The sequence below is a fragment of the Mauremys mutica genome, chromosome 1 (assembly GCF_020497125.1).
Source record: "Mauremys mutica isolate MM-2020 ecotype Southern chromosome 1, ASM2049712v1, whole genome shotgun sequence".
Lineage (NCBI taxonomy): Eukaryota > Metazoa > Chordata > Testudines > Geoemydidae > Mauremys > Mauremys mutica.
Genome location: NC_059072.1, coordinates 264131988 through 265285420, shown reverse-complemented (window position 1 = coordinate 265285420; position 1153433 = coordinate 264131988). Strand labels below are relative to the sequence as shown.

The window sequence follows — 1153433 nt, the reverse complement described above, 5'->3', positions numbered from 1 at the left end:
TCTGTGTGCTGCCCCAGCTCTGCGCAGATAGCTGACACAGCAGATCCCGAGAGAACCCCCAATGACCACAGACTCTACGAAGACACTTCGGGCAGGTTTATTGTCAAACGAAGCACAATAATAGTTCCCGCTAGACTTTACAGGACATACTATGAATATTGCCCCCTGGCAATGGACTCAGCTCAGTCAGTGGCGGGACTTTCCACTGCCCCCTAGGCGGGACAAAGACACTGCCCCAGGGATGCATTCTTATACAGAGGTACAAACAAGTTACACATCACTCTTGACATATTGAGGTGCAACCCGTCTGCGTAGCAAGGTACAACCCCTCTATGTAGTAAGGTGCCGCCTCTCACCTTGTACATGTTGGTTTGAACAAAACAACTCCATCCATCATATTCCCCTTTTGGCCCTGTCATTGGGATGGGTCATCCTGTTCCTTGTTATCTGTGTGGAGTGTACAAGTATGCGAATGTTCTGATATCTGGTGTTCAGTACCTTTTAGGTATGTCTCTGTTTGCGGCATCAGCCCTTTCCTTGCCAGCTTCTGTGAGCAGGGCCTGCCTCTGGCTCACAGCTTAACTTTGCTCTATGTTAGCAAAGTCTTGACCATTACCTTAGTTCAGGCCTTAGGCCTCAAACCAGGCCTCTGATACCAAGGTTTATATCTCCGGGCCTCCTCTTACTACAGGGGGGAGTTTGTTCCAGAATTGACAAGCCCATATCGAGAATGAATACTCCACTGCTAGCCCCCTCTCCCTTAAATCAAAGGGGATTGAAGTCAAGCACATCCACTGATTACAGCTACAGCAGAATGGCACGAGTAGAAGGAAACTCACTCAAATAGTCAGGTTCTGAGCCATTTAGCATTTAAACTAAAACCTTAAATTCAGTCTGGAAACTGTTAGGCAGCCAGTATAAATCATGGAGCAGAGCTGTGATGTTCTGCCACTGAGCATTGCTTAATAGGCAAAGAAGTAGACCTGAATGGTAAATTTTCAACATGGCAAAAGGTTAAGACTGGGTGTGCCAGGGACCTGTATTAGGGAATGTGCTATTTATTATATTCATCCATGATGTGTGAAAGGGTTGGACAAAGACAGTTCAAAATTTGCAGGTGACATAAAATTATTTAGAATAATCAAGATCAGAGCTAACTGAGGTGGATGGACACCACAATTCATTTTATTTGTTTTCTTTAAACATTTAACATATGATGGGTGTCTACTCAGTGCCCTGGGTGCCTACCCCATATGTTACAAACCACAAGATAAACATAAATGAAGGACTGATCAAATATATAGATAGCCACATTAGCCTGCACCCTCAAAAGCCTTAAAGTGAGGGAAAAGATGAGTTTTGTAGCATGCCTGGAAAATTAAAAATATCTGGGCACTGACAGACTAAGGTGGGGGAGTGCATTCCAAAATCAAATCCTGGTAATGGCAGATGACATACAGTGTTGACAAATGCAAGGTAATGCACATTGGAAAGAACAGTTTACACTACTCATGTGTATTGCTGGGTATTAAATGAAGAGTTAGCACTCATGAAAAAGATGTGGGCCTCACAGTGTAAAATTAAATGAAAACATCTGCCCAGTGTACAGTATAAGTCCAAAATTAAACAAAATGTGAGTGTGTGTAAATAAAGAGGTAGAAAATAATACTGAAAATATTAGAATGCCACTATTGAAATCAGAGGTGTACTCTCGTCTGGAATACTGTAGTCAATTCTGGTCATCAGACCTCAGAACAATATAACAGAAGTAGAAGCGGCCCAGGGATGGCTGATAAAAATAATTAGAGGTATGGTAAATTTCTGTATGTGGAGAAATCAAAAAGATTGGGATTATTTAGCTTAGAGAGGAGGTGAATAAGAGGAAACATGATATAAAATAATGAATATTCTAGAAAAAGATGTTTACCTCTATTTGCCCCTTCTCATAACACAAAAAAAGTGTTCATAAAAAAAAGTTTCAATTATATTGAAAGGCAACATTTAAAATTCATAAAAGGAAATATTTTTATAGAACATAAAATTAACCTGTGGAACTCATGGCTGGACATTACTGAAGCCAAGAACTTATTAGGATATTTAAAAAAAAAAAAAAAAGGATTATTCATGTAAGGGTGGTATTTTCAAAGTGCCCTGTGTTGGCCGAACTCTGTTCTCACTGAAGTCAATTGTAGCAGTTAGGCCAATGTTAAGCACTTTTGAAAAACCTCACCCTTATATAGATAATGAAAACACCCACAATTACATCAGTATACATATAATAAAGGAATGGAAATCATCCTGGTCCGGGGCAAAAACCTGATTTCTGTAGGAAGAAACTTCCGTAACTGTTTGCTACGGGGTTTCTTACACCTTCCTCTGAACCAGCTGGTTCTGGCCACTGTCAGAGACAAGCTATTGGACTAGTTGGCAATTGCAATTGCTGTGCTTCTATGACATAAGCCACAGGGAATATGTTTTTTTGGTCAGAGGGCATAGTTTCCATGTAAGGTTCCTGCTGTAGAAATGGCCCTGATATACAGCCCTGTAGCAGGCTGCTGCTAGGAAAGCCCTTAATCAGCTCCTGCTGCTCCAGCCCCAATCAGGGGGCTGACTAAATAGCCAGTGCTTGCCTAGGAACTGCCTTCACCTGCCAGGCTCATTAGCAGGAGCTAAAAGGCTGGAAGTAAAAGCAGGGGGGTGGAGATCAGGAGGGAAAGGCTAGGTGGGATGAAGGAGCCTACTAGTCTGTGGCTGGTCAGGCACTGGTGTGAGGCCAAGCCATGTAAATAGTGGGAAACTGGTGGTGGAGAAAAGATGCAAAATAAAGAGCATGGGTGTTGTACCACCTTGGAGCGTCCCTGAGTCTTTAAGGAGCAGGGCCAAAGGATTGAAATTCTACAGAGTGTGGCATGCACCCCACTATAAGCCTCTATTCACATTCTTCCAAGTAAGAAAAGATTGCTTAAAGGGATTATGTATGGGACTGGCATCAGTCAGAATGTGCTCACTTTGACACTGTCTTTACAGTTTGTTTGTGCCAGTTTGAGGGCAGATAAAACAGTATACCTATTTCCAGAAGGCTTCCAAAATTTAACTCTCCCAAGGTAAATTAAGAATGCTGTGAGGGCTGCCGGAGAATTTCCTTACTTTGTTAGGTTCTGTTGGAAATTTAATTCTTATGTTCTTATAAGTAATATTTAATAGATAAAATACTAATCAATCATGCTAACGTGTGATTCTGCTCTGAAAAGTGACTATGAAAATGGTATCGTCAGGTTTAATGTTTGTTTACGTCTCCATATTTTCTGTTGTGGTAAGGCCCAGCCATTTAAACTTGTACAAATGTCTCGCTATGCTAAAGTGAGTACAGGGGTCCTGGTATACATCTCCCCCTTATTCATTGTTTTGGATATCCGTTGCTCATCAATAGGGGAATATGTTCCGATTTAGGTTCATCCTGATCCGCATATCCATTGTTTGCATCGATCAGGACCTATGTGAATTGGAACATGTTTCCCTATAGTACAGTACTGTACTTGCATCCACCAGCCATGTTCAAGGCTTAGTACCTATGGAGAATGTTCTCCATGCTGATTAAGGAGACAGCAGGTGAAGGAAAGCCCAGTGTAAAGGAGTTTTGGAAATTCTACAGCATCTTGAATAGTGTGGAAAACATCCTGGGAAGAGGTCACTTTGCAATGTATGAATGGCGTTTGGCACCGTGCATGGCCAGATGCTGTCCACAGCTTTGTGGGATTTGATGCTGTTCCTGCTCTCGAGCAAGAAATTGTCATGTTGGCAAAGGATGTCGGCTTCAAGGAGGTGGAGGAGGAGGAGGAGGATGTACAGGAGTTGTTGGAGTCTCACGGTGAGCAACTGACAAAAGAGGAACTGATTGAGCTGGACCAACAACAGGTGATGATTGTGATGTTGCATTCCATATGTTTTATGGAAATATGCTTATGAGTGTGAATATGATGTAACTGGAATATGCTTTGTGCAAAAAGTCTCTTGTAAGGTATCATAACAAAGGTTGCAAAGAGTCTTGTGGCACCCTATAGACTAACAGACGTTTTGGAGCATGAGCTTTTGAGGGTGAATACCCACTTCGTCGGATGCATGTAGTGGAAATCTCCAGGGGCAGGTATATATAAGCAAGCAAGAAGCAGGCTAGAGATAACGAGGTTAGTTCAATCAGGGAGGATGAGGCCCTCTTCTAGCAGCTGAGGTGTGAAAACCAAGGAAGGAAAAACTGGTTTTGTAGCTGGCAAGCCATTCACAGTCTTTGTTTCTCAGGACTGCCAGCTCTTGGCGGCATGAGCCCAGCTGCCCAGGACTGACAGCCAGAGCTCTTTTTTTTTTTTTTTAAAGGCACACAGCTCACACCTCCCTTGACACATTCCCACTCGTCCCCTGGGAGGCCCACCCCGCTGGTTTAGCTCAGTTGTCTGGAGAGCAAAGTAAGCTGTGTGTATGCTAGAGAGTGGGGGAGAGAGTGCCTCACTGCCTGTTCCTTCCCCCTCTTCTGCCATCATTTTGCTTTTATTAGAAGTCCCCCGGACTGGTGGCCAGGACCTGGGCAGTGTGAGTGCCACTGAAAATCAGCTCGTGTGTCGCCTTTGGCACCCGTGCCATAGGTTGCCTACCCCTGTGATATAGCATTAATATAATGTTATGAGATCTGAGTAGTGCAAGACTGCTCTCTATCCCTTATTTTCCATTAGTCCTCGCACTGTTTCAGCTGAATTAATGTTATCAACATTTGGAGCTCAGGTCTACACTAGTAATGGCAGTTAAGGGAATGATTTTTTTTCATAACAGTGCTCTACTGGCAAGGGAGTGGAATCCCTGTCACAGGATGGTTTTAAGAACAGGTTGGTCAAACACCTGTTAGGGATGGCCTATGTATACTTGGGCCTGCCCCAGCAAGGTGGGCTGGACTAAATGACCTCTCAAGGTTCCTTCCAGCCCTGTAGTTCTGAGTGTCTAAGCCCTAGCCTGGATGCAGTTATACTGGCATAAAACTGCCAGTATAGCTTATACCTGTTCCTGAGCAAAATAAGCTATCATGGCAAAAACTCTTTTGCCTGTGTAAACTGCACCCATACTAGAATCATAGACTATCAGGGTTGGAAGGGACCTCAGGAGGTCATCTACTAAATCCCCCTCCTCAAAGCAGAACCAATCCCCAACTAAATCCCCAAATGGCCCCCTCAAGGATTGAACTCACAATGCAGGGTTTAAGCAGACCAATGCTCAAACTACTGAGCTATCCCTGCCCCCTGGTGGAGTTTGCCAGTATAACTATACTAGTAAACCTTTTCTGCTGCAGACTCCTTTTTCATCAACATCATTATTATCTGTACTGCAGTAGAACCCACAGGCTCCAGCTGAGATCAGGGGAAAAGTTAGGCCCAGCTCGGACCCAAGCCCACCCAACCCGACCAAGTCATTTTCTGACCCGACCAAACCCTTCCCCTTGAACCTGAGTCAGTGCCACTGCTGCCTCCTGCCCATTGTGTCAGTACAGTGGTAGATTCATGACCTGCTCGTGCTGTCTACCATCCCCTGCTGCACTGTGTGTGAGCAGCAGCGCGAGAGACACTGCAACTCCTCAGCACATTCACTCTGCAGCACACATAGCCAACAAGGTGGCAGCTGGCAGGAGTGGGTCACACGGCTGCCGCTGTGCCGACCCCATAAGCAGGAAAGCCAAGCTGAAAGGGGCCAATTGCTTTCCCACCTGACCTGGACCTGACAGATTTTTTCACCCTTATTCATGCCCTTCTCCACAAATAGCCCCAAGAAGACTGCTTGTGGAGTCATGTGCTGCTAATGTCAGTATCAGAATCTGGCCCACAGTTAACAGAATCCCTGCCCCAAAGAACTTCTGATTTAAATAGTCAAGACAAAGTCAAAGATGGGGAGAAAGGACATAGTATTATCCGCATTTTGCAGTTGGGAAACTGAGGCTTGGTCTACACTAGAGTTAGGTCGACATAAGGCAGCTTACGTTGACCTAACTATGTCAGTGTACACACTACAGCCTTGCTCCTGCCAATGTAAGTGCTCTATTACATCGACATGATAACTCCACCTCCATGAGAGGCATAGGGCTTTAGTTGGTGTAGTTAAAGCAACACTGTCCCTGGAGATTGTATACACTGCATGACTTAATCAGCTGTTGGCTGTCATTCTTGTCTATTTCACGACACCATGCATGGAGCCGTGAACTTGACAAGAGAGCCGGGCGTCTGCAGGGCAGGTGGGGGGGCTCCAGATAAAGCCTGGTGGACCTTGGGCTCCCTGGTCCAGCTGGGCTGCGCCCGACCCGTTCAGAGCCTGTCTGCTCCCTGGCTTCCAGCCCAGCTACTGCCTGAGCTCCCTGCTCTGAGCCAGGCTGTGCCTCCCTGCTGCCAGCAAGGCTGCTGCCTGGAGGCTCCCAGCTCCTCACCCCCTGTGGGGATCCCTGGTGCTGCACAGATGCTCCCTGCCACGAGGAGCCCCCCCAGGCTCTTGGCTGCATGTCTGGAGTCTGGGTGGCTGTGGGGAGCCGGGAGCCATGGGGTAGTTAACAGGCTGCCAGTGGGGACCCCAGGCCACAGCCTGGCTGGAAGCAGGGAGCTGGGCAGGCACAGCCTGGTTCAGAGCTGGGAGTGAGCCTGGCAACTGTACTGAGGTACCCAGGAGCTGCCTGGACCTTGCAGCTGGGAGCCCAGTTACAGCAGGGAGCCGAGAGCTGTGGGAGGGCAGCTGAGGTCCCAGTAGCGGGGAGTGAGGAGCCAAGAGCTGGGGAGCAGCCTGGCTCTGGGCAGGGAGCTGCATATGGAGCTGAAAGCCCAGGCTCTCAGCTCCCTGCTCTTACGTAAATTAAGCTGTCATGGGATAAAAGGAAAGGTCCTTTCATGGATTGAGAACTGGTTAAAGGACAGGGAACAAAGGCTAGGAATTAATGGTAAATTCTCAGAATGGAGAGGGGTAACTAGTGGTGTTCCCCAAGGGTCAGTCCTCAGACCAATCCTATTCAACTCATTCATAAATGATCTGGAGAAAGTGGTAAACAGTGAGGTGGCAAAGTTTGCAGATGATACTAAACTACTCAAGATAGTTAAGACCAAAGCAGATTGTGAAGAACTTCAAAAAGATCTCACAAAACTAAGTGATTGGGCAACAAAATGGCAAATGAAATTTAATGTGGATAAATGTAAAGTAATGCACATTGGAAAAAATAACCCCAACTATACATACAACATGATGGGGGCTAATTTAGCTACAACGAGTCAGGAAAAAGATCTTGGAGTTATCGTGGATAGTTCTCTGAAGATGTCCACGCAGTGTGCAGAGGCGGTCAAAAAAGCAAACAGGATGTTAGGAATCATTAAAAAGGGGATAGAGAATAAGACTGAGGATATATTATTGCCCTTATATAAATCCATGGTACGCCCACATCTCGAATACTGTGTACAGATGTGGTCTCCTCACCTCAAAAAAGATATTCTAGCACTAGAAAAGGTTCAGAAAAGAGCAACTAAAATGATTAGGGGTTTAGAGAGGGTCCCATATGAGGAAAGATTAAAGAGGCTAGGACTCTTCAGTTTGGAAAAGAGAAGACTAAGGGGGGACATGATAGAGGTATATAAAATCATGAGTGATGTTGAGAAAGTGGATAAGGAAAAGTTATTTACTTATTCCCATAATACAAGAACTAGGGGTCACCAAATGAAATTAATAGGCAGCAGGTTTAAAACAAATAAAAGGAAGTTCTTCTTCACGCAGCGCACAGTCAACTTGTGGAACTCCTTACCTGAGGAGGTTGTGAAGGCTAGGACTATAACAATGTTTAAAAGGGGACTGGATAAATTCATGGTGGCTAAGTCCATAAATGGCTATTAGCCAGGTTGGGTAAGAATGGTGTCCCTAGCCTCTGTTCGTTAGAGGATGGAGATGGATGGCAGGAGAGAGATCACTTGATCATTGCCTGTTAGGTTCACTCCCTCAGGGGCACCTGGCATTGGCCACTGTCGGTAGACAGATACTGGGCTAGATGGACCTTTGGTCTGACCCGGTACGGCCTTTCTTATGTTCTTATGTTCCCCGCACTGCCCCTCTAAGTCGGTGGAAGCGTTCCTCGTGAGGACACACACCATCGACAGAAAGAGGGTACTAGTTTAGATGATGGTGATGCCTTTGTTTCTCTGCTAATTACATCTCACTGCAGGCCTGGCTGCAGCAGGAAGCAGCACCGCTTTGAGTAACGGTATTGTTGAAGCAGCACAAGTCCTGGGGGGGTACAGGTGTACCAACCACCATGCTTGCTATTGCCATGAAGGTTTGGAATAAGCCGTGGCTCCTAAGGGAATGTCACCCCCTGGAGCTGTGTCCACACTCTGAGGCCCGGCCAGGGGGCCCATTGGGAGTGACTCAAGCAGTACAAGGCTCCAGTGCAGACAGGATCTGAGTGCTGATGGGTGCTTAATGAAGCAACACCTCTACAAGCGCTGGCGAGGGCCCAGGCCACTGACACGGTACCAAGGTATGAGCGGACCAGGCCGAGCAGCACCTGCGTTGTGGCTACAACCTCAAGGGCACCAAGGGACCCACAATTAATTCACCACCAGCCCCTCCCGCTGCGTGAAAGGGGGCGGCGGGGAGAAAACGACTAACCTAGCTACACTAGTAACGAGCTGCGCACTGGGGGGATGGGGGAGTTTGGGGCATGGGGGTGCAGGGAAAGCCCGTGGGCCTAGGATAGCACAGTCAGGGGGCCCGGTTCAGCCTTGGGGCTCGCTGCCCCCCTCCTCGGGTGAGGCGGGGCGCTCCCGGCAGGGGGCGGCGGCGGGGCAGCTGTCACGCCGCCCGGCAGCAAGCCCAGCCGGGAGCGGAGCAGGCCCGCCCAGCCCGCCGCCGCCGCGCAGAGCACAGCGAGGCCCGAGGCGAGCCCCGGGGGGTGGGGAAGTCTGGAGGGTGGCGGCCTGGCCGGGGGATTTACCGCGTCCGCGGCCCAGGCTCCTGTATCCCCCCAACCCAGAACGGCACAGAGCCCCCCGGAGCCCGGCAGCCCCACGTGTCGCGCAGTACTGGGCCCCACGTGGCACCGCCCCTCCTGCGAGCCAATGAGCCCGCGGGTGAGTTGTGCTGTTTCGTTCGGAGCCCAACTTTTGGGCCAATCGGCGGAGGGGGCGGGGCCGAGAGGACGATGGCGGCAGCGGTAGGGGCGCTGCGGCTCCTGCTGGCCGGGCCGGGTCTGAGGAGGCGGAGACTGTGAGTGACGCCGCTGAGAGCCGTGGGGGAGGGGGCGCTGTGCTCACCCCACCGCCCCCACAAACCCCGCCCCGCGAGAGCGAGACCCCGGGGAGGGGGCGTCGACGCGCTGCGCTCGCAACCCCCCGCCCCTCCCCAACGGCCGCGGAGTGACAGAGCCGCACAGGCTCAGCAGCGCCCCGATCGGCTCCGCTAGGGCCCCGCCCCCTAGAGCCCCCACCCACCCCAGGGCCTCCGCAGAGCCCCGCCCACCCCAGGGCCTCCGCAGAGCCCCGCCCCCTAGAATCCCCCCTCACCCCAGGGCCTCCGCAGAGCCCCGCCCCCACTCACCCCAATGTCTCTGCTAGAGCCCCGCCCCCTAGAGCCCCCACCCACCCCAGGGCCTCCGCAGAGCCCTGTCCCCTACAGCCCACACTCACCCCAATGTCTCTGCATAGTCCCGCCCCCTGCAGCCCCCACTCACCCCAGGGCCTCCGCTTAGCCCCACCCCCAGAGCCCTCTGCCCCCCTACAGCCCCCACTCACTCCTAGTGCCTCCACATAGCCCCACCCCCAGAGTCCCCTGCCCCCCACCTCTCCTGCCCCACTCACTCCTAGTGCCTCCACATAGCCCCCCCCGATCCCCCTGCCCCCCCACTCACACTTATTGCCCCACATAGCTCTGCCCGCTCTGCCCCCCCACCATCCCATAGCCAGGGCTGGCTTTAGGAAGTGCGGGGCCCAATTCGAACAGTTTCAATGGGGCCCCGGCAGGGATGAATAAAAAACACATATGTAAAAAAACATGTGGGGTTTGTACTCACCGGGCGGTGCTCCGAGTCAGGTGGCACTTCGGTGGCGGGTCCTTCACTCACTCCAGGTCTTCGGCGGCACTGAAGGACCCGCTGCTGAAGTGCTGCTGAAGACCCAGAGCAAGCGAAGGACCCGCCGCCGAAGACCCAGAGCACTGCCGGGGGAGTAAAAATTAAAAAGGCGCCTCTAGCCAGGGAAGGGATTCTCACTGGGCGTGGGGCCCTCTTAGGGGGAATTGGTGGAATAGGCCTAAAGCTGGCCCTGCCCCTCTGCCCCCACGCAGCCCCACACTCACCCCCAGAGCCACCTCTGCCTCCACACAAGCCCCCTGACTCCCATCACAGCCCCCTCTGCATCCCAAGCTTCCACACAGCCCTCCAGAGCCCACGACCACGTTTGCCTCCACACAGCCCTCACTCGGTCCCTAAGCCCCCCAGCTCCCACTCCCTGACTGACCTGACCCTCCTGCTGCAGGAACACGTTAGGACTCTCCCTTCACCCATTCAGAGCTGCCCTCTCATTCAGGTGACAGGCAGTGACACACACGCACCCCTTCAAATTTAGTGTCCCCCAGGCTCACTTGCAATAGCCCCCCCCCCCCAGCTTCCTTATGGCTGCAGCACCTCTGGTTATTAACCCCGCCACCCGACATGGTCACTTCTGCCCTCTGGCTGTTAATCCCCACACAGTGCTATAGGAGCAAATAGAGTAAGTTATTAGCAGCTCTCACAATTGTTTTACTACCATTTTCTACCCTTCTTTGTAACTGCCCTGTGCAGCCTTTGAGGGGTGAGGACCATGGGTGCCCTGATTTGCTGTGACTGAAGTTTGTCAGTTGGTCTGTCTGCAACTTGTCAGTTTGAAAATCCCAGCAGCAAACTGGTCTCTGCAACTAAAAAGAAAACATGTTTCCTAGCTAACCAAGTTTATTTTTGAGTGTGAGCTGATGGGTGTCCCTACAAATTATTTAACTTTATTCAGGAAATATATTTCCTGCTTGGTATTTTTTGGCTGTCATAGAAAAATGAAACTTACCAGTAATCAGTTTACTGTTTGATGGTGGCAAATACTGTCCTTTACAAGTTTGAGAAAGTTCATGTAGGACAGTGGTTCTCAAACTTTTGTACTGGTGACCCCTTTCACATAGCAAGCCTCTGGGTGTGACCCCTCCTTATAAATTAAAACCACATTTTTATATATTTAACACAATTATAGATGCTGGAGGCAAAGCAGGATTTGGGGCAGAGGCTGACAGCTCGTGACCCCCCCATGTAATAACCTTGCGACCCCCTAAGGGGTCCCGACCCCCTGTTTGAGAATCCCTGATTGTAGGACATATCCGGCTAGGACCTGATGGTGACCCTGTGGGCCAAATACAAGAAAGGAAAATTGCACTGATTATTTATAATTCTTTAATTAGGGCCAATTTTTGCATTTGGAGACATATGAAGAATTCCTTTAAAGCAGTAACTTTCAACCTTTTTTCATTTGTGGACCCTTAACAAATTTTGAATTGTGTGGGCCCCTGTAGAAATTCAACTTCTTGTCTGCAGACCGTTACCATAGATGTCTTGGATCGTGTCTACACTGTAGAGTTAAATTGACTTACGTTGACAATCATAAACCACTGTAATTACATCACTTGTGCATGTTCACACAATACTCCTTTTGTCAGCAGAGCGTGTCCACAGTTGGTGCTCTAGCACCAAGAGGGAGAGCAGTGCACTGTGGGTAGCTATCCCACTGTGTAAATCGCCACTTTCTCCTGCTAGGAGTTCTGGGAATGAATCACAGTGCATCATGGGGGCAGGATTACCGCCCCATAATGCAGTTTTCTCCATCATATAATTCCAAAGGCTTCCAACTGTGTTTTGTGCCATTTTTTGACTGCCCATGTAAATTTTGCACCTGCTATCTCTGCCTGAAAGCATGGATCCTGCACCACTCTTATGATAAATGTTATGAACACACTGCAGGATCAGCCACATTATTTCATGAGCTGCAAATCTGAACAGGAATCCATGCTGCCTGATTGCTTTTTGCCCTGGAAAGAAACAATTCAAGATTGATGTTGGCATTTATGGAGCAGCTGCATGTGGTGAACCATCACTGTTGGGCTCAGGAAATAAGCACTGATGAGTGGTGGGATTCGATTGTGGGATGGGATGGCAAGTAGTAGCTGCAGAACTTTTGTATGTGCAAAGCCAGCTTCCTTGAACTATGTGCGGAGTTCGCCTCCCACCCTGCAGTGTAATGACCCTAAAATGAGAGCTGCCGTAACAGTGGAAAAGTGTGTCTCAATCACTCTGTGGAAGCTGGCAACTCCAGACTGCTACTGGTCAGTCGCAAATCAGTTTGGAGTTGGGAAGTCCACTTTGGGGTTGCGGTGATGCAAGTGTATAGGGCCATTAATTTCCTCCTTCCTGCTGTGACTCAGTCTCTGAGCAATGTGCAGGAAATAGTAGATAGTTTTGCGGCAATGGGATTCCCTAACTGTGGCGGGGTGATAAATGGCACGCATATGCCAATTTTGGCCCCAATCTTGCGACGGAGTACATCAACAGATAGGGCACTTCTCTATGGCATTGCAGGCACTAGTGGATCACTGGGGTTGTTTCACTGACATCAATGCAGGATGGTCAGGGAAGGTGCATGATGCAGGCATCTTCAGGAACACTGGCTGTAGAGAGAGCTGCATACAGGAACTTTATTTCCAGATCAGAAGGGCATAGGCGCTGACTCTGTAGGTGCTTTGGGGCTGGAGCACCCACAGGAAAAAAAAATGGATGCTGAGCACCCTCCAGCAGCCCCACCAATCAGCTCCTTGCCTCCCACCCACTGATGGGCCTTGCCGATCATCTCCTCCCCCTTCTTCCGAGCACCTCCTGCCTGCCATGATCAGCTATTCAGCAGTGTACACGAGGCTCTGGGGAGAGGGGAGGTGGTGGAACAAGGCAGGAAGAGGTTGGGTGGGAGCAGAGTGGGGGTGAGGCTTGGGGGAAGGGGTGGAGTAGGGGCTGGGCCTGGAATGGGGCAGGGGTCGAGCACGCCCTAGGAACTCACAAAGTCAGTGCCTGTGCAAAAGGGGGATGTGGAAATGCACATAGTGTTCCTGGGAGACTCAGCCTACCCCTTACTTCTGTGGCTCATGAAGCCATGCAGTGGAAACCTTGACAGCAGCAAGGTGTGCTTCAACAACAGGCTCAGCAGGTGTAGAATGACTGTAGAATGTGCATTTGGTAAAGGTTTTTCTGGTGCTCCCTTTTTGGCAGGTTAGACCTCAGTGAGGAAAATTATTCTCATTACAGTCGCCGCCTTGGTGAGTTCCTGGAATTGCTTGATCCCTGCCCCCACTCCACCACTTCCCCCTGCCCTGCTCCCACCCCGCCTCTTCCCATTTTGTTCTGCCCCATCCCCTGAGCGCACCCTGCCCCTGCTCCTCCTTCCCCTCCCAGCGCCTCCTGTACGCTGCTGACCAGCTGATCACGGTGGGAAGGAGGGATGGGGAGGAGCTGATTGGTGGGGCCCGCCGGTGAGCAGGAGGCACTGCTCCAACCACAGAGCACCCACGGAGTCAGCGCCTATGATTCTCATGGTCACAGTGGCCTGCTGTGCTCTGCATAACATTTGTGAAGCCGAGGTGGAAAACTTTCCCCGGGGTGGAGCATTGAGGTGGATTGCCTGGTGGCTGATTTTGAGCAGCCAGACACCAGGCCTATTAGAGGGGCTGCCCTTGGGGGCGTGCAGGGGTGGCTCCAGGCACCAGCGCGCCAAGCACGTGCCTGGGGCAGCAAGCTGCGGGGGGGCAGCCTGACGGTCGCTGTGAGGGCAGCAGTCAGGCCGCCTTCAGCAGCATGTCTGCGGGAGGTCCGCTGTTCCCGCAGCTTTGGCGTTAAATCGGCAGCAGGGACGCCGAAGGCGTGGGACCGGTGTACGTCCCACAGGCTTGCCGCCGAAAGCCACCTGACTGCCGTGCTTTGGGTGGCAAAATACATAGAGCTGCCCCGGGGGCGTGTAAGAGGAGGGCACTGCCCAGGGCACCATGCTCAGGAGCGCCACTGTGTGCCTCCAGGGCAGGGGGTGCCCCCCATCCCACAGTCCTGCTCCACTGCTGCTCCCTCCTCCCCCTCCATGGAGCTGCCCCTGGCCAAGCTGCTTTGGACCAGGAGCCTCTTCCTGTCTGCCGCATAGAGTAGGGGCACGGGGCTGATGTCAGGGTGTACCCGGTTGCTGCTGAACTGGGGTAGGAGAACAATTCTCATTCTCTTCTGTTGCTGCTGGCTCAGGAATGAGTGCTGCAATGTGTTCAGGCTCCCGCATGCTCTGATTAAAGAGACAGCGCTCTCCCAACCTGTCAGTCACAAACCAAAATCTGAAATGGCATCCCTGGTGAGCTAGGAGTGGCCAGAGGGCTGCGGGATGGCCACGGGCTCCGGTAGGGTGACCAGACAGCAAATGTGAAAAATCGGGATGGGGCAGGGAGGTAATAGGAGCCTATATAAGAAAAAGACCCTCAAATCATGACTGTCCGTATAAAATCGGGATATCTGGTCACCCTAGGCTCCAGCAAGATGCAGCTCCCATGCGACAGCACGGGGCCCACCTTGAGCTGCCGGCCAAGTGCCAGGCACAACAAGCCGCAGCAGCAGCACAGAAGTAAGTAAGTAACATCCAAAAATATTTAAATTCTGTTATTGTTTAACGGTGTGATTAAAATTACGATTCATCATGACTCTTTTTAATCTCGCTTGACAGCCCTATATATCAGTATTCCACCCATTGCAATTTTACTTTTTATTGATAGAACACTGAATTAATTTACAGCTCTGCTGCCTTTATGTAACCACAATTTGAATAGGTAACTAAAAATATGTGTAATGTGGAATGCATTAATGAAATCATTTAAAAAATAGATAATGCCTTAAACTGGGACTAATTAGTTTTTCCGAGGGTCATAAAAACCATTATAAATACCAGGCCATCCCTGTCCTAAATCACTACCAATCTGCAATGGATCAAAGAGGGGACCTAGAAGTGAAAGGTCCTGTATCCCATCCCCTGGGCCATCCAGTCCCAGGGTTTTGGGACCAGGCTGAAAACAGACCTTTAATTTATGCCTTGCCTTCATGGAGCAGGGCTGAACAGATTAATCAGATTATTTGAATGAATTTTGGGGATGGTTAGTCTTCTCAAGAGCCTTCCAAATGAGCTGTAGAAATATTTTCTCAAACAGCTAACAGAAAAGGCCCTCACATAGTAAGATAGTTAATTTTAATATTTTTACAGACCTTGCTTTAGCAAACCTTGGAACAGCACTTATGGAAGGCAAGCAGAGTTTTAGCACCAGAGTGGGATAGGTAGTCAAGGGTCAATTGACTTTAATAATTAAAATTAAAAATACTTGCAGTTCTGTCTGAGAGCATAATGCAATAAATATTCTAAAGTTTATTAATGAAAGAGTGTGCAATACAAAAGTAATTGAAACCTAGAAGGTTATGTGAATGCACAACAGGGACTCTGGTTCTATTATGATAACTACAAGAGCAAAGCTAGAGTGGTTTGTGCTGCACAAGAAAGAAATGCTATGAACTGACACAGCCAAAATTAATCCCTGGTAGTTTAAGTAGCATTGTCCTAAAGAAAACCCAGAAGGACACTTACTAAACTGATCCAGTAACCATGACTTTTTCAATTGCTATTCCCTGTGTCAGAGAGGGTAATAAAACACTTTTAGTGTGCAGAATTGTAAATGCCAAGACTTTGGACAGCCAAACATTAAGGGTTTGAGTATTTATACTGTACTATGAAGGGGTCAGAAGTCCACTCAGAAGCTGGAAGCTTATAAGCATGAACCAATTGATGAAAGAAGTCTGTAATATTTGTAGGCCAATAGCAATACTACCCTGAGCAGGCCAAGAGTTACTCTTGCCTTTATCAGCCTCTGCCTACCACTGCATCTGGGCAATGAGGCTCCCTCACTTGACTCCCTCGGGAAACCAGTGACCAGACTTCTTCAGTCCCTAAACCAGCACTAAAGTTTTGTTTAAGCCAACAGCAGTAATGCTAATAAATAACATACTGGTCCCTGAAAGGGACACAACAGCAGCTCTGGGGAGTTCCTTATTTACTCCATCACTGCTTTCCTGTCTCTGTTTACACTAGGGCTTTAACTTATTGTTCTTTTGGAAAGGAATCCTCCTTCCTATCTATATTGTGCCCTGTACTTTTTTTCATTCTTGCCTCAGCTGATTGCTGAGTGCTTCCTTTCAGCAAGATGCATGTAAATAGTTGGTCTCTCCTAGCCAGCAGTGACTCCCTTCACCATCCTCTCTCTAGAGTTGCCTGTTTCTAGGGCAAAGACTAGCAATGCTAGATGAACTGCATGGCATAGCAACTGCTGGGAATGGTAGAAAAATTAAATTGAGCCTTGCCTGGAGAGGGCTTAATCCAAGGGGGGTCAAGAGCTAGAAGGAAAGACCCTTTTAGTGGGGATAAAGGTGAAGAGGTCTTCTAAGCCATTGTTGCTGAGGTGAGCATAGGTAGAGTTAATGGACTGATTCAGCTCGCTAGATGCCCCTCCTGTTGCGGAAATGAAAGGGTGGTTTTAACTGGAGAGACAGATGTTGGGCCCAGACTGCTCCCCAAGATCTGAATCAGGACGGTTGACTGATGTGGAGGAACAAAAAGTCCTTGCTGTGCAATAAGTTAGCTAAATGGGAGTGGGAAGAGAAACCAGAGGGACAACTTAAAGTATACAGTCCATGCACATGTTCACTGAATTTAATTCCATGTTTCCTGGTCTTTGTCTAACGGGAGTCTGTGTAGTTATGGAAATAATGATAGCAGGTGCTTTATGGGTTTTCTGCATAATGGCCGTGTAGAATTTTTTCAGGCAGTGGCAGTAAGGCTAGGTGCTCATGGTGATAAGTATGGGATAAATGCTGAATTGGATGGTAGAGTTGGCAGGTTACAGAGGGTAAATTCTTCTACAGAAAGTCGTCTTCTGATCTGGTGGCATTCTTTTCAGCTGTCACAGAAACTGTTCTTTGTGTTACTGTGACATCATTGCATCACTAAGGCCTGGTCTACACTAGGATCTTAAATCGAATTTAGCAGCGTTAATTCGAACTAATCGCTCAACCGTCCACACCAGAAAGCCATTTAATTCGAACTAGGGGGCTCCTTAGTTCGAATTTGGTACTCCACCCCGACAGGTGGAGTAACGCTAAATTCGCACTTGCTAGCTCGAATTAGGCTAGGTGTGGATGCAAATCGAACTTAGTAGCTCCGGGAGCTATCCCACACTGCACCACTCTGTTGACGCTCTGGACAGCAGTCCGAGCTTGGATGTTCTGAGCAGCACACAGGAAATGACCCGGGAAAATTTGAAATCCTTTTCCTGTCTGGACAGTTAGAATCTCATTTCTTGCTTTGACATCGGGGCGAGCTCCGCGGCACCTGCAACGATGCAGAGCTCTCCAGCAGAGGAGTCAGCCCAATGCAAGAATAGAAAGAGATCCCCAGCATGGACAGACCGGGAAGTCCAGGATCTGATCGCTGTGTGGGGCGAGGAGTCTGTGCTGTCGGAGCTGCGCTCCAACAAGCGTAATGCAAAGACCTTCGAGAAGGTCTCCCAAGCCATGACACAGAAAGGATACAGCCGGGATGCGATGCAGTGCCGCGTGAAAGTCAAGGACCTGAGGCAAGGCTATCAAAAAGTCAGAGCGGCAAACGGACGCTCCGGAGCACAGCCCCAGACATGCCGCTTCTACGAGGCACTGCATGCCATTCTCGGTGGGTCTGCCACCACTGTCCCACCAGTGACCGTGGACTCAGTGGATGGCATAGTGAGCCAGGACAGTTCCTACTCGATGTTCGCCGATGGGCAAGACGACGAAGGGTCCGTGGAGGAAGGCGCAGGCGACAGCAAACACAATGCCGCTTTCCCTGACAGCCAGGATCTCTTCATCACCCTCACAGAGATCCCCTACCAACCCTCACCGGCCGTGAACCCGGACTCAGAGTCAGGGGAAGGATCAGGCGGTAAGTCGTATAAACAAGAAAATATTTATTTGCTCGAAAACATGTATACCAAAAATATAAATTCTATCTATAAATACTATATCTAAAAGTTTTTAAAGGGAAACTAAACGAACAGTAGGTCTACACAGATTGGGATGGAACAATAGTCCTCCATGGACAATTCCACAAATGCTTCAAACAGTTCCTCAAATACCCTCCGCAGGAGGTTTCGAGGAAGAGGTGCCTTATTTGGTCCTCCGGTGAAGCTCACTCTTCCATGCCACGACATCCTCAGATACAGGGGAACCATCGCCTCTACCAGCATGGCCGCGTAGGGTCCCGGTCGGTGAAGTGCTTCCCTTAACATCCTTTCTTTCTGCACTTGAGAGACACGCCTCAGGGTAATCTCGTTACTGAAGTGCTGCATCTAATTAGGGCAATTAGCGAATAGTTACTGTTCTTAATGGTTTACTTATACTTTGCATAACAAAGCCCCGCGCTTAGCAGCCACGTGCTGTAGGCCACACAGGAAAAGCATACATTGATCTTTCCCCTGCAGTGTCGGGAGTGGCTGCAAAAGGGTCATAGTATCTGATTTCCAGATTGCCTTTAGCACGACGGCACAGCTATCCGTTAACTGATAAGCATAATGTACTGTAAGGCTTACCAGGACTTTCTGCTAGAGGGATTCTGCTATCTCTCCCGACTTCTCCGCTCTCCTGTTCAATGGCGCAGCCAATCAGAGCGTAGGCCAAAATGTTGTGCTTCTCTGGAGACCACGTGACACTTGTTGTCCAGTACGGTCTTCTTCATAGAAATTGACTAGACGGTGTTCACTGTTCGCCAAAATGTATCTGTACAAGGAAATCACTAACTTTCCCCATCACACAGCTTCGGCTCCTTCCCGGACTGCCCCGGCATCCCCCTCGCAGAGACTGGCAATGATTAGACGGCGAAAGAAGAAGACTAGGGACGACATGTTCGCTGAACTGATGGCCTGCTCCCGAGCAGAGGCTGCAGAGCAGAAACACTGGAGGGAGACCCTATGTGAGCAGCATCGCACACTCATGGAACGTGAGGATAGGTGGCGGCAGGAAGACCAGCAGACCACCCAAATGCTGCTTGGTCTCATGAAGGAACAAACGGACACGCTTCGTCGCCTTGTTGATGTCCTGCAGGACCGCAGGCTGGAGGACAGGGCCCCCCTGCAGTGTCTCTGCATCGCCCTCCCCAGCCAAGAAGTCCTGGCCCCCCCTCACCCAAAAGTACAAGACGGAGGGGTGGTAGAGGCCGTGAGAACTGTCACTGAACCAGAGCAGAGCAGCCGTGTACCCCGCACTTCTCACGTTAGAAATTTGTAGAAGTGCTTCCCTTATAGGCTCAGCCAGTCCCAAATCCAAGGTTCATCCCCCCCACTGTTTATTAGATTAATAAAAGATGTTTGCTGTTAATCACTGTTTCCGTCATGTCTTTCCTGTCAGAAGATTTTTCGGTGTATGGGGTGGACAGGGGTTTCATACTTGCACGGTATAGCCTACAGTACCAGGGTACAGACTTGGGGAAAGGATCAACTGCGGGGCACACACACACTGCAGTCAGTAGGCACCAGGGTCATTCTGTGTTGTGTATGCTGCCCCTGATCATTTCATAATGTGTATGCTTGTCCAGGGTCCTAGCGCCTGCCACGCCATTACTGTGAAGGCAGGCTGCCCTTACGATGCACTTGCAACGGATCCACGAGCCTATCCGCTGCCCTGAGCCCCAACAAGAGCCCTCATCCACGGACAGATAGTCACTCTTCTCCCACACCCATCACCCCTTCCCACGCAGAAACCCGCAGCCCACTGCCGTCATCCAAACCCCTATGCAAAGAAGGCACCACTCGCCCCTTCCTGCAAACCCTCCCCTTCATGCAGAACCACTGTCATCCGTCCCCCACCCCAGGGACCTATGTAGGAGCAGGAGGATGTCAGTCCTCTATGGAGGAAGCGGTCTGTACGTCAGTGCACACCGTGCCCAGCACAGTATGCGTCCATGTCTCAACACCAGAACAGAAATGCAAAGTAAAAGAAAGATTTATTAATAATGAGTGTAACAATTAATTTGCTTAAAAACGTGCTTTGGAAGTGGGGGAAACTTGGAGAACGCGGCATGTAGCCGCAGATCCAAATCGACACAAACTGACACAGGCCCAGGGTCAGTTTCTCTTGAAAGCAAGTGGAGAGTCATAGGTTACCTTGATCTCCGAGGAAACTTGCTTTCAAAGCCTCCCGGATACAGAGCGCTTCCCGCTGGGATATTCTCTCGGCACAGGTGTCTGGCTGAGCGTAAACTGCAGCCAGGCGATTTGCCTCAACCTCCCATCCGGACAAAAAGGCCTCGCCCTTGCTCTCACACAGATTGTGCAGCACACCGCATGCAGCAATAACTACGGGGATATTCTTTTCGCTGATGTCCGAGCGAGTGAGTAAGCTCCGCCATCTCCCCTTGAGACGTCCGAAAGCACACTCCACCACCATTCTGCACTTGCTCAGCCGGTAGTTGAAGAGTTCCTTCTCTCTGTCCAAGGCGCCTGTATAGGGCTTCATTAGCCAGGGCATTAGCGGGTAGGCTGGGTCCCCGAGGATCACTGTAGGCATCTGCACATCCCCAACCGTTATTTTGTGGTCCGGGAAGAAAGTACCTGCCTGGAGGAGTCTAAAGAGACCAGAGCTCCTGAACACACGCGCGTCATGAACCTTGCCCGCCCACCCGACGTTGATGTTGGTAAAACGTCCCCTATGGTCCACCAGTCCTTGCAGCACCATGGAAAAGTAGCCCTTTCGGTTAATGTAATCGCTGGCCTGGTGGGCCGGTGCCAGGATAGGGATGTGAGTCCCATCTATAGCCCCACCGCAGTTTGGGAATCCCATCGCGGCGAAGCCGTCTATGACAACCTGGACGTTTCCCAGGGTCACCACCTTTGAGAGCAGTTGCTCAACGATTGCGTGGGCTACTTGCATCACAGCAACCCCCACGGTAGATTTGCCCACGCCAAAGTGGTTCGCTACTGACCGGTAGCTGTCTGGCGTGGCAAGTTTCCAGAGGGCTATGGCCACTCGCTTCTGCACACTCAGGGCTGCTCGCATCCGGGTGTCCTGGCGCTTCAGGGCAGGGGACAGCAAGTCACACAGTTCAAGGAAAGTGCCCTTACGCATCCTGAAGTTTCGCAGCCACTCTGTGTCATCCCAGACCTGCAGCACTATGCTGTCCCACCAGTCCGTGCTTGTTTCCCGGGCCAGAATCTCCGTTCCACACCATGAACGTGACCCATTGCCACCATGATCTCCACTGCCCGGCGTACCCTGCTTTCTGAGAGGTCTGCGCCACTCTCCTCACCGCGCTGCCGGAGCCTCCTCGCCCGATTTCTCAGCAGCTGACTGTTGCAGAGGTGGACGATAAGGTGCGAGGAGTTGACAACGGCCATAAGTGCAGCGATGATCGCAGCGGGCTCCATGCTCGCAGTGCTGTGGCGTCCGCGCTGTCACTGACCAGAAAAGTGCGCGAACAGATTTCCCGCCGGCGCTTTCAGGGAGGGAGGGCGTTTGTGAGTGACGGTTGAATGATGACAGTTACCCAAAACCACCCTCGACACATTTTTCCCCCAGCAGGCATTGTGAGCTCTACCCAGCATTCCAATGGGCAGCGGGGACTGCGGGAACTGTGGGATAGCTTCCCACAGTGCACCGCTTCCAAAGTTGACGCTGGCCCCGTGAATGTGGACTCAGAAATTCGAATTAGTGTATTTAGTATGGATACACAAATTCGACTTCATAAGGTCGAATCCACAAATTCGAACTAAGTTGATTCGAAATAGTCTTGTAGTGTAGACAAGGCCTAAGAATCTGCTTTTTAAAGATGCCATCAGAATACTAAGGTGTGAATGTATCTTTATGTACATAAGAGGAGACCCTGTGTTCAGACCTGCAAAACTATTTTCATCTGTTTTCTTTTGTTCATAATGTTCCAAAGCTTTCATCTTTTGGACTGGAATTTTCTATAATTGGTATCTTCCCAAAGATAATTTTTTTTGAAAATTTGAATAAAATCCTTCCAAATATTTTTGAATATGGCTAAGGTAAAATATGTGCTATTCCTGGTTGTTTTTTTTTTAAACTTTAGCCACACCTTTTTAGACAGGGTTATGGTAAAAACAGCTGGCATTTGAAGATTGGCGTGTACGTAGTCCTTGTTGAGGGGTAGTGTATTTGCTTGGTTTGAAGAAAAAATTTCATTTAACCCTTTGAAATTGTGTACTGAACAAATCTTTTACCCTCTATATCACACTTTTACCCTCTATATTGCATTTGTCTGCCCAGCTGTTTGAGAGCCCATTAACTTTAAGGATGTGTGTAAGTGTTTTCAGCTTGTTTCAAGTGGAGTGCCCCAAGGGTTGGTCCTGGGGCCTGTTTTGTTCAATATCTTCATTAAGGATCTGGAGGATGGCGTGGACTGCACTCTTAGCAAGTTTGCAGATTACACTAAACTGGGAGGAGTGGTAAATATGCTGGAGAGTAGGGATAGGATACAGAGGGACCTAGACAAATTAGAGGATTGGGCCAAAAGAAACCTGATGAGGTTCAACAAGGACAAGTGCAGAGTCCTGCACTTAGGACGGAAGAATCCCATTCACTGTTACAGAGTAGGGACCAAATGGCTAGGAAGCAATTCTGCAGAAAAGGAGCTAGGGGTTACAGTGGACGAGAAGCTGGATATGAGTCAACAGTGTGCCCTTGTTGCCAAGAAGGCTAATGACATTTTGGGCTGTATAAGTAGGGGCATTGCCAGCAGATCGAAGGACGTGATCATTCCCCTCTATTCGACATTGGTGAGGCCTCATCTGGAGTAGTGTGTCCAATTTTGGGCCCCACACTACAAGAAGGATGTGGAAAAATTGGAAAGAGTCCAGCGGAGGGCAACAAAAATTATTAGGGGGCTGGAGCACATGACTTATGAGGAGAGGCTGAGGGAACTGGGATCGTTTAGTCTGCAGAAGAGAAGAATGAAGAGGGATTTGATAGCTGCTTTCAACTACCTGAAAGGGGCTTCTAAAGAGGATGGATCTAGACTGTTCTCAGTGGTAGCAGATGACAGAACAAGGAGTAATGGTCTCAAGTTGCAGTGGAGGAGGTTTAGGTTGGATATTAGGAAAAACTTCACTAGGAGGGTGGTGAAGCACTGGAATGGGTTACCTAGGGAGGTGGTGGAATCTCCTTCCTTAGAGGTTTCTAAGATCAGGCTTGACAAAGCCCTGGCTGGGATGATTTAGTTGGGAATTGGTCATGCTTTGAGCAGGGGGTTGGACTAGATGACCTCCTGAGGTCCCTTCCAACCCTGATATTCTATGATTGTGACATAAACCTGTTACATATCAAGTGCACAGAGTCTAATCAGTTTCTCAGTCAATAAAATGAGTGTAGCAGCATCTGAAGTGTTGATGCTTACTAAGTGTTTAAAAGTGGTGTAGGAGTGTAAGATTTTACTTTTGTTAATAATTCCATTTCAGACCACATTCAGAGACCAAGTATACTTGATATAAATTAGTCTTAACCCAAGTGTAGAAGTATTATAACATTGAGGGCTTTCTTGTTTTTTTAGCTCCAGCTGTTCTCTGTCTCAGTGGTTCTCAACCTTTCTAGATTACTGTACCCCTTTTAGGAGTCTGATTTGTTTTGTGTGCCCCAATATCACCTCAGGTAAAAACACTACTTGCTTACAACATCAGACATAAAAATACAGTGTCACAGTACGCTACTGCTGAAAACGTGCTTACTTTCTCATTTTGTCTGTATAAAAATTTTAGTTTGTACTGACTTTGATAGTGTATTTTATATAGCATGTTGAAAAAGTAGGCAAATAACTAGATCTGTTGATGTATCCCCTGGAAGACCTCTGCGTACCCCCAGGGGTACATGTCCTCCTGGTTGAGAACCACTGCTCTATTTCCACTGCAGGAAAGTGCTGCATCTTTACTGTTTCTCAAGAAATGCAAGTTTGTGGCTACTTGGAAAGCTAGTATCAGTGTTTCAGAGTGGTAGCCATGTTAGTCTGTATCAGAAAAAGAAGGAGGAGTACTTGTGGCACCTTAGAGACTAACAAATTTATTTGGGCATAAGCTTTTATGGGCCCAAATAAATTTGTTAGTCTCTAAGGTGCCACAAGTACTCCTCGTTCTTTTAGTAGCAATGTTGTTTTTCATAGATTGGACACTGGAGGGTGCTAATGCAATGGGAGCTGAAATTATCCTAGAAATTAAAAGGTTCTTCTTGTATAGTTTGATACTTTGTTGCAACATTTATGTGAGCATATATAAAGTAATTGCTCAATGGCAGCAAATCTTGTTGATATTGTTTTTAGAATCTTAACTGAGGGCATCAGTGAAGTGTTAAGAGTGTGTGTAGATGAGGTATCTCTTTCCTAACCCTTTAGTGAACATAACTAGTTCTGGGTTTTTCAGATTTAAAAAATGTTCTGTTCAGGATTCTGGGATGAACTGTGTTTGTGACTTTCTAATGACAAACATTTTAAACTGGCAAAACACACTCACCACTAGTGGGCGGGCGGCTGGCGAGCAGGGATCTGGCGAGCAGCAGGTCCCGCCAGTACTTATTGGGGGCAGGAGGAACAGAAAATACGGGACAATTTGTCTGTTTTTAAGAAAAATTTGGGACACCTGCTGGAGGGCTTAAATATGGGACTGTCCCTTTAAAAATGGGACATCTGGTTACCCTACACAGAATATGTACAGATTAAGTAGAATTTTGTACAAATGCATTTTCCCTAAACAATGGTTCCCAACCTTTTTTTCTTTTCTCAGGGTGTGTGGGTGGATGGCTGTGTGTGGGTGTAGTTGTGGGGTTGGCATAAGAACATAAAAACAGACATACTGAGTCAGACCAATGGTCCATCAAGCCCAGTATTCTGTCTTCTGACAAAGGCCAATGCCAGGTGCTTCGCAGGGAATGAACAGAACAGGCAATCATCAAGTGATCCATCCCATCACCCATTCCCAGCTTCTGGCAACTGGGTGACTTCTTCTCCCCTTCCCAAACATATCCTCATGCTGTGTCAAGGTTTTTCAGTTCAGTTTGTGTAGGTTGTGCCCTCTTTTATCCTGAGAGACTTTGCACTATTACCTGCAATCCTGTTAAACTCAAATATTATAATTCCCTATTATATGGTGGATAAATGGGCCCTATAGCAAATATACAGGGTCATATTGAGTTTGATCCTACAGGTTGCTGAGTGTCTTCTGAAAGGACAAAGTACCTTCAGTTCCTGTTGACTTCAGTGGAGATGGAGGGCCCTAAATTCTTCACAGGAAGTGCTAAACACTGCAGCTCCTGGGATTGAGCCTTCATGCCCCACCTGTGTTCTTTGTACTGGGTGTTTGTAAAGTGGGGAACTGATTTTAAGTCCACTCTGTAGGCTTTTAAATCCCTTAATGGGAAGCATGGGGCAATATTTGAGACATTCCCTGTAAGCTGCATCCTGGCAAGCAAATGCGCCCTGACATTAGCAACTTTTTAGGAGTTCCACTTTTGATCAGAGGGTAATTGAATTTACCAGTTTCTGCTCCTCAGCTCATCCCTCCCTACTTGTAAGTAAAACATATGAACACTTTTTTTTTTCTGAGGTGTTTTTAGTTTTAACCTCCCTCAGTCTGTGTGCAGGACACCTCTCACTCACCCCTTTCTAAATTAAGTCACCTTAGTTGGCATGTTAAAATGTTTTATTTAGCATTCTTATTATGGGTTTGAAAGTGTTTGAACAGGACCCCAAGCATCTCGGTGGAATGGCAGCACTTAGTAAATATTATTAGAGAAAAGAATATTCTTCCCTCTTCTACCTCACATGGATGTGAAACCCAAGAAGTTTGCAGAATGTCCACACACAAAAAACAGGCGGAATTAACTTGCTATTATTGACCCCAATATGTGCTAAACTTGAACTGAAGTCCCCTGTTAATTTCCCCCTCTTTTCCTTAAACACTGCTCTATTACCTCACTATTCTCCTGTAACCCCTTTCGCCTCTGAATGTAGCTAGCATAAGTTTGAATTACCTGTTATCATGGGATAGGCAAGGCTCTAGTGATCTCTGTCTTCCCTTGTCTGTCCCTACAGGGCTGGATCAATGTACTACCATGGACTGAGTAGATGAACTTTCTTGCCTTTATTCTATTATTTTAATTAAACACGGTTAGCATCAGGACCTCTGCAGTGATGAAAGGGAAATGATGAAACTTTGAAGAATTTGGGACATAGAGTTGATCTCTAAATTTTAATGTACTCTTTGCATTAAAGCAGTTAATAGATACATTTTATATTGAGCTTTCAGGTGACCTAATTTCCCTTAGTACTGTACATTTAGTTTTACACATCTGCACCTAATTTGTAAAAAGGACTTAATGAGAAACTTCAAACAGTTTAAATGTCAATTACAAAGAAAGCGAGGTTTTAAAGTTCCAGTAATCTGTCCATACTGGTCATCGAAACATGATCCCAGGTGGATGTAATTCAAGACAGATGGCATTCCAGAGGCATAATTACAAAGAGCTTATATATTTTCAACACTAACAAGCTGTAACGCTATGTTGTAGCTACACTTGCGGTACTGTATGACTACAGTTTCTGTTTTATCTGGTGTGGACTTGATATCAAGAGTTTTAATTCTCCACTTCTTGCCCCGAGCACCCACTGACGGTTTAAGGAGGGGAAGAATATTTTGTAGGATTAATTTACATTGATTGGTCCTGTTGTTTCCAAAAGATGTTGTTCACAAAAAAGGGAAGAAAAATGGAGCATGTTATATAAACTAGCTCATCACATAATTATTTTTATTTCCTTTTATTTCCAAATTATTGTATTTGTATTGATTCCCAGGAAATAGCTATGAAGAATTGCTAAAAGTTCACAACATTCTGGATGTTTTCAGATGACTTTTCTAACTGAGAACCTATGAAATAAAGCTCCATTTATTTGGAAAATTAAAGCTAAAGGGATTGATTATTATCACTTGCACTGGTAAATCAGAAGTAACTCCCACTGAGGTAAATCTGGAGTCACATGCCCAGTGTGTAAAGTCAGTTTTGAATTATATGTAAGGGTCTGATTATGAGGTTGGACCCAAGTTTTAGGGCAGAGCTAATCATATTGAACAGAAAATAAATGAAAGATTTATTTTTGATTGAAATAATTAGCTGTGTGCTATATTCTTAGACATTTAAATATTATAAAATTAAATATATTTAGCAGTTTAGACAAATTAATTTTGTGGCCCTTAATACTGACCAATAAAACATGACTGCCTATATAATTTTCATTTGCATTGTTTTTTGTTTTTGTTATCATTAGAACAAGAAAACAAAAGTATTTAAACTGCTAATTAGAATTTTATTTTTATATGCTCATCTTTAAGGTTTTACAGAGTATTAGCAGTCAAAATTTAAAATGTCTTCCTGCATTCAGACTTTTTGTTTGTTACATTAAACATACAAACACGCACACATACATATATACAGCAGAACCTGTGAAGGGGCATGTGTATTAAAGAGCACACATTTTATGCTAATTCAGCTACCTCTCAAGTAAGAATGTAGAGGAGTGGAGAAGGGCTAAGATGCTTGTTACTTGAAATGTCTGAATTAAGTGTTGAGCTTCTTCCCTGTTTAATTTAAAAAAAAATCAAAGTATGTTGTAAAATGTTCTAAAAACATCTTAACCTGTTTTCCTGCTTGGAAAAATGCAAGTGCTATTTTGACGCACAAAGCTCTCCAACAAACAAGTTGGGCTTCAGAGCCACACTTGAAACAAAATACCAATTTTATCTACAGTTTACTAGTTTTCCCATTTTATGCAGTGGCATTTGAATGCCCTCTAGTAATTGGTTTGGTTTTTTTTTAGCAAAAAAACAAAGCTTATTAGCACCGTATTTGGCATGTCATGAATCATTAAATCTTTATATAAATTCAGAAGTAATTTATAGCATACAAAATCCTCTGATATATATTCTCCCCCCTCCCACCCCCCCATCTAGGCTGCTGGGTTGTGATCAGTTTTCAAAGCATAGCATGTCAGTTCCAGTAGACTGCGAACAAATACTTGTTAGTTCAGAAATTGTGTATAATTCTCTGGGTGTAGAAAAACTGTTTTCTTTTGATGGACATTGTTCAATATACCCAGCAGTGATGAGTAGGTTAAAGTGTGTGAAAGCAGAAGGAAGGAAAGCGTCACTTAGTTAAGCTTTTTATTTGTGCAAATTAGTTTTACAGCTAAATTTTCTACCTATATTTGATACTAGTAAGCCTTGATCCCTGGTATTTTTCTCCTGGAGGAATTCTCCCTCTGACCCACTCCCAGGCTTTGTATGGGTAACATACTGTGGTCATATGTTTGGATCAAGCTTCACTTTAAGACCTAAACTAGTCATTAAAGACTGAGTGGGAAAGTTCCTTGCACCTGGGAAATTAGGAAAGCAGAAGCAAGAGACATGGCCGCATCCTTTCCCTGGTGGTTCTTCACCTGTGAATTTGAACGGTGGTGGTAATAAAAGTTTTGTGGACCTCATTTTATGTGAGACCATTAAGCAACATGAGAATCTGGGACTAGCTACCCTTCAGATTTCAGGACACTAAAAGGTGCCATTTATAAGTTTAAAGTGCCTGCAGGAAGGCAAAACAGGCTTGTAAACTTAAACTCGAGACTCCAGAAGGTAACAGGTTTGTAGTGTGGGCTACACACTTAGATTATCAAAATTGCAAATGTGCTTTATGGTTTTTTGTTTTTTTTTAATTGGAAAACATCTGCCTATAAAAAGCTGATACAACTTTTCATACTTCTCACTGGTGTTGTTACTATCTCTTATGTCATAGAAAAGACACGATTGTGAATGGCCCTGCTATAAATCCTAAATTGTCATTACAGCTGCCAGAGCCTAGGGCCTGTTATCATTCTCATTACAACCTACTATTTTGCTGAGCTACTAATTTAGCTATTCAGATTTGTTTCTGTAAGATGGGGAGGAAGTTGATCTGTTTAGGAATATTTTGCAATCTTGGAGCTTATTATGTAGAGTAGGCCTTTTTGTATTAAATATCTCAACCTTTTTTATTGTTTGAAAACTAACAGTGTATGTATAACATTTTCAATGATTTAAGTATGATTTCTCTATTAGTATTGACAATGGTCTGTAGTAGAGCAACATACTAAGAAGTTAAATGTCTATCCGTGCAATAGACTCTAATGGTTCTAAAGCAGTGAGCACCATCTACTGAATAAAGAATATTCTGAGTTTCTGTAAGTGAATTTAGAGATGATGAACGGTGCTAGAATGGCAACCCAGGGAAACTGAAGTTCACTATTTGTTCACAGAACCAGGTACAGCTTTCCTCACCGAGCTCAACCACTATACTTCAACCCAGACCTTGTGGGATCACCTCTAGGATATCATGGAAATTTGTTTTTGCCCTCTGCTAAGCCTCTCTGGGACTGTCAGTTGTGATGGTGATTTTTGTGATTTGATCCACTGAGCCCAAAATTTCAAAATGCCTAAAATTAGGCACTTGAATCTATATTTATCCACTTAAATAAGTGGGCCATTTTCGTAAGTGCTGGGAACAGAGTTCCCATTGATTGCAATTGACTACTCTCAGCTTCCATTGACTGCCTTGAGATTACTCTTGGGAGTAAAGTTACTCAAATGTATGTTTATAGGCTCAGACCCGAAATTCCATGAATGATAGGAGGTCTGCACAGGAGTATCGGGGAGTTTAGAATTTGGCATTTATAATCTTTATTCTAATTTTCTAAGTGCAAGGGGTTAATTAAATACTTAGATGAGTCTGCCTGCTTTAAAATAAGCGTGTTTATGAATACTTTTGTCAGCAGTTACTGATGGTATTTCTAAAATAAAATAATTCAATGTGTAAACCAGTGTCTAAGGATATAATTCTTCTAGAGGGTCTCAATATTAAAAACAATAATGATTCAGAATTATTTTCTCACTTTGCTCTGTCTTCCTGGATTTTTTCTGTTGTTACATAGGTTGATCCACTTGGGCCCCAATCCTGCATTGAGTTGAATGTAATCCCTGGACCTTTGCAGAGCTGATTGCAGGATTCAGACCTTGATATCTACTTTTAAAAGGCAGTTATGTGACTGTTTATGTTGGAGCCAGCTGTTTTGATGCTGTAGATACGTTGCTAGTTGACAAGATTGAAATTATTTTTCTTTATGGTCAAACAGTGATACCCTTACTCATGTTGGGTAGTCCCTTACTCTTTACAAGTTGACTCATTGACTTCTGTGGACTACTCACTGTTCCATATGAATATCACAATCTGCCTCTCAGTGTGTTGGCTTTTCAGTATTTTGTCACAACATGTATATGGTAGCTGTCTTGCAGAGACATAAAAAAAAATCTATATTTTCCTTGTAAAATAAGTACAGTTTCTAGATGGCATTTAATAAATAATTTAAAATTTCGTAACTTTTGTCTTTTTGAACTTTAAACCTAAAATCCATAATAATATTTCATTGTAGTCTCTCTGTGTTGATTTATCTAGCCTTTAAATACAAACTTGTGTTTAGAGTTTGTGCATTAAATATTGGGTGGTGGGTTGTTTTGTTAAATCTGCAACTTATTACTCAAAGCATTTAAAATTGTTGGGTCAGTGCAAAATATTGACTTCAGCATATTGAAAGCATAAAAACTCTTTTTTGTTGGTAACTACTCTTTGGAGAAGTTGATAGATGTGAAAAACATTTAGCAGTGTTTTTTTCCCCCCTTCCCGTGAAACTAAGCTACTGAGGAAATTTTCCTACTGCAGTATGCTGCAATATGTCAGAAACACCGATATGTTATAGATGCATCATCATCTAAAAGGAAAAATTGAGTGTGGGTTTGAAGTCGACAAGTGATGAAAGTAGCCCTGAGGTTGTCAATTAGAAAGCCAAGGCCTGGAACTGATAAGTTAATGGGCATTCCCCCTCCCCACCCCTGTTCCACCTCCTCTCCCTGCCCCCCCCTTTTTTTTTTTCAAGTCTGCAAGATCTTTATTGCTGAGGATATAAAAAAAATCATGTTGGTCTATGTCCCAAAAAATATCCTACTTAACAGTATTCACTTAAATACCTGGTGCCTTTGTTTGACTTGTTACAAGTTTCTTAATATAAATCGATAAGCAGTGAGAAATGGAAACATGGCAAATAGAAAATTATCCCTCTCTCTTTTGGTTTATGCTGAGTTTTTCTTTTTAACATTTAACAGACCACTCCATGGGACCATGTAATAATGTTCAACAGTGTTGCAGGATTTGTTTTCTACCATATATTTGCTTGCTGGTTTTAAGATGTGCAATTTAATTTTTGAGTCGAAAAATTATGTCTTCCTCTGGAGAGGCGAAAGGGCAACATATTGTTTTCTTCTTGAAGTGGGTGTTAGTTGTCCAAACATGTTTTTTAGTTATTTTTTAGTATTTAAAAAAGCTTATATTAGCTGATTTTATCAGTTTATGCAGATTTTAATATTTTTAGGCATATCTTCTTATGTGGTTGAAGGGAGAGAACAAGAATTTACAAATGAAAGCAGTTTTGAAGTGCTAACAGGTACAGACTACAGCTGAGACTTGCACTCTGCTGTGAAGAAAAACTTTTAGTCCATTTTTATTTTTTTAAATTGACGCTTGTTAATTTAACGTTTTAGTGATTGTAAAAGGTTTCATATTGACAGCCCCGAAGTTTGAAGCCTCTATCCATAGCACAACTACCACAAGGGCAGTAGCAATACAGATTTTCCACATAAACCTGGCTCAAACCAGAACAGAGTAATTCCAAGCATGAAAAAATAGTTCAGTCTCCATACATGTTCAGTCCTTGATCTCCTCTATTTAGACTACCGACAGCTATGATGTTTCTCAGTGACCTCTGCACACGTGTTGCAGGGCAATGATTTGCAGTCACTACTCACCTGTGGCCATCAAGTGCAATGAGGAGTTCTTTTTAAGAACTGATGGCATGATATGACCTTCAGGTCTGAATTTGGGCTGGTGACATGGAGCTATAATGGGTTGGCAATCTCTGGCATGAGGCTCGCCAGGGTAAGCACCCTGGAGGGCCGGGCCAATTTGTTTATCTTCCACGTCGGCAGGTTCAGCGGACCGCAGCTCCCACTGGCTGCGGTTCGCTGTCCCAGGCCAATGGGGGAGGCAGGAAGCCGCGGCCAGCACATCCCTCGGCCCGCGCAGCTTCTTGCCACCCCCATTGGCCTGGGACGGCGAACCGCGGCCAGTGGGAGCTGCGGTCCGCTGAACCTGCCAACGTGGCAGGTTGCCGACCCCTGAGCTATAATCAATTGTATGAGCTGCTCCCTTTCCTCTCCTTTTCCACCCCTGATTTTTAAGAAAAATAAAATACATCTTAATTGAAATAATTCACACCAAGAATTGTGATTAAAGACATGTTACTGTGTAATGGATTTCACTTAGAACTATTCACCTGATAGGGAAAATTAATAAATCTAACATGGTGAGCAGTTGCTCTTGTCCAATATTTTCTCAGAAGTTTAGACAGGTAGGAGATTTAAATCTTAAATAATCTTCTGTTCTTCCCACACCCTATTTTAATTTGTTTCCTGAAATGGTAGTGTCTTACAGTTTTATTCATAATAATGAAAATACACCACAATACCTTTGATGGAATAGTGTATCCTGTTGCACAACATGGCTGAAATGCTGACCTGTTATAAGGAGAATAATATCAAGGAGGTGCAATGATGAGGCTCTTGGGATAGCCTGTAATTCTTTTTCTGCTCAGATTTCACCTCTTCCAAAATAGCATAATCCCTGTACGTTCTTCGGAGTGGAACCTTCACCTCAATTGAAATCTTACATTTACGGGAAGAAGAAATTCTGCTATCTGTGCATGCCCACTACTAATAATGACAGTCTGTGAATCCACTGAATTTATTTCCTGAATGTCCTTGTGTAAAGCCAACAGCCCTGGTAGTCAGCAGGTGGGATCAAATTTAGGACCTCTGGAGCTTAGTGTATGACTTTACTACATGAGTTAAAAAGCCACATGCTTCTGAGCTAAGACTGTAGAGCAGACTCTTAATCTCTAAGTGGTCTTGGTGCCACTAAAGGGGACAGAGCACCACATCCAGGAGGTGTGGGTTACACTTGCACAAGTAGATAATGTCAAATCAACAAAGTACATATTTCAGAAAAATGGTCATATCTTTCCAAACTTCTTTCTTAATTTCCTTTTTACATACTTTTTACATCTGTACATCTACCAGCACTGTTGAGCACTGTGCCATATGGATGCAGTTTAGCTAAACCAGTCACTTTCACTGTAAAAGGTAGACTTTTTTGCAAGAAATCCCCAAACTGTTTCTGTCAGTTTGTGCAGCAGCATGTTGCTGTCTTCACTTGTCTTTTGTTAAACAACTTTTCTTCACTGTTGGTAATCTTGCTTTTGTCAGCATAAAGTCTATAGCTCTGTCCCACCCAGAGAGTGGTTTATGGAACTGATACTTTTGGCAATTTTTAAGTACACCTCCCTTCCTCCTCCTTGTGAATGGAGCCTTGCCATCTATTCACCCAGTGTATGGTGGGGTCAAGAGAAGTGATCTATGCCACTTATTTTGCACCACACAAAATTGCATTTTGAGGACCAAAGCATAAGAGAGGATGTCCAAGAACTGCTCTGGGGAGACTGCCAAATGAACGTGGTATGGAGCCCCACAGAGAGATCAATGACATATTTTTTCACCTTCCCACAATTCCACTCACTTTGTAGTACAAGACCCCTGGATTGAGGGAAGCTTCTCGCCTCCCCACAAGGCTAGGTCTAAAGCAGGTTCTTCTTATAATGTCTGCCACACATGTAAATCTAACCACCACGTGTATCTCTCCCATTCTAAACAAATAACAGCCAGAGGTCAATCTATATTTAAATTAAATGTTTTTTTCTCCCTAGTATCTGCTTTGCCTCTCATGGCTAAGATATCAGTGACAGTCCCTCCATCTTTTCCAGAAGTTGGCATGAGCATCCTCTAGCTCAGCTCTTCAATATTTTTGTTTCTTCCCTCTTTAAAGAAACTGAACTAAGAGAAAACAACCAATAGAAAACTATAAACAAGTGTAGGTTGTTCTCCAAAAGATAGTGAGATCTCATAATTGTGTGGCTCTTCAGATGAGGAGTCTAAAAATAAGGGGGGCAGCTTGTTCAGCTTTGACTTGGAACATTTTAATTGAAAAAGATTCCTATGCAATAGAAATCAAGAAAACAGAAGAAAAATCTCCAACCTCTTCCAAAGACTCACTGAAATGAAGTGTGGCAAAGAGGTATTTCCAGGTCCTGAGTCCTTAAAAGAAATACAGTAGTGGACTTAGGCTTTACACAGATAAAAAAGGTCTGTTAAATTAATTATACAAGACTCACTAAAGTCAACACAGTCCCTAAAACAGATTATCTCAGCCCTAACTAAAGGACTGTCCTCCTGCTGGAAAAAGCAGCTGTGCTTTTCCTACAGGAAAAAAACAAAATTTGAATGTGCCAGGAAAAGGAAGCATTCCTTGGGACAGCCATAGTCTATTTGTCAATCTCCGTGGTTGTCCTATTCAGGCAAAGCATCTACTAGTATTAAAAAATGGTAAGTACACAGAATCGAAACAATAAAGACATTTAGCATTAGCACGAACATCCTGTAATTACATATATGTGTGCATACACGTGTTACTGAATTGTAGTGCTGAATTAAATGCTATATAAAATAAAATTCTGTATTCTTCCCAGCTGTGCTCTAACAGTTGGAGTTTAGATGCACATACGATTTCCGTGAGATGTGATCTAGTCACCTCTCAGCTAAATCATACTCTTCAGAGAAACCCTAAAAAAGGAATAAAAGAAGCAATTGACTTAGCTGCTCTTAGACAAAACAGAGACAATGTCAAACCAAATTTAGACCCTTCTAGAAATCTAATAATCCTTTGGGTGGTCCTTTTTGATACTCTAGGCCTCAAAGCTATTTTGAGGGGTTGCATTCTTAGAGGACCACCTGAACGCCTCCCCCCCCCTTCCTGATTCTCCCATTCTAAACAAATAACCAGGAAGGTCTATAGATGGGAAGGGGAGATTGCCAACTCTTGATATGAACATGCTTACTAAAGGAACCAATAAAAAATGTTATGAAGTTTCTTTACTGGTTGTCTTGAATTTTTCAAAATTTCACCAAAAAAGTTAAAAAACGTAGCACTGGGGGGGGGGGATCTGAAATAAAAAACTGACAAAAAATTGATCCAAAAATCAAAATTCAGAAATTTTTTACTATCTCTATTCATACTAATATGCACATTGCAAGACCCAGTGACTAGGAAAATAAAATAAATTATGATCATGGGCTAATCTGCAATCAAAGAGCTTATGTCTCTGACAAGCGACGACAAGGCTTCTATGGGTGAAAAACATACTTATCTCAGTCACATGTGTCCAGTGCAACCTCGACACAAGGGTCCACAGATTCAGCCAATAACCCTGGAACCAAGCGAATGAAAAATCAAATTCTCTGTCCTGTCCATAAATATTCAGCATGTGGGACAGCCCACAGTAAATTTAGTTCTCTCTTCCAGCCGACAGGAAATTCCAGAAAAGTTGCTCCAAGCACTGAGAACGTAAGACACAGAGGATGCACTCCCCCATCATCTCACTACTGAGAAGTCGACTTCCACAATTGGCCGATGATGCCAGCCTCCATCACTCACTTGTTAAATTTTCAGACACTTTCATGCTTTCTCCCATGCTGCCTCTCATGCTTCACAGGAACTCCTTGTAAACATCAACAAAACTAACACATTATCCTTTTCAAATCACCCCTTAAAACTATCTTTGCCATCATGCCTACAAAAAACTTGGCAACAATTAGGCTACTGGTGTGCTGAGGCCACTACATATCATGCTGAACAGTACTGTCTCATTGTTTCTTTGTTCCCCTGTCTGTATCTTTGTTGTCTCTTGTCTTATACTTCGATCATAATGTTTTTGTAATCTTTTTGTTCTGTGTTTTGTACAGCACCTAGGACAACCCAAGGACCCTAGGCGCTGCGGTAATATTAATATTTTTCAGAGACATGCACTGGAGCATGGGAATAGTCCTCCTTCACTCACTCATCAAGGCCCTGATCCAGTGCCCATTGACATCAGTGGGAATCTTACCGTTGACTAATTGGCTTTGGATAAGATCCCTAGCCAAGATAGCCTGAGTATTGAGCAAGACCAAGGCAAATTAATTCTCACCGTATTACACCAGCCATGCAGATGATAGTTCTTTTAATTGAAGAAGCACTAATATTTTGTCTTTGAGAATCCATATATCCATAGTCCTGCTGTCACTAAGACCAATCCACCATCAAACCCAGACAGCCTGAACATAACTACCCAAAGACTTATATGGTCAAACTGACCATATATGGCCCCTCAAAACAACTAGATAATGTTCTATTACAGTCAAGAAAAGTCTGCATATGCAAACCATAGTGCAGAATCTGGAAAATCTTCACCACATATGACCAGAATAAACAGACTCAGTGACAATATGTACTGAATCTATCCTGGATTTCTTTCCTTGGGCTTTACTTGTACAGGGCAATGAGATTTTAGCCCTTTGCTAATCTCAATCAGGCTTGATTCAGAATCTGAAATCAGTGTATTTCCACTGACTCCAGTGAGTTTTGGATCAGGCCCTAAGTACTTTACAGATGAAGGAACAAAACTGCTTCTTGTTGCAACAACACATTGTCTCTTTTCTCAGACCAGTAGTGAGACTACATTCAGTAGCCAGGCTCTCATCTCCATCTTGGACTTGAATAAGGAACTATAAACCCTTAGGGCAACACCAGCAACCCTCCCTCAGTGTGTACTGCTTGTCTGTTAAAATATGCTTCCCATTACAAATGATCTTTAAGAGATGCACAAGTAGCAAGTTTCCATGAAGCAACCCTTTCTCAAGTTGGTTCTTAGGCCACCTCACAAATCCCCCGCAAAGATTAAGTCCGATACAGGGAGTGAGGCAAACTTTTTGTTTCATTGTTACCAGACCAACAGTTGAACCCTGCCAGCCCTGTTGCTCTTTTTGTTCCTCTTCTCTTTGTGCCTTACTGCACTTTTCTTACTTTCTGATTGATTGTCTTTGCAACCTCTCTCCACCTCTTTCTCTAGGTTTGAACTTTAAAAAGTGTGGGTTATTCGACTCTGGCTGCTGTTAAAGTTATTACCCAATTACATAAATGCTTGAGACAGTAATCCCTACTAGATAGAATTGACTACATAACTGGATATGTAGACTGTTCTTTATAAGCATATGGAGTAATATATAGTGCATGCATATTAGTTATCACTTTGTAGAGTAAAATATTATGGCACATTCCTCCCCACCCCCATCACCTCTGGAGGGTTCTTTCTTTCTCTACTAAAACACTGAGAATCTTGTATTTTTGAAGCCCCATGTCAATCACACGTTTCCTTGCTGTAGACTGAAGAGGACATCTTTCATAGGCCATCAATTCTGCTTCTTAATTGGCCGGAAGGTTAGCTACTGAATGAGGCAAAGGATGCATAATGAGTGGAAAAGCTAAAACAACCTTGCTGATATATAAAATGTAATTATAGGGGAAAATACCCCAACAAACAAACATATTTGGAATTAGCATAATTTGTTCTGTGCCACCCAGGCAGCCCCACAGCCTTTTTCTGTGTGTTCCTCCAATCTCCTTGCCTGTTATTTCCCATGACTTCCAGCTGATCAGTTTACTTTGTAAGCTCTTCAGGGCAGTGCCTGTGTCTTACTTTTTAGGTAAAGTACAATGCACACCTATGATGGTATATACAAATATTAAATAATGACAACATAGTGGAACATTGTTGCATAAGGGCACCATCAAGTTGTCTTTGCATTCTGCATATTCAGTTAAATGTATTAATTTTTCCTAGTCTTACAGAACTTCTACATTTAAACACAATATATGGCTGGAATCTGTGGTCCTTAGATGTATTAATCCTGTCCAGCACTGTTGAAGTAGAAATCCAGACTGTCTTTCTTCTCTTCATGTGTGTATATCTAATAAAATTAGCTTAGTTTATTTCCAGGATGACTGAGACCATTTTGTTCCCTGTGATGTGTCAAAGCTCTCAGGGTAAGAAACTTATTCTGAATAAACCACAAGAAATACTTTAAAATAAAGATTTTTTTTAAATTGAGCTAGTGCTTGTAAAAGGTGCCAGATTTTAATTACAGTTGGCATTTCTGAGTGTACTGCTGGCAATGGCGAATATCTTGCTGAAAAAAGGCATAAATTTTGACACTGGCAATATGGGAGTCCATTGTAAGAGACAGTAAACCTAGTTCCATTCTGCTTTAATAAACTAGCTTAAGGGTAGAACATGAATGGTTAATATTTAAATAAAATGTTCAGTGTTAAATGTAAAGTTGTACTAATTTCAGACTCAAATTGTATAGTGATTCAGATTGTTAGAAAGCAGCATATGTACCGGTAATAGCTTCTATCAAACGGTCTTTAAATAAGCATGCTTAAAGTGGGAAAATAGGATGCTTCATTACAAGAAATGAGGTTGGCATCTACCAGGTTTTCCATTAAGTTCCAGGTCACAGACAAATAAAGAAAGTATGTTAGGAAAAAAACCCTTTTTAAAAATAATTAGGGAGATGTCTGTTTTGTTCACCAGATGGAAAATCAGTGGTTGTGGGTGGTCTGTGCTGGATGGGGCATCTCACAATTGGCAGAACTATGCATTTAACTTTTAAAGTCCTGGGACAAAATGTGAAAGTAATTGACTGTTCAAAATGCTCCCTCTCTGGATACATATCAGTCCTTTTAAAACCAAGATTGGTGAGTTTTTGTCATTTCTTACAAAAACGCTCAGGCTATTGAATCCAGGCCTATTTGTTATTTTTGGTAGCTATTTATTAGGGACGTTTTATTGTGATTATACATGCATGCTCGTGTACTTGAATGCACACAGTAGCCCTACCAAGAGCTTTAGAATTCTTCATCAACATGTTCTGCTCATGCTTTTCATAATACTGTCAATGTTTGCAGTGTCCAGGGCATTTTGTAAATTGTTGGTTAACATGCTTTTATTTGTTTTTCTTGAGCTCATTTCTTTTTAAAATCCAAACCAAAAGATTTACCATATGCCAACACTCCACTGCTTCAGAAGACTAAATTGACTCCCTTTATTTGGAAGCAAAATAACAGGAATATGAAGGTATAGTACACTTCTTGTTAAACCAGTTCACTTCTTTTTTAATTTAAAAACAAATTCAAACTAATACAGTATGTGTAATACAAGGATGTAAATACACTTTAAGCCCTTTTCTTTGGCCGTCTGTAACTTTGATAGCTGATCATGAACAAGACATCTCATCACTACTTTCTAGCCACCACATTAATTTGAAAAAAACAGATATAATTTCAACATTTGGAGTAAGCGTTAGAAATGCTTTTTGCTAATTTAGATCAAGAGTAACATAACTTATCTGAATTGTGTGAAGATTTTTTTGTGTTGAGATCACCACTTAACCAGTTTTAACACTATCCGTTTATGTGTGTGAGAACAAGCAACTGCTTTATTGGTTGGCTTACTTTATGGACAAGTTATTTGTAGTTATCTGTGTAATTGGATATAGAGAAGGTGTGTGTGTGTGTGTGTGTGTAAAATTGATCCTCTCATTCATTACTTACAGTGAAAGGGAGGATAAATTCCTTTGCCTTGCACAAGTATTTATGAAATTAAAGGATACACTCAACTTGGTACACTCTATAGAATATATACAAAATGTATTTTTACTATGTGCTCTTATTTTTCCCTGTAAATTATTACGCTTGTTTGCTTTTCTTAAAGCTGCTTCCTAGAAAACACACACAGCCTTATAACACTAGCTTTGAGAACCATGCATTGCGTGCACTGTAAAGCAGTGTTTTCATTGCAGGGATAACTGTGGTATGGATTAATGTTGTCGCCAACCCAGAAGGAGAGAGAGTTGAATGTAGTTAAGGACACATACTTATTGCATGTACTCTTCTGACAGGATAAACTTAATCTAGGTGTTTTAGGAGAATGACACTGAATCTTAGGGTTCATCTTAGTGTTTCCCCCCCTCAAAGGAGTCAGGAGAGTTTTCAGACTGAGGTATATGAGTAGTATATTGGTTTTTACTTTAATTTTTTCAAATTGTATTCCTTGATTCTAAGAAGATTAATTGTAAAAGAATAAAAAAAAATTTAGTTTGCATGAGGTACAAACTTCAAATGAGTTTAAAAAATCCAAACTGGAACACAAATTGGTTCTTCCTAGGCAGCAAACATGCTTGGCTGTTGATATGCTGTAATTTTCTGCTTTCCTTAGTAAAAACAGCAATTACTTATTTGTTCCATATCCCCCCCCGAAAGCACAGATGCTACCCAGTCTGTCCATTTTCTGGGCACTGCATTTTTTTTAACATAATTTAACTGAAGTTTTCCACTTGCCTACTGAACTATTAATAGCATCTATTTCAGGCTCATGCCAGTTTACCACTAGCACAAGACAATGGTGTGTTGGAACTAACCGTGACTGTGAAAATATTGTTTATCACCCTCTATGTTGTAGTATACAAATGTTTGCTTCCAGGTGCAGTTTTGTGAAGAAGTGAGCTAATCTTAGAAATCAGTACAAGAATTGAAAAACCTACATGGTCACAGTAGTTAAGATAGTAACCGAGCTGAACTAAAGGCTTGTTGTCTTTTCTTTAACATCATGTTTGTTGTAAATACTTTTTCGTAGAATCATTGTGGTTTTTGTACATTTTATCTGTTAGTGAAATGTACATATTTCAAAATAAAAATCTCGGGTGAAATCCTGATGCTATTAAAGCCAATGGCAAACTCCTATTTTACCCTTTGTTTCAAAATCAGTTAAGGTTGCTAAGTGACAAAGATGTAGATACCTATCACATAATTTACTAATGTACTAAAAAAACTAAGTACATAAACTAACTAAATAATAGTTCAGGACATCATAAATCTTTTGCTGCGCACATAATGAACATGTTATTTCATATCAAATACAAAGAAATGCAGTTTATTACAACACAACCACCTTAACACTCTGACCTATGGATTTTTTGTTTGCAATCTTGAATTCAGTATCTAAATATTTTCTTTTAAGGACCACTGTTAACTGAGAAGTATGTTCTCATTAGACTCTTTAAGGTGCTTAATTGCCATTTTTAATTTAATATTGTAGATGTAGTTTAATAGGAAAATAAAAGGGCCACTTAGGCAGGCAGAACTGCACGGTCTTAATGTGTGGATGAGACGATGGTGTAGGGAGGAGGCATTAGATTTATTAGAAACTGGGGAAACTTTTGGGAAAGGGAGAGCCTATACAGGAAAGATGGGCTCCACCTAATCCAAAATGGAACCAGATCGCTGGCACTTAAAATTAAAAAGGTTGTAGAGCAGTTTTTAAACTAAGGACTGGGGAAAAGCCGACAGGTGTGGAGAAGCATGTGGTTTGGACAGAGGTATCCCTTAGGGGAGGACCTATTAATGGAGATTCTCTAGGTCCTAATAAAGAGGAGAGACTGGAAGATGATAAAATATGGGTAGGATCTGATGAGAAACAGTCTAGTGAAAAAGAGTCCCATTCAGTTACATCATGTAATGGCACATAGCTAAAAGTGAGAAGTTTTTAAAGTGCTTATATACCAATGCTAGAAATGTAAATATATATAATAAGAATATAGCAGTAGGGATATATTACCAAGCACCTGACCAGGATGGTGATAGTGACTGAAATGCTCAGGGAGAGTAGAGAGGCTATTAAAATTAAAAACTCAATATATAGGGGATTTCAACTATCCCCATATTGACTGGGTACATATCCCCTTAAGATGGGATCCAGAAATAAAGTTTCTTGACACCTTAAATGACTGCTTCCTGGAGCAGCTAGTCCTGGAACCCACAAGAGGAGAGAGAATTCTTGATTTAAGTCCTAAGTGCAGCACAGGATCTGGTCCAATAGGTGAATATAGCTGGACTGCTTGGTAATAGTGACCATAATATAATTAAATTTAACATCCCTGTGGTGGGGAAAACACCACAGCAGCTCAACACTGTAGCATTTAATTTCAGAAAAGGACTACACAAAAATTATGAAGTTAGTTAAACAGGAATTAAAAGGTACAGTGCCAAAAGTGAAATCTCTGCAAGCTGCATGAAAACTTTTTAAAGACACCATAGTAGAGGCTCAACTTAAATGTATACCCCAAATTAAAAAACACAGTAAGAGAACTAAAAAAAGTGCCACCGTGGCTAAACAACAAAGTAAAAGCAGCAGTGAGAGGCAAAAAGGCATCCTTTAAAAAGTGGAAGTTAAATCCTAGTAAGGAAAATAAAAAGGAGCATAAACTCTGAGAAATGAAGTGTAAAAATATAATTAGGAAGGCCAAAAAAGAATTTAAGAACAGGTAGTCAAAGACTCAAAAAGCAATAGCAAAAAAAATGTTAAGTACATCAGAAGCAGGAAGCCTGCTAAACAACCAGTGGGGCCACTGGACGATTGAGATGATAAAGGAGCACTCAAGGATGATAAGGCCATTGTGGAGAAATGCTAATGCTGTCAAACAGCTGTTTGGTCGTGGTGGCCGGGTGGGAAATGCTGGGAGATAGGCGGAGGAGCGGGGACGTCGGGTGCTCAGGCGGGGAGGAGGAGGTGGGGTGGACAGGGGTATGGGAGTTTGGCTGCCGGTGGGTGCAGAGCGCCCACTAATTTTTCCCCGTGGGTGCTCCAGCCCCAGAGTACCCATGGAGTCGGTGCCTATGCTCACAGCTGAGGATGTGAGGAAAATTGCCAAACCTGCGCCATTCTTTTTAGTTGACAAATCTGAGGAACTGTCGCAGATTGAGGTGTCATTAGAGGATGTTTTGGAACAAATTGGTAAACTAAACAGTAATAAGTCACCAGGACCAGGTGGTATTCACCCAAGAGTTCTGAAGTCAAATGTGAAATTGCAGAACTGCTAACTGTAGTCTGTAACCTATCATTTATATCAGCTTCTGTACCAAATGACTGGAGGATAGCTAATGTGACACTAATTTTTAAAAGGCTCCAGAGGTGATCCTGGCAATTACAGGCCGGGAAGCCTGACTTCAGTACCAGGCAAACTGATTGAAACTATAATAAACAACAAAATTGTCAGACACATATATGAACATAATTTGTTAGGGAAGAGTCAACATAATTTTTGTAAAGGGAAATCATGCCTCACCAATCTACTAGAATTCTTTGAGGGGGGTCAACAAGCACGTGGACAAGAAAAATCCAGTGGATATAGTGTACTTCGATTTTCAGAAAGCCTTTGACAAGGTCCCTCACCAAGGCTCTTAAGCATATTAAGCTGTCATGGGATAAGAGGGAAGGTCCTCTCATGGATTAGTAACTGGTTAAAAGATAGGAAACAAAGGGTAGGAATAAATCATCAGTTTTCAGAATGGAGAGTGATAAATAGTTGTGTCCCTGAGGGGTCCTATTCAACATATTCATAAATGATCTGGAAAAAGGGGTAAACAGTGAGGTGGCAAAATTTGCTGATGATACAAAACTACTCAAGATAGTTAAGTCTCAAGCAGACTGCGAACAGCTACAAAAGGATCTCACAAAATGAAATTCAGTGTTGATAAATGCAAAGTAATGGACACTGGAAAACATAATCCCAACTACGCATATAAAATGGTGGTGTTTAAATTAGCTATTACCACTCAAGAAAGAGATCCTTGTAGTCATTGTCTGTAGTTCTCTGACAACATCCACTCAGTGTGCAGTTGCAGTCAAAAAAGCGAATAGAATGTTGGGCATCATTAGGAAAGGGATAGATAATAAGACATAAAATACCATATTGCCTCTCTATAAATCCATGGTACGCCCACATCTTGAATACTGCATGCAGATGTGGTTGCCCCATCTCAAAAAAAGATGTATTGGAATTGGAAAAGGTTCAGAAAAGGGCAACAAAAATTATTAGGGGTAGGGAATGGCTGCCATATGGGGAGAGATTAATAAGACTGAGACTTTTCAGCCTGGAAAAGAGACGACTAAGAGGGGATATGATAGAGGTCTATAAAATCATGACTAATGTGGAGAAAGTCAATAAGGAAGTGTTATTTACTCCGTCTCATAATGCAAGAACTAGGGGTCACCAAATGAAATTAATAGACAGCAGGTTTAAAACAAACAAAAGGCAGTATTTTTTTCACACAATGCACAGGCAACCTGTGGAACTCCGTGCCAGAGGATGTTGTGAAGGCCAAGATTGGCCCTTAAATTAGTACTGGAAATAGCCTCTATGTAGCAATCTTTCTGTGTAGACAGATTTACATGCAGAAACAGATATTAAAATATAACCTTTATGCTTCTGCACAACTTAAAAACTCTTCAGGAGGGAGTATTTTTTTTCTGCAAAGCTTGTAAACTCAAGCCAATAACTATGTTCAAGGATTTTATATGCACCTCTGGCGAAATTAGCAGATTTTTATAATTTCTCATATGCAATAGCTCTGGATTTTTCCATTTTTTTCCTTTATCTTGGTGGAAGGAGAAGATAAATTTAAAATCTTAGGTTATGAATGTAGATGTTCAAAAGCCAGGAAGTGAAAAATATTAAGTTCTCTAGTAACTTTAACTCAGCTATGATCCACAGATGTTGTGTTGTGGTGTTCTCAACAATTGTTTATTTAGGAAGTTTTAAGAAGTTTGGAAATTATTACCATGCACTTTTTATTTAGAGTTTAAGGGTGCTGGAGCATTTCAAAGAAGAGTTTCAAGAATTTTTTAACATGGGTAAAACACTGTATTTTTCCCTAGCAGAAATTCAGTGTGAGTCAGACATCTGTCATGGGAAATTTCAATCCAAATGGTTAAAGTCTGGCAAAGATATAAGCAACTGTAAAATAAATAAATAAATAAATAAACAAACAAGTTTTAATAATAGGCAGTGTTACCAGTCTTGTGTGTGTGTGTGTGTGTGTGTGTGTGTGTGTATGTATATATACATACATACACACACATACATCGGACTGTCTGTCTATATATATATATATATATATATATAGACAGACAGTCCGATTATGTAGATTCCAAGGCCAGAAGACGCCATTATGCTCATCTAGTCTGATCTCCTATATAACACAGGCTATAGAACTTCTACAAAATAATTCCTAGAGCATACCTTTTAGAAAAACATCCAATCTCGATTCTCAAGGGAGAATCCACAATGACCCTTAGTAAGTAGTCTGAATGGTTAATTACCCTCACTGTTGTAAACTTGCATCTTATTTCCAATCTGAATTTGTCTAGCTTCAACTTCCAGTCATTGGATCTTGTCACACCTTTCTCTACTTGACTGAAGAGCCCATTATCAACTATTTGTTCCCCACATAGGTACTTATAGACTGTAATCAATTCACCCTTAACCTTCTCTTTGTTAAGCTAAATAGACTCAAGGAGCTCACTCACTATAAGATTTATGGATTTCCTAATCCTCCATTCTCATAGCTTTTCTCTGAACTCTCTCCAATTTATCAACATCCTTCATAAATTGTGGATACCAGAACTGGCCACAATATTCCAGCAGTGGTCACACCAATGCCAAATACAGACATAAAATAACTTCTATTTGAGTTTCCCCTTTCTGTGCATCCAAGGATCGCATTAGCTCTTTTGGACAAAGCGTTGCACTGGGAGTTCATGTTCAGCTGATTATTCACCCTCCCCTAAAAATCTTTTCCAGAGTCACCACTTCCCAGGGTAGAGTCCACCATCCTGTAAGCATGGCCTGTGTTCTTTGTTCCTAGATGTATACATTTCTATTTAGCTGTATTTAAATGCATATTGCTTGCACCCAGCTTACCAAGTGATGCAGATCGCTCTGTATCAGTCACCTGTCCTCTTTATTATTTACCACTCACCCAAGTTTTTGATTATCTGTAAATTTTGTCAGTGATGATTTCATTTTTTCTTCCAGGTTATTGATAAAAAGGTTAAATAGCATAGGGCCAAGAATCAGTCCATGCAGGACCCCACTAGAAACACACCTGTTCAATGATGATTCCTCGTTTACATTTTGAGATCTATCCGTTTCCCAGTTTTTAATCCATTTAACACATGACGTGTTAATTTTATATTTTTCTAGGTTTTTTTTAATCAAAATGTATCAACTCAAATGCCTAACTGAAGTCTCACTGTATTGTGTCAACACTATCAACCAAGCTGGTAACCTCATAAAAAAAATCTAATTATATTGACAGGATCTATTTTCCATAAAGCCATGAGGATTGGCATTAATTATATTACCCTCCTTTAATTCTTTATTAATTGAGTCCCATATCAGCCATTCCATTAGCTTGCCTGGGAACTATGTCGGACTGACAGGCCTATAATTATCCAGATCATCCCATTTACCCTTTTTAAATACTGCCACAAACTTAGCTTTCTTCCAGTCTTCTGGAGCTGCCCCAGTGTTCCAAGACCTACTGAAAATTAACATTGTGAGAGAAAGACAATTAGCAGACTGATATAACATTATTGGAATGCTAATGGAGGATTGAAATTGGGTCAGAATTTCACTTGCTCCTTACAGAACAAATTTTAGAGGCTGTCAAAGAAGAAAATTCTCATAAAATTTTGTCTAGAATGACTGTTAGCATAGGACTCAGAAACAGCCTGTAAGCTATACCAGCACTTCTCTTAACCATAATCTGTTTGCCCTCCTTTATTGGCGGCAGTGCAGTGGCACTAAAATTCAGAAGTGTAGCTTCCCCACCAACCTGTAAGGGACTGGAGAGTAGGTGGTCTGGCCTACCAGTCACAGCTGGGCTGGAGTCTACACATCAGGGGCAGTAGTCAGTCAGCAGGTGTCAGAGGAATCGCTAGAGCTGAACTCAGTAAGAAAGAGTCAGGGTCAAAGTCAGTTTGGGGTTGGAGACTGGAGATTAGAGGTATTACCAGGCTGGAATCAGGAGGCAAGAATCAGGGTAACAGTCAGGCTGGAGTCAGAGACAGGAAATCAGAGGTAGTACAAGTCTGGATACAGGAGGCAAGAGTAAAGGAATCAGGCAGAGATTAGAGGTTGGAGATCGGGAGATGAGGTGAGGTCTGGAGTCACAGTAGACCCAAAGTCTCTGTTGTTGCCCAGACAACTTCCTGAGGCACCCTCCAAGGTAAAATAGGGTGGTTAGCCAATCAGAGGGCCACAGGGTACTGTCACTGTGGCTCCCTTGGGCAGGCCTTCCTGCGGTGCCTATTCTCCACAATGCTTCCTTGCTGTGGCTCTGCATGGCCTCCTGGTGGCACTGTGGGAACATCAGCCATCCCATGCCCTGCAGACAGGGATTCTAGTCCTTGCATCCTTCCACTGCCATCAGCAGAGGAGCAACTCCCAGCTTGGAGTTGCACTGCGATCTGAGCACACCCCAGTGCATTGGAAAAGTAAAATGGCAAAACACCAAATTTCCAATAGGTTATTGGAGTGTCCTGGGGACAGATTTTTATTTCATAAAGTGGAGGAAGTAAACAAGGGGACAGCCATTTTAGACTTCCTTCTGACCCAGGGCTTTGGAGTGGAGCCCAGAGCTGGAGCGCAGAGCAGCTCCGGAGCAGTGGAGCTGCAGGTTTTTGCCTGGAGCTGGAGTGGAGCTGGAGCACAGCTCCAGAGCCCTATTCTGACCAAACAGGAGGGAATTGGTTCTGAATCTGAAGTTGGAAGGCAATTTTGGTGAAAGTGATCAAGAAATGATAAGATTTCATGATGCTAAGGAAAAGAAGGAATGGGAGAAGCACAATAAGGACAGTGGACTTCAAAAAAGCAGACTTTAACAAACTCAGAGAACTGTTAGGCAAGGTCCCATGGGAAGAAAATCTAAGGCAAAATGAGTTCATTACAGCTCACAGTTTCTCAAAGAGACAATATTAAAGGTACAACTGCAAACTATCCTGATGTGAAGGAAATATAGAAGAATAATTAGAGGCCGATATGGCTCTAGTAGGAGCTCTTTAATGAGCTGAAAATCAAAAAAGAATCCTATAAAAAGTGGAAATATGGAAGAATTGCTAAGGAGTTGTACAAAAGAATAGCCTAAGCATATAGGGACAAAATTAGAAAGGCTAAGGCACAAAATGAGTTACAACTATCAAGCGACATAAAAGGCAGTTGGAAGAGGTTCTATAAATATATTACAAGCAAGAGAAAGACAAAGGAAACTGTAGGTCCTCTACTTAGTGGGCAAGGAGAAGTAATAACCATCGACATCAAGAAGGCTGAGGTGTTTAATGCCTATTTTCTTCAGTCTTCACTAAATTTTTTGAAGGATTCCTTTTTGATTTTCAGGTCATTAAAGAGCTCCTACTGGAACCCTATTGACCTCTTACTATTCTTCCGGTCGTTCCTTCTGTCACCGTGCCTCAGTGGGTCATAGCTGAGAATACCAAATTCAGGACACATGCTGAGAATTAGAATAACCATCAGTTTGGGTGAGTCTGCCTATCATTAGATTATACGAAGCAAGTAACAAAAGTAAAGTTCTGTCTCACCACACTAGTTAACAAGAAGTAAAAAATGCAGTCGTCTTAGGCATTCCAGACCTGGTTTCACCGCCCAGACACTGGACTCGATGAGTGGTTACTGAAAACCAATTTAATCCAATCATGCTGATACTAATCCTTAAGTAGATAAAAGCTAAAAGTTTAATAAAAGAAGACAACACACAAATAATTGCAAAGTCCTTGTATCAGGTTTGTAGCAGTGATGGAATAGACTGCTAGCTTGTAAAGAATCTCTAACGTCCAAAAGATTGGAAGGTCCTCAGTCCTTAGTTCAAAATGCTCCTTTTAGTCGTAAATCCACAGTCCAGAGGCTCAAGGCAAGAGAGAGGCAAAATGGAGATATCTCAGGGGTCTTTTATATCCTTTATCATCTGCCTGGAAATTTACTGTCTCAAGCAAAGCTCTCAGCCCAGGTGCATGGAAAATTGCTGGCCCAAGATGGAGTCCAGGGTCACATGAGCATATCACATGTCCTTGCATGTCTTGATGACTCACAAGGAGTAGCCATTGCCCATAATCTTGCTGAGGCATCCACAGGAAGAGCTATCTGGGTGGAATGAGTTTCTTCTACGGGCCATCAATACATAGCTGTCTGGCCTTAATGTAAATTTTGCCTGGTGGTTGTTACCCAGGAATTAGGGCTGTCAAGCGATTAATCGCACTGTTAAGCAATAATAGAATAACATTTATTTACATATTTTTGGATGTTTTCTACATTTTCAAATATATTGATTTCAACTACAACAGAATACAATTACAGAATACGAAGCGTACAGTGCTCATTATATTTATTTTTATTACAAATATTTGCACTCTGAAAAACAAAATAAATAGTATTTTTCAATTCACCTAATAAAAGTACTGTAGTGCAATCTCTTGATCCTGAAAGTTGAACTTACAAATGTAGAATTATATACAAAAAATAACTGCATTCAAAAATAAAACAATATAAAACTTTAGAGCCTACCCATCCACTCAGTCCTACTTCAGCCAATCACTCAGACAAAAACAATTGGTTACAATTTGCAGGAGATAATGCTGTCTACTTCTTGTTTACAATGTCACCTGAAAGTGAGAAAAGACATTTGCATGGCACTGTTTGTAGCCGGCATCACATTTACGTCTCAGATGCAATAAAGATTCATATGTCCCTTCAGGCTTCAACCACCATTCCAGATGACATGTATCCATGCTGATGACGGGTTCTGCTCGATAATAATCCAATGCAGAGTGGACCGACACATGTTCATTTTCATCATCTGAGTCCGATACCACCAGCAGAAAGTTAATTTTCTTTTTTGGTGGTTCAGGTTCTGTAGTTTCCACATCTGAGTGTTGCTCTTTTAAGTCTTCTGAAAGCGTGCTCCACACCTCGTCCCTCTCAGATTTTGGACAACACTTCAGATTCTTAAACTTTGAGTTGAGTGCTATAACTATTTTTAGAAATCTCACATTGTATCTTCTTTGTGTTTTGTCAAATCTGCTCTGAAAGTGTTCTTTAAATGAACATGTGCTGGGTCATCATCTGAGACTGCTATAACATGAAATATACAGCAGAATGCAGGTAAAACAGAGCAGGAGACATACAATTCTCCCCCAAGGAGTCCAGTCACAAATGTAATTAACACACTTTTTTTTAAATGAGCATCATCAACATGAAAGCATGTCCTCTGGAATGGTGGCTGAAGCATGAAGGGGCATACAAAATTTAGCATATTTGACACACAAATGCCTTGCAATGCCGACACACAAATGCCTTGCAATGCCGGCTACAAACACTGCCAGCATTGCAAAGTATTTATTTTGTTTTTTTACAGTGCAAATATTTGTAATAAAAAATTAAAGTAAGGACTATACACTTTGTATTCTGTGTTTGTACTTGAAACCAATATATTTGAAAATGTAGAAAACATCAAAAAAATGTAAATAAATGTTATTCTATTATTGTTCAACAGTGTGATTAATCACGCGATTGGCTGAACAAGAAGTAGGACTAAGTGGACTTGTAGGCTCTAAAGTTTTACATTGTTTTGTTTTTAGTGCAGTTATGTAACAACAACAGAAATCTACATTTGTAAGTTACACTTTCACGATAAAGAGATTGCACTACAGTACTTGTATGAGGTGAATTGAAAAATACTATTTCTTTTGCTTATTGTTTTTACAGTGCAGATATTTGTAATAAAAAATAATATAAAGTGAGCACTGTACACTTTGTATTCTGTGTTGTAATAAAATTCAATACATTTGAGAATGTAGAAAAACATCCAAAAATATTTAATAAATTTCAGTTGGTATTCTATTGCTTAACAGTGCGACTAATCACGATTAATTTGTTTTTAGTTAATCATGTGAGTAAACTGCAATTAATCGACAGTACTACCAGAAATACAACACGTGTATGATGTCAATACATAGCCAATATTCATAACTTCAGATACAAAAATGATACATGCATGTAAATATGATAATCATAATAATTAAATCATAACTTTTCCATTGACATCTTACATGACATATTTTGTACAAGATTTGTTGCAATAGTGGCAATATCAATCATACGGCTTCGCACCTTCACATCGGGATAGTTTGCTGTTGTGCCTTTAATATTGTCTCTTTGAGAAACTGTCAGCTCTTCTGAACTCATTTTTCCCTTAGATTTTCTCCCATGGGATCTTGCCTACGAGTTCTCTGAGTTTGTTATAGTCTGCTTTTTTTTTTAAGTCCATTATTCTTATTGTTTCTCTTACTCCTTCCTTTTCTTAGAATCATGAAGTCTATCATGTCATGATCACTTTCATCCAAATTTCTTTCCACCTTCAGATTCACAACCAATTCCTTCCAATTCAAGTCTAAAATGGCTGTCCCCCCAGTTACTTCCTCCACTTTCTGAAACAAAAAATACACTCTAAGAAGTTATTGGAAATTTAGAGTTTTGCCATATTAATTTTCCAACAGATATCTGGATCTAGGTAGTTCAAGTCCCTCATTACTCCTACGTCTTGTGTTTTGGATTTTTTCTGTTCCTTATTCTCAAAATGCCTCATCCACCTCCTCTTGATTTGGTGGTCTACAGTAGACCCCTACCATGACATCGCTGTTTTTTTCCCCCTTTTATCATCAACCAGAGAGTTTCAACTGGTCTCTGTCTCACCTCCTTCTGGAACCTCAGAACAAGTGCATTTATTCCTGATGTATAATACAACACCGTCTCTCTTTTTTCCCTGCCTATCCTTCCTGAACAAGCTGTCCCCCTCTATACAAATAGTCTAGTCATGAGCTTTTGAATGAATCAAGTCTCTTTGATGCAAATTGTCATAATTTTGTTTATGTACTAAGACTTCCAGTTTTTCCGGTTTATTCCCTATATTCCTTGCATCTATGTATAGATATCTAAGATGTTGAGCAGATTCTCCCACTACTCCTCTTGTTGCTCCCATGGTCCTATTGTAATTTTCCACTTGGCCCTGTGTTAATGTTGCCTGTTTTTATACCTCTTTGTGGGTTTTGAATCTAGTTTAAAGCTCTCCTCACTAGGTTGGTGAATTGAAATTCTTCCCCTTTTTGGTCAGGCGGACCCCATCTCTTCCCAGGAGTCTTCATTCACATTCTTATGGTCAAGAAAACCGAAGCCCTGCTATTGACACCTCCTGCACACCTGCTTTCTTTACTCTTACTCCCAGAGCCCTGTAGTCACTGTTAATCTGCTCATGGTCATACCTGCCAATATCATTAGTGCCATGTGGAGGAGCAGCATGCAGGAGTGATCAGAGGGATGGATGAGCTTTGGCAAACTTTCTGTAACTTCTCAGATGCTGGCAGCTCACCTCTTGGGACATCAGGTCAGGTCATCAGATGGATGAGAAGTCACCGACGACTATCATTCTACGTCTTCTCCTCTTTGGTGTGGTGGCTGAGAGTCTCCCAGCCTTGGAGGCAGGTGGCTCCTCCTCCTCCCCAACCTTTTGGGTCTGCTCCTCAACTCCTGTTGCCTGTACAGCATGCTGGTTCTTCACCTTGATGTATGAGGGACCTGGTTGGGGGATGGAGCACTGTTCACTGGCCAAGGTGGCCAGCAACCAGTCTCCTCCCCACAGAGCAGCCAGTTCTCCTTCCTCCTCTGGTGCCGCTGTAGCCATCTGTAATTGGCTATCATTCTTTGTCTCCCTGTGCATCCTGTAGATTAAACCATCATTTTCCTGATGCTATGTAGATAAGCCACCTCCTTCGGAGCTCTCTTTTATGTGCTTTCTGAAGGACTCCACCAACAAATACCTCTCACACTGGGTGGTTCCCTTTGCCTAAATTTCTTCATCAGGCACATGCAGGCTGCATTCACAGCAAGTCAAGACCAGGACATGGGTAGAAGCCTCCAGGGTTAGGATGCCTGTGTGGCCTGGGCCCCCACAGGTGCAGGTAGAGGAAGAGCCAGTAGTGGTGTTGGCAATGTGCTATTTTTCTCCCATTGCAGGTTTTTTTTTCCCTTGTAGAGTACCTGCCAGTTAAGCAGAGGATGGGGGAACCCTATCTCTGTGCCTTCTTCTGCTGGTGAACTCAGCTGGCTAACTCCATTAGTCTCTCAGCTGCCTCTGTCTCACCAACCATATGTCTCAATTAAATTTGGGAGATAGGATCAATTTATCTGTAGCAACAATCTACAAACAGAACTGACTGTTAGGCCAGGCCTCTTACATTTGGATGTGACCCTGTTGTAATAAGTGGGATTGCATGATGGGTTTGCCTGTAGGCAGTGGTGGTGGAGTTGGGCTCAGTGGCCCAGGGGGTCCCTTGTAGTCCTGTGTCTTTATGTCCCTAAATCTCATATTCCAGCACTTTAGGCAGTCTCCTGAAGGGGTCAGAAAGGAAACATTTTCCTCCTGATGTATTTGGAAGGGGGGTTGCATCTCCTTCCTCTGAAGCATCAAAGATGGCCATAGCTTGAGATGGGATATCAGGCAGAGTTGACTGGTGCTGACTCAGTTCTCTGAGACGGTACAGAGAAGTCACTTTTTTTTCCTCATGCTTCGCTGTCTGGTTCTTGCTCTTGTTCAGGGTCTAACTGATTGCCATTTTTGGGGTCTGGAAGGAATTTTACCCCAGGTCAGATTGACAGTGACCCTGGTGCGTTTTCACCTTTCTATGCAGCATGAGGCATGGCTCATTTGCTAGGATCATCTGAGCATCTCACTAAATCAGTTCCCTGCCACTGCCTCAGGAACTGGACCACCTCGGTCCCTCCTATTCACTGTCTGTGACGCACAGTAGCTTCTCTCCTGTGGGTTATAGTACTTTAGTCTAAGCCAGATCGTGGGGCTCAGCACAGATAATTGGATGTGGTTTAGTGGCCTGTGTTGTTCAGGAGCTTAGATGATCAGGTGGGTCTCTTCTGGCCTTATAATCTATTGAGTTTACTTCAGAGAAACATAATGACTTCTGCTGTTGGCTGTTCTAGCTAGAAGGCCTCTTCATTGTGTACAGAGTTGTTTTAATGGTACTTTCAAACAGAGAAGGCCTCTAATCTTTGTCAGGATGGAAATATTGCAAATATCAAGCTAAATAAATAGTGAGATTTAATTATAATATCCAATAGACTAAGATAGAGTCCAGTTTCCTGGCTAGCAGGGGAGAATTAAGAATGCAGGAGTCATTTAAAGAAATTGAAATCCATTCAGTTCACTGTCTGTATAGTCAAGAGAGAGGGTATTAAAAAGGCAGTAGCCTAAACTACTGAGTCAGGCCTCAGTTAAATAAAACAGGTTTAGAGGCTGGGCTGTTTGTGAGGTGGAACAAAATTGTGAGAGAGGATGCTTGGAGCCTTCCCTTCACTTGTGTCTCTGTGCAGTTGATAGACACGATCTGGACCTTGCATTCCGTGGACTACACAGACTTCACAAGCCATTCTAGTCTATGTAACATGGGCAGGATAAGGAGGAGAAATGGCCCACCTGCCTCTCCTCCACTGCCTCACTGGCCAGTGAAGCCAATCCTGTGCAAGACAGTGTATATTCCATGTGTGGGAAGAGTGACACAGCCTAGAACTCTAGAAGCCATTGTGCCTGAGCTGAGCACAATGCATCTGGATGCTCCCAATAGGGAGGTATGCCTCTGTACCACCTGTAACATGGGTGTCTGCTTTTTAAGACACAATATAACCACCTGTCATAATGGCACAGACAGAAGAGAACGGATTCTTAGGAATACCAAAATGTGATGAGGAAATATGGAATTGGAAGAGGTCAAATAGAGGAAAATAAAATAATGCCCTGGGTATAATTTGGGGTGGGTGGGTGTAAGAAGAGGCCTCAAAAGTGTGCTCGTTTCTCCTATTTAATCTTCGAAAATGGGCTGCCAGTATTTCCCTTTAAAAATTACAAATTTCCTCATGCTTCCTTAATTGAGAGAGTGAGTTATGGGTTTTCAAAAAATTGAGTAAAAGACTGTCCTTGGGCATATTAATAATGAGTTCCAAGACTGTTTTACTTTGTTTGGAAAAAAGTGAGGAAAATCAAAACACTCAATAGGTCAGATTCTCAGCTAGTGTAAATTCACCGAAGCCAATAAAGCTAGTCTGTTTGACATCAGCTAGGGATCTGCCCCAATGTTTTTTCTGCCTATCTTGCAGAAAGCAGGTTGCGATAACCTTTCCTAGAGTAAAAATGACTTCTGTGTACCCTTCTGAGCACCTGAGGACTTCTCAGCCAACTGGGGAACCAGAAGTAATAACATGACTTAAACCATGTGATGAATTCCAAGAAATCAGGGATAGAGCTCTAATGCACAGCAAAAATTTGCACTAAAATTGTTGAAGTACAGAAACTCTTAAATATTAACAGAAGCTCCACAGATTGTAAAAAAGCACAAATTTGTGAAATATCCATCGTAAAACTGAAAATAGTCCAGAGTTCTGATATTAATTCTTTATTGTTGATCCATATGCATTTCCTATTCATTAATCAAAACTGACAGTTATTTGTGTGGTTTTTAAAAAATTCTTTAAAGCAGAATAAATGGTGCATGAAAAGCATAAATGATGTCATTTTTAACTGGCCACTAGATGGCAATCATACTTTACTATTAAAACAGGGTCTACTATGTAGATGTAATACTGTTGGAAATTTTCACATGGTTCTAGTGAAAGCTTTGATTCTTTTGATCACTAATGATAACTCTGCACTGATTTTTGTATTTAGTGGCCTTGAGGAGACTAAATGCAAAAATAACAAAATATCTTCATATTCTGGTTGATATAGCATACTTTACCGTTAGCTAAAATAAATATTTATTTGGCAATTTATGCATTTGTAAAGTAGTTGACAGGGGCAAATGGGCACTTTTCTTCTATTCTGACATTAGCACGTTGACAATAACAGAAAAGGGGTGTGGCTGAAAGACAAAAAGCTCCCCCCCCCACACCTTTAAATGTATTTGTGTGCTAAATAACACTGCTTTTATGTAATACTTGGCTCTTTTTTCACAATCAGCAGAGCCGGTCAAGAGCCCAAACTGTACTTCCCAGCTGTCTTTTAGCTGAGCATATTACTCTATCCCTAATATCCAGACATAATCCTACAATGTACATTTTGTAAGTAACTACAATTACAAAACAAAAAAGCATCTCTTTAAATAAATATGTAGGTACTGGTTGGTTTATATTAGTTTTACAATTAAAACAGCCCAATTTTTTTGCAAGAGATCAATATTGTTGTACAAAATAACTGGCATAGATGCTGTATTTTTTTTAAATTCTTTGTTAAATGTAAATACATTGTCCATAATTAGATCATGTAAATAATAGCAGTTAACATTCATATTTTTATGAAGCTATTGCATTTTTTATCACTAGCAATGCAAAAATGGATACAGAGAATGTCTGAGAAAATACACTGTTTGAGAGACCGAGAGAGTATATCAAAATACAGTTTGGAAACAATGGGCCAAATTCTCTGTTGGAATAAAGTGATGCAACTCTATTTACATCAAAGAAGCTTTGCCAGTTTACACCAGTAGAAAATTTAGCCGAATAATTTGATATGGGATCATAGCTGACATATCTTTCTTTCACAAGATCTGCATAATATGAAAGGAAATGTATATTTTTATGTAATTTAGTGTTATGTTGTACCAAGAATAAGTGAGAGAGAGGCTCTGTTTCAACCATGCTCCATGAAGATTAATCTGATTATTGTCTGATGCAGTTCTACTTTTGGTTCTTGGTGAGATGTTCAGAGCATACATGCAAAAATGATTCATCTCTGCACTTCTTAGCTGAGATAACAACATTGCAAACCCTACTGTTAAGGTTAACCTGTGCACTGCATAAGGACAGCAGATGGAAATTCTGGTTTGCAGCCACTGCAAAAAAATAAAAACATGTTCCAAAGGGAAAAGGATCTTGTATTTCTGTGTTTGAACCTTTGATCTTCATTCACATCTGAAGGGAAGAGTAGACCTTTTGCTGAAGACACATGGCTTTGCATCTGTGAAAACACAGCTGTATATAGCAAAACAAAACTGGTGAAAAATACAATGGTTTTGCTGTGTCAGTTTGGCTGCTAATGTTCAAATTCTTTACAAATATTGTCTTTTGATGGATCTTTCAGAAACTCTGACTTCACACCATAGTTTACTGAAGTTTTATTCTGCAGAGTTTGAAGTTCATAGGAATGATTGAGATATCTGCTATATAGCCTTTATTAAAAGTGAGTTTTATAAAATACTTTGGGACTTGGTCAACAATACTATTTCCTAACCATATCCTAAATAAGTTAAATGAAGAGTATGAAAACCTATGGAGGAAACTCAAATTGACAACGTAGTCCTAAAAAAGCTAGCCTCAACTCAAGAAGAAATACCTTAAGCAGCAGCATTATTATTGTAGTTGTGAATGTATTAATTTATATTTAGTATTGTCTTTCCTGAAGTATCTCAAAGCACTTTCCATACGTAGCAGTATATTTTACAGTGTCTTTATTCAAATCTCATTACATATGAGCCCTGCAGCAGAACTGCTGGAAAGCATGTTTCTGTTGTCCCCCGTCTTCTCTAGCACATGCAGCGAAATGGGACCACATTGGCCTCACCTTCAAACAAACTCTACTGGCTGCGTATTCATTTCATAATCCAATACAAAATTGTCCCTCTCTTGTGAGTTTATCATGAATCTCCCTTTTTTTTTTCTTAAAACCAGAGTAACTAGAATCAGGTTATTACATGAGAATCTCAATTTTGATTTTAAAAAAGAAACTAGCCCTCATGGCTGAAGAGAAAAGCTTGAAAACATGAATTCCAAACACTCAAAGATCAGAAAACAAATAAAAAGAACCCCAGCATTGTTATTTTTAAAATCTCACGATTTTAACCCAATTTCATAATTTTGGGGGGCCTAACTCATGATGTTTGATCTCTTGAGGTTGGTAATATTGCTCCTTGTTCTTAAAACTCTCCATGGGGTTACAATAACCTAATTCAGGAACCATAGGCCAGATTCTTGAAGGTATTTAGGTGCCGATAGGTGCAGATAGGCACTTCGTGAGACTGTCAAAAGCACCTAAGTCGGTTAGGAATAATTTCAATGGGACTTAAGTGAGGAACCTGTTTAGCCTCTGAAAATCTCACTAGGTGCCTATCTGCATCTTTAGACATCTAAAAACCTTTGAAAATCTGGCTTCCTGTGTCTAGTCTCCTCCATACTCTCTCAGTGCATCTAATATTTGTCTCTTTTTTGTCTCTCCAGACAGTCTGCTTATTATTAGTGCAGGAACTTTTTCCTTTGCAGCTCTTACTATGAGGAACATCCTTCTAGTGTCTCTCTGCCAAACTGACTCAGCTGTTTTCAAATCTCACCTGAACAGCTATGTCCCCTTGCCCACATCTGTTATTTTCTCTCTCCTGATGCTATTTAATTCTTTAATTGTATTGTAAGGCATTTTGGAATACAGTTTGTCTAAAATACACAATATAAAATAAGCATGTTTGTGACCATGAGTTGCATTATTGTCATCTATCTCTAGGATGAGTATAAGGGATGAGGAGTTCATTCCTCTATGGGTTCCTCTCTGTGCCTTGTGTTTTGTACTGGAAGGGTATACTGTTTGTCTCCACAAACAATGAAAGAAAGGTGTGCAAAAAGAAAGTGTGGCTGTTTTTGTGTTTAAAGCACCTGGCATGGAGTCAGGAGATTAACATTTTATTCCTTACTCTGCCATAGACTTTCTGTGTGATCTTGGGTGAGTCACCAACTTCTTTGTGCGTCAATTCTGCATCTGTAAAATGGGGCTATTTCCCTACTTTGCAGGAGTGCTCAGGATAAATTATTTAATGTTTTGCATAGTGCTTTGAAATTTTCAGATGGAAGATGATCGATTACTGCAAAATGTTATCCTGTGACTGAATAGATGCACCCCAGAATTCTGTAACGCATACAAGCCACAGGGTAGGGAATGCTAATTGAGAAAGCAAGAAGGCTGCCCACTGTAATTTTTTTGTCATAGATATTTTCCTTTTCTTCAGAGGGAACAAATTGGAAAGGGAGCTGCTGGTGTGCACACGCCTCCCTCACCACGCATTGCCTCCTAGTTTTCCTCAATAATAACAACAGCTTCATTAACAGGCTGACAAAAAGAATGATAGGATTTTAAAATAATAATAATACTGACAACAGTGAGACAGCAACTCTGTCTCTGCACCAAGCAGAAAGTTTCCTCTTTGAAGTGATTGCTTCCCTCCTCATTCCAGGAGGGAAGGGGGAAAAAAAAACAATTGTAAAGATCTGAAGCAACTGAGGAATGCTAAGCTGATGTCTTTCCTCTCTCTTGCTTTCCCCTCCCCCTAGGAACAGTGAGTTGGCCCTGCTGTATAGAGGAGCTTACTGTAACATGGTAATCTTGCTTTTGTGGCCAGTGGGTGGTGATATAGATAGAAAGACAAGTAAAGGGGGGAAGAAATAAGGGGTGCTGGGGTGAATATTAGGATGGGGACAAAATCCTCTGTAAAGGCACAGCTGATGATTTTTAAAGAAACAAAAAATGCAGCTGCATTTTGTTCCTGGAACAGTGGGTGTCACCACAGCCTCTGTTTTTAATGCCTTGAATCTATAATAGTAGAGTTGTAAGTCTATTAATTTTTCAGGTAAAATGAATCAAGATTTCCTTTTGATGTGGCGGTTGCCTAATTCTATATTCAGGGTGAAGAATTCTATCCTGCCCTCTGCCCCCTTCCATAGTTTAAAAAGAAATATTTCTGATATAGATACCTTAACAACTTGTATATGGTGAGTCCCTTTAAAAACTTGACTCAGTTTAACTTTTTAAACATTGTGATAATCCCGTTTTAGTTATATGAAAAACCACAAATGCTAAAAGCAAAATATACCATCTTTTTAAATTCAGCCACTCTGGAAGTGTGTGTGTATTATCTCTAATAGAGGTAATAGATATTTCCATTTAGCTATATATTTCTTCATAATGACATCATCTCATAACCTCAACTGGCTGTGACCATTAATTGAGGAGGCTATAAATGGCTGTTCAGTCCTTTTTCTATATATACTTTTGCCTATATCATTTTCCTTTAAGGTATACTGAACATATTGATTTATACAATTTCTTGCTAGTTCAAGAATATTTAACTGCTAGAATCAAGATATTTCCTCTTCTGTTTTTTAAAAAAAATATTTTTTCTTAACATCTTAAAGTTATGGGATGGTCATGTTCCCATAGTGCCACTTTGCAGTGTATTCACAGCAATTTGCAACTTTTGAAAGCAATTCAGAGTTTCTTCTGAACTTATTGAAATGCATAGATATGTTAAGTAGGGAAAAAAGTGTCTTCTGTTTCACTGCATATGCTAAAAGCACAGCTTGACTTTTCCCCCAGCATTTGTTAGTCACATCCTGTTGTCCATTGTTTTGTTGTTTGTTGGTGGTAGTGAATGCAATGTATTTAATGTTAAAGTGCCGGTGTTTCTATTTCTTATGATATGACAGAAATCACATGAGGCTTCTTAAACATTACAGTATAAAATTGATTTTCATAATATGAATTGCAAAAGTGAGTGAATTGAAGAAATCTGTAGGATTATATCAGCTAAGTAATTTTTGGTAAATTTTTGAAAATGCTTCTGAGCGCTTTGCAATTGAATACATAGAACTTTACTGTATTTCACATAATAGGTTACATGTACAGTACTTTTTTTCCTTTTGGTAAGCATTAAAAGAGTGACCACTGGCCACTATAGATGAATTATTTATTTTAAAAACATGATCTGAAGACCACAGGAAAGCTATTTATAACAGACCTATTTCCAGCACTGGAAAGGAGGAGGTGGTTACATTATTTTCAGATTATGAGTTTCTTAGGGAAACAGAAACAAATAGACTCCTTTAGAAAAAGGTGAACTGAAATATATTGAGAAACTGTACTGGCTATCATAGCATTAGTGTTCCAAAATGATTTTATTAAAAAGGATTCAGAGAACAAATTTATGATGTTGTTATGGCAACTGAAATACTTAGTTGAAATGTGCGTATATAGAATATAAGATTGTAAAAAGCCAGTAAAACAAGAACCATGTTGTATTTGGGAATACAGATTGAACAGTGGTATACAAATATGATTCCTCTTACATCTACCATTCAAAATTACTGCAGCAATCGCTATTTTTGCATGTCTTATCATGGTGATGGCTCTAATGAAACTGGCTATAAGGAATTACAATGTTAACTACCATTAAATGTGGTTTAGGGTTTGGGGTTTTGTTTTGTTTTTCCATTTGATCTGTTGGAGGGTGCTGTTCCATTAGATATTGTATTTACTCTTTTATAACACACAGCATAATGTTATATTCCTATATTCTCACATGTTAATGGTCTCTTTTGTCTGTTATATATCTCCCCTGTGACTCCATCAGGAATATCAAAACTGGTAGGAGTGAAAATAGCAGAACACTCCCCTTAAACCTTTAAACTATTAAATTTTCACCCTCTTTTGTGAATATGATTATATTTTATTTTTGTTTATGAAACCATAAAATGCTCGCTGCATTTTCAGTCTCAAGTCTTTTTAAAACACTGGCAGAAACGTTTGTGACCAAAATTTGCTGAACTCTACTGTAACATGCTTAAAAAACAAAAAGTCTTATACAACATCTGAAATGCATGAATTTGCCAAGTGTCAAATTTCAGTGCATTTGTAGGTTGTTGATTTTGTTATTTTGGAAAGGTTCTTTGTTTTGCAACTTTTTTTTTAATTTACATTTTAAAAAGGAGATAGGGTGTTACATTAAACAGTTTTACAGATGTTAGTAATCCTCAGCTATGAAAAAAGACAAATGAAACTGTACTACTTGAAATTTCAAAAGTTTGCTATCATTTATTCATAAATTGTATAGTCCTTACTCAGTGGGAGTTATTTCTGAGTAAGTACAGACTCTGTATTTGCAAAAATTAAAATGTTTTTTTTTTCTTATTTAAAATGTTTTCTGTACTTGTGCATTGATAATTGTTCTTTAGATTTTCCCTGCAATTGCTCTGTTGTTAAAATATTCTTGACATGGAAAAACTGAAGGAGAAGGGAAATCTAGGTTTTAAAGTAATATTAGTTTTTGTTATTTGTTTTAAAAAAAAAATCTCCCAACTGAGAATCTGATCTTAATCACAATTACATATTTAAAAATTCTGAAAAATTAAATCTTATTTCCCTAATATTTTGAGCCTAAATTTTAGTATTCTAATAAATAAAATTATTTGACATTATTTAATTGGACATGAGGGTGTGATAAGAGAATTTCTGTTATGTGATGGATTAATTGTTTTCCTAATACTTTAAAGGCTGAGATCCAAACATTTTTTCATTCTATTGCAAAATTAACTGCAATAAATCTGTCAGACCCAATTATTCATTTAAAACATTCCACACTGATTAAATCTGCACATTTGTTTGTGTGTGCGCATGGGGGGGAGGGGGCAGAAGGGAGAGAGAGAGATGTGTGTAAGGGGAATTCCAGTTTTATTTTGTTTGCTTTTAAAAGATTATAGTAGTTTCAAACACAAGTAGCCAAATTTGGTCTGGAAAATATGTTTAGCTAAATATTTTAACATGATAGATGAATGATGTTTAGACTCATGTATCTAAATCTCATGGACATTTTTTCATGTTTTAAGATTTAAGGAAAGGAAAGTATAATATTTTGATGCGAGATGCTACCTGAATAGATCATATTTTACTTCTGGTGGGTCTTTCAATAGTTTGTTGATGTTTTTAAGGTCTCTAAACAAAGTCAGATGTGTTAACAGTCTTATTAACAATGTTAAAATGGAATTAACAGCTTGTGGATACTTCTAGAGCACAATAGCATGTCAGGCTACTCTGTCCCCTTATAAATTGTACCCTGCTGGCTTTCCTTTGTTTCATGTCCAATCAGCAAACTAAAGTTTTGTTGAGACAGAAGGCAGTTCAAGTGTTTCTGCTCCATCTGAGGGGAGGAGCTAATGTGGAATTTATCATCAGACCAATCCAGGCACAGCTAGATAGAAGAATGATCCTCAAATTTGGAAGAAGGGCTTTCTTGACCTGCTTGGCTCTCTGACCTCTGGCTTGCCATTTTGTCAGTTTAAAAGGCTTTTCCTATGTTGTAGCTTACTTTTATGGTCCTTTCAGTGTGACAACAAAAGCTTTTGTTTATTTAAGATGTACTTTAGTTTAGATTTCTATTTATCTTTGTGACTTTTGTAATTCTGCTGTTTTGTAAAGATTTATCACTGAAATCGTATTGAATCTGACTTTATGTTGATAACTTTGATTAGAATTTTATGATTCATTTTAGACCACTTAGAAATATTTCTGAATTTAATTGCTTTTGATTTTTAAAAATAAGAAAATTGTCAGCTACTGTTAGACTTGAGTTTACCATTTTTAGACTTGGTGCTAGGGAAAAGACTTCTATTTTAATTTTGATTTTCTTGGATTTACTTCATGCAATCCTTGCTGAACCCCTCAGAAATGCCACCTGTCAAAGAATGGCTGTTTATGTCTAAAGCTAACTGTTTGGTTAAATCTTAATTTGGTATGACTAGAATAACCCTGGAGTAATTCTCTTAGGAAATTTATTTAAAGTGGAGTGGTGCCACAAGTGAGGAAACTATTAAACATCTTGTATTAGCTATGATAATTCTACTTTGCACTTCTATACCAGCTTCCATTCAATGATCTCAAAGCCCTAACTGAGCCAAATAACACTCTGTGAGATAGATAGATAGTATTATTATTATGCCTATTCTGTAGATAAGAAAACTGTCAGGCACAGAGATGTTGTAACTTGCCCACAGTCATACTGCAAGTCAGTGGCAGAGCTAGAATACACCACCAGAGTCCTAACACCCAGTCTTATTCTCTAACCACATAATCATATTTATTGGTGTAATAAATTATTTAACTGTATAGCAAATGATGAAAATATTTATAAATGTGTTCAGTAACTGCATTGCATTAAGGAACTTTGTTGCTTTTTCTAGATAAAGTGCTGTGAATATTTTGCAAAATAAAACATTCTTTCAAGAGTGTTTAAAATTCTTGCCTGGTAAATGATACTTTTAACCTGTGTATGTGTTTAAATTAAAGAAATAGGACAGTTCAACTGGACATGCTGTTGGTACATTATATAGAAGTAGCATTTCATGCATAAAAACTTTTCCCAATATAAGCATATATAAAAATAAAGCCATTATTGCTGTCAAATTCTAGAGGTGAGATTCACATTAAGGCTAGCTATTACTAAAATAATCATATTAATCTATACAAAAGAGGTATGAGGTATTAACTAATTATTAGGAAAAAGAAAAATATTATCTTTAAGTAAGATTAAACAACTCTCTTCTACCTTGAGAGTTGCAAATATGTGCATCATTGATTCTTCAGTGTCTGTAACTTTTGCATGTAGAGCTACAGTGTCTCATTTATTTATAAATAGCTTTGTGTTACGTACACATAGTTGTAATAATGTTTTTCAGTCATTGTCTTTGAAAGCTGGCTGTCCTGTAGGGTTATTTTTCTGTGGCTCAGTGACTATTGCACCACAGCAATAATGGCATGTAATGGCTTCCCACCTGCAGAATTCCCTGTGGACTACAAACTTGCTAACAAACCTTAGCTTTTCATCATCCTGTGGCAGACAGATTACCCATCCACAGAGTTTATTGTCATCATTTCAGCATGTTGGACGGATGGATAGTTATGTGAAATTAGAGACATGCCAGATACTGTATGTCATGATACACAAAAAACTGTTAGAAATGGATGATGTGAGAGGGATTGCATTTGTCAGGACACTAAAAAGATTAAGAAATAGCATACTGCCCCCACCTCCATTGAGAAATACACTAGCATTTCATGTGGAGAACAGTAGGCTCTGACTGTGATTTCTATTTTGGCTGGTGATGATCATTATGACTTACAATATTCCAGAACATCAGGACAAATTCAGGCCTTTTTTGTTTTTGTTTTTGACACAGATACATGTACATTATACTTTAAAAGCAGCAGTATCTGAGAATGAATTCTGATAGTCTGTGTGCTGACCAGCCTCTCTACCCAGAACAACTGTTTTTTGTCTGCAAAGGATCAGCATAGCGTGAACTCTGTGGGTTTTGAAGTAACTTAAAACAGTTGTGCCCTGCTGAACTACCTCTTTCCTTTTGTTCACATACACAGATGAAGCTCCCTGAATCTGGACCATCATGTTCCCATGTGTCTCCTCTAACCATCAGGAAGAGAAGAGCCAGCCAAATGTTGTTTGTTTGTTTTGTTTTAGGCAGAGGGATGTTTTACTTCTAATTTAAGAACCTTTTAAATATCATAAACTTCACTGTGCTTTGCAATTTAATTGTGTTTTGTACTGTCAGCCTGAAAAGTATCATGACCAGATATCGTGTGCACATTTATCTCCTATACTGATCTAAATATAATTTAGACCAGGGGTAGGCAACCTATGGCACACGTGCCGAAGGCGGCACGCAAGCTGATTTTCAGTGGCACTCACACTGCCTGGGTCCTGGCCACCGGTCTGGGGGGCTCTGCATTTTAATTTAATTTTAAATGAAGCTTCTTAAACATTTTAAAAACCTTATTTTCTTTACATACAACAATAATTTAGTTATATATTAGAGACTTATAGAAAGAGGCCTTCTAAAAACGTTAAAATGTATTCCTGGCACACGAAACCTCAAATTAGAGTGAATAAATGAAGACTCGGCACACCACTTCTGAAAGGTTGCCGACCCCTGATTTAGACTTTTCTTTTTTCCACATACTCTCTCCATTTTGCAAGGTATAACTAGTGATACAATAGATAACTTCTACTGTTATGCCAAACAGTTTGTTTCATGCCCTTCCTGTGTCCCCATACAGCCAGGCTATGTCCAGCAAGATGGTTTCATCTGCCTTATATGTACGGTTAAATACATTTACTTGTGATTATTTATTTTTATTTCATTTTCTGAAATAGTTATGCACAGGCTTTTAAATGTTTTTTGTAACTATGCTACATGTCTCTGTCTATATGGTAGAAGATAACATTTTAAATTGGAAGTATTTTTTTGTCAAATACAAACTAATGAAAGAAGCCTGTACACAATGTCCATGCATTCACGGATCATCCTGACAGGTGCTGAACATCCTCAACTCTCACTGAAGTTAGAGTTGTTGAGCATGTTCAGTCCCCAAAAGGCCAGGTATTTAAAGAGATGTCTAATTAATAAGATTAAGTACAACTTGTTATTCTTTCAACTCATCAATATTATAACACTCAGGTTATTTTTATATCCGTTTTATACAAGGAAAATGCAATATCTAATTAATATGTAAATATCCCTTAATAATGCAGGTTCTGGATTAAGAAGTGCTGTATTTTAGGTTATTTACAGGAATATTTCAATATTATGTAATGGAAATATAAAATGTACTAGAATATCCAAGTCATTTAACCTCTACAATGTAAAATGTGAATGTTATATACATATTTACATTTTACAAAATGAAGTGGTATAATAGCTGGAGAATACTCTAAAATGGAACTAAAATGTCTCCTTCAGTTTAAGACTAAGACTAAAAGATGACAGAGTAATTGTGTGCAATACTATTATGTATGATAAAAATGTGCATTGTGTGTTTGGTATGAATCTTCTGGTATTGAGAGGCGCATTGTTTCTGCTTATCTCTAATTCACTTCTGCAGAGTGAATAGTTGTTAACTAGATCTCATGTCCTTTTTTTTTAATTATTATTATTTTTTACTAATAAAGGGACAGTTGTAGTGAGAACCAGTAATGGGATTTAAACTTGTTAAGAGAATGTCTTGTGTTCATGAAAACTCTGTATTACAATAATACTTTGCATTTCTATTTTACTTTCCAGTGGAGGTCTCAAAGGATTTTACAAACATTAAGAGCTAGCTTTTGCCACCCTTACTCACATTAAACAAAACCTTAGTCTTCAAGTGGTCCCATTGATTTAAATGGGAATACTTACACAGACATTACTATTTGATGTGAGTGAAGGTGGCAAAAAAATATATGTTAGGGCTCTGTTCTGCTTCCATTGCAACCAGTGAAAAATTTTTAATTGATTCAAAAAATTCAGTATTGGGTCATTGAGCCTGATCATTTGAGCAGTTGAGAACCTACTGCAATGGGAGTTTAATGTGCTTTAACCATTATAATTATACAGGGTTACCATTCCTATTAGTTATTTACTGAAAAAAGAATTGAGAGGGAACTGAATTTCTTCTTTCCTTTTCCTTTTGGTTTCTTTTTAAGTTTTAAGAGTATGGGAGCCTATATTAAAGTTTACACTCTTGGTGAAGCATAGCATGGTCTATATAATTTAGCATCTGATAATTTTATATACAAAACTGAATAATATCATTAAATAATTTATTAATCTCTCGGTGAACACAAATTACCCCCATTAGTATTTGTAAAAGTTGCATGAGTGTATTGCAAGAAAACAAATCCCACAAGTTAAACCACAAAAGTTAAGAAATAGAAATGTACATTAGTACTTTAAAAACATAACTGAATTATAAGAGCACATTAAATCCAAAAGAACCTTAGGCCCTGATACCTTAAAGGCTTACATACATGCTTAACTTTACACACAATGAAGAGCCCCACTGAACCTAAAGTTAAGCATGAGAGTAAGCACTACTTTCTGGAAGGCCTTTATTATTATTTTTATTATTATTTAACATGTTTATGAATCAGGACTTAAATGTGGCTGGCTATAGTTGAAATAGGATTTTGCTTACATTTTTTAATATTTATGGAATTTTTGCATGAGTAACTTTTGGTGTTGGGACAAACAAGTCCCACAAGTATTCTCAGATAATATGCCCATACTGCTATTACCATGTATGGAAAGTGGGTTCTGTAGGGGGGGGCAAAGGCCCATCTCAGATTAATTGAGTTTAATGCTTTGGAAGCAGGTCTTGGAAAGGGCAAAGAGAGAAGATATTGCTTATTGTCCATACCTGTTGGTTGGAACAAAGGATGAGGCAGACACAGACTTGTTTGGGAAGGTCACATAGGACCTTATATAGGCCTATTGAAGTCAGTGTATTTTGGATCAGGCCCATAATGAGTAACCAGCCTCCTTGGATATCAGATGTGGGGAGCAAATGAGATTTTTGGGAGAACAAAATTTGGTTTCCTATTGAGCAAAAAGAGCTACTTTGGCACAGACGGACTTCCGGGATCTCGAGAAACACATCTTTCTTAATCAAGACTCATCTAGACATCACAAGGAAGTCTAGCTAACAATGTGGCACTTGGTCAGGCTGAGTGACAGAGACTTAGATAATATATAATGACTTTACCAACATTCTGTATAATTAAGCTTAAAGCCTTGCTATCTTAGTTTAGTTGTGCTATATTCTACTTAAACCTATGCCAAATAAGCTTTTATTTAAGACAGCTTGAAATGGAAATGAAAGCTGTTAAATAGTTACAGTTGATTTTCTTTGGAGAGAAGCAAACTGGCTTATGACCTTAAGAAAGGTAGAAACAGGTGTGAGGTAACAACATGGGCACACATTCAAAAGCAAAGAATTCATGATCTTCCACCCAGATGGTGCTGAAAAGGAATTGGTGCAAGCCAGTGGCGTCCTGGTGTGGGACTTGAAGGTTGCAATGCCTTGTTAAGATCTAAGTATGTATTTTGGCTCCTCCAGAGCTGTTCAAAGGTATTGAATCAATCTCATAGTCTGATTATATCAACTAGATCCTTTAATATCACTCTGTTTTAGCTAGCCATATTAGGGAGCTATTGCAATGTATACATGTGCAAACTAAAAAATGCTATCTAAAAGAATACTGTGCATTCACATTAGGCACTTTGAATGTTAAACTAAAAAATAATAATAATAACAAGAAACCTAATATGCATTTTGGACCAATACCAAATTTAATTTTAAAAAATTACCAGTTGGCTTTGAATTTTGGGAAATTGGGAAAACCTCTTAAATAAGGAAGTGGGTTTATTTATTTATTTTTGCAGTCCTGTAACAGAAAAATGGCCAAACTGTTGGACTGATTCATTTTAGATAAAACAGATGGGATTCTCGGATCATGCACCGTTAAGCCTTTCTTTGGAATTGGCGCCACTGTGACCAGAGAGCCCAGATGGCGCTTAAATCTGTCATTTTTTAACAACCCTACGTTTTTTATTTTATACCCAAACACACTGAGCTATTTGTGATTAATTACTATCCAGATATGCTTGTGCTATAGTAACTTACTTAGATACACTTAAAATAATTTTATTTAGTGAAGCTAGATAAATAAAGGCTAAGTAGGTGAAGAAGGACTCTCTGGAAGATATCTCACCTAGAGGTGGAATGTCAGCAACTTGGATCTTCAAATACTTAGACTGCATTCTAGAACAATGCTTTGCTAGTGGTTTCTATAAATAAAACAAAAATTTTTAGGATGTGCATTTTGGTGAATGATAATATCTTGACGCTTATGATGAAGTCTTTGGCCTACTGCCTTACAAGTTTAAATTTCACCAAGTCTTCCACTTGTAGAGATTAGATCACAGCAGAGAGACAAACTGGTTATTTGACAGGTATCAATGTTGCCTTTGAAGAATTTTTCTCTGTTTTATGTCTGGACAATAGTGATGTGCCTGACATGGTAGGGGACAATTAATTAGAGGTAGCAGAGCTGTCAGTTTTGCTTCCAGAGAGCCAGTTTTTACTCGATGAGCCTATTCCCATGTGGTCTAGAAGGAAACCATTTAAATGTCATAAATTCTTGGGACAAGACATTGGTTCCTACTCATTTTTTAATTTTAAATTAATCATGCTGCTTATTTTATTGGAAGCTTTTAATTGTTTTATTCTGGAATTTGACCTTTGCATGAATTGGCACACTCATAGAGGACCGATTTCTATCCCTATCATTGTGGAAGAAAGGGGAAGGAAGTCATGGCCCATGTTTTCTTCAGCTTTAATGTAGATATCAAAATATGTGGTCAATAGGCTTGAAATGCTGCTGCCCATATTAGCTAGACCAGTTCAGGTTTCTTAGAACCAAATACTGTGAAGAGAATCACCGGAGGGGATATTATGTCTTTTCCTAAGTTAATCAAAGTTTGATGCAGCTTTGGAATAATTGAGTATAGAGGAAGTGTTTGACCAGATGAGTTGGAGCTTTCTCTTTTCAACCTGAAATCACTCTAGAATTTCAGGGCTCTCCTGCACTTTGTGAAGAAATTGTACTGCACTTGTAACATGAGAATGGTAACACCAATGGGTATATGTCTAATTCCTTTCCATGGTTAAGGGGCACTCAGTAGTGTGATCTATATCACCCATGCTTTACACATTCATAATCCAGCTGTTAGCCAGTAATGTTAAATATATCACTGTATCCAAGCTCAATCAAAGGATATTGCTTTTTGCAGATGATATACTATTGTTCCTAACTGAGGCTGAAATAACCTTACCTCCATATAAGGCAGAAAGCCTAAAAATCTGGTGACAAAGTAAATTTGAATCAATCTATGGTACTTTCTTCTTCATATAAAGCCTCCAAGGAGGTGTTTGTCAATGATGGTTTAAATTGTCTCTGAGGAAAATTTAACATTTTGGTACCTGCTGACTGTAGGGATCTATTTTGAATTAACATTCAATCAATGAAGCAATGCTGGGTACTTATTTGAATAGACGAGTAGACCTCCCTCTGGTTCTGTCAGGTTGCATTGCCACAGTTTAAATGAATATGTTCTTCAAAATTGTTATATCTCTTCCAGATGGTTCTGGGATGGATTCCACTGATGATGTGCACTCACATAAACAGCTTGGCGACAAGGTTTATTTGGAGTAAAAACAGTCAGATTGGCCAAGACAATTTGGACTTACCTGAAAAATAAGGTTTTGGCATTCCTTAATTTTTAGTTGAATTTTATGGCTCCTTAGAATACTCTAAGGAATTCTACCTAGGTTTGAATGGAAAGTTTCCACTAAATTTACACCCATTACCTTTATTTCCTTTTGGGGCCAATTGTAGGCATTTAACAAAATCCACTATTTTATTTCTTTTATTTAATCTGTTTGGAACAGAATAGGGAAGTTAAGTGCTGATAGGCAACAGTCAACAGAAACTGATAGGAAAACCTCTTTTAAAATGTAAACTTACTGCTTTCACGACACAAACAAAACACCAAGAATGGGATAGTCAGACCCTACTGATGGGGGTGGGGGGAAAACATTCTGGAGTTGTAAGACTAGTTCAGATTTTATGTTTCCACGCAGTTACATTTTCCATTGTTTAACATCAGTGAAAATCTTGCAGAAATCTCCAGTCATCACATACCGTGGAATGGTGCATTGATATTTTTTTTCATCTCTTTAATAACCAAATTATTGTTACCTGCAGCAGTTTACGACTTCACTGGACCAAGTTTTTTTGTGGAGACAGAGCACAAGATCCAGGGATGGGCAATGCTCTGGTAAAACAGAATTGCTACTGGGGGTCATTGACAGGGGCTCTGAGTACTCCGGGTGATATATTTAGCACCATTTCAACTGTCCAGAATGAAACTTAACCCATAATGCTGATCTGTGCTAATATTTCTGACACTGGGAATCTTCTAGGGCTTCTGATATGGCATCACTATAATTACAACAGCCATTTTGGTATAAAGTTTACCATATTGCACATCTCCTCCAATGTAAAATTCCTAATGATCAGGTCCTTTGGGTTGGGTTGGAGAGTGGTGGTGGTGGGAGGTGTGGATGTGTGTGTGAGAGAGAGAGAGAGAGAGAGATCACTGCAGATTTTAAAATATCATAAACTCCATAAATATTTGCTGGAGAAGTAGTAGCAGCCAGGAGATACGTTCAGCGAAATGGAAATCGTCAGGGCCTCCTTAACTATTGCAAACTGAAGAATGTTGAGAATGAATACTTTAGATCTAAATAAAAGACAAAAATCCCCACTCTGAAACATGAGACACATCAAAAGTTAATGTGAAGTAATTGTTTTCTAAACTTAGGACTTGTGGTCCAGCTTAGTTTTGGAAGCAGTGATGAGTTACAAGTTAGGTTAAATTTAACCTCACCTAAGCTCTAGTTCCTTCCTAATTGTTATGCAATCTATGACGTCTTACTTACAGCAATTATATTAACTTGTGGCAATAGGTTAACATTTGTTTTTGTTTTATGATTTAATGATAAGTTGGGAGAACATTGAATGGCTTCTGGTTTTTTAGAAGAATAGATTTATTTGCTTTCAGGAAAAAGGAGTCTGGTTATTGTCTGCTTCATCAGTCTATGAAACTGATGTTTGTATCTAGTATATTATGATGCTGGACAAGATGAAAAATTATGTTTATGAATATTTTTCCTTTTCCCAGTTTATACTACAATATGTACTACGAAGAAAGTGTACATAAAATACCAAACTTCAGGACCATGTTGCCATGTGGAGATAATTTTTATGTTCAATTTATAAACCTGAAATAGGAGTTCATGGTGGAAGAAATGATAGGCCCTTAATGTTAGTGCCACTGGCAGGCCTGTCTATAATAAACAAACAGGGCGTACTTCATCTGTTTTAGGCTGTTGGAGTCCTGGTTAGAAATGGCAAATGGATGCTTTTTCCTCCTGATGAATAATTCTGTTTGGTAACAACTCAATTGGTATTTAATGATAAAGTCTCACAAGATGATGCTTATGAGTCAGAATGATACTGCTGTGGTTTATCGCTTCATTCTGAACCTTCGAAGGCTCTCTTATTTCACTTTCTCTCTCATTCAAAGCTACCTAATTACATGAAACACCATTAAAATCACTTTAGCAACAAAAAGAATCTGTATCGTCTAGATCCCCCTTAAACTTAATTAATAATCACAGCTTCTTAGACAATGGGGCAACAGTTTTACATCTCATTTGTTAACTACAGATACTGTACACCATATTAAAATTTGCATTTAGAAAACCAACACTTTTTTTGACTTTGCCATATACAGTGAAGCTTCTTAAGGTCCATTCAAAGGTTACCGTGAAATTCCTGTCACTGCTGACTAGATACGGCAAATTGTATTACTATCTCTGAATTTTCAACATACTTTAGGACCATTTTACCTGTGAGGAAACCAGTGTGCTCAGCTAGACAGTTCACATTAGAGTGCAATCTCTTTTGTTTTTTAGCATAAATTTTTCTGGGGCTCTCTGGGTGTGTCTACACAGCAATTAAATTCCCTTGGCTGGCCTGGGCCAGTTGACTCGGACTGCAGGGCTGTAAAATTGTTGCATAGATGTTCCGGCTAGCGCTGGAGTCTGGGTTCTGGAACCCTACAAGGAGGGGCAGGGTCCCAGACCCTGGGTTCCATGCTGAGCCTAATCATCTACACAGCAATTTTCAGCCCTGCATGAATCCAAGTCAGCTGACCCAGGCCCGCTATGGCTGTGCTGTGGGGCTTTTCTTCCAGTGTAGTCGTACCCTCTGTGTACAATTCCTCTTAAACCTTCTCTTCAGGTGAAGAGTACCCATCTCCTATTCTGAGCCTTTTAAGACTTCAAAAACTCAGAGGTTGTTAGCCCGTTAATCAGCTTTACTGCTGGCAAAATCCAGGTATTTGATATGACTGAACTTTACCAATGCATTGAATAAGTAACATTTCCACCATTTTAAGCAGCCAAAAAAAACCCAAACATAAAACAACAAAAAGTCTTTACCTTTAAATTTATATTGATAGGCTTCTTCCTTATTTCTTCCAACCTGGGTGAACTTTTTTTAGTAATGTAGGCTACATACCCATTTTTCATTGATCAAGCCCTGCATCGCCCAAGTCCATTGTTTAAATTTTCCTAGGCAAAATCCCAAAATGAATTCCCCTATTTCTCACAGCTAACTTAATTGTAGAGCTAAAATGCCAATGTTGGATGAGGAAGAAGGGACAAACATTGTTATAGCTCTTCCTTCTATGGTTCTTCTGGGAATAATTCTTAATAACACCCCAAATGTTTGGCTCTTCAAGATGTTGTTATAATCAGAAGAAAAAAAGTAATTTTATCTTGAGTGAGTTTTTTTTTCTTTAACCTCTTCATAATGAATTCCCAAGTGCTTTTTGGCCATAGATATTAAAGCTTGTATGTTTGTAATTTCTCTGGCAAACTGCCTTAACTAGAGAGGATATAGTGTTTTCTTGGTATGTTGCCCGAAGTAATTTTGCGAAAGACTGTGACTGTATTTAGTACATCTCATTCATTTGAGACAAGTCATTGTAATTGCATATGATCACAATCAATTTAAGGTTGTTTTATCATGTTTTCATGGCACATATCTACTTAAACATCATAGCAAAACTTAATGGCTACTGTTTTACTTTTACATAAAATATTTTATGGCCTTTTTGTGCAGTAGACATCAGGTTTCAATCATTATTGCCCTGTAGAGAGAGAAAAAAGTTGGATGAAGAACTATCAAAAATCTTTAACTACATAAAATTTTATTTCAGGTCAACTTCCTATAAAAGATATTAAATGTATTTTTGTGGTTTATTCTGCATGTTAACAATTTTAGAAGGGCAACAGTATTTTTGGGAAACTGTATGAAACAGAGAAGTTAATTCACATAAGATGTTTTGGGTTAGTTTTCCATTGTAAATGTACATAATAACATCTTGAATGGCACCTGGATAGCACCATGTCCACATTCTCAGGACTCTTTTAAAACCTTACAATTGCATTTACAAAATTTAATGTCTGATGCACAATAGTTGACTTTTAAACATTACACATTGTGAATGAGACATCAAATATACAAACATAGGACAATTCGTGTTCCTTAAATAATATATTTTGGTGTCTGAGCACTTCTGAAGTTCTCAGCTGAAAAGTTTAATTAAAGGGGAAACTTTGACATGCTGCTGAGAAGATTAATTCACATTAAAAAGGTGAGAGAAAAGAAAATTTAGTTCTAATCTAATTAACACCAATTAAAAGTTGTAAAAGAATTTGCACCAGTAAATTGTTAATTATGCATCAATTTGCCTTTTCTGTGGACCATCCCCTCCCCCCCCACACACACACAGGAAAGAGAAGAAAAAGAAAATCATGGCGCATTTTGTTTCAGGATACGTATAATGTGCTGATGATGCCACTATCATTTTTCATATGACCTGGGCAAGATGGTAACACTTACTCAGTGTCTTTCCAGGGTTTTGGTTTGTGCTTAGATTTTAAAAGTTTTGTTGTAGTTTGAGGACATGTGTGCAGTAATGATAGAACTGTAAATAGAAATGTAAGGTTTTACGGAAAACTGTCAAGAGCATGTATGCCTTGTGTTTCCTACTAATATATATATATATATATATATATATATATATACCACGGATTATTTTATCTGTTGAATTTTTCTGATATGGTACTCAGAAGAGAATCTTATCGATTTTACAGGAACCCCACAAAACTATCTCTGCTACTGATGTACTTCTTTTTAAGGTATTATGCATTTCCTCAGATGGGTGAGCTGAGAAGCTGTGTTGTGGATTGTGATGCAAAGGCCTGTATATCTGTAAACTACACATGGCACAATTTGCATGCTGGCACACGCCACTTTATAAACTGAGGTCCTTGCATCCTGCTAAAAGCCACTGTTTTTGCTGCTTGGAAGGTGATTGCTCTAATTTTAAACTTTTTAATGCCTTTTTTAACTCAGCTGTTGAAGATTTAGAATGTAAATGAACTATCAAAGATTTTAAACTGCAGAATTTTGAGTCCTATTTAGAAAAAGTGCTAGGGTAGCCCAACAGTTGGACTCATAAGCGTTTTATTTTGTATTAATAGTTTATTGAGATTGTACATGAGATTATATGGTAATAAATAACATTTGAGTCCTCATTCATCAGCTCTGTGTGGACATTTTAACAATAGGAAGTCTCAATATGCATTTTTCACTCTTTTGCTGATAAAATGGTTATAATACACTATTTTACTCTCTGCTGTGTTAGTGGTTAACAACAGTTTGAAACTGATTTGCCCGTGGAAAATTTTCGGTATGGCAGCGCCCGTAACAACGACAAATGGGCAACTAGTCCATTATCTTCATAGCTACTTTCCCCCTTGACTAACTAAAGAAAATGTAATACAGGTTTTTGCTCCATCACTGCTTTTACACTTTCCCTATTGCATACCTGGGAAGTATATCATGAGGTCTGAGACTGCACTTCAAACCTTATTAGGTTCAGCAAAAGCTTGGATTTGCTGAGGTTGATGGCTATGTTAAGATTCCAAAACTTGTTTGCTACCGGGGAGGTGCAGGCCATGCCTTTGTGGTAAGAAATAATGGGAGGGAAAGAGAATAACTTGCATCATTGTTGGCATGGAGGAAATATTAACTTGGGTTTGGGTTAACGGGAGAAATGACCATGAAGAAGAATTCAGGTGATGGTGTTCATAGAAATATTTCGGAGTAGCAGCCGTGTTAGTCTGTATCCGCAAAAAGAACAGGAGTACTTGTGGCACCTTAGAGACTAACAAATTTATTTCAGCATGAGCTTTCGTGAGCTACAGCTCACTTCTTCGGATGCGTAGAATGTGTGTGTAGCTCACGAAAGCTCATATAGAAAGAAATGTAGGTCTTAAAGTTACAAAATTAAGATAACTAAAAATGACTAAATCATACAAATAAATTATATTTAATATAGAATTTTTAAGTCAAATTGTACATATTGGGAGGAAAAAAGAAGAGAGATCATGCTGAAGGAACAGAAATATTGGTATTACATGGTTTTGTTTTGTTTTTTGTATCAAACATTATAATTAGATTATAAAACTATTTTAGTTACAATATCCTGTTTCCACTTGGTCATAACCCTACATAAATTAGATAGTACTATAACTATTGGAAACTGTTATTCTTACATACGCCCATTCCTTCACTCTATGCCATGCCATGCAATTCTTTATTCTTATAATTTCTTTGTACAAAGCGTTACAAAGGTATTTTACAAAGAAAACAAACCGGGAGCTAGACCATTAAGAGTGTATTACAGATTTGACCAATCATTTTATAAAGTCTGATATAAGCTTTTAAACATAATCTTAGCTCTTTGGAGAATACTTTAGTTTTTAATATTTCTGTGACCTTCTTAAGGGGACTGAACAATTACTTAGAAGTGTCAAAGTGGTGCCTGGAGTTTTAGCTGTGTGATTCCCATTAAAGTCAGTAGGAGCCAGGTAGCTAAAACTCAACACAACTCTGAAAACATACTCCTTGTGTAGTGCTAAGTAGTAAGGCAATTCTCTGAACATGGCCATGGTATTTCTAGTGCATTTGCTGGCTTTATATATCTCTCCAGGGTTTGTATTTTATACTGAAGTTTCACTATTCTGTGAAGATAAAAAAATATACACTTATGTTTAGACTAGTCTAAAAGTACAGCTGTACTGAAAAGGCAATTTTAAAATATATTTCTTTAATGAAATGTAATATTGCAAAATTAATTTTAAAGTAATTTGTTGCTGCAAACTTGTTCAGAGGAGGTCTTATCACCAGTCCTTTGGGGACAAGGTAGGTGTGGTAATATATTTTATTGGACCAACTTCGGTTGGTGAGAGAGACAAGAGACCGACAGGACTGCAACTACACTGGTCCTGTAGTCTTTACAGGTGCCAGAAAATACTTTACACACTATCGCTAATGGCGCCAATCTCAACCCTCCTTTGGTAGCAACATTGGCAGACCACAAGGTCCAACCTAAGAGCAAGGCTGATATAATTTTTCTTACATTGTGTTGATTTTGCTTCTGACAAATGGGCCCTCGAGGCAATCCAGAAGGCATCCTAATCAAGTTTACAGGTTTCTTTTTGCCTTTTTTTTCCCCAAACAAATTATTTGATTTTGAGGTGCCTCTAAATCTGACAAATTAATCTTCAGAATAGACACCATGGCTGCGAGTCTTGTCTTTCTCTAAGCAAAGAAGGAACAGTTTTTGTTTCAGGTTTTTGGGCATCTCCAAGAAGACAAGAGGTTTCCATCTGTTGTTACTCCACCTCTCTGACAGAAAGATGAGATTTTTTGGATGGAAACCGTCCTCCATGTTGAGGACGTGTCCCTTGAGTACTCTGTACTGGATAGATCTCAGCACATCCTAACCAGATCTCATCACACTGATAATTCTTCCCATGTGCAATAGCAGGCCTTCACTTTCAGTTTGTGGCAATGGCTTTCGGGTTATCATCAGCATCCAAGGTATCTCTAAATAGGGAGCAGAGATTTCTAATAGGTCCCTCATCAAAGGAAGTAGTTCTGTATAGCATACCAAACTATTTACCTTCTCCATAAATAGGTGCTTTTGCTTTCACCTGGACAGTCTATCCTATATCTGTCCGTCTTCTAGCAAAGGTAGACCTGAAAATCAGAGGCCTAAGTCATCCTCATTGTCCCCATTTTGTCCTCTTGTGGACTCACAGGCCTTGGTACTCTTATCCGGTAAGAATGCCTGTGAAAAACTTATGGGAACTCTCTTTTACAGAGGATCCTCCATTTGGCGCTCTCTGCAAAATTTACATTGGATTGATGGCCTGGAATTGAAAAGGCAAGCTTGTTCACTTATTGAAAATGAAAAGCTTCTTCTCTGAGATCCTATAAAAGAACTTGGAAGGTTTAATTTAAATTGTATGCTAGGGAAGAGAGAAATTTCATGTACTCTTTAATTAGGAATGTTTCTAGAACATGGGTTCTCAACTTTTTTCTTTCTGAGGCCCTCACCAACATGCTATAAAAACTCCACAGCCCACCTGGGCCACAATAACTGGTTTTCTGCATATAAAAGCCAAGGCCAGCATTGGGGGGTAGCAAGCAGGGCAATTGGCTGGGGCCCCACGCCATGGGGGCCCCAGTGAAGCTACATTGCTCAGGCTTTGGCTTCAGCTCCAGATGGTAGACTCAGGACCCCAGGCTTCAGTCCCATGCAATGGGGCTTTGGCTTTCTGCCCTGGGCCCCAACAAGTCTAACACTGGCCCTGGTTGGCAGCACCCCTGAAACTTGCTCACGGCTCCCCAGGAGGCCGTGGATCCCTGGTTGAGAACCACTCTTCTAGAATATCTTTTAGCAAGGTTTCACAAAGGGTTGAACCGAAAGTTGTAAGTCCTGGTCCTTTCATAGTGATAAAACCAGGAATTTAGTTTTTGCATCTGTAGTTGCACCCACTTATATCCAAGGCTGTCATACAAGAGAGACCACCTAGATGTCAATTATCATCCAGTGGAACATGGATCTAATTCTTCAGGCTCTGCTTAGGTCACCATTACAATCCCTAGCTGATGTGTCCTTTCTTTTTCTAACAATTAGGATAGCCTTACCTTTAAGCATTTCCTCCACACCTGCAATTCATTTCAGATAAAGTCATGCTTTGTCTAGCTCCAGACTTTGTTCCTGAGAAGAGCTTAGAATACTTTTAGAATCAGAGTGTCTCTCTCCTGTTCTTTTACCTCAAAGCCAAAATTCTCTAGAAAAGTTACAACACAATGAAGATGTTAAGTGATACATGGAGTTCTGTTTACACTGTACTAGAATGCTGAGTCAACTGTTCCATTCGATTTATATAAGAGTTACAGGCAAGGATTTAAGGCTTCTAAATCTTCTATGTCATTATTAATTTGAACAGCTATTTTCTGGGTATATCAGTTGTGTAATAAAATTTCTCCTTGCGGACTTAAAGCACAGGTAACAGCCATGTTCTGGTTAGAAAAGAAGAGAGGCCATAAGAACGATACCTGGTCTTTGATTTACTTTTTTGCTAAGCATTAGACATAATGTCCTGGTTCAGAGCCCCTTTCAGCCACAGGATGTTTTGGGCTGAAGAGTGGAGAATCCTGTGTGAATGTGGGGGTAGAGTTTAGAGCAGAGCTAGCTTCATAGCTGAAAAAGATGGGCAGACTACTGAGTGAATGGTACCATGAAGAGAATTTAAAATTTTAGGTGAGGAAATAAAATGGTCCCAATTTCTTTAATGGGCTGCATCAAAAAATTAAAGGGGAGAGGAGAGGGATAGCTCAGTGGTTTGAGCATCAGCCTGCTAAAATCAGGGTGGGGAGTTCAATCCTTGAGGGTACCACTTAGGGATCTGGGGGCAAAAAATCAGTACTTGGTCCTGCTAGTGAAGGCAGGGGGATGGACTTAATGACCTTTCAGGGTCCCTTCCACTTATAGGAGATAGGTGTATCTCCATATATTATTATTATTATTATATTAAATCCAAGCATCCCTGAACTTCAAAACTCGGGTCCATCTCTAATTTACAGGACACGGTAATAATTAGCACATATAATAGCCAGCAAATGAATAGAGTTGACTTCTCTCACAACACCTTTGTGAGGAAAGTGCTGTATGCATTCTTGATAATTGCCAATAGAACACTGACATTTAAAGTTCCATATTACACTAATGCATGTGTATTTTGCAATGCATATTTGGTTCATTATACAAAACTGAAGTATATTTCAAGTGAACAAGAGAATACATTTTCAGTGACCTAAACAAAGACATTTAAAGAAGCACGAGAAATGATATTAGCACACAATGAAGAAATTGGTTTATCTCCAGTGTACCAACAGACATAATTTAATTCAAATATTGATCTGATAAAAGAATAATCAGAGTGGGTGTGTGTATCAAGCTTTATATCATTCAAGAGTTTCATCATCAGCATGTTTTCACAGTGATGAGGGGAAAAAGCATTTTAGAATGGAATGTGGATTGAAAAATAACCAATATTTAACTATGTACAGAGAGGTGACCAGAGTCTATGGGAATAGTCTGTACTGGATGCCCAAAATTTGGTCTTAGTGACAATTTATCAGGAGCCCAAGTGCGCCCACTCACTTTGCATAAAAAGCAGATTGCAGCAATTCAGCTTTAATGTGGATGGGTGGCTCCCAGGGACTACAGGTGTCAGCATGTAAAAATGCTTCATCTTGATCCAAACTGCTGCTGCATCCTGTAGTCTGCTGCAGAGATCACACCTCCATATTAACAGTGGTGCATCTTTTAGAACTCTAAACCACATTTAGCATTCATATCATTGACTACATCAGTTTATAATTTATATGAATTAGATTCCTAGAGTTTCCTTGTATCACTCCCACAGGTCTGTGTTGAAAGGTCACAGGTTTTCAAACAGGCACTTTATGGAAATACTGACCTAAATCACATGATACTGCCGTACCGTCAAGTGCCTCCTGGAATATCCAATCTGCCTGTCCCATGCACATTAGTATTGCCTTGTTGGAAAATGTATGATGATCTTAATTACAGTGTGACAGTAGAGAATGCCTTTTGTGACATAGTTAATCAGTGGTGGTGTTTGTGTAATTGTTGGTATCATAGTAAAAATATGTATCTAGTTAAGTTACAGAAAAGACCATTAGGAAAATTCTCATCCTTTCTTTACAGTAAGTAGCAGACTGCTTGTGAGCAGTAGAAGAAATAAGAGAATCATTAAATTGCTTTTAATAGACTTTTTAAATTTAAAGACATAATGGATTATGGTTATCCATTGAAGAGACTTAAGTATTGAGACTTAATCACATATTCATTATGTATCTGGTCAGGGACCAGGCTAAATGGCTATAGGTTTCTTTAAACAGTTTGCGGGGGGGGGGGAGCAACTCATTGATGACTTGTTAAGTTGTGTGAGAATATGTATTAAATGCATAACTCTCTTGTGGGTCTCTAGGTATCAGATACTTGGTTTACTGTGTGAGGTTTAATGCTTTTCTTCTAATTTCTAATGAACTTTACCACCAGACTACTTGATCATGACTAAGCCTATGAACAATGCAAATGGAATTGCCCCCTGATGGTGAGGAATGGGGCCCAGATGGCCCTTAAAAGGTGATAATTAGGAAATATAGCATATCTGAGTAGCTAGAAAGAGGGAAATTTGTTAAAGACAGTCAATCTGTTTTGAAGTAATGGTCTTTCCCTTAATTGTATAGATTTTTATTTTGGATTGCTTTAAAGTAAATTTTCCCAGGAAATTGTTTTTTTGTGACTGAAAACTAGAAACCACTGATTTTATTACTTTTTGTTTCAAGTTATTTTGGAAATTATTTCTTCTTACATTGCCTTCTAAAATGAGTATCAGACTTGCTGTGTATGTGACAGCAATGTTTTAGGTCATATTTGCTTTTATGTTGTAAAATTGTAATGAAAGTGAGAAATACTGTGGAGGATAGGCATGTATTGTGCAATATATATTTTATTGAGTTTTTGAAACACAAATATAAATAATAAAAGATTGCGGTTTAGGACTTTGTGTGGAAAGATTGGACAATGTTGTTGGTTTCATTGCCTTTCTGGGTTTACAATGCCTGGATTTATGTTTCCTTGTTTAACTTCTTGATTATGAAAATGCTGCATGCCAGAAATATTCTTGTGTTTTAAGAAAAGTTTCCTATGTTAGCTGCAAATTGTATGAAACAAGGTCAGTTTTAAATTACAGCTCAAGTACTAATGACAACTACAATAAAGGTATTGAATGGTTTCTGTTGTAGCTCCCCGTTTACAGTTGCCTTATGAAATTGTATTCGACATTCTGACTATATTTGTCCTGTTTAATGCAAGAATAATGCCACTAAAATGGGATGTAGCATTCAGACAGTTGCCTTCTAGGTGGATATTGAGGGGAAGAAGGAGGGGAACCACTTATGAAATTACTGCCACTTCAATAATTTAATTAATGAAAAACTGATTGCTCCGATTAATATAGCTTTGAATTTCACAGAATGAAACTATAAAGCCTATTTCATTTTTGAACACTGAATTCAAGCTTGAATTGAAGTGGCAAATTGTCATTCAAAAAATTTCAGCAATAAAATTTCACAGAATTGTTTTGTTTTGCTGAAATTTACATAATTCATATAGTTAGAAATGCTCTTTGAAACAGAGGCAAAGTTATGCCTTGGATTCACTATTCTTGGAGTCTTGCTGACAAAATATTTGGAAAGGCCCTTAAACAGGGCATTTCTTCCATAGTGTCTCTTTTGAAACGCTTCATTTTAATATATATTCTGACAACCATGGTATATGAGAGGGCTCACGTTCCACTCCATGATCCCAATTCTGTGTATGAGGAGTCTCACTGAAATCTCCCCAGTACAAGGGCCCATAACAATGGATTGCATTATGTGGTTGGGGCCCATAAGTGCTTTGATCCTCGTGAATTAGGTTAAGCAGTAAATTGTGCTCTATTTCTATCTGGTTCAGATTTTGACACTTCCAGTTTGCAGATTGGAATTATAAGTAGAAACTAACATCAAATTTTTAAATCTATATGCATCAATATCCTGATGAGTGATAAAGTGGGGAGTTATAGGGTTCTCTTTTCATAATGTACACTTTCCCTGGGAGGAATAGGAGAAACAGAAGGTAAGGAAATAAGGGTAAGGAAAGATTATTCTGTGCTACAGTCTTTCTGTTACGAGTAAAAACAGGTAGTGAAGAAGTGCCAAGGGAAGAGAGAACATTAAGAGATGAACTGAAAGAAAACAATTTATCCAAGTCGTCCTGTGTTTTAATTTTGTAAATGTGTATGGGATACTGTGACATATTCAAAAGCAGTTCAATCCTATATATTTGTTTAATGATCACTTCTGATTTGTATCAATGTTAATTCACTCAATAAGCATCCCTCCAATACTTTGGGTGTCCTTTTAACACTTACCATTCCCCACACTCCCTTAGGGGGGAGGGAGCTCTCAGTGATTTGAGCATTGGCCTGCTAAACCCAGGGTTGTGAGTTCAATCCTTGAGGGGGCCATTTAGGGATCTGGGGCAAAAAATCAGTACTTGGTCCTGCTAGTGAAGGCAGGGGGCTGGACTCAATGACCTTTCAGGGTCCCTTCCAGTTCTATGAGATAGGTGTATCTCCATATATTATATTATTATTATTTATTTATTATACCACTCTTTAAGATGGTGGCTACTAAATTATTTTGAAATGTACTATTTAAAAAGTAATCTTGATTGACTGTTTACTGTAAATATGTTCATGCTGAAATCCATTAAACATGTCTCTGTGTTGGTCTTCAATACTCAGCTTTTTTTGCAATTGTCGACTCCAGTTCAGGAAAGCATTGAAGCACATGCTTAAGTGCTTTCCTGAATCGGGACCTTAAGTGTGAGAACAGAGGTTGGGAACAATATTCTACACATTTTCAGAAGATACAAAAAACATTAGAAATTAGATGTCAGAAATAATATATTTATTTAATTAAATAGAATTATTCTAGCATATTGTCATTAAAATCAAGTCAATAGAGAGTTAGGAAATGTGTGTACTTAATATTAAGTGGAAACAAAAGAATCAGAACCTAAATATGGTCTAGATTTTTCAACGCTTCTTCACAAGAAGTAATACTCTACTTCTCAGAAGTCTACATACTCTACTCCACTGAAGACAGCGTCGGGGCGGCTCTAGCTTTTTTGCTGCTCCAAGCATGGCAGGCAGGCTGCCTTCGGCGGCTTGCCTGCAGGAGGTCTGCCAGTCCCGCGGATTCGACGTACCCACCGCCGAATTGCCACCGAATCCCCAGGACCGGCGGACCTCCCGCAGGCACGCACTTGGAGTGCTGGTGCCTGGAGCCGCCGCTGGACAGCGGGGATGCCAGTGGAGCGAGGCCCCCTTCCTAGAACTGGCTCAAAACAGACAGACCTTTACATCCTGCGCAAAGCCATTTGCAGGATCAGTACTAAATATAGAAGGATCTGGACATATTTGGAAAGGAGTTGCAAAACACCGAAATAATTCCTTTTGGTCTGCATATATTTTAGATTTTATTGTGTGTGGTGTTGGAATAACAATGTATATTTTAAAAAACAAACCAGCTGCATTTAGTCTGCGTTTCTGTTCCTGCAAACGCTTATGTACATGCCTAACTTTTCCCACAGAAGTCAATGGGACTGCTCTTGTGAGTGACGTTACACATATTTGTATGTGTTTGCAGCACCAGGGCCAATGTGATGTGTAGTTAATGATTGTGTATAGCATCCATGGGGCTCAGGAGCTTTCAGTTTGATAAAATAGTGTGAATAGCTTTCAAAAATTCTTATATTTCCTTTTTTTTTACGCATGTGCTCTCTGCTTCAAAAGGTTTTACCCACGTTTCCTGCCTTTAACGGAAGGCTTTCTTTCATCTTGTCACTTGGTTAACTCTCGGAAGTCTCCTGGGTGCCATATTCCTTTTTGTTCTAGCCACTGTACGTCAAATAAGCAAATCATGTCTGCTGGTTACAATTGAGCTACTTCCTATATTTTCTGTTGTATAAACATTTTGAGTTCCTTTCTGTTTTATGTGGAATGTTTTGGTTTATTCCATTCCTCCTTACCAGTTGATTAAAAAAGACGTTTTGATGTCATTAATTTTGTTTAGGTTATTAAGAGGTGGGGTTTTTAGTTTCTCTGTCCCCACCTCACTCCACCAAAAACCACCCAGAACATTCCATCTTTTATGATTTTACAAGTAATTTAAGAATTAGTTTAATTTTGCACAGCTTGAAGGACTCGGATGGTGACTTCATTACAGATTGTCAGTTTTGTTTATGATAATGATTTGGGGATAGTTAGAGTACCTAACAGCTGAACACTACGTTGTGCTGCTATTTATATGGTGCTTTTTATACTCTGTCTGAAACCAGAAGCACAAACTGTTTCCAAATAATTGATACAAACCTTGTAAAATTGTGGAGTTTATAGTGTGATTTCTTCAGAACAGATATTTTTGTTTTAACTGAGTGGTTGCTACTTAAAAACAAGATCACACGTTTCTTATACTGTATTTTCCTTCTTGCTTCTTCAGAGAAAGAGCTGTTTTTGGAGAAGAAGAAAACTAAAACTTCTTTTCTTTTACTGAGACAAAGGTATTATTGTAACTTTGTAAATGGGTTGAGATCTAAGGGTATGTCTACACAGCAGCTAGATACCCGTGGCTGGCCCATGCTAGCCGACTCAGGCTGGGGCTGCAGGGCTGTTTCATTGCTATGTCGACTTCTGGGCTAGGGCTGGCGCCCAGGCTCTAAGACCCTGCGAGGCGGGAGAGTCCCTGAGCTCGTGCTCCAGCCCAAGCTCAGAAGTCTACATAGCAATGAAACAACCCCATGAGCTCAAGTTAGCTGGCATAGGCCAGAGTGGGTTTTTCTTTGCTGTGTAGACATACCCTTGGATGGGTGGGTTAACTTGGCACCTAATAATAATGGTGCATGGCATCCCTTATAAGTACCTTAAATTGATAGTTTAGCCAGCAACCTCTTCTCTGAGAGCTACCTTTTGTTCCTAGTTAACCCTTTAATATCTCTCCTATGCTTTTTTCCAGTAACCAAAGGTAAAGGCCCTATCCATGAGGCCACACCTAAGAACACCATGATTCCTGTTTGGCAGATGCTGTCACAACTCTGGGGCAAGCTGCACCTATGGTCTCTTCCATGGGCATGCTTTCCAAGGGACAGGCCTAGCTAGGCCTGTGCTCCCCCCAAGTGATAGGCCTGTATCTGCACACTTTAGAATAATAGATTATTAGGGTTGGAAGGGACCTCAGGAGATCATCTAGTCCAACTCCCTGCTCAAAGCAGGACCAATCCCCAAATGGGCCCCCTCAAGAATTGAACTCACAACCTGGAGTTTAGCAGGCCAATGCTCAAACCACTTAGCTATCCCTCCCCCCTTTCCAGAGTTGAATTTTGTGGTTCTCTGATGTTAGACTGGATCACCAGGCGACAGCATTCCCTGTTCCCACTGTCCTGCTATGCTTACAGGGTGAGCGGTGCCTTATACTTGCAGTCCCTCACAAGTGCACCCCTTCAGGTTTCGCTACCTTCACCTCTCTTCATGTGTACACCCCGCGGTTCTTCCACTGTTAGACTGAGTCCCGGGATGGCAGCTTCCCAGTTTCCAACCATGTTAACATGACAGGCCCAACTGCAGTTGGTGCAAGACCTCCCTCTTCAGGGGCCTGTGACTAGTGGCTGATTAAAGCGACTCAAAGTAACTCCTTCCAAACAGATTTTATTGTCCATTCGCCCAAAGGTACATGGCAAACAGGGAGGAGGGTTAAACTCATGACAAGCCAGAACATCTGGGGCTTGCCTGCTCCTTATCACCTCTCTCAAAGCTTGGGGGAACCCAGATGTCTCAGGCCCCTACCTTAGTTCCCCAGCACTGATGCATGCTCTCCCTATTTCAGTGACTCTCTCCAAGAGCTGATACCCACTCCCTCCTTTTTCTTTAGGCAGTTGTTGTTGTTTTTACAGCTTAGTGTTCTTTTGATCTTAGTCTTGAATTTGGAAAAATAGGCCCGTCAGCGTGGCTGGCAACAGGTGGGTAGGGATTTCCCAATGACTAGCGCACCCATTGTTTCTCTTAAGGACCCTTGGTATGCTCCCTGGAGATAATTTGTCTGTTGTTGTTTTGTTTCCTGCTGGCTTCCCCTCTCCAGCAGCCTCCTTTGATTTAACTCTGTGAAGTCATCTAGAATAATATCACACAGGTAAACCGAGGCACGCATACTGTTCATACAAAATAATGCAGATATCTTGTTTGTTCTCCACATATGCACAGGTTGGGGGAGATTAAAGAGTATGTTGTCTTGTTTCTCCTTTGCCTCCTCCTCAAGGAAAATTACAAATCCATTTCCTTTATGACACACACTTGAAGGCCACTTCTCTAGGGTGGGAGAGTTCTAACAATAGAAGTCCCCATCCAGGGGCTCTGATATGGCAGTGTGTTCTAGGGAACAGATGTAACTTGGATAATATGCCTTACAGGGGCCTAAAGGGCTGTGAGAACCCTTGTTACACCACATGAGAGTTACCCAGACCTTGGATGGAGCCTTGATTTTCCCCCTCTACATCCCCAGTGTACCAGCCAGTACAGCTGACCTAACACAGGGGATGTTCTAATTTACTTCTGGTTTAAGACAGCAGCAATTTTTGACACTGCCCATCCCATCCTCCCTAACTCTTCCCGCTGCAAGGAGAAAGCAGGGAGGGTATTGTGCCTTGGTTGCATGTTTCAAGTCTCAGTGTCTCCAGGTGGGAAAGATTATTTACCAATTCTTGCTCAGGGAAGTGCTTCAAGCTACAAGCTCAAGAGTTTTTATGTTTTTATGTTCTGTTACATATTCAGTATTGCTAACCCCACACATTTAAAAAAATGGATTTAAAAAAATATAATTCATTTTGCATCTTTTTATTTGGTTCTCAGTTTTTTAACCTTTGGACTTCACATTTTCAAGCCTTTTCCTGAAAACATGAGGGCTTGAAACTTACTTTTTTCAAAAAATTGATAATTATCACATACTCTCATGTCTCCAGGAGCTGAGGTTTTAAGAAAAACATCAAATATTGGATATTTTAATTTTGATGAATTTAAAAGCCAAAGGCCATATATTAAAATTTCACAAGGCAAAGAGGTGCAAGTGCCCATGCTGGTGTGGCTGCTTGGGACAATGTCTTATGTTTATTGTTATAGGGGAGCAGTTTCCCTCCCCAAATGTATGCCTGCAGTAGTGGATGTCCTTTGTCATCCACCTGGCATTACACAAAGTCCATACAGTATGTTCTTTCCTGGATGTGTGCAAATGAATACTATTAATGGAGGTGACATGTATCCAGAAAAGAACAGACCACACTGCGTAAGTGCTGTGCTCTGCATGTGACTGAGGCTTTGGATCTTCAGCCCTTGTTATGTTTCACCAAAATATAAAATGACCATAATTTGACTTGTGCAGAAGGTTTAAAGCAGATTATTTTAAAGAACCATTGAAACATGAAGCAGCAGATTTCTGATTCTAGTCCTAGTCTGCATTTGACATAGTGCAGTAATGATTTCTAACATCTATTTTAGTTTGGATTTAGAGAGAGAGCCAACCTACACTGAAATGTATTACCATCCTCTGACTTGTGAGCATTGTGTAGGAGGTTTAAAACAGATTATTTTAAGAACTCGACAAGCCCGAAACAGCATTTCTATGATTATAGCTTTTTTTAAAATCTTTTACACATGGAGCAGTAGTGAATACTAACATCTCTTTGAGTTTGAGTTTAGAGAGAGAGCCAACCTACACTGAATTGGCCTCTTTTGATGCTACAGTATTGACTGAGGGTAGGGACAGATGGGACAAAAGTCCTAATTGCCCAAATTTACAATAGATTCCAAGGAGCAGCCATCACAAAAGAAACGTTAATGCAGTAAAAGGCAAATGGAAGGAAGCTAAACCCAGTTTATGGGCAATTCAAAACCTACATCAGTTTATTTTAAACTTTTTCTTGCACTCACTTGTTGTTGTAGGATTTATTTGCTTTAACATTAGTCATCACTGCATGTCTTACTGTACTTTCGGGATTTGTGAAATAAACTGGAAAATGTCACCAAGCATTAGGGACAAAATATTTCCTATGGCCTTGGATGAACATTCTTGAAGTTATCTGATGTAAATGATCAGTTTCTCATGCATGTTCATTACAGCTGCAACTGGAACATTATTTTTTCTCGTGATAGGAGTTGGGGGATATCTGCAAATACAACAGATGGCTGTAGTGTTTCCATGCTTCAGCCATGAAGTGAGGGGCAAAATGTCACCCACCAGCATCCATCCATCTATCCAGTAACAGCTCTGTTAATATGTTGGTAATCACATTCATGATTGCCCCTTTTTTATTTCCATGTACACATACACTTACTTGTATCTCTCTTATATTCCTATTTTAAAATCCATCTCTCATGTTTGATATTGTAGTTAGTTAGGAGCACACTATAAACTGAAATTGCTTTGCAAGAAATGTGTCCCTGTTCCATGCTGTGAGATCTCTCCCTAGTTAAACACGTTTTAAGAATTCATATATTCCATACATGCACTGAACATTCATTACCTTTTATGATAAAGGGGATAATTGGGAATTGCCATTTCAGCTCTTAAACTTACATATTTTTATTATTATATTTATTATCTATTTTATTATTTGTATTGTCGCAGCATCTGGCCAATTATGGGTCAGGAGCCCATTGTACAAACAGAACAAAAAGACGGTTTGACCCTCAAAGAGCTTACAGTCTAAGTAATTAGTTCTTAATTCTTTTGTTTAACTTTTACTTGGGGTGGTTGCTTCTTAAACTGATCAGATGCCTTTGCTATATAATTGGTGGATACAAAGGATGACACTTATCTGAGAAGTGAGTAATACTGCCTTTTAAGATTTAAGGAAGTAGGAAATTGTTGTCTATTTAGAGTACATTTTCTTCTCCTCCTTTCGACCCTTGTAATCAAAATTGACAATGGCAACTTTGTAAGGGTCACATCCTGAGCTGAAGCCAATGAGGGTTGAAAGGGTTTAGCACCTTTTTAGGATCAGGCCTGAAGGCTTCAGTCCTGAAAACCTTTGCACACATGCACGACTTTTGGCACCAATGAGACTACTCACATGAGTAAAGTTCTGCACACGCACAAGTGTTTGCGGGATCAGGCCCTTAATCAATAAGCCATGATAGACAAAAGTTACATGTGTACACGTTGGCCATGAATTTAAAATCAACCAATTCCTAGCCGTGTAACTTAATAAACCTTAACTTAAAGAAAAAAAGGGGGGGGTGGAGGGGAAGCTATTCCAGTGCTCGTCTTAATGTGCACAGCTGTAGGGTCCCACTGTGTGAGGTGCTGAGCGCTGCCTGCCAGGTGTTGAGGGCTCTCTGCGCCTGGCAGGAAGCATTCAACACCTTGGAGGCATAGACCTTTAATATGGTAGTTATTGTTTGAAATATATATTTAAATGTTGCTTGATACTTTTATTATAAATAATATAATAAAACTGAGGGTAAGTACATTTTCCATTTCTGAGGAAGTGGCATTGTTTTTCATAAATAATCATAGACCTTAGGAATGGCAAAGACCAGTGCAAGATTTTTTTCTTGGAGTATATCTGTGACCACTTTGTCAGGTGTAAAAGTGCCAAGTAATGAGGCTTCCAGCACTTCCCTTGGGAGACTGTGCCAAGGACTATTAGATGTCTTTCCCCCTCCTGATATTCAACTTATGTTTTCCATTGCTCATTTTTATGACACAATTTTATTTTCAAATTTGAGATCATTTTCATTTAGGTTTTCAAAAGGAACTTTTTTTTGTTCAATGTTTTGTCTTTTTTTTAATTGAAAATATTTGGTTTGGGGAATTTTCCCCTCCCTTCTTTTCTCCACTTTTTCAGTTTTGCCACTGAAAAGGGAGAGTGGAAAAATTACAAATTGAAAAAATGAGAAAACTGTTAACATTTTCACTTTCCAGTTTTGTAATAAATAAATAAAAGGAAAATTTGGGGGAAAAAAAATTTGTTGTGAAAATTCCTGATTTAGAAAAGACCATTTTCAACCAAATTTTTTTCTTTCAGAAAAATTCAGCCAGCTCTACTAATAGTTATATTGCAAATAATCCCTCTCCTGGTTCAACTGCTATACACTGTTATTGTATCCAGTGGCTTTTTCCATCTATATTTTGTTCCAAGCTGATATCTAATTGGCTTCCCACTTATCATCCTTTTCCTTCTTCAGCATTACTGCTTTCCATGGACCTTTTTTTTTCTGACTCTGTTGAGTTCCACTTCTCTTTCTCCACCTATAGTAGCCTGCATTTATTTTGTTATTTCTTGTCCATATTTCTAGCCTCTAGATCGCTCACTATATTATTTTTCTGCCGTTACTGGTTTATGCCTCAGACACCTGTCCGTCTCAATGTAGATATTACTAGCATACCTATCACTGTGGTATCACAGCATCTTCAAATCTGCTTGGGTGAACTGAGAGGGAGGGTAGAAAGAGCGTAGGGAGCCTCCCCTCAATTACCTAACCCACCTGTGCAGCAGCAGCAAGACTCCCACTTACCACTAGGAAGTAAGCTCAGATACTAAACAAGCCACCACTCAACAGGCTGCCCCAAGGGATATGATCAGACTCCTAGCAAGGTAGTACCTCTGAAGTAGTGTGAAGCCTGCTCTAGCCAGTAGCACACTCCACTTCTCTTTAAAGGAGTTTTTTCCATGTGTTCCAGCCATGAGCCATCTTTCCCTGTGCCAGATGGATGGCTCCAGTAACCAATGTGTAGCTGGCACTGTTTCACTCTCTTCTCTGTCCTCCCCCAGCACAGCTCCAGTAGACAAAGCAGTATTTAGCCTGTAATTATAAAGGACTGTTATCACCTCTTCCAGATCATTAACCTGTTCTGTGCTGTCTGCTTATACCTATGCTTTAATAGCATTTGTCAAAGCATGTCAAAGGAACATATCCATGTGCATGTGGTAGCACTGTGAGTGTCATAGACATCATGCACTATGGTATGCTGTTATGCAGCAGAGGAGTAGTTAACAAAGATATTAAAACCCATTCCCTCCTCCCATTTTGGTTGTTAGCCCTTTCTCCAGATTAAAAGTTTTGTATAGAAACTTCAGTTCTCGTGAACCAAATTATATTTTTTAAAATAGCTGTTAAATGCTACAGTGTCTAGTTTCAGTGCCTTGAAATGGTGTCACTTATTGGTCTTCTGCTAGATAACAATTCAAAGTCTGTACATTTAGTTATGAAAAGTCAAAGGTTAAATGGTTTGGGAATAAAATGTCATTTGATGTGACAGCAATGAACCCTTCTGATGTTTGCATTACTCCTGGGATTTTCTTTTCACTTATAGGTTTAGTGTAAAGTCATAATTTTATTAACTGATAAGGGGAAAAATATTATTTGCTGACATTTTTATCCTAATTGCTAAATTTATTGTGTGTTGCTTTGTAAATACTTTAAATAGTGAGATTGAGACGGCAATGAAAATAAAAATTGAACTTGTTTTTCTTTTGTAGGTGTTACTTAAAACATTGTTTGAATAGTTGAGAAGATTAATTGTTGCTTGCAGCTAAACAGATGATAAATTTTAAAACGTTATTACAGTGTGTCAGCATAAAAGATCTGGGTCCCAAGTGTGTCACCTTTTTGTGTTTCTGTTGACAAGGTTCACATTTTATAGCACGCCACCAGAAAGTGTTGACACATATTTAGATCACTGATTAAATGTTTTAAAAACGTGCCACTCAGAAACTAACCCTGATGATCTCCGAAACAGGCATTTTGAGAGTTTGAATGCATTTTCCTTCATCATGCAGGCTCTAGGAACAGTAATATTAATTAACTACGCTTTTCTGTTGTTTTTGAACATTGCTATTTAAGTACAGAACTATGGATAAAATATGCCCTCAGTCACATACTTTCTTCTGTTTTCTAGCAAAAGGAAGTTGCTAGATTACTTGTAAACATCCTTACTAAGTTACTGAGCTAGTGAAACTGAAATGTAAGAAAACTGATTAGTTTTTTTGATATTTTGACTCCATCATGTTTGAGCCATGGGAATGTGTTACAATGAATAATAAATTACTTCACTGTTATATCACTGATTTTGTCTAAAAGATAGCACTGTGTATTAAAATTTCACTGTTGTGATTTAGGTCCAACTCCTGCAAGCCATTTTCCTAAATCAGAAACCTGCACCTGTTTAGAGCCTTTCTGAAATCAATGAAGTCAGTGAGGCTCCACACAGGTACAGGAATCTGACCATGCAGATCAGGGCTTTAGGGGTCGATCTTGCTGAGCATTCCTGATAAGTACCGAGCAGCCTCAGTTCCCACTGACTTTGGACTTGTCTGCATGGTGAGTTAATGCACGCAAGCCAGGGTGTGAATCTATAGCACCTCCTATGTGGTCACTTCTATAACTTAGTGAAAGTCACACAGTGCAGCTTCACATATTGCTGCTTCAAAGCGTCTGACATGTTCAAAATAAAACATTTTGATTTTTTTATTCAAAATGACTTTTTGTTTCAAAATTTATTTCAACTTTATTGAAAATATTTTAATAGCTTGAAAACTAAACAGAATGTTTACTCGGGGGTCAAACAAAATGTAATTTGACCCAAAACATTTTTAAACTTTTTTCAGAAATTAAAAAAAAAAATTGGGCTGACCCAAAATTATCTTTTTAAAAACAATTTTGATATGGCCAGCAAATCAAACAGTAAGTTATTTGCACAGCTCTACATGCAAGGCCTAGCTACAGGCATACTTTTGCGCTGGCTGGTTTCTGGCAGCTTCTAAATCATAGAACAGAGTGAACACTACTAGAGGGCTCACAAAGTATTTAACGGGACAATACTCTTTCAATACAGTGCAGTCTGTAAGTGAGTACTGGGGAGAAGGAAAGAGAGACTTTTATTGAAGAGGTAAATTTTTAAGGTGATGTACAAAGGAAAATAATTGGGGCTCCTTTCTGTTGTAAAAAGTAGACCTGAAAGTTTTTTGTCAGAAAAATAACTTATTTTCTGCTTAATTTTTACCTTAGAAATTCAGGTCCTGAATATCTGAGAAAAACTAAAGAATTAGTGAAAGTTTGACATCACAAGAGTCAAGCGACAAAGCTGAATAGCTGGGAATAGAAGAGATTTTTAGTAGGACTACTTAAAACTTTGTGGGGGTTTTGCTTGTTTATTTTTAGAAACCTTTCAGGCCTTTATACACCAAGCGGAAGTAAAAAAGGGACATAAATCCTATTTTTTATATCAAAGTCTAGTGCAACTCACCTTTTAAGGAGGGATTAGAAAAAGCAGATCTTTTTATGATTTTTTTTCTACCTTTAGGGAGTCAAATGATCCAGCTCTGAGGGATCTCGGTCTCTGCAATTCGAAGACTTTTGATATAGGAATATATACTCAAGCACAGACTTGATAAACCAGCTGAGAAAGTAGTGAGCTATATTACCTCCACACTACTGTTGTGATACTGTCCTACTTGCTTTCCCTCTGTATTGCACCATTGCAGACCACTATCTGAGTTATCAGGTTGCAAGACAAATCTGTGAATGTGACATGTTGTACACTAATGCATGCACTAAACTCTAGTGGGGTTTGCTGCCCAGCCCCCCACTTTCCCCTCTGTGGAGCCCACTCTCTGCACTGGTGGGGACTTCCACTGAGTCAGGTAAAGAGGGACTAAAATCCAGTGTCTATAGCACTGTCCTTTATCTACCTTCCTCCTTCTGCATTCTTCCCCTCACAGATCTGTCAGGGTTTATATCCTCTCTGCTAGCAGAGATAGAGGGGATCACACGGCTCATGGAATACAAGGAGGTTTATCATCACCCTATTAAAAGAAAGAAAATAATGAGCTACTTAAGAAAAGAAGAGGTAATGCCAGCAGTGTTCCAGAAAACCTATTTAAATCGTCTGGGAATCAGGATACAGTAAATTTAAAAGAGACTGGATTGGCCAAATGTGCTTTGCCACCCATAATAGCATGAGAAGAGAAGTAATTATATTAGTATGTATAAAATGGGCTTGATATGGTAGATAAATGATACATGTGACCATTATATTATGTCAGGGATAGTTAATGCAGGAAAATTAAATTAGCAACCCCCTAGGCTCCTCAAGAGGAAGATTTAGGGTAAAGGTGGATGATACAGCTTCCCAAGGGATTAACTCTCCTGGCAGGGTAGTTTCACATTCTAGCCAGTTATTTACTGGATAGGAAATAGGGAAAAGTACAATAAACACATAGTCATTTAAAATTTCACACACAGTTAAATTGTGACCAAGCATATGCAAAATTGGAACATTTAGGATACATAGGGTGGACCTACTGAAGTCAATGGCATGTCTCTTCATTTACTTCAGTAGAAGCCAGGATTTCACCCATGTCCGTTCTACCTCACAGATCAAGAATATAGTCAGACCTCCCATACCCATAAGGGCAAGAATAGGTAAGGGGCCAAATTCCCTGGTGTAACTACGTTGACTTCAGTGAAGTTATGCCAACAGAGATTTTGGCCAAACGTTTAGGGAAATGTGGAGAAGCATGCATAGGTCTTACAGGATACCTGATCATAGCCATAGAGGTGGGATTTTCAGAAGCACTTAACCTTGGCTTAATCTTGTTCTAGTTGTAGTCAATGGGACTTCTGCCGTTGACTTCAAGGGGAGCAGAAGTAGACAAAGACTGAGGGTGAAATCCTGCACCTCTTTAAGTCAATGGGAGTGATTTTGTCTTTTCAGTAAACAAATGGGTACAGAGTACTTGGAAGTAAGTCTTACATTTAAGGAAATACTACAAGCCATAGAAGAATGTAGCTGGACCCAGTGGGTTCAGTTTAGCATTTTATAAGTGAAACGAAGAAGCCTCATCTCCTACATTTTTATGAATGTTCTGAAAATGAAATATTCTGCCAACATTAAGAAATGGAACAATCATGGTACTACCAGAAAAGAACAGAAATGAAGACTTCCCTCATCTTTCTATTTCATGTTGATAAACCTTAACCAAAACTCCAATTGGCTATTATTTTCCAGATTTACTACAAAAAGAACAAGGTGGATTTATTAAAAATAGAATGGGTTTTAACAGCAGTCATAGCACTATGCACGTAGTACACCAGAGCACAACAGGGGCCTTTTCCTAGCAATTGCTATGGAGAAGACCATAGGCAGAGCAATATGGAAATTGTCATTCAATGTCTTGATTAATTTGGGGTTTGGAAACCATCTTATAGAGTGGTTTTTTGTTTTTTTTTAAAGGCAAAGCTAACGTAGTTCCAGGAATAAATAGTATAACATCAGATTTATGTCATTTGGAAGACAGTGATCTTCACTTTGTCGCCACTATTGTTCACCCTTTTAGTAGAGCCCTAGGCAACAGCCTTTTGTAATAACTCGTGTCAAGAGCAATAATAGGTAGATGAACACAATTGGTATATTTAATGATAACCTGTTTTTATGTATTCTTGAAGCAACATCTACAAATAAGAGAAAAAGAGCCAAATTATGCCTGCCCTCTCTGGGTGCATGCCCGGCTCACCCATGGAGAAGGCAGCCATAATCTGGATACCTATGGTCCTGCATTACAAATAGGGAGATTGGCCATCGTTGCTGGCAGCACTCCAGATCCCAGACAGGGTATACCCATGCCCCAACTCCTCATGCATCAGCTTGCAACTGCAGGGCACTGCTGCAGGAGTTCAGTATACACCTGGAGAAAAGGTTAATAACTACCAGCATCATTGGAGGCATTAAGCTATGCCTGCTCCTGGTCTGCACAGGCATAGTGCCTCTAGCTACCCCCTAATGGTCCCTCCTCCATCCTTTTAACATGGCTCTGTGTCTTAGAAACAAAAAGAGCCCTTAGACTCTAGAGGAACATTGTGAGAGTAGTTCAGGGTTCACAGTGCATGTGTCTAGAAATACATGCAAGTGTTAAAAAGCTACCTGGCAAATTTCAGGCACAATTCGTTAAAAGAAGTTAAAAATTAAAAATACCTCCCACCTTCCCCCACCAAATTTTTGGGTTTATGGATAACTAAAAATCTAGGAGCATTAGCAAAAGATTATTTAATGCCCTTTGTAAAAGCTATCACATGGGATTTTGGAGAGATGGAAAGACCTTAATTTCACATTTCTTAGAAGAAATAAGCCTTAACAAAATATACTCGCTGTCAAAATTTCTATACCTGTTTAGACTTGTTACCTTTCTTTCTCACCCTAAAAATGATAAGAATTAGATAAGACCTACAACGATTTTATTTGGAGTGGGAAGAGAGTTTTATCTTCATAAAGATAAAGGGGGCTGATGTGGCACATCCGGAAATTGTATAGTTGGGTTTCACAAGTCTGCTACCTAATCAGAACAGTGCAGGTCGCCAAGACATCAGATAGCAAACCCATGTAGTTTGGCATGACTCAAATACCCCCAAGCAACTGGTAACACAAATACTGACTCATCTTCTTATGTCTCAAACTCAGTATACTTGGGGAATAGTTAAGGAATTTGTAGGCTCTCTATTTGAATACCCAGCTGATCTTAATTTTGTGAATTTCCTAGGGTATATCTACACTGCAATCAGAGGTGTGATTGCAGCATCCAGCGTGGATAGATATACCCATGCTAGCTTTACCAGTACTAGCATGGCTAAAATAGCAGTGTAGATGCAACGTCAATGGCATCAGTACGGGCTGTAACAAGCACATCGGGGTCCCTAAAGTACATACTCGCATTACTGACCCATACTGAAGCCCATGCCACCTCATCTACATTGCTATTTCTAGCCATGCTAGTGCAGGTAAAGTTAGTGAGGGTATGCCTACCCAAGCCAGAGTTTGAACCTGGATTGATCATCTATCACCCTTGGAAACAGAAAGGGCTGTGCTGTTGTTTTGCTAATGGAGAGTGAGTTGTTTGAAGAACTCCACTAACAATGTGGATTTCCTTACAAATAAGGAGTTGGTTTTTTTTTTAATGTTTCTCCTACTTAGACTTGAACCCAGTGAACATAGGGTATGTCTACACTAGAAATGCTACAGCATTTCTCCGCTGTAATATAGACACCTGTCACTGGTGTAAATCCACCTCTTTGAGAGGCAGTAGCTAGGTTCTTCTGTTGATCTAGTGGTGTCTACATTGGGGTTAGGTCGGCTTAATTATATTGCACAGGGTAGTGTAGACAAGCCCTAAGTAATGCAATGAGGAAAACTCTTCTACTGATTTTTATTTATTTATTTATTTATTTAGCAAAGGCATACACCTTAATTGTTTTGGGAATAGATCTGTTTGTTCAAAGTCCTATGATCCAAAGATTGAATTCTGAAGTCCCACGATATAAAGGAATCAAACTTATGCTACCACACAACATCTTACTGTATGTTATAATTACATCAAGTATCAATATTATGTACAAAGACTTATTCACCAGCAGTAAAATATAGGCCCCTTTGAAGCTAATGAGAGTTTGCCATTGACTTCCATAGGGCCAGGATTTTATCCACACAATATGTAAGTGTGGAAAAATATGGAAATGTGTGAGCAGCATCTATGGTGGTGTCTGTGGTTATGTCCAAGTGTTCAGTGTTTGTGGAAGCAGATATATTGGTTCCTTCCATGAGTGCTGCGAGAAAATTTCATTCTTGAACCAAAATTATTAATCTTCGAATAGAGAAAGATTGGGGGTGGGGGGGAGTAAAAGAAAAATGTAAAGGGAAAATGTATTTGCACTAGCTGCCAAAAACATGGCATTGATTCATTAGGTAGATGGATATTGTTACATGGCAATTTGGATAAGAGCAACAAAACAGTATTTAAGATCAACAATATTATTACAAACCTCAGTTACTAAACTTTTGAATCAAGTAGCACATTTAAGAAATTGCATAAGGACCACATTCTTCTCACCTTATGTGAGTAGTCCCACTGAGTTCAATGCTGTTGTTTTTGTTTTGCTTAGACTTAAGAAAACAAAACAAAAAAAAGCAGAAATGTGTAGACTGGTGAGTTAGGACAATGATAAAGTGCTCAATTGTGGTGTTTCACTTTATGTAAAATGATTTAAAACGTAAAGATGAAGCATTATAGGTAAGCACCTACATTAGTTTAGTACCTGGTACTGAGATAATATGTAATCCTAGATTATCTACATGCTTAAAATGTACCTGTTTTTTCTTAATAATCATTAAACACCCTAACATCAATTTAAATTAGCTTGTGCACACATGTAATTGGCATATTGTCTTTAACAGGCTCCTGAGATATATGTGCAGATTCCCTCACCTCACCATATACTTGAAAAACAGATAGGGTGAAATCCTGACCCCCGCTGAATTCAATGGGAGCATTGCCACTGATTTGACTGGAAGATAGCTAATGTAACACCAATATTTAAAAAGGGCTCTAGAGGTGATCCCGGCAATTACAGACCGGTAAGTCTAACATCAGTACCGGGCGATAGTTGAAACTATAGTAAAGAATAAAATTGTCAAACACATAGAAGAACATAAATTGTTGGGCAAAAGTCAACATGATGATCTGCACGTATATCTCAGGAGCCTGTTAAAGACAATATGCCAATTACATGTGTGCACAAGCTAATTTAAATTTTAATTAAAGGGAAATCATGTCTTACTAATCTATTAGAGTTCTTTGAAGGGGTCAACAAATGTGGACAAGGGGGATCCAGTGGACATAGTGTACTTAGATTTCCAGAAAGCCAATGACAAGGTCCCTCACCAAAGGCTCTTACGTAAATTAAGTTGTCATGGGGTAAGAGGGAAGACTCTTTCATGGATTGAAAGCTGGTTAAAAGACAGGGAACAAAGGGTGGAAATAAATGGTAAATTTTCAGAATGGATAGGGGTAACTAGTGGTATTCCCCAAGGGTCAGTCCTAGGACCTATCCTATTCAACTTATTCATAAATGATCTGGAGAAAGGAGTAAACAATGAGGTGGCAAAGTTTGCAGATGATACTAAACCGCTCAAGATAAGACCAAAGCAGACTGTGAAGAACTTCAAAAAGATCTCACAAAACTAAGGGATTGGGCAACAAAATGGCAAATGAAATGTAATGTGGATAAATGTAAAGTAATGCACACTGGAAAAAAATAAACCCAACTATACATACAAGATGATGGGGGCTAATTTAGCTACAATGAGTCAGGAAAGAGATCTTGGAGTCATTGTGGATAGTTCTCTGAAGACATCCATGCAGTGTGCAGCGGCAGTCAAAAAAACAAACAGGATGTTAGGAATCATTACAAAAGGGATAGAGAATAAGACGGAGAATATCTTATTGCCCTTATATAAATCCATGGTACGCCCACATCTTGAATACTGAATACAGATGTGGTCTCCTCATCTCAAAAAAGATATACTGGCATTAGAAAAGTTCAGAGAAGGGCAACTAAAATGATTAGGGGTTTGGAACGGGTCCCATATGAGGAAAGATTAAAGAGGCTAGGACTTTTCAGCTTGGAAAAGAGGAGACTAAGGTGGGATATGATAGAGGTATATAAAATCATGAGTGGTGTGGAGAAAGTGAATAAGGAAAAGTTATTTACTTGTTCCCATAATATAAGAACTACGGGCCACCAAATGAAATTAATGGGCAGCAGATTTAAAACAAATAAAAGGAAGTTCTTCTTCACACAGCGCACAGTCAACTTGTGGAACTCCTTGCCTGAGGAAGTTGTGAAGGTTAGGACTATAACAGGGTTTAAAAGAGAATTAGATAAATGCATGGAGGTTAAGTCCATTAATGGCTATTAGCCAGGATGGGTAAGGAATGGTGTCCCTAGCTTCTGTTTGTCAGAGGGTGGAGATGGATGTCAGGAGAGAGATCACTTGATCATTACCTGTTAGGTTCACTCCCTCTGGGGCACCTGGCATTGTCTACTGTCGGCAGACAGGATACTGGGCTGGATGGACCTTTGATCTGACCCAGTATGGCCATTCTTATGTTCTTATTTCAGTGAGGTCAGGATTTCATCCAGAGTTTCCTCAATAGCCTTCTATAAACTAAGGGCCCTATTCTGTAATGAACAGATCATCTTCAGCTCTGACTGACTTTAAACAGGAAGTTGAGGGTCCTCAATGCCTCACGGGAAGCAATCAGTACCTTGCAGTATTGGGCCCCCTAGTTAAAAAAGACACCATATACCTAAAATAAAAAAGACACAAATTTCCCTTAGCTAAGCATCTTCCTGTTTCAGACAGCATTTCTTGTGATATTCCTTGAGTTGCTGCGTTATCTCATCAATTGTCTCTGTAAATTAATCTGTCAGAAAGCTTCATTAGATAGTATTCATTATACTAAAAGAAATTGCATTACAACTCAAATGTAGCATGACCTTTGCTGAAATGGGCTGGTGGAAAATAATATTGCAGAAGGCTGAAGTGCATGTCGGGGTAAAACAAAGCACGTATATCAGTCTGGCAGAACTGTCAAGAAAACATTTCAGCCCAGGCAAAAATCTGCTAACCCATTCTTGCCATAAACATCAAATACACACACATCATACCACTCCTTTCCAATACAATCACACATACCCCTCTAAAGACTGCCTTTGACTTCAGTTGGCTTTGGATTAGGTCATTTGCAAGCATTGTGACTAACATCTTTTCCCCAAATAGACATGTTCAGCCTACCTCAGGATTGTAAATCCACTTCTTCTCTTATATTTTGGGGAGATTCATTCCTTTCTTCTTTTCACAATATGCATGTGATTTTGCTCAGAACTAAATTACTCTCTGCATGTTTTGTGTTAAGAGATGAAGCTATACTCTAGTTTTGATTTTGAACTACTTTGTTAGATCCTACTTTGCACATGACTTTGCTTAGGCCTGGTCTACACCTAAAATTTAGGTTGACCTAGCTACATTGCTCAGAAAAATTTCACACCATAATTAGGTTGACCTAACCTGCAGTAGATGCAGCTAGATTGACAGAAGAATTCTTCTGTCAACCGATGTACTGCCTCTCGAAGGGGTGGATTTACTACAGTAATGGAAAAGCCCCTTCTGTCACTGTAGTACATGTCTACATTACAGCACTCTAGCACGATAGCTGGAGCGCTGCAGCAGCATGACTGTTGTGCTTGTAGTGTAGACACACCCTTAGTCTTTTTTAGTCCTATCCATCTTTCTGTCTTTCAGCAGATTATTGTGCTGGTCTCTATGCACCAATTTTTTTTTATTTAGATTACGTTTTCTATTAATCCCAAACTCATTGTTCACCTCTACCCCGATATAACGCTGTCCTTGGGAGCCAAAAAATCTTACCGCGTTATTGGTGAAACTGCGTTATATCGAACGTGCTTTTATTCGCCGGAGTGCGCAGCCCCGTCCCCACCCCCCACCTCCCCGGAGCACTGTTTTACTGCGTTATATCCGAATTCATGTTATATCGGGTCGCGTTATATCGGGGTAGAGGTGTATTAAAGAGAAGAAATGGTGCTTTGCAGAAAGGAAATTCTGTTGAGGGTTAAACTAAACATTTAGCAATAGCTTCTCAAACTGTTTTTAGACAGAAGATGTATTTTAAAAAGGCACTTCTCTTTTAAAACTACACTGGAAATTAGTGAATGGTCTTATTCATAGGAGTGGAAAATACTGTTGCAGCTGTTCATGGGACCCGAGTATTATTTCCATCAGCAGTGATTGGTATATGAGGTCCCAAAGTATTCTGTTTAATGTAATAGCATACTTTTTATCTTTACAGAAAGGTTTCACTGTTTGTTTTTTAAGTGTTTTTTTTTTCTTTTAAAATATGGAAATATTTTATATACTGATTGCTTTGGGGGAAATTATTTATTGTTAAACAGGTAATCCCACAAAAACAAGGTTATCAAAATCCTCACCTGTCCATATCTGTGTTTGACTCTGCACACTCGCAAAATTGTTGAAATATGCTCCCAATTCCAGATTAGTAAAACCATCCTCTCCTTTCCTTCTTATACTGCATTCTCCACTAGCCTGATGTGTAATGTTGCAAGGCCATATTAAACCCTGCAAAGAATCCTGTGGCACCTTATAGACTAACTGACGTTTTGCAGCATGAGCTTTCGTGGGTGAATACCCACTTCTTCGGATGCAAGATGCACTTCTTCTTGCATCCGAAGAAGTGGGTATTCACCCACGAAAGCTCATGCTGCAAAACGTCAGTTAGTCTATAAGGTGCCACAGGATTCTTTGCTGCTTTTACAGATCCAGACTAACACGGCTACCCCTCTGATATTAAACCCTGTGTTTCCTATGTGGTTTCCTGTGCTTTCAGTGCAGTAGTTGGACCTATCTGTTTAGATTTTACAGGAACAGTAATGAAATGTAGCACTTAATCAGCAGCATTCATATATTAAAACTATTTTTGATGGAGCTGCATAATAAGGCCAAGATTGTGAAGACTAGAGTCTACAGCTTCTTCACACAATGCACAGTCAACCTGTGGAACTCATTGCCACGGGATGTTGTGAAGGCCAAAAATATAAATGGGTTAAAAAAAAAAGAATTAGATAAGTTCACGGATGATAGGTCTATCAATGGCTATTAGCCAAGATGGTCAGAGATGCAACCTGATGTTCTGCTGTCCCTAACCTCTGACTGCCAGAAGCTGGGAGTGGATGACAGCGGATGGATCACTCGGTAATTGCCCTGTTCTGTTCATTCTCTCTGAAGCAGCTGGCACTGGTGACTGTCAGACAGGAAACTGGGCTAGATGGACCATTGGTCTTACCTAGTATGGCCGTTCTTATGTAAGCTAGGCTCCTAAACCCATATTTAAGCATGTGCTTGATTTGCAAAAGTGCTGAGCACCCAATATCTGCTGTTTTAAATTAATGGCCTAAATAAGCCTTAGTCTTGCTGTGTGAGGAAATACAATAAATACATCAGAAAACTCAGGTTAAAACTGTAGTCTGTGAGATCCTTGTGCTGCTGAAGACTTCAGTTCCAGAAATGTCTTTGGTAATTTGTCTGGGCTTTTTTATATCTGAGAGTAAGTGTCTGGATTTTAACCAGATCTGTACTTTCTTCCAAGAGAAAGTGAAGAAGAGAGAGAATCTTCATCAAGTTTGCCCTGACCTAAAAACCCTGCAGGAGTTATAAATGGCTTTTTGGCTAAATTCAGTAGCTGAAAGGCCTATGTTTGAGTTGTCTTGAGCTGTGACAATGACTTTTTTTGTTTTTAAAGCAAAGGGATCACAGTGAACATTTAGCTACCAGTGTTTCTTTCCCCTTAAAAGAAAAAAAAATGTTAAAGGGCCTGCTCTGGCTTTCACTGAAGTCAGTGGAAGTTTTTATCTTTTAAAATGTCAGGCTTTTATTTTGTAGGCTCTTTTTGGACTGCTACAAACACATTTCCTGTTTTTATGAAATTTCAGGGTAAAAATCAGTTGTTGGCTTTTACAAGACAGCACACAAATTCTGGAGAGGGGGGAGAGGAGGTTCTTAGTGGAAAAATGTTTGCAAATGATAAAAGCAGCATGTGATTTAGCTTCAAATGAAAACTACACAACGCTAGGGTGATCAGACAGCAAGTGTGAATAATCGGGACGGGGTGGGGGGTAATAGGAGCCTATATAAGAGAGAGCCCCAAATATTGGGATTATCCCTATAAAATCAGGACATCTGGTCACCCTACACAACGCCTATACGCAGTAGAATTACCCATGTTCCTAACTTTTTAGTTTTATAATTTAAATATATTATTTATAGAACAAACTTTTCATCTTCAGTGGTAAGGAAATATTTATTCTGAAAGCCTGGGTGTTCTGGCACTTCAGTAATACAACAGCAAATTTCTAATCTGTTTCCATAACTGTATCCTCCATTTGTTTTCTCAATATCATTGGACCAGATTCTGTAAATGACCCTATCTCTTCAACTGCATTCCAGTACCCCTCTGCTGACTTCTCCCTTTTCCTCCTCTCTGTAAACATCCCTCAGGGCTCTGTCCTTTGTTTCTTTCTCTTATTCCTTTTCATTCTGTCCTGCATCACCTCATTCACTTCTGTGTGTTCAACTATGCAACCATCTCTAGACTGAGGACTTACAATTCTAACACCACACTTCTCCCTTTGTGCTGTCCTGCATAACTGACTCTCTTGACATAGTCTTCAGCTCATGCTTACCATGACCAAAAGCAGGGTCCTTATTGTTCTCCTCAGACTTTCTCACTTGTACCATTCTCCAGCTTTGTGGAGAACACCACCATCCTCCCTGCCATTGGATCATCTTTGACTCTTGTCTTTGCACAGTCAGGTGGCTACCAAGTTTTGCAGCTTCTTCCTCCACAACATTTGGAGAGTCTGATCCATTTTTTTTCTATCCCAATGACTGAAATGACTGCCCATGCCCTGTTGAGATATATATATATATGTTGATGACTAGCATACTTTGCTCTGTGAAAAATAAATATATATTTTTCACAGAGCAAAGTATGCTAGTCATCATATGAACAAATAGAGACTTGGTCCCTTTGCTGAAAAATTTACAATATACATATCGATAAGACAGGCAATATGGAGAATGGGAAAAGGCGGGCAAGAGTTCCAGTGAAGAGATCACGTGTTTTGCTGTGCATGAATCATGGTGAATATGATTGTTTTAGAAAACAATAGTGTGTTAAAGAACAAAAGTGATTAAATGGTGTGGGTGAGTAAAAGAGGGAAAGAATCAGGAGAGGAGGACACAGAGAGAGGAAGAGAAGGAAGGAGGTTGGTGAGGGAATGAGGATAAAAGTAAGAAAGGGAGAGGAGGAAGGTGAGGTAGATGGAGGACTAACAATGCTGCCTTCGGTATAGAACAAAATGAACAATTTAAACAAATGATTAAAGCACTTCATTCTTCATATACTCCTGCAGGCAGTTTTACATCCATTATTAGATACTACAAGTGAAGAGAGAGAGGAAAAAATAAAGGAAGAACTAAAAGAATCAACATTGACATTAATGCAAGGTAGCTTGTTGAACACAGGAGATGGCCCATTAATAGCTCCAAGACAGGAATAATGTGTTCCTGCTTCCTGCTATTGATCCTATGTCCAGAAAGAAAACTGCAGAATATTGTGTCCAGACTCCTGAGGATGCCATCTAACAATGCAGAGAAGAGTATAACAAGGGAGGTCTTTGCCATCTGCTCAGACAGTGAAAAAGATGAGAGAGCGTCTCAGGAGCAATCATCCTGAACTTTTTATGAATGGATGTTCAGTACACTGTTTCAACTGAGAAAGAGGTAACAGCTAACACAGTCATAAAGCATATTGTGAAAATACAAAACATCTTCTGCAGCTATGACACAGGGCAGCTTCCCCTGTAGGGTGGAAAGCCTGGGGCTAAACCAGCCCTGATTACAAAATATGCCCCACCTGAGGGGCATCAGGCAATTCCCTATAATGTGGAGAAGGTGGCTGCAGTAAAAAGGGGAAGCCTAGGGAGCTCTAGCTATGCTGGTGAACACTGCAGGGAGGGGGAAAAAGCCTCTTGCAGGACGGTGACACCAAGAAGCTTGAAGGATAAAGCCCAGTGAGCAGGAGGCTCCTACGAGACAGGAAACCCTGACTTGGATGGGACTGGATGTCCCAGTGAGGGAAATCTGTGAGGTCTGGCTGGGAGATGAGACCAGGATGGAAGTAGAGCCCTGGGGATGAGAGAAAGTGCCAGAGCTAACTGGACTTTTTCTTTGTGTTGTAGAATCATAGAAATACAGGATTGGAAGGGACCTTGAGAAGTCATCAAGTCCAGCCTCCTGTGCCAAAGCAGGACCGTGTAAACCTAGACTATCCCTGACAAGTGTTTGTCCAATCTGTTCTTAATAAGATGTTTTTGTTTTTTTTTAAATTTGGAAGGGATATAAACCCTCAGGCCTTAATCACCTCTACTTAAAGGTGTTAAGATTAATCGTCTCCTATGGGCAGTTATTCTGTAATTGCAAACTATGGGGGTTTCTTGCACCTTTCTCGAAAGCATCTGGTACTGACCATTGTTAGAGACTGGACTCCAGACTAAATGGACCAATGGTCTAGTCTGTTCTGGCAACTGTCCTAAGATTGGACAATTGAATTCAGAATGTTGTTTTGTAAAAGTCCTATAATCTTGTGATCAGGCTCAGCACTAGTTGAGTGTATTTTTACTCACATTTGATTTGGTTGAAACTTTACAACAGGCGAGGTGCCAAAGAAGTTTATAAATCAATAAAAGCATATCAGTAACTAGATGTATTGGTAAATAGGTAGAAGATGGATAACTCAGTTATTGTGTTTTAGTTATAGAATTGCAAATTTTCATTTTGGATAACAGAATCCTGGAAATGTAAGGCTAGAAGGGGCTTAAGAAGTTATCAAGTCCAGCCCTCTGTACAGAAGCAGAACCAACTAAACCTAGACTGTCCTTGACCAGCGTTTTTCCAAGCTGTTCTTAAACACCTCCAGTGATGGGGATTCCACAACCTCCCTTGGAAGCCTATTCCAGACCTTAACTACCCTTATAGTTAGAAAGCTTTTCCTAATATCTTACCTAAATCTCCCTTGCTGCAGATTACTTCCTTCAGTGGACACAGACATCATAGAATCATAGTCTTTGGAACCCCCTTTCAGGTAGTTGAAAGCAGCTATCAAATCCCCCCTCATTCTTCTCTTCTGCAGACTAAACAATCCCAGTTCCCTCAGCCTCTCCTCATAAGTCATGTGCTCCAGCCCCCTAATCATTTTTGTTGCCCTCCGCTGGACTCTCTCCAATTTATCCACATCCTTCTTGTAGTGTGGGGCCCAAAACTGGACACAGTACTCCAAATCAATTAATCACAGTCCTCTTATAACAGCCCTTAACATATTTGAAGACTGTTATCAGTCCCCCCTCAGTCTTTGTTCCTCAAGACTGAAAATGCCCAGTTTTAAAAATCTTTCCTCGTATGTCAGGTTTTCTAAAACTTTTTTATCATTTTTGCTGCTGTTCTCTGGACACTCTTCAATTGTCCATATATTTCCTAAAGTGTGGTGCCCAAAATTGGACACAGTACCTAGGATGACCAGACAGAAAATGTGAAAAATCGGGATGGGGGTGGAGGGTAATAGGAGCCTATATAAGAAAAAGACCCAATAATCGGGATTGTCCCTATAAAATCAAGACACCTGGTTACCCTAACAGTACCCCAGTGGAAGCATCACCACTGCTGAGCAGAGCAGGACAATTACTGTCTGGGTCTTAACATACAGCACTCCCGTTAACACAGCCCAGAATGCTGTTTTCTCAACTGCATCACATTGTTGACTCTCATTCAATTTGGGGTCCACTATGACTCCCAAATCCTTTTCAGCAGTTCTGCCACCTGTCCACTTATTTCCCATTTGTAATTTGCATTTGCTTTTTTTTTCCTAAGTGAAGTACTTTGCACTTGTCTTTAGTGAATTTCATCTTGCTGAATTCAAACCAATTCTCCTATTTGTCAGGGTCATTTTAATCCTGGCCTCCAAAGTGGTTGCAACCAGTGGTGAGCTGGAGCCAGTTTACACGAACCGGTTGTTAAATTTAGAAGCCAGTTTAGAAACGGAAGTTAAAGGGGTGGGCAAACTCTGGCCCACGGGCCACATCCGGCCCACGGGACCATCCTGTCCGGCCAGCCTGAGCTCCCAGCTGGGGAGGCTTCCCTGCCCCTCCCATGCCTTCCCCCCTCTGGCAGAGCCTGGCGCCAGTGCTCTGGACCACTCCTGGGCAGCTCTGCAGCTCCTGCTGCTTTGAGTGGCGTGGTAAGGGGGGGCTGTGAGCTCCAGCGGGCCGCCTGGCATCCATACACGCTGCCCTGAGCAGCATGGTAAGGGGGATGGGCCAGGGCTGGGAGGAGGGGTTGGATAAGGGACACGGAGCAGTTGGGGGGGGTGGAGGTTCTGGGGGGACGGTCAGGGGACGGGGAACCGGGCGGGGGTTGGGTAGGCATGGGAGTTCTTGGGGTCTGTTGGGGTGGTGGTGGATAGGGTCGGGGCAGTCAGAGGACAGGGAGCAGGGCGAGTGGGTAGGGGATGGGGCCCTGGGGGGCAGTTAGGGTGGGGGGTCTTGGGCTTGTACTCACCGGGGGGCGCTTAATAACCAGTTCCCTACTGAGTCATCATTGGCACTTCGGTGGCAGGTCGTTCACTCGCTCCGGGTCTTCGGTGACACTGAAGGACCCGCCGCCGAAGTGCCGCTGAAAACCTGGAGCGAGTGAAGGACCCGCCGCTGAAGTGCCACCGAAGACCCGGTAAGGAACCGGTTATTAACACTCTGGCAGCTCATCACTGGTTGCAACCCCTTCCGGGTTGGTGTCATCTGCAAATTTTATAAGCATACTCTATTATCTAAGTCATTAATGAAAATATTGATTAGAACCAGATCCTACACTGCCCTCCTTTGGGACCTCACTAGACACGCCATCCCAGTTTGACAGCGAACCATTGATAACTACTCTTTGAGTATGGGCTTTTAATCAGCTGTGCACCCACCTTATAATAAATTCATCATGATCACATTGCTCCAGTTTGCTTTTGAGGATGTCAAGTGGCACTGTGCCAAAAGCCTTAGTAAAATCAAAATATATCACGTCTATTTCTTTTCACCTATTCGCTAGCCAGTAACTTTGTGGAAAAAATCTATTATATTTAGGCATTTGTACACTTGAGGAATAAGTATGTTTTAAGATGAGAATCACATACTTGTGTGCTTTTTGTTTAATTTAATAAAAATGAGGGAGTGTGATGTTAGTGGTTTTTCTTGAGCTGGGGAAAATCTCAAGCCCTCTGTCTTGTAGAGATACTTCAGTGTGTTTTCCCTACACAAAGAGCAATTGGGTACTTTAAATATGGTGACATTTATTTTTAGATTTTTTAAACTAAACAAAAAAGAAAGAACAAATATAACATCTCCAAGAGACAGCATAATGTGTAAGAGGCTTGCTTTGTAACAGAAGCCATTTTGACCCAACTTACAAGGTGTGTTCTACAGAAAACCTAGGCAGCCCACTTTACTCCTAAAGGTGCAATGCAGAGGAATCAGTCTTATGGTTACAAACACCACACTGTTAAACTTGTTTTCCTTTTCTTTGAGGGTCCCCGTGCATAATTTTGGAAGGCCTAATGATCCCTCTCCTTTCCTGTTTTAATGCTGCTTTGAAGCCTTATTTTGTCACACACACACAGTCCTTCTAGTTGATGAAGAATGGAATGGCCTCCCTTCAGAACTCATCAGTGCCCCTTCTTCACTCTCCAGATGGGTTAAGTGTTGGATAAGCATCACAAGTTGATTCCTCTTCCCTCATCCCTACCCCATGGGGGGCTGAGTGGCCTGCCTTTGCAACACGCCTATTTTTCTTTTTCTAGGAGTCTTTGCAGCCGTTGCTGGCTCAGTTGGCTGACTTTAAATGTAGGAAGGTATAACAAGTAGACAATTATAGCAAACATTTCAGGTTTAAAAAAACCAACAAATCCGTACAGTACATGGAGTTTAATTATAAATCATTTTGTTTCAAAATTATATACACTCACACATTGAGCACAAATGGCAACCTGCCTTTTGCTTTAGCGCTAAACACCAGCAGCACAACCAGCAGTGGCAGCAATAGTATCCTGTTGAAGAGGGCATTGGGTGCAAGCAAAATTTACGTTTCTCTGAGAACATAACGGTAGAGAGTTCACAGTGATAAAATGAAGAGAGCATAGGACTTCTTTAATGGATAAAGAAGTGGGAGGATAATGGAGTCATTTAACTGCCTCACATTACTTGATGTATGAAGGTGGATTCATGAGTAGTTCCCATAACGTTTTGCTGGTGGTTTAGTACACAGCATCATTACCAAGAGAAAAGACTAAAGAACTGCAGAGGACAGGACACTGGGCTCATTTTTTTTCTTCTGTTTTTAAGAAAAGCATGTCTTTGATGAGGTATAGCTGCAGGGTATCGTTTTACATTTTATGTCAGCTACCTTTTGTCAGAGACTCATTATTGATGCTGTACTCTGTTTTAATTCACACTTCTCTGCTAATCAATTACAGCGTTTATCCATTAATCAGGTATTCTGACAGGGTCAATAACTACTTTTCAGTTTTGTGGGCTGATGCATGTTATCAAGCAAATAGCAACAGTCAGTAGATTAGTTTGGAACAGTATTATTTTCACAGGCTGTTGGACATCCAGAGGGTAAACATCTAATGAGGCTTTTGGCGATTATCCTGTTGTTGGACTCCCTATCGAAAACCTTAACTGCAGAACTCAACTTCACTGGGGCGTGGGTGTGCATGCATATCTTCCTTTCTATTCGTCTGTCTGTCTTGATCTGTGTGCATATATATCTTATATAATGGGCCCACTCAACTCTATAATTTATAACAGACTCATATGTGGTAAATTATCACAGGAATTAAAGGTTTTTCATTTTAGCAAGTGGTGTAGATAACAGAGGGGGCAACATTTAATTGGACAGTTACAGTTTTGGTAGTTAAGTTACCATCTATAAGATGGTAACAGGTTTCAATTATCTTTTTTATGACAGATGTACCAACATTTAATTGTTTCTCATCAAGTGTGGAAAGAAAAGACACTTCTGTAGATTTTTCAATTCTTCTACATGTCACTTAGCTGTCTGCACCATTGTTTGAGCTCCTTTCTCTCATCCTTTTTGCAGCAATGAGTTGTGTCATTCCCTCATGATCAGCACTTTTGTTGTCTTTGTTTTTTGCTGTACCTCAGAAGTCCATCTTTTCTTTCATCTCCTTCCCATTCATGCATGAGGGAACAGTTGTGCTCTGTTGTGGGGATGTTCCGCTGGATTTCAAACAGTAGGGTTTCTTTTTATTCTGTTCTAAGTAGTACAATAGGGCTGAATGTCTGCTGCAGAATGCACACACTAATATGCCAGGTTATTTGGTTTCTAAGAAGTCAATAAAAATGCTACATTTAGGCTCAGTACTTGGCTTGCTTTTTTGCTGTTTGCCTTTCAGTCTTCAGTTATAAATCTGTTTGTTTGCTTCTGATTATAAAATATAATCCTCCATATTAAATCCAAGCGTGGAATCAACAAACACTTAGGAAAAAATGTTACTGGCGTTTGAGTTTTTCACATTAGCAGATTTGGCATCATCCCTGATAGGGAAGTGAAAACTGCAGCCAGATCTAATTAATGAGGACTATAACAGGGAGGGTGAGGGGGGGAAAGATGTGATCATGAGTTGGTCTTGGCAAAACTTTCCTGTTTTTGGAGACTTAACAAGTCTTTGCATTTAGAAAAGGTAGCTTTAATGAATTTAGTTGTGCAGGATTGTTTGGTTTTTTTCTTATATCTGTACTTGATTTATAAATTCTCAAAAGCCATCTCAACACCAAAAGGCTAAAGACGTAAAAAGCTAGATATATCTTGAGACACTTTGTTCTCATATTCAAGAACAGTCTTCAAAATCCTTCTTAATGAGGTCATAAAAGAAAAAAAATCGAACAAGTGGTACTTGTGTACCTCTCTAGGATGTGTCATCGAGGTCACTTGCCACTAGGTTATCCTATTTAAAAAGGGATTGGGATAGTTCAATCAAGCATTGCATTAAGAGAGAGACTTTGATTAATTCCTTCTCTTCTGTATTGTGCTATGGATAATTTCAGTAAATTTGTGGTACTTTCTTCTTAGTCAGTGTTGAGGCTTAAAGTTCTTGATGCATCATGCTGAGTATTAGCATTTATTGGTCCTATTTGGCTCTACTAAAGAGGAGAGTAGGCTGCAGACAGCTCTCTAATCTTTGACAAGTGAGGCCATTCTTTCAACATTACTGTTATCTCTGGTCATAGAGAGAAAGTGTTCTGTTACAGGTTTGCTGCAGGACCAAATATTGCATGTAAAGGAAGGGGAAGAATAAACAGTAAGTAGGCTAATGATTTATTGCAGAATTTTTTTTTTTTGGAAAGTAGAGACTGCTTTTATTTAGAAAGTCACAGTTTAAATAACTTTTTTGGTCTCTGGCCCGCTGGGACAAAAGTAAGGAAATGCAATGTTAAGCTGCAACCTTAACTTTTGCCGATGTGGGAGAATTAAAGTAGAGCAAAACAACGCAAGACTAATAATAATTATGATTTTAGTATTCCCTGTGTGACCTTAATTTTATTTTAAATGTAGTGAATTTTGATTTTTAATTTCCTTGTTTACTTTAATTCTTTTTTTTTTTTAAGTGAAAAATCTCTTTTGCGACAATGTCTAAAACATGTTGTACCTGAGATAGCAGGAGAGTTTCTTAGCTAAACATGCGCTTTTTAGGCTTGTTATAAGTCTTTTTAATGTTAAATATTCATATTTAGATTACCAAAAATGTATTTAAAACATTTTAAAAGTTGTATATTTACTTTGTTAAATATACTTTGCTCTCTTTCAAAATGCTCATTTTGAAAACATGTGGTAGTTACTCTGAAGACCCAAGGCCTATTGGATATACACATATTTAGGCGCTCTTTAAAAAGTGGATTTTTGACCTGATAGACCATAACGGCTCCCAGGGAGCCACTATGGTCATTGTGTAAATCCTTCTTAGTTTTCAGTTTACTCACTTGATATACCGTAACGACTCTTAGGGCCGTTATGGTCTATTGTGTTAATCCAGCTGCTGCACATGCGCACAAAGCCTTTGTGCCTAAAAATCCTCAGGAAGTTTTGTTGGGAGAGTAGTATCCATGCACAGGATTTCTTCCTTTCTAACTGAAAAAAGTGGTGGCTTTTCCTCATTTGTTTATGACAACAGCCAAAAGCACTAATACACATTACAGACAAATGGACAGCCAAGTACTAGATTTTTTTTTAATAAGCTCCTTTGAAGTTATAGACATTCAAAAAATCCTCTGAAAACACTATATTAAATAAACATATTAATAACTTTAAAAGAGACACGCTGATTTTTTTTTAAATTTTACACCTAATATGTAGTATGTCAAGCTTCTGCCCAGAGGGATTTTTTGACAACTGAGTTATTGACCCTTGAAAACAGGGAGATGTAAGTGAAAGGCTGATGCAGTCGTAACTATAGCAACACTGACAGTGTTGCTGTAATTGTTAATTATTGTAAATAGAAAAATTAAGAAGCCTTTCTTTAAAAAAAAAACCAAAAAAACCCCACACTTTTATTGCAAAATGATGACATCACCATACAAATGTAGTATACACTTAATTCTCTGAATGTTGTTAATATATGTTAATGAAAATACTTGGAAAACTACTGAAGAGGGAAAGCACACAAAACATTAAATATCACTTGATAGTATGAATATAGTGGCTCAAATGCACATTAGAACCTATTTAGTAGACAGTTTAAACAATTGCTTTGTTCTGTCTAGGTTAGACTGAAAGTTACATTTACATATCTCATGTACTTTTCATTCTAGGTGTAGTGCATTGAAAGAGTAATATTCCTGCTAGAGCAGGTCCTTCCATTTATTTGGAATTGATGTTGATTCTTTAGTGCATGGAGGGGAATAGTTTAATTTATAAATGGCTTTGCTTTGACCATAGTTCCGGGGGGGGGGGGGTGTCAAGAGGGAGGGGTTGTTTTGTTTTGCAGTTGTTGTTGTTTTTGGTCTTTCACACAGCTATATTTCTATGAAAGGCTGATTGGTGCTTAGATTCCATGACAATGAGCACCTTAGACATTCAGACTGTCTCTGAACTGTGACACAGCGTCCTCAACGCCCTCCAGAAACTCAGGAAAACTAGCCTACATTAAGTATTGCTTCAGTTGAGGGACCCCTGGGAATTGAGGGCCCCTTGTGATGGCAGGATCCTCAGCACATCCAGGGCCATCTTTTTGTATACCAACGTTTATTGTCTGTGATATTTTGGTTGCTGTTCACAATTTTCTTTACAAGCTTGACCAGTAGTGAAAGAACATCAATTGAAAGAACTTCAAAAGTAGAGTGATCCCAGAAAATGTAGCTATTTCTATTTGTGGATAATTCTTAGCTCATTTGGGAATGTGACCAAGGTATTGGCCCTCTCATCCACAAAGAATATATTCAGGATTTTCTGTGGCTAGTGTAAAATTAGAGAAAAAAGACTTTGTTACCGGCACATGGGATGTCTTTTGTGCTCAGGTTGCTTACAGGATCGTGTCTTGATCTTGAGAGTCTGGATGCTTTTTTTGATCCAGTTCTGCTCCTTTTAATTCATTTTCCAACAGGAATTGTAAATGCCTGTTATATATAAATTAGATCCTCCTTAATATTTAATGTGAGCATGGCAAGTATTTAATATAGCCATACATGACAGTAGTTCTTCTGTCCTCTTATCCTTTGGAATGCCCAAAACATGGACATTTTTGTATCTAATCTAGCTTTCTATTTCAGCTCAACGGTCAGTTGCTAAGCTTTCCTTGGCCAGTTTTTTAGATAATAGTTTTTGTTTTTGTTCAGCCATCTGTCCCTCTATTAATTGTATTTTTTCTCTGGTCTCCACCCAACCCAGAGTTTTGACAAAATGGCTCTCTTGGGTTTTCTAGCTAAAATTTCCTCTATTCATTTCCTATAGTTGAGCACTTGTGCCATCATAATTTTAAGCATTCCATGGGCATAGTTGCCAGCTACTGCAGAGGAGTTCAGAATCAGTGGTTCTGCATCACAAGGTGATATGGTTCTGCATCACAAGGTGATATGGCAAAGGACTGAACAAACATACTTTTTATTTTTTAGCTTTATCCTTTTTTTTCCCCCTGACGCACTGATGTTGATGTCAAAAGGAAAGATTGTTACCAGCAAATCACTGAGTGGGGCAACTAGGTATTTAGGGCAAACCTATAGGATTTCAGAAAAAACATTCTCTTGGGTTAGCATTCAAGCTCCCACCTCAGTTCACGTATTGAACTTTCATTCATTTCCTGGGGTTTACTCCTCCTCCCCCTCCTCCTTCTTAGTCATTGGCTATGAACTCACTCACATTGGGCCCTTATTCAGCAGGGTACTTCAGCATAGGACTTCACTGGGACTACACACATGATTAATATTATGTATGCGCTTACATATCCCTTGTCCTTGCCTTCACTCTGAAACCCACCCTTCTCTCTAACTCCTTTCCCTGCGTGTATACAAATACTTTTGGTTTCTCCCATCTTTAAAGTACCTTTCCATGACCTTTCCTGTTTCTCCAACTATTAGTCTATTTCCTTTGCTTTACCTTTAAACTCATTTATCTGGATGCTTATTACTATTGCCTTTTCTTCTTCTCTTCTAACAGTCCTTTGAATCACTCCAATCTAGTTTCCACCTGTAGCAGGGTGGATCCTGCTCCTGCTGTGAGGGGTTTAAAAGTGGCCTGGCAGGGCTTGAGAGCGGCTGCTCTCAAGGCTGGGCTGGTTGAGGGAGTGGCTGCAGCTGGGGCCACACCCCAAACTGAACCACAGCTGGCCCCTATAAAAGGCCAGGGAAGCCAGAAGTACAGACAGTCTCTCTCTGCCTTCAGAGAGAGAAGGGCCTGGCTGTAGGGAGCTAGAGACTGGATACCTGAGTGAAGCAGGGCTGGGGACAGCCTGAGGAGCTGGGGAGCTCCAGCCTAGAAAGCCCCAGGCTGAGGCCTAGCATAGGGCAACAGGTACTGGGGGTTGCAGAGGGCAGCCCAGGGGTAGGCCAAAGCAGCAGGTCCATTCCCTCCCTGCCAGTGATGAGTAGGCTGATACTGCAGTCTGTCCCAGGATGTGGGGCTAGACAATGATTGGCAGTAGCCATATACTGAGGCAAGGTGGGGATAGAGGGTGAGGGTTCCCTGAGGGGGGAGACCCTGAAAGAAAGGGGTTACTGCTAGGGGGCAGCACCCCATGTAAAAGGGCACCGGGTCCAAGGCGGGACACGGAGGCCAGAAGACAGGCGGATCACCGACCTGCAGAGGGCGCTCCAGAGCTGGAAAATGAGCTAATTCCCAGAGTCACCAGCAGGAGGCGCCGCAGGGGTGAGTCCGGCCTGTCTACACCACCCTTTGTGCTTCACTGAATCATCTCTCACCAAAATCTCTACTGACTTCATTAGGCCTCAGGATCTTTACACCATCCTCACCCTCCTTGACTTTCCCCTGCCTTTGGCACTGTTGAGCCCTTCTTCCCCCTTGACATTCTGTTCTCCTTTGTTTCTCCTGGTTCTTCTTCTGCCTCTCTGACTGCTGATCCCTAAGAGTGTCTTTCACTGGTTCCTCCTCCATTCTACTCCCCCTCTCCTATGGGAATTTGCCAGGGCTCTGTCCTTGACCCTCTTCTCTTTCCTATCTGCACTGTATGACTCCTCCCTTTCTTCTCCCTCCTATCAGGTTGTAATGAAGACCTGCTGTTTTCTCCTGCACAATGTCTCCAAAATTCAGCCCTTCTTCTCCATCCTAACCGTTACATCACCAGTTTATGCCTTTGTCATCTCCTGCTTGACTACTGACAGCCTCCTTTTCTGGTGCTAGTCTTTTGGGTGCTAGCTTTTCTCCTTCCAGTATATCCAAAAGGCTGCTGCCACAATCATGTGTTTTGCTTTTCCCTTTGAATCACTTCCATGGCTCCCCATTGTGCTGCGCATCAATTTCAGACTTCTTGTCTTTACTCTCTAGGTTCTACATCTTGCATACCACACCTCACAGACTTGATTTCCTTGAAAGTTGCTTCTGCCCTCTGCATTCTGTCAGTGATGCCAGCATCAATACTCTCTCTTCATGTCCTCCTCTTACAAATGTCTTTGTTCTTTCTTCCAGGTTGCCCATTCAACTTGAATGGTCCTTGCCTCATTCAAAGCACTCCTAACCAATCCATGCTACAGCAGCATCTACAAAGAATACCAAGTGTTCCCAGTGTAATAAAAGTGGGTTGAATTGCCAAGACATAGGTATACCCCTCCACATCCTGGTATCCTCACTTTTCACTTGTTTCCATCACTTACATTGTAAGATGTTGGAGTCAGGAGCCTGACTTCTATATGATTTCTTTGAGGCATGTAGCACACCTGTGGATTCTAGAAAATAATAAAATATCATATTTTAAGAATAATAAATGAGTCTAATATTTCCCTTTTAAAATGTACCCAGTGATTTTTTTTCTAATTGTTAGAATTCCTTCCTGAGGCAGGAGTAAATGTAACTATTAATGTCTAAAATCTACCTTGTGTAAGGTAGTCTAAAGACATGAATGAGTCGTGTGAAAGCAGCTCCTATCATGGAGAAAACATCTTGCATTATAACTCTTTTATCTTAACAGCAACCCACAGCAGGAGCAGAAAGTAGGGCATCATAGCTTAAAGGTAACTTCTGCTCTTAAAGGAGGAGGAGGACTTCTTCAGGCCAAATTGTGCCAAGGTCCTTTAGAGCGGTAACTTTGCCCTCACTCCCCCAGGATTCAGAGCCCAAGCTGCACCATCTACACAGCTATTTTTAGTGTGCTAGAATGAGACCCGTCCTTGTTGGTGGGTGATTGTCCAACACTAGCCCTTTAGTCCATAATCACCACCTCAACAGCATAGGCACATTTCATCATATTACGAATGAAGAAATCAATGCACCTACCTCAGGGAAGTTTTCTACTTACATTTGTACTGGTTTACTCCTTGTCAGGCCTGTACTTAAGTGTTATACTGGATTGAGTAATATGATTTTTGGGCCAAAATTTTTACGTGTGTCTGATTTAAATGTGTAAGTCTGGATTGCACACATGCATATCACAATGGAACTTTCTACCATAAGAATAAAACTCATCTGCACAAGTTTCTCAGGGGCTGGTCTAAGACTGCATTATGAACGCCTGCAGGAACTAAGAACCATTACAAACATCATCTCCTTCTGCTCCAAGCGCAAGGCGCACTTCTTCAACCTGCCTTCTCTAATATAAATACAAAGCAACATGTGTACCTATAAAATCACCTATAAAAAACTCCATTGGACACACAATTCTCCCCTTGGAGAGAGGATCAGCGAGTGAGAGAGAGAATAAACCACATGTGACAGATATTAGTCACATTGCTTAATGCATTACTGGAAAGTGGTCAGATACTACAGTGATGAAAGTGTATAAGAACCTGAACAAAATAGAACCCCATAAGGTTGCTTGCACACTTCAGGGACTTGTGTCCTCAAAGAATGTGAATGCAAAAGTGCACACTCACAAATCAAAAAACCTCTGGTGTGTGCACCTTTTATTTCATGCCAGATTACCCAGCCAAGAACCATAGGGAATACATTAAATATCAATTAAAGAATTGGTGGTCTTGGGCTTGATCAGTACTATGTAAATACTGTGTAAAGTACTATGTTATAACAATTCCCTTTGTTCCCCAAAGTACACAATGAAAGTCTTCTCTGTAGTTTACTAAAGCCAAAACCAGACATTTTGTTGTACTTCAGGGTATTTCTGAATTTATGACCATGTAGGTATAGGCCAGACAAATCTTGCCTGTACAGGGATTATGTCTCAATGTTTTTAGAAATGTTGTTTCAGTATCTCTGTAACTCTGAAGAGTGCTCATGTCCTTTGGGGCAGTGGTTCTCAACCAGGGGTACTCGTACAATGCAGAGGTCTTTCAAGGGGTACTTCAACTCATCTAGAAATTTTTCTCTGTTTTACAACAGGCAACATAAAAAGTACTAGCAAAGTCAGTACAAACCAAAATTTCATACGACTTGTTCATACTGCTCAATATACTATATATGAAGTGTAAGTACAATATTTATATTCCAATTGATTTATTTTATAATTATATGGTAAAAAATGAGAAAGACAGCAGTTTTTCAGTAATAGTGTGGCTGTGACGCTTTTGTATATTTATGTCTGATTTTGTAAGCAAGTAGTTTTTAAGGGAGGTGAAACTTTTGGGTATGCAAGACAAATCAGACTTCTGAAAGGGGTACAGTAATCTGGAAAGGTTGAGAGCCACTGCTTTGGGGTGTCTACATTAAGGACTAGTTTGTAATTTTTAAGAGGTGGTGTATAGCCCCAGGAACAGACCCGAGAACAAGTTCTAACACAGAATGACAATTCTCTCTTTGCTTCCCCTTGCTCTGTTGGCGGGACTGAGGAGTAAATTACTTCACCCTTTTGTGGAAGCTGTTTACAGCTCCTCTGGCACCTAACCAGCTACTTTTGTTGCCAAATAGGGTGGCGGAGCCAGGGGTTCCTCCCATTCCTTTCCCCTCTACCCACCCATTAGCTCATACAGGGAGTGTTCTGAACAAACAGCTACTATTGCCCACCCAGGGCCAAAACTGTAATCTGAGCAGGGCCAAGCAGAGGGAGTAAGGGGCCTTTTCTCTCCTTTACTATCCTGCATGGCCAAATGAGGGCTGAAACAATCTAGCTCTGAGTCTAAGAGGCGAACCGGAAGGGATATAGTATCAGAGGGGTGGGGTAGCCTTGTTAGACTGGATCTGTAAAAAGCGACCAAGAGTCCTGTGGCACCTTATAGACTAACAGACATATTGGAGCATGAGCTTTCGTGGGCCATGCATCTGATGAAATGAGTATTCACCCACGAAAGCTCATGCTCCAATACGTCTGTTAGTCTATAAGGTGCCACAGGACTCTGTCGCTGAAGGGATATAGTTGCATGAAATAATGGGTAGCTTTACATTTTCTTACAAGGATTCAGTGAAGAGACACAGCAGTAACATTTGTGACAGAATTGTGTTGGTTAATCCATGCTTAGGACCAGACCTCTGCTGTAGTAAGTCAGTGCAGCTACACACATACTTGGAAGACGCTTGGGATGGCTGCTGGGTGTGGATGCAAGATGTGCCAACATTACAAACTGAAGACATTCCAACCAGTAATGTCTAGTGTCCATAAGGCCTCAATGAGACTTGCTATACCAGGAGTCGGCAACCTCTGGCACGCGGCTTGCCAGGGTAAGCACCCTGGCGGGCCGGGCCAGTTTGTTTACCTGCCGCGTCGGCAGGTTCGGCAGATCGCGGCTCCACTGGCTGCGGTTCGCCGTCGCAGGCCAATGGGGGCTGTGGGAAGCACCGCAGGCCAAGGGATGTGCTGGCTGCAGCTTCCTGCCACCCCCATTGGCCTGGGATGGCGACCCACGGCCACTGGGAGCCGCGATCCACCAAACCTGCTGACGCGGCAGGTAAACAAACTGGCCTGGCCCGCCAGGGTGCTTACCCTGGCGAGCGGCATGCCAGAGGTTGCCGACCCCTGTGCTATACTATGGAAACTTTCCAGGCTAACGACACTGTTTGAGGCACAGGAAGGAGCAGGTTTACATAACAAAGTATGGGGAATTCTGGAGACTTGTAAACTTGTTGTTGGGGTTAATATAAGAAAAGTGTAATATATACATGTATTTTGTACATAGATACATACTAGCTGAACCTAACTTGTGTGTTTTGAAATGCTGAGTTGCTCTTCCTGTATCTCAAGCTGTCAAGAAAATGCTTTCCAGCTTCACTGTTATTTATTTCTATTATATGTAAGAGACTTTTAAATACAGTGATTCACTCTTTGCATCTAGACATAGTCATGTATGTTATGTTACATTTTCCTCTTTAAATAAGATAGGAAAGAATTTGCACAACTGAAAAAGCATTTTGCAGAGAAGGGTGTACATCCCACAATTTTATTTTCCATCAAAGCTAATATTAATCACTGACAACAAAGCACAAAGCGTACAGATTCTGAGATATTAACTAAAATATTATTGGAAGAGATCAAAACTGAAAACGTCTGATAGTTACTATCGTTACTATCAGCAAGGAATCAGATGATGGACAATGGGTAATGTAAGACTAAGACTGAAGGATATTTGAAAGCACCCAAATGACATATATATTGACTCAGTTTCAAACTCCAGACTTAATATGAACATTTGAATTTGATCCACAACTTGTCTTCATGCTGAAATAACTGTTTATGATCCCCTTCCTTATTCTTTCTTTCCTTTTGTCTTTAGCTTTATTACATGCTACTGGTGTGTTATGTATCCATATTAAAAGATAATTTGATAGTACTATTTCACTCTTAAAATAAAGCATGGATATTATTATTTATTATTTATTTGTATTATCATAAATCGGGGTCTGTTGTTCTGTACAGATAAATGATTATCCTCCTCACACCAGTCAAGTTAAAATATATAAAGATTGAATGGCGATAAATTCTGTAGAAATTGTGTTGACAGGTGGGATTTTATGCACATATGGTGGGCATGTCCAGTCATTAGAAAATGTTGGGATGCAATCCATAATCAGATGTGACAAATTGTTAGATATTTATTATCGAATGATCCTTTGGTAATTCTCCTGGGTTTTCCTAGAGGAAACGGTAACACAAAAGGAAATGAATTAATCTCTCATCTGCTAGTAGCTGCTCAGCTACTGATAGCCGCTTACTGGAAAATGAAAAATAATCCAACTCTAGAGAATGATTCAAAAAATATGGGAGGTGGTTGTTATGGAAAAATTCACACACCAATTATGTACCCACCAAAATAGACAAAGAACAAATGCATATTTAGCTATTTGGTTACCTTTTATTAATACTCAGATGGAGCACATTCACCTGCAAAAAAACCCAACACACCTGTCCATCTTTTTTAATATTAACATTTGATAGACATGCCTTGTCTGTTAAATATGTGTAATCAAGAGATTTCACACAATGTAATAAAATCACTAGAAGCAACATGTCGTAAGTGTTGTAATGATGCTTACTTTGTAATATGGTAACACCTTGTTAAATAGAGAGATCTGATGACTATTATTGTAGAATGTGACTTTAAACACATCACTGTTGAAATGATTATTGTTTTGTTTCTGATATTTACGTGGGAGGAAACTGTAAACCTGTTAGTACTTCCTGAAATAAATGAATAAATAGTTAAAAACAAAATGGGTACCCAAACCAAAAAGTAGACAACTCAAAGCACAGGACAATTTTCTCCTTAATAAAGTTGGGGGATAGACAGTACAGTATATAATTGTTTACTTTTTCCGGTAAATGTTTATCTGAACATATGATCATGGCAGAGGTGGGCTTTAAGGAGGGGCTTTACAGATTTCCACAGGGAGATTTTTGCCATGTTTAGGAAGCAATGTGGGAGAAAGTGCAAAGATCCTAGATATTGTTAGGGTTTTATACTGCTGCCCATCACCATAGTATCTGAGCACAATGGTGGCGCTAGGTGTTTGCAGACTATGCAGTTGCTTTGGGCCCCAAACAAGTGGCCTTATTTAGTATTACTCCCAAAATACTGTTCATTTTATTTAACGTGGACTTTTAAACAAATGTATTAGTTTGTGTTGCTTCGGTGTATGAATGCAATTAGTATTTTTAGGAAGGGGTAAGGAGCCCTGCAAAATATTCCTGCTTAGGGCTCCCAGTGGGTTAGCACCACCTCTGTCTAAGCACAGAGAAACAGGCAATCAAAGCTGGTATGCTTAAATGACAAGAAAAATCATTAAGTGGGCATAAACCTGATCCTGTTTCTCCTTCTAGTTATTGTTTGTTATAGAACACAGGGCACCTATTTACCAATTATTTGTAAAATAACAGTATTTATTTAGTTAATGTGTAGCCACAAACTGAAGAAACAAGAAGATTCAACATCTTTTTAATTGTATTTGAGTAAGCATCAAACACAGTCTTTTCTTGCATAAAGGATGTGCTGCTGCCCTTTCTCCTTTGTTTCCCACACCTTCCTTCAGCCATGTCCAAAAATGTGTAACACATTAAAGGGGGAAAAGGCTGTTTTAAAAAAATGTTTTTAAGAAAGAGGAGGATTTTGAATGTTGTGTTGTGATATATTGATATAGAAAATCTGCATATTTAGTGAAAGTGAAACATTTAGCAACGAAAGAAGATCCAGTAAACTGGGGCCGGTTGGGAGGAGCACAACTTTGGCTCCTAAGATATACACAAGTTTTAGTTTGGCTTTATAGTGTTGTTCAGTAACCCAAATGAATGGATACTATAGCTGCCATAGCCACATAATGTAATGTCACCTGTAAAATACAGATAAGAAACTCCCACTGTGTCTATATCATGAGCATTTGCACTTTGCACTGTGTAGTTCCAGTCGAATTAGTCTTAGTAAACCAGTAGGGTTTTTGTTATTTTTTTTCCATTATTTAATAATGTCTTGTTTTGCCAAATCTTATTTCTTCGCCCTCATTGTTCTTTCCATCTTATTTTTTTTTTAAATCAAATCTTTGTGAAGTTCAAATATACATTTTGAAGGTGATGCTGGCTGCAGGGGACTTGTGGAAATCTAGAATGAGGCGCGAGGGGCTTCTTTCATGTGACTGTTTTTGTTAGTCTTGTGAGAAGGTAGCAAAGTCAATCAAAAGATTAGTCATAGTGTTTTTAAAAATAATTTAAAGATAGATTATTCCTCCCCATTGTTTAATACAGAGCACTAGAACACTTAATACTGAATTTTGTCTCTTAACTACTGTTTCCTCTCTCTCGCTGTTTCTCCCTCCCCCCACGCACATAGGTTTGTTGCCCTTGGGTGCTGAGCTGGTCTGTCTGTAACTATGTAATGAAAAGATCTTTGAATTCTTTGCTATGAAAATGAATTAAAAAGTTTCACAATTTTATTGTTTCACAATATTTGGCATTTTCTTTAAACTTCCAGCTGCTAGCCTCATGTTGTAATGTGAAACTCGGCTTTCAGTTTAGAGAAAGCTAGTTTCTATCCCTCGTTAGGGACAAAAGCTTGAAAATGTGAAAACTGAAGGTTCAAAAACCAGAAAGCAAATAAAAGAAACCCCCAATTTATTGATTTTTAAATTTTATGACTTTTAACGCCATCTCATATTTTTTGGGGGAAGGGGGCTGGCTCATGAATTTTGAATGCTTGAGGTTGGAAATAATTAAATGGGCTGTGCAAAGAGGTGTATTAGGTAATGGATGGAGAATTGGGGAATGACAGTAAAAATTTAGGCCTACTGCCCTAGGCCTTTAAATGTCACCTATGAAAGTGTGAATAATCCGTATAGAAATAAAATAGATTCCTTTATCTTTTTAAAAAAATAAAAATCAGGTGATGAAGCTTTTGCCAGATTCATATTTACTGGAGCTCATGAAAGCTCTGCAGTCTGCCAAGAGGTTGTCTAATCCCTCCCTAACTTTTTCTTTCTAGCACATTAAACTTTAGAAGACAAAGCAGGGATATCTGGCTCATGAAACAGCGCCCCCGCTCCCATTGGCTGGCAAAGTGCGCAGCTGGTGCTCGGGGCAGAGGCAGCTCGCAGAGCCCTGTGGCCCCCCCACCTAGGAACTGGACCAGCTCCCATTGGCTGACAAAGTGCGGAGCTGGTGCTCTGGGCAGGGGTAGCTAGCGGAGCCCTGTGTCCCCCGTTTTCCCCCCTCTCTCCCGCCTAGGAACCGGACCTGCTAGCCACTTCCGGGTCGCATTGCGGTGCCCCAGCCCAGGACAGGTAGGGACTAGCCTGCCGTGGCTCTGCAGCACTGCTGACTTGAACTTTTAACAGCCCAAAAACTGGACACCTGGTCACCTTAGATTGACGTTAAGGGAGATTTTTTTTTATTGCTAATCAAGATGCCTTTGGGACATTTTAAAAAAATGTTACACTGGACTTAAGGAATATTATACTAAAAATAAGAGTGATATTTCTTTAATTAAAACAATATGGATATTGCTTAATGAATGCTTTCTTATCTGAATGCGTAGGCATTAAGGATTCAAGTTGTTGCATTTTATTAACTTGTGGGGATAATTAAAGAGCTGGTTAAAACAGTGAGTCCATATCAGGCTGCTATAAAATACTTATGCAGACATTTCATTGCTCTTATAAATCTGACTAGTTAAAAAAATAAATACCTATGCTTCTTTTGTGCCATTCTGAGTAATATTTCCATATAGTTCTTTTGCATTCAACCAGTTGCTGAAATAAGTTAAGCGCTGGTTAGAGCAAAGTATTATTTGCAGGCCATTTTTATTTCCAAACTTTTTATCCAGCTACATATTTTTAATGTTTCTGTCATCTTGAATGCAGACAGAGGTTATATATCACTTTGTGTTGATAGACTGATGTTCAACCAATCCAAATACTGCTTTCAATCTATCAGGTTCAAACACACATTACATCTCAGAGTTATAAATGTATAAGCTATACCTCAGAAATTCAATATTTACTAATAACTTTTTCAAATATTCTTCAATATCTAATGACTTAGAATGTAAACCATCTCAAATGTGTTTAATGGAGTCTACAATAGTTCCGCAGCAGCCTAAAACTCTTAACTAAGTAGAATCAAGTTTCTGCTTTTCAGCTTACCAGAAAATATCATGCAATATTTTTTTCTCCACTTAGTGCTAAGTGTTTTTATTTTCTGTGAAAGACATTCTCTAACTACATTGCATGAGCATGCTTCATATGCTCAATTTTGCCCCAATCTGTGTATTTCACATCTATAATGTGTACAGAACTTGAAAGGAAAGGCAGGTTGGCCTGGATACATTCCAAAAACAGTTGGAAAGTGAACTGTTTTGGAATTCAAAATGAGCATCAATTCTGCAGACATTTAAGCACATGCTTAACTTTAAGCATGTGAGTAGCCCCATTGATTTCAATGGGACGACTTATATTCTTTAGTGTTTACAGGATTGGGGCGTAAATCCAGATAAAAGACATGTTGTTTTGTTTTGCTTTTCTTGGTGCAAAAATAAGTAGCCTTTATTCATCCGCATAACTAACTCATATTTCTAAGTATACAAGAATTATAAGGCCAAATCATGCCTTGACTAACAGTAGAATGGCCTAATTTGCAAGCCAAGTTAGAATGTGCCCTCCTATATATAAGTCTCAAGAATACACAAGATTCCTCAAAATAGTTAACAAATGTGTTCCTTCTTATTATGCCTTCCACAGTACTGGTGCCTTTCTATACGTTTTGGCTTACTAGAGTCATGTTTTTCGTTCATTTAATAATAATTTTTTTCGGAAGATTCTCAACTTATTCAAAATAAATCTTTTTTTGACCATAACTTGTTTGAACTTGCAACATAAATCAAAGTTGCTATGTTTTAAGGTCTGTAACATTTTCCTTTTGTCTTGTACCATGAGTATATGAATAACTAACCTGCATACATTTGGGGGGGGGGAATAGTCACTTTATGCCAGCATTATAGTTTGGCAAGCTGGAATGGCACTTTATAGACTCTGCTGAATGTGTTTCTGTTTGTTTGTTTGTTTTTAATTCGTAAGTAAGTCCCTCCTAAACTGTACTAGAGGCTTTGGCTGCTTGAGACCCAGATTGTAATCACAGTAATTAGCACTGAATTTTCAAATCTTGATCTTGATCTTGACCTTGCCAATGTGTACACAGCTGGATCAATGGCAGGAATTGAAAGAGCTCTGTAACCTGTTATGGGGACCAGCTCTGAGTAAACAGAGAAGTACAGTGTAGAAAAGAGTGGGAAAGTGTCAATATCTATACTCATAGGTGTAAAAATATTAACAGAATTTTTAAAGAGAAGTATCAGAAGACCTACCAGAGCAGAGAATTTAAATCCTTTCTTCACAATGAACTAATTGGGGGGGTTTTGATAGCAGATACACAAAGGAAATACCTCCTCAAAACACACTTCTTCTGCAGAGTCAACAAACATGAACCATTTTCAGTGGAAATGCAACCATTTATATCTCCGTATTTATTATAGATCAACATTCTATAAAGATAAAGATAGAACTTTATAGTGGATCTTTCCGTGCATTCTGTGACTGTTCTGCCTCTTAAGATTCCAGGGTTCTTGGAGTAGGAAGTCATGTTGTTGTCTTTGTGTTATAGGGCTTTGAGTACAACGTTGGTGTATAATAAATTCTTTTATTGCTAAAAGTTTATATATTCTTTTTTGAGGTAACTTGCATATAATCCTTTCTTTGATAGATTAGTGACTGTTATCTTTAACTTTAAATAACAAAAAACATTTTTAATTAAAAAGTTGTAATACCCTGTCACAAACTACTGAGATCAAACTTTATTATATCATGCAGCAATTTCTTCCAAGAAAATATTCTATAATGTTTCCTCATAATGGTATAGATAAAATTACGTGTAGAGTGACGTTAATAAAATATGGAGAAAGGCAGACATAGTTTATATAAACAAACACTTTAAAAGGTTTAATTTTATATTGTATATGATGAGAAATGAAACCCAAATATTCCAGTCAAGTAAGTAAATTATTATTCTAATTGCACCTTCCTTTATTTAATACGTCTCCATGTGAATGTCAGTCTGTGACAGACAAATGCAGAGTTTTTGCATTGCAGTTCAATGATTCTGGTTTCATTAAGCAGCAGTTAGCGTCCTAAGGAGCCTAAAACTTCAGTAATGGTAAAGGTGAAAGGAATGAAGAGTTCAACTCAGTGATACTTTATTGGCATGGCGAGTTATTCAAAGATTGCAATAGTTATAAAGAGAGTGAATGCTCAGGTATACATCAGAAGTGTGATTTTTATTTCTTAATTTATTTAGCTGATTTAAAATGGTCTTCAGTTCAAACTAATATGGGGGAGCCTTGAATGTTCATGAACAACAGGGTCAATGTAGTTGAAAGAACATGTTGGGGTAAATAAAAGGTCATTTTTTAGGTTTGGGGCTGGTGGGAGGAGTAGGTTTGGTTAACTATTTAACCTATGATACCCTTTTATCATTTTATAGTTAGGGGTGTTAAGCCTTTGTCAGTTAGCTTCTGGTTTGTGCTCAATCCTTTTTTCTTTCTCGGTAAGGTTCTGTTTTCTATTTACATTATTTATGTTGGATTTATTGAGAGAGAGAAAAAAGTTATAAGTAGCAACTAAAATCAAAATTCTGCACTAAAGTGACTTTCACTTAGCATTTTATTTTTATTAATAGTCCAATTTAAACACTAATCTGCCTTGTTCTCACATATTTCTACATGGCAACTTTTTTTTAACGGCAAGACTTTTTCCTTTCCTATTTTATTTACCTCTCTGTTTTTTATATATATACTGTGATGTGCGCTATTAGTTCTAGCAACTGCTTGCAGAAATTTACTTGAAAGCCCCCTTTTCATTTCTCCTCACTACAGTTTTTCAAATGGGTAACTTCTCTACAAAGTGACTCCGTCCAAACTGTTCTTTTGAGATCCAGAGGTGCTTGCTATGAGGGTTAAATGTCTAAATTCACTAAGTAGCTGGGAGCTGTTTTTTCAGCCCATTGTAGTGTCCCCATCACCGTGCACACATCTCCTGTATAGTTATTGGTTTGGTAGAAATGTTTAAGGTTTATAGTTTAAACTTCTTAAAGCTTAAGGAGAGACTGGGCCTGATTCTGACCTTGCTTACCATGGTTTTACACTTGTATAACTCCCATCTACTTGAGTGGAATTAATTTTAATTTACATCAATGTGAGATCAAATCAGGCCTATTGATGTGTTAGAATCAAATCATGAATATTTCAAAATACGTTTTTTCTTATAAGGAAAGATTGCTTTTCCAAAGTTTTGAAACTGCAAAATCTAGTCATTTATTTTTCCATAGCAAATAGCTGTTGCCTTACATTCTGAGGGAGGAAAAAGTGTATTCTTTGTTTAAAAAAAAAACAGCAAGGAAATGCCCTTATCTGTTTAAAAACAAAGGGAGAAATCAAAATGTAAAGCTGCGTGTTTGATATGTTGATGCCCTTAGTTTTGATTTAAGCATAATTGGATCTCTGTTAGTGGCATTGGTTAATTAGAATACCTTAGGAAAGTTCTGAAAGTATTTGGAAGTAAATATCACAGATCTTGCCTTTTTAACATAATAACTTTTTTTAAAAACTTACTCTGAATTTCCTTACGTTAGGACAAATGTGGATTTTCAGAAGTCCTATATTCTGATTTTACAACTTGTAAAGTGATCTTTCCCTCTAGAGAGAGCTTTAGGGTTTTTTTTGTTATTGTTGTTTTTGTTTTTTTGTATTGGGGGGGTTTGCGTGTTAACAATTGCAGGAAATTTGTTTTTCTTTAAAACTTTACTCCTTTTCTTTCTCCTTTTCTTTTCTCTCTTCTTGATATTTTTATTTTCCTTTTATATGGAGAGTTGTAGATTTTGTCACTTCAAACGTTAACTGTTCCTCTTTTCTTTTGCTTTACAATACACACTAGGACAGATTTATTTTTTGCATATTCCTCCCCTTCCTCTGTGAGATATTGTAGTTGACCAAATTTAAAACACTACAGTATTTAGAATCCCTGCAGTGCTATTTTAAGTATTTGGACCTGGAAAGTGCCCCCAAGCAATAACTACCTGAATTGCTTTTAATTACACAATATAGCTGCATCATTTTACTTCAGATTCTTTTTGATTGATGCTGTAAGGCAATTGTAACCATGGATGATGGGATTAAGTGCCTCTTGAAGTGACTTTAGCTTCTTGTGGGAACAAAGGGAAAGAAGAGAACACTTAGCCTCTTTTTGAGCAAGCAGCCTTTTTTCACTTGCTATATAAAGAAATACAATTAACAAACATTATCCCCAGAGGTAAATTGAAATGTACATGCAGACAAGAACTGCTCTTGACTGCAATTAGACATATATGATCCGAGATATTCTGGCCATTCATTAGTGCTAATTGTTTGAGAAACAAGCCTGCAGAACAAATGATTAAAATGTTAGTACTATAACTGGGATTATTAGCATGTGTGATAAAATTCATGCTCTGCAGCTGTACCAATAAAACTCTTTGGAAAGTAGTTTTGATTAGACAAACACTTAGCTTGGCTCAGTTGTGAGCTGTTAGTGTTTGCACAAGGCACAACTGGTGTTTATAACAAACAATTTATATCTTCTTTTCCTAATTAGAAGGAATTACTATGCAAATTGCGGTGTTTTGTAATTTCATATCACTTTCCTTTGCCTGCGTCTTTGACAGATTATTTGCCAGCTAGTTCCTGATATTTAAACAAAGTAAAACTAGTGATAGAATATTTGTGGAGGAGGGGTTCATTGTTATTTTTATTCTGTATTTTTTTTTTAAAAACAGAACGTGGGAAAATGTAAATATTTTCTGTTTAGACTGCCTAGATTATACAAGTGTTTTTGGTCTTGGGTCTCAGAACTTCTCTTAACTTGACCACCGTGAATATATAGGATTGCATATAGCCAATGATCATGTCTCTAGGGTTCAGAAACGTGCACTGAGGATTGCTGAATGTGACTCATTTTTTGTGAATTGTCTCATCCAGGCCTGTAGATGTGCTCTTCTGAAACAGTATCCCAAATTTAGACCATCACTGGTGCCCAGGCTTACAGAACTAGAGGTTTGCCATTTCAATCTGTCATTTGTTAGACACATTATAGCATAGCAGCCCTTCTGGAATTACTTGATCTAGAATAATAAACATGGGAAAGAACTGGAAACAGAGTAAGGCCATGATCCTGAAAAGACTTACGCACATGCTTAACTTTATGTACTGTGAGTAGTGCCGTTGACTTTAATGAGACTACACACCGGGTGTAAAGTTAACTATGTATGGAAGCTTGTGTGTGATCAGCACCTGGAAACATACTGTAGTATGTAGCAGGGAGATTTTATATTTTCTTTTACACTCACTAATTTCAGTGACATTCTACAGTTTACAGTGGAAAGTGCAGCATCTTTCAATAAACAGAAAAGATTTGTTTCCCTTGTTCAGAAGAATGAAATATTTTTGTTGAGGTGAAATTATGTAGAGTAAATATGGGTGCTTTTCACTTGCCATTTTTTTTAATATTTGGAGAAGAGATATGTATAGTGCTACAAATCTTAAGAAAACCTAGATACAATTCCAAAACCCCATTAAATACCAACATGCTGCAAAACTATATGATATGAATGAATACAGCATGCTGCAAAACAATTAAATGGCTAATACCTAATATTCTATTACTCAATTTTATATACTTAAAAGAAATAACGATTTGTTAGCCAACTTCCTCTTGGAGTATGTTCATTTGTTTGGTTTAAGTTCAATCACACATAGTTTTACATAATTAAGAAAATATCTATCCATTCAAAGAGACACATGTTGAAGCAATTTTCTTGATGCCTACAGTAGGACTCAGATTTTATTATCATGAATGTTGTTATTTATTTATTCACTGTTAGAGATATATGTTAATTCAAAACACCAACAAAATGGAGATAAGTGAGACAATGTTGGCTAATAGAACACCAAAACGTTAATATGTGCAATGTTCTGGGCCTAACTCTTGCCATTGTCTCTTTTAAATAAATCCATAATGAAGGGTGTTCCGTTATTCCTCAAAATTTCACCATCTTTTTAGGTAGCATAAAATGAACATGTGATTACGCAGAAGAGGAATTTACTGGAGAGGAAAAATCCCCAATCTATGCACTGTACATCAGAAAAAATCCTGTGTGAAAATGCTTATTGTAGTCGTGCCTAAACATATTTGTAACAAGCTCTTATTTTACATTTTGCCATGTTATCTTTTTAAACAAAAATAGGGAAAAGAATCTGTAATTATGCATGTCAAGTGAGACCATTTTCCTGCAACCGCTTTTAAAAGAATATTTTTTGATGATTTTGTTTTAGATTTACTAAGCCTAAACAACTTGACAAATTGACAGTAATATCTGTAATAGTATGAGTTCTAAGAAACACATACAGAGCCAATGGGGTTCCAAGGTTGATGAGTTCAAGGGAAATTTCTAGTGGTCCCTGGTTAATATTATTCTCAGTCTTAAACCTATGAGGTGATGATATTTTAATGGATTAACTCCACTGCTTCTTTAGATTTAGATTTTCGTTTAGTGGAGTCACACTGCTGAACTCTCTAAATGAAAGTTTACACTGGTAAGTGGTAACAGCTGACTCATGATTTCTAAATCTGGTCTGAAGGTCATGACAGTTTTTCCTTTCAGAAGCTATATCATTGTGTGTTGGACTCAGAGAATCAATGCTGAATAACAAACAGTGTCTGCAGATGTAAAAGGGAGCTGGTTGGTCCTGTAGCTTTCAGTTTAATTACAGCTAGCAAGAAGTCTTATGTAACATGTTTGCCAGGTGATACATCTCATCTTGGTGTGCTCTGGGATTATGGTTTTATTCACATCTATCAAATTACTCTAGGTTAGAGTGGACAATTAGTAATAGTCATCAAGGATGCTTCAGAGGCTACTTGTCTGTACCATTAGAGTTAGCTATTAAGGGACTGAGTTCTTTGACTTCTTTGTGTCTTTGAGAGCTACAGGTGGAAGCCATCAGAGAAAGAGAATAGAAACTAATTGCTTTGTCGCCTCATATATGTTTAGTGAAGGACTGCAGACTTCTTCACTGACCTCTGTGTCACACTGAAAAACACTCTCTCCAATCTTCATTTAAAATAAACGTCTCTTCCTCCTCCTCTCCCCTCCCGAATATAGTGCACAAAAGTGGGATTGAATTAAATTAACTACCAGCCACGCTAGTTGTCACAATTTCTATTATCATTAGCACTTCACCATAAGACAAGGAACATAAGCTGTTAAACAAAAAAAAAATGGCAGAGGAGTATGAATCTCAGTAGTATGTCGTCTAGGTCCCGAGTGTCAAGGTCCCCACTGCATGTTTCTTGAAGCTGTTGCAGTCATAGATGAAGAATATTTATTAATAAGGATAGCTCTGGCACTTCTAATAAATAATGCATACTTTTTATTTAACAGCAAAACTGCCCTGTTTATTAGGCCCCATTTAGTATTACCAGTCATATTACAAACAATAGAACAGCAGCAGTTTCTTCCATGCTAACAAAGTGGGTCCACCAAGGACAGTTACATAACTGGCAAGGGAGGTCATGGTATAGTTGTAATTTTCAAGTAGGTCCATAGAGTTAAAACCCCAGCAGATCTTTCTTAATACTTTTTTTTTATTAAATCTATTTTTAATTTTGAATATAACAACCTCAAGGTGAAGAAATAAGTCCTTGACAGGGACTTAGTTAGTCATTGGAAGTATTGCTTCTCTCTGCCATTGTTATAGTTGAAATTGATTGTATTCATTTTCAAGCATTTGGAAGGTTTGGTCATGTATAATTTGAAGCAGACTCTTTTGGCACACTAGTGCTTTGGTGTGATCAGAAAGTAACAATGTGGAAGATATTAGGTTAATGCTATGTATCAATGACATTCATGTGTTAATTATGTATTCTGCATTAAATGTGGATGACTTCACATTATTCCTATGTGCTGCATATGTGTATGATAATGCATACTTGTGTGATGTGGTAGAAATGGCATGAGTTAATTATGGAGGTCATCCCAAAGAAGTGCTATTAGAGGGGGGAGGGATAGCTCAGTGGTTTGAGCATTGGCCTGCAAAACCCAGGCTTATGAGTTCAATCCTTGAGGGGGCCACTGAGGGATCTGGGGCAAAAATCTGTTTGGGACAGTACTTGGTCTTGCTGTGAAGGCAGGGGACTGGACTTGATGACCTTTCAAGGTATATCTCCATATTGGAAAAAAAAACTTTATTCCACATTAAGTCATGTATAGGCCACATATTTTACAACAGGGTTTCTCAAAGTTTTTCAAAGCATGGACCACATTTTGCTAGAGCTCTAATATGTCTCCTGGATGACTCCCTCTCATTCATCTTTCCTTCACTTCACAATTGCCTAACATCATTATGGAAACTATAGCAATTGCTTACACAGAGGTGTAATCATTTTTATTCTGTCCTATTCAGGTTCTTATGCCATGCCCATAACTATGGTATCTGAGAATCATCTATTAGGTGACATGATTAGCATCTGTCACCTATGATTTTCTCTCTCTGTCTCACTCTATTTACATTTTTCTTTTACTTTTATTTCATAAATTCATAGATTCCAAGGCCAAAAGTGGCCATTGTGATTATATTCTCTACCTCCAGTATAACACAGGCCATAGAACTTCCCCAAAATAATTCCAAGAGCATATATTTTAGAAAAACATCCAATCTTGACTTTAAAATTATCAGCAATGGAGGATCCACCATGATCCTTTGTAATTGTTCCAGTGGTTAATTACTCTCACTATTTTTTCATCTGATACAGAACAGAAATATTCATTGATGTATGTATGGAATGCCATGCAGGAAAACATTATCATATTTTAGCTGTATTTGAATAGTTTAACAGCTAGAAACAGGCAGTGACAGGTGACATTATTTTTTCAGAGTCCTAGTAGTAAGCATGAAGTTCCCCCTCCCCAAAATCTTATAACCAGAGCAAGACTAGAGAACTCATTATGCCTCATTATTCATAGTTTTTTCTTTAAAAGAAAGAGTGAAGTGCTTACCCACCTCCATTGTAAATTATTTCATCTTAATAAAGCCATAATTTATAAAAGGCAACAACACAAACCCAAATATTCCTCAAGCTTGCAAACACAAATCGCATGGTAGATATAAGAAATCAGATATATAAAGTCAGCCACCTGCCTGCCCGGTCCCCTTGGTAAAATGGAGCACTATTGAGGTGTTCCATCTAATGAGAAAGGCCCCAGCTCCTGAGATTTCCTCCCTTCTAATGAAAACAGGCACATTTTATACAAGCAGTAGCATTTCAAAAAAATAAGATCTGTTTGAAGCAGCGTTTAAACAAATACCTGCATTAGCTCTTTGATAGAGAGAACTGGAATGTTTGTTCTGATGAGTAAAGCCCTATTTCCATCAACCATGTATAAACACAGTTTTTGTTAGCATTGTTTTCCTGACCAGTATGGACCTTTTGGGGGCTTTTTTGTCTGAGACAATTTTATTAAACCATGTGTGACACTACATGCATCCGACGAAGTGGGTATTCACCCACAAAAGCTCATGCTCCAATACGTCTGTTAGTCTATAAGGTGCCACAGGACTCTTTGGTGCTTTTACATGTGTGACAACATTTCCTCCTCTACCTGGGTGGGTCCTGTGCTTATTGGTGGATTTTGCTAGCCTTAGAGATCTTCCTGTGGGAGGTTTGGGGGAAACCCGGGCCTGCCCTCTACTCCGGGTTCCAGCCCAGGGCCCAGTGGATTGCGGCTGTCTATAGTGCCTCCTGTAACAGCTACATGACAGCTACAACTCACTGGGCTAGTTCCTCATGGCCTCCTCCAAACACCTTCTTTATCCTCACCGCAGGACCTTCCTCCTGGTGTCTGATAACACTTGTACTCTTCAGTCCTCCAACAGCACTCACTCTCAGCTCCTTGTGCCTCCTGCTCCCAGCTTCTCACACGCGCACCACAAACTGAAGCGAGCTTCCTTTAAACCCAGGTGCCCTGATTAGCCTGCCTTAATTGATTCTAGCAGCTTCTTGATTGGCTGCAGGTGTTCTAATCAGCCTGTCTGCCTTAAAATTGTTCCCAGAAAGTTCCTGATTGTTCTGGAACCTTCCCTGTTACCTTACCCAGGGAAAGGGGACCTACTTAACCTGGGGCTAATATATCTGCCTTCTATCACTTTCCTGTAGCCATCTGGCCCGACCATGTTTTGGCTAATATAGTTGCAAGAAACACAAAACTCTGGTCCACGATGATCAGGAATTCTTGTTACACCACCTGCAGAGTGGGCAGCAGCTATTTATATTTATATTACATAATATATACTTTTTTTTCTTTCAGTCTCTCTAAAATTTATGTTTAAAGAGATAGTTGTATGCTTATAGTTTAGTTTTTTTATTATAAGTGACTGGCAGCATTTCCAGTAATTAAGGTTGTCTAAAACTTTCCAGCATAAATCCCTGTTTTCACCCAACTGTAACTGTTGAGGCTGATTTTTTTTTTCCATGCAGGTGTCCTCCTCAGGTTAATTAATTTGGAAAGTTTTAGCTAAAATGGTTCAGCCATTTCCGAGAACGTTAAGGGGAAAATATGTTGTTTTGCCCATGTTAAAAAATGTGTGCAACCATTTCATTGAGAAGCTCTAGTGCTACCATGCTTTGGAGCAGGGACCTGAAATTTGGCAGAGGAGTCACTCCAATGCAGTGGTTCTTAAACTATGGGGAGGGCCTCCCAAGGGAGGCGTGGGAATGTGTCAAGGGAGGTGTGAGCTCTGTATGTGTGTGTGGGGGGGGGTTGTTTTTGTTTTTTTTAAGATCTCTGGCTGTCAGCTCTGGGTAATTGGGGCTCATGCAGAAGGGCTGTGCACACCCAGGAGGCGGGATAAAGGGGACAGCCAGAGCACTGCCACCTGGGCTCGGACTCTCTCTCCCCTCACCCCCAATTCCTCACCAGGAGGCAGCCTAGGCTCGGGCTGTCCTCTCTTTTCCCCCTCCTCTGAAGGCAGCGGGACTTTGGCTGTCAGCCCCGGGGTGGCAGCAGCAGTGCAGTAGTAAGGTTGGCAATGGGCACTAAGTCTATTGTGAAAAGTGAAGACGAATATCACTTTTCACATTGCCACCCTTTCTTCTGTGGTGCTGCTGGCACGGCACTGCCTTCAGAGCTCGGCACCCAGCCAGCAGCCACTGCTCTCCGCCCTGCCTTCAGAGGTGGATGGCGGTATATGTACTTGCGGGGGTGGGCATAAATGATTACAGGCACAAAGAAGTGGGGTCTGATCAAAGAAGTTTGAGAACCATTGCCCTAGTGTCATGGATGTTCCTTGTGGTGTGCCCGTGAAAATCCACTCAAGTTTGCCAAGTCTTAAGCATCTGAAAATGGCAGCTTGCACATACTCAGTAGATGTTTGTTGGAGGCTAGCAGTGTTGTACTCTGTACATCTGCAGCGTGTGACACTGCTCCGCACAGATCTTATGTGCTAACTGGACTGAGCATGCTCCATCCTGAGCTGCAATGGCTGAGCAGGGATTTTCTGCAATTCCATCAGGGACCACAACTGGGAGCAGAGAGACTGTCTCTATTATTAATTAATTTGATTTGATTACCATTGTGCTCTCACTGCTCCCACTGCTGGCACCCAGGCAATATAGAGGAGAAGGAGCCTGATTTGTCGGAACAGGGGCAGGCTCAAGGGTGCATGCTGTGGGGGGGGTAGGAATGGGGAGAACCGGGACAGACTAGGAGTGGGAAGCAGAGGGAGACAAGAATAGAAGGAGACAGTCTGGGTGGGGACTCACTAAAGCAGTGCTTCTCAAAGTCGGGCCACCGCTTGTTCAGGGAAAGCCCCTGGCGGTCCAGGCCAGTTTGTTTACCTGCCACATCTGCAGGTTTAGCCGATCGCGGCTCCCACTGGCCACGGTTCGCCGCTCCAGGCCAATGGGAGCTACGGGAAGCAGCGCAGGCCGAGGGATGTGCTGGCCGTCGCTTCCAACAGCTCCCATCGGCCTGGAGTGTGAACTGCGGCCAGTGGGAGCTGCAGTCGGCCGAACCTGCAAACGCGGCAGGTAAACAAACGGGCCTGGACTGCCAGGGGCTTTCCCTGAACAAGCGGCGGACCGACTTTGAGAAGCACTGCACTAAAGGATGGAGCAAAGGGGGCAGGCTGGAGTAACCTTAACTCTGGCATTTCCTAACTTTTGAGTGTTGGACTTTGCAGCCTTAATGTTCTTTCAACATAGTTTTTTTTTAAATGTATTTCATTGTAAGATAGATTTCTCGTGACTTAGATTCTGGTTTCAACAGTTGAGAGGTTGTACCTCAGTAGGAGTGTCCTCTTTTTAAAAAAAACACATTAAAATATTTTTTTAAATTATAATCAGGAATATAACTTCAAATCCTTTTGTTACAGGAAAAGCTCCTCACTGTCAGCTGGTGTTCCTAAACTTGATTATCACTCCAAGCCTTCCCACAAGTATGTACCTCGGAGAGCTGTGCTATATGTACCTGCAGACGATGAAAGGAAGATACAAAAAATTCCATCTCTAAATGTAGACTGTGCTGTATTGGACTGTGAAGATGGTGTGGCTCTGAACAGAAAGGTAATTAATAAATTATTTGTTGAGTGCCATGCAGTCAATGCTGTATAGAACACATACAGGAAGACACCATCCCGGCTCTGGGGACTTTACATGCTGGAGACAAAGACAGTGGTTAAGACACATGAACCACTGTATGACCATGAGAGAGATTCCTCAGACAGTAGTGACGTATGCATTTATTGGGTGGCAAGCTAACATTGATGAGCTTTATGCAGGCTTTGAGAAAACCTGCTTGCTTACAGGGCAAGTGGGAGTTTTTGGACAAGCATGTGAGCAGCAGCTGCTGAAGATATAAGGAGCCAGGAATAAGTCCTGGCCATGAAAAAGTGGAAGATACTAGATTTTCTGCAGAAAAGGAGGAAGCAAGAAAAAGCAAGGAGGCAGGTCAGAACCACTAAATATTTTGTTGAGGCAAAGAGTTTACGGATTGTGAGGAGCACATGTAGTGAATATGTGTATGGGCTTGAGGTTAGAAGGTTTACTTCTTGAGGTTGGGTAAATTTTTCAAGCCTTGGCTCCATGGAAGAAGTGTAGTTTGAGGAGATATTTGAAAGAGGAAGAAGATAGATGGTTGGTGCACCAGTACCTGGAGGACGTTCTAGATATATGAAGGCATCAAGATGAGAGTTGGAGAAGGATACACAGGAAGTAGTAATGTGCTTACCAAAATTCACTTTATGTCAGTGTGTGGTAGCATTTTAAGAGTTAAAAGCAAGGGTTGAATTTTAATATACTGTATGTTTCAGTGTGTCTATAAAAGCTGACATAAATTCGCATACATTTTTGTAGGCAACTTTTGTAAGGATCTCAATTTTGTCATTTCCCTTTCAAAAAATCTTCCATACCTTGAACAAAGTACGTCATTAACTGCCTCAAAATGAAGCGTATGTTAGGACTGGGACATTTAACTCTAACAGTACTATCTTCATATTCCTCAGTTTCCCTACCTCATTTTTACATATTCCACATTACAGCATGTCTCCATTAAGTGTTTCTGATTGTGGGCATGTTGTCTTGGAGTTGGGAGAATAGATTTGATTTCCCATATGATTTCAGAACCTTTGAAGAGATCTCATTCTTTTTCTGTCCAGCAAGTTCATCCTTTCCATCTTGGACTCAGAATAACTAATATAATATCTTCTACTTAACCTTGAAGATGTTACAGGTCTATCATAAACCCTTGATCATAATGGCTTTCTTGTGTTATTAAAAGTCTAGTACTGAAACATGAAATTAGTATTTCTAAATGCACCAGTGCATCAATATACAGTACTTGAGAGATTCTTGCCAACCAGTGGTATTGCATATAAAAGACTCATCTGGGAGAGATTATGAATCAATCTGTAGCAGCAGATTTAGATGGTTTATTTCATATTTGGGAGACAACAAAATAGACATAATCATGTTAAACAATCAGTTTTATATGCACTTTGACCATATAAAATAAAACACTAATGTCCGAAGCACCTATTTATCATAGAGAATGCTAGTGAAACAAATAGGGTGCCCAGATGTCCTGATTTTATAGGGACAGTCCCGATATTTGGGGCTTTTTTTAATATGGGCTCCTCTTACTCCCCACCCCCATCCCGATTTTTCACACTTGCTATCTGGTCACCCTAGAGACAAAGTACTATCAGGATGGCGAAGATAGTAGTAATAATCTCTAAGGGTGAAATTCTGGCCCAGTTGAAATCAGTGGGAATTTTTCCACTAACTTTTTTGGAGGCCAAGATTTCACACTTAGTCTTTATCAGTTATGTAGAATTGATGGAAAATTCTGTAAGAAAAATTTGACAGCACAGATGATTTTGTAGCAAAATATAGTTCAAGGGAATCTGAAGATTTGGGTTCTCTGTCCGGCTTTGCCACAGACATCTGGTATGATCTTGAGCCTCAGTTTCCCTAGTTGTGAAACTGTGATTATAATTTCTTCTTATTTCCATTAATTCATTAATGTTTGTGAAGCATTTTGAGATCTTTGGATGAAAGATAGTATAGAATATGCATTGTCAGTATAATATTCAGTGGCACACTGAAAACTGAACCGTTATGGGTAGCATAAAATCAATTGAAAAACACCAGAACTGAATTTTGTATTGAATTTACTATTGAAATAAATAATACAAAAATTCATGTACTGATTTTATTATTTGTTGGTATACTTAATACAATAAAATCCTCTGTGTTTGAATTTTCTTGCAGCTGAATATCAGCGTTTTGCAGAAAGCAAGGAGCTTAGAGCAGTGGTTCCCAACGCGGGTGCAGTGGCGCCCGCCGGGGCATCTATGTGCGCCCGCGTACTGGCCGGCAGACAAGCATCTGCCGAAATGCCGCTGAAAAGCGGCATCATCAAGAGGCGTGGCCACCGAAAAGCAGCATCACCAAGAGGCACCGCCACCGAAATGCCACTGATTTTCGGCGGCAACGCCTCTTGATGACACTACTTCGGTGGCATTTCGGTGGCACTGCCTCTTGACGTTGCCATTTCTCGGCAGCATTTCAGCAGATGCTTGTCCGCTGGCCATGGTCCTCGGTGGCTGCTTGTCCAGCGCCCGCCACCTGGAAAAGGTTGGGGACCACTGGCTTAGAGCTTAGCTTTAGTAGTTAGGTGCGGTTTGCCACATACCTTAGGCCAAGCTTGTATGAGCTTGACCCTCATCTTATCAAAGCTATTTTATAATGTATGTGGTGTGTGTTGTGTCATGGAGTCACAGCCTGCCTGGAGTGAAACCTTTAGTATGCTGGACCCACACGGTTCCACACAGCAGGCCTCTGGCCTACAAGACTCCAAAACTGGGCCACCAGTACCTGTGTTCCCTGTCTCTCTCCATGGCTCCCTGCAGCAAATTCAGACAAGCTAAACTCCTGCAGGAGGCTTGCACTGTGCCCCTTCAGGGTGCAATGCTTTCAGTGAGCATTCACAGTGACACAGGCAGCCTTTCTAAAACCAGGTACCCATTTATTAGTCACCTGGCATACAGAATCTTTACAGTCCTTAGGTTAACACTGAGAGGCAGAAGTTAAGCTGAAGTCTATCCTGGTCAAAACAGTGTCCTGATAGGCTAGCCTAGTGGGCTAGCCAAACTGTGTTGGGCTCCATCTCTGGCTCGCTCTCTCTCTCCCACTCTCTCCCTGGTCCAGGCTCCTGAGTTTTGTACTCCAGCTGAGTTCACAAGTCCTGCCTGCTGAGGTTTCCTGTGGTTAGGTGTTGATTGTCCAATTGTTGGGGCATCTCTTCGTCTCGCTGGACCCTCTATTGATTTGGACCGGTTTCAGCCAGTTCTTTATTGATCCTATTCATTCCCCCAAGGCAACAAGGTGACACACCCACACCTCATGCCTTCTGTGCAATGCTAACCCTTTTACACCCACTGGCTAGCAATTTCACAGAGGGGAAACTGAGGCATACCTAAAATCCTAAGAGTGCAGGAACAGGTTCTAATTGTTCATTGAGAGAGTGAAAAGATAGCGATGAGCTCCCCATATTCCAGATTAGCAAGTCATGCAGAATTGTGACACTGGTAAAAGGTTTTTATAATGCTGAAGATGGTTATTAGCAAATTTCTCAGGTGATTTAAATATGCTGTGGTTTTTCCCATAGAGGTCTTATTATTTCTCTCAGAGAACTCAGGCTGAGAGGAAAGTGTTTTTATTTACCCTAAACCATATGCCATTTTGGAGTGGAAGAGTTGGTCCTCAAGGTAGCAGCAACTACCAGACACTTCCAAAAAAACAACAAGGAGTCCAGTGGCACCTTAAAGACTAACAGATTTATTTGGGCATAAGCTTTCATGGGTAAAACCTCACTTCTTCAGGTGCGTAAAAAACCTGCATCTGAAGAAGTGAGGTTTTTTACCCATGAAAGCTTATGCCCAAATAAATCTGTTAGTCTTTAAGGTGCCACCGGACTCCTTGTTGCTTTTGTGGATACAGACTAACATGGTTACCCCCTGATACTTGACACCGTGCAAGTCACTGCCAGTGACTTCTGGTGCTGTCTAAGCCTTCCTGTTGCCAATTGTTGTTCTGCTCATATCAGGAACGGTTGCAGCAAGCAGTTTGTGAGGAGAAAGCATCCTCAAAATATAAGAAAAAATTAAAGAAATGCCTGAAAAGCAAAGTACATAATGTCCTGAACTCAGCATAGGGGAGCATATAGGCCTGGTGGGCAAATATCAAGCCTCCTCATCTGAGTTGGGCCTACATGTATGGCTTCAAAAATTAGTGGGTCAAAGAATAAGAAAGTCATCCCAATACTTTCTTCTAATGTAAGCTGCCAGTAGCTTCAGACTTTCCCTCTCACAAAGTTTGAGTCATGCTAAACTTTGTCTAACATCCTGCTGGACCTCATGTCCTAGAAGAGCTCCATAGAACATCGGTAGAGGGGCTTCCATGATGGCCTTTCAACCCCTTCACAGTGTGGCTGGTTTTGTGAAGGTCAGTGAATTATCCAAGGGAGAAAGTTAGCCTTCGGGTGGGAATGAAGGAAAATGAAAACTCTCAAATGATTTTGTGTTCTCCTGAGCTACTAGTTAACTGAAGGCAGGAATTCTTCCCCACTATTCTAGAAATAAAGTCCAGTTAGAGATGCTATGAAGTTTGAAGCCCATGAGCTAGGCTTACTAGACAATATTGTTCTGGGTTAAAATTGCTTTATCTAATCCTAAAAAATCCCCTGAAAGTTTAGAAATAGACCAGATTTGTTGTGTAGTATTTGTGTTGCTGTACCTCTCAGTTTAAAGGGGGCTTGCAAAGGCAAAAAATGAAAATGGGCTTTTCCTTTTTTTGCGTCTCTTTGATGCATCAAGAAGGCTTGGGCGTTGTTTTGTTTTGTTTTTACAAAAGAGGTTTTTTGGGCTTTTACACTGCATGTTTTTTACGTTAGAATTTCGCATCTTGTCGAGACTCAATGTCTAGATAATCCATGCTATAGTTGTGTTTGAAGTGGCAAAATATCCCATAGATTCAGGATAAAAAAATCTCCTATACAGAGCAGACCCAAAAAAGTCCATGTGAATAATCCTAGTACCTCAGGTGAGCACCCTAGAGCTGGTGGGGTGTTCACCTGTACCATAGAGAGAGATAGAGCTTGGCTTATGTTAGAAGTCCAGTTGCAGGAAAATGTCATAGAAGGAATCTTAGTAAGAAACACTGTGCAGAAATTTAACTGTATAGTAAGAGGCCAGGTAGCCTTCATTGGGTTGGACAATTCCTTTGTCATTGCCTTTCCAAGAAGACATAAGTCAAATCTGAGGCCCTCTCAAAAGGAATGAAAGTTCTGTTTCTGCTTACTTGGGGAGATGATAATCTAGGAACAAGAATTGGGAATAAGTGTACCTGGGTTCTATTTCCATCGTGGTTACAGCCTCACTGTGTATACTTTTGGGAGATGATTTAAAATCTCAGGGTGAAATCCTGACCCCATTGCGGTCAATGGCAAAACTCTTATTGACTTCATTTGGATCAAGATTTCACCCTTAGTAATTTGTGTGGCAAACTGTTTTCTACTGTCATGTTACTCCGATCTGTGGACCTTGTTCTCTGTGAAGGTATACCTTTCATTCGGTACCCTTGCTGCACAAATTATGGTACTCAAGAAAGTGGGAATGGGCAGAGCCTCACTAGTAACACACAATAATTGTTACTGAATTGAATCAGGCCAGTGCTCCATCAAATACCTCATCTGGTAACTGACCTTGGCAATAAGCTTTTTTTTTTTCTTTTTTTTTTTTAAATAATTGGAGATATACCTATCTCCTAGAACTGGAAGGGACCTCAAAAGGTCGTTGAGTCCAGCCCCCTGCCTTCACTAGCAGGACCAAGTACTGATTTTGCCCCAGATTCCTAAGTGGCCCCCTTAAGGATTGGGCTCACAACCTGGGTTTAGCAGGCCAATGCTCAAACCACTGAGCTATCCCTCCCCCGAAGCTTGAAAGAAAGGTGCAATTTAAATCATGAAATTTATTATTTTTCTAATCCTCTAACCATGAAATTGACCCAAATGGACTGTGAATTTGGTAGGGCCCTAATTATAGTCCTGTCATTTTGAAATAAATCCTGGCCAAGATAATGGAGCTGCTGATATGAGACTCAATTAATAAGGAATTAAAGGAGGGTTATACAGTATAATTAATGTGAATCAACATGGTTCTATGGAAAATAGATCTTATCAAACTAACCTGATAACTTTTAAAATCAGATTGTAAAGTTGGTTGATGAAGGTAATAAGGTTGATTTAATATACTTAGATTTTGGTAAGGTGTTTGACTTGGTACCGAAGGACAGTTGATTTAAAAAAAACCTAGAACAACCTAAAAGTGGGTATTTCACACTCATGAGCGACATAGCTGTGTTGACAAAACTTTTTAGTTTAGACCTGACCTTACTGGGTTGTAGATTGTTGTAATGAGACATAAAACCAGTCCATGATTTTTGGTGTCTAGCAGAATTATGAATTTAAGTTCCCAGGCTCATCTTTTGAAGGTGTTGTGCAGGTTTCCTTTAGGGATGAGGGCTGAAAAGTCAGATATGGAGTGATCATTTTGTAAAAAGCATTTGCCCATTGGTGATATGGTGATTTTGTCTTTTATCATTTTTCATGCGAAAGTGTAGTGATTGTCTAATTTCACCCACATAGTTGTTGTTGGGGGCATTTAATATACTGGATGAGGTACACCATACGTTGTGCTAGGTATGTGTAGAACCTATGGATCTTGAATGGTGTGTTGTGGGTTGTATTGATCATTGTACCAGTGGACATATGGCTGCAGGTTTTGCATCTGTTGTTCTGCTGGGGTCTGGTACTGCTTTGAGTTGGTGTGTCCTGGTCTGTAGGGAGCTTGTTTCTGCTGATGATCTTGGCAAAGTTGGGGTGGAGGTGGGGGTTTGAAGGCAAGAACAGGGGGTTTGGGAAAGATTTATTTCAGGATGTAGTCCTCATGAAGTATGGATTGTAATTGTTTGATGATGTCCCATATGGGTTCAAGTATCAGATGATAGGTGACATCTAGGGGTGTGCAGTGGTTTGTGCTTTTTTGTTTTTTTCTGTACTGAAGCAGGTTCTCTCGGAGAAAAGTAACTTGGTTTGAGCAACTGGCAGAAAATCTATGCCAGGGAAAACTTCCATATTTGGGTTTGGTAGAGAAGCTGTAATTTTTGTATGTCTCCAGAGTCATACATCTAATTGGGACAACATCAGATCTTATGCTTTTATCTTGTTTTGTTGCGTTTTTTTCAGTTTTTTTTTAAACAAATGTCGCATTTAACTGCAGCCCAACAGACACTGCCTTGAAGGGGCTTTTCATTTCGAACCATCGAGTTGCTCACTTATTGTACCAGATATTCCCCATATGTGTGTATAAAAATATAGTGGGATCTTGCCTGATGAAGTCAATGTTCTCTGACATGGTTGTCTTTATTATGTTGCACACATAATTTTTCTGTGTCTGCAATTGATTACATACTGAAAGATTCTTCCTCCAATTGTAAAGAGAGGAAATTAAGATCTCCGTCTAATACTTTCCATTCCATCCTAGGAAAAAGACAGAGACCTCACTGTTGTTTCCCTTGGGGATTCAGGCTGCCACTCTTATTTGACTGTTTTCTATACTACTGTATATCTTCTTTAATAGGATCCTATCTTTAGTATATCAATTCTTTAAAGCAGCTGAACAGTTGTGCCTTCAGGTCAGCATAAAGAGAACCTGATTAGAGACCTTACTTTGGGACTAATGCTTTGTTGGTACCTCTTTTTGTGCTCTTGAGGAAAATCTCAGAACATTTTGTCACCTTCGAACTGTTTTTACTAGTGGCCCTGTATTCATCTAGATCAGTGGGTGTGTTGCAGGCCTTGCTATATAGATAATTTTATTTAGTAACATTATTTAATATTCCTTTAGGCCAATGTGTCTATCAAAGTGGTACGACACTTTCTGTCAAAGGTGATCTTTGAGGTTCATCTCAGTCAAGATTAGAGTTTGTCAAAACTTGGAATTTTGGTTCTACTGGAAATTCCAACATTTCAAAATTTGCTTTCACTCTGAATTGGAACAAAATCAAAAAATGTTGAAAGTTCTTATTAAAACATTTTGAAATTCTTTTGTTTCAGGTCAGTCAAAATGTTCCATTTCAATAATATCAAAATGTTTTTCCTATGTAAACTTTCAAAAGTTTATAATTATACATTTTTGGAAAATAATTTCAAAATGAAAAATTGAAACATTCCATTCCAAAAATGTTAAAATAGAAAATTTCAACATTATCAACGTGCTTCATTTGACTTGTTTTTTAAACAAAATGTTGTTGAAATCTGTTCATTCTCACAGAAAGTTTCAGTTTTGACAAAAGAACTTTTTCCAATATAGAAACGTTTTGTCAGAAAATTTTCAACTAGCTCTAGTCAAGATGTGGTTCTTTTAGGTGAAACCCTGTCCCCATTAAAGTCTATGGCAAAACTTCCATTAACTTCAACGGGGCCAGGATTTTACACACGCATGCACACATGTGCTATCACTCGCTCGCTCTCTCCCTTGCTCCCAGAAATAATAAAATAAAGGTTAACCATCTACCTTTTTGTCAAGAGGGCTCTGCGGATATATCTCCAAAATATTGGCCAGAGTGTGAAAGCTGGGGGGAAGGCAAATTCACAGCTCTGCCATTCTAAAGTCCAGAAAATCAAATCGATTACAAGAGTGGTGAATGAAAAATGTATTTAGCTGTGGGGACATTGTACTTGAGTAATGGCTGACCTTGTAGACAGAGGGAATTAATGGCTTTTGGCCATGGCTGAAAGCCAGCTATGGAGTGTTTTCCTCACGCCTTTGTTAGACATTGCAGATTGGATGGAGTAGTATCTTTAGTTATGGCACCTGAGACTGCTAGGCAAATGCAACTAGTTGCCAGCACAGTAGAAGCACATAATTAAAACTGGAAAGTTTTCACCTGCTCAAAGGATGAAGCCATAGCCTGTTGTCTGGGATGGTGTACAAGTATACTGAGAAACTAAGGGTATGTCTGCACTGCAATTAAACACCCATGGCTAGTTTGTGTCAGCTGACTCGGACTCACGGGGCTTGGGCTGTGGGGCTGTAAAACTCTGGTGAGCTTGGGCTAGAGCCTGAGCTCTGGGACCGTCCCCACTTGTGAAGTGTCAGAGTTCAGGCTTCAGCCTGAGCCCAAACATCTACACCACAATTTTACAGGCCCATAGCACAAGCCCTGCGAGCCCAAGTCAGCTGACATGGGCTAGCCACGGGCATTTAATTGCAGTGTAGACATAATCTAAATAATCAGGTAGGTACCCTACAAAATAGTGTTTTAAGGTAAGATGTTTATGGAAGGATCAACTTACTTGGTTTATCATTGGCCAAGTCCACAGCCTAACTTTCCCTTTTTTGGACTCCCAAATAATGGCACACAGACTCAAGTCATTCATATACATCCCCGATTTGGAATCCTGGTTTATTAAGCTGACAACTCAATGTCAATTCAACTCAAGCCCATCTTTCCCAGACTCTTCAGAGATTGTTCAGCTACTTGCTAGGCTCCTTTCCAAACTTCAAGTCCTATTGCCTGACTTTTCGTAATGCTTCTTCCTGTTATGGCTTCTGACACATCCATCATAGCAGATGACCGTCTTTCTTTGATGATACAGTTCCATTAGCCCCTTGCTGCACTTAATAGTTCCTTCCTATCTGGACGGCAGGCAGAGTCCCTCCTTGGTTCTCTCTGGGTATATCTACACTTTGAGCTGGGGGTGTGATCCCCAGGTTCAGGAGACATACTCGTGCTAGCTCTGATCAAGCTAACATGCTAAAAATAGAGTGTAAGTGTAGCAATATGACCAGCAAGGGGAGCTAGCAGCTCCATGTACTTACCAGACTGAAACCATAGGCACGTATTTGGGACGAATAGTCCCTCCTGCTGCTTGTGCTGCCATGACTATCCTTTATTTTCAGCAGCTAGCATGAGCATGTCTCCTTAAACTGGGATTTACAGTCCTAGCTCAAAGTGTAGACATACCCTCTGACCCTGGGTCCCCAGCAGGAGGTCTCTCCTCCTCTGACTGAGGAGGCACTGACAGTTAGCTACAGTCATGTAATTCGTGGTCACCTGACCCAGCTGCCAGCCCAAACCTTGACACAGGGTGCTGGGCCATGCAGATGTGCCCCAGGATCAGTGCCCTGTTACAATGCTGAACACTGTTAAATAAAGGCTTTCCCCTTAATATCTTTTTGGTGAGATATAAAATTGAGCCCCTGACTACTTTATAGTTGCCAGGGCACCTTCTGAAATAATATAGGTGTTAATCCTAATTGCTTTACTAAATTCCAGCTCAGGTAGGTAAATTCAGCCTGGCCAAAGTCAAGCATTATTTTGCACTTCCTCTCATGAAAGCTGTTGTGTAGAAAGTTGTATTGCTGCTGTTTTTCGTTTCACAGGCGAAAAGCAATCCCCTTTGAGCTTGCAGGCATTTGGGAAAATGCTTCGGGATCCTTTGGGGTGAACAGCCCTCTGTTAATAGGTTTTATTGCTGTCGCTGTCGAACCAGAGACCATTTAACCAATAAAATGTACTAGCATTCAGAGTTACACTTTAAAAACAACCAGGGGCTGGATTGAGCCTCAAGGCTCCTCCCTGAGCACAGGGCAGTGCATGACTGTGCTGCCCCAAAAAGAGGCCCAGTCCCTTCTTGCTCAGGTGTTAGATTATTTTACCTATTTCTAGGGTACAGTTACTGCTTCTCCTTGCACCTGGGCATCTGTGCTGGCTAGAGTGTGAAGGCTGGGGGGAAGGCAAATCCTTTGCACATGGAAGGGGAGTCATTGCTGTGCTGTGTCCTGAAAAAAAAATCAATTAGTTCTTTTGAATTGTCTGCTTCAAAAATAGGATTAAAACCCCCACCATTTCTCTAACTGTTCCATTATGAATCGCACATACGGAAGAGATGACTCTGGGTTCATTACAGTTAAGAGCAGATCATCCACATACATGCTGATTTGACAGTGATTTCACCCCCCGGGAATGCCTTCTACATCACTCTCATGATCCGATCATGGGGTCAGAACAAACAGCACACTGGAAAGAGACCAACCTTGCATTGCACTTTTGCCTAATCTGAGGCCCTCTGACTTTTTCATTTCTTATCACTGATGAAAAGAGGCTCTTGTTTGTAGAGTAGTACTATGGCTAAATGTGGTATAGGAGATGAATTCATAAAATGGGTCAATGTGGCATATGAAAAAATCCCAGACTAGTTTATTAAAGGCTTTTGCAGCATCATAATAAAAACTGCAGTGGGTTTCCCTAAATCTCTGGCTACTTCAATTACAATCAACAGGTTTTCTGTTTTATGTGTGATCCTCTGTTTTTAATAAAGCCGGCTTAGCCAGTATTTATCAAGGTGGCCGGCATTTCTCTAGGCTCATAGTGAGAATTTTAGCTAGCGCTTTACAGTCACAGTTAGGAGAGACATTGAGAACTAGAGTGTTTTACAAGGTCTTTGCTTTATTTATAATAAATTAGTGCAGGAGCTAATTGCATTTCTCCTACAGGGAAAAAGCTTGCTGACAAGTGTATAAGCGAATGATTAAATCTACACAGGCGCATAGTGGGTTACTTCTCTTCAAAAGATGTGCAAAATTAGAATGGGAACGCTGCTTTCCCAGGTGTCTTGCCATTATTAAAAGACTCAACAGCCTGGGAAATTTCTTCAGCAGGAATTGGGGAGTCCAAGAGTCCCTCTAGTTTAGTGTAGGGAGGCTGAACTGTACAGAAAAACTCTGCAAGATCTTTTAGATCTTTGAAGAGTTCTGATGAATATAGATATTTTTATAAAAGTTGTAAAGTGTTTTCATTCCCCTATTAATCCCTCTATGGTCCTAGAAAATTCACCACTCCTGAATGGTAATAGTGGTAATCAACGTTTTTTGTTCATATTGTTTTACAGTACAAGCCAATCATCTTCTTCATCTGATGATTCACAGTATCTGTAGTAAGGTCACAATATTGAGCAATTTTCTTCTTATTGGGCTCAATAAAACTGGTCTTTTAGCACAGAGACTTTGAAGTGCCAGTTATTGCTTTTCCTGCAATTCAGATATATCCAGACTTGGCCATGATCTGATGTAATTCACTGACAGAATGGTGTCTAGAAACATAGGGAAAAATACCTTGGCTCAAAATTAACAAAAATTTCATGCTGGAATATATTAATGGGCCTGAGAAATAATTTATTTTGTTTGTTTTTAAGTTAGCTAATGTTAGTACAGCACTTTAAATATTCCAAGTGCTGGCTAAGTCCCTGACCTGGCAATTGACTCTGTAAGCATGCAGTGGTGCTCCCAGACACAGTGCATTGGAGGGCTAAAGCATGAGTGTTGCTTTGTGTACAAGTATATATTTTTTAAAAATATATATATTAACTTTCTTAACATGTAGGACCTGATTTTCAGAGGTGCCGAGCACCCAGAATTCTCAAAATGAAGTCAAGAGGAATCATGTGTAGGCAACACTTCTGAAAATCAGGCCCAAACAATATACCTGGTACACACCTACAAATAAAAAACAATAACCATACTATGGTGAGGTAAATACACTGAAGTACACTGTCAAAACTATAGTGAACAATATAATGTATGTACAGGTTAAGTCCTGGATCCAGCAATTGGTTCAGTACAGGTGAACCCTTGTGCCCACATAGATCCAATTGCAGAATCTAGTATTGGATTAATATTCAGTGTAACTGGAGAGTGGAGATTTTATGCCTCTGGGTTGCAAACGTAGAAAATTTTCAACATTTTGGTCAGTTATTGGCCTCAATCCTGTTCTGGCCATTTGTGGTGCTCAGGCAGCTGAAAGCAGCCTGAAAGATGCCCTAAAGGGAGAGCAGGGGCTTCCCCCAGTGTATGGGAATATTGGGTAGCATAAAGACAGCATAGCTGGCTGTTGTTGTTGTTACTTATTCTTTCTATTGCAGTAGTATCTAGGAGCCCTAGTCATGGAATGGGACCCCATTGTGCTAAGTGCTGTGTAAACACAGAACAAAAAACAGTCCCTGTCCCAAATAGCTTACAGTCTACATTCTCACTATGCCCCCCTGCATAGGGGGCATATAGAGGTGGGTCAGGCATGAAAGGTCAGGGCTAGAGTACACAGCACTCTGACCAGTTCATGGCCACTGCAATGGGACCACTGAAGAGGATGAAACTGCTCTTTTGGCTGTTTCAGCCCCTGATGGCTCCAGGATCAGGGAGAGTAGAAAGGTGACTTAGAACCACTTTCCCTCCCCTCTCCTGAGCTGCACTGAGCCTGAGCTCAGCACAGCTGAAGATTAGGCCCACTGAGTATGTTTAAGACTTGCTGGAGAGTTTTGATTTATTTGATCCAGATGTTTGAATATTAAATAATTTAGAAGAAGTTATATTACATCCTTATCATAGAAAATGGATGGGAGTAACATTATTAGTAGCAAGAACATGTATAGTGGGATACTGGATGAGAAATCTGTGCCTTTGATGTCAGAATGGATTGAAGTGGCTACAAGGATAGAACACCACCACTGTATACTGGGACTATGGAGTAGAGGGGCTATGGTTTGAGGGGCTAAGGTTCATAGAGTCATAGAAATGTGGGCTGAAAGGGGACCTCAAAAGGCCCCCCTATGCTGAGGCAAGATTAAGTATATCAGACCATCCCTGACAGCTGTTTGTCTAACCTGTTCTTAAAACCTCCAGTGCTTTAATATCCTTATAGTTAGAGAGTTTTTTCCTAATATCTAACCTGAATCTCCCTTGCACAGACTAAACCAATTATTTCTTGTCCTACCCTCAATGGACATGGAGAACAATTGATCACTGTCCTCTTTATAACAGTCCTTTTACATACTTCAAAACTGTTATCGTGTCCCCTCGCCACTTTCTCTTCTCTAGACTAAACATGCTCAGTGCTTTCAACCTTTCCTCAGAGCTCATGTTTTCTAAACCTACCATTTTTGTTCTTTGATGCTGTGGTAGTTGGCAAGGGGAGACAAGGTTCTAATACGTTTTAAGGAAATGGTGTAAACCAGGAACAAGAAGGTTAATTTCTGTTCCTTTGGTTTCACGTTCCTCAAATGGTGTCAGGATTCTCAGCATGCAGTTCATGATGATTAACATTTAGTTAGTGGGAAATAAATCATCAGCCATCTATGATTTAATAAAAGATGAGACCCTCAACTTTGTACGTATTACAGAAATCTGGTTGGATGCTGCTGCTTGCACTATTTTTGGCACAGTTCTCACTAGTTGGGTATTTGGTACATCATGAACCAAGTGTGGACGTGCTGATTTAATCCAGCCTAAAATGTATGAGGTCTCCCTCTCCAGTATTGGATCTGATAGTGTGTCCTAAAGAAAAGAGTAAGATGGGACTGTTTTCATTATACCACTTGCCCTGCTGCATTTCCAAGTCCCTTCATGAACTGACTAAATTCTTCATTACCGTGGTATTGGAAACACAGAGTTTGATTGTTCTCAGTGATTTTAAGTTGCATGTAGGTGATGAATCTTCTGAGTCATCTTAGGATCTCCTGGCTACTATGACAACCTTGGGCCTATCCTAGGTAGTTAATGGCTCAAGTCATGCAGCCAGCTACTCTTTGGACTTGGTTTTAGGTGAGGATTGGAGGTTAGGCAACTGGATCTTAAACCTGTGTCATGGACTGGTCATTACCTTCTTCACTTTGAGGTTGGAACTCTTCTCTCGTGTTGAGGTTTGGGACCTCTTTTGATCGTCCACCCTAGGAGATTAATGGAACCAGTGTCAGGGATCAGGGCTTGCAGCAGAGTCAGTCTCCTGGCAATCCAACAAGCACAGCTGGCCGACAGGAGGCTACATGATTGACTGCACCACGTGACTGGTCGGGAAGGGCAGGTTAGCTGGATTTTAAACCCAGCAGCAGCTCCGTGACCACTCAATACGTTCACACCTAGAGCTGCAATCCTTCCTGTGTGTGATGCTCCTCACTTTGCTCCTGGGCTTGTTCCTGTCTTGTTCCCCCCACCTTGCTCCTCCTCAGTCCCTGCTACCTCATCTTGCTCCTGGTTCTGGCTTCCTCACTATGACCCTGGTTCTTGACTCCAGGTCTGACCCTTGGCATGTCTACTGGTTCCTGGCTCTGACCCTTGGTTTGCCTATTAGTTTGTACTTCCAGCTCTGACTCCTGACATGGTTACTGGTTCCTGACTCCAGCCCTGACTCATGGTTTGGATCCACTACCCAGCTCTTGCTCTGCCCACTAGACATGGTAGTCCATGGCTAGTCTCTAACAACCAAAGAGTTCTGGAGAGCTCTGAGGGAGAATCTTCTTCCACCGACAGATCTCTGCTTTGATGTTATGGTAGGACACTGTCCTCCACCATTGATGAGGTGGCCTGTAAGCACCCTCTTCATCAGCTTCATTCTCACGGGTCACCCTGGTTTATGGATGATCTGCAACAAATGAAATGAGATGGAAGACTGTTAGATTCTTGAACTTGCTGCCCTCTTGGTCCAAATAGCCTGAATTTGGTGTTCAGAATTCAGTAAATATCATATGTTCCATCAGGTGTTTTGCAAGAGATGGGGGTGTGTTCCCAGAATAATGGTATGGGAAGGAGCTGTTTCACAGGCAGCTGGCTGGCAGAGTGCCTGTATGAATTATTTTAATGCCACTAGGGTTTTCTTGTATCACTAATTATCTGTTAGGGTGCCTAGAGCCTTGATTGGCATCTTTTATTATTTATATAAAAATAAATAAAAACCAAACAGTATAAACGCATGTTTCCTATTAAAGTGTATTGCTTATCAATTGAGAAGATGTCCAGAGACATGTAAGGTACATACGAGTGTGATGGGTTCCCCCCGTGGTGCCACCTGGAACTGGGGTGCCACTGAGCCCCCTAACCCACCTGGGCTCCCTCTCACACTGTATTGCTGTGACAAGCTGCAAAACCCTCCAGCCTGCACTCTCACCAGCCTTCATACAGGTAGAGCTACCCCCAGCTGCAGTTACATGCAGGCTCTCTGTCCAGCCCCTGCAATGAACCAACAATGGAAAGGCTATAGCTAAGGCAACTCCCAACTCCCCAGTTATGCACCCAAAATTATACTGTCTTGCGCTGCACAGGGACCTGTACAGCATAACCTCATAAATTTCATCCCCTCCCTCAATGTGGAGAGAAACATGCAACAGCCTTTGCCCCTTGAGCTAAGATTCCTATACACTTCACTCCAGCTCACTGGTTTAGATAAAGTAAAAACAAGTTTAACTACAAGATATTATAAATGCTAGCAAACAGGATCAAAGCAGATTACCTAGCAAATAAACAAAAAACACAAACTAAGCGTAATATACTAAATAGACTGGATATGAATTAGCAGATTCTCACCCTAAGAGATGATACAAGCAGGCTGAAGATTCTTAAGCGACAAGCTGCACTTGCTTTACAGTTTGGAATCCCCAGGTGTTTCATACACAGGCTAGAAATCCCTTTAGCCTCAGTCCAGCACTTCCCCCAGTTCAGTCTTTGTTCCTGAGGTGTTTTGAGAAGTCTTCTTGTGTGGGGAGTGAAGAACCCAAGATGATGTCACTCCCTGCCTTATATAGCTTTTGAATATGGTGGGAACCCTTTGTTTCAAAGCGCGGTTCCCAGACCAGTCTGTAGAAAAATACTGACCTCCTAAGATGGAGTCCAGCATCATGTGGTCTGATCACATGTCCTTGTAGAGTCATAGCAGCCATTACTCACAGGCTGTTCGGAGTGTTCTCGGAAGGCTCATCACCACGTGGGGGATAAGCTTCTCCTAAGGCCTGTTGTTTTTTCCTAATGGCCCATAGCCCTGAATAGGCTTTCCCCACCCAGCTCTCTAGACTGAAAGCATCTTGTGTAGTGGGCGTTACCCAGGTGTAACTACATTTGAAATACAGATACATAATCAATATTCATAACTTCAGATATAAAAATGATATATACATACAAATAGGATATTCAGCAAATCATAACTTTTCCAATGACACCTCTTATGACTTATCTTGCATAAAATACATCATAATTATGTCATAATCATATCATAATATCACTATGAAGAATATGGGGTGCAGTGTCGCAACAACTGTGATATATATGTTTTTATTGTTATGAATTATGAACTTTTAGCTTATTCATTAATAGGTATTCGTTAACGTTTGTACAGTGCTTCAAAAATGTAAAGCACTGTGAAGGTATAATTATTTTATCCAGTATAAATGTATAGTTTTGGCATAGCACTCTGCATGTGTCTATCTCTTCAAAATCGTTCCTGTTTGCTGAAGACATTTGGAACTTATTCCAACATCCACTGAAAGTTTCTGAGAGTTTTTTCCATTGCTTCAGTGGGAGTTGGAAGACCTCTATACAGATTTGTGTTTTGATTTGTGCCTTTGTCTTTCAGAATGTTTGACAAAAATATAGATTCAACAACAAAACTTGAAGAAAAACATAAAATCCTCTATATATCCCTTTAACATAGGTAGTATTTCTGTAATCTTAGTTTCAAAAAGCAATATTTTTTATAGCAATAACTTACAGAGATAATAAAATAACTTAGCTATTTAGCTCTAAAATGAGTGACACAAAGCACCTTGTTATGAGGCACAGTTGGGAGTTTGTTTGTTTGTTTGTTTTAAAGGATCATCAAATAGTAGATAGTAATAATTTGATGTACAGCAGAGTCATTAAGCTGCCTCTCATCTCCAATTAACAGAAATTCACAGTACTGCACTTATCCAATAGACCATGTTGCATATTTAAGACCTGATCCTTATTGAATCAGGACATTTTTTCTGAGTAAGTAATGCAGGATAGGCCCTTAAGCAGTCTGTGCTTTTTTATATAGCTATTATAACCTTTCTTCTCCCTCAAATATATTTCTGTATGTCAGAATGAAAATCTTGCCTCCTTCTAAGGCAGCTCTCTAGTCATCCTTGGTAGCAAGTGTGGTTTGTGTGTAGGATTGCTCTGTCACATCTCCCTTTTGCTCAGTAAATTTCAAATGTGATTCTTTTTTAACTGTGCTGTTGATTCCTCAGGTGTTCTGTGACAGCAAAGCTTTCTGGCCTTGAGCTTTATACAGACCATTTGCCTTTAGAACTTGACAGCATTGCCTAACAGTATTCCTAAGCTGTTATGTATGTCTGTTAGTTCTAATTGCACTAATACTCTGGTGTTATGCCACTTGCTTTTAACCAAAATGTTTTGAATTAAACTCAGTGATTGAACACAACAAACCATTCCCAAGATAGTAGAATTCCTCAAAAAACAGCTTTTTATTTCCATCTCCAACTTAGCACACACCATAATCTCTTCAATTCAGAGTGAAGTAACTTATCTCTGTTCAACAGAAGGCAACATGGGTTACTTACTACTGTTTAAAGCCCTAGTTCTTACATTAGCTAACTGAATGTTTTCCCCCTCTGAATCATGAAAAGACCTTACATTAAACAATTTATATAGCAAAACAGACATTTGTGTTGAACAGACTGAATCTAAGGTACTCAAAATATTGTGAAGCCATGTCTAGTTTACTAGAGCATGCCCAGAGCTATGCATGTATTGCACATTAAAATACCAGTTCAGACTGAACTTCACAAAATTGCATACGTCTGTCTGGTCTCTGCCTTAGAACAAAAAGACACACCAAATGGTGTCCAAAATGTTAGAGAAGTGCAAACAAAGTAGCAGTGTAGCTTCCTGCACTTAGCGTTAGAATCACACAGCTGCCTAGCACTGAGCAGCAATACTAGTGCTGGCTCTGGAAACACAGATTAGAAACTAGTGTGCTCCAGTGTCAGCAACTGCTATAAAATCACAGTTCATGCTAACCAAAGAATTGTTTTACAAGACAACATCAAGCATACAGGTTTCTTTCCTGCTTTGAACTACTTTCATAAGTGAAAATGTTTCAGTTATTCAGTTTTTAAATTTATCACATTTTGACACCACTTTCAACACATTAATGTGCACAATTGTTCGCCCACATGTACAGTGTATTTCTGTTCCCATATACAAGTGCACGAATTTTCAAAATCCAACATGTTACAATGATAGGTTTTGATACTACTGGAACCCTGTACTCCAAGGCTGCCAGCATTTTCTTCTGGCTACCAGTACTACACAGGAAAATTACAGCCTAGCTGTCTTCCTGTTTATTGATAAACAAAGTGGCCAGCCTAGCAGTGGAGTCTTATTAGCACTTTGCACCCTTTGTGAAAGGATAAAGGGAACCCCACTGTTTTGTGTGTTTGATTGCAATTTGCATCTTTGAAGAGGTTTGACTGCCCCGAGATTCATGTTCAACTTCTGAATGGATGGATATACTTTGATATGTTACATATTATCATATAAGCCTATTACATCTGTTTTTTTTTACTGCCGATGTTTTTCTGTTCCCATCTCCAGAAAAATGTACATTACTATCAAGTACCTGTCCAAAATGGAAAAAATGCACCTATACTTCTTTTCCCTTCATTTCTGATCACTGTAACACCAGAACACCACGAGTCCTGTTAATGTTGACAATTTCCCACTTGGAAGCAACGTAGGCATGACGACTATGACTTCACATGTTAGGAGCATTGTTTACAAAAAGGGAAAAGGGGGGGAAGTTTGCCTTATTCTCTCCCCAGATGTCTTTAAGTTTGGTATTAGGTTGCCCCAAAAAACCTATATTGCAGCACATAATACCAAAACTGAGAAAACTTACTTGCATATATTGTATTCCAAGGATTCCAAATATGATCATACATAAAGAGAATGATGTCCTGCAGGTGTGCATTTTCTTTTAGCCTAACCTGGTTAGATTAAATTTTAAACTTTGGTACCAACTAGACGGAGTCAATATTTTAGTAGTTAACTGTAAGATGACTTTAGCAATTATTTTTAAATACAAGAAATGTAGGTCATTTTAATTGTATTTTCATTGTCAAAGGGAGAACTAATACATGTAAACACGGTTTAATCTATTTAAATGAACTTTCCACATAATCCTTACAATATGTAAGCAACATTTGTTATGCCTTAGAGATAGCATATGATTGGACTCATGAGACCCCGTTTATCTTGCTGTACAGTTTCCTTTATAACTTCAAAGGGAATTGTATATATTTATAATGGTAGCAGGGTGTTAAGTGTAGCTAGACAGAAATTGTACCTCAGCTATTTAGTTAATGCCAATAGGGATTAAATTAGATTTTATAGCTGTTAGTAGAAGTCTGTTTGTAGCTAACAAGTGGGATTTTTAAATCCTGGAAAGCATAATCCTATTATAAAACTGGCAGCTGAATTAACATTATCTAGGAAGCAAGTCTTCACGGATTAACATTTTTGACATTAACAAAGAAAAACTAATGCTACATGGATATTAGATGCTTTTCCCAAAAGTAGGAAAAAAGGGAATGTGAATATAGGACAAAATGGCACAAATACTGCCACTAAGAAGCACCTAGGAAAAATGGGTGAGGGAAATGGAGTCAAGAAATGAAATCTGGAATTTGCATTGTGCTGCCTGTAATATGAAGCAAATGCACTCGATCTGAAAAGGCTCTGCAACTGCCACTTCATATGTTAACCTTGTGCATAATTTTGTATGTGCCTTGTGTTAATTCAGAACTATCTAATGTTACTAAGGGGTGAGACCTTATCCTGTGAGGTTCTCAGACACCTCAGTTCTCATTAGACACAGGGAGAGTTGAGGGCTCTCAGCACCCCACAGTAGAACTCATCACCTCAAAGGAACCAGCCTTTAGAGACCAGACCCATAGAGACCTTGGTTATGCTTCCATGATTAGTTTGGAGAATAGTTGTAAAACAACCTACCGGTATTTAGGTCAGTTGTAGCCCTCTTGAGACAATCAGGGGTTCACTTTAATATAAAAATTTGAAATACCTTATTCCATATATTAATAAACTGGGAGACATTGGCTGGAGATGAACTACTAGGATAAGTAGCATCTATGTGTGTCGACTAAAAGCCTTCATCACATAGAGTCTTATTTAAAGTTGCAAAGAACAAAACATTTTCAGTAGCGTTTATTAATATGTCTACAGCAGGGGTAGGCAACCTATGGCACGCATGCCAAAGGCGGCACGTGAGCTGATTTTCAGTGGCACTCACACTGCTTCGGTCCTGGCCACCGGTCCGGGGGCTCTGCATTTTAAATTTAATTTTAAATAAAACCTCTTAAACATTTTGAAACTTTATTTACTTTACAAACAACAATAGTTTAGTTATATATTATAGACTTCTAAAAAGAGACCTTCTAAAAACGTTAAAATGTATTACTGGCACGCGAAACCTTAAATTAGAGTGAACAAATGAAGACTCGGCACACCACTTCTGAAAGGTTGCCGACCCCTGGTCTACAGTATGAGTTGTTATCCACAAATACAGCAAAAATCTTATGACAATGAAAGTGATATTTTAAAAAGAAACTTTTTAAGAGGAATGCAACTGCTAAATACACCACAATTACAAATAAATTCAGCATAAGTGAGGAAGGTCTTTCAGAACCTTTAGTAATATTGTATCCAATGTCCAATATGATTCTCATTGTAATAATCACTTTTGTCTGCTACCTTTTCTTGAAAAACTCTTCACTTTTTCCAAAAAGCAAGTTTCAGTAATGATGCTGGACTATGATTAATTCCTGATGATGGGCCAAAGCTGGAACACTTAATTCAAAGCATTTCCTCCCAACGTTGGTTCAGATAAAGTGGAACTTGAATCTGAGTCACGGCTAGAGGCAAGTTGCATTATCCAAAACGAAAACCTAACCATGGTTTTGCAAACCCAAAACATGACCTCGCTGGCCTTTGTCCATTCATTGCTAATCATACCAACCATATTACCAATTCTGTCTGCTGTTTAATATTCACTAATGCTAGATACATAATATATTGTGATTATAGGAGTGACTAATGCTTGTGTTAAGCCTTTGAGTATCCCAGTGTGAACTGGGTGTTTCCAGAAGCTTCAGTCTATTTAAGTTTTGTGCAGTTGAAATGCTGTCTTCTCTCCGGACAAACACAACACACGAGTGCTCACTATACTAACCATTACAATATGCACTTGAAAAACTTTCTGCTTAGCTTAAATTTTCAGAGGGCCTCCATTTTGTGCATGCAAAACATTTCTGTGTGCATGAGTACATCAAGGTTTTACATGTGTAAATCAATCATTGAAGTCATTGGGGCAACTTGCTTTTTTAAAATTATACACGTGTTTAAGTGTTTTGCTGGACTGAGGCCCAAATACTTAGTTTTGCAATTATCTAACAGGTCAGTGTATAAGGTTTTTATGTACCCAAAATGCAGGCCTGGTTTCAAAATTAGTCCTATTTGTCTAGTTCAGGCTTTACCACAAGAAGGACATCTTAACATATAAACTACAGAAATAGTATAAATTTAGTAAATTGCCTCGTCTCAAACTCTTCTCTTATAATAGGTATTTGAGGGTTTTAGTCTCAGAGGATGAAATCTTGACTCCACTGAAGTCAGTGGCAAAACTGCCATTGACTTCATTTGGACCAGGATTTCATGCATAGTGCATGTTGTGCACATCTACCACAACAGTAGTGACCTCTTACTGGAGGCAGTGGTATTTACCTGTCCGCTATAACGGTTCTGTCAAAAAGAGCTGTGCTCCAACTCCTCTTCTAAATGTTTTTCTCTTCTATACATTAAAGATTGTCACCTTGTGAGGATGCTATTAACAAACGCTGCTTTAAAATGTACTAATACCACCTAATTATTGTCCTAGTTCTATGAAGTGGGGAACACCTCCTGAGAAGTGAGTGTGGAGGGTATTCATCCCCTGGCAGGCTTAGTCCCTTCATTAGGAAAGTTGTATATTTCATGTCCCTGGCAATGCATATTTTTGTTCCAGGCTTCATGAAACTTTCCTTGTCCTTTAAATTACTAAGGTAACAACCAGCCTCTTTAGCAGTTCAGAGTTTGTTTCAAATTATGCTTCATGTGTTGGGAAGGAATCAAAGTTGGCCTCCAAGCCTGGATTGTTTTAAAATATGTAGCTACATCTTCAGCTGGTTTAAATTGGTTGATTTCATCTGAGGGTATGGCCCAGAGTATCTACAGCAATTCTCAAATTAGAATAAAGAGACATTCCTTGCCTGTGATAGAGTGGTTTCTGAGATCAGTGGCTGCTGCCTGATTTTGAAAGTAAAGAATTTCTCTTAATGAGACCAGGGAAGCAAAAGATGCTTGTCTTGTTAGGATACTTCATCAGGGCTAGAGTATAGCTACAACAAAACAGTTTCAGACCAATCATGGTTGAGAACTGGGCTCCATTTTATCCCAAACTGGCTTATAACTCTATCACTGTTGATGTAGAATGTCCCTCACCAGTGAGGACCTGGTAAGAGACAGAGATACAAGACAGCTGCTTCCGAAGATAAGTCAGAGGTTCGTTACTTGAGGTTTCTGCCAGAGGGAGTTGCCCGCATGCATTTTTTTCTTTCTTTTTTTTAACCACTCCTGTACAAGGAAACAGAATTCATGTACATCTTGTAAATAAGCAAATTACTCTTAGGAAACACCAGACTCCACATCATCAATTGCCAAAAAGGAAACTGACATGCAAGACCCCGAATTCTGCAACCACACAGCAAAGGGGCAACAACAATATATATTGAAGACCAGTTATTGCTATATAACTTGATTATCTGCACGTAAGTGAAGTAGAGCATTTGTTGAGTTGTTTTGTTTTTGCTTTGGTAATGTTTGGTCTTTGAACAGATCGAATGAGTCGTGACATGGGAATGGTGAAAGTGAAACAACCATTGTGGAATCATTAATCACATATTTGTCTTCCACTCAGTTCACTTCCAAAAAACAACGTTAAATTGATGGAATTTCTGGAATTAATTTGGGTTTGAGATGAAAGGACCTGATTCTCATTTCACTAAGGCCCCTTTACACACTCGGGCAGTGTAAAGGGAGCTTAAAGAGGGAGTAAATTACTAAATTACTAATCTGATCTAGGGGCCAGCTCCTCAAAAGGCATAAACCAGCCTAGCTCCGTTAAAGTCAATGGGTTATCTGGGATGGTGCCATGGAAATGTAGGTTTGTCTTTGTTTAATGTTATGCAGCCTGCATTGCCACTACTTAAAAAAAAAAAGTCCTGTTTTCATCTTGACAATTTACTACTCTGTATTTATTGCTTGTATAACTCAAGGAGAAAAATCGTATGTTTTATTTACAGCTCATACAGTTGTTTAGCCACAATGTTGGCTTTGCTTTCTTACCATTTCCCCCTCATTTATTTTTTATAATAGTCTTATCCCATCCTATTAGCACGCTTGCCTCATCCCTCTTCACTTCACACTGCTGTCTTCAGCAGTATGCAATCAGCAGTGGTTAGCTGACAAGAGACATAAAATATACATCACTTGCAGTTATTTTGTTCAGTACGGTATTAGTTGTACAACATTTTTTGTGCTTTCCTTTCATATGAAATGGAGCCATTGTTGTCTGTGCTTCCCCTCGGGTGCTACTCTCACCCCAATGTTCGGTGTTCTTCCTTCTTTTGGGAAAGTGTGGATGTGGCACAGCTATTCGCCTTGCAAAGCACAGTTCAACTTCTCTTACTGTTGGCCTAAGACTTGTGCTGCCTTTGATAATAAATAACTCATGTCCACTTACATTGTCAATAAATTAACATTAAGATTAAGATTTTCAGAGGCACAGATAGGGAGTTAGGCACCTAAGTTCCATTGGCTTTCAATATGAGTTGGGTGCCTAACTTCCCTTTGTGCCTTTGAAGATCTCCCCCTAAAATTAGTTATGTTAATTCTTGTTACATAGTCCAAAATGCTGGTTATTTATAGATATAGATATCAAGGGCCTTAACCTACAATGTTAGGTAATGAAAAGCTTCCTATAGTTCATTTACTCTTGAGCCAGAAATTAAAAATGCAGGGTACTGGATTATCTCCTTAATTGCATTGACCTATATATGGGGGTCTCTAATCACAACATTCTTCTGGTCCAGCTATATAAGGTTTAGGAGGAGGGGCAGCTCTAAACTATTAAGAACTGTAGGCGGGCTAAATAGGGGCTCTTGGCTACCCTGCTGCTATTGTTGTTGATTAACTTTTTTCAGTAATTATGTATTTCCATCAGGGATGCAATGGTTATCACCACTGCTAATGAGATTATTCCCATTTCATACAATTGCAATGTTCTGCTGGTTCCCTTTTGGCACTTTACCTGTTTCTTTCACTCATACTCTCAGCGCTTACCAAGGTTGTTCACCATAGTCTCTTCTCTGGAGTCATGGAACTGGACAAACTGATTTTTCATCATTCCTGTAGCCACAAACCAATATGAATAGGGTGACCAGATAGCAAGTGTGAAAAATCAGGATGGGAGTGAGGGGACATAAGGCACCTATATAAGACACAGCCCCAAATATTGGGATAGTCCCTATAAAATCAGAACATCTGGTCACTCTAAATACAAATAGCACAACCTACAATATGTTGCTTTCTTAGCAACAGCAACAGTTGTGGAGTAGTTCAATTCTTCTTGTGCTTCAAAGCAGACACAGCTCAGCATTGCTAGAAGTTTTTACATGTGTCACTAAACTGTACCACAATAAGCTATCCGAGAAACTTAAAGAAAGGAAACACACATGCTCTCCTTGTGTGAGCCATCTCTGTAACCTAAATAGCAAGAGTTATTTATCCCTGGCTTCACATCCCATTTCCCACTGAAAGAAAGCTTGATAAGGCATTATCCTTTCATTCTAAGATTGAAAAACTTGTAGTCTTCTGCTGGGATTCTCCAAATGCAGGGCACTGTTCTGCCAGGAACTGTTAAAAGTTGTGTTGTCATCCAAAAGGTAAGGTAGAAAAATGGATAATGTTGTGGTGTCTTATTTGTACAAAGAAATTCTCCCTTCCCCTGGCGGGAAGTAATCACCCTAGAAATTCTTTTGATAAGAAGGGAGATGAGTTGCCAAAATAGGGAAAATATATCATGAACTGTCTTGTAGGAGAGACCAAATATTAATGCATCTTTTTAGAGTATAACAGAGAGGAAAGTTATAGGGTGAAACATTGCACAGAAAGAAGCTGCAGATTCCAGGCATTCCTTTTGATGGAGCATGTGAAGGAAAAAACAGACGAGACTGTGCATCCCCTTTGAGACAACTTTACAGGTCATAGATCTGGCCTAAACAAAAGTAGTTTTCTAAGCTACTCCTTTTATTCTTCTAACCCTTATGTCAGAGCTCCAGCAGAGTCCTGTAAGCAGTGCAGAGAGCCATTCTGACAATGGTCCACCCTCCTTCCTCTAGAGACAGATTACTCAAATTCCAGGCCATAGATCACAGTAAAAGTATCTGAAAGGTATTCTTTGTAGAATTCCCTGCCTCCCTTATCTGTTCTTGAATAGTTATTTCTTTCCTTCCCGAGTGCACCAGAAAACGGGCAACTCTGTGGTTTACCACTTACTCAAAATCCATTAATGAAGTCTCCTTAATGTAGAGATTTCAGAGTGGATTCAGTGTACTATACGATGCTAAAACAGACAGGTGGCTTTCACCTGTACTAGAAATCATGTGGCTGAATGAACATGTCTGTTGCCAAGAACTATAAATGCAAGTGCTGAACTGAAGTGGCCACACAAGAAGTCCCTTCTACTCTTTCTCCTATTCCACTAGAATCAGTCTAAGGGTCCCAAAAACAGACTAATGAGAATTCCCAATAATGGAAATGATCAGAGTGGTCAAAGGTAAGGGATCTCCTCAAGAAACCAGAATGCGATTCCAGCTTACTAGACATGAAGCTGGTGAGAAAAGATCTACAATCCTTCAAGAAAAGGGTCCTCAACCAGGTAGTCCTCATAAAACTGCATAATATCTTGGTGTTAGCATACACTCCCAATTTCTTGAGGGAAAAAGACTAAAATTGCTTCCCTTCTTCAAAAATCAATATCCCTGCTAACTTGGGCAGAAAATTATTTGACAGATCTGGACTCCTGCCATCAGGGCACAAAGATAAATCTGGGAACTCATCACTTGGTGGAAATTTGGGTTGAGGGATCTCTGTCAAGAGATTTCATTAGAGAGACAAGGTGGGTGAGGTAATACCTTATATTAGATCAACTTGTATTGATGAGAGAGACACACTTTTGAGCTTACACAGAGCTCTTCTTCAGCTCTGTGTAAGATCAAAAACTTGTCTCTCTCACCAGCAGAAGTTGGTCCAATAAAAAGTATTACTTCACCCATCTTATCTCTGTAATATCCTGGGACCAACTTGGCTACACCAATACTTCATACAAGAGATTTCAGAGGACAGGAGGGCCTATGTGTCCTGCAACAAGTAATGAGAAAAAGGAGCTGCTACTTAAAGAATACTTCTCCTAGAGGGAATTGTTTCCTTCTGGCATTTCAGTTTATCCTTTCTCATCTGTGTCTCTCATTTCCAAACTGCTGACGAGAGACAGGCTGGTGTTAATTCTGTTCACTCTCTTCAGGCTTTGAAGAGCCTGGATCTTGGAACTGAAACATCAGCAGCAAAGTTAAATCAATAAGATTTACATTGCATCACAATAAACCATGTAACTCATCCTTGAGAAGTCGGAATTCCTGTCCCTGGCAAGCTACTTCTTAAAGGAAGGTTTTACTGTCGACCTTAATCCAGTCTAATCTCCCCAATCTAATGTTATGTTCATTTCTACTCTAGTCCAAGAGAATAGTAACATTAAAAACATTACTAAATTTGGAATATTTTTCCAATATTGTATGAGGTCAGTAATCTCAGACTATGTAAATGCTCTGTATGGGATGCCCTGAAATTTCAATAGAAAGGGTTTAATAAGGGATTTATATAATGCTACAGGGAAATGAGCTCAGCAATTTCTCTCTATCTAATCTATCTGTCCTCATCCTCAAAGGAAACCTGTGTAACACCTTCAAAAGATGAGCCTGGGTGTTTACATTCATAACTTTGCTAGACACTTAAAAATCATGGTCTTAATGAAGACACTGGATGTATAATTTATTACAACTATCTGTAACCCACTAACAACCTCCCTTTCTGTCCAATGACTACAGGAGCGTTATCGGGGCCACTCCACCTTGAATGGTCCCTTAGAATACGTGCTAACCACTTATACTAAACAATCTGTTCCACCCTACATTTAGCAGTGATACTCCTTACCTTTCCTAGACCTGAAGAACAGATGGGTGTAGCTTGAAAGCATGTCTCTTTCACCAACAGAAGTGGTCCAGTAAAAGATATTACCTCACCCACCTTGTCTCTCCACTATCTTGGGACCGATATGGCTACAGTAACGATGCATGCATCTCTAGAACCCTGTTTCTTCATAGAAGGCACTAGCTGCTGTAACTACAAAAATTATTTCTTATTTCCTTGGAAAGTGGGCAATGGGAGAACGTATTTAGCTAGAAACCATATTACCAGTTAAGAAATTAACTCTTTCATATCTCAGTGTAATTCAGTGGTATCTAAACACAGCTGTATGGCAAAAGTGCCAGTATTGGCACAAAATGCATCTGAGAAAATTTCCTATTGTGCCAAGACTGTGACATTGCATTCGGCTGGAAATCTATTTGGCTCAGTTTCATGCATACCTAGCAGATTTAGCAGATTGTGAAAATGAATGTTTTCCATTCTCATGGCTGATTTTTGCGCACATCTGTTCACTCATCTAAATCTTAGTTACATGCTGCTATAAGAATGAAAGGCTGTAATTTTTTTCTTTGGAAATTGGGAGTGTATCATGCACCACAATTTCTGCTTACAAGTCCTGCACAGAAATTATGTTACACTTGTTTTAGAAAAATCAAAGTGATAGGGGAATATTTTCCTCTTGTTCTGCATACATATCCACCCTGGATTTTAATAGGAGTTTTGCACATGGATCGAGGAGAGAGTATGCCCCCCTAGAATGTAAAATAACTGTTGCCATGTACTGTAAACATAAATATTTAAACATGACATTTGCATGTGACATTAATAATCCCTTACAGATTGTCACAAATCCTATATTGTAATTATGGTGCTAGCGTCAAATGTCAATTGTTGAGCTACTATAAGTGTACAATTAGTTTGTCTGAATGTGTACATGTGTGAACGTTGCAGAGGTAAAAGTAAGCCAGTACGATCCGGTACGGCATACTGGCAAGAGCCAGTATGCCGTGCCGGACTGCACTAGCTTCCACGGCGGGGATTTAAAGGGCTCTGGGCTGCCCACGGCTACGGGCAGCCCAGAGCCCTTTGAATCCTGCCCGCGGCTCCTGTGGCCGGGCTGGGGCCAGGATTTAAAGGGCTCGGGGCTCCCCGCAGTGGCAGGAGCTCTGGGCCCTTTAAATCCCAGCCCCAGCCCGGCAAAGCTCAGGGTTCCCATGGTGGCCGGAGCCCTGGGCCCTTTTATTTGCCCCTGAGCCCCGGGTGGCTCCCAGCCACTTCTGCAGCTGGGAGCCCCTGGTTGATTTAAAGGCCCTGGGGTTCCCAGCCACAGCCAGTGCCCCAGGGCCTTTAAATCTTGAGAGGCACCACCTCTTCCAGATGAGGCCACGCCCCCCTCAGGACTCTGGCAGTACCGGTAAGTCCTGTAAGTTACTTTCACCCCTGGAATGTTGTATCATTTTTATATTACAGAAATGATGTAGGCATATATATGCTGAACATTTCTTTTTTGTGTATTAAAAACAGCCATCAGACAGCAACTAGCAATATAATGTATTTAAACTGGATCATGACACTAAGCTAGTTTATGTATGCGATGCTCCAAAAGCATCGGCAGCACTGCAAAATTTAAAAAACTCTATTTTATGACATCACAGCTTTTTTCTGACATAATTTCACCATGAAAATTTACAATTCTATGTTAACTTTAAAAAGACTGTTTTCTACAGCATCTGTCATCTAAAGGTATCTAAACGTTTTGCAAACATTAATGTATCTAACTTCAACTATATAATCTGTTTTACAAATAAGGAACCTGAAGCAGAGAGAGCTTAAGTGACTTAACAACCACCTCACAGAAAAACTGTGGCAAAGTTAAGAATAAGACCCAGCTGACTCACAAAACCATCCTTCTAAACATTGTAATGCTTTGCAATAACTACCTTGTCTAGTTGCTCTCCCCAAATTATTAGTGCTCTGTATGTTTTTATTCCCTTCTCTGTTAAGATTTGTTGCTTTTTCTGAGCCCCATCATCTTGGCACCAACATTATTTAAAATGCCACATCTAAAAGGTAAAGAGGATGAGGCAAAGGCAGAAATGGCATCAGTAGTAACATTGTGCCCCCGGGACACTTACTGTTTGTGCACCCAAAGCATCAATTAAGCCTATGGCTTTTATAGTATTCCTCAAAGAACATCATCTCTTATTCTGTGAAGTAATACTTATGGTTCTTCACTTCTCTAAGTCAACCTCTGTGCTGACTGGTGTCACGAACTGAACGGTGGCCCAGAAGGAATATAGCTAAAAGGTGAGTTGTTGGTCGTACTGTGAAAGGTCCAATGAAGTAGATTCCAGTTGTTACTAAGTTATTCAGGGTTAAATGGTTGCACTGCATGGGGGCCAGCAGCTGGGGGCGATGCAGAGCCACACCAACCCAGCAGATGCTCAGTGATACACAATTTAATTTGCTTCTGGGGGAATTCTGCGCCACTGCGCAATGCAGAATTTGCAGAAATTAATGTTGTGCATGCAGAATTTCATTTTTTCCCCACAGAACTGGGCTGCAGAGATGTTGGCCACCACTAGGGACCGCTGGACATGGCAGAGCCCAGCTCACAAATAGAAGACAAGGCCTGGGGGAGGGAGAGGGAACTTGAGGCTTCCCAGCGTGCCCTGAAGGAAGGAGGTGGCAGCACGCAGGAAACTCCATGCATGCCCGGAACCCAGCATCAGGCTGTTTCTCCTCTGTATCCCTGGGGTCTAGGAGGGTAGAGTCTGTGACTGTCTGGGTTGGGGGGGCAGGTGCAGTTGGGCTCTGGGGGTAGAGGGTGCGTGAGTGTCTAGGCCAGGGTGTGGGGCCGCAGCTGGCCTCTGTGCAGGTAGAGATGGGGGTGTGAGTGTCTGGGCTTCAGGGGGTGCACCTGGGTTCTGGGGGGAGGGGTGTCTGGAGTGGGGGGGCCGTGGCTGGGCTCTAGGAGTAGGGGTGGGGGGTGTGAGTGTCTGGGCCGGAGGGACCCCATGACTGGACTCTGGGGGAAAGAAGGTGTTAGTGTCTGGACCCCAGCTGGGCTTGGCGGTGGGGGAGAGGCAGAGAAACAGGAACTGGGTTGTCGTAGGTGTTTCTTTAACTCTCTATTCCTGGTGGAATTTTTGTGTGCACCTGTATTGTTACAGACATACTTTCTGACAGATATTTTGAAATAAATGATCAAAATAATTGAAACTGGCATGATTATGTAGTGTTATTTTGACAAATAAAATTTGCAGAATTTTAAAATATTGGGCACCGAATTTTTAATTTTTTGGTGCAGAATTCTTCCAGGAGTAGAAATGTCTCTAGGTGCAAAAGACAAGTATGATAGCTGCACCGCACTGGGACTGGGTTCAGTACATGCTCTCACAGACACACATGCAAAGCTAGCTCCACTGGCTTGGTGAAGGAAGAGGTGAGACATGGTGCTTCTCACACTTTCTGGAGACTTTAGTGCCAGACAGGAACTGTGCTAGATTTGAGCAGTTGTGCTCAGAGGAACTTGAGGTTATTGTAACTGACCACTGCATAGTGGCATAAGGAGAGCGAAGATCTCTGCACAGCTCTGGTGTTGTTATGGTATTCCGAATCTAGAATCTAAGTCTGCATTGACACATTATCTGTTACAGACACACCTAGGCTAAATCCTGCACTGTTACGTGGGCGGTCTGGCAAGGAGAAGACAGTAAAGAGTTTATTTCTTCTCACCCACCCCCCTCTGCACTCATATAACAACACACCAGGATACCAGCAATACCTTATGGTCAAGTGTGCCCTATGAGCGGCCCTGGCTAATGTGCCATGTCTGCTACTGTGTACATTCAAGACCTCAGTCATCTAGCATGTGCTAGCCATATTTGTGTAGCCTCCACCTGCACTGACAGCATGACTCTTGTAACCATTACATGTCTCGCATTGCTCAGTTTCTCCCCCCGCATCCCCCCCGCATACACACACATCCATGGCTCCAGCAAGTGAGAGCATAGAAATTCAAACAAAAATTCTGTATAAGGCCAGGGGCGGCTCCAGGCACCAGCACGCCAAGCACGTGCCTGGGGCGGCAAGCCATGGGGGGCGCTCTGCCAGTTGCCGCGAGGGCAGCAGGCAGGTTGCCTTTGGCAGCATGCCTGCGGAGGGTCCGCTGGTCCCGCGGCGTCGGCGGACCTCCCTCAGGCTGCCGCCGAATCCGCAGGACCGGGGACCTCCCACAGGCAAGCCGCCGAAGGCAGCCTGCTGTGCTTGGGGCGGCAAAATACCTAGAGCCGCCCCTGTGTAAGGCCCACTCATCTCCAAGTTGATCAGGACTATCTGAATAGCCAATACAGGAAATGTATTAATATATATTTATTTTGGGTGCCTTTGTATCTTGTCTACAGAAATGAACAGTAAAAAGTTATATTTTTATGAATGGGCTTCATAGCTGGAACTAGCAGAACATTGAACAAAACTGCTCTGTCATTGACTTACAGCTGCACAGAGGTGGGTGAGAAGAACCTGTTGTTTTTATCAAACTTGTTCCATTTCTCATTTTAAAATTTGGGTTTCCAAAAGTTGCTGGCTTTGGAATCAGTCAGCGCATGCTCTCCCTGTTATCTGTGTTTCTTTTCGTGGTAGGAATCTTGTCTTCTTATTGCAGGAGAGTTCAAATACTCATTTGGGTGATAGCTGGCAATAGAGAGTGGCCTTTGGGAGTCTACCAAAGGCAGTGGGCGAGATTTTCAAGGGGACTAAGCCACCCCTGCACTGCTTTGAAAATCTCAACCAGTGTATCTTTGCCTCTGGGTATGAAGCACCTAACAATATACTGCTCCTGAGCAGCTTCCTCTGGTTAATGCAGAGTAGCATTGACAGAACCAGTTCTTGTTCGAGGATCCCAATCTCTAATGCCAGAAAGAAAAAATGAATAACATACAATCAAAATAGTGTGCATCCTATTTGCCATAGTGCATCCTAATAAAACAGGTGATTTTTAACCCCTTATAGGCTGGACCTAATCATTCATTCCTGCAGTACTGATTTAAAATTGACATTTTATTGAAACCAAAGGAACATCAGAATGTAAGAAATATCTCTATTAAAATATGGCATTCTTGCAACTCCTTGGATCAAATCATGCTACACGAGTGTTTTCTGTATAGCAACTGCAAATGCCTCTAGTCAGGATAATCAATTGTAGCTAGGGCAGTTTCTGGGTCATATTTTTACAAATGTATATTTGAACATTTAAGCCATGATGCACTTTAATTTCTGCTAATTTGTTTCTATTTTAATTTTTGATAGAATTGCACATACTTTGTTCTGGCAGAATTTTTTTAAATGTTCACATTGGTATCACACTTTTGTGAAAGTCTGAATTCTGCTTAAATTTTCTGTTTTGTATGAAAGATTTGCTAAATTGGAATGTTACAGCATTCTTTGTTTATTCTGTTATTTGTATACTGGATGTGTCGGAATACTGTCTTGTTTATGTGTTCCTTTCTTTACTGCTTTTTTTCCTCGGCAGAGAGAACTACAAAGTAATTAGAAATGATAATTTTCCTTTGGCAAGTAAAAACTGTTAATAGTTGGAAAGTTATGTTTTTAGCATTGATTGCTAATAAAGCACACCTCTTTCTGCCAAAATCGTACAATCCAATTATCAACATTTCCCCAGTCTCTCTTTCTGTCTCTGCATGAGCCTTTCTCACAGAACTGGATTCACTTCTGGCTGTTTTGTTCATGCGCTCTGTCAAAAAATATTTTCTGCATCTCTAATTTCATCAAGATATGCTTGACTGGGATCATCAAAATCACTAAGAAGTAGTGTTTTAATTCAGAGTTCACCACGTCTGTGGTTACACAGTTGAACAACTGAAAAGTCAGCTAGGAATTATGTCACAGTAGTTTGTTAAAATGCTGAATTACTCTTTATATGGCAGACTGCTATAAATGGAGGTTCTTATGAAATTCCAATTCTTAAATGTTAGTGGATAACACTTACTAAATAATGTATATGTGTCTGTACAGTCCATAAATATGTCATATTGACTTACAGAATAGGCTGCATCCCGTTTAAAATGATTCACATTGGAGAAGGCCCAGAGATATGTCCAGATCCTGTTGTTGTTGTTCCTTTTTTTGAGAGATGTGGCATACTTTGAGAAATCCTGGTTTAGGAAAAATTATGATAAAGGTCTCTTTTTATTGCATTGATAGTAGTAATAATACGTTATCAGATGAGAGCTCCTATTTGGATACAATCTCATCTATCAGATTTCTAAGGTGCATATTACACTGGTATACAATCCGTGGTATCATGGCTAACACACATTTAGTGGTCTGAGAGACAAATGTGGATAGACCAGACTATGGATTTAGAGAACAAAGGAATGAATGAAAAGGAGAGAGAAAAATGTTAAGGAAAGGAGTGAGGATGTCCATGTACCTCTCAACTGTACCTCATTTTTGGGAACATCATTCATTTCAGTCCCAAAGCCACGTCTCTTCCATCCAAGTTTGATTTCCCTTTACTTTTATTGCTGAAAACTATTTACATCAGAAATAAAGAATCATGAAACTGAGGTTATAGAAAGAGTTATTTACACTAAATAACTTACACTATAGGAAGGTATCCCCCAGGATTTTCAGTTTCCTGCATAAATAATTACTTTGTGTCCTTCACTTTGAGTCTTTGTCACACACCATGTCCCACATTTGAGCCTTGGCAGGTTGAGGGGTACAGGAGCCTAGAATAAAATGTAAATTAAATTAAGATACTGTGCTTTTAAAACACATTGACGTCTCAGTGGGCTTGCAGACATGGTCTCATGTGATCAAGGAGTATTGGTAGACTGCTGGGAGACAAAGTCTGGAGTGGACATTTAGCTGATGGTCTGAGGCCAGGTCTGTACTACAAACTTATAATGGCATAACTGTGTCACTCAGGGATATGAAAAATCCACAGGAGAGCTTCTCCGATTGGCATAGCTATCACCTCTTGTGGAGGTGGATTAACTACACCAACAGGAGAGCTCTCCTGTCGGTGTAGTAGTGTCTTCACTAAACCACTATGGTGGCTTTTTAACTGTAGGCCTGCCCTAAATGTGTACAGTTGCATCAAGTGTTAACCTTTATGAGTAAAAGTGCTTTCTACGTGTGATTCATTTCGTTGCTCATAGTGTTCTTCCAGGTTAAAATTTAGCAGGGAGCTGAGTATGAAAAATTGACAAAAATTGAACTGTCTTTTATTAGGGGGGAAGATGTGAAGCACTCAAAGTAATCATTAAGATTCATTAATGTCAGTGCTGGTGCAGAGTTGTGCTAGTGGCAGAATGTGGGCCAATCAGCCAAATTCATCCTTGGTGTAACTCCAATGGTTTTCAGTATAGTTACGCCAGGGATGAATTTGGCTGAATATGTTTAGCCAGAGAATTCAGATTAGTGGATGATTGTTTTGAGTGTTTGTGATGAGCTGTTCATTAGCTCTCTTTCCCTTGGCTGCTGCTCTAAAATAATTGACAGATGAAATGTGAGATACAAAATTCTCCTCTCGCACGCTTGGATCCATTTTATTTTGTACCACATGTTACACAATTAGAAATAGGCTGGAATCTGTAGCTCTTATTTACTACTTCAGTAGCATAAACACAGAATACAAAACCTTTTGGCGTAATTAATGTTATACCATCAGGTCCATGATGAGGTCATTTCCATCAAAGACCAAAAAAGCAACCTGATACTGTTTTTGCTAATCAGAGGAGAGGTTAAAAGTGGGCAGTCTAAATCTTCAAAACTAGACCATCTAAACCAAGGAGTTGGTAATAAAATATAGAGTCTTCCAACATTAGTTCTTGGGTTCAGATTCATCCCTGGTTGGTGTGATCAAAGGTTTTAACCATCTGATAGCAGCTTGTCCAATGAGTTTGGTGTTCTCAGTCCAGTTCACAAGAAGTAATGCTGCTGAGCATAAAAAACGGCAACACAATTGATGCTTGTTGGTAGTCTTTTTTACGGTCTCAGCAGAGTGTCAAGGGTTGATTGGGGTAGTACCTGGCATGTCAAAATGCAGATAGGCCTTCCAGTCTAGATGGAACTGAAGTCTGTTTAACGGTTTTCTTGAAATGTGCTACAGGTTTGGACTTTTCAGGATTGAAGCATAGGCCAGTCCTGTGTGCTGTAAAACCAAATTATTGTTTTAATAATGTCAGATATTGCCATTTTGTAACTAAGCCCCAAAACACAGAAGACTTTTGTGATGTAGATGAGACCTTAGTCACAAGCGCTGCCACCCTGTCTTGTTCACCAGCCCCTTCTCCCCCACCCCAGCAAAAAACAAACAAACAAAAAATAACAAAACAAAACAAAAACCACACCCAGAAAACAGCATCATGAAGCTAAAACCTGGATGCTATTTTTAAAAACAATCTAAAATTCGAGCTTTGTTGAATTAGCAAAGCTGAGGCTGAAAGTCGGTTTAGTGCATGCTGTAATAAGATATCAGCTTTAACTAACTCCTAATTAGAAAAACAAAGATTTTTCGCAACAAAATTTGTAAAAAAAAAAAAAAAAAAAAGTCCCTTTTAATGATTAAAAATGTCAAAATTCTTAATTTTTCTAACAGCTCCAGTCCAAAAGCTGATAGTGGGTTAGGGGTTCTTTTAATTTTCTGTGAACGTAATGAAGATAGCCTAATGGTTTGTATTCCAAGTTTGTATTTGTGCTACATAAGCTAACTATTATTATTCTTTATTACAATTCCGAGTCCTGGTGCTTGTTTTTCAGACAGGAGGCGCTGAGAGAGTAGTGAGGGTAGTCTGAGCTAGGTCTTTCAGGGTATGTCTACACTGCATGGGCCTGGGTCTGCTGACTTGAGCTTGCAGGGCTCCGGCTGCATCGCTAAAAATTGCAGTGTAGCTGTTTAGGCTCGGGCTGGAGTCTAAGCTCTGAAACACCCTGAGGGGGTGGGTCTGAAAGCCTGGGCTTAGGGTGACCAGACAGCAAATGTGAAAAATCGGGACGGGGGTGAGGGGTAATAGGAACCTATACAAGAAAAAAAACAAAAATCAGAACTGTCCCCATAAAATCAGGACATCTGGTCACCCTACCTGGACTCAACCTGAGACCAAATAGCCACACTGCAGTCTTTATTCCCACAGCCCACGCCCTGCAAGCTCCAGTCAGTTGCCCCAGGCTCTGAAACTCAGTGTTGTGGGGTTTTTATTGCAGTGTAGACATAACCTTAGAGCAGAGAGTGTCCTGTGTCTCAGCAATAACCACTCCAGACAACTGATGGGCTCCAGAGGAAGTCCTAGATAGTCCTTTATGGACAGAAGTTGGCAATAACACAGGGCCTTAAGGATTGTATTTATAAAGTTGAGAAGAATTCTCCTTCTGTGACTCAAGACCTTGGCTGGAAAGACGATGGAATTGGATGGAACTCCCTTAAGAGCCTGTCAGTCCCTTTCATTAATCAGCAAGAAGGGTTGCTGCTGAATGACACAAGGCACTGCTTTCCCGCAAGGGCTGAGTCTGCTGCTTCCTCAGGGTGCTCTCATTCCGGGCCAGCCAGAGGAACAAGAGGCTGGAATTGGAACTAAAACTCTGGTTTTCTGCATGACTGGGCAGAGAGTACTAACATTAGAGCCTTTTTATAAATATATATTTGGTTTTCCCAGCAGTAGAGGTTTTGTTCTTACCCTCCATCCCTCTCCCTCCTTTCTTTGCCAGAGGCGTGAGTATACAAGGAATTCTTTTCTACATGAGTAGAAGCCTGGATGTGGGTTTTGAGGTTTGTCCATCTCATTACAGTGAATGCATCACCTGCATGACTCAGTCGTTCTCCGGCTGCCTGGGGAGCGAGACCTACAAGGGCAGCCTTAATGATAATCCTTTCTCATTATGGTGCCTACGTAGAGTTGCTGCTGTGAGGGAAGGCAAGCTAGTCAACAGCCGGTTTTTATAGCAGTGTATAGAAACTTTGTCACTTTTTAACCAAACTTTTTATCATAAGCTTCTCTAGGCAGTATACATTCAATTACATTAATAATAAAAAAAACTTTGCCAGGAAGATAAATATGAATTTTCTCTGCCTACGCAGTATTTTGAAAAATATAAAAATGCAGCAAGTAATTGTATACAGTAACAAAAATTGATTTATACAACCAGTAGAAAGACACGTGTAATATTTGTAATAAAAAGAACACTTTCTATTTTATCTAGTGGTACCTATTTTCTTGTGTTCCAGGAAAGATACTGAAACTAAGTAATATTCACTAAGTCCTACTTTGTAGTGAGTATGTTTTTACATGGTTATAGTATCCTATGCAGTTTTTAAACAAGGGTCCATTTCCTAGAGGGTCCTTTCCTTCCCATCATTCTTCAATAATAGGGGTAAAATGGGTCTTGGTATTTTACTAGGTAAATCTCTTTCATGAGCAAACCTAACAGTACCCCCACAAGCTGCAGCAGGAGTTTTGTCCTTGTAAATATGTTTGTTAGATTTAATATCATTCAGAATTCTTTTACTCCTGGGGCAATAACACCATATGTGAAAGTGTATGTCTTACGTACCACACTTGTTCACCCTGCATTAGAGGAGTGGAGTAAAGATGCTTTGAGGAAGGATGGAGTTAGATAACTAGTGAAAAAAGGTTTATTGGGATTTATGTTTTGTGTAGTATGTAAAGAAGTTTGGCAGCTGCATGCCAAATTGAAGCCCATTGGTCAAAGGAGACCTCCTTTCCCAAAAACCTCCCTCATGTCATAGTTGCATTTATCTTCCATATCCAGAATGGTGGGTTCCAGGTAAAGCCCTTTAGCATTTATTTTCTGAGTATTTATCCTTTCTGTGGCTCCTATTCTGCCATCTTTTGTCTGCAAGTAGTTCCAGTGAAACCTAGGGGACAACACAGAGAATATGGTATTATTCAATGTGAGAAAGACTGGGAGGTATTAGGGAGAGGTCTTTGGAGTCATAATGAATCAGAATATTATGCTGCTAATATTACTATCAATATAGAGGGGTTTCAGCATGTTTAAATGGTGTACCCAAGACATCTGTATTTAAAATCTTTCTATCTTTAAAAAAGTGACCTATCCTTTTCTCAGAGTTTAAAGATGAAGGTTGCATTTGCTGGGGAATCTTTGGATGAGCGTCAATGATTTTTACTTCATAAATTACATATGAGCATCACACTTGGGTGTGGGCTAATCTGCAGCACCCTTTGCTGTTATGGGGGTTGGGAAATCAAAGATCGTAGTGGAAGCCAAAGTCAGTTTGTTCTATACAAACGCAGGTCTTGGGGTGGGCCTCCTGAAACCCATACCACTAGAGAGAGCAGTTGTGCTACCCTGTACCGTTTAATGACGTTAGGAGATGCAATTCTTCTGCTAGATACGGGTCTATACAGAATGTGCCCATTAAAACTACAGAGTTCTGTTCTCGGATAAAATGAATCAGAGAGGATTGTAAATCCTCTCTGTGGTCTTTTGGAGATCTCTGTTAGGAGAGTTGAAAAAAAGAAACAAATTTTAAATACAAGATTTATCTCTCTTTGCATGATTTTACATTATTGTATCATATTAGGTCTCAAAGTCCTCTGTAGTGCACTTCAGCAGAGGGACATAATTAGCCCTATAGAAGTTATTCCAGTAAAAGGCTGTTTGATTTATTTATTTTTAAATGGGTCCATCCAAAACTCTAGGTATTCAAATTAAAAAAAAAAAGTAATAACACATGCTGATTTGGACCAGTGTCCTGTTATCAGGTGCTTGAAGCCTGCATGAAGTTTAGTGTAATTACTGCTGAGTCATGGATACCATGATACTATCAGCAAGTAAACACACCTGAATAACATGAAGCTGATCACCAGTCCTGTGAGAAGATCCCCACAGTACAGGCCTAAATGGAAGGAAAACTCCTCTCCGTGAAAGAGAGATTTCTCTCCCATTATTCTGTTAGGAAACTCCTCTCCATGAAAGAGAGCACAAGACTTAGCCCCCAAACCCTTTGGATCCTCCAGGATCTGCATAGATCCTAAGAGGCCGTGGGACGATAGGCCAAGGACTTTTTGCTGAAAGTGGGTCTCTGGTGGTGCAGCGCCACCAAAATCATGTTGACAGAGATTCTGCAGCCAGTTGCTGTCCTTGAGTTCACCCTATAAGGGAGAGAACTAGGCAATGGGGATGGAAATATAACGTGACCTGGGGCAACATTTCTTCCCCACTCTCCCGAGCTCTACAAGGCCTCCCTGACCCTTCTCATACTGCCCTGATCTGCCTCCTGCCACCTCTCCTTCCCCCCAGATTGCTGAACTCATGGAGCTCTCAGCAGGGCGGGTACAAGGGAAATATGGAATGCCTCCACAAAGGTGACCAATTCCTTCACCCCTATCCCCCACTTTACTCACCATAGCTGGAGGCTCCATAAGCATCTCTCAGAGGGTACAATTTGCCTCTCTGTTCTTGCTTCTGATGGAAGGACAGAGCAGTATGACCGTATTTTAGAGGGTTCCCTCCAAGACCCTCTCTCTGAGTGACAGATGTCCCTGCTAGAGCAATGCTAGTCAAGCTTATGTTTGGTGTATGAAAAATGTTTCCTAAATGATTGGATTTTTCTCTCCAATTTTCTCAATTTAAAAAACACCAAAACATTCAATAGTATTATTTCTTACATATTTCTGTGTAGTTACAATAGAATGAAAGGGAAATGGGTCTTTCCCCCTCCTCTCTGAAGAGTAAAATTTATACACTTTAATAACAAGATGTTCTCAGTAGGGAGCAGGAGTCTATCATTGGCTCTTACTGCAGGCAACACAAAATGAAAATCTGAAAGGAAAAACTACAGCACAGAGAGGAAGAACTGACTTTGAGATGCAGAGGGAGAATACAAGTATTTAGACCATATCTGTAACTATAAAGCCAGTAATAAAAGGCTCTCTCCTTTACATTTCCCTTTTTATTTTATTTTTTTTATAGTGCAATACAATACAAACATTACAACCTGGCTGACTCCTGCAGAGATGCCAGGCACTAGCATTGTGTCCAAAAAATTAGCTTTATACATATGCTAAATTAAAGATTGGCAGCAGCAGCAGCACAAATCCCATATTGGCAGCAGTTTGCAAATCCCGTATTGGCAGTCTTCTCAACATGAAAGAAGAGCGGAAATACAAAGGGCAAAAAGCCCAAGAGACTCTATCAAATAGCAGTACGTGCAACTTATAAAATATATGTATGAAAAATCCCCAAACTACTTAAAATAAGAGTAAATTTTTATCTGCAGCTAGCCCAAGTTAGGTAAAGAGTTCAAAGGGTCCATTCCCTATTTCTGGAAAAAAGGCCTGTTTCTCCGTTGCTCTCAGTGATCCAAATTTTGCTCTGGTATTAGTGGTTGTGGGATTGCACACACTTACGCACCAGGAATGAAGTGGACCCGGAGGGCCAGATTATTCTCTGTTACATCAGTGTAAATCATGAGTAACTATTGAAGTCATTGGGGTTACACCATTGTAACGATGTTGTAAGTATAACAGCATCAGGCCAGATTGATTCAATTACTCCTTTTAATAAAATGTATATTGGACTGGCTGTCTATGGCTTTTTTGTATTGAGGTGACTTGGGCCTGTTACACACTAATCTAAAATTCTATTTTTTGTTTTTTCCAAGTTATTTCCAGATATTTTTGAAGAATGTTTTGGAGCAGGCAACAGTTTTGTTTACATACATGTATGTACATCAACAATTTCTCCTGCATATGTACATTCTGGACTAAAACTTAGCTCCTTTGACCAGTTTGCCTAGGTTATTAATTCTAAACAGCTCCAGTTTCCCTCCTGAGAAGTTATTGAAGTTTGCAATTTATCAATACCTAGATTTGCCTAGATTCACCTGCTGCCTAGACTTTAGTAATCATGTGTCCAATATGAAAACGTGTTGCCCCTTTTTGCCCAAAGAAAGGTGTGAATAGTCAGAGCTTTGTTGGGTTGTTTCCATTAGGAGGAAAAATTGATGATAATCAGGTATTTCTTTGATGCAAGATGTGACGGGGTCCACTCACTGCAAACAGCACCTCCTGCTGGCCATCACAGGGATTAGCTCTGCCGCCCAGTGCACCCTCTCCAGGTGGTGCCTCTCCTGTCATCGTCTCCACCTACAGACTTGCCTCAGTCCAGGAACCACAGCATTCTTTTCATGACTCAGCCCTCAGGTCGGGTCACCATCCGTATTTCCGCCTTCAAGGGTTCATCAAAGTCTAATATTTAATCCACTCCCTCAGTGGCAGATGGGGGAGAGGGGACCGAGGCCTGCCCACTATTCTAGGTCCCGACCCAGGGACCCTGTAGATAAAGAGACACAGCAGGAGGTGGTTAACTTCCCTCAATGCCCTTGCTTCAATTCCCTGAGCCACTTCCCCACACCCCAGCATCTTCTTCACCCTTACCTCAGGGAGCTTAGGGATAATGGTAGGATGACAAATGGGAATGATGATATGGAGGTAGATATTACCACATCCGAGGTAGAAGCCAAACTCAAACAGCTTAATGGGACAAAATCGGAGGGCCCAGATAATCTTCATCCAAGAATATTAAAGGAACTGGCACATGAAATTGCAAGCCCATTAGCAAGAATTTTTAATGAATCAGTTAACTCGGGTTGTACCGTACGACTGGAGAATTGCTAACATAGTTCCTATTTTTAAGAAAGGGAAAAAATGTGATCCGGGTAACTACAGGCCTGTTAGTTTGATATCTGTAGTATGTAAGGTCTTGGAAAAATTTTGAATGAGAAAGTAGTTAAGGACATTGAGATCAATGGTAATTGGGACAAAATACAACATGGTTTTACAAAAGGTAGATCGTGCCAAACCAACCGGATCTCCTTCTTTGAGAAGGTAACAGATTTTTTTAGACAAAGGAAACGCAGTGGATCTAATTTACCTCGATTTCAGTAAGGCATTTGATACGGTTCCACATGGGGAATTATTAAACTGGAAAAGATCGGGATCAATATGAAAATTGAAAGGTGGATAAGGAACTGGTTAAAGGGGAGACTACAACGGGTCGTATTGAAAGGTGAACTGTCAGGCTGGAAGGAGGTTAATAGTGGAGTTCCTCAGGGATCAGTTTTGGGACCGATCTTATTTAATCTTTTTATTACTGACCTTGGCACAAAAACTGGTAATGTGCTAATAAAGTTTGCGGATGACACAAAGCTGGGAGGTATTGCTAACACAGAGAAGGACCAGGATATCCTACAGGAAGATCTGGATGACCTTGTAAACTGGAGTAATAGTAATAGGATGAAATTTAATAGTGAAAAGTGCAAGGTCATGCATTTAGGGATTAATAACAAGAATTTTAGTTATAAATTGGGGACACATCAGCTGGAAGTAACGGAGGAGGAGAAGGACCTCGGAGTATTGGTTGATCACAGGATGACTATGAGCCACCAATGTGATATGGCCGTTAAAAAAGCTAATGCAGTTTTAGGATGCATCAGGCAAGATATTTCCAGCAAAGATAAGGAGGTGTTAGTACCATTATACAAGGCACTGGTGAGACCTCATCTGGAACACTATGTGCAGTTCTGGTCTCCCATGTTTAAGAAGGATTAATTCAAACTGGAACAGGTACAGAGAAGGGCTATTAGGATGATCCGAGGAATGGAAAACCTGTCTTATGAAAGGAGACTCAAAGAGCTTGGCTTGTTTAGCCTAACCAAAAAAAGGTTGAGGGGGGATATGATTGCTCTTTATAAATATATCAGAGGGATAAATATTAGGGAGGGAGAGGAATTATTTAAGCTTAGTACCAATGTGGACACAAGAACAAATGGATATAAACTGGACACTAGGAAGTTTAGACTTGAAATTAGATGAAGATTTCTAACCATTAGAGGAGTGAAGTTCTGGAACAGCCTTCCAAGGGGAGTAGTGGGGGCAAAAGACATATCTGGCTTTAAGACTAAGCTTGATAAGTTTATGGAGGGGATGGTATGATGGGATAGCCTAATTTTGGCAATCTGGCAATTGATCTTTGATTATCAGCAGGTAAGTATGCCCAGTGATCTGTGATGGGATTTTAGATGGGATGGGATCTGAGTTACTACAGAGAATTTTCCTGGGCGCTGGCTGGTGAGTCTTGCCCACATGCTCAGGGTTTAACTGATCGCCATATGTGGGGTCAGGAAGGAATTTTCCTCCAGGGCAGATTGGCAGAGGCCCTGGAGGTTTTTCGCCTTCCTCTGCAGCATGGGGCACGGGTCACTTGCTGGAGGATTCTCTGCAGCTTGAGGTCTTCAAACCACAATTTGAGGACTTCAATAACTCAGACATAGGTTAGAGGTTTGTTATTAAAGTGGATGGGTGAGATTCTGTGGCCTGCATTGTGCAGGAGGTCAGACTAGATGATCATAATGGTCCCTTCTGACCTTAAAGTCTAAGTGCCAGCAGCTAGCCAGGAGCTCCCTCTTGATCTCGCAGTCCCCGCCAGCAACTGCTCTGTCCAAGGTGCTGCCCTTCCTGCAGCCTGCTAGGAATGCAATCCTCACTCCTTGGGCTCCCCAGAGCAACTGACCCTGCTCTGCCCTGCAGCTCCTTTTGTACTAGCCCACTAGGTCCTGATTGGCTGCTTCCTGCACAGCCTCCCTATTCTGCAAGGAGGACTCACCTCCTCTTCTCCTTTCTGGGATGGGGTATGGCAGGCCCCCTAGGCCTCCATTAACTCCTTCCACTTGGGTGTAGGGTAAACACTCCATCACAAAAGCCTTCAGAGATTGGACACAAAGTCTTGTTACCCTGAACACACAATAGGACGCAATTTACTTGCTCGCAATTCCTGGCCTGCTTTTTGAGCCAGCACCCTGCCCAGAAGAAGCTGTCTTTCTTGGCTTCCTCTCGGGGCCATGCTACCAGTGCTTCTCGGCTTTCTCACGGCTTTTCAGGCTCTTTTCTGATAACTTTCTGGCAATCAGTTCTAGGGAAAAAACACTTATTTTCTTAGTTCTTGCTCAGGCCTTCCATGTGGTCAGTGCTTTGGGTGGTGGCACCTGTTTCAGCTATTGGACACCATAAAGGAGCTTAATTTCTTCTTCCATGTCCTAGCACCTTCACCAACTTCAGTGAAATCTGCCTGCCCATAGATCAGACATGCTTGCTAGCAGTCACCAGCACTCTCCAGCATGACAGTAGGTATTCTAGCGTAAATGCCTGAATTTGAACAAACACATGGCGGCGGTGGGGGGGAAGGGATTGGAGCAGACTTCAAAGTAGTCACTTCAGACTTGGCCCTACTACAGGGCTATATCAAAGGCTGATTCCCAAGATGCCACAATGCAGGAATACAGAGGATGAGCATGTTTGAACAACTGGCCTTTTCCTGTTTGTAAAGTGTCTTTTGTTTTTGCAGGCATGAGTTCCTTGTGCATCATTCTGGGATCATGCTCCCTACTCAGTTTCTCACACTAAGGGTACGTCCAGACTACCCGCCGTATCGGCGGGTAGCAATCGATTTTTTGGAGATCGATATATGGCATCTCATCTAGACATGATATATCGATCCCCGAACGCGCTCCAGTCGACTCCGGAACTCCACCGGAGCAAGCAGCGGTAGCGGAGTCGACACGGGGAGCCGCGGACATCGATCCCACGCGATGAGGACGGGAGGTAAGTCAGAGTAAGATGCTTCAACTTCAGCTACGGTATTCCCGTAGCTGAAGTTGCGTATCTTACATCGACACCCCCTCCCCCCAGTGTAGACCATGCCTAAATTTGGAACTTCACCTCCACAAGCCTCCTCCTGTTTTCCCTTTCTCACCAGTACTGACAGCGTTTTCTTCAGTCTCAAGAGTTCTCACAAACTTCTCTTCCACAACTTTGATTTAGGCTGCCTTTGCAGAATTTTTCAGTCTCTCACATCTCTCTCTTCAGCCAAAAAAAAAAAAGGTGAGTTGCTTGAGGCTGGCTAATCCCTTATCTGGGAAAGATTTTCCCTTTTGCTCCATCTATTGTTTTATATGGCTATGAACACCTGTTACATTAAGTCAGAGAATATGACAGAAATAATCTCCTCAAGCTACTGTGGCTACAAAAGATACATCAAGAGCACAGGGATTTTCTGGTCGGTGTCGTCGTCTTGTTTTTTTATTTCAGGTTGCCAGCTCTCACAAAATGTTCATGACTCTCATGATTATGGAGCATTTTTTACTGCCTTCTTGTGAGAAGGGCCTAGCAGCTCAGGATTCTTCTTCGAGTGCTTGCTCATATCGATTCTAATTAGGTGTGTGCGCGCCGTGTGCACGCTCGTCGGAAGATTTTTACCCTAGCAACACTCGGTGGGTCGGCTGGGTCGCCCCCTAGAGTGGCGCTGCCATGGCGTCGAATATATACCCCTGCCGACCCAACGGCCCTTCAGTTCCTTCTTACCACCCTTGTCGGTCATTGGAACAGTGGAGCGTGGCTTAGCTGATCTTCACTTCCCTAGCTACTCGTAGTTATCTCGTTAATTCTTGTGTATATAGTTCAAATTTCTATAGTTGTAGTTAATTTTATTAGTTCATAACATAGTGTATACAGTTAAGAGGGGTTTGGGGATTATCCCCTTCCCTGCACCTGGTGCCGGGGCCCATGCCCGGTTCACTGGGTTTCAAACCGTGCTCGGCCTGTCACAAGCCAATGCCAACAGGAGATCCCCACGACTCCTGTCTTAAGTGCCTCAGGGAATCTCACCTCGCAGATAAGTGCCAGATCTGCAAGGCCTTTAAGCCGAGGACAAAAAAGGAGCGTGACTTTCGTCTCAAGCAGCTCCTGATGGAGGCAGCTCTTACCCTTTGGCACTGAGCGCTGGACAGTCTACAAGCAGAAGTGCTTCCTCGGCACCGGATCGCACCGGTACCGCTAAGGCCTCTTGGCACCGACCGTCGCCAGCACCGACATCTGTTCGGCACCGCTGCCTCTCCCCGAGGGTGAAGAGACATAAGACTCCGGCTGCTTCCGTGACACCTGCACCGCAGCCAGAGCACTCGACTAGGTCGGACCGCCCGGCACCGACACCTGCCGTGGCACCGACAACGTCGGCACCGTCGATTCTGGTCCCGCAAGGGCTATCGAGTCCGGTGCCTGAAAGCTCCCCGGGAAGAGCCGTGGTTGAGCTCACTATTCCCTCCACGCCGGAGACATTTTCCACGGCGAGGGAGCTGATCGCAACGACAGAGTCTGCGCTGCCTCAACCCCCAGCACCGCCGATGCGGGTCATACAGTCGATCGGCAAGCCTGCCTTGATCAGACCACCCTCTGTCGGTACCGCAGAGCGGCACCGTTCACGATCGCAGTCCCGCAGACGTTCCCGGTCCCGTCACAGCTCGCAGTCCCGGCACCGTTCTCCTTCTCGGTATCGGTCGCACTCAAGGCACCGATCAGCGTCCCGTTCGCCGGCCCGGTACTCTCGGCACCAATCCAGCTCCAGGCACCGTGACTCTCGCAGCCGCTCCCGTCGTCGAGCCTCGAGATCTCGGTCGACCTCCCGGCACCGTTCCAGTCGGTCGCAGGTCCCGATCTCGTTCCCGGTACTGGTATGGCTCCTGGTACCGATCCCCGGTGCCGAGTAGAGTGAGATCGGTCAGAGAGGGAGACTCTGCCCAGGGCTTTTCAGCCCCTCCATGGCCATCTCGACACACATCAGTGTCGTCTCATGTGGACAGTTCCTATGCTCAGGACCATGATTCTGATGTGCCCTCCAGAGTCTTCCAGGAGACCCAGGACCAAGACCAAGGCCCCCATCAGTGGTCATTCTGGACACCTTGGGCGTACCACCAGGCCCAAGGTGTACCGGTAGTTCCGTCTCGCTCTGTCCCATCAGAGCACCGAGTGCCAGAGGCTACTGTTAGCCGTCCCCCTCCGACCGGTACGGAGGAAGCTCCAGTTCAGCCACCAGACTCCCAGATCCACCTGGAGTAGGAGGCCATCCAAGAACAAGAGCCCACACAGGACCCGCTTGTCCCCGGCCTTTCCTCTTCCTCCTCTCCAGGTGAAGCGGTGGCAGGAACATCCTCCTCGGGCCCTCCTCCAATCGACCTGCGGGCCCATCAGGACCTCCTGAGACGGGTGGCACTCAATATGAACCTCCAGGTAGAGGAAGTCCCGGAGATAGAGGACCTGGTAGTAGATATCCTGTCGGCTGACGCACCCACAAGAGTGGCTTTACCCTTTATCCGGATGATCCAGGCCAATGCTGATACCCTCTGGCAGTCCCCAGCCTCTATCCCGCCCGCTGCCAGGGGAGTTGAGCGCAAGTACATGGTGCCCTCTAAGGGGTACGACTACTTGTATGTGCATTCTCCTCCCTGCTCCCTCGTAGTGCAGTCTGTCAATGAGAGAGAACGCCATGGCCAGCAAGCGCCGGCTCCAAAATCGAAGGAGGCTAGGCGTATGGACTTACTGGGCCGTAAGGTGTACTCGGCAGGGGCCCTACAACTCCGGGTGGCAAACCAACAAGTCCTGCTTAGCCACTACAACTATAACACCTGGGCGGCGGTGGGTAAATTTACAGAGTTAGTCCCTCAAGACTCCCGTCAAGAGTTTGCTGCCCTCTTGGAGGAGGGGAAGAAAATAGCGAGAACTTCCCTCCAGGCCTCGCTGGATGCAGCCGACTCCGAAGCCAGGACTCTGGCCTCAGGTGTTGCCATGAGACGCATTTCATGGCTTCAGGTGTCAGGGCTCCCGCCGGAGCTACAGCATATCATACAGGACTTGCCCTTTGACGGTAGAGGCCTGTTTTCTGAAAAGACTGACCCTAGGTTACAAAGCCTAAAGGACAACAGGGTCATTATGTGCTCTCTCGGCATGCACACACCGGTGACTCAGTGCAGGCCTTGCCGTCCCCAGCCTCACCGCCCCTACCCTGCGCCTAGACAAAGACAGGACTTTGGCAGAAGGCGTGGCCGAGGTGGTCGTAGGCGACAGTCAGGACCCCAAGGGGGCCAAAATCAGGGTCCTCCCAAACCACCAGTGGGGCCAAAGCCAAACTTTTGAAGGCACGCCCGAGGATGGCGTACCAGTTATTACCCAGGATCCATTCCCTCCCTTTTACAACCGCCTCTCCTTTTTCCTCCCTGCGTGGTCCCATCTAACCTCGGATCGTTGGGTCCTACGCACGGTATAACTTGGGTACCGCCTCCAGTTTATTTCGCCCCCCACCTCCCACCCTCCGTCCTCGTCCCTCTTCAGGGACCCCTCTCACGAGCAATTCCTCTTGCAAGAGGTGCGGACGCTCCTCGCCATCGGAGCTATAGAGGAGGTACCAAAGGTCGAAAGGGGCAAGGGATTCTACTCCTGCTATTTCCTAATCCCCAAGGCGAAGGGAGGTCTCAGACCTATCCTAGACCTGCGAGAACTCAACAAGTTCATGATAAAGCTGAAGTTCCGCATGGTATCCCTGGGGACCATCATCCCATCCTTGGATCCTGGAGACTGGTATGCCACCCTCGATATGAAGGACGCGTATTTTCACATTGCCATTTATCCTCCACGCAGAAGGTACCTCCAGTTTGTGGCCAACCGTCACCATTTCCAGTTTACGGTCCTTCCGTTTGGCCTCTCTACAGCCCCAAGAGTATTCACAAAGTTCATGGCTGTAGTCGCCGCCTCCCTCCGCCGCCGTCGGATACACGTTTTTCGGTGTCTAGACGATTGGCTCATTCGAGGGACCTCCAAGGCCCAAGTCACCCGTCATGTGAGCATCGTCAAGGACCTATTCCTGCGTCTAGGCCTGATGATCAATATAGAGAAATCCACTCTGATTACCACACAGAGAATAGAATTCATTGGGGCCATCCTGGACTCCAATCTCGCCAGAGCCTGCTTACCTCAGCCTCGGTTTCAGGCGATGGTAACAATTATACAAGGTCTACGGAACTTCCCGACAACTTCGGCTCGCACTTGCCTCGGTCTCCTGGGTCACATGGCTGCCTGCACATTCGTGACCAAACATGCCAGGCTACACCTCCATCCCCTCCAATCGTGGCTCACCTCGGTATACCACCCGAGCAGAGACAGCATAGACATGATTGTCACGATCCCCCTGAGCATCCTAGGCTCCCTCGACTGGTGGTCGACGCCCTCCCTGGTGTGTGCAGGGATGCCGTTCCATCCGCCTCAGCCCTCGGTGTCCCTGACGACGGACGCCTCATCTCTCGGCTGGGGTGCTCACCTTGGTCAGTTTCGCACTCAAGGCCTTTGGTCAGCTGAAGAGCTGGCCTTGCACATCAATGTCCGAGAGCTGAGAGCAGTCTGCCTTGCGTGCCAGGCATTTCAGCAGCACCTACAAGGCCGTTGTGTCTCAGTGTTCACAGACAACACAACGGCCATGTATTACATAAACAAGCAAGGAGGAGCACGGTCCTCCCCTCTTTGTCAGGAAGCCATCCAGCTCTGGGACTTCTGCAAAGCCCACTCGATAGACCTGGTAGCGTCCTTTCTCCCTGGGGTTCGGAACACTGTGGCGGATCACCTCAGCAGATCCTTCCTGTCTCACGAGTGGTCGATTCGTCCGGATGTTATCCATTCCATTTTCCGGAAGTGGGGCTTTCCCTGCATAGACCTCTTCGCTTCTCGCGAGAACAGGAAGTGCCAGACGTTCTACTCATTCCAAGGCCTCTCCCCGGGCTCAATCTCGGACACTTTTCTGATGCCGTGGACGAGCCATCTGCTGTAAGCTTTTCCACCATTCCCGCTGGTTCACAGGGTCCTGCTAAAACTCCGCAGGGACAGAGCGCACCTGATCATGATCACTCCAGCGTGGCCCAGACAGCACTGGTACACCATGTTGCTAGACCTGTCGATAGCCAACCCGATTCCCCTGCCACTTCGCCTAGACCTCATAACGCAGGATCACGGCACACTTCACCACCCAGACCTGCAATCCCTGCACCTCACAGCATGGCTGCTGCGTGGTTAAACCGATCCGAGTTACGTTGCTCTGCCTCGGTACAACAAGTACTCCTGGGTAGTAGGAAACCTTCCATTCCATTAACATATCTGGCCAAGTGGAAGCGTTTCTCCTGCTGGTGCGAAACGCACAATGTTACTCCCACCGAGGTCCCGATCCATTCCATCTTGGACTACCTCTGGTCTCTCAAACAGCAGGGCCTGGCAGTATCATCATGGAGGGTGCACTTGGCAGCCATCTCTACCTTCCACCCAGGGGAGAGTTGCCGCTCCGTATTCTCGCACCCTATGGTTTCTAGGTTCCTCAAGGGCTTGGAGCGCTTATACCCCCAAGTACACTGCCCTGCCCCAACCTGGGACCTCAACCTGGTTCTAACCAGACTTATGACTGCCCCATTCAAGCCGCTGGCAACCTGCTCACTGCTATACCTGTCCTGGAAGACAGTTTTCCTCGTAGCCATTACATCGGCCATATGAGTCTCCAAGCTTCGGGCTCTTACGGTGGACCCACCGTATATTGTGTTTCACAAGGACAAGGTGCAGTTGCGGCCACATCCAGCCTTCCTCCCTAAGGTGGTATCGGCCTTTCATATCAACCAGGAAATCTTCCTTCCGGTCTTCTTTCAGAAGCCACACTCATCGCGAAGGGAGCAGCAATTGCACTCCCTAGACGTCTGTAGGGCGCTTGCATTTTATATCGAGCGGACAAAGCCCTTTCGTAAACTGCCCCAACGCTTCGTCGCAGTGGCAGACCGAATGAAGGGCCTACCTGTCTCCTCCCAGAGGATTTCATCTTGGGTGACGTCGTGCATCTGTACCTGCTATGACTTGGCCCATGTTCTATCGAGCCACCTCACTGCACATTCCACCAGGGCTCAGGCTTCTTCTGCTGCCTTCCTGGCTCACGTACCCATCCAGGAGATATGTCGCGCAGCTACCTGGTCCTCGGTCCACACCTTTGCCTCACATTATGCACTGGTCCAACAGTCCAGAGATGATGCAGCCTTTGGCTCAGCAGTTTTTCATTCTGCAACATCTCACTCCGACCCCACCACCTATGTAAGGCTTGGGAATCACCTAATTGGAATTGATATGAGCAAGCACTCGAAGAAGAAAAGACGGTTACTCAGATTTGTAACTGTTGTTCTTCGAGATGTGTTGCTTATATACATTCCAAACCTGCCCTCCTTCCCCTCTGTCGGAGTAGCCAGCAAGAAGGAACTGAAGGGCCGTTGGGTCGGCAGGGGTATATATTCGGCACCATGGTGGCACCACTCTAGGGGGCGACCCAGCCGACCCACTGAGTGTTGCTAGGGTAAAAATCTTCCGACGAGCGTGCACGTGGCGCGCGCACACCTAATTGGAATGGATATGAGCAACACATCTCAAAGAACAACAGTTACAAAGGTGAGTAACCATCTTTTTCAGGTTCTGCAGGAACTGATGCTGCAGTTTTGGCTTCAGCCACTTGATACCAGCCATGGCAGACTGAGTTGTAAGCTTTTGGCGGCCACTCAGCCTGCCACCAGCAAAAGCTGCTGCAGAGCTTGCTTCCTTTCTCTTGGGAGTCTTCTCCCCTGTTGCACCCAACCTGTAAGGAGCAGGGAAGCAGCAGCCCATGGAGCAGGCAGGTGGAGCAGCCAGGAGCTGGCCTAAGGCAGGCAGCAGAGTCAGGTTCTAACCATCCTCTCATTTCCTGGTTAGTGCTGCACTTGGAAGGAGCATAGGTGACTCAGAAGGTGGACAGAAGAAGAGTCTCCAGGGCCCCATGCCCCTTACTAACTGAACTCTCCCTGCTCCTCCATTGCTGCTGGGATCAAGAGAGCCAGGACCGTGGGCAGAGGGAGCTGGATAGAAGGCAGGAACAGTACAGTGGGCACAGACGTGGATAGGAACAATATGGCAAAGTGGGGCAGAGATAGGCATGGTCAAGGTGGAGGGAGCTAAGCAGGGATAGTGTCTGGGGCACTGTGGGGGAATAGGGGAAAGAGCTGGTGAGCAGGAAGTGTTGCTGGGGAAATATCTAACATCCTTTCCATGAGTCAAAGGGTAAAAGGAGGAAAGAAGTGGGTTATAAACACACATGCCCTCTGAGAGCTCAAAAATCAGAAAACAGATCAAAATAAACAGGATTTAAAAAAAACTCTCGTGATTTTAAAGGTAATCTCGTGATTTTTTTACTATCTCTTGATTTTTGAATTTCTACGGTTAGCAATAGTATTTCTTTAAAGTGTAGCTAGTGATATTTTCAACCATAACTGCACTATAACATTTTGTGAGCACCTATCAGATAAAAGACTAATGTAAACGATCAATAGTAAAATCTCTTACTCAGATAGCAGTCCCAAGGGTTGTTATCCAAGCTTTGCAAATGATGAGCTGCATAAATCTAAATTCCAGTTGGCATTGGGTAGCATTACACATCCTCTTTCTTGTGAAGCTTATAAATTAGTACTATGTTATTCATTAAACTACAGTGCCATAGAGTGGTGTTGGTGAGTAAGGGAAGAGAGTGGCCTGAAGTAGAACTCTGTATAAGCTCAAAAGCTTGTCTCTCTCACCAACATAAGTTGGTCCAATAAGAGATATTACTTCAACCACCTTGTCTCTCAACTACACTACAAGACATTATTTCAATATTACAGAAAAACAGGGTGATTTGAATCTGCCCCGATCTGCCTCACTCTTACTTGCTCTCAATACAAGAACATGGAGAAGTAGATACTATGTCACCTCTTCTTTCCTTTAGGGTGGGAGGATTATGTTGAATACACCTGAGTCCCTTCTATTTGCCGTAATGGTAGATAGTTCCTCATTCCAGTACTCGTTCTTAAGATTCTTTAGCACATGTAGGATAGTGAAAGTAAATTATATTTCTCTGGATTTTCCACAGCTCTGTTTTTGTTCGGTTCTTAAACTTTTGACCTCAAAAGGATATTAAAATATCTTACTGTGTTCCAAACCTGAATCTTGGTTCTATCACAAGATAAATTCTTTCTTGACACTTCAGAGATGACAGACAACTTATTAGGTCAGCCAGTCCATCTCCCTGCCAGTACAGGACTGTATATTATACACATTATTTTATCCAGATTAGTTTTAAATGTACCATGCAATCAGCTTCAACCATTTCTCTTAGCAGACTATTGCACAGACCAATCAATCTCACTTTTAGGATTTTTTTCGTGCTATTCATCCAAAATTTTCACATTCTTTAGTTTATCCCATGATACTACTTATACTCCCTATTTACTATGCCAAATAATTCCTCCCCCTTAGTGTTTATTCAGATATTAGTACATGTTTATCATGTCTTCCGTCTGAGTCATAGTTTAGCCAAGCTAAACATATTTAACTCTTTTAATCTTTCCTCTTTACATCTATCCTTCCAACCCATCTTTCTTGCTCCTTTATGAACTCCCTCCAATTTATCAATCTCTTTCTGTTAATGAGGTGCCTAGAATTGGAGGGAGGGGGAAATTACTGCAGGTGCTGTTCCACCAAAGCTGTATAGAGAAAGGGAGATGTTTACCTCTCCATTATGTGACATGATGCATCCTCATTGGGCTTTTTTGCTACCATGTCACATTGTAAATTCTTATCTAATTTGACACCCGTGTTAGCCCTAAGTCTCTTTTTGCATTATTGCTTTGCTGGCTTATCTTCCTCATTGGTTATCTGTGGTATTGGATTTTGTTTCTAATCTCTGAGTTCCTTTGTATTATTTCTCATTCTTTACTGGTATTTACAGTTCATCACATTTTAATGTCATTCGGGAGTTTCATTAATATGCTGTTTACTTCCTCTTCCAGATCAATTAGTGAAGATGTAAATAAGAACAAGCATAGATGCCTACTAGAACACAATAGGCACTTCTCTCACTATTTTGCCATTTATAAATAGTTTATAAGTGTTTGGTCATTTATTTTTGTTTATGGTCCACGTGACAGTTTTGCTATCCAAAGTTGTGTTTTCCCCGTCAAAATGAATTTTAATTAAAACAAAGATCTGGAATCAAATAAACAAGGAAGTCTTGAAAGCTTAAAATTTCTTGCAGCATGCAATTGGTTAAATTGTCATTCTGACTCCATCCCCATTTTTCTATCCTAATTCCATATTGCAATAGCTTGATATTGTAAGTATATATGATTAGTATTCTGTAAATTGGGAGTAGCTGATTGTCAGCTCCAGTGTCCTGTCAACCTTTTCATCTCAGATCAGTGCCTGAGGGCTTGGGAGTGGAAGGGGTTCACACTGCAGACACCAAGTCTGATTCTGTAACCTTTTTACTCAGTCGATCTGGTCCCTCTGTGTATTCATAAGCAGATCTGTTCTCCAGAATGACAAAAATAGTTTTTATTATTTTTTATCCTGTTAGCCCCACCGTGCCAGTTCACCTCTGAGTGAGAGAGAGCTGGATTCTGTGACAGCTCATCCATCAATAGAATTTTTAACTAATTCCAGTAATATGGCCACATTCTGCTTCTGGTTACACCTGCTGCACAACCCTGTAAGAAATAGTGGATTTGTCCATGAATGACCAAAGGCAGAATTTGAACCTGATCTGTGGGATCTATATGACTGGTTATGCCGGTAATTCAAACCAGAAAGAACATAGCTTGTGTTTGCTGGAATCTCAGGTTTGCAGTGCTGGCAGTTAGAAGAAAATCTTCTTTCTTGTAAATGGAGCAAATTTGATCTGGAAGTCATTGAATAACAATAATCATGAAGCCTCACAGTGCAGTCTGTACAGAGTGCCTTTTCAGAGTAACCTTATTCAGGAATTCTATTGATTTTGTTTGTTTTGACTTATTTAAAATGCATCCATTCAGAGCTCTGGGAGTATTTTAAATAAGTTTAAATAAATACGACATATACTCGATCATAAGCCTGTTCATTTATAAGCCAACCCCCCCCCCAAGGTGGATAAGTAAAAATGGAAAATTTTATGACCCATTCATAAGCCAACCCTATAATTCAAGGGTCAGCAAACTTTGGCTCCCGGGCCATGAGGATAAGCTGCTGGCGGGCCGAGGTGGTTTGAGTGCTCGCAGGCATGGAGGTAAACCTAAGTAAACAAAGTGTCCCGGCGTGCCAGCTGCTTAGCCTGACGGGCTAGGACAGCAACTGGTGGGGAAATTTTTTGGGAGGGAGAAGCTGGGGGTCAGGGGAGTAACCCCCGTGACCACCCCCCACATGACCCCACCCCTAGCCCGGAACCCCCACACTCTTCCCATCCCACCTTATCTGGGGAGGGCCAGGGGAGGATGCAGGGGCGGCTCTAGGTATTTTGCTGCCCCAAGCACGGCAGGCAGGTTGCCTTCAGCGGCTTGCCTGCGGGAGGTCCCCGGTCCTGCGGATTTGGCCACACGCCTGCGGGAGGTCCGCTGAAGCCGTGGGACCAGTGGGCCCTCCGCAGGCAAGCCACCGAAGGCAACCTGCCTGCCGCCCTCACGGCAACTAGCAGAGCGCCCCCCGTGGCTTGCCGGCCCAGGCACGTGCTTGGCGTGCTGGTGCCTGGAGCCGCCCCTGGGAGGATGTCTCTGGCCTGGCTGGAGCTACTCCAGCAGACTGGGCAGTGCGGCTGCAGCCTGCTCCAGCAGGCCAGACCAGGCGGCATGGCCGCAGCGTGTTCCAGCGGGCTGGGTCGAGTGGCACGGCCCCAGCATGCTCTGGCGGGCCGGGCGGCGTGGCCATAGCCTGCTCTGGGGGGTGGGGCCGAGCAGCACAGCTGCAGCCTGCCAGCCCCAGAGCTGCTGCTGCTTTGGAGGCTGGGGGGAGAGCAGCATGGCCAGAAGAGGAGAGACTCTGGCCCCGCCTCTTCCCTTCTGACTCTGCTGGCTGTGCTGCCTCTCCTTGCTGCCTCTGTTGTGGGGAGAGGCTGTGTCCCACCTCTCCCTCTCTACACCCGTTCATAAGCCAGCCCCCTTCTCTGGTGCTTCCCTTTTTTACTAAAAAAAAATTCGGCATATGAATGAGTCTATACGGTAAGTAGTTCTTAATCAGTAAGCAGTAGAGCATGAAATCTCCTTCCTACGTTCAGCCCATCAAAAAAATTAGTCTAACATGACATTCAACTTTATTCTGAAGATCCACTATTGTTAGCATAATTTTCTTATGATGATAAATGTTGAGATTCTCCACAGTAAGAAAGGATTTTGCATTTTGTATGGGGTGGGAGCTACTAGCTAGGAAGATACACAAGACACTTTACTACAGTGATGGGATGGAGAACATTTTGGCCACAGATATTGGGGCATACTCTTATTTGTACAATAAGTGCCATGGGGTCTTTGAAACCACGCTGGAAATGGAACTTCACCACTAGGGTTTGTCCAAATGAGTATAGAAGAATACGTGGAACATAATATATCTTCCTTGGAAGAAAGAAGAACTGAGTCAAGTCTGCTAGATTAGAACCTGTAGATGCAGAATCTCTAGGTAATCAGATAAATGAAGTCTCAGGTAAGGTTTGTCTAAATGGCACCACAGTCCAGAATACCCAGGGAGGTGGGAAACTGTAGCGTGCTCTAACATATTGCGCTCTAACAGCTCCATGTAAACCCTTGCTGGTGAAAATTAAAAGATTTCAAACAGGACTATATTAACACGAACTAACTACCTGTCTCTAATGCAAAGACTCCATTGCTAAGGGCTGCAGTTGTTCAGTCATTCTGAAAATCAAACCACTTTTATTTAGGTGCCTAAACATGGATTTAGGAGCCTCAATTTAAGCAACAAGACTTGAAAATGTTGTCTGTAATTACTTCCTAACTGGATATATTTTTCTTCCTTATTTTTTTATTAGACAGATTTTTAAAGACATTTTAGTAGCTCGGCTATTTTCAACTCATTGCTGAATTTGTCTTGCTGCTTCTTCTTAATAGTAGGCATGTGCTACTAAGAATACTGAAGCAAAGTGTGTAATCCCATAGCCATTGCCTTGATGAATAAATCGGTCTTCAAATGTGAAGTTTAATACTAAGCCTCCTAACTAGTTTCTCAGAAAGCACAAGCATATAATGATTAAATCTGAACATGACATTAGCCAGTATCTTGAGTAAAATAATTAACACATCATGCAAATTAGAGCTAATTTGTGTATGCTTATTAGTTAAGATAAATATCACAATTCAGATGAAAATACATATTACATCATTCTTGATCATTAAAGCTATAAGTCTCATTCTCCACTGTCTTGCACCTTGTATAGTCATTTACACCTGTGCACAGTGAGTGCAAAGTGGGTGTGAAATGCTGCCAGATCAGAATAGTAGAATTTTGCACCCACTTTGCACAAGTGTAAATGACAAATAAGGTGCAAGGCAGTGATGATTCGGTGGATATGTTTTTACACTACAATTTTAACTGCAGAATCTGATCCTCAGAATTATGGCACATATTGTCCCACACCTTTATATTTTCTTCATCTAAAAGTATTATTAATTTTTATGTATTTAAAAACAAAACTAAAAAAGCCCTACAGTCCTGCACGTATCATGTAAACATAGGTTGCACATGAATAGAGAAGAGGAATTTATACTGCAGTGTCCACCTGTGTGCTATATTGGACTGAGAACATTTCTGTGAAAGATAAATATGACCCACAAAGTTCAACAGAATCTAAATTTAGAAGTAAAAACAAAAGAAAAGTAAAAGCTATAAGGAGAGGAGGTGATACTGAAGGTCATTACTTTATTATGACCCTCATAGCGAGACTTGAGAGCCTGAGCTCCAGTCCAAGTTGCAATGTCTCGAGCTAGTGCGAGCCCCACTGCCACAAGTCTATCAGTCCAGGCTAGAAGGCTCAGTCCCCCGTACAGTGTAGTAAAATCCCATGCTGTCATAGTTTATTAGGTGAGCTTAGTCTCCAATAAGTCACTCTTTCTTTATGGGCCAGTTGAATTTTCTGTTTTATTTTTATTTTTTGCTTAAATATTTTCCAACTCTGACAGAATGACATTTTAAAATGAGCCCCTTTTAAATTTCCCCTCAAATTATGATGTTTTTCAGACTCCTGTAGTTAAAGAATCACAATCCCTAAAAGCACCCGCGCACATTCAGTCCCATAACATCTGACACTTAGGGCCCTCTTACAATGTATACATAAGAACAGTTACTTTCCCTTTCTGCATGGGAAAGCTGAGCTACCTGACAGTACTTCTACCCTTCACTGCTGCTAGACTGGCTCCCTGGGAACCAGCCTGGGCACTAGGGCGTGTGGGGGCAGGGAACTGGAGAATTGTTGAGGACAAAGGGGTCTTTGAGACAGAACGGATGGCCTGGGGGGAGAATGGGGAGCATGCATGGATCAGGAGGAAGGAGAAGAAATGTTCAGTGCTGCTGCCTTTGCTCCTTTGGCACCATGCAGCAGCCCTGTTGAGAGCCAAGAGAAGTGAGGGCCATATATCAGGGGCAGTCTGGGCTTTCGGGTCTCATGCAGGGCGAGTTGAGCTTTGCAGAGGCAGGGCCATTGAATGGGGGTGTACAGGGGAACTGAGGAAATAGTTGCATGCTGGGGCGAGAGATCTGGTGTGGAAGACACCGGAGCTCCTTGTTGAGCCTTCAGTGGGCAACAGTCCTCCCCCTCTGCACCCAGCATCAGCACTTGAAGCACTTCTTCAGCACTGATGTCTCAGCTCCCTCTTGCACTGAGGCAGCAGTATCAGGGGAGCTGAGTTTTTGGGCACAGAGCCATAGGATCATCAAAGTCTCCTCATGATGCTATAACCCCAGGTGTGTCAGAAATTGGAGGTTGAAGGAGCCCATCAATTGCTGGTGGCTTGACACATTGGGACAGAGCCCATTTGCCACCCCCGCTACATAACCCTGATGAAACCAGCCCAGATCTCACCCGCATTCATTCCTGCTCACTCCCCTGCTCCTGAAGTTTAACCAGCCCAGTTGGAGTGAAACACTGTGTGGGGGTGGGGTGGGGGTGTGTGAGAAGGGATGGGGTGCAGCAAAGGAGAGACAGCAGGAATGTAGGAGGCAGCTGCATCCATCCATGCCCCTCATTAATGTCCCTCTCCCTCCCTTGTCCATGGAGATCTTCATTTTCTCAAGTTTTAGTCCGGGTATGGCAGACCTGCTCAGATAAAGTAGTCTGTGCACTCCTCCTACAGGAGGGGCATGAACAGTGATTCCATGTATTCATAGATCTGGTCCTCTCTTGACCTGACCCTTGCCCCAAGGAAACCCAACATGCTAGCAGATAGAGAGCCCTCATACAGCTATACGCCATTGCAGACAGAAGTCCTGGCCACCTGGTGCTGGCTTCCCAAACTCTGCCTCCCACTCTGTGCAGTAGAACCACACTCCATGCACCTGGAGTAGGGGAAAAGGTTCCTCTTGAAACAGAGACTCCCACTGGACACTTTCCAACCAGAATCCTACAAGCTGCTGGGTATGGTAAGTCCACATTCTCTTTTTGGGGGCAGAATGTTTTACTTTTTTACAGTAGACAATGAGGTGAGGTTTGACTGGAAGAAAACACTAGCCATAGTTTGTTTACATGGGAGGTCAGTGGTATGTGTGTATGTGGGTTTTATATACATACATAATTTTTACTGAGGACGAATGTGGACTGAGGAAGAAGTATACAAACTGGGTCTTCATACTGGCCATGACTGGCACTTCATTTTGCCTCATTGTTTCCTGGTAGTTTTGTCAGACATTTTTGTTGTAGGATGATGAAGGAGAAGAAAACCTTGGCAAACACAATCACTAGCATATAATTTTCCTGTATAAAGATGGGATAACAATGGAGTGTTGTGAAATAAGGTGGCTCTTTACATAACCTTTAAATATTAATACATTAAATATTTAACATCAGTGTTAGTATCTCATTTGCAGTAATTATTTTTGCTCCCCTTTTATGTATGCTGCTACATCTTCAACTCCAGAAAATACCAACAAGCTTTGTAAATATATCCTCCTCCCCAGTATGCACACACACACGCAACCATTAGAACTGACATAATACACTCCAGCAGCAGATGTGAGTAGATCTTTTCCATGGAAGTCTGCCTTGCCTTCCAGTGACTCCATTATTTACTAAATCACACAATACCAAGATTGCAGTTGTTTTTCAAACCGGTTTATACTTTTTTGTGACAAACATAATTGCAGAAATGAGAAATCAGACTGCAAACAGTCCAAATTTAAATATAATCACCCCCACGCTAGACCATAAGAGTGGCAGATGGACAAAGGAAGAAAGTGTATGTAGTCATATTTTCTTCCATTATAATATAGACCCTTCAGACTTCAGCCAGGAACTTACCATCTGCAAATCTGAGTCTTTCCATTTCTACTGAGGCACTGATTCAAAATTCATGATTTTTTTAAGTTTGAGTTCAAGTATTAAGTTGTTTATTTTATATTTTAAAGGCACTGTATTTCATGCTACCCCTTAGGCCCAGGGAAAAAGACTTGAAAAACTCCATACAGCTACTATTTATCTTCCTTCTCATCTCTCTTTAAGACTCACTTCTGCCATGATACCTACAAAACCTGCCAGCTGATCACAGCTAGGTGCGGGGGAGCTAATATTACTGCTACTTACTTGCTTATGACACCTATGGATTGTGCACACAACTAGACTTTGTAAAACGTTCTCTTCTAATTGTTCCCTCCACTTGTTTCTTCACTCTTTAGGGAAGGCTCAGACTTGGTTTGAGTCTCTAGGACCAGCGCTACTGTAATATAAATAATAACAGTGATAGCAAGTAAGTCCTAATTTTGTTCTTGTGATTAAATTAAGAATTTGTCTGCTGCTCAAGTGTGTAATTGATTTCCTAGGGCCAAATCCTCAGTTCATGTAAATTGCTGTAGCTCTGTTGTATGCTGATTTATGCCAGCTGGCCCTTAATCTTTCAGTATTGCCCACTTAGAATATGGTCATAAAACAAAAACCATGTTTGTTAAATAACCTATTCTGAAAGGCTGCATTTCACATGGTCCTTTACCACCGTTGTGTCTAGGGACTATGACCCTACATTTAAAATTAGTGTTGCAGAAATTAGATGATGATATGCTACCTACCCCATTGAGCAAGGATGGCCAGGGTGTTGATGATATGTAGTTTGGTGGGCAGAAGAATTGCTTGTTATGACGGTCATGACTCTCTCATTGACTAAGACAATCATTTTTTCTGTGTGTGTGCTCAGTAACCTAACCCTTACCTTAGCATGGAGCACCTTTGTGATTGGAGGCCTATCTTGGAGCTGGCCTGGGATGTAGTTCAATCTGGCAAATCTTTTTCAAGGCAAATAGTGCTGCAGCACTTCAGTATGTTTGTCAGATTTCTACTGAATCAGGATTGGTTGCTGCAGGGGATAACATAGAAGAGCCCTCCAGAGATGCTTCTTTTGTGTGTTTCAGAGTAGCAGCCATGTTAGTCTGTATCTGCAAAAAGAACAGGAGTACTTGTGGCACCTTAGAGACTAACAAATTTATTTGAGCATAAGCATTCATGGGCTACAGCACACTTCATCGGAGGCATGTAGTGGAAAATACAATAGGAAGATATATATATGTATACACAGAGAATATGAAACAATGGGTGTTACCATACACACTATAAGGAGAGTGATCAGTTAAGGTGAGCTTTTATCAGCAGGAGAGAAAAAGAACAGTTTGTAGTGGTAATGAAAATGGCCCATTTCCAGCAATTGACAAGGAGATGTAAGGAACTGGGGGAGGGGAGAGAATAAACATGGGGAAATAGTTTTACTTTGTGTAATGGCCCATCCACTCCCAGTCTTTATTCAAGCTTAGTTTGATGGTGTCCAATTTATTCCAATTCAGCAATCTCTCGTTGGAGTCTGTTTTTGAAGGTTTTTTTGTTGTAATATTGCGACTTTTAGGTCTGTAATCGAGTGGCCAGGGAGATTGAAGTGTTCTCCAACTGGTTTTTGAATGTTATAATTCTTGACGTCTGATTTGTGTCCATTTATTCTTTTATGTAGAGACTGTCCAGTTTGGCCAATGTACATGGCATAGCTGGCACATATCACATTGGTAGATGTGCAGGTGAATGAGCCCCTGATGGTGTGGCTGATGTGATTAGGTCCTATGAAGGTATCCCCGAATAGATATGTGGACAGAGTTGGCAATGGGCTTTGTTGCAAGGATAGGTTCTTGGGTTAGTGTTTTTGTTGTGTGGTTGCTGGTGAGTATTTGCTTCAGGTTTGGAGGTTGTTTGTAAGCAAGGACTGGCCTGTCTCTCAAGATCTGCGAGAGTGATGGATCGTCCTTCAGGATAGGTTGTAGATCCTTGATGATGCGCTGGAGAGGTTTTAGTTGGGGGCTGAAGGTGATGGCTAGTGGAGTTCTGTTACTTTCTTTGTTCTGCCTGTCCTGTAGTAGGTGACTTCTGGGTACCCTCCTGGCTCTGTCAATCTGTTTCTTCACTTCAGCAGATGGGTATTGTAGTTGTAAGAACACTTGATAGAGATCTTGTAGGTGTTTGTCTCTGTCTGAGGGGTTGCAGCAAATGTGATTGTATCGTAGAGCTTGGCTGTAGACAATGGATCGAGTGGTGTGGTCTGGATGAAAGCTGGAGGCATATAGGTAAGTATAGCGGTCAGTAGGTTTCCGGTATAGGGTGGTGTTTATGTGGCCATCATTTTTTAGTACTGTAGTGTCCAGAAAGTGGATCTCTTGTGTGGACTGGTCCAGGCTGAGGTTGATGGTGGGGTGGAAATTGTTGAAATCCTGGTGGAATTCCTCAAAGGCTTCTTTTCCCTGGGTCCAGATGATGAAGATGTCATCAATGTAGCGCAAGTAGAGTAGGGGTGTGAGGGGATGAGAGCTGAGGAAGCGTTGTTCTAAGTCAGCCATAAAAATGTTGGCATACTGTGAGGCCATGTGGGTACCCATAGCAGTGCCGCTGACTTGAAGGTACACATTGTCCCCAAATGTGAAATAGTTATGGGTGAGGACAGAGTTACAAAATTCAGCCACCAGGTTTGCTGTGACATTATCGGGGATACTGTTCCTCACGGCTTGTAGTCCACCTTTGTGTGGAATGTTGGTATAGAGGGCTTCTACATCCATGGTGGCCGGGATGGTGTTTTCAGGAAGATCAGCAATGGATTGTAGTTTCCTCAGGAAGTCAGTGGTGTCTCGAAGATAGCTGGGAGTGCTGGTAGTGTAGGGCCTGAGGAGAGAGTCTACATAGCCAGACAGTCCTGCTGTCAGGGTGCCAATGCCTGAGATGATGGGGTGTCCAGGATTTCCAGGTTTATGAATCTTGGGTAGCAGATAGAATACCCCTGGTTGGGGTTCTAGGGGTGTGTCTGTGCAGATTTGCTCTTGTGCTTTTTCAGGGAGTTTCTTGAGTAGATGGTGTAGTTTCTTTTGGTAACCCTCAGTGGGATCAGAGGGTAATGGCCTGTAGAATGTGGTGTTAGCTGCCTAGCAGCCTCTTGTTCATATTCCAACATATTCATGATGATGAGAGCACCTCCTTTGTCAGCCTTTTTTATTATGATGTCAGAGTTGTTTCTGCAGCTCTGGATGGCACTTGTTCTGCATGGATGAGGTTATGGGGCAGGTGATGCTGTTTTTCCACAATTTCAGCCTGTGCACATCGGCGGAAGCACTCTATGTAGAAGTCCAGTCTCTTGTTTTGACCTTCAGGGGGAGTCCACCCAGAATCCTTCTTTTTGTAGTGTTGGTAGGAAGGTTTCTGTGGGTTAGTATGTTGTTCAGAGGTGTTTTGGAAATATTCCTTGGGTCGGAGACGTCGAAAATAGGATTCTAGGTCACCACAGAATTGTATCTTGTTCATGGGGGTGGCGGGGCAGAAGGAGAGGGCCCGAGATAGGACAGATTCTTCAATCTCCCTGGCCACTCGATTACAGACCTAAAAGTCGCAATATTACAACAAAAAAACTTCAAAAACAGACTCCAACGAGAGACTGCTGAATTGAATTAATTTGCAAAATGGACACCATCAAACTAGGCTTGAATAAAGACTGGGAGTAGATGGGCCATTACACAAAGTAAAACTATTTCCCCATGTTTATTTCCCCCCTCCCCTACAGTTCCTTACATCTCCTTGTCAATTGCTGGAAATGGGCCATTTTCATTACCACTACAAACAGTTCTTTTTCTCTCCTGCTGATAAAAGCTCACCTTAACTGATCACTCTCCTTATAGTGTGTATGGTAACACCCATTGTTTCATGTTCTCTGTGTATACATATATATATCTTCCTACTGTATTTTCCACTACATGCATTTGATGAAGTGGGCTGTAGCCCACAAAAGCTTATGCTCAAATCAATGTGTTAGTCTCTAAGGTGCCACAAGTACTCCTGTTCTTTTGTGTGTTGTAGACATAAGCTCCATAAACAAAATTAAGCAATAAGCATAGTAATTATAACAATCTTTTACAACATTTCTGCTCAGTACAGCTATGAAAAGTCTAAAAGAAGCAAAATAAAAACAATTTTCAGTGAAGAAATTGAAGTTCAGAAGTCACCAATAATGGTAAAAAGAGCCTAGAAGTCAGTTTAATATCTTGCTCCTCTGTTAAGGAATACTTTCTGCACCAGACTAATGGCATAGTAAGACTTTTACCTGGTTCTTGTATATGGCATACAGATTTCATTTGGAAGCGTAATTTTTACAAACTGTTTAGTGTTCATGTGTCACTACCACTGTTGTGCCAGATTGCACCTGGCATCGATATAAACAAAGCTTTGGCAAGAATTCTTTCCTTTGGGATGGAGACATCTGATATTCAAGCTGAAAACATGTCAGTGTTTCAAGACACTCCAAATAGCCTGATTTACCAGTATAGTAAATTAACCCGCCTGGTGGAGTGTTAAATGCTTTACAAACATCAACTGGAGGCAAGGGAGGGAATGGCAAAAACAAACAAAAACACTTCAATAACTTGTTTGTCTAGTATCAGTGAAAGAAAAAGAGCTAAAACATGAGAAGATTATGAGATGCTTGGGAGTCAAGAAGGCAGAAGAGAAAAATGGAAACAAGACATTTCTAATACTTTGTTTGTGTTCTTCCTATAGAATGTACTGTGACTGAGACCAAAAAGTAGAACTGGCAGGTATTGAATAAAACAAGTTCTATATAAAATGGAAAGGAATCCCCCCCAACAAAAATATCTGCCTAAAAGATAAATGGGGTTAACTAACAAGCCCTGAAAATACTCACCACATCATTGTCTTTAAGAGGAAAGTTCACTAAAACCATTTAAATTCAAGTGGATTTCCTTTAATGGTGCAAGCCATCTCTAGATAAAGAGAATCTAGACAAAGAAGAGAGAAACTACTAGTATAGCCTTCCAAGGCAAAATAGCTGAGCTGAGCATTTGGCACACACAATTCATAGATGGTACACTTTTTGAGGCAGGGTCCATCATTTATTATAGGTTTAAATAGCACCTAGAAAGTAGTGCTCAAACTGGTGGTGACTGTTTGGTGCTGTTGCCATTGTTGTTTAACATTTATATAACTATCACTAAAATGGGCACTTACAAACAAACTGGAGCTGAACAAGAGTGTGTATATGCTGTCTGAGAAAACACACCATTTGTTCCTGGAAAAAAAATTACTCTTTGTGAATAAACGGACTAAAGCTGTGCTATTTTGTTATTCTGATATACATTTCTGCTCAAATCTGTATTCTACAGTTTACTGTAAATAAAATAGACTACCATAATGTATTATTATTCCTGACCACTTGGAAATTGTTACAAAGCTTGTGTTTGAGTGGATGATAATTATTTTTTAGTTGGAAAGGTTGACTGATTTTTATTTGAAAGGAGATGGAGGACTTAGCTTATATTCAGACAGAAATTATAGCTGGTCAATGGGAAATGAAAGCTGGCCAAGAAACTGCCAACACAGAATTGAAAGCTGTGAAACCTGGTCAAGAAGATATAAAGCCAAATAAGCAACATATGAAAGATGATCTTAAAGCATAGATCAAATCACTCAGATAGAAATGAGAATTATATTAAAAGAGGCTAGCTGGAGATCATTTAGTTGGGTTTGGTCCTGCTTTGAGCAGGGGGTTGGACTAGATGACCTCCTGAGGTCCCTTCCAACCCTGAGATTCTATGATTCTATGATTCTATGATCATGAAGAGACATACAAGCAGTGAAATCAGAAGAAGTTGACTGAAGTGACCAAGACCACTAATTTGAAAATTATAGACCTTAACATTTCCAAGAAATAAAAAAGAAAGAAATCTTTGACCACCCTGAAATTTGCTAATGGAGAAATAACAGAGAGGTCCTTAAGAATCTTGCAAATCACTTTGAATAGAATATCCGAGGTTTTCAGGCCACTTTGGAAGTTAACAATTTGAACGAGAGACAGGAAAAGAAAGAGACTTTGGGTAAGACACACATTTTAGAAGGCTTTTCTATGCTGTTACACAGTGTCCTTGGATGTGAGAGCACTCTGCAGGGCTCAGAGTGGGGAGATCAGATTGTCCCTTCTCAACTTACTGCCTTTGAAGGGAGGTCTTCCTCCAAAGTTTATTGAGCCTAATGTAACATTGCATGCCAAATGAATGGGTGGGGGATGGAAGAGGGTGAGGAGTTATCTGGTAACTTAAGTGGACCAGGTCTGACACTGTTGCAGATTTTGTCCACAGAAAAGAAACTGAATTCTCCAGACTTAGTGCAAGCCCTTGTTAAATGGTTTGAGGGCCAGTCATCAGGTTCAGTTGGTCAGAGTCCAGCTAAGAGCAGGGAGGAGAAGGAAAGAAGTTCACCTGAGCTATCAGAGAACCTGTACAGATTGATGTATCTGACGGCATAACCACATACCAGTGCATCTACCTGGGACAGACTAGCAATGGCCGATATATTGGTGCCCAACTGGAGCAGGACTACAAATTAAAATTGACAAATGGAGGCAGAGGAACTTTGTGAGACTGTGCAGCTTACTACAGAGCTAGAATTATACAGCAGGACAGAGGTAAAAACAACCACTTCTGAGGCAAGTGGGAGGAGTATCTCCTGAATCTTATTAGTATAATTCTGAATCTAATACGCGTGATGAGAAAAGGGATTCTAATTAGATGCAGGAAATATCTGAGAGGTTTGGAAAAAATGTCACATGCAGTTTGCAAAATAAAATACAAGATCAATTCTGCAATAAAGGGCAATCCTGTCCAATGCTGGTACAGCAAGACTGTTTGCCATAAAAGGAAAGAGTGCTAGTGCATTTAAGGAAAATCAGGACAGATCTTCACAGGTGTCTATTGGCAACCCTTCACCAAGTTCAAGGAACAAATTAATATCAAGTCAAAGGCGCAGACCTTTAGTTAGCTGGTATGGTTAGTCCAATAATTTTTGTTTAAATCCAAGTGGTTAAACAGCAGTAAAGGGAGTTTGAAACTGAAAATATGAATGATGCCAGACTTGTGAACACTGGCTTGAATTTAAGAACTGGTCTACACACAGTTTTTGTACCTGTTTTACCTACATTGGTTTAGAAACCAATATAATTACATTGGAACAACCCTGTCATGTGTAACAGGTGTTCGTATAAATTTATAACAAGGTGCTCGTATAAATTTATAAGAATAAGCTATACTGCTGTAAGCAACTCCTAATGGATAACTGTAGCCATACAAGGGAGTGTACTGATTTAACTATTCTGGCTTCTAAACCAATATATTTAAATACATACAAAACTTGTATATAGATGAGTCCTAAGATTTATTAGCACAGATTTGCTACAAATGTTAGAATCGGTAAAATTGATTGGTGAAATTAGTCTCTTATTGACACTGATTTGGCAAGAAGCACCAACCCATAAATGGAGGAAGAAATCGCTTAAAAAGCTGAACCTGTGGAATTTGAGTCTGAGGTGTGAGGGACTGATACGATAAATGAAATTCATATTAGGCTGGGATTTCAATGTATCTAACACTGTCATAAATGCCAGTAAAAGGTTTTGCAAATTTAGTCCTCGGAAATTCCCATGAAAGGAGTGATACAAATGATACAAAAATTGTATAAGTAACTAATCAGCAGTTTAGCTAGTTGTCCTACTTCCAGGGGCCAAAATCATCTTCTAAGCACTGTAAATGCTTAAATAACTTTCCAGCAAAGGAAAAATGGTAGCTGGGGAGGCCTGTTTTGAAACACAGACTCTAGCTGGAATTTTAGCTGTCAAGTCCTGATAGATTTGAAACAAGCACGAATTCTAATGATGGTAACAACTGTAAAGGAGAATATGAAGTAACTCTAATGGGTTCACTCTAGTGAAGCAAGAAGCTGGGCTTTCTTAGTAGCAAGATCATACTTCTGGAATTCACTCTGGTTGGTGATATACATTTAACTCTGAACGTGGCTGCTTTTACAAACATATTCAAGACACACATTTTTACATTAAATCTGAAATCTCAGGTACTTAACTGACTGGCCAGGTATCCCATTCTACTGTGTCTTACGACTGTGAGATGTAGATTGAGAACAATAGTTTATCTACTTCATTTACTAGGACAAGTACATAAACCTATCTTTAAGCCAGGTAAAGTATGTCCAGATGCTACAGTAATGAATAACCTGTAAAACAATGTGATAATTTAAAATAATAGATTCTATCAAAAGGAAATTTACAGTTAAGGTAATTCCTAAGGAAAAAAGGGATGAAGTAAAGCTCAAAGAATTTACTGGATTCATTCCAGTGCAGAGAGGAATATTTAAATGAGGACTAGCAGAAAGTTTTGAAAAACTCTGATATACAATCAAGATTTGTTACGTCCTAGTCCATAAGATGTATGTAATTCTGCACTGCTAATATACAACACAAAATTGGCACTGGGAAGAGTTGTTCTATCAAGCAGCCACCTCATCAGCTGCCTGTCTCTTATAGGGGAAGGCTTTCAATTGGTCCTTAGGCTTTGCTCATAGTTCCAGGCAGGGAAAGGGATTGCATCATCAGATTTTGTTTGGCGTACAGAAAACCAAATGAAACTGTAATGAGCGATTCTGACCCTTTGCCATGGGTGAATGATAGGATTAATCTTGTTTTATACATTGGAGGCTCAGATTGTCACTGCTTGTTTAGGGAGATGCAGTTTTCTGCGCCCCAGAGACGTTCTTGCCAGTGAAGGGTGGATGGCACTGGCACTGTTTCCCTCCATTCAGAGGTTAAGTTGCCAGTGGAAGTCTGTAGGAGCCCTGCCAGCAGAGGCTGCCCAGAGGCTGTGCTAAACTTAATGTTTCGGATGTACTGGCTCACAGCAAATGGAACTTGTGGATTCCTTGCATCACCATAACCTCCCTCCAAGTGGACTTTCCACAATATGGGGCCCTGCACCCTGGATTACTGAGGCAGAATCCATCTCACTCTGAATCTAGCCCTGAATCGTCATTAAAGTAATTGTTAACAGAGAAGTAGATCCATAAGGCAGAGAGAAGTCTTCTTTTGAAGCAAGAGAAAAGTTATAGCAGTTTAAAGTTATGCTCTCTAGATCAGTTTCCCATGCTATGGTCGGTGGAGAGCTGGCTGGTCACATGGTGCTGGCTTCTGCTTGTTTCAAGATTCTAAACTGAATTAAGGCAACTAAAATGATGTTAAATACTTTCCTAATATTACTCTTCCATGTAAGCAATTACTGTAGTTGCTACAAGGATGTTATGGGACTGTGAAAGGAAATTCAGGTGCATCATGTGATCACAAAAGGGAGAGCGAGTGGTCCATGAGAAAATCTCTGTATTAAAATGAAAATGTTTAGGAACCCCTGTTCTAGATTGTACAATATTCCTTCTGCTTTTGAACAGCTCTTGCAGGGAGTACAGCATGGTAAGCCTCTGTCAGCCTAATATATATGAAAGACCTGTTGGTGTTTGCTAAATCCTTTGAACAAGAATCACACATTTACAAACTGACAGTGATAAACTTACAAATGTGAATTTGAAATTGAACCAAGGAAACAGGAACAGTTTGAGACAGGTGTGATTTCCCTTGGCCCCTTGATCAGGAAGAAAAATATGTCCACTGACTAAAAATAACATAGAGGCAATTCAGAGCTGACTGATTCCCAAAACACTCAGCTGTAAGAAGTTTTATAGTACTCTGCTCCTGTTATTAACTGTCAGTACACAGTTTGCCAATATAGAAAAACCACTGCATAAATTAACAGAGTAAGGAAAACTATTTGGTGGTTCACAGAAGTGTGAATCAGCATTTGTAGAGTTCAGAAAAGCACATGTGACTGGTCCAAGTGTTGGCTTCACACTTTGTTTCAAAACACCTTACTTGCTAGAGACAGATTTAAGTACTTATAGATTAGAAGTAGTTTTGTTTCAAGAAAGAGAAGAAATGGGAAAAGTAGTGGGTTAATACAGCCAGGCTTAATACAGCTGCAGAGAAAAATGTTTGTGCCACCTGGAATAGTTTTTTGGCAACTATTAAAGCTATTGACCATTTTCATGTATGAGAGGAAATTTGTAATCAGAGAGCATGCACCTATACAATGGTTTCTTTACATTCAAGAATTTTAAAGATAGTAAACTAAACGGCGGCAGAAATTACATAAGGATGGTGGCCAAATCAAACACAGACATAAGCATGCTGACGTTTTGTCTAAAGCTAGGTGTTATGTGGAATATTTCAGCTATTGCTTTTGGCAAGAAAACATTATACTGTATTGGACCAGGGCTGAGACCAGTTTTTACCAGATATTATGTCCACTGTGTGTGACACACAGATTAAGAGCAAAACAATAGCTCAAAGGCAAGATACTAGGTATCCACAAATTCTCCTGAAATACCTCAAACTAAACTGTCAGCTTGAGAGTTGGGAACCTACAAGAGGTAGATCCCCCCCCCCCCTTAAGGCAATTGGGAACTAATGGAAATAAGAGAGTGCAGCTTCCCACCAAGCAAACATCTCTGAAATCATCCCCTGCAGGGTATGATCTGTTTTTGGGATTTCAAGAGGATAGCATCCCATCCTGATTCTCCTCATCCTTGCACAAGGGGCTACTGTGGCCTTAGAGCAGTACTAATCACTGCACCAGCAAGAGGGAAGAGAGAGAGGGAGAGCAGATCTGGGATGAATGATGGACTGTTTGGGCATTCAGGATGCTCATGAGCTTGGGTTTCCCCACCACTGAACAGCTCCATGGCTCCAGCCAGCAGAATGGGTGCAGGTTCCCTCCTCCAGTTGCTTCTGCGGCAGGCTGACTCTTCCTCAGAATCCGTTAGCCTGTTGACAGAGGGTTCTGTGGAGCTTGTTGGTGCTTATGAGCTGGCTATTGCTGAATAAACAGGATAAGGAATTTGACCCTTTGTGTTTTCTGCTTAAAGAGCTGTCTTACAGTTTGAGGAGAACCACGGAAGCATCTACTGTTTTTTGTAAAAGATGCATCATATAATTCTAGGTTCCCAGTTGCTGTATTTCCCCTTCATCTAGTCTTTTATTGGCCTTTAATTATTTCCTTCACATTGTGTTTTCCTCATTTGCCTATATTTTTTTTTTGTTTTGAACGTTGTATTAAAGTAATGGAGGAGATAACTAAATGGCTGTTTATAACATAAACCTTCCCTGGTCTTTGAGACAGCTGATCTGTCCCTCACTTAAAAGAATTGCATCAACAACCAGATACCAAACATAGAGCAAGTCACTTTTCTCTTGTTAACATTTAATTTAGCTAGAATGACAAGTACTCTGATATATGTATTAACAGTATCAACAACAAAAAATGCATTTTTAATTCACAGTAACTGGTTTTTAAAAAGCCTAATTGTAAACATTTTCATTTGAAACTTGTTACATATTATAAACCAAGGCAATATTTTTTAAATAAAAATAATTCATGAGGACATATGGTTGAGTTCCTGTGTCACTGTAAATAAATGTTGCCGGGTTTCATTATTGATTACATCAGACAGAATTTTTTGTTGCATCATTCCATCATGCAGCAGCTCATTCATACTGTCCGGGAAGACTAATTAACACTAATGCTTCTAAAGAAATTTTGTTTGTGATGCTAATCTGTCACATAGTGAAAAGCATCCTCAGAAAGCTGGGGGAAAAATTAAAGAGAGTATGTCTTGCAGCCACCTGAAATTAGTGTTAGTTTGATTTGTTTTAATTGAAAGGTTGTTTACATCTCTTTCATAAGTGTTTATAAAAGTTGGCAGATAGAAGAATAGCCTCCTCTGTTCGTGGACGAGATTCTATCTTATTGGACCTATCGTACATAGATGCTTATTACAAAACTTGTCAATACTGTTGGTACACAGAGTCTAAATGCATAAACCAAAATATATACAATGTGCACACACATGAAAAGTGCTATAAGACAGCTAAGTATTGTTATTATTACACATAAAGAGAGATTTAGGCTACATTTTAAGACTACTGGCATGTTTGTATACACCTCATCATAGTGAGCTCTAGTTAAAAGGCCACATTGCTTTGATTATATGCAATATATAAAAGTCTGAAAAACTATTTTATACTCAATTTGTAAAAATATTTAAATCACTTGCAGTAGTTCTCTCATCAGCAGTTATCCTGGCTCTGTAGAGTTTCAGCAAACTTACATAGTCCAGCATCCACGAAGCCTAATCAGGATTCATAAGCCCTGGGTTCTGGGCTGCTGGCCTTGTGGAATTTAGATTCTAATTTTCTGGTTCCCTCACTTTTGTGGAGGCTCAAGCCAAGCCACCTCCTGACGGTCATATATGGAAGTTGTCCAACTCTGATGATGTCAGGTGGATTCCACTGAGTTTCTTCAGGGAGTCCACTCATGTCCACACTGGGGGGGAAGGCTCAGTGAGGCTAAATGGCAGCAAGCAGCTGCCAATCAGCCATAGAGAGCTTTAAAATATATTGTCCTTTTAAAAAAAGAAAAAAGTATGTAAAATGTTGTTCAAGGGCGTATTGATGGATCATTAGAAAGAAAAACCATTTACCAAAATGCTGTGTGCGTAAGGGCTTTAAATTTCCTAGCAAAGCATAATTACCTTTACAAGTTAGTCCATAATGCTGGTTATGTCAATAATTTGCTTGAGTTTTCAAGTTGATAGACCACGGAGAGCATGTAAAGACACTTAGCAGAGCAGAGCAAAGAGAAAGAGAGGCAGATGCTATAGCTGCATACAGTATGAAGAATCACTGTGTTCTGAAGAATATCGCCATCAGAAAAGTGACAGGGACAGTGTAAAAGAGGAAGGGCTTGAAAAAACAAACGATTAGAAAAAAGGCTTTTAAGGCTTCAGGAAAGAGGCTCTAAGAGAGAAAGCAGGTATAAATGTACCTAAATGTTTATTTGCCTAAACTGCAGATGAAGAAATGAAGCGCATAGATTCATAGATTCCAAGGCTGGAAGGGACCATTGTGATCATCTAATCTAACCTCCTGTGTAAAACATACAGTAGAGGTCCTTTCTCCTCTGAACCCCTTTTTTTGCTTACATTTTGTTTTCAGTACATTCTCTTATAAATGGCCTATTTTATTTTATTAAAAGAAAATGTGCATTAAAAGGAATGAGACTACTTCATGTGTCTTAAAAATAATCCTGCAAATAATTAATTGAATTTAAAGGCAGATAAAAAAAGGGATTTTAGTAAAGACATATAGAACCTTTAACTGTTTTATGTTGGTATTTTTAGATAGTTTCTCAGTCTGGAAGTCTTACAAGCCCGGCAATTCTTTCAGAGGTTTGTTCAAATCTTGGACTGGTGCAAAATAGAAAATAAGTATTACAAATTATGTCTACTGTTTTCAGAAACATTCAGCAGATAAACAAATTGTTCTGCATTGATGTTTTTCTTTGCTTTCTTGAAAATGAATATGATTTTCCATTCCACTACCATTCTCTGCTGTAAACCTGAAACCAAGAGGCCTAATGTTTCATTATATACAACTATCACCTCTGTCAAGGAGTCATGGCTTGTAAAGAAATTCACGTTTTCTCTTTACATAAACTAATTTTGCCAAAGTAACATTCATTATTATGAATATTCAAGAGCACTTTGGAGAGTCAGATCTGGAGAAGGACAAAATCCAGATTTGTGCGGCATGCACTAATAAAAGTAACAAAAGATTCAGCAATGTCAAGTTGTATAAACAAACCACTAAGGGAAGTAACATTAAATCATAATTGCATGTCTTTTACCATGTCAATAGTGTCACAAAACCTAACTCTAACTGTGACTATAGTATTTCATTTTTCTGTTGCCATGTGAAACATACAAAGTTATTATGACTGTCCTGAGGATGATACATTCTGGTCTGCCATTGTAGCAGATCAGATTTTTGTATTTCAGTATGAAGAGTTACTGCAAAGAGATGGTAACAAAATGATGTCTCAGACATCAGTTTTAACATATTTTCATGATTTACTTTGACTTTAACCTCTTCATTTTATTTTATGTTTATATACATATTCTGCCTTTACATTAAGGGCTGGAGGTCTTGAGAAAAAATGATGAGGGTGTCCAGGAAAACGAAGTGAAATAAAGATACAACTCACAAAGAACAAGACATGTTTATATGGATACATGTCTTTCCCCTCGCCCCCCAAGATAATGCAACTCTAACAATTACAATAATGAAAAATTTGTTTGCAGAATACATTATCAAATTCAAAAGAATATAGAAAATATAAGTCTTCACCTTGTTGTCCTAATACCAAAAACTCCATAAATCCAAATATCTTTGTTTCATCATTTCTTTATTAATGTTGTGTCCAGGTTTTTTGTTTGGTTTTGTTTTGTGGGGGAGGAGTAGTTCCATGGCATTTATCCCATTTCAAAGCTGAAATTTCTATACATTGACATATAACTTAAAATAAATAAAATAAAAAGGGTACTAATTCAGATGTTCTGAAACTGTGATAATGCTGTTATTTAAGTTGTTTTATTTAGGTGTGTTTATACTTTGTAGTTTCATAAATAAGCCCAAGGGGCTCCTTCTTAGTTGTCACATTCTTCCTTGAATCTCGTATTCTGTCTGTCTTATCCTATCCGACAGTAGAATTGATGCCACACTAATCCCTGGAAGTTTGGAACTAATGAACTAACTGCTGAGCTGCCGCCACGGAGCTTGGTCCCAAACTATACTGTACTTCACACTCGATTTATTCTCCAGATGGCGAGACTGTGCAGCCCTGCCGCGAGGGACCACCTCTTCCACTGGAGTGTAAAAGTGGACGGATGTTGTTTTCTTTGCAGATTTGATAATTCAGAGCTAGAAACTTGTGAAGATGATTAGTTATTAGCTTTAATGGGTGCCAATTGAACCAACTGCACGCATATTCCCTTCTTTAATTTCAGTGTCTCTGTGTCTTGGTGATGGTTGATTTATCTGCAGTACTACATCACTGAAACCTTTATCTTCCCAATTTGGTAGCAATACATGGCAACAAAAATCAAACTGTGCCCTATGGAGAGTCAAATATTAGAACGAATATAATAATGTGCTTATTAGCCACTGTTTCTACATTTAAATATGTACAGAATGGATTATCAAGTGAAAGTTGTAACTCTGATATACTATAGTAATATCGCTGTTTACAAGAAGAAGTGTTAGTCATCTTTCTGTCTCTCTCTGGTTTATAAAACACCCAATCAGTGTGGGATCCAGATATTAATCGGGCTACAATAATCCCAGACTACCTTGGGAGAGAATAATCCATTAAATGATCAGGTTTTCTCCTTTTTTATGCATTGATTCATTGAAGAGAATTATCTTATGGTATAGCGCTGACATAAAGAACAGAGCAAATTTATTTAACTAGTCTGACCATTTGTAATAGGGGATTGGTGAAGTCTTTGGAAGCAAATTTATTCTTGCATCAAGGGCCTATGTCTAACCTGAATGTATATTATTGCATCAAGTACAAAAGTTTTTCTCTATTATTAAAAATTGAGAGTAGTTTAAGTAAAAGTTTGAGCTTTTGCATATATTATGTAATAAAAATAGGGGCTATTTTATTGCATAACGATGCAGAAAAAACCCTTCCCTTTTTCAGTCATATGTTTTGCGCTATTTTTTTTTTCTTTTTTTTTTTTTTTCTTATTTACCCATGAAACATTTTGTGGTAATCCGGGTCAATGGGCCTGATCCTGCACTACTGAAGTCAATGGGAGCTTTTCCATTGGTTTAAGTAGGGATAGGTTATCCTGTTCCGGACTGGCTGTAGTACTTGGAATCTTCTGGGTAGCTGGTACCTATCAGCTGGTCTGTAATTAAAATGTACGTAACTGAATGATTTGAAGACCATGAGGGCCAGATGTATTTCATCAAGGGAGAGAATCTTCTTCACTGCTGGGGAATCTGTCTCTGAAGCGGACAGTACTAAAATATAATGGTTCTAAGAAAGTGAATCTGTTCTCTACCCAACAGATGGCACGCCTGTGTTAGCAAAACTGTAACATATTTCTCTATTAAAATATGAAAAAATAACATCCTTGTTGGTTGGTATAAATTCAGTGATGTTATTGGTTATTTTGGGATATGTACCAAAGGGCTGCACACTTAGTTTATGTAAATTATTAAAAGCAACAGCCTGTTAATAAGTGTTTTGTGTGGAAATATACCTAGAAGGACATGATTTGTCTTTTTATGGGATAGGGGTTTACAGCCTGAGGGGAAAAACAACTAACAAGAATGCCTACTGCTCATTATTGTAATCTAGAAAAAAATAATAATCAGATTGTATAGTTTTCCTGTAATATGCCCTCAATTAGAATTGGATGCTTCTTTAGTGGACAGTTTTGGAAGATCTTTATTTTGCAAAGTGGATCATTATGTACTGAAACTGTGATAATCTTATCTGACATTAGTTAAGAGCATAAATTGATTTGGAGAATGTGTTTTAAACTATCACTCAGCAGCAAATCCCCAAACTTTCAGACCAACTAAGAAACCAACTGTTGCTACTCTGACAATGAGATTTTAGTGGGATTTGTATTAGCCAGTGATGACATCACATAGTGCAATTTGAAGAAATCAGAAGACAAACAATGTTAGATATCTTTGGAGCCCTCTTCCAGCTGAATATGTTTTAATAAACTGTGTGTACCTGTGTGTCAATTTCATAATGGCAGCAGCTAGAATTCATTCACAATAGCAATAACATTTCTGATTGTATTTATATTTTAATGAAATGAGCTCTGAATGTAGCCTTGTATCATAGCATAGGGATGTCTCTGTCTATGTATGTTGTCCTTTTCTATCCTGCTGATGGGCATATGTTAAAATCTTTGGAGAAACATGGATGATAGTACAAGCTGAAGGCTGTTTGATTCAAGTTTCATTAACCTTCAGCTTCATTATTCTTTCACTTTAACTGGTGAGAGTAATCACTTGCTTCTGTCTAAACTTATCCTAATTATTGGCAGTCCAAGCCTTGTAAATCAGTGCAGTGCTGTCTTAAACTGGTCTTGGAGACCTATTCTGATCTGACCTGACAACTGGAAGCTACTGTTTCCTCACACTCTTTAACTCGGACCACATTTTGAAACCTCTTCTGCCTCTACTCACAGGCAGAGATTTGTATCCGTCTGGTTTAAATCTACTGTCATGTGTTGTCTCGCTGATTGGTATTAGTCTCGTTATTAACTTTGATGATTTTTTTCTGAGTTTGCCTGTTTTCTAAATAAGTATTTCTGTTCAAAATGGCTGTATTTTGTTAAAACTGTTTTTTTAAACAATCGTGAGTCAGAAGCTTTAAAGTTTTATTAGTACCATAAAAACTCTTCACAAATGAAACTACTTTTGATAAGTGTTCATTTTGACAATGAGAATTTGTTAAGGGCTGTTGGCAAGTTGAAAGAATTTGTTTTTGAAACTGAAATTGGCAGGAAGTAGTGAGCTCAAGTGCTTTCTTTTTTTTCTCTTTCCCTTTTTTCTTGACGCCAATAGAAGTGTTTCATTTCAGCAAAGGATTTAAGCATTCTTAATGCAAATCAAGTATTCAACAGATTTATAAACTTTCCTTCCTTCACCATTTTTGAGAGGAGTGTGTCAGTTAGAAAATGTGTGTTTGGAATTTTTATTTTTGCTGATAACCTAGAGTATCTTTTTATTATCAGTCACAGTTTCCAGAAAAATCTGCATATTATTTTGGGTTACATAGTATTATTTTCATGTGTGAGCTGTCTACTCAACTGCAAGCATTAAGACAGTTTAATGTATAAGAAGTATGATTATACAGCAAGACAAAATAAATATACATATAAGTCCTTATATACTGATAACCCATAATTTTATTATGGTCCATAAGAAGAATACTGGTATTAATTGAAAATATTATTATTTTATGCAATTCTCTTATTCCATTTTTGGCTATGTGGAAAGTATTGGTGTAAAAAGATGCTAAAGATTTGTGTTCGTTAGACCTTTAAACATGAAAGTGATGTTTTCTTCAAGTACTGTAGTAGTCCTATTATTAATCAGATCTGAAAATTGTATATTTACTGTTAGTTGTAAAGAAAGTGCTAAAACTAAAATTCTGAGGTACTGGCTATGAAAGGTTTAACAAAAGGCAAACAGTAATGGATATTGTGGAAAAAATAGATTTTTATATTGTTAGCTCTATTTTTTTCCATCGGTTTGACATGTTTTCTGCTCAGTGGGTTTTTCTATCAATAGAAAATAAGCTTAATTTTTTAAAACATTTATATTCTAGGCAGAAGCAAGGCTCACAGTTGTGAAAACACTCAAAGAGGTTGAGTTTGGCCAGACTGAAAAGTGTGTCAGGATCAATTCAGTGTCCAGTGGTCTTGCAGAACAAGATCTCGAGGTCCTTTTGAAGTCCAGTGTTCTTCCTTCAAGCCTGATGCTGCCAAAAGTTGAAAATGCTGAAGAAATAAGATGGGTGAGTAGTTATCAAATTTTCATAATCTTAGCTTTTGATTGAAGACCTTGGGCCAATTTAGAAGGAACCATTGGGACCAATGAGCTAGAGTTATAAAGAATGTTGCTGTTATCATGGGACAATGTTGGTGTCTGGCTCAGAAAAGGGTATAACATTTCCATTAAAATGTGCATAGGCTGGAGTTGCACACCAAACATACGTAGCAACTTTAGTTTTTAAGGAAAACTAGTTTTCTTAGTACTGCAGTCAATAAAAGAATCAATATCAGTGTTACAGTATATTATCAAAACAGAGAAGAAAATGTATAATAATATAACTTTGTCCATTGTACCAAACTCTGAACCTTCACTGACTCCTTAAAAGATTGTCTATGTCAATATGTTTTATGTACATGCCTGGGAAGTTATAGATGGAGAAAACATGTTAGCAACATATGAAAAAATGGAGTGGGGGAGGAAAAGGTCACTTCTTTGGGGCAACTAGAGGAACAAACAGGAAGCTTTTAACTAGTGTTTTTAATTACCACAGATATTATTTCCTGAACAGTTCCCTATTTCTTCCTTTTTAATTGCTGACAGGTGTGTTTGCATTTCATGAATGACTTTTCAGCCAATAAAAACCTGAAATGTAAATGGTTGGCATGTCAAATTACTTAAGAAAACTTTGAAATAGGCCTAATTATGCTATAATTGTTTTAATTGTTAAGAAAAGGTGCATTTTATTTAGCGATGCCATTATTTCTGCAAAACATCACTAAAGGAAGAACGTTTCATTATGCAGTTCCGTACTTTTGAAAACCATAAGTGTCGGGAATATCTAAAATGTATGTGAGCTGTGATGAAAGATGTATTAGTATCTAGTTTAATCTCAGCATCTAACTTTGATCAAGCCTTTAAGATGGTATACGTGAATACAACTGAACAAATATGTTAGCTATCTTACAGTACTTGTCCATTTGTAATAGTGTACCTTCAGTCTCCCCTGTTTCCAATGGAGGTTATGTCCCCTTACACCACCATTTAATTAAAGTAACTAGAGAATACCTCTCAGGATTTACAACCATGTAAGTGTGAGACATAACTTGTCATTTATGAATATTCATGCTTCCAAAATGGCAGGGCCCTCACTAGCACCTAATATGTTTTACATGGTATGAAATCTGTAGACTTTGTCCCTCCCATCCCCCAACTTTTCAAATGGCTACTTTTCAGACCTAATATCATCCCATGAGAACATAAAATAGTACTAGCTTATATCTTATTGTCTGTACTTTTGTTCTGTTGCATTTTGATAAATCACGGAACACAGAGAATTTGTTGGATTTAATATAACAGGTTTAAAAAATGTTTAATTTTTTTAAATAAAAGCCTTTTGCTGTTTATTTTTCCGCTCATTTTTTTTATGTGAAACATAAAACCTGGAGGCTGATGCACAACTAAAAGATGGGCTTACTTGTTTTCTTTTGTGTGAGAATCTCTTGCTTTCCTTTTGTCCCTAGTATGGGTACTTGTTTGACTGGCATGGCTTATTGGACTATAACAAGCGTAACTCTCCCTCCTTTGTCATGGGACAATTCTCCCACAAATCCTGAACAGTGTGCATTCTTCCCAACACACTATTGGGTGTGCACTGGAATTGAAAGAATTGCTGAGGCCTGCTACTTCATCCCCTCCCCAATCTTTGTTTTTTTTTTTCCCCTCTCCTTTTTTCCCCTCCCTCCCTCGCTGAAATGAACACTTTACCAGGCCGGAAACATTTAATCGTCTCCTTTTGAAAAAATTAATTGAAACTTCTCCACTAGTTACCTTTTGTATTGGTGCGTATAACAAATTATAAAAAGAAAGACGAAGGGGACAGTATTTAATTAAAAAATCGTTTTTTTAATCTTCAAAACAAAATATATTAAAATGGAGCGTTTTGTTTTTTAAAGAAACCTAACAAGGTGACTATTAAAATGTTTTAAATCTAAAAACTGTTCTTCCATTTAAACCTTCATCTAAGTTATAAAACCCTAGCATCCATTAATATGTTTTATTTGAAAAAATCAAAATCATATAGAGATCTTCAGAACTAAAGCTGAAATTATTTTAGTACACTGCTTCCAGTGTTCATGCTCTGACCTGTATGAAGTTTACTATTTTCTGTTGCTCTACCTAAGACACTGTACACGTATGCATTTGAATTGCAGTGATTTTCTTAATTCTATATATTTTAGCTGACTTCTTTTCTCTGGAGAAAAGTTACAGAAAAGATGATGATGATGATGCACAGAAAAATGTGGGGATGGCAGAATTCTTCATCTTGAAAAGCTGTGATTTATTTTGGCCTAATTGTAAAGTTACTGCAAATTGCTCAAAAGCTTTTTAAAGATCTCAGTGATTAGATTTTCCTTTCTTTTGGGGAGGGGGAGGGGGGGAAAGCTAAAAGGGGAAATAACACCTCTAATCCAGCTTCTGGTAAATAGGCTGCCAGCTTTTAAAATGAGTTTCCTTTCTATTAGTCAGAATATTATGCTAAGCCTTAAGCATTAGTTTTTTATGTTGCCATAGCAGCCTTATTCCTGCAGGGTTGTGACCTGTGATGATTACAGTACAAAGCTTATAGGGTCTTGAAACCCCCTTTGAAGATGAAAAGTCTTTGATGGTTTATATTTATGCAAATCTCTTAGATATGATTTACCCAACTGAGACTGAATGGAGAGATGATTAAAATTCCCTTTTCCTTTGATATCCATTAATGGTTGCATATTCCTTAAATTTAAAATGGATGCATGTGTTATTTTCGTCTTTATTTACTAAAATATCTTCCACCATACCTGTGATATGTTTATCTCCTCACAAATTACTAGATCTAGAGAGACATAATAGATTTACAATATAGGGGTTTTTTTCTTTTGAAAGGAGAAAAATCTGTGCAAGAGCTTTTGTATGTTTCCAGATGATAGATTTTGGAATTTGGGCTACCCCACTGGCAGCTCAGAGCTAGCTGTGAACTGGTCTCATGGAAAAAATTGGAAAGCTTTGGTCTTCAAAGAATTAAACTTCCTTTTTAAGGCCTTCCTAGGTAAGCTAAAAATTATGAAGAAAAGCCTACTGAACAAAGAGTAACGGTGCCGTAATGAATAATACGGATGCCACTTAGAAAGCTGCGGAACAGTTACAGTGATGTTAGTATTAGACATGAAACAAAACAGGACGTCAGGTATATCAATACTTCATTGTTTTTAAGAGCCTGCTGATTTGCATTTAACTACATTAGGGCGATAGGTGTTAAGCAAATATTTTTACAATTAAACTTTTAAACTTCAAAATATACAGTAATAATGCAATTCAGAATTGTAGGCCTCAAAACAGACCTGCTTAAAAGCTTGAGGGTTTTTTATTACAGTTCTGGTTTTGTTTGGTTTGTCATTGCAGCCAGGTGAAAGATCTGAAAAGGTGCATGTACATGTGGATATTTGTAAATTAATTTTTCTCTGGTCCCTTATAATATTGTTCTGGTTTTAGTTTTCAGACAAATTTTTACATCACTTAAAAGGCCGAACACTTGTAGAACCAATGAATTTAATCCCTTTTGTGGAAACTGCAATGGGGTTGCTCAATTTTAAGGTAAGGAACCTTGATGTGGTGAAGAGTTCATATTTTATCCTATCAGCAACCTAGATATAAGTTAAATAGTTTATGTCCTTTAAATAAGAAATTCATCTAAATAGGAGAGGTGAAAATAAAGGAATTACAGTCCCCTAAAAAGTTTGTATTTTTATTTCTCATGTAATTATGTAAAGGCCTTGACAAAATCCCAAAATATGTCTGTGAAATGCCAATTCCAGATAAAACATACAGACCATATAATAAAACCCTATGCAGTAATTTTTGTTTTATTTTTACATTTAATGTGTTTTCAAATATGGAGATATGCTTTGAAATGATCTGAAGAGCTCAAATTGTTGTAGTAAAATTGACTATTTAGTAACTGGCATAGTTGACTTTGTATAACCCTGTATTTATAAATAATCTTTTCATCATTTCAGTAATAATACTATGGTGTTTTTATAATGGATCCTCTTCATAAAATACTTCCAAATTTCATATTATAGCTCTGAGAACAAATAATAGTTTTTCACATTTGTATTCATAGATGTGTTCTGTGCTTAGAAGTGTAGCTGAAGTTCTAAACTAAGCAACATCTGAACAATGTGAATTTTTTATTCTCAGGTTCACTTAAGTTCAAATTATATTTTTTTCTGCCTTGTATAAAGATTGTTTCTAAATCTTCCTAAATATTTTTTATATATTGACTGACCTGATGCTCATGAAATACAAATGGCCCCCAGTCTCAGTATCCAGACTGTGTTTCTAAAGGGAACAGATACCAATGATCACGAAATGGAAAATCAAATGCACTCACTGGAAATGCAATATTCTTCTCCTAAAGCTTCAGAGAAAAGTTTCAGAGTAATTCAAGACTTGTATATTTGAGGTGTTTCGAGAACTGTTGAGAGGCCTCATTCTCTGTATGTGTATATATAGCAAAAATATTTATTCTTACTGCATACCTTAAATATATCTTGGAACATTCATGTTCATTGTCAGTACCCAGGGAGCGATTTCATTTTAAATTTAAAATTTTTTAGATTTTTTTCACTGGGATATTTTGTAGTAGAATTCGTAATAAATACTGTAGTTCTTGATGTTGGCAGTAGAGTTGCAGCTTAAAGTATACTGTATAATAATAATAATAGTAATAATTTCTTATCCCACCAGCTCTCCCATATGGATGCCCAGTAGTACAATTTGTAATTACATCTGTCTCTCTAGGCATACCGTATGTTTCAAGACTATTAATATCAAAATCTTATATAAAATAGTAATAATGTTGACATGCATTTCTTTATATATAATACCTTTAAGTGCTGCTTGTTTTTACATTCAAATACTTCTGCACTACTTGTTGCATTTTTGACTTCCTGTACCTATCTTTTAGTTGTATTTGACAGTATTAAAGATTTTAAATTCTCCAGTAAGGAATTCTTCTGGGAAGGAATCCACAGCATGTTGAAACCTCCAACTATTATTTATTTAATAAAAGATATTCTGATCTTTGTTTCTGATGCAAAATCATTACATGCCAAAGCATAAACTATTGAGGTAAAGTGCATGTGCTTATTTTGGACAGTATTTAATAAGTACTTAGTTTACTGTAATTACATGTATTTCTGAAGTGCCAATCACAGTAGTATCCATGGCATTATGGTAAGTTCATTCATATTTGAAGGGAAAAAGAGTAGGAAATCCAGGATTGCATGCAGTAGCTACAGTGTATATATTCATATGCACATGTATTGTTTTAGATTTTGCTATGAGTCATTTTAAGACATTCTGTGCAGTACAATAGTGTACCTTGTTTAGTTGGAGCAATTTTAGCTGAAAGATTTCCAGATTTTAATAATAAGATGAGTTGGTATAACATGTCTGTCATCCCTGCATTCCAGTAGAAATTCATGTTGTGTTCTTATTTGAAGGCAGCCTGTGAAGAAACATTAAGCATAGGATCCCAAGTTGGCCTTCATTTGGATGCAGTAGTCTTTGGAGGAGAGGATTTTCGAGCCAGCATAGGTTCTGACCTATTTGTTTAATATAAATGTTAATGTATGACGTTTGTAGTGAGAATACTGATGGTCTTTTATCCACTTGTCCTGACTGCAATGACTAAAGAACTCAAAACATGATTCTGCACTTACTTGTATTGGTACATTTTCCCATCTTTCTGCATAATTTTTTATTAATGTAAATTATGTCATTGGCATTTTGAAATTCAGAGCTTGATAAAATGATGACTTACAAAACACTGGCTTTTTCCTATTCTCGTCACGCTGTAGGTAAAATAAAAAATTAACCTGTTGAATCACTAAGCTTATTTTAAACTGTAATATTCATATGAATAACTATCTGTATAGTCTCTTAAGAACCATCTTTCAAGTCAAATTTTCATGTGTCTGTTAACATTATTTACAGTGAACTGTATTTTGATATCATTCACAATACATCCTTGTTAAGTTTTCCTTTAATAAATGCATTATAAACACTTCCCAGGTCAAAACAGTCATATCTCCTCGTAGACTTGTGGTACATTGATAATGCTATTTCGCCAAAGCCAGAAATATTTCAAAATCCCTTTTGTAAATTATTTGCTTAACGGCGACATTATCTGCTAAAAGCCTCTTTTTAATCTGATTCAGCTATAAACTCCTTAAAGGCAACAAGTACAGTTCAGAAGTATCCATTTCTTAATGAAGTATATACATATTCTAATGTAACAAGTAACAACAAATTATTCTATGCAAATTGATCATCTATGTCTGAACAGTGACCCTAAGAAAAAGAGAATAGATTATTATTTTTTCACACCAGGATTCATGTGAGAATGTTTTTATCTGATAGACGGTGGACTCATGAATTCTTGTGAATGCGTTTGGCCCCTCTCAAAAGTCATCTGCTATAATTTTTCAAATTTTCCAATCCAAGTACTAAAGCTTAAACATTTGGCTAAGGACATCGGTTGTGACAAGAATCGCAACCAAGGAAAGTGCAATTCTGTTCTCAGTGTGAGGTTTTTAACCATTTCCTTGTACACAGTATATCCATCTGTATAATGCTTCTCTTGTTGTAACGCTTTTCAGTGCCATTACAATAAGTAATAGAAGTACTGAAGGTGGATTCCTGCAGCCCTTCCTCAGCCAACACTCCCATTGACTTCAATCTCAGGATCTATTATTTGAACCAAATCATACCCTAAATTTCAGAAACTAAGGCATGAAGAAATTTTTTTTTTCTGGATAAGCTTAATATTTGCCCAACTAAACTATTTAAATTATCTCTTTACAACACTTGGTCAGTTAACCTTTGTATCCCTCAATTATTTTCTGGGGGGGTTTTTTAATGATGTAAATGAGAACATAAAGAAATTTCATTTTATGTTAAAAAAGTTTCAAATGAGAAGATTTAAAAAACAAAGTTAACTTCTTTCTATTCATTGTTTTCTTAGGTGCTACAAGTAGTAAAGAAACTCATGAAATTCTGTACGCCAGGCAAAAAATTATTGTCACAGCAAAGGCTTTCGGCCTACAAGCTATAGACCTTGTGTACATTGATTTCCAAGATGAAGATGGGCTCCGTAGGCAGTCAAGAGAGGGTGCCCTAATGGGATTCACTGGTATGCTTATGTGACAATGTCTACAAAAATTATGCATTTTCTTTACAAAATATAGGCACATTTTATATCACTTAGACTGCAAACTAGTTTGTGTTCACAGATCAGTTGCTGATCAGTCAGTGCTGTCAAATATGTCCCCAATTACTTATGCTTTTAAAATTTCAGATAAAAAATTCAGACCGCAAAATCATAGGCTGCTTTTCCAAAATCACATCAAGGATATCACTATTTTTGTAATGGAAGCCTGGGTATAAGATGTACAGTATGTGATTCTTCCTGACAGACTGTGAGATGTGATACTGTGCTTTGGGATGAACCGTTTATTTTTTTATTACTTTTTTTGTATTTTTAAACAATGGCTAATATTTTTTAATTTGTTTATTTATTTATATGGTGAAAGAGTGGATCCCCTCCCCGATATGCTAATTCATATATGAAAGTTATTGTCATGTTGTTTTCTTTGATTTGATTTTCCATATTCTGGCTCCTCTCCCAGTAAGTGCTTGTGCACCTGGTGACGCCTACAGGTACTGGCAGCCGGCAAGACCAACAGGCTCCTTGCAACAGAGTCCTGTGACACTGACGGTTATCCAGTAATTGGTATACCGCATCACTCACTATCACCAGCGAGACATCGTAGCAACCAAAAGATGGTGCTTTTGCAATAGAAATGTACCATTTGCTATACATTATAGAATTCTAGAAATCAGTGCTAACACTTTAAATGATTTATCTCAAAAATTATAATGCAAATTAGATTCAAGACAGTTGCATATGTGTTAGCTATTCTTTATTGAAAGAATATATCCTGAGGTAGTGATATAACAAGAGATGACACTTTTCAAAGTAAAAGTAATGGCACATGGCACTTCAAAGTACTTTCATTATCTGAACAAAAACATCAAATGAAAAATTAAAGTTAGTCTAAATGTTTCACACTTGGCTGTTAAAAACAGCATAGAATGTCTGAAGAAGAGCTCTGTGTAAACTCAAAAGCTGGTCTCTCTCTCCAGCAGAAGTTGGGCCAATCAAAAATATTGCCTCACCCGCACTGTCTTTCATTGGATTAATAGTAATTCTGGACTATCTTGAGCACAGATTCTGCCCTATTCTTTGTTGAACCTTGGTACAGCACTTGCAAAATCTGAATCGAGATTCAGAGACAAAATTGTTACTGTGCCAGAGCTGTGGAATATTATTTATGTCCCTGTGGACTTTCAGGGCCCAATCCTATTCCTGCTCAAGTCAATAGGAATATGACAGGGCTCTTTGACTTCATCACCTGCTGATGGCTAAGATACACAGGCCAATATTTTCTCATTTAGGCACCTCAGTAAAATAACTTGGTTTTTAAAGGTCTTGAGCATCTGCAGCTCCTGTTGAAGTCCATTACAGTTGCAGGTGCTAAACATCTTTGAAAACTGGGCCATTTTATTCAGGTGTGTAAATTAGAAAAATTTTGCCATCACTAACCTTGCTGACATTTGGGTCCAACTGATCGTGTATAGGAAGTCATCTGACATCAGTATCATGGGTTTTAGAGAGAGAACCGTGGAGTTGGGAGTAACTAGCTGCATATCGTTACAACTGAAGTTGTAAGACTCAGATATGGCATAAGTAGAAAGGCTACATCTGACAATTCAGGGTGTCAAGGGAAGTTAATTCCTAACTCAGCCGTGGAAGGTCTTTGGCCTTTCTATATTAGATTTAAAGATCTGCAGAAGGGACTGAGCTCATTAACATGAACTCGCATCCTTTACCTTTTCCCTGTGTCTCTTCATGGCTAGAATCAGGAAATCTCAAAAAATAGAATGTCCCAGCATATAATCTGATAAATAGTCCAATCAGATGTGAAGTCATAAACCATGATCTTCCACTGGGCAGAAGGCTGTAGATCATTTTTGCTTAAAGACCCCCTTATTTCATACAGCTTTCTAGTGTGGTAATAAAATCATAATGTTATGTTAATAGAAGTTCTGAATACTTATTTCTCATGTATTTTAAAGTTTTTTGGGTCAAATCCTGCTAGTTTTACTCACAACTAGTGCCACTGAAGACAACAGGTGTGACTAAAATGAGCTAAATCTTTTACACAGCTAAAGTAATGATTAATCAATTAATTGGCAAGATACACAGAAAATAGATACAGTACTTATTTGGGACTCATAGGGTCAAATTTGCTGTCTTCCTAAACTGATGCAACTCCAGAATACTTAACAAAGTTGTATATACATAGCCCTGCAGTGAATTGTAACCTTTAATGTAAAGTAATCAAAATATGTTTATTGAAATTTAAATAGTGTGCACATCTCATAAATATATAATTACTCAATAAAAATGTTTTTTTCTATTTATTTAAATGCTTATCTGACCATCGCCACCATAGTATCTACATATTTTTCTCATTTTCTTTTAAACTAGACATTGTAAGCAGCCTATTGTCTCTACAATAAATGTGCATATATGTACTGAATGTTTTCAATCATCATTTAGCCACTGTAGATTATTTTAAAAATAGGTTTACTTTTACAGCAGCATATGTTTTACAGTACCATAAAATATGGACTTTAAATCAATGCGTTGTCTGTATAAATGGTCGTCAGCTTTAGGAATGTTTATATCCAAAAATAAGTAAACCTTGGAATAAAGCTTTAACAGCTGACTTAGTCATTATAGCTACTCCAGTGCTACATGCTGAGAAGCTAGATATAAATATGAAACACTATAGGTTTTCCTCTCTCTTTTTGCAGTCTTTTGTAGAAGACAAAAATGACACCATCATACAGTTACCTAAAGACTTGACAGGTATTGATTTAAAGCACAATATATCAAGTGGTACTGTAAAAAGGATTTCATGGTCATAAATTTTAATGTCTTCCAATTTTGCACCCTCTCAGTAACTCGTCAATAACAACAGTTCAGTTTAAAATATTTGCTTCATTCCTGCATGGCATTAAACTCTATTATACAGTTGTTTGGATACATAAGATGTGACAAAAGGCAACTTAGGCCATAAATCAAATGTTACATTATATCTTCTATAATCTGTTCAACAATGGCACAAATTGCAGATTTTTACTATAAATGCATTTTAAAAACCTAATTTTAATACAGAAATGCAGTTGCCTTTTAAAAAATAATTTATATGCAGCTTTTGATTTTTTTTAATTGTAATTTAAGCCTTTGTTACAGTTTTACATACATAATGAAAATATTTTTTTCCTGAAAATTAAGCTTTGTAGGCATTACTATGAATTATGTACACAATCTTCAATTTCAGAATTACCAGTTTAGCTGTTAAAAATAAAGCAAATTAAAACCAATAATAATAATAATTTACTCACTTATTGCTATCTTTTGATTTCATTAAAAATTATCTTTAAACACAATTACAATTAAATACATTAGCAAAAGAAATTTTCTGTTCACTTAATTTCTTTCCAACAAAATAGTCTTTAAATTTTAAACTATTATTTTAAATTATTTTTTTCTATAGTGGAGTGGAATATCAGAATCTGAATATATGGATGCCCTGAGGATTGTAAATAAAGGATTGTGTAACAAGAAATAAAATCAAATTGAACTTCTATGGCAAATTCTTCTTACAAATGTGATAATTCTGCACAATTTTTTCTTGTTTATAAAATATGTCTTCGGCTAAATTGGTTCACAAATTTATTTTTATGTACCACTAAATTTTATATTGTGTTGCTGATGATTGCAAATATTTTTTCTAATTGTTAAATCATTTACAAATGAATGCTTAATTTCCATAGTAATACATACGAATTATTACATGAAATAATGTATTTATATACAATGTATCCAACTTTTAGTTTAAATGGGAATTTTAAAAAATAGCTTTTCTACCTGGAAAAAACAGTTAGGACCCAAAACCACAAACTTTTACTTACACGTGCCCTGATCCTCCACTGAGATCCACTAGCATGGACCTCGGCACTCATTCAGAGTCCCATTGGATCAGTTGAATACCAGATGGTGTGGGGGTCTGCACTAGCAGATCCTGACACAGGTTTGGGACCATGAATAGTCTTTATGCACACAGGTAGTCTGACTGAGAAGCCCTTACTCACGTGAGAGAGTCCAATCTTGAGTGGTTCTGTGCATGTGAGTAACATGGGACTACTTCTGTGAGGAAAGACTATTCATTTGACTAAGGGTTTGCAGGATCAGTTCCCTAATTTGTAACTATTGTTATTTGATGTAAAGGAAAATTAAAGTCTCCTCCATGAACATTTAAGTAAACAGGGATATTCCAGTACAATTTCTTTATAATGAACATTTTAAAATTAATTTAAATAAAAAACCATGCAAAATCACACCACCATGTGAAAATTTATTTGGAAAAAATTAAGAATGTAAAATGCTATTTTAAAAAATGTAAAACAAATAATATAGGCATTATTTAATTTAAGCATATACAGTATGAATTGAAACTGAATACCTGACTCAGCAAGCATATGTGAAAATCTATACTAAAATTAACAGGCAACATTTAATTTTTTTAATTATATTATATGTATTTATGCAAGAAAGGATAAAAAGATGCCTATCTAAGCCTAGAGAGTACCTTTTAAGTTCATTAATATAACAAATAACGAAAAGAAAAGTATTATGCACTAGCAGTAACTAACTAATAATTATGGGGAGGGAAGAATTTTGAATATTTTTAGTTGCTAAACAAATTATGGAAATTTAGGGACTAATCCTTTTGTAGAATTAAAAAAATCTATCAATGAAATGTAGCTTTTTGTTGTTTAAATATCATTTTCAGGTTGTTTAATTTTTCAATAAAACAGTAATTGTCAATTTCTGATGCTATTATTTATACAGCTAGAATGTAAAGATATTATACTTTAATTGTTATTGACAAGATTTGTCTCACACTTACACCTGTAATGACAAAAGGAAGATGTATTGATTGAAATGGATAGAAAGAATTGTAATTTTTGAATGATAACAAATACAACTTCTGTTTTAGTTATATTTGTTCATATAGTATCTAGCAAAAGATTGTTGTTCAGTTTAATAATACAAGAAATCTAGTCAAATAATTAGTTATTTAACATAAAGTCTATGAGGCATTTAAGAGCCTCAAGTGGTTGGAACATTTTGTTGAACATCTGTTTGTTGATGCATGATTCTAGTGTTATTAATCTTCTTTGTAGGTAAGCAGGTGATTCACCCTAACCAAATTGCTGTTGTCCAGGAACAGTTCTCTCCAAGCCCTGAAAAAATAAAGTGGGCACAAGAACTGATTTCTGCTTTTGAAGACCATCAGCAATTAGGAAAGGTAAATATTTTTTATGCCACATATAGAATACCAGTTAGAATAATATTTAAATTTGAGAAAAATAGTGGGGAGTGTTTGTTTTTACAATAAAAAGTATACAGTAACATATGGTTTTATTAGCAAAATGTATGCCAGGGTAGAATACAGCTAGAATATTCACAATAAATATGGAACTTCTCAAATGCATTTATAAATTCACTTTCTTTATTTTCTTGCCTATCTTAACTTTTATCCTTTAAATAAAATTATTTGCTGCTTAGGGAATTAAAAATACTCTTAAATTATTTCATAGAAATCATGATGGTATTGTCATATGAAAATAATTTGCAATCAAAGGACAAGTGTAGCATGGAAGAAAAAAATACATCCTGCTTGCTTTGGTATTACTTGTGGGAAGAAATAAATAGATTTGAAATTCTTTATTTTAAAAAAACATCTGATAAAATATCTTTAGTTACGGGGGTCCGATTCTGCAACTGCTTACACGTGTGAATAAAGTTACTTATGTGCATAACTGTTTGCCAAATGTGGCTCTTAATAATTAAAAGTGGGAACGTTTTCTATGTATTTGTACCAATTTCTGGACCTGAGATTTGGATAGAGTGGAAAGCAAATTAACACTCGAATATGATTGTTCCTAATTTAGTGCATCATTGAGTCTCACGTTTCCTGCTCTGTGGGTTTCTGCTATGTAAATATTGCGGTGGTGATGTACAATCTGTCTCCACTTTGTGCCAGTAATACTTAAATTAGGGGTCGCCTGAAGGAAGATTTTATGCTAGTTGCAGCATTGTCAGTTAATTATCTTAAAGGTTATTTGCTATAATCCAGTTTGCCCCTTTTTGAAAGAAAAAAGTTGCACCTAAGTATGTTTATCTTAGTTACAGCCAAACCTGAAATTGTTAAAAAGCCAGGGAAGTTTTGATGTCCACAACATTTAGTTGCACACAAACTGAAATGCCTGAAATGTGTTTGTACAAAATGTAAGTGCAAAATAATTATAATTATAAGTAAAAAAATCTTCTGTAGTAAAGCTGAGCACACAAGATTTTGTACAGATTTGTACTTTTTACTGGTAGAGTATAAATATTCCCAATAAATTCCTTTAATTTATGATGTGTGGAAATACATTGGAAGTTATATCTTCCCCGTTTGCACAGATTTCTAATGCAAGAAAGATTGCATATTAGAAATTCTAGAAAGGTCATAGCAGATTTGTGATTCATTTATGCCTATACTTCAGAATAAAGCTATTAGAATAATAATGTATTATTAGAATAAAGTTACTGGTCTTCCCTTCACTGTCTACTGTATCTACTAACATTTCCATCACTATGATAGTTGGGTGCCAGCCTGTATAATTGTTTCAGGTCACCATCATATGTTATCTTTCTGTGTCTCTTTGTTCTGTTCCCCTTACCTCTGTGATTAATGTAAGTAACATAGAAAGAACATGCATGCATGATTTTTCACATTTTTCTGATTCCTATACACTACATATTTTACAAATGCATTTTGCTGGGTATACACAATGCCAGTGGTGGGGTTTTTTTCAGGAAATAAGCAGATAAATAATAAACGTTCAAATGACAGACTCGGCAGAATATCTGTTTATGTTTACGGCTTGTACCTCAGGAGCCCATATAAATTTAATGTCAAAACCCTATCAAAAGAGTACACCTGTAAATTGTATAACTGGCGAGGGAATATACTGTAATTACAATATTAGTAGCATAAAATTACAAAAGCCTTACAGATAAGATTCTGCATCATGGAAGCATTACTTTTCTAATTTGTTTTAAAAGTGTTATTTTAATGACAGTTTGTCCCCAAAATGCTGGTTTCTTGATTAGATCAGCATTTTATGAAAGTTTCATTGTAACAAGTGCTTTCTAATTAGATTAGAAGCATCTATAACTCTTTGGTAAATATAGATTTGCTTCTCTACTAACCAGTTTACACGTTTATATATTTGGCATATAAAAATCTATCCAAAAAAGGCAAGTTATTTTGTGACCTGGCTCGAATTCTTAACATTTAAATACTACTACATTTTCATAACAAAAAAATTAGTAAATAGATTGCTGTGTGCAGTGTTTCCTGCAAACTTCTTAACTGAGTTTATATTGCTGTATTATAAATGTGTAGCCAAGAAAAGCCTGAACAATCTGATTATTTAGTTTTTTCCAAGCAAAGGTGTCTCACAGGAGGGCTCTCATGCTGCGTGTCCTAGAGAGATGTTAAAATTACAATAATAATTCTTCCCATCCCATCTTATAAGAAATACTCCATATATTGCTTTTAGAAATCCTAATGTGCAGATAGTGAAACACCACTCCTGCTTTTCTTTTTATTTTATTAAATTAGGACTTGCATGTCAGTAGGTCCAAAAATATAGCTTTGGTTCATACTGTTCAGTCTTGCATGTTTTTTGTTATGTTATTAATCAAAATTGAAAGCCTGGAAAAAATAAATGCAAGGGATTTGAGTGGCTAGGTTGCTCACAGATAAATTATTGGTCTTCAACCCCTAGGATCACAGTTTGTTGTTAATTGGTTTCAAAGTTTGATGCCCTTAGTCAACAATAGTTTGCATTAAAATACAATAATCAGCTCTCATAATTTATCACAGTTTGACAGATACAATAGTCACAGTAAGCTTTGTTTGAGAAAAGGCTGAAATCAGACTACTATATCTTGGAGACTAAAATGCTTTGACATAGTTGTCCCTGCATTTGAGAACGGAGGTTAGTAAAAATTAGAATCACAGGTGGACTCTAGGGTATTTTAGACACTCCTGTAGTCCCCAGGGAGAAAAAAAGATTCTGTTAGCCCAAATTATTTGGAATATTATGGGCATGGTCCTGTTTGCACTGAAACCAACAACAAAACTTTCATTAACTTTTTAATAGTAGCAGGACTGGGGCCTACGCATAGGTAATGAAAAAAGGGAATGACTAACACAATATATACACCACTGATCCAAAAACTAGACCCCTTCCTAGTGTGTCATTTGTGTTTGTACTTTATTGTTTGTGTCTGATATGGACATTGTTGAACTAAATCACCATTCTTTGTAAAGGGCTTTGAGATCGGCAGATGAAAAGTTCTATATGAAAGCAAAGTATTATTATAATGTAGCTTCAGTAATTTTTCAAAGAGAAGTTCATTGCACAATTGCTATGACATATGATTCTTGGGACTACATTCAGGTACAACCCCCCCATGAAAGTCTAAAAGTGACATAAAATAGATCTTGATCATAGACTGGATTCAAGAAGCAAGATAGTGTATCTTGCACTTATGTGGCATTCAGTAGGCCAAATTTTGCTCTCACTCTGATTTAAATCTGGAGTAGCTCCACTGCAGTAAATGGAGATAATAAAGTGATACAAATCTAAATTAAATAAGGGCAGAAATTGGCCCACCTGGTGTACAAAATGAATAACTTACACTCCAAAAAAGCAGGCTGAAGGCAGCGGGAAAAGCTATTAATAGGGTATAAGAAAAAAACAGCTCTCCTTTTAATGTAACTACATTACACTTTACCATGTGCCTTTATTTTCTCAGCCAAAATGCAGCTTACTCCACCATTACATGACTGATAAATTTGACCCAAAAATACTTTAAAAACCATAGAAGCTTTTTGTTGTTTATGAATAATGCAAATAGTAAATTAGTTTTAAAATATATTCAGACTGAGTATTCTTGTGCAATTTGAGTTGAAAATATGATATTAGGTACAGTATGATTTCTGTAAGGGTCTTTACCAGTCATCTGAGTTGGGTTTTTTAATCTGATATCAAGCAAAAATGACAAATGGAGTGCAAAAAGAGCAAATAAAAGTGTAATTAAGCTTTTACATAAATAAGTTGTAAATATTTTAAAGGAACCTGATTGGTCAACCAGAAAAGAAAGAGCTAAATATTGCCTCAAAAGTCACATGGAAATTAAGTGTACTTTAAAGTTAGGATTAGTAATTCACAATTCAAAACTGTAACTTTGGGTGAGTGTTTTAGGCTCCACAGGGCTAAGCTGAAAGAATGATATATATAGTGCCATGTATGGATAATAGTCTTAGGAGGCCTTTGGCATCTGAATGATATGTGAACTCAAGTGATTTGGCAAACTATGCAGTAGCTTTTATAGTCCTTCCTGGAATCCTTTTATTTACACAGTATCTGGTCTGCAAGGGAATTGCTCACAAAGGCCCTGTCATAACAGTCTTTGTTTAGGAAAGTCTGAACCCAGGCTACTATATCTTGGAAACAATCTGCATGCTAGGACTTGTACTTGGGAGTGCTCCAACTCCCCTTGAGGTCAGTGAGTGTCTTTCCCCTGATTGCAGTGGGAGTGGGATCCAGCCCTCAGTAAGGATTCTGTCTGTCTGTGGCATCTGGCTCCCATTGCCTTCCCAAGGGGCTGTTGTTCTGGGAGCGGGCTCCTTAGCGCCTGTGCCAATGTGTGTGTGTTTGTGTCTAGTCAGGAGACACTGGCCCCCAAGCTCTTCCTTCATTCGGGGCTTGTCTATCCTTACAGCGCTGCAGCAGGGCTGCTGGAGCGTTTCAGTGAAGACAGTCCCTAAGCCGACGGGAGGGATTCTCCTGCTGGCGTAGGTACTCCATCTCCCCGAGAGGCAGTAGTGAGGGCTCCGGTCAACCCAGCACTGTCTAAACTGGGGGTCAGGTTGATTTAACTGTGTCACTCAGGGGTGTGGATTTTTCACATAAAATATAGTCAATATGATTAACAAAAGTCTCTTATGTAGCTGTGTTATTCAGAAGAGAGATCAAAGCAGTGTGCTATAGCACAACTGGTGGATTTCCTCCCATAGAAAAGACTATTTGGGGGAAAATCGTGAACCTCTGTTATGTAGTGGTAAGGGGCACATTCACTTGTTATCCCTACATATGTTGACTCCACACTGGTACGACCAATCCTGCGCACCGTTGTGCCAGTTGGGGTAGGTGTGAGGCAGGAAGGCTCTTCACCTGATTTGCAGTTCAGACCTGCAGAAGTTCATGAGAGTGCTGGGAGCTCATACAAATGATTTGCTCCCCTCCTCCCCAGCAGGCCCTCTGTGGATCTTGATCCTTTTCCCTCCTGTCACTGAAGCCCTGGGACTAATGCACAGGGAGACTAATACAAGCTGCAGCCCAGGCCCAAAGTCTACACTGCAGTTAAACAGCCCCTTAGCCTGAGTCAGCTGGCACGGGTCAGTCATGGGTTTTTAATTGTACCGTAGACGTACCCACATCAGTTTAAAGGATACTTTGGATAAGAAAAGGGAGTCTGTCTCTAGAAATATTCTATTTGAGTGCCTCACTGTTTCTAGCACCTGTTTATTCTGAATATCTTGTGCATCCAGGTTAGTTATTTGATAGCTGCCAGTTCCTGCCTTCCTAGAAAGGAGTTAAGAAAAGAAACTACCCAAGAATCCTGGATAGATTTGGATTGGGGGGTTCATTTGTAAATACTCCGCTGGGAAGAGAGGAACAGGAAACTTCATCTTGTTATAAACTGAAAGATATTGACCAGGACCATCTCAGGCTTTCCCAAACCAGCCAGTCCTTAGTGACTTATTAAGCTGTAGAGATTGATCAATGAAAAGGGGCGGGGCCTCATCCCAGCTCGTTATGATAGCTTTTCCCTTTGAAAAGGGGTTTTTGGAAGAAAACCTGGATTCAACCCTACCTGACCTGTCAGGCAATAAATTTAAACTTCGAATGTTGACTTCTTTGAAACTAAGCCTAAATCCTTTTCCGCAGGAAAACGTTACCCGTTTGTAGTCAGGAGGTTCCCTGACAAGCATAAGCATAGTTCAAGTTTTTGGGAAAAGGGGTGCCCGTTTCTTTTGTTTCTGTACCTGGAAGTAAACCCAAGCTATTCTCCTGAGCCCCTAAGTAGAAGAGCAAAGGTTTCAGACAGTAAACTTTTTCCCTCCATGGACTTTGCCTAAGGAGTTTTGCTTAATACCAGTGGGAAGTTATCTTTTTGAATTCCTGGGTCTTTTTCCATAGTCTCCTGTGGGTGTCCTCCTAATATCCTCCTGCTTCTTCCCCTCCCCAGAACAATGATCTTCCTTTTCTTTCTCTGTAAACTGTGTAACAGTTTTCAGGGTTGGGAACAGTGTTCCCAGGCCCAGGCAAACAGATTTTGGTGGATTTATTCCACATTCTTTGTGGCCTCAGAGAAGGAGATATCAGACCTTTTTATTTTAGGATTTGGAAGTGGGTGAACAATTTCATAAAACCTCAGAGGATTAAAATGGAATCTTTCAGCTAGCAATGGATCAGGAATATTTCCCAGACTTGACGATTCCTGCTTACACATCACCTACTTTCCTTCCCATCAGAAGTACACAAGGTTTGCATTGGCTTGCTGATATTTCCAGTTCAGCACTTCTGCATTTAGTCTGCCTGAGAGTGTTCACAGTCAGCCCTCCATTGAAAGGATCTTACATAATTACTTATTTCAACAACAGGTTTACTTTCACATAGTCTCTGGACTGGGTTACCCAAGCAGTATGGAAGCTTTGTTCAATTTACTGGGTCTCATAATGAATAATGGGAGAAAACGATGAACACTCCAGGTCCTAGACTAACTACATATTGCCTCAGATGTGAGCCTGTCAGGGTGAGGAGCTAACACACAAGCCCAAAGAGAGAGAGAAATTAACCTTCTTAGTGTTCAGAAGGCTAATCCCAGGGAAGCACATCTTCATAAAGTCCATCTGCTCAGCAGTACTTGTTTACCTAGACCATGAAAAACAAAGCTACTAGGGAAGTCTGCTCCTTTTTTTTTTTTTTTTGTTCATCTGAGTAGAGGTTATCATCCTCTTACTTAGGCCATATTGGTTCCAGGTCACCTTACTGTACAGCAGACTGGCTAAAGCAAGAAAAGAGTATTCTAGAAGAATTGTCCTAAAGGCAGAAGCCTTTCAGCAAGAATTGGGGAGTCCCCATCATATACCCATTTCCAACAAAATGCAGTACCAGGTGTTCCCCTTTAGGCAGCATTTCTTGGAACTTTCCCCTGGCTTGCAATTTTCTCTTCTTCCACTCATTGGAGGATCCTAAAGAAAACTGAAGGTCACAAAACTGCTTTCATCCTAGTTACCCTGAACTGGCCAAAGTGGTCTTGGTGTGCAGAGTTCATATAAGACTCCCTCTATCCTTATGCCAAGACCTTACTCAGCAGGATCCAGTAATGCCCCATACCTGAGTCCCACTTGACCTGGTTCATAGCAGGGTATTCCTGAAAGAGTTGACATCTCTGATATGGTGGCTCAGACCATGCTGTACACACACACAAAAAATTATTATTTTGTTTTCTATTGCATGTGGATAGTTTTTTCCATGTGGTACAGAGCAATTTTTTCCCAACTAGACAGGCCAGAAGCCAGATTTAGTTTTTCTACAGGTTTTTGTCAAAGACCTATCCCCTAACTCCATTGGGATTGAAGCCTTTGCACAAAATACCTTACAGAAGAGACAAAGAGGACATCAAACCTAGAGACTATTAGCCAGAGCTCATCTGCTGATTAGTGATCAAGACTGTAGATAGTGGAAAAGGCAGTTTTTCAGGAAGCTGGTTCCCAAAACACAATTTAGGACTTTGATGATCAATAGAAACAACTTGAATTTCATTTGTAACCAGAGAGAAAGCCAGTACGATATTTGGAGCTGATGTGTAATATGCTTGCTACAGCTTAGGAAAGCAGATCTCCATGTTCTGTACCTGCCATAGCTTGAGAGCGGTTTTCAGTAGCATCCCTCATATCGAGAGCATTACAGTAATCCAGATGGGTGGTCACAAAGGCATGGATGATCATGAAAAGATCAAATGCAGATGAAAAAAGAACTGCTGGCCACCTAAGCCATATGCTTTCAGAGCTCAGGGAGTATTAGTCGCAAATCACATTCTTCCAAGCCTCAATCTCTTGTCTCAATTAGGTAAAAGGAAATAAAATACCACACTATCTGGGTTAAATGAAAGACACACAGAGCTGCAAGTTGTCTGAATACTGATAGTCTTAGAATCATAGAAGATTAGGGTTTGAAGAGACCTCAGGAGTCATCTAGTCCAACCCCCTGCTCAAATAGGACCAACCCCAACTAAATCATTTTGCCCAAATTGTTTCATTATCTTAACAGGGGTACATGTAGAACAAGAGAATTGAGAGAATAAACCTCTTTAGAATACCACATACTGTATGAGGGGTCTCAGTGTGCATGAGCAATTGTGCAACAATATCACCTTCTGGGATCTTTCTGGGGAAAAAAAAAGGCAGGGGTGGGGGGGAGAATGGAACCACTCGCATGCAATTCTGTCCATCCCTGCCATAGTCAAGTCAACAAAACATTACGGTCAATTATATCAAAGATTGCTGGCATATTTAAAGGAGTCAGCGTGGATACCATCACTAAGAAAGGCCACCAAGTCCATTGTAGTCTCTGTACTATACCCCAGTTGTTTGAGAGGGATCAAGGAAACCTGAAGACTCCAGATTATATGAGAACTGTCCTGCACTACCTTCTCAATAACCTCGTAAAAACAGCAGTTTAGAGGCCAGGAATAATTAACAAGGTCAAAGTCCAAGATAGGATTTCTTGAGCAGAGGTCTAATGAAGACTTGTTTGATGGAAGGTAGCATTTTAACATCCTCCTTAAGGTAAGCATTGATTACCAGACCCAGTATCTCCCTGACTGGTTTTATTTTCCATGCCAAAAATAGGTCCAACTCACAGTTATTTTCCAAAGTTGCTCTAGGATCTCAAGAAGCTAAATTGATTGAAACTGAACCACAAAGGATTTTTGTCCCCTCCAGATACAGATTTGCTCTCAACAGAATGGCAATCCACTCTGAGTCCAGTCAAACTAACATGCAAAAAATGATAAGAGTATTTATGACTGTAAGAAATTTTTGATGATGTTTCCGTGAGGTGGAAATCTGAATTTACCAAGCTATTTACCAAACCAAAGTATTCCATAGGGTGAAACTTTTTGATGCTATTGTGATAGAGCAGAAAACCTTCACTTCCCCAAGAGCAAAACACTAAAGTCTTCTATCAGGAAATCTTTTAGTCTTGGAACGCAATGGACCAATACTGGATCTCTTTATGCTGCTCCATATATTTCATTTGTCACAAGTTAAAGAAACCTTTGAGGATGACATCATGTTGGGACAGAATATCCAGAAGCCACTGTACCAGTGTTCAAGAACCACAGACGGTCATAGTGTCCCACTAAACTGCCTGTAGAATGGCCTACCAATTGTACATTATTCTTTTTTAGAAACCACTGATATCAACTCAGGTCTATGTCTCCATGAATGGCATAATGAGATGGGTCCTCTGTCCTGATAAGAACAAACATAAACCCAAACTTATGTCAAACTGATGTGTTGTAAAGTTTAGTCCTGAATATCTCCAATGGCAACTCCACTGCGTCTTGACGCTTTATTCCATTAGTTTTTTCCTAAAACGTCATTTAAATTGTCCCCCTGCTGCAAACATTTTGTTCCTTTTTGTTTTGACAGCAAGTAGGAGAATAAATTGCTCTCTGTCCTCTTTATAATATCCCTCTGCCTATTCGTAGTCTGTCTCTTTTGTCTCTGTATTATTTTAGACTCACCATGCTCAATTCTTTTTTTCACAGGCCTTATTTTCCAAACCTTGTCATTTTTGTTGGTCTCCTCTGAGAACAGGTCTCTCTTTTTAAAAAGTCCTTTCCAGCTTTGTTTCCCCTTGGTACCTGCTGAGTGTACCTTGCACTCCATCCTCCAAGTCACTTTGGGCTAGTGTTGTAGATCCACTAGCATCCCACTCGCCCCTGCACACTTGACACATAAATTACTGTTGTTTTTTAAAACATTTTATCTATTTGAGAGAATATAAAATTTCACTATAAATTCATTGAGCCCAAAAGTAGGCCCAGTTTACAGAGTAGGATGGGGCACATAAGCTCCAACAGGCTCTGTAGCATAGTCTATTCCCATTGCAGTTGAGGAACGCTGGCCTGAGGTATAAGGATGTGAGGAGGGGGATATACCTGCTTTGCAGACATGAGTTGTGGAGCTTCTCAGGAGACAGGGACGCCACCTAAATAATCTCCCTGTTCCCACCCACGCAGCCCTGTATGTATCAATAACCTTGTCCATCCCCCCTACAGCTGGAGCCGCAGAGGACTTAACAATTAGGTCAACCTCTGTGCAGCTCCAGTAGGCAGGGAGAGAGGGGAGTAGCCAAGTTGCCCCCCTTCTCTCTCTGTCTGAGTTCTGTTATAGACCTGTCAGCAAGGGAAATATCTTTGAAACGTGGAGGGCCATGCAGTCTTTCCCCAGCTGTTAGTCCGTTAGGGACAAACCATCTCCATTCCCCGTGAGTGGGACATCAAGGAAGAGCTGCCTATACTGTGCTCCCTGACATTTCCCAGAGCCTGAATGCCACATATGGCACTCAGGCTGAGCGGAGTCAGAGACTCCACCTTTGGGAAGGGGAACACATGCTACCCCTCCCCCAAGATCTGCTTTCACAGCTGGTCAACCCAGGCAGGATGAGGCGCTCCTGCAGCTTTGACGTGGTAGAAGCTGCTGGGTGCAGATCGGGTCCCATTCTTTGTAACAACACACCTTGAGAACATTAAAAATGTTGTTACTCTAATGAGAGGTTTTGGTAATGAAAATGGAATGTATGCTGTATTGTTTGAAATGGACATAGTAAAAGAAAGTCCAAAAAGGTCATATGACCCTACCTAAAATCTGTAGCCAACCACATTTCTCCTACGTCTGGCCACAAGATTTTTGGATAATCCTGTAAAATATACCCATGTTTAAATACTCTGGAAAGAAATAGGATATTTGTTTATGATGTGCAGATCATGGTGCTTTCATCATTTCACATCCGAAGAAGTGGGTATTCACCCACGAAAGCTCATGCTGCAAAACGTCTGTTAGTCTATAAGGTGCCACAGGATTCTTTGCTGCTTCTACAGAACCAGACTAACACGGCTACCCCTCTGATACTTGACATCATTTCACAGTCATTCATGATCTGACCATGGCAGAATGAACATGACCCTCCTTTTCTGTTTTGTCTTGGTTTTCGTTTTTTTTTTCCTTTTTGTTATTTTCCTTCCCCCTATTCCAGTGTAAGATTTATGGGAAATATTCTGGGAACTACTTTACTGAAGTTTTAGACACTTTCTGCTTTCCACAGATGTTATTAAATATCACTTCTGATAAAAGAATCACATCAACTCTCCAAAAGTGAGGTTTGGATAATCAGGAAATCCTGGGATGAATCCCAGGTTATAGAGCAGGTAGAGCTGAGGAAAAGGAGACGAAGAAGTGGGAGTGAGCCAAGGAAGTGAGCCATTTTGCAGAGAGCCCAATCCAAGGAGACGTTAAGTGTCCTCAAATACCATGGAAGTCAATGAGAACTGAGGATGCCCGGCCTTTGCAGCTGGCTCTCAGCACCTTAGAGGGTCAGGCCCTAAATCAGCCTAGCTAAAGTGCCTGAATGGGGAGTCAGTGATGTTCTGTGATTGGCAGAAAAGTAGCACAACACCAACCAATTCCGACCCAGACACCAGTTCTGATGCTGGGAGCAGGAATAGTCTGTGTTGCATTCCCAGCTTGCCAGTTGGAAAATCCCATGTCAGACCTGCCAGCGTCGTTGCTTCCCTAGCTCCACACCCAAAAGGCTTTGGAGCTGACAAAACTATGTTTCACAGCACTTCTCTACACTGCATACAGACTCTTCCCAGTGGGCCCAGAAGAGTGGTGATGTGAGCAAGTCTAGTACATGGTACGGCCAATCGGCAAATGAAAGTGTTGGATCAGGCATGTGTTGGGTGTAGTGCCAAAATAGCACCACCCATGGTGGGACATTTTCTTATAAATAAAATGAAAGTGTAACATCACCAGTTTTGACCAGTAAGGACATGGCAGTTAATTTCAGAGAAGGAAGGTGAACGTTTTAGTGTATTTCCAATGGAAAAATGTATTTAAAAAAGAGGAAATTTATAAACAGCGACTAAGGGAGAACAATAAAAACTAGGAAGTTTGCACAAGTATGGAAACAGAAAAGCTGCCACGCTTGTGAAAGCAAGCAGAAAATGTCTGTTAGCTGCTTAGAAATAGGAAAAAAGAGAGAGAGGATGATTTACATCCTGAAAGAAAACAATAGACTTTCTCTGCACACTGGAACTGAAATTGTATCACGTGTTTGCCTTACATGCAATTGGGCTCACTTTTTTAGGCCCTAGTTTCTGTGATCTTGTGGAGAGTCCAAGGTCCCTGTTGTGATGTGTGCAGGAATTCTGAACATATGTAGGGTGAGATTGTGACTGGCCCTTGCTTGGGTGTTCAGTAGGAGGAAGGAGTCAGGAGTCACTTCATCCTTCTCCCTCTTCTCACACAGCCCATGTAAAGGCCACCAACGGTTGCAATCATTGCATTCGGGACAGTATTAAAACATGCAGTCTGGCCCTTGCATTGTAATCCATTCAGGCTAGGGACCTTGAGTTATTCATCAATAATCACCATGCTCACCAGGGATGATATAGCAGTCGTAAGCCTGCCCAACATGGCTGTAGTTCTGTCCCTAACAAAGTGCAAGAGATGTACAGGCAGAGGTGAAAGTAAGCTGGTACAGTCCGGTACAGAATACCGGCAAGAGCCAGTACGCCGTGCCAGACAGCACAGGCTTCCACGGCCGGGATTAAAAGGACTCTGGGCTCCCCGCAGCAGCAGGGAGCTCCACGCCCTTTAAATCCTGCCCGCAGCTCCAGCGGACGGGCTGGGGCCGGGATTTAAAAGACTCAGAGCTCCTAAATCCCGCCCGCAGCTTCAGCGGCCAGGCTGGGGCCGGGATTTAAAGGGCTCAGAGCTCCCCCATGGGAGCCCCGAGCCCTTAAAATCCCAGCTGGAGCTGTGGTGGGGATTTAAAGGGCCTGGAGCTCCACGGCGGCCGGAGCCCCGGGCCCTTTAATTTGCAGCTGGGAGCCTTGGGTTGATTTAAAGGCCTTGGGACTCCCAGCCACAGCCGGTGCCCCAGGGCCTTTAAATCTTGAGAGGCCACGCCTCTTCTGGTTGAGGCCACGCCTTTTCCGGATGAGGCCACACACCCCTCAGGACTCTGGCAGTACTGGTAAATCCTGTAAATAACTTTCACCCCTGTGTACAGGTATGCATTTTATAAGCATGCACCTGAAGGCCTGGTTCTCTCTGATCAGTTTTACCCACTGTAACTCCATTATCTTCACAGGTGTGAGAGGAGAATTAGGCCCTGAATTTTTAAGACTGTGTGCACTGAATATGAAAAAAAACACCTGAAATCTCCACAGAAAGTCACCATACGGCTTGAGTTCCTTGTGCCTAGAACTGGCGTCTCATCTGTATGAATTGTTTAAACAAAACTATATAATAGTTCTTAGGCTCCCAGTGTCCCACCCACTCCTCAAAACGCCTGTGGTTGTAACCCATCACACAACTATAGCAAGCATAGGGTTGCAGGAAAGGAGAGGACAGAGGCTTATGGAAAGAGAGAGAGTAAGGGACTAGGGGATGCTATCAGAGGGATGCAGAGAAAGCGAGGACTCCAAAGGCTATTGAAGGGGAAAAGACTGAGAAATGCTCACATTCCAAGAGACATCTACACTGAATCTCCAAACCTTAAAGGTTTCCCCAGCACTATCACCAAGTGACCTTTTGGAATCTATTTATGCTAAAAATTACAAACTTATTTCACCCAGACACTGGGGAAAGACTGAATGGCTTATTCTGGCTCTGTCGAGGGTGTGGAATGTATCGTAGAACACGAGCAATCTGAAGCCTCACTTGTCACCAGTCATTTAAGGATATTTCAATTCTTGCTAAAATTTTGATTAAGAATTGCATTCTGATAGAGCATTTTAACAACTAGAAAACTAAGTACAGGCTAGAAATGTGAGCTTATTAGGAATGTTTGCCGGTAAGGAGATTCAGATCTGGGACTAAATGTATCCCTAGTGTAACTTCACTGAAGTAAATGTTTTTTATAAAAAAAAATCTTGTTGTCTTTATCTTAATATGAAGGGAAATAAACAGACTTAAAAAAAAAAGGCAAATTCCATCTAGTGGAATTAGAAAGGCTAATGTAGGGTAATACCATAATTACTGGTATTACCCGTCTGCAGAAAACTGGAGGTGGAAAGAGCTACGGTGAATAGAATATATTCAAACTGGTTGCTTTTTCCGGACTTTAGCTCACTATTGGAAATTAGCAGGAAGGAATTAAACCTCAGAGTGAATGAACAAAGAAACCAGCTTGCTTCTGCTCCCGCTTCATGTAGGAAAAACAGACATTTTCCTCTGGATGTATGTGTAGAATTCTGATTGATATCTATCAAAGTTACCTATGCACATTGAGAGGACAGCCCACCGAAAGCTGTCTTCCTGTTTTCATGTGCATCTGGGCTATTTTCTTGTTTTCCCTCTTTAAACCTCTAACCTATTATTTTAGTGATAACAGGGCAAGTGTGCTGTTTACTAAATTGGTCCCTTCTAAAAGAACACATAATATAAATCCAGTTATCACTGTTACGCTACATGCAAATTAATCTTTGGAACACTGACTTTTTTCCAAACTATTATTAAACTGACTCCTTATAGCAAAATAGATACCATTGTAAGATAAGCTTTCAGTTAACAAAAATAGGTTTTGCATAAATTAGTACCTCGACCACTCCATAGCATTATGCTGAACAAGTAGTTAAATAATAAACTATAAATCTTTAAATGTTTGCTTCATTTCTAATTCTTGCTTTCAACAGTTGACAAACCTAAGTTATGGTTATCTAAGTATGTTCTTTTAAAAATAGCTAATAATGAAGCTGTAAATGACTGCAGTGTTGTTAATAGGAATATTATGTATTATTTACATAAGGCCTACAGAGTTCTAGGCAATTTGTAGACATTTTTGAAGCATTTTTCATCTGAATTTCTGCTTGATTTGAATGATGATGTCCTCACCATCAACCCATTATTCACCAAATCCTGCTAAAATTCCAGGATAATGTACAGGATATGAAACCCTGAATAGAATAGAATAATTGGACTAATCGTTCAAAAATTAGTTGTCAGCTTATAGAATGATAATAAACTATATAAGTAACTGTGTCCAAGGATGAAATTTTTCAGTGTTATGCCCTAATTTGATGAGATATTTAATTCAATATTGCTTGAATGAGTTAAAGGTACGAGGCTGGGATCCACTGGAACAATGCATTTCCATAATCGCTTTTGGAAAATGCTAGATGTTATCATTTGGCTTGCTGGATTTCTCAATTTTCATTTTCAGTCTGTATATTGTATCTAGAAAATAATAAGCATTAGTTTGTTTCACTCTCAACTCCCCTGGCCTCCCCCAAACACAACCAGACAGAAATTTCTTTCCTCACTCTATCCCCTCCCTGGTGTTGCTCTCATTAGTCAAATGTAAAATGAGTTCATGGTCCTATATTGATTTCAGTGGGACTCCAAGTGCATGCAGCAGCAACACACACACACACACACGCCGCCCACTACACAACACAGGACCAGCGTTTTATATGTAAGATCTTCAGGGAAGAGGCTACAGCCTTTAATTTGTTGCGTGAAATGCCCAGCTCACTTTTGGCCATTGTAAAAGGTAGAAATAATAATCCTGCTAGCTTGTTTTGTCTATGTACCAAAAAAAATGTCAGAAGTGCCTTTGACAAATGCAGGAAGCAGGAGTCCTGCAATATCACTTGGGGCTGTCTTGCTGCAAAGCTGTTTAGCTTCAAAATCCTATTTCTTCATCACAAAATGTTAGAATTTACTGATGGGTTTAATAAAATGAAAAGGAGATTAAAACATCCAAAATTGGGGGTGGGGTCAGGGTTGGGGCTCTTTAATACAAGGTTTCTTTTAGTTGAGATGTAACTACAGTTTGTTCATCTCATATTAACACTAAGTGTAAGGAGCTAAGTACTGATAAAAATGAAAAGTTACTCAAAAATCTGCTCTGACTCTGGGATAGTCACTGTTCAGACACTCTTGGTCAATCCTGTGCAGAACATAGTCTGGTAAATTCTCCAATAGTGCACAAGAGTCAAATACAGCATGCTCCACATTGTTAGAAATCCATTCTCCGAACATGGACATAATCTGCTAGCCATATGGGAAGGAGGAAGAGGAGAAGGGAGCAATGCCAGCAGCTCTGGAACGGCAGCACGAGGCCCTGAAAACTAAGGGTCTTACCTGTGGAGCTCTAACTGGAAGAGATTTCCCCCAAAAAGTCTAGGGGCCAATTCCTCTGTTTCAGTTTCCCCAAAGGGTAATCATGCCTCTCCACACTTGTAACTAGCTCTGTGTTCTACGTATGGAAAAATGTGATACCTGAGCACAGTATTGTTACGTTGCACTTTGTGAAATGAAAAGTGAAGGGGACTAGGTGTTGGTATCACTATTCCTCATAGCGGGAGAAAGAATTACTAGTATGATGCTATAATTAGTTAGAAATCATCTAATCTGGAGCCTTGCTGAATGTAGACTAAGGCCCTTAGCTGTTCCAGCTCACTTTTGTGTGATGAGTGAGGATGGTCTGAGCTCTTCTATAAAAGGCTCCCAATCCTGTGCTGTTAGTTTATCTTCTTGTACCAAGCTTCCACTTCTTTTAGAGCTGGTAAGGGCTATTTTCCCCTGTCAATACATATTGTCTGTGCTAATCGGCAGCATGCCCTAAAATTCACCTGTCCCACTATGTGAATCGTTTCTGCTCTCTGCCTGTTTTTCAGATTGGGAGTTAAATACACACGCTCTTTCCCACACAGTGTGATCAAGTGTGGTTTTTTTCCTCCTCCTTTTAACATTGAACTCCCCGCCTCTCCTCCCCCACCCCCTTTCCTTTAGTTTGGCTCTTTCTGAAGGCTATACAAGAAGAATCAGTTTGATTCATGTGGAATCTAATGTTCCTTGTTTTACAGATGGATGTAAAAAAAACAAAGACCAAAATAACCTATCATTGTAAAGGTTCTTTCATGAAGTTTGTATTTTCTGTTTTCCAGGGAGCCTTTACTTTCCATGGGAGTATGATAGACATGCCATTACTGAAGCAGGCACAGAACATTGTTACGCTTGCCACAGCCATCAAGAAAAAATGATCTGTTAAATGAAGCTCTCACCATGTGGGCAGAGAAGCAGTTTTAAAGAACGACTTTGGGAAAATGTAAATACATCAGAGTTAAGCAGAACTCTATTTACATTTCTGCAGATCTGACATAATTTTTCTTGCCAGACTTGCTAATTACCACGACTATGTATGATTTAAAGTAGTGCTCGCTCCAGTGCAGCCCAATGTGCTCGTCCTCCTGGATCCTGGAGTGAAGTCATATTGCTGGGTGTATGACATCACAATAACGATTACAAAGACAGGCTTATGACTTCACTGGGGATAGCAGCAACATCTGGGCTGTGATGAAAACAAGCTTTTCTAAAATAACAAATGAAACAAAAATCAGGTCAAATGCTTCTGTTTTGTCTGGGCTTTTCCCCGCCTCCATGATATCTGCGGCAGAGTAGAAGTCCTCTTTCGAAGGGCAAACTCATGCATAATTATTAAATAGGTGACACCGTAAAGATAATTTATTCATTCATTCATTATCTTTAAGGTGCCACCGGACTTCTTGTTGTTTTTATTAAATAGTTGAAATTGTTATGAAAATCATTTAATATCTGTGTGGGCTTCTCCCCCTCCTATAAATGTACAACAGTCATTAAAAAATGAATGCACCATCGTGCGAGACTCCTGATTTCTTTTTTTTAAGTGGTTGCTATTCAGACCATTTCCTCCTGGAAACGTACAGAACGGGATGGGTTGGACGGCAATAAACGTGTCGAGTTTTCGAAGACACAATGCAGCAGAACTTGTGCATATGGTCTCGAATCAGATTTGCATCCCATTAGAGATACTGCTACAGGTCATATGGGCCGTGTGGTTAACGGGCTTAGCAAAGCTGTTTTGAAGAGGTTAACCCAGCTTGTAGTAAGGGTAAATAAACATAACAACCAGCCATTGTTCTCTATTCAGCATGTACTCTTATATCGACGGCTAAAGGGTATTGAAGCTGCAGAGGATCAACTTGTGGTTGCCAGAGGACTCCAATGAAGTTTGAAACACCAACAATCAGAGATTTTGTTTCTGTTCCTCATTAAATCATGAGCCTTTGTGTTCGGACCATGAACGACTGTTCTTTAAGAAATTACCAGAATGGGAAGTTTTAAACTCTGCACCACCCTTTTCATGACCTACACAGCAGCAATGCTGCTGCACTTAGACAAACCCCGCGGGGAAGGCTGTTCTGTTTATTTAAATTTGTAAATAGAAAACAGTTGTTTTTAGATTCATTTTTCACCGCCTCCATCGCCCGTTTACTGCTGGAGCGGGCGGGCACCGCTGCGTTTTCCTCCCAGATGCTCGGGGCTTTGCCCTTCCCCGGGACTGGGAAGCTTCCCCACTCCCCCCCCGAAACATGTTTTTAATGCGATGTTGGTGTTTAAGCGACTGTCTCGAGGCGGTGCAAAGCCCGGCCGGGGAGCGGCTCCGATCGCTTCAGCCCCCAGCCCGTGCCCAGGGAGGGGGCGCCTGAGCCGGTGGCTGGAAAGGGCCGGGCCGGAGCAGCGGCCAGAGGCGGAAATGCCAGACCCAGCCCAGTCCGCTCTCCGGGCGCCCCGCCTCCCAGCGATCCGGCCCGAGCGGGCCGGGGGGATCTGGGGCGCTGCAGCCCGGAAGCGGGAGCAGCCCCAGGGCGGCGCCCTGCTGGGGACACGCTGCCCCCCCCCGCCCCAACCCTGCCGGGCCCACGGAGCCCAAAGCCCCCCGGAGCCGGCTCAGCCCCCAGCCGCTGCGCTGCGATCCTTGGCCGGGCCGGGGGGAAGTAACCCGGCTGCTCCCGGAGCGCCGCGGGCCCAGCCCGGGAGCTACTGGCCGGGGGAGCGCTGGGGCGCCCGGTGCTGCTAGGGCCCAGCCCCGGCTCGGTGCAGCCCCGGGGCTGCCTCTGGCTCCTCCCCAAACCCTCCCCGGCCAGCCCCGCGGCTCGGGCCACTTCTCCGGGCTTGGGGCGGCCTGGGCCGCCATGGACCGAACCCGCCTGGCTAAGCCGGGGCACAAGCCGGGCTGGGCGCAGGGTACCGGGGCTCCCCGATCCCCCTCCCCCGCTGGGCCGGAGACACGGGCAGTGGCTGGAGCCCGGGGCTGGAATCGCTGCAGAACAAGACCCGGTGCGCGCGGAAAGGGGCTGCAGGTGCCGGGGCTGCTGTTCTGCAGGCAGCCGGGGAGGGATCAAGCCCGACCTGCTTAGGGAGTGAGGCGAGAAAACCACAGCGACCTCCCTGCCCCTGCCCCTAAGAGAGGGGGCGAGTGGGGCAGGCTGGAGGGAAAGAGCCTGGCCCTGGGCAGATGAAGGGACACAGAAACCTGCCAGTGACACAGGCCCTCGTCCTGCAGAGCCCGGGAGCTGCCTGGGGTGGCAGGGCCAGTCCAGAGGCTTGGGGAGCTGCGGGTGGCGAGCTGGCTGGGGCTGGTAAAGTGCAGGGCCTGGGGCTGGCTGGGAGGTGATAGAGCCAGTCCAGGGGAAGGTGACATCTGGAGCAATAAAGCCAGGCCAGAACCGGCAACTGCAGGCCAGGGCACTGGCTGGGAGGTGAGAGAGCCAGGCCAGGGGAGGGGGAGCTGCAGGCCAGGGCACTGGCTGGGAGGTGAGAGAGCCAGGCCAGGGGAGGGGGAGCTGCAGGCCAGGGCACTGGCTGGGGTGATCAAGCCAGGCCAGGGCACTGGCTGGGAGGTGATAGAGCCATGCCAGGGGAGAGGGAGCTGCAGGCCAGGGCACTGGCTGGGGTGATAGAGCCAGGCCAGGGGAGAGGGAGCTGCAGGCCCGGGCACTGGCTGGGAGATGAGAGAGCCAGGCCAGGGGAGGGGGAGCTGCAGGCCAGGGCACTGGCTGGGGTGATAGAGCCAGGCCAGGGGAGGGGGAGCGGCAGGCCAGGGCACTGGCTGGGAGGTGATAGAGCCATGCCAGGGGAGAGGGAGCTGCAGGCCAGCGCACTGGCTGGGGTGATAGAGCCAGGCCAGGGGAGACGGGAGCTGCAGGCCCGGGCACTGGCTGGGAGGTGAGAGAGCCAGGCCAGGGGAGGGGGAGCTGCAGGCCAGGACACTGGCTGGGGTGATAGAGCCAGGCCAGGGGAGGGGGAGCAGCAGGCCAGGGCACTGGCTGGGAGGTGATAGAGCCAGGCCAGGGGAGGGGGAGCTAGTGGCTGGTCCCTCTCCTGGCTCTGACACTACCCGCTCCATGCAGACTCGCTCTTTTCCCGCCCCCCGCTGCCGGCCGCTCTGCAATGGCTGCAGCCCCGGGGCGCACCCGACCGGGGGCGGGGGCTAGGCAGAGCCGCAGGGGGCCCGGAGAGCTGCAGCCCGCGGGGCAGAGCCCGAGCAAAGCCCCGCCCAGCTGCCCCGCGCTAATCCCGCCCCCTGCGGAGACGGGCGGCGCTGGGTTGGGCCGAAGAGCAAAGGCCGCTGCCCGGCGGGATTCCCGCCCCTCCTTGGTGCGGGCCGGTCTATCCCCGCGCCGGGCGCGGGAGGCGAATCTGATTAATTACCTGCCTGGAGGCCGCGGAGCAGCCCCTTGCGCCCCCCCCCCCCCGTTATGAAGTCTCGGGTGAGCCCATTCCGGGTAATACTATTACACCATTAGCCAAGCTAATGAGACACAATTACTTAGCCCATGAGCGGGGACAAGCCGGCGCGGCGGACAGCGGCGCTTAGCCGCGCAGATTGCTGGAATAAATCATCAGGTGCAGTGCGAGGCGGGCTGCAAAGCCCGGGCCCAGGAAAATGAAAACGAGAGAATTTTTTTTATCGGTTTGCATAATTTTTTCATTAATCTCAATAGGACCCGTGCGGTGCAGATTGTTTTAGTCCCTTAACACCTCGCCTGGGGGGAGGGGGAGATCAAACTAATGGCTTCATTGTTTTACTGGCGGCTTAATGACAATCGGTGACAACCTCATTTTGCTGCACGGAGGCGCCTCTCGCTGCACGCGGGCGCTAAGCGCGGTGCCCGGGGAGCCCGGCTGGCGGCGGGCTCGGGGGAGCCAGGCCGGGGCGTTTGGAAACACCCCCCGCCCGCCGCCGCCTCTAGCCCCCGCGCGTACATAGCTCCCAGGCGCTTCCCCCAACTTCTTCGGCCAACCCCGCGGCCCAGCGGCGGCTGCTTCGCCCCCAGCCGCTTGCACTGCAGCTGCTCGGTTTAGTAACTTCATTTCATGCCACCTTTCCAGAGAACTCAACGATGCAAATCTTTCCATCTCTTCCCGCCGCCGGCCGCGGTTCTGCGGCTTCGGTTCCCCCGACAGGAAAATCCGGCTCCCACTTCGCTTTGTAAGGGGCTTTCTCCTTATGGGAAATGCGCTTTGATTTCACTTCACTTTGGGAAGCGTTAAGTGGTTGCCGGTTTTTTTTCCCTTTCTCTGTGCCTCGCGCTCGGGAGGCAATTGATGAAACAAAACAGACCGTAAGATGAGCAGCGGGATTTGGTGCATATTAATGCCAGTGAAGGGCACCTAATGGGTTTGTGGCTGCAGAGCGCTTGGGCTGGGGGCTGGGAACCGCAGCCCTGCCCCGGCAACCCCCCGGGGGCTTTGCACGTTGGAATTAGGGGGCAGTGACCGAGTCGTTCCCCGAGCACCGCGCTGACACGCCAAAGCGCCTCTCTGCCCCTCTCGCAGCGCTCCGGTGTAAAGGGGACCCGGGACATCGGTGACTTTCCGGTGCAGGGTAGCGCCCGGATGCCACCGCGCACCGTTCACATCCTAGCAACGAGCAGGGCGTTTGCGTCCGACCCAGCGGCCAGAGGCTGCGGGCCGGGCAGCGCAGGCGGCTCGCCAGGTGTTCCCGACGCTGCTTCTCCCAAGCTGCCGGGTGACATTGGCAGGGATTTTTTTTTGACCGCTTCTAAGACAGCAGCGGCTGGGTCCCTCCCCGGCACAGCCCCAGCGGGGCTCTGCGCCAGGGGCCGCCCGGCAGCGACCCCCCCACCCCCGCCCCGAGCCCGTCCCGTGCCACGCGCGGCCTGGGCTCGGGATCCCGCCGCGGGGGAACCTGGCAGAGCTTTAACGCGCGTCAGCGACGCCGCTTTCCCCTGCCCCGAGCTCGGCGCCTCGAATCCGGACCTGGCGCTCCGGCGCCCGCGCCCCTTTGCCGCCTGGGCGAACCCAGCGGTGCCCGCGCCCGCGTGTCCGGCCTTTGAACGCCGCTTTGCGCCGCTTTGCTCGCCCTGGCCAGTCCCTGGAGCGGAGCAACCACCCCAAACGCCTCCGGCTCTGAGCTCCCGGCCCGGTCCTGGCGATGGGGAACGCGCGGGCCGCGCCGCAGCGGGGCCCTGGGAACGGAGACGCCAGGAGCGGGCTGGGCGCCCCCAGCCTGGCCGGACACCTCGCGTTGTGTCCGGCCCATCCGATCGCGGCACCGCTCGGGCTTTGCCCCGCACCCGCCGCCGCCGCCAGGCTGGGTCCCAGCCTGCCAAAGACTCGCTCCAGCGTGTTAGGGGCCGGGCACAAAACCAGCTGTTCGGGGCCTGGAGCCGCAGCTCCGGTTTGGTTCTGTGTCCCCCGCCCCCCGGAACACATGGGCCTCGTGCACCCAGAGGGCGTGATGGGGACACGCCGGAAAGCAAACGAATCCAGTTGCCAATGGCCACGTGGGGCCTGCGGCCTGGTCTAATCCGGCCAGGGACCGGTTCGGGACTGGCCAGCGGGGGAGTTTGTGAAGTCAGAGAGCCGGGCCTGGAGCCCAGCCACGGGGTAATTCCGGACCCAGGCTGCACTGAAAGGGGGCAGGGAGAGTGAGTTGCTTTTCGAGGGACAGAAGGAAGCGGTAGCCCCCAGATGTGACTTAGCCCGAGGTTAGCTGGATTGGGAGGAGCCCGGTTTTTAGTAGAGCTTCCTCCCTGGGTAGGCAAAGACCAGACGCCTTTTTTGCTAGTCAAGGCTGAATGATTGTGTGTGTGTGACACTCAGAACAAGTGTGTGACACCCCCGCTCCCCAAGAATTCAAAGACTGGCAGCTACACACCCTGGCCGGCTGGCCAGCACCTGCGCTTGCCTGGTCACTGAGGACTGGTGCCAACCTGCGGAAAGCAGAAGGCCTTGGGGCAAGGGGGCAGGTGGGCTTGGCACTGCCTTGGCTCCCCTTCTCCTGGGCCAGGATGAGCAGCAAGACCCTTCCTGGGCAAAGTCTAGAGCAGTGAGTCGCAACCTCTGTGGCCTCAGGGCCCATTTGTCAAACTCTGATGGCCTGTGGCAAACCAGGAAATAGCTTGAGTGAGAAACCATCTGGCTTACTAACCATTTCTCACCCACACTTTCTAATCACCACATGAAGGTGATAAGTACGAAATAAATACACCCTGTGTACCCCAGCAGCAGATCCCAGGGCTCCTGTCCCCATTCGAGGTGTTGTAATCTGCAGGGCTGCTGAGGTTTGGCCTGGCCTGGCCATCTGGCACATGAGGCTCACAGCCCCACTCACTCAAATGTGGTGCGCTCAGCCCCCGGCAGCATTACAGGGGCAGTTGGGCCAGACCCGAGCAGCCCTGCAACCCTGTGCACAAGGTTACAAGGCCTGGAGCTGAGCCCAGCCAGCCCCTCAGGAGCTGCCTTTACGGTGTGAATGCAGGGCGGGCTCTGAGAGGTCCCAGTAAGCCTCCAACCCACCCTCAGGGACTGGACCCAACCTCCCCAGGTCTCCCATGCAACCCTTTGACACATTTTGGGGATCCAATTTTGGGTGATGCCCCATGGGTTGAGAAGCCCGGGGCTCCAGGCTCTGCAACAGAACTGTCCTGCACACGAATTCATCCCCACTGACGTGAAGATGCCAGCTTGAGAGAGAGGCTGCCTCCACAGGGGAAAGGGCCAAGTTACTGGAGTCTGGGACTGATGGGTCCCTGCTAGCTAGAGTCTCTGGCAAATCTGTTTCAGGAGCCCAGGAGTTAGTGGCAGGGCTCTTAGGCCACCCCGCTCCCATGCGGGCTTGGTACCAACAGCACATTTCTGTGCCTGGCCACTCTAGGGGCAGGAGGAGAGCTATGGTGTGAGGCAGCTGGACCGTTTTAAACAGAGATGTTCAGGTTGCTGCTGGCTTTCTAGTGTGCCGGCTTGTGTCTGTGTGTCTGTCGGTCTGTCTGACTGTAATGGTGGCAGATCAAAGGCTGCCCCATGTCCCGTGGAGCCCAGGACAATCCCACCCCTTTGTCTGCTGTTGCTAGGAGCCCAGGAAACTAAGAGAAAGTGTAAGGAGCATGTTAATCAGACTCGTTACAGTACAACAATAACGTCTCTCTCTGACAGCCAGCCCAGAACCCCCAAACGCCCCCGTCAGGCACTGGCACCAGCGGCACCTGCGCTGGAGAGGCCAACCTGTGCAGAGCACCGTGATTTGCTCGGGGCTGTCACACTCACGCCTCTCCCATCCCCAACGGTGATCACCCTGTCCCCATTCCCCACAGCAGATGCCATGTGACAGCCTGAAAGTGCCAGGCTCTCTTCCATGGGGCAACCTAACCACTCAGCGTCGCCTCTGCGTTCAGCCTGTGGGGCCTTTCCCTGGGTGAAGGGGACGAGCTGGAAGGTTCCCCCTTAGCCTCAGTGCCAGAAGAGGGTGTAACACTTAGCATTTGAGTGAACTTTCCGGAGGGAGCAGCAATTTCAGAGTCTGCGGAGGGGAGCGAGACAGCGCTGAAATGCCCCTTGGGTTTGTCATGTACCAAAGCCAAAGGAAATCTGCTAGTAATGAAAAGAATGCAAAGTTTTACTCACACTAGTGTCCTGCGAAATGCAAAATGCTCTGTGATAGTATCATGGGGCCCCCCCATCTGGGTTTGGGGCCTGTACGCACTCCTGGAATACAGCACCGCTGCTGCTGCCAGTAGTAAGATTCTTAGATCAAGCGCTAGTCAGCAGCTCCCAAAGTAAAGTTTGCCTCTAGCGCACACACAGCTACACTACCTGGATAACCCCTTACAATGACCTAGGCTACATTTACTATGTGTGGTAAATTAACACTGCCAACCAGAACAACCTTGATGTTTGGCATGCTTGATTTTTTGACTGCTTGATTTGTGTGCTTTAGTTTGGGAGCATTTTGGCCCAAGGCTTTTATGTTTGTGCAGCACCTTGCAGCAAACAACAATAATTGTGTACCTGTGCTTGTGGTATTTAAGGCCACAGATCACATTCATGCAGCAGTGAGGTTGCAAATGTCTGCATACATCTTTGGGTCTATTTTGATTACCAAGTTTTGTCGGAAAGAACGCCATGACTTAGAGGTTTGATACGACTTCATATCGAAATAGTCCCTGAGGAACAGGTAACCCTCTGCTTAGTTGAGGAGGAGAGGCAGGATCTGGGAAAAGACATTTTTAAAAAGTTATATGTGGTTGTAAAATCACTTCCCAGCATGCTCAAAGACCCTTTTTTAGCAGTCTTATGAACTCCTACCCCTTTTGTGACATCATTCGAGCGAAGGGCGTGAGAAGAATTCTCTCTGCCCACCCTGCAGGCCTTAGAGCTGCCAAAGGGACCGTTTGCACAACAGAGATCCAGCCAGTGGTTCTCAGCCAGGGGTATGCATTCCCTGCAGGTACATAGAGGTCTTCGAGGGGGTACATCAACTCATCTACATCAGTGTGTCTCAGCCGGGAGGTCACAACCCCAGGGGGTATGGGATGGGTTTTGGGGGGGTTGCAAGTGCAGGGCCGGTGTTAAGGGTGGTTAGCAGAGCAATTGCCTGGGACCCCCATGCCACAGGGGGCCCCGCAAAGCTAAGTTACATGCTTCAGCCCTGGATGGTGGGACTCGGGCTTCAGACTCCTGAAAGGGGACACTAGCCTGCAGAAATATCACACCCATGGCCCAGCACTTGTGAGCTGTATTAGAACTAGCACCAGTGTGTCCCTAGTGTAATTCAGCTCAGGCTTTTGCAGCCCCACGTCACCAAACGCGGCTCTGACACTGTGGACAAATTCATTTAGTGCTTTACTGTCTGTCTTGGGAAAAATACCCTACATTAAAGGCAAAACCTATTCATGTAATATATTAGGGTTTTACAATGCCAATTAAAAGGCAAGCAATCTGAAAGAGCTGCCACAAGGTGCATTTGCTTCATGTTGCATGAAGAGAAGATAGTTTGCTTGGTTTGTCTTTGTTTTGTATTTAATAGATACCAAATGTGCAGACCCCAGACCTTTTGCACGGTGGGGATGCTGAGAGCCATTGAACCAAACTGTAAACCCTCTCTATGATGGAAACCACTTCAAGCCAGGGGATGCGGCAGCACCCTCGGCATCCCTAGTTCCAGCATCTGTGATGGGGTTTGCAGGTTTATGGCTGAATGCAGCGAGAGGAAATCTTTCTGCTGGAAGCTCCATTTGCTGGAGATGTACAGGCCAGTCCGCTCTGGCTCCCTTCTTATAGGCATGTGCGTGTGCTTGTTTTTGTTAGTTAACATTTCATTTTGGGGGGGGGGCACATAAGCTTTTTTTGATTGCCTCCTCAGCTATAAATTACCTCACACTGGGCTAGATTTGCCCTTGGAAGTAAGCACAATTGAGAGCAGGGCTGAGGGGACGGGAGAGAGGGGCCCCAAGGCCCTCGCCCTGTGTATTGAACCTGAGCAGGAGGCCTCCGCTGTGCCCCAAAAGCTGATGAGCACAGACAACAACAACTCCACAATACGGATTGTTATATTGCACTGACTGTTTTTGCAGCTGCACTTTAGGCATCTCCCCCACCCCCAACAAATACATTATTTCATGTAAGAATGTTGTTTGAAAAAATACACCAACACTGGCGCTCCTTGCACAACGAGTCTGCCAGCAGCAGCCCTGAAATCATTTCAGGCCCTTTTTTAACGTTAATTTATTAATTTACACTTACAAGTTTGTGGCGCTCAATAACCATATGTGCAGCTGCACAAATTGCAAATCACTCGGAGGACACTGCATACCGTTTTGTTTCAGTTAACACAGCTGGGAAGATAGGTCCAAAACACACAGGCAGCATTTCAGCCCAATCCTATTTTCTTTGCATCCCCCAAATTCCCAGTGAAGTTTCAGGAGGAGCCGACAGAGCTAAGTGGGCACCAGTTTCCCACTTGTCCAGCAAACTAGCTAAGCTTTTCTCCTTTGGGTGCTTGCAATTCAGTCCACAGCATAAAAGTGACTTCAAAGAACCAGATGATCCCCTCCCATGGGAAGGGGAATTCACTCTGGAACTGTTGGGAGTGACCATCTAGGTTCATCATTTTTGTCTGGAGCAATGGTGCAATCGCTGGGATGGATGAGGAGTGGACCGTGTCCCTGAAAACCAAGGATGCCCCTGCTTCCAGAGCTGATTCCTGTTGGCTTTTCACAAAACATTATTTTGTCATGATTCTGGTGAACACTGCAGTGTGGTCACCTGAAGAAAGCTGGCCTCAGGCTGGCTGAATCCATTGCACAGCCACTCCCTGCCAAATCTGTCAGATGTTGCTGGCCAGCCTTCCCCCATCCATGAAGCCTCCCAGCGAGCACCTCTCTGGGCCCTGATTTCCCCCCCCCCCCCCCCGAATCAGCTCAGTGAAGAGTTAGAGAATCTCTGGGCCGTGCTGCAATTGGTGAGTTTCGCAGCCCCTCAGCTGCCCAGCTGGCTGTGGCAAGGCACAGACCATAGGACTAAGAGTGAACGTGACAGACAGAGAAAGAACAAGTGTGGCAGCGAGTGAGGGGAAGCTACCCTGGAGGGTGAGACAGGATTGAAGGATGGAGAGGGAGAGGCCAAAGGAGCAGAGAAGCAAGAAAAGAAAAGGGAGAAAACAGAAGCCAAACATGTAGAAAATGTAAGGCAGGTAAGCAGCTTTCTCTTCTCCTCACCCCCCACTGGTACAATTCTCCTGTGCCTGCCTCTCTAGCCCCCACCGAAATATCCATCACAGTGTCTTGTTCCTCACCTTGAAAACATGCTCACACTATGAGACTGTCATGGGCCTCTCCCACCCGCAGCATTTTACTATCCAATCGCTGAGGGCTTGTGCCTTTTCATATCCGGTCTTCCCGCATCCCCTACATCTTTTCTTACATGGTCACACTCCTTCCTGGAGGGGTGGAGGAGCAGCGTGTGTGGCCGCCTAAAACACACCCATGTTCCCAATACAGGGCCCAGGCCCCAGACCCCTGAATCCTCTGGGTGGCCCTGTCCCAATAGCTCAGGACAGCCCTGTGGCTAGCCTGCCTGCTGCAGGACTCGCCACGCCCAGCGCTAAGGAGTTGTGTGGCCAAGGACTCCTCCATGATGGCGCACTACCTGCCCTCCAGAAGAGGAGAAAGGCCAGACCGCAATTAATGCTGAAACTGTGAGCATTCCACGCCATGGGCAATTCTTCAAGGGGCCGTAATGTAGAACGACTGGCCTGTGACTGAACCCCTTGGCCACACAAAAAATCCAGCCACTCCCGACCAGGTCATGTTGCCACTGAGAGGCATTCACAGACTAGTGTGAAGAAGTGTGCAAAGCCACCTGTCTGGGCTTACCAAAGGATATGGCTGGTTTTATGCAGGGTTCACCCTCTATGACCACAAAGCAGCTGATCTGTAGCATAGAAATTAATAATGGTGCAAGAAATAGATGCTCCCTTGCCCATCCTCACACAGAACTCCCACGAACGCCAGTTACAGAGGTAACATGTAAAAGGCCGACAGAATATAGTCTCACTCCAATAACGACACTCCCCTGCTATAGCAATTTTCATCTGCGCTTCTCAGAGGCCTTCACAAACATCAGTAAATCAATCCTCAAGCCTCCCTGTGGAGCAGGGCTCATCCTTTCCATTGTACAGATGGGAAAGCACAGAGAGGTTAAGAAACTTGCCAAGGTCCCTCAGGAAATCTGTGGGAGACTTGGGAATAGACCCCAAAAGCCTGACCTTCAGCCCCCCCCCCCCCCCGCACTAGCCACTAGAGTAACCTGTCTCCTCTATTCGCTCACAAAATCTCTTTCAATGATGTAACTTTAGCGATTCCTGCATGGGACCAGATTTCAGAGCTTGCTGACTTGTGCACAGCCACATAACTAGGTTTATAGATGGAGGCTCTTTCCCTTAGTCATTCCCTTTTTGCTGCTGTGGCTCCGGAACTAGCTTTTTTCCTGACAAAAATACCTAATATGGGACAGTTACCAACACTAGTGGAAATTGTCCTTGTGCAGAAGAATGGTCTTCAACTTGTGTTATTGGTACAGTGACAAATTACTCTGCAGCTGGCTGTTGGCTTCCATTTACCAGGCAGTCAGCTGTATCTCTTCCATTACTGACATTAGTCAGTGCAGATTTAGACTTTGCCTTATGTTAAAGTGGAGACCCTATTCCACACGGCTCGAACATCAGTGACTCAGCGATAAATCCAATAGCACCAGCCACAGTGACCTGACCTCTTCCTGTCACTGCAGTTAAGGCTCTGCCAATGGTTATATTCTATAAGGCTCTTGTAGAATATATCCCAATAACAAACCCACTACAGGCTAAAACTTGTTTTACAAGGAGCAAACATTTCTTTCTTCACTAAGGCACAGGCAGGAATACTCTTCCAAAAACATTAAATCACTAACCTTTTGGCCACTCTCAGTCTAACGTTGTGTTTATTTGATGAGGCCTGGTCTAGCCATTAATTGTTGGTAGTCTCTTAGGTGATTTATGTCATGGTTTTATCTACGATAATGTTGAGTCAGTAGAATTACAAAGTGCTTTGGGGGCATTGCTGGATGCGAAAGGCGTTATCCAAATTGAAATGCATTCTGTTCAGAGCAGTGGCCTGGATGGCCAGGTGGCAAGAAGCACTTTTCACCATGGACAAACTGTGAATTGTATTTGGAATTAAGTTTTTTTATTAAAATCTGCATTGCCGAGACTCCTGCTGGTGGCCACCATTTTTCTGAAAAGTGACATCGTTGCTGGCACTGATACTATGAGAGCTCAATATCACAGACTGTAAATCAATTCCCTAGTGCTGTTTAGAAATCAGAATTTTAGAGTGAGTATTAAGGGTCAACTCCTGCATTCTCTGCATACTCACATGGCAGCCGGAGTGCGGCGTGTTCAAGGAATACAGACTTGGGTCCTTGCATGTTTTAATGAGTAAAGTTATCTGCTGCATATAAGGAGGAAAACAGTTTTTAAAATGGATGTTAAGACACACTATTGCTGATGTCACAGTTTATGTCATTTTTCAGCAAGCTGTTAGGTACCAGCAGGAGACTCTGTGATCCCAATCTGAGTTCACAGCTTGTGGACCGATCACCCAAAACTCCACTGAAGTCAATTCTGTGCTGAGTGGCTCCAGGTCCTGGCTCTCTGTTTGCAAATTATATCAAAGATTCTCCCTACATGAACTTTCAGACAATGCGCTGAGGGGAATGGGTACAGCTTAATATATATACAGCTTGAAGGGCTGATGGTGGGCAGTGGATCTTCTTTATAAACCTTTTTCTATTGCCTCCTAGCCTTTAGAACTGATTATTCTTAATCCAATCCTACGGTCATTTCACACACAGAACTCCCATTGAAGTCAGTGAAGGTCCATTGAAGTTAGAGAGTTTTGCATAAAAAAGGAATGCAAGACAGGCCCATTCCCTTCATCTTTTACAATTAGATTTTTTTTTGTTTATGTTCATTTAACACAGAACCAGCATTGCTTTTATAAATATACATAAAGAGATCCCTCCATAGCACAGGCGAATTGTTTGTCATCGTTTGAGAAATAAAATCACAAAACCATATAAATAAGTGTTTAATCAGTAAAACAAATCAGCTCTTTGGAGACACTTGAGGTCTGTTTGGTAAACGATATTTTTAAGAATTGCCTAACTGCATATTAACCCATTAGAGTGGAACAATCCATCATATTCTTCCTGGGTACACCCAGGAGACAGGACCATCTAGGCTCGGGGATAAATAATATGCATTACATGACCTGAGGTTGTGAGCCACACCAAGAGAAGGAATGAAATTCAGAGCAAAAGGTGACAGCCTCATTGTGTGCTTTTCCCCCCACAACGGTGTGAGCCAAAGGTGGAGTGTCAAGCCCCTGCTTTGAATTTCCTGACTTTTGTCAGCGTATGTCACTACATTAAGGGTACAATTGCACTGTGGCAGAGATATGGATTAGATGACAGAACAGGTCTTTTCCATCTCTAAGCTCTCTGATTAATATGCTTTAAAGATGATTATTTATTTACTTACGTAGATGGATGTAGCTTCCTCTGATGGAAATGATACTGCAGCAATGGATTTGTTTCTCCTCTGGAGAAAATCCTTGCTTTAGTTACTACTACAGTCACACACTAGTAGCTGAACAATAAACATTTTCACTTCCAGATACACGATGGCAGGATTAGAATTACTGGGCCGTCGCCCAGACTACATGATGGTGACATAACATAGCATTTCCTTCTGGTAAAGTGGCATTGGCACCTTTGAAAACTACTGTGACCTCAGGCATCTGTACATCAAAGGCCATTTCCACAACCTGAGCTTCATTAGCGTTCACAGTTGAAGTTACAGGAACTGTACTTCCTCAGCCTCTAATGGAAAACACGCTGCTCCATTTGCTGTTGAAGTGTTAAAAGTCCCTCTTAACATCAGTTACTGTGCTAGGGCTTCGTTGGGATCCTAGTAAAATAAAATGACTTGTGGCGTGGGAGCTGAGTTCAAGCTGATGTAGTCCTTACTCCGGCAAACATCATTAGTGTTAATGGGCGTTCCATGTGAGTAAGGGCGACAACCCAGAGCCCTTTGGGTCATTCCCTAAGAACCCATCGCATGACAGGACCAGGCCCTTAGTCGAGGACTGTGCTTGCAGCTCCTGAGGACTGAGGGGAAGATTTTATGCATCTATAACAATGGCTTAAGAAAAGGGACTGGGATGTCTGACAGGAGCCCTGGGTCCAGTCTCACTGCAGTAGGAAACATGGAAGGCCACACCGGATCCTGAAGAGAGGAGTGATGTGCTTGTGTTTAGGGTTCAATTCCTGGCTCTACCACGGCCTTTGTGTGTGATCTTGGGCAAGCCACGTAATGTCTTTGTATCTCATCTCCCTCTCTGTAAAAATGTGATGAAAATACTTCCTTTCTCTGCCTTCTCTACATAGTGCGTAAGCTCTTTGGGTCAGGGGCCGTCTTTTACTATGTATCTCTACTTAGCATAATGGGGTTGCAACCTCTCTTGGGCCTCTAGTCACTATCGTAATAATAAATAGTTGCTGGTTGGGGCTAGACTGTTGAATTACACAGGTGAGCCAGCGGGGAGTGGGAGGGAGGGTGTTGGAGAAGCTGCCTAGTTGAGTTGGGGGGGCTTGTTGGCCCAGGGAGAGGAGAAGTGCTTGGTTCCATGAAAATATGTATTTAGTATTTGAAAATGGTGAGGCATAGCAGTCTGTCACAGCAAGCCTGGAGGCACAGGAGTTAGGTTTATGAATGGGTTAAATGGGTAATATACGCTATTTGTATGAACTTTCATTAATAAGCTATGGTAGGAAAGAAGAACCCAGCTACAGGGTTGTTTCTTGGGAAAGACTAGAGCTGTAAGTGTAGTTCCTTCAGAGTAAGGTGTTCATGGATTTTCTTTGATACTGAGAAAGGCCACACTGTTTACTACTGGCGGTGAGCCTCCATTTTGGGTCAGGGGCAGGGGGCTGATTGGTCAGGGTGGGGCTAAAGGATTACAAAACTAGTCTCCAGTTGAGCTGCTCACTACGGTTTGGGAGTTTGTTCTCATTGGAAATCACCAGCATGTCTGAGGATCCTCTTCCATGTCTTAGTATCCGTCAGGATTATATGTTAGTCTGGGAGTAGGATAACTCACAAGTTTCTTCCACCTTGGACATTTGATACAGCTCGGAAGCTTGCTCTCTGGCTTCCTGGGAATTTAACCTAGCTCAGGGGGTTGTTCTAGTTTTAGGAGCTTATTCCGGTCCTGAGAGCCCACTCCTGTTTCAGAAGCTCTAAGTTTGGGTTAGGCTCAGTGCCAGTTAGAACCTAGTAGACATCAGATACGTGTTTTAATTATGAGCCTTTTTGCCTTACTAAGGGATTTATAAAGGCATATTTATTTCTCAGGAAGCTGCTACTGGAATTTTGTAAATTATATAACATAAGAACATAAGAATGGCCGTACTGGCTCAGCCCAAAGGTCAGTCCAGCCCAGTATTCTGTCTACTGACAGTGACCAGTGCCAGGTGTCCCAGATTTCAGAGTAGCAGCCATGTTAGTCTTTATCCGTAAAAAGAACAGGAGTACTTGTGGCACCTTAGAGACTAACAAATTTATTTGAGCATAAGCTTTCATGGGCTACAGCCCACTTCATCGGATGCATAGAATGGAACATATAAGAAGAGTATATATATATATATACATACAGAGAAGATGCCATACCAGCTCTAAGAGGCTAATTAATTAAGATGACCTGTTAGCAGCAGGAAAAAAACTTTATAGTGATAATCAAGATGGTCAATTACAGACAGTTGACAAGAGGTATAAGGATAGTTATCATAAGGAAATAGATTCAAATAGTGTAATGACTCGGCCATTCTAGTGAACCTAACAAGTAATAATCAAGTGATCTCTCTCCTGCCGTCCATCTCCACCCTCTGACAAACAGAGGCTAGGGACACCATTTCTTACCCATCCTGGCTAATAGCCATTAATGGACCTAACCTCCATGCATTTATCTAGCGCTCTTTTAAACCCTGTTATAGTCCTGGCCTTCATAACCTCCTCAGGCAAGGAGTTCCACAAGTTGACTGTGCGCTGTGTGAAGAACTTCCTTTTATTTGTTTTAAACCTGCTGCCCATTAATTTCATTTGGTGGCCCCTAGTTCTTATATTATGAGAACAAGTAAATAACTTTTCCTTATTCACTTTCTCCACATCACTCATGATTTTATATACCTTTATCATATCTCCCCTTAGTCGCCTCTTTTACAACCTGAAAAGTCCTAGCCTCTTTAATCTTTGCTCATATGGGACCCGTTCCAAACCCCTAATAATTTTAGTTGCCCTTCTCTGAACCTTTTCTAATGCCAGTATATCTTTTTTGAGATGAGGAGACCACATCTGTACACAGTATTCAAGGATTTATATAAGGGCAATAAGATATTCTCCGTCTTAGTCCCTAATCCTTTTTTGAATGATTCCTAACATCCTGTTTGCTTTTTTGACTGCCACTGCACACTGCATAGACATCTTCAGAGAACTATCCACGATGACTCCAAGGTCTCTTTCCTGATTCGTTGTAGCTAAATTAGCCCCCACCGTATTGTATGTATAGTTGGGGTTATTTTTTCCAGTGTGCATTACTTTACATTTATCCACATTAAATTCCATTTGCCATTTAATTAAGGTAATAGGGTTCCAAATAAATCCTAAATTAAGACACCCCCCCCTTATAGTCTATATTTTTAATGGACTCCCGATTCTTTCTGCTCTTTCCCTTTACCACATTCATGAGTCTCTGGCACACTGCTCACATGACACAACAGCGGTCTGACATGACAATTTACAAGCATATCAGAAACTAATGTTGTTGCTGCAACATTTTCTATTCTTAACTGGAGCACTTTCATTTGCAATCTCTGAAAATACATAACATTGCTCAGTAACAATAGTGCTTCTCACTTACTCAAGTGTGTGTGTGTGTGTGTGTATGAGAGAGAGAGAGATGAAGTCAGAGTAACAGGGCACTGGAAAGTGAATAACCCTAGTAGTGTTTGGTTGTTTTTGTTAATGTCGGAGTATTGTTCTTTAGCGTTAGTACACCCAAAAGTGTGTTACCGAGTATGCTGGAGAGCATTCTGTCACCTGATTGGGAGTACAGTCCCAGTGCTCAGCACACTGCAGGATCAAGTCGCAGGGCGAGCTGCAAAGCCTATTGAAGTTAAGGTGAGTTTTACATTTGCAAGGGAGACAATGTACGTGAAGTCTAAAAAACTTGGAAACACTAACTCATCTCTCTCAAATAATTAAAAGAATCCGTCGTCTGTGTTGCCAGCCAGGTTTGACTGAAATGAAGGGAGGTGATCCCAAGAATACTTATACTTGCCTCATGCTCCGTGCCAAACCTGTCAAACTCCAAGAGCTGCTGGGGTTTACAGACTTCCCTCAGCTACCCCAAGCAAAACCACAATTGCATAAAGAAACCTTTTCAGTAAAGCCGTCTGCCAGGAGCCTTAAGCCAACAAATTAGTTATTTTAAACATATTTCCATTTTTTATTTAGAGCTGCCCCCAGCCCACCATTGCGGTGCTCCCTAGGAGTGATGTATTATCAAAGACATGCTTCTGCAGAGATCTCCCACTGGAGTCCTTGGCAGCAGGCGAAAACCTTCACTCCTTCCTCAGACCCAACTCCTGCTGAGTCAAGGAGACCTTGGCCTGCATAAGGACGGCTGGAGTGGCCCAAAGCTTCCAAGCTGGCTTTGGAATTGGAAAAGGTTCAGAAAAGGGCAACAAAAATGATTAGGGGTATGGATCAGCTTCCGTATGGGGAGAGATTAATAAAACTGGGACTTTTCAGCTTGGAAAAGAGACGGCTAAGGGGGGATATGAATGAGGTCTATAAAATCATGACTGGTGTAGAGAAAGTAAATAAGGAAGTGTTATTTACTCCTTCTCATAACACAAGAACTAGGGGTCACCAAATGAAATTAATGGGCAGCAGGTTTAAAACAAATAAAAGGAAGTATTTCTTCACAGAACACACAGTCAGCCTGTGGAACTCCTTGACAGAGGATGTTGTGAAGGCCAAGACTATAACAGAGTTCAAAAAAGAACTAGATACCTTCGTGGAGAATAGGTCTATCAATGGCTATTAGCCTCTGTCTACCAGAAGCTGGGAATGGGCGACAGGGGCTGGATCACTTGATGGTTACCTGTTCTGTTCATTCCCTCTGGGGCACCTGGCATTGGCCACTGTCAGAAGACAGGACACTGGGCTAGATGGACCTTGGGTCTGACCAGTGTGGCCATTCTTATGTTCTTGTGATTGAAGCCACAATGCAACAAGAGCAGAGCATGGGCCACCCGTCTTTGCTTCACAGAATCTTCCCTGTCACTCTGCTCCTCACAGTCGCTGTCCTGCCATGTGGCTCCCTTCTACACTCAGGTCACCACAGGTTTCAATGCTACCACTCCTGCCATGGCTACATGGTGCCAGATAACGCTACCCCAAAACCAGCTGAATAATTTCTGTTAATATGGTGGCAGAGATTAAAAGGGAGCTGTGGGCCCTATTCAGTAGCTGTAATAAAGGATGGGTTCGCAGTTACCCAGGTGATCCCTTCTAGCTGTTACCTTTACCCCTTCATTCTCACACCTCCAAGAAGAGGCAGTAAGAGTGAGGTTAGGGACAGGCCCCAGGAGCAGCGCTGGTCTTACATGGGTAAGAAGTACAAGAATTAGTGGGCTTGCACTTTCCTTCAGTCTCCCTCCTTCTCTTCCCACAAGGAGTTTCTTCCTGCTCATCCTGTCCCCATGAGTCTCACACTGCTCTCACCCCTTCCATCCTTCCATTAAAACAGACATGCTTATTTTAGTGCTGCCGTTCCCAGCCCTGGCTTTCATGCCTGACCAACCCTACCCACCACCCGTCAGCCCCTGAATTCATCTGCTCCCATCACAGTCCAACATGTGGCTGATGAAAAACAATCCTGTAGCTGATACAAGTCTACAGTCAGCCACACCATGGACCCCTACACTTCTTGAGGCCAGTGCCTAGCCATCCAGTTGATGACAATAACACTGTTATTAGATGTATACCCAAGGTGGGGCGCGATGCTAGAGGGGTAAGGGCCATTTTTGCCTCCCTTGCTTTCAAAAGCTTCTAGGAATTCCTGCTTTTGAGAGTAATGTAGTTGATTTTACATTATTCAATTGCAGGGCCAAGTTCTTCCCTGGCTCACAAACCTGGCCAAGGACCCTTCAACCATTTTTGTGCTTGTCCCCTCTGACAAGTGCCTTTGGCAATCATTGCACTGAATTAACATAGCAGTGGGTCGACCTGCATCATGTTAGAGGATGCGTCACCATAATCCTTTCAGATGAATTCTGTGAAGACCATAATCAGTCGTTACATGTGATGGGACCCTATAAACACTTAGATAAATAGTTGATTACTTTTTAAAATCTAGAAAACAAGTGGCAACCTCAGAGTACAATTTATTCAGTATAGATGAGATATGCATGGCAATTGGTAAGCACCAGAATTGTCAATAAAGCCACAAATAAATCAAAATGATTTTCTACTTAAAATATTGGAATGCCTAATATAGCTGAAGAAAAATTCTGCTGTGGTTACAGTAAGTAGTAATCTTGTCAAGATAAAAGCAGAGCTTTAGAAAAGACCTATATTGAAATACAGATTTTGAAACCTAAAACCTACTGTAAACTGAAATCCTGTTATATTGTATGTCCATTTTAATTCAGATTGAATAAAGGTATAATCAGATTGATAACCCAAAGCATATTTAGGGCCTGATCTTGCAAAGATTTATGCACATGAGCCCATGTAGCTCCTTGCTGAGTCTTCAACGTACTAGGAAATAGGATAGAATACTGTAGCAGAGGGACTAGTGCTTATTGTACTGAAAAAAAAAGAAAAAGAATGACTAGTAAATTACCTTGGTTGGATACTAAATCTGACTTTCTCTCTGCTGGAGTGTGGATTCTAGGAAGCAAAGCTGAGGAGATGGAACAAAAATTAGCTATGCTAGCGTGGGATGTAGAACTACTGGCCTCAAAAACAGACCTCTTACCAGAGACAAGTGAAAGTATCATAAAGGAAAACCAACAGCTAGAAAACAAACAGCTACGAGCAAGGTCCAGGACCAAAACTCCACGTGCTGGGATTTCCCAGAAGGGAAAAGGACTGAACATACAGCATTAAAAAAATGGCTCCAAAAGCATTGGGCCATATTTAGAAGTGTCATAAATGGTGGAGTAAGACATAGATCAGAAAAAGAGTGTGATTCGCTTACTTGCTGATAGTGTGTGTATATCAGAGCAGGGATGTAGTAGGGAAAGCAACTAACAGGGGTGTGTAAGATAAACTGAGCAGGCCTGGTGTATTTATCTGACACCTTCTTGTTTCTTCTTCTTTCATGCTTTTCCTGCTACACCTCCATCCTTTTCACCCCATCACACAAACGTACACTCACCAAGTGCACACTTTCTTGGCGCCCCTACACCAAAGGACATTCATCTCAAGGGAGCACAAGTATTTTCATTACCTGCCTTCATTCAAGGTTTCTGTTCTGCAGAGGCAGCTTCAAAGTGCTCCAGGAACTGCCTAGGAGATGTGCTAGCAGAAAAGCCTGAAAGTATGTTCTGAATCAGCACATTCCCTGGCTAGCCTAACTGCAACCCTTGTGTGGCAAGAATTTGAGTCTTTGAATATTTATTACTGGTGGCGATGGAGAAGCCAAAAAGCACCTAGTTGGACTTTCAGAGTCTAGGTTGAGTCTGCAGGACTAGCAGTTAGAAAAACTCTCCCATGTAACATGACTGAGCTTGTATTGTGTGGCATCCCTGAGACACAATAAAATGGAATGCCATGCTCACATGTTTCATGAGTCATGTTTAGGAGTAGGGACTATCTTAAAGGGACATGAGAAAATGGTAGAAGCAAAATAAATACATACATAAAATTTAAAAATTACATACTTTATTATAATTGGGGAAATGTCCTCAAGATTCTACTTACTAGAAAAAATATCCAGTAGTTTATCTCAATTTAAGAAAAAAAGCAGCCCCCAGTTATGTCTGACACACCAAAACCAATGTGCAAGCTCTCCTGCTTGTGGCTGGCTATGAAGCACTAGTCCCAGAGCTGTACCTTTTGATGCTAACAGCGTTGATGCTAACAGCGTGGATGGTGCACAGATAGTTGGTGTAAACACAAGGCAGCCATTTAGGCTTCTGCTCCACTGGAAAGAGGAAAGAAATGTTTACCAAATGGAAACAGAAACATTGGCAGGGAGAGAACTTTAATTTCCAAGCTTCAGTGAGCGCATCACAAATATTGAAGATTAAAAATAATTTTCACATGGACTCTCACCTCATGGCCCTTGATTTAGTGCAGGGATTCCCACACAGTGTACTCTTGGAACTGATTTCCATGCAAGAAGCAAAATGCAAGCTCAGAACCAACTTCTTACTCTGTGAATGGAAAAAGGCAGATACATAAATGCGTGCCTGTCATGGGAGGGCTTAGAAAAGGATCTGTCAGAGCCTTTCAGGCAGAAGATGAGCCACACTCCATCGGGTGTGCCAATCACCAGAGCCCAGGTCTGAGGCTGGTATGCTGGGTTTAGCACACATACGCACATGTGTCAGAATTCAGTCTTTTATCCAAAAGAGCAATCCTTACTGAGGAAGAGAAAGACCAAGGGAGAGCTCCCATTGGATATCCTAATTATATTAAAGCTTTTCCCTGAAGTCTATAGTAGAGTCCTGGAGGAAAAGACAGAGATGGAGACAGCCGCGGCAGGGTACACACTGCAGAGTTGGTTCTCTCCATTCCCCTGCAGACTGCATCACTGAAATTGAGACCGGAGCACTTTCCTCTATTTGAGGTCTCTCAGTTCGGGAGCCAGGAGTGAGGCCAGGAGTGCTGATGATTTACTGCCTTCCACAACACCCCATGGTGGCAGAATGGTATAATGGAAAACTGCAGATGCTAGTTTGGGTGCTTTTTTTTTTTAAATCTTTCCTTCTTTTTTGTTTTCTTTTCTCACCTTTTCATGACTGAATGGTTTGGGGCCGCCTTATTCCCTGCTGACCAGAGAAGGCTATGGAGGCAGGTTGTTTTAACAGCTTAAAATACACACAACGTTGCAGGGTAAATATGGGGAATGTGGAGAGGGCTGATTGGATGAAACCCAAGATGATGGAGCTTGTTCATAAAGCTTGTCTCCAGGCATTAGGCAATGTAGTTATGCCAAGACTCAGTTTAGCCCAGACCTCTGTAAGGGCCAGAGCTCACCATCTAAATAGACAAGACAGACAGAGAACCGGAGAAGAAACAGACTTGCCCCAGGTCACAACGCAGGACAGTGGAAGAGCTGGGAATAAAACCCAGTCTGCCTGAGTCCTGCTCTATTGCCCTGACTCTGGCCTCCACTGCCTCTCTGATAGAACCTTTCTCACATCTTCATGGTCATCAGCTCAGCTACAGCTGTTTTGGGGGTAGTACTCTTCTGTGTGGTGTTTTACAGTGGGGGAGCGGTGGGTCCTGGCAATTGTGCTTGAGTAATATCACTGGTTTCCTTAGGCTGGCATTCAGTAATGACACACCACACTGTTTTATTGGAGGTGTTGTTTGGCTGGACCGTTCCCCAGTGACACTGTCACAGCAGCAGCAGCAGCCTGGTTGAGTTAGCTCACTCAGATCTGATAGCTAGTACAGGCATATGGAAGTGGTAGCCAGATTAGTGCATGTAGCCCACTTTCTCTTTGGATTTAATGTCCTTTATTGTGTTTGAATCTCAAGTCTTTGTGCTTTGTGTTTCAGACTAAAAATCAAAAGTATTTCTCTCCTGTTGGCTCCCTGACAGTTCTTCAATATAATAGAGTTTTAAAAAACTCTTCAAGGCCAAAAATGCACTTTCAAGTGCTGGTTCAGTTTTTACCATTTCTCCCTTCTCTTCATCCCTAGGTCTGCCAGATGCTTTATGAAAGGTGGAAAAAATCACCTAAAAGTTCTGCTTTTGTATTCAGTTTACATTGCTTCTTATACAGACACCTGCCTGGAAGGAGACAGGTGCACATCCCATGATGTCATGATGCAGCATCCCTTGCATGATTATTACTTTCTATTTCAACAGCTGCACTAGCTCTGGAACTTTCAAAAGTATCAATTTTCTGTCAAATCTAGACTTTTTATAAAAAACATTTTGAGGCTAATGGGGAGAATCCAAAGTGAGCCCACCAGGCAAATAGCAGTAAGCTCATAAGCATTAAGAAATCTGTTTGCCAGGTGGCCAAGTGATTTTCTGCAGTTCTTGAAAAAAAATTAAAAAGCTATTTTGTGCTTGAAATTAAAGAAAACAAAAGATGCCGCCTACATATGCATACATGAGATTCTGGAATATTACATTCTTGTATACAATGTATGCCAACCAAACTGTAATAGCAGCAAAATACCTAGGACTACAATGTTGCAAGCTGGCTGCAAGAATATGTGCATACATACATAGCTACGTTTACTCTTCTACCATCTTTCAAAATATTCAATAACCTATGGAGGCCCTGTGAGGGAAAGAGGTAGTTCATATTATTTCCATTTTACAGATGTGGAAAGTGAGGTTGGAGTGCTTTGCAAAAAGGGAATCAGTGTTAGAGCTGGGATTAGAATATGGGGAGTCCTAGCTCTCGTCCATGCACAGCTCATTAGATTCCGCCTCTTTGAATACATATTCGATGGAAGATTTTCATTTCCATGATGTGGGCAGGAGGGAGGGGGAAATATTCTAACTGCTGATTAAGAGAATTATTTCCTTAGGAAAGGGCTCATTAAACATCCTTCCAATGCTGTGTTCTTCTGTTGAGGGCACTGTTAGGATTAGCTGGGTTTTAAATTCCACTGTTGACTAAAATCTAATGTTCCAAAGTGGCCGAACATAAAACATGCATTTCTGAGCAGGAAATAACATAGATTGTAAATTATCATCAGCAACATAAAGGATCAGATGAAAATGTGGACACAGAGCCTTATAAATGGTCATATTCTGTTCCGGGGGGCACCCCCATAAATCAATGTGCCTGCAAGGATTAGTTTTTTTAACTCCTTACAAATGTTGCTCTTATATTGGACTGGCTCACCTTCTTCTCTTCCAGCCACCCAGCTCCAGCATGGAGCAACCAATCTAGCTCCCATGAAGTCTAAGTCAGAACTCCCTTTGACTTCAATGGGAGAAAGAATGGGTCCTGGCATCTCAACCCATTGCCACCTGTCCCTGCCCTCCCAAAGACAGAGGCAGTCTCCCTAGGAAGTGGGTTCAAAAATCCAGACTATATAGAATTGGAAGGAGAGGGGAGGTCTTATCTACTTGGTCCTGCTAGTGAAGGCAGGGGCTGGACTCAATGACCTTTCAAGGTCCCTTCCAGTTCTATGAGATAGGTATATCTCCATATATTATCTTCCCTGTCCACAAACTGACACTACAAGTTATTTTCCCACTTTTGAGATCAGCCAGCAAGTCTCCTGAGTGGAAAATAAGTGTTGTAAGGGGAGATGAAGCTAGCAATCTGGTCCACAACTGCCTCTTTCCACATATCTCCAGAGCTGACTATGCCACGTCTTCAGCACTCCGGTTGCAGAATGAGAAAGAGTAGCCCCTGGTTGGCACAATGGTACCTTCCAAGCACCATGTCAGCTGGATTGCCCCTTTAAGATGTAATGTCAGATAGTGATTGAAGATGGGTGTAACTATCTTCTTCCTTTTATCTTAGGTCTGGAAGATTTCTGAGAGCATGACAGAAATAGGAGATTGTAATTTGGCAATACAGACTTCTCCCTCAAATGTAGGAGGGCCATTTATAATCTCTGTACTGTAAAACATGTGGATTATGTAATCCTTGTATTCCAAACAACCTGACAGTAGTCGAATTTGTTTCTGCGTTAATAGTGTTCTGTGAATATTGTGGTTTTAGACCCATCCTGGTTAGGTGAGATCTTCTCCTGTCCCCCGGCTTGTTGATTTAACACTGCCTCGGTTACTAACACCTGCTGATGAGACAGCATAGCTTGGCAAAGCAATCCTCATGAGTCAATGTCTGAATCTATATAGAGTGCATCCCTAACCATTAATGCAGGGCACTCCGTCGCTGGTCATTTAAAACATATTATTAGCCAAAAGAGAATGAATGTGTAGGGTTAAATTTCGCATATAGAGCTCCAAAGTTTTCAAATCTCTTAAAGAACAAAAGAATGAGTATGCAGCACACTACAAAAGTGTGTCTGCGCGTGCGTGCGTGTGTATGAATCAACTTGTTGTAGACATGTATTTAAAACGACCAGTGAGGGTTATACATATGTCTCTAGGTTTCTCCTCGCTGCATTACATTCTGGAGTTTCTCACTTTCCATGTGAATTCTCGCTCCACTGTATCCTCCAAATTGCTTATGAAAAAGTATGTTCCTGCTTTAATCCTATATTCTCATCAAGTATTTCTCTACTTGTCATCTCTTCCCAGCTTTGTACAGTTCCACGTTTCACTGCCTAGACGCCTGGATTTGTATGTTATATCCCTCAACAAAAATATCTTCCCCTGATGTTTGTTTCCTGGCCGGAGTCTGGATTAGTCAGGTTTAAAAAGCAAAGGACTGTTTTCTAAATTCCTCTGTGGGCAGACGTCAGGCAAATCCACCCAAGGCAAACGTGGAAAGCCAACCCACTGCGTGCACTGGCTGACGGATAAGTCTCTTGCCCCGTAGCAACCACAGATTGCCAGGCGCTGTTTAGCCAAGACTTGGTTTAGCCGCGTTTCTAAAGCTGCCAACTTGATAAACACCCTGGTTTCCTGGAATAATTGGCATGAGGCACCCACCGCAAATCCACACCAAACCAGGCATCCCAGCCAGTAAAGAGTCCGTGCGTTGGGACTGTATTGATCAGCTCTGGGTTCCCGTGTAATAAACTGACAACAACATGAAGGGCCCGTGCCTTGGGGCCCGGGTGTCCCTCTTTCTTCTGGCGTCCCCGGGCACCAGGGCTGCGGCACAGAGCAGACAATAATGCTGTTCTCCGCCGGCCGGGTGCGCGCAGTTCCCGCGATCCAGAGCAGAAGGGGTGCGCGGGGCGGGGGGGGTCTGCACTGCAGCCTCCCGCATCCGGCAGCGCCCGCCGGGCCGCCAGGGAAGGTGGCAGCAGGAGTTACGGGGGGAGAAGATACCGAAGGGCTGCTCATGAATGAATCCGCCCCGCCCCTCCCTTCCTGCGCAAACCCCGTGGGGCCCGAGACCGCTGCCCCCGGCCAGGCGGCGCGTGGTGCCGATGGGGGCAAGGCGGGCAAAGTTTGGCCCCTGGTTTTCGGAAGCGCTGGGACCAATTTCCCACCCAACAGCCGCGCGACGGGCTCGCTGGTGGCGCTGGGGAGTTTGCTTTGGCGGCCGCCCTGCCTGGGGGCGGCTGTGGAGAAAGGAGCCCCCTTTGCTCGGCGCCTGGGCAGGATGGCGGGGGGGTGCCCGGGCCTCTCCCGGTGCGGCCAGGGCCAGGGAAAGGAGCCGCCCCGCCCAGCTGCTGTGCCTGGGCCGGCTCAGGTGCTGGGCGGGAGGCAGCGAGCGATTGTCTGGTCCCAGCGGCGTTTTCTCGCTGTCTTGCGCTCCCTGGGCGCCAGGCTCTGGCCTTTGCTTGGAGCTGACTTTCACATCCCGTTTCTTTTTTATTCTGAACCCAGCTCAAAGCACGGCACGTGCATTGTAAACCACGTTCTTCTTCGGCACCTGGGGGAGAGAGGTGCGCTGCCCCACGGGTGACTCGGTTTATTGAACAGGGGAGCAAAAAAAAAAGCCAACTCTGCAGAACCAGCCAAACCATACACGTAGATCTGCCTTTAAATAGCCATCCCCCGCCCCCTCTCCCCGACTCTTTCTACTGAGGTCTGCCGTGCCCTTCGGGGACCCACCAGCCACAAGGGCCGCCGATGGGGATAGTGAATGCCAGCCTTTATTCGGTTTGGGTGCAGCCCGGAGGAAAATCGCCACGATTTTACTTCTCTAATGAACATGATCCTGAAGATGCTTGTATAATGGCCGACGATTCTGCTAATCATAAATATGGGGGGGTTAAGTTGTGGTCACACAAATAGATACTTTGGGGAAGAATATTAAACAAAACTGTAGCAAAGGCAGGGGGGGAATCTCTTGTTTCTACGGTGATTTAAAAGGGGGAAATGAAACACCGTTTAAACAAGTTCCATAGTTAACAAATGCTGTTAAATCCTTAGATCTCCAACTGATTAATGTCTCCGAGTACCTTGGGCATAGGCGCCAATATTTAGTTACCCCTCAGGAACTTGACTGGGTCTTTGCTTTCATTTTTTTAAATATCTTCTTAGGGTTGTTTTATTATTATTATTATTAGTGTGTGTGTGTGTGTGTGTGTGTGTGTGTGTGTGTGTGTGTGTGTGTGTGTGTGACGTTAATAGTTTTCTGCTTAAGATCATAATAATGTTGGGGTCCATCAATGAATCCCTAAAACTTCACCTGTGAGCCACGTCTGCCAGGCTTTGTATCCATGGGAACGTGGTGCATTGTCAAGTACCCGGAATTTAAGTGTCAAATAATACAGGGACACTACTCCTAACAATCAGTGACGGTTAGGTTCAGTTGTAGAACCGATAATTGGTTACATTTCTCCAACCTCTGCAGGATATAACAAACGGCAAACGCATCTGGCATATGAACATTGCCAACTAGAGAACAGAAATGTAAGTGCTGACAAAGTAAATGGAAAACGCAGGGCTCAGTAATATCCTTGTGCAGCTTGTTCTGTGCTCTGACTGGGGAGATGGAGTCGCATAAAATAGTCAAAGATCCCCAGTGAACGGATGATGGACAGTTTAGAGAGAGACTTTTCCTGTGGCATGGAAGGGGAAACAAAATTCAAGGGCTGTCCCTGGAAATTAGCCTCTGTTGGCAGTGCTGTTTAAAACACCGGCTGGGGCTCTTTCCTGGCTAACCACCAGAAAACTTGAACTCAGAAGAGTTGGTTTAGTTTAATACTCCCTGAATACCGTTAAAAAAATCCCTCTTGAGGGGCAGGAATTATTTTGTTTTAAAGGCTGTACCCTTGAGCCCGTCCATAATTCTCGGGGTTTTTGCTCATGATTTTAAAAGAAGTTTTATGTCACCTCCGAGACTCTGCCTTTTTGGGGGAGTCAAATATTCCTTAATTAGCTGCTGTCTCTTAACAGAAAGCCACGGCGGCTTGTATTTCATTTCACTTTGCCATTTTAATTTACTCCCTTTCGCGTTTAATAACTAGGCAGGGAAATGCTCAACAGCTGCTGTAAAACAGTCCATCTCCGCCTGACTGTTGTGTGCGCTCACCACACAACTTTCCAACATGATCTTCATCATCTCCCATCTCAGGGAGAGGAACGGCACAGGAGAAGCGCGGTAGCCTAATCTCAGGGCGAGGCAATGTGTCAGTGAGCTGCTTTAAAACTCTCTATTTTAAAAAATCCGCTGGGCGCGGGATTCAGCCTTTCTCGTGTCTTGCTGAAGATGGAAGAGTAGACTCTTGGGTGGTGAAATGGCCAGTAACTATATATTAACTCCATTTAAGCGATTTGCTCCCGCTAGTAATAGCGCTAACTTCAGAGACTTCGGAATAGTTTGTTCGCAAAGGAGCAGACTAATGCGTTAATTCATCAGAGAGGTGGGGCAGAGGGTGAGAAAACCACCGGAATAAGCAGAAATGACAACAACAACAAAAGAGGTTCATCTTTAGAATTGCATTAAATCCTTTGCATGTTTCATAACGTCTTTATAACAGCACCTTGGGAGATACCCGGGGCAAACCCGCTAGCAGGAGCCGCAGCTGATGTACCAGAACCCTGGCACTTTTGCTCTCAGAGAGCCTCACCTAGCTTGGAGACAACGTTAAAAACTAATTTGTTGGTAAAGGGTCACTGCGTTGTTTGCAAGCCCGTGATGCTGCCTCTGGAATCCGAAGCGCAGTTTGTTTACACCAGGCACAAAAGCAATATAAAAATAGGGCTCAGACCGGCGTGCTGGGGGGGGGGCGGTGCGCGCGCGCCCTTCTGGCGGACGCACCTACCATAAAATCAAATATTGACTGTAAAACAAACGGGGGCTTTGAAAGTGCTTGCGCCCGACGCTTTCATAAAACCCTCCCGGCACGTGCATAGCCTGCTTTGGATAACGGCATTAGTGTGTGAACGGTTCCGCCAAGACACGTTCGACATTATTTAGGATTAGGGACAGGAATGCGTACACACAGCCCAGGGTGTGTTTGCATGTGGCCAGCGAATTAAGGAAGGGTTAGGTTCTGCGTTGCTTTGGGTTTTGTACTAGTGCTGAGACCGTCTAGCTCGTTTCACATACGAAATTTGATACTCTGAATTCCTGGCTTGTAGCCAAATTTCTTTTCTGGCGCTGGGTTATTATATAACATTTTGCCTTTATTCTCCATAAAACCAGACCATCATAAACTCTATTAACGCCACCAAATTCTTTGGAAACGCTGACGCTGAACTGATTTATACCGTTGTTCACACATAAAAATAATGCCCGAAAGATCAAGGAAGAGGAATAATTTGAATTTTTTGCAACTTCCACAATTAGAAAGATGTGTGTGAAAACTCGCAGCATTTGGAAAAGTCAACTCCATGGACTTGCCTAGCCCAGCAATGTAATACTTTGCATCAGGACGCCAAAGGCTGAAGCAAAAAGTGTCTGGTAGATCCTAAAGGACAATTCTGGCTGGGCCTCCTTGGTTGTTATACCTCACCTTTGTCATTCAGACAAAAATAGCCCTTTCTTGCCAGTCTGAAAGGTTTAGTCTCTGCAAATGCCCTTTCACTGAAAGTCGCCTTGCACATTTGAATGAAACTGTTTGGAGAAACCTTTGCCAAATATTCAGTAACTATTTTATCATCTAAAAGGCTTGATCTGATTTATGCTTTGGTAATAGGTTTGGCGTTTAAACAGAGCACACTAAAATGCGTTTTAATTGTAAGCTGTCTGTTTTCGTCTTTCAAGAGCTCTCGAGCAAAATGAACTTTATTTCACTGAACATGATGCCCTCCCTGGCTGTCGTAGTGTACGTTCCTTGTTAATACCGCATTATACCATGTCCCCTTGCAAAAAGAATGGTTCGGCATTGCAATCCTTGCGATATTGAAAAAGCGAATTAGGTTTGTATAGTAATTTTGAGAATTATATTGTTTGGATTTGTAACCAAGTGTTTTCGACAAAAGCTGTCAGGTGAGGCTTGTCCCTTCCTTAGACATTTATTAAAATAAAACAAAATGTAATTATTAGTCTCTTCTGAATTTGTAATAGATTAGCACACGTATGCAAAGTGAATAATGCAAGCCATATTTTGGCTACTCTCAAACCACCATGATTTTTTTTTTAATCTGACCATTTCCACCAAAAAGGATGTGAAGCTACTAAGATACTGACATATACGCAGCTCCCAAATAGCATTTCCCATTTTTGTATGTACCATATTTTCTGTTGTATGTTATAAATAGCCGTGTAAGGCTATTCCAAATATTCCAGCATCTCAATGTATGTCTTTTGGTTTGCATTTAGGGAAATGATGTTAAATATTCCCCCAAAATTTGAAATATTTTCTGGATATGTGCAGTCCTATAACTTTGTATTTGTATTTATTTTTAACATTACTATTGTATTTTTATTTTAAATATTTGCTTTCCTAATAATGAATGATGTAACCATACTTGACCGAATGCTGCTTTTCTTACTCAGATCCGTTCAACTGCAGCTATAGTTCGAGGAAGGCGAGCAGGAGTTGGTTTTCATATACAGAAAAGCACAGATTTTTGTTACTGTGCATTAAGGTGATCACAAAGTTCCGTAATACAGGCGGAACTCTGAAACAGTTTGATTAGAACAAGACTCTGGGGCTTTTTACTCTGCAACCGAAAAAAGAGGTGTGCAGGCTGCATATTCATAAAGCGGTTAGATACACAGTTGTCATGTATGAAATACAACCAAAGAAATGTTTGGACAGCCAACTCTTAGTCGGTCTAGGCTTTAAAAGCAATTAGGTCAGAAAGTAAAGATAATGAATATTACATCACACCTCAGTGATAAAAAAAAATTCCCCTGTTCATTGCAATGTTTTAAGAAGGTCAAAGTCTCATTAACCCTGTCGATTTTAAGTAGCTACGGGCTGAGCTCGTCAGCCTGGGAAAAAAAAGTACCGTATGGGTAAAGATTAATAGTTTAAATATGGTCAGCACCTGAAGAGTAGTTTGGCTAATAACAGGGCTCTATACACTTCTAGACGCTCTGTCCGCCCGGGCTTTGAAATGTTTTGTATCTGATTTTTCATAAATTAATATTTCTCGTTATGGGTGGATCTGACTTTGAGTCGGGAGTCTTCTGGTTTATTACGGTTTTCAGTAACCCTCCTTTTCACGTTAGTGCCAGGGTGGGTGAGTTGGTCAATGATCTATTTCGAGAGTGCAGCGATCGAGCGAAATATGCAGCATTACAATAGATCAATGCGGCTTTTCCTGGCCAGGGACACCTTTGTGGCACCTGAGTTATTGCTGTTTGTTCTGACCCCGCCTCCCTCCACAAACACCCCCGGCGCCACGGACCTCCTCGATACTACGCTAAAGCTGCCTCCGAGTGTTTCTCTGTCTAGGAGCGCACGGGGAAGGTGCGCCCCGGGGAAGGGGCGAGGTTATTGCGCGTAGCCTGGTGTAACGGGTTCTAGAAATATTTTTTCTTTACAATCTGCTAAGAAGCGAGAGGTTAAAATGCACGGGGTCCGTGCTGAACGCAGCTCCTTCCGCGCCAGCCGAGTCAGCCAGGCTGCCCGAGCTGAGCCATCGTGGCAGAAGGCTCGGAGACGGCGTGTGAAGTCTCCAGGTTGGCAGCCGCGCTGGAGAGAAAGGCAGCTCTCCGAAGTGCTCTGCGCACACACACACAAACAGGTACACACACACACACACACACAGGCACGGCTAGACAAACCGACAGGCACATGCGCACAGCGATGGCAACCACAGACACGCACAGGCTTAGATAAAAAGTGCCAGTAGGTGTCAAAAACGCGGGCGTTCAGCCAGCCAGATGCCTGCAATGCCACCCGGCTCACATATGTAAAAACACACGCACAGAGCCAGCCGCCGAGTCCGTGTCTGGCGCGCACACACACATGCCGTTACATGCAAACATCTATCCAGCGAAATCCACCCCCCCCCCGCCCAACACACGTACCCCCGGCGCCCCACAGACCGCTCAGCCACACATGGGCAGTGATTACAGCCTGTCTCTAACCGCCCCCCTCCCTGTCCCCAGCGCTCCGCTCCGCACAACAGCCCCTTCCAGTCCCCTCCCGTTCCGGAGCAGTTTGAAGTTGAACTTTGATTCACTAGGAAAGTTTCTCCTTTCCGGAGAGGCAGGCGCGTCCCGCTGAACGCCTTAGAAGCTGGGGAGGGGGGTCCCTTGGGTACATCAGAAACAGAGTCGCCTCCTGGAGACCCATCCGGGGGCGGCGGGTGTTAGCTATTCCCCACGAGCGGAACCACAGCACCCGAGGGAACTCGCTTACACCCAGCGAACATTTACTACTTACAGGCGAACGCCGAGCACCCCACCCCACCCCACCCACCCAGGCACTGCGGGGAAAGCACCATTTTGCCTCTCTCACACCGCTGGCTCTCTCTCCTCTGTTGCTCTTGTTTCTGACACACGCACTCCCCGGCTCCGGCCCGTCGGTTTGCAGCCGTAACGCTTATTTCATGCTCCTCGGGGCTCCTCGCTGTTCCCTTTTGTCCGGAGTTTTGATGACCCATTTCCCTCTCCCCCCTTCTCTTTGTCCCCCCGCTTTTCCCTTTCCCCTCGGTTTTTCTCTCGCCACCTCTCTGTCCCATTCCTTCCTCTGCTCTCCGCCCCCACTCCTGTCCCCACTGACTCTGCGCCCCTCGCCCGCCCCAGCCGGCGCTGCGGCCCCAGCAGAAGGAAAGGGACAGGGACCCGCGCGCTCCCTGCCCCACGCCCCGGGCTCCCCAGCTAGCTGGGTGTGGGGGGCGATCGCCTCCTCGCCCGCGCCTTGTTTGTTTTCCTTTCCCCCCGGCACGCCAGATGAAGACGTGACGCTCACACACTTTTAGTGTGACGGCCGAATAATACCACGAGTCAACACACCCAGCAAACAAAAGTGCTTGTAGTACATGGCCAACCCCGCTGGGAACTGGGCTGCGGTCTGCTGCAAAAATCAAGCTCTTCAGTGCTAATTACAAATAAATGATGATGTGCTCACTAAGTAATTGATTTAATGAAGTTCCTATGAAACTATTAAAACCGGGTAGAGGTCAGGCTGGAGACGCCCCAGAGCGCCCATTGTGGGACGTTTAACTCCACCAATCTCCTCGGGAAGACATCGGGGCTAATAGGTGAAGTCACAGCTGTTCCAGGCTGACTTCTGGAGCACCAGGACTCGCTCCCCAAACATCCCAAGCAGCCGGCCCCAGCCCCCTTGGAGGAAGCCCGGGCAGTCCAGCCGAGCACCGGCTGAGCTCTTCCACTGCGGCCCGTGGCCCGCTTCGGCTGCAAGGTCCCTCTCCAAGCCCCCCAACGCATCCCGCCGCCACCCACCCAGTCCCCCCAGTTCAGGCAGGCAGTGCTGATGGTACTCACTCAAACCTCCAGCCTGGCTGGCTCGCAACTGGGCGCCTTCCACAGAGATCCCGAGTCTCATTAGAGAGGGGGGAGCTGAGCACTGAACTTGTCTCAACTACTACAAGTCGACTGTAATTTCCCCCACTTCTTCAAGAAACTTAAGCTAGTATGCCAGGTAGGGTGCTTGGAAGGTTTTGGCAAGGTGCCTGGAATGGGAATGTGTGCCCATTTTGACTTGAAGGGCTTTCCTTTTGAAAGGCCACTCGTAGCTCTTAAAGGGGTGAACCGCCAGTTGTGTGAAAGTAGGAGAGGGAGGGAAACAGAAATTTAAAAAAAAAACAGCGATTTTATTTTAAGACCCATGTTTAGCTTTTCCTTCCTGCTACTCTGGCGGGACGGAAGGGGCTTGGCAGATGAGAGCTGTTTGCCTCTCCCCTCCCCCTTTGTTTTTTTTAAACACCAAGTTTACAAAGTTAGTTTTGAAGTGGAGCCCTCGCCGATGTTTGTGATCCTCGCTGCATTTTTTATTTTCTTCTAAAGCTGTCCCAGCTCTCGCCCTCTGCGCGGCACAAAGCCCCTCGGGTGCCCCTTCCTCTTAACAATCAATATCCATCTCCCTTGTGGGTGTGAAAACGAGAGTTAGAGAGGAAGAAAGAAATGTCCTTGAGTTCTAACATGGTCTGTTTGTATTTGTTTAGCACACAGGCGATGCCTCGGAAAGGGGGGGGGCTGATTGGCATGTCCCTTTCATCCTAGTCTAGTGCTTCCTCCAACAAGGGATCTAACCCTGCACTTTGCCCTTTTTTTGCTGGACACTTTCTATTCTATTCTATGCTACTGTGTCCGCCGCCACATATTTACAATCTACTGTGTCTCTCTCCCATCTACCGCTGTATTCAGATTTAGGTTAGATATTTATAGACCGAGCCTCACTTTTCTGTGAGATCATACTAGTTTACACTAATCTGGCAGTTCATTTAGTTCAGGTTTTTATAGGGAGCCTCACAGAAACAATACTTTCTTCTATTTTATGATGACCCCCACTGTTCCCCAAAACTCTCCGGAGAGCTGGTTGTGCAATTGCTTCTTATATAAAACAAGATAGCACGCAGTCCCGGGTGGGGGGAGGGCGGGGAGAGCGTGTTTTCCTGGTCCGCAACAACTTATTCCAGACGATGCCCATATCCTTTTGAGTTAGTGACTCCCCAAGCCATGGGGCTAGCTACAGCTTTCACTTTGAAAATCATCGACAGCCTCTTCTGTTTCCCTGCACAACAGACGAGTTGATTATCTCATCGCGTATGTAGGCATAGGGGTGGAATGTTTAGAACACCAAATCCTTTAATACATTCTTTCAGATTTGTTTTCATTATCTGGGGAGGGACATTTCTGACGATTAATTTGAAACAAATGAAGCCCGCTTGTCTCTTGTTTGCCAAACAGGCTCTAGGAAATGTGCAAACACAGCCATTCACTTCGGCTTTCTGCACCCACTACGCCATTTGCTGCTGTTTGAATTCAGCTCAGGACCTAACACCATCCAATCTTCCCCCTCGATCCCCCCCCCACTCCCGCCCTAATATTCCTATAATACCAGTTGATTACTATATCCACGCTCTCTTTAATGTACGATACAGGTTTCTCTTCAGCTTCACAATAAGTGTCACATGCACCGCGAAACCAACGTGTGAGGAGAGCTCTGGGTGCAGAGGGCTATTGACAGGAATACTGCAAGGAGACAAAGCTTGGAGTCTAGTGGAATCAGGCGCAGCCTTAATTAACACCATCTTAAATAGTCCAACAGGCACCGACGACAAAGTTGAAGAAAGACTTTAAGGCTGAGTGCCCCTCGACAAGCTCTTTTTTCCCCTCGTGTCATTCAATATTTAATGCACTGTGCTTGTAATGCTACTACTGGTGCTCCTTTCTCAGCGAGTACATTATTTTTTCACGGTGCCCATAGCCAGGGAAAGCCCTTTAGGCAAAGAAAATCAAAATGTTTGTTGTTTTGGATGACTTATAACTCTTGTTTAACACAAGCACTTGCAAGGAAGTATAACAGGCGCAGCCTCCAAAGCAAACAACGGCATCCCTGTGACAGAGCCAGCACAAAAAGCACATTGTGCTATGGACGATTCCTTTTCTCTGGGGCTAGATGGGTGCCTGTAGGAGAGGGAACGCCGCGATGCCATTTTACTTTTGAACGATTGTTTTTGAGTTATGCCATGTGGTCAAAAGGAGCGAAGGGGGGGCTGTTGCCAAGCTCCTAAGACAAACGAGTTGCCTTTCATTGAGCTACCCCGGCGCTCCTCTACAACGAGGTTTAAATGTCACCTCCATGTTTTTAATGGACACAGGGCTTCAGGGGCGACCCTTCAAAGCGCCTTCAGAATAAACCACCCTTATTAAATATGGCTCTGCCTGGGAAAATCACTTGGCAGAAAAAGGGGGTCGGGGTGGGGAGCACAGAGAGCGCCTTGCGAGGGACCTTGTGGCGTTCCTCTTGCTGCACTCCGGGTTGGGATGGAGAGAAAGCTGTGTCCCATTTTGAGTGAGTGTGTGTGTGTTTTGTTGAGGGAGGGGTCTGGTGTGTATGGAGGGAGGGGTCTGTGTGCGCGCAGAGCGGGGGGGGGGAGTTGTAATACAACCTCCTTTTCCTCCCCCCATTCCCAAACACCCCCCCCCCAAAAAAAGCTGAGTGAAAGGTTGGGGTGTTTTCCTCCTGACTTCTTTTTGTCCTTAGGAGAGTGGCGTCTGCAAGTCTGAGCTGGGAAGTTACTGATTTGCAGGCTGCATGTTAAGGCAGCCCATGTAAGTAATTTCTACGGGCATCCCAGCAAAGGAGAACAAATCGTTGACAAAGGCGAGCCCTTTCAATTCAGCAGCGTCGTTAGGGCAACCAAAAAGTATTCCTCCTATAATAAGTTCCACTTCAAAGGATTTCTCATTCAACGGTGACTGCTTCGCACTTTTATTAAGTCCGGGCTTTTTCACTCGGAGGAATCATCTGTTTGGTTATTTTTCATCGTGTTTATTTTTCACCATTCACACAGTACTTGTATTAAATAAACAAAGAACAATCGCTCTGCAAATAAAAGTGCTTAGGTGGGGGGGGGAGAGAGGAGCTAGGGATGGCGCTTTCTTTCCATTTGTTTGTTTGTTTATTTATTTAAGCTGGCCATGATTGTGAAGGGCCTAAAAAAGAATGGGACGGAAGCCAAAAAAATATGAGAGGTTCTGATGAAGTGAAAATTGACTGAACTAACACGGCATGAAACTAAAGGTCAATGCAACTGTATCTTAATAGAGTGTCTCGAATCGAGGTGGACTGTTTTCAATGCAGCCTGCTTTTGCTGTCCTCATTGCCATAGCAATCCTAGCGCTCCATGTTGATGTACCATAAAAGCAGTAGTTTGAATTTCAAAGAACCTGCCTTTGAACTTCTCCCTGCCTGATTAGGCACTTGCGTTGTGTGTGAATATGTGGCTGTGAGTGTGTTGTGTGTGTGTTCATGTCAGTGTGTGTGTGGGGTGCGGGTGTAAGGCGCTCAGATTCTCCAGTAATGGGGTCGGGGGCGTGTAAGTAGCTAGGTGGACAGATAGGAAGAGGTGGGTTTGGAATTAGTCGGAATGTGTGTGGAAGCGATAAACCGATCGTGTGTCTGAGTAGGATTGTAGCAATTTTTGTGTGTTGACGCGTGTGTGTTTCCTGGAATACTCTCCAGCCTTCTTTCGAGGGAGTACCTGGAGTATTTTCCTTGAGACAATAGCAGGCCACGTTTCCAAGTGTATTTACAACGACTTGTCTTCATAGTCCTGTGTACACAACGTGTAAAGAAAGCACTGGCCATTTCTACCCTGAAAACAAAGCCATATTCTTCCACCAAACTGGCTGTGGATGTGGTGACAGTGCCACACATGTACACGAGTCTGTAAAAACTATACCTCATTGCCAATACCGCTACTATAATGTCTTGACACGTAATTTCCCACACTCAAGAATTTTCGAATTCTGTTAAAGTTTGGTATCACGGCTTTACCCCTCAAAGAACTGAACAACCTCTGCAAATAATAATGTGTGGTGAAATGTCTCACAGTTCTTAATACAAAGGTAGATGATTTAAACAGTGTTTGTTAGGAACACGTTTTGCCTAGAAAAGATGAAGTCTTTGATGATGGCCAACTTAGTGTCAATAAGTGGCTTTCTTTGAGACATATTCAGATGGGAACGTCTTGCTTGCCAATTGCCATAGAAATCTTAACACACCATGAAGATTGTCCAAGCGCCAAGCCTTCCGTTCTGGGCTAAATTACTTTGAAGTGGCGCAGGACGTGCACTGGTCAATTTTAACTCTATACACTGGACAGAGAACACTAGGAGTGGGAGATTGTGCGTTTTAAAGCAGAAAATAAGAAGGGGAAACTTGTTTTATACTCTCTATACAAGATTCTGCTCATTGTCAGATATCTTTTATCTTTTATATTTCCCATGAATGATTCATGTCTTGGTGGCTTTGTGTTGCCCTCCTTTTCACAAGAAACTTCATTAGAGAGCTATAAGTTTTCCCATTGATTGGAGCTCTCATTTATGAGTGTTTTTCTGCTTCGTATGTTGGTTATTGTCATTCTGCTTGAAACAACTCTTTGCAACCTGTTTCACCTTTACCACATTTAACAAAACTGACTTTAAAAAAACACTATAACCTTTTGGTGAAACTGTTATTGACATTTTGACCAGTCATTTTCAAGTATTCAAAATTCCTGAGCTAGCTTTAAAAAATAAATAAAAACAGAGAAAAAATTTTCAATAATACTTATGTACAGATATAATAGTTTTATCCAGGTTTTTTCTATAGTAGCTTTCACTCAGTTTTCATTTTCTGCACAGAAACTCATTGCTATATAGCGATATATTTTATGCAGCTTGCGAGAAGTTTCTTTGATGTAATCCCATAACATTATATAATATGTATAATATATAAATATATTAAATATAATGTTTTATATATAATGTTATACGAATATTTATATAGTCCAGCATAATTTACTGTAGCACAATTTTTATCCCAGGATAGCTAAAAATTAAACCATTCGATACTCTGTATGCTTTATTTGTCATGAGTGCCGGAAAGATCCAGCAAGCTATAACAAAATAAATATTAGTATTTTAACTACTGGAATTGTCAATTTTGACTAGCTGTCATTAGAACTTTGATTAGCTATCATTGCAGAAGTGAGATGTAACATAGCATCTAATCTAATCTATCTATCTATCTATCTATCTATCGTGTCTCTCTGCACGTAAAGATATTCGTAGAATGTCTCATTGTTTCATTATTAGGAGCCAAATCCTGTAATTACTCTCGCGATTAGCCCGGTTGGCTTAGGTGGGAAACTACTCAGGAGAGTAAATATAGCAGAAATTGATGATGAATAATGGGGATATATAGTTAGAACCTCCCAGTATATACACATATTTGTTGGCTGAAAAACAACTCTAAATAACAAAAAGAAACATTCTTTACTTATATTTTTGTTGGAAATAATCACAGTATCTCACATGACCAAGAAAAATATGCTAACGATTTATATTATTGTTCTTCACTGGTGTGCTATGACCTGAGGTACAAAAGTATCTATCTATCTATCTATCTATCTATCTATCTATCTATCTAGTGTTTGGTCTCTAGCTCTTTCTCATCTATCAGTAAAGCACATGCAATCCATAGAAAGAATATTTTTATTTATTTGCTTGATGATCATTCTTGCTTTCTTATGGTCGGGTTTACAAAGATGAAGGGCGTTTTTATTTAGGAGGCATCATGTGTCATAAAATGTATGGGCAAGTGTGTGACCTTATGTGTGGCATAGTACATAAAAATATTAGTATATCCCTCAGTTTCATATTTTAAAACCCCTGTACTGTAGTAATGTATAGTGCAATCTATTATTGAAAATTTGTATAAATTAAACAATTCGTTATAAATCAGTAAGAAAATCATTTCTAACAAGATTATATTACAAAAATTACCCTTAAAAAGTCCATACCTTACGTTATCATTTTCTATTTATTTGAATGGGCTTTGAAAGTGAAAAAAAAAGCAAATAAAATAAACTTTAAAAATTATTTTCTATTCAAGTTTTTTTGTTGTTTTTTAAGGAATGTCTGTTTCTTTAAATTCACCATAACAATATGAAGACAACGTTTAAAGGCTTCCAGATTGACAGCACCATGCACTGTACTAATAATATAATATCTCTATAATCTATATATATCATCACCAACACACTGCACAGAAGACATGCAGGAAGAGCTTGTTTTCACATTACATTGTTCATTCAAGTAAGCTGAAAAATATAATGATTTTTTTAAACAAACCACGGAATCATAAACAACAATCTATCACCAAAATTAATAATATAATTCTTTGGTGTGTTCTGTACTCTTCCAGAAAAGGATGATGTCCAAAAATAAATTAATTCAACTGTACAAAATAATAGCAGTCACATACAAGTTATTAACAATGACAAGACTACACCAACCAGTCACAGCACACAAAACAAATTTCTACAAACCCTGTGGGAAGGGAGGCTACCTGTTTATGTATTCAGGGTCTCTGAGGATAAATTAGTGCTCTTTAGTTTATTTGTATGATGTTTATGATGGACTAACATTTTGCATGGGAAATGTGACATACCAACCGCAAATAAATTGACTAAGAGTTATCGTCATAGTTCCCTGACCTTTTTCTTTAATAGCTTGACAGCTATGCCAAAGGTCATGAACTCATCATTTTTTTTTTGCTCTAACTACAACCCTTTTAAATTTTAATATTTGAGACAATTGTTTTCCTCTTTTAATGTAACTGACCACTATACATGGTCATTTGAGGATTGCATGGGATGGAGGTGGAGAATGAATACAATAATGGTTTTAGATGTTGAAAACAATAAAGCATTTTCAAATGAGTATCCATAATGGTATAAAAGGAGATTGATCGGTCTAAAATATCAGCTTTCACTACAGTGTCACAGCTTCTCATACTTGAAGATTTTGAAGTAATAATGGCTCTGATGTCCAATGCACTTTTGACCTAACAACAAACTCTACTACACACATGGTCTGACATAGCAAGATGCAGGATCTTCTCTTTTAAACAAACTTTGCTAAAGGGAACGGAATTCACTTTTGAATTTTGTGTGCTATATTTAAAAAAAATCACAGTATCACAGTTGTCAGATAGCAGCGGTTTTCTTTTATTCTCCATTTTAGTCTCAGGACTGATAATGATACAAAATTGTGGAGAAATGTTAAGAGAAATGCTGCATCTTTTTTTTTTCTTTTTAAAAGACCATTTTCACATTGTATACAGCTAAGGGATAAGGAAACAAGCCTAGGTATAAAATATCAGATTTGGGTGAAACCTAAGGACTCAGAATAAAAAGCAAAAATTACAAAAGATCCGAACTGAAAGAGGAAAAAAACCACATTTTTTTAAATATGTAACCAGTCCAAGATTTGTTGGAAATTCAGCAGGTGGTGGTGGTTTACAATTAAGAGGCCATTGCGGAATTGGGGCCTAGTCAAGCTGTTAAGAAGCCCCCAGAATGATATCTAAAGTATTTAAGAGGCACTCCAGGAAATGGAGAGGCCCTATCAGCTTGCAGGCTACATAATGAACACTCTTCCTCTCTCTTTTAGAACTATTGCATTGGCAGTGTATAATCTTGATGAACTGATCTGTCCATTGAGCTCCCTTGGCATCTTCCCCATATCTGCAAACATGCAACTTGGTTCACTGAGATAGTCCAGCTTGGTATTTTCATTTATTATTTTTTATAAAAGGGTCCAAGTGTCTTAATTAAATTAGTTAAGTGTACAAACACCATAGGGTTTTATATACTGAATAAATAGCGGCGATTCAACATGATGGCAATTCTATGCCATCCTTTTCTTTCAGGCTTTGTGTCATTACAGTTCAGGAGAATGGTCCGAGTACTCCCAAGTCAGAAACTTCTTCTTGTTGTTTTTCTTCTAATGGATAGTTCTGGTATCAGAGTTTCTATAAGCCTCTTCATCTTCAGATTCAGAGGATGTTACATTGCTGGAAGGTGTATGAAGGTTATTAGAAGCCCCACTGGCCTGACAGACATACCACTCATTGAGGTTGGTGACCTGAGGGGAAAGATTGGCAGAGCGGCCCCTGGCTGAGTCCTGGGCAGGAGACAGGGGAGCACCTAGGGGGGTTCCTGCAGACTGATAACCGTGAGATCCAGGTGTAGGAGAAAGTGGTGGAGACTTGCAGTGTATCTTCATGTGTTTTCTTAAAGAGCTGGGATGCGTGTAAGATTTATCACAGCCTCTGACTTTGCAGTAATATGGCTTATCACTCGTGTGGACGTGGGAGTGTTTCTTTCTGTCACTGCTATTGGCAAACTTCCTGTCGCAGCCATCAAATTCACATTTAAAAGGCTTCTCTCCTACAATTGAAAACATTAATAATTATCTTCTGGGGGAGAAATCCTAAATCTTGGTCACTTAATTTTCAGGTCCAAGCTATGGTTAGTTTAATAACAAACAACAACAGCACTAAGTGGAACATTTCACAGCTCTTATAAAACACGGTCCCCATGGAAAAATTCACTGCAAATCGTTTCTGTGCTTGTCATGAGGAGACTCGTGCTATGGTTGGGAAATAAGGTTATACCTGCCGGAGAGTTCAAACTGCACTGGTGTCAAATGCATAATATTTGGTAAACTGTGAAATGTTAACTATGATTTTCAAAAAGACTCAGGCAGAACCATGAAGTGTCTACTTTTTCCATGCACAAATTCTCTTGCAAATGAAAATTTTAAATGATGCATTAACAAACAAAACTACCCCCATCAATACATTTGTCATCTAGGGGTGGCTTTGTCTATAGACTGGCACATCTTGTCCTAATCCTTTCACAATGGTTTATAGTATATGGAAAATCTTTCCTTTTAGGAAATACAAATAACACCTGTTTAAGCGCATAACCATAACATCAGATTTTTGCAGGCCATACTTTAAATGTAGACCAATATCTATCAACCTTTATTCACAATCTGCACGTTAGTGAGAATAATATACTGTAATAGCAATAGACAGTAATAATGACAACAGTGGACTGCTATTACGGTATCTATTTACCTGAGGCTAATTTGTGTCTAAAAATCTATAGCAAATCTATTTTAATAGCTTTACGCATTGCTTAACAGTTAAAGTGGTTGTGAAAATCAGCCTCAGGCCTTTTTGTCTGGCATACCTTTAAGTTCCACCGGGTCCTGTAATACAATACTTTGGTTCATGTGTATTTTGTTACATATAGCTGTGCTCCAGATAAACTCTTTCCCATAGTTCTTGAATCAGGGATGTGTAAATGCCTATTATTGAGATAACAGGGAAAAATGTGCCATATCATTTTATTATAAATGTAATATAATTTAGAAGAGTAACTTTTTCTCGCTCTCATATTACACGTGAATCTGATATATCTAAAATGCATAACATCATTACTGCAAACATTTATTTAAAATGCTGAAGTTTTATGCCATATTATGTCTGATGCATACTTTCATATATATTTTGTTCTACATTTTCAAAAATAACAATGTACTCTAGCCCCCGCAATGGAAGCACTTCGATTTTTATTGAAGAAAACCTTGTTAGTCACTATTTTTTGTATAATTATATAATCTTACAATAAAATATTAATTGAAAATAAGCACACTTTTGATAACTATCGTCTTTTTTAATCAAGTTATTCAGTGTGAAATCGTTCAGATACATTTGCACTTAGTCACAACTATCAGCAAATATCTAGCTCCACACAAAACAAACACTATTATCTCTCTCCTACCCCAGAAATTATGTTGATTAAGAAAACCAATCTGGTACTTTTTAAATGCACTTTTCGTATACACATAAGGACGCTCGCGCACTCACACTTCCCACTAAAAAGGATTTCACAACATAGATGAAGTCACTTTATCTGTTCATTTTATCTGAAAAATAGCGAATCCATTGGAAAATTTCGCTACATCTGTATTGTTTTACAAAAATATTAGGTTTACATAGCCGATTGTAATGTGCACTCCGGATATTCTTAAGAAAAGCTATTCGACAGATAAACTGATTTGTGTTATTTGCATCAGACACAGGAATAGTTATTAAAAATTGGTTCCCTCAGTGTTTCAAAAAAAAAGAAAATGGTTCTTTCAAGGACACCTCGATTGCAGTGATCAAATATATTTGGTACTCTGACGGAGACTTTACGTCAGAGTTTAACCATTTGCAGATTGTTCCCGTTTAATATCGCTAGCTGAAAAGGATTTGAAGATACACACGTGCATCTTTGTAAAGTTCTTCCCGTGCACAAAAACACAGTTGTGAAAACATTTGTTTATTTATTGCCAAAGAGTGATCATGCTAAACACTTTCCTGTTGAGGGGCCACAGTTTTAAGCCATATGTTCCATTAACATTATGAAGCAAACATCTTCGGGGATCAATACAATATTTTGTTTGAGATAATGGATTAGTTACGCTTTACAGTCTTAAGCTATTAGACCGAAATAGTTTGGGATCATATTGTCCAGTGCAGCTTAAGAAGGGGCGGCGGGGGGGGGGGACAATTCAAATTATAGACATATTTCTCCTGTCTGCAGGCCTATAAGAAACGCACAAAATCCACTAATAATGAAACATAAAATTATTGTGGTTATTTTAAATAATGACGCTAAGAATGAATAATTAGTAAATCCTTAGCGCACTTTGACTACATTGTTGAATTAGATCTAAGTGGTAAACACAAGGCTACCGTAATGATCTGATCTTTTCATTTGACTTTCAGATTTGGGTCTTTAAAACAAGTAAATCTTCTGTGCAGACATGTGTTTGCACGTTCTGAGACTGTCCTGGCAAAGAGCAGTCTGGCCCGAGTGGCCTAAAAACAGCCCCTTCCTCCTTCCCCGGGCCGGGGTGTCAGCAGGCTGGAGGGAAGATTTTATTTCTCTGCTGCAGCCCAGAAGGGGCAGTTTGTCTGTTGCATCCTCCTTCTTCCTTTCTCGAAGGCTGCTGGTTTGCAATGGCCTCCCCGGTGGCTGCTGTGTATGTGTGTCAGTGTGTCTCTGATATCAGTATGTGTGTGGGTGGGTGTGGGTGTGTGTGCGTGCCCGGTGGCTGCTGTGTATGTGTGTCAGTGTGTCTCTGATATCAGTATATATGTGTGTGTGTGTGTGTGTGTGTGTGTGTGTGTGCCAGTATCTGAGCTTCTCGCAGGCGCTCTCTGTCTCCATATCTCTGTGTGTGGGGCTCGGTATCTGTTTGTATCTCTGTGTGTGTTTTTAGTGTGTATTTATTTATATCGATCTCTCCGTGTGTTTCTCTCCCCGTGTAAGAGTGTTTTTGTGTGTATTTATTTATATCGATCTCTGTGTGTCTTTGTATCCGTGTATATTTATTTACAGCTGCGTGCCACTCGGTATCTATAGAGATCAGTCTCTTTGTGTATCTTTGTGCGTATTTACTTCTGTACGCGTGTGTGCCAGCTGCTGTACCTCACTGTGTGCATTTCTGTGGACTGGAGTGCACAGAGATCAGTGATCGCGCGTGTTTCCCACTCTGTGGGTGTGTCTCCGTAAGTTTCTACAGCTGCATTCGGATGTCTCGCTGCTCTGCATTGGAGGCCACTATCCAGAGAAGATGCAAGGGCCAAGGCCCAGCCCGCCTCTTTCTCCAGCCGTGGACCATCGGACCAGAAAGAGAAGGCGCCTCATCCTTGGGCTCAACTGCCAGGAAGAGCTGACACCGAAAATCGCCCCTTGCTTTGTAAACAGGATGCCAGAGTGGGAATTAAACCCAGCGGAACCCAGCATTTAACCGGGGGAGCCGGTCCTGTGGGCAGCTACAAGGTTCAAGTCCCCAAACTCTGTTTCTAGCGGCGCTGTATTTTGTGCACTGTCGAATGTTACTCCAGCTGCTCCCACACGGGAAAAGTTGAGAGCAGCGGTAGGAAAGGGAATGCGGATCCCGAGTCATAAATCTGAGCTCCCTTTTAATTGCAAAAAGGGAAACGTGCTCTGTGGGCCGCCCTTTGTTGTTGTTTAGGGTTTATTTTTACAAAGATAAATGAATAAGCCTGCTCCGCTCTCTCTCCCTGCCTCCCCAGCCGCACTCCAACCGTCTGCTCGCTGCATTGGAAATAGGAGAAGGCTCCCAAGCTGCAAATCATATTTTTAGGCTTTGGCACCATTCCCTTTTAATATGCAGGAGCCATCCCCACCGCCTTGCACTGTGACAGGCACGAGGAGCTAGTGGGGTGCTGTAAGTGTCGGGTGTAAGTTTTGTTTTCCAAATCATCGCGACAGATGGATACAGATACATTACAAAAACATGGTAGGGAAACAAGGATTCTCGGAAATGCCTCCAGCATTTCAGCCTGTCCGCAATGCCATTAACAAAAAGCTGTCAGCCTGCCTGCAGGAGCAATCCTTCCTGTCTCGGAACTGAACAGCCCGGGCTGGGTGTCCTCATCTCTCTGCGCGTACATCTGGGCTCTTGTCTGACATATTCTGTAGATAAAATCTATAATCCTTTCAGCCATGGGCCATTTGGCTTTACACTGAAACAACACGTTGCACGTTGTCCGCTTTTCTCTTTGCAGCAACACACAATAAATCAAGAAAGCAATTATGTAAACTCCATTTCCTTAACTATCCTCCAAGGAATAATATTTGTCTACAACTATCAATCCCAACTTCGTTCATTTTCCTCAGAGGTTTTTTTTAACCTAAAATAAAATGTCTATTTGTAAACCAACATAAATCCCATAAACAAAACCCTAGTGAGCGACCCAGTCTGACTGGGGATTTCCCTACAAGTGAAGGGTGCCCGTTTCTCCACGTTTAACTCAGACATCTTCTTAAAATCACAACCGGCGCTGTGAAGAGGCCGCGTTGAAGTTTCCTCCTCAAAACAGCAATAAGAAACTTCTTTACACATAGACACCCCAAAACCCACACCAAATGTTACTCATCTCGGAACCTTTAAAGGATCAGCATTTAACCAGGGAAACTCCCTATAGCTCAAGTCTTTTCACTGCCCCTAGCAAACACGTTTGCTTAATTTAAAGGGGAACTGCGCCCCCCTGAGCCCCCACCTCCCCACTTCAAATGAAACTTTGCCTTGGACAACCCTCCCATGCGTCCTTCGGTTGAAACTCTGCCTGGGACAAGCTCCCTCCAGAAGCGCAGACGCGGAAACACCACCCGGGATTTTCGGGTGGGGTGGGATTTGGTCTGCAGTGGGAGATCCCCGCTCCTCATATTCCACGAGGGAAAGCGGGGCCTGGCGAGACTGGCCTTGGTTTTCACCTTCTCCTTCCTGGCGTGCTGTTTCCAGGCCCTGCCTAATTTCCTAGCTCTAGGTGTTTATCGGCTTGAATTTTTTGCTGCAGGTCTAGGGATTGGCTGTGCGGTTGTGTGTGCGCGCGAGAGACTGTGTGTGTGTCAGTGTGTGAGTGTGTGTGAGTGTGAGAGAGAGAGAGAGAGAGACGGTGTGTGTGTGTGTGTGAATGAGAGAGAGAGAGAGAGACGGTGTGTGTGTGTGAACGCGCCCTGGGTGCTCCTGAATTACTTATTCATGAAAAAAGTCACATGTTTGAATGGCCGCGTGATGAGAGGAGGAAGAGAAAACAACCCCACCGAGGGAGCGAGGCCGAGGGAGCGGGGGAAATACCCACCTGTATGAGTGCGCTTGTGAATCTTGAGGTTCTCGGAGCGGGCGAAGACCTTGCCGCAGCCCGGGAAGGGGCAGGGGAAGGGCTTCTCCCCGGTGTGCACGCGGATGTGGTTGATCAGTTTGTACTTGGCCTTGAAAGGTTTCCCTTCCCGGGGACACTCCTCCCAGTAGCACACGTGGCTGCTCTGCTCCGGCCCGCCGACGTGCTCCACGGTGACATGGTTCACCAGCTCGTGCATGGTGCTGAAAGTTTTCGAGCAGGGCTGCCCGGCGGCGCTGGGCGGCGGCTCCTGCTCCAGCCACTTGCAGATCAGCTCCTGCTTGATGGGCTGCCGCATGTACCGCAGGAAGGCCGCCGCCGCCGCCCCCGGGTGGTGGTGGGGGGCCGGGTGGTGCCCGTGGCTGGCGGCCGCCAGGTTGACGTTCAGGCCCAGGGAGCCGTAGCCGTGCAGCGAGGAGGCGGCCCCGTAGGGCTCGGCCCGGCCGTACAGCTCCGCGGCCGCCAGCCCCAGGCGCATCTGGCCGTTCAGCGGGTGGTGGCCGCCGGGGGCCGGCTGCTCGTGCAGCGCCGGGAAGCCCGGGTGGGCCGCGGCCCCGTCCGACGGGCCGTAGGTGCCGGCGGCGGAGATGAACACGCCGTGGTGGGGGTGCGGGGAGCTGGCCGCGGGGTGCGGCTCCCCCAGCGCCCCGTGCATGGCCGCGCCGGGCAGCTCCCTCCGCAGGATGAAGTCCCTGGCGCTGCTGGTGCCGGCGCTGCTGGCGGCGTAGCCCGGGTGGGGAGCCGGGGGAGCCGCGCCGGCCGGGTAGCTGCTGACAGCGGCGGCGGCGGCGCCGCTCTGGGCGGCCGGCGAGGCAAAGGCGGCCGCTGTCTGCGCCTCGGGATGCGGCGAGGGGCTGAGTTTGAGGACGCTCGCTTGGGCCATGTGCTCGGGTCCGAATGGCGTGAGGGCCACGCCGGGGTCACTCCCCATCTCCCCAGGGTGGAGGTGAGCGGCGGGGTGGGAGTGGAGGTGGTGGCTCCCCAGCCCCGGGAAGCCTGTCATAGTCTGATGAGGATGGGGTTGAGCCGCTGCCAAATCCGCTAATCTCAGTGTCGGGTTCCTCTTGCTCAAAGGGGGCTCCATAACTACACAGTCCAGCCCATCTACACTCACTGGTGTTATGTTTTTCCCTCTGCCCGCCTTCAAAAACATGTATATATTAAGCGGCTCTTTAACTTCTTTTGTCTCCGCTCCGAACTCCGCTTATTCCGTTCCCCACTCTGTCCTCCAGCGATTGGCAGAGCGCTCACCACATTTGAGCGGCACAGTGGGAACCAGAGTTTGGAAATGGCACTGGTGGGATTGGAGGGAGCCGAGTGATTGGCAGAGGCCAGGGCAGCGCGATTGGCTCCCTTTCAGGCCGGCTGCTCAGCGGGGACCCGCCCTCATGCGCTCTCCCCCTCCGGTTTCTTTCCCAAAGTTGGGCTGGCCGAAAGTTAGCGGCGAACCTGTGAGTGTGTGAGTGAGTGCCAGCCGGCGTGCCAAAGCCAAGCCTCTCATGCCGGCCGGCTACTCGCCTTGGAGAAATAAGGCCCTGGGATCAAACACGCTCTCACACGCACTTACTCAATCACGGGATACTGGGCTTCCCAGCTGCGCTGGGAAAGAGATTTTACAACTTAAACACACACACACGCACACCCTTATGGCTCGTTCTGCTCCCTCAGCAATGTGCTTCTGTGTTTATTTTCAGGCTGCAGGCATTTTTACTCCTGTGTTCTTCTGTTCAGCACAACCCTGCCAATTGGAACAGTTATTCAGGCAACTGTTGAAAGAAGCCAAGCCATTCGCTGAATAGGAGGAGATTGTTAAATTCCGGGGAACTAATGTCCTGATGCAGCGCTGGAAGACAAAACTTACACTCCAAGTGCTGATTACAGAATAAAGCACAAGTATTTAAGACATTAACTGCAGAAGCAGCACATATTAAAACTGTAATTTCTTTCATTAATAAAATAAAATAAAATAAAAGGCATGTTGCACATGGTAGAAGCGAGTTTTGGAAGGGTCTGCTCAACGTGTATTCTCCAGCTTTATACAGAGATATAGAACACTTACTGTTCACAAACAGACAAAATAACTGCGCGGTATATCTCTCAGGTAAAGTGTCTGGAATGATACAAGTGGATCTGAGACTCTTTTCACTTACATATGGCACTACAAAGAACCCACAATCAGCATATTTTATAGAAAACGCTAGATCAGTCCCTTCATTTCTCACCATTTCAGTAAAACTCACAAATACATTAAGAGTCTTTGCAAAAAATAGCTGATGAGGTGACCAGATAATAAAATAATGTTACGTCTTAGTTTTTCCTTTAGGGCATTAAAAGTTTGATAGAATGGATACATTATATGATGCTTGTTCTTAAATTTTAAAAGCCTCCGACCTTTGTCCTGTTTACAATCTCTGAAACCTTCTAAACTATTAATTGTTTGTTCTTATCGATTTTTATAAACAGGTGCACAACAGTCGAAGAAAATATTGAAAGTTTCCTTTAGGTTGAAACGTTGTAGTTGTGTTAATCAGATGTCTCTGTTACGTAATTTGGCCGAGATGGCAAACATTTTTATTCTGATCCTCGAAAGTGAAGCGAAGTTGAGACATATTCGCTTCTAGGGTATCTGTTACCTTGTTATTAATAAATTATAAAGTGATAAGACTATCCTTTGGACACGAAAGTTTGATGTCCCTATTTGGGGGTGCTACAAGGAAAGCTATGCTGAATTATTCTGCAAAACAAATAAAAGATAGAAATTGCTGCCTCCTAAAGCAGCGAGATATAAAATAGTAAGAACTAGTATGACTGTTATAATTGGTGCTAAGCTTGGCATACATTCTGTACTCAATATAATTTGCTTTCTTTAGTGACGTGTCCCTGCGGAAGCTAAGTGCAATGAAGTGGTCATTAGATACATAAATCAAATAAACGAAAACACTGCACGTAACCTTCCGTTTTCTGTACATCTACAAGAAACTCCTTTTTAACGTTATGAGAGAAAACTTTGAACTGAGGATCACATGAGAACTGTCATATTAGTTCCAAGTATCCCCATCTAACCAGTGCTACTGACAAAAGTGTTATCGATTAGGTCATAATTCGGGTTATTTTGCTTGTTTATTTTTCACACGTGTTTAAGAAAATCCTGTGGTGATTCTGCGATTCCCGCTTGAGGGTGGGTATGGCGAACGCAGTTTGGACCATAATCACTTCAGAAACACAAGGGTTCACTTTACATTTCGTGACATCAGACTGGGGCTTGCGCAGCGCACCGTAGTGTGGCTTTGTTTAATTCAGGAATACCTGCCAAAAGTGTTTGAAACCTGCTCCAAAAACGACCTTCAGCCCTTGCCTGAAGATCTTTTGGGATTTTAGTCAGGTTAGAAGAACAGTACAAAAATAAACAAGCCCTTGCTTTTAAAATGGGCTGCTTGATGTTTTTATTACGCAATAAAACCTTTTCTCTTCAAAATAGCTTTTCACAAAATTTCTAAGCACTTTGTTTTATTGAATTACTGAGATTTAATGGTTTAATGGGTGAATGCATGGAGGAGAAGCTGTAAACGTGAATAATAGTATCGTAGCTATGCGGTATCTTGTACACGCCTCCTTGTACAACTCTTGTTAAACACAGCATGATATGTATCTGTCATCGATTTAATATGTCTTAATTCAAATATATCTCCCTGATCAATTTCATTTTATGGGGACTGTAAAATAAAGAAAATATTTAATGGTTAAACAATAGTCAGAAAAACGCCGATAGACAATAAAGACGTTTACACGATCACATGAAAATTCGTCAACCTCTGAATAAACATAAATCATGGAAAATATAGGCGACTGCTCAGGTACTTTGATTTTGGACGCTGGAATTAAAAAAATAATAATTCAAACCAAATACATCACCATCCAGGACTACTAATATGATTTCATATTAGGCCTAAATTGTCCTAACGATACATATTGTGCTATATTTATGTATATGAGTACACAGAAAATCGCGAAGACACAGCATGTTTGTGGATATGCACATACACATATACATACACACGCACAGCTCCATCTCCAGAGAGTTTTAGAAACCCAACAGGCCCTTTAAACTCTGGTGAATAGGTGAATCACTAGTCCAATATGAATATTACAAATAAACGCTCAGGTGGCAGTTTATAAAAGTCAGAATTAACTCTATTAAGACTTGAGGCATTTTTTAAAGATTCCACTTCAAAATATATCATTATCTTGGCTTTTTAATGTTTGCTTTAAATATTTTGTTGCTAGTTGCATTATGTAAATATATGCTAATGAGCACGAGCACCATTTATAAACTGTCGCCTTTAATACACGTCTTATTGATATTTAGGGAAAAGAGAACAATACTTTATAACATATAAACCTTCTGGGGAACAATTAATATTCACGCTTTTCTCAACAAGTCCTTAAAACCTGTTAGTAGACCAAAACTAAAGTAGATTACCCCTCCCCCACACACAATTAGATTACTTTTTAGCAAAACAAACGGTCAACAAGACAACCCAAAACTTTCCTCAGGGCCAGATTTGGTTAAACCACTGCAAATTTTATACACATGCAGTGTGGTGTGTCTGCCAGAGCGGCCCCACGTACTTACAAGGTGCTCCCCTGCTCCATTACCTCGCGCCTTGTAAGGCTGTATTCACAGACACCCCAGCATAACGCTTGATTGCACGCCCTTAATTATTGAACAGATACAAGTTTCTTTCCGATGGATGTAGGTAATTAATAAACGATAAAGGAAGTGAACAGGACGGCTTCCTGGCAGCTTTGCTTTGTTTGTAGTTTTGTTCTTGATCTAAGGGAAAAGACGTACAGAATGGAAAATCCATGTTTATTGCAACGCAAATTACCCTATCGTCAGTCAGGCGTGGTTTATGCCAGGTTTATTTTCTGACAGGCAAGATATTGAAAATGCGACAGAGTGTATCTGCGAGGGGAGACTAAGATTGGAAATGGATTCAAGTATTAATTCTATGGTAGAGTTTTCACACTAATAATGGTGAAGACCTCAGAGTTCAAGCCTGATGCACCAATGGTCTCAAAACTCTTATCAGAAAATATGTGTGTGCAGGAAGAGTCACAACCCCATTATGGGTGAAGTATATGGGTAATAATTATTTGATACCAACAGAACAAGTGGAAAGAACCCTGCCAAACACACGTGATAATAAACTGAAAGTATTTGTTGACATGGAGATTATCCATGCGCTCACACATACCCTGTTGCACATCCCATCATGTCCCCCAAATTCAGATAGCAGACTAAAAGAAGCCACGGTATGATTTGTTTGTACATTATACCGACGATGACATATTTATACATGACAGGCCCTTCTGTTTCTTTCAGAACAGAGTTCTCTTTACATACGCCTTTTTATTATTAAATGTTGTATTGGGTAGTATTGCAAGTTGGTGAAAATGCGATCAAACCGATTGGTCTCTGTTTCTACAGAATGGATGTACTATATATGTGTGGAATGCACAGTACAGTCCATCATTGAAAGGACTCTATTAGCAATGATTTTTAGAAGTACAACTTCTTTGGTTACCACAAAAGAGTACGGAACATGGAGGATTTATTTTTGGTCACACTGCAGTGCGAGGGTTTAAGATTAAACGTCATATGTTCTTGCATAAATACATGGTGGCGAAACGACCTAAAGGTAAAAAAGCAGCAGACTTTGGGATTCTAGATTTGTTTTCCCCGATGCAGTGCTCAACTGGATATAGTTTACACATGCTGTGTCTCTTTTAAACTTCAGCTGTTAACAATAAACGCCAACTTCCCGTAGCTTCTTTTTCATATATCCAAATGAAGGTAGAAGTCATCATTATGGTACAATACAAATTGAGTGTATTTAATGGAATAGTATCCACTTAGTCCTAAATGCTTTTGTGATAAAGGACTGGTGAAAGTGTTTGAAAAATCAAGAGAATTTATAATATAAACATATTGTGAATGAACTATAATGACATTTTTAAGTATATTTTTATATGGCAACAAAACTCGAAAAGCAATAATTTTCAATACACTACCAGTTAGAAGAATCATGTAATAGTTCTAATACTCTGATTTATTCCCTAAAACTTTAAAAAATTGTAAATAGTGTTTTACGTGGCACAGTGTTTATTAAAATTAGTTCAAAATTCGGCGTATTTTTCTCTATATCTGAACGTCAACGTTTGAAGAAGCTGTTGAGATAAATCAAATGGTGACATTTTGACGGCTTTACTTGTATAAGCAATATGGTTACCATATGGCATTGTTATTTATGAATGACAGCATAAATTGTATTACAAAGTCTATCGCAATAATAGTGCAGTTTATTGGAAAGCTGCTCTGCTGTCACTAGCATTTATAAGGCAACCTCCATATGAAAAAGGTATGTCAGTCAAATTACACATTCATGTTTAACATCTTGCTTTTAGTGGTTTTGGTGTTTTTATTTTTACGGTTATAAAAATACTCCTAGTCTGGTAGGGAATTCAGAGTGTCTCCTGTGACAAAATAAATCTGCAGTGTGATGCAGTAGCACAATAACAACTGTAAAAATATTGTCCAAGTATTCACTGTTACTTGGCCGATTCTTCATCCCTTAAAAAAAAATCCACTGTACTCTGCATCACTAAATCACTGGCAAATTCATTTTTATATAGGAACTTTTTATAAGTATAACTGAGAGAACAATAAATTTTAATGGTATGAAAGAAAGGTGTTCCTTTGTAGGTTCCCTATATGTTGTAGTGGGTTTTAAGAAATGGCATTTAAAAGTTACAACTTTGGCTGAGATTTTCATTATTTCCCTTTTCTTTTACATTACACTTCTATTAAACTCTGACAAAGAACTTTTGTTCCAAAGTGTGTTTTACAGAGGGAGGCTACAACACAACACATGTGGTCTTCACGGGTCATAGGTCGAACGGCCTAGAAGTGGCTAAGATCGGCAAAATCAAAGGTAACCTGCAACTTAATATCCTGTTGATGATCTTGTTGAATTTATGAGTGTCTGTGATACAGACAACGGTGCAAGTGATTCTGTTAAATTGCTCTGTTCTTTTCAGGTTAAACAGAGCATCATTCCCCTCTCTGCACTTCTTCTCTTCTCTCCATAAGGAAATAAAGTTTGGATTTTGTACTGAATGTTGCGCATCTTATCTCTACTTTAAATAATTAATTTCATTTTTCTTAACCCTAATATATATGCATTTAAATAGACGGTACAGGCACTCCTTTAAATTCAGCTTCACACAACCATACATTCTATGCACATGTCCATATCAACTTTTATAATACAATTAGTCCACACTTCCCAATGTAAACAACAATCGAGTGGGGAAAAAATCTAGCGGAGTTTACATTCTAATACTCAACTGTCCTCATGAACGTTGATTCCTAGGAAGAGGAAGATAATAAAAGACGAAGACAATACCCGAAGTTAGGAAAAATCCCTTGCTATCACACCCTATCTGCATAAGCAATCGGTAATAGTGAGAGCAGTGTAGTTTCAAAGAGAAATAAGTAAAACTTACAAACCGGGGAATGTGAAGCGGCTGTTTGTTCTGGGGGTCTGACACCACTGCACTGCGGGCACCTCCGCAAGCCTGTTGAAAAACTTATTTCACTAAAACAGTTTAGAAGGGAGTTTGACTGGCCGCTGTCTTCCCTCTAAAGAATGAGCTTAAGTCTGCACTTCTGGCAATGGCCCTGAAAGCGACTGCAGGTTTTTTCCCCCCTCTCTCTCTTTTTCCCTTTTCACCCTGTGACATGGGGGAAAGGGGTTTTGCGGTTCGTAGAGAAATAAAGCGCTTCTTAGAGGGGACGGCGACATGACTTTGAACTTGGATCAGCTCCTCTGTTTCCTGCAGAGAGAGTAGAACTGGAGCCCTGAAAGAATAGCAGAGTCCAGCCTGCGGGGTCTCCGGCTGGAATTAACGAATTCTCCCCAAATTGTCCCAATGCAGCCGCCTGAAGCCGCAGAGCCAGCATACAGCAGCAGGGTGATCTGGAAAGAAAGAAAGAAAGAAAGAAAGAAAGAAAGAAAGAAAGAAAGAGAGGTAGGCATTTGGATATGTTAACATTGTTTTACTATGACATATGTTAAACACAATATTTTTCTCTGACATTTTTGGGGGCTCTTCCTTTCTTAGATGCAGAACCTTCCTTTAAACTCTCCTGCTGAAATGTGGACTAAATAAATAAGCCTATGTGGCTATCAGTGTTTATGATTATTCGGTTTTCCGAGGCAGACACTGTAGATGACTATAACCTTCAAGTTGTGCTCTATCTCCCTAGCTCCGATTCAAGGGGCATCCCTCAAATCCTCTTTTCTGAAGTGTTATAGGAAAAGGACAATACAATCTGTTTGCTGTCTGGCCATATAGGTTTAGGGTCAATACAAGGACAGCAAATGGATGAATTCTGCAGTCTGGAAAGAGAACTTCGGGGAGCAGCACTCCCACGTAGAAAGACATGACCAAGGGACGGCTTGGAAGAAGGGTTCGGGGCTTTAGCTAACAGAGGGGGATGTCTAGATACATTTGGAGTTCGTGAGTTTTAACGATCATTTTAGATTAGAAGGAATTCCTGTTATTTATAAAGGAACCCCTCGCGTTTTACGAAGAGTAATAAACCCAGCGATATTTTGATGTTTCAGCTTGTTCCAAGGCAGGCTTTTAATTGTTTTTAACCATTTAGTGGAAGGGGGAAATACTAATTTAACCAAATCAAGGGAGAAAAGCTATTTGCAATGTTGTTTTGATTTCACATATCGTTAGACACTGTAATATAATCTATATCTATCTATCAGCAGAGCATTATAAAATCCTCCCCCCCACGCAAAGTCCACTTGTATTTGGTGCAGTACACAATAACGTGAGGAGTGATAGGAATGTCGCTGGTAAGAGTATTTATTCCGCCTCTTTAAAAAACAACAACACAACACTACATTTTGGGTTGATTCTCTCTGGTGAGCACAGAGATGATTAGAGTGTAAACGTCAGGCTGAGTGCAGAAAGGTCAGTATTACAAATATTATTTTTTAAGCGCCTTGTTTATTGGATACTGGCCCCAACATGATTATTTTCCAGCCACTGCAAAACAAACCCAACCAGGGGCCAGACATGTATTTACTGGAGGGGGAGGGGAAGCGGACTTGTTCGGTGTGCATAGGGTGCTGCTTTTTATTATTATTTATTGTTATTATTCCTGCCCTCTAATAATACGGTTTTCAAACAACAACAGCAAGTTTTGTTGTTGCGGTTATTGTTAGAAATTAGAAAGGAACCATGCCCTATAGCCCCTGCTCTGCAATGCACATGCAGAGGCAGTCTGATCTCTCCGCTCTATACAAGTGCTTTAAAACACCAAATAGCTGTTTGGTGTTTTTTTTTTCTCTCTTCCCTCTCCCCCCCGGACGAAATAGCACCATTATCAACAGTGTATTTGGTTTTTCTCTGTCCCTTTCGATTATTTGGCGGATTTGCTTTTGCAGCAGAGGAGAGAAAAGGGGGAGGGGAGCGGTAGTATTGGCAGGTTCCCCCCCTCCCTTCATGTTTTAAGCGCGTTGTTTTGCTTGTTGGTTTTCCCCGAGAAGGACGACTGGAGCGGGCAGAGGCAGGCTGGCTCCGGCGGCTCCCCTGCCTCTTCCCCCGATCGCTTCCCCAGCAAAAAGAAACAGCGAAAAAGGGTTTCAATGAACCCCCCACCCCCCCGTTTCCAACCTTGCTCCCGCTTGGTGGCTGGAGCTGCGGCAGCCCCACTCCGCCTCCCCCTGTGGCCGAGCTCCGGGGTGGGGCTGTGCTGGGGGGGGGGACAGAGCCCGGCGTTGCTGCTGCCGCCGCCCAGCCTTGGTGCGGGAGGGGGAGGCGGGAAGGACCCGGGGAAGCGCGAGCCGCTATTAGCCGCTCGTAGGGGGACGCCAGGATGGATGGGGCCAGTTTGACCAATGAGCTGGCGCCTGGAGAATGACCGGGCTGCTGTTAAAGGGGCGTTTGAAGAGGCGCTGCCAGTCCAGCCGGAGAGTAAGAGACAGAGGCTGGGAGAAGGGGGGTGGGGAGGGGGAAAAAATAAAAGCAGCAGCAGCAGCAGCACCCACCGAAATAAACAGAGGCGGAGAGACCCTGGAGGAAACTAGCCCCCCGCGCTGAGGGAGCAGCCGGGCGCAGGAGGAGAAAGGCTCCCGTCCCCCAGCCCGCTCCAGAGAGGCGTGATCATCTGCAGGGGCTGCGGGTCCTGCTGCGGAGCCCCCCCGCTCGGCTCGGGGACTCAGAGAGGGGATCACTTTTTTATTGTTATTGTTTTTAATCCGCATCTCCCCCCGCCCCGCTCCTCCTCCTCCTCTCCCCTCCCACCATCACCCCCACCCCAGCTCAGACCCAACTTAAAGCGAGACAGGAGGCTCCAGGGAGAGGACAGAGCCGCGGCTGGTTCGTTCATCTGTGGGAATTCGTTCCTGCGAGTTTACTACGCGAGACACATCTCATGCCCAGCCGGGAAGAAGAGGAATAAAAAAAGAGGGGGGGGGCAGGGGACACCCCAGCCGCAGGAGGAGAGGGGGGAAGCCAGCGAGGTGTGGGGGAGCAGGGAGGCATCAAAGGGGCCAGCGCTTCTGGGGGTGCGGGGCTCAGGGCGGAGGTTGGCGGCAGTGACATTTCCTTGGCAGGGTGTGAGTGTGTGTGTGTATTGCAGGGAAAGGCAACGCGATTGTCCCCCCTCCTTCCTTCCCTCCCCCCGCTCCCCCTCCTCTGCCCTGCCCGCCCGCCCCCGCCTCAGCTCCTTTAATACACTTTGGTTCTCCGCCTGGCTTTGGACTCGTCTCTCTGTGGCTCGCTCGCTCGCTCGCTCGGCGGCTGCTGCTGCTGCGGCTCGGTGCAGCGGGGGGAAGCCTGGTCCCTGGATCCTCCTGCTGCTGCTGCTGCCGGGTGGTGGCCGGGAGGGGAGAGGAGCAGCCGCGGGGGAGGCAGCGGAGAGGAGCGGCAGGACCATGCTGCTGGACGCCGGACCCCAGTTCCCTGCCATTGGAGTGGGCACTTTCGCTCGGCACCATCACTCGGCCGCCGCCGAGATGCAGGACCGGGAGCTGAGCCTGGCGGCGCAGAACAGCTTTGTGGACTCGGCAGCCCACATGGGGGCTTTTAAACTCAACCCCGGGGCCCACGATCTGTCCCCCGGCCAGAGCTCGGCTTTCACCTCGCAGGCTCCCGGCTACCCGGCGGCAGCCTTGGGGCCCCACGCCGCCCATGTCAGCTCCTATTCCGGGGCGCCTTTCAACTCCACCCGGGACTTCTTGTTTCGCAGCCGGGGCTTTGGGGACTCGTCTCCGGCCGGCGGCCAGCACGGGATCTTTGGCCCTGCGGCCGGGACCCTCCATCACCCGCACACGGACGCTCAGAGCCACATCCTCTTCCCCGCCATTCACGACCAGCACGGCCCCCACGCCTCCCAAAACGTCCTGAACGGCCAGATGCGGCTGGGTTTGCCCGGGGAGGTCTTCGCCCGATCGGATCAATACCGCCAGGTCTCTAGCCCCAGGACTGATCCCTATTCGGCGGCTCAGCTGCACAACCAGTATGGCCCCATGAATATGAATATGGGCATGAACATGGCAGCTCACCACCATCACCACCCAGGTGCCTTTTTTCGATACATGAGACAACAGTGCATCAAGCAAGAGCTGATCTGCAAGTGGATCGACCCCGAGCAGCTGAACAACCCCAAAAAGAGTTGCAATAAAACTTTTAGCACCATGCACGAGCTGGTCACCCATGTCTCGGTGGAACATGTTGGGGGACCCGAGCAGAGCAACCATATCTGTTATTGGGAGGAGTGTCCCCGGGAAGGCAAACCTTTCAAAGCCAAATACAAACTGGTCAATCATATCCGAGTGCACACGGGAGAGAAGCCCTTCCCCTGTCCTTTTCCTGGCTGTGGGAAAGTTTTCGCCAGATCAGAAAACCTAAAAATCCACAAAAGGACACACACAGGTAATTATGTTTGGTTTCGAAGATTTAAAAATGGCTTATTGGTTTAAAAAAATGCACTGAAAGATGCTCCCGTGTGTAAAGACTTCCATGTTCAGAATGTTGCAGCGTTTCCCGGGTGTTTTCTCCGGCTCTTTCAGTTTGAAAGGATTTTTTTTTTTACTAATTGCTTTATATCTGTGGTCGTTTATTAATGTGAAAACATGTACAGACTTGGCCGAACTCTTTCCCTTTCAAAGTAAAATACAGGCGAGATATATTCATTGATACTATTAAAATTTGGCTTGACATATGTATAGATAAAATATTGTCCGTAAGTAATGTACACATTTATATATGACTTGGGTGTGTGCGTGCGTGCATAGGTATTGTAAATATAACAATATCTCGTAGTAAGTGGCGAAATGTCCCTTTCTGGGAATGCTTTTCATTAAATTTAAATGGTGTGAGTGAGGGCAATAAAATTTTCTAATTTAGAAAGTGTTTTTAAAGTCTCATGTGAGGTGGTTTAGGATGGTGTTGCAACAGTTTATTAAATTATATAATAGGTAGCAGAGGATTTGAGGTTCAGAAACTTACACAAAAATCAGGTCAGACATGAGAGAACACAACACTTCCTGGTGGTAAATTGCATGAGCTGAACAGTAACAAAACAAACGCATCATCCTGCTTCATAGAGTATTCATTTACTATTACTTCCAGCTTAGAATTGTGCCAGAGTATTTCATAAAAGACAGCCAAATATTTTAGCAACTTCCACTATAAATATTTACTTGAATACGGGTAAGATCTATAGGCCTATTGTTTTCTTAAGTGTTAAGAATGATGCTAGGTGCGAGACGAGCTTTAACAAGGTTTAAAATTTGAGAAATTTATTTGCATGAAATGCCCGCACTTAAGTCATTGTGTCTGAGCGGATGTCTTTAAGAAACAATTTAGGTGCTAATGGAATTTAATGTTAAATGGTTCCCCCTCCGAATGGGTGGATGTTTGAGTTCTCACCTCCAAATTACTCTGAGCATTTGGAATTCTGGCAACAGGGTGAAGAAATAGTATGAAAATTAAATGGAGTATTTTACAGACATTTAGTTTCCCCCAGCGGATATGTGTTTACTTCCAAGATCCATACATGAAATAAAATGTGTGTGGCCTTAACTCTTTTGTTAATGGTTTATAGTTTAACAGGATATTGAATTTTATATAAAGGTGCAAACGTCTCAATTTAAAAAAAATGCTTTCGAGACGATTGTGTTATAGCACCAGTTGAAACAAAACAAAATCCGTAAATTCACTGGAGCCATATCGTGTCACCAGTTTTGACGGAGAACTCCCTACTGGTTTCACTGGGGAGTCCTACTTAAAAAGCAATGGCTAGATATGGCTCCAATATTTTTGTATTTTATGATAAAATATCTTGTCAGTAATGAAGTGATTAGTTCATAGCTGCACATCAAGGCGTCCTCAGACAACAATCCACACAGTGACATCAATCTTTTGTTAACCATTTTAGTGGATTTGACATTGGTAAACAAAGCATTCGAAATTAAAAAAAATACAGTTCTTCCTATTAACCCCTATTTTAAGGCAGGCATTTGTGGATTATTGTGCAATAAGTAGGGGAGAAGTCCAAGTTGATTGTTTACTATAACCAAATCCTCCTCGTTTATCTTCCAGGAGAAAAGCCTTTCCAGTGTGAATTTGAAGGCTGTGACAGACGTTTTGCCAACAGCAGCGATAGGAAGAAGCACATGCATGTCCACACTTCAGATAAGCCCTATCTGTGCAAAATGTGCGACAAATCCTACACCCACCCCAGCTCTCTGCGGAAGCACATGAAGGTATAATACCACACCGCCGTTTTTCCAGCTGACATCCTCTGAGGGGGTCGGTCTGGGAGAAGGGTTTAACTCGCATTTTCTTTATTGGGAAGGGAAACAAAAGCAGGAGCCGCCTCATCGGCAGGTTGTGAAGCCAGGGAGCCTTTGCTTGGCACAGGGGGCCGGGCCTGGGAGTGAGCACTGGCCGGGGCTGCCTTGCGCACAGGGACACTTACTCCACCCTGTCTTGTTGCATTTGCTTTCCAGGTCCATGAATCTTCCCCTCAAGGCTCGGAATCGTCCCCGGCTGCCAGCTCGGGCTATGAGTCCTCCACCCCCCCGGGCCTGGTGTCCCCCAGCGCCGAGACTCAGAGCGCCACCAACCTGTCCCCGGCGGCGGCGGCGGCGGCGGCTGCGGCGGCGGCGGCCGCGGTGTCTGCGGTGCACAGAGGCAGCGGCGGCGGCGGCGGGGGAGGCAGCGGCAGCGGAGCCGGCGGGGGTGGGGGGGCCAGCGGGAGCCACAGCGGCCTCTCCTCCAACTTCAACGAATGGTACGTGTAGGGGCCCTGCCGGACTGCTGGGCGAGGCCCCGCCGAGGAGGAGGAAGAAGCAGACACACCGGGAAGGTGCTGGATCCTGTTTGGTTTGGGTTTCATTCTTAACCAGCGAAAGGATTAACAACTTAAAGGGCTCTAGAGCCCAGGAGAGCAAATCCCCGCCAGAGCCTCCAAAACAAAAAAAATCCGCCACAGCTAAACTCTTCTTGTCTCCCCCTCCCCTTCCCTCTGCCCCAGCACCCTCCATCCCGACCAGTTGTGTATATAGAGGACTCCTCCTTCCTCCTCCAAGGTGGTAAACGAAGTTTTATTCGATTCTTGGTGTATAGAAGTTCGCCCCATTTGTAAACTACGGATTGATTTTCTCCCACCCCAAAAAGTGATGGACTTTTTTCGTTTCTTTTTCTCTTTTTAGTTCATCCATTAAAAAAAAAAGTAACGTGGAAGAAAATGGTTTCTTTTGTAATTGTGATAATGAATATTGTGTTCTTTTTTAAGAGGCAATTTGATTGTAAACTTAATTCAACTATAGACTGGGGGAAAAACTGTGCCAAAGTCTCCATTCTGTTACACACACACACCACCAACAACAACGCTTGTGAATGTATTTTTCTGTTAGCTGGGTTTACATGTGATGTTTTAGTGCTTTTGCAAGTTCAATTTGTTAGTTCCTGTCTGGAAGATTGTGAGGAAAAATAAACGTCGTGCCGTTAGCTTTTCCCTAATAACACCCTTCCTTCTGTAAATACCTGTTACCATATTTATCCATTTGTAATTAAATTATGGTATTAACTTGCTACAGAGGAAACAGTATTTATAAAGAATGTTTCTTAACTATAAATATGTACAATTGTGAGCATAAACTGTTTCAGATTTTTTATTTGAAGGTTTAAGTGGTTTCATCATTTCTTGTGATATGTTTTGAGAGTAATGCATACAGAAATATAATAAAATGTGTTGAAACTGCATGTACTGGTTCTTTTTACGTCCGATACCTTTCTTTAACTGGGTAGGTTGCACCTAAAGAATGAAAATCAGTGTAGCTAGAATATGCAAAACATTTTTTAAAAATTAGCAAAATCATCTCAGGGTAAATTTTTTTTTAATTATATAAAATTTCTTCAGTTATGATAGCGTTAACTTTCCTCCAAAACATCCTTTTTTAAAACAACAACAACAACAACAACAAATCCCTACATTATGTGCCAGTAAAACAATAACATTTTGGAAAGCCCTGTGATGACAATAAGAGTGAGCTTTTCAAGTATTCTACTATGTGTGTGTGTGTGTGTGTATATATATATATGTGTGTGTGTTTACATTGAATATAAGATACCTAGAGCTTTCCTCAGGAAAGTTTGCATTTGTCATCTGTTTTACTCTATTATATTTATGTTCTACATTACTTGTTTTTGTAGAAGGTACCAAAAATAGTGCACACTGGAATGTTGGTGGATTAGAAATTCACAAACATTGACCTAAAGTTGTTCCTTTGGTCATGACATTTTAAAATTTACATTTATTGTTTAAATCCTTAAAATATTTTTACAGCTTACATACACCACTGAAGAAGTGAAAGACAGCATAAGGTAGCTTCACTTTCTCTTAAAGAATTTTTTTAAATAAATTTTTAAAAGCCCATATAGTGATTTTACTTACAATGTATTATATGAGTAATCAACACAAACAAATCTACAGCTGTTAATCGTGGGGTTTGCAAGGAAAAAGAATAAAACTTGATTTTAATTAACTCTTGCTTGCCGCTGGATTTTAGTGAGAGGCTGAAAGGGTGTGGACTAGCATCCAGGCTTTCTTAAGGAATTAGACATCAAATAAAATAGGGGATTTTCCCCTTTAATGGGCAGGAAGCGGCTTTCTAGGAATACCGGAATAATCAAGACACCCAAGGCGTGTGTGGCACAGCTTGGGAATCTTGGAAAGCTTGGACTTTGCCAAACCGATTTCTAGCCACGTACGTATTGAAAACAGGGAGATCGAAGAGCCAGCTCCTCGGAATAGGACTCCTAGCGCCCTATTGTGGCTACACTGTTTTCAGCAAAAACATGTACAGATCGGTTTGCCTCTCAAACGCAGCCAACCACATCAGCTTTCTTTTCTCCCAGTTATTGTTTTGTTCTCCGAGTTTAAATGACAATAGAAGTGTCCCACGATGGCTGGGGAGCTGTGCGTGTTTGTGGGATCCTGTTCTCTTTTTGGATGGGAATGACACACGGCTGGGAATGAATGACACATGCTCAGCAGCAGAAGACTAAATCCCATGAGGGGGGAAGGGGAAGAACTCCGGAAAATCTCCCCAAATGCTGCTCCAGGAGCAAAGTTTTGGTAGGATTCAGAGACCGCGCCCTTTCCATACTGAGCTCTTCTGCGGGTTGGAGTTTGGCGTTCATTCAGGTTGCATAATGTAAGACCCTGAAGTAATCAAACAGCTATTAAAATCTAATTGATGTTCTGTAATAATATTACGCAAAATTATTAAAACCATTGGCACACGCCGCCGATCCCTTGGAGAGATCCCTGGAAAAGGCAGCTTGAGTAAAGTTCTTTTCCTATTGAAAAAATGTAACCTCATTTATGGGGCTTCTTTCAGATTAAAATGTGTTCGAAGTGTGGTTGAAATTCTGGTTATTTTTTGTAACCAACCTCCCCACCCCCCAGCTACTGCTGCCCTGTTTCCGAGCGGGTTCAAGTTAGTGTGTGGGGGGGGCTGTAGAAATTAACGCTCAGCGCTGGAGACACATTCCCCTTTCAGAACAATTCCTCTGCTATTTTTCAGTCCTACAAACTCTTCCCCCAGGGTTTTGTGTTTGGTTGTCTCCTGTGCATAGGAGGTAGCTCCCTGACCCCGGCGGGAGGGAAAGCAAGTCTAGGGAGGAAGAGGCACCCTTATTCGCCTCGGAGGTAGTCGAAGTGGCTGCCCAGGGTTAGCCCAGCCGGTGGAAGGGAGCGGCTGCGGGGCTCTTGCTGGCTCGTCCACTGGTTCCCCGCTCCGTGGCTGGCCATGCACTCGGGAGCTATTGATTGCAGCTCCGCTCTTCGCTTCCGTTTCTCAGCCCGCACGAGCCTCGGGAGAAGTTTGTACTTCGCTTGCTATCGACTGTGGTTTCCCTTCCCCGGCCCTGGAAACAGAGTCTCCGCCGCCCGCCAGCTGGAGTTGTGTTTTCATGTCTTGTAGCCTAATCTCTGTTTTGGCGTGAGATCCCTGCCGTAGGACCGAGTGGCTCTATTTTAAAATAACCCCCATCGCCACCAGAACCGCCACGGGGCCGGGCTCTCTCCCGGCCATTATTTAGGAGCAGCAGATACAGAAAAGTAAAACAAGTCCCCGCCGCCGGGCTAACAAAGCTGCCTTTTCATGACGGGCCCTGGGGAAGGGAGGGCAACGACCGTGGTCATGAGAATGGCTTTTCCCCCCCCTCGCCAGACTGGCCATGAACTTGAACTTGAATTTGACTTGGCTCGCCCGCTACCTAAAGTAAAGCAGTCGCCTCCCCCCTCAAGGCTGCCCGGCTTTCCCAGGACCCAGGCAGGGCCCACACCGTCTCTGTTGTTAGTAATAGTTCATAATACATGTAAACCGCCTTTCCTTTCTGAGCCCAGCGATTTCTATGGCGATTGCCAGCCTTGCAGGGTTCCCAGCGGACATTGTGTACGGCTCGACAGCACCAACACACACACACACACACGCATCCGTGGGGCTGAAGGGTTCTCTGGGGACGGGAACCAATGGGCAGGACACAGCCGTCTGGGTTTGGCAGATGCAGCTCTGCAAGCAAGACCCCTGTCTCTATCTCGCCGGCTCCTTCTCTTCATCCACCTCCTCTCTCCCACCTTCTCCTCCCTCTCCCCCCCCCCCTCTCACTTTTCTCTTTGTCTCTCAGGTTGAGCCTGGTGTTTCCAAACCTGGAGTGTCTTCCTCGCTGCACTTTTGCACACCCCGAAGGGAAAACAAGGACAAATCGTAAGCAAGGCCTGTGGCTCTCTCGACAGCCCTGGACCCTGCTGCATCCGTACCCCTCCTCGCACACTAAGGAGTTGGAGCGAGCCAGCTCTATTCCCCAGCACACAGACTAAAGGCCAGGACAGCACTGAGGTCTGCAGAAGACCAGAAGAGCTCCAGTGGTCTCTGTCTCGCACACACCTAGTTCCAGTGAAATAACAAAAGGGGGGCAGGATTTCACAGCTAAAGCGGCAGCATTCACTTTGAAAAACACAATATATCAAATACGATGCACAGATTACACGTATTTACTGCAAAATTGCAGCTTCTTTTGCAATGAGGTAGCTATATTACACCGAAAATCAATATCAGGCAATACTGTTATTTTTATCACTTCTCCTGATTTTGGATTTTGACTTTTTCTTCATATGCCCTGTGGAGTACATTTAACGATTTTACCTTTAGCTGGTTTCCTAAAACTTTGTTCCCAAAGCTGCAAACTCAAGATGTAATTTAGAAAAGAGTTTAGATGTTTTCTCCTGATTTCTCCCTGCCTGTAGCTTGTATAGCGTAATTTTCTAAAATAGCCTACCTTTACCTGTACCTTTATTTGACATGACTGTAACAAATCAAACATTTTTTTAAACTATTTAAGCATCCCTAGGGGGAAAAAACTCCGTGTGCCAGGGAGGCCAGCATTAAAGTTATATATTTAATACGGTGTGAGTCATTTTATGATTTAATACCCAGAACAGGCTCCCTTCTGCCCAGCAAAATAAAAATACAACATAAAATACAAGCTAAAGGTCAGCTTGCCTGGGATCAGCCCCGCAGAGGATTCATATGGAGAGTCTCCAAGATTGTTCAGTTTCATTCTGTCTAGACTCCACTAAGCCTATAGCAGCCTTTTAAGTTACTCCTTTGTTTTCAGAAACTCACACACTCTTTTTTTCTACCAAATATGAAGACAGCAAGCGACACAAAAATGCTACCCAACCGCATGTGCACACTGGACATGCTAATTAACAGCGAGGTACGTATATTTTTCATCTAAAACTTTTGGGGGTTTGGGGCTGGCTTCCCCCCTTCGGCCCCCCGAAACACACAAACTGGAGGGCTTCTCATTTTACAAGCCGAGACTCCGGTATTGTAGTGCAAACGTAAGTAGCAGCGATTAAACCCACTCTAGGGCACCATGACTCCCTCGCTCCGAAAGTGAGATTTAACTCAAGTTCTGTGGATTTTTACTTCCTTCATTCAGCAGCGACTCCCCCCCCACCCCCCGCACCCCACCCCCGCACACGCCGAAAGATTTCACTGCACAAAATGTCCGTGTTTAGTGCTTGCCCCTTTCAAAGGGGTTGCCAGAGGTTTCATGTCTTTATTTAATCATACTTCAAAGTCATTGCTGCTATACTGTTGTCCTAAGGAGAGGAAGCATAACACAAAACGTACTGGCGATCTGACTTCCTACCAGGGAGTTGCACCGGGCAGTAAACAATAACAGGTTATTCCTAATACCTACCATCCCCTAACATTTTAACATGTTTCAAATAGCTTTTTAATGACGCCCTCGGTGGGAATTTTTATGGCCGGGCTATACATTTCCGAGCTGCAAGAAGTTGTTAGTTTACCATTTTTAGACCAACCCTCCTAATTCTTGGTGTAACCCCAGGTGTGGGAGCCATCTGTTGCTTCCTATATGGGAAAACAATTTCTTAATTAACCAGGACACTTCACCTTTTTTTGCCACGATCCACACAGACAGAGGGTTGAGTTTTGATGCGAATGTCACCTCTTTAAAATAGGGCACAACTGTTAACAGTCCTGTTTTCATGGGCGTATGCGTAGGCTGGGGCTAGGAGCAGAGGTGACTGCCAATTAGTAGTTTTATATTTAGAGACTATTTTCTAGAGATGAACAATATGTGGGAAACACAGGTTCTATGGGACACATGGAAAATGGATCCGGAGTCTCAGACTGCAATGGTCAATATTTTCTGCCCAAATCTCTTTCCAGCGATTTCCAAGATGCAACCGTTTGATCTGTACTGTCTAGCTCCCCGCCTCTCCCTTTGGTTATTGGGGTACTGACATGCCGCAGCCAGCGGAGGTGCTGGGTTCTGGGCCAGGAGGAAATGCTTGTTGCTCTGGTCAGGAGTATACTGTGAGTGGTTCATATGAGGGCTCCTCCTTGCACCAGTTACAATTGCCAGATACAGATATGGACGGTCTAGTTCACACACCAGGGACCCACTTCAACATAGCAACTTCATCAGAACTGGGCTGGTGAATAACCATTTTTGTGAGTGTCTCTGCGGAGTTATCTTTTAGTGGAGGTCTCGCAGGAGAGCGATTGTTTTGTTTTGTTTGGATCTTGATTTAAGCCAGTTGCTTGTGGCGGAGAAAAGAGCAATGTCCATTCCGACTTTTAAAGTAACAATTCCGCTGTGTGTGTGAACAGCCCTTCCTCGCTTTCTAGTCCTAGTCGCAGGCTGCAGATTAAATAACAGTTTTAATGAGAGCGGTGGCTATTGCTGCATTAGGTGGTGCTAGTTATGAAGATGATCTGACCTGTTTTGATGAAGATGATATGACCTGTAGGGAGAGAGTGAAAGGTCAGCTACATGCAGTGACCAGATTTCTGCTCATTCCTGGCACATGCTGCTACGATATTGATCCATGGAGAAAGATAAACATAAAAGCCAGCTCCTATGTCATGAATACTAATGAATGTTGGTTCCAGATTTTAATTGGTGTTGACTTCTTTTTTTTCCACGGTAAACATTTATTGCAGACCTCCGTGAAGCAAATCTTCGCTGGTTTTCCTTTTCCCCTGTATCTCTCTCTTGTTGCAAATCTTCGCAGCAATTTACTTTCCCGAACAGCGAATGTATAATCCCAGAGACGCCATTGCCTGCACTCAGTTCCATATCACAGTTCACAGGGGGAGATATTACTGAATTCATTAAAACTTGAAACGCAGAAAAGTTCTCATAAAATGCACTGTTTCGACCAGGACCCACATTTCGACCTTCCGGTTATTTATTCAATATATTTCCTTGTATCATTATGTGATGAACTTGTTCTTCTTTATTTTATCTTGTCTCCGGACGCTGGACCAAATTTATCAGTATAAATAGGGGAGTGATTTCTGGTTAGAGACATCCGAGTTCCTGAAATGTTACGAGACTAGTCATCCCTATACTAGTCAATTATCGCATAAATATTACAATTATCACGGAGAAGCACTCATTTCAAATTAACTTTCCTCTCTCGTTTTATCTGTTCTGTGTGTATAAAGTAGATATGGAAACACACTGAAGGGAGTTCAGAAATGTTTCCAGCGGTGCCCCTCTTACGAATTTACTGGTTTATAATCACTTTATCTGCAAACTAGTATCTGAATGGTTTTGTCTTATGAAATTGACTCAATTAGCTGGGAACCAGGTGAAGCTGTGTGTGCCATACCGATAGTAACACATCCGCTTCATATTGCTGTTAACTTAACAGATCCAGACGCACTATGTACCATGGCCACAACCCGCTGTACTAAAACAATCAGCTCTATCAAGCTGACATTTTAAAAAAAGTTAAACTCATAGGTCACATGGTTACAAATCATTTTCAAGCAAGTAACTTCAGGAAAGATTCCCCCCCCCCTTTACACCTTTCAGGCTATTTTTTTTTATCCCCGGAGTGATTTATTATGTAAGTAATTTTAGGAGATACAGTTTACAGCCTAAATTATTAGACTAAACACCTCTGGCTGACACCACAGTGCATTTTTTTCCTGCCTGCAGCTGTGAGTCACTGCTTCATTTTCATACCAAGTCTCTGCGCATTCCTTTACAATGTAGACTTCCTTCTTGCACAGATCAAACAGGCTTCAGCCAATGTGTTTATTTTAAAATACAGGAAAATTAAAACTAAACATGGGCTTACAAAGAAAACAAATGCATCATTTCTTTCCCTATCCTCCCCTCCTCCCCCCTAAAAAAAAATTAACCCTGGATCTGAATAGTCCTCTGAAATAAAACATTATCACAGCAGAGTCGAAACAATTGATTTCAACCGAAATGCTGAAAGAGGAATGGATCCCTTTGTTTTGTATTGCGGGTATGTTTTTAATTATATGTGGAAATATCAGGGGGGAATGCTGTAACCGTCGTCTCCCCATAGCACACTTTCGCTGGTTATTTAACTTCAATACTACAAGCCCAAAACAGACATACTCAGCAAAATAATCTCAGTATTCTGCTAAATGGTTTACAGACGGGATTCCGGATTTGGATAGCTGCTCAGGGCCTGGTCCATTGAAAGGCCTCACAGAATCGGGCCCCGTACAGAGTCGATTTCACCACTTTCTGTAGTTTCAGAGTTGTTGTCTCTTGGTTGTTCGCTAATGAAGGTGACAAGTTCCAATTGCCGGCCCTACTTCTAAACCACTTCAAGCCTTCAACGTGGTGGTGATTTAAAAGCCTCCTTGCAGCCTAGCTGCCCTTACGCTTAGCAATCTTCCTGGATATTTAACATCCACTTTAGGTATAGCTGGGGATAGATTTTAGCTGTCTGCTTTTAATGCAATTTACTCCCCACCTCTCAAAACGCCTTCATGGGAACTGCTGAACTTTTTCTCTCTTCAATACAAACTTGATTCTAGCTCCTCTTTCCTCCTGCCTTTTGCCCTGAGATAGATTTCGGCTCGTCTTTTCTCCACTCATCCATGCGTTCTTCATTCATCTCTTTACACACACAGTCAAAGAATGAAATGTCAATACCAGGGAACAGGACAGATGCTCTTTCACTTATTAGCTAACCTGAATTGCCCATACGTACAAAAAAGACGATTCCCTGGAAAACAGATCAAGAACTTTGGGAAACTGATCAAAAAACGTACTGGAACTTTGAATAATTGAATTAAAGCTAATAATCGCAGTGCGGTGTTTCTGCAGGTGAAAGGCTGGAAAGGTTTATGACCTTGTTTAACGGGAACAACTCCAGTTTCCCTAAATTATTCACCAGGACACACCGATCACTTTTCGAGAAAACGAATCATCTCTTGGATCCCTTGTGATTGCAGGGTAACTTCTGGTTAAAATTTAAGGCGTAAACTACATATAATTGGTTAATAATTCAATGCTTATGTATAGAAATATATTACCAGCACAATCGTAAAGAAACTGAATTAAGTTGCTCACTCAACTTTTAGTACTGTAAAGATGAGCAAAGTGACTAATTAGATGAGTGTACAGGTGACTGTCGTTTTTCTCCCTTAAAGCTGGACACGATTGTGTGAGCTGGTTGTTTGCCAAGTGTTTGACTTTTATTCAAAGTCGGAAAACCTGAACCTCAGCCTGTTGAGGAGGGGTGGGGGAGAGAAGGACTCAGTCCGCCGTATTGTCCGATTTGGATTGCTACAAGTCAGCAAAGACAACACAGAAATCTGTAGACAGCCGGTTCCGCGTATAGAGACTGTCTATTCCTGAATATTTGGATATACCTGGTAATGTGATTTTGTTTCTTCAGTTTCACCTGGACAGTATAGGAGACATTGGATCCCATCCCGCTCTCAGATCCCATTGACCGATCTGGCAGGATCGGGCCGCTTCTGACTTACCTTATTACTATTTGTAATGACTTTTGACGCGCATTTCTATATTTGAATGAAGTAGGGTAAGAAGAGGTGAATTATGCAGTATACACTACAAATCACCAAGAGGGAACTTATTCTACACGGGACAGCGCGGCTTCTCCATCAGACTGTGAGTCTTTATCTTTACGGCGCTAGAAACCCACCATATATATGCATAACTTTTGAATAAATCCTTTGAAAAAGATTTGTGATCTGCTGATACATTGTCAGGAAGAAAAGCTCCACAACTGTGAATATCACACACACACACACACGAGCACGCGCGCGCACACACACAGGAGCGCTCACACACCAGTTGGGAAAATACTATTTTTTTCCCTATGCTAACACTGAACGGGGAAGAGCTAGACATTTACTACATATCAAAAGTGCTTAGCTGACAAATTGATCTTGATCTTGGAAGATTCTCCAGCGGACTAGGCGGTTGCAAGTTTCAGATTGTGGGTTTGGCTAGTTCCTTTGGGCAGAACTCATGCGCTATTTCTCTTGGCATTGAGTTCTTGGTAGATATTTTCTATAATTTCTTGTATCACTTCAGCACTTAAAACGGTCACTGAAACGTTCGCAGGCGAGAATGAGTGTCAAAAGGTGCTGCAGTTGGCTTGGTTTGTCTGCCTCAAAGGAGATGTCGCACTTTGAGAGCTGATGCTTTGGGATGGGAGGCAGAAAACGCCGCGACAACTTAGCCTTTATTTGGGCAGCTGAAATTTCTCCCAGGTTCGTGGTCCCACGGTTGTGTGTACAATATGTGCCATAATGTATTTAGTAACAATTTTAAAGTCGCTCTTGACTTGTGCTTTGGTTTGGATCCTTTAACCCGTCGATGCAGGTGCAACGTAACAAGACAAATCGAAGCAAGAATTTACTTCGAAAATTAATCTGTTAAGCGTTTGCCTGTGCAAACAGGCTGTATTCAAGGCAACAATCATTATTTGGCTCTGATCTTCGCGTTTCATTTGGTTCCTTAACACCCGTTATACTTCGAAGAACTAAAAATCAGCCCCTTTATAGGTAAATCGTCAATTATATTCTGAGTTGTATTTGGTTTCACAGTAGTTTTACTAACGAACAAACAAATATTGAAAATATGTATTAGATAGATTCAAAATAAAGCCGGGAGATCATTAGCTTTCCCTGACATACTCCTCTCATAATTACCCAACTTCGCTATCATTTTTGGTTTCACGTAATACACTCATATCAAATCCCTGAATTCCCCACAGTGCGTCTGCAGAATGGTTCCTAATTAAATGTGCTATTTGGGTTTCCCATCTGCAAACAAAAATAACTAATCGGCTGGATTTTTAACTCCCGTTAATTTCTAACTAGAGCGTGTTCTGCTGTCCAGCCCTTGATGATCTGGTTGAATGTCTGGACATTGTGCCAAGGAGCGTATTTGAAGCAGATAAGTATGTATAATACAAATGCGTTTTGTTAGACCTGATGGATGCTATTTTTCCTTTAATAGGTTTGTAGCAAACTAACACAATAACACAATGTATTCCTTTTCAAGGTGCATTGTTAATAAGGTCTATTAAGAGTGCGTTGAGCTATTTCTCGCTCCTATTGAACAGTCTGTTGCTCAAACACAACAGCCAACAAGCGCCAGCTGCCTCAACAAAAGTAGAAACCTAACCCTTTTATGTAATGTTTTAACAGAAAGGGGTAGCTGTGTTTAATTAAAAACATTGATGTTTCACTGAAACAATGGAAACTCGAGTTCAAGTGGTGCTCTATTGATTTAAGATGATTTTACTAGCAATGGGTATAATTCCTTCTTTCTGCTTTCACTCGTGCTAAAGGGACCCTTCTTTCGGCATTATTTAGGTGAATGGTAAAAGACAGAGATGGCGATTGCCTTAGAAACCTGATTAACGCCACTTTGCTACAGGAGAAGGTGTTTAATTTCTGAGCGCACCCCATATTTTTTGTCAGTTTATTCACCGTAGGGAAGCTTTGAAAGTAGCTCCTCTCAGCAGGTTAAAAAGTGAAGTATGCGTCCTGGCATTTAAATGTCTTTGTTATTGTGTCAAGGCCAGTTGTTGGGAGCTGCATGGCCGGAATACTAACGGTTTGCAGCGAGTGGCGGAAAGTTCCTTTGTGTGCGTGTCCACACTTCTCACTTAGGTAACAACTTGATCCCTCTGCTGGGCTTTCAGCCCTGGGGCTTGAATGGGAAAGCCACTCTCCCAAGGGACACTTCCGGGCTGCGGCTTTTCAGGCTTTAATCATAGCTCTTGTCCCGGGAAAATAGAATTTAGCGCCGTACATGTCTGGCCACATGGAATAAAATACATGTTACCGCAAAGAAATGTGTCTAAGCCTGCTGCTCCTTAGCGCGCTGGCATGTGTTGCTTTACATTTCCGCATCCAGGGCATGCACCAAAATCGTAACCCTCCCACGAGCCCACCACTAGGCTGGTATAAATCACAGCCCTTAGCCCCGCCACAGTGTGGGGAGCACATGCTTCTCCTGCAGGTTCGGGGTCTCGTTTCTTCTCGAGTCATCGGAATCATAAGAAATCCCTTCCCCCGGCTTTCCCTCGGGTTTAAAGGGAGGCCAACCCGCTCCCTCCCCGACAAGGCGTGGCTGTGAAATGACACAAAGCACGCGCCACCGCGGCTGGCTTGAAGGAAACCCCAAGGATAGACCCGCACACACCATCGCGCCTTGCTGTGCATCAGCAGCTCTCCGAAGCAAACCCGTGTCAGGAGGTAGGGCGTTAAACATTCATCTCTCTAAACTGAAGTCTCCAATCTGCCAGCTGCATCCAAACCCGCTCGGAGGCAGCGCCATGTCCTCGCTTTTACTCCGGATTGCAATGAGTGGGTACGTCACGCAGTGGATCAGGCGCCTTTCAAACAGGCGCCCTTTACACAGGGCTGCAAACTAGCGGTCCCCCTCGCTGGCAGAGTGAGCGAGGAGCGCTCCCTAGGGAGAGGCCTGGGGAGACCAGAGGACTCCCTTCCCCAGGAGAATCTCCCCCGCTTCTCCCAGCCACTCCCTCTCCAGTACTCACTCCTCTCCACCATCTCCACTCCTGCCCCGCCTTATTTCCGCCCCCCATTTCCCTCCTGCCCCCCATTCCCACTTTTGTTGGGCCCCACCTCCCACACCACCAATACCTCCTGGTCTCCTCCTGACTCCCTCTTTCTACTGCCCCTCACCAGACTGTTGTCCAGGCTTCTTGGCACAGCCCCTTAGGAAGTGCAGTATATGCACTGTATTTCTTTAAAGAAAAAGTAAACATGTTGGGGTGTCTCTCCCCTGTTTTCATAGGCAGCTCAACATAAGTTATGTCAGTCCCTCCCTCTCTTTCCACTCCAGCCTACAGGATCCTGGTTTCACAATGTAGCCACATTTGCAAAGGGAGATCTCTGGAGCTTAGGTTTTGTCGGGGAGGAAAGGAACACAGAGTGTCTTATAATGCAGGAGGAATTCCAGGGTCTTTTCCTTACTGCTGCATCCCATGGGTAATCCCACTTTGTGGATGAAGGCTATTGGGGTCTAGCTGAAAAGATACCTGGCAGATCACCTATGGAATCATAGGTGATCAGTGGTTTATTTATAGGGAGATGAGAGAGAGTACTTCTTCCCAACCCCACCACCAGCAACTTGCCTAATGACTAAATTTTGGTGGAGTATTTTTCTCTTCTCTTCATTATATATTATCTGTGGTTTACATTATTTATCAGAGGGGTATCCGTGTTAGTCTGGATCTGTAAAAAGCAACAAAGAGTCCTGTGGCACTTTATAGACTAAACAGACATATTGGAGCATAAGCTTTTGTGGGCGTCTGACAAAGTGGATATTCACCCAGGAAAGCTTATGCTGCAATACATCTGTTAGTCTATAAGGTGCCACAGGACTCTTTGTCGCTTTTTACATTATTTAGTAATTCTATTAGGAAATGGTTACTTCCCTCCACAGCTTCCTGTGTGGCCTTCCACAGCCACTCTAGTCCTTTCACAAATGAATCCAGGCTAGACTGCGATAACATTACTCAGGACCTTACAATGTGAGTAATTCCCCAAAAGACACTGGAACTGCTTGTGGGGTGACATACCATTTAGGGTGACTAAAGGGATCACAGTGAGTCTGGCCACATTTTATTAATTAAAAGCAAAACTGTAGGTAGAGCAAAAGTCTGCTTTCTCTGCACTGAGTCTAGGAACCACATCTGTACATCTAGGAGAACTTTACAAATTCAAAATCTTGTTTCAAATGCAGAGCTGTGTACTTTGTTAGGTTATTTCATATCCTGTCCCCAGCTACAAAGGTGTATTATTCAAGTGTTTAAGAATATTTGTAATTTGTAAAGAATATTACAAAATATGGGACAGTGTTGGCTCCTTCAGCACATTATTATTTTTTTAAATTTATTTAGGACCAAATAACCAATATTTTCAAAGAATGAAGAACTTATTTTGAAGTGTTTAAATGTGTTAATGTTTTCTAAATAAGCCAAAGTGAGAGGAAATAATGTCAATTATTATAAATTATTATTATCACTTGCTGTTTTAACTATGGTAGTATCTAGGGGTCCAATCAGGGACCAGAACCCCACTGAGTAATTAACCATTGGAACAGTTTATCAAGAGTTGTGGTGGATTCTCCATCATGGACAATTTTTAACTCAGGATTGACATTTTCCTAAAAGTTATGCTGTAGGAATTATTCTGGAGAAGTTCTGTGGCCTGTGCTACAAAGGAGGTCAAGACTAGATGATCACATTTGTCCCTTCTGGCCTTCAAATCTGTGAATTATGCGAGGCACTGAATACACACATAACAAAAGGGACCCCTGCCCTGAAAAGCTTACAATCTAGATAACTGGTATTTGGCAAATGTCCTATTAAGATATTACTAATATTTTGCAGTTGAGCTGGAACAATATAACAGGGTGACTTTCCTTTTAAGGTTTAGAGACCTAGGGCCAGCCAAGCCTAGTTACTAAGTAGGTGCACCTGAGCAGAGGTCAGCTGATTCCTCTATAAGAGCAGCAGAAAACTGGAGTGGGAGAGTGGGGCGAGGAAACAGCATCAGCTCATCCCAGAAGGGGGACTGGGAACTCCTTATCTAAGAGAGACATTTACTGGACTTGGGGGCTGGAGGGCCAGTGAGTGTTAGAACTAAATAAACTGGTCTCCAAGAAGGTGTTTTAATTACCTTTAGGACTATGATCTGGAGTTTTGAGAAGTTCAAGAAGGGAAATCAAGGCAGGGTGGTGCAGAGTGACCTCCAGCCACAAAGGTGCGCATAGGAGGTGGCTAACTCTGGTAAAAGCAGAAAAATAGTTCTCTTGAGATTCCTCTGGGAAGAGAAGAAAAATACTCTTGAATGTTCTGTCCATCCATGCATGATACATAAATACCCTATATATGTAGAGAAATTTAGATGCAAATAATATCTGATTTATAGGTTCTGTAGGAATAATGTACACATGACATATAAGAAAACATGCTGAAAGAACATTAAGGGGCAAGGTCAAGTACTCAAAAGTTAGGAAATACCAGAATTAAGGTTGTGCCATGCAGACTTAATTTGATCCCCTTGTGCACAGACATTATGTTAGTCTTGTCCTATATCCACATGAGAAGTCTGTGGCAGAATCAAGTTTAGAACCATGCTCTACTGGATTCCCATCCTGTGTCTTAAGTACAGAAGAATAGCCGTTCTGTCTTTGGAAACCTCTGCCTCATTCTGAGTCTCCTGAGCACTGAATGAGGCTAGGACTCTGAAAAACAAAGAGAATAGTTTAATTACAAATAGTGTAATTAAAGACTATATCACTGTATGTGATCTCCTAGGTTAAAAAAAAACAAAAACAGCAAAATGAGAAATTCCATCATATGGCACCAAACTGGATTCCCACATCGCTACACCAACTGAGCTAATGGGGTAACTGGTAGCAGTAGTAGACTGTTATTGTCAAAGTAGACCAGCCACCAGAGGGAAGAGACTGAGGGAAAAGTCACTATTTTACAGTCATTTTTCTTCACATCCTCTAGTCTAGGACATCTAAGAAGGGTTGGAATTGTTCAATGGCCACACGAAAAGCAAGGAACTTGGAGGATTCAAATCCAAGAGGAGCCACTCCAACACTGCTGTAGTTACTCCAAGTGCAGATATTGGGCTAAAGAAGCAGGCCCCATCAGTAGTCAGTAAACAACTACTGACTGCATCTTCTTCTGGTAAATATATTTCAAATATTGTCTGTGAAACAAATGTGTGTGTAAATTCATGTTCAAGTTCAGTAGTGATCATTTAAAAGAAGGTTCACTTGAGAAGCCAACGTTTACTTGCCTTGCTCACATAGGCAGTTCCACTGACATCTTGTGTGAGGAAGGCAAGAAGGATTTGACCCAGGGATAACTTATACTAGCAGTTATTTTCCGGAATGTTCATATTCTGAACCCATTACACCCTCACATCCCACCAGACACAGAGTCTTCCTGCTCCTTCTCACCTCTGAGACTACCTGATGCACCCCATCTTGCCCACAGCAGAGGCTCTCTAATGTGCTTCTGTTATAATCCCCCTCCTGGGACATGAGGTAACCCCCATTGAAGTCAATGGAAAGACTCCCATTGACTTCAAAAGAGCTGGATCCAGCTGCAATGAGACCTCTTGTCCACCCTGTCTGTTTGTAGAGGAAGTGCTCATCCTCCACGTGTAAAATGGATCTTCTGGGTTTTTTTAAACAATTGAGTGCAAGAGACTTGTATTGACCTGAAAAGGTGGGAAACACACAAATAATGCTATCCTTATTCCAATGGTTGTTTCTGGGGGGTTGAGTATTGTTCAGAAGCCCTTGCCCTTTCATTTTCTTTAATTTGTGTTTACATGGATTACATTTTTGAGGCGTTGGAAGAACACCTACACAGGAAGCGATCCTTAACATAGCACAAACATCTCCTTTGAGAGCTTAACAAAGGCTCTGTTGTACAGAGCTACAGTAACAGAAACAGTCTTGCCAGAAGAATTAATGTCCAGCACACCAAACCGTATGCATATTGAAGTATGTATTTAAATTGATACCTGTCGAAGAAATAAGCATGTTTAAAGAATAATCCTTTACTGCACACAAGTTACAATGAAGTGTAATGTTAACCTAGTATTGGAACTGCTATGTGAAATGACTTTTTCTAAGTGCTACACCAGTCATTTCCTTCCAACGAAGTTCTGTTACATATCACAGACAAAGGGAGTTTTGCAAATGAATGACTGAATGATCATACCCTAAAAAATTATCAAAATTGTAAAATATTTTGTTTGTGTTCAGTGGAGTTGTATATTCAATGTGTTGTTACTGTCTCATAAAGCCTCAAGAAAGTCTCAGTTAGACTAGCCGGTAGTAATGGTGTGTTGTAATGTATATTCTGATAGCTGTCTCTATACTGCAGTTGTTAAAATAGGAGATTTATGGTGCAACAAAAGGGAATTTGTTTGAACCATAAACCACTCAAGATATTAAGTATCAGTCTGTATCACTTATTGTTTGCAGTTATTATTGTATACAGTCATAAGAGGTTGCCCCTCTATTTAGACCACTTTAAGGTATTATCAACCTTGATGATATACAATGAAATGAAATGAAATACAAGTGAAATACAAGTGTTTAGTTTGTGCTATCAAAGAAATAGTGTATTACATCTAAGCTGTGATTACATCAAAGTTAATTCACATACTTTTTCTCCACAGTTTGTATCTCTGTGAGAGAATGAAGAAGCAAAGATTCTAGTAGCCACATACATTATGGACCTGTTCCAAAGCTCACTGAAGTCAATGAGAATCTTTCAGCTTACTTGTATACAGAGGTACGCATGATCTTATCATGAGGCAACAGAAACCAAGTAGGTATTTTTATCCTTAAAGTATATTCCATTGCTATCCTTAATTAATCCTTACATATATTTCCTATTCCATTAGTAGGGTTTAAGCATATCTTAAGTGATGCAGAGACCTTGGGTGGCCTCTTTTACAGAGGAATATATTTTACCCACTGTGCCTAGATATTTTGCCAAGTAACTCTTGGGTAGGTGTGTCAGAAATATTTAGATAGACAACACAATCCTCTGTGATTTCAGATTTAGTTGCTGAAATGATTTGTAGTAAAGAGACTGCAAATAAGGAATGAGCTGCAGGAACAGATGAACTTCTAAGGGTGTGTCTACACTGCAAAGTTGTCAACAAAACTATTGTCTTTCAAGAGTACTTAAAAAAGCCCCGCCGCGAAAGACAAAAATTTTGCCGACGCAAGTGGCAGTGTGAATGCAGCTTTGTCGGCAGGAGCGCTCATGGGGCTGGAAGTATTTTGTAGGCAAAAGTGCCGACAAAGAGCATTTACACACGCTGACTTTTAGCAACAAGCCTTGTTGCTAAAAGCTGCATGGTGTAGACAAGTTCTAAGTAAAAAAGAGCTTCTTTTCATTCAGTAATCAAGAATGAGAGAAGACAAATACAGAAAATATTTGATACTTCAGCAGAAATGTTTTGTCAGAGAATGGTTTCCATGATATGTCAACAGCCCTTTAAGCATACAGCATTTAAGAATATTTACTTTTCTAGTTGTTATTCAAAAGTGTTTTGACATATGTTTAATTTGACCCATCCTGATTCTTTGCCATTTTCTGACTGTAGGCACCTCACATTACTGCATTTCTACATCCTCCACAGTCGGTCTCTTTATGTATTAGTGTTGTCTCTTGAGCAGATTGGGCAAAAGGAACACTGAACTATGTGATCTGAACAGCTGACTAGACCGTCTAGTGTAAGGGCCCAGTCCTGTTCCCCTTGAACTCAATGGCAAAAGTCTGATGGGAGCAGGATCAGACTTTCTGTAGAAGATGTCAGGGTCTGGAGAGTGTAAAAATATTCCAAAATATTGGATCACCGTTTATTTTTCCAGATTTTAAATCCAGATTTTAAAAACAATGCAGAAATATGCAGACTGGAATTCTACATATAGTTATGAGGTAATATCTCCTCCACAAATGTTAAAATGTTGCCTCTCAGTGCTTGATTGTGACTGGTTGTGACAGTGACTTAACATTTATAAGTGAAGTAGATGAATAAGGATATCAGAAACTTTTTTTCTGGATCTGTCCTTACAAAATATAAATGTTAGGTTGAAATTATTAAGCATGATTATAGTTTGTGTAAACCTATTTTAAAGACTGAATTTTTAAAAAATCAGTTAGGGCCTGATTTTTAGATTGTTTCCTAGGAAAAATCCTATTTGAGACAAATCATGGTTCCAATTAAGTTCATAGGAAAGCTTCCGTTGATTTAAATAGAACCTGATTTTAGAGAGAGTTTTCTGCATATTATCATAAAAGGATATTACTCCTAGTCAACAGCTATACACTCTCAAGCCATTTCCCAGTGACCAGGTGTGCACATCTCTCACTCAGTCACACCGCCCAACCCCACCGCCTTCCCCCCTGCCAAAAAATCCCACCACCAGAAATGTCACCATTTTATAGGCTTGTGGGAAATCTCAGTGAGGAAGTCCATGATTGACTAGGCATGGAAATTAAACTACCTTCTCTCCCCTACCAGTGGTTCCTCCAGGCCAGAATTAAAGAAAATTTGGATGGGCGTCTCTAAAGAAAATCCAGTTGTAAGTGGCACTCTTCTATTTGGGTCAGCAATGAAATAATATCCCAGCATGGTTAAAAGAAGGTACTGAGCTGCTGTTTCAGGTGAGAGGTGATCATTATAGTTCCATAGAGCTTTCCACACTGTTAGATTGTAACCCTAGAATAACTGAGTTATTTTCTACCTACCTAAACTTTCCCTGAATTTTCAGTTAGATAGCCTTTTCTAATTTTCCCTCCTAAAAATCTGTTGTGTGATGTTACAGAACAGCTGTTGTATTCTACCTTATCAGTAGATGAGTGTTCACTAAATATCCATGCCTCCTCACTTAATGGGTTCTCTGTGGTAAGCCTTAGGAGGAGGAGAAGGGGACTGGCCATACTGTATTACCATTCTGTGTTGTCCTGTAGGATTTCCTCATGGATATCCAGCAGAATTTTTGTACTGTTGGAAGATGTATTAGTTCCCGTGGGGCCCTCTCTATGGCTGCTTATGAGCAGTCACCATAGGGATACAAAGCCAATAATAGCAGAACTCTTGAGGGACCAGAGAAACAGCATGGATACTCCAGTCTCTTCTGAATGGAGGAGCAATTCCTCAGGAAATCCCAGGAGCCATGGGGTTAGGACAACTCCCACACTTAATCCCAAAAATCTTGCTTGTTTTATGATCCACTAGAATGTTGCCACTCTCCAAAGATCACATTCTATTAACCAGTTCCCAGAATTTGGGTTGATGCTTAATAATAAATGGAGATATACCAATCTCCTAGAACTGGAAGGGACCTTGAAAGGTCATTGAGTCCAGCCCCCTGCCTTAACTAGCAGGACCAATTTTTGCCCCAGATTCCTAAGTGGCCCCCTCAAGGATTGAACTCACAACCCTGGGTTTAGCAAGCCAATGCTCAAACCACCGAGCTATCCCTCTCCCTTTGAAAAGGTTTGTTTTAGGTAAAAATTGTCAAATTACAAAAATTCTGAAGGTCTTTGTATACTACTTTCCTTTGCAGGAGAATATGGAACCAGTCACTGATGTATACATTTTATATATGTGAGTAGAGGGGATAAAAGCACAAAGTTGAGTTGAAATTTGAAAAAGTAGCAATAATCTTTCTTTCTTTTGTTTTTTGCTTTACATTTCAGTGTCCAGCATTCCAGAAGGGGAAGGTGCCCAATGCACACATAGCAGAAAGTAATAGTCGACCTTTGACGGAATCATAATTGTTTTAGTCTCCTCAGATTTAATGTAGTGGGATCTGTCTGACTTAACTATTTTAAAGCTGATTGGACTAGATGACCTCCTGAGGTCCCTTCCAACCCTGATATTCTAGTCTAGTCTAGTCTAGTCTAAGTGACCCCAAAACTTTGCATTCAGAGATATTATATGGTTGTGTGACACTCCATGCAGGACCTGGAATTCTTGAACTGAGGAATAGATTATCATGCTCTATTAATATAGTATTTCAGTTGGAAAAGAGAGAATCTTGATCCTATATTCTCAATTTTTCACAAGTTTTCAAGAATAAGTGAGAGAAAACAAAGAAAATAGAATTTTATTATAGATAATGGTGTAATAAATATATGTCAGTTAGGATATGAGACATATTTTGTATATTGCATTAACTAGTACATGTATAGTATATACAACAGGAGACAATTGCTGGTGCCCACTATATTTAAAATTGCCTACTAATTTCAATCAATCATACTCTTTCCTGTTTTATCAATCTCTTTATAATACCTTTCAAAATTATTATTCTAGTCTCTGTCCAAAAGTGATTTTTTAAAAAGTTTAAGCAAATTTCCTTTATCTACTTTTGAGTTTAGCAGAGGTGTCAATTTTTTCCTATATATAAGAAACCTTCCAAACTATAACCAGACCTTTTCAGAATGGGGTAGAGGAAAAATGTCTTAAGTTTGAAGACTGAAATTTAACACAAACATAACCCTCAGTTATGCCTTTCATCCAGATTGGACACTCATTTACACCATGTGCCATGTACACTAGACATCAGTTGGATTGAATAGGTTATAAGTGATAGCAAAATATGTCCCTTTGGTTTGAAAAATAATGACTTTGGTTTCACAGATATATGATTGAAAATTGTGTATTGAGCATACTCAGTTGGCAATCTTAAGGCTATACATACAGTCTTGTAAAGGTTCAGCTTCTTAGTTCTGTGCTTCTTGGCTCAAAGAAGCAGCACTTGTATAATCTACAAGATGAATAGCCTTGGAGAAAGGAATTTACAGGCTCCACAAAATGATTAGTTCTAGATTTCTTCTCCTTCCTCCTTCCCTCCACACACCTTTTCAAATTCATTTTCCTTAAAGAAATCTAAGAAAATTAGCATTAATGCATCATTAAGGTTGCAAGATCAAGCGCTTTAAAGTCAGGAAATTCCCATAGTTCAAGTTGCAATGGCAAGATTTATATGATCTGTGTCTCCCTCAACATGTCTGACATATATTGTAACTACAGGTAGGTTCAAGCTACAGCATTTAGATCTGGATTTTGATCATCTCAAAATTCAGAAGTTTTCAGATTCCCCACCCCCCAAATGTATAAAACTAGGGTCCAAATGCAACATTAAAATCCAAATGTTCAGGGATGTTCAGAGATCGAGGTTTTGTCCAGGCCTATTTCTAGTTCTAACTATTGTGTAAGAGCCAGAAGCCCATGTGCAGCCTCTGTGATGGGATATACAAACCCAACACTGGACAACAAAGGGTTAAGGGTTAAGACTTGGAGAGGCTGGAAGAGGAGCTTAAAAGGAAAGCAGAGCAGCTCACTTGTTGGCAGACCAGGGAAGAGAATGGACCTTTAGCTCCTGTGGAGAGGGGCTGACTGAAGACAGGAGCTTCCCAGACAACTACTGGTTGAAGATCCCTCCCTGAAGGAAGGGAAGGCCAGATCTTGATGCACCCTGAGAGGGAGTCATTCCCTTCTGTGTTTTACTAAGTCAGTCTATTTGAGTTAATTCCCCTTGCTTATTGGTCATGGACTGCCCCAGAATGGAAGAGAATTTAAAGTGACCTGGCTGGAGGGCAAAATCACAGGAAGTAGCAGGCTACTACAGAGGCAGAGCAGCCATTGGCATGAGACACCCAGTGGAGAGAGAGCTGCTATGCCATGCCTGGCCATAAAGAGGGGCCACCAGTGAGTTGATCCCTTCACAAGCTCTCCTTGGCTTCAGTGGGAGCTGAATGTACAAAACTGAGTGTCTGATCAGCCCCTTGAGTTCACTACTGAGTAATAAGTTTAGGATTTAGCTGCTGGAGCCCAAGCATTTTCAGATATGTCCCCCAAGCCATTTGAATAATTAGGGTTTATCTGAATTAATTAATTTTCTGCTAATGCTAGTCCCGCTTAGTAACATGACCAACTGTAGATTAAGAAATTAGTAGGCAGTTCTGTACAGTATTTGAAACCCAGAGTGAGCCTTGTTTTGGAAACAAAAATGTCTAACAATAATGCAAAGATGTGGCAAAATTATAGGTTTAAAAGATTAAGTTTGATCAAACTAACCAAATGTATACAGAGCCATCAAAACAGAACTTCCCGAATGAAAGGTCAATATTACCAACTAAGGTACACTGACCCCATGCCACACAGATCTCCATGAATATTTTTATTTGAAAGGGCAGAATTTGGCCCCAAAAAATGCTCAGAAGTGTCCAACTTGTGTACCAGAGACAGCTGGCCAGTATGCTTTTTTTATATGCACGTATATTTTGTGGGCTTTGCTGAGTGAGGACTTATTTTATTTCAGTGGAGAAAGCACTCAGTCCCAAAATATTTTAAACAAAAATATTGGAAACAATACTATTCAATCAATTTGTATACTTTTGGTTTTGCTGCATATATTATATCACAACAATGGATTTTATATACACATTGCTAGTTCAGACTGATATGTTAGATCAACCTTTCAATCTAAAATGAATGTAGCTGGTTGTATAGGCCACACCCAAAGGTTAGCAGGGAAGGGTTTAGTCATCTCAATTTGGCTACTAGAGGAAGGACAGTTTCCAGCTTTAGGTGCAGGGATTTGCAGGATAGCAAAGCTTTGGAGAATTCTGTTCTATATTGATTCCATGTGGTTGACCTCAATTTTCTCCCTCACCTTCATTTAATAAACAAATGGGGGTTATGGTGAATAAGTGCCCAGCATGGGTCTGTTTATCTAGGGGAATAGAAATAAGCATTACCCTATGACCTTCCCCTAAACTAGGACTGAACCCCAACTCATGTTATATCTGAAAGGGAGCTCCTTGGGGGTAGGGAGAGCAGCAGCAGGAATTATGAAGCAGCTCAGTGCCTGAAGCCAGTAAGAGGTATACTTTCTTCTAAAACAAATGATACATGATGGTTATTTATACTAAGGAAAGAAAATCAGGTAGAAGCACATATTGGAGGTGTTCCTGATGCTGTATTAATATAGACTCATAGACTTTAAGGTCAGAAGGGACCATTATGATCATCTAGTCTGACCTCCTGCACAATGCAGGCCACAGAATCCCACCCATCCACTTCTATAACAACCCCCTAGCCTATGTCTGAGTTATCGAAGTCCCCAAATTGCGGTTTGAAGACCTCAAGCTGCAGAGAATCCTCCAGAAAGTGACCCGTGCCCCATGCTGCAGAGGAAGGCGAAAAACCTCCAGGGCCTCTGCCAATCTGCCCTGGAGGAAAATTCCTTCCCGACCCCAAATATGGCGATCAGTTAAACCCTGAGCATGTGGGCAAGACTCACCAGCCAGCACCCAGGAAAGAATTCTCTGTAGTAACTCAGATCCCAACCCATCTAACATCCCATCACAGACCACTGGGCATACTTACCTGCTGATAATCAAAGATCAATTGCCAAATTAATTGCCAAAATTAGGCTATTCCATCATACCATCCCCTCCATAAATTTATCAAGCTTAGTCTTAAAGCCAGATATGTCTTTTGCCCCCACTACTCCCCTTGGAAGGCTGTTCCAGAACTTCACTCTGAGAACCCAATCTTTCCCCCTATGCAAGGAGGGAGCCAAGAGATTCACTGACCTGCTGCTCCTGGTTATTTCTTCTCTCTGTTTATCAATAGTATCCATCAAATCCAGGAACTGCTTAGCCTGAACTGCTGTGCTTTTTAAAATCAAACCTAGAGTACAAAACACCTTTTCCACTAATTGTGGAGAATCAAATTTAGACAAAATTGTCTCAAAAAATCTCTAGACACTTCCTCCTGTGAAGCTTCCTGCAAGCCTAAAGCCCACAATTTTTAGATTAAAATAGCTTTCCTTTTTTCTTTTGTTAATATACATTCTTATGTAAAGAGCGTTTTTATGCAGCTTTTCAGTATAGATTCATACTTTCAAACTCCATGCGCACAGCATTTTGACATATGTTAACATTAATTTCCATAGTTACAAATGTTCAGTTCTTCTTTCTAACCCTTTTTCCATATCTTTAATAGTAATAAAACTGCATTTTAGGGGACATCATGCAATTCCAAGATATTTTCCCCCAGAATAACTGAGTTACCAGTGAGAAAGGGCAGAAGAGGCAGGAGCAGATGCACCTGTCTCTTCCTCAACTCTGTCTATACCTTCTTCACACAATGCACAGTCAACCTGTGGGAACTCGTTGCCAGGGGATGTTGTGAAGGCCAAAAATATAATTGGGTTAAAAATAATTAGATAAGTTTGTGGAGGACAGGTCCACTAATGGCTATTAGCCAAGATGGTCATAGACACAACCCCATGCTCTGGGTGTCCCTAAACCTCCAACTTCTAGAAGCTGAGACTGAATCACAAGGGATGGATAACTCTGTTCTGTTCCTTCCCTCTGAAGCATCTGGCACCCACCACCATCAAAAGATGGGATACTGCGCTAGATGGACCATTGGTCTGACCCAGTATGGCTGTTCTTATGAATGTAATTAAGTTTCTTAATCTGCTGTTACTAAGTCTGTTTTATTTCATTAGTACTTTATCCCCACACTTCTCCCTTTTATCAGTTAGAAAAGAGGAAAGGAAAGGAAAAAAGTACTTAGGTCAGGTGATGCAAAAGCAGTGGGTCCTATGTGAGAAAAAGAAAATGTCAGCCATTTATATACAGCTAAGGAAGCAGTTGCTAGTAAAAGATCACTTAATCAAAGTAATATATTTAATTTGTATATTATTTAAATAATAAATGTACCACCTGAGCAATTTTTGGAAAGTAAAATACTGACACAGGGGCTGATCCTGCTTTGTGGGAACTCAGTGAAAGTTTTACCAAGGACCTCACTGGGAGCAAAATCAGGCCCAAAATCAATAAACCACTTAATTGTTTCCAAAAGTCCATAGCAAAGTCCAGTAAGCACAAAAGAGAACATGTATTTTAAAAAAACTGCCATCCATAAATAATATTCCGATGGTGCAAGAGGGAGCTGGAATTTTATTTTCATTCCCCTCCTCCCAGAAATGACATAATCAGGGGCCATGTAATGTCACACAGCCCACTGAATTTGGGAGACCAAGAGTAATGGTATTTTATGCTGCCCACGTGCCATCCCGGAAGGGCTTTTGGTCTGGGGCTTGTGGTGGTAACGGTGGGGTGAGCAGGCCCTTGTGATTTTGAATACAAGTGTGGTATCTATACTGAGTGAGAAAAGCCACTTGAGTGAGGTTGGCTGAGTTCAGGTTCCATTTTTAAAAGCTAGTTAGATGTTGCTAAATTATTAAATTAAATATGATAATGAGAAGTAGTATTCAGTGAACGATTTAACTGAGCAATACAGCAAGGTGGATGTTGTATGTTAAGCTGTCTAAGAAATTCCAGTTTTGTCTTATACCTGACAGACAAAGGCCATGTTTTAAGACATATGCATGAGGTGGCAGAGATGAAGGTGTTTGATAAACCTTTTGTAATTTCTTGACTTTTCAGAACTTAATTTCTCTACCTTAGCAGGTGTTAAATAGGTTTTTTGTGTGTGTAGTATTAATGGAGGCCAGAATTTTCAAATTTGGATGCATAAAGATAGGCATCTGATCTAAACAGAACTGGCATGATTGTCAGTGGTGCTGAGCACAGCCCCTGTTAACCTCAGTGGGAGTTGCTGGTGCTCACCACCTGTGAACATCAGACCTTATTCAGGTGCTTTACTTTAGGCACCCAAATGTGAATATTTGGGGCATATTTCCCAATGTGCAACATATTTGAAGTTTTTCTCCCCATAAGGATAGAAGGTCACCAGGGAGAGAGGACATCCATACAAGAATGGGAAGTGGGACTGAAACTGAAGACAGGTTTCAGAGTTAATCTGCAAAAAAGAATAAGGAGTACTTGTGGCACCTGAGAGACTAACAAATTTATTTGAGCATAAGGTTTTAGCCCACAAAAGCTTATGCTCAAATACATTTGTTAGTCTCTAAGGTGCCACAAGTACTCCTTGTTCTTTCTGAAATTGAAGAGACTCTTATCAACATATTTACATGGTCATGCTGAGGATTCTTTAGGACAAGATGGTAAGTCACAAAATATCTTCTCCTGAAAAGAGGTGGCTAGGAACATAAATGGAAAACAAAGGACAGGAGAGTGGTTTGCCATTAGGTATAAGAAAGATTTGCAAAACATTTTAAGGGATCAGACATGGAGAAACATTATGAAAAACACAAGTTAAGTATGTTTTAGAGACAGAAGATCTTATTACCCTACTAATTTGTCATTCTCTGTAAATATTGTTGACATTGTGGAACAAGGAAAGTTGTGGACAATACACTGAACATAGATTTGCAACAAGCTTTTAAAGTATGTTCACAAGGATTCATGTGAAGTATGACAAGTTAACATACTGCAACTGGGCACACTTCTGTTAGATACGGATTAGGCTCCTGTACCACTGAAGTTAGTAGGAATTAAGGGGGTGGATTAATGAAAGGATGTGCCTCAAATTAGCCATAGAGGGAGCCTTACAATAAGGAGGGAAGTTACTAGTAAATAGGGTGACCAGACAGCAAGTGTGAAAAATCAGGACCGGGGTTGGGGGTAATAGGAGACCATATAAGAAAAAGACCCAAAAACTGGGACTGTCCCTATAAAATCTGGACATCTGGTCACCGTACTAGTAAAGGGATCAGAGTTAGACCACATTTAATTCTTTATGTAAACAACATGAATGGCATTACTCAAACCAAGCTATTCAAGTTTACAATTAACAGAAATACTGAACAACAATGCTGCTAGATACAAGAAAACTTGTATGATCTGAGCAAACACTGACTGACATAGACAAATGTGGGAGAATGTAACAAAAAGGAAATATACTGAATAGTAAAGTGCAGGACTGTATTAGCTAATGATTCAGTCCTGCAAGATGTTGAGCGTCTATTATAAGGTGATGAATGTCCTTAGTCCCTCTGCACAGGTGCCGTATATCACTCAAGGTTTGAGCTTGGGAGGGGCAAGACACTCTAGGTGAGAGTTTATGGTGGTGGGCATTTTATAGGAATGTTAAGAACCTTGCAGGATTGAGCCCTTAATATGTTCTTCATTATAAAGCAAATAATGCAGTGCTCTTTATGGAACCTTGAATCAGTCAACACACACCTTAGAAGACATGTATTTTTGCCATGCAGCTGATTGATTGTACTTGTGATCATAGGTGGATCATTGTTAAAAATTTACTATGTTCAAGCAAAGTGTAATTTCAAAGCCTTGTAAATCAGCCAAATCTGAACCAATTTTCCCTGGAACATCCAAAGACACTCTTCAGTCAAAGACTAGCTTCCTGTCAAATTTATCTTTTCAATCCCCAGCTCTTGTGTGTGGAGAAATTGAGAAAACTGCAATATTTTATTTTAAATGAAGAAAATGCAATTTTCACTCTCCTTCTGCTCAAAGATTGCTGAATTGTTTTGCTCAAACTTTTAAATTAAAAAAAAATCACCTTTGACCAGAAAGAGCCCAATAAGTGACAATTTCAGCCCAATAAGTGACAATTCTGGAAAGTTCTATGCCTGAAAACAGAGACAACCTTAACTATAGCTCTAGTGCTCTGGCTATAATGAATCATTAGCTAGATCTTGCAGCCCCTAACATACAGACATTAAATTAGTTACAATTGTTAACTAAAATATATTTTATTGTTCTTTGGGAAGCGCAGACTAGAAAACACAAGAATATAGTTCTCATAGAGTTAAGATCCAGAGCCACAAAGGTAAATCAGTGCCTAAATCTGAGATCTAGGTGCCGTAATCTTGTGTTTAGGTGCCTATGGTTTAGTTTTGTCTCCACTGTGATCCACAAAACTCCCGCCAAACCCTGTAAATGCCTAAACTCACTCAGCGCCTAAGTTTTCAGTGAAAAAATTCCATAGGCACTTGGATTTCTGCCTCTGGGCATGGGCACTGTTGACTCACTCTAGGCATCCAGGAACCTGTCTTCCGCATTTCACTGCTGCCTAAGTCACATCTGGGGCCTGATCCAGTTGGTGTGCTCAGAAGCTGCCTACTAGACAGGGGCGGCTCTAGGCATTTTGCCGCCCCAAGCACGGCAGGCAGGCTGCCTTCAGCGGCTTGCCTGCGGAGGGTCCGCTGGTCCTGCGGCTTCAGCGGACCTCCCACAGGCATGCCTGCAGGAGGTCCGCCGAAGCCGCAGGACCAGCGGACTCTCTGCAGGCAAGCCGCCGAAGGCAGCCTGCCTGCCGCCCTCGCGGAGACCAGCAGAGTGCCCCCAGTGGCTTGCCACCCCTAGCACGCGCTTGGCGTGCTGGTGCCTGGAGCCGCCCCTGCTACTAGATCACACCCCAATCAAAATTTGGCTAGAGGAGCAGTGATCACCTTCTAACTTTTGGCCTAGTGATTAGAGCACTCCCCTGGGAAGTGGGAAACTCAGATTAAATTCCCCCTCTCTACCAGAGTGGGAGAAAGGAGGCCCCCTGTTCAAATCCGATGCATCTGAAGAAGTGAGGTTTTTTACCCACGAAAGCTTATGCCCAAATAAATCTGTTAGTCTTTAAGGTGCCACCAGGCTCCTTGTTGTTTTTGTTCAAATCCTAGTTCGGGGGTGTGCTCTAATCACTGAGCTATGGGATGTTCTGAGATGGGACTCCCTCAGTCTGTCCTATTGAAGCTGTTCCATGGTGTATAAATATTGAAAGTGATTAGAGTAAGGGGAACAGAGTCAGGGTCTCCTATGTCCCAGGGGGGTGCCCTAACCACTGGATTACAGAGTCATTCTCTCTCTGACTCAGCTACTAGTAAGCGTTTATTCACAGTGGAACAGCTGCAACAGGAGAGATTGAGGAAGGCCCCCCCCCATCAGAATATTCCATATCTCAGTGGTTGGGGCACTGACTGTATTAAGAGATGGGTGACCCCTATTCAAATCCTTGCTCCACCTTATGCTGGGAGGAATTGTACTTGTGTCTCCCTCATCCCCACTGAGTGCTCTAACCAGTGAGCTAAAAGTTACAAGGCAGCACCTTCTCCTCTTCTAGCCATTAGGTGCAAGGCAGGTACCTAACTCATTACCACAAGAAGTGCCTAAACCACCTGACTCCAGGTGACTGGTTCTTGTTTGTTTATCCCTAAACAGAGATAGGTGCCTCCCTACAGTACAGATTTAGGCATCTTTCTCCCAGAGGGTGCAGGTCTTAGTACACATCCCTTCTGTCAGCATCTCCCATTGGCTAGCTTAGGGGCTCCCCACCTAGTGAACTGGGTTTGTGGATCACACTTTAAGGCACCTATTTCTCCTCATTCATTGCATAGGAGCCTAGTCACCTAACTAAGGCTTTGTAGTTCCTGTGGTTCTGTAGATGCCTAGAATTTAGGTGCTGTGATGATCATCATTGCAATGCCTAAATCCTTATATGGATACCACCCAAGTAATTATAAGGAACAACTGAAAAAACCTGCCAAATTCACTTTGGAATAGAGATGAGATTGTGGTGAATTCACTCCCACCCCAAAAAAAAAAACAAGAATATTTGATAAAACTGATCCCTGCAAACTTTTCATATACAGACTCCCATAAGAATGTGACGAAAACCGGGGGATCAAAAATGGAAATTAATGAAAGTTGTGGGAGAATTTGGTTCTCTAGGTACAGGCAAAATTAATTCACATAGAAGATAATAAAAGATCATGGAATATTTCACCAGATGTAGTTCTAAAGAGAGAGATGAAAGGAGGTGGAGAAGAAAATAGAAGTGAAATGAGACTACATTTTCAAACAGCGGAGGCCAAAAACTTTGTGTTCTATTGTGCAGCCATTGTGCATAATAACCACAATAATAAGTACAAATTTGGAAATTGTGAGTGCAAATGGGCAACTTTGTAACTAATTACCTCTCAGAGGACACAACTGCTGGATTAGTGCATACAGTTGCAACAAATGAATAGGCAATTGTAGCAGTGCAAGTGCATGCACAATTTTCTCTGAAGGCCCGCACTTTTTAAAATGTAGGCTTCTTAGTCCATTTCATTTTTTCAAGATTTCTTGTGCTGGGGTAAACTTGGCTCCTGTTTTTCAAATTCCAAAGGTTGACTGGATTTTGCAGCAAGCCCATTATAAACACCTGATAGGTTTTCCTCCCAAACCTCATTGTATTATGAAGTTATAAATGATCTGAAAACAAAGCAAACATATTTACAATGTGCAGTTTCTGTTAAGAATCCATTGCTCATGATATGACCTGACTTTCAGACAGATACCAGATTATTATTTAAACACAAGTCATACCTCTATCGAAAAGAAAAAAATGGGGAAAAGATATTGAGAGTCTAGATTACTGGTGAAAAAATGCAAAAGTAAATATAGACTGAAAATCCTGGAGGTTTTTACTTCAAAACAGTAAAACATAAAACAGTGTTGAAGATAATGATGATGAAGATATGGCAGGTTTTTGTTGCTGTTGTTTTTTGTGGCCAGCAATGAAACAAAGATGGATCAGTTTTACATCCATTAGCAAGAGCTCTTGTATCTCCTAAACTGGCCACAGGTTCTAGCACTCATGTGCTGTGTGTATAAAGTTATGCTAAACTCCAGGCTGTGAGAATAGTATGGTTTCACTAGAATGGTTCTCAGACAAAATGTGTGTCCATATTGATCAGAAAACTGTGCTATAATTATGCCAGCAGCAACTTTTTTTAGATAAGAACATAAGAATGGCCATACTGGATCAGATCAAAGGTCCATATAGCCCAGCATCCTGTCCTCCAACAGTGGCCAATGCCAGGTTCCCCAGAGGGAATGAACAGAACAGGTAATCATCAAGTGATCCACTAATTCCCACCTTCTGGCAAACAGAGGCTAGGGACACCATCCCTGCCAATCCTGGCTAATAGACAGTGACGGACCTATCCTCCATGAATTTATCTAATTCTTTTTTTGAACTCTGTTATTGCTTTGTATCAGAGGGGTAGATGTGTTAGTCTGGATCTGTAAAAGCAGCAAAGAGTCCTGTGGCACCTTATAGACTAACAGACATATTGGAGCATGAGCTTTCGTGGGTGAATACTCACTTCGTCGGATGCAAGCATGTATTCACCCACGAAAGCTCATGCTCCAATATGTCTGTTAGTCTATAAGGTGCCACAGGACTCTTTGCTGCTGTTATTGTCTTGGCCTTCACAATATCTTCTGGCAAGGAGTTCCACAGGTTGACTGTGCGTTGTGTGAAGAAATACTTCCTTTTGTTTGTTATAAACCTACTGCCTATTAATTTCATTTGGTGACCCCTAGTTCTTGTTTTATGAGAAGGAGTGAATAACACTTCTTTATTTACTTTCTCCACAACAGTTAGGATTTTATAGACCTCTATCATATCCCCACTTAGTTGTGTTTTTTCCAAGCTGAAAAGTCCCAGTCTTATTAATCTCTCCTCATATGGCAGATGCTCCATATCCCTAATGATTTTTGTTGCCTTTTTCTGAACCTTTTCCAATTCCAATATATTTTTTGAGATGGGGAAACCACTTCTGCACGCAGAATTCAAGATGTGGGCGTATCATGGATTTATATAGAGGCAACAGGATATTTTCTACCATATTATCTATCCCTTTCTTAATGATTCCCAACATTCTGTTTGCTTTTTTGACTGCCGCTGCTCATTGAGTGGATGTTTTCAGAGAACTATCCACAATCACTCCAAGATCTCTTTCTTGAGTGGTAACAGCTAATTTAAACCCCATCATTTTATATGTATAGTTGGGATTATGTTTTCCAATGTGCATTACTTTGCATTTATCAACATTGAAATTCATATGCCATTTTGTTGCTCAGTCACCCAGTTTTGAGAGATTCTTTTGTAGCTCTTCATAGTCTGCCTGGGACTGAAGTATTTTGAGTAGTTTTGTATCATCTGCAATTTTTGCCACCTCACAGTTTACCACTTTTTCCAGATAATTGATGAATATGTTGAATAGGACTGGTCCCAGAACAGACCCTTGGGGGACACCACTATTTACCTCTCTCCATTCTGAAAACTGACCATTTATTCCTACCCTTTGTTTCCTATCTTTTACCCAGTTACCATTCCATGAGAGGCTCTTCCCATGACTGCTTACTATGCTTAATAGCCTTTGGTAAGGAACCTTGTTGAAGGCTTTCTGAAAATCTAAATACACTATATCCACTGAATCCCCTTTGTCCACATGCTTGTTGACCCCATCAAAGAATTATAGTAGATTGGTGAGGCATGATTTCCCTTTACAAAAAGCATGTTGACTTTTCCCCAACAAATTATGTTCATCTATGTGTCTGACAATTTTGCTCTTGACTATAGTTTCAACCAGTTTGCCTGGTATTGAAGTTAGGTTTACCAGCCTGTAATTTCCAGGGTCACATCTGGAGCCCTTTTTAAAATTGGTGTCACATTAGCTATCCTCCAGTCATTTGGTACAGAAGCTCATTTAAATGATAGGTTACAGACTACAGTTAGTAGTCCTTCAATTTCACATTTGAGTTCCTTCAGAACTCTTGGTTGAATACCATCTGGTCCTGGTGACTTATTACTGTTTAGTTTATCAGTTTGTTCCAAAACCTCCTCTAATGACACCTCAATTTGTGATAATTCCTCAGATTTGTCACCTAAAAAGAATGGCTCAGGTTTGGGGATCTCTCTCACATCCTCAACCGTGAAGACTGATGCAAAGAATTCATTTAGCTTCTCCGCAATGGCCTTATCATTCTTGAGGGCTCCTTTAGCATCTCAATTGTCCAGTGGCCCTGCTGGTTGTTTAGCAGGCTTCCTGCTTCTCATGTACTTAATATTTTTTTTGCTATTACTTTCTGAGTCTTTGTCTTGCTGTTCTTCAAATTCTTTTTTGGCCTTCCTAACTATATTTTGACACTTCATTTGCCAGAGTTTATGCTCCTTTCTATTTTCCTCACTAGGATTTAACTTCCACTTTTTAAAGGATGCCTTTTTGCCTCTCACTGCTTCTTTTACTGTGTTGTTTAGCCATGGTGGCTCTTTTTTGGTTCTCTTACTGTGTTTTTTAATTTGGGGTATACATATAATTTGAGACTCTATTACAGTGTCTTTAAAAAGTTTCTATGCAGTTTGCAGGGATTTTATTTTTGGTGCTGTACCTTTTAATTTCTGTTTCACTAACATTTTTGTGTAGTTCCCCTTTCTAAAATTAAATGCTACAGTGTTATGCTGCTGTGGTGTTTTCCCCCCTCAGGGATGTTAAATTTAATTATATTATGGTCACTATTACCAAGCGGTCCAGATATATTCACCTCTTGGACCTGATCCTGTGATCCACTTAGGACTAAATCAAGAATTGCCTCTCCTCTTGTGGGTTCAAGGACTAGCTGCTCCAAGAAGCAGTCATTTAAGGTGTCAAGAAACTTTATCTCTGCATCCTATCCTGGGGGTGATATGTACCCAGTCAATATGGGGATAGTTGAAATCCCCCATTACTATTGAGTTTTTTATTTTAATAGCCTCTCTAATCTCCCTGAGCATTTCACAGTCACTATCACCATCCTGGTCAGGTGGTCGGTAATCTATCCCTACTACTATATTCTTATTCGAGCATAAAATTACTATCCATAGATATACTATAGTACAGTTTGGTTCATTTAATATTTTTACTTCATTTGATTCTATACTTTTTTTCACATATAGTGCCACTCCCCCACCAGCACAACCTATTCTGTCCTTCTGATATTTTTTGTACCCTGGTATTACTGTGTCCTATTGATTATCCTCATTCTACCAGGTTTCTGTGATGCCCATTATATGAATATCCTCATTTAATATGAGGCACTCTAGTTCACCCATCCATAGGTGCCAACTTCTAATGGTGCCAGTGGGTGCTCAACCCCCCTCTGCCCCTGGCCCCACCCCGACTCCACCCCTGCCCTGCCCTCTCCCACCCCCATTCCAACCTCTTCCCCAAAGTCCCCGCCCCAAATCTGCCCCCTCCCTGACCCAATTCGACTCCTTCCCCAAATCCCTGCCATGGCCCCACCTCCTCCCCACTCCCTCCTGGAGCTTGCTACAGCTGTTTGGTGGTGGCAAGCACTGGGAGGGAGGGGGGAAGAGCGGGGATGTGGTGCACTCAGGGGAGGAGGCAGAGGTGAGGTGGGAGGGAGGGGAGCTTGGCTGCCGGTGGGTGCAGAGCACCCACTAATTGTTCTCCGTGAGTGTTCCAGCCCCGGAGCACCCACTGAGTCGGTGCCTATGCACCCATCTTATTATTTAGACATCTAGCATTGGTATATAAGTACTTTAAAAGCTTGTCACTTTTTAGCTGTGTCCCATTGCATGATGTAATTGAGACTTTTTTTCATTTGACTGTTTCTTATAAGATACCTGTATTTTATCATCTTCTATCCTCTCCTCCTTATTAGGACATAGACAATCTCCATTAATAGCTCCTCCCCTAATGGATGTCTCTGTCCGAACCACGTGCTCCTCTGCACCTGTCGGCTTTCCCCCAGTCCTTTGTTTAAAAACCGCTCTACAACCTTTTTAATTTTAAGTGCCGGCAATCTGGTTCCATCCTGGTTTAGGCGGAGCCCATCCTTCCTGTATAGGCTCCCTATAACAAGGTTGTTGCTATTGTGGTTTGAGACATAGACTAGACTGGGCCAGACTGTAGACATGTACACCTCTCCCCTCAGTCCCAAAAGGAAGGCACAGTGAATATAGAGCTCTCAATGGACTGTATCTTTGAGGATTAGTTTTTCCCCTTCCATGTGCTTCTACCTGGGAGTATCCAGCCCTACATACATAACAGCATGTGACATGTCAAGCAAGGAAAGTTAAATATATCAATTTTATGCAATACATCCTGAATTGTTTTTTGCACTCTGCTACAGATTCTCTGCCTGACCTTGTTAAAGTCATTTAACTGCTCTGTGTCTCATTTTCCTCATCTGTAAGTAAATCCAAGATGCTATTACTTACTCTTTTACATCAGATGGGCTTTGTGAGGATTGATTAAAGTATATAGATCACTATGACAATGTTAAGGGCTATGTTTAATTAATAATGTTGTTTATTATCTATGTCATAATTTATATGATGGTGGGGAGTGGCAAGATGGTGACTGTAAATTAATCCATAACTCAGTAGTGGTACAATGGCAACTAAGCCACTATTATAGAGTTAATTGATATACTTATATGACAAACATTAGAAATACATATTGTTTTAAGCTCTTCACAAAGTGATTATGTTGTGTTATAATCTGTAGTTGCTTCAGTGAATCTGACTTTTTTGTGTAAGTATCTTAGTTTATAAACAAGTCTCAAAATAGATTTAAAGCATGCTTTAATGGAGTAGTTCAGTAGTGTAAATCAACAGTACCTCTGTCTCCATATATTTTCCGCTATGTTTAGTCTCTTCCCTGAAGTGTTGGACTTCAGACATGTTTTATTAACATTCTACAGTTGTACCCTTCTGACTAAGCAGCCATTAGCTGGCTCACTGATCCTTAACTGCAGATCACTCTCTCTTATATAGGCTGCATTTCCCTTAGGTTCCAAAATAATTAGTCTCACGGCTATGGATGTGATTTCCGTTTAAAGGAATGTAGAAGCAGCACCTCAATCACTGCTGGTGAGTATCCTTATTCATGTTATGTGCCTTTTGAGGTTAGTATTTATAGAATACCATATTCTAATTCTACTTAACAATTAGACTAACACCAGAGAGGGTTACGTTTGCCTTCCAGCACAATTTTCAGCACAGTGAGCAAGGAGTTACACATACAGAGCTCCCATAGCAACATGTTATTGTTAACTGAAGTTGTGTGCATAGCTCCATGTACTAAAAATTCACTAAGGACCAACTTAGTTGTCAAATTGGACACCTGTGAAGTATTTGAGGGCAGAATACTCCTGTAACCACATAGGGGTATTCTATGGTAATGGAATAGCCCCTAACACTGCAATATTACTATTATAAGTTGTAGTGTTTTGGACCATTACTAAAGAATAATGTGCTCATTTTTTTGTAAAGAGTGAACCTAAAGTCTTCATTATTACAGAACATTTGAGTATCACTTCTCAAATAGTAATGCATTGAAAACCCTTAAATCTTCAGTTCTTTGATATCAAAATTATATTTTTAATCCACTACAACATCCCCCATTAAATGTATTGCTACCAGGAAAAAAAGCAGTACCTTTATTTCAGAATACAGGCGGAGAGGGGGAAATGTAATCAGATACTGATATCGCCTTTCAGTCAGCATCTACATGTATTCATCTTAAATGTCAATATTAAAGGGAAACAAAGTGAGATCAGTTAAAAAAAAATCCTGACATTGATGGAATAGCAAAATCAATACATAACCCACCTTCTTCTGGGATCAAAAGAAAAAACTGAAAGAGGGTAAAAACACCTGACAGCTGAAGAATTTCATTTAATATAGTCACTTTAACAAAGACTCAAATAGGTCCAGTGGTCCTAATTAAATTAATTAGGTGCCAAAAATGTTTAGCTATTATAATCTTTTACATTTTATCCAGTGGCTTTCATCGTACTGGACACATCAAAAGTAGTCATCTACCAACAGTAAGTGATTGTTAGACTATCTAATTATTATACAATAAAAAGGATTAACTGTCCCAGTAGAGGCTGCTTATTGTTTCTCTTATTCACTGGTCTACCAGTGTCCACAATTTCTGAAGAGAACTCAGGCAACATATTTTAACACAAGTAAATAGGCGTTGTGTATGAATGAGGCACTAAAGAAGCATTAAGGATATAGGCCCAGATCCTCAAAGGTAGTAGGCCATTAACTACCATTGGGAATTAGGCACCTAAATACCTTTGAGGCTCTGGGCCATGTATGTAAAAAAGAAAACTGCAACATGCTGATCCTGCAACATGCTGAGTCCTTCCTGAGAAGTGCTGAGAACTTCAACTCCCACTGAGTTCAGTAGAGGAGGGGGTGCTTTGTTTAGGAAAGGTACCAGTGCTCACTGCCCTCTCTTACTGTCTTCAGGGGCACACACCATCCTAAAAGGAGGAGAGAGGAGGCACAATCCTTCCTAGAGAGCCCCATAGAGTGGTGCAGCTCTGCCCCAGTGCAAGACAGATTGTAAATTACATAATCTGACCTAGTCGTATGCCTAACATTTAGGGCCTAATTTGATGGAAATAACTTGCTTTTTTCACATGTAATTTTTCATGCACAGTTAATTGTAGGTGCAAATTATAGCATTGAGATGTCTGCTTTACTTGCAGATGCAGCCACCTGTTTAGATGTCTAAATACTAGCATTTGCGCCTTCAAAATGGTAGGCTGACCCGAGGCCCCTTTAAAAATCAGACTTTCAATTGCAGTACATATTACTTTGCTAAGGATATGTGAACCTGTGAAAATCTTGATTAGATAGATAAATACAAAGAAATATTAGTTAGGAAATAATAAATTAGAAATTATCATTTCATTTTGGAGGATAAAAGCAATCTTCTCTTTGTCTTTCTCTTTCTTTCTGTGCATGTGTATGTGCCAGGTCTGACATGCTAACTTGTTACAAATGTGACTCAGACATATAGCAAGAGACTTTTTATCTCTCTGGGTGGGGAACATTGGGACAATTTGCATATTTACTTTCTTTTATTAAACTGCATCTTCGTTGTTAACTCATTTAAAAATGCCAATTTAGAACATTGGCTTTGATCTGGTTTCCTGGTAATTAAATTGCTTGCCTTTAAACTTCCATCATTTAAAATAATCCTTATTAAGACAATTTTCCCAAACTTCAAATGTTGGTTTTCAATTCTACTGTGAAGGGAATGAATAATGGTTCTGGATATATTTACTTAAACACAGGCTGGTAATACCGAACTAGGAAATTGATTTCCTTGCCTCTTGTATTAACTAAGGGCATGATCCAACAAATTCTTACCCTGTCAGAGGCCTTAGTCACACAGTAGTCCCATTTGTTTCACTGGAACAACTTACATTAATAAAATCTACTCAAATGAGTAGGGATTTCTAGGATTGGATCCTAAGACATGCTATTATTCTTCTAGGCAGAATGAAATAAGCATTCCCATGCTGGCCTTTTAGAAAATGTTCATTGTGAAATAACTTCAGTTCTCAAATACAATATAAGTAAAGATTTATAATTATATCTGTGTAGATAAAATATAAATAATCATCACATATTCATCTAATACAATAACCTGTACATCCTGTTGCCTGCCTGAACTGCTTCTGATTTGAACTTCACCAGGTCTGAGAGGTTCTGATCAGATGTTCCAGCTGTGTGCATCTCCACTCATAAGAGAATAAAATAGAAATAAATGTAAAGGGGTAGATTGTGCCTGTTAGGCACACCCATAGTAAGTAATTAAATGAAATCTATAAGTCTTTGTTTTGATCTGATATAAATATAATTTCATATTTCATTATATTTTAAAATATCAATCTCTTCCTTCTCTAATTACACATTTGAATATATGGCAATTGTTTTGACTGTGAGGTGGTTAAAAATCTGTGCCATACAATATTAAAAAGAGATTAAAAGGTCATTTGTTCATATGGAAATACCAAAAACAACAATTTGTTTAAGTGGGATTTTATATTTCTCTAGTCAAGTGATGACGGGGCTTTTGTAAGGAAAACCTTTCATCTTAAACATTCAGTACTCCGTCACAACATAATTACCCTAATTTGTATTCCACTGTAGAAATAGGCTTTTTCAGTTTAAACAAATTAAGCAACAATCACTAAGCGTACATGGCCAGCATTTTTTCAGGTAACCTGTTATCTGCTCTAGTTACAGCTTTATCTTTATAAACTAGAAATCCTGTTTTTGTTTTCCTGATTTTTCTGAGGATTATGTTAGTCAGATTGTCTAAAGAGGCATTGTGGCTCACTGGTGAGGGCACTGGATTCAAGAGGTTATGCCCCACTCTTTCCGTACTCATTGTATGATCTTGAGCAGGGAACTTTGGGCCAAATCCTTCCCTCATTTAGACCCCAGTTCAGGAAAACACTTATGCACATACTTAACTTTAAGTGCAGGAGTAATCCCATCCCTCTTCAGCAAAACACTCAAGCACAGGTTTAAGAGCATTGCTGAATCCAGGCTGTTTATTCCGATTGACATCAGCAGATGATGTATGACCTGAAGTATGACAATTTATATCCCTTATAAATTGGGATAGTGATATCCTATCTCTATGTACTTATGGATGTTCTTGCTGTCTATATAAATGTGTCAGGGCATGAACCAACCTCTAACTGTGATGAGGGTTTGAAGAAACTTCCCCCATGGGCAGTTTATTTCAAAATGATCTACTACAGAGTTTCTTGTGCCTTCCTTTGAAGCATCTGGCACTAGCAACTGTCCGAGAAACGATACTGAACTAGATGGGCCACAGGTATGACCATTCCTGTGAAATCAGTGGAGTCAAACTGGTTTAAAATAGGTCTAACATCAAAATCAGGCCCATTACATTCAGGTCCCAATTCAGCTACACACTTTAAAGTGTAAAGCACATGCTTAAGTGCTTTGCTGAATGGGGGCCTCAAAGAGAAAGTAAGTGAAAGAGAGAAGTGAGGAGTCTTTGGGTACGTCTACTCTGCAATAAAAAATCTGTAGCACTGAATCTTAGAACCCAGTCAATTGATTCAGACTTGCGGGGCTCGGGTTGCCGGTGTGTGTGTGTGTGTGTCTTGGAGCCCAGACTCCAGCCCCAGCCCAAACATCTACTCTGCAATTTTTAGTCCTGCACCCTGAGTCAGCCACAGCCATGCTGCAGGTCTTTTTATTGCAGTGTAGCTGTCGAAGTTCAGACCTTGTGCAAGCAGTTGCAACTGCACATGTAATTCACAGAGTTCTCACTTACATGAGGTCTGAATATGGTCCTAGATCTTTTATATAACAATAACCGAAAAAAGAGTGGTACTGATTTAGAGACATCAGCATTGAACAATACAGAATGATCATTCATAGCATGATGTGGCGGGGTTGAGGGGAAGCAGGAAAGGAAGGAATTGAATATGAAAAGCTCAAGGATGAGTAAATTTAATGAGAAAGATCTTAGTATTATATTTCAGTGATGTAAGGTTCCAATAATAGGTGAATATATCGTTTAGGGCCAAATTCAGCACTGATACAAATGGATGGTGTAAGTTATACATCTAGGACCAGATGCACTACTGTGTTCCAGCTGCTTTGCAACTTTGAGGTAAGCAAAATACCCATAAAGCTGGTTTATCCAGCAAATAAACTGAATTTACAACTACTTAGCATTGTTTAAGCAGTGTGGAACACCAGAGTGCAATGGTGAATCTAGCGTCTAAGGGACATTGGTTGGAAAGTGAGCGTAAGTAGGCTTAAATGGTGAAATAGCATAACTTGTGTGGGTGTGCAAAAAACATCCAAACAAAACAACATAATTTATACTGATTTGGTATATTATTGGGACAAAATTCAGCCTTAGTATAAAAGGTACAACTGAATTTGGCCCTGGTACTGTTAGTTTGCATTATCTTTCACCTCCCTCTTGGTTCTTCATCTTTGTGAGACAAACATGGCATGGCATATAAATTACATTGATTTTGCACATGCACTGAATCTAGGTTAGTGCAAGTTACACTACAGTGTCACTTTACACCTCTTTCTGGCGCTAGGGTGACCAGATGTCCTGATTTTATAGGGACAGTCCTGTTTTTTGGGGCTTTTTCTTATATAGGTTCCTATTACCCCCCTACCCCCTGTCCTGATTTTTCACACTTGCTGTCTGGTCACCCTAGAATCTGGCCAATATACATCTAATGTGTAATATACATCCTACTGTCATTTATGTCACCCTGAATTTGGTTCAGAAAATTCCAGGAATTGGCGCTGCTTACTAGGTTGCATTTAGATTAATTTGTCCCTACATATCTTTGTTGCTGTTTCAGATCTCTTGTAAATAAGTTAATAGATAGATATATTAGCTGACTGGAAGATTGAATCTGTCTCTCATAGACCATTGAATAGAATGCTAATAGAAGGGAACATGGATTACAGAGTATGTAACACATACGTAAAGTTTCTACTAACTTTGAGTCATTTAGGCACAGACTTTTCTGTTATGGTTTTTACATCCTATAAACCTCATATTCTATTTTCTTTGTTAGATAAGGTACAGACATGAAGATTACTATTACACTATGAATTTTCCTTCCCTGAGTTGTAACTTAACATTAAATCATGCTACAGAAGCTTAAATGTTTCTGGGTAAATTCAGGGTTATGTTTGAAGACAAAAGCTCATCAATTCTCTGATTAGGAAGAAGCAAGTCAATTTATAATATCTAAAATTGTAGGGTTTTTTCGCAACCAATGAGCATATTGAGAAGATGATATGGGTCCCAGTCTGGCAGACATTTACGAACATGCTGAACTTTATGAATGTGAATAGCCCCGATAACTCATTCTGTTCTCATGAATAGAGTTACACATGTGCTAGAGTATTTGCAGGATTAGGGCCTTAGATTTTACAATTTTAAAAAACTATTTATTTAGGAAGTTTTAACAGGTTTATAAATCCATGACATGTAAATATCAAAACCAAAACAATAATCATTACAACAATGAGCTTTGGTTTAAAGAGACATTCTACAGTAATATAGTCATCAGATCTCTTTATTTTACAAGGTGTTACCATATTAGAGTGAGCATCATAACAACATCTGGGACATATTGTTTCCAGTGATTTTTATGAACTTGAGTGAAATCTGCTATTACACATATTTAATAGACCGGGCATGTCTATGAAACGTTATTTTAAAAACTATTTATTTAGATTTTATAAACAAATCTGATATCTTTGACTTTGAATGGTACTTTTAAAAATTCATGCCTTTAACGAGTGGAAGTTTTTACTAGAGCTGACCACTTATTGTTCTTGTAAAGTTGGCAGCAATATCTGTATAATTTTAGTCAATTATGTATTTTTTTCTTTTATTTATGTACAGTTAGTCTTTTTGAGAAAGACTATACTTGTAGCTTATAAAATTTTATAAATAAAAAAATAGAAAAAAAATAGGCAGAAAGCCGAAGTTAAATCACTCTAAAAAGCAGAAAGGCTTCAAATACAGATAGAACTGACTGGGATTCTCCTACACTTTCTCTCTTGTCCCTTCCATAAATAAAGTGTTCCTGCCCTTGCTGCAGAAGAAAAAGGACTTGCATTAGTCATTTTCCTACTGCATCATGTTCTTTATACACCCAGCTGGCTGCAAAGTTTCTCTTTGCAGCCATGCCTCTGTGTAATCCTAGTCAGTTTCCCTTTGCAACTGTGGGGTGCCTCCTTTGATGTGGTGCTGTAGGAGGTTGCCTATGCTTAAAGGAGGGCCTGCAAACAGAACCCCTTCTGTGGAGCAAAAGAAAACACCAGTGTGATGTCATGTGACTCTTTTTTAAATATATACTGTGGAGGAACTGACATCCATGTCTCAGAATTTTGTTATACCGTTTTATGATGTTATACAGTGGTAGAGATTAGATAGAAATAGATATCTCATTTAAACCCTGAAGTGAGGGACATCTACTCTAGACCTCTCTTCTGCAGTTGGTCTAATTCAGTGATTTTTCGGACTTTCCAGGGAAAGTGGGTAGAAGAAATTGGAGTGGTTGTTTCCAGGGTATTTTTAGTGGGATCTTTATTGTTAAATGTATTTATCTGTGACACTGATGGATTAAATATATTATGACATGTTTTTAGACAATAAAGGTTTTTTTGTGATTAGCTTATTTACATCTGTATGGCTTGAGTAAGCATTTTTAATAACATAAATATAAAACATAATAGCAACAATGAAATGTTAGTTTTATTCTCACTGCTCAATTTATATGAGGAAGAGGCACATAACTCATCCCTGTCTTTTAGTAAGCAGCAGGAACAAAACTAGTATTCTACTGTCCACCATTCTGCATCTTCTCTGTCTGTGCAATTTCAGTAAATTTATTGCCATGAGAAGTTAGAAAAGAGCTGACAAAATTAATAAATCTAGGCCAAAGTTTTTAAAATCCTGGGTAGGTGCAAACAGGTGTTTGAGCATCCATTTAGTGGCACAAACTGGAGTTAATCCTGGAGGGAATTTACAAAGGTTGTGTCTGGTTAAACCCAAATATATCTGAGCACTCCAAGGGCACGGGACAGGGACACAGTCTGGAAATTGAGTGTCCGAAAAGAAGTTCCAGAAGGGCCCGGGTGTACTCAACAGCTGCTGTCAGTGCTCAAAAGTTAGTTGTCAGAGGAAGCACAGGTTAAGATATTCAAGCAGCACTCCCTCATTGGTTGTTATCGATTCTCTGCACTCTGGGAAAAAAAGATAGCATGAAGGAAGGACTTGACTCTACATACATTTGAGAGAAACAGAGAATTTACTATGGATTTATAGGATTAGTACATAGGAAATAGTATTATGTACCAGATCAATCCATCGGTCCATCTAGCTTAGTAGCCTGTCTCCAACAGTGGCAGATGTGTCAGAGGAAAGTGAAAGTATGCAATAATCTGACTATAAAGGAAGTTTCTTCCTTAACCCCCTCAACTAGAGGTTGGTTTGTGCCTAGAAGCATGAGCATTTAATCTGTTCCAAGCTTTTTAGACCTATTAAATATAACGACGTATCTATATATATTTTCTGAATGAATGTCCATTTTTGTGCTGTTCTAGGACTAGCAGTATCTTGTGGCCATAGAGTCCATTGATTAATTTCATAATGCACACAAAATATGTTCTTTTCTCTGTTTTAAATTAGTTGCTTTTCACATTTATTGAATATGCCCTTGTTCTTTTATTAGGGGAAAGAGTAAATACATGCATCTCAGTTATCCTCTCTACACTTTACCATTACTGTACTTATTTTTATACCTCTAATTAATGAATCAGTATTACTTCCATTCTACTTTGGAAATTCCCATTCTGTCTGAGTGCACGAATGTGGGGAGCCAGACCTTTTACAGAGCCCCGCCCCAACCTGAGGCCCTTTGAAAATTTTCCTTCCTGTTTCCCTATAGCCTATGCTGTACAGTGATGATGGAATCATAGAACCATAGGGTTAGAAGGGACTGCAAGGGTTATCTAGTCTAATCCACTCCTAAAATGCAGGATTTGTTGTGTCTAAGCCAGTGATATTCAGACTCAGGCTCACAAGCTGCAAGTGGCTCTTTAATGTGTCTCCTGAGGCTCTTTGCAGCACATATTAAAACACTGTGTGATCTAATTATTAACCAGTCGGGATGATTTTACTATGTTATTCGCTAATTGTAGTTGATAAAATAATACTAACTCACTTTGCTGTGAGAATAATATATATCAATATAAAAACCAAATATTTCCTGTCATCCTGTTTAAATATGAATATATAGTACTACTGTAAATGAAACAATGAATTTACACTACTGTGGCTCTTTTGGGTAATATTGATCGCTAATTTGGCTCTTGAACCACTGAGGTCTGAGTATCACTGGCCTAAACCATCCAAAACAGGTGGCTATCCAATCCAGCCTCTTTTTGAAAACTTCTAGTGAAGGTGCTTACAAGGCCTCTCTAAGCGGTCTGTTCCATTGTTCTACTGTTTTTACAGTTAGGAAGTTTTCTTCCTGAGATTTAATCTAAAGCTGCTGTGCTACAGTTTGACCCCATTGCCTCTTGTCCTGCCATCTATGGCAGAAGAGAACAACTTTTCTCCAGCTTTTTATGGTAGCCTTTACAGTATTTGAAGACCACTATCATATCCCCCCTTAATTTCCTCTTTTCCAGACTAAACATACCCAGTTCCTTCAATCTTTGCTGATATGACTTGCATTCCATCCCTTTGATTGTCTTTGTCCCTCACCTCTGGATCCTTTCCAGTTTCTCTACATCCTTTCTATCCAGGATCGGCTCCAGGCATCAGCCCAGCAAGCAGGTGCTTGGGGTGGCCAACAGTGAGGGGTAGGGTGACCAGACAGCAAATGTGGAAAATCGGGATGGGGGTGGGGGATAATAGGAGCCTATATAAGAAAAAGACCCCAAAATTGGGACATCTGGTCACCCTAGTGAGGGGCGGCACCTCGGACTCTTCGGCGGCAATTTGGCGGCGGGTCCCTCCCTCTCGGAGCGAAGGACCTGCCGCCGAATTGCCACCAAAGACTGAAGCGGTGGTAGAGCTGATCGTGAGTCCCACCCTGCTTGGGGCAGCAAAAACCCTGGTGCCGGCCCTGTTTCTATCCATTGGCGACCAAAATGGCTAGTTCTCCAGCTGAGGCCTAACCAGTGCTGAGTAGGCTGGTACTATCACCTCCCAGAGTGGGGTGACTGAAGGGTTTTATACTATTAACTTATTTAGGCTAGAAAAATCTCTAACTAGCAGCCAGACTGATGACACTACAGCAGGTACAAAACGTAGCTTACTGGCTGTGGGGGACACACACAGTGTGCATTGGGAGAGGGAACAGCACTCATGGCTAATACCGCCAGACCCAGCCCCGAGATGCTGCGGGGGGAGGAGAGAAGCCAGCAGCTCCTGCGGCGTTGACAGTGGGTCGGGGGTCCTGTGCGTGCATTGCCTTATGTCCTCACAGCCGGGCGGTCCCCGGCAGTGCACTTGCCAGCACGACTCCCGAGCCTGCCTGGAGGCGGGTGTCACCGCCCGGGCTGGCTCGGGGCTCCCCGCGCTGGGGACGTGGCTGCAGCAGCCGCGCGCGGAGCCTGGCCTCGGTGCCCAGGGGAGTGAGCGCGAGCCCAGGGAAGAAAGTGCAGCCTCACCCCGGCGCGCGGACAGACACGCTCGCGGCGGCGCCTGGGGGGGGGAGGGGGCACTGACCGGCGGGGGCGGGCGGGGCCGCTCTGGGCTGCCGGGCACGCGCAGCAGCCCAGCGCTCTCGGGGGCTAATCTGCGGAATCCCGGCGCGCCCGGCTCCTGCGAGGCACGAGGATGACGGGCGCGAGGCGGGGAAGGAGCGGCGCGCGCGCGCGCTCTCTCCCGGACACTTTCCCAGGGCCTGCCCGGCGCGAGGGAGTGAGGCGATCCTGATTGGTTGAGCGCGGAGCGCTGGCCCCGCCCCCTCGCCGAGGTGAAAGGGCAACCAGGAGGCCGGCTGGCAGCGGCGATGGCGGCGTCCTTGCGGCAAGTGGTCGCGGGCAGCTGGCGGCGGCGGCCGGAGCGGCACCTGCGTGCGCTGCAGGTGAGCGGGGAGCCGGGCCCGCGCTAGCAGCGGCCGGGCCCCAGCGCCCTCCCGGAGCCGCCTGCGGGGATGCGCGGGAGCCGCCGGAGGACGCGTTACGGGCTGGGGCAGGAGCCCGGGGGAGCAGCGCTGAGCGAGCCCGTCGCCGCCCTTGTCTGGGGCCGGTGAGAGACCAGCGGCTCCTTCCGCAGGGCCCGGGGCCCAGGGAGTGTCTCTGGGATCTTGTGCTAGGTGCCCCTTCCCTGCCCCAGGGAGCTGGAAGGGTTGTCCACGTTTTTCTGGGCTGTGCCAGCTGCTGCCCCCTGGGGTGGGCTGGTAGGGACTGGTGGGAATCATGTTCAAATGGGCCTCAGCTTTCAGGGCCCTTCCTTCAGACTAGATGATCATAATGGTCCCTTCTGACCTTAAAGTCTATGAGTCTACCAGGAGCCTGCTTGTTTCTCCTGACAGCTCTGACTGCCATGGCGCCTCTCCTTTCAAATTTGGAGTAGGCACTTTTGTGTGTGTGTGTTTAAATGAGTTACTTTTCTTGTATGAGACTTGTGGTTTCTGGACTTTCCAGTCAGGATTGGGGGATGATTGTGTCAAAGGTTGTGTAAAAGCTAGTTTTCAAAAAAAAACCCAAGTCTCACTTCTATGTACTGCATAAAAACTAATGGGTAATATCTCATTTGTTGCACAACAAGTAGCAACTATGTGAAATGCTGTGCAAAATATTAACATTTTGTTATATGATATTTCACGCATCCTCTGTTTCTGAACAGAGGCATTCATATAGAGAGGTCTTGAAGATTCTTTAGGGAGGAGGAGAAAAAGGGTAGAGCTTGGAGAGAAACTTGCAGAACAAAGCATCTGCCTTGTATAGCCTTAGAACTTGTGAGCTCTGCAGAATAGTGCACCTCCTGAATGCTGGGCCAGTGGGGAGTGGAAGGGATGGAATGTGAACACCTGAGATTCTGAAGGCAGATTGCCTTGGAATGGATATCTGAAGTAGTCAAGGGAGAGAGCACCTGAAAGGGGACCGAAGCCACAATTTAACTGATCTGAAGAACGCTGAGCTCCACAGAATGGAGCCTTCTCCAGTGTTGTACCTCTTAAGGATGGTGGCAACAAAGCTGCCATACTGTGTATCTTAGGAGGCATGCAGGAGAGGAGACTTCTCTTGTCCAGAAGGTCTGCAGGAACTCGGTAAATAAGCATGGGTGTGGCCTGGATGCAGCAAATTAGAACAGATAAGGAGGGGAGGCATTGCACAGTGGTTTGAGCATTGGCCTGCTAAACTCAGGGTTGTGAGTTCAATCCTTGAGGGGGCCATTTAGGGAACTGAGGTAAAAATCTGTCTGGGGATTGGTCCTGCTTTGAGCAGGGGGTTGGACTAGATGAGGTCCCTTCCAACCCTGATATTTTATGATTCTCCCTCCCATCTCCCCTTTGGGAGCCCAGAAGAGGAAGATTTCTGAGGAATAAATGGTAGAGTGAGCAGCATATATAACTTGGTACCTGTCCAATGGAGCATGAAATGCCACAGTAGCTTATGAGCTTCCAAGGGCAGGCATCTTCTGACACAGTGAAAATAATTTATAAGGAAAAAAACAAGTTAATAGGTTACATTAATGAGAACTTTATTGAAGTGCGCAGTGTGAATTCTTACAAAGATCTCTTATACTTTAAGATACATATTCATGATAAGTATATAACTAGTGATGCATATAATGAAAAACTAGACTGTCACTGACATACTTAAAATAGGATTCTAAGCAAAATAGGAGAACATTGGAGACCTTAATTTCTTCCTCTAGAGGTTGACATATAGTATAACTGATGGTATTAGGTCAACAAGGATAATGGAGGGGAACCTGTAATTAAAGGTGAAATGCATTATGGATTGGCAGAAGCTTGCCATAATTAAGATTTTTGTTTATAAGCTACAAAGTCCATTACAAATCCAGTTTTCAAACACCACTTCCAAAAAGGGGGAAATTTAACTTGGATCTCCCATATCCCATGTGAGTGCTCTAACCACTGGGCTCAGTTATAACATGGGCACTGCCTCCATCTCCTCCAGCCAGGTTTTTGAATGGGACCTGATCTGGTAGGGGGCCTCTGAGCATGCCTATTGAATTGGGCCCTGTATGTGAGATAGATTTAGAGTGCCTATCTTTCCACAGTTTGTGGATTGCTCTGGGGTGAGGGGGGCGATAGCAGTGTACATGCCCTTTGCTGCTAAGGTTCAGTTTCATAGAGGGTAGATTGCTGAGGGACATAGTGAAAACCACTTCAAGGTTGCTGATGGCATTGTAGATCAGCTGCAGGTGGAGAAGAGCTGCTTCTGACCCCGAGAAACCAGCATTAACTGGTGGGATTGCATTGTAATGCAGGCTTTGGATGACAAGCATTGGCTGCAGAACTTTCAGACACACAATGCTATATTCCTGGGACTGTGCTGAGCTTGCTGGTGCCATCCTGCTCAGGGACACCGGATTGAGAACTGCACTGGCAGTTGAGAAGTGAGTGGCGATCGCTCTCTGGAAGTTTGCAACCCTGGATTTCTACCAGTTAGTGGGAAATAATTTTCGATTTGGAAAATCCACAGTGGGGACCCTTGTCATGCAAGTGTGTAGGGCCATTAATTGTTTCCTGTGCCTGCTATACAAGAGTCTCTCTTTTGGTAGTGTGCAGGAGATGGTGGATTTGCAGCAGTGGGATTCCTGAACTGAGATGGGGTGATAGAAAGTGCACACATTTCTATTTTAGCACCAGCTCACCTTGCACAGACTGCGTCAACAGAAAGGGCTACTCTTCTATGGATATACAAGTGCTGATGGATCACCAGGGATGCTTCACCAGCATCAATGTTGGCCGGTCAGGGAAGGTGCACGATACGGTCATCTTTAAGAATGCAGGACTGTTCAGAAAGCTGCAAACAGGGATGTTCTTTCCTGACCAGAGGATTTGGCATATCAGTATTGTCAGTGCTACAGTGATCATGGGGGACCTAGCTTACCCCTTGTTTCCCTGGCTCATGATGCTGCACACTGACCACCTCAACAGCATCAAGGAAAGAGTCAAGTGCTAGCTCAGCAGGTGCAGAATAATAGTGGAATGTGGTTTTGGTAGGTTGAACTCGCCCTGTACAATAACATTATGGCTCTTAAAATAATACAATAAAATTTTGGGGTATGAGTGTAGGGCAGTGGCACGGAGCACTGATACTATTTTCCACAGGTGGTGGTGATTTTAGCTCATATCTTGCTCTTAACGGTAACAAAGATGTAGAAAACACAGCTGCAGCTGGCATCCTGAAGCCACATGGCCCTGTATGCTGCTGGCTTCTTACTTCTATGGTGCTAGCCAAAGTCATTTAGGGTGACCAGATGTCCTGATAAAATTGGGGCCGTCCCCATATTTAGGTGTTGGTTGGGACGCAATTTGTCCCGATATTTCGCTCCGCTGGCAGCACTCGCCTTTTTTTGCTCTGCCGGCGAATCTCTTCTCTTTTTCTTCCCCACACTCCCCTCATGTCCTGATAGTTTCTCTCTCTCATCTGGTCACCCTAAAGTCATTGCAGATTGGCACGTTACTGTGGGGGAAGAAATAAGGTTACCATCCCCAGAAACCTTTGGCAGAGCATTGCAGTGTAGCTCTGTGGAAAATTTTATCAAGATCTCTCGAGGGCTGTCCTTGTGTACATAAACAAACTGCTCTGCTTTCCCACATAAAGTTAGCCAGGAGGCAATGTGAATACCAACTCTGCCTCTGTTTGTTGTACTGCTACTTATTCTAGTATGAATACATTAATGAAAAATCAATACTCATGTCCTGCTATGTAGGGGTTGGGCTTCATCTGTACATTTAAACATTGTAACAGGCAGGGTGGTTTTCATTTAAATCACTAGTCAAGAAGAGTATCAAAGAGGTAGCCGTGTTAGTCTGGTTCTGTAAAAGCAGCAAAGAATCCTGTGGCACCTTATAGACCAGGGGTCGGCAACCGGTGGCTCGCCAGGGTAAGCCAATGCGGGAGGCAGGAAGCGGCGCGAGCCGAGGGATGTTCTGGCCGCGGCTTCCTGCCTCCCGCATTGGCCTGGACCGCGAACCGCGGCCAGTGGGAGCCGCGATCAGCCGAACTTGCCGACGCGGCAGATAAACAAACCGGGCCGGCCCGCCAGGGTGCTTACCCTGGCGAGCCGCGAGCCACCGGTTGCCAACCCCTGTTACAGACTGACAGACGTTTTGCAGCATGAGCTTTCATCCGACGAGGTGGGCATTCACCCACGGAAGCTCATGCTGCAAAACGTCTGTTAGTCTATAAGGTGCCACAGGATTCTTTGCTGCTTAGTCAGGAAGACTCCATTTAATCATGGATTTCTACATAAAAGTGCATTCTTATTGGTTGTTATAACCTTAATACATATTCTTCACAACTCAGAGAGAGATGTAGGTTTCATTTTTAGAAGGCACACACTATACATTTTTAAAGTGACTTATTTTGAAAACGTTTCAGATTAGTTTTACAGCTATATCAGAAAATGAATGATTGTTTGGTTATATTCATTTACCGAAGGTAATTGAAGCAGATACTTAGTTCACCACCCAATGATTTCATATCTCCAATTCAACAGGTTAATCATTAATATTTGGAGGATTTTCTTGCCAGGCTGTATTAGGAGGAGAACATCACCAGACAGACATTTAAATTGTTTTATTTAACTAGAACAACGTTATGTACTCTGGATTTTTTTCTTCAACAGCAAACATACATTCTAACAAAACAAGCATTTGAATTTAGTTAAACCTTAAAGTTTTTTCAAATCAGGTTTGTTTTTGTTAATTGTTTTTAACTAAAATAGTTAGTTGATTTTTTTTTTAAATAGTTCATTTATGTCAGCCAGGTCAACATGAGAAATTTAAAATACTGACTTCTACAGTTAACTCAATCGTCTTCACCTTCATTTTCATGTTTGTTCATAATCTGGAAAAGAAAAATAAGCTTTCCTGCTTTTTTTCAAGTCCCAAATGATTTCTCAATTTGAAATGAAGTAGTCCAAAGGAAGAAAATATTCTTTTTACACTGGCAGAAGAAGCTACTGCTGTTAAAAGTGAGATCACTTCAACAGTCTCTGAATCCAAGTGTTTAAGTGACTTCCACCGGTTCACTGATGTGACTTTCTTTAAAAAATCATCAGCAAACGTGCTTCTTGAATGGTTCACCCTTAGCTCTGAAGTTTATTATAGTTGGCATTATGGAGGGATGATAGCTAGGACATGAACATCCTGCAAACTCCTCTTCTTCGGCAATAAAGCTTTCACTTTGGTACCGAGTATTGAGAATATTTGCAAGAAAATGAGCTAGAGAGAGTGCTTGTCCCATTCATTTTTTAATGTTTGTACTCCTCACTTTTAATGTTTGTACTCCTCACTTAATGTTGTAGGTATGTTCCTGAAAAATGTGACTTTAAGGGAAACGATGTTAGGCAAATCCAGTTTCCCCATAAGAATTAATGTAAATGTGAGGGTTTAGGTTCCAGGGAATTTTTTTTGTTTTTTGGCTGTACAGTACTATAGTTGGGAGGTGCCCCGCCTTACCGCACACAGGCACTGGAGACAATGAGGCAGGCAAGGAGACTGAAGGTGCTGTAGGCTAGGAGAAGCACATTGCGCAGAAGCAGCGGCAGCTTCCCCTATTCTGCAAGCACCAGGGGTGGGGGGGGCTCAACCCTCGGCCTGCCCATGCCACTCCTTCCCCCAAGCTCCCACCCTTAACCTCCCTCTTCTCCCCCCACCTTTACTCCGCACACCACATCTTCACTCCTCCCTGTGACAGGCTCTCTGTCACGCCCCTCTTCCAGAGCCTGCTGGCTGTCCCAATAAAGTGCAGAGGCTTTCAGTTAGGCAGCACCCATGGCTTTATTTAAACATACACAGTTCTCCCACCACCAGTGTTGAGCTATACACAAGGCTTACAGGGTTAGTTCTCTCTCTTCCTGCAGTCAGCCCACAGCTAGGAGTCTGACCTTTCCCTGGCTGGCTTTTCTTCTGGCTCCCAGCCCTTATAACTGGTGGCTTGTCAGGCCCACAGGTGGAGCCAATCCCCAGGCCAGGCATCAGGACTGTTTCACCAGCCCCAATCTATTTCCCTTGATTGGAGCTGGCTGAGCAGTGGTTATTAGGTGCTTTTGCACCAGCACCCTGCTACGCTCCCCCTTCCCCCGGCAATCAGCTGGCTTGCAGTGTTCAGGAGGGAGGGGGAGCCTGCCTGCCGAGTCCTTGCTCCTTCCTCCTGAATGCTGCAAGCCAGCTGATTGCTGCGGGCAGGAGTCAGGGGGAGGAGGGGAAAGGTGCTGATCTCTGGGGTCTGCCAGTGGGTGGGAGGTGCTGTGTGTGTGTGTGTGTGGGGGGGGGCGTAGGGAGGCTGCCAGCTGTGGACAAAGCAGGCAGCCAAACAACATTATAGCAAAGCATTGCACAGCTTTAAATGGAGCACGTTCTGTAATTGAGCAGGGACATAAGATCGAAACAATGTTAAGTGAGAGGACATTACGTGGGGAGTTACTGTAATTTTAACTCCATAAGATTGGGTCCCTAATCCATGAACTCGTTTACAAAATGTTTCTTAAACATTACAGGAATATATTGTTTCATACTATAGAATTAGGATTTATAATCCCTATTCCATGATGAGATATCTTTGAGCTATAATGTATCTTTAGATAGGGTTTTTTCCTCAAAGCATTTTATTAAAAACTTTTTTTTAAAATCTTTTTTTAAAATCATTGATTTGTATCCACCATGGTAACAGGAAATAGATTCACAAACTTTTCCTGAGGTTTCTTCCCCTGCATAGGGCTTAGCTGCCAGAACTGACTAGACTGTGCTGGAGTCTTGAATGGATCCTGGCTCTTTGTGTAGTTGGACCTACCTGATTGATTGTATGCCCCCTGTCTCCCATCTTCTCCTTGCTGTTCACAGGAGGGTCTGCATCCTGGGCTCTTCAAAGGAACCCATGGTGCTCTGCAGGGTGCTGGTGGGGTCTCTGCCAAGTGTGTCAGGCAGCTTGTATTAAAAGCAGCAGATCTGTGGCTCAGCACCAGATCGACTATTGGGCCTGACTGGCCTTCTGGTATCTCTGCTGCAGCTCCTTCGCTTTCATGCAGCACTGCTGCATCCCCTGTGCAATCTGTCTGTCAATGTCCATATTTCCAGAACTGCTCTGTAGCTGTGCTTGCACAGACTATTCTTCCCACAGGCCCAAGAAATCCAGTGCCTCCTGTCTACTCCAGGCAGGGGCACATCTGCAGCATGTAGCCAGCATGGTCCATTGAGCACTTGTGTGCAACATGGAAGAACTGCTAGGTGTGCTTATCAAACTGGGAAATTGGAAAAAGGCATTTTAAAAAATGTGTGCTTTGTAAAGGTTGTGTGTCTCTCCTGGTGTCTGTGGCCCCTGGGCAGTGGAGTTCACAGTTGTGGTCAGTGTCTGGCAATGTGGGATAGCTGTTAAGGTCAACCTAGGTCACGGTGTCTATACTTGCACTGCGTCAACCACGACAGGCTGACTTCCCCGAACAGTATTACCATAATGGGGTACTTACATCAGTGGTAGACAAATTTTGAACGTAGACACAGGCATAACTAGGCTGACGCAAGGTGACGTACATAGACCTAACTTTGTAGTGTAGACCAAGCCTCTATCTTTGTGGCTCTGGGCCAAGGCCCTGTTAAATGTATTGTAAAATGTCATCTTGTTGGAGAAGTGCTTGAAACTTGTTTTATAGATACCTTGGCTAGCACAGAGTTGCCAAACTCTGGTCCTAGCAATACATGCTCAACCAACTGCTCTTAGTGTTTTTTTTTAAATTATGGTTTTGCTTCAAGTTGAAGCAAATTTGACTTAAATCTTACTGAGTGGGTTGTTAAAAACACAATTAACTGCAACACACTGAGTTAGATTACAACTCTGTGTACTTAAGCGCTTAGTCTGACAAACCATATACCAAATGTAAACTCAGTACAGAATTTGAGTTTGATTCTCCTAGTATTTTCAATACAGGAAAAAGAGGAAGATAGGCGTGATTTGTTTAATGTAGAAGCTTTGTAAATGAATTAGGTTATTTTTATAAAACTAAGATGAAGTTCCTGTCAAAATGTATATTAAACACCTCTACTCTAATATAATGCTGTCCTTGGGAGCCAAAAAATCTTACTGCGTTATAGGTGAAACCGCGTTATAGAATCATAGAATATCAGGGTTGGAAGGGACCTCAGGAGGCATCTAGTCCAACCCCCTGCTCACAGCAGGACAAATTCCCAACTAAATCATCCCAGCCAGGGCTTTGTCAAGCCTGACCTTAAAAACCCCTAAGGAAGGAGATTCCCACCACCTCCCTAGGTAACCCATTCCAGTGCTTTACCATCCTCCTAGTGAAAAAGTTTTTCCTAATATCCAACCTAAACCTCCCCCTCTGCAACTTGAGACCATTACTCCTTGTTCTGTCATCAGGTACCACTGAGAACAGTCTAGATCCATCCTCTATGAAACCCCCTTTTAGGTAGTTGAAAGCATCTATCAAATCCCCCCTCATATATCAAACTTGCTTTGATCTGCTGGAGCGCACAGCCCAGCCCCCCTGGAGCGCTGCTTTACCGCGTTGTATCCAAATTCGTGTTTATATCAGGTCGCGTTATATCAGGGTAGAGGTGTAATTAAAACAGTTGAATAAGGTTTCTTACTTTTTCAGTTCTCTAACTGCATGACAGCTTTCCTCTTCCAATGTTAAAAGGTGTTTTCAATAAATGCCAAGGCCTTAAATCCATTTTAATTACAACTGACTGTAACTTTTCCATTTCTTCCCTTCTAATTTTCTTCTTTAGCACAAAAATCTTCTGTGCCTTCAAAGTTAAAGGGCTTTGTATTGTGGTGTTTACAAGACAGTTCAGTAGCCTCTCTTTCTAAATTAGCTGTACACACTTGGTTCAGCTGCTATAAACCATCAGAAGCTTTTCTTCTAGTGAATTATATTAACTTGCAAAGATTTTGTTGAATGTGTGTGTGATTGAGCTCTTGTGGGTTTCCCTACCCTTCTGTAGTAGTGTACAAAAAGGAGATGGTGCCTTTCTGTTGGGAGGTGGTGGTGGTGATGGGAGGAGGGTATGTGTCCCCTTACCTCCCCCTCTCTCTCAGTCCAGCCAAAATGAGGTGTCTATTCTTCTATTTCACATGCAGAAATAGGACTATATGGCCCACTCCTGCACCCGTCTACTATCCCTACTCATGTTCTCTGGTTTGTCCTTTCCAGAATAGAGTACAAAATTTTACCTTGTACTTGTCCCTCTCTTTGTACAACCCTACTTCATTTGGCCTTCGAACATACTTTATTTATTTAATTTTCTTCAAGCTTCATTTTTCCTCCTTTTCTCTAGCCCACTATGTCTGTGTCACGGTCATGCTCACACTCACTCACTCATCCCCCTCATCAGATAGCAGTTCCTTGTGGTACATTTATAGAGCTTGGTTATATGGAAAAAACATAAGGGCAGGAAGTTGAAAAACTCACCTTGATAGTGCAGTTACTTAATTATTTATTACCCTCTACCCCATTTTGTATTTGAATCCTGAGTAACCTTCCTGGGTCTAGGGATCTATAGTCTTTGTTTCCGAATCTTTAAAGCTGTGTGGAATACAGACAGAGCGACTGTCCCAGTCACTTTTGCAGTTTGGGTTTGTCCTGCTGTGTATATTTACTGCTACTTTAATTTTATTGTCTGAACCTGATCATTCTTGTGTTCCAACCGGGGGAAAAAAAAATCCCTGGGTGGCGTGGGAAGAGTCATGAAGCAGCCAGGCAGGCTTTAGAGAGAGGACCTGAAATGACTGCGAGGGGGTGGTGCATGTGTGCCTTAAAATATAAATATATAAAAACTCTTTGCCCCTTGGAAGTCTTGGACTCCACTACAATTAGTGAAGCTTAAGCCATTGGAACAGGAATAGCTCTGCACACTTTCTGGCAGTGCTTTGTGGGCCACAGCCTGAGAACCACTGCGTCACCCTGTCCCCGTCTCTTCTCAAACACTAGGGTTTTTGTTTTTGTTTTTTGTTTTTTGTTTTTGTTTTTGCTTTTTTTTTTTTTGGTTGGGTCTGCATCTCTCTACAATGGGTAGCTGTAGTGGCACAGCTGTACCGCTGTAAGGTGCGCAGTGTAGACATAGCCTTTGTCACTATGGGAGCTCGGCTTTTGCCAGAATTAGTAGTAGTTTAAACTTATAAGCTACATCAGTTGACACACAATTTCATTCACAGCAGTTATTGAGAGATTGCATGTAGTAGCTTTGCAGATTTTAATCTTTGTTTCACTAGACCATCTTCCATAAGATGGCAGTTTCAGTAGAGATACATATGTCCTAGGAAAAGATGGGTGATGCACAAAGAGCATCTCTCTGAGCTTTTGCTTCCTCCTGTAAGTTAGTCATTCTTGTGGGTGGACATCTTTCACTGCTCATCTAAAATTGCTGCCTGGAGACTCAACAATGACATGTTGATGAGAGGAAACTAATTATTTGGCTTTTGTTGTTTTAAACTACATGAAATGGAAAAACTTGGCTATTTAAGCTGTGAACTGCTAACAATCCTTTTGTAAACAAATTCCAAAATCATTGAGGATGGACAGATGTTTTGGTGGATATATAAGGGAGTAAGACAGTAGATGAAAATGTACTGTCCTTTTAGTTCTGGACACTTCTGGCCAAAATGCTAATTTGAACCTAAGAAAACTTAGTCTTAACCTGGTCCTTTAGTAGTTTCTTAGCCACATAAAATCACTTTTGCCTGCTTTACGTGCTTCTGAGGCAGAAACTGTAATCCCAGGGGGTGTAGCGTTTCAGGTCTGAGATGTACTGGCAGACCAGTGTGGTGTGTTCAAGCTTCTCTATCAGAACTAAACTCTTTCTAGTTCTCTCTCAATATATCTCTTGAGAGGCAGAGGCACTTAATTCTTCTCACCCCCCCCCTTTTAAAAATTAAAACAAAGCCCCCCCAACCTAAAATCATAGGGAGAAGAGCTACCCTTTTAAAAAAAAAAAAAGGGGGGGGTGTGGAAATGTGGCAGTAAAAGAACATTCAAGGCTTATAACTTATGGTACTCTTGCAATTTTAACTTTAATCACTGATCGTGCCATGAAGAATCAGTGCTCTTTTTTGGCAATGGAATAAGTTTGAGATCTAATACAATACATAGGGAGAAGTTTTTCATGTCTAGTATTTAATGAAAAACTTTTTCCTGAAACTTCCTGAATTTTCTTTTAGGTTTGAATGTAAGAAGTTTCAAGTGTGGTATATATGTGTAGTGGGTTTTTTTTTAAATTTCTTAGCATTTCTTAAAAAAAAAATTAAGCTGCAATGTATACATTATTCTTTTAATTAACCAAACATCTGTAATTTGAATCCTTATCCCCTCCATGTTTTTTGTAGTGTGCAACACACCATTCAAGATGGTGCCTTATAACTTCACGTACATTCTATACAGCTGAATATGACCCCAATGAAAAGGTAAGTTTTTATTTTTTTATAAAATTGCTTTACTATACTGTACCATAAACATATATTTGAAATCCAAAAGTTAATCTTTTCTCCAGTGCCTATGCTAACACTAGTAGTTTTAGTGAGACTGCCTGTCACTAGCAAAACTCCTTAAATGTTGGATTTTTAAAAAAAAATCTTACTCTTCAGGCAAATAAATTATCCTTATTCTTGGGAGTGTATTTGCCCATGCCCTGGACATAATGTACATTTCTTTCACATTCCAAAACACATTTGAAATAGTTATTTACACTATACTTAGTCATTTTTTTGAAGAGGTGGAGTCCCCATTTCTTGAGAATCTTTAAAGCTAGATCGGACCAAACACTGCAAATTACTATAGACAGCAACTCTGCATTAGCAGCAGGACATTTATTAAATGATCTAACATCTTCCAAATCTAATGTTTACGAACAGTTCACATGCTAGGAAGGTATAAAGATGAGACTTTACAGGGCTAGCAGAGAAGAGTAAATCCTCAAGTTGGAGGAGGTTGCCAGCTTCCCCCCCCCCCTCTCTGTGTCTGGCCCATTAATTGACTCAGGAAGTAGCAATCTAGGTCTGCAGCTACTAGCCAAGCAAAACTTTTTCTAATGGGAGGTACATTCACTTGACTTCCCTCTAAGTAAATCTGCTTGGATGATTGCAAATACTGTGGCTGCATGTGCTCTGGTATTGAGGGGAAAGTATAGCAGCTGTGTTTCACTCTGGGGAATACAAGCCATAGATTTACATGTCTGCATAGAAGCAACTGACAGGGGATGACAGCTACATTAGAAAATGAAGGGCAGGGGGAACAGGAGTTGTAGAACAGCTTCTTAAAAGTAACTTCATTCTTGGGAGAATTTGATCATGAATTTGCACTTGCGACATTTCCTACAAGTCTTGACTGTCACTTATTCAAGACTGCTCCTCCCTCTCCCACTATGGTTAATTTCCTCTCTGTCATGAGGATAGCTCTGTATTGGCAGTGAAACAGGGTGCTTAGCTTCCCTCAATCTGTTAATTGGAAGTCCTGTGAGTACGTGCAGGGGGTAGTGGGTGTCAGTGGAGCTCAAACTCAGTTATCTGAACATTATTTAAAAAAACTGAATTTCAAGATCTTCTACTAATTAGGGGAAATGACCTACTCAGGAAAGACAGCATGTTGCTCAAAAGCAATGTGTGATGTTTCTTGCTGGATGTCAAATGTGTCCTCTGTAATAGCAGGAACAAGAGTTGAGTGTCTCCTCCTGTTAGTGTGTCTATTGCAGAATTGACTGACTTTATTTCACATAACTATACTGCTATCGCTCCCTTTGTGGCTACTCTTATTTTGGAATAAGTGGCTTGCTTTTTTTTTTTTTTTTTAATTTTAGTCTAAACACTTACAAGGTGATGTAAGAAACTGAGGCCAGGAGAGGGGAGGCACTGCTATATTGAAACAAGCGTTTCCACACAAGGAGACCTGATTGTAGTTATACTATGTCTTAAATTCATACCTTGGCTTACAGTGCTGTAACTTTACTGTGTCGACAGGCCCGTATTCTAGTATAATTGTGTCTGCACTGGGAGGGTACTACTGCCTCTCAATTATGCCAGCGTAGTTAAAGTGACAAAACTCCTAAATGTGGACAAAGCCAAAGAGTTCAAGCCTGATGGAACAGCAAATTCCAGTTCGGAGTTGGCAAAATTACATGGAAGGAGACCAGTTTGATCACTGTTGATCTGAATTGATTGTCTTCCTTTCCGTCAGAATAATCAAGATTAGACTGTGGTATGAACAAAGTTTGTTTGTTTGTTTGTTTTTTTATTTATTTTTTTTCCCCTCTTCTCATTTACACAAGGCCCACCGGTAAAAATCTATGAGGAGTGTTTGGTTTTTTTAGTTATATTTGTGTTTAAAAAGAAAAATGTTGATTTGTCAATATCTTTCTTCCCCCTTCAGACATTTGAGAAACTCCTTATCGCCAACAGAGGAGAGATTGCATGCAGGGTAAGTTATAACTTTCAAGCATTTATCATTCTTGAACTCTTTTGCTATAAGATTACTTAAATACTGAAAACTTTTTTTTTAAATAGGTGATTAAAACATGCAAGAAGATGGGCATTAAAACTGTTGCTATACATAGCGATGTTGATTCCAGTGCTGTAAGTATTGTCTGATCATTTTGTTCCCCCCCTTTTTTTTTTTAGCTTCTTTCTGAACAACAAAGGAATTCAAAGTGTTGCACCACTCGGCAATGTGACACCTAACCTTTAGGCACCTAGGAAATCTCTGGAATCCACAAAGCCTGGATTAGGTGCTTAGGCTCCATATGCAATGCATGGGGAGCAGGTAGTGTAAACCTGGCCTAATACAGCAAAAGTAAAGTATCCTACACTAGTTTAGATGATACCTCTTCCTCTGTAATAAAAGTTAGCAAGTAGGTAGCCTTTTTTCGTTGTTGTTGTTGTTGTTGTTTTGTTTGACTCTGACCAACTGGAAATAGTAGGTAACTAATAACAGTGTTTTTATAAAATGAGTTTATACAAATGAGGAAGGGAGAATGAAACAGTATAAGAATGATGGACACGAAAGTTGGGTTTCCAAGAGGTAGGTAGGCTAATGGGAAAGTCTTCTGTGGGGTGAAATTATGGGGAAAAAAGTTGGTGTTCCTTTTAAAAAAAAATAAAATAAAAAAAAATATTGTCAAAGACTGTTGAAAATCATTCCAGGGGAATGTCTGAGTGCCAATAATGGCGTAAATCTATCTTTGGTACATATAGCCCCATTGCCATCGTATCTGAGCACCTCAGTCTCTACTAAGAAGCAGCAAAGAGTCCTATGGCACCTTATAGACTAACAGATGTATTGGAGCATAAGCTTTCCTGGGTGAATACCCACGTTGTCAGTCTCTACTGTAGTTCTCCTCTCAACATCTCTTGTGAGGTAGGATGTACTCTTCCTCATTTTTGTAGATGGGGGAACTGAGGCACAGAATTTAAGGGCTTAGCTACACAGTGCCACAACCAGAGTACAGAGGTGTGAACTGTAGAGCTCTCTGACTGCCCCCAGGTAATACCCTACTGGCATAAACTTAAAGGTACCTACTTCATGTTAATGTAGTCTTGTTTGTTCACACTGATGTAGTCCCTATTTCAAAGTATCTTTACATTTATGCCAGCAGGGTCTACATGGATCATTTAGAGCAAGGTCTGCATGGAGCATTTAGAGTGCATCACTTCAAGGCACTCTGCAGTTCATACCCCTGTAGTCTGGACCAGCCACTAATGACTTGCCTGAGGTCACACATGAAGACTGTAGGAGAGCAGGGGATTGACCCTGGGTTTCAAAACCCAGGTTAGTGTCCAAACCCCTGGATGGTCCTACTGGACCATCCTTTTGTCCCTGAGAAGAATAGAGTATCTTCATAACCTCTGGCTGAAATTCAGTCCAGGGCAGTGGTAATTGGAAGATATTGCTGTTCAGTGTACTGTGAAATGAGTTTTTGGTCTCTTGTTCAGTTCCTAGTGGGCAGGTGTCAGTGTCACAGTTTCAGTAAATGGTGCTTTTGCCGGTTTAGTTGGAAGCCAAGGATTAAGTGGGTGCAGTGAATAGCCTACTGTTTCACTAGGGTATGCCTACGCCACAGCAGGGAGCATGCCTGCTAAGTATCGAGGAGAATGCGAAAATGAGTTAGTTAGCATAAAGATAAGTTTGAGATGATAAGATGGAAAAACTGAAGCTGGTAAGTCCATAACCCAGGGTTATGTTGTAGCTATATTTTGATTATAACTGGTTTTAGCACGGTTTTTAGTGAGTGTTTTTGAGAATTGTGAATTTTTTTATTAAAATGCTGTCTATATTGATAACATGGGAAGGGTATTGATGCAGATGTTAGTTTAAACTATGTATAATGTAAAAAGCCAATAAAGAGGTGGCAGAAATGTGAATATGGTAATGCATAGGTTTAATGTTAATTAGCATAATAATAGGTTATAAAAGGAGTAGTTTTGTGGAAAACTCTAGTTAATACCCAAAAGTATATAATTAAGGGCAAGTTTACACTACAGTTCTGCTGACCTAGTGCGAATGTGGATAGCGTGAAACTTGCATCACATGGGATGGGGGCTTTTTCACATCCCTGAGCAACGTAAGTTATATCAACTTAAGCAGCAATAAGAATGAGGAGTACTTGTGGCACCTTAGAGACTAACAAATTTATTTGAGCATAAGCTTTCGTGGGCTAAAACCCACTTCATCGGATGCATGCAGTGGAAAATACAGTAGGAAGATAATATATATATATATATAAAATCTCTTCCTACTGTACACACACAGAGAACATGAAAAAATGAGTGTTGCCATACCAACTATAACAATGCTAATCAATTAAGGTGGGCTATTATCAACAGGAGAAAAAAAATTTTGTAGTGATAATCAGGATGGCCCATTTCCAACAGTTGACAAGAATGTGTGAGTAACAATAGGGGAAAAATTAGCATGGGGAAATTTGCTTCGGGTTGGGGGGCTGTCTATAAGCGAGGACTGGCCTGTCTCCCAAGATCTGTGAGAGTGAAGGATCGTCCTTCAGGATAGGTTGTAGATCCTTGATGATGCACTGATGATGCACTGAAGAGGGGCTGAAGGTGACGGCCACTTCCTTTGTTAGGCCTGTCCTGGAGTAGGTGACTTCTGGGTATTCTTCTGGCTCTGTCAATCTGTTTCTTCGCTTCAGCAGGTGGGTATTGTCGTTTTAAGACTGCTTGATAGAGATCTTGTAGGTGTTTGTCTCTGTCTGAGGGATTGGAGCAAATGCGGTTGTATCTTAGAGCTTGGCTGTAGAAATTGGATCGTGTGATGTTGTCTGGATTAAAGCTGGAGGCATGTAAGTAAGTGCAGCGGTCAGTAGGTTTCCGGTATAGGGTGGTGTTTATGTGACCATCGCTTATTAGCACTGTAGTGTCCAGGAAGTGGTTCTCTTGTGTGGACTGGTCCAGGCTGAGGTTGATAGTGGGATGGAAATTGTTGAAATCATGGTGGAATTACTCAAGGGCTTCTTTTCCATCAGTCCAGATGATGATATCAATGTAACACAAGTAGAGTAGGGGCATTAGGGGACGAGAGCTGAAGAAGCGTTGTTCTAAGTCAGCCACAAAAATGTTGGCATACTGTGGGGCCATGTGGGTACCCATAGCAGTGCCGTTGACTTGAAGGTACACATTGTCCTCACCCACAACTATTTCACATTTGAGGACAAAGTCACAAAGTTCAGCCACCAGGTTTGCCATGACATTATCGGGGATACAGTTCCTGACGGCTTGTAGTCCATCTTTGTGTGGAATGTTGGTGTAGAGGGCTTCTGCATCCATGGTGGCTGGGATAGTGTTTTTGGGAAGATCACCAATGGATTGTACTTTCCTCAGGAAGTCAGTGGTTTCTCGAAGATAGCTAGGAGTGCTGGTAATGTAGGGCCTGAGGAGAGAGTCTACATAGCCAGACAATCCTGCTGTCGGTGCCAATGCCTGAGATGAGGCATCCAGGATTTCCAGGTTTGTGGATCTTGGGTAGCAGATAGAATACCCCTGCTTGGGATTCTAGGGGTGTGTCTGCAGATTTGTTCCTGTGCTTTTTCAGGGAGTTTCTTGAGCAAATGGTGTAGTTTCTTTTGGTAACCCTCAGTGGGATCAGAGGGTAATGGCCTGTAGAATGTGGTGTTAGAGAGCTGCCTAGCAGCCTCTCGTTCAGATTCCGACCTATTCATGATGATGGGAGCACCTCCTTTGTCAGCCTTTTTGATTATGATGTCAGAGTTGTTCCTGAGGCTGTGGATGGTGGCGTGTTCTGCACAGCTGAGGTTATGGGGCAAGTGACACTGCTGTGGAAAAGCAGCGTCAAGACCTGCCCTCAGTTATAGGGTTATAAGGCTATGCTTCATTCTGTTGTCAGTGGACTGATCGCCCATTGATACACCATTCTGTCTTTGAATGTGAGTATAATTGCAGTACCTGGTAATTGTTTGCCTGTCTGCTTACCTAATCATTTTTCTTTAGAATAAAGTTTGGCTCTATCAATCAGAGTATCATCCAGGGTTCTCTACTAAATTAAATTAACTGACTGTAATGGTCTCCACTTAGGGTCTGGTTGGGAAGCATGCCTAGTGGTCACGGCCACAACCCTGGACTGCCAAGGAAGTTGTGGGGAGGGGAGCCTGGGCCCTCGCACTCTACTGGGCTCTGACTCAGGGCCCTTTTAGCTACCGCTAACCTGGCAACCAAGTCTACTTAAGGCTGTTCTCCCTGGGCCTCTTCCACTTGTCCCCCCTTAGGGTCACCTCAGTCCAACGCCTTCGCCTGATGGGAAAATCCAAATCTCAAGGAAGCAAGAGGGAGTCGCCACTGTCCAGGGACACAGAATACTTCCCTCTCTGCTTGTCTCTGTGGAGGGTCATCCCTTTCCTCATGGAGGGCCCCTTTGGCAGCTGCGTCAGAGCCTTTAGGTTTTGCTCTGCTCTACTCTGCTGTAGTTGTGGTCTGCAGATCTGCTCACCTTCAGCATGGCTCGCCAACTGAGCTAATTCGCTCCCTTTTAATTCCTCCAGCAGATGGAGCATTTGCTGCAGGTGTGGAGGGGCGGGGCTGGCTGAGCCCAAAATGAGCCCTTTAGCCATTAGTGCTCAGTGTGTGGCTTGTATACCCCAACACACAGAACTAGAGGCTTGAACCGAAAAACTGATTGGGAAAGCTAAGGCACGATAAACCAATGTAATATTAATTGGGAACATTAAAAAGTGCAGCAAAGTTCTGAACCACACTAATGGGGGAGAATGGGGAAAGAGAAAGGCAGAAGCAAGAATGAAAAGCTTAAAGAATGCCTGGATGTATTCAAATAACTTTGCTGTGACAACATGGGGTGTGTTGAATGAAATGAAGTAGCATCAGAGACATTTGGGGTGTGTTTACACTGCACTAAAAAAACCCTACGGTACCAAGTCTTAGAGCCTGGGTCAGTTAGCTCAGGCTGTGGGGCTAAACATTGCAAGGTAGATGTTCAGATTCTGGATGGAGCTTGGGCTTTGTGACCCTGTGTGTGGGGTGGGTCGGGGTGGTGGTGGAAGGAAGGGTCACAAAGCTTGGACTGGCTGAATGTCTGCACCAGTGGTTCTCAAAGCCGGTCCGCCACTTGTTTAGGGAAAGCCTCTGGTGGGCCGGGCCAGTTTGTTTACCTGCCGCGTCCGCAGGTTTGGCCGATGGCGGCTCCCACTGGCTGCGGTTCGCTGCTTCAGGCCAATGGGGGCTGTGGGGGAGAGGCGTGGGCTGGCCGCCCTTCCCGCAGCCCCCATCGGCCTGGAGCGGTGAACCGTGGCCAGTGGGAGCCACAATCAGCTGAACTTGTGGACATGGCAGGTAAACCGGCCTGGCCCACCAGAGGCTTTCCCTAAACAAGTGGCACACTGGCTTTGAGAACCACTGGTGCAGACATTCTGCAATTTTTAGCCCGGTAAGCCCAAGTCAACTGAGCCAGGCCAGCAGCAGCTGTGCCACGGGTCTTTTACTGTAGTGTAGATGGCATCTAAATGGCATTTTAGTTCATGGAGGACAGATGAGGCCCTGCAAGACTACAAAAGGGCAAACATAGTGTCTACTTAAGTACCTAGGGAACTAAAGACTAGTAAATATAACTATAGCATTTTAATGAATTATTGTAACTATTTATTAAGCAGCTTAAAAACACCTAAAGGAAAGCAGATGAATAATGTGGATTCCTTAAAAGAATCTGGGTATTGTAATATGACTGACTTGACTGTAACTAATAGCATCTCAAATTTTGCCTTGACAAGTTTAAGTTAATATCCACTCTAGATTTGACATTAAAAACTAGCTAGTGAAATAGTTTTTATGAACTAACTTTCCTGGCTCCAAATGAGAGTCTTTACAGTAAGATGTAACAGGAGCGATTGGTTGTAGGATTGGGAATTCTGGTAACCTGTGTTCCCTCTAAGCTGTGTGGTTGCACGGCTGACGAAGAGTCAATCAAGTGCTGCGCACTTGATTAGCTGAGCCGTACATGTCTGGCGGCATGTGTTCAGGTGCCCATCCCCCCCATTGCTCTGCAGCCGCATTGCTCCTGCCCTCTGCCTTGGAGCCCCTGGTCAGCTGCTCCTGGGAACCTCCTGCTTAACGTGCAGAGCAGGGGGAGGAGACGAGGCACTGATATCATGGTGTTTGTCTCCCCAATGCCCATGTACTCGATGTCTGTGGAGTTGGGGAGAGTGGACAGGGCTCAGGAGCAGGACAGAGGTGCTGTGGTCTGAACAATGAGCCTTCTGGTGAGTGCCTTAAAGAGACTGCGCACTGTCTCTCAGACTTCCTCAGCAGCCAGCACTCATGCACTCTTCCCCCCCCCGCCTCCCGAGTCTGTCTCTCACTTGCCTCCATACTACCCTGACTACAGTGCACCTCCTCCCTTCCACCCCCCACCCCCAACACCTCACACTCTGCACATTAAGCAGGAGGGTTCTGGGAGCAGCTGACCAGGGCCTCCAAAGCAGAGGGCAGGAGGAACACGGCTGCAGAGCAGCGGGGGGAGGGGCACCTGAACACACAACATCGGATGTACCGGGCTCTGCTAATCAAGTACGCAGCACTTGATTGACTCTTGGGTGGCCGTGCGACCGCGCAGCTTAGAGAGAACACAGCTTCCAGCCATCATCAATTAAGGGAAATAAGGTTAGCTTTACACATACCATGAGGATGAAAATACTAGAGAGAATATGTCCAGAATGAAGCAGGAAACAAAATAAAGGATGACTGTAAATTAACTGAGAATATACTGCTTTAAAATAGTTCCTTAAATAGAGAAGTAACAGAAGTGGAATTTAGAAAGTCAGAGACTTTGACAATATAGCTGCTAAGGGACAGGCAAAGGATAGTGCTGGTTATGGGAATTTGAAATATATACAGAGTAGTAGGTCATGATACACACTCTATGGTCTTAAAACACTTGGCTAATGTTTTAGCTATAAGCAGTTATTTGAAGAAGCCCAGGAAATATGTTATTGTGAATTACTTGAATGCAGTATAAGTACATGAAAAGTATAACTGAAAGAAGATTCATTTTGCCTTTTGGATAATAAAAAATTTGGCCAGTTAATTAAAAACAAACAAGAAGAACCCTGAAATAAACCAAAAGTTGCTGCATTTGACTGAGAATAAACAAAGATGTTTCAGCCCCAAAGCAATCTTACTTCTTAAAAAAGTGCTTGAAAATAGGGATTTAGGCTGAAAGTACCCCTCAGCCATAGGTATAGCCTTGCTAGAGTAAACACTATAAAGAAAAGCTAAAGAAATATTGTAATGCCTAACATAATGAGCTAAAAGCTCCCGATAAATGAACAGGCTTACGCTAATTAGATCTGAACAAAAGAAGATATAGCATAAAGCAGTGAACGAAATATAATTTTATTTGGCATTTTTAACACAGCAGGGATTCTATAGCCATAGAATGTAATGGACTATAAATGACTAGAAAAATCCCATGGGAAAGTCATGTAAGTCACTGGAAATCTGTGAAGTAAAAGATGACTAGTTATACCTTAATGTAGGCTAGTTATTGATATTGGTCCTTTTTTTTTTTCCCCCAGTTGAAGTGAGGACTCCAGGTGTGATCTGCTTTTGTATCAAAGTGGGCTAAACTCATACATTTTTCATGTTCAGAACTCTGTGGATTGGATATTTATATTTACTGGCCATTAAAACATACTTTCCCTTGAGCAAAACTAAAACTGACAAAATACACATGCCAGAGTTGTAAATTTAGAAACAAATACTTTGCTTGTATCAAAGCAATTGCACTGGATTCAAATGTACTGTAGGAAAAATCCTGCAATGGTGTAGAGGGATGGAAGGAGAAACTGGATGATTCAAAACTGTAGGTAACTTCTCTGACTGTCTTGTGGATTTTTTGAAATTTACTAAATTTCAAAATAATTTAGACAATAAAAAATGACTCATTTGAAAGGCTATACACAGTATTTTAAAATGTTAACTTCTAATCTAGAACCAGGTAACTCAGTCATGTATATTTGTCCTGAGTAGTCAACTCTTTTGAAGAAGCACTGTGATTGCTTCTAGTTTTGTTGATGATTACTATGCAATTAAAAGGGATACTGTCAAACCTGTATTTCTGACTTCTTAATTCTACTTTGGCAAAAGTAAATAACACAAATGTGGGAGTAGAGTTGGTTAATTGTTTGAATTCCGACTAATCTTCCCACTTTGGAAATATTAGCCATTTGTTTCTCACTTTCTAAAAAATGGAAGCTAACACAAAGTATGCTGTTAAGTGTCCAGTTTCTATAAAGTATACAAATATAGATGTCTAATAGTAAACAGGCTGCAAGCAAACCACAAAACAAAGACAAACTTAAAACATACCTGCCTCAAAATACACTCAAGATCCCTCCCTTTGAATGTAACAATAAAGAAATGTAAATGTCTTGATGACACAGAAGTATTCCAGTGTGTATCCAGGAGGAGGGTATTCTGGAACTTTGGGCTTGGTTATTACAGCGAGGGGTAGGCATGTGGGCATCAGGATGCCAATATGGGAGAATCTGCCCACCACAACATAATCTCAAAGAGGGGCATTTCCACATCATAGGCACTGTGGTGAGATGGAGAATATGTTTATTCAATTTATGAATTCTGGTTGCTAGTATAAGATTAAGAAAATTGCTGTATCATTGAATACATATGTGCTAATGGTTTCCACCCTTGTTGACAAGAACTGTCTGTCAGCCCTCCCAGACCAGGTACAACGGGGGTCTTTAGAACTCCACTAGCTCCCATTCAGGTGGAAACACCTTGGGACAATGGATTAGCTCAAGCCTAAAAGAAGCCGTTTTATCCTATTTCTCTGCAAGGGGCTGGGGAAGTTAGGAGAGTGGAAAATTCTCAAACAGGATAAAGGGACTGGTGACAAAGCAAGGGCTTAAGAAGGACTCAGCAGGAAGCCTTTGGACATAGTTACAAAGTTTTGGGCAGGAGATGCAAAGAGACAAGCAGGCTCTCTTTTTTTTTTTTTTTTTTTTTGTAGCTGGGGGGCAGGGGCCCAGTTTAGCTATGGGACCAACCAAAGTCAAAGCAAACTGACCTGGAAAGGGGGTGGGGGGTGGGGCCTCCATGGTTGAGAAGAGAAGCCATGTAATACAGAAGAAGGATCCTGGATGTCCCCAGAGGACTTTGACCCCAGCCCAAAGAATGCTCTGGAGGGAAATGCATGTAGGGTTTAATACTCTTGTAGAGTTGCAGTTCTTATGGTTTTAAGTAAAGAACAATGGTGTGTTAGAACTCTGTGCAGTGTGTGTGTGACACCTACTATGTGCCTTTGAAGAGCTAACCTCTGAATTCTGAGAATCCATATGGCTGGAACTCAAGGAGAGGGTGTGTTTAAGTTGCGGAGGAGTCTGAGGATCAGCACTGATCCCGGGGTTGGGTAGTTGCACCATGAGGTCCCAGCTCTCAGAACAGATGCTAGACAAAGGATCTGTACCCCAAAATTGTGCCTAGAGGCCTCATGCCAGGGCCAGTGCTTGGCTCAGTTCAGACTCTGGAGGATTTCAGCACATGGGGCCGGAGTTGTGGGTCCCCTTACAGCAGTTTAGTGAGTGTCCAATGCTGCTATGAATAGGTGTGGTCAGCAGTTCCAGTTCAGTGGCTGAAGTTGCCATGGTGGTATCCTAAGGCAGCAGTTCCTCACTTAGGTTGGTTTTGTATTGCTTAAGGTTTTACATACTAATAGTAAGGCCATGAATGTACCTGTTTGGTAAAGTCCTTCTTAAAACATTTCCATCTACAGTACTGTGAAGAGCAAGAGTTGAAATTCATAAACAGCTCTGTAGGCTTAGAAAATATGCCTGTCCACTTAACACTGTCTTGTTACACCCAACAGCCAGTTTAAGTTGTCTATTTTCCTGCCTATAGGAGAGATGATCACCTGTTGTGTATTGTCTGTCTGTAGAGAAAATCATTTTGGTACATTCAGTTTTGATAGTCACCTATGTGGTGCATTTCTGCTCAGGTAGATGGAAACAGAATGAACATCAAGATGTCCATGAGGCAGAGTGTGTTACACAGCTTCTTGAATTAATTTATTGAAATTTTTTTAACACAGTGGGGTAGCTCCTAACTGGATGAAGTGCTGATGCCTAGAGAGTTCAAGGAATTCATTTATATTGTGTGAAGTTTGTTGCATACTTACTGCTCTTGTTGATCCCCCATGTGATAAATTTTCAGAGATTGATATCTGGTTCTGATTACGAGATGAGAACTGTACATCTGTTATCTTTAGCCTTATCCTTCATAACATAAAAATGCATGCATAACTCTCTTCATAATGGAAAAGTTTCTTTATCCAAATGATTACAAAATATTTCAGTGCACTACTTTGTCCTCCATTATCTTATATGAGGTATGGAGAGTGGTGCTCATGATCATCAGTAAAAAAGATTATTTAGACATTGTGAGTGTGGGGGCTAGACACACAGTATAAATTCCTCTGTACGACTTTGCCAGTGCACTTAGTCCTGAGTTGCAAAAAGCCTTCTTTTTCTGAAGCTAATATTGTGCTAAACCAGTGGTCTCCAACCTTTTTATGCACAAGATGACTTTTTGAATTTAAGTGCAACTCAGGATCTACCCCACCACTTCCCTGAGGCCCTGCCCGCTCATTCCATTCCCCCCCCATTGCTCGCTTTCCCCCATGCTCGCTCACTCTCCCCAGGCTGAGGCAGGGGTTTGGGAGGGGGTGCAGGCTCTGGGCTGGGGCCAAGGGGTTCAGAGTGTGGGAGGGGGCTCTGGGTTGAGCTTGGGGTACAGGAGAGGGTGAGGGGTGCAAGCTCTGGGAAGTAGTTTGGTTTCAGAAGGGAGTATAGGGCGCTGGCTCTGGGAGTGGGCACAGGACTGGGGCAGAAGGTGCAGGCTCCTTAGGCATAAATTTACCTTTTTTTTTTTTTTTTTTTTTTTTGGTCATGTTGCCACACAAATATACAAAAATTTCTGCTCTCATCTTCCTCTTAAGTATTTTGGAATGTTTCCATTAAAAATTGTGACACTCTTAGATGGCTTCTCCATCCAGAATTTCTTCTGGACATATTGACTGCTCCATCTGTCCAGTGGCCAGTCATGCTCCTCAAAATTTTGTATGGGCCGGCTCTGGCTTGTTCTCTAGTTCCTGGCTTTCAAAGATGGATTTTGGGAGTCTGCACCAGCTCCCTGTTGCTTCTTGTCCAGTTAATTTGCTGTCGTGGTGTTAGGTTAATTTGAGTTAGATCTGGGTTTGTATTCTGTTTTCTACTCCTGGAAGCTATGGCAGGAAAATAGTGCATGGTGCATTTTGACCTCACAACTTCCTCAGTGTAAGCAGGGGCTATGCACACTCCAAAATTTTGCCTGTCTTGATGCAGGGAGGCCTGTGAACCATGAATAATCTTGTACACTGTCTTTGTAGGTGTGAATTCATAATAAGATGTCAGCTGAAGGTAATATCTTATTTATGAATTTGCTTCCAGAACCCCCTTAGTCTGTAACCTTCCAATTAGAACTGGTCGTAAGGTAGAAATCACTTCCTGTGAATTTAAAAAGCCAAAGCTCATCTTTGACAGACAATTTCCAAACAGCTCAATTCCTAAACTTTGCATTAATTTTTACTACTTCAGCAATTGTGCCCAAGGTATACTAACTACCGTATAAACATATCAAAAAATCATCCAAAGCACAGGACTTGATGGTGATGGGGGACTTCAGCTACCCAGATATCTGTTGGGAAAATAATACAGCAGGGCACAAATTATCCAGCAAGTTCTTGGAATGCATTGAAGACCATTTTTATTTCAGACAGTGGAGAAAGCAACAAGGGGAGAGGCTGGTCTAGATTCTATTTTGACAGATAGGAAGGAACTTATTGAGAGTTTGAAAGTGGAAGGCCGCTTAGGTGAAAGTGACCGTGAAATAAGAGTTCATGATTCTAAGAAATGGTAGGAGGGAAAATAGAATTAAGATAATGTATTTCAAGAAGGCAGGCCTTAGCAAACTCAGAGAGTTGGTAGGTAAGATTCCATGGGAAACAAGTCTAAGGGGAAAAACAGTTTGAGGGAGCTGGCAGTTTTTTCAGAGTTGTTATTAAGGGCACAAGTGCAAACTGTCCCACTGCATAGGAAAGATAGGAAGTATGGCAAGTGCCCACCCTTGTTTAACCAGGAGATCTTCGATGATCTGAAACTTAGAAATAAATAAATAAAAAATAAATTAAATTAAAAAAAAATTCCACAAAAAGTGGAAAACAGGTCAAATTCCAAAGTATCAATATAAACAAGCAACTTGTAAGGACAAAATTAGAAAGGCCAAGGCACAAAACAAGATTAACCTAGCTAGAGACATAAAGGGCAATAAGAAAATATTCTACAAATACATTAGAAGAAAGAGGAAAACCAAGGACAGGGTAGATCCATTATGCACTGAGTGAGGGGAAAGACAATAACTGGAAGTGGCAGAAGTGCTAAATGACTTTCTTGTTTCAGTTTTCACCAAAAAGGTTAGTAGCAATTGGCTGTCTAACATAGTAAATGCCAATGAAAATGAGGTATGATTTGAGGTGAAAATAGGGAAAACAAGTTAAAAATTACTTAGGCAAGTTAGATGTCTTCAAGTCGTGAGAGCCTGATGAAATGCATCTTAGAACATTCAAGGAGCTGACTGAGGAGATATCTGAGCCATTGGTGATTATCTTTGAAAAGGCATGGAAGATGAGAGATTCCAGAGGACTGGAAGAGGGCAAATATAGTGCCAATCAGTAAAAAGGGGAATAAGGACAAATCAGCTTAACTTCAGTGCCCAGAAAGATAATGGAGCAAATAATTTGCGAACACCTAGAAGATAATAAGGTGATAAGGAACAATCAACATGGATTTGTCAAGAACAAATCATGTCAAACCAACCTAATAGCTTTTTTTGATAGGATAACAAGTCTTGGGGGGGAGGGGAGGGAGTGATAGATGTTGTATATCTTGACTTTAATAAGGCTTTTGATACTGTCTTGCATGACCTTCTCATAAACATACTGGGAAGATATAGCCTAGATGGAACTACTATAAGGTGGGTGCATATCTGGTTGGAAAATCATTCCTAGAGAGTAGTTATCAGTTCACAGACAAGCAGATAGGGCATATCCAGTTGGGTCTCACAGGGATCAGTCTTGGGTCTAGTTCTGTTCAATATTTTCATCAGTGAATTAGATAATGTCATAGAGAGCAGACTTATAAAATTTGAGGATGATACCAAACTGGAAAGGGTTGCAAGTGCTTTGGAGTATAGGATTAAAATTCAAAATGATCTGGACAAACGGGGGAAATAATCTGAAGTAAATAGGATGAAATTTAATAAGGACAAATGCAAAGTACTGTGCTTAGAAAGGAACAATCAATTGCACGCATACAAAATGGGAAATGACTGCATAGGAAGGAGTACTGTGGAAAGGGATCTATGGGTTATAGTGGTTCACAAGCTAAACATGAGTCAACACTGTTGCCAAAAAAAAAAAGGCAAACATGTTTCTGGGATGTACCAGCAGGAATGTGGTAAGCAAGACATGAGAAGTAATTCTACCACTCTACCCTGCGCTGATAAGCCCTCAGCTGGAGTATTGTGTCCAGTTCTGGGCACCATATTTCAGGAAAGATGTGTACAAATTGGAGAAGGTCTAGAGGAAAGCAACAAAAATGATTAAAAGTCTAGAACATATGACCTATGAGGAAAGATTGAAAAACATAGGTGTGTTTAGTCTGGAGAAGAGAAAACTGAGGGGACAGAACAGCTTTCAAGTACATAAAAGGTTGCTGCAGGAGAAGGGTGAGAAGTTGCTCTAGTTAACCTTTGAGGCTAGGACAAGAAGCAATGGGCTTAAAATGCGGCAAGGGAGGTTTAGGTTAGCCATTAGGAAAAATATCCTGTCAGGGTAGTTAAACATTGGAAGAAATTGCCTATGGAAGTTACGGAATCTCTGTCATAGCAAGCTTTTAAGAAAAAGTTAGACATACACTCTGTCAGGAATGGTCTTGTTATTATGTAGTCCTGCCATGAATGCAGGGAATTGGACTAGATGACCTATTGAGATCCATTTCAGTCATACACTTTTATGATTCTGTACAGAAAAACATGTTCTTGCCTTGGAGAGCTTAAAATCTAAAACATTTAAAACCAGATGGAAAGCATGATGTAAGGGAAGAGCGATATAACCATCGGGGTGGGGTGACTGAGAGTCTTCATAGTTCCAAAAAGACCTTGGTTTTTGTGTGTGTATATGTAAAAGTCTGTCTTCCCTTTCTTGCCTTCTACTGAATTGTGGGACTGTTCTGGTCTATCAGACTACTTGTGGGGTAAGGCATTACCCAAGTAGTGTAAAGGTATCAGCAACGTGCCTCTAGTTGTTTATTCTCCTGCTGCTTTTCCGGTGCTAGTCAAGCATGGTAGGGAAATCTTTTAAATTTGAGGGAATGGAATGCTATTTCATGTAGGTTTCAGGCTAGTCAAGGTAACTGAAGGCAGAGGTTAGAGTGGTCCCAAAATAGAGTCCTTTTCCAAATCCTAGCATTACTTTCTTACACAGTGAATAGAAGAAACAAATTAAGAATTTAAAAAAAAAAACCCTTGAAAATAGTTTAAAACATTAAAATTTTTAACCAGCAGGGTCAGTGTTCGTATCTCTAAGACTCATTCCTTGCATAATACAAGGTGGATTAACAATTTTTTAAAATTTAAATTGTTTTGTCAAGGCCTATACTTACTATAATCTATTACAATAATTTAAACAAAAAGCATTAAGCAATATACATTTTCTGCTGAAGTTCTAAACAAAGGCAAACCACTGAACTGGTGAAAGTCACTGGTAAGCACCTGGAGTTTGTTGAAGTGCTAAACCAGCTTTTGACAGCAGCAACCTCTTCCACAGGTGCAGAGAGAATATTTTCTTCATTTCAGTTGATTCAACTAGTTCAGTTCAATTACTAGTTTGAAGTTAAAATACAGACAGAGTTATAAAAGCAGGATAGCTTGTTTTTCCTCTTCCAACTTATGAATGCCACTGTGGTGTCAGAGGATGAGCTCTACTAGTTCTAATATCTTGAAGGACAAGAGTGATCAGAAGTATTTGGTTCACTAACTACAGATTTGTTTAATATATCAATTTTAAATGTAAAACATGTTTTGATAAAGTTTGTGTCCAGCACATTTAAGGTAGCTCCATTTAATGACAAAAATAAAATGCTGTTTTAGCATATTTTACTGAAATCTAATTTTCATCCAAACACAGCCTGACAAATCAAAAGTAAAAAAATTCATCATTCACCATTTTCCAACAATGAAAATGTAAAAATTAAGAATCTGAATAAATGTATGTTAAGCTATATAATTGCTTAAATGTGTATAGTGTACTGTCCTGGTTAGCAAAAATAAGTACCAAATGTAGCATGAAGGTTATATTTTAGTTGCAAGTCAATGTGTTTTAATGGTTACCCAACCAATGAGAATTAACTTTTCTTTAGAAAAACATTCAAATTCAAAACAAGATTAAACCCAATAATTTAAATTAAGGTTTCCTGCTTTCCGACAGAAATCAGCTATTGAAATTGCTTTGATTTAGACCTATCCATCTTGCATAATGCTTGTGAGAATTAAGCCTACTGTCCCACTGGTTTCCAAGTATTATTTAACATGAATAAGGGCGTTGGAATCTCGGTCAAAGTTAATTTGTAAGCACTCCTAGTAAACCATACTGCAAGACAGACAAACCCTGCTCAAAGCTTTTTTTAAAAAAAAATATATTGCCAGTTTGCTCCACCCTCAAAGCTCTTCAGATTCTGTCCCCCCCGCCCCCAAATCCAGAAGGAACAGGTACTTTGGTTACTTTGAAATGTACATGGTTTTACTGGGGTATAGTTTTATACCAAAGTACTGTCTGACGATAAGAACGGCCACACTGGGTCAAATCAAAGGTCCATCTAGCCCAGTATCCTGTCTTCTGACGATGGCGAATGCCAGGTGCCCCAGGGAATGAACAGCACAGGTAATCATCAATGATCTGTCCCATTCCCAGCTTCTGGCAAACAGAATAGAATACCTTATAGTAATAGAACACTTTATAGTCTTTAATGAAATGATAAAAGGTGCATCAAGATCTCCCTTAAATGATGATATTAGCTGGGCATATCCACAGCTCTTTTTGCCCTAATTACAGCTATTATTATTGGTCATTTTCAGGCTGGAGATTACACTTTGGTCAAAAGTAATCCAGCTTTTTGCCAAGAAAATATTTTAGAATAACTAAGGGGATTCTTGATGAACAAGCTTGGAGTGCGGGGACTTAATGTTCCTTGGTCGGAAATGTTGATAGCATGACCTTTTTTCACACCCTGCTGTAAGCTTCTTATAAAGACATATACTGACATACCATGTTGCTTATTTAGTTGTGAACATGAGAGACGTACTTTCACTGGATTCCTGATTTCTTTTTTGACCCTTCCCCTTGTTCCCCGAACTGGTGGATCTAATATTGCACTGAGCATCTCTGCTCAATATTTATGTACTATGGAAATGCACATATAGCATATTTTCAATGTGGTTTGCAAATATGAAGTTTTGTGACCTTTTGGGAAGTGACTAGTATTTGTTTGCTTTGACCTGTTGACCTTGTGGGTTCCCTGCCCGGGTGAGCTAGAACAGGGTCTTAAGGTCCTTTGATAGAGAGGAAAGGACATACTCCCTCCACCTATTTGGCAAGAATGCCTCACTTGGGGTTTATTAGTTAGCTGTTCAATAAACAATTGGGCAGTTTCATCATCTAAAAGGGTGTGCTCCTTACTTGCCCATGTCTCTAGCAATGTAGCATTTTGTTTCCAAAGATGAATGCAGGAAAACTGCATTAATGAGACTTGCTTTTTTGCCTCTTACAATGTAAAAAGTAAGAACAGTTTTCTTGCAGTGTGTTTGCACAGCTTCTCCTTACCTCTTCTTCCATTCCTTTCGCCTTCTGACATACAAGAAATGAACCTCGGTGCTGACTATTGTTCTTTCTTGTCTCCTGTTGTCCACTTGCGTGATCCCTGGGTGTGCGGACAATGACTGGGGAGCGGAGGGGTAGGAACGATCTGGCCGCCTCTCCCCCCACCTCTAGCCGGCCTTGCAGGGGAGATAGATGCTCTGACCAGGGGCTCCCAAAAAAATGGTAGGCCCTGTACAAATGTGCGCCTGTGCCCCCACAACCTCACCCAGAGCTCCTTGTCCCACTTCGCCCCGTGCTCCTGCTGGGGAGTGGGATGGGGACACTCGGGGCTTGGAAGCCCCTAGGCCCTGACTCTGCTCCCTAGCAGGAGGGCCAGTTGAGCAGAGTGGGGCAAGCCTCCCGACACCGCTCTGCGGCGGGAGCTGGGCAAGCCCTTGCGCCCTGACCCCACTCCTTGGCTGGAGTGCCGGGTGGCGTGTGGGGCAAGCACTGGGGTGGGAGCAGAGCTGAGCTGGGACTGGGGGTTTGAGTCTGGATGTTAAGTGGCTATGCATATCCGTCGCTTATCAATAGGGGAATGTGTTCCGACGGTCCAGAGCCGCATACCCATTGTTTGCAACTTACAGCACAGTACTGCAAATGACGGATATGTGGATCGGGACCAACGTGAATTGGAATACGTTCCCCTATTGATGAACGATGGATATGCAAAACAACGGATAAGGGGGAGATGTATATCGGGGACCTCCTGTATATACATTTTGGCTCAGGCTGGAACCCAGACTCTAAGCCCCTCCCCTTTTGCTGGATTTCAGAGCCAGTGATCCAGCCTCAGCCTGAATGTCTAGGCTGCTATCTTTAGCCCTCTAGCACAGGGGTGGGCAAACTTTTTGGCCTGATGGCCACATCTGGGTATGGAAATTGATGGTGGGCCATGAGTGCTTATGAAATTGGGGGTTGGGATGGGGTGAGGACTCCATCTGGGGCCAGAAGTGAGTTCAGCATGCAGGAGGGGGCTCTGGACTAGGGCAGGGGGTTGGGATGTAGGTGGGGGAGGGCTCTGGCTGGGGGTGCCGGCTCTGAGATGGGGATGGGGGGGTTGGGAGTGCAGGAGGGTGCTCTGGGCTGGGACAGAGGGGTTCAGCGGGTGGGAGGGGAATCAGGGCTGGGGCAGGGGATTGGGACACAGGAAGAGGTCGGGGGCAGGCTCCTGGTGGCACTTACCTTAAGTAGTTCCCAGAAGCAGCGGCGTGTCCCCCCGCTGGCTCCGTGGAGGTGTGGCCCTATCTGCAGGCGCCGCCCCGCAGCCCCCATTGGCTGTGGTTCCTGGCCAATGGGAGCTATGGGGGCAGCACTTGGGGCAGGGGCAGTGTGTGGAGCCCCCTGGCTGCCCCTACATGTAGAAGCTGGAGGGGGGACATGCTGCTGCTTCTGGGAGTCGCGCAGACCGGGGCAAGCCATATTAAAACGTCTGGAGGGCCGTAGTATGCCCAGCTCTGCTCTAGCACAAGCCTTGCCAGCCCATCAGTTGACCTGGGCGTTGAGACTCAATGACCTTGGGTTGGGTTTTTGCAGTGTAGATCTACAGTCTCAGGGTACGCTTGTCAAGGCGAAGACCAATCCTGCCTTTATGTCTGTGTAGTGCCTAGCACAATAAGATGCTGACCAGGAGCTGAGTACTACTGTAGTATAATTACTCATATACTGAAGTGTAGGGGAGAGACTGCTAAGGAGACCTAGTCCATACAGATCATAGCTACCACCAGTGATCATGTCACAAGGTTATGAGTATCACACTCTGGCACACAACCCATCTACGTCTGACATATTCGGTACTGGATCACTGCTGGTTCACCTGGTGCCATGGGTGGTTACACCTATCATGTCTTGTTTAGCCCTGTCTGTCAATGCTGACTATTGGCACTTGTGTAAGATATGCTCTGCATTCCCTCCTCAATCCCTTAGGGCTAGTCCCACACTTATTCTGTAATAGATTAAGGGTCACACTTACTTTGAATGCCATAGTTTCTTCACTCCCCCCACACACCGCCTTGGCAGGTGTCATCACCAAAAACATAAAAGTAGTAGTCTTATAACTAACTATTTGCTTCTGTATAAGAGATTTCCTCCCCTATCATCTTGATCCCAAACAGTGTAATGGCTGGAGATCTGTAAAGTAGCATGCCTGGCATTTGGGCTATTTCTTTTTTAACACTTTACCACAATCTTGAATAGTTGAGTGGCATTCTCAAAATGATTAAAAATTTCCTGAAACAGAGTTACAACCGTGGCACTTTGGGGCACGAGTCCTGTTTCCCCGTGCACATTCCATCAGTCTCAGGTAGTGAATAAGTCAGTGTATCTTGACATTGATCTCAAAAGGAAAGTTGCTTTTAATAGCAAAGATAGATCATCACCAAAGAGTGGACAGATATCTAGAATAATGACTTGAACAACTTTATGCCCTGTAGGGGAGACAAACTGGTAGAGTGCTGAAGGGAGGTTCTTGCAATCCCTTCCGGAGGGAGTTATATCTTCTAAGGAAATAATGTACTGCAACTTTCCTGGCCAATAGTCCTATCTATACATATGCAAGACTTTCAGTTCTTGGAAGTTAAGTTATGTATCAGAAACCGTAGGCCTTTTTTTTAGCTTGTACTTAAATTGACGGTCCTGGGACATTGTGTCAAATTGGTGGTTGGGATTTTAGCAAACTGAAATAGTGGCTTGAAGTCCCTGTGATGATATATGATATGGATATGGATATGGATGACTACCTATGTTCAGTAGAAGCAGCAAAGAATCCTGTGGCACCTTATAGACTAACAGACGTTTTGCAGCATGAGCTTTCGTGGGTGAATACCCACTTCTTCGGATGCAAGTAGTGGAAATTTCCAGGGGCAGGTTTATATATGCAAGCAAGAAGCAAGCTAGAGATAACGAGGTTAGTTCAATCAGGGAGGATGAGGCCCTGTTCTAGATGATGTCTATCCGATTACCTATGTTCAGAAGGTATAAATGATAAGCTCAAGCAGGAATGTGTCTCTACTGGGGATATGATGCCCATATGTTATAATATTTTGTTAACTGAACATCTAGGAAGCATTGTTGCTTACATTAATCTATTAATCTATTTGAGCTATAACCCAATATCTACTCCACATCAGGCTTGTTGCACTGTATGCTAGTGGCAAATGACAAAAACACTTTGAAAGAATAATTCTGGTTAAAATATTAAATCTCTGTTTTGTTTAAAAGCCATCTGGCAAAACTGGCATAAAAAAACTAATACAAAAAGTTGTTTATTTTTTATCCAAGTAAAACTGAATAAACTATTCATGTATATGACAAAATATCACAGGCCAGATGAGTCTACAGGCCATGGCTGAATGCCACAGTGAAAGTTTCAGAATGTGTGATAATCTCTCAGTGATTGTAGCAGCTTGTTACCATTATCAGAAAACGAATGGCTGTCCCTCATGCATAACTTTAATCTTAGCTACAGAAGTGCAGCCTCTGCTCCTTCTGTAATAGAGGATGTCTTCAAATACTCAGTCATCCTTCATTGAGTCACAGAGCTCCAGTTCAGGAAAAAGAACATTTTTATTTCCCTTTGAACACACTTTTTTCTGGGCATGGGGAGCTCTTAAAATCTTGGCAATCATAAAAGTTTGAGAGGGTGGTGATAATAGTGCCATTAGGCCTCAAGTTCTTAGTGTTTTTCATGGTTTCTTTATAGCTGTTAGTAAACGAAGGATTAGATTTTAATATTGGCATCCAGAGCAGTAGATAAGCTCTCCATTTAGGATGGAAGGTTCTCTTGATAGATAGGCTCTGTGCTCAGCATGCTTCCAAGCTACACATTCAAAATGGACTTTGCAGCTTGGTAAAGATACATACAATGAGCAGAGGTGGCTTTAAAAAGGGTTCATGAGTTCAGATGCATCCATAGAAAGCATAAAACCAAGGGCGCAAACACACTTTGCGAGGAGAAGGGCAAGGAGCCATGTTCACTCCTTTGCATGAGAAGCCATGCATGGCTCGATAGCCTGGATCCTTTGTCATGGTGATGCCACTCCTGGACATGTTTACTGTGCAGTGATATCAGTTGCATGCTGCTACGAAGGCCCAAAAGGCAAAAATTTCCCAGAGAAGAGTTGTAGGGGGTGGTGTGGTGTGGATGGATGCCTCCATGTGTCCAGATCTCCAAGCAGCCTCCATGTGTCCCAGTCTCCAGGTGCAGGACACTGGGCTGAAGGCAAGGCCTTTTCCTGCTCTGAGCAGCTGCTTCTGGATGCTGATCAGAGACACCTCCCCCTGTGCATCCTGGGTGGAGTCTCTTGTCACCGTGAGTAATTGGGACCAGCCCTTGGGTGACTGCAGGCAGCAGGCCCTGTACTTAGTTGGGTACCAGATGCCCCTCCTCCCCTGGTGCTCTGCTTGTATCCTACTCTTTTTGTATTTATTTTTTGTTTGTTTCAATGTAATGCGATTACATTAGAGTTTAATATGCTGCACCCATTGAATCGGGAGGCTACATCCACCACTGACAGTTCATTTTGCACAGAATTCATAAGCTGTACAGACAGATTACCGAAATCGTTACAGCTTGTACAAGGAGGACACCCATGATATGTATTAACTTTGTGCTAGAGCAAATGTCACCCTGAAGATTTATTGTGCACTCTGGTGAGAAGTGGCAACGTTGGAGTGGACATGCCAGCATGTCTGTGCATCCGATGTGCTATGGGAAGGGTGTCCATGACTTCTCTGGGTAGGATACAGATTGAGTGGGTGAGTGGTGGTGTTAGGGTGACCAGATGTCCCGATATTATTGGGGCCACCCCAGTATTAGGGGATTTGTTTTATAAAGGCAACTATGGATCATGCCCTCCCCCCCCTCAAAAAAAAAAAAAAAAAAAGTAAAGTGTCCTGACTTTTCACATTTGCTGTCTGGTCACCCTAGGATTTGTGTATGTGTGCACTAAAATCCATGTTCACATCAGTCTAGTGGCTGAATACCTTATGTAGAAAGGGGTAGGGACTAGAACTGAGTGAATTTTTTCTGTCATAGTTTATTTGCTGAAAAATTCAGTTTTGGGTCAACCAAAACTATTTGTGAATTTGGGTTGCATTTTGGGAAATGGTTTTGGCTCCCCTAAAAATGAAGATTTTTTTTTTTCCCAAAAAAGTAAAGAAATAGTTTTTGACACTTTAAAACAGGGGTCGGCAACCTCTGGCATGCGGCTCCCCAGGGTAAGCACTCTGGTGGGTCGGCCAGTTTGTTTACCTGCCGCATCGGCAGGTTTGGCGGGCTGCGGTTCACCGTTCCAGGCCAATGGGGGCGGCAGGAAGTGGCGCGGGCGAGGGATGTGCTGGCCGCAGCTTCCCGCCACCCCCATTGGCCTGGGACAGTGAACCGTGGCCAGTGGGAGCCGCGATTGGCCGAACCTGCTGATGTGGCAGGTAAACTGGCCTAGCCCGCCAGAGTGCTTACCCTGGCGAGCCGCGTGCCAGAGGTTGCTGACCCCTGCTTTAAAACGATTCAACGTTTTTAGTTTTGAAATTGAGCAAACTTATTTTTAAAAAGTGTAAAAATAAATACCCGAAATGAAATGTTTTGTTCAATCTAAAACAATTTTTGGGAGGGCTTTTTTTTTTTTGGTTTGACCACCGAATTGAAAAATCAATTATTCGCTCAGATCTAGTAGAACCATAGTGGCTAACTGGAATAATAGCCATTGATTATAATAGCTGTGATTCCTGATGGTTTGAACATGAATTCTATTTTTTTTTCTATTAAACTTTAAATGGAAAGATGTTGTAGTTTTGATATGTTCAGAACTACTTGAAACTATATTGCAGTCTTGTCTTTTTCAGATGGAAAAACAAGATTAAGGGTCAAACTTGAATCCATAAAATGCAATAGCAAGGTTGTCAGTTGTTTTCATTTTCTGCCATACTGTGCCTACAGATATTTTAGGGCTAACTTCATAATCTGTACCTGGATATCTGTAGACTAGAGGTTGTTGGAAATTTTCAGATGAAACTAAGTTTTTTTTTTTTTTTTTGTCAGCAAATGCTGTTTTGATAAAGTGAAAGGTTTGTTGGATCTGTTTATAGATTCAACAAACTCTTTGTTACTATTAGAAACCTTCCAATGTTCCATGGTCCACAGCTCTGCAGTAGAGATGCTGGGAGCCCTGGGGCCAGTTTCCAATGTCTCTATGGCAGACCTACCATGTGGACTGCTGCAGGCAGCAGACCCTGGGCTTCCAGACTCTCCCTAGCCTGCGGTTCCCCAACTCCTGAGCAGGCAGGCCTGGGAGCCAGCTGGCTGGAGAGTCTGGGAGCTTTGGGGTTCCTGGTTCTAGGGCAATTCTCAAGGCAGAGCTGCCCCAGAGCTGTGGACCTTTGGAGGCCAAGCAGCAGCTGAGGGAAATTGAGGTTATCAGTTTCACACAGCAGTGACACTGACAAAAATGTCAGTTTCACATATTTTTATTTTGGGAACACCAGGTTTTGGGGGGAGGGATAGCTCAGTGGTTTGAGCATTGGCCTGCTAAATCCAGGGTTGTGAGTTCAGCCCTTGAGGGGGCCATTTAAGGATCTGGGGCAAAATAATCTGTCAGGGATGGTACTTGGTGCTGCTGTGAAGGCAGGGGACTGGACTTGATGACCTTTCAAGGTCCTTTCCATTTCTATGATTCTATGAAATTTTCAGTTCTTGAGAAATAACTCAGTCATTCCCAACTGAAAGAGAGCAATTTTTTTGTGAACCAAATCCACTGAGTTTCAGCTAGCTCTATTGTAGACACAATACAGCAGAAAATGAAAAGAACCGTGGCCCAGATCCACAAAGGTATTTAGACTTCTGACTTCCATTGACTTCCGGCTTCTAAATATCTTTGTGGATCTGGACCTAACAGTCTTACTTCTGAATGTTGTGGTTTAGAGGCTGACACTTAATTTTGTTCACTTGAAAAAACAAAACATAAAGTTACATAATTTCTCAGCAAGTTACTTGAGAAATAAATTGGAAGAAGCAATACTGTTAGAAACTGACTAGTGAACTGGGAGGCAAAAATGTGTGCATGTTTTTTGTGCATGGGGGAGGGATAGCTCAGTGGTTTGAGCATTGGCCTGCTAAATCTAGGGTTGTGAGTTCAATCCTTGAGGCGGCCACTTAGGGATCTGGGGCAAAAATTGGTCCTGCTAGTGAAGGCAGGGAGCTGGACTTGATGACCTTTCAAGGTCCCTTCCAGTTCTAGGAGATTGGTATATCTCCAATTATTACCTATTACCTTTGTAGCAAACTTTAGGGGCCTCCATGTAAGCAAAGGAAGTTTGTGTACTAGCAGAGTTTCTACTTCTGAAGAACAAAAATTAATAAAACTGAGTATAGAATCCAAATAATAAACACAATATATATGTTATAGAATGTTGCATCTTTACTTCATAAACAACAGTTTATTTAGGTAGTATTTATTAACTAGTATACTGTATATAGGGGAATATTATACAGAGACATTGAGTAGATATGACAGTTGACTTCTGTGGAGTTTTTTTTTTAGTGGATTCAATTCTATTCATGAAGATTGTCCCTAAGATTATTTTTGCTTTTCTACATATACTGCTTTTTGTATGCTATGTATTTGATTATTTAAGGTGACTGTATTGCTTCATTATGAAACCAGTGACCAATTTTTAAATGTACAGTATATTTTGCCATCTACTGTGCAAATGTGCCAAGATGACATTATATGAACATCATATAATAAGGCATACTCCAAATTAAAGTCTAATGAAATCCTAATTCTGTGTGAACATAGTCATGACAATGCTGGTTGTTTTGAATAAAGAGGCTGACTACTTTTCTTTGATCTTTGTTTTCCACATTATGTAGTGGGTTTTAATTAAACTACATAAACTCTTGTGACATAGTATTTATTTTTGTTTGAACCATCACATGTGGGGTGGGAAAATATATAATACAGAGTACTCATATATTCCAGGCTGATGATTATTATTATTATTTAACTTATGAGAACAGTAATGAATTTAAAGCTTTATTTGTCCAAAACTTTAGATGTAGATTTAATTTTCATATTTTTATTTTATTTATCAATAAAGACATTATCTTAGTGGTGAATTTATTTGCCTTTGTTATGACTAATACATCTTTAATTTGTAGAAATACATGGCAGTCTGAATTTGAAGTACCATGATTTTCTATTTGTGAAGCATAACTTAAAGAAGAACTTGAAAGGAAGACATTTTTGCGATCTTTCATTAATATACAATTTTCACTTGATCTTCATTGCATAATAATTTGAGGCATGTTAATGCTAAATCCATTTTGATTTTCCCATAATGCAGTTTGCACTCAGTCTAACCTGCATTTCACTTCCACTTGTGGAAGATTTTGAGGATAGGTAAGCTCTCAAATGAATACTGAAAATTGATTAATCAAAGTGACAAGAAAAGAAAATACATTGTATTTTTGTTTAACATTGGAAGATCTCAGTACAGGCAAGCAGATGGACCAGTGGGTATCATGAACTTTCCTGCTAAAATGGCACCAGCTGTACTTGCTGGGAAAACTTCCCATTTAATTTCTTTCTACAATTGTGGAAAAAACTTCTTCATGCTGAAAGACCATTGCTACAATAACTTAATAGGAAGATTCATGTCTTTATTTATACAAGCCTCCAAAGGCTACTGCCATGCACAAAATCAGGACTGGGGCTTTGTCTTCACTGACACAAAAGGGTTAACAGCAAGATAATTAATGCACACTAGTTATTCCACTGTAAAATCCTAAGCGTGGACAAGGTGGAATTTACTGTGAGGTAGTTAGATGAGCTAAACACTATGCCTCTGCCCATGATTGACCTTACCTGATTTACCTCGTGTTAACCACTTCAGGTGCCTTGTCTCCACTAGGATTTTACAGCAGGATAGCTTGGATGGTACATTTTTTATCCTGTGATAAAAGGTTGTTTTTAATTTTTTATTTTTTTGGGGTCAGTGAAGACATAGCCTCAGAATATACTGTATTATTGTAGGTGCTAACCAGAAGCCCCGTTCTTCAGTGATGCTACTGTTTAGGATTCCGTATAAGGGTCTATGTTCCTGAAACTCCTATGTGACCCTGTGGAGAAGCTTTATCAGGATCTGTACTTTTATAGAACTGTTATGTGAATGTTTGAACAATTACTTTTGCATTGGTGAAACTTCCGTTTTCTTTTGCATCTTTCTTTTCTCTGTGGACAATTTTTTCAGACTGAAACAAACTAAACACGTCTTGCTTTTTTTTCTTTTTCTTTCATGAGCTTTGTCCAAAAATATAACAGCACTAATTTTACTGTTTTTATTAGGCTAATGAGATTTAAGAAGTATAAATTGCTGTAATATTATACTCTTGGGGGAATTCTGTGCCAAACAAATAAAAATTCTGTGCACAATATTTTATTTGTCAAAATAACACAATATAATGTCAGTTTCAATTATTTTGGTCATTTATTTCAAAATTCATGGCAGCAAGTACGTCTGTAACGATATAGACAAAAAAGATTCAGAAAACATTTCTTGATATAGATTCTTTAGCAGGCATATTAATACAGAACTTTGAGTAACTCATTTAAACTACAGTGCAGAAACATATTGCCTTCACCCCTCAGAAGCAGTGCAAAGGGCTAGGGGTAACAGATAAGCTGAAGGAGAGTGAGTGAACGTGGAGGGTTGTTGGATGTGGGTGGGAGAAATATGGAACAGGTTTTTTGCGGGGGAGGGAGGGATTGTTAGGGAGATGGGGAGCCTCCCCCATGCAAATCAGTCAGGCACATCTGCCTCAGTTTCCGTATGGCTCTGCAGCCCCTTTCCCAGTCAGCCCCTGGCTCAATGCTGTCACCCCACTAGATCTTGAGCTCACGCCCCAGGCTGTCTCTCCCCCCCACCCCCACGACTAGCCCTTCTGAATTCCAGTCTGTGATGTTCCCCTGGTGTTATTTGGACAGGCGATCTGCTAGGTCACTCCAATCCTTGATTCTGGGAGCCAGCCTTACCCTGCTCTGCTTGAGAACACCCACTCCTGGGCTCTTCACGCACCGCCTCTGGCATGTAAGCTGCCTCTTGGACTGTCCAATCGAATGACACTAGCCAATATCTCCTGTCCCAGACACAACCCTAGGAGCCTCCATCTTGCAGTGTCCAGTTATGCCTGCTGGATACTGCAAGTTTATGAGTTTGTCAATTTAGCACAAAAATTGATATGTACCAGGCTTGTTATCCCAAAGGCAGTCTCTGACATACTTCAAACCAAACACACTGCTTCAGGTAGAATAAACAAACAGATTTATTAACTATAAAGAGAGATTTTTTTTTAAGTGACTATAAATCACAGCATAAGTTGGATTTGGTCAAATGTAATAAAAGCAAAACGCATTCTAAGCTGCTGTTAACATGTTCAGTGCCCTTACAAACTTAGATGCTTCTCACCACAGGCTGGCTGGTTGCCCTTCAGCCAGGCTCTCCTCTTTGATCAGTGCTTCAGTCGCTTGGTGGTGATGTCTGTAGATCAGGGGTTGGCAACCTTTCAGAAGTGGTGTGCCGAGTCTTCATTCATTCACTCTAATTTAAGGTTTCACGTGCCAGTCATACATTGTAATGTTTTTAGAAGGTCTCTTTCTATAAGTCTATAATATATAACTAAACTATTGTTGTATGTAAAGTAAATAAGGTTTTTAAAATATTTAAGAAGCTTCATTTAAAATTAAATTAAAATGCAGTGGCCAGGACCCGGGCAGTGTGAGTGCCACTGAAAATCAGCTCACGTGCTGCCTTCGGCACACGTGCTATAGGTTGCCTACCCCTGCTGTAGATAGAGAAAGAAGAGCATGGCAAACATCTCTCCCTTTTATCATGTCATTTCTTCCCTCTTGGCTTCCCCGCCCCTTTCAGAGTCAGGTGAGCATTACCTCCTTGTAGTCCCAAACTGACCAGAGGAAGGGGGGGTGACTCACTTGAGAGTCCAACAGATCCTTTGTTGCTGCCTAAGCCAGTATACTTTGTTCCTGTGAGGCTGGGCTGGTTTTGTCCCATACATGCCCTGATGAGGTGTGACCTGCCTCATTGCTCTTGGAGAGTTTTTGCCTGTGCTTGCTTTAAGCCATGAGGACACATTTTCAGCCGCATAACTTTATACGTGAAATTACAACCTATAACAGTACTATAACAACAATGCTCAGTGCATCATGAGCCTTCCAAAGACACCCGACATGACAAACTTTGTATTGGATACCACACAGTCATTTTACAAGGATGAACATGGGAGTGCTGGGTGTTTCCTCTGAGGTACAGTGTCACAGACCCCTCCCCCCCCCAGCAGCCCCATGTGCCCCTCTCTGTCCCTTCTGTGCCTCTTCACCTGGCCCCACTGTGAGGAATGCAGCCTCTCTCTGGGGTGGCTGTCCTTTTTTCTGGTACCACAACAGGCGCTGGTGAGCAAAAAGTATAACTGCAGAATCTATATTCTGTGGAGAAAAAAAAAATGCATTCCAAGGGGGAAGGCAGGGGGAACATGAATTCTACGCATGCACAGTGGACAGAATTCCAATGTCATTACAGTACAGAAAAATACAAAACATGAAAGTTGTTGATGAAACTGTATCTTGAAAGAAATAGTTTGCAGATGCAAGGAAAGCTTAATATGTTTTTATTTATTATCAAATTATGATGCAGTGTCATCATATGATATTGCTATGGTAGCATAAAATATCAGTATATTTAAATTATTTGGACTAACTCAGCATACAATCACAACTACAATTTTCTGCCCTCAGTAGATTTCTGAAAATAAGAATAATGCATTTTCCTTCTAAATTCATTTTGAAGGCAAGCATGCTTGTCTATTCTCTGCCCCAAAATAAATGCAACTGTATGATTTTAAACAGATGAAATAAAAGCTCATTTATTTGGATAATATGCTCATAAAATAATTAAAAGGTAGTTCATGGCTCCATTGAATAGGAGCTTTATTTTATTTTTCAATTAAAATGAAACATAACCTCATATGAAACAGTGTCACTTGCTTACTGTTTTTGAAATTGTATAATTTTAAAACCTGATTGGACATGATTCTTGCTGGGCTGTGGATCCCTCCCTCCTTTTAATTTTCATTTTGTTTCCTCTATTTTGTGACACACAACATGTAAGCACACTGGTTGTCTCTCTCTAATGGACCTTCTGTATCTCTAGGAAGAGGAGCGTTGAGTTGTTGAGTCTGCATATTGTAAGCAAAAGGAGTTAGGAGTGTTAGATACAGAAGCCTGGGGTTTGTGTTAGGTTTCTCCTCCATGTACTAGGAAGCCCAATCTGGTGCAATAATTTACTGTCATCTAAACTTTCCAGGTTGAGGTATGGTAGGTTTATTTAAAATACGTTGCATCACAATGTCTAGTTCAACCTGCCTTCATACAAGTCCGGTTGCGTGCAGTAAGTTACAAAGAGTTTTTGTCTTTGTTCCCACATCCTATCTTTCTAGTATGCTGATGGTAGTTCCTGTCGTCTTTTGGAGGGAGAGGGAGAGGTTGGGGAAGAGCTTTATGGATGGATATTCTGTAACTTTAATAAAGGTAATTCCAGGTTATTCTGAAATTCAGATTTCCAATAGTGTGAAAATTAACTACATAATACCACACTGCTAAAACTACTTATTCTATATTTTTGTGTGTCCTTTCTGCTGCCATATAGCCCTTACTGTATCACTTACAGGTAAATGCTATAAGTCATACTGGTGCATCATTCTTTTCAGCATATCCTCCAAGTTTCTGTTGTTTAAGCAAGGGCTTAGTATATCCTCTGAGGTTCTATTCTCTAAATGTTTTATCTAAGCAAGAGTTGGTAAGATGTAGTCTGTTCTGCGTGACACACAGGAGAAATGTTGCAACACGGGACAAGGGTTTCATGATGAGCCTGTCCATTTCAAGATGGTATGAAAAAGTGTGCATGAGTATTCCTGCCAAGTTCAGGCTGAGTCATGTGGACTTACTGGACATTGTATCAAGGTATCTGGGGAAAAAGTTAATGCCATCAGTCCTTGCAAAACCACTTTTTACTGCAAAATACACTGCCCGTTTGGAGACACTCTCATCTGCTAAGAAAATACAATTAAATGTAGGAATATACATTTCTACACTTTACATGTAATGTTCCTTGTTGCTTTCTTTCTGTTTTTTTTCTTTGTTCACATATTTCTTCCTATCACTACAACTTTCACTCACTCCCCCCTCCCCCTTACCTTGTTCCTCTCCACTTGCAGCGGAGAGCAGGACCTCATCTTTACTAATTTTTTTCCTCTGTCATGAGCCTTGTCCTCCTCCAAGTACTCTCTAATTTTTGTGTGCTCTTTCATGCAATGCAGTCTGAGGTGTGCCACTCCCTGGAGATTTCTATATTATGAGACTTCATCAGAGCTGTACATAACCCAGCCCTTGAAAGCACTGATGAGCTGTAAATAGTCTTTGGTTCTGCAGACCTCCTTCTATTTCCATCTTTGTCCCACCAACCTTTCATCCCACTGCCTAAGTTCAAATGGACTTTTGCTTATGAGCCAAGCCCCCACCTCTCTGACAAACCTGACACAATGAGTTTTCCCTCTCTTCATCTGCTTCTTCATTGTTATTGGTCACCTTTCTGGGTTTCAGGTGGCTTTCAGCCCAAAATGCAGATGTGCTAGTAGCTGACCCACTTCAATGGTGGGTCAAGGGGTAGCTCAGGCTACAGATTAATGAGGGGTTTCTAGCAGCTGGATGTCGGACAGGATTTTCTCTAGTCGAGTCCTCGCTTTCCTAAAGTCAGGATTCCTTCTATGCCAACTTCTTCCTTTTAAAAATCCTTATAGCTAGCTAGTAGTCCTGCCTGTTGTCTAGTGGGAAATTAACCATTTTCAAAAATATTAAGGGAAGGTGTGGAGTAGGATTGTAATGGGAGGAGTTGGGTGAGTGTGTTCCATTCCTGGGTAGGAGTTGACTTAAGAGGGGTAAGGAAGGTTGCTGCTGTGATCTTCATTTGCTAATAGGCAAGTGCATGCCCTACTCTTGACTTCAATACTTTTATGAATTTTGAGGAAATTTCTATTCACCTCCCATGTTGAACTGGGATGGGGAACACGGTGGTTGTCTACTTTTCTGTAGTGTGGAAGATTCTGACGTTAATCTTCAAAATTTGTAATTGCATTTTACTTCCAAATCTGTTGAGTGTTTTAGGGACAAAAATATCTTTGTAAACTTTGAAAGTTTAAACTAGTTTAGTTTAGTTATTTTAACTGAAAATTAATATTAGACTTCTGAAAAACTTGAGATTTGGCTCTTGTTTGACTTCTTAAAAATGAATTGTATCTCTTTAAGCATGTCCTCCCCTCCCCCCCCAGTGTATTGTACACATGTTAAAATGTATAAATATTTGACATTTACCATGTTGAAACAAAAAGTCAACAAAATTCATGAAAATCTTTACTGAGAGCTGCGTCTTACCCAGGTGGCCTGCTGCTTGAAATATGACTCCTGGTGTGTATTGTACTCTTAGCCCTAGGATTCAGTAATGAGATTGAGTGGTATCTTGCGTGAGCACTTCTGAATGATTGACAGTGAGGTGATGTGAATCATCATTTATCAAGATATTATCATGCCTACCCTTGATAATTTCTCCCTGCTGTCTGGGGAGGTGGTGAGGAAAGATATGACTTTGTGATGTCAAAGTAATTAGTGTTTGTTGGTTTCCAGCTGAACAAACTGGAAGCTAATGATCAGGTAAATGAAGATAGAGTACATTAGTGTAGACAAAGTTGCAAGGACCTTGGGGAAGAGTTTATCAAAATTTCATGGGAGTTATTTGAATGTTTTATGTCTAATTCAGTTTTATACATTCAGTTGTGAGCCATAGATAAAATTCCTAACATAAGAATACTTCACAAACTATTCATTTTGTTTTCATGACATTTGTTGATTTCTACATTTGGTTAAAGGGTGCCTCCTGTAGGGTTAGAGATATCTTACTGTTTTCATAAAATTTGCATACTCAAATACAACAGAGGCAACTGCTAGTTAAATTGTATTAAAGAGTCATAGCAAGGGTTGTAAGGGGTTTTATATATGTGATAAATTACTGAAAATCACCTATAGTTTTTGCTTTCCCTGTATTTCCACCTTTCACTTGGTCATTTATTCTCTTAAATATTTTTGGGTTGCTAGAATACTGAACACACATGCTTAATCTTGGATGTCTCTGTGGCCTTTGTAATCTGCATCTGCAGTGTCACAGCAGGTACTTAACAAAGATAGTGGTATCCTAATACAATTTAAAAGTAATAGGATGCATAAGTCATTACTGAAATATTATTTCTAAAAACCTATTGTGTTTATATTTATCATGTTTCATGTGACAGTGAAGTTAGAAAACCAGCTGAATGTAATTTAGCTACAAAATCCTTTAAATCATTGGCTGGTGGCCACAGTGTGGTACACTTGCAGTCAGCAATTAATCTCCATGTTAATTAACTTGTTGAAGAGTTAGCAAATATGCTTGCTTTTAAAATGTCTTAAATTTACTCATATCCATTCATCAATAAACATGTATTAAGTATGTCAACCCTCAAGTTTTTTCATGACTAACAAGCATTATTCAAGGTAGATGATCTAACTAACTGCAAACAGAATTTAAGTAACTTTAAGAATAGATTCCTGTTTTTCTCTCCTAGATTTCCTTCGTTAATTAAACCATTATTGCAAAATCATCAGACCGGCTAGAATTTAAATATATGGCTTTAGTATACGTTTGTATTTTACTTTCTTAGGTCCCATTCACTCCCCCCGCCCTCCAATTCTTTGGTGAAAGTGAGTAGGCTAGAATCCCTGGCAGGAAGTTGTCCACATTAATATGGCTCATCAGAGACATTATATTTAATTGGAGAGCCTGCGGTATAGTAGCAGGAGGCTGAAGGGAATTATTTAGCATTAGCAATGGCTCGTCTGGGAGTTGTGCACTAATCAAGGAGCTTGTGTGTTAGCTGTGGGGATGATGGGAATTATGACGATTATGACATGTTAGCACATGTCTGTATGAGAACTGGACAGGCAATGAGTTAATCAAGAAGTATATTAAATGGCTCTCATGCTGTTACCTTATTACTCTGTATAGTGTCTGTCAGGTTGTATACTTCAAAAACAGACAAAATTGAAGATATGGTTTTTGCAGGTAAACTAGTTACCTTTGTTTTAAAAAAAACCAAAACCCTTCTCTCCATGCTTTTGAAGCATATGCATATTATGTACCAGGGGTTGGCAACCTTTCAGAAGTGGTGTGCCGAGTCTTCATTTATTCACGCTAATTTAAGGTTTTGCGTGCCAGTAATACATTTTAACATTTTTAGAAGGTCTCTTTCTATAAGTCTACAATATATAACTAAACTATTGTATGTAAAATAAATAAGGTTTTAAAAATATTTAAGAAGCTTCATTTAAAATTAAATTTAAAATGCAGAGCCTTCCGGACCTGTGTCCAGGACCCAGGCAGTGTGAGTGCCACTGAAAATCAGCTTGCATGCCGCCTTTGGCATGCGTGCCATAGGTTTCCTACCCCTGTTATGTACATTCACTGTTAAAGGAACAGTAAGTGAATATTTGGGCTTCAAGAGGCATACTTTTAAAATGTGCCTTTTCAGTCTGCTGGTAGTTATTTTGTGATGGTTCTGTATACACAAATCATCCAAATCTTTGCTTTTAGTAGATACTACCTTTACTGGTCTCAATTAGAAAATGAAATTGACTTTTTAATCTTTTTTTTTTAAATGGAAAGTAATTCACATATTTCAGTAAGCTATTAATATTTAACACTTGGCAGCTACAGGCAAATAAAAGCATAAATCTTTTCCACCATCAAAATGCTCCAAACCTTGCAAAAAAAAATCCCCCTTAGCTGTAGAGGGTGGTCTGTTTGTGTGCCAGGTAGACCCATCCTGTGCCCAGCATGGGTAGAGGCATCCATTTCATATCTGTCATGAAACTATCAGTTAGAAATGCTAGAAATGTACATGTTTCTAGGAAGTAGAACTAATAAATTGAGTTCATTTTAAAAAATAAATTGAAATGTTGCCTAAATCCGCAAGCGGACTGGATTAAATCTGTAGGCAAACTTATCTTAGAGTTACTGTAGAGATGAGCACACACAATTTTTTTTATTATTGTAAGCACTGCCAAATTTAATAAAACTTTCTACCAAACTGTGACCTTCATGTATTAACTTAATTAAAGCAGTATCATGGATAGTACTCAAAGTGTTAACCTGTAGGAGGTTGTTATTGAAATCCATTATCTATGGAGTCAGTATTGGTGGTCAGCAGCATCAGAAGTAAAACTGCAAGTAAGAACCTCCCTTGGGTGCTGTGAGCTCAGCAGGTTAAACTGTCAAAGCTTCTTAAAGGACTGATAGTTAAACCCCCTGGAGTTATAGGTAAACCAATCATTTGCCATCAGCAGGGAATATGACTTTATTTAGGAGGCAGAAAAAAATTAAATGCTAACAGGAAAGAGGATTTAGTCAGAACCCTCATATTTGCAATACTAGATTATGTATATACTGTGTACTTTGGCAAGACTTCCTTAGAATTTAAGGTTTCTTCTTTTGTTCAACAGGAAATTAGTTACTTTAGCAATGTTTTATAAAATAAAGGGATTTAATAAGCTGTTAGTACTGTTAAGTCATATATGACATTTGAAAGTTTGTGCATGTTGTAAAAAAGGAAGAAAAAATTGCCTTTTTAAAAAGGGGAGGAGTTGTCAATGTGTAGAAGTCCTAATTTATATAAAATTGTTACAGAAAGGAAAATAGTATAAATTTGCAGACATAAGTTTACTGAATTTTGTATACATCATCTTTATGAAACATTGAACACATTATTTATTGATATTTTAAATATATTAATGCTATTATATATAGACCATAAAACATACATGATAAATATCACAAAGAAGGTAACATTGTTACTAACATTTTTGTATTTTCAGCTTTATTTTTTATGTTTTAAACATACAACCTTATACTCCCATAGGAAGGCAGTTGTTTTGCATTTAATTTCCTTGTTTCTCTCTTTTGTAAAGGAAAACAATTTTTTTAACTGAACTGTAATATTTTAGATGGTCCCAATTAATCTATAAAGCTAACACTTCTTATTGAACTGTGTAAATGGAAATGAGAGCTGAGCACATGCTTTTGTGATGACTAGTAAGAGGCTGGATCTGGGACTATGCTAAACTCTAATCTTGGCAGTTGTCTGCTGGGAATGCTCCAAGTGATTTTTTTCCTGCCAGTAATTTTGACACTTTTAACTGACCATTTTCATTTTTTATACTTCACGGTTGGATTATATAGTACTCCAAAATAAACACTGTTTAAATATCTATGACCTGTTTCTGTACCACTTTCAGACTGGTGCAGTTCTTTTGAGCCATAGCAGCTAGATTGGATAATGCAATGGACAATAAGGCTCAGCTGTTCTTGAGCTGAGTCTGCTGAGGCACAACTATGTGACAATATTTTTACCATGGGGAATTGTTCAAAAAGTTCTAAGCAAGTGAAAAAGGGGAGGTTCGGGTTTATAATGGAAATTGCTCAATAAACTTAGTAACATTGACTGCACAGTGAATACAGTATTTTTTGGCAACTTTGGAGTTTCAGGGTATGTCTACACTACGGGATTATTACGAATTTACATAAACCGGTTTTGTAAAACAGATTGTATAAAGTCGATTGCACGCGGCCACACAACGCACATTAATTCGGCGGTGTGCGTCCATGGTCGGAGGCTAGCGTCGATTTCCGGAGTGTTGCACTGTGGGTAGCTATCCCGAAGCTATCCCATAGTTCCTGCAGTCTCCCCTGCCCCTTGGAATTCTGGGTTGAGATCCCAGTGCCTGATGGGGCAAAAACCATTGTCGCGGGTGGTTCTGGGTACAGCCTCACCCTCCCTCCGTGAAAGCAGCAGACAACCGTTTCATGCCTTTTTTCCTGGGTGAACTGTGCAGACGTCATAGCACAGCAAGCATGGACCCTGCTCAGCTCAATACCGCAATCGTGGACATTTTAAACACCTCACGCATTCTCGTGCAGTCTATGCTGAACCAGGACCTGCAAAGCCAGGCGAGGAGGAGGCGGCTATGACAGCGCGGTGATGAAAGTGATGAGGACATGGACACAGAATTCTCTCAAACCGCGGGCCCCTGCGCTTTGGAGATCCTGCTGGTAATGGGGCAGGTTCTAGCCATTGAACACCGATTTTGGGCCCGGGAAACAAGCACAGACTGGTGGGACCGAATTGTGTTGCAGGTGTGGGACGATTCGCAGTGGCTGCAAAACTTTCGCATGCGTAAGGGCACTTCCATGGAACTTTGTGACTTGCTTTCCCCTGCCCTGAAATGCCATAATACCAAGATGAGAGCAGCCCTCACAGTGGAGAAGTGAGTGGCAATAGCCCTCTGGAAGCTTGCAACGCCAGACAGCTACCGGTCAGTCGGGAATCAATTTGGAGTTGGAAAATCTACTGTGGGGGCTGCTGTGATGCAAGTAGCCAAAGCAATCATTAAGCTGCTGCTACGAAAGGTTGTGACTGGGAAACGTGCAGGCCATAGTGGATGGCTTTGCTGCAATGGGATTCCCTAGCTGTGGGAGGGCGATAGATGGAACCCATATCCCTATCTTGGCACCGGAGCACCAGGGCACCCAGTACGTAAACTGCAAGGGGTACTTTTCCATGGTGCTGCAAGCACTGGTGGATCACAAGGGATGTTTCACCAACATCCACGTGGGATGGCCAGGGAGGGTTCATGACGCTCGCGTCTTCAGAAGCACTACTCTGTTTAAACGGCTGCAGCAAGTGAATTACTTCCCAGAACAGAAAATAACAGTTGGGGATGTTGAAATGCCTGTAATTCTTCTTCGAGTGATTGCTCCTATGCATTCCATGTAGGTGTGCGCGCCACGCGTGCACGGCTCTTCGGAACATTTTTACCCTAGCAACTCTGGCGGGCCGGCTGGGCGCCCCCTGGAGTGGCGCCGCCATGGCGCTGGATATATACCCCAGCCGGCCCGTCCGCTCCTCAGTTCCTTCTTACCGCCCGTGATGGCCAGTTGGAACAGTGGAGTGCTCCTTTACCTCCACAGCCCTAGCGTTTCTCTGTTTTCTACGAGTACATAGTTGGTTAAGTTAGTTAAATTGTTAGATTAGTTGACTAGTTTAGTTAGATATAGTAATAGTAAGGGAATTAGGGGGGTTTACCCCTCTTCTTCCACAACCGGTGCGGGCTCATGCCCAAGGCACCGGGGTTTAGGCCCTGTGCGGCTTGCCAGCGGCACATGCCGGTCGGGGACCCGCACGACTCCTGCCTGCGCTGCCTCGGGGAGACCCATCGGCCAGATAAGTGTCCCATCTGCACGGCGTTTAAGCCGCGAACTAGAAAGGAGCGAGACTCTCGCCTGAAGCAGCTCCTTATGGAAGCGACACTTCAACCTCCCGCGCCGACCCCAGCGGCACCGAAGTCGTCCTCGGCGCGCAGCGCACCAGCGGCCCCGAGCCGCTCCGGTACCGAGACTGCTCGAGCTCTGCAGCCGGCACCGGCGTCCTCCTTATGGAAGCGACACTTCAACCTCCCGCGCCGACCCCAGCGGCACCGAAGTCGTCCTCGGCGCGCAGCGCACCAGCGGCCCTGAGCCGCTCCGGTACCGAGACTGCTCGAGCTCTGCAGCCGGCACCGGCGTCCCAGCACCGTTCCCTCTCTCCCGCGAGGAAACGGAAGACGGCGCAGACGGCCTCTAAGCCGCATGCTCCGGGACCGCTTGCCCAGCCACCACCGGCACCTCCGGTACCGGCTGCGGCGGTGCACAAACCGTGCACGGTACCGTCGACTCCGGCGCCGCAAGAGCCGTTGAGTCCGGTACCGCCCTGCTCCCCGGTGCCAACCGCGGTTGAGCTACATCTCCCGTCGACGCCCGAGACCTTCTCGACGGCGAGAGAGCTCATCGAGCTCACAGAGGCACCGAGCCCCCGGCACCGCCGGTGCGGGCCGTTCAGTCAGCGGGCAAGCCGGCGATGATGTGGCCGCCTCCCCCTGACGGACGCGATAGACGACGGTCCCGGTCCTGGTCCCGCAGACGGTCACCGCCACGCCGATCCAGGTCACGGCACCGTTCACCATCGCGGTACCGCTCCCTGTCTCGGCACCGGTCGCAGTCCCGGTACCACTCAACATCGTGGTACCGGTCGCACTCCCGGAGATGCTCCCGGTCCCGGTCACCCGACCGTCGGTACCGGAGGTCCGGATCCCGGTACTGTTCCTGGCACCGCGACTCCCGAAGCCGCTCCCGACACCGTCGGTCGAGATCGCGGTCGAGCTCCCGGCACGGAGGCAGTCGATGGTCCCGCTCTCGATCCCGGCACCGCGACGACCGGCACCGATCCTCGGCACCGTCCAGGGACATACTGCCGGCATCCACGGCGCAGTCTATTAGTGCCTCTGCCCCGCCTTGGCCTTCTCGTCAGCCCTCAGTCGCCTCTCAGGCGGGCAGCGGGAGAGATCTCCGGGCCGACTCCCATGGCCAGGACCACGGACCACAGCAGTGGGGTTTTTGGGTCCCCTGGGCCTACCACGAGCCTCAGGGGCTCCCCTTCCCCCCGCGGCACGCAGGCGCCGAACATAGGGTGCCAGAAGCCACGGTGAGCAGGCCTCCCCCATCACCACCGGGTGAGGCCCCGTCGCCACCTGGTCCCACACAGCATCCAGGGTCCGAGGCGGCTTCACACCCCCTGGAAGAACCACCTCCAGAAGCGGTGGTCCAGGGTATGTCCTCATCATCCTCGCCGGATGAGGCGGGGGCTTCTACGGCAGACCCCCCTCCTATTGACTTGAGGGCCCACCAAGACCTTCTTCGCCGGGTGGCAAAGGCTATCGACCTCCCCGTGGCGGAGGTCCCAGAGGATGACGACCCGGTGACCAACGTGATTGGAGCTGAGGCCCCGCTGCGGGTGGCCCTGCCCTTCATCCGCACCATACAGCGGAATGCCACTACCATCTGGCAGTCACCGGCGTCCGTCCCTCCCACCGCGCGCGGCGTGGAGCGCAAGTACTCGGTCCTGCCCACCGGATACGAGTACCTCTATACGCACCCGACTCCGGACTCCCTCGTGGTACAGTCCGTAAATGACCGGGAGAGACATGGGCAGCCTGCTCCGGCGCCAAAATCCAAAGATGCACGGCGCATGGACCTGTTGGGCCGGAAGGTCTATTCAGTGGGTGGCCTCCAGCTCCGGATTGCCAACCAGATGGCTCTTCTCGCTCGTTACACCTTTGACATCTTGGTGTCCCTGGCGAAATTTTCGGAGCTGATCCCAACAGCCTCACGTCAGGAGTTCTTGGCCCTCCTGGAAGAAGGCAGGAAAGCCTCGCGGTCCTCCATCCAGGCCACTCTGGACTCGGCGGACTCAGGAGCCAGGACCCTGGCCTCAGGTGTGACCATGAGGCGCATCTCCTGGCTGCAGTCCTCCACCTTGCCGCCTGAGGTGCAGTACACCCTACAAGACCTCCCATTCGACACGCAGGGTCTCTTCTCGGAGAAAACGGACTCCAGGATTCAGACCCTCAAAGATGGTTGAATTGCCATTCGCACCTTGGGTATGCACACGCCGGCTACCCAGCGGAGGTCATTCTGGCAGCAGCCCTACCGGCCCTTTACTCAGGCCAGGTCGCGGCCGTATAACAGTCGGCGAGGTAGCCTGAACCGCCGTAGACCATCGGGCAACAGGCGCAACCAGGCCCAGGCGCCTTCCAAGGCCCCTCAAGGGCCCAAGCAGGTCTTTTGATGGGACGCTCGAGGACGGCCCATCAGACTCTTTCCAGGATCCAACCCCTTTATTTTGCAACCGCCTTTCCCACTTCCTCCCGGTGTGGTCCCAAATAACATCGGACAACTGGGTACTTCGTACTATCCAGTATGGTTACCGCCTTCAGTTTGTTTCGCCCCTTCCTTCCCACCCACCTTCCCCGTCCCTCTTCAGGGACCCCTCTCACGAGCAATTCCTCCTACAAGAGGTCGAGACTCTGTTGAGCTTGGGTGCCATAGAAGAGGTGCCACACGACATGCGGGGCAGGGGATTTTATTCCCGATATTTTCTCATCCCCAAGGCGAAAGGAGGTCTCCGACCTATACTAGACCTACGGGAGCTCAACAGGTACCTGCTCAAGCTCAAGTTTCGCATGGTCACCCTGGGGACCATCATTCCCTCCCTCGATCTGGGAGACTGGTTTGCCGCCCTCGATATGAAGGACGCGTACTTCCATATCGCGATTTACCCTCCCCATCGACGCTACCTGCGCTTCATGGTCAACAGCGTGCACTACCAGTTTGCGGTGCTACCCTTCGGCCTGTCCACCGCGCCGAGGGTCTTTACCAAGTGCATGGCAGTGGTTGCCGCAGCCCTCCGCCATTGTCGCATACACGTATACCTGTATCTCGACGACTGGCTAATTCGCGGGACATCCCAACAGCTGGTAGTGGATCAAATGACCGAAATACTATCCCTGTTTCGGTTCCTGGGCCTTCTCATCAATGCCGAGAAGTCCACTTTAACTCCATCACAATGAGTGGAGTTCATCGGAGCGGTCCTCGACTCCAGTTTGGCCAGGGCCTGCCTCCCTAGACCTCGGCACCAAGAGAATGGTCTCCATCATCCGGGACCTACACACCTTTCCCACGACAACGGTTCGGTCCTGCCTATGCCTCCTGGGCCACATGGCATCCTGCACATTCGTGACCACGCACGCCAGGCTGCGCCTTCGCCCATTTCAAGCTTGGCTAGCGTCGGTGTACCGCCCGCATCGCGACCCCATAGACATGGTGGTCACAGTCACGAAATCAACCCTCGATTTGCTCAGCTGGTGGCTGGACCCAGAGGTCGTGTGTGCAGGAGTCCCGTTCCGCCCTCCTCGCCCATCCGTCACCCTGACCACGGATGCCTCGGCGTTGGGATGGGGGGCTCACCTGGGCGACCTTCACACCCAGGGTCTCTGGTCACCCCAAGAGCTCTCCCTCCACATAAACGTCCGGGAGCTGCGAGTGATCCGCTTGGCTTGTCTCACCTTCCGTGCCCGTCTGCAAGGCCGCTGCGTGGCGGTGTTCGCGGACAACATGACGGCGATGTTCTATGTGAACAGGCAGGGTGGAGCCCGCTCCTCCCTGCTCTGCAAGGAAGCGATGCTCCTGTGGGACTTCTGCGTGACCCACTCGATTCGCCTGGAAGCGTCCTTTCTTCCAGGAGTGCAGAACATGCTGGCCGACCATCTCAGCAGGTCGTTCCTCTCCCACGAGTGGTCTCTTCGCCCAGATGTGGTGCACACAATTTTCCGGAGGTGGGGGTTTCCCCAGATAGACCTGTTTGCCTCCAAGGAGAACAGGAAGTGCCACCTGTTTTGTTCGTACCAGGGTCGCTCTCCAGGCTCCCTGTCGGACGCATTCCTCTGCTCCTGGACGGGTCACCTCCTCTACGCCTTCCCTCCGTTCCCGCTCATACACCGGGTGCTACTCAAGCTTCGGAGGGACAGGGCCCACCTAATACTCGTCGCTCCGGCCTGGCCGAGGCAGCACTGGTACACCCTGCTGCTCGAGCTCTCCGTTCGGGATCCCATTCCCCTTCCGTTATGGCCGGACCTCATCACGCAGGACTTCGGGAGACTCCGCCACCTGAACCTACAGTCCCTCCATCTTACAGCTTGGTACCTGCATGGTTGACCCATGCGGAGAGCGACTGTTCGGCGGCAGTACAGCAAGTCCTACGTGAAAGCAGGAAGCCTTCCACTCGCTCCACCTACCTTGCGAAATGGAAACGTTTCGTGCTCTGGTGCGATCAGCGCGGCCTTAATCCCTTCCTAGTCCCTATCCCTACAATCCTGGACTACCTCTGGTACCTTAAAGAACAAGGACTTGCAGTCTCCTCCTTGAAGGTGCACCTGGCAGCCGTGTCCACCTTTCGTCCATCCATGGGAGGTCGGTCCATCTTCTCCAACCAGATGGTTTCCCGCTTCCTTAAAGGCCTGGACCGCTTGTACCCGCCGATACGGCGTCCTACCCCGACCTGGGATTTAAACCTCGTTCTGGCCAAGCTTATGGGACCGCCCTTCGAGCCCCATGCCACGTGTTCTCTACTCTACCTCTCCTGGAAGACGGCCTTCCTCGTCGCGATTACGTCAGCAAGACGAGTTTCTGAGCTCCGTGCCCTAACGGTTAGTCCACCATACACCGTCTTCCACGGAGACAAGGTGCAGCTTCGACCACACCCGGCCTTCCTCCCTAAGGTGGTGTCGGCCTTTCACCTCAATCAGGAGATCTTCCTTCCGGTCTTCTTCCGAAGCCGCATGCCTCACCTCGTGAGCAACAGCTTCACACCCTCGACGTCCGCAGGGCCCTCGCTTTTTATATCGAGTGGACGAAGCCCTTCCGGCGTTCGCCACAGCTATTTGTCGCGGTTGCTGATCGCATGAAAGGCGAGCCGGTCTCCTCGCAGCGGATTTCCTCCTGGGTGACGGCATGTATCCGGACATGCTACGAGCTTGCTCGCGTGCCACCATGCCGCCTCACCGCTCACTCGACGAGAGCGCAAGCCTCGTCGGCCGCCTTCCTGGCTCATGTTCCCATCCAGGACATCTGTAGAGCGGCCACCTGGTCTTCTGTACACACCTTCGCTTCCCACTACGCGTTGGTGCAGCAATCCAGAGACGATGCAGCCTTCGGCTCCGCAGTCTTACACTCTGCCACGTCTCACTCCGACCCCACCGCCTAGGTAAGGCTTGGGAATCACCTACATGGAATGCATAGGAGCAATCACTCGAAGAAGAAAAGACGGTTACTCACGTGGTAACTGTTGTTCTTCGAGATGTGTTGCTCCTATCCATTCCAGACCCGCCCTCCTTCCCCACTGTCGGAGTAGCCGGCAAGAAGGAACTGAGGAGCGGACGGGCCGGCTGGGGTATATATCCAGCACCATGGCGGCGCCACTCCAGGGGGCGCCCAGCCGGCCCGCCGGAGATGCTAGGGTAAAAATGTTCTGAAGAGCCGTGCACGCGCGGCGCGCACACCTACATGGAATGGATAGGAGCAACACATCTCGAAGAACAACAGTTACCACGGTGAGTAACCGTCTTTTATCCTGGGGAACCCAGCCTACCCCTTGATGCCATGGCTCATGAAGCCATACATAGGCAGCCTGGACAGTGGACAGGAGCTGTTCAACTACAGGCTGAGCAAGTGCAGAATGGTGGTAGAATGTGCCTTTGGCCGTTTAAAGGCGCGCTGGCGCACATTACTGACTTGCTCAGACCTCAGCCAAACCAATGTCCCCTTTGTTATTGCTGCTTGCTGTGTTCTCCACAATCTCTGTGAGAGTAAGGGGGAGACCTTTATGGTGGGGTGGGAAGCTGAGGCAAATCACTTGGCCGCTGATTACACGCAGCCAGACACCAGGGAGATTAGAAGAGCACACCAGGAAGTGGTGCGCATCAGAGAAGCTTTGAAAACGAGCTTCATCACTGGCCAGGGTAGGGTGTGACTGCTGTGTTTGTTTCCCCTTGATGAACCCCCACCCCCCTTGATTGACTCATTCCCTGTAAGCAATCCACCCTCCCCCTTTGATTACAGCTTGCTTATGGAAATAAAGTCACTATAGTTTAAAAATCATGTATTCTTTATTAATTCATTATAAAAAGAGGGAGAGAACTGAGAAGGTAGCCCGGGTGTGGTTTGGGAGGAGGATAGGAGGGATGGAAAAGCCCACTAAAAAAATTTCACAGTAACGACAGCCTTCTGGTTGGGCTGTCCATGGGGGTGGAGTGGGCGGGTGCACGGAGCCTCCCCCCACGCGTTCTTACACGTCTGGGTGAGGAGGATGTGGAACATGGTGAGGGTGGTTATACAAGGGCTGCAGCGGCACTCTGTGATCCTGCTGCCGTTCCTGAAGCTCCACCAGACGCCGGAGCATGTCAGTTTGATCATGCAGCAGCCCCAGAGTTGCATCCCGCCACCGCTGATCTTCCTGCCGCCACCTCTCATCTCGGGTGTCCCTCCTGTCCTCACGTTCACTGGCATCTTTCCTGTAATTTGATACCACCTCCTTCCACTCATTCAGACGAGCTCTTTCCTTGCGGGTTACTTCCATTATATCCGAGAACATTTCATCTCGCGTCTTCTTTTTCCTCCGCCTTATCTGAGCTAGCCTTTGGGATGGAGTAGGGAGGCTTGAAAAATTTTGCAGCTGCATGAGGGAGGGAAAAAAGGGAGAGAAGTATTTAAAAAAGATACATTTTACAGAACAATGGTTATACTCTTTCACAGTGAACAGTACTATTCACCTTACATAGCACATGTGATTTCACTACAAGGTCGCATTTTGCATCTTAATATTGAGTGCCTGCGGCTCTGGTGTTACAGATCTCACAGACACAGGTCCGGGCATCAGAATTCAGCTTGCATGCGGCCATGGTAAGCCACTGTCTTTCGGCTTCTGCAGTGCTTTACCCCTTCCCCCACCGCATGGCTGGTACGATGAAAGCTGCTAATCACCCCCCTTCCACCCCCCACCACGTGGCTGTTAGCTGGGAAGATCCCTGTGAACCAAACGCGAAAAAGCTCATCGGTATTTCACTCCTCCCCTCCCCCCGCTTGGCTACGTGCTAGAAAGGATTTTTTTTTAAGCTGCAGTCCACGAACCCAGTAGGAAAATGGCCATCTCTGTCCCCTTAATTAAATTCCTGATTTTCAACCAGGTTACCCTGAACGATATCACTCTGCTGAGGATAACACAGCGAGATAAAGAACGGATGTTTCTTGAATGCCAGCAAACACCGGGACCATATGCAGCTATGCTTTGTCATGCAGTGATACCTGATTACTTGCTACATGCATGGCGTGGTAAAGTATCCTACCATGGTGGACGGAACAAGGCTGCCTTGCCCAGAAACCTTCTGCTAAGGCTTTTGGAGTACCTCCAGGAGCACTTCATGGAGATGTCCCTGGAGGATTTCCACTCAATCCCCAGACATGTTAACAAACTTTTCTAAGTAACTTTACTGGCTGCGAATGCATCCCAAGTCCTCAGGGCAAATCAATCATTAAAAAACGCTTGCTTAAAAAACAATGTTTGATATTTACAAAGGTACACTCACAGAGGTCCCTTCCATGGCTTCATTATCTGGGATAGTGGCTTTGGAGGGCTGGGAGGGTAATTCCTTCTGGGTCAGAAAAAGCTCCTGGCTGTTGGGGCTAACGGAGTGCTGTGTGCTCTCTGCAAGGTCGTCCTCCTCTTCCTCCTCCTTATCTTCCCCGTCCGCATAATCCTCAGCCATGGCTGAGATTACAACCCCCACCTCGGAATCCACAGACAGGGGTGGGGTAGTTGTGGCGCAGCCCCCTAAAATTGCATGCAGCTCAGCGTAGAAGCGGCATGTTTTTGGCCCTGCACCGGACCTTCTGTTTGCTTCTTTTGTTTTCTGGTAGGCTTGTCTGAGCTCCTTAACTTTCACTCTGTACTGCACTGAGTCCCTGCTATGGCCTTTTTCCATCATAGCCTTGGAAATTCTTTCAAATACTTTTTCATTTCGTCTTTTGGAACGCAGTTCTGTTAGCACTGAATCCTCTCCCCATATAGCGATCAGATCCAGTACCTCCCGTGTAATCCATGCTGGAGCTCTTTTTCGATTCTCAGGAGACTGCATTGTTACCTGTGCAGATGAGCTGTGCGTGATCACCTGTGCTGATGAGCTCTCCACGCTGGGCAAGCAGGAAATGAATTTCAAAAGTTCGCGGGGCTTTTCCTGTGTACCTGGCCAGTGCATCCGAGTTCAGATTGCTGTCCAGAGCGGTCACAGTGGTGCACTGTGGGATACCACCCAGAGGCCAATACCGTCGATTTGCGGCCACACTAATCCTAATCCGATATGGTAATACTGATATTAGCGCTACTCCTCTCATTGGGGAGGAGTACACAAACCGGTTTAAAGAACCCTTTATATCGATATAAAGGGCCTCGTAGTGTGGACGGGTGCGGCGTTAAATCGGTTTAACGCTGCTAAAATCGGTTTAAAAGCCTAGTGTAGACCAGGCCTCATTGTAGTCATGATCAGAGAATTATAGGACTTATAATGTGGGGAAGAAGGATTGGAAAATTCTTTTTTTTGTAAAGACTCTGTTGTCTGGTGCAGAAGGAGCTGGGCCATGGCCTCTACCTCTCCCTGGCTCACTTACCTCAGTTTGGGCATCTAGTGCCCCTGTACATGGTAGACTCACCCAGTGGTTGTGCTAGCACAGCAAGGACCAGGATTTGGAGTGAAGACAGTGGGCCCCAGGCACTCTCCCTCCATGTGTGCTCAGCAGAAGATAATTCAGTCTGACTCTAAAATTTGAGATTGTGGTGGTGATCAACTAGTAATCTGTAAAACAGTGTTCTGTTATACAGCATGTTATTACGTGTAACTCCAGATACAGGCTCACTTGTTGACTTTTAGGTCTACAGAGAGATGGTAGTGTGTGTTAGGGCAGCATAGCGCAAACCTCTGTAAGTTCTACTTACGGGTGAAACAGAGACCAGTATAATGATATAACTAGCATTGTTTAGCTACTATACGTTGCTTATAAAACTAGAAAAAAGAAAATACTGCATGAAACTGTGTTGTGTTCGCCTCTCCCCTCTCTTCTCCGCCCCCCCCCCCCGCCCATCATTTTCTAATGCTCTGTCTGCACTACATCTTTTATCCAGGTTTGTAACTGGTTGGTGACACGGTTGACTGAAAATGGCTTGTCCCAGCTAACTTACATATGACTCTGTTAATAACCATGGCAGCTAATAGTGTTTTCCCTCCTTGCGCAACTACTTGGGTTGTAGCATGACTGCTATCCTGTAGCTTGGTTTAAGTGCTGTTGTTTCCTAGGATAAATGGGATCCCCTAACTGCCCATGTAACTGGTGAGTCTGGTTCTTCCTCTCACATCTCTGGTAGGAGATTCCAGAATGCATTTCCCCATATGATGCTCTTTCTGCTTGACTGCTAGGTGCTCTGTGGTCACCTTTGGAAGGCACTGTGCAACAGCTACCTAGTCTTTATTGGAGTACACTGGTGCAAATACAGTTAGATGTTAGTGTAGGTGGGTATGTGTAAACATAGCTGAAACTTGGTGGTTTTATGAAAAAAGCTCCTGGGTGGAATCAACCATATTGATCGTAACTAGTTCAAATAAATGTCATAAACTGGTTAAATGAACATAATTATACTTTTGATATAGACAGGACTCAGCTCTTGCTTCTCTTACACTTAGAACGAGCTGCTTTGAATTTACATGTCAGTCCAATTGGTGGTCCTGTAGTAAAATCAGACCACATATACTGAATTGTGCTGACTTCTTAGCTGCATGTCTCTGCCAGTTCTGAAACTCTACTCCTGTACATTTTTTTCCTTTTTTTAGAATGTGGTTCTACTGTGAAAACTTACTCCAAAAACAGTATCCTGGGGTTCCTGGTTTATTGTGTTCCAGTGTCTTCCAAAGCAAATTTACTCAGTTAATAAGTATAAAGATGGTTTTTCTAACAGCCAGCCTTGCAAACTCTTTATGGGATCTGAAAGTCAAGCTGTGTTCTTTCTTGCTTTTGTATCAACACTAGTAATGAAGATTCTGTAGGCCAACATCTGCCCTCAGTATGCTATGTGGAACTCTGTTACCTTCAAATTTGCTCTCTAACTTCATTAACAATTCTGATGCTTCATGAGCCAGAAAAGAACTCAGCTCAGTCTCCTATAATTCGGTTGGTTCTGCAGGACTAAAGAAGAGAAGAGAATATCAAAATAATTGAAAACACACACGGAACAAATCTTTTGAATGAGAAGGTAACTTTTCAGAGTAGAATGACTCTTTGAGCGCCATAAATGCTACGCTTCAGTGAAAATTGTATAGTGAGGTCATAATTTAATAAGCCATTTAGATATCGGATATAACATTTTAGTTTAATAAGAATTACAGTATACTGAAGCAGAGGAAAAGTTTTTATATGAAGTATGTTTAATGAATCAAAAGTTTGTATAGACTGCTGTAGAACAATGGATTTCATATAAAAACAGTTTACTTGTATGAATATATTTTTGGATGGCATTCATCTTTAAACATGAGAACAAAGTGGTTACTATTTAAATTGTACAAATGCCTTTTTTTTTAAAAAAGACATAATAAATATTCATTCATTGAACATCAAAAAAGGATTCCAGGTGCTACTACATGCCTAGTAGAAAATGTCCTGATCCATGCCTAAAAAGCTTATAATCAAAGGCACTGATTCTGTAATTTAGTCTGTGAGAGCAGACCCTCCATTTAAGTCAGTGGCGCTTTGAGAATGGGTGCAGAGGCCCGCCTGAGAACAACTTGTAGCATCGGGGGGCTAAATTTTTATGGAATGTGTGTGTGTGTGTGTGTGTGTGTGTTAATTGCTCTAGTTTACGTTGCCTGAGCACAGATTGAGATTGTCTGTGTGACTGCAATACTACGAAGTGGGATCACACTTATTACTGAAACATCTCAGGCAAAAGTTATGGGATAATTGATAGGATAGAATTAGCTTTGTTAAGCAGTACTGTTATTGATGACATTAGGTAAGCGTTCTGTGGTAAAGAATGAGCTTGGCTTCAGTGCTCTAGAAGGTCATGTTGCTGATTATGAATTAGTTTTGACACAGGCATGAGCATACCCTGATGCAGGCTTTCTTCCCTTACAAAGAATCACTGTGTCAAATCTGATTAATTTTAAGACCGTTGCTTTATTCACTCTAAATATTCATAAGTATTTAAATAAAAAAGCATTTTTATATCAGACTTCACTAAAGAATCCAAAAGTTGGATTGTTTTTTTTTTCTCTTATGAAACAGGACATTTTTGTCACAGGTAGCTTGGGATGTTCACTCTTTGACTTGCATGCATTGAAAGTGCATATCTGTTCAAAAGAATAACAGTCTTACCATGCTAAAGATAGATATAGGTTCCTCTCAATATGAAGCAGAAGCACGGTGTTTCCTCCCTACTTATTGTATTTTCCTTTTTAAAGAAGGATGACTCCAAACTGGGTATTCCATCTACTCTCTTAGGTGAAATCTGTGGGTTTTGACCCTTCTCTATAATCTGGACACACCACTAAGCCAGCCTGAACTGGTGGCTTGAACTACAAGATAAGAATAATTAGGAGAAAGAGAGCATCATTGGTAACAGGTTTCACTTTCCTGACTAGTTGGTGTGAGACTGCTAATTGAGGACCTGATCCTGAAGACTACTGGGCATATTGTCTATTACTAAGTAGTACTGTTGGCTTGCATGAGACTACTCACATAAGTAAACGCCGTGCACCAAATAAGTGCTTGCAGGACTGGGCCCTTGAAGACCAATTTCACTAAAATTACACACACTTGTTTTTTTTAATGGACTCAGTTTAGATTGTGTACACTTCAAAATAGCACTGCAGTTTGATCTACTCATGATGACTTTAGGCTTGACTTGTTTATATGCTTAAATGAATATGTACGTTTTTTTGAAATGCTGACTAAAAGTCAATGTGGAATATATGATATTTGTGCTAGTAGTCTTTCACAGTTCAGCTTCTCACAGAATTTAGAAATAATTCCTGTATTTCATGTTAGGGTTAAATACCACCACACAATTGAAGAAGAGCTCCGTGTAAGCTTGAAAGCCTGTCTCTCTCACTAACAGAAGTTGGTCCAATAAAAGATATGACTTCACCCACCTTACCACACAATTATGGCATTTATCTCAGTGGATAGGGGTTTAAAAACTACATAGTATTATAGACTTACTATATTTTGTGTGTGTGCGTGTGAGAGAGAGAGAGAGAAATGAGGTATATTTTTGCAAAGAAGTGAATTCAAACTTAATTTCATTGTTTATTATTTTGGAGTTTTCCATGCCCTTTTTTTTTAAGCTACCTTACAAAGAGTTTACTCATTAGCCCCATTTTATGGCTTGAACTAATTGTAGTTTCTCTTGCTGAGCATTATTATTCAATTTGGGTCATTTGAGGGAATCCACTTATATTGGAACATATAACGTTGGCGCGTAATACTGATTTGAATTAAAAAGGAGTATGACTTGTTTGATGAGATTTTTGTCCAAACAACGCTCAAGATCTCATTTATTTAGGATACCAAACAGAAGTGTTCTGATAGAATTCTCATTACTTTTCAGATCTGGCAAAGACTGACTATATATACTAATATGAAATATGATAGTAAAGTATAGAATCCAAAATGGACAGAGAGAGTGGAAAAACCAACTGCCACTTAGTGTAACCATGTGTCCTGCAGCAATATAGAATTCTGCATATGAAGACCTGTGGATACAAAGGGTGACCTAGTCTGAAAAGCTGGGACACTCAGGAAGCCCAGACATTTATCTCCTGAGGGATTGGGTGTGTGTGTATGGTTTTTGGTTTTTTTTTTAATTAGGCATTTGCACTCAAGTAATTGGCATCTGTCACATGGTAGACATCAGCATCTGTCTGAAGTGCAAGATTTGTGTGAAAGCAGTGCAGGTGATATTGACACTTTGGATTAAAAAGCTGATCAGATGTAGGTTTTTTTTTCCTCTCTTCCACCCCTCCCTGCAAATTAACTTTCACTTTTTCCAAAGAGTAGGTGGGAATTACCCTAAGGAGAATGAAAAAGACACTTCTGTGTCATGCCATGCCACCTATATAAATCAATATGATGTGTGTGTGAAAGAAATGAAGGATTTTATAGTCAATGTATACTTGTAGTATTAGATGTCTAATGTAAATTATAGCCTATGACTTTAAATTCTTTTTTAATTTTATAGACTATAAACAGTGGTGAAGTCAAGTTATAAGTGTTTCCATTCAAGTTGAAATGTTCACATTACATATAGGTACACCCACTTATCCCTAAAACTTTCCATATTTAGAAAAATAGTTGGATCACTGGTTTTGAAAACACCTTGGGGAGGGAGGGAGTGTGTGTGTGTGTGTGTACATATTAGTCATTTGGAGCAATTGAATGACTTAATGGTGAAGAAGACTACATTTATTCTGCAAAGTTAAATTCTAAATCTCAAGAGATTGTATATAAATCCTGGATATAAAACCTGCCACTTGTGGCCCCTATCCTATTACGTTTATATAAATAAGATCTATAAATAAGGGGTTATCTGCAGATATGAAACTAGGAAAAACAAACCATTCTCCTTCTCCAACGCAAGTCACTGGGACAATTAGTCAACTCAGATTGGGTATGGCCTGACTGGACAACAGTGTGTACTGGCACCAAATCGCACAAATATTTTAGTACCTTCTATTAATAGTAACTTGCCAGGCAACCTAGAAAGTTATCCAGATGAACTGTGCCAGTTAAGTCGTCATAGATTTTAGATCAGACTAACAGTGTCTTCAGTATCACTTGCTGGAATTTTGGGAACTGTGCTTCCTGAGTTTTCTGCAAAAGAATGTTCGGTAATTAAAGAACTTCATCTTTGAAGAAGTCTCTGTTTAGTAATCAAAGCTTGCGCTTTCTATTTAACCTTCTTGGATGTTATGCACAGTCATTGGGTGCACTTACTGCTCGTGGCGGCTCGTCTTGGTTGCTCTGGGGATTAGCACTGACCAGGTGTTTTGCCTTCCTCTGATGGTGTCTCTCCCATTGTCCTCTTGCCATCTGCCACACAAGGGGCTTCCTCTTCTTGATTGGCCCTCTGGTCAGGTCACCATGTACGTTTCCCCCCGGGGGGGGGGTGTATCAAAGTCCCTCCATACAAAATGGCAGTCTTCCCTTTACTGCTCTGGCCATGCCTCTCCTGCAGTGGTTAGTAGGGGAACCCAGATCCACCTTCTACTCCAGGTCCTGGCTCAGGAGCCCTCTCGTTGGTAGCCAAGGTCTGACCTACCCCATACTATGCTGCTTTTCTCCTGAGTCTTGTGTACCTCTCTGGCTCTTCCCCCTTCTCTGGGTTTGCCAGCCCAAACTGTAACTGTAGGCTACTTTCTTCTAGTCCCAGACACACCTCCCTTTTCCTAAAGAATGGCTGCAGCCTCTTCTAGTTAAATCCCTGCCCCTGTCTCCTTACTCAGATGCAGCCTGAACAATTAATTGGCCCATTTAACCATCTTAACACTTCCTGGCCTAGTGTGGAGTGGACACCCCATCACATGCACCATAGAAAGAAGTTGGATGGAATGAGTACATTTAGAGTGCGTCTACACTGCACCCCTTTTTTAGTAGTATGCAGTGTTCATATCCTCCCTGCCCCCAGGCATGCCTAAAAATAACAAGGTAGATGGTGAGGCAAGTAGAACTAAAACATGGTTGAAGGGTGTGGGTATGTCCTTGAGTACGTTCATACACTACACGGCTCCCTAATTTTATCAGTGTAGCATCATGGACAGCGGGTGAATCCGCGCTTTGGGGAGGCTAGCCGACCAGCCTCGCCCATTATGCCCAACGCCCCCCCCTGCATGCTGGAGCCCCGAAACTCCACCCATAAAAAGTAAAGCCCTGAGGGAGTCCCCCCTGACTGGAGGAGCCCTGGCCTGCCCCAGCCAGACCCACTGCCCCCCACAATACCGGACAGAGTTGCCGCCCCCCACCCCCGAATGCCAGGTCGGCCCCACTGTCAGCCGTAGGCGCTGGGCCCCCCGAGCGCTGAGCCAGCCATGCTGTTGGCCGGAGCCGCCGGGTCCCCTGAGCGCCAGGCTGGCCCCAGCGCCGTGCCGGCTGAGCCGAGCCAGCAGCCTCCCTGAGCACCATCTGTCCCCAGGGAGGCAGCAGGGAAAGGCTCAGGCAGCTCTCTGCTCCTGAAGCCTTTCCCCAAATGAGGACCTTTCCTAACTGCCATGAAGGGCTCCAGTAGTCGGGGACCTGCTGAATCCTTTCCTCATTGCTTCCTTCTCTGCCAGAGCCTTTCACTGACACATATAGCTACTCATACACTACAGATGCCTGCCAGTGGTGTATATAGTAGATGTAGCCTTATTGGCTGAGTAAACAAGGAACTTTTTCTTCTGAAGATGAATTGTATTTATGGCCTTTTCATCCTGACAGTGCTGCTGTTGTGAGATTTATGGCACCATGCTCTTTATAACATGAAGACAAGAGGGAATAAATGCAGATTGTAGTTCTTGTCTAGGGTTTAAAGTATCTTATTGCATACTTGGCTGTTCGCATGAGTTCTTAACTATAAAGATGGGATATGTCCAAAAGTTTTGTTCTAGAGGATGGTAATTCAACTTGGAGTTGTTGCAAGGTCAGAATTCCAGAGATCAATATGTGGCCATGGGAAACTTTCACAAGATCTATTTGCCCCCCCTCATGTGGTGATGAGGCATGCCTCACAAGCTGCATTTTTGGCTGTGACATGGCACAGTTCAGGTGGCATGCTTTTTAAAAAATAAAAAATAAGAAGAACATACCTTACACTGTAAGAAAATGCAAGTTATGCGTCGTGTCTATGGCCTTACCAAAATTCACGGTCCATTTTGGTCAATTGTAAAGTTAATGATTTCAGCTATTTAAATCTGAAATGTCACAGTGTTGTAATTGCAGGGGTCCTGACCCAAAAAGGAGTTGTGTGGGGGGTTGCAAGGTTATTGTAGGGGTTGCAATACTGCTACCTTTACTTCTGCACTGCTGCTGGTGGTGGCGCTGCCTTCAGAGCTGGGCAGCTGGAGAGCGGTGCTGGCTGCTTCTCGAAGCCCAGCTCTGAAGGCTGAGCCGCTGCCAGCAGCAGTGCAGAACTAAGGGTGACATGTTGTGGTATTGTCACCCTTACTTCTGCGCTGCTGTTTGCAAAGCTGGGCCCTCAGTCAGCAACCGCCACTGTCCTGCTACCCAGTTCTGAAGGCAGCAGTGCAGAAGTAAGGGTGGCATGGTATGGTATTGCCACTCTTACTTCTGTGCTGCTGCTGTCAGGGTGTTGCCTTCAGAGCTGGGTGCCCGGCCAACAGCCGCCCATCTCTGGCTGCCCATCGCTGAAGTCAGCGCAGAAGTAAGGGTGGCCATACTGTGACCCCCCCCCAAATAACCTTGTGACCCCCCCCCCAACTCTCTTTTGGGTCAGGATCCCCAATTTGAGGAATGCTGGTTCCCCCCCCCTTCCCCCAAAACTGTATAGTATAGGGTGAAAGCATGCAAAAGACCAGATTTCACAGTGGGAGACCGGATTTCACAGTCCGTGACGCATTCTTCTTGGCCATGAATTTGGTAGGGCCCTATTCATGTCAGTGCTACAGTCTTACCTTAAGATTTGTATAAGCATTTTCCTTTCAGATGTTTCTTGGATACTTAATTCAAAAACATTTAAATAAATTATTTAGGCATAATCATTCTAACCTCTCTTGTGGTTGAACTACTAATTAAATATAGAATATTTTCCATAATGGATTTGTCATGGCTGTGGGAATTGGGGAAGAAATAATGCTGTGGATGAGTATAATCTGTTGATTGATTTATGGATCCACATTCACAAGAGTATCACAAACCCCCATGGTATCACAGATTGCTAAATTTTGCCTTTAAATCTGATTTAGATGTGTGATATCACATGTTGCTAGATCTTTTAGCTACCCTTTCGAAGAAACTCTAGTGTCTTATGCCAACCATGACACGAAATATCTAGTCATTAGGAAATGTGTTCTAGATATGTTAATTTTGGAGAATATAAGCAGCTTGTATGGAGGTGTAAGACATGACTTGGTGAAGTGTCATTTTCATGCGTCTTCCCCCTCCCCCCTTCCTTCAGTAGCATCTTAAGACCTTGTATCTGTTTGAAATACATACTTTGGAGGGAAGATAGCACAACATTGTTAAAGTTTAGATCAGAAACCGTCAGGCACTTTAAAAACATAAATTTTTCCACTCATTGGTACTGTCCACATGTAGAGCTGAGATTAAATTGATGTTCTAATGATTTAAACTAATCAAAGTCCAAACAGTTTCAACAGTTGTTTAAGAACGAGTTTTTTTTCATTTGAAAGTAAATGAAGGGAAACAATTACTCCTTTGCAAAGTCTAGCCTGGAACAAGTTGTTATGGCTAAATTAAAAAAACACACACACACTCAGTATAGGTATTTATAACTGACAAGCTAAAGCAACTTGAATTACAGAGGAGACCGCTGAAATTCAAAATGCTTACAAAGAGAAATTTATTGGATTCTTCAAGAAATGTAGAAAATCTGCATCTATGTTTCTGGTTTCTTCAGAGAAGTGTGCTTGCAGTGTCACTGTGCATGTCTTTGCTCATCATTGTGTGGTAACTTGAAAGGTGATATTGTAATGTGGATACAATTAATGGCTTTGTAATAGTTATCCGTAATTGTGGGTACTCCTATATGGATAGTAATATCTAAACATATTTCAATATAACTTGCTATAAGTTATATAATTCATTCATGGTACAGTACATGAACATACTCATCATGATCCAGTGTGTTACATAATAAGTAAAATGCCTGCTCTATAACAGGTATTAGTGTAATAGAGGGATGACACAAGAGTGCTAGTATGAAATTGGTCTTTAAAGTTGGATCACTAGAGCCAGTAGATAATCAGATATACAAAAGGTTCATGCCCCTGCCACATTCCTTCAGTTACTGAAGCGGCTGCCATTAAAGTCAACAAATGCTGACATTCATGCCAGAGGGTGGCATGAAAAGCTCTTTGGCTTGACATGCAGAGAGTCTGTGCTTTGTGCGCCATGCCAGAGCAGAACAGGCAAACTGAAAATAATAAAGGATGTTGTCAATTCTACTTTTTTGCTATGCCTACACGTATGAGGTAGAGCAAAAGAGGGGGAGGACTGAAATGGTGCTGAACTATGAGCAAGAGATGGGGAAGATGCCAGCAATTAGGGAAAATTTGGAGGAGGTGGAGGGAGAAGGGAAACAACCAGAAAACAAGGGGGAGGAGGGAAAGGAAGTGAGCAGGGAATGCAAAGGGAAGAGAGAGCAAAAAGGGGGAGAGAGCTGAAAGAAGAGAAGAAGAAAGGAGAAACAAACACAGAAATGTCACTTTTGACTCAGTTAACAATACTTTTAATGAATGCAGTTCTGTGTTTGAAGCTCTGTATCGCTTTTGTGTGTTTCTTTTGGTACTCAAAAAATGGTTGTTAACTTTTTGTCCTAAGATTATATGCTACTGTAAGGCCACGATCCTGCCAACATTTACCTGCTTAACTTCACTCACCTGAATAGTCCCATTTAAGTCAGTAAGATTGCTTTTGTGCTTGAAGTTTTAAGCTTGTACATGTTGACAAACTGGAGAAATGGTCAGAAATAAATAGAATGAAGTTCAATAAGGATAAATGCAAAATACTGCACTTAGGAAGAAATAATCAATTGCACAGATACAAAATGGAAATGACTGCCTAGGAAGGAGTACTGCAGAAAAAAGATCTGGGGGTTATAGCGGATCACAAAATAGATACAAGTCAAAAATGTAATACTATTGCAAAAGAAACAAGCATCATTCTGGGATGTAGTAGCAAGAGGAAGGAAGGAAGATGCGAGAAGTAATTCATCCACTCTATTCAGCACTGATCAGGCCACAACTAAAGTAATACTTCCAGTTCTGGGCACCTTATGGTGGGAAAGAGGTGGACAAATCAAAGACAATCCAGAGAGAAAAACAAAAATGATTAAAAGTTTAGAAAACAAGACTTGTGAGGAAAGAATGGGGAAAAATATTGGGTTTGTTTAGTCTGGAGAATAGAAGAAAAGACTGAGGGGGCACATGATAACATCTTCAAATATCTAAAAGGTTGTTGTAAAGAGAAGGGTGATAAATTGTTCTCCTTCTCCACTGAGGACAGGATGAGAAGTAATGGACTTAAATTTCAGCAAGAAAGATGTAGATTAGACGTTAGTAAAAAGTTCCTAACTGTAATAATAGTTAAGCATTGGAACAAATTACCAAGGGAGGCGGTGGAATCTCAAGTCATTGGAAATTTTAAGAACAGGTTAGACACCTGTCAGGGATGGACTAGATAGCACTTAGCCCTACCTCAGTGCAGAGGCCTGGACTAGATGACCTATTAAGGTACCTTCCAGTCTATGGTTCTATGGTAAGGATGCATGCAGGTTTTGGACCTTAAAATATTCTTGCTGTTAGTGCTTAATGAAAGCTAGTGCATAAGTTAATTTTGGCAATGTTTGTTCAAAATCATTTATTACAATCTAAGAATTGTTTTCTGTGTGTTCAAATAGACATTAAAATCTCCTGCATAAAGACTTTTTTTTTTTAATATAGGTATGGTTAAATAGCTGCATAGTGAAACCTGAGTATTTGTCAGAAGCTGTGATAGTTCACATGTGGTAGATTCCAGATTCCAGAAAGTAATGGGTGTTTGTAGATTCTGATTCAGGGAAGTATTTAAGTGCATGCCTAATTTTAAGCATGTGATTCGCCCCACTAATTACAATGGGACAAATCATATGCTTAAACTTAAGCATGAATTTAAACACCTTGTTCAGTCTAGGAATTGGGGTTTAATTCTCCAAACTAACTCTTAAAAGCCTGACTAAAAATGGGAAACAAAACTCAGGTTCAGAACAACGCCCCTGTTATATCAGGGAGTTGTGCGTCTGCTAGAAATGTTTTTAGCACGTCTTCTTGAATGTTAGCTTCTCAAGCAGAATATTTTGCCATTAAAATATATTTTTGGCTGCCTCTTTTGTTTTATATAAATCTTCATGTATGTGTGCATTTCTCTACCCTCTTTTTCCTTGAATAATCCTGTAGTATGCAGATGCCTCATAAAAAGCAAACTGTTTTTATGTGTCACCATGTGAATTGACAACTTCATACTCTATTTACAATATAAAATTATCATGCTATTGGAGTAAGACTCCTAAAAGAAAATAAATCAAGGAAATGAAAGTATTCTAAATTTTGCTACTTACTTTCATGTATTTTAATGCCAGTGTCCAACAGCTAACTGTAATGTGTTTAATTTAAAAAAAATATTTTGGCTGTGGTATTTTTAAAATATTACCTGGAAGAAATAACAAACAGGCCTTCATGTGTGTTGGATTTGTACTAATGCTGGAATGCCAAAACTGATACGTTAACATAGACACTGGCTTTAAAAAAATCATAGTTTAACCATTTTGCAAATTGCAAATAAACGTTTCTCATTTATCAAATATTTTCTTTTTTTTAAAAATACATATGTATTAAAAAATTTCCTTGGCACTCCCAAACCAATGCAAAGATCATCACTTAGTTGCAGTTTTATAACTTCTCTCCCCATCTCTCCCAAACGAATGAAAACAACCCAGTGTGTTATGCAGATGATCCACTTAAATTTCTCTAAAACATTTCTATTTAATTATTCCTATAAAATGTGGGGAAAACTTTCTTAGACTTTTGTATGTTAAGATTTGACTTAAAAATATATTTGACAATTGCACATGTGAATACGGGTACAGTGGATCAGGAATCAAATATGTGCCTGCTTAAATAATTTTCAAGATTTTCTGGTTCACGTGTAGTGATATTGAACTCTTTAGTCATAGGCTTTAATTTGTGCATGGTGCTGACCTGATGCTGTGCAGGGACACTCACTGCATCCCTTCATTCAATTCACTCTAATTATCCCCAACTTCCTGGGGAGCCTGCTTAGAACTGGCCATGAATGTTTGTTGTTAAGTATTAAGATATTAGGCTACCCTGGTTACATGTAACAAAGTAGTTTTAGGCTGTGAATTTACATATAGATGATCAGTACAGGAAGCTGAAATTATATTTGTCATAATTTTATTTAATCAAATACAAAGTATATATTGAAATAATAAAACATTTTGACTGTGACTTAAGCTTGGAGCAAATGAAATGCAATTTAATGTTACTTTGAGTTCTTGTACATTGATGTTCAATTTCACTGCACATTTTAGAAGTGGCTGTGGTATGTTAATTATCTTTGAAACAATCAGATTTGTGTGCATATTTCAGGGTGGTGGTAATTATTTTTGCTGGGAGCATCTGTTAATGCAGAATTTTGCCTCTTCAGGTTCATGTGAAAATGGCGGATGAGGCTGTCTGTGTTGGCCCAGCTCCCACCAGCAAAAGCTACCTCAACATGGATGCCATCATGGAAGCCATTAAGAAAACCAGGGCCCAAGCTGTGAGTCTGAATGAGTCTATCTGCTGCAGCTGTTTCATATATAGAAAGCAGAAAAGCCAGAGTTTGTATTTAAAAAAAAAAAAAAGTGATTGAATATGCTATTCCAGTTAGTTCATGTCACATGAGTTAAATGTGGCCGAAATCGCTACTGGAAATCAAAGGCTTTGTAGCATCTGGCAGTTCTGGTTGCTGATCCTGCAGGTGGCTGCTGGATTCAGCTTTCACACCAGGGAGCAGCTTCAGTTCATTCCCAAATTTGCTTGGGAAAAAAAACCCCAATTAGTTTTGAGCACTAACCCTTTCCATGCCATAACAGCTTTTTTCGATGTTTTTATAAAGTGTGTCCAAAAAAAGCTTTTGTTCAAATTCAGTTTTAATCATTTTTAAAATTACACACATAATTACACTTGCAAAAAGGTAAATGATGCATCCAGTAATTATTTTTGTTGTTTCATAATGTTCCACAAAATGCACATTAACATAGATGGGTAAATACGGCTGCTGTTGTCTGCCCCCCTCCTATCCCAATGGGCCAGAGATCCAAAGTTTATCCGGGATTATATTGGAAAAGCAAACATACATATAACTGATTGAAATAATGCTTTTTGCTGTGGTACCAGTGAATTAAGTGCATTACTATGTACAAAAACATCTTTAAATAAAATTTGATGGATGGAATCAGTCAACACCAGTAATTACCCTGGAGTGGCTCAGTTAGCATTATCATTTCTTTTGAAATAAATGTCTTTCAGTATGGTGCTTGCAAAAAAACCAAAACAACCCCTCCCCCTGAAATCGAATTTACAAATAGTACAGATGCTTACACTGTTTAAGACACAATGCAGATAAGAATAGTTTATTCTTTAATCTTTAGTCTGTCAGAATGTTTCTTTAGTTAACTGTTTATATAAAATTAAAAACAGTGCTGGTTTTGTATAATTATGCAGAATTTATATTAAAGTGGAGATAGCATGTGGGGGTACATAATTTTGATCTGAGCTCACATTACTTTCGTCCCTGCTGAAAAAGCAGAGCACATTATCCCATTGATCACTAGCAGTGCTAGGAGCATTAGAGGTGGTAGAACTTTTAATGGTAGACACTAGAACTACTGTTAACATCTTATGCTAGAACAGGGGTTCTCAACTGGGGGTCGTGAGGTTATTACATGGGTGGTTGCGAGCTGTCAGCCACCACCCCAAACCCCGCTTTTCCTCCAGCATTTATAATGGTGATAAATATATAAAAATGTGTGTTTAATTTATAAGGGGGGGTCACACTCAGAGGTTGCTATGTGAAAGGGGTCACCAGTGCACAAGTTGAGAACCACTGGGCTAGAACAATTTTGGGAGGAAGTAGATGGGGCGGATAGTTAGAGAGGAATAGAAAGGGTGTGGTTGAGGATACATGTTGAGATATCTGTAGTCAGAGAAGTGTGGCAAAGAAACAAAAAAGATCATCTCTGTGCCTCTTCAGACAGTGCCTCCCTCTGTCACAGACAAGAAGTGCTGCCTCCAGAAAAGCCAGGTCAGACAATTCATGTTAGCAGATGTGAGTTGAGAGGGCCAGATCACTTAACCCAGTGGTCCCTAACCTTTTTGGCTGGCGGGCGCCAGCCGAAGGACCACTGCGGCGGTGGAGCACCCACCGAAATGCCGCCGAATTTCGGCGGCGACGCCTCTCGATGATGTCACTTGCCATTGGCAAGCGTTGTCAGCGAGAGGTGTCCCCACCAAAATGCCGCCGAAATTCGGCGGCATTTCGGCGGGTGCTCTCCCGGGGGCCAGGACGCGGGCTCATTAAGATGCCCCCGCAGGCGCCATGGCGCCCGCAGGCACTGCGTTGGGGACCACTGACTTAACCTATGCTGAGGACAAACAATCTTGAAATGTTAAGCTAATTTAAATAATAATCAGTGAGACACTGTCTCACCTTGACATGCCTAACTGTCTGTGTATTGATTTCTAGTCTTTGAAATCTGATAAATTTTAAAACTCATCTTGGTTTTATTTTCAAAGGTCCACCCGGGATATGGATTTCTTTCAGAAAACAAAGAATTTGCCAGGCGTCTGGTAAGGTGTTGGTTTTTTTTTTTGATTTGTTTGTTTTTGTTTATGAATCTTTTGTAAAGCACTGGCATGAGGAGGTATCGTAGATGTAGTACATTCAATGGGAACCAGTGTCTTAGAAGATTTAAAACGTTGTTGCAGCATATTTAGAGATTAAACTGCACATGTTCCAGAATAGCACTGTAACCTGAAGAAATGGATTCTGATTGAACATACCTGAAATATCAAAATACCTATTCATAGAACATTTAAAGGTTATATTAAAATAAAGGGATTCTGTCGCTGGGGGCTGGAGGGAAGGGAGCAAGCGAGGGCATTTTAATGGTATGGCTGGATTTTTTGTATTCTGAGATGTGGATGGTGAGGAAGTTGAAAGGATTTTCTCATTACAAATTTGAATTTTATAACATACTGAAAAGTATCTATTTTCACATGCAATTAACTGTTTGTATAATACAAAAGCTGATTGAATTTATTAAATTTATTTTAATGATTGAACCAAGGACTTAGTCCTGCAAATACCTTTATTGGGACTATTCAGTTGCATAAGTGTTTTTATGATTGGGCCTAGAATGAAAGAGCCAAATTCACGATGTGGAGCTTGATTCTTCATCCACTGAAGACAATGGTGAATCCCCCATTTTTCTAGTGGTGTTGGATCTGGCAATTAGTTTTACTGTAGGCTGCTTCTCAACTTTCAGTAGAAAACTGTTCTTGTCTCCTTGGACCCAGAGGAATCATGTGTCTCTGTGCTGGCCAGTTCGAGCAGAAGGGAGTTGACACGCCTCCCTTCCTAGCTGTTTATGTAATGTTGCAGTGGTAGGCAATTGAGCAGTACAACACAGAAAAGTCAATGGAAAACCATCAAAGATAAACTATAAACTTTAAAACCACTTGGAGGTGAAAAGGGAACATTATAACAGTCAGGGGATTGCCCTGTCTAGGAATAAAGACAAAAGACAGCCTCAGTATATCTGGGGAGAAGGACACTGCATCCATTCACTGAGGAGACATCTTGTTGAGAGGTGGTTTTTCATTAAAAATTGGATCCTGTTCCTGAGAAACTAGCCAGCTTTGCAACAGACCGAACCAGGGATCGGCAACCTTTGGCACATGGCACGCCAGGATAAGCACCCTGGGGGGCCAGGCCGGTTTGTTTACCTGCTGCGTCTGCAGGTTTGGCTGATTGCGGCTCCCACTGGCCGCGGTTCGCCACTTTAGGCCAATGGGGGCGGCGGGAAGCGGTGGCCAGCACATCCCTCAGCGGGTCACGGGCCAAAGGTTGCCAATCCCTGGACTGAACCTTTGGGGAGAGAACTTATTTTATTAGATAGGAAAGATAACTATTAAGTGTAAGCCTAGTTCACATTTTATGATTTTGTTTTGTATTGTATTTTAACCATTTCTTTCCTTCGCTCTCTCATTTCTAGTGGAGTTTCTGTTCTTTCGTAAATAAACCTACTTTTGTATTATAACTGCTGATAGGTGCTGTGCATTATACAGGAGTGGTGACCTAAGGTAAAACTGGTAAACAGGGGTACCATGCTCCTTTGGGAGTAGAGGATTGGGAATTTCTGAGAGCAGCCAGTCTCAAGGGCCTGCATATCACAGGAGAACACTTCAAGGGGTTTTGGGGTGTGGGGTGCATCTATTGTTAATCTGCAAGGCAAAAGCAGGTTGGCATAGCCCAGAGGAGAGTGCTTGAGAGACTCACAGGCTGATGGTGTTAGGGACCTACCACCCAGCTACCACAGGCAAGACTCCCTCTTGTTGGAGGGCAAGAAGTAACAAGGTGACTCTCAGTCCTGGGTACCCTGAGAACTATCACATCTCCCCCATGTAACTTGATTACATGTTAATTGAAAAGTCTGACTTATTTAAAGCTCACATATTTTAAGTAGTAAGGAATATTTCTTACCATTTAAATAAGTAATTAAGAGTATTTGTACCCTGTTGTTCATGTTTGAAGCACACGTGTAAGGAAAATACAAGAATGGAGAAAAGAGTTGTGACTTTACAGAGGATATTGGTAAATAGTCCTTGGTTTCCCTTGTCTTACCTGGTCTGTGCTCATTTTGTTCAGGATTCCAGCTGTAAAGTGTGGGAGGGGAAGGCAGGGCTTAGTTGCCCTGGATATCCAGCTTTAATGGATGCCATCACCCCAGTAAGAAAACTTTACTTGTAAGTGGAATACAGAACCCTTGCTATCTTTAATCACCATGTTGCAAAAAGCAGACAAATAAACAAGAGTCCAGATTCTGCATGATGCTAAATGCATCCTGAAAGTTGCTGAGTATCCTTTCCTTCCACTGAAGTTGGAAGGAGTTGTGACTACTTGGTACCTTCCTGGTTTGCCCCCCAAATCTGGTAAAACATCTTAAAATTTAACTTTGTACTGATAGCAGTTTTTCCATTCTAATTGCTCTGACTGTATGAAGAACAGTATGTTGGCCAGAGCTCAAAATGACTCCTTTTACTCATTTTGTTTTTAATTGTAAGTGAATTCTGTTCCCACTGGATTACTCTAGCATGATAGCTAGTTTTAGTTGGCAGTTGCCTTAAAAACAAAAAAAGAAACAAAAGTATTTGCTCATGTTGTATAACTATTATGTGTATATTTTGCTGCCAAACTTTGAAATTTGATAATCATCATCCCAAACTGGGCACATTTCCTAGTAATCTGGTGGTTATTTGGTGGTGTGGATTACACTCTGGGTGACAATCTGGAACACTCTCTTTTGGCAGAACTAAGCAGAATGAAGCAAAGGGGATTTCCCTCCTCAAAATATCTGCAGATACTCATTTGTATCTAGAAGCATATTCAGATCTGGCTGGTGAGATAAATTTAAAATATTTTTTAAATTGTTTATTTCACAAATTTGCTCACTCTGTAGCTATATAAAACCAGAATACAATTTATAATGTTTTTAATTAATTTTTACTTTTAAATGCTCTACATAAAAGTTGCATTGAAGGCCCAATCCTGCTCCCATTGGGTGCAGAATCATGCTCTCAGAGGACTCCTTAATGTAATGATTCCTTGTTTTTCTTAACTGAGCATTATTGGTATTTCTCATCTATGTATTTAGGCTGGAAACTGAAGGCTCATACATTTCTCTTCATTCCAATCTAGCACAACTGTCAAGGATTAATACTAGGGCTGTCAATTAATCGCAGTTAATGCCTGCGATTAACTGAAAACAAAATTAACACGTTAATCAGATATCTCTACGTGGGAAGGGAGGCATTGGCTGCAGAGGGACCCAACAGTGTCAGAACAGACGCAGGAACCCAAGATGCCTCCAGAGGGTGGGAAGAGGAGAGAAAAGGAAGTGGCTCCCATTCTGGCTCCAGTGGGGAGAGAAGGATCCTGACCCCGCCATGCCCCATTGCTCCCATACAACTCCTCACTCTGGGGGGTCCCCCATAGAGAACATGGACCTGGCGAGCTCAGCCTCCCTCCACCAGCCTCTCCTCCCCTGCCACATGCTGAATCCCTGAGGTAAAATCCACCCTCCCTTGCAAACAAGGACTCACTCAACTGAAGGGAGTAAAAGGAGGCGAGCCCAGTACCAGAAACCAACCTCCTAGCAGCAGCAAGACGCTTCCCTCCTCTTCCTCCTGCACAAAACATTGCTTGCTCCCCACCACCCATCCTTGTAGTCACTCCTGGACTCTCCTCCTGCACAAGTCATTGCTTGCTAATGATCCCTGAAGACTGAATGCTGATTTCTAAGATGAAACTGTCTTCCTCTTTGGACAGGAGGTGAGCCTGGTGAGCTCAGAAACCTAGCCCAACAGGAGCAGCATCAAGAATTCACCCTTCTCCTGCACAACACCCCTCCCATTTCTAGAATACTGACTTTCTGAGATTAAAAAAATCTTATCCCTTCAATAAGCCAAGGCTCTTCTAAAGGAGACGCATACATAATAAAGGCTAACCCAGCAGCAGCAGGGGAAAAAAAAGCCTCTTGCACAATTCACTCCCCTACTGAATGCTAAAATCCTGAGGTAAAATCTTTCCATATCCACAGCAAGGACTGAGTGGATTTGCAGGCTCTAAAGTTTTACATTATTTTATTTTTGAATAAGTTATGTTAAAAAATAAATAAAAATTCTACATTTGTAAGTTCAACTTTCATAATAAAGTGCTTTCACAACAGTACTTGTACAAGGTGAATTGAAATACTGTTTCTTTTGTTTTTTTGAAGTGCAAATATTTGTAATAATATATAGTGAACAGTGTACACTTTGTATTCTGTGTTGTAATTGAAATCAATATATTTGAAAATACAGAAAACATCAAAAATATTTAAATGGTATTCTATTGTTTAACAGTGTGATTAAAATGGCAATTGATTATTTTTTTTAATCTCACGATTAATCACAATTAATCTTTTTAGTCGCTTGACAGCCCTAATTAATACGCAATAGCATAGGTTGGGGTTTTTTTATTTTGAGTTTTTTCTTTTTTCCCTCTCATTGGTTGCTCTCCATACTTTAAAGTAATGATAAAATACATTTATGCCCTGATGTATATGCATGCATCAGAAGCTATTCCACACAGTTCCACAAAGGTAAAAAGGCAATATACTAAACATTATAAACTCACTGTTCTGTCTATAAGAGCAATAACGAGCTGAAAGCAGAGCTTTGTCTTTAATTAACACATGGAAGGTCAGATCACATGTAATCCTATTGTGTGTGATTTGAACAAAAGCATGTCTTTTTGGTCATTATTGCTAAAATGATTCATGGAAAAACACACCGCGATAAACAGTTCTAGTAAAGGGACATAATCTGTAATGGTTTTAATGTACTGATCAAATAATCTATTTGCCAAATTATTTTCCCTTTTTCCCCCACTTGGGTTCTCTTATTCCCTGTAGCAAATAAATGAAACGCAAGAGCATATGCACAGTTGGGATTTTTAAAAAATCCTGTGAGTTTTGACAAAGTATCTTTTGAAAAGTGAAATTTACTTGCACCTGAAAATCTGAGGTGATGTTTGAAAGGGTCCTATCAAAGCCTGTTTCTCGCAGTCTACTCAGTCACCTCTCTAGGTTTATCCATTCCATTTTCCTCTGATGACTTAGAAATGCAGTAGACCTTTTTTTTTTTCTGTATTGAATTGAGGCTCTATTGTGGATTTCATAATCAAAATTTAAGGTCCATGTCTCAGGTATTAAGACTTTTTTTATTTTTTATTTTTTATTTTTTATTTTTTATGATATTGTAATTTTAAATAAAACAGTGAGGTAAATAACACTGAAGTTTGATGTACACTGGATACTTAAATTCTATCTTAATAAACTGATAAGATGTATATTGTCAAGCGTGTTGGGTACCTGAGAACCCTATTTTACATTCTAATGTTGTTTCACAGGTTTGAGATTTCCAGGCTATAACTCTGTTAATGCCTTATGAAGAGAGAATGATTTATTAACTGAGGCTACTTAATTCAATGCACAAATAGGTCATTACTTGTAAATGCAATTATAAGCATAAACTACAAGTAATCAACTTGAGTTTTGCTGGTGGAATAATTGAATAACATCCTGTATTGACAGAAATCTAGAGATGCAGTTGTCAAATTTCATTTCCTGATAAAAATGGATTTTGAGTATGTTTTACTGTATGTCATGGAAAAGGTTTTTCAAAGGCACAAATGACAGCTAGGTGTCTAATTTCAGTAAAAGTCAATGAGAGTTAGGTGCCCAACTATTTATGCCCTTGAAATCTGTCTCTGTGTTGCAGAAGGAGTGGTTGTGACCCTCCGATGTTTAGGTCACGTAACACTTCCAGTATAAAATGGAAAGAGTTCTTCTGATCTCTTTGAGAAGCTCTAACATCTGCATTGTTTGCAACAAGCCTTTGAAATTGGGCCAGGGGAAAGCTCTGTGGCTAGGGAGAGATTTCTTTTTGACCCATGGATCAGTTATTCATTTTTTAAAAATAACCATTTCTCTTTCCTTGCTAACATTTGTCAGGAAAAATTTGGCAGCATGCCAAAGTAATAACTCATCAAAAACAGTCTAATGAGTCAGGACCACACAGCAGCAGCGCCACCACCACCACCATCCTAAACACTGCACTAGGAATGCCTGGGAGTTACCAGATCAGCTGTAGCTGTGCAGATGGAGAGAGTTGGGCCAGGCCCATACTCAGAGCACCCCTTTACACCTTGCATGTTGTCCCAGTGGCCCATTCCTCTCTGGGGCACCGCATGAGGCACCCAGCTCCTAATGGATGGGGGAGAGAACAGGTGTCGGGCTGGGCTACTTTAGCCACCTTCTAGACTCAGCACCTGGCTCCAGCAGCCCATCCGTTCCCTTTCTGGGATTGCCAGCCTTCTCCTGTTACCAGCTAATACTAGTTTGTTAGTCCTGAAGCTCAAGTGGCACAAATCTGCGGTTTAGGGTTCAAACCCTGATGATGATGCATGATGGATTAGTGCTAGTTGCACACAATGGTGTCTGTTTTTACCTTTTTTGATTAAACTAAACAAAACTATGCTATGAAAAATCTGTTAAAAGAACATTATTTAGATTACAAAATTAAATGCTTGAAAATTAGGAAATGCTGGATTTACAGTTGCAGTGCAACCTTAATTCTGCTCCCTGGTGTATATGTAATATGGTAGTCTTTAATTATATGATCACATACTATTTTTTGCACAGGAATACTGTTCCATTCAATGTATGTTATAGATACATCAAAGGGAAGAATTAAGATTGCACATGCAATCTTAAATTTAGCATTTTCTTAATTTTTGAGTGCTTGACTTTGCATATGGTTTTTACAGGACTTTTTGGTATGTAATCTACAGTAGTAGACCTGCATGAAGATCTTGGTTCCATTTTGATGATGAGATACAGGTCTTCACTTGTGCAGTATTCAGACATTTTCATTAAAAACTTTTTTCTGTTTCTTTAGTGCTCTTCTAGTAATTACTGTACAACATGGCTAAGAAAAAGACACAGAAGCCAGTGCTATTTTTTTAACCTTTTAAAGGCTATATATATTCAGATTCTTGGTGGAATTAAATTAAAAAAAAATCCTTTAGCAAAATAACTGAAGAAACAAGAGATGTATAGAAATAACTAATCACATGATTATAAACTATTATAAGCCTTTTCTTTCCTATTACCTCAAACTGTTCTCATTTTTTGTGTCATCCTGTGTAATAAGAATCTGAAGCCTGTGCCTACAATAAACTCAGTGCAGGTGGACCCATGCCTCCATAGAGCTAACTGCAGAATTCTCACCTTTAAAGTGTAAGCTTTGGTGGTAGGGAGTAGAAACTTTCCCTCGTGTTTACAGCACGCCATGTATACTTAATGACACTGTGTAAATAAGTGGGGGGATTGAATTTTGTTTGAAGGACACTGTCTTGCTTTGACTCAATCTTGACAAATTTGTGATATGTAGTGATGAGGGTGCTATCATACTGGCACAGTCCTAATGAGACACTATATGCAGATTTTTCTCAAAGCCTAAAAATGAAAGGAAGGAAAACTGACACACCACTTACTTGCTTTGACCCTTCTCTTCCTTTAATTGTTCTCCAAAATACGTTATTTAAGCTTGAAATAGAATGGGTTGAAATTTGTTAGATTTTGGGAAATGTTGGGTATGAACTATGGCTGTCGAGTGATTAAAAAAATTAATCACAATTAATCATACTGTTAAACAATAATAGAATACCATTTTATTTAAATATTTTTCGATGTTTTCTACACTTTCAAATATATTGATTTCAATTACAACACAGAATACAAAGTGTACAGTGCTCACTTTATTTTTGATTTACAAATATTTGCACTGTAAAAAACAAAAGAAATAGTATTTTTCAGTTCACATAATACAAGTACTGTAGTGCAATCTCTTTGTCATGAAAGTTGAACTTACAAATGTAGAATTATGTACAAAAAATAACTGCACTCACAAATAAAACAATATATAACTTTAGAGCCTACAAGTCCACTCAGTCCTACTTCTTGTTCAGCCAATCAAGTTTGTTTACATTTGCGTGAGATAATGCTGCCCGCTTCTTGTTTACAACATCACCTGAAAGTGAGAACAGGCGTTCACATGGCACTGTTGTAGCTGGTTTTGCAAGATATTTTTATGTGCCAGATGCGCTAAAGAGCCATATGTCCCTTTATGCTTCAATCATCATTCCAGAGGACATATGTCCATGCTGATGATGGGTTCTGCTTGACAACGATCCAAAGCAGTGTGGACCAACACATGTTCATTTTCATTATCCGAGTCAGATGCCACGAGCAGAAGGTAGATTTTTTTTTTTTTTTTGTCATTTGGGTTCTGTAGTTTGCGCATTGGAGTGTTGCTCTTTTAAGACTTCTGAAAGCATGCTTCACACCTTGTCCCTCTCAGATTTTGGAAGGCATTTCACATTCTTAAACCTTGGATTTGAGTGCTGTAGCTATCTTTAGAAATCTCACATTGGTACCTTCTTTGCATTTTGTCACATCCGTAGTGAGAGTGTTCTTGAAATGAACAACATGTGCTAGATCATCACCTGAGACTGCTATAACATGAAATATATGGTGGAATGCGGGTAACACAGAGCAGGAGACATACAAGTCTCCCCCACGGAGTTCAGTCACAAATTTCATTAATGCACAGTTTTTTTTTAATGAGCGTCATCAGCATGGAAACATGTCCTCTGGAATGATGGTTGAAGCATGGCGAGGCATACGAGGGTGTAGCATATTTGGCACATAAATACCTTGCAGTGCCTGCTACAAAAGTGCCATGTAAACGCCTATTCTCACTTTCAAGTGACATTGTAAATAAGAAGCGGGCAGCAGTATCTCCAGTAAATGTAAACAAACTTTATTGGCTGAACAAGAAGTAGGACTGAGTGGACTTATAGGCTCTAAAGTTTTACATTGTTTTGTTTTTGAGTGCAGTTATGTATTGAATAGACATCATTAGGTTTATTTGGATGTAATAAGCCATGTGTTTGGGCTACCTTCATTAACATGCTGAACAAAAAAAGTAGCATGGTAAACCTGCTCTCTGACACACGAGTAACTCTGATCAAAATACTGACAGCGCACCTTAAAATAAGAACAAACTTTTTATTTTGGCTACTGTTTGTTTAAAAGGATAGTGTCAGGTGGTGTAGGCTCAAGATTTAGATTTTGTAATTCTTCCCCATGCCCCTCAGTATATACAAAACAATTTTTTTTAAGGTTACATGTTTAACTTACAGAATAAATGGGGGGAAAAAAGAAAATAGTGTTTTGTTTTAGTTTAAACATTCACCTGCAGTATTTGCAACTCAGACATTGCAGCGCTGTGCCAGTGCATGAGACCCAGAAAGTGAAACTTAGTAGTCTTTTTTTCCATAGGGATGAAATACAAAAAGTAAAATGTTTGCTTTTAAATAAGTAGTCAAAAGTATATTAAAATTGTAAAACTCTTTTAGAATCCTAGAATCATAGAATATCAGGGTTGAAAGGGACCTCAGGAGGTCATTTAGTCCAACCCCCTGCTCAAAGCAGGACCAATCCCCAACTAAATCATCCATTAGTTAAGGTGGTATTGATAAATAGCGTAGGGAAATCAATTTTTAAATACTTAAAATTTGACAGCATCTCTTTAAAACATACACTCTTTATTAGTAAGATAATTTAAACACATTCACATTGTTCTGTACTCTGTGGAGCATATTTCAGTCACCCATTTCTACCAGTTTTAGGCAGTAAGAGTTGTTTTCATTAACCAGCTGCTGAAAAAGTCCTAATAGTACAGTAGAAAAATGGTATTAGTCTTTTCTCTAGAAGACGTTACAATAAATTGGCAAATACCAGTACAGTATCAGGGTTCAGTGCTTTAAAGATTGACTAGGATAAATAGTAATGAATGCCATTTTATACATTTTGTACAATAGCTTCCAAAAGCCCACGTTTCTGTGGGTAGGTTGGGTACACAGTTACTTTGACTAGCACTTGCAAATACTTTTTTTTCACGTATTAATTAATCGAACTTCAAAATTTTCAGGTATATTTTTAGAGGCTGTCTGGAAAACTTGGTCTATTAAATAGATAATCTGTATAGTTGGAAAGAATGGCATGGTTTGTGAAGAAAATGCACACTTTTGTCTTCTGTCTATATAATTTGATAATATTTGCTGACACCCTGTGCCTTAACTTCAGAGTGCTTTATATGTTTGGTTTTCTTGTTGACCTTGTGCATACAGGACACTTTTCTTCTCCTGTGTGACAGAATCTAAATATATTTCATTTACCTTTTGTTTACAAAATATACCCTTGTTTTAAACCTCAAATATTCTCTTGAAATGTGGTGTCAGCCAAATTCTTCAACCTGTGTAATTCCTGTGAAACCTCTTGATTAAGTAGAAATGATACATTAGTTTAGGATCATTTGTCACTACGTATCATGGGGCAGCCTGATTTTTTTTAAATGATTTAACTCTATGTATGTGATTACAGATTATGATGGTTGAGAGAGGCAAAATATCTTTATTTAACATGGGTCATGTAACTTTTCCCATGAGGTGCTTTTCAACACCAGTTCTGGCACATTTAATGAGGTGTGTGGTACCAAAGATGAGTGGATTTGTGGAATTCTGATTTTTAAAATTCATTATTTTTTGACATGCTGTGTAACCACAATCGTTGTTTTCCCCTAGGCTCTCCATAAGCCTTTGTATTGCTTCTGAAATGTTGTTTTCCTCTTCCCTGCCATCTTCTTCAAGTCATATTTGGTTTATAGTATAAAATCAAGATTTTTTTTTTCTAATTACTTGGAAAATTGCATTTTGTGTGTGTGTGTAAATGATTTGCAAACAAATCACCAGAAAATTTCCTTGTTTGATACTGGTAATACTATTACTGCTCACATTGGCTGGCTCTCTTTTCAGCTATTGATTGGGATAACACAAACAAGCTTGCCTTGATTACAATAAGCTCTCCATCTGCCCATTCTCGATCTAATACACTTGTTAACTTGTAGTGTTTTGGCATAATTGATACGAGTTTTTGTACAGTAACTTTGAAACTATGATTATGGGCCTGCTCCTTCTCTTAAACCATTTAAATTAATGGCAAATTCTCATTGACTTCAATGGCATAGAATTGGGCCTGAAATTTGTATTACAAAGAAATTTCCATTTCTTTACAGTTAAAGCAGATCATATGCCTTTGAAATAAGAGCTCCTGTTGCCCTGTGGATTAATTCATTACACGCAGAAGCAGATGGAATTTCAACTTAGAATTCGACAAAGGCGGTGCCTCCTTATAATTAATAGATACTTGATATTTTTGTTTTTGTTTAGGGCATAGGAGAACTTACACACTATAACAATGGGTGGGTTTTCTACAGAGTCCATCTCTTAGAACACCAAATGCAGCTTAAGGTGTACGTGCTTGCTTCCTAAAATGTGCATGTGGGCATAAGTAATTGGATGATTACCACTGTTTAGTTATAGGACTGGATGTTTTCTACAAAGTTGCAAAGTTTTTTAGACACTGTATTGAAATATGGTGTTTGTGATCTGCTAATTTACTAAGTGGAAAATATTGTGTGCTGCAAACTCTTACCCCATTATGTGACATATCTTGGACATTTACAAGATTTCTCTTATCTGTGCTATAGTTGCTTTCTAACTTAATCTTCAAGAACTGGCAAAATAAACTGAATAAAATAACATTCATGCTTTCTGCAATTTGTGTTTATTAGTAAACAGTTTTTGTGAAAACTTTTAGAATATTGTTTCTGGTTAAAGTGTCTGAAGGCTTATTTTTTTTTTTGAAAGAACGGCACATTATAAAGTATTTGATCTACTGTTACCTCTACACATAGCTGTGAACACTGTGCTACAAACTTAATACAGTACATTTTGATGGCAAAAATTGTCAGAAGTGGATGACTAAAGCGCCTAGATAGATAGATATTTTGTCTAATTGCTACTGCATCTACATAGATCAGTGGTGGGCAACCTGTGGCCCCTGGGTGCATGAAGCCCATCGGGGTAATCTGATTGCAGGCTGCAAGACGTTTTGCTGACATTGACCATCCGCAGGCACAGCCCCCCGCAGCTCCCAGTGGCTGCGGTTTGCCCTTTTTTTCAAGTCAGTGAGGGAAGGGCATTATGAAAGTCCGTGAGGTAATTAGACAGCCCTTGCTGAGAGGTGCAGTCTACAAGTATGTGGCCTACATCTTCTAACTGATCGTAGCAACAAAGGGGGGAATTACAAAGGCCCAACTTATAGTCATTAGCTGTACATCTGATCACTCCACATCTGAGGTGATCTGAGCTTTACCCAAATGTGGCACAGAAGGTCAAAACCAGGGGGTTGGGCTTTTGGATCTGTCATGTGATAGGCATGGCTATATTTCTTGTCACCTAATATGCCAACTGGAGGAAATACTGAGATTGCTTAGGAGACTTTTCCAAATTGGGTGTCTTGAGTTGAGATGAGGGCTCAGTGGATTAAACGTATCTTTAAACGAGGTAGATGTGGCATGTCTTGCACCTTAAGAAGCAGACTTTTCACCTGATATCAGGAGAGCTGTAGTTGGCAGCCAGGGCAGACTGGTCAGTGTGATGGTTATACAAACCCCACACTGGGCCAGAAGGGATTAAAGGACAGTACTGGGCCCAGGTGGCCCCACCCTTTCTGCCCTGCAGAACACACTCCAATTGGAGACAGGGTTGAAGAAGGTGCAACCCAGCTCAGAAGGGGGGAGACTGGGGACGAAGACAGACCTACCTGAAAGGTTCTTGACAAAGGTGTTGAAGTCTCCATGAGGGAATAGGACTATATGCTGAGACCAGTTGGGACTGACAGTTGGGTTTCTTTTTCTTATCTGGTCCAGAAGCTGAGGGAGGAAAGCAGTAGTGGGAAGTGATCTAGGGAGGGTAACTCAGAGGGCCACCTTGGGCTGTTGAGCCTCCTAGGGCCCTGGGTCAGAGCCCGGTGGAGTGGGCAGGCCCAGGCTCCCCTACCACTTTCCCCATTAGTGTGTGGGGGTGGGGTGTGTGTGTGCAGTAACCACTAGGCCACCCAGCCTACCAAGAACTCTATTACAGTCAGTCTCATGGTACCTGTTATTAGATGCACAGTTTCATTTAGCTGAATGTCTACTAGCCCTGTGTGGAAAGAATGGAGCCATACCAGGTAGCGATACTCTGCTACAGAGTAACACAAGGAAAGCGCAGTATTTCTTACATTCAGCTAATGTGCAGAGACTTATGTAGGGACCCAATTTACTAACCAAATTGACTGTTGACCCCGATCTGATCTTGGAGGATCTATAGTTTTGGGTAAAATATAATCCAAGAATACTTATAGAAATAATAATGCTAGTTATTAAAGCTGTAAGAGTAAGTAGAAGGGGATGGTATGATGGGTTAGCCTAATTTTGGCAATTAATTCATCTTTGATTATTAGCAGGTAAATATGCCCAATGGTCTGTGATGGGATGTTAGGGCTTGGCTACACTGGAGAGTTGCAGCGCTGGTGGTGGCTTTACAGCGCTGCAACTGAATCACTGTCCACACTTGCAAGGCACATACAGCGCTGTCTCTCCCTGGCTACAGCGCTGGTTGTACTCCACCTTGACAAGGGGAATAAAGACTATAGCGCTGCTGATGCAGCGCTGCCTGGCCAGTGTGGCCACCAAAAGCGCTGTTATTGGCCTCCAGAAGTATTTGGAGGTATCCCAGAATGCCTGTTCTAGCTACTCTGCTCATCAGTTTGACCTCTACTGCCCTGGCTTCAGGTGACCAACCGTCAGACCCACCTTTTAAATGCCCCGGGAATTTTAAAAATCCCCTTCCTGTTTGCTCAGCCAGGTGTGGAGTGCAATCAGTGAATCTTTCCAGGTGACCGTGCCTCCACGCGGCAAACGAGCCCCAGCATGGAGCAATGGCGAGTTGCTGGACCTCATCAGTGTTTGGGGGGAGGAAGCTGTGCAGTCCCAGCTGCGCTCCAGCCGTAGGAATTACGATACCTTTGGGCAGGTATCAAGGGCCATGATGGAAAGGGGCCATGACCGGGACGCGCTGCAGTGCAGGGTTAAAGTGAAGGAGCTGCGGAGTGCCTACTGCAAAGCCCGTGAGGGAAACCGCCGCTCCGGTGCTGCCCCCACGACCTGCCGTTTCTACAAAGAGCTGGACGCGATACTTGGGGGTGACCCCACCTCCACTCCGAGGACCACCATGGACAATTCAGAGAGGGGGGAGGAGGAGGAGGAAAGCGAGAGTGAGGGTACTGGGGTGGGGGGAGACTCCCCGGAGTCCCAGGAGGCATGCAGCCAGGAGCTCTTCTCAAGCCAGGAGGAAGGTAGCCAGTCGCAGCAGCCGGTACTTGGTGGAGGACAAACAGAGGAGCGGGTTCCTGGTGAGCGGGTTTTATTTTCAGGATGGAAATATTTTGGGAGAGGAGGAAAGGTTAGGGCTGCATGCATGCATGCCTAGATGCGGAATAGCGCATTGATGTGGTCTATCACGTCGCGGTAATCGGCCTCGGTAATCGCTTCAAAAGTCTCATCCAGAGTGTGGGCAATGCGCTTCTGCAGGTTTATTGGGAGAGCCACTGTGGTCCTTGTCCCAGTCAGGCTAACGTGTCCACGCCACTGTGCCGCGAGGGGTGGGAGGACCATTGCTGCACACAGGCAAGCTGTATAGGGGCCAGGGTGGAATCCGCATTGCAGTAGAAGACCTTCCCGTGCTTCCCAGGTGACCCATAGCAGCGAGATATCTTCCAGGATAAACTCCTGTGGAAAATGTTGGGATAGTGTTCAGTGTAGGTGCCCCCTGCCCAACACACAGAAACCCCAGTACAACCCTGAAACAATCAAGTTCTTACTCACCATTTCGGGGCTCCCGTGGGTTACGTGCACTCTCTTTGGGATGGGAAAATTATGCTATTGTGAAGACTGTTAATGTTCCCTCCTTAACTGTGGGGGAATTACTCTGGTATAAACAATGCTGCTTCTGTTAAGTGTTGCATTTTGCCTTTACAGATGCAACCTTGAGATCTCGGCTGTCCGTGTTATCACCGGCTGAGAGACTGCAAAACCTCCGGAAGAGACCACGAAAAAGCAAAGACGACATGCTGCAAGAAGTGATGCACCAATCTCTCACAGAGAATCAAAAAGCGCAGGAGTGGAGAGAGAGGGAAAGCAGGATCCGCAAGGAAAACGCAGCGCGAAGGAAGCAATGCACGGAGCGGCTGATAAGCATCCTGGAGCGCCAAGCGGACTCTTTCCAAGCGCTCGTAGCCATGCAGGCGGAGCACTACCTCCACGCCCCCCCCCTTGCCCTTGTCCCAAAGCTCTTTCCCTTGTGCCCCCATGTCAGCTCCAACCCCCCTTCTCCAGCATCCGGGTTCTTACCACCACCAGCTGCCTCCAACACCTGTATGTTCACCAACCAGCCCTGAGAACTACGACCCTTACCTTCTGCACTCAAGCCCCATCACCATGCAGTATAGCCATTCTGAAGTGCAGCAGTCATTGCACAGCCCTCCTGACAGGACATATGCAAACCTGTGATTGTACAGTTCTCCACCCAACCCCTTTGCCCTTTCAGATTCCAAAAAAGTTGTATGTCTTTCAATAAAGTAATTTTCTTTTCAATAAATGAATTTTTGGCTTTGAAAACAGTCTTTATTATTGCAGAAAGTTAAAGATACCTTAGCCCAGGAAAGAAACAGGCACTGCAAATCAGCTTAGTAACCACTGCACTTCACTTCACTCCCATGCAAGGCACCAAACATTACTGTTGGTTTTCAGCCTCAAATTCCTCCCTCAAGGCATCCCAAATCCTTGCAGCCCTGTGCTGGGCCTCTCTAGTAGCCCTGCTCTCTGGCTGTGCAAATTCAGCCTCCAGGCATTGAACCTCGGAGGTCCATGCCTGACTGAATCTTTCACTCTTCCCTTCACAAATATTATGGAGGGTACAGCACGCGGATATAACCGCGAGGATGCTGCTTTCCCCCAAGTCCAGCGTCCCATATAGAGATCACCAGCGCCCTTTTAAACGGCCAAAAGCACACTCCACAGTCATTCGGCACCGGCTCAGCCTGTAGTTGAACTGTTCCTTCTGCTGTCAAGGCTCCCTGTGTATGGTTTCATGAGCCACAGCATGAAACGGGTAAGCGGGGCCTCCAAGGATCACAATGGGCATTTCGACGTCCCCTCATGTGATCTTCCGGTCTGGGAAAAAAGTCCCGGCCTGCAGCTTCCTGAACAGGCCAGTGTTCCGAAAGATGCAGGCATCACGCACCTTTCCGGGCCAGCCTGTGTTAATGTCAGTGAAACGCCCACGGTGATCCACAAGCACCTGGAGAACCATAGAGAAATACCCCTTCTGATTAACGTACTCGGATGCTAGGTGGGGTGGTGCCAGAATAGGAATATGCGTCCCATCTATCGCCCCTCCAGAGTTAGGGAAACCCATTTGTGCAAAGCCATCCACAATGTCCTGCACGTTCCCCAGAGTCACGGTTCTTCTTAGCAGGATGCGATTAATGGCCCTGCAAACTTGCATCAACACGATTCCAACGGTTGACTTTCCCACTCCAAACTGGTTCACGACCGATCGGTAGCTGTCTGGAATTGCCAGCTTCCAGATTGCAATAGCCACCCGCTTCTGCACTGGCAGGGCAGCTCTCAATCTCGTGTCCTTGCGCCGCAGAGTGGGGGCGAGCTCCTCACACAGTCCCATGAAAGTGGCTTTTCTGCAGCCACTGCTCGTCATCCCAAACTTCCATGGCGATGTGATCCCACCACTCAGTGCTTGTTTTCTGAGCCCAAAAGCGGCGTTCCATGGTGCTGAGCATATCTGTGAATGCCACAAGCAATTTCGTGTCATATGTCTCTCGCTATCATCGTCAGACTCCTCATCACTTTGGATCTTAAGGAATAGCTCAACTGCCAAATGTGATGTGCTGACGAGACTTGTCAGCATACTCCTCAGCAGTTCGGGCTCCATTTCCCACAGACCGAAACGGAACACAGAATCGCGCTGCACAGAAACCATGCAAAGATGGCACCAAATGTGGATGGAAACACAGGGATTGCTGGGATGTGAAGCGATGCATCATGGAGCGTTGGGACAGGAACCAGAATGACCCGCCCCCTCCACCCCCTTCCCACAACCCATGGCGCCAGAATGGGAAGAGGTGCTCTGTGGGATAGCTGCCCATAATGCACCACTCCCAACACCGCTGCAGATGCTGCAAATGTGGCCACACTGCAGCATTGGTAGCTGTCAGTGTGGCCACACTGCAGCGCTTTCCCTACACAGCTGTACGAAGACAGCTTTAACTCCCAGCGCTATACAGCTGCAAGTGTAGCCAAACCCTATGATGAAGTGGGATCTGAGTTACTACAGAGAATTCTTTCCTGGGTGCTGGCTGGTGAGTCTTGCCCACATGCTCAGGGTTTAACTGATCGCCATATTTGGGGTTGGGAAGGAATTTTCCTCCAGGGCAGATTGGCAGAGGCTCTGGAGGTTTTTCGCCTTTCTCTGCTGCGTGGGGCATGGGTCACTTGCTGGAGGATTCTCTGCACCTTGAGGTCTTTAAACCACAATTTGAGGACTTCAGTAACTCAGACATAGGTTAGGGGTTTGTTATAGAAGTGGATGGGTGAGATTCTGTGGCCTGCGTTGTGCAGGAGGTCAGACTAGATGATCATAATGGTCCCTTCTGACCTTAAAGTCTATGAGTCTATAACCAAAATCTATGTATTAAAATAGGCTAAGCTATAGGTTTTTGGTATGAAGTATTAAGATTTTATAGTGAAGAAAAGGTACGCCACAAACTTACACAAATTATCTCTAAGTAGGAGGGCAGTTTGGGGTTTGTGCAATATGCTAACTATAGAAATAACCATATTGATGCATATCATTTATTAAGAAATTAGTTGAACCAAATGGCTTATGTCAGTGGTCAGAAGTCTGAGTATAGTCACTTGGAATGCCACTTGGACATGATCCAAGGTTTCTTATGGTCACAAAAGGACCCAAAGACAGCATAAACAAATCAGGACCAACTCTCTGGTGCACTCCAATGAGTGTTCCTTCCACCTGTGTTTCTAATGGTTCTCCACAAAGTTGTAGGTATGCAAGGTATAAGATTATAAGTCTGTACAATACAGGAAACCGTTTTACTGTGCTTATCTTATTCTTAAACTTATGTATGTTGATTTTCAGTATGATTTCAGTTATATTTGTCTATATTAACTAAAGCTCAAAGTTCCTGTGTGCTTCACCAATTTCATCATCATAATTAACTCTAAGTAGCCACCTGAATATTTGCATTGTAGACTAATCATGTTACAGGTTATTTCTTGTCTTCAATGAGACCTTGGTAAGATGTTCATTTAAGGTCAAGGTGTGGTCCAGTGTAACACCTAGATACACAAGCTTTGGGCTGTGGTCCAGAGTGTGTCCATTCAGGAAGATGTTAAACTGTTTGGTATGGTATAGATGGAAGTGGCTGGAAACTGTCTTTTTAGTACTAGGTTTAAGTCTGCATCTTTTATAATAGTGGGCCATCTCTTTTATGTCAGCAATCCGACATATGGCAGGGGTATTAGGAAGATCATTTGTGAAGCATAAAATTGGCTGCTGAGTCCCTCCCCATCATGAACTGCTTCTCCAACATGCCATTGGTGTGTGCTATGAGCTCGTGCCTGCTTCCACCTTCCTGCAATTGTTTGACAGGGCACTAGAAATATGGGATAAAAGGTGTTCCATATTGATTTAGTATAGGACAGGCACATTTTTATTAAAATATGGGATGTCCCTTTATAGCACGGGACTATTGGCAATCTTAATTGTATAACTTCCTCTTTACATCTGCTTCATTGTGACCATTCTCTTGTAGAGCCTATTCACACTAAGAAAAATCAGATGGTTAATTCTCTACCAGTGCAGGTATAGTATCTACTTCGTTGCTGCTGCAGTCAGAGGAAGACTCTCCAGAGCCTTAAGAAATATTTTGTGTGGAGGCCACAAAAATAGTTTACTCCACTGCCTTTTTGGGGGGGAGGAGAGTGTCAGGATTCACTGATGGTTTCAGAACTGCTCCACTGGTGTATAACATTGCCCTAACTTCATGATTATAGTTTGATAGAAGACAGAATAAACAATGCCAGTCCCCTTTGCCCACTGGGGGATTTAGTATCAATATGCTGCTAGTTAGCATTAGACTAGATCAGGGGTCGGCAACCTCTGGCACGCGGCTCGCCAGGGTAAGCACCCTGGTGGGCTGGGCCAGTTTGTTTACATGCCGCATCCGCAGGTTTGGCTGTTCGTGGCTCCCACTGGCTGCGGTTCGCCATCCCAGGCCAATGGGGGTGGCAGGAAGCTGCAGCCAACACATCCCTCGCCCACGCCGCTTCCCGCCGCCCCCATTGGCCGGGGACGACAAACCGCGGCCAGTGGGAGCCGCGATCGGCCGAACCTGCCGACGAGGCAGATAGATAAACTGGCATGGCCCGCCAGGGTGCTTATCCTGGCGAGCCGCGTGCCAGAGGTTGCTGACCCCTGGACTAGATAATTGTTTTTTTTTTTAAATTTGGTGGCCAAGTAGAAAAAGCCAGAAAAAAAAATTTCATAGAATCATAGAATTCAAGATCAGAAGGGACCATTATGATCATCTAGTCTGACCTCCTGCAAGATGCAGGCCACATAAGCCGATCCACCCACTCCTTTAGCAAGCGACCCCTGCCCCATGCTTCGGAGGAAGGCGAAAAACCTCCAGGGCCACTGCCAATCTACCCTGGAGGAAAATTCCTTCCCGACCCCAAATATGGCGGTCAGCTGAACCCCGAGCATGCGGGCAAGACTCTCCAGCCATACCCTCTGGAAAAAGGTTAAGAATATCATATCATTGACCCATTGTACTATTTACCAGTGTGGCACTTAATTGACCTATTGACTAAGCCTGGTATCCTATCATACCATCTCCTCCATAAACTTATCTAGCTTAATCTTAAAGTCATGGAGGTCCTTCGCCCCCACTGTTTCCCTTGGTAGGCTGTTCCAGTATTGCACTCCCCTGATGGTTAGAAACCTTCGTCTAATTTCAAGCCTAAATTTCCTGACTGACAATTTATATCCGTTTGTCCTCGTGTCCACATTAGCACTGAGCTGAAATAATTCCTCTCCTTCCCTGGTATTTATCCCTCTGATATATTTAAAGAGTGCAATCATATCTCCTCTTATCCTTCTTTTGGTTAAGGAAAACAAACCGAGCTCCTCAAGTCTCCTTTCATACGACAGGCCTTCCATTCCTCGGATCATTCTAGTGGCCCTTCTTTGTACCCGTTCCAGTTTGAATTCATCCTTCTTAAACATGGGAGACCAAAACTGCACACAATACTCCAGATGAGGTCTCACCAATGCCTTATATAACGGGACTAGCACCTCCTTATCCCTACTAGAAATTCCTCGCCTAATGCATCCCAAGACCGCATTAGCTTTTTTAACGGCCACATCACATTGCCTACTCATAGTCATCCTACGATCAACCAGGACTCCTAGGTCCTTCTCCTCCTCCGTTACTTCCAACTGGTGCGTCCCTAGCTTATAACTAAAATTCTTGTTAGTCATCCCTAAATGCATAACCTTACACTTCTCACTATTGAATTTCATCCTGTTACTAATACTCCAGTTTACAAGGTCATCCAAATCTCCCTGGAGGATATCCCGATCCTTTTCCGAATTGGCAATACCTCCCAACTTGGTGTCATCCGCAAACTTTATCAGCCCACTCCTACTCTTGGTACCCAGGTCAGCAATAAATAGATTGAATAAAATCAGACCCAAAACCGAACCTTGAGGAACTCCACTGGTAACCCCCCTCCAACCCGACAGTTCCCCCTTCAATACTACCCTCTGCAGTCTCCCCTTTAACCAGCTCCTTATCCACCTCTGGATTTTTATTTCGATCCCCATCTTTTCCAATTTAACCAGTAATTCCTCATGCGGTACCGTATCAAACGCCTTACTGAAATCCAGATATATTAGATCCACCGCATTTCCCTTGTCTAAAAAATCTGTTACTTTCTCAAAGAAGGAGATCAGGTTGGTTTGGCACGATCTACCTTTCGTAAATCCATGCTGTAAACTATCCCAGTTGCCATTGGCCTCATGCTCCTTAACCACTCTCTCTTTTAAAATTTTTTCCATGATTTTGCATACTACAGATGTTAAACTAACAGGCCTGTAGTTACCCGGGTCACTTTTTTTTCCCTTCTTGAATATAGGAACTACATTAGCTAATCTCCAGTCAAACGGTACAATCCCCAAATTTAGAGATTTATTAAAAATCATCGCTAATGGGCTAGCAATATCACTCGCCAATTCCCTTAATATTCTAGGATGAAGATTATCCGGGCCCCCCGATTTACTTCCGTTAAGCTGTTCAAGTTTGGCTTCCACCTCAGATACCGTAATGTCTACCCCCATATCTTCATTCCCATCGGTCCCTCTATCACTATTCCTTAGCCCTTCATTAGCCTCATTAAAGACCGAGGCAAAATATTCGTTCAGATATTGTGCCATTCCAAGATTATCCCTAATCTCCACTCCGTTTAAAGTTTTAAGCGGTCCCACTTCTTCTTTCTTGGTTTTCTTCCTATTTATATGGCTAAAAAACCTTTTGCTATTGGTTTTAATCCCCTTCGCTAGGTCCATCTCCACCCGTCGCTTTGCCTTTCTCACTGCTTCCCTACACCCTCTGACCTCAATAAGGTAGGTTTCTTTGCTGATCCCTCCCATTTTCCACTCCTGGTACGCTTTCTGTTTTTTCTTAATGACCCCTCTAAGACGCTTGCTCATCCAGCTCGGTCTAAAACTGCTACCTACGAGCCGTTTTCCCTTTCTCGGGATACATGCCTCTGACAACTCCTGCAACTTCAACCTCAAGTAACCCCAGGCGTCATCTGCCTTTAGATCCCTAAATATCTTAGTCCAGTCCACTTCCCTAACTAGTCGCCTTAATTTAGTAAAGTTAGCCCTTTTGAAATCGTAAACCCTAGTCTCAGATGCAATATTGATTATCCTCTCATTTATTTTGAAACGAATTAGCTCATGATCACTCGAGCCAAGGTTGTCCCCTACAACTATTTCCTCAACAAGGTCCTCGTTACTCACCAAAATCAGATCTAAAATGGCATCCCCCCTCGTCGGTTCAGCAACCACTTGATGAAGGAATTCATCAGCTATCACGTCTAGGAAAAGCTGAGCCCTATTATTATTACTAGCATTTGTTTCCCAATCTATATCCGGGAAGTTAAAGTCCCCCATGATCAAGCAGTTCCTATTAGTGTTTACCTCCTTAAAAACATTAAAGAGCTCTCTATCCGTCTCCAAGCTAGATCCCGGCGGTCTATAGCACACCCCAATCACTATCCCGGGTGAGGCTCTGGTAGTTTTCTTCCCCAATGTGACCATTGCCCAGACAGACTCCGTATTATTCATTGCATTGCTAGTTATTTCATTACATTTCACCTCATTATTGATATACAATGCTACTCCCCCACCTTTACCTTTGCATCGGTCTTTCCTAAACAGCACATACCCTTCCATACCTGTACTCCAGTCATGGCTACCGTTCCACCATGTTTCGGTTATTCCTATATCATCTGGTTTCAATTCTCGGACCAGGAGCTCCAGTTCCTCCATTTTATTACCTAAGCTTCTCGCATTGGTGAACAAACATCCTAATTTTTGCTGTTGGGCTCCTCTCACCCTTTTCACCCAACTTGGTAGGGACACAGTACTACCAGTATGACCTGTAGATCTATTATCCGTCCCCCCCCTCTTCCTTACACCTAACCGTCTCCCTCTGGCTATACCTGTTGTTCTCACTCCCAATGTATAAATTTGGCGTGGAGAGCACCAGGACCTCTCCCAACCATCTCCCCCCAGTGTCTAGTTTAAAGCTCTTTTAATCAGATGAGCCAGCCTCCCTCCTAGAAGTCTACTTCCTTCCCTACTTAGGTGGAGCCCATCCCGCGAGAACAGTTGTCTGTCCCCAAAAGCCTCCCAGTGCCCATACATCCCAAAGCCCTCCTTGTAACACCACTCCCTCAGCCAACTATTAATCGTCACGATTCTCTCACCCCTTTGGCGCCCTTCCCTAGGGACAGGTAGGATCCCACTGAAGATCACCTGAGCCTCAATTTCCTTGAGCGATTTACCCAACCTGGCATAGTCTCCCTTGATCCTGTCTAGCGAGAATCTAGCAGTGTCATTCGTTCCCACATGAAGGATGACCAAAGGGTTCTTACCTGCTCCTCTTAGGATCCTTTTCAACCTCAGGTCCACATCCTGTATTTTAGCGCCCGGTAGACAGCACACCCTTCTGTTCTCCGGATCGGCCCTGGTCACAGGCCTGTCCAACCTTCTCAGTATGGAATCCCCAATCACGTAGACCTGCCTTTGCCTGGGGATAGTGCGGTCCTCTAACCTATCCCCCGTTCCCCCTGGTTGCAAGCTCCTTCCATTCCTATCATCCCTTGTGGTTCCCCTTAAGCCATCCTGTATCCTCCCTGGGCCCAAACTTGGTGCTGCCTCCATAGACTCCTCCCCTCTTTCTATGGGACTGGCCGCTCGTCTCTTTTTCCTTGGCCTCCCACCGTCAGCTACCATCTGCTTTACCCCTTCCTCATTCTCCAAACCTTCAAACCTGTTCCTTAGCTCTATTTCCCCCTCACTGGCTCTCCTTTTCCTTGGCCTGCTTCTCACGGTCACATGCTTCCACCGCCCATCTTCCTCGTCTGGTGGTCCCCCCTCGTTGGCCTTAGCCCCTGCTCCCCCCTGTGCCCCTGGGCGTTCCCTTTCAGTTACTGCGTGCCATTGCTCCATCAGCTGCTCGAACCCCCTTCTATTCTCTATCAGGGTTTCTACCTGCAGCTCTAGGCCCTGGATCTTTTCCTCCAGCAGCTCTATTAGGCGACACTTCATGCAAACATAGTACTGTTCTGGGTCCCCCGCTAGGACCAGGTACATACCGCAGCTGCTGCATGCTCTCATCCTCGGTGTATCCTCCACGGCTTGGCTCATGGCTGCTGCTGTCTCGGCCTCGCTCGGCGTTCGTACCTGGGGAGCACAGGGGACATGGTGCCTCCCCCTTCCACCTCCCCCTGCGAACTCCCACTCAAACTCCCCTGTTAGCAGCCCTGTTTGCTGGCTCCTGTGCCGCTGCTCGCAGCTGGTTCACTCTGAATTAAAACTGAAACAATCTGCTTACTTTGCCACAAGGTAGATTTAGGATAGATAATAAGAAAAAATTTCTAACAATAAGGATAAGCTTGTCTGTGGAATCACTGTCTGTGACACATTGTACCCAAAAAGACAGAGATGACACCACTCACCATCAATGCTTGGAATGTGCACACATTAATGGACTGCACAACAGCAGATAAATCAGAGAGAACAACAGCCAAAAGGCTAGGGTCTTGCCTCCACAAAGCCATTCCTCTCCTGGTAGTTTCTTTCCCAAGGCTCCTGAAAAGGGTGAGGAGCCCAAAAGGTGCTACCAATGTAAGTCTTCTGAACATCTAAGAAATTGTTGCCCAGAGCTGAATGCAAACCAGCCGCTGGGAGCCCATGTTAATTCTGCTGTCCTCAAAACACAAGCGTCTGAGTCACCTGAAACTTACAATATTGGTTTTGTGGGACTTGGCTCTGGAGAGCTAGATATGAGGCATGTGAAGACTGTGTTAAAATTAATGACAGGGAATGGATAAGATGGAGATATTCAGTTGCACAAATTTATTTGGTTAAACAGAATATGGTTCAAGAAGGTGACATGTTGCCAGGTCAAAGGCCAGAGCAGGTATTAGTAGGAGATTTCAGGATTGTTGTGCCTTTAGCCAAGGTACATATAAAATATGATAGCTAAGAAAATATTTTAAAAGTGGGGTTGGTGGATGATCTCTCCATTGACATATTTGTTGGAAATGACTTCTCCCCGTGTAGCTAAAGCTGTTAAGGTGGTAACTTGCAGCAAAAGGGAATGTTATGCTGGAATCCCAGAGGGGAGGGTTAAAGGCCCAGAGTCTGCTGAGGGAGATCGAGAAAGTCTCTTTGGTTCCTCTGCAGCAAAAGGAAGCAGCTTGTTTCCAGGGGTGAGAGGGAGTGGGTGCTGAGACTGGCTCTCTCACAGCAGAAGGCAACATACCCTCGGGGCAGAGGGATGGGGTTGTTGTCTGTGACTGAGGATGCGATCCCAATTGTTAGCTGCCAGGAATTTGCCACTGAACAAAGGATAGATCCCACTATAGAGCCCATAAAGGGATGTTCTAGAGGGCACCTCAGTAAGAGAAAGCGGGGAAAGGATTTTTATAGAAGGACAGTCCTGTAAATGGTTGGCTGTGGTAAGTTATGTTGTCAGCACATGAATGTCCCCATGTTAGTCACTTAGGAGGAAATGCCTAGAACAGCGGGACTATCTCAGCATCTATCCACCCAGGCAAGCAACCTGCAACTTAGATTCAGAGAGTAAACTGTGTAACTGGCCTTTTGGAGGAGAGCGGTCATGCAGTCAGATCCCTGGGACATGGGGCGGAAGCAAGCAGACTATTACCCTAGGCCCCAGATGGTGCGTCCTGTTGTATCCTTTTGGGCCCAGGTGCATCTGATTCTCAGTGGGGACAGAAGTTGGGAATGGAGATTTGCCAAGACACCGGTCTTGACATGACTGTGGAAAATGACTGTGTTTTAAAGACAGGACACAGCCCCTGCACCCGCAATGAGAAACCTTCAGCCCAAGCAATTGAGTGTCTGTGAGTATACAAATGTCCCATCTTGCAAAAGGGAGAGGGTCTTCCCCATGGCTGGTAAGACACAGAGAGCAGGTGAAGGAATGCTGCTGGAAGCAGGAACATCTGATCAAAGAGTAGTTACTCTTAAGAGAGCACAAATCATAACCCTCTAGGAAAAGGGGGTTGGGAAAGACTCAGTACTGGGAGTGAGGGGAACAGGTTCACACCAAAAGTGGCCATGGGCTTTTTGCATATGCACAACCCTGGGGTTGGGAGTCAGTTCCACAGATGGCCAGCCAATATACAGGATCTCACTGCACTCTTATCTCACCAGACCCTGGGTACCACAACCCGAGAAATGTGGTTGGATTAAGAACCCATGCAGAAAGGAACACCGTAGTAAAAACAAAGCCAGTAACTGTTTACATGCAAAGGTTCAGGAAAGAGTTGAAGGACGCAGTAGGTATTGAACAAACCAGCTTCAAAACCAGACTCTCTAAACAGAAGGCATGGTATGACAAAGATACTTGTTAAGGCCCATTTGTGATAAAACCTTTGGTGCTAGTGTTAAACCTTATGATTAAAAAAATTGGTGCTGATGTTAAACCCTGTGAAAAAGGTATAATATGCACAATTTTGGGGAAAAGCCCTTGGACATGGTAGGAGTGGTAAATGGGAACACATCCCGGGTTCAGAAGCCTTTATCGTAATGGTGCTTCTCAGATATTACCTGTAAAAAGACTTAGAGCTTGTCTCAGCACAGGAACAATAATCAACCTGGTCTGCTGAGTGGAAAGGGAAAATGAGGCATACCACGTCATTGCTTTTATGGCTAAATGTCAAGATAGCTACATTTGGAAAACATTGATATCTACATTGAACAAACACCAGTTGGAAAAGCAGAAGTGTTAACAATGCTGCAAAGAGATGCTTTCTGCTCGCTTGTTAACTCATGAGATCACTAGAGTGGTCCACAGAGTTAAAAGATTCACAAAACTTTGCAGGAGTATCTGTGGTTAACAATACAATGACTTGGGAGTTCTGTTGTCAAAACTCAAAAGGGCCCTAACACAAATTGCCTTCACATTAGTTAGTGACTAACACTCTTGCAGTGCAGTAAAGGAGGAGATGTGATGCGCTGTACCTCAAAATAACACCCCAAAACCTCATCTTCGCCACTGTTACATGATTGTACAAAACGTCAAAGTATAAAGTATAATTTGGAAAGTTATAATCTGTTGAGCATCATTGCTCTGTCAAAATGTATGTATTGTATATGAAGTTATGAGATTTTGCTATACAGTAACTCTTCACTTAAAGTCGTCCCCGTTAACATTATTACGTTGCTGATCAATTAGGGAACATGCTCGTTTAAAGTTGTGCAATGCTCCCTTCTAACGTCATTTGGCAGCCGCCTGCTTTGTCCACTGCTTGCAGGCAGAGCCAGCCCGTTGCAGCTAGCTGGTGGGGGCTTGGAACCAGGGTGGACCGGCAGCCCCCCTGTCAGCTCCCTGCTCTCCTAAGTTCCTTGTGCAGCAGCTGCCTAGCAGGCTAGCAATTGCAGCTGTCTCTCCCCCCACTGCCATGTGCTGCTCCTGCCCTCTGCCTTGGAGCTGCTCCCCAAGACTCCTGCTTGCTGTGTGGGGTGGAGGGGAGGAAGACGGGGGCTAATGTCAGGGTGTTCCCCCTCCCCCCTGCTTTTGCACCCCACTTACCCCATGTTCCGTAGAGCAGGGGGGACACATGACAGGGCTCAGGACCGAGGGAGCTTGCTGGCAGCAGCTGCGGTCTCAGCAAGCTGATCTAATTAACAAGACAGTGTACTTAAAGGGGAAATGCGCGCGCACACACACACGCACACACACACACACTGTGTGTGTGTGTGTGTGTGTGTGTCTGTCTGTCTGTCTGCGATGCTGTCTCCCCTCCCTCCATTCCTGCTGCCTTGTAGAGTGTGAGAGTTAACCCTTGAGGGCTTAGCCAATTGCTAGTTCATCATTTAGCAGTAAGGCATTCCCTGGGAAATATCCCACCCCTCTGACTCTCTACCTCAACCAAGCTTCACAATCATCGTCACTGTGTACCAGTATTAAATTGTTTGTTTAAAACTTAGGTGTGTGTGTGTGTGTGTGTTTTATATATAATAGTCTTTTGTCTGGTGGAAAAAAAATTCCCTGGAACCTAACCCCCTAATTTCCATTAATTCTTATGGGGAAATTGGATTCGCTTAACATCGTTTCGCTTAAAGTCGCATTTTTCAGGAACATAACTACAATGTTAAGTGAGGAGTTATTGTATGTTTGTTACTGAAACAGGCTGTGAGTCTGGAAAACACCCACAGGTTGGCTCTTCAGTAGCAACAAAGGAGCGACCAACACCCAACAAGGTACTGAGTGACCATCACTGGCCATTCACCAGCAGGGGAGTTATAAACAAGAGATTTACAATTCACATGAAAGACAGTTGCTTGAGCATGTACGCTATGGGGTTGCCTAACCGCCATGACACAGCAAGGATCTTTCCAGCGCTTGGAGGAGAGTATGTGAGAGAGGTACCCTAAGCTAGAGAGTCAAGAGGGCATAACAATTCCACAGTCCAGTCACACTGTCATTGGAGGTTTTTAAGAACAGGTTAGACAAACACCTGTCAGGGATGGTTTAGGTGTGTTTGGTCCTGCCTGACCACAAGCAGATGGACTAGATGACCTCTTGAGATCCCTCCCAGCCTTGCATTTCTATGGCTCTGATATTTTTCTGTACCAAAACGAAAAAAATGTTGTTCAGATTGAACAGAATGTTTTGAAATGAAATATTGATTGGAAACCAAATTTTTGAAATGGTTCACTTAGAAAATGTTGACATTTCCAAAAACTTCTTTACATTTTTTAACCGGAAACAACTTGCCAAATTTGGACAAAATTCATGAAGATTTTTGGTGCCCAGAAAAATTAATTTTCTGGTGAATTTACAGGTGCGTTGCATCGTACGCGCATTTAACTTACGTGAATTCAACTATATGCGCTCGGCAAAAAAAAGAAAAACAACGAGATACCTGTAAATAGTGCGGGCGATTCCGCCCAATGAGCATATGCCCCAGAGTGAGCATGAGATGGGAGACGTGAATCTGCTGTTCCCTCAGTTGGTCTCAGTTCCGCGTGCCTCTCATAGTGTGAGCATCTCTCTGCGCTGAATGTGATTCTAGTGTTTAAAGATACGTATTTTTCAAACAACATGGCCCCGAAATGCAAGCCAACTACTTCATCTGGTGCTCAACCGAAGAAACTTCGATCTGTTCCAACGCTGGAGGAAAAACTGGCTGTGTTGGACTTATTGAGAGACGGTATATCATTCTCCAACGCGGAACGTAAATATGGCTGCAATGAATCTAGCATCCATGCCATCAAGATTTGAGAGAAATTTGTCAAGCTGTGACATCAAGTACTCCAATAACTGCTAAGGTGACGAGCCAGGTGCGTGATAAGACTTTAGTGAAGACTGAAAAGGCATTAAACTTATGGCTGGAAGACATGAACCATAAACGTGTGCCTATCGATGGCAACACATTGCAAGAAAAGGCTCTTAGCCTCTACGCTCTGTTTAAACCTCCTGCCGAAGAGGGACAGCCTTCTGATGAGAAGGAATTCAAAGCCAGCCAAGATTGGCTTAACAGTTTTACTAACCGCTTCAACCTAAAAAATGTGCAGACTACTGGTGAAGCTACATCTGCCAATGAAGAGGCAGTAAAAGCCTACCCCGAACAATTAAAGAAAATCATAGAAGAAAAGGGCTATCTTCCGGAACAAGTTTTTAATGCTGACGAGACTGGGCTCTTCTGGGAAAAAAAATGCCCAACCGCGCTTACATTTCGAAATCAGATGGACAAGCCCCTGGCTTCAAAGCAGCTAAAGAACATGTGACTGTGTTGTTTTGTGGTAATGCGGCTGGGCATTTAATAAAGCCAGGCTTGCTCTACAGGGCTGCAAATCCCTGTTACCCTAAAAGGCAAGAACAAAAATCTCCTGCCTGTGTTCTGGCAATCAAATAAAAAGGCTTGGGTGATGGCAGCATTATTTCTGGATTGGTTCCACAAGTGTTTCATTCCGGAGGTCAAGCGGTACCTCGAAGAGAAAGGACTTGACTTAAAAGTGTTGCTGATCGTAGACAATGCTCCTGGCCACCCTGCGGCACTCCGGTTTGCACATAATGACGTTGAAGTTGTCTTTCCCCCCCCCCCCCAATACCACCTCCATCCTCCAACCTCTCGACCCAGGTGTGGTTCGCTGTTTCAAGGCCACGTACATGAGGCTTACGTTTTCACGGATACATAGCGCTATGGATGCTGATCCCAATCTTAATGTGATGGAGTGTTGGAAGTCCTTCAACATTGCCAATTGCATCACTTATATTAAACTGGCAATGGATGCAATCAAGCCTGAAACAGTCAGTGCATGTTGGCGAAACCCACGGAAAGAATGTGCGAATGATTTTAAGGGTTTCCCGACCATTTACAAAGAAGTGAAAGGCATTGTTCAGGTGGCCAGGCAAATGGGTGGTGATGACTTCGTCAACATCCTTGAGGAAGGAATTGAAGAATTAATTGAGAGCCATAGAGAAATATTGACTAAAAGTTAGAGGAACTGATAAAATTGTCTACAGAAGACAAAGATGATGACGACGAACAGGAAGAGCCAGCAAGTTGGAATCATCCATAAATTTGCTGAAATGTTCCAAGCAGCAAAACACTTGAATGATTTAATTTCTGAATACGATCTCTCTACAACTTACTCTCCGTCACCCAAGCTCTCTGTCACCTCCGTCTCCTGGATCGACATCAAGCCCTGACAACCCCCTGTAATTACCCCCTGTAATTAAAAATACAGTACTGTAAAATTATATTTTGCATATGTACTCATTATATACTGTACATTACTGTATACATTTATAAATCACTATACAGGGTTGTATACACAAAACCATGTACAGTATACTGTACTTTATGGGCAATTTAAGGGATTTTCAAAGGTAATTTTGACTATACACAATTTTCGCCTTACGCGCTGACTTTAGAACCTAACCCCCGCGTAAGATGCGACTCCGCTGTACCTATTCATTGGAAAAAATTTCATGCAGATCTACATTAAACACTGAGGTTGCATCTGCACTGGGAAAAATCACACCTGTAACCCTCCACTGGTGTTGCTCCACTGGCAAGAACAATTATAGAATCTGTAGTGCAGACAGCACAGGATTAAATGATATATACCAAAAAGTATCAAATGCCATTGGTCATCGGTTCACCTGTTTGGGGCTCATTTTGATACTTAGTTTATATAATTTTCAAGGCAGGCACCATCTCCTTTTTATGTTTATGTACAGTGCCTAGCACACTTGGGGCCTTTATCTTTGCTTGGGGCCTCTAGGCTTCTGCAATTCAAATGAATAATAATAAAAGTAATCAGCTTACGATATGGAAAAGGATATATCAAAAAAGCGTTTTTAATTTCAAATAAATATATGTAATATATACTATGTGAACATCTATACGCATACGTATGTAATTGGTGTAACCTCATTTGTCAATATTTATCATTGAAAGCCCTTTGTTGATAGAACCAAAACAGTAACTGATAGTTAAGGATCAAAACTTAATGTCTGCTCACACTCAAAGTTGTGCGTGGTGGCCCATTTTGAAGATCTGATTCTGATCTCTTCTGGAGAATTTAAAATGCTTCCTATACCTTCTATTAATGCAGTTGAAAAGTTGGGTTCCCAAAATTAGGCATCTGAATAAGTGGACCTGCTTTTTTGTAGGTGCTCAGCACCTACATCTGCCACTGCTTTTCATGAAACACATTCAACCCCTCTGAAAATCAGACCACTTATTAAGCTGAGTAAATGTGGTTTTAGGTGCTAATTTTGTGTGCAAGTTTCAAAAATAGTGTCCGTATTGTATGTTTTATTTATAAGATATGTCTGTCACCAACATTTAGATGCATTTGCAATAAAAACTTACTACATTAATGAAACCAGTGATGAGCTGCCAAAATCTTAACAACCGGTTCCCTATAAAAAGTTCTGATTTAAGGGGGGAGGGGCGGGGGAGGGGCCAGGAGAGACATACCGGTGGGCTCGGGGCCCCTGCAGGGCCTGGGGCAAATTGCCTCACTTGCCCCCCAGCAACCCTAGAACTTGCAGCCCCCTCCCCCCTTACTTTGCCGGCAGCTCAAAGCAGTAGGATGACTCAGGAGCTCAGTTGAGCTGCCCAGCTGCTGGCCATGCTACAGCTCTGCGCGGGATGGCTGGGGGGAGACATCTTCATGGGGCCACGGGCCCCTGCAGGGCCCGGGCCAATTGCCCCACTTGCCCCCTCCCCTCTGGCCAGCCCTGGAGCTTGCAGCAGAACCCCCCCCCACACCTTGCTCTCAAAAAGTGGCAGCAGGACGACTCCGGAGCTCAGCTGAGCTGCCCAGCTGATGCCGTTGGCTGGCCATGCTGCAGCTGGGGGGAAGTGGGGGAAGGGCCGGGGGAGCCTCAGCCTCCCCAGCTGGGAATCCTGGGAGCAACAGGATGGTCCGGCCCGCAGACCGGAGTTCTTTGCCCATTCTCTGGCCATTTAACAACCGGTTCTCCACGGAGGTCTAATTTTAGCAACCGGTTCTTGGGACCCTGTGGGAACCGGCTCCAGCTCACCACTGAATGAAACCAATGTTACATAACCAAAAAATCTTTTTATCAGATTTTTTTCCATGGCCCCTTTTTTCCCCAAAATTAAGTAACCCATAGTTGTTCCTCACAATGTTGTGTATCTGAATTATAAAACTCTTGAAAATGAGGTATGCTGTGGAGGTTTTGACAGGTCTTATCTATAGTGGTAACATCAAGCACCATATTAATAAAAGGAAAAAGTACTTTTTTGGTCTCCTAAACCTAGAGGATTTCACTTTTTGTCAAACTGTAATAGGGAGGGGAAGTGTCATGATTGTGCATTATGTTGGTGGAAACCTGTTTGTGTGAAATGATGGAGAGGAATTCATTCTTACCTTGGTGTGAATATTTGCTGATAGTAAAGTGGGTTGTGTTCAGCGATCTGAAATTTTACACTTAATTTTTTTTAATTTACTAGCTAGATTTCTGAAACAATAACCTTTTAGGCAATCAGATTAAGTTTTATGAGGATGCCAATGTGGTTAGTATCATTGTGTACACATTTCTGATTGATTAAATAAATGTGTGAAATGCCCAATAATTTTCTTAGCTTTTAGGTCAGAATTAGTAGGTAGCAAAAGACTGCTGGGTAGCAGCTTTGTTACTGTTTAGCAGATAGGTTCTTTAATTGGTGCTGAATTGTGACTTTCAGTACATACAGGGTTAAGTGAAAAGGTTGAAGTAATCTAGTGAGTATTTTTCCTTTAATGTGCTCATTAGCAGTGGCAAGTCTAGGTTTTAGCACATGTCAGTAATTTACATTTCTTTGCTGAGTGGCTGCCCTTGTTCAAGAGTTGTTTCTAAGCCTGATGAATATACTTGTATTGGGAATAAACAGAGTAGAAGAATTGAAAGCCAAATACCCTGCCAGGCTTTTCAGTAGGTTCTGAAGTTTCCAGTGGATCACTGATTAGCAATGCATGGAGTGGTAAGGAAATGCAAAGATACGACCTACAAAAGTTACCACAGGTAGGTTAGCCCATTAAATCCCCTGTTTTTGTAGCTACCTGTACATTCATCCTCACCAAATTCCTATTTCTTGGCAGGCCCTCTCTTAATATGAAAATACAGTGTATTAGATAGGGGTGAACAATGCAGTGTCAACCAGGTTCCTTTTCCCCCCTCCTAACAACTAAGCAAAGTCTGATTGTTTCTTTAGAACTCATTGCATAACAAAGGACTTGATAGGCTTTACTGCTCCCTGGGATCAGATTATTGTGATTTGGATCCCTGTGAATTTTTGCTCTGGGACTCATTTATTTCCTTCTGCCTGATTTGATACCAGCTTGTTCTGGCTTTATTTGAAGACTTGCACAGATCACACAGTGTAAAGGGAAATATATATACACACACTGGGATACAGTGGCAGTGTGGTTGGCAGCTGAGATATGGGGCACTTGAAGGAAAAAAAAAAAGGCTATGAGCTGTTTTCTGAGATTGAATGTAATGCTTTCTTGTGGAAAAATTTGTTTAGGTTGGTACTAAAACCAATATTGCCATAAGATTAGCTAAAAATATTCCTGATGGAATGATATTTTTACCATTTTGAAATCTTCTTTGACTGTATACACAATGCTAATTTAGAAAATCTGTATTCTGAAATGATACTTTCCTTTGTAGAGAGGATATGCCATGTGCAGATGGATGTGATAGTTATATAAAAGCAAATGAATTTAACAATATGTAGCTATATATGAAATTACACAAATTACCAAGCGTTTTTATTTCAGATGTCATGGTAGAAACATACTGATGCTCTTCTGAACATTAGAAGTTTTGGAAAAGAATGTTGATGCGCACCTTCATTCTCTTTAAAATGTACACGGGTTAAAGTCTATGATGTGCAATATTGTTTATATCAAAGCTATTAGAGGATTTTGGGACAAAATATATTTAATGACTGGAGCCAGGGAAATACAGCAGAAGGTGTTCTCAGATATTTTTGTGAATAAAACCTGTCAGTTCATTGCTAGGTATTTGTGAACATTAGGTGGGCAAAGGTTTTTTGTGTGTGTTTGTTTTCAGCAAACATTCTTGTTAAAAAGAAAACAAACAAACAAACAAAGTGGTGTGAATATTTGGGAGAGTGGAAATCACAATGTAAATGTTTTTGTGACCTTCTCAAAAAGCTTTCTGTTCCTACAGTTTTGTAGAAAAATTGCATATGTTCATGGACAATTTTCAAACAAGGAAAAAGAAACCCCTATTGTTAAAGAATCCAATGGGAAACCAAAACAATGCCCATGTGACTCAGAGGACCAGTCATGCAGTGTGAATAGAGAATAACTAATAGTTTACAAGTCATAGTTTGTGCAAACACATTTTAGCCTGTCTGAAAGATATTTATACTAGGTTTTTACTGCATCACTATTTTATTATATTTTTTGTCCACCTATTTTCAGTGAATTATAGCTTTACAAAAGAGAGCAAATCAGTTAATAAAGTGGTACAGTACTCTTTGCAGATGAGAGATTAAGACCAAATTTTTAAAAAATAGGAGCCCAAAGCCAGGATCCTAAATCCTTATTTAGACTCCTAAATGGGGCCCCCGTTCAGCAATACATATAAGGATGCACGTAGTCCTATCTCTGGGGGCGTGATGGTGGTGTCCCATCCTGTCTGGTATTTCTGGGAGCTATTGCACTATAAATGTACAATCATAATTATAGTGCATGTAAAATATCATCTAAAATATGTATCATAGCCATGGGCTTTGATGTGCTAATACAGGGGTCGGCAACCTCTGGCACGTGGCTTTCCTGGGTAAGTACCCTGGTGGGCTGGGCCAGTTTATTTATCTGCTGCGTCGGCAGGTTTGGCCGATTGTGGCCGCGGTTCGCCGTCCCAGGCCATTGGGAGCGGCGGAAAGTGGCGCGTGCGAGGGATGTGCTGGTCGCAGCTTCCCTCCGCCCCCATTGGCCTGGGATGGTGAACCACGGCCAGTGGGAGCTGCAATCGGCCAAACCAGCCGAGGCGGCAGGTAAACAAACTGGCGCGGCCCGCCAGGGTACTTACCCTGGCGAGCCGCGTGCCAGAGGTAATATATGACCCTGTGCTAATATATGCTACATAATTGCACCTGGGGCTATGAGTGTATATTGCTCTTGCATTTGTTTCCTTTAACTCTTTTAAAAAAAACAAAAACAAAAAAACCTTTTCAGATCTTTATTATAGAAGACTTTGTTATAGAAGACCTCCCAAGTCAGAATGTCCATACGTTCTATAGTAGTGATAGTTTTAAACACAAAGAACTGCATTGTGTTTAAAACTGCATTGATAAATGTATTCATATGTTAGCATAGCATTACCTGCTTTTTAATTTTTGGTCTTTTTCCCTTCTAAAATAGTTAAGGCGTATTAAGAGATTGTTATCAAAATGAATATGCAAGCTCTGTTTGGCTCAAAAGCTTGTCTCTCTCACCAACCGAAGTTGGTCCAATAAAATATATTACCTCAACCACCTTGTCTCTCTAATATCCTGGGACTGACACTGCTATAACACTGCAATACTCATTCATGTACATCAGTGGATTTCAGCAGAGTACTGCTGTTATGTATAGTACTTCAAACATTGTTTTTTGTGTCTCCAAACCAATTAAGAAAGTTGTTGTGTTTTGTCCTTGGGAAAACCAATAAATATATGCATCAGTTCTTGAACACTTTAATATTTCAGCCACTCCTTTAACGAGCCAGCAGAATTATTTTTGGAAATGATAATACATTCCATTGCTTTATTAACTATTATTTATTTTATCTGCCCAGAAACAGTGCAAATTTAAAAATATTCCAAATACAGAAAGCTGTGTATATTCAGGAACCATGGTTTTTGTATCAAACTAGATAGATATGTTCTCACTGTACCTGTGTTGTGCAGTAGTGACATTAGTGGCCTGTAACTGCATTTGTTTTCTTTCTCTCTTCTCGCAGAAGGCCTACCCAAGGATTGAGCGTGTACATGCTCTTTATTGCACCCATGTAGAACATGCTTCTGTCTGCATAGACCCACCATGTGGAAACAGATTGTATGAGGCAATAGGAATGATGTGGGGTTATGGCCCCCTAACTGCAAGATTCTTCTTCGAGTGCTTGCTCATGTCGATTCCATTCTAAGTGTGTGCACGCCTATGTGCACAGTCGGAGATTTTTGCCTTAGTGGTACCCAAAGAGTTGGCTGTGGTACCCTCTGGAGCGCCATGCTCATGCAGTGGTATATCAGGTGCTGTCGGCCCTAGGCCTTCTCAGTTCCTTCTTCCTGTCCATGGTGGTTAGTTGGAGCGCCTTCCTTGTTTAGCAAGAGCTAGTGTATTTTTTTTCTCTTACGAAGTTTGTGCCTTAAGCCTTTGTACATAGTTTGAGACACTAATGGTTAAGTAGTTGTTATGTGTTTTAGTTAGTAGTTAGGGTCCCAGGTGGGGGATGCCCCGGTCTCCCGGGTTTAAGCCCTGCTCGAACTACAACAGGCCTATGCATGTGAGTGATCCTCATAGCAGCTGTCTTAAGTGCTTGGGGGAGTCACATGTCAGGGATCAGTGCCAGATTTGTAAGAAGCGGGATATCCACCTCAGGACTCTCCCGATGGAGTCTGCCCTCCGCCTGGCTTCTGAGCCATCCAGGCAGGTTGCACTGAGCGCCTTGGCTTCTGCGTGCAGTGCGTCGCTGGCACCCTGCTCCTCCCAGCGCCGTTGCTGGTGCCGAAGAAGAAAGCTAAGAAGCTCCCTGGCACTGAGCAAGAAGGCCCAAGGGTCATTGACCAAGGGACCCGGGCCTGGCTGCCAGGCTACTCTGGAGCCACGTGATCATGCTTTCCCGGTTGGGGCTCCCAGTCCCATTAAAGGTCTGCCTCCGACTCCTGATAGCCATGTAGGATGCACACCTAAGTTCCCTGTAAGCCGCGAGGCTGCACAGCAGCCTATTTAGCGCTGCTAAGGGAACCCACCCAGCTGGGACCTCCTGCGGCCAGGGGAGGGGTGCCATAAGCGCTCGATCTCCATCTCTTCCCTGCCTCCTCCCCCTAGTGCACCCCATCCCCACTCCTCCCCCCCCGGAGCTTCCTACATGCCGCAAAACAGCTGTTGGTGGCGGGCAGGGGGCGCTGGGAGAGAAGGGGAGGAGTTGGTCAGTGGGGATGCTGACAAGTGAGAGGCCTTGGGTGGTGGGGGGAGCTTGGCTGCCAGTGGGTGCTGCTGAGCAGAACCCGCTAATTTTTCTTTGCGGGTGCTGAAGCAGGGGGACCCGGGTGGGCATAGAGGCTGAGATGACATTGAAAAGAGTGTCCTCCTGCTCCGCCGTCTCCTGCACCTCCAGCCCTAATTTCTTGGCCACGTGCCGTAATAGGGCTTGATGCTCCCTGAAGTCATCTGGTGGGCTAGCCCTCAAATGTCCTGCGACTGCTTCATCTGGGGATGATGAGAAAGATTGCACCACTCCGGGAGGTCCCAGGGCATCGACTGCTGCCGGGGATGGAGGCTTACTGGTGGGCATGGGTTCCTCCACTCTGGTCTCCGAACAGACCCCTGGCACTGAGCCTGATGCCACTGGTGCTGCCTATCGATGCTTTGATTCAGCAACCAAGGAACACTGTGAAGGGGGCATCGTCATGACCGGTAAACCCCACATGCTCTCATAAGGCCACTATACTGACTGCTGGTCGTGCTGCCACTGTGGTGCCGCAGACGACAGTGTGGGTTCCGGTGCCCAGTCTCGCAGATGGGAGCTAGCTGATGGGCTGAACTGGCCCTCTGTGCCCCAGGAATCACCTTTCGGCTGTCGATGCCTGTTTCTGTTTGCTGGTAGTGACTACCTGCGACTGCTGACCAGACGTGGGAGACCGGTGTCTACATCAGGGAGAGTGGTACTAGTGATGGGAGACCTATCCTGGACCTGCGTCGCCTCAACAAGTCGCTCATGAACTTAGTTTCACATGGTCTCCCTGGCCTCCATCATCCCTTCTCTGGATCCGGGAGACTGGTACGCTGCTTTCGACTTAAAGGACACTTACTTTCATGTCTCCATGTTCCCAGGACACAGGCATTTCCTGTGTTTCATAGTGGCTGGGTGCCACTTACAGTTCATGGCACTGCGTCCTCAGCTCCCAGGGTGTTCACAAAATGCGTGGCGTTGGTGGCAGCTTACCTGTGACGTTGAGGGGTTCAGATCTTTCTGTATCTCGATGACTGGCGCATCAAGGGCAGGTCTCGGGGGCAAGTTTAAAGGAGCCTCAATCTGGTGCATTTCACCTGTAGCTACTTGGGACTGCTAATAAACACAGAAAAGTTCAGGTTAACGCTGGGCCATGCATAGAATTTATTGGAGTAGTTCTTGACTCCACGCGAGGCAGGGCCGTTCTTCCAGAGTTGCGTTTTCGGGCCATGTCGGACTTGACTTCCCACGTAAAGAGCCACCTGCTCACTATGGCCCACACATGCCTGTGACTGATGGGCCATGTGTACGTACGTGGTCAGCCATGCTCGATTTAATCTGCCGCCTCTGTAAGCGTGGCTGGCCTTGGTCTATATCGCAGCAGACAACGCCCTGGACTGAGTGGTCATGGTGCCGAGCCACATCCTCTCATCCCTGGACTAGTGGCTGGATCCCAAGTCGGTGCCGCAACGATTTCCCTTTGCAGCCCCATCCCTGTTGCTCCTCCTGGTGTCAGATGTGTTGGATCTGGGCTGGGGAGTCCACTTGGGTGCTCAGCACCCAGGGCCAGGTCTTTCTAGCATGACCTAGCCCTTCATATCAATGTCAGGGAGCTCAGAGTGGTTCGCCTGGCTTGCCAGGCTTTCTTACCCCACCTGGAAGGCAAGGTGGTGCAGGTCCTGACGGACAATACCACCGCAATGTATTACATCAACAGGCAGGGCAGTGTCAGGTCTTCAGCCTTTCGTCGGGAGGCACTCAGCCTCTGGGACTTTTGTGTGCGGCATGTCATTCATCTGGTGGCTGCCCACCTGCCTGGTACCAGGAATGTCCTGGCCGATTGCCTCAGCAGGACCTCTTTGTCTTGCCATGAATGGTCGCTTCATCCAGAGGTGGTCAGCCTAATCTTCCACAGGTAGGGGACTCCCTAAGTGGACCTGTTTGTGTCCAGGCAGAACAGAAAGTGCCATGTGTTCTGTTCTCTGCTGGGCAGGGACAAGGGCTCCCTGTCGGATGCCTTCCTGATCCTGTGGTCGACAGTGCTGATGTATGCTTTCCCGCCAGTGCTGTTGATCCACAAGGTCTGCTCAAGGTGAAGCAAGACAAGGCGGACGTCATCCTCATAACCCCAATGTGGCCTCACTAACACTAGTTCGGCAAGATGTTGAGTCTTTCAGCAGCCACCCCACAGCAGCTTGCCTCTTCAGCTGGATCTGCTGTCCTAGAACCATAGCAATCTGCTGCATCCAAATTTGGCGACGCTGCTCCTGACATCTTGGCTACTGCATGGCTAAGTATGGATGAATGGGAGTGCTCCGCTGGTTTCCAACAGGTCCTACTGGGTAGTAGGAAACCCTCCACAAGGGCTACCTACGTGGCGAAGTGGAAGTGGTTCACGTGTTGGGCCTCAGATCGACACATTAATGCTGAAGAGGCCCCACTGCAGGACATCCTGTAGTATTTGCTGCACCTTAAGTTCCAGGGCCTGTTGCTATCTTTGGTCAGGATACAGCTGGTGGCCATTTTGGCATTCCACCCTCCATTTCAAGGCAGGATAGTCTTCATCCATCCCATGACGGCACAGTTCTTGAAAGGTCTGGAGCACCTCTACCCTCATGTCCAGGACCTGGTCCCCCGCCATGGTACCTGAATCTTGTGCTGTCAAGGCTTTAGGGTCCCTACTTCAAACCTTTGGCTTCCTGTTCCCTCCCGGCTTTTCTGCCCAAGGTCTCCCAGTTTCATACTGGTCAAGACATATACTTTCCGGTCTTTTGTCCAAAGCCTCATGCGATGGATGAGGAATGTAGGTTGCATACCCTGAATGTTAGATAGGCGCTGACCTTCTACATAGATAGATAGAATGAAGCCAGTCCAGAAGTCAACGCAGTTGTTCGCTGCTGTTGCAGACAGGATGAAGGGTTGCCCAGTGTCTGCCCAGAGAATCTCGTCTTGGATCATGGCCTGCATCCGCTACTGTTATGAGCTGGTGAAGGTGTCCCTGCTAGCAATCATGACAGCTCACAGCACTAGGATGTAGGAGTCATTGGCAGACTTCCTGGCGCAGGTGCCAAACCTAGAAATTTGTCGGGCCGCCACCTGGTCATCCATCCACATGTTCGCATCTCATTACGTGCTTACCCAGCAAGCTCAAGATGATGCAGCATTTGGCAGGGCAATACTGCAAGCTTGCAAGACTATGAACTCCGAACCTGCCTCTGAGGATACTGCTTGTGAGTCACCTAGAATGGAATCGACATGAGCAAACACTCAAAGAAGAAAAACGGTTATCTACCTCATGTCTATTCCACTACTCACCTTCCTGCCCCTCTGTCGGAGTTGTCAGCAAGAAGGAACTGAGAGGGCTTAGGGCCGGCGGCGCCTGATATACTGCTGCATGAGCGCGGCACTCCAGAGGGCATCTCAGCTGACCTACGGGTACCACTAAGCAAAAATCTCCGATAACCATGCATGTGGGTGCGTGTGCACACCTACAATGGAATAGACATGAGCAACGCAGTTACGAAAGATAGGTAACCGTTTTGTGTTCAAACTAATTCAAGCCTCACAGAGCTGGGAACTAGGAGTGAGTTCATTCTACATGTAGATATCTGGTGTAGACATTCATCATGTTTCCAGTAAGCCAATATGCTGTTTCTTCCTTCTCTGTGCTTTGTCCTGTCAATTGTGGTCGGTGGCTCTTGTTAATTTTGTCTGCAAGCTTTCTTGTCAAGAGTGTCTTACAAGCTGACACCAACCTTCTTCATGTCCTCCTTCAGCATCTCAAACTATTTTTTGGGGGATGGGGGAGTGTCTTGCTTGTGGTCTTTGTTCCATGACTACTCACTCTTGTACTCTCTGGCCACCGTATCCCACATCTTGTTGTTTCATGTGACCCATCTAAGTCTAACGTCGGTACCGGGCAAATTAGTTGAAACAATAGTTAAGAATAAAATTGTCAGACACATAGAAAAACATAAACTGTTGAGCAATAGTCATGGTTTCTGTAAAGGGAAATCGTGTCTTACTAATCTATTAGAGTTCTCTGAAGGGGTCAACAAACATGTGGACAAGGGGGATCCGGTGGACATAGTGTACTTAGATTTCCAGAAAGCCTTTGACAAGGTCCCTCACCAAAGGCTGTTACGTAAATTAAGCTGTCATGGGATAAAAGGGAAGGTCCTTTCATGGATTGAGAACTGGTTAAAGGACAGGGAACAAAGGGTAAGAATTAATGGTAAATTCTCACGGCCATTCTTGTGTTCTTATGTTCATCCATCTCAGTCAGTACTCTCTTAGCTTTTCCATGGTGGGTGCTACCTGCATCATGGCTCTCACTGTTTCACTGTATAGCCTGTGAGCTCTCGTCTCATTCAGCATCCACCTGAGTATTCTTATTTTGGCAGTTTGAAGTACAGTAGTTGTTCTTCTCTCTTCCTCATTGACCAGCGTTCCAACCCATAGATCGTGGCTGGCCTAATCGTGATCTTAGACACTTGGCTCTTTTGTTTACTTGGCTTGAAGTTGACTTCTGAAGTTTAACAAGGCTGTATTGTATATTTTATTGTAGGAATTCTCCTATATGTAAGATATTGAATCAAAATAATTACATTAAAAGAACATTATTAAGGTTCTAAAATCCATCATTCAGGAGTTAACAAATGCCAGAATTAAGGTTGCCCTTGAAATCGTAATTTGTTTCCATTTTGCCTATATACTTTGATAGTTGTTAATCACATGATCACATACAATTTTTTCCATAGTGTATCTGCCTTATTCAGTGAATGGGTAGTTCTTCAATATTTCTTTTTATCCTCCGCATTCAATGTGTGGCCCCATGACTTACTTGACAGATGTCAGCCAAACCCTGAACAGAATACAAAATAGTTAATTTCCTCATGGGTTTTTCTTTGGCACTTACCACTGTATGAGTACTTTATACATGTTAATTAATTTGTCTTCACATCACTCCTCTTTTCCTGCCCCTGTCATCCCCATTTCTCACCCCTCTTCATTCTGTTGTGGCGTGGCTGCTTCCTCTTTCTCCTTCCACGTGGCCTGGATGCTTGCAAGAGGAGCAAAGAGAACACCCAAGAGACTGTTTATGGCCCCACAGCTCTTGAGAGGATGAATTTCAGAGAAAAGTTCTGCTCAACTCCTGCAGCTTTGGCTTAAGCATGCTCAGTATAGATGGAATATTCAGAGAATTTAAGTGTCAAAACTTGTAAGAAGTATCTATTGAGCATGTGCAAATTGAGACTTTCAGAGGCTTATAACTTGGCCAGATTTGGACATATTTTTGTAAGGATGGAATAAAGGCACATCTTTGACACTAGAGCGTTTCCCTTACCAACTTTCAAGTTACCACTCCAAAGCATGGTGGAACTAGAGGTTCCCAGTGAAATAGCTATGAGAATTCTTGTAACAAGGGGGGAAATGACACATTTTCATTCTTGGAAACATCTGAACCATTTTTGTTGAAACTTTCCCAAAAGAATTCAGCCCAAAATAGAGGACTGGTTTGGAAAACTTCCACACAAACTGTTAAAGTGTGGCCAAAGTATAAGCAACTGAAAAAGAGTGTTGTAATGGGGAGTGTTGGACAATCTTAACTAGAGATGGAACTATAATGCGGGCCAGTTTCACCTATAATACTGAAACCTATATAAGAAATAAAAAGGTGCCTTTGAATTTGTCATGTTTTAGCCACAACATTTTTATGCTATGTTTCAAATATTAATATTAGGGGTACATTATATAGTAGGTATACTTGTACATTTTTTAGAATAGCATTATTTTTTGGCCATATTTAGTTACTTTAAGTAAACTACACAAAACACGTTTATAGTCATTTCAGTGCTTGATAACTTCAGGGTTCATTGCCCCTGTACATTTTTCAAATTATTAGCTTCTTAATGCATATGGCTTTAATTTACCCCCTACTAACATCTTTAAATGGGTTTTCATGAATTTTGAAAGTGGACGACTATATTTGTGCTTCAGTGCTGGTCCTGATTGCTGACATAGAATTTCTTAAGTAGTCCGTACAATTAAAGGGATGGGAGGTTCAAACCGCTCCTACGGCAAAAGCTAAAGATTCTCTTGAAAATAGATTTGTATTTGGTTTCCCAGGGTGTTTTTGCTCTGTTTATTTCTGATGATTTGCCTGTTGCTTTTGTGAATGCTTTTACCTCAAAAATGTTACTTTAAAAAGTTGAAGGCATTAACTGCAGTTGTCTGTTCTTCTGAGTACTTTTTTAAAGATTAAACCTCTATAAAATGTGTTTTTAAAATTTTGTTATTAAAAGACCATTTATAGCATGAAAGTCATTTGTCAGAAATTGAACGAGGGTAGGTAGGACCAAGACTTGAGTACAGACATTGATCTTACATCTTTATAAGTAATTTTGCTGTACATTTGCTTAACAAATTCTCAATGTAAATCCGGATAATACTTTTTGTTCCAAGTGTCAGGAAGTTATAGAACCATTGTTTTTAATTAAAAATTTTAATTTTCCATCAAAGCGCAGTGTAGCATTTTCAGGGGCAAAATGTCCTCTGCCGTATGCTCTCTCATGTGAGTGTATTAAATTTGTACCCGGCTTCAACCATTTACATTTCCACATTTGTGTTGAAAGATGTTGGTTTATGCCTGATTTTTTTTAAGTCGTCAGCCATAATTTTTATCTTTCAGCTAGCTATTACACTGTTAATCAATTTTGTTGCAGTGAAAATTATTTCAAAATGTGTTGAACATTTAATTTTTTCCTTATATAGTTCTTTTTTGCTCCCTTACCTTTCGTCCCAATTTCTGGTTCCTGCTTTGTCACAAGTAACAACCAATATACCACTCACTACTTCTAACCAGCAAGTTAAATAAGCTATTTCCTTCAGAGAAAATGAACATAGCTTTTTATCATACTCTTTATTAGTGAGTCAGTTGTGCTGAGGGATAGGTGAGTCAGGCCTTTCCCCAGTGAATAAGTTCATTACTTCTATCAGCCTTCCACTGGTCCAGAGATTAGGAGCTCATGATCACAAATCAAGATTGGTTAAACATTGGGATGCCGGAGGAGAGGCAAATAATATTAGGTTAGGCATCTAGTACAACTAATTCTTGTTTCAAGTATTTCACATCACCCAGTGCAGAAACCGTATCATACATAAGAACTGGTTTCTCATGTTCTTGGGTCCTCTTTAGTAGTAGCCCTGTGCACACTGGAACAATGGCAGCATGCCTGTGTTTTGATCTTTTGTTCCCACGTGCGAGAGGACATTTGGCCTTCAGAGCATTTGTTGCCATCTGACCGCGGATTCAGCAACAGATTGGGTCACATTCTGAAGGTTATGTTCACAGCTACAAGGGCTAGAAGCTTCATTTTTAATAAGAAAAAGTGTTATTTATGCAGAAACTGACAGCAGCCAACCAGGGAAATTCTGGTATGTTGTATCATCACAAACTGGTTCATCCTGATCCCTCTCACGGGTGTGGAGAACTGGGATAGAAGATTGAGATTTTGAAATGCATTTTAAAAAGGAGTATCAGTCAAATGGAGAGTGGTGGGTACTGTCTGCTCGATAGCTGGTTCATTTGCAGCCAAGGATCAAACTTCAGGTGTTGAACTATTATTGTTTTGTGAGTTAAGTGCATTTTAGGATGGGTTTGTATGCGGAACATTCGTACCTGTATTACAGCAACAAATAGGGAAGGCCTTATTTGCCTCCAGGTTTCTTTGGTGACTTCAGTTTACTATTATCAGAAAATTATTTTTGAAGATCTATATACAAGTCTGTCATTCAGTAGTATGTCAGTTCTGAGCAGGACAGAAATCCTCAATTTAATGGCATTCATTTTTCTGAGATAGGAGTCGATTGCCTTGATTTCTTCCTTATTATGGTACTACCAAGAGGCCCCAGTACAGAAGGGTAAAACAAAAGCAATCGTTTCCCCAGAAAGCTCAGAGTCTGATTATGGAAAAATGGAACAGATGTATGAACAAGCAAATTAATATAGGATGGGGTTGCGAGTAAGATAACTATAAAGTTGTATAAATTTGCATAAACTGGAAGTCTGTGATCATAGTAATCTCAAGATTTTCTGTTCCAGACTGACTGCAGAAAAGAATAAAAATCCCAGTAGAAAAATAATAAAATAATACTCAACAAACATATATTTACATCCTAGATAGAACCAAACAAAAATGTGTCTGGTGTAATTTGATAATTTCTAATGTATAAATGAAGACAAGTATCTTTCCTGTTTTGAGTGCATAATGGCGGGTAATGCAGAGTATAGCAAATGTAACTGCACTGCAAGATCTATCATTTTTCATATTATTGTTACTTGGCGACAGAACCTCGGGTGCAATCAGGACCCCATTGTGCTAGGTGCTGTACACATAATTAAAGGATGATTTGTGCTATTTTTCTTCTGATTCTGTTAACATTTAAAAAGAAGAGAAAATGGAAAATCAGTAGATTATATATGCTGGGAATTATCCAGGGCTCTAGGCTAAGAAACATTCAGAAAGGGCATGTAGATTGGGAAACGCAAGCAGTTCCCTCTAGTGTGCCAACTCTGCTTATGCTGACAATTTGCAGATCAGCTCTGTGGCTGGACGAAGGCAGTACTAGAGAATGTGGGGCATTTTTCTTCCTTTGTATTTTCTCAAAAGCACCTCCTTTTCTTCTTGGTTACCCATATATACCTTTTACTCTTATTAGAACAATTCAGTAACATACTTCATTTTAAAAAATAATTGTTTATGGTTATTTCATTTTGTAGCATGTTTGACTATCAAAACTTGAATGTAGCTTTTTTCAGACAGGAGGATGAGCTCTTTGTATGAATGCCAGGGTTGTGAATTACAGCTGTTGTAGTTGTCTTTTGGTCTTGATCCTACAGTCTTTGAAGTCGGAGGGTCTATTTGCATGAATAAAGGGTTGAATTGGGCCATAGGTCTCCCCCCCGCTTTTTTTATTTTGAGAACTTTTCCCAAAATAATGTTCTGGAATTCCTATTAAACTTACATAAATCTAGAACTAAGATGTTGTCTGTTCCAGATTTAAGTTAGTGATTTCCTTATTTTCACATTTCTTTCCTATATTTTAAAGATCTTTGGGAACCAGCATTTTTGTTAATTTTCCAAAATATGTCTCAACTCATTTCTTAAAGGTACCAACTCTGATTAATAAACACTTTTTGGAAAATGTTGAGATTTTCCCTTAAATTTATTTTGCACTGTTGATCATACCATTTCTTTGTCACTTTGATTTTTAATTTTGTTCTAATCCCTTTGGTTTAGTTTATTTCTCTGCTGAGGTATGACATGCAATCCGTTTATATATGGTGAAGACTGTCATGAACACACAATCCTAAATTCTTATTATTGTATTTGTTTTGGTATTTTGCTCATTACATACTATCTGTAATTTGACTCTCTCATGAATACAGCCTTTTGTGTAATGACTCGTTTTAGAATAATGAATACATACCATTTTATTCAGCGTTCAGAGCAGTTAACACAATATTCCGTTAGCAGCAGAAGCAGAGCTGGTAGCAACACTTATAGTTAAATTTCAGAGTGGTAGCCGTGTTAATCTGTATCAACAAAAAGAACGAGGAGTCCTTGTGGCACCTTAGAGACTAACAAATTTATTTGAGCATAAGGCGCCACAAGTACTCATTCTTTTTACCTATAGTTAAGGTTGCCTAACATTTTCTGTTATAAGTGCTTGTTTTCAGTTGCTTATAACTTTGTCATACTCTAACCTGTTGGGCTCTTTTCTCCCCATGCTTGCTGTGTTGCAGACAGAATTAACTTTCTGTAATGTTTCAGTGAAAATGGTTCAGCCATTTTGAAAGAATGAGGTTAGATGAAAAAAGTAGTTCTGCTAATGATAAAATATTTTTCAGACACTTTTTTGAAGTGATTTGGAGCAGGAACTTCAAATTTATTATGGGTATAGTTCTAGAATCAGAGATGTATCCTTTTCTATGTCATTGAAAATCCATGTAGATTTTTCTATTTGGCTCAGTAGAGCTTGTTAGAACGTGGCTGCTAAAATCCCAAAAGCTGCACTGAGCATGCTCATTCCTCACAGAGCTCCCTGTGTGCCGGTTATATTGTGCATGTTCACAACCCTCACCAAACATTCTATGTGGGCAGTAGATGTGGTCACCCCAATCTCAAAAAGGATATATTGAAATTGGAAGAGGTACAACAAAGGGCAACAAAAATGATTGGGGGTATGGAACAGCTTCCATATGAGGAGAGATTAATAAGACTGGGACTTTTCAGTTTGGAAAAGAGATGATTACAGGGGGATATGATTGAGGTCGATAAAATCATGACTGGTGTGGAGAAAGTAAATAAGGAAACGTTATTTACTCCTCATAACACAAGAACTAAGGGTCACCACATGAAATTAATAGGCAGCAGGTTTAAAACAAACAAAAGGAAGTATTTATTCACACAAAGCACAGTCAGCCTGTGGAACTCTTTGCCAGAGGATGTTGTGAAGGCCAAGACTATAACAGAGTTCAAAAAGAACTAGATAAATTCATGGAGGATAGGTCCATCAATGGCTATTATCCAGGATGGGCAGGGATGGTGTCCCTAGCCTCTGTTTGCCGGAAGCTGGGAATGGGCAACGAGATGGATCACTTGATGATTACCTGTTCTGTTCATTCCCTCTGGGGCACCTGGCATTGAGCACTGTCGGAAGACAGGATCCTGGGCTAGATGGACCTTTGCTCTGACGCAGGGGGAGGGATAGCTCAGTGGTTTGAGCATTGGTCTGCTAAACCCAGGATTGTGAGTTCAATCCTTGAGGGGGCCATTTGGGGAACTGGGGTAAAAATCTGGGGATTGGTCCTGCTTTGAGCAGGGGGTTGGACTAGATGACCTCCTGAGGTCCCTTCAAACCCTATGATTCTATGACCCAGTATGGCTGTTCTTATGTTCGCAAAGCTATACCTCCAAATTGGGGGGATTCAGCTGCAGCAGTATCACCTGTCTCTGGCTTGACCTTTGGGAAGGTGCACTTGGTTGGGAACCAGGAGGAGATAGTGGTGAGTTCTAGTTCTAGATCTCCCACTCACTGGTGTTATTTATGTGCTCTTCATATCCATTAATATTGAGGAATTCCTCATACCCCCTGCAGGCAGGTATCATTTATCTATATTACAGATGGGATAACTGAGTAGTTGCTCAGGTCAGTTCTAGTCTCAGCTCTGTTAGAACTCAGTTATCTAATGTTTCAAGTCTATCTCATTGTTTTAACCACACTGCCTTTCAGAATGAATGTGCTGAATCTACATGATAGTTCATGCTGTCTGTAACATCTAGTCTACATTACCTTCAATAACCTGGAATGGAACCCAAGATTCCCAGTTAACGGCATTCCTTTGCTATCTAGTAAATAGTTGTGTAAGCCACTGGCAAATTGAGTGTCACATTCCTTTTCTAGTGGCTGTCCCACTAGAGTAACAGTGTACTACTGCTACCAGTTACTCCATTAGCTCAGTTTGTTGGGGTGTGCTCTGTGGTTATAAAGATATGTTGGATTCCAAACCTCCTGCTGACCTCTGTGGTGGCTCTGTGGTTCTAATGGAATTTCTATTTTTGCAGTTTAAAAAAAAAAACAAAAAAACCCAAAAGGAACTACATTAAAAACCACTACATTAAAATAATATGAGGCTTGCAAAATCAAGCAATCGCAAGGAAATGTCAGAATTAAGGTTGTCTATGAAATTTTAATTCAGCCCTTTGTGCATATTGCATTATAAGTTTTTCTTTAATACTACCACTGCTATTGTTAAATCACATACTGTTTATTCTACACAACCCCTGTCTCATTTTGTGTACCTAGTGGACAATGAATAAGGCAGATACTTACAAGAAGAGAAGGGATTGGTGCTTTAATGTATTGGACTCGGGCCCAAGAGAGCTGGATTCTGTCCTCACCTGTCACAGACTTTCTATGGCCCTGTGTAAAGTATTAACTTCAGTCAGCGTAAGCTACATCAGCCTACAGCTTCTGAAGTTTGTATATTGCTTGTACATGTACGTTCTTGGTTGCTTGCATTGTCCTGCACATACTTACCACAAGAGCTTGTGTCAGTGCACAGTGCTGTGCACCATGGGTAGGAATCTGTGTGCCAGGTGTTGCCATCTAGCACAATTCCCTTTGAGAACCTTTTGCAAGTGTTGTGGGATAGAAATGACTGACTCATGGATCTCTGGGATATAGGGGTCAAGTTTCTAGCATGCAGCTTTCTCCATCCCATAATTTCCACACCATTTTGAAGAAGAAAAATCTCACAAACCATGTGGCACTTTTCAGTATCTGCTATCTCTGACAGATGCCTGTAGCCCCCAGAGCTCTGCACTGTTCTCATGAATGTTGCAAATACAGAACACACAATTCTCCTGTATTTGCTGACCAACAGGAAGAACTGTAACAATGGGGGCAATGATGATTTTTCTATGGTTATTCAAGTGTTGGTGGCTCAGTGAAGACGCATCACTGTTATCAGTGTGCTCTGGTTGGGGAAGGTGCATAATGCCCACATCTGTAAGAACAGAGTACTATTCAGAAGATTACAGCCTCTCTTCAAATTTTACAACCCCTAATCCATGAATAAAGATTGAATTTTCAGAGGATTAAGTAAATGTTAGTTTGTTTAATGGACCGTTTAAAAAACTTCTTCTGATGGTGAGTCTCACCTTTTTTGTACTCTGCTAGCTTAAAAAAAACCCACCTATATCTTCCCTCCAGAATACTGCACTTCACTCATACCCCCATCTAAGAACCTCTTGACATAACACACTTTCCATTAAAAAAAAAAATTCCTGCTATTTTCCATGACTAAAAACGTATCTGCTGAGGCTAGCTAAATGTTTATTTCCTGCAGAGAATCTTAAAAAGAAATGTCCTCTTTCAAAATGTCTGGCCTCATTTAGGATGGCCACCATTTCTCTGCAGCTTAGGCAGATGGAAGCTCAGGACCTGATCTTGCAACTATTTAAGCCCATGCATAACTTTAGGTGTGAGAGTAGTCTGATTTCAGTAGAACTATTCATGTGTTGTAAATTAAGCACATGAGTAAGAGTTTGCAGGATTGAGGCCTTAGTCCACCTCAGTAAAGAGGGCCACCGCTAGTGAGAGTGCAGCCAGGTTCTCCTCTGGAAAATTGCCACCCAAGTGCTTTTCAGGAGTTGTAGAAGGTGAATATGCAGGTGAGAACAAGGAATATATCAGGGTAACCAAATTTACTGGCCCTCTAAGCCACATATGACAATCTTCAGAAGTTTGAGAGCCCCAGCAGGTATGCAGCCCCAAGACCCCCCTCCCTGCTGGGCAGAAGCCCCTACTCCACCACCCCGCTGAAAGGCAGAGGTCCCAAGCCATTTCCCCCCCCCCCCCCTGTTTCCCCACCAGTCTGGTAGGTGGAGAATGGGTGTGTGTATGGGAGGAGGGAATCTGTGAGCTGCACTTGAGTGGTAAAAGAGCCTCATGTGGCTTGTGAGCCACAGTTTGGCCACCCTGGAATATATTGTGGTAAGCAGGTTAATATCTGGGGGTGGAGGGTTGAAGGAGGCTATGGGGCAGAGTTAAAGCTGTGGTGGTAATATCTTATGAGTAGACCATTGTCAGCGTGTTGCGGGTGGATTCCCCGCTGACCCAGTGGCAGACCACTCTGCTGCTGTTAGACCCCTGGGCTGGGACGTGGTGGTTTTGGGTGGGCCCGTGTCCCCCCTGCCACCCCACCTCTGGGGTGGCAGTACTCCCCCTCCGTAGGTCAGGAGGCCTGTGCTCTGTGGGCAACCCCCTGCCAGTGCTCTACAGACTGCTTGCTGGGGCCCCTGCCCTGGATGAGGGCCTGGGCCCCCTGAACTATTTGTGGCCTTACCCTGCCTATGGGTTGGGGCCAGAGACTGTTAATTTCCCCATTTACTTAGCCTGTTGTTTTAAAGGAGTGTGTGTAGCAAAGGGGTGTGGCCTCCCTCAGAGAAGACAGCAAGGGAGAGCCACACCCACCTGCAGGCTTACAGTCCCATATTTTGTAATAGAGTATTATATGTCTGTTGCAGGTTAATTCAGCAAGTGACTTTCCACATTGCAGTGGTGTGGCTCTATAGCTGAGTACTGCTAAATATGGATTGTCTCTCGCATCCATTGGTTTTTCTGAGCAAATTCTTCATTATACATTTTCCACGGTCAGCTAATCCATTGGTTTGAGGATATCTGGGGCTAGATGTCTCAGAATGAAAGTTGTGCATTTTAACCCAGGAATTCCCTCTTCCTGAATTGTGGTTGTTATTACTGCTCTTGGAGTTCCATGACGTGCAAATACAGATTTAATGTGCCTGAGAGCTATCACTGTTGTGGTGTCCTCTAGTGGGACTACCTCTGGGAAACTGGTTAAGTAGTTCATTATAACCACATGATGATGTCTTCCCAAGGAATTGCAAGTTGTTTGTGCATTGTCATTGCTCCTTTCTGCTGGTAATATCTGTACTTCTGATATGTTCCACACTTGCTTTCTTCTATGTCGCTATTAATTTGTAGCCAGAACACACCTTCTCTAGCTCTCCTTATTGAATTGGTCATTCAGAGATGCTCATCATGTATTTATTTCAGTATTTTCCTTCTCATCACTATGTAACCACGATCTGTGTTCTTTTCAAAAGCACACCTGAGATAACTTGAAAGCTCCTTTTTACAGTAGGAATAGGCAGGTAGAAAGTGTTTTCCCCCTCCTTCCTTTACTTATTGCTTGTATCACTGCAATGTTTCAACCTTAGCTGTTTGTCACCAGTTCATCCCATGTGCCTGTAGATACAGCCCATGTCACTTACCATGTTCACATATATCAGATGGATCAGATCTGATATATCCAGATCATCAGACTGTGTATTGTCAGATGGAGCATATACTCTTGCTAAATGGCATCCAGGTTGGAACTCCAGGGTCATGTCATATGCTTCTGTATTTTCAAAAATAGTTGCTTTGGTGGTGTTTCTCTAGGTCCATTTTTGTGTACAGTAGAACCTCAGAGTTCATAGAATATCAGGGTTGGAAGGGACCTCAGGAGGTCATCTAGTGCAACCCCCTGCTCAAAGCAGGACCAATCCCCAGACTGATTTTTGCTCCAGATCCCTAAATGGCCCCCTCAAGGATGGAGTTCACAACCCTGGTTTTAGCAGGCCAATGCTCAAACCACTGAGCTATCTCTCCCCCTTGAACACCAGAGTTTTGAACTGACCAGTCAATCACACACCTCATTTGGAACAGGAAGTACACTATCAGGCAGCAGCAGACCCCCCCACCCCCAAAATGGGGGGCAAATACAGTATGGTACTGTGTTAAATGTAAACTACTTAAAAAAAAGGGAAAGCAGCATTTATTTCTGCATAGTAACGTTTCAAAGCTGTATTAAGTCAATGTCCAGTTGTAAACTTTTGAAAGAACAACCATAAAGTTTTGTTCAGAGTGACGAACATTTCAGAGTTACGAACAACCTTCGTTCCCAAGGAATTTATAACTCTGAGGTTCTGCTGTATTGCAATCAGTTGTTTGTGATCAGTTTCTTCTTTGAAGCTACCACCAGAGAAAATCATGAAAAGTTGTACCTCCACATGCCAGATCTCATCGCTTCTCAGTTTTCAGTTTGTGCGTACGTCTTCTCTGTGGCTGTCATAGCTCTAGAAGCACACAAGGTTGGCAACCAGTCTGTTCCATGAGACTAATAGCATTGCTCCCAGCCCCGTTGAAGCATCTGTGGCTTTCAGTGGGCCAGAAAATTACAGCTCTGGAGTTGATGTCTGAATGTTTGTAAAATTTTTAAACTCTTTCATGCTCTGGCATATATGCCCATTCAGTGCCCTTGTGGAGGTGAGTCTTAGGTGCGTTGTGTGAGCTGCATAGTTAGATATGAATTTGCTGACATAATTCAACAGGCCAAGCAACCTTTATATTTCCTTTTTATCTTCTGGTTTCAGCATGTTCACTGTTGCTCAAATCATTGATTTAACCGGCAAAATCCCCTTTGCGGAATCTCTTCCAAGTATGTTATGTCTCGTGTTTGAAATTAACATTTGGTCTTACTCAGTTTAAGGTTATTAGCTCTTGCAATTTGCAGTACTCTCCTCAGTTGTTCCTGATGTTCAGTGGCAGTGCTGCTCCAAATTAGGTCATCAATGTATACTGATCCTCTAGCAGCTGGCTTATTTTACAGCAAAATACTTTTGGAGCCAAACATATTCCAAAAGGCAGTCTTAGGAAGTGGTATCTCCCAAACGGTGTGTTGAAACCGCAGATCTTGAAGTCCTCCATGTCCAAGGAGATCTACCAAAATTCTGCATCCAATTTGCTGAAAAATTTGGCTCATGCCAACTCAGACAATCGTTCACTTCTTGTGGGCAAGTGGAATTGTTCTCTTTTTATGTTTTTGTTCAGCTTCTTAGGGTTCATACATAGCTGTCGTCCCCCTCCTTTTTCTATACAATTACTCAGAAGTAAACCCAATCTGTTTTGTTTTTCTATTTGGTGAATGATACCATTTGCTGTCATATTTTGCAGCTGTTTTTCCAGCATCTTTCTTAAGGCTTGTGGAACTTTTCATAGAGTCTATTGCAGATTATGCATCTTCTCACAACTGTCTTGTATGTTACTTGTTTCCTGTGAATACATCTGTATATGATGTTATTAATACTTTCTGACTCTTTGATTGTCTGTCTCTATGGCATACATCCTCTTAATGAGACAAAGCACCTCACGCATGTGTAGGCCCAAGATTGGTTGCTTACTTCTGTGTACCACCACAAGCTCTTGTTGTATCATTTCCCCCTTTTATTTAAATGTCAGTGTGCATTCTCCCAACACTGGAATTTTCCCTCCATTATACTCTTTCAGATAGTTTTGACTCTTCAACTTTTATAAGCGCCTTACATCTCTCTGTTTCAATTTACTATATTTATTTGTGCCCCAGTGTCTTACCTTGTATGTCACTTAAGTGCCATTTGCGCATATTTTAATTAGCCAATCTTTTGAGTTTTCAGCCTCCTCCATTATTATGCTTAAGAACAGCTCTTCCTCTTTATTGATGAATCCATTACTGCACTTAATACATGCACTTTCCTGTGTTCTCTGCACATTTTAGCATAAGGGTTGGGTTTATTACTGTTTCTACGTATTGGCCTGAATGCTGGATATTTCCTATATTCATACTGGTTGCCACATTGCTTTACACGTTTCAGTCCCTGGACAATTTAATTTCTGTGAAATTTTCCTTTCCCAGTTTAGAACCATCAAGGGAATAGAACCACATTTGATTTTTACAGATCTTTTCATAGCAGGTGTCAGTAAACTTTACAGGACCATGCACCAATACATATATTATTCAGACTTGTTCTGTCAGGAACTTCCACCCCATCATATATTTTGTTCAATAGGTTTGAAATAAACAACTTCCTTATAAATTAGCTGATGCACTGATTAGAAGAGGCAGAGTTTAGTACTGCCCCCAAACTGCAATTTAGAGTTGAAATGTAGATAGTAATATTGGTGAAAAATACAAATTCATGTAATGGATTTTACAATCCAGGTTTTTTATTGTTTTTAAATATAAGATAAAGGGCCAAATTCTTGCTTGCTTTACTCAGCCAACAGTGTATAAGTAAGTTGCATGACTAAGGTGAATAGGATTTGGTGGAAAATAAGCATCACCTACACAGGCCTTCATATCCAGAGATGTTGAAATCAGCAACAATAATGCTTCTCTCAACTAGGGTTTGGATATAAATGTGTGGGTGTTTTTTTTAAACACATTAGTATTCAGGAGGAGAAAAAACCCTGTAATAACTTACCTGACATAATTTAGAACAGTTGAACACAGAACAGAGCAATTGGAGGGAGCGTTGTATCACTATTAAATAACCAAGGTAATGGCATGGAAGACTACGTGTTTGCTACTTCTCAGTGAGCTTGTTGGTACTAGCTGTAAGAGAGAGTTTATCTTCTGTTACCAGATGACAAGTTTTGTCCAAGTTCTGTGTGCACAAGTTTAAAAGTTGCTTTTTTTATAGTAAACAAATTAAAAAAAAAAACAACCCACAACTTTAATTGAGTTGGTTTATTTGACTACACTATTAGTTTTCTAGGATCTAAAACTATATTAACTCAAATTCCCTCTATTTGTAAAAGGATGATCTATCAATACTTCTGTATTGTATGACAGTGTAATATATACTGTATGTAGTGTTGTGTATATACTGTAATATGAGGTTTATTTAGATGTCTGTATTACATGTGATCTTAAAACACTTCACAACCTTAAACTGATATATTTTAGGATAACTTCTCCTACCAATGGAGTGCCTCTAGATCGATGATCATATGCAGCTTAAGTTTGACAGAGCATAGCAACAATGTACCCTTCATTTAAGGGCAGGAAATGAAGAAGAATAGTATGTCCAATTGAAAAAAACAGGGGACTTTAGGTAGGCAGAATGTAATTACCCAAGTTGGAGTTTAGTCAGGACAATGGGCTTACAGCCTTATTCTTATGAATAGTGCCACTGGATATTTAATGACCACCTCAGTTTTATGCCATTTGAAAACTGGGACCTCCCAGTATCATGATGTTCCAAGCACCCTGCTGTGACACTAGCTCATTACTGTTTTGTTGAGACAATGCCACTTACTGAATCACCAATACCACTGCTTCCAGCACCCAGTTCTGCAACAGACTTACATTAGGCAAGTCATTTGTACTCTCTTTGACTCAGGTTCTCTATTTGCAATATGGGTATATTGATGCTTATTCAGCTTTGTAACCCCCCCTGTGAGATCTCTGGGGAAAAAAGTATTGGTAAAACATTAAACATTATTAATTTATTATTTGACTTAGAGGAATTTCCTCCAAGTTCTGATTTAGTCTTATGGGATTATTGCAATTAAAAAAAAATCCAGTGACTACGAGGCTGAGATTGTAAGATTTTTTTGGGGGCAGAGACTGTCTTTTATTTCTGTTTGTACAGCACCTAGCACAGTGTGGTCTTGGTTCATGACTGGGGCTGCTAGCCACTACAATAATACACACAGTTAAGATTTTATAATTATTTGTATTATCGATTATCATTATTTGTTGAGCTCCAATTGTTTGCATTATTTTGTTATAGCCATGTAAGTTAAGCACAAGCATAATCTTTTGCAGAATTGAGAACTGTTGCAAACATTTCAGAGAAGGAAGTTTCATTCTTGTGTTTATTTGAAAGGCTTCATGTCCACCTGTGGCATTGAATGGACAAAGGTATGGTTGTAGGGTATTTAGATATGTCATATGCACATATTGTATATGTATATTAACTTTTAGCTTGGTAATATATGAAATGTAAAATACTCGTAAGAAGTGAGCCCAGTTCCTTAGTAACATGAGATACTAGTTTAGCCAAAGGAACACCCCCTCCTCTCCACCATCAGTGCCTGTTTTTCATTTAGTGTAATGTATATTTTGTATTAAACATCTACTTGAGTGTTCTGTGCCAAGTGCCGTTATTGCTTCCAGACTGAAAGCGAAACAGCTTGGAAAATAAAGTACTGTTAACTTTCTCTACTGTAGATAGTACAATCTTTGAAGTAGTGCTTCTTTTGGACAAGAGAAATGATTGGTATATTAGATGAATCCTAAAAAAACAAACAAAAAAAAAGACTTTTTTTGGTGGACAGGGGAAATTAACTAATGCCTTTTGAAGAACAAATCTTATGTGGCTGTTTATATCGTGGAGAAAAGGTAAGTTGCTTAATAATTTGTGTAACTAAAAGAGATTCATATTCACTGTCTAATTGGTGGGAATGGTGTTCCATATGTGGTACATCAGGTGAGTGAAGGCTTTTTCTATCTTGCTGACACTTTCAGAACGTTTTGTACAACACTTGCACCTTATGAACGTTTAAGAAAAAAACAAAAACCCAACAACTTGTACTAATGGTGAGATAGATGCTCCTTTTGCCTCTGGCAAAATCCTCTACCACAGATGGTCTTGCAGTGAAGAGAACTGATAGAACTTTTTTATCTTGCATTAAAAATGAAAATGGTCCCTACAAGGCTGGAAGATTGAGATTACACTTGTTAGTGTTTGCCATTTCCTTTGTGCATACCTGATTTCTTCTCTTTATCTTCATGTAATCAGCAGCTATATCCATTTCCAGAATCTAATTGAACGTAATGAAGAAAGAGGTTGGGCCGTTAAGCCTCTGCATTCTCTGCTCTTTGTGCTGATCATGGTGCTAAAAAGAGATGAGTTAACATAAACCTGAGTAGGCTGTTTAACCTTTTTTCTCTTCTGGAAATGTAGATGCAATAACATTTGCAGCTGAAAAGGCTCATTCGCAGTTTCTAATGTTTAAGGATGCAAATGAAGCATTTTGTCTTTACTGTCGCCTGGAGGTGTTATGCAAGAAAACAGAAAGAGGTTTCTAGGATTAGTTCCACAGATTTCTTTTATCATGTAAAAAACCAAGGCAGGTTTCAGTGCCATGAACTGAAGAAAACAATATGGAAAACATCTAGGGAAAATTCTTACATGTTTTCATCTAGTTCTACCTAAATTTTCTGGGTGTTCATTATTTATGAAAAGTTAAATACTTAGTTGTTATGGTGCATAATGTTAAAGTTAACTTTATATCCTTTTTGGGAACCTCACTTTTTTTTTTAAAAGTATCCTATAAATGGAAGCACAATTGATCATTAATATTTGTATGTCACGTAAGTTATTGTACACTTACATTTTATAGTAGATTTTCTTGGTTAGAAAGTGCTTTCTGACTTCTTATATGGTCTGGTTCTGCATTTGGGTTCTTGAGAAGTGTACAGTTATAATAATAAAAAGATGATTTCTTAGATTATTCTTAAGCTTTAATTTGATGTTTTATTAAATTAGATTTGGGCTTCATAGTAAAATCCAAAGCAAATATTTGAATTTGAATACTTTTTCACGAAGATGGTTAGCTTTTTGAGAGTGCAGAGAACGTTTTTTCAATTTTACTGTTGCACTCTCCTGTTAATGATATTTTAGTGTTCTTCTTATTGCATTTCTACAAATTGGAAATTTCTTCTAAATAAAGAAAATACAATTTATTGTATATACTATGAAATTCCTGTATGATGGTTAATAAATGTGAAAATTAGTTCATACTGTACGATAGTATGATTTTGGAATATATATGCCCTTATAAGATTAATATTCTTTATTGTGCCATTCTAATTACCATGTTATGGGTATAGAATTTCATATTTTAGGAAACTTTAAAATAAATGTTAGTTTCTAATATTACTTTTTCATTTAGTTATTTGTGCCTTAGGTGATGCTGACTAGATGTATTATGGCTGCTCCTTGACCCCTACCCAAGAGGTTACATACCTTTCCTCTGAGACAACCAGAGGTAGTGGAACTAGAGTCCTATAATGCAATCTTGGGTCCAGTCCATACTGGGCCAGAAACAGTGCTTGGAAATTGTTTAAATTTTATTTAAGCATGATTCTATCTAAACAGAATTCGGGAACAGTTAGACTGCCCTTCCTCTCCCCCCCCCCTTTTTTTTGTTAGTTCTTGTGGAAGTGTACTTAAATATAGTGTAAACACTATGCCCCTACTCTCTTCACAGCCCATTACAGACAGGGCAAGAGTGTCAAATGTTTGGTGCAACTTGAGGTAGTCCTATTTTTGGATCCTGTCCATAGGAGGCTTGTGCTTGTTATATGGACAGAAATGTATTAAATATCCAGTAGGCTAGATTGATTACGTATGTTATTTTATTGGTATTATAGGACAAAAATTCACTGTCTCAGAATTTATTTCTGGCTAGTTGGCTGTCTGATCATGTTTATATTGCCATTACTATGTATAACTATTACTTGGAATGAAGAGTGGGGCTTAAATTCATAGCAGTTCTCAATGTGCTAGTGGTGTACCACAGAGGAATATACAAATAAATCTTGTTTGTCCATGTTTTAATAAAGCAAAAACATAAATTTAAGCCTCCTACTTGGATGAATTCCAAGTAGATTAAATACTATCCAATATATCTCAGCGGTTTCAGGATTTTAAATGGGTATCCTATCATGGTCACATGGTGGTGGGAAAGAACTAGATGGGGAAGTGACCCAGTGTAGCTAAACTAGCTTCATAGGGGGATGAAGAACTGGTGGTGCTTTTCTGTCTCCTGTTGACATTTTTAGAATAGTTTTATGGGAGGACAAAGATTTTGAGTTGTCAGATGCATAGGACAGTGAGTTGGTGCATGTGTCGAAAGGGAGATTGTTTCCCTCTTATTTTTAGAAAGCACAAGTTTTAAACTAAATTTGAAGATAATTTAAGAATTTTTTTAAACCCATGTTGTTGGTTTTTTTTAAACCATGCAGGTACTTTCTTTCTTGGACTCAACATGTAGGAATGTTGTGAGTCTGTCCTATCTTCTGCAAGTGTAGAATGTAGATTTATTCTGGGAGTTCTAAAGTGGACTCATCTAGAATCTATTCTTCTTTGGTAGCCCTGCTTGCATTATAGAACAAAAAGACAGCACAGAAATGTTATTTGTTTTAATAGTGGACTCTGTGCAGCACAATGAGAAGTGGCTTGGCCATAGGATCCAGTTCATGACATCTTCATTGCTCCTCTTTTGGAGAAGTATTCAGACCTTGATCTTGAGAGCTGCTGAACGCTGGTTCAGATCCAGTAAACATTTACGCATGAGCTTAACTTCGTCTGTGATTTGTCCCAAGTCAGTGTGACTGCTTACGTGCTTAAATACTTTGCTGAATTGGGATCACAATGCTCAGCTCCTTGTAGAACTGAGTCCCAGGGATGGCTTTAGGCCGATTCCTCTGAATCGGGCCCTGCGCCTAAGAGGGCCCCGCGCCCTAAAGAAGAGTGTGTCTAACTTTTTAAAATTTTTATTCACCCGGCGGCGTTCAAGGTCTTTGGCGGCATTTCGGCGGCAGGTCCTTCACTCGCTCCAGGTCTTCGTCGGCGGGTCCTTCAGTGCCGCAGAAGACCCAGAGCGTGTGAAGGACCCGCTGCTGAAGTGCCGCCGAAGACCTGGACCGCTGCTGGGTATTCGAATTGGGGCCCCGCAGTTCCTAAAGCCGGCCCTGCTGAGTCCGTAATGCTTTCCTCTGCGCTTCTAGGTGAAGTTCCTTTCTGCATCACTTTTTCTGCTCCTTCTCTTCTTAGCTTTTTTCCTGTTCTTCCTCATCCCCCCCTCACCTTCCTAGGGATGAAAGTAACATTCAACACTTATCGGTGCTGGCACCGGCCCCCGGAAGGGGTGAGGCCTCAGGTGCAAGGGGCGGGGCTGAGGGGTCAGTGTCCCCCAGCCAGCTCATCCATGCAGCCTGGCCCGCGCCACCAGGGGCTCCAGCAGTGATTTAAAGGGCCTGGGGCCCTGGCTGCTTTAACATGGCTGCCTCTTCCCACCCCCATCGTCGTCCTTGCCAGTAGGGACTCAGCAGGGCTGCTGATGGGGGGTGGAAAAGGGGTAGCGATGTTAAAGCGCTTTAAGGGGAGTCGTTAAAGCGCTTTAAGCGGAGTCGTTAATGATTACAATGTCTTAAAAGGATAAGATAAATAGGTGACAACCCAACATACGCACACATAACATTAATTTTAACTTTGTAGTTAGATGTTGTTAGATGTTTGGCTGTATGTGTGTGTGTGCCCTCTGTGTGTATCCCCAGCCCTACACAGACAGCTGGCATGGCGGACCTGACATTATTTTTTAGGAGGGGTCAGTGTGTTCCTGTTATCCTTGGGGATTGTTTTTGTACCATCCTTGATATTGGGATATTCTGGTACCACTTGATATCGGGATGTGTTTGCATGAGTACTCTGTGACTAGCACTTATTAGGAATGTGTATTTCTGCAATATCAGCCCTGTTCTTGCCAGATTCTGTGAGCAGGTCCTGCCTCATACCAGGCCTCTGATACAAGGGCTTATGTCTCAGGCTCGCTTCCTACTAAATTCCCCCATTTTTTTGTCTTTTTTTATGGGGAGGATATTTACCCATTGTTCCAGAAAAGCATAATGCTTGGACTGAAGATGGCCCAGTGGGCTAAACACTGTTATGTGTCCACCTTACTTTTCCATCCACATATTCACGCCCCATCTGTTCCTTAGTCTGCACATTCCCTTGTACGACTGATGGACAGATTTTATTTTCCAATTGTTTTTAGTCCCTTATAGTGGACCTGGGAATGTTAGGCCTGGCACCATGGCTGAGGCATGGGGTGTAGAATTGTACTTTGATAACCTATGGGTGACATGAGAAGGCCTTTATACTTACTTGGTGGTCAGTGAGTTGGGCGTTGGTCAGAATTATAGTAATATGCACGTGTATGTGTTTGTACCTTAAACATTTATTATAGGACACATTTGGTTCAATACACCTCACAGAGTATCCAGGTATACAGATGTCCAACAGCCTTTACAAACTGGAATAAGTACAAACATTTGCTTTAAAAATATTTAATAAGCATTTGATTATTCCTTATAATGATTATTCATTACTATGGCAGTGTTGATGGTGGCTGACTTGGGTCATTCCACAAACTTTAAAGCACAAATTCTGAACTTCAAAATAGTATCAGTGTTAAATGGCAGTTGTGAAAATACTGGTATTCAGTAAGCTGTCCTTCCTCAACACTTTCAGTTGTGGTGGGTAACTTTTGCTTCTTAACTCATTGATCAGTTAGAAAGAGGTTCTTCTCTTTTAAATCAAGCCAATGGGAAAAGCCATACAGTCTGGCATGACTACTCTTTTGATGGTTAATCTTAATCCTACTTTGATCCCCGTATAAAATTTTGAATATCTTAATAATGTAATAGTTGTGGCTCTAATTTTTGAGTACAAAGGACACACAAGCTCCTTACACTATGTGTGTGTGCGCACACAGAAAAGGAAAATAGTAACTTTCACCAAAGGTGATTGCAGTGGAATTGCTGGTGGACCTGCATAATATTATCCCTTAATAGAAGATTCTAAGAACTGTTATGAAAGGTACATTTTTCACTTAAGAAAACCCACTTTTGTTGGCTAGCATCATAGGGGATTAATGAGGAAAAATCATAATTCATTCTACTGGTATTAAAATAATTTTTATGCCACCCTATTTCCAGCTGAATGTGGAAAACCACATTTATAATATTTTGCTTGTCTGAATATATATATATTGCTTGAATATATCTTTTCAAGGAAGAATATTTTCCATATTGCAGTATTTTCAATATTTTTTAAGTTCAATCGTCAAAGTCTTTTAAAATGTTGACTAAGAGACTTTATACTTTCATTTTGATGTTGGATAAGGCTTTGGTTTAAAGAATGCATAATGAAATCCTGAACTGTATTATACTTTAGTAAGCAATCTTTATAAGTCACTTGTGGCTATTTCAATCATTGGTTAACTGGACTCCTCTCACTCAAGGGATATTTCTAATTTTCAGACTGGAATACTTTGACTTTCTGCTGTTTTCTTTGGCCTGGCTTTGATTTATACAGACATGGATTATAGGGGGTTTGGATCTGTGTGTATGCATGTTTAACAAGTCCATATACATTTTTAATGTACCCGCTCAAATGCTTCTTCTCTTTTAGTTATGTTTCTCCATAAATATATTATTCTCCAAATAAAGTTTCATTAATAAATTTAGATTTTTCTTGTGTAAACCCATAATGAACTCCTGCCTAAGGATTTTTTTTTTTTAATTTAAACCTTCATTGTCTCCACAGGCATCAGAAGGTGTCACCTTTATTGGACCTGACACACATGCTATTCAAGCTATGGGAGACAAGATTGAAAGCAAATTATTAGCCAAGAATGCAAAGGTCAACACAATCCCTGGCTTTGATGGAGTGGTCAAGGTGAGAAACTGTTTAACCGCTGTCTCTCCTATATAGGCTCTCACATTGTTTAAATAAAAGTAACACTCTTTTCAAAGGTGTGATATAGGATGCAATTATAAATTCAATATTCCAACTTCAATAGAAGATCCAACTGAAAAAATGTCATGGTCCTGATATTTTCATTGGGAAAAATGCTTCTGAAGAGGAAGAGCTGTTGGAAGAATAGAATGAACTGTCAAATTTTAAGCAGTATGCCATGGATGGCATACGAGGTGTGGTTCCTCAAAACATCTCACTTTTTAAATTACATTTGAGATAGTTAAGATGGGAATATGAGTTTAATACACTAGGTGTAGGTTGGTGATTGTGTATGTGTGCGTGTGTGTATGCATGCATATATACCTTGATGTGTGTTTTTCTTCCTTCATTTCCCCCCCAGTTGTATTAACTTTATTGGCATGACCTAGGTAAAGTGTTGCCAAAGTTAATATGTTAAGTATTTGTGGGCAGCACAGGTTTTGCAGTGGCAATGGCATTTGATACACCATGTCTATTTTGTAGCTCTCCCCAGTACTGAGTCAGTTGTAGACTACCATATATTATGAGACTGGTAGACACAAGGAGATGGTACTGAATGCTCACTGATAGCTATACCATACTAGCTATTCTGGGCTTTTCTCCCGTAGACAAACACTTAGTGATCTTCATTGACCAAGACGCACAGTATTCAGCATCATGTCAGCTACCCAGGATTAAACCCTTTTGATGTTTTTTGCTGGAAGGAATGAGTGACAGAGAGATTAATGGGAGAGAGGGAGGTAGAGATGACATGATGGGGGAGAAATTGAAAAAACATATCCTACGGACCTGGGAGCAGAGGTAATCCTTCATCTCCTAGTTCTGCGTTTTCACTAAGGGTATATCTACACTGCCCACGTTACAGCACGGCTGTGGCAGTGCTGTGACATGGGCAGTGTAGACACACTTTATTGCTGGGGGAGAGCTCTCCCGGCGATTTAAAAAAAAACCCCAAAACAACCCACCCCGAACGAGTGGTGGTAGCTTTTAAAGTGCTGTCTATACTGGCACTTTTCAGTGCTAAAACTTTTGTCACTTAATGGGGTGTTTTTTCACACCCTTGAACGACTAAAGTTTTAGCGCTGAAAGTGGCAACATAGACACAGCCTAAATCTAGCTTTTCCTGCAGCAAGAGAAGCCAGCCTGGCTTTTACACAGGTAGCTTTGCTTCCATTATGCTTTCCCCATAGAGAGACAGCTTTACAAAACCATTTTTTCCTATGTGGATGCGTCTTTGGATTGGCCTGAGAATGACCTAGATTATGACTGGACGCTGGATGCTAGTCACTGTGGATCTGCATACGCTAGGCAAAATAGCATTGCTAGTGCTGTGGAAATGCCTGGGGCCTGCAATGTCTGAAGGACTCACTGTGTTCACAAATAAGTGTTCACGGGCATTTTACAATGCCATTATCATCCAGGAGAGTACACTGCCTTGGATCAAACCTTTATAAAGCCACTCCCTATGCTGGTGTGCTCTCTGCTGGTGCAGTGCTAATATTGATGGGAATGCAGAGGTGTTGCAGCAATAACAGGTCATCTTGGATCCATTGCAGGCTTCTATGTCCTGTCTTTCAGCAACTGCTCCATACAAGGTTTGAAAGACTTAGCAACAGTCTAGCTGTTACCTAGGCCTGGTCTATGCTAGGGGTGGGGGGGTCGATGTAAGATATGCAACTTCAGCTACGGGAATAGTGTAGCTGAAGTCAACGTATCTTATTTCGATTTACCTCCCGTCCTCACGGCGCAGGATCGATGGCCACGGTTCCCCTGTCGACTCCACTTCTGCCTCTCGCCCTGGTAGAGTTCCAGGGCGAGAGGCAGACAGGAGCGCGTTCTGGGATCGATTTATCACGTCTAGGCAAGACGCGGTAAATCGAACCCCGATAGAGCGCTACCCACTGATCCAGCGGGTAGTGTGGACATACCCCCAGGTGAACTCTGCTCTTTCTGATACCTTGTCCCTCATTCTAACAATCCTAAGGGCAAGTGAGGACTGCAGCTGGAAAAAAATCGATGAGTAGGACCCATGGAGTTGAATATTCAGAAATAGCTTTTATTTTACACATGAAACCATCAAATGTTTATGGAACACTTAAAACAATTTTATGATAATTTTTAATATTATTGGGCTATGTCTACACTGGCAAGTGAAAAACAAAACTTGTGTTGTTCAGAGGTGTTGGGAACCCCCCACCCCCGAAAGGCGAAAGTTTTGTCGACGACAAGCACCAGTGTGAAGAGCGCTCAGTGTGAAGTGTGCTCCTGCCAACAACGCTAACGCCGCTCATTGGGGGTGGAGAGCTGACAGACAGCGGCTGCACTGTGCGCATTTTAGCAGCCCGGCTGTAGTGGCACAGCTGTGTCACTAAAAGCTGGGTAGTGTAGACACAGCCTTAATGTTTTCAGGTACTGGTTGTTTTGTGCTATTGTAAAATACCCTGATTTTGTGGGCTTGATGAGTGGTTAGCAAACACTAACGACAACTAATAGCTTGTTTTCCAAGCAACATTGCACCTACAGGCCTCTGGCATAAGTACATATAGTCAGTTATTTTCCCCATTAATAATTGAAAATAACTGACTATGTACTTATGCCAGAGGCCTGTAGGTGCAGTGTGTTTTGGAAAACTAGCTCAGAAACTCCCAGAACCCCAAAAATTAATGTAAAGAGGATCACTAGTGATATGTTTGTATTAGTATGTGAATGACAGGCAGCTATACGTGACCTTTATGCCAAAAATAAACAACGTCATCTCCCAGCCCTCAATTGGATGAGATCAGCACCTACTTGAATGAAGAGCAGTGTGTCCATCAAAACTCCTGCCACCCTCCCCCCCCCTCCCCCAAAATCCTCATAAACAAAACTTACTAATCAGGTTGGATTCCCTACCTTCTGGGGAGAAAGGGAAATTGTTTCTTTTAGATTCTTGTGAGATTCCTGGATATCATAAACAACCTATAGAGATGCACACTAGTCAACTCTGCTCCCACATGAAATAAAGCCTTGAACAGAAGAGAGGTTGACTTGACTGGGAAAGCCTGTGGCATTATATACTTAGGGTATGGCTACACTTACAAATCTGCAGCGCTGGTAGTTGCAGCGCTGGTCGTCCAGCTGTGCAGGGCCAGCGCTGGTGTGTGGCCACACTCACAGCTATCAGCGCTGCAGTGTGGCCACATTTGCAGCATTTGCAGTGCTGTTGGGAGTGATGAATTATGGGCAGCTATCCCAGCATTCAAGTGGCAGCAACGTGCTTTTCAAAAGAGGGGGGTGTGGGACAGTGTGACAGGGACCGGGGGGTGGGAAGAGAGAGTGGATTTTTGGAACTGACACTGTGCAAAATCAGAAAAATTTCCCACCCCCTTACTGTTAACTGCAAACAGCCTGCATCCAACAAACTCTCTTTCCCCCCTCTGCCCCCTCCCCCCGTTTCTCTCAAGCAAAGCAAACACTCAACCCCTGTGAATGACTCCTTTTCTCACTGCTGGTCAAGCAAAACGCAAACACTCAACCCCTGTGAATCACGCAGGGAGGAGGATCTCATTTGATTGTTCACAGATTGATCACAGCAAACAGGAGCTGATAAGCAGCTCCGATAGAGCAGCTTCGGTAGCTCCGGAGGTTCACAACAAAACAAAGAGAGGCTGCATAACAAAACAAAGGGAGTAATTTAGTTAAAAGCATTCTGGGATACACCCTTATACCCTGGAGGCCAATAACAGCGCTGGTGTTTGGCCACACTTGATGACCAGCGCTGCAGCACCAGCGCTACAATCCTTATTCCCCATGCTGAGTGAGGTGTACGGCCAGCGCTGCAGCCAGGGAGTTGCAGCGCTGGAAGTGCCCTGCAGGTGTGGCCACTTACTAACTGCAACGCTGGAAAGCCTCCACCAGCGCTGCAACTCGCAAGTGTAGCCATACCCTTAGACCCAAGGGAAGAACCCCATCAACCGAAATAGGATGAGAATATCTGCCTACGATTGCCTTGAATCCCTGATTGGAAGGAATCACAACAGATGTGAACTTGTTTATTGTGGTATCCACCTGGATCACAAAGTGTTACAGGGCTTTTAGTCCCTGGTAGACAGAGTTTTTTTGATCAATCAGGAGAGTGCAGAACAGCTCTGCATTCCATTTGCCAATTCAGCCAGGAAGTGAAGGGCAATGCAGTGAGGAGCTCAGTGGATACTATCACAGGAGCTGCATTCAAGGGAGGGGATGAGGAGCTAAAAGCATGGTGTTTGGTCTCAGACTTGTTTTTAACTTTGCATTTTTGCCTTTCTAGTAGCCCATCCACTTGGCCAGTGAGCAGGAGAGCCTTCAGGCTCTTCTATGTTTGAATCCCTACCTGACTTTTCATCAGGACAAGGTAGTCTTGAGGAGTGTGATTTTTAAAGACACAAAGGGCTTTTATGTTCTCTAATTCCACTGAAAGTCCTTGAGAGTTGGATGCCTAACTCTCCTTTGTGCCTAACTCTGTTCTCCTTTTTACTTACCCAGTTGACTTCCTCTTTCCATTTGGAAAGAAAAATGCCTTCACACTCTCTACCTGAAGAGAGCTTTGCATAATACTGTAAAGACTACTTTACAAGTTAGAAAGACCGATCAGGGTGGTTGTTTTTTGGTGGACAAAAAGGCATAAGAAAGATTGAGTGCTTCACTGTCTTGTTCAGTTCAAGACTGCATTAAGGAAGACTACATTGCTCAGAGTGAAGAGCTGTCTGTCTGTTTATTAAATGTCATTTAAACAGTGCCGCGAAATGTACAGTGTGCTTCACAAATCTAGAGTGGAACATGTCCCCTTCCTCAAATAGCTTATCATTTAAGACAACGGTTTTATACCCATGGTCCATGGACCCAAGGGCATCTGCAGGCTATGTCTAAGATTTCCAAAGGGATCCTCACCTGCATTTGAAAAATTTTTGGCCAGGAGAACAAAGTATTGTACAGTAGAAAGGATTATTTCAAGGGTTCTTCTTTAAGAAGAGTTTTGAAAAATGGAAGAAGAAGGTGCCTGGCATTCAAGAGATGGGAACCTGTTCCTAGGGGAATGATCAGCATAAATGAAGGTCTGAAGTCAAGAGTGGAAGAGGGAGATGAAGGGATCATTGAAGATAGAGTATTGGGAGGAGCAGTGAAAGTGAGTTGGGAAGTAAGAGGAAATAAGAGTGCAGCTGTGGGTGAGAGCAGGATTATGCAAGAATATGAGGATGAGCAGCCTAAATCTGATACAGTAAGATAAAGGGAGTCAGTAGGGGGCATTGGTTTGAGAACATGAGGACTTCAGCAGATACAGTTAAACCCTGTTATGTCGCCGGCCTAGGGGTTTGCCAAAAATAGTCCAGATAACCGATGATCGAGATAAACCCCTATCCACCCCCCCACCCCTGAACTCCCCTGCCCTCTCTCCTACACCCCCTCCCTGCCCCCTTACCGCGGTGCCTGCACGTGGCTGGATCCAGCGAAGCCGGACGGGGAAGCGGGGCCGGGCGGCCGTGGACGGGGACCCGGAGCCGGGCGGCAGGCGAAGCGGGACCGGGTAAGCGGGCCGGGCGGCAGGCGAAGCGGGGACCGGGTAAGCGGGGTGGGCGGGCGGGCGGCAGGCGAAGCGGGGACCAGGCATGCGGGGCCGGGCTGGCAGGGACGGGCAGGGACCGGGTATGCGGGGCCGGGCGGGCGGGCGGCGAAGCGAAGCCGGGCGGAGGGGCGGGCGGCAAAGCGGGGACCGGCGAAGCGGAGCTGGGCGGGCAGGCGGCAGGCAAAGCGGGGACCAGGTATGCGGGGCCGGCCGGGGACGGGCAGGGACCGGGTATGCGGGGCCGGGCTGGCAGGGACGGGCAGGGACCGGGTATGCGGGGACGGGCGGGCGGCGAAGCGGAGCCGGGCGGGCAGGCGGCAGGCAAAGCGGGGACCAGGTATGCGGGGCCGGGCGGGGACGGGCAGGGACCGGGTATGCGGGGACGGGCTGGCGGGGACGGGCAGAGACCGGGTATGCGGGGCCGGGCGGGCGGCTGGGGACGCGGGGAGCGGGCGGCTGGGGAACCGCGCGGCTGGAGAGCCAGGGAGCGGGCGGCTGGGGACGCGGGGAGCCGGGCTCGAGATATTAGGGTTGGGCAAATCGACATAACGGATGAGAAACCCATAAGATAAAGAGGGAGTTTGGCGGTTCCACTTGTAAAACCTCGAGTTAATAGGGTTGGCAAGTTAACCGAGGTCGAGATAAATGGGTTCGACTGTATTTTGGTTAGACTGGGGCCTGGTCTACATCTTAAAATTTAGGTGAACATAGCTACATCTCCCAGGAGCATGAAAAACCCACATCACTGAGGGTATGGCTACACTTACAGCTGTACAACGCTGCCGCGGGAGCGCTTCCGCGACAGCGCTTTGAAGTGCAAGTGTGGTTGCGGCGCCAGCGCTGGGAGAGAGCTCTCCCAGCGCTGCAGGTACTCCACCTCCCCGTGGGGATTAGCTTACAGCACTGGGAGCCTCGCTCCCAGCGCTGGGGCAGTGTTTACACTGGCGCTTTACAGCGCTGTAACTTGCTGCGCTCAGGGGTGTGTTTTTTCACACCCCTGAGCGAGAAAGTTGCAGCGCTGTAAAGCGCCAGTGTAGCCAAGGCCTCAGTGACATAGCTATGCTGACCTAACCCCCAGTGTAAATGCAGTTATGCTGCCAGAAGAATCCTGTGGTGCTATAGCTTTGCTGGTATAGTCTCTATAGTGAAGACATGGCATTAAATGGGAGAGGTGAGAAGCAGAGAGGCCAAAGAGAAAGAAGTTACAATAATAATCAAGGTGAGCAATGACCAAACTGAGTGGTGATAAAGAAGTTTATGTGGGTTTCTCACAGTGGGGAAAGTGACAGAAGGCAAGATTTTACAGGTTAAAGAAACGTGAGGGAGAAACTGGGTAGTGGGGAGGCGGAAAGAGGCTGTTGTGAAAGGTGGGAGTGGGGAAGATAGCAGAGAAAAGTTGCTGGATAGTGTCCAGTTTACTTGTACAGCAAGTGCCGCAAGGCTGAGTGTGGGTCCAGTAGGTTAATATCTGTAGATGAAATCCTCTCCCCTCTGAAGTCAATGGGAGTTTTGACAGAGATTTCAGTGGGGTGAAGATTTTTCTGTATGTTTTTGGTTTTTTCCTACGTAGCCATTTCAGTATGTTTTTGAGCTGGATGCTGATGTTAAAATGCCCCCTAAACCTCTCGCAAAATAAATATTGGATATTAGTAACCACTTACCTATTAGTTTGGATTTTCCATGTTCCTCTACACCACCAAACATCCCCATCCCTGAAAAATATTAAGTAGTTATTACTAGGTAATAAAAATTGTAGAGCTCCCAAAGTCTCTCAACTAGTTCAGCAAGTCAATCCACTACTTTTTTCCTGTTTCCATCTGCTGGTACGTTGCAAAGAAGAATTTAATCCAAATGAACAGGTAAGAAATTTCTATTTAATTTAACAAAAATGACTTTTTAATGCCCCTTTAACTTAACCATGGTAAACTCAGCCATTTGTAAAACATAATCGGTAACGTGACTTTTATATCAGTTTTTTATTAATTGTCCAAACTAGTAAAAATGTATTAACATAATAAAATAATGTGCCAGAATTGTATAGTTTTTTTTATAATTAATGTGTTTTAAACAAAAACTAGTGTAGCTTAAGGGTATTTACAGGAAACTTCAATACACCAATGAAACCTTTGCAAAAGATGAAGTACATTAAAATATTTTAAAATACTCTTTTAATACTCATGTTTTCTTTGTATATTTTCCACACATGCTCTTATGCATTGGGTAGTACATTATTTGTGATACTGAATTTTTTTCCATGGCAGCTATGCAGTGTGTCTGTCAGAACTACTCAGCACCAATAATCTAAAAATAACTGCCTTAAATTTTTATTAGAACTTGGACACTTGCCATATTTATGTAATGTTCAAATAAAATGTACCATATTAAAATTTACTGTTTCAGGGAAAGAGATCAAAAGGCAGTTGCTAGAGACTGGATTATGCTAGTTGTTTATGCATTTTTTCCCCAACAGTTTCCCTCTCTCCTCCCTCTTTTAACAATTTGAAAACAAACAAGCAATATCTTTTGTTTCTAAAGCAGACTTTGAAAGCTAAAAAATTTGGATATACATTGAATTGCTGTTGTGAAGTTGTTTTAATTTTAATACATTAGCGCCAACTAAACTGATGTTAAAATAGTATAAATAAGTGATATCCTTGCTGGGCAGGCTTCTTAAATCTGTTCCCCTCATTGTTTTTCAGGATAAAATGATTTGAGGCAATTAATGCTATGCTTCTCATATTGCGCTATTTATTCTTTAAAATTGTTGACTGTACGTATAAAACAGTCATGGCTCTGAAAAGTTGTCTTCCAGTGATTTGCTGCTTGTTTTTCTCTGAATTTGCGATATACATTAGCCACTTGTTTGCAGGTAACTAAGTGAAAAAATTTATCCTATTTGCTTCCCCCTCTCCCAATTCTATTTTGCAAATATATGACTGAATTTGCAAGAGAAAAGAAATGTAAAAGTTTCCTTCTTGACTATAATCGTGGCTCTTCATCAGTCATCACTCTTCCTGCATTTTGTTCAAGAGGCTCTAATTGTCTGCATTTGGCAGGTTTAACACTTCCTGACAGAGAGGCTATTAAGGGGAAGTATTCTCGCATAACTGTCACAGGCAGGAACAAAGAACCTTCAAACTCAATGTGTGGAAACCACTAACATTCTTAAATGACCCTTTTCATGCATTTTTATCCCTTTAAGCTAAAATTTGGAGAGTGCAGGGTCATGGAAAGCAGCAAGGTGTAATAAAACAGTAAACCTTGATTTTATTTTGTAGATTTATCTCTGACTTAAAAACAATTGTTATTTGGAAAAATCTCATTAACAGATGTGACTGCTTGGAGTAAAAAGACTTAAAACTGATGTAGCTTTCAGGACTGCTTTGAACTTAACAAGCACCGATTTGTGGAGCAGACTAGCTAATGAAAGGAAATTAAATTTTCTGACAACTTCCCCTGCCAGCCTCCTTATTCTTCATGGGGTTGTTACTAGGTACTGAAGACTTTTAAAGAGGATTTTGTTTTATTATTTGACATAAATGAACCAGGTATGAACATTTTGTATGTATTTTAACAAAAGTTCTGACCTGGGTGCTTTTAAAACGAATTGCCTTAAAAGCTTTACGAATATTGAGTTTCATTTTAATGTTCATAAGTCAACCCCTTAAGCTTCAGACGCACTTAGCAGCTGGTGGTTTCCAGACATTACTGCCTTCCATTCAAATCTTTTAATGTATGTCACAGAATAGTATAAATATTAGCAAATTTGGATGGAATTTTCAGATTTAACCCATACCACTAGCATATAAAATTTTTTCTTTTTACGGTATCATGATGGAAATATATTGTTGTGGGTGAAGGGCAGCAGAATTTAACTACTGAATGAGATAGAAAATTTGGCTATTACAAGTGAACCTGTGCTGAAAGTACCTTGGGAGAATCATTTTACTTCCCTTGGCTTCCCTCTCACCCACACTCCATTACACTTTCCTTTCCGTAGTTTGAGTCAGCTGATGCAATATAGATGGTGACAACAAAAGAACTTTGCTAATTAATAGTATCTTACAAACTGTTTTTGATCATGGAAACCATTGTTTGAATTTATGCATTTCAGACAACAGTTCAAAACCCTAACAAGTTACATTAAAGCATCTCTCTTGAGGCTCAAAACTGAAGTTGATATGAATTTTGGCTGAATAAGAACTGCAAGATTTAGTCCTTAAAGAAGTTCTGTAAGATTCATTCTGAATCTGAATCTTATCCAAACAATAGAGAATCAACTCCCCCTGCTGACAGCATCTGGGAAAACATGACATAAATAACAGGACAGAAACAAGCTGGCAATGGACAAGCTTTAATGATCTGATTTATGATCCATTATTGATTGTAAACTTCTAAATTTTACCATTTAAATTCCTTCAATTGCAGAAAATGATTTTGAGATTCTGGTAGTGCTTCCTGTCAGCTGATTGCTTGCTGCTTTGAGTTTCTCAGTATAATAATGATGAGGTAGAATTTACATTCCACTTATGGTATTAATTTTACATTCCTCTGACTGAAAAGGGTCAGAAGGTTGTAAAATCAAACATTAAATGAATCAGAGGAGACAGTAGTGCAATATATGACTGCCCTAAGGACATAGTGCAATGGCTGATGGGATTAATGTTAGGTCTCATTTCCTGCTTTTACAGGATGCAGATGAAGCTGTCAGAATTGCAAGGGAAATTGGTAAGTTCTTAAATTAGCTATGGTGGGATTTGTGTGCCTCTCAGCAGACATGGTTGAGTAAATTGAATGTGTAATAAGTAATCCCTATAGAACAAATAACGTTTTAATGGTTTTTAAGTTCCCCATTGCCTTAACGCCCTATCTCTTAAATCATCACATTTTAGCTTTACAAACTGAGCTTTAAAGACTGAGTACATGAATGAGTTGCAGAAAGGATACAAGACACAGTGATCACTGGTTAGTTTAAAAAGGAATTTATTTTAAAGTATTCATGAAATTAAATATATCCTTTTTGCATAAGGTGTTAGGCATGGTACATTTCTCTTTATATGGAGGCTGACAGAATGATGCTTCTGCTCTTCATTCTTCATCATTATTTGGACAACAGTTTGCATGAATACAGTCTGGACCACCAACTTTTCTTCTATCCCATGCTAAAATCAAATCACCATTCTGCTTCTAAATACATTATAGAATGGGAAAAAGCAAACAAAAACCCACCTGGGACTCTTATTTTAGCTAAGGCCAAGTGTAATGTGTGATAGTCACCTTCGGTCCTCATTTAGGAGAGCCTCTTCTTCAGGAAAATATCTACTTTAAAGTTAAGCACATGCTGAAAGTGCTTTCCTGAATTCGGTAATTCTGTAAAGCAGTGGTTTTCAGCCTGTGGTCTGTGGATCCCTCAGGGACTGCAGACTATGCCTAAGATTTCCAAAGGGGTCTGCACTACCATTTGCAATTTTTTTAGGGGTCTGCAAATGAGAAAACGTTGAAAACCATTGATGTAAAGTGTTTTGTGGAGGCGACAGCCTGGATGGGCTCTCTGATTACCGTTGTATGAGCCTAAGGATTTGTCACTTAAAGAGGGTTTTCTTGTTGGTTTTTGTTAATGGTGTAGCTACGCCAGGGGTCGGCAACCTTTCAGAAGTGGTGTGCTGAGTCTTCATTTATTCACTCTAATTTAAGGGTTTGCGTGCCAGTAATACATTTTAACGTTTTTAGAAGGTCTCTTTCTATATGTCTATAATATAGAACTAAACTATTGTTGTATGTAAAGTAAATAAGGTTTTAAAAATGTTTAAGAAGCTTCATTTAAAATTGAGTTAAAATGCAGAGCCCCCCGGACCGGTGGCCAGGACCCAGGCGGTGTGAGTGCCACTGAAAATCAGCTCGCGTGCCGCCTTTGGCACGCGTACCACAGGTTGCTTGCCCCTGAGCTACGCCAACACAAACCCCTGCCATGGATGCATGTACTTCACCAGTGCAAAAGGTGACTAGTGCTGTCACACCTTAGACTGGTTTAAAACTGGGATAATTTGTGGTGCTGAAAAACACTTTTATACCAGTACAGTGCATTCCCACTGAGAGTTTTCACTGGTGCAGCTATTTTGCACTAGTTTAACTGCACTGAAATCACAGGTGTAGACAAATTGGAAATTAGGATGGCAAAATTTAATTCAGCATTTCTTTTGGCTAGCTTTTATGTCACTGTTGTGAGATCAGGTGATGACTTATCACTCACTGTCATTCAAGCAGAAATGAAAGGAAGACAAGATTGCTAGCCATGGTAGAATTTTAGTAGGAGAATTTGTTAAATAAAATTGGTGTTTTATAGTATGGAACCGTTTTAAAAAAATAAATTAAATACATTTTTCTCAGCTTCATTTGTATATTTTGACTTGCAGTTTTGTTTTTGTAGGATTTGTAACCACTGATCTAAAAGGCTACCTGCAAGTGTTTTTGTAAATTAACTGAGTATTTTGGGCAACACAAATAGCAAGGGGCAGTGGTGTAGTCCACATGACTTTTTAAAAACTTATTCTCACTTATTTTTAATTTTCGGCCTCCTGATGTCCTCTTGACCTATTCCTTTTTCTGATATGATTGTTCCAGTAGGCTGATGGTATCACTTCAATCTGTTAACCTTGATGGGCATTGGAGACAGTTATAGGGAGTTATGCAGGTAGCATTTTTTTTCTTTTGGTCTCTGGCTAGTTTTAAAAACTATGTTTAAAAAGTTTGCCGAATCATACTGTATATTGAAAGAAAAAAAGCCACTTTTTACGTTTCCCCCACTAGCTCAAATAGTTAGACTTCATTGAGGTTTCTAAGGTGATGTATAGTTCTCAGCACGGTTAAGTGCATCATATCAGTGTGAGCTGGTGATCTGTGGTGTTAGGTGACCTAAAACAAGAAAACAGGATACAACTGAAATCTCTAATCTGTGTAATGCACCTGTATCCGTTTGCTGTTTGGGGCACTTGGAATTTATTTACAATATTTTCAGGTTACCTTTAACTGTGCTCATCCAAACAGTCTTGCTTTTCTAAGACTGTCTGAGATAGTTATTGCAAAGAAAAAATTGTTCTGATGTCAGTTGGAATGCATATATCAATGTTTAGCATTCCAAGTAACGCCCTCTGCTGATTTCACTTCCTGCTCCTCAATGGTGCGTTCTGACTGGCTATCCATTAGCAATGCTGGCTGTGTAGCATGCAGCATCAATGTTCTGTGTGGTATTGCCTGTGACTGTCTAAGACAAGGCTATCATTATAAATAAACTAATAAATATAGCTTAAAAGAAAGAAAAACACATTTTATTGTCCAATCATAAGTGTGCTGAATTTGTTTCTTTCCCTCCTTTAATTGGTGTAGTGTTCTCTTAGTTTCCTTCACCCTGCCATTCCCTATCCTTTCGTCCCCCCCCCGCCAAATTAGGATATGTTCTGTCAACTCTTCTTTCCTCTTATTGTTTGCATGTTCCCTCTCCCCATACTTTACTGTGTGAGCTTTACTTCTCCCATAATCCTTTCTGCAATATATAATCTCAGTAGCTCTACTCCTTTACCATTTTAACAGTATTTTTAATTCTCTTCTCCCATCACTTCCGATAGGTTGTCAGTCTTCCTTTTCCCTTCTTGTTTTATTGTTGTGGTCCATCCTTTCTTTCCTCTTCTCTCCGCTCCTATTGCTCCATTCTGAAGAGTTCTGTTCTGTGTGATGTACAGGCAGTGATGTGAAACCAGCAGGGATTTTCTTTTTTTGGGTAATCTCCTGGCTGTTCCATCTATTCAGGCTGTAAGTCGCAAATTGAAACTTACTAGAGTCCTGATCTCTGAAGCATGATCAGGATCTAGTAAGTTTCACTTTACATCTTGCCATGTGAGTGAGCAGAACAACCAGGAACCAAAGCCTGTACAAAAACAAAGTAGCTGGAAAACATGCTGTTGTCATGTTTCAGTTCACTGATAGATGGCTGATGTTTAATGTTGCTTAAAATAGATACTGAAAAGAGACACAGAGACTCCTGTTGCTGGACAGACACAGTTAATGCTCCAAAGGCTACTACTTTATAAAAATAATTTAATAAAATAATACCTGACGGTAAGATGTGCTGGCAATGATGAAAACTGGGAAGTAACAGCAATAGGGAACCATCACAAGCCCTCGCTGACCCCTTTTGATACTCAAATACTGAATATACTTAACTGTGCAAAGACTGAACAGACCAGCTTAATGATGACAGTATTACTTATTTTATACAGCATCAAAAGTCTACCAGACTCTGTTTAAATTAGGCAAAAAGGCTTGTATATTTCCAAGACCTAGACAGGTGTACTATCCCGTGAATTCTAATGCACCAGGAAAAGCACCAAAGTTTGCACCAAGAGTTGGGTAAACTTGTGAATCCAAATGTAGGCACAAGAAGGTAAATTGGTGCTTAATCTGTGGGAAAGAGTTGAAGACCCAACCCTGCTCAAATAATTTACCCCTACCTGGGAAGATGAATCTAATCCTTGCTGCTAGAACATACTACCATAAATGCTATTAGCTTTGAGTTTTGAGTTTAGCAACAATAAAAAATCCAGCCAATCTTTAATCCATGTGCATATATTCAGTTATTGAGACTGTAGCCAATGTCTGAGAGGTGCAGGCCATCAATACAAAATTGACTAGGACAATGATAATACCCTCAGCATCTTTCCTCCAACAGATACACAGAACCTCCTAAACCCAGCCAAGGCACCCTCATCTTCTATATAGCAGGATTGGCAGGTCTCTCAGGTTTGTCAAATAACAAAAGGACCCCCTGGGACAGCAGCTCTGTCCTTGACCCAAGGCCAGTATCAGAGATGATTATTCTTAAGGCCACATTTAGACACATAAATGAAAGTTCTCTGGTTTTTCAGAAATGCTAAATACACGCAAATTCTGTTAAAGTGGAAGGCAGCTAGTGTGCTTAGCATCTTTGAAAGCAGGCTATTTTTTTGGTTTTTACTTATGTATTTAGGAAACTAATCTTAAACACACAATTTTGAAAAATTTGGCCCTATTTTATTTTATATTATTTTTAATGTTTTGTTGTCTTTTTCACCTGAAGCATTTCTAATTTAAATTTCAAGGGCCATATGTCTAGGGAATGGTTGATGCATTCACATAAAATAGGACTCAGCCTCTGCTCAAAATTCACATACAGACCTTCCTGAAATTTGAAAAAGGTTGGATACTCTTTTCTCCCCATTATTTTTTCATTTTTTCCCCTTCCTTATTTCAGTACATTTCTCAAATACCATTTTTGAACCCAGTTGTAACAGTAGGGAATAGGCAGTTCTCTCTCTGCCCCAAACTGTGAGAAAATATTTCAATGGGACCTGTTTGAATCATGTTGTAACGCAGAAGTCAAACATGGCTCTATTATCTGGGTTTGTCAATACTGTTCTGTTTGGTCTATGACTTAAATTGTTTTCAATGCCAGCTGAGAGATGATAGGGAGAAACCATTGCTGCATTTGTCATTTTTTCCAAATGCAGACAAAGCCAAAGTATGATAACTATCTAATAAAAATGCTCTCTTGGAAGGCATAAAAGAGTAGACTGCAGAAATTTTCTCCCTTACCATGGAAAGTTGTATGTGTATATTGAAGCTCTTTTTTTATAAAATGTGTGCTGTTTTTTTTAAACTTACTGGAACTATACTATGCCTAGTCTTGATTTGCCACCTTATGTACATTTACAGCTAATATGAAATCAATACACATAAAACTACCAAAAACCAGCAGTAAAGTGCAGCAAAACTCAGTGGGTCATACCAATAACAACCCTCCTGTACATTTTTTGTTAAGTAACCCAGTTTAGCCAACTTGGTTGAGAAATGTGATCTACATGTTTTATCATATGTAAACAGTATACCTCATTTTCCCCCAGAACCGAATGTCAGCAAAATTATAATTATTTGTATAATGACTGTAGCTCCTATGTATAAGTAAAATCAATGAGTCATTCAATTGAATAATATGATGTTATACCAGGCTGAAATGATTAGCCTTATTGGTAAGAAGATGAACTTTTCCAAGCGGTATTACTATGGAGCACATAACATTAATTTTTATTTTTAATGTTAGATTGGAACATCATAATTGCCATACTGGATCAGACCCATGCTCCATCTTATCCAATATGCTGTCGCTGACACTGGTCAGCACCAGATGTTTCAGAGAATGGAGTAAGAAATCCACAGTAGGAAGATATAGGGTAATCTGCTCCCCACAACAGGGCACATCTAATCTCTAATAGTTAGATATTAGCTAAAGGCCTGAAGTATAAGGTTTTATAATGAGGTTTTATATCCCTTCCAATATCCTTTTTTAGCTTTCACAATGATAACTCTGGTAGATATTCTTTTCAGCCATAAAAATGTCTAATCCCATTTTGAATCTTGCTAAATTTGCCCACTGATGTTCTGTGGCAAGGAGTTCCACAGTTAAATTACACTTTGGGAAAGTATTTTCTTTTATCAGTTTTGAATTTGCCACCTCAGTTTAACTGAGTGTCCTATTTATTTTGTATTATGAGGCAGAAAAGTTCAGAAGCTTCCAATCTGCCTTCTCTAGACCATTAATTAATTTATATGGTTTTATCATCTCCACTTTTATTCACCTCATTTCAAAGATAGAAAACTCAAGTCTTCCCAATCTCTCTTTATGTGAAAGTTTTTTTTCAAGTCCAATTATTCTTACCGGCCTTCCCTTTGAAATTAAATAGATGTGAACTGTTTGAAAAGTGAGGGGTAAAACTATTCACAATTCGTAGAACTAAATAAGTAAACAGTAAAAACTACAGTGAAATTTGTTAAAGTGGTTGATTTGGGCATCCCTATTTTGGCTTGTATCCAAATATTCACTGTCATCCCCAAATCACTTAAATAGTGAGCTTCCCAAATCAGTCATGCGTAGAAACAAATCTTCATTTTGCAAGGACAGATGACAATTTTAGTGCCAAGACAAGTCAGCTGGAGTAGAGTTTGCTCTAATTAGCATCCTTATAAACTTATACCTGCAGCCCTGTGACACACAAATGGTTGTGAATTTTTTCCCTATCTTTGCAAATATCAAACTATCTAAGAAGCTATTCCAATCTGATCCTTAACTTCCAAATGTCCCACAGATTAGTGTAAGAGAGAGGCAGATGAATCAATGCAAATAAGAAATAACCTTTGGAAAGTAATTTTTAATCCAAATAGTTCTAATTTCTCTCTCTCTCGCTTTCTTTTTAACATTCAGAAAACTTTTACAGCCAAACTGAAAAATTCATAATAAGTTAACTTTACTCTGGGAGTAAAATACTACTCAGTCTGAGCAGGGGTGTCAGATTTTGTCCCTTAATTTAGTGTTTGTATCAGTTTGGGGAAAATGCCTCTTCTTCAAGTGATTGCTCATGTGTATTCCACAGTAGGTTTGTGTGCTCACCACGTGCACCAGTGCCGGGAGTTTTTCCCTCAGCAGTACCCGTACTAGGGGAGCACCACGGCGACCCCTGGAGTGGCGCCTGTATATCGCGCTATAAGGGGAGCCACGGGCTCCCCCCACCCTCAATTCCTTCTTGCCGCCAGTGAAGGTAGTCGGAACTTTGTGCTCCAGCCCTGCTGCAGCCTTTTCTTCTTGACATTAATGGTACCGTTTGTGGATCGTTTCTTCAGGTGTTAGAGTGGGCTCGGGGCATGCCCCGTGCCCGAGGATTCAAGTCGTGCAACTCCTGTCGCCGCTCTATGCCTAGGAGTGACCCGAACGCTGAGTGTCTCCGCTGCCTGGGTGAGACTCACAACAGCGACCGTTGTAAGATCTTCAGGTCGTTCAAGCCAAGGACTAAGAAGGAGAGTGACATTAGACTTCAGGCTCTCCTGATGGAGTCGGCTCTGGCCCCAACGTCGGCACGCCGATCGGACTTGGAACCGGCCGCCGTGTCGGCGGTGTGTAGCGAGGCCCCTTCGACCAGTTGGTGCCGCTCTCCCTCCAAAAGCAAGGGAAGGGCCCTGCCTTGCAGCAGCTCCGTGACAAGAAAAAGGGGGAGGCTGGTCCCACGTTGGGCAGCCCTCGGTCCCCCCCCCTCCCCCCCAGGCTCAAGGCCTCCAATTTGTGTGGAGCGGAGCAGCCTGGCACCGTCGGCCCATGCATCCCCACCGGTATGGATACCGTCGATGCCGGAGGCGATGCAGGCTGCGAAGGACATTATGAGCCCGCCGATCCCAAGCATGCAGCTGGGCACGGGCCCCAGGTCTTGTGGCAAGCCTCCATTGGGTGCCCACCAGACCTCTCCAGCCAGCCGCAGTTCCCACTCTGTGGATTGCTCCCTGCACCGCTCAGCTCGCAGTGGCCGCTCGTCTTGTAGCTCTCACCCACCCTTGACGCCGGCCAGACCATCCGGGTTGCCGTCAGGACGGGAGTCACGGGGACCCTCGACACCTCCTGCCAGCGAGCGTAGGCACCGAGAGAGGCACCGGGAATGCTCCCCTGCATGCCGTGGGTACCGCAGCCACTCTTGACGGGATAGATGCCATCGTTCCCATTCCAGCTCCTGATCAGCTAGATGTCACGCTCGAGACTCCCCCTGGGGTGCCTTGGCACCGGGGCACCTGTCCTCACGTCACCATCATGGGTACCGAAGTAGTTCTTCAGGCGAGTACCATTCCTCAACATTGAGGTCCAGGTCCTGAGGGAGACAGCGTCACAGGCACCGTTCCTACTGCTTCCGGGGCACCGAGCGTTCATCGGTGACCTCGTGCTTGTACCCAGCCACCTATCCTCAGTTTGCGCTGTTCAGCTGGGACAGATAGTGCCATTGGGCTCTCAGCCGGGTCAATGGTGGCAGGGACAGTGGTGCCAGTGGGCACCGTGGCCACTGATGCCAGCCCGGACAGAGGCTCGTTTGGTTGCCGAAGCGTCTCAGACTCCATCGGCCTTGTCCGGCCGCCTACGGGACAAATTGGTGGGTCACGAGTTGGCGGACCCATGCCCGGACTCTGAACTGGGGCTCAACACCCTGGCACCAACCGAGGCTCTCGGCTCCATGCGGGCCCTCTCCCCGACACCATAACGGCGCCTCCGCCATCATAGAATCATAGAATATCAGGGTTGGAAGGGACCTCAGAAGATCATCTAGTCCAAGCCTCTGCTCACAGCAGGACAGTCCCACAGGCGGACTTCGAGGCACACCAAGACCTGATGAAGTGGGTGGCATCCAGCCTCAAGCTGCAGGCCGAGGAGATGGAGGGTCCATCTGATTCCCTCTTCAATGTTCTGTCTCCCTCGGCACTGGGCCACGTGGCTCTGCCCCTGCACCAGGGTATTGCCAACATCTCCAACACCCTGTAGTGAACCCCTGCCTCCTTGGCCCCTATCTCCAAGAAGGCAGAGAGGAAATACTTCGTGATGGCCAAGGACCACGAATACCTCTATTCCCACCCGGCACCCAACTCGCTCGTGGTGGAATCGGTAAACCACAGGGAGCGACAGGGCCAAACTGCGCCTACCCCCAAAAATAAGGGCGCCAGACAGCTGGACTCCTTTGGGAGAAAGCTTTATTCCTCTGCAAGTTTCCAGCTTAGGGTAGCCAACCACCAGGCCTTACTGAACAGGTATGACTTTAACCTTTGGGAGTCTCTGCCTAAGTTTGAGTCCCTCCTGGATTGGGATAGGAAGGACTTCAAGGTGCTGGCTGAAGAGGGGGCAGCGGCAGCTAAAGTGGCCCTGCAAGCGGCGTCGGATGCAGCTGACACTGTGGCCCGCTCGATGGCTTCCGTGATTTCCATGCGTAGGGCGTTGTGGCTCCTGTTGTTGGGACTGTCGACGGAGGCCCAATCCTTGATGCAGGACCTCCCGTTTGATGGGAAGGCGCTCTTTGCGGACCAAATGGATATCAGGCTGCATGGGATGAAAGATTCCCACACTACCTTGAAGACCTTGGGCTTCTATGTCCCTCCTGCTAAGGACAAGGCCAAATCGCTTCCAGCAGCTCAACCTGTGAGGAGCAGATACTAGCCCCTGTATAAAAGATCCAGAGACCAGAAAGACCGGTCTCAGTGGCAGTCCCGCTCTGCGCCGCAGCCTGGGCCCTCCAAGGGCAAGAGGCAGGGAAAGAGGCGGTTTTGACTATTTGCAGGGGGTCACCAGGCCTGTTGCCAAGGAGACCCCCCGTTTAATAAAGTGTAGTTTCACATCTATATATTTGAGAGGCACAGGCGCTTCCTCCGCTTTCTGGTGGGGATGGACCACTACCAGTTTGCGGGCCGCTCGTTCGGCCTATCCATGGCACCCAGGGTCTTTACGAAATGTATGGCTGTGGTAGCGGCCTATCTCAAGTGGGAGGGCGTACAGATCTTTCCTTACCTGGATGACTGGCTCCTCAAGGGGGAGTCCCACTCCGAGGTAAAAACCCATGTGGAGCTGCTCCTATCGACATGCGCCGGTCTCGGCCTAGTGGTGAACGAGACCAAATCACCATTAGTTCCCGTTCAGCGCATAGAGTTCATTGGGTCCCTGCTGGACTCCTTGAGGGCCAGAGCCTCTCTCCCCTCGGACAGGTTCGAGACCCTAAGGGATCTCATCACCTCACTCACGGCTTTCCCGGTGACTATGGCGAGGGCATGCCTTCGAATTCTGGGGCACATAGCGGCGTGTACGTACATGGTCCGCCATGCCAGACTCCGAATGAGGCCCCTCCAGATTTGGCTAGCCTCCCAATTCTCTCAAGCTCGGGACGGTCTAGACAAGGTGCTCACAGTTCTGTCCCCGATACTGGCTTCCCTTCAATGGTGGTCTTGCCCGAGCAATATGCTGCAAGGAGTTCCCTTTCGGGATGCCAGCCTGTACATAGACCTGGTGTCCGACGCTTTGGACTTCGGCTGGTGAGCCCACACAGGGAACGTGCAAACCCAGGGAACGTGGTTGACCCCGGACGTGTCCCTTCACATAAATGTCAAAGAGCTCAGGGCAGTGCGGTTGGCATGTGTGGCTTTTGGCATGCGTGGCTTTCGACATGCACCTGCATGGCAGGATGGTCAGGGTCCTCACGGACAACACCGCTGCCATGTACTACATCAACAGGCAAGGCGGGACTTGCTCCCTAGCCCTCTGCCAGGAAGCCCTGAACATATGGGAGATCTGTATAGCCCACGATATCTCCCTGAGGGCGGCCCACCTCCCGGGTGTCCGCAGTACGCAAGTGGACCGCCTCAGCAGGGTCTTCTCCCCCCAGTGCGAGTGGTCGTTCCACTCAGAGGTCACTCACTGGCTCTTCCAAGAGTGGGGAGCTCCCCATATTGACCTGTTTGCAACCCGCCAGAAATGGCACTGCCCCTGGTTCTGCTCCTCTACGTCCACCCCCCCATTCCCCCTCATCGCCAAGGTCCTTCAGAAGGTGAAGGTGGACAAGGCGAGAGTCATTCTCATAACCCCGGTGTGGGCCCTTCAACACTGGTACGGGCCCCTCCTACGTCTCTTGGGCCCTCTCCTCCCCCCGAGGGCGCTGCTGCTCTGCCTGGACCTCCTCTCCCAGGACGAGGGCCGCCTCCTCCATCCCAAGCTGGCCGCGCTCCACCTGACAGCGTGGCTGCTCCATGGCTAAACGAGGAGGAGAACAGGTGTTCGGAGCCGGTAAGGCAAGTCCTCCTGGAAATCAGGAAGCGTCGGACGTACGTGGCGAAGTGGTCCAGGTTCGCCAGGTGGGCGAGTGAGCGGGGGGGCTCCCCCTCCGCTGCGCCTCTCCAGCTTATCCTGGACTACCTCATATCCCTTAGGGCCCAAGGACTAGCACCTGCCTTGGTCAGGGTGCACCTGGTGGCCATATCGGCCTTCCACTTACTGGTGCAAGGAACATTCAGTCTTCTCCCACTCGATGACCTCTTATTTCCTGAAGGGCCTTGACTGTTCGTTCCCGTACACTAGACCTCCCGTGCTACAGTGGGACCTAAACCTGGTCTTGTCCCAACTCACGGGACCTTCCTTTGAATTCCTGGCCACGTGTTCCCAGTCTCACCTCTCATGGAAGGTGGCCTTCTTTGTAGCGATCACGTCGGCCCAATGTGTTTTGGAACTTAGGGCCTTAACCTCGGAACCCCCCTATATGGTCTTTCACAGGGATAAAGTCCAGCTCCACCCACATCTGGCGTTCCTCCTGAAGGTGGTCTCCACCTTCCATATGGAACAGAGCATCTTTCTTCTTGTGCTCTGTCCTAAGCCCCATTCCTCTAACGAGGAATGCTGCCTGCACGTGCTCGATGTGCGTAGGGCACTGGCTTTTTATCTGGATCGGACCAAGCCACTCTTTATAGTCTCGGCTGAGCGGGTGAAGGGGCAGCCTATCTCCACCCAGCAGCTTTCCTGCTGAATCACTTCATGCATACGCATGTGCTCTGATCAGGCAGGGGTGCCCCCATCACCAATCATTAGGACTCACTTTACGAGGGCTCAAAGTTCATCAGCGGCCTATGTAGCCCATGTCCCTATCCAAGACATTTGTAGGGCGGCCACTTGGGCCTCATTTTACACATTTACTACGCATTACGTGATTGTCTCCCAGTCTAGGGATGACGCCTGGTTCAGCAGGGTGGTACTTTGTCCCGAACTATCGTGAACTCCTACCCACCTCCAGCAGATATTGCTTGGAATCACCTACTGTGGAATACACATGAGCAATCACTCAAAGAAGAAAGGACAGTTACCTGTTCCGTAACTGGCGTTCTTCGAGATGTGTTGCTCCTGTCTATTCCACACCCCGCCCTCCTTCCCCTCTGTCGGAGTTGTCCAGTAAGAAGGAACCGAGGGTGGGGGGAGCCCGCAGCTCCCTTTATAGCGCGATATACAGATGCCACTCCAGGGGTCGCTGCAGCGGGCCCCCCCTACGGGTACTGCTAAGGGAAAAACTTCCGGCACCTGTGCATGTGGCGAGCACACACACACGTACTGTGGAATAGACATGAGCAACACATCTCGAAGAACGCCAGTTACGGAAGAGGTAACTGTCCTTTCTGTTATTGTCTATTGGTATATAATTGTTAGTATTTTTTATTCACTTGTTCTAATGTGAGTGCAGCATGGCTCTTTTGTGATGGCAAAGAAATTTACTGCACTATTGGCCAACGCCTTTGAATACATAAGTTGCTGCTGCTGGCCATTTTGACCAATAGCATAGAAACACCTCCTGTCTATTTCTGCTCGTAAAGTATATATGTTTTATCTTCATCAGTGAAAATACTTATTTCAACAGAAGAAAGGTAACAAAATTAGTTTGAAGAGTAAAGTTAACTCAGAAGTGAAAAACATACCTTTTCTCATAAACCACTTCGTCACTCGGGGACTCTGTTCACTCAGTATTTTTGGAGGAATAAATGAAATAGAGAAAACCTCTTTCTCATGGCATCACGAATGTACTGTATTGACAATGTAGTCTTAAAAAGGAAAGAAAAAACACTTCTCTCGCCAAACAGTTTTTAATCAACAAGTTATTGTCTGCTGCATTATTGGACATGTGGTCAGTTGTCATGTTCATATGAGCAACTGATCAAAGTTTGAACTTCTGTCTACTTGTTCCCCACTGTTAGGCTACCCTGTCATGATCAAGGCCTCAGCAGGTGGTGGTGGGAAAGGCATGAGAATCGCTTGGGATGATGAAGAGACCAGGTGAGATGCTGTCCAAAAAACTAGACTTGATGAATACTGCAGTTACCAAAGTTCCATTAAACCACTGTGAACTGACAATGAAACAGATACCAAATGCGAAATGGAGAAATTGGATAGTTTCTGCTTTTATCCCTTTTGTAGAAAGTGTGCATGATACACGGGTGGTTTCTTTATTTTTTTAATATATATTTTTTCAATACAAATCTGCCTGTGCAAGTATTACAAACAGTTTACAACTTACTGGAATAAGAAAAAAATATCTTCCAACTGCCTTTCTACTGTGGCTTTATTTATTTTATAAATCTGTGATGTAAATAATATTTATATTGCATGTCTTTGAATTTATTGTTATATGAATTATCAGTGTATTAAGTAAGGTAAACAGTTATGCCCTGGTCTTGCAAATGTTTATTCATGTAATTAGTCCTCTTAAATTCAATGGGACTGACTATTAATGTACGGAAACACATTTGTGAATGTTTTCAGGATCTGGGCTGTAACTAATATTTTAGCACAAAATCATGTAATTAATCTCCAGTAAACTTGTGTGTGTGTGTGTGAGAGAGAAAGAGAGAGAGAGAGAGAGAATACTCAACACCAAAAAAAAGTTTTCAGTTTTTTATAATAGGTCTTCCCACAAAATACGGAGCCCTTTATAGCACTTTTGAGTTCATTGAAGATATTTCAGAATGCATTTTTCTGTGACCTAATAATCAGGAGACCGGTTGCAATTTATCGTATTAATGATGTCACAGAATGATGCATTTTGGGACGTCTTCAGTGCACTAGGGATTGTCAGAAGACTTTCTCAGTGAGAAAAATGATTTAACTTGAGGTACACTTTTTTCATGATTTATTTCTAAATTGAATGCTGCCCACACTAGGACATAACAGCTGTAATTAACTCAGTTTAATTTTACGTGATAAGTTCATTTTTAATGAACTGCTGTGCCATGTGTTAAACTGAATTAAATTTCGGTTCTAAAAGCTAGAAGAAAATTTAAAAAAAATGAATAGCCAACATTTAAACAATTTTTACATATAAATAATACAATCTTATATACGTTCTTTACTTCCTATAGCTTCTTTATGTTCTAATCTAAATAGGAAATAAAGGATAGCATCTTAGAATGAAGTTCTAGGATAACACACTTCATACTTAGAAGGATGCTTTGCTCCTGTTGCTTTAGAAATCAGAATTACTCCCTTGATCTTGAACAGTCAACAAGTACTTCTGTTGTACTAAATCAAAAGATATTCACTTCTGTTTGTTTTTGTTCAGATAGCATCAAAAGAAATTTCACAAAATAAGTAACTTTAAAAAAAATAGGAAAATGCAGTACTAAACCATGATTGCTAAGTGGTTTTAAAGCAGTACAGATAAGAATTGGGGTAGTCAGAAAGCTCTCTGATGCAGATGAGTGATGTCAACAGAATCCAAGTAGGCATGTGATTTTTGTTTATCTTAATAACACTGCTTTAGGATCAACAGCTAGTGCTACTTGCCTTGTTTATGGAAAAACCACTGGAATACCATTCAGTGTTTTGTTACTGGGTACCCAGGACTCTGTCTCCCGGATGGTCATCTAGCTAGTGTTACATTTATCCTTTCTTTGCAAAGTTTCGTTACCCCACAAAAAGTGTAAAAAATGGTAGGAGAAAGAACATACAGAGTCACTAAGAAAAAAGAGTAATTTACAGATAAACTATATTTGCACTACCCATCTAATCAAGAGGAAATTCTCATTTTACAATTCACAACTAGGCAGCAGTGAAGCCTAAATTTTAATTAAAGTTGGCTAAATATTTTGCTATCTGTTACAGAAAGGTAAACTGAGATTAAGAGTGAGGGGAAATATTTAGAATAGGAACAGTATGATTTGGAGAAGTAGAAATATTAATAGAACAACACTTCTCGCTAATTTTTAATAGTCAACATTGATGACATATGTGTGACATTGAAAGGTTGTGAAAGATTCTTCTGCACGCTGATTATATTGTTTAAGAAATATAGTAAAGTATTTTTCCATTTTGTGCAGCAACAAGAGAGTAATTTCTGGTTCTAATCACATGAATCCTATTGACATTGATTTTTGAAATGGGTGGCTCCAGGGAAAAGTGATAGCATTTTGCTGTTCTCACCTTGAGCTTCTTGTTCTGAGTGCAGCCCAGGTTGGTAGTGACAAACAATTGCCATCTGATTAGTTGCTGATTGGTATCCTGTGGGATGAATTTGTGGTCTCAATCCAGTTTCAGTTTTTAAAAGATGGTAATTTCTAATGTTGGCAATCTCAGCAGAGGTCAAAGGCTGAATGAACATGAAGACTGAACTACCTTCTCAACTATAGAGGCAGTAACCCTAGAACAGTTTTGTAATATGTTGGTGGGCCAGTGTATGCACATTTATATTGTGTTTGCTCAGTGGATGTAGTTCTGAGTGCTGTGAACATGACACCTTCCATAAATTCTAAATTCATTTTAAGTTACTTTACTTAAAAAACACTTACTGGATTTTCAGGATATAGAATATTTGATGCACAGTTTGCAATCTACTTTTCAAAACGGGATGCACAATATTTTGTTTAAAGAATTAAGATTAAAGACCACGGATTACGATTCCCAGAATAATAGAAATTGAACATAGAAAAGACCTATTTGAACTACTTCACTCCTTGCTATTGCAAGATTATTCCCTTGTTGCATAATTACTAGTGCTTCATCCTGTGTACTTTTTGAAGGTCTTAAGTGATGAGACTTTCAGCATATCCCTTGGGCTTTTATTATTCAATCCTACAGATCTCACTCTTAGGAAAATTTAGGCAGAAAATTTTTCATTCTTAATTTCATCCCATTATTCATCCCTAGTTATACCTCAGTCTACCACTCTTAATAATTCTTTTCTCTCTTTGGTATTTATACTCTCCTTGCTTTTGGAAAGTTATCAAGTCTCCTATTAATCTCTGCTTTTCTGATCTTCTTATTTTCATATGTCATCCCGTCAGCTCTCTCACCATTTTAATTGATCTCTTCTAAACTCTCTCCAAACTATGAATATCCTTGTGGTAATGGAGGTGTCTAGAATGATCAATTGTAGCAGAGCTGTATGAAGTGACTATTGCCTCTTTGCATTGTGTTGAACTTCTCTGCATAAACAGTCCAAAATTACATTGGACTTATTTCCTATTGCAAACTCATGATACATTGTAGACTCATACTGTGATTCCTCTACTTTGCTGTCTGCTGTCACCTCAAGCTCTCTGTCAGCATTATTGACTTCCATAGACAAAATGCATCTCTCATTTAATTTCCCACTTTGTGTGTATGTTTGGAACAGACTGCTAGGGAGTTCTTATCTCTTGGCAACCTTTGTAGTGGTATACATGAATTTTTTGCAGTTAAGGAGCTAACCCTGAAAGTCCAAGGTCTCTGGTCTCCCTTCATCTCCTTGAATGATTTCTCAGAATCAACCATCTGGAGCTTTTGTTCTCCAGTCCTAGGTATCTCTCCATCAGCACTAGGCCCTTGCAAGATGTGGCAAGCAGAGGGCTGTGGCCTACATGCATAGACCACTATTCTCCAACCCAGAAAACCTTGCACTGACAGCATAGAAATTGAGCTGTGGAGGTATGTAGCTGAAGGCTTCTCCAAGGTGGTTACAAATTGCATGCATCTCTCAGCAGGATGCAGCCATCCTTTCTCACCCTTGCTTGGATTGGAATTATGCTCCCCTCACCATTGGAATTGGTGTTCTGAAAGACGTTGGACATGTAGTCCTATTCCCTCCAGCATGTTGTGTCTCCCTTTCCCCCTGACTCAAGCTAGTTTCAAGAAAAGTCTCAGTCAATGCTCTTTCTGGTCATGTGTTAGCCATCTTAGCTCTTGTGTGAGCTCTACCTTTTATGGGGCCACAATTTCTCATCTTTGTACCAGGTAACATTTCTGCAGTGGGATTTATTCTTAGTTTTCCAGGAGATGAAAGGACCCTATTCAAACCTTTGGATGACAGATCCATGAAAGTATGAATATATTAGATAGAAACTGCTTTTTCAAGTTATTTTCAGGTGTAGTTATGACAGCCTTTAGAATGGGAAATTATGCTTGGTGATTTTTTTTTCTTATTGTCAGTTTAACAACTGCCCCAAGTACCTTCCTGAGATGAGTATGAATGATGGTGAGCCTATTGTTTACCTAAGTTGTGTCCCAATCTTACTGTAGTAAAGGCAGTGTCGCTCTCTCCTTGAATGTCTGAAATCTTCCATAACTCTTACTCAGTTTTGGAAAAGTTTACAGTTTATCTGTTTTGAAGGTTGTAACAAGAAGGCCACTAAGACCACAGTGTCTAGGCAAATTAAAGATTGTATCCCATTAGCCTACAGCTATGTCAGAATCTATATTCAGTGTTGTTAAATGCTGTTCTCTAAGAGGCATGGCAACCTGGTGAACTTTCAGGGCAGAAGCATTTGCTTCTGAAAATTGAGATTCCCTCTCAGTCATCTCCTCAACTCCTCATTACCAGTCGAATTTGTCTTTGCGGCTGATATCTATTAGGTGCTTCAAGTGCCTTTGGAATGTAAGCCCACCTTTCTTGATTTACTGTTCACAACATTGGTTGTTTTCAATTGCTGCTGTTCAGCAGTATGGGAGAAGAGGAGGGACATATAACATAAGAGAAAATTATTTGTCAGTAATTCTATTTGTTATATTCTTCTCTTCTCCCACCTCCCCTCAAAGAGCATACTTGGAGTTTTGTCTCTGAACTTCTCTATTACTCTGCTCTCGAAGTTTCACTGGAAAAGAAGAGAACAGGTTGGTGCTTGTATACCTGCCTTGATAGATAGATCTTTTGTCTCCTTTCTTGGGGGGGGGGGGGAGAGAGAGAAGGACAGGGGAGGAATCAAATCCCCGGGTATTTAATTTGTGATTCTAGGATTTTGACTGTGTCTTTTTATAAACAAGAAGCCAGCTATTTATATAGTAAAAATGTTGTGACTATATACAAGAGTTTTCTCAAATCATTTAAAAGAAATTTGGAATCAAGCTAAAGCATTGTGTTTTTTGTTTTAGTTTTTATGTTTACTTTAAAACCAATTATTTATAGGTTATTTATATTTTGATTAACATTAAGCATTGCACTTAACAGTCACAGTTTTAAAGGGATTGTATTGGCTATTCTCAAACAGCTGTTTTTAGAGCTAGGTTTCACAAGAACACAGAACTAGACAGAAAGTGTCTAAGCAATGCCAGCACTGGAATTTTATTTTCCCCCCATTAATTGGTATTTGGTCCCAGTATTGGATATTGTAATGTGACATTATATCCCAAGTCTCCTACTTAACCTATCTATTTCTGCCCAAAGAAGATGGTTTCTGTAATTGTAGTGAGGCTGAGCTTTGTGGGCATGCAGTGCTCCCAGATCATTCCATTGCAGTTTAGCCAACAGCAAGAAAACTTGTTGGTTCTGTTTTTATTGAATGCATATTTCTTGCCAAGAAGCGTAGTCTAGGTGGAAAAAAAGACATTAAAGAAGCCCTACAGCATCCCTGGAGAAACCAGTGTGGCACACAACTCAACCAGAATTGGAGGAGTGCAAAGGCCACCTTTTCATCACCCTCTCCTGAGCTGACAGTGTGCTCCTCAGCCATGGCAAGGATCTGAGACAGTATATCCTAAGGCTTTGGGTCCCTACGCCACTGGTTCAGTACTGATTCAAAGGGAAGCATGAAGCTTAAAATACGTAATATCTTTGTAGGGTTTACATCCAGACATTGTCTCTCTGCCTAGCCTGTGTAATCTGACTAGGTCTTCTATGCCCCCTTTAAAATGAATGAAATTCATTCTTTTATTAATATTCTTCATTCTATTTATGGACTCAAAGATAGGTTTAGAAAACACAAGTGTGTAAATAAGGTCAAAATACCTAATTAAGACAATCATGTATTTTTAGGTTTTACAGATGTATAGATGAGGTAATTAGGCATATTGATTTTTTTTTTTTTAAACAAGCATTGCAGTCTGGATTTTTAATTAGCACATGCTTCAGTGAAGGAAAAATAAAGTAGTCAATCAATTTCCCATAATACTGTCTGATATAATGTTTACAAAAGCAAATCCATTGATTTAATACACTGGACCCTCGCTAGAATGCGTGTCTATATAGTGCGAATTCACATATAACGCGGTCGCGGCCATGGATCCCAAATTTAATTACTTTAATTGCAATTCATTTTAACGCGGTCCCTGCTATAATGCGGTACAGCGCATGGATCCCCAATCCCATGTTCTAGCGAGGGTCTGGTGTACTTAAAATTGTTCAGAATCTGTTTTGATAAATATAGATGTGTGTGTGTGTGTGTGTGTGTGTGTATTTTGCACCATTTTAGTTTAACTTTTTTAGTCAGATAAGCTAGAGTGGTGTCTACTTGTATACAAGTGGTATAATTTTGTTGTACAGAGCACGAATACGCTGAAGTTCATCTTCCTCTTGAATAAATAAATTTAATGTTTTAAGTTAAAAAATAAAATTGGCCAAAGGGAACAACTGAGTGCTAAACAAATTCAAATCTCTTTAAATTATAAAACAACCATTATCTAAATGTGTATGTTTAAGAGGATGATAGAGGTACCTTTAAACATAATACTCAGAAAAGGGCCACATTCATCCATCCTACAAAAAACTGTCAGGAAGGCTTTGTTTAGGACACTGCACTGAGTTTGGGAGAGAAGAAATTCACAGCTACCTCCAACTAATAGGCAAGTGCGTCACAGCCCTTCCACGGCTATTGTTCCATTTTATAGGCTAAAACAGTGACTGCTACCACTCTGCACCTCCTACGTGTGGTGTTAGGATGTCTGCTTTCCTGCAGCTGAAGATACAGTGGTTCGCCCCCCCCCCACCTCCTCTGTGAAGTGGCCTGTCTCTGGGGCCAGCACAGAACCTCTGTCTGCTGTGTGAAGGGGTTGCAGAGTCCACCATGCAGCCTTTGGGCCCTATTCACCATGTGTCAACTTTACCCAGTGGAAATTGTACTTAAATTTGTATTTCACTAGTCATGTGCCGCAGTAGTAACTGCTCAGGAAAAGTGAAACCAACACGTTCAGTATCTCACTAATCAAACAAATAAAAAATTAAATTGTTATGTAGGTGAAAGTAAATAAAGGCAGGAGGGAAAATCATACTAAGGGGCTTGGTGCATGCAATGTAAGGCTGAGTTCTACCATACATTATGAAAAAAACTTATGACTATAGCTAAGTATTGTGTTTAAAAAAATTGTGCATTTAGTAATGTGTGGAACAACTGAATTTACATAGTACAGCCAGGGCCGGTGCAACCTATTAGGCGACCTAGGCGGTCGCCTAGGGCACTAGGATTTGAGGGGCGGCATTTTCTTCGGCAGCGACCGTGGCGGACGGGTCTTCGGCTGCCCCGGTCACCGCCTGCATTTCGGTGGAGGGAGCTGGGGCAGGGGGGTGCGGGGAGGGCCGCCTGAAGCAAGTAAGGGGGGGGAGTGGCACGCAGGGGAACTCCCCGCCCCAGCTCACCCCTGCTCCGCCTCCTCTCCGAGCACGCGGTTGCCGCTTCACTTCTCCCGCCTCCCAGGCTTGCGGCACCTAAGCTGATTGGCGCTGCAAGCCTGGGAGGCGGGAGAAGTGAAGGGGCGACAGCGTGCTTGGGGTGGAGGCGGAGCAGGGGTGAGCTGGAGCATGGGGGGGTGCCTCAGAGCGGGGTGGGGAGGGGAGCTGCTGCGGGGGGAGGCACCTTAGGGAGGAGTGGGGGAGCTGCCGCGGGGGGGAAGGGGGCGCCTCAGGGTGGGGGCTCGGGGAACGGGGGAGGGCGCAAGGTGGAAGTTTCGCCTAGGGCGCGAAACATCCTTGCACCAGCCCTGAGTACAGCATCCAAGATTTGTTCTTTCATTTAATTTTTGTATAACTAACCTTTGGCTCTGCCGTCATTGAGTTATTCAGATGCTGCAATTCCTAAAAATTAATGATGGACCCATCCAAGATGTAAATTTTATATTACATAATTGTTTTTGGAATTGTACAATTTTTTCTCATGGAAAATACGTAACTTGTGCAGAGTTGTCCAGTTGTTTTAAAAATGCTCAAACATTTAAACTCTTCAGAGTTCCCTTTGTTCTTTGAGGGGGAAATTAATGAACTTTTACTTTCCTTTTGCCTATCCAAGAAAGCTCTTATTTTTGCATTCTGTTTAAAAAAATGAATGTACACTTAGTGAATTGAGTCTTTTTGGTGATATATAGATTAACAAATGGTAGTCTGATTTAAGTGAATACCAAAACTCCCACTAACTTAAGTGGAAACTGAATCAGACTGTAAAAGGATTAATTTTCTTTATTGTCAGCCTTGCTTTTTTGTTTATTTTTTTTTAAAGGGAAGGCTTTAGATTTTCATCTCAAGAAGCTGCTTCAAGTTTTGGTGATGATCGACTATTGATAGAAAAATTTATTGATAACCCTCGCCACATAGAAATCCAGGTTTGTATTTTTTCCATTTGAAATAAAATTTGAAATGATCAAACTTTGAGATGGTCAAACATGCACTATAATGGTAAGCATGGTCAGATTTATTATAGCTTTAAAGACATTAATGTGGATATCAAACTGTATTCTGTTACTCAGAGACAGTGACTTGGATTCAGCTGTCCTCTTAAGCTTCTTTCATGGTAGATTCTGGAGGTGGAAAGTCTTGCAACCTCTTTTCTTCCACTGCATCATCTCTTCTGCTAGATAGTCCAGATGGGTCCATTGCAACCCAAAAAGCGGGTGGTGCTGGCTAATGGGGAAGGCGTTTGTGACCATGGTTGCTATGTGATGTGCTGATCTAGCATATCCCTTCAGCTGCTTCCTGCAGCAGTGTTCCTACAGAGTATCCATCACAACTTTAAACTCCCCTGATCTGGAAGAAACCCTGAGTGAGGCTATTTGATGCAGTGCTACTTGTTCTAATTGATGGGGGCGGGCTTTGCTAGGAGCTATATTTTACCCTTCTTTCCATTAGCATGGATTAATCTATTAATATACTTCAGATAACAAAATAACATTTTCGCTCCTATTCCCCTCTATGTTCCAGGAAAATGGGAGGAATGGTATCCATGCATCTGTCTGAACCTCAAAGATCTGCCTGCCCCAGATTTTCTCATTTGTTTTTCACTTCCACTTCCCACTGTTGAAGCATTCTTCAAGCTAAGGTGGTCTAGAGCCAACTTCCTCCAGAGCACATTTAACATTTTCTTATTTGTCGAGAGGGGATTGCTTAATTCCTTCAGATACATGGGACATAATACAGGAAAATCAAACGAAAGTCATTGACAGGTTCTCATGACTGATGATGCATATAATTTGAACTACACATTTGTAGTTGCTGTGAAGTCAGTTGAACCACTTAAGGTGTGTGTAGGTGTTGCCTCACAGTTCACAATATACGGCTGCTTTTTACTTGGATAGCTTAGTTACAAAAGAAGATTAATTTTGATCTTGGGCCAGACCTGCAGTTGGTATAATTTGGCATAGCTCCACTGAAGCAAATGGAACTACTCCAAATGCCCTTTGTGTTACAAGCAGCTCTTTTCAGGCTTGAAGATAAATTTTGTTCATGCCAGAGACACTAGTCCTTTTACAAGAATTGACCAAATCTGAAAATTTAAAACAAGCCTCTGTTTTGAAAATAAATACATTTAAAGATGTCTTAACTAATGGAAACAAATCTCTTCTAATGCTCATGCATTAGAAGAATAATGTAGCAAAATATTACATTTTCCAAGACAATTTCCTTTGGACTTTTAGCCAAGAACAAGAAATTTGCAGCCCCAAATACTTCTTTGAAATAAGATATAAATGATTAAAAATAGAGTTTGAGCAGAAGTGCCATCTCAGCTACATCATCACTATTATACTTCAAAATTATGCTAACATTTTATTATGTACATTAAAGAATTTTTTAATCTTTGCCATTAGTGGGTGTATAATATACTGTGCTTGATTCATATATGTAACCAATATCTGAGTCATATTTACATTGAATTCAAAGCAAAAAATTATACCATTATTAGACTTATCAATTGCACATAATTTGGGGAACTTTTAAATAATTATTTAAATCATTTAAAATCTTTTTTAGAAGAATAACCTTTAGATTTTTTGAAGGGAATTTCTTTACATTTTAACGCATTCTTCAATATTTGTTTCAATAAAAGACAAGTACAGTGGTTGTTCTGACAGTGTTGATTTATATTGCATCCTATTTCATATGGAAGCAGAAAGATATCCATATAAAACTATGCCCTAGAACTTTCCTGCAGATCTTATGGGGGGGGAGTATTTATTATATCATGCTTATGTTTGGATTTAGTCATAAAATGTGCCTCAGGCTAAATAATTATGTGGATTTATTATTTCAAAGTGCAAAATACTGGGCATAGAATACGTTATTTAAAGAGTCAAGTCAGAGTTTTGCATACAACTCTAACAAACCTGAAAGGGATTCTGAGGTTTCTTTTACTGTTGTCTTAAGACTCTAGGTAAAGTGATGTGAATAAAGATTTTTCAAATATATTTATAACTAATTACAATCCAACTCCTACTTCTTAATGTGAGTTTTTTGCCTGTCAGAATTTTGAAAAATCAAAGTTCTGAAGCCCAAGCAAGTGCTATTAGACTAGAGTGAACAACTTACTTGACATCTTTCTTTAGTGTGTGTGCATCAGTGGGTATCATATAAATTAAAACCAGATTTATTGATACCAAACAGGACTATATTTAGGCATACAGATTTTGGTAAAAAGTTTTACCTGTTTAATATTTTGAATGTATTCTTTCCCATCTTATCTATGGAACTTAATTGTGGATGCAACCCTGAATGAATCTCTTTTGACAAGAAATCTATAATGTGTGTGTCGATTTCCTTAACAGAAGTTTCATTTGTTTTTCCAGTCCAAAATACAAATTCCTTATAATTTGTCATGATTTTTTTTTTCACTGAGACCTTGAGATACTTTGACAGCAGTTCAATAATTTAATATAAAAAACCCTGCTGATTGTGTAGACTGCTAAGTAAGAGGAAAAAACAAATTAACCCCTTTAATGCTGCCAAATATGTCCACAGGCGTAGTATTATCTGATTTTTGTTTTTTAGCTTAAAAATTTGCCTAAACACAGACTTGATATGGCATCAGAAAAATGAGCAAATATTGAATCTACTAAGGGTGAAGGTTAAGCCCAAAACTATATTCTGGTTTTTGAGTGACCAGGGGCTGGTACAATCTGAGCCAGTAAATTTCAGAGAACACATTAGAGTTCAAACAAATAGTGCTTTTGGCCCAAATTTTCAACAGTGACTATTGGTTTTTGGGTCCCCCAGCTTTTTGTGGGGCTTGACTTTAAATACTTAAAAGGCCTGATTTTTCATAAGGTGTTGAACATCCAGCATCTGAAAATCTGGGCCTTTTGATAGGACTCAAATTTGACACCCCAAACTACTATTCACTTTTGAAACTGTAGACTCCTATTCTTCCGTTGTGACACCAAATACCATCTCTTTGGTTTCTGGAAAGATACCAACATTAAAAAAGTGTCAGCTATCAAATATGTTTTATAAACATAAAAGATCAATATTAAATAGTATCAAAGAGACTCCTCACATGTTTAAAATTAAGCACATGCATGTGTGGTTGTAGGCTTGGGGCCTTAAAGTAATCTGTTCCTCAACAGAGGTAATGTTGGCTGTCAAATTATTTTTTATAAAAATTAAAAAATGGTAAATCTTTCCCTTATTTCTCTTCCACCTCATCAAACAAGTAAGCAGAACCACCCAACTGAGTCAGTTGCAAAATTTTCTTCTATTTCAGTAGATACAGAGTTGGATCAAAAGTACTATAAAATGCACAGTGAAACTTGCACGTGAAGTGGGGATGGTAGGCTATTTAAGAAGTCTAAAAATGGATTCAGAAATTAAATTGATTTTTAAGACCCCCAGTTCAGGAAAACTCTGAAAGTTAATGGGATTTAATATATGCTTAAAGTTAAATGTGTGCTCAAGTGCTTTCTTATATTGGTACTTAATTTTGTAATCTACCTTTATTCACTCCTTATTAAATAATCCTGCCTGACTGATGTTTTTTGCTTTACCTTTCAAAAATGTTCGGATATTTCACATTTTAGAACAATGTGATACTATAAATCAAATAATATCAAAGATCAAACAAGATATCATTGATTTTTATAATTTATAGATTTGAAATAAGAATAATAATTCATATTTTATCCTTGTAATGCATTATAATACACCTTTACAACAATCCAGTATATCATTTTAGCTACATATCCTAATCAAGTTTAGGAGATTGACCTTGATTCATGTTCAGACTGCTAAACATACAAACACTTTGAAAACAGATGCCAAATATTTATTAATTTAGCAGTAGCTTTTAAACAGAGTTTTTTTTAACATTCTTGCACAGCTCCAAAACCCTGCGTACTTAAAAATGTAAGGGCTTCCTGTGCTGAGGAATAAAACAAACACTTGTAAAACATAAGAAAAGGCAAAAACAATTAACAGGAAAAAAGAGTCCAAATAGACTTCATGGCTTGAACTGATTTTTGGAGTCTTGTTCTCCTTGAATATCTGACATGAAGGATCTCAGTTTAAAGTAAAAGTAAACTGAATGTCTAATTGCAAGGTATTTGGTTAAATACCAAATGCTGCAACTGAAAATGGCATTTGGCTGAATTCAAATAGGAAAGAGTGCAATAAATGTTGTTTTATTATTTAGTGTAATGAGGTGTCAGTCATAAATACCACTAATTAGTTAATCTTGGAACTTCACAAAACTGACCATTTTCTTTAGTAATTTTTTTAATATCTTGCTTTTATCACCACTAATTAGGAAAAAATACTGTAGATGGAACACTATTTTTAATTAGAGGTAGATGGGAATTTCAGTTCACTCCAGTAGTAATTGAAGATTGTTATTCCCACTTTCTGTAAATGCATTTTGGCAATGAAACCTCTTCTGAAAATAATTATATATAATAATGCTTTTATTAATTATTTTTGTTTTGTTTTTAAAAATAATATGGGTAGTGGTCTCTAGATAAAGACCCAACCCGGGATGTTCCTTTGCTTACACTATTGAGCTAGATTGTTAAAAGCAACGTCGTAATCCTATGTGTTAAGTACTCATAGCTGCTTCTTTTAAGCCAAGTTTGTTGATAGTGGCAAAATAATAGTTTTAAGAAGCAGATTGCAAACGTGAGTAATGATACAAGCACTTTCCCTAGAGACTATAGGTACCTCAGAACTGGGGAAAGGAGTGGGAGGAGTGAAGGTGGGTTTCCTAACTAAGAAGGAGATAAGGGAGAGCTGATCAGATGATTCTCCCCTCTCTCCCCCTGGAAAATGTTTATATAAATAGGGGGAAATAAATTTGTCAGGTTACCATTGACAATTTCTACTTTTTGTCAAAGCTTTTTTTTCAATTAAAACTTGAATTTTTCTGTGGCAAGCAGACACTTTTTTCATGAAAAGCTTTGTTTAGTTACTTTCACCCCCAATTTTCTATTGAAAAACTGTTTAAATGGAAAAGTCCTAATAAGAGGGTCTGGTCATAGAAAAGCAGGGCAATGAAGCAGCTGTTGTTCCAGAAGAGCAATTCTACACAAGCGAGCATGCCTTTCCTTTGGGTTTTATTATTATTTATTTATTAATTATATTTATAATCATTAATTATTTATTTAATAATAATACTAATTATTAATAATAAATAATAATTTAATAATAAATAATTAATAATAATTATTTATTATTACTCCCCTTCTCTAAAGACACTTCTCTACTGCGACTCCATGGAGTTCAGTTTCTGCAGGACTGGAATGAGGAGATAGGCTATGCTCTGTTGGATTCTCCATTCCTCTGCTCCAGCACAAGTTAATACACCCTGAAGCTATGCTGTGTTGCTCTGTTTCCTGAAATGTGCTTCAAAACCTTCCTTTTGGGAGATTCAGGGACCAGCTATACTTAGGAAACTCCAATGAATTAGTAATGCATTATAATACACCTTTACAGCAATGCTCTAGCACAGGGGTCGGCAACCTTTTAGAAGTGGTGCGCTGAATCTTCATTTATTCACTCTAATTTAAGGTTTCGCGTGCCAGTAATGCATTTTAACCTTTTTAGAAGGTCTCTTTCTATAAGTCTATAATATATAACTAAACTATTGTTGTATGTAAAGTAAATAAGGTTTTAAAAATGTTTAAGAAGCTTCATTTAAAATTAAATTAAAATGCAGAGCCCCCAGAGCAGTGGCCAGGACCCGGGCAGGGTGAGTGCCACTGAAAATCAGCTTGCGTGCCGCCATCGGTACGTGTGCCATAGGTTGCCTACCCCTGCTCTAGCAGCATTTGTGCTCTCCAGGGCTTTGGGAAGTGGTGGGATCACGCACCAGCACAAAAGCAAGAGGCACCTATGCGGATTTCTCCTGTGGATCCCTCAAGTTCCACAGGTTAAGTGGGGACAAATTATGCTCCAGCCTCACCTCTATCCCCTAAGGATTCCTATGAAAAAGTAGAGTTTGATGCTGCAAGTAGCTGATCTGGCCATGATCCAGCAACGCACTTTAACATAAGATTAACTTTAAACACATAAGTAGTCCCACTGAAATCAAAACTCAGACTTTTGTCTCATTTGCCTGGGTTATTTCCACATTAGTTAACCATTTTGTGTTGATGCATGAGCTGTAATGGAATCTAGTTCACTCTCAGGTCTGTTTACTCTGTGGTACTAAAAGGAACAAGTTGTCAAAACTTTGTTTTGCTAAAGTAAGCAGAATGGGATGAGTTCACACAGGTTTTTGAGTAAGATGGTACTATTTTTATCTAGTCAATTTTGAGTTCAGAACTGCACTTTTAAAGGATGGGGCATGAGGACTGGCACAGACAATTGTAAATCAGAGCGGGAAGGCTAGTGGAAAAAGGTTTGTAGGAGAGGAAAGTATGCTTAGTACATGAAAAGGGGGGAATTGCTCCAAGAATAGGGAGCAGCATGAAATAAGATATAAAGTTGGGAAAAGCCAAAGGAATCATTGAGGAGTGAGGATGGCCTGAGTATGAACGAGAGGATTGGGCTCAGACTAGGATTGCCTATATTTTCCTTTCTTCTGACAGTTTGAAAAGCTCATGATCAATTGACAGTCCTATCCTGCTGGCCTGTACGCTTCTCCAGTCTGGACGTGTGAAATGAATCATAGAATCATAGAATCTCAGGGTTGGAAGGGACCTCAGGAGGTCATCTAGTCCAACCCCCTGCTCAAAGCAGGACCAAACCCAACTAAATCATCCCAGCCAGGGCTTTGCCAAGCCTGACCTTAAAAACCTCTAAGGAAGGAGATTCCACCACCTCCCTAGATGGGACTCAGACTCTTCATCCTATGCCTTGCTCTTCAATATACTAAGGTTGCAGGGACTGCAGTAGCTTCAGCTGCTTGGGAAGGCTCCTTGACATGACCAGTTAAATTTTCATCTGAATTGTTGGAGAAATCTGGGTGTTACATTGCAAATCTCATTCTTTCCCCCTCGCTTTTGCCAAGAGACCACGTTGTTGTTTTTTTAACCCACAAAAGCTTATGCCCAAATAAATATGTTAGTCTTTAAGGTGCCACCGGACTCCTTGTTGTTACGATGTTTCTGAACACTTGTCTGCCATTTGAGGGGCACTGTATTATGATTAACCCATTGAGTAGGCTCCATCAGTAACTGTTTCTGAAAGCTTTTTATCCATAGATCAATAGCTAAATTTGACATCTTTTGAGATTTTACTCCCTTTTGTTGATACAGGCTATTGTTAACAGTATACTTATGTTCGCAATACTATTTTAGGAGCTGACAATATAATTTTGTCTCCATCCATTGATTTTCAGTTTCTTTTATTTAATGAACTTCATTTTTGTATTTCTTACAATGTTTGAAATGATTGGAGCTTCCCCCCACATATCCTTCATAAATATAATTTAAAAAAAATAAGTAGTAGAGATTTTAGAAAAAAGATAGTTACTGTGTTTAGAGTTTGAAATAATATTCTCCCCATATGTATAATACAGCTAATTTTCTAGAAAGGAAATGTTCATTTCCGTTTTCAGCATGCTTTGCTAGAGTGCTTCTTTTTTATGCTTAATTTGGTGAAACATTTACATTTGAACTCTATGTAATGAAATCTATGGCACACAGATAAAAGCACAGGTATCTGATAGTGGGATATAAAAAGGCCAGATATATGCACTCCTTTGTTAATAGCAACATATTCTACTAGGTTTTGGCAGATAAGCATGACAATGCTTTGTGGCTGAATGAAAGAGAGTGCTCCATTCAAAGAAGAAATCAAAAGGTTGTGGAAGAGGCACCAAGGTGAGTATAAACTTCTCTCCATGTACGTTTTTATGAGCATTGATTACGCTTTGGAAAGCTGCTATTTTTACATACTGTACAGATCCGAACAATTTTTAGTCCATCAAAAACACCGTAAACACAAGTAGTAATGTTTAAGTAACTAATGTAATTCTGATTCAGAATTTTGCATCGCAATATTCTGATCTAGCTTCACAATGTTCATTCTATGTCAAGTTATTACAGTTTTTATTCATAATCTTGTATAAAATAGATACTAAGAGTACTGGTCAAGTATTTTAGACATACACACAGATATTTTCTCCTTTTGTGATAGCCTCCTACCAGTGAGTACACAAGCCAAATGAAGTCTCAAACTCACTGTTCCTGAAGATGTTTGATTGCTACGTTAATTGATAGGATGGCAGAATCTTGCCCTGGTACTCAAGTGTTGAGTAGTACCTCACTCCATAGCAAGTCCCAATCAAATTAATGACCTGTAATAATTAGGAGTCCAGTACCTTCAGCTGCTCAATGTCTTAACTCCATTGATTGTAGTAAGAGTTGAGGCACATTAGCTCTTAACAGGATTGGGTCTAAAAGCTCTCTAATACACCATCTTATAACATGCTGCAAAGGTGTTCACTAGAAAGAATATTGGAGGGGTGGGGGGCGTGGGGGGAGAAAGTGGAAAAACCTGGATTATTCAAAATCAGGAGGATGCCCCAAACTGCATTTAATTATCTATTAAATGCAACCACGTTTAGGTCTGAACTTGCAATTGTTCAGTAGTGCAGAACAACATTGTACAACAATTTAGGGTGTGATGACCACATCCAATGGGCATTTAGGATCATTTTAAGTTACTTGAGTTAAAATTTGATTATGGCTGTAGAACCAACTCTACCCATCACTTACAAAATCAAGGTCCTAAATGCTATATGTATCTATCTGATCTGACAGACAGTAATTTTAAGTGCAGGATATTACATAACATAATACACCAGTGAACACAGACTCAGAGGAAAAAGTGTTACCTTGATTAATCATTGTCACTTCTTGCAACACCTGTGTGTTCCTCAAAGGCCTCCCATTCAAGAACCTGACTTTCTTTCACTCATGGAATTTGATTGCTTCGGATCACATGGTAGCGAAGCTGCTAAGGACAGAATGGTAATCCAGTGGGGTTCTAGTCCACGACTAGGACTACTAGGTGCTATGGTAATACAAATAACAATAACAATAATTTTGAAACATGGAGACTGCTGTAGTGTGTTACAAACTGAACTTGAAATTTAAAAAATGACTCTACTGTGACTTCCAAACTCCATGGCATCATCAAGGAAGGGAATTCTCATTGACATTTTAGTGTAGCTGCGGCATAAAACTATGTTTCAGATGAAACAATGCTCCTCAATTCTCAAAAGTAATCGGCTTTATATCTGGATGAAGGGAGCAGGAATATTTTGTATTAAAGTTGCGTTGATGAACAGAAATGCTATTGGGATAGGGAGTAACATTTAGCCCATGTGTCTGTCCCTGAGGCTGTAGAAACAATAAAACAAGTCAATTGTATTGTCTTTAATTGGCTGCACAATAGCTTGAAGAAGGTCTCATAACTGAAATGTCACATCTGATCATATTTTCTCTTCTTGATGCTTTTATCTTGTGAAGTCTTTTTATTCTGCAGCCTTCATGCTGCCAGAGGAACTATTTAGTTCAGAGAGTAACAGGTATATGAGGTGGAGAAGGAGTTGAAGTCAAGTTTAAAATGTTTCATTTTTAAGTGGTATGTGATTAGGTTGGAAAAGGGGCTGTTTAGGGTGTATTGAGAGGAGGGAGTGAATTGTTTAAAAGGGAGAGAAACAATGTACATAAAAAGTAAAGGCACAGAAGGGAATAGGAAAACCTCAGTTAATTAACCTAGCTGATTGCAGAGATAATCCAGTCATTTTAGTGTATAAAGCTTAACCACATGGCAGAGATCAAGTTTAGCAGTGTGACACTTCTGTTCCATTCTTCTGCTGCAGCAGGAGGCAAAGAGAGAGACCTCAGACATACATTTAGAAAATACAGGAAGATATTACTGTAGTACAGGGAAGTAACTGTCCTTTTATCCATATGAGAAATAATAATGCTTGTTCTTGAAAAGGAATACCAAGGCTATAATTCTAAATTAGAAATGTACTGCTCTTCATAAACCATTCAAACTGTGCTCCATGATTGATGACATCAACAGAAGACCCTTTATTGAATTATAGCTTTTTATTTAACTTGTTGCTATGCATTATTCTGTTACTGAATCAGAATAATAGACCCCCATCTCTTTATATTACCAGTTCATAACCATGCCCTGGTAAGATGTGTTCATTGCTTTCCTCATCCCTTTGTTTCCTGTGATCTCATCAGAGGTGTTAGAGCAAAGACTGATACCTTTTCTGAAATCAGACATTTTGTTTTCAGATTCTTTTGTTATATGTAGCCAGCAAAGAGGGTCTTTTTTCCCTAAATCTAGAGAGCTTCTTTTAACATGCCAGAAGTCTCTGGTTTATTGTCCATAAGAACCCATATATTACCACTCTACGAAGGACTGAGGCCAAACTAGCATTTTACCTATAAAGGAATGGTCTCCCCATTGTCTCTGGTTCGTCCAAAATCTTACTTCACTTTTCTTTTGCTTGAGTCCAATATAACTCATTTTCTTGCACAAACTCGCTGATCATTCATCTTCTAAACATTTTCCTTTCAATTAAAAGTCATAGGAAATACTGTAAACTAAGGCCCTGATCCAGCATTTGACTCTGTCTAGCCAGTTCTGTGTGGTCATGTGGCATCCCATTGACTTCACTGGGGCTCCAAGCAACTACAGGGTTCCTCCTGTGTGGTTCTCTTTGCAGGGGTGGGGCCTAATTCAGTAAGACAAGCCACAGATGCACAAAACTCAGTGTTGGAATTGGCTGACTACTTCCCCTTCTAGGCATCATGCACCTTTTTTTTATCCAACTGTCTATAAGCAAAGATCTTAAAAACGACTTAAAGCAAAAACATTCTTAAAAGTGGCCTGGTGTGGACCAAAACTGATTCTGTATCATCTTTTTTTCTATTTTATTTGCTTGATTATAGTTGACATGTTCCTAAAATAAATTGCAACAAGGGTGTAATACATATTTTTGCTTACTGTTGTTTCTAGTAAGGGACAAATGTGATCTTTCATTTAAGATCATGTACAAGGTTCAGCATCTCCTAGAGAAAAACTTTCCTTAGCTTTGGTAAAGGCCACAAGAGTTTCCCTAGCTGGATAGGTTAATCTAAATCTGAACTTGTTGTGTAGTGGAGAGGAATCATCAGGATATATGTTTTCTTGAGTTTGTAAATTCAGTGGCCTATTGGAGGTGACGTGTTTAGTTTCCTGGGGTGAGGAAGCTTGACTGTTGGGGACCAGTCTTAACAATGGCTCCTGGGGGAGTAGCTGAGCTGCACGTTGGGGCAGAAGAACAACGCTGAATGGTGACCATGCTGTGTTGAAGGGAATGAATCAAAATCAGAAAGCCACAAAACTAAAACTTGCAGTTTAAGGGTAAAGTTGAGAGAGAGATTTAGGATCTGAAGGTGGAAGCTGTAAACTGTCATTGGTTATCAGAGTCAATATTGTGCATGTCCTAGTTTTCTTTCATCACAACCTTGCCTGCATACAAGAAAGTCAAATGAAAACAAAAACAAAACACAGTACAGATTCTCATTCAGGCCTTATGAACTTCCAAAGTTTATCATAACTTGGATTACAGAGTGCATAGCTTTGAAACAGCCACATTAATTGTATTTCAAACAGATGCGGAAAACAAGACAACCACAACCATAGGGTTTGCTCTAGTTTATCTAGGCATTAATATTTCCAGTGTGTAGCTATTGTCTGCAGGCTTCATAATTGTCCAGAATTTTCTTTAATGTTGTTTTTTAATAATTTAGATGTGCTCTCCAAATAACTGATGGCTTTTAGGGTATATTATTTTAAAGATCTCAGTGTTATACAATGTGTATATTGATTTAATTTATATCTTCAAAGCATTTTCCTTTAATTTGTCTTGAAGATACTCTTAATACTGAAATGCATTAATACAGGTTACCAAGAGTGCTGAATGCTGCATTTAATCTTTATTTTTTAAAGGAATTTAGAATGAAATAATCTCTTAGTTCTAAAGATGTGCTAACCACCTGAGCATGGATGGAAGTACAGAAATTAGTAGTCTGTTGGCAATTTTAAGGAAAATTAATTTGGAGTAATATAGGGTGTGAATTTAAAGCACAATATTAACTCCCTGTATGGTTAAAACTAATTCAGAATAAGGCACTCTTATTCCATAATAAGTGTGTCTATGCAGGGAGTTAATCAGGAAAAGCTCTTCCAGAATAACTCCCAGTGTAAATAAGCCCTTAACTTGTTTATTCAACAGTAGAGATATAATATAGTGCATTTGATTGACCAGAAGTGATGTCCTTTTTAATTTACATATGGTTTTTTCGTTTTTTTTACCCTCTTTTGTATGTAGCTTAAGAAAAGGATAAAATTATGTTTTTCTAACTAAAGAAAGGCACTTTTTCTGCATTTGTAGCACTTTTCTGGACCCTGAGACACGAAGAGCAATGGGAGAACAAGCAGTAGCTCTTGCCAAAGCAGTAAAATATTCCTCTGCTGGAACTGTAGAATTCCTTGTGGACACCAAGAAGAATTTCTACTTTTTGGAAATGAACACTAGACTTCAGGTAAGAAAAACAACTGTTCAGATTCAGAGACAGGATTATTTTAAAAATTGTGTGTGTGTGTGTTTGTGTATATAGGCCTATTAATATCAGTGTAAAGTAACTCGTATATGTAAATCCTTACAGGATCAGGCTCTACGTTTGGAGGGATTATATATATCCTGTAAGGATTTACATATATGAGTAACTTTACACTGACATTAATAGTCCTACTCACATGAGTAAGCTGGTGTGCACAAATCTTTGCAGGAATGGGCCCTTGCACAGCACATAGAAATGAGCATTCAGTGCTTTGCTCTTTGTTACACTTGATCTAAAGACCTTGCAAGAGGTCACAGTTAAGTGCTACTGTGAGTTCACAGTAAGTGGCTAGTCACTGTGCTTTGATACTTTTCCCTCTTGGTAACAGAAATTTCCATGTATTTTTCATGTTTTGGTGAAAGTTTGTTGAGTTTTACCAGCAAGGTGGTTAAACTACACAATGATGTCAGAAATAAAAACATTGATCCATTGAATACTATTTTAAGTCATGAATACAGTACAAGAATACTAAAAAAGGATAGCTCTGTGGATTTCAAGTTGGTGTTTGCACTTAATTGTGGAATTGATAATGTGAAATAGAAATGGCTGGGAATAATCCCTTTTAAAAAAATTATATTTTTTATTAAAGGTTCCTGTTTAATAGCCAGAGTGTCAAAAAACCTCACTATTGATAAGCTTTCTTCTGCTGCTGCTTTAACATACCAATAATAGCTATACAAGGAAACAGGGTGCATATCTTTAAAATCTGTGTAGCATTCTCAAAGATATGACAACATAACTTGCCAAATCTCATGTAAACAAGTAAAGTATTCTCCCCTTTCTTCTCCCTCTTTCCCCATATCGAAGCGTTAAAGATTAGCAGTTCATTTTCTATGTCTAAAAAGAACCAAACTGTGAAACGATGCAATAGGAACAATAAAATTAGTTCAGTTTTCAGCAGCTTTTTAACCCACTAATTGGGCTAGATTCTACCTGCTTCTTTATACAGGTCTGCAGTGACGGGGAGGGTAAAAGGAGCTCCTCCTACTTCCATCGTCCATGCTCGAGCTGTATAAGGGCCAGGCACACTTGTAGAGAATGGAGCACAGGGATCCCACACCCTTAGGTTGGGGAGGGTCACAGAAGAGGTAGTGGGGCCTGTCAAGCTGTCTGGAGTGGCTCACGAGCATGAGTATCAACCTCAGGGCAGACTGAAGAAGCAGGGCAGAAACCCCAAATTGGTTGAGAGTTCTCTACTTAGATTTCACCAACAAAGTATCAAGCATGAGCTTCTCAGGCACTATAATAGCTTAACAATGGAGTCACAGACAGTCCCCTTGCGTACTCTGGTTTATCTTACCACCCAGGCAAGCTTGCCTTTGTGTTAGATAGTCCCTTAAAACAAAAATCACAACAATATTCAGATTACTCACAGTCCCAAAGGAGCAGTCGCTTACCCGAGGTCAGCTGCACCTTAGCTCCTACACCAAAGACGATGCTTGTATCCAAACCTATAATAAACTAACTAAAGATTTATTAACTAAGAAAAGAAATGAGTTATTTACACGGTTAAAGCAGATAGACATATACACACACACACAAGATACAGTCTAGGTCCCAGAAAGTAATAGAAGCTGCTGTAATATGCAAGCTCTATGATTTCTCTAGGGCTAACCCAGGCCAAGCACTGGAACGCTTGCTTATGCTTAGAGATATTTGCCCATCAGAGTTCAAGCAGCATAGAGATCGTCAGTTCCTTCTTGTCAGGCATTTTTATTCCCTTCCCCCAGCATTCAAGCTGATGGGACAAGTCCACCTGCAGGTCTCCTCTTCATGGGCGTGGTAGGGAGCAGTCAGCAGAGTCTTTGTCCTTTGATGTTTCACAATGGCTCAGTTGGTTTCAGTGGGCCTGTGACATTCTATACCTTGGGGGAGCGTACTGTAACCCCCATATTCCTCATTTTCATATAATTGTGATCTTGCATATAAAGCATGTCTTGTATGGTAAAAGATGGAAAGCAATTAGGGATACAAATAATTGAATTTTGCCTTTCGGTGTAACTCTTTCACTGCAGTTTGAATTGGAAATGCCCACTGGGCTGTGTAATGCGGGGTGGGGGGGAATGTAACAGGTTACATTCTGTGCTGCCATGACAATTTAAAGACAATTTCCCCCATCTTGATCTCCTGGGGATCAGCCAGTGAAGCTGATTCTGTGAGTGATGCCGTGAGGAACTGGCCTGAGAAGCACAAACTCATTGGGGAATCAGGGGAAAAGTTATGATCTGCTGAAAGTCATTTTTCTGTCCATATAAGTATATCATTAATGCATATGAAGTTATGAGAATTGTGTTGTATGGTTGTCACTAAAACATTCTGTAAGCTGGGGAATCAGCCAGATATTAGCTCCCCAGAGGCAACAGCAAGGAAAGTAACCAACATCCGGGCGGGGTTTCAAATGATCCATCATCAGCCATTGTCCAGCAAGGGAAGTACAATTCAATGACTCACCTGTATAAGGCCACACCAGGGGAATTGCTCAACCTTGCCTGGGGACTCAGCAATGCCCCCAGACATGCCTGGACTTGTTCTTCCCAAGCACGTGGGCCTGTGGTTATAAAACAGAACACAGTAGCCACATGCTGAGCCTTTCTCCTGCTCCCACCTATGCGGCAAGCAACAAGGACACTTTGAAACTCCAACTGAGGGGATTGGCCCAGATTTCAAGGATGAAATCTGTATACTGTGGACTGCAATATCCTGTGGGGTGAGGAAAACGGCTTAATCTAGATGTTGCCCAGCCTAATAGGGTTGAGAGTTTAGACTGCATGCTTATATTTTATTTTCTTTTGGTAACTAACGCTGATTTTTTGCCTATCACTTAAATCACTTAAAATCTATCTTTTATAGTCAATAAATTTGTTTAACTGTTTATCTTTACCAGTGAGTTTGTATGAAGTGTGTGGCAAATCTGCTCAGGTTTTGCAAAGGCTGGTGTATATTCACTTTCTATTGACGAAGTGGTAAACCAGTTAATAAATTAGTACTACTCATCTTGAGCAGTGCAAGACAGTATATTCCTGAAGTATAGTTCTGGGAGCTGGGGGGATTTGGCTTTGATGCCTTTCTCTGTGTGATTCATGAGTGGCTCTGGGAGCATTCATGCAATCATTGCTGGCTCTGGGGCTCCACATGTGGTTGTGCTGAGTGATAACAGCACCTGGAGGGGTTTGCTGCTGGTCACTAGCAAGGCATTGTGAAAGACAGCCCAGGCTGGAGAGAATTAAGGGGGCACAGCAGTCCCACAGTCCCAGAGTGCACCCCGGGACTTCACAGGGCCTTCTTGTGTGCAGGACCTAGCATCTTCTGTAGGAAGCCAGCCTTTACATTAATTTAATGCTTCTTTCCTGCTTGGTGCGTTACACAGCTACAGAGGCTTACAATGCAAACCCTCAATATAACCGTATAACATGGGGTACAGATGTTGCATGAGATTAATACATGCAGCATCCTACAAGCATTTCATAAAGTCTAAACACATTTTTATGAATCTAATACCTATTTAAATAATACTAAAACACAGGCAAGCCAGACTGGTTTCCAGCTATGCATTCATCAGTGTTCACTTGGGGCCTAGGAGCCTTGACATGAGCTAGCACCTGATCTGCCAGCATTATAGGGCCATATACCCATCTTCCCTTCCATCAGCCTGCACTGGAGGGAAGGCTGCACCCTATAACACCGATCCTCCTACAGGACAAGGAGTGCTTTTTGGTGCCTTCCCTGGTATGGTATAATAGCTCTGCACTGCCCTTATTGTGGCTATGTCTACCAGGCACAGGTTAGCTGTATGTCAGATTTGATGAGAATTGGTAAGGATTAATCACTAGACAAGTTACCAATTTATTGGCCATTAAAGTACTAGTAAATGCTTGTTTCTTCTGTATATACATTCTGTACATTTATAATTCCCAGTTTGTCTAGCATTTCATATAAAGCTTCTGATAAATCTTTTTATGATTATGAAAATTCATAAATGATACAATCCTAACCTGATGCCAGCAGGGATGCAGGATCCTAAATTTCCTCCTTTGACACTATGTTCATTATCTATTCAGGTGTTAAGCTGAAATACAAATGTGACCAGAGTACCCTTGTGCTCAATTCTGTCTGTAGCTTTTTTTTTTTTTTTTTAAACATTGTATGTCTGTTGGTTTTGCGCTGTAATATATGGTGGTAAAAATCTTCTAATTCCTCAGCATCAAACTCATTCAGTTGTGGATATCTCCAAATTGGCAAGAAAAAAGCCATCACAATGGAATGAATGCCATCTTTAGAAACTTTTTAAAGACTTCTTTCAAATATTGTGTAAGCAGTTTGAGAGGTCCCCTCTAATAGTAGACCCATTCTTTCCAAGTCTTAAGAAATTTACTAACCTTAAATTACAATACTTATGTACATTCTCTAATTCTACTATCTATCTTGGCTCTGTATTATCTGTAATTAGCATTTCAGTTTGAGGATGGAGGGTAGCAATTTTCTTTGTTTCTTCTCCAAGCTTTCCCAGTTGATCTGTCACTTTTCCCAGCTCTCAAACTTGAGTTTCAGTTCCACTAACAGATATGTAACTAGCATCTAGTTTTTGCTCCCTTCTATTAAAAGCCAAACATAGACACTCTAATGAACCATCTCCAAATTTAACTTTAGAACCAGGAGAGTCTCCAGATGTCCATGTATTTGCACTCACTTTTACTGGTACATGCTTCAGCCTTCTGCCTCTTGTAGCTTGTAAGTGCTTATGAATCAGGATTGCTAGTGAGTGTACTCTTTCTGCTAGTTTGTGCAGAGCTCCCTGCATTTAGAGAAACTTCCTTGAGGGTCAGTTTATTAATAGGTAAAAGTGTGCCAAGCCTACCACTGGGCACACTTCAAGCATTATTCCCTATACCTTTTAGCATCCTCAAAATTCATCCCAAATAAAATGTGCAGTTATGTCACAGCCTTCATTTACCCCAGAATCAGTCCCAGTCTCTCTCTCTCTGGCCCAATGAATAGTTACTGTAATTATTTACACAAAGCAGAACAGTTCCAGAAGGAGAGATTGAGGAAGACATTTGAATAGGCAGTAGCCTGGTGATTAGGGCACTCACCTGGGATGTGCTTACTCTGAACTGGACAGAGCAGGGTCTCACATCCCAGGTGTGTGTCCTAACCACCAGGCTATTGGCTATTCTGGGGTGGGTTGGTGTAAACTCACATACAGTTAACTACATCAGGGCAGATCCTTTCCTCTGTTCCAAACTCTTCATGCTGCCTACTTACCTTCCTTATGCATGCTGAGCATAGTTCAGAAACATCTGCAGTGTGTCTTACCCTATCATGTGGTTTTATAATTTTTGGGGGCGGTGCTATCTTTTGATCAATTCCTTGGGAAGATTCCTTTTTACCACACAATCCTGTAAATAAGCACAAATAAAGGATGCTTATGTTTTTTTATTTCTGTGCTAAATGTTGCAGTACAGTATGAAGTTGGGAGACAGAAAACCAGTGTACCAGCTATATGATTTCTATTATAATTTACATGAATTGTTTCGTTACAGATGTTTTACTCTCAATCAGTGGTTCAGGGAAAGTGAATTATTATTTGCTGTCAGCAGAAAAAATTTACATCTAACTGTCATGCCATATGCTGATGACTACAAGAGGATCTGAGATCAGCTAATTTTGTTAGAGAATAAATCATTCTTGCTATCATGCAGAAAGTATACAGATTTAGATGCTTCCCATATCAGTTACAAGTGAGCTTGCTGTGTATTGTCATATACTGCACATTTGGAATAGCTTTCAGGCAGAGTTACCACTGTTAGGAGCAGAGCAGATGTTACATATTTGATCCTTTATAGCCACTCGAGGAGTGCATTGGTTTGTGTTACTTAGTTGTCATTTGGTTAATAAAAAGTAGTCATAATCAAAAATAGCCTCAACATGCTTTGAAATAAATTAAAAGCAGAATCTCAGCTCTATAACCTTCCTAGCTTGAGAGCGGTGTCAAAATTTCTCTTTCTAACAAACGCATTCAAAATGATTGTTTTTCTTGCTTTAGGAACATTTCAGTTGAAATATTATTTCTATTAGGCTTTAGATCTAGAGACACTAATGCTTGTGAATAAGGCGTATATGTAATGTAGAGGTGTACAATGTTACTAAATTTCCTCTAATGTAAATTATCTGATGAGGGCAAAAGGAAGGTTTCAAAATGTTAAAGTAATCGTAGTACTTCAAATTCAGAACCATAACCACTTAATTTATGGAAAATATATTATGGGGTTGCCCAAGATATGACAACAGTTACTTAAGCAATTTAGTATGTATAATCCAGGGATTTAGGCCAATCTATGTCACTCATATACATACAGTTTTGTGATTTTTTTTAAACTAGGTCTGATTAATATAATATGTATTAAAAGGTTATATGTATAAACCGGACTCAGAAGGAGATGGAAAATATTGCATGTAGCTCATGAGAAGTGATCATTATGTTATCTTCTCATGTAACAATTCTGTTGAATATTTTTGTAGCACACAATTTTAATTTCTTATTTAGGAAAAAAGAGGATTTGTGGTTAGATAGAAGTAAGGGAGCATTAGTGTATCAGGTTTACTAGAAGAAAATTACATATCTGTGTGTGCGTTAGTGTTTCCACATTTATTTCCATTATAGCCTGTTCCAGATCAATCATATCTTAAACGTGCGAGCCCTGAGATTATTGTTTACTATATGTCCATAACATGTATAAAAGTGTTGTCCAGCAGCAAAATTCTTGTTACTCTTGTCAGAGTATGAACAATTTCTGGAAAATGTCATGCTATAGTTTTGGTATGGCATGCTACTGTCAACACTCAGTACAAATCTTTAAAGCTGTGATTTTACATTTGAGGAATTTTGTCCATCCTTACATGTATCTGTATTTTGTTTGCTTGTTTTTATACTGACCTGATAAAGACAGTTGAAAAGAGAGAGAGGGAGGCATACCTTCCAGCATAGCTAATAGTCCAGGATTTAGAGTACTCACCTGGGATGTGGTAGACATAGATTCAAATCTCTACTCTGGATTTCCAAGCGCTGCTGTCCGAAAATTATATTCTGGCTTTTATTTTTTTGTTTTTTAAAAGAAAAATTCAACACTGTCTGTGAATGTAAGCGTTCTGGAAATGGCTTTTGACCTGTCTGCTCCACATTATACAGCACAGTAATGGGGAAAATATCCTTGCAAAGTAAAATTGACAGAACAGAATTCCTGAATTTCATATCTAGGTAGTAGATCTACCAAAACATCAGGCGGAGCAGGTACTTGAACCTGAGTCTCCCATGTTGCAGGTGAATGCCCTGACCAGTGGGCTGTTAGCTATGCAGGTGTGGGTTAGTCTGTCTGTCTGTCCTTTGTGAAAATTTTTGAGAAGTCTCAGTTTTGTCCTGATGCAGAATGGGAAAATATTTTGAAACCTTGACAGTTTTCATGGGATGGGAAAACTGGTTTCTGTCCAACTCTTGTAATGAACTCAGTGTAAATAACTAGATAGATACAACCAGAAGTTGTGTTTTCTGCTACTTGTAGCAAATCCCTGAGAAAGTAAGTGATAGTTTTTGTTGGCTGGTTTGTTATTTTTTATGGGGGAGGTGAAGTGGGAGGTAAGGGGTGGTTGTCATTGTATCAGAAGACTGCAATATTAAGAAATGTGAAGTGTCTCAAAGTAAAATTTCAGATGATCACAACTGCAATTTGCTGAGGCATGTTGTTCAGGTTTCTTAATGTTGCAGTGATGCATTGCTGCATTCATTTCACTTAGTCCACCAAACAGGCATCAGATGGTAAAGGCTTTCAGTTGTTACTAACCTGGGCTGGATTTAAACTACTGACCTAGAGGTGAAAGGTTTCTTCTCCCATTACCAATCCCCTAAGCCTCCCAGAATCCAGTCTTCACAAAATTATGCCGGCTGTCCAGGCCTGTTTGAGCCGAAGGAAAAGGTGATTTTGCTTCCAGACAAATCTTCACACAAGAGGGTCAGCCGACAACAGTTAACTAGATTTTGCAATGCTCTTGCCTCATGTAATGGAAGTTGCATTATATAGCCACTGGTTGTATGCTGCTCAAACTCTCAGAAAGAACTACAGAAAAGCGTGCTAATTGTTGTTGACAGAAGAGACTGCATTATTTCCAAAGTCACTGAATCTGATGGATGCCATTAATAGAGCTGCCAATACACGGAATAATGTCTCAGGCCACGTCTACACTAGCACTTACGTTGGCAAAACTTTTGTCACTCGGGTGTGAAAAAAACACCCCCACCCACTCCCGAGTGACATAAGTTTTGGTGACATAAGCACTGGTGTGTACAGCATTATGTCGGTGGGAGACGCTCTCCTGCTGATATAGCTATCACCGTGCGTTGAGGTGGTTTTATTATGTCAGTGGGAGAGTTCTCTCCTGTTGGCATAATGTGGCTACACAAGTTCTCTTGCAGCGGCACAGCTGTAAGCTTGTAAGGCCTCAGAGATGATACCACCATGTGCCTATAATAAAATATATCAAAGAATGGAAAACAAAAGAAATTATTTTTTGGCATTGAGAATAAGCCTGAGAAAGAAACCAAAGACCTTTCTCCAAACTACAAATGAGTTTATTAGTTTTAGTTATTTGGATATGAAGAATATTTAAGAATGTGATCATAGCCAGCTTAAAGGACTTCAAGAGGGCTCTGAGATTATTGCTGAATAAAGTGGAAGCAAGAGGAAATAGAAGCTCTAGAAAGAAAGGCATAAGATTCTTTACCAAGTGTGAAATGGGAAGGAAATTCTGTAGAATTAACAGACTGTCAGGATTTTTAAAGAGCAGGATTTTAATTTACACAGAAATCTTGAAATTTTGAACAAGGAAATGTGTTGGATTTTCAAAGGCTACTTGTGAGAAAATTATAATTTATTTTTTTAAATTTAACACAGCTTATGAATGTAAGCAATCTGGAAATGACTTTTGACCTGTCTGCTAACTATGGGATATTACATGTCTGTGCAGCACTGTAATGGGGGTGGGGGGGAAATCCTTGCAAAGTAAAGTTGACAAAACAGAATTCTTAAATTTCAAATCTATGTGGTAGATCTTCCAGAACATCAAAATGTGGAAAGTTTTATGGTTATCATGAGAAGAGGACTTTGCATATGCAATTATAATGAGATACTAAGAGATCTTTTAGAAGAGTCAGCAGGTACTGGAAAGTTTTGTTAAAGTATTTGCTGCATGATGTCTTTACTAATTTTGATATAAAACAAGAAGAGACACCCATCTGTACACTTTAGAAGCAGATCCTCAGCTGGTGTAAACTGTCATAGCTCCACTGAAGTCAGCTTCCATTAGCTGAGGATCTGCCTCTGACAAATACTTAAAACATAAAATAGATTGAAAAATAGTAACCCATACTATATAATAATAAGTAATGAGGCAGGGCAGATGATAAACCAAATTCCCCACTTACAATATTTTCTTCTTCAGATCCCCACTCGTCCCTGAAGGGATGCGCTTGACGACATTTCATAAAGGCCAACAGATGTGGGCTTTTGTGAACCAAAGTTGAGGAAGTGCATTCCGAAGGAAAGAGGTCCTTACAGAAAGGACTTTGCCAGGAGCCCCCTCTCCTTCCTCCTTCTCTGTTTTAATTCTGCGTGCAGGTCCAGCTAGTGTGCCTCTGCTGATCACAGCTCAGGTCGTATGTCATGACTTCACATAATTATTTTCAGTAATTTATGTGGGCCAGATCATCAGCTGGTGTAAATTGATGTAGTTCCACTGAAGTCAGTGCAGCCCCAATTATTTAAACCATCAGAGGATCTGGTCCTAGGTCTATATACATTACATACTCATCTTAGTCCCCATTCAGTAAAGCATTCTGGGATACGTTTTCAATGAACGTGGTCTTGCAAATGGTGGGCTTGTTGGTGTATGTGAGACTGTGAGATTTAGCAGTCAAGAACACTTGAGGTACCTAAATATAAGTACACTGCTGTAGCTCTACTTCTTTTTCAGCTCTTCGATATAAAGAACATGGGTTTACTGAAATAAAAAGCCTCTATGTGACCTTGGAATTGTTTATCCAGAATGTATTCTGTAAAATGTTAGTTGGTTTTGGGTAATGAAAATTTATTTTGTTGAGTAGGGAGAGCCCATAAGATCCCAAGTAAATCATATGCTTTTGTATACTGTGCCATAATTTGAAAGCTTTGGGTTATTTATTTGAATGTAAAGAGGTATATGCCATTGCTATAACCAAGGAAACACTTTCCACAGAAAGGATGACATATTACTTTTAATCCCATTGAAATTCAAATTCTCTGGGCCACTGTGCTCTATTCAGATACTCTTGCCAACTTGTAAGTAGCATGATGCCATTTGAATAAACAGGCATAAGTGTGGTCTAGTAGAAAATCGTGTGTGTTTACTGATGGTTATGAACACTTCAGAACATCTAGACCATTTACTTCTTGAAGTTATTCATCTGTGATTGGGGAACTGCCTTTACCAGTCCAGCTCTTGGCTGGATTTGTTTACAGAAGTTATATGATTGTTTCAGTGGCTGCAGTTTATAGCTCTGTTTAGTTGGGTGATTAGGTGACTGTGATTAGGTATGGTTGGGAAGCCGGAGTACAAGCTTCTTCACTCTAATCCATGTTCTGACACTTACTGGACTGAGACTTTGACGAAGTTACTTAACCTCCTTGTATTCTTATCCACCTCCCAAAGGCGTTATGAGTGGCTAAGTAAGCAAATACACTTCTTATTTCTGAGGGATGGTGTCTCAGGGTTCTGTACTCAGTGCCGGGGTACCTCCTTGTAGCTGCATCTGGGGAATAGATCTGCCTGGTCTGATGCCCCCTTCTGTCTCTTGTTAATGCTGTGTCCCTTTCATGCTCCAGGACAGCTTTCTCTTCCTGACCCGGGATGCTGCCTCTTTATGGGTTGGGATGTTCCCTCTTTGTGGCTTGGCCCTCCGGCCAGGTCACTATATGGCTTCCCCCTTCTGGGGTATTAAGTCACTGGATTGGCTATCTGGATATTGTTCCTGGCAATTCTCTAATTCAAAGCTATGAGTCTTCCCCAGTGGCCAGTAGGGGAACTCTACTGCTACTCCAGATTCTAGGTCAGAGACCCTTAAAGCAGTGGCCAAGGCCTGCACTGTCTAAGACCTTGCTGCCATTTCCCTGGACCTTTTCCTCCTCCAGCTCTATCAGGCTTCTGCTCCACCACCCTTCTGGGTAAACCCTGCCTTCAGGGCTAGGATCCCATGGCTTCTGCTCCCACTTGAGTTTCTCCTTTCCCTCTCTGAGCCAGAGGGTGACTGCATACCTCCACACTGCAGCCCCTTTCTGCTGCCAACTTTCTCAATTTTATACCAGGCCCTCCCCCTCCTGCCTAGCTTGTCTCCATCCTGTCAGGGCTTGTTTCATGAGCCTATTTAAACCAGTTGGTTTTTTTTAAAATAAAGTTTTGATTTAGCAGCCTAAAGACGTGTCTACTTGACAAACTTTTTTGCCGATGCAAGTTACGTCAACATAAAGCTGTCGCAGTTAGTGTATTGCTTGGGTGCATGTGTACTTGCTTCCTTGCATCGGTGCTGTGTATACTCACCAGGAGTGCTGGTTTCAGTGCACAATGCGGTGCACCACTTTTGGGCCTGAGAAACCATCACTGACTGGTGGGATCACATTGTAATGCAGGCTTGGGATGATGAATGGTGTATGCAGAACTTTTGTATGGGCAAGGCCACATTCTTGGATCTGTATGCAGATCTTACCCTCGCCCTCTGGTAGGGACACTAGAACGTGAGCTGCCCTCACAGTGGAGAATTGTGTCGATTGCACTCTGGAAACTTGCAATGCCAAATTGCTACCAGTTAGTGGGACGCCATTCATCATTTTGGAATTGGAAAATCCACTGTGGGGGCCATTGTTATGCAAGTGTGCAAGGCCCAGGTTTGTGACTCTCTGCAATGTTGATGGATGGATTTTCAGCAGTGAGGTTCCCAAACTCTGGTGGAGTGATAGATGGTGCACATATTCCTATTTTGGCACCAGTCCATTTTGCCACAGAGTATATCAACAGAAAGAGTTAATCTTCTATGGTTATGCAAGTGATGCTGTATCACCGGGGTTGCTTCACTGACGTCAGTGTTGGCTGGTCAGGGAAGTTGCATGACACCTGTATCTTTAAGGACATAGGACTGTTCAGAAAGCTATAATCAGGGACTTTCTTTCCCGACCAGCAGATTATCAGTGGCGATGTTGAAATTCTGTAATGATGCTGGGGGACCCACCCTACCCCTTACTCCTCTGGCTCATGAGGCTGTACACTGACCACCTCAGCTTCTGGCTCAGCACGTGCAGAATGACAGCTGAATGTGATTTTGGTAGTCTGAACAGATGCCGGCATTGTTTGCCCACAAGATTGGATCTCAGTGAGAAAAATATCCCTATGGTTATAGCTGCCCACTGCATCCTGCATAATATCTGTGATGCCAACAGGGAAAAGTTGCTGCCAGGCTGTAGCAGCTGTCCACTGAGTTTGAACAGCCAGATACAAAGGCTATCAGAAGAGCTCAATGTGGCACTCTATGGCTCAGGAAGGTTTTGAAAGAGCACTCTAACAGCGAGCCAGAGTAATGAGTTGTGGTGTCCTGTGCTCTACCTGGCTCTGCTCTTTGGGGTCCTGTTGGGAATTGTGTGGTGCTTGGTGCGCATATCTATGCATATATCACTGACAGTGCACCTATTAATTTTGTGGTGCTTGCTGTACATTTATGCTTATTGTACTGTGTTTGTCACTGATCCTGTGAGTTATGTTACAGAGTACAATAACAAGTAAGTGGGTGTTTTCACTACTGCCAGGCACTCTGCTGCATATGTTAGCAACTAATAAAGATTAATTATTTTCCAAACAATACTATTTTATTGGGTAATGAAAACACTTCAAAATATTCTGTGCAAGTTAAAAGAAAATATATTAAAACTTTAATAAATGTATGGAACAGAAGGAACATTGATTTCCATTTTAGCCACACGTACGCTGACCTGTGAGAACTGTGAGAGGTGCATCTCCCTCTCCAACTTCTGGGCCTCCCTACTGTCTGCAATATTCATCCTCCAGGCCTTATGGTCATCATCTGATGTAACACTAGGTTGCAGGATCTTGGTGAAAATGTCATCCAGAATCCCCCTCCGCCCCCCCTTCTGATATGAGTCAGGCACTTCACTGGTGTGGTTGGCAAACCCCTCAAGGCCACAACTGCAGCAGCTACAGATAAAACACAGAGGTACCACTGTCAGTATAGTCACAATGGAAAGCGAACGTTAAGATTCAGAACTCCCTTCCCTGGCTCCCTCACTGACACACTTGCTTCCGAGTGCATATGCAGGGTGCTACTCGCAGCTCCAGCCATGTTGAGTATGGCCTGCCAAGGGTGAGGAAAATGAGGGAATTGCTAGGTTGCATAGAACTGAGTATAGGGCAGTGGCACGGGATTCTGGCACCATTCTCCACAGGCAGTGGTGATTTTTAGCTGATCTCACACTTCTGGCTGGACTGTGATGGAGTCTCAAAACAGCTTCTGGCTTGCAGCATAGCTGGACCCCAGCCAGTCACATGTCCCCTATTCTCTACCACAACCTCATCCTCACTGCTCTTGCCAGGGACCTGTGACTTGGGCTCCTTGGTAGCATGGTGGTGGGATCTCCATTAAGTATGGCATGCACCTCTTTTTGTAAAAGTGGCAGGTCTGTGATTCATCACTGGATTGACTGTTGGGCTCCCTGGTCTTGTGACATGCCTGCCGCAGTTCATTTGTTTTTATGCAGCATTGCTGCTGATCCCTATGGTACTTTTTCTGCATCACCTGTGCAATTTTGTAGATGTCCACATTTCTATGGCTGTTCCATTGCTATGCCTGTACAGTCTCTTCTCCCCACAGGTCCAGGAGATCCAATATCTCCTGTGTACTCTAGGCCAGAAGTGTGTCTGGAGTGCATAGCTGGCATGGTCAGTGGAGCAGTTGCGCACTACAATGGAGAACTGCTAGGTATGCTCGCCAAGATGGACACTCTGAAAAAGGCATTTCAAAAATTTACAGGGTTTTAAAAGGCAGGGGTGGGGTTTCTGGTCTCTCTGACCCCAGGGCAGAGGGCTTCACAATTGTGACCAGAATAGTCAATGTTGGGTATTGTGTGAAAGCTGCTGGAGAACTGCTAGGGTAATATTGGTAATGTAGTGTCTATATTCGTGCTGCATTGACGTCAGTGTGTCAACCATGGCTCAGTGCCACTCAGGGAGCTGGTATTACTATGTGAGTGCAGAGGAGAGCTAACATCACGGGGAGACAAATTAAGGCATAGGCCTGGTCTACCAAGTAGGTTGACAGAAAGTAGCTTCCACTGATGTAACTTGCCTACTACACTGATTTAGTAACTCCACCTCTGCGAGAGGCTTACTGCTTAAGTCAATGTAGTTAGGTCGATGCAGTGTCAGTGTAGACATTGGGTTGCTTACATCACTATTGTTGCCTTTTAGAAGCTGTCCCACAATGCCCTCACACTGACCATTAAATCAGTGCAAGCACCCTGGTTAGTACGCGCAGCACCGACACAAGGAGTGTAGTGTGGGCATACAAAAGCAATTTAATTACTGCAGTGGCTGTATGTTGACTTAATTTTGTAGAGTAGACTTGCCCCTCGACACATGCATAGCTAGTATGGAAATATAAGGTGGAGGAGGGAAAGAAAATTAATATAAAAAGATTATAAATCTATTATAAGCAGGAAAAACAAGAGTAGATCTCTGAAAAGAGTAAAAGTAAAATAGAATAACCTGCCAAAAAAAGGAAGATTACATTAAATGGGGAAATCTGTTTAAAGAAAAATAGGGGAGGAAGGGGGAAATAAATCCAAGACCACCATGTACAAAAAAATATATTTAGTGACATAATCACAATCCTTCCATTATTTGAGGAAAAAAGATATATTGTTTTCCTTTTAGGAGGCCAATTCTGCAGCCTTTACCCCTCAGTAAGATCTGTGGGATTAGACCCTTAGGTTCAGATCCTGTACATGAGTTCTATGTGTGTGGATCCTTGCATCCTCGGGGAGTGTGTTGCAGGATCAGGGCCATAGTTTGAACAGGATAGAACAGTTTTACTCTTTTGGACTATAGGCTTCATGCTCTGCTTATTGCTAAAAATATTCAAAAAATGAATTGCAAAGACTAAAAAAAAAAATAAAAAAAATATTAAGGTTTCTTAGCTGACTGCTTCATTCCACTGAGATATTTAATTAAAAAATTCAATTTAAAATATACAGCTCAGTTTCCACCCCATTTTATGGATTATATTTTGGAGATTTAACAATGCAAGTGTGTTAACAAAATGTGTGACTAGAAATTACTAATAAAATAGTGTCTAGATTAGTTCCAGTGGACTATGTATATAAAAAAGCTTGCTTGCCATATTTTCTTAATACCATTTTCTTCAAATACAAAGGGAGTCTTTTGAAGCAACAAGATAATATTGACTAAGTCAAAGAGTCTTATTGTAGAGTAGATTAAATAAATGTTTGTGAGACTTAAGAAACAAACAACAAAAATATTTCTCTTTCCAGAAACATTCCATCCTATTTTGATCATCAACAATAAAGCTGAAAACCACAATGACGCTATTGTGCCTGGAATGCCAAGTGTAATCCAAGAAAAATGATGAGGCTAAATAATAAAAATGTCTTCTTTAGAGAAATGTTACATTTTTTTCCCAGTATTAAAATTCTGAAAATGTTTTAAAGGTAATTTTTAATTAAAATCCTAACTGTGAGAACAAGTTTTCTTGACCAAATAATTGATATATAAGTAACTTTCTATTAAAACTTTGTTTTAATAACAAAATTAAGTGCTGCAGTGTAACACCGCAAGGTGGCTGCTGAATTGTTTCCCAGATACTCCAAATAGGGTTATTAAGTGTGACATACTAGAGAGTATCATGTGCTAGGTAAAATCAAGATTGAATCCCAAAGGTATGTTCTTAAACTGCATAATCAGATCCCCATTTTCAATACCATGTTTATACTTCAAAGAATAGGTGCTTATTTCAGTGATGATTTGTCATTAAAATTATGTCAAAATGTCTTAAAATGTTGTTGAAACTATAAAAACACTCACAACACACACAGGGCTAATTATGGGTGCCATCTGTTTATTTTTACAAAGCAATTTTTTTTTTAAGACCAGTGCGTCTTCTTGCTCTGATAAACCACAAGATTATTATAATGATTAACTGTTTTCCTTCAATTAGTGTACTTGAAGTAAGGAAGACAACTAGTTTGTTCATTGACCTTTTCCTGTGTCATAAAATGTATATTTTTTGACATCTCATGATAGAAATCATTGTGAAGTGCATTTTCTTAGGATATTTGACCCCTAGAACAAAAACATTTTATAATAAAAATGGCAGTTCTGTCATATTTTTTACTTGGGAAGTTGTAATGCTCTCATTGTGTGTATCACATGCTAATATAGTATGTGTCTTTGATTGTGTCTACATAGTAGGACCATAACCCATCTTCTTTGGGTGCTTTCATTTCACAACTTTTCCACTCGTTAGAGATTGCTCTAAGTTAATAAACATTTTCAGTTTACAACCACATAAAAAACCACGTGTGTGTGCGTGCACGTAAGTTTGCACACGCACCCAGTCCGACCCAGCTTTAGTGTGAATGATGGGTATTCCCATGACAGCATCATCCAAAGCCGTTAGCAGCAATTTGCTGAGAGAGCAGAGTGACTCGACTGGTCCAGCCCAGCTATTGTGCCTGCTAAGCACTACACAGATAAGTCTGGAGGGAAAAAAACTGAAGGATCCATCTGCTCATTTCTGCTACACTGCGCTGATGTAAGATTACGCTAATCTGGTTGCTTGTCAGGACAGGTTAGTGAAAGCAGGCGAATGGGTGAGATTTAGGGTAGACTAGCTCTATGGAAAATCGTAAGCTGCTCCTGTACATGCCATGTTAAGTGTAGCAGAATGGGTTGATTATCAGCTACTTTGAGGATTTCAGTTAAAATACATTACATTGCTAGATTAAAAATGAGTCCTCCTTCTTTATACTGCCAAACAAACAAGAAACTAACACATCTGCACCAAATACCATTATGTTGTAAAAAATAAAACATACTTCCATATTTTTTTGTAGTTTTGCTTTTACTCCTTGTGCTTAGTTATTGTATTTACAAATTGATTATTTTATTTAGGTTTTTTCAAAAGAAGATGGTTACTGTTGTGTGTGTGTGTGTGTGTGTGATTTTTGTTTGTTTTTTCTTTTGATTTTGCTTGTCTCTTCAGTTTGGTTTGGTGAAGAAAGCCCAGAGTTGAAAATTAACCCTTGTCCCATTTTTGGCTGGTGATATCTTTGTTTATCTGTATTTGTTTATGATGGTTTTTTTTGGTTGTTTTTGTTACCTACTGACTGTCAGTTCTTGACCTTGCAGGTTGAACATCCCATCACAGAATGCATTACTGGCCTGGACCTAGTCCAAGAAATGATCCGTGTTGCTAAGGGTTACCCTCTCAGGCACAAACAAGCTGATATTCCCATCAACGGCTGGGCGGTTGAATGTCGAGTTTATGCTGAGGTAAAATAAGTGGTACGGCGAGGGAGGCTATATGTGGAGTGGTAATACCCAGGTGTAGATAGGCACCAAGGTGATGTCAAGGTTTATAATTTGAGATTTGTGATTTACTGTATGTAATACAACTGATTAAAGAAAGTTTTATGTGGATTTTTATGTTGTAATTCAAAAGAATAGCCTGAGATCAAAATTATTGCCACATAGATTCGTCTAAAAATGTATCTCCTGCAAGTAGCCAATAATCATTTCAAAGGAAGTTCATGGCATATTTTCAGCCTAATTTAATATGATGATCGGGGTATATTTCATTTTCTTCTGAACTATTAACCAGTACTTCAGGTTTGCTCACCTCCACGTTTTTCTTAAACCTTTTGGCTTAAATATTTGGGTAAAATTTTGTAAGCTGCCAAACTTTTAATGGTACTGAGACATTTGCTAATAGTTCAGGAAGGATGTTTGCTCTACATTTGCTTTATATGACCAATTTGGAAAGTGAATTTCAAAACCATAAGTACACAGTTACATTATGACTCTTCATAGTAATAGCAATAAAAAACAACAAAAAACAAAAAATCTGAATTAAAAAAATTCTCTTTTTAAGCATGACTAAAACTGGTGTTGTAAGTAAACGAGTTATTAGCATTGTTTTTGATATTTGGAAATTTAGACTTGTCTATTGAATGAATGATATTCAGCTGTCTTCGTTTTGTTTTCAGAATTTTAATACTATAGGCAGTCCTTAAAAAAAAAAAAATCAGCATCTTGGTATGTGTTTTCCCATTTGACTATTGCTGCTTTTATTGCCCAAGACATCTTAATTTCTCTTGTTCCTCTTTCTTTATTTTTCATGACACAGTAGTTTGTTGCTTGTTCACATAGAAAGTCAAAGGGAGTTGAGCTCCTAACTACCCATTTTGCCTTTGAAAAACATCTTTTATGTCATCCCTCCCTTCCCCCCCACCCAAAAATACCAAAGCTTGAAGATGGCTGAAGAGTTGATACTATAAAGCAGGGGTCGGCAACCTCTGGCATGCGGCTCGCCAGGCAAGCACCCTGGCGGGCCAGGCCAGTTTGTTTACCTGCCGTGTCAGCAGGTTTGGCCGATCGCGGCTCCCAATGGCTGCAGTTCACTGTCCCAGGCCAATGGTGGTGGTGGGAAGCAGCGAAGGTCGAGGGATGTACTGGCCGCAGCTTCCCGCCACCCCCATTGGCCTGCAGCGGCAAACTGTGGCCAGAGGGAGCCACAATCGTCCGAACCAGCCGACATGGCAGGTAAACAAACTGGCCCGGCCCGCCAGGGTGCTTACCCTGGCGAGCCGCGTGCCAGAGGTTGCCAGCTCCTGCTATAAAGACTTCACTAGGAAGAAATACTCTTTTCTGTTTTAATAATTGCATTTCAGAAAGATGAGGTTTTAATAAATATTCCAATTCTTCAGTGGAAAAAGGGAAAATGCCCCGACAATAAGTAATTCTGGAAACAGAATGTTAATCAAAATAGAAGTGGTAGAAGCTGTTAATTTTGCAACTACTTAACCTTGTTTTCTATATGTAATGTCTCTAAATTAATGCTTTCTCATGTTTTACCTTCATTTCAGGATCCCTACAAATCTTTCGGTCTGCCATCTATTGGTAGATTGTCTCAATACCAAGAACCACTACATGTGTCCAATGTAAGTGACCTAGGCTCTGATTTTTTGTAGATGCTAAGAACTTCAAATCTTCACAGGTGCTTAGTCCCTCTGACAATCAGGCCCTTAGTTTCTCTCATTGATAAAGGCGGTTAATACTATTATTTGTGCTAATTTAAGATAAGATGATTAAAAAAATACAGTGCTAACCAAATTGGACTATTAAGCTATAAAGTTTTCTTCTGTTTAATCCTTTCAAACAAGCCTCAAATATAAATATGCTGTAGAGCAAATAGCATAATCAGATGTTGAATTAACCCTTTAACTGCAAAGGACTGAATACTCCAAAGAGAAGCTGGACTGCTATTCAAATTTGCAGCCTTTAAAAAGCAAATGCCATTCGTTACAGTTGAAGTGATTATTAAACATATCCTTAACAAACAGGTTTTTGCTCCAGTAAAAGAACAGGGACATCTCCTTTTTGTATAATCAAAGTAATAAGTAATAAATCCACTGTGTCAGCTGGTGGAAGGACAAGCCTATACCATCTGTAAATATGATTATTCAGTGTGATTACTTGAATGGAAAATAGTGAAAGATTACAGGAGGAATCCTAAATTTGGAGATGTTATTGGATATATGATTTATTTCACTTCTTAAATTGTTTTTGCCCATATGCTTTCTAAAGGGACCTGACCCTTTCTGGGCTTTAAGGCTTCATGCTGTGTTCAAAGCCTGAAAGCAGAAGAAAAAATTGTAAAGATTTAACAGGCATTATGTGACGTTAAATAGAAGATAAGAAAACAAGTATCATGGGATGTATCTAAACATTTTTTTAATGAAACAAAGAGTGTATTTAATAATTTATAGTGATTACTCTAGTGGTTGTTAGACATTTTTACCATGTTGTAATAGCTAACAGGATGTCAAACATTTTGCCCTTGCAAGTTTTTGCAATTTGCAATTTTCCAAACGTGAGACCTGTTGAAAGTACAAGTGATAATGGACAAACTATACCCCCTACAGTCTTTGTCCCACCAAATCTTTCTTCAATTAATGTTGCAGCAGGAGTTTTATGTAATAACATTTGCGCTTGTGAGCCATCCATAGAAAGAAAAAACAATTAAAATGCCTTAAATGTTCTGCTTACTGCTGTTATTTGCTTGTGTGAATGTTGCATGTCAGCTAAATGGACCACGGAACAGATAAAGTGATTGGGTGCAGGAGAGTGCACACCAAGCTTTGTCTATCATTATTGCTGGGAGCAATCAAATTGATGCCAGCAGGACAGTAGACGCGTTGACAGCTGTAATTATGTATCTCCATGGTGATCACTTTTGGCCTGTCATGGAGGCCCACAAGTCCCCTCCCTTGCAAGCATTTAATCAGATTGGGCTGTCACTTGTCAGGTAGACAGGGCGGGCTGGGAGTTGTGCTTAGGGGGAGAGGTGAATTGAAAATGAAGGGTGGGAGACGGCTGATAGCTTCACATGGCCCATCGTGGTACTGAAGAAAGAAATTTTAATTATGCTGGAGGCTTCAGAGAAATGGTTTGAGGATCTCATACAGAGTAGCTGGGCTGTTTTCTTTCTGTTTACTCTTGTCTTATTAAAAAAATCTGTTCTATTTTTATTTAGCAAACCATATTTTTGGTCTGTTCTTCTGTAGCAGCAGAAAATGTGCAATACTGGAGCTTAATTTGTCTTCTGAGGATGTCACATAATTAAGAATCACATTGATTTGACTGAAGAATTTGGATATTATATTGAAGCTATTGGTGCTTCGCCATTTCTTTTATAAATTCCTGTTTTCAAAAGATAAGTTGTCTAAAAATTTGCTCCGAGCTAAAATTTGGCATAGAAAGTCTCAGGAGTGGCATCTTACAAATGTGATTTTAAATTAGTTTGTTTGTTTTTCAAATTAAAGTAGGTAGGGGTGTGTGGATGGGTGGGTGGGTGGATAGGGGAAGTAGAAAAGTGACTAGGAAAGTTAGGAAGACGGGTCATTGGGGAAATGTTTTTCCTATGCTCTAAGAATTCTATACTGGATTTGAGATTATAATAATTTTTAAATGTACCAGCTGCTAGTTCAGAGTATGATTTTTAGGGCTAGTGAGTATTCAATTTTTAAAAGAAATAAGTATCATCAAGATTATGACAATAGAAACTTATTACTCTTGCACGTTGTAACAAACTGACTGTGTTGCAGTTGGCATTAAGATTTGAAGAACTCCGAAGCCATTCTTCGCTAATGTGATCAGCAATCCATTCTTTAAGGGTGCTGATGTTGACATAGTCTGTGGGAGTGAGCCTCCCAGCTCAGGTCAACAGAGTTGGGCTAATGGGGCTTATGCTAGAGCTCTCAAAATAGCTGTGAAGGCAGCACGTTGAAGCTGGGGTTAGAGCTTTGGCTCTGAAGCCTAGGGAAGGTGGAGTAGGTCTGTCTGTCTCTTACACCCCAGTATTGCAGTGAACTGTGTATGGGTGGAACTCTGGGTGCATAAGTTAGTAGGACTTCATGCTGGCAAAGTGGTGTGCCAGTGCACTGTTCATTGCAGGATTGGAGCTATAGGTTATGAGGAGAGGCTGAGGGAACTGGGCTTGTTTAGTCTGCAGAAGAGAAGAGTGAGGGGAGATTTGATAGCAGCCTTCAACTACCTGAAGCGGGGTTCCAAAGGGGATGGAGCTAGACTGTCCTCAGTGGTGGCAGATGACAGAACAAGGGGTAATGGTCTCAAGTTGCAGTGAGGGAGGCCTAGGTTGGATATTAGGAAAAACTATTTCACTAGGGAGGTGGTGGAAACTCCTTAGAGGTTTTTAAGGCCCGGTTTGACAAAGCTCTGGCTGGGATGATTTTAATTGGGGTTGGACTAGATGACCTCCTGAGGTCTCTTCCAACCCTAATCTTTTATGATTCTATGTTTTCCTAGAGCACCTAACATTATAATGTAGTAATACACAATTGCACCACAGTACACCACTGGAGCTGTTTGGGCTGTGAAAGGATCTTGACTTGTATACTCCCTGTAGTATTTTTTTAAATACCGAGAAAAGGAAAAACATTAAGAAAAAGTAATGCTAATAAGTATTACTATTATCTATCAAGATAAACACACTAGAGCAGGGATCTTTAAAATAAAGGTTTCTGTTGTATCCAATTTTGCACACTATAGTTTACAGGATCACCTATTGTTATCAGCCCCCTGATATACCTAAGCACAACAGAGAGAATTGAAGATGGTAAAATTATTTCCTTTCTGCTATCAGTTTGTCATTTTTATATAGCTTTTCTGTGTTTATTTTATGAAGAATAAATTTTAGAAGGAATGAAAGCTTTTATTATATACCAACTGGCCCCAGGTACTTTTTTCATAATTTTATGAAATTATAAAGCAAATTTTCAAGAACCTTTTTTTAGTTCCTTGTTTTTCAGTATATTTGAATTTTTAAATTAGTGTGGATATATCCAAGTACATTACGTATAAGTTTTTGTGTATACAGTATATACAGTGGAAGCATTGTTTAGTGTACTAAGCATGTAATGGGGAGCCAGGAAGTTCTGTTTTCTAATCCTGGATCTTCCACTAACAGCCAATCACTGAATTTCTTTTGGCCAAAATTAGTACTGACATAAACAGTGCCTACTCCTATTTACTTCAGGAACAGTTGCATCTGCTTATTTCACATCTGAATTTGGCCCTTCTTCATATGTTTTCTCGTTGTAAAATTGGGATAATAATATTTGTATACCTCACAGAGGTGTTGTAAGGATTAATTACTTTACATGTGTTTGTTGCTTTGGAAATGAAAAGTGCTATATAAATGCCATGCATTATTAGAATATGTACACAGGTATGCTTCATGTTATATATGTTTACGTACTGTGCAGTACAAGAAGCAATATTCTGCCTATAGGGAACAGTCTTGACTGGCAGTTGGATGGACTAGATATGTTAATAGTTCTTTCCATCTCTGTGTATGGATGTATTCATTCGTGTATGTATGTACCTGTACAGAGAGGAAGGATGGCTTAATAGTTATAAGAATGGGAATCAGGAAGTCTGAATTTCTTGCTACATATTTCCTTTGTGACCTTGCTATGCTTTATCTGTAAAATGGGGATAATAATGCCATTTACCTCACAGTTCTGTTGTAGGGCTAACTAATTATTTATAAAGCATCTTGATTTCTTATAATGAAGGTGCTGTTGAACTGCAAATACAAATATATTGTGTGTATATTAATAAATATTCAATTAAAGTGTTTAAAAAATAAAATGATCATTAAACCCATGTTAGGATGTAGTTCTCATTGAAGAAAGAGGATAAAGCTACTGGGATATCTTTTAGGTTATTTAGATAATAAAGTCATCATCCTGTCCTCATGTGTATTCTTTAGACAAGAGGTTCTACATGTGGTCCCTTGGTAATTGCCTAAATTAAAATATTAAAGGCCTAACAGCCGTTGTGTTGACCTTTTTTTTTTGCCTTCCTGCAATCAGATGAGCTGCTGTTTATTAGAAAGATTCCTTCCCACAGGTGGAGATTGAAGTGAGTTTCTAGGTCCCACTTGCCACCCCCTTTACAATGCAAAATATCAAAGCCCTGGTGTTTAAGCAACTTCAATTGGATTCCTCTGTCCTTAAGATCACTGGGATGCATTTATCAGTCTTGAATTACTTTGATTAAAAAAACACTAAAGTGCTTTAGATTCCAAAGTTCAACAGCAACAATTTAATAAATATTTATTTCTCAGAAATTGCTCATTTTAAAAGTTTTATATGGCTAACCTCAATGTCACACTGATGAAATCAAACTGAGAGATGAAAACAAGAATCAGCAATATACTAACTGTCTTGTTGGCTGGTTAACAGCAATCAGTTTCTTCAAAAGAAATTTTTGAACTTGTGCTATTTTTTTCCTATGAAAATTGCGGAATCAGAGCTTTAATTGAGGCTGTGTCCTTACAAAGCAAAGCCATGGAAAAAGCTGTGTAAACATTAAACACCCAGGGGAACAGCAGCAACAGAAAAAAAAATGTTTTACAGTGGAGAGGGTGAGGCAGAAAAGGAAAGTGTTACAGACATGAAAGCGACAAGCCTAGTATTCCTATAGAGCTGATAAGCAGAGCTCCAAAGTTCCTGCTGAATGAGCCTTAGTTGTGTCCCCACTGGAGCCCTCAGAAGGGCTATAGTGGGGCACAAGGGATGTGATTACATACATACTCAGAAAGGATGCGATTACAAGGGGCATCTTTCATGCCAGGTGTCAGTTGGAGGAATAATTACAAATGTATTTTATTGCAGTAATTAAGTCAGCATTGGTTGCATTGAGAGTTCAGATTTAGAGTTGTATAAACCACTATAAATTGATAGAGTGATCAAAAGCCAAATCTGTTTGCTCTGGATTTTACAAGAAAAAAGTGATTTTGACTAACAGTGCAAGTTTGCATTCAATCTTCTTCTTCTTTTTTTTTTTTTTAAAAGAAGAGAGTAATTCATAGGTATTTTTCCCACAAGGGGGAAGTGGGAGGGGATTTTCTAGCCCTTGGTGAAAAGAATATTTTATCTTCTCATGAAACTTGTCAAGTTTAAAAGTATGAGATGTATGTCTTCTATGAGGTCAAAACTTGGTTTTTGTTCCACTGTGAAATTATATTTGCTCCTTTTTTATTTTTTGAAGGTACGTGTTGACAGTGGCATACAAGAAGGAAGTGATATTAGCATTTATTATGATCCCATGATTTCAAAAGTGAGTTGATTTTTTTTTAATGTTGTAATATATAAAATACTAGTTTTAGATACAAAATTTTTAAATGAAGAGATGTTTTTTAGTAATGAGCCAATATTTCAAAGCTGCTGGATGTGATATGCATAAAGGAAACATGAGAGAAAAGAGGCTATATTGAAAAGGAAGCTTAATATGGAAGAAAATGTATAAATATGTCTGATCTCACAGAAATTAATTCACCCTTTTACTTGTTTTTTATTGTTCTTGTTATGTTTTCTGATTTCTAAAAGCATATTAAACAACGGCCTACAGTCTCACAGATTTATCCCACGTCAATCTGTTTGATTTTTCTGAGAAATTATAGGGCCGTAATCCCTGACAAAAAATGTTAAATAGGAGTTAAAGTTTGAGAGTACATTGCAGTTATTTAAGGGTAAAATTGCTACAAGGACATTATAGTTAGTGATTTAAAACACCTAGAATTAAACTTACATGAAAACAAAATCTTAAGAAATACGGAAATTCATAGTGAGAGTTCCTGATCTTTAATCGAATTTTTTGTGTGACTCTAAGAAGAATAGAGAGACAGATATAGATATGCTTAACTCATATAAAGAAAAAAACCTGATCTTCTGTATCTGGATGCCAGAGGGTTGAGAGGCCTCTCTCTTGTTTTGGGGAAGTGCTCCAGTAGACAGACAGTAATATGTGCAAAATGATTTCTGTAAATGGAATATCTAAACATATGATTTGTGAATTTTTTTTAAAGAAAATTATATTTCAGAAATTAAAACTGAATTTTTATAGCTGACTTAAATACCTTTGTTTTTAGCTAATTACATATGGCTCTGATAGAGCTGAAGCATTGCAAAGAATGGAAGAGGCTCTGGACAATTATGTAATTCGAGGTAACTACGGAAATTTGGGTTCCTAGCGTGGTAGGCTGGCATCTATTTCAAGAAAACAGCTTGAAAATGTAGTAATTAGCAAATTGAGTAAAGTTCCTGCTTATTAAGTGCAAATTAAACCAGGAAAAGCGTGTGTTAATTAATCTGAGAAGATACATCAAATCTAAAGAGACTTCATTTTTTCCTGCAGCATTTTTAGTTGAAAGTAATTAGTTAAATAATTTAATTAAATTACTTTAAAAAACTGATAAGTACTCTCGCAAACTCATGGTAGATCCTGCATTTATTACCCTGTGAAATTCAAAGGCAAGTATATTGTAATCATTCATTGTACTTTAGTAGATCTACTGTGTTCTTATAGTACCACATGCCTGTGTATTGAGTTTTTTCATTCCAAAGGGTTGTGTTAGCACTGGGAGAATACCATGGCATATAAATGTGGACAATATTTAGAACCTGAGATGATGATGATGATGATGATAAACATCTCTTTCAGCTCTCTTCCCAGGCCTACCTGTGAGAATCAGATGTTTTTCTTAAGCTCTTTATAGAATTTGGATGAGTCTTCCATAATGAATCTTGAGTCTTTTCCCCTCTAAGCTCTGGAGAAGGTCTTTGTTTCTCCTCTGAGTTAAAAAGAGAATACAGGGAGAAACAGTGTCTTGTTTCTTGGGAATTTTGTTCCACTCTCCAACCCCTGAAGACCACCAGAGAGAGAGAGAGAGGCTATGTGGGGAGAGCCACCAGAATGATGGCTTAGGTTACCTTTTTGGGAGTGTGGCTGAGAAAAGGAGTTAATATGCTCTATATCCTTTTTAGTTGTATCCCTATGGACATCGGTGATGCCTATCTGTAAGTGGGCCAATAAAAAATATGACGTTCTGTTTATGGAGACAGAATTTCTTTTCTCCCATCCTTCCCCAACCTCATTGTCATCGACGTGGTAAACTCTTGGGGCTGTCAGTACCAAATGAGTTCCATCCTGTGATAGCGATTGGAAGTGCTTAGAACTCTTCGGGAGGAAAGCCTATTCCTTGGCCTTGCTACAATTTTGAATAGCAAATTATTGAGCCTTAATGACAAAATATGACTGTCAATTATTCAGAACTTAACAACTTTATTGATCAGCTTCCAGAGTCGCAGCATGACCACTTCAAAGCTATCATCCAGGAAGGACAGCTAGTAGCCAAAACAGTGCTACAGTCTGCCCTCGATGCAGCCAACACAGCGGCTTGGTCCATCTCCATGGTGATGGTTATGTGATACGCATCGTGGTTACACCTTTTGGGCTTCCCTAAAGAGGTGCAGTCGACTATCAAAAGACCTTCCTTTTGAAGGCACTAAGCACTTTGCAGAGAAGATGGACACCTCTCTCCATATCCTTGAAGATTCAAGGGCCGCTCTCTGCTCATTAGCGATGTACACACCTGGACAAAAGTGAAATTTAGTCCACAGACCCAACACAAATCACGCACCTCTCAATATCCGACTCAGCACTTTTATGAACTTCAGAGGTCATCCACCTCCAAACACCAATTGTGATACGTTGATCGAGGTGTCGACAGACAACTCCCCTCAAATGCTACAGCTGACCAGTGTCTCCTATCCCATTTGGCCACTGTCTTGTCATGATCTGCAGCACCTGGGAATGCATAACATCAGGCCAATGGGTTTTGGAAATTGTTCACAAAGGATATTCCATCCACTTTACCTCCCTCCCCTGCCCACAACCTCTTCCCTGTTCCTCTTCTGAAACCCTTCTCAAGAGAGTATACTATGACAAGAAATAGATCGCCTCCTTTGGTTAGGAGCCATAGAACCAGTACCTCAACATCTACGAGGCAAAGGTTTTTACTCTCGCTATTTCCTAATACCCGAGAGAAAGGGAGGTTGGAGACTCATACTAGACCTCAGAGCACTCAACAAGTGTGTTAAAGGTCAAAAATTCAAGATGGTCACTCTAGTAACGATTATTCCAGCATTGGAACGTGGAGATTGGTTTTCAGCCCGTGACCTTCAGGACGCCTATTTCCTCAGATTTACCCTAGGACAAAACCATTACCAATACAGAGCACTCCTCTTTGGGCTATCATCAGCTCCAGGAGTGTTTTCCAAGGTTGCCTCAGTAGTGGCTGCTCACTTACACTCCCAGGGGATCATGATCTACCCCTACCTGGACAATTGTCTCCTCAGAGCCCGATCCTTCAAAGAGGCTCACCAGGTTACCAAAACTGTGATAGACTTATTCACGGAACTGGGCCTGCAGATCAATGCCTAGAAATCAACCCTCACTGTAGTACAGTGCTTGGAATTCATAAGAGTCGACCTCAGCTCATTACGGGCCAAAGGACTCCTACTTCAGCACAGGTTCCTCTCTTTGGCCACACTCATAGACACTGTACAAAACAGCCCCCAAATATCAGCCAGATATATCAACTGTAGGGGCATATGGCAGTGGGCACAGCGGTAGTACCAATGCCTGGCTTCACATGTGATGTCTCCAGATGTGGTTCAGTTCAGCTTACAGACCAAACAGAGACAGGCTAGACAAACCCGTCCTTGGATTAGTGGAAAGACCCAGAAAATGTTTTCAAAGAGATCCCCTTTTCGCAAACTTCCCTGTTGTTGCTTCTCACCACCATGCATCTTTCATAGGATGGGGTGCACATCTAAATGACCTTACAGCAAAAGGCAAGTGGTCGTCCATGGAGATATCCCTTCACATCAGCCTTCTCAAGCTCAGGGCAGTCCAGAATGCCTGCGCCCATTTCCTCCCACCAATCAAGGGAACACACATGAGAGTCCTAACAGACAATATAGCATGTATGTATTACATAAATCGACAAGGAGGAGCCAGGTTGCCTTCCCTCTGTGCAGAAGCAATAAGGCTATGGAACTAGTGCATCTCCCACAATATTACATTATCAGTGACTTACCTTCCAGGCACACAAACCTTGGCCATGACCTGTTCAGACGCTGGGGGACACGGACCTGTTCACTACTCACCTGAACAAGAAATGTCCATGCTACTGTTCCAGAGCGGGGATGGGGCAACACTCTGTATGATGCTCCTCTTCTTCCCTGGGACGAGAGCCTTCTTTGTGCCTTTTCTCCATTTCCCCTACAGTCTAAAATCCTGTCAAAAATAAAAAGAGAAGGAGCACGTGTCATATTGATTACGCCCACTTAGTCAAGACAGACTTATTACCCTCACCTGTCACAGCTCGTGACGTGCCCACCGATCCATTCCATATCTCCTTTTGCAGGACAAAGGCTGCATTCTGCATTCCAACCTGGGGATTCTCCGCTTCAAGGCTTGGCTCCTTCATGGTTCCAATGCATAGAGAGCTCGGGCTCGAAGGAAGTACAGAGGTATTACTAGAAAGCAGAATGTCCTCAACATGCTGTACTTACCTGCAAAAATGGTTCGGGTTTCAGATTTGGTGTAATTCCCAACAAATCTCTCTGTCATCTGCGACTCTTCCAAAGATCCTAGACTATGTACTGACTCTAAAAAAGTCAGGACTATCTCTTAGTTTACTCAGGGTCCACCTAGCAGGTATAGCAGCCTTCCACTGACAAGTAGAATACTCAGTGCTATCACACCGAACCGCTGAACAATTTCTTAGGGATATTGTAAACCTTTTTTCCACAGCCCTGACATCCCACCCCTACGTGGGATCTAAACCTGGTATTGAAAGGCCTGACTAGACCTCCCTTTGAACACCATGGCCACCTGTTCGCTTACATCCCTGTCAGTGAAAACGGCTTCCTGATAGCAATCACCTCGGCTAGGAGAATAGGAGAAATAGCGGCTCTGATGGCACATCCGCCCTACACAGTATTCTTTTGGGACAAGGTTATGCTTAGGCTACACCCAAAACTCATACCTAAGGTAACCTCCCCATTCCACATGAACCAAGCGATTCACATTCTGACTTTTTACCTCAGGCCTTACTGTGACAACAGGGAAGCTATATTACATGCACCAGATGTCAGGAGAGACCTAGCTTTTTACCTGGATAGGAGGAAGTTTTTCGGGAAGTCTCCTAAGCTTTTCCTCTCTATTGCGGAAAGATTCAAGGGCTCAGCAATATCAGCCCAGAGACTTTCCAAGTGAGTCTCAAACTGTACCAGATGTTACCAAGTTTGTAATGTGACCCCTCCAGATGACATTCGTACACACTCCACCAGGTTAATCTCATCTGTCACATTCCTCAAGGATGTCCCTATCTCACAGATCTGTAGAGCAGTGGCAAGATTGTCTGTCCACACTTTCGCAGAACACTGTGCAATCACTGGGGACTCCACCTGCAATATCATCTTTGGCTCCGTAGTCCTGTCATTTGTAACAGACCTGACTCTGAAGTCCCCACACTCCAGAAGGGGTAATGCTCAGAAGCCACCTGCAGTGGAGCACCCATAGGGACACTACTCGAAGGAGAAGAAGTTGTTATTCACCTTGTGCAGTAATGATGGTTCTTCGAGATGTGTCCCCCTCTGGGTGCTCCACAAGCCACCCTTCTCTCCTCTGCTTTGGAGTTCTTGTCAGTGACTCTGCGGTGGGCAAAGAACTGATGGGGGGGGGGGTAACTGCGCACACTTGCTAGTCTTGTGGCATGTGCAGGCCTAACGGACACTGCTTCCAAAGTTCTCCGATCAGCAGCACAGGGACGCAAGCGCACCTATAGTGCTGCACCCATAGGGACATCTCGAAGAACCATTGTTACTGCACAAGGTGAGTAACTACTTCTTCATGGGGCAGTTAGAGTGTAATACATTAGAGTGCTATACAATTTACATCCTTGTAGATCTCACTGCTGTACTGTATAGACAAGCCTTTTGAAGATAAATCTTGGTCCAAATGCTATCAATAGGAAAAACTCACACTGACTTCAGATGGGACTGGTATTTGGCCCCCAGCAGCACATCATCTGTTAATTATCTCATACTGTGTTCCACAAAATGTTTAAAAATAAAACAAAAAAACCCTGGTACTTGGGTTTTTGGGTGCTATGAGCAATATACTTCATATTAATGATATATCCTGTCATTTATAATACATCACATCACGTAATGCTCATGTGAGTCAGTTTTTAGCATGAACCAACATAGCACAGCATGATGTTATGGTGATGTGAGGGGAGGGATAGCAGTGGTTTGAGCATTGTCATGCTAAACCCAGGGTTGTGAGTTCAGTCCTTGAGGGGACCACTTAGAGATCTGGGCAAAAATCGGTACTTGGTCCTGGTAGTGAAGGCAGGGGGCTGGACTCAGTGACCTTTCAGGGTCCCTTCCAGTTCTATGAGATAGGTATATCTCCATATATTATGTACATTAAATGTAGGGATTAAATGGAAATCAGTAGATATTTTTGCATTGAGTACTTATTATTCACATAGCTAGTGCATAATCTGTAATGAAACCAGTGGCAGAAATAAAGGATATAATATAGAGCAAGTGGTATGCATCAGCTGCTGAAAATCCTGGTTTGCAGGTCTCCCCAAATTATTTTCAATAACGGTGCAAATGTTTAATTGGCACACACTGGTTCTTTTTAACCTACATGTGTGACTATAACCCAGCAAAAACCAGGACATTTAAATTTCCGTCTGACATCATGTAAATGATCACACCCAGACAGTCTGTAATAAACCAATGCAAGTGCCAGACCACTTTGATGGTGACTGTCCATGAATTAGTAACCTACGTGAAAAGTTCACTAAATGAAACATGATCAGACCTAACTACCTAGTAGCAGACATTTTAGTTAAAAGTTTCTGAGCTCAAGTTTAGAGTTTGTGTTTCTGACCTCTCCCTTCTTTACAGGTTTACTCAGTTCCCATAAGAAAAAGACATGACAAAAACAGAACTAAGGGGAAAAAAATCAGTTTTATTTATCCACAGTATGTGAGGAAAATGCTAATTACTTCTACCTGTCACATCAGGATGGGATGCAGACACCTTAAATGTCTGCTTCTTGGAGTAGCTAGTCTTAGGACCCCGAGGAGAGTCAATTCTTGATTTAATCCTAAATGGAGTATAGGATCTGGTCCAAGAGGTGAATATAGCTGAACTTCTTGGTAATAGTGACCATAACATAATAAAATCTAACATCCCTGTGGGGAAGGGAATAACTAAAGCAGCCCACTACAGTAGCATTTAATTTCATAAAGGGGAACGACACAAAAATGAGGAATTTAGGTAAACGGAAATTAAAAGGTACAGCACCAAAAGTGAAACCCCTGCAAGATGCATGGAAACTTTTTAAAGGCAGCATAATAGAGGCTCAATTTAAATGTATACCTCAAATAAAAAAACATAATAAGAACAACAAAAAAGTGCCACCGTGGGTAAACAACACAGTAAAAGAAGCAGTTAGAGGCAAAAAGGCATCCTCTAAAAAGTGGAAGTTATACCCTACTGAGGAAAATAGAAAGAAGCATAAACCTGGCAAGTGAAATGTAAACATATAATTAGGAAGGCCAAAAAATAATTTGAATAACAGCTAGCCAAAGACTCAAAAAGTAACAGCAATTTTTTTTTAAGTACATCAGAAGCAGGAAACCTGCTAGATAACCTGTGAGGCCACTGGACGATAGAGATGCTAAAGGAGCACTCAAGGAAGATAAGGCCATTGGGGAGAAACTAATTTAATTCTTTGCATCGGTCGTCTCTGCTGAGGATGTGAGGGAGACTCCCAAAACTGAGCCATTCTTTTCAGGTGACAAATCTGAGGAACTGTCTCAAATTAAGGTGTCATTAAAGAGGAGGTTTTGGAACAAATTGATTAAAATTAAATAGTAATAAGTCACCAGGGCCAGATGGTATTCACCCAAGAGTTCTGAAGGAACTCATATGTGAAACTGCAGAACTACAAACTGTGGTACGTAACCTATCATTTAAATCAGCTTCTGTACCAGATGGCTGGAGAATAGCTAAGATGATACCAGTTTTTTTTAAAAGGCTCTAGAGATGATCCTGACAATTACAGGCCAATAAGACTAATTTCAGTACCTGATAAATTGGTTGAAACTATAGGAAAGAACAGAATGATCAGACATATAGATCAATGCTATTTGTTGGGAAGAATCAACCTGGTTTTTGTAAAGGGAAATCATGCCTCACCAATCTACTAGAATTCTTTGAGGGGTCAACAAGCACGTGGACAAGGGGCATCCAGTGGATATAGTGTACTTAGATTTTCAGAAAGCCTTTGAAAAAGTCCCTCACCAAAGGCTCTTAAGGAAAGTAAGCTGTTGTGGGATAAGAGGGAAGGTCCTCTCATGGACATAGTTAAAAGATAGGAAACAAAGGGAAGGAATAAATTGTCAGTTTTCAGAATGGAGGGAGGTAAATAGTGGTATCTGTCCCCCAGGAGCCTGTACTGGGACCAGTAGTATTCAAATATTCATAAAAGATCTGGAAAAGGGGGGAAACTGAAGTGGCAAAATTTGCAGATGATACAAAACTACTAAAGATAGTTAAGTCCAAAGCAGACTGCAAAGCACTTCAAAGAAATCTCTCAAAACTGGATGACTGGGCAACAAAATGGCAGATGAAATTCAGAGTTGATAAATGCAAAGTAATGCACATTGGAAAACATAATCCCAACTATATATATAAAATGATGGGGTCTAAATTAGCTGTTACCACTCAAGAAAGATGTTGGAGTCATTGTGGATAGTTCTTGGAAAACATCTGGTCGGTGTGCAGCGACAGTCAAAAAATCTAACAGAATGTTGGGCATTATTAAGAAAGGGATAGATAATAAGGCAGAAAATATCATATTGTCTGCAATATGGTACGCCCACATCTTAAATACTGTGTGCAGATGTGGTTGCCCCATCTCAAAAAAGATGTATTGGAATTGGAAAAGATTCAGAAAAGGGCAACAAAAATGGTAGAGGTAGAGGTATGGAACAGCTTCCATAGGAGGAGAGGTTAATAAGATAGTCTTTTCAGCTTGGAAAAGAGATGACTAAGGGGGGGATGTGATAGAGGTCTATAAAATCATGACTGGTATGTAGATTAGGAAATGTTATACTCCTTCTCATAACACAAGAACTAGAGGTCACCAAATAAAATTAATAGGCACCAGGTTTAAAACAAACAAGAGGAAGTATTGTAGTGAAGGCCAAGACTATAACGGGATTCAAAACAGAACTAGATAAGTTCATGGAGGATAGATTCATCAATGTCTATTAGCCAGGATGGGCAGGGATGCAAAACCATGCTCTGAAGTGTCCGGATCCTCTGTTTGCCAGAAGCTGGGAATGGGCAACGGGATGGATTACTTAATGATTACCTGTTCTGTTCATTTCCTCTGAAGCACCTAGCATTGGCCATGAGCGGAAATAGGATACTGGGCTAGATAGACCATTGGTCTGACCCAGGATATCTGTTCTTATGTTCTTACTTTTTTCAAGCCACAGCTCAGCACTGGGGTGTCTTTCAAACCCTTTATTCCAATAATTATTCATGCACCTCTGCTGTTGTCAGAATGGCAGATAGGTGTGCAAGAAGATAGTGAAGATTTTGATTTCCTTTTGTTGAGGGAGAAACAGTTTAAAATTGAATATACTGTAGTCATTTGACTTGATGCTGGTCACCAGTGTTCTCAGAAAACCTTTGATGTTCCACTGTGTGATTGACTGAGTTCCCAGCTTTCCCTGCTCATGATTGCAATAATCTCCAGGTCCACTCCTTTAAAGTGCCTCAGCTCAGCCGCAAAACAGCAACATTACATCAGAACTTGAGACATTTAGAAAAGTAATGGATTTGAAATCCCCTTCCATTGAAGGGTCCATTCCCTAGTACTGTGTTCATCTGTTATCTGATCTCCAATACTCAGAGGTTTGAAGAAAGAAGGCTTCCAAGCTGTTTCATCCTTGCTCCTCTAGAATACCTCTTCTTGTGAGCCCATTTTTCCCATGTGGTAACTGGTAATTACAGTGCTTCAGGAGATCTGATGGCTTGACAACTTTCTAGCTAAAACCTCTCTCTACAGTTTCAACATATAAATCACTCTACTAGAGAGAAGGGAGGAGAGAGAGACCTAGAACATTTCCCTTTCTGTTTTCCTCTGCTTCCCCTGTGACTTCTCTTCAGAGAGAGAAGAAACTAGTAATTCCTGGGTTACCTGAAAGCCCCCTTTACTAACCCCTTTACAGAAAAGTAAGCAAAGAAAATAGTCAGAAATTTAGGTGAAATCCTAGCCCCATCAAAGTCAATGGGGGGTTATTCCACTGACTTCAATAAGACCAAGATTTCACCCCTTATGAATTTTCCTGGATCATTTCTTTCTTTTGCCTCATTAACCCACCTCCTCAACTTTGAATTGTCTGTCAGTTTCCAGCACAAATTTAAAACTGTATAAAGGTTGTTACTTTCTTTTGTTTAGATACAAACAAAATGCATTACACAAGAAGTTAGAAATTTGATATTATTTATAAGAGAGAATCCACTTTAAACTTTCTAATCTTCTGGTGGCAGCAGTGTTCATGCAGTTGTGTCAAATGCCTGTATTTTGTAAACTAAAGGAGGCACATGTTTCTTCCCAGGTATACTAGATAGTTTAAGCAAATATGTATTTAAAATTTAACATGCAGGCATTTAAAAATACGAAATTCTCTTAACTGGCTGACAAAAGATTTGGTGGGAATCAGGCTATGCTTATTTGATAAAGACTTTGTCTCATGACAGAAGTGAATGCCATATTAAGGTATATCCTTCAGAGTTCTCCTTTCACAAATATGTTTACACTCATAAGAGTCACAGTAATCCCAGTCGGTATCGCTTCAACGTAATAATCTTTTTATTAACACTGCTTTAGGAAAATCTGACTTGATCATCTATATTTTCAGTAGAATTTAAAATTCTTATTCTACAGATCTGTGAAGAAGATAATAATTTGAATTACAAGTAATAAGCACAATGTCATTTTGTACAGAATTCCCATACAGAAAACAGAACATTTGCCCAGAAATAGATTATGATACGAGGATCCAAAATTTAGCTCTTTACTCAGCTGGCTGGCGCAAATTGGAAATGTGATGCTGACTCTCCCAACTCTCTGAAGGGTGAACAATGATTTGTAAATCCACTTTGTGGACGTGGATAGCTCTCTGAAGTAGTCCTAGCTGCTGTGACTGTCCTCAGGCTTTAGGGCTCTGTCCCAGTGAGGTTTCAAAGTAAGGAAGGATGAAGGCACTGTTGTGCCCTGTCATTCAAGAGGAATTCTGAGTAGGGAAGGTTAAGGGATATAAAGCAAGGTTAAGGGGAAAATGCATTGTGCCGTGAAACCCTGCCATCTGTAGCCTGGATCTGGTTACTGACCTGGAAGGGCCCCAATGTGGTCTATAAGCTACACAAGAACAACAAAATAGCACTTGTGTACTGAACACCTGAAAACCCAACATGCAGTTTTTATGGTGTTTTGCCAGTGTGTACTACACAGATAATTTAGATGCCATGATGTTGTGTACTGTAAGCACAGTGCTTAAATAGTTTGTGAAGTCTTGTGGGTTTTTTTTCTTTCATTGTAAAAGTCAAATTTCACAATATTCCAATGAAATTTCCAATATTCCAATGAAATAATCTTCATTGAGTCTGCTGACATGAGTGATATTTTAGATTCTGCTACGGACATGGTATGTGGTTGAAAGCAAATAACTTTGGTCCCCATTTAGCAAAACACTTAAAATGTGCTTAAATTAAGCACATGCTTAAGACCAGTTGGCTAGGCACTGCCCCATATATGTAGTGTGTTTGAGTCCTGTTTTCCCTTTTAAATGTAAGTCTTACTATGTCACTTTTGTATTATAATATAACAAAGTCAGAATCTAAAGGCTCATCTATGTGAGAAAAATAGGCACTAGTGTAACTGCATCAAATTACTTACAGTGATAAATGCCTGGTATAAATTCACTGTACCACTGTAAAATGGGTTTTACACCAGTGCAACTTTATCCAGTAGATGACTGGAGTAAACTCTGCTGATGTAAACCCTGCTTTATATCAGTGTGGTGTATGTTTAGTGGGGATTTACACAAGTGCAAACACTTTGACATGGTTACACAGCCCTTATTTCTCTCATAAATAGGCCCTTGGATTCTGATTCAATTACATTAATAACAAACAGTGACTCATAAGGTTTATATTTAATAAGGAAAATGAGCATTATACATACCACATATCTAGAGCATAGCCTGATGTTGCATCTAATGTTATGTGATAGCACCTAGTCAGTTGGACATAAGCACATAAAATCATAGACATGTAGGGCTGGATGGGACCTTGAGAAGCCAGCAAGTCCAGCCCCCTGCACTGAGGCATGACTAAGTATACCTAGACCATCCCTGACTGGTATTTGTCCAATCTGGTCTTAAAAACCTCGAATGTTGGGGATTCCACAGTCTCCCTAGAAAGCTATTCCAGAGCTTAAATACCCTAATAGTTAGAAAGTTTATCCTAGTATTTATCCTAAATCTCTCTTTCTTCGGAATAAACCCATTACTACTTGTCCTACCTTTAGTATATGTGGACAACAGTTGATCACCGTCTTCTTTATAACAGCCCATAGCATAGGTTATCAGGTTGCCGGTCAGTCTTCTTTCTCAATACTAAACATGCCAAGTTTTTTTTTAACCTTTCTCATAGATTAGGTTTTCTAAACCTTTTATCATTTTTGTTGCTATCCTCTGTACTCTCTCATTTGTCCACCTCTTTCCTAATGTGTGGCAGCCAGAACTGGACATGGGACAATTTACCCAGGTCTTAAATACAACACTCCTGTTAATATGCCCCAGAATAATAATAGCGTTTTTTGCAACTATATCACATTGTTGACTGATACCGAATTTGTGCTCCCCTATAATCTCCAGATTCTTTTCAGAAGTACTACTACCAAGGCAGTTATTTCCCATTTTGTAATTGTGCATTTGATTTTTCTTTCCTAAGTGGAATAATTTTCCCTTTTCTTTATTGAATTTCATCTTGTTGAATTCACACCCAGTTCTCCAATTTGTCAAGGTTGTGTTGAATTCTAATCCTGTCTTCCACAGTGCTTGCAACCCCTCCCAGTTTAGTGTCATCTGCAAATTTTATTTGCACTCTACTCCATCATCCAAGTAATTAATGAAAATAATGAATACTACTGGACCCAGGATTGACCCTGTGGGACCCCACTAGATGCACCCTCCAAGTTTGACAGTGAACCACTAATAACTTCTCTTTGAGTACGATCTTTCAATCAGTTGTGCACTCACCGTATAGTAATTTCATCTAGACCAGTGGTTTTCAAACTTTTTTTCTGGGGACCCAGTTGAAGAAAATTGTTGATGTCTGCAACCCAATGGAGTTGGGGATGGGGGGTTTGGGGAGTGGGAGGGGCTCAGGGCTGGGCAGAGGGTTGTGATGTGGGAGTGAGAGCTGCGGGGTGGGGTCAGGAATGAGGGGTACAGGGTGTGAGAGGGGGCTCTGGGCCTGGGCAGGGGGTTGCGGTGTGGGAGGGGGTCAGGGCTCTGGGCTGGGGATGCAGACTTTGGGCTGGGGATGAGGGGTTTGGGGTGTAGGAAGGGGTTCCAGGTTTGGGGGAGCTCAGGGCTGGGGCAGGGGATTGGGGCACGGGGTTGGGGTGGACTTACCTCTGGTGGCTCCTGGTCAGCGGCGCAGCTGGGGTGCAAAGGCAGGCTTCCTGCCTGTCCTGCCACCACAGACTGCGCTGTGTCCCAGAAGTGGCCAGCAGCAGATCCGGCTCCTAGGTGAAAGCGTGCAAGCGGCTTCGTGTGACACTCCCTGCAGGCCCTATCCCCCACCCCTGTTTCCATTGGCCAGTTTCTGGCCAATGGGACTGTGGAGCTGGTGCTCAGGGCAGGGGCAGCGTAGAAACCGGACCCACTGTTGGCTGCTTTCATGATGCAGTGCGATGTCGAAACAGGTAGGTACTAGCCTGCCTCTAGCTGGGCAGCACCGCTGATGGGACTTTAAACGTCTCATTTGGCAGTGCTGACCAGAGCGAACCAGTGCCTGACATGCTGCGACCCAGTACTGGGTTCTGACCTGAAGTTTGAAAAACGCTGGTGCATTTCCCTAGTTTGCTTATGAGAATCTCGTGTTGGACTGTGTCAAAAGGCTTACTAAAATCAATATATATCACATCCACTAGGCAAGTAACCCTATCGAAGAAGAAAATTAAATTGCTTTGGCATGACTTGTTCTTGACAAATCCATCCTGGCTATTTTTTATAACTCTGTTATCCTCTAGGTACTTACAAATTAAGAACATAAATGATCTCTCTCCTGCCATCCATCTCCACCCTCTGACAAACACCATTCCTTACCTATCCTGGCTAATAGCCATTAATGGACTTGACCTCCATGAATTTATCCAGTTCTCTTTTAAACGCTGTTATAGTCCTAGCCTTCACAACCTCCTCAGGCAAGGAGTTTCACAAGTTGACTGTGTGCTGTGGGAAGAACTTCCTTGTATTTGTTTTAAACCTGCTGCCCATTAATTTTATTTGGTGGCCCCTAGTTCTTGTATTATGGGAATAAGTAAATAACTTTTCCTTATCTACTTTCTTTACATCACTCATGATTTTATATACCTCTATCATATCCCCCCCTTAGTCTCCTCTTTTCCAAGCTGAAAAGTCCTAGCCTCTTTAATTTCTCCTCATATGGGACCCGTTCCAAACCCCTAATCATTTTAGTTGTCCTTCTCTGAACTTTTTCTAGTGCCAGCATATCTTTCTGAGATGAGGAGACCACATCTGTATGCAGTATTCAAGATGTGGGCCTATCATGGATTTATATAAGGCCAATAATATATTCTCCGTCTTATTCTCTATCCCCTTTTTAATGATTCCTAACATCCTGTTTGCTTTTTTGACTGCCTCTGCACACTGCGTGGACGTCTTCAGAGAACTATCCACGATGACTCCAAGATCATTTTCCTGATTCATTGTAGCTAAATTATCCCCCATCATATTGTATGTATAGTTGGGGTTATTTTTTCCAATGTTCATTACTTCACATTTAAATTGATTGTTTAATAATTTGTTCCAGTATCTTTTTCAGTTACTGAAGTTAGACTGATTGGTCTGTAATTCCCTGGGTTCTCCTTGTTCCGCCTTTTACTACGTTTGTCCTCCTCTAGTATGTCACCCATCTTCTAGCACAGTGGTCCCCAACGTGGTGCCTGTGGGTGCCATGGCACCTGCCAGGGCATTTATGTGAGCCCGCCTAGTGCCCAGCAGGGGAGAGAAGCCGCGGCCCCGCGCCTGCCGGGGACCGAGAACTCTGGGGCCGCAGGCGCTGGTGTTCTCTATCCCTGGCAGACGTGGGGCTGCAGCTTCTCTCCAGCTTCTCCGGGGCTGCAGGCGCCGGTGTTCTTGGTCCTCGGCAGGCGCAGGGCCGCGGCTTAAGCCGGAGAGAAACCGCAGCCCCATGCCTGCTGGGGACAGAGAACTCCAGGGCTGCAGGCTTCATTCTATGTTAAAATGAAGTAAAAATGAAAAAGTAAAAATAATAAATATATTTGGACCAGCAGTTCAACAATGTTTTACTTTTTAAAAATAAATAAGATGAAAACTGTGTATGATATTTATTTTGTAAAAACCCCTTAATTTTTCTTACAGGTAGATAAAAAAGTGCAAATTCACATGGTAAGGTGAAAGAGTAATTGCTGAATAATTTAATTAATACCTTTTACATGTAAAATTACCCTTTTTATCTTATGGATTCATATATTATGTAATATTAAATATGATGTTTTTCATATTACCGTACCGTATTTAATGTAAAAATACAAAATAAGCTTTGAAAAATTGTTGGCGCCCCCCACACTCTTCTGAAAACATGAATGTGCTACTGGCCACAAAAAGGTTGAGGACCACGGCTCTAGCAGTTCTCGAAGATAATTTTGAACAGTTCTGAATTGCTCCATCTAGTTCCTCAAGTACCATAGGATGAATTTTGTCAGGCCCTGCCAACTTGAATACATTTTACTTTTCCTAAATTTTAATTAACCAGTTCTTTCTCTGTTTTGGCTTGCATTCCTTCCCCCTTGTTAGTAGTAGTTGTGTGGAGTACCTGGTTGCCATTAATCTTTTTAGTGAAGACTGAAGCAAAATAAGCATTGAACACCTTAGCTCTCCTTCCTCACTAGCTCCTAATGTTATTTAAAGAACCTCTTCTGATTGCCTCTTATGTCCGGTGCTAGGTTTCTGCCTTAGTCTTCCTGATTTTGTCCATACATGCTTGTGCTATTCTTTTGTACTCTTCCTTAGCAATTTATTCATGGTTCCAATTTTTGTAGGATTCCTTTTTGTTTTTCAGTTCATGTGTGCCAGCCCAACATTTCTCTCACATAGAACCTAGCTCCTTAAATTTGGGAATTCCTGCCTTGTTTTCTTAATTTTGCAGTCTTAATCTTTCACGAGTATTCTTTTTGGTATTTAAATATTTATATTTGATGATTATTCTTGTTTATAATCTTACCAAGAATAAAAAGATCTTACCTCTGAGAAAAAAAGTTGGTATGGCGAAAGAGAGAAAAATAAAAATGAATAGGTAAGTAATAAGAAAAAGGATTAGTAAAATACCAATAAGCCCAAATATTAACCTGTAGGGCACCAGTTTTAGCTTAGGGCAAAGTCCTAAAATGTAATGAGTGTACAGGACTCGCCGTACTCTTTGGGAGACACTAGTTTCTATTTGAAAAGCAACACAGATTTTGGCACAGTTTTGCACAGCAGGAAATCTTTGCCCTGCATTTATTTAAGACTGAGTATTCATGGATACCAAACAGTCTCTCATCTCTAGAGCGAGTGATGCCTAATGGGATAATTTCAAAAAGCTTGTTTATACTGTAATCATTTGAACTGCATTGACACATGCAGAACTTCAGTTTCTAGCTCTGTTGGCCCTTTACTTGAACTTATGTATGTTAATGTTTTAAACAAAAATGGCACAGAAGAAATATGAAGTTCCATCTTGTTAACTCTCTGGCATTTACATCACAATATTAAAAATAAAATATCTTGTTTTTTGTTCAAACATAGTCCAGGCATTTTTTATTTAAAATGTTAATTCTAAGTTTTTTGTTTTTGATTTATTAAACCAGTATTACATCAAAATGAAAAATACTTTGTAATCTCCAAAATGGGGCTTGCATATGGTAGTGTCTCACACCATGAAGTCACTTCCCATCTAAATGGCAGCCACAAATAGTAGAAGGCTCAGGATAAATTTTCAGAACAGTGAATTCTGTACTTTGTACTCCTCTTTTAAAAAAAAGAACAAAAGCTGCTTGGATCTATACATAATTTTATATTAAATATATTGTGCTTTATACAAATTGTCTGTTTCTCTTTATGTAATAAACTGCACAGCCTATGGGGGAAATTTTAGAGTTATATGGTGTTTTAGGTGAACATCTCCAGGTAAAATCCATTTGAGTCTTTGAAAATTTCCATTTAAATGTGCAAGAATCACACTGTTTTCCAAACAAAAGCATTCACTTATTCATGGGGGGTGGGATGGAGTGACTGGTTAACAGCCCAGGGGACTGCAAATGGATGGCTCAGGGACTGCTAATGGAATATGGAGCCTTTCACCACTTCTGTGTCACTAGTTCAAAGCAGGGACAGGTTGGCAAGGACTTTTAGTACTACCATTTTAATGGCTGCTTGATGACCTTTATGAAATTAGTGGTCTCAATCCAGTTCCTAGTGGATAGGTATCTACCAGGAACAAAACCAACCTTTATAGAGTCATTCATTACAGTCTCAGTAGAGAATCTAGGGATTGAAATGGCATGGTGACTGAACCACTTTGCCCCCCAGAGATGGTCCCTCCAAGTCAGGTTAAAGGCATATTGGAGTGGGGTGAGGAAGCTTACTGTGCTGCTTCTTGTTGTGTACCTGTTCTGTGATCAGATAGAAGACTTTGTTTGCCAGTGCTGCCAATCCAACATCTTTCATAAGCACTAAATTTACTTAAAAGATGTTTAGTAAAATTAGCTTGTTTGCTAGGAAAAATCAATTTCTTCTTCCAGCAGTGTCCCTATGGGTGCTTCACTGCAGGTGTGCTTGCATCCCTGCGCGGCTAATCAGAGACCTTCAGTAGCAGTGTCCACTGGAACACAGCATGCATGGGCTAACCCTGCTCAGTTCCTTCTTAACCGCCCCTGGCTAGCAGTCCATTAAGACTATCGTCTTAATCCACTTAACTGTAGTTAGTCACACTGTAATTTGGGGAGGAGTTCCTTGGCAAGGGGGAGAAGGTGGTTTAGTAGGATCTGGTCAAGGATCTTCCCTTCAATGGAGAGGAGGGCAATACCTCTGTGGTTCCCGCACAAAGGTTTGTCCCCTTTCTTGAATATTATTATAATGTTGGTGTTCTTAAAGTCAGGTGGAATTTCTTAGCAGGTTCAGTTTGTGTCAAGAAGTTGGCAAAGTTTGTGCTGGAACATTGTTCCACCAGGTTTAAAAACCTCAGCTGGGAAGCCACATGGGCCCACCTCAACATTGGGAAAACCAGGGTACTCTACCAGCCCACACTTGCACAAACTACTCTTCGGACTCCACAAATCACCATCAGCGGAGGATCTCTGGAAAATATGGACCATTTTCCATACCTTGGCAGCTACCTCTCTCAAACAGCCAGCATTGACACAGAAATTGAATACGGGATCCGCTGTGCCAGCACATCCTTTGGAAGACTACTCAAATGAGTCTTCAATGATAGGGATCTGCAAACAGGCACCAAGATCATGGTTTACCAGACTGTTGTCATCCCCACCCTTCTCTATGGGTGTGAAATGTGGGTAACCTATAGACAACATCTCAAGTGGCTCCAACAGTGCTGCATCAGGAGGATTCTCAGGATCAGCTGGGAAGGCTGACACACTAACATCAGCATTCTCTCTGCAGCCAACTTCAGCAGTAGAAACATCAGCTCCGCTGGGCTGGCCACTGAGCACGTATACCTGACACTCACCTCCTGAAGCAAGTACTCTTCTCTCCATTAAGTCAGGGAAGAAGGGCTCGTGGAGGGCAGCTGAAGCGCTTCAAAGACATACTGAAAGTACACCTTAAAAAGGGAAGCATCAACCCAACAAACTGGAAGGACTCGGCATGGAACAGAACACAGTGGTGCCACACCGTACACCAAGGCACAGCTCACTTTGAGGAGAACAGACATGCTCATGAGACAGAGAAGCGACAAAGGAGGAAAGAAAGGGCACAACAGTCCAGCCAACAAGTATGTCTCCTCCAAGATTACACCTGTCATTTCTGTGGGAAAATCTCCAGGGCATGAATTGGGCTTCTCAGCCACTTGAAAACCCACCAATGCGCACCCCCTTGGAAGACATCATCCTGGCATTGAGGGATAGCCGAAGAAGAAGGATAATTAGTCAGTCTCCTAGTTCTAGTTCTAGTTTTCCCCCTTTCTTTATTTTATCTTTTTTTAAAAAAACCTTTGTTTTTCTTCCTGCCTTTTCTCCCCCAACAGGGAACCTTTCCCCAAATGGGGTATGCCTGGTTCACTGGGCTTCAAGAAGATGATCCCAAGCACAAATAAACACTGTCAGTGCATTCGCTACCTTGGGGAAGGCCACATACAACAGAAGTGTGGTCTTTGCCAACAGCTCTGGCCTAGATCCCACAAAGACAGAGAGGTCCACCAGAAGATTATCTTCATGGAGGTAGCTCTCTGACCCCAGTCATCTGGTAGACATGAGTCTTCCCCACAGACTTCTACTTCTAAGGTCTGAAGGTCGAAGAAACAGCTGCAGACCCCTCTCACAAATCTTCTAATAAGAGAGAGGGAAGCCACCCTAGTGAGCCCTGAGATAGCAGCAAGCAATCACCATCTTGCTTGGTATCTTTGGCACCACTGCCACCAAGGCCATCTCAGTTGACTCCCATGGCTCATGGAAACTGACAGTAACCAGTACCGCTGACAAGGCCACAGGCCTAATGAGCACGGGCGTCAAGTCATTGACACCGAAGGACAGGAGTAAGCAGTCCGCTAAAAAGATGCTTCTGCTACGTGAGCCTGCATCAGTACCGCTGGCATTGGCTCAGCTGACACAAGAGTGACCAGTGTGGACAAGATCCCTGTCCCTGCTGGCACTGAATGGATGATGAGACAATTGGTACAGGCAGAACTCTGCCATTCAAGAGACCTCCACATACCAGAAATAGCGGAGTCCCCTCCTCTTGGTACCAAGACCTCTGCACTGAGCCTCTATCTCTGTCATGCCATGCCCCATTGCTATCTAGCGAGCGTTCAGACAGTGAGCCTGAGGAGGTGGTGTTGCAGTACTTCTCCCAAGCTCCATATGGTGCTCACTACCAACAGAGCCCAAGGATATACCCACAGTTGGCCTCCCCACCACCATCCTGGTATGTCCACCTCTGGGCACCACCACCGGGCTTTGACACCACCACCACCAGGAATGCTTGCACCGATTTCCTCCCGCTTATCATAGGATCACATACAAAGATTCTGACAGACAACATTGCCAGTATGTACTACACCATTCAGCAGGGGGGAGCCAGATCGCCCTCCCTATGTGCAGAAGCGATGAGGTTATGGAATTAGTGCATCTCCCACAACGTTATACTGTCTGCGGCATACCTCCCAGGTACACAACTTAATAGTGGACAGTCTCAGTAGCAAATTCCCACATGACCACAAGCGGAAGAGACATCTGTCCATACTTCACAACATATTCAGATGATGTGGGACACAGTCTACAGATCTGTTCACCACTTACCTGAACAAGAAGTGTCCACACTACTGCTCCAGAGCAAGGATGGGACAACACTCCTTAAGCGATGCTCTTCTTCTCCCCAAGGATGGGGACCTTCTCTGCACCTTCCCTCCATTTCCCCAACTATCCTGCTGAAAATAAAAAGGGAAGGCGCTCGTTTCATTCTGATTACGCCTAGTTGGCTGAGACAAACCTGGTACCCTTACCTGTCACAGCTTGCAATGTGTCTGCCAATCTCTCTCATGGCCATTCTGCACCTCCTCCCATAAAACAAAGGATGTACTCTACATCCCAACCTGGTATAAGAGGTTCTATTACATAGTCGAAAGTCCTCAACACGACGCACTTACCTGCAGAAATGGCCCAGGTTTCAGATTTGGTGCACATCCCAACAAAACTCCCCAGCATCCGCGACTCTTCAACATATCCTAGACTATGCTTTAACCCATAAATGGGCTGGACTGTCTCTAAGCTTTCTCAGGGTTTACCTGGTGGATATTACAGCCTTTCACCAACCTGTAGAGGGGTACTCAGTGCTGTCAGACCCAACTACAAAAAGTTTCCTCAAGAGTGTATTAAACTTCGTCCCACAACCTTGATATCCTACCCCTACATTTAACCTTGCACTGAAAGGACTGACTAGACCCCCACTTTGAACCCATGGCCACCTGTTCCCTAATGTACCTATCAATGAAAATGGCCTTCCTGGTAGCCATTACCTTGGCTAAGAGAATAGGAGAGAGCGCAGGTCTGATGGCACGTCCTCTGTACACTATATTTTTTCCAGACAAGGTTACACTCAGACTGCACCCAAAATTCATCCCTAAGGTAACCTCTCACTTTCACTTGAATCAGTTAATTTGCCTTCCAATCTTCTACCCCAAGCTTCACCAAGACAATAGAGAGGATATATTGCATACCCTGGGTGTCAGGAGAGCCCTGGCCTTCTACCTGTTCAGGAAAAAGGCCTTCAGGAAGTCCCTATGGCTTTTCCTCTCCATGGTGGAAAGATCCAAGGGCTCAGCAGTATCAGCCCAAAGACTTTCCAAGTGAATCACGATTTGTATCAGACATTGTTACCAAATTCGTAATGTGACCACTCTAGATGCCATTTGTACACACTCCACAAGATCAATCTCCTCATCCGTTGTCTTCCTTAAGGATGTCCCTATCTCAAAGATCTGTAGAGCGGCGATGTGGTCCACGCTTTCGCAGAACACTATGCGATCACTGGGTACTCTGCCTCCGATGCCATCTTTGGTTCCATGGTGGTGTCTTTTGTAACAGACCCACCTCTGAAGTCCTGATGCTTCAGAAGGGGAACTGCTCAGGAGTCACCTACAGTGAAGCATCCATAGGGCCACTACTCGAAGAAGTTACTCACCTTGTTCAGTAATGATGGTTCTTTGAGATGTGTCCCTATAGGTGATCCACAACCCACCCTCCTCCCCTCTACTTCACAGTTCTTGTCATTGACTCTGGTGGAGAAGGAACTGAGGAGGGTTAGCTAGTGCACGCTGGCTAGCCTCATGGCACAGCATGAGAAGAGACAGCACATGTGCAGGCCTAATGGACACTGCTAGTAAAGTTCTCCAACCAGCAGCGCAGGAACCAAGCACACCTACACTGGCGTACTCATAAGAGGGCACATCTCAAAGACCCATTGTTACTGCACAAGATGAGTAATTTCTTACTTTACATAGTCAGGCTGAGATTTGGGAATTGGGCTTCCAGATTCCTTAGGGTGGCTTTGAACACCTCAGCATTAAATTTTATTCCAAACATCCAAGCTGCATAATTACTGTGCAGTCCTATTCCAAGTTATGCTTTCAGTTAGTTTCATGGCTTCGCTCCTTATATGTATAAGGGGTAGCTCTTGATCAGCCTTGAAATGTCTCCTGCTTCCTTAGTGTATATAGAACATATGCACTGGATTATTATTGTTAGGAACATTATTGAATGCTGACTTTTGCTCAGTGCCTGCATAGTACATGGAGTAAGACACCTCCTGTAACTAGCTGTACAGAGAAGAATGAAGGTTGGGCCTTCACTGGAAGTTGGTAAGCATTTGGTCAACTTTGTTTCCCAAACTTGCCCCCACTTACTCCTATTTACAACCATACTCCACTTGGTGATGAACAGATCCTCAACCCACAATGTGTCTTTGTCTCTTTATCTAGGGTTAAACTAGGCCTGGCTTTGAACAGATTTTCTTCTGAGGGGTACAGGAAACAGCGATGATGTGTCTGCAAAGGGTGTACTACTAGCTAGTACTGCTGGAAGAGTTTCAGTCCCAAGAATGATTAAGTTTGGGCATGGCAAGAGTGTTCCCATGGTCCTTTCACACTCTGTGTGCCTGCGAGTGCCATCATGGCAGCACACAGGCGAATGCATGCCAGAGTTCTTTAGTGGCATAACAGGTGTCGTTATTCTGCCAGTTCTTGCTCCCAGTGCCCCTGAAGGGATTATACTTCACATAGGCACAGGCCAGGATTTACAAAAAAGCTGACTAAAGTTAGACTCTTAAATAAGTGGTCTGGTTGGTTTAAAAATGCTGAACACCCAGAAGCTCCCATTGACTTCAGTGGGCACTTCTGAATTCTGAGCACTTTTGAAAATCTACCCACTAACACAGGTTCTTAAATATGGATTTAGGAACCTAAATTGAACACCTTGGCCATAATCTGTGTCTCTACCATTGATGTACCATGGTACCTCTTACCCTAGCCTTTTTAGGAGTCTTAGTGGAGTTCTTAGATTGTAATCTCTTTAGGGGAGGGTCCCTCTTCAACTCTGCCTTTAGCAGATCTGGGCACACTGTCTGTACGCCACAAGTAAAGTAAAATGGTGAAATTGGAGGTGATCTTTTTTTTTGTCTCTTTAAAATAGGCTTCCTTCATTTGCATCTACACATTGTTTTAACTTCAATGTAAACTGCGGTTTGCTTTTTAAAGCAAATTTTATTTGATTTCATTGAAATTTTGCATATTTTCAACAGCGAACTGCAGTGTGCAATACGTGAAATATCAGTTTCTTGGGGAGGAGGAAGGTTGAAAAAAATCAGTTATAATATTTGTAACGGCATTATCTGTGAGGTGCCAGTCAGTTTACAGTGCTATTTAATATGAGGTGGAAGAGTACAACTACTGTATACTGAAATAAGAAATCCTAGAATCCACTAGCCAAGTATCAAATCTGAAAGTGGGACTCACTGAAGTAATACTGAGTTCAATTACTGGAACACAAAACCTGTCCTCTGTTTTCTACAATAGATATCTACACTATTACTCTTGATAGGTCCATGCTTTTCCATTGACAAGTAATCTGCGTTTAGAATCTGGACTTGTAGCCTTCTGAGTGACCAGTGGTCTAACAGCAACACGTTTTTGTCCACTGATGTTTCAGTATAGTCCACTGATAACAAGCTTCCTTGAGTTCAAACATAGATTTGTCTTGAGTTGCTACAATTCTAGTTTTATCCGACGACTGCTGAAGGAAAATTGAATGTCCCTCAATATTAAGAGTGATGATTCACTTCTATGGGGGGATTTGGACTTGGAGTGGCTCAACATTAGCATCTATTATGTTTTTTTAATATATGTTAATTGTTCAACTTTCCAAACTTGACCTATCTTGCAGCCCTTTTGTGTTTGTTGGATTTTGGCCAAACTACCTTTTTAATTTGTGAATCCTCAAAGATGTAAGGGTATTTTCTTTAAATAGCTGAAGCATGCTATTAGGTACGATAGGATTTCTTTTACTAATGAGTCTTTTATCTTTGTAGTTTGTTTTGTTATGTTTAATAATCTGTTCACTGAAAAAAATATGTAAAACCTAGCATCATGATCTGGAAAGTTTTTTGTAGTGTATTTCTAGCTCTGTGAATTGTGTTTAAAATGATTGTTTAATTAAAATGGGCACCTTTATGTGGAAAAGCGAGACAATTGATTATTTCAGTAGTCAAGTAAGGGTCTGATTGGGTCAGTTGCTTGTACTAACAAATGTCAACACTTTTTTTTGTGCTCCCTGTTGATTCATGTAAAGCAAGAAAGTAAAATTAACAATACCTCTGAAGCTCTGTCATTACTTTGCTGAAGAAATCATGTTATTTTTATTGTGCTGTGGAGGGAGTACTGCAGTAGAGTATTCTGTGGAAAAGTGGGAAGAGCACGTGGAAGGAAACAACAAGACTAAAAGCGGGCAAAAACATGGAGTGGAGGGAAAAGTAAGGCAGCCATTAGGGAGCAGTAGTGGAGGAGGAAATCAACAAGAAGAGAAAGAGGAGACAGGATAGAGAGTGATAGGATAAAAAGGCCAAGGGAAGAGAGACATTTCAAAAGAAAAATTGTTGACATACTTGTTGACAAGTATTTTGAAATAAATTACTAAAAGAATTGAAACTGGAGTGATTATATCATGTTATTTTCACAAAATGTGCGGAATTTTGCAGAATTTTAAGATATTGTGCACAGAATTTTTAATTTATTGGCACAGAATTTTTTATTTTTTGGCGCAGAATTCCCCCAGGAGTAATATATCCTGCAGCTGGGTGTTTGCTTCCAAGTGCGGGTAAACAAACACGTGCTGGCTCTGCTTGAGCTAGTGTGCTAAAAACAGCAGTATAGCCAGAGGTAGCATGGGCAGTGGATTGGGGTAGTCACTCAAGTGCGTTCCCAGGGGACCTGGGCAGGTTTGTACTCAAGTGGCTAGCCTGAGCTGCCGCCTGTGCAACATCCAGCTATGCCGCTAAGCGCATATTTATCTGCCTGCTTTGGGAAGCACTCTCCCAGCTGCAGTATAGACATAATCGTAGTATATCTGTGGAGACAGGGAAGAGTAGGAGGAATATTTTTATGCCTCAGTTTCCACAACTGTAAAATAGGGATAATGATTACCTCCTTTGTAGATTGTTTTGAGATCTATGAATGAGAAGTGCTATCTAGAAATTAAATGTTGTTATGATGGAGGAAGGGTACAGCGTACATGGTGCTGAGGGTAGGCCTGGGCTTTCTGGAAATAAAGCAAACTTTCATTTAAATTAGTATTGTATGTTTATAAGTCCCTGACTTTGCTGGGTAGAATGGTTTACCCAATATTAGTTAATTAGTTAAAATACACCTAACTATACATAATAAATTAGTGAATGAGACAGAGTGGGTATGGTAATATCTTTTATTGGATCAACTTCTTTTGGTGAAAGAGAAAAGCTTTCTCCTTATCGGGAGACTCCAAACCACCAACGAATCTTTGTTTCCTTACCCTACATATCCTCTGTCACCCAAAAGACACACAGCAGCCTGGGACCAACCTCCACATTTAGGTCAGAGAGGCTGGCACATCATGCCTTGGGAGCCTCAATGTGCTCTCCCCTTCGACCTTTTCTACTGGCTATATTGGGGGGCCCTGGGACCAGTACATCCCTGCAGAGTTGGTCACGTCTCCTAAGGAGTCATTCCTTGTCTCTCCTCAAAGGAGACACTCTGATTCCAATCCCCCCGATTCTTCAGAGGAGAAGATCAAAAAGCACCGGATCAAAAAGCAAGGAAGAGTGAGATTCATCTCCCTGTTTGTAGAAGTAGTCAGCTTGTGGAGCTGACTTGTCCACAGCCAAATCACCTTATCAGCAACCTACCTTCCTGGAAAACACATACTTTCTAATTGTCTAGTGGAATACTTCCTACTATGTTAACTGGCTAGGTGGAGACCCGCCCTCCTACCCCTCTTATTGGAGTTGCCGGAAGAAGGAATTGAGAGGGCACAAGGTCGGCAGGGCCCTTTATACTGGTGTTATGAGCACGCGGCACCAGAAGGTGCTAGAGCTAACCCAGCAGACACCACTAAGGGGAAAATGCTTGGGCCATGCATACACTTAGATTGGATTGGAAAAGTGCTGCACATCTTGAAGAACAACAGTTACAGACGTCTAGTAACTGCTTTCTTCACTTGAACCAATTGATCCACTTACCTGCACACTTCGTCTGAGGAACAGACACTCCACGCTCTCAATGTCCAGTGGGCTGTGGCCTTTTACCAACACAGAACAAGACTAATCAGGAAGTCCCCAAGACTATTCATCAATATAACAGAAAGAATCCATGAACAAGTGATCTCCATCCAGAGGATCTCCAAATGGATCTCTTGCTGCATTTTACTCTATCAATTACCTAACCTTCCCCTGCCATGGGGTAAGAGCTCATTCCATGCGAGCACAAGCAGTGACTGACATTTCTTCAGGAGGTATCCCTCCTGGATATCTGCAAAGTAGCCACATGGGGCTCCATTCACATCTTTGCAAGAGACTGTGCCCTAGTCCAAGACTCCTCTGCTGATACCTCCTTTGGAATGACTTTCCTTTGTTCAGCCCTGCCATCTACATCCTCCTCCTACTTACGTACTGTTTGTTAATCACCCACAGTGGGATGCAATAGGGACCATCACTCGAAGAAGAAGAGGAGGAGGAGGTTACTCACCTGTAACTGGAGGTTCTTTGAGATGTGTGGTCCCTGTCTGTATTCTACACCCTGACTTCCTTCCCTTCTGCTTTGGATCTCCTCAGATTTGTGGTGGAGAAGGAACTGGAGAGGCAGTCAGTCCACTCTTCCCTTTATTCCCTTGGTTGGAGGCATGATGTGAGTCAGAGTGCATGCATGCGTGGACCAATGTACACTACTTTCAAGTTCTCCAGCTCCAGGCGCCTGATGCAAATGTGTAACCACCCATTACAGGTGAAGTACAGACAGGGACTATGCATTTCAAAGAACTTCCAATTACAGGTAAGTAACTTCCTCTTGCCCAAGGGTGATATGATATTTTTAAAAATCATTTTTCTGTGTGAATTCATTCAAGAGCATAGTGATTATCTGGTTTCACCTACATAGTTTTTATTTGGGGCATTTGGTGCACTGTATGAGGAATGCCACATATTGTAATAGGCATGTGAAGGACCCATGGGACTTGAAAGGTGACAAAGTTTGCAGACAATACAAAATTACTCAAGATAGTTAAGCCCAAAGCTGACTGCGAAGAATTAAAGGGATCTCAGTAAACTTGGTGACTGGGCAAGTAAATGGGAGATGAAATTCAGTGTTGATAAATGCAAAGTAATGCACATTGGGAAACATAATCCCAACTAAACGTACAAAATGATGGGGTTTAAATTAGCTTTTGCTGCTCAAAAAAGAGATCTTGATAGTTCTCTGAAAACATCTGCTCAGTATGCATCAGCAGTTTAAAAAAAAAAGGACAATAATGTTAGAAACCATTAGGAAAGGGATAGAAAATAAGATAGAAAATATCATAATGCCACTATATAAAACCATGGTAGTCCTACACCTTGAATGCTGCATGAACTTCTCATTGCCCCATTTCAGAAAAGATCGAATTTGGAAAAGTACAGAGAAGGGCAACAAAAATGATTAGGGTATGGAACAGCTTCCACCTGAGGAGAGATTTAGAAGATGGGGAATGCTCAGCTTAGAAAAGAGACAACTAAGTGTGGACATATTAGAGGTCTATAAAATCATGAATGGTGTGGAGAAAGTGAATAAGAAAGTGTTGTTTACCCTTTCACATAACAAAAGAACCAGGGGGTCACCCAATGAAAATTGGCAACAAATTTAAAACAAACATAAGGAATACTTCACACAACTTACAGTCTGCCTATGGAACTCATTGCCAGGGGATTTTTATAAAGGCAAAAAGTATAGCTGGATTCAAAAAAACATAAGAACATAAGAAAGGCCGTACCGGGTCAGACCAAAGGTCCATCTAGCCCAGTATCTGTCTACCGACAGTGGCCAATGCCAGGTGCCCCAGAGGGAGTGAACCTAACAGGCAATGATCAAGTGATCTCTCTCCTGCCATCCATCTCCATCCTCTGACGAACAGAGGCTAGGGACACCATTCTTACCCATTCTGGCTAATAGCCATTTATGGACTTAGCCACCATGAATTTATCCAGTCCCCTTTTAAACATTGTTATAGTCCTAGCCTTCACAACCTCCTCAGGTAAGGAGTTCCACAAGTTGACTGTGCGCTGCGTGAAGAAGAACTTCCTTTTATTTGTTTTAAACCTGCTGCCTATTAATTAAATCTGCTGCCTATTAAAAAGGATTAGATAAGTTCACGGAGGATAGGTCCATCAATGGCAGTTAACCAAAATGGTCAGGGATACAGCCCCATGCTCTGGGTGTCCCTAAAACTCCAACTGCCAGAAGCTCGGACTGGATGCATCTGGCACTGGCCACTGTCAGAACACAAGATGGTGGGCTAGGTGGACCATTGGTCTGATTCAGTATCGCCAAGTTCTTATTGTTTAATGTTACCCTGTATGGGTTCCAGTGTGGGGTGGTAGTGTTACCTGGGGTTCTTTCAACCCAAAGCTCTTGGTAACATTACTCTGTGTGCGGAGGTGTCAGGAAATAAATCAGGGGAGACACGGCCATCCGACCGATAGACGGCTGGCACAAACAGGACAACACAAGAATGCTTTCACTTAAAGCTAAACTTTACTAGTCTCAAGCACTTATACATGTCCGCAACAAGTTAGTAAAACACTCCCAACCCTTGATAATTACCAAAGCTGAGTGTGGCTTTCGAGTGATACAGCCGCAGCCCGTCTGCCGCTGGGGAACACAAGATGCATTCAGAGGGAGAGGCCAGTCCCGAAACGAGTTCCACCTGTCTCAAGCTTTTTCCCCTTATTTGTACATTAGTAATTAAAGAAACCTTATTAAGTAAGCAGTTTTAATGATTGAGCAAGAGGTTCCTTCTGATTATTGATTAACCAGGTGTGGGTATTTCCAGAGCCTGCAGCCTTGAGACCCCAATAGACATTCCTGAAGGTACACCCTGCTCTTTTCAAATGCATGTATCAGCAATTTTAACACAATTCTTATTAGGGAGGACGTGGGGTCAAGCTGCCCTTTCGGTGGCACCCTAAATCCCCCTCCCCTTCTGCCTTGGTCAGGCTGAGACTTGCTTTTAACAGCTTGCTGACTAGGCTGTCTTTAACAATAAGCCATAGTGGTTTCAGGCACTTTACTGGTTTGCCAAAGTCTCCCCGTAAAGTTTGTGACAACTAGGGGTGTGCTGTTGGAGGTTTTTTTTTCTGTATTGAAGCAGAATGAACTCAGAGAATAACGAATGAACACTTTTCACAAAACAATCACTCCACATCTGACCTCTTAGTTGTCATCCTCAGAGGAAACTTGAAGAACACCTTCAAAAGACAAGCCTGGAAACTTAAATTCATAACTTTGCTAGACACTGAAAATCATGGTTTTAATAAAGACACTGGATTAATGGCTTATTTCAAAAACCTGTAACTCACTAACACCACCACCACCCCCTTTTTTTTTTGTCCTGTGACTGCAGAGATGTGAATGGGCCACTTCACTTTGAATGGTCTCATAGAATGTGTTAACTACTTATGATAAACAATCTGTTTTACCTGGTATTTAGCTGTGACACTCTGAGGGCTTGTCTGCACTGCTGTAGCACTTCAGTGAAGACACTCCCCATGCTAACGGGAGAGGTCCTCCCATTGGCATAGGAAATCCAACTTCCTGAGAGATGGTGGCTAGGTCAATGGTAGAATTCTAGTGATTAGGTCAGTTTAACTGCGTTGATCAAGGATAGGGATTTTTCACACCCCTGAGCAACACAGTTATACCAACCCAATTTCCTAGTGTACAGCAGGCTTGAGTACCCTTTCCAGACCTGAAGAAGAGATCTGTGTAGCTTGAACGTTTTCTTTTTCACCAATAATAGTCTAATAAAAGTTATGACCTCACCTACCTTGTCTCTCTATTATCCTGGGATCAATATGGCTACAACAACACCACAAACAACAATGGAAGATATTTAATTTTGCTGTCTGAAATGGAAACTGCACAACATGAAGAAAAAGGAAGCAAAACTAAACAGTGACATCTACTTTCTTAGAGAATGCAAGAAAGAAAATATCATCCTAGAGGACTCACCATCTGTAACCCTCTACCTACTACGTACAATTCCAAGTATGCCAAACAGCTTTGCAGGAGGACTTCAGAAAAATTGAGTAACCATCTCCTGCACCTCATATACTCCAGAAGGGACCACCTCAACAAGAAATCGTCACATAATTCTGCTCCAGGATAAACCATTGCACCCGGACCCACCATATGGACACTACACAACACCCCAACCTTATCTATTTATCAAGACTACCCCTAACTGGAGCAGAATTATCTGTTCTCTCCAAGGGACTAACTTCTGCCCCATCAGAGAACCTGATACCATACTAACTTGTGGAGAACTAGAAGAATTCTTTTGCCAACTCCACCTCAAAGAATTATTTCACAACAATGATGATACCAGCAACACCTACCACCTCCCCTCCAACTGTCATAAGAATAAAGAATCATATGATGGACAGCTAGTGGATGAAACCACACATTTGATCATTACTTTGAGTACTTCAGGAAAAAAAAATTGTGAAATCCTTAACAAACGTCACATCCAACACAATCGCTCCGTGGCTGAGAAAACAGCTATATAGTCCCTGAAATCTAACTACCAGAGAGTGATCAAACTAGAAGACAAAAGGGATGCCATTATAGTTCTCAACAGTGATAACTACGTCAAGCCAACTGCCAACTCTTTGACACCGTCTACTATAAAGAACTCAAAGAAAACCCCATACCACAGTTCACCCAGGAATTTAAGGATATCATCAAATCCTTCCCCAAGCAACTCCAAGAGAAACTCTATGACATCACCCCCCCTCCAAACCTTCTACAGGATTCCCGAGATACACAAACAAGGGAACAGAGGCAGATCCAGCATATCTGACCATGGCACTCTTACTGAAGGAATATCAGAACTCACAGAAACCATCATCAAACCACACACCACACAAAGGGTCAGCTTCCTCCAAGGACACAGCCGTCTTCCTCCACAAACTCTGCAACCTTAACAACCTCCCTCAGAACACCATCACGGCAACCATGGATTTCGCCTCCGTATACACAGATATCCCTCACAATGACGTAATAATTGGAGATATACCAATCTCCTAGAACTGGAAGGGACCTCGAAAGGTCATCGAGTCCAGCCCCCTGCCTTCACTAGCAGGACCAATTTTTGCCCCAGATCCCTAAGTGGCCCCCTCAAGGATTGAACTCACAACCCTGGGTTTAGCAGGCCAATGCTCAAACCACTGAGCTATCCCTCCCCCATCGCTGCCTGCCCCACATATCTACAAGACAATGGAAACGCTCCAATATCCACCTCAAACATATTGCCAAACTTATCCATTCCATCTTCACCCATAACCGTTTTACGTTCAACAACACACTTTGTCCAAACCATGAGAACAGCTAGGAGTACTAGGAATGCTCCCCAGAAAGCCAACCTCTTCATGGGCCACCTTGACATAGAATTTCTGGACAAATACCCCATGAAACCAAAGATATATCTGAGATACATTGATATTTTCATCCTCTTGACAATGACCTTAACTGCCTCATAGACTTCCACCACATCTTCAGCTGCTACCATCATCCATCAAACTCTCTCTAGAACACTCCCATACCAGCATCAACTCCCGGGACACCACAATCAGAACCCTACAGACAACAATGTACAAGAAACCCATGGATAATTTTCCTTCAAAGATCCAGTAAGCACCCCAAACACACCAAGGAATCAGTTATCTATAGCCAAGTCCTCAGATACCACAGAATATACTCTGAGGAGAAAGTCTGGGATACACATCTTAACAGATTTAAAACTGCCTTCACCAAACAAGGACATTCCACCAGAGAAGCAGATCACATCATGCAATGGGCCACCCAAATACCCTGTGAGAACCTATTTCAATAAGGAAACTAATCTACTTTGCATCACACACCCCTAGTTGCCACCTGCCACCCCACACTGGAATCCATATGGAGTATCATTAAACAGTTACAACCCATACGTGATGGGGTCAACATCTGGAAAAAGTTATTTCCCAAACACCCTATTTTGGCCTTCAGACAAGCCCCACACCCTCCAATCACTCCAAGGGCATCATCAGAAGGACATTCCCCATAGACCAGGACCACCGACCGAAAGCAGGCCTAGGCCCTGCCATAACAACAGATGCAAAACCTGCAGACATATCTCAACTGCTCCGATGATCGTTGTCTGGAATTGTAACTCAGTGTAGTACTTGAATTTATTTATTTAGTTAGTTTTTGAGGTCCTAATGAAATGAAATGGAATACCTACTGTGACAGATCCAAACCAATGGGGTACAGGAGTCTGGTAGAGGGCAAATATACTGGTCACTTGATGAGTAGGTTTCTGTTCCCTGAGTGACCAGAGCAGGGGCTGCACTAGAGTAATTAGGAACCTGCTAGAACCAATTAAGGCAGACAGGCTTATTAGAACACCTGCAGCCAATCAAGGCAGGCTAATCAGGGCATCTGGGTTTAAAAAGGAGCTCACTCCAGTCAGGTGAGGGGGAGCCAGAGGAGAGGAAGTGCGTGTGAGGAGCTGGGAGCAAGAGGCGCAAGGAGCTGAGAGTGAGAGGGTGTGCTGCTGGAGGACTAAGGAGTTCAAGCATTATCAGACACCAGGAGGAAGGTCCTGTGGTGAAGATAAAGAAGGTGTTTGGAGGAGGCCATGGGGAAGTAGCCCAGGGAGGTGTAGCTGTTATTCAGCTGTTACAGGAGGCACTATAGACAGCAGCAATCCACAGGGCCCTGGGCTGGAACCCGGAGTAGAGGGCGGGCCTGGGTTCCCCCCAAACCTCCCAGCTTCTGATCAGACACAGGAGAAGTTGACCCAGACTGTGGGCAAGATCACTGAGGTGAGCAAATCTGCCAATAAGCGCAGGACCCACCAAGGTAGAGGAGGAACTTTGTCACACTCTACTTAATGTAATAACTTGTAAAGTACAGTATTAGAGTATTTTTTTTCAGACTAGCATTGCTATATTATCATCAGTCAATTCAAATTCTGCATAAAATGAATGTTATGTTTTAGCAATCAATAAGTATGCAAATAAAGTTCTTTCCATTCCACTTAACACAATTAAAATTCTCAGCAAGTTAAATATATTGAATTGTTTATCTGCGGAGAGGCATGTAGGGCTCCAATTAAGTTTACATGGATAAATGCAGATTTGTGTTTGTGAATGTCAAGCTGACAGAAGCTTAATACTGTAAAAGGGCTAATCAACACTGAATATGTTTAGTGTCAGTAAATATTTATTGTGAAAATGTTGCTCATGGAACGCTAAGGCACAAAACCAAGTTTATTTTGCTTTTTAGTGACTAAATACTGTAATTTGTATATCATCCCATCCACATCCCTTCTGTATAATTTTGCTTTGTACAAAATTATTTTTATCACTTCATCACTTTGATGATGGTATTGGAGAAGGACGACACATGAGCTTGGCTGTAGTTTTTTTTTTTAAATTAATTAAAAAAGGGGTGAATTTACTGGTATTTGTGGTTTTGTTCCATGAGCATATTCCAGATAGTATGGAGCTGGACCAGGTACAGTGCAGATAGGCAGGCAATATGCAGATTTCATCATATAACTCTGACAGTGGATTTTGGGCCTTCTGTTCCTAAACAAGGATACCAAGATTACTAACCAAACAATGCCAAATTGTTTTGGTTTTGCAATGTGTACAGGTATTCACTAGGAAGTTGGTTCAGATCACAAAATTAATTGGACCCAAGTGATGTTATATATAGTGTTAGGTCTCCTTAAATTAAAAGCTAGAGCATTGACCCAAAGAATCCTCATGCTTTTATGAGTCTGCTGTTGAAGAATATTGTCTCAAAATTAATAGATAGATAATAATAGATAAAGAATTAAAAGTACATCTTAAGAAGATCCTTTGTTTCATTAATACTTTACAGTGGACAATATGATGGAAAGAAGGAAAAAGAAATAAGAAAAATCTTCTTGTTGGCAACTACTACTAAACTCTACTGTATTTTGCCTCACAGTGTATGTCTACACTTCACTAAAACACCCACAGTTGGCCCAGGTCAGCTGACTTGGGCTCGTGGGGCTCAGGTTGCAAAGTTATAAAATTGCAGTGTAGTTGCTTGGGCTGGAGCCTGGGCTCTGAGACCCCACAAAGGGGAGGGTCCCAGAACCTTGGCTCCAGTCTGAACCCAAATGTCTACATTGCAGTTTTATAGCCCTTCAGCCCAAGCCTTGTAAGACTGAGTCAGCTGACATGACCCAGCCACGGGTGTTTTATTACAGTGTAGACAAGAGGTCAGAGATGGGAACAACAAAGCTGTGATTGTGATCCTTATTTATACTGGCAACTCTCTTTACAATGTGAATGAGAGGTAGAGAAATAAAAGGTTGTTTTATGAAGGAAACAAAATGAAACTGAATTTTAGTGATTTTTATCTCATGTTTTTTCCAGATTACAAAATGTGATTTTTTTAAAAATTATTTTAGTTTTAAGTCCTGGGCTGATGGCAGAATTAGTCAGTTGCAGAATGGATATAATATAGTTCAGTTTAGTTTCTAACTTTGCATGAAATAAGCTGTGCCTGTTGGCCTCTGTTTGATCCTGTGAGAGTGGGGGCTAATGTCTGGCCAGTGTTTGGGAAGCAGCAGGTAGTCAGGAGCAAGCTGTTCTAGGGGTCCATGTTTCTGTAGCGTGGCAGTTATTCACACACAGATGGAGACCTTATGAACTTTGACAGAGGTCATGCTAAATTGCAAATCTAAAACTTCTAGACTTCTGAAGACTTAGGGTGGCGCATTATTATTTTTTCAGTCTGTGATTAGGAACATCATTGAAGCTGTAAACTTACTTTTAAGGAGTAGATCAACTATCCATTCATTGTTTAAACAAGTGATCTTGGGAACAGATACAGTCTTTCATGGTACTTTGAAAGGAAACTATTGCATATTAAAATGCTAATTTACATATGTAGAACACACTTCTTATATTGCTTCTGAAACACCTAGGCTTGCCTGCTTTTATTGAACTTACAGAAGGACTTTTAGAGCTGAAAGCATTGCAGAAGCCTCTGATTTTTTTTCCCCTGTTGCACATGGTTTGGAATGAATTAAGATACTCATGGTAGTTTTTGATTTCAGGTCTTTTGGGGCAATCAGTTGAGACACCAAGATCTCTGTCATCTGTCATCAGCCATCATCTCAACAGGGATCTTATAGCAGTTTAGGAAAGAAAAACATGAGATGATATGGTTTCACATTGTAACATATTACATTTTGCATTCAATCAAAGTCAGAACACAGAAGGGCTACTCTGTGTTTTTAATTACGATTCTGAAGCTGCTCTTGAAAATCTGTCATATTTTAACTTACTGCAGTTTCTAGTCAAGTGGGAAAATTAGGGGAAAAGTCAATAGTTAGTCTTATGCTTGGATAGCTCTGCTCTGTAGTATCCAAAATATAGATTATATGTGTTCCCAAGTTACATTCATTTATCTTCTGTAACAGTTCTATGTTTTTACTAAATTGTTTGTTGGAGGTATAAAGAATGGAATGTTATATGTATGTAAACATCCAAGGAGCTTGGATGACCTAATCACCAAGGTGGCTTAGAAACTCTTCTTCTTTTAATCACATGGTCAAATTCTCATAATTGAACTAGATGTATGGTGCTGGTTAATGGCTCATGAACTAGTCTTTAGAGCTACAACATTGTTTCATGAGGCCAAGTCAGATTCCATGTGTTGAAAGTGGTTTCAGTATCGGCCACACAGAGAGCTAGAAAATTCACACCGGCAGCAGACTGTAGGGGGAAAATGTTTTTTAAAAGTGTGTGAACTGGGTTATGCATAAGATAACAAGAATGTTATTCATGTTTCTAAAGCTGGAGAAGGAAAAAGGGGGGAAAAATAGTACATTTAAAAAAAACCATTCACTGTATTGCTGTGGTGGTATCTCCATTTCAGAAAAAAGAGAATGTAAATAGTTTGTTAGAGCTGTAGTTGTGAAGTTTGACTATATTTACCTATTCCGGTGCAAATAGTACAGCGATTTCATATTTTATTATTTTTAATTATGGCTATCAGAAAGATCAGTTAGGTAGTCATCAGTGTTCATGTGCAGTTTCTACTAATCCCTGAAAATGTACCTGTTAAGTGACAATCTCTAAAATACAAAGCTAGGAAGCTTTCCTCTGAATGTTAGAACTCTTAATGAAAGTGCCCAGCCCAGTTAATATTATATGGGTTATGCACTTCATATAATTACATAACTCTAGTAACTCTATAAACTTCTAAGAAATGCCATTATTTACGGTGAGACATTGTTCTCTAGCCAGATCTTGGTTATGCTCATGATGGCTCTTGGAAACCTTTTCTTAAAAGTCCTTCCCTAAATTAAAGGAAGAGTAAGGATAGTGATCTTTGATGGAGATTACCTCCTCTCTGGATACTCCTAAATTATCCTTTCCAGAGATAGCTCTCGGAAGAGAAAACTTTTTAACTTTAGAAATGGCTGAACTGCATCAATACCAGATATAAGCCGTTTCACCAGGGAGGATGCTTTATTCTTGCTACCTCCATCCCCTCCATGCACCTCTATGAAGTCTTCACCTTCCACCAACATTTCAATGAAATCACATAGACTTAACAGTGTGTTGTGCTATTTATATAGTCAATATAGTTTTGTGAAAGAAATTTTAAATGTTTCTAGCAAAACGGAGTTGAATGTAAGTTTGTTTTCCTAGAGGTTGTGGATATGAGAGATTTTTGCTTAAATGAGAAAATAAATGAATAGTTCACTCAGTTTTTCACTCTGTCTCTCTGTGGTAGATACTCCTCCAGTACATGGGGTTTATTGAAGAATGTTTTGAGGGAGCACTGTATTAAAATACAACTTGCATGCTTCTGAGCTATATCGTTGTATGGTGAGTTTTTAGTGGGGAATGTTGGAGGTCAATTCACCCATGGATCCTGGCCTTCTCTGTCTCCTAGCAATCTAAAGCTCCACTTCTTTGCTGGCACAATGTCCCCAGAAAGCAGTAAAATGGAGAAAAAAAGACAAAATAAAAGAAAAGGTGGGAGAAGAAAGAGACAGAATAGGATAAGCAGAAGGGAAAATGCAAAACCCAAGAACAAATATTTTACCTTTTGTGGCCATTAGTGCGATGTAATGCAGATGGAGAGTGAAAAACTTGATTAGAGATTTGGCTGGGCAAGGTTGAGTAAGAGGATATGAAGATTGTATTCTACAGAGTATGAAGAAAGCACAGATAAGTCTCTTAATTTTTTTTTGTAAGATCTATATATAACCTTCATGAATTATAAATGACAGTATGTTATAAAATCTTACATAAATGCTTCAAACTGAATAGAGAGACAAGATAGGCGAGGTAAAATCTTTTAATGGACAGTGTTTTCATTGCTATGTACATAACTTTCCCAACAGGATGTCTCTAAAACATAAGAATGGCAAGGTGGGTGTGGTTAATGGGAAATGCTGAGCTTGTGCGTATGGCACTGACACTCTGATGGGACTTCACTGAGCTCTCTTTAGGTCCTGCCTGTATCTCATTGGAGTAAAGCAAAAACCTTATGGTCATTTTTTGCCCTTATTGACTTCATTAGGTTTTGGATCAGAGTCTGTCAGAGAGGTGAGAATTGCAAAGGTTTATGTCTTAATTAAACTGAATCATCCAGGAACAGCCAATGTCTGAATGCTAGGTGGACCACCCTCCTCAAAAAATGATTCTGTCAGTGCCATGGTTGCCAAATTGGTTGACTGGAATTCAGCTGGAGGGGAAAAAGCTGCCCCCTGAATCAGTTTTGTTTTGTTGTTTCTTGGTATTGCTTGTGATTAACACATTCATCTGATTTGACTCAATGTTTTATTTATAGGTGTGACTCACAATATAGCTTTACTGCGAGAAGTGATAATCCATCCACGCTTTGTTCAGGGGGATGTCAGCACTAAATTTCTTCCCGATGTGTATCCTGATGGCTTTAAAGGTTTGTTCTCCCTTAAAATATTTTTGTGTGTGAAAGATTATCTTCATTATTACAATTTCTGTTTACTTCTAAAGTGAATTATTCTCTAATCAGTTTTTCAATTTTTAAACAAGATCATTATCTACAAAATGTTTTGGAATTTTTAATAACAGGTTGCAAAATTGGAATTATTTTCCTTGAGCTTCAGAAAGACATCTTTGGCTACAAATTGAAAATAAAAAAAGTCAAATAATGGTCAGGAAAAACATATTTCACATCATCTGATACTGAAAATGTAATAATAAACATCCTGCTGAATACGGGCACAATCACAGGAGGTGCTCAGCACTCATAACTCCTATTGACATATGGGTGGTCAGTGAGCATTTGAGGGCTCTAACATCTCGCAAGAGACACCATATCAGATTGGGCCTTGTGATATCATGGAAAATATAGACTTATTTATACTTGTTAATATTAAATTCATAAGTAGTAAAAATGAGAGGAAATATTTTCTTTGTATTTATATAATCTGTTGCAAATGTAGTTGTTTTATTGAGAAATTAAACCTGTCAGGCAGTTTGTTGATTTTTTTCCCACAAGTTCTTATTTTTGGGACCCTTTGTCCTATCTGTCTAATTTAGTGATTATGCACATATACATTCCATAGCAGATGGATCTAGACTCCCTCAGAACAGACTAAGACCAGTAAGGCTAGTGACAAAGAGGAAGCAATTTAGATCTCACCTTTACTATAGATCCTCTTTCCAGTAGTGGTCAAAAGACTTTATGAAAAGAAGGTTTAGACCTCCCTGAAATGGCCAGTCGGCTTCATCCCACAGGCTCTTCTCACAGACAAGTTCAACATCTAAGCAGTCATGGTGACCGATCGAGGACAGCACACTGACCACATCCACCTATTCCTTCCATTGGAAGATGCCTGTCTCTCTTTCCCTGTGTTTGGAAAGAGATCATGTCAGACAAGTAAGTGCTCAGCATAGAGAAGGAGGGATATGTTAGAATCATCGAACTGGAGGGGACCTCGAGATGTCATCTAGTCTAGTCCCCTGCACTAAGGCAGGGGACTAAGTATTATCTAGACCATCCCTGACAGGTTTGTCCAACCTGCTCTTAAAATCCCCAATGAGGGAGATTCCACAACCTCCCTAGGCAATTTTATTCCAGTGCTGAACCACTCTGGCAGTTAGGAAATTTTTCCTAATGTCCAACCTAAACCACCCTTGTTGCAATTTAAGCCCATTTCTTCTTGTCCTATCTTCAGAGGTTCAGAAGAACAATTTATCTCCCTCTTCCTTGTAATAACCTTTTATGTACTTATCCAGTTTATCTCCCTCTTCTAAGTTCTCCCTTCCACACACACATCCCTGTCTCTTTTCAGGGTCCCTTCTCATGAGACCATTTTGTTTCAAGAAGTACAGTCTCTTCTGGAATTGGGAGTGACAGAGGGAGGGCCCTTATCAACACAGAGGGAAAGTCATCTGTTCATGGTATTTCCTGGTCTCAAAGTTTTCTGGTGGCCTTCATCCCATTCTAGAGCTAAGAAAACTGAACTGCATCATCAAGAAAGCAAAGTTTTGGATGGTCACCCTCGCTTCTTCCTTGGGGATTAGAGATTGGCATGGTGCCTTAGATTTACAGGATGTTTACATGTGGCAATACCTCTCGGCTACAGGAAATTATTTTAATTCATAGCAGGCAACAACCGTTCTGGCACGTGGTGCTCCTTTTTGGGCTGTCGTCAGCTCAGGGTCTTCACCAAGTGCATCTCAGTGGTGGCAGCCCACCTATAATATGTAGGCGTTCAGAGATTTCCTTATCTGGACGATTGGCTAGTTTACAGTACATCAGGTAACCCCCAAATCCAAAACAGCATGCGTGTCATCAGGCAGCTGCTCTCTCATCTGAGCCTGAAACTAAAGTTGGACAGATCAAAGTTATAACCAAGACTACACAAAACCTTTATCAATGTAGACGTCAAGGCCATGACTGCAATGGCTTACCTTCCGATGGCTAGATTTCAGTCCGTAGCCTTTCTGTCTAAAAGTCTCAAGTGCAAACCAATGAGAACATTGCATGCCTGCCTACATCTCCTGGGCCATGTGGCCTTTTGCGTGTACGTAACTCTTCATGCCAGACTTCACAATCGCTGTCTGGAGGCCAGGCTCCATTCAATATATGGTGTTACCATGCATCCTCTAGATATGCAGACTCCACGATTGCTCCAGTGCCTGGACTGGTGGTTGGATCTGTGTGCAGAGGGGTTCCCTTTCCGTTCCCAGTTTTGAATATGACCCTGGTAACAGATGTGTCTACCCAAGGGTTGGGGACCCACCTCAGTCAACTTCGGGCACAAGCTCTTTGGTCATCCCAGGTCATCTCTCTCTTCACATAAATGTGCAGGAGTGCAGAGCTATTTGTTGGACTTGTGAGACATTTGTGTCTTCCATCAACAACCATGTGATACATGTTCTTACAGACACCACCAGTGCTATGCTTTATTTGAACAGGCAGAGAGGTGCAAGATCATCTGAGCTATGCAAGGAAGTAATCCCCTTGTGGAATTATATATAAAAAACAATGTCTTCCTCAAGGCATTCCACATTCCAGGAGTGAGGAACATAATTGCAGACACCTTTAGCAGGGATTTCATAGACCAACATGGGTGGTCAATCAGAAAGAACATCCTCCAAACCTTTCACCAGTGGGGGGGTACCCAATGATAGACTTGTTTGCTACCAACCTGAACAACTAGTGGAAGAGATTTTGCTTGGGAGCAGCTGGGGTTCCATTGCAGATGCCTTTCTTCTCCCTGGTTCAATCATCTCCTATATGCATTCCCTCTAGTTCCTCCAATTCCAAGGATACTAAGGAAACTGAAGAGAAACAAAGCAACTTTAATTCTAGTGGCATTAGCCTGGCCAAGGCGCTACTGCTTCATGAATCTTTGGTTTTCCATCACATCTCCAATAACTTTGCCCTAGTCAAGGATCATCTGTCTGAAAACCAGGGCAGGTCCCTGCATTCCACCTCATGGCATGGATGATCTCTGGTTGAATGCTCACGAGAGATTGTGCTCCCGAGATGTTCAAGCCAAAAACAAATTTTAACTTCTCTTTATCTGTAAAATGTGTAAGAATCTAAATAAAATATTTAAGTAAATAAGAACTGATTTCAGTCTCAAGTTTCTATAAGTTTTATTATAAACTGAAGTTGTTAACTTTTTAAATTATGAGCTATATCTTGACAGCTTTTCTATTAACCCACATTGCCCACTTTAAATTAAATCTTTGCTTTGACTGGCATAAATGATAGTTTCTATAGTTATTTTAAAACATGTCTCTTCCCCCTATCTAAATTAATTTTCACCAATACAAAAATGCTTGCTTTATTTGTTTCAGGCATTTTCTTTAAAAAGTTACTATGCTAATTTAAACTGTCAGGCATTCTCAGACTGGAAATACTACTACTTTGCTGCTCCTCACACTGTTCAATCTAGACAGAACATCAGGGTTTAGTAATGGCCTGGCACTAGGTGAGGTATTTATATGGTCTCCATCACCATGGTGTCTGAGCACCTCACTGTCTTTAGTGCATTGTGGCACCCCTGTGAGGTAGAGGTGTCACATTATACAGATGAGAAACTGAGGTAGAGAGGGACTGAAGTCACTCAAGGTCCCAGAAGAGAAATTGAACCACGGTTTCCTGAATGCCAATATAACATCCTGTCCAGTGGACCATCCTCCCTCTTATCAAGGTCCTCTAACAGCTATGCTGAAAGTGTGGCTTTGTCCCTAACCCTAAATATTGTATTTTTCTAATGTTGGGGGAATTTTCTTTAAGTTGCACACTTCCTGGTTGTGGAAAAGGGTCTCTCTTACTCTACTGATAATGTAGGAGAGGGCTCCTATTAGACAGGAAGTGGGGCATATGTTGGGGATGTTGCAGAAGTCATACTAAAACATATGAGACAGTGGGCAGGGGATCTTTCACTTTTCCCATCCCAGTAGTACCTAGTTTTGGGGTTTGGACCCCATATTGGATAGCATGGTGGTTTTAAGGGCATTCCTAACACAGTTCCCTGTCCTTCCTCTCTGTAATTTCTGTAATGAAGGTGATGAAAGAGGGTTGCATATTGCTCACATTGAGTGTCTGATGGAAAGACTCATAGATGTATTGCATTTGGGATACTACAGGCAAGGGCTAAGGGGCTCTTTAGAAGTGTGAGAGACTTGAGTGATGCTTTGCGATTGCTTTTATTAAACAAAGAATAGGAAGAATAGAGTAGGGAGAACAGTTGCTGTTGACTATTCCCAAAACTTTGCTCATGTTCCCACCCATTAGCACTGCTTCTTCCTCTCCATTTTAGGAAACAGTCAAACCCTACAGACTTCCCTTACACTCCTAAGGCATTCCAGGTGGCTTTTTCCTCCATGGGATCTAGGTTAGAACTTTATGGCCTTTCAGGAGACCCCCATGCTCTTCAGAATGGCTGAGAATTCTTCTTTTTTCCATTTGAACATCAATTTTAGAAAAGGGTCTGTCCAGCCCCAAAAGATACTGCTCTCCTCCCTTTTCCCATATGCATTCTGAATAACTCAGAGTCACACCTGCAGACCCCAGTATGGATCTACAACTCACCATGATCACAGGGGAGAAGCAGAGCCCAGCCACACTTCAATGACAAATTTGAGTCTTTCAGGAATTAGTGTCCTCAGTAATGTCAAATTTCCTGACTCAAATGAGTTGGTGTCTGACATTTATGCCAGCCAACCCCCAATTAATTTTTTTTATAAAACAAACATGAAGTTAGCATCCATTTATATTAATCTAAATTTAAATTATGCATTATACTTTCCATCTCATTCATTTTGTATTTAATTTTTGTTCACCCTGAACAGAAAATCACTATGTTAGTATTAAATAACGAGAGTGGGCACAAAACCAGTTGGGTGCGTGGTATGATGTTTTTTGGTATTAATAGGAAACTTTTTTCTGACAAAATGCAAATGAGATTGTTATGGAAAGAATGACCTTTTATGTAATTTAATTTGAAGTTGGTTATGTAAGAACCTTTTTGACGCAGCTTGGGGGATACTGGGCTAATATTGATTTAAACAATCAGAACATCAGAGAAATTAAAGAAAAATATCGCTTCTCTCATCTTTCTCCTGAAGCAGGAGTCTGCTCTTTACTTGTAATAGATGAGTGCAGACTAGTTTTAAATAACTCAAGCTTCTGCCCCTGGAGAAATCATTTGGGCAGTTGTGGCCCCTCTATACCATGGAAATGGCATAAAGAAACTAGTGAGGGCTGGAATCTAGTGCAGGTTGTGAACTGGCATGGGACCTGAAGAACAGTGGATGCCATGGGAGAGGACCATACCTAACCTGGAGTAGGAGTTTTAAGGGAGGTGCAGAGCTGAAGTTTATTGTGTGCCATTTTTCATGAGATTTGCCTTATGACAGCCAGTTCACTGTGAGCAGCTGCACTGCCTTTATTTCATTAACTTTATGTGATGCACCAAAGTGGTTGTACTTTTGATTGGCAGAGGAAAATGAATCTCTTTGCTTATAGAGCTAGTTTATGTATTCTCTAAAGGGTATGGGAAATCTGACCTACCTGAATGCTGCTAAATGCTCTTTTCCTTCAACAGTTAACCCTCCTAAATATATCAACTACTTATTTTCACAGCAGTTAATGAAATTTTATAGCTCGCATTGTATAACACAACTTATTAATGATTCTGGGGATGCAGAAACATTCAGTGGGTTGAATAAAGATAAATTGGGAGCTAACTGCCTTTTTATGGTGGATGTAAAACATGAATGTAGTCCAGGATATTTTAGGGAGGTTGTAGCTTCTCTTTGAAATTCAGGAGCCACGGCTTCTCAAGTGGCTACTTTTCAAAGAGAAACTGTTTTTCTTCCTGTCCAGCCACCCCCATGAAGAGTACTTCAGAGGTGACTGCTGCTTTTCAGATCTCACTGTTGCATGACTAATGCTAAGGGTTGGATTGTGATACTGTTACTCACATTGAATATTATCTTACCATTTGAGTAATCCCATTTAAAATCAATGAGGGCTATATGTGGGGTAAGGTAGTATTCAGTTTAAAATAAGAGTCTCGCTACTTGGTCCCAGTTTAGCCTCCTAAGTGGAAGTTAAACTTTAAAAGCAGCTTAACTGTGCACAGGGCACACTAGCAGAAAAAGAGTGGGAGGGCCCAGGGATACTGGAGTTTAGAACAGTAATAATGAAAATAATGCCAGAGAATTCTGATCAACATTATAATATAATTTAAATACGAGGGGAAATCGGTTTTTACTATCCTGTGCTTGAAATTAAGAGAGGTCACATGTGGACAGGTCATACTCTTATTTCTCACCATTGCTGATTTGCAAAAAGGAAAACAATATTAAAGAAGGTAGAAAAAGTTGACAAAAAGTTGAGGTGTATCAGCAGTTTTTTTAAGGAGATATGCTGTTTCCTCACCCCACCCCACCTATCTGGGTACTGTTACTATATTTTGCCTGTGATTTATTTCCCCCATTTCTCCCTGATTTCCATAATGATATGTTTGCAGTATTGTTGTAGCCATATTGGCCCCAGATTTTAGAGAGACAAGGTGGGTGAGCTCTGTGTGGCTTAAAGCTTGTCTCACCAACAGAATTTGGTCCAATAAAAGATATTGGACTTTACCATTACAGAGACAAGGGGAGTGTATGTTTACTGTATGGTCTAAATCTAGCAGCTGGATCCATGTGGACAGACCAGGGCTATCCAGTTTTAGTGTTGGTTCTCATGTTAGTGAGATGATCTAGTGATGACCCATGTGTGATCTTGCCTTTGTGGTAGATGTAAACACTTATGTCAATGTCAAAAGGCCCAATCACAACTTGACTTTAGACAGTGAGTTCCAACAGTATCTTAATAAGGCCTTTCATTCTGTGGTCATACAAAACTGTACCATCTCATACTATTTGGCAAATAACATAGTACAAACTATTGTTTGTAGCAACTGTGGATTTTTTCTGTAATATATTTTTCAAATATATAGCTACATGAAAGATACGTTCTTGCAGTTTATAGTGACTTGATTAACTCCATAAATGTTCTTTTGTGAGCATATAATGAAAGACCCTTTTATCATGAAGGGGGGACTGTGCTATGTTAAGTAGAGTCTTCCTGAATTAAAGGGGAACCATAACTTTGACTGTCTTGACTTTTCAGTAGTTAACCTCTCAAGCCTTGACATTGTATTAAAGCAGTTTTTTCTTAGATAATATAAATAAACACTGACTATACAGTGCATCAAAAGTAGCCTTAAATGGAATTTCATAAGTCTATTTCCAAGACTATGCTTCAATAAGATGTGTATCTAATTAATTAATTTTATCATTTTGTTTAATGTTGTACTCAACTCATATGTTATTCCATATATAATCAGTGTATGCTAAATAGATTTAAATTATAGGATTATAAATGTATAATAATGACAAGTATTCAGGAGTGATGAGTGTGTATTAAGTATATAGGCATGGCTAGAATGCAAGGCCTACAGGCTGAGACCTTTAAAATTTTAGCTTAGCCATACTAGGCCATAGGCTTAAGAACATTTGATGTGAGTGGGTGATCTAGGAAGAACCCTGTGCCAGCAAGGCCACAAGTTTACTGTAAAAGATGTGTCAGTAGGTGATAGTACAGAGACCTAGATTGCAATAGGCTGCAGTGTATTGTCCAAGATCACGAGATACCTGATTGTCACATCATGGAATGTCCTGTCCTGACACCGGTTACATGTTGTGCATAGATGCTAAGGAGAATGTTTCTTATTTCCTCTTAATCTATGAAAAACGGAGCACTCCAATATTCATGGGGTGTGTACAGATAAGGAAAAGAGTGTTGAAATCCTCATGCAAATGCATAAGGTAGTAGGTGTGGTCAAAACAACAATGTAAAAGAGGTTCCCTGGTTGGGTAAAAGTGGGAAGACCCCAAGGGACTACCCAATAGGAAACCCCAGCAGGATTCTCTGAGAGGTCCATCGGACCCTAGAATATCTTTGAGGATGTTAGTATGACTACAGTCTTAGTCATTGCATGGGGTTTTGTAGGATTTATAGGTGCATGTGAAATTGTAACTTTATTTATTGCTTTAATAAAACTTTTAGTACAGATAAGACTTTGTCCTTGTGGTTGCGTCTGTGGTCACTATCCTTAGTCTTCATGTGTTCCTGGAGCCTCCAAATTTGAGAAAAGCACCAGAGGTGATTTTTCACTCAGTTGAGCTTGAAACTGTAGCAACAGGAGCTGAACTCATGGTACTTTAATACAGAATTACTCAATTCAATTTAAATGAAAAAGGCTACAGATGGCACCTTTGTAGCAAAACACAGAAACCTAATTTTGATACGCTTTTAACAGTTTCTGTTTTAGGCATGGTCTAAATGTAGGTCAACATGGTTACATTGTCAGGGATGTGAAAAATTCACACCTTGGAGCAACGTAGCTATGCCAGTGTAACTCACAGTGCTATGCCAGTAGAGTTTTCAGAGTGTAGATATATGACCTTAGACTTAAGAACCACTTTCAGTGGCAGGGGTGGCTCTATGTATTTTGCTGCCCCAAGCACGGCAGTCAGGTGGCTTTCAGCGGCAAGCCTGCGGGAGGTCCGCTGGTAACGCAGATTCGGCGGCGTGCCTGTGGGAGGTCCGCCGGTCCCGCACCTTCGGCATACCCGCCGTCGAATTGCCGCCAAAGCTGTGGGACCGGCGGACCTCCCGCAGACAGGCTGCCAAAGGCAGCCTGACTGCCGCCCTCGTGGCGACCAGCAGGCTGCCCCCCGTGGCTTGCTGCCACAGGCACATGCTTGGTGCGCTGGTGCCTGGAGCCACCCCTGCTCAGTGGGCACCCCAGTCATGCTTGGTTTTCTGTTGCTTTAAATTATACCACAACAAATGCAAACAGTGACAAATAAAGAAAGCAGATAAATATATTTTTCTATGTTTTTATTGGTGAAGAGATGTATGTACCTCTTATTCTGTTGTTAAGCTGTTTCAAGATATTGACCCTTGTTCACTGTTTGGAGTTTGATTCTTATTGAAGATTGAGGAAGAAAATAGTTTTTGCAACATGGCAAGTGCAAAAGCAGTTATTGATTTCATCCCAGATGAAGGTCATACAATAAAACCTGCAAATTGGGATCTTTATAATTTTTCTTTGTTCTTATATACGAGTTGATGCTATTTGTACTCCTGGGAGCATGTTCTCCCACATATTGGCATACGTGAATTTGGTTACACATACTTGTCATGGATTTTTAGGACAGAGGGGGAAAAGATCTATTTTTCAGCATATAAGGAACTCTGCTTTTTATTGGGTCAAGGCATGTAATCAGACTATTTTTCAGTACTACCTATTTAAAAAACAAAACAAAATCTCATGATTGATTGCATTTTAACATTTGGTGTATAGAGAGCTGGAAGCTCACTTTGTTATGCGTAATAGTCAGACCAGTTTATTCATGAAATTGTGGAATCATATATGTCCAATGGTGCCAACAGCCGCATGCATGGTGCCTCCCTTTGGCAGCAATGAGAAAAAGCAGTGCTGGCTTCCCCGCTGTCCACTTAGGTTTGGCCCTGCTGGCCCTCCATCGTGATGGAGAGGCAGTGGGGCCAAAATTGAGTGACTGCTGTGGTGACCTGGTGTGACATCCCTTTGTCCCCCCTGTACCAGATCACAACGCCATTCACTCAGTTTTGAACCTGCTGCCCTCTTGTCATGACGGAGAGCTGGCAGGGACAAATTTGAGTGGACAGTGAGGTGGACAGTGCTGCCCCACCTCACCACTGCCATGGGGGTAACTTCTGCACCAGGGTTTCCCACTGGGAGACTGCCTGGTTTGGCCCACTTCCAATAGCACATGTCCCCTCTCTGGGGTAGGGGTGACACTGCAACTGAGCGGGCTGGACTGGACTGAAGGATGGGCTGAGCATGGCACAGACTCAGCAGGTAAGGTGAAGGGCCAGTGGTTGCAGCAGGGATGGCTCCACAGGGATTGACAGTGCGTACCACCTCAAACATTTCCGGGGTGTCTCTGTATATGTCCCTAAAATACACACAAGTTCAGAGTTCCACGTTTTCATTTTGCCTTCACACGGTTTCCACTAAATGGCAAGAGAAAGCTCGAGGTTTTTCTCTTCAGAAGTTGTGTTTGTCCATGTGTTCATTGACGTGCATATAGTTTCCATTTTGAGGCAGAAGGAAGCAATAAACAGTGAGTGAAGGAAATTACAGTAAATATTTTAATAAATGCTAAATTTAAAAAATAGACGCAGGCCTGTATGTTTTTGTCATTCCTTGTTATCTTTAAATTTTCATTCTTTGGTTTGTAACAGTCAATGTAAGGGCATTTAGCATCAATCTAATTGGATACCATTGCTGCTCTGTGGATTCCAAGCAGCGTGTTCCACATTCTCTTTTTGCAAGAGGTGCCAACTCCAAAGATTGTCTCTGCTCCTCAAATTGGCTGAGGACATACTTATTTTGAAACCATGCTACTGCCCAAGTTATAATATATTTTATATATATATTTGTTTTATTATTATTCTATATTATATTATAGTAATTCCTGCTGCTGTAATTTTCAGATATATTTTATAGATTATCCCAAGAATCATACTAATCGTACTTTTTGATAGTCCTGGAAATTAGCATGCGCTAATAATGATCACAAGCAGAATGTGAATAAACATTGAGGACCCTTTGAATGGGTCTTTTAGTGATCTCTGGATGGTGTTTGCGACCCTACTGCACCTGCAAGTAGAGGCTCTGCTTGAGGCAGAGACAGAGAGCAGTGTAGAGCTTCTTCAGAGGGCCATCACTGTAGTGAGGTGCAACAAGGCCCCAGGACACCAAATGACCACCTGAGAGAACTTTACTCATGTGAGACATCTTCAGTGAAGGAATTGGGGCACCAAGTAAGTAATGGTGCCTCATGTGAGGGTTTGCAAGACTGGGCCTTTATTATTGCGAACTTAAGATAACCATGAAGCATCTTTGTGTGTCCCACTGAATTGCTCTCTATGTAATAGCTAATCCAAATAAATTGAATGAATCCTTGTGTTGTTTTTTTTCCAACTAATCTGAGTTGGCGGCACTTTTCTGGGGCACAGATACATTTGACAAGAAAAGTGGTAATCACTTTTGTGTTGTGAAAACAAGGTGTTCCTTCTTTACCATGTAGCATGGCGTAGTTTGTTCCTTACCACTATATCTCTAAGACCCATCTTTTTCTGTGTCTGTCTGTCTGTCATCCTTCCTTCCAACTACAGCTCTATTTCATTCCTTCATTTATGTCAAATGCTGCAATATCCTGCTCTCTGGCCTCCCAAACACACACATTGACCCTCCTCAGTCCATACAAAACACCTCTGCTAAAAAGTCTTTCTTGCCAGTTGTTTTTTCACTGTGGGCTCTCTTTGAATCCCTCAGCCTCCATTACCTCATCAAATTTAACTTCTTATTGTTGCCTTCAAAGGCCTGCTGAATTCTGTCGTCCTTGCTTATCCACCTATGCTTCGTTTCCAGTCATTTAGAACTCCTTCTGCTTTGCCTGTGGTGCCAGCCTTATCCTCCCATGTGTCAGCTTCTCATGTAAACCCATCTGTGTCTTCTTCAGTGCTATCTGCTGTGCCTGGAAAGTTCTTCCTGAGCTAATCTGTAAGGCCAATAACCTGTCCATATTTAAGTTTCACTTGGAGACTGAATATGTTTCCTATGAGAAATCTAGCTGATTTTTACTGTCTGAACAAAGACCTGGCCAAAGATCACCTTAACCACTCTATTTTTATGTTGTACCCATTCTGCCTAACCTTCATTTGGCTGGCTCTCTTTTAAGTCAAGCTTAGTGGGTCAGGGAGGTCATACCACTTTTCTGTTTAGAAAACATCTAGTATAATTTGTGCTCTACCACAGACAAACAAACAATAATACCCCCAGTCTGACAGACACTAGCTGTAATAGGGGTGACAAGTAGTTTCAGTTCCAGGCATTTCCAGTAGGATATATTGCTGTATCATCGCTTGCAGGGAGGGAGATCTGTAGCTTTTAGAAAGTAAAGTATTGAAAAGAATATTGCATATGTTGAATAAGTTTTAATGTACAGATGGATTCTTTATCAGCATGAGCCACAATATGTCAACCAGTGACATTTTACTAATGAAAACAAGATGCTACAGCATCACTTAATTTTTTTTCTTTCAGTCGTCAGATTGTTTTTAACATAGACACCAGTGTTAACTGTAGGGCCGAGCTGTATGAAAACATACTATTTAAATCCTGGAACTGTGAACGTCTGCCATCCTAAGTGTTTCTTAATTTAGGGAAAAAATAGATTTCAGCTACAGGACTTAAATAGTGTTTTTACTGATTATTATTTTGTGGGGCTAGAAGCGCTAAATTGGCTCATGGTATATAACAATTTTAAAAAATTGTTTTTGAAAACTAGGACACAAATTGACAGATCTCGAGAAGAGGGAACTACTGGCAATAGCAACTTCTTTGTATATGGCTGAACAACTGAGATCACAGCAATTTCTAGGGTCTCCAAGGTAAGTTCATTTCTAGGAACTAAAATGTGCTCAATGCTTTTCTTAATGGCACCTTTCCATACACAGGAGGAACACTGGTGAGAAACTGCATGGTTCCTTAATATAGTCTGTTTTTTCTAAATCCAAATGAGCTTTAGCTTACATTCTGCCCCCCTTCTCACCCCCCAATAAGTCAAACATGGTTATTTTGTCTCCCATATTAACAAACAGGCACAAAAAACTGTTACGAGGCAGAATAGTAATTAATGCACATCAGGAGTTTCATTAATGCAAAAAGCTACATTAGTAACTAACCACAAATTGAGCATCACAAATTTCCCATGTGCCTGTTTGAAGTGATCTCAGCATTTTGGGATAGTATTATTCAGCTGCATAATAAATCTTCAGAAAATATTGTGGATTCATGAGTAATTCAGCACCCTAATGAAGAGATATAATGGTTCAGGGTCCAATCCTGCAAACACTTTCTGATGTGTAAATGTTTGCAGAATGAGGGCATTACTTTGTAAGTGTACTCTTGAGTACAGAGATGCAATAGGAATTGTGTTTTTCCCCATTCTTTTAGGTAGCAGCAGTTGGTAGCCCACTTTTAGCATTATTAATTGGCCATGAATTTTGTAGGTGTGTTGTGGCATGGCAGCCCCATGTAGTGTCCCTTGCTGGCCAACCGTGGCACTGCCATCATCAGTTTCCTTCCCCGAGGTGGGTCGTCTCCATTCTCCACATAGCGATCTGTGCTGGAGATGTGGCTTATCTCTCTGGCTTATCCACTGTGAGAGGCTTTCTGGCTCTGGGATAGAGCACTCATGCCCATTTTCATCTGGTTCTGATACAGTTTGGTGTCCAGATTGAAATATCCTGGCCGAGTTCTTTCATTTATCTGGTCAGATTTACATCTGTGTGAGGGAAAACCGAAAGCTCTTTGGGGCAAGGGTAGCCTCTTTGTTTATGCAATGCCCAGCACACTGGGACCCTGACCTCTAGATGCCATTTTGGTGCAAATATTATAATCCCCAAATTTTGGTGAACTCAGCTATACTGGAGTTTCTCCAGGAGGTTTACTGGAGTCCTGCAACCAAGCACTGTAGAAATGTGGGTACCAGCTATAGCAGTATTTTGTAGCTAGGCACATTGAATACTCCATTTGAGTGTTGGGTGCCCAGTTTATTCACAAGGACAAATTAGAGAAGCCTGTGACTAGTCATTCTAGTCGCCATTACCTCTGAAAGGCAAGTTTGGAAATTAGTTCCCATATCCATACAAGAGCCACACTGTCTTTGTCATGAGGAAAAGATTATTGTTATAGCTCCAGAAACCTTTCTGGTCGAGTTAAGTTCCTCTTTGCACAGTTTCTGGGAAGTAGTTCTCTCATCATTTTGTTCTAATCTTTGGAAGGTTGTGGCATAAATGGGCATTCCTGGAGCTCTAAAGATATAGCTCAAGAATATGGAGTACATATGCTGATTGTACCCTGTTCATCTCATTCTGTCCAAAATACCAAAGTCTTAGGGCCTCGAGGGTGCTGCACCAGTTGGCATGCTAGGCATCTGGGAAGCTGTTCACAGCTGTCACCAGAGACACTAAGGGAAATATGTGTGAGCCTCATCTGAGGAAGATTTGCAGAAGTAATGAGAAATTTCTTACTTGATAATTTCCTTTAGCAGCTTCTCACCAAATTCAACCCACTCTGGGAGTCTGGTAAAGTACCAGAATTTAAGATGAAAATTTTCTGTAAAGGGAGACTGAGACTATGTCTACACAGGCCGCAGAAGTGAGTTCCCTGCCTGGCCAACAGACTTTGGCTAGTGAGGCTCATGCTAGTGCTCTAAAAATAGCCATGTAGAGAGCCCTTTGAAGTGTGGCCTGGGTTGGCGCTTGAGCTGCAACTTCAAAGGGCTGCCTACACCACTATTTTTAGAGCACTGCATGAACTCCGCTAGCCCAAGTCTGTTAACCAGGCTGAGAAGCTCACTTCCGCGGGCTGTGTAGACATAATGATAGTGTGTTAAGTTTAATTTAATACTTTATTTCAAGTTGTCTTAATGCTAGTAATAGGTTGCTGGAGTGTTTATGCAGCTATAGAAATCTTTTCTGCTGGCCTGTGCTGAAGGGCGGAGCTTAGTCCTGGAGCCTCCAGCAACAGCATTGGGCTTGCCTCCAAATTCTACAGGTGGGGGGCATTAGGTAGCTCATGAGTAATGAATGAGGATCTGAGTTGTTAGATGGGATGAGATCTGAGTCACTACAGAGAATTCACTACAGAGTCACTACAGAGAATTCTTTCCTGGGTGCTGGCTGGTGAGTCTTGCCCACATGCTCAGGGTTTAACTGATCGCCATGTTTGGGGTCAGGAAGGAATTTTCCTGCAGGGCAGATTGGCAGAGGCCCTGGAAGTTTTTCGCCTTCCTCTGCAGTGTGGGGCACAGGTCACTTGCTGGAAGATTGTCTGTAGCTTGAGGTCTTCAAACCACAATTTGAGGACTTCAGTAACTCAGACATAGGTTAGGGGTTTGTTATAGAAGTGGATGGGTGAGATTATATAGCCTGCGTTGTGCAGGAGGTCAGACTAGATGATCATAATGGTCCCTTCTGACCTTAAAGTCTATGAGTCTATGAGGGGAGAAGCTGTTCATAGAAAATTGTCAGGTGAGAAATTTCTCAATTTTCTTTTTCCTATGCAGGCAAGGGAAAAAGAAAAGTTCAAGGGTTACAAAATCTTTAACATTTTATTCCTAAAGAAAATATGTTCTGTGAATGTTAGTTTTAAACCACGGTTTAAAAGAAAAAACAAGTTCAAACAATTTCTACCCGAAAGTCAAATAAGTAAACCAAATGTTACGGGAGCAAGGTAGCCTGGTATTCTCTCAATGGTCTTGTGTAGTGGCAAGCCAACAAGAGCACACCCAGAGCTCCTTAGAGTTTTGCTGCACCAAACTCCCTCTTTCATATCTCCTCAGCATGAGGAAACAAGTCCTAGAGACCTACTTGAGCCTTGTCAGCTAATGTTGAATGTTATTGCGTGTGGACCCCATGTACCACTGACTTGATGTATTAGTTTAAGAAGGCAGAGTTTATAACCACAGCTTGAAAGGTGGAGATGTATTGTCATTATGAGGTAAGGATTAGCTTCTTTGCTGTCGGTGAGGTGGTATTGTGGATTTTCTGGACTTTCAGCTTAGTGTCCGACAGTTGATCCTGTCTGACTATGCCCAGTGAACAGAGTCCGAATGAATTTCTTGTAGCTTCCCCCTTCAGTTTTCACAAAATAGTGGTTCGGAGGCCAGTATTTACTTATTGGTGAACAGCTTCACAGTCAATGTCCACATACGTTTTGAGGCTTATTAACTTTGTAACAATAAAGTAGAACCTCAAAGATATAAACGCCAGGGTTATGAACTGACTGGTCAACCAGACACGAAGTGAAACCGGAAGTAATCAATCAAGCAGAAGCAGAGAGAGGAAAAAAAGCAAATACTATGCTGTGCCTGTATTGCATCTTAAAGGTAGGAACATCGGGGCTGCCTGTCCCCCTCAACCTTCATGTGCGGAGCGACCATTTACAGCAAGATGCCAGGACTGCCAGCCCAAGGCAGCCAGAGCCAGCCAGCAGAGCAGGCGCAGTGCTGGGGTCTGCACCGCTTTCACCCGCCCTCCCCGGGGCCAGGAGGGGATGCACCGTTTTTACACACACCCCTGCCAGGAGCGGTACAAGCTTGCAAATTCATGATGAGGCTGAGTAGGGAGCTCAGCTGCTGCTGAAGCCTGGTCTGGAGTGTCAGCTGCTGGATCTGGACCCCAAACTGTGCTTTGTTCAGAGTTAAAAACATTTCAGAGTTATGGACAACCTCCATTCCCAAGGTGTCCGTAACTCTGACAGATAAATATATATTGTATATTCTTCATAGTGCTTGTGCATTTTTTTTTTTTTTACAGATTAAGCAAATCTCTGGTTTCACCCTTAGCAAACTAAAGGTTTAAGCCCTTAGCTTGACTTTTTTATGTACTTTTAGCCCCACTCTTTCTTCCCAGTACCCACTGTATTATGCATTAGAATTTCATTCTAACAGCTTTATTACTTTTCGTTCAAGTCTATTGTAAAATATACCTGTATCATTTTAACTCGTTTGTTATTCTGATTAAAAAATAATGGAAAGGAAATATGCAAGACTTGGTCATACTGCTTAAAAAAAAACAACTAAAAAATAACCTCAGTGTCTGGTATGCCCCTCTCAGCAAATGTAACTGGGGAGGGCTACCTTGTGCTATTTAGGCACAGCCCTTCTTTAGGAGATGTGGAGTGTTATGCCATCCTGGGGGAGAGTTAAGGGACACTGTAGCACACAAACTACTGCATCCCTTTTAAGTGGTGTACCATAATCTGCCCTCGTCTTGTCCAGTCAGTTCTATCTCCTCAGGAGGTACTTTGTGTCCCAGGGGAATAATAAGGGAGTAGCATTTTGGGCAAACAAAGCACATCTTGCTCTGTTTAGGAGAACTGTTGCAAACTGTTAGATGTGTGTAAATAACGAAGAAGAGCAGAATAAGGACCTTCGTTATTGTCAGCAGACCAAAAAATGTTATCTGTTTGGTGGTCTTCAACAAGGCATGTAGTTCATTATGGGTGAAATGCATGTCTGAAGTCTGTATTTGTTTTTAGATCCAGGCTGGGTGATGGAAACAGAACAGCTAAACTGCACATTTTAAAATTAACATATCACTTTCTCATAAAATTTTGGAAAACTATTCCAGATCACTGTGATCCTCTTTGGAATTCCAGTTCTGTTGACTGTTTATTTTTGTACATACTGAAAGAAAGTTTTGAGGAATGGATGTGTGAGGAATAAAATTTAAAAGTGGTATTTTTTACATGTATTGTATCCTGTAAACCAGGTACAGCGGCTAATCAGAAGTCATTTTCTGCTGGACCTGAGTTGCATACTGCATACTCCTCCCCTTCCATGCTCCCACCCCCCGAGAGCTGTATATGTCGTTTACACAACTGACTCAACTCCAAGGATTCCCCATGTTTTTCTATAGTTTATCCAATCCAACCTCATGGTGGTTACAATACAGTTATCTGCATTCTAGCAAGTGATGGCTGGATGGAACTCCTTTCAGAAGACATCACTGCTGCTCGAGGGGAATCATGAGGTGATTCCGCTACACAGCCAAAAGTATTTGTTCTCAGCCCCGGCCAGCTTGATGAGTGGAAAAACTAGATTCTGCAGTTGAACCCAAATCCCTTGCATGATTGTGTGAAACACTAATTACAGGGAGCTGGCTAAATTCCACTGTGCTGGCAAGTTGAGTTATATTTTCATTAGGATAAAACACACAGCTTGTTGCAGCGATTCTCAAATAGTTGGGGTTCTTTGTTAGAACAATCTGTGTGACGTACGAATAATACAGGTTGACAAACTATACACTATAGTAAATGTCTTAGCTGTATCAAAATGACCAGCTCCCATGAATGGGATTGTAACATGTTTGGAGCGTACGCAGGTGAGGTTTCTACTGTTTGCATGAGTGTCTAAGCACATCCCCACCACCAGTCCTTTTGGATAAATTTACCAACAATTAATTAGAATGACTGCTGGATATATGTAAAAAGTGATAGAAGTGCAGATAGTTTTCTTTATATGGTATAACACTTCCTAAATTGTCCTTGTTTTTAAACCAAACTGGTTATTCTTTCAACGGTTTTCTTGGGAAACTGGAACAGATTTTTTCCAAGCTAATTAGCTAATGAAATGCTTTGTACCAGGAGGGTCAGTTACTAGTGTGATTATTTAACTGTGATATTCAGATAATAGGAGCACATATTTCCTACAGGAAGCAGCTGTGAATGATTGATGATTGTTTCATTGTTCAGCTTTCGCTTATTTTACATAGAACTGTCCCTGTTTATTCAGTAGGCCAGTTTATTGTGAAACTGGTGCCACCCACAGCTGCTGAACAGATTTACAGCATCTAGTAAAATTTTGAGGCCTTCTTGACAGAATTTGATCTTGTTTCAAGTGGAAACATATTTGGCTAAAGTGAATCCAGCTTATTTTATGCCTGTTTGATGTAGTTGAGCCTCTGAGGCCTAACTCATGTTGTATAGTTGAATCTTCACGTTTTGGCTTCAGTCTTGTTTTCATTAGTGGCTTGGGAAGGGAATAGGAGAGAGTCTCCAGGTGTGGCTACATCATGCTATCTCATGGGTCTACTAATGTAATGTTTATACTTCTAAACCCAATTGCCAACAGCACTTCCTATGTGTTGCTTATGTTGGCTGCTAAGCATATTTTCCTAATTTTTATATGAGTTTTACCCTTTCATCATTTATGACTTGGAAAAAAACCAGTGAGACTACATGTCCATATTACCTGATACTGCATGTAAAAAGAATGGTAATGCATTAAAAATATTACTATTCTGCTTGGAAAAAAAACTAGGTTTTCTTTGGTCTTGTGGCTGAGGCAGAAGACTAGAACCAGGATATCTAGATCATATGTCTAGGTTTTCTTGTGTGACCTTGGGCAAATTACTTAACTGCATTTTGCCTCATCACCAGTCAATGAGATTAATATTTTCTTATAATCCAGGAGTATTGTGATGATATATTCATTAAGGTTTGTAAAGTGTTTTGAGATCCTCTGATGGAAGACACTGCATAATTGCAAATTTTTGTGTAAAATAATCATTTTATATAACTCTATGTAGATTTGTATAACTGTAATATATAGTTATACCTGTATTAAAAATATTTGTCTCCAAAGAAATGCATCTGTTGTTAAGATAATGTGTTCAAATATTAAAATAAAAGCATATTGTTTCTATCAGTAACAGCTGATTATACAGTACTGTTGGTCAAAAAGACTGTCAATCAATTGATTCTCATTAAATTCCTGAAACAACTGACTCATATGACCTTACCAAGGCCATGATGCTGTATTCAAAATGAAATGGATGAACTAAGAAAACAGAAGCATTTGTATAAATCTTTTTTGTGAGTTATTGTAGATTTGTATCCAACAACAAACTAAACATTTTGGAGTAAAACCTCACCTACATCCAGTAAGTTGTGGGAATGGTGAGCCACAAATGAGTTGCTTGTAGCTCCCTAGCCTTGTGTCTGGTTTTCCCTATCCTCTGTGTAGTTTGGAGCAGCCATTTAACGTTCAGGAGTGCAGCACCTTTCAGTCATGAATGTTGATGGGTCTGGGAGGGTGAATACTCAGCTCGGCTGTCCACTTGAAGAAGCTTTCTGGCCCCTTTGCCCCAGTGGAGAAGAACAAAGGGTCCAAAGCAGGAGCCAGCATCTGGCTCATGACATTCAAAAATAAAAAATGTAGTGATCTAAAAATAAACTTAAATTTAGTAGAGTCATCTATACAGGCCTCTTGCAAGGAGGTTGTGTTCTCATTTGCGGCACAGTCTCAGTCATCAGTAAATAGTATCAACGATATGCTATTTTTTTATAGAGGTGCAGTAATAACATGAGCAGTTATTGTAAATACAGCTAAACATTTATAGTTCAGATTACTCTACAGATACCCCTCTGGTGTGAAATAAAGATAAAACACTTTATTTTCATTTGGTAAGGATGAGTAAGTACAACCCACTTGTGGCTTTACTTCATTCCACCACTTCTGAGATATGTAGTCATTCTTAGCTCCTGAAAATAACACTGGCTCAGTCTGGGTCCTGATCTCCTTATCAGCAACTCAAGCGTTGCTTTAATGATTTATTATGATGCCACCAAAACCCCTTGATGTATTTATGGAATCATTAAAGCTTCAGATGATTATTCCATTATTTCTTTTTCTTTCCCCATGGACTACTAAGTTACTGAGAATCTCCCCCCCCCCTTCGCTTTGTAATATCCTTGCATGTACTTGGATATTTTCCCTTTGACTTTTTACTTGTTGAGTACTTTTGACCTGTCCTAATAAATTATTTTCCCCTAAACCTTTTCCATTTTTGTTGCACTTCCCTAAAGAAAGTTAAACCAGCTCATCTATATAATTATCTAGCTATCTTTAAAATCTGGCATTTGTTGTTCAACTTACTTATGATAAAAAGAAAATATACACACACTTAGATACAGATATATTAAATAGATTTTTAGCTACTAAAGCCTAACTAAAGCTAAATAAAATATAAATGTTGCAAGGGAACATCTTAAAGTAGATATCATGACATAGTCTTCATGGAAAGTAAATATCTTGAGAGACGTAACAATAATTTATTGGGACTAAGTCAACAGTAGGGGGATGCAGAGTACATACTATTTGAAAGGAGAGCATTACCTCTGTGAAGATAAGTTCCCAGAGCCAGTTGGTCTCTTACGTTTGGGAGCCTATTGTGGTGATGGTTAGTTATGAAATTTGTAGGGCAGGGGAATAGCACTGTGGGCACTCACTCATGCAATCTTTGGAATTACCTACAATAAATAATATAAAGGCCTGAACCTGATTGAGTATCTTCTCCCAGTATAGGCCTAAAGCAGCAGACACCACTGCAGCTGAGGATGCAGAGGATAAAACTAAAGCCTTCCTGCCTCCCATCAGACCAGGGGACCCTCCTGAGGCATTGGGGTCATTTCTTGTTGTCCTCCACAGCACATGGGGGAATAATAGCAGCAGCTGTAGGAGCCTTCACAGATTTCTGAAATTACCAGTTACTTAACTCTGAATGAATATAGTTTTGTATTGTATTACCATTGGTTTGCTGGTCCACCTTCATCCTACCCTTTCCTACTACTGCAGCTCTTCAGCTGCTCAACCTTTACCCCTCTCCATTACTGTGCTTCTCACTTTCCTCTTCCTGCTCCGTTCCCCTTGGTTTCCTTCTCCCTTTATCTACTCTCCTCCCTGAGCACAACAATCCCTTCCTCTGACCCAATTCAATACCATTTAAAAGTATGGGTTTTTTATAATATTAAGTGTGTTTGTGCATGCACATGCTTGTGTAAAATATATATATATATATATGTATATATATATATATATATTAAAAGACATAGAATTAACATTGAAGCCCCTTCACTGGGACTACTCACATGAATAAAGATAAGCAAGAGCATAAGTGTTAGCATAATCAGCCCCTTAGATTGTAAACTCTTCGGGGCATGGACTGTTTCCTCCTGTATGTTTGTGTAGTGCCTAGCATATTTTGGATGCTATTGCAGTTTAAATATTAGCAACAAAATAAATGCTGCAAAAGTGGGAAGACAAAATGTCTCATTTAGTATTGTCCTTTAAGTTCTGCATATATACTTTTACATATATGTATGCTAATTTTCCATTTTGTAACACACTTAATTTATGGCTCACAAAAACTATAGTTAGGTAGAAAATATTGAATAAGGGATAGATAATGTATTTCTAGATTTATTATGGAATATTGCAATTTTAAACATCTCTTTTTTCTTTTATTCTGCTGCAGGAGTGGGATGGGATATAGAATAGCCTTGTTATTGTAGGAGTATTTCTCTGTTCCCTGCAATGATTCCAAAAGCTCTTGCACACTTCATCAGTATTATTGTAATTCTTTGGCTGCAGGATATTTGGCAGCTGTTGCACCCCACTGGCAAATCCTATTCATACTTCTCTTCCATTCACCATTGCCATTGGAGAATTGATTTCTCTCTCTCCTGCTCTAACCTTTCCCAATTCATTTTGGATTGTTCAATGTGAAACATTTTAATTTCATATCATACAGCCATTCAGCTCACAATCCTTTTTTAACCTGTCACCAGGGTAACAGCATAGCATGCTTTCTTTAGGCAATCAAGTTTTTATTTCACATGCTTAATGTTGCATTAAATGTTTGCATTTTGTTTAACCCCCTTAAATACTTTGAACTGCAAATATGTTCTGTAGGGTAATGAAGTCTCTGATTTCAGTGTCAAGTCTTCATAAAAATTGCCTTATTTAAAATAAAATGTCAGAAGATGAATCCAGTTAATGAGAAGATTATTTAGTAAAATCCCAAATGGCTGAATAGGATAAGCATCTGAGAATAAGAACAAAAGTTTTCCATTGGAAAAACATTCCATATGCCTATTATCGCTGGACCTGCACAAATTAGAATTACATTTACCTGTATGTGCCCCTAATTGCATTATTGCATATGAATTATTAACACTGCAATAACATAACTAAGACATGAAAAAGATTCGCTACACCAGTCATCCTGTGAAATTTGCATATAATGCAGTTGACTAGAGAAACACAACATGAAAAACTTGATATTTTCCCTTCGCTCCAAATATCATGACACTAACTAATCTGTAGTTTTGGTAGATATTGGAATATTAGAATAAAAGGAGTGAATATAAAATATCTAACTAAATAATTAAAAAGTAAAATAAATCAAAATGCACATTGTGATCTCATATTGGTTGCTTTTAAATATGACCCCGTGAACCAAATCCAGCTTGTCTTGCTCAGATGAGTAGGGCCAACAAGTTTTTTTTCCCATTGTCTGGTATTTTTTTTTTAAATTAGATTATAGTAAATATTCTTAAAATGAGCAGAGGTATATAACATGCTTTGATAATTCAATGTTTTTAAATTACTGCTTAAAGCTTTTTTTCCTTTGGTCAGATTTTTTTTATCTGTTACATGGGTGTAAATCCAGAGTAGATCCATTGATTTAAACTTAATTCACGCTAGTGTTCCGAAGCACAAAATATAGTTTAACAATATATCCAGGCTTTAAAAAATAACACTTACATTGTTATGCAATTTTGACATTTTGAAGTAGTAATATTAATGTACACACTCTTGCCTTTTAAAATCACATATATGCATGATATTATAAAAATGCATTTGCTTTGATGTCCAATCCTAAGTGTTTGAGGTTTTGATATGAGAAAGCTTTTCTGTCTTGGTGAGTTCATTGCTTATGATAGAGCAGACCCATCTAGTTGGCTTTGTAAGGATTTTTTTTTTCTTTTAATGGCATTCAGCTAACCATACCAGGATTTAAGTGCCATTTCTTCTATTAATTTCCAAGCTCTTTCCACTTTCTTTTATTCCAAGTTATACTATAACTACCAAATGGTATTACCAGCCAAAAAAGTGGTTTGGCAGGGATTGTTACTGAATTTTGCCAAAAGGAGCCAAACATATGGGAACAGTTAATTTATTGATTCTTTTAACCTCCGGGGAGCTCTTACGGAGAGTATATTACCTTTTTATCTCATGTACTTTAACAAAAAGAGCTATTGGCTTGAAATTTGATATGCCAATATACATGCTGAACTTCAATACAGTTATGTTCAATTCAGTCTTGTTTAAGAATACGATTAAGAGTGTAGAAGACTGAACTGGGACTTAATTTTTTTTCTTTTAGTGTCAGATCACCTCTGCGTAATTTTGTGTGTGTTTAATTGAAAATTAAAGAAGCATTTTTCAGATGGAAAGAGCTCTTAATCCCTTCCTCTTGCTTGATAAGGCACTTTCAGGTACATACATTAGAGAAGGATAATCCCAGAAAGGGATCTTTGTTATTACTTTCTCTGATTTATGAAGGGCTGTGTTCTCTTCTTTGCTCCTTTTTCAGCAGCATAAGCTAATTCTCACACGGACACAATCAGAATCAGGATAATGTTCTTCAAAAAGCATGTCAGTCTTCCTGCACTTTCTTTTTCTGAGAAGGGGATGGGCTCCCTCTTTCTTGGCCCAATTCTAGTCTCATGCCATTGTAAATTAGGAGGAACTCCACTAAGTCAATAGTGATACCAATGTAAAACTGGTGTAAATCGGGTCACAGTTAGGGCCCATTTGTTTGGACCTCATAATGTGGACGTGTCTATTTCTGATATAGGAAGAGGGTTTGCAAGAGTGCATCACTAATCTGGGCCTTTAGTGAGTAAACCACCTCAATAAATGTACATCTATATTTGTTTCATTAAACTCTCTTTGCTGCAGGTAATGTGTGTACTTTGCTCTGTCATTGTGTTTACTTTTAAAGGAAAACTGTAATTATCAGTTGTAATAACTCAGATGGTTGAGTGAATTAGTATTTAAATAGAATGTACCTTAAAACAAATTTACTCTGATCTCTAATGGCTCTTCATAAGATCTGAAAAAGCTGAATTTTCTTTCCTAATCTGTTTTGAGGCTGCCAGAATGATAGCTCCCTGTTTGATTATTAACGATACTGGATTATATTTCAAGCATTTAACTGTTCAGTGATTTACTTCTCTTTGTAATTAGATGTAGTGATCTAGTTTATTTAGTGTTAAACTGTAATTTTCTCTTAACAAATATTTAGCCCTTTCAAAGAATCTAATCTGAGCAGGAATTAGGGCAAGGTCCTGGTTCTGTTGAAATCCAAGCGTGTTTTCCCATGGTATTCAGAGAGAGTCATAGTGGCTCCCAGGTCTTTTGTTCTATGTTTGTGCAGTGCCTAGCACAATGGGGTCCTGGTCCATGAGGAGCGCTCCTAGATGCTATAATAATAATGATTAATAATCTGCTAGCTATTATGGTAGTGTTCCTTGATCTATTATATACCAGATTTAAAAAACAAAACAAATAAATATTTAGGATGTTTTTCTACATTTTCATATATATTCCATGTTGTAATTGAAATCAAAGTGTATATTTTTATTACAAATATTTGCAATGTAAAAATGATAAAAGAAATTAGTATTTTTCAATTCACCTCAAAGAAGTACGGTAGTGCAATCGCTTTGTCGTGAAAGTGCAACTTACAAATGTAGATTTTTCTTTGTTACATAACTGCACTCAAAAACAAAACAATGTAAAACTTCAGAGCCTACAGGTCCACTCAGTCCTACTTCTTGTTCAGCCAATCACCAAGCCAAACAAGTTTGTTTACATTTGCGGGAGGTAATGCTGCCCTCTTCTTATTTACAATGTTACCAGAAAGTGAGAACAGGCATTTGCATGGCACTTTTGTAGTCGGCATTGCAAAGTATTTACGTGCCATATATTCTAAACATTCGTATGCTTCTTCATGCTTTGGCCACCATTCTAGAGGACGTGCTTCCATGCTGATGACACTCATTAAAAAAACAATCTGTTAAATACGTTTGTGATTGAACTCCTTGGGGAAGAATTGTATGTCTCCTACTCTGTTTTACCCACATTCTGCCATATATTTCATGTTATAGCAATCTCGGATGATGACCCAGCACGTGCTGTTTATTTAAGAATGCATTTTGTGAAATTTTGCAGTAAAAGTAAAGAAGGTACCAATGTGAGATTTCTAAAGATAGCTACAGCACTCAATCTAAGGTTTAAGAATCTGAAGTGCCTTCCAAAATCTGAGAGGGACAAGGTGTGGAGCATGCTTTAGAAGTCTTAAAAGACCAAACTCCAATGAAACTACAGAACCCCAACTACCAAAAAAGAAAATCAACCTTCTGCTTGTGGCAACTGACTCAGATAATAAAAATGAACATGCATTGATCCGCACTGCTTTGGATTGTTATCGAGCAGAACCCATTGTCAGCATGGAAGTCCCCTGGAATGGTGGTTGAACCATGAAGGGATATATGAATCTTTAGCACATCTGGCACATAAATATCTTGCGACGCCAGCTACAACAGTGCCATGAGAACTCCTGTTCTCACTTTCAGGTGACATTTTCACAAGAAGCGGGCAGCATGCAGCATTATCTCCTGCAAATGAAACTAACTTATTTATCTGAGCAATTGGCTGAACAAGAAGTAGGACTGAGTGAACTTGTAGGCTCTGAAATTTTACATTGTTTTATTTTTGAATGCAGTTTTATTTGTACGTAATTCTACATATGTAAATTTAACTTTCATGATAAAGAGATTGCACTACCGTAGTTGTATTAAGTGAAATGGAAAATACTATTTCTTTTGTTTTTTTACAGTGCAACTACTTGAAATAAAAAATAAATATAAAGTGAGCACTGTACACTTCGTATGCTGTGTTGTGATTGAAATCAATATATTTGAAAATGTAGAAAACATCCAAAAATATTTATTTAAATAATAGTCTATTATTAACAGTGCGATTAATCACAATTAATTTTTTTAATTGCTTGACAGCCCTAGGAAAAAACCATTCAAAAACCAGTAGTGGAATCATGGTCTCATTGAAATCAGTGGCATTTTTAGTTTAGAAGGGGAACATTATATATTGCACTTTGTAGATCTCTCTGACTACAGTGACATCCATAAATTGAGTAGGAGGTACCTCTTGCCTAGGGTGCCCATATCTTCAGAAATCTGTTGTCAGACCTGGGCTCCCAGTTAGGTTGTTAGTTGAGGGTTTGACTGCAGTCCCAACGTATATGGTGTCTGGAGTTCCTACTTCTGCTGTGAGGCTGGGCTAAGCAACAAGAGGTGCTACTCTGAAACACTGACCCAGCAGTAGGAATTTCCCGCAGCCCATGCTGCCCACTTTTCTACAATGCAGAAAATGTGATTGTTTACCTACTACAAAGCAGCTCCTCCTCTGGCCTGATCCAGGCCCCCATTGGTGCTTCAGACCAGCAACACCCTACAAATCAGTGTCTCTTCCTTACTGGATTCCCCTTTACACAGTTACAGCTCTTTGCTTTCCCCAACCCCAAAACTGCTTTGCACCTCTGCAGGCCACCTCCACCTCCTCTGGGCCACAGCTGCTCGACCTCTAAATCCCCAATGTACCCCACGACTACTTCAAGGCACCTACTCCTCCCAGGTCCACCCACTTCCATTTTCTCGACCAGCAGCAACTTGCCCACTCCTGAATTCCTGGCTTTCCTTGTCTGCTGTTACAACAGCCTTCCTGGTCCCAAATGCAGGCTGCACCAAAACCTTCTTCCCGATTTCAAAGTTCTCCAGCTCCCCGGTCTCTCATAATCCACCAGCTTCCCATGTCCCCTTTAGCTTCAACTCCCTCATTCTCTGACTTTATCTGTAAGTTACCCCGTTTTGATCTCCAACTTGAGATTTCTCTGACCTACCCCTGCTCTGAGCTCCTCATCTGCTCTTTCCCTGCACCTGTGAGAACTCAGGACCCAGCTGCAATCCTCAGTGCTCCACAACTTTACTTCCCTCTGGCTTCCCCAGTCCCCTTCTAATTTATAGGTATCTTTCCCAAGAGGGGACCAGGGGGCTGATGGCCTTTCTCCCTTTCCCTGGTTTTCCAGGGTTTGCCAGCTGGCTCACTTCCCCCTCTTCCCAGCTTGTGTCTTCTGGGGACTACTAAGTGGGGGTGCTGCTTCCACAGTCCATCGAGGTAGGAACAAAATCCCTGAGGATTAGAACCAGCTGCACTCCCTCCCTCACAAAGAAGGGCTCAGGGAATTGCCACCTTCAATAGGTGGGCTTGCCTTACATTCTGAGGGAATCTACATCAAATGTGGGCAAGAAGACACAGATCATAGAGAGACCCTGCTTGCTGTGATATGGGGCATCCCTGAGCCAGGGTGGGTTCAGTGGGAAGGGGAGAGAGCACCCTATCCCCCAAGTGTCAAAATCTTCCTGATGTATCTCTATCCCCGTGCCTGCACATCTGCCAGACAGCTAATATAGGTTTTCATTTTGAAATTATAGTTGTTGTACTCTTGCCCTTCGCTTCTCCCTGTTCAGCTGCTACTGGTAGTTTTTCCTCTGAGTTTCCAGGAGGCATCAATTAGAATACTATAGATGCTGGAGCAAAATTATCAGTCGTGTAGCTCTGTTGAAGTCAGTTTGGCCATATATCTGGCTTTGTTCCTAATCCTGCGATACTTGCCTCTGGAAATGATTTGTTTTCTGTGTTTCAGCCGTCTTGCAGAATTGTTTACCTTTAGGATTTCAAATACATTGTTTGCAAGTCAACAAAATATAATGTACATCATATTTGTGCAACTTCCATTGAATATTTGTACTTTTGAATTACTTACCAAAGTATGGCAAGTTTATTTTTCTCTATTTTGTCATCTCTGGAAGTGAAGTGTGCTAGAAAAAACAATGTTTTTACGTGTAATAGTGACAAAAGTGCATCTAATTGGACCCTGGCATCAAAATTTTCTATGATTGGCACTTACTTCAGTGATTTTCGGCCTTTCATTTCACAGTCAGTTTTTGTGTGCAGCAGAGAAGCATCTTTTTGAACATTTAGCCCATATCCAAAACAAAGTGAACAGTAAAGATCAAACACATTTATGGTTTATTTCTATTTCATATACTTGGAGTATAGAATGGCAGATTATTACCTAGTTGACCTGCATATTCTGCCTTGAGTACACACCATACATATTTATTTGAGTCAGGTTGCACGGGGGTTTATAAATCAGGGCCGATGTAAGTGGAAGATATTATTAAACATAACAGAACATTAGAGAGACAAGGTGGGTTTAGTAATATCTTTTATTGAATCAGCTTCTGTTGGTGAAAGACACAAGCTTTCAAGCTTACACAGAGCTCTTTTTTCTGAAGTTGGCCCAATAAAAGATATTAGATTAGACCATGTGTCTCTCTAATATCCGGGGACCAACACAGCTACAACAACACTATAAAGAACAGAACACTTGCAGCATTGGCCATTTTGGCCAAGATCTTCAAAAAGGCAGCCTTAAGTTTGGGTCTCAAATCCATATTTAAGCTCTTAGATAGGTATCCTGATGCTCGAAAGTGCTGAGCAGTGAAGCATTCCCTGTGCTTTCAACAGTTTGGAGCTTGAGTGTTAAGGATTTTTGAAAATTGGCTATTTATTTGGGTAACTAAATAAGGATTTCTGAACTTAACTTAGATACCCGTTTTTGAAAACTTTGGCCTACCATTAATTTTAATGGGTGACTGATTTCTAACTGTGACACTGAAACTGTAGTTTTGAAGAAAGGTGATTGAACATTATTGTAACTTTCCCTAAACTACTGCTATCAAAAAGAAAAAAACACACCTCACTTTGTTTCCAGATATAACAGTATTTAATCTCTCTGTATATCACTGTGCGCTACCCTGACTGCGTATGAGCCAAAGTCACAACCTCATGAACCTTTGGCCAAGAAGCGAGAGACTTAACAGCACAGCCATACTGACCAGCACAGCCATACTGTCAAAAGGAATGACATGTTGCAATAATGCAGTGTTTCTCAAACTGGGACCGCCGCTTGTGTAGGGAAAGTCCCTGGCAGGCTGGGCCGGTTTGTTTACCTGCCCTGTCTGCAGGTTTAGCCGATCGCAGCTCCCACTGGCCGCGGGTCACCGCTGCAGGCCAATGGGGGCTGCAGGAAGCAGCACTGGCTGAGGGACATACTGGCTGCTGCTTCGAGCAGCTCCCATTGGCCTGGAGCAGCGAACCATGGCCAGTCGGAGCTGCAATTGGCCGGACCTGCGGATGGGGCTGGTAAACAAAACAGCCTGTTCTACCAGGGGCTTTCTCTACATAAGCGGCGGCCCCAGTTTGAGAATCACTGCAATAATGTCTGTGGTTTGATTTTAGTTTTAAAGTGATTAGTGGTGACTCAGAGAACAACATGCTAAAATGTTGGCAAATTTCACTATTAAATTAATAGACCAAAACACACACTGAATGATTCTAATTGTTCGAAAACTTATCCGGTGTTCAAAGTTGTCCTCCATAAATGTAAGGTTGAATGCATATTTTAATATCAAAAGGTCTTAATATTTTACTAAATCTAAAAACTGAGTTTAAACAATAGCCAACACCAGCCCTATTTTCAATATAGACAGAAAACATGTAGTAATTCTGAAGCACAAGAATGAAAAATATAATGCAAGCAAAAATGAGTTTGGTATCTTAAAATAAGACCCAAATATCTGCATGACAAAACTACTGCCAAATTAGGCAGGGTTGGCATTGTCTGCTCAAGCAAGCTCAGGCTTTAGGATTAGAGCCCTGCAAGTCTTTGGAAATTCACTTTCTATCATGGACCATTTTTGTGGATCGGATACAAATTTTGTATCCATGCAGGGCTCTAATTGGTATAGTCTAGGTGGTACAAATAGGACTGTAATGCACTGAAGATCTATGCAGGAAAGCCTGTGGCTTAAGTCAGTGTTAGTCCTTCACTTTCATGAGCAGTATTACAGTTACTTTTACCATTTTGTATTAAATTATTTAAATTTTTTTTACAGAAAAAGGTGTAAAATGCAATGATCTGTGCAATGCAATGCAGTGTTTTCAAAATAAAATATTTAAATGTATGATAATACATTTGGTAGAAAACATGTAAAATACAATAATTTTGATGTCTAGTGTAGTTAATTCTCTTCTTTTTGACTGCTCTCTTAACGGCAATACATTTCTTAACATAAGTCAGTACCATTGCTTGATATAAGTAGTTTACGTGAATAGTCCCTATTCCCATAAGTAGTCCCATTGACTTGGATAGATCTACTCATGTAAGTAATGTTTGCAGGAATGTGCTCTCATGTACTTTAAATTATTTTTAAAATAAATTCCTCTTCTTTGTACTTGGCAAAACATGATCTCACGGTTCTGTATGTCACCTACAAGGACACCACAAACATAAAACAAGAAGCAGCATCTCTTATCCAGCGTTAGGGCCCTGACAAGTAATAAGAGGTAATGAGTTTCAGATATCTTGATTTAAATTCCTTTTATTTGTAATTTTAAGACTATACTGGCTTTTGACTAATAGTTTAGAATCACTTCCCTTGTTGATTTAGGACCTGATCCAAAGTCAATGGGAGGCTTTCCATTTATTTCAATGGGAATTGAACAAGGTCCTTATGTTGGTGTAAATCCAGGGAAACTCCACTGAAGTCACTGGTGGCATTCTGGATTTACACTTGTGTAATGACAATAGAATTTTCCCCACAGTATGTTAATATTTTGTATTTAACCTTCAATGTTACTTAATCGGGGCAGCTCCAGACCCCAGCACGCCAAGTGCGTGCTTGGGGCGGCAAGCCGCGGGGGGCGCTCTGCCGGCGCCGCAAGGGCGTCAGGCAGGCTGCCCTCAGCGGCTTGCCTGCGGAGGGTCCGCTGGTCCCGCGGCTTCGGCGGACCTCCTGCAGGTGTGCCTGTGGGAGGTCCGCTGAAGCCACGGGACCAGCGGACCCTCCGCAGGCAAGCCGCGGAAGGCAGCCTGCCTGCCATGGTTGGGGCGGCAAAATTCCTAGAGCTGCCCCTGTACTTAATCATTTTAGTACTCAATATTCAGCTAGCATCAACTGGCTGACAAAAGGGTGTTTGGTGTCTGTAAATGGGTAAATGGGTATATTCTTGATCCAAATTTAATACAAAGCAAATTAAATAGAAATACCATTTTGCCAGAACCATTCAGCAGTTCATTCAGGCTTTGTCTCATAAGCTAGCACATTATGACTAGGATAGGTTATTTTTTTCTATGACATACTCAGAACTGTAATTTAGATTAATGATATAGTTTATTACTCTTGGTGAGATGCATATACATATAGTAGAGAGACAGCATGTGTTTTTGTGTATGTGTGATACGCGCGCGCGTGTGTGTGTGTGTGTGTGTGTGTCTGTATAAAATATATGAAGTTGCTGAGTATGATATTCTCAGTTTTTAGGCCTCTGTCACATAATTTTTAGTTCTTAAAAATATCCTGTGAAAGTGCTGCTTTTATCTTTTCTGTGCAGTGAAGAACTTTTATGTTGGAAAGTGTTGAAAGTACTCAGATAGTAAAGCTTAGATTTTTGTTTTATTTGGCAGTACACTTCTGTTTAGAATTCCTTTAATCTATCCATTCCCTGCTTTTTTATTCATCTTGATAGCTGAAGGTTCTCGGAAGGATTTTTCTTTATATATAAAATTATTAAATTAATAATGCTCAGAAGTCTAAGGTTTTTCTTATTTGGGGGAGGGACATGATAAGATGGACTCTTGTGTGAGCTGTTAAATTTCTATTTGCCTTTCTTGGGTGTTTTTTTGTTTGTTTTGGGTTTTTTTGTTTTTGTTTTTTGTTTTTGATTTTTTTGAAAATAACAAAAAAACCCAACAATTTATATGGTAGATCTAAAGTTTCATTAAAATTGCTTACGCCCTGTCCCAGGCATTTTAAGTGGGCCATCTGTCTAAACATCTCTCTATTTTTTTCTGATCATTTCCTCGACTTATTCATGAGCCATGGGAGGGCTCCTTTGTAGTCTCCATGTAGCTGGTTCAGTCTACCCCCACTGAATACATCTATGTGCTTGCATAACATATCTTTTCACAGTGCTGAAAATTCTCTGAACTTGGTTCAGATGAATGGCCCACTTTCTGAAGCAGCTCCCCCCCCCCCCACCGCAAAGATTTGTATGCAGAAACTGACCTCAGTGGCTACAGAATCCAGCACATTATTCTTGATCATTTTACAGGCCACCTGCTGTGAAAGTTATGATGAAGGATTTCTAATGATTCTTTGACCATTAACATTGTTTTAAGTCAATATTTCACTTTTATTTAACTGCTGAATAGGTAATTGTACAATTGAAAAACAGCTTTAGTGAGTATCACATAATCTAGTTTTGCAATGCTCATAATCCTTGATAATTGGAGAATTCATTAGGATAGTTTGGGCTCTGTATTTACCTAAAATTTTATGCAGCAACAATATAAAAAGTAAAGAGCATTTGTATTATTTTTTGGAACATTATAGCTCACATTTTGAATGGTAAGAAATCTATACTCCATTTCATGACCCTTTAGGAGCTGGTGACATTTATTGTAGCCGATTACATCATTAACAGCAATCGAGAGACAGGAGTTTATTTGCCACACACTACAGAAAATTGTAGTTTTATTGAGCTCCTCCATTCTGATTGGTTGGTAACAATCAAAGTGGACAGGCCTGGGGCAGAGCTATTACTTGATTTGCTTTTGTGAATGTCTGTTTTCCTTGGTTGCTTGACTAGAATAGATAAAAGTTTAACTAATATGTGTTTTCCAGGAACACAATAAGTGTGTGTCGATTTAAAATTTCAACAGTTGGCAGTTTCCCTCACTGAAAAGATATTGCAGCAAAGAAAACCAGAAGTATAATTGCTGCTGTTCATATAAAGTTAAATAAACCTTTTATGGGTGGAGGAGGGAAGAGAAAATGTATGTTCAGATAAATTATGAGACTAGGTCAGCATTTATTAAGTTCAGGATGATATCAGAGATAAACAGGATGTAAATACTCCAAATTACAGACCATTTCCCCATCATATTCTTTAATATTTTAGCAAGAGAAATTTGCATAGAAGTGACTCTCATATTTAGGGCCAAATTATCCCCTTACTCCTGGTATGTGCCCGTCTACTGTTTTTCTTAACATTTCCCTCAGAAAGGGGGATTCCAAGAACAGAGGCTCAGAATTACTTTAACTGCATAATACCCGTGTGATTGAGGGAGACATTGCTGTGGACCATGTTCACCTCTGCCCTATACCCTCTTCCTGTTGGTACTGCCTCTGCTTCTGCCCTGCTCTGCCCTTTCCACTGCAGTTCCTCACCCCTCTCCTCCTATGCACGCTCACATAATACTAATCTCAAGGGAGAACAACACACACTAATCCGTGGGGGCCACCCCCCTCTACCCAATAACCATAAGCACATCCCCCCTCTCTGCACTTGTTTCCACCAGCACCCAAAACCAACCATTATTTTTTGCTGTTGTCCTAGTCGTACAATCCTTTGCCAGTCCCAAAGGATTGTGGGGTTTAAGTTCCATCAAAGAAAGATTATGTGAAACTTTTTGCTCCAGGTCAAAAAAAGGTTGTCCCACACATTTTATAATGGTAAAAGTGTGTGTGTGTGGGGGGGGGGGGTTCACTTTCAGAAATGCTTTTGGTCTGGTACAGATGTATCAAATTTCAACCCAAAATGGAAAAGTTTATATAGTTATAAACCTCTGAAAATGACTCTCGAGAATGAAAATGCGTGTGTAACCTTATCTAATGGCGTTGGTATGTACTTCCTTTATAATAGGTAGAGACACAAGTACACGTACAAGTGCATGTTAGCAATATCAGTGTGCCAAGTTACAGAGGTATGTGATAAATGCGTATTTGATTCTCTGCCGCTATCTCATTTCCCAGGGTTACGTCTTGCATTCCAAACCTCCAAGCAGCTTTTTAAAAAACAAACACAAATCCCCACCCTTTATTTGTGCTAGGAATAGTTTTTTGGAATTTAGAAGCTTTGACTTCCCTTCTAAGTCTGGGAAGCTGTCCTTAGGTTGGACTTAGTAACCATATGAGTATGAAGAAACTACATCCTGCTGGAGGACACTCTGGCTCTAGAAGACTCATTTGAAAGGAAATTAATCTAAAGGTAAAAAGGTTTAGGGTTCTCAGAAGCTAACTTCCAAATCCATCTCAGTCAGTATAGCTGCAACCCACTATTCCAAACCTGTGGGCACCCAGTTAACAGAGCTGGAAAAGTCCCTTTGTAAAAGGATCCTGCAGTTTCAGGAAACAAGAGAGTTGCACCTGGCAACAAACTTCATACAAGACATGGCTCTGCATTCACCCTGCTGACCAACAGTGTGATAGAAAGAGGGAGCCTATGGCTCTGCTCATGGGTGTTTGACACCCAGGCATAACTGGGATAGTAGCCATGCTTTTTAAGAAGGAATACACTCGATAAAGCCGAACAAGAAAGGCTGAACAAAAATAATCTCTGCTGGGAGAGCAAGATAGCCTTTTTTTTTTCCCTTTGATTGCCAGCGAAGTCAAATTTGTGAGGTCACTCCCAGCCAAATTAAACACGAGCAGGACCAAGCCCAGCACACTATGCCCCGGGTAACAAATAATCTGATGCTGTGCTGGCAATGAGGCTGATCTAATGATATCCTGGGAGTAGACTTCACCTCTTTCACAAGAACTAGGGAGATCACAGCACACACTGCTAAATCCTATCCGTCGTTGCATCAGGACACCATATAGAATTCAACCAGGCGCCACCAAGAACCCACTAAACTCCTCCTCCTCTCTCTCCTTATCCCAGAAAATGTTGGGAGAACATCACACTGTTAGCTGCCTACTAACTGTCCAGGAAATTTCCTGATTCCAGTGTCTATACTCTTCTACCTGCTGTCCTGCAGAGATCAGGATAAGCATATCTGGGTGGGATCTAAAATGGCTAAATGATTTTATGACATACAGGAACTTCAAGATGGAGACCTGGAGAAATATCATTGCTAACAATGCTCCATGGAGATTTTCTCAAATCTGTTTTGACATTTGCTTCTGTATGCCAATAGAAGAGGCTTGTCACTGGATCTTGTCCATATCATTTTTACTATGTTATGTACAAGTGTTGAGAGTATAGACAGGATCTCTAGGTAAGATCACTTGGGAATTTTGGAGTGGGTCATACTTGAGAGGGGATGCTTTTGAGTCCAAGGTCAAGATTTTCAAAAGTGACTAGTGATTTTGAGTAATGTGGCCACCTCAAACGATTGAAGATACAACTTCTTTATTACATCATACTATCATGTGTTCCATGTGCGTATGTAATATGTATGTGTGTTTATAATGAATTTATTTATGAAGAGGATGAGGAAAAATAGGTACCCGCGTAAAATGAATTCCAATGCTATCCAGGTAAAATTATTATACAAGAATAAAAATAAAAAATTTAGAAGAAAAAAGATATATGGATTATTTATCAAGGATGTGCCTTTTGGAGCAAAAATAAAATGCTTTTAATTTTTCTTTTTAAAAATGCAAAGCGGAGCACCACCTTGCACACTTCAGCTTCTCTCAGGCTACGTCTTCACTACCCGCCGTATCGGCGGGTAGCAATCGATTTCTCGGGGATCGATATATCGCATCTCATCTAGACGCGATATATCGATCCCCGAATGAGCTCCTGTCGACTCCGGAACTCCACCAACCCGAACGGTGGTAGCGGAGTCGACATGGGGAGCCGTGGACATCGATCCTGCATCGTGAGGGCGGTAGGTAATTCGATCTAAGATACTTCGACTTCAGCTACGTTATTCACGTAGCTGAAGTTGCGTATCTTAGATCGATTTCCCCCCGTAGTGTAGACCAGCCCTCAGTTTGGAAATACAAGCAGTTGGATGAGTCTTTGCATGTATGGGGCAGTAATGTGATCTACAGCCCCCTTACTGAATGTGGATGGGGGGAGGAGAGTCTCTCCTGTTTACAAGCAAGCAGCTTGATCACAAACCCAGGCAGCTGCCAGTCATGGAGGCAGGCACACACAGCTGCAACCAATAGAGGAAACAAGGCCTGCTATAAAGGGGAGAGTGCAGAGAAGGAATGGGAGGCAGAAAGACTTGGAATAGCAAGGTGGTGACAGCCCTGCACCAGACTGACTCCAAGAAGACAGCCAGGAGACTGAAGGAGACTGCAAACCCCAAAAAGTGAAGGGTCGACAGGCGTAATTGAAGGTGAGGGTCCAGGAACTGACCTGACTGAGAGAAAACTAAGCTGGCTCAGAAGAAGCTGAGGCCCCTCAAGAAACCACACCAAGAGGCAGTGACAGGGGCCTAAGGATATGGTGAGCAATAACAGGTGAATACAACAGATGGGGCAACTCAAGTTAACAGTGGGACACTTATAATTAAAGGTTAAGTCATGTGTAGTCTTGTGAAAAGAAGACTGAGTGGGAACCTGATAACAATCTTAAATATGTTAAGGACTGTTATTACGGTTGCCAACTTTCTAAGTGTACAAAACCGAACACCCTAGCCTCACCCCTTCCCCAAGGCGCTGCTCCCCACTCACTACATTCCTCCTCCCTCACTGGCTCGCTGTTCCCCACATTCACTCACTTTCACTGCGCGGGAGCAGGGGGTTGGGGTGTGGGGGGGTGAGGCTCTAATTGGGGGTGAGGGCTGCGGGGTGGGACTGGGAATGAGGGGTTCAGGGTGTGGGAGGGGGCTCTGGGCTGGGGCAGGGGGTTGTGGTGCAGAAGGGGGCGAGCGCTCCAGCTGGGGGTGCGGGCTCAGGGGTGGGGCTGTGGATGAAGGGTTTGGGGTGCAGGAGGGGGCTCCAGGCTAGGGACTGGGGCCGAGGCATTCGGAATGCGGCAGGGTACTCACATGGAATGCGGCAGGGTACTCGGCAGGGTTGAGTCAGGGGGTTGGGATGCAGGAGGGGGCTCCAGGCTCGGAGGTGAGGCCGAGGGATTTGGAATACAGGCGGGGGCTGTGGGTTGAGACGGGGTTGGGATGCAGTAGGTGCACCTGTCCTGTCTCAGTGCTGTGTCCTGGAAGCGGCCAGCAGGTCTGGCTCCTAGGCATGGGGGGCCAGGAGGCTCTGCACACTGCTCTCGCCCACAATCACCGCCCCCACAGCTCCCATTGGCCATAGTTCCTGGCCAGTGGAAGTACAGAGCCAGTGCTCGGGCTGGACGCCTGGCAACCCTAGCTGTTACAGAGGATGATGATCTATTGTTCTCCTTGTCCACTGAAGGTAGGACAAGAAGTAATGGGCTTCATCTGCAGGAAGGAAGATTTAGGTTAGAAATTAGAAAATGTTTCTATCTATTGGTATAGTTAAGCTCTGGAGTAGGCTTCCAAGGGAGATTGTGGTATTCCTGTCAATGGAGGGTTTTAAGAACAGACAAACACCTGTGAGGGATAGTCTAGATTTACTTGGTCCTGCCTCAGCTCAGGAGCCTGGAAAGACTTCCAGCCCTTCCAGCCTTACATTTCTATGATTCTATAATTAGCGTAATATGCCGTGGATACAGTGCTTCAGCTGCCCAGTAGTTATCAAGCATTTTGTAAGCATGACGGCAGGGTTGAATTTTAAGGAGAGAGTTAAATGTGGACAGTGTAGTGGACCCCCCGATGTAACACAAAAGGTGCACTTCCCTGGGTTATCTTAAGTTTGTGAGGTCATAGACTATTATGGGAGGAATATAGAACTCTGACCTCAAGTCCTGGCATGTAAAAATCTTCAGTTTATTGTATCTACAGAGATCAATCAATAATGTATAAAATACATATATTGTTACAAATAATGTATGGATATTATTCGTTTGGCTGAATTTGCATGCTTTTGTGTCTAACTGGCCTTTAACTTAGGTTTGTTGTCTGTGATTATGATGTGAAGGTGACGGTGAACCACTTTTGCTCTTGAAGTTCCAAGTAGTCTTTTTATTTTTTCAAGTGCCACTCTTCTTCCTTCCTTCCCTCTCCTCATCTGTTTTTCACCATTTGCAATATCCCCGTAACCAACGATGGCTGGATTTTGGGATTCTCCTCAAATTTTATCAGTACACTTCAGTGACACAGGGTGTCAAGGCAAAGCAGAAAATATCTCAAAAGGCTTCTCCGCTAAAAAGTTTTCTCCTTATGTGCCATAATGGACCAAAAAAATGGTATCCGGTAGTTTTCCCAAACATGCTCCCTGGCTGTGTCAATAGGATTAATGATGTTTAAAATCCTTTATGGAGACCCTATGAAAGAAGTTCATGTGATTAAAAATGGGGACAACCTGAAAATGCTGTTAAAATATTCTTTTTCCATTCCTTGCTTTAGAATTTCTCTTGCTAAGCTGGATCTGAACAACTGGGAGCTGTCGGTACAGCTAGGAGATGGAACTTACTCTGTTACAGTTTCAAACAACGGGTCAACATTCTCTGTAAGTTTTGCTAATTTTCTAAGAAATGTGAGGCATTGAGTCAGTGTATATATTATTCTTGATTTGTGGTACAGATCTCTCATCTGTTCGGTGCACTAGCACAGTTACACATTTGTTTCATCTTCTGCAGGAGGCCTTGCTGTAAATTAGAATACCATCCTCCATATGCTAATTAAGTGGTACATTTCCCATACAGGGATTTATCTACACTCTAAAGTCAATGAAACATTTTTGTATTCTACTTTCTTCTTACATTTGTTTTCTAATTAACAAAATTGTTGTTTAATGCCTTACTTAGAAGTGAGCTTTTATGCTGTGCCACAAGAGGTATTTGAGAGCAAGAAATTAAATTGCAATTTAAGATACTGGTAAAAATCAAACAAACTAACCAGGAAAAATGCATAATCGGGATGACAGTAGCAAGCTACCATTAAAACTGAGGGTGCAAATACAGTAATTAGCCACAATATGCTGACACTTCATTTTGTGTCTGGAAACCATTTGCTTCAGATGCACAAATGTATGTGATTTAGCTTTTACAAAACTTGCTAAATAATTTCTTTCGTCTTGTGATATTAAAGAGTGAAAGGCATAAAGCATTGCATTATATTAGGATTATGGTGGAACCACAGATGGTGATAAAATAAAATCAAGCTAAATCAGAGGTAGGTTAACTTGGAGAGTTGGGGGAAAAAATTCATGGAGGAAATTGTTTTTATAATTCTGCAGTGCTGATTTCAAAGCTAACCTGAGAGTTTTAAGAATGGACACCATTTACATGAAGTCTGTCAAAGCTTTAAGGCTGGTATTTTCAAAAGACCTTCAAATTAATGCAGCTCCACAGAAAATCCCAATTTAAATATTTCATGTCATGAATACAGCTTTCTCAAGTTGTTTTACTTTTGCTTTGTTTAAAAGTTCTCTTAAAAAAGAGCAAAGATGTAATGATTTTAACTTAAAACTAGTCAGATTTTAGGGGGTGTGGCTGCTTGCGGCGGCTGAGCAGCTGTCGGGGGCCTCCCGGCTTGCGGCCTCTGAGCAGCCCTGGGGTCCCTCTGCCACAGCTGCTGAGCAGTTCAGTGGTCCCTGCCGGTGGCCGGTCAGTTACAGGGGCTCCCCTCGATAACACTAGCGGCAACTGGGGAGATGTGTGGTGGGGGGTCCCTTCCAGCGGCCACTGAGCAGATCTGGGGTGCCACTGCCAGAGGCAGCTGGGAGCTCCGGGGCGGGAGGAAGGGACCAGCTGCTTGCAGCAGCTGAGCAACTGCAGGGAGGGACCCTGCCAGCAGCTGCGGCTGGGGAGCTCGGGTCCTCGCCGGCAGCCAGTCAGTTGCAGGGGGGTCCCGCAACTGCAGCTGCAGGAGGATTGCCCGCGAAGGCTGGGCTGCTGCAGGGGTTTCCTGCTACTGACTTCAGCAGGTGTTACTGAGCATGCTCAGTTTGTGTGAGCATGCTCAGTATACCCTAACTAGCAAATTCAGTCAGATAACAGTTTTTCACACTACAAGGCAGCTAGTCAGCTGCGGGGGCCCCCAGTGTCGCAGAGGTTGCTGGAAATCATGAATTCTGTGGCTTCTGTGACCTCTGTGACATAATCGTAGCCTTATTTATTGTGCGAAGAAGAAAGTAGCTCCGAATCCTGACTAGTGCCCATTTGAAAAATTCCATAAACTCCTTTAAGAGTACAGTCCTCAGAGTCTTGTGTATTCCATTGTTCCGTAGCTGTGGGAGTCACCCTTGATGGGGAATTGTGGAGCAGGTTCTAAGGTTTTGTTTTCACGCACATTTTCCTTTGGATAACTAAGTGTTTTTTTTAACCCAGTTAATTAATTTGGTGCAAATTTGTATTGTTTGAGGGTCTTATTTCAGTTTAGTTTCATCTGGTTTAAAAAGGTAATAAATTGAGCGAAACCAAAATAAGACAGTTTACATGCAAACTTGCACCAGTTTAAAAACACACCATTAGTTAAACTGGTGAAAGTTTGTGTGGAAAAGGCCTTTAAAACCAGAATTATGCTTCTGCCCCGTGTGGTTATAAAGATAACCTTGAAAGCACCAAGTGTTACCTTCTAGAGTCTGGACAGAGCCTGGTAGCCTGAGAGGTGTAAACTGTCCTGTTCCTCTCAAACATATAACAACTGAAGAGGACAATTTAAATGCCAGTATTATTTTTAGCAGTTTTAGCAGGAAAAAAGCGCATGTGCCTATCCCACAATCAAAAACGGTCTCCCCAGCTGTCCACTAGCCGGCTGCCAAAACCTCCAGCTTCTTCAGTGCCAAAAACAGCAACATATCAAAAAGTGAAAATGTTGTGACAGTCTAAAATAAATGGAATTTAATATCAAAATAAATAACACAGGAGGAGTTGTACTGATTGAATTAACTATGAAAAATAATACAATAAAACCGTCCATATTTTAATTTAAGTGAAGCGGCTCCAGAATTCCCAGTCTGTTGCAGCACAGTGAACCCAGATTTTAGGTCCAGCTTGTCATGGACTCTTTGGTTCTACGTGCAGTTAAAAAGAGAGCACCACCATCATAATCAAAGGGTACGGAGTATGGTCTAGGAAAGAATAAGTAACTTAAAAGTAAACTTATTTTCAGTACTTAAAGTGTAGCTTAAAGGAATTTATTATCGTTTCATGCCACTTTGCCTGAGAGAAAGAGGCTGGGGGGCAGGGCAACAGGAAAGTACTGCTCCACAGAGTTCCAGCAAGGCTGAACAGGATGGCCATGGAGCTTCCTGCCCTTGTCCCAGCATCCTAGGCAGCATGCTGCTACTTTTCCCTCAGGTTGTGTTGCAGTGAAGCAGACAGGAGCCCTCATGGGCATCCCCATACAGTGTCACTGGCCAATATGTAATAAAATGAAATACATAAGGGGGAGAGAGAGGAGTAACTGGATCCCGGGCAGTCTAGAGGTTCAACCAAATGGACTGAGAGCCAGTAGCTTTCTGGGTTCTAATTCTAGGCTGGCCAGTAACTTGCTATGTACCTTGGATAAGATACTTTATTTCTTTGTACCTTAACCAACCTAACTGGAAATTGGATGAGATAGGTGAATCCCATAGATGACCAAAGGCTACATCTGAGCTAAACTTCCCTGGGTGCAAATATATTAGAAAATAGAACCCAACCCTGGAGATTGTAAAGCAAAAGGTAACCATTATTCAACACCAAGACCATGATAAGATCAGGTTACTGGATAATTAAAGAATGACACATCATTCTGTGTTTATAATTTTTTGTCAAATTTCTTTTTATCCTCACCTACCTCATGGTGGTTCATGGGTCACTGTAATAAAAATAATCAAATCAAAACCTTCTGAAACATTATTTTAAAAAATTGTGATGAGAAGAAAAAACCCTCTTAAAACTTTAAACAAGAAAAATCAAAGAAAGGGCAGAGAAGTCCTGTTCCCGAGAATCGGATGTAATGTACTATGGAAAATGCAAAGCCCAACTGCACTGACTTTTTCCAGTCAGATTTTTCACCTAGAATGTGAAAAAACAAATACAAGCCACATGTTGAACTTTTAGTTTTACTCTTCCCTGTTGCACTGACAGGATCAGAGATGCTGACTTTGTGAGATGGATGCCCTCATCGTTTGTGACAGAGGTAGCTGAATCAATTGTTCAGTTGGATAATTCAGTGATCAGTGAAGGGATCATCTTCCCAGCACAATTTGATCCATGGGTCATCTTTATAGTTTTCTTCTCCTTACTGTTATCATAAGAGTAATACAAATTATTGTTCAGTGTCAAGGAACAATGATATTTATTGTTCATGTTTTTTAATTTGTTGAATTTTTTAAACTTGTCTTTCTGTGCAGCTTACTCAGAACAGAATTTCCTTAGTGCAGCCTGGCCTAAAAACTGAGTGCCATGGCTTCCCAGAACTTACCTGCTCAAGGGCTCACAAGCTTGCAGCGATCACTTCAGGTCTATAAAATACTCCAAAAGTAAAGAGAATTTTCTGCTGCTTGTGCCTACAATAGGGGCTGGAAAATAAGTGGATTAAGGTGTTTTACAGATAAATGAAACTCACTCTCCCCCATTATCCTGCAGCCACTCCTATACTTAACCAATTTGTGCAAAATATATTTTGTTTCATTTTCCAGTATCAGGCATTATCCCAATGTCATTTCATCTACATGCACTTTAATTGTTCAGAAATTTTATACTCAAGTTGGTTTGTTTAAAATCTTGGCTACCTTAATGAGATCTGTTCTCTTGTACAACATGAACTCACTAACTTAAGTCTTGAAAACATCAGTGTTTCTGTTTTCTTCACTTTATTGCTTTATCCTTTTGTATTGATTGCCAGAAGAATCAATGAATTGGCTGCTCGTCATACTTCGATCTTTGAAAGACAAATTCTTCATACTCCAGCTCTTAGTTTTCCTATCAATTATGTATATTTTTCATTATCAAGAAATTGTCCTATCATCATGATTACAAACATCAGTTTTAAAACCTTCCATACACCAGCATAGTGTAATAAAACTAGAGTATTTTTGTTTATTCAGTTTGGACTCAAATATTATTCCTTCAGATGTATGGAACAATCTAGGCATGAAGCATACCAAGTCCAAGAAACAATGCAGCTTTGTTGGTGAGGGGTGAAATCCACTCCACATGCATCATAGAGTGGTTGGAAAGACTAAATCCACCCTGAATCCAGATTCAGTAGGCATGGCTGCTGTGTGGTTTCTCTCTACCACTGCAGCTGTTTTAAGCCAGGGTTTGGAATAGTGTCAGCAGTCTCTCCTGGCCAGGTGCACAGGGTATTTCAGAGGCTAATGGAGTCACATAAGGGTGGGTCTGTGGCCTGCCTCTTGGCTACTTTTATCGTGGTCTTCAACTCCAGACTATTCAGAGCTAATGTGAAGACCCTTTTGTTGTGAAGCTGCGAATAGGGAGTGCCCTATTCAGCTATTTTGCCAAGAGACCCTCCGCATAGGCGCTGTGTAGGGCATAAGTGATGTGGAGGTCCTTGGGCTGACCCTTTGCACTGTGGGTGAATGTCATACCCAGTGAGAATCTTTCATCTCAGAAATCTTTGTGGAGTAAAATAATTTAGTTAAATTTTATAATAAAAAGTAATAGCAGAGTGGTAGAGAAATGTAAGAGATATAAACAAGGGAGAATTTAAATACAGTGGTCCAGGATCTTCTGAGCTTTAATTTATTGAATTCATCACCCTATAATTTGCCTGTTGCAAAGTAAAGGGTTTGGTGATGAACAAAAGAGTGAAAGATAAATAATTACATGATTGTAAGTGTCCTCATTTCACTTCTACCACCCACCCTCTTTTCTTCCCTCAATAGTTTTCAGTATTTATTTCTTTCTGTTATGAATATCTCCAGAACTAGAAAGCCAGAGAGCAGGCTGAATTAGAATCTTTGTTATGGCAAAGATGTTGGCAGGGTGGAGAGGATTTTATTATTATTATTTTTGGCTACACTCACTGTCTTCACAAAAATGAAGAGTGAATCCAATGTTGGACATCAGCAGTAAGGAATGACACGTTAGAAAGCATGCTGCTTTCTCATTTTTGTTGTTTAGTATTTTACAGTGCCCAGAAATATGCCAGGTACTTTAGAGAACAGATTAGAAGATATGGCCCTGCCCAAAAGAGTGTACAATCCTTGTTGCCTATTTACAGTTCATTTCTTGCTATGTTGGTTGAGGTTCTTGTGTCATATTAACAAAGGATTTGAAGCTATGCTGTATGCTACAATCTGTATTTTTAAAATCTCTTTTGGGAAGGCAATTTTATATAAAATTTGTGTCTGATTCTCTGTTTTAATCTTCCAAATTCTCTGTGTTCAAAGTGCATTTGAGAACTGCTCTGCATCATTTCTCTGAGCTTAGCAATAATTTTTCTCCTTTATTATATTTGAACATTTACCCCTTCCCTCTAGAGCTCTTCATTGCTATAGTGGGTACCTTACTCACCACTTAACCCAGGAGTGGGGAACCTTTTTTCTATGAGGGGTCACTGACCCACAGAAGAAATCAGTCATGGGCCACACACAGCCCCATGGATGGCGGGGGAGCACGGAGGCTCAGGGCTTCCCCCCACGGTGGGGCGAGCCGGTGCTTGTGGCTCCAGTCCCGCGGGAGGATGCGGGGGCTCGGGGCTTCCCCTAGGCTCTGGGGTGGGGCCAGAAATGAGGGGTTCAGGGTGTGGGAGGGCCTTCGGGCTGAGGCAGGAGGTTGGGGTACAGGAGAGAGTGTGGTTTCTGGCTATGGGCTCTGGGGTGGGGCTGAGGCGGAGAGATTTGAGGTGTCGGAGTGGGCTCTAGGCTGGGGGCAAGGGTTTTGAAGTGCAGGAACAGGCTTAGGGCTGGGGCAGGGGATTGGGGTGCGAGAAGAGGTTCGGGGTACAAGCTTTGGGAGGAAGTTTGGATGCAGAAGAGGGTTCCAACCTCGGGAAGGGGGATGTGGTGCGAGGGTGTGTGAGGGCTCTGGGAGGGAGTTAGGGTGAGGTAGGGGGTTCTGACCTGGGGCAGGGGGTTCGGGTTGCGGGCTTCAGCCGGGCGGTGCTTACCTCAGGCGGCTCCTGGTTCGCGGGGCTAAGGCAGTCTCCCTGCCTGCCCTGACTCTGCACTGCTCCCAGAAGCAGCCACCATGTCCAGCCCCTAGGCAGAGGAGCCAGGGAGCTCTGTGCGGTGTGCCCGCAGGCACTGCCTCTGCAGCTCCCATCGGCCATAGTTCCTGGTATGCAGGTCATGGTAGCTGCGGATCTGGCGCTGGGGGCAGGGACAGTGGCAGTGTGCGGAGCTTCCCTGATCACCCCTGCTCTTAGGGGCCGCAGGGACATGCTGGTCGCTTCTGGCAGCTGCACGGAGCTGACCGGACTTTTAATAGCCTGGCAACCCCAGCTTCAACCTGCAGTGGAGCGAGCTGATGCTTGCAGCTCCAGCCCCGCCAGGAGGATGCCGAGGCTCGGGGCTTCTGGCCCACGGTGTGGAGACTTGCTGTGTGGTGGATGAAATGAAGCAGCGGGCCAGATTTGGCCCAGGAGCGGTAGGTTCCCCACCCCTGAATTAACGTCACCTTTTCCATTTAGTTGACAGAGAATTTCCAGATGTTCTCATTTACAGAGTAGCTTCTTATCACTGTAGTTCTGACAAATGTAAGTGTCCGAAATAGATTGCGGTTCGATCAGCTTTATATTGGGAGAGGAAAATCAGGCAGGACCAGAATAAGGTGCAAAGCCAAATGGCTGCGTTTATTTGGGGGAAAGTTACAACTTGGGCCAAGGGAGAGAGGCAGTTTTTTAGCTGGGATGTTATTAGGCAATATAAACAACCCAAAAATCATTAACAGTACAATTCTATACTGCTCACTGCACCACACTGGATAGGCAGACACACCAATCACACAAGATGGGAATCGGGTTTGTCAGGGCGGTGCCTGGTGCAACACAGGAAAGAGACCCACAGGCCACTGCCTCAACCGCCCTTGCTTTCACACTAAGGGTAAACCCAGAGTGTGGTGCGGCTGCAGTTGGGCAGATTCCACTCACACAGACCGCGGGGACAGGAACCCCTTGGTCAGCTAATCCCCAGGTGGAGACAGCTCCCAGACACAAACACTCCGGACAAAGACAGAGCAGTGACTCACACACTTAAAACAGTTTACAATAAACAATTTATTAAAACTTTAGAACAACTATACACCTAGGCAATTATGAGCTCAATACTTTAATCCTTAACACTGTGTACACACTTGGTACTGGGTTAGGGAGGGGAAAAATAGGAGGCTAGATAAGCAAACTGCCAGAAATTAGAAAACAAATACCGCACTCCAGGCGCAGCTGACCAGCAGAGCAGACACCAGAAGCATGATGAGGTGCCAGGAACAGGTCCAAGGCGACAATGAAGACGACACGACACGAGCTAGCTATACCGGGAGGGAGACCCTGGCCGAAAGGTTGATCAGGTCCTTCAGCTGACATGCGGATACTCCACACAGATTTTGGGGGGAAACCTAGTTTTATAGAAAGGGTCTCACTCACTCACTCGTGTCAACATCTGATTGGTCCCTGGTTCCCCCTCCCTCCAGGTTCCGAGCTGTTGCCCCCCACGCCGGCAGGATTTGCACACGGCACACTGGGGTATCTGGGCAGAATTAGGTCTCTGTATACAGTACTCTGGAGTTGCTGGGCAGAACTAGCCTGACCTCCAGACGACCGGGCCCAAAAAGAGCGGGAACATGCATACTACAGAGTTGCTGGGCAGAATCAGGTCTTTGCACACTGCACTAGCCTGACCTTTAGACGGCCCAACAGAAAAAAAAGCAGGAAAGTACACACAGCACTTTAGTGTTGCTGGGCAGGATTAGGTCTCTGCCCTTTCCTATGCAACAAGAACCTGGTCCAAGATGGAGGCTGCCTTGTCCTTTTAACAGGACAAGATGGCCGTGGACCGACAATTGGCCATACAGAGCCATAACTGCGTATCAGGTTGCGACAGTAAGCTATCAAACAAAGTGGCATGAACAAGGTGAAGTAGTTTGGGAGTCACTTCTAGCAAATGGAAACTTGATCTATTTCCAGTGGGGAGCTGTGTAAATCAAAACACTCAATAAAATGGCTAACAAGGTTCAGATTACTTTTTCGATCACTGTTAAAACAGGCGTACATTTTTGCATTGTATTGTATGTTTTCCTAAATTTAAGAAAAGGAAATTGATATAGAAATGAATATCTGTGGGAAGTAGGTGGACTTGTTCAGCACAATGACAGGTATATTAAAGAATATGTTAAATGCATGTTCTTTTTAGGAGGAACAGTTTACATACATCTTTCAACAAGATGTCCATGTGTTGCATGTCTAGTTGGGTGGACAGTTGTAGTTGCATGCACATTAACATTTTCAAGAGCAAAGCTATTACTGTGGGCCTAATTGAGAGCATAAAAATAAGTGGATGAATTTGATCTTGTGAACTGGAGGCTTGGTCATTATTAAAATATACAATTCTGTAGACAACATGCTGTTGTCATTAATTGACTATATCCTATATTGTCAATATGCTGTAATTAAGTAGCCGTATGCCTGAATTTAGTTAGTGTATGCATGTGTAACTAATTATGGTTGTTTCAATTTAAAAATGTAATTAATTAAAAGTATGATGTAATTCTATGTTCATTTGCTACAAATCCAGTTACTAAGGGATATAATTGATGTTTTAATTATTTTGAAAATATTTCCTTTGTTTAAAATATCCTTAAAGAAGGAAAGAAAAAATACTTGAAAATTACTGAAAATCATATCAGCTGTTACAAAATGTGTAAAATATTTATTATAAAAATGAAAAAATGGTATAGTATAATATAAAAGGTAAATTATACATAAACTAGTTATATATACCCCAGTCCACATTTAATATATTAAATACAAGTATATGTGCAGTAAAATATTCAGATAACTAATGGCTTCCTCCCCGTCCATCTCCGATTTATGTCAATATGTAACGGGTTTCCCAGACCTGTCTCTATAAAACAGTGGTAGGCATCCTGCAGCCCACGGTCCGCCGTTTGCCCATCACTGCTATAAAATTGTCGCAATCCGATACATAGTTATGGCTCTGTATGGCCAATTGTCGGTCCACGGCCATCTTGTCCTGTTAAAAGGGCAAGGCAGCCTCCATCTTGGACCAGGTTCTTGTTGTATAGGAGAGGGCAGAGACTCAATCCTGCCCAGCAACACTGGCTGTGTATGCTCTCCTGTGTTTTTGTTTTTTTTCTCTCTCCTGCTGGGCCATCTAAAGGTCAGGCTAGTTCTGTGTGTGAAGGCCTGATTCTGCCCGGCAACCTGTTTTTTTTTTGGGTCAGTCATCTGGAGGTCAGGTTAATTCTGCCCAGCGACTCACTTTCCCGCTCTTTTTGGACCCAGTCATCTAAGGGTCAAGCTTGTTTACGTGTTAACTCCAGTGTGCCGTGTGCAAATCCTTCCGACGTGGGGTGGCAACAGCTCGAAGCCTGAAGGGAGGAGGGACCAGGGAGCCAATCAGATACTGACACGAGGGAGTGAGACCTCTCAATAAAACTAGGTTTCCCCCCAAAATTTGTGTGGAGCATCCGCGTGTTAGCTGAAGGACTTGATCACCCTTTCGGCCAGGGTCTCCTCCCGGTAAAGTGCACTCGTGTCATATCGTTTGGATTCGTTGTCGTTTGGACCTGATCCCTGTCAGCTCGTCATGCTTCTGGTGTCTGTTCTGCTGGTCAGCTGCGCCTGGAGTGCAGTATTTGCTTTTTAATATCTGACAGTTAGCTTATCTAGCCTCTTATTTTTTCCCCTCCCTAACTTGGTACCAAATATCTACTCAGGATATCAGGATTGTATTAGTGAGCTCAGAATTGCACAATTGCTTAGCTAGCTTGTATAATTGTTTATAATTGTTCTATTTGTTATTGAATTGTTAATTGCAAACTGTTTTATGTGTATGAATCACTGCTCTGTCTTTGTCCAGAGTGAATGAATCTGGGAGCTGTCTCCACCTGGGGATTAGCTGACCAAGGGGTTCCTGTCCCCGCGGTCTGTATGAGTGGAATCTGCCCAGCTGCAGCCGCACCACACTCTGGGTTACCCTTAGTGTGAAAGCAAGGGTGGCTGAGGCAGTGGCCCGTGGGTCTCTTTCTCTGTGTTGCACCGGGCACCGCCCTGACGAACCCGATTCCCATCTTGTGTGATTAGTGTGTCTGCCTATCTGGTGTGGTGTGGTGAGCAGTATAAAGTGTATTATTATTGTGTTTTTGGGATGTGTTTTTACTTTTAATACCATTCCAGCCAAAGTTGCCTACTGCCCCGGCCCAAGTTGTAATTATCCCCCAAATAAACGCAGCCACTTGCCTTTTCACTGTTATTCTGGTCCTGCCTGTTTTTCCTCACTCAATACCAAGCTTTAACGAACCGCAATCTATTTCGGACAAAAATAAATTATCTAATTTAAGAGAATAAATACAAAGAAATTAGACTGTATTATTAATAATATAATTTATAATTAATGCCAATGTGGTAGGTGTGCATTAGTCGTATAGTAATACACAGTGAATAGGGCACAACAGTAAAATGTTAGGGATGTACCAGTAGGTGTGATAGGCAAAAATCTGTAATGGTTAAAAAAGAATTTTAAGGAAAAAATGTTAATTTAAGGTAATTAACATATGTTCTTTACATAAAAATAGGCTTTTGCCTGTCACTAATTTTCTTTTTGATTACAGAGTCCTTTGTTCGTTTGAATGAAGGGAAACAGCACATTTGAGGGCAGAAGTAGAAGGGGTCAGGTACATTTCACAAGGGAGAACTGATCAGTTTACAACTGTAAGCAGAAAAACTTTCCCTGCATTTTACAAAATGTTGATAATTTACTTGAACAGTCATGCACCTAAGTGCGCAGTCACAGTAGGTGCACAACTGTCCGAGTGTCACTCCCAATTACCAGTTTTTGCAGATGCTTAAATTGCTCTCATAAAAATATTTCTAGTGTCTAGCGTGTGTAATTACACTTTACTGTGTACTTAAACTACTTCATATATAGAAGTACTGTCCTGCCACTGTTAGTTTCATACCTCCTTTGGCATTAGGTGTCAGTTTGTGTCTTGAGAGTCAAAGCTTGTTGATATAATTCTTAATTCAATTAGGGTAGTCCAGCACCAGCTTTAAAATAAAATAATTAACTTAATACAAAATAAATTGGATACTGAAAATGTGTATCAGAGCATAACTTCTGTTGGCATGAAAATTGACTATCCTGGTCTTCTGCCTATATAATGTTTGTAGGAGTTTTTTCTTGAAAGTACCTGACTCCTTTTTTGTGTGTATGCAAGATTGCAAAGTTTGTGTATTTTATTTATTTTATCTTTAGTAATTTTTAAAAGTTCCATCCCACATCATAAAAAATCTGTTGTGTTCAGAAATGTCCCACTAAACTTTATTTTAACTTTTTAAAAAATCTGATGTCCTCTTGAGTTCTCTCATCCACCTTCTTGAATTGTGTGCATTTCAATCCGATCCTTAATTTTCCTTCTTTTTCTAACGGGTACAAACCTAACTTTACTTTTCACCACACAATAAAACCTATTATCTAGTAACAAATTCATTGTGGTCTTATGTACCTCATATATTGCTTCAATAGCATTCTTGTTATATATTGTGTCCAAAATTATGCACAGTGGCTCAGCTTGGAAGTGCAGTATTCTTGGATGCCCTTTGTATAATAGCTATAAGGATCTTTTGTTATACTGCTTTCTTATACAGCTGTTTGCTTACCCCCACCTGCAGCCATTTGGGGATGGCTTAAAGGAAGGATGGAATTAAAAAGAATGAAATTGAGTTTCATTGAAGTCAATGTAAGCCGAAGTTATTCTTATCTGCTCTCCACCATTTTGTTTATGGAGGGACAGAGTTTGAAGAAGGGGTGGCATTTTGTGGGGGAGGGAACTGTCGTCATGTTTTTTCCCTCTAATTTCTCTAGAATTTCTCTTTTGACATGCTGAACATCCAACTTTCAATATTTTGAACTATTTTACTGCTTTCTTAATTTTCCTCTTTCTTTGTCATCCATTTGTGGTGTAAATAAGACAAACTTAAGGCTGATCCTAGTACCATTTTCCACTCCTCTCAGAACTGGTTGCTCAAGTCCAACTCAGAATTGTACCATTAGCACCACAGCTATATACTTAATTCTTTTAGTATATTGAGTATTTCAAGAAAGGCAATAAGACTATTTGTTCACCATATTCAAAACTCTGTCACCATAATGTAGTTAGAATTTGTTAAACATGACTTCCACTTCAGCAGTTGCTTCTGATTGTTCTGGACCAATCTATATGTGTCCAGTTTTGGAAAAAAATCTGTACTTATTCTACTTTGTCTTTAAACAGTGCCACTAGAGTATTCCTCATTAAGGAAATAAAACATATTAAATATTGGTATCAGATTATATCTTATGTCTTATATTATATATACTGACTTTCTTTGGGCATCAGGTGCTATTTTGCTATTATGTACGTGAGCTACATGGTTGTTTTAAATAACATGCCAGTTTGTAAAATTGGTACATTAAGGGATTGGGTAGAAGACATACATTTTTTTTATGTAGATGATGTTTGTCCATACACGCTTATTTACACTTGCTATACTAGTTATATACCTTATAAATGAATGAGAAGAAATACCTGTTAATGTTGATAATCAAGAAAAATGTGTTAGTATATCTGATAATTTTTGGTAACAGATTTTGTTCTCCATTTTAGAGTAGTTTTGTAACAATGATTACTGTAGTTCTACAATAAACCCTATTTTTCAAGGAGTTGTAACTCTTCTGTAAAACTTGCTTTGAGCTGAAGTCTGGCCCACAAACTCTCATCCTGTGAACAAGTCTAAAAACAAAGACAAGAAAAAAGGTCTGAAAAATGTTAGAATGACTTATACTTTAGCAATATAGAGAATATTTCAGTTTGGGGCACTTATTTTCCTTTCATAACTTAGAATCAACTTTTTAAATGAAATGTGGAAGCATAGTCTCTTATAAGGTTGAATAAGCTTACCAATAGTCAGTTTCTAAGTTCTTAGCCAATGAAAGCTGGCTACTGCTAATATACTTGGTTACCATCTTGGTGGCTTCATAGGGTGAGTTTCTATGATATAACAGGTATTATTAAGTCTATTCTATATGGTTTACAACCCACTAATGACAGGTATTTAAATTATTAAAAGTAAGGTAAAATCTAAGTAAAATACATGTGAAACTATAATATACCATTTGGTTTCTTCAGAAATCCTATCTTTTGGTAGAGCAGTGTTTATTGTCTCTCCACCCTCTTCCTTTCCCTTTTATGGTCTCTTGTTATTAGATTGTAAACTCCTTGTGGGCCAAGGCATTGTCTTTTTTTATTCATTTATGTGCCAGGTACAACTATGATTCTGTATTAAAAAGCATACATAATTAATTAAGGGTTCCTAAAACAAATCATAAGTAAAATATTCATTGGATTCTCTTTTCATCACAGAATCATATCCAAGACTATTTTAAAAAAGAGCCCATGATTTTGTAGAATGAATAGATGAAAAATGTTGTGAGCTCCTCCTGCTGGTTCAGCAGCAGCAGTAGTTACAGGCGAAACTAAGAGTCTGGCTTAAATCCACAAAAGCAGCATTAACTCTGCAACTCCTGGCTGAAGCTTCAACTTTAATTCTGTTGTCTCAGTATATATGAGCACATTTGATATGCAGCATCACACTTCAGGTCCGGGATCTCTGACTCCTAGGCACATGGAGATGGGGGGTGGAGTGGGGTGCGGGGAAGGAAATGTAGGGTAATTTCAGCCTAGAGTTGTTTTCTTAGCTCTAAATTTCCTTGCTTTTTTAATGTAAGGAAGACTATTAACATTACTTTAATGTAGTTTTCATGGTTGATAAAAATAATGCTGTTGTAATGGCTAGATGTGCGTCAGCTGAGACTAAATGTTTTGATGTAGTCTTCTCAAAAGACAGACTAGAGCTTTCCTTTGAAATATGTGAAGCAGTTTTAGACACAGCTTCTCAGATGGATCTAATTAGTCTTTCATAGAACTGGATGTCCGTTTGTTGCAGCTGAATTCTCATTTCATTCACCCATAACTAGAAACACCTCTCTTCAAACGTGTTTCTTCAAAGAAAGAGGGGTTTAGGATTCCATGTTTTACTGCTTTTTGATGTTGGTTTCCCTTTAACTGAGAAGACCTTATGTTTATACAACTGTTATTATTAAGAAAACATAGCTTTGTTCATGAGAGTTCATTCTGTATCAATGTTGGCTATTGGTAGAAGTCAGAGATCTGTTTAATAGATCTTGCTATACCAGACTAGTAGGATGGCTATATGTCTGACTATTAAGCTCACTGAAGAAAGATATTAATGCAAACAGAATGTATTAATAAAACAGGAAACACTTTTTGTAACTGGATGAAAATAAAGATGAAGGACTATCAGTTATGGGATTCATCAGTAAAGAGTAATCATATTTATTATTTAAGTACAATTGCTGCCAAAAAAGAGCATTTTCTCTACAGCTATATTTACCTTTGTGACAGCATTCCCTATCTTAAAATAAGAAATATTGCAAATACTCTGGGTGGCAAATGTTTGAATTAATCTATAACTTTTCAATAGATGATAGATACATCCTAAGTATAATACCTAAGAAAAGGGATCAGATTCTCAGCCTACTCCCATCCCCATTTTGCTGCTTTTGCCAGAGACATAATCAGCTATCTGGATATTCCCCAAGAGCAGTGTTTCTCAATGACCGATGGATCAAATCTGTGGCACTATGGTGTGAGAGTGTATATCAAACAGGCATACCAGGAAACCAAGGTACCTGCTGTGCAGCACTGACATTATAGTATGGTGATGTTGTATTTGCTGTAAATAAATATTGACTCGTTGGAGGGTAGAATGTGGCAGTACACAGGGCAATGATGTTGTGAGAACAATTCTAGGTTCTTAATGATTACATTATTTTAAACTGTTTTTAAACTTTAGTCATAGTCAGACTGGAGAGTAGCAATGGGAAGTGCCTGAGTAAACCTAGTTAAAATAAGTGATTTTTGTGGAGTGGGTTGAAGGAGGAGGGTGAATTTGCTAGACATACAAGCAAAGGGAAATATTTGTCTAAAATAGCAAAACTGAACTGGGTCACTGCATGTGATTCATATATAGAAAATCAAACGGATTATGGAATGATACTTCAGTGTCAGGACTGCTGGTGAAAGTATGCTAACCACAAGGACAAATCACAAACGGTTTATGTAGTCACCAGAAAGATGAAATGGAATTATACCTCCACAATTCTAAATGTATGTAGTATTTTATATAATAGTAGACACAGAAAACTGTTAAAAGACCATTATTAAGGTTGCAAAGTGAAGCATTCAGAAGTTAGGAAATGTAAGATTTAAAGTTTTGCCTGTCCAACCTGAATTCATCCCACTTGTGTGTATGCATTGTGATATGGTCTGGATTACATGATATTTTTTTCACAGGTCCCCTGTCTCATTCAGTGCACAAAGTGGACCTGTGAGGATGAATCAGGGTTGTGCAGTGAAGGAGAATGTTGTCTGTTGGCTCACTGCTTCATTTGTTCCAGAAGTTGGCAGGTGTGTAGTGAATGAGGCAGGAGATTGCAGAAAGAAAAAGGATGGTTTCATGGTTACAGCAGTTGAATGTTGGCCTGGAAAATTGGATTATATCCCTGCCTCTGCTACAGATTTTCTGAGAGATGCTAGATGAGTCACTTAAACCAGTTTGTTTTCCAGGTGGTCACTAATTGTTTGTTCCTCATTTTTCTGGTGCCTGATTTGAGACCCTGACATCTGATTTGCAGAAGCACTGAACACTCATAGCTGCAGTTCAAGTCAATGGGATCTGTTCTTTTAACATATAAAGTGATATGCAATGCTAAGTAATGTGAAAAATCAGGTTCTGGGTGTCTCAAGTTCGGCATCCAGAACGATTGACTACTTATGACCTTAATCTCTTTATGGATTAGTTCCCCTTCTCTAAAATGTGGGCATTAATATCCCTTCGTTCCACAGCAGTGTTGTAAAATAAATTAGTGTTTCTGAAGCACTCAGATACAATACTGATGAGTGCCATAAAAAAGCCCATGAAGAAATTCATAATTTTGTCTTCAGAACAGGGATTGAATAGTGTTCAGTAAATAAAGTGTGTGGCCACACGTTGAACACTGAGAAGACAACAAAATATTGCATAGCTGCTCATAAGTGAGGATCTCCATTTTGTGCACTGAATGGGCTGGGGTCCAGTGGAGAAAATATGTGGCCATATAATTAAAAAGAGTATCATAATGCATGCATAGAAGGGGGCCGAATTATGGTTGCACAAACATCTTAATTATGGCATTTCCTAATTTTTGAGTGCTTTATTTTTCAACTTAAAAATGTTGCTTGTATTAGTTTTTTGTGTATATTTGCCGAGATTTTATAAAGCAATCTGAACCCCCCCCAACACTCTATCATGTGGCATCATATTGACACCCATATGGATCATCAATAGGGTTAGAACCTTTAGATCCACCCACACAGACCTCTGCCAGTTGAGCTAATTGAATAACTCATAGCAGTAGTAGATAATTATACTCTATGTGGTTCAGCTCTAGAGGAGAATGAGACACTTTGCCAGTGGCTTGCACAGATATTTGCTGAGAGCAAGGGAGTGATTCTTGGATGTATTAAAGTTTCACTCCAACTGATTTCTTTAGAGTTTAACTCTGTAAAAATATAAGCAACTTATGAAAAAGCCGAATAGTACGTACCCTGTGAAAGAAGCTTCATATAAAAGAACCAGATACAGAACGGCAAATACAGTATAACATAGAACAGATCTGACAATGCCAAAAATGCTAGAATTGTATATAAGGCACGCTCTTCCTAGTGCCATTTTCATAATTGCAATTCATTTTCTAGTAGTTCTTTCTACTTACCTTGACAAATGTAATGAATGCTAAACTTCCTGGGACATATCCTCAGCTTGTATAAATTGAGAGAGCTCCATCAGCTTCAATGGAGCTATGCTGATTTACAACAGCTGTAGTCTGCCGTGGACTAATTGTCCCTGTGGACCCTACTCATGCACATTAACAGTGATGTTGAGAAAGTGGATAAGGAAAAGTTCCCATAATACAAGAACTAGGGGTCACCAAATGAAATTAATAGGCAGCAGGTTTAAAACAAATAAAAGGAAGTTCTTCTTCACGCAGCGCACAGTCAACTTGTTGAACTCCTTACCTGAGGAGGTTGTGAAGGCTAAGACTATAACAATGTTTAAAAGGGAACTGGATACATTCATGGTGGCTAAGTCCATAAATGGCCATTAGCCAGGATGGGTAAAGAATGGTGTCCCTAGCCTCTGTTTGGCAGAGGATGGAGATGGATGGCAGGGGGAGGGATAGCTCAGTGGTTTGAGCATTGACCTGCTAAACCCAGAGTTGTGAGTTCAATCCTTGTGGGGGCCACTTAGGGATCTGGGGTAAAAATCAGTACTTGGTCCTGCTAGTGAAGGTAGGGAGCTGGACTCAATGACCTTTCAAGGTCCCTTCCAGTTCTAGGAGATTGGTATATCTCCAATTATTAATTAAATTAATTAATAGGAGAGAGATCACTTGATCATCGCCTGTTAGGTTCACTCCCTCTGGGGCACCTGGCATTGGCCACTGTCGGTAGACAGATACTGGGCTAGATGGACCTTTGGTCTGACCCGGTACAGATTCTTATGTTCTTATGTTAATGTACTTTGATCTAGTCCACAGCTGACTAGTGTGGGGCAGATTCACACTCCAGCTTGCTGCAAACAAATTGTTCATGTAGACAAGTTCTCAGTAATACAGTAAACAAATGGAATTTCCTTCCTCACTTTCCCTTGACTAATTTCCACCTCCCTGAAGAAATTTTTTTATAAGGAAGTGCCAACCCAGATGGAATGTTTAAGGCTTAGCAGAGGGAGACCTTACAAATGATTTTAATAATGGAAATGCTTTTAGATTCTATCTGTAATTTGTGGTTGAGGAAGACAGTATTCAGTTCATAATTGTGACATAACTTCCTGTATATGCATTTAATATGTTTGTGTATATACTATTGAATTGCTTGATATTGCAACCCTCATTGCAACCTCTTACCCACATAAATGGTAACATTGGCTTCAGCTGTATGATTTCAATGACTGGGACTGTTCGTGTGCCCAGATCTAGAAAGGGAGTTAGGTGTTGCAATGCTCAGAAGACCCCCTTTAAATTCCTGCTCCTCACCAGGCAAGTGTGGGGGGGAGGTATTGAACTAGGGCCTTCCACATCCTGGCTGAGACCCAAGCCACTGGGCTGAAGGTTATAAGGCATGCCTCCTCTTCCTCCTGGCTTTTTTTATATGGCAGTAGGCGTGCTCTGAGCACACCTACCAGACCAGGTCCCACAGACAAGAAAGGATTCCCTGCACCCTTGTCTCCACCTGGTTTGATCATTGCGTTGGGGCTTAAGTGTGACAGAGGTACCCAGGCACCCTGAGGGAAGCAGCAGTGCATATGCCCAGAGGCAGAAACATAGGTACCTGCAGAAATGTAAGCACCAACTGAGTTTAAGTGCCTCCAGGGTTAGGCAGCAGTTGAGCAGGGGTTTTGTGGATCATAGTGATGCTCAAATCTGCATGCATAGTGATGCTAAATCTAGGGCGTAGGCACCTTAGTCCCTTTGTGCATTTGAGACAGCTTGCATAAGGTTTTAGAATTGGGTCAGTGTTCAGTATCGGACAGCCATTAGTGAATGAGCAGTTTATGGAATTTTGTAGATTGTTCTAACAAGTAATTTGAATTGGGGATGATCAGCTAGGAAACATTTGTTTTGTAACAGCCCCCCCCCCAACAAACAAACAAACAAACCTTTACAACCAAGCAGTGTTGAACGTGAGCTAGTAGTGTACATTGATTCTTCTCAGAGTGCTCCTATACTTTTGTCTTTTAAAAAATGGAGTGTCTGTTCCCTTTGAAACTGAGCAAAACCTCCCCCCAGTTAAATTAGACAGTGGAAAAAACAAAATTTTCAGACAGAATCGTTCTGGATATAGGACTAAAACCTGATCCTGAGTTATGCAGGAGTGAGTAGTGTGTGAACCTCTTTCTTCTGCAATGCATGATAATCGGATCTATCTTGATACATTTATTTGGTCTTAAATACAAGAATATGGACAAATATTGTACTTTAAAGCCAGCCTTAATAGCTGTCATGTTCAAATGTGGCCTCAAGCAGTATGAATCATAATTTGGCACTATCTTCCTCTCTCTAGTTATACCTTTATAAACATATATAAAATGTAAACAAATCCACAGGTTTGGATAACCTTGAGCTTCAATACTGTAGGAATGCTGCCACAGTCACCTATTTCCCTTTTATTGATATGTTAACATTGTCCTTAGCTAGTGAGTCATGAAAAATTGGCAGAGTTGTTTCCCCCATGTTGGAATACAAGAGTTCAGTTTTAAGAGTAACAGGGTAATCTTAATTTTGCAAGCAGACCCCCAAAACTAAAGAACCTTTCCCTATGACTGGAGAATTGCTAACATAGTTCCTATCTTTAAGAAAGGGGGGAAAAAATGTGAACCGGGCAACTACAGGCCTGTCAGTTTGACATCTGTAGTATGCAAAGTATTGGAAGAAATTTTGAAGGAAAAAGTAGTCAAGGACATTGAGGTCAATAGTAATTGGGACAAAATACAACATGGTTTTACAAAAGGTAGATTGGGCCAAACCAACGCGATCTCCTTCTTTGAGAAGGTAATGGATTTTTTAGACAAAGGAAATGCAGTGGATCTAATTTACCTTAATTTCAGTACGGCATTTGATATGGTTCCACATGGGGAATTATTAGCTAAATTGGAAAAGATGGGGATCAATATGAAAATTGAAAGGTGGATAAGGAACTGGTCCTACTGAAAGGTGAATTGTCAGGCTGGAGGGAGGTTACTAGTGGAGTTCCTCAGGGATCTGTTTTGGGACCAATCTTATTTAATTTTTTTATTACTGACCTTGCACAAAAAGTGGGAATGTGCTAATAAAGTTTGCGGATGAGACAAAGCTGGGAAGTATTGCCAATACAGAGAAGGACCAGGATATCATACAGGAAGATCTGGATGACCTTGTAAACTGGAGTAATAGTAAGGTTCTCCAGTCATACGGTACAACCCCTGAGTTTACAGATTCATTAAAAATTCTTGCTAATGGGCTTGCAATTTCATGTGCCAATTCCTTTAATATTCTTGGATGAAGATTATCTGGGCCCCCTGATTTTGTCCCATTAAGCTGTTCAAGTTTGGCTTCTACTTCAGATGTGGTAATATCTACCTCCATATCCTCATTCCTATTTGTCATCCTACCATTATCTCTAAGCTCCCCATTAGCCTCATTAAAGACTGAGGCAAAGTATTTGTTTAGATATTGGACCATGCCTAGATTATGCTTAAACTCCACTCCATCCTCAGTGTTTAGCGGTTCCACTTCTTTCTTTGTTTTCTTCTTATTTATATGGCTATAGAACCGTACTATTAATAGTAATAGGATGAAATTTAATAGTGAAAAGTGCAAGGTCATGCATTTAAGGATTAATAACAAGAACTATTGTTATAAGCTGGGGAGGCATCAGTTGGAAGTAACAGAGGAGGAGAAGGACCTCAGAGTATTGGTTGATCACAGGATGACTAAGAGCCGCCAATGTGATATGGCCATGAAAAAAAGCGAATGCGGTCTTAGGATGCATCAGGTGAGTTATTTCCAGTAGAGATAAGGAGGCGTTAGTACTGGCTATCAGGAAGTCTAGACTTGAAATTAGAGGAAGGTTTCTAACCATCAGAGGAGTGAAGTTCTGGAATAGCCTTCCAAGGGGAGTAGTGGGGGCAAAAGACATATATGGCTTAAGACTAAGCTTGATAAGTTTATGGAGGAGATGGTATAATGGGATAGAAGTAATCTTTTGTAGAAGTAATTTGGCAACTCTTGAAATAGAGTGTAAACATTATATTTTTATTATCTGGGGTTTTTCTTCATTTGGTTTTACAGGCTGGGTTTTTTTTAAGGTTCTTGATCATTCTGTGATACTGTACTCTGTTTCAAAGCCCTTGCTTTGACCTTTTGGCAAGTGGTGGCAAAACTGGACTTGACAGTTTAGGTCAGTGATGGGCAGCCTGTGGGCTGTACGCAGCCTGTCAGGGTAATCTGCTGGTAGGCCGCGAGACATCCACAGGCACAGCCGCTGCAGCTCCCAGTGCTGTCTCGTGGCCCACTAGCGGATTACCCTGACAGTCCACGTACGGGCCACAGGTTGCCCACTGCTGGTTTAGGTAGTAATTGCTCCAATCTAATGTGACAATTCTTATTAAGAACTTTGGCAAACTCTTTAATTTAAGAAATTTCTGCTCTAAAGTTGTTCCATTGAAACTTACAAAACCTGTCAATGGGACATCATTTCGTTAGGAGTCACTTTACAGGAAATAGTCAATCCATATTTTTTATTTATATGGTGAAATGGATTGCCAACTCTTGACTGGAAAAGGGATTCTAAATACAGCCTTGTTCACCTCCACTCACTGTGAGGATTTTCTAGTTCCATGGCAACTGGGGGCAGACTCAGACTTGTTATTTCACAGGCCAGGACTCAAAGGCTTGTCTCATAGGAAAAGCCTGCCTGAGGTTTCCGTCCCAAGAACAGTCGCAACAATCATTTCAGACCATTTTTTCCAAAGAGTGTTTAAAAAAATCTACAGATTATATTCTTTTAATAACTCTGTAATGCTGTAATACAAAATACTTTAAAAAGCCTTACTCAGTTAGTATCTGGCTGAGACCTGATACACTTCACTTATCTCACAGTCCCTAAGGTTGCAAAGGCTGGATGCAAAGAAATACACAAAGGTGTTTTGAAATTTGCCTCATGGGCAGTAAACTCCCATCTCCATGCTAAACATGAGCTCTGTCTGAATTGCAGAAAGGTCGCCAAGCTGACTGCAGGGACAGTTCAGGTATCTTATCGGCTGGCAAAATCACTAAGAACACAAGAATAGCAATGCTGGGTCAGACCAATGGTCCATGTAGCCCGATATCATGGCTTCTGACAGTGGCCAGTTCCTGATGCTTCAGAGGAAGTGAACAGAGGCACAATTTTATTGACTGATTCATCCCGAAATCCAATCCCAGCTTCTAGCAATCAGAGGTTTAGAGACACCCAGAACATAATGTTGCATTGCTGACCATCTTGGCTAGTAATCATTGATGGACCTGTCCTCCATTAACTCATCTAATTCTTTTTTGAACCCAGTTATACTTTTGGCCTTCACAATATTCCCTGGCAACGAGTTCCATAGGCTGGCTGTGTGTTGTGTGAAGAAGTACCGTATTGTCCCGAGTATAGGCCGCACTTTTTTCCCCTAATTTAAGTCTTTAAACTAGGGGTGCGGCCTATAAGCGGGATCTTGCCAAAAAAAAAACCAATAAAAATACTTTCAATCCCAGCCGCGGCGGGGAATCAGAGCGCTCTGGGCTGCCCGCCGCGGCGGGCAGCCCAGAGCGGGCGGATTCCCCGCCGCGGCTGGGATTTAAAGGGCTCTGGGCTCCCCGCCGCGGCGGGCAGCCTAGAGCCCTCTGAGTCCCGGCCGCGGCTGGGATTTAAAGCGCTCTGGGCTCCCCGCTGCGGCAGACAGCCCAGAGCCCTCTGATTCCCCGCCGCGGCTGGGATTTAAAGGGCTCTGGGCTCCCCGCCGCGGCGGGCAGCCCGGAGCCCTCTGATTCCCTGCCGTGGCTGGGATTTAAAGCGCTCCGGGCAGCCCAGAGCCCTCTGAGTCCCGGCCGCGGCTGAGATTTTCTTTAAGTTAAAAAAAGTTAAAAATTTAATTTTTTTAAAATAGCACCAAACTTTAAGGGTGCGGCTTATAATCAGGAGTGGCCTATACTCGGAACAATACGGTATTTTCTTTTTAACCTTTACAGGTGGACACTTAACCCTTAACTAACTATTTATGACACAAGGACTAGGGGTCACCCAATGAACTTACTAGCCTGCAGGTTGAAAAACAAACAAAAGAAAATACTTCTTCACACAACACACAGCCAGCCATGTCATGGTCTCACCCTCACTTGAAACTGGGGGGTTTCAAGTTGAGGACCAGCATGTATCCCCCCACCCTAAAATCCTAGGGTAGGTCTCCTTTTTGCTGCCACCACCCGGTCAATTTACGTGGGCCGGGACACCCTTGTTTTCCCCCTTCTCTTTCCAAAGACGTTCCCTGGGGAAACACAGATCAACTCACAGAGGGAGAAACCTCCCCGTCTCCTCCCTCCCCTCTCTGCCCGGAGATAAGCTTGTCTCACCACCGAGAGAGAGTTTCTTAGCCCCCTCCTCCTGTATCCACAGTAGAAGGGATTTAATCAAATCTTTATAGAAAGAATTTATTAAAAGAAAAACAAGAAAATACACAATCTCTATGAGTCCAAGCTGGACATTCATAGGGTATAACCTTATCAATTTCTGGAGAGAATCCTCCCTCCTTCTCAGTACAAACAATACAGGCAGAATTAAGAATAATCAATAACAAACGCACAGAATTGCAAACATAGGATTATTAGATGAGGACACAAAGTACCTTTCTAATACTCACTATCTTGACTAGAAGAAATTAGTTCAGAAAGATGGAAACTTGCAGAAGACTTGATTAAACATCTGGACCCTTGTAACTCCAAACGGCTAAGAACAACACACACAAAAACAGAGAGAAAAAGTTCCCTCCTAGGAATTTTAAATTCTCTTCCCTGATTGGTCCTCAGGTCAGGTGTTCACCAGGTACTATGTGTTAACCCTTTACAGGTGGACACTTAACCCTTAACTAACTATTTATGACACCTTGTGTTATGTGAATGGGTAAATAACACTTACTTTCTCCACACCAGTCATGATTTTATAGACCTCTATCATATCCCCCCTTAGTTGTCTCTTTTCCAAGGTGTACAGTCCCAGTCTCTTTAACCTCTCCTCACATGAAAGCTGTTCCATACCCCAAATTCCCCCCCCCACTTCTCTGTATGTCCAATTCTCATGTATCTTTTTTGAGATGGGTCAACCAGAATTGCATGTAGTATTCAAGATTTGGGCATATCGTGGATTTATATAGTGGTGTTATCATATTATCTGTTTTATTATCTATCCCCTTCCTGAGGGTTCCTAACATGCTTGTGCCAGATCACAAAGGGAGCACCTTTATAGAGTCAGGGAGTCTACGGTTAGAAGAAATCACCAGTGTGTCTAGCCTGATCTCCCCCGCATCACAGGCCACTAAATTCCACTCAGGTACCTCTGTATGGAGTCCAATAACCTGGATTAAATAAGTGTTATAGCCTTTAGAAGACTAAGCTATTGTATGCCACAGGCAGAGAATAAGGACGACTGAGGTACACCAGTGCCCAAGGCCCCCCACAGTGGCAGAGAATTGATATGGTGAGATATACTGATATGATCCTAGGAAGCAACCCATGTGCCATGCTGCAGAGGAAGGCAACACAAAAAAACAGGCTCTCTGCCAGTCTGACCTGGGGGGAAATTGCTTCAGGACCCTGATAATGATGATCAGTTAAACTCTGAGCACGTAGGCAAGATCCACCAGCAAAGCATCTGAGAAAGTGAATAAAGGGAATAAAGACATAGGACCAGAAAGGATTTCCAGGGCTGCTGAGTGTAAGCCCCTTTGTACTTTAGGCAACCCCATCTTGCAGTCCCACTCATAAATTTATCAAGCTCTATCCTAAAACTAATTAGGTTGTTTTCCCCAAAAACTCCTATTGAGAGACTGTTCCAGAACCTTCTGTAAACAGGAAAGAAGAGTCACAATCATCCAGTCTCTCTAAGGAAATACAAATGTTAGTTTTCTATGTGCAGAGAAATCTTCTTTGTCTATGAGCTATTCTCATAGATTCTAGGACGGGAAGGGACCCCGAGAGGTCATCGAGTCCAGTCCCCAGCCCTCATGGCAGGACCAAATACTGTCTAGACCATCCCTGATAGACATTTATCTAACCTACTCTTAAATATTTCCATAGATGGAGATTCCACAACCTCCCTAGGCAATTTATCCCAGTGTTTAACCACCCTGACAGTTAGGAACTTTTTCCTAATGTCCAACCTAAACCTCCCTTGCTGCAGTTTAAGCCCATTGCTTCTTGCTCTATCCTTAGAGGCTAAGGTGAACAAGTTTTCTTCCTCCTCCTGATGACACCCTTTTAGATACCTGAAAACTGCTATCATGTCCCCTCTCAGTCTTCTCTTTTCCAAACTAAACAAACCCAATTCTTTCAGCCTTCCTTCATAGGTCATGTTCTCAAGACCTTTAATCATTCTTGTTGCTCTTCTCTGGACCCTCTCCAATTTCTCCACATCTTTCTTGAAATGCGGTGCCCAGAACTGGACACAATATTCCAGTTGGGGCCTAACCAGCGCAGAGTAGAGTGGAAGGAGGACTTCTTGTGTCTTCCTCACCACACACCTGTTAATGCATCCCAGAATGATGTTTGCTTTTTTTTGCAACAGCATCACACTGTTGACTCATATTTAGCTTGTGGTCCACTATAACCCCTAGATCCCTTTCTGCCGTATTCCTTCCTATACAGTCTCTTTCCATTCTGTATGTGTGAAACTGATTGTTCCTTCCTAAGTGGAGCACTTTGCATTTGTCTTTATTAAACTTCATCCTGTTTACCTCAGACCATTTCTCCAATTATGACCCTTCTCTCAGGCAAATTGACTCTGCATGGTGAAACTGGATTAAGGGGACTCTAATCTTTATGTAGACACATTCATGAAAACCATACATTTTTGGGAAATTGATTATAGCCTTGGGGCTCAATGCTTAAAAGGAATTAGGCTCCTAACTTGCATTGATTTCTATCTCTTTTTGAGCATTCAGTCCCTGGTACCTGATTCCAATGCTGCTGAGCACCAGCAGTGCCCATTTATTTGAAGTGGTATTGTGATACTCAGCATCAGTGAAAATCAAGCTGTTACAGTACTTGCTACCTGAAAAATCACAGCACAGAAATGAAAAAGGTGCTGCTTTCTACTTCCTTACTCATTGGACTAGTTCAAATAACAGTTCAGAAGCTTGAGGCAAAGTTCTAGTAATTCCAATTGCTCTTGAATGGCTAGGAAGACTTTAGTTCTGTAGTTTCCTAAACTTGAGGTGGAGTTTTCACTTCCTCTGCCTCCAAGAAGAGACCTCTTGACACAAAATTCAGTTCTACATCCGAGTCTCCAAGATGTGCCTGTCTGTATGGCTCTTGAGATGAGGCAACTAAGTATAACATAGGTTTCTTTTATAAAGTGACTGAAACCATGATGTCCTCCAAGAAGAACTCAGTAAACAGCGTCTGTGTTGAAATGTGACTCAGAAGCAGACTTTGGTGTAAAGGCATGGGATCAAGACAATGTAGGCAAAAAGCCAGCACATACTGGAATTGTTTAAATTATAGATTTTTCAATAGATTCAGCCGGTTTCCTAAAAGAGGAAGTCACAATTGCTATACCTAACAAGCATTAAACTAGGACTCATTTTGGCACAGTCTTATATTGCAATGTTCCTTCCTAAATAGGAGTTGTTAACAGTTACCTATTGTGGAATCTAAATAAAGTTCTTCAAATTTCAGTTTTCCATCCATCTGAGCCTCCTCAGTCAGTCTTATGAAACATTCTAAAATTTAAAGTTGCTAAACAAATAGCAATTATGTCAACAAGGAGCATTTTGTAGTTAGGATCTTTATGAACAGATAAGCCAAATTACAAAGATGAAGTGGTTCAGCAAACTGTGATCGTGCCTTCATTCAAAAAATATGCTCAGATTTTTATCATTGGTATGAAATAGTTCTGCCTTCTTTTGTCAAGAGACAAAACATAAGAGGAAGAAAAAAAGGGCACAAATTAGATGTTAGGTGTAATATTAGTCTATACCTCAAAAGACCCAGAGAATTTTGAAAAAAAGAGAAGGGAACCAGCAAAGTGCTAGCTTGCAGAGGGCCCTGCCCCTGATTGGAGGAAATATCCGGTACCATGGCTGGCTGTGAGGAGCTCTGTTTAAAGAAGGAAGAGGCACACAAAGTTGTTCCAGCAACAGAGGATTCCCTGGCTGGCTGCTTCTATGGACCCCTCCTGTTTACATGACTTCTGCAGCTGTATTCTCACCTGCTCCTGGTTCCTGCCTCCCCACCTGCTCCTGGTTCCTGTCGTCCTAATCCCAGACCCCACATCTGTTCCCCCAATTTCTGTTTTCCTGCTTCACTCTAGCTCCCTGTTCTTATGCCTCACCTCTGATGCTCTCTCTATAACTCTGACCTTTGGCTAGGCATCTGACTCTAACCATTAGGCATGACCTCCATGCCCTGGTCATTACATTGGGCACTACTACAATACAAATAATAATATTAGATATGCTTACTTCTCAGAGAAAACTTTTTAGGAAAACATTCTGTATTGAAACAACTCTTGCTGTTTCATATTTATTAAATTTCTATTTCCTGTTTTTTATTTACCGAGGAGGTGTGTATGAAAACAGGTTCTTAGTTCTTAGAAGATAAACTGCTCCTACTGCTTTTTCCATCTGAAGTCATAATCCTGTTTGTGACATCATAATAATCTCCACAACATGTAGAGGAAAGGTCCTGTTTGCATGCAGATGTCCCTAACAACAAAGAACAGGCAAAGAGAAATACAGAACCTGGGACCCGTAATCGGGATTTTTTTCTAATAGAATATTTTACAGTTTTCTGTGAATAGTCCAAGGATTTTAAGATTGTAATACAAATTAACAACTTTTTTTTTTGCCTATTTCCCGCAATTTATCAAGTTTTACCTGCAGAGTGTGATAACGTGTCACTTATTCTGTAATACAAATGCAAAAGGTTAGGTGTCTGAATTAACTGTGAATGTCTATTTTAATGTTACTTTACATAATTTTGTATGTGAAAGACAAGTGAGGCCTTTTAAAACTGTATTTTGTGTCAGTAATTGTTCTGTAGTCAGTATAATCATTTTTGAAGTCTTATAGTAAATAGAATATATTGATTTGAAGCCACTGTTGCATCAAAGCGTATTTTTATAGGAACTGGTGCACAGGTACACAACAGCTTTCTATCCTGTTTGTGGTGAAATTATTATATGTAGTTGCTAATATGTATAGAGAGTAGATTATTCTTGCAAATTATGTAGTTTTTAAAATTTCCTTTTTTATGGGAGTTTTGGAAGTACAAATTAAGAGCCATATAGGAATCTGCATTAATAGGTACAGGAATATTTCACTACTGTAGGTATTCATAAATGTTCTTCTGTTTTAAAAAATAGTGCACTTACAATAGGAAGTACTTCTAGCACTAGTAATGAACGGAAACTTTTTTTTAAAAAGTGAGACAAGTGTTTGTAAAGCTCATGCATATAGTAGAAATGTCTGTATGTTCTTTAGTCCCTGGTAAATTCCCCCACAGCACCTAACAGAAAATAACAAGAGTTACAAGGCTGTAGTTTTAAACTGAACGATTTTAAACCTATGCATCCAGCTCCCTTAGGCCTCACAGTCCATATGTCATTCAGAAAGATAGATATGTATTGAATATTATTTATTCTTGTAAGCTGACAAAGTGTGGGCTATAGATTTTTAAATACACCTCTACCCTGATCAGGGCTGCCGGGGAGGAGGGAGGGGGCAAGTGGAGTAATTTGCCCCGGGCCCCACAGGGGCCCCGGCCCGGCGGTGGTCTGGGTCTTCAGAGGCATTTCGGCGGCGGGGGGCCCTTTAGTGCTGCCAAAGATGCAGAGCGACTGAAGGCCCCCCCGCCACTGAAATGACCCGCGCACCCTGGCCTGGCGACGGTCCGGGTCTTCGGCGGCATTTTGGCAGCAAGGGGCCCTTCAGTTGCTCCGGGTCTTCAGCGGCATTTCGGTGACGGGGGGTCCTTCAGTGCTGCCAAAGACGCGGAGCTACTGAAGGGCCCCCCGCTGTCGAAATGCCCCGTGAACCCTGGCCCAGCAGCGGTCCAGGTCTTCGGCGGCATTTTGGCAGCTGGGGGCCCTTCAGTCGCTCTGGGTCTTCAGCAGCATTTCGGCGGCGGGGGGCCCTTCAGTGCTGCCGAAGACACGGAGCAACTGAAGGGCCTCCCACCGCTGAAATGCCGCTGAAGACTCGGACCGCTGCCAGGTGAATACAAGGGCCATAGCTCCCCCACTTTGCCTCAGGCCCCCTGAATTCTCTGGGCGGCTCTGACCCTGATATAACACGGTCCTCGGGAGACAAAAAATCTCACCTCATTATAGGTGAGACCGCGATATATCGAACTTGCTTTGCCCTCCCCCCCGTTCCTTTTTCCCTGATCACTCCCTCCAGAGACCCCCCGTCTCTAATTAACCCCAGGACCCCACTCCCTACTCAACTCCTCTGTCTCCTGACTGCTCCGACCCCTATCCACACACCCCACCCCCTGACAGGTACTCACCGGCAGTGGCGGGAAGCGGAGCAATGTGGCCTCATCCCGCTCCACTCCGCCACCTCCCAGCTGCAGCGCTCTGCTTCCTGCTGCCGGTGAGTGCAGGGAGGTTGGGGAAAGGATGCCCCCCTGTACTCACCTGCAGCGGGAAGCGGAGCACCCTGGCTGGGAGCTGGCGGAGTGGAGCTGGCTGGGGCTGGGCTGCTCCGCTTCCCGCCACCAGTGAGTGCAGGGAGGTTGGGGAAAAGATGCCTCTGCACTCACCTGCAGCGGGAAGTGGAGTGATGCGATCCCAGCCTGCTCCACTCCGCCACCTCCCAGCCTCGGTGCTCCACTTCTCACCGCCGGTGAGTGCGGGAAGGTTGGGGAAAGGACACTCCCCCCCACTCACCTGCAGTGGGAAGCGGAGTAACATGGCCCCAGCCCATCCCGCTTTCCTTGCCCTGGCCTCAGCCGCGTCGCTGGGGGGTGGGAGTGAGGGCGGTTGGGGAAAGGTCCCGCACTCACCTGCAGCGGGAAGCGGAGTGTAGTGGCTGGGAGCTGGCAGAGTGGAGCGGGCTGGGGCCAGGCTGCTCCACTTCCGCCATTGCTGGTGAGTGTGGAGGGTGGGGGGGAATCCCTTCCCCCAAGCCCCCTCCCCTGAGCGACATGGCTGGGGCCGGGGTGAGGGAAGCGGAGCGGGCTGCTCCCGGCCCCCCGCTAATCCTCCTGGCCACTTTGGGACTGCGGGGCCCCCAAAAGTACCCCCCTCACAGCTCCTGCCTCCCAGACTCGGGGTGGGGGACCCCCTGACTGCCCCCGAGACCCTTTGCCCCTTATCCAACCCCTCGGCCTCGGCCTGCCTGGCACCCTTAACACGCTGCTCAGAGCAGTGTGTCAGAGCTTTTACCGCATTGTATGCGAACCCGCGTTCTATCGGGTCGCGTTATATCGGGGTAAAGGTGTATATGATTTAACTTGGGTTACAAACTCTTATAGTAAGTAAAACTATATTTTTCATGGGAATAGATTTGTGAGGTTTTTTCCCCCTTTTCTTTAACATCAAAACTGAAGAATGATTCAGATGGGGGTTTTCTTTTTGGATGGGTGTGCACAGTTATTCAATGCTTTTGGCAAAATCTAGCTTCCTCTACTTCTTCAAATAATGGTATATTTAATATTGTTTAGGATACCTACATAAAACCTGCAATATCCCTTTCTTTTATCTATTAGCATGTACTTGAGTAAGTTTTAAAGTTGTCTGTAATAAAGATCAGATGCACTAAAAGCAGGGGTATAAAACTTTATAATATTAAATTATTTAAACGTGAAAAGTGGCATTCTTAACAAATGTTCCAGTGCTTCTGAAGAGGTTAAAACCTGTTCCAGTAGAGTCAAATGCCCAGGGTTGTAACTGTAGGATTATAGCCACAAAGATCAGCCTCTCTAGTTCCACCAATATCATACTTTCTGCATGGAAATAAATAATTTAGTTTTTAGTTGTGGACATTTATTACAACAATATAGATATGTTCCCAGCGAGGATTCCTATTTCCTATTTAACAGCAGTGAAAATTGCAAATTATTCTGTTAACTTGGCTTGCCAGTAAGTGTCACTATGCCAAAGAAAAATTGTCTGGATGGTAGAGAAGAAATGTTTGTTTTTCCTGGCTGTTTGCATATGCTGTTTTTAATTTTAATTAAGCATGAATATTTTTTTTTTACTTAGTGGTCATTTCCCAAGAAGTAGCCATAGACAACCAGTACTGTGGTTATTGTGTAATGTTATTCATTATACAGAACAAATAGGTGTAGGTGGTAGAAAATCAATAAAATAGCACCCTGCACATTAGCTGCAACCCTATGGCTGCAAATTCTTCATCAGGAAGAATCTGTAGGGGAAAAAGGAAACAAAAAAGCTAGATCAAAAGCAATGTGGGGAATTAATGTGGAGAAGATGAAAGGAAAACAGGCAAACAATAGAGTAGATGTAAGTGGAGGATTAAATAAAGCAGAAGCAATCTTTTTTTGTGTGGGACAGATGAAAAGACATTGAGAATAATTGTTACAGGAGGGCAAGTAGTGGCATCAAGTTGAAAATGACATGTATTTAATGGCCATATGAAAGCCAGGACTTGTCCATGATTTGCGCTATCATTCATTTTCCCCAGAGTAGCTTCCTAATAGCTCTCTTAGTAAAGTGTACCACCTTCACTGTGACACTCATAAAAGCCTATTTAGCTCTATCAGAAGTTAAAATAGCAAGAAAGCGTCATTCAGCATTAAATAGTTAGTGGTGACTATTTTATTTTAAATATATGGGGCCAGATCCTCAGTTGCTGTGAATAGGCATAGCTCCATTTGACTTCTGCCGATTTGTATGTGCAGTGTTAGGTTAACTAGTCTGTCTAAAGATGTTTCTACAGAAGTAGCAATCATGTTGCTACAATTTTCAATATTTAGTATTTGTTTTAGTAAGTGGGAAGTTGCCGTGATGCAGAATAAACCAGAGCTGCTATTAGGCAAAATAGCGTCTTCATTTTCAAAAAGTACTAAACATTGTTACTGATCAGTGAGCGCTAGATTGAACCTTTGCACCGAAGCCCTGAATAAGAGGTGGCACAAAGCTACACCATCTTAGTAGGAGCCCTTGGAAGGAATTGAGACTCTCAGGAATTGTTTCTTTCTCTGGTTCCCCTTGCTCCAGCGGAGAAGTAATTTATGTAGTTCTTTATAGGGTGCAGCTTATTCTCCATCCCCATTTCATCAGTGTTTAGGCTCAGTCCACTTGCTTATAGGTGGGAGCAGCAGCCCTGCAAAACCTGCTCAGTGCTTACACCTTAGAAGGCCACACAAGGGAATCAAGAAAAACCATATTTCCTTGCATTGCTGCACTGGGACCAGTGATGATCTGACCCGTTGAGATGCAAAACAAGCTGTCATTAAACAGTGACAAATTCTGCTTTCATGCTACATGTATTCAAATCTGGCAAAATATTACATCTTACAATATGAGAACTCTCACATTCAAATCTGCCAGGCTAGTTACCAGAAGTGGCTACTCTAGGGAAAGCAGGATCTCCAGAATTGGCCTGCTCTGATGGGAGCAACCCATTCAGTTGGGATGGGGAGTTAAGAATTGAATGTGCTCCCTCCATATGTTAATAGTACTTTATTCCTCTAGGAGGTAGAAGGCCATTTTTTCCCTGTTTTTTTTATTTTTTTCCTTCCATTCCTCTACCTTTGAACATCGTCCCCATCATCTGAAACAAGGATCTGAGTCTGCATGTTAGACTGCTGAGTGCAGCTGATGAAGAGAGAAAAGCATAGGATTTTGGAAGAAAGTGTTTCACTTCTGAGAGACCACTGTTATTTTCTTTGGGAGAATCGCCTCTCCCCTTCCATTTTTAAAGTTCTGTGTATTTTTTGTTTCTCCCCATTCTACTGTGATTACTGTGGTTTCAAGACTCAGTCCTTTCCTGTTAAATACACTTCACCATGTCCCTAAATGAGATCGGTCCCTCAGTCACATCCATTTCTCATGATGTCTCTGAAGGTGTCCAAAAAGTGACAAACTAACAATAGTCAATTTTGTGTTTTCTGAGAAGTCTGTGATGACTGTGAAAATGAAACAATTTCCTTTAAAATCCTAGAAGTTGAGATGGAATAGTCCTGTTAAGTCATCTAGTCCATGTATCTGCCAATATAAAGAAGTTTTCTATATATTTTCTGTTTTTTAATCCAATCCAGTTTTAAATGTCCCTAACTTCTCTACGTTTGGGAAGTTATTCCGTGGCCTAATACATTAATGCCATATTAATCAGGAGACACAGATGAATGATATACAGGAATTTGGTGCAGCCTGCTACTTTATTAACACTGGGGGCAATATGCCACCTCCCCCTTGGTCTCCTGTATACCATACATTTAACTAAGTCCACTGGAGGATCCAGGGCGACCTGCCATATAACCTATAACTCAGGGTGGACCCTCCTTAGCCTACCCTTAGCACTCAGCTCACTTCTGAACCCTCTCTCTCACCCTCTCCTGCCCATGAGGGAAGTAGAGGATAACAACTGTCCTTGAACAGTTCAGATCTCCCGTTCTCCCAGAGGGTCTAACAGTGAAAGCCCAGTCCCCTTTTACTCTAGCCCTGCATTTTCAGGCATGCATATTTTGTGTGTGTGTGTGTGTGTCTCTCTCTCTCTCTCTCTTTTTTTTTTTTTTTATGGGCCATCTGTTGCACTGCTGGTCCAGTCAATATCTCCACCTAGGGATAGAGGGTGGCACTCATTCATAAGGGAAGCTATTTGTACACGTGTCAAGCAGTTTTTCACAATAGCCTAAATTTCCTTTTTCTTCATTTCATTTCATTATTCCTAGTTGTAGTCCCAAAAATAATTCCTCTAAAAGCCTTAGTAGATTGTTGGTGATTTCTTCCCTCACCCCTCAAACAATTTGTTTGTTAGTCGAACTCTGTGATTGCCTAATAATTACTACACGGTGGTATCAAAGATTTAGTTTTCCTCTAAACTAAGAATAGCCAGTCTGGGATTTCCAGTATCCCTTTGTGATTACTGTAGATAAATTATGACCTTTCAATATAAACCCCACTTAACGTTTTAAAATGTTCTTCATAAATCAGTGCAACCAGTCCCTGATGATTTTTGGTGCTCTTCTCTGCACTGTCTTCAGTTTGTCATCTCTTTCCAGTAATGTGCAGCCCAGAACTGAATGCAGTTTGCAGACTCAGTTGCTCTAAGGCTTTATAGGTCTTGATTCCTCTGCTTATAACATGCTTTAAATCTAAACCCAAGAGTGCAGACCCATTGACATTAGTGATTTGCTGGATTGGTATGTAGAGAGGGACTGTTGCTTCCCTGCTCAGTGATGTGATGCTATTTCATATACAGCCTGACGTTATATTGGCCTTTTTTGCTGCTGTATTGAATTTCAGACTAATTTCTGATTTGCTGACTTTTATTGATCTTCTGCCCATTTTTCTAATCTCTTTGTCTTGTGAAAGGAAGATTTTTAAGAGAAGCTCAAAAGTAGTACTAGTATCTGTGTCTCTTTAGTTATTAGTTTCACACACACCCCTTCTCCCCCCCCTTTTATTACCGTCCCTTCTTCCTCTTCAGTACTATAGTACTTTTCCCACTGATATATTTGTAAAAGCCTTTTGGGTTATCATAATTTTCTGGATTTTTTTTTGCTTCATTTACATAACTATCTTTTTCTTTTCCTCTAGTGGTTTGTATCACTACCTTACCATTTTAGATACAGTTTATTGCTAACCTTATGTCTCTGAGCAGCCAGGGCTTTGTCAAGCCAGGCCTTAGACACCTCTAAGGATGGAGATTCCACCACTTCCCTAGGGGACCTGTTCCAGTGCTTCACCACCCTCCTAGTGAAATAGTTTTTCCTACTATCCAACCTAGACCTCCTCCACTGCAACTTGAGATCATTGCTTCTTGTTCTGTCATCTGCCACCCCTGAGAACAGTCTAGCTCCATCCTCTTTGGAACCTCCCTTCAGGTAGTTGAAGGCTGCTGTCAATCCCCCTTCACTCTTCTGTAGACTAAATAAACCCAGTTCCCCTTGCCTCTCCTCATAAGTCTTAGTCTTAGACTATGTCATTGTAAGAACATAGGATCTAAGAGATGTCCAAATCACCCATGGAGATGGTGGGGATCTGTTGTGCAAATGGGAACAAGATTTGGAGAGGTTGTTCGGGGGTTGAGCACCCCTTGTGTAGAGCTCTGCTCGAAAGAGGCTCACAGCTCCAACGGGGAGAGGCCAGAGGACCCACTACTATGCAGATCCCCAGTCTTTGATCCCTCCTCTAAGGAATCTCCATATGGGCTGTGGCTACATGATTTCTCCCCTGCACAGTTGGCCAAAACTCAGCTGGGTTATGTGGGCTGGGCATTGGTTCAGGATTTGTGCCTTTGTGCTTAAATGAAGTGTTAGGAGAAAGTAGAAAAAAATGCTAGTATCTCTGGGGACTAAGAGAGGTTTAAAAGTAAAAATATTAGCATTCATAGTTAGTTTCTGTTATTTTCCCATCATTGGAGTTTTACTGGAATCTTGTGGCTCCTGTGGAAAAACTAAAACCAGTCTTGATTCTAGGGTAGAAGGGGTTATTGCAGGGGTCGGCAACCTCTGGCAGGTGGCTCGGGCTGGGCCAGTTTGTTTGCCTACTGCGTCTGCAGGTTGGTTCGATCGTGGCTCCAACTGGCCGCGGTTCGCTGTCCCGGGCCAATGAGGTCTGTGGGAAGATACGCGGGTCGAAAGATGTGCTGGCTGCAGCTTCCCACCGCCCCCATTGGCCGGCAGCGGTGAACCGCGGCTAGTGGAAGCTGCGATCGTCTGAACCTGCCGACGCAGCAGGTAAACAAACTGGCCCGGCCCAAGCCACCTGCCAGAGGTTGCCGATTCCTGTGTTATTGGTTATTTCTTTTGAGTTTTAAGAAAGTGCACAACACAAGAACCTATGTTTTAACCACTCAAATATAAGTAATGATAATGGTGTTACTGAGAGATCCCAAAGCAAACCAGCATTATTTAGAGACAGGTATAAGGTAGCTCTGTGTAAGTATTCTTTAGGAAATAAACTTCTGTTTTCATTGCAATAGAAACAATAAAAAATGAATGTTTTTGCATTTGAGAGACCCATACAGTTTTATGTTATTTAAACAGGCAAGGATAATATTTGTGGTGTGTTCCTACCTTAGATTTTGGTGACTTAGATGTAGAGTATGTTGTTGTACTGCATCCTGTACAAATTTAACAGTCTTTTCTTTACTGCAACAATTAGGCATCCTCCAGAATTAAACATGTCTTTCTGAATTTATTTTATGGAATGCATGTTTTATTTAGTGAACTGTAAGACTCATTCAGTTGTTGTTCACAACCATTATAAAGACACGTATCTTTGATTTGCAAAAAGTTTTGAATATTTATAGGTGATTAAAATAGAGAGGTTATTTAGCAGGTGCTGACTTCAATTTGTAGTTACAGTATTATGAGGTTTCTCTGGTGAGAAAATTAAACAAAAATAATTTCAAAGGATGTAGGTAATCTGCCTCTAATGCCAAATTATTTCAGGGTGTGCACTTTACTTTTTCCCCTACATTTGCGTAGATCGGAAAACTGAATGTTCCAAACAACTTGTGGAAACTTTTCCACATCAACTTTACATGTACTAAAAATGCAATTAAATGTGTTCAGCTAAATACATAAAAAGGGCTAGAATGAATTAATGTTGGAAAGATTTTTTTTTAAATACCGTTGATTTGTTTTTAGCTGATATATTTAACATAGCAAATTTGAAATAAACCCTGGTAAAAATCAGTGGCACCTAATTAAACTTATTGAGGATACCAAAACTCACAGAATTCATACCGCATTTATTTGCACAAAACATCTCTGCTTCTATCAATGAGCGCATGGTAAACAATGCAAAGTTAAAATAAATAGGAATAAATGTAAAAATGTATTATTTGTTTCCACATAATGAGTCATCTCCTGTGGTATCCATCTTATTTCAAAACTGGAGCCATTTCCAAACTCTTTAATCTCCATTCCTTTTGTGAGAATGGCACTAATAGCTTCCCCCCATCCTTACGTCTCCTTGTTGCGTTAGCTTTTCCTCCTGCCCTTAACTCCTATACGTTAGACTGAACTATCTTATGTGGCTGAATTCGTCTCACCTCTGTCATTGAAGCCTCTAGAGTCATTGACATTCTCCTTCTGTTGCCTGTCTTTATTTTAAAGCCTGACTCAGGCTGTTTCTACAGTGAGAATAAACTTACTATTACTCTGAACGCTTTCACACAGTCTCTACTTTCTAAAAGTCCTGTTGGTTCATTGGTGAGAAATCTGTATTTGTTTCAAGCCAAGAGTGCTCAGGACAAAAACAGTTGTGAATTTGGTGTGTGTGGGAGGAGGTAAAGTTCACACTGCCAAAAGTGTGGTGTAATGTATATGTTCTCCTCTCACTTACTGTTGTTCTTTGCAGACCTGCCGTTAAAATACCTGCTTCACTTTTAGCGTATGAGCTCGTGTTTTAAAAGTTAGCATGCTCATAAAAAGCCACAATAAAGAGCCTCCTGGTTACATTTTCCTTCATCTATTCTCTTCTGTTGCCTAAATTTTAAAGAGTGAGCCAGTTGCTTTTTACATCTAGAAGTAGAAAAGAAAAGACCTCCAAGGGCCACTTCACTCTGATAACTGCACAGCTGGTAAAAAGTTGTTTTTACCCAGGTGGGTTAATATGGAGTACAGATGTGTTCACTGTGGTTTTTTTGGATGAGGGGCATAAGTTAGAGCCGAAGTGGCCAATGACAAATTAGGAGGGAGGTAAGAAAGAACCTGCTTTAATTCTATAATGTATTTACAAGCTACAGCATAGCAGATTTAGATTAAATGTCAGGAAAAGTGTCCTAACTATAACCACAGTAGGACAATGGAACAGAACACCTAGGGAAGTCATGGAATCTCCTTCACGGGTGGTTTTCAAAAAGAGGTTTTCAAAAAGAGGCTGGATATAGCCACCTGCCTTGGGTGGTTTAGACACAAAAAAATCCTGCATCTAGAGAGGGGGTTAGACTAGATGACCTTTGCGGTCCCTTCTAAGCCTATGGTTCTATGATTCTGTGATTCTACAGTTGTCTTGAAACCCAAGGGCCAGCTCCAGTTCAGTCTCGGGATGAGAGGTGATAACTGAGGGCATGTCTACACTACAAAATTAAGTCGACCTATGTTAGGTTGACTTACAGTTACCACAGTATTTACTGGGTTTTTTTTTCATGTACACACACACTACACTTCTTCCGTTGGTGGTGCACATCCTCACCAGCAGTGCTCACACTGTCGTAAGAGGGGCAGTGTGGGGGGCTGAGAGCCCAGAGCTTCCTGCTGGGAGCCCAACTGCCGCCTGGGCTGTCAGCTCCACTCCCTGCTGAGAGTCCAGCCCAGGAGGCTCCCTACTGGGAGCCCAGTGGCTGCCCAGGCTCTGGGCACAAAGCTCTGCATCCAGAGCCTGGACAGCACTCGAACCCAGTGGGGAGCCTGGAGTCCAGAGCCCAGACTGTATCTGGGCTCACAGCTGGAACTCCCTAACCACCCTAGGGTGACAGCCACAGCTGTTAGCCGGGTGCGGGGTTCACAGCAGGGACCCTACCAGCCTTTCTTTTCAATTTCACAGCTCCAGCGCAGACACAGACACTGCGTTTCCCTAAGTATACTGACATAAGCCCTACGCCTCCCGTGGAGACATTTACATCAGCTGGAGCAAGGCTGTAGTGTCAACACTGACATAATTAGATCGACATAAACTGCTGTCTGTCTTAGAATACTTCTACACTGTGGCTGGGAATGAGCTTCCCAGCTCAGATAGACAAACTTGTGCTAGCAGGACTCAAGCTAGCTTGCTAACGATAGCCGTGTGTAGGGTCACCAGGTGTCCTGATTTTATAGGGACAGTCCCGATTTTGGGGTCTTTTTCTTATATAGGGTCCTATTACCCCCCACCCCCTGTCCCAATTTTTCACACTTGCTGTCTAGTCACCCTAGCCGTGTGGATGCTGCAGCTCAGGTTCTCAGGTTCACCCAAGACCCTGGGTCTGAGCTCAGGTGGCTAGCCTGAGTCTCAGCCAAAGCTGCAATGTCGACACCGCTATTTTTAGCGCACTAGCGAGAGCCCCACTAGCATGAGTTTGTCTACCTAGGTTGGGAGTCTGGCCCCAGCAGTATAGACCTACCTTTAGGTACTACTGCAGCCTTGTGTGCTGTTATGACAACTGAGGTCAGTAGGATTGGAACTACTAAATGAAATCAGTACCCAAGGGCCCAGTAAACCTAGCTTTTGTCAATACAAAATGTTCAAATCAAAAGTATCATTCTGTCAGTCCTTTTCTTTATAATTTACTAGTTTAATGAGAAATAGCATTGCTGCCAGTGCAGTGTAATGGGAAAAATCATTGAAACTAGTGGCTGATTATGTCCAGTGTGACTACCTAGGTGATGTATAGCAACGGTTTTCAACCTTTTTTCTTTCTGAGACCCCCCCCCCCCACACACACACATGTTATAAAAACTCCACGGCCCACCTGTGCCACAACAACTGGTTTTCTGCATATAAAACCCAGGGCTGACATTGTGGGGTAGCAAGCAGGGCAATTGTCCAGGACCCCACACCACAGGGCCCCCTGTGAAGCTAAGTTGCTCAGGCTTTGGCTTCAGTGCCGGGTGGCAGGGCTCAGGGATTTGGCTTTCTGCCCTGGGCCTCAGCAAGTCTAACGCTGGCCCTGCTCGCCGTCTCCCACCCCTGAAACCTGCTCACCGTCCCCCTGGTTGAGAACCACTGCTGTATAGTGTCATGTGTTGGATACAATTTTCAAGTATAACAAAGAACACTTTTCTTTCTCATTTGCTGTTTTGAAGCCTGCTGACCTTGTTGGATCTATGCACCAAGTTCTAGATGTATGAAATAAAACATTTCTGTTCTATTGGGGGACTGTTGTCAGTGCTCAGCAGTTTGCTGTAGCACAGTATTTAGCTTAGACCAGACACAGAAGCCCATCAAGTACATAATTCTCATCTTAAAAAGGCCATTTCCAAATAAATCAAGATATTTTTCCCCATGAAGTAGGGGTGTGTGTGTGTGTGTGTGTGTGTGTGTGTGTGTGTACTTTTTAATTTTTCACATATCCTCCCTCCCAGTAGGTATCCATGCAGCAATACCTATAACTAGCAGATGTCGAAAGTTGACTTCCCATAAATAAGACACCAAAAATTAAAGGCACAAGACTTGCCTATAAAAGAGCCAGAATAGGAATTCAGGAATTATTGGTGCTCAGCCTATGAGCTAATTGTTAGGGATATTGTCTCTATATTAAAAATTATTTGTTTTTGGCCTGTCCATCATTTCTTATTGTGAAACTTACCATAAGGTTTAGTGAAGGTCGCTACTAAATAAATGATTTTTAAAAATGCATTTCTGTTCTAAAATCTGATTGTTGTCTAAAATGGAAGCAATTTAAATCTATCTTATACTCATGGTAACACAGCTGTACAATAAGGCCATTACCTAGTCTTTTCAGATTTCCACGGTTAAGTGGGAAAAGAGTTAGGATCATGGTCTGCCTCTGAGGTGAACGAATGGAACCTTTGCAACTGAAAGGCAGTTAAAGATCAAGCTTGCTTAGTGCTTGCAGTACATAGACATGAATTTTGGCTCTGAATTCCCAGAAAAGACAGGGGAATGTCTGAACTATTCTGCCATTTTCTGGCTGGCCCTACGTGAGACCTCTCCCTAACATCATTTAGTGAAGCAGAGACTGCTCAAAACTCTGTCACTTGGTGACTATACCCAATGCACTAGCCACAAGCTGAGGAAAGATACCCCTATGCATAGCCTGAAGGGAGTGGCATATGAGCTAGCCATACCAGTTCTGTACTCTGGGGACTCCATGCTAGGACAAACCCTAGCAGGGCAGCACTGAGTAGTTTCTGTGCTCTTTGTGCTGCCAGGATGGGGCAAACGGGATGGAGCCGGAAAGAGAATCAGGCTATCTCTTTCTGTTCTGTAATGATCCTATGAAAGCATGAACCATGCTTCCCAAACCCACTGTACGCGATCAGGCTAAAGGCACAATGGCTGTTACAAAATATTATCCTGATAAACGTCAATTTCTCAACAACTAATTTCTTTAACTCTTTGCATTAGTGTGGCTTTGAGCTATGTAGATGCAGTTATCATACAAATATAAGCTATTTTCTCAGTAATGACGCTACAAGAAAATCTGAAGCCACCGAACAACAAAGCATTTGCCATAGTAAAATTCATTTGGAGGATATAGTGTCTCTGTTAGGCTTTTCTAAGGGGACTTTTACCCTAGTAAATGCCAAAAGTTGGGTCTTGCTGATCAGAGTGATAAATGCCATCAATTTCTCTCTCTTTGTTTTGCTTTTTATTCCATTGCCACCGAGCTGAAGAGTTGATATTCATTACTGTCTTTCCCCATTACCTCCTAGACTGGCATGCTCCCATTTCTAAAGTGAGATATACCAAGCCTCTAATGACAATTTATATGAATCTGCTACCTTACGGAAAAGAAATCTAATATGGAGCTGACTGTGTGCGTGTTTGAGTTATTGGGGAGGAAAATGATCTTGCAGTTATAGGCTGTCCACTCTATAAATGTGCTAAAATGCTTTGAAAATCTGAAAGAAATCATGGTACACCATACAACATAGCAATGTGCATTTGAAGTCAGAGCCCAGCAATTCAAAATCTTCTGGTCTCATTCATAGCAGGTAAAAGGCTGCCTTGATGACACTTAGAGCAAATGAATTTCTCTCCTGCAGTCATGCACTGAATAAATCGCTTGATCTGGTTTGGTACAAAAGGGCAGGATCTATAAATAGTTAACTGAGCTTTCTTCAGGACAAGTGATGTATAGGCTGGAACTCTCTCTTGGGGTCTTTTTTAGAAGTAAGTGCAAATATGAACAAAAGAAAAGTTTCTTCTAATGAGATTGAAACATCACACATTTTAACTTCTTTTTTTGAGAGTACAGGAACAACCACTTCAAAGGTGTTTAATGCTGACCTTGCATTTGTTTGAAAAAAAAGAAAGGGGGGGAGCAGATTTCTGTTAAACTGATGTGAATATACTTTTGTCAACAGATGCACACAGATAATGCACCTTATCACTGACTAGTTAATTTGTATCAAAGATGTTCCTATCATATATGCTTTAGTGCGTCCAGCTTTTATTTGAAAGCCACTGCTTAATGGTGAGCTCTCCTCTTTTGTTGCCTTTCCCAATTTGCCCTTGCATTGTACTGCGCTCTCCTGTTCCCCAAAGGCCCTGCCTGTCCTGTTTGCTCTTTAATTCACCTTTTCTGCCGCTCCTCTTAGACATATTTATTTTAAATCATTGCTGGGATTATGTTGAGTGATGTTCTGGACCTAGCCTAAATAAGGCTGTAAGTTATACTCTGGTATGAATACATCCACCAAAATGTCTTGTCAGTGGTGAATATGGTAAATAAGACTCCTCAGAAATACTACAAAGAGGCGTCTGTTTTCACATTTCCAACGTCAGTTTTTTCTAAGGAGGAAAGGTTATTTTCCAATTGAACCTACGCAGCTGAAAGTCTTGAGTCCAAACCTTCTTCTTTCTTTCACTTTGTCTTACAGCCAAACCAACCAAACAAATGATCTTGCACATTCAAAACCTGCCATGTGCCCACAGGGGTCGTAGGAGTTTCCTGGTTGGTGGTTGTAGCCTCGTTAGCCCAGGACAAAAATTAAACACAAGATTAATGCTGCAAAATTTGCTCATCTGTTTACTACTTAGTGTCTATAAATCACTCAACTATATTGTTGCCCTAGTGCAGGGTTAGGCAACCTATGGCACACGTGCCGAAGGCGGCATGCAAGCTGATTTTCAGTGGCACTCACACTGCCCGGGTCCTGGCCACTGGTCTGGGGGGCCCTGCATTTTAATTTAATTTTAAATGAAGCTTCTTAAACATTTAAAAAAACGTATTTACTTTACATACAACAATAGTTTAGTTATATATTATAGACTTATAGAAAGAGACCTTCTAAAAACGTTAAAATGTATTACTGGCACATGAAACCTTAAATTAGAGTAAATAAATGAAGACTTGGGCACACCACTTCTGAAAGGTTGCCGACCCCTGTCCTAGTGTGTCATCCTGTAGTGTCTGAATGGCCACTGCCTAGAGGAAGGTATCTTCATATCTCAACAAGCTATTGATGCTGATTTCTGTTTAAAACAACAGTGTGGACAGGCCTGGCAGAATTCGATTTCTATATTTTTTAAAATTTTGATGGATAATATGTTTATTTTTAAGCTTGTTTTTTATATTTATTTACATTTTTCACTGTTGTGTGAAATGGCTTTGAAACATTTTTTCAATTTTATCAGTTAATTTTCAGTTTCAGGAAATTATGGGGGAGTCAGATATTGGGGGGATCAAATAATTTATTGACAGTAGATATTGAGGTTCAAAAAGTTGACGCTATCTAACGGTTAAAACAGAAATTGTCACCACCATATGTCAAAATATACAAAGTAAATATCCTTAAATCAAACTCTAATAAGTTCTCAAGCACTATTTTTCTTATTTTACCTCTTGATTATCATCGATGGAAATATTTTTCACTGATTTGTGTGTACAGTGAAATTGATGTTTAGTGACATTTACCGATTAAAAATCGAATCCTTCCATGCCTAATTATAGAGGTTTGTGACATTCCCACTGAGTCAGACAGTTCTCTGACCATAATATTTGGCTTTCTGCTTCCATCCCTTTAGCTAGCTTGGCTTTTGGACTTGTGGTTCTGCTCTTACTTTACTTGGCTCATTTCTGGAAGGGACAGTCTCACTACTTAAACAAGTATGGGTCTAATTAATCCCACAAATAACTGGGTTTTTTATTTGTTTTTGGCTTGTATAGAAGCTTCTTGCTACATAGCGCAGTTAACCTGCTTCCTGCAAGGCCACTCTGCTCTTATCCTCAGACCTTGCCTCACTTTTCCTATGGTGTGATATATTTTCCCCTCCCTGCCCTGCCACTTTAAGCATTAGAGCTTTTGCTGTCTCGGTCACCTTTGCAAAATTTTCTCTGGACTCTCTTTGGTACAGACTGCATATTCGATTCCTTCATTTGGCCCTACATGTCTTGCTGAATTGTGAATATATGGTAGAAACAATGCATTGCCTGCATTTTCTCCTTTTCCACACAATCCACAATAAATGCTGAAGTGTTTGAACCATACTTCATTAATCAAACCTGCTCCAGAGCCTCCAACTTGCATCATGGCCACCCTCACAGTGCATCCTGCCCCATTTCCTGGATGCTAACTTCATCTGAATCACAGATGGCTAGACTTGTATGTATTCTTGTGAGGGCTCAGAGTCTGGTAACTTGCCAGTCTGACACTTTTTAAAATATCTTTTTACAGTGATAGAGGGACTAATAATGAAATTGGTTGCAGAGTTGAGGTGTTTGAATGACACCCTTCACCTTTGATTAGTACTTAGATGTCAGCTGTAGTTTCTACCAGACTATATGTAAGTCTTGCAGAAGTACAGCCCCAGAGTGCAGTCTCAGTTGCTTGTTGGCCAGTATTCTGATCTGCTCTGGCAGCTGCTCCTTTGTTTTCTTGTTCCTGAGAAACATTGCGAGTTTATTATTATTATTTATTTGTATTACCATAGAGCCAAGGAGCCCTACTCATATGCCAGAATCCCATTGTGTTAGGCACTGTACAAACACAGAACAAAAGATGGTCCCTGCCCCCAAAGATCTTACAATCTATATATAAGATAAGAGACAACAAATGGCTACCGACAGACGGGGAAGTACAAGGAAAGAATGAGACAGTACTGGTCAGCATGGTAGAGAGTACTCTCAGCACACCAGCAGCTTAGCTGTTGCCAAGTTCTTTGTAGGCATCACAGCAAAGGAGAATTTTGAGGAAGGATTTGAAGGTGGTGACTGTTTTAGCACAACTGATTTTTTCTTAATAGTGTTCTTAATTATGTCATCAGAGAAGGATTGGCTTTTCTATCAGCTTTAGTTTGGAAGGACAGCTATCGGTCAAAGAGTGTGAAGACAGGGCACCAGGCTTGTTCTGCTCTAAGTGGAGTCTCTTTCACAAGTTTTATACTGTTCTCAGCAGAGATAATATTTGCCAATTTACTTTTATTGACATTGGGACAGATTCACTGGTATGCTCCGGCTGCTTTGTGCTGCTCCTGTGATGCAAAGCAGCTGTAAACCTGGTTTAACTTAAGCCAGGTTGATGGCTGTTTTGTATCACTGGAACAGCGCAAAGCAGCTGGATCATGCCAGCTGATCTAGCCTTTTGGTGAACCATTATAAATTACTTGTTTTATTCATGATCTCTAAACATGACTGTATTTGAAGCCAAAGCCTGTAGGAATATTGAGTGGATCATATCCATTAAAGAAAACGTTTATATTCTAAAATAAGCATCTGTGGAATTAGAGGTTTCTTGGGCTAAAGGTTTTCCAAGGTGAAATGAAATTATGCATATTAGCCATATATGTTTGTTTATATGGAACTCCTTTAGATACAGTATAATTTTTGCTGCCTTACCCTATTGTCAAATATATTAAATGGAATTATTAAATGTTCAAATTTAAAAATGCTAATTTTTAGATGGCTTTACTATGTTGCCAAAAAAGGGCACAGCACTTATTGTAAATACAGTTTGCTGTAGCAGTGTTTTCTTCCAGTTTACTGAGAAAATTTCAGTGGCATGAAATATAAGTGATTTTGGTAAACTTGATGTAATTGTCTGTGATTTATCGGCTGGACATATTCTGGGTCTTTTGAGGGTATGACTGGATGCAAGATAACAAAATCCCAATTGTTTTCCTTTTATTTAAAATATAATGTATAGTTGAGATCGTTTGTTGCATAAATAGCATTTTACATGTTCGAAGCACTCTACAAATGTTAATCAATATTATATTATTGTATAAATGGTATTTTTACTACCTTTTTATTAAACTCTACTGTTACTGAACTCTAAGGTCCTTGTAGCAGAATACAACATTCAGCAGTTTGTGGTAATGTTTTTTTAACAGGGAGTGATAGCCCGATTAGAGTGAATGTAAGAGAGCACAGTCAGCATTATTCCTGTTACTAACTTTGTTTCATAACTCAGCTCGTTTGTCCTTATGTAGAAAAATTCTCTTATTAAAAAAATGCCGTGATGATTTTTCCCCCTTAAGTCTTTCAGGATAACCACAATGGAATGTAAGTGTGAAATCAGTCCTCTGATTAGTAATAGATTGAGGGGAAACATGACAGAACTTGCAAAGTTTGACTGGACTTTGAGATGTAACACCTAAGAATTAATTACTGCTTCATATTAATCAAGATAACAATGCAAAACCCTTCATTAAGAGCACAGGGAAAGTTCTTCCTTGGTCCTTGGAGAGGATATTATATGCAAGCCCTGTGGTGTGGGTTGCAAAGTGTCACTAGAATTTATATGCATTACTTGTCTAATTGCAGTAAATGTAGCATGTCCAGATAGATTTAAAAGTTGGATGGGTGTTTGTTACTTGCTGGAAATCACTTGAAACCTCACTACTCAGAGGCAGCTGTTCACAGGTCCTTCACCTCTCCCCAGAGATGCCTAGAAGACTCTGTTGTTGGACCCTGTCTTTTATGGCAGAAGCAGTAAACATGACAGGTTGTTTGGGAGCCATCTGTTTTAAAATGGTTTCTGCTTGGTATGCAGCAATGAACTTGAGATCAGTGTTCTGTCCGTCTTCATGGTAACAGTCTTATTTGGTGTCACAACAGGTGGAAGTTGATGGGATGAAACTAAATGTGACCAGTGAGTGGAACCTGGCTTCACCCTTATCGTCTGTCACCATTGATGGCACTCAGAGGACTATACAGGTAAATTCACTGACACATTATTTGTGGAACTGAAATGACTGCACCCCTTCAGATCTAAAACCACTATATATCTATAGGGATACTAAATTTGGTGTACAACAGAAAAGTACAGTGTTGTTCTAACATAGTCTTTCTCCCTCCATTTAACAAGCCTGGAGCTTTATTGAGATCGATTTCTAGAGAAAATATTTGAGAAGATGACATGTCCGAATACTCTTTATGTTAGAGACAATATCACACCTTTCAAATATCTCACATTTCAAGGGACCTCACTCATTTTAGTCTGAGATTTACCTATGTTTCTCATGATTGTAGTGTCTCCTCACTTCTATTGTTGAAATAAGAAATATATATTTATTAAAGGAACAAATACAAAGTCATTCCTGCATGAATAATTATGTGTCCCTCATTTGAGCCTTTCCAGATTGAAAGGCAAGGACTGCATCTTTCCTGAATTGTTGTTTTTTATTAATGTATATCAGTTTCTTGGTTTAAAGAAGAAGAAGAAGAAAAAACCAGCACTCTCACCTCCACAAAGCTAAAGAATAGTTCATGAATTGCATCAAATTCTAAAGTATCCCTGTGAAAATGTTTAAAAAAAAAAGAAATTGCATTGCCATTTTATATTAACTGTTTTTCAATTTTTCTCAGGGTAAGGTGGTTCAGAATTTTCATAGGCTATGTCTACACTACCACTTATGTCGCTCAGGGCTGTGAAAAGTCACCTACCTGAGCGATATAAATTACTCCAACCTAAGGATCAGCGTAGACAGCGCGAGAGCTTCTTCCAACAACATAGCTATCGCCACTCGTTGCAGGTGGATTAATTAAGCCAAGAGTAGCTATACTAGAGCAGTGATTCTCAACCAGTGGCACTCGTACCCCTGGGGTACACAGAGGGCTTCCAGGGGGTACATCAGCTCATCTAGATATTTGCCTAGTTTTATAACAGGCTACATACAAACTATTAGAGAAGTCAGTACAAACTAAAATTTCATACAATGACTTTTATACTGCTCTATATACTATACACTGAAATGTAAGTACAATATTTATATTCCAGTCGATTTATTTTATAATTATATGGCAAAAATGAGAGAGTCAGCAATTTTCAGTAATAGTGTGGCTGTGACACTTCGGTATTTTTATGTCTGATTTTGTAAGCAAGTACTTCTCAAGGGAGGTGAAAGTTGGGGTTACGCAAGACAAATCAGTCTCCTGAAAGGGGTACAGTAGTCTGGAAAGGTTGAGAAACCCTGCACTAGAGAGCATGCAACTGCGCCACTGTAAGCGCTCTTCTGTAGCCAGGATCCCATTTACTAAATAGCCATTTTATTAATAAGATCAGGGTGTCTGCACACCCTCCAAGTTATAGGAAAGAGATTAAGATTCTGAAACCCTGGAATTACTTGAAAAATTGTATAAATTTATCAATGATTCAGCATTTTTTTTAAATTACTGCTGAACATGTACATTATGTTTTTCATTTTTGTTCATGGCAAATGCCACACCGCTGAGCTTTTCCGTGTGACTGAATTTGAACGACTTCAGTTTTGGGCAACCGAAACTGTTGTATCTTTTAAGGATGGTACGAGTGGGAAATGAGTGACATTCTCACTGTATGCCCAGGCAAATATATACAAATGGGGCTTTCTAGCGCATTTGTGTTCTTTAGGGACTATTCAAAGTTTTCTTGCAGGGTCGGTGTGGCTGGACATCATCCTCAACTTTTATTTACGTGCTCCACTCAGAATTTACCTGCTTCCATCTAAAGAAAATCTTTAGGTTTAGATTTAAAGCCTGCTCACTTTACTAATCTTCAACAAGCCCTATATATTTATAAAAAAAACAGAGATGTTCAGAAGAAACCCACCATATTTGGTGTGCATACATGCATGTTTTCAGATGAGTTTCCATCAAAACTAATGGGAAGTGCATAAGGATATATTACAGCAGTATACAGCATTAGGAAGCTTTTATTGTTGCTGACTTATAGTAGGTAGATTGATTATATACCAAACACATGATATTTGAACTTGCATCTTTGTTTAATTCCCAAAGCACAGAATGTTGCCATAGCTGGACTCGTTTACTGCTAGGTGGTTGAGCCCGGTAATGGGGTCATTGAATTGCTGGAATACAGTTATCATATGTAATGCATGCAGGGGTCACTCCAGCTGCTGTACAACAATTGTTTCTCTTTGAGATATCTGTAAACCTCTGTATTGTTCAGAAATCCTGTAGCTTGAAAAGTTATGAATGCTGTGATTGTTTATATATATAAAATAATGGTTACAATGTGATTAACCCTTGATATCTGCTCATTGGAATCCAAATTGGATTTTTTGTTACGTTTCTCTAGACTTGTTCCTCTGCAAGGACCAGATTAGACTAGCATGTTCCTATGGGTCCATTTGTCCCCAAGAGCATTTGATCCCAGAGTCTTAGTGTATCTTCCTTCAGCAAGTCTTCGCCCTAGAGCCATTTAAGCAACTAACATAAATGAATCGAATAATTCCAGCTGTGCTTTATTAATTTTCAGACATTCTAATTTCTCTTCATAGTTGGTTTCATTCATCTAAATTTGTTTAACTAGTATATTCTTTGTGACCATTACATTTCTTTGAAGATTGATTTATGTACCTAGGGCTTGATCCTGAAAGGTGCTGAGTGCTCTGATCCCAATCCAGCAAAGCCCTTAAGCATGTAAGGAGTAAAGAAGGAAATTATTTTCAAATGTTTTGTTTTAAAATGTATTTATGCAAATTGTAGTCTAGATATTCAAATTGTTGCATAGCTGTCACCTGCTTAAAATAAGTAATTAGACACATGAGTCTATTTTCATTCATCTGTTAAAGGATCTTGGCTCAAAATGTGTAAATAAAGGAAGTACCGGTCTAAGCAAAGAGTGGATCAGTGACATGGATGGGTACCAGAAAATACCGTGATCCCGCAAAGTTGAAAACAGTGGATTCCTGTTCTTAAAATTAACTGTGTGCTTAAAATTTGTTGGATAGGAGCCAGAGTACTAAGCACCTTGCTGACAAAATCTCAAAAATAAAATATTGCTGAGAGTTCAATGACTGCCCCCAACCATAGATTTGTTTATTGATGCAGTATCTCAAAACAGTTTTGCTTATTAAAGATTATGTATTATTTGGGTTTCAGACCCTAAATACAGGAACTGCAAAACATTTTTGTTTGTTTAAGCAGTAGATGAGTTTGGAAAGATTTAGTGAGTGAGGTGCATGAAGACTGATTGATGTCTTCCAGTAAAACACAGCTACTGTACACTGTTGCTTTCTGCAGGGTCATTTTACTATTATCTCTATGAAAGAGAAATATTGTGTATGCTCCCACTTCTTTTTCTTAGATGAGAGAGGAGGCCTGGCTTTTCTCAGAGCTTATAGGATCACCCTATGTTTTCACATTTACTCTGTAATTCCACAATCATCACAGCCAAAGGAGCTCATCAGTGTTACTCCAGACATGATGAGAGGGGTTGCTACTGAGTAACTGATTTTCATTGCCTCACTTGTCACCTGTTCTTGGCAATTGAAGCAAATATAAGTGATCTCTCAAATACATCATTTAAAAAACAAAAAAACACTACAACGCCCCTCTCCAGTCTTCCCTCCCCCGTCCCCCAAAAGAAAAAAACATATCCGTGAGTTTTGCTGAAGTATGCAGTGTTATATTTCAGGCTTCCTTCTTTTTTAAACTCTTCATCTCAGTTGTGTGTTATTCTCTGTGCTGTCCCTTGTTATTTCCCTACCTCCAATTGTGCAAGCAGAGTGGTGGTTCAGCAATTCCTCTTCCTCCACTGCAGTCTTAGCTCTGAAACCTGATTTTATGGCTGAATAACACAAAAGTTTTCTCTACTTCTCTTCATTAAGAGACAAAAACTTCCAGGGTTTTGCTTCCTGTACCAGGCCACCCCCTAAGTTCTTTCCTTCCCCGTGCTTCCCCTTCCCACTCATGGAGGAGCAGGCTAGGGTTGGGTATTTGACCAGTTCAAAAATAATTGGTCAATTGACCAGTCAAATATTGTCAAATAATGTCAAATGTTTTAAAGCACTAATTTATAAGAACAATAACAAAAAAGAGTAAGACTTTATGGTCTCAAATAGGCTTACCCTTTGATACTTACTCCTAATTTAAATAAAAGGCATTATTTTAATTCAGAAAAATGCAAAACACCATGAAATGATTTTCTCAAATATGAGAGTAATTATTTTTAGGTTGGCCTTTAAATATGGACAATATTCATAAAATGAATGAAATTAAAAATAAAACACACATAGCATCCATAAAACCAAAAAATAATTTTAAAAATCACTTATGTTAGATAGGCAGCAGGCCAACTCTACAAGCCGTTTTGTGGCTGTGCATCTTTACTGTTTGTGTTGGGGGCGGAAGTTTAATAACTGTGAGCCCTCCTCTCCCTCTCCCACTCTCTTCTGAGTTTATTTTTGTATGATTGTCTAGTCAGTTTCGGTTGTAAGCTTTTCAGTGCCAGGACTGTGTCTTTTAACTTGTTTTAGTATTCTTTGTAAATGGCATGGCATAGAAATAAAGATATACATACAAACAATGTTTGTTCTAGAAGATTCCAGCCAATCAAGATGCTCAACTTTCAATTAGTTGACCTTTTCCCCAAAAGTTGGCGTTATCATGTAGTTAAAGTGAGTGATCAAGATATTTCAGTAGGTTTGCTAACAGGTGGCACCATGATGCAATCAAAAAGACGGTCCTCTTGCCTACATCATGACATTCTTGCTGGAATATTTGACAATATTTGACCATGTTCAAATAACAGGTGTCAAGTTATATTATTTGACCCATCGATTGACCAACTTGCAAAGTCTAGAGCAAGCTAAACAGGGCAAACTAAAGATGATGTGCTCCATCTGTGAAAAATTTCTCTCAGGAGCCACATAAAGGGAGCTCAGACAGGATAATTTCAAGGCTGAGCAAAGAGAAAGAGCTCAGAGAATGGACAGATTGCTCGGGCCTCTTCATTTCCCTCTCTGCCCCGTACATCAATAAAGACTTTTCCAGAGACAGCTCCAAAAGGACCAGTGTCAATGTTCCTCTTGGCTCTCTCCAAAATGGACCAACAATGACTCTTCAGGATTGAGGCCAAAATTCCACTCCCCAATACCCAAACTTCATTGTCCTTTCCGCCACCAAAGGTGGTCTCATCCCAGGTTCTTAAGTGGGCAGTTGAGTCACAGGGCAAAGACGTCTGGCATTCTTTCAGAGGTGCCGTCATTGGGGCTGAGCAACTAACAAATATCTAAAGGCAAGGGAAAATCTTTCACCAAAACTAGAATTTGGCACGCATTTCATTTTGTCTTCAAGAGATCTTTAGAGAGGAGTGAAACATTCTTGGTAAAGGCTTAGCAAATCTGGAAACTCTACAGAGTTCTAGAACACAGATACTCTTCGAGCTCCCTAAAATTGGTGCCACAGTGACATCCCAGTCAAAACCTGCTGAAGGAGATTTCTTCTCGAGAGACCCCATAGACAGGAAGAGAGAAGTCACCCTTAAAGCGATTCTGAAGCCTCCTCAGCATGCATTAGAGTTTAGAGCCTGTATGTAAATAGTTTCACTGCATATATAATAGCAGTAATCAAGTAGGTGCACTTGCAAACACCTGAATTATCTGCTTCAGTTTGTTAGATAATTGGTTCATCTGAGCTGGTGAAAGATTTTTTTTTTCCCCCGTGCAATAAAATTGATACTGTCAGCACACTATCTCATCGTTTGCAAGTGGGTGGTCTGAGATGGGACTGAGACTTCCTTTGTTTCTAAGAGCAAAGGAGAAAGGGAAGTCATTTAATAACCAGATATTAAATATTGGCTTAGATTAATCTCTTTTCTTGTGATGGTGCTCATCACAGTGGCATCCAGTAAAATGGGAGCATAATCAGATTCTGCTATTATAGCTGTGCTGACATTTCTCATGGAGTCTACCAGAGTTGCTAAAGTTACTTTTTAAAAAGTTAGTCTTTCATATGGTCAGCAAGAAAGACAAACATGTAATCTCTGATACAGAGACTGAAAAAGTACCGGATATCTTTCACCACCATGTCAGAGGTCTCTAGCCATAAGGCTACCTTAGCAATGGCAGAGAGGTCTCCAGAGGTCATGACTGATCTAATAATGGGTCAGCAGCTAGTTTGCAATCACTCTATCTTATGGCTGACTCAACTTCCATGTTGATTATATGTATGGATTGTGTGGTAGGGAGGGAGCTGGGGAATCCAAATTACCAAAGACCATAAGGTTATAAATCACTGTTGCCTTATAAATGACCATCTTGACCAAGAAGGAATTAAGGACACCAAACGTCCTGTACTCTTAATACATTAGGAAAAGGAATGGCCATTCCTCTCTTCCTAGAAGGAAGAGTTAATTACTCTGTTCACCCAGTCCCTATAGAGTTGGTTTGCCTTTTTAATGAGCTAAGTCTCCTGCAATAAGTTCACATCTGCAGTCACCTTTTTCAATTTAGCTCTCAGCTTCTTCATCTGACAAAAGCCTTTACTATCCAAAAGGTTAATTTAAAAGTATTAGCTATCACAATACCATAGCATCATAATTTTCTTCAGAGGAGTTACAAATCGTAGTGACTCAGAATACTTTGTATGAATGGTTGTAAGGAAAATGTTCACACCAAAAGAATATTTATACTCAAGTATTACATTCAACTAGTTGATGGGCATCATAATCATACGAGAGCTTCTCCCCTGACACATACATTCTCCAGTGTGAGGATGGGTTGTTAGATGGGGTGGGATCTGAGTTACTACAGAGAATTCTTTCCTGGGTGCTGGCTGGTGAGTCTTGCCCACATGCTCAGGGTTTAACTGATCGCCATATTTGGGGTCGGGAAGGAATTTTCCTCCAGGGCAGATTGGCAGAGGCCCTGGAGGTTTTTCGCCTTCCTCTGCAGCATGGGGCATGGGCCACTTGCTGGAGGATTCTCTGCAGCTTGAGGTCTTCAAACCACAATTTGAGGACTTCAATAACTCAGACATAGGTTAGGGGTTTCTTACAGGAGTGGGTGGGTGAGATTCTGTGGCCTGCATTGTGCAGGAGGTCAGACTAAATGATCATAATGGTCCCTTCTGACCGTAAAGTCTATGAGGCTATGAACAGAGAGCAGAAATAAAGATACCACAATAAAGTAAAATGCAATATGGTAATATAGGAGAAAGAAGGGGGACAGCTAAGATGGAGAGAGAATAATTTAAGAGGGTTTGTGTTCAGTCTCAACTGGGGCCATGATGATGATCATGAGGTGTAGGATTGCACAGTGGTGTATTGTCTGCACTGCATGACAGTTTAAAAATACAAGGCATCCCAGCATATGAAAATTTGTGGTAGGGTTTCCAAAGCTTGTTACCCAACTATTCTATTATGCAGTGTGGTCCCAGGATATTAGAGACAAGGTGGGTGAGGTGTAGAAGAGCTCTGGGAAAACTTGAAAGCTTCTCTCTCACTGACAGAAGTTGGTCCAGTAAAAGATAGTATCTCACCCATCTTGTCTCTTAAACTATTCTATTGGGATTTAACATAATAGCATGATTTAGAGAAAACAAAACTGCAAAGGGTCATGAGGCGGGCTAATAACATTTTATCAGGAACATGCTCAAGACCCAATAGCTAATCAAGAAGACTTTGCTAAACTGTTTAACCAAACAAGTAAAAATTGACTAATTAATTATGTGCACTATTTATGGGCATTAACTAGCATAACCAGTTCATTAGGGACTATTGAAAAGGGGAAATTTACCTAATATTACGAATAATTGGCTAAATGGTATTGTCCCCAGTGCATAACAGAGGCTATTGTAAATTGGCAATGAATTAAATGGTGTACGCAAATTCCACTTAGTACAGTTCATAATTTGGGGTCAGTGACATCGCATCCTAATCGAGACACATGTTCTTCCAAACAGTTGTTCTCAGCGTTGGGTTCTGTGTAGATTTCTTTTACAGTGTTTGTACTGATATTAGATCCTGACACTGCAATATTTGATAAGTTGGTTACTGTCCATCCAGAAGGTTACCTGGAAGACTGCATCTACAGGGAACGAATACATCTACCTCAGCTACAGGTGTACCTACAATATTTCCCAAAGCTGAAGTCAGCTTTGGCATTAGCAAATAGGAAGATACATGAATGGTATATCTTAGCACAGGTTGGTATATACCACTATGCCTGACTGGTCTGGAATGTGATATCCAAAACAGAGATAAGGAAAGGTACAGAACAATAAGTTAAGGAACCAATGAGTTAGATCTTAGGTGACGGAGAAAGTGCTTTTTAACTTGTAAGCAGTCATGATATAAAGAGGTAAGTTTTGGGGTGTATCTTCAAAGCGCACGTTGTGTGTAAGATAAGAATTGCTTCCTGGAATAAGGGTATTTGGTTATTGTACTGTTTTGTCTTTAGACAATAAATCTGGCTAAACTTTGGCTGGGCTGTTGAACATTTTTAATTATGAACCACAAGTGTAGTCAATCAGTTGGCTGTACATATTAATTAACATTTCAACTCTGAAGTGTCAGGAGGCAAGGCTGGGTGGCCCACCTCCTGGGATTCAGATTCCCCAAGCACACACAACTTGCTGAATAAGTTCCTGTGACTCTAATCTGCATTAATTTATGCAATTTCCTCCTCTGCACTGTGGAACTCTTACCAGCTCTTCCAGGCACAGCCCTGGTTAGGCAAGTTCCTTAATGCAAGTCTTCTGCAGGGAACAGAGGTAGGAAAGGCATGTGTGGAGTCAAGGGGCTTCTTCACAGACGCTTATTGCCTCCAGCAGAACTCTGAGGTCCATGTGGATCTTGGGGGGTGGGGGTGTATTTTCAGGGTGTCCAGGTGGGGAAGAAAACTAGGAAGGAAGAAATTTGGGGAAATTTTGCAAATTTTAAAATACTGATTTTTTCCATTCCTCTATTTTAGAAATAAATCACATGTAAGTATAGCCCATATTTTCATAGGTTAAATTATCTAAAGTGTCTACTAATTTTGAGTGAATCAGTGTTTGGGTTCCCAACATGATAAACCAGGTGCTTTGGCATCTCTGAAAATCAGTTCCTTAGTATGTCAAGTTGGTAAACACATCGATCCGCGCTAAAGTAATGGCTGCTTTTTAAAATTTTTTTGCTGCGGTATTTAAAATGTGTTCGGAGTATTCACATGGGTTGTGATATTACTGTAATTATTTTAGGTACTTTTTGTGTGTTTTTATTCTGTATATTTTAATACATTTTACCCCACTGTTTTTGCCTTGGTACCATATTTACATATTTTTAAAAACCCAAGTACTCTTCATCTTACCTTGAGCAAATGAAGTAGTTTTCAGTATCACAAGATATTTGTTTGCTAGGCTTTAATATCTTTTTTCTTGTTAGTGAATATTCGTTTTGACTCGACACATTAGCTGTTCATTTTTAAGCAAAGCAACTGCTATTGGTCTGTTTCAGTTTCTTTGTTTGCAGTCATTTCTTCTCTCCACCTGCTCACAGCAGGTAATCTGCAGATCCAAGAGTATCTGAACACTTCTGGCAAATATGTTGAGATCTTCTTCCGTTCTAATCCTGTCTGTATTGGTGTGGTGTGTCTGCCTCTCTCTCTCATACTTTGTATTTTGGGGGGAGTTTTCTTTTCCTCACCCCTCTTTTATAGCTTGTTTCTCAATTTCATTTTTATCTAAAGGTACTTATCCATTGCAGGCTTGAGTACTTAGCTGATTGTAACCCTACTGCATCATACACTGAATAGCTCATTGATACCCAACTAAGTGGAACTAATTTTCTATGGCAAAGCAGAAGAATTTGGAGTAGTGTCACACAAACCTCTTGTAATTTAGTGGGAAACACCAGACTGAATTGATTCCTTGTGAAATGATTGCATTATTGCATATAATCATGCAGATATGTGTGATTGCACCCATGTCTGTACTTATATGTAGATATATGCACATGGATTTACACTTCCTAGTTATATACTTTGTTTATACAGATCATATCCTGAATGTACATGTTATATTTATGTGTAAATATAAATATATACCTACAGCATAATATACACAAAACCACATGTACATAATATTAATCATTGTATGTGAATTTGATAGCTTTTAGAATTTAAATGTTTTTTAAAGTTAATTCATATTTTCTACAATTTTGAGTTTAGCTGTCTGCCACCTGAGTTCACATGAAAAAAAATGATAGTTTTAAATGGGATTTTGTTAACTTAGAATCTCTCAACCTGTATTAATTTAATCAAAAAGAATATAAATTATTTTTAAAAATCCTATGATTCACACATATAACATAATGTTACAATTTTCACAGGAAAAATATATTATTTAGGCTTTGTGAAAACGGTAGAAATATACTTTGCATTTATTATTTTCTACTTGAGACCTCTAAGTACATGTTTTGCAAATTACTTTAAAAAAGGTTTTTACATGTTGCAGGTATTAGCTGTTCTTTCTGGTTACTTGCATTTGATTACTTCCCTGTTATCACACATAATATGAAACCATGTATTAGAATGTATAGTTCATGTAAATATACAAAGTAGAATAGGTGGAGACTGGTATATTCTTTTTCTAAAAAGGTAGAAAATAAGAGAAACTGTTAACCATCTTCTTTCATTTTCCTGAAAACATCAATTGCATTTACAGATCTCAGTAACAAGCCCACCAGTAGAACAGAAATAACTCCTTTCAATGTGCTTTAAAAAAAATCTAATCACATTTAACAGCTGAGATTTATTTACAACTGTAATTTGAAACATTAATTATGATAATGTGCTGACTTCTTTTGTAATATGGTGTTCAAAAGCCTGGCAGTTTTCTTTTTGGTATTGGTAACATATGGTTGATTTGGAGAATCTATCCACTTTTTTTTTTTTAGTATGCCCAGAAGGAAAATTTCTTTTTCCCCCTCTGTTTTTTTTTTTTAATTTTCCTCTCCTTCCCCCACCCCGACTTTTTTCTCCTCACTCTGTTAATTTGAGGGATGGATTTTAGTGCTTACAGTGAACTCTTGATACTATTGAAGACTGAGTGCTGTACCACATATTGGATACAGTGTAAGCAGGTGCCATGGGGACTTATCGTACTGCGATGCTTATGCCCTTTCAACAATGACAGGCTAAGGAAGAGGGTATTTATCTTCTTAGCCCTGATACTGTAGTGATGGAAGACAACTTTTTGGGTATAAATATGTATTTGGTTTTAGGTTGTAGATTCTAATCTACATGTTTCTGAATTTATTTTCTAGATGACTCAACAGTTATCACATGAACAAGCATTTTAGTTACTTGAAAGTGTGGTGAAGTCCTTGCATTCTTTGGATCTGATTTTGCAAATCTCCTAGCATGCAAGGAGATCTTACATGTGAGTAGTCTCATTGGAAACAAAAGGACTGCTCATATGAGTAAAGACTACCTGCATGAGGAGAGGTTTCCAGGATCTGATCCATAGCTATTAAAACCCACAAGTCCATTCACCATACAAAGCTATTGCTTTGAAAGTGTGTAAAGGAAAAACAGAAACCGTTTTTTTTGTTTTGCTTTGTATTCCTCTATGAAATGAGTGATGGGGAGATTAGCCAAAAAAATGGAAATTTTATCAGGCTATGAAATTATTGTTAATGGCCTCTTCAAGGGGATAAAAGGGCAGCACAGTAAGTGACAGCACTCTAATGAAGGCGAGGGCATTCCAGGAAAAAAAGAAATTAAGTCCCTTATGTTTTATTGTTTGTTTTGGTTTTTTTTTCAACTTGCCATTTTCTGACAGCTTATCAAGTGGTCAGTACTTGTTTGTTTTGGCATACAGTTCATTCATTGTAGACTGTCGGTACTTTGTTCTTCTTTGCAGTTTCCAAAACCTGATTGTGTTTATCCTAGACTGTGGGAAAAGTGTATATTCCTGTTTCCTTTATAAAAGTAAACGTCAGGTTTTGTATGAAATTTTATTTCCCATATTTTCCATTTTCCATTAATCATTATTGTTGAAATATGTCAGGCCTTGGCACATCCTTCTTTGTTTTCATATGATTGTACAGATTGCAGTGTCAGTATATGACCTGTTAGTAAAAAAAATAAAAAAATTAAAAAATGCAAGTTTAGGCTGTGGCAGGAAAGCTATTGCTTATATATATATATATATATATATATATATATATATATATATATATATATATATAGAGCTGCAAAACATGCCACATTGTCAGAAAAGGGACAGCATTTAACTTAGTACTACGGTTGTGTAACATTTTGTCACTTCATTGTAACTGTCTTTAAAATCTGAAAGTACTAATGTTAGTTTGCATTTTATACCTATCCTTGTAATATATTGTATATGCTTCCATACATACTGACACACAGGGCATATTGTATAGATATTTATATCTCTTTAAATTTAGAGCTATACTGTGTATTTACACTTTTTGACTTTGTTCTTCATTCAGCAAAGCTCTTAACCACATATGCTGTGTCAGGGCCTATGCATACAGTAATTTGACAGCTGTGAGAGAAAATAGAGATATCACAGAGCAAATCAGAGAATTAGTATTCTGACAGTGTAATTTATATTAAATAGTCCAGCTAATTGCATTAAATATTATCTTTTGTAAGTCAGACAGAGGAGTACATATTCACTTATTTTACAGGTAAATTTGAAAAGTTAAGTCAAAACACTTCTTCCCATGAAAATGCTATAGAAATATAGTGTAAAATATAACAGTTTGGTCTAGTGTAGAATTTCTCTGTGAAACGTGTGCTGTGAACAGCTTTTGAACTGAAGGAGGAAAAGACTCAAAAGGAGCAGTAACTTCTTTACAACCGTATCTGCTCTAACCCCTCAGACAGAGACCAACATCTACAAAATCTCCATCAAGCATTCTCAAAACTATAATACCCGCACGAGGAAATAAGGAAACAGATCAACAGAGCCAGACGTGTACCCAGAAGCCTCCTACTGCAAGACAAACCCAAGAAAGAAACCAACAGGACTCCAATGGCCATCACATACAGTCCCCAGCAAAAACCCCTCCAACGCATCATCAGGGATCTGCAACCCATCCTGGACAATGATCCCACACTTTCACAGGCCTTGGGTGGCAGGCCAGTCCTCGCCCACAGACAACCTGCCAACGTGAAGCATATTCTCACCAGTAACTGCACACTGCACCATAGTAACTCTAACTCAGGAACCAATCCATGCAACAAACCTTGATGCCAACTCTGCCCACATATCTACACCAGCGACACCATCACAGGACCTAACCAGACCAGCCACACCATCACCGGCTCATTCACCTGCATGTCCACCAAGGTAATATACGCCATCATATGCCAGCAATGCCCCTCTGCTATGTACATCCGCCAAACTGGATAGTCTCTACGGAAAAGGATAAATGGACATAAATTAGATATTAGGAATGGCAATATACAAAAACCTGTAGGAGAACACTTCAACCTCCCTGGCCACACAATAGCAGATCTTAAGGTGGCCATCCTGCAGCAAAAAAACTTCAGGACCAGACTTCAAAGAGAAACTGCTCAGCTTCAGTTCATCTGTAAATTTGACACCATCAGCTCAGGATTAAACAAAGACTGTGAATGGCTTGCCAACTACAAAACCAGTTTCTCCTTTCTTGGTTTTCACACCTCAGCTGCTAGAAGAGGGCCTCATCCTCCCAGATTGAACTAACCTCGTTATCTCTAGCCTGCTTCTTGCTTGCTTATATATACCTGCCCCTGGAAATTTCCACTACATGCATCCGACGAAGTGGGTATTCACCCACGAAAGCTCATGCTCCCAAACGTCTGTTAGTCTATAAGGTGCCACAAGACTCTTTGCTGCAGTAACTTCTTGTCTATTTCCTGTGTTTAGGTTATAGGTAATATCATGTATAACCAATAATGTGCTTCCTTTTGCACTGCTTAGTGGCTTAATGACAGTATGCTCTATGATTGGTCAGGGACTTGAGCCAACAGCCCCAAGCCCAATAGATAACCAAGCATTTCACAATTTTTTTTTCTGTTTTCAAAGGAGGAGCATTGTGTGCATGCATTTTGCAGCACCCTGTCACAAAGAGGAGATGAAAATGTCTCTTTAGAATAAGTGATGTGCTTAACATTTATAGAGTTGAGGTAATATGGAGTACATGAAGTGAGAATACAGATATACATGTGGCATAGAATCACAGACCTTAGAGGTGGAAAAGTCCTAGTAAGTCATAGAACCGTAAGGTTAGAAAGGACCACAAGGGTCATCTAGTCTAACCCCCTCCCAAGATGCAGGATTTGTTATGTCTAAACTGTCTAAGACAGATGGCTATCCAGCCTCCTTTTGAAAACTTCCAGTGAAGGAGCTTCCACAACCTTCCTATGTCATCTGTTTCACTGTTGTAGTGTTCTTGCATATCATAACGTCCATCTCTCTGAAAACACACACGTTCTTCATTGTACGTAGACACATTTGTTTTCAGTACTCTTCAAAGTAAATTTGTTAGAATCTGTTAAAGCAAAAACTAGCATTTGAGCTTAAGTATGAATCAACTTCTTAGCACTGAAGCTCTTAAATACATTTTTACATTATGCTTATTTTGTGCATATGTAATATATGTACCGACATTTTGGTTATTTCCTGCAGACCTTACAAGAAGAAAATAGCCCTGCTTCAACTTACTGAGAAAGCTCCTAATTAGTTTTTACACCTGTTTCTTTCAGTGCCTCTCTCGAGATGCAGCTGGAAACATAAGCATTCAGTTTCTGGGCACAGTGGTAAGTATTCAAGATTTACTATACTACATTATGTTTGTATTGAAATATAACTTAACAAAAAATAGGCAGTTGATAATGACTGCACACACACCTGTGTTCATGAATTTTGTCAGTATCTGTTTTAGCTTGTGTTTGCTAAATAAAATCCCCATTCCAGGTATTTCAAAGTGGATGGAAGCAGAGCTATCTTTCAGTGAATGCTACAAAATGTTTACGTTCCACATTTCACTTGATATGAGTCTAACTTTTTGGCCCCTAAAAGGGTAAGGTATAAATGAAGATAAACTTGTAAGACATAGGAGATTTTAAGCTTGTAATCTATTGGAATATATTCAGATGAAATGGACTGAAATCTGATTTCTCTCCTCCCACTCCCTGCTCATCTGCTGGTGTTCTGTACATCTTTGTCTGAGCCCAGGGTCAATTTCTTTCACTCTATACTGCTCATCCTCAAGGCATTGTAGTAGCCATCCTCCCAGCTAAGGAGGACTAGATGAGAATAGCTCTTTTAATGGGCAATGCAAAGCGCTGCCTCCATCCTCATTGTCTCACTCTACCCTGAGGAGCTGAGAGCTATTTCCACAGCTCTCCCTCAGTTCTTGCTGGCCTGCAGAACAATAGACTAAGAATCATGGCCAGGTCTCTACCATGGGAGAACTAAGCAATCGGACAGATCTTTTGCCTCTTTTGTGTATCTTGGGTACTCATGTAAGATGGAAAAACAAAATTGTGTGTTAAGTGATAGATGCTTCTAAGTCTACATACTCTATATCGAAATGGTATCTTAATTCTTATCGAAACGGTATCTTAATTCTGTCAGTCATGTGGTTAAAGTGATACTTAAAGGGCTCTAAATGTATTTTTCCAAGTTAATTCTAAACTTAAAGCTTTGAACAGATTTAAAAAAAAAAAGTAAACTGCTGTAATAACTTCTGCTCGAGGATTGTGCTTTTACTTAGGTCTCATTCATTACCAGCCACATTATTGGTGCTTAACAATCAGTGAACACTGTCCTATTTATGATGTTGGGCTTTGGCACTGGTCAAGGGTGACCAGATGTCCCGATTTTATAGGGACAGTCCCGATTTTTGGGTCTTTTTCCTATTACCCCCCAACCCTGTCCCAATTTTTCACATTTGCTGTCTGGTCACCCTACACTGGTCACTTGCTTTGCAGGAAAGGCTGCTGTTACATGGCTGGTCTGATAGTCTCACAGCAGGAAAAAATAATTATTTTGAGACTCTTGCATAAGAATACTAACACATCTTGGTCAGTTAATAGTAAAAAGTCAAAATAAGGTTTAATCAAAACCGTATTTCTCAGCATCACCAAACTTTGGAAGGCACTGGTCAATTCTATGACTAGTGAGGTTCTTTTTTTTTTTTTTAAGTGGGATGCAAGTGTGTGTTTTTATTATTAATTACTATTATTATTAATTTGTATTGTGGTAATTCCAGGAACCCCAGTGTTACAACAGTACCTCTTTGTGCTATGGGCTATACAAAAACACAAGAAAAAGGCAGTCCGTACCCTAGAAAGCTTACAGTCTTGATACGCTTTTAGCTTTAAGACATTGAAAGTAAAACAAATAGGATCTTACAGTCATTTGTTTAATTCTCTATTGCTGATGATTACTATCTTAACTAAAACTAATATTGATTAGCTCACACTGCTTTATGGAATCTGCATCTGTTCAGAAAACCTAATAATTATTTAATGAAAAAGGTAAAAAAACCACCAGAATATGTTTTTGGAGTGGGGGAGAAGAGAAGAAGAGCACTTAGTGTGCACTGTCAGCCACTTAATGTAGATGATGTAATACAGACTAGTCTTAACATGTTTCTTGTTGGTTGAACCTAAAGAGAGAATTGTAATCAGTAGATTAGAAAAATAGTAACGGAGACAAACCTTTTTCTAAGTCTGTTTTCTAAGCTACGTGTAAGATCTTTTCAGTATTTGGAAGCAGAATTGATAATTCCTTGCAACAGAAGAGGTTATGTTGAAGGGATGCAGGGTTAGGTAAGAGAATTCTGGATGTTCTCTCCTTTTCAGATTGGCTCTTTGCTCTGACTTCCCTTCTCCCTCAAAGTCCTCCCCATTGCTTGTCTCACTCTCCCTGGTGTCTCTGCTCCTCTCCATTCTGCTCTCCTTATCACCTTCCTTCCCCACGCCTTTGCTATTGTTAACTAATCCCCTCCTGCCTCCCCTGCACCCCAACCTACTACTCAATAGAGGGGGAGAGATTAAAAAAATCAGAACTTCCATGCTGTTTGTCAGCTGTCACTCTGAGCTATATTTCATCCCTTTCCTCTACCATGTATCTGAGTTTCTCTTCAGATTACAAGCTTTGGGCCAAGAACAGCATCCTCCTGTGTATTGATGCAGCATCTAGCACAGGGGGAAGGGCTGATATGGATTAGTGCTTTTGGAGAATTGCTGTCATATCAATAATAATAACTAATAAAAATATAACTCCAAAGCCAGAAAAGAGGACCCCTTTCTCCACTCTTAGAACCTCTTTTTGGGAACTCCAGTATGTATGCACTACCATGCCCGTTACTAACAGACAGAAGGCTAGTCAATGCATTATAAGGTTGGCAGTGCGGTTTTTCCCCTCATAACACTAAAGCAGAGGTTGGCAACCTTTCAGAAGTGATGTGCCGAGTCTTCATTTACTCACTCTAATTTAAGGTTTTGTGTGCCAGTCATACATTTTAACGTTTTTAGAAGATCTCTTTCTTTAAATCTATAATATATAACTAAACTATTGTTGTAAGTAAATTAAATAAGGTTTTTCAAATGTTTAAGAAGCTTCATTTAAAATTAAATTAAAATGCAGAGCCCCTGGACTGATGGCCAGGACCCGGGCAGTGTGAGTGCCACTGGAAATCAGCTCGTGTGGTGCCTTCGGCACGTGTGCCATAGGTTGCCTACCCCTGCACTAAATGCTTGAAAGAAATACTTGGTGATATGATATTTAGATTTCTCAGTATTCTGCTTGCATATGCTATACATCACTGTAGAAATTGGTTAGAAAAACAATTTATATTTTATTTTCATATTTTCTGTTGAGAGAAGAAAAACTAGCTTCAAGCATTCTCAGTTTCATACGTATGCAAATTCATCATGAGTTTCAATGCTGACAAGCAGCGTGGTGCTACTTAGCACATGCCCCATATACCTTTTCATCAGCACATGTTTTTAGAACCAGCTAATTGGGAGCACAGTTATCTAACTTGTCATGAGGGCATCAGCTTAGATAAAATAATTCACTTTATTTCCTGACATTAGACAGCAAAAGCAGTTTTGCTACTGGTTTCTGATAAGAAATGAGTCTCAACTTCATTGAGCTGGCTGACAGACACTGAAGAGAAGCCGAGAATGCTTCTCTATTAGAAACCTCTTTGGCATCCCATGTAGTTAGTTAACAGACAGGGGAATGTACACTTCAACAGAAATACTTGCAATTAAATAAAAAGCTTTAATATGAATATTAAAGCATAATGTATAGTAAACTTGTGAAGATTTTCTGTTAAGTAGCAGCAAAGGTATTTGTTTCTGCTGTTTTAAAATGAAAATGGAAAAAGTCATGCTACTGTTTCCAAATGAAGTAGGGATCATGAGTTTGAATTCCACAGTGTTGACATAATTCAGAGGTTTTATGTGGGTCTTTAGTAATGTTTCCTGTTCCTGGACATGACTAGAAATTCTTTGCTATTTGGGATTCTCTCTTCTGTTAGTTCATAGTAGCATTAGACAGTTTATGTGTTGCTGTTACTAGCAGGAGTAGTATAACAGGGACACTGAGGAGCCTTAGTCCAGACCGGGGCCCCATTGTGCTAGGTGCTGTACAAACACGGAATGAAAAAGGCCTGAAAAGCTTAAAATATAAGTATAAAACAAGAAACAATAGATGGATACAGACAGATGGAGGGAGTACAAGGAAACCAGGAGACAACTCTTTCTCAATTGTCTCACAAGACATTGTTTCTACTTTTTATCCAATAAGTCGAAGATTTTCAAAAATAGGAGATCTAAAGTTAGGCTCCTAACCCCTTATTTAGGGTATGCCTGAAATAAAAAAGTGCTCAGCACCAATTATCTTCTGCTGACCTCAGTCAGAGCTGTTGGCTTCTGAGTACTTTTGAAAGCAGGAAGGGCCATAAATATAGATATAGGTGTCTAGCTTTAAGTTCTTCTTATTGAAAATCTTGGCAGAGATTATTACCTCACATAACTTTTGATATCCTATGTTACAACCCTGCTGAGTCCTTCTGGACCCAAACATTGTATCCCACATGCTCTTGGGGCTGGGCAGAGTTTAGGCATCATCTCTGTCTCTGGACCTCTAGGCATATACTCCAGGTGCAGACACTGTGTCTGATACCCTTCTTGGCAGGGGCAATCCAGTTGCCCAGCCCCTGAATTTAGTGCTGGTTCTCCCAAGCCTCCCCGGCAGCTGGTGCACTCTCCCAGAGTTCCACCAAAGCTTTTGACCCTCTGGTTTACTGTCTCTTTCTTCTGGGACAATGGGACAGGGTAAACAAGTAACACAGAGACTCTGTAGAGGAATTTTTAAACACGGGTACTTTTGCTCATAGAGAACGCACAAGAGCGAAATCTACAGATCTGTGGAAAAAGAACACAACTGGCACACAAATCCCGTCTCCAGTGTCTCACCACCTTTGGGGGTTGGCTGTCCTTTTTAGGGGTCCCAGTACCCCCTCCTGTACCATCACTCCCTCCTTTTCAGCCTCAGGGTCTCTCTGTCTCCCCTGCAAAAATCTCCCCTTAGATTGTTCAGAACCAGTGGTAACAAGGTTTCCCCACATGTCCGTTTTTAACAGCAGCTCATAACAGCTTTTTCTCTGTTCCTTCTTTTCTGCTAGGGAGTTTCCATTGCTCCAACCCTGTCCCCTGCAGGCAATCTGGGAAAACCAGCTTCCTTTAACATCCTAATTGTTCTATCAGGGCTGAGTTGTTCAATGTTAGCAATTTTTTGATTGTCTTGTACTGACTTCCAGACAGGGTTTGTGATATACCTGATCAATCTTTGCTAGCAAATAGCTGCTTCAATACACATTGCTGGTTTGATTTTACGAACTCTATGTATAACTCTGTCTGAATTCATAAGTTTTACATAGACAAATTCACCAAACCATCACATCCTGTTACCTGGTTTATTGAATACTTTGTCATTTTGTGGACCTACAGTAAATCTGTGAACTAGTTATAAATTACAGCTAGGAATACAAGAACATTCTCTTCAGTTTGTTTTTCCTGGTAATGGACTTGCATTAATATGTGCTCACTTCTCAGACACCCTTCCTGTACCGTTGCCAATGCTTATCAATTGCTTGAAAATTGTAAAGTCGACAATGTGTAGTCAGTTCCTTTCCTCTGTCTTCTCCCTCTTGCATTGTAAAATTAAATAGCGGTAGAGAATGTGAAGCTTTCATTGTATGACACTGAGACTCAGGTTGCAATGGCAAATGTTTAATAACCTGCTTCTTTCACCATTACAGATCAGTCCAATTCTGAACATGCTTGTTTTTCAATATATAGCACTACTGAAACTTTAGCTATGAAGGCCTGTATGGACTTTCAAAAGCGATTTTGAAGCCTGTAAAAGCTACAGATATTATATCTAATGGGATGTGTAGACAGTATTAATAGCACAGAAAAAAAAGTCTCACATTTTAATCTTGCAAACTCTACTCTGGTTTTCCACAGTTCTTTTTTTTGTTTGTTTTCACAAAGTACCTCTCATTGAGTTCTGCCCCCATCAAGAGTCAAAGTTTGCTCTTCCAGAGTAAGCAGTGGGTATGGTCTCTAGAGTCTGAAGATCACTCAGGATCCTTGCTAATCTGAATTGAATTTATCTGAAGTCATAGCAATCATGGGAATCACCCTTTTTCTTTACCCTGGCTCCGGAGCACCTGGCAGCATTGCTCCAGTGTGACTTCTGGCAGGGGAATTACACAGTGCAGAAGGGATTCCAGGGGAAAGTTAATAATTGCCTCAGGAAATGTTATTTTTTTGTGCATTCCTTTTGAATATGATGATGAGCATCCTCTGGCCTATTGTCTCTCCACAGAATGACCCTGGATGATGCCGAGGGCAGGGAGTGATCTCCACACAGAGATTTCCCTTTCAGTCCCATTGAATAGTTTTAAAGTGTAATAACACATTAAGATATACATTGGAGTTGGAATTTCTAAATGTGCTTGAGTAATTTCAGAATACAAGTCTCCCTGAATGTCAATTGGACTTTGTTTCTAAGTCACTTAGACACTTTTAAAAATCCCAGCTGGAATCTCAAAAAAAAAGTAAATAAAAAAAAGTGGGGGTTTTTTTGCATTTAGTTGTCTTTGTTTAAAAACAAACAAACAAAAAAATCCACAAGAAATTATTTCTGTTTATTAGCTATAACATTTCAATAGTCCCAGTTAGCCTCAGAGATGGGCAAGTTGCCAGGTTTGTTGCTGCAGTTGACTCCTGAAAAGTTAGGTTACTGATGCAAAGCAGTACGTCTCTTTGGATTGGGATGACTATCTTCTGTAGTGGCCAAAATAAATAAATAAAATAACATTTTAGGCCAAGATTTTAATAAATGGGTTTACTGCAGTTAGGTACCTAAAGTCTTATTTAGGCTACTGAATAAGTGGCCTGACTTTTAAAAGTGCTGAGCACTGATTAGCTCCCATTGGTTTCAGTTGTGTGGAGCTGCTAGGTGCCCAGTGCTCTTTGAAAATCAGGCCACTTGCTTAGGTACCTAAATAAGGGCTTAAGAACCTAAGTAGCACCCAATTATTTAAATCTTGGCCAGTGTTTTTAAAGGAAAGCTTAACATCCAATGAGACTATGCAATGATGGCATTTGTAGGGTGGATTGCACTGTAGTACTCGAATATCTCAAATGATACCATTTGCCTTCCAGAAAAATGAACAGGACTTTGTAACTTCTTCTGTGTTTTGCTTGAAAAATTTAGACTCCCTCTTATTCAGCTTGTTGGTACTTTCTGCAGCAAGGACAAGGGTATGGACTTGGTGGCTGCTTGAAGGATAGGTTAACAAGTTACCAAAGGTAGTTCAATTCTTTTCCTGTGGGTGGATTAAGACCTACAAATAGTGATTGAATACTGCCATCTTAAGATGATTACATCATGGTGAACGTTCAGCCTTTCTTTTCTGAGGAAGATTCCTGCTGCCAAAAAAACAAACATATGTGTAGCCTGCGTTTTTTAAACAGCTTTTTGATGGCTGCAGTTTTGGCATTTACCCAAGAGCTGTTTAGGAGATATTAATTTATATGGCTGAGAAGCTTAACTAGGGATCTTAATGAAACAAAGGCATGATGAAGTTAGTAAAGCTAATTTAAGTCTCAGAATGTACATTTTAAATTAAGTTTTTATTGATAATAAATATACTTTGTTTCTCATTAGTCTTCTAAGCTTCAGTGATAATATCTGTAAAATAAACATGTTTTACCAAGATTTAACATTAAGAATGCTATTAATATGACCCTTGGTACAGCAGCACAATTAGATTTCAAAGTGAGCATTTAAGATGTAACAGCGATTAATGACAACCATCGAAAACAATTTTGAACTCCATCGGTTTAACTCAGGAGGGTAAACTTAATATGATAATATATCTAGTTGAATTGTATCAGCTTAGCAGGAAAGTATGCAAATATGTGACCCTTACCTAGCATCTAAATGGATGCTGTGCTGATAGATTTATCAGTTCCATTAAAGAACTTTAGGGAACTTTGGAATTTCAGCAATTGTTCCCTTGGAGGCTGAAAACCAAACCTGATCTCATACTGGGACCATTCTGGTCTGCATATTTCCATAATTTGCCTTTGCTACTAATATGACAGCAAGACGCAAATAACTGTTTCTAATAATATCAAATAGAGTTGTGGAGGACAGCATTTTAATGTAGTAAAAGACCTCCCCGTGGGGTTGTTATTGCCATTGTAGAACAGCAGTTACACAGTTGCAACAATAGTCTGTTAATTGATTCGTTTAATTAGCAAGAGATGAAGCTTGTGCTCCATCTTGTCTTCTGATATCATGGGGGCAGCTACAGAAAGAATTCTTTGCATTTGTCATACTTTATACTCAGGTATAAGTACACTTAATGAAAAGTTCCAAATGCACTTTTCTGCAGAGGCAAAGTTTGAATGTTTTATGAATTTAAAGCTTTCTCTTATGATTTTTATGATTTAAGAACTGCTTCACCCTTGGAGTCTAGGAATAGAATTTATGACAAAGCATTGATGTATTAGAAGTGGGAATTTGTAATTCAGATTTGCTTGCATTTCTAACCTAAATATTCAAGTCTAAGAATTATAGGAATAGTGGATCATTCTAGTAACAATTCACTAGATTTAGTCTGGAAGAAATAAGGTCAGATTAGTGAAACTGGCCATCTGTCTTGTGCCAGCTTTTTAGTTGTATTTTTATTTCCCCTTTGGATAGACAATGAATTTACATGAGCACATGGTATAGTCGGTAGCATGTGTGAGAAAAGAGATTCTCTTTGGGCTTGATTATAAATAAGGATATGATACAGTGTTTGCTTCTGGGAAATAACTTTTTATTCAGTGTGTTTTAAAGGCATTTAAAATAAAATAAGTATATTTCGTTTTAATTTGATTTTCCTTTCCTCTTAGCTTAGTTTTGTCTTCTGTTCAAGGTTATTCTTCCTTATGGAGGGAAAATATTTCTAAGAACAAGGCACACTTCTTGTTAAATGCTAATTAAAAAAATGAAGGTTACATTGGCTTACTTCCATTGTCATAATACTGACCTAAAATAAAGGCGCTCTTATAAGTCTAAAGTAAATCACAATCGGGAATGAAAAATTCATCCATTCTTCCAAGATTTAAGAGATGCCTCATCCTGTTTTTTATAACACTTTTACTAGTGGGTGCTGTGACACAGGAGATGCCATCAAGTTAGGGAGCACTGTGCAGCTTGCTGTAACTCAATGTAGCAAAGGGATAGTGTGCTATTGAATGGGCCGTCTTTTTGAGGGACTGTAAATGAAAAACCGGCTCACTTACAATCATTAATGTTCCCATGGCAATTTGCACAAGCCCCATAGCACTTTGCATTCTCAGTGTCTTGGCCAAATTCCACTTTGTGTAATTACCTTCTGTCTACATAAATTCCCACCGCAGTTTCAGCTGTATTTGGTATTCTATACTTCCTATCCTAAACAGTTGTTGTGCTGCTGTGCACTGTTAACAGGTGCTGTGGCTGTATTTCAAGTGTGAGTGAAGTGATTCCTGTACACTTCTTTAATGAATTGTTTGCTCCCATTGCCATAGTCTGGGTATGTGACATAAAACAAGACACTAAATTAAAGCAGTCACAACAGACAGCACAAATAGCCTAACTTCTCAATTTCGCTAGCCCATCATAAAGAGAATCTTCCAAGGGATCATCTATAGGCAGACAAATCTTTGACCAGAAAGCTTAACCTTGAACAATATGCCACGAAGGTCAGTAGACTTGGGTTCTGCTGGACTACTAGAAGGAGTGAAGTAGACAGGAACCTTTCTGTGAAAACACTGCTTCCATATCTCAATAGTGTGTATATCAAGGGGCTATGAGCTGAACTGTCTCTAGTGATCTCTACCATTGCAGTTGGGAAAGGTACATAGGAAGAGAGGCCATCTCTAAAGTAGCCACATCCCAAATCTTAAATCAAACTGAAAACCTTGCATCGGACCTTGAAGCAGATGGGAAATCAGTGCAGAACTCTGAATACAGCTGTAATGTGGCTGTGTACTCCTTTAGAGCAGCTCTAAAATTCATCCATTTCTACAGTTCAAACCCTTGTCCATACTTGGTTGTCTCTCACCTTGACTATTACAGCCGCTGCCGCCTCCTCCTTTGTTGGTTTCATCTCAGCTCTGCTGCTGCTAAAATAATCTCTTCCTGCTGCTCTGATTTATGTCTCTTCTCTCTGAATTGGCTCACTGCCTTCTTTGTGAAGTTCAGTTTTGTCTTCCTTTTCAAGGCCTTGCATTACTTTACCTGTTTGACTTCTAAACGTCCTTTTGTTCAATCTTTCTTCCATGCTTGTCTCCACAGCTAGTTCCATCAGACCTTGGTGCTCAGACTCTCACTTTTCTTGTGTGCCAGTCAACCTCTTTCTCTTCCTCCAAGTTTCTTTTAGAAACATACTTTTTCTCAGAGGGGTTATCACCGATGGTCTCTTCAAGATATCGTCTTTGATCTGAGTTTACACCATCACCAGCTGGCTTATGTGCTCATTGTATCATTCTCCCTCAGGTCCCTCTGATGGGGCTGTGAAAAAAGGAGCAGGAAAAAAATCAATAAAGAGAGGATGAAAAATTAAGCAGTTTGGATGGAGCAAAGGGTAATGAATTAAAAGATGGTGGCAGAGAAATAGGCAGGAGCTTGGTTGGGCTGCACATTGAAGGCATGGACAAGGAGCATAGATTTGATGTAAAAGGTGAGGGAAAGCCTTTGAAGGGAATGCACATGGTAAGGTAAGGTAGATAGTCGTCTGTGGCAGCATTTAAGAGAAATGGAAACGTAAGGAATGACAAGGTGAGAGGCCAGAGAGGAGTTTGTAGTAATCAAGGTGAGAAATAATCAGTGCCAGAAAAACTGTGTGAGAGGGTGGGTAGAGGGGGGAATAGAAAGAAAGAAATGTTTGGAATTGTTGTAGAAATGTATTGAGAGAGTCAGTATGAAGGGAGAAGGAGAGGGCACTGTGGTTCTGAGTGGAGAAATGGACTGGACAGTGAAATTGCTTATGTCCCCTTATGATATAATTGTGGACACAGAAGAGCAAAACTAATGGCTCTAAATTTTCTCTTCACCACAGCAAAATATATTTTAAACTACATTTTCATTGCTGTAAGAGGTCTCTCAAGAACCTCTGTTTCTCCGAAGAGCAGCCAATCTGCCTACCCTGCAGCAAATACATACTGGCACAAGTAGGCAATCCACCTCTTCAGTTTATTCTTTCCATTTAATACTTATAGCCGTTGACCCTCAGAAGTAAATGGCTACGGAGGAGGTGAAGGGCAGAGCAGTTGTGGTAGGTCCTGTAGAGCACAGGAAGTATCACACTTGTGTGACAGTCTTTCAAATGCCAGTCCTTAGTTTTGGCGAGATGCCATATTTGCAGCATGCACAGGAAGTATTAGCATAGCAAATTGTGTTATGAGCAACAGAACCACAACAAGGTCCTTCCTGTGTCTGGTGGTAGTTTGATTTGGGAGGAGGAGAGAGGTCAGGACAATGGGGATGGAAGGGGAAAGTCCACACTGTTGTAATAACAGTGAAAACAAATTGTCCAGGTGCCCAAGTGCTTCAGTGCAAAGGATATGGTAAAATCTTGCTGGAGTACAGCAAGATTCCATCAGTGCTGTGAAGTCCAGTTTCTACTAATGCCATCCTGGCCCACCTGGCTCCCCCCATCACTTCATTCCAATCCATCTTAAAGAGTCATTTTTTCTGCAAATACTCCCACAAGCTAACTCTGAAAAGCGCTTTTTTTGTGCCAATGTTATATAAGGGGGGAGTGATATTAGAATTTTAAAATATCTAAGTTAATATCCTGTTATTGGTCTCCCAGTGCTTAAAATCCTCAGGCTAGGGCTTTTGTTTATATCTTGCAAACACCAAGCATAATTGATGCTCAAAAAATAATGCATTATAGAAGAGTGCTGGGAATCTTCAGAGTTAGGAGATCAACAGGCTATGCAATCAAATGTAGTCTGTGCCAAAGCCAGGTCTGCACCACTCTTTGACAAGGGTGAAGGAGATCAGACACATCTAGATACTCTGAGGGGTGTCTTGCAGCCAGCTTGCCAACAATCTTACTCAAGAAAGGAAATATGAAATCAAGCTATAGTTGGCCAGATTATCAATCTCATATGATGGCTTTGTGAAACAGAGGCTGCACTCATCCTTCCCTCAAAGCACTAGGCCACCTGGCCTCTCCAAGAGAGGCATTTACACTCCTACCACCAAAGAGTTATTTGCCCACGGCCATACAGTGAGTCCATGCTACTGGGATTAGAACTCTGGCGTTTCATTGTTCCTAGTTGAGTCCTTTTGATCACACAACCAGAAATATAGCAAACCTAGGTGCAATGAGCCACATCCATGATAAATTTGCAGCCTTAAAGAGGACAGAGAGAAGAAGTCTCAAAAACTTACTTAGGAATTATAAGCATATTAATTCATATGAGGAAACGAAGTTCAAATATTTTTTAGCTTGAGGTAGTGTTGAGTTCACTTGAAAAGCAGAAAGAGTGCAAAGAAGAGAAAGCAACTTTTACAAGAACTCATACTGGTATGCCAAGAGTATCCTGAATGAGGGGAGATCAGAACCTTTGGTTTTAATCTAGGAGGAGTTGGAGACCCATGCTAGAATAATATACATGCAGCAGAATGTAACTGCAAGGTATTGCACGTATTTGAAGATCAAGAGAACTGACAGGTTGATGCTGCTTAACCTGTCAAAATCCAGCTGGAAGGTGGTGATGGAAGCTGTAGAGAAGGTTAAGAAGAGATTAGCACCAGAGATAAATGGAATTCTTGAAATAATCCACCATTAGTGCTCTGAAGAAGTAAAGGTTTAAAGAAATATCGGTAGGGTGCCTAGAGAACAGCAAAGATCTTAGACGCAAGGTGTCAGGCAAATAGAATCACTGTCCAAAATAGAGGGTGATTTTTCCTCAGTGGAAACTTTAAATTTGTATCCTTGTTAAAAGGAAAATACTTAAATTCAGTGGTAGTACATAATATCACCATTTTTCATCTGGGAATGTTAGAAAGACTATTGTAGGTAGAAAAACTGCATGAATGCCAGGGTCATAGAAGCATGCTTCAGTAACATGGAAGCTCATTGAGAGGGTAAGCAGAAGAAAAAGAACAGCAAGGTAATGTAATTTGATCATCTCTAAGATGTCAGGGGTTCAGCTGTTCATTTCTTGCTCATTGTTATCCTCCAACATTTGGACCTTGCTCATTTCAATATAAGATTCACCATTTGATTATTTGTTACAATACTGCAGAAGTTCAGTGTTTAAAATGAGAACTGTGCAGCAGATATTGTTTTTCAACTTAATCCTGGAAAATTTGTTGGGAGGGGAAAAGGAACGAAGCATCAGTGATTTCCCTGGAATTCAAGAATGATGTTTTCACAAAAACATTACTGAACAATTTGGCATCAGCAGCTAGTTTGCCAAGAGTGTATGTAATATACATGAAAATTACATCAGATTGTGGCAGAGACTGCTTTAGTTAAGCTTGTATAAGGCGTGGTCTACTCCAAGGAAGTTTCCCCAAAAATTTTAATCAGTTTTAAAACTGGTTTTAAACCTGGTTGCAGACGTACTGTAGAACTGGCTCCAGGGGTCATGAACCAGCTTCAAAACCACTCTCAGCACAGAGGGAATGCTGAGAGTCTGTCCAAAGATAGGAAGAAACAAGACCGCTATTCCACTTCCTCGTTTCTTCTTTCTGGCTTGGTTCATGGTATATTCGGTCTCCTGTGGGTACTAGCTGTCCTAGAATTACGATGGAAACAGCATTGAGCCAGTGTCAGTCATTCAGGTGTCTTATCCAAAATCAAATCCAGAATGGCATTCTTTTTGTTGACAGATGATCTTGCATTTATCAGCATCACTAATACTGTAATGTTAGTGTTCTTGGGTGATGTCTTTGCAGCCCAATGATAATAGTGATCTGGGAGAGTGGGAGAGTTCCTAGGTCCCATGGAGGGGCTGGGTCTCCCTTTCGCCAGATGCTAGGGGTCTGACCGTGTTGTGCTGTCCTTTCATCCAGGTTTGCCTGGTGGCTTTTTGTAAATGTGCAACTGATGTACGGATGTGCTGGAGTGTTTGGAATGGTGGGGCAAAGGGGCATGAGTGTCCATAGCAGACTCAGTTGGGAGTTTCCTCTTTCACTTTGTCTTCTGCTTGCAGTTCTGGGTGATCTGCAGTGGTATTACCAACCATTGTGGTGATGTCGCCTACCACTCTGTTGGAGTTGGGAGCTGATGTCACTGTCTGGGGCTTGAATGACAGGCCTCCCAGTGCATTTGGCTAGCTGGGGTGATAGGCAATGGAGGATCTGATCATCCCCTTCAGTTCCATTCCACGGAGAGGAGCAGAGTGAACTCCCACTGGCTTTAGCTGCCTGGAGTACTGCTGTGTGTGCAGGATGTAGGAGAACTGTGAAACCCCTATGGCTGGTGTAGGGAGGGAGGAGTATAGAGGCTCCTACAGCTCCTTTCCCTAGGAGAAATCTAGGTAAGCAAAATATAAATACCTGAGTTGCAATTCAGATTGGATGCTGTGGCTACCACCTGTCTTCATACAGAGTACAAGTAGCATAGGAGTCTTTAATTTGAGGTAGTCAGGTCCTGGTTTAATATACAGCATGAAAGTTGAATAGTGTATTTCAGTTCTTGGTTTAAATGTAGAGCGATGGATTTTCCAGTGCACTAAGGTTTAATTGCACCCCAGATATGGCTAGCAGAGGAGGATCTCCACCAGTATAGCCACCTCCTGTACCAGCTTCCCTTCTTCCCCCAACCCCTAATACTCCCAGGGTAAGGTGAGGGAAGGGGCTTAAAGACATGGGATGTGATGGGACAGGGTTCCACTGTGCCCTGTTCTCCACTGGTGTGAATTTGAGCAACCTCCCAAAACTGAGCCCAGAAACTTGTACAGAGCAAATTAGCATTTTTATTTAGTGTCAAGATTTTCTGATGTAATGTACAACCAAGACTGGCTTTAAAATAGTTACCCTTAATATTGTTGTCCCTCCCCCTCATGCTTTCATGTTTGAAGGCTCCATTAGTGTCCATAACAGTGAGGGAGTAACACAGATGGTAAACATTTTTACCACAGAACACCAACAGTGAACACCATATCACTGATTTAGTAGTCTCTGTACTGTGCTTGCTCAGCTGTACATAATCACTCTCATTTCCTTCCCTCGGGTTTCTGGTCTGCTTAGGGAGACTTCACCAGCAAGTTCAGTGAAATCTCATTGACATCACTCAGCTATTGCTCAGTTCCCATGCGTGCCGCTCTGTGGAGCTAGAGGCTCCATGTTAGAAAGAGTATACATTGCTTCATGTGGCATTCGGTGACTGCTGAAAATGCAGACTCACTATGCTTACTGTAGTGCATTTAAACATTTTGGAGAAGGAACTGTGCACTGCACTTAAGGTAATGGGGCCTTTCAATGCTACCATAATATGAACAATAATAATCCTAGGGAACTGTGTTAAGCGTGCCCTCCTCAGCTTTATGGGCCAGCTGCCAGTCTACAGTGGATTTATTACAGCTCATGGAATATTTTTTAAGTTTCAGTTTTCTTCCTGAGTGTATTAATAAAATTGTGCAAGGTGTGACTATGGGGTTTAACTCTATATTTAGTTCAAAGAAATCTACACTTTGAACAGAGTAATTTTATTTATTAAATGTAATATTATGAACCTTAAATAGATGTGAGGTTACCATTTCATTTATTTATTTATCAATAACAAAATGCAGTTAGATCATCTTCTTTATCTGGGTATAAAAAACAATCTCTGATGTATGTTTCATGTCCATGTTATAAGCCTAAAATGTAATTTTTTTTTAATCAATAATTATTATTACCATATACCACATCAGGCAACTATTTGGGTTTGTTTGCTGTTCTGGCTCCCCACCACCCCATCCCACCCCACCCCATCCCAGTTACTGACAAAAGCATTCAAAGAGTTTTTGCTTGTTAAATGGAGAAGATCAAAACTGTCTGAATTTCTAGCCAAGTTCATGTTCTCTGGAGCAGCATTTCATTTTCTGGACAGAGAATCTGATGTGTAGTAACTAAAAACTCTGGCTAAGTTCATTTGAACAATCTGAACTTAAAGAAGAAGAAAGAAGCAAAACAAATACTTCTTAATTCTTGTGCCTTTTATATTTACATTGGCATCGTCTTCCTCAGATAAAACATTTTGATATTAAGCAGTTCCTCTAATTTTACTGGGTTCTGTTTCTTTTTATGGTAACACACACTGTGCAGGAAGGTCATTATACTGAGAAAAAAAGCTGTCAGCATAAAAGAGAAAGTTAACATTGCACATGTTGTCTTTGTTTATGAGGTTCCTGGAATGTGTTGAGAATCAAGCCAAGTGATGGCTTAAACTGTTCTTTACAATATATGCTGGACAGCTTCTTCATAGGTTCCTCCAATCACAGGTACTTCTTGAAAATGCAGACGGTAAAAATATCAGTAAAAAATATCTAGCATGTTTCTTTTATATGTTAGCACATATAAAGAAAAGTTAAACCATTTCTAAAGACCACCTACAGTACTTGTATTCCTGCAGTGTGAAGGATATGATTGACATTACATTTAATTAACCCCAATTCTCCATTGTAAAAACATTTGAAATAACTATTAAAACACTTTAGGTCTGTGACTGCATGCTCTGGTCCCAGATGAGCCACAGGGCAGGCTCAAGTAGGGTGCAAAAAAAATCTATAGAGTTTATTGAGGCAGTGTCTCCACACCCCTCCTGAGCAGGGATTCCCTAAAGCAGTCTTAGTAGGCCCCTCAGGCCTCTCCAAAGCAGCCCAGCCACCTTTTTACAAACAAGCAAAGAAAAATACTCTCAAAATAAACCCAGTAGTCCTGGGCCTGGCTACCTTGGTCTGGCAGTCCGCTTTCTCTGTAGAAATCCTGAGCTGATCCTTTCCCTCAAGGAACAGCGGATAAGATCTGTTGTCTCTGATTGGCCAGCAACTGAGCTCTTCTCCTTCCATTTTAACTACCCCTTCATCACCTCACAGCAAGTGTGGTGGGGCAGGGCTGAGTGATCAACAGCAGCTCATTAAGCCTTGCTGGCCTAGCGTGGGGTTGGTATACCCCGTAACCAGGTTTCAGACTGAAATCCAGCTTAGGTCAATAGGTAGTGAATGAAAGTCAGTGCTGTCTGATGGCTGTTCATCACAGTGACCTGTGCAAAATGCATTGGTGATTTTTCTCTCTCGTTTCTTATTGGACAGGTGTCCACATCACCATCCAATAACCATCCTTTGGTTGGCATTGTTGTTTGCAGTCTCAGCAGAGAGGCCAAAGATTGTATGTGGATAGAAACTTAGCTATCTTGTATTTCTAGAGAGTACTCCTCTGCTCCGAAGCACATTTCAGGCATGTGGGTAGAGCAGAGTGGGGAAGTAAAAAGTTGGCAATGGTAGCTTAATGTTGGGAAAACAAGGTCTTATATGAGTAAGATACACATTATTTTTAATTTTGTATTTTATTGCATGAGAATTGTACTTCTGACTTACCTAAACTGAAAACTTCCATACTCAGTTCATACCTGAAGTCAGGAAAGTCCTGTCACTCACTGAAATATAAGCATGTGGGGTTAACTGAATGTTAATTGCCTTTAAGAATTCCTGCTTAGCCAGTCCTTCACGGAAAGGAGTTGTCTAATGACTTAGACATATAGGGCACGTTCAGCTATTAAAAGATAATAGCAAGTGAGGGAAGGAAAGGGAAGGTGACTAGCCAGGAAGGATTAGCCTGAGTCATAAACAAATTGCCTGAAACTACTCAAGCAGGATCTTGAGCGGAGATAGTCACTCCCTAGGAGAATAGCCTTTCAAAAATGTAGGAGCCAGTTACAAGCAGGTTTCAGAGACTGGCGAGGAAGAAACTCTATTTTGGAGCAAACACAACATGCTGCCTTATAGGATCAGAGAGAAGAAATGATGCTGTTAGAGATACAAAAGGTTTCCACTGTTCCCTAAGAAAAGCAATATGCATAGTACCACTAAGTTTAATGTGCTAGTTCCCAGATCCTTTCCACTGGGGAAAATGGAGTGTTTAAAACAGGGATCGGCAACCTTTGGCACGCGGCTTGCCAGGTAAGCACCCTGGTGGGCTGGGCCGGTTTGTTTACCTGCCGCGTCCGCAGGTTCGGCTGATCACGGCTCCCACTGGTTGCAGTTCCCCGCCCCAGGCCAATGGGGGCTGCAAGAAGCGGCGCGGGCCAAGGGATGTGCTGGCCGCCACTTCCCACCATCCCCATTGGCCTGGGACGCCAAACCACGACCAATAGGAGTCACGATGGGCCGAACCTAAGGATGCGGCAGGTAAACAAACTGGCCCGGCCCGCTAGGGTGCTTACCCTGGTGAGCCACATGCCAAAGGTTGCTGATCCCTGGTTTAAAAGCTACTCTGTTTATTTTCTGTATGTTTTCCTTTATGTAACATCACTAGATAGTTAAAAGCCTGATTTGGTCCAGAAACCCCAGAGTAACTGTTATAGATAATATACTGGGGACAAAGTGTCGTCTGATGTTTTTAAAGAGATCAGTATCATGTACTCTGACCCAAGGCAAGTAAAACAAGTATGAGTGACAGCCTGGGTAGTGGTCATGTGTGAGGAAATAGACTGCAGTTTCTGCTCACAAGAGATGCTACCGAAAGATCTGCAGGCATAGTGTGGGTACATAACATTAAATGACCTGGAAGTGACGGGTATCATCACAGCTACCTATGTTTGCTTGAGTTAATACATTGTGAGACCTGCTCTGTAACCCTAAGTGCCTGTGCATCTGCATTGTGAGTTAACATGAGCCTATGGTTGTCTCATATTCATTGTGGTTTGTTAAAATGGATTCCTTCACAATCCAAAATAGTGTATTTTTTCAGTTGTGTTAGTGTCAGTGATGTATGATAATAGACACCACAATATGCTAATTTCCAATGTCTATATGAAATCTAACCCTTATCTTATTTCTTCAAGGATAAAGTCCTTGAGTTGGCTGTTTTAATGGAACAGCCATTACACCAGTATTCAGTAAGGCTGATAGTGTGTTTTTATCCTTATCTCATACTTCTCCTATTTAAAGGAGGCACTTGCCGTGATTTGGGTATCAGTGGTTCAGCATATCCATAGCTACTTTTGGCTTATACAAAATATAAAAAGCCTCCAGTCCCAACGACCAAGTCTATGGATATCCGGAGCCAACAGAGGATTCCACTGAATGGGAAAATGCTATGTTAAAAGTATCATATTTTTATTTTTTGTGTGATTACCAAAATGTATCTTTGGACTCAAAGCAGGGAAATGTAATTGCCTCTACATCCTGATAAAGCTGTGGCATCTGGAAATGGCTTAAGAAAGGGGTAGATTGAGTCCAGTTTTGTTCTGAATACTTCAGATATTTTCTTTCTGCCAGCCCTTTGGTTCAACTCAAGGAACAGGAGAGGGATTTCCTGTGCTGGGCAGCAAACGTGCTGTTTAGCACTGGGAGTAACCCCAACAACAGACTGGGTAGTGCTGCTCTGGGACTAACTCCACATTAATACAGCTGCTAACAGGAGTCAAAGTTTAATTACCAGTATGACATTTGACTCCATAGTGAACTGGAAATAAATACTGAAGTAAGAAGCATGTCTAACGGCGTTGTTGTTTTTCTTCTTCTGTGATTTTCTGCTTCTCCTGATGACAAAAATATATATTCCTGGCAACACTGGGATTATTTAATTGAGTTTTATAGGATAGTCATGTTTTCTATATATATCTAATAACACTGAGTCATTTGTTTTAGGGTGGGAGAGGGATAGGCTGAGAGAATCAGCTTGGAAAAATAGCTTTAAAAGTATAATATTTTTTCCATCAAATTATAGAACTGTACTCTGCTAGTTGAAAGCACGTAATGAATAGGAAGTGAGCACTAATCTATCTGGCTCTGTCTGAACCCTCATATTTCTATTTATCACAGTGGGAGATTTTAATATTCAGCTGATGGTATTTTATATTTTGCTGATTTTCAGGTTGAGATAGGGGCACTTAAAATCAAATTGACTGGCTGAATGAGAAATAAGGTTTTATGAAAATTAATGAAATCATGCTATTATGAATTTCAAAAGGGGGAGTAGGTGATGTAAACAGCATCTGAAAATGGTTTAATGAGCTAGTTTAGCTTCATTTCAAAACTCAGTTTCAAACATATGAAGAAAATCATGCCAAAAATATATTAGGGCCAGATTCTGCCCACCTTACTCATGTTTAGTAGTATCTTACTCAGAGAGTAGCCCAAATGAATATGACCATAAGTGACACAAGTATGAATAAAATTTCATTACTGTAACTGTTTTAATAACCTTTTAATGTAAATTACTTCTGCCCACCCCTAGATTACCCTCTATTTTTCATTGAACACCTGGCCTGTCTCCACCAATTTTCCAAAATAATGTTGTTAAACATGCTCTGCCTTTGTGATTGGCTCAGTGACTCAGCAGATCAAGACTTCTGGATTTTTCATGCTTTGTGACACTACTGCTTTAGGTCATAACCCCACTGAAATCTGCACTTTGTTCTGGTGTGGAGTGGCTTGTTTTTAATCTCCATCCCAACCTGACATTGTCCCCAGGAAACAATGAAAACACATTTTTGTACTTTGGTGATATTGTATTTGTGATGAATTTGTCATTTGGATGTGACAACTTATTATAGTGAGGTATGTGGCACCAACACATGAACCAATGTTCTCTTTAGAAATGGTCTATTTAAAAATACCCTGTGGTCAATTGACGTTGATATGTTGATTTCTTCCCCCCTCCTTCCCCCCATTTCTTATATAACACTTAGCATCCAGAAGGCTCTCAAAGCACTGTACAAAAACAGGGCCTAAGGATTCAGAAACAGATCTTACTCCCGATTAAGTCAATGCCAGCGCTCTCTGGCTTCAGTGAGAATTGGACTGATCCCTACACAAGTTCAGGGAATTCAACACCTTGCAAGATTGAGCCCTTACAAATGATAAACAGGGAATTCTAGAAAAAGGTAGGAAGGGAAGGCGTCACTGATTTCAAGTATTGACGGAAAGCATATATATGTGAATATACACACACACAAACACACAGAGGTCTACGTATATACGACTTCCATAGAATATGTAGTTGCGAGAAGTATTTTGTATGGGCTAAGTAAGCTGTCATTCTTGAAGTGTGAAAGTCTGCTTGATGCTCAATGCATGATTTGGAAGGATGGCTTTGTAAAGTGCCAGAACGCTTTTTATTAACTATATTAAAGAAATCAAAACACCAAAAAGGGGTGTAAAATTAAGTCACTGTAATCTAACAAAAACAAACAACAAAACAAAATTGCAATCCAATATATATGCACAATAATGAATGAATGAAGCTCAGCTGAAAGTGCTTAGGGAAATTCTAGGAACCTTTTTGGCTACAAAAGTTTCCAGTTTTCTCTGTTTGTTTCTACATTGTGCCAGGATGAACTGGCCCCTTCTAAGGGGCTTTGGGCTCAGTTTCACCTGCGTGTAGTTTACCTGCCAGACCATGAGGGTTACATCATGGTGGAGCACAGGGCTGAGAACCAGGCCTGAGGGGAGATAGAAAAGCAAACAGTGCTCAGTTGAGAGAGCGACCTACAGGGAACTGGAACTCCTGGGGTAGGCCAGGCAAGAGACCTGCTGTAACCACCCTCCTTTTGACACGCTGCCAATCTAATCCGCCTAGTTGAATAGGAAGGATAATGGTTTTTAACCTTGTGGTTCCCCACGTAAGAGCCATCCCTCGGGGTAGATGAGCAGTTGTACCAAATAAACTTATTTGAATTCTCAAAAATACCAGAATGGAACCACTTAAGAGTCCACGCACCCATGTTAGAGACTATAACCGTATCAACAACATCTCACGGTCAATGGTATCAGAGCAGCTCACTGATCTAAGGCCCTGATTCAGAAAAACATTGAAGCACATGCTTTCCTGAGTTGGGTCTTGTAAGAGTCAACATGGACACTTCTTTTTATCCTGATCTGTCACCAGGAGATCCTCAACCAATGTCTCTAGCAGAGTTTCAGTTCCATATCCAGAATCTGTTTGATTAGGATCAAGGAAATCTGAGGTCTCCAGGACTCATCAAATTTATCCTGATTCTACCTTGTCAGCAGCCTTTCCCAAAAAAAAAAAAAAATTGGCTACATGTTGATAACTAACAAGATTATTAATGTCAAGTGATGATTTCTTGAGCAGCTTTATAGCCGTTTCTTCATAAAGAAAAGTGTCTACATTGCACCTCTAAAGAGCAATGTATTATCTTTAATAGTACTACTGGGCTTCACCAGCCAGGAACAAGAATCTGATTCACTTGCTAATCCCCCAGAACCTCAATAAGTGACACTGGCTGAAACTGAGGGCAGGTCTACACTTAAAATGCTGCAGATGCTATTACGCTGATGGAACAGCTTCTCCCATTGTGTAGTTAATCCGTCTCCCCAAGAGGGGTAGCTGTGCTGAAGGGAGAAGCCCTCCTTGTGACATTGTCTGTCTACACCGGGGGTTAGACTCAGGGGTGTGGATTTGCACACTCCTGAGCAACTTAGTTATGCTGATGTAAGTTTGTTTAGTGTAGACCTGGGGCAAGAGAAGACCTATCATTTATCTCCTTGAGACACTGCTCCCTTATCACAAAATGACAGTCTGTATCTCAGTGATTTAATCCACAAAGTGGCAATGCTACTGATTGACCTCTTGATGTCCTCTAATAGAAAGGACAAAAGTCAGATATGGGATTTCCTCCCCTCCTCCATACTCAAAATGAATGAGTGTGCCAGATTTCCTGTTGCTAACTGAGGGGGAAGATTAAAGATTGTCAATGAATCACCATGTTATATTAGATATGCAAATAGTTTAGGTAAATTAAGATGTTGCTCTCAACTGTTATGCACTGTTCCAAAGATATTGCCAGGGCTATTTGTGACCTCCAGGGCAGCCCCAGGTTTCTATGGGTCATCTAAGCGACAGGAAATCCCAGTGAGTTCTTCTTGCAGGCCAGTGTGCAGGACTTTCTTTGGCCCAATTATAATGCAGGGTAGAGGGATTGGACAGCAGCCTCTCACACAGCATTACATTTAAATCGAGTTCTGGAGACAAAGAAAATGAGAGCTCCCACATTCTTGAGCTATTGCTCTCCAATGTTCCTTGACTAACATCTAACTAGTTCCTTGACTAACAAAGTTCTCCCTAACATCACGAAGGCCTGTGGCCATCATAGCTCATAATGGACCTCCAAGTTTGGCTGTAAGCATATGTCATTTGCCTATGCCCAATTCTACTAACCGTACCAGATGAAGGAGATGATAGATTCCCATGATAAAAGAAGCAGTCACATTATCACATGGTGATGCTAGTGTGTACCTGCTGAAATCTAGCGGTGGGCAGCATATGAGTAAACAAAAACAAATTAATTCTTATTAGGCCAGAATCTCAGCTTGTATAAATCATCATTGCTCTATTGAAATAATCTATTTATGAAAAATTACACCAGCTAAGTATCTGGCCTGTGTATTTAGTATTATTTCTTCAGCCTTACTCTGTTGTGATTACCATACCATACCAAAGAGTGGACCTTACAGGGAAGGGAAGGAAACAGATTTAAAATGCTTACAGCCAGATTCTACCACCCTTACTCATGCTGAGCAGTACCTTACTCCTCAAAGTAGTCCCACTGAAGGACATGGGATTGCTCAATGAGTAGTACCTTATTGCACACGAGTAAAGGCAGAATCTGACCCTTAGATAAGAAAAGGCACAAGCACTTAGGCTGTTTCTGTGGCCTGGTTTTCAGAAGTGCTGCGCTCCCACCAATTGTAGTCAGTGGAAGTTGGAGGTGCTTAACATGTTTCAGGAGAAGGCCACTATTGTGGTAGGTTTCTTCACTGCCTCTAACTCTGAGCAAGTTATTTCCGTCAACTGATAGAACTATAGACTTTTTTTCTGCGGATTTGTCTGTAGCTCATCAGTGACATCTTTACTATGCAGGCATGCATGTTGGCCCAGTGGGAGTTTCAGTTCACTCGTTATGAGTCATTTCCAGGCTTTGGACAGAGAATTTCTCATGCACAAATGGTTATTAACGGTTGCGTCAAAGACTTTTCTTTTAGTGCACATAATAAGAGCCAGGTTTTCAAAGATGTATCTGTGTCTTTGTGTGAATATAAATTTGTGCAGCTACAATTTGTATGAGTGAGTATGTATTGGGTGATTGTATGGATGTGCAACCAGGTAAGTGGCCATTCGTATGTGGAAATATTCAGTGAGTGTATGCACATCAGTTGACACACATGCTGTAAATTAGATATGTACAGTTATAGCACCCCAACCCACACACACACATTTGAAAATGTGAATCTATATGATGTGATTCCACTGATTATGGTGATGTTGTTCAGGAAAGTGACTTCATCCAACAGAGAGGGAGAGAGAAAAATGTTTTAATCAGAACAGCAAAGAAAATCCATGTATAGTCGTAAATAAAGGGTTAGTGGTAGGTTTTACTTTTTTTTAATTAAAAAGTGAAAAATGAAGTCTCAAAATTAGAATTCTTGCTCCTGTTTCAAATGATTTCATTTCATCATTACTTATTAATTAATGCTGTTTTACCATGCAAGAGGAACTTTATTTATTGTATTTATATAACAACGCCTGAGAAACAGCATGGCTGCTTATATCACAGTGATGTTAGAATAGTTTAACTACAAATATTTTTAATGTTCTGTGTGCTGCTGGATAGATTAATCCTATTGCCAAAGGAAATGGCTCACTCGAGTAGTTTAGGGGAACGATTTGAGTGTCAGTTTCACAAATGAAAAAAGTCCCAAAAGGAAAAGGAAGCAATTCATTCACAATGGGACATGGTGCAGAGGAGGATAACCTGCCTTCAAAGATTTTTGTTTTGAGTATTATAATGTTTAATAAATAGTTTACTTCAAAGGCCTTTGCTGGAAAAAAAAAGCAGTTTTCCTGCTATTCTTGTTCATTGGTTCAGAGTTGCTATAAGTAGCTCATATCCTGTCCTCTGTGGTCTCAGGTGGCTAGCTTTTGTTTGTGAAACTGAAGCTTCAGCTTAAAGAGCTGTGTCACTAGTTTAAATTATTAGCAAGTTGACAATATAATCTCAAAAACTGATTGAAACTTTTCATGAAATCTTGGCTTTTTGATTTATTATAAGGATAATGGGCAGAGGCTACATGCAGAGTCGGAGCACGCAAAAATAGAAATTTTCTGAGAAGAGTTTGTACACCCCAGCCCCCCAATAAGTACTCTATTTTTTAGGTATTATAAACATTTCTATACTGTTTGTTTTCCAGCCACTAAGTATTGTGTCCAGTACCTGTGTTCCATTGATGAAAAGCTGGCTTGGGCTACAAAGGAAGGACTGGATATGTCCCAAACAATTGCTCCTAAAATTCTTTGGTGCTGGCCAGATGAACAAAGCAGTAGCTCAGCTCTCCCCTTCCTTTCCTTTTAAATTCCAGGCTTTTAAAGTCAATTTCAGGACAGTAGTTGATGAACAGTGTTATACTACTCCCTTCCCAAACCCCACCATCAGCACCGCCAGCTTCCTTCACTGGGAGCACAATTTGGAGATTCAAACAAAACCAAACAAACAAAAAATCCACTCCTAGCCCTAAAATTTTTCATGGACAGGACCTACTGCTGAGGTCCTTTCTTCTGCTTGTTCCTATCTTCCTCCCAGCAAGCAAAGATGAGAAGGTACCTTGTGATAATTGGACATACAAATTTACTTTAATTGTGAGCTTAACTGTAAAAAGTATGTGAAATTTCACATAAAATGGCCCAGTAACCTATAATAATGAATGTTGATGGGGAAAGGTACTAAAAGAGGACAGGCAGACTAAATTAGTACAAACAAAAAGCCTACTGATATAACTTAATTTATGTTAAAATTTAGTTATATTATGCTCCGTAAAAGCAGAAGATGTGGATCTGGAAATTAATGAACCAAAATTGGCCTGTTGGATATTAGACCTAATTGGTGGACAAAATAATGAGGGGAAGGATAATTCCACCCATCACTCCCTTTTTTGGAAAGAGACTTTGAGGGAAAATAGAGAAGAACAGACAGAGTTACAGGAGTGAGCGTCACCATCACGGCTGCCACTGCCACTGTTTCCTGAGGCCCTGGGCCTTCGTCGCACTGATCATGAGAGATCATGAGTTAATTGGGCCAGAGAAGTATCCAGATGACATGGCCACCCCTACCTGCTCCAGCCGAACACCTTCTGAGATGAAAGGGAATCAAGCTTTAACAGCAGCAGCAACTCCAGCCCATCTCCAGTAACGTATTCTCTTTTTCCCCTAGAGGACAATTATTGCCATCTTTAATACCATCTAAGAGATGGTCAAACAAGGGGGTTTTCCTTCTAGAGCTCTCTCCAGCTAAAGGGAGCAAGACATGTTAAAATGAAAGTCTTACTTAATACTTTACATTTCAAATGCTTTACCTGTTTTTCCTTCTTTTCTGTATCTTTAATAAAAGGTTAAAAGGATTTTTTAATGGTATGTTTGCCGTGTTGCTAAGCAGGCTGAGGTCTCTATACTAGACCCCAGACCTTGTTTAACACTGTTTAATAGTGAAAAAGTTTATAACGCCTTTAATTCTTTTGGCCTTTAAGATCAGCACATCAGATAGTCCACCTGTGAAGAGAGCCTTCGGGGCCACAGAAGGGAACTCTATAAGCATTGCTCCCAGCCTGCACCATGTTCTGCCAGGGGAAGGGTTTCTGAATGTGGATGGTGTTGAGAGTTTCTCCATCCACAGCTGAGTCACATCCAGACACGCCTCTGCAAGGGTTCATCAGCCTTCAATATCTGGGACCTAGCAAGCAGGGCAGTCTTTTCCAATCAGAGACCAGTTGGGGATAAGCCCAAGTACTCTCCCAAATGCCTCCCCCCCGGTCCCATCCAGTTCTAAGAAGAAAAATTTCAGAGCCCCTTTTCTGGTCCCCAAGTGGATAAAGGAGTCTGCTGGGAAGGGGACTGGTATCCTGTCCAATTCACTTTCTTTTCAGGAAGGGTCTCTGGGTTCTCACAGGACTTTCCCCCTGCATTTCCTTTCTAACTAATGTCCTATAAAGCGGTGGATGGGAGCTGGAACTTCACTTCACTTTTGGATCTTAGCCTGATGGAGTATCATCTAGAATAAACACCAAGCCAATCCCGACAGGGATCAGAATCCTCTATCCAAATGACAGACGCAAATTACAAAATCTAAAAAGGCCCAAAAGAATAAGGAAAAGGCTGAGAGGCCTTCCAGACCCTGACCCTCTTCTACTAGCTCTAGCTCCATCTCCTCCCTGAAAGAAGGAGCACACGGTCTGTGCTTAAGACCATGATAACTCTGAGCCAGAGAAATGAAATTCTTCTCCCCACATGTGTTTGAAGTCATGGCTCGCAAGGTGATTCTACCTTTGAAATTCAGCAGCAGGAGGAGCAAAAACTCCTCTTCCAAAAGCAAGGCAGAATTTTACAATCCCTTTTAATTCTTCCTACAGGGAAGGCATCAGAGAGGAATAGGAGAATTATGTTGGAGAGAAAATGCTAAGTCTGCAAGCCATTCAATTTATAAGGTGTCAGAGCCTCAAGGATGCTGTTTTTATCTTTCTTAATGTGTGCTCTGCAGTAACATCCCTGGTGAAGCATGCTGTTACTCTGGCAGGGGGGAGCTATTTTCCTGAAGACTCCACATATAGAAAAATAGAGACCACTCTCAGAAAGGACTTCAAAGCCTTGTCGGTGGCCCTCAGTGTCTCAGTAGCTACCATATGTTTCATCAGGCTCATGATGTCGTGGTATTCTGAGCCGAAAATAATCGAACCATAGAACTGCAATCATGTTTGTAATGGATGGATGAATAGATTCCATCAGAGTCTGTATGGACCATGGCAGCAAACTTAGTGACCAGACATCAGCTCTAGTTCGAACCCCGGCTAGTGAATAATTGTTAAAAACAAAGTTTTGCACCTCAAGGCCCTCTGGAGAAATATTAAGGGAGAAATTTGATAAGGTAGTGACTGACAACACAGACAAGATGGAGGGTAAGAGTCTATGCTGTGCCTTTGACAGTCTTGAAGGGTTGCCTATCACTGCCTCTGGGTAGCACCACTGTCCAGAATCTCCCAGCACTATGTACTGTAGGCCCACCCCAATGTGCCCCTCTCAGCTTCTGCCACACCCTTGGCATAATCCCCTATGTCAGGGCTTCTGGAGGAGTGCTTGGAATACAACATGTGGGAGACTTGCTCAGTTTGCGTCCAGGGAAATTTTCCTTTGGACAGATGCAGAGATTTTAGAGCCCTGTGGTACTGCTTTGGCCCATTACCTAGTGTAAAATGGCCAGAGCAGCATCACAATCTCAACCAGAGTATTTGCTGCTTACTCCAGGGAGGACTTGTAAATCCTTAGAGAAGTGCAAAAGTTCAGGAAATGGATCAATTCCCTTTTCAGTCCAAGTCGTCAGCCCGAGCCTACTTCTGCCTGTAAAACTAAATCTTTCAAGCATATATGGATCAGATTGATGCACAGCTTTGGTTGGATACACTGCATCCAAAAGGGATCAGAACCCATTCAGTATATTCCACTGCAGCATCCTGGGCAGAAGGGGACCCAGCAGCCACAGGGAAAATCTGTGAAGTTGCCACCAGGTCATCCCTCAACAGCTTTGTAAACGTACAGTTTACTCACAGGCTCAACCTGCAATTCTCTGCAGAACAGTCCTTTGGGAAGAAGCCGCCCCAAGCAGTTGTACCAACATAGTACAACAATTCTAATTAGCAGCTGATTTAATCATGTTCTTCTATCCTGTGTATTTCTCCCTCCTTGGTAAAGCTTCCATACCATTTTCTACATCCCAAATGTGCCAGGCAGAGGAGAGGCCAGGTTCCAGAAAGGAAAATGCTACCTGATATAATCCCTACCCCTCTGGCATCTGACTGCTTCAGACATTCATTAATTTATTCTCATTACATGATTGAGAGGTAGGGAAACATTGTTATCCCCACTTTACAGGGAAACTGAAGCAGAGAACCTGAAGTTCCTAAGAAGGAACCTGGCCACTCTTACACTAGAAGTCTGTAGCAGAGCCCCTGAAATTGAACCCAGAGCCTTAATCATAAGACCGCCCTTCCCTTTTTGGCTCAAACATATCTATATTGCTGAATGTAAATGTTAGCTGGCTGTAAGGGATATAGAACTGTTAGTATTTTAAGAATAGGTGACTCATTATCAGAGAACTTTTTTTGGAGATGCCTAAAAAGGAACATGTCAAAGTCAAAACTTGTATCACTGCCACTCTCTAATGTTGCTGATTGTGAGTGGAAGGAAAAATCTGAGTTTCCCATTGTTCAAACTCTTCTCCCCTCTACCCCCCCCAAATTCTTTCCATCTACAGAAGTAAACTTACAAGAGCACAAAATTTTGAAAAACATGATTCCTCAGCAAAGGAGAATTACTTAATTTTAGATTATCAAAGTTGTTAAGCAATTAGCTGATTTGGAGAGGTGCTCTTGCATTGAGTGCTCAGATATGAAGGTGATGCATGTGATATGACAGCTTAGATTGATTTTTATCATATAACAGAATTTACTCAAATATTAAATGAATTTGTGGAATTACTATGCAACTATATAGAAATTTATAATCCAGATAAAATAATGTAAAGTAAAAACCAGATCAGGCAGAGTGAAACAAAATATTATACTAAAAATGAATTAATCCTATATGGTAGTGGTTGAATTGATAGTGTCACCTTAAATTACCTTGCTGCCCCATGGGTGAACCCTAGGGTTTGGGGACTCCTGCAGTTACAGTAGCTTTCTGAATTGAGCTTATGTTTGTATTGATTTCAGTTTGTCACCACATGCAGTCAAAATGTAAATTATGCAAGCTTCTTTTCTGCTTGTATCAGTATTTTAGATGAAACACATCTCAAATGTAGTATACTAGCTATAATAGTTTCAATTTAATTTTTATATTAGGGTTTTAAAATTACAGTGAAATAGTGTTCATGTAATTTCCTGAGGCAATTATGAGAGCTCAATTCTAAGCAAGTAAAGAAAGGTCTAATAGGACACAAAATGTTGTAAGTCAGATATTATGGAACACTGCCTGTTGAAAGGCTAATATTGGGGGAAGAAAGACAATGCAGCATTCCAAGTCACTATACTTGTTTTTGATGTGGAACATTTTTTTCCCCAAGCTTGCACACCAGAACAATCCCAGCTTTTATGTTTAATTTGAAAAATGTATTTTGGTTGGGAAATAAACTTCCTTCTAAAGTTTTAATTAGTTTGCACATTTTTGCTGAAAAAGCAAACACCAGTTCAGATATTGGCCTGTTAAGGTGCACAGAGTAAAAGAAAATGCGGCGCTTAGCTGATTACACCAGATAGGAACTACATAGCTCCAGTATGTATAAAATTGGAATACGTTTCTTTAGAAACAAATACATAAAATACATCAGTATTTACCCCAATTAAACAGAGCAATTTGTTTAGGTTTGCTTGCTTCTTACCGAAAGGAACATTTCATTAGTAAATTATCTGTAAAGTCTACGAACAGTTGTACTCTGGAAGGGATTTACAGCAATATACTTCCCTAGGTTTTCTGTGAAATAAAACCAGGCCTGCTCAATATCTGTGAAAGCTGACAAACTTGCCAGAAGGAAGGATCAGTACTTCAATAGCTAGGGAAATGATTGCTGCAGGGAATGTCCAAGATGGAAGGTGACATTACACGTGGCTTAAGAGAACAGCACACCAAGCTAGGTAAAGGCTTCAGTGGAAAAACGGGCTGCCTTGAAGATATTGCTATAGGCTTGTAGTAATTTAGGGGGAAATTTTCAAAGGCACAAAGGGCAGCTAGGCACCCACCACCCAGTGCATGTCAGTGGGAGCTGGGAACTTACATCCTACTGTGTCTTTGAAAATCTCCCCCTTGGACTTTTTTTGTAGCTTAAGAAACATCCAAAGTGAAATTATTTAGCTAACCAAAGACTCTCGCTCTTTTGTGTAGTTAACAGCAAAAGTGCATCAAAAATTCTACCGTGATTTTCTATTTATGATTTTAAATACACATTGTATATGTCTTAAAGATGATTGAACGGAATAAAAAGAACAGTATAATCAACTGATCCAATTAATCAAATGAAAATGAAAATGTAGTGGATATCATTACAGTAATTTTAAGTGTCTATCCAACATCTCTATTTTGAATGGAGCATATTGAATTTTACTTTACATGCTTTCCATAACGTGGATTTTTTTCCTTCAACTCACTGTTCATTTTAAAAGATGATTTTTTGAAAATGAAAAAGTTTAAATTTAAATTACCCTCAGAAATCACTGACAATGCAAATAGCAGAGTCTGTCAAGGAAAAGTGGGGAAATTTTAATAAGATTTGTACGTTAGATTTTTAACTTCATGCATGTCCTTCTGCCCATTATAGGCTTTATCGGAGGATGGAAATATTTAGTTCATAATGTGATTAATTGTTACAGTAAATGGTATTAGCTGTGAAATTTAAAATCTCAGACAGAAATTGTTGTGTAAAACGTAGCAGAAGAATTAAAATATTTTGAGCAAGACTCAATGCTCACTTCAGTTTCATTTTGTTCATACACCACAAAACACACATTTCTAAGTATCGATTGTGTTCATTTACCACAGTAAAGTGCATTCATTGATAACTACCTGCTGATATTGAATCAATTTTATCTGCAGCATAGGGCATTTTTGTCAGGTAGGGTAAATAATATTGATTCCATTTTAAAATGAATAGAGGGTAGGAGAAATTAATTTAGTTCTATGAAGTTATTTAATTATGCTTTATTGACTATTTAAACAGTGAAGGTTGTGAAATAATAATATATCATGAGGCAAGATGCAGCCACAGGTCTTAGCAGGGTTACAAGCTACCCTTATAAAATGACAGTGAACATATTTCTTTTCTTAAAAAAATTCCACTGGCTGTAGTTGATTAGTCTTAATATAGCATCCTAATTGGTTAAAAAAACTCTGTCACGCAAATTCATTGCTAACTACAACAATGCAGATCCACAGTGATACTTACACCATCTTTGTTTCGTTATTAGTGGACAAATTTTAAGACTTCAGATGTTGTTCCAAAAATATATATACTCTAGTTCCAAAAAATGTTTAACCTACAAAAAGAGCAAATAAACAATTGTTCTTACAATTAACATCTTACGGTGACAATTAAATATTTTCTATTTCAACAGCAGTCTGGATGTTAAACAACTACTTTCTACAGTTTCAGTCTGCAGGACTGTATAACTTTCACCCTAGAGTTTTAAAATAATTGGTCAATGAGTTCTCTTAGCCATTATAGTTACTTAACAGATCTTGGAATACGGGAGAAGTTCCAGAGGACTGGAAAAACTTAATGTTTTGTCAGTATTTAAAAAGATGTTCCAGGTAACTATAGCTGTTTAATTTGACACTGATCACAGGAATCAATCATGGGAAAGCTGATACGGACGCAATCTGTGAAGATTGAAAGATAGTGGAATAATGAATGCCAGTCAACATGGTATTATGGAAAATAGGGTCAGATCAAACCAACGATATCATTCTTTGAGATTATAAATTTGGTTAACAAAGGTAACTGTTGATATAATATACTCAGACTTCTGTAAGGCATTTGATTTAATACCACACAACACTGTGATTAAAACATTCACACTATACAAAATCCAGGTCGCACATACTAACCTGATTTAAAAACTGTGTAACCGAGAGATCTCAAAACATAATTGTAAATGAGGAATCATCATCTAATAGGTGTGTTCCTAGTGGGGTCCTACAGTGATCTGTTCTTGGCCCAGTGCTATTCAATATCTGTATCTGTGATCTGGAAGAAAATATAAAATCATTGCTGATAATGTTTGCATCTCACAGCTGGTGGAGAGATAAATAATGACAGGTCAGCACAATTGGGTTTGCCTGGTTGTTACCTGGGATTCTTTCAACCTAAAGCTCTTGGTAACTTTTACTCTGTACGAGGTGGTGTCAGGAAATAAATCAGGGGAGATACGGCCGTCCGACCGATAGACGGCTGGCATAGACAGGACAACACGAGTGCTTTCACTTCAAGCTAAACTTTACTTAGTCTCAAGCACTTACACATGTTTGCAACAGGTTAGCAAAACACCCCCAACCCTCGATAATTACCGAAGCTGAGTGTGGCTCTCGAGTGGCACAGCGGCAGCCCATCTGCCAGTGGGGAACACAAGATGCATCCAGAGGGAGAGTCCAGTCCCGAAGAGACCCCCTACCTCAAACTTTCCCCCCTTATTTATACACTAGTAATAGAATGACGTGTCCCTTAAAGAAAGCTTGTTAAGCAAGCAGTTCCAATGGTCAAGAAGAGGTGTGGATTTTTCCAGAGTTTGCAGCCTTGAGACCCTGTTGGACACATTCCTAAGGGCACATCCTGCTCCTTTAAAATGCAGGTATCAGCAACTTCAACACAATTCTTATTGGGAAGGACGCAGGGTCAAGTTGCCCTTTCTGTGGCACCCAAAACCCCCTCCCCTCCTGCCTTGGTCAAGCTGCGTGGCCACTTTACAGCCTGCTGACTTGGCTGCTTTTAGCAATAAGCCATAGTGGTTTCAGGCACTTTACTGGTTTGCTGACATCTCCCTGTACAGTTCCCCTCCTTAAAGGTCACCTTTCACACAAGGGGGCCTTTACATGATCGCTGCCACACCTTTTCTGGATGCACCTGAGTTGAGATCCAATGAAAGCTCAAGGCTCTCAGCCAAGACCAAGCAAATGATCTTCTTGTTGGCATCCCACACTTAGCACACCAGCATAGCAATTTGACAAGTGATCGTTTTACCCTCCTTTCCCATTTAAGGGAGTGGCGACAAGTTCGATATGTTCCTTTCCTGGGGGTATGAGCACCGGTGGCAGTAACCACTGACTCATTTGTCAGGAGACTTGCAGTTGCCAGATTTTGTGCCAGGTCCAGCATGTCATTAGGCGGGTAACAAAAACCACTACTATTTGGCATCCCAAGATTACTATGATGGGGTGTAGGGCCAAATTCAGGATGCCTGTGCCAGTGGGGGATCATCCCAATAATACTTCCTACCAGTTGTGTGACAGGTCCTGGCCAATTCTTGCAAATACCCATTTAATTTCATTGGTGGTATGATGCACGGTAACCATGACTCTGCGCCCTTCCAGTATATGGCTGGTTCTGTAAATCAGGGTATACAAGCAATTTCTGTAAAGCAGTTAAATCCATTCCAAGGGGCACAGGTTTTACTGAGATAGTATGAGGGCAGCTATACCTTCACTGGGCCTTTCCTTCCTTACATCCAATGTCATACAACACCCAGTTGCATTCAGCTGGGCTTGCATGCTGGAAGATGACTAGGAAGTAATCATTGGCAGGTCTTATTATTTTAGTAACCAATGTTTTTACATACCCTTTTTCCCTTGGTAATTTCATTTTGTACTTTAAACATTTTTTCTTTCTTTTTTAATTCCTTTTATTCCCACAAACAGATAAACCTTGTATCTCATGCATATTTTGCATTTAAATGTTCCTTTACCACCTAAGGATGTTTCCCTGTTAACAGACTGGCATTTCTTGACCTCCGCCCTTCTGCAACATTGGTTTCTGTAAATACAGTTAAAATGCTTGTTCATCCTTTTCTGCCTAATGCAGTATTTCCTTTTTTGTAACACAGTACACAACAATGCTAGCAACAAGACAACAAAACAAGACAAAACATAAAACACAATCTTTGTCATGACAGTAGACCCATGGTATTCTGGGTTGCTCTTCAGCTGGTACCAGCTTTTCCTGATTTTCTGAAAGACAAAAAGAACATGTTTCTACCCCTTTTAGGGTGGCAGATTATTGCTTCAACTATCCATTCCTTTTACAAATATCCTGGCTGAGTGCAGGCAAAACAGAGGAATTACCCCCATAGCTTCCTGTATTTTTGGTCTATAGGCAGGCCAGGTTTCAATGGCTCCTACCTTTTAAGGGTTTAGGGGAAATTATCCACTGTTCAGCTATGAAACTTATGCGGTGGCATACCTCAGTTTTTCTTCTTATACAGCAGAACAAGTTTGTAATGTTTCTCTGCTGTGCTAAGCTGAGAAGCATCATTACCATATGACCGTAAAGGTTTTTTTCAAAAATCATACACAGTATAAATTGTTACAGGGGTACTTATTAACATTACATTTATCCCAGTGTTTAATACTAACATCAGATCTATTAAAAACTTCAGATTTCAGCACTGCATACACACACAAAAAGAATATTTGTCCCTACTTAAGGTTAACCTGTCCCTCTCTTATTTTTAGGTTTGATTTCTTTTTCCACCTTCCTCTGGAATGTCATAATTTGAGCCTTTTGGTTTCAGGTAGTTTGTTTGCTGACCAGGTATGTTCATTATCTGCAGCTCCTTTGTGCTGCCATTTATGGGCAGTTCTCTCCTTCCTCTATCAGTTAGGTGATTTGCATTAACACAGAGGCTTCCTGGCTTGCTTTTGGATCCAAAGCCATCAGCAGCTCAGAGACTCTGTCTTAAAAGAGACACAATCAACTTCCACATGAGTTTTGATTTATTTTCACTTTCAACCCCTGCTTCCAAAACACACAGTGCGCTGAAAAAGAAAACACAACCTATTGTGGCTCCCTTTAGAGCCCTAATAGGATTTTAGTTAAGTAGCATGTTTTGTTTGCTTTTGTTTTATCTCTTCTACAATATACACTGCACCTGTCCTGGGGAAAAAAATGCACATTCCTTTTATGGTGTAACTTCTATAACATTATATTAGCCATATCAATTTGTACATAAGGTGTAACAGTTTCTTTTGTGCTCAGAGTTTTCATGTACCTTTATCAAAGTGACAGTCTCATTCCTCAGAGCCATCTTAAGGCTCAGTGTTTCTAATGTTGCTTCCTTTTTGTGCACCTCACCCCTGCTGTTGCTCCAGAGGGGCACTGTCTTATTTCTTTATTCTTTTACTACAGTTCTTATCTGCTATTTTGTCCCCCACTCCCCCAAACAAAAAAAAAAGTGATCCAGAGTTTCTTCCCATTCTCCTGGGTTTGACTGCAGCCACAACTTGGTCTTTATTTAAAAACATTTTAAATTTTGTAAAGCATCGAGTTACCACTTAAGGGTTAAATGCCAAATCCCAAAGCCAAACAACACTAATTACCTGTGTCTGGCAAAAAAAAAGTGTCTGACAGTTTTACAACTTTGGTTTAGGTCCTAAACACTCCACATATGTACACAATATATTTATACACACACACATACAGATACATACATACCCTTTTGCTTAACATCCCTTACACTGCTTTAATTTTTACACAGCTGTAATGTACATAGATTACATTTGTATACATTTGGGGTCAGGTAAGTTCCAATAGAAACCCCTTATGTTCTTTTAGCAAATTTGACTAAATTGTTCGGTCAAATGATTCAAAGCAGATTGTATTTTTGCCTGGCTTATTTACAAACATCCCTTTGGAAAAGGGCCCATTTTTCCTTCAGAATGGCTGCAAAGCAACCAAGAATTCTTTTTCTATAACACTTTTCTTGTTAACATTGTAAAGCATAACAAGATCCAGTGGCTGGAAGCTGAAGCTAGACAAATTGAGGGTATGTCTTCACTACCAATGTTAAAGTGCTGCCACGGCAGCACTTTAACGTGACGGTGTAGTTGCAGTGCTGGGACAGCTCTCCCAGCGCTGTAAAAAAAAACCACCCCCACAAGGGGAGTAGCTCCCAGTGCTGGTGCACTGTCTACACTGCCACTTCACAGCGCTGAACCTTGCATCGCTCAGGGGGATGGTTTTTCACACCCTTGAGTGAGAAAGTTTCAGCGCTGTAAAGTGGCAGTGAGAGGAATGTGGAGGATTCTCTGTCATATGAAGTCTTTACAGCAAGATTGGGTGACATTCTACAAGGTATGCCCCAGCTCAACCAGTTGTGGGCTTCATGCAGAAATCACTTGGTGAAATGCCCATGTTGTGCAGGAAGTCAGACTATATAATCATAAAATCTGAGCTGGGTCACTTTTTAAATCCTTGAGCCCCAAGCTCCAGTCTGTTTCATTATCCTCTTTAAATGTATCATTCTGCCCTACTGCATATGAACTGCAACTTCTGTCATCCCCTGCTGAAGGTTCTTTTTGTAGTTCACAGAACGTTATCTTCTCAGCCAATAACAGAATTCTAGCAGTAATAGATGCAGTAATTTTGGATAAATGTAATTGAATGATTAATTTCTGTAATTTCTCTCCATCACATTCACTTTAAAATTTCATTTTAACCAGTATTGTAGGACTCACCAGTTTAACATTATCCTTACTTTAATTTTTATTTTTGAATGATGTGCAGTTTCTTTTTCCTACAAATTTGAAGTCTACAAATAGACTGGTAAAAGCAGCAGAAGAATCTGGAAGTGTATTTCTAAATCTACACTGAGTTTGGAATAAGTTTTTAAATTTCTTTGTGTTAAGAATATCATAACGGAAAATAATTAGTAATTGCTCTCACATCATTCAGAAGTGGATTTTTCCCCTCCCCACCAACACCGGCCAAAATGTGCAGACTTTTGTTTACCTTTGAACTTTATAGGAAAATATTAATATTAGAATATTTGTAAGATTTATAGGATTAATAATGTAACTACTTATACAATTTGTAGCCTATCATTACCAGTTGTCATTAACATGTACATTGAAATTCTACAAATAAAAAGTAAAATAATGGTGTGCTGCAACATCAGTGTTACAGTGCTAACATGCTTCCCTGGGGTCAGTGGTTCTCACACTGAGGTCTGTGGAGGACCAGTGGTACAGAACTCTTTCCTAGTGGTTCAGAAACATGTCCGTATAAAAAACAAACAGTAAGGTTGGGAAGGGAGGTGAGTCAATGAGAAGAACTTTGTGCTAAGAACTGCCTCACAGAATGAAAAGTTGAAGAACCACTCTTCTAAGTATCAGAACACTAGTAGTCAAGTTCTCTGCCTGTGTAAATTGGTGCAGCACCATTGACTTCAATGGAGTATCTCCCATTTACACAAACAAAGCGTTTAGCCTTATAATTTTGTTAAATAATTTTTTTAGGGACCAAACTGCTGAGCAGCTGGGAAGAGGGTATTGGTGAAAAACTATTATAGCTCACATGAGTAATCAATCAATTGGATTGTTTTTGCAAATCCAAGGGTGTGAAGTAGATAGGCATAACTTTTATATAAAATATAAGGTAAGAAAATGTTCATACACAAATACATCAATAAAATACATTTCATAGTATAATAAAACTAATTAGGAATATCTTTTTGTGGCACAAAAAGAATCATCATTGAAGTGAGGACTGGGACCAAGATGCTATTTGTTAATTCAGAGTATAAAACCATTTATCTTGGTGCTTTAAAGTTTCATTAGATTTTGGTGGGGGGGACTCCTTTTTTGCAATTCAGGTTGGCTGTAATAGCTTCATAGGATCATATGCAATTTGCTCTTACCTGAAAAAAAAATCAAAGAGTTCACAGAAGCCAGCATGGACTCAGACACATCATGTTCTTAATTCTTTATTCACAAAACCTTGGTCTAATTTAAAAAAATAATACTGACTCATTCAAACAAAAGCTGCAAAATAGTGCCCTAAAGACAGAGGTTAACTCTGTTGTAAAATAATGACCAAAGCTCACATTCTTAACTTTTTTTAAGCCCTTGGGAAAACTCCATAATTTATATGTGCAGTACCTGGCAGAAGGAGTTGCAGTTTGGAGACTGGCTCAGCTGGGTAGTAAGAATTGAAAAGTTTCTTGTGCAAATGTATATGTTTGCATCTTTTTCTAATCTCCCAAAAATGGAAATAGTTACAATATAAAGTAAGTTCATTGCACTTCAGCAGTATATCACATACAGTGCCTTCAAGCACAATTCAAGGTTACATCAGGAAGTATGGGGGAGGCCTAAGGGGGAAGTACACTCTAAAAGCACAAGTGATAGACTGAGAGACAGGGAGATTTTCAAAGACTCATAGGGCATTTGGATGCCCAGCAGCCAAATCCCATTTTGCCTTTGGAAATCTCCATCACAGTACTGTAGCTCCGTCATTCAGATGAGTCATAAAACCAAGGTCCTGACCACTTCTTATTAAAGTTCCCATGATGCTTTTAGCATGAGTCTGTTAACCCTGGTGATCTGTCAAAATTGCATTTAGGTGATTATCTTCCACCTGTCTTCTGCCTACAGTATAATTGGATACGATAATCTTCATCACTTCGTGTCTTAAATCTATTGGGTAGTGTTGCTCTTGATTGTCAAATGACTTCTGTGACTCATTGCAGCTGTGGCTGCACTGTAGTGACGGGCTAAGGCGTCCCTAGCATAGAGCGGATTGAATAGTATTCTGCAATTATTAGTCTTTTTTTTCTTTGTGAAGCATTTGTGAACCAGTCCTAGTTTTGCAAAATAATGGCTATGATTCAGCAAATCACTTATGAGTGTGCTTAACCTTCAGCATGGGAGAAGTCCTTTGGAAGCAATTTTCTGCCATTTCTTGTGTTTTTACCTTATATTTTATGTCTTGTGTTCTATTTTCATGTATTTCTTTCTCTCCCTTCTTCCCTCCCCACTCTTACACCCTTAGTTCGTTCGTTCGTTCTTGTCACTTTTCCTCTACTCCACATTTCATTTTTACCCTCTTATTTTACCTTTACTTTTCCCCTTCTCTATTTCCATTCTCCTACTCCAGAGCTCCTAGTGTTAGACTTCAGCAGTTCTAGTATGTAGTGCGTCAACTGTAAACAGCATTAGAGGTAGTACATAGTAAGTAGAGCATCTCATTTCTAACAGGAGTAATGCTGTTAGTAATTCCAGATGGGACAATATGCCATTCTGTCCTAACAGGATTAGAGAATATGGACAGTGGATTCAGATTACTTATTCAGGTCTCAGTCTCACATCCTGAAATCATCCCATGAAACTAAATACTTCGGTATGCAAAAACGTAGGTGTTGTAGGTCTATAAAGCTGCAATTCAGGCTAATTGGATATTTAGTACACAGGACTTAAGATACATAACTTAATTAAACTAAAATTTGTATCACATCTTAAAATTAATGGGAGTTTTTATGCAAATAATATAGGTACTTGCCTTGCCCCCAGTCTGTTTTGTTAGTTTTATTGCAACTGGAAGAAAATTGTTAAACAGAGCAGCCTAAGACTGGACAGTGAAAAAGGAAAATGAAGAAACTCACACAATTTTTCCCCAGTATTAATCAGCAGTTATTCACTTGATCCCTCCTAATGCCTTGATTGCTGCTGGGAAAATCATAAATATAAGGGACCAGTCTATAAAAGAACATTTTTTCAATCTGCATTGTGCCTGTTTATGTCTGATATAGCATCTTTCCTTTAGGTGGATGAATGGCATGAAGCACTTAGTAGAGCATCTTGGGTGAAACCTTGACCCTACTGAAGTCAATGAGATTTTTGCTAGTGACTAAAATGCAGCGAGGATTTCACCCCTGGTCTCTAATATGAGTAATGCTACTAGTAATCCTGAATGCATTGCCAGTCTGTGGAAGTGGCGTGGAGGTGATTTGGCGAGTAACAGGTAGTATGCATGAAGGAGGTTATTACATAGTTTACAGAGAGCTACACCATCTTTGGTGGCTTTAATAAACATGGGTTCAGTCAAACCCTTTCCCTGGTTTCACTTCATGAATGGTCACACTCCTCTGCTTTGACTTTTGGGTTTGCAACAATCCCAGAATGCATCCGAATCTGCCAAGTGTTCACTGGCTTTGTGTTTTTCACCTCAACCCATAATTCAGCCCAGGTTCACTGACAGGTTCACAAACTCATCCAAATCTTGGTTTTGTAGCAATGCCCTGGTTTCAGGTTGTTACAAAATTTCACACATTTGTCTGACTTGTTATTGCTTGTTACTTGTATTGCAGTAGCGTGTAGGAGCCCTGTCATGTACCCCACTGTGGTATGCACTGTACAAACACATCACTAAAAGACTGTATGACTTACCATGTGGTATAGTGGAACCCTTGATTTCAATTGTCTTCTCTAACTCTGAAGTTCTAGATACCACTGCCATGAACTGATGCTGTGTCACACAGGCAAATAGAGTGGATTTCTTATGTTAGATTATGCACAGTATATTCATAGTTAGTTCAGATACTCACATTTTAAAACCTAAGGCATGCTTTCCTTTTTGAGACCAACATTTTACTTTTACCTAGGAAATTATACTCAAATTATGGTTCTAAACGTGAAAGAAAAGCACATTAATCTCTAAGTGCTGAACCCTTTGGCTGGCCCTAGATTAGATGCCACCATGGATAAACCTTCATTCTGGGTCTCCTTTGCTTCCACCATGGTTCTTAGCAGTCTGATTGATCCAGCGGGGATTGACTTATCACGTCTAGTGTAGACACGATAAATTGATCCCGGAGTGCTCTCCTGTCGACTCCTGTACTCCAGCTCGGCGAGAGGCACAGGCGGAGTCAATGGGGGAGCGGCAGCAGTCGACTCACTGTAGTGAAGACACCACGGTAAGTCGATCTAAGTAAGTCGACAGTTGCGTAACTTAGATAGATTTCCTCCCCCACCCCCCAGTGTAGACCAGGCCTCAGCCTTTACATCCCTCCCTTTGAACCCGTCTCTAACTTGCTATTTCATGGCTGTGTTAAACCTTCTGAACTCTGTTAAGACATCTTAATGCTGAAAGCTTTATTGTGTCTTGGATGAGGTGGCTACAGCGGACTTTATGAAACAGGCAAGCTCTTAACAATAACTTTTCAACAGTCAGCAAACTTTGTAAACTGTGAAACCACACAATTCACTCGCTTCGTCCCCCTGTGTAACATAAAGATATTAAAACTCATCTTGCTGGAAATACAGTGTATGGTCCATTTTAAATTGTTACATGTTCTTACATACCTGACCCACTGAAGAAGGTGATTCAGAATCTGCTCCTGCGCCCATTAAAATCACTATCAGAGGTACTATTGACCTCGATGGGAGCAGAAATCAGTCCCTTATTATTCAGTCACCACCCAGATAGGAAAAAAGCAAGAGTGGTTTTTTTTGTTTTATTTTTGTTTTTTGGAAAATTGCAGCAAAATAGCATGATTATCAAGCCTGCCTGTTTATTGACAATGAGCCTAACTGTGCTCTCATGTGAGTGAATTTTGCCATTGATATCCATGGAAGCAGGATTGGTCCCATAGTTGGAGGTGATAGTTGTTGGCATTTTTTACACTATTTCTTTAACTTTTCTGTAAGCTGATATGACTTTAACTATAGATTTTTTTTAAAGCAAGGGGTCTGTCCTACCCCAAATTGTATAGTGCTTTTTAAAAAGGTACCTTGCTTAATGGCATATAGACTTGTAATTAAATAAAACAATTCAAGCCAAAAAATAGGAAGCAGCCTGTTCCCTTAGCAGATGTTGGCATTGTTATGTCATTGAAAACAAGGCTTTTGAAGATCTATATTATTTTTCCTTTTCTTTAAGTTATTCATCAGTTATAATGTATCACCCAGACCTCTGGTCAAACCAAAATGCACGTGTTCCCTTTGTGAGCATTGTACAGTTAATTCTCAATGGCCTTGTTTTTATGGCTGTGGAAGTGCCACTTATTCCAGCAAATTACCTTTGCAACTTATGCACCTATTTGTTGGACAGCTTACAGTCACCTGTGGGCTGAGCGCTGTTCATCACCACCTTTATTCTTTGTGCACCTGCACAAGTCTTCTCTGCCGATAGCAAGCTCCAAAGTAGTTACCACAATTAAGCCAAACTTTCTCCCTTTGAAAGATGTTAAAGACCTGCTCTTAATGGTATCATTACCATTAACTACAGCTACTTACTAATTATAAGAGCAAGAGGAAGGAGGCTGGCTACCTATGTGGTATTGTGCTTGTATTTTCAATATACTGTGCCTTTGTAGTCATTATATTTATGATATATTTCAGATCTGAGCAAACAGAAATGATGTTAAAATTAAACATGGTTAAGTACCAGGGCATTGTTTTGTTTTGCTTGCTATTGTTTGTTCTGTTTTGCATTGGACCTGCTTTGCCTTTAGCCTGTGTGCTCTTAGGACCAGGGATCTGTGATTTGCTTCAGCCCTTCCTGCAGTTACGGCCCCATATAACACTGTTAATGAGAGCTGGTTAAAAAACACTGACATTTTCTTCTAAAAATCGGACACATTTTGCAAACATGTTCCCATTTTTCAACTAGCTGTGCTGCTAAACAGTCCTCTGCTTTGGGATGAGGAGAGCAGCCAAAGGAGAAGGCGTTGTCAGTTCTTAAATTTCACTAATACAAAACAAGCAGGGCAAATGTTCGTACACGTTAAAATACCTGTGCACGTTAAATTAAACCTCTATTTAAAAGATTATCGCATGTGATGGGGTTAGTTAGGTTTAATTGCTCTCCCTGTTCACAGCAGTTCATACACGGTCTTTTTCCTCCTCTAGAGGAAACTCTGGCCTCGATCCTGTCTATGACTAATTGCATAATGTGATTAGTCCCACTGGTCTCACTGGACTGTTCACATGTGTGAAGTTAAGCACATGTGTAAGTGGTAACAGAGTCAGTCTGCAAATCTGAGTTGTTGCTTTAAACCTTATGGGGTTTCCCCAATACTTTCTCAGACAGACCCTATCAAAGATATGTCTACTTTCCCGGAAGGAATTTCCAGTGTAGTGAGAGCAAGAAACAATCTGTTGATAACATAATTAATCTGCTCGTCCCCATTAGAAACTGGTGTGTCAGGAATCCAACTCTGGCCACACAACAGGCCACGTGGATCTGTTCCATTCCGAGGTAGCTCTCACTGGGCTTTTAGTTAAATGACAGATGTAAAAGGAAATGTTTTAAGTATGGATTTGCCTATACATGTAAGCAAGAGTGATGAAAGTGATGCATTAGATCACCATAACATATTGACATTATCAATTACATGTTATTAAACAGCTTAGCTAACTGAATGATTTACCTTGTGCTTAACTGCCTTTTTCAATTAAAGGTGGCAAATGCTGGGGAACTGGGGCACAACAGTAGAAACCATATATTTTCTCCTGTTAACACCGGCACTGCTGACATGCAAGTGATGGGAGTGTTGGCGTTTTGCTGCAGGCTGTAATGGGCTAGTTTAAATGGTCTAAAAAACGTGATTAATGATTAGGAACAGGGCTGTTACCCAGCTTCCCGGTGCTTTTCCTCAGTGCGTTGCCATTTATGTCAACTACCTGCACACTTGGGAGGTGTTATTTCAAGGTAGTCAACACCCTTTTTTTTCTGCTGCCATTTGTTTCCATTTCATAGGTCCCTTTGGTTGTCTAGATATAGCTAATGTTTCTTTACAGTTGTAATCTTCACTGATAAAAGAGGATTATCCACAGGCTTTATTAGTCTAGTAACCAAAAGCTAAACCGTTGAATCTGAGTGCCACTTTAGACATGGGGGAATTTCTTTCCTGATATCAACTATACTTGGTATTATTTGAGAGAGAGTTTAGCAGAAATTTTATAGGATATCCTGAAATTAACCAAACAACTCACTTTTTCAACCAATAGATAGTTTTCTTATAACCATGTTAACTTCCGTGTACTAGAATTTGCAGCAAACGCTAATTTGCACATTAGTACTGCCTTATTATAAATAAGCCTGTAAAAACGCTACCAATATTATACACATATATGTGTCTATTTGTGTGTGTGCGTGTTGCTTTGGGAAATGAGACCAATACAATTTTTCTGAAGTGACTACTAGACATAACGCCCTATAATGCAAATCAGACACAGTAGAGTAGTGGCAATTGAAATAGTTTGTCTCTGTATGCATGGCTTAGAACCTGATATTGGCTGTATGTTGGGTTGCCATTGAAACTCAGCATTTGCCCACCATTTTCATGCTACATTCTCCAAGATACCAACTTATTTCCTTATGCTTGCAATGAGAGGAGTGTGGTAACGGTTGACAATGGTTATTTCATGGGTGACCACAGTATGAAGCTAATAGTTTACCCTCCACCCCTGTATTGCTATATAAAAACAGGATTTTGCCATAAGTTTCTTGTTTAAAAACTAGAGTTCTGTTACTTCAGGATAGCTCCTTGTGGGCTAGCGGTACACTCCTGCCAGGCAGATCTTAATATGGCTCTAAAACAGTGGTGGGCAACCTGCGGCCCATCAGGGTAATCTACTGGTGGGGCCATGAGACACTTTGTTTACACTGATCGTCTGCACGCATGGCCACCCGCAGCTCCCAGTGGCCGCGGTTTGCTGTTCCTGGTCAATGGGAGCTGCGGGAAGCAGCGGCCAGCATGTCCCTGCAGCCTGCGCCACTTCCCACAGCTCCGATTGGCTGGGAATGGTGAACCGCGGCCACTGGGAGCTGCGGGTGGCCGTGCCTGCGGACGGTCAATATAAACCAACTATCACGTGGCCCACCAGTGGATTACCCTGCTGGGCCGCCTGTGGGCAGCAGGTTGCCACCACTGCTCTAAAAGAAACATCAAACACCACTGGATAGGGCAGGTTGCTGACTAGAAGCCTGAACATGCCGCTTATCTGCAGAGCTTTCTGGGACATGAAGTGCTGGAAGGCTCAGTCGCCAGCTTCCCTTTTGTAGTGGTCTTGATTCCTTTGAGAGATGCTGCTCATCCATTTCCTCCTGATTTGTTTTCTATTAAGGTGCTTGGCCAGAATGCCAACAAGTCATAGAGAAAGAACATCAGAGTAGGGCAATGAGACCAAAATGGACTAAGTTTAAAAAAAAAAATTAAGAAAAGTAACACTGAGTGTTATTTTCAAGCACTTTCAGCATACCTCAGTGTACAAAAGGAACACCGCTTTAATGCACCATATAATGTTCTTGCAGTCGTAATGATTACAAGTTGTATGTGTTTGTAATAATTTTGCAAGAGAATATACAAACTTCAAGGTGGCTTGCACAGCACATGGGGAGGGACTCCCCAGGATTTTGTCCTTTATATAGACATACATTAACTGGACTGAATAATATAATATATAATGTAGTATTTGGGAGTCTGGGATCCCAAGCTTCCATCTTCTCTCTACCTAATAAGGTCTCTAACTAATCAGCAACAACTTGGATTTTATTTTTTTTAAACGGAAACATTTGTGTGTTGGAAGAATTTGTATTTCTGTTCTATGGGAGGGTCAGCAAAACACCTGCTAAGGATAGTTTGCAAGTGTTACTTATTAATTCAGGATCCCAAACCCCAAGCAAAATGTTGTGGCCATTCACAAGTCATGCTCTCCCAATTAGTTTCCTTTTAGACGCGTGTGTCCAGATTCGTTGCACGTATTTTTTAGTTTTCTGTTGAGCTCAAACACTTTATTGTAGAGTCTGTTGGTAAATCGTGATGTAAAAATATTTTTTTCTGCACATCAGTACAGCACTTTTTCCCCTGTAGTTTAAGAATTACTGCTCATGGGCAGGTTTCAAAGGAACCTCATCTCCATATGGTTTTACTCGATAATCCTTTATCCACCATCTTCAGCTCTCATTCCGTTGCTTTCTTGCCTGTGGCTACGTTTCTATCTCTGCATCAATTAGCACAGTGATTTATACAACAAGCAAGCAGTTTAGAGGTAATGGTACACAATTAACATCTCATTCCACCATAAAGGGTATGCTAAATACCCCAGTCACTGCTTTCTCTGCCTTGAATTGAAATAAGTGTTTGTCCTAATTCATATGCTATCTGATGTGAAGTGGGCCTGCTTTGTACTGCACTACACCATTAATCTAATTATAGATAGCTGCAAATGAAGTGCTGTCTGAGCACAGAGACTAAAGAAAATAGCGCTTTTGTCATTTAGCATGACTCTGTAAAGCAAGATCGCACTTTACATGGCACTATGGCAAAATGGAAATCTGAATAATATTGCTGCCTGTTGCATCTTTTCTAATTACAACAGCATTGTAAACACAACTGGGCGCTGATATAAATAGAGCTGTAGATATGCTGTCATGTGGGTTGTAGGAGAAAATCCTCAGAGTGCTGTTGTATTAAATGATGCATCCTGATTGACAGCTACCTTGAGACTGCGCTGATGGAGTTGTCAAAGCATTATGCTAACAGGCTGCTCCAGTGACTGCAGATGTACAAAGCTCTGAGGCTCACAGAGCTTTCTAACGTCTGTCTGTTCATTTCACCTTCTTCGTCTGGGTTGTAACTCCAAGAGAAGGACATCTACAAGCTTTAATTCTGTATGTTTTTGATCCTGACTGTTTACCCTTAGCCTAAAGTGAAGGGGATGTATTTTGCATGGCTTTAACCCTTGTTAAGTTTTTCTAGAGTGTTAATTATGTATCACACAATGAATTGAAAGTGGGAAGCATGGCTGGACTGCAATTCTAATTAAGTTTTTCTGCTGGACTGTGTTCTGCACGATGGTGATTTTCTCCTTCTTCCCCCTCCTCCCTTTTGCTGCTGTTAAAGGCTCATGATTTTTGTGGGTATTCATTTTTTATTGTCATTTTCCAGCACGTGCAGTGTTTGCTCCTGCACTATATTAGGGATGTAGTTGCTTGTGTGGAGATCTTAGTATTAGTTCTTACTACCACACTGTGGAAGTAAATTAGCTCCAGAACCCAGAGCTCAAGATCTCTGTAATTTGAGACTTACATTAAACCTCCTTGTTGAGTAAGAAGTCCTTGTCTGTAAAAGATGATGATGATGATGACTGCCATCTTCAAGTAATATGGAATAAATACACAAGCTTTCCTATTTGTCATGGTGAAAGTATAAACGAGGATATGGTCACTGCTTTGAAATGTAAAGAGGAATTAACGAAAAAGACAATGTGCTGATAGCAGTTCAGCATTGAACATTGCTTATTATTGACTTGAATGATTACTGGAAAACTGTTACTCATGAGCTCCTGATGGCCAATTGACACCTGTTAAATGACTTGAGACAGAAAAGGAAGCTTACTAAGAGCGCTAAAGGGAAATTACCTAGCTAATAAAGTTTATTAATTCAGAAATGGACATTATTCTACTGTCTGCAGTGCAGTTGTTTTACTGAAAATAATCAAGATGCACAGTGGGCGACTTATTTGCTAGAAGCTGAGCAATTTACAATTTTTAACCTTCCTACCAGAAAAATGACAGGTTTTAAAAACATGCCTGAATATAATGTAAAGCATACTGTAAATCTGCTTCTGGTCAGCAATCCAAATAGGTACTTAAGTTACAGATATACATACGCATAGTGCTATGTTAGGTTGCTCTATAAAATATCCAGTAGAGTTTGAGTATTTACAGCTCAAGAGAACGTGAGATTAAGGTATGTAGGGAAGATCCTATTTGATGAACTAATGCAAGATGTAACAGGATGCAGTTTGAGCATTATACTTGCAGCATATTATATTCTGTTACAGTTGGTAGGATAACCTGTATAGTTTACTGAGCTTTTCTTTAGTGGAAATGTATTTTAAATATGTGCTTGTGACCTCCTTTAAACCACAATTGGTTGCCTACATTTTTTTCTTTTTCCTCTTTTTACCACTTATTCTACTTAAGAGATTTATACAGTAGGTTTAAAATAAATATATTTCATTTTCAATGTATTGCCTTCTCTTTGTACCTTTATCCCTGCACATCTGTTATTATTATGCCCTTTTCTCTAGTCAGAGAGATTTAGTTGTAAGAGGTGGTTTTGCATTACATACACATAACGTTCATTTACCAAGAGACCTAGGACAGCATACTGTTACCCTAAGCAGACTGTTAGCTAACATCACCCTTCCCTACCATTCTTTTTTGTTTACTGATAGTGGACTTCAATAATCCTGTGAAAAAGAAATACCTGTTTTCTACCCAATCGGGCATGCCTGACTCCATTCAGGTACTTTTTTATTAACTTTACTTTGGCTGGCAGAATTACCCTCTGAAACAGTGGAGCAGTGACCAGAGACAACTGCTGATGAGTTCAGATCTGATCAATGGCAGATTTCGCTGCTGCTAAAGTCCACCGACAGACAACCTGCTTATGACTCCAGCAGATGTTTCTTCTGTTTTAGACCAATGGAAACCTTATGGCCTCCACTTGTAATCCAACCTCTGCAACGTTCCCCATTCTCCTCCTCACCACCCAACCAAAAAACACCTTAAAAAAACATACAGAAACTTCCACTTCAGATTTTAGAGTTAATTCAGTAAAGCAAAGGTGTAACGGTATTATATCACACGGTTAGACATTTTTGGTATGTCCTTAATTGTCTTTGTTTTAGAGACCTCTGTAGGCATTGTATGATTAGTTTGGTCTTCCTAAGGCCTTTGCAGTTCTCATCAAGCCACGTGTGTATGTCTCAGGTTAGGATCAAGAGCTCACTGCCCCCCCTCTCTGTAATATGGTTTCTGAGAGCTAAGAGATAGCTTTACAAAGGAATGCTTATGTGGGGATTTAGTGGGGTCCAGCAGAAAGTAGAAATACATCAAAGGTAACCTTAAAGAAGGAACCTTCTCTCTGGTGCTTTGTCTTCTTTTTTTTTATTCCGAAAGGTCATTTGTTAGCCAACTGCACCAAAAAAGGCCTTTCCTGAGAAGTTTACTGTTGTTATTTTGTACTTTTAGATTACAATAACTCTCTTATCCCCAAAACAGACTAAAGAACAATAAACAAATACAAAAGGAAAAGGAACAGCGCATCAATAACAAAGACCTGCATTTGAAAGCTGTTAGTTTACTGACTCTCACATCTCATTCCAAGCAAAGCAGGAGTCCTGCAGAGAAAGGAATGTAAAAGATATGAAAATTATAAAGATGGTAAAAACTGAGTATTTGGTAGGGATACTATAACTTGGTAAGGAAAATTGAGCTTTAACGTGCAACATACAGCAGGACATTCTCCCTGTCTCCCACCCCCTGCATTGCTGCAGGTTTTGATGTGGGTGGGGAATTACTTTAAGTATTGCAACCTCAGTGAAATGTTATAAGACGGCTTGTTCCTTGGAATTAAAGCAAATCCCCCCCCCCCCGCATTTAAAGTTTAAATTTTGAGGTTGGGCAGTGCAGAAGAATCAATCTATATAATACCTAGAAAATCAAATGGAGGGTAGGCATAACTTTTGAAAACTATATCAAAGTAATCTCTAACACCATACTGTAGTGCCAGTCCAGAAAGCTAACTTATTTGTGTTTTCTTCCAAGACCTAGCTTTTTATTATTATTATTTTCAAACTATGAGTACAAAGCAGACACTAACCATGGATACTGAAACTGTGCAATTTGGTGTAATTATATTCCCCCCCATAGATTTAATGAAGGACTTTTAAGTACAATTTATCTTTGATAAATAGTCCCTCTGCACAGAATGTTTATTAGATTGACAGCAGAATGCACTCTGCTAGCTTTTTTCCCCTGCCACTTATGACTCAGATGAATTTAAATAGGAGCAAAAAGCTTTTATTTGCACTGTAATTTCACTTAAGGATCATATCCTTCAGAAACTGGCAGACACTTGTATGTCTTGATTGCAACACACACATTCAAGAGTAAAGAAACATGCATAAGATGTTATTATTTGACCTGTCACATTGTCGCAATTCTGCTTGCAACTTATGTTATCAAATCTCCTCTAGGTATCTTCTCCCACCCCCCACAAGTGCACGTACACGCACATGAACAGTCCTTTTTTTTTTTTAAAGGGACATGGCAAGCAGCTCACTGCATTCAATGTAGTCATTTGTGCAGAAAGGTAAATAACTTACCTTATTTTGTTTTTGAAAATGTACACTCCACACTCTAATTGACAGCATAATGCCAGCAGGATGTTTTCAGTTAAAATAGCTTTTTATATACAAAGTGGTGCAGGCTCATATGTACCGCATCAGATGTACTCAAGGCATACGTATTTTGGTGAGAGTCCGAAAATCTCCAGGTGGTGGGTATAGCTTTGTTTATTACTGTGGCACATGACTAAATTCAGAGGTTTTATTTGTTTCATATAAATTGTGTCTCATATTTCTGAGTTCCAAATATTTTCCAACCAAATGGTTACATTGTTCACTGCACATGTTCCATCTATCCGGACAGCATTTATGTAGGATGATAACCCTCTGTTAAAACCAAACAATGTGTATCTTCAGAAAGCTGTTTTTTAATGATTTCTACTGCAGTTAATTAGCTTACCATTGTCTTTTCCAAGTATCCCATTTTGCTCCCTCTGGAAGCAGAAGTTAGACTCCTCTTTGCCTTCATCTGTGTCATTTTGTATAAAAATGAAAAGTAGAGAGACTCCATTTAACAAAACAATGGTTAACTATTTCAGTAGACAATATACGTTTTAAAAGGTGTTAAACTTTACCTCATCAAAATACATATTTGAATTTTAAATGAACTTCAGCCTACAACGCTTATTATTGAAACCTTTGTTTAAATGATTGATGTAGTGCAATACTGTTCTTCGCTCTCAGTTGATGTTGGGAGATCAAGGAGTTTCTCACAGAGACCTGCTGCCATCTACTGGATTTCTACATTCAGTTTCACATGCGCTGCAGCAGATTTGAAGAAAAATTCTCACAAACTCAATGAAATGCCCATTGAAAGTGTACACACGTTTTTAAGAACTAAAGTAAAAAGGGATATTGACATACAAATGTATATAGTTTCAGAAAGGTTTAGTTTAAAGGGATGGTGTTAGATAGTTCAGGCCCTGGAGTTTTGTTTTGTTTTGTTAATTTATAAAACACCATAGAAATATTTTTTCTTTTTAAATTTAGACAAAAACAGTTAAATAGTTTAGGTTGAACAGGACTCATCACCCTTATCCTGGAAAGGTTCCGTTCTTTCTTACCTCACAATAGGACTTGCCATGCCTTGTTTGCAGCACTATGCTTATACAGGATATTATGGAAGTGAAATTGTCTGATCTGTTTTGATTGCAAAAGCTGAATGAAGTGTTAGATGCAAACACTGAATAGTACAAAGTAAAGTAATGTTTTAAAATTCATTCATTGTTAATAGTCTAGGGAGGCGTTAGTAATTCAGGGCTAAATTCTAGTTCTGCTCAGTTACACTCAGGTGTGTATCTGAAATTATTCCATTTAATTACTCCAGACCTAAACCAGGGTAACTCAGAATAGGATTTGGTAAGAAAAAGGATATTTTCTCTTTTTTTAATTATTTTTAAATTTTAATCTTCTTTCCCTTTGGGGGAAAAAAAACCCTGAAACGTGTTAACCAGATTATTAATCCAATATTGCCCTTTTAGTTACTCAGTGCCGCTGTCTTGGGTTGTCCTGTATTTTTACCTTTGTCCATATATTCAGGTAGTGAAAATTGTGACACGGATTTGAAACTTTAGACAGTTCCATACAGTATAGATAATGTGTGTATAGTATTAAAACACCATCTCTTAAGTCGTCATACAAATAGTATATCAGTGCAAGACTTTTAGATCATTACAAAGAAATTCACAAGAGACATGAGATTAAATATTTTAAAATATTTTTCTTTTTGTCTTTTCCTTAAGTACAAGTTACGCATACTGACCAAGCTTGCTGCAGAGTTGAGTAAATACATGCCAGAGAAAGCAGTGGAGGATACAACCAGTATTTTGAGATCACCGATGCCTGGAGCAGTGGTGGCGGTTTCTGTAAAGCCTGGGGACTTGGTAAGAGAGGCTCTTTTGCTATATATAATTTTATACTATATTCCACACAGTTTCTTCCACAGTATAACTGAAAGCCTGAGCCAGTCTCCTTTACAGAACTTTCTTTTGTAACATTGTCTGGAGAGTATGATTGTGTGTGTGTATTGCTTGCTTCTTTTTCATTATCCGTTGTTTATTCCTCTGTTTAAGCTGTACTCTTAAAAAGCACATTTCATATTACATTGGGGTGGGGGGGAACTTTCATAGCTGAATAAGAGCAAACACTCATCTGGATAGCATGCTATCCTGTTGATTGTGGTGGGGGAGGTTGCTTGATTTTCTGCCATGGACCAGTTAAGTACTGTAGTTGTCAAGTACAATCTTCATGTTTATGTGAAACAGGATAGATGTTAATGTGTCCTCCTGGGGAAGCGTTACTTGATTTAAAAAAAAAAAAGTTGTCATTTAGTGTCATGTCAGGAGTACTGTGATTCACACATTCCTGAAGGGAGCATTCCATGCTAAGTAAGAAATCTCTGTAGGCGATTCCCTCACCCTGTCTAAGGAGCAAAATCTAGGGAGAGGAGAGTAATAGGACACATCACCACTATCCTGGGGGTTTCTATTCTTTTCCATCACACAGAACTAGAAAAAACCATGATGTTTGAGAGTTACATGTAGGTGCTTTACATTATTCAGTTTTGTGTGACATCCGAGCACAACCGCATTACATAAAATTATAGTTAGGGGTTAAGAGCCTTGAATCTGAGCCAATTTACAGCGTTGAAGGGGGTGATGTTATACTGGGATATGGGACATAAGAATGAAGCAACACAGGCCTGAGTCTAAAGTGCTTAGTACTGTTATTGTTTAGACAGTACCATAAATAGACATGTGGCACTTTACAGGCAAATAGAAAATCCTGATCCCTGAATTTATAATTCAAGGGTACATCTATGAAGCAGAAAAAGACCAGCAGCGGCAAGTCTTCAGAGTCCGGGTCAAGAGACCTGGGGCTTGTCCTGCAGGGCCTAGAACAGCAGTATAGACACAGGTTGGGGCCAGGTTCTGGAGTCTGGGCTCTAAAACACAGTGGGGGGGGGGGGGCGGGTCTCGGAGACCAGGCTCCAGCTGGAGCCCAAAGTCTACATTGCTGTTTTTAGCCCCACAACGTGAGCCCCATGACCCTGGCTTTGAGACATCTGCCCTGTTGCGTTAGTTTGTTTTGAGGTGCAGACATACCCCCAGGGTACAGTCCTGTCTTCAGAGAGAGGTTGAGTACAAGCTGGTTAAGGACCCCAAATTACTACATGTTTAATCTCAAAAGGTGTTGCCCTATAAAATGAGGGTGAAGCACTACATAGTGCTTCACCTTGTTTTACACAGTTCCATGCAGCTTCCTCTGCTTTTACACAGCATACGTATGGACATTTCTCTCTGTTGATAGGAAAAAGAGATGGGACATAAAAGCTCCAGGTGCAGAGATCCAGAAAAGTGGGTCTTTGCCTCCATACGTTTATATTAAATATGTTACTATCTATGTTTGTTATGTTAATTATATATAAATAAAATGTATGTGTTTACGTGTACACACACACACACACACACACACACACACACACACACACACACACACACACACACACACTAATTCCAGTTTGGTAAAAATGCAACTGAAAGGAAAACTCCACTGTGTCACGTGGCAGAGGTATGAATATATCTTGACTGTTGTAATTGCTGCATGTGGCAAATGTTGACACTAAATGACAACTTTTTTTTAAAAATCTTTTAAAAACTGTTGAATTTGCTTAAAATTAACCTGTTTCACCAGTGAATGTTAACAAACTCTTATGCCTGGGAAGTGACTTTATGCACAGGAACAGCTCCATGGAAGTGGGCGGGATTACTCACTGGTGCAAAGTGAATCGTGTGGGAGTGTCTGCAGGGTCAGGGCCTGAAACACTCAGATGCCTCTGTCACAAGCGATCAGAAAAGCGTATTAGTAAATCATGTGTTGTTTACAGCAAAGTATTAGCAATCTGTCAAGAATAAAAATGAATGGTCGGTCAGTTAAGAATTAACAAAACAGCTAGTCTTGAGATCTGCCTAAAAGCTGGTTGGAATACTGACTGCTTACAACCGATTCATCTCATTGTGTGGGGAGTGAAACCCACTGCTTCTATAGAGAGGCAGCCTAAGAGTTGCCTAGTGAGTAAGGTACTTAAGCAAATATTTGTTTTTGTGGGAGGAAAGATCATGTTTTCAAGGTATTTCAATATTGCAAGACTGAACCGTTTTTACGTTACATTTTTCACAGTATAAATGGATTGGGTTTAAAAAAAGTTAATTCTGCTGGATGTTATAAAATGTTTTCCTTGTGCCTGACAAATATTTTGTGGTCTTGAAGGAATAGAACCATGGGGGGATGGGGCCACGGCCAAGGAATTAAAAACCTCCCTGTACAAATCCACAAGTGGTGCAGTGCAAGAGTACAAGTTAAATAATGTGTGAGGATTTTTTTTCTCTCCTCCTCTCCTGCAGCTTTTTGCTGGAGGCACTGAGTGGCAGAACCCTTGAACAGCATAATCTCTGTTCTGCCGACCTGAGCTTGTCAATGCTAATTGTGTGGCTTTAATTACAAAAACACATTTGCGTTATTGGAAAGGGTTTAACTTAAACCCTTCCTTTCCAGGACTAGTGTCAAAACTTTAAAAAGGAGCTGAGGTAGTATCAGCTATCTGCACTGAATAAGCAGTGGGATGGTGTGATTCAGATTACATGTCTTGGCTGTCCATCAGAACGAGGTTTACTCACTACAGCTGTTCAAGGCATGATGAATAGGGAACTGTAGCTCTCTGATAAATACAAACCTTTTTGTCCCACTGCTTGAATGTGTTCTGATCTTCCTTGTTTTTCAGGCTGACTAAAGAATTTAAGTCATCTTTGTATTTCCAGCTGTATTTATCAGTTACAATGGTAATGGTGTCTGAAAACAATGCAGCTGAAAAGCAGGGAAAAATCAGATGCTGTTCCTAGTTTTCATTCAGGTTATAGCTATTATTAATAAAACGGCATTGTTATTAGCTGTTCCAAGATTATTTTTTTTTAACTTGTGACCTATGCTAAATATTATTGGAAGATCATATAACAGTCTCTGCACCAGGGCTGGGCTCTCCAAGAGATTATTTCAGAGACTTCAATAGCATCGAGAGGTAGTCTACATTAGCCATACTTCAGAGATAACATTACAATAGAAAAGAAACTCCTAGTGAGGGGGCACATCATCTTTGTTTGAATGGCTGCATTTACAACTGTCTTTATTATCAGCCATTTAGTTATGGGCATTTTGCTTGGCCAGGTAAAACACATGGTGTTGGTTAGTTTCTCTCTGTGTCCTTAGCCAAATGAGAAGCCAGCGATGGTCTCTTCATTAGTTTTCCTCAGACTTTATATCATTGCCTTTCATAAAATAATGTTCTCTTTTGGCTGCTATTTATGAAAAACGCGTTGGGCTGCTGAAGCATGATAGAAGGCTGTATGTGCGTGCCCCAGCGAATCTGATAACCAGTTTGGAAGTCACTTCTGCCAAAGAAGTAGTGCACAAGCAAGAAATTCATTTTCTGTTGGCCACAAGTCAGCCTTCTGCTCTGCTCGATTCCCACTAGGGGAAAGCGCTACTTGTCATACGAAGGGGAGTAGGACTTGTGCTGATTTTTTTTAGCTTTCACATTGCTTTCTTCTTTCCTTACCATTTTCCCCACGTTATCTGAGGGATGTAATTAAATGTCACTTGCTTGTCACTGGGAACAGTTAAAAACAAAGTAATGTGAACCACAAAAGCACTGTGAATTTGAAAACTCTCTGAATGAGAAAAAGATGCTGATATTTAGCAGATGAGTCTTCAGTTTAGGCTAAACTTTTATGTCTTATTTGTAATGATAGCACTGTCTGTCTAGTAAAGCACATCTATTTTAATTTTCTGTGAAGAGGGTTATTATAAAGAAGTACATATTAGAATGAAAGCCTGTTGTTAAGAGGCCATTTGGTATAGTCAAAATTCAGGACATTGGCAGTGTTAAATGAGACAGGAGAGGTTATACACATTCAAAATCATAGCCTAGGCATTGATCTTGCTCAAATTGACTTCAGCGGGAACACAATTGGCCCCCAGGCATGGATTGTGTACATTCCCATCTTCATAACCCTCCAGGAAAATGCTACAGATACAATTGAATCTTGTAACAATTACAAAAAATACAACAAAATTTAAAAACTCATTCTGAGCTGCACAGACATTCTGTATTAAGCACTGAGGGCAGAGTAAAACAGTGCCTACTAATCCTTTGTTCGTTATTTTCCCTTCTGATATTCTGCTTTGAGCTCAGTGTGTAAAGAATGCTGTAGAGTGAATCAGTGGAATATCGGAAGCAAAAGATATTATGGTTCTGTGTGCATAGCTCAAATGTTGTATCATGGTTACAGAAAACCTGCCAGGGTGCTCCCAAAATGGGTTATCTTCATAACTCTTCTGAGTTTGCTAGTGATTGTATATGGCAACAATAATTGATCGTAAAGGTCTCAATGGCCCTCTGAAAATATTATTGTTACTTTTTTCAATTTTGCATGCATCTGAAATAAAAACGTTTTAAAAAACCCACAGTAACTAGAAATAGGTGGCATTAATAAGCCAGACACTATTTAGTAAGCTATAGCCTGCAGAGTTGGATAAATCAGTTTAATTATTTTCTTTGGGCATCTACAAATATATACAAAAGAACAGTGATTGTGGAGAAAATGTCCAGTCACAACATGGATTTGTTTTTTGTTTAATTTGTTTGTATATTATTCCAGCCGTAAGAACACTGCTGGAGGTTTCCCTGTAATTAAGGATTGTTATCTCAATTTTCAAGATTTTTTTTCCCAATAAATGTAAGACTATCGTGATTTGGGAATATTATCATGTCAAATTACTGTTTTAAATGGACATTTCTCATTTAACAAAACTACCATGACTTTAAAGTGAAGCTGTAATTTGTAATTTAAAACTTTTGCTTGAATAGCAGATATCTGTGTACTGAGAATGCACAAGACAGTTTCCCCCCAAAATATTACTATATTATGGAATTTAATTGATTTGAGTAATTTCAGCATTAAGATTAAAATCCTGAGGATTGTTTAAAACTGCTGAAGTGAGATGTGTTGGCTAAATTCATTTTGCAAAACTACTTAATGCTGCTAGGCTAGAAACAAATTGAGAGATTTTATTGAAAATTGAATTCAAATCCTCTGGCAGTAAAGTCTAGAAAAAGGCTTGCGTGGATTACAGACACGTCCAGTCAGAGTTTTTAACTTTAAAATATTGAGTGAAAAAACAAAACCTCCACAGTTCTGCCACCCAAACACATATACTCCTCATTACATTGTAAATTCTTGTAAAATAAGAAATTGGGATTTTATACGTTACCTGTTGCTTTTCACCATTTCACTTGTAGTTTCAAACCTTATTTGCAATGCAGTCCCAAAAATCTAAATAAAGTAGATTTGTCTTTTTATTTTTTATTTTTTTTACTTTATGTCCATAATAATTCTTATTCCAGCTGGGGGGAATAACCAAAATGGAATATAGAAGGAATGAGGTTGGTAATTTAATGTATACCTTTTACATAGAAATCTATGATGTTATTTAATATACCAGCATATTTCACAAACCATACACATTCTCCACTCCAGTTGTGAATAAACCAATAATTTGTGGGTATAATTATTCCTTTCTGTTCAGTTTTTTCCTTTGTGTGTGTGTGTGTGTGTGTGTGTGTGTGTGTGTGTAGTGTTCCCAGTGTGGATGTTAGCTGCATATTTCTGTAAAATATAGGTTATGAACTTGATCAAACATGATCAGGAATCTCACTTGCCCTTTTATGTATTTCGTTATATGTTTGTACATTAATTAATGTACAACCATATACATTTCATTATAGTTTTAGTGTCTTATTGTAAGGAAAATTATCAGTAAACTGAAGCTGAAACCATTTTTACAATTTAAAAAAACTGTAACATTCCAATATTCCCACCATGCTGATACCACAAGGTTGAACACAATAGTTAAATTAACTGATCTTTCTATTGTGATTTATGCTAATAAGTGTCCACTATTTTCAAAATGTATTACTTGTTAAAAGTGTATGTTGTTTAATGTAACATTTATATTGGTCTAAGATTGCATTCTTTTATATACAGTTTACTTTAATAATTTTACTTATTTCTTTATGTAAACACATACATTGAAGATTCTTTGGGAGTGGGGTTTTATTAAAGGTGAAATTCTATTGTAACAATAAGAAACAATTCATAAATAATTAGAAGGCCGTACTAAAAAAAATGGTGGTTGTTTTACCAAATTCATAAGAACTTTTAAAAGATCACCGATTAATCAAAATATTTGTGTCCAAAACAGAAACTAGCTTTTGTCTTAGGCTGTCAAGACCATGTATATGTGTAGTATTTGGTGGTAACTGCTGCCACCAAAATACATACGTAGCACATCAGCTTCCCCAAAAAAGTTTTGGAAATTTCTGAAACAATTGGAAAAACTAGTGTTTTGGATAAGTGGAGGTGCAATGACCAGTGCTCATTGCTGTCAGGAGGACGTCACTGACCTTTGGTTAATCAGAGGTCAGAAAATCTGGGATGTGCTATACCTACATTCATTCATTAAAGGAGTGTGGCATAAAAAGTTGAATAATCATCTGTCAAGCACTGTTAATTGCTGCTAATTATATTTTCAACTCTATAGCTTCTGTTTCCAAGTTAATTTGGAAGGAAGGGAAAACCTGCACTAATTATTTTACACAGATTTGGACAACGTCAAGGAATTTCAATCGCTGCTCATCCGATTCCTCCTGATTTGTTTTCTACTTAGGTGCTTGCTGCCAAAATGCCAACAAGTCATAGAGAAAGAACGTCATGGGAGGGCAATGATACTAAAATGGACTAACTTTTTTTTTTTTTAAACTAACACTGAGCATTATTTTCAAGCACTTTCTACATACCTCAGTGCACAAAAGGAACATGGCTTTAATGTACCATATAATGTTCTTGCAACCATAACGATTACAAATTGTACGTGTTTGTATTAATTTTGAAAGAGCATATGCACTATTTTGTATGTTCAAGGTTGCTTGATTGTTGCTTTATTATTGCATAGTTTCCCATTGTCCATTCTCAGTATACATAAATATGTGGGGATGCGAGTGTGGAAATTATGGGAATATTGAGCTATATTTACCAGCCTCCCTCTCTCTCTCTCTCTCTCTCAGGCTCAGAAAGGAGACAGGATTAAAATCAGATTCTAACTGCGCTTTTAACCAAATCAGCGATGCTTTTTGCTTGTGGATGTTACTGGGCTTTTCTTCAGATCTAAGAGCCTTAAAACTGTGTTGCATTCAAACACCTGTGTTCTAAATACAATGGTATTAAAAATGTAATTGAAGGATTTTCACTTTTGTAGACAAATCAGCAGGGTTGATATTGATCCATCTTTTTAGGGAGCCACAGTGCACCAGAAGGTGATACTGTAGAGGGCCCTGTAAGCCCTCGGAGCCTTCTGTCTAATTTGGCAGAAAAACACAGAATGTAGGACAACAAAAGAACTATCCTGTTCCATAAGAAATCTTCATCCCACCCACCCCCTTCTCAAAAAAAAAAAAAGACTTAATTTTTTCAGCTGCACACAATGATTTGGTGCTCACTGTTGCATTGAACACAGTTGCTGTCAGAACAGGCAGGAAACAGTTTTCTTTTAATTGCTGAAATCATTGGGAAATGCTTCATGCACTGCTTCTGTACAGCAGATGCTGTGCATTAATTGGCCTGTGTAGGACTGACCCAGGGTTCCTTGCAGCGGGCCCAATTTTAGGCAGAGGGTTTAAATAGCTTATTTATTATTTTGTATAACCTGGCATACATTATGAGTGCTTGCACGTGTTGTATTCATGGTCGGCAGTTTCTAATGTCATGTGGGTTTCAAAACCTGTGTTTCTCTGGTAATGTACTAGCAGCAGGTAAGCTCTAAATACCATCCATCAGAAGCTAATTTTTTATCCAGATACACCAATGACTGATGAACCTGTCTTTTGTCTGAATGTTTAGCACAGTAGAAAGCCATATGCCACTGGCACTGGTTCCTATGCATTCTTTACAGTTGGTAGAGAGTAGATTTAAAAAAAAATTCTCCTGCATTTTCATCCCTTTAGTCTTTTATTTATTTAGCAGTTAGCACTTTCTAACATAATTCCATTTTTTAACAGCAGAAGGGGATTTGGGTCTTTTAAAAGCAATCTGACTATTCTCATTTTCTTTATCAGAAATATTACTGCACACCCTTAATAGGGAACCTTGTTTTGTTACTCCCCGTCTGTTCAAAACAGACCTTAGCCCATTAGAAGGTCCTCCCTTGTGTGGGAAGACCACAGCTGTTACTGTAAATCTCATCCAGTAACTGTATCACCCCCATTTTGTGGCTCTGAAGGATGAAATTGAGAAATGAAATACTGTGCAGCCATCCTTTACATCTCCAATTTTAGGCCTTTGCACATCATTTTCATGCTTTTATTCCAAATCAAACAACATTAGCAAGAAAAACCACCTCCTGCTAAATGCCTAGCATGAAAGGTAGTTTCTACAATCTTAATTTTTTTTAAATAGAGAAAACCAAAAAAGTCAACTCTAACCCCAAAATCTTTGCAGTCTCTTCAAGGCTACTCATGGTTTGAAATCCAAAAAGTAGGTAGATACCTAAGATGCAGCTCAGAGGAATCAAGAGCTGAGCTTATTTCACAAACACAACTTAAAAAGGGTTCTGTTTCTTTAAATCTTTGTGAAAGAGGTGGATCTAACTTCTTATGAAGGATATTGGGGGCTTTAATCAGAAATAAGAAGTGGTTTAAATCATTAGCACAACAAAGCAAACTATAAGCTTGAAGATAAAAGTCTCTGGGGGAAAGAGTCCTCTGAAAATAAATGGGACTTGATAGATTTCCATATCATTTATAACTTCCCTTAATTACACTTGGAAGACTTGCCAGTAAAACTGGAAAATTGGCAGCCTATATCCATTATAGTAATTTTGCCGACCATGGCAAGCAGCTGGCTTTACTGGATTTTATTTCCCATCACTTACAATTAATCATCAGCTGGAGATGTCTGAAACTCTTCAAAATGTAGCAATACTGTGTGACATTCAGCCCTCCTTAAAATGCTAAAATCTGCTGAGTAAATGGGCTGAGTTTTCCTTCAAGCTAACTCATTTTGGTGCAAGGCAGGCTGCTGCTTAATGAGTGCCACTTTGATAATCGGATGCGAATGTGAACCTTGACCCTATGTCAAAGGAGAGGACGCAGTAAGCTGGATGAAAGATACAAGATTCAGATCTACAAACTTTACACCAATTAGACATAGAGTGGAGAAATACATCAGTGCTGATTGGGTTTATCAAAAAGACTTGTGGGACTTGTGACCATTTCATAAGCCTAACATTGAAGACATCCTGTCACAATCATTAAGTATTTATCAAATGATTCACAAAAGTCTTAGAGACATGTACTATACTCACAAAGATCTCTCAGTAGTAATGCCCTCAGATGTCTTATTGTACTTCTGAATTTTAAGGAGCCATCTCTGGGAGTACAATTAATCCTTATGTTCCTCCTGTATGCATAATGAAAATAGCTCAAGGTTGCTACTTTTCAAGTTCCACTTCCACTCCTCATCCTGAATTATTTGGTTAGAAAAACACTGAAGACAGTTCCACATATTGTCTGTAATCTTTCTTTAAGATTGGATAAATAAGACCATGCAGTCCCTAAATTAGACAGAGAAAGAGTTAAAATGGGATTTGCTGTTCCAAAATTTCTTATCTGTATTGTTAGAAGCAGTTGGATATTAGGTTCCCTTCTCTTCCTTTCATTTTTGGATCTGCTTAAAAAATAAAAATGGATTTAAAAAAATTAATCATTAAAATATTCAGAGTTACACTAAAAATGCATTCTAGAAACTAAATCTGACTTGTCCATTTTCATATTCACATTAATCCAAGCAATTTAAATGTAGATTTTATACAGCATAAATCTATTAAAACAAAACAAAAATGTCTTTGTTTCTTTTTAACCAACAGAACAAATTGATCTAAGCCAGTGCAAACTAATCAGAATTTTGGGGTTATTTGTTTGTTTGTTTTGACAAATTTGGGTCATCAAGGACTTGTCCCTATAAATTTAAAACTTAAAGATGATTGTGAATCAGAAGTGGATTTAATTGTTTAACACACATAGGGAAGAAATAGAACGTGAAAAAAGGCATAATACTTTAACAAGCACGGATTAATCCTTAAATAAGTGAGGAAGGAAGAAGTTGTACACACCACTAAGATCTTCATTTACAGGCTAAATAATACGGACAGGCTAAAGAATACACACAATTATGTAATGAAAGAAATTGGACAAAGCCCAAAAGAAAATAGAGAGATACAAATGCCTAATTTTAGGATTGTACAATGAAAGGATCATAAAGATTTAACGTAAGAACTGTGATTAAACTTCTGTGCTTAAGTGATGCTTTCACCAAGTAGTTTTAAACAAATTGCACATTATCAGAAGTACTGTCACAGCATTTTAACTTTGGGTTCTTACAAAAAGCACGCTCTGTCTTCTAAATGAATAAGAATACTAGATGTTGACTAAATTACTTTTATGTGTTGGATTTTTTTTGGTTTTCTTTATAAAGCCCAACTCTTTTATTATCATCCCTGTAAACACAGATCTATATCAAACACAAAAATACTACATTGAATTCGAGGCACCAAGCAGAAGCCAACGAATACAGAATACTGATTCTCACTCATTTCCATCCATTTGCACTGCAGTACCTGACATTCACAGAGACAACTCTACTTAGCATTTAGACAGTAAATACATTTTTAAGGCTCTGCATAAACATTAACTGATTAATGTGCCAACCATCTGACCAAATGATCCATTTTACAGACTGTGAAACTGAATCGCACAGGGGCGTGGGACAACTTGTGTGCTTGACATTAAGCACCAAATCCATATTTAGGCCCCTAAATGCCCAGATGTTTTTCAGAGCTCTTAAGTAGTCACCGCTCCCATTGACTTTGCTGCTTTAGATGTCTAACTTTGAGAACTCGGCTTTGAAAATTGTGGCCTAAGCGATTTGCCCATGGTCACATTGAGAATCAGTTGCAGAGCCGGGATGAGCATTTTATTAATTCCTGGAGCCCAGTCCTCTGTCCATGGCCCTTGACTGCAAAGCTTTCCTAAGAGTGCACTAATGGAATGGTCTTAAATCTCTGAATTTTCTTTCTTTAGTAGGTTGGTGTTTCAACTGTAGCTAAACTGTAATGGGTGGGTTTGGTTTTGATTTCTCTTGTTCGTACTCCCGGGTGGGGAATGACAAAAGATAGGCAGAGATGGGCTAGAGACATAACTGATAATAAAGAACAAGTGTTTGGTACCATACATAGAATCTCAGTGTTAATGACTTAAAACGGCACACCTGACTCTCATGACAGAATTTCTGTATTTACAATGGTTCATGTTAATTGTTCAGCGTATCTGGTTAGAATCAGAGTTCTTAGAGCCAACGTTTTCTGCTCTTATTCTAAAACTCTCATACTGCTGTTGGTAAGTCTGACAGAGGGATAGTGCAGAAGCTTCTTTTAGTCTAGAAGTAATAAGTATCTCTCTGGCTTGCCTCAGATTCCTGGATGTTTCTGCAGGGGACACACCACCCAAAACAGAGTTAGGGGAGATGCTTACCTTCAGTACATTACTTCATAAGAAAAATCATTTAGACACTCAATGTATTCACATCCATGGTTTCTTTGCTGACTGCTCTCATATCTCTCTGTTGGATAGCACACCCTCACTAACGGGTCCTAGGATACCATGTGACAATACACGGAGACAAGCAACATGACCAAGACTGCATAGACCATCACTGTGAATCACATCCCTTCATGTTTGTGTACCAAAAAATACCACCATCTGAACAGTGCAGGAAAAGAGGACACAGAGTTCAAAGGCACTAAATCCATGTACTATAGGAGTCGCAGTGGAAACCCATGAAGATTACCTAGATGTCTCAGGAAAGTTCATTCTTACACAAAGGCCGGGCTACTGGCACACAGGGCCCATTCCATCCAAAGTGTAAATCTGTTGACTGCCATCTCCGATGATCATCACAGGGTTTCCAAAACAATCCTTGTAGTCTGTGGGATTACACCAGGGATGAATTTGGACCATGAAGGTTCCCCCCACCACCGTAAATGGGTAACCTGCATAACAAGCATAAAACCTCAAGTGGCTTATTTCTGTTGCATGGTCAAAGGCATTGAAGAGAGAATCTGATTCCTAGCCACGGTCAGCCCAAAAGTAGAGCTACACAGTGGGTTGCTTATGACCTTGAGCTTGTCTATGTCTGCTGGCAGAGTGCAAATAAGCTGAAAGAGGAAATGTGAGAGTTTCCCTTTAAGAGCTGTCAGCTGTGGTGAAAATTGTCATTTTTGCCTCCAAGAGCCCTCCCAGGTGGATTAAAAATTGGTGTTTTCCTCTAAGCAGTCCAAAGGCATCAGCTACCATCCATATAGTGACGTGCAAAGGTGTCCATTCTTGCTCTGCACTAGTCTGCTACCGAGTATTGTCAAAGACCCTAGTCCATTCTCCATAGGACTAATGCCAAGAAACTTATTTGGCTCCTGAATCAGGATTAGTATCCATATGGATCTGAGCCAGGGAAGTACAGCAGTGGCTCCAAAGTCAAAAACCACACACATTAAATTTTGTTCTGTCCTTTATTGATGTCAGTGTGATGGCTGTTGGAAGGTGAGAGTTTGGAAAGTTCAAGTTGCAAATGTGGGATTGGAGGGGATCGCTTTGTTTTTGTTTTTGTTTTGTTTCTTCCTCCTTCGCCCACTACATAATTGATTCATTTTCTGTTTTAATTTTGATTAGCTAAAGGTAACCACGGCAAGTCGCACTTCTTGTGCTGTGGACTTCTATATGACAACTTGGTTTCAGCTGTTCTGTAGAAAAACTTTTTAGACTTTGATAAACTTTGCCTAAGGAATTAATCACTTTATTCTGCAGACAGAAGATGCAAGTTTAGTGCATTTAAAAGTCTTCTATCCTCATTATTGTACTGCTTTAATTTTACCAGGTCTCAGAAGGGCAGGAGATTTGTGTAATTGAAGCTATGAAAATGCAGAACAGTATGATTGCTGCTAAAACTGGCAAGGTATGCTTCGTCTCATCTTTTTAAATTGCATGTCACTTGTCAAATTGGACAGAATGTCCAAAAACAAGAGAGGAGGGCTGTGCTAGTTAAAGTATTAGAAGTAGAATTGTTTTTCATTTTCTATATCTTTCAAAATGAGGTACCTTTAATTTTTAACATTTACATCTGCCTGGAAAGCTACTAAATAGTTACAAGACTTAGATGACACAGCATGAAGTGGTTTTACAGGCTGCAAAAATTAATGTAAATGAGTTCTTCAAAATGATTTGTTCCTTAAGATAGAGCAATTCAGACTGGTTTGAAATATTAGAGGAGCTGCAGCCGGTTCTCCAAATTTCATATTTTCAGAGAGCAGTTAAAAGCAGAGATCTTTCTGCAATTAAATTAATTAAATGTACATTAATTTCACATTGTCCTGATACTTGGAACAAGGTATGGAAAATACATCAGTAGTGTAGATGAGTGGTGTTTACCCTAGAAAAGAATATTGCTTTAAAAAAAGTAACAGGTTCCAGACTGAGCATTTTTTGATGAGGACGTTGTTAAACGTGGAGTATCCAGAAGTGTTCTAAGCTCTTTATAGACAGAACCCTGCTGCAGAGAATAAACAATGTAAGATCTCAGTCCTGCAAACACATACATGTTTAACTTCATGCACTGTAGTACTAGCAGATCCTGAGACAGGACCAGGACTTAGGTAAACAAAATATGGCAAGAGGACGAGGAGCAACGTGAATGCCTCTCTCGTTCTTTCCTATTACTGTAATGTTGTCCCTTGACTATTAGCCTCTTGGTATTAATTCTTTTGCTGTAAGACCAGGTTTAATTTTTTTTACATTTATTACTTTTCATTTTTAATATTTGTTACAGTTTAGTTGTTTCTCCTTAATTCTCATTTATTTACTCATTGTTTTTAATCTATTCTCATATTGCAGTGGTTACTTACATTCTATTTTCCTTCTTTCTTAGTTTAATTTAACCTTTACATATTCCCACCCTTGCCTTCACTCTGACTGATTCATTTTGTGACCCCCTAGCCAGCCTCTGAGCTTCCTCCCAAGTCCCTGCACACCTCCTGATAGTAGTAATGTTCTATTTCTCTGTCCAGATGCCCTTCCCCCCCGCATATGGATAAAATTTGGCCAGTACCATGCCCAATATGTCATTTATGCCCCTCTTAAACCTTTAAAGCAGGATTTACGTAGTATCTGAGCTCTAAGTGGTCTCTTTGTATACCCCCAAAAGAGTCTCCATTTTAAAATAAAATGATGTAATTTAAGAAAATAAAAACAATTTGGAGCTGTAGATAGTAAAACAATGTCAGCTCATTAAAGCTTTTGGAATATAATTATTTTATTTATTGAATGTGAAAAACTGACATGGTCAAACTTTCAAAAGTTCAGAGTTATGGTTCCCACAACAGCAAATACAACTTAATGCCTTTGCGGAGATGATGTGTTTTGGTACTCTTGGTGCTGGACTAGATTTGTCCCTTTGAATCTAGTTCATGCTGTTCAATTTCATTGGTTTCAGCTGGAAGATATTCAGTTTTCCTTTTTTCCACTGAATTGTCTTCCACCTCCAAAATCTGTTCTTATATTCTAACTGCTAAAACAAGTGGCTTGGGTTTTATTTAATTTGCATCTATTATGGATGTTTGTAAAATGAATAAAAATGAGGGAGCAATTTGGTTTTGCCTGATGAAGGTTCTAGACTCTACGTGTGTCAGAAATAGGCATTGGCCAAGGTGACTCCAGTACATTTCAGAAAGCATAGGGGATCCCATTCGCTGAAACTGCTGTGAGAACAGACAAGTGGTTTTTTAATTAAGTAAAGTGTTTTCGCACTAATTTTGGGGAACCTTTTTCCATTCAGAATTTAAAAGTAGCTATTTAAAAGATTCAGACATATGGGTCTGGCAGGTTTGAGGAAAACTGATTTAGAAATAAAGATCTGTTTTTTAAAAAAATCCCACAATGTTCTTGCCGGTGTAGAGTCTTCAGCTACTACAAGATGTTGAGCTGTACATATTGAAATAAAACATGCTCTATACTCTGCAATCCCATATACTGGGTATGTGGGACTAGTTTAAAAAAAAATAGTCAGGAAACTGACTTTGTGAACATGAGTAAACTAAATATACAATTGCATTTATTTGACAACTATGGTTCTTTGACTTTTTTAACCTTGTTATTTTTACTTATGAAATTTTTTTAGGGAGGGGTAACAGTGTTCTGAGTTCTTCTTGACATCTCTCTGGGGTAGAGTTAAGGTTGTGTGGCTGCCTTGCAGAAAGTGTCACCGTAAGATTGTGAAGCGCTTGGAGATCTACTGATAAAGCGCTAGGTATTATAGTATTCTTACTTACTCAGCAATCCGTCATTTATTCTGTGTATGTACTGTACATTCAGGTACATGCTCTAATGTAGGTTGCACATGCTACAGAACTTACACAGCCATGTTTGCAGGGAAGATTTAATAATTATTTTCACCTTCACACTGTAGGTGAAAGCTGTGCACTGTAAAGCTGGTGAGACTGTTGGGGAAGGAGATCTGCTCATAGAACTGGAATGAAACACGCTTCCTTCATATCATCATACAGTTCAATTAACTCTTTATTTATATCCAGCATATAAAATGAAGGTATTAATACAGAGAAAAGTGTAAAACAGACATTCCTATGGAGCAAATTTTATACAGTCGTATTTATGAGTGACGTTCTCTATCCAGCAGACAAATAGTAAGACCGGCAATGGATGTCAGATTTTTATTTCTATAAATAATTGTACATAAGATTTGTAATTCTCCTGATTTTCAGTATCAAATACAAATCAATAAAAATTGAACATTTCTGCTTAAATAAAGCCTCTTTGAATGTATTTTAAAGTACATAATATTTAATGTCAGCCACTGCCATTTCAAATGTGCATGAGGCCCACTGTCCAGAATAGTTGATAAAAGTGAAAAAGTAATCAGTGAGTAAACAGAGCAATTTCCCCTAAACAATAACTACTAAGTGTTTGATTTCTGTTCAGCTGCATTGTAACTTACAGAATTTTGAAGCCTCTACCTAGAAAATGTCTGTAAGTTGGAAAATGTGGAACAAGTCTACCACCACCAAGACAAAAAAAATGCAGCAGATGTTCTAAACCAGGGGTCGGCAACCTTTCAGCAGTGGTGTGCTGAGTCTTCATGTATACACTCTAATTTAAGACTTCGCGTGCCGGTAATACATTTTAACATTTTTTTAGAAGGTCTCTCTATAAGTCTATAACCAAACTACTGTTATATGTAAAGTAAACAAGGTTTTCAAAATGTTTCAGAAGCTTTATTTAAAATTAAATTAAAATGCAGATCTTATCAGTTTAGTGTGATCCTTGCCCTTGCTGAGCTTTCCAATGTCTGGTGGCACATATTTGGAGACTTTAAGCTGCACACAGGCGTCTGAGTGATCAGTTATTAACTGGCTGGAACCCCAGAGCGGCAGCTGAGGTGAGTGGAGCTGGCGGCTGGTAGGGCTGAGCAGGGCCAGAGGCCTGGAGCCTGTCTGTCAGGGGGCCTGCGCTGGAACTCCAACCAGAAGCGAGGTGAGTGGGGCTGCAGCTGGCAAGGGGCCAGCAGCCGGAACCTCAGAGCAGTGGCGGGCTGAGCGGCTCAGCCCGCCCCACGTGCCATAAAAAATCGGCTCATGTGCCACCTTTGGCACACGTGCCATAGGTTGCCGACCCCTGTTCTAAACCTAGTCCATCATTGGTTGATGCTATAAAGGAAGAGAAGCAAGTCTATATTCCTGACTGGTAAAAATGAATTTGTGTGTCTCCAGTAACCTACTGTGGTTCTTCCAAAGCTGAAAGAACTGTGAGTCCTGGTGAAAACCCCCCACACGTCTAAAGCCTCAGACCAGCTGAGGTGGTCATCCGGTGTATTTTGTGCAGAACATTTTCAATTTGTTTTAAAACAAAAGAGCATTTGTTCTACATTTGTGATTACTGTCTACTGCAGGCAAAAGGAAGTGTGAGCCCGAGTGTTCACTGAAAGTGGTTACCAAAATGGTAACTTATGCTCTGCTTAAACATGTTCTTGTAAAGCTGCAGTATAAGAATTGCATTACTTTACTTACAGATAACCAGAGGGAAAGAAAGTTGTACAAAATCTGAAACTATTTTGAATCATCAGTTGAAGTTGGATCTTTGTTTATACTCTATTCCAAAACTAATTTTAGTTTCTCCAGCGTCCTAACATGCCGCTGTAGATAGGGGTGCTGCTGGTGAAAGGTCAGTAACCACTCTCTCTTGAATGGCAGAGATCACCCTGAAAGTAAACAGGTCCCGCATTTAAAGACTGCCTACCATGGAGCTGAAGCTTCACTTCAGGTAGTTTTGCAGAGGTTTCTTTCCACCCCACCCCACCCCACCCCCAGTTACAAGAATGCATTAAACCCTAAGCCTGCTGTGTGCAGCTCCCACAAACCTGGTTGCTGCAGTCTCAGGCCAAGTGTTTATCCTGTGAGCCTAATTCTGTCATCAGCCCTGCTCTGGATTGTACTGCTACCCAAGAAAGTCCCTAGGAGGGCAGTAGTAGTACTTTGTTTTGCTTTGGGTAGAAATGCCACCAGTTTCTCTCCTAGTATAATGGTTGACTACTATAGACAATTACTAGAAAGATCTCCTCCTATCTAGCATGCCTGTGGCCCCTCCATAATGGAGAAGGGTAAAATTTTCAAAATTATTTAAGTGACTTAGGTACCTAAATCCCCTTGACTTTCATTTTCAGCTAGAAATTTTCCCCAAAGGCCCACTTTGCTTGAAGTGTTTGAGCCAAGAGGTATTTTCATTTCAGGGTGAAAGTGACGTTAGAACCTTACTACGGGGCTATCTCCAGTTTGGCCAAGGGTATGTCCTTGATTTCTGAGTTACTTCTACCTCAAGCCCTTAGTGATTTGTCTAAAACCACAGAAAGCGTAATTCAGGCAGGCCTGAATCCTATCCTGACTAAACCCTAACCTACACTGTAGTTAGGTCAACATAAGGCAACTTATGTCAACCTAATTATGTCACTGTCTACACTACAGCCTTGTCTGGCCAATGGGGTACCTACTACAACTCCAGCTGCACCTCCACCAGAGGCATAGGGCTTATGGCAGTGTAATTAGGGCAACACAGTGTCAACGTAGACACTTACATCAGCTGTCTCCCCCTGAGCTCTCAGTTCCCTGACTGGACTCTGGGCATGGCTTCCTCCCTGATCCTACTGGGGAGCTGGGAGCCCTGGGTCTCCACCCACCTGACTGCCGCTCTTCACTTGATGGAAGTGCTCCTGGTGAGTAGTGTGGACATCAGCCACCACAGTAATTACTAACCTAGATCGACTTAAGATTGTAATGTAGACATACCCCCTCCCTGTCCTATACTCAGACCACTTTACTTTGTCAAGCATCACTATACTTAATTCAATATTCAACAGTGTATCCATTCCAATGTCCTAGTTTTACAGCAGTATGGGATAAAACTGTCTGCTTAAGAAATTTAGCAAGAAACCATGCAAGATTCTTCCAAGTTTCAGTAAAAATATTTTTAGCCCTTACAGTTTTGAAGAAAACCTAGCTATGACTCAGTGTGTCAGGCAGCCTGAAATAAAAGCCCTATCCATCTTAGTGGCATGTTTAAAAGTACCCTGTATAACTTTTCCATGTGATTCTGCATACAACAGTGTTACAATTATTAAATAAAAATATATTCTTCCCTGGATCAGTGTGAAAATCTCCCATTGTCATCAGATAGTATATACCAGGGATCGGCAACCTTTGGCACGTGGCTCATCAGGGTAAGCCCTCTGGCGGGCCGGGACGGTTCGTTTACCTGTCCGCAGCCGCAGGTTCGGCCGATTGTGGCTCCCACTGGCCACTGTTCGCCGTCCCAGGCCAATGGGGGCAGCAGGAAGTGGCGCGGGCTGAGGGATGTGCTGGCCGCCACTTCCCGTCGCCCCCATTGGCCGTGATTCACCACTCCAGGCCAGTGAGCCGCAATCAGCCGAACCTGCAGACATGGCAGGTATACAGTCTCAAAAAAAACTGTCTTGATGTTGTAGCCCCAATGCAAGGAACCTCACTGAAAGTGTAATTTGGCTAATGTGTAGAATAACATTTCACACACACGCATCCTCCCTTCATTGACAGGTTTATACAATGAATGTAGCATGTGCTCTGTGAATATTACATGTAAAGTAGAGGACCTACTAGGTAACAAGCAGCAAGAGAAAAAAGTGTTTGCCTAAATAGTGCAAAAGAAAAAGACAATCCTTTTTTATATTTAAAAAACAAAAATTAAAAAAAAAGTTCATTTTTCATGTATTTGATTTTTGCATTAAAGATTTCCTACAGACTTATGAGCTATTATATCACTAAGTACTTTGCTAAAAAACAGTCCTATAAAGGTACTGGGCAGTTAAAATCAGCTGTTAAGAAGTCCCTGAGCCCACATTTACTCAGACTGTAATGGCCCCAAAAGTGCTGGGATGGTCTAATGGGACAAAATAACATGATTTTAAATTTAACTCCTGTACATTCCCAAGATTTTATCCTAATACATTTTATAAACCCAGTGGATCTTACAAACAATTGTTACAATCAAGTTAGCTTTAACAGACAAAATTCAGTACAATTTGTTACACCACACAGAGAAGTTCATTCTATTTTCGGGATTTTCTAATTCTCTTTACTACTTTTTCTATCACTTGACATAGATGTCATTGTTTTCTTTTGAGACAGATACTGACTGAGGATTGTCGTGCAGTAATCTGGGCTGTTTTTCCAATGTACTGAAATCAGCCATATTTCATTATCTTGCAGTAGCACTACTGTTTTACCAGTTTTACAAACCTGACATGAAACTTCGCCAGTTAGTGTGAAGAACCTTTCTACTCAGCTGCCCTTTTACCTTGATTTTACAAAAGAAAGAAAAAACCCAAACCCAAAGTATTTTACTCACCAATCAAAAACAATTATTCATCTTGGCCAAGGGAACAAGTAAAATTTTGCCAGGCTTGGCATTAGAGTCTGTATCTCTATGGTAATGATGTTAGAATCAATGATTTTGTGGCTAGAAAGGTTACAAAAGGTCTTAGGTGCTTCAATAAAAGTATTGTAGATTTACTTGAGAGAGGCTTGTGATCAAGACATGTTTAGTACATTTTCTTAATACATTTTGTTACCTTTCATTTTTAATCTCTACTTTCACGTAGCACATAATGAAGACCGTGATTCCCTAAGGAATCATAATTGTCATAGTAAGGGAGGTTTATCCACTCTGGCTGGTAGGTAGTTGTGCTGTACACAACGCATTCCATAATGCTGTTAACAGCTGGCCTCTCTTCAGGTGCACTGCTTTTACCTTCCCACTCTACTACTACAATTCTCACTGGAGTACGTTGATACATGTCTGGGCAACCTTCAAATTCATCAAGGAATTGCAGCATCTGGTCATCAACAGAATAAATCTCTCCAGAAACATGGTGTCCAGTTCCTGGGATGTTCAGCAAAAAGGGAATGTTATATTTTCCTGCAATCACCAAAGGGTATTTCTCCACAGTGCGTCCCCTGCCTTGGAATCTTGCTCTCCCGTGGGTACCATTTATCATGTGCTGGTAGTTGGGTTGGCCTTTTTTAAGGGTTCCATACACAAAAACACGAGCCATTCTACCTACAGAAGAAACAGAGACAAAAATAAGTATTACTACTAATCTATTTCATAAAATATATTAAATTGAAAATTCAGTGTACACTGTGCATTGAAGGTACATGCACACACAAAACTATCTGGAAATATAACTGAGCAAGGGAATTTTATTACATGATAGTTCTTAAACAGATAAATTGCAGCAACAGCATCTATCCATCGTGCTCAAGTCCAGCATAAATATTGTTTGGAAAAATTCTATTAATCTTTAATTTTCTTTCCTATACACAGATTAATTTCCATTCTTTCACTACAGCAGCCACAACAATGACCAAATGTATTTTTGAACCATAGTGAAACTAGAACATAGCTTGGCTCGCTCTTTCACATGTTTACATGACCCTTGCTACGGCGATGCTAATGCTACTGTGCTATGATGCTTTGTGACATACCAAAAGCAACCCGGGGAGCCATTTCATTACCAAAACAACTGCACTACAATTTACACGTCCTTTACCAAAACCAATGTGGAACTGTACAGTAGCAGTTACATTTTTAACTGTCTGTTCCTCTGCTAATTATTACAATTTGGACAGTTGGGTGTAGCAAGTTTTAAGACTGCATTTGATTTATTGGGACTAGCGATAGCAACGGGTGAGTCATAGCCACTTGGGTGCTTTCCACCTCAACAGAGGAAAAGTGTGTGGCTACCCTCCCAGCACATTTGAGAGGCCTTATTTCACACTGAAGAAAGTGCACTGCTGCCCTAGAACAGAAGCAATGCATTTCAGTATGAAAGTTTGCATGGCTAGTCATCACACAGGGTAACACAGTGGTGTGGCGTTTGTCATTTAAAAGCAAAATTCCAGTTTGAACACAGCATAACATCATCGCGCTATGTTACGTGAGAGCATTTAAATGAGATGACAGTAAGGCTTATTTTTCCATATGATGCTGCAAGCTTGGTCCCAACATTAAAGCAAGGACAGAGCCTTGAAGATGTTTATAGTAGCAGTAACCTGAGCTCTGGCCTTAGGAAACAGAGGATGAGTAGCACTAGTGATTGGAGAGAATTTTACAACGGTGCCAATAGGCTCAGAAACAGGAGGAAATGTCCCAAAGTGAGGCACATCAAAAGTGTAGTGGAAAAAGAATAGTATGATGTGGGGTTGTTTCATGTAATGTGCTAAAGAATCTTCTGTAACCTCAGCTTTGTGAGTCAGCATTTGTGAATTCAAAGAGTGAAAATAATAAGAATACCAGATTGGGGGGAGGGGAGGATGCAGGGAAAATTAGATCACAACTGAGTCACTGAGAGTTGAAAGCAATGGTCACAAGTGCAAGGACATGTTAGACTCATACATTTAGAGAAAAAGGTGCTCCGGGGTGCTTGTAACAACTATTAAATGACAAAATTTACAGACTGGGTAGTACCAGAGGACAGTGTTCTCACAAGCTTATCCACTACACGTCTTTTCTGAATGAACGGTACAAATGTTATGATTTACACCCAGCATTTGTGGGGTGGGGGAATGGGAAAGAATAGTGAATTTCAGTGCTCATGAAAGTGAAACAACAGCCTGACTTCAGCTGGTGTAGAAGGCAAGTACAGAATGTTGTTCAAGCCCTAGCCAAATCCTCATATCCAGTTCTGCCAATGCACTTCAACCTTAACTTACATTACCCTGCCTAGACCACTCCTGAATGTCACTTGAACACAGGCTGTGAATACATTTTCTGACTCTTTGTTTTATTTTTGAGTATAACAGCCCTAGGGCTTAGTGTGGGAGAAAGGGGTGGTTTTATGAAAAGGTATGGAAAAAAAACCTAGCTTCATCTATTCCTCCCCCATTTTGTGTGTGTGTGTGTGTGTGTGTCTGTCAGACAAAAGCAGTTTCAAACTGTTTGATGCGCTTCCATATTTCACTATCAGTCACTAAGCTGCCTTGAGACTGTCTCATTTTCACCCAACACAGCAGCCTGGCAGCCCAACAGAGGTGAGCCTAACACTCCTTTTTGAGAGAGGTTTTATTAGACAAAACTCAAATATAGTAAGAAAACCTTTAAAAGCAAAACTGAATTAACATGTTTTCTGCTAATTGTTCTTATTTTAGTGACCTACCAAATATTTATGGCAGATGGGGAAGAGCTGGACTATTCGGAAGGGCACATTATTGGTCTACAGGATTGTCATTTAAAACAGCCAGCAGCCCATTTGACCATTGGAATAATGCTATTATTTCAGTGAGGAAAAAAAATGACTTCCCAATATTATATTGTTTGCCCAAAACAAAATAAAAAACAAACTTTCCCCCACTTGGGGGAAAAAAGATCACACTGATTTGGTCTGTGTGTTGTCAAGTTAGTTCAGTATAATTTACCATTCATGACATCACATGAGTTTTAGGATACAGCTCATTCCCTTACAATAAAATGAACATTAATATTCGGTTGCTCTGGCTCCCTTTTATAAGAAAAATCATTACCTTTCAGCTTGTGTTTTGAATAACAAACACAGATCCTTCAGGAAGCAACTTGTCCCAGTGGGGATTGAGAAAGGATCAGAGTTAAGCACTGAAACATGCAATTAATTCCCATTAGGGGATTAGGGCACTTGTGTTCACTTTGAATCAGAAAAATGAATTGTGAATTAAATTGTTCACAACCAAGAGGTTACTTGTCAGAGTTAATAAGTTAAAATATAAAAGGAGAAAACTAAAATGCACACAAAATGCTCAATAGTAAATGGTGCATCTGTAAGAAAAAGATATGCTTCATTTCCATTGAACAAAAGATTTTCCCTACTGTACATCTGAAGTTACTCTTTGAAAAAGTTTCTAGTGGGAGGACTGTTAAATGAGAAATGTATGCATCACATTTTCTACTATCAAAGTGTACTTGAATGTTTAATCTCATTTCATTTGAATCTATTTTAAAATAGCTAATGCAGTCCCAGCACTCCACCTTATTTACCACTCTGGTTTCTGTTAAAAGTTCCAGTTTGTGACACGATGTTTAAAAAAGGGAATTTACCATGTAAAGATTAACTAGGAAATGGAAGTTTCAATCACTGTCCCTCATCTAAATGTAACATATCTGTCTAATGTAACAAAGCCTAAGTGGCTTTGCCTCAAAAAAATGTGACTTGTTAAAAGACACAACAATAAAAAGCTGTTGCACTGCTTTGCAGTAAATACACTTTAAAACTAATCATTAATCCTGGCCAAACTTTTGTAAAAATAAATTAACCATGGTCCAAACAAGAGCAGTTAACATCTGTAGTTGATGAAGATAGTTGCCTAATGTAGTTTCCTGTAAGAACAAGTTATACCGTTCTCTGCATAATACACAATAAATCCAGTCTCCCACCCTAGTTGTTGCTTACTGCATCACAGAAACAGTTACAAATTATTAGCATAATTTCTGAGAGTTATATTTTGTCTGATTTAAGTACATTTTTAGCCACCTGGTGGCAAGAGACTAAAGAGCAGCATCTAATTTTAGGACTTTCAACAAACTACTAAACCACACTCTAAAAATAGTTCTAGGCTGTACTCCTAGACTGAATATTCAACAGTGAAAACAAACAGGTGCCTCTTCAGGTAATCCAGTTTGACACTTCATACCTTTACTATCTTAGACTACAGAAAATCAGACCCTACAATGTACACTAGAGCTTCCTGGGCAAAACAAACCCATTCAAAAGTACTTTCATGAAATATACATACTACAGTCATTAAATTTTAAAGACATGGGAAAATGTGAGTGAAATCTGTATGTCATCTCTTCAAATTATTTCTTTTAACTATGAGTGACAGCCTGTCAAACTGTTGATGCAACCTATCACCAGTCATTTTGTCAGGACTAGACTTAAATACTAGAAGTTAAAGTAACTGGGTTTTCGGATCATGAAATTAGAAACTGTAATTGGGTTAGCGTAAAGCCAGCTATAAAAATGCTAGAAAACAAACAGAGTTGGTGCTGAACATGAGCAGTAACAAGGTTTAAATACTGTATTCCCTTATAAGCCTGTCTAATGACTGAGTCCCTGTTTAGTGCTTCCCCCACCTTACTGCCTAACAATTCAAACACTATGTGAAAGTGATGGCCAGACCTATTGCTAAATGTTAGTCAACCTGTAATTGCAGATTAGATTAAACTGTCACAATTAGACTCTCTATTCCAAGGTTGTCTCTAAAACAAAACCACTGCCTAATATGTCCAACTGTAAATCCCATAATAAAACATCCTTTCCATGATTTTTCAGACAATTATTGGGTTTTAAAAGGAGACTGCACTAGTGCAGCAGCACCAGGGATGTTAGGGATCATGGTAACAGCCGTTTGGGTTTTACTTTGTTGAAATATTTTCTTGCAACTAAGAAACGTATCCATTTCTCTCCCTTTATACAGTAACATTATTTTCCCTTGAGAAAAATTCTTACTGTTGGCTCAGTGACCAGATATAGTTACACATTAATTCTTCAGAAGTTTCTTAAAACTGTAGGAAACAGGTGAAAAAACAAAATGCCTTGAACTTTAAACTTGAGCTCAGTCTGTTTGAATGAAATGAATTTTAAGGTCACTCTTCACTCAATGCTAACTTTCAAGAAGGACCAACATGCCAGAAAGGACTCTTGGGACTGCATCCTGTTGGTTCTTTGATGCTTTCATTTTGTTACTTGCTATTTTCTTTATGGCACAGACAAGGACTTCCTGCTTGGGCCGACCCCTTTCCAACCTCGCTGAATACCTCAGAAAAGTTTATGGCAAAACACCTTTCTTACATTAACCACAGAGGCACCAGTGAAATGATGGTTCCTTTGAAATCAAGAGGTTATGGTCTCCTCTCAGCAGTTGTTCTCTCAAACTATGAAGTGCTGGTTTGTGAAAACAAACAACAGCATTATAGTAACCAATGCCATGTTGGACACTACTGGGGAGTACCTGTAACACTGCACCACCCTATTTTACAGCTTCCTTTGCACTCCAGCATTAGATATTTTAGCATACCTAAACCTAAGCATTACTATCTTGAAGATATTTACAACTAGCAACTATAGCTACAATATCCCCTCTGACTGTCAGGAATCACAATGTTGTGAAAATTCCCAGCACTAATTCATTAGCATTGTCGTAAAAATCAGCAACATTTTTGTTACATTCACTTTGATGAACTTAGCTGCAATTTTTTTTCAGATATTGCAAAATATTATTTTGTTCATCCCAAAAGTTAACAGTATATGAACGAACATAAAAGTGTCTGAACGATCTTCAGGGAAGGTCACCAAACAAAAGAAATGACCATCTTGTGATCCTGCTATATAAACATGCCAGAGTAACCAGCCCAGAATCTGATCTCCACTCCAGGACATCAAGCTTCAGTTTTTATATACAGATGTATCTGTATTACAGGCATAAGTGCTAGGGCATTGTTTCACTTTCAGCAGGAAAAAAAAGGTAGAGTGGGTTAAAGCCAAATCAGCATTAAAGAAAAATACAGAAAATACCGCACCTTGTTTGTGCCCAGTGCAGGCACAAACACTGCTATGTATATTTGCATGCAGCAGAGCACACCACACATTCCACATTGGTTCAAAGTAAGTACCAATATCCTGTGAAGGCAGAATACAGGCATTTTTAAACTTGGAACAGAGCTTTTGCAGCCAAGTCAGCACATTAATTTACATACCAATTCCCAGAATATTTCCAGTTATTGTGTGTTAGTTCTTGGAACAAAGCAAGTGCAAAGATGATTTGAGTAGGACTCAAAAAAAAGGAAAGGATATAGGGAGCACAACAGACTGCAAGTTTCAGGGCTTGTCTACATGGTTCATTAGTCTGCCCTAGAGGAGTCTAAATTCCAGTGTGTACTGGTGTGACACACTAAAGGACCAAAGTGGACCCTGCTGCTAAGCACTAAAAATTCCCTAGTGCACATTAATATCCAATTTCAAATGGCACTACATTAATACAAATTAGGGAACTTTTAGTGTGCCCGAGCAGGGTCTAAATAGGCCAGATAGTACGCAACACAGTAGAATTTATATCCCTCGAGTGCAAACTAATGCACCAGGTAAACAAGCCATCAAATGCAGCATTAAAAGAGAAGATAACCATCTTGTAGCACTTCATAAAAGATTGGAGAGATGGCCAGGTCACTGCTCAGCGAAGTTCTACACCTCTCTCTCTCTCTCCAAGAAATTGAAACAGGTCTCCTAGAGTGTGCTCTTAGCTGGAAGAAAGTTTTAACAGCCTTCCCATTAGACTGAACACCAACTGATTACCCCACCAAGAGAAGGTTGCTTCGGATGCCTTTATGTCTTTGTTCTTGCCAACATAAAAAGATGAACAAAGCATTTGTTTGCCTGAGAGACTTTGTTCTGTCTCAGGTAAAATTCAACAACTCTACAAGTCTTCAGGTGATGCCATCTTAAATCCTTGGTATGAGGTTGGTTGGGTCAGATGCAATGTGATGTCTCGATTTAGCAGTTAGAAACAACTTTAGAAAGGAATTCTGTACTTGTTCCTAAAACTATTTTGTCAGGAAAGAATTGTAGAAACAGTTTCTTGAATGGCAAGGTATTCTCACTGAACCATCTTGCAGAGATGATTGTCACAAGAGGGGCCAATTTAAATAAAGAGGAAATACAAAGAGCCATAGGCTCAAAAGGCTGCTCTATTAAATGTTTCAGAAATAAATTCAGCTTCCAGCTGGTGCTGGGTAGTTTGAGAGGCTGGCAGAGTTTCACCACTGCTTTTACGATTCTAGAAATGTGGATATGGAATGCCAAACTATCTCTTCCAGAAGAAGTCTGTAGAACACCAGCAGAGCCAAATGAAAGCACTGTGGCCTTGATGAATCTGTCAAAAAGGAAACATCAGCAGGCCTTGACTGGAACTTTTGCACCGAGATCATGTTCAGCACTCCTGAAACTGAAGACGTACCTTACGGCAGTAGATCCTACATTCTGGACTAACAAAATCAGATGCTCAGAGTGGCCACATTAATTACAGTTAACTTCTATTTTCCAGGCCACCAGTAAGAACTTGCCTGGATCTTGGCAGCATACTGGTAACCCATTGTGTAATCTTTGGGTACGTCTACACTACGGGATTATTCCGAATTTACATAAACCGGTTTAGCAAAACAGATTGTATAAAATCGAGTGCGCGCGGCCACACTAAACACATTAAATCAGTGGTGTGCGTCCCCGGTCCGAGGCTAGTTGCACTGTGGGTAGCTATTCCGTAGCTATCCCATAGTTCCCGCAGCCTCCCCCGCCCCTTGGAATTTCCGGATTGAGATCCCAGTGCCTGATGGGGCAAAAATCATTGTCGCGGGTGGTTCTGGGTAAATGTCATCAGTCACTCCTTCCTCTGGGAAAGCAATGGCAGACAAGCATTTCGCGCCTTTTTTCCCTGGATTGCCCTGGCAGACGCCATAGCATGGCAATCATGGAGCCTGTTTTGCCTTTTGTGACTGCCACCGTATGTGTACTAGATGCCGCTGACAGAGGCGATTCAGCAGCGCTACACAGCAGCATGCATTTGCTTTTGCATGACAGCAGAGATGGTTATCAGCCATACTGTACCATCTACCATGCCATAAATTGGCAATAAGATGATCATGGTTACCAGTCCTTTTGCACTGCACCATCTGCTGTTGTCATAAGTGCCCCTGGCTGAGATCAGCCGGGGACGCAAAAGCCAAACTTGGGAATGACTCCCTGAGTCAATCCCTCCTTTTTGGTATCTAAAAATAGAATCAGTCCTGCCTAGAATATGGGGCAAGTGTACTAGAGAACCAGTGTATCATAGAACCAGAGAGCACAGCTGATCTGTGTCAGATCCCGCTGAAATGATGAGCTGCATGCCATTCACAGGGGGTGCCCCTGCAACAACCCCACCTGTTAATTCCGTTCTCCCCCCAGCCTTCCTGGGCTACCGTAGCAGTGTCCCCCCACTTGTGTGATGAAGTAATAAAGAATGCAGGAATAAGACACAGTGACTTGTTAGTGAGAAATGAGTGGAAGGCAGCCTCCAGCTGCTATGATAGTCCAGACAGGACATTAAGCATTGTGGGGGAGAGGAGCCCAGCATCCCGCTGCTAGGCCAGGGACAATTGAATCTTTTCTTTACACATGAAGGGTGGGGGCTGATGGAGCTCAGCCCCCTGTTGCTATGATGAAGACGGTTACCAGCCATACTGCACCATCTACCAGGAAAAATCAGGAGTTTTTTACACAGGCGCCCCTGGTCGACCTCACTGGATGCTAGTCGGCATGGTTACCAGTCCTTTTGCACTGCCCCATGTGCCAAAAGGCTGATGATGACGCTGGATAGCAGTCATATTGTACCATCAGCCACCCATGGCAGGGGGGGGGAGGGAGCGAGGATGTTGGTGTTGACTGCTGCAGCATCGCGTCTATCTGCAGCATTCCGTAAAGATAGGGTGACAAAGAGTCAAAAGAGGATTGTTTTCCCTTTCACTTCTGGGGGTGGGGGTGGGGTAAATTACCGAGCTATGCCCTGAACCACCGCGGACACTGTGTTTGACCCTAGAAGCATTTGGAGCTCAGCCAAGAATGCAAATGCTTTTCGGAGATTGCAGGAACTGTGGGATTGCTTGAGTCCTCCAGTCCCTGCTCCCTCCCTCCATGAGCGTCCATTTGATTCTTTGGCTTTCCGTTACGCTTGTCACGCAGCAGTGCGCTGAGTCCCTGCTATGGCGTCTGTCTGGAGATTTTTAAAAAATGCTTTTGAATTTCGTCTTCTGTAATGGAGCTCTGATAGAACAGATTTGCCTGCCCTTACAGCGATCACATCCGCATGGTCCATGCGGGAGCTCTTCTTTTATTTTGATTTTTGACTGCATCGCCACCCGTGCTGATCGGAGCTCCACGCTGGGCAAACAGGAAATATTCAAAAGTTCGCGGGGCTTTTCCTGTCTACCTGGCCACTGCATCCGAGTCCAGATTGCTGTCCAGAGCGGTCAGTGGTGCACTGTGGGATACCACCCGGAGGCCAATACCGTCGATCTGCGGCCACACTAACCCTAATCCGATATGGTAATTCTGATACTAGCGCTACTCCTCTCGTTAGGGAGGAGTACAGAAATTGATTTAAAGAGCCCTTTATATCGATATAAAGGGCCTCTTAGTGTGGATGGGTGTGGCGTTAAATCGGTTTTACGCTCCTAAAACTGGTTTAAACGCGTAGTGTAGACCAGGCCTTTGATGAGGAACAATCACTATGGAAGATGGACTGACAAGTCATTTGGAGAGGAGAACCAAGGCTTGTCGAGCTACACAGAGCTCACTATCCTTGATTTTCCTGGTCACCAGAGCTGAAATGGAAAAAAAGCATGTGTGAGATAGATACCTTTTCATGTAATTAGTCAAACTAACTTCCATGTGTGTGTTTGTTTTCCTCTCAATGTCCAGAGCACAAAATATCCAACTTTTTGCTGTTGTTTGATGCATGTAAGCCAAACTAGGAAGTCCCCTCTCCTTGAGGAAAACTGACTGAAGCACTGAAAATTGACTGTCCAGATTTCATTCCCCTGAAGAGGGTCCTGGGAATCAATAAGATAACCTGGGAGATGAGCTTGTCATATATACAGCATGCCAAAACTGAAAGATCCTCCAAAGGAGGATTGTAAATGCTTTCTGTTCTCAGCTGTGAATTTCATATTGTTGATCAATGCAAATGACCATAATGCAGCTTGTAGTGTTATTGTAGCCATGTTCATCCAAGGATAGTAGAGAGACAAAGTGGATGAGGTAATACCTTTTACTTGACCAACTCCTATTGGTGAAAGAGACAAACTTTCAAGTTACACAGAGCTCTACATAGCTACACAGACCTCAAAAGTTTGTCTCTTTCACCATAGTGCAGCTGTCACTCTGAACCAGACAGAAGGAGGCTGTTATGGCATTTCCAATTGCTTTCATCTTCAGCCAGTTGAAGCTCCTCTTGCATTCTGAGGGGGACCACTTCCCTTGGCAACAATGGGGTTAAATGTGTTCCTCATAACCAGGTCCTCAGAAACCGTGTCTGTGTGTAAGATCTCTGGTCTGGTCCCATCATTTCAGAGATTGGATGGGAGTCGAAGAGCGGGTGAAGTGGTCATCCAGGGATCTGGATGTGGTCAGTGATTCCATATTGATAGCAGCAATGCCTCGGAGACCTCCAACGTAGGGGAGCCTACTCTAGTGGCTGTACGGGAAATCATAATCCTAAAAAACCGTGTCCCTTCCAGATGGGTATCAAAGTAAAGTCCTTATAAGCTCCCTGGTCTTGGTTACTTGTTCCAGGGGAAGAACTTAGCTAACATAGGGGTAAAACCTGGCTACCAGGCATGTTAGGTCTTTCATAGGTGACATAGGAAAAATTGGACATCTTGGGCCAGATCATCAGGTCTGGGTAAACTATTCTGGGAGAAGAATCCAAGCAAAGGTAACTTTTAGCCCCCCAGCACAAGCCAGAATATCCTCAGGATATTTATACTGGTAACAACAGCCCCCTGATGCTTCCTACATGAGGTGGAATTGTTGGCAAGAAATGGTGTAAGGCTCATTTCATCAACAGCCAGAAGGAGAGCTCAAGAGGGATACAAAGACTTTAGACTTAAAAGGAAACTGCCCCAGGAGTGCTGGTAATGGTCAGTTTCTGCCTCTTATGACATGGAGATTGGGGAAGTGACATAGAAAGAGGTGGATGCTTGCTCCTTTATGCAGGCTTTACCCACCCTTTATAAAAACCAAGAAACTCTTCCCCAGGCCCTGAGCCTACAAAATTAGCCACCATTGGTAAATGTAATATAAAAAAAGCTTCATATCTGCTGCAGTGGGCCCTTTCTCCCCAGTTGTCTCCTCATGCTGAGCTGGCTTGTTGTTGTTTCTGCAGCTATGTCAGGATCCTAGTTTTCCCCCCTTCTTGCCCCTTGCCCCCGAGAGATCCTAAGGATCCCAGCACTGCATTTGGTATCTCCTAACTCATCTCCTCAAATCCCTAATCTGCTATAGGTTTGATTAATTTATTAAGCACACTAGATCTGGCCCACAAAATAGGTGTTTCACATTATGAAGAGGGGGGATGTGCCTCACATTGGACAAGCGCAGTTTAATGGTCTATTCTAGAGGCAGCTGCTGAAGCCAGCTCCACAGCACATGGCAACAGTATTATGGGAGGGACTGACATAAAAAGGAAAGCAACATGCTCCACAAAGCGGCTGCTTTGACCAAGGGCTCTTGGGCACAGAGGACCTAAGGAGTGGGCTGAGCAGCTGTGAGCTAGGAACCTGAGAAGCAGCCAAGCCTGGGGAGGAGGATTGGATTGAACATTGTTGACTGATTGTTCATTTGTGGGTTACACAATTCAAATGGCATGAAGAGGGATAGTTTTGATCCTAGTCAGGGTGTGTGATATCTTATCTGAGAGCAGATAAGCACTCATGGCCATCCATACCAAAAGCATAATTTCACAAAGGTCAGCAGGGACTAAGAAACTGCAAGCAAAGTACAATTTTGATTTAGATTTTACAACTACATTATTAAGCATATAAAATAAGCTAAACATAAAAAATTATACTGTTTGGGACTGGAGAAATTAGTAACTGATCAAAATTAAAGATAATCATTCACTTTACAAAATATACACAACTGTCTAAATGGACTACACGGCCCAACAACTTAGTGGAAGAGGGCTTTACCACCATAATAAATCTACACTGAATGCTGATGCAATTAAGTATACAAATAGCTGAGACAGCCCTCCCGTCTCCAAGTAGATTATGATATAACTTTAATAGAATTTGCTCTATATTTGACAGCAATTATCTAGGGATACTTATGAGCCTTTATTAATGTTATACCAGCATCCTTGGGCAAACATTTACTTATTGGTGCTAATTAACTGGAAAAAGAGAAAGCAAAGTAGTACAAGGCAGCAGATCCTCGAATGGACTTAGTTGCCTAACTACCCCTTTAGGCAGTGCAAAATTTAGATCCTCAAAAACCCCACTCAGCTGCCACCTACCCCAAGTAGGTGCCTAAACTTATAGGCTCCTAACTTTCCATTAATAAAGTCTGCCAGGTGCTAAAAATCTGCTAGTGATTGTACAGATGAAGAACATAACTTGTTGGGCAAAAGTCAACATGGTTTCTGTAAAGGGAAATTATATCTTACTAATCTAATACAGTTCATTGAAGGGATCAACAGACATGTGGACAAGGGGGATCCAGTGGACATAGTGTACTTAGATTTCCAGAAAGCCTTTGACAAGGTCCCTCAACAAAGGCTCTTATGTAAATTAAGTTGTCATGGGTAAGAGGGAAGATCCTTTCATGGATGGAGAACTGGTTAAAAGACAGGGAACAAAGGGTAGGAATAAATGGCAAATGGAGAGGGGTAACTAGTGGCAGTCCTAACTTATTCATAAATGATCTGGAGAAAAGGGTAAACAGTGAGGTGGAAAAGTTTACAGACGATACTAAACTGCTCAAGATAGTTAAGACCAAAGCAGACGGTGAAGAACTTCAAAAAGATCTCACAAAACTAAGGGATTGGGCAACAAAATGGCAAATGAAATTTAATGTGGATAAATGTAAAGTAAAGCACATTGGAAAAAATAACCTCAACAATACACACAATATGATGGGGGATAATTTAGCTACAACTAATCAGGAAAGAGATCTTGGAGTCATCGTGGATAGTTCTCTGAAGACGTCCACGCAGTGTGCAGTGGCAGTCAAAAAAGCAAACAGGATGTTAGGAATCATTAAAAAAGAGATAGAGAATAAGATGGAGAATATTTTATTGCCCTTATATAAATCCATAGTACGCCCACATCTTGAATACTGCGTACAGATGTAGTCTCATCTCAAAAAAGATACACTGGCATTATAAAAAGTTCAGAAAAGGGCAACTAAAATTATTAGGGGGTTGGAACGGGTCCCATGTGAGGAGAATTTAAAGCAGCTAGGAGTTTTCAGCTTGGAAAAGAGCAGACTAAGGGGGGATACGATAGAGGTATATAAAACCATGAGTGATGTGGAGAAAGTGAATAAGGAAAAGTTATTTACTTGTTCCCATAATGTAAGAACTAGGGGCCACCAAATGAAATTAATAGGCAGCAGGTTTAAAACAAATAAAAGGAAGTTCTTCTTCACATAGCGCACAGTCAACCTGTGGAACTCCTTGCCTGAGGAGGTTGTGAAGGCTAGGACTATAACGGGATTTAAAAGAGAACTAGATACATTCATGGAGGTTAAGTCCATTAATGGCTGTTAACCAGGATGGGTAAAGAATGGTGTCCCTAGCCTCTGTTTGTCAGAGGGTGGAGATGGATGGCAGGAGAGAGATAACTTGATCATTACCTGTTATATTCACTTCCTCTGGGACACCTGGCATTGGCCACCGTCAGTAGACAGGATACTGGGCTGGATGGACCTTTGGTCTGACCCAGTATGGCCATTCTTATGTTCTTAAGTTTATTTTTGTGTGGCAGGAATAGGCCTAGACACCTAACTGCCGGAGAGCATTCAAGGCAGTGCATTCCAGGCAGAGAGAGGTGCCTCCCTTTGACCCATAGGATTTTAAAAATTGTAAATGTCATGATTTCAGCTATTTAAATCTGAAATTTCCCGGTGTTGTAATTGTAGGGGTCCTGACCCAAAAAGAGTTGGGGGAGGGTCGCAAGGTTATTGTAGGGAGGGTTGCAGTACTGCTGCCTTTACTTCGGCACTGCTGCTGGTGGTGGCGCTGCCTTCAGAGCTGGGCAGCTGGAGAGCGGTGGCTGCTGGTCGGAAGTCTAGCTGTGAATGCAGAGCCACCGCCAGAAGCGGCACAGAATTAAGGATGTCATAATATGGTATTGTCATCCTTACTTCTATGCTGCTGTCTGCAAAGGTGGGCCCTCAGTCAGCAGCCACCACTGTGCAGCCACCCAGCTCTGAAGGCAGCAGTGCAGAAGTAAGGATGGCATGGTATGGTATTGCTGCTCTTACTTCTCTGCTGCTGCTGGCAGGGCGCTGCCTTCAGAGCTGGGTGCCTTAGCAACAGCCACCATTCTCCGACCGCCCAGCTCTGAAGTCAATGCAGAAGTAAGGGTGGTAATACCGTGACCTCCCTAAAATACCCTTGTCATCCCCCTGCAACCTTTTGGGTCAGGACCCTCAATTTGAGAAACGCTGGTCTCCCCCGCGAAATCCGAATAGTATAGGGTAAAAGCATGCAAAAGACCAGATTTCACAATCCATGATGTGTTATTCATGGCCATGAATTTGGTAGGGCCCTATGTGTTGTATAGGAACCATGGCTTCCTAATTCAGGGCTGTGGATTCCACTAGGTTACAGGCTGCCTAGAGTTAGGTGTTCCACACTAAGCCTAAGTCCCCTTTGTGGATTTAGCCCAATGTAACTAGTGAGCTACTGAGCTAAATTCAATCGTAAATTGAAAATCAGGCACAAAATTCCAGGGAAAACAGAAACAGTGTACAATAGTAAAGCCATTACAAAAAGAAAAATATTTTTCTTTTTGTATTTATCAAACAATAATACGTAGTCCTGCCATGAGTGCAGGGGATGGACTAGATGACCTTGCAAGTCCCTCCAGTCCTATGATTGTATAGCAAAATAGGTCACTCTAGGGAAGAGATAGGAAATGGCCACTTTTGATTCTCTGCATTCTGACATTTGTTTAAAAATGGATTGCTAAAAATATTAGTGAAACAGTTTGTTATTTCACAATTCAATATTTACTTCAAATACAAATACAAAAATGCATGTTTCTGAATATGGAATGCATTACATTTTTTCCTTTCAACACCTGGTGTCACCAGAATAACACAGTACATTGCTATAAATGCTCTGCACTTGTATATGCCTTGATTTTAAGACAGTTAGTACTTAAAAATAAAAACAATAAAAGCAAAACTGCTCCATAGAAAATTAAGAGGAATCATGCATGAGCATGACTTTAGTCGCTAACAGGCCACAGGATCATACAATTGTCCTTGGTAGGTCATTGAGCAATGAACTCTACATGTCTAAAAGTTTTCAAGGGTGTCTTCGTTAGGGTCTTCGTTAGGGTCTTACCGATGTTAAGAAAAGCCGAAAGCAATGAGAAACAATTTGTTAAAACCTCCTATTTTGATTAGGGCTAAATCCTGGTCCCATTAAAGGTAAAAGAGGCTTTACTCCTGACTCCAGCTAAACCAAAATTTGCCCCATAGAGATCAATCCTTGCTTTCTAAGTATGTGCCAATTATGACTTTTCCACCTAATCTGTGGCTATATGAGTCAGGTCACTTGAAAGATCTGTTAAGAATATAGAGGTGGGAGTATTTTTCTGCTTCTCTGGAGTTCCTGTGTCTTCAAAATAATAATCGTACAGCTCAGAATTCTAAAGAGCCCAACTTTCCTTAACTACTTTCTGCAAAGCAAATTGACAACCCTGTAAGAAAGGCAGAACTGGTGACCCTGTATTTCATTAGCTAAAAAGGGTGAAGCTAGTAAACACATGTACTTTTTATATTACTTTAATGGGTACAAGAGGTTGAAATCTTTCCCAGCTTTCACTGCTCATTTTAAAACCCAACCTGAAGTTTGGCAGGCAATTAGACCATAAAATGATATAATCAGCTTGAGTAGCCAGAAAACAGAAACAATTTTTTTAAACAGCTTTTGAAAGAGGCCATTGCAAATGCCCATAACTTTGAAAAGAAATTTCATAAAAATATTTACTGTGTATAAATTTATATTGAAGACTGGAGACATTGAGCTTGTTTTAGAGCTCCAAAAGAGATTCTCCCCCCCTTTTAAAAGAAAAATATCATACAAGCAAATCAAAAAGCTTCAATAAAAGACATTGTCAAGATACTTTTCAACTCACTGTTTATAACAAGGTATATATTCAAACTGTTTCTCTCTTTTTTTCTCTGTTATGCATATACTGGCTTATTATTGCAGGTTTCTCCATGAATGGTGAGCTACTGATGGCTTTGCTTTTATATCCATCTTTTATAACTTTCAAATGTTGGTTTTGAAGTGTGAGGAGGTGAAGAAATATACCGGGTTATATGGACTTTACAAGAGATTTTTTTTTTAAATTAAATATTCTTAGATTTTAAGGCCAGAAGGACATTTAACCCAATAATCACTGAAAAAAGTTCCTTTCTGGAAAAGATTAATTGTGGATCTTTAACCAATGTTTGGAGGCATTCCCAACCCTTACATCAGACAGCGCATCTCAAAACTGGTTTGGTGCTGGCCAGCATCCTACAGATAGGAGACCAGAATTAGGACCTAGGGAGGAGGAGAGGCATGCAAACTCAGCCTCAAATATTCTCATCAAGGGACACAACCTGGCAGGGGGAGAGGGGGGAGAGAGAGAGAGAATGGGAAAGCACAGAAGGGGTGCACCTCACAGCTCAATGTTGTAAAAAGCAGTCAGCAGGCTGAGCCTGAATAAGAGGGGTGCCGAGTCTTTAACGAAAGAGCTTTCCCCCACTCAATTGCTTGAGTTAAACAGGTGTTTAAAAAATTCAAACTTTTGAAGAGAATTCATTGGATTGCTTGCTAACTCAGTTAGGAAGATCTTACATTCATGATTTGTTTAATATCTTAAATGTACTTGCTCTCCAGTCATCTACAGTCTTCCCCCCCCCCCCCCCCAAAAAAAAAAAGTCAACAAGACCAAAAATTCTAATGTGAAAAAGTTTGGTTTTTTTCCTTTAAAGAAATTAAAACTGTCAGAGGCACAAACCTATTTTCCTTCATAGATCACTCCTTTTTTTAAGTCAGTTTTGATGCTCTTTGGCCAGATATGAAAGAGATATGAGGCCCACCTGGATAGTCCTTGGAAACAAAGATCTGCCCAGTGTTGGCTGGGCTGGATAAAATTGTACAACCTTGGTGGGAGAAAGTCAAGGGGTGAAATCCTGACCCCACTGAAGTCAATGGCGCCAGGATTTCACTGGAGGCCTCTATCTGGGTAGAAGGCACAGACAGAAAAATGTCAGTGGAGGGGTGCTGTTAATCTTATTTAGACCAGGAGTCTCGTCTACACACTCAACAGAAGGTGAGAGAATTGTACCCTGTGGCACCCCACATCAACAAGCCCTTGCGGTAAGTTTCAAAGTTACCTTACACGTCCTCTCAAACGAGAAGAGCAGAGAGCGACTCAAGCTCAATTCTGCCTTTCTCTTCCAGGGTTCACAGAGCAATCCATACCCCTATCCAGTCCACTATATCAAAGACAGCTGTAGAGATAAAACAATGATTAAGGATACTTTATATCTTTGTGATTGGTTAATTGATTATCTTCTTCTGGCATTGGACAATCTGTGCCATATACAGGCTTAAAAATTGAACCTTTGCATCTGTTCCCACACCAAATTCGTCCAAAACACCTACTGAATGGAAAACATTGAAATAAAAAGTATTGGCTTTAGGTTCATTCCTCTCTAGGAACATTTCTAATCATGTTATTAGTATTTTTGTTTACTTGTAAAAATGCACGTATTCATTTCTCTTTCCAAATACACATTCTTTTGTTCTAGTGCTTAGTTTCCTGCAAGTTGTTCCTTTTGAAGTTCAGCTATATATTAACTGACCCATTATCCCCCATTCCTCCCTCCTTCCCCCAATCTTCTGAACTTTATCGTCTTATACATAATTTTACTGATGTTCCAGTTTTCTTTTCTTTCCTTCTCACTACAGTCCCCACAGCATAAAAAACGTCCTGCACAAAAATATTTTTATTTTAGCACACCATTTTTTGTTTTCACCATGTGATTATGATGGCTAAAAGATTTCAGAGCAACACATGCTTTTGGTTTTAAATTATCTCCTAGATATGTATTAATGAGGGATATCCAAAATACTGATTTAAGTGTATATTTTATTGGCTCTGCTGATAGCAGCCTGTCAACTAGATTACACTGATGTAGAACAGTGATGAAAGACTAACAGAGGAAATCTGTACCTACAGAGATTTTTCCCAAGCAGTTGATGTGATAACAGTAGACAAGACGTGCACTATTCTTCTAGACCTGCAGCAAATTTAGGCCCCATTCCCTCACAAATACAACTGTAACTTTCTTCATATATGTAGACCCATTGAAATCAATGGAACAACTCACATGAGGACAGTTACACATGTGCATGGGTATAAGCAAGAGTAGGGCCATAACAAAACAGAACAATGTAGGTCAACAAAGGTTTCCTAGGCAGACAGTTAAATAAATGATTATATTGTTGCATCTCAGACAATATGCCACACAAATTGCATCAGCAGCAGTTCTCCCCACAAACCAGAAATAATTAGAAGTTCAGATCCAAGAACAGCTGCCCAACTAAATACTAAATTGTGTGCATGCTGCTCATACTGCTGTGTTTTTACAGATAACACAAGAACAAAATTACTGGGGAGTTTATGCCTCGTAAGAGATAAAATCATTAAGCTTAAGAACGTCTTTTCTATAGTCCCTGAAAATTTTTATGAACATTTTTTCCATTCTGCAGTATGATGCTAGCAGAACAACTTGAACACATTAACATAGAATTACCATTACCTAAAGACTCCAACTGATAATGTGGTTTTAAAAGAACCAGCAAAAGCTGTGGGGGAAAAACAGATTTTTAAAAACAGAAATAAACACGTTAATTTCTAATCTGCAAAACAAAAGCGATATCTGAGAAATAGTTGGTAAAGCCCATAATCTATGGACCAGCCCCCGGATATCTAAAAATCAGATTCTCATGATAAGCCTAAGAGTCCTATCATATGTCTATGTTAAAAATTAAACTACAAAAAGTATTAAAGCTACTATGACAAAACTAAAATCATCATTGTGTAGGTGAACAAGCATTAATTTTCTTAAATCACATTTTATCATTAGTATTTTATTGTTGTGGAAATGTGCTTACTGTGGAGGCAGTTAAGTCTGCATCATAACTAGGTTTTCATGTTAAAAAAAAAACAAAAACCCAAGCTGTGAATAGTATATAGTGTAGTCACAACAGAGTCCTGCAGTAAGAAAGATGGGACAATATCAATATTAACATGCTCATAACATGCCATCCATTGCACTTCACCCATTTGTAATCTTTGGGAAAACAATGCATTATAATATATGCTCAACAAAAGAATAAAGTGCCAGATCAGTTTAAAGGCAGCACTACATTGGTTTAGATTAAAAAAATAAAACAAGTTTGTTTAAACTATGAAGAGATAGGATTTTAAGTGAATTCAAGTATCAGGTATTAAAGTCAGAAATGGTTGCAAGAGAAATAAAGATAAGTTTTATCTACATTTTAACAAGCTAGACTTGGTTCAAGGTAACGTCTTTACCACAAGTTTCCAGCAACACACCTGACCAAGTTCTCAGGTCAAGCTCTCCCCCCAAAGTCAAAGGACTGGTTCCTTTGTCTTCTTAGGTGAAAGAGAGAGAGCTTGTGGGTTTCTGCCCTTTTCTTTTATAGTCCACTTAACCTTTGAAGTGGATACTTCTGAGGGTTATCCCTCAAAGCAAAAGTTTATTCAAATAGTAAAGAAGGTGACACTAAGGGCATGTCTTCACTAGCAACATTAAAGTGCTGGCCATGGCAGAGCTTTAATGTGGCTGTGCAGTCGAGGCATAGCACTGGGAGAGAGCTCTCCCAGCGCTATAAAACATCCATCTCCACGAGAGGAATAGCTCCCAGCGCTGGGAGCACAGCGCTGGTGCATTGTCTATACTGGCACTTTACAGCGCTGAACCGTGCAGCGCTCAGGGGGGTGTTTTTTCACACCCCTGAGAGAGAAAGTTGCAGCACTGTAAAGTGGCAATGTAGACAAGCCCTGAGTCTGGTGGTGCAGGAGGCTCCGTGTTCTTTATTCTCACCTGTGTTTGCTGAAATGTAAATTTGCTTTGTCTCCTGCCATCTCCTCTCCCTGCTGTCTTAAGGACCCTGTTTACCTCAATTTAAATGAGTAAACAAACATTTCTTCATTCAGGATACTTCTGCCTGGGCAGGGCTGCGTGGTTTTGAACATGTGCTAAGAACATTATACCAGGGGATCTTTTACATATAATATTGCTACATACATTTCTCCATGATATTATTGACCAGTGAATTACAAGTTTTCAAATGATACCTTAACAAGGCATATATTTTGTACAAAGATTATTACAATAGCATGTAGGGTGTGAATACAGGTGTGTTTTTGATCATACTCTACAATCTAGGGGAAAAAGAAATGTTAATTTTCTTCTGCGCTTAAAGTCCTCCTTTCCCACCTCCACACCCTCCACCTCTCTTTCCATAAGAGTGAATCAAAAACAAGTCAGAGCTATGAGATACCCATTAACAAGACCCTCTTCTATTTTAGCCCTTCCTATTCCTTTCCCCAAAAACATTGTTTCCTAATACACAAAATTCAGAAGAACATAGCTTTAGTATTTTTCATGGGTACAATCAATGAGTGTCATAAAATTTCAAGTGGCTGGCTTCACATAATGAAAAGTTCTCACAGTTGGTATATTTAAGCAGTCTCACAGCAAGCATTGCAACCTTGGAGCAGGTTACTAGTTTGATGTGTGAAAAACTTCTTGTATGTATATGATATATATCCTGCTGGGTTTTATTCCCTACAAAATCTTCAGATAGGACAAAATTAAGCCTGGAGTGATATTTCCATAAATGGTGTTGAACCATTTCTTGCTCATTCATAAAGTTTCGTTTTCCTTATGTGGTACAATCTAAATTTAACTTAGCTATTCTACTCTCTCTCCCTCCCCCAAAATGTTAATAGTTGCCAAACATACCCACACTTCAGACAACATGGGAGAAATAAAGCAACACTCTGATGCAGCAGCTTGGAGCACAAATGGGCAAGAGTACTTTGAAAAGCATTAGTGTGGAAGTTCATGTTTACACATCCCACATATCTGCTGTACTTTGTCCCATCTTAGTGAACCTATTGCGCACTATCAAAGATTAGGCTTTTATGTACTCATTCCATATACAACCTATTACTTTTGACTTCTCGTATTGCAATTTAATCACAAAAAATCTCAGGTGAGTGAAGCCATGTCAATGACCCTTCCATCTAACTTCTAATTTCCATTTCCTCCTAGTCTTATCTCTCAGGATCTAGTCCAAGAATCATATCTTCTTCATCATCATCATCATCTCATATTGCTCTTCCTTCCTCAGTCTTTCTGACCTTCTGTAGTAGTGGTCAATTCCACTTCAGATTTGATTTTGGTCTACCAATTCTAGTACTCCCTTCTTTCTTCATCATCATTTTCTAGAACACTTGGTCCCCCTTCACTTCTCCATGAGCAATAATTTTTCTTGATCCCTCCTTAGATAACCTTAGCCCCCTCACCCAACTGTTGCTGCTTACAACTCCCCCTTGCCTCAGCTCTCTCTGATTTTTCCAACCATACACCCAGCTACAAAGATTATCTCCCTGAGCTCAAGCCCTACTGTCAGCATATACCTGAGCTCACTGATGGGCTCCAGTCCTACCAAATTTCGGTCATCAATCATTCATAGGCAGTGGCAGATTACCATATGTGCCAATGGGGCCCCGGCCAATTGGGGGCCCCCGCAGGAGCGGCTGGAACTCTAGCCACGCCTCCAGGCTCCTTTTGTGCAAAACTAGACATTTATCCCATTTGCTCTTGCCAACTGGTTATCAGCTGGCAAGAGCAAATGGGACAAATGCCCAGTTTTGACAAAAAAGTCAGGACATCTGGGGCCAAAAGGGGATGTATGGTCATCCTAGGCCGGGGTCCCCAAACTTTTTGAGTCATGCCCATCCCCTCTTACTCAGTCCACGCTCTCCCACACCCTGGGAGCCGGAGCGGGACCAGGGTCCACAGATGGGGGCTATGAGTGTGGGTGCGGGCAGGAGCAGAGAGTCCAGCTGGGGCTGGGGCCGGGGCCAGGGCCAGATCAGAGCTGGGGGTGGGCCCTGCCATGGCCTGGCAGGGGGGGGGGGATGACCTACAGTTTGGGGACCACTGCCTTAGGCTGTAGTAAGAGCTTCCCAGGGAGCCCGGGCAGCTGTGGGAAGCCCTGGACCCTGCACCTGCCTTGGGCAGGGGGCCAGAGTGCCCGAGAACAGCCCCAAGCCCTTGTCCCTCCCGCTTCAGGGCCTGCTGCCCAGGGCAGCTGGAGGGTCCAGGGCTCCCCGAACAGCTCTTACCATGGCCTGGCTTCTGGCCAGGCCAGAGAGCAGAGCCTTGGGGGAAAGGGAAGGAGCAGGGGCAGAGCCCCATGGTGGAGGGATGGGAGGGTGTGGGGCAGATGTTCTTTGTGCCCAGGGCCCCAATATATCTTAATCTGCCTCTGTTCATAGGCTGTCTTTGTTATTCTTGTTATCACCTCCATCTTCTTCCACTGAACAGAGTGAAGCGTTTATAGTATTTTCCATTCTTCAAATGGAAAGTTATAAAAGAATCTTCTGCCTCATTACTAGGTAACTTCTATTCACTCCAGCTGAGCTGGGGGTGGAAGGATCTAACCACTAGAAAGCACTGTTACTCAGTCCAATATTGCCAGTAGAGGGCTCCATAACTCATGGAGTAAAAGAAAAGGAAACAACATTTGAGGTAAGAAGGGTTCAATTGCAGAACAGAGCTAGTGGCTGTGTGAAAGCAGGAACCGTAGGCCAGTGGCAACAGCATGGGAGCTGACCGCAAAGGAAAGGCCAGATAGGAAGAGGACCAGCACTAGCTGCAGCAGCATCATGGTGTGGAGGTGTTGCAATGAGGAGACCTTATACTCTTTTAATGGACTGCCTCTGGTCTAAGGGCTGAATTAGAAACTGTTGGAATTATTAATTTTCTTGCAGCTGTTAAAGTAGCTGTGCTAGGGGTATTTGTCCTAGTAATCCTTTGTTACATCACCACAATCTGTGTTTTAATAGGGACCCATGGAGGAAACCTGAGAATCAATATTTTTAAGAAAAACTCCAATATTCAGAAAGAAATACCAACATTCAGAAGGAAGATACTGAAGGTTGAGTTATGTACACAGGAGCATCTAACTTAGCTGCATGGCAAACATAACTAGGATGTGCATGCCTCTTTCTCAATACACTGTACAGTGCATACTGAATGAGGAAGGGTGCCATAGGTCCCTACCATAGCCTTCCCTGCACAGTAAGATATACACTTGTTAGGCCTGAATAAAGATGTAGCACAAAACCAGTTATGCCAACCTGACTGAAGTCAGGCTAACAGAGGTTTCTGGGTAATCCCAGAGTGGAAAATACTGAGAAGCAGCATGTTTCACAAAGCCCTGGGAAAAAGTGAGATAAGAGAGGGGAGTGTTTGAAGCATTGATAGGGAGCCAGCCTCCCTGTATTCACTCCCTGTTTCTGTCTTAGGTCCGTTGTTAACTCCTGTCTTCCAGTTTCTGGTGCTTGGCAACCATGCTGATAAGAAAGTTGCTGGGGCATCACGGCTTGCTTACATTATAAAGAAAGACAGATGTGCTTTGTTATTAGGGATTGTTACTAACCAAAGGGGGGTGGGATATGGGTTGTGTGAAATGAATAATTTGTGACGCGACGGAACTGTCTATATAACCTATACTTAGTTGTAAAAGAGGCGGCTGGTTCTCTTCGGACACGAGCTGTTCTTTGTTGACGCGTGCACTTGTCAATAAAGAGCTTTTGATCGGACCTTGCTGGTGTTGCCTGTCTCTCTGCGGACAGACAACGAACTTCGCTGTTGGGGTTAGAGTCCCTGACACACTGAAGCCAGATATGCTCCAAAGTTTTCAGACTATGGTGCCTAAAGTTAGGCTCTTAAAATTAATATTTATGTCACCACATAAGTGGTTTGATTTGCAGAGGGACGAGTGCTAATTGAATTTGTGAATGCCCATCACCTCTGAAAAAAAAAAATCAGACTTATTTAGGTGGCTAATACAAATTTAGGAGGCACCCAAATCTGAAAATTTTAGTCTATCTATTTTAATAATTTGCAATAGTTACACATTTAAAGAATCTGAATTACTTTTCTATAAATGCGCACACTTACAAGATAGGGTACTCCATCCTAGGAAGCAGTGACTCTGAAAAAAAGATTTGGGGGGGGTAATGGTGGATAATCAGCTCAACATGAGCTTCTACTGTGACACACTGTCCAAGAGAGCTAATCTTATCCTGGGTTGCATAAATAAGGGGATCTTGATTAGGAGCAGACAGGTTATTTTCATTTGTATTTGGCACTGGTGGGACTGTTGCTGGAATACTGCGTCCAGCTCTTGAATTGTGGGCACCAGAAGGATGTTAATACATTGAGGAGAGTTCAAAGAAGAGTCACAAGAATTATTAGAGGCTTAGAAAACATGCCTTACAGTGATTGAGCTCTTGGAGTCTATCTATTTAGCTTAACAAAGAGAAGAGTAAGGTGTGACTTGATTACAGTCTATAGTATCCACATGGGGAACAAAGATTTAATAACAGTCTCTTCAGTCTAGCAGAGAAAGGTACAACACAATCCAATGGCTGGAAGTTGAAGCTAGCTATGTTCAGACTGGAAATAAAGCATCATTTTTTTTAAAACGGTGAGAGTAATTAACCACTGAAAGAATTTACCCAGGGTCATAATGGAGTCTCCATCATTGACAGTTTTTAAATTAAGATTGGATGTTTTTCTAAATGATAGTCTCTAGTAATTATTTCAGAAAAGTTCTGTGGCCTGTGTTTTACAGGAGGTCAGACTAGATGATCACAATGGTCCCTTCTGGGCTTATGGGATCTATAAAATCCAGAAGGAAATTGGACATTCAAGAGCGGATAAGAGAGCACAGGTCAGAGTAACTGAAAGTCATTACCATCAGTTTGCAGTTAGGTCGCCTGCATGTGACATAAACTGGTCTCTGGTTCCATCAGAAGGGGTGCCAGAAACTGAGCTACCCTTTCAATTCCAGAGGTGTTTATTCCATATCCAAACTGAGAAACACTGGCAAGGCAGCACAGAGTTTTGTCAACTCTGGTTATATTCCTAAATCCAGTGTGATAAAGTACTTCGTCTTGGAAAAATGTTGGAGTATAGATATATAGTACTTAAACAGGAAGCTTAAGAGGATGCTTGAGCAGAGCTGAACTGGAGCAACTCTACACATTATCCTGAAATATTTAGTTCTAAGCTCAGATGATATTTGCTGTACCTCAAGGGGTGAAGCTTCCCATGCCAATTAACAGTGATTTTAGGTTGCTCATGAAACTGTATGGTTTTCTTTTCACTTTGATGGCTGTTTTACACAGCTTCAAGCCAGGAAATATTGCAATTCAAACAAGACTCTGCATTTAGGCTTTACAGCAGGGGTTCTGAAGTCCTTTTCTGCCATTTCCAAGCAGAAAGGACATTCAACACCCAATTCAGTAAGCAAAGCTTCTTACTAACAACTCAGCCCTGAGGCCCCTGCTCTCTAAGTCATAAAGCTTCCTTGAATCTCAGAAAGCTCCTGCTTCAAAAGTAACACTGAACATAAAACTGAATGCAAGAGCAATACCCTAGTTTTTATTATGAGAATCTTTGTTAATCTCCATTGTAGCAGCCTGCATTGAACTTGGAGGGAGGAGCACAGGTTGCAGGAGAGAAGAATTTGGAGAAGGCATCAGGAAGCCATTCAGTGTACATGTGGCTGGAACGTCAGGGCAGTTGCAACATCTCTGTAAGTAGTTCTCTTAATAAAGAGCCAGTTTAATTTTAGAAACATGGAGTCCTTGTGTTATTACCCAGCATGTGGTATATGAAACAGGATGGAAGCAGTCACTCTAGCAAAGCCCTCCACAAGGAAGAGAGTGTAATTAGCAGGCAAACAAATCAACATATAGAAACAAAACAAACAGGCAGCATGGAGGGACTCAGATCACTGGGAATGCTGGATTTCCACACAAAAGAAGTCTTGCACAAGCATGAAGCAGCTTAACCAAGAACTGAGTTTGCATACAGAGCCGCCCTTGGGGGATAAAGTTGGAAATATAAAGATAAAGCTTTTTAAATATCTCACTGGGGAAAAATAATTCAAGAAGTGAGAAACACACTTTAGCCAGGAATAATGCTTGAAACACTGGAACAAATTGATAAAGTATTTGAGTAGTGTGTAGTGCTGCCAATTTTCATTGGACGCATTCCTGGAGATCTAATCACATGACATAATCTTCAATTAAAGATTAATCTTTAATTCCTGGAGACTCCAGGCCAATCCTGGAGGATTGGCAACCCTAGTACTGTGACCCCACACAGATTGAGATTGTATGGAGAATCTGTTGGGGTTTTTTAACCCAAAACCAAGAACCAGAAGAGGGAATAGATACTTACATTACAGAGTTGAGAACTCTGGCATCCACCTGTAACTTTGGAGACATTAAAGAGTCCCTAATTAAAGACAGAATCATTTGTGGAACACTAGTTTGCAGTTTACAAGAGAGATTGTTGAGAGAAAAAGATCTAACCCTAGAGAATGAGCTATTTAAGTTAAAGGACAATGTTGGCACAAGATCAAATGGTTGTAAAGTGGCCATGTACAAATTCAGACTGGAAATCAGAAGAAGGTTTATAACCATCAGAGAGGTGAGGCTCTGGAACACCCTCCAAATTTTAAGAAACAGATGGACAACTTTATGAGTACAATTATATGATGAGCCCTGCCCACATCCATCACAAGCAAGCCAAACAGCCCTGTGGTTTACTTGCTGTTTATATCTTATGTTTCTAAAGCTCATGCTTCAGGATTTCAGCTGGCCATTGGCAGAAGTCAGGAAGAGATATTTCCCCCCCAGTGAATTCCAGTTTTACTTTTATTTTTTAAATCACCTTCCTCTGAAGCATCAGGGATGGCTACAACTAGTGATGGGACATTGGGAACGGTAGGCCAGGGTTCTGAGGTACACCAAACGTTCTCTCTCTCAGGTGCTAGCTCATATGCTAATAATCATTGCCATACATGGGGTCAGGAAGGAATTTCCGACCCCAGGGTCAGGTTAGCAGGGACTCTGGCAGTTTTTCATCTTCCTCTGCATCATGCAAGTGTGGGTCATTTGTGATTATCTAGGTCAGTGGTTCTCAAACTGGGGGTCGTTCAGTTTAACAGGACAAAAAACAAAACCACTTTATGTCACAAAGCCACAGCTTCCATAGGAACTAAAAGCCAGCAGTGCACGCAGTCACTGAGGATGAGTTCCAATGAAGAGGAGGATATCTGCAGTTTGACTCTAGCAGATTCAAATATTCTCATCATACACGTACTGCAGCCATTCTACGGCCATATCTGCATGAAACAAGAATCATCATTTGGACTTTATAGCAGTTGACACAGAAATACCATCCACTGCTGGATAAAGGGCAGAGCAAGCCATGAATTTGATCACAGTACACAACCAGAATAGCCTCAATATAAGAAAAAGAGGTGGTCATGGTGGCTCCTGTCCAACATTATAACAGAATATAAGGACATATTTCAAGGAGATGAACACCTAAAGATCATGCTGAAGTCAGAAATAGACCTCCCTATGTAGCCCAGGAGATTATCAAAACGCAAAGTTCCATGGACCCACTGAAGAAGTGACTGGCCAGCCTGCCAAGAAGAGGCATCATTACAGCCACTGAAATGAGAGCAAAGTGGCTCAGCAGCCTCATAGCGGTGAGAAAACCTTCAGGTAAAATTCCAACACCACTGAACAGCGCATTGAAAAAAGTCACTATCCATTACTAGCAATTGAGAACATACTCTCACACTTCAGGGTGCAATTTGGACCAGTGAGGGGTTGTGTCACCACCTTCCCTGTAACCCTTGGTGCCTGAAATGCCGTGGTTGACCTTCCCTCAGTCAGGACCTTCCACAGAAGTACAAGATGCTGGCTTCCTTCATTTTCCTAGGTGAAAAATCTTTGCCTAGGCAGGTGTCTCAGCTATACTCAGTTCTCAGAGACTTCAACACCTTCCCCCGCCACCACTTTGCACCTCGGTTGAAGGACCCATCTCTCTAAGCTTGCAAAAGCTCGGCCCCTTGTGTCTATCTAGCGATGGATGCCAAAATGGATTATATCCATGCTTATATACTCTGAAGGTCAATGACCTTGTTTCAAGAGGCAGGATGACTTCATGCTGTTCTTCCCTTCCTGAGGTCTTCCCATCCCCCTGAAGAGCTGAATGTAAATGAGGCTTCCACTGTTTTTGATCATACCTTGCTTAATTTCATTGGAGACAGGTGGGATGATCACTCCTGTCTGGGAGAGACCTGCTTTTCCTCTTGTTTGGTCACAGACTGTAACGTATAATATTATTGAGTAGCCATAAATCCTTATATACTGTTAATACATACAATTCACAATTATATTAATCGCCAGTGTTGTTATAGACTTTCATAAAACACCTCACTCATACTTTTATAATACAGTAATATTATATCCAATCAGTTGATTCAATTGCTTATCACTTGAGGTTCAACCCCCCTGTGTTTATAGCCAAATAAAATTTCTCTTCCCTGCTGGGGAGTAGATACCAAGCTGTTTCCTACCTCATGTGTTAGTTTGAGAGCTTTGTTCACCTATTGTGTACATGGACTTTCATTATCTCTGCCTGATGACAGAGCTGATCAGAGAAGCAAACACAGTCCTTTGTCTGGGGCAGACCTGTTTATCAAATCTGCCTGACATGCCTGGTTTAAAATACACTTCAGTCATAATCCATAACTCTTAACACACACTGCATACATTCATCATACAAGAATATTAATGATCAGTGAATTATGTAATATGTCATGGGAAAACTAATGACACCTTTTAGATACAGATTATAACTACAGTGAGTTGAGGTACATGGAAATGGTCAAGCCATCTGAAACTCATTACTACCAGTGAGCTCCTTGCCCTCTGGCATTTAGGATGTCATGTTAGGATGACATCTTCCCTCTTACAAAACTGCAGGAGGGCTAGCTACTGGATGACCCAAAGAGAACAGGTCAGAGCCTGCCACCATATCTTCTTTCCCCTTTATACAGAAGAAACCCGTTTTCATCACCTTTGGGTGTTTGCAGTCTCCAGATACAATATCAGCATATCCATAATTTCATCTACAGAGTTGTTACAAACACTTCACAGTGACATTAATGACTGGTTGTTATTAGATTCCAAAAGATATTTATGTAAAACGTGACGTAATATATTATGACAACAGTGTGTGAGGTGCAGTGAGTACAGCAGGTCTGATAAAAGTTGAACAGAGTAGAAGAGAATCACAACTGCACCTCTATGTCACATACAGTATTCTATTTATCTAGGAGTGAAAGTATTCACTGTTGATGACAAGAATGGGTTCTGAATATTGAGGCAGATGAGACCTCCAGCCAGCTAACAACCTTTATCACACCTTTTGGCAAGTACTATTGCTTGTGGGCATCAGCCAGGTCCCAGAGGTGTTCCAGTGCAAACTGAACCAAGCTTTAGAGGGAAACCTAGGCATCAAGATTGTAGCTGATTACATTCTTATTGTGCAGAAGGAGAGATTAAGGAAGAGGAAATCCATGATCATAATACCAAGTTGCAACAACACCTTCTTATTGTGCAGAAGGAGAGATCAAGAAAGAGGAAATCCATGACCATAATACCAAGTTGCAACAACACCTGAACAACTGCTGGGAGCAGAATATTAGGCTGAATGCAGGCAAACTGAATCTGAGAAGAACTGAGGTGCTCTACAATAAACCACTGTAGACTTCTGAGAGATTCCAGAACCTCAAGAATCAGGGCCTGCAGCAGAACCAGTGTCTGGGCAACCTAATGAGCATAGCTGGCCTGTAGTAGGCTGCCTGATTGGCTACATAAGAACATAAGTATGGCCATACTGCATCAGACTGATAAGCCATCTAGCCCAGTATTCTGTTTTCTGACTGTGGCTGATGCCAGATGCTTCAAAGGGAATAAACAGAACAGGGAAGTTGGTTGAGAGATTCGTCCAGTCCCAGCTTTTAGCAGTTGGAGGTTTAGGGCCACCAAGAGCATGGGTTTGCATCCTGACCCCACGCTGGCTAATAGCCATTGACAGACTTATCCCTCATGAACTTATCTAATTATTTTTTTAATCCAGCTATACTTTTGGCCTTCACAACATTCCCTGGCAATGAGTTCCACAGGTTGACCGTGCATTTTCTGGAGTAGTGCTTCTTTATGTTTGTTTTAAACCTGCTGCCTACAGTAGAACCGCAGTGTCACGAACACCAGAGTTATGAACTGACCAGTCAATCATACACCTCATTTAGAACCAGAAGTATGCAATCAGGTAGTAGCAGAGAACCAAAAAAAAAAAAAAGGCAAATCTAGTACTGTGTTAAACATAAACTACTAAAAATAATAAAGGGAAAGCAGCATTTTTCTTCTGCATTGTCAAGTTTCAAAGCTGTATTAAGTCACTGTTCAGTTGTAAGCTTCTGACAGAACCACCATAACATTTTGTTCAGAGTTGCAAACAACCTCCATTCCCAAGGTGTTCATAATTCTGAAGGTACTACTGTTTTAATTTAAATTGGGTAACCCCTGTGCGTTATGTGAAGGGGTAAATAACACTTCATTATCCACTTTTTCCACATGATTAATGATTTTATAGACCTCTATCATACCCTCCCTTAGTCGCCTCTTTTCTAACCTGAACAGTCCCAATTTTTTTCATATTTCCTCATATGGAAGCTGTTACACACCCTAATCATTTTTGTTTCCCTTCTCTGTACTTTTTCTAGTTCTAGTATATCTTCTCTGAGACGTGGTGACCAGGACTGCACACAGTTTTCAATGCGTGTGTGTGTACCAAGCATTTATATGGTGGTATTATGTCTTACCTGTCCCTTTCCCAAAGGTTCCTAACATTGTTAGCTTTTTTGACTGCCACTGCATATTGAGCAGAAGTTTAAAGAACTATCCAAGATGACTCCAAGATCTTTTACTTGAGTGGTAACAGCTAATTTAGACCCCATCTTTTACATACAGTCAGAAAGTTTTCCAGTGTGCATTACTTTGCATTTATTAACACTGAATTTTATCTGCCATTTTCTTGCTCAGTCACCCAATTTTGTGAGATCCCTTTCTAACCTTTTGCAGTCAGCTTTGGACTTACCTATCTTGAGTAACTATGTATGGTCTATAAACTTTGCCACCTCACCGTGTACCCCTTTTTCCAGATCATTTATGGGTATGTTGAAAAGCACCAGTCCCAGTATAGATCCTTGGGGGACCCTGATATTTAGCTCTCTCCATTGTGAAAACTGACCATTTATTCTTACCCTTTGTCTCCTATCTTTTAACTAATTACTGATCCATAAGAGGACCTTCCCTCTTATAACCACGACTGACTACTTTGCTTAAGAGCCTTTAGTGAGGGACCTTGTCAAAGGCTTTCTGAAAGTCCATATACACTGTATCACCCTTGTCCACATGCTTGTTAACATCAAAGAATTCTAATTGACTGGTGAGACATAATTTCCCTTTACAAAAGCTGTGTTGACTCTTCCCCAACATATCATTTTCACCTATGCGTCTGATAAATCTGTTCTTTACTAGTTTCAACTAACCTACCTGATACCGAAGTTGGCAATTACATGCCAGGAAGCCTAAAACCAACTCTGGAGTCTTAAAAAAAAAAAAAAAAAGAGTTGGCATAATATTAGCTATCTGCCTGAAAAATTGAGAACCATGAAGGAAATATCTCCAGGTTCTGTGCACATCTATCAGAAGCCTGTGACCCTTCAGATAATTAAAACACAATGATTCAGCATGGGAATGGTCAGAGACCCCAAAACATGTGTTTGAAAAATTTAAAGAAAATCATAAGTGAAGCACCAGTTCTAAAGTACTACAACCTTGAGGAACAGCTAGAACTACAGTGTGATAGTTCACAAGGAGAAAGAGGAGCAGCCCATTAGTGCTGCAAAGCCAGCAGCCCATAGCATTTGCTACTACAGCCCTGATAGACACAGAAAGGAAATATATTCATATAGAAGAGGAGCTGCTGTCTTAATAATTCCATCAGTTGACCTCTGGGCTCTAGGTGAGCATACAGTCTAGTCCCAAACCATTAGAATGCATTGTGAAGAAGCCACTGGTGAGTGCATCCATATGACTAAACCACGTGTTGCTGAAACTCCAGCTCTATAAGAAGAGGATACGACACTGCCCAGAAAAGTCACTACTGGTGCCAGATACACTGAGCAGGACATATCTTCCAGAGTACAACACAAATGGCTCTGCGTAACAGGAATTAGAGTCTGTGAAGATACTTTTGCATTTCTGACGGGAGGCTCCGGGCAACTCAACAAAGCACAGAACAGGGTTTACAGGCATTACAAGAGTTCATACTCCTGACTGCAAGAAGCAAGTGCCACAGGAGGTTACCGCCCATTACCAGATGAGGGATGAGCTGTGAGTGCAAGCCAGAATTTTGTTTAAAGGGGACCAAGCAGCTTTAAATGCTAATATCAAGAGATGGATACACCAGGATAAAGAGACATGTGATGACCCAGGCTGTGCATCTAATGGCCTGGAGAAAGATCAAGAGACCTTTCCACTTTTAATGACAGGACGTGCATGGTTACAGTGGCTTACTACTTTAATTTCTGGGAGATGGACTATCTGGAGGACACTCAAGCAACAACAGCGATCAGGAAACTAAAGGCACATTTTATAAGAGAGGTCATGTCTGGTATGCTATACTCAGACAATGGGCTGCAGTACACGGGCGCAGAACTCAAACAATTCAGCCCCGAACGGGAGTTTGAGCAAGACATTTTCCCCTGGGTCCCCACAACGCAATGGGAAGGCAGAGTCTGCAGGGAGAGATTGATGGCAAAACAAAACAGACAGGGAGGGATGTGCGGGCCCGTCACAATACACCCTCCCGGGGCGAGACACACGCAGGGGGCTCGGTCTGACACGCACGGAGCCGCCCAGCCCCTGGTACACGAAAGGGGCGGAGCATGTTACGGGCGCGGCTTCCTCCCGCCAAAACGCGTCGGTTGCAAAGCGGCACGTGACCCCGTGGGCTCTGGCACGTGACGCCTTTGAGCCAATCATTTCCGCCCTGGCGGCTCCCTCGCCGCGCGCTGCTTTGTAACGGTGTCAGCGGCCCGCGCGCCCCGCCAGCACTCACCCGCCAGCCTGGCCGCCCGCGAAGCCTCTTCCCTGCGCCGAGCGCCACCCTCGGGGCGGGCCCTGGGTGAACTCTGGCCCCACCCCTACGGCTGCGGAGAGCCCGGAGCGTGCGCGGAGGGAGGAGCCGGGCGGCGGCGGCACAGGTAGGGGACGGAGCCGGGAGAGAGGGCGTTGCCGTGGAAACGCCCCTACTCCCGCCCTCCCAGAGAGTGCGCGCGCAGCTGGGAGCTGGGCCAGGGCCACGTGACGCCACGGGATGATGCTAAAGCGCCGAGTCCTTGTGCCGCTCGGGGCTCCGCCCTCGAGTGCTGCCTTGTGAATCGCGGGGTCAGAGCGCGCGGGCCCCCCGCGTGGGTCTGCACGTGGCTCTGCCCTGCAGCCGCTCAGCCCCCGCCCCACAGCGGAGCATCTCGGAGGCCGGACCGCTTGCGCTGCTGCGTCCGCAGCTCTGCTCCCCTTGGCTGCCCTGAGCCCGGCAGGCTCCTCCCGGCTTAAGCATCGTCTCCACCTAGCGCTGCCCCACGTGCGAAGAAAGAGCGAAACGAGCTTCTAGGCGGAATAAAGGGGAAAGTTCCTTCTTACAGAAAAACACCTGCAGCGGCCCAGTGACCTCCCATGGGCCCCCAAAGCGGGACTAGACCCTAAAGGGAGACGGGAGCAGAAACAGGCCAGATTGAATCCCTTACACACCACTTATTTAATTACAAGCAAAAATAAAACCTCAGTAACATGATAGCAAAAATGCAGATTTATTACTGGGCTTTATTACAAATACATTTGCTTCTTTCTTGGTTGAAACTTTGTAAGTTAAAATAGCTATTTGCAACTCAGATCATTAACAAGTACATCAAGAAAGGAGTTCAGAAAGCAGCATCAAATTCAAAGCCACCGATTTCAAATTTCTTGGGACCAGATTTCTACAAAAACCCATAATTTAATAAGCCTTGAATCATTTCTAATATACCATACAGACACATACCAAACACCCATGTCACAACACAGCAATGCATTTTTCTAACAGTACAATCAGTCCTCCAGGCTCATGCAGCTACAGGTATCTGCATCTTTAAAAGTAGCAGGTGTACAGTACTTAACCTTTATGCTATAGCAATGTGATTTGTGTTCTCACTTTCATTCCTAGTGGATTATATTTCATATTACAAAAGATTTGTTAGTAGAGGGCACATTTAAGAGACTCATCTAAAGGACTCTGAAAATACCAGTACTGCTTACTCACTGAAAATGAGAATAATGTTTGAATCAGCAGACATTGTAGCTATGCTTGTTGGAAATCTGGTATGCACAAAGGAACCAACATCTAAACAAAATATTTAGATGTTTTTAATTCAAACATTTTATTCTTTTAGCAATATGCTACAATTTAGAACTTGGAATTCCAAAAGACAGGGCTTTAAACTAAAAAAAAAATTAAGAGCTTTACAGTTATTTGCTTGATTACTTTTAAACTAGTTGTAAGATTAGACATAAATAAATAGATGACTTTACCAAAATACAACATGATCATATATAACCTAGCAATAGGCAAAACTAGTTGAGAAAATAAACTGTCCTAGTCTGAACTTGCAATTCTTTTGGGTAGCCAAACCTTTGTATGAACAGTAACCTCCCCCCACAAAAAACACAACCCCAAACTTTACTTCTTCCTTCACTTGTCTTTTACAATCTCATTCCCTCATCCAGTTACTGTTGCCACCTGACCTCCCCAGGTGTACCTGTTGCTCATATTACATTCAGCCTGAGTTCAAGACTTTTAGGATTCTTGATGCAAGGGACACACATGCTAAGGATGTGTACCCATAAAGATAAAACACCAGGAGTTTCAGGAAGCCAGACTTCAGGGGACTAATTGAAGAGGGCAGGAAGAGGAGTGAGATCTGAAGAAACTTTAACCAGTAGGGGATTTCCTTGGAAGGAAAGAACAATAGGGTGACCAGACAGCAAGGGTGAAAAATCGGGACGGGGTGGGGCGTAATTGGCACCCATATAAGACAAAGCCCCAAATATCAGGACTGTCCCTATAAAATCAGGACATCTGGTCACCATAAAGAACAACTGCACATGAAGATGGAAAATGACTTCATGTTGTAGGTATAGTTGGGCTGTGTGGGATGCTTTGATATGATTCAAATTCTTCTGAGATTCTTTCATTGTTATAATGAATTGTAGGAACTATATGTATCCTAAGAGAAAGCCTCATGTAGCATGGGGAGAATATGTACACAAAGCAATTTGGTGAGTCATTTTTTATCTTAAATAAGGAGGTTTTCATCCTTAGATCAAAAGTACTTTTACAGAGGTGCCTAACAAATATCGTTGGCTCCAGTTTTACAGATGCATACGGTATAGCTGGGAGACAGTAAAGCCAACATTTTCAAAAGTTGAGTGCCTCAATGTCACGTGTCCAAACAGACACCTAGGGCTTGATCTTCAGATATACTAAAACTGACAATTGCAATTAAAATCAACAGGAACAGCAAGTGCTCAGCACATCCCGATAGCCAGACCCGAAGTATGGCAAGTTGGACACTCGAAAATTGAGGCTCCCAAAGTTAGTGGATGCTTTTAAAATGTTTCCATGAGTGAGTAAGTCAAAATTACAGTGATTAACAGTAGCAGTTGAGTACAGACCCTATTCCTAATTTTGTGCTTTATCCACTGAAGCATGCTGCCTACCTTTGCTCTTCCTTTGTAATTTTGTTTAAATGAGTGAACAGCAAAGTGACCAAGCACTTGTGACCTCACAGTCTATTGCCATGGAAATTAATACAATGTCACAAATATAGCTTTATGACTTCACTGTCTAATCAAATAGTAAAGGATTGGTCAGCTGGCAAGGAGAAATTAGCAATGGTAATATTTGATATTAATATTCGATCAATTAGCAATGGTGGCAGGAAAAAAATATTAAAAAAACAAATGGGTCTTAGCTTATAAAATCTCCTTCCTGTGAAACCCCTCTCTCTTTCTCTCTTTTTTTCTCTTGCAGGCAATATTTTCTATGCTGACTCAGGAGTTAATCAGGTATGGAAAATTAAACATTTCAAAAAGGTAAATTCATAAATATTTTAATAGGCCTAATACATTGAATGAGTTGCATTACCAAGTTGTTTGAGAGGATAAGGTGGAAGATATGGGATTAGCTATTCTATTTAGTGTTCTTGAATAAGATTTATGGGGTATTTTATATAAACAGAATCTTGTCCATTAGTTCTTCAGAAGCCAGTTGAGCTCTGGCATTATACTCTGCTATAAGTGTATCATTGCTATTAAGTTCATATAAGTGATTACCTTTCATTTTTATTTAGCTAAATAATTATAAATTAAAATAATGAAGACCAATAAAAAAGTTAAGTGATATTAAATAGCCTGAAAATAAATCAAGAAGAGATCATGGGGTTGGTACTAGAAGAGTAAATTAACATTTTAAAATACTAACAGTACAAAATAGGAGGTCCAATCCATCAGAAACTCAGATTAGGAGGACAAGTCAGCATCCCCAGACGAGTGCGTGTAGTGGGTTTGCTGCATAATGAAATGCAGAGATTTCCTGCCCTAAGTACAATATTGATCTATTGAATTAATCCAAAACTAACAGTACATGCCGATAAGGATTATCATACATGTGAACTGCATGACAAGAAAAATAATTTAGAACTCAATTACATCAGACATTGTGAATAAACAAATATGGCTTGTTTTTGTGAAGTCATTTCTTTTGTCTGCTAGAAACTAGTTTCCATAGCAAAATCTATTTATGGGTTGTTTTTTTGTTTTTGTTTTGTTTTGTTTGTCTAGAGGCCTATTTAACACTATACCTTCTACATTTCATGCATATTAGGCTGAGCTGTAGGACAGAATATAAAAAGCTATAAAAACCTGCCACTTGTATTTTAGTTCCAAATGTGGCGTTCTTTTCCAAACAAAATAACATTTAAAAAGTAGAATACTGTAGATGTAAAACATTTACGTGGTATTCAGAAGGACAAGATCATGTAATATTCTGTACTATGGTAGACATTTGCTTTACATTTTAAACAGTTTCATATTAAGTTGAGTGGTATATTAAGAATATACCAGAACTGCCTGTACAGTATTATCACACAAGTTAGGAAAGCTGCAAATATTGCATGAATCAGTTTCTTCCTATGGAAAAAAAATATAGAATGCAGGAACATGGAGAGAGAGGAGGTCAAACCTCTCAATTCTCACATCCAATAGACTGTTCTTCCACTTTCTTTTGAAAAAGATGAACTAATATTTACGGAAGCAGCAACTTTATGTTGATCTATGTAAATACCAGCACACAAATAGCATTTGACTCCCTCCTCTATGTTGCTAATTAAAAATTTAAAGTAGGGCTGTCAAGCGATTAAAAAAAATCAATCGCATTGTTAAACAACAATAAAATACCATTTATTTCAATATTTTTGGAAGTTTTCTACATTTTCAAACATTGAATTCAATAGAATATATTTCAATTACAACAGATTACAGTGCTCACTTTATAGTTATTTTTATTACAATATTTGCACTGTAAAAAACAAAAGTAGTAGTATTTTTCAATTCACTTAATACAAGTACTGCAGTGCAATCTCTATCATGAAAGTTGAACTTACAAATGTAGAATTATGTACAAAAGAAACTGCGTTCAAAAACAAAACAATGTAAAACTTTAGAGCCTACAAGTCCACTCAGTCCTTCTTCAGCCAATAGCTCAGACAAACAAGTTTGGTTACAATTTGCAGGAGATAATGTTACCCTCTTCTTTTTTACAATGTCACCTGAAAGTGAGAACAGGCGTTCGCATGGCACTGTTGTATCCAGCATCACAAGATATTTACATGCCAGATGCGCTAAAGATTCATATGTTTCTTCATGTTTCAACCATCATTCCAGATGACATGTGTTCATGCTGATGACAGGTTCTGCTTGGTAATGAGCCAAAGCAGACCGGGCTGATGCATGTTCATTTTCATCATCAGAGTCAGATGCCACCAGCAGAAGGTTGATTTTCTTTTTTGGTGGTTTGGGTTCTGTAGTTTCCGCATTTGAGTGTAGCTCTTTTAAGACTTCTGAAAGAATGCTCCACACCTCGTCCCTCTCAGATTTTGGACAGCACTTCAGATTCTTAAACCTTGGATCCAGTGCTGTAGCTATTTTTAGAAATCTCACATTGGTACCTTCTTTGCATTTTGTCAAATCTGCTGTGAAAGTGTTCTTAAAATGAACATGTGCTGGGTCATCATCTGAGACTGCTATAACATGAAATATATGGCAGAACGCAGGTAAAACAGAACAGGAGACATACAATTCTCCCCCAAGGAGTTCAGTCACAAATTGACTGAATACTCAAAAAAAATACTTTTTTTTTTTAAAACAAACATCATCAGCATGGAAGCATGTCCTCTGGAATGGTGGCCGAAGCATGAAGGGGCATACGAATGTTTAGCATATCTGGCACGTAAATACCTTGCAATGCCAGCAAGTGCCATGCAAATGGCTGTTCTCGCTTTCAGGTGACATTGTAAATAAGAAGTGGGCAGCATTATCTCCTGTAAATGAAAACAAACTTATTTGTCTTAGCGATTGGCTGAAGAAGAAGTAGGACTGACGGGACTGGTAGGCTATGAAGTTTTACATTGTTTTGCTTTTGAGCGCAGTTATGTAACAAAAAAAAATCTTTCACAACAGAGATTGCGCTGCAGCGCTTGTATAAGGTGAATTGAAAAATACTATTTCCTTTATCATTTTACAGTACAAATATTTGTAATAAAAATATAGAGTGAGCACTGTATACTTTGTATTCTGTGCTGTAATAGAAAATCAATATATTTGAAAATGTAGAAAAACATCCAAAAATATTTAATACATTTCAATTGGTATGCTAATGTTTAACAGTGCAATTAATCGTGATTTTTTTGAGTTAATCGCGTGAGTTAACTGCGATTAATCGACAACCCTAGTGTAAAGTGCAGCATACTCCAAAAGTGGTGCTGTACAAACAGGGGCGGCTCTAGAAATTACAGTGCCCCAAGCAGGGCGGCGCGCTCGCCGCCCTTCCCTGGTCTCGCGGCCGGGGCAGAAGTGTCTGCGGCAGGTGCGCTGGTTCGCAGCTCCGGTGGAGTATCCGCAGTCATGCCTGCGGGAGCTCCGTCCGAGCCGCGGGACCAGCGCGCCCGCCGCAGTCATGCCTGCGGGAGCTCAAGCGGAGCCATGGGAAGAGGGGACCCTCCGCAGTCATGCCTGCGGCAGGTCCACTCGTCCCGGGGCTCCGGTGGACCTCCCGCAGGCATGACTGCGGAAGGTCCGCCGGAGCCAAATGCCACCCTGCCCCGACAGTGCCGCCCCACGCGCCTGCTTGGCGCGCTGGGGTCTGGAGCCGACCCTGTGTACAAATGTCGCAGTCATTTCCATATAATATTTTCTCAGTTTATAAATTAAAAGATTTTTTTTCCCCTAATTGCCACTTCAGGAAACTCACCCTGAGTTCTGAAAGTGAATCTGGATTTCTTCTGGTTCATGCGCCAGTAGCAAAGGATTCTGCAGGTCAGTTTCTGTGTAGCTTTGTGCTTGGTTCATCCCTGATGCAGGGACTCCAAGTTGCAACTTCCTGAACCAGTGGGAGTTGCTATGCCCAAGGAGATAAGGATTAACCCTTGGCATAGGGTAGACTGTGTTTGCCCCACCATCCTGCCACAAGGGTTAAGACAACTTTAATGGCTGCTTGGGGAACGGTTCTAGGGGAGTCCTGCCAGCAGAGGCTGACTGGAAAAGGCCGCGTCAGTGCACCCCCTGTACCAAGGCCACACTCACTCCTTAGCCAGGGCTGTCCACTTGTACCACTACATTGTTCTGGGAAGACTCTCTGCCCCTGGGATCCTTCCACCCTAAAATACTTTGCTCGAGTGCACCATCACATGTGGTCGATAACCCTATGCTTGTCAAATTATGGCCTCATTTACACCTTTGCCAACTTTCATTGCCTTCAACGGGTTTGCACAGGCACAAACAAAGTCAAAATTTGGACCTACAATTGTAATGATTAACCATTCTGTTGATGTGCTATATAGACTGGAATCCACTTCACTCTCGGAAGTGAATATCTATGATTCTGCATACGTGTAAGGCAGGGGTAGGCAACCTATGGCACACGTGCCAAAGGCAGCACGCACGCTGATTTTCAGTGGCACTCACACTGCCTGGGTTCTGGCCAGCGGTCCGGGGGGCTCTGCATTTTAGTTTAATTTTAAATGAAGCTTCTTAAACATTTTAAAAACCTTATTTACTTTACATACAACAATAGTTTAGTTGTATATTATAGACTTATAGAAAGACCTTCTAAAAAGATTAAAATGTATTACTGGCACGCGAAACCTTAATTCAGAGTGAATAAATGAAGACTCGGCACACCACTTCTGAAAGGTTGCCGACCCCTGGTGTAAGGGATCACATTTTCAAGTAGGAAAGTGCCATTTCTTCCAAATCACTTTCTCCATTTTAGTATTCTACATTGATACTACAAGTCAGATGAATGAATCAACTGCATATGAAAATAAACTTTGCTATTTACTTATAGCATTGTGAAGTACAGTTGAGAAACTCCACTCTACATTAATTTCACATACCCATGTCAGTGTATTTAATGGGCTTTAAAACAGTTAAAGATTTCAAAAAACAAAAACAGAAAAGATAACATTCTTGAGCAGAAATTTTAGAATCTACAGTTGCGTCAACTGAAAAAAGATACATTTCCAATGTAAGACCAAATCAAGCATTTGAGTGTGCATTAGTGGTGCTGTAATTATTATTTTTAAAACTCTGTGACTGAATCCCTTACATGGTTAAAAGTAGCCCTGTAACATTAAAGGTACGCAGCATGCACTGACAGCCTAAAAAGAAACATCAGACATCGCCTTTCTTTTGCAATTGTTCCAGTTTTCTTTTTAAGAGGCTGTAGTTTTCCTTGGTCCCAGGTGCAGCAGGGTCAAGCTTCAGAGAGACTTCATAGTGTTTCTTGGCTAAGTCAAGATTTCCCCAGCGATGGTAAAGCACAGCTGAAACAGCAATGAGGAGTTTTCATTAGCAATACTGTTGAATAATGTGCAATCTTGCCAATCACTTGGAAAACAACATTAAGGCATTTGTTTCCAATAAAGGTTTTTTTGGCTGGTTAGTGGCACAGTAGTAGTTTGTTCTTCTGCCAGCTGCAGGAGCAGAGCTTGGGAAAAGAACCAGCCATGGAATGATGGAGGAATGAACTATGTTGTAGCCATAAATTACTGTATTTATATGAGCTCATAAAGGTTTACAAGCATAGCTCAAATGAACCAATTTGCAGCCACCAAAGTTCTGCCATCTCTGGACTACTACATGCAACCTATCTGATCTATCATACCATGTGACAGCTTTTAGTTTTTGATGCCCCATTTCCTTGATGGCTTCCTAGAAATTAGTCAGAATAGAAATCCACCCAGCAGGAACAGTCTCAAAACTTCTTTTTATACACAATGAACATAAGGGAACAAACAGCGCATGTTATAAAAGTTTACACTTGAGGAGTTAGAAAGGTTCTTACCCAAATTACCATGATAACTGGCTGCATTTGGATTGGCTTTAATTGCCTTGAGGAACAAAGCTTCAGATTCCTGAATAATTTGGAAGAAGATGTCAACAGTATAGGTTACTATTGTAGTACACAAAATGCAAAGTGCACCAAAGCACGTCACAAATTGTATTAGAGTTGTAGCCATATTTTCTCATCTATACAATATATTACCTCCTCACAATGTTATATATAACACAGTCTGAACTTGTTGCTCTCTGGTGGCTGCAGCCTCCACTAAATATAAACTACACTAATACTTACTACACAATCACCAATGTATCACAGGCTTCTGCTATTGTAGCAGTACCCACTATGGTTAAGTTTGTAAAGCAGTGTACATTTTAATCAAATTTTCACATATTCCTAATGTTTCAGAATGTTCACCTTTTAGGTAGAAGTTTTCCCTGCTTGCTATTGGCCCAATATTCTATTTTGTACTGTTTTTAAGTTTTAAGCAAAAGCTTTTGTCTTTAAGTTACATTCTTCCCACTGTTATAAAAATTAACTTTTTAAATTTTATTAAAACAGAGTTACAGTAAACACATCTGAAGTGGAGGTCTGAATATAATCCACCTTGAGGAACAGTACCTCTACTTTAAAATATAAAAACTACAAATCACTGGGAAAAAAATCACTACATCTATACGTGTCCTCTGAATATTCCCACTTGTGGGATGTGTCCTTAGCACTGTTGACGTTTAGGAACCTTTTAGAAAAGCAAAGGCCTCTCATGGCACCAAATGTTCAGAGCCAAGATTATAAGAATCTGGTCAGTTTCTTAACCACTTTTCAAGTTTTATCTTCCCAAAGCTAACCACCAGTGCAGAGACCTTTACTCTGTGCCCAGAGAATCAGTCTTGTTAAAAATCATGTTAAAAAAAAAGTTAAGTTTAGATATTTTAGAAAGGTAATTTTAGGTAATTTCTGTTCTGCTGTATATTTTAGATTCTTGGACAGTCTCCAGCTCAGTTCCCAGGCAAAAGACTTTAGAGACAAAAGGCCAGCTATAAGTGGTACGTTTCGCGTTCCTTGAGTCTGTGGGTGTGGACAGACAGACGTACTAGCTCCGCTCAAGATGGAGCATTCAAAATAGCAGCATAGCTGTCACAGCACGGGCAGTAGTTTGGGCAAGCTGCAAGAGTATAATCCTGCCCAACCCCCTAGGTATATATTTGGCAGCTAGCCCAAGGCACCATCTGTGCCACCACAGCCATAGAGCTAGCATGTATGTTTAAGTCTACCCACGCTGGGAATCACACCTTCCAGCTGTTGTGTAAGCATACCCTAATGGACAGTTACTGTCCAGTACACCTAAGGAAAGGCCACTACTTCCTAGAAGATTGTCTGGTGTACAAGGCCTTTACATCTTAGGCCCAAAAACCAAATACAGGCTGTCCTGTGAGAAAAGTTTTATAAACCACAGCCATGAAGGCCTACTCTGTCCTTACATGGGAACAAGCTACTGAACCATGCATCTGAATTCTTTAAAGTGGGGAAAACAGGCCTTTGGTGGCAGGATTGGTATTTCCATCTGTCTCCAAGTTCATTGCACATACACACACAGCAAAATCCTCCAAACAAACTTGCCCTAACACCAGGAGCAGGGAAAAAGTAAAAGATTAATAAAGTCACACTTCCCACAATGTTGGAATCTCTCTGCAGCCTTTGCTGTATTATCCAATATGCTGGAAATTCTAAGATTTTAGCTAAAAAGTAGACTTCTACTTTTTCCATTGGGAAGATAGAGCCATCAAAGTGCACAGATGTGCTGCTGCCCAGTTAACCCAGTCTTTCAATAAATTGTTACCAGCCACATAGTAGGAGGAGCAAACATAGGAACTCATTCCTCCTCTACCCAAGTATTATAGAGTACAGTTATTGTGCATGGTGTTCTCCAGAAAACGTAATAAAATACGTTTGCAGCTGACTCCCATTACCATATGCCTTCTGGCACATACTTATTGAAAAGATTTTACTGCCATTGCTTTGCTCAGCAGTTAGTAGAAGAGCATCAGATGATTAAAGGCAGTTTGAAGACTATCCCATTGCATTAAATAAACATTTCAGTACACTGGGCAATATTTCAGTTGGTCTGGACAGCCAAATCTTTAAATTAAGTGTTGTCAGGATACTTGCAGCACTGTTGGTAGCAAAAGCTTTGAAAAAAAGCATGCTGCATATTCCATCAGCTGCCAGAGTTGCAGCACAAAACGAGTTTGTTTTTACCTCAAATATGGAGACACGTTAACTTAGCCAATGGGGCTAACATCTTGTATTTCTTGAACAAAAACACTGTGGATACACTTATAATATACACATACTTTCAAAGTGGTAGAGATGGCTTCCGAGATCTGTGGTTGCTCTGTCCATTTCAAAAAGGGAGTATATTTAAGGAAGGAAATTAATTTGCTAAAACCAGATCTCAGTTAAGAATTTCCATCTTTCGTATGCTTAGGAGTTACATTAAGTCATCCGTTCTGGAAAAATGCATAGTGAATTTGAAACTACAGGCAACATTGCTGCAGTCATATTGAAAGAAAACCTAGCTTTCAAGCTGGCAAGACATTTCCAAATCAATAGAATGCTTCAAAAGGAATATGGATTGAAAAAATATGCTTAGTGTGCTTCAAGGGCAGAACTGACACCTTGGCAACCCTTATGCAGACACATTATTTATGAGATTATCTATCCACTAAGTACTGGAAGCCATATCATCATTCAATCTTTCTCTCCAACACAAATTTCACTCAACCTGTCTAGGCACTTGACACGTTCTAATCTTGAATCTTTTTCCTAGAAGAGATCTCTGAGATGCATCCCTTTCTCTCTATCCTTATAGCTAGAACTCTTGTCCAAGCTCTCATTATCTCCCATGTAACCTACTGCTCCCTAGCCTTCCTGATGCCTACATTCTTCCCCTCCAGTCCATAGAGAAGGTAGCTGCTAAGATCATTTCCCTTCCCTATTGAACAAACCATATCAGTCCCTTCTTTGAATCCCTCCACTTGCTCTCCCCCTGCTACACCACACCAAGTTCAAGTTGCCTGTTAGTGCGTTCCAGGGTTTTTGCCACCTCAAGCAGCAAAAAAAAAAAGAGAAAAAAAAAAAAGGAAGCCGCGATTGCGATCTGCAGCTCTACTGCCGCCGCTTCTGTCTTCGGTGGCAATTCGGCGGCTGGTCCTTCGCTCTGAGAGGGACTGAGGGACCTGCTGCCGAATTGCCGCCAAAGAGCTGGACATGCCGCTCCTTCCCCGTGGCCGCCCCAAGCACCTGCTTACTGGGCTGGTGCCTGGAGCTGGCCCTGTGCATAACTCCACACTTCCCCACTGATCATACTGAGCTTCTCATCACATTCTCCCCCACTACCACTTTCTGGTTCCTTCCACTCCACTAATGGTGCCAATCTCAGAGCCCCATTTTCTCCCACCACCATCTCTAATTTCTTCCATATTACCCCCCTGCAAACAGGATGACTTTCCTGAGCTGGTCATCAAAGCACCTCCCCTCTTCTCTTTTAAGTCCTCTCTGAAGGCACATTTCTCCTGTGACAACTACAGCAAACTTGATAGCTTAGACACATAACTAGGTTTCACCATCCTGGAAAAGGGCAAGAAAATGGAGATAAATATCACCTAACACTGTAATCGGTGAAAAAAAATATATTTCTATCCTGAAAGATCTAGAGGTCATAAATGCTTCTCATTCAAGATGTACTCAGGATGTTACTTCAGTGCTATATTATTGCTACAAATCAAAGGACCTTAGTGGAGCAAACATTGTTTATATGAGAAAACCAAAAAGCTTCCCAGATTATTCATCTCTTCCTGTCACTTACATTTCAGATGATGAGGATAAACACAGAGGCAGTGAGGACAACTACATTTATTCACAGTAGGTGGCTTATTCTCGGTCAGTGATTCCACAAAATAAGACTAACTTTTGGCTCATTAACAAGCAAACATAACTCAAACCCTTCGTGACACATATGCAGAGCTATGTGCCACTGCTGATCCATTTGCAAAACACTCCACAGATGCATGAGTTGACTTTGATAGCTTGCTCCTAAACTACCCATTACAAAAAATGAGACCAAATGGAACAGTTAATTGCAATTTTTTTCCTTGCTGCCCTTCCATTATGTCGTCTCCTGTTAATGTGTGTTTTATTTCTCTTTCATGCTGTAGCAATGGTGACAATTACTGATGAGAATATTTAATCAAGAGACTGATTCTTGTTACATGCGACAGTCAATTCCTTTCAGAAACAAATGTCTAACACTTACCATATGAACTGTGTTTACCTCCTTATTTGCAGATGTTTTCTTTATGTCCAAGTACAAGGACTTGTTGGTTCTTTCAGTCCTGTCCTATCTACAGTCTTAAATACATTATATGGCTCTATTTTTCAAAATATACACCACAGTGATTGGATGCCCCAAAGTATTTACAGATTTATTCTCATGACACAATGGATGCTAAGGAATTATCATCTCTATTTTACATTTGGGAAACCGAGGCACAGAGAGATTAAGTATCTTGCTGTAAACGGGCCGACTCACCCCTGCCGCGCCTCCTGCTGGTTCCACTCGGAATTTCCCTCAGTCCAGCCCTGGAGCGCCCTCGGCAGGCTGGTGATCCCCCTATTCGCAGGCCCCCGTGTCCCTCCCTGAACCCGGTGCCCCTTTCTATAATTGGCTCTCCCCCCTCCCAGGGGAACCCCCACCCTACTATCCCCACTTTGCCTCAGTAGTGGCCACTGACAGTCATGGTCTAGCCCCACACCCTGGGGCAGACTGCAGTATCAGCCCACTCATCACAGGCAATAGGGGTTTGGACCTGCTGCTTGTCCTACCCCTGGGCTGCCCTCTGCAACTCCCAGTACCTTTGGCCCTTTGCTAGGCCGCAGCCTGGGGCTTTCCAGGCTGGAGCTTCCCTAGCTCCTCAGCCTGTTCCCAGCCCTGCTTCACTCAGGTATCTAGCCTCAAGCCCTAAGCAGCCAGGCCCATCCCTCTCTGAAGGCAGAGAGAGAGCCTGTCTGGGCTCTGGCTTCCCTGCTTCTTATAAGCCCCAGGGCTTCAGTTTGGGGCGTGGCCCCCAGCTGCAGCCACTTTCCCAATCAGCCCAGCTCTGTCAGGCCACTTTTAACCCCTTAAAACCCCGGAGCAGGGTCCACCCTGCTACACTTGCCCAATGTCTCACAGGAGTTCTGTGGCACAGTTGGACGCTGAACCCCAACCTGCTGAGTCACAGTCCAGTGCCTTCCTCCCACACATTTCACTTTTAAATGCAAACATTCAGATCACTTCCCCCTTTACATACCTTATATTTCTGTGATTTTCCCAGTACATTTGCCAAAGAAAACATAAGAGAATGATCATTAGGTATCAGTTCCAGGGCCTCTCTTCCAACTGCTTCGGCTTGTGCTAAATTCCCTGGGAATGCATAGGGTGACGAAGGAGAGAAGGGAAAGAAAAACAGAGAGAGAACTTTTAACATAGCTAATATTTTAGATACTTTCCAGTCAGCATATATATACTGTATTATAAATAAGGCTACGATTCCGTCACAGAGGCCACAGATTCCGTGACCTTCTGGGACCTCCAGGACTGTTCTTCAGGGGCATAACTGAAGTAGCTGCCATTCCCGGAGCTGCCAGAACAAGTGACCACGTGGAGCCTGCCTATGTTAATATGCACTAGCTACCTAGAGCACGCCAGCATACAGAGCAGTAAGAGCACAACACGCAGCCTATGGCTTGGGCGGTGAATCCAGCACCCCAAACTCCACTGACAATTGCAGTGATTTGCTTCCTATCAGACCCTCACTGCACAGGCTGTGGGAGAAGACGAGAAGCAGCAAGAGAGGGAACATGACAGAGGAGGGAGAAAAGGAAGAGTATCATCATCTTGGGAAGGAGGTCCACATCTGGAACTGACCAAGGTAATTATGGGCCCTAGGTGGCATATGAGGGCAGCTCTCTGGTGCCGATTCTCCTGTTCTCCCTGTTTGGGGGTGGGAGTCAGGGACATAAGGGGGGGGCAGGCCCCCATCTTGGCCACAGATAGGAAGGGGTGGGGGAGAGATCTCTGTTTTTCTAGGGAGGAGAGAGAGATCCTGGTTTCTTTGGGATGAGGGGAGTGGGGGAGAGAGAGAGGTGCAGGCATCCTTTTTTTTGTAAACATCCCTAAAAGTCGCAGAGCCAGGTTGGCATTTTTGCTATCCCTCTATCTGTAGCTTCAAGGTTTATAAGACCTGTTATGTAAGTAACCATCAAAACCATTAATATACTGTACCTGTATTATCAAGCAATATAATCATGTTGTTCCAAGCCAAACTATGCTCTGGTTTCAGAACTGTAGCATTCCTCCATGCATTCAATGCATCTATGTGGCGATTCAAATCTGCATACTGAAAGTAAGGCAATCCACAATAATTATATCCTGCTTTGCTTTTGTCATACAGTTCATGCTAAAGATGGTACAGAGATACTCATTTGTCTTGTTCAGTGTTCCCAATGTTCTTTTCAGAAAAGAAACTAAAACATGTATGTAGTATCAGAATACTATCCCATTCAGCAGACAAGGGTGCATTAAAGAGGATATAAAGTGTTTAAGAGTGGTGGTACAGTCAAACCTTGCAATAACACGCCCCGTCATAACACAAAATCGCATATAACGCGATCATAGGTTGGCTCCCCTTTAAGGCATAATATAGTACTGTACCAGTGGTCCCCAACACCATGGCAGGGGAGAGAAGCTGCAGCCCCGCACCTGCCGGGGACAGAGAACTCCGAGGCTGCGGGCGCCGGTGCTCTCTGTCCCCAGCAAGCACGGGGCCGCAGCTTCTCTCCGGCTTCTCCGAGGCTGCGGGCGCCAGTGCTCTCTGAACCCGGCAGGCGCGGGGCCGTGGCTTCTCTCCGGCTTCAAGAGGAGCCGCGCTTCCCCGCCTGCCAGGGACAGAGAACTCCGGGGCTGCGGGCGCCGGTGCTCTCTGTCCCCGGCAGGTGCGAGGCCGTGGCTTCTCTCCGGCTTCAAAAGGAGCCACGGCCCCCCGCCTGCTGGGGACAGAGAACTCCGGGGCTGCGGGCGCCAGTGCTCTCTGTCCCCGGCAGGTGCAGGGGGCCGCGGCTTCTTTCCGGCTTCAAGAGAAGCTGCGGCCCCGCACCTGCCGGGGACAGAGAACTCCGAGGCTGCGGGCGCCGGTGCTCTCTGTCCCTGGCAGGCACGGGGCCGCGGCTTCTCTCCGGCTTCAAGAGGAGCCGCAGCCCCGCGCCTGCCGGGGACAGAGAAACGTGAAATCAACTACAGTACTGTATACAGTACAGTACTAATCATTGCGCAGAGTGCAAAGTCAATCTGGTTGCATGACTTTATAATTTTAAATGTCATCGCTTCTTAAAAAAGCTATCTAGTGTGGTCTGCTTATTTGCCGCGGACTGTTGGCTTCTAGCAAAATCAAGTATGCTTCTGAGTTGGAGGATTTTGATACTCTCCACGTCTTGAGTTTCCAGCCACCTCAAACTGGCTTCTAGGTGCTTTACTGCCTCAGACGCTTTTGGTGGGGGAGTTGAAGTGCCATCATTGTCATCGTCAACATTATCGCCACTGGTTTCGGGCTCTGGTGGTGCAGCTTCATTCTTCTCGCTGACATTTGCAACAATTTCATCATCTGAGATGTGTTCATATATGGGGCAGATGTCATCTGCTGAAAACCAGTTGAGGATATCATGATGACTGTGCTCATATTCTTGGAGTGCTTCTTTGGCTAAACATACGTCGTCTTCAATGAATCTTGTAAATTCAGGCTCATCATCATTGCCATCATTGTGTGTAGATGATGGAAAAGCTGGACCAAGACCCTTAATCCAGCACCGTTCAATGCAACGTGCAGAGATAGCATCCCAGGCTTTCCCGCCGAGGTGTCAGACTTCTTTCAAGTTGAGTGATGCCAGTGATGTGTGGACAGAGGAGTTGTTACCCGCTACCATCCGCTTGATCATTTCCTGACGATAGTTTTGTTTGAATACCGATATGATGCCTTGGTCCAGTGGCTGGATTTCTGATGTAGTGTTCTTCGGGAAATCTTGCCATCACGACTGACAAGATTTTCTGCTGGGGGGGTTGGCAGGGCAATTATCCAGCAGAAGGAGAGCTTTTTCCTCCTGCTTCATTTTTCGCAAATGAGCCCGAATGGCTGGCACGAAAGTTTTATGGAACCAGCCTTCAAATATGGAGCTATTCATCCATGCATTCTTGCTGTTGGTGTATTCAAAGGGAAGGGCTTTAATATTAACATGATGAAAACATCTGGGAGACCTCGCTTTTCCGATCATCAGAGGTTGGAGTTTGTGGCTGCCAGACTTGTTGACGCAAAACAAGAGAGAGACTCGGTCCTTTCTCTGCTTAAAGCCTTCTCGTTTGTGACTGTCAGTCTTGGTTGCAAGGGTGCGATCGGGTAACATTTTAAAGCATAAACCAGTCTCGTCGCAGTTGTAAACTTGATTGGCTGTGTAGCAACCTTCCTCAAGCAACTTTTTAAGCTCAACTGGATAGGAATCAGCAGCCTCTTTATCAGCTGAGCGGATTTCCCCAGACACAAGAACTTGGCTTATAGTGTGCCTTTTCTTGAATCTGTCCAGCCAGCCATTACACGCCTTAAATTTGGATTAATTTTCATTGATAAGGCGATCAAATTTCTCTGCTTGAGCTTTCAGAATAGGGCCAGAAATAGGAACTCCTTCTGAGCAGGCCTGGACAAACCATTGATACAAGGCTGAATCTAGGCTTTCATCATTAGCAAACTTGACCTTTTTGCGCTGTAAACCAGTTTCCTCTTCAAGAATGCAGGGTAGGCTACGGAGCTTTTCTTCTTCTTTTTTCCACCCTCGCAGAGTGGACTCACTAATCCCTAGATATCTAGCAAGCTGAGTTTGTTGTTTGCCCTTCTTTAGTTGATCCAGGGCATACAATTTCTCTCGGGCAGAAAGTGACTTGCGTTTGCGAACTGGCGTATCCATAACGGTAAAATATTTTTAAAAATATAGAAAATTAATAACTTCATAGACAAAACACCATACACATGTACAACCTGAGAGCTACAGTAAGTGCAATGGATCTGCAATGGCCACAAGTCACTTTATCCTAAATGACATAAAAAAGTACAGTATTCCAGCAAAACGCGAACAGTATTACGGCAGTGGTCCCCAACCTTTTTGTGGCCAGTAGCACATTCATGTTTTGAGAAGAGTGTGGTGGAGCCAACAATTTTTCAAGACTTATTTTGGAGTTCTCTATCACTGGCAGGTGCGGGGCCGCGGCTTCTCTACGGCCTGCCAGGGACAGAGAGCACCGGCGCCTGCAGCCCCGGAGTTCTCTGTCCCCAGAAGGCGGGGAGCCGCAACTCCTCTTGAAGCCGTAGAGAAACCGCGGCCCCGCACCTGCCGGGGACAGAGAGTACCGGCACCCGCAGCCCCGGAGTTCTCTGTCCCCGGCAGGCAGGAGGCTGCGGCTCCTCTCCCCTGCTGGGCACTAGGCACTAGAGGCACTAGGCAGCGCACATCAATGTACCGCGTTGGGGACCACTGACAGGCTTGAAACCCCGCTATACCGCGACCCCGCATTTAGCACGATGGAAGTTTTTGGACCCCAAACATTGCGTTATAGCAGGGTTTCACTGTATTTTTAAATCTTTAGAGATTATCCCTTTTTATGAAAAAATCATATTTTCCTTTTGCTCTTCTGGTATGATTTGTGTATGGTTTTTAGAGATTCATGTGCCTAGAGGAAAAGGATGGGCATATACATTTTTTTTTTAAATCTAAATAAAATATTGAGACCAATCTGCATTGACTTTCCCCCCCCCTCCTTTTTGGTATAGCTCTGTTACACAACAGGTTGTTGAAATATCCTAATTTTTTTAGAACTGAAGCCAAGATTTTGAAAAGTGACTAGTAATTATCTCCTGGAGGAAAAGGTAGCTTTGTGAAGCACAGAAGCTAGATTTTTGCCGAATATATTTGTATTTATATGTTTTTATATGAAAAAGTAATGACAAACTCAGGAAGAATGCCTCTTTTGTAGATGAGGGAGAGGTAGATTGGGGATTCACAAGAGATGGTCTTAAAAACATGAGATCACCTCCAATTTACACTCAAATCTGAGTTATTGTCAGTGTTGAGTGATAAAGCAGAATTTACACTGAAAATCCAGCTATCACAATTTAAATCACATGCCACAATTTCATTCAAAAAACACTTACCAATCGTCCTAAATTGTAGTAACAATCTGGGTATTTTTTCCGGTGTTTAATTGCAGTCCAGTAGCTTTGCTCTGCTTCTTCAAACCTTCTTAAACTATTCTGTACTATCCCTAGATTCATCCATGCAGCAGCAAAATCAGGCCTAGGCAAAAATTTTAAAATACATTTTAGCATTTGGAATACAAGATCCCATTGTACTGTTTGTGGTCAGTTGACGCAACAATGCTTGCCATTCTTTTAACATACTGTATTTGCACAGCTAAGGACAGCAGCCCCTCCGCTTCCTGGAGCTCATTTCTTTCTTTCAAGATATTTCCAAGGTTGTTCATGGCATGTACATATTTGGGGTTCAACCTAGAATATAAGAGAAATTTGTTACTCGTACAGAATCAAGGTACTGTAGTCATTCCCTTTCCTTTCAGCTGGATGATTAGTTATGTGACACTGCAAAATTTTGCAGCTGAAATCCCAAAGTCCTCAACATTTTCTCAGTCTTACTGTGCCTGAGAAATTAAAGAACTTTTAGGATAGCTTAGTGAAATAATAAATTGAAAATACCTTACAGCTTCCCTGTAGTATTTGATTGCAGCTGTTTGGTTGCCTTTATCAGCCAAGTTTTTGCCAACATTGTAGTGCACCTGAAAATACAAATAAAAAATTTATCCAAATGTTCCAGACAGTCAGATATATTGTGGGACCAAGTTGCTAACGTTTTTGGCTACAAAATCAGTATTCATTTATTTCAGTGCTGAACCTTTTCCTGGCTACTTTTCTTTTTTCACACCTTTAAGACTTCTTTCCCCTAGACTAGCAGTCAGGGGTGGGAAAGGTTCCAGTTGATTCCTGAGATATGGACTCTATCATGAAGAGGGCCCAAAAGAATCTGAGGAAGAAATGGACAATTTGGGATCAGGGGCGGTCCGTCCATATAAGCAAACTAGGCAGACACCTAGGGTGCAAAGTTAGATGGAGCGCCAAATTCAAGGGAAAAAAATCAAGTAAAAAAATAGAAGAAAAATGAAAAAGATGAAAAAAATAACGAAGATGTCATTATTTCAATTCCCATGTGCATATGGAGGGAATATGAATTATAATTCATTTCTCTACATTTCTGAAAATTTATTAATATGTCAAATCTTTTATTTACTGCAAGAAAATATTTTAGCAATTTTTTTTTTCCAATTTGCAACGTAGGGTCAAGATGACCCACTCCACAATTTTGATAAGCAGTAACTCAGCCACAGTGAAACACATCCACCAGCGGCAAGAGCTGCAATGTTAGTGACACCTAACTCAAACATACATCAAGGTCGCATGGCCGGAAATTCATACAGAGTGGAGATATCACAAGCTGATACATGTCAAATGGTCATTTTAACACACATCGCTGGTAGATGGTTAAGAATCGAGCGAATACTGTGGAAAATTGTGTTGCTTGGTGCCAAAAAATAAAGAATAATGTCTTTCAGCATTAGGGTGACCAGATGTCCAGATTTTATAGGGCCAGTCCTGATATTTGGGGCTTTTTCTTATATAGGCTCCGATTACCCCCCACCCATCCCGATTTTTCACACTTGCTGTCTGGTCACCCTATTCAGCATTATAAATCCAAAATGTGAGTATCTTTAAGCGTTATTAAACCTTAGTGTTATTATCAGGCTGTATAATTATGAAATTTTCTTTGTTATAACTGGTTCACATGTAATAAATAAGGTCAATAAAAGAAAAGTAACAGCATTGATGCTTAACAGACTACAAAAGTGATGATGTCATACTCCAAGTGGGTAACCGTGAGGAAGGGGATTACTTTCCAAACAACCAGTGTCGGGTTATAATGTCGAAAAAGGTCATTTTGTTTCCATGTAAACACTGTAACTAACTGTTTTAATAGGCAAGTGAGTGTATGTTACTAATCATTGAACCTTTAAGCAGTGAAAAGATGTGTTGGGATGGCTGCAATGTGATTTAAATTGCCAACCATGTGGTGGGTGTGTCAGCCATCCTTAATGCTCTAATGCTTGCAATCGAGAGCACAGTACATAATATTCAAATGCCCCACGGCAGAAAGAGGAAAAAGAAAACCCTCAGGAGCTGAGTATCATTAACCAAAGCCTGAGAAGGAAAAGGACCAAGCAAAACAGCAGGGATCCTTCCTGAAATATCTTCTCTTTAATCCAAATAAAGATGGAAGCAATTTACAACATCCAGATGAAGGAATTTTACTTGGAGAGGAGGTTAGCTCACATCTGCATGGAAGCAGTTTGGAACATCAAGATGAAGCTATATTACTCTGAGATGAGGGTAGCTCACATCCACAAAAAAGCAGTTTGCAAACTCAAGATGCTGGAAACTTACTTCTAGATAAAGAAAGCTCACAGCCTCAGACTGATACGGAAGTGGAGAAAATGTATTCACCTTCAGAGACACATGCAGAAATTGAAGTAAATGAAATAGAATGAAGAAAGGACAAGGAAGTTACAAACAAGTTACAGTATGAGGACCCAGCTTCAGGGCCCAGATGTGATAACAGTGTGCGGCAAATTCTCATGGAACATGGACCCGAACAAATTCATGAATTTCCCTAATATGGAAATAAAAGAAAATGTGCTCAGCATTACAAAAGGAAACTCATTAACGGGGAAGAAATTCATTGAAACTGGTTACAATATTCAGTGTCGAAGGAGACTGTGTTTTGCTTTTGCTGAAAGTTGTTTAGAAATCAAGCAACTGGTTCATCACTTATTGAAAATAGTTCAAAGGACCGGAAAAATATATCTTCAATTCTCTCTTCACATGAAAGAAGTACAGAACATTTGGAATGCTTTCAAAATTGGAAAGAACTTGAATTACGACTGAAAAAAGGAAAAACTATTGAAGAAAATTTATATGTGATCAAGGAAAAAGAAGATTATTGGCAATAAATATTAGAACATCTGATTGCTTTAGTGAGAGTTCTCAGTGGGCAAAATTCCACGGCCGGGGTAGAAATAAAAAATTATACAGTCCAGGTAATGGAAACTTTTTAAAATTTGTTGAATACCTAAGTTTTGTTTGATCCAGTCATGAAGGAGCATCTACACAAAATAACTGATCATGAAACACAGGTTCATTATTTAGGAAAAAATATGCAGAATGAACTGATTCAAATCCTAGCAAAAAAATTGCCATTAAAAAGAAAATTGTAGAAGCTGCCTATTCTGCAAAATACTTTTCAATAATACTGGACTGTACACCAGATGTAAGTACTGTTGAACAAATGACGATCATTCATTCTGTGAATATGGAAAAGTCTGCAGATGAAGATAATGTTGAAGTGCTCATAAAGGAACATTTTTGGGGTTTCATACCACTGAAGGAGATGACTAGAGCATTTATGACTGAAACTATTCTACAAGAGCTTGAAACAATGTCATTATCTGTTGAAAACGTATGCAGCCAAGGCTATGATAATGGGAGTAATATGAAGAGTAAAGACAATGGTGTGCAAAGGAGAATGATGGAAATCAATCCCAGGGCCTTTTTCGTTCCTTGCAGTGAGCATGCTCTGAATTTGGTTGTAAATGATGCTGCTAGATGCTGTTTGGAGACAAGCAGTTTCTTTGACCTGGTGCAACATGTTATGTGTTTTTCTCAGGCTCAACACACCATCGGGAGATTCCAACTGGCCATGTGAATTCTCTGTGAAACCACTTAGTCAGACAAGATGGGAGAGTTGCATCAATGCTTTGAAGCCTCTTCACTATGTACTTGGAAACATTTATGATGCCCTAATTGAAATTTCTGATGATACTACCTTTACTGGATCATCTGGCAATACGGCACATTCAGATGCAGAAGCTCTTGCAAATGGCCTTTCCAAGTTCAAATTTGTGACTTACTTATTTTGTGTTATAATATCCTTTTCAAGATTAACCTCACTAGTAAGCAGCTTCAGGAAAGAACTTGAACATACATTCTGCTATTCAAAAACTGCAGCAAACTAAAAATATTCTGGAGGAATTCAGAAGTGATGAAGGGTTCGAAAGAACACTGGTAGATTCTCTCGAGCTTGCTGAAGTAATAAACTTTCCAACAGAATTTGAACCAGAGCCAGTTCGCATTCGGCAAAAGAAACAGCAGTTTTCTTATGAAGGACAAGACACACCCATTCAGAACCCAAAAAAAAGGTTCAAAGTGAATTTCTACTTCGCAGTCCTTGATACTACTATTCACTCAGCTGATGAAAGATGTCAACAGATGCAGCAGCTAGAGTCAGTATTTGGCTTTCTAGATGATATCTACAGCTTGCAAAAGAAAACAGCAAAACAGATAAGATAATTTTGTATAAAACTGGAGTTGGCATTGACTCATGAAAATTCAAAAGACATTGATGCTACAGATTTGTGGAGTGAGTTTCAGGCTTTTTCAAGATGACTTAAGAAACATTCCACTCCTAAAGAAGTTCTGAAGTTTGTTTGTGAAAATAAACTCAGACAGTTTTCCAAACATTTTTATAGTTCTACGCATTCTTTTAACTTTGCCAGTTTCCGTAGCTAGTGGGGAATGTAGCTTCTCAAAGTTAAAATTGATAAAAACATATCTGCATTCAACAATGGTGCAAGAGAGACTTGTCGGACTTGCCACAATGTCAATAGAGCATGAAATAGCTGGAAAACTGGATCTAAAAGAACTAGTGACTGAATTTTAAAAACTTAAAGCAAGAAAAGTCATGTTTTAAGAGCACAGAGTGTTTTTTATTTTGAGTGTTTTGTAAATACAGATAAAAGTTCATTGAAGAGTTTTCTTATTTCTTTCTATATTGGATGTGATGGTAATGGCAATTAAAGCAGGATAGCGTAATGGATGATTTTGGATTTGTAATAGAAATAACATTTTTAATGCATTTGTATTTGAAATTGGACTGAAATATCATCTAGCTGTCATGTACAAATCTAAAAATTTCATGTCTCTACTTTAACTGATCTCAGAAACATTGATTGGACTGATGGATGGACAGACAAACCAAATAATTAAGCTTCTGTTTAAAAAAAAAAAGCGCTTAAAAAAACATTAAAAGGAAAAAAGGGGCAAAATGTTTCCCAGATTCCCAAAAATCTCAGCCTAAATCTGCCCTTGGGGTTTGGGGGTGCCGATTGCATGGTTCGCCTAGGGCACCAGTTGCTGGCAGCTAGTCTAGGGCTGCCCCTGTCTGGGATAATTATACCGGCTATGATTAGCAAGTCTCTTTGCTTCCTGATATTGCAATGAAGTCACATCACTTTCTGTGAGCTTATCCCTTTTAGGATGGGGGAAACAGAGGTACATTAATGGGAAGCTATTTTCCAGCCAGATTAACCGCTAGATTGCACCATGTAGGCATAGCCCATTTCAAAGGGCAGCAAGAGCACCAACAGGCTCACACGCACAGAGACACTGATTAAGTGCAGCTTACTTCTGCCATGCAGCCAGCCAGTCAGCTCTACTGGCCATTACACAAGAGACCCATGGACCAGCTTCCTGGCCCCCTTGTGTCCTCCGAGGGGAGTAAGAACAGAGTAATACCTGCCTTCCACTGAGCACGAGATGCAATTCCGCTTGGTTTGCTACTCAAGGGGAGCTCCTGATACTGTTCCCTACCCACTGTGCACCTGGGTGAAGGCCAGGAAAAAAGAAAATCTATCCTTTAATAGTTAGACTATAATATTTTAAATTCTGCCTTCAGAAACAAAACTGCCTTCAATGGGAATATGCACGCGTGCTCCAGAAGAGCACTTTTGTTTCCTGTTTAAACATTTATGGGCTGTGTAGCATTTCATTGTCAAATCAGTATTAAAAGCAAGATGTCAACTGGAAATGACCTATTATATTATGCCCACACTCTTCTTTACCAGTCTTAACAGGTAATTATATTAATAGCGCTAAGAGGAAAATTCCTTACAGCTGTGTAACAGCACAGTGCTCTCTAAGAGCTAGGTGACTGGAAAGGTGTAATCTAAAAATGCACTGTAGTATTTTAGAGATACTGTACGGTAGACCCTCAGCTGATATAGGCCAGCATGGCTCCACTGAAGCTAATGGAGCTTCCCCAATTTATACTAGCCAAAGATCTGACCCTATATAGTTGTCTTTGCATAATATACCAGTGGGATTAGGAAATCAATACAAACAATTATCAAGCAGGCAATGTAACGGAATACTGTTCTACAGTAGATTGATAAGCAGTGCTTGAAACACAGTGCTCGAGAGAAACAATGTTATTCCCCTACACAAAAGCAACATTTTTGTCCAACCGATTCCTCTGTTTTTTCAGCTAGGGGCAGTAAAAGTGGGAATATGACATAATTTTATTTTTTTTAAAAAACTCACACAGCCTTCAGTTGGAACACTGGTTATATGGTATAGCACATTTTATTCCCTCTCCAACAAAGTAATGTCTGCTCATGAGTACAACCATCTTTCAGTTGTGAAAGAAAATCAATGATCAAATCTGATATTAAAGGGAACACTTTATTTATATTCTAAATAAAATAAGAATGGCCATACTGGGTCAGACCAAAGGTCCATCTAGCCCAGTATCCTGTCTTCCAACAGTGGCCAATGCCAGGTGCCCCAGAGGGAACGAATAGAACAGGTAATCATCAAGTGATCCATCCTCTATCACCCATTCCCAGCTTCTGGCAAACAGAGGCTAGGGAAACCATCCCTGCCCATCCTGGCTAATAGCCATTGATGGACCTATCCTCCATGAATATATCTAGTTCTTTTTTGAAGCCTGTTATAGTCTTGGCCTTCACAACATCCTCTGGCAAGGAGTTCCACAGGTGCGTTATGTGGAAAAAAATACTTCTTTTGTTTTAAACCTGCTGCCTGTTAACTTCATTTGGTGACTCCTAGTTCTTGTGTTATGAGGCATAAATAACACTTCCTTATTTACTTTCTTCACACCAGTCATGAGTTTATAGACCTCTATCATATCCCCCATTAGTCATCTTTTTTCCAAGCTGAAAAGTCTCAGTCTTATTAATTTCTCCTCGTATAGCAGCCATTCCATACCCCTAATCATTTTTGTTGCTCTTTTCTGAACCTTTTCCAATTCCAATATATCTTTTTTGAGATGGGGTGATCACATCTGCATGCAGTATTCAAGATGTGGGCATACCATGGATTTATATAGAGGCACTATGATATTTTGTGCCTTATTATCTATCCCTTTCTTAATGATTCCCAACATTGTTTGCATATTTGACTGCCGCTGCATACTGAGTGGATGTTGTCAGAGAACTTCCCCAATGACTCCAAGATCTCTTTCTTGAGTGGTATCAGCTAATTTAGACCCCATCATTTTATAGGTATAGTTGGGATTATGTTTTCCAATGTGCATTACTTTGCATTTATCAACACTGAATTTCATCTGCCACTTTGTTGCCCAGTCACACAGTTTTGAGAGATCCTTTTGTAGCTCTTTGCAGTCTGCCTGGGACTTAACTATCTTGAGTAGCTTTGTATCATCTCCAAATTTTGCCACCTCACTATTTACCCCTTTTTCCAGATCATTTATGAATATGTTGAATAGGACTGGTGCCCGTACAGACCCTTGGGGGACACCACTATTTACCTCTCCATTCTGAAAACTGACCATTTATTCCTATCTTTTTACCAGTTACCGATCCATGAGAGACCATCCCTCTTATCACATGACTGCTTACTTTGCTTAAGAGCCTTTGGTGAGGGAGCTTGTCAAAGGCTTTCTGAAAATCTAAATACGCTATATCCACTGGATCCCCTTTATCCACATGCATGCTGACACCCTCAAAGAATTCTAGTAGATTGGTGAGGCATGATTTCCCTTTACCAAAACCATGTTGACTCTTCCCCAACAAATTATGTTCATTTATGTGTCTGACAATTTTGTTCTTTACTGTAGTTTCATAAAGTCTGTGATGCTTTCCCTTTCTTCGAGGTTGTTTCCAATCACCCTGTAAACAAATATGAATATAAAGGAGACAATTGAAATCAGAGTACAAGATTTTAGGGTCACAAAGATGAATTCCCAGTGTCACACTGTGGCCAAAATGCATAAATTGGAAACTCCGTAGGATTAGAGAGGTTATTTTACTTCTGTATTTGGCACTTGGGCAACTGCTGCCAGAATACTGTGTCCAGTTCCAGTGTCCAGAATTGAAGAAGGATGTTGATTATGTAGGGATATTAAAGGTTTATATTAGACATGGTTTATATGAAAAATGACTTATTGTTAATTGATGCCTCATAACTAAAGGTTTATGTTAAAAGTAAATTTGTGATTCTAACCTGCAAGCCACCAGCTGTGTCTGTGTGAAGCCTGCTCAAAGAAATACTTTGTATAAAACTTGTTAAACATTAATTAACTCTAAGTAAGCCAAAACAGTGAAATAGATGTGATTAAGATAGAGAATGTATGTGACTGAATGGTTAGGGAGTTACCAGTCTGAAGAATTCAGTGTTGGCTAAAGAAGGTGTCAAGTGGGATCAACCAGATGACCCCCGGAGGGCAAACTGGAATCCACCCACCACACCTCAAAGGAAGGAAAAACAAAGCACCTATCAACATGGAGCCAGCCATCTGCTGATTGATTTAGCAACAGCAGAATGAGGCAACTCCTATGAACTAACATAGGGAAAAATCCCTATAAAACTGGACTCTAAAGACTGAGGACTTTGAGTCTATGGTTCTGATACCAACCTCCAGGAGCATCAGATGCATCTGACACAGACTCGGCTCCATCCTCATGACCAAGGTACCTGGCCAGTAACTTGGCATGAGCAACATCTAGGCTGGTAACTATAACATCTATACAGAACCTGAATGAATGATTGTGTGAATGAATATGTGTGTGTGTGTGTGTGTGTGTGTCTGTGTCTGTGTCTGTGTGTGTATAAGGAATAAGTAGTAATAGAAATAAGTAGGAAAACATTGTCTTTTGTTTTGTTATGGTATTTACAATAAATGTGGCATCTTTGCCTTATCCCTCTTAATAAGATCCTGCTGGTTTTTATTATATTGGTACAACATTTTGGTGGAGAATAGCGAAAGGGGGATTATTGGTATTTTTGCCTCACTTATTGTAAACCATTCTGTGTGCACACAACCGGCTCTACAGAGCACGGTTCTATTCTTGGTCAACCAAAACTGCTGGCCCCCGTGTGGGTAGCAGGAAAATAAAGAGCTCATAAGATTGTTAACAAAACCTGCTGGCCCCCGGGTGGGTAGTAGGAAAAGTAAAATTGTTAACAAAACCTGCTGGCCCCCGGGTGGGTAGTAGGAAAAGTAAAATTGTTAACAAAACCTGCTGGCCCCCGGGTGGGTAGTAGGAAAAGTAAAATTGTTAACAAAACCTGCTGGCCCCCGGGTGGGTAGTAGGAAAAGTAAAATTATTAACAAAAACTGCTGGCCCTCGTGTGGGTAGTAGGAAAATTGTTAACTAAATCTGTTGGCCTCCGTGAAGGTAGCAGAAAAAGAAATATATATATATATATATCAGGAGCAACAAGAGGGTCCCAGGGACCAGACAGTGCTGCTCGCTGAACAAAATTTAAAATGTTTAAGAAAAGGCAAGGAAAGACAGTCCCAGAGGAAGAAATGAAGTCAAAAGTAGTTTCTACCTCACCTTTTATTAAAGAGATAACGCCTTTTCAGCAAATTCTCCAAAGATATGGGCACAGTCCTTGGACTGAACAAGCCCTTGCAGATATCTACACCATTTTGGACCTAGAGGATAGATTGGCCCAATATATCCTCATATGCAAACCCCTAAATGCAGTAAAAAGAAATGCTGCAGGGATCTGGCTGCTGTGGGAGGCTTGTAATGACAGCTACCTCCACCTAGCAGCCTGTAAAGAGGAGAAAATATCTCTAAAAGAAAAACTATCCCAATTGGAAAAAGGGGTAGAAAATTGGAAAGTAATGGCACATTGGGAAAAAGAGGCTTGGGACCCCCGAAAAACATGGGAAGAAAATATGTGAAACAACCATTGTAAGCTGCTCTTTTAGGAATTAGGGGCTATAGTGCTTAATATTTATCAGTTTGGTTTTTTTTGTTGGTTGTTGGTTGTTGTTCACAACTGTTGGAAAAATGTAAAAACAAAAAAAAAAACTGCATTAAGATTTACAAGCCTCTGCTGCAAAAGCAGAGAAATAAAAATGTATTAGTACTCAAACCCAGTTAGATGCCCTTAAGGTTGGGTACGAGAGTTAAAACAGCACTCTCACATCTTACAACAGCAGTAACATCAGAAGAAAAAACATTTGAGACCCCAGAAGGGGCAGGTTTTTGGGACCCCTCTGGACAGTGGGAAGGGGGATATTTGGGTAGATTCCTCCTCCCAGGGCCAGAATGCCATGGCAAAGTGGCTGGGAATTCCTGCAGCTGCCTCAGACCTCCAGGCCATGGCAAAGTGGCTGGGGATTTTAAAATGAAATTTATTTATTTTTTTTGCACCACTTAATTAGCATTTGTGCAGCCCCAAGTACCAAACACACTGTGGCAGAGACTAAGCAGGGTCTGCCATGTGGAAGCACTGTGCTAATTTATTTCTAAGCTTTTATCTTTCAGGCTCTAAAACCAAAACATCAGAAGAGCTGGTACCAGCTGAAGAGTTATAAAATACCATGGTTATAGTGTCGCGACAAAGTCTGTGTTCAGTGTTCTGTGTTGCATGTTCTCTGTTGCATGTTCTGTGTCTGTCTCTAGTGGTGTCCTGTGCTAGCATTGGGTCCAAAAAAAAAAAAAATACTACACTAGACAGAGCAAATGTCTTTTCCTCTCTCTACTTCCCCCATGTCCATCCAACTTATCAATCACCACTTGTGTCCAAAAGACTTTGGTCCCTAGTGCATCAGGTTTATTTTTTGTTAGGTTTTCCACACTTTTCTCTATACACTCTGGTTCTACTTCCCCAAGTCCTAAAGGGTAGTTCTTGGGCCCCCCATAACCTGTAAGACCTTGGCCCATAATTACAGGGCCCCATCTTTCAGGTCCCCAAAAACCTCTTAAGTACAACTGTTAAAAATAGGGAATTCTGCAACATTTTAGCAAATAAATGTTAAAGTCCAAATCAGCTTAACCCTGCATAACAACTGTGATCCTCCTACAAAATCTTATTTCTTGTGTGTGCTTAAGAACCTCAGAAACTTTTATTGTTTGATGGCTATTGCAGCATCAAACTTAGACCTCATCTTATGTGTCAATGTACCCAATTATTGTAATGGTTATGGTTTTATTGTATTCCCAATTATTATAACTATAATTGTTTGGATTTGTGTTTAGGTTATATCTGGTCTTTAGTCAATTGTAATGGTTTTAGTTATATTCACCTGGTTATAATTGTTTGGTTTGTTTACAACAGATCACCTGTGCCCTACCATGACAACAACTACTGTAATGATCATAGATCAAGGGGCAGAGTGTTAGCAGCCCCCAGCAGATAAATGTAAATGCAATGTCAGTACTGTTTTTACTAAACAAATAACTTATTACTGGTATAATATATTCTTTGGATGGTCCCCAACCACTACTGGCATCCTATCAGTAATGCTACATCCCTTAATAGTTGTCTTAGTATTAAATTGTATTTGTATTATTAAAATGTTTAGCATGTGCTTTTGGATAAAAAGAATGTACAATAGATTGAAATCACAAACCCATGTTGCCTCACAGTACCTTCTTTTAAACAGGTTACATAGAAAGTGACACTAACGAATATATGTATATCGTAGTGTCAAAAGGGGGATTATGTAGGGATATTAAAGGTTTATATTAGACATGGTTTATATGAAAAATGACTTATTGTTAATTGATGCCTCATAACTAAAGGTTTATGTTAAAAGTAAATTTGTGATTCTAACCTGCAAGCCACCAGCTGTGTCTGTGTGAAGCCTGCTCAAAGAAATACTTTGTATAAAACTTGTTAAACATTAATTAACTCTAAGTAAGCCAAAACAGTGAAATAGATGTGATTAAGATAGAGAATGTATGTGACTGAATGGTTAGGGAGTTACCAGTCTGAAGAATTCAGTGTTGGCTAAAGAAGGTGTCAAGTGGGATCAACCAGATGACCCCCGGAGGGCAAACTGGAATCCACCCACCACACCTCAAAGGAAGGAAAAACAAAGCACCTATCAACATGGAGCCAGCCATCTGCTGATTGATTTAGCAACAGCAGAATGAGGCAACTCCTATGAACTAACATAGGGAAAAATCCCTATAAAACTGGACTCTAAAGACTGAGGACTTTGAGTCTATGGTTCTGATACCAACCTCCAGGAGCATCAGATGCATCTGACACAGACTCGGCTCCATCCTCATGACCAAGGTACCTGGCCAGTAACTTGGCATGAGCAACATCTAGGCTGGTAACTATAACATCTATACAGAACCTGAATGAATGATTGTGTGAATGAATATGTGTGTGTGTGTCTGTGTCTGTGTCTGTGTCTGTGTCTGTGTGTGTATAAGGAATAAGTAGTAATAGAAATAAGTAGGAAAACATTGTCTTTTGTTTTGTTATGGTATTTACAATAAATGTGGCATCTTTGCCTTATCCCTCTTAATAAGATCCTGCTGGTTTTTATTATATTGGTACAACAATAAATAGAAAAGGGTTCAGAAAAGAGCCATGAGAATGATTAAGGGATTAGAAAACATGCCTTACAGTGATTGAGCTCTTTGAGTCTATCTATTTAGCTTAACAAAGACAGTTAGGAGGTGTTGATCACAGTCTACAAGTACTAACATGGGGAACAAAAATATTGACAATGGGCTCTTCATTCTAACAGACAAAAGTATGACAAGAGCCAATGGCTAGAAGTTGAAACTAGACAAATTTAAACTAGAAATAAATCAAATTTACAAGTGAGGCTAATTAACCATTAAACAGTTTATCATGGATTGTTGTGGATTCTCCATCACTGGAAATTTTTTACTCCAGACCAGATGTTTTTTTAAAAAGCTATGATCTAATTCAAAAGGAATTATTTGAGGGAAATTTTATGGCCTGGATTATATAGGAAGTCATTAGATGATCACAATGGTCCCTTCTGGTGTTGGAATCTATGAATATGACTCTTGGGCTTGTCTACACTACTGCTTAAGTCTATGTAATTTACGTCGCTCAGGGGTGTGAAAAAGCCCCCCACCCCCAAGAGACATAAATTACATCGACTAAATGTGGTGTCTACACTGTGCTGTGTTAGCTTCTGCCTCTCATTGAGGTGGAGTTATTACTCCAATGGGAGAGCGCTCTCCCATCAGCATAGCACGTCATCACCAGATATGTGCGGTAGTGTAGACTAGCCCTAAATTTTGAAGTTTCAGCAGTAAGAATACAGATGCTTCTGCTCAAAATTTCAGCCCAACTCCTTTCATCAAACATTTTCTAAATAATATACAAGACAAAATGACCCAGTTTAAGTCCTGGACTTATCCCAGGTTCCCTTTTTCCATCTGCAATTAATGTCTTCTAGAGGTTTAATAACATGGCTGTGCCCACATATATGAGAAAGTTAGACATCTAAACATCAGTTGTGTCAAACTCCATGGCCATATTTGTAACTATTCTGTACAACATGCACAGTATGTTTTTCTTTCATGCGTAGCATAGACAAGAAAATCAAAGAGTCAATAAAAGGGATGCTCTCTACATCCACTCAATAAATCTTTAAACAGTTAGTTATAAATCTTGTGCTGACCTGAAGAGAAATAGTGCCAGCCCTTTTAGTAAGGTACAGAAAATTAGTTCTCCGCTGTACATATTCAGTGTTATCATAGCTTGCATTTGACAAGTATAATTTTAGCATAAACTAAACACCAAGTACATAACTGCGTTCTCTGTTACGTATGTATCACAAGACTGATATAACAACATTTGCATAGTGTTTTGAAGAAGTGGAGTGATTCGGACCTTGCAAGTGATGACAACCCACATATCTAATTTGGTTTGTCTTTCATTTTACTTTTGGAATGTGCACAACATAGAACAGGGGGACTGATATTCCATTCTGAGAGATTATATATCACATGGCAATATATATCAAGCAATATCCTTCTTACATCATCTGAGATATCTGAGGAGAGAGGATATTTTTTATCTGACTGAGCAAGCATATTATGGACTTTATTTGGAATTGCTTTAACATACTTATTTTGTGCTTTAGAACATTTATGGTATGGGTGTGACACATTCTATTAAATTCTGTTAGGTTCTATACAACACACATCACTATGGTATTTGAACTATACAGTATTGCTTTGAAGCATAGCAAGCTAAGCCTCTTATCAACCTCTAGAATACAGAATGGTTTTGGTGTTATTCCATTCAGTTACTCTCTTTTCTTGTATATGCAATGGTTAAGATTATCCAAGCAATAATTTAATTCTGACGCAAGAAGAATGAGATTCAACTTCTGACAGGGTCTAACCTGCTTGTGATGTTTAACATTAAAAGTTGTTATTTTTATATTTTGTAAATGCTTTTAAAATGCATAAAACAGGGTCTGACCTGGCTGGACAACAGACATTATGCACTATTATCAACCCAAGTGTTCAAAAATCATGAGATTTGGCTTGAAAACATGAGATTTAAAAAAATAATAAATGGTGAATTCTTTTATTTGCTTTTTGGACTGTTAAGGTTCATATTTTCAAGCTTTTCTCTGCATCCATGAGGATTAGGAAGTTAGTGGCTTTTTAAAAATGAAAGCTGAGATTCTCATATAATCACCTGATTTCAGGCACTGGGACTCTTTAATTTGAAGTTTTTCCTACAATAAAACTGCTAAGGTTGGAAACACTGTATAGCAACATACAGTTCTGAAAACTGGCACTTAAACCACATGGTGATGGAGGCTTTGGAACTGCTTAGAAATAGTTCACTGTTACGAAAAACAAGAAGAAAGTTTAAAATAATCTTAAGGAAGCTAGTATAGATTCCAACCATCTTAACAACTTGTTCTTACTTATATAAGAAGTTAAACAAATTAGAAATAAACACTTCTAAAATATATTTTTATTTAATTTGAATAGTGAGAAAGTCTGACTTGTATTAAAGTAGTAAAAAAAAGTTCTTTCTTTAAGAAAATGAGATATAAACTACCATGTCTTTCAGAGCAGTAGAAGTAGAAAGGAATGCGTCAAAATACAATGACAAAACCATGCTAGACAGTGCTAAGAAAGTGGCAAAGGAATTGGATGGCTGAGGTAAACGGTTGCTGATCATGTAAACAAAATGAGGCAGGCTTTGAGTACGGCCAGAGAGACACAACAGAGTGTAGCAGAAGGGATCTGGGAGTCAGCCTTTGGGCAACAAGTTCCATAGCTTAGTGCTTCAAATAGCGTCAGTTTCAGCGCCAGAGAAGGCTGTCTCAACAGAAGACAAACAAAAGAAATAGAAAAGGCAAACAATGTACACATTTGGAGAAAATGGGAGAGAAAGGCAGCAGGAAATACTGAGCATGCAGGACCACCACTTTTTCAGAAAAGGGTTCCAAACAATCTCCAGATTACTAGAAACTCTAAAATGAAACTGATATCTGCACTGAAAAAGCAGAAGAGCTACAAGCTACATGATAGCTGTTTGTGGAGATACCGGGGTGACATTAGATGTTCTGAGGTGAAATTCTAGAGATTAGTGTGATGAATAGCCTAGGTGTATGATTCAATGTCACCAGAGAAGAGGCTGAAACAGTATGAAGTGGAGGCAGAATCCTGGGAGGTACAGACTAAGCACAACCACCACCCAATAGTTGCATGGACAAAGGGAGAGGCAGAATGCCAGAGACTATTCTAGAGATGCTTCTGAGAGCGTTTCTGTCAGCAACCACTTGAAAACAGATGAAAGGCACAGGCATGCATTGAGAGCCAAGGCGAACCAATTTTGGATGCCAAATACACATAGAAGCCAGCTGCCCCTTAACTGCCATCTAAACTACTCCATTAACGGACTTTATGAAGCCACTGGCTATTTGGGAATAACAAAAAAACCTTCCTTGTTCATTATTCTGAAAGTATTACTAATAAATAAATAAATAAATTCATTGCTATTCTTATTTTTTTTAAATAATTAGAGTTTTCTAAAGACAATCCAGCAACAGGGAAAGAATTTGCAGTGTGTAAAGTGTTAAAATTCTGGGACTAGTTTAAAATGATTCTTGCAGCCAGACATTTATCTTCTGAAAGTCAAAAAGGGGTAAATATTTTCCACCTCTTTAATGGCTGTGTTGTTGCAGAACTACATGTTTTATTTAGAGTACTTATTAGAGAAAACTATTCAGAAATAAGAATTGTTCATGGTACCAGTGTTGTGTAGATTGCTATAGTTTTGCTTAAAAGGAAAGAAACAGCTTGTGGTTTTCTAAAGTAACAAGACATTCATAACTTAAAATTGTCTGCAATTTGAGCATTTCCGAAAGAGTTATTTTAAAAATCTATAAAGAGGATAATCTGCAGCCCAGACTCAAATGCTCAGGGGGGAGAGAGGTGGTTTAATATCCCGATAAAGTGAACAGCAATAAGGAGAAGTTACTTACTCATACAGTAACTGGAGTTCTTCAAAATGTTTGTCCCTACGGGAGCTCCATGTGAGGATGTGTGCACCACACCCATGCACTTTTAATCAGAAATTTTGGCAGCAGTGTCTGGACCCTTCATATTCTCATACTCTGGAATGAGAGCAATTATAGGGAGGGGCCAGTCCGGGTCCTTCTCAACCACGAAATCCAGAGTCAAGGACTCCAGAGGAGAGGGGAAAGAGGGCAGGTAGTAGAGCACGCATAGGGGCAAAACATCTCAAGGAACTCCACTTTCTGTACAAGTAAGTAATCTCTCCTTCAAGTTATTGTCCCTACGGATGCTCCGTGTGAGCAGATTCTGGAGCAGTGCCTCAATACAGATAACGGTGCTGAGGAGGCAAGTGTAGAGCATATTGAAGACAGTACTGCCAAAAGCCAGGTCAGTGGAAGCATACATGATAGCACAGTGTTGGGAAAGTGTGTGCACTACTGACCAGGTGGCAGCCTTGCAAGTGTCCAAGATAGGTATGTTCTCCAGTAGGGCGACTGAACAGAGATGGATTAAACCCTAGTGGAATGGGCAGTCAGCGCTAGGTGGGGAATGTACCACCAAAGCTACATAGCATGCCAGAATGCATCCCCCAAAACAATTTCAAATAATCTTTGTGTGTAAATCAGATGTCCTTAGTATCTTTCTGCAAAAGAAACAATCTGAGAGAATCCCTGAAGGGCCTAGGCCTACGAAGGTAGAAGCAAGAGCCCTGCTTTCATCCAGATCATGAAAACTGCCTTCCTCTCTGGAGGTGTGACACTTGGGTAAAACACTGGCAATTGATGTCAGAAGTCAGAAGAGCTTTAGGTAGGAAATGAAGGTGGAGACAGAGTCGCCTTAATAGGATAGAACACCGTATAGGGTGGATCAGCCATAAAAATGTTCCTAGCAATCCTACCCTTCCGGCAGAGGCAGATGACTACAGGGAATGAGATTCTGAAGGACAGATAAAGAAACAAAAAATTCCCCAAGAGTTTAAAACATTTTTTTTCCCCTTAAGGCGCTAAGGACTTAAATTAAGATCCCAAGCAGAGTAGCTTCCCTTACATAAGTAAAAAGGTTAAATAAACGCTTAAGGAATCTCATCATGGTAGAATGAACGAAAACTGAAAACCCTTTGATTGGGGGGTAAAAAGCTGTAATGGCAGTTAGGTGAACCTTAACAGAGTTCAGTGACAAACCCATGGCTTTTTAAATTTAGCAGGTAATAAAGACTGTAAGGAGAAACTCCAGAGGAGACGTGGACCATTGGGCACACCAGGCTTAGAAACGCTTCCACTTTTGCAGGTAATTTATCCTTGTAGTGGGTTTTCTACTATTCAGTAGTACTGTCTGAATCTTGGGAGAACACTCCTGTTCTATGCCTAAGAGCCATCAAGGAGTCAAGCCCTGAGGTAAAGCAATGAAAGTTTGGGATGGGTCAGGAGGTCTGCTGTCAGAGGGAGGTGAAGAGGTGGTCACAGAGACAGGTGGAGCAGATCAGGGAACCATACCTGACTGGGCCATGATGGTGCTATAAAAATGATCACCAACCTCTCTCGTTTCTGTTCTGGACCTTGAGGAGCCAGGTCATTGGGGGATAAGTGTATGGCAGGAGGCGAAGCCAAGGGATGAGGAGGGTGCATCTCAGCACGTTCCGACTGTGCCTTCCCTTCAAGCAAAAGTGCCAGCACTTCATATTGGATGGTGTTGCAAAGAGATGTAGCTCTGGGGAGCCCCAGGTGAGACAGATTTCCTGAAAGACTGCGTTGTTCAACACCCACTTGTGGTCTTGACTGAAATACCTCTTCAAGGTATTGTCTGCTAAGATGTTGTGTAGTCCCGGAAGATAAATTGCTGAGATTTCTATGTGGAGAGATAGGCACCAATTCCATAGCTTTATGTACTCTGCACATAAGGACTGCGATCTTGGTCCTCCTCAGTAATTTGTATAGGATATTGCTGCCCTGTTGTCTAGCATTAGTCTGACTCAGTGACCTCTGATGTTGGATAGAAAGTGGAAGCAAGCAATATGGACTGCTCTGAGTTTGAGAACGTTGATATGGGGGACACCTCTTGTGAGTCTGTTTGCCCTGAGCAGTGAAGTCCTGAAAATTAGTGCTCCAACAGGGAGGCATCTGTGCCAATAATCTTTATGAGGGAGGGACGGGAGAATGGAACTCCCCCGCAGACATTCTGTGGATCCTTCCACCAGGTGAGGGATTTGAGACAGTTTGTGCTTGTTGGGAGTGTAGACAGACCTGAGCCAGCTGAGTGTGCAGACCTGCATGGGCTGTTACAAATGTGAAGGCTCCCATATGACCCAGGAGCTGAAAGCAGGCCCTTGATGTGGTTTGTGGGCTCTGCTGTAGCCTGGAAATGAGGCTGGACATTGCAGCAAACCTGCCTGAGGGCAAGTTTGCTCTGGCAGTTGTGTAGTCTAAAATGGCTCTAACAAATTCTATGCATTGTACTAGTGTTGGAATAGACTTCTCCACCTTAAGGCAGAGACAAATAGGGCCTTGTTGGTTGCTGACTGTACCTTGAGGAAGGTGCGAACCTTGAGGAACCTGTCATCCACACAGGGAAAGACAATTATTCTCAAGTGATGAATTATTCTCATGCAATGGCCAAGAAGACCTTGGTGAATATCCTCTAGGAGACTGAAAGGCCAAAGGGTAGGACCCGGTACGGTAAGTGGTGCTTGCCAACAACAAATTGTAGGAAGCATTTGTGGGATAGGTTCATAGCTATATGAAAGTATGATCTTGGAGGTAGAGGGTAACTAACCAGTCCCTTGGATCTAAAATTGAATGATCACTGCCTGAGTTACCATCCTGGATCACTGTGTGAGGACAAAGGAGTTCAAAAGTCCATAGATCCAAAACTGGTCTCCATCCCCATCTTTTCTTGGGAACCAGGAAGTTCCCGGAGTAGAATCCTTTTCCAGTAAAGTCTGGTGGAATGGATTTGATGGACTTTAGAAGGAGAGATTGTACTCCTGCCTTAAGAAGCCTTCATGAGAACAGTCCCTGAAAAAGGACGGGGGGAGGAGGATGGAAGGGAGGCATGGAGCTGAACTGGATGGATAGCCTGTCAAAACCACTTCTAGGATCCATCTGTCCAAGGTGATGAGCACCCAGGAAAGGAGGAAATAGGAGAGGTGTCGTTCTCCACAGGATGGGTTGGTGCATCATAGGATCCAGATTAAGGGGTGGTTCATGACCTTTGACCAGCAAGTCAAAAAGGTCACTTGGAAGAGGTCACCAGCAGAGTTTACTGTAAATGGTGACCCTTTCTTGGGAAATGTGGTTGGTTCAGTCAGTCTGAGGGAGGTTTGGTAGTCAACTGGGTGGGATCACTGTGCTGTCTGCAACATGCTGTATTTTCTTTTTGTTTCAGGTATACAGATGCCAAGAGATCACACAGTCTCCCTAGAGTCTTTAAGTGAGCGGAGGGAACCATTCATGGCATCACTGAAAAGCTTAGGCCTTTCAAAAGGAAGGTTCTCCATGGTATTTTGTATCTCCCTGGCAAGGCCAGAGGATTGCAGCCATGACACGTAATGCATGATTACAGCAGTTGCCATCGAATGTGAAGCTGTATGTGCCACATTGAGAGAAATCTGAAAGGAAGCCTTCATGATTAACTGGCCTTCTGGGAAGAGGGCTTGTAACTGCTCCCTCTGGTCTTGACGCAAATGCTCAGTGAAATGTGAAAATGTAATGTAATTTGTTAAGTCATATTTTGCCGTGATGTAATGAGGCTTAATCCCCATCACCTGCAAGGCTAGTGAATGCACCCAATTAGTCATGCTCTGCAGCTCTGGAGGGAGCAGGTGAATAGTTAATTGGCTCCCAGCCAGAGGGAGCAGAGCTAAGCCACAAAATAAGTAGATTGAAGAAGCTCAGCTGAGGGGAGAGACTGCAGAAGAGACAGGTGCCTCTGGCTGAGAGAAGCCCAGTGTTAGGGTAACAGAGATAATGGGGGCAAGTCCCCTACAGGGGCCACATACACTCCTGCAAAGGAAGCCCTAAAACAGGAGTACAAGGAGATGACTTCAGCAGCTCAAAGGGGCAGGAGAATTATCCATATACATTTGCACTTGTTCATGATACCCTGGAAGTGGTCTGAACTTTGTGACATGGCCAGAGGACTGAGCCACTGGATTCAGAAGCAGGAAGTTAGCAGGAGGCACTGAAGTCAAAGACAGCAGCAACATCCCATGCCAACACAAGGGGGTGCTTCAAAGATGAGTGAGTCCACCACACATCAAGGCCTGATAGTACACAACTCTAAATTGGAGAGCAGCCAAGGAATAGCTCTTGTAGCCTGTAAGGTCCAAGTACCTACGTTATTTATCAGAAGGCATAGTCCTGGAATGATATTGCTTATTTCTTTCACTGACAGCAACTACCACCAGGGAGTTAGGGGTGGGATTGGAGGGGGAAAAAATACTCCAAATCCTTGACTAGCAGATAGTATTTTTTGTCAACGCATTTGCATGGGGCTGGGATTGTTACTGCCAAACCATACAGGCCGGTGAGAGTAATGCCTCAATAAATGGGCAAGGCAAAAGGTTGCCTAGTTACCACACAACAGAACCTCAGATACACGTGTGTGTTTGTTTTTTTTTTCATTTACTGAGATAAGGAAATAGTGGTAGGTGAGGTAACCCCACCTTGTTGTAAATGTTGGCAAAAGATCCTTTTTAAAGGTGACCCCTTTATAGCTCTATTTCATTAATTTGTATATTTTTCGCTTCTCCAAGTTGAATATTTATTACATTTTTTTAAATAAGAAAGTTCAAATATTTCATTTAAATGCCACAAGACCTCGGGGTCCTGATCCACATTTTCTGAGGCACTGCTCTAGACTACAGAGCTCTGAAATTATGTAAGCTGGTAAGATATTTTTCTACAGGGATGCTGCCCAATGGAAATCTCAGCTTGGACTTGCAAAAGGTGAATGAAATTTAAACTGCAGCTATACTTCGAAGAGAAATGGCAAAAATGTAATAGTTTACAAATAAGGGGATGGTGAATATTCCTCCTCACTGCCAGTCCTAGAACTCAACTTGGGGTCAAAATTCAAGCTTTATTCTTTCTGGCTTGTGCATCAACGCTAGTATTAAATGGTGATGTTCTTCCCTGCACCTCTTAGTGCGGCAGCACAGAACTTGCAGCCCAAGGATGTGGAGGGCTTACCGTGGCTTTTAGCCACCTTTGAACCCTCCTGATACTGGGTTGCTCCAGGAGCTAAAGAGGCCTAGAACAAAACCTAGATAGCCATGGGGATCTGTCTAAGTTATGGCAGCCTCTCAGGCCTGCCCTATGGGACCCCAGTGCCTACCACTGACACGTCCCCTCCAGCTTCGCCCCTAGCATTCCCCCTAAGTCAGGGCTTGCAAGGGGATTCTCTGAAGGCAGCCTTTGGCAGTTTTCTGCAGTGCCTGCCACCAGGGGAAATCATCCCCTGTCCACAATGGAAGCTTTTTGCGCTCCTTTTCATCATTCTGGCCATTTTAATGGATGTCAAGGAGCACGAGTGAGGATCTCACCCATAAATTCAGTAGTTCTGTTGAGATGAGTGATTCAGTTCATTCTCCCATAGCCCTGTAGAGGCAGCACAGCTAACAGGAGAAAAAGCAGAAATGTACTAATGCCACTGAAGGAGACAAAAATAGGATTCTAAAAATACAAGACAGCGAATCAGTTGAATACATTTTTATGGTTTAATTTTTCTTTTTACACAGATTATGAAACTGCTGCAGAAAAGAGTCACTTTTGTATGCAACTATTTCAATGGATGGTACTAGTTACGTATTTAAGTATTTGGTCTTTTCTTATTTGACTAGATGTCTGCATTGAAGTCAATTTATTTTCATCTTTTTCAGTTTTGAATTAAAGTACTGAAACTTGCACTGGCTGAGAAGTTGACTATGCTGTCATTATAATTTAGATGTCTATTTTAGGCTGTGCTTTCACGAGGCTAGCATTGTACATCAGATGCTGTACTGCAATGTATACACCATGTGGAATATTAAAAAACTAAATAAAAGGTGAGTGTGACCAACTTACTTTAGCATTAAGAGGGCACACTGACAGAGCACTCCTAAAAAGCTGTTCTTCAGACCTCCACTGGTTACTGCGGATAACACAGCGCAGCACGTTGATCAACAAGATTCCTAGTACAGCGGCAGCAAGCATTTTCTTGAAGAAAGGAGATATAGGTTAATCATCATTGTATTAAAGTTCCTCCACTAGTCTTGGTCATCAGTTTTATTGACCATTAGTTAGTACCTTTTTCTTAGCTTGTTTGCTCAATAGACTAAATCCATACGTAAGTAGCATACAATAGCCAATACTGGGGAGGTAGATGACTCTCTCTGCAACAACAAATCCTACTCGGAAGAACAGGTTACTTGCAGGAAGAAAAGGGATAATAAGAAATCCCAGTCCCAGTGTCAGAATTCTGGAAATAAGAAACAGACTTACAATTTAGCAACAAAACTTAGATGAAAAAGTGCTTTTGTTAATATACAAAAACTGTTTACTAATCATTGGGAGCTATTATGTGGACTTAACCTATTCACATCTACCTCCCATTGAATTTAAATGGGTTCTGGGTGCCTAACTCTCGTGGGCTTCTTTGAAAATCTAGACACACTTCCCACAAAATTAAACTGAAGTCAAGACGTGGATTCCATGACACAAAATTACACTAATAAACTGGAAATCATTCATAGAATCATAGAATATTAGGGTTGGAAGAAACCTCAGGAGGTCATATAGTCCAATCCCCTGCTCAAACAGGACCAACACCAACATTAATTCTGTTCTCCCTGATCCAAATATACAGGCAATAAAACTACTGATTACAGCTATATACAAATTTTTGAAACTAATAAGTAACCAATTAAGGTAAAATATTTGACTTTTTTTTTAAAAAGCCACCTCAAAGATGCTTCATAAACATGTTAAAGAAGAAACTGTGCTTGAAATAACCAGTTTTCTCAGTAGAAGACCAATCAAAGAAGACAAGTGTTCATGTCAGAAAGCCGCCATGTTCATCATAAAGAGAGCCACCATCAAAGTATTTATATATTATGTTAAAATATTTATTTTTACACTAATTTTTATTTATAATAAACTTTTGAGAACTTGAAACCAAAATTGGGTGTCCTCCCTCCTCCTCTCCAATGTGCTAGGCCTTCACTGCACTTTCCAAATTATTTTATTAGTTTAGAGGTGATCATGGATGCTGGCTCATTGGCTCTCTGAGTTGCTGCCCCTCCTGCTTGGGTGGGGAATGGAGGCAGAAATTTGGGCTTTCACTGGTCTTCCCTCCTCTTCCCTCCCAGGAGGGGGGAGGGAGTGGCTTGGCTCTAACAGGGTCTGAGTCTGACCCACACACTCCGGTTGCCATTGAATTGCTAGATCAGGACAGACCCACTGACTGGCTCCCAACTGTAGAGGCAGGGTGAGGACTCACAGAATATCAGGGTTGGAAGGGACCTCAGGAGGTCATCTAGTCCAACCCCCTGCTCAAAGCAGGACCAATCCCCAGACAGATTTTTACCCCAGTTCCCTAAATGGCCCCCTCAAGGATTGAACTCACAACCCTGGATTTAGCAAGCCAATGCTCAAACCACTGTTTCTGCCCACGGCTGGCCCGTAGCCATTTTGGCTTTGTTCCAGCCCCACCCCATCCCCTCTTAGTATACTAGATCCTTAAGGGGCTATGCTGCTGGCCAAATTTTATTTGGGGTCTGGAATACAGTGACCAGATGTCCCGATTTTATAGGGACAGCCCCAATTTTTGGGTCTTTTTCTTATATAGCTCCTATTACCCCCTACCCCCGTCCCGATTTTTCACATTTGCTGTCTGGTCACCTAGTCTGGAAGGAATTTTTTTCCCCTACATAGCGAAAGACTGCGTGGGGTTTTTTCCACCTTCCATCAAACATCCAAGCAGTTTGATTTAGGGATTTATATTACATATATTGCAATTTTGGCTGGTTCCAGTGGGTGGGGAGGGAAAAGGGAGTTAAGAAACAGTCCTATACGAGGTTCTTAACTCAATGTGCTTCTTGGGCATGGGCCTCAAGCACAACTTTGCAGAGTGAAGGGGTCTATGCTTCGTGCAGCCTGGCTCCCATCTCCCCTACCTCCAGTGTGGATGAGGGGAATGGGCTGTGACTCTGACTTCTTGCCAAGATCCCCGAGCAGGCCTGGGGGCATAGAGGGGGCACTGCCCCCATATCCATTGTGAGATTTGTAGAACCTGGAGCCACTAGCACCCAATTAAATTGCACACTAGAACAGCCTTGCCTGGTAGTTTGGTAAGGGGTTCCTTGTTGGTTAATACCGTATATACTCGTTCATAAGCCAAATTTTTTTAGTAAAAAAGGGAAGCACCAGAGAAGGGGGCTGGCTTATGAACGGCTATAGAGAGGGAGAGGTGGGACACAGCCCCTTCCCCCAACAGAGGGAGCAAGGAGAGGCAGCACAGCCAGCAGAGCCAGAAGGGAAGAGGCAGGGCCAGAGTCTCTCTGCTTCTGGCCACGCTGCTCTCCCCCCAGCCTCCGAAGCAGCTGCAGCTCCAGGGCTGGCAGGCTGCAGCCGTGCCGCTCGGCCCCGCCCCCCAGAGCAGGCTGTGGCTGCACTGCCCGGCCCGCCGGAGCAGCTCCAGCCAGGCCAGAGACATCCTCCCCTGGCCCTCCCCAGATAAGGTGGGAAGGGATGGGATGGGGAGAGTGTGGGAGTCCCAGGCCAGGGGTAGGGTCATGTGGGGGGTGGTCACAGGGGTTACTCCCCTGACCCCCAGCTTCTCCCCCCCAAAAATAATTTCCCCACCAGTTGCTGTCCCAGCCCGTCAGGCTAAGCAGCTGGCGTGCTGGGACATTTTGTTTACTTAGGTTTACCTCTGTGCCTGCAGACGCTTGAGATAAACAAACCATCTCGGCCCACCAGCGGCTTATCCTGATGGCCTGGGAGCCAAAGTTTGCTGACCCCTGAATTATAGGGTTGGCTTATGAACGGGTCATAAAAATTTTCTATTTTTACTTATCCATTTCAGGGGGGTCGGCTTATAAATGAACCGGCTTATGATCACGTATATACGGTAGTTTATTAAAATTGCAGCTTCTGCAATAAACCATACTCTGGTGTGTGTGTCTCACTGCTTCTGTCTCTGTATTAATGAGAGAGTATTGACTTAGTAATGACTTAGGCTGTGCAAAGTGGTAAAAGCATGGAGGAAAGGGAAATATATATTAGATTTACATTTTAGAGGGAAAAATTGGCACTGCAGCAGATGATAAAAATTTGAACAATGGATGGCACTGGGATTAAATTATTTATATAATTTTAAAGAGCTGGCAAATTTATCAGTTATGGACATCCAAAAGGTGCAACCTAAACATATCATGAGAGATGTTAAATTCTTCTATGTATTAAAGGCTTCTATTTACAGAAGCTTTTGGTTTTCTTTTCTATGAAGTACAATTTCCCCCCCAATTATTTGCTCAATAACCCTTCATTGATAAAAGAGTAATCACTCTGGGATAGCATTTTATTTTTAATCAATGGCCAGAATCACTACATCTTTTCAAAAAAGGCCCCTTTTTTGTTATTACAAAAGAAGGAAAAAAAGAATTGTAAAAAGAGGGGCACAACATACATCAATTACACTCTGCTCTGACCACAAATTACTTTTTACCACCTACAGTGCTAAGGATCTCAAAATGCCATTTCAGGAGGAAAATAAAGCAGCCATCCATACCTCTTTCTACAAGTTTGCCTCCCAGTAGTCAATGCCCAAATTGGGATGAAACTGCAATAATAGCTATAAATATTTATTTGAAATACATTTGCTAGATATTGGTTCCACTGAATTGTTAAAATGATCAGTACTGGATTTAACAAAATAATACTGTACTTAACCTAGTGTGGAATTTAAAATTCAGCACTGTCTCTTACCTTCTCTTATGGCTGTCTTGTGAGCACAGAGCTTGGCATATCAGGGCAATTAGGCAGAACCAAAGTGCTGCTAGTGCAATTATTCTCCAGTCACTGACTGATTTAATAAGGGGTATGCAGCCCATTGACCAATCAAAACACAGCCACCAGGGACACAGCAGCAACCATGCATTCAACGAATAGTAGTAATTATAGTTTATAGCCTGTCAGTCAAAGGAAAACAAACATTTATTTGATACTAAACTTCCAAAAAAAAAAAAACCAAAATCCAACTTCAGCCCTCTTTGTTTCCCTTCCCTCCACCCCCAAAATGTATCTTGTAAAATAATAAGTGTCCTAACTTAAATGCTGCATGATTCTAATTACGTACAGGTCCATTCATTTTGCATTTTTTAAAAATATTATTTTTATCAAAAACGTTTTCCATGCACAGGATGGTTCTCCTATTCAGGATGGGAGATCCAATTGTAGACAGTCCTCTATGTATGTGGATCTCGGTGGGACAATCTCCCAGAATATGAGGCAATGTGAAAAAAGCCCAGCTTTATTATTGGGTATGACTATGCTGCAATAAAGACCCACAGCTAGTCCATGTCTTCTGACTTGGGCTCCATCTGCAGGGCTATAAAACTGTAGTGTAGATGTTTGAGGTCAGGCTGGAGCCTGGGCTCTGAGACCCCACAGGTGGAGAGGGTCCCAGAGCCTGGGGACCAACCCAAGCCCCAACATCTTCACGTCAATTTTATAGCCCCAAAGCCCGAGCCCCATGAGCCTGAGTCAGCTGACCTGGGCCAACCGCGGGTCTTTTATTGCAGTGTAGACATACCCACTGTAGGCAAAGCACAAAAAAAAAAATTAGAAAGCCACGTACCCAGCCAGAACATGGTGTTATTTTATTCAAAGGTGAAGGAAAAGTGCAGGACCAACTTTCAATATTTGTTAAGGGAAAGGACAGCAAAAGGATTGTATCCCTTCTCCCAAGAACAAAGAAAAGAGGGGAAGAAAACACACAGTACATTAAATAAAACCACACAAGATTTACTGAAAAGGTGATTCATCATACAGTCCACAAATACAAGAAACACTCATTTTATTGGTTTTTTTTTTTGAAGCGCTGAAGTAAAATTGAACTTTCCTTTTAAAGACCCAGTTTTTTTGAACTTGCGGAAGTATGACAGGTTTGTGACTTACTCTCACAAACAAGTTGTCTGCAAATGAAGCTGGGTTGTCTACTTCAGTAAAAGCAGGTGGTCCTGTGCCCATAATTCTCCAGCGCATACAGAGCATAGTGGCCCCTCCAGACAACAGAAGAGTTATCCTGAAGAGGAGTCCCTTTTTAAACAACACAACATTCTACAGGAGAAAACAACAACAGGACAAATTATTAACACCTTCAGATCTTCTTCCCACCCACCTAAAACAGAAATAGCTGGAAAGAAGATGGTATTTGTGCATTCTAAATATTGAAGGGAATAAATGTTTTACAGCCATTGAACCAAATTCTCTATTGCATGGGTATCTACTTGCTTTATGGCAAAAATATTTATTATAAATAACGAATAAGAAAGAAGCTCTTCAGAAGGACTGTGCCTTCTGATTGTACTGCATCTAATATGTATATTGTAGGGGAAGGGGTTCTCAAACTAGGGGTCGGGACCCCTCAGGGGGGTCACAAGGTTATTACCTGGGGGGGGGTCGCAAGCTGTCAACCTCCACCGCAAATCCTGTTTTGCCTCCAGCTTTTATAATGGTATTAAATATATAAAAAAGTATTTTTAATTTATAAGCGGGGGGTCGCACTCAGAGGCTTGCTATGTGAAAGGGGTCACCAGTAAAAAAAAGTTTGAGAGCCACTGTTGTAGGAGCTTTGGGAAACAAATAATCAAGAAACAAAAATAATAAAGGCTGAGGATTCCCTTCTCTCTGGTTTTATTTTGTGGTCTTCGTTGATTAATTTGAAAAGAAACACTTATTGCAAACAAAATCTTATTGATAATGAATTACAAAGGAAACAATTTTTCTTTAAGAAGCGTCTCTAACAATCTCTGGAAGTTTAAGTTATTTCTCAAGTCAGTTTCTGTCAGGGGATTTGAGGAACATACATGTAAGTATGCATACAGCATGTTGGAAAGATCAATACTCTGAGAATTAATGATAATGTACCGTAAGTATTTAATTTTAAAAATATCTCAATTAAATACAATTGAAATATTTAACTAGCGTTCTGTTTTAAACAGATATTTTTATATGATATTGTTCCAAAACAAGTGTTTTTCTCCATTTAAATCTATTCAGTGTAAAAATTATACGAGTTGATACATGAAAGTTGCACAGTTAAAAATTAGGGAAAAGGAGGAAACTGTGGTAAAATTATTAAAAGTGTGACTAAGCCCAAGTGACTTAGGAACCTATATTTTACTGTAAAATGTACTATTGCAGTTTATACAGGATTTATTATGGAGAAACGAGGCAAGAATTCCATCTTTAAGACTGCCTCTGGTGTTCCATTATGACCTAATTTTCAGGTCACTCTCCACTACATGGTTAGGGAAGTTTACCTTTCATGAAAATCATCATGATGGAGAGAAAAATTTAAAATAAACAAAAATTAGAAAAAATGTCACTGCTCTTTTGTCCAATTCTTATGCCAAGGGTTGAGGCTTAAATGTGAAAAGAGGGTCTGGAACTGAAATTGTGGTAAAAAAAAGTTTAATGTTCTTTAGGCTCCCAAGGGATGGGGGAAGAAATTGTAAGAAACTTGAAACCGTCTGTATACAACATTTCCATGCACAGATCAGAACAATTTTTGGAGGTGAGAGAAGTTAAAATTAATGAGCTATTAATATTTTCCATTATATTTTCATGAAGTAACTGGCATTTGAAGTTTTCCACACATAGCCCTAATGATTTAAAATTGTAAACCGAAACAATACTTTAAACTCTTCACATTTTAAAGAGCTTCACTTAAAAAAGGCTTATCTTTGAACCATTTTCCTCAATAAAACTCTGAAGTGGTTCTGCTTTAGCCCCCTACTAATCCCAAGACTCCTCACTTCTCTTAAACTGACTGACAGTCATCTTACACGGTTGAGTGCTCTGGCATTCCTTTTTGCTGCTAGAACTACCCCTTTCTCTTGAGCTAGATCTCTTTGCCCAAAATGGCTAATTCAATTCTACAGAGTCCACTCCCATTTACTGAGATCCCTCCTTAAGTTCCAAAGGGCCTTTCATTCACATTTCATCCTTGCAGAGTTTATGGAAGCTCCACAGGGCTTAAACTAAGCACCAGAGGAGCAACGGTTCTCTGCAGTTTTACGCCATGCAAAGTCCAATGAAGATTTTTCTGCCTTGTTGAACCCTCCACAGAAGGGACAGATAATTAGTTTGTCATTAGTAACTCTCCTCTCTCTTGAGGGACTATCCAGTTGTAGTCAAAAGTTTACCCAATGCTTGTTATTTCTGGGATTTGCTTGCCACTGCACATGTGACATGCCAGATTCCATCTGAGCTGATAATGGATGAATTAGGGTTCACTGTAGACACCCGTTTATCCTCCAGTGACTGCCAGTGGATTAACTGGGTTCTCATTCACAGCTCCTATGTCTAGATCAGGGGTAGGCAACGTATGGCACGGGGGCCGAAGGCGGCACGCAAGCTGATTTTCAGCGGCACTCACACTGCCCGGGTGCTGGCCACCGGTCCGGGGGGCTCTGCATTTTAATATAATTTTAAATGAAGCCTCTTAAACAATTTTAAAACCTTATTTACTTTACATACAATAGTTTAGTTATATATTATAGACTTATAGAAAAAGACTGTCTAAAAACATTAAAATGTATTACTGGCACGCAAAACCTTAAATTAGGGTGAATAAACGAAGACTCGGCACACCACTTCTGAAAGGCTGCCGACCCCTAGGAGGTCTCTAGGAGGTCTCTTTCTTTCTTTGCAATTTGTGTTCAGGGGAAAGAAAGTAGTTGAGCTGGATTGCCAAGAGAGAAAATTATTCTCTTACATAACAAGTACTTCTGTGCATGCTGTAACTCTTGCTTTTTCGGCCTTAAAATCTGTTTTGTAAACCTGGATAAATAATTCACTCTTCGCTTTGCCAATCGGATGTTGTCAACATCCATTTGACTGGTCTTGGACTGATTCCATACGTTAGAGCCAGCTTTCTTAAATACTTGGACATCAGCTCTTTATATATTGCTGTGAAAAGAGCTATGAAATGCAGGCATTTAAGTCTTGCTGGGTACAGCGGTGCTCTACCATGATCACTCATGTTGCTGAAAAGACGTTCCAGATCATTGCCTTGTTTTGCTGACTCTGAAATTATATCTAGTTTTTGACTGCACTCCCAGCACATACAAAACTGTGAAAATGGCATCTTTGTTGTTGCCTGGTCAGCTAGAATGAACTGAGACTGAGCACACTCACCTCCAATGACTTGTCCTTATGTAGTACCTTTTGAATGAGTTCCAAAATATTTAGTTTGTTAATCACCAGAGCATCAAATACAGCATTCAAGCCCTAAATAACCAAGAGAGAAAGCAGAATTCATTTATTAAAAGGGTATTTTAAAAATCCTATTTCTATATTGAATCGTGCATCTTAATTCTGATTCTGAACTTGTTACAAATGGATAGAGTCAGTGCTCCAAGAAAAAGAAAGAACACTGCAGGAGACCATGCCTCAGCACTTGACAGGATGCCGCATGCACCTCTGTGCATGGCCAGGCAGCCTCCTGGCCTATGCATGTGTAATGGGGGGCATGAGAACATTACCCCACCTCCTCTCTGCCCTCCCAACCCTTTTCGCAGCCCAGGGGTTGCAGTCATAGGGACTAGAGCAATAAAGTGGATTTTTAAAAGCCACCCATCCCTTACCTCTCACTGTGCACCAGTGAAGCATCAAGCATATTTTGGCTGGATGGGTTCAAATCACCTTTTTCTTTTTAAATGGTCACACAGGTTGCCAGAGCAATAGCTTAGACAGAGTTATTGAGGATCCAGGCAGGATTCTCACTGGAATTATGCCAATGTAAGTGCCCGATCCTGCAAGGTGCTGAAAACCTCTGGCAAAATTTTACAGACCTCTAAAGGATCTGAGGGCATTCAGCCTTCGTTTCTCAGCACTTTGCCAGACAAAACCTTAAAATCAGGAGTAATTCAACTAGAGTTAGTGGAGTTACACTGGTGAAAACAAGATCAGAATCAGGTCCCATATATCCATCTGCTCCAGTAACCATTTTATTCTGACATGCTATTTTCATGGCATATTCTATGTCAAATACATCCAAACCCCACCAAAAATGTTCAGTAATTTTTAACACTTATGCACGAGGGATATGTAGCTAGCATCCTAATATTATCTTTGGAGATGATCTAGTGTCTTAAGGGCTACGAGGAACTAGCACAAGCACATTGCTAGGTGAGGGTAAGGGTTTCTATTCATTAAGAGGCAAAGACCAAATCAGTCTCTGTCAGCCACAGGAATCAGAGGGAAACTGGCATGAACCTCAGAGCGACTCCATGCAAGGAGGCCAGCAGGCAGTATACGTGGTTGGCTTATTGAGGAAGAGAAGGAGGCAGGGATCCAGTTGGAAAGGGGCATTTCAGCATGAGGCACTATTCATTTTTGTGTATGGCTTCTATGGCTCTTCTTTACCCTTGTTTTTGCTCCCTTTGGCCTGTGCTTCTCTTACTGTGAAACCCTTATCCCGGAGCTTGAGGATGAATATAATCATCCTAACAATGTAACATCCAATAAAGACGGCCAGAAAATAAAAGCTGAGGCTGCTACTCAAACATTATTGTCATGCTACTATGAGAAACAATCACAGCACACCTTAAGTTAGAGAGCCACTTCTGTGTCTCCCACACATGCCTTTGAAAGATAGTCTATTTAAAAACAATTCTGCTTACGCTCCAGGGTATGTTTTCTGTCATTTGTTTTCTCGTCTTTATACCAAAAATAATATGAATAAGGTTCTTCATTCCTTAAATATTCCTCTGTTCTACTACTACTGCTGCTGCTGTACTACTCCATCCCTCCCAGTTCTAGCTGAAGCCATTCTCCAGCTGTGGAAATACACCCTAATTTTGGCATCTCAGTAGGCTACTGTTGAAGCGATAGGGTCATCACAAACAGGACAACCTCAGGTGAGTAAAAAGATACAGAAGCGCATCAACTCAAAAAAAGAAGGCTCCTATTTAGATACGTGCTTAAAATAAGGAAGAGAATTAATAAAAGCGATAAGCAGAACAGCTACTAACTAGGCAGTGTCAACAGTTCTTTTTAAAAAAAAAGAAGGGATGTGGGGCACACGAAAACATCTTGATCAGCCATTTATCAGTCTTGTTCATTTAGTCTATGAACAATCCCTTTGTAGATTTGCTGGCATCATGGGCCCAAGAGGACAGTCAGACATGCAAGAACACAGGCATCCAATGTGGCACAAACTAAAACTGGTATTATAATATCTACAAAGCAGGCAAGCAGAGACTCCTATAGGTACATGCAAGCTACTCTCAGAGACACAAAGAAGCACAAAGGAATCACATTAGAAGCACTGGGCACAGAGCCTGGCCAATGTTTAACATTCATAGGCCAATTTTCTTAACAGACTAACTAGTGCAGAAGCACAGTCTAAGTTGTTCACAGATGTGGAGAAGATCTGCAGCAGCATGTGTGCAGTAGTAGCTTATGGATGCTCAGGACAGAATTTAGTGGGTTACGAAGAGACCTTACCAGTACTGTAATTCCTTGTTCTTTGCACAGCATGGCTATTGCACCAAGAAGAACACTCGCCAGTACCCAGAGCATAGAAAAATGGTTCCCTTCCTTATCTGTCAATGTAAAATATGATATAAAATGGTACATTAACCTAAATTAACACTAGAAATTTTACTTTATAAAACACAACACTATTCATTTTCTCTTTAAATCTTCTCTCTCATGCCAAGCGAGAGATTCACCTTTTAAGACTCGAAGGTACCAATAGCAATATACTTGCATTAGTCCCTTGGCAGTAGCTATTTAATGCACCATAGACACATTAGATATCTTCCTGTTTGGTAGACATTCTAGTCTCTCCAATTCTAGTGTGGCAGAGGCTCCACACAGGTTTCCACAATACATTATCTTCAAAGACTAATCCCCACTCCGTAGACACAAGTGTATCATTCCCGGCTATAGGTCTGTTATTATTGGCCACTCTCCCAGGCTATCAGAGAATAAGAAAGTAAAATTCCTCCTAATTATTCTATGTGAGGTATCATCCACGTGAGTCATATTTTAACTGCTGCTTAATCTGAAAGGTGCACTGGGTTAAAAGCACTTGCAAGGCTGATTTGTTTAAGTAATACATCAGGATACTCCATTAACTACTCATGAGGGAATTTCACACCAAAAAATAAAAATTCTGCACACAATATTTTAAAATTCTGCAAATTTTGTCAATGAATAAATGTGGAGGCTCTAGCATGGCAGTGAGGAGCAAAGATCACTGGCTGCATGGAGGTGGGAGATCACACTGCAGCCCCTCCCTACCGGGACACAGACACGGCAGTGAGGCTGCAGGGCAGGCAGGCTCAGTCCAGCAGGATCTAATTGTGGAGGGGCTTAGTGTGGGGTGATCCAGGTGTGGGGCAAGAGGGTTCTGTTGGGGCAATCTGGGTGTGGGTGGCTCAGTCAGAGGGCCCAGATGCGGATCAGGATGCACAGGGGTTTGTTGGGTGGGAGGGGGGCATTCCAGGTGCTGGGGCAATGGGACTCTGCAGGTGAACGTGGTTGGGGCGAGGAGTGCTGGAACAATTTGTATAGTGGAGGTGCTGAGAGCCATTGAACCAAACTGTAAACCCTCTATATGATGCAAACTACTTCAAGCCGGGGGTGAGGCAGCATCCCCAGTTCCAGGACCCAGGGCTGGGGCTCAGCAGGGAAGGGGTTTGGTTGCAGGGGGCTCGCCTGGTGGGGGGATGAGAGTCATCAGGGTGGTGGTTCGAGTGCAGGGACGGTCTGGGTGCAGGAGATGAGGCTTGATGGGGGGTTGGGTATGTAGGAAGCTGGATGCACAGGGGAACAGCTTCCTGTACAGTGACCCCTCTCTCCATGGCTGAGGAGTGATGGGGGCAGGAAGCAAGATGGAGTTTGGAGTTTCTGGCAGCCAGGGGAGGTTTCTGGGGGTGGGTCTGACCTGGGCCCAGCTGCTCCTTGGAGGGGAAGAGGAAGTCCTGTCATGCTGAGCCCAGCAAAAGGTAGGAGCAGCCAGCTGGGGTGTCCCCAGCCCCACTCCTCCCTCCCCAACCCCTGGCAGCGATTTACCTCTCCACCAGCTGCTCCAAGGCACCCGAAACAACGTGCCCATGCTGCTGGGGAGGGGCGCATGACCGTGACCACTCTTGCAGCCTCCCTTTGCTTCCCCATCAGAAAGTCATTTTTCTGCATGGAAGCAAAGAAATCTGCAGGGAACATGAATTCTATGCGCGTGCAGTGGCACAGAATTCCCCAGGAGTAACTAACATTGTAACCGAAGGCTTGTCTACATTACCCGCTGGATCAACAGGCAGCAATCGATCCAGCGGGGGTCAATTTATCACGTCTAGTCTAGACACAATAAATCGACTGCCAAGCACTCTCCCGTCACCTCCAGTACTCCACTAGGGAGAGAGGCACAGGCAGAGTCGATGCGGGAGCGTCAGCTGTCGACTAACTGCAGCGAAGACACCACGGTAAGTAGCTCTAAGTACGTCGACTTCAGCTATGTTATTCACATAGCTGAAGTTGTGTAACTTAGATTGATCCCCCCCTTGTGTAGACCAGGCCTGAATGTCATAGAACTCAGCAACTCCAGTGTTTAAGTGGAGGGCCAGTAGTGCAGCAATTAAGGTCAGGAAGCACAGATTATAGTAACATGAGAACTTCAGGGTCAGTGGGAAGACAGAGGGTTACCAGCAGATACTACTGTGGACAGAAGCCCTCAGAAGCAGCATATTGCTTGACAGCTGATGCTTTCAGGGCAACGTAACAGGCATTTCCAATATCTACATCACAACATGCCCAACTGTTTCAAGACACTTATGTATTCACTATGTTTGGACTTCAGAGAAGTACAACTGATTCTGTATGGCATAACCAATCACATGATTGCTCATAACAATCCAGGGACATAGATTTCTGAGACTACCTAGAACAAATCAATGTTTATGATTTAATGTTCCACTGCCATATTCTGTCTTTAGAATATTTTTGTCCGACAATTGGATCAGGCTTTTGGGGGAAAGGGAGATGTTTTCGGGGTACTTGGGATTTTTAAACAGACCTAGTTTTGGTGACTGTTTTGGTGAAATTAATATCAGAAGCAGTATGCTAGAATAGGATAGCAATTATCTTAAAATAATAAATAAGTAGTATAATATTTAGCACCTATGGCACCTTTCATGCATGAGATACCCGAAGATCTTTATTAACACAAACCCTGGTAGAGCACGGACTGTGTAGGACAGGGCGGGCAAACTTTTTGGCCTGAGGGCCCCATCGGGTTTCCGAAATTGTATGGAGGGCCAGTTAGGGGAGACTGTGCCTCCTCAGGCAGGCATAGCATGGCCTGGCCTCCAATCTGAGCCCCCCTGCTTCTCACCCTGACAGCTGCCCCGGGACTCTTGCCCCATCCAACCCCCCCTGTTCCCTGATGGCCCCCCCAGGGCCCCTGCCCCATCCATCCCTCCTTATCCACTGACCCTCCCACCCCTGCCTACCCCCTGCCACCCCATCCAACTGCTCCTCTCATTCCTGACTGCCCCCCGGGACGCCTACCCCCATTCCCTGCCCTCTGACTGCCCTGACCCCTTATCCACACCCCCAGCCGCCGACCACCACCCCAAACTCTCCTGCCCTCTATCCAACCCCCCCGCTCCCTGCCCCCTTATCGTGCTGCCTGGAGCATCGCTGGCTGGTGGCGCTACAGCCGCACCACCCAGAGCGCCAGGACAGGCAGCCATGCCGCATGGCTGGAGCGGCCATTCCACCGCACAGCACAGAGCACCGGGTCAGGCTACGGCTCTGCAGCTACGCTGCCAGGCAAGAGCTTGCAGCCCCGCTTTCCAGAGCATTGCGCCAGCAGCACAGTGAGCTGAGGGGATGGGGGTGGGGGAGGGGCCAGGGGAGAGCCTCCCGGGCCAGGACCTCAGGGGCCCATGGGCTGCATGTGGCCCGCGGGCCATAGTTTGCCCACCTCTGGTGTAGCAAGAGAAACCTTATGCTATTAGCAAGAGCTCACACATCCATACCCTTGAACATTGCAGCATTTTCTTCTCCCTTCCAGTTTGGGAAAGGAGGGGGATGTAAGAGAGAATGGTGATCAGGATACCCTGAGGTTACTGCATATGCTTTTTGAAAAGGGGCAATGCATTTTTATTTCCACCTGTTAAAGACTGGGCTGTGGGCAGTCTTGTCTAGTGGTTAAAGCAAGAGTTCAGCCTACCCGTTAGAGCTGGGTCCAGGGTGGGCAGAGTCCAGGAACAAGCCAAGGGTCAGTAACAGAAACAGGAGTCTAATGCCAGAGTTGGCAGGTCAACCAGAGTCATAAACCAGGGGCAGAGCCAAGGATCAGTACCAGAGAGGCAGGAGCAGAAGAGGAACCGTGGCTGGAACAAAGCAGGAGCAAGGATGGAACGAGGGCAAACGCAGCTGCAGGCTTGATATGCACTGAGCAGCCGGAGAGCTAATGTTGCTGGGTTCAAAAGCCAGCCAGCTGCCCTTCCTGACCAATCAGGTGATGCAATCAATCAGGTAGCCTGCTGCAGGCCAGCTTTGCTTATTGGGGTCTCAGGAGCCTGACTCTGCTGCAGGCCCTGTTTCCTGACAATAGCCCCTGTCCCCTTCCCCCCAAGTGTAACTCCTGTGGGCCTCGGGGCCTGTTTTCTTCAATCAGGCGCAGTGAAAAGCATGCAGGTCAGGGTCATGGATGTGTTCCCCAGATTCCCACAAGCATTCATCTGAGCCATATCCCTCTCAGTCAATTAATTACTGAAGCCTTCACCACAGTCAGTGACCATCCAAAATTTGCCATACCGTGTATTGTTCCTACTCTTCACTGGTTATCAGTGGGGTGGGGCTGTGAAAGGGATTTGCAGTATGTGGCTTTAACAGGGAGATATGGAATATGGGACAGTCCTTGAAAGGATTCCGATAGCTGTAGCCTCAAGGTTACTGGATTAATCTGTTCCATAATCTGAAAGGGCTCTCAAGTACTGGTGGTCCAGCTTCATAGACGAGTGAGTAGATCTAAAATTCTGGGCAGAGAGCCAGACCTTATGCCCTACTGAGAAGCTAGGGGCTGACTGACAGTGCAGACTGGCATATAGTTGGTAGGCTGCCTTAGCTTCTTCTAGCCAGCGTTTAAGCTTTTGGTGCACCTGATGGATGCAAGCAGTAAGGTCAGAAATAGCAGGCACTGGGGACTTGGTGGAGATCTTGGGGGGGAAGCAAAAGTGGAATCTATGCTTAGCAAAACAAGGGACACTGTTGGGTGGAGATGCGCGTGGCACTGTTGTAGGTGAATTCCTGTGAAAGATAAGCAACAATAATTAAGAAAGCAGTGTAGGTGCTACTCCAGAAACCGAATGATCTGTTCCGTCTGACCGTTGGTTTTTGGGTGGTAAGCAGTCAAGGTACAGGTACAGGTGTCAATTCTTGGAAGGCACCTGCCAAAATTTCTGCCAAAAATGAGAAAAACTGGGATCCCCAATCAGAAATTATGCTTGTTGGTAACCCACAAAGGCAAAAGATATTTTCTTCAAAAAGGAAGGCTTGTCTCAGGCGGTGTGGAAGCCCCAAATGTGGTACAAAATGCAGCATCTTCATAAGAAGATCCCCTACCACTAGAATTGTAGTGTGTCCAATGAAGGGCAGCAGTTCCACAAGAAAGTCCAGGGATGAGATGGGGTGGGCAAAGGCTCCAGGAGAGACAGTGGTCTGACACAAGGGTCTTCGTCCAGGCACAGAGATCACAGGACCTCACGTAAGTTGCTACAGAAGCATGCCAGGCTAGCCACCATAAGCTTCTAGACACCAGGTCCTGGGTCTTAAATTGGCCAAAGTGGCCTGCCAGAGGAGCGTCATGGCAGAATCTTAGGACATGGAGCCTGGCTGGCCCCTCAGGCACACAGATGCTTTCCTTGTGGTAGAGGATCCCACTGTGGCGGGTGAACGCCAAGTCAGTCTGATGGCTGGTATCTTCTAGGGCCCAATGGATTTGAATAGCAAATGATTCAAATGGACCCGATGGAGGGAATCAGACTGCCAGCACCACACTCCACAATAAAATTTTAAGGTCTGAGGATCATGGATGGGGTTTCCATGCCAGGCTCGTAACACTTGTCCTTTCTAAATAATGTGTGCACCTTCCCATTCCTTGTTCTGGTGCAGGTGATGACCATGAAATCAAAGGGTAGAGAAGAGAGACCACTAGGCCTGCTCTTGGTTCAAGGGCCAACCTGTCTTTAGGAATTCCAAGTTCCTATCAGTAAGAACTTGGACTGAGAATTTAGCACCTTCCAGGAGATGACACCACTCCTCAAAAGCCACTTTAATTTTCAATAACTGTCTAAAATGTCATAAATCTGCCCTGGTGGATTAAATCTGCATGAATGGAAGGCACAAGGATGAAGCTAGCCATCAGTGAGAGCTGGTCCCAGTACAAAGCTTAAAGCATCTACCTCCACTGCAAATGGTCTGTCTGGATTTAAGTGATCAAGATGGGGGCTGAGACGAATCTCTGCTTTAGGCCATCAAATGCAGTCTGTGGTTCTGGAGATAAACAATGCTCCCTAACATGGAAGTCGGTACTGGGGCACCCACACCAGAGAACCCCTTGATAAATCTCCTATAGAAATTGACAAAGCCCAGAAAACGTTGTATTCTGCAGACTTCTTTTAGTACTGCCCAGTCTGTGATGGCTGCCACCTTACATGGATCCATAGCCAGTTCATTATGGGAGATGACAGTCCAGAAACTCCACTGTGTTCTGGTCAAACTGGCATTTTTCCAGCTTGGCATACAGATGATTCAGGCAAAGCTTTTTCAAGACACTTTGCATGTGCTGGTCATGACGTACCTGATCCTAAAAAAAAGGATGATATCAGTAAATGACAAACTGATCCGGTATGTCCCAGAAGATGTCATGAATAAAATGCTGGAAGGTCACTGAGGGATGCACAGGGCAACTGGCATGACACGGTACTAGAAGTGGCCATACCGAGTGCAGAAGGCAGTCTTCCATTCATCTCCCTCTCACAGACATACCAGGTTCTAGGACCCACACAGATCTCACTTCATAAAAAGTCAAACGAGGCACAGATGGTCTAGGAGCTCATGAATGGGAGGGAGTGGACAGCAGTTCCCAACGGTCACCTTGTGAGTGTCCAGTAATCAATGCAGGGCTGCAAGGACCCATCCTCCTTCTTAACAAAGAAGATTGGAGCCCCGGCCTGGAATGTGGATGGATGGATGAACTCCTTCTGCAGGTTCTCCTGCAGATATGTGCAGAGAGCCTGCAGTTCCAGTTCAGAGAGGGCATATATACAGTGGAAGGGAGTCTCAGCTCTGGGCTGGAGGTTGACCGACAGTCATATCTCCAGTGTGGGGCTAGGGCATCCATGTTTCCTTTGTTGAATACATCAGTGAGGTCATAGTATTTTAGCAGTATCATGACAGCAGCAGACTGGTCTGTGGCAGGCCTGGCGTGTTTCACTGCTGTGAGCTTGCTTATGCAGAGTAGGGATTTCCCAGCTCATGGCACAAGCTGCAGAGAGTACTAGTCCTCTTACTGGCTTCTGGGAAACAGGGTTGTGGGAAATACTGCAAGTAGAAACATATCATCCCTTTCTGCCAGTGGATGTTGGGGTCATGTGCAGATAGCTAGGGCAGACCAAGATGACCACAGAGCAGGGGCCCAAATTAATTCACACTAGAGTATTTCCCCAATGCCCATGGAGAGAAACAACTGTTAGGAGAATGGTTTGGAGAATTACTGGGCCCAAGGACAGGAGCAAAGCATCAATGGTTTCCACGAGATCCAGAAAGTTCTTGCACAGAGTAGGAATCACTTGGGCCTTAAAGTCCCAGCACAGAAAATTGTCCAAGGCCCCCAAAATCAACTAGGGCTTCCAGGTGGATCTTGGGACTCTCAGAAAACTGGATCTGCGGTGGCAGTCGGAGGGATGTCAGACGCTGAATCATGATTGCTGTTGTCCCAACAATGGCACATGGGAGCCAAGAATTTCCAAAGGAGGGATGAGAGTGGACCACCACAGGTTACTTTATCGAGGCTGGGGCCTGGCATCTTCCTGACCCAATGACCAGCATGATCTTTGCTGGACATAACACTGTGAAGTATCTGCAACATAAGAACAGCCCTGACACTCTGCGTCTGTGCTTCTCTAGAAAAGGTAGACGTGGGCAGACCTGGTCAAACCACCTGGGTTCTGGAGCGAACTGCACAGTTGAAGAGTCAAGAGTCCAGCGTGTTGGCAGGGTTCAGAGGGCTTAACCAGGCTCATGGCACAGCTTGGTCAGCTGGTTGTCAATTTGAATGCACAAATTATTCAGGATGTCTAGACTAGATGGCGCTTTGAACCACACCAGTTCATCTTCAGCAGCTTTGTTCAATCCTAGCCAGAAATGGTGGCGCTGTGCTGCCTCGTTCCATTCAGCATCCATGGACAGATGGTGGAATCTGGCTATGTATTTGGCCACAAATCAACACCCCTACCGCAGCACTTGAAGTTTAGCCTTGGCAGTTCAAGAGCAGTGAGGGTCAGCAAAGATCACAAACACTGCTTGAATAAACCCCTCCAACTGGCCCAGGAGGGCAGGACTGTTCCAAAATGGCAGATGCCTAAGCCAAGACTTCCCCAGTCAATCAACTAATAAGCTCAACCCAAGCCTGGTCGGTAGGGAACAAAGAGGACATAAGAACAGGAGCCAGCACTGGTTCAGGAAGGCTCAGAATTGGCTGCGATCACAGCCAAATTTTTCTGGCAGCAGGATCTTCAGTTTCCAGAGGGCTGGAATTGGGGCACCTGCTGATGCCCCCTGCTCCTGCAAGTTTCATAGAGCTCCTACCAACTCTGCTAATGAAGGACTAGCCTGGGTGAGATCTATGTCAGCGAGATGGACTCCTAGCCTTGTTATTTTGGGAGGCTGCTCCAACTGTTAGAGACTGGGCCATGGGCGGTATGGCCTAATGGTTAAAGGGAAAATTCAGTCTACTGATTACAGCTGGGTCCAAGGTGGGCAAAGTCCAGGAATGAGTCAAGAATCAGTAGCCAAATGCCAAAGTGTAATCAGAGTCGTAAGTCAGAGGTGGACAGGAGCCGAATGCCAGAGACTGAAGGTCAACCAGAGTCATAAGCGAGGGCAGAGGATCAGTTCTGGAGAGGTAGGAGCCAAATGGGAACCAGGGCTGGAGCAGAGCAGAGCAAGAGCAGGAACTGGAACAGGAGCAAGTGCAACAGCAGGCATGATATGCACTGAGGGCAGAGAGCTGCTGCTGGGCTTAAAAGTCAGCCGCCCTTCCTGACCAATCATATGGTGTCGTCAATCAAGTAGCCTGCTGCAGGCCAGCTGTACTTGCTGGGTTGCCAGTAGACTGCTTCTGCTGCAGACCCTGCTCCCTGACACCACCCGGATAGTCTCAGCCAAACAGAAAGGACTTTATTTGAAATACAGATAGTATACAAGCAAACATAAAAACAAGCCAAATTCATCTTTGGGGTAACTATGCTGAAGGTTTTGGATGACGGAACCCAGGGATGCATTTGGCTTAGTATGTACCCCACTGAAGGGTTATTCCAGTCCAGCATGGAAATATAGACTTAGGAAACTGAACAACTCTGCTTACTTGAGAGGAAGGATGATCTTATGATTAAGGCATTTGACTAGGACTCAGGATATTGAGTTCAAAGCTCCCAGCTCTGCCACAGACTCCCGTTGTGACCCTTGATCTCTGTGTGCCTTGATTTCCTATATGTAAAATGGGGGTATAACGCTTCCTTTCTCCCACTCTTTGTCCAGGTTTCCACTTTAAATTAAGCTCTTTGGGACAGGGGCTCTCTCTTTCTACATGTAAACAGAACTTCTCACATAAAATGGCCCAAATCCTGGGCCCTCCGAATGCTATTGTAATATGATTAATATGAAACAAATGCAAAACTAAAAGCCTCAAGATGAGTAATTTCATGTTTGAGTATCTACTACTACAAAGAAAGTTTTCAAATTGATAGCCACACTGGAACAAGATTATTTTTCTCCATTCTTCTATCCTCATCATATACATATGGGGGCAAAATTTCCACATGAAGTAAGATAAAGCTCATGTTTCTCCTGAGCATGGATGCGTGCTCCTATTGTGTTGTAATGCCAGAGGCCAAGGGAAAACCAGCTCAAGTTTCCAGCTTGAATTGCCATAGTCCCAGACAGATGCTAACGTCACACCTATTTTACATTTGTTGTTACTTTTTTTCTTTTTTGCTCTCTTATATACACAAGAAGCAGAGACTACTTCTTGGGCACACCTTGATTCTCAGAAGCCAGAATAATCTCAGCATAATTCTGGTTAAGTACAAGCACTCCTAGATGTTGAAAGTGCTCAGCATGAAAAGAGAAATAAAAATCAAGCTCCTCTCCTTTATAAATGTAATTCCAGTCCCTTTATTCCCTTTTGCGCTTTCAAAAGGACAGTACTTTACTGTAAGATTTAAATATATATTTTCTTGTGTTTTTCCTTGGGTCAATAATTTTTATTCTTCATGCAGAAGTGTCAGTAGTGAGCTAGGCTGGAAAAATGATCCAGAAGAAAGGCACTTAGCAATGCCGTCAATTAACTGTTGAACAGCATTCTGAAAATGTAAAACATTGTAAAGTATAAGCGCTAATTATTATAAGATACACACATACCAACCAAGGTAATCAATTTAATGAAGCACATTCCCTTAACATTGCATTGCTTCCCACTAAGATCTTCTGTCAGAAAAGGAAACCAATCTTTGGTTGGCACCTGTACCTAGTTGAAAGCAGTACACCATATTGTGAGTGGGCATAGTGCCACACTAACAGATGGGGATGATTGTAAATAAGCCAAAGAAACAAAGTGTGCATTAAATTCCTGTTAAAAAAGCTGGAAATCAATGCAGGGTTTTGTACTTATACATAAAGAGATCTTAAGATTGCTGCTTCTAAGAAAAAGAATAAAGGCGAGAGTCCGGGTGACTGAATGACCAACCCACATGAGCTGGAGAAAAACCACTATGGGATGGTCATCCATTGATTGCTGTGGTGGGTGAAAATTTCTAAGTAATTCTGCATACACCGGATGCTCCACACTGTGGAATTAATTGAGCCTAGGCTTTTCTACTGTAACTGATGGACAGCTTGGATTTTTAAGGTGACAGCAGCCGTGTTTTTGAGGGGACATACCGCAGCACTTAAGAAAGCAAAGTTAACTTCTCTTTTGGAGAGACTTCACATTTATTATTATGATTCAACAAGAGTAAAAAAGTTAAGCGATGTCCTGAACCAATAAGCCACTCTCAGGTTTTGGGCTGGCCAACCAAACAAGGAAGAAAGAGCAGAGGTTCTCAAACTGGGGGTCATAATACCTCAGGGGATCACGAGCTGTCAGCCTCCCCCCCAGCCCCACTTCACCTCCAGCATTTATAATAGTGTTAAATATAAAAAGAAGTGTTTTAATTTATAAAGGGGGTCGCACTCAGAGGCTTGCTGTGTGAAAAGGGTCACCAATATAAAACATGGGGAACCACTAATCTAGAGTGCATAACCCAGCTACATAAAACAACCCACAGCCCTCTGGTTACCATGTGTAGTTTCCTTCTTTCCTTCCTCAAGAAAAGACCTGTCCATTTTCAATCTCCATGACACAAGTCTCAGCTGACTGATTTAAGCTACTTTCCCTTCAGCTTCAGAGACCCGAGGTAAGAACTCACTGGTCCAAAGAGACCAGGTTAGTATCTGCAATTGGAATTTAACTTCACATATTTCCTAAGACCAAGACCTCTTCATTCATCTCCAGTTCTTTGGCTCCATCTAGCACTGCTGTTCATAGACTCAGACTCATAGACTTTACGGTCAGAAGGGACCATTATGATCATCTAGTCTGACCTCCTGCACAATGCAGGCCACAGAATCTCATCCATCCACTTCTATAACAAACCCCTAACCTATGTCTGAGTTACTGAAGTCCTCAAATTGTGGTTTGAAGACCTCAAGCTGCAGAGAATCCTCCAGAAAGTGACCCGTGCCCCATGCTGCAGAGGAAGGCGAAAAACCTCCAGGGCCTCTGCCAATCTGCCCTGGAGGAAAATTCCTTCCCGACCCCAAATATGGCCATCAGTTAAACCCTGAGCATGTGGGCGAGACTCACCAGCCAGCACCCAGGAAAGAATTCTCTGTAGTAACTCAGATCCCAACCCATCTAACATCCCATCACAGACCACTGGACATACTTACCTGCTGATAACCAATGATCAATTGCTAAATTAATTGCCAAAATTAGGCTATCCCATCATACCATCCCCTCCATAAACTTATCAAGCTTAGTCTTAAAGCCAGGTATGCCTTTTGCCCCCACTACTCCCCTTGGAAGGCTGTTCCAGAACTTCACTCCTCTAATGGTTAGAAACCTTCGTCTAATTTCAAGTCTAAACTTCCTAGTGTCCAGTTTATATCCATTTGTTCTTGTGTACACATTGGTACTATGCTTAAATAATTCCTCTCCCTCCCTGATACTAATCCCTCTGATGTTCAGTTCAGCTATATATTCTCTTAGGACATCTACACTTCGAGCTGGGGGCTGGGGGCGGGGGGTGCTCAAGCAGACACACTCACATGCGCTAAAAATAGAATGTAGCCACAGCAGCGCGAGCTATGGGAGGAGCTAGCCGCCCCCATCATGTACCCATCCAGGACCCTGCATGCGTGTTCAGTGCAGCTAACCTGCTCTGCTGCTGCAGCTACGCTCTCTTGTTAGCACGCTAGTGTGATGAGCGCTAGGGCGAGTATATCTTCTCGAGTGGGACTTGCACCTCCAGCTCACAGTATGGACATACCCTTAGAGATGAAACTAGGACAGGGAGTGCCATGGCCTTTTGAGGTCCTAAAGGACCCATGTATCCCAAGAATCCCTAATCTAAGTATATAAACGTAAACTGCTCTATAAGGGGTCAATTCATCTATCACTAAGGCTATGATTTAGTCATGGGTATTTTTAGTAAAAGTCATGTTCAGGTCATGAGCAATAAACAAAAATTCACGGTCCATGCCCTATCCAGGGCTTGTACTATAAATACCCCTGATTAAATCTTAGGTGGGGGGGGTGCATGCTGCTCTAGGGGGCCGGAAGGGGCCTGCTGCTTGGGGCAGGGGGGAGAGACAGGGACAGCGGCACCAGCTGCCAGGGGCCACCAAGCAGCAGCTTCTCCAACTACCCCCAGAGCCACCCAACCGCTGCTGCTCTGGCCACCCCCGGGGCCGCTGCTGGGAGCCGCTGAGCTGCAGCTACTCCCACCACCCCGGCTGTTGCTTGGGTGGTCCCTGGGACCAGCCCTAAGGTCAGCCATACCGGCAGCTGCAGATGTCACAGAGGTTGCGGAAAGTCATGGAATCCGTGACAGATATGGAGCCCTATCTATCATTCACCTACAACCATGTCAGGGGAGAAATGCGCCACTCATTTCATACTACATAGAAAAGCTACACAATTATTTTAGACAGGAAGAGGAGAAATAAAACAGGGCTGAGATTTTCAAAATTAGCCATGCACATAGGAGACACCTGATGTGCAGACACATGAACTTCACACACACACACACCTCTCTGAAAAATCAGGCCCCAAGTGTTTAATGGCAAAAGAACAGTCATCTGCCAACTGCAAAACAGCTAACAGAAATAGTTCACAAAGTCTGCTTCAATACTATAATGGTAATCTTCACGTAGAAGAGATGAATATTTCCAGTCTAAACAAAATATGAGCAGTAGAACCATGCAAATGCACATCACTGTACTTTACTTTGAATGTTATACCACATTAAAGACAGCAAGAGGTGGGTGGAAAATAATATTAACCAGAAACTTTAAACTCTGAATAAAAAGCAAAAGCAGAACAAAGTCACTTTTAGCATGTGCACAATATAGGAATGAAGAGTATGATCATTTGGTTAATATCTTGGCCAAATATTATTCACATGCAGTGAATCTCAAGTTAATATCATCCCACATCACACAATTATCACAAATCCACAGAGCAAAACACCCACGACAGGATTGATTACAGGGCTGAGGACAAAGCAAGGCAGGATGAACATTATAGATCTCTTTATTAATTCCCCTAAGTACAGTGTATTAAAATTCAATCAACTTAACGTCAATAATTTACAACTGTCTTACAGGATCTACTATATCCTAACAGTTGTCAGCTCTTGCTTTTTCCAATAGCCAGAGTAGATTTTCAGTCCCAGATAAATGTGTTTTAAAATAGAGGGAGAGAATGAGAAAATGGATTAGCAGCTATGCAAATAAAATATTATCTGGAGGAGTTTAGTGACATCAAATACCATGAAAAGGGAGTGAGAGAAATTTAGACCCGGGACACACAAGACATAAATATACCCCATATCTTGATGCATTTTTCTTAAATGTAATACAAAAGACTCCAGTTAAACCAGAGTCTGTCTGGAGATGGTGGGGAGATGGTTGGGAGCTGTCCAGGTAATCTCCACACTGGAATTTATCACCGAGAGGGAAGAAAACAAAGTAAGAGAGGATACAGCCATGAGCAGAAGAATGGACATAAGGAGGAAGGGTAGTGTAGATACCAGTCTAATAGGTGATACTGGTGGTAGAATGTCTGTGCCTAACCAGATAAAGAATGTCAGTGAAGCCAAACAGCAAAAATTAAGCTGTCTGTACACTAATGCGAGGAGCCTAGGAAACAAAATGGAGGAACTAGAGCTACTGGTGCAGGAAGTGAAACCGGATATTATAGGGATAACAGAAACATGGTGGAATAGTAGTCATGATTGGAGTACAGGTATTGAAGGCTATGTGCTGTTTAGGAAAGACAGAAAGGCAAAGGTGGTGGAGTAGCATTGTATGTCAATGATGAGGTTAACTATAAAGAAATAAGAAGGGATGGAATGGATAAGACAGAGTCTGTCTGGGCAAAAATCACATTGGGAAAGAAAGCTACTAGAGCCTCCCCTGAGATAGTGCTTGGGGTGTGCTACAGACCGCTGGGATCTGATTTGGAGATGGATAGAGACCTCTTTAATGTTTTTAATGAAGTAAACACTAATGGGAATTGTGTGATCATGGGCGACTTTAACTTCCCAGATATAGACTGGAGGACAAGTGCTAGTAGTAGTAATAGGGCTCAGATTTTTCTGGATGTGATAGCTGATGGATTTCTTCATCAAGTAGTTGAAGAGCCAACAAGGGGGGATGCCATTTTAGATTTGGTTTTGGTGAGTAGTGAGGACCTCAGAAGAAATGGTTGTAGGGGACAACCTTGGTTCGAGTGATCATGAGTTAATTCAGTTCAAACTAGATGGAAGGATAAACAAAAATACATCTGGGACTAGGGTTTTTTATTTCAAAAGGGCTAACTTTAAAGAATTAAGGAAATTAGTTAGGCAAGTGGATTGGACTGAAGAACTTGTGGATCTAAAGGCAGAGGAGGCCTGGAATTACTTCAAGTCAAAGTTGCAGAAACTATCAGAAGCCTGCATCCCAAGAAAGGGGAAAAAAATCATAGGCAGGAGTTGTAGACCAAGCTGGGTGAGCAAGCATCTCAGAGAGGTGATTAAGAAAAAGCAGAAAGCCTACAGGGAATGGAAGATGGGTGGGATTAGCAAGGAAAGCTACCTTATTGAGGTCAGAACATGTAGGGATGAAGTGAGAAAGGCTAAAAGCCATGTAGAGTTGGACCTTGCAAAGGGAATTAAAACCAATAGTAAAAGGTTCTATAGCCACATAAATAAGAAGAAAACAAAGAAAGAAGAAGTGGGACCGCTAAACACTGAGGATGGAGTGGAGGTTAAAGATAATCTAGGCATGGCCCAATATCTAAATAAATACTTTGCCTCAGTCTTTAATAAGGCTAATGAGGAGGTTAGGGATAATGGAAGGATGACAATTGGGAATGAGGATATGAAGGTAGATATTACCACATCCGAGGTAGAAGCCAAACTCAAACAGCTTAATGGGACTAAATCGGAGGGCCCAGATAATCTTCATCCAAGAATATTAAAGGAACTGGCACATGAAATTGCAAGCCCATTAGCAAGAATTTTTAATGAATCGGTAAACTCAGGGGTTGTACCGTACGACTGGAGAATTGCTAACATAGTTCCTATTTTTAAGAAAGGAAAAAAAAGTGATCCGAGTAACTATAGGCCTGTTAGTTTGACATTTGTAGTATGTAAGGTCTTGGAAAATTTTTTGAAGGAGAGGGTAGTTAAGGACATTGAGGTCAATGGTAATTGGGACAAAATACAACATGGTTTCACAAAAGGTAGATCGTGCCAAACCAACCTGATCTCCTTCTTTGAGAAAGTAACAGATTTTATAGACAAAGGAAATGCAGTGGATCTAATTTACCTCGATTTCAGTAAGGCATTTGACACGGTTCCACCTGGGGAATTATTAGTTAAATTGGAAAAGATGGGGATAAATATGAAAATTTAAAGGTGGATAAGGAACTGGTTAAAGGGGAGACTACAATGGGTCATACTGAAAGGTGAACTGTCAGGCTGGAAGGAGGTTACTAGCGGAGTTCCTCAGGGATCAGTTTTGGGGCCAATTTTATTTAACCTTTTTATCACTGACCTTGGCACAAAAAGCGGGAATGTGCTAATAAAGTTTGCGGATGACACAAAGCTGGAAGGTATTGCTAACACAGAGAAGGACCGGGATATCATACAGGAAGATCTGGATGTTCTTGTAAACTGGAGTAATAGTAATAGAATGAAATTTAATAGTGAAAAGTGCAAGGTCATGCATTTAGGGATTAATAACAAGAATTTTAGTTATAAATTGGGGACACATCAGTTGGAAGTAACAGAGGAGGAGAAGGACCTCCGAGTATTGGTTGATCACAGGATGACTATGAGCTGCCAATGTGATATGGCCGTAAAAAAAGCTAATGCATCAGGCGAGGTATTTCCAGCAAAGATAAGGAGGTGTTAGTACCGTTATATAAAGCACTGGAGAGACCTCATCTGGAATACTGTGTGCAGTTCTGGTCTCCCATGTTTAAGAAGGATGAATTCAAACTGGAACAGGTTCAGAGACGGGCTACTAGGATGATCCGAGGAATGGAAAACCTGTTTTATGAAAGGAGACTGAAAGAGCTTGGCTTGTTTAGCCTAACCAAAAGAAGGTTGAGGGGGGATATGATTGCTCTTTATAAATATATCAGAGGGATTAATATTAGGGAGGGAGAGGAATTATTTAAGCTTAGTACCAATGTGGACACAAGAACAAATGGATATAAACTGGACACTAGGAAGTTTAGACTTGAAATTAGAAGAAGGTTTCTAACCATTAGAGGAGTGAAGTTCTGGAACAGCCTTCCAAGGGGAGTAGTGGGGGCAAAAGGCATATCTGGCTTTAAGACTAAGCTTGATAAGTTTATGGAGGGGATGGTATGATGGAATAGCCTAATTTTGGAAATTAATTTGGCAATTGATTATCAGCAGGTAAGTATGCCCAGTGGTCTGTGATGGGATGTTAGACGGGTTGGGATCTGAGTTACTACAGAGAATTCTTTCCTGGGTGCTGGCTGGTGAGTCTCGCCCACATGCTCAGGGTTTAACTGATGGCCATATTTGGGGTCGGGAAGGAATTTTCCTCCAGGGCAGATTGGCAGAGGCCCTGGAGGTTTTTCGCCTTCCTCTGCAGCATGGGGCACGGGTCACTTTCTGGAGGATTCTCTGCAGCTTGAGGTCTTCAAACCGCAATTTGGGGACTTCGATAACTCAGACATAGGCTAGGGGTTTGTTACAGAAGTGGATGGGTGGGATTCTGTGGCCTGCATTGTGCAGGAGGTCAGACTAGATGATCATAATGGTCCCTTCTGACCTTAAAGTCTACGAGTCTATAATCCAGACAAAAGTCAAAAGTAAACCAAACTAGACAAGCGTGCTAGAATATAACAAACTGCAAAAAACATTCTTCTCTCCTGAAAGTTTTCCAGGTTGACAACTTCTCCTGCTTTCCTGCACCCCTGGAACAGCTTCGATACTTCACCCCTCCCTGGCAGTGCCAGCTTCCTCTCTGGACCTTTTCAGGTCTGACTCCCAAAAATGTAAAAAAGACATCTTATTGCTTAACAGGTCTGTTCTTTCTAAATAGTCAGTCATATGCGCTTACCTTGGAGACAAAAAATGTTTTTATGGATTTTTACTCCTGCATGCCCTGCAGAACCATCACAGTTAAGGGGATGTCTATACTGCAGCCAGTAGTGTGATTTGCAGTTCAGCTGCAGCACTAGCTGTACGCTAGCTATCTCTGTTAAAAAAAGAAGCGAGGACACTGCAGTGGATGCTAAAGCACTGGCTGCACAAATGTGCCTGACCCCCAGGGTACACACACACTTGTGCAGCTGGCATATCAGCAGAATTGTTCACAGACTCTGATCACTGTGAAAACCCACTAAGGCAATGGGTCCACAAGTATCACCGAGGGCCTAATTGGGTCATCTTTATTAGTGGCGAAGGTGTGCGGAAAGAAGGAACCCAACTTGAGTCTAAGGAGGCTGAGTTTGCAGGGATATTTGGTGAGGGAGAAGTGGAACCCACATCTTTTTCCTTACAAAAACTACATTTGTTCTGAAAGTCAGTCAAACACCAAAGCATACAGTGGCATTTTACAGTCACTTTTCAGACTAGAACTCCGCTTTAAGAACAGAACCAGCCTGTGCCAACATGTGTGTAACCTGGAAGGGGGGAGCACCCTCTTGCACCTGTGCTCCTCCTGCCAACTTCCATGCGGCCTGCTACTGCTTTCCACAGTATCTCACTACATCTTTAACAAATATTCCCTCATTTATGACTCCCCAGACTGAATCTGTGATATATGAGCTGAGGCAGTTATGAAAGGCTCCTAGGAGAAGGCAACTGAATTCAGATTTTGGGAGAGCCATGAGCAGAAAGCTTGGATACAATTCTTGGGCATGAAGAAATCCTCGGTTGCTTTCCCCAAACAGTGCCAAAGGTGGTGTGGTGAGGGCCATTATGAACTTTGGGAGAGCTGAATTGGCCTGGAAGATAAAAGGCAGGGAGATTGGGCTTTCCCTGATAAACCAGCTTAATAAAGAATAACTATATCTGTTAACGCTGAATGTTCTTAGGTCACTAGTATTGATGTAATGCCACATCTGTCCCACACAACACACTGTTTTAAGTACTCTATAGGAGTCTGCTAAAAGCACAAGAGTCAGCATTTTCAAAGATTAGCCCCATGCCCACCACAAGACATTTCTTCAGAAAACAGAGTTCCCATCTTATGACCTCAAGGGACCAGGATGAGGTTAAGGAAAGATGAGACTGTTTCTTTCATGGAATTTTTCTCCAGCTTTACTTTTTATTTCTCCTGTCAGTAGTACCATAAAGACAGTTGTCTGCAATTCATTGTTTCCAATAGATTGTCCAAGCAGTACTCTGTACATCCTTCTACACATTGAAGGGTTCCTCCACTACATCGCTGGCCAGAGGTTTCTGCACAAGGTGGCTAATAAAGTAACCAAGGCTTCTTAAAACAGCCTGGCTAGTCTTTTTGTATTGCACAAATATTCAGAATATGTAGGATCAGAGCCTAAAGATTCTTTTCAATAATTTTCAGTCTACTCATCATAGTAAAATTGTTATTTTAAAAAGGCTCCAAGAGTCATGCTAATTTTTTGTTCCTGTGTTCTTCTAGTGGCGTTCTACCTCTGCCACATATCTACCAGCATCAACAAACTGGCAGACAAGTCTCATATAGGGTCTTATTGCATGCACAAAGTTGTCTTTAATTTATTTGATTTAGTATAGAGTGATTGCAGGGAAATATAGCATATAGAATCACATAAATGTAGATCTGGAAGGGACCTCAAGAGGTCATCTACCCCATCCCCCACACAGAGGCAGGATTAAGTATACCTAGATGATCCCTGACAGGTGTTTAACTTGTTTTTAAAAACCTCCAATGACCTTTTCTGACACAAATATGTAGCGAGAGAAGTAAATAGAAAATACAAGATGGTGTCTGGACTATTCATTGTGAGCATGATGGTGTAGAGTTTCTTGATTAAGCTCAGTTTAGTTGGCATAGTCACTAGCTACACAAACATTTAGAAGTGAACAGCAGCCATTAAAAATCATTTATGTGGCCAGTAGTCTATCGTATCTTAGAGAAGTATTATAACAAAGTTCTTCTACCACAGCACTCACAGAGCCACTAGATAGGGCCCTAACCCCACCCACATTTCTGGCAGAGGCACATTAAGATGCTATAGCCAGATTTTCAATGCTCTGTACACATATGTATAACTTCATGATCAGACAATGTAATTTTTTTTAGACACCTCTGTTAAATAGGGCCCCAAGATATTTTCTCAAAGCAAAGTATCTGTACCACCAAATTTCTTCCAGATCAAATACCACAGCAGAGCTCACTTGGAAGAGTGTCTCTGAAAGGTCTATGCATGTTAAAATAATACAGGTGCTGTGAACTAAAGCCTATGGGCCAAATTCAGTACACCTTAAACATGTTATGAGCTTACTGAAACCTTGTTCTAAGTTGAGTTAAAACCTTGAGATTGGAGGGTGCATTTGCACCCATCAATTAACATAACTGTAATGATATATTAATCACAAACCTGCAGCTAAGAAAAAAGGGTTATATGAACCTGCCCAGGAGTCCTCGATAGCATGAGCACAGGGAGTTTTGCTGAGTATTGTTTTGCGTAAGGGGAGAGTGTATGTGAGAGAGAAAGCAAAACAGGACAGAAAGAAAGAGAGAAAAAAAGAAAGAGCACCTGAAGAAATCCAAGGTGAAGCCTATAAGCATGGTATGACCCCAAGAGGAGTAGCAGTAGTCTGGATAAGAGTGCTGGCTGACAATAAGGTTGGGCCCATAAGCTAAGAAACGTCTTTTGCCCTTGTCTCCTCCTACATTTGAACAAGCAGGATTTGTGTATTTAGAAAGGCACGTACCAACATTGCGTCAAAAAAAAATAGACTCCATCATCAACCTTTTCTCCGAAACGGAACATTTCCAGGACTCTGAACCTTAGTTACGCACTTGGGTCAAAAAGGGGGTAAATGACCAAGCACTTCCACTGAATTCAGAGGGACTAGTCACGTAAGCAAAGTGAGCAGGACTTGGCTGTATTTTAAAATACAAGTAGGGCTTATAAAGTTCATTCCTGCGTAAACAATCCCAGCATAATGTTGACAAGCATGCCAAAAAGATTAAAATTGGAAAGTTAGCCTGTCAATTTATACCCAGAGATACATCGGTTTAAACTGATTTATTCCTTTATGTTCATAACAAATAAGCCCTGTTACAAAACAAATCTTTTACATAAAATGTGTCTCTAATGTAATGTACAACAGGAGTCAGGTATAGAGTTTCTCCCATTTCCTCTAGTGGCATGTACCTGTTAAAATAGATCTTCTGTATTTCCTGATAATTTAAACAGCAGTAAAAATAGCTCATGTCAAGCTGATGGTTTAGTTTACTGTACTTTACAGAGGCTGTGAATAAAAATAATGAATTACACAAAAGAGGCAAACATAATGCTTACTTTCTCTAAAGGCTTTACAGTAGCCAAGGAAAGACAACAAAAAGAACAGGGCACACAGCAGGTCTGCTCTGCCAACAATCCCTGCAACCTTTGAAAAAAGAAAAAGAAAAAAGGATTTACTTTGTTTTTTCTTTAAAAAATATTTTTGATATGTGAGAAAACGTAGAAATATAATTCACTGAAAATATGAAACGGACATAACATTTTGTGTCACTTTCATTTCTGTAAATTGTTTTAATAAACTTTATAGGACCCTGGGCATTTTCCCTGATTTTGGAGGAATATTTGTTTGTTGACAGAAGACGCCACCCCCACTTGCCTCACTGGAGTTCTCTAGTCTTCTCTTGGGCAAAGCACAGGGCTCAGAGTGAAATGCAGACTCTAGAGCAAGACTGTGTTACTCTCAAATGAGTAAACTGCATCACTTAAATAGAATTTTCGAGAGCTGAAAGGTCTAGCGGTTTGAGTGCAGGACCAGGAGACTGATCGAAAGCCCACTGGAGTCAATGGAAAGATCCCCTCGATTTCAAACGAGCTTTTAATTCAGGCCTTTGGGAAAGAAACTGCTGAATTCTAATTCCAGATCTGAAAGAACCCCTGTGTGGCTTTGGACAAGCCACTTAACCCTGCCTCAGTTTCTCTATTTGTAAATTAAGGATAATAGTATTTCTCTACCTCATAAGCGTGTTGTGAGGATTAACTCAATGGCTGTAATGCGCTTTGAAGGTGAAAGTCAAAGTGCTGTTCTGTTTCAGGAACTGTTATCAGCTAATGACACAAAGAATCAATTCTAGAAATAAACATCAATGTGTTACAGCAAAGGGCCTGGTCCTCTAATACCTACTGTCTTATTGACTTCAACAGCACTCTGTGTGAGACAGAGGCACAGGATCAGGCCCACAGCCTCTGGTCTCAAGGCAACACACAGTTTTAATTTTACAATCAAACTAGCTATCAAATCCATGCAACAGGTAATATTTTAATAACTCATGTTTGAACAGGAAGAATTCAACACATTTTGTTTTTTAAGAGACAAAACTATACAGCAGAAGTACTTACCTGCTACTCAGAAAAATCATACTGACATAACAAATTTTATCTTCAGACATTACCAAGACGAAACTTTTCAATATCCATTTTACATATGAAAGCTTTAAAATTCCTTGGTTTTGAACATACCAAAAATCAAAACAGGGAAGTGACAAACTCTTCACAGTTACCATGTGTCAAAACTTGCCATCTAATTTCAGAGACGGGTTGTCATGATTTCAAAGCAACTGAGTTTTCAGCCTCCTGGGAGGTGCTATTTGAGGGGTGAGAAACGCATTCATGTATGTGCTGGAAGCACACAATGTCTTGATTGTTACAGTTAAAAATATTGAGTGTAAAAGATTTATAATTCATTGTTTAGCAGATTAAGTACATCTGTGCACCATCTGATCTAAGAAAAGGCATGTTTATTTTCAGCATGCTAGGTTCTTCTTTCCAAAATATAAACAAATTTTATAGTTCCCAATCCTGCAAGCTCATATATACAAACAGACCCCCTGAGCCCATGCAGATTAGCTTGCAGAATTGGGGCCTTAGTAACATTTAGAGCCCAATTTAAACAAATGTGTAATAGTTTATATTATCAAGGACTAGGCAGTAATTCTATTGTTCAGGCTGCACTAAGATTTCACGGATTCCCAGGTGCACAGAAGCTGCGCTCTCCACCACATTTTTGCCCTACATCTGGTCTTTGGGACAGCCAAGAGCACTCTTCACCCTCACATAACTTTACACTGGTAGCCACGGTTCTCTAGATTGCCGAAATGCAGAATGCTCCGGTCACACCTCTTACGAAGGGTGGGGGACAGGAAAGCCTGATGTAGAGCTCTGTACATAAGGATCCCCCTGCACAACAGCAATTCCCCAGCAGGCTGTTTAATATAGCTGTCCCTTTCTTTTTCACCATCAGCATTGTGCAAAAGGGATGGAGCAGGGCCAAGGATCTGGCTCAAGTGGTGGAGTAAATCCCTTTGCTATGTATGGAAAATGTGTACCAAACTTAAGAGCACTTACTTCTAGGGCACACACTGAACGTTAGAATTAAAACTCTTTAATAATTTACAATGGAAAGGCAGTTAAAATGCCTCCTGTTGGATTATGAATATTCAGGAATTTTAAGGTCAGAAGGTACCATTTGTGATTATCTAATCTGACCTCTTGCCTAACACAGGCCATAGGGCTTCCTTGAATTAATTCCTCCTTAAGTCCAATAACTACTGTTGAACTAAAAAGCTTCTCTTTTAGAAAAACCATCCAGTTTTTAATTAAAATATTCCCATTAACAGAGAATCCAACACAACTCTTGGTTAATTGTTCCGAAGGTTATTGACCCTCGCTGTTAAAAATGTGCACTTTAGTTCAGTCTGAATTTATCTAGCTTCAACTTTCAGCCACTGGACTTTGTTATTCCTTTTTCTGCTAGATTAAAGTGCCCATTATCAAATTTTTGTTTTGTATTTTTATTGCAGACTAATCAAGTCAGTCCCTTAACCTTCACTGTGTTAAACTAAATAGATTGAGCTCTTGCGTCTATTGCCATATGACTTGTTTTCCAGTCCTTTAATCTCTAGCATGGCTCAGTTCAGAACCCTCTCTAATTTATCAACATCTTTTTTGAACTGCAAGCACCAGAACTGGACACTGTGTTCCAGGAGTTGCTGCACCAGTGCCAAACACAGAGGCCATATAACCTCCCTGCTCCTAGTTGAGACTCCACTTTATGTAAAGCAAAGAAAGGAATTAACAGTGATTAAGCCCTGGCATGCAGTTTATTCATGCCTCTCCTCTACTGTTCATGAGATAGCATGTCCAGCAATGTATTCTTTATCCACTAACTAAAGATGGATGGCCTGAAAGAATAGTGTTTATCTATTGTACTTTACCTTTTTTGCCCTAAATAGTGACTTGCTCTGAAGAAGCACTAACTTGTGAGCATATTAACCATAATATTACATGATTCTCAATGTAATACATGCAAAGCTGTAACAATAGATACTCTGGGTAGTAATGACAGATACAGTGTGCAACTTATAGGAATGTTCCAGGATTAATTAGCGTTGGTCAGGAACTTTGGAGATATAAAACATTATACAAAGATATAAGTATTAGGTACTTACACATTCAGTATGCACTGGATGCACAGCAAACAGTGAAGCAGCTAGAAGAGATGCTTTTGGAGCAAGGTATAGCCTTCTTCCTTTACTGCTGTATTGCAGCCCACCCAATAATATCGAGAAGACATCAACCATTAATACAGAGATAGCACAATGCAGTATTATATTGATGACATGAAAACCCACTGGGTGAAAGCCTCCAGCAAAAAGGTAATTAAATCTACACAAAAACAAAAACATTGAGATTAAGAGTCAGAGGAGAGCTTGGAGACACTGGAAAGAAAAACTAAACACTCCTGAAGAAAGAGTAGTAGCCACTGCACGAGAAGCTTAATATTAAAAGTACATTTTAAATAATATCTAACACACCCACCTTACCATGGTTCTGACTCCTAGCCTGCAGCTACCAGGCCCTGATCCTTTCCCAGAGGATTTCCCTACGGAATAACATCCATACCTTCACACCAGTGCCAATTTGCACGACCACTACCTTTACAAGATCCCAAATGGGAAACAGCGACTGTGGCTGCTTCTCAGTTGGTGCCATAACTTTAAAGTTGCATGTTCTAGTAGTGCTCTGGGATGCAACCCTGTGTAAAATTAGAAAGTTGGAGAGTCCTGCAGAAAAGCAGCCCAATCTCCTGGAGGGCATCTTTGAACTTCAGAGATAGTATGTGCACATGAATGTTCCTGGGGGTGCAAGCAGGAAGGATGGTGTAATACGAGACTGTTCTTTCAGATTATACACCTCTACCCCAATATAATGCGACCTGATATAACACAAATTCGGATATAACGCGGTAAAGCAGTGCTCCGGAGGGACGGGGCTGTACGCTCTGGCGGATCAAAGTAAGTTTGATATAACAAGGTTAGATTTTTTGGCTCCCGAGGACAGCGTTATATCAAGGTAGAGGTGTACCTTAAAATAAATGTTTAAAAAAAAAAGTCCACACCACTCACATACTAAGGTCCTAACTGACTTGCATAGACACTAAAGATCCCATGAAGCTTTCAGTTTAAAAAAAAAAAAAAAAAAGATTTGTCACAGGATCCTTGGCCAAATTTTTTCCAGTGTGTATGGCCTACTCACTGCTGGGTTTTCACTCTCCACTCCAGTGGTGGTTGCATTTCCGTGGTGCTCTATACATACAGTTAAGTGATGTACTTTAGGATTTTGCACAAGGAAAACGCACAACATAATTATTATTTAAAGGTGTATGTGGAAGCAGCATTCTTTCGGGGACAGGGAAGGGAGTGCAGGTGGAAAGAGGTCAGGAAAGTAGGCTGGAGAGGTGAGAGAGGGAATTAGTACTGGTCAGGCTGTTTGGATAAAGGTTCAGTGTAGGTGCTTATTCTGGGTAGGAAAGCTGAAGGGGAAAAAGTGTACCACAATTTTCTGTATAATACAAGCAATATGCTAAAAACATACAGAAACTTAATTTAGATAATGAATTTCACCTAGTATGTCTATCCAACCTGCATCTGGCTTAAGTGGAGTTCAATATGATGATCTAACCTGTTATAAATGTGTAATACACATAAAAGCAAAGTCTTAAGGGAGTTAGGGAAGGCCAATTTCTTGCTTGAGGAAATAGCATTTTACTGGCTACCTCCACGTGTTCCTCTACGGTTTCAGATTTTTAAATACTTGTGCGTAGGTTTTCGGTTTAAATTAACCAGGGTGTTACTGGAGTCAGAATGAGCTTCAGAGGCCGCAGGAGGAAAGGAATCATTTTATAATGTATGTTTTATGCAATATCTGGAAGCCTGTAATAGGCATTTCAAACACCCAGACATTTACATTATTTGTATTTGTATTACCGTGGTGCCTAGACTGGACTGAGATTGGACCCCATAGTTCATGGTCACAGCCCTTCCTTGACCATGCAGGGGAGGAAAGGGAAGTAAGGTCCCATGCAGACCCTTCTCTCACCATTACAGTTGGAGTCACAGATTGAGCAGGGGAATACTTGCCCAATACTCCCCGCTGAGAGCAAGTGAGTGGGGAGGAGTCCTGGATCTGCCCCCTTTACTCACCAGGGGGAGTGGCTGGCCAGGCTCACAGCATGCAGTAAGCAGCTCCATGACAAGGGTGAAGTTACTTACTCCTTTCCCAGGCAAATGGGGTGTACGGATGAAACTCAGTCTCCCTGGTCCGCTTCTAGGACAGTGCAGCTACATCCACCCCCCGCCCCATCCCCACGTAGACTGTAAACTGTGAACTTCTACAATCTAGCCATTGTGAGAAAGTCCCATGGCCCTTGCCCCAAAGAGCCTACGACCTAAATGGACAAGAACAAGGCTGGGTGTGGAAACAGAGGCACAAAGAAGCAAAGTGACTTGCCCAAGATCACTTTGCAAGTCAGTGGCAGAGCAGGGAAAAGAACCCAGTTCTACTGATGCCCAGACCTGTGCTCTATTCACTGAACCACGCTGCCTCCAGTACAGCTATTATAAGAAAGCAAAAATATATGTACAAAGATACATTAATACATAGCAGGAAAGTACACCTCTACCCCGATATAACGCTGTCCTTTGGAGTAAAAAAAAATCTTACCATGTTATAGGTGAAACCGCGTTATATCGAACTTGCTTTGATCCACCAGAGTGTGCAGTCCCGCCCCACCGGAGCGCTGCTTTACCGCATTATATCCGAATTTGTGTTATATCGAGGCGCGTTATATCAGGGTAGAGGTGTATATTAAAACTGAATCAGAGGGAGGACGGGGTGAGTAGTTAAAAAACAAACTGTCAAGCTGAGGTTAGAGTAGATGGGCAGAGATCAAAATGCAACCAAACCCCAGGAAAATGAGAACAGAGCCCATTTTTGTTTAGTTTTATACTTATCTCACTGCATTTTAGCACCTAGATTAGAAGCTACTATTATTGATGTTCTATATATACTTAAGATAGATTGATAAACACAAAACTGGGCACTTAGCTTTGTTTCGTTTTTTAATCTATGTATACATCAACCAGGATGTATACAGTTCAGTCTACTTACACCAAAGGGTTCTGGTGACATGAATATATTTCTCTAGCTACATTCTTACTGTTTAATATCACAGCACCTCTTGCCATAGGAAAAAGAAGGGAAGAAGAAATTGAGCGAAAGGGAGAAAACTGGTTTAGATCATAGAAGGGTCTTCAGACCTTAAACTGATAATTTGTGGAAGCTGCTCAGACATTACAGTGATTAAAGAGAAAAAAAAGACAATTACAGAATCTGAGGTAGGGATACTTTTCTTGGTATATTAAACGTGACTCTGGGGTAAATTTAAGTAGGAAGTATTATATAATTTATATTATATAAACAATTATGAATAATGTTCTCATCTATCCAGGCTCCACTTTTCTTCCTACTGGGCAGAATTTACCCTTATGCAGAGCACCAACACGAGGTCTATGCATCAATTAAATCCCTTATGCTGGCCCTCTGCATAAGGGTGAATTTCACCCTTTGGTTCCGAACCTGCAACAAGCTGTGGGACGTGGGAGTTCACCTGCATGGAGCTTATTGCACGCTCAGGTCTTTGGAGTTAAGCAAGGTAGTAGCTGTACTGCAAATAAGTTGCATCAGAGATTTCACTTCCCTCAAAGTCTCTTATTTTCCAAAACAAAAAAAGTCAGTTAACAAAATAAACCTCCAAACGCAGTACTATGGGAACGGCACCAGGTCTCACCTGAAAGTCAGGACAGTAAGTGGTCGATATGATTTGTGGCTGGTATTGCTGCTGAGTTTGCCACCCCAAAAGTCATGATGCCACAGGTCACCAAGTGGAGTTTCTGCTCTGAGGTCCTGAAAGAACACACGTTTAGCACCACATTGTTAACATTTCAGTTTAGTTAAAGCAGTTGGAAAGAGACCAGTTACATACAAAGCAAATGGCCACCACCATGACCATATTTTATAGACAACACTTTCTATCAAGTCTTTTAGTGACTGGCTACTGAAACCTGATCGATAGTTCCAAGCCTTTTCAATACCCTCTTGTATTCCTTTAATTATTGTGGACTAGATCCTCATATGGCATAAATCAGCATATTTTCATGAATTTCAATGGAGCTATGCTGATTTCCACCAGTTGATGTTCTGACTCAACAGCTCTCGTGTAAAATGTATTAAAATATCTATTTTTGTACAATATCTTATTTCAGAGCTAGGATCTTTGGAAATAGGAACAACACAAGCTGTTGTAAAATTGCCATTTTTCCACTAGCACCAGTAGGAGAACCATTAATGAAAGCAAGAAAGATATACAGTAAAGACTAAAGATGGCAACCAGTGATTAGCTCTTTTTAAAATCCTGTTGGGTGGCTTCCTTAACTTTCACATAACACCACTCAACTAGCACTCTTTGCTTCTGACATATCAAACCTATCAGCAAGTTCCTCTATGTACCGCTCTACAAGAAGATTCATAGTAATAGTTAGGAAAGGAATTTCTTAGGTACCATCATGAAGGAAAAATAAAATCACACTTTTTAAAAACAATTACAAAATGGAAGTGTACAGTTTGCTTAATCTCATAACTAAGGTGATAAGGAAGTAATTTTGATTATTTCAACTGTAAATGGTGCCATAGGAGACTATGTGAAAATCTGAAGAACACATATGGACATAAAGGCAGCCCTTTAAAAATATGTTTTTATATATAGATATATCTACACAGCCTCTGAGAAATTTCTGTGCAGCAGCACAGCATGCTTCATATTCATCAATAATTGAAGCTGCTCTGCTGAGAAGGCCACCTTACTTCCACCGAGCTCCCATACCTCTCCTCCACACACGCAGCATGCCAAATTCTGCTCTGATTTATGTTAGTGGAACCTCATGGGATATAAATGAAAGCAAAATGTGCCCTTAGTTTGATCCAAAACCATGAGAGCACCTAAGAGTGAGATATCACTACCAAAAGAATAAGTTCAATAGGAGAACTGGTACTATGGGTGCAATAAATTATAGCTCACCTTATTTCCCATTCAACTAACACAGTAGTAAAAAAACCAAACCAAACAAACCAAAAAACCCAAAACTCCATAACTCCACCATCACCACATGAAGCCAAGTACTGTACTTTCTAAGGGTTATTAACCAATACATAGGGCCAAGTTTAGCACTGAATTCAGCAGGGATGTATAGGCTGCAACTCCATTGCATTCCTATACCTGAGAGAAAGGATGTTCATGTGATTAAGACACTGGATATGGACTGTAGAGACCCGAGTTCAATTCTCAGCTCTTCTATAGACTTCCTCCATGATCCGCTGCAAGCCACTTACAGCTTGATTTTCCATTGCAATTGTTTGTTATTAACTTGTCAGTATATAGAACATGCCAAGCTATTAGAAAGTCTAATATATTTCTTAAAATATAAAGCATTACGATTTGAATACCATCTCTTATGTCAAGACTGTAACAAGAGGTACAAAATATATTTGTTGTGTGCTAACAGAGATTTTTAACCACCATAAGAAACAGTACTCAACATCGTTATGTTCATAAAACAGAACGTGAACTATTAAAAAAAAAAGTCTTTCCTGGTCTCTAAGTGCTGCAGCTAGGAAACAGTTTGCACAATTTTATCCGAGTTCATTTTTTATCTTCAGTAGGAAACAAGCAGACAAAGCAAAATACCCAGAAATATCTTGTGATTCAATTCCACTTACTTATGACCTGAATTCTCCAGAGCTAAAAAGTGGTGAACTTGATCATCAAGCACTGAAAGTTTGGAGAATGCTACATAAAATAGTTTGTTCACCTTCACGGGATTACACACACACACACAAAAAAAGGAATTGTTTGCTTTTCCTTAACTGTAAGAACTTTACATCTATTTGAAAAGTTATGTATGATTTTCTCCATTGGAACAGAAAGTGGATACCTAGGAATCCCTAAATATTTGATCAGCAGCAGCCTATGCACAGTAGGGTGCAGTACTTGAAGAAGGGTCAGTTCTTCCACATAATGGTTTGCGGAAAAGACGCATTGTGTCTGAAATTCCTGCTAACCCAACCATTTGTTTTGCCAAAAAAATAAATAAAGACAAATCATTGTTGTGCATCAGTAAAAATGTGGTTTTAAATGATAAGGAAGCATCTGGAAAACAGCCTTGAACACCAATAAAAATCCAATAACTGAATGTGCCATGGTACGGTAGGCACGGGGCCAACTAACAACATATATTTCATTAAAACAGGAAAGTGGGGGGAGGGCTAGCAAGTTAACAAAAGGGCCATAGTGTGGTACCTAAGAAAACACTGGCAAAGCAAGGCTCAGCAGATCCACAGAATGCCTTCATCAGCTGTATTTCACATGAAAAATAAAATATGGCCTGCAGTACCTTGCTTAACAAAACCAGCTTTTATTAAGGTACTTTCCCTCCCCACCAATTCATCACCCTTCATCTCCACATGTTTGGTACTGATTTAATATTTCTACATATTTATCTAGCCCCTTTATTAAAAAGTCTCAGTGGCACCAAAATCCCATTCAATTTCTAAAGGAGTGTGTCAAGATTTAGATAGGGAAATAAATTAAATCTTCATATTTTCAAATGCAAGCTGAATAAGTAAGAATGAGGTTATTTAAGTAATTGATTTAGTTTCTTGTCCTTGCCTGCAGCCAGAATTTTAGCACAGCTTTTTTATTTGTGTGCGTGCATGTTGATAAACAAACAATAACATTTGTCAGGTAAACCTGGAGAGAAGTGTAGGAAGATTACAAGTGTGGAAATTGCATTGAAACAAACTACATCCACCATTGCCTTGGTTTAAATGTCAGTTTAAGAAAATGAAATTGCATCGTTATCCTTCAAATACATCTCCTGGGAAAATCTGGTTCTGCAAGTTTGTATTGCATTTGTAAAATGACACTTCTATAATCTTTGTATGCATTTACATTGCAATTTAGCAGACATTCCCCCGCCCCAACATTTTTCTAGCTTAGGGTATGGATGACTTACTCAAGTACACTACAAATTTATTTAAGCAATGATAATTTGGTGGGATGCTGAAAGGCAAATTGCCGTAGCTACCTTTATACTTTCTGTTGTGAAAAAAATACTATAGATCAGGGGTAGAAGACCTATAGCACATGTGCCAAAGGCGGCATGCAAGCTGATTTTCAGTGGCACTCACACTGCCCGGGTCCTGGCCACCGGTCTGGGGGGCCCTGCATTTTAATTTAATTTTAAATGAAGCTTAAACATTTAAAAAACCTTATTTACTTTACATACAACAATAGTTTAGTTATATATTAGAGACTTATAGAAAGAGAGCTTCTAAAAAAGTTAAAATGTATGACTGGCACGCGAAACCTTAAATTAGAGTGACTAAATGAAGACTCAACACCACTTCTGAAAGGTTGCCGACCCCTGCTTTAGATGATATTTTTTCCAGAAGGTTTTTCAGCTACCACTATGGTATTTTTCTCTTCATTCTTTGGTGTTAAAAGAGTACAGTATCTGTATCTATTCCTTTTCTTTTTGCTTCTATGTGCCTCTCTTACCACCTCCATCACGCATACCTCCTAGATCAGACTAGGACCATTCGAATAAGGCCAGGCCCCACCCAAGGGCCCACTCTTGGAAGTTATTACATGTCCCCATGAGAGGTATCTCAGGAACTGAGGACACTCAATATCTTGCAGGACCACATCTTAAACCATCTATTTTAGGATTCATACTTTAAAATCATGTAGCTTGAAAAGTGGCTAAGGGATGTAAGCAATGATTGGCTAAATAGTTTTTCAAAAAGAACAAGATTCGCAGTGCATTAAAGACTGTTGTTAAAAAAGCAAATACTTTCTTAATATTATTTTCTACTTAAACAATTGTTGTAGTTGCCACAGGAATGTTACAAGTGAGATGGTCCACGAGACTCTCTCTATGTTAGGCTCGGGTTTACCTTATGAAAAACCTTGAGAACTCTTGCTGAGTGAAACTCACCATCAGCCCATCCTGCAAACAACTTCTGCACAAGAGTAACTGTATCCACTTGGCTTCCATCCATCACCCATTGGAGTCAATGGAAAGTCTCCCACAGACTTCAGTGGGTATTAGACTGGATCTTAACAACCATAATTTGAATTCACTGAAGTCTATGGTAAAACTCCTAGGACCAGATCCACAAAGGTATTTAGGCTCTCAAAATGGTGGTTAGGCACCTAAGTCCAACATTATAGTTACCAGTGAGATCCTCAAAACCCCACTGATCTGCTGCCTAACCTTGGAGGTGTTGAAATTCCCTAGGTGCCTACGTTTGTCAGTAAAGTCCCTTAGGTACCAAAATTTTTGCTAGTGAGTATCCACCAAAAAGCCTCAATCCTGATGATGCCTAACTGCTCAGTCCCTTAGTCCATAAATAAACCCTGGTGGAATTCTCAGACTAGGTGTTCCCCCACCTAACTCATATGTGGGGACCTATTCAGTAGGCCTGCTCAGAGCAGGCCTAGCAGATCTGGTCAAAAAAGGACAGCTGGGAGGGAGCAGGTCAGGATTTTTTGGGGCTGTGCATGTGTCTCCTTATACCCAATAGCCCAGTCGTTAGAGTACTCACCTGCCGTGGGAGACTCAGGTTTGAATCCCCACTCATCCTGATTTGGAACAGAGTCTTGAACCCAGATCTCCCATATCGCAGGTGAGTAACCTAATCACAAGGGTATTGACAATAATGGGGTGGAGGGCTCTCACTCTCCAATTTTTCCACAAGCAAGGACTGACCTGGCTTGGATATCTAATTGCAGGACAGGGTTCATGTCTGTGAATCCTTAGCAGAGGAAAGCACCTCCCTCCAATCCCGAGTTAAGAGACCTAACCATTTTTGAGGGGCGAGATTAAGCCCTGCCCCTCTCCTTGGCATTTTCTAACGCCACTGGGTGCCTAAATCCCCCAAGTGAATCTAACCCCCAATGACTTTAATGGGAATAAGACTGGGTCTATAAATAGTCTCATGTACACACATCCATGTGCACAAGTGTTTTCAGGATCAGGCCCAAACATTGTGCAAATCTAGCCAATTTCACCTCAGTACACAGGTGAGCAGTAATGCATAGCTTTTGTGCATTATCTACATAAGTAGTGGCTTACTTTTTAAAGTCTTTGCAGAGACAAATGATCTTTTTAAGGGGGGGGTAAAAGGAGAAATTCAACCCCAAATTCTTATTTTGCAAGGGTCAAGGCCTAATTAAGTTGGCAGTATCAGTTTAAATTAATTTTTTTCTACTACAATTTAAGTCAGAATAAATACAAACCTTATTATTGATGATAGCTTCAGAGTCATCAAAGACAAAATCTCCATCGTAGCTGTTCGCAAAACACATGCAGGAAATGAGTCCAACAATAATTTTAGCCCAATAAGAGGGAAGCACAAACCATGATATTTCATGATCCAAATTAAATTCTGATTGTGCCATTCTGTGAAATGCTTGTTTCGAGTGTGGCGCTCCAGCATTATGTTGGTTGCAAATCTGAAAAAAAAAATGCAATGTACGATTACATTTAAACACCATTAGCTTTGCTTAAAGAAATTAAAATCATGCATAGGAAAACATGACATCTTACACAAGCGAGATGTAATTCTGAAATCCATTAAGGTAAAAAGGAAAAAAATTTAAAATGTTATTAAAACCTCTTTGAACATAACTTTATATTTCACATTTTAAAAACGTAGAAAAGCATGGTTGACTATGGTCTGAGCATAGAGTTGAGTTATAATCCTGACTCTGACACATGCTACCTCAAAAGCCTTGGGCAAGTCACTCTACTTTTTGGACTAAGTTTCCTTGTTTTTTAAATATGGATAATACCACCCATTTCATAAACACATGCCTTGTGAGGATTAGTAAAGTTCTTTGAGGATGATGAATACCAGTTAGGGCACAATAAACTCAAATACAACTGCGTTAATGCAACATGAAGGGCCTAAGTTTGCAAGGACTCCATCTGTGGAACTCACAGGGACTTCAACAGGAAACACATGCATAGAGTTCTTAGAGAATGAGGCCCTACAACTGGTATTCAAAAAGGCACAGTCAAGAATAGGGTTGTCAGTTTGGGTTGGATGGATTCCTGGAAGTTTCATCACATGACAATCTTCAATTCCTGGAGACTCCAGGACAATCCTGGAGGCTTGGCAACCCTTGTCAAGAAGCACAAATTTAAGATTCTAACTGCAAAGTTCACTAGGTCATGCAGCACGTCATGCATATTTTATAATACACATCTTACTAACAGAGAGATAAAATAGGCAGATATCAAATATATATTTAATAAGGAAAAAGAACAGTAAGTACATGTTGCAACCCAGCTTTATTAATGCTGTCAAAACCTTAAGTTTTGCATTTCTTGACTTTATGATTTTAACTTGTGGAACCTAAGTGATGGGGTTTTGCATCTGATCTCCTAGTTTTATTTATTTATTTTAAGAAGGAAAAAGTCCAGAGTTTTTTGTCTTGTGGAGTTTACAAGCTCTACTGGCTTGGCAAATAGAACTGATAAAGTTCCTTACTGTGTAACTGTTCAGCTTGCAGAGCTTGTCAATGTTACCGTTGGAACTCATACAAGTTCCTTGAATAGCCTACACATTCCTAACCTGTGTAGGTACATGTGTGTGTGTGTGCACACGCTCCTGAGGTGTGCCCCTCAAGCCCTCTATTGTGGTACCCAATTCTGTTGAGATACAGGTGTGGCATGGTATGGAAAGAAAGAAAAATATTCAGAAGAAGCTATCTAGCAGAGCAGAACTGTTAAAACACTCAAGCATGTTCCCTGAATATGGGGGAGAAACAATCATATGCATCACAGATGTTTTGTTTGTTTAAACAGGACCCACTGTGGGCTTGACGCCAGGGGATCGTACCACCTGGGGTCTGACAACACCCGCTCCCTTTTTGGTACAGTCAGAGTGCATATTTACATTTCACTGCTGTGTGGTGTGGCAAAGCACCTAATGAAATATCATTCTAGGGGGTTCCTTTACATGTAGAAGGAAAGTTGCATATTTAATATTACTTGCAACACCACATTCCACTAGCTGGCAGCGTATCTAAACATACTGCTAGAGCTCAAGACTCCATTGTAACAAGAACAGATTACTTTGATATTTGTGAATTAATGAGGCTGTGCCGTCTCAGATGGAATCAGTTGTTTATGCAGGTAAAGAAAACCAGGGAGTCAGTACTCCGCCTGCATGAGCGCCCCTCTGTCATTGTACAGACGATGATACCCACACACCGTCCCGCTATAAGAACACAGCCGGCCACCAGCATTGTTTGGGGAATCAAGAAACTTGATCCTTCCTAGTTTCCATTCCAGAGCGGGGAAAGGCAGACGCCGGGAGCTCGCCCGCTGCAGCCTGTCCTCTCGGGGAGGAGGAGGAGGAGGAGGGCGGCTCTGCTGGGGGAGGCGGCAGCAGGGGAGTGGGAGAAGGGTGGGATGAGACCGGGGCAGAGAGCGCTACTAGCAAGTACAGGAAGCTTTGGCCACACACACACACACACACACACGTTTCCAGAGCTGTAGCCGCGGCGGCTCCGTGTCTTTCTTTTGTCCTGGGAGCAGCGGCACATGAATGACACGCGATGTAGCGTGGTTCGTAACGCCGGCGAGGTTCCCGTGCTGCCTCCGCCGCCCACTGCAGCAGAAGTCAGGAGCCCAACCCAGCCCCTACCTGGCGAGGTACAGAGCCACCCCCCCGGCCCCGGCCCAGCCCCATGCCCCAGCCCGGGTGCACAGGACACCTGCCCCCCTGGGCAGCCCCGCTCCCTGCGGGCGGCACGCGGGGCAGGCGCCACCGCCCGGCCCTGCTCCGGGAGCCCCGCAGAGCTTTACCTGCCAGGAGACGGAGCCAGAGCGGCATCTCCCCGCGGGCTGCGAAACTCTGCCCGCTCCGCGCGCCCGGGCGCCGCCGCCGCCGCCGCCGGAGCTGCTGGGGCGGGGGAGGGGCCGGCGCGGCGTCGGCCCCTGAAAACATCCTCGCCGCCCATTGGCCCGCGGCCTGTCCCCGCCCCGCCCTCTCCCCGCCCCGCCCCGGCAGCCTCCCGCGCCCATTGGTGGCGGCCGCCGTGACGCGGCGCGGAGCGGGCGGGGGAGGCCCGGAGTGAGCGGAGCTGGCTCTGGCCCGGCTGCGGGCGCAGGGGAGCTGCGCCGAGCCACACCCCCGACCCCCTCGCTCCACACACAAAGCGGCGGGGGGGGGGGGGATGCGGCGCCCGCCCAGCCGGCGTTGCGCAGGCCCGCAAGGCTGCCGCCCTCCGGTTTGCAGATTGCGCCTCATTCACAAAAACCTTTGTCCGGGCGGCGCCGCGTGTGTCGCTCCCTTTGCTCCCGTGTGTGCCGAGCTGCGCGGCTGACGGGCACGCTGGCAGGGCTGTACTGTCGCTGGTCTGCCTCCCCTCCCGCCCTGCTTTATTATCGATCACTCTCGTTTGTTTTATATGGGGATTACTGTAGTGCCCGCACAGGAGAAGGCCTTTCCCCCAAGGGGTTTACAATCGGAAATTGAAAGGTTTAAAATAGCATCTGTTTATTTCTCTTTTGCTTCACACCGCACCTCTCCCTCTTGCAAATAAGTTTTCTTCCAACTCATTACACACACACTGATCCTGGGGAAGACGATGTTATAAACCCATTGCAATAATAATAATATAGAAAGTTGCTACAAGAGCCAGTTCTAGGAGCAAGTGATCAGAGTGGGTGCCCTGGCCTGGGCACCAGCTTCTAGGGAGTGCCATGTTACTGTGCCACTTTCCCCAGCCCAAAGAATGCTCCAGGGTGGTGAGGAAACCAAAGCAGATAATGTTACCAGAAAATTCTTTACCAAAGAGAGAAGCAATCTTTATAAAGGACTCCCTCCCCAGCTTCTATCTCTTGAATCAGTATCTAATCACCTGTGGTGATTCTCTAAAGGAAATAGACCAGAGATAATTAGGGTACAAATAAAACAAGGGCTTTATTTATAAAACAACTGGATGGTTAACAGCCTCAGAAGCATAACGCCTAGACCCCAAACTAACCAAATGTGGGTTACAAGGATATGAAATAAACTGTCTACTTCACCACTCATAAGGAGCCAAACAGGAACCAGGGAGCCACGCAGAGCCATATGGGACCAACAGGACAGGAGCTACCGGGAGACCAATGAAACAGGAACCACGGCGAGGCCAACAGGAACAAGGTAGGTGTCAGGAGCAGGAACCAGCATGATCTTCTCTCTTCTTGATGGAACTGAAACGTGAGCACGGGCTGCCACGTAGGCAGACAGTACCCTGTGCAGGGCTCAGAGTTGCCAGGCAGATCTTACTTGTGACCTTTCCTGCCGAAGTCTACCCGCCAACGTGCCTGTTGCTGGGCAGATTTCAAGGAAAGTGCGCCAACAAGACAACAAGGAGGAAAACCAATATGGAGGATAAGGAAAAACAAAAGGGCAAAATAAGCTTAACAGTAAATGAGTGTAGGATTTGTTATTTTTGTATAAGTCTGTGCATTTCTTGCGCTATTAAAAAAGAGCAGTGATGTTTTCGAATTCTGTGTGGTCTGTGTTATGGGTTACACCTCTCGTGTGCCCTGGAAGAAGTAAACTGTAACCCAAAAGGCTGATGCCTTCAGATGGGAGGGGTGTGTTTAAGCTACATAGGAGGTATGAGGAGATCAGCACTGGTCCCAGGGGCTGGGCTGTTGGACTATGTATGAGGTCTCCTTTCTCCAGGAGGGTGTGCTAGAAAGAGGGTCTGCACCCTGAGATTGTGCCTAGGAACCCTAAGCCAGGGGCAGGGTCAGCTCCAGGCACCAGCGTAGAAAGCAGGTACTGGGGGCGGTCAATTCAAAGGGGCGGCACTCTGTCTGGTATCGGGGCGGCACGTCTGGGTCTTTGGCAGCAATTCCCTCTCTTCCTCTTTCAGCTGTCACCAAATTGATGCCGAAGAGGAAGAGAGGGAGGACCTGCTGCCGAACTGCTGCCGAAGAAGCGGTGCGATTTAGCTGCTGCTGAAGTGCCGCCGCTCATCTTTTTTTTTTTTTTTTTTTTTTTGCTGCTTGGAGCAGCAGAAAAGCTGGAGCTGGCCCTGGTGCCTGGCCTCTGTTCAAGCAGAGAAAGCTCATAGGATCCAGCAGTTAGATCCTCTCGCAGCAGTATGGTGAGAGCCCAAGAGGGGGGATTTGACCAAATCTGTGATAGTCCCTAGCACTACTTGCTAGGGTTCCTTTTCAAAATCCCAAGCAATAGGACGTACACCACTTTTTTTGGAAGATAGGTTTACAGTCTAATGGAATTCATTGTCAGGAAATTTTATTGATTTCCAGACTACATTTTCCTTATTACTCCAGGTTATGCCTCACTGAACCACCTAAAATAATTCCTTTCCCTCTTTGTGCTAACACTTCAAATATTTGTAGACTATTGCCCTACAAGACTATTGTAGACTTCCCCAAATCCAACACTCATCTAAGCCACTCTGCCTATACATATCTTCAACTTCTTTAGCTTTAATGATGTCCAGAGCACCAATTCAGGAAGGATGCTTAAGCATATGTTTAACTTTAAATACATGCTTAAGTCCCATTGAAATCAATAGAATTTAAGCATGTGCTAACATGATTTCCAGCTTCTCCCATTGCATAAATTCTTACAATTGGCAGACTTATACCAATTGAGTCATCTTATATCATATATTGTTCTAAAGAGGATTTGACACTATTGTTTGCTGCTCTATTTGTGTCTGCTAATGGGCCATTCATATCAGACGTTTATCTTGCCAAGTTGTTTTGCTCACAACTGATACATCTGTGCATCTTTGATCCATGTTTAGTAAACAGAATTTCATTTGTTCAATGTAAGTCTGCTAATATTATCAGCTCTGGTCAGATGTGCACATCCACACATACCTACACATCCTTGGCCAGATCCTCAGCTAGTGTAAATCAGCTTATCTCTATTTATGTCAATGGAGCTGTGTTGATTTACAGCACTTTAGGTTCTGGCCAACACATATTAGTCCTGCTTTCTTGTTGTTTTCAGAGTATTTTAATTGGTATATTTCTTCAGTCCTCTTATTTCACCATCAGTAATGCATCACTGTCACACTGACCTTCTGTTCTGTTTCAATTAATCCGATGAGTCACAGAGCAAGTACCTGTTTTAGGAAGGGTTCATTCTATAGTTCCTTCAAAATCTGGTTCAATTAAATTATATTTGCAGAATTTATCTCCAGTCCATTGGCTTCACAGCAGTGTTACTACACTGTTTTATTTTAAAACAGTTGTTCCTAAATACAGTACTTTTTAAAAAAAAATCTGCAATTTCTGGGAAAGAATAGCTGGAGTGAGAGTCTACCTACTCTGTAGTTTTCTCAGCATGTTAAGTTGATCTGCCTACGTGGGTAGACCATCTTTGTTTTAGAAACATAATGTTGCAGGACTGGCATGAACAAAGGCATATGTAAGAATGAAAAAAGTGTACAAACTACATGATATTGTTAAGGACAGGTATAATGTTACTCATACTGGAATGGTTATGCAAATGTGAGGATGTAAAGTTAGTATGGGAGTGACTATATTAATAATATCTTAAATTTCTGAACATACCCCATATGACCTCCATATTTTCAGAAGCTTGAAGAAACACTATCTGAATTGGGTGCTTCTGAAGTTAATAAGAGTGTGGTAGTTTCTCTCCCCAATGAACATGCCTCCTGAGTATTTTCTAAATATGACAAAATGTACTGCACAGTATAATGTTTGGGCATCCTGTCTTTTATTTCAGTTTAAAAATATATTTGATATCCTTTAAAATTGTAGTCAGGAATAAACTCTTATTGATTAGTAATAAATTATAGAGATAACATTCAAAAGGAAACAATAAAAAAACTCACTTGTCAAGTATTAGGCCTTGATATTGAAGTTACATTCATACTTAATTTTATGTGAATGAGCAGACCCACTGAAGGAGCACTATTCACGTGTAAAGATAAATGTGTGTTTGAAAGATTGGGCCTAAGTCCTCAAATTACTTTGGATGCTATTCTTAAATATTATTTTAAATATTCTTAATCCAAAAAATAAACAGCTACCAAATGTTTCTAAAAATAGTAAGAAAATGCAAGAAATACATTCCTCTACAGGGAGATTGTGAAATGCATTCATGTTAATACACAGTGAAAACTCCACAGCATATCAAAATACTTTTCTAAAATTCAGAAGGTCAGAAACTGCCTGAACCATCCGGACCCTCAACTCTCTGCCTTTCTTTCCCATTATTCAGACATAGCCTAAGACAAGGCTTAGCTTTCTCAAAAATCAAAAAAGTTAACTTCTTCCCATCTACAGTAAATCTAAGCTGTCCAGAAGTACTGATGCAGGTAGAGCAGCTGATAGAAAACTGAGATTTAAGCCTCACCAATTATTTCTGTGCATCTATGTAGCGCTTGCTAAATGCAAAGTTTTACTCACCCATGATGCTTTTCCCTTATTTCTCCACTTCACCTCATCTGCCAGATATTGAAGTGAAAGTAGCTATCAGTGTTTCGAACAAAGCAGATAATGGAGGAGAATATTTAAATGGAAAGTGGAGTGCTTTAATCGTTTTCAAAGAGGGATCAGATTTTCTTCCCAAAATTGTTTCAAGCGATAAAAGGAAGAGATTTGAGTCATCTAAAGTCTCAGAAAGACCAAATATTCTAAGATTATATAATTTAAAATTATTTTCTAAAGCTTAAATTTTGTATGAAGAATTGCATTATCCTTCATCAAAACATCTCCTTCAGTATCAGAGCTGTCAGAAACAATTTGTAATTCATTATGTTTCTCTACCAATTTAACAGTCTCTTTTATATAGGTAGTTTTAAAGTCTGCTATATCTATCTCACTAAAAGTGACTGAAACTTGATTATACACCAAAGCTGTGTTTGGTAATATACATTAGGAGATGAGGAAACAGAATGGACAGAGGACAGTTTTCTGACTGTCCAAGCAGAGATTAAAACTGCTTTCATGGCACTTTGACTGATAAGAGAACAAGGAAACCAATTTGGCCTTCCATACACTTTCTGGTGTTACAAAATTGGAGGTTCTGGGCCTGGTTCACTGTTGCTGTGCACCATGTATAGCCATTTACACCAATGCAAAGTGAGTGAGAAATGGAACTATTATGATTTGGTAGCATTTGATACCCATTCAGAATCCCATGGCATGGATGTACATGACTAGCCAAGAGGCCTGATGTTTTGTTGCGCTGCACTTTGTATATTCTCATTTACACCAGATCAAAGTGGATGATACGTGTCAGAAGGATGACATTTTCTAGTGATTAGTGTAAATGACTACACAAGGTGCAGAGCAACAGTCAATCAGGCCTTATGCATTTTTGTGTACATACACTTTCTTTTCTCTCTTTTTGATAGCATTATACAGTATTACAAACTAAGGCTCCAGTCCTGCATCTTGTTCGTGCTGGGGGATCTCCGCCACTGCCAAGCTACAGGATTGGAGCCCCAAGGAAAAAAAGTAGGGAAAAATTAAGATTGTCTTTTAAGATCAGCCCCGAAATAATAAGGGAATACTTGAGAAATGAATATAATAAAATATCCCACAGTATAGAGGCTCAGAATTCTTAATTTCAGAGCCAAGTATATGACTCATGCGAATATGTATTGAAATATTAAAAACCCAGTTAGCAACTCACAAATCAAAATATATGCATTTGAAAGCATTCTCCCAAAGAGCAGAGGGAAGGGAAGGTTCTTAAACCTGTCTCTGTCTGATATATATCCTGTTTGAGGCAGGGTGATGAGTAGCACCAGTAGAGAACAGACAGCAAAATCTCCTACAAAGCAGAAGGAAGGTGTTCAAGCTTTTTTCCCTAACATCAGCATTTCTGATAGCCTTGTTATTTTTATTAAAATCATGCTTTATGGATATTTTGTAATACACCTTGAGTTCTATGTGTATAAATCTGAATACAGTAATTAAATGAGTAAATTTTTGTGCCTGCTCACATAAGCACTCTGAATTTAGTGCATATGAGTTATTGTGCAGTATAATTAAAGTAGCTACTTGTAAATACCATTACTCTTCCCTACTTTTTTGCTCAGGGGTAATTTAGGGCTGCTATACGACATTTGCTTAAAAGAAGAACTAGCTTTAGCTTAGCTCTTTTCATCCAAAAATCCCAAAGGGCTTGGCAAAGAAAGATAAGTACCATTACCCCATTTTACAAATGGAGAAACTGAGGAATAGAGTGGTAAAGTGACTTACCCAGGATTATGCAGTATATCAGTTGCAGAACTGGAAACAGAACCCAGCTTGTCTGGCTTCTAAGCAATGTCTCTTCTCTTCTGAATACACAACTTACTATTAATTATTTGCACCCCTGTGTGCCAACCCACTCCGCCCACTTGCCTGGTGCAACTGCTGGGGAATAGGGTCAGGGGCTTGCTTCACTCCACCCGCCCAGGTTTCCTGCCAGGGAGTGGGGGAAGCCCCTGCACCCCAACCCACTCCTTGGCAGGAGCACCGGGTGGGGGAAGCCCCTGTGCCCCGACCCCATTTCCACGGCAAGAGCATGGGGGGAGTGGCAGAGAGGCCTCCAGGCAGAATGGGTGGGGAGGGACTCCCACTTGCTCTGGCCCAGGGCCCCACAAAAGCTTAATCCACCTCTGTGGTATGGTAAAATTTCCAGGATATGCCCCACTATGCCAGTGTACACGGGTTAGCTGGGGCTCGACCCCCTCCGGGAGGCAGGGAGCCACACCAGCTCACTACACACAGTTGTCATCGGGGGGAATTAGTCTGTCCACGGGGGTCTCCCTCAGCAGCCCTTGCAGTAACTGGAACACTGTGGGCCCAGGCCCTGGGTCAGCGCGGGCAACAAAGAGTCAAGGGCTCAGGCCCTCAGGCAGGGCTGAGCAGTAGCAATGCAAATAACGAGGAGCCAAGGTCCTGGGTCAGGGCGGCGCAACAATGAGTCAAGGGCTCAGGCCCTCAGGGAGGGCTGAGCAATAATAATAAGCCCAAACCTCCTCAGGCCTGGGGAAGGGGGAGACTGCCACCCCCAAATTGGGTGGCAGGGGGGACACACGCCCTCCCGCTCCACTGCATCCCAGCCCGGGGCCCTAGCAGCAGCAGAAGGCCCACTGCTTAGTCAGTGCGGATCCTGGCCGCAGCACACCAACATGGGCTCTGGCAGTGCTGCAGCCAGACTGGGGTCGGCTGCCCCCAGGCTACTTCCACACTCCCCCTCGGGTTATACCTGGGTCCTGGTGTTGGCCTCCGGGGGATCCAGGACCATGGGTTCTTCGGGGCAGGGTGCGAGTGTCAGGCCCGGGTAGCGAGCGCAGGGCAGGCCTGGCAACTGCTCTGGGTAGCGAGCGCAGGGCAGGTTCAGTAACTCCTCCAGGTAGCGGGTGCAGGGCAGGCCTGGCCAGTCCGGGCGGCCGCCTTGGGCCATGGGGTTTTCCCAGTCACAGGCTAGGCTAGAGACGTCTGGTCTTTTCGGCAGCTGGGGCCTTACTGAGCTCTGAGGGTGAGCCTTTATACTTCTGGGTCACCACCTGACCCTCTGAGAGGCAGGCTCAGAGCTCCCTAGCTCCGCCCACTCCGGCCTCCGGATGGGCTCTTCCCCCTCTGGGGCAGCGGGGAGCCACACCGGCTTACTACAGCCAGGCACTGTAAAAATATGTAACTAAAAGACAGCCTGGGACGAAGGCAGACTGCTTGTGGGTTCTCTGTGCTGGGGCTCCTGGAGATTCATGCCCTATCACAAGTAAGAGAAACTCTAAGAGCTATTTGTGACTCCATTCCTCATTTGTAGAATGGGGATAATAATACTTATCCTTCTTTTCCAAGTCTGTGAACAGCTATATAATTGAATACTGAGAATAGATACTAAGAAATTTCAGGTACAGTTCTCTCAAAGGCATTCTCTTCACTTCACACATATTCAGTAGAATTTATGCAAACACATCTCTTTATAGTTGAACTCATTTTCTGTTGCAATTGCTGCAAGTAAGTTTCATGGTTGCAAACAGATTTGGCCAATGGAGTCAATTGGTGACACTACAGCACATGGCAGAAGAAAGGTGCAGCCATGTACATAAGCTTTCATTCTCAATCCTATTTATATTCTGAGCCTCCTGCCAACAAATCATCTGTGGAATTGTTGGGCTGCTATAGATTCTGTAACAGGCTCAGTCAATTAAAATAATTAGAATAGTAGCTTAGTGCCACCCAAATTGAAGCCAAGACAATATCAACAATATCTTGCATTTATTTAACTTGTATTAAAAAAAAAGAAAGAAAAATCTCATTGCCATTGTTTCTGGGCTCGTAACATTTTTTTTAAAGATATCACCAAATAAGTGAACTCATGTCAACCAGAAAGAGATACTTCACTCTACCCGCTAGAAATAAATATAACATAGACACACTCCAATCCCATCCCCTCAGGCAAATATACAAGAGAGCTTTCAGCAGTTTGGCTCTTTGAACATTTTGTAGAAGCCTTCAGGCAGACTCTATGAATAGAAGAGGTTCATGGGGGCTACCATGTCCTCTGTTTTTCATTCTTGTAATATTTCACTTCCAAGTGAAATGAGGATTTTAGGGAATTCTTTCACCATTGTATTTTGTACTAGCATCAGTATAGCTTTCTCAGTGCTAGCAATTGATAGGAGCACTCATGTAGTTCAGGCACCAGTTGTTGGTATAAAAATATCTTCCTATCCCTCCCAGGGTTAATGAACTCAGTGTTTTCTTTATTTATATCATTTTAAGGCTCTCACTAGTTAGAGAAGTTGTGTAACACTGCTGTACCTTTAAACAACTACAGCAAACCTCACTTCCCCCTACAATTATGTACGTTTTCTGTCTCAGATCAAGTGCCAGTCGTGAAAGTTGCCAAGCATTCTCAGCTACCACAGACTTCACTGATGGTAAAAGATGATTACCACATTGCTGGGGGCACTGAGCACCATACAGGATTGTGTCCCAAGTTGTTTACATACAAACTTTCTCCTAAAGCCTCCTTTCCAGCATGACTCATTTTGAGTTCAATCTTGTGAGATACCGAGTGTCTCTGAGGAAGTACTCTGCACCTCACAAGATCATGTCCTCAGTAATACCACAGTCCAGTGTCTCTGACCTCACATTTCATCACTATGGCAGCAATGATGATGTTATAGACACAAGATCATAGACTCAGTGGTCCAAATTCTGTCCTGGTATAAGACAAGGGAATAATTTCAGTAGGCTATTTTTTCAAATGAATGAACCATTCTGAAGGGATAGACCAATCATAAAGGAGACAGCTTCTATTTATTCATGCATATCTTGGTAATCAACAGTAATGGGAAAAGAAATGCAGCAAAGTACATAAGCTGGGGCTAGTCTACTACTATCCAGTAAATGTACAAAATACATAGAGTATTGTAGATTTGTAGCGCCATGATTCCCATTACAGATAAACTAGATTAAATGGGAACTGAGGCTAAAACCCTGTACAACTCTGAGAATGTCAATGTATTTTAACAATATTTTTATTATATTTTTCTATGAACACATTACCTGGTTTGAAATAATAGGCATATTACAGTGTACAGCAAAACCACAAAAAGTCAAACCAACAATATGCAGTCACACATACAGTAGAACTTTAGAGTTATGAACTGACCAGTCAACCATACACCTCATTGAGAACTGGAAGTACACAATCAGGCAGAGACAAAAAAAAAAGCAAATACAGTACAGTACTGTGTTAAACATAAACTACTAAAAAAGCAGCATTTTTCTTTTGCACAGTGAAGTTTCAAAGCTGTATTAAGTCACTGTTCAGTTGTAAACTTTTGAAAGAACATCCATAATGTTTTGTTCAAAGTTACGAACATTTCAGAGATATGAACAGCTTCCATTCCTGACGTGTTCGTAACTCTGAGGTTCTACTGTATCACGATAACATATGGTTTTAAAAAAGTTTAACACACTGATTCAAAAGAAGGGGGCAGAAGGGAAAAAAGGAGAAGGGAGGAAGACAAAATTAATACCCTAAACATTTATTATAACAGACAATGATTCCAATTATACTATCCTAGAAGTTCCATGAAGTGTATTTTCAAACATTTGCCTTAGTGCAGCAGTGGTTCTTTAAATGTATGGGGGGAATTTAATAGCGCTTGACTGCAGTAATAAAAAAATCTTTGTGCAACTCAATCCCACCAATTTTATAATTCCTTCAGGAACCCCTATTCTGTGCTTAGATTCAGCAAGTGTTATTATCAGATGGGGTATCACGGTCAGTATCTAATTTTTAAAGGATTAGAATAGGGATGAACAAGCCAGTTCAGACAACATAAGAATTGGTCTTATTCATCAAGCTCAGAAACAAACCAAACTAGATTTTTTAATTGTGTAGATTTGGGAAAGGCCCAGTGTAGCAGGAAGAGACCCTGAGACGTAAGCCCTTGTATTAGAGGCCTGGTATAAGGAAGGACCTGCTCACAGAATCTGGGAAGAGCCGGGCTAATATTGCAGAAATACACATTCCTAAGAAGTGCTAGTCACAGAGTGCTCACACAAACACATCCCGATATCAAGTGGTACCAGAACATCCTGATATCAAGATTGGTACAAAAACATCCCCCAAGGATAACAGGAACACATTGACCCTGCCTAACAGATAAGGTCAGGATGATAATAAAGATGTTTTGATTGAACCAACATGTACAAGATGATGGGTGATAACTAGCGACGTCAGGGGGAGTAACTAACTATGTCAGATTGGCAGTACTAACTTGTTTGTATCGGGGTATAAAGATGTATCTCAGAGGGAGTATCTTTGTCTGGCCTTATGGAGGAACAGAAAGTCCCACTGTTCACTGAACTGGTTCATTGTTATGGGCATACATGTATTAGTGGCCGGCAGAGTCTGCGGGATACTAGTACCATACTTTGTTGACAATAAACCTGGCTGGGTGCCTTCGTTCCTTATCGGATATTTTCTTGTGGTCATTGGGTGGTTCGCTCGAGGTCTGCCATGCCAGCTGTCTGTGCAGGGCTGGGTGGCACACAAAGGGAACACACACACACAGCCAAACATCTAGCAACATCTAACCACACCCAGTAACTCCTCCCCATCTCCTCCACCCGCTTATCACCTCAGTCCTGTGAGCAATGACTATAATTACCTCAGTGGAAGGTCATTTTTGGTGGCCTGGAGGGGTGGAAAGGGATGGTCTTCTTTACCCCTAGTGGTAGGGTAATCTCTTGAGGAAACTATTAGGGGGACTAGATGGCCCAGTGGGGTAAAATAACAGCATATAGATTATCTTACTGCTGTGCCACTGGTTAATAAAATCCAGCCCAGTGAGCAGTAACTGAAAATCACTCCCATGCACCAGTTGTTCAGTGAAACGAGTTTGGTGGGTCTCTGTCCAGTGGTGACCTCATTGCTAATTGACACATTTTTTCAGTTTATTGATAAAAAGATCAACAGGTGGCTTGATTACAGTGTATAAGTAATATATGGGTACTAAGGAGTTTTTAACCTAGCAGAGAAAGGCATAACAAGAGTCAACAGCTGGAATCTAAAACCTGACAAAATTTAAATTAGAAATAAGGCACATAGTTTTAACAGTGAGGATGATTAACCATTGAAACAAACTACCAATGGAAGTGGTGGATTCTCCATCTCTTGAAGTCTCAGGTCAAGACTGGATTCCTATCTGGAAGATAGACTTTAGTCAAACGCAAGCCATTGGACTCAATACAGAACTGGATGAAATTCTGTGCCCTGTGTTATATGGGAGGCCAGAATACATGATTTTATGGTCTGCTCTGGCCCTAAACTGTATGACTCTTTGAAAAAAGGGATGCACATCTTTCTTCCTTTCACACAGAGGCAATGTAGTCCAACAGATAGTGCACTCATCTGAGTGTCAGGAGACCTTTGTTCTGTTCCATCTCTGCTGCTAACCCACTCTATGACCCCAGTTCTCTGTGTCTCAGTTTTGCTATCTGTAAAGTAGGGATAATAATGCTTACTAACCTTAACAAAGCACTTTAAGATCTACCGATTAACAGCACTATATAAATGCTAAGTATTATCATCTTATCTCTGCTGATCCCTCCTCTGGTGGCAGTAGATACATGTCAGGATCCTGAATCCCAGTACTGAGATCTACAGCTGTGGTTTTATTAACTGTTTCCTGCTCTCAGCCAAATGTGACTCCTCAGCATTCTTCAAGGAAGGGACTGTTTCTTTGCCTCTGTTTGTACAGTACAATGTGGTCACTATTATACCGTAAATATGAAATAATAATAATAGTAGCTAAATATGATGAGTTCTTAGGACCAAATCCTGTATGTTGGATGATTTCAGCCATCTATCGGCCTCCTGCAAAGCTCATTAAAGTCAATGAAAAGATTCTCATTGAGGTTTGGATCAGGACGTGTGTGAAGAGGGCCTGCAGGACTGGGCCCCATTGTAATTGTTTTATGCATATACTAGGGTAATTTCATTGTTATAATGGTTCGGTGTCTACTGACAGGCCAAAATGTTTCAAACATGGTTGAAAAATTCCTGTCACACCTATGGCATTGTATAAATAGTACTACTAATAATCTCCTGCCTCACTATGCGCTATCAGTTTTCCAGATTAGTACTGTGGGATGGTTCACTTTGGAACTAGCCAACACTGCTGCCTCCTCAGCTGGAAGATTTGTGGTTATGTGCTATAAAGTAAAATGTTCTCTCTTCTCCCATTATGTATTAGCATATGACTGTGCATCCTCCTTAACACTCCCACCTTCTGTAGCCCCAGCTCTTAGGAGGCAAAGACCAGGAAACTAATTTACACGTCCCACATATCAGTGAAGAATACAGTACCATTAAGCACTAGCCTGTCTAAATTCCCTTCTAAAAATTTCCTTGGAGTGGTGCCAATTTGGATCTCTAACTGTAAAGTTAAATCCAACATGCTGTCAGGAGCTGGGTTTTTTTGATTTTGTTTTGTTTTTTAAAGGGACAAAACTCTTATATTATAGAAATAATGTATAAGGCTGGATTACTGTCTGCTACACGGAAACAAAGCATTTTATCTTCGGCTCAATATTTGTTTTCAGTAAATGCCTTAGACTGTATGTTCCACCAGAAGTTCATTACATAGACATAAAGCAGAACCATGGGCGGCGGGTACCATAGGCTTGTGGAGGCTGTGCCTCTCCAAACAGTCGGGCATGGCCCTGCCCACACTGCGTCCCCAGCCCCACCCCCAGCTTCTGCTCGGCATGGCTGCTCCACCTCCAGTCTCCATGTGGGGGGCCTCAACTGGGGCCACACCACCCACCCTCCTGTTGCTCCGGGGCTGGGGCCATACCAACTGCCCTCTCATTGCTCTGGGGTTGGGGGGGCTGTGGCCACACCACCTGCTCCAGGGTGGGAGGAAGCTGGGGGCACTAGCCTGGAGTGGGGGCCAGTGGCTGCAGTGGGGGGAGCTTTGGGCTGGGGTGGGAGACATGGAAGGGGGGTTCTCGGGTGGAAGGGGCATGGCTGGGGGCTAGCATCCTCCAGCCAGCAGTTCACACGCTGCCCATGAGCAGAGCTCCATTAATAGCACCACCTAATTAGTTGCTAATAATTTTTACCCCATCCCTTCAATGTGAAGGTGAAATTAAGCATAAAAAGTTGCATTTATGTTAAATTTCTTTTGTTTGAGGACACACTCCATCTTTTCCAGCCATGGACACAACAGCTGTCCCTAGCTTTATGTAGTGATAAATGAGTTTCTGTTTTAGAAATCTTTAAACTTGTATGCAACAATAATGAACCCAAATGCCTGGACAGACAGACAGATCTGGAATTCTGACATTTTGGGCTCATCCCTAGAGTGTATCATTGTCATTTCACATGCTATATGACTTTGGGAGGAGTCTGGAGTGTTAGAATTCCAGAGCTATCCGTCTCCCCAGGCATTTCTGCCATCTTTATTGTTGCACCCGAGTTCTAGATTTGGGAAATAGAAAACCTTATCAGTACAAAAACATGGGGTCCATTGTTTATAAAGATGAAAGCTTAAATAGTGTAAATTCATTCAGTATTAACTGAGAGTGTGTGCTGTCAAGTGCAATGAAGTCATATGTTAGCAATAAGAATATGCGCATAGGAATTCACTGTTGGACCACTTTTGTTGGTGAGAACTTACTCCCAAGAGAAATTGCATTGACGTCAATTTCAACACTTGTGTGAGTCAATGCTCTGCAACATGAATACATGTTCCACAGTCAGATTTAAACAGTGGTTAATTGTGCCACTAAAATGCAGAGTTACTTTTGTTTTGTAACCCTAAAGTTCACTGCCTCCCTAATTTGTGGGTACCTTATCCCAAACTGACAGATTGCTACTTTTTACAAACTGGTATCTGAATGGTTTGTTGGCTAGCATCTCTATGATTTAGAACTACAGGATAGAAGTACTAACTGATGATGAAAACACTTTCCCCATCTCTGAATTCAGCCTGTTATTTTCCCTATCAAGATTACAGTTTTGATCCCAGTCACTTCTTGTAAGCAATAGCCAAATCAACAAAGGTTATACATACAGAAGTGTCACTGGAAAAATCACATTTTTACTGGTAAAGGGATGCATTCATATAAAAAATGTTCATGTCTAAAGAAAATGGATAATCCTTGAGTGCAGTTTAAAAGCATCTGTGCCCCAAAGCCCAATAAGGGAATGAGAAGGCAATGGTTGTGTGGAGTGTGACAGTACTTAAATTGTGGGCTACAGCAATCTTACAGTGTTAGGTGCTAAGCAGAAAAAAATGAACAAAAGTCATGCAGAGAAGGGTAAGTATTTGTCATTTTGCTGGAATGTACCTCTTACCGACAGTGGTGCGGAAGGGGAAATGTTTACAATGACCAAATCATCCCCTCTGGAAACAGCAGATTCCCTTCCAGGAAAGGGATCAGATGCCTCTATGCCTTGCCCCCATATGTCCCTAGGCAAGCCCTTCTGTGGCAAGGGGACAGGCTGGGGGTGGAAGAAAAGAGCGGGAGTGGGGCTGGAGGCAGGATGTGCTAAGCTGACCAGTTAATACAGCCTGAGCCTGCATAAACATTGAAATCTCTATTCTGCCTTTTTGGACCCTCTGGTTAGGTGAGATCCAAGAATAGCTGCAGAAAGGATATGGAGAGGGCTGCAGGAGGCAAAAGGCCAAAGGCCATTCAAAAAGCAAAGTAGCTGGTTCTGGCCTCCCTGAGATCCTCTGTTATTCATGTGCTTAACAAGAGAGCCACAGGTTTTGGGGGCCAAAGAATCACCAGCTTGTGACCCCTGCTGGCTAAGTCTTTTCTTGTTTCCTTGCAGACTTTCCTGTTTCCTAGGTTGGTTTTTCTTAAGGGAGAATTAGATGGGCCACAATTTGTCAAAGCTATTCTAAGTTCCTAGGTTTCAATCTCTGAAGGAACTTTCCCAATTTGATTCGCAGTTACTACTGGTACTTGAATAGCCATTACCCAGCTCATATTCAAACAGGCAAAGCCTCAAGTTCTTACTCAGCTTTCCCTCTTGGAAGCAGTAATAATCTTGGGGTTCATTAAATAACAAACAAATAACAAAGGAATAAAACTTTAATAAAACAAACAGGAGAGCTTCTGTAGTGAGCTGCTGCACACAACTATGTGGTGTTCCCAACCCCCACCTCCAGGGCACATCTCCAAATTCCCACACTCGCAACACAGTATCTTATGAAGGAGCATCTCCAAATCACAGTCTTTTATAAACATATCTCTACATCTTCCCTCTTAAAGAAAAACAAATTAATTCTTCTATACGCCTATTAAACACTGAGATAAAACTGAGTAAGGACTTCAGGATTTGACCCTTCGTTTTCACTCATTTCTTAGATCAGCAAGGGACCCCGTGGGACAAATCTTGGCCAATTTGAAAACAATGCCAAAAAACCCATTGACCTTCAGTGGGATCAGGATTTCAGTGAGAGCGTTGTCACAGGAATAACATAGCAAGAACTTCAGCATCTGGCCAACACTGCACAAGCAGCCTAATTCTCTCTCTTCTTTTTAAAATGCAAATCAAGAACATGAAAAGAAGCTCTTTATTGCATGCTAGTGGCTAACTGAAAGCCGGGCTCAGAGAAACAATGAAAGTCAGTATAAATGCACACAGCTGTTTCCAACATTGTTCTTATTTTTAATCGATAGCATGAAGCTATAGAACAGAGGCCATGCTTTTAGCAATGTATTTATGATGCAAATGTTTTACATATTTTATATTATTGAATCTATTAGTAGAGTAGCTATTTATGAGGGCAAATGATTAGCTATTTCTTGTAGGCTTGTGAAATGTTACTGTGGCCTCTGCCAAAAGACAGCCCAGTAATTTATTCTGGTAAATAAAATGTCCAGCCACCCACTAGATGGTGGCAAGGAGCATGTTTTAAAGTTTTGTTTACAGTAGCTCACCTGCTGTCATTTTAGCAACAGGGCCAGATTACTCTAAACCTCCTCCCCCGCCCCCCTGTGCAATAGCTGCAAAAATCTTTTTGTTGACATTAGAGGAGCAGGAATAGGGGCAGGGACAGGAGGGAGTCAGGGTTACTCTGTATGCATATGTATGCACTACAGATGGAATTCTGTGATCGTTCAGTGGCAGAGCCATGCTAATCACATGAGACAGACAGGTGGTCCACGGCCTGAAGGTTGCAGAGGCTTCGGGCTCCTAAGAAGGGAAGCACAACACTAGCTTGACATTACCGTGATGGTGTGACTGATCACAGGGTAAGGGTGTGGAATAGCTGGAGTTCCATAGCTCCCAGTGGATTTCCTCACTTCCCCCACCTGGCACTTCAGTGGTCCCCATGGCACTCCCTCTGAGGAGGTGAAGGGGCAGTATCTCAGACTATACTGCTCATTCAAATCCCTTTTAAAAACTCATTTTTTGCCATGTCACTTATGAGCTAAATAAACCAACTAATGGAACCAGATGGCCAACTATCTGTGTAACCTGCTATTGTCCTTCCTCCCCTTTCTTGTTTGTTTACGATCCTCCGTTTTTGCAACATATCTGAATTTAGCCTGTAAGCTCTTCAGGGCAGAGACTGTGCCTTATTCCTGTGAAGTATCTAGCATTCTTCTGTAATGGTACATGCAAAAACGTTGGTGAGGGGACTAGGGAAGATTGTGGGGGCTCCCATGTGACCTCCAGAAGAAGAAAGAGGAGCATCCATGTACCAGCAATGCAGATACAGGTGAGCAACTGTTTTCATGTTCTCTCCACAGGTACTAATGTAGAGAGTGGACTAGATGATACATCTGAGGGAAGGGAGCAGAAGGAGACTCCACCGATTGGAAACCATGAGATGCACTGTCCTAGGGATGGGGGTTTCATGACCAACACTCCCAAGAGAAGGAGGCAGGTGGTGGTAGTTGGGGACTCCCTCCTAAGGGGGACTGAGTCATCTATCTGCCATCCCGACTGGGAAAACAGAGAGGTGTGCTGCTTGCCAGGAGCTAGGATTCATGATGTGATGGAGAGAATGCCTAGACTCATCAAGCCCTCGGATCGCTACCCCTTCCTGCTTCTCCACGTGGGCAACAATGATACTGCCAAGAATGACCTTGAGCAGATCACTGCAGACTACGTGACTCTGGGAAGAAGGATAAAGGAGTTTGAGGTGCAAGTGGTGTTCTCGTCCATCCGCCCTGTGGAAGGAAAAGGCCCAGGTAGAGACCGTCGATTCATGGAAGTCAACGAATGGCTACGCAGGTGGTGTCAGAGAGAAGGCTTTGGATTCTTTGACCACGGGATGGTGTTCCAAGAAGGAGGCGTGCTAGGCACAGACAGGCTCCACCTAATGAAGAGAGGGAAGAGCATCTTCACAAGCAGGCTGGCTAACCTAGTGAGGAGGGCTTTAAACAAGGTTCACCGGGGGAAGGAGCCAAAGCCCTGAGGTAATTTGGGAAGTAGGATACCAGGAGGGAGCACGAGCAGGGCAGCGCAAGAGGGGAGGACTCTTGCCTCATACTGAGAAAGCAGGATGATCAGCGAGTTATCTTAAGAGCCTATACACAAATGCAAGAAGCCTGGAAGTTCTGGCACAGTCAAGTAATTATGATGTGATTGGAATAACAGAGACTTGTTGGGATAACTCACATGACTAGAGTATTGTCATGGATGGATATAAACTGTTCAGGAAGGACAGGCAGGGCAGAAAAGGTGGGGGAGTTGCATTATATGTAAGAGAGCAATATGACTGCTCAGAGCTCCGGTATGAAACTGCAGAAAAACCTGAGAGTCTCAGGATTAAGTTTAGAAGTGTGAGCAACAAGGGTCATGTCATGGTGGGAGTCTTCTATAGACCACCAGACCAGGGGGATGAGGTGGACGAGGCTTTCTTCCAGCAATTAACAGAAGTTACTAGATCACAGGCTCTGGTTCTCCTGGGGGACTTCAATCACCCCGATATCTGCTGGGAGAGCAATACAGCGGTGCACAGACAATCCAGGAAGTTTTTGGATAGTGTAGGGGATAATTTCCTGGTGCATGTACTGGAGAAACCAACTAGGGGCAGAGCTCTTCTTGACCTGCTGCTCACAAACAGAGAAGAATTAGAAGGGGAAGCAAAAGTGGATGGGAACCTGGGAGGCAGTGACCATGAGATGGTCGAGTTCAGGATCCTGACACAAGGAGGAAAGAAGAGCAGCAGAATATGGACCCTGGACTTCAGAAAAGCAGACTTTGACTCCCACAGGGAACTGATGAGCAGGATCCCCTGGGAGAATAACATGATGGGGAAAGGAGTCCAGGAGAGCTGGCTGTATTTTAAAGAATCCTTATTGAGGTTGCAGGAACAAAGCATTCCGATGTGTAGGAAGAATAGTAAATATGGCAGGTGACCAGCTTGGCTTAACAGCGAAATCCTTGCTGATCTTAAACACAAAAAAGAGCTTACAATAAGTGGAAGATTGGACAAATGACCAGGAAGAAGTATAAAAATATTGCTCAGGCATGCAGGAGTGAAATCAGGAAGGCCAAATCACACTTGGAGTTGCAGCTAGCAAGGGATGTTAAGAGTAACAAGAAGGGTTTCTTCAGGTATGTTAGCAACAAGAAGAAGGTCAAGGAAAGTATGGGCTCCTTACTGAATAAGGGAGGCAATCTAGTGACAGAGATGTGGAAAAAGCTAATGTACTCCCTGGAAAAATCATGGAGCAGGCTCTCAAGGAATCAATTCTGAAGCACTTAGAGAAGAGGAAAGTGATCAGGAACAGTCAGCATGGATTCAGCAAGGGCAAGTCATGCCTGACTAACCTAATTGCCTTCTATGATGAGATAACCGGCTCTGTGGATGAGGGGAAAGCAGTGGACGTGTTATTCCTTGACTTTAGCAAAGCTTTTGATACAGTCTCCCACAGTATTCTTGCCAGCAAGTTAAAGAATTATGGGCTGGATGAACGGACTATAAAGTGGATAGAAAGCTGGCTAGATCGTCGGGCTCAACAGGTAGTGATCACTGTCTCCATGTCTAGTTGGCAGCCGGTATCAAGCGGAGTGCCCCAAAGGTCCGACCTGGGGCCGGTTTTGTTCAATATCTTCATTAATGATCTGGAGGATGGTGGGAATTGCACCCTTAGTAAGTTTGCAGATGACACTAAACTGGGAGGAATGGTAGATACACTGCACGGTAGAGATAGGATACAGAGAGACCTAGACAAATTAGAGGATTGGGCCAAAAGAAATCTGATGAGGTTCAACAAGGACAAGTGCAGAGTGTTGCACTGAGGATGAAAGAATCCCACGTACTGCTACAGACTAGAGCTGCAGCAAAGGAGCTAGGGGTTACAGTGGATGAGAAGCTGGATATGAGTCAACAGTGTGCCCTTGTTGCCAAGAAGGCTAATGGCATTTTGGGATGCATAAGTAGGGGCATTGCCAGCAGATCGAGGGATGTGATCATTCCCCTCTATTTGACATTGGTGAGGCCTCATCTGGAGTACTGTGTCCAGTTTTGGGCCCCACACTACAAGAAGGATGTGGAAAAATTGGAAAGAGTCAAGTGGAGGGCAATAAAAATGATTATGGGGCTGGAGCACATGACTTCTGAGGCGAGGCTGAGGGAACTGGGATTATTTAGTCTGCAGAAGAGAAGAATGAGAGGGGATTTGATAGCTGCTTTCAACTACCTGAAAGGGGGTTCCAAAGAGGATAGATCTAGACCAGGGGTTGGCAACCTATGGCACGTGTGCAAAAGACAGCATGCGAGACAATTTTTAATGACACACTGCTGCCTGCCGGAGTCCCGGCAGGCAGCAGCGTGCCATTAAAAATCCTGCCCAGCCTGGCCCGGCCCACTCTTCTCCACCCTTTGCTCCCCCCCATGGCGGCAGGGGGCAGAAGCTTGGTCCTGCTGGCTCCGCTGCCTCTTCCCGTAGTGTGCTGGATTCCTGACCCTCCCTCCCTGCCGATCAGCTGATGGCCCTTGCCAGGGCGGGCAGGGGCGGCTCCAGGCACCAGCACACCAAGCGCGTGCCTGGGGCGGCAAGCCACGGGGGGCGCTCTGCTGGTGGCTCTGAGGGCGGCAGGCAGGTTGCCTTCTGCGGCATGCCTGCGGAGGCTCCGCTGGTCCCGCGGCTTCGGCGGACCTCCCACAGGCGTGCCGCCTAATCGGCGGGACCGGGGACCTCCCGCAGGCAAGCCACCGACGGCAGCCTGCCTGCCGTGCTTGGGGCGGTAAAATACTTAGAGCCGCCCCTGAGGGCGGGGGTCAGGAAGGAGCAGAGTCAGTGTGTTCGCTGCTCCTGGCGGAGGCAGAGAAGCAGGGGCAGGGCCTTGGGGAAGAGGGGGTGGAATAGGGGCATATCCCCTCCAGCCCCCTGCCCTGACCCCCCCCACACCCCTCAGACCCGTGCCCTGAGCCCTGTGCCCCACACACACCCCCAGGCTCCTGCCCTGAGCCCTATAGCCCCCTCCCCTCCGCTTGACTTCTTCACACACACCCCACGACCACAGCCCTGACTCTGGCACCCCCACACATACCCAGCCCCCCCCCCCCCGCCCTGACACCTGCACCCCCTCACATGCCCCCAGCCCTCTGCCCTGACTCTTACACCCCCCACATCCCCAGCCCCGCACACCCCATGCACCCCCCACATCCCCACCCCCACCCTGAGCACCAAACGAGAGCTCTTGCACCCCCCCATTCCCAGCTGCACCCCTCGCACCAAATGGGAGCTGCCTCAACCCTGAGCCCCCACCCTCATTCTAGCTCCTGGCCAGACCTTTCACCCCCAGCCCTGTGCTCAGTGCACTCCCACCCTCAGCTCAGTGCAGAGAGAGGAAGAAAATGGGCCAGATCCAGGGAGAAGGTAGGTACCCACTGTATGTGGGCAGAGCCGGGACCCCAGACCGGCAGTGGGCTGAGCGGGTACAGTGGCCAGGATCCTGGCTGGCAGGAGCCGGTGGATGGAACCCCTGAGCAGCAGTGGGCTGAGCCACTCAGTCCACTGCCGGTCTGGGGTCCTAGCCACCGGCCCCGCACTGCCCGGGTCTGGGGTTCTGGCTGCCAGACCCATGCCAGCTGGGGACCCGGCCACAGGCCCCGCTCAGCCCGCTGCCGGCCTAGGTGAACAGAACTCCAGACCAGCAGCAGGCTGAGCGGGCCGGCGGCGTAAGTTCAACATGTTAATTTAATTTTAAATGAAGTTTCTTAAACATTTTGAAAACCTTGTTTATTTTACAATACAACACTAGTTTAGTTATATAATATATAGACTTATAGAAAGAGACCTTCTAAAAACATTAAAATGTATTACCGGCACGTGAAACCTTAAATTAAAGTGAATAAATGAAGACTCGGCACACCGCTTCTGAAAGGTTGCCAACCCCAGACCTAGACTGTTCTCAGTGGGACCAGATGGCAGAACAAGGAGTAATGGTCTCAAGTTGCAGTGTGTGAAGTTTAGGTTGATATTAGGAAAAACTTTTTCACTAGGAGGGTGGTGAAGCACTGGAATGGGTTACTTAGGGAGGTGGTGGAATCTCCTTCCTTAGAGGTTTTTAAGGTCAGGCTTGACAAAGCCCTGGCTGGGATGATTTAGTTGGGAATTGGTCCTGTTTGAGCAGGGGGTTGGACTAGATGACCTCCTGAGGTCCCTTCCAACCCTGAGATTCTATGATTCTATGTGTTGCCAATTGCCTGTTGTATGTGTTTTCAGCTGGTGGCTCCCAATGTCACTTGGGGCTGTCAGTTGACTGTTGCCAGAAGGGTGTGATGCTCGCTCTCTGCAGTGTTTCCTTACCTACCAGTCAGCTGAGGCACTCACTGCTTTTCCTATGCACCACCTCCCAGATATCACCAGCCCCACTGCCATATACAGGCTGGTGTCTCAGATGTGCCATCGATAGCAGCCAGTGGCCATGGAGTAATTCTGGCATCATTGCTGAAGGCATTGATTGCAGCTTTATGGGCACAAACACCAGCCAAGCCACAGAGGTACCCAGACCCCATGCCTGCTTAGCAGAAGGATTTGGCTCTGTGTATATGCTGTAGGTTAGCGCATGCCTGGAGAAAAAGAGATGTGTTTAAGAAAGATTAGTTTGATATACTATCTAGCAGGGGTAGGCAATCTATGGCATGCGAGCTGAAGGCGGCACGCAAGCTGATTTTCAGTGGCACTCACACTGCCCGGGTCCTGGCCACCGGTCCGGTGGGCTCTGCATTTTAATTTAATTTTAAATGAAGTTTCTTAAACATTTTAAAAACCTTATTTACTTTACATAGAACAATAGTTTAGTTATATATTATAGACTTATAGAAAGAGACCTTCTAAAAATGTTAAAATGTATTACTGGCACGCGAAACCTTAAATTAGAGTGAATAAATGAAGACTCGGCACAGCACTTCTGAAAGGTTGCCGGCCCCTGCTATATAGAAATCACAAAATAAACAGAAATCTAATGCTGGGAAATATATTGTACGGGTTAAGTCCTTTGCCATAGTCTAAACAAAATGTTAAGGAAGGGTTCAAATGAAAAATACAGATGACCAAGTTTACTTTAAAAAGCCTGTTTTGTATGTATATTTTTTGTAAACCATCAGTGATAGAAAGACCACAATAGAGAGTAGGTCTCAAGTACATTAAGGAAGGCTAATATCCCCACTCACATGTAATTAGGTATATCAAACACACCTGCAGGATGATGAAGAGTGTGTTAGAAAGGTCTCTTCTTCCATAAAAAGCTGCTTAAAGCCATGAAGGCAATAAATAACTCTTAATTCCATTCTGCACACACAACTATACAGAGAAAAGGTTGCCCAGACCCTTTATCAAACTCTACATTACAAAGTAAGATGCCCAAAATAAATGAGAAATAGACAAGAACTAATATGTTTCTAAGTCCTCACCAACAGCAGAAACCGTCTCTGATAGTATTATCCGTAAAGCTTAGTAAACTGATTAGGATAAAATCAGAACCAGCAAGGACTTCGACCACCCCTTTACCAAAAAGCAAACCTTTTAAAAAAGGTTTTGTTACAGATCCCTCCTGCTCCAAAGAAAAGGAGGAGGTAGAGTGACCCTAATATGTTGCTACTGCTTCCTATCATGGCACGAACTCACCAGCTTTTGAATTCTCTTCTTCCCTGGTGTGAATCTTGTTAGAGTTTTGCAGTTCTAGAAGCCTCTCAACCCCAAAGCAGATTGGTTTAGTTAACAACCATACAGCATTGCAGTTTATCTAATTTCCTGACACCCCTGTTAATTCGTTTTTTTTTAAATGAAAGTAAGTGTTCATGAAAGGTGCTAGAATAACAGTTCTGCAGACTAGTGTCTATTTATCCACAGAATATGTACATCAGCAGTGCATGCATCTACACACTGGCTTGCCAATCTGCCTCAACCCTGGCATACAGTGGAAGATTCTACTGCTGCTCCCAGAATTCTCTATTTTAAAACACAGGGAATGTCTCTCTGGAACTGACATGTCTGGCCCCTCTCTGTAATGATTTTCCACCAAAACCTAAGAACCAAAACCTCCCAAACTTTAGAGGAGGGGTTGGATGAGGGAAGTTGAAGGGATTGAAACCTAGATCAGATCCAAATTTTGCAGCTTAGTCTCATCTCTGATTTTGATACCAGCTTCAGACATGATCCTGAGCATGATCGCCACCTGCCAGTTTAACAGATGGGAGACTTGGTTGGATCTGCAAGGTGTTGGACAGCTTAGATGAAAAGAGAGTGTACACAGGGGTAGGCCCTTGCCCCCATAGCTAGAGGGATGTGAGCTGTTGGGCTCTAACTCCCCACAATTATGAAATTAAATATTTGCCTGGGGTTTCTTGAGTCTTTGTACACTTTTTAGCTAGTTTTAATGTCAGGTTCATAGATGATATTGACCATCATTTACTTTTCATTTAAAGTTGGAATGTTTGTGGATAATTTCAGTAACCTTATTCTGTACTCAGTACCTGGTCCAAAGCTCACTGAAGGTCAAGTAGTCAACAAATATGGATCAAATACAGGGGGAAACAGTTTCTCATGACAGCATCTGCTGGTGATCATTACATACAATTAAGTTTTAAAATATGATCACCTTCAGCTTTTTCTCTGGAGTAGCAGTTGTGGGGACTCTTCCTTGTGTTAATAAAAACACATTTAAAATATCGCTAGTGAGCCAGCCTGCTGTTACCAGCTGCAGCCTGTGCTGTTACATTATGCATGATTCTTGACTGCTCAGAGTACGGGGGAGGGGTGGGGGCGGGAAAAACACACAACAAACCCTAGTAGTCTTTCATTAATGATTTCCAATGTTATGCTAAGTGTTTTCAGTTTATTATTTCAGATAATGATGGTAACCTAGTGCTATTTACATATTTATAAACATGTGTTGTTAATAATGAGACAATGTACTCTTATTCAGTATTAATACAGTCAATTCAAAATTAATTTATAAGCAATGCGATAGATAGCTTTCTAGTGCATTTGCTAGCAAAGAGGCTCCACACTGAACAGTAGAGTCATGTACTATAGATCGCTCACTGTGCTGGAGTCATGTGTTTCTAGGTAATTTTACATCCTCCTCCCTGTCATGTTTACAGATTTTTATAACTGGTATTGATTCACTGCATTAAAAGTGAACACCTACCCACATTTATTGCCTACACGTTTTTTTCCATATGGAATCATCTGAATCTTGCATCACACACTAACAAAAGATGGTGGGTTTATTTCAACATATGTCCTTGTTTTTCCTTTTTGCCCAGGGCCTTCTTTTTCAGTGTTTTTTTAAAAAAATAAATAAAAATTAAAGGCTCATTCCTGAAAGGTGCTGATTGCCCCCTGTGGGAAGCGGAAGCTGTCCATTCCCTCTTACAAGGTGCTCAGCACCTGGCAAGTAGGCCCTGAATATTGACTCAGGGAACTGGCCCATGGATCACCATGGGAAATGAGGGTGCTCAGCAGCTTCCAGAGATTATTAGAACCTCACAAGATTGTTCTTTCAGGACCCGATCCTCTAAGGTACTGAGTACTCTCTGGATTTCAGGGAGCTGTTGCATCACAGCTTTGTTTACAGCCATCCTAGGGCCCCAGAATCCACATCTTGCACCCTATCTTGCGCTAAGATGGCCCACAATTGGGGTCACGGTCTTTACAGTATCCAGTTTAATAACTGTAAATTACAAATTGAATCCATTGTGAGAAAAATTGCTGAAGAATTAAATGCCAATTGCACTTAATTTTCATAATAACACTTTGCTTGTTCAAACGTTAACTAATTAGTCCTCACAAAACTCCTGTGATGTAGGTAAGTTTTTATCTACATTTTACAGGTGTGAAAATTGAGATTAATCAGTAAATTCATAGATTCATAGACTCTAGGACTGGAAGGGACCTCAAGAGGTCATCGAGTCCAGTCCCCTGCCCTCATGGCAGGACCAAATACTGTCTAGACCATCCCTAATAGACATTTATCTAACCTACTCTTAAATATCTCCAAAGATGGAGATTCCACAACCTCCCTAGGCAATTTATTTCAGTGTTTAACTACCCTGACAGGAACTTTTTCCTAATGTCCAACCTAAATCTCCCTTGCTGCAGTTTAAGCCCATTGCTTCTTATTCTATCATTAGAGGCTAAGGTGAACAAGTTTTCTCCCTCCTCCTGATGACACCCTTTTAGATACCTGAAAACTGCTATCATGTCCCCTCTCAGTCTTCTCTTTTCCAAACTAAACAAACCCAATTCTTTCAGCCTTCCTTCGTAGATCATGTTCTCAAGACCTTTAATCATTCTTGTTGCTCTTCTCTGGACCCTCTCCAATTTCTCCACATCTTTCTTGAAATGCGGTGCCCAGAACTGGACACAATACTCCAGTTGAGGCCTAACCAGCACAGAGTAGAGCAGAAGAATGATTTCTCGTGTCTTGCTCACAACACACCTGTTAATGCATCCCAGAATCACGTTTGCTTTTTTTGCAACAGCATCACACTGTTGACTCATATTTAGCTTGTGGTCCACTATAACCCCTAGATCCCTTTCTGCCGTACTCCTTCCTATACAGTCTCTTCCCATTCTGTATGTGTGAAACTGATTGTTTCTTCCTAAGTGGAGCACTTTGCATTTGTCTTTATTAAAGTTCATCAGGTTTACCTCAGACCATTTCTCCAATTTGTCCAGATCATTTTGAATTATGACCCTGTCCTCCAAAGCAGTTGCAATCCCTCCCAGTTTGGTATCATCTGTAAACTTAATAAGCGTACTTTCTATGCCAACATCTAAGTTGTTGATGAAGATATTGAACAGAGCCGGTCCCAAAACAGACCCCCGCAGAACCCCACTTGTTATACCTTTCCAGCAGGATTGGGAACCATTAATAACCACTCTCTGAGTACGGTTATCCAGCCAGATATGCACCCACCTTATAGTAGCCCCATCTAAACTGAATTTGCCTAGTTTATCGATAAGAATATCATGCGAGACCATATCAAATGCCTTACTAAAGTCTAGGTATACCACATCCACTGCTTCTCCCTTATCCACAAGACTCGTTATCCTATCAAAGAAAGCTATCAGATTGGTTTGACATGATTTGTTCTTTACAAATCCATGCTGGCTATTCCCTATCACCTTACCACCTTCCAAGTGTTTGCAGATGATTTCCTTAATTACTTGCTCCATTATCTTCCCTGGCACAGAAGTTAAACTAACTGGTCTGTAGATTCCTGGGTTGTTTTTATTTCCCTTTTTATAGATGGGCACTATATTTGCCCTTTTCCAGTCTTCTGGAATCTCTCCCGTCTCCCATGATTTTCTAAAGATAATAGCTAGAGGCTCAGATACCTCCTCTATTAGCTCCTTGAGTATTCTAGGATGCATTTCATCAGGCCCTGGTGACTTGCAGGCATCTAACTTTTCTAAGTGATTTTTAACTTGTTCTTTTTTTATTTTATCTTCTAAACCTACCCCCTTCCCATAAGCATTCACTATGTTAGGCATTCCTTCAGACTTCTCAGTGAAGACCGAAACAAAGAAGTCATTAAGCATCTCTGCCATTTCCAAGTTTCCTGTTACTGTTTCTCCCTCCTCACTGAGCAGTGGGCCTACCCTGTCCTTGGTCTTCCTCTTGCTTCTGATGTATTGATAAAAAGTCGTCTTGTTTCCCTTTATTCCCATAGCTAGTTTGAGCTCATTTTGTGCCTTTGCCAGTCTAATCTTGCCCCTGCATTCCTGTGTTGTTTGCCTATATTCATCCTTTGTAATCTGACCTAGTTTCCATTTTTTATATGGCTCCTTTTTATTTTTTAGATCATGCAAGATCTCGTGGTTATGACCATACAACAACTTTCTACTTGCACAAAACCAAACACTCTTGCCCGCTTGCTGCCCCGCCCCTCCTCTTAGACCCCACCCATGCTCCACCCCTTCTCTGAGGCCCTGCCCCCTGCTCACTCAATCCCTCCCCCCTCTGTCGCTTGCTTTCCCCACCCTCATTCACTTGCTTATTTTCACCGGGCTGGCTCAGGGGGCTGGAGTGTAGGAGGGGGTGAGGGCTCTGGCTGTGGGGGTGGGTTCTGGGGTGGGGCTGGAGATGAGGGGTTTGGGGTGCAGGAGGGTGCTCCAGGGTGGGACTGAGAGGTTTGGAGGGTAAGAGGGGGATCCGGGCAGGGGCAGGGAGTTGGGGCCCAGGATGGGGCAAGGGGTGCAGACCCTGGGAGGTGCTTACCTCAAGTAGCTCCGGGAAGCTGCTACATGGAGACACGGCCAGACGGCTCTGCGTGCTGTGCTGGCAGCAGGCGCTGCCCCTGCAGCTCCCATTGGCCATGATTCCCAGCCAATGGGAGCTGTGGGGGCTGTGCTTGAGGTGCAGGCAACGTCCATAGCCCTCTAGCTGCCCCTACTCATAGGAGCCAGAGGAGGGACATGCCGGCTGCTTCCTGGGAACTGCGCGGCACCGCCAACCGGACAGTCAACGACCCAGTCAGCAGTACTGACCGGAGCTGCCAGGTTCCTTTTTCGACTGGTACAAAACTGGACTGGTGTTCTGGTACAAAACCGGACATCTGGTCACCCTAGCAAGAGCAGAGACAGGATCACAACTCAAGAGTTCTCAATCTCATCATGGTTTTTATTTCATGCACTGCCTCCATTCACAATATTATGTCTTAGAAAAATTGGAGGACCCAGCAGAGTAGAAATGGTGAGTGGGTGATGTCAGGACTGTGGACATAATTAGTATGAAATGCTGAGATTGTGGGCGTAACAAGTGAAGCATGCTGGGATTGTGGATGGGTTGAGTAAGGTTTGAGAGTAGAGTATTTTCACTCTCTTCCCAGTCTGTCATCTATATTTACACAGTGATATATGTGTGTATGGGTGTAGGCACATTGTAGACCTCTAGCAAACATTGGCATATTCTTGTGCATGTTTGTGCGGGGATGGGACATCAATTTCTCCAACTTTTGCAGTCGTCAAGTAAAAAGAATTGTTGCTAAGTAGTAAGACATGGCATGTTCTTGTTGAGAGGCCATCTTATTGGGGAGCAGAAATGAGTCACACAAGATCCCTCAGGGCTTCCAGCCCAAAAGGATCTAACAATCAGCAGCTTAATCCTGTGAAGAGTTGAGCCAATGACAGCTAGTGGGCACCTGGCACCTCCCAAAGGAACCATTCAGTTATTCACTCAAACCAGCATCATGCAAGGGAAAATAATGCAGCTGCCCAAATCTTGGTTCCTTCATGGACCCCTTTCTAGCTGAGAGTTCATTATTTCATTCCCAAGTATTAACATAAAGTCAGCTTATAATTGTAATTTATGAAATAAGGTATCACCTTCAAACTGGAGACCTAGAGTTCTGTACCCCAAAAATTAGATGAATGGATGTGACTTTTTTGTCCACAGCAGACACAGCTTGCTTCAAACTGAACATTAATGAACTAGAACGAATGATACTGTTTGTCATTATTTTTTGATTCTTTGAACTCATGCTCCTCACCCAGTAGCTGGCAGGCCAGCAGAAGCAATCTCTGTTGTATGGTGCTGTATGCTGTGAGAACAAAGAATCATTGATTGTATATGGCTTGTATTTCAGAATTACAGAGAACTATTGCAGTCTAGAAAGTGAAAGTGTGGAAAATAGTTGAACGAGTGTTAAAAAATAGAACCTTCAAAATAAACAAAACTAAAATTAGCACAGAAGATGATCAGATATGTGACTTGCCTACTGATGAAGCATATTCATCCCCACTGGGTGTATATTTTGGAGAGAATTTGGAACACCTCTAGCTATTTTCTTTCTTTTGTTCCCTTTTCGTCTGTAGAACCAACTATCCCTACTGTGTGCTTTGATTCTGAGCAGGAGGAGTATTTTGGCAGCCCATGAATGCCTTGGCAATAAGCCAACTATAACTGTGAAGAAGTGAAACAAATTATACTTAATGACTTTTGTTTTACTCTTTTTTTAAAACTACAAATCATTTCTGACATTGTTGCACCAGAGTTGAGAAATATTAGCCTCCTTTCATAATGTATAATCATAATAATCTAGTAGATTTCCTCTTTCCCTTCCCACTGTCCATATACATTTTCTTCCCCTCCTCCAAAATCAGTTTTTCAGCAAGAGTCAGGGACAAAGCTTGACATGTTTCTGGTACTCATATAACACATTTTGTGATGCCAGTTCTTCCTGTGAATTCTGGAGAGATTCCAAGTTTTCAGGACAATGAACTGAAATTTTGGAACAGGTCAGTTAAACGTCATTCTTCATTTTACTTTGCTACAATGACCACAACTGCTCTGTCCTCTGGCTTTCTGTGGTAGTTGATCTCTGACTGGTCTTAGTTATAAACCTCAAGCTGGTGGAGATAGCCGAACTTTTAGAAAAAGGTGAAGGCATGAGCTGCCTACTGCTATTATCTGTTGTAGGAGCCACGAGGTTCCTGGCCTTGGACAACAGATGTTCATGAAGTAACTGCCAGAACGGTGTTTGGGGAAAGAATACATGTGTTACTTGGCACTGAAGGATTAAGGAAGTCAATAGGTTGCCTGCTTCTTCACTTAACACAGTGACATACAATGAAGTGAAAGATGAGACTGTGCAGTCCCAAAGTCATGCAGAGAAGATAGATCTAGGAAAGACTTTCCAGAACTGTCAGTATGCTACTCTGTCCTGAGGTGAATGGACATTTAGCATGGTACTTGCATGATGCACTGAAGAAGAATTAGTATACTGAAAACAGCGACTGGTTGTTCTGTAGTACAGCAGGGACCCTTACTATAGAACAGAATTTATCATAAATAATGCAAATTGCCTGCATAATTTCTCAGTGCAGGGGGACAACTGACAGTCACAACTGCATTTTCTTGTGTGAACCGCTAAAGCTTTCTTTCGCGCTACTTCTACTCACATACAGAATGGGAAGTTATACCATGTGAAGCTTTTAATTTAACAAAATGGTTTTAAAATGCACTTAGAAGTAAAAGTCAATTTGCTTTTACTTTAAAAAAAATGCTACTATTAAGCATAACATTGCAATAAAAGAATCTACAAAGCAGTAATATTTAAGCTGCTAAGAAAATCTAGGAAAGGCAGAGCTGGCTTTTTGTGCTTAGGATGAGTATTGCAGATGTCTCCAAAGTGTGGTTAATCTTACATAATAGATATGGGACTTTACCTTCTCTTCTAATGTAACAAAAGCTTCTGATAAAATGTGAGCATGTTTGGTACATTGTATTAGGGTCTTTCAGGGCCCGTGGCTCACTGAAGTTTCAAAATATATTCCTCATCCCCAGTCTCTTTTTCACATCAGTAACTTAAGCTACCTCAGTTCCCCTCTCTAACCCATAATGTTTTTCTTAACACTTTGAACATACCTTTTTACTCAGCAATTTAATTTGAAACTACATGGGATTCTTCCTTGAATTTTCTCATTATTCTCGTCTCACCAGCATTCTGCCCAGGCAGCTGTCATCAGAACAATGAGGTAAAAACCGAATGTCACTCTAGGGAAGCCAATATACCTAAATAGCAAGTGGTGCCATTCCGAAGCTCTCATACGAGAGTGTTGCTAGGAAATATCTTGGGTCTCCTATAGCTGTTGTTATTTTGGAGTACAGCAGTGCCCCAGCAACCTCTCAGCAATATAAAACTTATTGAGTGCTTGATGCTGTGGCTTTCTAAGTTATTTTACATGCATTAGTTCTTGTGAGGTAAGATGAGAACGTTCTCTGTTTTAAAAATAAGGAAACTGTTTTTCCAGTTATTTTGGGGTCCTAGGCTACTAGTGGGTTTCTCCAGTATTTTGTTGTTTTCCCATTGAAGAGAAAAGCATGATTTGTGAGATCTAATATAGGCTGGCAAAATTCACTTCAACTGCCACAGGCATATCACAACTTCCTAATCAGCCAGTGCCATCTACTGTATGTGAAATAAAAACAAACACCTCCGGAAAAATTATAATTTGCAGAAGTACAGCCTTCTGTATATTTACTAAATGACTGCATTCTGACTGGAGGAATTGCAGAGAACAGATGCTAACTGATGCAGCAACACATACCCTACAGTGAGAATAATGTGACAATCTTTGCTCAACTGGATAAAAATATATTTTAAATGGCCTTAAATTGTTTCATTTTTATGTGCTGTAATGAACATTAATTTAACTGAAAGTTCCAATAGAAAAATTGGCTCGAGCTTTTATACAATTTTCCTTAGGGCTTTGGTACAATAAACGCTTTGGCTATACCTACTGGCATTTACTATACAACAGGGATATTTATTCCCCATTTTGCTATGTTGTGTAGAAAGAATGTTATCACCTACATATATCATTGTTACTTCCATTTCAATTGCTCTCTTGTGATGCAATTCAGAATTGAGGTATTTTTCATTAATGTGGTTTGCCATGGAAACTCATGTTAGATAAACGTTGACTGGATCTGTTGGTAATACATAGGACTTCTTTTTCTCATTTATCATTGACTTCCTGATAGTGTATTTATTTTCTAGCACACACTTTGCTGCAAATGGAGCAAAAGCACAAACTATCATATTAAAAATATATTTGTTAGAACTGGTCAGGAATTGTCCAGCAAAATGTTTTTCCTTGGAAAATGCTGATTTGTCAAAACCAAAACTGTTTGTGGGAGTCAGTTTCAATGAATCTCCCAGTTCAAAAAAAAAAAAGTTATGACAATTCAGAAAAGGTCAAACCAAAAAACTTTTTGAAATTGAAACAAAACATTTCAGTGGACCTGTTCCACAATTTTTTTAATTATTGGTTTGAGAAAGTTTCCAAGATTTTGACTTTTCTTCTTGATTTGAGATAGAACAATTCTTTGAAATTTCAAAAATTCTTGTGGGATGGGAAACCCATATCCTGTCCTGCTCGAATTTTTATAGGGCCAGATTGTACTAATTTGCTCTTCATGCTTAAGTCATTTGCTGAATATGGAGGGACTATTCATAAGTTTAAGCACCTTGCTGAAATAAGGCCAAGGACTTTGTCTTGATGAGGGAAAATGCTTGAGTTTAGGTCAAGATTAGCTAACATGTGGCACCTAAATCTAACTTTAAATCTTCTAAAGCTTTTCCGCAATAGATACCTTCTCAGCTTGATTTTAGTTGGTCACCCTTGGCAATAGCTGGATCAGCTAAAATTGAACTACAAGGTATTCCCCTGCATCTACACTAGGAAAAAAGTTAAATTTAAGTCAGCTTTAGCTACCATATTCTTCCCATGTCAAGACAAAATTTACGTGACTTGCCCAAAGTCACACAAAAATCTGTGGCACAGCCAGGAATTTAACCTACATCTCTGAGTCTGTCTAGTGCCTTAATCACAAGATCATCTTTCCTTCCAATCCACAAGATCAGTCCAACTTCCAATTAGCAGAATTTTAATTAATGTACTAAAATTATAATTTGAGCTAGCTAACATACAGTATACAACCTTTGAACTTTCCTTTCTGATTATTATTGGTTAAAATAAGAAAAAAATATCTGGACATCACTCAAATCTATAGCTATGTCTGATGCCATTAGTCAGAACACTCAATGTGACAAAGCATCTCTGCTGTGTTATTTCATAGGTTTGTTAAGGCTGCAATGCACCTATAATGGGTCATCCCTGAACTCTGTGTGTGCTGGATCCTAAAAATAATGAATGCTGGGAATAGCCTCCACGATAAGAGAGTAAACAAGCCTGCTCTAAGAGGTATATAATTATAATGTTAACAAAAATGAAAGTGACTAAGCCTTTACTAAAGCAAGAAGATATCTCTAACTACTGACCTCGGAGAATGTTTGGCACTGATTTCTTACGTTGACAGTGCAAACACTACCTAGGAGAGCCTCAGAACAAATGCTAAAACTACAAATATTGACTTGATTTTTGTTGATAGAATGTTTAACCCACAATTATCAGGATCCACAAAGTTACTTAGGTGCCTAAGTCTCAAGTATAGGTGCCTAAATCCCAATTTTGGCCCCACTGTGATCCACAAAACTCCTGCTGAACTATGTAGGCGCCCAAACTAATTTTTCAGTGTAAAAGTTCCCTATGTGCATAAGTTTTTGCTTCTGGACATGAGCACTGCTGCCTTATTCTAGGAGTCCAGGTGCCTAACTCCTGCCTATGTCCCAGAGCAATTCATGAACCAAGGAAAGACAGGTGTTCAGACACCTAAGTCCCTTCAAAGATCCCACCTCGTGTCTAGCACATTGTTGGTACTGTGTCCCTAATTAAAAAAGCATTTAAGCACCTGCTTAAGTCCATCCCTATTCACAAAAGCGTGTGAGCATGCACTTAAATCCCAGCAAAGTGAATGGGATTTGAACACCTGGGGAAATACTGTGGTGGATAAGGTTGGATCGCTGAACTGGGCCTCATTAGATAGATCGATAATAATAGTGTTCTCCCAATTACCTCCTTTCGCTCTGATTTAGAAAAGCACTTCTTGCTCTCTTGACTCCTTTCACTGTTTTGCTTTTTTACTACCGTTATATTTTTCCCTAGAAGTTATTACCTAGGCTCTAATATTACGTGGCTATGGGATTTGCCATGGAATTCACCCTTACTGCAGAATTGTCCTCAAGAATCTCAGCTTTCATTAAAAAAAAATCTAATGTTTATGGATGCAAAGAAAACATGAATTAAGTATAAACCGATGCAGCTACATCGGCCAGAGTTCACAGCTTGGGAGGGCTAACTCTGTAACTTAAAGATGACAGTTTAAAATGTCAATCTTGTTAACTGTTTAATTGTTGACCATTTCAGCTGAAATAATCCAAGTTTGCTTATCCTGTAACCCCTAAAATAACCAACACAGGGGCTATTGAGCTGACCATAATGATCATTTTAATATTTATTTCAATAGAACATAATATTTTAAACAGCCACAGAATCTCTCCAGCTTTTCACCAGCATACTGTGGAATCCAGGGACTTTGCTACAAAATTTAGACCCTACTTGACACAAGAGTACACAAGGCTTTGCCCGTGCAGTTTGTAGTGCTCTTGTTTGCGTGCCTCCTCACAGTGCAGGGTTCCATTTAGCCTCAGATCTTTGAGAAGCCCCTCATGAAACTACATAGTCTTCTATTTCTTTGATTCTTCTTCTTCAGAGAAACTGCAGTTTGTTCTGCTTTAATTAGTTTATTTTAGGATTCCTTGGTCTTTGCCTACAGAACAACCTCTATGCTGCTTCTTTTATGACTCTTGCAGGAGGGAGGACCCATGTAATGAGGGATTTTTTAGCTCCCTCCCTGCCTGTCCTCAGTAAACCACTGCAACAATATATACTTGTGCTTCATAATGCTTATGTCATATGGATGGAGTGGAGCTTCCTGCAGGAATACTTCTGGAATCCTGCTATCACTTGACTCCATAAAGAAGAGGGGCCACACTATGTACAGAAAGGAATTGGTGAAAGGTGGGTCTGAATCAAGCCAAAAATATAGACTCTATAGCTATTGAATTATGGAAGCAATTCATTTGATATTGATCTCCTTTTTTGTGAACACTTCTCCTCTTATGACCAAGACCCAACAATTTCTCATAATTTTGTAAAAAATATTATTTAAATGTTGGGTTTTTGCATTGTTTCAAATTATTTTTCCCCTTTGAAATTCACACTGGACTCATATTATGGAAACAAAAGAAAATGGTTTCCTTGTGCTGTTCCCATGATTACATCCATTAGAAAGGCAATTTCCCTTATCTGTTTATATTCTGTACTCTTCCTCTTGTGTTCAAAAAATGGAACCTATTGATCAGGAATATTAAAAATACAATCTAAACTTCTAGGTTTATTAATTTTCTATTAACTTTATAATTGAATTAGTGAAATGCATTTGATGAGTAGATCCAGACAGAGAATATAGCATGTCTGAGGTCTATTTGCTAAACACGTTTTGACAGAGGTTTATGGGTCAAAAATAAGGCTGTAACACAATTACGCTTTTGATGTTGCGGACAGGATCTTCACTAATCTACACGTTTTCTCATAGAGAAAGGCTGTAATTATTTCAGGCAGCAAAAGGGTAAACAACACTCCAGAGCAAGATTATATATCTATATCTATATATAGCGAGAGAGAGAGAGAGAGAGGGAAGTAGGGCACCAAATACATCTCTTTCAGACCAGTAGACAAGTCAAAATACAGACATCATGCGTACCAGTATTTTTCAGGAAGCCAAATAAGCATGAAGTTCTAAAGAGCCATGCATCTCTCCTAACCACAATAAGGATCATAGGAATTAGAGAAAGAAGATCATCTTGTCCCTCTCCCTGTCAATACTGGAATGTTCCCTCCAGTCTACATGGAGTGCTTTGTGTAGACTGGTAGCGAAGTTTCACATAGATCGGGGTGGGCAAACTACGGTCCAGGGGCTGGCCCTTCAGACATTTTAATCCGGCTCTTGAGCTCTTGCTGAGGAGCAGGGTCCGGGGCTTGTCCTGCTCTGGTGCTCCAGCCAGGGAGTGGGGTCAGGGACTGGCCCCCGCTCTGCGCGGCTCCCAGAAGCAGCAGCATGTCCCCCTTCCAGCTCCTACACATAGAGGCAGCCAAGGGGCTCCATATGCTGCCACAACCCCAAGTGTGGCGCCTGCAGCTCCCATTGGCTGGAAACCATGGCTAATGGGAGCTGCAGGGGTAGCGCCTGTGGACAGGGCAGCATGCAGAGCTGCCTGACCATGCCTCTGCATAGGCGCCAGAGGGGGGACATGCCACTGCTTCCAGGAACTTCTTGAGGTAAGCCCTGCTGGAGCCTGTACCCCTGGCCTCCTCCCAGGCCCCAACCCCTGCCCCAGCCCTGATCCCTCTCCCGCCCTCCAAACCCCTTGGTCCCAGCCTGGAGCACCCTCCTGCACCCCAAACCCCTCATCCCCAGCCCCACCCCAGAGCTTGCACCCCCTCATGGAGCCCTCACCTCTTCCCATGCCCCAACCCCCAATTTCATGAGCATTCATGGCCCACCATACAATTTCCATATCCAGATGTGGCCCTCGGGCCAAAAAGTTTACCCACCCCACATAGATGCTGTTTCCCTCTAAAATGCTGGCCACTTTTCAAAATACTCAGTATTAAGGAGTATATTTAATGAGGAAAAGAATTGTCTGAAACACTACATATGTGCAATGTCGTGGAAAACATTGGTCGTGTGAATCCTGTAGAAATTCCTGAATTTGGGGTATATATGTTTTGATCCTATATGTTGCATTTTAATTTTTAAAAAATATATATATAATAATGTGAATTATATTATAAAAGTTGATGGATAAGTGCATTACTAATGTCTTATTTTTACTTATTCATACATTGTATATTAGAAAATCAGAATTGTACTAAATTTGTACACTTAAGAAACAAAGTTTTACTGCCTAAAGCTATCTACCCATTTCTAGTAACTCCATTGCCTGTTTAGCAAAAAACCTAATACTACTAAGATGAACACTACCTAACAAGCCGAGGTCATTATTAACACCAAACTCAATGACACTCAGGGCTGTTTTTTTGGGTCTCGTCCTACAAACCTTATTCATGGGAGTAAATGCTATTCATAGAATCATAGAATATCAGGGTTGGAAGGGAACTCAGGAGGTCATCTAGTCCACCCCCCAGCTCAAACCAGGACCAATCCTCAACTAAATCATCCTAGCCAGGGCTTTGTCAAGCCTGACCTTAAAAACCTCTAAGGAAGGAGATTCCACCACCTCCCTAGAAACCCATTTCAGTGCTTCACCATCCTCCTAGTGAAAAGTTTTCCTAATATCCAACCTAAACCTCCCCCACAGCAACTTGAGACCATTACTCCTTGTTCTGTCATTTGGTACCACTGAGAACAGTCTAGATCCCTCCTCTTTGGAACCCCCTTTCAGGTAGTTGAAAGCAGCTATCAAATCCCCCCCTCATTCTTCTCTTCTGCAGACTAAACAACCCCAGTTCCCTCAGCCTCTCCTCAGAAGTCATGTGCTCCAGCCCCCTAATCATTTTTGTTGCCCTCCGCTGGACTCTTTCCAATTTTTCCACATCCTTCTTGTAGTGTGGGGCCCAAAACTGGACACAGTACTCCAGATGAGGCCTCACCAATGCAGAATAGAGGGGAATGATCACATCCCTCGATCTGCTGGCAATGCCCCTACGTATTCAGCCCAAAATGCCGTTAGCCTTCTTGGCAACAAGGGCACACTGTCGACTCATATCCAGCTTCTCGTCCACTTTAACCCCTAGCTCCTTTTCTGCAGAACTGCTGTCTAGCCATTCGGTCCCAAGTCTGTAGCAGTGCATGGGATTCTTCAGTCCTAAGTGCAGGACTCTGCACTTGTCCTTGTTGAACCTCATCAGATTTCTTTTGGCCCAATCCTCTAATTTGTCTAGGTCCTTCTGTATCCTATCCCTACCCTCCAGTGTATCTACCACTCCTCCCAATTTAGTGTCATCTGCAAACTTGCTGAGGGTGCAGCCCACGCCATCCTCCAGATCATTAATGAAGATACCCTTGGGGCACTCTGCTTGATACAGGCTGCCAACTAGACATGGTGCTAGGGTTACCATACGTCCGTATTTTCCTGGACATGTCCGACTTTTTGGTTCTCAAATCACTGTCCGGAAGGAATTTCCAAAAAGCCGAACATGTCCAGGAAAATAGGGAGGCCTGGTAAACCTAGAGTTACGTTCAGGAGCTGCATGTCTGGGATGCTCACCCGGCCGCAGCTAAATGTGTAACCCATTTCCCCCCACTGTGCGAGGGGGCGCTGCGGCTTTGATGGCCTCTGGCCAGCCAGGAAGTGATATCATTCCTCTTCCAGCCCCACTCCGGCCGGGGGCGCAGTGCTGTTGGAGCGGGAGCCATGCGGGCCGCCACCTGGCCCTGCCACACCCCCGCCCACAGCCAGCCAGCCCCACACTCCCCCTGCCCTGCCTCCAGCCAGCCCCACACTCCCTGCCCGCAGCCAGCCCCTGTCTCCAGGCCCTACCACACCCGCTGCCCACAGCCAGCCAGCCCCTGCCACACCCCCTGTCCTGCCCGCACCAGCCCTGCACCCCCTGCCCGCAGCCAGCCCCTGTCTCCAGCCAGCCCCGAACCCCCTGCCCTGCCTCCAGCCAGCCCCACACCCCATGCCCGCAGCCAGCCCCTGCCTCCAGCCAGCCCCGCACCCCCTGCCTGCAGCCAGCCCCTGCCGCACCCCCTGACCTGCCCACAGCCAGCCCCTGTCTCCAGCCTCTGCTGCGTCTCCAGACAGCCCCGCACTCCCCTGTCTCCAGCCAGCTCTGCACCCCCTGCCTTGCCTGCAGCCAGCCCCACACCCCCCTGCCCCTGCCCTGCCTCCAGCCAGCCCCACATCCTCCTGCCTCCAGCCAACCCTGCACTCCGTCTCCAGCCAGCCCTGCACCCCCTGCCTCCAGCTAGCCCTGCCCCATGCCCCTGTCTGCAGCCAGCCCCACATCTACTGGTAACCCTAATGGAGCCATTGATCACTACCTGTTGAGCCCAATGATTTAGCCAGCTTTCTATCCACTTTATAGTCCATTCATCCAGCCCATACTTCTTTAACTTGCTGGCAAGAATATTGCGGGAGACCGTATCAAAAGCTTTGCTAAAGTCAAGGAATAACACGTCCACTGCTTTCCCCTCATCCACAGAGCCAGGTATCTCGTCATAGAAGGCAATTAGGTTATTCACTTGTCCAGGTCTATTTGAAGTTAATGGAACTACCTGCATGAGCAAAGACTATTCAGGTGAAGTTTTGCAGAGTAGGGAGTTATGCTATCAATCAGAATGTTTACTAAAAATATACCATATAGTACACACACCTGGAGAGTATAATGAGCCCGTTTCTAATGCCCCAGCTTACACTAGTTTCAGCTGAAGTAGCTGCTCACCAGTGGGAGCAAGGAGTTCATGATGTGGCCCACCATGACTGAAGGCATCAGAGTATGTCCCCAAATTAGATTGTGAGTGTTTCTGCTTTGGATAGTCTTTGTTTACATAATCAGAGTATAAAGTGAATACATTATATGGGATGAGCTGATTTCTTATCAGTTGTTTTTACTGAATAGCACCTGCACAGCACAACTTTCATCTAAAGGATCAATCAAGACGCAAACAGCTTAAAGATTAATTGCTTCTTTGTTAACTGTTCTGTGCACTCAGCTAAAAATGGCTCAGCCTTCATTAAGTCCATGAATAATTCTTTAACAAACACTGCAGCATAGTCCACTGTTAAAGATACTGGTCCCCATATTGGAAAGCGTACCTCAGAGCTGCTGAAGAAGTGATTAGATTAGAAGGCACTCTCCTTCCTTTTATATGGGAAGGTGATTTCAAGAAAGAAGAAGAAGAAGAAGTTGTTAATGTTGGTGGTGTTTAGGGTTTGTCTACACAGGGAGTTATTCTGGAACAGAATATTAACTCTTGATTAACTCTGTGTGTGGACACACTTATTCTGGAATAAGAGTGCCTTATTCAGAATTAGCAAAAAGTATGTTATGCTAATTTTGAATAAGGCACTCTTGTTTCAGAATAGGAGCATCCACTCATGAAGTTGATCAGGATTAGTTAATCTGCTTTAAATTCACACTCGATCTTATTCTGTATTAATTTGCACGTGTAGAGAAGCCTTAGGTGCTTTGGAAAATTTTACGCTAAATCTTTCATTTCTGAAGTAGTTAGGGGTTCAAATTCTGCCCTGAGTTAAAATGAAAATAACTGGTGGCTTCATCACAGGCCCCATATGTACATTTACACGCTTGGTTGTGATTTGCTATCCCTGCTTAGGAGAAGCCCTGGTCAAACCCGTACTGAGGTGCACCAGCAAGGGCCTGCACAGGCCTCACTGTGAGAACCGGTTGAAAAATGTGTTCTATTTTCTGTCAAAAATTTCAACAACAGCAAAAACTTTTCATTTCTTCAATTTCTTTTGCTGATTTTTTTGGAGGCTGGGTTGGATTTCATGAAAAAGGAATTTTTTTGATGAAAATGAAAAAAATTCACAACAAAATTTGATTAAACAAAAAGCCATTTTTTCAAAAAAGAAGTCTTGACTCGCAATACTCGCTGTTTTGTGTTCACAGCTATTAGGTCTTCATTATTAGAAAGGGCAAAGAGACTTTCTGACTTGAATGAGATAGTCTCCCTGTGACAGGTTTTCTACATATTTCATCTGGTAACTTTGAAATTCTGTCATCCTCTGTAACATTTGTATGGCAGCGCAGTGATCATTTGTGGGTTTCTTTGTTATCCTAATTTTAATTTTGTCAGGATAGGTCCATCCAAAACCCATAAAAACTTGTAACAAGAGGAACTGCTGATAGCATTACGTGAATCAACACATTGTACTGTATGTGTATTTGTAGCCTCTCTCAACTAACCTCCTTATATAGAAAATCAGTTCAAACAGTTTATTACTATAAAAATCAAAAGGGCTGGATGTGGGACATGAGAAGAGCTGTGTGTGCAAAGGTGAGTTTAAGCCACGTTCTTCCTTTCCAACTTGGCCCACTACAGCACTGGGAAAGGCCGTAGCAAAAATCAAAATAGTTCAGGTCTGATCAAAATTATGCCCAGTTACCAACAGCCTCAGGGGTTCACTCTGATAGCATACCCCAGCCACACCCCTTTTGCCAAGGACTGAGAGGGAGGTGGTATAGAGCCCGGCTGCATGCTGCTTCCAGGATATGGTCCTTAATGGAAAATGCCCTAACATAGTATGTGCTGTTTTATAACAAACTAAAGAAATGGCATGTCTTGGAAAAATGCATAACACCAACAATGAATCTTTTTGTCTTTCATGATCATTAATTGCTTGATACATTCTCAAGAGCCTAAGTATGAAAACAACTGACTGGTAATGCAATGGCCAGCATAATTTTCATTATTACGTAAGCATAACTCACTGATCTCCAGGGTTTTTTATGACTAGTTGATTTCTTCAACATGCTTTTCAAGGAGGCTCAGCAATGACTTGGCATTTATGTTTCTGTCCCGCACAGAATGTTTTCATATTAGATTTTTTTAAACCCGAGTGGATTATTTGGTGTTTTGTCTTTCTCAAATTTGATTATAAAAACAAAACAAAAACTTACAAAACCAGATGCCTGTCTGGTTCTTTTAATCTTTTACATCTCGTAACAACAATGTATCAGTGAACCCTTATAGCTCATATTTATTGCAATAATTTATCTGACGATCTCCATAAAGTGCTAGTTTGTGTTGCTGCAAATACATCTTTACCCCGATATAACGCTGTCGTCGGGAGACAAAATATCTTACCGCGTTATAGGTGAAACCGCATTATATCGAACTTGCTTTGATCTGCCGGAGCATGCAGCCCCGCCCCCCCCAGAGCGCTGCTTTACCACGTTATATCCGAATTCGTGTTATATCGGGTCGCATTATATCGGGGTAGAGGTGTTTTAATTCTTCATAGAATGAGCAACTATCACAGCTCAAAGCAGTTTTTTCCAGATTTAAATGCTAGGCAGAAACATGGGATTTATTTTCTGAATCAGACCACCTTTCAGAGTCCAGTTTTAAGAAAACCCCTGTACTCTGTTATTTTAGCAAATATCACACAGTGTATTTTCTATTGAAATAACTGCTTCTGCATTGTGGCATCACTTTTACTTTCTTATTGAAAATCTACCAAATTTACTGCATGCATGTGTAACTGCTGCTTATCTAAAATACTGCTGACTCACTTGTTTTTTTCTATTCACATTATAGATTTTAAGTGCCATTAGTTAACTGATAAGGTGTCCCAACATGCTAAAGGCAAGTGTAGAAGTCCTAATAGTGTGGTTCAGTTACCAAGACTATTGACCATGTATGAAACTGTAGGGACAGAGAAGAGACTTGATAATTTTGGATCTCAACATGACCAGTAATAAGGTTGTTTCTTGGACAGTACTACCTCTTGGAACAAGCCAAATAAACCAGCATTATCTAATCACCATAACACAATAACTTTAGGTGCTCATTGTTCTGCCCTGACACTGCAGCTGTCCTCTCATCATTTGCTAGGGTGTGTGATCATATTCTATCCAGTGTTTTACCCTTTTGAAGTATACAAGGCACAGCTGTGTAAGCACTTGGAGCAACACCCATTTTTCACCTCATATAGTAAAGGTGCAAATGCATGTAGTCAATGTACAGAAGCCATTACTTTGATTGCTATAAATATGTCTGGGAAGCAAAGGGAAAGCCCAAGAGGGAACTGTTTCAGGATGCTGTTAGGGCCAAAGTGGAATATCATTAGGGAGCGCTTCAAAGTTCTTCTTATCCATTAAGGAGGCTTAAATTACATTGCATGAGCTGCTCTAACCAGCTGCGCAATTACATTATGTTAGTTTTTGAATTGCTTGGAGAATGAACCCACTATACAGTGTTCAGTTAGTTATTTGTAATTTTGTGCTAAGCTTGGCAATATTTTACTATAATTTACTTTAATGTATTGCCATTTTGCATATTTATATTGCCTTATTCAGTTGCAGTTGTGATGATATGTTGAGATATGGAGAATAAAGAATTCTTATGTAATACTACATTATCTGTCAAGTAACAAGAAGTCACATTGCCCACAGTATGAAATTTGCTTTGCACACTTATATTTGCTTGGTAATTAGTAACTTTTCCCCTGTCGTGTGAACAGGTCACTTTGATAACTTTATTGACTGACTTTCCTCAAGGGAAATAAAAGGAACTAGCCAGTGGAGAGTGGCAAGGTGGTAGAGGAATTGGGGATAACCTTTATATCTTTCATTAGGAAGAAATGACTATTTAAAAATGTATTATCAGGACCTGGCCAATTACCACCTGACCACTGTACGTGTATTTTGTGTCCCTTTGTCCTATACTCCAATTTTGATTCTGAGCTGTACCATTCTGGAGGGGGGCAAGGGTGACTATACCATCTTTGCACTTCCAGCTGGGTTGCCAGGGGCCAGCACAGTTCCTGACATAAAATGTAACAATTCCAAGGGTTGGTCTAACACACCCAGTCTGCAAAAGTGCTCAGAGGACAGTCTGGCAATCCCAGAATAACTGGAGCACAGAGTGCTCTGGCCTCATCCCTCCCAACGTCATGATAACTGGCACTATGCCCCTTTGTAAGTAAGGCCATGTCTACACTTACAAGTGTACAGCGCACACCTTTACCGATACAGCTGTCCTGCTGTAAGAGTGCCTGTGTAGCCGTGTAATGCCATCAACATAATAAAATCAGTTCAATGAGCGGTGGTAGCTATATCAGTGGGAGAGTGTCTCCTGCCATCATAGCTCTGTGCACACGAATGCTTATCCCAGCAACACTTATGTTGCTCAGGGGGTGTTTTTTCACACTCCTGAGTGCCAAAAGTTTTGCCGACATAAGTGCTAGTGTAGACATGGCCTAAGACAAGCAAGATTCCCCCCTATATCTTTGTGTAAACAATAGGTGTTCTAGTTGCATAGGCTAGCATTATTATGTCTCCAATGTGCCAGGTGCAGCACGAATATAAAAAAGGTACACTTCCAACCATAAAAGCTCACACTCTAGAAGGACAAAAACAGAGCAGGAGACCTGTGACCCTGATTCTGCAGTCAGGGGCTATGAAGGGGGCCAGTGTTGCACTAGTGATGTAACAGCTACATAAGAACATAAGAACGGCCGTACTGGGTCAGACCAAAGGTCCATCTAGCTCAGTATCCTGTCTACCGACAGTGACCAATGCCAGGTGCCCCAGAGTGAGTGAACCTAACAGGTAATGATCATGTGATCTCTCTCCTGCCATCCATCTCTACCCTCTGACAAACAGAGGCTAGGGACACCATTCCTTACCCATCCTGGCTAATAGACTTAACCTCATGGACTTAACCTCCATGAATTTATCCAGTTCTCTTTTAAACACTGTTATAGTCCTAGCCTTCACAACCTCCTCAGGCAAGGAGTTCCACAAGTTGACTGTGCGCTGTGTGAAGAAGAACTTCCTTTTATTTGTTTTAAACCTGCTGCCCATTAATTTCATTTGGTGGCCCCTAGTTCTTGTATTATGGGAACAAGTAAATAACTTTTCCTTATTCACTTTCTCCACATCACTCATGATTTTATGTACCTGTAGCATATCCCCGCTTAGTCTCCTCTTTTCCAAGCTGAAAAGTCCTAGTCTCTTTAATCTCTCCTCATATGGGACCCATTTCAAACCCCTAATCATTTTAGTTGCCTTCTCTGAACCTTTTCTAATGCCAGTATATCTTTTTTGAGATGAGGACACCACATCTGTACGCAGTATTCAAGATGTGGATGTACCATGGATTTATATAAGGGCAATAAGATACTCTCTGTCTTATTCTCTATCCCCTTTTTAGTGATTCCTAACATCCTGTTGGCTTTTATGACCGCCGCTGCACACTTTGCTATGCAAAGGAACACTCCTGCACCACAATACGTTGCAGGTGGGGAGAACCAGCTATTTTGTGACCCATTTCTGCACTTGGAGCATCATAAAGAGGCCAGAACACAAAGCAGAATCTGGGCCCCCCTTCTCCCTGTCTTTGTCCTTTAGAGTGTGAGCTTTTTATGGTAGGGACTGTGCCTTTTGGTATTTGTGCAGCACCTGCCACTTTGTAGGCATGATAAAACAGTTAGCCTATGAAAATGGGACACTAATTGTTTAGGCAAAAAGATAAAGGGAGAAATCCTGCTGATCTTACTTACAGAGGTAGGTCCTTTGAAGTCAATGGGACTACTTGTCCGAGTTAGAGAGAGCAGGTTTTGGCCCATTTTTGCATATATTTATTTCATGTTTAATGAAATACTAGGCCAGCCCCTTGGGGTCTGCCAAAATGCCCAGCGCACACGTGAGCAGAGTGATGGGCATTATTCTGATCCTGGTGCTTCTCTATGCATTTCTTCTACCATGCAATGTACTGAAGCAGCCTGAAGAGGCTACAAGGGCCAAAACATTCACCCAAATGGCCTGGGGATAGCCCATTCCTCCCTCCCTCCATCACCCATGCTCTCCCTTTTCCTGTTATGCTCACAACTGGGAGGATGTGTAGTATGAGCCCCTATGCCAGCTATATGCCACTGTAGGGTCAACCTTACACTGGGCTGATCCTCCCTAGGTCCATTACTCAGGTTTTGTGGCCAAACATTGCAGGTGGTGTTGCTCAAAGCAGAAGCAACACATTCAGGAATCTGGCTCATTATATTTACAGCGTGCCAATGTTTACTCTGTTTACAACATTGTCAAATTATTCAGTTTCATGTTACTAAATATGTTGTATAAAACAAACATAACACCATTATACTGAAAATAGAGGATACTTTCTAAGCTAACCATTATAAGCCAGAGCATCCTTTATATGGAAGGAAAAAAGCTCTCCTAGGGGAAAAGAGATGATGAGTTCTCGTTCATGGCGTTCCCCCTACACCATTCCATCACAGGCTTGGGCTGAGAGTTTTGCTGTACCCCTGTGGAACTGACAGGGGGTTTGGCTTTATAAATCCATGGGTCATGAGAGATTAGTGGAGTCCTGGTACTTCTATGCTGAGACCCTGTGCCTCAGTACTGTTTTCATGATGCTCTGGACTCCATGGCATCATGCTAACTCCTGAGGCCATGATCCCATGCTGTGACCTAGGAGTCTCCCATTAAGGAGCACGTTTGAATCACCCAGATCAGATCATGGTGAATAGGTCAGCATGATCCTTACCTTGGTAAAACCTGCTGTGGGCTAATTGCATGTCCATGTCACCAACTAAGCCCTTCCTGCCCCAGCCGACCTCCTCACGAACAGGTTCCCCAGTCCTCATCGTGCAACTATACAGCAGCTTCTGTGGAGTCAGGGGAATGATGTTGCAGAAGAGACACTCTCTGCCCTTCCTTTGCTCCCAGATCAGCTCCACTAGTGGTAGTCAGTTACATATATTAAAATAGATGATGTGCACATGTATGTGCACTTCAACAATCACCATAGCTGCAATACTGATTCTTTTTATGTTGCCATGGGGGCAAACATAATAGTAGTGTTTTATAACCAGTCTCTCTCATGGAGCTACTGATAGGGTTTGACTATAACATAGCAAAGGGGAGAGGAAGCTGCAGCCAGATCAGAATAACACAAAAAAAATTTCTCCAACTGACTGACTCACAGAGAAAGGTTGAATGGGAACAATCAAGTAAGCGTCTTTCTTCCCTACCTCTTTTGAGGCTGCTGGGAAAGAATATAGTATAAATTGTCTCCTGAGAATTCTATTCTTTGTGACTTTTCCCATTACTCTGACTACAGGATGTAACAGTTGTTGCGTATCACTTCTAAGACATAAAATAAAAAAATCCATTAAATAAAGCTTTCTATTCATGTGTTTTTACTGGTGTTTTTGTTGTTGTATACAGACCTCCCTTCTCCCAGTAAATTAAGGATTTTGTAGACAGCTAACTACTCTACAGCCAGAAGTTAAATATCTTTGACTGGTAGGCACACGAGCTAGCCCTCCGCTCGAGTGCTAAGAATCCCTGAAGTAGAATATATGAACAATAGAATAGATATTCTTTTTTTGTGTGAGGACTTGTCAGTGTGGGTCAAATACCCAGAGACTAGACTTTGAAATACATGTGTATTGAAAATAAAAAATATAAATCAGCGCAGTGCCTTGGCAACCGCCTTTTGCCTCAGAACTCCTGCTCCCTGCTGGAGTTTTGGCAATGTCACTTCAAGTTGCCTGGGGAGCATCCAGATCACAGAACTCACGCTTCTCTTCATGGCTAATGTCAGAGGCTGAGCTCTAGCACTTTGGAGAATTGAAAAGCCCAGAGGGAAAATGAGAAGCAGGAAACTATTAGGATTAGAACAACAGATGGACAAAAATTCAATGACTCTACGTGTATCATTTCCTCATTTTGGTAGGGACTGTATTATGCAAGTTGGGAGTCTTTGTTATAGATAAATCTGGGTCAGGTGTACATGGAAGAGCTTATCCTCACAATGTTTAGGGCTCTCTCCTAAAATCCACCACCACTATCAGGGCTGGATTAGCTCTCCTGTGAGCACAGGGCTATTAGATTTTGTGGGGCCCCTGTATACAAGTCTTTTTCCTAATTTAAAACAAAATGCTCACAATTATGGCATCGAGGCTGATAATGCCATACTAAACTTGCCTTTTAATGAACATAAAGCCGTTCCGTGGTTACATTTCAGTCTTAAAACATGTAGAATATAGTTACGTTAATTCAAAATAACCTACTTCTGACCTTAGAACAGCTGTTCTATTAGTTTCTTTCTGGGAGGGAGTTTGGGTGCAGGAGGGGGCTCCCGGCTGGGCAGAGTGTTGGGGTGCAGGAGAGGGTGAGGGGTGCGGGCTCTGGGAGGGAGTTTGGTGCAGGAGGGGATTCTGACCTAGGGCAGAGGGTTGGGGGTGTGTGTGCAAGATGAAGGATCTGGCTTACCACAGGCAGCTAACAATAATGTTAAATAAGATTGGTCCCAGGACTGATCCCCGAGGAACTCCCCTAATAACCTCCCTCCAGCCTGACAGTTCACTTTTCAGTATGACCCATTGTAGTCTTCCCTTTGACCAGTTCCTTATGCACCTTCCCATTCTCATATTAATCCCTATCTTCTCCAATTTAACTAATTGTTTCCCATGTGGAACTGTATACAATGCCGCACTGAAATCCAGATATATTAGATCTACTGCCAGAGGCGCCAACTTCGAGAGTTCCTGGGGGGTACTTGACCCCCCTCCACCCCAAGTTCCGCCCCCACTCCACCCATTCCACCAAACCCAGTCCAGTCAGCTTCCCTAACTAATTCCTTTAATTTTTTAAGTTTGCCCTTTTGAAATCAAGGACACTAGTTGCAGGCCTATTTTCGTTTATCCTTCCATTTAGTTTAAACAGATGGTTTAAAGTTTCCTCCCACTATCATTCCTGGACCCTTTTCTTGATCAGTGCATTGCAACTTTTAGAAAATAACCATTTAGAAAATAAAGGAACAATCTTGCTCACATCAACATAAATTGAAGTATTGCCATTGACTTCAATAGGGACTAAGTTTTACTAGTGATCCTTTTATCAGTTCTCAGCCATGTCCTCATTGCTTTATATTTATCTACATGAAATTGCAAATGTCATTTTCATCTCATGCTCCTCACAAGCTGCCTCCCTCCTTTGGGGTACTGGTATACCCACCCAACTGTGTCATCTGCAAAATAGCACCATTTGCTGCAGATTCCTTTGCAGGTAATTTGAACAAATTTGAACTCAACATCAGTCACCATAGCAATTGCAACTGATTCCTATATGATTTGCCACCATTTACCCCTACTTTGGCTTCAGCTACCCAGACATGTTTTGTGTGTTTATTTGAACACTGCATTTCACTGTAGGAACCTTACCTTTTAATGTGTTTTAAATAATACTAAACTGGAATGGTCTTGGCCAATAAGAGTTCAAGGATGCTGAACAGTGAGTGTACAACTATGCAGTTATTTCTAAGTTGTGTGCAGTTCCCTACACTCAAACTGGTTGTAACTGTGTGATTTACACTATCACTGCAGTGTTATTTCTCAATAACTGTTTGTTGCCCACAGAGTAGACTACCTATCAATCATTATGCTTTGACAGTTGTGATTAACCACTCACAATGCAGGGGTTTACATAATCATATAATTGTTATTTTAAAATAACTTTACTGTGAATATGCAAATATCTCTCTTCTTACTGGCTTCTAAAATTCCTCTGCTCTGGTTGGCTGCTCTACTCAGATTTTTCAAGTGTCAGCCAACAACAGATACTGTCTCAGATTTTCTTTCATGCTGATTTTGGACAGAAGGGAATGAGAAGAGAGGGGAAACAACACCCCAAAGGATGAGAAAATGAAGCTGAGGAGGGGTAAAGGTCGGGGAAGGACATAATAGGAAGGCAATAAGGAAGAAAAATACGATGGGAGGCTAAAGCACATATTAGGTGGTAAATCATAGAATAACAGAACAAGAAGGGACCTTGAGAGGTCATCTAGTCCAGTCCCCTGCACTCAAGGCAGGACTAAGTATTATCTAGACCATTCCTGACCGGTGTTTGTCCAACCTGCTCTTAAAAATCCCCAATGATGGAGATTCCACAATCTCCCTAGGCAATTCATTCCAGTGCTTAACCACTCTGACAGTTAGGAAGTTTTTCCTAATGTCCAACCTAAACCTCCCTTGCTGCAATTTAAGCCCATTGCTTCTTGTCCTATCCTCAGAGGTTAAGAACAATTTTTCTCCTTCCTCCTTGTAACAACCTTTTATGTACTTGAAAACTGATATCGTGTCCCCTCTCAGTCCTCTCTTCTCCAGACTAAACAAGTCCATTTTTTTCAATCTTCCCTCACAGGTCATGTCTTCCTAGACCTTTAATCATTTTTGTTGCTCTTCTCTGGACTTTCTCCAATTTGTCCACATCTTTCCTGAAATGTGGCACCCAGAACTAGACACAATACTCCAGTTGAGCCTAATCAGTGCAGAGTATAGTGGAAGAATTACTTCTCATGTCTTGCTTACAACACTCCTGCTAATACATCCCAGAATGATGTTTGCTTTTTTTTGCAACAGCGTTGACTCATATTTAGTTCATGGTCCACTATGATCCCCAGATCCCTTTCTGCCGTACTCCTTCCTAGGCAGTCATTTCCCATTTTGTATGTGTGCAACTGATTGCATTTGTCCTCATTGAATTTCATCCTATTTACTTCAGACCTTTTCTCCAGTTTGTCCAGATCATTTTGAATGTTAGTCCTATCCTCTAAAGCACTTGCAACCCCTCCCAGCTTGGAATCATCCACTGACTTTATAAGTGTACCTTAAAGGAGAAAGAACCAGAATGGTGTCTTAACTTCTTAAAAATCATTTGCCTTTCCCTCTTTAATTTAAGATTAAAATATTTAAACAAACATTCAGTATAATGATTTGGTAATAGCTCACTGTCGCTAATAAAGTCCTTGGCCTTCAGCCGTGGAATCTATTAGTCCACATTATGAATATTGACTTGTAAACAAGAGGCACTCTCAAGCTATTATTATTATAATCAGATTTCTTGTTAACTTCTACTACAGAAAACACTAACAAGTATTCTTTCAACTTAAATGTAATACAATAACTAAACTTGAATGACTAAATACAATTAGTACTTTTAAATACTGTATGAATAATGCCCATACAAATATTTTGTTAGTATAAGTTAGCTTCAATTGTTCAAACTAAAACCAAGTTTATGCTTTGAAGAACTTTATGGGCTCCAGTCAAAATGGTGAGATAAGAAAATCTCGACTTCTCTTGGTCTTGTAGTTCTGATGAAAACACAGTTATTCACAGGCTGTATGGTTGTTATATTCTAAGTTTTTCTGGACTCAAGTGGGGTCTTTTATCAATGAAATATTTATATACTGACTTCATTTCACCTTCAGTTTAGTTACTCTTGATTTACACTGGTGTAAGTGAGAGGAGAATCAGACCTGTTGTTTTCATGTGACTTTAAGCGGGTGCTTTTGTTATGTTTAAATTATAGTTTGTTCATGGCATAAACACAGAGAAGTTTGATAAAAATATACATAAGCCTGCTGGAAGGTTGCAACCTAACAGTACTTTATGTCTTAGAATTCGGCATGATTACACACCAGAACCCCAAAAATGAGAGTAAAAACAGGTTGCTCTCTAAGGCAGTGAGGCACAGCCCACTACACTTTGCTTTAAGCTGGCTCTTTCCTGTGTGGCTGAGGCCTGGTCTACACTACGCGTTTAAACCGGTTTTAGGAGCGTTAAACCGATTTAACGCCACACCCGTCCACACTAAGAGGCCCTTTATATCGATATAAAGGGCTCTTTAAACCGGTTTCTGTACTCCTCCCTAACGAGAGGAGTAGCACTAATATCGGTATTACCATATCGGATTAGGGTTAGTGTGGCCGCAAATCGACGGTATTGGCCTCCGGGCAGTATCCCACAGTGCACCACTGACCGCTCTGGACAGCAATCTGAACTCGGATGCAGTGGCCAGGTAGACAGGAAAAGCCCCGCGAACTTTTGAATATCATTTCCTGTTTGCCCAGCGTGGAGCTCCGATCAGCACGGGTGGCGATGCAGTCCGAAATCAAAATCCAAAAAGAGCTCCAGCATGGACCGTACGGATGTGATCGCTGTATGGGCAGGCAAATCTGTTCTATCAGAGCTCCGTTACAGAAGACGAAATTCCAAAGCATTTTTAAAAAATCTCCAGACAGAGGCCACAGCAGGGACTCAGCACGCTGCTGCGTGACAAACGTAACGGAAAGCCAAAGAATCAAATGGATGCTCATGGAGGGAGGGAGGGGGGACTGAGGACTCAAGCTATCCCACAGTTCCTGCAGTCTCCAAAAAGCATTTGCATTCTTGGCTGAGCTCCCAATGCCTGTAGTGTCAAACACATTGTCCGTGGTGGTTCAGGGCATAGCTCGTCAATTTACCCCCCTCACCAACCCCCAGAATTAAAAGGGAAAAAAATCCTCTCTTGACTCTGTTAAATGTCACCCTATGTTTACTGAATGCTGCTGATAGACGCGATGCTGCAGCAGTCAACGGCAGCATCCTCGCCCCCCCTCATGGGTGGCTGATGGTACAATATGGCTGATATCCATCGTCATCATCAGCCTTGTGGCAGATGGTGCAGTACAATAGGACTGGTATCCGTCCTCATCATCAGCCCATGAGTGCTCCTGGCTGGCCTCCGGTGAGGTCGGCTGGGGGCGCCTGGGTAAAAAACTCCTGATCATTCCCAGTAGATGGTACAGAACAGCTGGTAACCATCTTCATCATAGCAACAGGGGGCTGAGCTCCATCAGCCCCCGCCCTTCATGTGTAAAGAAAAGATTCTGTTCTGCCTGGACTATCATAGCAGCGGGATGCTGGGCTCCTCTCCCCCACACTGCTTAATGTCCTGTCTGGACTATCATAGCACCTGGAGGCTGCCTTCCCCTCATTTTATCTCACTAACAAGTCACTGTTTCTTATTCCTGCATTCTTTATTACTTCATCACACAAATGGGGGGACACTGCAATGGTAGCCCAGGAAGGCGGGGGGAGGAGGGAATCAACAGATGGGGTTGTTGGCATACAGCTCATCATTTCTGCGGGATCTGACAGGGAGCGGCTGTGCTCTCTGGTTCTCTGATACACTGGTTCTCTAGTACACTTGCCCCATATTCTAGGCAGGACTGATTCTATTTTTAGATACCATAAGGAGGGATTGACTCAGGGAGTCATTCCCATTTTTGTCTTTTGCACCCCCGGCTGATCTCAGCCAGGGGCACCTATGACAGCAGCAGATGGTACAGCACAAAAGGACTGGTAACCGTCATCTCATCGCCAATTTACAATGGCATGGTAGATGGTACAGAATGGCTGATAACCATCTCTGCTATCATGCAAAAGCAAATGAATGCTGCTGTGTAGCGCTGCTGAATTGCCTCTGTCAGCGGCATCTAGTACACATACGGTGACAGTGACAAGAGGCAAAACAGGCTCCATGCTTGCCATGCTATGGCGTCTGCCAGGGCAATCCAGGGAAAAAGGGCGCGAAATGATTGTCTGCCATTGCTTTCCCGGAGGAAGGAATGACTGACGACATTTACCCAGAACCACCCGTGACAATGATTTTTGCCCCATCAGGCACTGGGATCTCAACCCAGAATTCCAAGGGGCGGGGGAGACTGCGGGAACTATGGGATAGCTACGGAATAGCTACCCACAGTGCAACGCTCCAGAAATCGATGCTAGCCTTGGACCATGGACGCACACCACCGAATTAATGTGCTTAGTGTGGCCGCGTGCACTCGATTTTAAACAATCTGTTTTACTAAACCGGTTTATATAAAATCGGAATAATCCCGTAGTGTAGACGTACCCTGACACTGATCAAATACTTTCCTACAGAGCCCCCTGCTTTGCAAACATGAGCTGGAATTGCCTCCTTCCTCCCTCCCCCTCACCCCCAAAGTGATAGTTTGCAATACCAACACAGACTTCAATACACCACATATTTAAATCCTATTTTTATTATACTGATCAGCCCCATGAATACCTTGGCAGAAGGGAACATGTCATCAGTTATATGCTGCAAAACAGAAGCCACTTTAATTGTCCCATATTCATTTGGTCTGAAATATGCTCTCAGATAATAAGCCAATGTTTTGATGTCTTGCATCTAGGAATAATTTTGAGTCAGTTGCAATGACTCAGTTTCATGAATACCAGAGATCCAACCATTGCTTGGCTCTATGTAGTGTTATTCATCCCCAATTTTTAAGAGAAAAAAAACAAGGAGAAATCATTTAAAAACACAACAAAATTAAATCTTAATATGAAAGAAAGTTTTCACTGATTGTACAACATGATATTGTCTAGTTCTTTTGGACCTACACCGGGTGATATAGAGTTTAAAAAATGTTTGAACACATAAAGATGCAGATAGACTCTTGGTGGAACTTTCAAATCCTAACCTGTTTAGGCATCTTTGAAAATGCCACTAGGCACCTAGCTTCATATTTAGGCACCTATGTACTTTTGAAACTCTGTCGCTTGGTACATGCGAAGAGGATAACTAATAATTGCTGCTTGTGTCCTGTGCTTTGGTTTGGCTAGAGAGGCCTGAAACTACATTTAGGAATGCTAAAAATGAGAAACAAACTCAAACAAACAAACAATCTGAAATAAAGCTGCCTATTACCTGGAGTAAAAGCATACCGATTAGTCACTCACTCCACATGGTTAGAGCAGAGCCGAGCCAGCATATAGCAATTGTACTTTTAATTCTTAAAAGTAATAAAAGGTATTAATTACATAATAATGTACTGCTTAAATAAACAACTAATATGTATATATAAAAATCCCCCAGGTACAGTGTTTACTTATTGTTAGGCTTAGCAGAATTCATTTTTTTAAATAATTTTGACAGATATCAATGTTTATTTTTAAGAATTTTAAAATATTTATTTCCAATTTAAATGTTCACAGTTATGCAAAATTCTGGGTTGTAAGCCTTTTTTATGGGTATTGATCACAATTGTCACACTTTTGGGAAATTATGTAGGGGTTAGACAATTATTTAATGAATGTAGGTGTTGCGATTCAAAAAGTTAAATCTTTATAAATCCTTGAGGCACAAATTGTCAACATCACATATAAAAATATACAAAATGAATACCCTTAAATTAAACTCTAATAAGTTCTCAAGCAGTATTTTTCTTACTTTGTCTATCTGTAAATGTCAATTATCACTGATGGAAATATTTTTTCATCAGCCTGTGTGTGTACAGTGAAATCGACGTTTACTGACATTTACTGATAAAAATCTAATTCTTCCAAGTCTAATTATAGTAAATGAAGACTGCATCCCACTGTGCCCGAATACTGCCAATATTAAAGTGACATCCAGAGTGTGAAGATTATACATGAATGCAGAATATTATCAGAACTGTGAGTGTTTATTTTTCAAAAATTCTTTTTGTTCCTCTCCTTGCTCGCCCACTCAGACTTTTTCCCTTCTGGCCATTGGTTTCTGGTGAATATTATAGTATGATACAGAATTTCTATGTCTGCATGACAGAGAGAAAGCTTGATTTAGAGCTGAGACCAATACTGTTTCCTGGACTGGCTTATGTAACATGACAACTACATTACTGTCAAAACCATCCTCTTCCTTCCCAGAAATTATAAGCACGTCTTTATTACTAGGATCAGTTTCTATCTTCTCAGAACCTAGACACTTGAATTGGCTCTTCTCACATGGTATATCACTAAATATCACCGAGTACCCCACAGGTTGCATGCTAAATACTGAATACAAGCAAATGCAGTATCAGTGATTTAAATCACTTTTTATATTTGGAGATGGTAATCTCTACAAGTCAGGTTTGATGTACTGTCTTACATTATGTGTTATCTACTATGGCAGCACTATAATTGCATGGTCCTCCCACAATGCAGAGGTGTCTTTCATATGTGTCTTATGCCAGCCAAAACCACCAGAGCCAGGGACATAGATGTGAGATCAGAATTTCACATGGCAGCGCTAGTGTCTTCTACCTGCTCCAGCATTTTCACACATGCATTGTTTGCTTATCAAGCAGGACCAGACTGACACGTAGCAGCAGTTTGGAAGATCTCTTTTAAGCAGCCTATGGGGTAATTTTTGACAAGAAGAATAAAGCCCTTATTGGGGAGGTTTGGAAGTATACTTCCCCCAGGAAGTATTTTCAGCCAATAGAACAGTTATCCCTTTTAGGGATGGTTTAACAATATCCAGGCGGGGCAGAGATGAATAGGAACATTGACATTGCCAGATCAGGTCAGACCAATGATCCTCTAATACTATGGGTCCTAAACCTTTTAGTACTGTGACTCCCTTACAGATACTTTAAAATGTGATGGCTCAACCAAAAACCATTTTTATTTATTTATTTATTTAATCAACTCAGGACACCAGATTGAAGAGCTCAGAACAGTACAGTTATAACAGTTTTGCAACTTTATTGAGCTACATATAGCTTGTTTGATTATATACTCTGATCTAATCTGGGTTTTAAAAACTGTAATTTGAAACTATGGACTTTTTTGCTGTGTTCAGACTCAGACTTAGATTTTAGTGAGAAGACTGAAGTTCAAAACAGTCCCATAGTTGCACAATGTTTGGCTGAATCTAAAAGCACCAGACATAAGTCGTTTTCCAAGTTTAAGCAGTTTTTATGTTTACTTTTCAGACATTATTGCTGAAAATCCAGCCTCTCAGAGATAACTGGAAGCAAATGGAAGCAGCACTTTCATAGCTTCATCGCTGAATTCTTCCTACTCTCCCTTTACAGAAATCTAGAATATCAGATTGGTTAGATTTGAAAACTTGGTCTTCGGCACGTGATCCCTTGATAATTCTAAGAGCTTTTCTTGAGCTGAGATACTTAAAATTGGAGTAGAGTCAACTCTTACTGAGAATCTATTTCAGACCCAATCAGTATATGGCAATTCATGTTCAATTCCAGGAAAATAATCATCAACATGGGAGTACAATCCAGACAAATGAGTTAATATTTGGTCTTTAATAACATTTTGATCGCTTTCTCTCTGTTCTTTTAAAAAGTCTGATAAAACTGAAAACATCTCAGTAACTCCTATTTCAAAATCCCCCTGATTTTTATTTTCACATCTAGTACTGTATATTTGTATTCCTACCTTGAAGTATTAGGACCAGTGCCTTCAGTTTGCCAAATAAGTACACCAGCTAAGGTAACATAGTCAAGGAGTCCACATTACCTATGAAATCTACAAGGTTTGTTTTCCCAATGAGAAAAATTCTAATTTTGTGATGTGATTCAAAGATGTGTTGTTACACTTTGCTATACGCTAGCCACCTGACTTCACTATGAAACAGAAGGTCTGTGTGATCAGAGCCCTTCTCTTTGCACACCTGTGTATTCACTGCTCAAGATTTAATAAAATTAACCATTTTAATAACAACGAGGAGGGCCTCACGTACTTCAGGTTGCAGCTTCTTTGATGCTATAGCTTGATGATGGATCATGCAGTGTGTCCAAATTGCTGCTGGTGCCACTTTCTTTACTTGTGCCACCACCCCACTATTCTTTCTGGTCATGACTGCTGCCCTATCGGTGCACAACTGCACGCACATAGTTCAGTTAAGACCTTCATCCACTCTGAATTTATCCAGGTTGTAGACTATTTCCTCATCGGTTGTTTGGGTCAGAATTTCTTTGCAAAATAAAAGTTCTTCAGCTAGTGCACCTGCTTTGAAAAATCTCACATAACACAGAAGATGAGCGATGTTGGCTATGTCTGTGGATTCATCAAGCTGCAGCGCCAAATACTGACTTTTCTTAACTTGTTCTATCAACTAGTCCTGGACATTTTCTGTGAGGTCATCGGAGCATTGTTGGATTGTGTTATTTGACATAGGAATGGTGTTCAGTGCCATGGCTGCTTGCTTCCCATTCATAATTCTACATCTCTATTGCTTCTGGAAGCAGAAGGGTCTCACCAATTGTGTGTGCTTGTTTGCATTTTGCAATTCATATGGTCATAACATAAGATGCTATTAAGGGCTTTTTGAGGAACAGCTGTTTCATTAGATGTGCCTTTTTTCTGCTGTAATTCTTTTGGTTTCAGAATTAAAAAATTGTGGCTCTTGTTCATGACTTCAGGGTGTTGATTTCTAAATGTTTCTGTAGTTTCCTTGGCCTTATACTTTCATCCACTTGAAACCAAATGCCTCATTGTGGCTGTGGACTTTCTGTAGTAATAGCAAGACACACAAATCCAAACATAATACAACGATCATTGTATTCAGAGTGGTAGCTGTGTTAGTCTGTATCAGCAAAAACAACAAGGAGTCCTTGTGGCACCTTAGAGACTAACAAATTTATTTGGGCATAAGTTTTCATGGGCTAGAACCCACTTCATCAGATGCATGGAGTGGAAAATACAGTAGTGGATGGGTCATTACAAAACCTAATTTTCCCATACTAATTTCCCTCTACAGTTACTCAGACCTTCTTGTCAACTGTTTGGAATGGGCCACCCTCATTACCACAACAAAAGTGATTTTTCCTCCCTTGGTATTCTACTGTTAATTGCATTGTCTCGTTAGACTGACCCCCACACTTGGTAAGGCAACTCCCATCTTTTCATGTCCTATGTGTGTGTATATATATATATATATACATACACACCTTCTACTGTATTTTCCACTCCATGCATCTGATCATTGTATTGTCTATGGTTCTTTTGTTTAACTTTATTAAAATGGACTTCTTCTGCCAAGTGTTTGCTAAATGTAGGCTTAGCACTTGGTAGATATCATTCCATTATAAAGATCAGATGCACCTGTCTCTTCCTCAGCCCTATTGCCCTATCTGCTGGTGCTGGTGCTGCTGGCACTGGGAGCCTCTCTTTACCCTCCACTCTAGTAGGGGGCTTTCAGCTGAGAGTTCCTGATGAATGTTTCTCCAAGCAGGAAGTCTATCTGCTGAAGGCCCCACTGCAGCAGTGGAGGGCACAGACAGGCTCCCAGGCCGTGGAAGCAGCAACAGCAGCATAAAACACAGACCTGTAGATAAGACAGGTGATTTTTAAGCCTAGTTTAATTGTCTCTTAATTAGAAAAAAACAAACAGTCATATCAATTACAATTTCTCCCCAAACACTTGGGGCTCTCCCATGAACGCTTTGTAGCTCCCCAAGGGAGGCATGACTCTTGGTTTGGGAAGCACTGCTCTTATCCAGTAACCCATCTCCAATAATGGAGATCAGAGACCGAAAAATACCCCCTGGTTCGCCACGGGTATATGCAAACATCATGTACATATAACTCTAACTGACCTATCACTTGGGAAAAAAGCCAACCCCAAACAAAACACATCTTCTCACTAAAAATCTCACATGTGTCTTTAATTCTGCCACGTTAGACTGGGCAATTGTTTCACAAAGCCACCCAGCAGAGTCCAAAGGTAAAGTGGAGACTACCATATGCTGCTTCCATGACCTCAGTAAGATTTATTCCCAAATTGCCTGGGGGAGAATGTTATTTGCAGGATGATTTCATTGCTCCCAAAACCATAAATCATTTTATGAAATAACAGTGTAAGAATAACTGAGCCAAGAAGGAGGTTTAAAGTAATGTGTATCTATGGCGAGGGAACAAAGAGCTTTTTTCTCTCCCCTTTCACCCCCGTGCAGGAGTCAGCCACAAAAGATGGGCTTTCCAAAAGTTCTCTGTGCTGGTGTAACTCTGCTACCATTGACATTGATGGTACGACTTCCACTGATGCCAATGGGAGACTTGGGCCAGCACCGAATGCTTTTGAGAATCCCCCCACTGTGCTATGCTAGCGCTGCTGATTGCACACGTTTTCCTAACCAAAAAGGGCAGGACCATGACTGTGTTCTCCCTCCAGTCCAGCCAGGGGAAGCGGCCAGATGCAACATTTTTGCCCCATGTACCCAGTTAAAAGGTGGTAGCGCTTCTGCTGCAGTCCGAGTGAGCCAGGAATCCTCTTGGGGTTTGTGATAAATGAAGGAGGAATGTTTTCAGCCACCCCAGGATGGACAGAATGGGTGTACTACTCCATTGACACAGGTGATGCTCACCCAACTACAGCCCAACCCTCCTCAAGCCAAAACTGCCACAGAAAGGGAGATCCAAGGACATGTTACAAATGGGTGTAATCCACTCCTCTGAGGGTAGGTCTATACTTACCTGCTGGGTCGACGCGTAGTGTTCGACTTCTCGGAGTTCGAACTATCGCATCTGAATCCCCAAGAAAGCTATTTTGGGTGATTGATTTTTGGAATTGCTCGTTTAAAATCTAGCAAAAGCCTAAGTTCCAGATGTAATTTACCTTTTTTAAGAACAGGATTGGATTTTTGGTGTCCTAAGAGATGTGTATATGCTGTTTGACTAGCTGGTGGCAACAGGTAATTTCCTTTGTTTTCTTGCTCTGCTCTGCTCAGCTTGTGTGTGTGTGCGTGTGTGCGTGTGTGTGTGTGTGTGTGAGAGAGAGAGAGAGAGAGAGAGAGAGAGAGAGGGCTTGAGAGTACTCCACAGAGAGGAATTCCAAAGTGCTCTTTCCTGGGTTCAAGGGTTTTTTTTTGTATTTGAGTGGTGGCACCATTTACCAAGCCAAGGTCAGAGAAAAGCTGTAACCTTGGGAGTTAAATACCAGCCTGGAGTGGCTAGTATTATTTTTAGAATCCTTGTGGGTCCCCACCTTCTGCACTCAGAGTGACAGAGCGGGGAATCAGCCTTGACAGGGCTCCTACTGCAACACAGTCCCATCACAAACGATTCTCTCATGGCTGAGGCTGGGGCTACGCCTTTCAGATACAATCTAGCCTTTAATGTAATTTATCTTCTTAACTAGTAGCCACTCCTGAGCAAAAGGTGCATGATTATAAAATATGGAAGTAATTCAAACAGTGAATCTGTATGGTAGAGCATGCAGAATGTGACCTCTATTTGAGATTTAGTTTTCTTGATAGCAATGGTGGGTGATACCCTTCCTAGATGTATCCAGAGTTGTGAGGTGCATTGCTAGCAACTGGCCTTTGCACAAGGAAATCTTGTCTGTCCCTACCATGCATCAGCTTCTCAACTCCACTGGCCATGGACAACACAAACACCCTTCTCTAGGCATTGCAGGCCCTGCTGTCACTTCTACAGGTTGGTGACTGCCACACCCCAACCCTTGAGCCCTCCCAGTGTCTCCCTGGAGTGTCCAGCCCCTGGACACTCACAGTATTAGCAGATTTGCTGCTTCCAAAGAAACAGTACACCCCAGCTTACCAGTTCTATCTCAGATCACCGCTCTGCCTCACACTCAGCTCTGAGTTATGTTTAAAGTAAAATGAAGTATATGTTTATTTAACAAAGCCTAGAGACTTGAGTAATAACAAGTAGAAGTCCAGTATTGGAAGCAAATGATTATATATAGAATAAAAACGTAACATGCATTCTAGAGAATAGACTTAATTAACAAGATGCTCTCATGTCTTCTGGAGTATCGCCCACCCAAAATCAGTGCAGCTCTTTCCCAGCCAGGCTTGGCTGTGATCCTCCTTTCAGAAGACAAGCACAATAGCAGCTTGTTTCCTAGGTGAAGGACCCCATGTGTTTCCTTGCACCCCAAGATAGACCAGAACAAGCCTTTCTCTCCATTCATAATCAGGACACCCCCTGCTGTTTCTGAAATCTACAAGAGAATAAATGCACAAGATGAAGCAAAGTGCCTTTTGCCTGTGGCTCAGTATGCAAATGAGCATACAATACACACATGACCAGACAGGAAGCTAGGTGTCTATTATCTCCTGCCTGAAAGGAATATCTTTTAGCTATGTCACCACCTGGGGCCTGGGGCCCTGGTGCCCCACCTGAACTCCAAGATCTCAAGAACATAATTTTTAGTATAAATACATAACTCCTTTAATATTATCCATCTATACATCACACAATGATTATGATGGCTCTCAGAAGAGACCTCACATGCCACCCTTTGGTGAACTATTATGCATATATCTGACCAAGGGGATCCCTGTAAAATTCTATGCACCACCTGTGTCCTCTGCCGGTTGGTACCATTGGGGTCCCTGGGTCACAGTGGGGTAAGTTTATTTTTGTGAAAACACATAGGCAGTAATATTTTTGTTTGCATCCAAAGGACAGTTATCTGTTGTTCACCATCACAGGAGGAATTGGCATAATACACCCTGTTTTAGAGTGGAAAAACTCATTGCAACATTTAACATGGAGCCATGAGGGTGCCTCCAAGATGAATGGGATAAGCACATGTGGAAGCTTGGTATGTACGCTGCAAAAGAATATTTTGAAGTGTATCTGGTTACTTGAGGCTACTGGAAATGTTACTTGAGAAGGATGGCCCTCCAGAAGGTGACTGGCATTCACTGGAAAAATAATGGCAAGAACTAAACTGCGAGGTAGTTGAGAAAATTAGATATTGATTTTAGGAGTGGGTCTGGTGTGTGGTGTTATTAAACTCAATTCAGTAGTGTTAATCCTAGGTTTCACGCTCTCTCAGAAGATTACACCAGTTAACGCCACATTATTTTAGTTTCAAACACCGGATACATGATCCTTAGACTCTCTTCACTCAGAGAATCGTGTGAAAACTGTGATTAAAGATAATAAGAAAAAAATTGTCCCATAGCACAGATTAGTACTACATTTCCTACTACAATATAGAAGGCCTGGGTCTAATCTCACTTTCCAGTTTTACACAATGGTTATTGCATGGACTGAAGTGTAGTTACTCCTGATTTCACTGGTATGAGATCAGAATCGTACCCATAGAATTTAAACAATTGGAGTAACTCTGAGAGGAAGAGCTGTGTTTGAACTTGCTTCCTGATCTGAAACCCCTGACAGCTGTTGTGTACTATTATTTCATTACATAAAATTACATTTTGATTTCACTTTTAATCTGCCATGCTTACTAGAACAGCAGTGGGCCACGCATACAGTTGCCATAACGAGGCTCAAATGCAGCTAAGCTAAAGGGTCAAGTTCTGTTTTTGCAGTTACGCTGGGGTAAATCCAAAGTGATTTATTTGAATAATAATCCAGCAGATTTACGACTATATATAATTTAGAGAATAGTTTGCCCCAGAGGAGTTACACCCACTTATAGCAGTGGAGATTTCATCCCAGTGTGCCTCCCTTTTAGTGTTGGTATTCCAAAATAAACAGGGAGATGAAAAACGTAAGACCACACTTTGGTCTTGCCTCCAATTCCATTCATAAAGAAACAAGAGACTGCTTAGGAGTTAGCCACCATGGCTAGGATGGAGAGTAAGAAAGCAAGGTTCTACTCAGATGCTGGTGCTCCTCCATTCCCACAGACAATTCAAAAGTGTCTTTGTTGCCAGGCTGACATTTGAATTAGGAAGGGCTTTCAGTGCTGTGTCTATATTTCTCTCCAGTATTTGTCTCATCAATGCAAGAATATTTATAGATTCCTATGATTCCAAAAGCCAATATAAATTCCAGTAATAGACTTCCCAGTCTCTGAAAGCAATTGTTATTTTGGAAGCAGAGACGAGCTTGAGAGAAATACAAAGTAAGGGACTGAGAGCAATATAGAAGACAGACTTCATTTTTCTGTTTTGCCTCATGTTTGCAGTGAGACCTACAGAGATAAGATTGGGGTGAGGAAAAGATTGCATTTTTCAAGCTAAATCAGTCCCAAGATGCTCCTGGGCCAAGATTGCTAACTGAACCACATGTTCTAATAGTGGTTAGATCAGGCCTGCACAACATACGGCCCGCGGAGGCTCACTGTGCGGGCCACGGGGGGATTATAAATCCCGTGCACACGGCGCTCTGCAGGCAGCCCAGAGCCCTTTGAATCTCAGCCGCGGCCAGGAATCAACGAGCTCTGGGCTGCCCGCAGTGGCGGGGAGCCCTGAGCCCTTTGAATCTCAGCCACAGCCGGGAATCAAAGGGCTCTGGGCTGCCCCCAGCCGCAGGGAGCCCTGAGCCCTTTGAATCTCAGCCATGGCCGGGAATCAAAGGGCTGTGGGCTGCCCAGAGACCTTTGAATCCCGGCCGCAGCTCCAGCGGATGGGCTGGGGCTGGGATTTAAAGGACTCAGGCTCCTCTCAGTGGCAGGAGCTCTGGGCTCTTTAAATCCCTGCTCCAGCCCCGCAAAGCTCCGGATTCCCCCAGCCGCCGGAGCCTTGGGCCCTTTAATTTGCCCCTGAGGGCTCCCAGCCACCTCTTCAGCTGGGAGCCCCTGGTTGATTTAAAATCAAGTATCACCTCCCCACCCCAACCTTCCTTTTTGGCCCACATCTGTTTTGGTGGGGCGGCACTGGGGAAGGCAGGTTTGTTTCTGCAGGGCTGGGTGGTGCTGGGGCGGGGTGTTTCCGCGGGGCCGGGAGGTGCTGGGGGGGATGTTTCCACGGGGCCGGGGGGTTTCAGCCCTCAGCTGTTTTCTTTGGAGTAATGTGGCCCTCGCCACTTTACGAGTTGTGCAGGCCTGGGTTAGATAGTAGTGTTTAGTTTTTGACTAATTCTCAGCATACTGGGAGCTGAAGTGAGACCATATGTTTCATGTATTGTAATAACCTCTCATAAAATCCACCTAGTTGGTGCTGGATTAAGTTAAAGAGAGCTATTTTTAAAAGAAATAAATTAAACTACTAACCATCAGGAAAACTATTGCATCATTAAAAGACCAAATTGAGAATTACAGTGTTGTTGTAGCTGTGTTGGTCCCAGGTTCTGAGAGAGACAAGGTAGGTGAGGTAATTTATTTTATGAAACCAACTTCTGTTGATAGAAGGTTTTGAAGCTACACAGAGTTCATCTTCAGGTTTGGAGAAGGAAGTCAGAGTGAAATCAGGATCGGTTCAGTAAAAAGACATTACTTCACCTACCTTATCTATCAAATTGACAATGTTAGCTGATAGTTTAAATATGATATGTTAATAAATGTGCTACTATTATGAAAACATATTAGTGAAAACTAACTAGTAATATATAGGCAAATCTATCCTTTTTAAAAAAAAGAAAATACCCTTAAGATAAATGCCCAGTCTAATAATTCTACCATAAACACTCACACATTTGTTAATTTTCTTTAAAGAACAGCAACTCCTTTCTCTCCTTCCCCCCCAAAATATCTCCCCCCCCAAAAATCCTTCTATCCAGAGCTGGAGGCATATTAATTAGTGTCTAGAGTCACCGGGGTCCCAAGAAAACTCCTATATATCCCTCAGATTCTTCGTTGATCTACGTTCTTTCCAGACATCAAACATTTTGTCGCCCTAAACCTAGTTTTTCAATCACAGCCTTAATTCTCCCTTTATGTCCAGTGCAGATGATTTCCTTATTAGTCTGTGAGCTGTTGAACCTGGCCCACACTCCCTCAGTGCTTGGCCTCTCAAGGTAGTGTGTTCAGCATTCTAACTCAGCCAAAGAATAGAGTTGCTAATGAGAGTCGCTAATGCTAAGAGAACTTCCCACCCATCACGTTCCCCTCTCTAGTCACTCACAGGTAGAGCTGAGCAAATAATTGATTTTGCTGTTTGGTGACCAAACCAAAAATGCCCCACAAATGCGGTTCTTTTCAAACTGAAACAGTTAGTTTGAAAGTGAAATGTTGAAACAAAGTGTTGATTTGAAGCATTTTGAAACAAAACAGTTCATTGCAAAACAAAATGTCAAAACGGTTTGTTTCAAAAATGGCAAACTTTTGAAAAAAAATTTAATTTTTTATTCAGCCGAAACTATTGAATTTGACCTGAATTCTTGAATAGCTTCAGTTGCCCCGAAACAGCATTTTCTATCAAATTTACTATTTTACCGAAGAGTTTTTCCCAGCTGTACACATGGGTAGTATGAATGTCTCTTATACTGTGACTCCTCCTCTTGAATTCTTTGCTCATCTAACCAATTGGTTAGAAGGCATCATCCAAGCTTTGCTCCTTCTACCCTCTTTCCTCTGTTACCCCAACAAATGGATTTTGGGACGCTGCTGCAATAACTTGCCTATTGCCTCCTTAGTCTCTTCTTCCTGAGGTAAAAGTTCCCAGGATTGCTAAGGAAACACTAAGGACATGGACAGATTCTTCCATTGAAGTAATTGACACAGGCAGTATTCTTTCCAAACCAAAATATTTTTATTCATGTAACTAATAATCCCTCCTACAATATGATCTAAAAATCCTAAATAAGTCAGAGAGTCCCCAAGATACAAATCTATTGCAAGTTAAAGAGCATTTAAATTACAATAGCATGTAGTTCAACTAATTCTAAGCAAATAGGGATAGCTCAGTGGTTTGAGCCTTGGCCTGCTAAACCCATAGTTGAGCATTCAATCCTTGAGAGGGCTGCTTAGAGATCTGGGGCAAAATTAGTACTTGGTCCTGCTAGTGAAGGCAGGGGGCTAGACTTGATGTCCCTTCTATTATCATTTTGCATTTTAATATGTAAACTGGCTGATTGTTTATTAAAAGCCACTATCAAGACTCCTGTTCTGCAAGCCCAAAACCTCCAGAACACTCATTATTAACATAAAGGGAGAACTGCTTAAGCAGAGCTTGGAGAATCAGTCACTAAAATGTTATTTAAATAGGATTCCCCCTCATTACTAATAATCTGGATAACCTGAGTGTGACGGGCTGGATCACAGAAATCCCTGGGGACTGCCAACTGATATGCTAAGACTACTTCTGCCCCCACTTTCCCTGCCAGCTTGGGACTCCAGAGCCCTGCCTGGTTTGAGCCAGACACACCAGTCTGCTCCAACACAGACCCAGGGTCTGAACTACGTGCCCCAAAGCTGCAGACTTAACTGAAAGCAGCTTAAGAAGTGTTCCTGTCTTTAACACTCAGATGCCCAACTCCCAGTGGGGTCCAAACCCCAAATAAATCCGTTCTACCCTGTATAAAGTTTTTACAGGGTAAACTCATAAATTGTTCGCCCTCTATAACACTGATAGAGAGATATGCACAGCTGTTTGCCCCCCCTCCACCCCCAGGTGTTAATACATACTTTGGGTTAATTAATAAGTAAAAAGTGATTTTATTAAATACAAAAAGTAGGATTTAAGTGGTTCCAAGTAGTAAGAGACAGAACAAAGTGAATTACCAAGCAAAATAAAATAAAACACACAAGTCTAAGCCTAGTACAGTAATAAAACTGAATATAGATAAAATCTCACTCTCTGAGATGTTTCAATAAGTTTCTTTCACAGACTGGATGCCTTCCTAGTCTGGGCATAATCCTTTCCCCTGGTACAGCCCTTGTTCCAGCTCAGGTGGGAGCTAAGGGATTTCGCATGATGGCCGCCCCCTTTGTTCTGTTTCACCCACTTCAGATACAAGAGTGATGCATTTATACAAATAGGATGAACACACTTAGTAGATTATAAGCTTTGTAATGATACCTTACAAGAGACCTTTTGCATGAAGAATATTTTAGTTACATTATATTCACACTCATCAGCATACTTTCATAAAATCATATAGAGTGCAGTGTCACAATGAGCATAACAACAAGAACAGGATTTAATAGTTGACAATTACAATCTAACATCACCTCCCACAACATGTTTTCCATTCTAGTTTTAGTTATGTTTTTACCCCTTTCCTTACCTCCTTTTATAATGGTGCTGGCACTGCTAAAAAGCACAGTGCATTGCACTACAAACTGTCCAACAGTGTGCGACTCTGGTTCTTTTGAATGAAGGGAGCTACATAAGTGTATTATAAATACTTCTATCTTCCCCACAAAACACACACTTTGATTTCTGTAGACTAGCACACTTGATTCTCATAAGAAAACCAAGTATCTTCTTATGGAATATGATCAAAATACTAGAAATTGTATTGCTATATGTAGTTTCTTCTTTTCCTCTTCTTTCTTTCAAATCTGCAGGGCGTTTTCTAATTACAGTATTTGAAGATTGCATTTGTTTGGCTCAGAGAGGCTTCTATTTTCCCTGTTTGATTGATATTTTTGGGAGAAAATTGGTATAATGGAAGTAGAGCAGAAGAATAGTAAACTAACACCCATGTTCCCATGACAATAATGTTTTGCAGTAACAAAAATGCATCAAGTAATCACGGTAATTTTTGGTTTGTGATGTTGGTCTCCACCACCACACATTATGGTGTGAAAAGGGATTTAACAAATTGTAAGAGAATCTGACTCTTTGAGTGTGTTAGTTTTTGTCTACTACTCAGCTCTTTAGGGGTGAGGAGACCACTGTGTATCAAGGCCTGATACTGATCTCACAATGGTTTTCCATCATGTAATTCTATAGGCTTCAGTGGAGTGACTCCATTTTTCATTGACATGAAAGCAGAATTTGGCCCATTGGCTTCAGTGGAGTTTCTCCTACAATGGTATAACTGAGATTAGAATGCCTGATTTTGAATCAGGCTATAGGAGGTCTGTGTGTCCCTGTATGCTTATTGACATAGGGTCCAATGCTGCTATTCAATGAGGGTTGGGGAATACATAACAGCTTGTACTGGTACATAAAAAAGAGATTTCTTCGGTGAGAATTGTGTAGTGTGTAAATGAATTTCTGCTGGACTGGACGAAAATGCTGCTTCATTTAAACTGTCAGAGCATAACCTAACTTTGGAGCCTACCTTAAATGTCTCCCTGTAATTGTACCTTTTCCTGCAAGTGCACATATTCACCTAAAATGTTCTGTCAAAGGCTGTGAACATGTGACTCACCAGCCTACATGGCCCCTGCTGGCTGGGCAGGCCTGATTCCTTAGGGACACCTGCTGACAGCTCCACTCTGGCCCTGTGGTCCTCTGCTTCTACTTACAACTTAGCCCTGTAGCCAGGTCACATATAGTCCCACTCCTTCAGAGGTAAACCAGTAGTCCAACAAACAATCATCCTTTGACCTCCAGACCCCAGACTCACTAGTACTTACCCATGTTATCAGGGGGTTTCATTAGTTCTTACCCCTTATCAGGGGATTTCCATGTCACCTTCCAGCGTGGACTGGGAGGGGAACCCAGGCTGCCCTCTCCCCTGGGTTCCAGTCCAGGGATCCAGTAATAAGCAGTCAAGGCCTAACTACGCATATCTCTGCCTTCCTGTACCACTTCCAACCTTACCACAGCCTGTCCCAGGCTCAAGGTATATCAATTCCTCCCTCTCCAAACCTCTTCCATAGACTCACTGCAGAACTTCTTAACACTTTCTGCCCACCTGGTGAGTTCTACTGCAGGAGAGGTTTTTCTGTTTCCCTGGCAGGGCAGTTCCTGACTCAGCTGATGTTTTCCTGCTCAATGCAGGCTTCCCCTCCGCCCCTCAGCATGAAGAATCCTAGGTGGACTGACTTCCTCCCACTCTCCTTCCCAACTGCCTTGGGCTCCCTGTTGCAGGCTACTGTCCTTCTGGGAGGGTTTGTCTGCCAGCAGTCCCACTCAGTGTCCCGAATCCAGCCAGGCTTCTCTCATTGAGTGAGAACCAGCGGGTTGCTCTCCTGTGTTCTACCCTGGTCCCCCGGCCCACTGGGGATATTAATTGATGGCTCCTTTATGGTGCCATGAGCAGAGGCATGTACCTGGTGTGGTTCATCCCCGTTTCCAACACTTGCCCCTTCTGCAGTGCGATGGAGACCCTGGCACACATCCACCTTGAGTGCACCGGGTTTCAGCCCCTTTTCAGCTCCTCCAGAACCTTCTCCTCAGGTTATGGCTGCACTTTCCCCTGCATCTCCTGATATTTGCACACCACAGGTGCCAACTTTTTTTTTCTCTGGTGGGTGCTTGCGCCCCCGGCCCCGCCCCTGCCCCAACTCTACCCCTGCCCCAAAGTCCCTGTCCTAACTCCACCCCTTCCTGCCCCTATTGGACCCCTCCCCAAATCCCTGCCCTGGCCCCGCCTCCTCCCCCAAGCGTGCCGCGTTCCCCCTCCTCCCCCCTCCCTCCCAGGCTTGCCGCACGAAACAGCTGTTTCATGGTGCAAGTGCTGGGAGGGAGGGAGAAAGGAAGGGAGGAGAAGCAGGACGTGGCGGTGCGCTCAGGGGAGGATGTGGAGGCGGAGTGGAGGCAAAGGTGAGCTGGAGCAGGGGTGGAGAGGGACGGGGAGCTGCCATGGGTGCTCCAGCCCTGGAGCACCCATGGAGTTGGTGCCTATGTTGCACACCCCATCCATGGCCCCATGAAGTCTCGAGGCCTCTCATCAATGTCCTCCTGGTGCTTGCCAAGGTGGCCATCCCCCACACCAGTAGGAGGAAGCTGGACTGGGAGGTGCTCTGCAACTGTGGGACCTGTTTCTGCTCCTCCCTCATGTCATGTGTCCAGGCAGAGTTCATCTGGACTGTGTCCATTGGCTCTCTGGATGCCTTTGAGGAGCAGTGGGTGCTGTCCATGGTTCTGTGCTCATATCTCTCTCTGGTTTCCTGATTTCAACCCTATGACCTCACTCCCATCAGTGTTTTATCATTTGTTGCCCTCTAAACTCTTCTGATGCCTGGGTCCAATGGTTCCTCCCTCTAGGTTTGGGGTGTGTGTCCTTCAGATGTGGGTGAGATTGCACCTCTCCCTGGCACCATCCCTGGCAATTCAATAGGTCCATCTTTCCTTAGGTCTTTCATTTTAAATGTGGCCCTGAATGTCAAAGCGTTAGGTCAACCATCCTTAGCTTTTCTTTATTAGAGGTAGGGAGGATTCAACTGCCCCTAACGTCAGTACCGGGCAAATTAGTTGAAACAATATTAAAGAATAAAATGGTCAGACACATAGAAGAACATAAATTGTTGGGCAAAAGTCATCATGGTTTCTGTAAAGGGAAATCATGTCTTACTAATCTATTAGAGTTCTTTGAAGGGGTCAACAAACATGTGGACAAGGGGGATCCAATGGACATAGTGTACTTAGATTTCCAGAAAGCCTTTGACAAGGTCGCTCACCAAAGGCTCTTACGTAAATTAAATTGCCATGGGATAAAAGGGAAGGTCCTTTCATGGACTGAGAACTGGTTAAAAGTCAGGGAACAAAGGGTAGGAATTAATGGTAAATTCTCAGATTGGAGAGGGGTAACTAGTGCTGTTCCCCAAGGGTCAGTCCTCGGACCAATCCTATTCAACTTATTCATAAATGATCTGGAGAAAGGGGTAAAAAATGAGGTGGCAAAGTTTGCAGATGATACTAAACTGCTCAAGATAGTTAAGACCAAAGCAGACTGTGAAGAACTTCAAAAAGATCTCACAAAACTAAGTGATTGGGCAACAAAATGACCAATGAAATTTAATGTGGATAAATGTAAAGTAATGCACATGGGAAAAAATAACCCCAACTATACATACAATATGATGGGGGCTAATTTAGCTAAATTAACAGGGCTTGCCTTTGGATTGAATAGATTTTGGACCAAGGAAATTTCTTTCAGTGTTAGTAAAGACAGATTTGGACATGAATAAATATTCTTTAATAGTAACTGTATTTAGGCACAGTGGATATTAGATCTTTTTTCTAAAATGAGATATTGTACCATCTCACAAAATGCCATAACTACATGAATTAGCCTGTCATTTAGGGTCCAATATTGTATTTGAACCACTTGTGCAACGCTCTGAGTATGTGTGTGCATGCACAAAAGCAGCTGTATAAATTATGTACTTTGACTTGATCATGTTCCTAATCACTTCTGTTGGTAAAACTCAGATTAACAATAGGGCCTGTTGTTATTGTTAATGGAGCAAAATTTACTGTAGTTTGTAGTGCAAGGTAAGATTGCAGCACTCAAGTGTTATATTGAGGCAAACTTTGCATGCCAGCACTTTATAGTTTGTGTATTACATTTAGCCATAATACATCATCATTGAAAAGATTTGCAATACTTTAAGATTGTTTAAAATAGCACTGTGTTTTTAAACCTTCTTTTACTTTTTAAAAGAGAGACCAGGGGGTGCTCCTTATTGCAAACTCCAGCTATTGTCTAGAACAGTGTTTCTCAAACTTGGGACGCCACTTGTTTAGGGAAAGCCCCTGGCGGGCTGGGCTGGTTTGTTTACCTGCCGCGTCCACAGGTCTGGCTGACCGCGGCTCCCACTGGCCGCAGTTTGCTGCTCCAGGCCAATGAGAGCTGCTGGAAGTGGCGGCCAGTATGTCGCTTCCAGCAGCTCCCATTGGCCTGGAGCAGCGAACCGCAGCCAGTGGGAGCCGCGATCGGCCGGACCTGCGGACGGGGCAGGTTAACAAACTGGCCCGGCCCGCCAGGGGCTTTCCCATCACAAGCGGTGACCCCAGTTTGGGAAACACTGGTCTAGAAAGTATTTTTTAATTAAGTTTTAAAATTAAGGGAGAGGGAAAAAAATCTCAGAAATTGTTTCTCCAGTGGGTTTTAAAAATCATTTTACAAGGAAATTCTCTCCCTGCCTATGAATTTAGTAGGCCAAGCTTTTCCTCCCCAGGAATTTTGTATTGTGTATGTGACCATGTACACCCATTAAAATTGGGGTTTATAACTGACAGTCCACGATAACACACCTGTGATAACACACCTACTGAGTACTGTTAAATTAAATGTCTTAATTTAATCATATAGAAAGCTTGATCCTGTCAACTTTACTCATATGAGTAATCCTGTAAAAGACCATTAACTACCATGTGTTTAAAGTTTGCAAGTCTGGAGCCATAATTATTGAGCTAAATTAAAATATATCATCTATAAACTTTGTTTATATTGTAAGATTCTACTTTTGGATGTCACTTTATAATTCTGTATATGTATTATTCCTTCATTAATAACCATAATAAATTATGTGGCTAGAGTACAATAATTGCATCTTTAGGGCATTGCAAAATGCAAGATAGACATGCTAATTCCCTGAGGTTATGATTAGACCTTGGTAACCAATCTCTCTTGAGTAATTTTTTGCTAATATTGTAAGTCTGGTCTCTATTGTAGAGAAGTGCTCACTTCAACCTAATAGAAAGAAACAAAGTTGGCAGTTAAAAATGATAAACAAAAAAGTTTTAGGTGAGAAGTATGAGCAAAATAATGTGACCCACTGCATGCTCTGCTTCTCTGTACCACGGTGTTAAGTACTGTATCATCCCTTTTAAAAACAGACATAATGAACCAAGCCCTTTGCAGTTGGCAAGCTGACAATTATTTATAAACAGAACAACGTGCTAAAGTGGTCTATTGGAGCAGTACAAAGGGGGGCAAATTCAACCTTGACACTTGTAGGCATAACCCTACTGACTTCAACTTTTATACAAGTTTTTAATTTGGTCCACAGGGCACAACCTGAGACTTTTAGGGCCAGATTTTAGAGGTATTTAGGCACCTAAAGATGCAGGTAGGCACCTACTGGGACTTCAGAGCACCGAGGTGCCTAGTTCTCATTGTGGGAGTTAGGCAATATAAGGCTGATATCAGCAATATATAAGGCGCTGCAGTGGTGAATAAGTCAAGAAAAATATTGCAATGTATTTAATCCTTTAAAAATTACATACATTAATTCTAGATTTGTTCAGAATTATTGAATTTTTAATAGCCTGGTGAAGCATAGGTTCTCCTTTTCTCAGTCTCAAGAAGAGTGTTTCACCAAAAGTTATATCTGGAGATGTACAGAGGATGAAATTCTGGACAGCCAAGAGAAAAATTGTCCAGGCATGGTTTATCCTCCTTTACCTTTGCAACTAAACCACGTTTAGCATCAGCTCAGCTGCACCGTTTGCTGTCCTCCATTGTCAGCATTACTTATCATAGTGTAGACAGGGCTTAAGACAGAAAACTATTTAGAAGAGATAGCAGCAAATATGAAATTCCCCTCCTTGCATTGACTTACATGGCGTATGAAATTCTGAGGCTATGCTCCATTCACCTCAGAAGTGTGAATGCGAGCCCCTTGAAATTAAGTCAGGAGCTGATTTAACTAACTACTGCTTCTATCATCATAAACTTCTTGCACATTCTAGAGATTTCAGACAGTATTTGGCGGTGTGCCATTGCTACACTACAAATAATATGCATAAATTATATGTATTTGCTTTGTGTTAGCCTATGATGGGGTGTGCATACCCCACACTAGGCTGGAAAGGGTTAATCCCACACAATGGGTGGAGGAAGTCCCCCGCCCCTCGGACTGTGCTGGGCCTGCTCCAACTGCTGTGCTAGTATAAAGGAGAGCAGCCCAGTTCAGTCTGGGCTGACTGCCAAGGAGGAAGGAGACGTGGTGGAGGCTCCAGCCCAGGAACTGTTACAGCACTTGCCTGTGGAAGCTGGAGATTCCGGAGACCCATTGCCTACAGCTGACTGGGGGAGTTGGAGTCCCAGGGAATTACCTGCACCAAGGAGCCTGGAGACCCTGAGGTCATATGGACTGCAGTTTAAGGAAGCCAGGTATGAAGTGACCCAGGGAAGTGGAGTGAGTGGTATCTGCCACCTGTGTAAGGTCAGCGTGTTGTGGTTGGATTCCCTGCTGACCCAGTGGTGGACCACTCTGCCACTGTTAGGGCCCTGGATCAGGACTAGGAGTCTAGTGGGCCCAGATCCCGCTATGCTGCTGCCATCTCCCGTTAGTAATGACCCTGGATTTGGCCATTAGGACACGCCGCCCTGCCTTGAGGGCCGCCACATTTACTCTGGCCGCTAGGCCATGCTGCCCTGCTCTTGTGGGCTCCTGCATGCACTCATGGCAGCCATATTGTCTCGGGTCATTAGGCCATGCAGCCCAGAACCTAAGGGCTGCCACTTTGACTGGCCATTGGGTGGCACTGTTGTGAGGCCCAGGACAGTCTAGTAGACCGTAACTGCGATGTCAGAGCACCCACGATCCACCCCTGAGGGGAATGGGGTGTGCATACACCGCCACATAGTCATATTTTAGTAGGACTGAATGTTTTCAAATAGTTTCATAATCAGTTACCATTGCTTCATAATTCCTAGTTTGCAGCATAATTCACTGCTGTTCTGATGTATAAATTGGCTACTTATAATTTTAATGTACCACTGATTGGAAGAGGCCTTATTCACAAGGAAAAATCAGTGGGTAGGTCCCAGTGTGAGGCTATCTGTAGTAGTCCAGGCATACATTATGCTTTTCTCTACAAGGAAGACAACTGCCACAAAAACACCACTCAAAAGACAGCCCATGGAAATTAGCTTCTAATACATCTATTAAGGTCAGTGGACTTATTTCTGTTTTACACCTATGAGTAGAGAGAATCAGGGCCTAAAATTCTCTGGATTAATTTGTTTTGGTCTGTTTAGACACTTATGGCTCAGTGCAGATTTGAGAATAGGAAAGTCATATTTTTCCATTTGCCTCAGTTGTCTCCCATCTGTTTTGTCCTTTGCTTTTTTAAAAAAAATGTTATGCGGTATATTCCAGAGGTTCATCTCCCTCTATGAAATGATTTCCTATAATCAAAATGGTTATTTCTCTGTTTGCAGTCTTCCTTCCCTCCCTCTCCCATCACCAGCTTGTTCCATTTCTCTTATTTTCTTCACTATTAAATATAGTAAATAATTCTTCAGGATCTCAAAAATATCTGGTTCTCTACTTAGCAAAACACCCACTCTTCACTAGTAAAGTGGAAAACAGTTTTGTTCTATTAGACTTTTTTTTGCAACTGATTTTCCGGCTAAGTTGTGCAACTGGCACACTGTTTTTAAGGGATGACACATTTTTTAAGATTCACTGAAAATTTCCAACAGAAAAACTATTGTACAACCTTGATGTGACACTGCCTTTTGATTTTTCAGAAAATATTTTGCAAAGTTAAAAGCAAGATTTGCCTTACTCAAGTAAATGCAGGACTAAAGGGAGGATGTAATAGCAGCTTACCTGGTCCAGCATCAGGAGCTGTCTACTGCGTCAGTTTCCCCTCACTCTACACCATAGTTTGTCCTCTGGCTGAACAAGTGATTTGGGGTTTGTTGGTGATTGACCTTGGCCAAAGTAAGAATCCTCCCTGCCCAGATCAAATTAAAAGAATCCAGAAAAAAACCTAAATAGACCTTTATTGGTCCCCCTCAAACTCAGTAGTTCTTTCCCCATAGGTGCAGTATGCCCCTTCCATCTCTGTAGGTGGCACTGTTGAGACATCCTCTGCTACAGTCTCTAGCCCTGAACCCCTAAATCATGGGCAGCAGTCTGCTCTAAACCTAGGACTGCCCTGCCCCACTGACTCCCCGGGTCATTTCCTCCAGTGCCTATTGCTGATCAGGCTTTCTTTGCCTCTTTTCTGGCTTCTTCTGCTAAGTTCCCACGCAGCCAGGAGCCACTAACAGTCCTTCACCAGTTCCAGGACAGCCTCCCAGTGTAGTGCTGCTCCTGTTAGTTCTCCCTCTGCTAAGAACTGGGGGCCTCATATTTTCCAGCAGGCCTGGTTTGAAATCATCTGCTTGCTAAATTATGTGATCAGGAAGAGGTGGGAACCAGGCACAGATCAGAGCTGGGACTTGAACCTCTTAAAGGCCCAGTGAATCTTGTGATACAGGAGGATATATAGCCCTTTAGTAGCATATCCTACCACCCTTACCTCTGTGGAGTAGTGTCTAGCACCACTGATGTAAATAGGACCACCCATCAAGAAAAGTACTACTCCATGGAGGTAAGGTAAGGGTGGCAGAATCTGGCTCTTAGTGAAGAAAAAGATATCCAAGAACATGACGGCACTAATAACTAATTACAGAGTGCTGACAAGTGAGTTTCCTAAAACAAATGATTTATTTCAGTCTCATAAAGAATGCTTAAGTGCATGTTGTGTAAAATTATGCATTGTATTATTATTCCAAAGTTTAAATACCATGCAGAATGCCTGCAATAGCTCAACAACATCTTGACACCCACATGTTTATGAGAAAAATGAAGAGCTTGTTAAAAACCTTGGAAACAATAGCGCAAACTTTTTGTTGTGCACTCTATACTTGGGACAGTTAACAAGTCAGTTAACATGTTAATACATTCAGAATTTCTTATTTAAATAGATCTGGCTCAATGATTATTGCAAGCCACCAGTCATTTGTATTGCTCCAGAGAACATGTACTGTCTGAATTGTACTTGTATTAATTAATTCTCTTCCACTTCACACATAAGTATGGTACTTGACACACTGTCCTTGGTGATGTATAATAGCAATCTGCTTCTGACCTCAAGGTCCCTTTCTTTTTCATGTGTGCTACACACTGAGACTTCAGGAAGCTCATATGCATGCTTATCATGGAACTAGTTCTCTCTAACAACCTCTGTTGCTGAATGATAAATAGTTAATTACTTCTCAGATTATCTTTTGTTCTGAAGATCGAGCACTTCCAAAGGTAGAGTATAGTTTTTAGAGGAACATGCATGTAAAAATGCCTAGATTTTATGGACAGGAGGGAGGGAGAGAGAGACTGCCTCCTCATACATATATTGAAACATGGCATACTTAGTTCAGGCTATTAATGCCATTTGAAAGATCTCCAGCACTGGCTGCTGTTATACGTAGAAGGTTAGTGTTTTATAACTGACCAGGCTAAGAGTGAGGAGATATTTGAGGAAAAAGTGGCTTGTTGAAAGGAAATTTTAAAATCTCTGTTTTAAATACACAGTGGTGACTTGATATTTAGTATAACCACCCCTATTAAAACTAAGATTATCATATAGCATTCTGCTCTCATACAGGCAACACAGTAAATTGTCCCTGGCTCCTGCATGAATTTGCAAGGCAGTGAGGGCACAGGGAACTTCCCCTCTTGCACTGAAGTCCTTGCACTCGCTGAAGTCCTAGCACCCAAAGGCGATGAGAAGAAAATGGAGCTGTATCTGTGCCTGTATCTCTGGCCCCCATGATCAGGACCATACGCTGCACCCCCTTCAAGAACAGTGCAGCTGTCACATTCCATCTGCTTTTCTGGATGCAGTGCTTATAGCAGGTCTCACTAGGGTGTTGGTCTCTGCAACCCCCTCCCCAACCCCTCACCACACGTGAAGCTTAGTGATACTACCAGAAACAAGCACCTATCAGATTCTAATGGTCAAGTGGGAACTTAATGGCAAAGATTGTGAAAGCACAGTTAGTATTCTAGTTCTTCTTCAAGAGGCCATTTTCCTACCAGTTATGTTTAACCATGACTAAGGAAAATCCCTCCTGATGTAAGTACAAAGTTTTACTCAGTTTAACTCTGAACATAAAAACCCACGTCCATTTTGGGTGCTAGGACTTTAATGAGTGCAAAGACCTCAGTGCACGAGGGGAAGTTATTTATGCCCTCACACATCCCTACATACTAAGCGAGTAGATCTCAAACTATGACTTAAGTAGTTCTTGGACCTGCAGCTATGGAGTCTTTAAGCAGTGATATTTCCTACTAGTTTTAACCCAGTCCAGAAATGTCTCCCTATGACCTAAACCTAAACCCACCTCATGAATCTTCGTGGTTGCCTACCCCTTACATCCCATGCATTCCCTGACACCTATTCATATCCCATGGGACTCCATACTGACTCCTCAGTCATCTCAGGAGGTGCCTTAATAATTTTATAGGCGTCTCACTCAAACGACTTTCTTCAGAAGAACATTGACTTGGGATACTTGGTCATGGAAGAGCATGATTTGAGGTCAGAAGATTCCTTCCCATCTTGCACCTTGGAGTGTAAGTATGAGAAATAACGTTTAGAAATCTGAGACACATCAGTGTTCCTCTGTAGCTGCCATAAAGAATGGATGCCTGGGAACCTAAGTGGGCAGTTCTAGGGTAAGCTTCTCAAATACATGGGATAGAGTGCTAGCCCTGGCTGGTGTTTAAAGTTATGAATTCAATGACCTAGAATAAAAAAGAATTAATAAAGAGACTGTTTTTAGGGTTACTTGTTTGTTCTTTTCTCTTCCTGTTTATCTTTGAGTGTAAGGGACCCAGTCTCCTGTTTGTTCCTGCAGAAAACTCCTTTGTGAAGAGTAACGGTGATTTCTGTAGTGAGGGGAACTACCAAATAACTGCTGAAAGGCAAATATGTGCAGACTTGCTCAGCTAGTTCTATAAGTCTTCCCACTGTACTTTTTGGGCTATTGACCAATCCTGATTTTCTGTGATTCTGAATTGTTTAGACGTCTGGGAAGTTATAGCAGTTTATATTAAGGAGACAGGAACTTCAAAATATTTTCAATAAACAAAATATTTCTAATATTTTGATAATGATTCTAATAAAAATCTTCATAAAAATTGCTGAAAATGAAAAAAAAGTGGTGCTGCAAATTTGAAAAAACGATGATCTGAATTTTTTTGTGAAATATTTTTCCTCAATCAGGCAGTCTACTGCAGCAGCTTGAGTTCACTTTGGCAAGAAAACTCTGAAATGATGAGAAAGGCATTAGCATTTAACTAAAACGCTGCAAAATAACACAGACGTATCTTTATCATCAGAGAGAAGCAAGCTACACAGCTCAGCACTGAGTCGTTGATGGCAGGCAGCCCAGAAATACATAGTACTCCATATTAAAAGTGGGGAGGCGAGAAAGGGTCTCCTTATCCTTCTTTGAAAGCCCTGGCAACTCACTGATTTTTAAAATGTATTCTTCTCTTTAGCCACCCCAGTGCCAGCTGCCATCCTTCTGATAAAAGGAAGGTTGGATGAGACTCCAGCTGTTCTTTCATTGGCCAGTGGATCACCATGGAGCACTATGGAGTACTTTTGGGGTATATCTGTACTGAAGCTCAGAGGGTGCCTCCTGTCCAGGTAGACAGACTTTTACTAGCTCTGCTAAACCCAGCATGCTACAGATTAGCAGCAAGGACATTGCAGCCCTGGCACTCATGCTAGCCACCCAACCTCAGAGCCAGGGCAGCCTTGGCTTCAGGAGGCTGAATGTCCACACTGCTATTTTTAGTGCACTAGCTCTAGAAGAGCTAGCACAAGTCTGTCTGCTTGGACTGGGGGGCATGATCCCAGTTGCAGTATAGACATACCTGTACATGCCAGCTCCATGCTGTATGGCCGAGATGGCTTGAGACCACTTCTGTTCTGCACCTCTCATTCAGAGAACAGAGGGGCCACAGAGCTAGTCCCTTCTGCGGCACCTAAGTGGAATCACAGTCTAGATGCAACCTTTGGAATCTGGTAGAAAACAGAACCAGTTAAGAGACTAATTCATCTGTGGTTCTTTGTGGGTCATTTCCCTTTCCTATTTAAATCTGAATGTAAGATGTAACTGAGCGACTCACAGGTGTGCCCCTTTGCAGATGAGCACAGTATAGCAGGCTCTCCTCCTTTAGCATCCTCTGTGGACAGCTGCTCTGGCCCTGCGGGGGCTGCTTCTCCTTGCAACTTGGCTTTCCAGCCAGGTCACATATAGTTCCACCCGTTCTGGGGTAAACCAACTGTCCAACAAAGGTGAAGTTCACGGACTTCACATTAGAACTTAGGTCCGACTCCTGACTTACTTCTGCTATCATGGGGTTTCAATAGGCCTTAGCTCTCGTCAGGGGGTTTCAGCTCCACTTTCTTCAGTAGGGGAACCCAGGCCATCCCTCTCCACTAAGTTCTGATTCAGGGACCCTTTAACAAGCAGTCAAGGCCTGACTACACAGACCCTTGGCTGCCTCTCTGGACCACCTCCTACCTTGCTCTATCTTGTGCCTCTGCCACAGACTCCTCTTGGGCTCACAGGGTATCAGCTCCTCTTTCTTTAAGTCTCTTCCCAGGCTCACTGTAGAGCTTCTTAGTGCTTTCTGCCCAAGCAGTGAGTTCTGCTGCCGGAGAGGTTTCTCTGTTCCCCTGGCACGGCAGTTCCTGACTCAGCTGGAGTTTTCCTGCTCTCTGCAGGACCCCGCCCTCCAGGGAGAATCCTAGAGGACTCACTTCCTTCCACTCTCCTTCCCAACTGCCTTGGGCTACCTTCCTTCTGGATGTTCTGTCTGCCAGCAGTCCCACTCAGCATCCTGACTTCAGCCAGGCTTCTCTCACTGAGTGAGAGTCAGCAGTTCGCTTTTCTTCCTGGTCAGCCCCCAACAGGGCTGGGTTCTGTCCTTTTAACTCCCTCCTCTAGGCGTGACACCTATTGCCAGTATAGCAGGGCAAGGCTGATTGAGCCCACAGGTTCTTATTAACCCCTTCTGGCCCAGCGTGGGTTTGATACCTCCCATCACAAACATCAGTGAACATTCTTGGTTGAATTGTCCAACTTTTACAGAAAAACAACCCCAAAGAACAAACAAACAAGGCAATTTCTCTGACATGATGATCTAACAGAGGAATGCTGGCAATAGTTGACTGAATTGTTAATTGCTGGATGTTACTATTATAAAATAAAGTTCTAGGAAGATGGAGAAGATAATTTTCACTGAGAATTGCACACGTTATTGATTCCTGATCTATCTTGAGGTGGATGGTGATCATGGTGTGGACAGAGGCCTCAGAATCAAACAGCAAATCCACAAGAACTGAAACATAGAACAAAGTCCAGTTAGAAACACAGCACAAAAAACATCAACAATTTCCCACAGAAAAAGTCTCCACTAGAATTGGCAATAACATTTTTAACACAACTTTTTTTTGCTCAGAAAATGCAGTTTTCCTTGAAACCGCAACTTTTTGTAGAGCTGTATTGATTTTGATGACATATTTAATGGGAAGATTTCTGAGGTGGACTCTCTGGTCAGTTAGGAGTAGGAGGACAGCAAACCTCACTTTTCAATCTGAAAATGGGCATTTCAACAATATTCTGTTTTGTGAAAACTTTCAAAAAGTTTGGTTTTCATTCCAATTCAGAATGAAAACAAATTTTGAAACCTCGAAGTCTTCATGAAACAAAATTGTTGGCATCCGGCCAGCTCTAGTCTCTACCTTTTTCTGACTGTGACCTAAATCCAGTATATCCCAGGTACCTCCTGAATCCTCCCCTTCCCCTGTTCCCAATATCCTAGTTGGCATCTCCATCTACTCCTTGTATCCTATAGAGATTCCTCTGTGACTCCACAGGAGATGCCATTATTCTAAAGGTGACTCATCCAGTGCTCTTTTTTTCACAAGATGTTGGTTTGGAATACCGGATCTGCAGCGGAGAACTGGAGAAGTTGCCAAGGTTTCAGAAGGGACGTGATGGATCCCTTTAAACATCTGAGAGAACCCCACGTGGGTTCCTCAATGAGCTACATCCCTCTAGATTCAGAGATACAAAACTGCACACAGTATACGATATCTTGTAATCAATTGAAGCTTTGCCACTGATTTCAATGGGCACTGAATCTGAGCCCTATTTATTTATATTTCACTATTTTACTTGTACGGCTTCTGACTATTCCTTAGTTCTCTGATTTTAAGCTTTGGGACTATGACACTTTATATTAGAAATGCAGAAACTTCAAAAAGTTCAGTGGTTTGACTTAGAGCCTTTCTAACACCTCCTCTAAACTTTCTGAGCCTCTTGGGTTTGTAAATTTTGGGGTGGAAATTTCAACAAAGCAGCATTGCTTGAGATGTGTTTTCCTGGTTGTGGGTCCAGCTCTACATATAAGCACAAATATTGTCACAGCTAATGGAGAGTCTCCTTTAGTTCAGAAGATAGGGCTTGTGCTTTTTGAGAAGGACCTGAATTTGATAAAGATTATGAATATTAAGTCTTTTGTAGTCCTGGATCCATTACACCAGCACTGTGACAATAATTGAGGTCATTGCTCATTTTTGCATGTTTCCATTAGACAAAATGAGGCAAAGCTTACCACAGGAAGCAGCAGGCCATGGCACATGGTGGTGGGTAAGGCCTGCATACTTGCTCCACCTCCTCAGTGCCGATACTGGCAACTGTCTGGATTGATAGTTCTGATTCTAATGGTAAAGACATCAAAGCTGAACCAAAGAGCAAAGGGCAGGGCAGAACTGCTGCATAAAGACAGAAATGACCTGGATCTTCTTACTGTCACCAGTCCCAGCTACCATCGGGACTCCTGCATGATCACTCACGCATCCCAGAAGCCTCTCCACCCCCACTGTCTCATGTGACTTGGAGAGCTCTGTCTAATCTTATTCTTAAGTGACTTTCATTGAGTGCAGCCTGCTCTCATCTCATCTTGTGTGAACTTTGAAAGCCTGATCTCTTTCTAAATGTCATGTTACTACTCCATGGGTGAGGGAGGGGGAGAGGTTCCAGAGGTTTGTCTGGAATAGATGCTGATGATTGATGGAATCAGATACATAAAAGTGACAAAAAGTCTAGGATTAAGTTATCTATGCCGTGGTAGTCCAACCTGTAACCCAAGGGCCACTTGTAAACCTCAGGCCTCTAAACTGTGGCCCTTGAAGGTGACTGTGTGTTCCATTCTATGCATCCGAAGAAGTGAGCTTTAGCTCACGAAAGCTCATGCTACAATAAATTTGTTAGTCTTTAAGGTGCCACAAGTACTCCTGTTTTTTTTGCGGATACAGACTAACACGGCTGCTACTCTGAAACCTGTTTTAAGAAGAAAACTTGTATTTGATTATGAATGTAACAGTGTTATCTGAGCTGCATCCTGTGGTTTTTAAATGCCTGAAATAGGGAAGAGTAGGTAGGGGGTACCACCTCCTCATTTGCCTCCAACCACCCCATCTGCAGCCCAAGGAGCTCAGCAGCTCACCCCGTGGATTGGAGAGAGTAACTCTGGGTGTTGTTTTTTGCTTGCTTCCCTGCTGAGCAGTTAGAGCCCCCGGGATAGAAGGATAAGTGCTCTACTCACTCTGCCTGAGACGAGGGGCGTGCCTAGCACACAGCGACCTAGGGCAGTCCAAGGGAGGGTGTGGTGGGGAGATGAGAACCAGCAACCAGTTATGGCACCCTGAATCTCTACCCTGATACAGGTTAGAGCAGGCCAAGGGTGCCTCTAACGTGTGCTAACTGCCAACCCTCTCCAAGAGAGAGTGCAAGGTAAAGGAGGTTGCTTTGACCTGCCCTGGGGCAGAGAATCAGGAAATCGTAACTGGTTGCTGGTTCTCAGCTTGCAATTGTCACACAAGGTTGACATGAAGATACCACAGTTGAAGTGAAGGATGGACATGTGCAATCACAGACAGATATATGTAGATGTCTGTGTTTCAATGCCAAGGAAGCACATTTGGTTTTAAATGGTAAGTCATTACTTACCACACTGCAATAAATCCATGGCTTCCTTTTTCACTAGGCTGTATTCCATATGCTGGATTATGACGTCTAGAGGTAAATAAAAACAATTAATGTCACATAACATTTCATACCCTCCAGTGAAATGTCTAATATTTTGTTCTACCACCAAACTCCTAAATAATGAAGTGGATATCTGGAAAGTGGTTTAGGAGTAGTGTAGTGTGAATAACTAGAGATGTTAAGGGTCTAATGCGTTTCCTCTATTTTTCCGTAAACTCTAGTGTTAAATCCTTCAGGTGATGGAAATCAAGACTCTTGGAACTAAGGGATTAGCTCTTGCTGCTGTAGGAAATAGTCCTTGTTAAGGGTGGTGATAGAAGCTGAAGGAGATCAAATAACTTAGTGTTTACCTATGAATATGCCGGCAGCTCTTCCTGAAGAAGTCCATGGGCTTCTGAGATACTCTTGGGCCTGGTGTAAGAAGCTCCATAGTCTTCCTGGGTATTGCTCAATCTGGAAAAAAAACAAAGAAAAATCTCAGATTAGTGAGGCACGAACATCCCTTTAGTACCTATATTCCACAAACCTATGCCTAGTGCCTATCAACAAACAATCCTTTCCAAACAAAACTTTTTATGACTGGATTACCCCCAAAGAGTAGAAATACCAGATGGCGATGCTGTGGAACTTCATGAGCCACGTCAGGTGATGTACTGGAGGAGATGGAAGTCCCTCACAATTTAAAAATGAAGCTTATGTTTGTTACCCTTCTTTTCTTCCCACACCACTGAAAAAGCAACATGCAGAATGAAGGAAATCCCAGAGTTCCCTTACAAGATGCTCACAGAGAGTGTCCCAGGACTCCTGGTTGTCATTTAAGGTCCATCCCAAGAAGACTTTACACTCCTGTAAGGTGTCTGTACAGCTCTACAAAAGATGAGACAAGAAGGGTTTCTAGAGTTAACAGAGAGGAGTACTGATAATATTATCAAATAGGTGACAACTGAGAATGGAAATGCAGTTGAAATGAATATTAAAGGGAGGGCTCAGTAGGCCATATTGTTTCCCCTGGTCTTTAACATACTTTTGTTCATAGTGATCATAGGGAAGTAGTCTGTTGGGGCCATATAGTTGTCTGAGCCATTCATATCCCTCTCTTCCTGATAATGGAATAGATTCTTAATCTCCACTTCACTAACGACCCACACAGAATGTATGATAGCATGAAAACCAGGAGTCTTGGGATACTATCATGAAAAAGGTGAGATGATGCAGCCTTGGGAGTTTAGCAGGAAAGTCTGAAGATCAGGCTTGTAGTGTTGTGCTGTGGAACTTATGGCAGTGGCATTTACCTTGATCACATCAGGATGCTGTTGCTGCAGATTCAGCAGCAGTGGGACCATACTGCTGAGGACCTGCTCCTGCATGAGGGATTTATCTTTCCTATTCAGGGCCCTGAGCAGATCCCCAAAAAGCTCAGTTGCAGCACAGCATATTTTTTGCCTCTCCTGTGAATGACGAAGGAAAGAACCTCAACAAAGGGCATTTCCATGCAATTTACTGAGTGATCACAGCATAATGCAAACCATGGAGAGAAAATTGTTTTTTTAACTTACCAAAAGCCAGACTGTGTCAAACATTTCTATTGATTAAATGGGTTAAAGAAAGGAATGATCGAATGAATGCTAAAGCCAGAGCCAAGAACTCCCATTTGTTTCTATTTCATGTGTGTATGTGTACAGCTTGTAGTATTTAGGCCCCAACATACAGTCAAATAAGAGAGGCATAAGATACTAGTTTAAAGTGTTCTTCACTTTCCCTCTCCTGGGGTTTGGCCACTTATACTTTGAGGTTTTTGTAACTCATAGTGTGACCTTGGTTGTGCAAGTCATTGAACATCTGTGTCCTGGTTTTCTCATCTACACAAATGAGGATAACATTTACCTACTGCACAGGGCTTCTGTGAAGCTTAATTAGTTAAAGTTCGTAAATCACTTTGAAGATGAAAAGCTCTCTACCCTGTAAGTGCTAAATGTTGTTGAATTAAGGCAATGGTAATATCTCCAGCATGTGCAGTATCAGTGACAGATGCATGCAGGAGATGCAACACTCTCGGCTTAGGCATCTGCACACCCTATCAAGTAATACACTGTGTTTGTGTGTCTGTGTGTGTATATATATAACACCAGATCTGCACACCATGCCTTTTATTTTGTTGCCTGTGATCTGTGTATGACAATAATAGCACACCCCATAGTGTATTATTGCTTATACACTCTGGGCTTGATTTTTGCCCTCACACAGATTTCATGCTGGTGTAACTCCATTATCTTCAGTGGATTACTCCTCATTTGCACCAGTGAAAATGCAGACTCAGGCCCTTTATATTGCTTGAATCCAATCAGATAGGATTTTAGCATGTCCGTACTTAGTCTTTGTCTCCAGTCCTTATGGGAGCAAGTCTCCTTTTTCCATCAGAAATGATTCTTATCTAACGGGACCTGAAAACAGGAGTGTTCAGTTGCAACCAATACAGTGATAGACAAGAGTAGCAACAATGTTTGCTATAGAGTACGATTTGGCTTCTATTTTTATTTGACATGCACACAAAAGCTTTAACACCCCTCCCTCTACCCCCCACAAAGGTTTAACCACACTCACTTCAACAGTCTCCCCCACCATTGTGCCTTACATCAGCCAGGAATGGGTGAAGCTGTCTGGCAGTTTTCACAAATTCTGTGCCAAGATGGCCCTTGTGCTTGTGGCGGGTGACAATTTTGGTAGCCGCTTCAAAAGCCATCAGAATTACCTTCTCCTCAGGGTCATTAAAAGTCTCCAGGATATCACTAAGCAGAGCTTTGACTTCTTTCTGCTACAAGAAATGGAAATTTGCTCACATCCCTAGAAGTATAACAACAATCTCACAATCCCATAGCCATTTCTTCTAAGATGGATGGAAAGGAAGATACCCAGATACACAGCAAAGGTACTCATCCCCCTGTAGCTGAGGCAGAGGGTATTAGAGACAGTAAGGAACAGTTATTTTTCTCCTTGAAGATTCATGGGCAGATTCTGTGGCTGTGCCAGGTATCTCTCATTGAGTCCTGACTCCCTCCAGCACTTCTTATTCTACTTTGGTAGAGGTGTGGTTTGTTTCATTGCTTTCATGGTAGGTTTAAATATCCTTGACAGTCCTCTAGAGTTTGATTTCATGTATAAACAATCATCACTCACCTTCTGCAGATGAAGTGCAACATTTCCAAGTCCAAGAAGACCAAGCCAACGGACAGTAGGACTTGGGTCAATGTGCCAGTTCTTCAGGTGGCCCAGAATATATTGCTTTTTTAGTGTCACATATGTGGACTCAGTAGAGAGAAGCTAAAGAGGCAGAACACATAATAAGTAGCTGACAGGCAAATAGAAAGATTTTCCTATGGGTCATATCAGATATAAAACTTCCTGGACTTGATTCTCTGTTGCCATGCACCTTATGTGGTCATTTTAGGCCAGAACAAAGTGGATGTAAGTCACACCAAATCAGAAAGGCAATGTTTTATGCCCACTTTGCACTGGTATAAATGACTATATAAGGTGCAGGGCAATGGAGAGATTGCATCAGCTGAGACGTTGATGCAAATGACCCATTACCTCACTGAGCTAGCCTGAGAGTGAGCAGTTCCCAAGAATCCCAAACATTCACAGCAGATAAGAGGCTTACCCCAGTGAACAAGGCCATTGCAGTCAGCTTCTGTTTGTCATCCCCGTGGTGCAGGAGAGGGGACACCTTGGTAAACACAGCAAAATCCAGGCTCCGGTAGTGTTTTACAATGGCTCTGTAGAACACATATCAAAACTTTTACTATTGGGAGAGAAAGAGTAAACAAGCCAAGGACTAGCGGATACTCCAGACAGAAACCATGTTGGCCAGCACAGCCAGATGAACTCAACGTTCCAATCACTTACCTAGCAAGAAGGAGAACTCCTTCCAGGTAAGTCTCTGGCATGGATAAAAGGTCCCAGCCTCCTGCCAGACTCACAGATTGCATCAAATAGGATTTTTCTCTTTTAATCACAGCTTTCAGAGCCTCCACTGCACAGCTAAATTCCAGACAAGAGAGTGATAGATGAGTGATATTTGGAGACACACCAAAACATAGATTTTGTTATGCAAAGCAATTGAAGGGCTAAACTTGCGTTTTTAATTTTTGTTTTTAAAATTTGTATTTGTTTTTAGGGGTTGTGCAATGGCCTATGGCTAAGATGCTAAGTTAACAAACTAATGTAATTAAGCCATCAGTACCACTCTCATGCACATCTTATATTATAAATGAGACTTTGATCCCCCCCCTTTTTCACCACATGGTGTATTGTACTGGAAAGAGTGAGAATTATGTGACTGTCATCTCATAGACTTATTCAAATGGTTACCAGGGAGTGGCTGGACTGGTCAAGAAATATGGCTAATGGAGACTTTATTTGGTTCCAGTAGGACAGGCCTGTGTTTTTGGAGCCAAAATTCCTGAGGTCTATGCCTTCAAATGACATACATGTACAGCATAGCTAACACTGATGTTTACATTTTAGCATGTTTGTTACATTTGTAGCCCTGATGTACAGCCAAGATCTCAAACCTATGAGCATCACCATACTAAACTGCAGTAAGTGTTGGGAAAAATCCATCTGTTTAGGTATGGGTGGGATTTGAGCCCTTTGAGGTTTACTTGGAATTTTTAGTACATCTGAACTTGAACCCCTAAGTATCTGCCTTTCTGAGTCAGGGAAGGCCAGCGGGTAGCCCCACTTCTCCTCTGTTTCATAGCAAGCATCTGCTGTGAATGATCTTGTCCCCATGCCAATTAAGCTAAGGAAAGGAATGCTGAGGATGAATTTATCTTTCGGAGGCAAACAGTCTTTTTGCATTTTTTTTTACCCTAGCCAAGAAAAAACGCAAACATTCCTGCTGAATGTCTTTTTGGGGTTTTGGTTCATCTCAAATGAAAACCCCAAATGAAATTCAAAGGAGTAAGAAACTCCAAAAACCACAATCGGAAGAAAGCCTCAGTATTTACTGGAAACCCAGTGAAGCAAGATCGGCTGAGTGTTACACAGAGCTCACCTCCCTAGATTATCCCTGCCCTGGCACACTATGTTAGAAACATTTCTTTTTTCATTTCAGTTCTTTTAATGCAGCATCTTATGGCTTTTTCATGTTTTTGTTAATTAATTGTTGGCACCCAGTACATAAGGCCTTTTACACAAATAAATAAGCAGAGAAGGCAGTGGGTACAGGTATCAAAATGAGAACAAACAGAAGAGATGAAGCAGGAGAGATTCTGTTTCCAGACATTCTAATACTTTCTTTGTTATCCGCATTTAAAAAACATACATAGATTAACCTCCTCCCATCCCATCCTCCAAAGAACATTCATTAAATATTGATACTGTTTCTTTTGCATTAATTAAAGCCTCTTATCTCAAACCCATCAGGGAGCATTATTCTAAGAGATTGCTCTGACAGAAATATTCTTCCAGGGGTTAGGCCTGACTGGGAAATTGTCTTCTAAGCGGGGTGTCCTAAACACTCTCCTCAGAATTTCCCCTATGTAGATCATCCCATAGGAAAGTTGCTAAATCAGAAGTTCCTCTAGTGCAGAGGTTCTCAAACTATAGGGCCATGGATTACCACTGAGACTTTGATGATGGTGATTCACAGAAATAGGATTATCCACCTAATTAGCACCTTGTCAGAGATTACCTCACAAAACTGGATGTTTGGAACCTGTCCTCCCAGCCACACACAACCTTTGGGAGGCTCACCAGGTAATGCAGCTGAATGATCAGGAAGATTAACACAGATACATAAAAGGCATCCATAGGCACTGTGCATTCTTTATTACTGAATATTATGCACAGGGCCCTTGTTGCCTGAAAAAGATAAAAATTAGACACAAATGTAACTCTAAAAGCCTCCATTTCACTCCAACATTTCTTTTTCTCTGCCACAAATATGCTTTGTTCCTCTCCTGACTCACAGTAAATCACAGAAGATGGAACTGTGTCCCCTGAAATATTGTCATTAGAGCAGCCAGAACAGAGCACTACCATGCTACAAAGGCCCAGCTTTGATTTGCATCCTGGGTACTTGTTTCATAAACTGCAGGGCCTGGCTGTACTGAAGAAGTGTGAGAGTCCTAAAAAGAGAGGTGCCAGAACGTAGTTCTGGAACTGTCATTCCTACTTGATACTACCAGAAGTACCAGAATGCCCTCCAAAAGTGCCAGAGTGGCATTCTGGAGCATTCCAGTATGACATGAGCTCTACTCAGGGCTTGACTCCACTTGCAGATGTAGAGCGCTGGGAGTTAAACCAGCCTTCAGAGACTGCAGCAGGGAAAATGCTGCTCTGTGTTTACACTGTCAGCTGCAAGCGCACTGGCGTGGCCACATTAGCAGCTCTTGCAATGCCACAAAGAGCAGTGCATTGTGGTAGCTATCCCAGTGTGCAAGTAACTGCGATGTGCTTTTCAAAGGGGGTGGGATGGAGTGTGACAGAGAGTGTGTTTTGGGGGGCAGAGAGTGTGTCAGCATGCTATCTTGTAAGTTCAGACAGCAGCAGATCTCCCTCCCCTGTGCCACATCTCTCACACACACTCACAACAGCAGCATTCCACAGTAATGATTGCTTTGTCCCAGAGCAGATAAGCATGCCAGTTGTCAGAAATGGAGCAATGAAAGGGGATACCCACATGTCTGCAGCCGAGTTCAAAACAATGACAAGAGTGGCCACTTGACTTCAGGGGATTATGGGATGTTTCCAGAGGCCAATCACAGCGCAGTAATGCAACACGTCATCCCACACTGACACCTGGGCATTTCAGCTGGAGTGCAGCAAGCTTTATGTTTCTCATGGAGGTGGATTACCAGGAATGCTCCAGCTGCAGAGTCCTGGCGCTCTAAGTGCCTTGCCAGTGTGGACACTTCAGGAGTTAGGGCGCCCGGGGCTGATTTAATGTGCTCTAACTTGCAAGTGTAGCCAAGCCCTCAGTCTGCTTCACAGTGAACCCCTTGTTGAATGAGTAGCTGATGTCATGACCTACAAAAGTACTCATGTTCCATGCTCCTGTAAGAAGGTTAATGTCTTGGGTGAGGAGAGAGGCAAAGCAGGAAAAGATGAGGAAGCTGTCATGGCTTTGGCAAGGACATGAAGGACTTCTCTTGTTTCCCTGTGCCATGGAGCTATATCTCTTCAATCTCAGACATACAGTACTGAGCATATTATACATTTCTTTCTTGGTGGAGGGAGGCCATACATTGTTGTAGTAGTAACATGGACCCTTCTTCCATTTCTCTGGCCTGTGGGTTGTTTGGGTCTCCAGCTAAATTAAGGTCAGGTCTACAGCGGGAGCATTTTGGCGGTATATATACCAGTGTACTATACCAGCAAAGAGCTCCTAATGGGGATGCAGCTCATACCAGCAAAACTGTGCTTTTACCAGCACAGCTTATTGCAGCCCTCCTGAGAGACATAACCTATACTGGTAAAAATGCAGTTTTACTCTTATAATTACATCCACACCTGGGGCTTTTGCTCGCACAGCTATGTCATTTAGAGATCACTGCTCATCGTACCCCCAGCTGACATAGCTACATCAGCAAAAGTTTAGATCTGGGTTAAATTTCACCCCTTTCAACAAACACTGACCTGCCCCTCCAGAAAAAGTCCAATCAAGAAATCTACCCTTTCTCGGGGTTCTTCCTTCCCCAGTGTTACTCCACAAATAATACCTGACCCAGTCTTCAGCCACTCTGGTCTCAGGATCTCTGCCAATGTTTACAATGAAATTCCATACCAATGCAATGGAGGGAGGTGAGGAGGTAAAGGGGAGATTTTGACCAGCCTCTACTATAGGTTGAGACCCTAAATGTACCCCAAAGTGCTATCCAACACTAAGGACCCCAGTTCCAAAATGCCAAAGCAGACCAATTTCCCCTACCCTCGGTTTCTCCTTCCTTGCAGCTCAGTTCTGGAAAGGCTCCTGCAGCAGTAAAAGCTGCCATCCAAGAGCTGTCCTAGAAAGACCCAGCAGCATATCATGCTCTCTAGGTCTCTCCATCTTCCAAGGGATGAGAGCTCCCTGCACAGGTTGCCATGAAGTATATAACTCCTAGGTAGCCATCTAGACAAGTCTGGAAGCTGGGGGATAGGAGGGTAATATTTGGGTTATTACTTACAGCTAGAGGCAAAAGAGAGGCATTATCCTCAAAGCTATTTCTTGACTCAGAGGTTTCACTCTTCTTGAGGCATGGTCTTCTTTTTAGCATCTCCAGGAGCTCAGCATTCACCCGGAGGCTGACACTTTTTTTGGCTCTGCCTAGGGCCTCCCAGATCTGACTGACATGGCTGCAGATTCGAAAACACAGGAATATGTGATTGACAGATCTCTTCACTAGTAAGCAGAGCTATGGCCATGAGTGGCGGTCAGTGAAGGAACTGGACCTTAGTTCTGGAGTAGCACAGTTGGGAGCTGAGACATAGGTTTAGTAACTGGGATCATGTAGTCTTCAGTAGAAAAAATTGCTGTCCTTCAACAGGGCGTGGAGGAACACCCTGATAGCAGAAGGCACTCTGAGTCTGCATCATAACAAAGTTGACAGGGATTATCAGACTTCTGCTGCTCTATTTGGTTTTCTTGTTTTTAATTACAAACCCTATTTTACATATCAAAGAGTCATTGGGATGAACTCTATTGTATTCAGCATCCTGTTCCTCCTATCTTTCCATCTATGGGGAAGTGGATTGAGACCAGATTCCTCTGTCCTCACTCAGCTCTGGAACCATGAAGGGAGCAGTGCAGCAATTTTACCTGTCACATGGGAGCGAGAGTCTCAGTAGAGCTGAAACTACTTCTCTTGTGTGCTTTTCAGCTAGTAAACACACAGCACCCATAGCTGCCTGTCTGGCACTGGCCTCCTCGATAGCCTGCAGGTGGAAATAAATAATATCCATGATCTCTGGCACCTGTAAAAAACAATAAAACTGGTTTAGAGACTGTTTCTTCTGTGGTTTCATTCCCCTTCCAGTTTATGCCTGAATGTAGCAATGTTGAGTGTCTGGGTAGGATTGATTCATGGTGCTACAGAATACTCCTGCTGAATAACAAACAAGCAACTCCAGGGGTCAGAAGAACTAAAGGCCTTATGCTACAAGGTGATGAGCATATACTGTGCACCCTCAACTTCCATCCGTTCCGATAGGAATTGAGGGCACTAAGCATTTTGCAAGATTAGGCCCTGATAGAGAAACAAACAAAGGGCATATATGGGAAGATTTGCTAATCCAGTTCATCAAGTGTCACCATTGTAATTGCTGGGCTTCTGAGTAATCCTGATCTCATGTGACAATTTACATAATGATTACCCAATGACCATTTATAATTAGTGAAAGTTGAATCTTTAAGGGTTCAGATATTTGTATCAGATACACATCCAAAATGTGGACACTCTTTCAAACTATCTGAACCTCCTGTGTCTGCAAAACTGGATTTGAGAGCTTGAACACTGGGTTCCTTACAGGATTTCTGGTAGTTCCTGACTCTGAGTCTGGAAATACCACAAATGTGTTTTTTTCTTGCATTATTTTGGCTTCTAGTCACATCCAGATCTAGGAAATGCAAAGATGCAGTGAAAATGAAAAACAATGAAAAGAAATAAAAATCAACCAAACTATCTCAATTCCCTAAAAATGCTTTGTTTAAGGTTTGGGTGATCAATTTGCTGACCCCAATTTACATCAGATATTTCAGATGCATTTTCTTGTTTTGTAGACTATGCTTTTATACAGACAGGATACAAATACTCATAGAAAGACATAGGAAGGATTTGCTCAACTACCTTTTAAGCAGAACAAGAGGGGACTGCACAGTCCTTGAGGAAAGAGTTTGGATTATCTTTTTAAAAAGATGATTCTGAGCCTGTGCTACAGGCTTCAAACTTGTAAAGAGAAAGACAACTCAGAGACTCTAAAGAATGCAAATTCCATCTTCTAGATCCAGAAAAGAGAATTCTAACTTTCCCAACCTCTTACCTTTTCCTTAATATTGTGCCTCTGCTCTTTCAGGACTGAGGTCAACATTACTGCAGCTGCCCAAGCATTGGTTTTCACTGTGTCTCTCAGACCAGCCACAGCTACAAGGATCTGGCTGGTAACTGTAGCCAGGGGACCAGATTCCTCATAGATCTGAAGAAACAGGGAAAAGCCTTTTGTAAATAAAAATGTAAGAATGGCCATACTGGGTCAGACCAATGGTTCATCTAGCCCAGTATCCTGTCTTCTGACAGCGGACAATGCCAGATACTTCAATGGGAATGAACAGAACAGGGCAATCATCAAGTGTTCCATCCCCTGTCATCCAGTCCCAGCTTCTGGTAGTCAGAGGCTTACGGACACCCAGAGCATGAGGTTGCTGAACATATCACCCTGAACATATCAGCTAATAGCCATTGATGGACCTACGCTCCACAAACTCATCAAATTCTTTTCTAAACCCAGTTATATTTTTGGCCTTCATAACATCTCCTGGCAACAAGTTCCATGGGTTGACTGTGCATTGTCTGAAGACGTACTTCCTTACGTTTGTTTTAAACCTCCTGCCTATTAATTTCATTGGGTGGCCCCTGGTTCTTGTGTTATGTGAATGGGTAAATAACACTTTCTTATTCACTTTCTCACACCAGTCATGATTTTATAGACCTCTATCATATACTCCCTTAGTTATCACTTTTCCAAGATGACTAGTCCCAGTATTTTTAATCTCTCCTCAGAGGGAAGCTGTTCCATACCCCTAATAATTTTTGTTGCCCTTCTCTGTATTTTTTCAGTTTCTCATACATCTATTTTGAGATGGGGTGACCAGAACTGTATGCAGTGTTCAAGGTGTGGTTGTACTATGGATTTAGTAGTGGCATTTACTGTCTTATCTCTCTCTTTCCTAATAGTTCCTAACATTCTGTTCGCTTTTTTGACTGTCACTGCACATCGAGCAGATGTTTTCAGAGAACTAGCCACAAAGACTCCAAGATCTCTTTCTTGAGTGTAAACAGCTAATTTAGACCCCATCACTACAAATGTATAGTTGGGATAATGTTTCCCAAAGTGAATTACTTTGCATTTATCAACACTGAATTTCATATGCCAGTTTGTTACTCAGTCACATGGTATTGTGAGACCCCTTTGTAAATCTTTGCAGTCTGCTTTGGACTTAACTGTTTTGAGTAATTTTGTATCATCTGCAAACTTGGCCACCTCACGGTTTATCTCTTTTTCCAGATCATTTATTAACATGTTCAACAGCACTGGTCCTACTACAGATTCCTGGGGGAAACCACTGTTTACCGCTCTGAAAACTGACAATTTATTCCTACCCTCTGTTTCCTGTCTTTTAACTTTTACTGATCCATGAGAGGACCTTCCCTCTTATCCCATAGCTCCCTACTTTGCTTATGAGCTTTTGGTAAGGAACCTTGTCAAAGGCTTTCTGAAAGTCCAAATATACTATATCCACTGGATCACTCCTGTCCACATGTTTGTTGACCCCCCTCAAAGAATTCTAATAGACTGGTGAGGCATGATTCCTTTTATAAAAGCCATGCTGACTCTTCCCCAACAAATCATCTTCATCTATCTGTCTGACAATTCTGTTCTTTACTATAGTTTCAACCAATTTGCCTGGTACTGAAGTGAGGCTTACTGGCCCGTAATTGCCAGGATTGCTTAAGGAGCCCTTTAAAAAAAATGGTGTCACATTAGTTATCCTCCAGTCATCTGGTACAGAAGCTGGTTTAAGTGATAGGTTATATACCACAGGTAGTAGTTCTGCAATTTCATATTTGAGTTCCTTCAGATGACTTACATCACCTGCATTCAAAAGACTGATACTACCAGGAGTCTAGTTAAAGCCTGAATTGGAGAGGAAGCTTCTTTCCTGGTGCCAGATGAGTTATAAAATCTCACAGCAGGTTTCCTTAATCTTTAATGTCATAGTTTATAAAATGGCTTGAACTGTATGAGATAGGTGTACAAAAAGAAGGCCCAGAGCATGCAGGATAAGTGTGTGGAGGGAAAATAGGGCCAGTACCATGCAGATAAGGCCCAGAAACCTGCAGGAGTAGATGTGTGAAGATAAGGACCAGAGCATGCAGGGAAATGTGTGCATAGAGAGGACCTTGTTGTACGTAGGGTTAAGTGGGCAGAGAAAGAGCCTCACGTGTGCAGAGAGTTGACCAGGAGCATACAGACAAGATGCTCTGAGCGTGTGGGAATAAACAGGCCAAGTGAAGGCATGAGGCATACAGAGAGAGGGCTGGAGCGTGAGAGGTAAAGAAGCAGGTGTGAAAGTAATATGAAACACTTACTGGTACTGGGGCCCAGCTCCGGGCCCCCGGAAGGGGCATGGACTCTGGCAGAAGGGGCATGGCCTCTGGCGGAAGAGGCAGGGCTGGGGTCAGCCTCCCCCAGCCAGCCCATCCATGCTGCCTGGCCTGCGCTGCCCGGGGCTCCAGCGGCAATTTAAAAGGGCCCGGGACTCCAGCTCCTGCTACGATATTGATGGCAGTGGCCAGGAGCCCCGGGCCCTTTTAAATCACTGGCCCCGGGGCAGCTGCCCCTCTTACCCTGTGTCGGCGGCCTGGGGGAGGGGGAAGGGGCAGCGATGTTAAAGTGCTGCCGTGGCAGCACTTTAAGGCGGGTCCTTTGCCGCAGCAGCGCTTTAACAGCGACTGCGTACAGGCTGGTACCGGCTTCTTACCGGTATGCTGTACCAGCCTGTACCGGCCCACTTTCACCCGTACAAAGAAGCCATGATTTGCATAATAAATGGTGAATGTTTGTACCTCACAGTCGCTCTTCTCTTCCTGCTGTGGGGAGATATCTGTATTAAAACCACGATATGTCTTTGCGCTTTCCCCTTCTGCCCTGATATTTTCTTTTTCCTCCTCCTGCTGCAGGGTGATGCTTTCTGCCTCCTCCATTATAATACGGGGCTCAGGCTCTAGTTCACCAGTTAGAACCTTCTCCTCCACCACTTTGCGTCTGATTTTCCTTTTCAGCACACAGCGTCTCTCCTTCCCATGAGCAATGCGCTGAGATGTTTCAAAAGTTGCCTGCTGCTGTTGGTTCACAGTGTTTGCCTCATTCCCCAAGCGCAGCTGTATATTTTCATTTAAGAAGATGATCTCTGGTTCTCTGGTGGGAACCTTCTTCAGCTCCAAATAGATAATATAGGTTGTTTTGATGAATTTCTTTATAGCTAACGCCATCCTACAAGCAAGACAGAAAGAAAATCCACCCATTTTTATTCCTACCACAGAGAGTCTAGTGAAAACGGTATAAGACTGGGAGCCAAAAGCTTCTTATTCTAATTCTAACTCTGCCACTGCCTAACTATGTGTAGCCTTTGGTGCATCCTTTTGGCCAGAATTTCCAAACTTGGGCGTCATTGACTTCAATGGAAATTGTGGATACTCAGCATCTCTGATAATCAGTGTAGGAACACAGGAAATGCCAGATTGGATTATACCTAGGGTCCAACTACTTAGTATCCTGTCTCCGACAGTGGTCAGCACCAGCTGCTTAAGAAGAAGGTGCAAAAACCTTGCAGTAGGCAGATGTGGGGTAATCTGGCCTCCACATTATGTTTCATCCTAATCTCTAATAGTTAGAGATGGGTTTAAACCCAGCAAGGTTTTCTATCCCTTCCAACAGTCTTATCATCAATTATAATTCTGGATAACTTAAGGCATTCAAGTTTGAAATGTTGGCCCTAAATCACTGAGGCCTCAGTTTCCTGTTTGTAAAATTGATATAATAATTACCTACCTATCATGCAGGGGTGTTAATTAATTTTTTTTAACTATGTATGGTAAATTTAAACCTTTCTCTTTCTATGTTAGTAACATACATTTCTACCAGTGGGTATACTTTGGTCATGAGAATGTCTTTATTTCCAAATATTAATTTATATTAATTAAAAATTGATATACCAAGACAATCTTCACCGTAAAATATTTCCTATTTGTTTCAAATTCAAAGGGACACACTGACTAACGTGCTGTTGAGATAAGATTGCACAGACTTTCAAAAAATATTAGAAGCTGCCATTAATGATTAACATTTTATTTTGCTTTGGAACAGTTGAGCTCACAGATGCTTCCAGTGCCAAAATGAGGTACCACATAACAGACATTTCTTCATCCAGACAAAGACTAGCGTTTCAGTCATTCAAATTCTCACTTCACTAATCATGTAGTTCAAAACTCTAAGCTTAAAATTTAATGTTTTTTAATTGCCATTCCCAGGAGACACTGCTGTCTGCTCAAATATTGGATATGTTCAGGTCAAGAATTTTCCCAGCTATATCCTCTGTAAGAATTTTACTTCAAATTCTATGTCCCAGCCAGGAAACTGAGAGCTACCTCAGGAAATCTGGTATCAGAGGGGTAGCCGTGTTAGTCTGGATCTGTAAAAGCAGCAAAGAGTCTAGTCTAGTCTTTGTCTGGATGAAGAAATGTCTGTTATGTGGTACCTCAGGAAATCTGGGATTCAAGAAAGTTTCAGCCTGGGGAAGGCTGGCTGCTGCTGGCAAACAACTCTGAGGATGGCATCAACCTGGTAACTCTCACTTGGAAACTACAGAACTGGGGGGAAGCAGCCAAGTGAAAACTGCATGAGCGATGGTGCATCGAAGCAGATGACATCAGATTAGATTGGATTAGAATAACAGAGAGTTAGAGAGAGTAAAAACCATCAATCTGTATTGAGTAGCAGTGCAGGGCTCCAAGGTCAGGGCACAATGGACAGGAATGTCACTCACAGGTAGCGTGGTTACCAAGAAAACACATTTTTGTTTTAAAATTAAATGAAAAAACATTGTAAAACCAGCGCCACAATGTGACCCTACAACCCACTATTAACAGTGTGGTATGTGTCCCCACTCTGTGTCCAGGCCAAAAAGGATACAAGTCTGTTATAGTTTCCAGCTACAGGACTCAGTTCTTTAGGTGAAGCAGTATCTCTTAGCTTAGCTTTTAGCTCTGTGCAATACTCACTCACAACCAAGATGGTGGCCATCATGCCACAAAAGGATAGAAAGCAACATGGAAAAGGGCAGGCAGACCCTGCTTGATATTCACAAGCTGACAGTAATTGCCACCTGGAGAGGAGCAGGGCAAATGATGGCTGATGGGATCAGCAGAGTAAATGCCATATGGGGATGCAGAATGTGCATAGAAGCATCTGGATAAATGGGAAGATCCACTTATATGTCTGAGACGATGGGATGCTGAGTAATACTGTGTGTCTCCAGTTTGATTTCTGCAATCAGGAAAGCAGCATCTGCCTTAGTAGAAGTAAAGCAATCACTTGGGGCTGGGCTAGGGAAGGATCTCACCAGTGGTTAAGAGGCAGGAGCATGGCACAATAGACTCACTTGTGTCACAAGTGTTATGGTTACCATGGCAATGGCTAGGTGATTGCTACTGAGGGTGTGACATTCTCCTCAAGGCACCCAGAACCATAAACCACTGTGTTACCTCTCTGCCTCAGCAAGAGAGCCCTTTGCTGCAGCTTAAACAATAATACAAGTGTGTGTTGGGGGAGTGAGAGAGAGAGACAGAGTGTGTATGTGTGTGTGTCAGGGAAAGATAGAGGGTGTGCTGGGGCAGTGGGAGAAACAGTGTGCTGTTACTTTAAGCTCAGCACCCACCAGTCTGGAGGTTCGTTCAATCTAGCAGCAGCAGCCACCAGCTCCCACTTGTGACCCAGAGGCAGCAGCACAGGCTCCGGTCTCCCCACCCCAGATCAGCAAAGACCAGGTGGGGGGATGTTGATACCCGAACATCAGCCCCCTTGCCCCCCCACAGTAGACAGGAGGGTCCCAGGATCAGCATGGCCAGGGGCAGCTCCAAGCAAGGGGAGGGGGCAGGAGCAGGGGTGCCAGAATGGGGGGTGGGGGTCAGGGGGCCTGGCCTCATCACTTTTAAAAATGTAAGGGCAAGTGATGGGGGAGTGGGTGGAGAGGAGCAATCAGGGAGCAGGGTCTTGGGGGGGAAGAGGTGATGCGAGGACAGGGCCTTGGGAGGAAAGGCAATGTGAGGGCGGGGACTCAGAGGGGAGGGACGGCGTGAGGGCAGGGGCACATGGGGAATGGGCGGTGGTTCCCCCACACTTTTTAGGGAGGAGCAGGAGCAGCAGCAGCTGCAGATGCCTGAAAAGGAGTGCGGGGAGGAGAGACATGAAACCCCTGCTCTGGAGGTGCCTCCTGAGCAAGGCGCACCCTGGGTGGTCACCCAGCCTGCCCACTGCTAAGGCTGGCCCTGGTTACAGATTTTAAATTAAACTGATTTCATAATATCAGTAAATATCCATAATTCCTCATAGAGTATTAATACCTACATTTCACAATGAGATTAGTCACCAGCTTTCATAAAATACTTTACTCGATCCACTTTTATAATACAATAATATTACATAGAATCAGTTGATTTCAATTGCTTATTCTTTGGATGGAGTTCATATCCCCTGTTCTCCCCTGGGATGTCTGGACTCTGATTGTCACAGTGGGGCTCTTGGCTCAAGCTCTGATTCGGCTCCTATTTAAGTCATTGGCACAACTCATGGTGCAGGATGAGGCCACACATAAAGATTAAAACTGATTTTCCTGTGACTGACTTTCTCACTTTTAGAAGAGTTATTATTTCCCTACATGTAATTTTCTGGGACCTTGGAATTCATGGAGGACTTTGGTGGACTAAAGTACTGAGCTACATGACGAGTGAGATGAGTGACAGGTCAAATACAGATGCAAGAAACTGAAACATTTTTCTTGAAAATCAGGGAGCTTAATCTGAGAACTATTCACTCAATAATTTAGGGAAAAAAGCTAGAGAATAACTTAAAAGTTTTAGGGAAGCCATCCCTGATCCTGAATCAATCAGTGTATGTATCTATCTTCTTTTATTCTTTAGCCTGTACACCCTTCAGGCAGGGATTGACTCTATTCTGTGTTTCATAGAATCACAGAATCATAGAATCTCAGGGGTGGAAGGGACCTCAGGAGGTCATCTAGTCCAACCCCCTGCTCAAAGCAGGACCAATCCCCAACTAAATCATCCCAGCCAGGGCTTTGTCAAGCCTGACCTTAAAAACCTCTAAGGAAGGAGATTCCACCACCTCCCTAGGTAACCCATTCCAGTGCTTCACCACCCTACTAGTGAAAAAGTTTTTCCTAATGTCCAACCTAAACCTTCCCCTCTGCAACTTGAGACCATTACTCCTGTCATCTTCTACTACTGAGAACAGTCTAGATCCATCCTCTTTGGAACCCCCTTTCAGGTAGTTGAAAGCAGCTATCAAATCCCCCCTCATTCTTCTCTTCTGCAGGCTAAACAATCCCAGTTCCCTCAGCCTCTCCTCATAAGTCATGTGCTCCAGCCTCCTAATCATTTTTGTGGCCCTCCGCTGGACTCTCTCCAATTTATCCACATCCTTCTTGTAGTGTGGGGCCCAAAACTGGACACACTACTCCAAATGAGGCCTCACCAGTGCTGAATAGAGGGGAATGATCACATCCCTCGATCTGCTGGAAATGCCCCTACTTATACAACCCAACTTATGTATAGCCTTCTTGGCAACAAGGGCACACTGTTGACTCATATTCAGCTTTTCGTCCACCGTAACCCCTAGGTCCCTTTCTGCAGAACTGCTGCCCAGCCATTCGGTCCCTAGTCTATAGCAGTGCATGGGATTCTTCCGTCCTAAATGCAGGACTCTGCACTTGTCCTTGTTGAACCTCATCATATTTCTTTTGGCTCAATCCTCTAATTTGTCTAGGTCCCTCTATATCCTATCCCTACCCTCCAGCGTATCAACCACTCCTCCCAGTTTAGTGTCATCTGCAAACTTGCTAAGGGTGCAGTCCACACCATCCTCCAGATCGTTAATGAAGATATTGAACAAAACCGGCCCCAGCACCGACTCTTGGGGCACTCCACTTGATACCGGCTGCCAACTAGACATGGAACCATTGATCACTACCTGTTGAGCCCGACCATCTAGCCAGTTTTCTATCCACCTTACCGTCCATTCATCCAGCCCAGACTTCTTTAACTTGCTGGCAAGAATACTGTACACAGAACTATGAACCCAGGATAACGGGGCCCAAGATCTGATTGGGCATCATTATCATCATCATCAAATTTGGTACCAATCAGTATAAGATCGTAAATAATGACATTGCAAAAAGAGAAAAAAGGGCATATTTGCTGATGCCTGAGATGACTTACCTGTCTGGATGCAAGAAAGAAGCAAGAAGAGAAGATACACTGTCTGAGACTCATAATTTGGCCAAATTTGGGCCAATTTTCATGTGGACATCCATAGGTTTATTGCTTGCATCAAGGTGACCCCCCTCAATTTCAAGTCCCTGCTCAATGAAACAGCTTTATAAGAATTTTTAACATGGGTAAAACAATGTACTTTTTCTAAATCTCATCTGAGACTCATTTTAGCTGAAATTTTCCAAAAAGAATTCAGCCTACGCAGACACCGAGCAGGGAAAATTTTAGCCCAACTGGTTAAAGTTTGGCAGAGTTACAAGCAATTGAAAACAGGCTGTTATGGATAAACTTAAGTGTAGGCTTCACTATAGTGTGTTGCCTATAAGATCTTTTTTTTTTTTTTTAGCTCAGAAGCCATTTTTCTCGATAAACAGAAATATCCTTGAATAAAACCAACAGCGTGACTTCTTAAAAATACAGGAAAAAAAGCTTTGCAAACTCAACCTAGATTTGTCCAATAACAATTTACAAGGCTTGGAAAAAGCACAAAATACACACCATTTGTCTTCCCCCCACCATCAGCAGCACTCTCCTTTCTGAGTCATTAATGAACCAATACCCAGCATGGTTGTGGGGAATGCTTTGTTGCATGTTCAACTCTGTTGAATTAAATGTAAAACCAAAGTTTAACCGCTTGTGTTCATTATAGAATCCAGGTCACTTTTTATAAGAGACTGTGTGCTAGCTTTGGTATTCTGACCAAATCCAAATTTCACTACGTACATATTTCCTACTTAAAAACTCCTGAAATTTCAATTCTTTTCCCCTTTCCCGGCCTAATTGTATATGTAATGCTGCTGCACACTGTTAATCGGCTCAGCGATTTCTCCCCAAGAATTGGCTGCACTTCAGGGCAGGTGAAATTACTTCTGTACTGTAGATGTAAAATTGAAAAAGCATTTTAGGATACTTCAATATAGAAGTGTAATAACATAAATATTATGGAAAGGATGAAGCATAATTGTAGGATTTGTTCAACAGCCCTTGACAGATATGAATCCGAGTGGGTGTACATGAAACATTTCAAATAGTACCTTAATATTTTGCCTGTTTGAAAAATACTGGGATCATAATTGCACCTGTAGACATCAGCGCTATAAATAGAGTGAAACAAAAGAAAATGAGATGTGAATTTATAATAATGTTTTGTATAAAGTCCCTGTCATTAGCATCCATCTGGACAGAGCTGATTAATTCTCTTAGCACAGGTGCAGACTTCACCAGGCAGGGGATGTAAAGATTAAAGGATATTTGACAGTAGAGAACCCGGGAAGTTGAACCGTCAGTGGAATTAGTACATGAACACTGACAAGATGTAGATTGCCCTAATTTTCTATTATTTAACTTGTTATTGGTACCTCATGAAACTTCACTTTGTATGAATGGTTCAAAAATACGTTATTTTCAGCAAGAACTTCTCTTTTTACTTTGAATTCCTTTCCAGAGATCCTCCTTGGGTGGCACAACTACACCCGGCCCCATGTCGTGGGCTTGGCTCAATCTATCCCCAAGTGTGGGTCCAGGAAACAGAGAGCCTAATCACAGTCAGAGTAGATGGAAATGCCTTGAAAAGAATAGAAAGAAACATGTACTCTCCAGACAACTAGAGCAGAAAGACAGAATATCATAGATACACACTAACATCTTGGATTGAAAGAAAGATACCCTTAGGATAAATTTATGAGAGTGACAACTGATTGCTGAACAAGGACATTCAACTATAAAGGATTTTGTGTTCATTATAATCTTTTTGAATTAAAGGGTTAAAGGGAAAATAGTTTCAAATATTTTAATGAATCTATCAAGTCACTAAACACTCTATTTTACATACAAATATTTAACCCACTAAGTCTATGTCTACATTTAAAATGCTAACATCTGTGGCCCTGCAGCTTGGCTGCTGTACTGCTTCAGCGTAGACACTTACTACAGTGGTGGAATGGGTTCTCCCATCGCTGTAGTTAATCCACTAGGTTGAGGGAAGAATTCTTCTGTCAAGCTAGTGCTATCTACACTAGGGATTAGGTTGGCATAACTATGTTTCTCAGGAGTGTGGATTTTTCGCACTTCTGAGAGTCATAGCTATGCTGATATAAGTTTCCAGTGTAGACAGGGAATTAGGCACATAATTGCTATTTGTGCCTTTGAAAATCTCTCCCTAAAATCTTAGTTAAAAGTCGAATAGTCAGACGCAAAAGTTCATGGACATTATCCATCCTGAGTTACCCAGCATTAACCTGAAATCAGATAGGTAATTTGTCTGGTCTTCATCAGTATGGAACTCTAGCCACCAACACCTTGTCTACAATCAGAAGATGTATATTCATTTTTCTGCATGGTTGAAGAGCCACCAGTGCTACCAATGTTGAAAAATACCTATTTTTCCATTGTACCATATATAACTTCCATTAAAATTCAGAGATATTACCCATTGCTCACGTCCTTAGGCCATGGGAAAGGTTTGTTAACGGATATACTACATGAAGGATTGTCAAATTTACCCCATTTTAATAGAGAGGATTGTCTTAGTAAATTCAAATGATCTTACAAATTCTAAACCTTTTAAAAGCCTAAGGCTCAGGACTATAGTCACTTCCACAACATGTCCCCTTTGTACCACTCTAGCAGTGCAAAGAGGCCATAAAGTTGCCCTGACAAAGACCTGAGGATTCCCCCAGTTACCACAATGTTTCCTGGTCTAAATCTACAGAAAATCTTGGTAACTATTAACAAATGCTGGGCTAGATTCTATGATACAGGGTGGTGAAAAGTAGTCATTAAAAGAGGCTTAAATGACCCTTCTAGAATACCTTCATCACAGGGGGATTATCTAGCTGGTATGGAGCTAGTGTAAAAGCTGGCCCTACTCCTGGCATAGGGCGTGTGTTGGGGATAGACTGTGGGGTGGAGAAGGTGTTTTCAGATGGCATAATTTAGACCAACCCTAAGGCTGCTCTCAGTTTTGCTGGGCAGGCTCCAACTGTTGCCGGAATTAGCCAGATGCAAAGGACGGCAGATCTGGCTTTTTAATGTGGACTACTATATTGCTGCTGATATGCATATGAAAGATTGGGACCACTGGTATATCTTAGACCGGGAATCATAGCTCAGTTCTATCATTTATATGTCAGGTGTACGTAATTATATGGATTCATGTTCTAATGATGTATTTTAACAAAGGAATGTTTGCAGCAAAATATATCCGGAAAATGAACCACTTAAAATGATATGACTGTAAATATCTCCAGAGCACAAGTGCTTTGAAGAAGTATAGTAAAAGGTTTCACTGATCTCAGGATGGGGGCCAGATGTTTCTGTGAGCAGTGAGTATACTGAAGCCATTTTTTCTTACATAAAAAACAAAATTTGCTCATAGAGGATTCCATCAAGAAACGGCCCTATATATGCCCACTGTGAGACACACAGACAGAATTATGCTACTGTGTATTGTGATATATACAATTAGAAATTCAAAGGGCAGGTTCCTTGGCTTTGTTAACTGGGCTTTGAACCCACTTGAATGGTGGTTATTACCTGCAGGTTGTTTTTTTACCTACAGTTCTTCCTTTTGAAAATCACATCTACTATGAAATTCATATCTCCTCTGTGGTTTTCCCAATGTTTTCCTGTGAGTCTCAAAAGCTGTAAAACTAGGAGAGTTGCAAGAGAAATGGTTTACTGTATTATGAGTATTGTGACATAAATTCCCACTTACTAATCAGAGTCATAAATTCCTGTCTGATCTGAGCAGCAAAATAAGATAAAAAGACATATTGGTGCCAGCATACATCAAAATAACTGTGAGCTGTGCTTCCCTGTCAGACTTCGTAAATATTAGGCCTGACATTACAACTGAGCTGCAGAACTGCAGACAAGACAGCAGCAAAGTATTTATTTGATATGCTTATGCTATAAACTTCACATCTGATTTTTCTGTCTCTGATAGAGTAGTATGTTTGATAAGAGGGAACAGTTGTATTGTACACAACATATGTATCATCTATGAATTTATAATCACCATGCCTTTTGTCTTCTTATTTTTTGATGCATGAGTGATCAATTTTGCTCCTTTTGCTTCATCAAAGAAAAAGCTAATTATATTAATTTCTGCAAATATGGTTCTTAAAAGTGAGAGAAATGGCTCTGAATAAAATACTGAACACACCATGAGTGAGGATTATTACTATTATTAATCAAAAGACGTTCTCTTTGCTACAATTGTGGTTATACTTGAAATAATCTGGCTTCTGATAGTCATTGCAGAAGGCAAGAAAAAAATCTGTGTATCAAATAACTACTTCAGATAGATGTCTGCTTCTCCATCAGCACTACAAGCCACATGTCAGCTACTTGACTGAAGGTGGTTTGGGAGGATGATCCTTTGAGAGAAGAGAGACAGACAGTTTAAAGGCATTTCCCCCTCATTCACGTCCTTTAATCTCTTCTCATGTTTCTGGTTTTTAATCATTCATCCTATGGCAATGGTGCTGAATGCTAATAAACTAGTACCTGGTGCAACACAGACCATTTAGGAACAATTAGTGCTGGTACCAAGTGCCCACTCTGCACTTTATCAGGCAGTTGGTGTGTGTGTGTGTGAGAGAGAGGGGTGTGGAATCAGGAAATGCAATTTGAAATGTTTCTATTTACTACACTTCATAAGGAGATGGCAACAAGATGACATATGTCATTGTTCCAGTTCAGCTGTTTTAATTTCTGAAGCAGTTATTATCCTTCAGTTCATTGAATACTTCTGTACATGTGTTCTCACTAAATCTAATTTGATATTTGCAATATAGTTACATAGCAGATTCAAACCTCTTTTATTTGTACATTATCTTTGTAAGTCTCTGGTAGTTATGGGAGAGAGATAGCTCTGTGGTTTGAGCACTGGTCTGCTAAACCCAGGGTTGTGAGTGCCCTCCTTGAGGGGGCCACTTAGGAATCTGGGGCAAAATTAGTATTTTATTTTATTTTAGGGGGAGGGAGAGCTCAGTGGTTTGCACATTGTCCTGCTAAACCCAAGGTTGTGAGCCCAATCCTTGGGGAGGGGGCACTTAGGAATCTGGGGCAAAATCAGTACTTAATCCTGCTAGTGAAGGTAGGGGGTTGGACTCAATGGCCTTTCAGGGTCTCTTCCAGTTCTATAAGATAGGATAGGTATTTCCTGTGGGATAAATACATGATATCATATTAAATACTATTCACAGACATTTTAATCAGCTTTTAGCAGTTTAAATACATTGAGTTCTCAAGGTGATGTCACAGTGATGGGCTTGTTGGTGTTTGTAATTTTATTTTAAAAGTTAATATCTGTATATCATTTATTATTAATAAATATTATTTGTATAGTGCCATAAATATACATGGCACTTTAATCGATGTGTAGAAAGATGGGTTCCCTTTTAATCTAAAGTTAGGTTAAAGACATCACAATTAGCAGTTGTCATGGGAGAATGAGAAGGAGACAGAAAGAGAGAGTCAGGTCTTGTTGGTTCAGAATCCTGAAGACAGCAAGGGGAAAAGCTAGCTGCCCCACTGATTTCTTGTGGGTTCCTTTTGACAATTTTATCTAATGAAATTTATAAGCATATTGAATATAGAGGCATTAAGAAAATTATCCCTTTTAGAAAGAAAATATATTTAAAATATACTGTATAAACCATAAGGTGTACTGATTAAAGTGCCAGTATGCAAATTGTGGCCAAAGCGACAAATATTCGTATACCTATATTTCTTACAAAGATTCAGATTATAGAAATGAAATCGTCCCACCTATGTCATAGTACAGTATAAATATTATATTGTATTCCATAAATACAATTTGATTTAAAAGGGCAGAGAGAGGCATCTATCTGTGGTCAATCACCCAGGAGTAGCAGGTCAGACACTTAGGGCAGGTCTACACTGGGGCGGGGAGGGGTTTGATCTAAGATACGCAACTTCAGCTACATGAATAGCGTAGCTGAAGTTGAAGTACCTTAGATCGAATTACTTAACGTCCTCACGGCGCGGGATCGATGTCCGCGGCTCCCCATTTCGACTCCGCTACCGCCATTCGCGTTGGTGGAGTTCCGGAGTCGACAGGAGCATGTTCGGGGATCGAGATATTGCGTCTAGATGAGACGCGATATATCGAACCCCGAGAAATCGATTGCTACCCGCCGATCCGGCGGGTAGTGAAGATGTACCCTTAGTTGCCTAAGCCCCACTCCTCTCCTTGTCCTGGCCCTCTGCCCCATTCCCCACCCCTCTGTTCAGAATGTCACTAGCTAGCAACATGTCCATGTACTTGCAACAGTAGCATTTCCTAAGAGCTGGGTTTGACTGCAGCAATTGTCTTGGCTAGCCACCGCTGCATGGCCTGCCATGTAAGGTTGCCAAGTGTGGATTTTGTCTCCTTCCTGGATAGCCAAGGTAGCATCTTGCTCAGCAGACTGGTTTCTGAAAATCCCTTTCTTAGGCACTTAACTATCCCCATGTACTCCATAGGAAGCCTAGGCAGCACCTAACTCGGGGCTGAGAATTCCACTATGCAGAAGGCCACCCCAGAGATTAAGTGTTGTTCTGCCCAGTCAAGAAGCACCTAAATCCCTATTAAAAATCTGGCCATAGGGGCTCTCAGCTGGGATGCCTCTTCTCATGTTAGATGCTATTGCTGCTCCACCCACTGGCAGGAAGGCTAGGAGTCCTAGAAACTGCTAGGCCAGGCACCAGCTCCTCCTGCTACCACCAGTTCAGATTCCCCTGCCTGGTGCAGCCTCTCTTTGCCAGCCAAGCAAGGAGCAGAGATCCCCAAAGCTGTACAGAAGAGTGGGAGCCCTCCATCTGCTTGTAGCCTCTTAGTGCCCCTTAGTTTAGCCCCTGGTGGGTTGGAGCTGACGAAGAGAGATGAAAGTGAGTGAATTTCAAAGAGAATATTCTGCATGCTATGAACTGCCATGTGTCTCGCCTCCTCCCCAACCCCCATCATGAAAGTAAATAGAAAAAGAAATTCTTGATAACTGAGTGGAGCTCTGAACTGGCTGTGGCAAGTCATTATAGTATGTAGATTTGATTACTTTTTACATAAAACCAGTATCATAATCTTACATAAGCCTCTTCTTGTAGAATCTAAAATTGCATGTCTGATCTTTTATGCAACAACCCCCCCCCCTTGGAAATACTTTTGCAATTTAAATTCTGTGTGGAGCAGTGTGACAGAGACCCATTGGTGGTTCACTACTCTGTGTCAGACACTCTTGTCAAGCCTGACATACTCATTACATCTGTTGTCATAATCTGCTGATTGACATCTAAAAGGTGTCATATAAAGTATCATTGGAAAACTAATACCCACTGATCATTAATATTATTGCATGATGTACATATAATGGTTGTACAAAGAGTTATGGGTATGTGCTAGAATTATGTTCTTAAAATGTGTTTGGCAAACAATGCAAAAGTCCAGTCTGCCTAGACAATGGAATGAGTATTTGTTTGTCTGACCAGACATGTTGTCAGGCAGAGACAATGAAGGTATATTTACATAAAAGGTAAATAAACTTAGGGAGTGGGGGAGATAAGCTCTTAGCTATAAAGACAGTGGTCTGAAGCTCGAATGATAAGCAATTGAATCAACTGATTATATACAATATTACTGTATTATAAAAGTGTATCAACTAAGGCCTTTTATGAGAGTTAATGACACACTGGTGATTAATATAATTGTGAAATGTGTCTATTAACACTATATGAGGAATTATGAATACTCTGTGATATTATGCCCTGTGACCAACCACAAGGAAAAAATGTTTTTTCCCCAGACAGGAGGGAAGATAACCTTATGGAATCAAACCGATGGAAGCTCCATTTACATACAGATCAGCAGGGGGATGGGAGGTATACGGGAAGGGAAGAACAGCATAAGGTCATCCTGCCTTTTGAAGCAGGGTTAGTGAACTCTGAGAGATATAAGGGGAAACAGAAAGCCATTTTGGCATCCTTCACTTAGGAAGACAAGGGAAACCAGCACCTTGTATTTCTGTGGAAGTTCCTGACTGAGAGAAAGTCAGGACGGTTGGAAAGAAGAAAAATTGGTAAGAAATCTACATTGAGTCAAGGCTGTAGCTTGTTAAGTCTTAGCAACTAGAAAGCATATTTTACTTTTACAGTAGATTCTTGCTTAATAGCAATCCTCATAATAGCGACTTCTCATTAAGGGCAACATAATGCCAGGAACCAGGCCCATCCCATTAACATCAATGTTAATGGCATTTGGATATTAGCAACAGGCACGATGCTTAATAGTAACTTTTTTTTAGAGGGAAGGTCCTACTTGTAATTAATTTCCTGCCTCTGAGCATGTGCAGATGAGGGCTTCCACTGTGTGCCATAGTTTCCAAATGCATGGACCTATCTCTTTGGATGCTGACCACACCTATGAGCCATAGATGTAGCCAAAAAACAACTCTGATCGATGTACTTCATCTTGCTAAGCTGTTCTCCCACAGACTGTTCTAAACTGCTTCAGAGACAGAGGGTGTGACTGGGTGCCTGGGGTGGATCACACTCAGTGCTGCCTGCAAGAATCAGGACAGACAATCCCCAAAAGCCAGTAACAAAGGAGCTTCTGCAGTACCACACTGGTTAACCAGAAGCCAAACACAGTCCTCCTTAGGTATTTCAGCCCTTGGCTCCTTTCCAGACAAAGAGGTCTAATATAGTGAGAGGTTACTGAAAACTCAGTTCACCATATGTGAGGTTCTACTAATCCCAAAGGATCAGAGATTTACCCCCAAGTCAATATATCTCAGCTCTTCCCCATATATCATGCTGTCAGCCAATCATTAGTAAACTAACTAAATATTTATTAATAAAAGGAAAGAAGAAAGTTATTGAATGGTTAAGGAATCATACACAAAAGTGATTGCAAAGTCCTTGTATCAGGTTGTAGCAGTGATGGCTTGCACAAGTCTCTCTGATAACTTCCCAAAGATTGGAAGGTCCTCAGTCCATAGTTCAAAATACTCCTTTTAGTTGTAAATCCACAGTCCAGAGAATTGGAGCAGGAAAGAGGCCAAATGGAGATGTCTCAGGTGTCATTTATATCTTTTGCCATGTGCATGGAAAGGTACTGGCCCAAGAAGGAGTCCAGGGTCACATGAGCATGAAAAGTTACTGGTAAAAGATGGAGTCTTAGGTCACATGTCCACATCATATGTCTATACATGATTTGCTGAATCACAGGGGTGGCCACTGGCTCCTTGCTGTCTGTGGCATCCACAGGAAAGGCCCATTTGACAGTATGAGTTTCTTCAATGGCCCAATGTGAGAGTGGAGTGTCCTTAATGGAACATCAACACACAGCTGGCTAGCCCTGATGTAAATCTATCCGGGGGGAGGGCTGTCACCCAGGCATACAACACATATTTGAGGTACAGCTACATAGTCAATATTCATAACTTCAGATACAAAGATGATACATGTCTATAAACAGAAGCAAATCATAACTTTTCCATTGATACCTTATATGACATACTTAGTACTAGATTTATTGCAACTTTGTAACAATGGTGACTGTATTAGTGTAACTGGTTATTTTCATACAGCATCACAGAAGGTTTTCATCATCAACAACAACAAAAATGATGGTCTGGTGGACACTGATGTGCTGGCCAATGTTTTTGTTCCTGAAAATCTAACTGCAGAGGAAGTTAAGGGCAGTGTTGAGTTTGACAGTCATTTGGAGACAGAGTTGGGGGAGCAGGGGCTTTCTGATGCCAAACTTCTTGTGGAGACTCTTGTGGCTGTGAAGCACCAATAGGCTGACGAGGCACAAAGGGATAGTGCATGTGGTGATGAACCCAAAGAGCTTTCCCTCACAGAGCAGCTACATGTGGTGGACATTTTTTTGCAGGATATGCCAGAGTTGTGGCTTTAAGAACAGTTGCAAGGCTGCACACAAAATTGACAAGGATTTACAGATAAAGGTGGCAAAATGGAGACATTTCATTCTTAAAAAAACACTGTTATTTTAATTTTTTGTAAATTTTTTTGCTGCTTTAATTTGTGTGATACATAAGGAGCACTAACTGTAAGTATAATACTGCTCAGCATACAGAGGCATTATACTTTAAGTGTTTTATAAGTTTGGAGGGTTTTAAAAGCTTTCTTTATACAATACTTTAGAATTGTGTTCTGCTTTACAGTATTTCTTGTGCCACAGAGCAAGCTGAAATTTCCCAACTTTGCTCTAAGCATTGTGGTACACTTTACACTGTATCTATTACTGTGTCATGTTTGATTTTCTTTAGTACAGAAAGTTAATAAACAGTTTCACAATAACTATTCTGTACAACTTATCATTGTTCTGTGCTCATTTTTCTATGTATCCCCCTGAAAACAGTGCCTTCTGCTTTTTCGCAACTTCTGGATAATAGCAACATTTAGCTGAGAACCAAGAGGTTGCTATTAAGCAGAATCTGCTCTATTTGCTTGTAACCATTTTGGTCTTTATTCATTGTACTTGAATTCACTTAAAACCTCTCTCTTTTTCTTTGATTTTACTTTTGATCTAATCCAACCCAGTGGTGTGTTTGGATTGAAGTGATTGTTAACTCCAGTTAAAGGAATAAACTGTGCTTTTGTTCTCTTTAAAGGAGCCATGAATATTATTACTTCTCTGAGTATTCCAGGAGAAATTCAGGACTGGGAATGTGTGGGTGTCACCCTGCATGTAGTAACTAAGGCTGGTGGGGACAAGGATGGGGCTGTTGTGTTGTAGGCAGGCTGCAGGTGTCAGAGCGCTGAACCAGGTGTTCAGAACAACAGAGCATTTAAGGGACCCAGGGTTACAGGGTAACACAACCTCTCACTGGTCTGGGTTGCACCCCAAAATGTTACAAGTAGTTACCTTTCATACTCTAATGGAAGAAACTGGAATTTATCTTATTGCAGTCATTAATGTGACTCTCTTTAGCCAAGCAGTGCAATGCAGTATTCGTGGATATACAAGGGCATCAAACTGTATTTTTTATGATCACATATAAACTGGGCTATAACACCATATCAATAAACCTCAATTACACTCAGGAAAATACTAAAAGTGAAGCTCAATAAAGTCTGCAGGCACATGAGATCTGTATGGAATAGTGACATCCATCTGGTATTTTTCAGTGACTTCTTGTAAATTACTACATTTCATCATGTGTAATCCTCTTTTATCTTCAGTTCCTGCTGCTTCGGTAATTCTCATTGTGCTATGTCTGTGATTTTACTGTGATTTTTTATCACCTATGAGTAAGTGGATATTTTTGTTTTTATATGTGTGTGTGTATATACACACACACACACACACATATACACACACACATATACACTAGCCATTGAACTATATTGGCTGAAAAATACTCAATTGCAAGAGAAATGAAACACAGATTTAAAGACTACATGGTAAATGTACAAAATACATGTATACCAATAACAGAACAAGCACTGCAAAGCAACATATAAATACAAGACACACAGTATGTGCTTGTATCCGTAGTGATTATTTTCATTTAACCTGCCATGGTTTGATCTTAAGGTACTTCTGGCAACCCATTAAAATAGGATTCTGGCAGAAGACATAATGATATTTTTCTGGGAGAAGGAAGCTTTTTGAGATTTGACTGTCATGTTTTTATTATGAATACTAAATCCAGAGATAATAAAAATATTGTAAGTTAAAACCTGTAATGGGAGAGAGTTACTAAAAGCATCAGTGGTCCCACACCAACCTAGTCAAAGGAAAAAGAGCCACAAGGAGATGGATTCTTCCTGGCACTAGCAGAGATGTGGTGGGAGGGCAGGGAGGATGCAGGAAGAATCCTTCCATTGTCACACTCCATGCAAAGGTCAAGGAGAGTTGCAGTCTTTGTTCTCAGGGGCGCATATGGACTGTGCTCTCTGGGCCCCGTTCAGCATTGCATTATGACCCCTTTGCACCAGCTAGGTTGGTACAGAGGGCCTCAGGGCTGGTGCAAAACCATCTGGGGAATACGCTCTAGTGCATGGGGTCTCCGTGCCATCTCCACAGGAGTCCTAAATTCAGGAGGCATTCCTGGGTGGGCCAGGAGGTGAATGGGGTTGGGGTGAGGGTGGCCCAGAGGAAGGCAAGGATGGATTGGGGGGTGAGAAGGGGAATAGCTGGGGTGCACTGCCATGCTGACTATTCTGCACACTTGGAATGGCCCCTAGGGGTCATTGCAAGAGGGACACAAATTAGGGCAGCCTTCAGGGGAGCTACTAGTTCCCCAGCAGGTAGTTTATGGCCAGGAAAGGCCCAGACTGCCTCCCTTCTGTCCCTACATTGGAGCAGAGGCCAGTGCAGGGATGGATTTCTGCCACTGGGCACAAAGCCCAACGATATAGGGACTGGAGCTGCTTGGAGTTATTTGAATAAGAAGTTTTTTCATCAAAACCCACCTTTTTTTAAATAATAAGTTTCAAGAAAATAAACTGACTTTTTTTAAAAGGTGGGGTTTATTTTGGTGACTAATTCAAAAATTTTAATTGGAAGCCCATTTTTCAGAAAATGAAAAATTTCAATACCATCTTGTTAAATATTTCTATAGGGCTCTCGATAAAAATTTTTTAAACATAACCCTCCACCCCCCTCCAATGGTCTGGTTTGGACCACCTGTAACAAAAACAACTTCAGAGTTTTTCTTGAAAATATATTTTCCATTTTTCAACTAGCTCTGATATGGAGAGGCAGCTGTGATGAATCCCTGAGTTACCACTGAGCCTAGAACTGGGTCCATGCTACATGGTTAGGTTGACATAAGCTGCCTTGTGGTGACCTAGCTGTGGAAGTGTCTTAAATTTGACTCCCACCAACAAAAGTGCCTCTTTGCGGTGATTTAGTAACACCACCTCCCTGAGCGGCATCGGTGTAATTAGGTTGACACAATGTCAGTGTACACACTGCATTGCTTACATCAACTGTTACTGGACTTCAGGAGCCATCCCACAATGCCCCACACTGACAATACAATTGATGCAAGTGCACCTGGTGAGGACGTGCACCACTGACACAAGGAACCCAGTGTGCGCACACACAAGATATTTAATAACTGTGGTGGCTGTATGCTGGCATAAATTAAGTCAACATAATTTTGTAGTGTAGGCTTGGCCGGAGTGTGACTTACCGCTGAGTCTGAATCTGCTCAAACTGTCAGAGTCACCAGGTGGCTGGCTGAGGCAAGAGTGGTGAAGTCTGGAGCAGGTGCTGGCTAGCCTGGAAACAGGCATACGCTGGAGCTGGAGGAGTCTGTCAGAACTAGTAAGCAATGGGAGTGTTCCCACCCACAGGTAGTGACACTGAGCAGACTAGAAAGTCTCTTTCTCATAGGAGCCTTGAGATAACCTGAGTGGGTCCTCACCTGTGGCTTTGTCTAGCTGCACACCTTTACACGGTTTGTCTAAATTACCTCTACTTAGGCCAGTCCTGAATTTTCCCCTTGATGTCTGCTGAGAGTTTCAATACATCACTTTCCAGAAGTGAATTGCAGTTTCAATATTACTTTATATACAATGGACCACTCAGATCTTTGACGTCTATCAATTTAAGTTTATGTTTATAGGACAGAATTGTCTTGGTTCAAGTCTTATCTTTTTGGGAGACCCCAATGTGGCTCTTAATGCCATTCCTGTGATCATTAAAAATGTATTTGGTAGTGCTGTTCCAGAGCTTGTCTTAAACCTTGTTTTATTTCAGGTGCCTTCACACTGTAGTTTCCTAATCTTCTGGGTACAGTATAACCCTGGAGTCTTCTTGAGTTCACAGTTGTCATTTGCTCCTCCAGTTAGTTACGTAGTTGCAACACAGCGTAGTGTCAGTTTTCCTGAAATGGAAAGCACACAGATTCAAACACTTTTGTCCTTTAGCAGTTCTTGATTAATGTCATTGTGTTTTTTTGGCCACCTTGGAACTTTAATTATGAAATTACAGGTTGTTCAAAATGCTGCAGTTACCCTGCCCATTGTTGCAGATTTAAGTGATCCCCCTCCCTCTATACTTCCTTTGCTGTGCCGGCTTCCCATGCGGTAAATAACACTGCAGGCCAGGCCAGTTGCACAGGGTGGCCCACAGGTCTTTTGTCATTTTAGGCCTTTATTTTTCCTTCCAATATATTTGAGTCCAGGGCCACACAGACTGAAAATTCTGATATTTCTTTAAAAGGAAGGGTGTCTTCTGAGAAACCCCACACTTCCCTCCTTTTTTACTTACTCCAAAGTTCTGCATTGTAGCATCCTTCCCTCCAGCAAGTTGATACAGCTTCTTCATGTTACCAAAGGAGTGAACAAAGGGAGAAGGACAAGCAAGACATTCCAGTCCTCAACTGAAAATTTCTGTTTGGGGCCTACAATATGGAAAGGCTGGGTTGAAGGGTAGGAAGCTGAGTAAAGCCCAGGGAGAGAGGGACTGAGTTGCTGTACTGAGAACTTCAAGCTTCCTTCTGCCACCTTGTAGCAGGGTGCTTACCCCGCTCCTGCCCTGAAGGGCTTAAAAACAGCCCAGGAGAGGGCGGGGGGGGGGGGAGACGCTTGGGTTGATTGGGGAAAGTAGGCTCAGCTGTGGCCATGCCCCAATCAGGCCCAGCTGGCCCCTATAAGAGGCTGTGAGCCAGAAGCCCAGGGAGTCTCTCTCTGCCTGTAGAGGGAGAAGGGCCTGGCTGCAGGGAGCCGGACACAGGGTACCTGAGTGGAGCAGGGCTGGGGAAAGGTAGAGGAGCCAGGGAGCTCCAGCCTGGAAAGCCCCAGACTGCGGCCTAGCAGAAGGCAAATAGGTACTAGGGGTTGCAGAGAGCAGCCCCAGGGTAGGCCAAGGCAGCAGGTCCAAACCCTCCTTGCCAGTGATGAGTGGCTGATACTGCAGTCTGCCCCAGGGCGCGGGGCTAGATGATGACTGGCAGTAGCCTTATACTGAGGTGAGGAGGGGATAGTGGGTGGGTGTTCCCTGGGGAGGGGAGACCCAAAGAGAAAGGGGTTACTGCCAGGGGTTACTGCCAGGGGAGGGACACGGGGGCCTAGCGGGACACCGGCCTGCAGAGGGCACTCCCGAGGCTGGAGAGCTAATTCCTGGAAGAAACAAGCAGGAGGCACCACAGGGATGAGTCTGCGCATTGCTACACACCTCAGGTGACAAGTCAGTTCTGCTCTCTGGCCTATATTTAGTAGAAGCAGACAGACAAAATTGGTGGTGGTTGTAAGTCAGATTTTGCAAAACCAACCCCAGAAATAGTATGAATCCAGGTTTTAATTTATCCAAACCCCTAAAGTTTGAGCTGGGGATGAGAAGCATTCAGACAAATTCATTCTAGCTTTGATTCATCTCTACTCAAAAGTCAGAAACTTTAGTGAATCTTCCAACTTCCCTGCTTTGACTTTCAAACTGTGCCAAAATCAGAAGCCTAATTCGATTGTGTAGTTTCACTGAAATCATTTCCCACAACTTTTATAAGCCCTGATTCAGTAAATGCCTAAGTTGAAATCCATGAGACTACTCAAGTGTTTAAGAGCATTGTTGAATCAGGGCCATAATGAGCTTGTGACAGTTCACTCACCACAGTGGCGCCGCCTGCTGACCATCCTGGGGATTAGCTTCCCGGTGCCTACACCCTGTTCCAGTGGTGCTCTCTAGTTATTGTCTCCGCATACTGACCTGTGTCACTCCAAGAATCACAACGCCTTCTTCATGACTAGGCCCTCTGGCTGAGTCACCATCCATAGTTCCCCCATCATTCCAGCTACTTCTCCAGTGGCTAATGGGGGGACCTAGGCCCACCCACTACTCTGGGTCCTGACCCATGGACCCTGCTGATAGCAGCCTCCAGCTGTGCCTCTTTAACTAAACTCCATGCTGCTTCATTTCCCTGGGCCACTTCCCCATGGTCTCAGTACCTTCTTCGCCCTTACCTCATGTCATTCAGCCAGCAAGTCCCACTAGCCAGCCAGGAGCTCCCTCTTGCTCCCCCAGTCCCTGCTAGCAACTGCTCTGTCCAAGGTGCTACCCTTCCTGCAGCCTGCTAGAAACACAGTTCTCCCTCCTTGGGTTCCTCACAGCAACTGACTCCTGCTCTGCTGCACTGCAACTCCTCTTATATGGGCCTGCAGGGCCCAGACTGGCTGCTTTCTGCAGCTCTTCTGTAATTGGCTGCACCCATGCAGCCTCTCTAGGCTACTTGGAGGACCCACCTCCACTGCTCCTCTTGGGGATGTCATGGTTAATCCCTTCACCACCTGTGTGGGGTGGACACCCCATCACAGAACTACAAAGAGGAAATGCATACAGTTTGATATTATGTGGTTTGGGGCAGGGATATTTTGCTGATTCATTCTGATATTTTCTTTCTCTTATTTAGGGTTTTGTCCTTATCAATTTTTTGTAATGTGTGGAATTACTGCAGCTGTAAACATTAATTCATAGAGTAGGAGTAATGAAGTTCTGATTAGGCACATTAAGAGAAGCGAAGGTAATCAGGACAGCTTCCTTTGAACATCTGCAAAATTGCCATTTATTTTTAGTCTTGTCTAAAAGTTAATGTCCCAATAGCATAATCTAAGTAGTGTGAAATGCAAACATAGTTCATTGTTGACTTACAAGATGAATGATAGGAGATTTTTTTTAGGTTTACTCAATGTAAATGTACTGAATCTGTACAGAGTGACTGACTTGAGTATGTATGCAGTGTTATTGTAGCCATATCAGTCCCAAGATATTAGAGAGACAAGATGGGTGAGGTAATATCTTTTATTGAACTAAATTCTGCTGGTGAGAGAGACAAGCTTTTGAGCTTGAACAGAGCTCTTTTTCTGGTCTGGGAAATTTACTCAGAGTGTCACAACTAAATACAAGGTGGAATGGATTGTTTATCATAAGTAGTTAACTCATATTTCAAGGGATCATTAAAGGTGAAGTGGTCCTTACCACCCCTCCAGTCATAGGGAGGAAAGGGAGGATGAGGGGGAAGAAGCGGGGACGGGGGCTTTTAGTGGATTACAGATTGTTGTAATAAACCATAAATCCAGTGTCTCTATTCAGTCCATGATTTTTAACATCCCATATGGTTTATCTCAGCCAGTGCACTAAATGCCCCAATAGCAACTATGAACTATGTGGGTGCCTTATCCTCAAAGGAAACCTGAACATTTTCAGAATTGAGTGTGGGAGCTTAAATTCATAACTTTGCTAGACACTAAAAATCATGGACTGAATACACTGTATTTATGGCTTATTACAACAATCTGTAACCCACTAACATCCCCCTCCCCCAGCTGTCCCCTTCTCCCCCCTCCTCCATTCCTTCTTATGATTACAGCGGTATTAACAGGCCACTTCACCTTCAGTGGTCCCTGAGAATATGTGCTAACTACTTATGCTAAACAATCTGCTCCACTTTGCATTTAGCCTTGACGATGGGAGTGCCTTTCCCAGACCTGAGGAAGAGTCAATGTGGCTTCAAAGTTTGTGTCTCTCACCAACAGAAAGTGGTCCAATAAAAGATTTTACCTTACGCACCATGTCTGACTTGAGTGTGAACCAACATTTTCATAGCTCACCCTGGACACAAACAAAGGATCAGACTTACTCTAATGAGAACAGGGAGGTGTAAACGAAAGTTGAGATAAAGCCAGTGAAGATAAGCAGAGAATGGACAATCAAAGATCTTGAAATATATGTCTAAGTGGGTGTTGCTAGGGTAGCTAAGGCAACAGTCAGTGGTAGAATGAGAAGGAGAAAGATTAAGAAGATATTAAAGAGCAGAGAGCTAAGCATGGAGCCTTGCTCTATATAGTAGAGTTTTAGTCACAGTGAAGAACCACCAACACAGAGAACATGTTTTGAGACGTAGATATGGAACTATGACAGGAGGGAATCAGAGACCTCTGTACAACTATTGAGGCAGCTCGGGAAGATCCAGTAGTCTACAATATTGAAGGCTACAGTGATGATTAGAAACAATTTTTCCCTGGGGAGAAACTGACCATAGGAAGGTGCAGCTGTTGTCCCCAGGAACTCAGCCCCACTCTGTGGGCTGATGCAGAAGAGGGGCGGGGCATGGCTTTGCCTACTCTTTATCTTTGTTTGTCCAAGTGCTAGGACTGCAATTGTTACTGACCCTTCTTGCACCCCCTCTCCCTCCCATATTGTGTACTTGTGCAAAGGCCAGTCACAATACACATTCTGTTTTTAGAAAAGTCACACCTAGGCCATATATATAGGAGGGGGACTATATCTTGGAAAACAGTGACTTGAAAAGCACCTAGAGGTCATAGTGGATAATAGGGATGGTCAGAAAATGGGATTTTCACAAAAAGTGTCTGCTGTCTGTGGAAAATTTCAACTTTTCAGCAAAATAATAATAATAAAAAAGAAATATTTCTGCCTAAAATAGAAATAGTTCAGTTTGGAAATGTGGCCTAGTCTGGTTGGGGAGCCCAGCCCACAGAGGAGAACAGGGCCATGAGGCAGCTGAACTACCACTTTGATGAGGCACCATGGCAGAGTTTCTGATTTGAAATATTTAGTTTTTTGAGCATTCATTTTGTCAATGAAAAATAAAGAAAGCAGGCTCTTTTTTTGTGGAAAAAATTGAAGTTGTCAAAATACCAATTTTCTATTGAAAAACTGTTTTGATGAAAATTTTTGACCGGCCCTAGCAGATAACAAACCAAACTTGAATGAGATGTGATAGCTAAGAGTGCAAGTGCAAACTTTGGATATATAAACTAGGGAACATCAAGCAGGACTAGGGGAGTTGATATTATCTCTGCATATGGCTTTGGTGAGAACATTCATAGAATCCTGTGCCCAGTTCTGGTGTCCACACTTCAAAAAGGATGATGAACAACTGAAGGTGTTTCAGAAAAGAGCTGCAAGAATGACTAGAAGCCAGTAATACTGCGCTACAGTGAGAGACTTAAGGAGACAATCTATTTAGTTTATAATCATAGCATTCCCTTTTGACCTTAAAATCTATTCATCTATGATTTTGTTTTCAATCAACCCAGCCTATCTCCCCTGCTCCATCTTTCATCAAAGAGTTCAACTGCTAATTCAATCATACTAGCCATCTTAGGGGGCTTATTCATAGTTATGATCAGGATGTCATCTCTAGGAAAGAAAAGCAGAGAATATGATTTCCTTGCATCGTTTAAGTCCATCTGGTTTACCGGTTTAGGATAATGCAATAAGAAACAGATGAATACAGAATTCCTATGTGGGTCAATCAAAAGGAGAGCTGGTATTGCAACTGCTTCAGAATTGCATATGTCTTCAGGCCATATCTCTGACTCTGCCTAGGCCCAAATGTGGGATGCAAAGTGTAACACACTCAGAATGAGGGACACAACATAATTATTTTTGCAGGAAACTTAAAAGTGACAGGGAATTCCTTCTGTTAGTGCAACAAACTTTCTCCATAGACTCAGTTTCTTGAGTTTTTGTTTCTGATGTAAATAATTTCCAACACCAGACATGAGGAGACATCAAATCTGTATCACACAGAGGTAGCTGGAACTAAAGTAAGTGATGGCCCTCAAAATGAAGGACATTTGAGAGGTATGGCTTAAGCTGCGGTTTTGAACATTCACAAATTCAAGGTGTGTAAATTAAAGTGAAGAGTTACATCAAATTAGCATTACTTTGCACGATTATGCAAACTTAATTTTTCATCCAGTGTCTAAGTGAAGAATCCAAGGAAAGTTGTCAAGAAGGATTTAGTGTTACATGGAGTGGGGGAGGAGAGGCAAGTAGAGCAAAAGAGAAATGAGGATATTTGTGGACAGAGTGATAGCATTAGAGTTATATAAACTCTGATTTTTGGATTGTAAAATGACTCTTTGGTTTGAATCTTTACTTTCTCTGAGTCAGCAGTGGTTTGCTCAAATTTAGTTCATACTGTGAACTGCCTGTAGAAGGTTATTGCAAACTGTTTGGATCCAGCTGGCTATTCATGAAATGTGTTGGGCTTTGTTCATGGTATCTTTTGAGTGTGAGGCTGTTTTGCTGGAATAGGTCGCATAAAGTGAGCCACATGGAATTCTTTCTATATCCCTGAGTGGTTAAAATGCACTCATGTGATCAAGAGGATCAGGTTAGCTCAGCAGAAGTCATTGCCACATGGTTTCTCTGAAAGAGAAAATGCATTTTAGTTAAGCCCAGTGATCCATTGAGAAAAGTGGGTAAAAGAATGTCTCCTAGCAACTTCAGAATGAATCCAAACCCTGACTTTATTTAGGGAACCAGGCAAGACACACATCTCTTTGTCATGCAATGGTAGAAAAATGCCTAGCACTGTCCCTAATGGATTGTTTTGTTTTTTTTAAATTCTCAAAGTAATAGATGTTGAAGCAGGAGTAGTGGAGTGTAGGTGTCCTTCACGGACAATTTGATGAAATTATTAACTTTGTATACCATGAAATGCTACAGCGACCTATGCCTAGAAAACATGGGCATTCTAGAAATCTGATTCCTTGAGTGAGAGTACTGTTGTATCACAGTTTAAATCTAGTCTGTGAACAGTGCAAACCCTCATGAATGGATATTAATCCATTGGACCCACACCTTGCCCAATGTGTGGGCTATGAGAGAGCATTCACAGATGAGTCTGTGAACCCAGGCAACCTAGGCTATGTAATCACACTTTGAAAGCATTGCACAGTACTAGGTATCACGTTTACAAATAGAATTTTCTGAATGGAAATCTAACAGACACTATTCTCTGTAAAGACTTGTTTCAAGTTTAATTAGCCTCTTTGGACTCCTTAAAGTCCTTGTCAAACATTAATGGAGAATACATTTATCAGAAAAAGAATGTACCTGATCCTGAGGGAAGCTGAGCACTTTCAGTGGCCAACGAAAATAACACAAATTATCTTTTTGTTATTGTTTGCATTACAGTAGTGCCTAGAAGCCCCAACTGAGATTGGGAGCCCGTTGTGCAAGGTGCTGAACAAACAAAGTAAGAAGTTGTCCCTCCCCCCAAAGAGTTTACAATCTAAATAGGCTATAATAGACTAAATAGACTACAATCTAAATAGCCCTCTGACTACTACCCCCCGCTACTCATCCATGTGGGCACTAATGATACAGCGAGGTATGACCATCAGCAGATCAGAAGTGACTACAGAGCTCTGGGAGTACCAGTGAAGGAGTTGGGAGCACAGGTGCTGTTCTCTTCGATCCTTCTGGTCAAGGGGAGGGGCCCAGGCAGAGACAGATGCATCCTGGAAGTGAATGCCTGGCTGTGAGGATGGTGTCGCCAGGAGGACTTTGACTTCCTTGACCATGGGATGCTGTTTCACGAAGAAGGACTGCTAAGCAGAGATGGGGTCTACCTATCGAGGAAGGGGAAGAGTATATTTGGCTACAGACTGGCTAACCTCGTGAGAAGGGCTTTAAACTAGGTTCAAAGGGGGCAGGTGACCAAAGCCCATAGGTAAGTAAAAAACATGGAGACCTGAGAGAAGGGTCAGAATATGGGGTGAGCATGGACTCTTATAGCAGGGATAAAGGAGACACAAGACAGAACTGAGAGGGGGGAATCAAATCAGTATCTTAGATCTCTGTATACTAATACGAGAAGTATGGGGAATAAGCAGGAAGAACTTGAAATGCTAGTAAATAAATTATGACATAGTTGGCATCACAGAGAATTGGTGGGATAATACACATGACTGGAATATTGGTATAGAAGGATACAGCTTGCTCAGGCAGGGAAAAGAGGTAGGAAGTGTTGCCTTATACATTAAAAATGTATACACTTGGACTGAGGTTGAGATGGAAATAGGAGACAAACTTGTTGAAAGTCTCTGGGTAAGGATAAAAGGGGTGAAAAACAAGGGTGATGTCATGGTAGGAATCTACTACAGACCACCTAACCAGGAAGAAGAGGTGGATGAGACTTTTTTAAAGAAACTAACAAAATCATCCAAAGCACACGACTTGGTGGTAATGGGGGACTTAAACTACCCAGACATCTGTTGAGAAAATAACACAGCAGGGCACAGATAATTTTTTATTTCAGAAGGTGGAGAAAGTTACTAGGGGAGAGGCTGTTCTAAATTTGATTTTGACAAATAGGGAGGAATTGGTTGAGATTTTGAAAGTGTAAAAGGCAGCATGGGTGAAAGTGATCATGAAATGGTGGAGTTCATGATTTTAAGGAATGGTAGGACGGCTAACAGCAAAACAAAGACAATGGATTTCAAGAAGGCAGACTTTAGCAAATTCAGGGAGTTGGTAGGTAAGTTCCCATGGGAAGCAAGTCTAAGGGGAAAAACAATTGAAGACAATTGGCAGTTTTTCAAAGAGACATTATTAAAGGGACAAGAGCAAACTATCCCACTGCGTAGGAAAGATAGAAAGTATGGCAAGAGACCACCCAGGCTTAACCAGGAGATCTTCAATTATCTGAAACTCAAAAAAGAATCCTACAAAAAGTGGAAACTCGGTCAAATTACAAAGGATGAATATAAACAAGTAACACAAGTATGTAGGAAAAAAATTAGAAAGGCCAAGGCACAAAAAGAGAAATCTAGCTAGAGACATAAAGGGTAACAAGAAAAATTCTACAAATACATTAGAACCAAGAGGAAGACCAAGGACAGGGTAGGCCCGTTACTCAATGAAGGGGCGGGGGGAAACAATAACAGAATATGTGGAAATGGCAGAGGTGCTTAATGACTTGTTTCGGTTTTCACCAAGAAGGTTGGTGGTGATTGGATGTCTAACATAGTGAATGCCAGTGAAAATGAGGTAGGATCAGAACCTGAAATAGGGAAAGAAACATATTAAAAATTACTTAGACAAGTTAGATGTCTTCAGGTCACCAGGGACCGATGCAATGAATCCTAGAATACTCAAGGAGATATCTCAGCCATTAGTGATTATCTTTGAAAAGTCATGGAAGATGGGAGACATTCCAGAAGTGCAAATATAGTGCCAAACTATAAAAGTGGAAATAAGGACAACTTTGAGAATTACAGACCAGTCAGCTTAATTTATGTACCCGGAAAGATAATAGAGCAAATAATAGAGCAATCAATTTGCAAACATCTAGAACATAATAAGGTGACAAGTAACAGTCAGCATAGATTTGTCAAAAACAAATTGTGTCAAACCAACTCAATAGCTTTCTTTGACAGGGTATCCTTGTGCATAGAGGGGAAGCCATAGACGTGGTATATCTTGACTTTAGTAAAGCTTTTGATATTGTCTCTCATGACCTTCTCATAAACAAACTAGGGAAATGCAACCTAGATGGGTCTACTATAAGGTGGGTGCATAACTGGTTAGAAAACCATTCCAAGAGTAGTTATCAGTGGTTCACGGTCATGATGGAAGGGCATAACGAGTGGAGTTCCACAGGGATCCGTTCTGGGTCCAGTTCTGTTCAATATCTTCATCAATGATTTAGATAATGGCATAGAGAGTACACTTTTAAAGTTTGTGGATGATACCAAATGGGTTGCAAGTGCTCTGGAGGACAGCATTATAATTGAAAATGATCTGGACAAACTGGAGAAATGGGTTGAAGTAAATAGGATTAAATTCAATAAGGACAAATGCAAAGTACTCCACTTAGGAGGGAACAATCAGTTGCACACATACAAAATGGGCAATGACTGTCTAGGAAGGAGTACTGCGGAAAGGAATCTGGGGGTTATAGGGAACCACAAGCTAAATATAAGTCAACAGTGTAACACTGTTGCAAAAAAACCCAAACATCATTCTGGGATGTATTAGCAGGAGTGTTGTAAGCAAGACATGAGAAGTCATTCTTCCGCTCTACTCTGCACTGGTTAGGCCTCAACTGGAGTATTGTGTCCAGTTCTGGGCACCGCATTTCAAGAAAGATGTGGAGAAATTGGAGAGGGTCCAGAGAAGAGCAACAAGAATGATTAAAGGTCTTGAGAACATGATCTACGAAGGAAGGCTGAAAGAATTGGGTTTGTTTAGTCTGGAAAAGAGAAGACTGAGAGGAGACATGATAACAGTTTCCAAGCACATAAAAGGTTGTTACAAGGAGGAGGGAGAAGAATTGTTCTTCTTAACCTGTGAGTATAGGACAAGAAGCAATGGGCTTAAATTGCAGCAAGGGAGGTTTAGGCCGGACATGAGGAAAAGCTTCCTCTCAGGGTGGTTAAGCACTGGAATAAATTGCCTAGGGAGGTTGTGGAATCTCCATCATTGGAGATTTTTAAGAGCAGGTTGGACAAACACTTGTCAGGGATGGTCTAGATAATACTTAGTTCTGCCATGAGTGCAGGGGACTGGATTAGATGACCTTTTGAGGTCCCTTCTAGTCTTATGATTCTATGATAAGCCACACAAAGACTGAGAGGAGAAACAAAGGGACAGAGGTGAAGTGCTTGGCCCAAGGTCACACAGCAGATCAGGGTGACAGGAGATGTATCACTTGATGATTACCTGTTCTGTTCATTCCCTCTGAAGCACCTGGCATTGAGCACTGTTGGAAGACAGGATACTGGGCTAGATGGACCTTTGGTCTGACCCAGTATGGCCGTTCTTATGTTCTTATGTAACTAGGTATAGAAACCAGATCCCAAGTGTCCGATTCACTGTACCACATTGCTTTTCCACACTCACAATTTCAGAGGATCAGGGCCCTAACCTTTATGGTTCTGTTTAAGCAAACAACCTGAACATTTTCCTTATGCTGTTCCTGAATTAATGCAAAATGGACACTAGTTTCACAATCTGTTCCATTAAATTTCCCTGCTGCTGTTGTCACTTTTCAGCAAGATGCTCCAGACAGCAGACTGGCTCAGCAATGACAATTTCAATTAAAAACATTTGTTCTCGCGTCCATTTCACAGTTTCCATATGGTGAGACGTGCCTCTTCTCCCCATGAGAGCGTCCAGAATGGGACACTAAGCAAAGGTGTGCAGTTTTCTTTTACATGGAAGAAGCAGCTCTATAGCATGTGGCATCACACTGCACAAGGTGCCATGATGATTCATTACTGTATAACCTCATGGAGCAAGTCTGGGTCGGTATCAGAAAAGATCAGACCTTTTCCATACAAATTTAAAAAAGGGAACTTAAAGGGAGGGCACAAACTGGATAGCTAAGAAGGGCCACAAATGCCCAGTCTCCAAATAGGTTATTACTACCCAATAGATTATGTTACTGCAACTGCTGAAGTTATCCATACTTTTGGGGGTACGATGGATTTAAAAGACTTTGAGCCATTGTGATTCAATAGTTGAGCAGACCCATTTAAACATATTTTGCCATGTCCAGAACACAGTGTTTGTACCTCATTGCACTGGGTTAAGGAGACATTTGTGATAACGTGTAAACATATTAATAGATTAGGGATGTGGATAAAAATGTGTGGAATCTATTGATAATGCACAGCCCTCCTCCCGCCCCCAAAATAGCATCTGTCTCAGCCAGGACCAACAAACTCCACTTTGTACCGTTAGTTTCACAAAGGACTCCCAGCAATCAATAAGCTGTCAGGGGCAAAATAGGTATTTGTCTTGAACATAGCCACAAAGACACTCTAGCATTTGAAAAGCACTGTGGACGTGAGTGCTGTGATGCTCTGGCACATGCTTGTTGGGGAGGAACCCTGCTTTGACAGTGATGCTCCCTCTCCTCATCCATGAACTTCCCTTTGTGTGCATCCAGGCCTTGCTGAATGGGACTGCTGCATATTAAAGCTTCCACACTGACTTCTTCAGCAGTACTGATAGATACTACATTCCTTTCTCTGTCTGATAATCAAGGAATGGTACACAGATCAATAGCTGTTGCCCATCTGGGAGTGTGAGCTGCAATAAGCAACATTCCTACCTATGTTGTGCTCTGGCAGAGTTCAGAAGATTGCTGGGGCAACAGAGTGAGAGAGAAAGGAGCCGTATGTGTGTTTCTGTGTAAAGGGACGAGAGGCCCAAATAAGAAGAAAGTGATGGAGTGAGGTGCGGGCGAACTAGCCCTTATTTAAAACAGACACGTAACACTAGCGTTTATAACAGTGTTACTGCAGTGTTTGCCCATTACTGTAGGATACTGGACCATACCTTTAATCAGGTAAATAGGGGAAAGAATGGAGTCGGAGGCAGGGACATGGGTAACCTGGCAGAGAGGAATAGATGGGGGATAACGGGAAGAAGAAATACAATGGGGCAGCAGAAGGCAGTCTGAGGAAGTTGGATGTAGTGTAAGATAGAGCTGGAGAGGCAAACCCCAGGGCAGAAAATGATGGGAATGAATAGGGAGAAAGGCTAGATGAAGGCAATGGGGAAAGAGAATGTAAGGAGACAAAAAAAAAATCTTATTTGATGCTTTACAAAATACAAAAGCACTCAAAACAGTAGGGAAAAAATCACATAATACTGAAGAGAAACACACTTACCCTATAAACAGTCTGCAAAGTCCAGCAGGTCCAGTGGGGAGGACGATGTCACCAGAAGAGTGCTTATGAGGTGTTGATGTGAACAGAAGCTGGTGATCCAGGAGGTGACTGGACTTGATGAGTTCTGCAAAACCAAAACAAAGCATCCCAAGTAAGATAAATTGAACCAAAGGGGACCCAAAATCATTCTCTCCCTGCTCCTATGGGGGGCATTCAGTACATAATTCTATATAGATTCATAATTCCAAATACATTATACACACACACACACCCTCCACCCGCCCCGTTAAACATGGTGGTAATATCTATAATATCATATCCAGATAATTTCCTTCTTCCACAGCAGCACAAAGACAGTAGCAACCATCACAAACAAATGTCATCACAACTGCTACACTTGCTAACATGAACATATAACCTTTCTCCATCAGTGAAATGCTCCCACACACAGTATCTATGTAAGAATCCATAGAATGCACACATTTATTTTTAACCTGCTAAATAGTATTTGTATGTTTATCAGCGATGGAATAAAGTGATTAGAACATAAGGTTACTTATAGCTAAGCTTAACACTGCATAGATACTGTATTTTATAGATACTATCTATTCTATAACACTGTGCACACTAGGCTTTTGACTTCAGTGGGCACTGGATCAGATCCATTCTGAATAAATTAGAGCAAGATGCCTATGGAAGGCAAATACTAGGAAAGCTTCTTCCAGTGTGCTTTGACACTGTGAATATTTGATGCTGGTAAATAAACAAAATAATGGCCTGCTGGAGTTATTGTTATATCCTAACTAAAGAATTCAGTCATTAATTTCCAAACAGCTTCTGTAGGTCAGCTGTATTCTCATGCTATACATGACTGCAATGATTTTTGTACAAAATATGCCTTGTGAGGTATCATTTGAAAACTAATAACACACTGGTCAATAATGTCATTGTAAATATATGTATCAATGCTGTATGTGAAATTATGGATCCTCACTGATGTTATGCTTTGAAGTCTGTGACTAAAAGGTGTAAACCAGGCATGTCAGGGGGAGTTGATAAACAGGTTTTTTCCAGACAAAGGACAGAGGCCGACACCTCAAACCCAGTGTGGCCAAATTCAATGGGCTATTTATTTGTAGCAGATGCTGCAGCAGGAAGAGATTGTTTGCATAGCAGCAATCACCTGCAGGGGAGGAACCAGCATGGAGCCTTAGCATCCAGACCTCCTGGTGCCTTTACTCAGCATGACTAATTAACTTTATCTGGGGATACCCTTCAGAAGAATACATTTCAGAGTTTCACTGAATGATAAAGAGAGGGGGAGTGAACCCCTAAATTATCCTTCACCTTAAGGAGATAAAGAAACCAAGCTATTTGCTCTCTGTGATGGGTTCTGGCCCGGCCAGCCAGTAAAAAGCTGGAAAGAAGACTATGGGTGACAGAAAACCATCTTGAACAAAGACTGTATCTTACTAGGTTAAGTTTTAGACTTTTAGATGCTTGTAATCATCTCTATCTTTATCGTTTTTACTTGGTATCACTTAATCCATGTGCCTCAGTTAATAAACTTGTTTTACTTTTAATCTAAACCAACCAGTGCTATGTTTGAATGGAAGTGATTGTTAACTCCAGTTAAAGTGATACGATGTACTTTTGTCTCTTGAAAGGAGCAAGAAACCTTATTACTTCCCTGAGTATTCTACAAGAGGCCTGGATACCTTAGGGTAGACCACTTTGGGGAAACTTGGGAGTGGGGGTGTGTTGGAGTCATCCTCTAAGTAGTAACCAAGGCTAGTGGAGACTAGTGTGGGGCTATTATGTTATAGGCAGGCTGCTGAGGTCAGAGCACTGAACCAGGCTGCACAGCACACAGTCAGGGAACTGCATTCTTGTCTTCAGGCTGTGAGCCACAGCAGCAGAGCATTTGAGGACCCAGGGTTACAGGGCAGGTGATAACACAACCTCTCGCTGGTCTGGGTTGAACCCTGAAATGTGGAACTAGCTGATTAATTATTTCTATAAGCTGTGCATCTCTTCTAGTCGTCATATCAGAACTCCATGCTTATATATAGCAATTTGGGTAAGGTGGAGAAGTCGTCTTTTTTTGTTCAGTCTTAGGATGCACAAATTTCTTTGTTTTCTTTGTAGTTGATAAATCAATATACTAGCAGTTTTAATGTATAATATTTTTTCCTAGTCAATTTCATCTATCTTCTCCAAAAACAGTATATTCAGGTCTCCTCTTAAAGTGCCATTATGATCAGAAGAGTGACTATTTCAAAATGCTACATGCATCCGACGAAGTGGGTGTTCACCCACGAAAGCTCATGCTCCAATACGTCTGTTAGTCTATAAGGTGCCACAGGACTCTTTGCTGCTATTTCAAAATGTCACTATTTATGAATCCTAACATAAGAACAGCCATACGGTGTCAGATCAATGGTCCATCTAGCCCAATATCTTGTCTTTTGACAGTGGCCAATGCCAGGTGCTTCAGAGGGAATCCTATTTGCTTCCTTTACAGATAAAAATAAGAGTTTATTACTTGTGAGGTCTGCAGAGCTGAAAAAGCTAGGAGAGGGTGAAAGAGAATCTCCTGCAACTTGTGATCAACAGAATCATTAACTAATTTCTAGTTGCAAAGTCTTTGTTCCTGATAATATTTGTCCTGTTGTGGATGCACAAGGCAGAAAGAAATCAGCTTGCCTTCCAGAATCCTGGCTGGATTTGTAAGGTTTACCTGAATGCTGAGTAAATCTGATATTGAAATAGTTGACAGATATTGAAACAACTGCTACCAGCAAAGGTACTCATGCTGGATCTCCCTTGTAAATGGCAGGGAGTGGGTGGCAAGGCTCCAGGAAGTCTCTTGAATTTTGAACTTACTCCCCTCCCGGGCAAAATAGTCAGATCTTGGCCTTCATAGCATGCTACAGAGCAAATCCTTTCACTGGCACTTTTTTGGAGGCTTGTGGGGCTTGACTCTGGGCCAATACTGAGGGGAAATATTTATAGAAGGTGGGATATTCTGTAATTTTTTTGCTGTAAGGACTAGCTGGTTATCACTGATATATAGTGGACTTTGCTGCTGGATTTGTCTTTACAGTCTGATTGTGTTTTTAAGAAATGTCAAAGGCCTCGAGATCATGTTTACCCATTTAAAATGTATTTATAAATCTAAATAAATAACAAAAATAATAAAAATTCAGTAACTTTTTGAAATATATCCTCATTTAAAGAATTTAGCTGTCAGACAATGCAATCTTTTAGCATTATGTTTCCAGTCTGTCATCTGATCTGAATGTCAAGGCCACACATTCTCTCTCTGTCTTCCTTTTTTTCAGAGAAACAAATTACTTGTTCCATGAGAACAGCTTAAGCTGCCTCCCTACTTCTCCATCATCATTACTCCCTTGAAAATTGGCCAATTTCCCATTGAATGGTTCCTGATAGCAGGAAGTTTGAGAGGAGCTGGGGTCTGGGTATGTGGGCTATGCTACTCAAAAAACAAACCTGGGGACTGTAGTGGAAGAAAATGAGGATTTATGTGAGGGATGAGCACCACACTGCCCCATTTGCACACTACTGGAAATCCTCCCACGGGTATGTCTCTGCCTCAACCAAAGGCAGCATGTCCTAAGTTCTCCTCCTTGCCATATCCTCCTCTTTGACTCTCTTTATTGGCTCCCTCTTCAACAAAGCATCAAATTTACACATCTTGACCTCACCCTCACAGCCCAGCACAGTTCTGCCCTTTTTTGGACCTTGTCTCAAAACACATCCCCTCCTTAGCTTACCATTGGTGGCAGCTTTGGTGCTTCATGCATTCTCTTCTCTTTCTGCCACCTCAGTGCCTTTTCCCATGCTTCTCCCTATATGTGCAATGGCATCCTAGTGCCGGTTCACAAATCAATCCCCTCTCCTCATTCCAATCCCTCCTAAAAATAAATTTCTGGGATGTTCATGAGTTGTCAAACAAACAAGCCCTTAGACTTTCCCCTCCTCTGGATGTCCTAGCTACTCTGCCTTTAAAGGTATGTGTACGCAGCAAGCATGTGATACTACAATTACAGCTTCACTTACAGTGTAGACATACCTTTAGGCTGTACACTCTTCAGGGGAGGGACTATATTTTTCTTTGTGTCTTCTACAGTACCAGGGATAGTGTGGGAACAAAAAAAACCCACCCCAGTAATGACAAAGGTTATATAGTGTTGTAACCATGTTAATCCCAGGATATTGGAGAGACCAGGTATGTGCAGTAATATCTTTTATTGGACCGACTTCTGTTGGTGAGAGGGACAAGCTTTCAAGCTACACCGAGCTCTTTTTCAGGTCTGGCAAAGGTAAGGAGTATCACAGCTAAAGACAAGGTGGAACAGATTGTTTAGCATAAGTAGCTAACAGAGATTCTAAGGGACTGTAGTGGGGTGGTCACCCGCTCCTGTCATAAAGGAGAGGGCTGTGGCTGGAAGCAAGCAGCCCAGGCTGATTGGGGAAGCAGCCTCAGTTGTGGCCATGCCCCAATCAGGGCCCAGCTGGTCCTTATAAGAGGGCAGTGGGCTAGGAGCAGAACGAGACAGTCTCTCTCTAGCCTTTGGAGAGGGAGGGACCTGGCTGCTGGGGAGCATACCAAGGTACCTGAGGTGGAGCAGGGCTGGGAAAGGCCAGAGGAGCTGGGGAGCTCTGGCCTGGAAACCCCCAGGCTGCAGGCCTAGTATAAGGCCCAATAGGTACTACAGTTGCAGGGGGCAGCCTAAGGGTAGGCAGAGGGAGCAGGTCCAAACCCCCCTTGCCTGTGATGAATGGCTTATATACTGCAGTCTGCCCCAGTGAATGGAGGCTATATGGGACTGGGCAGTAGTCATATACTGAGGCAAGGTGGGGATAGGGGGTGGGGGTTCCCCTGGAAGGGGGAGACTCTGAGATTGTGGGGTTACTGCCAGGGGGAAGCACCCCAGTGGAAAGGGGCACCAGGGTCTGGGAGGGACACGGGGGCTCAGCGGCAGCGAGACATTGGCCTGCAGAGGGTGCTCCAAGGCTAGAAAAAAAGCTGATTCCCAGGACGCCAGCAGGAGGCGCTGCAGGGGTGAGTCTTGCCCCGTGACAGGGACCATTCAGGGTGAAGTGGCTTTTTAACATCTCGGCAGTCATAGGACAAAAAAGAGTGTTGTAATATTAAGACCATGGTTTTTAGTGTCTGGAAAAGTTATGAATGTAAGTTCCCAGGCTATGCTTTTGAAGGTGTTGTGCAGGTTTCCATTGATGATGAAGACTGAGATGTCAGATATGGAGTGATCATTCTGTGAAAAATGGTTGCCCAGGGTGATACAGTGTTTTTGTCTTTTATCATTTTTCTGTGTGAGTCCATTTGAAAGCGTAGCGATTGTCTGGTTTCACCCACATAGTTATTATTGGGGTATGATGCATGACCAGAAAGGGTTAAGCATCCTGCAGGATGAATGACTCAAATTCTCCCCTTAAAGACATATGGGGAGATAATGTGTGTGTGTATGTGTGTGTATGTGTGTATATATATATATACACATACACACACATTATATATATATATATATATAATAGGTAGCGGTCAACAATGTAATCAACAGTCCCTGGCTATGCTGTATTCTGTTAATTCAGAGATCAAAAGAACATCTTAGCATTTAAATGAACTGTAAACATAGTATGTCACTGTATTCACCTCTCTTTGAAATGTATAGCCAATCAGCTGCTAATGGTGGAAAAACAGGCAATTGCCTTGTGTTAAGTTGTGTATCTAAGTACTAGTGATGGACCTACTTCAAAGTCACCCTGATCACCTGTTGTAAGCCAAGGGACTCCAACCTGTCAAAGAAGGCTTGAAATTGTATAAAAGATCCTTGGTTTCTGATCCTGTCATCTCAGATCTGCTTAAGCTTCATCAGGGGAAGTTTAAGTTGCAAGATTGCGATCCCAGTTAAACGGGTACACCTTGAATATGATATTGGACTATAACCTCTGGACAGAATTCTAAAAGAACCCTTTGCAACTACAAAGCTCACCATCTCTGCTATGAATCTGAACCTCAAGAATTGAACTCATGTGTGTATGTTTATTGATCTTTTAACCATACTCTCTTTTCTTTTTAAATAAATTTTAGTTTAGTTAATAATTGACTCTAAGCATGTATTTGGGTAAGAGCTGGAATATTCATTAACCTGGGAGGTAATGTGTCCAATCCTTTGAGATTGGTAGAACCTTTTCTTTTATATCATGAAATAAGATTTTCATTATGATGAGGATTATCTGACTTGATTAACTAGATGGAGGCCTGAGGCTGGGTTACTTTAAGGGAACTGTGTTTTGGACTTCTGAGTAACCTGTAAGGTATTATAGAAGCTGTTTAGTGCTAGCTTGGTAAATCTAAGTATTGGAATAGCCACCAGATTTGGGGATTATCTGCCCCATTCTTTGCAGTTCACTCTAACTGAGTGACCTCAGCTGGCTCCCCCGGGACCCCGGTCACATGGGGCATTTAGTACTCTGGGTGAGGTACGCCACATGTTGTGATAGCCATGTGTAGGACCTATGGATCTTGAAAGCTGTGTTCTGGGGGGTATTGATCATCATAGCAGTGGAGATATGTCTGTAGGCTTTGCATGTGGTGTTATGGCAGGGTCTGGTGCCACTTTTTGAGTTGGTGAATCCTCATCTATGAGGAGCTTGCTTCTGATGATGAGCTTGGCAAGGTTGGGGGGTTGTATGAAGGCCAGAAGAGGGATCTTGGGAAAGATTTCTTTCAAGATGTGGTCCCCTTGAGTTATGGGTTGTAACTGTTAAATGATCACACTGAAACAGAGTGGGTGGTAGGTGATAACTAGGAGTGTGCGGTTGGAGGTTTTTTTTTTTTCCTGTATCAAAGCAAATTCTCTCAGAGTATTTGGGTGGCCCATTCCATGATGTGATCTTCTTCTCTGGTGGAGTGTCCTTGTTTGGTGAAAGCAGTTTTAAGTGTGTTAAGATTTGTATCCCAGACTTTCTCCCTGGAGCATACTCTGTGGCATCTGAGGGCCTGGCTATAGATAACAGAGTTCTTGTTTTGTTTGAGGTGTTTACTAGATCTTTGAAGATAAGTGAGGTGATCTGTGGGTTTGTTGTATATTGTTGTCTGTAAAGTTCCATTGTTGAAGCTGATCATGGTATCCGGGAAGGTGATGCTGATGTGAGAGAGTTTGATGGATGGCAGGTGGTTGTTGAATTTGTAGTGGAAATTTATGAGGGAGTTTAGGTCATCTGTCCATAGGATGATATCATCAATGTACCTCAGGTATATCATTGGTTTCATGGTGCATTTGTGCAGAAATTCTTCCTCAAAGTGGCCCATAAAGAGGTTGGCATATTGGGGAGCCATCATAGTACCACTGGCTGTTCCCATGGCTTAGACAAAGTGTTTGTTGAATGTAAAATTTGTTATGGGTGAGGATGAAATGGATGAGTTTAGCGATGTGTCTGGGGTGGAATTCTGAGTGTTGTTCATTGTCTTGTAGATATTTGAGGCAGGCAGTGATGCCGTCATGGTGAGGGATGTTGGTGTACAGGGAAGTGACATCGATGGTGGCAAGGATGGTGTTCTGGAGAAGGTTGTTAATGTTGAGGTGTTTCTGGAAGAAGTTGGTTGTGTGCTGAAGGAAGCTGGCTCTTTGTGTGGTGAGTGGTGTGAGAATGCTTTCTATCAGTCCTGATATTCCTTCAGTAAGAGTGCCATGGCCAGATATGATGGTCCTGCCTGCATTCCCTTGTTCATGTATCTTGGGAAGCATGTAGAATATCCCTGGGGTAGAACTGTGGGGATAAAGTTGCACTGTTTCTCTTGGAGTTGTTTGGGGAAGGATTTGATGATATCCTTAAATTCCTGGGTGAATTGGGGTGTGGGTCTTCTCTGAGTTCTTTATAGTAGGTGGTATCAGAGTTGTCTGTTGGCCTCAACATAGTTATCACAGTTGAGATCCCTTTGTTTGCTGGTTTGAACACTACCTGGTGGTTGGATTTCAGGGACTGTATAGTTGTCCTTGTGACACTGGAAACATTGTGGTGGATGTGAAGTTTAAGGATTTCAGTCAATTTTTTTCCCTGAAGCACTCAATGTAATGATCAAGTGTGTGGTTTCATACACTATGGGATGTCCATTCAACTGATTCTTTTTTTTTCTCACTGTCAGTGGGGACATGGTAATTAGTGTTTCCATTGTTATGAAATAATTCTTTGAGGAGGAGTCCATGAAAGAATTCTTCTGGTTCTCCACAGGTTAGTATGGTATCAGGTTCTGTGGTGGGGCAGAAGTTCAGTCCCTTGGAGAGAACAAATAATTCTGCTCCAAATAAGGGTAGTCTTGATAAATTGATGTTGGGGTGTTGTGGTGGGTCCTGGTGTCATGGTTTATCCTGGAGGTGACTTTTCTGTGGGCTGTGGAGTTGTTGTAGTTGGTTTCACTTTTTGTTTTGTGTATTGGATGGCTGTCAGAGTTTTTTTAATAGTTGCTTTGGGTTTCTTGCATCATCTCCAGATAGGTTTCCTGATTTTTTTCCCTAGTGTGTGACTGTAATTATTTATTGTATGAGATGGTCTCTTCTGGAGTATGTGAGGTGTTGGAGAGTATTCCTCAGTTTTTCTGAAGTGCTTCTGCAGAGCTGTTCAGCATATTCGGAATTGTATGGAGTGTTAACTACTTATGATAAACAATCTGCTCCACCTTGAATTTTGCTGTGACACTGAGTATCTTTCCCAGACCTAAAGAAGGCTCTGTGTAACTTGAAAGCTTGTCTCTTTCAGCAACAGAATTTGGTCCAATAAAGAGATTATTGCACCCAACTTGTCTCTGTAAAGATTATATAGCCCTTGAAACTTTTGAGATGTATGATGTGCCTCATATATTGGAGCACTTTGATAGATAGCGGACTCTGTAGAATCTTATATATTGTTTATTGACTTAAAAAAATAAGGTGTATTTACTTACATCTCTAATCATATTGGGCCAATCATAAGACTAAAAATACTTTTTGCTGTACGTGTTAGTCCTTTATGACTCCCAAGGCAGAAGAAAGGTTGCAGCTCTGAAACCTGTATCCAGTGGAGTTTCCATGATAAAGACCAAGTGCAAGGGTTTACACTGGTATAATGTGAAAACACACTAAATTTAGTCCATGGTTTATAAAGAAAATTAATTTTCAAGGGTAAAGTCTCTTTGGACTGGGGAGGTAATTAACATATAGCTGTATTCCTGAAAGTGCAGAGATCGTAGAATTTGTTTTTCTAGTTTGCAGAATACATAAACAGCCCTTGAGTGAAAAGCCATGTTTTATTTTTAGGTAGTTGAGAGGCTGTACTGAAGAGATCATTCTGTAACCATAGCGAGAAAGCTAAAGCACAACATTAAAACAATGCTAAGATTCTTTCAGATGAGCAGTGGGAAAAGCAAAGGTTGTTTCCAGAGAAGTGGAGAATGCAGAGGAAAAAGTGTCCAAAACTTCTTCCTGATATAAATTAGACAAACCAATGGTAGACTCATAGACTTTAAGGTCAGAAGGGACCATTATGATCATCTAGACCAGTGGTTCTCAAAGCTGGTCCGCTGCTTGTTCAGGGAAAGCCCCTTGCAGGCCGGGCCGGTTTCTAGTAGTCTTGGAAAGCTTCCACTGGCATGGGAAATTGACAAATCAGAGTTAAATGGAGTGACCCCAAATCTGAAAAACAGAGCAGGTAAGACATTACAGCACTGCACCATGCAGAAAAATGCTGCATGAGTGACGTGGAGGGCCAATGCAAGACCCTCCCCCACTTACATTGTGCATTGGAACTATGTAGATGAACACACTCACCATCTGTGTGTTGTAGAAATGGTCTTTGTGCTGGCCCCGCAGACGCTGGTCTTGGGGGCTTGGCTAGGAGTGGGTCAGGCCAGGGGAGTAGTGACTGCAGTGTTCCCAACCTTGTGGCTCTTGCTTCCTTACTCTACTTTTGCTTTCCTGTAAAACCCAGTACTTTGTTTGATATGGCATACGTTTTCAAGCTGTGTAGAAATAATACAAGGTGTTGTAAATCTTATGTGCTCATATAAGCCAACCTGTTTTCCACCTAAGCGGGGTGGAGAAATGAATACTTTATTATTGTGTTCTCTTGGTATTACATTTTGTCACTGTTAGAAAAATAAAACCATTTAGAGCTGACAGAAAGGACTGACGTCTGTTTTTAAAAGGGAAGAAATTGCTGGCCATGTGACTTTCAGCTTTGATCCAGCTACCTTGAAAAACTGCCCAAAGCCTTCTGTGAGAATACTGACAAAAGCAAATGTTATCTCAGGGATTGGCAACCTTTGACACGTGGCTCGCCAGAGTAAGCATCCTGGGGGGCCGGTCCGGTTTGTTTACCTGCCACATCCGCAGGTTTGGCCGATCATGGCTCCCACTGGCCACGGTTTGCCATCCAAGGCCAACGGGGGCTGCGGGAAGCAGCGGCCAGCACATCCCTCCGCCCGCACCACTTTTTGCAGCCCCCATTGGCCTGGAGCAGTGAACAGCGGCCAGTGGGAGCCGTGATCGTCCGAACCTGCGGATGCGGCAGGTAAACAGCCTGGCCCACCAGGGGCTTTCCCTGAACAAGCAGCGGACCAGCTTTGAGAACCACTGGTCTAGTCTGACCTCCTGCACAACGCAGGCCTCAGAATCGCACCAACCCACTCCTGTATCAAACCCCTAACCTATGTCTGAGCTACTGAAGTCCTCAAATTGTGGTTTAAAGACTTCAAGGTGCAGCAAGTGACCCGTGCCCCATGCTGCAGAGGAAGGCGAAAAATCCAATATACTTAATTCAAAATGTATAAATATTAAAACTCGACATACATATTTCCTTTCATCAGTAGAATTGTACAGTGATATTAATTTATCTGACATTTCAGTTTCTTTTTCTAATAATATGGAAGAGCTCTTTTCCAAGTCACTGAACTCTTCCTTCCAAACTTGTTTCTAAGGCTGACAGAGAATCTGATTCTGTTGTCCAACTTAGTGTGAGTCAGGGTCTCATGCTGCAAGTAGTCACATTGGTTTTAATGAGATTACTTGTAAAGTAAGATCTACTCAAGATATGTGAGGGGAGCACAATCTAACACATAGGGCCACATTTGTAAAGGTATTTTGGCATTGCTGCATTGAGCATTGAAAAACTGATCAGATTTCGGAGCCTAAGTTGCAACCTGGGTCATGGGATCGCAGAGCCACTCAGGTTTGACCTGGCCACCCCTCCATTCGTGAAGGGGCACTCAGAACAAATTTGAGAGAGTGGTGTAATGCAATGCCATTATCTCAACTTCCACTGGTTTGGACCAAACTGCCCCTTTTGCCCTCCCTCTGGGCAACCTCAAGTGACTCTCATCAAGCTCTGCCTGAAGTGCTGGAATCACAGATGTTTCTGGGAAAAGTCTTCCAATTTCTGAACCAAGGCATTTTTGTGTATAACCCTCTCCCCCGCAACCAAATGTAACACAAAGAAGACAGAAATAACCAAGAAATGCACAAAGCGGGATGCGCTGAAACACTAATTAGCCAAGCTAATTTTATAGAGAACTAAAGATATACACCTCCACAAATACCCTACTGATGGCATGTCTTTGTGTTTGTGCAACTGAGCAGAAGAGTTATTGTTACTGGATGCAGCTAGAAGACAATGGTAAACAATCTGAAACAGAGACTGAAACAAAGTGTCTTCCAGCTAAGCAAGTTATTAATTGAATTTGAATTTAAAATATAAAAAGGTAGAGAAAATTACCACACAAACTTATTCAATCTCTAAAGAGAGCGAGAGAGCACAGTATTTAAAGAATGCTTAGCTAAGCAGAAAAACATACTGCTAAAGAATTCATTTAACTCTTTATTCTTGATATTACGGTTAAATAAAGAAATAATTATCTGATTAATTGTATCCTGGAATCCTTTTGCACTTCTAACTTTTGAGTCGCTGACCATACAAAAATATGTACTTAAGACTTAAATTGGAATTTGAAGGTAATTTGCAGTTTGGCTCCAGGAAATCTGATTGCTCTGAGATATTCTGGTCATGGGGCTGAGGTAAAACTTGATATTTGTGAGAGAGAAAATGGTTGGGGGCTATCTAAAATCTACATGGCATTCAACATAAACAGTGAAATATTTTTTGATCACCCAAACATTTTTATAATTCACATCTGTGTCTCAGCCTCCTCCTATAGTTATTGACCCTGAGTTGTAGATACAGTCTAGGAGTCGTTACATATTTGTACAGCACTTTGACGGTTCTTTGTTTCTTCTTATTGTGTTGGTACAGGCTTTCCCAACCTTTGATGGACAAAAACCAGTATGGCATAACAACAGAATGGTACCAGGTCATATTTATTGTAACACTGTCTACCTTTTAGAGCACTACATATGCATTGCAGGAGCCATCTGCTGCTGCAAAAATTAGACAAACCCAGTAATGGATAGCAGTTAAGTGCCAACATATTTCTTAAAGACTGAACTCCCCACAAGAAATTTCATTCCTAGAAACCTGGAGAACCAGGAAGACACATAGGGAATAGGAGAGAGAAAAATCCTTTTAATAGACAAATGTTAGTCAGCCTCAAGGTAGAAGGCTCATTGTAAAGGGTCTTATGTTAAGGAAAACACCTGGAGACTTCTGACTTCCTGAATGGTACATGGATTCTAGCAACTGTAAATAACCACGAACAAAAAATATCTCAGTAGCCAATATTTTTCTCTGCTGGTATCAAATGAAATTCATTTGGTATCAGCTGGAGTTTTTATAGTGCTAATGGAAGTTATTTTCAGTTATCACATCAGTCCATAAGTATACAAAGGCAGCAATTTCACTAGTAATCTGGAGATCAGTTTGTACGTAGGGGGTATGCTTTAGACTGTTTCTGCAGTGTAAGCTTTTATCTTAATAAATGTGGTGAATCATAAATAAAAAGGGAATAATGAGAAAGAACAGTCAACTAGGGCTAAAGTTGGGCTTGGAAACGTTTCATAGTGTGAACAGCTGAACTCCCAAACATTGGTGATGTCCAGTAAGCCCTATGCTCAATGGGGATCAGATGTTCCTAAAAATGAAATCTGATGCTTTACTGTATAATAATTCTACTGATACCTCTTTAAAGCCTGACATGTGATATATAAGCTGGTAAAATTCCACTGGGCTGAATGGCACACATGTAATCAATTTCTTTTAAATAAACTCATATAACTTCAGCATACATCAGGCTCTCAAATGACAAAGCGGACAAGTAAAGAAGAGTTTGCCTCTCTTCAGGTTTATATTAATTGTATTTTTTTCACACAAATTGAAATCCAAACAGCAATGCCCTTTATTTATAGTAAACTAATTAGTGTTTCAAATAGACTTTGTCAAGATTTCTGAGGGGCAAAAGTGGCCGACTACAAAATTATTCTAATTGAGTGTGGAAAGTCATCCATATTCTAAATATCTTTAAAACCCTCCTACTCATTATCTGCGATGCTGAACATACCATTAGCTAGTTAGAGTTTGTCCAGTATAATATGTATATAGTGATTTAGCCTTTATGATGCTCGATGAGAGCAGGATCAGGCCCTTAAAAGGCAAGGCAAAAAGCCCATTCCACTCCCCAGGGGAAGAATTGTATGTGCAGCAGAGTATTTTGTTTTGGTAGGCTTTTGGTTTTAGGTTTTTTTTTAAATGTACGCATTTCTCTGTGTGTGTGTCAGAGAAGGTGAGGTCAAAGAAGGGTGACCTGCACTTGAAGTGCAAAGCAGTGAGATTTTGGGAAGGAAGCTCCTGGGATGTGCTGAGCTTGGGCCCTCAATGCCAGGTAGGGCACAGCTTGGAGAGCTCTGGGGGAGGTACCGTGCAGCCCACCCCCACTCCCAATGGAAAGCCCTGGCATACAGGCTGCAGCCCCCTCCCTGGTGCTCCCCTGCCTGAGGCAGGAGGCTCTGGGAAGTGCTGGGTCTTCCCCTCCCCGCTTGGGACTCTGGCAGGTGTTCTCCTATTGGGTGGGGATGCAGGTACCCCATTCTGTTACCTGCTGTTGTTGACTGGATTTTATACTTGGCCAGAAGACCAATCTCAGGAATGTCTTGTAGCCCTGAGGATTAATCTGTTGGTCTGTATAAAATGTCTTTTTGATAAAAGTGTGTAGGCTGCATAGATTAATAGAATTTGCAATAGCTGTAAACGCAAGATACCTAGAAGCTTCTAAACCAGACATCCTGGCCTATTTCCTCTGTGATGCTGAAAGCAACCTTTAAGACCCTTACTCAGAAAAGTGATAATAGGAAACAAACCTACGCAAATTGTCTAGGGACTTTCTGAATATCTGCTAACCTTTCACCTAGTTAGGTGCAAAAGTAGGGTATTTCTGCCCACAAAATACAACAAGTCTACCACAAGATACGTAGATAGTTGTCATTAGTACGCACACAAAAGGTCAGCCAATGAAAACAGGTACCCTCACCTTTCCATGGGGGAAAGACAAATTTGGGCATAGAAGGATTTCTCCCTATAAAAGGTGTGATAATCCACCATTAGGGCAGGCGATACACCCATCCTTCTATTCTCATCGCCTCACCCTGCCTACACCTATGAAAGCTGTCAACTAATGATAAGTCGTAGTGTTCTATCCTTTCACAGCTGTAAGTATGAAATAATTCTTAATTTCTACTTCACCTCTAAAGCATCTATGCTAAGAAGGGTTTAATTCATAACCAGTTTCTTTATAACTATACTTCCTCTAGCAGAGGTGTGAAATTCACTCTAGTACTATTTGCTGCAAAGTGCATTAGAACTGTGTAATATCATCTCATATCTCTTAAAGAACTGTGATATTTTGTAACTTTGTAATCAAACTGCTTTTAACATTTTACATTTACTTCTTGTTTTATTGGTTTTAAATAAAAGGTCTTGTTTGACTAATTCTGTCTCAGTATAGTTTTTCTGTCACATAACCCAATCTCCTTGTATTAAATTCTGTGAAGCCTGATTCAAGACGAACTTTTATCTTCTGATCACACATATTGGCGAGCCATACCCATATTATTAATATCTATCAATTATTACTAACATTAATAATTAATTAGAAAATTAATTATTAAATACAACTAAATTAAGTGAATAAATTCCACTGTCCCTACTAACCCTCCCCAAATCAGGCAACAGTCTCCCACCTCCCGTGTCTATCATTGAGGTCTTATTTCCCCCAAAGGAAAACTGGCAATGGATAAGGTGCAGAACAAGAACAGGTTTATCAGACAGGCAACATTTAACAAGGGTAAGAATAACTCAGGTAGGTAACTATAAGCACTACCAAGCTATAATAAAAAAACAAGGGAACTAATTATAAAAGGGCACTGGCTGTGACAAAGAGGGCTTAGCTCCCTTCCCAAGGCTGACCCCAGGTAGGTTAGATGGAGGACAAATGAGTTTCTACCATATCCTGCAGCATTATCCCTGGCACGGGCATGACAGGACTGGCTCTGGACCCAATCCAGATGGTAAGGCAGGTGGAAGGCAGGACTTCAGGTACAAACTGATAGAAGTTCTGTCTTGTTCTTCCCTGCGTCGTTGTGGGTGGATGTCTGAGGCAGGATCAAAACTGCAGATGACGGCTTGTTCTCGCATGCAGGTAAGAAACCCTCCCTACAGCCCTATGCATGATGCTAATGTCTACCCTCCAAGGCAAGCAGTAGCACACTGCAGCACTCTGCCTCTCAGATGGGTAGCAGCTGCACACACTACCTCCAAGATGGGCAGCCCCATCTGATAGACATGCTGCTGATCTTTGTATAATGTACGGTTGCTAGGCAGATTACAGGTCAGGTGACCTACCCATTTTTCCGCCTTAGAGCAAAAAGGGCACCAAAGGTGTAACAGAAGCTGAGGAAGAAGAGCAACCAATGTGGATTCCCTCTTGTTGCTAAAGGGATGCAAGATGGTGCAAGGGAGATAACAGTAAAATAAAAATTTTCTCCCTAAACTATGCAGGTGGTGAGTCCCCAGCCACAAAGCTGCCCTGTGCTGCTGTCTCGGCATGGCCAGGAGGGGAGGCTGAAACTGCTGGGTCCCTGCTCAAAGCTGGACAAGAGAAAGGTTTGGGTCCCCCACCTTTGCTGCACCTCTGTCCCTGCCTCTCCCATGGTCAGTGCCACAGGCAGGGAGAGCTCTTTACTGCTTCACAAGTTGAGGGGTCCTGGCAGGAGTATAGTGACACCCCCACTCGTTTTGGTTGGCTGTGAGCAAGTTGACCCAGACAGATGGCAGCAGGGGTCCAACGGAGAAGTGAGTTCTGGCACTTCTACTTTTTAGGACTCAGGCACTATTCATCAGTGTCACTAAAGCTATTTCCATTCCTTGTCCTGGCCTGAATCTAGATTGTGCTGGGTCTAGACTTTTAGCTTCAATCAGATGAGCATGTAGTCAGCCTTTGGCTGACTTCTCTGAGCTCACTCAGGAACAGTTTGATATTGGAGTTGTAGTGAGATAGAACCAATGTATCCAGGGTGGGTTCATTCAGCGTTGGTCAGACTATTGCATGTTTGAAGTAAGAAGGAAAGATTCCTTGCCTGAATGAGGCATGAGCTATTTCAGTCATGAGTGGTACCAGTTGCTCATGAATCTTCCACCAGCCAGGAAGGACACAAGTAGGATTCACAGTTCTTGGGTTGAGATTCCTTTGGAGTGTCCAGAACTACTCCATCAGTGAATGTATCGAACTCTGGGAATTCAGGCAGGCTGCTTGTTGGTGGATGTAGGCAGTGCAGATCCTTTCCTAGGGAAAAGTGATATGAGGAAAATATTTAAAGTATGATTACTTTCTTTTAATGTGATTTAGCACATTAACGAAAGGAAAGGGAGCCAGTTGCTAAATCTGTGCCTGATACCTGCTTCAGAGCTGCAACAGCTGCAGAGCTTTGTTTTGTAGCAAACAAAACATGCTCAACTTTTACGGATTTGTTCAAAGGATGACAAAACACAAGACCGGAGAGTGAGACTGGTGCAGAAGCTAGAAGCCTGTTTCTCAGAAGATTGGTTGCTTATATTTAACAATCCCGCTGATTCAGTATGCTTTTGAGAGAGCTAATGTCTAGTTGAATGCTCCTTGGCCACTGAGACTAGGGGATTCTTCTGCAAGCAGCCTCAAAGAGGCACTTTTTGACTGGGATCGTGCCCATAATTAGAGGTGTGCATTCTTGTACACCAGGAAGTGTGATCTGATCTATTGTTTATAAAACTTAAGATCTCCAGGTGGGCTATTTGTTAAAGAAACTTTATAAGGGTCAAATTCTGATCCTATTATGGTCAACAGGAATTTAGCTTCAGTAGGAGCAGGATTTCCTCTCATACAAAGATACTCTGGGGAATGAGATAAAACACTCATTTAAAAAAAATTCAGATAAACGAGATGGTCGGAGAGGCTGGTGCTACAGATAATGTAACGTCATTACCCAGTAAAATATCAGAAAATGTGAACATTTAGTTTCTTAAAAATATACTGCTTTGGAAGCCAGATAAATTTCCATTCCTACCAAGCACTCAGGAGTCTGTATCTATTAAAAGTGTAACATCTGGACAATGTGATTGTAACTTTCTCATTATTATCAACAGTCAACCATGACAGATGGCTGCTGCCAGAACCCTGAAAATCTTTCTTTGTTAAGAAATGAGTTGTTGTTTTCCCTGCTATTGTTTAGGTTCTGTGGCTTTGAAACCAGTATTTGAATGGGGGCAGACATAACAATGTATTTCCCTACAAAATTAAGGCTGGTTCTAATCATTCAAAATATTTAGTCTGACAGTTATAATGCCAAATGATTTTGATATCGTCATTCTATGGACACTGAAGTTTTACTGTTGTGGTAGATTTTAAAAAACAACCTAGTCATAATGAGAATTATATTTTTGTTATGTTACACTTGTTTAATTGATTTACAAAAGGTTTAGAGCCAAATTTTTAAAGATATTTAGACACATAGTAGGGTTTTCAAAAGCATCAGTTGCCAACTTTCACGCGGTAAAGAAGCACCCCGACTTTCACAATGAGCCCAAAATCCAGCTAATCCCATTTCAAAACAAGGCCAAAACAAGCCAGTCCCTAAGAACCCCAACACTCTATGTGACTAGATCCCCCGGCGTGCAGTCTGGGACTGTGGTGGGCCTGCTGTGCACCCCTGACTCTCTCCCCCCCAGGGCCGGCTTTAGGCCAATTCAACCAATTCCCCTGAATCGGGCCCCGCCCCTAAGAGGGCCCTGTTGTCAGAGCGGTACGGGTGTGGTGCTCTGCTTTCTCCTTGTTGATATCACTCGGCTGCATGCGTGAGTTCCTCTGTGTGCTGACAGAGTCCAGTAAGGTGCAAAGTCACGTCGACTAGGTTTATTGCGATCTCGGACACAATTGCAGTTCCCTGTAGGTTTCTTAGCCTAATTCAGGGCATACTACGAGAAAGTGCCTCTTGGCAAGGACCTGGCTTAGTGGCGGGACTTTCCACTCCCCCTACGGCCGGACAAAGGTTCCGCCCCAGGAGTGCATTCTTATACACAGATACAAACAAGTTACACATCACACCTGACGTATTGAGGTGCAACCTCTCTACGTAGCAAGTTACAACCCCTCTACGTATTAAGGTACCGCCTTCTACCTTGTACATGTTGGTTCGATCAAAACAACTCTATCCATCATTTTACCCTTTTGCCCCTGTCATTGGGATGGGTCGGCCTGTCCTCCTGTTATCTATGGAATGTTTCAGTATAGTGTGTTCTAGTGCTGTGTTTATGCTAGGTGAATATATGTTTATGCAGCATCAGCCCTTTTCGTGCCAGCTTCTGTGAGCAGGGCCTACCTCTGGCTTACAGCTTAACTTTGCTTTATGTTAGCAAAGTCTTGACCATTACTTTAGTTCAGGCCTCAGGCCTCATACTGGGCCTTTATTAGGGCCTGCACTTACTACAGGCCCCACACCCAAGCCCCAGTACAGCGTACCAGCAAGAGCTGGTGCACTGTACGGGGGTGGCCCAGCTTCCCCAGGGAGCAATTTAAAGGGCCTGGGGCTCCCAGCACGGGCTGGAGCCCCAGGCCCTTTAAATTGTCACCAGAGCCCCACTGCTGGAGCCCTGGTATAGGGCTGCAGGTCTATTTAAAGGGCTGGGGCTCCAGCTGCCTCTGCAGCCCCAGTCCTTTAAATAGCCGCCGAAGCCCCGCTGCTTCCCCAGGGCTCCCTCGGCTATTTAAAGGGCCGGGGCGGTAGAAGCAGGGGAGCCCCGGCCTGCTGCTGCTACCTCGGTGAGGGAGGGAGAAGGAGGGGGCACTCACCATACAGGGTGGGCTATATCCCCTGTACCCACACCGCCTGCCTGCAGCCAGCCCCACACCCCCTGCCCTGCCCACACCCCCTGCCCTGTCTCCAGCCAGCCCCGCACCCCCTGCCCGCAGCCAGCCCCTACCCACACCAGCCCTGCACCCCCTGCCCTGTCTCCAGCCAACCCCTGCTGTACCCCCCTGCCTGAAGCCAGCCAGTCCCGCACTCCTCTGTCTCCAGCCCTGCCAACCCCTGCCGCACCCCCCCCTGCGGCCCTGCCTGAAGCCAGTCAGCCCACCCCACACACCCCTGCCTCCTGCCAGCCCCGCACCCCTTGCCTTGCCTGCAGCCAGACCCTACCTCCAGTCAGCCCCTGCCCTGCCTCCAGCCAGCCCCATGTCCACTGGTGCCCTGCAATTCCCAGGGCAGTAACCCTGCACACCTGCTTCAATGAGGGGGGCAGGGAACAGCTGGGACCCATACATGTGCACACCCCCCAGGGAGTAGCGAGAACCCAGACATGTGAAACAGAGCTCATTTCTAGTTCAGGCCCGTCTTTTTAAAAAAGAACTTTAGGTAGGGTTAACATACATCCATATTTTCCCGGACATGTCAGGCTATTTGGTTCTTAAATCGCCATCCAGGAGGAATTTTTAAAATTTAAAAATTTCTCCTGGGAAAATACGGACGTATGGTAACCCTACTGGTACAAAAAATACATACTATGGCACATCCCTTACATCAGAACTTTGTATAGGGAACCGGTTGCTAAGAAATGAAAGGCTTTTTTTTTACTTAAGTCATCCCTGCCGGGGCCTCGCCGAAAATGTTCAAATTGGGCCCCGCACTTCCTAAAGCTGGCCCTGCTCCCCCAACTTGCCCATTCGGGGCCCCCCTCCCCCACCCCTGCTTGCCAGGAGCCAATAAAAAAAGGAAGCAACAAGCTACAAGCCAAATAAGCAACAAGCTACAAGTCAAAACTAGCCAACAAGCAACTCACAAGCCAATTAAGCCCGATTTCTGTGGGTTTTTTTGCGGGTTTGGCATGTCTGTAAAGCATCACCACCTAACTCCCATTTATTTCAGTGGGTGCTTGGCCCCTATGTGCTTTTTGAAAATCCCTCTAGGTGCCTAAATACATTTAAAAATCTGGTTGTTAGTGTTTAAAACCTATTACTTTTTTATTGTGAGCATTGCAAACGGCATACAACCTTCAAGAACTGATATTATTCCCTTTTGGAGCAGTTTAACATCATTCATGATAAAAGAATGTTTTCTATTTGTTGCACCTAAAGTTGTCGTAACTTTATGTCTATAGATATGGGCTCAGTTCTGCCCATCTTTACTCAATTGGTCTTTACACGTGCAAGTAATCTAAATGAAACCAATAAGCAGGGATTTGCAAGATCAGTCCCTATGGACCTGATCGATAGCCCATTGAAGGCAGTAGAAATCTTTCTATTGATTTTAATGGCATCATATAAGGATCTGAGTGGTATTTGTTTTGTAAACTATTTGTTTAAAAAATCTTGGTAACTTCAGCTGTGGATTTTACAGAGCGAAGGAAGATAATCAGAACTGTAAATATTACTTCTTTTGAAGGGAAGCTTGGGATCACTAATTGCTAATTTGAAATTCTTCTCTGGTTTTCAATAGCACGTTGCTTATTGCATCATCTACTGTTAATAATAATTATAATATAGTTTTTAAAAATCTTGTCACTGTCACAAGTAAGGCCAATATGACCAGCTTTAATTTTCTCTAATCATTTTAATCTATGTTTATGCACAGTATATTTATCTTTAAAAGTGCATGCTTGAAGTGAGGTGCAGTAAGCATTAGTATTTACCAGGAGCTGGATTCTTATTCTGGGATGAACAAACTAATTACCACATTTACAAAAGCTTGCCGTTTAATTCAGTGGGATCAGATTCGCCCCCTCCCCCACCCCAACTATATATCACATTTATTCTGGGACAAGAGTCTTGCTGGTTTGTAAGTAGAGGAATGGGACACAGAGGGTTAATTTTTAAGAGCTTTTTCCATTGCAGTGGATTGGATAGGGTCTTTGTGCATTTTGCACTTTTCTGGTTCAGCTGAAGGAAGTGAGAAGCTGAGGTGGCCTCTTTCTTACTATAACCTAGCTTGAAAGTAACTAAGCAGAGGAGCCGTTCAGAGCATAGGAATTAGAGTGGCAGTGCAGAGTAGAGAAAGCATAGACACACATAGCATTTGTTGGGATATAACGGTACAGTGATTATGGAGTAACTATTCAATATGCAAATCCAAATCCCTTTACTCTGCAAATCCATTATTCACAAGTCAGTACAGAGATTTACGTACAGGGAATACCTACATATTGAGAAATAACCTGCTATGTGTGGCTCTAGAAGCCACAGTGTGAGCCACTGTTTCTGCTGTGAATGTCTTTCTAATGGAATCCAGCTACGCATCTCTTCTATTCTTCCAATCCCTCAAATTGGGTTCTGGAAGCTATTTGTACCACAAAGCTGTCTCTCAACTTTAGCTTTCCTTGATGGAGATAGCCTGACGTAGTAAAGTTTTTGAGGAGTTCAGCCTGTAACCATCAGTTTGCTTGCCATATGGATCGCAGAAATAACCCTCAATACAGAATTTAACTAGACACCTGCAGTCATTCAAATATTAAACATTCACCTAACCAGGATTTATTTTTATATGTTTACTGTGCAACTTTCTTAACTAAAGCTGTTAGTTGCAGCTAGCAGGATTGGGGGTTTTGTTTGTTTGGTCTGTTTTAGTGATCCAAGGTCATGTGAGTAATTAACAAAAAGAACAATTTCTGCACATGGTAATAATATACATGCAAAGACCGAACCATTTGCTTAACTGACATGTATAACAGGTAGATCAGAATTGTTAAACAGTGGCCATTAATATGAACATGTGCTTTGCTGCTTGGGAAATTTACATTCAAAACTTCCCACATCTTGTTTTTCCTAATAATTTTCCTTGATTGGCACTTGTCTTTTCTGGCCAAAACCCTGGTCTTACAAGCCAGTCAGGTTGAACTCGTTTCTATTCTATAGCTGAGCACCTTCCAGAAGTGCATTGAACAGCATAAGCTCCTATAGTGGTGTTTATTTTAATCAATTCGAGGGCACATAACCATTCAGAGTGCACACATGCACACAAGGATTTACGCTTTGCTGGTTGGAAACATGCAATGGCAACAGCCCCAGTGAATGATCCTGCCTCATGCTGTGCCAGTCCTAAGTGCTTAGTATCACTCTCTCAGGCTTGAATCCTGTTCTAGTGAGCCATTTCTTTGTTTTCTTTCTTGTACAGATGTTATTTTATGGAGCTTCCTTTGAAAATTCAACATTACTGTTTATTATAACTCGGCTGTAATAGTTGCAATGTCTGCAACTTAGAGTTTATTTTGTATTGTGACTAGGAGTAGGACTTCAGAAAGTTCTAACATAGCTGAGGCAGATAATGATTACATTCTGTATGGAAGGCAGAGTTTCTTTTATGTATATTTAATAGCCTCATCAAATGAGGCATCGCATTTAAACAGTATTTTCTAGGACTAGGATTAATCCATTTCTTCTGTCCTTCTGCATACCAAATACTGGGTATTTTGCTCACAGGACACTAGCTATGTGTACCAGATAATAACATGAGCAGTGGCTGTTATATAAAATCAATTAAAAACTGATTAAAGCAATATTTATACAAATTACATCAAAACAAAATCTATGTTAAAAGAGCATTATTAAGGTGGAAAAATCAAGCACTCAGAAGTTAGTAAAGGCCAGAATTAAGGTTGCCCGTCCAGCCATAATTGGATCCCCTTGTGCATATGCATTGTGATAGCATGCAATCATGTAATTAAAGACTATTTTTTTTCACAAGACCCTCTGCCTCATTCACCAGAAATATTCAATACTTCTTTCAATTCTCCTCACTCAACATGCAGCTCCACCCCTCATTAAATGCACTCCATTCAAATCCAGCACTGAATATAGAATTATTAATTTCCTCTAGGGCATTTCTATAGTGCTCTCACCATAGTATCTGAGTGCTTCACAAATACAAATGAATTTACCTTCACAACACTTCTATGAGATTAGGTAAGATTATCCCCATTTTACAGTTGAGGAAATAAGGAATAGCGAATAAGGCCAAACCTGGGAATTGATCTGGGGTGCCCAATGTGAGACACGTATGATCGATTTTTCCAGAGTACTTAATATTTTAATTGCACATATGTTTAAAGCACTGCTCCAATCGATGTTAGTTACAGTTGTGAGCACTCAGCACTTCTCTTAATCTGGCCCCAGGTGTCTCATGAGGAAAATCCAATTAGTGGCCACAAATATGTATGAAAATTTTGGTTTAAGTGACTTGCCCAGCATTACAGAGGAACTCCATGGCTGATGCAGAAAGAGAATCAACTTCCTTAATCATGAGGTCATCCTTTTTCTTCCTACAGTCCCCTGCCTCATTCACGGCACACCTTTCAACTTCTGCAACAAATGAGGCATGGGTCCTACAGATAGGCTGCTTCACTATGCAACCTGATTTATTCCCAGAACACTGTCCATTCTGCACACTAGAAACACCTTTTGGTAGTGGGTTTCACAACTATTTGCCAAATGCAGAGGAATATAGGGTACGTCTACATTGTACTTAGACACCCAGGGCTGGCCTGTGCTGGCTTACTCAGGCTTGCAGGGCTCAAGCTTGCTCTGTAAACATTTGGGCTCAGGCTGAAGCCCAGCTTCTGAGGGCCCACAGGCAGGGCCGGCTCTAGGTATTTTGCTGCCCCAAGCAAAAACATTTTTGGCTGCCCCCCACCCCAGCCCTGGGCTCCCCACCAGCACTCCCCTGCTGCCCCAGCCCTGGGCTCCCCCCACACCCACACCCCCTGGCACCCCAGTGCTGGGCTCCCTCCTTTCCCTGCCACCAGTGCCCTCCCCCCACCCACACTCCCCTGCTGCCCTAGCCCTGGGCTCCCCCCACACCCGCACCCCCTGCCACCCCAGCGCTGGGCTCCCTCCTTTCCCTGCCACCAGTGCCCTCCCCCCACCCACACTCCCCTGCTGCCCCAGCCCTGGACTCTCCCCACAACCGCACCCTCCTGCTGTCCCAGCCCTGGGTCACTGGTAACTCACTCCCAGGGCGAGTCATTCAGAAGGAATTTTAGATGTGCACAGAACACAGACAGGATTGGTTCCCATATGGTTACAGAACTGCAGTAAAGTGGAACAATTTTCAGCTTGTGTGATTGGAGGATATCTGGATGCATATTATAAGACTGTCCTACATAAATGAGGAAAAGTTGAGATGCCTTTATTATTCTTTTGTTCCACTCTTTGTTTCTATCGGGAATTTGCCAATGCAATATCACTGTCTTCCTTTTAAACAATTAAAACTTAAAAAAAAAAAGGCAATAGCTGTTGAAAATAGCAATTCCAGTCCTAAAAACCACTGGGAAGCATTTCTTGCCCAATTTTATCCTACTTTTTCTACAGTAAGTTACAGTGGAACAGTATATTTGATTTGGGAAAAATGAAGTAACAGCTGCCCAAATTGAGCTTGAGCACTCCTGAATTTTGAGGATGTTCAAATCTGGAAGGCAGGTGCTAGATTCCCTTTCTGAATATTAGCTAAATCTGGAAAGGAAAGTCAATTTCTGCTTCCATGGCTCAGTAGTGGAAATCCTCCTACGTGCCCGGTACTGTATCTAAAGCTGCCAAAGTCCCCTAGCAGAGCCTCCCCTCCCTTACTTTTCATTTTAAATTCTAGTGGGATTCACGTACCTCCCTTGCTAGGCTTCAGATAGAGAGATACACTGTCCATTTAGTCCACCCAATTCCAGGGCCGCCCAGAGGATTCAGGGGGCCTGGGGCAAAGCAATTTCGGGGGCCCCTTCCATAAAAAAAATTGCAATACTATAGAATACTATATTCTCGTGGGGGCTCCTGTGGGGCCCGGTGCAAATTGCCTGACTTGCTCCCCTCCCACGGGCGGCCCTGGGAACATAAACCTTCTGTATCTCGGCACAAACCCAGTTTTGAGAAAACTTCTTTACAAGATATCACTGGTTCTCAGCATCAGCTAGTGCTAAAAGGCACTAAAGCTCATTAAACGGGTTGGACAAACATTTTCTGTCAAAACTTTTTCTGGATCGAAAACTAGGGGGTTTTAGAAAGCAGAAAAAAATCACGGACAACGTCTGCTTTCCTTCCAAATTTGTTGTGTTTTTTTTAATTGAAAAGCTGAAATTAGTCTGCCAAAACCTGAATATGGTTTGGAGTTTCAGAAGTGTGTGGCCAAATATTTGCTGCTTGCTGTGTTTGATTGTTTAAAGAAACAATAAAAAAATTCTGCTTAAAAAAAATCCAAAACTTTTGAACCACCTCAGCTTGTGACCAAACGCCTGAGCCCATCCAGTCAGAGATTTTTCCAGGTTTCTGATACTCTGCTGGCTTCCTTGACTTGTATCTGTCTCCATAACTTTGGGTTAATTTAGGTTAGAACATAAGACCAGCCATACTGGGTCAAACCAAAGGTCCATTCAGCCCAGTATCCTGTCTACCGACAATGGCCAATGCCAAGTCCCCCAGAGGGAGTGAACCTATCAGGTAATGATCAAGTGATCTCTCTCCTGCCATCCATCTCCATCCTCTGACAAACAGAGGCTAGGGACACCATTCCTTACCCATCCTGGCTAATAGCCATTAATGGACTGAACCTCCATGAATGTATCTGTTTCCTAGAGACTGGCTCCATGGGGGTCCCTCCACAAACTGGAGACCGTTACTGTGGGTTTGTCTTTAGTATAGCTTATGTACATACTCCATGAACTGAGCATTTGAGATGAGCCTCTGTTGTGAAAACTGAAATGCTCAAAATAGCACATGCATGTGAATGGACACAGGGTGCTAAATTTAAATTAACCCAGGGTTTCTCAAACTGGGGGTCAGGACCCCTCAGGGGGTCACGAGGTTATTACTGGGGGTCACGAGCTGTCAGTCTCCACCTCAAACCCCGCTTTGTCTCCAGCATTTAAATATTTAAATATAGTGTTAAATATATAAAAAAATGTTTTTAATTTATAAGGGGGGGTCACACTCAGAGATTTGCTATGTGAAAGGGGTCACCAGTATAAAAGTTTGAGAACCACTGAGTTAACCCCTCTGGAGCCTCAGGGAATGCAGGGGAGGGGGGGTCTCCCTTGGTAGGGTTGGGAAGGTTATTGCTCTTCTCATGTGATCCCTCCCCCAGTGGCTAATTTTAAATGAAGCTACCCTCCCCTGACATGAATCTCCCTATGGCACTGAAATTACATATAGACTATAATTTGGCATTTGAGAAGTGAAAGGGATGGGAGCCCTAATGGAAAAGCTAACAGCTTGGCTCTTCTGCAAGCCTCAAACTGCTGAATGAGCTTTAGGGTAGGGAAGGCTCTGCCTTCCAAACAGCCTGGCCCTGCCTCCTATCCGACCTCCACCCACTTCCTGCCCCCCAACTGCCCATCCCCCAGAATCCCCGACCCATCCTGCTCCTTGCCCCCTCACCGTCCCCCAGAGACCCTCCACTACCACCACCCTGGGACCCCACCCCTGCTCCCTGTCCCCTGACTGCCCCGACCCCTATCCACCCCCCCACTGAGTCCTGACAGACCCCTGGAACGCCCACGATCCAACCCCCCCATTCCCTGTCCCCTGACTGCCCCCCAACCTCTGCCCCCTCCCTGTCCCCTGAGTGTCCCTGGGACTTCCTGCCCCTTAGCCAACCCCCCCGGCCCTGGTCCCTTATCCCCGGCTCCCCCCTCACCTGGAACCTCAGCCCATCCAGGAGCATCCCTGGACAGCTGCACCGTGGCTCTGGCGGGGCCTGAGCTCCTCCCTGCTCAGAGCTGCATGGTAAGGGGGCGGGGCTGCGAGCTCCAGGAGCTCAGCTCCCCCCGCTCAGCCTGGAGCTCACAGCCCCACCCCCTTACCACACAGCTCTGAGCGGGGCGGAGCTCAGGCCCCGCCAGAGCCACGCAGCTGCAGCGCTGTCCAGGAAGTGCTGAGGCACCGTGGGGATGGCGGGGGCAAGCCTCAGCCATTCTCATGGGGGCCCCTGCAGAGCCCGGGGCAAATTGTCCCACTTGCCCCGCCCTCTGGGCGGCCCTGCCCAATTCCTTCTTTGTGGGCTGCAAGGTGAGGTCACACCAGTATCCCCAATCCAGTCTGGGGAAGTCTTCTGAAGGGGATACCTGGGGCAAAGCCTGCCACTCCTTGGGCACACTTGTTCCCCATTCACAGTGCCACCCCTTTCGACTCACAGCAAGCTGCAGCATGGCACAGCTACCTCACCCCTTACCCCTCCCTTTCCTGTTGATAGCGGCCAAGGGATTGCTAGGAAATGTAGTTCTTTCCCTGCTCCAGGGCTGGCTCTATAGGCAGGGAGCTAGGCAAGGAACTACAGCTCCCAGGGTCCCATGGGTTCTCAGCTCCCATGCTGGATCCCCAGCTGCTCCGTGGGTCCACTTCTGCAGGGTTGTGAGAGGGGAGGATGTGAGGTTTAAAAAAAAAAAAAAAGGATGGCCAGAATGCCGCCTCCTGGAAATGTGCCGCCCCAAGCATCTGCTTGTTTTGCTGGTGCCTAGAGCCGGCCCTGCCCACAGGGGAGGAGCGGATTAGGGAGGGACCCAGAGCTCAGGCTCCAGCCAAAGCCTGAATGTCTGCAGCCCCTTAGCCTGAGCCCCATGAGCCTGAGTCAGCTGGCATGGGCCAACTGAGGGTGAGACATACCCACAGAGACTCAGGACCAGAGCTGAGTGATTTTTTTTTGACAAATAGTTTATTTGCAGCCTTGCCCCCTTACCATGCGGCTCTGAGCGGGGAGGAGCTCAGGCCTCACCGGAGCCACGGTGCAGCTGTCCAGGGATGGTCCTGGATGGGCTGAGGTTCCGGGTGAGGGGGGAGCCGGGGGTAAGGGGCCGGGGCCAGGGGGTTGGCTAAGGGGCAGGAAGTCCTAGTTTTGGGTTGACTGAAACTATTTGTGTATTCAGGTGAAATTCAGCAAATAGTTTCAGAAAAAGGAAGTGGGGGCATTCCAAACAAGTCAAATTATTTAACTGCAACATTTTCAAAACAAAATACTTTCTCTTTTTGATTCAAAATGGCATTTTGTTTAGAAATGTAGCTAGATGTAACCAAAAAAAAGGGTAAGAAACACCCACAAATATTTAGTTGACCCCCCCCCGAAGAAAAAACAACAACCCACATCAGAGAGCTGGTAAAAATATTGAAAAAAGAATCTAGACGCTACTGGAATTATTTTGTCACAGCCTATTTAATAATAATTGCTGTAAATAGAAGATTCAGAATATAGCCAACAAGACCCTCAATGTCAGAAGGGGACTGGACTTGATGACCTCTCGAGGTCCCTTCCAGTCCTAGAATCTATGAATCTTAAGCAATGGAGATAAGATATCACCTATCTTTTCTTTTGGGGATATTGACAGTCAAATGAGCAGTGATCTCAGTGCCGTCCCACTGGTTTTCATCAGACAGGAGAGATATATACCTACCCCACAGGTTGTGGTTTCCACTGTCCCCAGCACCTCAAGGCCCTCTGAGCATCAAGCCATAAAGAGTACGCTTGTCCCAAAGGACCAATTCTGCGCTCAGAGAAACTGAACTAGCATGTGGTCCTCCCATCAAAATCAATGGGCTCCCCAAGTGTTCATCTTATGGCAGAATTTATCCATCACATTTATCATATCTTTTTATAAAGCTTTTGGTTCATATTTAAGGATTTGATATGAAGGCAGACAGCCTTCCTAAAGATTTAGAGAGTATTATTGGATCTGGAAATAAATCTGTCCACATATTAGTAATAAAAGGGTCTAACTTGCCGACGGGTAATGATAGCTATATTTTACAGAGGATATTTAGTTTTAGAGTAATCCAAAGGGGCCATTCTGCATTATGAAGTCCTGTGAGATAGCACTAATGTGAAATCCTTCCTGCTGAAAGTCACTGTAAATGCCTCTTGGTTCTTTCAGTTAATACGATATGCCATGAGTAGTAGTCCCCTGGAATTCAGAAAGTTCCACTCATGCATTCTTAGACTGAGATCATTTGCATTTCATAGGTTGAGGCGAAGCATGTTTTATGATGCATGGATTAGTTGTATTTTAGAATAATTACAATACATGAAAGGTGATTTTATATATCGTATGTCAGCCATATCATTCACATATATAAGCTTATTTTTACTCCTGCCAAAACAGGAGGCTAATATCAGGGCAGGAATTTGGCTTATATATGAGTCAGTTCTGCCTCAGATACCCATCCCCCTGATGGGAGTAGGGGGTCCCTAATGCTGGGAGATAGCCCATAACTGGGGGAGGCATGAGGGGCCATTGTACCCCTGCCCACATTTCTCCCCTCCCCACCCATAGAAATTAAATTTCTTCCATTTCCTGTCCTCTGCCCCCCAATTTCTTATCTGAGTTTCCACAGATAAGTGATTGTAGGCCTAAAGCCACAGAGTAGTAGTCACAATTCCGGTAGCTAGCAGAGGTCTGGCGGTGGGACATTTTATCAACAGTCTTTCAGCAAAATTAAACTTGGGGATTGCATTGTAATCCTGGTAAGAAAGCACTCACGTGCTTAAGGGTCTCTGTAAGGAGGCTTGCAAAGTATACAAAGTAGCTAAGTGGGGACACAGGGTTCTATGCGGGAGTTTCTGTGACCGGACCCTGCCTACCTGTTAGGAGGGAAAAGAAGGAAAGAACTCCTTTCCTTTCAAAGAAGGAAAGAGTTCCTCTCTCAAACTGAGAGAGAGGAGAAAGCTCCATTTACAACGCATGAGAGTGCATGGATGGGCTGACTTGAAATGGAATGCTCCTCTAGAGCCTAGAAGAAACTATTAGATGGACTATCCAAGCTCCAGGGACTGTGACAGAGTCAAGGGGAATTCATTGACAGGCAACAGGTTGTGAATACCATCTCTCTCAAAGCTGATAAGGCCCTTTGTATTCCTTGTGGGATATATGCACACCCTGGGAATGTAGGTGGAATGGGAGTTGATACGGTTTTTATCAAATCTGGATTTTTCAAATGGAAAAATGCACTTTCTCCAGACAAAAGTTTAATCAAATATGAAAACTGCTTCGTCTGCTTGAATAAAACAGCTGATTGGACTGCAGCAAGGAAAAGAGATGCTACAGATAATTTTTTGCTATTCCACATTTCTGTGACAATCAGGGTCCTGACACCCCAATGGAGGAACAGGAGGTCTGAACTCCAAACAATATACAATTTAATCAAATGGTTGTATACCATATTAGTGTGTATAACTATATGTCAAGGAAGATCTCGTATGAAAGCTTGTCATGTTCTGAACCCAATGGTCATTATGAGATATGTATACAAACTGTGGGTATGTATTTGTGTATATAAAACTGTGCTCATAATTTCTGTGAAGCAATCAGGCAGGGAGGGGCCGCCTCCTCAAACAGACAATGAGGCTAGCTCCAAGTACTTAACATTGTACAAGTCAGGAAAAAGACAGTGCTGGACCATTAAAATTAATGGGAAAATATCAGAACAATTTGAAACCGAATAAAACCCCTTAGTACTGGAAAACTAAGGCTTGGTCTGCACTACAAACTTACATCAGTATAAATCCACTCCCCTGAATGACAGTTATATCAACCTAACCGCCAGCGTAGACAGCGCTGTGTCAACAGGAGGACTTCTTCTGTCAACATAGCTACCGACTCTTGGAGAAGCTATGCATAAATAGTGTCTTCACTAAGCGCTACAGCAGTGCAGTAAGCGTAGACAAGCTATAAGAAAGAAGAACATTTTCCCCACCCTGAATAACCATGAGTCACCATGCCAAGTGTAGGGGGTGGGGGAGAAAGAAGCGGGAGAGAGAGAGAAACTTAAAAAATAAAAAGGGGGGGGATCTTCGGCATCTATAAATTTTAAATTCCTTGTCTTGAGGAAAGCTTTAAAACTTGACGTGGTAGATCTATCATACAAAAGTTTGCTAAAATTTATTATTTCAGTATGTTCATTTGCTCAATAACATTAATGAATTATGATATTTATTTTATCATAACTTGCATTTTCAAGTTCCACGATTGCTGCTTTGGTGTCACTTTCATCAACTGAAAGAAACTAGTACTATTTAAAAACCTTGACAAAAATTATCCAGTTTGCAGTGGTAAATGAGTTGCTTTTGAGAAGAGATCAAGATACCATAAACTTCAAGGACTTACATCTTACTGTGAACAATTAATCAGGAATTTTCATCAACATACTTATGTTTATCCACTGTTTTATGCTCCTCTGTTGACAGCAAAAGCCAAGGAGAGACTTATTGGACTAGCCCAATTGCATGGCCTCATCGCTGAAGATGTTACACAACAAACTTTGAAAGATCTCCACAAACTGGCTTTTGACCCTCAAGATACGTTGTTCTTGCTTTGATGGTGCAAAAGTTATGTCAGGGTGAAAAGGAGTGTACAAATGCTTTTACAACAGACATTAAACAAACAAATAGCTTACACACACTGTTTGAATCACCAATTACATCTGGTGGTTACTGGTGTGTGAGAAGAACACAGCTGTGACATATATGTTCTTAAATTGTAGGTCTGTATGAAATTTTTTTCACAGGCATGAAGTGAGCATGCTGAACAAAGGCCGCACCTGCAAAGACTCATAAAAAACAAAATAGACTGATCACTTGAAAAACTTGGAAAATCTTGAGTTCGGGGGACTGGACCAGATGACCTCTCAAGGTCCCTTCCAATCCTACAGGTCTGTGATTCTATGAAATAATCCTCAATAATTTGGAGGAGATTCAGAGTATTCTGTCAGCCTTTATGAATGGATATGGCGATCTGTTCATTGAAGAAGAGGGCTGTTGGAAGTTACAAAATCATCCAAATTCTTGTTCTCAACAGAGGTTATGAGAATTTTGAATGTGTTTGCTCCTGTGAACAATTACCTTCAAAAAGAACTAATGCACCTTGCTAACTGAGTTGAATTGATTATCGTTGTCTCTGAAGAACTTCAATAAAATAGACATTTTAAGGTTTTTTTCTCAGAGATTTCATCCAGCAAAATGTTTTGAAAGATACATGTGATGAAACATCAATTTTAAGTTGTGCCACTAAAAAAGCCAAGGTATTGCTCCCAGAATTTCAAGATTCCATAGTCACTGAGCACTTACCTGGATTTTGAAATGTAAATGGGCATCAGTGGTTCCAGATTTATCCTGAACTGATTGATTAAACCAATAGTGAATTGCAGATGAGATTTTCTGAGAAGAACCCCCAAATTATACAAAAGCTTGTGAGCAATCTATTTCACCAGCTCTCTGGAATTTGAAAAAATCCTAGGTTCTGCTAAGGAATTAAACAAGGCTTTCTCATATATTTTGAAAGGTTTATAGTGGTCTTTGTTGTTTGGAGCATCAACTGCAGCTTGTGAGAATTCCTTTTCTTGTTTGAAAAGCATTTTATCAGAGAGCATGACTCATGAATAAAAGAGAAACCTAATTCTCTTACCATATGAAAATGCTTTGAGTTCAAAACGGACCCTGGGTGTCTTTGAGAAAGAATTCAGATGTCATTATCCAAGAAGATTTCATCTTTAGTTGTCTGAATAGTCTTTACATTACACAGCACTTTCATGGTAAGGACTATACTTTTATATTTCTGAATCTTTTTTGAATGCTTGAATATGTATTATGGATCTTATTTTTTTTATTTCCTAAAAACAAAGTTTTAAGAAGGCTTCTGACTGAGACTGCGTTTTCACTAAGTACATGAACTTCTGAAGGCAAGCATCTTCTTGCCAGGCAGCGGGCCACCGTGTGAATGTCCTAGCTACAGAGCTGCTGGGAGACAATGAGATGCCGGTCATGTAGGAGGCAAGTTGTGGAGGTTAGGAGTTTTTAAGATTTGCATGCATCCGACACCTGCAGCTGTAAAATATATATGTATCTAACAAATGGAAGAAAGGGAAGTTATTAACAATGAATATAAATCAGAAGACAGGAATTGTAGAAAATTGATAAGGGAAGCCAAGGAACACAAGGCAAACTCTATGGCCAACAGAGTGAGTGTAATTATCCATTGTTCCAGAGGGTTGTGATGGATTCTATATCACTGACAATTTTAAAATCAAGATTGGATATTTTTCTAAGAGATATGCTCTAGGAATTATTATGGGGAAGTTCTATGTCCTGTGCTATATAAGAGGTCAGAGTAGATGATCACAATGGAGTCCCTTCTGGCCTTAGAATCCTGCAAAAATTAGCAATTAGCAATTACCTAAGTATTTGCAGAATTGAGCCCATAGTGATTTTCTTCCTTATGGTAGTCTGATCATTCTGAAATATGGATAGTGTGACACTTCCCTGGGGTACCCAGAGTTGTGAGGCACCTTGCTACCACCTTCCCTTAGTGTGATAAAACCTTCTCTGTGCCAGCCACGGGTCCTCTCCCTAACTCCACCTGCCACAGACGCTCCTCTCACCCTCTGCAGGTAAGCAATTGGCACTCTCCAACCCCCAAGTCCTCCGAGTGTCTCTGTGGAGTGCCCAGGCCCTGTTCCACTGGACTTTCCCAGAAGTCACAGATTCACTGCTCCCAAAGAACAGTACATTTCAGTTTAATGGTTTCACCCCAGGATCACTGCTCTGCTCAATGAACAGCACTTAAATAAAATAAACGTAGTACCAATGAATCTAACAAAGAATAAAAATTTAAATAATAGCAAGTAGGTGGAAGTATTGGTAACAATTGTTTACATCTAAAACAAAATTGTAATATGCCTTCTAAAGCATAGACTAAGAAGCCATTCTCCTCTCTCAAAGGATAGCTCACCCAAAATCTCTTTCCAAGCGTTCAACTGCCAGGCCCAGCGTGCCCCTCTGTTTGTAAGATAAGCACTCTGTCCCTTAGGAGAAGGATACCAGGCCATTCCTTTGATCTTAGTTATAAACAGGATGCCCTCCTGATGGGCATTCCTTCCTGTAGATTTTGTGATCCCTTGTCGACTTCACAGTCTTGATTAGCCGGTTGTTCCATATGCAAATAGACTTAAATTGTGAGAGGAGATAAGTGTCTACAACCCCCTACCTGAACAGAACCTGTTTATCACCTTCTGGTGACCAGTTTTAACTTACATACCTTAAGAACACAGTTTTAGATACATACATACCTTTTAAAATAATATCCTTACAAATATTTTGCAATGATTATGATGACCAGCAGGCTATGGGCTCTCAGAGACCTTACATGCTATCCTTTGTATAACTATTATGTAAACATCAGACCCAAGTGATCCTGTAAACCCCTGTGCAGCCCTTATGCCCTATGCCAGTTGGCATTAAGGGGTCCCTAGGTCACATATGGTAACGTTGCATGTTATAAAACAATATTTTTTATTGAATTTTTATATCTGAACAATGATTCCGTGCTGTAATATAATTTAGAGACCTCTACCCATCTTGGGGTGAAATCCTAGTCACACTGATGTCAATGGCAAAATTCCCATGGACTTCAATGGGATCATATTTCACCCTTGGAGTTTTACTTCAGCATTCAGTAGCCTAGAGTTAAAATAGCCATTTAGTTATGATTATTAACGTATCAAATGCCAGGCAGCTTTAATTGTCCAAGGGCTAACTCAAAAGGCAAAAACTTATCTTACATTTTAATTATGGCATTTACATGATTATATTTTTTGTCTCGAGAAAGAAATCAGAGTGAGCTTTTCTTCTTAAAATTGTATTTTAGATTAAATCCCTAATGTCCATTGAGAACCCACAGTAGTAGTTTTCATTTATTGCCAATTGGCACCAAGTGGTAAGAACACACTTAAGGGCTGACTGAGCAGGCTTTTTTACAGCTGACCTCAGCCAAGATGTAAATTGCATCATTCCACTGAATGCTTTTGCTTCTAAGACAAATGGGAACATTATGGACTATTTTCTTAGTCTGCTGAGGAGCACAATCAAGCCCTATCAGGATTTTGGAAACTTGCCCCTTAACCAAGTTTTTTATGAAGTTTCATACTGTGATTGTGCCTTTATTATGTAGATTATTTATCTAGATTATATTTACGGCCCTGTGAAATGCAGTCCATTTTGGTCAATTTCATGGTCACAGAATTTAAAAAATAGTCAATGTCATGGTTTCAAATTTTATATCTGAAATTTCATGGTGTTGTAACCATGGGGGTCCTGACCCAAAAGAGGATCATGGAGTAGTTGCAAAGCTGTTGTATGAAGGTCGCAGGATTGCCACCCTCACTTCTGTGCTGCCTTGGGCTCTGAAGGCAGTAGCTGTGGAGCTTCCTGAAACCAGGGGAGATTCCCAGAGGTAGGTCTGATCTCCCCTGTGCTGCTGGGAGTGCCCCAGCAGGGGGCTCCTAGCTGCTAGTCCCAGCTGGGCTGGGGAGGGATGGCACTTCCTCTTCCCCTGCATGACCACTTTCTGGGGGAGATCAGACCCTCCTCCAGAAACCTTCTCCAGCTGCAGGAAGCTCCCCGGCTGCTGGGCTATGAAGGCAGTGCAGCCATGGAGCTTCCTGCAGCTGGGGGAAGTACCCAGAGGTGGATCTGATCTCCCCCTGAGAGTAGGGTTGCCAACTGTCTAATCGCACATACCCAAACACCCTTGCCCTGCCCCCGGCCCTGCCATCCCCCTGAGGCCCCACCATGCCCTGCCCTTTCCCTGAGGCCCCACCCCCCGGTCACTCCATCCCCCCTCCCTCCATCACTCACTCTCCCGCACCCTCACTCACTTGCTTATTTTCACCAGGCTGGGGCAGGGGGTTGGGGTGCAGGAGGGGGTGCAGGCTCTGGGAGGGAATTTGGGGTGGGAGGGGGCTTAGGGCTGGGGCTTACGGTGTTGCAGGGGTGCAGGCTTTGGCCAGGCGGTGCTTACCTCAGGCAGCTTCCGGAATTGGCCGGCATATCTGGCTCCTAGGCTCAGAGGTGGCCAGGTAGCTCTGCACACTGCCTCTACCTGCAGGCACCGCCCTCGCAGCCCCCATTGGCCATGGTTCCCAGCCAATGGGCGCTGCGGAGTTGGCACTTGGGGTGGGGGCAGCATGCGGAGACCCCGAGGCTGGCCCTGTGCCAGTTGCTTCTGTGAGCCACATGGAGCCATAGCAGGTAGGGAGCCTGCCTTAGCCCTACTGCGCGCCAATCAGACTTTTAGCGACCTCTTAAAATCTCCCGAACTGGTTTCCGTAGCAATTGGGTGATTAATTCTGATTCTGGGAGACTCCTGGCCAATCCAGGAGGGTTGGTAACCCTACCCGAGAGTGGCCATTCAGGGGAAGAGGAAGTCCCGTCCCTCCCTAGCCTCGTCGGGACAAGCAGCTGGAGCCCACAGCCCTGTCCCTCCCTGTCCCATCCAATAGCTAGATTTCATGGGGAAGTTGTGATTTCATGGTCTGTGACGTGTTTTTCACAGATGTTAATTTGGTAGGACACTAATAATATTGATTCTGTTTAACACCAGCCTTTAAAAATGAGACAACACAATACATATGGTTTACCTATTGAAACACCTGTATGTAGGTTTCTTTAAATATAATGTACAGAAAACATACCTGGAATGTTAACTGTCTCATTACACAGCAATAAATATATAATATGAAGACAAAAATAACTAACCTTCATGAACAATAAGTGTTAGCTATCTAGTAAGTTAAGCTAGTATTTCTTATTGAGAATGATGTAAAACACATCTGTCTCTTCTCTGAGCCTATAGCTAATAAACCCTAAAGGTCAATTTCAGTGCCCTTGTCATAAATATAAAAGGAAGGATAACAACCTTTATGTATGTCAGGGGTCGGCAACCTCTGGCATACAGCTCCCAGGGTAAGCACCACATCGGCAGGTTCGGCTGATCGCAGCTCCCGCTGGCTGCGGTTCACCGTCCCAGGCCAATGGGGGCGGCGGGAAGCAGCGTGGGCAAGGGATGTGCTGGCCGTGGCTTCCCGCCACCCCCATTGGCCTGAGACGGCAAACCACAGCCAGTCGGAGCCGTGATCGGCCGAACCTGCTGACGTGGCAGGTAAGCAAACTGGCCCGGCCCACCAGGGTGCTTACCCTGGTGAGCCGCGTGCCAGAGGTTGCCGACCCCTGATGTATGCAGTAACATAAAATGGCTCCTGTCCAGAGGTTCAGAATCACTTACCTGTAAGGGGTTAATCAGTTTTATTAACCTAGTTGGCATCTGACCAGAAGGACCAATGGGGAAAGAAGATACTTTCAAATCTGGGAAGGGAAGGTTTTGTTTGTGCTCTCTTTGTTGTTCCCTCTCTGGACACAGAGAGACACCAAGCAGGTAAACCAGCACCTAAAAAGATACCTGAAATGATACATATAAAATTACAGAAATTGTAAGTAAAGGCAAGGAAATGCGTTAGAGTATCTTTTGTTTTAGCTTGTGAATTTTCCCTGTACTAGGAGGTAGTTTAATTCCTGTTTTTTGTAACTGAAGTTGAGTCCAGAGGGGAGTCCTCTGTGTTCTAAATCTTTTATTATCTTGTAAAGTTACCTTCCATCCTGATTTTGCAGGTGTGATTCTTTTACTTTTTTCTTTATAATTAAGTTCTTCTTTTAAGAACCTGATTGATTTTTAGTGTCCTAAAAACCAAATGATTTGATCTGTGCTCACTTTGTTAACCTATTGGTTGGTATATTATTCTTAAGCCTTCCCAGGAAAGGGAGTGAAGGGATTTTGGGGGATATTTTGGGGAAATAGGGACTCCAAGTGGTCCTTCTCCTGAATCTTTGTCCAAATCAGTTGGTGGTGGCAGCAATTCCATCGAAGGACAAGGACAAGGAAAGGATTTGTGCCTTGGGGAAGTTTTTAACCTAAGCTGGTACTTATAAGCTTAGGGGGTCTTTCATGTGGATACCCCAGAGTTCAGAGTGGGGAGGGAACTCTGACAGCCCTTTTGCACCAAGCCTGAGTAAATAAGCTTTATGTAGGAATCTATGCAGGGGCTGCAAATCTAACTCCCTGCTCACAAATGATGTGTGCGGCAGTTGTTATGAATTCTTCAGTCCCCCATTTGGAACAGTAGCCACAAAGCCTTTGCACCCCTATGAGTGACTTTTGGCAATTGGATCTACAACAGATGCTCTTCCTCTCCTGTCCCATCCTCAAACCCTCCTCTATCGTAGTATATACATAGTTGATTTAGGGCCTAATTTTATCCTGATTTCAACAGGAGTATTCACATGAGTAAAGTTACTTACATGCTTAAGTCTTTGCAGGATCAGCCAAACTTCATGGTAGAATGGGCTATAGGCTCCCACTCTGTGTCAGCGCCACAGCTGTACACCCCATGTGTAGCAGAACCTACAATTCCACTACAATGGGGGCATTCTACAGCCCATATGGCCATAGTTGAATTTAGCCTGGAAGGAATACACCTAGTTAATTCCTATTCAATATATTATGTTATATTATATATTAGAACCCTGTAGCTTATCCAGATGCAAGCATTCTAGACATGCTAGATGAATAGGGCAGCTTGCAAGGCAGAATGGATATCAGCACTGAACCACCATCAGAAGCAGAAATAGAAAGAGGAGTGAATCTGTTAAAAAATAGGAAAGCTGGAGGAATAGATAATACAACAGCTGAGCTGCTACAAGCTGGTGGACAAATGCAAGAAAAACATTAGGAAAAATAAACAAGGTATGGGAGCAAGATGAAGTACTGGATGATTTATAAGCTTATTATCAGTGCTGGGAAATATCATGATTAAAGTGACTGTCAACAGATTAAGACTAGTTTTAGAAGAAGTAGTAAATCAGGAACAGTGTGGCTTCAGACCAAGCTGAAGTTGCATTGATCAGATATTCATGCTCTGACAGCTGATGGGGGGGGGAACAAGAAAGGAATTAAAGATGTTTGCTGTTTTCATCAACTTCACAAAGGTATTTGATTTGGTTTGGAGGGAAGCATTATGGAAAGTAGTAAATCATAAATCATATTTAGTTTGCCACGCTGTCTGGAGTAGTTCACAGCCATGAGTGCCAACCTCAGAGCAGACTGTCAAAAAGCAGGACAGATACCCCAAACTGGTGGTATGTTCTATAATTAGATTTCAGCAACCCAGTAACAAATGTGAACTCCTGAAGTGCTATAACAGTCTTACATGGAGTCACTGAGGGCTAGTCTACACTTACCGTCCGGGTCGACGCGGTGAGTTCGACTTCTCTGAGTTCGAACTATCGCGCCTGATCTAGACGCGATAGTTCGAACTCCGGAAGCGCCGCGGTCGACTCCGGTACTCCACCACTGCAAAAGGCGGTGGCGGAGTCGACCTTGGAGCCACGGACTTCGATCCCGCAGCTTCTGGACGGGTAAGTAGTTCGAACTAGGGTACTTCGAGTTCAGCTACGCTATTCACGTAGCTGAACTTGCATACCCTAGTTCGACCCCCGCCCTTAGTGTAGACCTGCCCTGACAGTCCCTTTGGGCATTCTAGTCTATCTTACCACCCAGGCAAGCTGGACTATGTGAGAGTTGGTTGCTATACATCAAAGATGACAGAAGATTCTGATTGCTTCCAGTCCCAGGAGAACCAGTCACTTACCCCAAGTCAATTTGTACATCAGATTTCACACCAAACACAATGCTTGTAGCCAATCCTATAGTAAACTAACTCGAGAGTTATTAACTAGGAAAAAGAAATGATAGAGTTATTTACAGGTTATAGCAGGCAAATATATATACACAAATGAGTTACAGTCTATGGCTCCAAAAGGTCACAGAGTTGTAGCAGTCTGTCAGCACTGAATGTCTTTCAGGGGATCTCTGCTTCTGTTTCGTAGCTCTGTCCCTGTGAGAGCACAAACAGCAAAGGAGATTAAAAGTTCTTGTCAGCTATCTTTATTTCCTTCTTACAGAATTCAAGCTGATGTAAGGAGCCCTTTTGCACATAGCCTCTTCCTGGGTGTGCCAGAGCAATTAGCAAAGTCTGTATTGTGAAGTCCCACAGTGGCCCATTTGGTTTTGATAGTCCTTTTCTGATGAGCAAGTAATAATATCTTTCATAGGCATTTAGCATTTTGCACTAGGTATAGTTTTTTCTTGTTTGGTGAGTTATGTAGTTCAGAACAGATATATAGTACGCATTTAAGGATTATTTATAGCATGGGATACAGACATTATAAGTAGTATTAAAACAGGTATCCTGGGCTGGCTCCAGGGTTTTTGCCACCCCAAGCGGCAGGGGAAAAAAAAAAAAAAGAAGTCGCGATCGTGATCAGCGGCTGCTCAACCGCGCCGCTTTCTTCTTCAGCGGCAATTCGGCGGCAGGGCCTTCCCACCCCTTCCCCTTGGCCGCCTCAAGCACCTGCTTGCTGAGCTGGTGCCTGGAGCCGGCCCTGCATGTAGCAACCTACAAGCATTTCATAAAATCTAAACAGTAAATATTTGTTATAAATTCAATACCCATCTCAACCATACTAATGCAAAGGTGAGCTGGACTGATTTCCAGCAATGAAATTATCAGTGCTGGGCTAAGGCCTAAAGCTTTGGCAAGAGCTGACACCTGGTTTGAAACCAGCATCATGAAGTTCAAGATAAGACATTTGAAATTATAAAAGTTAGGTATGAAGACTCCTGTAGTGCTGTAAGAATTGGTGGAAAATTCGATAACTGATTCAAGTCAAAGTTTGGTGCAAGACAAGGAAGAATGCCCCTCCGAGGGTCGGTACCTTGTGGTGAAGGGGTTTGCATGTTTTGACAAACCCCAGGGAGAGGCTATGTTCCTGATAGGGTCACCCTAGGTGAATAGGCCTGGGGGGAGGTTCCAGACTAAAAATGAGTCACCTCAAGACCCTCATGAAAACCCCAAAAGGACCATGTGAACCTTGCCTGGCCTAGGGATACCAGGATCTACCCCTGCAGATGGCGTCAGGAGAGCATCTGGTGGTTGGGCTACCCATGTAACCCAGCCGGGCCCAGCCTGAAAAGGTGATGTGGACCTGTCTTGTGGGCTCACCACTCATGAGGCAAAGAGTGAGGGTCGGGTGTGATGCCAAAATGGCAGTAGGAGGGATGGACTACGATGACTGGCCCTCTGTTCTAGGCTCTAGAGCAGGGCCGGCTCCAGACCCCAGCGTGCCAAGCGCACGCTTGGGGTGGCGTCCCAGCGGGAGGGCGGCAGGCAGCTCCGGCGGACTTCCCGCAGGCACGCCCACAGAAGGTCCGCTGGGACCGCGGCTCCGGTAGACCTCCCGCAGACGTGCCTGCGGAGGGGCCGCTGGGACCGTGGCTCCGGTGGAGCATCCGCAGGCATGCCTGCGGGAGGTCCATCGGAGCCGTGGGGCCAGCGGACCCTCCACAGGCACGTCTGCGGGAGGTCCACTGGAGCCGCGGGACCGGCGACCGCTAGAGCGCCCCCCGCAGCGTGCCGCCGTGCTTGGGGCGGCGGAAATCCTAGAGCCGCCCCTGCTCTAGAGACATGGAATGTCACTTCACTCGTGGGAAGGAGCCAGAAGAGGAATGGATGTAAGGTGGAAAGGTACTGACGAGATATATTTATCCTCGCCTCCACACATAGCATTGGCTCTGAAAACAAACATCTCGATAGAGGGTGGTCTCTTTCCTACTCAGGAGTGGCCCCACATGAGAGGCCTTGGGCGGGTGTGGGGATACTCACAAGTCCCCGGCTGGGTGTTGTGCAGTTGGAGTTTTTCTTGGTTGATGAGAGGGTCACCTCGATGACACTTCAGATATCAGAGAGGAAAACCCTGACTGTTGTTTGTGTCTATGCACCTAATGACAGTTCAGAGTACTCAGCATTTCTGGAGACAGTGGGATTGGTGCTCAATAGAGTGCCACCTACCGATGCTGTAGTTCTACTAGGGGACTTCAATACTCATGTGAGGAATGATGCAGATACCTGGAGGGGAGTGATTGGGAGGAATGGCTTCCCTGGTCTGGACCTGAGAGGCGAGTTGTTCTTGGACTTCTGTGCTAGTCATGTCCATAACAAATACCATATTCGAGTACAAGGTTGCTCATACATGTACTTGGTACCAAAGCACCTTGGGCTGAAGATCGACGATAAACTTCATAGTTGTCTTGTCAGATCTAAGGCCGTATGTTCTGGACACTCAGGTGAAAAGAGGGGCAGAACTGGCAAACCATCACCACTTGGTGGTGAGTTGGATCTGACGCAAGGGCCACTGGCCAGGTAGACACAGGAGACCCAAATGATCAGTGCAAGTCGCCTGGGAACATCTGGTGGAGGACCCTGTGCAGAAAGAATTTAATTCCCATCTCCAGAAGAACTTCTCCTGCATTCTGGGTGATGTCTTGGACATTGAGTCTGAATGGACCATGTTCAGGGCCTCAATCGTTGAGGGAGCCATGAAAAGCTGTGGCCTGAAGGTGGTTGGTGCCTGTCATGGTGGCAAAACTAGGACCTGTTGGTGGACTCCAGTAGTGAAGGAAGCTGTCAAGTCAAAGAAGGAGGCCTTCTGAGCAATGCTCAAACTGGACTCCTGATATGGCTGAGAGGTACTGGCTGTCTAAGAGGGCTGTGGCTGTGGTGGTCATTGAAGCGAAAGCCCAGGCATGGGAGGAGTTTGGAGAGACCATGGGTAATGACTACCGTATGGCCTTAAAGGTGTTCTGGCAAACCATTTGTCACCTTAGGAGGGCTCAGCGGGATGTTGCCCAGGCTGTACGCAGTAAGGGTTGTGAAATGCTGACCTCGACTGAGGAGATCATTGAGAGGTGGAAGGAGCACTTTGAGGAACTCCTCAACCCAATGGACATGTCCCCTTCCAGGAGGCAGGTGAGATTGGATCTATTTCTGATACTGAGGGCGATACGGTGGTAAAGTACCTTCGTAGTGGTAAGGCAGTAGGGGTGGATGAGATTTGCCCAGAGATGTTGAAATCACTGGACAATGTTGTGGTGTCATGGTTAATGTGCCTCTTCAATGTTGCGTGGCAGGTGGGTGCAGTTCCTCTGGACTGGCAAACTGGGGTAGTGGTCCCAATCTTTAAGACAGGAGACCAGAGGATGTGTTCCAACTATAGGGGGAAATCACACTCCTCAGCCTCCCTGGCAAAGCCTATACCAGGGAGCTGGAGAGGAGGTTATACCCATTAGTTGAACTTCAGAATCAGGAGGAATAATGTGGATTCCATCCCATCTGTGGAACAACGGATCAGCTCTTTGCTCTCTCACAGATACTCGAGGGGTTGTAGGAGTATGATAATCCAGTTTACCATTGTTTTGTAGACCTGGAGAAGGAATATGACCATGTTCCCCAAAATGTTTTGTGGGATGTGCTGCACAAGTATGAGGTGCTGGTGCTGCTTTTGTGTGCTCTCTGGTCTCTCTATTCTCAGAGAGAGAGTTGTGTTCGTATTCTTGGCATTAAGTCCAGTTCAGTCAAGGTGGGTGTCTGACTTTGCCAAGGCTGTGTCTGGTCCCTATTCCTGTTTGTGATTTTTTCATGGACAGGATATCTAGGTGAAGCCAAGCTGTGGAGTGTATCCAGTATGGGGACTCAGAGGTGGCATCTCTGCTGTTTGCAGATGCTGTTGTCCTTCTTGCTTCTTCAGACTGTGATCCCAAATGCTCATTCAAACGTTTCGCTGCTGAGTGTGAAGCGACTGGGATGAGAATCAGCACCTCCAAATCAGAGGTCATGGTCCTCTCCCAGAACAAAGTGGGCTGCTCTCTCCAGGTGACGGGGGAGCAGTTACCCTTAGTGGATGAGTTCAAGTATCTAGGGGTCTTGGTCAAGAGTAATGGAAAGCAGGAGCATGAGATCAACCAGCGGATTGGTACAGCGTCTGTACTGATCTGTGGTGGTGAAGTGGGAGCTGAGTTCTAGGGGGAAGCTCTCGGTTTACAGGTCACTCTATGTCCCATCCTCACCTATGGTCATAAAATTTGGGTAATGACTAGGGCCCTACCAAATTCAGAGCCATGAAAAATGCATCATGGACTGTAAAATCTAGTCTCCCCCCATGAAATCTGGTCTTGTGTGCTTTTACCCTATACTATACAGATTTCACGGGGGAGACCAAATTGGGGGCCCTGACTCAAAAGGGAGTTGAGAAAGGGTCACAAGAGTATTTTAAGGGCGGGGGTTGCAGTATTGCCACCCTTACTTCTGCACTGCTGCCTTCAGAGCTGGGCAGCCAGAGAGTGGTAGCTGCTGACTGAAGGCCCGGTCAGCAGCTGCCTACAATAACCCCCCTAAAATAACCTTGTGACCCCCCCAACTCATTTGGGTCAGAACTCCTACAATTACAACCCCGTGACATTTCAGTTTTAAATAGCTGAAATCATGAAATTTACCATTTTAAAAATCCCACGGCCATGAAATTGAGCAAAATGGACCGTGAATTTGGTAGGGCCCTAGTAATGACTGAAAGGATGAGATCATGGGTAAAAGCAGTGGAAATGAGGTTTGTCTGCAGGGTGATTGGGCTTACTCTTTGAGATAGGGTGAGGAGCTCGGCTATATGGGAGGGCCTTGGAGTGGAGCCACTACTCCTCTGGATCGAGAGGAGCCAGTTGAGGTGGTTCGGGCATCTGATAAGGATACCCCCCGGGAGGCTTCCATTGGAACTATATCAGGCACGTTCCATGGGGCGGATGACCCTAGGCTGACCCAGGATATGCTGGAGGGATTACATCTCCTGGCTGGCCTGGGAATGCTGGGGAATCGCCCAGGAGGAGCTGGAACCTGTTGAGGAGGAAAAGGTCTGGTCCTCCCTACTTTCCATGCTGACGTCATGACCCTCACCAGAAAAAGCAGCATAAAGGAAGACGAAGAAGAAGGGAGAATAGAATCATCATTACCTTTTCCTCATATTCTTAAATTGGACAGTAAGAATGTAGGTGAGGTGGAGGGCATGATATTGGGTGATCTAAACTTAAACTTTCATTTATGGTGCGGATGACACTGTACAGCTGACACCAATGTTTGAATGAATAATGATGCTCTTCATCACCTTGGAAAACTGGTGTAGTTGACTTGGATATACAACTACTCTGTCTTCTTGGCATTTATTATGTCTTGGAAAAGTGACAATAGATAGAAGTGTTGAAATGCAGCAGCAGTGAAGTTGCAGAGCAAGGAAAATCTTATATGTATCTTGGAGGCTTGATCAGTGCCAGTGGTTCCAGCACGGATGAGTTTAAAAGGAGATGGATTTTAGCTACAAGTGCTGCACAGAAGTTGATGAATTTATGGACTGATAATAACATTACACTTGGTACCAACGTGAAAAGTTATCAAACTAGTCTACTAAAAGTTTTGCTCTGCGGTCTGGAAGCAGCTGCATTAAATTAAATGGACATCAGAAGGCTAGAGGCAGTAGAGATAGGAGTTCTCTAGAAGTTGGCAGGTGTATAGTGGAATGTTTTTAAGATAAATGAAGGTGTTAGAAGGAGAGTAGGACATGAAATCAGTGCATGGGATTGGCTGCAATCAAAAAGATTACAGTAGAGGGCACATTGCAGGAGGCAAACAGATGATGGGATGCCAAAGAAAATAATGCAAATTCAACCAAGTTCAGTCAGACCTAGAGGCTGACTACTGACTTGATGGTGGAACATCTATGCAGGAACATGACCGGGTTGGGCTTAATGGAGGAACAAGCCATGGACAGGAATGAATGGTGACGCTGTACTCCTTCCCATGATTGTAAAGATTGTTTGGGATGAGAAGCTACATTATATGCTTGGGCTGGTCCAGCACAGAATCAGGGGCCATAATTGGCTTTCAGTGTCATCTCCCCCCAACCCCAAACACATGCACACACAGCTGAGCAGAACTCACAATGATTAATGCCCTGATCCTGCACCATGGAAGACAATGAGAATTTTGCTATTGGCTTCAAAAGGAGCAAGACTGAGTATTAAATTAACTGCCCAAAGTCACATAAGAAGTCTGTGGCATGGCCAGGAATTGATCCCAAACCTCCTGAACCCGAGTCTATTGTCTCACCCACAAGACCATCCTTTCTTCCCTATTTTGCTCCTATCAATTCATTCTAAATTATTTTTTAACCAAGATTCATTAATTCTCCTGCAACTGCAAATGTGAATCAAGAATTTCCCCTACAATATATCAATAATTTTACATTTAATACACATTTTTATCTAGAAGAAAAAATAGTATGCAACTTCTTAGGTCCTAACTACATTCTCTGTTGAAAATTCAATAGATCAATTTTATATTTTGCATTAATTTAGACCTTCCAGATCTGTTTGCAAATTGAAATCCAGTCCTCCTGAGAGGAATCCAAATCTGAAGTCTCATTCCATTTTTAAGATAACCCTGAATGCTTTAATATTAAAATTGGACAATGGTTTTCATCAGGGTCCCAGAGGTGTGGTGAACCCAGGCTGATGCAACCCCCTGGATGGTTCCTCAGTGGATCAGACCATGTGGTCTGAGGCAAATGCCCCGAGAGGCATGGGACAAAACATGAATGAGATGGTGAACATTTGCTTATTTTACAGCAGAGATTTGAGATGAGGTTGTGTATAACAATTGTGTGAAAATATGCCTTTGCATTTTTAAATATACTTTTAAAAAGAGTTTTCTTATCTTGGATTCTCTTTGCCATTATTGTTATTTTTTTTATATGTTGAGCATCATCAGAGACGTAGCTATTCAGAAAGGTGAAGGTCTTTTAAAGGAGAGTAATGTTACTTACTACAGGCATATTCCTATGTTGCCAAGGAGACCAGATGCTATGGTAAAAGAAAAATACCTCAATAAAAGAAAAGCACTTACACCATTTATGATGTTCATCTCTAAACATTCTTGGAAGGCATGTTATGAACCCATTTGCAAAAATGAGTCAATACTAGATAGGGGTATTAGATGGGAAAACAGCATAAGCTGTTATTTACTGTGCTCTGACCTCAGAAATTATATCAGATTTACTCTTGCTCTCTGTAGAATGAGTCACCCACAGTCCCTGACATGGGATTTATTCCATTACTTGTGTTTGGTTCCTAAGGATAACTGTGGAATTATTTCTGTTTGTTGACAGGCAAAAATGTACCTATATCCTCAGACAAATAGAGAAAGTACAGTAGAAAGACATTTTAATTAAGAGAAGGACAAAAGGGAATATGAGCTTCAGTCAGGGGCAGCTCCAGATATTTCGCCGCCCCAAGCAGGGTGGGATGCCGCGGGAGGTGCTCTGCCAGTCGCTGGTCCTGTGGGACCAGCGAACCCTCCGCAGGAATGCCTGCGGGAGGTCCACCGGAGCCACCTGCCGCCCTCCCGGCGACCAGCAGAGCGCCCCCCGCGGCATGCCGCCCCAAGCACGCGCTTGGTGTGCTGGGGTCTGGAGCCGCCCCTGGCTTCGGTGCGCAATAGTGCTTGCTAATTACCTAAAAGAAAGTTTTATGCTATTTGAATTGATACTGTGTGGAGGTATAGCACAGGACTTGGATCACAGGCAGAGGCATTCCTATTTGGGGATGCTCAAGGAGCTCTGTAACTTAAAGAAGCCCTAGGTAGTACTTCAATTTTTGACAGCCTGGCCTGGCTGCATATGCAGCCCAGGACAGTTGTAGTGTAAAGTGCTGAGGCTGCTGCTGTGCTTGCACTGACATATTCCCTCCTGCCATGGCCATGCATCCTACATGCGTCACGCACTGGGCTGTGCAGGAGGGCAGCATACAGCGGCCTACATTGGCCCTATGTTGCCCCTGCATTCCCCAGAGGGCTGCTTTGCCCAGTTTAGGCCTTTTTATGCTATTAGAGTGGTGCAAAGCGGGCATATCTGTCTCTATATGTCCAATACAGAGGAAAGTATATTCTGTGCATTGCTTATTTGTTGTCTTCCATACAGCAAATTAGTTTAATGTGATCCTGGTACATTCTAATATTTTGCTATAATAAGATGTTACACAATGTGACAATGTCACATTCACATTTTTTTACATTGTGTAATTTAGATGGATTACCTGCTATAAATTCAAAATAAGGACCAGGGTCTGCATTTTCAACCTAAAGAGGTTGGGCAGATAGATGGCAGAGGTGGGGGGTGGAGATGGGAGAAAGGGTAACCAAAAACCCACCCATAAAACAGGACAGTGAAAATGTTAGTAAGTCTATAGTTTACAAGGTTAGAACTAAGGAAAGGTCAAACTATATCTTTTTGTGTCTGAGATTTACCTACAAATGGGAATTGATCATGAGGTTTCCCTGACTCCTTTAACAGTGTGTGAATGTGTAAAATCTCTGTAGAGATCACAGCTCCCCAACATGTGTGAAGTTACTCATGTTGGGGGGAAGGGATTTGGTTTAATTCCTCTGCATATATATAAATGTAAATATAATATAGATGTAAAGAACCAAAAGTCACAATTTTGAAAGACCAGTGTTGAAGATAGAAGCCAATTTTTTAGATTCCTACTTCCTTTAATGAATATATATATACATATATTTAGTATTCTTGAAGAAACAATATGTGCCTCTCAATTAGTATTAACAGCTAATCTGAACCCATCAAAGCAGCAACACTGTCATCTAACAGCAGGCAACTTGTTTTATTTTTTAGATGCAGTTTGGAGATTATTTGAAAATTCTACTTCAGAGACCAATGTAGAGGAACCATCCAGCCACAGGAAGGATTTCAGCTGATACAAATGACAATATTAATGATGGATGTAGGAGCACACATTTTAGACTGGAGTTTAATTAGGTAAGTGGTGCAGCTGGTTTTGGTTGAGATAACTTGATGGGACATAAAGCTATTATGTGGCTTCACATCAACAGGGTATCTTTTGAGCTGAAGCAGGAGTGAGATAGCAGGAAATGCAATCATGACTTTTTTTGAAGATGAGTCACTGGAAATATCTTTTAATAAGAAAGGGCATGACACTTTTTATTAGTTTTATGGATGGATTGAGTGCTCATGAAAGCGAGGCACTAATAGCACAGATTTGTGCCAGAAAGAATGCAGGCAGGTGAGGTGCTGTGCAAGCTTCCCTTAGCACAACTCTGGCAATGCACCTTAGTCACAGCCAGCAAAACTCCTCTTATTCCAGTCCTGACTCTCACCCTGAGTGGCAGCTGCCAATAGAACCAAATTCTACGGTGGTTTTTGCTGTGGACAAAGCATCCAGAAAGGACTGACATGAAGAAACCACACACATTTCCACATATGACCAAAGCAGAATTTGAATGTTATACACACTTTAAATTGTTTATTCATAATATGCTAGGTCCCGGCTGAAAGGAGTTTATGATCTAAGACCACAGTCCTTCATTGTGTAAACTGTGCATGGGCAGACTGAAATAGTCAATGTATGGATGTGTTTTTTCCAATAAAATTTTACAGGTACAACTTAAGGTGTGAATTTTAACTTGTTAAAAATAGTTAAACCAGTGCAAAAAGCTTTGTGGACACTATTATTTCAGTAAGAGTGGCTTATTTTTGGTTTAGCTTAATTTGATCAGTTACAGGTTTAACAGAAACTGAGATAAGCCTCTCTTACACCAAAATAAGAGTGTCTGTGCAGGCCTTTTGCACTGGTTTAATTATATCAGTTTAAAAGCCAATTCAAGAAATACTGGTGCAACCTTTTCATGTAGATAAACCCTTACATCTAGTAGAGAGGGAAAATGGCATCAGAAATGGTGATGCGGAAGGATATCAGAAGAATAAGGTTTCCACAATAAAACCACACGTGGTTATTTATTAATGTATGAATCCAAAGGAATTACAAAGTACACTAGACTACACAATAGGTCTGCAGCACCAATGGGGGTTAGGAGAGGGTCCTCAAAAGAAAGTGAGTCCATTCTGATGTCACATCCCTCAGCCCGTGCCGCTTCCTGCTGCCCCCATTGGCCTGGAGCGGTGAACCGTGGCCAATGGGAGCTGCGATCGGCCGAACCTGCGGACATGGCAGGTGAACAAACCAGCCCAGCCCACCAGGGGCTTTCCCTGAACAAGCAGCGGACCGACTTTGAGAACCTCTGGTCTAGATCACACTTTAAATGCTTTCAAATCCGTTCTCTGAACAGGCACCGGGGAGCAGGAGTTAACACTATGAAAAGGTGGGAAATCCTCCTCTGTTAAAGGTGGAAATAAGAGTTTAGTTCTCTTATTTTGCCAAAACATACAAACTTGGATACCTAAAGTTAGGCACCTAAATCCAAATTTAGACACTGTGATAGGGTGTACAAACCCCACACTGGGCAACAAGGGATTAAGGGATTATTTTGGGCTCAGCCAGCCCTGCCTTGCTACACATGCAGGAAATGTTCCATGTGCTGGAGGAATTAAAAGGCAGGAAATTAGCTCATTTGGGTGGCAGAGCTGGAAGTGAACTAGCTTGTGAACAGGAGTGGCTAACAGGGGAGTTTTGCAAGGGAATTCTCTGGGGGAAGCGTGAGGAGGGGGGCTAGATAAACTTATGTTCTTTAAACTTAAAGCCCCAAACACCCTCTGATAAAAACAAAACAGCAACAAAGGAATGAGCTTCAGGAGTAAAAAGATAATGCAGGCAGAAGTCCAGCAACAGATTGGGGGCTATCCAGTTTATTTCACCCAGTGCAGCATATATGATTTCCTACCTTATGGGCAGGTGGTGTACGTGTGCATTCGGTGCAAGGAGCTCCTGGCCCTCAGAGACCATGTACGGGCTTGGGAGACCAGCATGGTTGAGCTGGAGGAGCTAAGGGAGACAGAGAGGTGCATAGATTAGACTTTCTGGGACACAGTAGAACAGTCTCACCCCCGGTCTAACAGCCTATGTGCTGTTGAGGAGGATGAAAGTCTCAAGGAAGGAGAACATCCAACTGGAACAGAGGGAAATGATCCCATAGTTGGGACCCTCCTTCCAGATGATGTTGTGGTATCCTCTTGCACTGAGGATACTTCTCCAGGGGAGGGAACTCCAGTTATTAGGAAGAGACAGGTATTAGTAATGGGCGATTCAATGATTAGAAACATAGATAGCTGGGTTTGCAATGACTGGGAGAACCGCTTGGTGACTTGCCTGCCTGATGCGAAGGTTGTGGATCTCTCGAGACATCTAGATAGACTTATGTGTAGTGCTGGGGAGGAGCCGGTGGTCGTGGTACATGTAGGTACCAATGACATAGGGAAGGATAGGAGAGAGGTCCCTGGAGGCCAAATTTAGGCTGCTAGGTAAGAGAGTGAAGTCCAGGACCTCCATGGTAGCATTCTCTGAGATGCTTCCAGTTCCACGCACAAGGCCAGATAGACAGGCAGAACTGCAGGGTCTCAAAGCATGGGTGAAACGATGGTGTAGGGAGGAGGTGTTTAGATTTATTAGGAACTGGGAAAACTTTGGGGAAAGGGGAACGTTATACAGGAAGGATGGACTCCACCTAAACCAAAGTGCCAAGATTGCTGGCACTTAAAATTAAAAAGGCCATAGAGCAGCTTTTAAACTAAAGGCTGGGGGAAAGCCTACAGGTGCGGAGGAGCACATGGTTTGGACAGAGACATTCCTTAGGGGCGGATCTATTAATGGAGATTCTATATGTCCTAATAAAGAGGAGAGGATGGAAGATGATAAAATACAGGTAGGATCTGATGAGAAACAGGCAAATGAAAAAAAGTCACACTCAGTTACATTATGTAATGGCAGACAGCTAAACAGTGACAAGTTTTTAAAGTGCTTATATACCAATGCTAGAAGTCTAAATAATAAGATGGGTGATCTAGAGTGTCATCTTAAATTAGGATATTGATATAATAAGTATCACAGAAACTTGGTGGAATGAGAATAATCAATGGGACATAGTAATACCAGTAGAAAATGTATCAGAGGGACAGAACAGGTTGAGCTGGTGGGGGAGTGGCACTATATGTGAAAGAAAACATAGAATCAAATGAAGTTAAAATCTTAAATGAACCAAACTGTATCATAGACTCTCTCTGGATAGTAATTCCATGCTCGAATAAAAGAATATAGCAGTAGGGATATATTACCGACCACCTGACCAGGATGGTGATAGTGACTATGAAGTGCTCAGGGAGATTAGAGAGGCTATTAAAATTAAAAACTCAGTAATAATGGATTTCAACAGTCCCCGTATTGACTGGGTACATGTCACCTCAGGACAGGATGCCAAGATAAAGTTTCTTGACACGTTAAATGACTGCTTCTTGGAGCAGCTAGTCCTGGAACCCACAAGAGGAGAGGAAATTCTTGATTTACTCCTAAGTGGAGCACAGGATCTGGTCCAAGAGGTGAATATAGCTAGACTGCTTGGTAATAGTGACCATAATATAATTAAATTTAATATCTCTTAGGTGGGGAAAACACCACAGCAGCCCAACACTGTAGCATTTAATCTCAGAAAGGGGGACTACACAAAAAAGAGGAAGTTAGTGAAACAGAAATCAAAAGGTACAGTACAAAAAATGAAATCCCTGCAAGCTTCATGGAAAATTTAAAGACACCATAACTGAGGCTCAATTTAAATGTATACACCAAATTAAAAAACATAGTAAGAGAACCAAAAAAGTGCCACCATAGCTAAACAACAAAGTAAAAGAAGCAGTGGGATGCAAAAAAGTGTCCTTTAAAAAGTGGAAGTTAAATCCTAGTGAGGAAAGGAGAAAGGAGCTTAAACTCTGGCAAGTGAAGTGCAAAAATATAATTAGGAAGGCCAAAAAATAATCTGAAGAACAGGTAGCCAAACACTCAAAACAAACATTTTTTTAAGTATATCAGAAGCAGGAAGCCTGATAAACAACCCAGTGGAGCCACTGGACGATCAAGATGCTAAAGGAGCACTCAAGGAAGATAAGGCCATTGCGGAGAAACTAAATAAATTCTTTGCATCGGTCTTTATGGCTGAGGATGTGAGGGAGATTCCCAAACCTGAGCCATTCTTTTTAGGTGACAAATCTGAGGAACTGTGCCAGACTGAGGTGTTATTAGAAGAGGTTTTGGAACAAATTGATAAACTAAACAGTAATAAGTCACCAGGACCAGATGGCATTCACCCAAGAGTTCTGAAGGAACTCAAATGTGAAATTGCAGAACTACTAACTGTAGTCTGTAACCTATCATTTAAAGCAGCTTCTGTACCAAATGACTGGAGGATAGCTAATGTGATGCCAATTTTTAAAAAGGGCTCCAGAGGTGATACCAGCAATTAGAGGCCAGTAAACCTGACTTTAGTACCGGGCAGACGGGTTGAAACTATGGTAAAGAACAAAACTGTCAGACACATAGATGAACATAATTTGTTGGGGAAGAGTCAAATGGTTTTTGCAAAGGGAAGTCATGTCTCACCAATCCACTAGAATTCTTTGAGGGGGTCAACAAGCACGTGGACAAAGGGGATCCAATTGATATAGTGTACGTAGCTTTTCAGAAAGCCTTTGACAAGATCCCTCACCAAAGGCTCTTAAGCAAACCAAGCTGTCATGGGATAAGAGGGAAGGTCCTTTCATGGATTGGTAACTGGTTAAAAGATAGGAAACAAAGAGTAGGAATAAATGGTCAGTTTTCAGAATGGAGAGAGGTAAATAGTGGTGTCCCACAGGGGTCTGTACTGGGACCAGTCCTATTAACATATTCATAAATGATCTGGGAAAAAGGGGAAAAAGGGAGATGGCAAAATTTGCAGATGATACAAAACTACTCAAGATAGTTAAGTCCGAGGCAGCCTGCAAAGAGCTACAAAAGGATCTCTCATGACTGGGCAACAAAATGGCAGATGAAATACAATGTTGATAAATGCAAAGTAATGCACATTGGAAAATATTATTCCAACTATACATATAAAATGATGCAGTCTAAATTAGCTGTTACCACTCAAGAAGGAGATCTTGGAGTCATTGTGGATAGTTCTCTGAAAACAGCCACTCAATGTGCAGTGGCAGTCAAAAAAGTGAACAGAATGCTGGGCATCATTAAGAAAGGGATAGATAATAAGACAGAAAATATCATATTGCCTCTATATAAATCCATGGTACTCCCAGATCTTGAATACTGCGTGCAGATGTGATTGCTCCATCTCAAAAAAGATATATTGGAATTGGAAAAGGTTCAGAAACGAGCAACAAAAATAATTAGGAGTATGGAATGGTTTCCGTATGAGGAGAGATTAATAAGACTGGGACTTTTCAGCTTGGAAAAGAGATGACTAAGAGGGATATGATAGAGATCAATGAAATCATGACTGGCGTGGAGAAAATAAATAAGGTAGTGTTATTTATTCCTTCTCATAACACAAGAACTATGGGTCATCAAATGAAATTAATAGGCAGCAGGTTTAAAAACAAACAAAAGGAAGTATTTCGTCATACAAAGCATGGAATTTTTTGCCAGAGGATGTTGTGAAGGCCAAGACTATAACAGTGTTCAAAAAAGAACCAGATAAATTCAAGGAGGATAGGTCAATCAATGGCTATTAGCCAGGATGGGCAGGGATGGTGTCCCTAGCCTCTGTTTTCCAGAAGCTGGGAATGAGCAACAGGGGATGGATCACTTGATGATTACCTGTTCTGTTCATTAACTCTGGGGCACCTGGCATTTGCCACTGTCAGAAGACAGGATATTGGGCTAGATGGACCTTTAGTCCGACCCAGTTTGGCCGTTCTTATGTTCTTAAGTGAGCAGACCTGCAGCCCACAGCACCAGCAGAGCAGAGGAAGCCTAAAGGCTCTGACACAGCTGCCCAAAGGGGCCTTCCCTCAGGGAAGGAAGGACCCACCCCCTAGAGGGAAGTATCCTGGGGACCTTGGACATTAGTAACTGCCTCTTACTTATTCTGGTTGGATTTTCCCACCAGGGGAAAGCCTTGGACTAAGCTGACCCTGCGGGGAAGGGGGGTGACAAGAGAAAGAGGCCCAATGAGGACATGCTTAAGCAGTCTTGATTGCCAGACTACTGGTAGTCCAAAGGACCCTGCATCAGAGCTGTATGGAGGGGAGGGCCTGGGCTCCCCTCCCCACAACTCCCTTGGCAGTCACAGGTTGCGGCCATGACCACTAGGCCATGCTCCAGAACCAGACCCCGAGTGAGGACCATTACAGATACCTATATAAATAATCCTTTAATCTGAAGCATCTGCTTCTCAGTGACTAACTTTAGGCATCTATGTTTGAAAGAGTTTGTCCCACTTTCACACTGTGAGTCCCATAAATTATAAACAGATGTGCCTTCTCTCCTGCAAAATTTGAGGGAGTTATATGGGGTGGGGTGGGGGGGAGAAGGAGGGTTTAGTAGCATGTTGTCTCACACTTTTCTTATCTACGTGATTAAAATTTCAAAGGAGGTACTGCAGACAATACTACATTTGTTTCTTATTCCAGAGGGAGAAACCTGAAGAGAAAAAGAGAGAGTGTGGCAGTATTGCAGTCAGACAGGCCTGACCATTTGTCGCTGCCTTATCTTGAGAGAGTGATATGGAATTAGGACTAGAGGCACTCGCTGATGGAATGAGAATGCTGCTGGAAAATTTGACAGTGACTTTAAAGTAAAATTAGTTGGAAAATACTGGATGAAAATAAATATTCATGTTCTGTTGGCTGTGGTGGTGTAAGGAATTAGACGGCTCAGTGACTGACATTCTTTTCTCACTGAGCACCCAATACACCTTCAACTGGCTGCCATGTTATAGTGCTTGAAATTTATAGTTGCTGCCTACACTGGTGGAAAAATTGCACACTAGCTATACTTGAATTTGAGGTGCCATGTGTTGCAAAAGCATTTGAGCTATCATTATCATTTTATTTATGCAGACAGATGCAGCATAGAATCTTGTCTCAGCTGTTTTCTGTACCCGATAAGGTCAAGGAAGAGTTAGCAGATGTTACGTTCTTTTTGTGAAGTAAGCTAAGTGTAAATGTAGGACAGGTGTAAGTAGCTCTTATTCAGTACAATGCAAAGGCAGAGTACAAGTATGTGTGTTATGGGCATATGGGCGCATTATTCAAAGACAGCATAGGACAGGGATCTAGGAAACCTGGCTTCTATTCCCAGTTCTGACACTGACTTAGTGTGTGACCTTGGCCTCAGTTTGTGAATCTGAAAAACAGAGCTAAAGATGCCTATCACCTTTGGTGAAGTTCTTTTGAGATCTACAAACAAAAAGTGATATGTTTTAATGAGGTATTACCTACATGCAGTTTAGAAATTTAATGCTACTGAATATGAGTAATGGAAATATTGTTCTGAAAAGTCTCGGGGCTAAAAAGAAATTAAAATGGCCATTTCACTTGCCTCATTAATTTCATGCTAGGGGCATCGCAGGGTATGGTAGTTCCCAAAGCATTGATTCTACTGTGAAATGAAATTATTATTGACCAGTCATTTTATGAAACTACCGACACATTTTAAGAAGACCACTGGGGATAGTAGAATTTGCAGTCGTTTCTACATTCGCTGGCCTCATAGGTATGAACCTGTCTGTGCTCCAGTTATAATAGAAATCAGATGTGTGTTTAATTAATGCTAGGTCTCTATGCTATTCATTATAATTTACCATGTCATTATGGCTTGCTATGGACACTTGATTAGCAAGGGGATGACAAATTTGTGGCCAGAAGAGATGGCATTTTTTAATTTGGGGGCAATTTTAAAAGAAAGCCTAGGCAGATTTTTTTTCCCCCAGATTTGCATATAGCTCCTCTGAGGCAGAATCTGACTTTAATTCACAATAGGTTTGTGCAGTTCTGCACTGAAAACTCATTTGCACCATGTTGAAAGGGCATATAAAACAGCTCAGCTTGGCTTTAACTGCTAGTGTTATGTAGGTTCAGGCTAATTACTTTTTGGCACAGAGAGACCTGAAATCTTAGTTGCTTGTTTTGAGATGTCATTTGTAAATTAACTGTCAAAACCCACCAAACTTGTGTGAGCTAAATGGCTCATTACATCAGCTGAAGGAAACATAAGGGCATTAAATCATTTTATACAACCCAGAATTTTCACCACTAGAATTTCTGGTGAGAACATAACTTTTGAGAACTCAAGTTAACTTTACCCACTTCATAGTCTTTAAGGTTTAGATGTTTAGCTGCTTAAATATTTCTAAAGCTACTAGTAAAGGTCCCATAAGTATCATCTATCACAACAAGTGAAACTTGGGACGAAGAAATCATATTATGGTTACAATTGTTCCACCATTCAGGGATACATTTTCACAATTCTGGGAAGGCTAGTAATGCTAATCCACAAATAAAGCTGGTCTATACTTAAAAAATTTACTAGTATCAATATTTTGGTTATGGGTGTGATTTTTAGCTAAAGTAGTTATATTGGTAAAGCCCTACTATGGACACAGTTATATCAGCATAGAAATGTTTATATCAGTATATCTTATTCCCCTTTTCATACGGGAATGAGCTATACCGATATAAGTACTTTTCTACCCATATGACTGCATGCCTGTGTGGTTAAAGTGGTACATCTTCTTATGTGTAGACAAGCAATAATGGTCTTGTCCAAAGCCCCCTGTAGTCAAGGGAGACTTTAGGGGCTAGAGTGGGTTTTGGATCAGGCCCTACATGTGTAGTAGCACACTGCCTGAAGACTTTAACTTCATCTACTCATTCTATATTTTCTATTTCGGAACTGTATTATGTGTCTTACTTAGGCCCTGACAGAACAAGACGCTGAAGGCATGTCTACACAAGGAGTTAAGATGAATTAACTAACTGTGTGAAATTAACAGCAAAGAGTCCTGTGGCACCTCATAGACTAACAGACATATTGGAGCATGAGCTTTCGTGGGTGAATACCCACTTTGTCGGATGCATGTGAAATTAATACACATAAATTAAAGTGCATCAAAACCACATGTGGATGCTCTCATGCAGAAATAAAGTGGTTTTAGTTTGCTGACATTTAAACCCACTGCAAAATGGTGAGAGCCCTTAACTCCCACTGCAGTCAATGGGAGTTGAAGGGTTTGGTCCTGCTTTGAGCAGGGGGTTGGACTAGATGACCTCCTGAGGTCCCTTCCAACCCTGAGATTCTATGATTCTATGATTCTATGCTCAATGCTTCAAAGGATGGAGCAATTCCTAGAGGAAATGAAGGGGATAGGGAAGGAGGGAATGTATCTGAGCAACTGGACCAAATTACAATGAATTTATTTTCGTCTTGACTCTTTATTCTTGTCCTAATTTTTTTCTTTTCTTTTCATTTAACAAAGCACTACAGTTGCCACAGAGTAGTTTTGAGAGGGCTATTGTAAAGTTTGGGGTGAGGTGGTCCATAAGTTACTCCTGCGGGAATTCTGTGCTCCTATGCAATGCAGAATTTTGCAGAAATTAATGTTGTGCATGCAGAATTTCCTTTTTTCCCCACAGAAGTGGGCTGCAGAGATATTGGCCACCCTAGGGGCCACTGGACCTATCAGAGCCCAGCTCGCAAATAGAAGACAAGGCCAGGGGATTTGGCTCATAAAATTATACCTTTCTTAGTAATTATTTCTTCAGGGATCCCCACCTAGGAAAACACTTTTATGAGCTCCAGGGTAAGGGCCATCGCTTTTGTGGAGCCGAGAAGGAAGGAGGTGGCGGTGCACAGGAAATTCCTTGCAAGCCCAGCATCAGTTGGGATTGGTCCTGCTTTGAGCAGGGGGTTGGAGTAGATGATCTCCTGAGGTCCCTTCCAACCCTGATATTCTATAATAGCATGATCAGGCTGTTTCTCCCTCTAGCTCCCTGGGTTCTAGGAGGGTAAGGTCTGTGAGTGTCTGGGCTGGGGTGGGGGAGCTCAGCTGGTCTCTTGGGGGGTAGGAGGTGTGAGTGTCTGGGCTTGGTGGGGCCCACGCCTGGGCTCTGGGGGGTAGGGAGTGTGAGTGTCTAGGCTAGGGGGTGTGTTGCTGGGCTCTGGAGGTAGGGGGTGTGAATGTCTGAGCCGAAGAGGGAAGGCGGTGTGGTGTAGCTGGCCTCTAGTATAGCAGAGCTACAGAAATACCTGCTGCTGAGAGCTTCTTGAGAAAGAGAGCAAATAAAGTGGTGCTGATGGTGACACATATTGCTAGAGACATAGGACATGAGTTAGAGGAGGACAGAGCATCGGTTCCCCTCCTAGATGGTATGGTGAAACTGACGGAGATAGAATAACCTGCGGGGCCAGTTACTGGAAGTAGGACAAGAGAGTTAGCTCAGGCAGAGATGGTACCTTCAGTAGCAGAGTCAGAGACTGAGTTTCAAGAGCTGCAGGGAGAGTCAGAAGAGGAGGTTAGCAGTGAAGCAGCTACAAGTAGTCTGCAAACAGAAAATGGAAGCCCCAGAGTGACACAGCAGGAGGTGGAGTCAAGTGTCATCTTAGAGGAGGGGACTGGTGATGCAGAGGAGACTAGTGGAGCAAAGCGGGAGGAAATATCCTCTTCTCTGTTAGCGTCTGCCCCTGATAGAGAAGAGGGAATGCCTTTGGAAACTGTGATTATACAAGAACTAGACATCCCTGTGTCACAAGTGACACAAATAGCTAATGCCTGTGAGATAGTAATCTCTAGGTTATATGAAAGAGAGAGAGAGAGAGAGCAGCCTAATGCCACATTATGGTTTAGTATTGAGGAACCAGTTGCAACACTCCCACTATAGGAACTCTTCTATATTTACACCACACACCCCTCCAGTGGTTACATGGCATGAAGGACCACACCCCCTGGATTGTGTACCTCTCACTACAGCTCTATCAGTCTGATGTGCTGCACCAATTGGGAAAAGATCACAAGTGTGTGGACTTCTTCTCATGGGATGGAGGAATTTCTCAACACAGACCAACCCCATTAAGCCAGGCCTGAGTTGGGGTGTGTGTGTGTGTATGAAACTAAGAGAGTGAAGGAACAGTACTGCGCCTGAAGGCCCCACCCCTCAGCACCTGCAGATCATGCTCCAAATGGAGAATCTGCTCAAAAGAGGACTCTGACAGTCAAGCAGAGGGGAGAGAAAAGGATAGGCTGTCTAAAGTCGGAAGCCAGTTTGCAGCTTCTCTGGACAAAGCAATCCACAGACGAGGGTCTGGACTATGGGTAAGATCCAACTAAGAGGGTAGGGGTCTGCTGGGGAATGTTCAGTTGACTGACTGAGCTACTGGGAGTGCCTGAGAACTCCTGCTGTGGGGGGAAGTGAGCTGCAACCATACCCCAAACTAAAGAGAGAGCAGAGAGGTAGGAAGCAACCCCGGGGAGCCTGGTGCACCTGACCAGCAAGGGGTTTTGCTATCCAGTGTAATCACACTTCTCCACCTTGTGTCCTGGGTTCGGACCTGGTGGAGAGGGAAGGCCCAGAGGCCCCTACCTCCCCTCACTCCCATTTGTCCGGGAGAACTCTGGAGCACCAGGGAATTGATGGGCCATGGTCTGCTCACTGCTGGCCTCTGAGTGAAACCCACTACAATGCTGATGATACACACAAAACTTAACAGGAGTAAATAAAGGGGCACTCTCGGATCCACTCATTCCTGTCAGGCAGATCCCAGAAACTCATGATGGAAACTTTTGCCTCCTCACACATCGAATCCTGTAAGGTTTAGTACTTTACCCTTTCCACTTAAAAATACATACGAGCCCCCATTATCAAAATATTGTGCAGTTCTGGGGACTGTACTGGACTCCCCACTGCTCCTGGATTTCAGCCATGATTAGGAAAGCCTTCTTTCCTCTTTGGTTGACTAAGAGACTGCAATTTTTCCTTTCAAATTAGGGTCTTGCCACAGTAAGTTGTGTTTGTCATCTTCCAACTATATTCCTACAACTCACTTTACCTTGCTCTACCTTAGAAGGTGAATGGCGCATGGAAGAAACATCTTGTTTAATTTTCAGCAACCCACCTAATAAACAAAAAAGGACAGTGCACCATATCACTCCAATGTTCTTATAAACTCCACTGGCTGGCTCCCCATTTGTTTTCACATTGAATTCTAAATTCTAGTATTAATGTACAAAAAGTTCTTAAAGGACTGTGACCTGGCTATCTCAGATACCAACTCACTATTACAATCAACACATCTGCACTTGGAGATATCCAAAATATGACTCTCAGGTATCAAGGGAAGATCACTCTTGGCTGTAGGACTCCTTACCAAAGCACATAAGATTGGACTCATTCCTAAGCCTGTTCATGTCAAAATGAAAAACCCAAACTTGTGCCCAGAAATACAATCATTCCCATCATAGGTGTTGATGGAGAAGATTATAGATAAGAAGAAAAAAAGAAAAGAAGATGGAGAAGAGGAAAGAAGAATTAAAATTGACATATAAGAGGTAGAAGTCTGAAGTCACAGGGTGGTTTTGGTTTGGAAAACCCTGTCAATTGGTTTTTGATTTTGCGAAACCAAGCCCAAACCAAGGTGATGTTCATATTAAGGTCCTATTTCATCTGGATGTCAAAGTACATGGAGTTAGAATTGTGACATACCAGGGTATAGTCCAGACCAGCGTGGGGTTTTGTCACCCCTGCTCTACAACTTTGGGAGCCGTACAGTGCCTTGCTGAAGTAGCTCCCATGCGGGCCTCTGACAAACAGCCTTCCAGCATGCAAGTCACACCCTGAGTGTCTGACAGCAGTTAAACTGTGGCTTCCACCAGCCTTGGTCATACAGCAGGGTGATCCCAACATACCTCCAGCCCCAGATTTCCCCCAGAATGTATCTCTTGTGTACTGCCCAGCCCTCTCCTAGATAGTACAACCATTTAAAACCCGTTATTCCTTTAAGGGAATAATATGTCAGCTTATTAGCTCAAATAGTTATTCAGACACTTTAATTTAAACACACTAAAACAGTAAAACAAGTTTATTAACTATAAAGAGATAGATTTTGAATGAGTACAAATAATGAGGCATAACAGTCAGAAATGGCTACAAAAAAATAAAGACAAAACACTTATTAATGCCTAACTTAGCAAAGCATGTAAGATCCAAGCAAGGTTTCTCACCACATACTTTCCCACAGAGTCCAAAAAATGCTTCCTTTGTCTCTTTGGGTCCAGTGAATGTGATGGGCAGGGGAAAAGAGAGGGGCTCCTTGGGGTGTTTGTCCCACCTTTTTATTGTTTCAATCCCCTCTTGAAAAACATTTAGAGCTGGGCACGAGGGGACAAAGAGTTTATGTGGAAGGATGTTCCCTCCTGGCTTTGTCTCACCTGTTTGAACTCTGTTTTCCTTCCTGCTTGATGACTCTGTGCTGCTTAAATGCAAATTAAGGCAAGCACACATTTCTTTGTTTGCCAGTTTCTGTTTGGGCAGGGTTGTAAGGTTTGGAACATATGGTAATAAGACTATACAGAGGAATCTTATAATTTCACATACAATGTTGTCACACCTATTTTATCAGGACATTACTGACCAGCAAATTATGAGTTTTCAAACGATACATTACAAGACATACTTTGTACAAAGATTATTACAATAGCATGTAGGTAGTGAATACAGGGGTATATTCTGTCACAAGAATAAATAGTTCCAGTCCATCTCCATTACAAACATAAGATTAAATGTAAGATCTGGATCCCATTTAATCTAAATCCTCATAAGATAATATGTTATATGTATATATATAGTTCTATGTATGCTTCATTTTTACATACCATAAATTACCTTTATGTTATTTTGCAGTCAAATGTCTGTTGTATTATTTCAGAGTAGCAGCTGTGTTAGTCTGTATCCACAAAAAGAACAGGCGTACTTGTGGCACCTTAGAGACTAATAAATTTATTTGAGCATAAGCTTTCGTGGGCTACAGCCCACTTCATCAGATGCATAGAATGGAACATATAGAACATATAGAATGGAACCAGCAACCACACACCACACAACAAAAACACTAACCCAGGAACCCTTGCAACAAAGCCCGATGCCAACTCTGTCCACATATCTATTCAAGTGACACCATCATAGGACCTAATCACATCAGCCACGCCATCAGGGGCTTGTTTATCTGCATGTCTACCAATGTGATATATGCCATCATGTGCCAGCAATGCCCCTCTGCCATGTACATTGGCCAAACCGGACAGTCTCTACACAAAAGAATAAACGGACACAAATTTGACATCAGGAATCATAACATTCAAAAACCAGTAGGAGAACACTTCAGTCTTTTTGGTCACTCAGTAACAGACTTAAAGGTGGCAATTTTGCAACAGAAAAGCTTCAAAAACAGACTCCAACGAGAAACTGCTGAACTGGAATTAATTTGCAAACTAGATACCATTTACCTGGGCTTGAATAGAGACTGGGAGTGGCTGGGTCATTATACAAATTGAATTTATTTCCCCATGTTAAGTATCCTCACACCTTCTTGTCAACTGTCCGAAATGGGCCATCTTGATTATCACTACACAAGTTTTTTTTCTCCTGCTGACAATAGCTCATCTTAATTAATTAGCCTCTTAGAGTTGGTATGGCAACTTCCACCTTTTCATGTTCTCTGTATGTATATATAGCTTCTTATTATATGTTGCATTCTGTGCATCTGATGAAGTGGGCTGTAGCCCATTAAATCTTATGCTAAAATAAATTTGTTAGTCTCTCAGGTGCCACAAGTACTCCTGTTCTTTTTGTTGTATTATTGACTTAGGACAATATTTTCAACTAAAGCTGAGTAAAGTTAGGCTTCTAACTTTAAAGTTAGGCTTCTAACTTTAAAGTTAGGCTTCTTCACAAGCGAAGTGGCACTATATGTTAAAGAAAGTGTAGATTCAAATGAAGTAAAAATCTTAAGCGAATCCACAGGTTCCATAGAGTCTCTATGGATAGAAATTTCATGCTCTAGTAAAAATATAACAGTAGGGATCTATTATCGACCACCTGACCAGGACAGTAATAGTGATGATGAAATGCTAAGGGAAATTAGAGAGGCTATCAAAATTAAGAACCCAATAATAGTGGGGGATTTCAATTATCCCCATATTGACTGGGAACATTTCACTTCAGGACGAAATGCCGAGATAAAATTTCTCGATACTTTAAATGACTGCTTCATGGAGCAGCTGGTACGGGAACCCACACGGGGAGAGGCGACTCTAGATTTAATCTTGAGTGGAGCACAGGAGCTGGTCCAAGAGGTAACTATAGCAGGACCGCTTGGAAATAGTGACCATAATACAATAGCATTCAACATCCCTGTGAGGGGAAGAACATCTCAACTGCCCAACACTGTGGCCGGTTTTGGAATTAATTGATAAACTCAACATTAACAAGTCACCGGGACCAGATGGCATTCACCCAAGAGTTCTGAAAGAACTCAAATGTGAAGTTGCGGAACTATTAACTAAGGTTTGTAACCTGTCCTTTAAATCGGCTTCGGTACCCAATGACTGGAAGTTAGCTAATGTAACGCCAATATTTAAAAAGGGCTCTAGGGGTGATCCCGGCAATTACAGACCGGTAAGTAAATTAGTTGAAACAATAGTAAAGAATAAAATTGTCAGACACATAGAAAAACATAAACTCTTGAGCAATAGTCAACATGGTTTCTGTAAAGGGAAATCGTGTCTTACTAATCTATTAGAGTTCTTTGAAGGGGTCAACAAACATGTGGACAAGGGGGATCCGGTGGACATAGTGTACTTAGATTTCCAGAAAGCCTTTGACAAGGTCCCTCACCAAAGGCTCTTACGTAAATTAAGCTGTCATGGGATAAAAGGAAAGGTCCTTTCATGGATTGAGAACTGGTTAATGGACAGGGAACAAAGGGTAGGAATTAATGGTAAATTCTCAGAATGGAGAGGGGTAACTAGTGGTGTTCCCCAAGGGTCAGTCCTAGGACCAATCCTATTCAATTTATTCATAAATGATCTGGAGAAAGGCAACAAAATGGCAAATGAAATTTAATGTGGATAAATGTAAAGTAATGCACATTGGAAAAAATAACCCCAACTATACATACAACATGATGGGGGCTAATTTAGCTACAACGAGTCAGGAAAAAGATGTTCTAGATCCATATGTACAGTCCTACAGAAAAGTGGATTGATTTTCAGAAGTGCTGAGCACTCAGCTGCTCCCATTGACTTTAGTCTCACATTAGTCACCTAAATTTAAAAATATTGCTCTTAGTTTCCAAAGCATGTAATAGCTTTCTAGTTTAATGTCTCTTTGAACCTCTCCATGCTATATTTCAAACCAGCGTATCAACTATAGAGTACAAAAGGTCTTTCTTAACCATAACTTTCCTTGCATATGTTACTTTTCAACTTTTTTAAATAAACATTTTCTCATCCTCAAATGGTTAAATGGAAAGAAAAATGGTAGTAATTTAGAATTGAATGGGAGTAAATATGAGGGGAAAATGCAGATCTTAGAAGACTCTCTGAGCAATTTCTTTTGGTCAGTAACTAGGAAAGCATTAATATATAATACTTTCTAACTGTCCCAAAACTCATTATGGTGTGGAATGAGGCCAAGTGAATTATTAGTGGCAGTTGCTCATTTAATGACTAATGGCTCAACCTTTGGAAACAGTGGGAGAGAGACATTTATCAGTAATGTTATAAAATGGATTTCACAGAGGTGTCTGTGCAATTAATGTATTATTCTAACTCCATGAAGGAAAGGGTTCACTGTTTTAATTTACCTTCCATTTTAGATTTGCCTTACCTTTCTTTTTTAAACTTCAAGAAGAAAAGTGCTAGCAGTTTCTTAACCTTGTTTATATGTGTTTTTCTGGTTATGTTCTTCCACATCTTGATCAGGTGCCAGCATCTGTATTAAGGGTGGGTGAACTTGTCTGAGTAAAGTATTAATCAACGTCAACCTTTGGAACAGAACCTTTTAAAAAAGTTTTTAAAAGTTTGGTTAACATTTTCCTCTTTATTTTCCAGTCTCTTCTGCTTTCCAGCTGACACCAAACACAGATACTACGAGAAAGGCTGACTGTGCAAGATTTCCAGCTCAACAGCTCGATCTTACTATTCACAAAACTCCAATGGAAATTTATGGGAGTTTTAGGAACATCAGGAATGTGGGATATGTTCCAGTTTTAAGGCTGCAAGAGTTATGGATAGTGTGGGTAAGGATCAAGTAAGCATCAACATTATCCCAACCAAACCTCTTCAACTGTGAAGTTTGAGTATCACTATTCTGTGCTCCTGTTGACTCACCATAACATAATCACCCTGACCAATCAATCAATGGCTTTTTTGGGAAGCTATGAGTCAGTCTAAGGATGATGGGTTGAGGAGGATAATATGAGCAGAGTCTGTATCTGAATCCTGAATTTTCTCACAAACTAACCAGACATGTTTTGTTCCTTCAGTCTCACTTACACTGGTGTAAATAGAAAGTAATGCAAATTAAGTTAGTGCAGATGTAAAATGGGTGTGAAATCAGAATCAGGTTCAAACCTCTGAGTGTAGTGCTTCTCTCCAGCTGTCACCTATTGTTCTCACTGAAGTACCTTCAAAAAACAACAACGAGGAGTCCTTGTGGCACCTTCGAGACTAACAAATTTATTTGGGCATAAGCTTTTGTGGGCTAAATAAATGCCTAAATACATTTGTTAGTCTCTAAGTTGCCACAAGGACTCCTCATTGTTTTTGCTGATACAGACTAACACGACTATCACTCTGAAACCTTCAGGCACTGAGGCATGAACTATCAGTGATCTAGGTTTATCTAGAATAGTCATTTACCAAGTAATATCAGCAACAATAACCGAACTCCAGTACACAGATGATTATGCTGTAGTTGCACACACAAAGGAGCCTCTACAAACAGCCCTTAATTGCTTCTCTGGAGTTTACAAAAGCTTAGGGCTCACTCTGAACATCAGCAAAACAAAAGTTCTTCACCAGCCAGTCTCCGGTCAATCATCAGACCCAGCAAGGAAGATCTATATCAAAAAAGAAGAACCGAAAAATGTAGAATACTTTGCCTATCCTGGCAGCCATCTTTCACAGAGGGCAGACATAGACGTCGAAATTCAGCACAGAATTCACTGTGCCAGCTTTACCTTTGTCAGATTGTCTCAGTGGCGTTCAACAATCACAACACAAGAACACATACTAGACTTTTAGTTTATAAAGCGGTGGTAATCCCAACTCTCCTCTATGGCTGTGAGACTTGGGTGACCTACAGAAAACACCTGAAAAACCTGGAACACCAGCACCAGCACTTTCTTTGGAAGATCCTCTACATAAAGTGGGAGGATCATCACACTAATGTTAGTGTCCTCACAGAGGCCAACATCTTCAGTGTTGAGGCCCTGATTATCCAGCACCAGCTGAGGTGGAGCGGGCACTGTGTGCACATGCCTGATGTATGCTTACCAAAACAACTGCTGTATGCCCAACTCACCAAAGGAGAAAGGAAATGGGGAAGCCAAAAGAAACACTTTAAAGACACCCTCAAGATAAACATCAAGAAATGTGGCATTGATATCACACATTGGGAGATAGCAGCTCAGGATAGGGATAACTGGCAAAGACTTGTCAGAGAGGGAACGTCCACTTTTGAGGAAAATCGCCTTGCCCTGGTCACAGAAAAATGCCAGAAAAAAAAGGAAAGACAACTGTCACACTGCAATTGTGGCCCAACCCTGTCTTCCAACACTACCTGCAATGTCTACCAACAAGCCTGTGGCTCAAAAATCGGACTCCTCAGTCACCCATGAAAAATAAAATCTGTGAAAGAGATCATTCTCGACCTTGAGGGATCACCTACAACCTTCAAGCACTGAGGTATGGACTATCCGTGATCTAGATCTATCTAGAATAGTCATTTACCTCTTCTGCAACTTCACATTTCTAATATTTCTTTCAACAACTATATTGATTTCCTATCTTTACCACTTTTGTTATGTGATAGCTAAACCATGGCCAACGGTAATGCAGACATCTAGAAATATGTTAGGAATGGCATTGTATCAGACCACAATAATTAAATGTGATTTCATTTCTGGTACTTCTGCTTTCCAGAAGAAATGTTTCTAGGAAAAAAGGAAAAGACATATTGACCTTCACAGTTCAGAGCAATAACAGGAATCATCACCACTTCACTCTCCTCTATGTTTAATCAGTACAGACGCCAGAATCAAAATGAAAATCTGATGTGCGCCAATACAGTGACAATCAGAATCCTCATAAGAAGGGTCTGTGACAGTCTAAAGAGAATCCATTCTGGAAAATACATAATTTCATACAAATTCACAGAAAAATTACTCTTTTCTGGTTGCAACTAGAGCCTTCACAAATCTGGCTACACTTTGTAAAAGAGTTGTAATATCTTTAAAAGAACTAAACATTATTAATTATTAGGCCAATACCAATAATTGGCCTAATTCCTTACTCAGGCACATTTCCCATTTACTTCTGTGAGAGGAGTCAAATCTACTGGAACCCACCAGAAGCACACAGAAGGGGGGAGTGTTAGCTCTATGGTGTGCACCCTTCTGATCTAACAGACTCCCATCTACTGGCACAACTCTACTTCAGGCTCTACTTGGATTTTGGAAATAGGGTCAGGCATAGGTGCAGCTCTGTGGGTGATCCTGGAGTCCTGGAACACCCACAGAGAAAAATTAGCGGGTGCAAGCACCCACTGGCAGCCAAACTCCTCCCTCAGCCCCCCATGCCTCTCCCCCGCTGGCGGCCCCACTCATCACTCCTCTCCCTCCCTCCCAGTGCCTCCCACCCATTGTTAACAGCTGTTTCATGGCGTGCTGGTTGGCTCCAGGAGGGAGGGGAAGGAGCGGGGACAGGGCATGTTCAGGGCAGGGGGTGGAAAGAGGTGGGGAAGAGGCTGGGTGGGGGCAGAGGCTTGTGGGACGGGGTGGAGTGAGGGAGGGTCTGGGGTGAGGGGGTCGACCATCCCCCGGGTAGAAGGGAAGTCGGCGCCTATGGGGTCAGGGAAAAGAAGAGGTTGGGCTAGAGAATAACTATCATAAACCTGATCTCCTACAGGAGCCATGGTTACATGCCCTGTTAACTAATGGGAGTTAATTATGATCCAAGCAGTAACCTCTTACTGGGTTCCCCTCTATGCATGCTACAGTGAGACTCCTGGGTGAGCCACTTTAGGAGCCTTACTGCTGGGAAAGAGGGAACCAGCTTGGCAGCTATATGCAAGTACCAGGCTTTCCAAGACAGCTTTTAGTTTAGGAGGGCAACCTCTGTAGAAAGGGGAGCTTCCCATCTATTTATGGAATATGAGGAGAAAACTCCGAGTTTAAACTTTTATGGTATCTCCCCACTGTGTAGATTTTTCCTGGGTCCAAAAGAATATGACCCTACAGAAGCACTGCAGGATTTGGCACATTATTTATACTGGGAAAACCTAAAGATATAGAAACTGTGATCGGGGTCCCAGAGGAGCCACACTGAGGTTACTTAATTAGGGCAAACTGCAAAGAATGGGGCAGACAATCCCCAAAACTGGTGGTCATTCCAGTATTTAGCTCCACCAAACTAGCCTCAAAACAGCTTCTATAATTCCTTATTGGTTACCCAGAAGCCAAAACACAGTTCCCTTAAAGCAACCCAGCCTTAGGCCTTCACCCAGACACCCAAGTCAAATATGATGAGGATTACTGAAAATCTTATTCATCATATAAGAAAGTTCTACCAATCCCAAAGGATCGGACACATTACCTCCCAGGTTAATGAATACTTCAGATATTACCCAAATAGACACTTATAGCTAATTTTTATTAACTAAACTAAAATTTATTAAAAAAGAAAAGAGAAAGAGTATTGGTTAAAAGATAAGATACACACAGACATGAGTACCATTCTGAGATCAGTTTTATAGTAGAGATGGTAAGCTTTGTAGTTGCAAAGAGTTCTTTCAGAATTAGTCCATAGGTTATAGTCCAATGTTCATATTCAGGGTGATCCAGGTGGGACTGGAGATCTCAGACTTATGACTCAAGCGTCCCCTGCATAAAGCATCAAGCAGATCTGAGATAAAAAGGATCAGGACCCAAGACACCTTTATACCATTCCAGGCCTTCTCTTGACAGCTAGTAGTCCTCAGGTGAACAATAGGCAATCATGGAGACTTTGAAGTAGACCTATTTCCTAAGCATCAGTGGTACTTAGCTACAGGGATTAATATAAGGAAATTGCCTGTTTTCAGCCATTTGCAGGTGATTTGCTATACATTTCTAAAAGAGATGAATACAGTGATATCACTATATTTACAATTCATTTAAATGTTAAGGTCTCCTTTTGATCTCTGAATTAACAGACTACAGCATAGACAGGAACTGTTTGATTACATTGTTAACTTCTAACAATATATATGTAAATACACAAAAACACAAATATTATCTACCAATATGTCCCTAGAGGTTGAATTTGGGTCATTTATCTTGCAGGACGCTTAACCTTTTCTGGTCATGTGTCACAGAAACATAGAAATGTAGAGCTGGAAGGGACCTTGAGAGTCATCAAGTCCATCCCCCTCCAGTGAGGCAGGACCAAGTATACCTATGCCATCCCTGACAGGTGTTTGTCCAATCTGTTCTTAAATATCTCCAATGACAATGATTCCACTATCTCCCTTGGAAACTTTTGCCAGGGCTTAACTATCCCTATTGTTATAATTCCTAATATCTAATAATCTCCCTTGCTGCACATTAAGCTGATTACTTCTTGTCCTACCTTCAGTGGACATGGAGAACAAATAATCACCATCCTCTTTATAACAGCCCTTAACATATTTCAAGACTGTTATCAGGTCCCCTCTCCATCTTCTTTTCTCAAGACTAAACATACCCAGTTTTTTAACCTTTCCTCATATGTCCTAACCCTTCTATCATTTTTGTTGCTCTCCTCTGGACTATCTCCAATTTGTCCACAGCTTTATTAAAGTGTGGTACCCTAAACTGGACACAATACTCCAGCTGAGGCTTCACCATTTCCAAGCAGAGTGGAGCAATAACCTCCCATACCCCTGTGAATACACTTGTGACAGAGTGCTGAGGCCTAACAGATGGGTCAGCACTCTGACCACTGTGGCCTTAATTAGTTTCTCTGGTGATGGTTGTTTGGCTAATTCCTCCCTATTTCCTCAATCATATGGGGAGACTGAGTGAGTTAAGGAACTAATTGGCTCATTAGTTGACTAGCATAGTAAAAGGTAGGAAGGAAGTGTTTGGGGAGGACAGGGCTAGCAGTTCACAGACCAAAGGAGATCTTAAGGAAGGGAGATCCCTTTTCCTCCCAGGGCCCTGATGAACAGGGGTTGAAGGCAATAGGGTTACAGGTATTAGAATGGTTGTATTGCACTGCACAGGTGCTGGTGGAGGGGACTTGAATAAATTATACAGAGTGGACACCAAAAGAGTGGTTTCTGTGGTGACTCAGGAGGGGAGGATGGGGAAAAACATAAACCCTTGTTATAGCACCCCAGAATATAAGCCTAGTTTTCAACTGCATCACATTATTGTCTCTGCTTCAATTTATAATCCTCTATAAACCCCAGATCCTTTTCGGCAGTACTACCACCTAGCCAGGTAGTCCTCATTTTGTGTTTGTGCATTTGATTTTTCCTTTCTAAGTATAGTACTTAGCGTTTGTCTGTTTTGAATTTCATCTTTTTTATTTCAAACCAATTCTCTAATTTGTCATGGTCATTCTGAATGCTAATCTTGTCCTTCAAAGTGTATGTAACCCCCTCTTGGTGTCATCCATACATTTTATATGCATATTCTTCCTTGCATTAGTAGGTCATTGATGAAAACATTAAATAGTACAAGACCCAGGATAGCCCCTTGGGGATCCCCACAAAATACATCCTCCCAGTTTGACAGCGAATTATAGATAACTACTCTCTGAATATGTTTTTTTAACCAACTGTGCACCCATTTTATAATAATTGTATCTAGACAATATCTCCCTTGTTTGCTTATGAGAACATCAAGTGAGACTGTGTACAAAGCCTTATTAAAATCAAGATATATCACACATACTGCTTCCTTCCATCCACAGGCCAGTAGGGTGACCAGATGTCCTGATTTTATAGGGACAGTCCCGACTTTGGGAACTTTTTCTTATATAGGCTCCTATTACCCCCCACCCCCTGTCCCGATTTTTCACACTTGCTGTCTGGTCACCCTACAGGCCAGTAACCTTACCACAGAAGGAAATTAGATAGGTTTGGCACGACTTGTTCTTGACAAATCCATGCTGGCTATTTCTTATCACTCTATTATCTTCTAGGTGTTTACAAATTGATTTTTTAAAATAATTTGTTCCAGTATCTTTCCAGGTATTGAAGTTAGACTGGTCTATGTTTGTCCTTTTCCAGTCTTCTGGGACCTCACCCACACTTCATTAGGTCTTAAGAATAATCATTAAAGGTTCTGAGGTTGCTTCAGTTAGTTACTTAAGTACACAAGGGAAAATTTCATCAGGCCCCATGTTTATTGCCAAAAGTCACTCCGACCACAAGACTTAGTCAGCAAGCTTTATTTGCAAGCTTCTGAGTGCTATTTTCCTAAACCACTAGAGTTGGCTTTACTTAAAACTATCCAATCTAACCTGAGATCCCATCAGCTGAACTTTGCCCTCACTTACATCTATACTATCCCATTTGGTACCACATCTCTGCCTAAAGTAGAACAGATGATAAAATCATTATGCTATATATTGTTGGCTTTCTGTAGAATGCAAATGTCAAGACTTTCTGGAACTTAAAATAAGAAATATAAATGAGTGGCTCACTATTCATTCCTTAATGTTACTACAAGGGAAGACTTGAAAAGCCAAAGGAAATGTAAGGAAAAATGTGTACACCTTCACGGCCAAACTTAAAAAAGGGGTAAGTATTTCAGATCATTCTCTCCATAGATATTAGTCTAATTATTTAAAAAAAATAAATGTTGCGCCACAAAAGAAAGATGTAAATGTTATGCGGGGAGAATATAATTTTTACTATAACTTTGCTATTAGACGTCAATCAGTTGTCCCAAACGTGTTATGTGAATGTAAGTCCTGATCTTGCATTGGAGCCTTGCTCTTGACTTTGGTGGGATCAGGATAAGTCCAACACATTTTTCTTGGTTATAATAATAATGATCTCCAACACTGTCAAATTATAAGAGTTGTATTTAAGGTACATGTACAGTATAAATGTGTATTAGAAACTAACTATTCAGTTGCCCCCAAATTATATGAAATATATTTTATTAAGTCTTTAGTAGCGATCTTGAACTAATTCCCAGCTCAACAAATTTCATGTTGAAAATAAGGTTAGTTCTAATTTCACCTTTGGAAGTTTTTCTGCAGAAGTGCAGTTATCAGAATTATCACATCACATCTAAACAGAATTGGAACATCACATATGTCATGCTTCTGACAATGCCAGGGTAGAAAAGACCAAATTTAATTGTGACTAGTAACAAACCACAATTGGTAGGAATATATTATAATTTAAAAATTCAGGTTATCTTTTGTTAAATTCTTTGAACATACATATTAATACAAACCTATTTAGCAAAGGTATCTTTGCTATAAAAAAAAACAATTTAAAGGAACAAAAGCAGCTCCTTTTTTTTGCTTTGTAGTTTTTAATTTTTATGTTGGTCTGGTGCAAGTGTTCTTTAAAGCTAAGTCAATCTAGCTGCTTTAGACCGTCTGCTGAATGATGTAATTTTAGATTTTCCCACTGAAAAGAAATTATTATTGTACTAAAATTTATATATAATACACACACAGAGAAACTGAGCTATTCCCTATTTCTTAAAAAAAGATAATTTCCCCACATAATATGAGTTATGCTCTTCCTAGTTACCTAGTTTAGAATCGTGATGACCTTGACTATGAAAATGTGGCTAATTTAATTCATGAACATAAAGGCATTTTCATGTTATAAGCAGATCCCTCTTTAGTTATAAATAAATAATTTGTCAGAGGGTCCTTTTCAATACAACCAAATCACTGCCATGCAACAGAAGAGGAGTTTTCATGTGCACAGTTTTAGCTCGGCTAACTGGTATGGTAGAAAATCAAAGATAAATGAAATGCATGAGAAACCACTGTAGTTGGCTTTGATTAGGTATGTATTTACAGGGGTGGCTATGACTGCTTACCATTAGCACATTTTCCTCTTTAAAGGAGGCATTGATGATCTCTGTTAGGAGAGGCTGCAGGTGCTCTGGATTGACATTTACCTGCCAAGACTGTCATGGATCAAAGTTGGCATGTGGTATTAGGATCTGTTCAGTGCCTCAAGGACTTCCTGCTACATGGAAATGCCTGTTGATACCCAGGGATACAGCCCTGTAAGATCCAGTGAGACCATTCTAGATTAAGTTTTCTACGGAGTAAGGCTCAGAACCTCAAAGCTATTTTAGGTGCCTCACTCCCATTGTGTGCCTTAAATGAAAAGGCCTAGGCAGCCTGTAGCTCCCCCCTGCCCCATTATCCAGTTGTGCCTTGCCTGTTATAGAATTGCTGTATGGTTCTGCTAGCAAACGTAAGTGGGAGCCTTAAATCATCTCCCAGTTCAGCTTTTTAAACCAAAGTTTAACTTTAGCTTTTTTGTTGTTGAGAATATTAGCCAGTGTATCTACAGTCATGGAAACTGAAGTCTTCTGCATATTTACAGAACTATCTTCTTATTTACAGGGCCATGGCTCTGCCAGTTTCTCCTCATTGTTCTATCAATAAACCTCAACCCTAACCTGGAGGGACCCTGTCTAGGTGTGAGGGGTAGTTCAGTTTCCAGCCTCATTCAGTTCTTGGGCTGTCTGTCAAGATTTCCAGCAAGGATGCTAGAAAGTGTTATTATTATATAGACAATTTTTTTCACTCAAAATTGGATTGAAATGCAGGAATTTTGAACCTTCGTTACCATTACTAGACTAATAATCAATACTAAAGGTTTTCTTTTACTGGATGAACAATCCAGTAAACAATTTTAACTTTCTACATAACACTGATGGCTACTGACTGATCATCAATGATAATATTACTAAATAAACGATGTGGCCTATAAAAAGTATCTACTTTTAAATATTCTCCAATTTTACCATACATAAGAGATGGCAAAATAACATACATAATAAATAAGTGCCAAATATGGCAGATTTTATTCAAGCAAAACTCCCATCAAATTCAGCAGTTTTGCTTGATCAATGCATAATTTGGCCTGAGTTGTCATTCTCACAATAGAAGCAATGTTTGCTTTTATATAAGGGTCCTGATCCTCAGCTTTAGCCGAGAACCATATGGATGAGCTTTGCCTTACCTCAATCTGCTTGCAAAGTGGCCCCTCCATACAGAGTTGATCTCGGGATATATCCTTGATAATTTCTCCATGATTTTCAAAAGACCGTTCTAAATCTAGCTACATGCTAAGATAAGGAAATGTATGCACTGAAGTTAGGACAAATTCATTTCTATAGTCTCCATTACAAAGCTGTCATAAATCTTTGCGTATGTCTATTTGGGCTTCTAAAAAGCCATAAAAGAGGTTTATTGAAATTTAATAATACTTTATTTTGAGCTGAACAAGCCTTGTAATAATGAGAATTCTGATTGTGACCTAAAAGCCAAGTCAACAATATTATTTGGGCCTCTGTACGTGACTGACTGTCATTCACAAAAGATGTTCTGAATTATCCTTAAATAGAAATGGGAGACAATCAATGGGTTCGTATCAGATTCTGGAGTTTCTCCAACATTTATTTATCTAGAGTCTGATTTACTTCTCAGCACTGCTTGGGTGCTTTCATTTAAATGATTTCCAAATAATTTAAGAAAGAAACTGGACACACTCCAGTTACAGCAAGAGTGGCAGCAACCATTATAGTTAAGATTGCATATGAGTTTTCATTCAATCCATGTTTTCCAGTCACTCATACCTTTCTAAATTTCTGCCTGTAGAAACTTTCCACATTTGGGGCCCAATTAACTTAAGCATTCCTCCAGTTTTGTATCATAGTCACTCTTGGAATTAACAGAGTAACTCAGAGGTGAGTCGAGTCCTTACTCTCTGCCGAAAGGTAATTTTTTTAAAAAAAAAAGAGAAAAAGTAGTTTGGGAAAATAAAAAGAAGGTCCCCATCTTTTGACCAGCTGTATGTGAAATGAATGGAGCAGCCTGGGCAGCAAAGTGAAATTTGTTCTGGAAGCTGATTTAACTGTTCTCCTACGTGATGTCAGCAGCAACAAGGTTTGGGTTCCATATTTAGGGGTTCCTCTTTACATTACAATACAGAACAGGCTTGAGCCCCCAACCAAAAATTTGGGAAAACTAAACACCTCTCTTGGGTGACTCTAAGAAGCAATACTTCCTCACTCACAAGCACTGAGACTGTGTATAACAAAAGAAAACTTTTATGAAGAGAAGCGGGAACACAGCATGGGGAAAACACCACAATAGTGGCTCAAAAGTCTGGAACTGCTAACCAAACACCTGCACCACAGAACTCTGGGCACTAGTCTTTTGCCTCAGTTTCCACCTCGCAGCATGGAAGTCGAACGAATGCCCCTTTAACATGCCACTCTCCCTTTCCCTCTGCTGCACCCCACTCACAGTTTGTTGTCCGATGGCAGTGAAGTCCTAGAGTCCAGGGATGCATATGCATGGGTTCACCTCCAGCCCCTGGAGGGAGAATGTTGAGTGATACCACTGATGCAGCTCACCACTGCCACCTGTAGCAGCAATGCCTTGTTCAGAGGTTCCAGTACATAGCCCACTCCTTAGTGATGTCACCTCTTAGTAATTTCAGTGGGTAGTGGGGAATCTCTCTGCTGCTGTTCCTTCTGCATCATCTTGCACCACAATGCTGTCCCAACAGCAGGTCCAAGGCTCACCCCACCCAGACCAGCTTACCAATGATTTCAGTGCCCGACACCTGGGCTGTGGTGCCCCACCCCCACCTCTTCCCTTCACTGCTCTGACCCTTCCCTGAGGCGCCCACGGCTTGCTCCTGCTGCCTGGGGTGAATCTTCCTCCTCTCCTCTCCATCCCCTTCCCCACTCGGAGGTTCCCACAGCTGCTGGCCATGTCTCTCCTCACCCTCCATCCCCGCTGGGTGTGTGTGTGTGAGAGTGCAAGCGGGGAGTCAGTGACAGATGGGGGGAGTGAGGAGGTGAGCAGAGAGGATCGCTGAGTAACTGTACACAGTGAAAAAGCCTTCCAGAGACCTAGTAGCAGAGATCACCAAAACTATTAAGACAAACCCAAGAAAGAAACCAACAGGACTCCACTGGCCATCACATACAGTCCCCAGCTAAAACCCCTCCAGCGCATCATCAGGGAACTACAACCCATCCTGGACAATGATCCCACACTTTCACAGGCCTTGGGTGGCAGGCCAGTCCTCGCCCACAGACAACCTGCCAACCTGAAGCATATTCTCACCAGTAACTGCACACCGCACCATAGTAACTCTAACTCAGGAACCAATCCATGCAACCTCGATGCCAACTCTGCCCACATATCTACACCTGCGACACCATCACAGGACCTAACCAGATCAGCCACACCATCACCGGCTCATTCACCTGCACGTCCACCAATGTAATATATGCCATCATATGCCAGCAATGCCCCTCTGCTATGTACATCGGCCAAACTGGACAGTCTCTAAGGAAAAGGATAAATGGACACAAATCAGATATTAGGAATGGCAATATACAAAAACCTGTAGGAGAACACTTCAACCTCCCTGGCCACACAATAGCAGATCTTAAGGTGGCCATCCTGCAGCAAAAAAACTTTAGGACCAGACTTCAAAGAGAAACTGCTGAGCTCCAGTTCATCTGCAAATTTGACACCATCAGCTCAGGATTAAACAAAGACTGTGAATGGCTTGCCAACTACAGAACCAGTTTCTCCTCCCTTGGTTTTCACTCAACTGCTAGAACAGGGCCTCATCCTCCCTGATTGAACTAACCTTGTTATCTCTAGCTTGCTTCTTGCTTGCATATATAAACCTGCCCCTGGAAATTTCCACTACTTGCATCCGAAGAAGTGGGTATTTACCCATGAAAGCTCATGCTGCAAAACGTCTGTTAGTCTATAAGGTGCCACAGGATTCTTTGCTGCTTCTACAGAACCAGACTAACACGGCTACCCCTCTGATACAAAACTATTAAAGAGCCATTAAAGTGGTAATGAAGCCATTTAACAGGCATTTGTCAACGCCCAGGGAGCCTTTGGCCAAATTCAGCTGGCTTTTATATTGTAGGAAAATGTGTTATTGGGGTGCCCCAAGCACGGCAGACAGGCTGCCTTCGGCGGCTTGCTTGCGGGAGGTCCCCGGTCCCGCGAATTCGGCGGCGGCCTGCGGGAGGTCCGCCGAAGCCGCGGGACCAGCAACCCTCCGCAGGCATGCCACTGAAGGCAGCCTGCCTGCTGCCCTCGCGGCAACCAGCAGAGCGCCCCCCGCGTCTTGCCGCCCCAGGCACGCGCTTGGGGTGCTGGTGCCTGGAGCCGCCCCTGTACCCAGAAGAAGTAACTGCTAACCTGGCTCAAGGAGGAGCTGACATAGCCAGTGAGTTTATTTCATGAGCTAGTTGTTTTATTCAAACCCAGTTTAAGTAAACAAGTCCGGCAGGGAATTCTGTGTAAGAAAGGTGATTTAACTACTGCCTTAATGCAGGCTGTCAATGACAAGCACTTTTTCAAAAGAAGATATTAGGCTTCAGTTTGGCGCAGGTAGTCTGGCTTTTCATCTCTCTCTGTACATGGAACTCCTTGCCATGCAGAGGAGAATCTGTCTGGCAACTGAGCTATACCAGTTCATTCCCTTGGGGAATGTTATTAGTGCTTTAAGGTGAAAAGGAGAGAGGGCGTCATAAGGGGCGGGGCCAGCAGTAGGGTGAGGAGGTGAGCGGCAAGCCAGCTGCACAGCAGGTGTGGGGGGTCTCATGGCAGGCAGGGAAATGGTCTGGCGGGGGAGTGAGGGGGCGAGCAGCACGTGGGCAAGCGGCAGGTGGGTGGGGGAGGAGGTGAGCGGAGGGGGGATATTGGGGGGGGGCTGAAGAGATGAGTGGTGAGTCAGCAGGGCCTGGGGGCAGGGTCTGGGGCAGAGCAGGGGTGGAGTGTGGGCAGAAGAGGCAGGACAAGGAGCTCGTCTTCCCCCAAGGGAAGTTTCACCCACTGCCCATGTCTACACCCCCAGGAAGGAACAGCTATTCCTCCCTCTGATTTTTCACTTGGAGTTGACATCACTACCCCTTGTTTAGTGAGGTTAAAGCTAGGGTGGCCTTCCACCTCAATTAGGGCATATTAAGAACAGTTCTGCTGCCCTTTAGTCAGACAATAAGGATAACAACATTTAATTACTCCTGCATCCAAGTCTTAAGGGAATTTTAACCCCAAATAGCCAAAATTGATCTTTTTGGCAAAGCAGGTCTGTCTGCTGATCACCTAGGCAAAGTAGATGTGTCTAAGCAAATACAGGCTGCTCCTGAGGTCTTTCCCCAGAGTTAATCAATGGATGGCAGGGGAGAGTCCATTCACACCACTGGCGTACACTGAGAAGCCGTGCCTTTGCTTGTTCTGCAGGAAATTGATTTTGGTATGAGAAATCTATAAGCCTTTGACAACCACGAGCAGAAGATATTTTTAAGCTTTAAAGTGTAGAGGTAAGGAATCGAAGTGCCCGGCTAAGTTAGCCACATAATCATGGGTGGTGGGTATTGAAGGCAGGGGAAAGCTGAGCCACTCCAAACGGCCTTGTGTGGCCCAGCCCACGCTCCGCCCCTTCCTGCTTCCCAGCACTGTGCTGCCGGCAGCTCTTCCCCCTGTGGCTGGGGCCCCAGGCTGGGGCTAATGGGGGCTGGCCTGTGCTCCGGGGTTGGGGGGAGGCTGCGCCACCCACCCGGTGTGCTGGGCAGGGAAGGAGCGCACTGCCGGCCCAAGCCCCTGGCACTCTGGGGCTGGAGGAGGGGCCACACTGTCCGCCTACATGGCACTCTGGGGCTGGGAGAGTGGGCGCTGGGTGTGTGTGTGTGTGTGGCAAGTGGTCCGTGGCTGAGGGCCATGCTGGGTGGGGGGGATGCTCTGGGTTTTGGGTGGGACCTCAGGTAGAAGTGGAGGGCCAGGCCAGGAGCTAGCCTCCCCGAGCCTGGGGTTCACCCGCCGCCCATGCATATAATGAAAAGTCTAGTCAAATAAAGTCATCTTGAGGCAAGACTCCTGCATGCTCAGTCAGGTGCAAAGGGGCTGAGGCAGGATTCCTGCTAGCTTTGCAAGCTAAATCCTGGTGGGTCTATACCTTCTGTTGATATATCAGATACTGGCCCCTGCCAGAGACTCCAGGCGAAGTATTCAACATGGCATTCAGCATGGTAATTCCTATGTTCTATGAACAAAAAATTTAACTGAAACTGAAAGGAAGCTGTGTGAACCCCTGTAACCTGAAATCCTCAAGTTTCTAACTGCTATGAACTTCTCTATCTGGTCAATAAGGAAAATACAAACCAAGTGTGATCCACATATTTTTAACGAGATTAAGCTGTGAAGGCTGCGACATGTGCCTTGTTGAAAATAGTAGGTGGCCAAAATTTCAATTACTTTTGATGCAAATAAATACAAAGCAACTTTTGCATGTGTGTGTGTCAGATTCATCTCTGCAACTTCAGGGGTGTCATTTGTATACACCCTGGCCTGCCCCAGAGGAGTCAGTATTGCTGCTGCCCTCCTTCAAGGGTCCCATGTGGGGAAGGAATCTTTAAAATCTGATGAAAGCTCTTATGCAGTGTGGCCAGGAGAGACTACCTACGAACTCAAGGAATCAGGAGATCTCTTTTTGGCCAGGTCCTACTCAGCAAGTCCTGCCCACTTCTTGGGCTGGTTTCACCCCGGTCTGGCCAATTTGCACCACTGAACCCTCCCATCAGGCAGACATACCACTGCTGCGGACTTGAATTGGGTGGTGTTCCCAGTAGTGAACTAGAGTCTTTCGTAGCTTGAAAACCAGTTTTCATAAGAGGTGCATCAGTTTGCTAGCACTGTAGAAAAACTGTAAACACAGCAAGGCTGTGCATTAGCACTGAATCCTGTACTGATTTTCCAACTCTTTTGCCAGGGCTGTTCAAATCTCAACACAAACAGGAAATTCTGGGCTATAGTCTAAATCATTACGAAGGATCGTCTATCATTTAAAAAGAGAAACAATCTGAATCAAACTAACTAATTAAATAAAATTCCATAGTTAACTATCGGAACTAAACTCCTTCAACTTCCAGTTAAAAATGACATTTGCCCAAATTATCCATGTCACCACTTGGATGTTTTGGCTTATAATCCTCACTTAAAACCGCTAATGATTTATGACATACTCTTAATTATATATGCCTTCTCTCCACCATTATATGAGAGTCAAGTACTAACCAAAATACATATGGAAAGCTCATCGCTTTCCAGAGGAATAGTTTCAATATTTGCATTGTTATGTAATAATATCAGAGATCCCAGGCTAACACTAGAGTCAGTGAGTTAGTTGGCTGATCATAAAAGCTTTCTTAAGGCTAAGTGTTCCTTTGAAAAGGCAATCTAGGGTACAGTGAAATTTGAGCTGGCTTCTAGATTGCTAGTGATGATTAACTGTTTACTTCAGTGGCTGTGAGAACTTCTTGTCTGGGAAGTATTCCGTTTTATTGCCGAAAGTTTGTAAAGGTTGCTAGAGAATGCTGCTCCTGGTAATGATCCAGGGATACTGTACATGAGTCCCAGAGGTCTACTTGGGAAAAGGAAAGGGAAAACAAAGCTCATGAATATCTCCAGATGGTCTTGGGTGGAATATCCACATTCTTGGAAGCTGGCCTGGTGAGAAAAGAGGATGCTTCCCTTGTAGTGGCTAGAGAAAGGCCCAGTCCATTTAGGAAGCTGCTTGTTAAAAAAAAAAAAAAAGTTGAAGAATTAGCTGTTTGAGTCCCCATTTAAAATCGGCAAAGCAGGCAAGGTACAGTGTCATATTTCCTCCTCCCTGGGACTCATTTCAGTAGTTTGATTCCCAAAGAGTTGTCAGCCTGCTGTGCTCTTTAGCAGAGATGCTGAAGGGTTTGCTTGGGAAAGGAGGTAGGAGGCATTTTAATCAGTGTCGTAGTCTGCCAAGATCAAAGCAGAAGTTGCACATTTTAAAAAGTGTAATATGGCAGAACCTCTAGTCGCTGTAGTGCAACGGCACAACCACTGTTGTTAATAGTGCAACACATGAGTGGCCTGTGTCTGTGACATGGTCTGCTGCAGCAGCAGGAGATGCTTCTCACTGAGGGGGAGGAGAGTGAGAAAGCCAGAGAAACTCCTGTTGGAGGAGTGGAGTAAGAAAATTAGATTGAAGCTAAATGGGGGAAAGCAACCCGAGAATGGAGGGAGGATGAGAGAAAGACAGATCAAATTCAGTTTAAGAATCTGGAGAAAGAACAAACTTCAGAGATTTCTAACTTTTAGTAGTGCAATTAATTTTTAAAAGACACATCCATGAAGCTCCCAGTGCCTTTAGGAAGAGTAGCAGTAGAAGGATGCCTGCAGAAGGTACCTACACCTAGCTCAATCATTACAAAACCCTGGAAGCATTTGGAGACTTGATGGGTTAGCACTGACAGGGGAATAAGAACTTGTGCTCCAGAGGAAACCTGGTCCATGTATTTCAAAATGTCAGACTGATTGACATCCCTGGCCAGTCCCCTCCGTTCAGGTAACCAGTTCAGCTGCAAGGGTGAGCCATAAAGATATACACACATCCATGAGAGCGCACAAAACACACGTATGTGTGTAAAAGACAGAAAATGCCAGTCTGACCACTTTCAGGCAGTCATAAATCGAAGCAAACGATTGAATTGCTGCAGATACAATGAAGAGAGCACAGTAGATGGGCAACTGAGTCAGAGGCTACTAACAACCAAGTCCATTTATTAATGTGTAACAGGCATTTTACATGGGCTCTGAGTACTGGCTACTGACAGGGACAATGATTCAATGAACAGTAGTTGGGGCTAGACATTCTACTGTAGACATAAGTGAATAGTTAAAAAAAATACTGGGGGCTTGCCAAAGGGGTCCATTTGACGGCCCTGGAGACTGAAGAACATAAGAACGGCCATACTGGGTCAGACCAAAGGTCCATCAAGCCCAGTATCCTGTCTTCTGACAGTGGCCAATGGCAGGTGCCCCAAAGGGAATGAACAGACAGGCTATCATCAAGTGATCCATGCCCCATCACCCAATCCCAGCTTCTGGCAAACTGAGGCTAGGAACACCATTCCTGCTCCTCCTGACTAATAGCCATTGATGGACCTATCTTCTATGAATCTATGTAGCTCCCTTTTGAACCCCGTTATAGTATTGGCCTTCACAACACCCTCTGGCAAAGAGTTCCAGAGGTTAACAGCGTGTTGTGTGGAAAAAATACTTTCTTGTGTTTGTTTTAAACCTGCTACCTATTAATTTCATTTGGTGGCCCCTTGTTCATGTATTATGAGAAGGAGCAAATAACACTTCCTTATTTACTTTCTTTATACCACTCATGATTTTATAGACCTCTATCATATCCCCCCTTAGTCGCCTCTTTTCCAAGCTGAAAAGTCCCAGTTTTATTAATCTCTCCTCATACGGAAGCCGTTCTATACCCCTAATAATTTTTATTACCCTTTTCTGAACCTTTTCCACTTCCAATATATCTTTTTTTGAAATGAGACGACCACATCTGCACACAGTATTCAAGGTGTGGGCGTACCATGGATTGATATAGAGGCAATATATTTTCTGTCTTTCTTTTCATCTATAGAACAGGTAGAGCATGTGAAGCAGCAGTGCAAGCTTCTCAGCATTTGGGCTAGTCTACACGAGAAACTTACATCGGGATAGCTGTCTCTCTCAGGGTGTGAAAAGTGCACACCTGTGAGAGATGTAGCTATACCAACCTAACTCCCCATGTAGACAGCGCTAGGTCAATGGATGGATCCTCCCTTAGAGCTAGCTACCGCCTCTCAGAGACGTGGTTATGTATGTCAATGAGAGAGTCCCTCCTGTCGGCATAAGTAGTGTCCACACTGAAGCACTACAGCGGTGCAGCTGTGCTCCTGTCACGTTTTAAGTGTTGTCATACCCTGTATGCCTTAGTACTGATCTGACGAGCCTGCCACAAGCGCTGCCATGCAAATTCAGTTGTTGGTCTCCTCAAGGACTCTGTAAGCTAGTGTCATTGTGATGGTATACATAACTCAGTGAATAGATGTCAGATGGTAATATCTTTCCACTAATACCAGCCAGAACCAAGTTTAAACCAGTACCCTAAAGATGAAAGACTAAGGCCCAGATTCACCACTTCAGTTTTATGTAGGTGTAATCCCAGTGAATCAACCCCTCTGTGTCCCATTACTATTCTCTTGATTCAACATCTTTACTGTTCCTATTTTATATTTTGGCCGGGATGGTTAGCCAACATTCAGGACCTTGTGGGTTGTTTGCATTAAGAAGAAAAATTGATGATGGAGTCAGACATACTCTTTTAAATAACCCCATTTATTTACAAAGAATGTACATAAAATCCTGTTTCCCTGAACACAATAGGATCAATCAGCAGGAGGCAGAGTTTTATTGTATGTATTTAGTCTATGAACTTATCCTTGATAAATTTAGGAGACATATCCAACCTCCTCTGAAAGCAGACACTTAGTTTTTAGTAGTAGAATTTTTCACTCCAACTATAACTACATGGCTTTCTTGTTTGGGCAATCATAGAAAGGCATTTCAAAAACACAAAAAGCCTTCAGTGATTGTGCTTAAAATGTGATGCTGCAGACTATTCAATTATGTTAAAAAGTTGAGGAGATCATCGTAAGAACATAAGAATGGCTATACTGGGTCAGTCCATCTAGCCAGTATCCTGTCTTCCAACACTGGCCAGTGCCAGATGCTTCAGAGGGAATGAACAGAACAGGACAATTATCGAGCGATGCACCCGCTGTCATCGAGGCCTGGTTTCTAACAGGTTTAGGGACACCCAGAGCATAGGGATGCATCCCTGATCATCTTGGCTAATAGCCATCGATGGATCTAACCTTCATGAACATATTTAATTCTCTTTTGAACCCAGTTATATTATTGGCCTTCACAACATGCCCTGGCAATGAGTTCCATGGGTTGACTGTGCGTTGTGTGAAGAAATACTTCTTTATGTTTGTTTTAAACCTGCTGCCTATTAATTTCATTGGGTGACCCCTGATTCTTGTGTTATGTGAAGGGATAAAAACACTTCCTTATTCACTTTCTCCACACAAGTCATGGTTTTATAGACCTCTATTATATCCCCCCTTTGTCATCTCTTTTCTAAGTTGAACAGTCCCAGTCTTTTAAATCTCTCCTAATACAAAAGCTGTTCCATACGCCAACTATTTTTGTTGCCCTTCTCTGTACTTTTTCTAATTCTAATATATCTTTTTCGAGATGCACGCAGTATTCAAGATGTGAGCATATCATGGATTTATACAGTGCCATCATGATATTTTCTATCTTATTATCTATCCCTTTTCTAATGGTTCCTATCATTCTGTTAGCTTTTTTTGACTGCTTACTGCACATTGAGCAGATGTTTTCAGAGAACTGTCCACAATGACATGCAGATCTCTTTCTTGAGCAGTAACGGCTAATTTAGACCCCAACATTTGGTATGTATAGTTGGGATTAGGTTTTCCAATATGCATTACTTTGTATTTATCATCATTGAATTTCATCTGCCATTTTGTTGCCCAGTCACCCAGCTTTGTGAGATCCCTTTGTAACTCTCTGCAGTCTGTTTTGTACTTAACTATCTTTAGTTATTTTGTATCATCTGCAAACTTTGCCACTGTTTTCACCTTTTTCCAGATCATTTATGAATATGTTGAATAGGACTGGCCCCAGTACAGATCCTTATGGAACACCACTATTTACTCCTCTCCATTGTGAAAACTGACCATTTATTCCTATCCTCTGTTTCAGGTCTTTTTACCTGTTACTGGTCAATGAGAGGCACTTCCCTTTTATCCCATGATGGCTTACTTTGCTTAGGAGTCTTTGGTGAGGGACCTTGTCACTGTATACACTAGATCAGAGATTCTCAAACTTTTTCTTTCTGAGGCCCCCCTCAACATGCTATAAAAACTCCACAGCCCACTTGTGCCACAATAACTGGTTTTCTGCATATAAAAGCCAGGGCCAGCGTTAGGGTGCAGCAAGCAGGGCAATGGCCTGGGACGCCATGTCACAGGGGTCCCCGCAAAGCTACATTGCTCAGGCTTCAGCTTCAGCCCCGGGTGGCAGGGCTCAGGTGAGTCTAATGCTGGCCCTGCTTGGAGCCCCCCTGAAACCTGCTCGAGGCCCCCCAGGGGGCCCCGGACCCCTGGTTGACAACCACTGCACTAGATCATTATATACACTTGATCACCCTTTGCCACATGTTTCTTGACTCCCTTGAAGAATTCTTATAGATTGGTGAGGCATGATTTCCCTTTACAAAAGGAAGATGTGTCCAAGCCTTGTTATCTGGAACCATCTGGTCAGAAACAGCATCCTGGACTAGATGAACCTTTGGTCCGATGCAGTATGAAGGCCCAATAGGTGAGAATGACAAAGTCCTAGTCCATGGATTTCTGACCATATGTTCTCCCTTGAGACTCCTTCAAAGTAACAACAGCATGCCTTTTGTCTCTGCCTCGCTATGTAATGTCTGGGTCCAAGTCCATCTGGCTACCCATATTTTCTCCATGATTTGGTGATGCCAATAAGGAAGTGTTGTCACTCAGGGCGGCAGTAATTTTGTGTTATATGTTCCAATATTCCACCTTTAGTTCTCCAGCTCTGTCGTCCTCCTCCCTTTTGTCACATGGGGAATGTTAGTTTAGGATCACATTTGTCATTTAGACTTTTTAGGAGAGAAGGCTGGTATTCTGCATAAGAGTAGAATAGAGTTATACATCCATCCTCAATCTCCAAGCAGTCCACAAGCATTTGCAATGTAACATTCTGCTCCTGTTGCAGGAGCAGCTCAGAGTAGAAGATTGTATTGCACAGAAAATATCAAGAGTCACAACTGAATGTTTTTTCAACATTGCAATGAATTTTCAAATCTAAAGCATCTGGTTAGTGCAGCCACTCAACTTGTGGAATAGCTGCCATAGGAGAAAAGAGAAACATTTAAAAGCAGCACAGAAGAAATAACGAAAGTCTTGTAAATAAGTTAGAAGATACTGTTCAGCATTGTCTCAGGCTTGCTAGTGCAAATGGGGAAGTGAGGCTGGCATGTGTCCAAGCACTCAGCTTGGTCGTAGCAGCAATGTTTCTTCTAATGCTTTGCTCTTTGAGTGGAATTAATTAGATGTAAACCTGTAAACACATCACACTATTCTGATAATCAGATATTGCTCTTGATCCATCTACATTTCAGTACTGCCAACCCCAAGTATTCAAAAACATGAATCAGGCAACCCCAAACCATAAGATTTTGTTAGCAGTCATGAGATTTTGGGAAAAAAGCAATAAATGTTGAGTTGTTTTTATTAGCTTTCTGGTTTCTGAGCCTTTAGGTGGCATTTTTAATCTCTAAATACAAGGGCTAGATATTTACTTTTTCTTTAAATGAAAACTGAGATTCTTACTTAATCACATGCCTCCAGGAGATGGGGCTCCAAGAAAAACACCACATATCACAAGATTCACGATAACAAGCTCAAGAATTAGCAACAATAGTGTCTGAATTCCCCATCAGCATCAGTGGCAACTCTCATGGATCAAAGTCTGCACAGGTTCCTTGGTGTGCAATTTACATGTTGTCCTCATGTTTTCTTTTCCCTACTAGAATCTGGTAGTGTCTTCTCTCTCCTGCTGGCTACTAGGAAGTGTTGTGTGATTATGGGTGCAGCCCCTCTCTTCCTAGCTGATGCAATTGTGAGGGGGTGGGAAGGGTCTCTTCTTTCCTACCCCTTGGGAGGAAGAGTTACTTTTTGCTCCCAAGGTAGGTTTGAAGCCTTTGAAGAGAGGAAGGGCAGCCTTGTGGTTTATGCGCTGGGCTAGGACTAAAAATATAAGGGTTTAGCTCCTGGCATAAGCCCAGTGTGTGGCCTTGGGCAAGTCATTTTACCTCTGTTTGCCTCAATTTTCCATATGTAAAATGGAAATAATATTTTCCTACTTCATTTGGCTACAGTGAGGATAAATTCACAAATATGTGGGAGGCAGTCTGGGAATACTGTGATGTGTGTGTGTGGGGGGGGGGTTATAATTTCCTAGATACATAGAGAGATTAAAGCCATTTGAAGACTTTTAGAAAGTATGAACTTCAGGGCCATTATTTCTACTGCATAAGAGACAAATGGGAGAGATAGTGGAAGCCAATTAGATAAACAGACAAAAGAACGAACAAATAAAATAAAATGCCATCATTTCAACTGGTAATGTTTGCTGGGTCTCTCTTTTAAGACTACACAGTACGTGAAGACCTTCTGGCTGAGGGCACTAATGAACAACTGCATGGCAAGTCATCTTAGACCTGGAAAAGAAATGCTGGGTGCACTGCATACCAGGTCAGTGAAATCACATGGCACAAACAGAAAATAGAACCAGAACAGCTTTGTGAGCCATTAAAGGTTAACACATGGTTAATGGCTGGGCTATTTCCCTTCCACTTCCTACTTTCTAGGTAATCTTTTCCTTTAGTAATTGGCTCAACAGTCAAGCTGAAGGTGGCATTTCCAAAATGCCATTTCTTACTGAAAGGTTAGACCGTTAATGAAACTTCAGAGAAAATGTAGGTTGTTTTTCCTGTATTTGGTTTATATGTAACAGAAGATAAAAGGTACATGGAAAAGTCAAACATTTGGCATTTATAGTACTTCTAAGTCACTCAGCTATTAAGGGCCAAAAGTGATTTTTGAATTTCCACTGACCTAATGTTTATTTGGCTGGTAGAATATTTTTGAATTTTTACTTATTTGTTTTTGCTTTGCATAACATCTAACTAAACTCTAGGCAATTTGCATCAAAATTCCACAACAAGCTGCCCTAATGGACCAGAGAATTTGGCCCAAATTTAAATAAATAATAAAAACAGAAAAAAATACAGTTGGGAAGATAAAAGAGCACAAAAGCAATTTACTTGAAAAAACATATAAGTACACCAAAACACCAAACTTATTTAAATAGCAATTGCTTTTCTTGCCATTCCACTCAAAACAAGACAGCCGTTCCCACAAATAGTGTTTGCACTGAGTAGACCCTGATGCCGCAATTAGTGCCAACGAGCCCCAAGGGACTGAGTAAAGTGCTTCGTAACATGAGTAATGGTGGCAGAATCTTGACCTTGGTTATTAATGAGGATATTGTCCTCATCCTCAAAGGAAACTGCACAACACCTTCAAACGATGAGCCTGGGAGCTTAAGTTCATAATTTTGTAAGACACTGAAAATTGTGGTCAGAATCAAGACAAAGGATTTATGGCTTATTACAACAATCTGTAACCCACTGTCATGGGATACACTACTCACTGATGTGGTGCCTCCTAATGACCACATCTGGGGATTAGCTCATGACCAGTCTGATGCCCCCTCCTTCAGATTCTCACCCCGTGGTCTTGTTCTCTCTAGAGCCAGGTGACCTCCTCGTCATAATTCAAGGTGCTCCCTTCTCATGGCTGGGCCTTCTGGCGAGGTCTCTATTGTCCTCCCCTTCCAGGGTATCCAGATCTCACTGGACAAGTTACCCATATGCTGTGTCAGGCAGTCTTCTGGCCCAAGTCCAGCTCAAGTGTCACTTCACCAGTGGCTGGTCGGGGAACCTGGGCCCGTCTTCTACTCTGAGTTCCAGCCCAGGTGCCCTATGCCTAACAACTGTGGTCTACTCAATCTCAGACCCTGTTGCGATTTCCCTGGTCTCCTTCCTATATTACTTCTCTATGTCCTGGCCCACTCCTGGGTTTACCAGCCCATGCTTGCTCGGCTCCCAGTGGCTACTCCCCCTCTTGGCGCCTTGCCAGACTCTGTAGTCCAGGGCAGGATCTCAGGTCTTACTTACCCACATAGGTGCTGACTCCCTGGGTGCTCCAGCCCTGGAAAAAAAATAGTGGGGCAGCTGAGCCGGGCAGCCGAGCACTCCTTCCTCCCCCCAGCGCCTCCCGCCCACTGTGGATCAGCTGTTCCGTGGCATGCAGAAGGTGCTGGGAGGGAGGGGAAGGAGTGAGGGGCACACTTGGGGGAGAGGGTCAGAACTGGGTGGGAAGAGGTGGGGTGGGAGTGGGGACTTAAGGGAAGGCGTGGAGTGGGGGTGGGGCCTGGGACTGAATGGAGATTGAGCATCCCCAGGCAAAGTTGGAAGCTGGCACCTGTGCTTGCCCCCACAAACTCCTCCTTGTGCCTAGCCAACCTCCTTTCTTTCTAGGGAGTGACTGCAGCCCCCTCTCACGCTCAACTTCCTAGCTTTATACAAGCCCAGTCTGTACTTGCCTAGCTGCGCTTCATATTCAGTTAAAAGCTTATCAGCCTTACCTCTCCTGTAGGTGAAGCCTATAAGGTAAACTGGCCCTTTCTCACTACTCAGGCCTTGTATGAGGTAGGCACCCGATCACATCCACTAACCCCCCCCTTTTTGTCCCATGACTGCAGAGATGTTAACTGGCCGCTTTACCTTGAATTATCTCTTACAACATGTGTTAGGAACTATGCTAAACAATCTGTTCCACCTTGTGTTTAGCTGTGATACTCTGAGCACCTTTCCCATACCTGAAGAAGAGCTCTGTGAAGCTCGAAAGCTTGTGGGCAGGTCTACACTATAGAAATACTTTGGTATAACTCAGGGGTGTGAAAAATCCCACCCAGATAGCTACCAGCTCTCTCCTGTCAGCATAGAGCGTCTTCATTAAAGTGCTACGGCGGCTCAACTGCATCAGTGCAGCTGTCCCTATATTAAGTGTAGACCTGCCCTGTCTCTTTCACCAACCAACAGAAGCTGGTCCAATAAAAGATATTACGTCACCCATAGGTGCCGAGTTTGTAATCTGCCAGAGGGTGGTCCCTGCTGGCTCCATCCAGGCCCCACCCCCACTCCACCCCTTCCACCCAGGCCCCACCCCCACTCTGCTTCTTCCCACCCCCGCCCTGCCTCTTCCCCAGCCAGTTCTGCCCCCTTCCCCGAGCACACTGCACCTTCACTCCTCCCCTCCCCCCAGCACATCCAGATGCTACAAAACCGCTGATTCACCGCAGGTGGTAGGCAGTGGGAGGGAAGGGGAGGCGTTGATCAGCAGGGCCTGCCAGCGGGCAGGAGGTGCTGGGGGGCGGGGGAGGTTCTGGTAGGGGGGCTGCCAGTGAGTGCTCAGCAGCCACCATTTTTTTCTTGTGGATGCTCCATCCCCAGAGCACCCATGGAATCAGTGCCTATGACCTCACCCACCTTGTCTCTCTAACATTCTGGGACCAATACAGCTATAACAAAGCTGAAAACATTAATGGACACGATTTTTAATTCTTAGGATTATTTGTTTGGTCCTGAGGATTATTCCTTCATGTGAAATTCACCCCTGTGCAGAAGGTCTGCCCAAGGAACTTCACACCATTTAGATCCAATTTTAAACCTGGCCTAAAGGGCCAAACCCTACAAGGTAATGAACTTCTGCATCTCCCACAGATGTCAATGTGCTAAATGACTTAATGTCAATGTGCTAAATGCCAATTTCACCCTTCCTGAATGCAGTCATCTGTTTTTTGACAATTTTTTCCACCACATCCAAGCAGTGATTTAAAAGAGGGAGGATTATAGGCTTATGACTTTGGACAAGAAATAAATTGCAAGAGCAAATAAACTCCTAAGTAGCAAATAGTTTAATGCTTGTGTCTTTTAGAAGATACAACAGAAAATGGGATCTATACACATGCACAAGATAGGGGCTACCATGCAAAAACAGGCCATTTTCTGCGGATGTCATTTTCTGGGGTCACAAATAACTGCAAAACTATTTTTGCTGGTGCAAATATTGGTAGACAAACTGATAGTTAGACATTAATAATATTTGTTCTGGTGATTAGTACAATAAAAAATGAGGGCACAATTATGTTTGCTTATGCTACTATATATAATGCAGGTTCTTTCTAACTGTTGTGCCAGATGGCATCTGGCTATGCCATAGTGTGCAAGTGGTGATGAGGAACCATAAGGAGCTTTACACCTCTTGTGTATGTGTGCGGAGAGTTGGCACAAAAATAGACCCCTGTGTTCTCTGGAGTGCAAAGAGTGCAGTGCACTAGCAGCACTGCTAGCCCGAGAATGCCCTTTCTAGCAAGTGCCAGAGCTAGACAGGTCCTCAATAGCCATACTCCTCCTCTAGTCCTGGAGGCATTCAGATCCTCAGCTAGTGTAAAGTTGTCTCTAGGAGCTCCCACTGGGGCAGAACACTTCTGCATCACCTCTTAAAGCACTGTGGGCTGTGCTAAGTCATGATTGAGCCCAGTGTATTTTTTAAAGCTGTCCATGTTGGCCTTCAATTATTTTACATTGCTTTAGAATGTGTGTACTGATGTGATGGAATGTGGAAATATATCATTCAAAATACATGGCGTATATACTTGCCTTTGAATGTAGCGTGCTAGTGGGTCTTTAACTGTACATCAAGAGAAGAATATCTCGTTGTATCTTCCTGTAATATCTAAAGAGGAAAAAGCTACATCTACATATTCAGCATGTTATTTGGCTTGGTTTCCTGATTATTTCAGTTCTTTGTATTTCATTTTTGAAAATTTAAATAGTATAATCTTTGGATTCCCTAATGAATTATTAGAACAGCACATCAAATTATGGGTTTTCAATTGCAAGATGTCTATCTGTCTCTTTGCAGATGCATTTTATGTAAAAATATGAACATGCATCTAATTTGCCAACTACTGTGTGACTTTGTAATATGGTTTTGCTACAAGAGTTTAAAAAAATCGTTACAGACCAGTGGATCATATCTGAAAGAACAAAGCAGCAAATAAATTGTTGCTTTTTAATAAAGTTAATGCATGTTAATATATGCTAATATATATTTCAAAAGTACCAAATAAAGATATCAGATTCCTGCATGAGATTGAATGGTTTGGTCACAGGAGCAGGTGAGTCATCTTGATAAACCACTGAACTCAAAGTTCAAAGATTAAAAGGAAGGTAGAAAAGCTCAAGAAAAAGGTAGATTTTCCTACAATGTATTGTGGAAAGACTGCTTGTCGTCACTGTGGACTAATGCCCCAGATCTTCAGTTCCAGAGACCTGTATTCAGAGTTACTTAGGTCTCAGGCTTGAGAGGCCCAGAACTGGAACAGAAGACTAGGGGATAGATTTTGATCTCAGGTATACTAGTGCCCTTTTCACTCAGTGGAGTTACTCCAGATTTGCATAGTCATAGGGCATGCTTCTCCAGAATCCTCCCCTTATGGTCCATCATGGGGCTGCAGATACATTGAGCTTAGCTGCCCTTGGGTCTTTTCAAACAATTACCCAGACCAGACGATTCAACCCTACTTTGCAGGGGCTGGTTTATTTATTCATTCTGCAGAGGGTAACTCACTTATTTAGCTGCTCAAGTTCACACCCAGTCTGTGTCCATTGAAGAGTTCTGGTCAATTTCCATCTCTGTTCAGGAGATTCAGTTCTACCTCCTGGAGCTAGGTTGTACTTAAGACAATCCCTCTGTCCTTCTCCTTAAGACAGAAGCCTCCTTGGAGTTGGAGTTGACTTTAGACCAGCCATAGAGCCTCAGGCAGCTTCTCCTCCAACTGGCCCTTCTCCCAGTCAAGCCTTCCTCTTTCAGGCTGGGAGGGTTGAGCAGGCAGCCTTTCCTCTGCTGCTGTCTTCCCCTGGCTCACAGAGGGCCCTGCAGGACTCTTCTTACTTCCTGCAGTATCTGCAGGCATCTGCACTGTTATGAGCATGGCACTGCCAAATTCATGTCCATTTTCGTAAATTTCATGGTCATAGCATTTTTAAAATCTTGAATTTCACAGTTTCGGATATTTAAATCTAAAATTTCACAGTGTTGTAACAAAGCATGAATATGTATTTTAAAACAGCTAACTATAAACATGTAAAGCCCATGACTACCCCCCATATGACCCCCCCATACCAGGCCACCCTAATTTCTGTGCTGCTGCTGGTAGGGTGCTGCCTTCAGAGATGAGTGCCCAATCAGCAGCCACCACTCTCCGGCCGCCTGGGTCTGAAGGCAGTGCAGAAGTAAGGATGACACTACCAAGACACCTCTGCAATAGCTGTGCAACCCCATTTTAGGTCAGGACCCCCAGTCAGAGAAATGCTGCTATAGGGTAATAATACATAAAAGATCAGATTTCACAGGGGAGACCAGATTTCATGGTCAGTGACATGTGTTTCATGGCTGTGAATTTAGTAGGGCCCTAGCTATGAGGGAGGAGGCATCAGCATTTATGCTTGTCTCCGTTTCCCAACTCATCTCCAATTGCTTGGGAGGGGGGGGCCTTGTCCTGCTTTCTCTGCAAGGCCCCTGGCCCCAGGCCCTTAAAGAAACAGTACCAAGGTGTGATATCCCCCACGGTACGATCTGGACTGTTGAACAGCTGTGTCCCCTCAATTCTCCACCCTGGGGTGCCTTTTACACGGTTTCTCTGTAAGAGCTATCACTCCTGGTCTGCTCACACACAGCCACCAGCATGTACATCACTCCCAGTTATACTGTATGAGTGCTATGGCCAGCCATTCTTGAATTACACTGAAGAGCAACACCAGGAAACTCCCAGTCCCAGACTTGCCCCCAGAAATGTGCGTCTTGTACTGCCTGGCACCCTCCTGGACAATAGAAGCTCATATAAAGCCCGTCATTTTATTAATAGAAAGTGATATGCAAAAATCCTGTTATTTCAAGATTTTAAGTTATTACAGGTAACAACACATAAAAGTCAGAACTGGATATAAGAAAATTAAAGTAAAATGCAACTAATGTCTAACTGAACAAGCTAAATTAATTCAATGCAAAGTTTTCTCTCACCACATGATTCAGCGTCTTACTGGCTGGCTTCCTTTCAGCCAGGACTCCTCCCTCAGTTCAGTGTTACTTTCCTTGTCCTTCAGGTGTTGTTGATGCCGTGGCTAGGGAGAAAGGGAGGAGTATTTTGGGGCATCTGTTCCCCTTTCTTATAATTCTCTTTTTCCTTTGAAAATCAACTCCAGCTGAGGTTCAGGAGACAGAAAGTGTTTGTGGCTGGGAACCTCAAGCTGTTCTTTTGTCAAAATGTAGATTTCTCACTCCCACCCTCTTTCCTGCCAAAGAATGGCTGCTTAACCAGGTGATAGTCCATTTGATTTCATTGACACCCGGCTGAGGTATCAGTTTGCCTTTTGTCATTGAAGAAATGCTTCGCGGCTGCTTTTCTACACTTGGAACATGTCTCAGTAATGCCATACAGTAGAATCTTATAACTTTACATACAGTGTTGCCACACATATTTTACCAGGACAATAAATGATCAGCAAATTATGAGTTTTCAAATGATACCTCACAAGGCTTACGTCATACAAAATTTATCATAGTCTTATAAAAGGGATGAACATAGGGTATAGACCACTGGTGGGTAACCTGTGGTCCACAGGCCACACTTGGCCCATCAGGGTAAGCCACTGGCAGGCCGCCAGACAGTTTGTTTACGTTTGCACAGCTGCCCACAGCTCCCAGTGGCCACAGCTCACCGTTCCTGGCCAATGGGAGCTGTGGGAAGTGGTGCAAATGCAAACAAACTGTCTGGAGGCCCGCCAGCGGCTTACCCTGATGGGCCGAGTGCAGCCCATGGCTGCAGGTTGCCCACCACTGCTATAGGCTGTCCAAGAGGGGCTGTTTATGACACCCCTATGCCATGTGAGGTTTCCTTTATGCTAGATGAGGTAATCCTCAGATGCTGCAATAGTCAGCTTTAAGTATCTCTTGAGCAACTGAAGCAGTGCAAAGGGGACATCAATGGATGCCAAGATCTGGCCCTAAGGGTCACCATACTGCCCCTTAATGAAGCTCCGAGATGGTATTTCAAGTTGAAATATAATCTTCCCAGCTGACCTTTGCATATGCACAGTGATTCCATTTGTCCTATGCCATGTAAGCCTGAAGCTGTGTGTTCTGTGAATTAAAACAGAACCCTGTATGTTGTATGGCTATGTGTTCTTATAAACTTCAAGAAAATAAAACAGTACAGTGGTGCTCTTGAGAAGCAAGCAGTCAGCCTGGAAAAACTGTTGCAAAAAGCAACAAGCATTAGTGCTAAAGAGTCACATGTGTGGATCCCTTATGCAGTGACGAAAGAAAAGATCTTTATATTTTCCTCTAGGGATCAGCAGTAAAATTAAGACCCTTTTGGTTGAACAATGGAATTGAAAAGTTTGACATTCTCATATTCTGGGTACCATTCACGTTGTGCAATGGGCTAGCATGAGACCAGTTATTTATGCCCTGAGTGGGAATTAAGTGATGCATAAATGTCACCCTTTCATCCTAGTGTAACTTATGGCTTTCCCCCAGGAACTACAGTAACCAGTTGTCTGTGAGTAAATACATATGCATATAAGAAAGCTATGGTGGAAAAGAGGGAGTAATTTCTTTAACTGCGTAATATCAGAAATAATTCTCAGAAATGGCAAACTCAAATCTCATAACAAGCAAGAATTATTTCCTCAACTCCCATTTTTATCAAAGAAAGCTGGATTTCTATTGCGGTTTTTCTCCCTGGAAAAATGATCTTTGTAATAGAGACTTACATGTTCTATTAACTGCTGTGACTTTGGGCCATACCCAGAGCCACAACTTTGGAAAGTGAGCACCTCATTTTCAAAAGAGCAATAACAAACATGAAGAAAGCTATCTTTGCTAGTGCGAGTGCGGTAGAATGGAGTCTACCGTTCCAAAGAGTGGAAGGAAGGAAGAATTGCTAAATGCTAAAGGAGAGATAAATCACTCTTGCTAATGTCTGTAAAGTTCTTGGAAGAAGAAGGTTGGTGTATAAATGCTAAATAGTGCTAATCTCCTTTTCAAACTCATTGCAACGCTTCTATTCTTAGTGAATGTTTATTAATTTCAGTGCAGTGAAAATACAATTTACAAGAGATATCAGATTTGCCATTCTTCACAATCAGAGTCTTGCTGTGCCTTGCTGGCTTTGCTACCTATTAGCCAGAGGAAATTTGATGTTTCCTCTAGCCTTGTACAGTGAAAACCTATGAAAAATGTTCATCCCTGGGATTAGAAGAAGAAAGCAGTGACTAAACATATAAAATAGACCACAAGATGACAGATGTATTATGGCAATAATATATAAACTGGAAAATAAATTTTGTTCATTAAGACTGCCGAGATTCAATACTCAGTCTCTATAAAACAAGATTTTAAAATATTGCTCATAAAGACTGAAATAGCCATCATATGTCCTTCCATAAGTGATGATTTAATTATTTAAAAACAGGAATCGCATCTATGAAATATTATTTGAATTTTTGTGCAGCTAAGACATAAGGATATCAGCTTTGTTCAGAAATGATCTGCATCAGGAAGGGTTTGAGTAAAGCTGTAAAATAAAGGCAGTAATCCCTATCTTCAAGTAACACAGAGGGGCAGTTGCATTGTTTGAGACTTCTGCTTTTTAGCAGCATTCTTAAGCGTCACCCCCTTTTTGAACCCTTCCACTGACTCCCCCTTCTCCTCTGCATCAGGTTTAAATTTCTGAAGTGAAAATCTGACCCCAGTGACGTCAATGGGAGTTTTGCCATTGTCTACAATGGAGTCAAGATGTCACTCTTGGTTCACTATCAGAGACCCTCCATAAATCTGCTTCTTTTTCTACATCCAACATAGTCTTTTACTGCATCACCCCCAGCTTTTGTATGGGTCTACTCCATGCCTGGGGCACACGCCCATTTCTAGTTTTCCAAGACACTTCACTTTCATCATTCAAATACCTCTTTAAGGCTAATCTCTTCCATGTCCATAAGAAGACGGTCAATAAAGAATAGCAATAAAAATTAAAAATATGACTTAAATTCAATAAGTTGGGACTGCACAGTTTTACAAATAGGTAAGCAAATATAAGAAGTGTTCACATAAGTCAGCAATTGGTATCAGCACGCGATCAGTTATTTATTGTTATCATTTTATTACTGTTATTATTACAGTAGCATCCAGAGGCACTGATTGGAGATCAGGGTCCCATTCTGCTATGTGTTGTACACAGACTGTCCCTGCTCTCTGGAGATTACAATCTGTGTTTGCAATGCAATAACCAGTTGAGAAATGTAACCCACATACCTCCTGGGTGTGCTGTTCAGTCCCATCTAGTGGCACTGATACCACTTAGAGAGAGAGAGAGAGAGAATGAGTCTGCTCTGCAGCCTTAGCTAACAGCCAGCTGTTTTTTAGTTAAGGCTGTAGAGCAGACTCATTTAATTCTCTTTTAAGTGGTCTTGGTCCCACTAGATGGAACAAAACACCACACCCAGGAGGTGTGTGGGTTACATAAATAAGTAGAGGTGGGAAGACAAGTTAAACAGTTAAACAGTGAAACAATTAGGATTAGCTTCAGAATTAGTTGTTTCAGTATGTAGTTGCCAAAATAACCATGTCCATGGGCAAATACTGTTCATGCATATATAACCAATCAGTCAACCTCACATTCATAGATGTGATCCCACTTCTGATTTGCATGGGAGTTATGGCCTGCTTCATTTCTGACTTGGGCTGGAGCATTCCTCCTAAGAAACCTGATGACTGCAAGCTTCTCAGAGATTACTGTACTGATGCTGAACTTAGTGCGGACACCCAATCAGCATAGTACAGTGCAGGACTCCTGAACTCACGTGATCCACCCTGGGTCAGGGTCACACATTTACATATTAGCTATTTGCACGCACAAGATAGGTGCACACAAACATACATGAACAAGTCTCAATGTACAACTTTGTAAATATGGTCCACGATATGATACTTTCCCCATCTGTTTTGTTTAAAGTTAATAAAAATCAGAGTGACCTTCCCACACCCACATACGTTTATTTAACATAGGTATTGCATACTTTAGTTTCAAATAATTTTGAATGGTATTTAAAAACACGAGAAAACTTTGCAGCATGAAAACCCTAATGCTTTTGTTACTAGCGTGTTGCATACCAGCACTTTCACTTCAACTGCTGTGAGGAATGTCTTATTAAAATAGATGTTTTCTAGTATGTGACCTTTTGAAATAACATTTTACATTTTACTTAACATCCGTGAACCATTGAAAGCCCACCATTCATATTACCTGTCTGTCCCATTTAATTTCCTAACTCCTCTTTAGTCTCAAAACTCCTCTTCAGTCTGCTCTCTTAATGCGATGCAAAAACGCAATGGGACCTTCTCAGAAATGACAATTTATCCGTATGCAGATGGAGATATATAAAATCAGTGACAACAAGATAAACACGGGGTGTCCTGTACTGTCAACTTCTGCTCTAGAGGATTCTTGTTGGGAAAGGGTGTTTCTGAGGGTTCTGTTACCCTAAGCCAGCTGGCAAATGTTCACTCATGTTCACCCTCTTAGTTACTGCTCCTGTTCTGATTTTGATCTTGCTGGTCCTGCTGAGGACAGACTTACCTGAAAAGAACTGGAAGAAAAGCACACTTTCTTGGTCTGAATTTCAGTCACCCTTTGGGAATGGGAAATTTTGAGGGTCTTCTTTTGATCTGATCTTTGCACCATCTTTAACAAAAAATGTACCATAATGAACAGTGTTGCCTTGGTAGGTGGGTAGACTCACTAGGTGACCTCAGTAGTTACTTCATTTCTATGCAGAATAGGAGGGGACAGCTTTGCCTAGCCTGATACTCATGAGGAAGATGGCTACCTAGTCCCAGACCTCCTCACTCCCCACATATCAATAATTACTTTCCTAGCAAATTGGCAATAAGTTTCTGTCATAAAAGTTTAAATTAAATCCCCTGGATAAATGTCAAACAGTTGAATATGGATTCCAATGAAAAAATTGGGGTGAGGGGGGTGGGGAGATGGCACTGTAAGAATTCCTCATAGACTGGATTCAATCGCAAAAGACATTTATGGCCTCTCTACAGATGTGTTGTAAAATCCTGACTGGCTTCCTTGGGAAATGAGCTATAAAAGACTGCCATTGATACCAGTGAAATTAAAGAAGAAACTGCCTCCTTAAAGCTTTGACTAGACAAACTGGGAGAAAAACAGGATGACTTAGAAAATAGCTCTCAAAGAAACAACGTTTGCCTCTTGGGCATTGCTGAGGGTCTAAAGGGGAAGGATATTATCAGCTTTCTTCAGAAGCTGCTCCCTGACATACTTAAATTGGCCCCCCAGCTGCCCTCATTAGATATTGAAAAGGCTCATTGAATGCTGGTACTAGAAGGCAGGAGTCTGGCAAGCCCAGAACCATCATCTTCCAGCTGCTGAAGTTCAATGATAAAGTAACGTTAATGAATTCTGCTAGAAAATCTGAAATCCTGATGTACAAAGGCCACAACATTTCTCTTTTTCCTGACTTCTCAGCTGAGCTTAACAAAAAGAAGGCTGCATTCAATGGCATAAAGCAAATCCCGAGGGGGACCAAAGTCAGATACAACATGAAGTACCCATCTACCTTCATTATAGATTTAGCAGGCTCCATAAGATTTTGTAAGACCCCCTCTGAAGCTTGGCAAACACTTCAGAGACTGAGACCAGATTCCACCAAAAATAGCAGAATGGTTTTTATCACAAAAAGTGTACCTCAACAAGTGTAAAAATCAGTTTGTTTTCCTATGTATCCTTATAGATATAGTAATATTTGCTTATATAATCTTCCAGCTCCTAACAGCTAACCAGCTAGACTGAACTCTTCTGTTATCTACTTTGGAACTGAGCAATAGCAACTGTATAACTCCCCCCCCCCCCCCACATGCATTGAGTAACAGCTTAACGTAAGCTGGGGTTTATAGCACCATCTACTGACTGAAGTATTATGTGCACCAATCATCACAACTTGCACTTCTAGACACAAGTCCCTTGGAATTGTCAGTACTCCTGATGTGTAAACTATATCCTAAACCTTAAATGCCACTTACTCAAATAAATACTTGTTATTCAATTTGTGCAGGGCATTTCATATACTATGATTGTGATTTTTTTATATTGTTATATTTTTCATATTTAGATTTTAGACTAATTTATATTTGATTTAGCAAATTTACAATTTATCTATTGTAAATTTACATATGATGAATCTATATATATGTGTATGCATATATGTATGTATACATAAAATATGTAGGTAGGAATGTATTATATATTTTCTAGAATACCCAATCGTATTTACAGGGTAATATATGACTTAAAATATTTTTATATTTACAGCTGTTTAGACGATTAGAAAATATAGGAGGGGAGGAATGGATGAAACTGATGCCAGCAGGAATCTGAACATGCCCACACTGCTTGTTTTAAGTCTGTTAATTTTTGTTTTGTTTTGTTTTCTGTTACAAATATACTTTGGAAGACACGTGATATTTAATTATAGATCTCTTTGTATACCTGACACTCTTACAGGCTCAACCGAAGGCATAAATTAATCAAAACTAATCAGTATCTAATATGTATAAATACAGACTATATCCTAGATATATGGTTTTACAATATCAATGGGGAAATATGTATCTTTAGAATAAGGTTATATGTCTTAATACTGTAGAACAGGGGTTGACAACCTCTAGCATGCGGCTCGCCAGGGTAAGCACCCTGGCGGGCCGGGCCAGTTTGTTTATCTGCCGAGTCAGCAGGTTTGGCAGACCATGGCTCCCACTGGCCATGTTTCACCGTCCCAGGCCAATGGGGGTGGCAGGAAGCCGCGGCCAGCTCGTCCCTTGGCCCTGCAGTAGAACCTCAGAAAGGAGATTGTTCGTAACGCTGAACAAAACATTATGATTGTTCTTTCAAAAGTTTACAACTGAAATTAACTTAATAGAGTTTTGAAACATTACTCTGCAAAAGAAAAATGCTGCTTTTAATCACTTTCATTTAAATGAAACAAGCACAGAAATAGTTTCCTTACCGTGTCAAATCTTTTTTGTAATCTTTTCCCTTTGTATTTTAGTAGTTTACATTTAACACAATACTGTAGTGTATTTGCTCTCTTTTTTTTGGTCTGTGCTGATGTCTGATTGCATACTTCTGGTTCCAAATGAGGTGTGTGGTTGACTGGTCAGTTCGTAACTCTGGCATTCGTAACTCTGAGGTTCTACAGTATATCTACCGTATTGTCATGAATGTTCTTTGAATGCACTGCTGGAATGTGAGGGAACGTAATCAACCTTCCAAAAAAATTAAAATACTGAGACACCTCAGATCAAAAAAGTGCCAAGTAGCTTTATTGCAGGAAACTCATCTAGCATTGATGTCAATAGAATCAAGAAGATGTGGGGAGGTGTTGAGTATCATTCATCATTGAATTCTAAGAACAGATGCACATCAATCTTAACTCATAAAAGTATGACTTTTCAATGTATGCAGTCTTAGTCTGATCCTGAAAGAATATACATTCTGCTTTAAGGTTGTTTTAACTCAAAAAAGTTAATTCTAGGAAGGTAAATCTGAATTTTTCAAAGACATTGAAGATATTCTAATAAAAAAGACCTTCCTGTAATACTGGAAGGTGATTGGAATACTACACTAGATAGACATCTGGACAAATCCAATTACATGAGACCCAGCTCTCACAGCACAATAAGCCAACCCTCATTATTAATGAATAAAAAAGATTGAAAAGATATGTGGAGACCGAGACACCTCAAGGAGTGTGACTATACATATTGCTCTACATTACATTCATCTTACTCCAGAACTGACTTTTTTTTTGTATTCAGAACTGATTGCAGGATGCCTAGAAGCAGCGATTGATAATATATTAATTTCAGATCATGCTCCAATTATTCTTACCAAGGTCATTAAAATCTTCTAGATGGAAGCTGAACACTCTGCGACTAAAAGATGCAAAGTTTTGTTTCACAGTTAATTCAGTCATCTCTATCTTCATACAAGAAAATAAGCACTCATTTACCTCAGATACCATCTTTTGGGAAGCCCTGAAAGGGGCAAATGCTTAAAGTATGCCTCCCAAAAGAAGAGAGAAAGACTCAGATTAGTAAATTCTCTGCACCAGGAAATGGATGAATTGCAGAGAAAGTATAAGACTTACCCACATAATGAAAACCTCCTATGTTCTCTAATCAAGGCCAAATGTAAATATAATGAATACTTATTCAGCTTAAATCAAATTTGCACTCAACAGGGTCACACAAAGATATTACGAATGGGGAGATAAAGCAGGAAAACTACTTGTCAGAAGACTTAGGGTGGAACTAGGCAACAACAATATTGCTTCCCTATTACAAGAAGACAAGAGTGCCATCCTTGAACCAATAGATATAAATAATTAATTTAAGCAATTCTATCAAGCGTTTACATAAATCAGACAACCAATTTGACCCTAATAAATTTGATCATTTCATCGAGTGCCTGCCTTTTCAAACTCTAACTTCAGAACAATGTTTTTTATGGACAAAGCTATCTAAAGCAATGCAAGAGGTCAAATAGGCTATAAAAATATTAATTCCAGCAAGACCCCTGAGATGGATGGCTTTCTGACAGATTTCTACAAAGCATTTTGTAATCAGCTATCTTGTATTTTTTCAAAGGTTTTCACTGAAACATTCCAAAAAGGAACCATGTCTGATGATATCAGAGCTGGTTTATTTACTTTAATATTAAAGAAGAATAAAGATGGTTGCAACTGTGGTGACATCCACCCCATATCTGTATTGAACACAGACTACAAAATAATTGCAAAATTTTTAGCAACGTGACTGAACACCAGCCTCCCATCAATTTTACATGCAGATCAAGTTGGGTTTATAAATGGACGATTGGCTGCTGATAATACAAGAAACAAAATGCTCACTTGATCCAGCAAGCTCAGATGTCAGATGTTCCCTCCATAGCCTTATCTCTAGGTGCAGAGAAAGCCTTTGATAGGGTTGAATGGCCTTGTATAATCTTTCTTATCTAAGAAAACATGACCTATGAGAAAAGATTGAAAAAACTAGGTTTATTTAGTCTGGAGAAGAGAAGACTGAGGGTGGGCATGATAACAGTTTTCAAGTACACAAAAAGTTGTTACAAGGAAGAGGATAAAAAATTGTTCTCAATCTCTGAGGCTAGGACAAAAAGCAATGGGCTTAAACTGCGGCAAGGGAGATTAGGTTGGACATTAGGAAAAACTTCCAAAGTGTCAGGGTGGTTAAGCGCTGGAATAAATTGCCTAGGGAGGTTGTGGAATCTCCATCAATGGAGGTTTTTAAGAGCAGGTTAGACAAAAACCTGTCAGGGATGGTCTAGTTATTACTTAGTCTTGCCTTGAGTGCAGGGGACTGGACTAGATGACCTGTTGAGGTTCCTTCCAGTCCTACACTTCTATGATTATAGAATTCTATGATTGTAGCATTCCCTTCTTACCATAGGTGCTGGAACCAGGGGTGCTGGGAGTGCGGCAGCACCCACTGGCTTGAAGTGGTTTCTATCATATGTACGGTTTACAGTTTGGTTCAATGGTTCTCAGTACCCCCACCGTACAAATTGTTCCAGCACTCCTGCATCTTACTAATTCTCTTCTCGTACCACTATGGGATAACACATGCCTCAGGATCAAGGTCAACTCTATGCTTAACATAATTTGAATAGACTGGCCTAATTTGATTACATATGTAACAAATGTTAGCTACTGCTCTCTCACAGATCCTTCTTTCAGCTGCTATGCCCAATGATTCATGCAAGGACAGGATACAATTGTTCTGTTTCAACTCTCTCACCTCTAGAAGAACATGTTAAGAAATATGGATACAAAAATCACTTTGTAGGAATTACTGATAGGTAGCTTAATTTGCCTTAGCCTCACAATCTCAGTCTCAAATTAAAATGGGGAAAACAACTTAGCCTTAGTATCACAACAGAAACCTGGGAAGATACCTGGCTTAATGTGAAAAATACTTCAAGTTCTTTATCCTTACGATTCTTCCAAAATGAGATATTAAACAGGTACTACCTGATTCCAGAACATTTGTTTAAGGCTAGATTGGCAACACACAGTGAATGTTGGAGATGCAATCAGCCACATGCCAACCTTTCACACATTCTCTATACCTGTCCAAAAATGGATGTGTTCTGGCATGCCATATTCAGTCCTTTCCTGGAGGGCCTTTTACATTAGAGGATTGTGACAGAGTTTCATTTGGAATGCAGCCCAAGGAACTGAGAAACATCTTATGTGACTAAAGAGACGGCAAGACAATACTCTATATATTTTTTTTTATTTTACAAGGCAGACTACTTTTCTAATTAGGGTGGAAGAACACCAGTTTAGAAAGGGTGCTAAGAACTACTGTGTTTAATGGCTTTAACTGTGAGCATAGAAATAACTCTGTCTGTGTGATCAGAGAAGAAAGCCAATGATATTAGTGATAAGATGCATTCAGATCACTAGCTGATGGCTCCTGGGGTAGAACTTGAGCAGAACCTGGAGAGAGGGCCAAAGATAACAACGGTCAAAGCTTAAAGAATTGTTCCAACATAAAAGAAACCGCAAAAGTGCTACAATTAAACGTTCAGACACTATTCTGAGTTTCAGGCAGACAGATTATTCTGTGTGCAAAGACCAGTCTGACCAACTGTTTTTCCTCCTCCCAAAGGGTACAAAAAGGGGAGAAGCACTCCAGAAAATTCCCAGATGAACAAGGCACATAGGAACAAAGAAGAAAAGAAACAGGAGCTACAAAGAATATCACTAGAAGATATTGTACAACTAAAACAAGACTGCAAAGGAAAGCCTGCTCCAAAGGGGAGCATTGGCCTTTGGTTTCCTCAGGTACCACCCTTCCCTTACTATATGTTAAGAGCTCCATGTTAAGAGCTGCACACGCAGGAGCCATTTGGAGTGCACAACAACCATCATTATTGGTCTGAAAGACGTCACGAACTGTGCTACATATTCCTGAGCACCATATCCTGGCATCTAATCTATTAACTCACTACTTAGAGAAATGCAATGTTGTAGCTGGGTTGATCCCAGGGTCTTAGCGAGACAAGGTGGGAGAGGTAGTCCAATAAAAGATATTACCTCAACCACCTTGTCTCGCTATTTCCAAAAATATCATTGTATGCCTTGCTGAGCATTCCTGTGACACTGTGCACAGATATTCTTCAGTAAAGAAGAGGAGAGATGTGCTAAACATTCTGAGATTTTCCTGAGCTACTTATCTACTAGCCCAGTGGTTCTCAAACTTTTTGTACTGGTGACCCCTTTTCACACAGCAAGCCTCTGAGTGCGACCCCCTTTATAAATTACAAACACCTTTTAAAAATATATTTAACACTATTATAAATGCTGAAGGTGAAGCGGGGTTTGGGGGTGGAGCTGACCGCTCGCGCCCCCTCCACATAATAACCTCGTGACCCCTGAGGTCATGACCCCCAGTTTGAGAACCCCTATATTAGTCCTAGGTCTCTCAAAGTTATTTAAGTTCTAGGCCTGAAAGACTATTGAGCAGAGCATCTCTAAGCAAAATACCTATGAGAAATAAGAAGAGATAAATGTAGGGCAATAGTTTTCTAAGGAGACTAAGTACATACCCCACGTTTAGTGAAATTCAACGTGTATGAAGTCACAGTTGTTTAAGTCTGGTTGGCACTTTGCAACGTGTCCACTAATATTTTTTAATAGAATCTTTAGAAAGTACTGAGCACCTGAGAGGACCAAAAGATCAGACCTACACCTGGGGAATTCTTCGCAACTGCACAATGCCGAATTTTGCACAAATTAATGCTGTGCGTGCAAAATTTCCTTTCCCCCACAGAAATAGTCTGCAGTGCTTCTGGCCGCCACTAGGGGCCAAGGGACTTGGCAGAGCCCAGCTTGCACATAGAAGACACTGCTGAGGGGAGGGAGAGGGAGACAGAGGATTCCTGGCAGCTGTAGTTCCCAGCATGCCCTGAGGGAAGGAGAGGGCGGTAGGCAGGCAACACTGTGCAAGCCTGGGACTGAGCATCATGCTGTTTCTCCATCTGGATCCCTGGGCTCAGGGGGACAGGGGATGAGGGGGATGGGTGTCTGGGAAAGGGGGGGCACATCTGGGCTCTGGGGGAGGGATGGGGTGTGGGTATCTGGATTGGGGTGGCCCCATGGTTGGGCTCTGGGAAGGAGCAGGTTCAGGTGTATTGGCTGGGCGGTCCCCACAGGTGGGCTCTAGGGGGAGGGGTTGTGGGTGTCTGGCCCCCCAGCTGGGCTCGGAGGGGGCGGGGGGAAGGGAGCAGAGAAACAGGAACTGGGTTGTCATAGGGGTTTCTTTAACTCTCTAATGAAAGGGGAAATTTATGTGTGTGTCTGTATTTTAACAGACATACTTGATGACAGGTATTTTGAAATAAATTACCAAAATAATTGAAACTGGCGTGATTATGCAGTGTTATTTGGACAAATAACATTTGCAGAATTTTGCAGAATTTTAAAATATTGTGAGCAGAATATTTAATTTTTTGTCACAGAATTCCCCCAGGAGTAATCAGACCCCAGGTGATTTTCTTGTTTAAGAGATGCAGCTGTCTGTATTTTCTAGAGATGCACATATAATAATGAATAATATATTCAGTTAAGTTAGTCACTTTTTTCCTAGTAGAATAGCTATCAGCAGATCATGCTTTCCTCAAATTTATTCATGATTGGAAAGTATTTATTGATAGTTTTGGAGCAAACTTTTAAAACTATGGATTGACTGCAAAGAGTTCTCTGCAAGTACTTGGTATTTGAATTGTATTTGTTAGTTGAGATTGGGCAGATAAATACCCTGTTACTGCTTCTGTACCCTGAGGCGATGCGTGAAGAAGCACTTCTGGACCAAAGACTTGCATATGGAAATTGAAGACCCCTTATCGAAAATCCTTGTGTACGTGAGGCCTGGTCTACACTACGTGTTTAAACCGGTTTAAGGAGCGTAAAACCGATTTAACACCACACCCATCCACACTAAGAGGCCCTTTATATCGATATAAAGGGCTCTTGAAACCAGTTTCTGTACTCCTCCCTAACGAGAGGAGTAGCGCTAATATCGGTATTACCATATCGGATTAGGGTTAGTGTGGCCGCAGATCGACGGTATTGGCCTCCGGGTGGTATCCCACAGTGCACCACTGACCACTCTGGACAGCAATCTGAACTCGGATGCAGTGGCCAGGTAGACAGGAAAAGCCCCGCGAACTTTTGAATATTTTCTGTTTGCCCAGCGTGGAGCTCCGATCAGCACGTGTGGTGATGCAGTTAAAAATCAAAATAAAGAAAGAGCTCCAGCATGGACCATGCGGATGTGATTGCTGTAAGGGCAGGCAAATCTGTTCTATCAGTGCTCCGTTACAGAAGACGAAATTCAAAATCATTTTTAAAAAATCTCCAGCCAGACGCCATAGCAGGGACTCAGCGCACTGCTGCGTGACAAGCGTAACGGAAAGCCAAAGAATCAAATGGACGCTCATGGACTGGAGGACTCAAGCTATCCCACAGTTCTTGCAGTCTCCGAAAAGCATTTGCATTCTTGGCTGAGCTCCAAATGCTTCTAGGGTCAAACACAATGTCCGCGGTGGGTCAGGGCATAGCTCGGCAATTTACGCACCCACCCACCCACCCCCAGAAGTGAAAGGGAAAACAATCCTCTCTTGACTCTTTTACATGTCACCCTATCTTTACTGAATGCTGCAGATAGACACGATGCTGCAGCACTCAACACCAACATCCTTGCTCCCCCCCTGCCATGGGTGGCTGATGGTGCAATAAGACTGATATCCATTGTCATCATCAGCCTATTGGCACATGGGGCAGTGCAAAAGGACTGGTAACCATGCCGACTAGCATCCGTGAGGTCGATCAAGGGCGCCTGGCCCTAATTTTTTCTGGTAGATGGTGCAGTATGGCTGGTAACCGTCCTCATCATAGCAACAGGGGGCTGAGCTCCATCAGCCCCCACCCTTCATGTGTAAAGAAAAGATTCAATTGCCCCTGGACTAGCAGCAGGATGCTGGGCTCCTCTCCTCCACACTGCTTAATGTCCTGTCTGGACCAGGGCCACCCAGAGGATTCCGGGGGCCCGGGGTCTTTGGCGGCGGGGGGGCCCTTCCGTTCCTGGACCCGCCGCCGAAGTGCCCCGAAGACCCGCGGCGGGGACCCCCCGCCGCCGAATTACCGCCGAAGCAGGACCCGCCGCCGAAGCGCAGCCCAGTCTTCGGCGGTAATTCAGCGGTGGGGGGCCCCGCCGCGGGTCTTCGGGGCACTTCGGCGGCGGGTCCCAGAACGGAAGGCCCCCCGCCGCCGAATTACCGCCGAAGACCGAGCTGAATTTTGGCGGCAGGTCCCGCTCCGTCTTCGGCGGTAATTCGCCAGTGGGGGTGTCGTTCCGCCCTGGAGCGGAAGGACCCCCCACCGGCGAAGACCAGGAGCGGCAGAAGCTCCTGCGCCCGGCCCCGCACAAGAGTTTGCCGGGCCCCCCGGAGTGAGGGACCCTGCTCCAGGGGCCCCGAAAAACTCTGGTGGGGGCCCCCGTGGGGCTCGGGGCCTGGGGCAAATTGCCCCTCTTGCCCCCCCCTCTGGGCGGCCCTGGTCTGGACTATCATAGCAGCTGGAGGCTGCCTTCCACTCATTTCTCACTAACAAGTCACTGTGTCTTATTCCTGCATTCTTTATTACTTCATCACACAAGTGGGGGGACACTGCTACGGTAGCCCAGTAAGGCTGGGGGAGAACGGAATTAACAGGTGGGGTTGTTGCAGGGGCACCCCCTGTGAATGGCATGCAGCTCATCATTTCGGCGGGATCTGACACAGATCAGCTGAGCTCTCTGGTTCTATGATACACTGGTTCTCTAGTACACTTGCCCCATATTCTAGGCAGGACTGATTCTATTTTTAGATACCAAAAAGGAGGGATTGACTCAGGGAGTCATTCCCAAGTTTGGCTTTTGTGTCCCCGGCTGATCTCAGCCAGGGGCACTTATGACAACAGCAGATGGTGCAGTGCAAAAGGACTGGTAACCATGATCATCTTATTGCCAATTTATGGCATGGTAGATGGTACAGTATGGCTGATAACCATCTCTGCTGTCATGCAAAAGCAAATGCATGCTGCTGTGTAGCGCTGCTGAATCGCCTCTGTCAGCGGCATCTAGTACACATACGGTGGCAGTCACAAAAGGCAAAACAGGCTCCATGATTGCCATGCTATGGCGTCTGCCAGGGCAATCCAGGGAAAAAAGGCGCGAAATGCTTGTCTGCCGTTGCTTTCCCAGAGGAAGGAGTGACTGATGACATTTACCCAGAACCACCCGCGACAATGATTTTTGCCCCATCAGGCACTGGGATCTCAACCCGGAAATTCCAAGGGGCGGGGGAGGCTGCGGGAACTATGGGAAAGCTACGGAATAGCTACCCACAGTGCAATGCTCCAGAAATCGACGCTAGCTTCGGACCGTGGACGCACACCACCGATTTAATGTGTTTAGTGTGGCCGTGCGCACTCGATTTTATACAATCTGTTTTGCTAAACCGGTTTATGTAAATTCGGAATAATCCCGTAGTGTGGACGTACCCTGAGACTTTTAAATCTGTCTTCCATGAACATATGTGTTAGTATAACTTGAATAACACAAATGTTCACAGCAAGATGGGTACAAGCATTGCTGAAGCAAATTCATTTTACAGTTGCAGTGTGACTTTAGCTTGCCTTAGAATCTTGAGGTAATATTGTAGTTAACCTCACAGAACATATTTAGAGACATGTACAGAGAGGTACAACAAATAAATGCTGTTTGTCCTGGGAGAGGTCCACTAAATGAGACTTCAGTGGGAGCTCAAGGTGCTCTGTAGCTGACAGGATAAAGCCAAATGTTGATAGTACATCTTTTCTGCAGTCGTGTGAAAATACACCACGGATAGTAGCACCACAGTGGCATTATCCCCATTTCTGTGGTGGAGGATGTGAGTGTATGGACAAAAGGAATAGCGTGATGACACAAGGGTTAATATTCTTGGAGATTTCAGTTTAATGTCTCCTCCACAGAATCACATCAGGGGTACCAAGCTGGGATGCTGTCAGATGAAGCACATCTGTCTCTGTGGCCCTTAATATTTCAACCTTTTATCTTCTGGTCCAGTGACAAAAGTAGTGCCTACTGAGAAACCACCCATATTGTGACAATCCAATTGTTATTTTATGTTTAAAAAATATCCCGTTGTTTATTGAAATATGACACCACCAGCAATCCAATAGGAGTTTGTTGGAATTATTTACTTACCTCATAAACACTAGCTTTACAAACCCACATTTCCTCTAAAAGTATCTGTCGGTGATAGGGTCATTTGGATTAAAGTCCTCAAGGAATCTAGAAGTCAGCATAGAAAAAAGATTAATAAAAGAGGGCTACTATCCACTTTCAACAGTATCAAAGTTGAGAAGAAGCTATCAGAAAAGTTTTCACTGTCGTTCACCCATTGTTAAAGTTTTTATATTATGTTTCAAACTGTATAAGAATAGAGAATAAATGGCATACATTAGCCAAACCAACAAGTCAATTTATTCATTGTGAATAATATTCATTGCAAATTTAGCCTTTTAATCTCAGAGTAAATCAATTGTGATTCAATCCTGATATGAAAGAATGTGTTTGTTATTCATAAATGTGTGGAATAGATTAAGTCTATGGGATGATTGGGAAATATTAACCTGAGCTATTCACCATTTATTATTTGGGGTATAAGACTAGTCACTGGCATCAGAGGTTATTGTTCCTGCTCCCTGATTGGATGGCTGAGACATTTTAAAAAGGAGAATGATCAAGAGTGGATAAATAATTTGTGCTGTGAATTTTGTGAATTTAACACTTATGTTAAAATTAATTACATTTTTGAGATTTTCTGTCTTGAACATTTGCACAAATAGCTTGTGCCTATTTGACTGTGCAGACAATGTATCATAGGACCCCAAAAATAATAGAAAGATGAAGTGAATGTACCACTTATTCACAAAAATATTTGAGAATCACTTTTTGCATTATTCAACCAGCAATATTAACCGCACAATGAAAATAATTTTGTTATTAACGTGGTTAGTTTTGAAGAGTCAGACAAAGTAAGTGCATTACCTTTTGTCAGAAGCTTTGCAATTTTAAGTGTAGCTCTCAAGAAAAAAAGAGACTATATAGTGATTTATTATTTACATTCAACGATATTACTTTTGGACTTGCTAAATCCCTACTGCTGTGTTGCAATTGACAATAAGGGAGACTGCATGCTTACCAATGCATACTCTAATTAATCATTTGCCTCTTTATCTGTATTTTTGTGTAAATCATCATCGTCCCTATTTTAATGACTGAAGATAGAAAAAATATATCATTAGAGTCGGTACAAGTTAAAACTGTTGCTTAATAGGATGTGCTGATAGAAAAGCAGGTCACACAAACCACAAGAGCTTTGAAAAATAATTAATGGTTTGTTTGAAAACTGCATCGATTTAATAATTTGTGGCTGAATGTGCTGTATTTTGGAATGACCAATTAGCTGATGGTTAAGTGTAGATAACAGTGTGTGCAGTGTCCTGGCTGAGTGAATGGAGACAGCAGCATCTAAAGGTTAAAAACTGATGCATGAGAACCTGCTAGGAAACAATTCACTGCTGAACATGCATGAGGTCAAGTGTGAAAAGAGTTTCCTGCTTATTTTTATCTCCATGCAGAGGATAAATCAATAACCCAATATAGTGTACACTCCTCAGTAAGAACTAACTGCCCCATTCTGGGCACATTCACACTGGCTTCATGCCCTGCAAATAAAGAATTTTTCTATCCATCAACACAACTTAGGGGCCGCGTGTTATTCCTTTCTTTTGGTGTCCTACTTCATACCTCTAAATAAGTATGAACCAATGCCCACTGTACAGCCCAGAGATGCACAGCTTGTAATCTGCAGCTGCTTGGTCATTAAAAAAAAAAACTCTCACAAAATATTATGATTATAGCAGATTCTGTAGACAAAACTGGAACATCTTTGGGCTGAGAGGGGCACCAGCAGCAACCCCTCGGCCAGTGTTTTATCATTCCAGATCTCTGACTGTTGGGGAAAAGCTTGAGAGAGCACGTGGGGAGAAAAAAATCACAAAATCCCATTCCTCAGCAGTCATTTCCTTTCACTGCAGGTTGCTTTTCTGTAGCAAACATTGATTTTCTTCCTTTTGTTTCTCTTGGAGCTTTATTTTCCAAGGCTCCACTTGCTTACATGGTACACCAACACCAGCATTAACAGCAACAAAACCACTGATAATTGTACAGACTAGTTACCTGCTGTGGAGCCACCAGAGAAAACACAAGAGCCCAGAAAGGAAGAAGAGGAAGGATGATCTTGTGGTTAAGGCCCAGGGTTGGGATGAGGGAAGCTGAGTGTGGCCTTGGGTGAATAATTTAAAATGGGATTTTTCAGAAGTGCTCAGCTCCCATTGAAATCACTAGGGCTTCATGATGATGCTGCAGTCTGCCCCACACAGTTGTCCTCAGAGGACCAGGACCCTACACTGTAAACTCTTTGGAGCAGTCTCTTGCTGTGTGTTTGTAATGCACCTCGGGGCCCTGATCTCAGCTGGGGCCACTAAGCAGTAATGTAACAATAACAAAACACTCCTTCCACGTGGGTCCCATATGGATATTTATCGGCTCTTCAAAAAACAGGTCTTGGAGAGGAGAGTTTTATTTAGGGCGGTTAAAAAAAGTATCACCGAGAGCCTGGAAGATGTAAACTTACCAGTTGTGATCACTTTAACACAGGTGAAACTTTAGGCCTCAACATCTGTACAATTTCTGTTTCAATTGTAAATGATGCAAAAATGATTAGGGGTATGGAATGGCTTCTGTATGAGGAGAGATTAATAAGACTGGGACTTTTCAGCTTGGAAAAGAGACAGCTAAGGGGAGATATGATTGAGGGCTATAATTTCATGACTGGTGTAGAGAAAGTAGATAAGGAAGTGTTGTTTACTACTCCTCATAACTCAAAAACTAGGAGTTACCAAATGAAATTAATAGGCAGCAGGTTTAAAACAAATAAAGGGAAGTATTTCGTCACACAACGCACAGTCAGCCTGTGAAACACCTTGCCAGAGGATGTTGTGAAGGCCAAGACCATAACAGGTTTCAAAAAAGAACTAGATATATTTATGGAGGATAGGGCCATCAGTGGCTATTAGTCAGGATGGGCAGGAATGGTGTCCCTAGCTTCTGTTTGCCAGAAGCTGGGAATGTGTGACGGGATGAATCACTTGATGATTATCTGTTCTGTTCATTCCCTGTGGGGCACCTGGCATAGGCCACTGTCGGAAGACAGGCTACTGGGCTAGATGGATCTTTAGTCTGACCCAATAGGGCCATTCTTATGTTCTTATGATGCAATTATTCCATCTACAGCTCACCATCTGTATTTTCTGGTAACACTTGAGTTCTCTCCAAGATTGCCAGAGGGTCTGGCCACTCAGATGTCACTGTATTTCCCTTAAGACCATTCTGTTGGCTCACTCGTTATAAGAAAATGTGCCTGCTTTATTTCAGCCTCGCTTGTGCTAGTTCCAGCCAGACTTTTGAAGTGGTTTGAAGAAATATGGGGCAATTGGCTCCTCCCAATGTAGCTTAGGGCATCCTTCAAGAGAAGGGTTTATTTTCTTAAATGTACTTTTAATTGTTTTCTGCTGGGATGTGTTGGGTAGTAAAGGCAAGGACCAATGATAAGTGGTCAGGATTGTCAAATTTGATTTGCTAAAACCATATTTACTGTTATATTTGCTAAGGTGCCTCACATCAACAGAAGGCTGCATTGTAAAATGAAGGTAACAGCATCAGGAGATTTTCTTTTTTGCTATGTTGTCATTCCTTGTGTTATTAGGGCAAAGTCGCAGGAGAAAAGTCTAAATTGAAAAACAACTAAAGTGACATTTTGATGTCATTTTTATCATCAATGAGATTAGCACATGGAATACTGTTCACAAGTCAAGATAGCTAATATTCAAAACAGCTAGAGGAGCTCCAGTGGTATTGTTACTGAGACTGCACATGCAGCTGGTTCAGGTAAAATCTAACATCCAAGAGGATGTGATCAATGAGCAGGTGACTCAAATCATTACATGTGTCAAAGGCCAGGACAGCCAATTAACAATTGGACAGCTGGTGGCTTGTGAATTTAAAACAGCTGTCAAAACGAGACACACTGCACAGACTGGCTCTAGGACATAATGGTACAAAAACATTTGAGAGAATGAATGCGGTTCCCCTGGGGCTGACAGTGGACTGGTGGATGAGGATGTTGTAACTAATTATCAGGTAGTAAGTTAGTCCTTGATAGTCTAAGCCAGTGTCATGGATCCATAGGGTCTGTGCCACACCTCAGCTTTTAAACAGTCTCTTGGAGGAACCCTTTCTGTGTGGCACACCCCAAAATGGTCCCAGTCTTCCTTAAGGTAGGCCATGTGGCCTCAATGCAGGGACAGCATCAGCCTCTACCCAGTGGGGGGGGTCTGAGGAGAGCCTTAGGCCCCCCCTTGCCACGACGCCCTGCCTGTCTCTGTGGCCCTGCCCCTTGTCTCCCCCCAAGATCCTGCCTCCTACCCCTGTTGGACGCTGGAAGCCGGAGCTGGGAAGTGCACAGCACTGGCTGCTCCCAGGCAGTAAGAGCGACCCAGGCAGGGGACCCAGCTCCAGAGATAGCAAAGCCCTTGTGGTGCTCGGGGAGCAGTGATCCTGAGGGGCGGGGGCGAGGAGCCCAGGATGGAGGGGTCAGTCCAGGCTGCTGTAGGGAGCTCCGGACTCTCCACCTGCCATGGGCAGTGCACCCCGGCCGGCAGGGACGGGCTGAGAGCTGCTTTTAGGCAACCCTGCCACTCACCTAGGCTTACTTCTCCGCTGCTGCTGGAGCTCAGTGCCCGGCCAGAAGCCACCACTCTCTCCACTCGGCCTTCACAGTTGGGCAGCCAGAGAGCAGCAGCTGCTACAGGGTGGCTACAGTGTGGCGAAGGCAAATTTTGGGGTGGCTATAGCCCCCACAAGCCTCCCCCCCGAAGTGCCGCCCCTGCCTCAATGCCTCCTAGATTGAGTCTCTGGGCTCCACACCAAGAGCTCTGCCCAGCAAGTCCATCTCACATAGACTCCTAATCAGAGATTTACTCTCTTCAGTGACCAATGCTTCTCAGCAAGTATTTGCAGTGACACCAGGCAGCCTTTTTCAAAAACAGACTAGAGTTTATTAATCAACTGGAACACAGCAAGGGGAGTCCTTAGGTGAGCACAGAGAAATAAAGTTTAAGACATTGGCTCACTCAGCCATGCTGCCATGGACTCTTTCCAGCTCTTTTTCTCACTTCCTGGTGAAAGCCCTGTGTCTCTTCAAAGGGCAGCTCTTACCCCAGCCACCTGACAACTTTCCCCTTTGTTCTCAGGCCTGTGCTCTGCTTCCCTGATGAGATGTTGGAGAAAATATCCTTCCTCCTGTTGTTTGAATATCCCAGCAATCAGGGTTCCCACTGTATTTTTGGATTCTCTATTGACATGGGTGGTTTCAGCCAGTCCTTAATGACAGCTACATGACATCTCTGCTCCAGAGGGAAACTGAGGCATACAAAGGATTCATAAAAATATTACAGAAAATTCCCAGTTCCTCACACCAAGGATCTTCTGATTCTCCATCTGTTTGTGAAATGGAGTCCTCCTCATTCCATAAAATCTTCAAACCAAGTTGGCCCTAACTTGTCTGATTTAACATTACTGTTTAAATGGCTATTTCTGTAGATCTCTGTGTATGGCAAAGCTGTTTCTTTTAGGACATTAAAAATCTTTTGGCTCAAATACAATTCACTAGACAAGCTTGATTCTTTGCTGTTTTACAGTGCAGTGTCAAAAACAAATAACTCCCCATTATATGTCAGTGTTGGGAACCACAGCTCATCATAAACAGCTGCCATTAATCTGCCATCTTTTCTCTGCTGTGACAATGCCACTTATGTATTGCGGCTGCCACTGCAAGTAAAGATAGCTCTGGCTAGTGAGGACACACTCATAACAGCACTACAGTGTTTGTACGTTCACATCTCCATTGTACTCTTTAATAATACTCATGGTGGCTTTTATTTTTTAGCTGCACACAAGTGAACATTATTTCAGTGAAAGGTTTTCCCTTTTTTCCCCTCATTCAACATCTGCTCTCACAGAAGATTTTTTTTCTTGTAGATGCTATTACAAACCTCCCTGAGTCCCGCAGTGGACTGTCACCAATCTTGTAATTGGAAACCATGTGATTCCAAGCTGGCGAGGTCTGGGCAGAGTCCAAACACTGTTTCTAGCTTTGGGCCTCACATGCACACTGCTGGGTGCAGCTCTTCTGTCTGGCCCCATTCCTTGGGAAGTGGCATCCGCAGCCCAACTAGGCCCTGAAAGCCTCCCCAGTCATGGCTGCCCAGATTTCCATCTCCACAGGCATTCTGGTTTATAGTTTAATGCCTGGGACACTTGTGGCAGGTCTAAAACCAACAGTAATTTATACACTTAAAACCTACAAGAGTTACAGATCTTTAATGCAAACCAACAAAAACATACACACTCTCAGCCCTGAGCCTATGCTCACCCTTCTTGTGAGTACAAGAAAAAACAACTCGACTCAATGCATTCAGCCAGCAAATTGGACTGAAAATCAACCGCAATAAGACAGATATCATGACCTTTAGTATTGTGTCACCATCAACAGTATGGCTAGAGGATTGTGTTCTCACCAATGTAGAAACATTCACATACTTTGGCAGCACCATCAGCCAGGATGGTGGAACAAGCTAGGACATCTGGAACAAAATCAGTAAAGTCAGGAATACCTTCAGGAGTTTAAATACAGTCTGGAAATCATCAAAATACAGCACCAAAACCAAACTCAAGATTTATCAGACCTGTGTACTTTCAACACTACGTTATAGGTCAGAATGCTGGGGAATAAGAAAGTCTGACATGTCCAAACTGTCTTCAGTCCATACAACCTGTCTCAGAAAAATCCTCCATATCTTTTGGCCCAGAACAATCTCAAACCAAGATATATTGACACAGTGCAGCCAAGAGGATCTGAGCACCATCATTGCCAGGAGGTGCTGGAGATGGATCGGTCATGTGCTTCGGATGGAAACTGATTCCATCACCAGAGTAGCAATAAGATGAACACCTGAAGGCAAGCGAAAATGAGGCCGCCCGAAAACAACATGGCGAAGAGCTGTGGAAGCCGAGCTGAAAAACCTGGGGCACAGCTGGGGAACCACTGAAAGACTTGCCAGAAACAGACAAGAGTGGAGCAGCTTCATCACTGCCCTAAATGCCAGAGGCATAATAGGAACATGATGACGATGAGGATGATTTTTTAGTAAAAGTCATGTACAGGTCATGGGCAGTAAACAAAAATTCGAAGCCCATGACCTGTCTGTGATCTGTCCATGACTTTTACTATATACTAAACTTGGGTCGGGGTGCCACAGATGCTCTGGGGGGGGGAGTGATCTGGGGGCACCGTGGGTGCTGGGGGGGGTGGGCCTAGATCCCCGCTGGTGCTGGCAGGGGGAACGTGTGGTGCCATGCAGCTTGGGACCCCAGCTGGTGCTGGCAGGGGGGAGCATGGGTAGCATGTGTGGCCCAGGGCATTTACATGATGGAAGGAGGAGCAAAGCGGAAGAGGCATCCCTAGATGCATGCAGCCAGGAGCTGTTCTCAAGCCAGTAGGAAGGTAGCCAGTTGCGGCAGCCGGTGCTTAGGGAAGGACAAACACTAGAGGAGGTTCCCAGTAAGTGGTTTTTATTTTGGGAAGGAAGTTATTAGGTGCGGGCTCTTAGGGCAAGGAGGGTTAGGGCTGCATGCATGCCTAGATGCAGACTAGGGCGCTGATGTGCTCTCTCACATCGTGGTAATCGGCCTCAGTGATCTCTTCAGAGGTCTCATCCAGAACTTGTGCAGGTTTCTTGGGAGAGCCACTGTGGTCCTTGTCCCAGTCTGGCTAACATGTCCGTACCACTGTGCCGTGAGGGACAGGGGGACCATCGCTGCACATAGGCAAGCTGCATATGGACCAGAGCGGAACCTGCATTGTAGTAGAAGACCCTCCCTTGCTTCCCAGGTCACCCTCAGCAGTGTTCATTATAGGGCCCCCCCTGAAGCTGTTGGCTCTCCCCAAGGCACAGAAACCCAGAGGACAGTACAGCTATGAAACAATCAGTCATACTTGACCCTGTGCTTACTCACCATTTTGGAGGTCATGGGGGTTATGTGCACTCGCTTTGGGATGGGCAAATTATGCTATTGTGTAGACTGTGCTTGCCCTCCTTAAGTACGGGGGAATCATTGCTCTGTCTGGTGTGAACAATGCTGCCTCTGTTAAGTGTTGCATTTTGCCTTTACAGATGCAACCTTGAGATCTCAGCCCTCTGTGTTATCACCGGCTGAGAGGCTGCCAAGAATCAGGAAGAGGCCATGTAGAAGCAGAGGACATGCTGCATGAAGTCATGCAGCGCTCCCTTAATGAAAATCGAAAAGTGCAGGAGAGTGAAAGGAGGGTCTGCCAGCAGAATGTGGATCATCGGCACCAAAGCACGGAGTGGCTGATAAGCATCATGGAGCACCAAGCAGACATGATCCAGGTGCTCATAGCCATGCAGGTGGAGCACTACTGCACCCGCCTCCCCCTGCAGCCCTTGTCCCCAAACTCTTTCCCTTGTGCCCCCATGTCACCTCCAACCCAATTTCCCCAACATCCAGGTTCTTATCATCACCAGCTACCTCCAACACCTATAGCTTCACCACCCAGCCCTGAAAACTATGACCCTTACCCATTGCACTCAACCCTCATCACCATGCAGTATAGCCATTCTGAAGTGCAGCACTCATTGCACAGCACTCCAAACAGGAAGGCTGAGAATGATAACAGGGCATATGCAAATCTGTGATTGTACCGTTCCCCACCCCAGCCCCTTGCTTTTTCTGTTTCCCAGGCAGTTGTGTTTCTTTTCAATAAATGCATTTTCTTTTCAATAAATGCATTTTTTGCTTTCACAACATTCTTTATTGTTGCATTATTGCAGGGCACCAGACATTACTGGTGGCTTTCAGCCTCAAACTGCTCCCTCAAGGCAGCCCTAATCCTTGCAGCCCCGCGCTGGGTCCCTCTAATAGCCCTGCTCTCTGGCTGTTCAAATTCAGCCTCCAGGTGTTGAACCTCTGAGTTCCATGCCTGAGTGATCTTTCACCCTTCCCTTCACAAATGTTATGGAGGGTACAGCACGCGGCTATAACCGCTGGTCTGCTGTTATTGGCCAGGTCCAGCTTCCCATACAGAGAGCGCCTGCGGCCCTTTAAACGGCCAAAAGCACACTCCACAGTCATTCTGCACCGGCTCAGCCTGTTGTTGAACCGCTCCTTGCTGCTGTCAAGGCTCCCTGGGTAGGGTTTCATGAGCCACGGCATTAAAGGGTAAGCGGGGTCTCCAAGGATCACAATGGGCATTTCGACGTCCCCTACGGTGAGCTTCTGGTCTGGGAAAAAAGTCCCGGCTTGCAGCTTCCTGAACAGACCAGTGTTCTGAAAGATGCATGCATCATGCACCTTTCCGGGCCAGCGTGTGTTAATGTCAATGAAATGCTCACGGTGATCCACATGTGCCTGAAGAACCATAGAGAAATACCCCTTTTGATTAATGTACTCGGAGGCTAAGTGGGCTGGTGCCAGAATTGGAATATGCGTCCCATCTTTTGCCCCTCCACAGTTAGGGGAGCCCATTTGTGCAAAGCCAGTCACAATGTCCTGCACGTTCCCCAGAGTCACGGTTCTTCTGAGCAGGATGCGATTACTGGCCCTGCAAACCTGCATCAACATGATTCCAATGGTCGACTTCCCCACTCCAAACTGGTTAACGACTGATCGGTAGCTGTCTGGAGATGACAGCTTCCAGATTGCCATAGCCACTCGCTTCTCCACCATCAGGGCAGCTCTCAATCGCATGTCCTTGCGCCGCAGGGTGAAGGTGAGTTCCTCCCACAGTCCCGTGAAAGTGGCTTTTCTCATCCAAAAGTTCTGCAGCCACTGCTCATCATCCCAGATTTGCAGGACGATGTGATCCCACCACTCAGTGCTTGTTTCCCGAGCCCAAAAGTGCTGTTCCACGGTGGTGAGCATGTCCGTCAATGCCACAAACACTCTTGTGTTGTATGCGTTACTCGAGTCGATATCAGTGTCAGAGTCCTCACTGTCACTTTGGATCTTACGGAATAACTCAACTGCCAAACGTGCCGTGCTGGCGACACTTATCAGCATATTCCTCAGCAGTTTGGGCTCCATTCCCACAGACCAAAAGGGAAGACAGAGCACGCAGTATAAAAAATGTTGAAAGATGTTGCCAATTGTGGACGGAAGCAGAGGGATTGCTGGGATGTGAACCGATGCATCACAGGGCGTTGGGACAGGACCCAGAATGCCCCGCATCCTCTGCCCCCTTCCCACAAGCCACAGCGCCAGAATGGGAAGAGGTGCTCTGTGGGAGAGCTGCCCACAATGCACCGCTCCTAATGCCGCTGCAAGTGCCGCAAATGTGGACACGCCAGTGCGCTTGCAGCTCTCAGTGTGGACAAACTGCAGCACTTTCCCTACTGCACTCTATGAAGGCTGGTTTAACTCAAAGCGCTCTACATTTGCAAGTGTAGCCATGCCCTAAGTTTCACTTAGTTCCACCATTGCATGTAGACAAGGCCTTACCAGTGCAATATAAACTGATATGTTCAGGTTTAAATTGGTTTAAGAGAGTCCACAGACAAAGAGGCAGTGGTTTAACTAAAGGGGTTTAAAATCACAACTTTAGTTAAGCCAGTGTAACTTTCTGGTTTGACTAGCCCTAAGGACTTGTCTACACTTACAGCTACGCTGCTGTAGCGCTTAAGCCTGGTCTACACTACACAAATAGGTTGACGCAAGTCAGCTTACATTGACCTAACTTATAAGTGTCTACACTAAAATTTCACTCCTGCCAACATAAATGCCTTGCTACACTGAATAACTCCTTGGGAGGCATAGAGTCAATGTCAATGTAGTTAGGTCAACACAGTGTCAGTGTGACACTGCATTGTTTACATTGACTGTTAACAGCTTTCAGAAGCTGTCCCACAGTGCCTCACACTAACAGTACAGTTGGCACACGTGCCTGGTGAGGATACACATCGCCGAGACAAGGAGCATAGTGTGGACACGCAAAA

At 41.9% G+C, this 1153433-nt stretch overlaps 7 protein-coding genes across 17 annotated transcripts; 3 read left to right on the top strand and 4 right to left on the bottom strand.

Moving 5' to 3' along the window:
- The first annotated feature begins 9190 nt into the window (after positions 1-9190).
- On the top strand, positions 9191-249788 carry CLYBL (citramalyl-CoA lyase). Its single transcript, XM_045009060.1, has 9 exons — positions 9191-9261; positions 14613-14708; positions 139247-139436; positions 219274-219462; positions 222969-223070; positions 224984-225077; positions 226507-226674; positions 231864-231988; positions 249061-249788. The coding sequence occupies exons 1-9, from the start codon at positions 9197-9199 to the stop codon at positions 249154-249156; spliced, it is 1125 nt and encodes a 374-aa protein (XP_044864995.1). The 5' UTR covers positions 9191-9196; the 3' UTR covers positions 249157-249788.
- A 41723-nt stretch (positions 249789-291511) lies between these two features.
- On the bottom strand, positions 291512-298434 carry ZIC5 (Zic family member 5). Its single transcript, XM_044998068.1, has 2 exons — positions 297243-298434; positions 291512-291957 (listed from the first exon to the last, which is right to left on the bottom strand). Exons 1-2 carry the CDS (start codon positions 298432-298434, stop codon positions 291512-291514), a joined length of 1638 nt encoding a protein of 545 aa, XP_044854003.1.
- A 9868-nt stretch (positions 298435-308302) lies between these two features.
- On the top strand, positions 308303-312117 carry ZIC2 (Zic family member 2). 2 transcript variants are annotated; one of them, XM_044989095.1, is made up of 4 exons: positions 308303-309302; positions 310974-311137; positions 311384-311537; positions 311634-311677. In XM_044989095.1, the coding sequence occupies exons 1-4, from the start codon at positions 308303-308305 to the stop codon at positions 311675-311677; spliced, it is 1362 nt and encodes a 453-aa protein (XP_044845030.1). The 2 variants fall into 2 exon arrangements, with proteins under 2 accessions (XP_044845030.1, XP_044845024.1); XM_044989089.1 differs by having other exon boundaries at positions 311384-312117.
- A 46269-nt stretch (positions 312118-358386) lies between these two features.
- PCCA (propionyl-CoA carboxylase subunit alpha) lies at positions 358387-775851 on the top strand. 3 transcript variants are annotated; one of them, XM_045009001.1, is made up of 24 exons: positions 358387-358515; positions 369977-370054; positions 372012-372059; positions 372146-372214; positions 431247-431360; positions 433379-433432; positions 496857-496988; positions 507321-507357; positions 520231-520309; positions 528703-528805; positions 536628-536722; positions 541312-541462; positions 559049-559192; positions 560785-560859; positions 566498-566566; positions 567378-567453; positions 605110-605220; positions 617730-617832; positions 644248-644350; positions 691780-691878; positions 706650-706703; positions 759168-759308; positions 772521-772598; positions 775104-775851. In XM_045009001.1, the coding sequence occupies exons 1-24, from the start codon at positions 358441-358443 to the stop codon at positions 775170-775172; spliced, it is 2157 nt and encodes a 718-aa protein (XP_044864936.1). In that variant the 5' UTR covers positions 358387-358440; the 3' UTR covers positions 775173-775851. The 3 variants fall into 3 exon arrangements, with proteins under 3 accessions (XP_044864936.1, XP_044864948.1, XP_044864944.1); XM_045009013.1 differs by lacking the exons at positions 358387-358515; positions 369977-370054; positions 372012-372059; positions 372146-372214 and adding an exon at positions 375890-376035; XM_045009009.1 differs by lacking the exons at positions 358387-358515; positions 369977-370054; positions 372012-372059; positions 372146-372214 and adding an exon at positions 380683-380716.
- A 67-nt stretch (positions 775852-775918) lies between these two features.
- Positions 775919-816141, bottom strand: GGACT (gamma-glutamylamine cyclotransferase). 7 transcript variants are annotated; one of them, XM_045008793.1, is made up of 4 exons: positions 816077-816136; positions 808477-808557; positions 797421-797537; positions 775919-780295 (listed from the first exon to the last, which is right to left on the bottom strand). In XM_045008793.1, the coding sequence occupies exon 4, from the start codon at positions 780288-780290 to the stop codon at positions 779817-779819; it is 474 nt and encodes a 157-aa protein (XP_044864728.1). In that variant the 5' UTR covers positions 780291-780295; positions 797421-797537; positions 808477-808557; positions 816077-816136; the 3' UTR covers positions 775919-779816. The 7 variants fall into 7 exon arrangements, with proteins under 7 accessions (XP_044864728.1, XP_044864753.1, XP_044864744.1 ...); XM_045008818.1 differs by lacking the exon at positions 797421-797537; XM_045008809.1 differs by lacking the exon at positions 808477-808557.
- A 4854-nt stretch (positions 816142-820995) lies between these two features.
- TMTC4 (transmembrane O-mannosyltransferase targeting cadherins 4) lies at positions 820996-903244 on the bottom strand. 2 transcript variants are annotated; one of them, XM_045008753.1, is made up of 18 exons: positions 902931-903244; positions 899126-899341; positions 893558-893673; positions 889878-890094; positions 886711-886798; positions 865596-865693; positions 863283-863375; positions 860037-860198; positions 858846-859048; positions 855165-855336; positions 854943-855074; positions 832868-832947; positions 832556-832663; positions 832310-832451; positions 828346-828460; positions 827372-827484; positions 822024-822093; positions 820996-821502 (listed from the first exon to the last, which is right to left on the bottom strand). In XM_045008753.1, the coding sequence occupies exons 2-18, from the start codon at positions 899285-899287 to the stop codon at positions 821351-821353; spliced, it is 2223 nt and encodes a 740-aa protein (XP_044864688.1). In that variant the 5' UTR covers positions 899288-899341; positions 902931-903244; the 3' UTR covers positions 820996-821350. The 2 variants fall into 2 exon arrangements, with proteins under 2 accessions (XP_044864688.1, XP_044864696.1); XM_045008761.1 differs by lacking the exon at positions 902931-903244 and adding an exon at positions 901704-901822.
- Positions 903245-983144: 79900 nt separating this feature from the next.
- On the bottom strand, positions 983145-1001405 carry LOC123365807 (maestro heat-like repeat-containing protein family member 6). The gene is made up of 16 exons (XM_045008739.1): positions 1001053-1001405; positions 998839-999265; positions 996035-996187; positions 994815-994969; positions 994183-994351; positions 991707-991876; positions 989915-990049; positions 989670-989784; positions 989186-989329; positions 988644-988823; positions 987304-987459; positions 986786-986878; positions 986362-986464; positions 985973-986038; positions 984576-984681; positions 983145-983297 (listed from the first exon to the last, which is right to left on the bottom strand). Exons 1-16 carry the CDS (start codon positions 1001100-1001102, stop codon positions 983276-983278), a joined length of 2244 nt encoding a protein of 747 aa, XP_044864674.1. The 5' UTR covers positions 1001103-1001405; the 3' UTR covers positions 983145-983275.
- Positions 1001406-1153433: the final 152028 nt, after the last annotated feature.

Excerpts from the sequence above, each read along its gene's own strand:
- PCCA (XM_045009001.1), top strand. The coding sequence starts at position 358,441 with ATGGCGGCGTCCTTGCGGCAAGTGGTCGCGGGCAGCTGGCGGCGGCGG. Across the intron at positions 520,310-528,702 it reads TGGGATGATGAAGAGACCAG|GGAAGGCTTTAGATTTTCAT; the intron begins GTGAGATGCTGT and ends TTTTTTTTAAAG. Across the intron at positions 567,454-605,109 it reads GGACAATTATGTAATTCGAG|GTGTGACTCACAATATAGCT; the intron begins GTAACTACGGAA and ends TTTTATTTATAG.
- ZIC2 (XM_044989089.1), top strand. The coding sequence starts at position 308,303 with ATGCTGCTGGACGCCGGACCCCAGTTCCCTGCCATTGGAGTGGGCACT. Across the intron at positions 309,303-310,973 it reads CCACAAAAGGACACACACAG|GAGAAAAGCCTTTCCAGTGT; the intron begins GTAATTATGTTT and ends TTTATCTTCCAG. Across the intron at positions 311,138-311,383 it reads CTCTGCGGAAGCACATGAAG|GTCCATGAATCTTCCCCTCA; the intron begins GTATAATACCAC and ends TTTGCTTTCCAG.
- ZIC5 (XM_044998068.1), bottom strand. The coding sequence starts at position 298,434 with ATGTTTTTGAAGGCGGGCAGAGGGAAAAACATAACACCAGTGAGTGTA. Across the intron at positions 291,958-297,242 it reads TCACAAGCGCACTCATACAG|GAGAGAAGCCTTTTAAATGT; the intron begins GTGGGTATTTCC and ends TTTCAATTGTAG.
- CLYBL (XM_045009060.1), top strand. The coding sequence starts at position 9,197 with ATGGCGGCAGCGGTAGGGGCGCTGCGGCTCCTGCTGGCCGGGCCGGGT. Across the intron at positions 219,463-222,968 it reads ATGCTGAAGAAATAAGATGG|TTTTCAGACAAATTTTTACA; the intron begins GTGAGTAGTTAT and ends TTCTGGTTTTAG. Across the intron at positions 226,675-231,863 it reads TGCCCTAATGGGATTCACTG|GTAAGCAGGTGATTCACCCT; the intron begins GTATGCTTATGT and ends TCTTCTTTGTAG.
- TMTC4 (XM_045008753.1), bottom strand. The coding sequence starts at position 899,287 with ATGGCACAATCAGAATTTAATTTGGATCATGAAATATCATGGTTTGTG. Across the intron at positions 859,049-860,036 it reads CAGACAACTTGTTTGTGAGA|GCTATAAACTATAATTACTA; the intron begins GTAAGTCACAAA and ends TTTGACTGACAG. Across the intron at positions 821,503-822,023 it reads CAGTTATCATGGTAATTTGG|CTGTGCTTTACCATCGCTGG; the intron begins GTAAGAACCTTT and ends TTGCTGTTTCAG.
- LOC123365807 (XM_045008739.1), bottom strand. The coding sequence starts at position 1,001,102 with ATGTTGCTTTCTATCCTTTTGTGGCATGATGGCCACCATCTTGGTTGT. Across the intron at positions 991,877-994,182 it reads CCTCTCTTTTGCCTCTAGCT|GCAACAAGGGCCCTGTGCAT; the intron begins GTAAGTAATAAC and ends TATCTTTTTCAG. Across the intron at positions 990,050-991,706 it reads CAAACATCCAGTTTTGTGAG|CTGTGCAGTGGAGGCTCTGA; the intron begins GTAATCTCTGAC and ends TCTGGAATTTAG.
- GGACT (XM_045008775.1), bottom strand. The coding sequence starts at position 813,254 with ATGCTCCGCCCCTTTCGTGTACCAGGGGCTGGGCGGCTCC. Across the intron at positions 780,296-813,214 it reads ACCAGGGGCTGGGCGGCTCC|GTAGAATGGCTCGTGTTTTT; the intron begins GTGCGTGTCAGA and ends TTTCTTCTGTAG.